The sequence below is a fragment of the Cyrtonyx montezumae genome, unplaced genomic scaffold (genome assembly GCF_038088225.1).
Source record: "Cyrtonyx montezumae isolate F1298 unplaced genomic scaffold, pur_monq_1.0 scaffold_10, whole genome shotgun sequence".
NCBI classification, from domain to species: domain Eukaryota; kingdom Metazoa; phylum Chordata; class Aves; order Galliformes; family Odontophoridae; genus Cyrtonyx; species Cyrtonyx montezumae.
In genome coordinates this window covers 42263666-43417098 of record NW_027071826.1, presented here as the reverse complement: position 1 = coordinate 43417098, position 1153433 = coordinate 42263666, and the positions used below count along the sequence as shown (strand labels likewise).

Genomic DNA, 1153433 nt, shown 5'->3' with positions numbered 1-1153433 from the left:
AGAGAAAATGTTATTTGTGATGGTTAAAGATAATTCCAGGCTAATGGTGCTTGAGCAACCAATCAGCTCCACCTGTCTCCACGTACCAGAACAGGTTTATCTGCAGCTCCTTCCCAGACTTCCTGGCTCCAGAGCTGAACTACTTAAAGGAATGTTTCTCAAAACCCACACAGCCTCCCAGCTCACAAACCAGCAAATTCTCCTTCAAGCACTCTACCCAGGCTTCTGACTGCAAACTCACTGGACCCACTGCACAGGAGGAGGAGACAAGAGCTGGGACCTTCAGCTCTTCTGAATAAAAACTAGCAGTGCCTCAAGAACCTTCATATGTAATTCATAAGCACGGTGGTTCACTGTGATTAGCTCTGTGCAGTTCAATGATCCCTGTGACACTGTGTTAGCTGTAGCAGCTGCTTCCAGCTTCTCACTGTGACTGTGTTCACTCCACAGGCAGCTTTTCACGCACCATTATTTCACTGCCTGCTACCAAAGAATAGATGCTATGCGACAGGACAAATTGGATTAACAGAGCTGCAGGTAAAACAGAGTAATTTATATGGTATTATAATCTACACATTAAATTCTACATTTTATACTGTCATTTAAGCTAACCTGCTTTAATTCACCTTCCATTACCTCAGACTAGGAACGTCATTTTTGAAGATGAACTGATGTGGGGAAATACACTGCACATTGGAAATTATATCCTTATTCCTAAGCCATAAAATTTAGAATAATGTTTTTCCCAGTATGACATCCAACCTCAGAATCCAGGTCAAACACCTCCATAGGACCATAAAGGCCAGAAACAATCTAGTCCAACCATCAACCCATCATCATCATGCCCACTAATATATGTCCCCCACCTGATGCACTCCAGCATTTATATCTAGCAGCTACACCACCTCCAATTTACATCTCATGAAACAAGTGAGCACGTGATAATTAATGATGGATATAAGGCTCGCTGGAAGAAGACAAACACCAAAAGCATCACTGCGGACAGAAGCCCGAGCTTCAGCAGAGCATTAGCTGTATCAGAAATACGGAGATGTAATTGATTAGTAGGTATCATTTCCAGAAAGTTTTGTAAGAAGCTCTCTCTCCAGCAGGGATGTCAACAGGTTTCACAGCCTGTAGGCATTACAGCTGAAGAGAGAATTCAGATTTTCATTTCTTCACATAAACAGTAAAACTGCCACCTATCTCCTCCCATGCACTGTGGGAAAGTGTAAGTGGCAGACAGCCTTTTTACAGTGTCCCAACGATAAAACTATTTGAATAAACATTAAGCAGCAGTATCCTGTCAAAATTCACTAACAACTTACAGTGAGGCTGAAAAAATAGAGACATCACTGAGGAAATCGACCTTTCTCTGGTAGGAATTCATTGACCAAGGAAAGGGAGAAAGGGCAGAAAATCTGCAAACAGCAACATCAGCCTCTCTTCATCATTTGCTCCCTATATTCTTGTGCAAGACCAAGGAATACAGACTCAAGTTTGTTCCCTTAGGAGGATGATAGATGCCAGTCTCATGCCCTCTGTGACCTCTAACTAGCTCCTATGTCAGCCAACTGTACTGATAAAATTCCAGAATCCTGGAGAAAAAACAAGCAATAAAACAGCCTGTGACCTCTCAATGTTTGCTATTTACTTTTCTGCAGTAATATACGTGAACTGCTGGTTTCCCATTGGCTTTTGATTGCATATATCCAATGTTCTTCAAATAGGCACTCAAAACAAGACACTAAGAACTACTACATTGTACAGCATACACCATGATCCAGGTCACTCACAATAACTAACCTGAGGGCACTGTAACTTATTAACCAACTTTCTCTCCTGGCATTGTTTGCAGTTCTACAATCACAGAACCACTGGTATTGTTGCAATCACCAGAAAACAGCTTGTCTCAGGATGTTATTCCAGGGTACTACCGTTAGGAAAATCTGGTTCATACAGACCTTGTAATATTATTAACAGGATGATATGGCCTTTCCAAGCTTCCAGATTTAAGCTTTGAAGACGCTTCCTTCATGTAATCATTTGTCATCCAGATTCACTGCCACATAGTAACTGATTAGCTGATTAGCAACTGATTATCTAATATGGAGTGTTTTCTCGAGAATTACAGAATTTCAGTTAATCAAATGCATTTTTGCCCCAAATACATGAGAGAAATGATGACCAGAATTTTATAAGTTTCTACTTCTGCCTGACATAGCAGGCAGATATATATTGGGGTATCATGGCTCTGAAAGAAAAAAGGGGCCATCACACTATCAAAGCAAAGAATGCTGATTGCAAAAATCCTTTGCAATGTTTCTGTGTTAAAAGACTGATTTTGCTCCAAAATAAGAAAGAACTGCTACTCACAGAGGGAAACCATCAGGGATTTTACTTTTTGAAATCATGACATACCTGAAGCAGCAACACGGTGGAAATACCAGAAGGGCAGGAGCTCTACTACCATGCAGTGATGCTGTAATTAAAAAAATAAGAGAAAATCAGAAGTAATATGAGCATGCAGAAATAACTCCAGTTGTGAGTTGTCAAAGCTGATCTCAAAGGAACAAGGAAAGGCAATGACACAAGACAACACTGTAGCATACTGCTGCATGTCTTCCTTGCCCTAGCACATTAGGGGCAGAAGTCAGAGACATCACATTGGGACTTATTAAAACAGAACAAGTTAATAACTTACAATACAGGTAAACTCCTCTTTCAGTATACTGTCTTCAAGTTTTAAGCACTGAGATGTGTTGGTGTTTAGTACTTCTTGTTTTGCAGAATACTGAAATAACAGAAATATAGTCATGCTCTCTTGCTGATCATCTTCTCTGGTCTGGTGCTACATGAAGTTCACTAGGTCTTAATCTGTTTAAGCTGCTGCCAAATGCATGAATTACAGTAATTCTGGTGATAATAACACAAGTACAGTTTCCAGAATAACTCTTCAGGATTACTCCTGCTTTTATAGTTCAGAATTTTTGAACTACAACGTGAGCAGGATCAGTACAGATGAGTACTGATGTACTCAGGATGAGTACAGAGATCTTCTCACCACCCAGATGTCCCAGGAAGCTCCAGGATTATATTTCTAACAAACTTCTTTGAGAAAACTGGAGTTCTACAGATTTACTTTCAGTCACAAGTTATTCAGTGGGCAGAAAATATTCAAGCATAAAGAAGAATTTATCCTTTAATTTTTTTTTTAAGAATATCCTTTAATTTATCCTATAATTTATCCTTATTGCACTCTACCACTTCCTGAAGGGGGGTTGTGGTGAGGAGGGGGTAGGCCTCTTCTCCCTGATAAGTAATGACAGGATGAGAGGGAATGGCCACAAGTTGCGCCAGGGAAGATTTAGATTAGACCTCAGGAAGCATTTCTTTTCTGAAAGAGTGGTCAGACACTGGAATGGCCTGCCTAGGGAGGTGGTTGAGGCACCATCCCTAGCGCTGTTCAAGAAGCGTTTAGATGAGGTGCTAAAGGACTTAATTTAGTAGTTGGGTAGAGATAGTGATAGGAGGATGGTTGGACTAGATGATCTTATAGGTCCTTTCCAACCTTATGAACTTATCTGATGACAACATACGTATAGTCTGGCAACTGCAAATGCCAAATGTTCTCATCAGTTAAAAAAAAAAGTTATTCCATGTCTCAGAACAGATTGCCTGGCATTGCTCAATATTATGAACAGTAATTTCACTGTCTACTAAGAGTTGTTATAAGAACTGCATAACAACGATCCTGTCTTTTCCTGCATTCTTTTTATAACTTCCAGTCACTACATAGAAAATACTATATTGATCAGGATTACTGGCCTTATTAGACTATCAGCAGTTACAAATATCAGAATGGTGTTATTGCTTAGAAATACTATCTACAATTAATTTTTTATCTGTTTTAATGGAAATAAAAAACCAAAACGGTTTCTAGTTTGTAGGTAATGGGTCAATTCTTACTGACAGAAATATACATTTTGCAGGCACTGTAAACTGCCTTCCTCCTCCCCTCCCATATGCTAAGGGGGCACGCAGGATATCTTCCTCAATTCAGACAAATATCTCCCCTTTCATTTCAAAAACAAACAGCACATTTAGAAAAATATTAATGCACATCTGTGACCTGTCTCTCCTAGGTGTAATAGGATAGCTTTTTGGCCAGTGCTAGGGAATTTCTTGCAAAAGCTTTTACCTGCATTTCAAGCTCTGATAAATAAGGGGGGTATTGTGGATCTGCTGCATAGGTTCATAAGGATCTTGTAGATCCTTTCCAACATCTAGTCCAACCATCCTCCTATCACCATCCCTACCCAACTACTAAATCAAATCCCTTAGCACCTCATCTAAACGCTTCTTGAACAGCGCTAGGGACGGTGCCTCAACCACCTCCCTAGGCAGGCCATTCCAGTGCCTGACCACTCTTTCAAAGAAAAAATGTTTCCTCAGGTCTAATCTAAATCTTCCCCGGTGCAACTTGTGGCCATTCCCTCTTGTCCTGTCGTTATTTATCAGGGAGAAGAGGCCCACCCCCTCCTCACCACAACCCCCCTTCAGGAAGTGGTAGAGTGCAATAAGGTCTCCTCTGAGCCTCCTCTTCTCCAGACTAAACAATCCCAGCTCCCTCAGCCGCTCCTCATAAGACTTGTGCTCCAGACCCCTCACCAGTTTTGTTGCCCTTCTCTGAACACGCTCCAGGGCCTCAATGTCCTTCTTGTAGTGAGGGGCCCAAAACTGAACACAGTACTCGAGGTGCTGCATCTCTTGACAAGGGAAATGCAGTTCTCTTTTTCTACAAAAGCCTGTCACGCAGGGCACGTTTACTCAGACTAGAATTTGTGAATAAACTCTTGCTGTGTATAATCACTGTGAAAACGTACAGTTTTCATTATCTCCCCTCACTGCATTAGATCATACTTTGCAGACTAGAGGGGATGATGGCTAAGGGGAAAAGTAAAGGATCTTATCACACTGGACTCTAAGATTACAGAATGTTTGTTAACTGTTAATGGAATAGAATACGTGGGGAAAAGGTTAAAAACCTGTCTCAATACCAACTTCAGATAGCTACTATTGCTTTTAAGCTCCTGAAATGACAAAAAGAAATGACTCACTCATAAACTAAGAGCATATTTTATTGAAACCCAAGCCTTGTTTCTAGCTGACATTTCTAATGCAGCCCACATCTTGTAAGAAACACTTTAATTTATGAACAAGTAGAAAGCTACACAAGATCTGATATTTAAAGTTTAACAGTAGGTTTCTGGAAGCTAGCCAAATATCATGAAAGACTTGCTCAAACTGTGAAAAAAATAACACAAACTACTTACCCCCATACAATGGTGTGTACAACATATTATAGGTAACACAGATCATCATTGCTCAGAACTATCCAACTGTCTAAAATGCATTTCATTCTGTCTGAATTGCATTACACTACCATTTTCTTTGATTTTCAGCCAAGCACCTTAAAAATTCACCATGATAGCATTGTTGTCTTCTGTTAGAAAAAGACAGTCATTTGGGTATTCTTTTCAAAGTATTCATTAACTCTTAACAACCACTATAGTGGCACAAAAGGAGGTTTTAGCTGAGCTCTGTAAAAATCACCTTGCTGCTCCATAACAGAAACTTTTCAGGCACTGAAGAAACAGACACGAAACTTAGTTCACAAATATGGTTTGCTTTAATAATATCACTTGTCTGCAGTTTTTCTTTTAGCCAAAGATGGTCTGCTAGCAGCTTTTCAAGGCACTCTCTGATTCCAAATCAAACAAATTAACATCTATATTCTACTAGTAGTCACACACACCTTTCGTGCAAAATAGTACTTCCCTACCCAGACAATCCCCATGTGAAAGACAAACTGTTTTTCTTTGTCTCAAAGCTTGCTTCGTGAGGCCTTTTCTGGTGACAAGACTCTGACTGATAACTGCCGGTTATCTGGATGGGTGTTATGGTGCCATTGTCTCTGCTTATGGTTGTAAAGATAAGCAGAAATAGGTGCAAATAGTCTTTTCCGTGGGGGTACGGCTTGGAGAAGCTGATCACCACAAAGACAATGCGCCTGCATGGCAATGAAGGCGACATCCGCTGCTGGCTTATCTGTCGGGCCAGACATGTCACACAAAGAGAAAAGGAAAAAACACCTGAGAAATGAGGGATAAAAGGCCTTCACTGAACTAAGGATTTTGGAGGGAGAAGAACTTTCAGAAATGAACTTTGGAGAAGAACTCCCAAAGAAAATCTTTGAGATCTTTGAGGAGAACTCCCGAAGAGACTCAGGACGGATCCTGAGGCCTGCTTGCTGCCATCTCCCATCCCCCGCGGTGACCAGACAGGTTCCTGAGATTAACGGACCTACTACGAACCTCGCTGGATCCATGGTGGTGATTATATCTCTCTTGCTTTCTGCCAAGTTTCCTTGCTTTTCATCTCTTTTCTATCGCACACCTTCACTTCCCCATATCCCTAAGCAACTAGTATTTGTAATAAACTGGTTGGGCTAACATTTGACCCGTTGTGTCTTAATCTCGCCATCGGGTATACATATACATATAAAGAACCTCGTCTCCCTCCTTTATATGGGAGCGTGACACCCCACAGCAGGAGACTTGCAGAGCTACATCCTTCTCATGAAACTCTGGGTCCAACAGAAATTCAGTATTTGCTTTTCTCCAAAGTAATTAGGGCAAAAATAAATAAAAAAAATTTCTTTCTCCAGCTGTTTCTTTTATGACCTGATTAATTATGGATACATCCACACTAAATAAGGTAAATTCACTGAAGACAATGATTTGGTGATGAGATTTCTACAGACAACTTCCTCATTCACGTACAAGCAGGAATTCAAAACAATCCAAGCACCAACCATTGGGCACACCTGCTCTTCAACAGCCAACAAGGTGCACAGCAGCCTATTGCTTACTACTCCTCAGAAACATACCAGTCATGTTTCCGCAGTTCTTGCATCACCAACTACAATGTATTTCACATGCATAAATATACATTCACAACCAGATAAATGTTGTTGTGCTAAGCCTGTGTAAATCCAGGGAGCAACTCCCACGAAGCAGTAGAGCTTGTCTAATATATGTTGTTCTCAAAGACAGAAGTGAGAACCATTTTTTATTCCCCACAATAATTAATTTGCACATAGATGGAAGAAAAATAATTTTCGTCTTTCCAACTCAGAAATTCCCAAATCGGTTTTCACAATTGCATATAAAATACGGGTACTGCTGTAACTGTGCTGTCAAATGTGACAGCCATTCTGTACTTTGCAATATTTCAAACACCATCCAAATGCAACCATACAAATGTCACTTCTGCTACAGAACTTTATAAATGAAGCAATATTAATCAATGAATGGACAGTAGAGTGTATGCAGAAGCAGCCAAGTCTCCCTGAGGATTTCAATAGGGAGTTCTGGGTGGGCAATCAAGTTTAAACTGCAGACCTGCCAAGGCACACGGATTTTCTGTACGATAAAACGGATTTCCGGTCCCACAGTGAGGGAAACTGAAAAGCTTTTACCTATAGTCAGACTAGTGAAAATTTTGCTACTATACTGCCTGCAAGAAACCACTTATCAAATCAATTGACTTCCGATCACAGAAAAAAAATATATAAATATGATTAGAAGATGGTCATCTATATATTCAGAAGTTTGGAATGGAAATATAACATTTTCCCATGAATCACAGTGGCACAGAATGGCACTCCTCTCCTAGGCTTCTGGATAAGACATTCTATCCAAGCCTTTCAAGCAGAAAGAGCACCCAATCATGTCAGTTAGTGTATATCTGAAGTGTAACTAAGTATCATTACAATTACTTATCTATCCTGTATTCAACAGACCAGAACTGTAAAAATATCTCCCTCCTGCTCCTTTACATTGTAAACATTTGCTGCATTTAACAAAAGATAATTTTTTTTCCCCAAATTAACTCCTTACTTGACAGGCCAGATGACCTGCTCCGGCAATTTCAGGGCTTTGTTTTTTCAAAGAAGAATCACAAGTACAGTATTACACACTCTTCAGAGATAGCAGCACCCATCAGATTTGATTCTCTCCATCCTACCTTCCTGCTTAGGAAGTACCAAGGAGCAGGTAGGTGGCAGCAGATGTCAATAACAAAATATAAGGGAATATATAGAGACTGAATAACAACCTATTCTAAGCAGAAGTCACCTTGTGCAACTCCAGAACAAATACTGCTAATTACTATTAAGTCTTAGCACTTCGGCCCTTCCAGAAAAAAATGCAAATAAACAAACAAAAAATAAAGGAAAAGTATAAAGCAACTAGTCTCAACTACTCAAGCAACCAATAGTTACTAGACAACTGTAATTGCTCTATTTAAGGAACTACATCCATTATACTTACTGAAGAATACAGATACAATTGACTGGAGATATGCAAACAAATCAAAATAATATTAAATAATTAAATCCAGACAGAATACCTGACATAAAGGAAAGTGGTGCTTTGTCTGAGACATTTCCAGGAAAAGCTGTTTAACTCCTTCATTAGAAGATTATTCATTAGGACAATGGGACAGAGTGTACCCTCAGGCAAGTTTGCAGAGAGCACAAAACTGGAAGAGTGGTTGATACATCAGAGAACCCTGCTGCTACCCAGAGGGACACTGACAGGCTTCTTGAAGAAATGAGGTGGCATCTCATAAAGTTCAAAAAGCATAGTCCTTAATTCGGGAAGGAACAACCTCTGCTGGTACAGGCCACCCAGCTAAAACAGTCAGGCAGAAACCAATCTGGGAATCCTGGTGGAGACCAAAGTCAAACATGACCCAGTTACCCTTGCTAAGATGGATAAAAGTGCTCTGTGCTGCACTAGAAGGAGCGTTGCCAGCATCACTTCCCCTCACCTCCAATAAAACACCCCATGAATAGTGGCTCACCAGTACTAGAGATGCATTTACACATTGGAAGAGCCCAATGAAGGGTCACAGAGATAACTAAGAGCATCTCACCACAAGGCAGAGAGAGCTGATACTATTCAGTCTAGACAAGATATGGATCACTGTAGTTCTTATCAATGTATATAAATACCCAGAGGAAGAGTGCTAAGAGGACGGAGCCAGGCTCTGCTCAGTGCTTCCCAGTAACAGGTCATGAGGCAATGGGCGCAAACTAAAAAAAATAGGAGGTTCTGTGTGAACCTCTGAAAGCAATTATCCACTGTGCAGGCAACCAAACACTGGGACAAGTTGCCCAGAGGCTGCAAAGTGTCTTGGAGATATTCAGATGCCACCCAAACGTGGCGTACTTGGATGCCTGTGCTTGATTTGGGGTTGGGCTGGATAGACCCTGAGGTTCCTTCCCATCTCAGCCATTTTATGGTTCTTAGATTTTTCTTTTTTTACCCACTACTTTTACTTCTAGCATTTGTAATACGAAGTAAATAAAAGTGAAAATTATAAAAACAGGAATCCATAAGAGACATGCTGAACTGAAACCCAAAATTAACAGCAATCTTTGAAGACTGATATTATTCAATAACACACAGATAGGACTTTATGAGTAAAATACTGAAAGTTCCTCCACGCATCAAAAATAAAGTGATTTTATTAATGGCCCCTGGATATAGTTACTTATAGTGCTGTAGGAAAAAAACAATGTTTCCATCCTCACAAATCACCTAAGTTACTTCAAGCCACAGAGTCTTTAAAGGGTACATCTAATATATAGTTGCCTAGATAATACCTGATAACCAGTAATATTAAATAGAGTAATATTCTACACACACAGCATCCTTTATTTTTAAATATGAGGGGAACTAGCTCAGATCCAGTAATATCTACTGAATATTAAAATAAATTAAAAAAAATCCAACTTATTTTAATCAGTTCTTATATCAGACATCACCTATACTCTGAAAGCTCTCCTATAAACAATTCAAGCAAATGCCCAAAAGAAGCACTGCCAAAAGATGCCATCTCCACACCTGCTCTGCTCCAGTGACTTCAATTTACTCCTAACAAAATCTACAGAAATCCAAATACATTTTCTGGACAAATAATAGGTATAAGATGAGATACACTTGGTTGTTAGACTAGTAGCATAAGAAAGCTGAACTAAACTTGAAGAGACATCACAATCTAGCATGATTAATATCATCGCTGAATGCAAATACTAAATGGTGACTCACTGAGTGCTAGCAACGAGTAAACATACTACATATCGATTGCGGAACTGAAGTCCTGGACACTTACCTATGAGTAAACATTTACAATTACAAAGAATTTCTTGATATAAAGGTGACACTAGAGTTTATTAGCATACTTAGAATCCTGAATTGCACAGATAGACAAGACAATTTTACCCTGTAGACTAGTCTACAAAACAAAAATGTAGATAATTTCATTTTCTATTCTTGGCCTAGAGCTCAAGAGAACATAGCATCTTAACATGCTTGATTTAAGTTACAAACAATACTTTTTCTGACACCACACAGGTAAAACAATTTTAAAGAAAAGCATAAGAATTTTTGAATAAATTACAGCAAAGAATTTAAGAAAAATGATAACCAATGGTTGAGCAAGCAAAAACAAAATATATATATAGGCATCACATAACAGAGTTCAGTTTGATAAACTGCACTGATATAAATAACCTTTTCACTTTAGTTTAATCACTGTAACATACCACCATAAGTTGTTTCAAAATTGCAGGCTACCAAAAAAGAAGACTTAGGCTCAAAACAAATCGAACAAACAAGAACAGATAAGGCTTCTGTTCACAAAAAGGATGCAGTGCCCTTCGGGTTATAAACAGCTGTAACACATTATTAAATGACAGAGCTTAATGGTTTAGTGGCTTTTTTTGAGAAATTCTCATAACTCACGACCAATTTTAAAACAACTGTGGTAAAATTTGTTATACTCAGTCAGGTTGTTATCATGCTTGCAGAGCAGAACTACAGAAGCGCATCAGGCAGTGACAAAGCATGCAACAGACATAAAAAATAAACAGCAGACTCAGCTCACACAGGCCAGTATCATAGACAGACGCTTTTACCAGGATGGATTACAGCACTGCCCAGTGCTTACCTGCTATTTTTCACTTTGCTGCACGTGGTAACAAGCCAGAACGCACACAGTCCCTTTGCAGAATACTTGAATCCCTTAGAACAAAAGACGGCTTCAGGGAGCTCAAGCTGACCACAGGTACATGCACACAAAATGGCAACCACTGACTGCAGAGGAAGCATCTAGAAAGCAGCTAACAAGCTGCAGCTGAAGGCCCAGAGCACAGCTGCCTCTGCCAGTTGATGGGAGAGCCTTGCTCGTCCACCCATGGTCAGAAATTTCCCCAAGAGATTACGGAAACAAATCCATATTCAGGCAGCTCCTCTCCTTCTGAGGAAACATCGATCCTCTCAGCGCACAGGGAGGGAAGGTAAATTTGAAGACTAACCTTAATGTGCTTCCCCCGTGATCTCTCTGCAGTTCCCACGAAAAGAAAGAAAAAAATACAAGCCACACAAAATGTCCACCAAGCCACGTCAGTCCACAGACCCCAACCAATTTTTTTTCAATGTACAGCGGGGAAAAGTACTAATCTCACACTCTTTTCTACAATTTAGCCTGTTTTATGGTGCCCGGGTGGCAGGAAGGGAGAGAACGCTTTTCCCGCCGCGCAGCCGCAGCCCCACGGACGCCGCTCCGCAGGGGTCGGGCTTTCCCTGCGGGCCACTTGAATACTAACAAGGGCTGAGGAGGCCCGCTGTGCCCCAGAGCGCCTGCTTCGCTGAACTTCTGTCAGGAAATCCCCTAATGCACAACTTAAAGAGTTGTCCTCCAGAAGAATGGGAAGCAGGTATGACATTTTTGAGCCTCTGAGGTAAAAGCTGTGGGAAGGTGGAGAGGACTACCTAGAGAATAGTGGGCCTCAAGGGAGATCTGCTGGAGGACAAACTTGCCCTTAGGGGAAAGGCTGTGTTGTGGGTGGAGAAAGTGTTGCAGTCCCATTTTATTTTATATTTTATTTTATTTTATTTCATTTTTTATTTTATTTTTATTTTCTCCAGAAAAACTCAGGTTAAGTGAGGTGGGGATTGTAAGGTGTTTCAGTGTTTAAATAAGCTCATAATTAAGTTATCTCCATTTAGCCTTATGTTCTAAAGCATGGTGAGACAGCCTGAAGAGTCGACATAGTCCTTGGGAAGAGAGAGACATACTCATGGGAGTGTTTCACTCCACACAAGCTTCAAACAAGCTACTAGAGCTATGATTAAAGTATTTTCACTGTTAATATTTCTGTTAAGTCAGTATCAGTGTTCTTGGCTTTACATGAATCAGGCCTGTCAAGCTAGGTAAGCTTGAGAACAGATTCAGTATCAGATATCAAAGTCTCACAGATAGTCACCAAAATCTTAGCTTATCATATTAGAAAGAATAGAATTATACCTCAGAAAATTCTTGATATCTTTGAATTGCCTCTCTTTGCACTGATATCATTAGAACTCTGGTGTTGAGTAGGTGGTGGAATACTAGAGCAACTTTTTCGTAATGTAAGTAGAAAATTGTGTTCAATTTTCTTCAGTTGACGAACACAAGAAATGCTTTAGCTCAGTGCTGAGACTTTCAGTGGGATGCTGATAGTAACCTGTTGGCATATCTTGGACAGTTGATCCTGGCAAAAGCAATGATTACTTGTTAGGGTCATGATTCAAAAGGGCTTTCGAATTGCCTTGTTAAAAGAGCCTTGGTAATTTTCTAAAATTCTTGTGCTGTCATTCTTCTTTTGTATTGCTACAGTTGGATACGATAGCATATTTGTTTATGGGAGATAAAGAATTCCTAGTTCACCAAAGCATTCAACTCTGCATCAGTGGATCATCATGGTTGTCAGATGCAGAAAGAGTTGCCTTGAAGGTTTTTCACATCTCTATCTGTGGAAGACAACTGAGGTATTGTATTAATCACTATTCTTGAATAAGTGGATAGTTTAGATACTGACGCTTAACAGCACATAGTTTAATGTGAATTTTTCTTTCTCCCCTCCTTGCTGTGAGTGAATTGCTTATTTATTTATTTATTTTTGATAGAACAGAAAATCTATCTAAATCCACATGTGAAATCAAAACATGGAAAGAACAGCACTGCATCTAACTGACGATCCAAAACCCAGAGTTAACATCTATTTGTACGTTGCTATACTTGTGTACATTGGAGAACACTGAAATAAATAGTTCAAATCCTCAAGCATTCAAGGATATTCTAAAGTGGTGAATTGTATTTATCTCATTACTGAGATACTTTTTTATTTGTATCCCTGCCAACAAGAATTGTAGTCTGTTTTTATCTGCGACATTAGAAAGAATCTTCATGCAGTATGCCTTTGAGCAGTCCAGTGGTTTCCCTATTTGACTTAGAGAAGATTGTATAAATAACAATTGTCTTGAGCACATATTGTCATGAGAATGGCCAGGATTGTTTATCATGTTTGCACTGAGATAAAGTAAAACCTCCTCACCAATCTAGTACATCATGCATATCCTATGTTGTCCGTGCTGCCTACCCATACAATTTCAAATCCTGTTCCATGTCCCAGTCCTTATCTTCAGCAGACTGAATTCATTATTCCTCAGAGACGTTTAAAAGCTCTGGAAAAAGGCTGTCTTTATCAGCAATATTCTTCTGACTAATCCTGGTATTCTTTATAAGCTAGCCTATAGGAGGAATAAACTTACCCAGGGGACAATTAAATACAATGGCAAGAAGGCCTACCATAATGCTTCCTGCTTGTCAAACACAATCTGCAAGGCCTTGACCTCAACGCTTCTATTACGCTTAATAATGATATGGTTTATTTAACCCAGGCAACTCAGTACAACATAGTTCGTTCACTACTCCCCAAATGTGATGAGGGAGATAACTCATAGGTTGAAATAAAAACTACTTACTAAAATGGAAGAGGTAAATGGAAAAAAAAATGCAATGATAATAATATATGCAACCACAGACATTATAATTCCTTGCCACCCACCAACTAACCAGTGTACAGCAACAGCACTACAACCTTCCAGCAATATACAGTCTCGCCAGCTGACACTCAGCAAACACCAAGCAGCATCTGCCCTCCAGCCAACTCCAAACAGCTTTATGGCTTTCTTCATAAGAAGGGTACAGAATAACCCTCAGCCTCATTCAGCCATCTGTCTGGGCTATACCTTGCCCCCCCTGCTATGCTACAAAGGCAGTGATTCCTCCCAGTACGTGGCCTGGCTCTAAGTGTGCTTCTAACATGCAGCAGTGTTGGCCTGCTTTTTGGTGTTTTGCCTGCAACCAGGACAAGTGGTCTTTATAGAACAGAAATTCTCTAAAAAAGATCCGTATGGCATACATCTTTTTTGTCTTGGTGACATAACTTGGCACATGTATAGTTTTGTTTCTTGATGTGTTCCTGGAAGAAATTCAAAAAAGATTATGAAAGTGACTCAGCAGAAGACAGGCTAGCAGTAGTGATTTGTAGAAGTGGAATGTGCTGTTTGAAACTAAATCTGGCTTAGTCCTCAAAGCAAGGATGTGCACAAAAGCCAGCTTCCTATGTGAAGCCTAACAATACAGAAAGGATGCTCAAAAATAAAGTCTCTTGCATGTGTATTTGTGGTTTTTGCAGGAGGAAAAAACATAACTCGAACAAAGTAAGTCTTTATATAATTTTTAACTCTGTATAAAACATCTGACATCACAGTGCTTGTTTACTAAAGATTCAGAGGCTGCTAAACCACAAAGTAACCAGAAATATGAGCATCATATCCTATCCACCATCCTTGGTTGATGTGAGGAATACATGACATTCCTTTGAATCTACATATTTACAAAGGCCCCAGTCCACCACACACACAGTGAAGGGTTGTAGTAGTTAGTGAAAGTATGTGTAAACATGGTAGGTAAGATCAAAGGAGCTCAAATAAACTGGGTTCTGCCTGGAAATATGTGGAAGATAGATAAAGATGATAAAAGAAAAGCTTAAGTTCCTCTTACTCTTTTTTTTGGAAAGTAGCAGAATGTAGAAACAATTCAGAAATAATTTTTCCACTACTTTACAGACTTATGGAGAAGTATTTTTGAAGTGCATAGGAGTTTTATCACAGAGCTTAATATACCTGTACACATGGGAATACTAGTTTTGTTTAATTAAATTATGTAAATATGGAAGCAGCTCAACTTGCCAGATTTCCCACAGGCAATTTCAAGTTCTCATGCCACATGTTCTTAAAAAGCCAGTATTCTACTGTTGGTGTCCTGAGAAACAAAGTCAGGTGCACTGTAAACTGCTCAGCAGTCACAGGGCTGGCAACAACTGTGACATTAAATGAGATGGAATTATTGACATCATACATTGCAAAATGGAAACGAAATCTGGTACTGAATTTTATTCCCTTGCTTTAAGCTGTATTAAGCACTCAGATTGTTAAAGACTTTCAGTTCTATATAGTTGCCATCAGTGAGACTGCAACACAGTATTCTGGACTTGCCATGGAAGTCCAAAAGAGCAATATGTACATGCGTATACATACAGGCATGTAGATATTTGTTTATGTATACAGTAAGCTTTAATAAGTATTTAGCAATAAATGATTGGACTGGTTAGGAAACTATCAGCATATTGCACCCTAGAAAATACATTTGGCAGATATTTTGTTTCTGTTGTATTTTAATTATGTAAAATACACACATATTTTTGTTATTCCTCCTTGTCCTTGCTCATACAATGAAAACAATGAGAAGTTAGGGTCAAATGAAGTGGTGAACATGTACCTGAAGTGAAAGCAAGTCTAGAAGAAATAAACTGTTAAAATAACTGCAAATCAGTCGTAGGTACTTCCAACAGTTTGTTCACAAATAATTAGACTATAATTAAGTCTGGATCCTACCTAAGCTCCTTGAAATACATTTCCTTCCTATTTACCCTGTAGATACACATGCAAGACACCCCTGATCTCAAGTTTGAGGGATTAGAGATATAACTACATGGCACAATGCAGCAGTTCAGTAATATATTTTACTCAGCTAATGAAGTAAAAATTAAAACTGCCAGAGCAAGGCAGTTATTGTTATTAGTTCTCACTTTCTAACTGATTTTTCATACTTCATTACACTTAATCTTTTTAGGTATCTCATAGTATTAGAAAATTATGTGCAACTACTTACAGAGAGTTTTCAGATGGTGGGGTCTTTTTTCTTTCTCACGGGAAAAACTGTTGTTACTGTAACCACAACTGATAATAGCATATAGATTATATACATTATACACAGAGCTTTCAAATATGAATCTATAGCACTTCTTAAGGTGAAAACTAAAAACAAAAAATTGACAGATTTTGTGAAATTCATAATACTGACATGTTTATTCTACATGAAAATAAGTATAAAATGTCTGCCAGTAGTCTCTCCATGCAGTGATGTCTTAATACATTAAATGATCAACTCACGGAAGGAGGCATGACATAGCTCTCTGGACTGAGGGGCTATGCAGCTGTAAATAATTGGAATGCAAGTTGCCAGCTGATATGTTTGTACTAATCAAAAGGAGAGAGATGTAAAAATGATGCAAGTTGTTCATTCTCTCTTCAAGAGAGTATACGTTTCTGTGCATGCATTGCTTTACTTTTCTTTGTAGGTAGTGAGTGCTCTTTGGCCATAGAACAATTGCAGTATAGGTCTTTGTTCTTCAAACTATATATGTAGAATATATGTATAATAGTATATATGTATATATATGTATAATAATATATATGTATATATATATGGAAGCAGCCTTCATTAATCCCTCCCCGCTTCTTCATCCTCACCTTTATCTCATTCTCTCTCTAACTTCATTTCTTTCGAACTGGATAGAAGTTTCCTAATTTAAGAGCTAGAAGTCACTACTAAATAAGTCATATCTATTCTAACATGGTTTCAACATTCAAAGAGCTTTGACAAACTGAATACCTTCTTACTCCACAAGTCAATCAAAATGCATAAAAAACAGAAAAGGTTAAACTGTATCAAGTAACAGATAAACAAAAAGTATACACTTAGAGATATTATCAGATATATTAGCATCAGTTGGAGACTATCTGTTCTAAAATGCACACACATTAAAGGACAAAGTAAACATGTAAACGTTATTGCTACTGACTTGCTGTTCCCAGTTCTTAATATTTGTGTAAATAGAAATTTTACTTCCTCACTAGTAAAGGTCAAGGCTTGTACTTCATGGATTCCTGGTTCACAGTATATTTACTTTCCATTGTATATCTGGTAATAAAGACTAATTATTAAATACTGTGATGTAACAAGTGGCAAATAAATTCATTTTTTTCTAAATCCAGTTTAAACCTTAATTACAAATGCAGCTGTATAGCAATTATGAAGCTAGTAGGTTGGAGAATTTGAGCTGCTGCTTCTTCATGTGACATAATTAACTGAGTTCTAACTAAGCTACACACATTTTATCTATAGCTGCTCTCATGGTAAATGCTTTTCTGTTCTTTAGCTGTTGTTGTATGGAGTCAAAATGCCCAGATTTGCTGATGTATTATTCATAGTTATGTCTGTGATTCCTTTCGAAAAGGAATACAGAGTAATTGCTGAAGCCTAAAAGTAGAATCAACATTTACCTGTGCTTTCCCAAATTTTGGTCTTAGGATAAAATATTCTCGATACGAGTACAATCCAGAGGAAGAAAAATGTAATTAATGTCAGCATGTTTCTTTGAGAAAAACAGGTGCACACCAAGACTCTTATAAACTCTAATCAGTCTGTGAACTTTGATATGAGATCTTACAAATAGTCACGAAATAGCAAGGAGTGCCTTTATTTTCACTACTGGAAGTAAACGAAAATGAAAAGAGAGAACCAGTCCTCATCCACTGGCTAGTTAATCACTAGAAGATAAACTTGGCTTTAAGATACTCTGCAGAGATTTTCTTCGTAATTATAGAATTGGAGGGAAATGTTGCAATTTCTCATTCCACAGCTGTATCGCTCATACTGTGTTTTTCTGTCAGTACTAAATTGACCAAACATCATAACGAGGTGTTACCAAACTCTCCAGCCCACACTACTTCAGTTGTCAGAATTCAAACTGGTTCAAATAGAGTCAACAAGACAGAATTCAGGAGTAGCAGAGCTGTGTAGGTGATAAGAGAAAATGGGATTTGCCTTCTATCTATCCCTATGCACAGGATAACATTATCTGAAAACTTTCTCACCGTGGCAGGCCTTGCTTTATTGTTTTGTTGTGTTCCATGCACACACACACACTCACAAAATGTTTTACTCCAGAAACACTTCAAATCTTTTGTCCAAGTCTGTCTTCAGGGCTGCAGATATGCTTCAGAGAACTTTGGGAGTGGCAGGCTTTCTCAGCCTCTCATGCTGGCAGTGTACTAAGAGTGAATGACACAAGCTGAGGTCCCCACAGCTATAGTACTGGAGATATTCATCAAAGTGAATGCCAGAGGCATAAAGCCAACACGGGGAGGTCTCAGGCCATTGTCCTAAAACAAATTATAATTAAAAGTTAAGTGCAAGTTAATTAAGTATTTACCACTTCTAGAAGCATATGTTTTAAATTATTTTCTAGTGTTTGGGGTTGGGTTTTTTTGTTTTCTTTTTTCTAAACAAGTATATGGGAAAGACTTGACTTTACAGTTGTTCAAGTACAAAAGCCCTTTCAAAAGCACTTTTGGAAAGGTGGTCTGATTGATAGATGTTTTTTTTTTTTCTATGTGTACTCTGTATCTTTCAGTTTATATTCAAATTCGATCTATATGCACTTTGAAACAAGAAATGAAATTTTGTACAGTGCCCTTAGCCACTGTGTCTCAGTGTACTGCAACAGAGCATAATTTGCATTGTTATACAAATCTAAATATCTGTAGTCAAATACCTGAAGTCAATAAAGAAGGCACCAGATGAATGTCAGCCCTAACAATCCACTCAGTGATATTTTTCTTCTGGTCTGTGGGTGATGTATTTCATCTCTTTTGGAGATAATCTGATTACAGAACAGTGCCTAGATGCCAAGGAAAAGAATTATCTTGATTTTGGTGACCAGAAGGATAGCAGAAAGTGAAAAATTGGATTGGTGGATTGCTTAGTCTTGGATGGCACAATCATACTGAACTTCTAGATACTACTTGGAGGGGAGAGTTGAAGTGTCTGAAGAGATGAGAGCAGAAAAGCACACAGGATCATCATAAATATTAGGGGATTCTGAGGCTGCAACATAAGCTGATGATAAGGACATAGTTACAATTTTTTTGTCACTATTTCTCAGTTAAAAAGATATTTTTTTAACCACTTTTTGGAACATTATCTGAATATTTATCTATTTTAATGTCAGTTTCTTGGAAAAGTATCTTGGCAGCAAGTGCAGTCAGCTGGCTACGTAGCATCTGCCTGCTTGATTGCCTGCCAGCTTCTTGGAGAAGCACACAGGGCCTCTGAGATGTGCAATAAGCTAAGCCTACAGAAGCAGCGGTGTATGTGACTTAGTTTTGTGCAAGACAGTTAGGAGTAACAGGCAGACAAAACAGGTAGAGTACATGATACTTTGTCATTTCATTCTCACTTGACAAGCTGGTCTAGTCATTGCATTCCTCTTTTCTTTCCAGTCATGGGTTCACAGTACTGAATTTTCTGGCCTTTGTTCAAAGAATCATATCTAATATTCACTGTTTGCCATGTTGTCAGTATTTTTCCCTTTAAGCTACCTTAGAAATTTGTTTTTTTAAATTCTAAGACCAGTCATATGTGACCGTGTTTTACAGCCTAGAAATATTTCTTTCTAACTCCTTCCAGTGTGGTAGAGTAGGCAGTAATATCCCACTTTTTCCCAACAAAACTCATATAAAAGGGTATTCAGTTCTTTTTCTGCTTGTCCATGTCCAGGACAAAATTCTAGTTTATGCTAATACAAAATTCTCTTTAGATTAATAATTTGCAAAATTTCAATGAGAGACGCAATAATCTAAATGTCTGTTTTCCCAATAGGATTTTACAGTTTTTGGCTTAGTCAGCAGAGCTGACCTAAAATGCATTTCATGCAACAATTCTATTTATTAAATTCCTTCTCTGAAATATTTCAAACATCTGTATTTGTAACAGATACATTCAAATATGTATCTACTTAAACAGTGATAATATGAAATATAGAGTTAGTTTGAGACAGTCTATACCAAGAAACTTCTCGAGATGACCCTTTCCATTAATTCCATTAGCATCCAGGAGCAGCTTATGACTCTCCATAGCATAATGCATGATACAAAACATTGCCTATTTTTTTCCTCAGAAATGACAAAATTTCTTTTTTTGCCTTTTCAGTCAATATCGAATGTCTCATTCATATGGAATAAAGATAACCTTGTTATGCTCAAGAGCTTTACTTCACCTTATTCTTAAACTGTTTGCCCAATATATTTAACAGTTATATTGATGGAATATAAATGATATTATCAATATTCAATATTTTAAATATCATCAATATTCTTAATAGCATCAATATTCCACAACATTTATTTGAAGATCAGTCTTCTAGGATAATTTGGAAATTAAAATATGATTTTAATGGTGCCTTGTTTCTAATAGCATAGTATATCTCAAAATGATTTAAACTTTGAATAGAATACTGCAAATCAAAGAAAAACACAAATAAAACAGTTGCTGTGTGAGGTTGCTATCAAGCTGCAGCCAAAAAGAACAAAGGGATCTTACAAACTCAAGCTACCAAAACTGGAAATCAGTTGAATGGGATCTAGGACTATTAAAATGCTGTATTTTGACTTGATGCTTTATAAAATTGCATAGCTGTTTATCCAGACATATTTGAGGTTGCTAAACTGATGCACAAAGGAGTATATTACTGAAGGTGGAATGTTTTCTTGGGAATCTTAAAAGCATTGAAGTATCATAAAAGTAGTTGTACCTACTACAAAACTTGTACTTTGCAAAACAGTCTGTTATTTATATAAATTATTTTTACTTTCAATACATATATCTTTTGGCTTAACATACATTATTTTGATATTTCAAATTCTCTCAGAATTATTCATCATGCTGGAAAGTAAACTGTAGCTAACTACTGAGAAATGTGTACTGAGCAATATATATGGCCAGTATCATCTCTGCTCACATGTTATGAAGTTATGAGATTACTAAATCAATTATAATGAGTACATGGAAACAAAACTAACATTAATTAAGGGTGTCAGTCTCTTGTTAGAAAAGCAAAATGAAACACCAAAACCACAAAATTGAATGAATGCCTCTAAAATAGCTTTTCCTGTATCCACAGCTGGGAAAGTATTTTTTACAAAGCTGTTCCGTGTAAATGCCAATCCAATTACTGAGCATTTACTCACCTTCCACACTCCTACAGCAAAGGTTTTATTCTTGACCCATAGTTTTGAATTGTCTGATTGAATGTACTTGTAGGTGCTGCTTTTAAGTTCCTGCACCTCCGAAGAGAGCTCCCTAGAAGATGCATACAATATTTCAATCTTGAAGACAAAGATCATTCTCTCATTACTGCATTTAATTTTGAAAGCTCAATTATTTTAACTGTAGTGAGGTGAAATCTGTGAAAAGGTTCTGTATATAAGAAAAGGATGCATTAAGTGCCACAGAGTCAAAGGTTATTAAACTATTCTTGTATCTGACAGGTGAATGCTTTTAAGACTAGAAGTTCACTGTCCAGTTGAATCATGGGATATGCTATGATTAGTACATAGATGTTGCCAACACTTGATACTAAATTCTTTCTTAAATGTCATTTTTGACTGAACAGTTTTTTGGTGGTTTTTTTTGTTTGTTTGTTTGTTTTCATTTACATTAATTTATTCATTTACTTTGTTTTGTCATGAGGCAGATGTAAAAGGTTTTCAGCAGATATTTTGGAGTTTGAGGTTACAATTCTATTATCAACAGCCTTATATTTTACCCTTCAGTTAGAAGAAAGGAGGTTAAAGAAAAAAGGGGGGAGGGTGGGAGGAGGAAAAAAATGAAGACCTTCATTTTGAATTAAAGACTTCTGAATTACAACAATATTTTTATTTTAATAAAGTATATAGTCAGGTCTGAAATTAGGTTAAAGGATCTTTACTGTCTCTTCTGCGCATCTTCCCATTACTCAGAAGGGGTAAATCTGTGGGCACGATGAGGGGCCAGTTTTTAAGCAAAATGATAACAATTGAAACCCAGAAAAGTAATGAGTTACTTTCAGTATTGCATGGGTGAAACAGGAAAGGCTGAAAGATTGGAGGGTAATCTGTTCCTTTTCTATTTTATTGGGAAACTTCAGCAATTTTTTTCCTAAAGTAATTACTGTGCTATAGACAAATGACAAGATTGAGCAAGTAAATTTATGTCTATATTGTGCCAGCTCAGGGGTGTCAGTGTTAAATGAACATATCCTGCCTCTTCAGCATTGTGGCTCTACTGTGGGGAGATTTAAGCGTTGTAGAACAGGTGCTACTCTTGATGTTGGTGAAGGTGATGAACTTGTCATTTGTTAGAATACCATAGTGCAATGGCTTTCCCAGTTCTATGGCATAGATTGCTCTCTGCCCATAGCAGTGCTAAGATGCTACTCAAGAGCCTTTTTAGATCCTCTACAAGCTTAAGAAAGAAGTATCGCTCCTGTGCTTGTACCAAGGGCAGCCATTTTACTGAGGTCAAGTTTATCATTCTACTTGAAAAGTCATGCAATGCAGAGATGAATAGAATCAGTAAGAGTGAATAAAAGTTAATAAGAACTAATTAAAAAAAATCTAAGATCTAGATCTCTGTTCATTCATGTCATCTTATCTCCAAGCAGTCTTCCCAGCATTTCCAAAACTCCTGTGTTTCTTTCTTCTGCTATGTGTGCTGGTCCAATATTGTTCTTCTCCTTATCAGACATAACTTGCATATTGTTGATCGCAATTGCTTTGGGGAATAATATCAGATTTGTTCAGTAAATTAAGTTAAATGTGATTGAGATATTACAAATGGAAATTATTGTAAAAGCCTTGTAAGAATGACAACACACTGGAGAAAGTTTGTGTTTCCTTTTTTCTTTTCTTTCGAAAAAGCATTTAGGTGTGCTGAGTTTGATAAAGAGGAGATCCTGTTTGGCGGGTACTTTGCTGCTACAATTTCTGACAGCCATGGCAATGAGGGAGGGCACTGGAATTCTGTATATAAAGCATCCAGGCTTGAAGAGGTGAGCCTAGAAAGTGGCAGCAGCACTGCCCATTTGCAACAGAGGAGGGTACTAGAAAAATCTCTGTGGTTAGGGCATGCATCATGTTTCTGACAGCACTGCTACTCATCTTCTACAGCTGTCTGCAATGTGCTGGTAAGTCTAAAATGCCCACTTTCCTCTCTATGTATGATTTGAAGGAAAACATGCATATATTGAGACAAATAGTAGGAAACTCTATTGTATTATTGAACAATACAGTTCAAGTCTTGCTCTCTCCTTTCCCATGAGCATCAAACATTACACATTTTCTTTTCCTTCATCATGAGTTTAAGTGCAACTGTATATTTAATAAATACATAACAAATAGATTTTTTTCCTAACTTGTCAATTTTTATGCGTAGTTAGTGATCTGTTGGACTGCTATGTAAAACTAGGATGAAATACAAAAATTATAATATTCTCCCTAGCTACAGGAAATACTTCTTAATAGACTTACGTTCTGTTTCCAGGCTGCAGAGCGCCTTCATCTTTCAGATGCTCATGGTGTTGTGTCCTACTCATGTCAATGTGGAAGCCCTGAAAAAGAGATTGTATAGAATTTTTAAAAGCTTTTCCTGTTGTTATAAAAACTTCAAAAGGCTTTAAGTGTGTGCTCTGTGATGACTTTCTTTTTTTAAAATGAACTCCTAGAAAGAATGCTGAATTGGAGTACATTCAAATTATAATAGATTTTTACAAGACTCTATTCCTGCATATATTAATCAGTATAATTCTTCAGTCTTACAGAATGCTCAATTTTGTTCTAACCCAACTGAATATAAGATGATGGACTGTGATTTTTCACACAGACTTGACAAACAACTTTATAGCTACTCTACCTTACTAATTCCTCTTCCTGTTGTATTCTCAATGGAGCATGAGATGACATCACCCACAGTTTGCCATTGCCTAAGATAATGGCATTTTTTTTATATCTTCAGTAGGTTCTTAATAATTGTCAGTTGTCACAGTTCTAATTTTAAGAACATGTTGCAAGCTGCTAAAAGGCATACTTCACTTAACTTTAGTTTGAACAAGTTAAATTTATTTCTCCTGTATTGTGTTTACTACATTTAACAGACCATATAGTTCTAATTGCTTGAGGGCACATATTACTCTTAAATCACTGACCTAAACTGCACCACTAGAAGAAAAAAAAATAAAAAAACGTACTCAACTATTTTGTAGGCTCTTAGAGCCAATTTCTAATCTCACTTATATTGTTGTAAATCAAGTTTAACTCTGTTCACTGTATAAACACTGTTGTAACCAAGATCATGGGTCCTAACCCCAAATGCAGGTTCCTATACATTTTAATATACATGATTTCATGTTATTTGGTGAGTAGATATATCACTATAAACATTAATCTTCACAATCAACTGGAAAATTACTGTCAACCCCTACACAGCCACAAACTTTCTATATACTTTCTTGGCAACTATACATAGGGTTTCATCTTTAAAGGATTGTGTTTTGTAGGATGGATCATCTGTTGAATTTAAGCATAAAAATCTAAAAGTAGAACGTAGAATAGCAAAGCAATCCTTTTATTTTGGGATGTATCAACATATTTAATCTGTGAATTGTCATGCTAGGCTTGAGACCATGGGAAAAAAAGATTTCATTCTGTTAAGTAAGCTTTGAAATCTGACAATTTTTGGAGTAATATCTGAACCATAAAATAAGATATGTTGGCAAACAGGCAGGATGTTCATTGTTCCAACTCTAGATCCAAGTCCTGTCTATTCATAACAAATTAAATCATAGTAGAACTCCAATTCTTCCTCTAATGGATCTGGATTTTGAACCTATTGCTAGCTGGAAATAGTTCAGAAAATTGCCAGGATAACTTTACCGATAAAGATTTAAATGTGAGAAAAATAAAGTAAATGCTTAGAATAATTACGGTAATGTAATTATTTTAATAGTTTCATCTGACAGGATACAGACTGGCAGATAGTCAGCAAACAGCATTATATTTCTTTTAATACCCATTGTATGAGCGAAATTAATTTAAAGTGGTGTCACAGCCTTAGGTATTTTTAGTACAACCCTTGCATAACTCCATGTGGTCCAGGATAATTATCACCTTCTTCCTCTTTTTTAATGTAAATATAAATACTGGAGAATTTGTAACATTTCATTACTGTTTCACTTGCTTAGACTTACTAACTTTAAGTTTGAAAAGATAACAAATAAGCTTTGTAAACTGTCTGTTCTGAACTAAAATATTTGTCCATTTTTGACTTCTTGATTTACATCAAGCTTTAAGGCTAACTCTCACTTAAATTAATGCTTTAGTCATATTTTTGGTTCCTAAAAATCAAATATCCTCTGATTTTACACACTCTTAAATCCCTTTTGAATATAGTGCTTGTAGTTTGAGATTAAAACTCAGTAATTGCAGAACTATTAACCCAGCAAGAATAAAGTAGATTATAATAAAAAAGTAGATCAATAATAAAACAAGTGGAAACATGAAAATCAAGATGTTTAAAAAAAACATAGCCACAACTCTAGATGTAATCAATGCCTGTTCAATAGCCATGCAGACACATCTTTCTGATGTGTTCACTGTAATGCATGGCTCACTAGGAACATGCAAGAACAGAGGAAACAGCATGGTGACAAATACTACCTCATGTTCAACAGTGCAGCGTGGAACTGTCTGGAGAGTCTGATACAGTTTGTGAGCACTGTGAGAGCTTTTTTCTCTCCATTTTGTTTCCATATGGAAATGGAATCTTACAGAGCTGAAGTATATAAATTGTCGGTAGGCCTGGCCTGCTTTCTGTGACTGAAGCCTTTTGTCATAGCATACCTTCATATTTTCTCTGTTGCAAAAGATCCTAAAGATATAATAGAGAACTGTTATGTTTTCTAAAGGACATTTGCTTCTACCATCCAAGAAATAATGGACCTGAAAAACTTTCAAGAGTCTTTTTTTCTTTCATTTTTCTTTAGTTATTTATGTCCAGATACTGACTGTATGAAAAGCTGGCTTCATGCATCCCCTGCTTGTATACCTGCACAGGACTTAGTGTTCATAGATAGCCCATAGAAGCCCTTTTCAGCATCTTACACTCTTCTCACTTCCTTGGCAGGGAGCAAGCTGCTAGTAGTGAGAACAGTGCTGCTGTGCATGTGAAGGGGGACTCGTGTCAGAAAAGAAACAATACTGTACTCTACATCTGCTAAGTGTTCCTTGGCTTTGTATTACTAGACAGACTGTGAATTCAGAGTTGTGTGAAAGGGAGCAGGTAACAGCTTTCATCATTCTTCCTGAACAAGAGCAGCTAAAGCAGCAGCTAGGTCTGGGAATTTCTCACTCCTCATCTACAAATAGCATGATGCTATAAAGGACACATGGGATATTACTTTGTCCGTAATTTCCTGGTTTTTGCTGTTCCCTCCACTGTGTCTGCTCACATGATGGACTAGGAATTCAGAAATGTGCAGAAAGATTTGTCCCATATGTTTTTAACAAGAAAGGATTTGAAGCTTAAGAACAGGAAATCCCGTATTACATAGGATTTCTTTGGACATTTTATTATTCGTAGAAGAATTTCTATTACAAGTAGAAATATTTGGTTTTCTACTATAATTGTCAGGACACAATTCATATGTGCTGACCATACTTTGGCTTGTATAATATTTAAAAATAAATTAAAATAAATATAATAAAAATAATTTGCCTATGGAATAGTTTAACTATATTGTCTTTTTCCTCCTACAGCTTTTGAGGGAAATTATTGGTCCCACTTTTTTCTCCAAAAACAGAAAGAAACCTTGCAAAGAAGTAAGTATCTGACATGTTATTTAGTGTTCATGTTGCTGCTCTGACAAATGGCTATATTCAGCGTGAGTTCAATATTGCAGAAGACATGGTACAAAACACATACTAAAAATAAGTTCTTGCCTCAATAAGAATTGGTTTTAAAGCATTAATTTTAGAAATTATAGATGAAGAGTTTTGCCCATTAAAACATGGTATCGTTTTTTGTCTGGCTTTGGTAAGTTTAACATTAACTCGAATATTCTTTTGTCTACCAAACTGTGTTTTTGATGCCAAGGGACAAAAGAGCTATGGGCAGTTACTGTAGCTTTCAAATGGTGGGATCCAAATTTAGAAATTTGTTTTTGTGATCCATCTGATTTTCCTTCCTGCAGATCACTGTCCCTCAATATTCTCTAAGAATTTAGAATTGATTCTCTTGAATCATTTCTAAAATCCAGGAAGCGAGGGAAAGTTGTATATGTATAGATTTGAGTCTATGAGATTATTTTATACATTATGTTTCCCTTGTGCATAAACTTAGTGTGGGAACAGAATATGGAATATTTCTTCTTTATTCTTATAGTCAGTCCTGATAGTTTCTCAGAAGTTCCCCCTCAGCTGCTAAGAAAGTTTGTGTGCATGCATCCTATTCTGTAATCAAAGTTGACTCCAGCTGCCTACTTACTGCAAATTTGTGCTAGTCCTTCTGAGCATAAGAAATACAAAAGATGCTAAACTAATGTCTTTCTTGCTAAAAGCACAAAAAGTAACATTACTGCTCCAAATTACTAAAAAAGGTTATCTATCAGAAGTACTGCTAGAACAGTCAATATAGTTGTTTCTTTATAATATCATAATTCATAATTGATAGAATTCATAATGAAAGTTGTGACCAAAAAGTGATATAGAATGCAGATGTTATTATGAGAGGCATTTTTTTTAGACAGAAGTAGGATCAACAACTTATGTTATGTGAATTCTCTTTAGCTTAAGCATGGAAAAGCAACATGAAGAGCCACATTAGCTCGTGTTAAAGGGAAAAATAGTTAAATGCAGCCCACTAAAAGAATTCAGCGACTCATCTCTGTGTTCTGTCAGCTCTTAAAACCAAAGGAAGAGTAGGACATAGATATACAGAAATTAAAAGAAAATCCCTAGACATCACTTGATTAAAAACTGTACTTAAAAGACAAATATCTGTCATCTGATTTTAAGTTTTCCTGAATTATTCGCACTCCCATGTTATTTTTTTCTGATAAGATATAAATAAATCCAAATAAACTGCATTCTGAAGGCATTCTGTATTTATAGAAACGGACAACTATTGCACTCTGACCGTAATCATTCCCTGGCATGTTCTGAAAAAGCTGGGCTTTTCTGATCACTGTCAGTTAAGCACAATATTGAACCGGCTAGGCTTGGACATGAAGGATCAATGATAACAATTAGCCGATTCCTATTTTCCAGTTAGACGTTCTGGACAGCCCAGAAGTATGGAAGAGGAGTACTTTGTGTCAACAGGTAACAGCTCATTGGAAAACAGTTTTTTCTACCTGAATAAAAACAACAGTGTTCTGTAAACATTACATCACTCTTAAAAAGTATGTTTCAGCTTTAAAACAGGGAATATAAATTGCAGGCAGACTTTGCTAACCTTACCTGATAGATTCCGCTTCTAAGATATACTCTCAAATACCTCAGCTTCATATAACTACACCAACAAAATTACTGAACAACAAAAGCAATGATGTAAGTCTGGAAATAAATAACAAATGACAGATTTTACTTACTTCAGTAGTTCTGTCAACTTCAGAGGGACTGCTCAAATGCTCTAAGTAGGTATAGAAATGTTTGTAACATCCAGTGCTGGAGTTGTATCTCTTTTTTATGATTCATTTTAACCTCCTAAAATCTGTCCTTTCAGCCAAATAGTAATAATTAAAAATGAAAAGTGATTATAACTTTCTCTATATTTACAAAGTTGGCTTGAACTATGTCACACAAACGCAGATTCAAATAAGTAGGGTCTTAAAAGTGGAGCTTTGAAGACTGCCTTTAGATATCTAGTGATCTGACTGTACAGTGAATTCATGATACTTTGCTAGGCATAGATAGCCCCATAAATATTGTATCTGGGATGCTAAGTTATCTCTTCAGTAGCAAGTTGCTGCCTTTACAAACAGATTAGGTAGACTGGAATAAGGTAGTTAACATTTAAATCAGCCAAGGAGATAGAATGGTGTTTCCAAAGCTAAAAAAAGCGAAGGAGCTCTCCTGCTCACATTAAAGAAGAGTACTGCTCTTAATCCAACTGTTTTTTCATTTCTTCAGTAGAAGTAAAATGTTAAAGCTACAAAAACTTCTCTAGAATGTTGTTCACATTATTAACCTGGGTAGAAATGTAGTAGATTTTCCTGTTATTTATGTTTGATACGGCAGTCAGAATGAACAAATGTACCACAAGTAGGCCTAAATCAATTTTTCTCATTTATAGTTTTGAGCAAGGATTCCTGTTCTACCTGGGGCGGAGGGCATTTTTCAACCTTTGATAAATATCAGTATGACTTCACTGGGACTTGCAACTATATCTTTGCAACTGTATGTGATGAATCCAGTCCAGACTTCAACATTCAGTTCCGCCGTGGGCTGGACAAAAAAATTGCAAGGATCATTATTGAACTGGGTCCTTCTGTCATCATTGTTGAAAAAGACAGCATTTCTGTCAGGAGTGTCGGGTAAGATTCTGAGAGGAAATGAAAAAAGTATTCTAAGAAAGCAAGAAGCAGTTTCAACAAAGTAGCCTACTTTGTGTGAAAAATGAATTAATAAATCATAGAAGTTAACACGTCTAACAGACTACTCAGCTTCTCTTCTCCCACATTACAGTGTCATCAAGTTGCCCTATGCCAGCAATGGAATTCAAATAGCACCTTATGGGCGCAGTGTTCGCCTTGTTGCCAAGCTGATGGAGATGGAACTAGTTGTCATGTGGAACAACGAGGACTACCTCATGGTTAGTAAAACATTCTCATGAAGCAGAAAATAAAATTATTACTGACTTAGCTAGATTGACAGTTTTCAAATATAGGTGCTTTTTGGATGAGCTTACTATTTGGATATTTATTTCCTGTTTCATCTGTTAACCTTCTTGCTTTTTAGACCTACATGTTTCTTTCAATTCCAGCATTGGCTGTTAACTGAAGAAACCAATGTTGAGATCTGTGGATGTTTTCTTGAATTCTATGCTTTCCAGCATAATACACTATATTCCAGTGCATATTTTACATACAGTCCAATTATTTTCTTTGATTTAAGATTTCAGAATAATTTGTTAATTGTAATCAGAAGCAGTATTACCACTTCACTATCTAAAGCAATAAATAAACAAATAACCTCTCTCTGAAAGTAGATTTCAGAACACTGAATTTCTTAAGGAAATTCATGAATCCAGAAATTCATGGTTTGACAGCAAAGTTACAAGACGAAACAGCAACTCTTCCTTTTCTGTTTCTCACCATAGTATTAGCCTGTCTCAGTTAACTGCAAATGTCTTAGAGTCTTGTTTTTTCATTGAATAAAAAGAATCACAACACTCACTACATGCTGATAAGGAAAGGAAGTTACTTGTTTCAGAACTCTTCATCCAGTCAAGTCAATGAGAAGGATCTCTTTTAACTGCATTCTTGAACTGAATTTGTTTGAGAAAGTAGTACTTTGTAGGCAATTTCAATTAGGGTGATTCTTTATTATGTTTTCTTTAATTTTATTTTAGGTTTTGACTGAAAAAAAATACATGGGGAAGACCTGTGGAATGTGTGGAAATTACGATGGCTATGAACTAAACGACTTTGTGAGTGAAGGTAAGATCTAACAGCAAATCACATGGAAGGAGATCTAATCAAACTGAGTCAAGGCAGACTTTTAATTCTGTATTTGCATTGCTCCGACTGCTCATTCAGTTTTAGAGTTGAGTAGAGCACTCCTATACATCACCAACAAACCTGTCATACAATTATGCCATGCACAATGATTTGCTGTGGCAATAATGTTATGGGTTCTTCAAACAAGTTATAATATTTTAGAAACTAGCAGTAAGAATCACACTTTCTCACCTAACCTTTCAGAACAGTCAGGGTTCATAGCAAGTCAGAGTGAGTGAAATGACTACATTAGACAGAAGCAGGAATGAGGCTGTAATAAAAATAACATAGTGGACAAGCATTTTAACAAGTATTTTGTCCAATAAGGATGAAATGGGAAGAAACTCATTGGTGCTGGGGGTTTGACATCCACCCTGTCTGTGATTCAGGGAGCACCCTTCTTACTCACTCTAACTTGATCTGTTGGACTGATTCATGAGCAGCTGGAGCTCATTGCCTATGGAGCTAGAGCGCATACTCTAGTGGTTTTTTTAAATCTGTATACCAAAGCCAATCCACAGTGCAAACCAAACAGAGCCAGGTAACTATGATAGGAAGATTTGCTTAAGAAGCAAACTGCTAATCTGAACTACAAGGCTAGTGTGGAGGCACTAAATTGCACAGTAAACTAATTTCAGAGTAGTATTTCCAAACGCAGTTTTCTATGCACAGAAATGAGTTCTGAAAATATTTTTTAGATTGTGATGAATATAACTGTACATGGAGGGGAAAATATAAGAGTGCAGGATACAGTGAGGAGGCATGAATTAGCACCTGGTAAAAGATTTAATCACTGGTAGAAAAAAACAGTAGTAACTGATATCTTGTGAGGTATTTGATGTGATAGATTAGGTAATAGCCCATAGAGATGATGAAGGTTATAAAACTATATTTAACTGAATAGATTACAGGTGGAAGGCAAAATAACTAGTTGTTATCAGGAAAAGAGTATTAATAGCAACTGCTACAGTTGAAGAGTAGAATCTGAATTTTACTACATCACAACAACAATTAAATGAATCCAGGGGCTTTTTCCTGACAAATTATAACCCTTCAAATTACAGGTAAATTGCTGGATACATACAAGTTTGCTGCATTACAAAAAATGGATGATCCATCAGAGATCTGCCTGTCTGAGGAGATATCAATTCCTGCCATCCCTCACAAAAAATACGTAAGAAACTTCTTGGATTTTCTGCAGAAAGATTTTTAATAGAGATAGAAAAGTAGAAACAACCAAGGCAGTGGTTTCATAAAATCCACTTTCATGAAAACGGATAATGTTAAAAGCTATATAGCATGAAAAAAGAAAGAAGTTCTTTGCAACAAAATATAATTTGAAAAAGGCTCAGGGGTTCTTGAGTATGAATTTGTATCATTTATATAAGTCTACCAGCAGTTAGCTCACAGCCTTCTGAAAATTCATCACAGGAAATTCACGGAGCTTTAATGAACTTAGTACTGAACAACTAACCACTTGAAATTATAAGCTGTAGAAGCCTGAAGATATTCATAAAAATTTTCAGTATATTGCCAGATAAGGGTATTCACAATAGAATGAACCACTGTTAGTTGCTATCATTTCCAGTCCTAGATGCAAAGAAAATCATACCTGAAACATGATGAATTTGTATTCATATTTATATGGTTGACCAAAGGCAGACACTTGGTAGCAGCAAAGAACAGAAGGGTTTCCATTTCTTAGAATCTGCAGATGTAGGAATTAAAAAATTCTTAGAATGAATCTTATTTCACCAGGCAAACTCTAATAGAAATTTCCACAGTGAAGAGGCGTTTCTGTGGGTCCTGTGGGAAAGATAAGTTTGTGAAGAAGAGACTTGCAAATATTGTATTCATACTGAAAAAAACCATTTTGTTTAGATGGAGAATTTCTGTTGGCTGGAAGGTTTAAGCTTTTTACATTCTCTTTGCAATGTTATACTTCAGTACACAACATTAAATATCAAATGCATTCCTAAAGGGGAATCCATGTTGATATCTCCACATAGTGGCATTTGTCCAGGAACATGTTCCTCTCCCTACTGAATCACCCTGAGACAACATTCTCTCTGTGATGTTCTCAACCATTCATAGGGAGATCAATGGCACTGAAATAATGGCTACTTTTCAACTTATGAAGAAGTGAAACTAATTCCACGTCATGTATTCCCTTCAATTTGTGAGTGTTTAATCCATTTTAAGCTGAATACCTATTACTAAACTTTAGAGGGAAAGAAAAAGCCAACAAGAAAATCACAACTACCAAAGATTTCCTTTTCTGGTTTTCAGATTGGGAAAATACTACTAGGATCATTTATTTTCTGTTTTTATTTAGGCTGTAATCTGCTCTCAGCTGCTTAACCTGGTGTCACCAACCTGCAGTGTTCCGAAGGATGGGTTTGTCACTCGTTGTCAGCTTGATATGCAGGATTGCAGTGAGCCAGGACAAAAGAATTGTACTTGCTCTACACTATCAGAGTATTCAAGGCAATGTGCTATGTCCCATCAAGTGGTGTTCAACTGGAGGACTGAAAACTTCTGCTGTAAGTTCAGATGTTTTATACATGCAGATTGCATTTAATTTCCACCATGGGTAGCAAATTGATAAAAATAAATTGCTTTGAGAGGAACATATTTCTTTTACTCCTTGAAAATATCAGTTAACTTGAAAAAAAACTTTTGACATTGGCTACCATTTAGATTTTAGCATAAGAATAGTGAAATCCCATTTTTAGTTTCAAGGTCTTTGTATCATTTTGCCCTACCTCCATCTCTTGTGCTGTGTTCTTTTGTTCTTCATATGTACTGGCAATGCTCTTCTTTTTTTTTTTTTTTTTTTCTATTTACCAATGAGATTTTTTTCATTCTTTCCTCATACTTACTGAAAACTTTCTCTTCTAATTTGCATTACTCTGCCCAAATCTTTTAATTTGCTCTTTTTTTTTTGAAGTAATTTTTCTTCTTCTTCAACATTATCTCTCTTACACAAACTGTTAACCCACTTTATTTTTTGGTTGGTTTTCAGTTGATTTTAGTCCTTCAAAATAATCAGCGTCTACAAAATGCCCTGAGGAATTTATAAATATTAGTAAGGCACAATATACATTCAGAGAACTGTATATTAATTCTTAATAATCACAGAGAAACCATAGCCCAGTCTTCTCTGACAAGCAGTTTTAGCAGTTTTCACGCTGCATACTGAGGCAGGGTAAGAGACTATTAATGCTATCTTTCACAAGATATTCTCCACCTCTGCTGGAGATGAGAGATTATTTTGTTTACACTTTACAAACCTTAACACTTTGCACTTCTGTTTGTTGCAGCTGTGGGAAAATGTTCTGCTAATCAAATCTATGAGGAATGTGGTTCTCCATGTATTAAAACCTGCTCCAACCCTGAGTACAGCTGTTCTAGTCACTGTACCTATGGTTGCTTTTGTCCAGAAGGTATCATTTCTATACTCATTGTATCCTAAATGATCCATAGAAATATTTCTGGTGTAGATTTAGTCAAGTGAAGTAGTATTCTTAAACAATGAAACAGTAGTGCTGCTAAAACTGCCATTTCTCATAGAACAGAATATAACCTGAGTCTTGAATAGTCACTCTCATTTAAGGTCAATGATTACTATTTGGTAGAAGGTAGTTGATAAAGTATTTTCCTCACAATGCTATAGCATGTAATGGGATAATTATAAGATGTTTTCTTGTATTTCTGTACTGTAAGATAAATTCATTAAGATTAATTCATTTCCTCTGCTAAGCAGGTATCTAGCTTTTCACAGCACCAGCAAAAGGTAGTATACCTCTGAGAAGTTCTGCAATATTAGAAGAATTTTGTAAAACTCCTCTAAAATTGAAAAACTATAAACACAAAACCATTTTCATCATTTCCTCAAACTTCAGAACTTAAATGTTTTCCCAGGTTACTGCAATGTTGGTTTTTACATCAATATTACCACCAGTTTATAGAAGTCTAAAGTAATTTGCTGTGGAATACACACTTAAAACTAGACTTAGAAAGCAGAATGCGTCTGTCCTTCAGAATTCCCAACCTAGTTTTAAAGTGCCAGAGAAAAGATAAATGGAAATAGATTACATTCAAGCTTAATGCTACTTTGGATTAAATTGAAAATAAATTGATTAAATTTGAAATGAAGAAAATTATATGCAATTTCATTTAAGAAAGTAGCCAAACTGTTATCACTTGTAAAGAGTCAGTTTTATTTTAATTAAGGGAAAACGTCCTGTGCATTATATGTCTAACTAGAGGTAGTGACTGTGCAAGAAAAGCATTCCCAAACTAGTTTTGGAAGACAGCAAATCATAATAGTTTTAGTATTAAGATATAGAAAAGTGTTCATAATGTTTATCTTTGGTAGGAACCTTTCTTGTTGACATCTGGTTTTGGAAGGCATGTAATTTATTAGTGCTCAGTAAAGATATGGAAAAAGTACTTCTGATTTTTGTCTTCTCCGTCAGGAACTGTTCTTGATGACATCTCAAAGAATCGAACGTGTGTTCACCTTGAGCAATGCCCGTGTACGCTGAATGGGGAAACATATGCTCCTGGTGATACCATGAAAGCAGCGTGTAGAACTTGGTGAGTAAAATAGGTTCTTTAGAGGATGGATGCATTTTTAATTAAATTAATGTGCATGTCTTATTTCATGATTCATCTCGTAGAAATACAAATGCTCTTTTAGGTCACATAAAGCAGTAACATTTTTTGTTTACCTTCTCTGTTAAAATGGAGGTAAAATTAATATCAAACTAATATTTACAATTTCTTTCTGTCAATCTCAGCTGATCAAATTGACAAATCAGTCCTGAAAACTATGTTTGAATTCTGTAACAGAAAATAACTATATAAGACAATATTTTTTAAATTTTGAAATTATTTTAAATGTAGAATAATTGCATGGCATTTCTTCTCTTCATTATATATGTTACATCTTATATACCCACCAACTTACCAAGCTGATCAGCTGCAGAAAAACCTCCAGACGGGAGGATCAAATCATCATTGCTGATAAGAAGTGACTTGGTATGAGAATGACCTCACATGGAATTTCTTGTTTTCCTCAGTAAATGTACAATGGGTCAATGGAACTGTAAAGACTTGCCCTGCCCTGGAAGGTGCTCATTGGAAGGAGGCTCCTTTGTTACCACATTTGATTCTAGATCGTACAGGTTTCACGGAGTTTGCACTTATATTCTTATGAAGGTAATTTCTTCAGATCTAGAAACACACAAAATCAGATGGATATACGTCTGGTCTGTCTTCAGTTTCCTCTTAGAACACAAGCTAAGGTCTTCCAATGATATGCATTCATTTCTCAAATAATTTTTACTCTAAGAGATGTACCTTTGCATTATTTTCCTCCAGAGTTCCAGCCTGCCACACAATGGAACCCTCATGGCTATTTATGAAAAGTCTGGTTATTCTCATTCTGAGACATCGCTTAGTGCTATAATTTACCTGTCTACAAAGGTAAGCAATCCCTCCACAGGTTCTATCTAGCTTTTCAGTAATCAGGCTAGCAAAATAAATATTTTAAGTTTGAGCAGAAAATTATGGGGAACAGATACTATATACAAGTATACACAGTAAAGACCTTTGTTAGGAGTCACAAAGTTGTCACAAAGTTAGGAGTGCTGTGCAGAAGACTACAGTATTTCTGAAATGAAGACTGAAAACAGTATGGAATGTGAGAAAAAGTTTGCATCAGTCTTTTCCTATTATATAGGTCTTCGAGAATACAGTTGCTTAGATTAAAAGAAAATACAAATTCCACCAGTACAAAAGTTTACTTTGGATTCTGTGCCCTTTTCATACAGGACAAAATTGTGATTTCTCAGAATGAATTCCTTACTGATGACGATGAGCTTAAGCGGCTACCTTACAAATCAGGTAAAGAAAAGAGAATATATATAAAATCTATATATATAAAATGCCCATTTTACATCACACAGCCCAACATCTTTACGCTCGCTATTGTTAGTGACAGTCAACAGATTTTATAGGAGAATTATAATCTTTTACACTGCATCTGCCCCACTGTGGGAACTTGAATGTGGAAGGAAAAGATGTATAGACCGAATGCTAGAACATTTAAAATCACTACTTTTTTATTAAAATCACTACTTTCACTAAAATCACTACTAAAATACTACAGTATTCCTATGCTTCAATATCTCTATTTTTAAACATTGTTCTTTTAGGAGACATCACTATTTTCAAACAGTCCTCGATGTTCATTCAAATGCATACAGAGTTTGGTCTGGAACTCGTTGTTCAAACATCACCTGTGTTCCAGGCCTATGTGAAAGTCAGTTCACAATTCCAAGGCAGAACACTAGGTAAGAAAGGGTAAGAAATCTAGTCCCTGTGAGAAGGAGATAATTCAGAATGTAATTTCTAAAGTTTAGTACTCAGTCTTTAAGCTTTTATATCTGGATTCAAAGATTTAAAAAAAACACAACAAATATAGCAGCACTGAAAAACAGACATGCTAAGAATGTTTCTGTTATAACTTTAAAAATCATCAGTGGGATTTGATAGATGGCATTTTTCTTGTGAAATACAATACTGTTGTTTAGAATTGAGCACGCCTGAATCTTGTGAAGTTCACAGCAAAGCCAAGTGCAAGGTCCTGCATCAGGGTCAAGGCAATCCCAGACATCAGTACAGACTGAATGACAGATGGATTGAGAGCAGCCCTGCAGAGCAAGGCTACTTTTGGATGAAAAGTTCAATGTAAGCCAGCAATGTGCACTTGCAGTCAAAGCCAATTGTTTTCCAGGCTGCATCAAAAAAGCAGTGCCAGCAGGTTACCACCCAGAGAGGAGGTGCTTTTCCCCACTTCTCCTCTCTCAGGAGACCCTGCCTGTAGTACTACATCCAGGTCTGGGATCCTGAGCAGAAAAGAGATGCAGACCTGTTAAAGCAGGATCAGAGGAAGGCCATTAAAATGAGGGCTGGAGTACCTTACCTATGAAAAGAGGCTAAGAGAATTGAGATTGTTTAGCTTAGAAAGAGAAGGGAATAGGGAGATCTTATTGCATCCTTCCAGTACATAAAAGGGACCTACAAAAAAGACGAGGAGAAACTAATTGCTGAAGTTTGTGGCCATAGGATAAGGGGTAATGTTTTTAAACTAAAAGAGTAGATTTAGATGAGGAATTAGAAAGAACTCTTTGCTCTGAGGATGTTTAAGGTACCGAAGCAGGTTTCTCAGAGATAGTGGATACCTCCTCCCTGAAAGTGTTGTTCAGGTTCTATGAGTAACTTAATCTACAGAAAGGTATCCCAGCTCATTGAAGGGAGATTGGAACTAGGTGATTTTTAACAGTTCCTTCTAATCCAAACTGTTCTATGACTCTATGATCTGTTTTTTATATGTATTTTTCAGTATGCGTTGTATTAGAAAGTGAAGGGCCAGTGAATTATCCTGTGTAGTCACTACATCTTGTAGCACATGGAGAGTTCTGAATACGAAGTGCCTTCACTGTACACATGAGTCATTCATGAATACAAAAACTTCTCAGCTTATAAGTACCAGATGGAGATGTCTATTTTCATTGTGCAGCAACTTAACTAAAATACAGGACATGCCTTTGCAGCTAAACTGTTGAGAATTAGAGATACTTTGGAAATTAAAAATGTCTAAATATATATTCTTGATCATTACAGATTTATATACATAAGTGAAGATACAACTCATAAGTATTTCAGGTCTTTTATCTAGCTTAAAACCATTGAAAATGCCTTTCTTTTCCAGTAGTAGGATAATTTTTTTTTTTATATGAATGGATATCACTGAATGTAAGTGGATAACCTTAACCTGAGAAGACAGAGAGAAGCTCAGAGACATATATTAACACATAATTAAGATTCTCTGGCTATTTGACTTATTAATATTCACTGACACTCCATCTGGAACTTCTAACTCAATTTTTTTCACTATTGTAAAAGAATGAAACATAAACCATTATGTACACTTTTTTAATGTTCATCAATTGCATTTCTAATATTGTTAGGTTTGTGTGGTAATTACAATGGAGACACTACAGATGACTTCATGACTAGCATGGATATCACTGAAGGAACAGCTTCCCTATTTGTAGATTCCTGGAGGGCAGGAAATTGCCTTCCTGCTATGGAGAGAGAGACTGACCCTTGTGCTTTGAGTCAGCTGAACAGTAAGTAGGTGATCCTGTTGTAACCGATCTCTCCAGCTAGCTTCCTCTCTCACTTCCATAAGCCCAAAGAACGTTTCAGAGAAGCATAGGCTGAGATGATTGAAAGTCACAAATTCAGTCACCAAGAAGATATTTCTGATTTCCAGAGTCTACATCTAGGGAAAATTTATCTGGGATTGAGATGATGAATGAGAGCTTCTGTTGATTTTGCCAGTGAAATTGTAATGTCTGTGGACGTCTTAGAACATCAGCAGTGATGTAACTAAAATCCAGGCTTTACCTTTTCAAGTCCCTAAAGCTATCAGTATTAAAGGGTGCCCAAATGAGCCATTTGAACTAAAGGGTTGTTTTGCAAGACATATTAAGTTGTCCTTTTATTCAATCTGTCATTGCCAACATCTCAGCTAGAGTAGTGTGCCTAATTTTGCTGTTAGAAAGCAAAATTACAGTTTGAGATGAGCAGTACCAGCTCTAGGGAGGGAGTTCGGAGAAGGCTGAAAAGAGTATCCTGTGGTCTAGAATAAGTGATCAATTATGAAAGGGGATAAAATACACCAATAGAAAAATGAATGGAGATTTGGTAGTTCTCAAATCTGTTAAAATGGAAATAATAGTGCCTTCCACACCACGTTTAGAAAGGATAAGATACAGTCTGCAACATATTCAAATTTTTATTAGATATATTTTTTAATTATGGGCATAAAACCACTTATAATGATTTCATGGTTGAACTTCACGATCTTGAAGGTTTTCTCCAACCTAAATAATTTTATGATAACAAAACATTCGAACGGATTGCCTGGAATGTTAATAAATCTGTATTACTGGAGGTCTACAGCAATAGTCAAGCATTAGCCTGTGCTAATGTAAGCATTTCTGGTATTTCTTTGGCGCAGTTATAGACTAGGCCAACCTTTGTGATGCCTTCCAACTTTCTAATTCTGTAACTGGCAGGACAAAATCTCCCCATTTCCCTAACTTTCACTGGTATTTCATGTCCATGACTTTGTTTTACTTAGAAATATCTGCTGAGACTCATTGTTCCATTTTGACAAAGAAGGGCACAGTGTTTGAGAAATGCCATGCTGTGGTGAACCCTACTCCTTTCTACAAGGTAGGAAATTAAGATACGTGGAACACAGAGGAAGTACAAAGATGGACCAGACTGAATTCATATACAGTGTGCCACTCATTTGGGTCAGCAATGCATAGGAGCTAAGAAACAAGCATGTTCTTTTTTAAATAGAACTCCACTATAATGGAAGTCTATCTGACCCTATACCACCAGTGTTATCCCTAAAATTCCATGAGCAACACTCTCAGACATATTTCTTGAATCTGGGGTGATCCTATGCAGAGCCAAGAGGTAGACCCATGATCCTGTGGGTCCCTTCCAATTCAGGTATTTCTATAATTCTAAGAATGAGAAAATATTTTTGCATATGCTGCAATTTTCCTTTTCAAAAAATATTAACTATGTAAAGAATTGGTTTTCTCTGCTGCACAGTTGAGTTCATTATATTTGCCAGTCTCCATGAAATGTTTTGAAAATTAAAAATGGAAAACACTGAATAAACTAAATCTGTTCAGAACTAAGCATATTTTATTCACATGTATCAGGCAATTACTCTGATCATTTTCATCTGTTCTAGTTATGCAGTAATATGTATTTTGCTTGACTTATCTCAGTACTTGTTGGCACGCTTAGTACTTCCAAATACCTGCTCACTAGTAACAGAATAGTTCCCTTACGTTGGATTTCAGAGATGTGTTTACCAAGCCTGTAATTATGAAGAGACCTTTCCTTATATCTGTTCTGCTCTGGGATCGTATGCACGAACATGCAGTTCAATGGGTTTAATCCTTGAAAACTGGAGAAACAGCATGGACAATTGCAGTAAGTAACTGAATCAGTGCGTTTCTGCCATCAGGTTATTGCATGCATACACATCTACTAGAAAATGCCCAGGTTTGCTTCACCTGTGACAAAAACTGAGTAAGAATGAGACAATATTTTAAACTATATTAGCCATTAGAAAATGACTGCTTATTGCTTGAGAAGACCAACTAGCAGGTATAAAAGCCACATTCACATGAACTGATGACTTTCAGAATCATGTAAAAATATTTCTGCAAAGTTTCCACCTGCATTATTTTATTTCAAAAAGGAGAGAGGCAATAAGATGGCATATAACCTTCAAAAACTTCCAAACAGCCACATGGCTGGTATTAAGATGTGCTCTGCAATATTGTTTACTGCAGCTGCACATCCACAGGAAAAAAAAGCAATAGCTAGCCTTAAGTATTAAAGTTATTTTCAGAATATATGCAGCACATTACTGTGAACTAGTTATTTTTCACAGGGAAAAAGCGAAGGAAATGAAGTTCAGCATACACTCTCCTCTTGTTTTACAGCCATTACTTGTACTGGCAATCAAACATTCAGCTACAATACTCAGGCATGTGAAAGGACATGCTTATCACTCTCCAACCCAACCCTAGAATGTCATCCAACTGACATCCCAATTGAAGGCTGCAATTGTCCTAAAGGGATGTATCTGAACCACAAGAATGAATGCGTTCGTAAATCTCATTGTCCGTGCTATTTAGAAGATAGGAAGTACATCTTACCTGATCAGTCAACAGTGACCAGTGGGATAACCTGGTAAGTGCATCAGATTTAAAGATGAACAAATATGAAATGAAGAGGTGTCTTCAAGTTTCTCTCTCATGTGCCAACCACAGAAGGATGCTGAGCACCACACAGCCTCTCACTCCTCAGCAGGATGAGGAAGACAGAAGGGCAAAAGCAAGAAAATTCTTAGGTCAATATAAAGACACTGTAACAACTTTCTTTGTTTTTAATAAACAAAAATAAACTTACTTTGTAAGCGGAGTGATGAGCACGTAGCAAAACACGGAATTCATTTACTGCTTCTCAGTACACAGATATTTAGCCATTTCCAGGAAAGCAGGGCCTTCTCTATTACTTGAGAAGACAAGTGCCGTAAATCCAAATGAGTACCCTTCTTCCTTCTTTCTTCCAGATTTATTGCTGAGCACAATTTCATGTGTTATGGAATGGTCACTTGGGATCAGATGTCCCAGCTGTGACTCCTTATGCATCTCCAGCCTACTTGCTGCTGGAGCAGCATAAGAAACAGAGAAGACATTGAGGTTATTTAGCAATAGCTACGTTTGTTTATTGATGTTATTTTGATCTCAAATCCAAAATATTGCACTGTATAACTGCTTTTTTTTTTTCCCCAGCTACTGTGTTAATGGCAGACTGAGTTGCACCGGCAAACTTCAAAATCCTGCAGGTATAGGACTAATGTGGCTTACTTTGAATAAGTTATTTTCCACTATAAAATTGTGAATTCACAATCTGTTTGTTTTTCTTCCTTTCTCATAGAAAGCTGCAAAGCTCCTAAGAAATATATATCATGTTCTGACACCTTAGAAAACAAGTACGGAGCTACATGTGCCCCTACTTGTCAGATGCTGGCTACTGGAATTGAATGTGTAAGTTTCACAGCCCTGTGATATTAATCCTCTAGGAGAGGAAGAACATGAGAATCCTGGGCAGAATTCAGTTTCTTCTAGTGAAATGAAAGGAGATAGTTCTTCTAATAAGACATTACTGAACAGCAGTCTTCTTTCCACAGAACATGGTCAATAAAAAAGTACACACATTCAACAATGTGAATAAAGGAATTGAATTAAATGGATTACAGAATTAAAAATCTGTTACAGATTATAAAATACAACCATCACCTCTGGCTCAAGTACTCTATAAGCTGCATGTCACTAGAAACTCATAAAACATGTAGTATATGCTTTCCATTCCATTCTTTCCAAGGTATCTGCTGTTGATGATTGTAGAGTGCAAGCGACTGTAGAGTGCTAGGTGGAGTTCAGATCTATCTTCATAGTTTTCTTTTCCTTTTATATTAAGGAAACAGACTGATTGAAAGAATTGTAATGTAATAGACTACCCTTATAATAAAGAAGCTTATATTGCACTCTGTTTGTCTGAAAGATTGTTAGCAATGATAGACATTTCTGAGAGTCCCCAAGTATGTTTAGTATCTCACACAATAGGTATATCTTATAATTTCAGTGTAAATAGTAAAATGATCAGTATCTTAGCATGAAGGAAATCATAACATTGAAATCAAATTTAAAACAGAACTGAGTATAGATTCACCCTTAATATGAATTGCACACAAGATAAAATGCATCTTACATTCCTTTTCATTTTGTAATCTGTTGGTCTTTGCCAGATTCCTACTAAATGCGAATCAGGCTGTGTCTGTGCTGATGGGCTATATGAAAATCTTGATGGCAGGTGTGTTCCAGCTGAGGAGTGTCCTTGTGAATATGGAGGCCTTTCATATGGAAAAGGTGAACATATCCAAACTGAATGTGAAATCTGGTAAGAGTCAAACCATTGTCCACTGCTGAACCTCAGTTTCACTAATTCGTGCAGGTATATAACAAAAGCACTTAGCTGGCAGGAAAGTATGAAGCAGCAAAAGCTAAAACCTGAACAGAAGGAGTATAGTGACAAAGGATAGAGGAGGTAAAGAGAAATTAAAAAACTTGACAGTACGGTTGTACACGTGAATATGACAATATGTATGTATAAATGAAAGAGTCATGGTCTACTCATCAGCTGTGTTGGCTTCAGCGATATTTATGCCACCTCTGTATCCAAGGAATAAGGACATCCATTAGGGCATCTAACTGCATAAGGTCAAGGATTATCAACTCCACCTATATAAAGATGAGGGCAGTCTTCATTCTTTTCTGTAGATAAAAACAACCTCCCAAAAAGGTTATTTGCATCTCCTCAGCTGCAATCTCATAGTTCTTTATTCAATTTTTGGTTTTTAATCTAGAATTAAAAAGACAGCACCTGAAACATACATAACTGCAACATCTGTTCTCATCAATAACTGAAATAAACAAGCTTATATCCCTTCTTCAATGGACAGGAAAACAAAATGAGACTTAAGATATCTTCTTCATCATGGATTCATTTTCTCAGCTATCCATAACTTTTATTTATGGATTTTATATTAAATGAAACTTACTCACAGTGTGCACCAGACAAATAAATGAATTTTGCATATATAAAAATGTATGCATGTTAAAAGAAGATTCCAAAGAAATACCACCTTAAGTTACTGATCATGGTTTCTCTTTTCACTCTTAGCACTTGCAGAAAAGGCAAATGGAAATGTGCTCAGAAATCAAGATGTTCCTCAACATGTAACCTTTATGGAGAAGGCCACATCACCACTTTTGATGGACAGCGTTTTGTGTTTGATGGCAACTGTGAATACATATTAGCTATGGTAAACTACATCTCACTGATGCTTTTGGCTGCATCTTAGTATCAAGAAATACTTTGTTCTAAATGGCTGATGAAAATATCCTAGGAAATATCTATATCCAGTAGAGCACTTTGAATCTTAATAAACACAAAAAGTGTTTTCTTATTTTCTACATCCTTAAAATTTTAAAATAAAAAACGTTCAGTTCCCAAAATGAAATTTTTAATGCACACGCAACCAATTTCAGACTAAATAACGTTTAAAGTCATTGATGTGTACGTTTTCTGTACCTGTCAACTCTGTCTTTCAGTGAAGTGATGTCAACTTCACTGATGAATCAGAGGTCATCACTGTTGCCTTCCAAAACAATGAAATAACTAAGTGTGATTCAGTAGTAACTTTTTCCATTCTGACTACAAATATGAGGGTTCTACAAGGAATAGAATGGTTCCATGGTTCCAAAACCATGAAATGTTCTAGGATCTATTAACAACCACCAGTGGACTCTCTCTCATTTGAAAGTAAATAAAATTGCCTGCTGTACTGAAAGACAGAATCACAGTCATGATGTGTTTAAGCTTTCTATACTTTTCTTGCTTGTAAGTTGGGGGACTTCAGACACAGAGTCTATTAGATTGTTTTTGCATGTTTTTTTTAGGATGGCTGCAATGTTAATAGACCTCTTTCCTCTTTTAAAATTGTTACTGAGAATGTCATTTGTGGGAAATCAGGCGTTACATGCTCTAGATCCATCAGCATTTATCTTGGGGTAAGATCTTCATTTTACTGTTATTCAAGAGAATAGCCATTTAAGGTCATATTTGATTTACTTCTGGAAATGTTAGCTTTGTCTTGCACGTGCTTAGCATAGAGCTTCAGCGTTAATAGGAAATGGCATAATTTTTATCAGTTCTTATGTCAGTGTTTCAGTCCTCCAGCCTCTTGCTTATATAGAAGTCATTAAATTTTAAACTTTATCTGTCATAAGGCAGTTATTTTTTCTCCCAAACTCAGTCAAAAACGCAGCTGACTAAAAACAAGGAATTGTTATGATGGATGGATCTACAAAACAACACCACATTTCTCTTACTCCAAGGTAGTATTTGCCAATCCAAAATACGTCCAGATCTCTACTATCTTACTACATGAGATATATCTGTAAAATTACAGCAGTGAACAGTTATCGTTATTTCCACTGCAGTCTGACAGCTTCCAAAATCAGTTAAAGTTCTGCAGTTCTTGACTGCACTTGAACACTAATGTACAGTAGTATCTTCTCACCTTAGAATCTTTTGTTGTAATAAGAGAGAAACTGATGGACAGCTGAGGTTTTACCCCTGGTAAACAGTCACTGCAAGCAGTACATATTTGCCACATTACATTATTGCCAGTTTCAACTCATCAGTGCTGTGCTCAGTTTCTTAAGTGCTGTTCCATACAAACCTTTCTAACTGATTCTCTAGACACTGAAACACTAGTGTATGAGAGCAGTGTTTTGAAGTACACATGAGAGTACGAGGGAGTTGAAGAGCCCAAGTGATATACTGACATTGCAACTTTTCAGTTATTTCTAATACATGAAAGTACACCTCCTGTACTCTGCTGACTGCATACAGATGTCTGTAATATACACATAAAAATTGATCAGAGTGCTAGTATACCTAACAATGAGACTGTAACAGCATATTTGCTTAATATTTCCTATGAAGATTTGCATATAAATAAAAAAAAAATCCAAAGGAAATAAAAGCCAATTATTTTAAGATAGAATGACAACCCAAGGAAACTCGCTTACCTTTGAAGATCTTCATTGCTGCGGACAGTAAGTTATTCCAAAGTTTCTGGCTACTGTAGAAAATGACAAGATGGTCTATAGCACCACAGTATCTGGTCTGCAACAATGTGTCATGGGAAGTAAAAATAACAAAACAGAAACTTGATTATTTATAATGTATACACAACTTTACTTCCAGAACTTGACTTTTGTACTCAGAGACGAAACCTTCTCTATTTCTGGAGAAAATCTTCAAGTGAGGTATAATGTGAAAAAGAATGCCCTCCACCTGATGTTTGATATCATTATCCCAGGAAAATACAACATGACTCTTGTATGGAATAAGCACATGAACTTCTTCATTAAGATCTCCAGGGAAACACAGGTACAGCAGAATAGCTTCTTCAGTAAACAGCACTTCAATTCAGATTTATCTACTAGTTTAATGACAGTTGTCTTGACTCTGTATGACAGCAAAGGTTACTAGCAATTCATTTTCTATTTATCATTATCTCAAAAACAACAGATATTTTCCCTAAAGGCTGATTTTTATGTGATTACCTTTCGGCATTACAGGAGCTGTATGCAACAACTGCATGTTTTGGTTGAATTTGGTCTCTTAAATTATGACAAATTACACTTGAGAGGAGAAATGCATCCACTGATGAACAGGACCTCATGCACAATTTGCAAAGAACATACGAGAGTATTTGGATATCACAGTCACTACTAAAGCAGGAAAAAATGCCAGTAATTGAAAGGGAATGCAAGTAGTTGCAAACAACTGACAGTACTTTCATTTCATCCAGGAAACTATCTGTGGTTTGTGTGGAAACTATAATGGCAATATGAAAGATGATTTTGAAACCCGAAGCAAGTATGTGGCATCAAATGAACTGGAATTTGTGAATTCTTGGAAAGAGAATCCTCTCTGTGGGGATGTATACTTCGTAGTGGACCCCTGTAGCAAAAACCCTTATCGTAAAGCTTGGGCTGAAAAGACATGTTCCATCATAAACAGTCAAGTCTTTTCTGCCTGTCACAATAAGGTAAGAATCAATTAGGCCTTCTCTTTATTTATAGGTATCCTCACAAAATGATCACATTCCAGCACTTGATTTCCTCTTCCTTAATATTTTCTAATAGAATATATATAAAATATTTTCTGGCTCTCATTCATGTTAATCTTCATCCTTTCTAATTCACACTTTACTAGCCCTTTTGTAAGCACAAAATCCAAACATGGACATTAAGTGATTAATTTAAAGTACTGAAGTGAAAAAAGGAAGAATTCAGTATCAGAAATTAGCCACTCTGTTGAGGTTGGAAATGATCTTCAAGATCATCAAGTCCATCCCTCAACCTAACCTACCAAGTCCCATCACTAAACCATGTTCCTTAGTGCTATCTCCACATGTCTCTTGAATACCTCCAATGATGGCAACTTCACTACTTGCCTGGGCAGCCTGTTCCAATGTTTGATTACCCTCTCCATGAAGAAATTCATCATAAGATCCAAACTAATCCTCACCTGGTGCAACCTGAGACCATTTCCTCGCATCCTGTCACTCCTCACCTGAAAAAGGAAATTGGCACTCTCCTCACTGCAACTTCCTTCTGGGTAGTTGTAGAGAGTAATGAGGTTTCCCCTCAGCCTCCTTTACTCTAAACAACCCCAGTTCCCTGAGCCTATTTTCCTTAAGTCATGTATTTATCCTCATAAGCCATGTACTGTGATTTGTATATCATTAGACTGAACAGAACCAGGCTTTCTGAGAGAAAATTTGCATTTTCAGAAAGTGACCACAAGTGACAAACGTGGCTAATGCAGTGGTCATACATAGCCACGAAAGGTGGTTTACTTTAAGCACTGAATGGGTGGTTTTTTTTGGTGTTGTTTTCTTTTTTAAGTGATTTGATGTATGCTCAATAAGAATTTAAACATATGTATCTGGGAAAATCTCATCGGCTTCTGCTGTTATTTGTAAGATACCTACATTCTTGCTAAAAAGACTTCTTTGAAGTGGGGTTGCTTTGACAACTGTTCAGAGGAAAAGTTACTCTCACTTCAATGGAACAGATTCTCTTGACTTTCTCATGTACTAACAGGGACCTACAAAAAAAAAAACACTTGAAAAAAAATGAAAAAATTAGGCGCTAAAGAATCCCAGAGAATTCATTAGTTCGTTTTCCCATACAGGTAAATCGTATGCCATATTATGAAGCCTGTGTCCGAGACTCGTGTGGTTGTGACATTGGAGGTGATTGTGAATGCATGTGTGATGCCATTGCAGTCTATGCAATGGCATGTTTAGATAAAGGTATCTGCATTGACTGGAGGACTCCTGAGTTTTGCCGTAAGTTTCTTTAACATTTCTTTAAGCCTGTTTAAGAGACAGTTATTGTTAATGTGAGTATCTTAATGCAGCAACACAAGAAATTGCGTATATACGTGCCTTCTAGGTTCCATTTTCTTTATGGACAAATAGTTGACTTCAGTCACCTGAGTTTTGAACTCTGTACTTTTCCTCTGTGCAAAGTAAACAAAATATTATGTCTGTTTTTACTGTGGAACGATGAGAGAGAAAATAAAGTAACCACAGAGAGGAGTTTATTTTTTCTGCTGCCAAAGTATGATGAACAGTCAGCTTGTAAGCAGAAAAAATATGAAATTGTAAAAAACTGTTGTTTTTGGCTGCAATGAATTCATCTTCTATGTGATTGTCAAGGGAATAAAGGCAGCTGTGTTGGCTAGAACACTGAAACAGGAAAATGTCAGTGCATCCCAGACACCATACATAGAGGAAAAGAGAGAACGAGGGTGGTATAAATCAATGCTGAAGTTGTCAGCTTTGATGGTTTCTTTTCAGAATTCGCTGTATTATGCATTAAAAAAATTATGGAAATGCCTGCACTGTTAATTCACAAAAAAAGAAAATGACTTACATCAATAAAGCAAATTTCAATTGGCATGAAATACTGTTAATTCCAGTGGCATTTTTTTTTTCACTCACACTGCTGATTTTTTTCTCCCTTTAGTCCTTTGAAAATAATGTTCTCTCTGAAAAATTCTGACCTTTCTCCTGGTTTTGCCATTTCTAGCTGTCTACTGTGAGTATTACAATTCTCACAAGAGAACAGGAAGTGGGGAAGCTTATTCCTATGGCTCCAATATCAACTGCACCTGGCATTACAGGCCTTGTAATTGTCCAAATCAATACTACAAATATGTCAACATTGAAGGTAATAAGTTATACTATTTCAAAGCACAAAGCAGTAACAATTATTTTCCACGTTTTTTTCCCCCATCAGTCATACCGCAGTTAGTAATGTTTTCATTGATGTTACCTTTAAAGCAGTTTTGCTCTCTATACCTTACCTCTACTACTTCGAATGCATGATCTGTTCAGTACGACAACTAGTTTTACAGCAAACTCCAGTTATCTTGAAGAGAAATCCTCTGACCTGTGCTGAATTAAAATTATCTCTACTTACATAAGAAAAGATGTGGAGAGAACGGTATTAGTTCAGTTAAACAAACAAATATAGTTGGAGAACTCCCCAAAATTTACTATGTATGCAGTTCCTTCTGAGGATTACATTGGAGACGCTTACCTGAATGTATGAAGTTACAACCAATACCATTTTTTAATAACAGATATTTAAGATTCTAGATTATACATAGTATAGGTTAAACACTGTTCTCTGAGAAATGTAGAACTAATTTTATCTTTCCTTTTCTTCAGGCTGTTACAACTGCTCTCATGATGAATATTTTGACTATGAGAAAGAAAAATGCATGCCATGTGGTAAGTAGAGCCCTGTACTTTCATCCTCTTTCTCTACAGTAACCAAAACCTTTGAGTGTTTGTGAGGAAGGTATTTTCCCATTTGTTCGTTAATGATGAGTGGTCATCCCTGTATAACTTTTCTTCAAAATAATCTTATTGTACTACTAATACATAAAACTTAGGTTGATTAATAAAGTAACGAAAATAACTAATTAAAGTAAGGGTAAGGCTTCCACAATAAATAAATTCATTTTAGTCATGAAGATGGAAAGTTATATTCATTCTGTGACTAATCTTCAAAATAAGGATGCTCCTGAAAGTTCCTTGATCTGATCTGTGTGAGATGCTGCCCAAGGCATATTCAGTGCTTTCTTCAACTAAGAGAACATGTTATACAGGAGTATATACAGGAGCTTGTGGACTTTACTTAGCAATTCTCTTTAAGTTCTGAGGGTTTTAAAAATTATTTTAACTTAAAATTTATTACCATATGGTGGCCTATTTGGAAAACCTTTCATAGTAAATAATGTTGTGGATGGACTCCAGCTGCACTGTTTGGATTTTCATGCAGATGTAAAATTACTAAAAGAACTTAAATACACTTTTTTTATTTCATTTAACAGAATTCTTAACTGTGAAACCAGAATCTCAGCTAGTGATCTCATTTACACACAAAAAACGTTTCCGTTATCCCTGGAAAGTGAAGTGCTCTTAAGTATAAAATTCATAGGAAGGATAGCAGAAACACGCTCCTGTTTATTTTTATTATGAGTTGTATTAATTTCTTCATTATTGTCCAAATACTCCCATGTGAAGCTTACCACTGAAGATACGTAGTAATGAGCATTTTGGGGATTATCACACTAATTAGCACAGTCCTTTGAAAATACTTTATTGTTCTTTCAATCTGAAATTTGACTTATTTAGAATACTCTTAATATGATTCCACTTAAAAATTTAACTTGTTCTACCTTTATCTCGCAGGATATGAAAGCGTTAGTGCTGCACCTGAAATTACTTCACCTTCAACAGGTTAGTCTAAGTAGTTGACTGAACAAGTACTTACACACTGATATATGTCCTGATATGTATTTCTGAGATAAGCAGTATCCTTCTTTTTTAGCTTGATATAATGGCATCACCAGTTTTGAATGTGTAAGATGCAATAAAAAAAGTTAGTATCATAATTACCACGGAACATCCCAGAAATATTTGAGTAAACCAAGGCACTTCCAGATATTAGTAATGTTGTGGTTTTTTTTGTTAGTGAATAAGGATTTCTGTCTTTTCTCTGATGATAAAATCACACAGTTTTCACTACCATTTGTAATGGTGATTGGCTTTATAATACTTGACAGTTTAAGAAGGTGGCCTTGGAAACGCATGACCAAGTACCAACAAGCCCCCAGTAGCCTGACCCAGGAAAGCAATCTGTATATACTGATCTTTGTTAGAAATTACATTACTTCATTAATGAAAGTGACAGTTATGGGGAAAAAGGTACAGTGATGGTTTTCTGAACAAAGCTTCTGCAAGAATTCCTATTCAGTGTATTCGCTGCAAATAATTATAAAGGAATAGATCAATAATTTTTCTTAAATATTTTATTTGAAATTAAGGTAGGAGTTATTTTCAGTTCATAGATTCATAGATACATTAGGTTGGAAAGGACCTATAAGATCATCTAGTCCAACCATCCTCCTATCACTATCCCTACCCAACTACTAAATCAAATCCTTTAGCACCTCATCTAAACGCTTCTTGAACAGCGCTAGGGATGGTGCCTCAACCACCTCCCTAGGCAGGCCATTCCAGTGCCTGACCACTCTTTCAGAGAAAAAATGTTTCCTCAGGTCTAATCTAAATCTTCCCCAGCGCAACTTGTGGCCATTCCCTCTCGTCCTGTCATCATTTATCAGGGAGAAGAGGCCCACCCCCTCCTCACCACAACCCCCCTTCAGGAAGTGGTAGAGTGCAATAAGGTCTCCTCTGAGCCTCCTCTTCTCCAGACTAAACAATCCCAGCTCCCTCAGCCGCTCCTCATAAGACTTGTGCTCCAGACCCCTCACCAGTTTTGTTGCCCTTCTTTGAACACGCTCCAGGGCCTCAATGTCCTTCTTGTAGTGAGGGGCCCAAAACTGAACACAGTACTCGAGGTGCGGCCGCACCAGAGCTGAGTACAGGGGGATGATCACCTCCCTGCTCCTGCTGGCTACACTATTTCTAATACAGGCCAGGATGCTGTTGGCCTTCTTGGCCACCTGGGCACACTGCCGGCTCATGTTAAGCCGAGCATCAACCAACACCCCCAGGTCCTTTCCCTCTCTACATTCTTCAAGCCATTCTGGCCCAAGCCTATAGCATTGCGTGGGGTTATTGTGGCCAAAGTGCAGTTGTTACTCCTGATAGTAGTATTTCATTCAATAAATATTTTTCCATTTACAAAGGCATATTTTAATAGATTGTGAAGAATTATTTCTTATCCTCTGATTTTGTTTTTTTTTTCCTCTTAGTAACAACAATGCAGCCTAAAGCAACAAGAAGCTCTACGGCAGTCACATTGCCCACAGCTACCCAACCAGCATCACCTAGTACTTTTTCTGTATCTGCTGTACCAACTGAGACCACAAATCCAACAGTAACCTCAAAAATCACAGTTCCAAGAACTTCATCATCACCTCTTGTCACAATAAAGTCAACAACTGGTAAGTTGTTGTATTACTGTCTAAAACAAATGACATCAGACACATTCTATACAGAGTTGAGCTATCACTCCACTAGGAAGGCATTGCAAGCTATCTCAGCATCCAAGCAAAAGAACTAGAAGGTAGATAAAGTAGGCTTCCAGAAAGCAGTTTGTAAACCAAGACATTCAGAAGTATGAATGAAGTGTCTGGAAAGAGAAAGGATATAAATGACAGGTTAGAAATGCAACCCAAATAATCTGTGTGACTCATCTGAGAGGCACATTAGACCTTCTATAAGCAGTGAGCCAGCTCAGTTCAGTTTCAGCCTCCATTCCACAGCTGATTCAGTAACACAGTCATGTTCAAACAGCACCATCTCAAAAGTCTGAATAATAATGTAAGCAAGCTTCAAGGCAAGATCACAGAGGTATCAGTGCATGGACTACTATTCTAGGATCCTGCTCTCAGCAGGATGTCTTCTCCAGTGTGAATTATTTTCTGACTGTATGATTTGTGGATACTCATAATGACGTGCAACTTTCCACCAACATGCACTTCAACTAAAAAGACATCCTGGACTCAGGCTGTCAGAAAAATCAGAAGTAGAAAGAGGTCTCACTTCAAAGAAGTGGGATGAGGAAAGTCCTACAGTATGATGTTATTCAGTTTTGTAATACAGATTATAGACGGCTAATTCCGAATATAAGATTAGCCAATGAAATGGTTATTTGGGTGAAGCTCATTGAGGCTTTTGCTTGTAAGTGACAACAAAGCTAACTCTTAGAAATAGTATATGAAGAATGATTATAGGAAATCATAGAAAAAGATGTACAAAGTGAGAACAAAGAAAGATATGAGGTAAGAGAAAACAGATACTGGTAGGAAAAGATGCAGTTTAGATTATGGGAATATAATTGCAAACAGTGACACCCAAAACATTAAAAAGATCCAGGGCAAAAACTAGATATTGTGAATATGGGTAGCTTTTTCTTTTTTCTTTTTTTTTTCTATTTTAATTATTACATAAATTGATTACTCACATTATCTTCCTTACCTTTACTCCAAAAGAACGTACAACATCAATTTTTACTATGCCAAGCATGACCTCAACAGTTACTACACCTTCCGTAACTACCTCAGCAAAAAGAACCATCTTCATAGAACCAAAATCTGTATCTACTGCCCCAGCAACGACTGCTTCAACAGAGACGGAAAAAATAAGTTTCACCACACCGCTCTTAGAGACTACTGGCGAAAAAGAAATGAGAACCACCTCAATACCTTATACTACATCTCAGACTGTAACTTTCAGCAAGCCTGAACTAACAACAGTAGGTAAGTGCAAGAAAAGAAGTCATTCTTACTAGATGTCTTTAAATCACAAATTAGTGAGAGAGGAAAATGACAACTGAAGAATTGTAATAAAAATGAGAATTGCAGTGTCCTGACAATGCAGCAAGCATTGGACATCTGAAAAGATCTTCAAACTAACATTTCTTTTAGAGGCCTTTCTCTACCCATTCATTTCCTCCAAGGAAGTAGATCAAGGCAAAATCTCACTGAGCTTCAAAGTGAGTTTTCAAAATCCCACAAATGTACAAATGTGCACTCTCCTCAGACAACTTCTCCAGAAAACATAAATCCCATCTATTAGAAAAGAAATGACACTTTGGGATGTCAAGTACTCTGTATATCAACAATGACAGCTTCTTCTATTGTTGTGTACCTAGACAAGCAACTGACACCAGAGGCTGGGACAGCATGCAGGGAGAAGTCAGCTTTAGTGACAAGGCACCTGCACATTGCCTCACAGTCCACATACCTCCTAGCCATGCTGTTGGGGCATACATCCAGGTCTTCTTCTGCCAACAGTATCAGCTTAGTCTGAGAAAGCATCATAATGCACTTTAATTAGGCACCTTCCCAGACATCAAGCATTACTGAATGTCTATTGTTCCTTACTTTAAAGGGAGTGAGGGAACTCAAGCAGCTACTGTGCACCAACAAGTCTCAGTAGGTGGCTAAGAATGATCTGAGAGCTGTCATTGGATTGTGACTCTTTCACCTACCTAGGTTTTTCATGGGATGCTCATGCCCAGCTTGGAGTGCATTTAAGGGAGATGCATGAATCTAGAGGGGGTCTTTTTCCCTCTGAAGGTCCAGGAAGAGGCAGAGGGTGCTGAATTGGTTCTTACCCCATATTTTGACGGAGAAGTAGAAAGGGGAAGGTGAGGCAGAAGCCACTGGTTGTTTCTTCCCTCCTGCTCAGTAAGACTTTTGTGCCCTAGCCCCAGCCCATGCCTTATGCCTAGGATCTTTGCATTCCCTCCACCTTCCTTTCTTATCCTACCATCTTCAATTGACTTGTGTTTTCCTCCCAGTAGCTGTAACCTATGAAAGACCAGCTACGCCACACACTGTGCCACATCTCATCACAGAGAAGACCACTCCTGTGACACTGGCCAGTAGCATCTCCACGACCTTTGTCTCCACAGGGGCCAGCACGCCTGAAGTTCTACCAACAGGGATATCTCTGAGTCCCAGCTCTTTACCTGCCACCTCAGCTGTATCTGTTTCTTCCCCCTCATCTCCACCCTCAACATGGCTGAGACCATCACATCCGGGTAAGACTCCCTTTGGCCCTGATTAATGCTGATGCCTACTCCTTCTAGCTCTACTTCTCTTCTAAATGTCACATTCCACAGGTTTCACTTTTGATATTTATTTTCTATTCCTATTGCTCTTGCCATGGAACTCAAACTCAGGCAGTCACATTGCCCCTAACTACAGCCTTCTCCCTTGCTGCTTCAGGTATTAGATTCTGGGGCACAGGGCTTTATCACCCTATGGACTTGTTTGAGTTTCTGCCCAAGAACTAGCAGGTGGAGACCAGTTAACACACACACCATCTTGTAGTGCTGCTAGGGGAATAGAGTGTGGGGAATAAAAGGCAGTGAGAGTGGAAGATTATAACTCTGGGATAGTTTCTGGTGAGAGAGAGAATACAAGTATGCTCTCCATACAAAGGATGCCTGGGCCCCGATACATTCCATTGCAAACACGGGCCAACAAATGCTGCCTGCTTGCTATGCAGATAAAGAAACCAGATGCTGATCCTGGGTGCAAAAATATCACACCAGTGGAAAGATGGACAAGAAAATGCATGATCAAACTCCAGGGTACATTTCCCTCACATAGACCTATAGAGCTCCACATGCCCAGGCCTTCGTGGTATTGACCAGGACAGCCTCCTTTCAGGAGATGCCACAACATGCTTCGCATAGGATTCTTCCCAAGACTCAACCATTGTTTTCTCTCATCACTTTCTTTGTAGCAAGGGAGCCAACCAGAGCTAAGACTACAACTAGTAAAGTAGTAACAGGTGAGTGCTCTGGTCAGGAGTGAGATAACAGTCAATGCCTGTTCCATCAGTAGCCTCAGCTGTCCCAGGAGCCCTTTTCAACACACTATGAAACAGACAGATGATCCATATTCAAGTAGCTTGCTGGTAGTGTAAGTAGAGATACCTCTTCCCCTCTCAAAAACTCCAAGATAACCAGTAAGAAACAAACTGAGGAAGGGTGTCCCTCAAAATGAATAATAGCCTGACATGATGGGGGGAAGGTTGGTGGGATGAGAAATACTGGGCATCATAACCCCATTCATTCATTCTGATTTAGAGCAAAAGCTGTTACTGGGTCCCAATATTGCAATTCTTGTCTGCACCTTCATGCAGAGATTTTAACATAAGAAATACTCATGTCACTCGCCTTTAGCATGTAGAGTAACAAAACCAATCAACCTCTGATTTCCAATGGCAGCCTCCAAGACAACTGTGCCACCTCTCACCACAGAGAAGACCACCCCCATCACGTCTTTCACCAGCACCTCCAGGACATCCATGTCCAGTGAAGCCAGCCCCACAAGCATCCCAAAAGCACCACTGACAACAACATTCCCTGTTCCCAGCAGCACCTTCAGTACCAGGCTGCCATCTGCTGCCCCATACACACTCTTCACCTGGACCTCAACCTCCGTGCCAAAACCCACGCCTACAACACTAAGGCCCAAGCCCTCTTCTCTGACAACCAGTGCTCCAGTAGAGTCACCTACGTCTGCATTCTCCACACCCTCTACAGCCAAAACCAGCCCGCTGCCGTCATCTGTTTCTTCCCCCTTCTCAATTGAGTCCTCAACAGCACTGAGCACATCACAGCCTGGTAAGTCTCCCTCCTGCCCTACTCCTTGCTCTGTTTGCTTTTCCCAAATTTTGTCCTTCATTTGTACAGCGTATACCAATTTGTTGTCACTCTCCTTTGCCCACTGGTGGTAGCATTTTCGCTTTTGGTATTTGTGGTGGTATACTGGTTTGGATGGAGTGAGCAGCTGAGAGAAGGCTTAGCTGCCAGCTATGGTATCTTCACCACAGGCTGCCCTTCTCTTTGGCCCTCTTAGCATTCTCTCATCAGGGATTTTGGGGAATTCAGGTGAAGCAGTGGTTTCTCCCTTGAAGCACGACATGCCCAGCTCGTTGCATGTAGACAGTGCCCTCTGCCTGTGTCTTGGCTGAGTCAGGCACGTGCGGAGAAGCTCCTCTTCCAGTGAGATACAGAAGGTAATGAGGTGCCAGAGTGCACCCCTGAGGTGCTGTCCTTGTTGCAACTTTCTGGGGAGGAAGAAGAGGGGGAGCAAAAGGGGCAAGAGCCATTGGCCCTTTCCTGCCCCTTACACAGTGAGAGATGTTGTGGCATGGTCTTATTACATTGCCCACATACATGACCTAAGACTTTTCCATGGCAACAGCCCATGTCCTTTGCCATTTTTCTTGCCCTGCCACTCTCAACTGAGCTGTGCTTTCTTCCTGCAGCCTCCACCCGCAAAGTTACTACTGTGCCACACATTGTGCCCCCAGTCACCACAGAGAAGACTACGCCAACTGTGTCTGAAACCAGCACCTCTATGACCTCCGTCTCCAGAGAGGCCAGCCCCACCAGCAGCCCAGAAGTGCCACTGACAACAACATCCCCTGTTCCCAGCAGCACCCTCAGCACCAGGCTGCCATCTGCTGCCCCATCCATACTTTTCTCCACCTCGCTCCCAACTTCCATGCCAAAGCCCACACCTACAACCCTAATGCCCAAGCCTTCTTCCTTAACAACCAGTGCTTCAACAGAGTCACCTACAGCTGCATTCTCCACACTCTCCACAGCCAAAACCAGCCCGGTGCCATCATCAGCATCTTCCACGTTCTCAACTGTATCCTCTACAGCTCCAAGTACGTTGCTTCCGTGTACGTATTCCTCCTGCTCTTAAAGCTGGTGCATTTGCTCTTTCCAGATCTTGCCTTTGATTCCTACCATTCATCACACACCACTTTGTTGTTCCCCTCCTTTGCCCACTGGTTTTAGTATTGTCACTCCTGGGATCTGTGGTGAGATGCTGGGTCTGTGCTGCAATTCTGACTGGGGAGGAACTTCTTTTCCTCCTTGAGAGGACTCCCTTCCTGTGTTGGAGCAGGCAGACAGTGCCCTGTACTGCTTTTAGTACTGTCACCTTTCTGGGGGTGAAAGAGCAGGAGTGAGTGGCCAATTCCTGCTGCTTGCCCAGCAAGGGTCAGTGCAGCAAGATCATACTTCACTGCCCTTCTGTATAGCCCAGGGCTTCTGCATGGGAACAGCCTACTTCCTTTCTCTTCCCTTATAATCCTGTAAACAAACAATGCTTTCTTTCCTGCAGCCTCCACCCATGAAACAACAACTGTGCTGCACATGGTGCCATATAGCATCACAGAGAAGATCACTGCCATGCCTGCTACCACCAGCACCTCCAAGACCTCCGTATCCAGCGAGGCCATCCCAACCAGCAGCCCAGGAGTCCCACTGACAACAACACTCCCTGCCCCCAGCAGTGCTCTCAGCACCTGGCTGCCATCTGCTACCCCGTCTACAGTCACCTCCTCTCCTCCAACCTCTACAATAAAGTCTACACCTACAACACTAAGGCCCAAGCTCTCTTCGCTGCTGACTAGAGCTCCAACTTTGTTTTCCACACCTGCTTCCTCCACGCTCTCCACTGTCAAAACCAGTCCACTGCTGTCATCAGCACCTTCCACATTCTCAACTGTTTCCTCAACAGCACTGAGCACATCACATTCTAGTAAGTCTCCCTCCTGCCCTTCTCATTGCTCTGCCTTCTCTTCTCAGTTTTTGTCCATCACTTCTAGTGTACAGTACACACCAATTTGTTGTCATTCTCCTTTGCCCACTGGTGGTGGTATTTTTGTGGGGTATACAGGAAGCTGTTCGCTGCTGTTCTGGTTGTGATGGATTTAATGGCTGAGTGAAGGCTTAGCAGCCAACCCAGTGTAGCATAGTTCTGCCTTCTTGTTGGCATGTCTGGCCAATGTCCTCTTCCCAGTTATCAGCTAGCATCGTTTCTCTTCAGTTGTTACACTTCAGCTGACCTCTGTTTTCCTCCCGCAGCCTCCACCCACGGAGTGACAACTGTACCACACATTGTGCCACTAATCACCACAGAGAAGACAACTCCCACTGTGTCGGCCACCAGCACATCCATGACCTCTGTATCCAGCGAGGCCAGCCCCACCAGCAGCCCGGAAGTCTCACAGACAACAGCAAGCCCTGCTCCCAGCGTTACTCTCAGCTCAAGGCTGCCATCTGCTGCTCCATCCACACTCTCCTCCACACCAAAGCTCACTCCTACAACGCTGAAGCCTAAGCCCTCTACTCTGACAAGTGCTCCAATAGAGTCGCCTACACCTGCATCCTCCACACCCTCCACAGCCAAAACCAGCCCGTTGTCATTGTCTCCATCTTCCTTCTCTACTGTGTCCTCAACAGCACTGAGCACGTTGCATCCCAGTAAGTCTCCCTTCTGCCCATCCCACCGCTCCGCCTGCTCTTCCCAGTTCTCACCCTTCATTCCTACCTCACAGCTCAATCCATGCAGGTGTTACCCCTCTTTGATTGTCACCCTCCTTACCTGCTACTTTTGACAATGTCACTCACGGGACATGTGTTGAGGTGTAAGAACTGTCTTGATTCTTCCTCTGCTCCTTAGATTGAGCTTTTTTTCTTTGAAGCCCATCTTGTGCTCTGCTTTAGCTTTTTGACTAGACAACACTGATATCACAGTAATGCTTTAGATCTTTCTGAAGTGTGCTGACACATCATGAACAAGTCTGCTTCTCCCTCTGGTATGTCTGTGGTCTAGGAGTGGGCAAGATGGTGAGAGCTGTGCAGCTTTCACAGCTGCTGCCAACTGACCAAGCAATAACATCAGGGTTGAGATTTTTTATGCCAGCCTTTGGCTCCTTTAACCTCAGTGTGCTTGGTGAGAGGTGTGAGCAATTGTCTTTGCATCACTTGGGTGTTCATTTCTCCTGTACATTTTTTTCTTCAGTTATTCCACCTCCTGTGTTCTGACTCTTCAGTCTTTTCCACCTCTTGCCTTTCCAGTTCTCTCCCTACTTTCTCATGAGGTGAACTCAGCCAGTGGCTGAGCAGGGTCCTAGAAGCCATCCAGGGTGAAGTCAACATGAGCTGTCATTTTCTTTGTCCCTCTCAGCATTCAGTCCCCTCCAGGTACTGGGGTTATTGTGCTGGGGCACAGGTCTCACCCTTGGAGCCTGCCCTGAGCATCATGAAACAGGAAGACAATGCGATCTACCAGTGTCTTGGCTGGATACAGGAATGTGCAGAAAGGCTCCACTTCTGGGGAAAGGCAGAGGGTGCTGAGGTGCCACAGGGCTTCTATTTGGAACAGCCTTCTCTTACTCTTCTGGGGATAAGCAGGATATGGAGAGAGAAAAGGGCAGGAGCCCCTGGCAAGTTCCTGCTTCATGACCAACAGGAGTCAGGGCAGCACAGGTCTACCCTTATTGCCCATTTGCCTGACCTGTATTTTCTGGCTGGGAGTAGCTGTCTTCCTTTTCCTTCCCTTGTTACCCTTCACCTGATACCTCTGCTTTCTTTCCAGCAACAACCCACAAACTAACAACTCTGCTGCACTTGGTGCCATATATCACCACAGAGAAGACCACCCTCACCATGTCTTACGCCAGCACCTCCAAGACCTCTGCCTCCAGCGAAGCCAGCCCCACCAGCAGCCCAGAAATCCCACTAGCAACATCCCCTGTCCCCAGCAGCACTCTCAGCACCAAGCTGCCAACTCCTGCCCTATCTACTCTCTTCTCCACTTCGCCCTCAACCTCTACTCCAGAGCCCACACCTACAACACAAAGGCTCATTCCCTCCTCCCTGACAACCAGTGCTTCAACAGAATCACCTACAGCTGCATTCTCCACACTGTCCACAGCCAAAACCAGCCTGCTGCCATCATCTGCATCTTCCCCCTTCTCAGCTGTATCCTCTACAGCACTAAGCACATTGCTTCCTGGTATGTATTTCTCCTGCTCTTCAAGCTGGTACGTTTGCTCTTCCTGGTTTTCACCCTTTTGTTCCTACCATTCATCACATACCACTTTGTTGTTCCCCTGCTTTGCCCAGTACTGTCACTCCTGGGATCTGTGGTGAGATGCTGGGTCTGTGCTGCAATTCTGACTGGGGAGGAACTTCTTTTCTTCCTTGAGAGTCCCTGTTTTGGGACAGGCAGACAGTGCCCTGTGCTACTGTCTTGAATGGACACAGACACTGCAGAGTTTCCTCTTCCAGGGAGAGGAGGAGGTAGCTGCAAGTGCTGGAAGGCAGCTCTGAGACACTGTTCTTACCTCACCTTCCTAGGGAGGGAGGAAGAGGATGAGGAAAGGAAGGACAGGAACAACTGCCACATTCCTGCCTCTTGCCCACTGGGTCCACACAGCACAGTCCTACCTTACTGTCCAGTATCCCTGGCCTGGGGCTTCTGCCTGGGGAAAGCTGGACTCCTTTCCCTTTACTTATTAACTCTTCAAGCTTCAGCTGACCTATGCTTTCTTTCCAGCAACCTCCACCCATGAAACAACTGTGCCACACATTGTGCCACATATCATCACGGAGACAACTATCCCCACTATGACTTCCAGTACCACTTCCAAGACTTCCGCATCCAGCGAGGCCATCCCAACCAGCAGCCCAGAAGTCCTACTGACAACGACATTCCCTGCCCGCAGCAGTGCTTTCAGCACCTGGCTGCCATCTGCTGCTCCATCCACACTCTTCTCCACCTTGCTCCCAGCCTCCACACCAAAGCCCACACCTACTACCCTAAGGCCCAAGCCTTCTTCCCCAACAACCAGTGCTGCAACAGAGTCACCTGCACCTCTCTTCACCACACTCTCCACTGCCAAAACCAGCCCAGTGCCATCATCAGCATCTTTGCCCTCTTCAACTGTGTCTTCGACAGCACTGAGCACGTCTCAACCCTGTAAGTCTCCCCTTAGTCCTTCCTACTGTTCTGCCTAGTTCTCACTCTTCATTCCTACCATACAGCACACCCAAGGGTTTTTCTTTTGGCTCTCCCCCTCCTTGCATGCTGCTTTTGGCATTGTCACTCCTGGAACCCACTGCTGCTTGAGTTGGGATAGAACTTATTTTCCTCCTAGGAGCAGTTAGACTGATGTTCTGCTTCATGATCATCAGTGCTGGTAGTACAGCAGTGCTTCAGCTCTTTCTGAGCCATGCTGGCACAGTACTGAGCCGTTCTCTGCTCTTTCCTTGCCTGTCCAGTAAGTGGAAAAGGCATTTCACAGCTTTCACAACTGCTACCACCTGTCCTATGAGGTATTTTACAATACCTGAACACTTGCTGAGCTGCATGTTGCTGATGGGAGGTAGTGAGTGAGTGCCTTTCTATCAAAGGGTGCTGTTACGGTTTTATGACTTTTGGTTGTATTATTGATATTCCACATCATAACATCATGTGGTGTATTGGGAGTTAAAGAGTTAATGCTCTAGCTCTGTTCTGGGTTTATCTGTCTCAGAAGAGAAGAACTACATTCCACAGAGAACTTTGCGATGCTTTGCATTTTATGTATTTATGCTGAGAGGGAACTATAAAAACTGTGGCCACGCCACTCTGGCAATGCCTGATTTCAGAAGCTAAGCAGGGTTGGGCCTGGTTGATAGTTGGATGGGAGACCTCCTGGGAATATGGGGTGCTGTAGGCTTTATTAACTCCCAATACACCACAGGTTGTTATGATGTGGAATATCAATAATACAACTAAAGCTGTAACAGATGTGTGTTTCTTGTACATTTCTTCAGTCCTTTCGCTGTTGCTTTTGCAGTTTTGCCATTTTTTTTGCCCTGCCACTCTCAACTGAGCTGTGCTTTCTTCCTGCAGCCTCCACCCGCAAAGTGACTACTGTGCCACACATTGTGCCCCCAGTCACCACGGAGAAGACTACTCCCACTGTGTCTGCCACCAGCACCTCTAAGACCTCTACCTCCACTGAGGCCAGCCCCACCAGTAGCCCAGAAGTGCCACTGACAACAACATCCCCTGGCCCCTGGAGCACCCTTAGCACCAGGCTGCCATCTGCTGCCCCATCCACACTCTTCTCCACCTTGCTCCCAACTTCCACACCAAAGTCCACACTTACGACACTAAGGCCCAAGCCTTCTTCCCCATCAACCAGTGCTTCAACAGAGTCACCTACATCTGCATTCTCCACAGTCTCCACAGCCAAAACCAGCCCGGTGCCATCATCAGCATCTTCTACCTTATCAACAATATTTTCAACAGTACTGAGCACCTCTCTCACTGGTATGCATCCTCCTCCTCTTCAAGCTGGCATGTTTGCTCTTCCAAATTCACACCCTTTGTTCCTACCATACAGCACACACCATTTTGCTGTCCCTCTCCTTTGCCTCCCGATTTTAACATTATCACTCCTGAGATCTGTGGTGAGATGCTGCGTGTGTGCTGTGATTCTGGCTCGGGAGGAACTTCTTTTGAGACCATTCTTTATGAGAGAACACCGTGCCGGTGTTGGAGCAGGCAGACAGCACCCTGGGCCAGTGTCTTGAATGAATGGACACATACACACAGAGTTTCCTCTTCCAGGAATATGTATCTTTATATCTATTCCTCTTCTGGTGCTGAGGGGCAGCCCCGAGGAATTGTTCTTACCTCACCGTTCTAGGGAGGGAAAGGGCAGGAACCAGGGGCCAATTCCTGCCTTTTGACCAGCAAGAATCAGTGCAGCAAGATCCTGTCGCCTTACATGCATAGCCTGGGGCTTCTGTCTGGGAACAAGCAACCTCCTTTCTCTTTCCTTGTACTCTTTCAACCAATCTGTGCTTTCTTTCCAGCAACCCCCACCCACAAAAAGACAACTGTGCTGCACGTGGTGCCATACAGCATCACAGAGAAGACCACTGCCATGCCTGCTACCACCAGCATCTCCAAGACCTCCATATCCAGTGAGGCCATCCCAACCAGCAGCCCACAAGTCCCACTGACAACAACATTCCCTGCCCCCAGCAGTGCTCTCAGCACCTGGCTGCCATCTCCTTCCCCATCCACACACCTCTCTACTTTGCCCCCAACATCCATGCCACAGCCTACTCTTACAACCCCCTCTCCTTCCACATTTCTCTCTTCTGAGAGCACTACATATTCGTCCTCCACACAGAACACCACATTTTCTTTTACCCCGCCTGGTGAAACATTTTCAGTAGCATTTCCTACTGCTGTCTCTACCAAATCCTCTCCAGTTGTTATCCCAAGTCTATTACCTACCACAGTTAAGTTTGCTCCCAGTGTCACTACTACTGCTTCCACAGAGATCCCACCTGTTGAACAGACCTCTATTCGAACAACAACATTAACCACCATGCATACCACATCAGCTCTTTCTGTCACTTCTGGACTCTCAACTTCCTTGTCTTCTCTTAGGCCATCAACAGTACCACAAGGTAAAGTATTTCCTTTTCATTTGTTGTATTTTATTTTAGAGTTCAGTATATTTTTTGTTGAGATACTACATACTCTTTGCTAATTCAGTTGTATACGTTGACTGTATCTTTTGCTTTTGAGCTTTCTATATTACATTGTTTAAAGTAGAGGAGTTGTCTTAAGGTCTTTGTTTTCATAACCTTCCAAGTGGCAATATGCATTAAATTTGGAAATGAAAGAGAAGTATTTAAGTTCCAAAAGTTTAGCTGATATTATTATCTAATATGCCTATAAAAAACAAATTATTAAAAAGCATAAACCAAGAATTTGTAAGTACATTGCATCCCTCATCAAATTTATGAACCAGAAATAATTCCATGCAAATTAGCCCCCTCATAGTTTCATTTGTATCTTTTTGTTTTCATCAGAGAAATAGAGGGTTTTTTTAGACGTAATTTACACTCCATTATTAACAGAAAGGTTTGTTGTCCTTTTCTAATGTTTGACAGAGTTTTGTAAAAAACTTGAATATGAAGAAAGCATAACTTACAAAGGCTGTTCTGCAAACATCACTTTGAGCCGATGCGAAGGACCGTGTCCATCTTCAACAAAGTAAGCATACCAGAGAGCTTCTATAGTGTGGGAATACTAAGGCTGTCTCTTTAGCGCATGCGAGCAGTGATTATTTGTCAGCCAGCACTCCCTTTACAATTCAGAGAGAAATCGGTGTGATCTACACGCAGCAATATAGTGCTGGGGTTGGGACAGCTTACTAGAAAGAGCACCGGTACAGAATAGTGCATGGACCTAGAGTGAACATGGAATGTCTTCTCACTTGAGCTTCTAAACAAAGTACGTCGATACTGCAGGTTTGCAGGTGTTTATTATTACTATTTTAAAACAACAGACTACCAACTTCTCTTAGATATTCTTACCTAAGTCTTTTCCTTGCAAGCCCTTAAGGACCTGCTTGTTTCACCTTTGTTTCACCACTTGGCGGTGGTAATCAATGGCATAGAACCAGGTGGATGAGCTGCTTCGGCACTTCTTGCACAAGGCTGTTCCAAGTCATAAAATCCATTCCTGAACAAAACCTAAAAGGCTGTATGCAAGTCCTACCTGATCCTCCCTCTCTTCCAAACAGGTTGAATGTTGAGAATATGGTGGTCACCACAGTATGCAGCTGTTGTAGGCCACTTCAGCTCCGTAAGGAGGAATTCCAACTACCATGTGAAGACCCAGATAACCCTGGCAAAAGACTCACTAAGAAAATAATTGTGTTTGGGGGCTGCATTTGCAGCTATGACAGCTGCATACAATAGCCAGACCTTCCGATATAGGTGGTGTTTTGTGTTTGTTTATTTTAAATTGTATTTTAATTTTGTTAAACATTAATTACAACCCAATACTTCCATGGCGACTGCTCATTGCTGGGAGTTCTTTTGTTCTGATCATGCAGGTTAGCCTTGTGGGGAGCTTCCTGAACAGCTGCCTGGAGCATCAATTAAGTTAATTGAATGATGAATTATTCCTAATCTTGAGGGGTAAGAGTGGGCACGGGTTAGAAGCAAAGACTGTCACAGACCATCTAGCCTTACTCAGGGCGATATTTAACTAGAGGCCAAGCACTGACCTGTGCACTGTGCAATAACAGAACGTTGACTTTCAAATAAAGTAGAAGGAATTGGATTTGTTAAATGATTTCTCATTGTTTGACCAATTATTTTAACTGAAAAGTGGCTGTTAGGTTCACTACACTTCAACCTGTGGATTTGCCCATTAATGCACAAAGCAGAAGAAGAGACAACCAAGGCAAGCCATTGCCTCTCCTTTGAAAGCAAGTGCAGTACTTGTGCTATCTTCTGGAGGCAGCTGCTGTCAGACTGCAAGGTGCTACACATGTACTTGTTCAAGTAGATAAATATATATTCACTACTGTTTGCAATTAAATTAAGAAAGAGTTATAAATAATTTTTAAGTGAGTTTTAGACAAATACCAAGAGCCTGAAGCAAAATACAAACATAAAGAAGTTTGAGTGAAGTATTTAACAGTTCAAGTACTGTTTTCTTTTACAGCCAAGTAATTTTTTCCAAATCCTGCCTGGGTGTGATAACAGATGTGTGCTTTTGTAGCCTCCTGCTTACCCCCTTGTTCAGGCAGAGTAACGTGGAAAGCCATGTATGAGACACCATCTAAGCTGCTATTTATGCCTTGCAATGAATGGAAACAAGCAAAGAGCCACTGTTTTGAAGCAAGCTGAAATGCAGAGAACAGCTGTTCCAAGTTACATTGAAGTTCTGTGATGAGTTGCATCAGTTTACTGTAACGTGTCCTGTTAGCATTCATATGCTCTGCCACTGTTAAATATACAAATGCTTAGGAAGAAAGATTCTACATCAATTTTTCACAGTATAATATTTATGACATCACAGAAAAAAAACAAAAAGACACCGCACAAAAAACCCGAACTCTGATCCACAGACCAGGTTAAGACTGAACCAAAGCAATCCACCAGAAGTTTGTAGGAAAGAATTTACCATCCCACATCAGTCGTGGTCCCAAAACATTATATTTGGAATAAAACAGCCATTCTGGGCTATTATTCTTTACATTCCCATTCCCCCAGACAAGAAAGGACAGTCTGATTACTGTTCTAATCATTTATTTAATCTTAATATGTTCTTCTGATGAATATAGTCTAATATATAGTCTTCTATATGAAAATTCTCCACTTAATTTGACAGAACTTTGTTTTATACAAATAAGACAATCACCATAAATGTTACATACTGGAGTGTAGGTCAAGAATGAACAAATGCTACCTGTTTTGCTATTCAGTTATTTTCACACATCAATGCCTGAAAATACTGTACTTGAAAACAATAACACTGTTTACTGCAGAAATTACTTTGTCTGCTTGAAAGGATACATCACTTTGGTAAGTTAACCATCATTCACAAAAAAAAAGAAAAAAAATCAAGTATTTATCCTTGATTTGTTCACTGTTCTGCTCATGGCTTCACTGAGCTGACATCTAATACAAAACGTGAACAATCATAAGCTTAATACAGTCACCACTGAAAAGACGCTTTCCCTTTCCCCCCTCCTACCCATATTTTTAATGCACATTTTTAGCACAGCTGGAACCAAAGCTAAGTGAACTAGTATAGTACAGCGTGTCTCGAGATGTCCTTTAACAAGGGCACAGAACATATTCAGAGAAACAGATGTACAATAGGAATCGGGGAAAAAAGTGACAGAAGCTCCTCCCTGTCTCTGCTAAGACTCCCTTAGTTCAGCACAACGGATTTTTAACACGGTAGCCAACAACATGGTTAAGAGAGCAGGATTAATAAAGACCACACAGCCTCCAAAGGACAAAACACGAAGGTAGTTTGGTACTACTGCCAACTACCAACTTGACTGCAGGAAATGCTTATGAAGATTTTTCAAAAACTAGCATCTGCGATCAGAGAGCCTTGATTAGATTCTCCAGAGGCCACTGAAGGGTCGATTTTCAAGAGAAGTTTTTCAGAAAGACAAGGTCTACAAGACAACTTTACAGCCACTAAGTTCCATATTTACCAACCACTTCTGGAAAAAAACAAAACAAAAAAAACCCCCACAAAACAGCATAATCACACACACCACACCCGAACCTCTGCTTCTCAGTTCTCTGGTACTCAAGTACGATCATAAGCCTTCAACCAACCAATCTGTCACCCCCTAGTCCCACCTTTTAACTCAAAGCACTGCAAGAAAGCAAACCATAGTCAACCAAGTAGAATCCTGTCCCCTCCTGTGTGCAAAGCAGTATTCTGATTTTCATCACCATCCCTATTACCCAAAGCCCTTATTTCAAGGGAGTATTTGGCCGTATGAGTTGCAAGACAACAGTCCTAGGCTTCCCTTAAGTAAGGGAATGTTGATCTGAGGTTCACTCCTCACATCAGCAGCAGCTGGCCTCTTGCTTCATCCTGACCTGCAGTTCTGCTCACTGACATCTGCCCGCAGTTCCTAACTGCTTCCTCACCTGCTTTGTTTTAACAGCCTCTGGTGCATTTCAAGACTTGAACAATGTGAGCCAAACTTATGCCCACTTTGTTGTGCAGAGAGTTTGCACATGTGGAACAAGATACGATGGTTTTGGTTGCAAAATCCCCTGTCTGTATAAGCTGAACACACTCAGCCTTTCAACTCTCAGTCTCAACACAAGTCTTACACACCATGTTGGATATTTATACCACCAGTGAGAGACAGGAAACTGTACAGATACCAGTTATTCAGCCCAAGTTTCAGCATTGTACATCAGGGGAAAATAGTTTAAAATTAAATATTTGTCTACAAAGTGCATGCCTTAGCCTTCAAGTGCCCATTTTTTCCCTCTTCTCCTTTTATACAATACCACACTGATGAGAACCCAGACTCTCTGCAGTTAGCTATGCCACTGGGACTGCTACTTGCTAAATATAAAAGGTAGCAGAAAAAAAAACAAACGGAATATTTAAGTTTGCCTAAACAAACACGTACTTGTTCACTACCTACCAGAGAAGCTCACCTCATTATTTGAGATAAGCAGAAGAATTAAGAATAGCTTTTGTGCTCAATCCACTTTCCAAAGATCAAAAAGCAGTTAAGATGTAAAGGATTAGAAGATTAATATTTTATGACTCTGGATCTATGGCATTTCTCGAATAGAACAAAAATTGGTGACAGTCAACATAAGCATTCACGTAAATCAGGTTCAGACACACCTCGGAATCTGCCCTTCCCATCCAGTACAACACTTGAAGCAATGTTTAACTTTACACTGACAATATATTAATATCTGAATTGACCCTGCTGAGCATCAACACTTTTTTTCAGCTCATAGCAGAGGGAGTACCTGTTAAAGGCACTGAGGCTTAATGTTACTAGCCATTCCAGTTGAAACCTGTGGTTACTGCCCTGAAATCAGTTTCCCTTTAACAAGTTTAAAAGTGGGACCTCTGCAATAAAAGAAACACAAAGACAGCCCTCCCACGCTTTGCGTAACATACTAAAAGCAATTTTAATGTAAAAAGTCACTTCCCTGTACTGTACATTTCACTCACAATTTCAAACAAGGGGCAAGTCCTATTAAGGCAGGGAGCTGGTATTGGTTAACATTGCAGTACTCAGACAGTGATGTACAAGACATTTATTTGCAGTATGATGACAATGATATAAATGGGAAAACAAAAAACTGTCATGGTTAGTATTAAAACTGTTCTGACAGCAATTCACATAATCTCTGAGATACAGCTTCTTTACTTGTTCGTAGTGTGAGTCTGTACATCTGAAAAAGAACACAAATACGTATTTTTTTAACACAGTTTGTTATTAATATTAAATTAATATACCAACAACTAGTGAAAGATAACCAGTTGCTATTTACCTGTCTTGTTAGGTTTGATAAGACCTCGAGTTAAAACATGCAGAAAGCAGGCAGTCCCTGAGCAATTCAACTCTTTCAAACCCTTGTTGGGAAAGCTACCACTGTTCTAATGTTTCTGACCTTTAATGACAAGGCGATGTGTCCCAGATTTGTCTCTCCTTTATAAGGACTGAGTGTTGTGGAAAAGGCTAAAGACCTTTACCATCACATGTTTGGAAAACAGGAGACCAACGCCCAAAATTTACTTTTAGCCCTCATTTAAATTTGATAAAACCTCTAGCAAAATGCTTTTACAGATACTCTTCCTCTGTTCTGTGTTCATTAATGTATGTCTTCTTTTATTAGCCTCATCATTCTTTTACTCTTCTTAAACGACAAAGGGAGCGGTACTTAGCCTTGTCCAAGGTGTCTAAAAGAATAACACTAAACATTTCCAGCCAGTCAGGACGAGCTGCTGCAATTTCATTTCTTGTTAAAGCCTGCAGTCACAATTAGCAATTGCACCTGATATTGTTTATAAACACCATAAGGAGTTTCAGATATAGACTTGGTTTTTTTTTTCAATTTAGTGCAGACAGGAATTTGTATTTATGCCGTAGATACGAAAAGATACCTGTGCCTGGAGGTTGGGTTCAAGGCGCAGCAAGCATCCAATCTGAGTAGTCTTTGTGTGTATGATACCAGCACCAACAAAGTTAGCTGGATTGGGATCGACTTCCTCAAGTAGGGCTGATCCAAAGCCAATAATCTATGGAAGAGACCCCGAACATTTACATGTGGGGACAGAAAAGACAGAAATACCAAACTAATTTGTTTCAAGCATTCAAGACATTAAAGAGATATTCAGTGTCAGCCTTTGTACAATAGAAATTTTTAAAGGGACGGAGTTATGCTTGATTTTAAGCTGCACATGAAAAAGACTTCTGGAAAATTACCGAGAAACTATTAAGATTCAATTTAAATCTCTCCTCTTTCAGATAAAGCCATTTCTGCCATCATTAGAGCTGCTTCTGCTTTGCCTAATGCTACTGCTATGCTGTTCTGCTAACAAGTGACCCTAGTATAAATTAAGGCACGAAGTTTTTTCCAATTCAGCTTTAAGCACTAGATTTCTGTTTTAAACATGGCTTCAAGTTTCCAGCTGCTGTAGAAGACTACACTTAATTCAAGCCATACTGAGAAGCAGTTCATTCAGCTCAGCTCTGCCATGGGTTAGTAAACGTGGACAGGATGATCCAATTGCCATATAAGCTAAAATGAACAAAGATTCCTTATACCACTGTTCTTACACAACATGATACTACACTACCACCAACCTTTGCTTTTGTGATCTCTGCATCCATCGGGTGCTTTGCTTTAAAGATGTTCTGTACTTCTTGTTTAGGACTGCAAGACAAGGCAAGATGAATATTTCTTAACACGTAGCATATACAGGATTGCTCAGCAGCAACTCATTTTATTGGAGGAGTGTGTAGCTCACAAGACTAAGCACGCACGAGCCACACTGACAGTATAGCCTTTTACTCTCCCTGGTCTACCACAAAACCCCCAAGTGCAAATACAGAAAAGGTCTTACTTGCTCAGTTGCTTCCAACGCTGGAAAAAGTCTTGAGAAGACATCTCTGTTGGCTGGAAAAATTTATTCAGTGTGATGGGTAATTTTACTGAAAGATTCTGGAATGTTCCACCGTACCTGCATACAGAGGAGACAGAACATGGTGTGTGCAGCACAAACTGCCAGCAGTTCCTCAGCCTAAATTAACCAAGCAGTCAAGGAGGACCTTTAAGATGCAAATGTCTGATGAGTAAAATCCATCAACTGCAGATGACGTTACTTCTAAGTCACAGATTTAATCCAGCGATGGATGGGTTTGTTTGCTCTGTCAGATGGCACATGAAAGTGAGTTGGCAGAAATTCTAGTAAGAACCTGCTTCAACAAAGTCTGCTGCCCCTCTAGATACACACACCGATTAGAAACAGTTAAGACTTGAATAACAGAATGCAGGCCAGAAACCAGGACTACAACACAAGTCTTTCCCAAAAGAAAGATTCTGGTTTTGGCTACGTGCATTTCTTTTCCAAGCTTTTTTTTTTCCCCCAACAATGTTCTAGTTTCCAGGAGGAAGAAATTTCTACATATATTCACCATCAAGACTGTTTGCGAAAACAGCTGACTTACACGCAGAGCAGAAACAAGCATTTCAGATGTTTTTTATCAGTGATTGCTTCTTTGTGAGTTTTTGGGGTTGGTTGATTTTTATTTTTTTAATCAGACTATTACAGATGTGTTCCTTCCCTCCTCCAGTAGCTTCAAGTTTCGTTAGATCAAATGTTCAGGTAAATCATCAGCCCAAGATAGCTCTGGACTTTGTGTGGTTATATTCTACATGTCAGTTAGAGAGCCGTGACAGCTGAATCATGTTTTATTTGGTTAAATCAATAGCATTTAACTACTGTACTTTTACCTGAATTGAATGTTCAGAATGGGAGCTTCCATGAAGTCTGACACACATTCAATGTTCACAACTTGTTGAACCTGTGCACCTCCATCCACTGTGGGGTCAACAGGTTTTGTCTGAAGATTCAGGCATGAAAAGTAGCTAAGGAAACTGATCAAGAAATGAATAGTATTTTCTATTTTTTAAAAAGTTATGGATAAACTAAAGGAAGGATTAACATTGTGTCCGCTGGTTCTCTCTGTGCTTCTGAAAATTCAAAGTTTAATTCTTGTGAAGCTATAAAATGTTCTTTTCATATTGACACATCTAGAAGCAATAACTCCCATCATTCCCAGTTGTCGGAAAATTCCTTAAGAAAGATGTCCTCAAAAAGGTTTGAAGGCACTCACTCTACAATGAAAGCCACCAAACAACCTTATTTTGATGTGAACATCACAGCGATGCTGAGTCCAACAAATCTGGTTAAATACTCTCCCAGAAATCTTCAGTTTACAATACAAAGCATTAAGGAGAAGCTATAAATTAATAGCTTAGTTTCTAGTACTGTCATCTTTGAGCACATGCACTCCTCTACCTACAGCTCAAGTCAGAAGTCATCTGACAATGCAGGACAGCACACTTGTACCTCAGCAACTTCTCGACAGCAGAGAAAGCTCGAGTCACATTACATGCTTACTCAGAATAATATCCTCTTATTTCCACAGAAAAAAAAAAACCCAAACATTTCTACAGCTAGAGTTTTAGAAAGAGTATCTTCCATCTCTACTCAATATTTCCATAAAAACTTCAGAAGGGCATCAGCAAGTTCTTATTCCTTCATGTTCAAACACCCTTGATCCAGCAGCTTTGTTATCCTCATACACAGCACAAAACACAAAACCCAAAGAATGGGCAGTCAGTACCACACTGAAGGATATTTGGTTGAAGGTCATCTGAGCAGATTACTGTTGGAGTAAAATTCAAGAACTGTGTTGATGTCTTATTACCATAGAAAATAAACATACGTCCTGGGAACAAAAGAATAGAGGCATCAGCAGCTGTAGGTACATCATGTGTAATCATACTGGACTATTTGTGCTTCAGTTATCTCATACATTGACTTTCTACCATTCCTTAAATCATTTTTTTTTTAAATGAAGCATGATCCACAAATGGTTTATCTTGCCAAGATATTCACAGCTTAAAATAAAAGAACAGATTAAAACAAACCAAGAGACCTCTCCTGCAGTAGCTATCACACGGGCACTTAAATAAGCAGTGGAAGTCATCCAGTTACAGATAAGGCTATTTTCTATGTTAAAAAGTTGTTCTGGTACCAGAAGTGATAGAGATGGGAAGAAGTCATGACAGTGCTCTACTCCCAGGTCTTTACTAGATGCTTTCAGTATCCTGTACATTAATCTAGTATGACAGACATATGTCTGAAATGCACTGTGTATCATACTACCACAATAAGCTCTACCATAAAACAAAAACAAAAAACCAAACCAAATCAGGAGAATGGTCTTTTTTAACTCTGGCTGTATCAGCCTTGCAAACAGGCAGCAAGAACTGGAACTGAGTACCTCTAGGCTCCCACTTTCTCTCAGCTACCAGAACAACTGAGAAGTTTAAGAAAACAACGACCCATAAGGGTCATAATGTAAGGGACACACAAACAGCAAGGATTCCAAGACAGGTTAGGCCTGAAATCACATTCCCTCTCTAAGTCCTAACCCTAACACCACACTGGCTTTGGGCTTGACTAATGCAGACAGGCATTCTGCCTGAAAACTTACCCAGGTTCTGTCGAAATTCGGATTTCAATCCAATCTGTAGCAACTGATTTTCAAAGAGGACTCCATTATTTTTACACACAAACCTAAAGGAAGAGAGAGCATATATGTTTTAAATTAAGATCCATTAAACAATTTTAGAACGACAAAATTAGGGTTTAAACAGAGGATGAAGATTGTTGTTAACCTAGAGAGCATCAGTCTGCAAGAGAGGTCTTTGCAGAAAACTGCAGTTAAAAAAGACAAATGCGTTTTGCAACCAAAATCATCACTTGTAGAACACTAAAATAACTGAAATTTCTACTTGATAGGATGCCTGAGAAACTACAAAGAAAGCCACAATATGCTACACATACACACGCACACACACTATAAAGGACCAGGCAACAGACTAAGATTTTTCTTATTCATATTCTTGACAACTTCTGAAATTCATTAGGCTGGTGCAGAATTCAAAAGTTGGTAGCTTTGACTGTTTCAACCTGAAAGAAAAAAAGAGTTTCCTTGTTTTTATCAGTTCTGTATCATGTATATGTCGACTTGGGAGTTGTATTTTTTTTCAGTCATTTTGAGAGAAGCACATTCTGCAGTGTTTTCAGTCCTTCTGTCTGTCACCCTTCACTTAAAGTAGAAGAGGTGGTCAGCAAACATTAGCCTTTGTCATACAAGGCAGTTAAAACGTACTTCCGAATACGAGTACTTTGAACAGTTTACCCTTTTTTTCCTTTTTTTTTTTCTGAATAGTTGCAAAGCTTAATATACAACTGGCATTGCCTTATTTTAAAGCAGCGGGTGATAGCACTGACTCATACAAGCCAGCTCTTAGCTGTATATTTACTCATAAGCACGTCTTAATACACACAGCATCTACAGACGTGTTCTAGTCACAGCTTCGACAGTATGTTTGTCTACTTCTGCTGGTATTAACACTATAGTTCTGCTTTGTAACTATATTCTTGAAGTTGCCCAGCCTTGCAAGGTTTTAGTATTGCTTACTTGTGAAAAAGCTCATCAGCATCATGCACAGTATCAGCTGGTTCCTCAGAAACTACCTCAGATGAAGCCAGGTCAGGGCTAGTTCAGGCAGCACAAAGGAAGAAAGGTGGTAGCGACAGAGACAGCAGGAGTTAGTAAAGACAGCTTAGTGCTTAGTTACTTCTTTTACCTCCTTCCTCAAAAATGGCACTGCTGAGTTTAATGCATGAAAAATTAATTAGCTGCCCTAGCTCATTACACCTAGAAAGGTTTTAGGCATTAAATGATTCCCCCCTCCCTCTTCTCTCCCCCAGCCCACCCCTCCCTGATCGGAAGGAACCAGCAATTCCTCCTGAAGACAGGAGATGGCTGAAGGTGCTCAGTAGCTCAAGTTTATACCTCTTAACAAAATCCTTTTACACGGTTAATTGTGACCGTAAAAAAGGTTTAGTTCAAAATTGTAAATGTAGATGTATATCGGCTATTGTGAGTGTGAGCTTTGAAGCAGAGGCCTCATCGACGTTAGTGATATTTCTAACTGCAGCGGTGTGATCAATTACAAATGTATCACTTACAATCCTCACAAGTATTTAAAATGTAGGCAAGAATATATGGGCACACAGAGAATGGCTTACTCAAGTAACAGATTTCAAACAGAAGTGACAACAGCATTAAAAAGTGGCAAGAAACTACAAAAGGCAACTTCTCAATAGCATGAGAGAAGTGTTTCATCACCTACAGACAGACGGACTGAGGGGTTGGGCAACGCTATGCTTTCTTCAGCAGAAAGAGGAAACTTTTCAGGAAACTTCTGTTTATGAAGCTACTCGTCTTAATTAAAAAAAAATTTAGAAAAAGCTCTAACAAGCTTGCATTGCTTCTTCAAATATTGTGTAGCATAACTGAACACCCCTTACTGCCTTCCTAGAGAAATACAAGATCACATCTTAATTGCTGGAAACCTGCAACAGTATATCATCTGGTATAAAATTTTGATGAACTTCTCAATGGTCCAGGCAGATCCATTTCAATAACGATATATTGCATATTAAGATACACTGCAGATTTGTCATCACGTTGTTTGAAGTTTGGTCCTTGGCAATAGTAACATGCTCTTTGGGCAAAGAACAATAGTTTTTAAGGTATATTATGATCTTACAATATTTGTTATTTCGCTAGAACACTGGAAACATTTGAGCTTAGGCACAGTGGCCGTTAATATCAAAGGACTTAATACATTCTGCCTGATGCTACGACTGGCGGTGTAGTTAGGAAGACACTTATATCAAATCCCCTCAAAAAAATAAAAAGCTTATTTTTTGTCTGGTTTTTTTTTGTTTTTACACCCGTCTGTCGGACAGTGGCACAACAATTTAAGCATATCTTGAAATTCTGAGAACCAGTATCTCCAGATATAAACCAACTCATCATTGCTGCAGTATCAGTTTGCCATAAGTATGTAGATGCAAGGATACTTTATGGAAACGTGACAAACCTAAACTGATACGCATCAGGCCAGATATCGCCCACATTCAAGATATATCATTAAGATGCAGAGGCAGCTTAGTTTAACAAAGAAGCAAAACCAGCGTGAAAGCTAGACAAAACTGTGCAGCTAACGTTCCCAGGTTGGTTACTACAGACTCAGATTCCCATGAGCGGAGGTATTCGATAAAGACAGCATATCCAGCACAAAGTTCAAGAATACCTCTCTTGATGCACAGCTACTACCAGGAATGCATTCAACAAACTGGAACAAAATCAGAAGTTATTTATTGCTCGTATTCCTTTATCTAATCCTGCTTTAGTAGACAAATGCTTCACCAGATGCCTTAGAGGATGACTTAATTACCTTGCAAAGTTGTCATCAGAACCAGGAGCAAGAGGTGCAACAGCAGAAGCTGAATCTGAAAATACATCCACCAGCAGGCTACCACTAGAGGAAGGTGGGGGAGCTGAATTGGTGAGAGGGGCTGCACCCAGACCCAGCAGATCCGCAGATGGAGAAGGAGTAGACTAGGGAAGACAAGATACGTGGAGATCAGATCTTAAAAAACATATAAATTTGCTCAAATAGAACAAATCCAGTGACCGGGAGACAGAATCATGCACTGTTAATAAAAAAAGGCTTCATACGTGCACAAGTCATGTGCAAGAGCAAAGCAGAGACTGATTGTTACATAAAGAGTTCATGCATTAGGTATTAGCACCCTGCATTATGCCAGATATGACTTGCATCCTCAGCATGAGATGCGAGAACATTTCAGACCTGATTCAAATACAATCCAACTCAAAGTTTTCATGTGCTCCAAAGACTGACTTTGATGCAGGATAACAGAAAAACCCCTGGCTAAATTTTTTCAGAACCCAATCAGTAAGATCTACTCAAAACAAAGAGATGAACTCCCTGAGTTCATCTTCAGGCATCCGAGCATAGGTGACATCCAAACTGGTGATGAAGGTAACGCAGCAGAATTTCTTAACACTCCTGCAATCAAAGTGAAGCTCATAAGGCAGAACACAATTTTAAATGGCCGATACATCAGCAAGTTTGGCACAAAAAGAAGGTTTGGCATCGTTTCTGCACAAAAGATATCTGTTCATTCAAACATAACTCATTTGGAATGTACACTCTTACAAATTGTAAGAGTTAAAGGAGAAAGTTGTGAGGCAGGAGTCATGCTAAAATGCTACTGCTTCTCAACTGTATTTACAAGCATAACCTGTAAATTAGAACAGCAACAACTATTATGTCATGAGAATCATTCCTTTTACCAGCCTTAATTGACATTAAAATGAAATGGTTCAGCACAGAAAAAAAGACTTGAGTTCCATAGCTGAACAGAAATAGTACCGTCAAATAAACAGTGATTATTGATTTAAGGACATTCGGTCAGGTGCTGTCTCCTTCTAATAAAAACAATGGTAACCCAAAATAAGATTAAGAAGTAGGTATATTAGACAACGTAGAACAGCAGACACTTTAAAAGGAGTAACTTGAATTTCAAACACCTCACCTTCACTACAGCTTCACCAGCAAGGAAATTTCGATTTTTAAGACTACAGCAATACTTCTCAAAATAACAACAAAGAAGGGACTACTGTACAGCAAATGTTCAGTCTGAAATTTAAGACAAGCTGTTTTAAGCCCCTAAAAAGACAAGGAAACCAGTTTTTCCTCACCTGCACACCCTCTGAGTTAGTGAAGTAAGAACAGATTTTAAACTCACAACAGCACTGGCATTGACAGATGCAGGTTCAGCACTTCCATTCATATCAGAGCTCCTCTCCTTTTTAATCTCTTCCAGGTCAGTAACTGTGCCTGGACCTTTCTTCTTCTTGAGTTTAGCCAAAATAGAAGATTCCCTCTCTGGAAAGGGAGGCATTTCTTCTAGCACTGTAGCCTTATCACAGGAAAAAAAAAAAGTACACTAATTATATTTACATAATAAGCCAAATCAACTTCCCAGTCTTTGAAGAGACATTTGGGCAAAAGAATAAATAATTACCTACACAAAAAATGAGTATGTATGTAGCCTGGAACACAGTGGTAGATAAGACTTGCCTTTAAAAGAAATTATTTAAAACTTTCTGAAGTCCTCCCAAAGCAGTTACTTAGAACAACAGGAGCGTATTACCTGTTTGATAAAGTACATTTAATAATAAATGAAGAGGAAGGGGGGAACACTACAGCAGACCTACACCGAGACCTGAAACCACGATTTGCCCAAGGATCTAGTCAGATCTAGACATCTATTAGCTGTCTAGGCTGAGAGTGCCATGCTCTGGTCAGATCTGACAACAACATGTTAAAGCACCTGGAATTTCTGGAGACAAAAGAATTCCACACAGAACACTGTAAGTTTTGTGCCCACCAGCAAGCAAGCAGATTTCACAAATCTTCAGAAATAGCCTACATCTGTTTAACACAAGCATCAAAATCCGTAAGGATTAAGCAAGGACTTCCTATTCTGTTTAGTCTCAATTTATGCACTGCCTTTGCCAAGGGATCTTTAGGCTAGGCTACTTTCCTTCACTCACACTCAGAGACGACATTAACTTTTCAGTAATTGCAAAGCTAAGAGACATGAACACAACTGGATCGTTGTGTGGAGGAATGGAAGTGGAAGAAATCAGATGGAGAACTTGATTCAATAAGTATTCAGTAAATCATTGAAATGCTTATCAAATCTTGAAAACCTATAATGTTTTTATTAATACAGTCATTTATCTTATTAAGAAAATAACACCTTTGATTTTAGTTTTAAATTAAAGAGGGGCACAGCTGAACTATGTACACTAAAAATAACCAGCATCCATGTTATAGATCTTTAATTCTGCATTAATTCTGAGCAATCAGCTAAGGTTTCGTCAAGTTTACTTATGGAGAGAAGAAACAGCTAAAGAGTTCTGCATAATTAAAGAAGGTTCTATACCTACCAATATATCAGTACTGGCAATAGTACTGAGCCTCAAATACTCCACAGCTCTCTGCTGCAGCTCAACATCAGCATTCTTCAGCTGACTGTCACTACGCAGTACATCCTGAATTGTAGTTTTGATTTCTGGAAACAGGTTCACAAACTTGATGTAGGTAGACAGAAGCAGAGCTCGGGTAGGAACACTACACAGATGAAACTTGGAATGCAGCAAGTTGAACTGGATGAGGGGGCTTGAAAGAGGGGACGAAAAACAATTAGTTCAGATTCTGTTGACGTGACAACTGTGGTGGTATTACTATCAAGAGCCAAATCATTTGGTAACTGACTTTTAGAGATATTAAATAGATTGATTTTATTTTATTAAGTGCTTCAATGAAATTGAAAGGTATTTTACCTTGATCTGGGATCACCTGCTATCAGATTTCCAAATTCTCCCAAGATGTAGCCACCTACTTTAACAAGATTCTCATGGCAAGCTGGAGCTTGAAGGGCCTGTAGGAACACATTAATAGTCACTGATCTGTACTGTATTAAAAGAAAAACTCTTTTCCATCTGTCGTTTAGTTTCCTAGCCTACTGCTGTATAGGAGCAGGAAATGGTTACACACTCCAGGAAGAATCACCAAATTATTTCTCAGTTTGGATTCCTGCATCCAGAAAACTCAGAGGGAAAAAAAAAGAACACTAAAAACCTTCCATTTTTATTATATTTCAGAAATTTTCCAGGTAACGTAATTCCCTTATTAATCCATCCAATTATTCTCACCTCAAAAACAGTCTTCGCTGCGTACCCTTGAACATCATCCCTGTTGATAACAATCTGAATAACTCGGTACCACACTTCTTCACTGACGTAGTCACCAGCAATACGAATCAGATTCAAGATTGTGTCCACATACCAGGTGTAATCCACTGCATACTTCTCTGCTAGAATTGCAACTTTCAGAACCTGCACACACAAAAGAATCAAGAAGGTTGACTAGCTTCTACCATAACCCGTACATCAGGATTTACTTTATATACATTCAGTGATATCAGACAGTAGCACAGGAGCCTCAGTTTCAGATGCACCCACCAGCCCACCTGCTCCCAGGGCAAAGGCAAAAGATGACAAAGACTTTGTGCCAGAACACACCAGCTGCCAGGTACATAATGCTTCTGCAGCAACACATTTGAATGTGATGCATTTGTGGCTGCATATTTCGAATGCTTTGTTTACTGTAAAATCACCGATTAAGTCATCACTGAGAGAACACTAACCAAAAAACCAAAACTTCTTGAAAAAAAAAAAAAATAAATGGATCATTTCAAGAAAATTTATTGCTTATCTAAACAAAATAACCACCACAAGCATGGATCTTGGCTACCATTTCAGAAATGCCACTAACTGCATATAACACCTTTTGCAATTCCACAAGCAGACATCACAGTAGTTTTATAAGGTACTAATCAGTGGGCTTGAGAAGGATGCAACTCTCAGATCTAAAGATTACATCTACTCAAACACTGATAAACAAACATCGGCACCTCACTTTCTACATGCAATACCCTGAAAGTAAGATTAGGTTTTAAAAACCCTTATTTTCAATTACCTTTCTTCCCCCCTCCTCCATTAGTTTAACTTAAATGAAGAACATTCTTTGCTGTTAGACTAACAGCCTTTGAGTTTGTTTTCAAAACCACAGCCAAAGAAATTTTACCACAAATTGCACCCCAATCAAGAAACGATACCAAAGTCAGATATAGAAAAACTGAGGAACTAAAAATAACTCACAATTTCTTCTCTAATGGAATAATCAGCAGTCTCCAAGTAATTCAGCATTTCAGCCACAATCTGTTGGGCATTGCTTCGGTCACACATTGCATACAGGAGATCTACAGCTCGTTGCCGTACGCTCACATCTCTTTCAGTCTGCAAAAGGACACACCACAGAAGGTCAAGGTAATTTCACCTTCGTTTGGAAAAGATGCAACTTAGTGAAGAGATGAAACATTAGCATTCGTGGTCACATTTTCAAAGTTTTCCATGTGCACAATGAGCTTCTGTGAATGAGTCTGTAGTCTCAAAGTCTTCCTCAGCATTCTCCATTTCAAATTTCAAGTTTCAGCTTCACTCTACAGATTGAGGAGGATACTGTTACAGGGGCCACAGCTACAAGTATCCGATTCACTAGTAAGCTGAAGAAATAAACTAAAGCTGACCTCTGTTATTGCCAGCACAGCACAATCAAGGAAAACAGCTCCTCTGATTCCCAAGTATTGCTAGCCTTACCAGGGATAAGGGCCTTTGTGGGTGAGAGGAGGGAAAAAGCAGCAAAGAAAGGGACACGAGGGGTGGGAGAAGAGACTGAAAACCGACCGTACACTTAATATTTACCTTTAGTGCATTGATAACAGTTTCTATGTGTGTTTTCACAGCCTCATGTGAGAATTCAGAGCTGGCAAGCGTGCACATGCTTTCCAGTGCTAGGTAACGCAAATTAGTTTCTCGGTGCTGCAAGAACTGACCTAGCTGGTTACAGGCACGGACTAGTAGATTTGGCTCACTGCACAGAACAGGAGAGAAAGTGAAAGGGTTAAAAGCAACAGATTCAAGAACATCAAATACAGAATACTACTCCTGCAGTGCAATTTCTCTTAAAGTGCTTCAGAAGGTGTCTGCTAGAATGTCCTGCTGGTGACATGAAAATTCAGAAACTGCGCACTAATCGTATCTAATAGATTAAAGTGGTGAGCTCAACACAAAATATCGCTCCTAAAACAGCAAGAAAAGCCATAATGAACTATTCTGTCAGAGATACAGTTCCTTTCAAACCAATAGCAGTGGCTGCTCACCAACCTAGCAAGCAACTTCTTATTCTGCTCCTCCCCATCTAGTAAAAAAATCTGTTCAGAGCTCAAAAGCCATGGTTTTTCTTTTAGAAAAGTCATACTACAATAAAACTGTTTTCACAGCTCACCTGTCATGATGTATAATTAAGCTTATAGCCTCAAATAGCACAGCATTCTTCGCATTTGAGTGTTGGACTTTCTTTGACTTTGGTGGCTCCTGTGCTTTGTTAAGAATAGTTTCTAGGCATTCTGTGAGACGACCACGTACCGCAGGGTCTTCTGGAGAAGAACAAGCCGTTGGACAACTTCATTTTGCTCAACACCCTAACCTCTACCTAAGGCCTTCCACCTTGCTAAATCCAGGCATTAAACTGAAGCATCCCAAAACGTTGAACAGTTCACCACTCCCCCCTCAGCCACAGCATACAGACACCAGAAATTCCATGCACTATCTATTGAGTGAGAGGAAAAGCCAAACACGATCAGCACTGTGATATATTTCAAGGTTTTAATATCATCGATAGCAATGAAGTATGTTTAAAATGGCTACTGGGTGTTGCATACGTGTTTGACACTTCAAAACTAAACACAACATAGTTCAACAAAACATGTAGCTTAGAGAAATCTGAAAAACTCAGAAGTGTAGCCTTCAATATCCTTGTCTTAAGGCACAGTGCTTGCACACTGAGCTAACAGCCACACAACAGCGCGTTAGCTCCTGGAATGTAACGAACTGCATGAAGATACGGCCACTGTTGTGATTTGTGCATTACCTGGAGGGGGATAGCACTGTAAGAGCCTCAGAAGTTTCACAGATAACCAAGGAGCAGGAACAAAATAGTATGTATAGTCCTGAAGATCTGTTGATGCAGAAGTTACAATCTGTAAAATAAGCAGATACCAATTCAGCTACTGAAGAGATATGCAATCATGATAAGCAGCTAAAGAACCCTGTAGGTCACTTTTGACAGAGACTTACAAAATTATGTCACCAAAAATGATTAAGTAGCTTAACAGCAAATTGTCATACAACCAAGTACAACATCAGGTTCTCTTAATATTAGTAAAGCTAAATTTCCTGTAAAGTATTCCAGTGAGTTTCTTCCTGAAAGCAGACTTGCTTTTCTTAAGAATGAAGGTATCATCTCACAGTATCAAAATGTTTAACTAGAAGCTTGACCATCCTTGGTTCAGCATTTCATACATTTAGGCTTCCTACAGGACGAGTCCAGTGTTACACTTGACTGATCATTGGTAGGTAAGCTCAGAACATCAAAAAGAAGATGCTACAGCAAACTGAACTAATACCTTCATCACTGTTCATGCCCCACAGCAAAGAACTGATGGCTTTCACAGAAGAGGTTTTTAAGCACAGAGAGTGCAACAAGAATTAAATTTCAGAGGGAATAACTCATCTTTGTGGATTTCTTTTTCCCCTTTGATTCCAGGGTTAACACAAGTCTTGCATTAGCCTTCCTCGAGGAAATTTGAACTCATGCTGCTCCATTACAGAAGAGCCATGCACTTCCTTTGCTTTTAAGTATTAGACAGAACCTTCAGATTTGAAGAGAAAATTTCTCTGAACAGTGAGTAATTTCTTTCGCATCTAAAACCACACATAAATTGAAGCTTAAAACACAGCTGTGAAGTAATGTCCTCACACACCTTGCAAGCTTTCTAAGAGACTACAGTGAAACAAAACAGCAATGTATGCTTTCCAGCGTGAAGGTGCTAACTTGGAAACTTCGTACCCATATAGAAATGTCTCTGCTCCTCTCCCTGAACTTCTTGCCCCTACTTAATCCCCCACACCCATTTACAGAATATCTAATACTTATGTATATTATCCTAGTGGCAGCTCAAAGGCAGGAACAGAAAGACAAGCCATCTTGTAAGAAGCTTAAATACAGTTAGAAGCATGGGCTGTAATTTTTGAGAGCTCCATGCAGAAATTTGTAGAATCTTTTATTCAGGTACTCACTGGTGTTATAGCAACATTAAAAGATGATTTAAAAAATTCAACTACATCATGGGAATCCTTGAGAATACACATAGCTGGAAGAGAGCAAGTTTTGCTACATGCATTTGCAGTGTAGCAAGAATTATACAAAAAAAAAAAAGTTTGGGAAGCTAAGCTTTCTGTCCAGCTAAGCAGGAAATGTTAAAACATTGTCTGAACTAGTACAAACTAAAATTAAATAACCCTTGGTTTTAGTGGTACATTAAATAAATCTGACGTAGAAAGATGAATAAATAAGCAACAGTAAGATAATCTGACCTAGAAAGATGAATAAATTAGGCAACTGTAAATTACTGTAAGAGCTATCATTGGACTCACTCTGCTTAATCTCGACACTGCCAAAGAGACTGAAGTTTTGAACTCTTCTGGGTTCTTCTGTGCCAAAGTTGTGATCAGACTTGTAGCTGCAGTAACCACACCCTAGAAGGAAAAAACAAAACCGCATATTCATCTTAATAACTATTTAGAATGCTGCTCGTTAACACTACCTTTCACTGGCAGTAATTCTTATAGGAAAAATAACGGAGTTAATCCCCATGACAAAGACCCATATTAACAAGTCATTTATTTGACAAACATCTAGACAAATTACACATCTTTAAAACTGGATAGGAATTTCACCATGATACTGTCATGCCTGCAGAGCATTTCATGTTCTTTTTGTATTAATACATTGATAATACATCTAAAACGTATTCAGAGAGCTGCACTAAAATAAAGCCTGGATGCAAACTATCATCTTAAACAAGGGAAGCATAAGTGAAAAAAAGAGGATGTAACAAATTATCCAGAAAAACATTCTGGCAACTGAATGTCAAGAGAGGACTTTGTATAATACAAACATTTTACATTACTGAAGACTAAAGCATTTCCAAAGTGTTCCCATTACAACCAAAGCACAGGTCTAAATAGACTTCTAAAGTAATCAGACAAAAAAAATTGTCTGTTGTCTAGAACAAGTGGTTTTTCTTGTCGAACCAGCAGGATAAGAATGGCAACATGGATAGCACAGTGAAATCCAAGCACTGTTAAATCAGGCCTTGCATTTTTAGTGCCTGTTTAATCCTAACAAAATCAGTATTACATCTATACATCTGACTCAGGATCATAAGGCTCACAGTTTACAGTGAGAGCAAACAAAGAACTCGTGCAATCCATTTCTTGTACATGACAAGAATAATTAAGGCAACTAAAGCTATAATAAAAATTAATATATACAGAGAACAACTTTTTCTTCCATCTCTTTACCCCTACCTTAAGAAAACAGCAACCCACTCGGTGGAAAGATTTTAGAGAAATAAATTTGTGCACAGAGTAGGCCAAAGAATAACTAAGCTATTTACCAAGTGCTGGTCATTGAGGAGATGTACCACCCTGGACGTCCAGTCTCCCATGGGGACAAGGTCAGGAGAAGTTCTATACAAACGCAGCAAGCATAAGGCAGCACTCTGCTTCACACTATCCATAGTATCTCTGCAAGAGAACCGCTATATGTTAAACCCATAGTAAAGTCACAGCAATACTCAAAGGCTAGCATTATGCTAGTCTTAGCACAGGCTCAGCAGTCTCCGTGAGGCAGCATTGTTGCAAACTTTTCAACAGAAGTTTGCTGAATAAGTTCCCCCTGCGTAACAGTATTTGTTCTAAAATTCATCCAGTAAGTTTAATCAGTCAAGTGCTCAACCATTACTCATGTGTAGCAGCTCCTATAATGATCCCGTTACTTAAGAACTACATCTCACAACCTTTCATCAGAGCTGAAGGTTCATCATCAGAACTCCTCATTGATTCAAGATCTCAGCGAACATCGTGAACAGAAGCTTCTTACAGACAGACTCAAATCAAACAGTTCACACTCATTACATTACACGTGTGAACAAAGCTGGATCTCTTAGCAGGTGCTGCATACCAGAGATGAATCATTACCTACTCAGCACTCAACAGCTTCATTACCAACAGGCAGCATGCAGGTGGCCTGGCTGTCACCAGATGTGCAACCACAAGCCTATCCACCTTGCCATCCACAGTGCTGGCAGAGGAACTGACTATTTTAGGAGCAGCACAGTGCATAGCACTATTCTAGTTCAGTGAGCTTCCTTTCACGGAACAGTGAAATAGTGTCTCTGTTTTTAAGAACACTGCATGTGTTACAACAGCTGAAAAATAAGTATGGAGCATTAGCACTGAAAGTTTTAAGAGGCAGTTTATACTGTACCATCTTGGTTAAATGACCACAAGCGTCCACATCCCCAACAGAAGTTCAGTCTCCTCATTATTTAAGTTACCCATTTTCCATGAGACCATCCCATACATCCTTCAAGACTTGAAGACTTAAGGCATAAAAAGCCCAGTGTTCCAACCAGTCTCAACTGGAAGTGCTCAGCTCTGTTTATGATTAATGAGCGCGTTTTCTCTAGACACGTGTAACATAGGGAATTTCAAGACTGAGGAAGGTGGAATTCCAGGACAGATTTCTCCCTGTTACATCGATGAGACTAGGCCTACAGTGAGCAGAAGATGCTAGCTGCTTATTCTTTCTGGCCCATATTAAATTTTAGCTTTGCAGAATGTTAATATCATTCAAATGTGGTATTATAAAACAAACTCAGGAGTTCAGAAGTGTCTCACATGAATTTTGCCACGAGATATCACTTATTGCATCCTTCTTGTCAACAGCTTAGACTTTGCACATTGTTTTAAGTTCCACCCTCCCAAAAAAAAGAAAAAAAAAAAGAAAGAAAAGTCCTGCAATCTCAAGCTTTCTAATAAGTTTAGTTAGCTACAGCTTAGACATTTACCAGGGCTGGTGAGAGACTTCTTAGCAGTAAGAAATGAAATTTAGAGTGGCTGTGACTATGTCGGTTACAGGAACTGCTGTTCACAAGGCCATCAGAGGAGGCAACAACAATCACTCTACAGAATATTAGCACATTCCTTATGAAGTCAGGTCCATTGAAAAAAGCTGTTATAACCAAATTCGTAGTTTAAGCCCCTACTTATTTGCATTTATTTCTCTTCTTTTCATCAAGAGAGATAAGGGAAGTAAAGCAGACATTTCAATGTTCGTTACCGTGCATTTATACAGAACAAACACTTGATCAGTACACACAGTTATAAAAATCTACTCAAGACGCTGACAGCCTTAATTTCTCCTGTAGTATCTGTACACTTACACAAGCAACTCCATCCTTGGGTTTACGAAAGCGTTTATAGCTACAGGAGACCTCTGCCATTTATACTGCAAGCACAGGGCTGTGTAGCTCAAAGCCCAGATTCAGCTGCTGCTCCCACTGAACGGAGCCACTGAAAAGATTTATCAGCCCTGCATTCGAAGGAGGCACGTCATACCTACCCAGCTACAAGTATTTTTGGAATCTCTCCAGCAAACGCTTCCGCCATCTCCCGGCTACCCACGTTAGCGATGCAGTGCAGAGCTAGACCCATGAAGGTGGGGTTGCGGCTGGCCAGGTCGTTCTTGATCGCATTGTTTATTAAGCGAATCAGCTCACTGTTAGAGTTCACTAGTACGGAGATGAAGAGATAGCCCTGTGTTTCAGGAAAAAGGAAAAGGAGCGTTTATGTTAGCTGGCATGATACGTTTTCTGCTAATGCCACAATACTTTGAGACACAGTCCTCCAGTATCAAACACTAGGACAGACACCAGAGTGAAGGCTAGAAAGATGAAGTACAGATAAAGTAGCTTGATGCTTCCCTTATTTATCAGTTTTCGGTGAAAGATGGAAGGCTCAAGGTCTGCAGATCGATTTGTTTCAGCACGTAATCAAAAGATCATTCTGTGTGAGTGGGATAATATTTGAAGGGGCAGCAAAAGAATTTGTCTTACTGTTTAGGCACCAGTACTTGATAATTATGACATTATTTAAGAAAAATTAAGGAGAGCCCAAAAATTAAAAGTTGCACGCCTATTTTGGTTCATGTTTTAATGGATGATCACCACCTAGCACTTCAAGTGGAACTCATGCTTGCATTATAGTTTGTTAGCAAGAGCCAACAACATTTCTCTCAAGTCTCTGTCAATCTGAATGCAAGACTCAAGGCAGTGACCAAACTGAAACAGCCTTCCTGCACAGAGTACACATTTTAGCTGTCACAATTTGTAGAATTTACTTAAGCACTACTGCACCAACTCTCAACTCACTGTAACAAGATACAAATCTTTGGTACACAAAGCTTTCCACATTTTAGAATCGCTTCTAAACCCCAAGCAAGGCTTCCACTGGAGGGAGGGGGAAAGCCCTTACAGATTATACAGCTGAGGCAGGATATTAGACAGAATGCCTTGTCTTTTATAGAAATGTTCTTACTCACAATTTGCTTTTCTGTGTATCTGTTGGAACTGAGCAGGTTTACAGCCTCCATATGACCAAAGTCAATGTCATGCCCCAGGAGAAAGATGAAAAGCAGCTTGCAGACATACTTTTTCTTACTGTAACCATCCAGAGCCTTGTCACCTAGAAAGCAGGGAAATGAAAAGCAGTTAAGCCTATATGGTTCCTGTATCTGCTTTTCTTCCTCCCCAGGGAGAAGGATCCACACAAGTATCATTTAAATACTGTACTTAATACTACACTTAAATATAGTAACAAGATATAACTGTACCTAGTAATGAAGACTGACATTTGATTTACCACATATAACCATGTAATATAGAAAACCTTTCATCATTCAGTTAATAGTCAGGTGATGGCAGTTCTGGCACCATTAGCCTTGGCAGTCAGTTAACAACAAAAGACAACTTACCAGGCTGATGAGTTTTATAATCTTGAACTATTGTCTCACACGCAAGAATAGGATAGCTGTAAATCACTGAATATTTTTATAGTTTCAGTTGAAAGGTAATTGACTGCACTACTCTAATTTCATAATTTAAATTATTATTTGAGCTTTTAGTCATTTTACAGTAAGATACACTTAACTCTGACCTAAACGCAACTGAAAATCTTTACATCATTTTGTGCTAAAAACATGAAATTATCAGAAACAGTCACCAGAAACACATCAGGAAAATCAAGTCAATCATCATTTGGACTTCAAAAGAAATGAAAAGAGAATTACAGAACACAGGTAGCTTGCATAGCTTCCTAATGGAAGAAAAATGGAGAAACCATGACAAAACTGAGCAGTCACCGAATCGAAGTGTTTACGTATCACATCAACCCCATCTGCCATCAATTATATCTTAAAGTACGGCCATGAAATAAAATTGTCAGCTAGTCTGCAAATTCTCCTGCTGTCATTAGACTGTCTTCTTACTAAGGGTGTTTATAAAATGAAAGCACTCACAAGTGCTTCATTTTTAGAAACAAAATACATGCTGAATGGGTTTCACCTTTATTTGATGGTTGGACTAGATGATCTCAGTCATCTTTTCCCACCTTAATGATTCTGTGTGGACTGACACTGCAGTATTTCTGAATGGCAGAAGCTTGTCAGCAGGGTCTTCTAAAGCTTTTTATTCCATACCCAGTTACAAGAGGCAGTGCAGAAGCCCACAGCTCATCAGGCAGGCTACTGTTTTTCCAAAAGAAAATATTTTTTAAAAAGTGCTTCATGTAAACTCTCTCTCCCTGTCCTAAATCAGGAAGCCAAGGAGCATTCACTAAATCAAGCTGCAGTGCTAGAGCTTAGTCAGGTTAGCAAAATTTTGATAGATGCTACTGCCTAAAAGGCTACATAAGCTCCTTAGCCTCCGCATTCTGGGCCCAGAATAACTCCTGTCAGATCAATGTGCATTCCTTCGTGATGGGCAAGTTCAGTCAGAATAGCACTGCATAACAAGAAGCTTAAAAAAGACATACCCGAGTTGTTGCCCTTACCAAAAAAAACCCCAAGCTGCACTCTTAAAACAAGAATAACAAAAATCACTTGAGATTTATGTAAGGAGCAGCTAAACGTACAATCAAAAAACAACTTAAAATCTTAACAGTACAGAAGTTTCCCCTTTTTCCTTGTCATCTACAGGTGCAGGGCCAGGTTATATTTCTCATGGCAAGCATCTGTAGTCGCCACACATTTCACACTTATCAAAACCCTGCTATAAGGTAACCTTACAGTTTGTGAAGGAATGAATGCTAACATCAGTGTTTGAAGCCACATAGTGCTACTGAATCGAGAAAAAACATGCTGGCACATTGAAGGAGGCAACAAGATGAGGTTATGCGCACAGACTGCAGCCATGTCCGTGTTTTTTGGGGCTGCTTTCTGTTTTGACTCTAGGCTTCATGATGATTTTTTTCTACTTAAAAGAAACTCTAAATCTAATAGTGTTTTGAAGAAAGCTTTGCTTCAGATTCTTATTGAAATGTTAATTATTCGGTTCTATCCCAGACAAGAAGTATTTACTGTGCTAAAAGGCTCTATTTCAAACACTACTAACAAATCTGGCTGCTTAAGTACGTGCTAAAATAGTACAGCCCCTCCCAGATCCAAGCAAACATCCTAAAAACAAAAGCAGAAGGAAGTTTTGCATGTTCTGTTATCTCTACTGCAATACACAATCGTTTCTTTCAACTCAGCCTATTTTTAAATGCTTCCATATGCATTTGTAAGTACTACAAATCAAGTCAGCAGAAACAGGAAGGATCCAGAACACGTCAGCAGGTTTTGAGCACAGCGAGGCATTTCAAAGACTACTTGCTTTCCCTGAACGGTTTGATTTGCTAGATCTCCTTCAGGCAGCCTTCTGAAATGGCAGAAATAAGGCACAAATGCATTACAAGACCTTTTGCTTCTGAGGCAGTGCCCTCTTGTCCATGATCTGGACCATGAGTCAAAAGCATGTGCTTTTCGATTTTACTCACCTTGCTACACAGCGTGCCACCAGCCTGACAGGTCTGCAAAGCACTTCAGCTCTGTCCAGTCCCACAAGCATCCTCACAGCTCATTGCTGTCTCCAAGTCTAGAAACATGCTAGCTTTCAGAACCTCGATGGTGGCTTATATAAAACAGAGTGAATAACATCCTGAAATATTCCCCTGCTTCTAATGTGCTTTCTCTCTACATTACTTCAGCTATGTAACTACACAGGGACCTGTCTGTGCATATGATGTGCTCTAAAGCCTCTAAAATAGAAGGCTGAACATTTGTGACTTGACAATGCATACAAATCCATGAGAGAGCAGCATTTAGCTACTGTACTGCCACAAAACAGTATTACTAGAGCACCCTTACAATTCAGCTGATATCTGAAGCCTGGTTTTGCTTCCAACAGTTCACTCTGTCAGAGGATATACTTACTTTACTGTCAGATTGTCATCTTCTTGTCTAAGAGATGCATGAAAGCAGAGTGACAAACACCAGACCCAACTGAAAATAATCGAAGATCACTTACACACTGTGGCAAGAAAGCTGTTTAACAGTGGTTTGGTTGCTTAAAATGGAATTTAGAGGCTTCTCTTGAACTTCTTGCTGTGGATTACTGTGTAGTTTGGGACAATAAGAAGACTTGCTCCAAACAGGGAAAACAACTGACTTGAAAAAAAAAAAAAAACCACTTATATATGAATATATAAAATTATCTCCACAAACTGCCATTGGTGTTCAGCAGAAGCCAAAACTAAGATGCAGCAGCACATCTTAAATCTAACAGCTACTCTTCTAATGCAAAACTCATTAAGCAGCCAGAAAAAAACTAAGTTCCAATGTCAGCTCTGAATCAAGCAGAAAACACAACTCCATCTGCAGAAATACTATACAGATATTTGGGCATCTTTGCTATTACACATATTTTTCTTCGAGAGATCAAAATTAAGCAACAAATCAATAAACTAGGTATTTTTCTCTCAAGAAAGCAGATCTCCTTTTCTAACAAATTAATATACCAATAGTCAGGCTTCTAGTTTGGCTCGAGCCTGGGAACAAAGTTAGCTTATAATCTGAATACAGAACAAACAGTATTTTTTCTCTGCTTCATACAACTCCTACAATTTCTGCTTTTTCACACTGGTGTTGTTTTGTGATACCGCACGTGTCTTATCTTAGTTAACACAGAAGCATTTGAAGCAACTGTCAAGGACACACTGAACTTAGCAACTCAGTTTTCTCATGCTGAAACAAGAGACAGAGCCACTTTAAGTACAGAGAATCTGGGTTCCTTCTGAGCAAACAGAACAGAAGCCAGATCCAAGCCCAGCACCAAGACATACGATGCACTGATTCAAGAAAAGCAGAGCTTTTCCAGCTTTTCCAACCTTAGCCAAGCCTGATAACACAAGGATATTTTAAATAGCAGCTTAACCCAAACAAAATGGGAAGCAAACTTACTAGCTACTTTTTTGACAGACAAGGAGTATTAATACTTATATACTCGCAGTATCTTGCTAGCTACATGAGACAGGTGGGTGGACACTGCAGTACAACATGTAGTATGTTAAAGTCTAGAGAAAGGGAATGATAGCAGCCTCATATGCTGGGCTCAAGCAAGAGCATACTTGTGCCAACTACCAGCTTTGCTTCTTACAGCCAGGCCTTTCCCTGGTCACAGGGACACAGCCAGCCTAACAGCTGCATCTTCAGCCAAGTAATTATCACAGGGCCCCCACGTGCACCATAATTATTTAGCGAGGGATCCCATCTTAAGTGACTCCATCACATATTTGTCTCATTCAACAAACATTAAAAAAAAAGTGCTATATAAAAAGGGTTAAACTGAATGATCTCGATTGAACAAAGAAAAAAATACGTTATGAAGGTCTGTTTTTATGTGCATATCTGCAAAGGAAAACTATGTTGCACAAAGCCCACATAGAACTTCTGCAGCAGAAAGATACACGGCTAATCACTTCCTCATGCCTCAAGGCTGCAAGCAGTTACACTGCAACAAGCTGTCCAGACTCAGACCCACCCAAATTTTGACATTTTTGTCTCGTTTTCTTTCAGAAATGTCAAGTTACTGTCTTCATTTGAACAACATCTGAAGTCCACAATGTATACATGAAGATCATTTAATGGGAAGGGTAAGTCCAATTTCATTCAAGTTATTCTCTTGAATGCATACTGACATTTATTCAGAACTACTGAAACTGTGCTTTAAGGATGTTACACATAATGCACACCAACAGAAGTTATTACACAGCTTTACTGACAGTACCATGACTCTTTGATAATCACCTGATCCATGGTTCTACACAGCTGGAAGGTTCTGTGATCATTCCTCCCCTGCACTACATTAACTACAGAGCAGAACATATGATCAGAGCTTTGCAAGTCAGGTACAAAGTTAAGAAGTTGGGCTAGCAAGCAGAAAGCAAGATATTAACTGCTCCCTTTAGAGATTATTTAACAGGACTTGGCAACAGTCAAACAGTAAGAACTGGATGATATTCCTGCAACCCACTCCTTACACAGCTTTAACTATTACAAACCTTTCTGTAACTTACTGCATTTATGACAGCACGTTTAGCTGTGAGGTGCAGAACCTCGTGTTTCAAGGAGACAGCAAAGAGTAAATATAATCAAATAGCAGAAAAGAGACAGAGCTTAAAAAAAGCATCAAATCCATTTTTTATTTTGTTTGCTTGTTTTTTAATGTGTTTTGATGTTTTCAAACTCGCTGCAAGGGTAATGATCCATGACACAAAGTCTAATTGGAGGCTAGGAACTAGCAGTGACCACAAGGGTCAATACTAGGGTTCAGTCTCATTTAACATCTTCATTACTGGTCTGAGTGATGGGGCAAAACGGTGCCTCAGCAAGTTTGCAGAGGGTACAAAGCAGTAAGGAATGGCACCAGACAGGTTGTACTGCCATTCAGAGGGAGCCTGGAAGGATGGAGAACTGGGCTGATAGGAACCTCCACTTTCTTTTCCCAGAATTCTTTTAACCAATGACTTCTCCTGTTCTATGTGCCACAAAGCAGGTACCACAGAATCCCAGAATGTCCTGAATTAGAAGGGACACGTGAGGATCGTAGAGTCCAGCTCACAGCTCCACACAAGACCACCCAAAATCCAGTCCCTAGGACTGAAGTGTTATGCAAAAGCTCCTTGAAATATGGCAGCACAGGGCTGTGACCACTGCTCTGGCACAGTCTGTTCTAGGGCTTAGTATTCCATTATCCAATCCAGGAACAAACTTTGTGTCTGCTCTTCAGCGACTCCAGCAGACGTTGCCTTCATTTGCATCGAGCAGCAAGCACATTTGGTTTTCTTTAGTTCCAACTAATAAATGCATGACCTTATTACCTAGTAAAAGCAGGCATAAAACTGTAGCATTCTCACCATGTAGTTTAATCTCCAAGCAAGATCTGTACTAAACACAGTTGGCATGTCTTGCAGATAAAGTGACTCAATTTAGCTAAAAAAAGTTCAAGAAGTTAGTTTTTAATCACAGAAATTTAGTGTTATTTTACCTTTCCACTAATTTCACTTTGCCATAAACCCTTAAGAGAAGCACCACTTAAAAGAATATCAGCAGATCCCTACGTTGGACTGAAAAGTTATTTCAGACTTTGTTAATGCAATAGACATTCCAGATAGAAACACTAGACTAGGTCAGGATAGACAAGGTAAAAATGTTGAATGCAAAGCCAGCAAGTTCTGAAGCCATACATACAACCTCGAAGCAGCAACGCCTTATCTAGGTGCACACAGCCCCATATCTCCTTAAACAGAATGTTTACCATAGCCATTCCTGCTGAAATTTTATACAGAATTGCAACCACCCCTCAGAATCATTAAGATTTGAAGCCACATGCAAACATAACCACTTGAAAACAGTGACAGCATTGGTTTAGAAGTGAACTGCTGCCTTAGGACGTAATGAGGATGGAATTAATCATTGTGTACGCTTGGTTTCGTATGAATAACCTTTGATGCTGTTATTTACGGGAGTGGTCAACATGGCCTCAACAACTACACATTTTTATCTTAACTTTTCTAGAAGAGAGTTTAACACATGACTTTCCTAAGCAGATGGGGGTGGGAGGGATGCTTAAATATGTTCTGCTTCACTGAAAATAATTACACCCACCCATGTTTTTTTTCAAACTCATGGCTTTCTGCAAGAAAACAGGCTGAGCGGTCACGTGGCTGGGTGGCAAAGCATTAGAAAGTCTGTGAACAGTAGCTCATTTTCTTCTGTTATGGCTGAGTCACACGACAGTCAGGAAGTTCTGCACTTAAGAGAACACTTTCAGCAGTTATTTTAACAGCCTGCTCTAGAATTTTGCTTATGTCTGCAGCTGACACGCAAAAAAATCTGAACATATAAAAAAATTCACATAAAAATGTAACGAGGAAAGAAAACAGTATAGTTCAGAACTGTTGGTTCACTTACCTTTAAATTTTGACCGGATGTTTGCCAGCTCTTTATTTATTCTCTTTATCTCCGCTTCTTTACTTTTGCCTGAAATCAAAAGAATAGACATCAGGATACAACGTTTCAAACAGCTCAAGGTTCTTTCCACTCAATCACTTTGCTTGAACATCCAAGTAGGAGGAGGAATTATTACTTTCTCTTGCCAAAGCAGCATCAGGACTGGATGAAGGCAAGCACCACTGCCAAGAGGCAGCTTCAGCACTGCTTGACATGAAAATCCAAGAAGCTAACAACACATCCACATTCCACAGTGCTTTACATGTGGACTCTGAACAGCACAAAAGTCTCATGGAGTTAATCTGAGATGCCTTCATTACCGACTTCCATAAATACCTCAGTCCCTGTATTCTTAGAGTCAAACGAGGAGGGAAACAAACATATAAATACCTTGATTACTAGGTTGACAGCACTCTTAAGGATCTACCTAAGCACAGCCATCTAACCAAGCAACTTGTGGTACTCCTCAACTAAAGGAGGAGCCAATTTACTGTCTCTTTACTGAACTGTCATTCAAAACTCTTTGAAAAAGAACATCTTTATTATCTTAATGGGCATTAAAAAGAAGTAGTATGAGTGCTCCAAAAACTGAAAGACTCAGAAAGAGGGGATATACGCCTAGGTTTCCCAGACCTCTGATACATGCCATGGAAGTCACTTGAGAAAACAGCATCTGCAACTCACTGAAATGACTGACACCTTAACACCCTCAACAGCTCACATTTTGTATCAACTTCTGATTCTAAGGATACATATTAGGTTTTCAGGTGCTATTCCAATTCAGATGGACAAAGAAGCTGCAGTTTCAATTTTAACACTGTGATCTTATTCAAGTAATTCTTGCGCCGTCCAAACCAAAGATGTTTACTGCTTGTTAGCATTTTGGCTTTTGGTGACTGAGATTCTACAACAGTCTGAGTCAGCTATCTCCTGTCTGAGTGAGCAATATCCAGCTCAGGCATCGTATTCTATTGGCCGGAGTTAGGCAGAAGGAAATGAGTCCCACTGTAGGAATGCAGAACTGCTCATTTAGCTGAGATACGAATTCAGAGCCACATGCAATCAGACTTTACAGCAGTTCCCAAAACATCTCACGTGGCAGCAGGAAAAGGCAGCTTCCCTTACCATCTGTCGCAGGTATTTAGCCACAAGGCTGTGAATAAGTTTCCTGTCTCTGCATGAAAGTGATCCAACCTTATCTGTGGCAGAGATCAGATGCCCCAGTTTCACACATCACTTTTCCCCACACAGTGGCCAGTGCAGGCAAGGTACACGACAAGGCCTGAAAAGCAGGAGCAGCGCACTATGATACCTCCAATCTCATCCCTGTCTTCCACATCAGCATAACTCATGGCACTTAAACACTGTACTACATTTGCATGTCCAGACCTGCTGTGCTACCCAATAACTGCTTCTCAGCCCTTTTCAATTCCAAAGATGATCTGGCAGCGGGTCAGATGGACACTGATCAAGTAGCTCACAGAAACAAGTGATTCAGGACAGGTTAATAACAGTAAAGAGGGAATTCCAGAGCAAATACAGATCATTCTAATTTGTTAGTTCTTGATTTAGGCTAAATAATAATAATAACAACAACAACCCACAATCACTAAGATTACACACTTCTAAACAAAAAACAACTTTTGCATTTTGCATAGAATGCAGAAAGACCAGTGCACCATACACACACAAAGTCAGGCCCAAAAATCCAAGCATCTAAAGTTATCATTTTATAACAAAAATGCTTATAGATGGGCTTCAAATGAACATTTTCATTATCTGACACTGTTTTAAAGACTCGAGTCACTGAAGCGTTGGGAGCCTTGGCAGGCACTCTGCACAAGAAAAAGAAAACTACCTTCCCCCACACCCAGCCCTGAAAAACTACTTGTACAAGCCTGTTCATCTATTGTTATTAACATGGTGAAGCTTTTCTGAGCTCAAGGATTCACAACACCTGTTCTGCATCATAAACTGTATTCACTATCTAAATGCATCTTGTTTTTCAGATAAAGCTGGAGATATGCCCTGATTTTAATTAGGCCTAGAAACTCAATTCATTTCTGGACTGACAGGCTAGAGATCACATATCACTTTCTTCACTTCCCTCACTTCCTGGAATTTATCTGCTTGGATCATGACGTTTAACCAGTTTTCACCAACATTTCATGCTGCACACGGAGTCTTCTTCAAGTTGGGCAACCTGTAACAAGCAGGTTTTAAAGCAGCAGCACTATTCTCTGTATAAACTGACAGCAACGGATAGAATCTAAAGCCAGAAGCATCTTCTACCATAGATTTTCAATTTGTCTTAATTGGAGTAGATCATTTGCCCTGTTCACATGCAGGAGATATTCCTGTGTTCACATCTAAGATGCTCGTCAGCATTAGGAATTCAATACTAGACAAAAGTCAGTCTTTTATAACATATGCCAAAAGGATGCAAGAGTCAGTATTGATTTAAAAAGTTAAAAACTTTCCAAGTTTCCTAAGCTATCTTCAATCTGTATTTCATACCTGACAACACTTTCCTTCGTTTCAGCATTTCATCTGCTCTGGTATAACAAAAATCAGAGGATAAAGTTTTAATTTCTGGAGATACTGATTTATTTTCTCCTCTACCGAGTGAAGGGGGCTTATCATTTTAAAGCATTACCAGTGAGACCAGACACTGTGTAGTTTGTCTAGATAAACAGGTCAGAGAACACTACTTCAGCCTGGGACATCACTACCTGGTGTAGAGTACTGAATTAAGTTTAGAAGCTGGGACCTTGCTCTGTATCTTTAGGCTATGTCTGCAAGCGGGGTCCATTGAGTATTTACTCTGAAGCAACCGTTTCTCTAACCTCAGGATGTGTGGTAACAATCAGTGAAGTTTGCAATGGAGAGGGAGGGAAGAAGCATGAGAAGTACGTAAGTCTCATTCAGCTTTTCTTAATGTAAAATGAAATTAAAGCTTTTCCTTTTTGAAGCGCCAAGACTTCTCTATCCATTATACTTGTGCATTACTGGTTACCACTACAGACTGAGTTCTTTATGTCCTACAAAAGTAACAGAGCATCAGAGGAAGCTAGACTAAAACACTTCAGGAATCTGTGAAGTCAGCATCCTTTGACAGAAATGGATTGCAGCCTCAGCAAAAGAATAAACAAAAACCCACCCCCTGTGCACACAGCTGGAACTGTGCGCTGCCTGGAAGACCCATCATAAACAGCAAATTCAGTTTGAATGTTTAAGTTTCTCTAAAAGTCATAAACCTGCGTAGTACAGGAACATAAAACAAGCCTGTTTTTACTAATTCCTTCAGGCTGTTCTATTTTGAATGCAATACATAATCTCATCGAGAGTGCGACAAAACATGGCTACCATAGCAACCAGCTGGTGATAAAACTTAACGCCACATATTGGAAACCCAAGTTGGATGATTAAGTCTTAAACTGTCTTCTTATTACAACAGATTTCATCCATAAAGCATCTGGAAATAATGAAGACATTACTTAACATCTTAGGAGTTCCATTTAACAGGGTGTTGCAGGCTCATCTAGAATGAGCCATTACAGAATGTAGCAAGAAGACATGGGAACTGCTTTCTCTTTTAAAGCTACCACTTAACAGCTATCCCAAAAGTCATTGTCAGAGTTATTAACATCAGCAATGCCATTATATAACAAGACTAAAAGGTATGCTTTTGTCCCTCAAAAGTTATTCTGCACTGTTCAAGTTCAACTACAACGGCCTAAGTTTTTAAGCCAATGAATGAATATCACCATCAGCCATTCCTGAGTCAAGGAAAAGATCTCTCAGCACCAGCACATCGTTAAAATTAAGGTGAAATATCTTTAGAAACACATTTCCTGAAGCCTCCAACAGTTACACTGCACACTGATCTTATCCAAACTGAACTTAGTGTTCACATGAAAAGATGACAGCACAATACAGCCTCACAGTGGCAGTCAATTTTTGTTTGCTACATGTACAAGGAAAAGAAAAAAATTAGAATAAGCATCAGTTTTAGATAGGTGTTCCTTCCCACTAAAAAGGAAGCCAGGTCTTCATTCCCACTGCTGAAGAAAAATGTTCAACAAGTTTTCCTTATTACTCAGCTACAGTAACACTCTGAAGAATGTCTACATATTTGATGTTGTTATTGCTACAGAAATACTTCAGTATCCTCAAGGATGGTCATAAATGAAGATAAGCCCACTGCTGATGACAGCTGGAAGAGAACTATGCTGCAGAACTACAGGCTTACATTTCCTCGCAAGGTCTCATTTCCAGCCCGTTAAGCAGTTGAGAAATTATCAGAGCTGTATTCCAACACAACATGCTGTAGCCAGGCTATTCAATTTAGAGAGACTTCGTGAAGGTCGCCTAATTTACGTAAACCGATGGGTAGGACAGCTAGGGCACAAGATTACATCCAGGCCACATCTTTCTCACTTTCATTTTTCCTGTCTTTTTCCAGCTTAGTATCACTAAGGTTAAAAACCCATAGCAAGTGATTAAGAAGTGACTTCAAGTCAGTAAGCTGTGGCCAGCTGTTTTGTACAAGACACACAGCCACAGTGTGTGACTTCTGTCAGTCTTCTCCAAGATGAGTACCTGAGTAGCTACCTAGCCACAACTGGTCCAAGGCACCCAGCAAGCAGTTACTTCACATCTGGCAGATTGCCATGCTTCAGACTCCACTATACTGCGTGCTGCTTAGGCAAGGTAAGTTTAGTCTGTGTTCTACTCTTATCTTTAATTACCATCTTGTTTGACAAAGATAAGACTACTGAACATCAAAAGTCAGCCAGCTCTTTGGGGAATAAGTTACTACCCTTAACCTCTTGGTAATCCAGGCAATAGTCTAAGCTTCAGTACTGCATGAGTATCAGCAATGTGCCTAAGCTCCAGATTTTGCATTAAAATCTATGAAAAAAACCAGAAAAGCTAAAGGAAAGGGATTGCTGTGTCTATTCACCTGAACATTCTAGACACACTAAAATACTAATTTGGCAGGACTGCAAGACTAAGCAAGTATTCAGCACTGGAATTAGTGGGCTACTTGTAGCTCATTTAAATGGTGATCTGCTCCAGCAGGATTAACTTGTTGCTGCGCTAACTATAAAATGCCTAAGTCAAGTCTGATGCACAAAATGCATCGCTCCCAATTAGACAGAACTGTAACAAGCTCTCAGCTCCTATATAAACAAACAAGTACAGTTTAGTATATTTCTGACCAAGTCCACACATTTATTTCCCAAAGGAGCAGCAAAGCACTTGTCCTATACAAGTCTATGCAAACACAGAACAGAGTAGATTTCTGCAGGCAAGATTTTATTCAAGGACAGGCGTATCGACAACATTTACAGCAAAAGATTTGCTTCAAAAAGGCTGAAATATTTTGAGAACTCACCTAGCTGTGACTGTCTATGACCATCAGCCGGCATAATTAAGCTCACCCACTAGTCATTTATTTTGAATTAGTGCACAGGTTAGAGCTGCTGCATTGTGTTACCTTGTAGCCTTAATTGCCCCGTGGCCATCTGACTATCCTGTGATTATAGATGTGCCATTATTAGTGTGAAGAGCAACAAAGCATGCTGGGTAGGAGTCTCTATTAGCATAAGAAAGAGCCTGCCAGCATTCTGTCCAGCTTCTTAAGGGCAAGCAGTAATGCTAGTTTCTATTTGTGGCGCTACCATTTGTCCAACAGCACATTAAATTATCAAATAGGACTTGAAGACACAACAAGTCTCGTTTTCTGTTTGGGAAGGCAGTACTACAAATGCCACCAAAGCTAAAAGCAGCAGCTTCTTCCACTCCAAACTCTAGTGGCCAGAAGCATCTGTTGAAGAACACGAGAGTTCTCACTCGAAACAATTTCCCCATTTTAAAGTTCTTTCAGAGTTGTCAGCTAGCTTAACAGAGTTAAAAACTTGTCATTGTTTTGCAAACTTCAGAACTTATCTCAGGTTTTTATTAGCCTCTCCGTTTGGAACATCTTACTGGTGAGTTATTTGGTAGACTCCACAGCCCAACTGCAGGTAGCAAAATATGCTGATGTAGTTTCATAATCAGTTTGTTTCAAGGCTATTCTTCCTGAAATACAGCAACTGCAGACGGTTCCTTGGCACTGCTCTCCCCCAGCACACACATTTTGGCTACTGCTGCAGGTCAGGAGATGTAGGGAGCCAACACAGCTGAAAGCAAGCTTGGTTTATTTAGTGTCCAAGTGGTCAAGTCCAATCTGCTTTACCATAAGTGATAATGCCAGCAGAGGAGAGGAGAATACATGACCAAGCAGAGACCAAGTTCTCTACATTCATCATCCAAGCACTCTTCAGACAGCTTAAAGCAATTAGATTATCTGCTTGCCTTTCCCATTGCTAAAAATGGTTACCAGCATGATGCTAACACTACACAGTATTCTAAAACTCTGCTCTGTCAGGGGACAGAGAAAGATGCTGGCTAAAAGAGGGGGAACAAAATCAACACAAACACCAGCACCTTTAAGGCAAAAATCATGCAAATACATGAAGGAAAATCATAAAACTAATCAGCACACATACTCGTGTTGCATTTGTGAAAGAGCTTCTGCAGTACTTGCATATACATCATAGTACATCATTACTTTTATTATATACAGTAATACATTATTACTTTCACCTGCCAGCAGGACAGTCACATTACAGCCCTGTAGTATAGATTAGCCATTTCCCATGCATATTCCATGCACAAATTAGCTTTGTGAAATCAAACACCAAATCCATCCTCCACCTCTCCGCAATCTCTGAGACAGCTGGTTATTTAGCACAGATGAGAGGGCTGAAAGGAGGCAGGTTACACAGCAATGCAATGGCGTGGTCTGTTTATTGCATGCCTGGCTTTAGGTGAGCTAACCTGTATAAATTCCTCCATTTGGCTAAACTAGCAAAAGTTCTACGCTAGAGCTGCAAATTACAGGTCCACCGGACTACACCTTTAGTAGGATGCTGGTGCTGCTGCTTACAGATCAAACCCACTGTGCACCTAATCCAAAGACTACTGAAAAATACTGTACGTCTGCAAGATCTTAGTATGGTTTCAGTTCTTTTTCCAAAATTGACCAGTTTGAGGCTGCAGAACAAGAAGCTTTTTGCTCAGGGATTTATTGATGTGATCCTGACATGAAGAACAATGCTGTCCTTTACCTGGTGTAGGGAACCTGCTTTGGCAGGGGGGTTGGACTCTATGATCTCTTGAGGTCCCTTCCAACCCCTATGATTCTATGATTCTTTCACAAGATACATTCAATCAGAGGAAAAAGTGTCTGCCTCTTCTCCCTTCCTTCTCTCCAGCCTCCAGAAAAACAAGTATAGAGTGGCATAAAGACCAATGAAAACTGTTCTGCTTTGGGACATCCTGTTGTGATCAGATATATTTTGCTAGTCAAAGAGATCAGTGACACAGTTGATCATATTTAAGAACACAGAACTGCATGTTTCTGATATGTTGCGCTTTAAGAGGACTAATAAGCACAAAGCTTATTTTTTTTTTCTCCAGTATGCTGCTGGTTTGTCACTATAACAACACTACTCATGAAACAGCAGGAAGTCACAGGCTTTACTGTAATCCAGTAATCTATTAACTCCTCGCCCTTGTAAGGAAAGGGAAGGGGATACAAGGAAGCAAAGAGCAGCTTCCAAATCCCATTACAATTCAGATGCTGTAGTTGCTGTAATTCACTATGAGTTTAATTATCTTAAGCATTCAACATGGATAGGTTTTTTTGGTCTAAATGGGCATCACAAGTTGAGAAAAACACTCTGTAATAGGATCAACCATTAAGATACTCCCCCATATGAAGTGAAAACCTACTAGAAGTTCGTATCTTAGTCACTTTATGACAACTGCAACATCCATTTAGCAGTTCAGTTGGCAAGAGATTGACTCCTATCAAAAGGAAACTTCAAGCTAAGACAATATGCGAAAGCAGAAGTACAACATAAGGCTGTTATGGAAACCAGTTCTTCCTCCTTCTTTGACTGCATTTATCATTTTCTTGAACAACATTTTTACATCATACAAGTACACTCCCTTCAACAGGATAAGGCAGTATTTGCACTGAATTAATACAAGTCACTGTGGACTCTTTTCCACTTCAGTTCACATTCAAATAACAGAGAACAGCATAAGGCTTATTCTAAGTCTCCCAGTTAAACTCCATTGTATGTAAAATGGACTATTCCAGGAACCTTAGCAAAATAATCCTATATGAACTCATTAAACGATGCAGCCAATGCAATATTCTCTGCAACAGTCCTTAACTTCCTCTTACTAATTCTGATGGGAGACATTTATCCAAAGGAGTTCCAGTTTAGCAGATATTCCAGTGACTCTAATGGAGAAGTTGGATGTTACATGAAAGATCCTAGCTCTCATCTTTTAATTATCTCCTTTATCTACGATTCCCTCTTCTCTCACCATCTAGTAAGAATTAGAACTAGTGAAATGATTTCTATGTGAAGAAAGAAAACTTTGTTTAACATATCTGCTAGGATTTATCTAAGGAAAGAACAAATACAGCCCAAGGGGATAGGAACAGTTATCTTAGTATAGAAAAACTAAAGGAATCCTGCTTACTTCTGTTCAACTTCCAATGTGACACTGAAAAGGCAAGACAGCTATTGAAAACAGCAAGGGAAACTTTTGTTCTACAGTCCTGGGGCAGAAGAAGCTTTTGCCTCTATATAGACACATTTCATCAGCCTAAGAGCAGACTTCTGATACGGCAGTGGAGCATGGGGTTTCCAGAAGTAGTTTCCAATATAGAATTAAATATATTTCTACACCACCATCCCCAGGAAGAAAAAAGATCCACCCAGAGAAGCAAGTTCTCCTAGTTTTTAAGAGTGAACAGCAGATAATACTGCTGTTGTAACTGAACTGCTTGGGTGACAGATGACACAGGATTTTATCACCAGACAAACATAAAGCCATTCTCATAAAAAGAACAGATTTGGGAGGATGTGTCTAGCTGCTCCATTAGCAAAAACTGCTAAAAATGCTTATAAAATATCATCTTGCATTAGCAAGATCACTTTAACAACTTCCTAGTATATGCACAAAAGAAACATCACTCAGTCAAAAATAAGCATTTCATATGCTTGTATCCATATCACACAGATCTTGTACGGGTTTTAGCTCTTAAGGCACTTCATCACGACAGTGACAAGGGTTTTTACTGTATATTCCATGTATGTTACAAAGCAATCCACCTGATTCAGCTTCTAGAAAAGCCTATATGTTACCAGAAAATTGTCAGGCTATTTTCACTTTTCCTAAAAGGTCTATTTTCTCCACCAGGATCTCTACATGCAAAATACATAGCCTAAAACAAGAAGATGCCCTGAAAAAAGACCCTGGTCAGCTAACAGAAATCCTTGTCCTACACTTAGGTTTTAAACACTCACTTGAAATGTTTTGTTCTTCATATCTCTTACACAAACATCAATTTGAAAAAGTCAGTCAGTGCTCCAGCTTCTGTGAAACTGAATAAAGTCAAAGCATATTAAGAAACTTCTTATGTGCTTTATAATTTTGCTGTAAGTGTTATATTTTAATTCAAGAGAAGAAAAAACCCAAAACTTTACAGACTTGATAAAAGCAGTTTATTTTAAGCAGACTTAAAAAACAAAACCACGTAGAAAATCATTCTCACATTCAAAGTTACATGCATTTAACATATTGATCAAGAAGTTTATCAGGTAACCAGATATCTCAGGTGCCAAAAACACGCTCAGCTGACATGGGAGCGACAACTTTTTAACTGTTAAATACAGACAGGGAGTGTTAGCTGTTATTCACTTGCAATCAGCTAAAGTTCTAAGAACCAGAAAGTGCTGTCAAATACCATTTTTGAAGCTCTATAATAGACTTGTAAAAATGGATAGGCAAGACAAGCATTACTTGCAGATTAGTAAATTAATACACTTGTAAGAGAATGACATGTCACTTAGAGCAGCAGACACAGTTGGTACTGTGACAAATAAAAGAAAGAAAGAAAATGATGTATGATTGAGCATTTCTAAAGTGAAAAGCTCTATATTTATGGCAAGTATCCTTTCAAGTTTTATGTTATTACCTTGGAAATGCATGCTCTGCATCCACCTAAGCACAATTCACATATATCAGTATTTTCAAGATTCAACAACAACAACGATGCAAATTCCCTATCTGTGTGAAGTCTTTCTGCAGGAGTCTTACAATTATATTACTTATAATCTGAAGGGGGCGTAGCCAAATTAAAACTTCAGTTATATATGGCAGTATTGCAAAAGGGATAAACGAGTCAAATAAAGCCAAAATTAAGACCAAAATTGAGACTGCCAACAGGTATTTTTCACATCAGTACAAGTGCCGGCTGTTTGGTATGCTCTTCAGGGTAGAACGCAGGCTAAGAGCTGCACTTGGTGTCCAGCTTCCCTCCCATCCAGAACAGGAACATTTTCTTAATTTACATGTCAAAAGACTGTTTCATGGAGTAGCTGTTTCTTTTTGTTCTTGACAAATACCTACTCTGAAATGGGAAAGATGGAACTCAAGCCCATACCAGTTCTTGTGAAGCACAAAATTTCTGGAGAGTACTCTTAAATATATCTGGGAATCTTAGATACAACAACCCCTGGTTAGCTGGCAACACTCCAAGCTCCTTTAACAGAAAAGATTCAGGTGCCACTGGACAGCCACCACAGATCACCAACTGGTGGGAAATACCAGCTCTTTCACAACTATATAGATACAGAGACAAAACAATCCGGAAACATCTTTGTCTGTTTAAACAGATGAAGGGTTGACACCTTATTTGTTTCACAGATGTGTTTGCTACTCTTTGTAGACACCGTGAATACATCTGCTACACATCTTTGCTACTCTGGTAGACACTGGGAACATGAATGGTCTGTTATCCAAACCAAACAGAGAGGGTTGTTCCATCATTCCTGAACTGCTTTACCCAAAGGAAAGCCTTTGGGGAAATCGGTAGTTAATTTGTTCTACCCTTCTACCTCCAGTCTTGTTATTCCACATCCTTCAACATAGGGTAGGTACCCCAGCTCTTGTCTTCTGAGAAATGCAGAAGAAGGGAATACAAGGAAAGAAGAATGCGTTAACCAACTTCAAGACTTAAGAGATACCTGATGAATAAAAGTATAGTGCTTCTAGCTAAAGGGATTGAATAAGTTATCCCAATACGCTGGACTTACAGCGGTGACAAAGTCTTAAATTCTTTGACAAGGAGAACCTACATTACACATGGAGCTGGCATACAATAATGCACTGGCAGATCTCCAGAAAATAGCTGGGTCAACCAGCCAAAGTGCAGGACTATTGAAGTTGTCTCGAACTGATGAACATGTTCTGCATGTACAGAAGGATTATAAAAGAAACAAAGGATGCACAACTCAGATCAGAAAAAACGCTGAAAAAACCTCTGCTGTTAAGAAGATCTGGGACCTTGAATTTTACATACAAAGTTCCTGTTTACATGACTGTAAGTCCAAATCACCTTAAATTAGTCGGAGGAAACTACACGTATAGTAGGTGTCATGTTCTTGGCTGGATTTGCTCTGCAGCCTTTTCTGTTACTCCGGGAATAATTCCAAAGTCACCAACACAAAGCTCTCTGAAGCCGGGGCCTTCTCCAAGCCGGTATGGTTATCCCAACACAAGCCCACTTAGGGCACTGTAACTTGCACTGAACCGTCTCCAAATCTGCTTTCATCTTTTAGAGAGGAAACCTTGCGGCCATTCCTTTTCAAATAGCCTCAAGTAGTCTGGAGACACGCAGGTGGACAACACATATATAGCCGTTTCATCACACCAACCGCGGCGACCTTAGCCCTTCCCCAGGCAATTCTTGCCACATTGCACGCTTAGATCTCTGACTCAGATTAATATTAACCTGCTCTCACCTGCCATTCCCACGGCAGGGGAGGGTGCCAAGTACCCTCCAGTCTTCACACCCCCCCCTTCCTCCGAGCAGCAGCCTCCTCCTTCTCCCCGCAGAGGGGCCCTACCCAAGGACATCTCATCCCCACACCGGCAGCCCTCTTCCTCTCTTTTCTCACTAAGCAGATCCCAAGATCCGCCTTCCGCCAAACCACGATTTCAAAGGCGGCTTAAACCAAGCGTAAACACAGGCACCGACCCCCTCACCCTCAACAAACGGTGGGGTTGGGGGAGAAGGAAGCCGCGAAGCACAGCCAGGCGTACACAAACAACCCGCACCGCTCCCGCATCGTTAAGCCTCCGGTCGCAACCGCCCCCCCCGCATCTCCCGCCGCCCCCCGGGGCGCGTCGCCATTTCGCGAGGAGAGCGCTGCGAGCAGCAAGCTGCGACGGGGGGGAGGGAAAGGGATGGGCGCCGCGGAGGGGACTGGGGAGGCGGACGAGGGGCGCACGCCGCGGCCCCGATGCGCGACAGCCCCCGGCAGCAGCCGGCCCTGCCCGGCCCAGGCCCCGCCGCGCCCCGGCCGCCACTCACAGTTCCGGATATCGGAGATGAAGACGGCCAGGCCTCGCATCCCATCGCCCTTCGACACCGCCGGCATCGTGGCGCGCGATCAGGGCCGCCCAGCGACACGCCGAACCACCGCAACTACCGCCGCCGCCGCCCGCTCTCCCCGCGGGGCTCCTCAGGCCGCTGCAGCCGCCGCCTCTGCAACGCGCATGCGCCGGGCTGGCTCCCGCGCCCCCGCGGGCGGCGGCCGGCGAGGCTCTGGCGCCCTCTGCCGTGCGGAGGCAGCGCCGCAGCGGCCCTGCCCTCTCCCGCAGCCCCCCGGCCGTGCCCGGTCACCTTCCCCCCCGCGGCGGTGCTGCCGGGCCGTAACGCCCCGTCAGGGCAAACGGGCCCGGGCAGGAGGTCCTTCAGCCCCACGTAGGGCTGCCTCAGCCGCCCTTCGCTCAGGGATGGCCTAATCCCTGTCTCCTCGTGCCATCCCGACCGAGAATTCTAATGCTTTTTGAAGGAGGAGCACTGGGTTTCGCAAGCGCTGCCTCAGAGAATGTGACCTCTAAGGGAGAAGGAGAGGGATGACAAATTCAGCCTTTCATTTCATGGGTAAGCTTTGGGCAATCTGCTGATCTGGGCTCTTGTTTGTGAGATGAGGAGAAGGGTAGAACCGTGCTTTCCCCACAGCAGGCTGAAAGAGGCCACACCTTGGTCCTCCGGCTCAAATAGGTCCCAAAAGCAGCAAAGAGGTCTCCTTCACAAGTCCTGTACATTTGCCTTGCACCTTCACAAGCCCAAAAAGTATATGCAGAGCCATCCTACGTCCTGTGCCCCTCATGAGAGCAATGCAGTTGCTCTGCATTACGTGTGGCTCTGCGTTACTCCTCTGGCTCCCAGGGCATGCAACACAGCAGCCACACGTTTCTGTTGAAGGCCATGACCATACAGAGCAACACAGTCCCACGCCACATCTCCTCTTGAGATGGGAAACATTTCAAGGTTAAACTTTCTTAAATGAGCCACAGAGGTTGGACTGCATGGAGTATTTAATCTCATCAGCTGGAAATAGATTCCAAGGGTGTCAAAACTGGTCTCGTCTGCCTAAACAACTTGTGTGCTGAGAGGCTCCGTCGTAATACTAGTGGTTAGCACACTTAATGGATTATAATGAGCTCTATAAGCATTAAGGAATACTGGAAATCAATCATTTCATGTTTTCTTGCATCCTTCAAGCTGCTTATTTTCACGTAACCATTTTATTATTTATTTTATTTTACTTTACTTTACTTTATGTTATTTTATCTTATTTTATGTTTTGCCTGAACTATGCACCATAACTAGTTTTTAGCTACAGATTATCTGCCTATGTGCAGGCACACAGTCCTGGTCTTACGCCACCAATTTCACTGTTTCCCTGGGTAGTTAGTTCCTCTGGTTTTGTGTTCCTTATTTAAAGCTTGCGTCTTTAATTTGTAAAGCTTCAGCGCCTCCAAATGATACACTTTAACCTCATCTAGAGAGAACTACATACTACTTTTTGGTAATGGCTATGTGTATTGCTTAGGTCATCTCTCAAGGGTCTTTTCTGAGTGTTTCTAGGATACATTTTTGTACTGGTACATTCTCATTGTGTATCTGTCAGAAGGAGAAGATGACAGTATCTGGTAGTCATCAGTGTATGCATTTTTTTTTCTTGAGTGCGGTAAATCTAGAACGGTAATAGCAGTTGTGCACAATCAGTCGATACAGAACCTCTGGAAATGGAGTCTCACGTGAAGAAAATTGTCCTATTTCCATATCTGTGTTCGAGTTAGCCAAAATAAGATGTTGAACTTATTTCTACCTTGTAAAAGCAGAGTGACACCTACAGGCCGAGTGCATCAGTCCTGTCTGGCTGCATTCCAGCCACTGCAGCTGCAAGTTGTGCAGGCATGCTTAAAACTACCTTTAAAGAGGGAGCTTAAACACTGCTAGCTGAATAGCTAGGGTACTATCAATTATAAACTCTCCTTGAGAAGTGAAGTAAACACACAAATGGAGAACCCCTTTGGAGCTCTTCAGTATTTAATTTTCATTTTAAACTCACTCAGTACACACTATGCATCATGTAGTTATTTTATATTCACCTCCTTTTACTGACATTTGAGTGTCTACTATGCATTTTCTTACTCCGTCTTCTTTTTGCCAAAACAAAGACTTGTGAAATTACAGTGAATGTGTAGGTATGTATGCACTAGCTCCTCTTAAGCAAGAACTCAGTAGCCAATTACCAAAGACAGGGAGAAGATACAAAGTGAATAAGTAGCCAGATAGATGAAAGAGAGCCTGTAATGATCTCTAGATGCATCCTGACAGAATTAAATTCTGTGTTGTGAACCCAAGCGTTACTGGAGAGCACAGAGTTTACACCACACTACACTTTCCAAATACACTAGCTGATGTATCAGGAAAATGTTCCAGTTTGAGTTTAACATCTACAGAACACCAGTCTGTGAACAACCAGACTCATCTGTCCCATACATCTCAAGATACTGTTATTTTAAAGAGATTTCCAATTACTGTAAAATCAGCATTAAGGTGGCAGTAGGCTCAAGAGAATTCCTATTATGCAAAACGTTTTGCAGCACAATTGTTTGCCAAGAAATCCACAGTGTTTATCTATTCCTTGTGCAGTCCATCAACTGCTTTGATCTTTTTCAGAATTTCAACGCAGTTTGGTACAAAGACTTTGAAAATTAGTCTGATACTTATAAAACTAATACCATCAAACTGTCTGGTTTCAGCAGGTGAGTGTCTGTTTGTAGGAACTACAGCTTCCACCGCATTTCTTTTCTGCCTAAAACTTAGAGCTGAGTGGTAATTTACAGCCAAAGAGTTAAGTCAGACTCTGGCTCTGGAGCTTTAAGGGCTGTGCAGTTTCATTTCCTATTTGGTTTCTAAAGCCAAATGTGATTGATTTTTGAGCGTGATTACGTATCATTTTGAGGAATTTCAACACCTGAAATCATCCATCAGACAGTAGGATTTACAGTCCATGCTGTGTTGTTTAGTACTGCCACAGCAATTCTGCCACCTACAGCTGCTCTTCAGCCCTACCTGAGTGCCTGCCAAAATCACACTAGAATAATTTGGACAGCTTTGTGCTTAGGATATGAATTCACTCACTGTGGTACAGAGCTGTGTTGCCAGCTCTTTCTGCCTCTGTAATGAGTTTCTATACAGAAAAAAGAAACTCTTCTTTTCCTCTTGTTACTTCTGACAGATTTGTCCCTCACTTCATCGGTTACTGCTTTCTTCCCCTCCTCATGGTCATTCTAACCATACTGGAAGCAAAAAGAGCTAAAGAGAAAGCAGAATTTGTGGTTCCTACACGTGTGCTCAATCGTGTTAATCTACCTGACACCTGAAGTTCAGTATCTATTGATGGGGAGCACAGGTTTATCAGTCACGCCTTCTGTCACGTCAGAATATCAGATATGTTGCTTCTAAGATTAAGAAGCACAGTTAGGATAACACCACTATCATTAAATCTAAATTTTCAAGCGTGGATTTGCCTACAGCTCTTCTTTACAGTGAGCAACTCAGAAGTGTAAGACAGAATACTTATGCTTATAATAAACTCAAAGAGAGTGGAGAAGAAAAAATAAAGGTGAATAAAGGGTCTCCAAACAAACTGCCCTTGCCCCCTTCATGCTGGCTGAGTGCTGACAGCCATCTGACAGACTTTGTATGTTGCAATAAACTCTATATCATTCCTTCTAGCCTGTAGGAGGTTTTCTTAGCTGTTTCTCTTAGTCATCTTTCTCTTAAGCTGCAGGCTTCCAAATGAAGCAATAGGCTTCATTTCTTGCTGGGAAACCATTTTTGTTTCCAAACCTTTCTTTGCTGAATACGCAGTCACTCCCCAGGAAGGGACCATGTTTCTACTCTCCCCCAGGTGTCTGGCAGTGCTCTTTTAAAGGAATAGTAGCATACATACAGAAAAACACAGAATTGAAACAAATATCCTCTTATTTTTTGCATTTTCTTAGCAGCGTTATCAGCCTTTTGAGGGGACACCCCAGTACCTGGGTGTGCACCCTTAGATCTGTGAGTTAAGAAATTAAAACCTGCAATTCCCTCACAGGCAGCTGCAGTGTGGCATGCACAGTGCCAGCTACCTGCAGCAAACCTTCCCATCAAGGGAACAAGAGAGTCAACAGGATAGCATAATAGGAATGCAATACAGGAAATGTCTGATTTCATTACAGAGTAGCTGGAAACAAACCTAATTTTTCATACTCCTGCCTTATCTCTGTATTTCCTGCTGTTGAGAAACATATCCTGGAAATGTTTAACACTTATAAGAGACGAACAGCAATTTAGAAAATAACAGAGAAGTCAGTACCCCACAGACTGTAAATGACTCTGGGTACAGCAAATATATTTGTGAGTGTTTAGCTGTGAAAACGCGCTGCTCTATGCGTGCCTATTAAGCAATGCCAGAAGAGATTAACAAAACAGAGCCACTTCTGCAGTGGAAGCTGAAGTGATTTCAGCAGTACTAAAAAGCAAAATGTGGCATTCCTTTTTCCTGCTTTTTAGTCTGCAAGTGCATGGGCCCAAACATGCAAGTGAACATCCATTTCCTTCCTGAGGTCCTCGCGACGATTTATATCTGTGTGATTTAAGGTACAAGGGACACGCACGTACACTCGGCACTTGCCAGAAAAACCATGTATCTAGTTCCCTGATTTGTGTTCGGAGGAAAAACACTTCTGTTTTTCGATCCAGTGCTGAATAATGTTTATGAAGATCTTAATTACACAAGAGGGAAAGAAAGCAAAGGAAAGATGAGGAAATCTTTCAGTTCTGTTTCTGGGAAGCGGCACCGAGTTCTAACTATAGCATAAAGTAGGTCTAGAGAGGCTTTTGCTGGGAAGGGTGGGCCTAGATGTGCTGGCCTTTCCAGCACGACTGATTTCATCAAGCCTTCGTGTTTGGTATTTATTCTCTATACACAGCCCATGAAATAACGGGGCTACATCAAAATTTGCATTGCACTGGAAATATAAGAAGCACGGCCACACTGCACGTGGAAACACACAGTAAAAGGTCAAAGCAGAAGGTAAGAGCCACAATTTAAAACACATGCTGTTATTTTCAGTCGTGTGAACACCCAGCCACCGCTTGACGCCTCCAACGCCAAGCACTTGCTGGCCCCCTCTGCACAAAGACGTCCGAGAGGACCTCACCTATACCATCGTTTTTATCCGCAGCCCACTAAGAGCCGAACTAACGCCTGCAACCCGCACCCCCAGAGCAGGGGGGATGCACGGTGCGCAGCGCAGCGAGCAGCCGCCATGATGGCGCGACCCGCTCCGGGCCGCCGCCTCAGCGCCTCCCATCAGGCGCCGGGGCGGCACCGCCCGCCTCCATTTCCGAGGCGGCGGCGGGCGGTAGGTGGTGGCCGAGGACCGCGCTGCTCACGGGGCGGGGGGGGAGGTTAGGAAAGGAAAGAGGCGGGCGGCGGTGCCGCGTCCCGTCCCGTCCCGTCCCGTCCCGTCCCGTCCCTTCAGGGTATGTCGGCCTGCCCCGTAGCTGGGATGCGGTGACACGGACGGCACGGGCACCCTGGCGGCCTCGCGGGGGCTGGCTCGGGGTAGGTAGGCCGCGCTGCGGGGCATGCTCGGGCTAAGCCCGCAGCGTTGTGCTGGCCTGCAGGCAGGCTCTGACATAAGAAAGAAGGCTTTGGTATCTCTCCAGCTTACGGAAGGCAATTTTTAGTGTTAAAATGGAGCAGCTTAGAAGAGTAGGGAATGCTTTTTAATACATCCTAGAAACAGGCTTATTTTTACTTCTGAATTTAGCTGCTGTTGTCTTTGGTTTACTGTTCCCCCCCCCCCCCCCCCCCAAACCACACACCTCAACAATCTTGGGCTTGGTTTACTAAACCAGTTGCATTATCAAAGCATTTACTACAATAGCAGTTAGAAGCCAGCTTCCTCTCTCAGAAGTGTCATGTAAACATTTGCTCTGATTTCATAAAATCCTTAGGAGTTCGAAGGGACCACTGAAAGTCATCTAGTCCAACTCCTGCACACTGAAAAGGGATGTCCACAGCTAGCTTGGGTTGCCCAGGATAGTTTCTACTTACAGTGCAAACCTCCAAGATTGCTTCTTTTAGACAATATAAGTCTATGCCAGACTGTCTTTTAAATAAAACAGCATTAAAACATCTGTGTTACCTCCATGTGGAGCCTCACATGAAGCAAGGGTTGTCACCTGGCTTAGGCCTCAAACCAGTGTGTCAAAAAAAACATTTCAAAACTCAATTTTCCTTGCATGTTGCACTACGACAGATAATAAACGAAGAGCCTTTGCTTTAATTAACGTGAGGATAGCAAAACATAGAAGGGAGGCTTGCTGAAGGAAAGACTTGATGGGCATCTAGTTTTGCAAAGCTTGTAAAATTTGAGCTTGTAGTTTTCATACAGAGCATTTAAAGCTTGATTTATTAATCTCTAGGTACTAAAATGTTGCTGTGTACATAGTTTATGCTGATATTGTTTGTATAGCAAAATAAAGTGTTGTCAGCGCCTTCAAATGGGACACACATCGTGGAACAATAGCAGATAATAGAGAAGGAAAATTGACTCACTCCTTCCAATAACCAGTAACAACTTGAGAGGGATGTAATCTCTGTTCAGAGAGATGCTGCTCCTTTGGCTGCAAACCATTAAATGAGTGTGTGAAGAGGGGTGGAACCTGACTCCACCCCTTCTGGTCACTCAGGTGCATTGCTTGCACCTGAGCTCCCTAGGTTAGCCATGCCTTCTCACATGGTGCTCAACCACTGGTTCAGGCTGTGATCTGCCAATTCCACTGCATTGCTAAAGAAGAAGTTAATAAAATAAGGTTCCTACCAAGAGTCAATATTGGAGTGTCATTAGCAGAAAATGTTGCTACAGACTCTGCACTTTCTATAGATCCAGGAATGGATGTTGGTTTACTGTATCTATCACCAGATAGATGTGATCAAGGAAATGAACACGTTTTGATTTCTAATCAGAGTTCAGTGGTGGTTTTTTAAACTTGTGTGCTTTGGCTGTTAAACACTAGCTTTTTTTCTAGTAACATGAGTGCTGTGGCTAATTGCTTCTGAAAGTGAAATCAAACACCTCCAAATCAATGTATACTAGCTTCTGGAAGAATCAATATCCTCTCCAAATTGTTAAGATTTTGTATTGACTGTTCAGGCTCTCAACTGTTCCTGTCTGTAACAGTTTATAGATTCTGCTAAGCTTGATGGAACAGAGTAGATGCTATCAAGAGCAGCTTCCTTTGTCTAATCTTTTTGGCTGTTGAAAACAAGAGTACTAGTGACCTTGAAGGCAAAGAAGAAAAGAAACACCTTAACTGCTAATAATAGTGAAATTTAAAGTGGTGCACTAATTTAGCTTTTGCCTCGCCCTCTGTATTGAAGAGATATCAGAAGACTTGCCACTTTTCTTTTTGCATTCTTTTTAAGACTTGATTAAAGTCTCCAAATAATTGTGTACAGAAAGGCTTTGATGCTGTCTATTCTCTGGTGCTAGTGACATTGTACTTTTTTCAAGCACTTCATCTGCCATCACTCTCCTGCTTTGTTGGCTAGTCACATTCTTGCCTCTGTTTTAGTGCAGGAAGCCCAACTCCTGCAAGATCTCTTACTCGTCTTTTCAGCAACTCACTGCTAAACCTACCTTGTCCAAATACATCTTGTTAATGTCATCTCAGTGTTACTAGGATTGACCTCATATGGGCTACCAACAGAACAAGTACTGTAAATGTAGCTTGAAGAAATTATGTAGTAAGTCTTCAGAGTGAGTGGCAGAAAAGTTAGTTCTTCAGAGTCATACAGAAAAATGTGGTTTGTTTTGTTTTAGAGCAAGGGGTTACATTTGACAAAACTTCAGACGATTATGGGAAAGTTAACCTTTTTCCTTCTCCGTTGGGAGTCTGTCTGCTCCCTCACTATTGTGAGAAGCAGCCAGATATATGCTTAGAGCAGCTGATTTATATACACAAAAGAAAATCCCATTGTGATCTATAGACATCTAGAGTTAGCAGCACATTACTTCCCTCAGTTTCCTCTACTCCACTTCCTCTAATACCAATTATTCTTTTTTCATCTTATCCACTTCTTGTATCTGGAAAACCAATGCAACTCATGGATGGGGAAAGGCTGAAAAACAATCTCTCTGCCTCTACTCAATTTTTTAAAATAAAATCTTCTGACAGAGCTAAGTTGTGACAGATAAATAGCACTGAATTGGACTGTTCTGTAGTAATTCTCAGTACTTGTATTTGGAGCTGGAACAAAATGTCAAAGATCTTTTCAATTCTCTTTCTATCACCAACTTGGTGAATTAATTCAAGTTCTTGTTTATTATAATAAAGGCATATAGCTATAAGCACATGGCTATGTTTTTTTTTTCTGTTCCTTATTTAACCTGTATCTTGTTGACTGAATTAAGAGATACCATCTATTGTGCCTGCGTGCTATAGAGAAGGCAAGGCTTACCACAGTTTCAGCTGTGAAACGCTGTATTTCTTTAGGAATTCTTTAAAAGAAAAACTGCAGGCATCCCACCAGCTTTCCCTTTGATACATCTAAGAATCTCTTAAAGTACTCTGCTATATTGCTGCCCAGCCAAAGGTATTGTTAAGCAGAGCTGCATTTATAAGTCTTAATCTATAGGGCAGAAGATGAGACAAAGAATTGATGTTCCTTAGACAAGAAAACAATTTCTCTTAAACCATTGTGTTCTTCTGTTTGCAGAGATTTGAACCCTTAGATTTCTGGGGCAAGGAAAGCTTGACACTGGGAGAAACACTATGAGGTTTCTCTGTATTTCGCTTTCTTTAACCATCATTTGCTATTTAGCTGAAGGCACCTTGTCAAAAACTGATGCAAAGAAAGCTGCTACAAAAAAAATGGAAGAAAAGGTAAGCTAAATAGATGAAATGCCTGTCTTATTTAACGTGTGCAGTGATCTAACTCAACTTTGAGAGATGGTAAGGGTATTCTCTTTCTTTCCCAAGAAAGTGTTGAAATCAACTGTACATTTCTATTGAAACTTATTCTCACAAATGGAACTACATGAAATTGTCCTTTCTTTCATTTTTTTCCTGTGTCACAAATGCTTCACTCCTTTAACCAATACAACATAAACTTCTGGAGCTTTCAACTCCAGTGGAAGCTGCATAAAATTGCTGTAGGAACAACAACTTTTTGTCCCCTACTGCACGTAAAGGAGGCGTATCTCCATCCCTATACTGGGAGTTGAGGGAGCAGTAGTGGCAGGAGAGGTCATTTACAGATGGAGGAGAAGATGTTCTCAGCATTGCCAATGGGAAAGCTCTGTTCTGAAAGAACAGTTTGAAGAGCTTGTAAGCCAGTGTTTTCTTTGAAGGCAGAAGTTATTCAGAGTCCCATAGCAATTTGAGATGATGATTCAACATGCTGAAGTCTCTCTTAACTCGCTGAGCATGTTCTTGTTTCCTTTCTGTTTTCATTCAAAACTATAAGAAGGCACAGCAGTGCAGGAGAAAGGGTGTGCATGGAAGTATATTTACCAGTGGTAAATAGATTTACTTGGTATTACAATATTACTTGATATATGCACTTCATGTTGCTAAGCACTCTTTTAAAAAATAAATAAATAAATAAATAAACGATGACAAGTGACATGTTCAAGATCTTGTCCTTTAAATTATAGGCAGTCCTTCATTATGCAGATGCGCTTCTCATTGTATATATTTCCTGCTCAGTGTCTACCAGGAAGAAAATCTAGTATGCTGCTAGAGTCTGGCCTTACCCTGTTTCTGTGTGCTCACTAGGCCCATTTCTCAGTGCGTGGGCTTTATTAGCCTTCTGAATTCCTGCTAGGTCTGCCTGTACTGTTGTAGTTCAAGCAGAATTTCCATAAGAAAGGTGTTGGGAAATTCAGCTGTGACCACAATGCAGTATACTTAGCCTAAAATGTGTCCAGTTTAAAAGTTTTCTTTGAAATCCTGGTTAAGAGCTTGTCACCATCTTTTGTTGGTTTAGGGGTAGCCAGAAAGCAGGGACTGCAGCGCAGAGGAAAACATAAAGGCACTATTTTGATCAGATCTCAACAATTGGTATGAAGGCTGTTGTCAGGTACTGTAGAATTTTTAGCAACTGAGATTTAAGTGGCTGTGTTTAGCAAGACAGGAAATTGATATTCCACCAAATATCTTAATTTCTGCAAGTCTAAAATATTGGGTTATAAACTGGATCTTTAGCTTTTTCAATTTTACAAATGATTAGGTATTGAATTTCAACAAATCTTGTCTGAATTTTCAGGACATTAACAATATTTAACAGATGCTTTTTTTCTGCTTTTGTATTGTTTTCATGTTTAATTGTGCTAGACTGTGGTTTAGAAAGTGCTAATGTCAGAATGTGTCCAATGGCCAGGGATTGTCCTAGACCCTCCATCTGACATTAAAAATGTAGTTCAGCAGTTTAAAACTTCTTTCAGAATTGCTTTTTAAATTATGAATATACCAGTCATCAGGTGTGGTGAATGACGTTTTTTAATGTTATCACTTGATTTTTTTTCTTTTCCTTGCAAACAAAACAAGATTACTGATGACGACAAATGGTCGCCAAGCTTTTCTTATATTCTTTTTAAATCAAACTATTTCATGTGATTTAAAAGGAGTACTCAGAGTTCAATGTTGTTTACTTTTTGAGGCCTGTTGCCCTTGAAAGTAGCTGGTTATAAAAACTGTTGTCTTCCCTCAGGTACTGCATTCTGATAAAAATGTGCAGGAGCGGGGACTGGTAGTTACAGATCCAAAGGCAAAGGATATTATATTGGAACATAGAAGCTACTGCTCCAAGAAGAAGAAGGAAAGACACTTCTCAGGAGATGTTCTGGGATATATTACTCCCGTGAGTTAATAAATTAAATAAAGTTTGTGCTTTGAATGAATGGGCTAATCTGTACTAATCTGGAATCTTGCATCCCTGCTATGAAATATTTTATACTGTTGGGAACTTCTAGTCTGCAGTCAAACATTCAGAGGATTATTCAAGACCTGTCTTGAGATTTAGGTGGTATCCAACTCTTGTTCTCCTACCCATCTTTTGTAGGATATCTGGGTCATACTGTTTTTCTCACCAGTAAAACAGTTGTATTTTTTTTTTTTTTGATCTTGAATGAGCCATGTAAAGCTGCAGCAAGTTCAGATGAGGAATACCACTGAGTATCCTCACATGCAGCTACCGACGTGAACCTTCTAAATAAACAGTAAAAATTTTATGCTGCTGTCAAACTGATATCTTGCTATCCAGTCTTACTATTCATAGCATCCTCTCTTGAATAATAAATATTACTTAACGTTTGTTTAGAGAATGCTTCTTGCTTTGTTTTTGCACTGCTCAGAAGAGAAGTAGATACCCTATAAACTTCCATCTTTCTCAAGTTCTGTTGAACATAAATGCAGACCTTGTAAATTCAAATCGCTGTTAAATCTAAATGCTAATTCCTCCAGTTTAGGTGAATTTGCATGAACTGAAGAATTGACATTCATGTAACTATGAAAGTTTTGTAAGTGCTTTATTACTTAAACAAAAATAAAACTGCAGAAGGTTTTCTCAAACTAACAGATCTAGCAAGTGATTACATTTGTGTTAAAGAGTTCTTATTGATCAAAATCAAAGCAGATTATATGTCTTGCTTGTTATCTCTCTCACTTCTTTTTCTCTCCTTTCTTTTTAAAGTGGAACAGCCATGGCTATGACATTGCTAAAATATTTGGAAATAAATTTACACTAATCTCACCAGTCTGGTTACAAGTGAGAAGGAGAGGGAAGGAGAGGTTCCAGTTCACTGGGCTCCATGATGTAGATAAAGGTTTGTTTTACTTTTTATTTGAATGTTGGTTACAAATAGGATGCTTGTTGCAAACTGATGGGTAGTTAATACACTGACTCTCATTGTCAAGTACTTTCATCCACTAGTTTCGGAAAGCTTTTTACACAATGAACTTTTCTGCTCACAGTTGCTTCCACAAACACACATAGTTTCTGTCCAGATAATAAGTAGAAAGACAACAGGCAATCTACAGAGTCCCTTTAAAAAGAAAGGGACAAAGAGTCTGCACAGACAGAAATGTCCCTTTGTGTTTGCACTGTGCAGTTATTTATCTATTTTTATTCCCTCTGCCCTTGCAAACAAGTAAACAAACTGACTAAAAACCCATTCGAGTGAGTTTGTTTTAGGAATGAAAAATGAATTTAAACTGAAGGGAATTTTCTCCACTGTCAAGGAACTTACAGCAGATTCAGAATTCAGAATATAGTATGCTCTTACTAAATAATTAGTTTGATTTTCAACTTGATAGAAGCATTTGTCTGTAAAATGCCATTTTAAAGAGCTTAAAGGAGTATTGTTATTACTGTGTTAGTGCCTACTAACAAATTAATTCTAATGCAATGACTACCAAGAGGGAGTAGTTGGTACACTAGGAAGTACCATCTTAATTTAAAAAAACAACCACATTAAAAAACCCAATTAACTTAAAAAAAAGAAATAAAAAATGGTATTCCTCCTGAGACTACACAACTGCTGTTCTCAGTAAGCAGTTAGATATTTTCCACAATGAAAGAGAACTGTAAGCTGCAAGGAGGAGGAGCTGGGAAAGGACCCTTACAAGGTTGTTGTAAATGTTAGTTATGCTACGGTTGAGGTGAACAGCTTCTATTTTTCTGTATCAGAGGCTGTTTCCTTTGCAGTGCTTATGAGCTAGTAGTCAGTAGCAGAAAAACTGATAAAATGAAACTATGCTACATTATTTGAAGAATGCTTCAAAATATGTTGTCCTCACCAACATCTTTATGTTTTAAGAGCTGTTTTCTTGGTACTGTTTGACAGGCTGGATGAAAGATGTCAGAAAAAACTCCCAAAACATCAAAATAGGTGAGCCTATGTTTTGTGTTGTTTTTGTTAACTTTCTTTTATTGCTCGCAGAGCAGAAGACTGTGTTCCGGGTCTATTGGAGAGAAGGGAGATTAGCATAGCTGTGTGAAAAGAGGTGTCTAAAAAGAAAAGGAAAAGCAGTTAACTCTAGATAGGTAAGCAACTGAAGTGTAGATTGTGTTGGTGCCCTGATGTTTTGCCTTAATGTCTTGTCTCTTAGTGAAACCATGGCCACTGGGCCCTCTTTGGAAGGGTACTTTTCAAACTTATTGCTCAGGGATTCCACTTTTTTTGTTTTGTTTTATAAAGGAGGAAAGGAATCAAAATCTGAGTTAGGCATCAGTCTTTTCCTTCACTGTTTGTTTCTGCCCTGGAAGCAGAGACCTCAAGAGATCTGCCACAATGTGTATTCAGCAATAATGGCAAACATTGCTACAGGGCTAATACTGTGCTAAACTTGTTGCTTTTGTGTGGCACAAGAGTAAGTCCAGGCTGTGAAACTAGTGCAACTGTTCTTGCTTCAGAAGGCGGTGAAACAAGTAGAATAAGTGAATGCTCAGTGAGATATTCTAAGTTACTTTATCTGCCAGGTGGTAAAGCCCTTGAAATCTCCCTGGACTCTTCTAAAGTACTTGAATAGTTAAAAAGGTCTTAAACATAGTTTTGTATGAACTGTTGGCATTTCCAGCATGCATGATTTTCAGCTTTTCCAACAGCAGTATTCATGACTTGTCTGACATTTTTAACGTCTTAATGTGTTGTTGGTAGAGGGGGAAAGAGGGGATGAGAAGTACCCTCAAGCACCTGTGGGTCTGTGGACTCTTGAAAGTAGAAAAAGACTGAATACGGGGCTGTGTCCATTAGGCTAAATTAGAACTTGAGGTGAACTTTCCTACTTTGCCATTCTTGTGATAGAGAGGCAGAACTTACAGAAGGACTGCTGTTTCATTTTGGTGTTCTTTTGGTGCCCAAGGTGGAAGTTCGGTTGTCAGTTGAATGCATCTTTTCTTAAAACTGGCATTGGTTAGCTATTAATGTTTAACTAACTGTAAAACAAAGAAGAATGTTCTATGGTGTCTACTTTTCTGTGCTGATAAAGATAGACAGAAAAAGCACAACAATCCCAGCTATGAGATATATCACTTGGTGATTTCCCCGCTGGTATCTTCTGTAGAATTGTACTTCTGTTCTGTATTTGCAGAAATATTCCAACGTAGACAATTTTTCAAATTTTTGCTACTCATTGTTTTCTTTGCTTGATAGTGCCTAGGATTTTGTTTGATGGCTGGTCTTACCACGACTTTGAGAGTGTTTTTGGCAGTGAAGATGAGATAGAAGAGCTTTCCAAGAGCATGGTTCTGCTAGCCAAGGTAAAAAGACTTCAGCAGTACTTTTGAAACAGTGTGAGATGATTTCTGGTTGGTTCTGGATGGTTTTATAAAATATATTCTTTTGTTTCCAGTTTTGTGTCCTACAGAATAAAATCCTGTTCAAAATATGAATGAGGCATCAATCTCCATTGTATACTCTAGTATGTGCCCGATTCCTGAATGTACAAAAGTCAGCAGTACTGACGTACAGTTAACTGAAAGCCTAAAGTGAGACTATCTAAGTGTGGTTATCCTAAACCTGTTATGGGCAGTTGCATGCTTCTGCCTGTTATAAATTCTCATTGATAAAACCCATTCCAGCCCGCTGATGTGCTGGATAACATCAAAGCAGTAACAGATAGCTAATAAACTTCTCGTGTAGGTCACCTAATGAGCAGAGTGATTTCTTTAATTTCTATTTAAAAAAGAAAAAAGACAACAAAACTGCCAGTAACAGTTACTGTGGTGTTCTTTTAGGGGCTGCAAAACAATCTTGGGTACAATGAGTGCTGTTTTCTGTATTACACAGATATGTTCAGGCTCAGTGTGCTAGACATAATGAGTTGCTTTTAGTATCAAGAATTACTTGCCAGGTATCAGTTACTGTACAGTTTTGTTCAGGTCTGATAAAATAGTTAAGAGTCCAGGGAGAGAAAGAGAGTGTTTCCTTTAAGGAACAGTTACTGTTTACTATGACTTCTTTTGCATCCCCTCAGCTTAATGCTTTAGAGGAATGCCTCTAGGGCTGGATAAACTGCACCCTAGAGACATTCAACTTAGTGATTGTTTTGTGAAAACCTGCCTAATTACTATCAGAATAAGAATATTCACCCTTACTCTAGAATGGAAATAAATCTGTGTTCTAGAGGAAGGTGGATGAAGAGGCAAACAGAATACTTTCTTAAAATTTGTAACTGCTACACCAATTTTAGGTCCTCTGTAAAAATTAACCTCTTAAGGAAAGGGTGATCAAGTCCAGCAATATCCCCAATCGTAGTAGGCAAATTTTTCATAAGAAAAATGAATTTTCAAGATGTTTGGAATCATGCCTTTTCCAGTTGAGTATTTACATCTTTAGAGTCAATAGCTCATGACTTTTTCCAATATACATGTAAATGTGTATCAACTGATTTGCTTAACAACCATCTTTCACTGATAGCTGCATTTTTCTCAATCTGATACTGGTTCCTCCTGTGAGAGTAGGGGTCAGTCATGCATAACTAAAAGAGATCTTCAACTTTTGCATGTTAGTTAAATAATTTGTGCTTCACTTTGACTTCTTCATAAAATGATGCGTTTGAGATGAAACTGATGTAAGAATGTGAAGCATGCTCAATGTGTAATACTGCTAGAACAGCTAAAGTAATTGTGTACTTCAATATTGTATTATCTCTGCAAGCATGATGAATAAGCATGGTGATGAACTCTACTTTGTCGATTCCTTTTTATAGAATGAAAATTTTGATGGTTTTGTAGTTGAAGTTTGGAGTCAGCTGGGAAACCAAAAGCAAACGTACGTATAAGTCTTTAGGATACAATTACTAAAAAACTGCCTCTTTTACAGTATCTTTCAAAAGATTAATTGTTCCATGTTGACTTGAATTTATTGTTTTCTATAAATAAATGCACTTAACTCTAGGTCAACTGAAGATTGCTTCACTAGTCTTAAAACTATTCTATATGAACTCAAAGGTTACATATTGATATTTGTGGTGGAATTAGCAGACATTACCCATTTATATTTCAGTTGTGCAAGATGTTACTGTTGTACAGGGATGAGGAGAGTACCTCAGCTGCACGTGTACTGGGGTGCTGGCATTGGCCTTTATTGTAACACTGAAGGGCATGTGTTACTGGACAAATAGCACTGACTTTGAGTTAATTAGGAAATCTTCCAGGACTTGATATCAAGGTCTTTTATATGTGCTGAAATTAGAGTGAAAATCCCCAACCTGTAACAAGCCTACAGAGAAACTGGCTTCCAGTTTTTGCTATTTTTTAAACTTCAGAGTAGCTGATCTACCTTTTGGTAACTCCACTATGAAGTTTCACAGGGACTGAATTTATTGCATTTGAAGAACTAAAGGGTTTACCTGTATTAAGCTGTTTCCTGATATGTTCTAATCTAATCTTAAACCTTAAGCAAAAACCCTTGGCTACCTCAGTGCCTTGGGTAGAGTGTAGGTAAAGCCGATTCTGAACTTCAGGAGAAAAAGGCAGAACATTTGGTGAAATTATTGATTCAGTGCAGCATTCCAGAAATTTTGGATTAGTGACCTCAGGAAATTCAGACATCCATTCCCTAAAACACAGTACTCCTGTCATCTCTCTATTGCTTTAAATGTCTGGGAGAAAATAACTTAGAGATTTCTATAGAATACAGACTTCATTAGGACAGATTTTCACCTTCCTAAAATGTTCCTTGGGGTTATTCTGTTTAGGGCAAAGGATTTTGGCTGATGGCATGTAATAGTTATTTCCTGAACAGTGTGAGCTATTAAGGGACTCCTATCATTTCCCTCTAAAATCAGTAGTCCAGGAACAAAGGAATGAAACTGCTGAATCTTTGTAGCCTTGTCAGGGGCTCCACCATTTAGAGTGGAATGAATGAACCTTAAATGAGATGCTCTTGCTTACAATTAGGTGATTTGCCAGGCTGTTCTCGATGACTGATCTCTGCACTGAGCTCTAGATCTATTGCAGTCTCTTACTAAGGCAGTCAACAAAATGCTTTAAGTAAAGAGTAACTGCAAGCCACAGGTTGAGTATAGAGGTCAGTTTAGCCACTGTCATTCAGTAAAACTGATGTTTTTCTATAGGCTAACAAAATGTAAGACAGACTGTATTACTGTAATTTTAAGGTTCACTGAAAGCAAACGTAAGCAAGCTAACAACAAAGTACTGTATTGCAAACAGCAAACAAGTATACAATGTGTTTTCATTTAACTCTGGGTTGAGTTTATGTTCCAGCAGTGCTTGTCCCATCTCCTGTAGTAAAAACTGTCCCTCCTCCTGGGAAGGGAGAGTACTGCTGTGTAGTTGCTCTAGCATTCAGTGCCAGAATGCTACTTGGGCAAAGTATGGAAGTACTGCTTACTACGTAAGCAATGTCTTTCAGTTATTGAAAAACAGGAGTGGGAAGAGAAGGTGATTCTCAGTGAGAACAGTAACTGCTTCATGTTCTGAGTCAGTAATATTAGATCATACGTGGCTACCATTGAGCAAAACTTCAGGACTGTCCTAATCAATAGTCTGAAAGCAGATGTTTGGTAGAAAAAACATCTGCTTTTCTATGTTTATGCTTTAAATTTGTTTATACTCGACTATAAACAAAGGTTATAAACTATAATTTTTCTCTTCAACACCAGTTTCGATCTTGGCAAGTTTTTTACTACACCTTGAGTGCTTTTATTTTGAGATCCGTTCATTTCCCTTTGAATAACAGAGTAGAAATAGTCCTGATAAATCAGTAAGCATGGTCTACTCTTTGCTTTGCTCATCCCTGCTAGGACAGGGTAGAGCCATGACCTCTTTAGCCCACGGAGTGGCAGTATTGTAACACGATTCACACACGATCCTTGCCTGTTTTTCCAAAGTGACAAACATCAGTAGTGAATCATGTTCTTAACGGTAGAGGAGCTGGGGACAATTGACAGACAGGTGTCAACATAAAGATGACCATTTAACCTTCAGACATGTAAAGCCTTTATAGAATAGCAATTATGTATGCTCCATATGAGGTGCTGTTATTAACTGTTAAGGTGTGAGGCCCCTGGATGCCTTGAGTCTTACACAAGAATTCTGCATACGTGCTCCATATACCCTTGGGTATATAAAATGCCATTAGATTCTTATATTCAAATGCTGAAATACCACCTATTCTACCTGAAGAACGTGAATTGTACGGAGGTGTGTGTGGACCTAAGTTGTAGGAGCCTTACACTGATCAGTTCAGGCTCATATAAAAGCTCAGTACGGATGCTTTGAGGTACTCTCTGTAGGTGCCTACTTTTCTGTGGTTTGTGAGAAGCTCCTGATTACTGATATAAGTAAAGACAAATCTGTGAGATAAAAGATTAAATGTAACTGATGCTCTCTCCTCTCATGCTGACAATCACAGTAAAAAAAAAACATTCAGCTTCTTGTCTTTGATTCTAACATATAAGAAATCAGTTTCTAAACTGAAACTTAAATCAGCTGAGATTTCCTAGGTAAATAATACCTCAATTCCAATATATTTTACAGACCCTTACAGTTCTAACCTGCTTCTTAATTTTTTTTTTAATTTAAAACTTTGATTTTACAACAGAATACTCTAAGTTATTTAAAGTGTGGCACTTTGGGTTAAAAACACCTGGTAGAACTAACAGGAGAACTTCTACTTTCACAGTTTTAGCTCTAACAGCCAGGCAGGGCAGCATCTCTTTTGCTAATATCATAGATGGATTTATTTTTATCTTTATTCCCCAGACACCTCAGACACGCTGTGGGCACATTCATCCCTTTTTCACCAGAATCTGATAGTTTATGTGAAAGTATACTGCTTTGTCTGGCATTAGCTGACAGATGGCACTGCCATCACACAGGATCAATCTGATAAACACCATTTTTTTTCACCCACCACATGCTGCAGGCACTTGGCATCATGCAGAAGATGACCTTCAGACATCTTATTAATGTTGGTAGGAGTATAGGAGCAAAAACCTCTTCTGGCACTTCTATCCTTCATGTTAGTCCCTGAAAAATTAATCTATTAATCAAAGATTTGCCATAATTCACTCCAGTTTTCTGGTATTAACTAGGCAATGAAATGGCACAAAAGAGCAATTTCTTCTTGAAGTAGACAGCTTTATTCTGTCCAATTTTCTTGACAAGGCATAAATTTCAGGGAGCACTGACTATTAACTTATAAAAGAAAGTGGCAGAAGTTAGAAAGTTGCAGAGTTCTGAAGGGTCACATAACTGAAGAGAAGGATATTGCAGTGTGTTCTGCAAGGCCCTTCAGGCAGCGTGACAGCCCACCTTTATATATAACTGAAGTAAGCTGTTACAAGATGTCCCAAACACCACAGACTGACGATGCTGGAAAAAGCAAGCTCTGAAAAAATAATTCTCTCAAACTGGGTGGAAGAAATTTGCATTCTTTGTAGGGGCAAGATACTTTGAAATTAAACCACCACCACCACGAAAAACAAACTAACCTTCCAAAAAGTAGTAATGATAGAAGGCCTGATAGCATAGCATGGAAGTAGACCTCAATTAGCTCAAGATAGTCTTAAAGCTGCCAATATCTTAGTTACTACTATGAAGCAAAATTTGACAAGGTTGAAATCTCTGGTAGATATTTAACGTAGGCTTTTCAGAAAGACTGATCCTTCTCCTAATTACCTGTACCTCATAATTTTAAAAATGTCAATAGTCCTTCCAAAATTACTAGTGACAATATGGGAAACGATTGTGTTGGCACACTAGAAAGCACTGCTGGGGCACAGTAAAGTTTTAATTTGTAGCACACAATCAATGGCATTACATTATTGCTGTCTGGGGGAGGAGGCAAGTGCTCACGTTTGGTCTATATAATCTGTCTTGGCTGACAAATGGAAGTTGCCAAAATGAAGTCTTTAGTCATTAACCATTAATCCTGTCTGATCTGCAGTAAAGTTCTCAGGGCTGTGAAACCCAGCTTGACAGGTTAGTGAGTAGATGATCACCTAGGTTTCTTGAGTAATAATCCACTACACTTTTGATTCCTGACCTGGTCCAAGTTGAAGCTAATTATTATTACTTTTTTTTTGTCCAAAGCTGTATTGTTTAGATTTGTTAGGGGGAGAAGAAGCTATCGGATGGTTTTCAGTTAGAGTGCATTTTCTGCTTACTACATAATAAATACAGCAATTCAGACTTCCTGCTCACCTTATATCAGGCCACAAATCTCTGTCCCTCATTTAAAGGGACAGGATTGCTATATGCCAGGGCTGCCTACACTATACATCTTTCCAATTTAGTAAAAAAATATTTTGTGCAGTTCAGAGGTCATAAGTTAACGAAGAGATTCAGAGAAGAGAGATCTCAAAGAGTGCATGACAATCTCAATACTAGAGGAACTGATTTCAATCAAGTTTATTTTTATAAGCAGTTTCTCTGTTACCTAAGAAAGAGTGCGTTCATACTACTTTGAGTATAATTAGTTAAAAGGTCACTTGGCCACGAGACAAAAATCTGTAGGAAAAAAGGCTTAACTAGTTTTAATATGGATTATATTTTTTAGTAAGACTGTGTTGCATGGGGGCTGTAAAATGTATGTTAGGAGTCAAAAAGTATTTAGTTTAGCATTGTAATTTTTTGAATGCTTTCTCTGGAAAAGGATTCTTCTCTGCTTAATTGGTTTGTCTGAATAGTGACACTCCTTATGTGGAGTGTGTATGGTAAAAAATGGAAGGGAAAGCTTTTACTTCCCAGTATAGCAATAGGAGAAGTATATACTGCAGGTGGACTAAATGCTGATTTTTACAACCTTGTGAGTCCCCACTGCAGGAACTTGATCACTACAGCCAACTCTCAGATTGTAACCACAAAATACTGACTATTGGGAAAGTGATAAAACTTTTTTGTTGTTGTTAGGATCTGAAGGTAATGGATTTCATAGCACCTTAGGATGTTTTCTGACACTAAATCTGTTTCAGTGAAAATAAAACTTCCTGATTACTTTTGAACAGTGCCTACACTGTGCAAGTCAAGCATCTTTACCATGATAGATGATTAAACTGAAGATCAGTGATTTTAGAAGCATGTCTCTGGGATGACACTCCCTTGAAGTACTGGAAGTAGTTTTTGAATCTGGTGTAATCCCATTTGATAATGGAAGCAAACAACTTAGAGCAGGATATACACAGAAGATCACCTAACACTTTCCATCTACCAGAATAGATTGTGAAATTGCTTTTTACTCAATTCAAGTTTAAGCATAACTCTGAACAGATCTACAACTCACTGCTAACATCATTCTGTCTGCATTTTTGGATCTCCACTGGTGGAGAAACATAGAAGTTGATGTTGTTCTCAGATGACTTAAAGAAGGAACACTGGACAGCCTTATTTATGGTGTAAATTGAAGGTCTCATTGGACTCTTCAAAAGAGTCTAGAAAAATAAGAACATTTAAAGGTTACTTTTATCTGAAGGATTTGCTTTTAACATCACCTTTTGAAAAAAGAAAGCTCAGAACAGTCCACATGAAGAAAGTTTTGGAGCTCATTTTCCTATTGAAATTAGAATGTGGAAATCAGCTTATGTGAAAACCTTTAAATAATGCATACAGGAGGTGACATGGTAACAAACATGTTGAGAAACAAAAACAGAGCAACAAATGTTTCTAAAAGCAGGTGTCATAAGTATACCTTGAAGATCACATGCCTTTCTGTAAAAGCCTCTTTACAAATTCTCAGACTTCTGTGTAGTAGCACAGAGGTAACTTGAATCTACTCAAGAACTGTTTGTTTCAGAACAGTATTTGATTCTTCCATCGATTCACACTTCTTTACTGAATAAGACTCCAAGGGGTAGCCCGCGCTGGTAACATATTGTTTTTATGTGCCAACAATGGATAATTGGATTAAAATAAAACACTTAATCCCCAAGGTGATCACTGGTTATGATAAAACTAAGACTATCTCCAGCAGTTCAGTGCTTTTTGTCTTGTAAGAAGGTAAATCTTTGATTAGTCTGCCTAAATACTTTTCTTTATGCTAGAGTTATTCACTAGAAACTGTGTTTGGATCTCTTGCCTGCTGCATCTATTCAATTATTTCTGCTGTTACTTGGTAGCTTGCTTTTGTCAACCAGTAACACTGGCTTTCTGCCCCTGTAATAGTATGTTTATATTTCAGGGAGTTGATACACTTGCTTGTTCACCTTTCTGAAGCACTGCATGAAGCACAACTACAACTCATACTCGTCATACCTCCAGCAGTTGCAGCAGGGTGAGTACTCCTTTGTACTCAGCAAGTGACAAAAAACACTTTGTTATTTGGTAGCCTTAGTACTACATGCAGTCATAAATACCTTATAACATCTGATATCAAAATAACTTGCAGGGGGACTTCCTGTTATGGTGTTAACCCATAACATCTGGTGAGACCCTCCAAGAGAACAAGAAGGAAGTAATTGTGGAGTTTAGTGACTTGTTGCTCAAGGAGTGAAAAGAATTATCATGAAAGTAGCACATAAAAAAGGCTTCCTGAGCCTCCGGGCACAATTTCATCTTTGATAGGTAATGCTTGTCTTTATCGAGCGAGGCAGAGCTCCTATAATAGGGTTGTCTTTCTTCTAAAATTATTTGGTTTGGCTTAGTAGTTCACATGTACAGAAATTGAATTGAGCAATTCTAAATATTATCTTCTTACTAATTATTGTGTTTATTTGTGCAGTGATTTGTATCTGATAGGTGTGCCAGTGGATATGTTCTTCCAGTGCACTAGCAGTATTCAGTTCATATCTTTCTGTGTTTGCAGCAGAGAGATTTACTTTCTAAGTTTAGATTTGCTGGCAGAAAAAAAAAGCAAAAAGCATCTGGAAAATGAGAATATAATTTCAGTATATGCGAAACAAATCTGGATCCTCTTTATATTTTTACACTTTTAAGGAAAGATCCTGCATTGTCTTTAAGAGACAAACAGTAAAGCTGAGATTTTTTTTCAGTTTGTACACCTCTAGAGGTACTATTTCTGGGAAGCTATTGGAAATGCCTGTTTCTGTATTTTAGGAGATTTACATCTCATCCTTCAGGGTTTCACATAATCAATCAGTGATTATATCCACGTAAGAGTGAGTAGATAGAACTGAAGCCAAATAGATAGAGGGTGATTCACAGTATCAGCAGAGTGATGAAGCTGCAGCGCTGTCTCTTTGAATTGAAGTTTGGGCTATAAAACCTTTTCAGCAGGAGGCTTTCCAATAATCTTCCATGAGCAGAACTACTTGGTAACATTTGTTCATATTTGGATACTCTTCCATGAGAAAAGGTGCATTTCTGTCTGTCAGAATCTGTGCAGAACTTCAATGCTGCCTGCTGAAAAGATTTGTCCGTTGTGTAGTCAGTGACTAAAAAGCTCTCATTGTTCTGAGATCAGTTTGCATTACTACTATATTCTGATGTCATCTCAGCTGTAGGTTAATGTGTAATCTCTCCAAACCAAGTCCTTAGTAGAGGATACATGTTTTTTAGCTACACAGAACAGTAAGCTTAGAGAAATGCCTGCCTGTTATCTCAATATCTTCAATAGCTAGGTGAAATCTGATTGCATTTAATCAAGCTTATTGTCTCAAAGTATGTATTGGAGCATTTCTGTATTATTTTTCACTATAGCACAATACAAATATTTTATACCATTCAAATAGAATAGCTGATTTAATATAAAATCCCTTTGCCTCCACATGCTGCTTCCCATTAATTTTTCAAGTACGAAGAGGAATAAGTGATCTGTTGGAAGACTACAGCAAAAGCAAACAAAATTAATTCAAGGTGAATTGGTGAAGCAGTCAGTAAAGCCCCCTGTTTCTACCTCTGTGCTCATGTCCACATCATGTTGTGTGACACAGTCTATAGAACCATCTATATACTGTGTTTCTAGGGCATTAAGAGAGTAGATTTGAGTCACTGAAAAGCACCAGAATCTTTACACTGTACATTTTATCATCTTTTATTTTTTCCCTCTGGACAAAACACTGCTCGTTCCCTATTCCTTCCCACACTCTGTATTTTCTCCAGTCATTCCCATAATGGAACATACACCCTATAACCCCGAGGCTGCTTGGTATGCAGCAGTGCACCAAACCTTGTCATACACTAAATCCAACTCAGGCCAAGAAAAGTCCTGAAACCTAGATCAGTGAAATATTTACAGGACTATAGTCCTGTACATGGTATCCCTTCTCCTCACTGAATCATGTAAAGGTGGAACCGCTTCTAGACAGCACAGTAGAATGAGGAGGTGGTAGAAGTGACAGCATGCAGGATATTAGAAAAAGGTGGTTTTGATCAGGATGAGGCATTTCATGTTGAAAGTAATTAGAGCTGCCGGGTAGGTGCTTCGTTCCTTACCATCTTGGCTGTTTTCTTGTGGCTTTTGAGAGCCATTTGTGCAGCTGGTAAAATGTGACTCTTAGAAAAGTAGGCTTTCTCCATCAAGAACAGTTTGATGGGTCATTCAGATTGCTTCAGAGTATGCTTGAGAGCTTCATAATCCAGGAACAGCTTTCCCGTGAGAACTTTCCACTATAGAGAAAGTTCTAGTAACTGAACTACAATTTTGATAATTACCCTATTAAGGCCCAGCATGGCTCTCAGTGAACTGAAGGGTAATATGCTTCACATCAAATCTTTGCACTACAACAACAACTTCAAGACCCCTTTAAAAATACAGACACGGAAACTAAATTGTGAAAAGCCAATCCCTGCTCATGAAGACCTTTGCAACACTGGCAAAGCATTAACACTCATTTCTTGTGGATTCTTCTGGAAAACTATGGGGTAGTGTAACACAATGGAAAGCACAGCAACAACAGCAGAATAGCAAGGCCCCAGACTGCTACAGCAAGTGAGGGCTTTCTCAAATGCAACAGCCATAAACACAGAAATAAAGGAAAGAAACTGCTTACCTTCAGAAGGCCTCAGGTAGGAAGGGATCTCCAGCAAGATCCCCTTACCTTCACTGCCAACCCTTAAATGAGATCTGGGAAGGGATGGATCCTGGCTCCTCCCCTTCCAATCACTCAGGTACATTGCACACACCTGAGCTCCCCTGGGTTGGCCCTGCCTTTCCACCAGGTGTTCAGTCACTGGTTCAGGCTGTGACCTGGCATTTCCACTACACCTTAGTGTCATGTGAGCATTCAGAGGTTGTAACAGAAATACTTGGGAAATTCTCCTGCCTTGGTTAAATCAAAAATAATGAGAAACAACTAGGTCTTCTCTCCTGTCTGTCATTTATTCTAATATTTCATACTGCTGCCTTATGGTCTGCATTTCATACTAGTAGTTCCTTTTTAAAGCAATTTTACTTTGCTGTTAATTGTAGTTTTACAGATAAAGCAAAGGAGAACACTTAAAACATTTTTTTTCTGAAATGCTTTATCAATCACTTGATCAGAAAAATGCATTAAAATGCTAATGCATACAGAGGTAAAATTTAAGTAATTGCTGTGAACAGTGGTTACAGTAAGGTGCATTCACTCCTTTTTGCATTTGGGGGTGTGTGGAAACAGCAGAAACCTGAAGATTAATGCTTATTGTGACACATATTACTATTACCAAATTCAGTCTCATACCCAGATTCACAAGTCTGTTCTACTTAGATACAGTCACAGTCTGAATTTTGTAGATCCTGAAGCAGGAGTTGAAGCTGCTGTAAACTGTGTCCACGTTTTGTTTTGGTCAAAATTTTCTGTCAGTAACAGTATTCCATACTACTTAGCAGTCTCTACACTGCACTGAGGTCTGAACCTCCTGTTGCTATTGCCAGTCCTGCAGCTGTGCTGAATATTGACAGGGTAGGGGGTTCGCAGTTCCAAAACCTTTGTGAACTGGGATTCGGGACTGCCCTGTTAGTGATGGAACTGCTGTCTATCAAAGGTGCAGTTTTTGACCTGAGACATATATTACTCTCCTGCTCCTAGACGGCTTTGATCTGTGAAGGGGAAATAAAGTATTCCTATTTCCCTGGGCTGGAAAATAGCAATCATGGATTGTATGAGAGAAGTGAAAGGTCTTGTTCCTCTAAACAAATTAATTTGTTTATTTATGTATTCCCAGTGTTTCCGGGATTTAGTCATAAACCTTTCTGCCCAGGAGAATAAATTAGTCATGTTCTGTTAGATTAATGCTGTTACATAGGACATCTACCTTTGCCTTCCATTCATTTCCTTGTACTGTGTTAACTAGTAATAAACACTTCAACTTCTTGGGTAGACATGCAGTCAAAAGTACATCCATCAGTTATGGAAACATCCTAAAATATACACAATTCATGGTTGCTTTGAAGCTCATAAATATGTTGTATCTAATGATAAATGTAAGAAGAATTCTGATTATTTTTTTCTGCCTTACTTTACTTTTTAGACAGTAGCTGTGTTTGGAAATCCTGATTCATAGGATAAGAAGGCTTCTACTGAAATGTGCTTCCCATTGTATATTGAATATCTTATTTTTTGTCTTGATTTGCATTTTAATGCTTACACAGGGTTGAAGCATTATTTAATGCATCTATATTCTTTATTTGTTGGAATCGCTGTAGACTGTTAACCAAGAAGACAGCAAAAGGCATAGAAATAAGTACCATCGAGAATCAAACAATATTTTAGAGTTCAGCAGCTGGCAAAGGACTGATAAAGGAGACGTGGAATATCCTACTCAGCTGGGATCCTAGGAGCTGAAACATTATTTCTTTTGTGTTCTACCCTGATTATAATTTAAAGAGAGTGCATAGTTAAATGTAAGCAGTTTATTTAGGAATTTGTAATTTATACTCCTTTGATATGCATTAAGATCAAAGCAATCTGGCAGCAAACACTATCTGAAAAGAGACACTTTTAAGAGCTAAAAATACCGGTTTGCTTCAGGAAAAATTGTCTGGAAAATGCATCCTTGTGCATGAGATGACTTACATGGTGCAGGAAGGAAACATATTGGGTCATCTGTTTAATTTCTTGGATGCACTTTCTGCAAGCAGCTTAAACTAAGAGATCCACTGGCTGAAACTTGCTTGCATAACGAAGTATTGTACAAAGCCTTTGACTTTTGGTTGGCTTTTGAAATGTTCTGAGCTAAAGGAAATCCACACACCAGGGGAAAAACAGCAAACATTTTTTCTATTTCTGTAGAGCATTTTAAGATATATTTGTCCAGCATTGTCCAGAGACAGTTACACTAGTGTAAATGAAGAAGTGGGAATGAGTCTAGAGACTGATGGGGAGGCAGGAATCTAAGAAGCTTTGCTGTCACAGAGAATGCACGTGGAGCTACCACACCAGCAAACACCATCAGGTGGTTCATGTTTCCATCCACTGGATGTCCAGGAAGTGCATCATTTTTGCAAGGGAGAAAGTGGGAGCCAAAGCTGTGATGGACAGTGCGTGTGTGTGCATTCTGCTTCACCTACCCCTGGGATGAGAGTCTTGTCATTGCGTGCCACTGAGGAAAGGTGCTAGAGCTGCTGTGTTATGTAAATGGTTGGTAGTGCAGATGGATTGCTGAAGACTTCCAGCCTGTCTTTCAACAGATTGTCTCAAAATGTTAGAGAGTGTCACTGCTTTTAGCATGCATGGATGTGGATGCATGTAGAAACTGTATGAGGGCTCTATTTAGAGCACCAAAGAGTTGCCAGGTATGTTTTGCCCTTGATCACTGAATAATTGGTGATGAAGGTTAACTCTGTTTGTGCTGATTAATCCTGGGCTTGATAAAATTCCTGGCTTACATATGTGATTCTAAACATGAAATTAGGTAGGCTTTTATTACTAATATTGCTAGGCTCTTCAAATATTGTAGCTGTGTAGGAAGAAAGTACTTTTTATGTTCTAGTCTGGTTTTTGGTTTGCTAGTAGCACCAATATTTCCTTTTTCTGCCTCTTTGTTTTTATTTTTTTATTTTTATTTTTTAGAGTAGTTTTTTTACTGTGGTATTTTTTTTATTTTGTTGCTGTTGTTTTGTTTCAGGTAGTGATCAGTGTTTTAAAAAGCTACATAAATATAGGTATCAGCTCAAGTTTAAATATGTCATTACAAGGGAAATATGAATGAGACTTGATATTTGGCTGCATCTGTCTTCTGAAGACTGAAAATCAAAGATATTGAGTAATTTTCTTTGCATCTCTATACTTCATAATTCATAATATTTTAGGGATACTTTTCCACAGTTGAAAAGTGAGGCCCTGAATTTGATTAACAACCCTTTGCCTTTTGAAATTAGCTGAATGTAACCAGACTGGACAGTTACATACTTTGCTCAGGTTCAGCAACCCCTTCAGTAATACTGCTTTTTTGTTGCTGAGCTGAGAAAGAGTGAAGGCAGGCAAAAGGTCTGAGGATCCTCAGACAGGACGTTGTCTTCACAGGGATTCTGAGATTAGAATGTAACTGGGACACTTCTAGCATTTATAGTTTATTACAGACATAAACCACAGCGTAATAGTGTTAAAGATCAGCTTTGTGGACGTTAAGTCATGAAAAGCTGTTATTTCTGCTGAGTGCTGTGTTAAACAACTCCGCCTTTACGGATTGTTGACTTTTCTCAGAATTTTGTTGTCTGCTGAAGTAGAAGCCTGTGCACAAAGTAGCAATAAAAATAGTATTGGCTGCATCACAAACTTAATATAACACTGTGCTCTTGCATATAGATGCTTATAATAAGCAGTTTATGTCCTTTATGTCCTACATGATGGATATCCTTTTACAAATCCCGTCTTTAGTTTACAATACAGTTGCTACTCCTTGAATAGCAGATCATTCTTTCCCTTGAAGTTGTATAGAATCTGCAAGCAAAGAGTAAAACCTGAAATAAATGCAAGAAACCCTTTGATTTGTCTGACATACCATTGAGAGCTTTTTCTTTTCTTTATAAAGGAAGATCACGTTTAAGATTGTAACAACCTGTTTTGTCATGTTCTGAGTGTAGGATGAAGCTACATTTTTGTGCTGGTAACTGTGTTACCGTTAAGAGTTTACAGCTCCTGATGCAGTGTGTCAAACTACTGTATTGCTACTTGTGTTTGTGTTTGGAGTTTCAAATGTATCACTCGCGCTTAGAGTACATGGAATGCAATTTTAAAAATAGATTGATTCAATTGTTCGGGAAGCCCGAAGTAACAGAAGGCAGCTTTATGTGTCAGTAATTCTATCAGGTCCAGCAGGGAGGTTTCAGGGTGACAGAAGTTAAATATTTCACTTCTCAGTGCTGGAAAGCCTCATGGAAAACTGTTTGGGGTACTATTTTTATAGGAAGATTTAGAAAAATGGGAGTGATTAGAGGAAAGAAAGGAAAATTGCTTAAAAATAGATAATGTCTCATTTGAGGAGAGCTTGGAGAGCTGCAGTGTATTATGAAGACGGAGAAGTATCAGGAGGCATAAGTCTTCTAATGTATCAACAGGAACTGTATAAACGAATGATAGATTGATCTTTATGTAAGCTTGGAAGAAAATGATTAAAAATACTCTTAGTTTTATAAAGAAGTCTCAGATTGCACGGTAGAAAAAGAGTAATATTGGATGGCAAAATACTGTAGAAATACCTTTGCAAAAATTTGGAGATCTCCGTGTTCATCTTGAACTTGATTATGGACATCTAAGCATCAGGTTATGCACAGTCATGGAAGGAGGAAATGAAGAGCAACACTTTTATTAATTTGTTTGGGTGATAGAGTGAATGTCCCATAAGTGCCTATTTTGCTGAAGGAAGAAGCACTGAGCCACCAGGAAAAGAAAGAGTACACTCTGTAACCTCCTTCCTCTGTCCCAGGAACAAAGGAAGCATTCACAAATACACCTTTCCCTTGTTTCCCTTGAGCTCTGGGCTGTTCCTTGTTCAGGCCATGCACCTGAGACTCAAGCTAACCTTAGTCTTTGTTAGTAGGTACTTTTTGAAAACTTTCATTGTTAAGCCTTCCTACTAAAGTTTGAGGCAAGCCAGAAATCTAAAGAAGTTTTTCTTTTAGTTAAGATTAAAAAAGGTAGGTGGGGCAGATAACAGCAAAGGAATGAAGGGAGCTGAAGGCTTTGGCATTCTGTTCTTAGTTTGAGACTTTATAGGCTTGCTTTTATCCTCAGTTAAAATTTCTGACCCGAAGCAAAATACCAGAGAAACATTCCCAAAACATTGTCAAAAACACTGAAGAGGGTCATGCTGTTAAATTTAGAATCTGATATGAATTTCATTACTTATCTAAAACTGACAACATGTACATGATAGGAACAGTCTCTAGCAGACAGTGTGGCTGTTTTCTTCCTGCTTTGAGCAATTTGCCACATCCGCCTGTGAAACACAGAATCTCAACGTGTTTCTGCTTCTCTTCAATTCTCAGCTATGTCCCAGCCATGATTTTTAACTCCTGCTTCTTGCTGTGTTTGATCTTCTTTAATGAAAAGCACTTTTTACATGCCAAACAGTCTAAAGTTTTAAAATTTGATAACTGATTTGGATTATGCCAAGGCCAAGTGTTCTTCACACTACATTTTTTAAAAGCAACAAGAAGTTGCTTGCAGAGGATATTTTTGTTTTATAAATGCATTATGAGATGAGAGACTTTCAGAAAAACTGAAAGTATCTCAAAAGACATTACTTCATAGCTGTACTTAGACTGGGGATATTATAGAGCCTTGACAGTGCTTCACTGTGATTTGGCAATTTTCCTCTTTTCTGACTTAAAAGTGCTTTTGATTTAAGGCATCAAAGAGAATGTATTTTATGTTCAAATGGCACACAGTATTATTTTGGTAATCTTCGTTATAGTATACTCATTGTTACAGAAACTAGATCTGTTGACATTCCTGAAAAGGGTCAGAATTGTTCTGTGCTGCTTTTGCTTTTTTTTATTTATTTTTTATTAATTTTGTTTTTTAGTAGTGATGAAGGAGAGCAATGATGGCAGGATTGATTCTAAATTCCTGTTTCTTTCACCTGGAAAGACTAGCTGTCTCTGGTAGCTCTGAAACAGCATTCTTTATTCCTATGGTGCTGGGGGGAGGGCATTTAATGCAGATTCCTATTGCATTTCATGCTGTTTAGTTAGAATTATTCCAAGGTTGTTAGTCATTACTGCAAATATTTAGTCTTTTTTTTCTTTCTGTATGAAATCCTTCCACAATTGCATGAGAGCTGCAAAGGTTGGAGTATACCTAACCTTTCTTCAGGGAGGAAGATATTACCTGAATTAAAAAATGATTCTTCCTTTGGAGCAGGAATTGAAGCGAGAACCTTTCTAGAGAAGCTGGGAAGTATTTTATTCGTCTTTTCTTCTGTTTGTAATAGATATTTATGTAGCAATTTTCCTCCTTTAGACCACTAGTCTAACTGGTCAGAATCAGTGGATGTCTTCATGTTTTTCATTTGTTGTGGCAATCAGCTGTCTCTTAGACCCGTAAGTTCTTGGTACCAAGATCCACCATTATGTAATGGTATGAATTGTTTTTTGTATAAACCATAAATGGATCTGAGGGAGGGACAACTACTTGCATCTTGACAAGAACTACTTTTTAAAATAGTGTAATCTCTTCAGTTATTTACAAGAAGTAAATGCTAAAACAGTAAACATTTGCTCTCAGAACTCTAACAGAAAGCCAAACAACTGAACTGATGAAAGTCATTTAAGCAGCTGGAAGCAGAGGTGGCTGAAAACAGGAATTTCCAATTTGTGCCAAAACATCCTGCAAAACAGAAGTCCTGATACTCAGATTCATCAATTTCCTGCTCTAGAAAGCTGTTTTGACACCTGTTCTAAAGGGTTTGCAAAGTCCTTCTTTACTGTGCCACAGTCGTATCTTATTACTTGTGAGCAAATTATGTGCAGTTGAATCTGGAATTAAACATGCCTTTCATTTTCCTTTTTTTTTTTTTTTTTAATTCTAGACTTAGATAAGAACGTGTTAATACTGCTGCAGTCTTGGCAAATAGTGTGCATCAAACTGTTTGTCTTTATTGGCTTCATGAGATGCACAGCAGTAGTGCAACTGCTTTCATTTGAACACTGCAGGAACCTGAACCACTCTTCTCTCTTCAAATATCTGAACATAATGTGTGCTCCTCATTCAAAATTCAGCAAGCATCCCTAACTTTAGATGTCCATATTTGAATATGTAAGAGTAGAAAAATCTACAATCTCTCTCCCTGTTAAAGCTCCCTTAAATATCTTGTCAGTATTTTCCACCTCTAAACTTCCACTTCTCTAAAATTCAGATTTTAGCTATTAAATTTATTCTGTCTGCAAAAAACCAAACAAACAAACAAAAAAAACCCACATTGTAGAGGTGACTGTCTTGAATGGCTTCAGCACTTTCTTTCCAAAGCTGTTGTGCTGTGAAAATTAGCAGAATCTATTCAGTCTTCATTTCTGCTGTTCAGAGCTTTTCAGGTTGCAGTGGGAATCCGCTTATTTTTGTCGTTCTTCATCTTGGCAGTGATTGGCAGCAAGACAGAGAACTTGCTCCTTTATTTTACTTTGTGCTGCCATGCTCCTTTTCTCCTTTGCTTCAAATTTATACGTGCATACTTTGTCAGATGACAGGAGTATATGACAGAAAATTGCTTACTGCCATTGCTGTTGCCCAGCTCAGTAGATGCCACAATCAACCAGTGTTTTGCGTGTGTGTTAAAGGAAATTGATGCTTTAATCTTTCAAAAGTTGACTATGAGTAGATACTTGTAATTATTCAAATAATTTGTGTTTTCTTTAACTTAATAATTTGTGTTTTCTTTAATTTAATTCTAAATATGATCGGTCATATTTAGAATTTGCTGAAGACTCAGTGCCTTGCCCTGCTTTGTGTCTGTGAAATTACATGTTGGTGTGTTCACTATTCCAGTATATGTACCGTTTTCCTCAGGAGTTTTCCTAGCAAGTGGTAATTCTGATGCAGAATGTACTCATAAACAACAGGGTGATTTTATGATAATGTATGGTAAACAAATTCAATTAAATTATGAGTAGCTTCTAAGATGTTTTTGTTTTAGAGTGAAATGAGAATTGACAGTTTTAATGCTGTTGATGGCCAGGATTATTTGGGCCAGGATGTAGATGCTTAAAGTTTTGATAAGTAGATAATATTGGGGATCAAAACAACAGAAAATGTCTTGCTTGTTTCAGATGAAGTTTGAAATAAGCTGATAACATCAAATGACAATATACTGTGGAAAAATAATTTTGTTAAGTAGAGCGTGTTAAGTAGGATTCTGCTTTCACCAATACCTACAATTAACACTGTAGAACACTAATGTTTGTGGCAAACCTGGCCATAATAATCTAGTCTTGTTGGAATCAATAGTACTGTGCCTTTCTGATCTTTTTACATCTTTTTTTCCTTACTTTTCCTTCCAATTTGACACGTGAAGTTGCATAAAACACAGTTGTTTTTGCAATGACTTATGATTAGCTAGTGTGTACGTCAGTGCTGCTCTCCTATGCTTGTTTTTGCTAATCATAGAATTCAGAGCAGATAGACCTTGTCTTTATTTGGGCAAGTAATGTACAAAGAATGGGATGTAGAAAGCAACCTTTTTTGTAGCTAAGCACAGTCTTCCATTTGTTATCACTAGTAGATAATAAACACACTGTCTTCCATCTTTCCTGTAGTTGTTAATCTTCCTGTGAGTATCCTGAAAATGGCACTGTCAGGAATATGGAGGGTACAGTTAGGTATGGAGATTTTGAAATCAGGTTCTGTTCATAAAATTCAGCACTGAAGAGGGCATAGAAATGACTCTTAAGTGGGCTGTCTAGACCAGCTGACTGCAATAATAGTTTTTAGTGCATGTTTGAGAACTTGTAATGTGCGTCTTGGATGACAAGATACAGCTTGAAATATGAGTCTATATTGAGGAGGGCAAATAGCTAGATAGGAAATGACTGCTGAATACTTCTGAGTAACTGTTATTGGGAAAAGTTTGATAATCTCTTTTAATGATAGTAACACTACTGAGTCATACTTTATATGATGGCATTGGTCTCATGGGTTTTGTTTCTTTACTATGCAGAGGCTTTAAGTAAAGATCTGCCAGTTGCATCTCTTTATACCAAGATTCTGTTAGCTGCAATAAATCTGGATGCTTGTTAATGGCTCTAAGGGACACCTGTGTTTTCTTTGCTGACAACTCCTCTGTTTTTGCTACTGTTTGTTGAGCTGTCAGTTCCAGTACAGCATGGCTGCGACTACAGCTATGAAAGGTTTGATGCATTTTTTACAGATTTAGAAAGGACTTGAGAGTAACACATCTACTCTTAGAAGTAAGTGGCTTTTTAAAGACTGTGCTTCACTATATAAAAGCAGTGCAACTGAGGTCTGATTGTACTCTTATGCGTTGTAACAATTGTATGCATCAGCTTTTGAATTCTCACTGGAGTCGTTAAAATAATCGGTAGGTCAAGTAATGACTGTCAAAGAGAGGTGGGTATAAAAGAACATATTCCTTACCATGTCTGGTGTTTGTAGCACTGTCAGTTCTGAGCCAGCTGCCATCCAGCAATGACTGCATAAATTTCAGAGTGATGTTGGAAAACTTTCCAAAAAAAAAAAAAATAGGCAGTGGGGATGAGCATTTTAATTTTTGCAAGGAGGAATAAAGCCTACATTTGGTGTGTTAGAATTTTTAAATTAGGTTCATATGCTCTAGGGTACAAGCTTGTTTTGCGTGATGTTCTGCTACTGGAGCATGCTTTGCCTGGGCATTCAGCCCTGGCATTTAAGTTGCTAGAATAGTTTGGAAATTAGGAGAGCCAAATGGTGACATGGTGAATGTTCATTTTTTGCATAAATGACTCTGAAGAGGCTGAAGCAATGTAATAGGAATGATACTAAAGAAGAACAGATAACATACCTTAAATGTAAACAGTAAATACAATGACAAGTACTGAAATAAACTGCTTCTTTGATATTCAGATATGTCTATTTTTGTCAAACAGATGAATTTATTTTATTACAAATTTCAGATGCAAATTCTTAAGTCATGTGAACAATACAGTGTAAGCAGTGCAGACTGACCTGCCAGCATGCCTCAGCCCTAGCTGAAAGAGTCTGTCAGTGGAAAGAAAGAACAGCAGTTTTCAGGCTCAATTGTCCCTAGGTGTCTGACAGGATTTCGTGCTGTCTTTTCAGGACCAGTTATTGTTGGCACGTTTTTCCTCCTTGAGTTCTGTTGCTGGTTTAAACCAGATGGGCCACAGGTAATTAGTTTGGCTTCATGAAAACTGTGTAGGCTATTCCATGACAAGAACAGATCCTGTGTTTCTCTCTATTTGGAGAGAAGTATTGCAAAGGCAACAGCTGGGATGGGATATGCATATTAAGGAAGAGTGCCAGCCCTCAATGTTCTGCAAAAATTCCATTTGGTTCACAAATCCTATTTCGTTTCCTGACCAAAATACAGCAAGTTTTTATTTGTTAGACAGTTCCCTGATGATATGCGAACCTCCCTTATTTTGTGAAGTGACCACGTCCAGCTCTTGTATTGTGAATCTGTGGCACTCAGTGAACAGTTTTCTTGCTTGTCAAACTGGATAGATTTTTTGCTGTTGTTCAGATGCCTATCCTAATCTAGTTTGAAAGTTTAGTAGAGAGATTTTTGCCATTAAGAAAAATTGAACAGTAAGTTGGGAATGCTCATAACATCACGGAACGTCATGCCTATGTCTTTAGGATGGATTCGTTTCTGTTCTTCAGGTTGTGACTTTTCTGGTGCACAATTGACAGAGCCTTTATGTTCTCAGAAGGCAACTTAACTTTATAATTCCTTTTGTGAAATGAGTATGGCAGCTGAAGGCAGTACATAAGTAGGGCTGAAGATTTTTTTTTTTGTGTGTGAATTTACTGTACGTGGAAGTAGGGAATGGTGTTGAAAGGTGCCTTATTCTAAGGCAAAATAAACTGTAAGTCACTTCTCATGGGAATTTAATTGAATGAGTTCTTAAAATCTACCAGCGAACAAGTGTTAGCATAATGCTTCCAGACTACCCTCACCATTAGAAGGTTCTCCCTAATCCCTAATGTCTAACTCAGATCTGCTTGTTTTGTAATTTATAGTCACTTGTTGTCTCGTCCAGGCAGAGATTGTTGTCAGAGATAATCAACCCTTACACTGAACAGAGAGATCTGACAATTGGTGATCTGTATCTGAAAGACTTGCCTATTTGGTCTGTGCATCAAAAAAAAAAAAAACCCTGATGCATTACTGCAGGGACAACCTGTGCCATCAATTGGGAGCCATTCACTCATATTTTTCAAAAATCTGATCTGAGAATTTCAGCATGGGACCTTTGACATTTACCATAAAATGTTCTAGTGTTTGTATGTGTTGTTTAAGGAGTGTTTGAATGTTCGATCTTGGGTTCTTCCAACTTTTTCACACTTTCACTGCTATGTGGAAACATGAATTGTGTTCACAAATGTGCTCTGTACCCTTGCTGAATTATAATCTGGAATGTGAATTCAACAGATGAATAGGCAAAGCTACCCAGTTTAATTGCAGCAGGGTTTTGGATTCCATTAGCAAAAGATACCAGAAAGATAGATGAGATCTGTCCAAAATAATTAAAAAAAAACTTAGCTTACCATTGGAATATTAGCTGAAAAGATTACAAATTCACAGAAAACAAGGAAGAAATACAGAATTATGTAAAATAATAGTAGGATCACAGGTTTTCTGTCCAAGTCATCTCATTACATTAATGTCACATTAAGAGATGCAGGATCCTCTTTCTCACAACATTGATCCCTTCTGTGATGTTTGTACTCATGACAGCTCCAACTAGCTGTTTAACCAGTGTTTTCTACAGGAGCAGTAATGGCATCCATTAAATAGGAAGGCTGTAATTGTTAGTGATTTTGTTTTAAAATGCATATGGTGTTTATATGATGTTGCCCCAGAATGATAAGCTTGTGATAACAAATGATCAGTTTTCATTTAAAAAAGCAAATTCCTTCCCCCTTTTCTTTGACTGAAAACCAATGGTGTAAAATGACAGATCTCTATGAAATTGAACCAGAAAATATGAACATAAATAAAAAGTAAAACTGTTGCTGCTTCTTACAAGCTTGTTTGCCAGTTCGGTTTGTTTGTACTTACTAAACTAACTGTAACCATTTACACACTTAAAAAATATATATTCCAAGTTTAAAAAGCCATATATTGTCAATAAATTAGACCCTAAGAGCAGATCAGTATAAATTCCCTGTTTAGATGTGTACTGCAGGCAGTGTAATGCTCTGGTTTCTTGTAGGAGCTGTTGGGCATTTTATATCCAAAGAAAAAGGAAGAGAATTCATAAACCAGAAGGTTCCCCATGTATCTATATATGAAATAAAATGAAAAGTGCTGGGTTTTGGCTGGTAGTGTTCATTCTTAGTGGTTTCCTACAGGGGAACTTGCAATTATTGTTTTTCAGAAGTTAGATACATTTTAAACTTTCCCTCTTCCCCCTAAATACGTATCCATAATAATATAATTGTCCCTGAGAACAAAAAAAAAAGGTGAGGAGAGATTCAAGCCTGAAATAATAATTTTACTGTTTGTGTTGTTTTTTTCCCCCATGTTTGTTTTTCCAGTGTTCTTTCAATTTGAATTTTCTGACATAATGCACTCAACTCCCTTAAGGTCTTTCCTATGAACAACTGTAGTTAAGCTTCTGTTGGAAGCATGTACATCTGGACTCTAACTCAGCCTCCAGTTAACATAGTGATTTTGTACTTTGGTGCACTTAAATAATTACCTTGATGTTCAGGATGTCCCAGCACATTAGAAATGTACTGCTAACGGTTCATATTTCCATCTTGTATTTCCTCATGCTTTCAGAATTTTCATACCTTGTGATGAAGTTTCTCTGAATTCATTAATAGTATGGCAGCCTTTGATATGATAGGAACAAAATGTGGTTTGGCGATATCAAGATGATGGGATTTGGTTGGAAGGGCAAGGAAGTTCCTGCTTTTCTCTCCCTCCATCTCTTCCAAGACTTTTCATGTGTGAAATTGGGAGAGTCTTCTGAGAGGAGAACCAGATGAAAAAACACAACCGGAAGAGCATACACGAGCGGTGGTGGTTGTGCCACTTGTATGGAGTTGCCTTTTTTTGATTTTTCTTATTATTCTGAAAGAAATGGGACTTGCAGTGAGAATATAAACAAAGAACTTTGTAATAACTCGGAATTTATTAGTTGTTTCTCCAGCAATGACTGTACCTCAGCACTGTGGTTCAATGAGCTAACTTTGTTTTTTGTACAGTCCCTGATTTGCCATATTGATCTGGAAGCATAGGCCTCAGAATAAGATAATGTATTTAAGCTCTGAATTAACAGAGATGTGGGGTGTATTATTGTTTAGATTTCTTCAGCTCTTGCACATTTTTGTCCTCAGAAGGGAACTATAGAAGAACAAATGCAGTATTACAAATGCGTGTATTTGAATACTAATTGTGTGCGTTTTCTGAAGTATTTACCAAGTGATGCGCAACCGTATAAAAGCTTTGATACATTGTCTGCATGGATGTGCTCACTGATGGAGAGAGGTCAGATCACACTGTGCATTTTAAAATCTCCTATCAGCTACATGGAATTCAGCCCCTACTATGTATTAAATCTGTTTTCATCTGTCTGAGAATCTGTCTTCTTGGTTAATCGTTCAGTATGGTCACGTTCTTTTCTGACAGCAAGGATTAGATCTATAATTACTCTTCAAGCCTCTGAACAGGAGTATCATATGAAGGTCCTGCTGTTGACTTGCCTGCTTCATCGAATAGTACTGCAGGTTCAGATTAATTCTATTTTTATCCTGATTTCACAGAAAACAAGGTGTCTCTAAGCTTTATCTGTTCAGTTCTTCATCCTTCTGCAGAAGCTTATTTAGTATTTGACCAGTTTCAAACGAAGTGGACAGAGGAACAGAGTTTTATAGCCACATCCCTGTCACCTCATGGAATAAGGCATGTATTTCCTCAAGACCAAGCAGCGAGAGGGCGTTGTAATGGAACATTTATAAGACATCCTTGAATCTAGTTGCAAAATGTCGGTTGAAACCAGGATTCATCTAGAAGTTTTTTAAAATACTGATAGTGGATAATTACTTCAGTGAGCTGTCATCCTTCTAAGATTTTGATTAAGCTAAAATGATATAGATTAGCAACAAAGCTGCCAAGAGGATCTTTACTGAGAAGAAAATGGTTTAAGATTTTAACTTGTTTGTTCATTTAACTGCTTCATTATCAGTACCTAGAATTGCACACTCCACAGAGTAGAGATTTAGCTCTTCCTCACGTTTACTGTAGAACAGGCTGGATGCAGAGAAAACCAGTGAGTTTGTATTCAGTGATCATGGCGTTTACTGAATTCAGTGGTCTGTTCATAAAATGCAATAGCATTATACTTCAGTGCAGCTAACTGTGAAGCTATGAAAGCTAATAAGATCTATGGTGATGAAAGAGAAGAGAAGGGAAGATTTGCAAACAGCTGGTTTACAAAGAAAACAGAATTATGCACAACAGGAGAATTAAGACATTATTGAGCAGATGACTTATGGAATAAATGTATAGAGGAAATAGAAAATCAATCGGCTTTCCATTATGAAGGACTATTCAGAGACATGAGGATAAAGAGAAACTCTCCCTTATAAGAGAGGGAGAGGGTGAGGTAACCAAAAAAGAATGCAGATCAAAGTTGCAGAGAATAGCAGTCAGTTACAAGACCTTTTTTTCTTACCTTATTTCATTTTGAGAGTAATCATAGTGAGACAAGAAGTAATTTAGAATTTAGATTCATTTGAAAGTAAATGAAATGGCTTGCATGGTTGAAATATTTTTTTCCAGTCTTTCATATGAAGGATGACTAAGTTAAAACCCTACAGAAATACTTATCAGTAAAGCACTAATGGGAATTTTGGTACAAATGACCATATGCTATTTGGAAAGTGCAGGTCATGGAGATTCTTAAGCTATGATACAAACTACGCTGCACTTATGTTTGAAGGGATAGAATAATCAAAAGGGACAGTAGAATTCTAAGCTGTGTATAGGGAAATGGATAGAAAAATGAGATTTCTTCTAAGTCTCTGACATTTACATACCGTGCTATCATAGGATTTTTTTAATATACAAAACAGTGAGTGATCAGGAGATGCTAACAAAGTGGAGGAAATGTGTGCAAATAAGAGCTATGATCTCATGGGAATAGTTGTTTCTCTCTTTCTGTATTGCCTAACAGAAGTGTATTTCAGAAGCTTACAAAGTAAAACGGACAGCCTTAAAAAAGCTTCTATACTGGGTCTGTCTGGGATGGAGTTCAGTTTCCCCACAGCATTCCATATTACCCTGAGCTCTGTATTTGTAGTTAGAACAGTGTCTAGCTGTCCCACTGAAGTTTGGTCTCTTGCTGAGTGGTGCTAGCACAGCATTGAGATTCCCTTCAAACCCCCAAGAGCCAGGAGTCTGGTCATGGGTGAGAGGTAAGGAGGAGACATGGCTGGGGCAGCTGACCCAGTCTGGCCGAGAGTCTAATTCCATGCCATAAGATGTCACACTCAGAAATTGAAGCTGGAAAAGGGGAAAAAGAAGGGAGGATTCTCCTTACAAAAATGCCTGTCCTCTTGAAAATCATTATGCATATTGAGGCTCTGGTTCTCAAGGCATGGCTAAACATTGCTTGCTAGTGGGAAGTAGAGAATAATTGTTTTCTTTTACTTCTGCATGGCCTTTGCTTGTTTTCTTTTTTTTTTTTTTCTCTTTTCTCCTTTTCAATTAAGTTGTCCCTGTCTCAACTTGTGAGTCTTTCCCCCTGCCTCCTTGATTTTTTTTTCCCTTATTTTGAGGAAGGGGAATAAGAGAGTTGTGGTAGAGTTCAGCTGGCCATCAGTGTGAAGCCACAGCTTCTTAGTCCAGTGAGAAGTGGCTTGGCTAAAAATGGGAAGAATGGTTGTAGAAACAAGGCTTAAAAAGGAAAATCAGTATTTTAGCCAAGAAAATTAATTTTTTTTTTGGAGCACATGGTGCAATCTGCATTACCTCTCCAGGAAACTGACTGCTTTAAAGCAAAGCTATTCATGTGCCTTGGACAGCTGTTGTAGTCCAAACAAAAATTCATCTGTGTCGCTGCTTAGAAATGTTTCTGTTTCTTAAACGTTATGCTCCAAAATTAGAGTGCTTGCTTTCTCTTAATAACTCTGTGGTTCCCTAGAAAAGGATAGGCAAGATAGGCAAGTTCATCCAGCACCTCGGCTTATGTCCTGTATGATGGATATTATGTCCAGACTTCAAGTGAAAAAAGCATGATTTATTGCACATTCAGTAGTAGTATATGGGGCTTCAGTTATTTTCTCTTGGGGCTTGCTGGTGTTTTACTTCAGTAACTAGTGTGCAGTAAAAGTCAGCTCTGTGGTAAATTTCTCCTTTCAGAGTGATTGCTATAGCCCATGTACATGCAAATTTAGTCTAGATTAGATCACCACTTCCAAACCTGAGTAGCTGGTGTTTAATTGTCAGTAGTTACTAAGTTTCCTAGTTAACTGTGTTGAACAGTTGATGTAAGAATCAAGTAAGAACACTACTGCATATGAGAAGAATGAATGGAAAGTGAATGAAATTTGCTTAAGATATTAAGGTAGAAAAACACAAACAGTATATGAAGTGTCTGTCTCTTAGAATAGCAGTAAGAAAAAATTTGTATAAGCTATTATAAAGAATATCCCTTTCTGCTTTAAATTTACTTTTTGAGCCTGTTTCACATTTATAATACTTGTTGCATAGTTTCAGTATATTTGTAGACCAGCAGGACCAGTTTTTTTCACACAGCAGATTATTTAGTGCATAACTTCACTATCTTATCCAGTACTATCTTCAGGTAAACTAAAAGATAAAGAAAACTAAGCACTTCAGAAGTCAGGGTTAATTCCATGCAAAGAGACTTTGAGATACAGTAGATCATCTGTTTCTCCTGCCAATCAGACTCATGTACCTGCCTTCTGTTCCTTTTCTTTATGTTGCATTGATAGTAAGCAGAAAAATTCACCAAGGTTTCAGTCATCCGAAAATAGCTAGGCATTCATAGGTATCCACAGTATGTATCTTATGCACTCTAAGGAAGTGTTGATGGACTCTGCCACTTCACTGAGTATTATGGAAATATTTAGCTCTTGAGAGAATGACAGACTTTTGGCTTACATTAGAAACTTCTATTCTCATGGACAACCATTTTATTTTCTGTGCAGAGTCTCTTGACTTTTTTTGCGTGCAGGTTTTCTCAATGATGTACTCAGTAGAACATGTCTGCCTTTGAGTTCAGGATTAATTTAAGTATCAGAATGATTGGAAAACCTTAAATTAGAGGAATAATAGCTGTGCAAAAGTACTCGTTTTTGTCCTTAGATACTTTTTTTAAGTATTGTCTGTAAAAGGACAAAGCCTATTTCCTGCTGCCAGGTTTGTTCTAAGTTGTTCTAAGAAATTTATGCCCTCATTTCTCAGATGGATGTCCTTTGTAGTTAAAGTAGCTTGGTGATAAGCTTGCTTTGCAGAAAACAACGACTGTATCCATTTTAACCTGATTTTTTCACATTCCTTGACAATTCATATAGAAAGTGGATACATTACTTGCCCTCTACACCCAAGTTTCATTAAAATACTACCCAGCTTAATCTACAGTACAATCTAACTCACTGTAATATCTAATGCACATTATAATTACTTTTTATGCTTTTGCCGTCATGAGTAATCAAAACCAATTTACTGAAAATGTGTTTTGTTGGGGTTTGCATTGGGGAATTGCTTTGCCTACAGGCATCCAGGTTGCCATGACATTATTTCAAAAATGTCCTTCATTTTCTTTATTTTGGAAAACAGCTGTAGCTTGCAGTTGGAGCAAATCACGAGCAGATAACTATCAAAAAAATTATGGTCCACCAACAGGTTCCAGAAGAGAACATTTATTTTAATTTATTAAAGCCTCAGAAAGAAAGGGTTGGGATTTCTTTTTAATATGACAGGTATATCACTGGTTCTGAAAACCTGAACCTGCTAGAGTGCCACTATGCTTTGTACAAATTAGAGCTACATAATCCAGAGCGTATCTGGTCTCATTCACTGACTTGACTTGCAAATATCATTCAAGCTTTACTCACTTATGACAGATATGTTAAATGATTTATTCTGCCCCGCTTCATAGCCTATACTCTGTTAACTACCCTGTAAAATGCCCCTTTAAAACTGATAAATGAATTGTGTTATGCTCTGGTGGTCCCTTTAGCACATAACATTGGATGAAGAATTTAGGCACTGATTCAAAAGTGATAAGGGAAAAAAAAGCAATTTTTTTTCCCATTTTATTCCTTGCATCTGTTACTGAGCATCTTTTTGGTTTTCACATTTGTGCTGGACTGTGAGTGGCTCTAATCTGTAGTTTGTCTAGATAGGGGTCATCTGCTAATTTCTAGGTAAAGTAATATCCCTGGGAAGTTGTGAACCTTTCAGTATCTTCCCCTCTGCTCTCAAGAGTAACCCCACGCATTCCTATAGGGGCTGTAACTGCTAAACTACTTTTTTCTTTGTAGCGTTCCCCTACAAGCCCTGCTTTCCCAGGCAATTTAGGATAACATGCAGTCAGTATCTTTGCCTGCGCCTCAGAGCCCTCTGGCTGAGGATATGAATATCCTTGCATCTTTGCCACGTACTTAAGGCTTTCTTATGGTTCCTGCTTAAGGCTTCCTTTTGTGCACTGCTAGTTTGATGTTTAGAATTCTCTTTGAAGCATATTCAGAACCTGTGTGCTGTAATTGGTTGAGTTGGATGGTTGAAGAAAGTCAAGAGTTTTTAAGAGTCCAAAACTGCCAAAGATACCCTCTCACCTCATGAAGCTAGATTTTGTAAATGATGAAAAAAGTTTTTTCTTTTTTTAATTAAAAAAAAATAGGCAGAGGGGGTTAAACATTCCAGTTTTCATACAAAGGTATACTGAAAGCATAGCTAAACCTTTGTGTGATGAATACCATGGAGTGGTATTTCCTCAAACTGGGGGCAGAATTGGTTCATTCAATTTCATAGAATCACAATAATTGTGGTTTGAAGGGATCTTAAAGGTCATCTACTTCCAACCCACGCACTGTGGGCAGAGATGTCGGCCAAGTCGTGAAAATAATATATTTTTTATTTGTTTTAAAAGGACAAACCAGCCAGGACTGTTCACAAAGAAAGAATTTGATCAGTTGGCCTCAGCAGTAGACAGCTTCAGTCTTATGACATATGACTACTCAACTCCACAACGGTAAGACTCTAACACTAGAAAAAAAAAGCTGTAGTAACCAATTCCCATTTACACCCTTATGAAATCTACAACATGAGGTTTGTGGTTTTTATAATACACGCTATCCACTCTGTGAAAATTAACTGTACAGTTTTGGATTAGTAATTAAAAAAGTTGAGTTTTGAATCAGCAAATAAATTGTGTATAGCTGCAGTGAAGACTTGGCATGCTATTTTAGAAGGCTTTGCACCTGAGCTAAATAATTATTCTTTTATTGATACTATGACATTTGTTTCCAGGTGAATTTTTCACTTCCAGTTATTTGACACAGCTTTATACAGTGGTACAGAGTAACCCAGTACATGTCACTGTGGAAAAACTAGCTTTAAAGCACAATTGACAACTTACTTGTCTGCTTCCTCATGAGTGAGCGGGCTGTGTTTTGGCAGCACTGCTGATGTGATCATGGTTAAACATGTTTTTACATTCTTCTACTGGTTCCTCCTTTGTACTTCTACAGCTGTTGTGCAGCAGCTCAATGAACCAGCTGATCTAACCAAAAAGCAGCACTAGACTCCACTCTTGTATGTGAACATTCATTTTCAGGAACCTATGATTTTTACATCTTGGAAGTGGAACAGCAATCGAATTGAGAGGTTATTAAACTCAGACTTTAATGTCATCATCATACTCCAAAAGTATGGCTCATTTCATCTCCAAATTGTAGATAAAGGCATACTCTTTGACTTCCAGGGTGGTTCTGTATGCATCTTGCTCCAGTATGGCTGTCCAGAATTCACATACGTGGTAAGCTGGCAGATGTACAAATGTGTGTATTACATCATTAAGACCTCTGCCACCTGTAGTATTCTAGCATTTTGATAATGTCTACACAGATCTATTTCTAAAGTGACTAAACTTCTTTTCTATTAAGCTTACCTATCTGTTATCTCTTTGCCCAGACCCTTTCTCTAGATCATCAAGCCTAGCACCCTAGGGAAAAGAAACATATTTGAAATTGAAAGAGTTATTTGTTACCCTCTACTGATGGAATAAGCAGCATAGAGGTAACCACTGTAGCTTTCCTCTATGTAAACCTGACATCTATGAAGATGAGATCCTAAGGACTATCATGTAGGCTTTTCAAACCTATCTAGAACCCTGGATGTGTTTAGAGATGCATGCTATATGAAGGCTACTATCTTTCCTGTAGAGTGAAGCTTCACCATGCTTTATGACATGCTAAAATCACATGATCTATTATGGCACTCTCATTACTTTCACCGCTACGTTAAGCTACTCAGATCTGGCTTGGAGCTGTTTGGGTTTTTTGTACTTTAAGTGTGAGGGAGGCATTCTTCAGTTAACACATCCATGGCATTTGAAATAAATTTTCCGAGAAATAAAGTTTCTGAGAAGGGATTGGAAAAAAAAAAGAATTCGAAATAGTTTAAATCTCTTTCTTTTGAATTAGCTTTGATTGGTTTGAGTATTAAATACAAGATAATACATAAAGCAAAATTTCTGCACTGTATGAGCACATGGTCCTAATGCCACTGTTCCTGTGAAGGCTTTGAGGCAGATAATTAGCAAAGTAGTTGATGTTGATATTTATAAGACTAGAACATGCTTTTACTTTTTTCATGTTATTGAATTTTTACAGTAAAACTTGTTGCTATCCTCCCTGATGAGACAGGGAGAGAATTAGCTTGAAAGCCTGATACTCTATATGGGACAGCTCAACTACACTGAGTATTCTGGTACTACTGTTGTTCATTTACATAGCTTTTTGCTGTTAATAGGCAATTGTCTGGTTAGGGCTTCAAGTTGAAGTAGCATACAAGTGTTAGGCAGTCATCGAAACCTGTATTGCTTACCAGTCATTGCTTTTATAGTTCTTTCTACAAGTAAATGGTAGATTTTGTCCCAGTGTATAATGCTAGTATACAGTACAGTATTATGCTAGTAATACAGTATGGGGATAGTATTGAAAAAAACTGAAGTTCTACAGATTTTTGAAGTGTTCTGCGGGCATTATGCCAAGCCCAATGACAGAGAAAATGTGCTAGGAGGAAATCTCCTGTAAGAAGTTTCATGCCTCTTCACCTCAGAAATGAATGACCAAGTTGAGTGGGGCAGGCACGTTCTGTGCATTAGTAGTTCAAGCCATCTAGGAACACAGATAGAGCCTTTGTAGGATTGTAGGTTAACCTTCACTGTTTTCTTGTGTTTAGTAGTTTTCTCTTTACAATTACAGTAGTCCAAAAGCAAAGGCTAACAAGGATGAATATGTACTCTCTCTCACAGCTTGTTTGATTTTTTTACTGACTCAACAGACCCGGTCCAAATTCCCCACTGCCCTGGGTACGAGCCTGCGTTCAAGTATTGGATCCTGATTCAAAATGGAGAAATAAAATACTTCTAGGGCTGAATTTTTATGGCATGGACTACTCTGCTTTGGGAGCCCTGGGGGAACCAATCCTCGGTACCAGGTAAGACTCCTCTGGATAGCACTTATGTGCAAAATTCTTAGACTTGGAGATTTATAATCATTTTTGTTTATAAGTACGAATGCGTTGATAATCTAGAGTTGGCAAAAGTGATAAAACTATGCATGAAAAAGCTCACTGATTACAGAGTAAGATCTGTTATTCCTTGTACAGAAGTACAGATAGATGGCACAGGTATTCTGTTAGAACACTGTTGGGAAAAATGGTTGTGTAATTTTCTCTCCTTCCTCTATCCGTGTTGATACACATGGTTTGTCATCTTTGTCCTAATGATTTGTTTTATTTTTTTATGCTCTGTATCAGCTTGGGTTTCATTTAGTTGACCTACAGATTCTTTTATCTCAGTTCCTGAAGTTGTTACGTATTACTTTCAAATTGGATAATAGTTTCAAACAGCAACATGCCACCAAATTCCTTTTGAGTAGAAAAAGCTGTAGTAAGCCCACCTGGAGACAAAAATCCATAGGAAGATAAAGGGATATATTTGAAAGACAGCCTGAAATTTTATATTGATTCTCCAAAGATAATGGTTGCTTTACTTTTGGGTAATAACCATGTGTAATAAACAGCTTCACAGAAATACAGTAAGGGTGCAGAGCATCAAGCCAGAAGGAAAAGCAATAAACTGATATGAATTTGGCAGGGAAAAAGAAAAAAAAATCAGGCTTTTTCTGATATTTATAAAATAAAACCAAGCCTCGTAGTGCAAGAGATCACTGTTACAATTTTCATTCATTGGTGTCCTGCACTTAATAATCAATGTAGTGTGTTTTTTTTTTTAAATGAAACGTTAGGCACTGAAATATTAAGGGATAGACTGTATAAAGTTAGGATCCTTTTATGTCCACGCCTTTGGTTACACAAACATTTTTGTCATCGTTTTATTTGCCTCCAATGTCTTCATATGTTACCTTGGCCACTTTTCTGCTATAATTCTGTAGACAGTTCTTTTTACTTGCAGAATTGTCTGAATTTTGGGTAATAGGATAAGACTACACCATGAGGGGAGCAAAGCAATTGTCTACAGTGGGAAGTATAGAGAATATGCATCTGAATGGCTTCTTTGTAGTTAGTTGTAGTGGTTAGGCACAAATTATACTAAGTGTAAGATACGAAGCTTTTTTGTTTGCAATTTTAACTGTGTAGCTCAGCACAATTAAGGTAGCTTTGCTGTACTTTTGCAGGCAGAAATGTTGCATTATTTAGCAAGATGATAGGATCTTGATGTTTACTGAACAACAGCTTTTGCAATGAAGTTTTCTTTTGAAAACACTACACACTACTGTGCTTTTATAGACTACTCTGGGCTATATTCTGGATTTTTTTTTTTTGTCATTAATTAAAAGCCAATAAAATCTCCCAGCTAATAGTCATCTATGATCAACTACATTTTTATTAGAAAGTACCATGTTTAGCTACATGTAGGGCACTGGTACTTAGTATGAAACAGTTTTATGTGAAGCGTGGTCCCATTAACAAATTCCTTACTAGCAAACCATGACACTGACATTCTATATATATCTACCAGAAGCAATGTTTTGGACAAAGTTGAGAAATCACTTTGAATTTATACATGACATACATTAGTTTTCACCATACTGTCCTACCTATTAAACACTTATCAGTTATGATTTTCCAGAAATACATTTTGAGCATGCACACTTAGGTATTAGTCTTTGCTGTACACGTTATGGAATATAATAGTAAAACAGGTTCAATGAAAACAGCTTTGAAGTAGACCAAGCTTCTGAATTAAAGATAAGGAAAAAGGGGTTATTGCTGTGAAATAAACTTTCTGCCTCTTAATTGGTAAAGGATAATTGTAAGGAAGTCTCAATTTCTAGTGTGAGTCTTTGAAAACTATCAGTATCGCATTCAATAGAACCCCACAATGGGCTTAGCTTGTCAGAGACCATCTTCCTCCATCTATCCCTCAAAAAATGCTTCATTCTTATTCCACTGGGAGTATTTCATCTATTTTTTTCTATCTCTAAATTAGAATCATGCTTCAGCTGTGTTTATTTTCTTATTTCCTATCAGCTTCATACTATATATATATATAAAAAAAAAAGACTTCCAGTGTAGAAGCGGATGACTTGACCTCTTACCTTTGCTGCTGAGTGAAATCTGAGCTTCTACCTTGGTGGTGGTGACTGTAATTCAGGTGTTATTCATGACCTGTAGAAAGCGCAAATATTACAGACTCTGCTTCTTTAAGGCACTCTTCATACATTGTAGTATGAGTGATGTTAAGTTTAATGACAATTAATAAAACTAAAGATGAAACATTTCTACCGATAAGTGCTGAACAAAGGTACCAGCTTTGTCACTGTAGACATTTCTCCAGGTTTTTGCATATTAAATTTATTGCACATATAGATCTTCAACAGGCCAATATTTAAAATTATGTATGGATTATACATAGAATTCCATGCAGAAAGAGAGTGCAGAAACCTCTGCTGGTCTCATTGTTCCTGCTTTTCTTCAGGATAGAAAGTAATGTAATAGAAGGAGTCTTGGAATGTAGACAGATTTAATTCCTTGAATATATGTATTTTTTTTAAACAGGTTCATAAAATTTTCAGTAGAAATTCTATAGCTGCATTTTTCATTGCAGAATGCAATGTAAAGTAGAGCTACTTGGTTATTTAGCTGAAAAGTTGGACAAAGTTCCCATATAATATCCTTTTTCTGTGCACACACTCCAAAAAGTGGAATCTATGTATTACGTGCCCGTGTACGTAGAAATATCAGAAATGACAAGAAAACAATTTTCTTTGACAGCACAACGCAGCTTCTCTTTGGGAGCTGTTACAGTAGGAACTGCTGCTTATTTTTGCCAGAGCTGTGTGTTGATCTTTGACTTACAGCTCATTCACAAGTTCTATTTGTTAATACAATGAGTTTGTCTTGGAGATTATAGCACGTTTTAATGCTTTAATCTAACAAGTACCATTGCAGTTTAGCTGCAGGGAAGCCTCATTCCTATGTATATTCAGTTGTGATGTAGTTTGTAGAAGATGCTAAACTGGAATAAAGCTTCTTTGCTTGTGCCATATCACCTCTAGTGCTTCTGGCAATGTTTACTGCCCTCTGGCTATCAAGACACAGGTGTCTCAAGTGCTAAGATACATTAAAATTTACCACCACATTAAAATCCTCTCAGCATATAAGCAGCTGATGTGGCTGACTTGCTCCTCTAATGATCAGTTTGTTCCAGTCTGTCACCTATTGATACTTCAACCTGACAATATTTCTTCTATACCTCAAAAAAATGTACATCTTGGATAAATAATTCTTCACTCTCACCCAAAGCTTATATTGTTTAGCTTTCCTGTGGAATCTTTAAACAGGAGTTTTTCAATACCTGTATTAGGTCAGCAAGCCCCTCAATCTTCAGAACTTTTACCTTCCTGTAATTTTTACCCCTTTAGCTATCATCTTTTCAGAATCTCACTGGGATATTGTATAACCATATGACAATAACATCCATAGCTTTCTGATTGGAGGTTAGACAGCGATGCAGTGGTGTCATCCTTTCCATGCCATCTAAAATACACTGCCTTTATGACCTGGACAAAATGGGAGCTAATAAGCTTCGGTGCTATCCAGGAATTAGAAGCTGTGTAAATCATTGGCTATCACTCAGCAATGGTATTTCTTATGTTTAATAAATCAGCCTTTGTTATTGAGCAAAATTTTATCTGTTAAAGACACTATGCCTTTTTTTGTACAGCACTACAAGAAGAAAGATACATCTCTGCTCCACCTGGCTGCAGATAACTTAAGAATATATTCTGCATTCAGGAGGCTTTTGTTCCAGATGTAGCTGTTGAAAGTAGATATGTGAATAACTCCATTGTTGTGAGACAATGCTGTCTGTGCTTCGCTTTTATTTAAAGGAATCTGAATAGGGATTTTTAACGCTAATTTTTAAATACTTAAGAAGATTGATACAGTAAATTGCCAGTTGAAGCAAGGGAGAAACTAATTTGACAATGCATTGTGCTACTTAGAGATGGAAAATAAGATGACTTGCAAGCTAGGTGAGAGTGTTGAGTTCTACTGAGAATTTTATTGGTTGCCTTCCACTCTCTAAGTAGTGAGTAATAAAAAGCAGTACTCCTAAACAGTTAGAGATGAACTTTTTACCCTGAGTTACTGTTTTTTTTATTAGCAGTAATTTTTTAGCAACAATTTAAGAAAAATTTGGGTCAACAGACTCAATTTTCTTATAGAAGGTAAGAAAAAAAACACATTCAAGGGAGGCTTTTGCCCTTCAAACTTCTCAAGGCTTTTACAACATTTATCTTCATGTTGTAATTCTCTCAGGAGTTCTACAGCCTCCTTGCATCATGATTTTGTCTCCTGATTTAATCTATTTTACTCATAGTTTATGTAACTTTAGGCAGTTACTAATATTTCAAATAAACTGATGTTCCAGTTAGCCCTGTGGGACTGAACATCCTCTTGATCTGTTATACACTTCTCCACTTTATTGGAGATACTGTTCAGCTCCTTCCTAAATTGCAGTGCTAGGGCAGATCTGTGGCATGATAGGAGAAAATTAGAATTGGCCCGGCATTGGAAAAAAGTTACTTCTGTATTAGAACTGCCTAAATTCTTCAAGAGTAATTCAAAGGATTTATTCTATTAAATTTCTACTGAGATACTCTATATGGCTTCCTTGGCACGTCAGTCTCTTCCTCCCCTCAGGAATGGAAAGTGAATTAATTCATATAAATTAGAACATTTTATGAAGTAAAATTATTATATGTCAGCGTGTCCAAGTAGTAAACATGAACTGTAACATGATGGAAAGCACAATGACAGTGGAGTAGCAAGGTTCTAGGCTATAGCAGGTAAGGACTTGCTCAAATCAACAGCCATAGACACAGAAATAAAGAAAAAACCCTGCTTACCTCCTGAAGACCTCAAGCAAGCAGAGATCTCCAGCAAGATACCCTTACCTCTACTGCCAATGAGGTCTGGGAAGGGGTGGATCCTGGCTCCTCCCCGTCTAGTCACTCAGGTACATTGCACACACCTGAGCTCCCCTGGGTTGGCCCTGCCTTCCCACCTAGTGCTCAATCACTGATTCAGGCATTTCCTTTACAACTACCTTATATACCAAGTTGTCACAATTGTATTTCACGTAAAAACACATTCCTTGTTTATTTAAAAAGGTGAAAAAGGTGGCTTGTATTTATTAGACAAGTCATTAGATCTTAAGTTACGTTGTATGATGGTATGCTGGTTGATGAATATGTATCTGTTTAAAAAAGAAGTCAGTTGTGATATAGAATTTAAACGCTGAACATATTGCTGTAAAATGTGCTCCTTTCTTTCTCTGCTGATCCTTTATTTAGTAGTAAATTTGATTGCTACAGACAATATTTAGATATGCAAATGATGACAAAATTATAATTATTTCTTTACTCTCTCATATTTGAACCATTAGAAGATAGCATGATGGAATTGGGAAAAATGCTTCTGTTGTTTCCAAAGCAAACAAATAGGAATGAGAAGCCTTTACTGTGAGTTAAATTTGACTTGTATTTACAGATTTGCATGTGGGTGTATGCACCCAATGTATGGTGAAGTGAAAAAAACTCGTTGCTTTGAAAACTTTATTTGGGCTTCTGAGGTCACTAGTGATGAATCTAAAAACACTGCTAGCGCCGACTCGATCTCTTTAAGTATACAATGATTCACAGACAACATAGAACAAGTAGCACCATCTGTGTGTCCAGATTGCTCTGCCATCAGTCCCTTAACTCCCAATTGCCCCATCCTCTATCATGCTCAATGCTGAAAGGATAATTATTAATTTTTATCAGTTGTTGACTGTCCCCAGAAGACACTTCCCATATTCAATACCATTGAAAATCAATTGAGTTGGTAAAAAGGGCCTCCTGTAGATGATTAGTGTCTTTATACAATTTAGGCTAGAGGAAGTTGCATAGCTGGCTAAATACACCGTGCGGAGTAAATTTCTGTGCCTTCAGAATCCAAACCTTCCTGCAAAATACTTCTCTTTTCAGACCAACAGATGGCAGCTTGGATGAGGCTTATTGGTCACCTTGAGACCTAGTCTCCACTGATAGAGTTGCATGGCCTGGGTGCTGGCTGTAGACAGTTGGGTCTCTCTGTCTTATTTCTGTACTGGAAACATTTCTGACTTTTTTTTTTTAATGAGAAAAATGCATTGTTTATTTTTTTCAGACTTTTTTATTTTTATTTTTTTTATGTTTATGCTGTTTTCCTCATTAGTTTTGGTTAGGTGGAACAGTTCTTTGTTGTTTGTGGCTGACCATTAGAAAAAAATCGGATTGACTTAAGTAAATAAAATGAAGTAATGAAATATATGTCTCTGAATGCAGACACTGTAAAGGAGGGCTTGTTCATATAAGTACCTGAATAGCTTGAATAGAGCCAGGCTCTGATTGTGTATTCTCTTTGCTGGAAAATCGACAGTGATGAGATCATCTGTGTTTTGTTAAAGGAGGGGTACTGTTTGATATCAAGCATGGTCTTGTTTTTTCTTAATTTTTTGATTTGTTATTTTTTTTAACAGGCATGCTTTTCTTCTAAGCCTTGAATAGAAAGCAGCTTTAGCATTTGTATTTGTTTTGCACTGAGGATTTTGCAGTCCTCATTTCCGAAGTTTCACATTAATCTGTTCAAAGGAAGCAATCGGAACTAAACCAAGATATGTGATCTTTGTCCTTCAGGACAGCTTTCTGTCCTTCATGGAATCTAGACTTGACCCAGAATGTGTGACTGAATTTTTTCCCTTTGTGAGCCATTGTTATTGGAAAATACCTTCATTACAAAGTATAGTGGATCTTAAGTGCTTGTAGGAGACAACTGGCCATCTTCCTTTTCTGTATACTAGAAGTAGAGCACGAACAGAAAATTCATAAGAATCTCCATGAAAGGAACTAGTGTGATGCACAAAGAGTGCAGTGGAAGACAAAAGTGTGTGCAGATAGGGAGTAGAAATTTGACTTAGTACTGAAAGTGGTATAGTGACACAGTGGATGCTCAGGAGAAAACAACCTACCTCACTTTGTCTGTGATCTTCCTTGTCATCACAAAAATCCCAGATGAACAAACAGAAAACCTGACCACCATATGTTTGAGAGAAAAGCCACCTTATTGTTGTTAAAGTAATAGTTCAGTAATGATAGCTGTTCTGAAGCATCTTCTTCATCTCAAAGTTAGGATGTTCAATAAAGGTACTGGTTGACCTTCATAAACAGTTTTCTCACATATCCCTGCAAATATTTCGTGTCTTCACCTCTCTTTATTGCATTGAGGCATTAGTTCTGATATCAAACTCCTTTTTAGAGGCATGTTGAAATGTGTTTAATATCATCAATATGGATTTGAGAGTTAGGATGAACTTTCTTAGTAATTCAGAAATAATTTTAATGGTTCAATTTATATGGAGGCAATTTTCTAAGACAACTGAACAGAATCTGCTAAACAGAGGCACTTTTTAATAAAAGAAAACTCTGAGTCTTAGGGTAAATCCTGATAAAGCATGGTTCTTTTTTAATTAATTTATTTTTTTCCCTGATCTGCTGAAGTCATTGTTTGTCTTCATTGTTTGCCTGTGATTATATTGTCAAGCAGTGTGGCACAGGAGTAGTTTTGTGACCCAGTACTTAAAATACATTTGGGGCATTTTTTGTTGAACTGACTGTTCCTCTGGACTGAAACTCATTAGCAATTAGTGTGTTGTATTGTGTTGTGTCATCCAGAAAACAATGCATTTGCACTGAGTCTGCTTCATGATGCGTTAGTGTTGTTAGAGTTGAACTAAAAATTGATGTACAAAATCTTAAAATCTAAGTGCCTCTTTTCATTTGGACTAGTTTTTAAACAGCAGAATTACCATAACCATTAATGTTACAGAAAATATTGATCAGTTTTTGCATAATGTGGTGAAAGAATTTCTATTTAAAAAGCAAAACAAGGAAAGCAACAAACATTTCTAAAGGTTCTCTGTGTTTTTGTGCATGGTTATTTCAGAGGGCAAGAAGAAATGTGTGTCTTTATTATGCATGATTGTGGACAAAGTAGATACCACAGCAATAAAGTGCACAGAATGATCCAATTCCTGATGGAAGGACTCAGTGAGTCAAGAGCCAGCCTGTGAAATATGTAAGGTTCTGAATAGGCTTGAAGTAATACTTACAGAAAATAATAATGAAGCATATAGCTCCCGAGCCTTTGAAATAATAGAAGTGCAAGTGTGTTCCACAACATTAACAGCTTTTGATTTGTGTGAGCAGCTTGTTTACACTTGAGTTATACAGCGGGTGATTGAATGAGGTTTCTACTGATAGCGTTCAGTAGCTGTAAAAGGTGCAATGAATATTTTCTTCACATTTTCTCGAGACATTTCTGTATGTTATTAGTACATGGAAGTAGAAGGTGATTTTCTTTTTTCCCCACCACTGGATTATGTTGTGATTGTTTTAGGAAAACGGGTCTAGAAATGCTGTGTAACAAATTTTTGCTAAATCAGTTTTGGACTTGGCATGCTAAAATTATGAGAGTTGTATTTCAAAATGCTGCTGGAACATAGCGTTATTCATGGCCATGATGGAAATCAAGGTAGACTCTGATACTTAATTTCCTTTTAGAAAGATACGTACTATTACAAAGTTTATTACAAGTACACTATTTGGAAGCTGAGTAACATCTACAAGATCATGCCCTAAATATATTTGTATCTCCTGAGTAGTTGCTTCTTTATTACCATATAATGTAGTCATTTCCATATTTAAATTTCCATATTTAAAGTGTAGCTTTTGTTATCTGTTTCAGAAGGAAACTGTCTTTGAAAACCTTAGTATCTCTCCATATACCACAACTTTTACAGATAACTTCAGTCTTTTTTTATTTACCTGCCCCTATAGTTAGAGAGCAGAAAGAAATTTCTCCAGAATTTTGTTTCATAAGTGGTTCAAGGTAGCTGCATTGCCAGGATTAGAGCAGGTGTGTGAATGCCCTCTTTGTGTTTGAGGATCAGGTGAGGGAGGTAACATGGAGTCAGAGACTTGAGAGTACACCTGCCAACCTCAAATACTGGATGGATGGGACAGTAGGGGCAGGCAGTGCTTGCAGTTTTCAATATAAGAGTGAATTATCCACAACAATAATTCAACCCAGAGGAGATAATCTCATCATTAGTGTTTCCTTATATTTACCATAATTTGGAGATGTTGCTGTTTTACAAGATAATTTTTCCTGTTTCAGTAAAAGCAAAACTTCTTTGAGTCATCAGTAGTCTAGGTAATGGCTGACTTCGAGTCCTAGTAATTTATTTTCCTATGCTGGTTCCAACTGAGTTGTGGGTTAATATGCTTAATGTGCTGATCGCTTGCGGCTATAAACCTTAAAGGTGTAAGTCAATGGAGCTGTCACTTTCTGTGTTCTTTCTCTGCTTTGAATTAGTTTTAATGGATTTAGATATAGTTCTTCCACTGTATTCCTCATTTTATAGTAATGAGGCAGTAGACAGTTTGAGAAAACTCTGTATGAAGTGAAATACATTGTAATATGGACAATGTGAGTGAAAAGTTGTGTCTCGCATTGGCAATCGCAACCTATGGAATTGGCTGTAGATTTTAGCATCTTGAGTTGTGAGTGTGTGTGGAGAAAAAAGGATGAGACAACAGTCCTCAGCAAGACCTTTGATCAGCAAACCTGTGACAGCAATATCATCATTGCAAATAATGTGGGTGTCCCTGAGCCCACATTATCCAGTGAATGAGCACATGATGTGGTAAAAACATCCCAGGGACCATAGAGTCTCTGCAGTTAACAATTTAATGTTCAGTTAAAAATATGAGGAGGGTGTTCCATATCCCCTTGACAGCTGCTTAGTTATCAGTTTAAAATTTAGTTTCTTCTGCACTGGGGATGCTATAATTTTTAATTGTATTTTGTTGACATTAAGTCCAGACATTCTCAAGAGTTGAGTTTCCCGTGGTTTTGTTTCTGTCCTTATTTTCTCACTCATCTGTTTCTTGGGAATACAAGTTAGAGCACGTGAGACTAGGTAAAATAGTTAAAGATGAATGGTATATTGCTTATCACTCACAATTTTTTACTTTTGACTCTGGAAACTAGTATTAAAAACATCTATATGTGCAAAATGGATATCAAAAATACAAATTAAAATGTTTTTAGAACAATGAATTAATAAAGGAGTGAGTGCTTCCTTTTAAGAGTGTGTCCAGGTAGAACAGTAGGTATGTGATACTTCTGATTTAGAAACGATTATTCTCAGGTATATTTTAGTTGTTCTTTTATCACATCTGCACAGATCTAGACATGAAAGAAAGCTGACAGAAGATCTCAACCAAAAAATCCAGCTTTATCTTAGGAGAATCAATTAGAATGTAGGTCAGGAGAAACTAAGATGCTTGAGAAATATTGTATTTAGCTTAGATTTATCCCCAGACAAAACAAAAAAGCCCTGCACCACTGGCAGTAATGCGTCAAGCTTACAGAGAGCTCCATCAATAAATTTCAATCAGATCTGAAAACCTCTACAAAAATGAAGTGTTTTCTTCTTGCTCCATACCCCCAGAGTCATCCTTGAGTAAATCCATAAAGGTAATGTTAAGCATAAGACGTGCCTGGAGCTCTGTAGCTGACAGGCAGCATTTATTTAGCAATGGCATTAAGAAAAATTGAAAAATCCATTTGCTTGTTTGTTTCTTTAATGTATTTGGGCTATGTTTTCTTTTTAAAACAAGGGTCCAACATTGAAACATGAATTTGCCTAAAGTAAATAGTAAACACTGATAGTTTGCAAGAAAACCATTTGCCATTAGTCTGTTGTGAAACAGACATTATTAAACTGCATAATAAGTTTGATTGTTTGTTTTACTACATACAGTAACATCTTCCAAAATAAGTAACGTTATGTTAGTACTGATGGAAAGCTATCTAAAGAAGGAAGTGTGTTAGGAACATAAGCTTAAAATCTTCAGGTGCCTTAGTTGATAGATTAAAGCAGCAGGGAGTCTGTAGCAACAGAAGAAACAATTTGTTCAGAAGGACTTCTCAGTAATCTTGTTCTTGAATGGGAAACTATGTAGTCTTTTAGCTCCTGCTTTTTTTTTTCCTGTTCACTTTCTCCAAGTTTACTAAAATTCCCTTCACAGCAATGAGCATAACTTAAGCTGACTTTCTTTGCTCTTACATGTTCATTGGTTCTCATTTGACATTTTAGATTCTTTTTGTCCTCGTGGTTCTGATGGGAAGCTGGTTAACTGATTTTGGAGTTTTAACACTTATTTTAGTATATTCTGTGTGAAGCGAATGAAGCAATAACATATACTAATACCAAAGAGGAGCTAAAACCATAAGAGAAGGAGGCTACTTCCAAAGTTCTTATTTATTTAAATAATAATTACTTCCTTAGCGTCCTATATTCTGAAGTATGCTTGAAGACCATAGAGTAATATTTAACCAGTATAGGTTGTATTTTCTGCTTGGCTGTTTATATTTGTATACACTGTTCAGAGTCTTTCTTGGATTCTGATGTAATCATCTTCTGCTCCATTTCTCCCTTGCTTAAGTTTAGAAATGTCTGCAATTAAACTGTTATCAGCTTTAATTTCTTTAGTATCTGAAGTTTAGTAATGGACTATTTCTTCAGATGAAATTAAAAAAGAAATATATTTTTTGAAGAGTTTCTGATGTATGCAGACTTCTTTTTCACAGAATAATAAACCTATTATCAGAGCTTGATTTGTTTTTAAACTTGAAATCTTTGTTTTCATTGTTAATTATAAAAATAAATTTAAAAATTGATAGATTTTAGCATATCTTACACACAGCTTCAAATCCTCATCCCATCCTAAAGTATATATCTACTATTTTAGGGGAATTTTTGATCTCAGATCAGAACTTTCAAACTCCATTGCCTGAAGTTACGTTCTGAAGTAGGGAGTCTGCCTTGTCTTTGCACTTCCTTTGAACAGTTTCTAATTATGCCTATAGCAGTCTGTCTACATTCTCCTTAACTCCCAATGTAGTACATGATGTTATGATGTGGAATATCAATAATAAAACAAAAATCATAAAACCATAACAGGTAACATGGGATTTTCCTTTTCCAAAATTTCTTCTTTACTGCAGCTGTCAAACTGAGGCTTGTGTCTTTCACTGCTGACTACAACCAGTACGGTATCTGAGGAGAACATGCATAGATGTTTCCTTTGCATTCATGCTAAATTTGTATCGCCAATCAGTGTGTTTCTAAATCATTGTGCACTACCAAGGAAGCAAAGTTCCACCCCCACACCTCCAAAGAAAACTAAAATAAGATTAGAAAAGCAGTGGAGTTTGGACAGCAAATGAAAGGAAAGCTTATTAAAAACAGCCAGGCATTCATGCAGAGATCCATGTTCGTTTGGCCAATGTAAGATAAAAATTCCTGGTTATGCTCTTGGAGGGTAAAGGATACAGTCATGTAAAGGCAAGATTTTTAATTGAAGTAAAATGCCCATTTTTATTTTCTTTCTTATCTCTACCATTGACATTGCAGTGAAAAATTAAGAATTAATTTAATCTCTCCCCCTTTATTTTGACCTATCTGAAAAACAAATGTGTATGTATTCCTGTTCTAGGAGTATTGCAGATAAGAGCAATACCTTGAACTTCAGAAAATACTGAGATTTTTATGAGTGTGAAACTACTGGAAATTAACTTTTATATGCATTTTGTGCTTTTGTAGTAGCTGCTATGCAACTAGAATTTAAAAGATGCCACTTGAAAGATCTGTGATACACTGCTTAGAGCAATGGTGAATATAGGTAGTGCACAATGGTAATATAAATATTGGGATGCTACCTGGAGTAGTTTAAATGGTGCGTGCTTTTGTTTTGTATTTGTTTTTTACTCTTAGGAAAATTTCTGCTCCATGAGGCATCATCTTTATCCCTGAAAAAGACAAGGGGAGCCTTCAGATTTCTTTAGTCAAATAAAGGGAAAGTCCATTGGGGCATACCTTCGTGGAGTCACTCAAAGTACTTGGGACACAGCCCCTCTTTTGTCCCCGTACCCCAACACTAGCGAGCCTTTCCCCCTTTCCTGAAGTATTCGGGATTCACGTTCTTCTCTGTTCACCCATCAGCACTCATCCCTCCAGTAGGTACCTCCATTTCCTTTGTTTAGACATACTTCGTAATCCAGATTCTGAGTTTGTTGTTTTGTCCAACTCCTGACAGTTTAAAAAAATGGCAATTTTTTAAAACAAACAAAACCTCTAGCAGATTTGCTGCACACTTGAAGGGAAGAAGAAAAAAGTCACACTAATGAGAAATGATTTGTATTTTTGCTTCCTAAACATGTTTCCTACCAACATTGGTTCTGGTTTTACCTGGCATGCAAGTGGCTGTGTGACAGCAAAATGATCCAGACAATTCTGCAGAAAGTTCTGCCTCCTGTTCCCTAGTCTTTATGGATGCCAGGAGTACTTGGAAAGAATAAACAAAGGGAAGTTGTAGGACGTTCTGCCTTCTTTGATGACCTGTTGAAGGAAACCTTTAGGACCATTTTAACTGCCTTTAAAAGAATGCAGTGAGAATGCAGAAGTTTTTGTTGTATTTCATTTTCCCTTTATTAAAATAATCCTGGAATATTGTGCCTTGAGGGATCTTGATATGGATTTTGAAAAATGTGAGTGATTTGAAAATGCAGACATTTGAAACTTTCATATCTTTCACTTTATTAACTGGCAGCACTTTCCTCCATTATAGCAAAACAAGGAAAGACATTTTCTAGTGCCTTCTTTTCTAATAGAAGGTTGCACCAAAAATATATGTATTCAGTGACAGTCTGCAGATATTATATTTCCACCTACTTTGAAATGAATTTGCATAGATTCCAGATTATTTGTCTCTGTTTGTTTGTGGACAGTGTCAGCTTTAAATGTTGCCTGTCCAAGGAAGAATGATCTTTGTTAACCAAGAGTATAGGATGCTGTCTTGCAGCAGTACCAGAGATATTAGAATAGACTGCTTTTTGTGCTGGGAACAGATAACAAATGTTACTAGTGCTGTAAATCTTTTTATGCTAGCATGCTGTTCTATTTAGGCTTACACACCATATGATTTTTTTCAGTTACACATTAAAAATCTTTCAAGCTTTTACTGTATAGCTTTAAATATATATTTTCATCTCTTGCAAAGTTCACCATACCCACACAGGATCTCTTACCCAGATAGTGGTGAAGCATAGAATTATGGATGGAATCTCTTAAAATATAAGTTCCATATATTTTACAAGCTTATAGTGTGAATGAAAAAGTTCTTAGATTAAAATACTTCAGACTGTTAGGGCCATGTTGCTTTCAGAACAGTTTAAACCCTTCTCTCATTGAAGCATCACCAAAACAAATGTCCCTGGGCCCAGAATAGAAGGATAGAAACCCAAGTAAGGAAACTGAGCTCCAATAGGAAATGAATGAACAGACTTGGCTTAATACTTGAAATTCATACAAAGATCTGATGAGGAAGGCAAAAAAGCATGTTAAACTTAAAAATAAGAAATATAAATCAAATATTTGAAGCATTACTGGACTTTGGGTCACTGCAAAAATATATTCAATATATTTGATTCAAAAATATCTTTATTCCAGACAAGAGTAAACTTAAAAAGAAGCTAAGCAGAGAGGCATGAGAGTGGAATGCTAATAATTCACTGTTGGAAAGTAGAAATACAACAATATTTGAAAAGCATTGAGTGGCTGAATAACTTGTATAAAATGTACTTATTTACCCAAGCTATGGCACTGTTAAATTACAGAATTGCGATTTGTATTTGCTAAGAAATACAAAATATATAAGGATAAATTCCAAGTATTTGTTAAACCACAAAAAAAAAAAGTCTGTTTTGAGGACCAGGCTAAAAGAGATTGCGATGCTAGAATTTTGAATTAGCAATGAGCAGTGACATCATTTTGAGAACTGCTTGAAGTTAGAACTCTGTTTGCTTTGAGGTGTTTATGAATGAGCCTTTTTATACATATATAGTGTGTGCTAAGTGCATTATTGGTTTTAACTTGATATATTTCATATCTTGAGTGACCCTGATTATTTCTATTTTTCTTGATTTCTTAAGGAAATAAGGTTTATGACTCATGTTGTCACCGCTGGCCATCTTGTCTGTGCAGATTTTCTCTGCAGTGCCTGTTGGACACGTGGAATAATTTAAAACAAATTTGAAAACTTGCAAACTGTGCATTTACTTGGGTTAGGTCATGTTATCTGTGCATCTCATATTGTGAATCTTTGCATGTGGTTTTGCTTGAAATATTGCAGCAGGGTTTGGATGTTAGGTAGATTTCTAGGCTTGGCTTGTGAGATTGACTGTACATTAATTTGTCTAAAATACTTAATTGCTTTATAGTGCTCCCAGCCTCAAAAAGGTGATAAAAATATTTGATCTGAAGTTACACAGTAAGCAATTCTCTACTGGAAACTAGTTAGGTAGACTTATTTTCTTAACGCTATTTAAACTGACAAGAATGAAACCCAAATATGCAAACCTGTCTGAATGTTTGTAATCACATTTCAGGTGACTTCAGAAACTTCCTTTGTTAGTTCTAATATTACTGTCATAATTGGGAACAAGGCCTTAAGAATGGTTAGGTGCCACAATGTAAGGAGGACATAAAACTACTAGAGAGCCAACAAGAGGACTACAAAGATTGTGAAGGGTCCTAGGGGGCAAGATGTGTGGGGAGAGACTGAGGTCCCTTGGTTTCTTCAGCCCAGAGCAAGGAAGGCTGAGGGGGCCCTCATGGTGGCCTGCAACTCCTCACAAGGGGAGCGGAGGTGCACTGCTGCTTGCTGGTGACAAGACCCAAGGGAATAGTATGGAGCCACATCAAGGGAGGGTCAGGTAGGTGTTAGGAAAAGGTTCTGCACCAGAGGACAGTAGGCATGGACCCAAGCTGCCAGAGGTCAAGGAGCATTTGGAAAAATACTGTCAGATACAGCATTTGCCTTTTGGGTAGCCCTGTGTGGAGCCAGGAGTTGGACTCAATGATCCTCGTTGGTACAAGTGTGTGTAACAGACACAAATGTAATATTAGGTAGTTAGCCAGTAATCTATAGATTTCAGAGAAACAGGTATGCGTTCTTTTTTTTTTGTCTTTATCTTTTTTTTTTTTTTGCATTGATAGCAATGGTCTTAGTGCTTCTTGTATGGAAAACAAAATGTATTGTTTCTTTCCTTTGTTAGTCTCATCTTTAAATCCCACCAGAATTTTTTTTAGAAAAAAGTTGACTTCTGAAGGTAGGAAAAGATTATTATTTTTTCTCTAATGTTCACATAATGTAAACATTATTTGAATTGCAGTAGTGTGTAATAAACACAGATGTGAACTCTATAAGCACAGTAGAATGTACAGCACAAATAGACTACACTGTCTCACCCATAGTGATTTTGTTCTGCATAGATGCTTCACTATCACTAAGTAATCTTTCAGTTAGTTTTCCTAGTTTTTCCTACAAAGTCTCTACTTTACAAGACTAGAAGTTGTTACTGGATTTTACATTTGTTAGGGAAAGGATTTTTGAAAAGTAGAAATTCTGGGTGTTAAATAAGGAGGAAGAAGAAGACTGAAGGGTATTTCCATCTTTTTCAAATACACAGTAGGTCAGGGAGTTGTCAGTGAAGTACAATACTCAGCCAGATTTCATCATTTCTGTTTATCAAACACAGGTAGGTAGATCTCAGAGAATGAAGGGAAGCAGGTAAATGAGTGGCAGTTCTGTTTGTCTCTGTCTACTATACTCCCCACCTATTTTTCTCCTTTTCAAAACTCTTGTCTGACAGATGCTAAGGTTAATGAATTTTAATTTTAAAGTGGCCTTTTCCTTGAGCTGCTGACAGTCTCTTCTATACCACAGGGACTATTCTTTCCCAAGTCACTTCACATTTCAGTAAGGAATGAAACATCTGATGGAAACTTCTTCATAAATAAGTTAACTCAACTGGAACACAGCCAGAGACTATCAGAGCCGATTCCCTGAATCCCAATCTTGTGTTTCACTGTAGTATGAGAGATTAGATTCATTAACCTCTCATTAAAAACATGCCAAAGTTAAAATCCCATAGTATACTAGATTCAGCCTATTAGAAACCCCAAAAGACCAGTTAATGCCAAAGAATTAACTTCTCTTATTCCAGAAGTTATTTGTATGTTCCTCATTTGGCTCAGTTCCATTTAATTGATATAATAACTTCTTAGGTGCTTTTTCCTTCACAACTAGCATAAAATTTACTAACCCAAGACTATATTTGACTAAAAATGGCTTTCATCATGGTAGAAAATACAAGTAGTTACTGGATAGTACTGCTAATTTTGATGTTACATTTTCTATATATGTATACAGTGATTATGATATTTTACATATCCATTTAATAACACTTACAAGAGTTCTGTGCCAGTATATATTAACATAGACTTCTCTATTTACAGAAGAATATTAAATCCTGTTTGAGCAGATTCAAATATATCCAGATATTAAAGCACTACATTTAATTCCAGGTGGAGTTCAGAGTATGAAGGGAAATGAAACATCTCTATTGCCTATGACCTGAGGAGATTTCTCCTCTAATGAAAATAAGTCCTGCAAAATAATTTGAGTAAGATGACATTCATTCTGTATCAGTCATATTAAATAGCCTTTGCTCAAGCTTGATGAGAATACCAGTTAAAATCCATAAAGCAAGTAGCAAATGACCCTATATTAGCAATGTATTTTTGTGTGTATTCATCTGCTACTGTGAAATAAAAGACAAATTTCCTTTGTGTGGATACTACAGTAAGCATGAAGTGATGCTTTTGAATCACTTAAGACCATTGCTAGAAAGGGTAAATAATACTTTCAAAGAAGTTGTGCTTCTCTATCTGTTATGCAGAACTATGATTATCAGACAATTAAGTCATTTGGCTACTATTTCAAAGTACTATTTGTTGAACAAAGTGTGATTAGTGGTAAAATGCCTTAAAAGAAACATATGTAGAAGTCATTAGGGACCTGATAGGATTTTGCTAGATTGAGGTATTAAAGTCCATGTCTCATTCATTAGTACACACATCCTTTAGCCTGCAGACTTGGTTGTGTTGCCAAATCTGCTGCTATGCATAATCAATTCAGATTACTAAATGGAAATTTAATTTCATTATCCAGTTTATGAGTTTTGGATCTAAATGTACTTTATTATCGCAGCTTTGATTCTGAGATTGTTACTGATACAATCAGAGTTAATTGGTTTGTTAGCTCTTTTATTAACAGAAGGAATCCTAAATATGTAGGCTGCTCAGAAAGTAATGCTTCCTATTTATTTCCATGGATACTACAACAGAAAGAAGGAGCATAGTAACACTGTGAAAGAGCAAATTTCCAGCTACAAAATACCATTTTTCAACATAGTGACCGTCATTAGCTCTGCATTTTCACCAGTAATGAACAGGAATCTACATGCTGCACTAGTGAAAATCTGCATGGCTAACTGGAAGTTGGCTGCACCAGCAGAGGTGACCCATAGTTTCACAGCTGCTGTGAAAACACCGCTAGGGAAATATTGCCAATGAAATCCTATGCATCTATTTAATGAGTTTTTGAGTTTTGCTTGCCCACCCCCCCCTTTTTTTAGATGAAATGAAACAATGCACCAGTGATAATATATAACTTAGCTTTTAAATTGCAGTGAAGGATAGTGTATACTAGTAGCACACTTAAAAAGATTTAGCATGTCTTACTTCCTGAATACGCTGTATGACAAAGTGTTTTTCCGCTTCCACTTCAGTGGGTAAGGCTTCCATTACACATGGTGTATTATGCAGAGATGAACTGAAAACGGAAGGAGATCTTTCCTGACCTGCCTACTGAGTCACAGTTCAGCTTTAGTTTTCATATTCTTTCACCTCCAAATAGCTTGAACTCTCTGAAATAGTACAGATGGCAACACGTGCTGATTAATTTTGCTGTCCCCTGAATGTCACAAGGCCGCATAATTTTTTCCCCTTCCAGCAAACTATCCCTTAAGTGGCACTTTAGTGCAGCTATGAAGGTTATTTAACATGATGCAAAACAATGAGCAGTATAACTTGATGAAGGTATAGCTTGCTTATCATAGACTATTTCTGAAGTTATTTATTTCCTCGAGAGCCATGTCTGCTTTATATATGTATGAGTGGGCATTATAATTCCTTATCTATTTTGAAAGGTTTGTGGCAGTGGAAAGATCTCAAAAAACTGTTATACTTTTAAATTAAACAATTGTCAGACTAATGTTCACATTGAATGCATACTCTTATAAACCATTATAGATATTAGGCAACCCTGGAAGCATATTGATGGTGACAGACGATATTTATGCAAGTTGCACAGAGCAGTTTAATTTATTGTGGTACTGATCTGTGCTAGTGAATCCATGCATTATAATGAACATCAGACACCCTGAATGCCAGGAAAAAAAATTCCACAAAGTTAAGGATGCCTTACATTTTAGCTGAAATAGTAGGCACTTTCTTTAGAGTGAGTCTTAGTCAGGATTTGTGTATTAGCTGCTTTTCTATTTCCTTTTCCAGTCTTACTGTGTGGTACCTCTAATCTCTTCCTTCACCTGAAGGAGAACTCATTTTTAAAGTAAGTACTAGGTGATCTACTTGTGTACAAACCGCAAAATGAGATTACTTGGCAGGCCTCTGCAATGTTTCTTGCCTAGCTGAAAGCAGAAAATTACTTCCTACCTGTTTTTTTTTGTCCTTTAGATGTTAACGTTCCAACTTCTGGCAAAATAAGTCTTGTAGCTTTGGCTCTAAGATCAGTTTCCATCAGTAATGTTTAATGGGTGATTGAATCATAACCTGGCAGTTGTCACTGATCTAAGTTCTGTTCTGCTTCCCAGCGGCTCTGTTACTAAGCCAAGTTGATATAGGCATGTAGTTATGCTATTTCTGTGACCAAGTCACATGCAGTGCTTATAAATTAATGCAGATTAGCTGTATGTCCTTTAGAGCCACTAACCAACAAATGCATTATCGTGTATTTCTAGAGCTAAGGCAACCTGAGCCTTCCAGTGGCTGCTTACAAGCTCATTTTCAATTATTTTTACATTAAGTACTCATTCTTCATGATAGATGATTATGTAAGTTTTCTATTTTTGTCTCATTCTAGCTGTGGTACACAAATAACTTCTAATAACCTCTAACAACAGAGAAATTGCAAATATATACTTCAGGGCATTTTCTTATTGAGATTTGCTAATCTTTGCAATTCATAAAAACCTTTGCGGTCCAATTCACTGTTTCCCATCTGTCACTCAGCCTTGTGTGGTGAATTGACATTCAGAAACTTGCATCTAATTACACTGGCTAGTAAGTATGCTTGCTTTGGCAGTGACTATTAGTAGAAAATATATGTGGCATTTTATGTATTATTTCAAGGTAACACCATTTTGGAAGTAGTATTCAGAGGAAGGTGGGTCAACATTTCTTAAATGATGTTAAGCACATGGTCCTTGAGCAGTGCCAAAGGGCCAGTACTAGAAGGAAAGGGCATAATCCTTGTGATGGACCACAACAGGCATAACTGACTCATGTATCATGTGGAGCATGAGACAGAGACATATAAAGGCATAATATTTTAACTTCTGTAAAATCACAGTTAGCTTGCCTTGCCAGGTGATTTGTAGTATACAAAAAGATAGTAAACTCTTATATGTGGATCATCATCTTGAATAACATTGATGGCCATGAAAATATGTAAGCTTCACATGTATTGATATTGTGACTTTCACTGCTGGTGTGTCTGAGATGCTTGCTAAACACTAAAAATGGTCAGAAAAGTTGATTTATTTTTTTTTAAGTCAACCTCTAACTTTGTTCAAAAAAAGATTCAGGATACAATTACACAAAGGATGGTGCTTGCCATCTACAAAGAATCTGTGTACTGCATCCTTGTAGTTTCTGAAGTCTGTCAGTATTCTGTGTGCCCTCTTAACTGCCTTGACAACTCCTGAGCAACACACTGATGCTTAACTTTACATTTCATCAGCACCTCTATCTCTTCTGCTCCTGTTTTCCTTTTAAATTACAGGCTTTAAACACATTTATTTATTTACCTGCAAATTGTGTAGGTACAGTGAAAGATTTTGCAGTCATTTTAGGGCTGGGAACAAGTGGCAGTACATGCATGTCTAGAATTTGAAATAGGTTTTTAGGCATCCTTCCTCCCTGAGGAGATGTAAGCTGGATATCAGGATGCTGGCTGATGGAATGATATTTATTCTATTAGCCATTCATGAGAGTGCTATACTGGTGTCACTGAACCTTGATGTTGAAGGGTTGGGGAAAGGTCAGAGGCAAATGCTATTGTTTACAACCATTCATAAAAGTGGATTGCTTTGTAATTGCTTGATTTGACCTGTTTCAGTGTTCAGGTGCAGTATCAGTGCAGATTGATACATGCCGTCTCCTATTATTTTTACTTGTGTTGAGTGCTGTGATGCAATGCTGTTTGAGCCATCCACAGAGTGGATCAAATTTGATGACAGAACAGTTGCAGTTTCATGAGCTACTGCAAGAGGTGGACACAGTTCTGCCATCTGTAAGCTATTAGTTCACAAAGCTATTGAGGGAAACATCTTCTAGAGTTTAGACATCTGCCTTGTGATTTTAAGCCAGAGAAACAGCAGTTCACTTATTCTCTACAGAGTAGAAGGGGATGTGGGAGGAAGCTAAGTAAGTAGAATAACTTAATAACTGTTTGCTTCCATAACTATTGAGAAAAGCTACACGAGGTTAAGAGTAAAATATGCTTCATACATTATCTAGAGCACAGCTTTCAGTTTAATGAGTTTCATCATTATTAGCTAGTTTGTTAAAACCAGTCAGGGTGGGTAACACAGTGGAATGCGCAGCAGCAACAACAGAGTAACAAGGTCCTAGGCTGCAGCAAGTGAGGATTCACTCAAACACAACATCTGTGAGCACAGAAATAAGAAAAGAAACTGCCTACCTTCAGAAGGCTTCAGGAACACAGGGATCCCGAGCATAAACCCCTTGCCTCCACTGCCAGCCCTTAAATGAGATCTGGGAAGGGGTGGATCCTGGCTCCACCCCGTCCTGTCACTCAGGTACATTGCACACACCTGAGCTCCCCTGGGTTGCCCTGCCTTTTCACCAGATGCTGTCACTGATTCAAGCCCTGACTTAGCATTCCTGCTGTAGGGTGGACCTTCCAATGTGTCTGACTTCACGTTTGGGAGTCTCTTACCACTGTGTATTATTTGGCTGCGCTCAAGTGTGTGCACTAAAAAGATCATCATATTCATAGGAAATTTTGTCAATTTCACTGGAAATATGTGCACCAAACTGGGACAGTCCACTGGCCTAGTGGGGCCAATACCAACTCTTCTGCTGTTCCATGACAACTGTAAAATAAAAATGCCCATCCAGATGGAGATTTTTAGCTATTGGTATGTAAGTGGTTGGTCAAATAAAGAAAGGTTGGCTGTCAAGTACAGTAATGCTTAAGGGTCATGGGGAAAAGGATGATGTGTAGTAAGAATAGGTAGACATTTTCTACTTTCTCAGGTTCAGAAGATCATGTATAGAGAGGCTGAATGTCAGCAGTTAACTGGAACAGGCAACTTCAAGAGGAAAAAAAGAGAAACACCATTTAAGAGAGATACCATTTGCATAGATTTTTCTCTGCTTCTTAAAGAGGCTTAGAATGCTGCAGTGGTGTCACAGTGTATGCACATTTATTTGCATTTCTTCCATCAACATAATTTCCTTGCTTATATTAGGGATATGTGTTGCTTGCCTTTACTTCTTAACGGACTTTGATTAGTAGTTTAATGAATTCAGCAAGGAACTGTACTCTGCTTGTGATTCTCTTATTGACTTTTGTAGCCTTTGGCAGATTGCTTAATATTTGCAACTCTAGTATTTGAAAAATAGTGGTATTTATTCTTGTAAAATGCTTCTGGGGGAGCTGGCTTTAGAGTGAAAAATTGCTGGATTAACTCATGCTTATTTCTGTATATTAAACCTATCAGTCTTGGGTTCTGGTTTTTTTTAATTTTATTTTTTTTGTTTGGTTTGGTTTTTTGTGTTTTTTTTTTCTTTTCCTTTCTTTCCATATTTACTTCCTCAGGCAGATACTCAATTCAATAATATCATCTTTGTGGTGCCAAAATAATTTTCAGGGACGTGACTGTGATATCAAAAGTAGAGGGGACCCAGAAGGAGAGGAATCAGGTGATCATTTCAGATATTCATATTTTGCCCCCAGTAAAGCAGAACTGAATCCAGCGGTACTTCTGCTTTATAGCAGAATGTCTGAATGGGCATGTGGCACTGGAAGGAAAAGGTGCTCTGTTTTGACTCCATAAATGCAAAGAGAACTGTATTCTCTGTAAGAGAAAAATATTACTTTTTATGAGAATCTTAAAATAAATATTTAAATAATTAGTAATCTAAATAGTAACCTAAGCAACATATAGGGAAAACAATGCTCTTTTTTGGTGGAAAAATGTCAATTTTACATTGAGTAATTCATTTGTCTTTATTCCATTCATGATTTTCTTTCTTTTTCTTCTTTTGATGCCCTTTAATAAAAAGGCATTTTTTTGATCTGTCATTTTTCAAACAGAACTGTACATAGCAGATACAAACAGGATGGGTTTTCTCAACTAGCAGCAAAACAAGGTATTACATTTCTCTCAATCATCTGTTTTCATCAGAATCAGAAACTGTTTCAAGGAAAAGATATCGTTCCTTTTTTTTTTTTAAGCATACAAATCTCATTGCATCATTCAGGTAATTAAAATGCCGTAACAGTTCCCACATTTCGTTGCCTAATTAACAGCAATGAAGGCCACACTAAATCAGGATGAATCTGTAATTTCAGTGCTAATCACACAAGTGTGAGTGTCAGCATCATAATGAGATGCACAAATCTGGAGGTAATGAGGCTGTAGCTGTCTGGGAAATTAGAGCAAGTGCTGGCACAAATTGTACAGCAAGGTTTATTCCCATTTTATTAATTATATGCTTGCACAGGGAATTGTAACCAACCCAAATTCCTTTAATTTGTGGAACTCGTGTACCAACTTGACAGCTGAGCATGAAGTTAGGTTGTTGGGTTCCCCATCCTTCCCTTGGTTCAAAAAGGCAACAAAAAACACCAGTCCCTGTAATGTTTATTTAGATGTGAAGACTGTGATGTTCCAGCGCACACATTTACATTGCAAAGCTGATGGTAGTACAGTTGCACTGTGATCATTTAATGATGATGGTAGTGAGGAGAACTGTGTAGGACATAAAGGCTTTCCAAGGCTGAAAGGGATTTCAGTAATGCTGGAGTGTGACAAATAAAAACATTTTGGGCACGGATAATGACTGGTATAATATAATTTCATTTCTTACCCACTGTACTAAGCGTCTTGGAATGATGAACTGAAAAATGCCAGCTTGACTGTTTTCTTTTTGGCTAAGTGAATGGATGCAGGCATGTGGTTTTGCATTCTAATGAGTGTTGCAGTGCCACAGACTGTAAATACTGATTCAAACTTGTTGATTCTCATGAGATCTATTGTTTTTATAACCTGATCATGAAAGTTCATCTTTCCTTTAAATCAGGATGATTAAATGAATTGTGTTCATTCTATCCTGAGGACGGGTAATAAAGTTCTGGTTAATTGGGAGATTTATACCATGGTGAAATTAGCCGTTTTATATTGATGGCCAGGGATGACAGTGATTTTTCTCACACTACAATCTTTTGTAACTAGTTAATGTTTGGCATCCAAATATCTTACCTATTTTTTTTACAAATGAAGGTAGCTGGGACTGAATATTTGCAAAGCAGTTGTCATTTCTGAAGCCAGCCGTAGTGGTAATGAACTTCTAAGTTATTTAAGCTATGCTTCCTTATCTAACAAAAATAATAAATGTGACTTCCTTATATCAAGATTTAATAACTAAATAATATTCCAGAAAGCATGGATTCTTCTTATTCTCTAGCCATGTTGAACTGTACTGCAGTATTTGTTTTTGGTACTAACCAAGTGTGTTGTATTCATTAAATTTGAGATTTGCTGTTGCAAATTCCAGTTGGTTAATCAGGAAGGGATGCTCTGTATATTACCTTATAATGTTATAAATTAGTTCTTAAAATTCTTGCTGAAAACTCAAGTGAGCAACCATCTTTGATATGAAACAGTTGCATGTTGTTTTAGATGAGATATGTCTTTCAGTGAATCACAAGAAAATGTTGATGCATCCCATTGTTCTCTCACATGAAGAGCAACTCCACCACCTACCTCACCTTGCTGGCCTGTCTTTCCTAAAAAGCATGGAACTATCCATGACAGCATTTCTACATACTAGCTTGTTTTTTTTCTTCCTCCAGTTTCCAGTCTTGTTTGTTCCTCTATTTCTTGGCCTTAAGCAGTAGCCTTTTAAGACCTGTAATGGCACAAAAAGTTGCCTCTAAGATGGGTTTTCTTAGTCAGCCTAGCTAGACCTACTCCTTACCCTGCAGGTTTTCTGTCTGCTAACCAGCTTGTGGTGTTTATCAAGATACAACTGAACAAACATACTGATGACTGCCAGCGTAAACACAGTACTTGCATGTTCATCTGGTATTAACAGATGGTATTAGAAAAGATTCAGTATGGTCTTTCCTGAAACTTGTTGACTGCTACTTAAGAAGAAGATTTTCTCTGCTCTTCTTAAGGGTTTTGTCTTAAAAGTCAAAGCTTGATAAAAATCATGATTCTGACACATACCATAAGGCTGGCTGTTCTGTCTCCAGATGCTGTCTGTCAGGGTCCTCGTCTTTAGGTTCCCATTCCCTGATAGAAGATGTTGGAAACTGCAAAACTTTCAAGGTTTTTGCCCCAAAAGGGCAGGTGAGAGACTGTGATATAATCAATGCTGTCAGTGGCTGCATGCCTTTGCTCTGAGATTATCTGTAGTGTGGTCCAAAACAGTCACATCCTCGTGGCTCTGTCTCAGAAAAAAAACCCAACAAAACTTACAGTGTAAGTTTGTAAATTTTCTTTTTTATTATTTCAGGATATATTTTATCCTAATATCTGTTTTGATTACTAGTTAGAATTCTCTTATGCAATATTTTTTTTTTAGTTATTTTGCTTGCAAAGAACAGATGAGGTTGATTGGTCAGGATATCCCAAAAGGTATAAGATTACTACATGCCACTGGTACCATGCCTGGTATGAATTACCTCCAGCCCCCATCACATTTCATAGGAACCTTGAGAGTTTCTGTTTATCTCAAGCCAAGATTCAAAAATGTGAATTCTCTCAAAATCTTATGAAGTGTAGACAGTACTCTCTTCCTACTTCATGAATAGTTATTATTTGAAAGGATCTTCATAATTCAGGAAAACAGCCAGACAAGTGAGAGAAGGAGGGAGTCCGGAGTAGAAAAGGCAGTTGAGCATTAAGAAGCGAGGGTTCTTTTTTTATTTTTTTGATCTATAAATTATAGCTGTAATGCTAATTGTATGGCTAATTGTTAACATCTTTTCTTCTCTTTCCTTAGACTGCTATATAAATACGTTTAAAGATGACCTTTTCAAGGGTAAAAAATATTGGATCTCAGTTAAAAATCAGATTCTTACACATTAGACAGTATGTGCAGTTCTCTAAAAGAGTAATATGAATTGCAGGTACCCTAGTTTTTCATGACTTGAGAAGCTCATACAGGCTTTACAAGCACTCAGGCTTAAGTAGCATAAGCTATTATTTTAATATGTAATTAGCCAGTTGAACTGTGGTTAAATTTAATTTTCACTTCATTATTCAGAAGACCGGAGACTTATTTGTAGCTTAAGACACGTCATGTATTTGTAATACATTAATTCAGTTCCAGCATTGATCAACACTTAAGGTGTAATTAGCAAGCAGATTTAACAGTCTGCTGGGATGATGCTCTCTGTTGCATAACTACTGCTGTTGTTGTTCAACAAGCAAAGAAAGTTTTGCTGGATTTCAGAGTGGAGCATTTGTGCGCTGTGTCAAGTTAGTACTGGAAGGCAAAGTGAAAAGTGATATTCCATGTACAGGATGGGTTTTAGAATTTCAATGTCAGGAGTGCCTAGCAGTATTAAATAAGGGATAAATTGTTTTAAAATGTATCCTAGGTAATCTGTGAGAATAGTGAAAAAAGAAATTTTAAAGGAAAAATTGATAAGGCTTTTACAGACATCTGCAGTACAGCATGGATTTCTACTGTTCTTATATAGCAGTTATGAGCTGTTTCAGTGAGCAAACATAGTCTTGATGTTTTTAAACACAGTCTTCATATTACAAGCAGATAGAGCAAGTTGTTTATGGAGAAAATGAAAAATTCCTGCATGTTAAACTTAATTTTATCTCTTGAAATAGAATTCAAATAAAACTACATGCTGCTAATAATAATGGTGAAATAGCATCATTCTTCTAACTCCAGCTGGCCAAATATCAGTTGCTAAATGTTTTCTAGTGCAAATACTTGCTTAGCTGGGTTGAGATTGTGAAGCAGCTGCTATACAGCTTGAACAAAGACCGTGAGATGCAGTAGTAATCCCTAGTCAGTCCAGCTTATCAAACCAAGGTCACTGCTTATCAAACCAAGACAGTGAAAGACTCTTAATCTTTTTAACTTTCTGTTAATGTTTATGAAAGACTGCTCTGTGTGAAGCTTTAACCTAATCGAGTGTTTTTCATAACAGGCGTTAAAAGAGGAAAATCTGTGTTTTCACATAATATCAAACAGCAGTAAGAGAGTCTCCTGTAAAGATGAATGTCAGGCTTTTCAGGAGTAGACATTATTGTACACATGGAAAGAGTCACAAGCATCACTGACAGAAACAGCTGTAGCAATTAGCCAATTAAACAGTTTTTACTGATGATCTGCTTTAGCTAATAAAATTTTAACAAGCTATAAAACACCCCATGGATCAATCTTGCTAAGTTAATAGGCTGGATCATAACCAATACTTATTCATTTTAACTAATGTTGTTTGGAGATGGAAAGAGCAAGTGGACTGTGTGCCAATTGGAAGAGTGGAGACATCGTTCCAAGTAAATGCTAATAGTTTGGGGAATATTTATAATTTATTTCAGTTGTTAAAGCAATCTTTTTGAAAAGCAGTGTTTGGGGATATCTTTTTAGTTTTCCATGTCATTAAGCTGAGGGTGAGATTTCTGTCCATGGAGTCACAGCAGGATCACAGAAAAGCTGGTAAAGAAAAACAGACAGGTTTAGGATGGTGAGGTGTTTTTTATGGTTCTTTATCACACAAAATCATCTTGAAGCAGAACATAGTTCAGAACCACAGGGTTTAAGTAACTTGCTATTACTTAGCTGATACAACATTTTTATCTGATTGCCTAACTGCTATTTTTCTCAACCAAAAATGGATATATATGCAATGTATTTTGAAATTTTAAGGGCACAAAGGGAGCTAGCCGACACAGAAGAATAAAGTGGATGTACAAGACAATGCACAGATGCAGCTTTAAAGTTTAAAAATACCATAGGTGTGTAAAGAACTGAGAAAGAAATTAATCTGGTTATATAGGGTAAATGCCCCAAGATTCCTGGAATTCAAAGCAGATGCAACTTTGTCAGCTCTTGGAAGGTTCTTGCCAAATTTCCAAACGAAGTCCACCTACAGCTTCCATGCTTTAACTTCTGATACCATGTGTACTTGTGGTTAGCCCAACGCTGCAATTTCAGTGACATCATTACTGGAATGTCAGTTCAGCTTTAAATTCAAGCTTCTTCTCACGGAAATTGCTGTGACGCGTGTGTCTGTGTGCACATGCAAGTATGGATTTAAAGGTGGAAAGTAAATCTTCATGGTTCTAAGCATGAAAAACACTTATTATAATATTAGAACACTTAGGTAATATAAAACACACACATTTAAGAAAGGGAACATAAAATTCTCACACAGAAATATAGGTTTCATGTCACATGATGTCTCCAAGTTAAGACTTGCTCCTTCTTCTGGAGTGTCTTTATTTACCTTCCTCTTTGGTAAAGGATTCTGATGGGAATTTTCCATACCTAAAATAAATTGTGATCTCAGAGTGGTTTTGCAGATATTTGCATGAACACCTCATAAATATTTGTACCAGTCTGCAAATGTTTGAAGTTGGCACTAAAAATATTAGTAGGCATAGCTATCAAGGAAAACGCTCCAAGCTTAAAGCATCACTGTGGACACAAATAACTCCTCATTTGATGGATCAGTACCTCTACGGGAAAAGAACTACACCTGTAACCATCATTGCTGTCCCAGCAAATATTTCACTTCAGCTGCTGTTTGCTGGTATCTTGGCACCAATTTAATTGAAGTTATTAGTAAATAATATGTAAAAGCCATGCTACTAAGAAAACACTTGGGATGAACACCAGCTTAGGGCTTAACTGCAAGATGAACAGAACCAATATAGAAGCTTCAGTTGGCTTCAGCAGGTCTTTCTTGTTTTGGAATCACCATGAATACGAATAATCTAAGTTAAGGTAGTGAAGCGTGGAAAATCGCACTTGGTAGTAATTGTTTTTTCATCTGCCGTGCAGTTAAGTGCTTGAACTTTCTCAAGAGAGCCATGACCAAATCTTTCATCTGGTGCGTGCGTTCTGAGAAATAGCAGCAGTTCTAATTAGTATAATTAATGCGTGTGGTGAAATTCTGTCAGGGATTTCATAGAAAAGTTGTATTTCTGCAGTCAGTACTTCTCTAGGAAAATCTCTGCAGGTGTTGAGTACAGGAAAAAAAAAACCAAACAGAGCATCGACAAGCAGTGCAAGTGACAACATAAGTACCACTTGCCGGTGGTACTTAAGTGCCACTTATGTACCACGTGCAGCTTGCTGGATTTGACGTTCACTGTCCTTGTGCTCTTACCTTTACTGGGCCTCACCTGCTTACGGTGCTGCAGTTCTCTTTGCCTCCATGATAGGTTCCTTGGAGGCTGATCCTGCCTTGTTCTCCAGGAATACACCATTCCTTGCAGCTAGCAGAGATGCTGCAAATTCATTGGTAGTGTAGTAGTGTATGCTTTACCTGAACAATCTTTTCTCCAAGTTTCCTCCAATAGATTGTCAACAAATGCTTCTTTGTTGCACCTGATCTGGAGACTACCTGCAGCTCTCATGGAGTACTGTAATGGGTATGTGCTCTGAGGCCAGAAGAAATCTGTTATTTTCATAAACTTAAGCAAAATTCATAGCTTAGGGGCGTTCTCTTACTTGTCGGGGATAGTTGATAAAAATGCATCTTGAAGAAATGTAATTTCAGAGATTTATTGGAGGGGGTGGGGAAAGGGAAGAGAGTGTTCTATGACCTCTGGTGCAGAAATAACACAAAAAGGTTTGGAAAAATTTGCGTTGTTACTTTTAGTTGAAACACAGAAAGGCAGAATAGCAACACAGAGGCTTGTTAATGCAAGTGAAAGCAATATGGTGTTTGCAGAGCTGTGGGTGTGAAGGAAGCAAATGAAGACATGTCTCTATCACTTTCACAAAATGAAGATTGTCAGTGTGGGGATTCTGGAATAGATTTCTGTTTAAATCTATAAATATTGTACTTCGTTATGAGGAGACAGATTTTGTCCTTTGTAGTTCTTAAACTGCTACTAAATAGCAAAGCTGTGCTCACAAAAGCAGAAAAGAAGCATGTGCACATTAGATTGTGTAACTTCTTGGTTTTACTTGGATTATATATGTAAATCCTAATACATTCCTTTGAAAATCTTCCTTCTTTGTATGCTTACATAGTTTGCTACTTCATTCCTGTTTTCACTAGCACAAAATGACAAGTGGCTAAAAAGTGCTGGGTTTCATTTACACTTCTGTGTTGAGAAAACAAATTGCACTGAAGTCTGAAAGGTCAGTTTTTCAGAGAAGGCATACACGTGAGCTTATTTTTTTTCCTATTCTGTGTTCATCTTGCAGTCTGTTGAAGTTAGAGAGAACTGGTATAAAAGTTGTTGTTCCAGGTGATGTGTAAGATGTAGAATTCTTTAGAAATTTTGCTGGTATTTGCCTTAATTATTAGAAGGAAGTGTTGAAAATCATTCTCTTAAGTAGCAAAAGCTTTATGTTGTCATAAGCTTCGTGCAGACTGCTTTGTCTGTTTGCCTGCTTCAGTAGTTATAATTGAGTAAGAGATTCAAGTAGTGTCAGTACAAACTGTGACAGTTCTATGGACATGTTTTCACATTGCAGAGCTGAAGTGGTGCTAGATCATGACAAGCTGATTACCTTCATTATTTAAGTATTTGATGTACTAGCCTGCTTTTCTTGATAGGGCTATTTTTATACTTCTGTATTTAAAAAAAATCATATGTATTTAATCTGATTTTTAAATAAATGAATCTATGTTTAATATATCGTTAAGAAATGTTGCTTGCATTAGCAGTTACAGTAAACTGAAACTTGATGGCATTGTACAGTTACAGGACTGTCCTGTGTCGTAGTTCAAAACTGAACAGTAATGAGAAACTCTCACGTGTCATTCTAAACTGTATTACTCGTATCATTTTTTTAATTTTTTATTTAAAAAGTATACAGTTCCTACCTATCTTTCAGTCTCCCTCTCAAGATTCTGAAGTTTTGACCAGTCTGCACAGCTTTGAATCCTCAGCTTTCACAGCATCATTTGAAGTATTGTCACCTATGCTCATGTTGTTGAAATTGGGAAATCCCTGAAGTGTATCTCACTGAAATTACACTCATAGAGTTTAGTCGTGGTACCATTGTAATACTGGCCTTGTTTAAGATTCTGGATTGCCTAAAAGTTTCAATATGATATAATTTCATTCCTTAAATGAGGTTTGGAGATTTATGGCAAGGAATGTTTACTGCTTCCTTATCACACCAATTAAAAAATAATTAAGAAATAATAGTTTATTTCAATAAAAGTGATAAGTTAAAATGATTTTAACAAATCTATGCATTAACCAACACTTTGGTGGCAATAAATGCCCTTTTCTGCAGTCTGTCTTCAGTAGTCACTAGTCCATTTTGAACTTGGTAGTGAAAAAAATTGGAAAATATAATTTGTTTCTATTTGCAGGCCACTTGCTGAAATACAACACTTTCTCCAAAAGAAATGCCTCCTATTTTATTATTTTGTCCCACAATGACTGAACCTTCCTGCCAGTGTTCCATTACATTTTATTGTATGACAGAAGGCAACAGAGGAGCACCCACTGACACAGAAATAAATAGGAGGCATTACTTTTGGAGCTACCTAAGTATCACGACTGGTCAAAAATAACTCCTATTTTATCAGTGATGTTAATTTCCAAGTATTAAGGGAAGTCTAACTTGAAGTAAAAAAAGCTCATGCTTAATTACAAGTTAATGTGTCAATTACAGAAGCTCATTCATAAATGGCAAATCAATTCTTAATGTCATTTTAAGGTGTTTCTAAGCATATTTTGATGGTCTGTATTTCTAAGAAGGAAATGTTCTGCTGAATTTCAAAACTCTTGATCCTTCAAGCGTGCTCTACAATCAAGTTGGCAAATTACATAGTTAAAATGCCAGATCGACAGTATTTAAAATTAAGAACTTGCTTCTGTTTCTAATGCTTTCCTACGAACCGTAAAGTTAACATGCTTACTCTAGATTTCATTTGGAGTAAGGTGTGTCTCCTGGGAAGGTTTGTGTGCCAAATCAGCGTTATTTCTTTTCTATTTCTTCCCTTCAACTCCCCTAACTTTTCTGATGATTGACTGGCTGTATTAGTGCATTTTCCCTTATAAATTGATATTAAACCATAACTAATGGAACTGTGTTCCAGAGTTTTTCATCTCCCAGACATCTACCGCAGTGGCACCTATATCCCCTGTGGGAAAACAAAACTGAAATAAGTGCTCAAGCAGGGATAAGTTTTTACGTTCACCTGATCACACTATGTATGGGCAAAGGCAAAGTATGATGAACGATTTCTGGTCTGTTCTTTATTTCTGTGATCAAAGGGGTACATAGCAGACAATGGCATTGGCAGGAGTCCGGTCAGATTCTGTTTAAATGTGACTCTTAGCTGCATGAGTTGTTAAAATGTTCTGATGCATTCTGGCATCACAACTGGGAAACGCATGTAGAGTATTTTATGAAGTGAGTGTAACAGTTTATCACTTGTAGATGATGTTTCTCTGTTCCTTTCTTATTAATTTCTGACATCCTGTTTGAATTCTTGAGAACTTCTCAGTCTAGCTGATGCTGGCAGAGAACTATTTATAGAAACACCAAGGTGATTTTTCTGATTGATGACAGTTTATTCAGAACCAATCCTTTACTCTTCTTCTAATTTATGTCTTTGTGTGTGTTTGTGTGTGTCAGATTTCAGTTTGTTTTTTATTGCCTCATGATTAATTGCTGTGAAGGTGTGTGACTTACATCAGTATTGTTTCGTATAATCAGCAAATCTGAGCACCTTTCCTAATTGCTTTTTTTTTCAATTATTTCTATCTATAGATTGGATAGTGTAAGACATGACCCTGTCTCCTACCAACCTTTGAAATAAAATCTGATAGGTTTACAATGCTTAAGGACTTCTATTCACCCAAGACATTTAAATATCAGCTCTGGAGTCTGTAGTCCAGGTTGCCCAAGGCATTTGGACACTTGGTTCTTACAGAAGTCTTCTAAAATTAGAAGTTGTGATAGGAATGAAACCTGTGAAAACTCAGTGATAGGGGACCAGACCCAGCATCTGCATTTTGTTCTGCTGTGCTGTGTGACAATCAGAGATGTAGGCTTCGATTTGTGCTTTTAGTCTTTGCATTTGTACTTCTATAGCTGGTATTTTATTTTTGTATTTGGACAATGAGAACTTTTTAAAACTCTGTATTTATCTTGGTGAACACAGAGTGAGTGTTAAACACAGCTGGAAAGCAGCATGCCCTCCCAAGTAGCCTCTTATTTCCCTTGAAATCATATTTAAATTCAACCATTGCTCAGTCTGACATATCAGTTTTAACAGACCGCATATTTATTTTTGCAAGGTCTTCTTCTGCATTTGACCTAGCTCAGCTTGGGAGTGTTCCACAAATTACTTAATTCTCTTCGCTCAAATGCATCACCAGGATAGCCAGTGCCAGAATGTCACTCATCAGCATTTTCTTTGAGTTATTTAATGTTCTGTTTGAGAATTAAAGCAGAGTTTGACATTCAGTGTGTAATGAATGTCTCTGGGGCCACTTTGAGGTTCTGTAACAAGAGTCTTGCTGTCCATTTCTGTTTTGCACCATCGAGTAAGCCTGCTGAGGATCAGAGTTCTTTGTCTGTGCTGTGGAAGTGTGCTGAACCAGACCCCTTACCATTCAGCTCCAGCTGGGAAAGGCTGGGTCAACAACTGGTGGCTTCTTCTTGAATGCTAATTTTACAGATTCTCTCTTAGTTACTTGTGGTTAATGAAAATAAGTTGAAAATACTTATTCATCAAGTACCACACTGTCAAGCATTATCTTTAGTTCCCACACACTTCTTGCCATTTCTTTGTTCATAAGTTCATAAGTTCATAAGTTCATAAGGTTGGAAAGGACCTATAAGATCATCTAGTCCAACCATCCTCCTATCACTATCTCTACCCAACTACTAAATTAAGTCCTTTAGCACCTCATCTAAACGCTTCTTGAACAGCGCTAGGGATGGTGCCTCAACCACCTCCCTAGGCAGGCCATTCCAGTGCCTGACCACTCTTTCAGAAAAGAAATGCTTCCTGAGGTCTAATCTAAATCTTCCCTGGCGCAACTTGTGGCCATTCCCTCTCGTCCTGTCATTACTTATCAGGGAGAAGAGGCCTACCCCCTCCTCACCACAACCCCCCTTCAGGAAGTGGTAGAGTGCAATAAGGTCTCCTCTGAGCCTCCTCTTCTCCAGACTAAACAATCCCAGCTCCCTCAGCCGCTCCTCATAAGACTTGTGCTCCAGGCCCCTCACCAGTTTTGTTGCCCTTCTCTGAACACGCTCCAGGGCCTCAATGTCCTTCTTGTAGTGAGGGGCCCAAAACTGAACACAGTACTCGAGGTGCGGCCGTACCAGAGCTGAGTACAGGGGGATGATCACCTCCCTGCTCCTGCTGGCTACACTATTTCTAATACAGGCCAGGATGCTGTTGGCCTTCTTAGCCACCTGGGCACACTGCCGGCTCATGTTGAGCCGAGCATCAACCAACACCCCCAGGTCCTTTTCCTCTCCACATTCTTCAAGCCATTCTGCCCCAAGCCTATAGCATTGCATGGGGTTATTGTGGCCAAAGTGCAGGACCCGGCACTTGGTCTTATTGAACCTCATCCCATTTTGCTCAGCCCAGCTGTTCAGCCTATCCAAATCCCTCTGAAGGGCCTCCCTACCCTCAGGCAGTTTGACACATCCTCCCAGCTTTGTGTCATCTGCAAACTTACTGAGGGTACACTCAATTCCCTCGTCTAGGTCATCAATAAAGATATTAAACAAGATGGGCCCCAAAACTGACCCTTGGGGGACACCACTCGTAACAGGAACATTTAACCTGGTGCCCTTCAAAAGCAGATGAAAGGTAGCCCAAATGAAAACAGATTTGTTAGTTTTAGATTTGTTTTTGATTTTCCATTACATTGTCTATATTATACTAGCTTCCTCTGTTTTCTAATACATTCATTTTACTAATTGTCTTGATTCTGAAGTTGAGATGTTTCCTGACACATATGTAGTGGTTTGTGAATTCTACTATTAAAAAGACACTTCAAACATAAGGTTGAAATGTCACACAAACTCATGGAGGTAGAAAACTTATTTTCTCTAGAACTAGAACACTTCCAGAAAAATGCTTAAGCAGTTTAACAAAACTCTTATGAGAAGAAGCTAGAGTTTAATAGAATAATCAGAAGTACAGTTGAAGTTATACCTTCATTTTGTTTAAAAACATTTAGAAGGAACAAGGGAGTGAGGCATGTACCAGTTTTAAGATCTCTCTACTCCTGCCATATTTAACCTTGTTCCTTTCAAGAAGAGACAAACCAAGCACCAGCAAAGAGCAGTTCATACACATCTCCCACTGCAGAAAGTAGCAGGAGTTCTGAACACCTCAAAATACAGAATTGCACTGCAAAGGTAGAACTAGGGGATTTACCTATCAAATGAAGTTATCTGCTGAATGAAGTCATTTACACCAAATTATTTCTAACCACAAGTGGATAAACTTCATTTTGAAATCGGTGGAGTATGCACTTAAATATTTAATGATAGAGCATACTTAAAATATATGCTGCCACCATTGCCCTAGATGATTTAATCATACTAGAAATCAGATTTTTGTCTTGTATGTATGAAGCTATTCTTGAAATTATTCTTCAACCTTTTCTGTGAAGCTTTTTTCCAAATTAAAAAGATGGTCTTTATGAAATTAAACAAACAAACAATAGTAATAATAAAAAGCAAATGGGCTGAGGACTGGTTAAATTACTTGGGGGGGATTTTCTATGTTTATTTTTATTTTTTGCTGCTGTTTGCAGATAAAAAGTGAAAGGAACATTTTTATATCCCAAATTGTATGTCAGATCTCTTGCACATGGATTTTGTAAATAAATTTTGAACTTTGTAGAGTCCAAAAATGGTATGAACCACTCAAAATGTCCCTATGAATTAACTCATTGGAGTGTTAAAGGCAACTTCTTCTGATGTAATACACAATGACTGTGATAGAGTACCAGAAGTGAACTTTTTTCTCACTTCTTTGTAATGCAGATAACCTTGACTTTTCAGCTTTGTTTTGGAGCTAATTTCTTGTGCTGTTAACCAATAGAGTAAATTTCTTACATGCTTTTTTTTTTAGATACTCATTTCCTTGTTCATCAGCTAATAATTTCTTGTAATTGTATTAACTCATTTTACTTGACTATTGGCATACAGAGGGACTGCACACAACAGACTTTGAAAAATGCTTTTAGGGGGATGATGATGAAGACATACTGCATACAGACTAAAAACCAAACCAAACAATTATTGGCTTAGAGAAAAGCAAAAATAGTGTAATGTATTTCAGCTTGGTTCTGCATTTTAAGTCAGTCTTCTACATCATCTCCTACTTCTATACTTCAATTTGCATAGGAGAGCAGACTTAGAACACACAAAATTAATTTATTTTGAACAAAACTGAAGCTGTACTGAATTTTATAATGTTTTCTGCATTAGTGAAAAAATCTTCAACTTTTTCTTGTGGGAAGGTAAATTCCTAAGGACTGAGTAACTTTCTAACCAAGTTATCTTGCATGATGAATCTAAACAGCAAGGTTCATTAGTCTTTGTAATGATTTAGAGTATAGTAATTACAAAAGTTATTAGTATGGTTTGCATACAGTGATGGCACAGTTTCATTAAATATGCTTCCAAGGCAGTGAAAGTTAAGCAGTCCATTAGTCAAGTTCCAGAGATGCTGAAGGTAAATTATTGAGTTTTTACTTGTGTCTATGAATGTTATCATCTCAGCTACTTTTAGAAACAGATGTAAAGCTCCAGTTTCATCTTTTCAGTGCTGGCCAATGCAGAGAAGTTATGTATGTTGCTCTGAAAGTAATGCTTCCTATTTATTCCCATTGAAACTACAATAGATACAAAGATACACCGTTTGATAGAGCAAATTCTCAGTTACCAAACACTATTTTTCAACATGGTCACCACTATTAGCTACACATTTTTGCCTGTCTGCCATGCTTGTAAAAATTTGCACCAGTGTAGGTGGTACCCTTGTTTCATCCTTCTTACATATTTCCATACATAAGTATGTAGTATTTATTCAGGTGAGTTGGAGTCCATGTAGCATGTTGTAGCACTCTGCAGTCTACTAGTTCTCACCTGTGACAGGTGGATTTACATACTTAAGAAAGCAATCCACTCAATTATGTATGAAAAATCAAACTAAACAACAGATGACATACTCTTTTACTGCCCTTTGAAAGTACTTGAAGAGGCAAGTCAGTAGTTGATGCTTCTTTTAACAGTTGTGAAATCCTGAGCCAGAAGACAAGTACTGAGTGGAAAAATTCCAGATGTTTAGATTACATGTAGTTGCTAGAGTAATCTAGAAGAAGACCTTTGAGATTAACAGATCCAACTAGCAGTCCCACCACTAAGCCATGCCTTTTAGAGGAACTTTAAAACAGGAAGGAGACTGACTTTTTACATGGGAAGATACTGATAGGACAAGAGGAAACCATTTTAAACTGAAAGAGGGACAATTTGCATTAGAAGTTAGGGGGAAATTGTTTACTGAGAGGGTAGTGAGGTGCTGGAACAGGTTTCCCAGAGAGGTGCCTCATTCTTGGAGGTGTTCTAGGCCCTGGGCAGCCTGATCTAGCGGGTGGCAAACCTACCCAGAGCAAGGGGTTGGAACTAGGAGGTCTTTATGGTCCTTTCCAACCCAAATCATTTTAGGATTCTATGATTAACACTGTGATTGTAAAGATGGTGACATTGCCCTAATGCTGACTTCCAAAAGTTGTTACAGTATATTCTACTTAGAGTTTTATATGAGAATTACAAAGTATGATACATTTAAATATTTGATAGACTTCAAGATAACAATCTTGAAAAACTCAAAGTTTTAAAGAATGCAATAACATTAAATTTATGCAAGAGTTAAAACCTTTGAAAACAAAACTTTGAGCATGTTTTGTTATAGAATGTTATGCTTAATAGTAGACACATTTTTACTTCTACATTCCTGGGGCGGACCTCTGGGAAAATGAAATGCATCTGCAAAAGAAAGCTGTGGTTTACTGCACAACACAAAATAACTAGTTTTGGCATGGTGAAGGCTTTTACAGTGACATCAAAAACATTTTAGATCTCTGTATTTTTGTGTTCAAGGTTACTAGAATACCTTCATTTTAAATAATGTCTTAATTTGTGATTTAGCTAAATTCTCTGTATTTGTTCTGCTAACACTGACTAGCAGAGGAGCAGAGCTAGGTTATGCTTGTTCAAGGAGGAAGAAGGTGACTGATGTGATACTGTCAAAATGGCAGGTGTGTAGTGTTTTCTAAGGCACTTGTGAGTCTTCACTCTGTTTTATCAGTCTGCTATCATGCCTCATTGGGTTTGACATACTAAAATCATTATGACCAGAAGGAAAGTTTGGTAGTAATTGTGAATATCAGACATCAGCCAGGAATTTCTCACTCTGTTCTCTTTGAGGTTGTAAATAATGGTGGAAAACAGTTATAAAATCCCAAAACTTGCCATTAGTTTTAATTGTTGGAGCTTAAGCTTGTCAATACATGATTTAACCTCTGGGTAAAAATGAACAGAACACGTTCTCTTCACATTTTGAGTATCTTTTCATTTGAACTGCTGGATAAGAAAACTTGAATATGGTTTTATTTTTTGTTGTTTTACTATGAACAACAGGTGGAATGAAACAGTATCTCTGGTTCTGTAAAGCTTTAGAATTTTCTTTCTGCACTCAATTATAGAAACAATTATTTACAGAATGGCATTTCCTAATCTGTGACATTGGAGCAGTTTCTTGAATCCATTTTGAATTTTTCTTTCATTGATTGTGATAAAAATGTAATTTGCATCTGACAGGAAGTACTAAGTGATAAACAGTTTAATTAGCTTTAGATATAAGCCAGAGCAAAGTGCTCCAGAAGTTGCACAGTCTTGTCATACTTTCCTAAAACTACTTTTCTATTAACTTGGTAGCTTCCCTCATTTCCCTTCTTAACAAGGCATCCTTTGGGACTCAGTGAAGATCTTAGAATCACATACAGAAATAGAGAAGTCTTTTCTGATACCTGCTTTATTTTTTCTGGACTTCTACAAAAGCCATTACAGTATTTCTGCAGAAGTATTTACACACCATGGCGTGTTTACCTGCTGCTAGGGAGAAGTCACTGTTTTACTATACAAAAATCCCTACTATTAGTGGCTGGGCAGATGTTACTTTTGTCTGGTTTAACTTATAATCTCATCCCAAACATCTCTCTTTTCAAAGGAAGAACTTGTTTCCAAATAGATTCTTTATTTTAATCACAAGCCTTCCTACCTTGATCTTAATTGCTAGATGCTTATGCGTCATTCTGAAGTGTGAAATGCTGTGACAATCTCATGGTTTTATGAATTCTTTGATCACGCTTGTGTTCATATGTTCTTATTTTGTAGGTAAAAAATAGCAAATTGCAACCAAGATTATAGATATGGAAGCACAGATGCAGTTCAGAACTGTTATAACATGGGAGGAGCGATTGCAGTTCTGAATCTGTAATACCTGCCAGTCAAGTTCATTAAATTATGTTGGTATAGCAACTGGTTAGCTTCTTCCATAATCAAAATACCTCATGTCAGATAATTAGTACTGCTTAATTGTATTTTGTTGCAAAAGAAGCAAGTAATTGAAGAAGTTCTTGCAGTGGCTCCAGGGCCAGAAAGGGTCAGAAACCACTTGTAATTGCAATGTATGTCATGAATGTGAATTAATAGATGTAATAACCTAACTCTCCATTCCCAGCATCCAAAAGCTTCCAGCATACTTGAATTTCTGTTGCTTGCTCAGAAACATTAAAGTATAAAAATTAGCTCATCTTCTCCCCACACCTTTTTTTTTCCTTTGTTACCTCTTCTCACAAACCTAACAAACTGTAAAATGTATGATGCGTTTAGACCCTCCCTGATTTGATAAGCACATGGACATACAGCCCAGTAAAACCTGGTTAGGCCTTTCTCATGTATTATTGTGAGTTGTCCTTTGTATGGAAATGTTTTGAGTATTTGATCAAATACAACAATCATCACTGTTCACAGGTGGAGAACTTTGGAGGAAAAATAGAGATTACTCACAACATAGTATTTAGGATTTCAAGTCAGCAAGGCACAGAATCAATCAGAAAACTGATCAAAAAAATCAGCCGCCAGTGGAGACTAGTTAGGGCTTCCAGAAAAAAAAACAACTGATAAACTGCTTTCTTATGCTCTGAGGAGGTAACTTTTTTTATCACTCTAGGAATCCTCAATCTGATTCACCAAGCATTGTTTGATGCTGAGTACTCTGTCATCTGGCAGCAATAATTCTAAATTTAAGGAGAGAACTGTGCCATCCTAAGTGAGGATACTGAAATAAAAGCTCTTCTGAAGGGGCACAGTAGCAGCTCTGTTGACTATAGTGTGTATAAAGCTGCTCTCTGATTTACTGCAGTAGCTGCTATAGATTACAGCCCCCCATCTTATGTAAAAGCAAGTGCAATTAAAAATAATAACCAGAGAAAGCCTTGGCAATCCCAAACATAGGTCAGTAAGTCTTCCAGCAGCAACAGCTGGGATGTTTTAATCTAAACCAGGCAGAGTTCTCCATCTTGTTCATATTTGTGTATTGTAGGGCTTTGCAGTTCCACAGCTGACAGTCCCATCTGTTTCTCATCTTATAGCTTTCTCCCTTTTTTATTTTCTTTACTTAACAAGGTCATTCATACCTCATCTCTGCACATATGAGATTGTGGTAATTGTGTATGTGGGGCAAATGGAGTTACTCCCAGGTGGTATCTCTGCCATATGGTTTTAAAATGGCTCTTTGCAATGAAAATGAAAGCTTTACTTCTCCCCTCAGGCTGCACACAAGATAGAAAAGTTGACTTATTTGTGGCAGCAAACATTTAATATTTTACCAAACTTAATTCAGTGGAATCCATTTTTTTTTAAATTAAAATAATCAAATGATTTTCTTGTGGCATTGGAGAAAAAATGGCAACCATCAATGAAAGCTGAAGCAAAAAGAAATACTGACATCCTTATTCTTCCTAACTTTTTATAATAGTGTTTTTCAAAAAATGAAACAAACCAAAAAAAAACCAAGCAGCACTATTTCTTATTTCCACATTACATCAGACTTCCTTCCACTCTACTTTTATTAATCAATGCCTTGCAGTTGTCTTTGCTCTTTAATATTTTTCCCCCTCTAGTTTGACCTTTCCTTATATGCATATCTTGTAAATTCAGCATGCCTTTGTTAACATTTAACTTCTTTAGATTTATGGTTAATAGGTGTTTTAAGGACTTTCTTCTTCCATCAATTGCACAGCTGTTTTGGTGATTACTGCATTCCTTATACAAGTCATTCAACATGTGCAGAGTCCTATTTTGACAACTTTATGGCAATGTAATATAAATTTGCATATGGAACCAGTTCAGTGACAAAAAATATTGCTTTACCTTTGACAGTGTACTCAAATTGTGAATGCTTTCTAAATTTGCTCAAATATTTGTAGAACATGAACTTCTACCATTCAAATGTATCTAAAGCAGTATCTAAAGGGGAGCTACAAGAATGCAGGGGACAAATTCTTCAGCAGGGTCTGTGACAACAGAACAAGGGGAAATGGTTTCAAAGTTAAAGAGGGAAGATTTAAGTTGGATACAAGAAAAAAGTGTTATACATTGGCAGTGGTGAGGCACTGAAACAAATGAGACACTGAAACAGCCTAGAGATGTGGTGTTTGGGGTTAATGTGAAAAGTAATGCTACTTTACTTAAAGATAAAATGTATGTGCTTCTTAGAGGTAAGAGTGTTACATTTTAAAGTTTCCATTAACTTAGGGGAAAACACTGTGGCCATCATTTTGCCCCTTAATTGTGCTCCAAGCATTGACATTTGATTTAACTACCAATTATTTTTTAAATAAGTTAGAATATATATAAATATATTGTTTTTACTTTAAAAATTAACCTTAAATCTCAACAGCAAGCACATATGTTTGTGCAGCAGAACTAAAAAAAACACCTACAAGAAAAGTATTGGTCTGAGATACAGCAAAGATATGGAAGATGTTTTGCTGCTTTTTCATAGTACAAAGTGTTGGGTTTTCTTTCAGTAGCACCACAGTATTAGTAATTCCTTGATAGCTAAATTTAAAATACACGTTCAAGGATTTACTTTACTGCTATGATGAAGATAGTTTTTTTAAAATGGCATATATCACTACTCTAATTGAACAAAATATAGTTTATTACTTTATAGACCATCTTCAATTCAAAGCACTCTGAGGATGGATGAATTATATGCCATCCAGACCATTCTAAAGCCTGTTTAAAGTGAACTAGCCCTAGGAGATTTACATTGTTTGAATGATTAACAATTATTTGCATGAGCTTGTAATCATGCTGTCTTTTCAAAGACCAGAAGTCATGTAGTAGCTCTACATAGGTCATTCCAAAAGTAATGCCTCCTGTTAGTTTCCATGGAAACTATAACAGATACAAGGAACACAGTAACAATTTGGTAGAGCAAATTGTCAGCTGCAAAACACTATTTTTCAATATAGTCACCACCATCAACTATGCATTTTCACCAGCAATGATAGAGGGCAGTCAAGAAACCTTTTAAAATCTGTGGTTCTCTTATTAAAAAGAAGCAACAGAAACAACCTGGCATACTACAGAACTAGCATAGTTATGGCTTTCCTTATTTACAGCTGAAGCTGAGCAGTAGGATATATTAATACATCTGAATTTTGTTCAGCCTCACATCCAGAGATACATAGCCTCACACTTTCAGTATGCATTGCATACAATGCCAGTTCTTAGAAGAATGGAGCATGCTACAGTATTCAGAATAATGTGTTTGAAAATGCTTTAACCTTACTTAAACATTTCTAAAAAGGTACCCTTAAACTGACAGTTTTATGTTCAAAGATTTATTTTTAGGATTAACTTGCTGATCCTTGATAAAAGCCTACAGGGATAAACAAGTGTCAATTTTAGTTATATTGAGAAATAGTTTTTAACCAGAAAGACCATGTATTGCATAAGCCTCTGGAGTAAGCCTGACTATTGGATGAGCTAGAGAAAAGTTTAAACTTCTATATAGTGCCATCTAGCAAGGACTAATACTTCTAAGATGATGTATCACCCTGTAACAGTAGAAGAATTTATTAGGATCTCTGTTTCTTCTACAAAGAATGGACATTAAGCTGCTATATCACTGGTGTGGCAGTTCAGCTGGCTTTTCAAGATCTTCAATTCTTATATCACATAAGATATATCACAGTCTTAGAACCCTGGAAGAACTTCTTAATATTTCAGAATTTCATAAGAAGAACATTTCTTTAACTCCCCTTCTTCTCTTTCACAGATTAGATGCTTGTTATGTAACTTATACATTACGTATATTTTTGATGGCAGATTTTTATATATGATTCAGTGTAATCTGTCTTCCATTTACTATTCCTTGTCTCAAGAAGGACCAAGGTTGCAAAAGACCGCAAAGATCAACCAGTCCCACCATCCACCTACCACCAGTGTTTTATGTTTAGTAACAATTCAGTGAGGAATAACAAAGACAACACTGCAGTTTTGCTGCACAGTCACATTTTTAAAAAATGTGCTTGTAACGCTGTAACACGATGGAAAGCACAGCAGCAACAGCAGAGTAGCAAAGTCCTAGGCCGCAGCAAGCAAGGATTCACTCAAACACAACATCTGTGAGCACAAAAATAAAAAAAAAATGAATCTGCCTACCTTCAGAAGGCTTCAGGTACACAAGGATCCCCAACAGAACCCTCTTGCACCCACTGCCAGCCCTTAAATGAGGTCTGGGAAGGGATGGATCCTGGCTCCTCCCCTTCTAGTCACTCAGGTACATTGCACAAACCTGAGCTCCTCTGGGTTGGCCCTGCCTTCCCACCAGGTGCTCAGTGACTAATTCAAGCCGTGACTTAGCATTCCCATTTCAGTGTGCAAATGCAGTAAAACTAAGTGAAAACATGTATTTATTGAGGACTTCAAGTTGAGTTATATACTGAGTTCATAAAAGCAAGTGTATCCTATAGCTAGTAGTCAAACAAAACTTAAGATGAAATGAAGTGGAACACTTCTTTGAGCTGTTCTGCAGCTACATGCCTTATTATATTCAATTCTCGTCTGCATTTCTGTTAGGTTGTGTGAATCCTGTTTTTTTCTAGCACAGTTAGCTACTCTACTGTTAACTGCTTCTTAACAGGAAGGTACCCTTTGGCTAGAACAGACAGAAGTATCCTGACAACAAAACTAACTTTTTAAGGAAAGGAGCTCATTCTTTCAAGACAGCAAAGGCTGCCATAACCAAACCCAATATAATCAGCAATCTGTCATGTGTTAGGCTGGATAAATCAGAAAGAAAATTCTACAGCTAACTGAACAAATACAAAGGAAAATACTGTCTGATATGTCAGGTAGGATGTTGAAACCTGAGATGTGGGCAGAACAACAAAGATTTCTGATATGCAAACTTGATGCATGTGACAAAAAGTGACTTAGTAAAAAGTCGCTTTCGAAAATAATTTGTATGGGAAAAATGCCCTCATGTTTTGTAGTCCCATGTAACATCCTGAAAAACAGGAGAAAAGAATCAAAATATTAAATCCCTTTCTTGCAGAACAAAATGGAACTTCTGGACAGCAATATTAAAGATATCCAAACAGATACACAAACCTTCTGCCTTGTCCCTGTGTGGCCCTGTTGCCTGGGAAATAGTTACTGAGTTTAGAAATAAATTTCTTATTTTCTTTGAGATTTTCAAATGTTCCTCTTGCATCTGTCAGTTGGAGACAAAACCTCAAATATGTAAATGCGCACATCTTTTTCTGCCCCATCTGTGGTTTCTCCTATTCTTTCATCCATATATAGATGTAACATTGTTTTCCTTTTTATGAAGGAGAATTTTTGGTTACAATGAGAAGAGAGAGCATCCGTTGAGTACTTTCAACTGTGCTTCCAGTTCCCCTGGGGTAATTTGTCTGCTTTGGTACCGAGTAAGCCCTCAGACAGGGTTTGTTCTTCATCAAAGCCCTGTATAGTTAGATGAGGATAAGGGGCACCATTAACATATCCATATATGTGGAAATGCAGTGTTTGAGCTTCCTTCTATACCTTTAGTAAGACTACAGGTGTCATTAAAACTAAAATAGAGTGGTAGTTATTCCCCTGAGACAAGAGCAAGAAGAGGATGTTCAACTTTCTTTCACGTCTTCAGAGCTCTGAAAAATAGCAACACTTGGCTGCCTTTCTGCAGTTTTTGAAATCAACAGAGAAAGTATTAGCAGCGAAAACTGATGCTTGTTTATAGATTCCTCCTTTCTGGACTGGTACTTGGATTTACTCAAGACACCACAAGAACTGCATTTGGTTTTGTTTTACATGAAAAAGTCTAAAGATGTTAGCAGAACTATTTTTTAAGTGCCATGTCCTGCAGACAGAATAGAGTAAGACTTCTGTATGTGCTCTCTACCCTACTCAAATGCACGAATCCTCGGGACAGAATCTAATTTTATATTAGTTAGCTTGCTCTTTTAATTCTCCAAGGTATGTACTAGCTGTCTTTTTCTTGGATATCTTATTTGCTTCTGAAGGAGCTTCTGGAAGTGAAGTCCAGATTGTTTAGTGCATAAGAACAGGATGCAGCAGAATACAGCTTTAACACCCTTTAAAGTCAGTAGTTTAGGCTTACACGTTTTAAATAAATACTTTGTTAATGAGCGTGGAATAATGAGAGGAAGTGGGTAAAAGGATGCTTAAGATCCCTATGGAACCTGTCTGGTGGAAGCTTACCTTCCTGTTCAGTCTGTCACTGACACTTATCACTCAGCAGGTGTGTGTTTGTATCTTCACACTGTTAATACTATCTATTTATATGTACGTATACTACTATGCAATTTCTGGCTCTACAGCTAACCTTTTCATGTATTTATGTGTACAGAGCTATTATAAAGGCTAATATCTATAAAAACTGTTAAACTGCAAGACTTCTACCAATTGCAAACTGCAGTCTTAGGTTTCAATGGAATGAGAATGCAAAATATCTATACAGTTGTTTTTCACATTTACTTTCCTTTTATGTTTTCATTCATTACCATTGAAGGTGTTCTCTGGCTTCTCATATATTCAGTGTTTTTGCAGATGTTCTTTAGAACCATTTTTTAAAAAAGAAAGCAGAAAGGCCAAAAAAGAAGCTTGAGACTCAGGCTCAAGCTACAGTATTCTCTGCTGCAGCTGTAAAATGGAATATTTGAATATAAAACTATTTTTGACATATTCAGAACGATGACAACCCATCATCAGTCTTGTATAATTTCTCTTGGCCGATTCCCTATCTTTCCAGTTCTCTGCCTACCCGCCAAAAAGCACCTTTTTGAAAAATTGTTTCTCTCACTACTGATGCTGGCTTTACTCAGATGTGAAGTCTTAAAATGTCTCCAGATTATGTTCTTCCTTGACATTTTCTCACACCAAAAGGAAAGCTGTAGGTAAAGCCTGAACAGCTACAATATGGAAGTACTGTGGTAGTTGAAATCCAGCATTAACGAATACCCTTTTTGGAATCATGGAATCATTCAAGGTTGGAAAGGACCTCTAAGATCATCTAGTTCAACCATCCACCTACCACCAGCATTGCCCACTAAACTTAGTATCAGGTTGTGTATATATATATATGTAACCTGAGGATATATATATATCCTCTAAAAAAATCTTGATTTGAAGTTAGTTATTTGTCCTTATTTGTGTGCAGAGCAGTGGGGAGACCACTCAGTACTGTTTGGAAGATACATACCAAGATAAGGGATGTTCTTAGGAGTATTACCATGAGTGCTATCTTGTAGTTATTTCTCTAGATTTGTCTTACATCCGAAATCCAAGCTCTTGGGCTGTAGAATACAACCTTTTTGCATAATTTCTTGTTTTTATTAAGATATGCATTTTTCTAAAAGAGGGGAAGATGGATCCTATCTAGTTCAGTCTAAAAGTTCTGTTACTGAGCATAGTCACTGTTGGTGGGCACAGTTATGGAGATGCAGTTCCTACTATATTCAAGGTTTAACACCTAAGTTAAGGCTACTGTAATGGAAGCAGACTGGTAACAGAAAACATGTAGTGTCTATCTTCCCCAGTTTGTCTGTGCATACTGTAGTCAAAACAAGTTTGCATTTGAGCTGAATGTTGGTTTAGTTTTGTCTGTGTGTACGTAACTCGTTTTACGTTTGAGTTTCTGGTTGTTCCCATTCAGCACACACACACCATGCACACATGCTTCTACAAGCAGAACAGTAGGTTTTCATCCTTCCATTCGGGTTTGGTACTGTATCAGTTAAGCCTGGTTTGCTGCAGCAGGAGCAGATGAGAATCTCCAGAAACAGAAGACAAGTTGCACATTGAAAGTCACATCATTTAACTGACTACAAGGAGAGCAAGAGGCTGATTTTTCCTCTTGGAGACCTGCTGTTTCTAGTCAGTTTTGCTTACATGAGCTAGAAAGGAAGAATCAAAGTGCACCATAATTAAATATGTTAACATTGGTGAATAAATCCTAGTCTAAAAATTGTACTTAAAGATATATTTTCCTAGAATATATATTCTTGTCATAAAAGACCTTTATATTCTTGGTAATAAAAAAACATCGTGCATTATGATAGATAAATATTTTCATCAGAAGAACATCGGATCACTGTTTTTACCTTAACACATTTCAGTGCCATACCATCTCTCATATTGTGGTAGAATATTGTCTTAGGAAAGGAACACCAGCCATACATTTTGAGATGCTTTCTTCTGGATCGCGTATTTGTCAGCTAAATGTGCAGCCGTGTGTAGGCGTAACCATGTTCATGCTGCTCATAGATCCACCTCTCTGCCAGGGCTGACTTTGCAGGTACTCCATCATAAGTTCCTTTTGACTTCTCATTTGTTCTGTCCAGTGGGTTTATGAGCCAGCAGGGAGGATTAGAGTTGTATAACAGTAACACCTGGCAAAGGTGGACTAAGTGTACTAGGTTAAGTTAAATCAAGACCCATTTAAATGAGCCACAGTGGTAGTAGTTCTGTGTCATAGAACTAGTGTTTGTGAGCTGACTGCACAGCTGATATATCTGTTGCCACTATACCTGATAATCCATGTGAATTTGTGTTGCATTGCAGCTTCATTGGAAGCTAACTTCAGCACCTCAGGTCCTTCATCTGTGCTGATGTTGCTTCAGGCTAGGATCAGAGAAACTGAGCTTAGCTTTCTTGGCAAATGGTCACAGCATGGGAAATTTGGAGTGCAAGACAATGAAGCTGAGTTTTCAGTCTTTACTGTACCCCAGCAGCTGAAGCTGCTTGGTAAAAGAAGACATCTAATAAGTTAAGATTTAATGCATTTCACAGTGTTGTGCCAAATATTTCTTTTTTCCTGAACTCAAGCTCGGAGCTAGCATCATCACTTTACATGTGATTTCAAGATAAATTCATACATTTTTACTCTTACACATCATGTGATAAATGTCCAGAGGCAGCAGGAAGGGAAATAAATTCCCTGTGCATGGTCAGGACAGGTTCTCATTAAATAAGGTGCATGCCTGAACAGCTTTAAACTAATATACCTGATATGTAGCAGGCTGTAATAACTGCTGCAAGTTACACTTCTGGTATTAAAGCTCACTCAAATGTATGTTGGACATTCTATCATCATGGTTTTTTTAGCAACAGAAATGAGAATTTCCAATCAAAGGATATGTGTTCAGGAAGATAACTGTGCCAGGGTGCCTTGGCTGGTAACTCTTGGCTGAAACATCTTGGTCTTACATTCTGCATTTTCCCATCACTATTGAAGTCACCATTCTAGAATGGGTTAAAAAGCTGTATTTAAACGTTAAATGTACAAAATTAGATCTCTGTTTGCATATTTGCCTAATGGGACAACATAACACTTTGTATTTCTTAAAAGGGTAGGGGAGGTCCCATGGTTTAATTTGGATTATTTGAAAATGGGCATGTTGTGTATTGAGGAACTGTGCAATAGCTGTTACCACTTTCTTTTTGCTTAGTGGATACTTAAGTAGCACATGTGAGTTGGCCTAAGTGTAAAATGAAAATATTTTCTAATAATTCTAGCAGTTGGTGACAGTTTACCAATATATGAACGAGCTAACCACAACAAAAGAAAGAAAATATTCCTTGCAATGCTGAATGTTGTAATTTATTAGTAGGGAAGGAGAGAGTGAATCTTTTTCAAACAGAATAACAAATTCTCTCTCTTCTCCTCTCTCCTGTGTAGTGAAATGGAGTTTCAGCAGTGACACGATCAGGGTGGTATCTGATGAAAATTATTTATACAATCTTTTACTTAGGAGGTAGAAATTTCAAATAAGACTTGAAGTCATATTTCTCCCTGCAAATCTTGTCATGAGTAGAGATATTATTGAAGAAATGAGATGTATTATGAAAGATACGGTTTTAACAGATTTTCTGTAAGATCTACTAGTAGAAAAGTTAGCTTAATTGCTACTTAAAGTCACTGTGTTTGTTCGTGATTAATCTATATAAACTTGAGAAAGATGGAGTACTGCTAATGAGAGTTGAGATTGAGTTTCTGATACAGTTCCCAAGTTAGAACTGAAACCAATGGACCGTGCCCAGATAAACCCGGTAATGTGTAGTCCAGAAAGCCATCAGCAGAGTTAAGTTCAGCCTTCTTGCTGCCCAGTGATGCAGAAGAGATGGAAGAACATGTGGTAGAGACGTGCGATGCTGATGTGGTCTCTGTCCTTGGCAGCAGCTTGCCATCTTCTGGTGCACTGCCAGGAGGCAGCAGGCAGCGTTGTTTCATTGTGCAGTCAGAGATGCAGACACAGGGAAACACTGTCTCTACACTGTGACAGTGCTGGGAACAAAGAGCACCAGCTCAGACCATCCTAACTATTCCACACTGGTTTCCTATGCAGTTTTTGCGTACAAGTAATTTTCTTCCTTTGCTTCGTGTCACTTAGACATGAGGTAGATGATCTTCCTTCCATTCAAAATGTCCATGCAAGAAAGTAATGCCAAGAAAAGAGTGGTGTAGATAATTTTTCTAAAGGTTACATAATAGCAGGTTTTCCTTTTAAACAAGCTTTACGTTTTTTATTCAATTCTCAGACATTAAGTAAGTTCCTTTTAAAGGAGAGCTTTTTTCACATAATAGTAACTTAAAATTAAGAAGTGACTAAATTAGCCCCTAGGACTGACTTCAGTTCCTGTGCTTTGTCATGTAAGAATCAGGCTATAGAAGTATTGAAGCAAAGTCTTCCTGTGTCTTTGTAGATCTTCTTAATTAATGAATATTAATTCCTTCTTTGCTTAAATAAAAAAAGCTTTAAAACGCAAACATGGCAAATTGGAAATGTGGCTGAGAAAATGATTTGTAATCAAGAGCATTTTGATACAGTGTTCGACATCTAAGCACAGTGAAACTGCTTCTTCAAGATTGCCTGCTGTTTAATTCATAACTGTTTTTTAGAAAAGAAGTTAATTCCATAACTGTGTTTTTAATTTGTAGGTACATTGAAACCTTGAAGGAGCACAAACCAAAGATTGTCTGGGATGAACAAATTGCTGAACACTACTTTGAATACAAAAAGTGAGTTACAATTATTCACTTACTGTTCTGCAAATATTCTTAGACATGGCCCAGTACACAGTGAATTACCAGCTAACTGTAGTATGCAGCTGAAATCGGCAAATGGAGATTCTGATGTTTGTGATCTGTGTGTCAACACCCAACCGGAGTATAAGAGTGCCTCGGGCAGGGAATTCAACCAGGGGAGGGTTAATGAAACAACTCAAGCTAAAACAATCTTCAGAAGACAAGTCTGACGAGTCATATCTTTAGAAGTTATCCATCAAAATTATCTGCTGAGTGTCATTTACACTGTGCATCTGAGACGAGTACTGTGAGCTGTTGGGTGATTACCAATGATCAGCCAAATATAATTCTCCAAAAAGTCTGTGGAACATAAGAGCCTTTACAAGTCCTGCTGACTAGATTGGTCAGCAGCAGACTTGCAGTACGTGGAATGGATTGTAGAGTTGGGTAATGAGAGTATCAGGTGCATAACAGAAGTTCTTGGAAGACTGGGAATGTTTTCCCAAGACTTTGAAGAGAAAGATCAATAACTTGGTCTTCTTTTTTTGTCATTAAATGACAAGAAAATTCATCATGCTAGTAAAAATTCATTCAAAACAGACGAACAGCAAAATCTATATTAAGCTTCAATAATAATTTCCTATATCTTGTATACAAACAAAAATATTGTAAAATTATACAGAAAAGATATTACTGTTTCTACAAAACTTTACTACACTACTCAACACATTGGCAACATAAAGAGAGCACATCACTGAAAATGGGTGAGATGCAGTTTGGGGTGTTTTCTTTAAGTTTTTTTAGTTTTTTTAAGAAAAAAAGCAACAGTGTTTTTTAGTTTTTTTAAGAAAAAAAGCAACAGTGTAAGTACATTGTTTTTTAATAACTTCTAGGTTGAAGTGTTTTTAAACTCAAAAAGGAAACAACAACAAAAGCCCTGTCCTACCTATATATTTTTAATTAATTTTCTAGGATGCTTTCAACCTGTAATTTTATCCCACCTTGTAAACTTCTCAGCTACATGTCTTTCTTATCAGAAAAAAAAACCACACAAAACAACAACAACAAAAAACCTGGTCAGCAAGGTTTCAATTTATTTTCTGTGTTTTTCTGGAAGGACGAGAATCTGTGTTCTTTCTTTTTAATTCTTCGGTATCCTGTTGCACAGTTACTTTGTGTAAAACAGTTCAAAGATTTTTTGTGTAACTAAGGTTAAATAAATCAGAGGCTTAGTTTTACTAATCTCTGATGCAAAATCCAGTTGAAGGCACAATGGCCACGTGATGACAACTTGCTCCTGAGAGTAAATCTGAAGGTTCTGTTTGAATGGCATATATCTGGGATTCATTTTTGAAGCCTTTCCTAAATGTCTTCTTCCAAACAGGACGTGAAAATGAGAAGGCATGTCAGTAGCACTCCATCATTGCCTTCAGAGGCAGTCTTCAGAGATAATGTTTGTGGGCTTTCTGAAAGAGCTTTCGATGCGTAAAACAAACTGGATCAGAAAATCACTCTATACTTCAGCTACACTGTGCCTGGCAGGCAGTCGTGCATCACAGCATGCCTGCAGTGGCTCAGTTGACTGCAGGGGAGGCTTATTGAGTGGAGCTGTTTTTCAGTCACCACCTTGCTTTGCAAAGGTTCAGTTATTTGGGATAGGCCAAGCACTTTGCATTTCCTTCTAGCTTAACTGGAGAACTGGTGCTCTGGGACCACCTCTAATTCATCCTTCTCAATACTGGGAGGTTTCAAATGCAGCCTTGGCTGTTGTGTCCTGCCCATACACTTTATACTAGTATTTAGTTTACCATGAATGGCAGTTACTTTAGGCACATCTGTGTGTTACTACTGTTTTACAATGTTTTGCTTACATTGTTTTACAATGTTGCACCCCATTGCAGCAAGATATTGGGGTATACTTACTGAAATGTACCAACTTCTTGGGTGTCTTGGGGTCTCTGTTCTAGCCATCAGCCTTTTTGCTTCTTTTAAATGTTGTCCTCCTGAAGGCCACTAGAATACAATAAATAAATAATACCTTGTTAGATGTTCTGATAGATATTCCTAAACCGATACCTGCAGAAGAGTGACAAGATTGCATATTTATTTGACTTTTAGATACATAGTGCATGGGTACCTTCCCCTAACTCCTTTTCTGTCCCCACTACTTTGGATTCACATGCTGTGATGAGTTTGTGTCTCAAGCAAAGAAGAGCAGGAGTAGAAGTTTTTGTCTGCATCAGAAGCAGAAAAGAAGTAGAAAACATTATGGCCCTAAGCTGTCCTCAGTAACTAGGGTAGCCAGAGTGCAGGTGTGGACTGAATGGAAGCTGATGGCAAAAGTGTCTGATTGGGGAAGAGTCAGTCTGTCATCCTCCAGAGTGAAATGGTGACTAGGTAAGAAATCTCAAACAAGGTAGTAAATTGCTATTTTTTCACAATAAAGTCAGCAGTTTTCTTAAGCAGTGTCTTTGTTTCCTTCTTATTGGAAGGAATAAAACTGTTTTTTTTCAGCTAAAAATTATATGAGAGTCTACTAAGGCAATTGTGACCATTTTTTTTTTCTTTTTTGCAGAAATAAAGGAGGAAAACATGCCATCTTCTATCCAACACTGAAGGTAGGTGTGACTTTTTCAGGCCCTGGGCAGTAAGGGGAAAGAAATGTTGACTTGATTATTGAGACACTTTATAAAATACTAAAGTGGGTTTAGATATTTGTGAAAGAAATTCATCCTGTTGTAGTTGTTACGATTCAAGGCTTCAGCTCCCTGTGGAAGATTATTTTTTTCCGTCTAAGGCATAATGGGGATCAGGGGATCTTTGAAGCTTTGCCATGTCTAGGGATAAGAGACACCAGGGCAAACCAGTGCTCCAAGAGGAGCTGTTTGAACACACGCTTCACAGATGCTGGATTGTCTGAGAAGGGACTGATAAAATTTGCACTCTGATCATCTTGGGTGGAAGCTGAAGGAAGTTTTTGCCTTCCTCTGCAGTGGGGTCCTCTTTCTCACCGTTGCCCTGCATCATCCTGTTTTCTTAGTTCTTTTCTTCTCTGGATCATACTTTAGAGTTCAGAAAACTTTGACCTTACTGAAGTCCTTTAGCTGGACGTGCAGTATCTGTTGGCGGAGTTGTCTGCATTGTACCAGAATACATGATAAATGGTTATTTGCCTTAATTCCTAGTGAGCTATTTTTAGATTTTCTCCAGTTAAACTAAAGGCAGTATCTTAGGCCTCTGCTGGCCTCTGTAGGAGAAATGCATCATATTTAGAGAGAATGGAGACATTCAGTATGGTTATACTTCTGTGAAATTTTCCAAAGCTCCGCTTTTCTGAATGGGAGTATTGTCTTTTGCTCTGTCAGTACAACTATATTTCCCTTCATTAATCTAATAGAAATGGAAGTACTAGCACAAATGGGATATGAATTGCTATGTCTAACTGTGTTCTTGCTAGTATCTGCCTCAAAACTTCACTGCAAATCTATCAGAAAAAAGACAGATTGTGCTGCATATTATCACATTACATTCTTTCTGCAGCGTGGAAGGATTTCACCCTTCTAGAGTCAGACCTGGCCAGAATAAGAATGCTCAGTCCTGTAGGTTTCTTTCTTTACACCTTCTCTTCTTAATAACAATCAGCTGTGGTGTATGGAGAACTGACAGAAACAGATTGTCTTTCAAATTTCAACAAGATTGTAATGAAATATTTAGAGACTGCGTGCTGAGGCAAACCAAAGAGCTGTTCACATCATGGTGATCAAAATGGTCGGTGGGGGTTCATGTCCCCTCCCCTCTCAAATGTGTTTGTTGCCCTTTTCAATGTTGTACTCACTGTAGGTTAAGCTGCTTGTTTGTGGTTAGGTAAAAGCAGGCGTGAAGTCCAGGCCCAGTGGATGTACTGGTGATTCCTTGACACTTTGTTCTGTTTCCTATGGAAATGAGTTTTAAAGACATCCCTGTTGTGTGAGCTGTTCAAACAGTGCTGCACTTCAAAGTAAGAAAGCCTGAAAGGAACAGATTCAAAAAAAAAATAGTTTTTATTGTCAGAACTGAGAGGAGTACGGAACACGAATTGTAGCATTGCTCCCCTTGTAAACCAATGGCTAAACTAAATCTACTTCAGTGGCATTAGCATAGATAAGGATACGTTTTATCTCCCAGAATCTCTTAAAAATAGCATTTGATAATGAAAATTATGGCTCTGTCCTGGGAGGAGGCAAGGGCAGGTACAAGATCTTGATGGTTCTTCTAATTGTCTTCAGTGATAAAGTTTTATTTTACCCCTGGGAAATTTCTGGGAAGAGTTAGAATTTCTGTACGCTGCAAAATGATAGCCTAAATTAGAGCAGTCCTTTGCATAGTTCATAAATCAGATTTATTTCTGTGGCATTTTGTCTGTCTAGCTGATTATCGTGCATTAGGTCGTTGAATTAACCAGTGTAATGAACTGTCTCTTACTGAATGAGTGCTTGCTAGCCAGAGAAAATCTGAAATACACACTTTGTACTTTTCAGAAGTTCAAGGATGGTTATTTTTAAAGTCTGTTAATGGCAGGAAGAGATGGCAGCATGGAGTGTCTGATGCCTCTGACTGAAAGCTAATTGCTTTATGTGTCTTTGTCTCAGTCCATCCAGTTGCGCTTAGAGCTTGCAAAAGAATTGGGCACTGGTATATCCATCTGGGAACTGGGACAAGGCCTGGATTATTTTTATGACCTGCTTTAAAGTAAGAGATGATGTGGGAAAGACTTTTGCTTCACTGGGACTCCACCTTCAATTAATTTGAGTATCCTGGAGAGCTGATTTTCAAAAAGTTTTTTGTAATTTATTTCACATCTGTATTAAACGTGCATTTTTCCCAATAAAGAGCTTCTTCTTGATTTGCCATGTAGATGTGATTGTTGGTTTCTGATAAAGTTCAGAGGAAAAAACTTGAAAGCTTCTGAATTCACAGCGCTTAGAAACAGCCCACCCTGCACAACTGGGATGACGCTGGAACTGAAAATATGTTCTGATTTTTTTTCTATGAGAAATGAAATGATGTCATCTGATCAGGGTTTAAGGTGGACACCTTCTGAACAACTGCTGCTAATCATTTAAGTGAACAAATAAATTAATCAGATGATGTCTGGCAAATTTAACATCTGCTGGACTCTGCAGCCTGCTGTCTCCTAAATGGTAAGTAAACATAAAATGGAGGGGGTTGGTGGGAAGGGGAGCAATTAGGTACTTGCCCCCGGGCTGGAAAAGGTTTGAATATTGACAAGCCATGCTGTTAGCTCTGTTTACTTTGTTTTACTGAACTCCTTAAGTAATTCAAAATTACAGTAATTTTGATTCGTGACTTGCTTTTAAATGTTTTTTGTGAATGGTTTTGGAGATGATACTCTGTTATCTCTCTCTTCTACTCAGCCTGCTTCGTGTCTCAGTTTACGGTACTTAGCACCAGTGGACGATGCATTAGCGATTAGTTTGTGGGAACTGTAATGTTTAGCACAAAAGGCTACAATGGAAATGAGAAGTATGCGTGTAATGATGGAGAGAACACCAGAGCAGCTCTGACAGCACCTTTATTTAAGTAGGTGCCATGAATGTGGCCAGCATCTTTCTGAATAGAGCTGTGGTTATTTAACTGTACCTGTTGGTGCTTTTGGCTCCATAAAACAGGTTTTGTTATTAACTCAAAAGCTGTTAACTAGCTTAAAAACAACTCAGTCCTCCCTTACATTGTCCTTGCTTTTTCATCTGTAAGTTTTCTGTTTGTAGAAATACACGGACTTCAAGGTAGTTTGTTGTAAGGAAATTAGGGGAGGTGGTGGAAATTTGATGAGGGTGTTGCTGGTCCCCAGCAGAAATCCAGGCAATAGCTCTGTGCTCCCACTGGTGTTCTTCTTGCCACTTACAGTTGTCACAAAGATAACTGCATTCCTTCTCTTTGCATCCACCCTTCCCAGTAATTAATCTCAGTGGGGGGTTTATCTGCCCCTGCTAGTTTCAGCAGAATAAATCCCACTGTAATCCACCATTGATTAAAGAACTATTGATCTTCACCTCTCTGATTTAGTTCTGGCATCTCCCGACTTCTCACATTGCAGTATCCAGCAGGGTTTACTAATCAGGCTTCTTTCTTCCATACCGTTAGTACTGAGATAATTTGCTACGTGAATCCTCATGTTCAATTAACTTGAGCTTTCTGGTTCGTTCATAAGCAATTTAAAAGTCACTTTTGGTAATGGTATCTGCACAAGAATTAAGTTCTATTATGCTGTTTTTCTACTTTCAGTGGCATTAGTGAACCAGAACATCTCAGAAAAAGATGATCAGTTACAAATGGAAGAGATTGGGATCTGAAATGGCATGCATTGCTAGCTACTAGCTGATAGGTAAAGGCTTTAAAAGTGAAAGGTTTGGGGAAGAAGAAAATATTTCATTTTAATAGAGTGTTTCGGCTCTAGAAAGGATATCTGTAATTTGTCACACTTTTTTCTTCATTCTTTTTCTATCTCGTGATGATTCTGAAGTTCAAGTGTTCTGTTTGTCTTTTGAGTACAGCTGTGTTAGGAAGGGCTGTCTTTTCCATCCTTAAGAGTTGGAATGAATACATCTGTGTGTCAGAAAGATCAAACTAACCCTGCTCTGCCATGAAAAATAAATACCAAAGGAGAGTTTGATAAATACCACTGTGAGTTTGAGCAATTCATGGTATACAGGCACTTGAGGCCAAGGATTTTGCTTTTTGTCTCTCATTGTAAAATGTCTATGTTGTTTTAGAAATAACAGTTAAAAAGAAACAAAGTAAGCATAATTCTTTAGCTTGAAGTTCTCAGAAAATGAAGTCAGTACTAGACAGCGTTTGATTGAACTCAGACTGAATGAAGACTTGCTGCTAATGGATTTATCTTGTGATTGCTTAATTTTTCTATGTGCAGCAGTGTCAACTCGTGTTCTGTTAGATACTGGAGAATCAGAAAAGCTGTGTGCCACCAGTGACCCGTGCTGAAGGCAGGTTTCTTTTGAAAGTTACACCTCACTGCTTGTGTGAGAAGATGACACGAGAGAGATGCTGCTACAAAGGTGGGTTCCGTAGGGCATCTGTTTTCATGTCTTTTCTTCTGACAAGGGGAGAAAGCTGAGCAAAGGGCAGAAACGGGTGGAAGTGCTGTGGTAGCATTGCTGTAAGAACCATGGTGCTGGGCAGCTGACTTCCATTTCCATGCTTTAAAAAGAGCAGAGAACACTGCTGAGTGGTACACCACGACATTTTTGGGTGAAATGGTGAAAAAATGTTTATGTCTGTTCTTCCTTGGAAGCAAATGCTCCTTAAATGAAATACTTGCAGAGCTTAAGACGTTGGACTTAAAGAGTCAAGGTACGATGAGGAGAAATACCTAGTGCTCCTGTTAAAGCAGCAAAAATCGTGTAGCAAGCAGTAAAATGGAAATGCATTCCATTTTGTGAAGTACTGGTAAGAAAACACAAAAGCTGTGCTCTTTCACCTGATTCTGTTGTAGGAACAAATTCCCATGTGGTACAGCAAGATCTCAGGTGCCATGGACAGTATCGTTTACCTAACTGGTGCCAAGCAGAGCTTTCTTACATCTGGCCCTAATTGCATTTCCCCATGTTTTACTCCTTGGGCTTAGAACAGAATAGGATTTAATTAACAGCATTCATTCAAAATGTTGCTAAAATAAATAAGGTCACTTATCACGTGTTAGCATTTGAGTCTAAACGCTGAAAATTTACATGTTGGAATGAGAACATTATTGCAAATTGTAATATTAAAAAAAAAGTAAAAAAAAAAGTGGATGAATGGAGTCCAAGACTCAGATTTGAGAACAGTCGACATTTTGCATTGTCCACACCAGCTGCTGGAAGCAAAGCAAAGGGCCACTTCGGAGTTGCTTTCGTGGGGCACAAAGGTTATCACATTTTGATCCATCCATTGTGTGGCATTTAAATAAGGTAAGAGTTAGTAAATGCCTGGTGTGGGAAGGCATACAGTAAACTAAAAGCTGCCTCCCTCTGTGGACGACTGCCCAAGTTGGAGCAGAGCTGCATCATATGCACACATGTTGCTGTGAAGGTGGTTAACGAAGCTCATGTGGAAGTGCTCAGTGTACATGAGCAGTGTATTGATTTTCTAGAAACTTTCCAGCTCTCCTAATTTCACTCACCTGAAGCGACTGATTGCAACAGGTGTGATGTGGTGGCAGTAGCAGACCTGTGCTCTGTGATCCTGGACTCAGTGACTTGGAGTCAGCCGAGTAGCATGGTTGTGTTTTTCTGCACACACAGCCACAGTAGATTGGAGCTATCTCCAGTTCTTTCACCTTTTGCCGTGACAATCTTGCTCTATGCAGATTGGAGCAAGATTTGCCTGTGCGATACACCTCACCTTCCTCGAAGATCAGGGGACACAGTTGGGATGTCAGAAGATTTTCACATTCACCAGTTTGCTCCAGTATGTAAAGCCGATACATCACAGTTACCTCTGCTTCTCATCCTGCTCAAAAAAGGTAAGACTGAGTACATTGTTCTCCTTTCTCTTATTTCATGCATTTGGATGTATTTTAGAAGCTTAACCCCCTCTGCCACCCCCCCAAATAAAACCCCAAACCCTAAGGACATCACTTATTTTTGCTAACCATTACTTTCCTCTTCTATTCCTCCTTAGAACCTGCATTTAGGATTGGCCTAGGTAGCCAGCTCAGTGAGGTGTCCTGCAGTGTGCCAGAGCCTTTGGTTTGTACTCTTTTGTTTTACAGAGAACTGGTCTGTGTCTAAAAAGAGTAAAAGTGCAGTGTCCGCCAACTTAAGAAATTCCTTAGGATTGAATATGTCTGTTTTCACCCAATCTCTAATAAACTTTAGAGAAAAAAGTCCTCTGATTATACACTTGTAACCATGAGTAAATGAAGACACAGCAGCTGCAATATCTGTATTCTTGTGCTGTTGGAGTTAGGGGGAAAGTGTTTAGGAGCATTGTGCAATTGCAGTGAGGGAAGAGAGAGAGAACTTCTGCTGTTTACCAAACTGGATTCGTTGTCCCTGCAGTCACACAGTGATGTTGAGGTAGGGTGGTAAAGCTCTGCTTTGCTCAGAGCAGCGTCCTCCATTTTGATTTCCCTCTTGAACGTATTTGCTGTCTCGGTTGCTGATACAGAAGCTTTCTGAGTAAAATGAACAGTTGTGGTGCTTTAACTCTGCTACTTCACATCACTCTGTGAAAAGACTCTGTGCTAATACTCAATCATTATTTGTTTTAAAACAGCTGATATGTTTGGCTACTTGAATGTCCATGTACCTTTGTTCTGCACTTGAGCTGCAGCTGGCAACACACCAGGTGTCTGGGGTAACTGATTGGGGCTATGAGAAGGGAGGGGACAGACTCTTTAGCAGGGTCTGCTGTGATAAGGGTAAACAGTTTTCAAATAAAGGAGGAGAAATTTGTACTGGATATAAGAAAAAAAATTTTTACAATAAGGGCAATGAGGCAGTGGCACAGGTTGCATCTGCCACAGAGAGGTGGTAGATGCCCCATCCCTAGAAACATTCAGGGTCAGGCAGGACAGGGCTCCAAGCACCTGAGCTAGTGTAGGTGTCCCTGCTCACTGTGGGGGAGTTGGACTAAATGACCTTCCAAGGTTCCTTCCAACTCAGACAGCTCTGTTACTCAAGTTCCAACAATGCAAATATTGGCATGCCCCCCTGTTTGCAAATACATTGTCTCACATGTTGCAACTGTGGATGCAGCTTAACCAGGCAGATTGTTTTTTGGAGTCTGGGTAACTCGGCACTATCATTTTGAATTAACATTAGAAAGTGTTTTATTCAGTGATGCCTTTAGAATTACAGCGTTAAATGGCTGTGTGCTGTATCAGGTCTTTGCATGCTGCGTATGTTTTCTTAACCCAGAACTTTCTATTAAAATTAAATTGCTGTGGTGGTTAGCTTGGAATTGTTTAGATGGGCTTTCTGTGGCAAGCAGTTTGCCAGGATTTTAAATTCCACCTAATTCCATCTTTCTTCATTCGTATCAACCCTGAAATTGTAGTTGACATAAGGATGCATTTGAGCAGGGGGGGCTGGCTGAGCTCATGCCTGGAAAGTCCACATTAGACGTTTATTGACTATTTTAAAGCACTAAGGGCTAAATCATGCCTTGAGGTATTTGTTTCAGCGCTTGGGATTACTGACTGATAAAAGAGGGAACGTGTAGTAAGCTTCAAGATGTCTGGCTTTTACGTGACAAGATTTATCTGCTATTTTGATAAGAGATAAAATTATATAATATTCTCTCAGACTCTTTATTTAATCTTCCTCAGGAGAGTGAGGACGTGCCTGGTTGCTTTGATGCAGAGTGCTCAAATATTTGGCTTGAGCAAGGTCCAGGTTTCACGTCAGACTTCATCTTCTCCAGTCAGCAGTTGCTGTTGAGCTTACCTGCATCTCTTATGGTGGTGGACAGGGCAGGAAAGGGCAACAGAGCTCTCATGGCTGTTTGAGGCAAATGGGAGAGGGGGAATGGAGGGAAGCCACTGCCCTCAGAAGTGATGCTTTCTCCTTTTCTCACTCCTGTTGAGAGTTACACTCCTGTAGTAGTAAGCTACACTTAACAAAACAAAGCCAAACCTCTGCAATTCTCAAGGTCTTCCCTGTGCCTTGTCTTTCTTGGAGCCCAGGAATATGAAATATTTTAGCAGAATCAAAGCTGTATACTTGACTAATATATCTGTAAAAACAGGCTGCTCTTTGCATGGCTTCACCCAGTGCTTCTTGGCAGACAATTAAGTTACTGGGTCAATTTTGTGGATCACAACATGAATACTGTAAATACTCATTGCCTTCTGAGATACACATATTGGTGTATAAACTGAATTTTGAGTATATGCAGTATTAAACTCATATATCAAGTAGATGAAAAGCTCCCTTTCTCTCTCTCTGGCAAGGAATTCAGGAGCTCTGGGTTGTTGGGTATAATAATTGCATTGTAAACACAGGTAGGGTTCCCAGAGCTGAAAAGAGGCAGGAAATACACAACATGCTGGAAGAGGACAGTGTTCTGAGAGCACAGCTTACAGCAGGACTGGCAGACAAAGCGTGGAGGAAAAACAAATGAAAAATAACTTTTTCAGTGTCATGTAGTAAGTCTGTCACAAAGTCAAACAGAGCCAAGGTTTCTATCCCTCTGTCCCATCACCTTCTGACCAGCCCCTACTGTGGAGTTCTCAGAAACCAGAGCAAAGCAGGGTCCCTTCCTCACAGACACTGTTCTAGAGCCAGTACTTTGAGAAGAGCTTTCTCAAAGTTGACAACAAACTGTGGCATGTGCAATGGAAGAGTTAAGCATGCTGTTATTCCTTCCCTCCGCACCACAGGTGAAGGAAGAATAGCTTTGAAAAGAGCTTTGCTTGTAGATATAGTGACAAGTAAAACTGGAATGGATAAATGGAAATAGTGATCAGCACAATCAGGTGGAGGAATTAACTGCTGCAGAAAGCTGAAGATGGCAGCTGTTTTTTTTTTTCTCCAAAGGCCTGGGTATTTCCTAGCCCTGAAGTCATTGTTATGCACTTGAAAAGGAGAGTAATGGAGTTCTGTCCTCATTCCATTAGAGACACTGCTTTTCCTGTGAGGCATTTTCCCTGCAGCCCAGCACCCAAACACTTTTTTCAGTGCCCTGGTCATTACCTGCATTTTACTCAGATAAAAAAAAGTGAGAAGGTTCTGCTGTTGATTCCTTTTGCATGGCTGACCTTGTGCTGTTAGCCTCACTTAAGAACGAGCTCTAGAGGATGTACTTAGGCCTTTGAAAAAACTGCATGGTCAGTGTGTGTGAGGTATCAGAGCCAAACTGCTGCTCATCTTTTTGTTCCAAGCCACTTTATTTGTAGGTGAAGCCATGGACTTTCTTGGTGTTCAAACATTGCTGTTCAGGCACTGTCGCTGCTAAAAGACTCCACATCCTACTCTTCCACTGATTTGTGTGTCTGGACCCATGTATTTCCTTGGATTTTTATTGTTTATAATTAAAACAGCTTTATCAATGCAGCTGCAGCCTGACTGCAGTTCTCTTAATGAATTTCAAACAAAAACACAGTCCAGCTCCATCTCCTGCAGTTGTACTGAAAAAGTGAGAATGGCAGGAATCAAAAAAAGTAACAGTGCCTTTTCCCCTTCCTGCACTGAATATAAAGCAGTGTTAGGAAGGACAGAGCAGCAAGTGGTTCTGTGTTATGAAAAGGAAGGCACTTCCGAGCACTCAGCTACACTGTGCAGTTGTATAGCTCAATTAGTTCTTATTGATACTGCTGCTCATGGTAACATCCTTTTCATTCCTTTCTTCAGGTGTTTCCACTAGCAGCATCAAATTACTTACTCTGGCATGTAATGCTATATAGTGATGGAAAGCATAGCAATAACAGCAGGGTTGCAAAAGTCCTAGGCCACAGCAAGAGGGGGTAAGCCCAAGCACAGCAGCCATGGACACAGAAATGAGGAAAGGAGCTGCTTACCTTCAGAAGGCCTCAGGTATGCAGGGATCTCCAACAGGATCCCCTTACCTCCACTGCCAGCCCTTAAATGAGGTCTGTGAAGGGGTGGATCCTGGCTCCTCCCTTTCTGTTCACTCGGGTACATTGCCCACACCTGAGCTCCCCTGGGTTGGCCTTGCCTTTCCACCTGGTGCTCCATCACTGCTTCAGTCCGTGACTTAGCACTTCTACATGGAAGTGAACAGCCACATTTGAAAGAATTTTCTTTTTATTTCAAAACAAATCCAAAATAATACAAGGTTTGCTTTGTGAGAGGCATTTGACAGTGCAGGTGTCAGGCACTTAAATTTGGGTGGTTTTGTCATGATAGCAGGGAGATGTCACCCACAGGGACAGCAAGCATGAGCAAAGCAGGGCAACAGCGTGACTCATGCTCATGGAAGCTTTCTGCATTATTGATGGAGCTGTATCGGGCTGGAAAAGCTGCACTGGAAGTGAGAGGCACCTGTAAAGCCCTCAGGTTCCCCAGGGGCATCCTTCCAGCCCGCGCTGTTCTTTCGCTGTAGAACTTTACTGTCCAACTGCAGAATTCCTGATGTTCAGCTGTGTTTTGTGAGCCCAAATGTGCATCGCCCCGAGGAAGGATGTCTGGGTCAGATGCGAAGTCATATGTGCCGTGTCCTTTTCTGCTGCTGTTGAAACTGTGCATCAGAAATTATTTAGGAATGCAAAGATGAGGCTGACTATTTGCTCAAAATTAAACAACCCTGCAGTGATGTAGATTGGAGTACACCTTGAAAAGTGTGTCCCGTGTGCAGTCCCTGTCGTGTGTTGTGTGCGTATGGTCTGTCTGAAAATGCACATTAGTCTGAGATCCCTCTTATTTCCAGGAGTATTTGGAGCAGGGGCTGCTAAATGTACACTCATAATAACGGTTGCTCTCCACTTCATTTGAGCTATTCTAGCTCATTTCTGCCAACGTTAAATGAAACTTTAAGAATTAAGAAGGATAAGGAAGAAAATTAAATAACGATAAGTCTGCCAAGCATCATATTAGGGTGCTCAGAACTTATGGCAGAGGCAAATTTGGCTTCCCTATCAGGAGATTGTAAAGAATGCATTCAGAAGGAAGCTGAAATGCTTCCTTTTCTTTCATGTCTCATAGGTTATTCTGCACACTATCTGAATAATTACTTCCCGTGCTTCTGTAAGTAAACATTATTTTCTTTCCAACTATTGTGTACCTCGAGTCCGTTAAAATGGTTCCATTGTTTGGGTTTGTTATTTTCTGCATAAAGGAGTATTTGTAAGCACCTACAGTGAGTACTCCTAGAGGCATTTTTTATGTTTTATTATAAAACAGATAGCCTAGCATTAAGTAAAGCATAAACAAGCTAGGCTAGTGCACATCCAAAGGACTGATAGGACTGCTGGAAGATTTTTTCATTACCGGATCTGTAGTTGTTTAAAGGACTGGCCTTGCAGTCCTACAGAAGAATCAGAATATTGTTTTGGTTTCACACGAGTCACTTCTCAGCCCTCTCATTTCCCTGCAGTCTGCATGGTCGGACAGGCTGCTGAGCTCTGGGTAACTGAAGAAACCACGTTCCTCCTGGCTCTCGTGAATGGCCGTGCCCTGCAGTGCTGTGGGACACCTGGGATGTTTATCTCTGATGCAGTGATGTTCTTGTACGTAGAAGTGTTGGCAGAGTGCACTGTGGGAGCGGACTGTCGAGCTGAGTTTTGCATCTGTAGGAGTTAATACATGAGTTGTACGTTTGTAAACGATACTGAATGCTGTGGTCATAATCCCTTGTTAATAAAGGGATTGACTTGCAGTCCAGAATGACTTACATTGTACGTCTGCACGCTGCATTATCCCTGCCAAGGGTTTTGAAGCCTTGTGTGTTTTCTGACTCTCAGTGCCTCCTCACTTTATTGCAACGCCTGCAGAACTTCTTCCTAGGAAATGCTGTGTTCTTCCAATGACTCAGCACTAAATGCAGCGTTTTGGACTTGATAGATAGCTAGGTTTGGGTGCATACGCACAAACTCTAACCTCCTCTTGCATTTTTTGCAACATCCAAGCTTTGCCCCTGTGGATGTATTGCCCATCTGACTGCTGCTTGCTGTCTGAAACTGTCCCGAGTATGGGACGGGATGCTCAAGTTTATATTTCTATTTGTGGAGAAAAAAGTGTTGTGGCAGCCTGCAGGGAAGGGTGCTGCAGATCTCTGCTGATCTTCTGCCCGGGGCTGCTGGGGTTTGCACACTTGTGTGGGTACTCCCTGCCTCCGCACAGAAGAGCTGCCAGGCAGGACCCAGATTTGCTGCTGCCTGTTCTGCAGGCATCGCCTGTCTTACTGCTGGCTCTGGTGTGGTGATGTAATGGGACAAAAAGGGAAAAGCATCAGCTGAAAGCGTTCCTCTTGTCTCCTCTTTTCCCCAAGTTTTGTCGGATATGAAGTGATCCACTTGAAATACAGAAGGAAAATAATCCATCTTGGGCAGAAAATTAGTTTTCAGAAAGTCTCATATTCATTATATATTCAATTTATGTATTTTAATTACCCTGATTTTTAAGCAAAATCTATCTGGATAATTTCTTCAACAGTACAGCAGAAAGCAGCAGACATCAAACATGAGACGTGCTGCCGGTCCCTCTGACTGTGTCCAAATGTTCTTCAGTCTTTCCTGTTACCTGTAGTGTTTCCCATCGGCGTCGTCAGAGTGGTTTGAATCCTTCTGTGAACCTCGTTCCCGTAGCTGTGCTGGTATTTGGAGAGAAGTGAGCTCTTGTCCTTCGAAGTAAAGCAGTGAACCCCGTGTGTAGACAGGTGGGGGAGAACGCAGCTGCAGGGACACACTGGCTGCTAAAGCAAATGGATTTATTGCATAGCTCTCCTGCTAGTGTGGGGACATCCACCTTCATCTAATACCACCCCTTATATATTTTTTGTTAGTTGGAAAATGTTTATTTCCTGTGCACTGTTTAGGATTTCTCAATCATATAGCAGTACTTAATATTAAGACCTTAATAGTTAATGAGCTTTCTATTGTTAAAGAGTGAGCAAGCCTGCCAGTGTGAGATTGGGCTGGCAGCTCAGTGGATTAATGGAAACAGAGTTGGATTTAAAAGCCCTGAATGATAATCTTTAAATATGCTTAGGCATTGTGGTTGTGCAATTTCCCTGAGGAATCATCACATTCTCTGCTTTGGAAATTGTATTGAAGACATAAATGAAACTGCAGCACGACCTTTCCTACCGTCAAATCTGCTTTTATTCCTGGGGCTTAAATTTGTGTTTATGTGTCTGGATATGCAGAATGTCATTCCTTCGGGGTTTTCATTTATTATTTTGTTTCCACTGGAACAATTTAACCCAAACTGGGAAAAAAAAAAAAAAAAAGAGTTGCTCATTCTTACTTGAACTAAGTAAGGTGTTGGTTACGCTTTCACACAAGCAAAGGCTGATATGTGTAAGTACTGAAATAAAAATGCTGCTGAGCTGTGTGCTATCAGTAGGGCAGCCAGAGGAAATCTGAAATGGGCTGCCTCACACTGCTGCCTTTTTTTTTTTTAAACTCCTGTCTGGGAAATTCAGTGGTGCTTCTGGTTCATATAACACATTTCAATATTAATTCATTCTCCGATAGAGATCTGAGTAGTCCCACTGCAGATGAGAGTGTAGACACAACGTGATTTATTTGGGGATGTCTTCAGAGAAATTGCAAGGCTTGAGAATGCCTTCATTGTAGGAGATTACTTTTTCTTATTTATACAAGAACTTGCCAGTCTGAAAGGTATCTGGTTGAAGAGTTGCTTTACTTGTGTACACATTTCTGGGGATTATCTCAATTTCAATTTAATTTGCCACTTCACTTCGTGCCATAAAACTCTCAGGGAATCTATAATTCTCAGTGAGAGGTCACTAGATGAAAATGAAAATGAAATAAGCTTGCATCATCAGAGCTGTGCTGTGCTGTCCTGAATTTCTGTTTGTGCTTAACAAGAGCTGCTTGGTTCAGTAAGGCACCAGGGCACTCGGCTCCTTGGTGCTAGGTCTGCTTGTGCAGCTGAACACCCTGACACTGCGTAATTGCACTGATGTTAAGGAACCTTCTGACTCGCAGGACTCCGCTCCATGAGAGCCAGTGCCGTGGCAGCTGTCTTGCACCAAGTTCTTTTAGATGTCAGGAATGTTTAAACTATGTATAAATTCAGCCTCACTTCTCTGTAGATCGATCTCCTGTGAGCTCGAGAGTACTGAAGGCTGGAGGAGATAAGAGAAATCAGTTTGTGTTCATCAGAAACTAGCACAGGCCATCTCCGGTAAGCTTTTAATTATGCCAGTTTTCCATGTGGTAATAATTCTTTTAAACATATGAGGACTTATTTCAAAGAACATTTTGATAGTGAAGAATGTACCGTGTCACATTAGGCATCTGTGGTGCACAGTTAGACATAAGAAGGTGATTAATAGGGAAGAACTTGAATGCATGGACTTCACAGGACAGAAATTTAAAACTTCAGTTTTTATTAGCACCGAATATCAAGCAAGCTCCATGACAGCAAGATGTACTTCCAAGCTGGTAAGTTATTTAGTTTAGGGAAAGCGAGTGGGTGATTATATGACACATTAATTCAATTTGTGCACTCCCGTATTCGCATTTGTAAATCCTCAGTGCCTTCAGTTGCGCACAGGTCTGAGCTCACAATTTCTGTTCTTCCCCAGAATTAGGACTGTTTTCAATTATGAGGTTTGGGGGCATCTGTTCTTGAAAGGCCACACAATTTAGCTGCTCACCAGAACAGTCAAAGTACCATTCCTTCGGAAATGAAATCACTACGGGATATCAGTGTAGGGCTTTTTTTGTTTGGTGGATTTTATTTTATTTTTGTTAGAAGTGACCTGGGACAGTTAGCTTTACCATAAGGAGAAGTGTGGGGATGACTATACTGCTCGTCACCTCAGTACCACGTGGGTGTAGGTGAGCTTGTCAAAACAGCAAAGGGAATGTTTCTGAGCTGAGGCCGATCTCAGTATCCTGGCTGCTGTCAGAACTGTCTGACTGTGTCCATGGATGACTGGAGGAGGGAGGTGAGGTACATCTGAATAAAACTCCACAAACCGGTTCTGGAAAGGCCTTTATTTCTGTAGTAATTTGTACTATCTTCAGGATGAGTACTTCACATCTCTCTCCTCCTTCAGCTCCTGCAGAAATGGTTGCAGTGGATTGGACATCTCTTTGCTAAAGAAACACCCGCTGTGAGGGAACGTTGGAGAGCCCTGCGGAGCTCCCTCTCTCACATTCCTGCAGTGAATGCTTTCCAGCTGTCTGAGGGAAAGTAAACTAAGGGGTTCCAACAGGTCAACAAAAACGACCATTTCGAGTGAACAGAATAACAATACCTACTTCTATAAGGAAATGGTTTTTATTAAAAAAAAAAGAAAACAGGCAAGGCCTCGGGTACAGTGACTTACACAGACACTGATCGGGAGCAACCTTTCAAATTGGAGTTGCTGGGTAAGTTACTAATGATAGATTCTTGGTCTTCCTTAACATACCAGAAAGTAAGAAACATACAGGGCTCTGTGTTTTGTACTTTTGATGTCTCAAGACAAAAGTTGGTATGAAGTTTTTATAGGCTGCCCTTAAGTCTCTTTGAAAGCATTCTCTGTACATTCTTGTTTTATTTGCTACCTTTGACGTGTTTTCTTTTGTAGCCGCAGTGCCACGCGGACAGAGAGTACTTGAGGCTGCACAGTGAGCGTCATCAGCTCAGCCTGACATTCCTGGGTTGTGCTAAGTACATCTGAGAGAAATAAGCAGGATGCCAGCTGAAATGCTGATGGAAATAGAAACACCTGTCTGTGCTGATGTGTGGTTCAGGAAGCAAAGACAACTGAACTAGGACAGCTGCTGGGGAAGATACACTGGACTTTGAATTTTTAAACAATGGGATCCTGAGAATCAATAGTAATCTGTATTTCCCAGGTTCAGTCTTAGTGGGGAAACAAATTGGGCCGTAAAGGTGATAGAGCTGCTCTTTGCCCACACGTTTCCATAATATTCATTAAATTATACTGTAGCATTATCTGAAGCATAGAACCAATGGTGACTACGTGAAACTGAGAGGCCAGTGTGTTTGAAGTATATATACGATGGGTTTTTGTTTGTTTTTTAATGCATACATCAAGATGAAATAGCAGAATTCATTGTTACAACATAAGACTGAAGTGGAGATCTTCTCAGAATTCAGAAAAGGACTATAGATGTGGTCAATGAGACCATCTAGTGGTGTGCTTAACAGGATGAAGGAAGTCCAACGAATGCCAGCCTGCCACTGGCCTGAGGGTAGAAGAAATGTCCACCAGCTTTAGGAGGTTTCCTGCAACAATCTCTAAGCTCTCTGGTCTCCAGTTCCACACCATGCCTATCTGCCCTTTCATTAGTCTGTCTGCAATGCTCAGAAGGCACCAAACTTAGAGGCAAGCTCACTTGTGAATGTGTCTGAAGGGTGCAGTAAATTGAAAAAAGCGGTGTCAGACAAGGTACTTGGCTCAGCAGAGCTTCTGATCTGACATAGGAGATTGGGAGTAGGAGTCCCTAACGTTCCGTTTTAACACCGTCTGGTGTTAATTCCCTCTGTTTTCCTCTGGAATTTCTGAATATGAGCAACTGCCTCAGGAAAAGAGGTTATTCGCTTTCAAAATTATCAGTAACAAGTGAGCTGTACACGTGACAATGGGTTTTGGGTGTTAAACCAATATTTTCTGAAGCGTTAGTCATTGACTGTCAGATAATTTCAGGTCGCCCTTAAAAGGAAACAGAAAGGGGTATACATTTACCTGGAAATGGGTAAGCTGCATAAAGAAATTAGCAAAAAGAAATCAACAACAGAGGACAGATCAAATCAAAGACAGGTAATGAGAAATGCCAAAAAGAAGTATGCTGCTGTTTCTTTTAATCAGGTACTCCGTGCGTGTGCTGCTGCACGCGTCTTGGGAGACGCGGATACTCGTAGAGCTCATAGAGTTCATTATAAAGAATACAGAAGACATTCTGTTGTAAAGTTTAAAGAATATTTAATAATTTTTTTAAAAATAAAATGTATATTTTCAATTTTGTTCTGTATATGAATGCACAAAAATGTATAATCGTAGTTGCAGTGACAAAATCCAAGGAGCTGAGGAGATCTGCCCGCTGTGGTAAAGTACAGGTGATGATCTAAGAGAATTCACAATGGAATCCAAACACGATTTCCCGTAGCGAGTCCTGACTTGTTTTCTTACTGTGAATTGTCTAAGTAGCTATAAAGATCATTCACACTTAGCACAAATCCTGGTGGACCAAGTTAATGATGAGTTGGGCTTTAAAACAAATGCCACAATCAACGTTTCCTTTCTTGCTTGCTTGCTTACCTTCAGTGCCACATTTCTACATAGCACAGCAATGAAGCCGAGTGGTAAGAGAAGGGAGTTAACTTTTTGCAGTGCTGACAACCTCCATCCCTGCCTGTGTCTGGGGAAGAAGCAGCACGAAGCCACATGCACTAAAGACTCTAATGGGTAAATGGAAATCAGCTTGTGAGCAGTGAGGGGACTGGGTGGATTCATGCTGCAGCCAGATTGCTGATGCTGGGAAATGTATTTGTACAACTTCGGTGCAGTTTCTTCCTCTTTGTTTTACAAATCATACATACAGTGCTGCGTTCAAATGGTAATTACTAAATGGAAGAATAAACCTGTACAAGTCGATATTATTTGAAGGGGAGGAGTAAAGAAATACTCATAGAATGCAAACTGGAGTGAATTTCAGTGATTGTGCATTATAATATGTTAGAGCTAAATAATTCTGTCGTACAAGCAATACGATTTGGCTGCTGCTGACAGTTGCTGTGCAGGAAAATAAAAAACATTTTCTTAAATATATATATATATATTTCTTATAATTGTGAAGATGAAAAGCCAGAAGTAATTTGGACTGACTCTAAAAGCTAAATCCCGGTCTTGCTGTATTCAGTAGGTCCAGCTGTGCACCCTATGCCTTCACATCTTGTTATTAAGCAGAAAGAGCACAAGAAGTATTAATTAGGAGATCTCTGCCTTGTGCTCTTTGTTGCCTTTGGTTCTGTCTTTAAATGCATCAAGTGTCCTCCTTCATTTTTTAAAATAAGTGAAAGTTATATAAAAGACCTTACTAGGAAAGTGACAAAAACACAAAAAGCAACTGGAATGAATTCTGTGTTACACTGCATAAATGCACTATGAGCACTCTTTTAAATAGGCATTATGTAGTACAAGGTAATTATAATCAACAGGTCGATGTCAAGTTTTACACATAATATGGAACGATCTGTTTTTGCTTTTTAGAAACAAAACGGTTGCTGTTACACATCACAAAACAGTCTGACCTCATCAGGAGGAAAAGGATGTAACGCTTTTGAAAAGAAATATGATAAAGCTGGGGCTTGTTACAGTCAGTATGTTCAGAAGTTTGAAATTGGATTGTGCTGATAACGCTTTAAGCACCATAACATCTGCTAGGCCTGCATGAAGACAGTTAATAACACCAAATATAGAAAACAGTCCAGTTCAAACTAGTGATGAGTTGCACTAGCACCTCTGTTGGCAGTGAGTTTTGTTGTTTTTTTCAGTAGGTGCTGCTGTTGCAATGGGATTTACAAAGTGAATACTGTTCATTCTGTCTGTAGATACACGTTTCCAAAAACTGAGGCAGTTTGTCTTGTTGTGAGGATGCCTGAAGTGCAGCACATGATTAGAGGGAACCAGAAAACACAATGTGTCCCCTCTGTTTCTCGTTTTGTGTTTTCATTTCTGTAGGTGTAGCTGAAAGTCAGCCTAGCATTCTGCTCTCAGAGTTCGCCATGTATTATTGGGAGGCTCACAGGATGAGGCCTGTGATGTCTTCTCCCTACACCACCATCAGGCAAACTGATGAGCACTGCCCTCTGCAGAAGCTCTGCTGCACAACGGTTTGCTCTTAGCTGAGCCATCAGACCTGCTGTCAATCTGTTAATTTTTAATGGCTGGGATCATTACAGATAGACTCGTCTACTTTTATCTTTCTTAAAAAAAAATCAATGTTTTATTAATGCATTCATCATTCTGTTATGCTGCTTCTCAGTGTTGGAAACTCAGAGCTGTCAGCAGGAGCAAACGGTGAGTACAAACTAAGAATCATGGGAAAAACTCACACATGGTACATCTAGGCTACAATTGTTTCTCTGCAGCTAAGAAGAATGGAGAGAGGAAAGGAGAAAACTTTTGCTGTTGCTCCAAGAGTGCCACTGTTGACGGGTCAGCCTGGGCTCAAGAAGCAGAGAGCATCAAACCCCTGGTGATTACAACTCCAAGAGTAAGTCTTGCTCAAGGCACAGCTTGTCTATGTACTTGTGGGCTACTCACTGTTAAACTTCAGTCACAGGTTGTGCTCTGTTAACTTTTGTGGCTTGTTGGCACGGCAATAAAATCTTCTAGTAGTAGCAAGGTTGCTCTGATAGCATTTGATTGAGAAGCCACATAAAATATACAGAAGTAGAGCATTACTTTCCATTTATCTTCTAATATCCATTACTATCCATTTATCACGGGGCTAAATGCCCCATGCTGGAGGGGCTGATGTGTAAAAGTGGCTGTGAGAGTTAGTCAACAGTGGTACAGGTCCAGGTTTTGAGGAAACATTTTTTCTCTGAAAGAGTGGTCAGGCACTGGAATGGCCTGCCTGGGGAGGTGGTTGAGGCACCGTCCCTAGCGCTGTTCAAGAAGCGTTTAGATGAGGTGCTAAGGGATTTGATTTAGTAGTTGGGTAGGGATAGTGATAGGAGGATGGTTGGACTAGATGATCTTGTAGGTCCTTTCCAACCTAATGTATCTATGAATCTACGAATCTAGGTCCAGAGAAGGGTTATTGGTGGCAGTAAGGAGATGGCTCAATACTGTGGGTTGCCAAGGTCAGCTTTACTGCTGGAAATTGCCTTAAATCTAGGTAAGCAGAATATCACTTGGAACTGTGACTTGCTGTTATGAGCACTGAAGGTACAGGTTAACCTGTGTGCTTGAGCTTGATCTACACTTCTAGTCTAACCCAGTAAGAATGGATGCACTGAGCTTTCTCTGGAAACAGGGCACTGTGGGGTCCTCAAAAGGAGGGAGCAGGGCTGGTGGCTTGTCACGATAGCCCATTCCCTGCTATATCCTTTCCCAAGGATGCTTCAGCCCTTCCCTGCCACATGTGCACTACTTCAGTTACCCAAGCAGAGTGGGGAATGGGACAATACCAGTGGCAGTTTCCTGGCAGAAGGAAAGCAATGACTTCGACATGTGGGCGTACTGTAGCCAACAGCCTCTGAAGCCAGGAGGAGGGAGATGGGTATGAAGAGCACAAACGAGAGATGACTTCAGTTCTAACAAAGACTGATGTGCCCTGGCTGCTGTAAGCACACAGCTGAAAACAACCTGCTAAGCATAAAAACACCTGAAGTCTTAATAACTCTTGGAAAAATGAGCAACGTGCAGAGATTTTTCCTTAGCAAGGAGAACTCTATCGTACCTGCAGATGATGATATTTCCAGAGTAAATTAATGAAATGGTGACATTCAGGGAAGGAACAGCTGACAACATAGTACAAATCTTCAAGCATGGAAATGAGTGATATTTTTTGGCAGGCTAACTTGAAACAGGGATGATAAAAAATAAAATCATAGTAGAATGACTGCAGAGCCCACTCACAAGTTGTTTACTGAAATGAAGATACGGCTGAAAGTAATTACTTGTTTCCCAAGGGTATAAGCGATAGTGCCTCCTACAAGAAATCCTTCCTGGTTATTTCAGTTGGAATGTAAAATGGGATAGAAAGGTTCCCACTTTCTGAGATGAGATGCTGGTTATTTTCACCTCCTTTCAGAACAGCGTGTGTATATGAATCTAACATACATTACATATACAGTCAACTATCACCTATATGCCACTGGCAATTAATAAGCGTTCAACATTGTTTTCCCTTAACAGCCAGATCTCACTGTACAGATTCAGATTAAAAGCCCGACTTTGCAGCACATGAAATTAAAAATACTCCTTTAAAAGAACATACTTTTGAAGAGGATCCTCTCCTGGCTACGAAATCATCTTGAGAGACTTGGAGGAAAGGCTGCTTGCTCTTGACATTTCAGCTGTGTGCAAACTGTAGTGAAATTACACCTGCATTCAGTGCTAGCTACTCTGTACCTTCTTTCCGTGCCGAAGAACGTACATTTTCTACACCTTCTCTTGTGGGCTGTGAAGTGCTGGAAGGCAACCTGGCGGGTTTCACAGAGGTTGCAGTCTCTTCCTAACGCTGGTTTGCAGATGAGCCCCTCAGCAGCAGCCTCCTCCTGCCTTGCTGCAGGAAAGGAACCGTCGCTGTCTGCAGGTTTTCTTCCGTTCAGAGACGAGGCTGCTTCTTACCTGTGCCAGTTCAAGTACTGATTCTTTCTTTTCTTCCTCCATCAATAAAATGGGGTGATTCACAAAATCTCCAGAAAGATAGCATTATACACGGTTTATAGTACAAAGGGGGGGGGGGGGGGGGCTGGGGGGAAGGTCAGATGAATGAGCGTGAAGGAGTTTTCTCTTGTGTCCTTTGGAGGAGAAGCAAAAAGATTGGGAATGGTATCTATGCACAGTAGGTGTCTGCCTTGACTACCTGACAATACATGGTCATTGCAAAGGTGAGTCCAAGAATCTAAGAGAAAAAGAAATAGTAATCATTCTTTCAGCAAGCAAAAAATAAAGTCTACTGAAGACAAAATAAAACAAAAGAGGGAAAAGCATGCTTACACTGGTTTTGCTCACGCACAGAAAGACACATCACACACTGCTTTTCCTGCCAGCTCATGTCCTTGTTTCTGTTCCTAGTTTCTGTCTGCCTTTCATCCTTATCTGTGTTGCTGTTTTACAGAATGAACAATGAGGGCACGGAGAGCTGATTTCTCCATGAAAGCAGTGACCAGATACTGGAGAGGTACACTGAAAAGAAATGTTTGAATGTCTTTTGCTCGGAAATATTTTAGAGTAGCAAACCTGCTCAGCTGTGGGGCTGTGGTTATCTCTGTAGCTGTTGTTTTGAAAGACAAGCAGTTTCATCCCTGACCCAAAGGATGCTGTAGTTTATTTTACTGCACTTTACTTTTCCAAGCATGTGTGTGCACAGATCCCTTTGGGGGAATCACTGGAGACTATCCATGCATTAATCATAATCATCAATGGCTCATCAACAATGGATGTGTTTTCCCTTCTGCTCAGGCTGTTGAAGGGAAGCAGCAGGCAAAGGTGGCAGTCCTTCTCCCAGCCTGACTACTGAGCTGCTGCGCTGCCTCTGCTAGAGTAATGCCTCAGAAAAGGGGATGAGAAAGACAATCCTGTTTTCCCTCTATTTAAAGTACTTACTTAAACTAATTGGTTATTGCTGTTCCTTTGCAACAAACACTACTGTATAAATTTTATTTGAGAAAAGGTAGAATTTTTTAGTGCAAATTCTATAAGAATTAAGCACCTAATTAATTTGACCACTTAAATGTTAACGGTTTCCATAAGTTGTAGATTCCATTGATGAATATTCTTGAAAGAACATGAATTATACCTATGCTATTTCATAAATAAACGACACCAAAAAAAAGTTGTGTATCTTCATTACTCATGAATACAAAGTAAGTGAAATAGGGCAGCGAGGCATTGATGAGCTGTTCTGCTATAAGCATGCACCTTTTGGAAGTAGCCCCTGGAACACTGCCTTCTATTGCCCAGTAAAGGAGCACCTTCAGAGACAGCTGTGCAATAAAACCCGAGTGGTTGAATGTGTTCTACAATTTCCAGCATGCGTGATTGAAGAACACTCTCCCACTACATCTGCCATGTGTCCTTCAAGTTGTGTCGTGGTGTGATTCTAACTATAATATCGTTAACATGAAAAACAAAAGCTGTCACGTACTTGGGGCGTTATCAACCACATCACAGCAACAACAGAGGGAGCCCAGTTCATGTTAAGTGACAGTGGATCGAGTCTTTCATCATCAATTACATCCAGTCACACAGTGCAGCTCAGGACAGACTTCGATGAAAGCTTTTCTGTTCTGAGGTATTTTCTCTGTATTTCACAGCACTTGCTGGCAGCATTAATTAGCATTTTTAAATTGTCTGAAATGTTTCCCCCCATTGAAAAGTAGTCACTCCTGTTTGTCAGGTGGCATTTGCTCTTAAATACCTTTAATATAATCAAGGTCAGTGGGAAGGAAACCTCCACGGTCTGCTGAGTTTTTCATGCATCTTTTAAAGAGTCCCTCTAAACTCTGGATAGGTGCTCAAAAGCCATTTTTGAGTGTGGTAATGTGTTGACAATGAATCACCTTATATTGTCTCTCTGCCACATGACCTTGCTGCAAGCACTCACCTGTTTCTGAAGTGCATCTGCTTAAAATATTGGAAAACAGAACAAAACTACTGAATTTGGGCCTACCAGGAGTCAGGCATTTGAACTGATGAGTTGCAGCCATGACTCATGAGAAAGTAAGATACATGTCACTGTGTTTAATCCAATATCAAAAAGAGCACAAAATGAATTGTGATCCCAGTTTCTCTCTTGTCGTTCCAGCAGCACACCATGCAGAATTTAAAACAGTGAGTTAATCTGGAGGTACTTGGCATTAGCTTCATGATGCCATCCTTTCTGCTTATATGTTGAGTGTGAGAGAGAGGTGCAACTGGAAACTACACTCTGTCTTCAGTGTGCTCAGGAGTGGGACCTCATGCTACAGGGGGCTGACATCCATCCGTAAGTTCCAGAGCTCTAGTGCAGCCTTCACATGTTTCTTCAGGCTAAGGTCTGTGCCAGCACGGCTGCACCCGCTCCAGATTACCACTGGCTGGATTAAAGATGCATGCATTGAAGAGTTAGAAAATCTACACTGATGACTGATCCTTCTGTGACCAAAATTGGGTTGGAAATAACAGCAAGTAAAAATCTTACAACTCTGTGCCAGTCTTGCCTACGTCCACTGAAGTTAACTGAAAAGGACTATGGCTTATTGGGAAGGTGGAATTACGGTAACAACGTCTGCACTGAGAACTTACCCTGGGTCTTTGAAGGGGCATGAAGACAAGCTGCCTTTAGGCTATTTTGAAATTAGGTATTTGGGCTAAGCTGACTGCACTCTTTGGAGAATTACTGCACAAATACTTGTACTCTAAAAGGCAACGCACTCCACCATGATTAGGATTCTGTCTTAGGATGTTGCGGACTACTTCTTCATTAAATCAAGCGTGTGCCTTAAATAAACCACCTGATAAAGTGCCTTATAACACAGAAAATGTGGGCAGTATTCCCAGTCCTGTATCTCATGCTAAGTACTTTAAAAGAAAGAAAAATTAAGAGAGTTAAGTCAGAGTTTTAGTCTAATGTGCAAAATTTGGAATTATTAAGTTAGTATTGAGGAGAATTTGTCTGCTGGTTATTTAGTTCTGAGTACTTAGGATTTGAAAATCACTATTAAAGTGTACCTGCACCAGAACTGTGCACAATCCAAAGATCCCCACTGCTAGTAAGTTTTCCTGGAGCCATATTTTCACTGTTTCGTAGCAAGGCTGGAATAAAACAGAATATGGTATTAGCCATAAACACACTGCTGTACTCCTCTGGGAACATACAGACAGGAAAGAGCCAGATCACACAGAGCTGCTGGGTACTCTGCTTACATCATGTCAGTACTGGAGCAAATACAGTGCATTTCTGGTTTAAAGCTTGAGCGTGGAGCACTGCCTGCAACGCCACCTCCAAACCGCTGCACTACCACTGCTCCATACAAACCAGGCCAGGAGTTATAAATAAGCTAGCACTGGATTCAGGGCACCTTTGCCCTCTAAAATCCAACTAAAAGCAGTTACAATTTTAGAACGAGCCTTTCATTTCTTTTTTCCTCCATGTTTCAGGAAAAGCTTATCGTGTTATGTACATAATAAAAACACATGTATGTATGTATATATATACGTAATACACATAACAGTACACATAGAACTAAATAAAAGTTCCAGTGAGAGCTGTTCAGCAACCTCTCCTGTTTCACGTGAGCTGATTTCTAACCATTTTCCATCAGTTTAAATTGCAGTATGAGTGTTCCTCTGTTATTTTATTTCTGCTTTAAATTCTGCAGCAGCTCTAACCTCACATTTTTGGCTCGGTCTGGTGGGATTGGAGCTGGCCCAAGCAAAACCTTTCTTTAAATGCTATGTATGCTCTGTCTCTGTAAGACAGCCTTGCACAGAAGTTGTGCCCTGTGCCCAGTAAATGTACCTGGGCAAGAGGGTTCTGCCTTCAGTTAGTGGCTTTCACGGCATGCATCAAGGATTACTGCCTACCAGACGATGCGTTTTCAGCCTGGGTAACCTGCATTGATCATCTTGGTACACTGAATAAAATTGAATAAGAACTTTTAAGTCCTTAAATTCAGAATCTGACTTGGAGCCGTGTTTGGCTGCAGCTCAGCCTCTACCACTGTCAAACCACGTGCATGAAATGCCACTGAGAAACAGCCAAGAAACTTCACACTTTCTTTGCTAACCATTAGAGTTAACAAAACTTTGTTTTAATTCTATTTCATCAGCTAGCCCTGCCCCACACCAGCTGCTCACCTTGCCTCACAACTGCTTAAGCCACACAAAGCTACTGCTATGGCAGTGCTGCTTCAGGGCTTGTGCTAGGTGTGAGGGCAGCCATTTGCCTTTAACTTAATCCAGTAGGTGGTAGTGAACGAAGACGATCCTGTCATTTTCCAGCTTAGTCTAGGCTAGGCCATGCTCCTGATCAGGGAAGGTATTTGTCTGCAGCCGACTGCCTGCCTGCCCTTCGCCCAGTGGGTGCAGAGGCACTGCAGAGCCACTCACCGCCTTCCACCAGGTCCCTGGGGAGTGCAGCCCACAGTTCTCGCTGAATTCCAGGCAGCAGGAGTCTGGCACCCGGGTTGTGTTGTACACCTCAAACCAGTCGGTGTAGTTGGAGACTCCACAGCACCTGAACTGGAAGAAGAACCGAGGCAATACCGTAAGGATGGCCTGTCACTGCTGTCTGCTGTTTCTGAGGAAATGGAAAAACACCTCTTGTCGGATACAAACTGGCCCTCACTCAGTGCACTAAATTACACTTGATTACACCAGCAGGAGCTTAACATTTTAAAGAAATGTAGTATTTCCTCAGCTTTTCCTATAGAGACTGGTATATCTAATGTGGATCCTATCTGCAGTGGCCTGACGCTGCAGGAGCTGAAGCAGGACAATGCCAGCCAGGTGCAGAGTTAAGAGTGACTGCACAGGAGTATGATGATCATCTGTAGCTCAGTGACAGGAAAAAAAACATTTACGAACAAAGATACAGCATCCAGGAGGTAAAGGCAGTATGATCTGTGCTGCATGCTACTTCTAAAATCATGACTTGAGTTAATGAGGCAAACTTCTCTCTATGCGGATCATCTCTGAAAGTCTTTGTGACTCAGTAAGAGATTTATTTCCAACTCTTCTCTGTGGTGCAGTTCCATAATGTTGCTATTTCATAACACTAAGTAATGGGACTTCAAGAGTTCACACAGTGATGCAATGTGCAATGACCACATCAGTGCTAAATCACGAGGTTTGTGTAGGAAATGTACATAAGAGCACAGGGAACAGCTCTGTGACCATCTTCCCCACGGGAGCTGCGATGTGCTGTGACACAAAGTAAGCGAGGATCGTTAGCATGTGGATGTATACACCATCAGCCTCTCCTGCACTAACTCAGATGTATGAACTTGTAGGTACTGAGGCACTTCAGCACTTGTTTTAATGAGTGAGACAAGGCAGCCTGCGTGACTTCACAGGCATGGGGCAGCAGAACTCTCAGCTATGTCACACTTTCTCAAGGCCCTGAGACAACTCGCCAAGTTCTTATTTTTAATCCTGACTGTATCTGAGCCTGTCCAGTATTTTTCACTTCCATATACAACCTGTTCCTCATGTTTCTGATAACACGTCCCCGTGCTGAGTTCTGCATCACCAGAACTTCGGACCTAATTCAGACCCTGGTATTTACACTGTCCCAGAGAGATGTTTCACTCCAAAATAACGGGGTTTGTGAGCACGGAGTGCTGCGTGGGCCGGTCGCTGCACACAGCAGAGCTGCCACTCAAGACCAATAGAGGGCAGAGGTGTCACACGCTGCCTTGCTCATCGTACCCTGCTTCAAGTGCTCGCAGAATGAAGCCTGCGATAGAGCCCATAGAGCCGTTTCGGCGCTCACAGTGCTGGGATTTGTTTTCTGCCAAACAAAAGGAAATTCAGAATCTTCTCCCGGAGTAGCACCTCGCTAAGGTTCTGCTCACAGTTCTGATTCGGTCCGTGGCAGCAATCAATCCTTAGCCTGTAAACTCAGAAACAAAACATTTGCAAGATGTGTTTTCTACAAAATGACTCGAAAGGGAAAAAAAGTTTTCTAACTCTCTTTTCCCCCATAAAGTTCCTACCACCAGGCAGCATTTCATGAGTTAGGGGTCCCAAGAGCAGATAGGAGCAGTATGGAACACATGGCACATGTTTGAAGAGTAAGGGTTTATCTGCAAATCTTACAAGAAGGTCTCGCAGGCTGTCATCATTAGCTATCAATCAGCTCCTTGGATAGATGGAAGTGACAGACAGCTTGTCTTTCAAGCAAGCCTTGAAAATGTGGCTCATACATGATGCAGAGAGTGAAACAGTAAGGTCTGAGGCATTTGAGTGATGTTCTGGCCAAACACGGGTGACACAAGTTTGCACGGATCGGAACTGAACCTCATCTCCCCATAACCTTGTATGGATGAAGATGTCGAAGTCTGACAGGATAAGGTAATGAAGGGTGGGTTTTATAGTTCTGCAGTTCAGCTGAAGGAATTGAAAACAATTGTCCCTATAGGACCTGCAAAACAGATGATGGTGAGGTCTAGCATTGGGATTCCAAGCAGTATCAAACTTTCCAGTAAGCCAAAAGGTGAAAATAGGAGGGGAAAAGACAAATTTGGCTGAGTCTTGGTCACCTGTTCCATGCCAATGCAGGTCCTCTGTGTAGCGTATACAAGCAGAGGATTAAATATTGCTATTTACCTGCCACTGCTGACTGATAAGACAAACCCAGCAAGGGGAGAAAGGGCTAAGGAGAGATCAAGGGTGAGAAACAGAATGAAGTTGCACAACAGCTGTGGGACTGGAAGAAATAATGGTTACACATCAAAGGAGATGCCATGCCCTTGGAAAACAAAGAAAGGATGAGCGATGGAATTAAGCAGTGGCTGATACGGAACCCTAAAACAGAGTACTAACACAGAAACTGGAGAGCATGCTGGCAAGCAAGCAGTATCCAGTGAAGACCAGGTCAGGTGAACAGTGTCCGCAGGGAGCAGACACACTGACCCATGACAGTAGGTCAAACAAGAGGCAAGAACAAGGAAATAAGCTGCAATGGGTTGAGTGGGTCACCAGTACACATCCAGCTCCAGCCAGAAGCCTAAAAGACAATTACAAATCATTTGTGCTTATTTCGGTGAGTGACATTTTAACAAGGGGCAATTTTCAGAAAGTGTCAGATACTGTCTTGGAAATAGCAGTTCCTTTAAGACACCTTGACTCGGGCACCGCAGATCATTCGATGCTCGGGCTTGTAGCTGTGATAGAGCATGTGTAATCAGATGTAATTGTGCACATCTGCGTGAACAAATGCAGGTACTTATGGCAGAAGGTGACAGTCAAGTAGGACACATGCACTACACTCTCTCTGAAACAAGCAAAGCTTGTCAAATGCTGCTGTGTATCCAGCCTGCTGCTGCTGAACGTTTCCAGGAATACTGATGAAATACTGCTGTTTGTTTTGCATGTTTCACATGGGAGGTCCTTTCTCCTGAGATATCAAGCCACTTTTTTTTTTCCCCCTCCTTTTTCAAGTGGCATCGATCCCTGTATTGATTATGGGGGCTACGAAGTGCTGCACTGGTTCCCAAGCACTCAGGACACGTGGGGCTGCTCAACCCAATGTGCTGCTGGGGTGTTGTTCCCAGCCAAATCACATCCAGCAGCACTCTGCTCTCTGTGCTGCACTTAAGGAATGCAAGGCTGCTTGCAGATAGCTTTATTTTTGTGTTAATAGCAATTACTGCTTGGGATACGTCGGGCTGAGAATTAATGTTCAACACAATATTTCTATCTTATTGCAATGGAATTATAAAGAGACAGAGTTATGTACGGAGTTTACTGGTATTAAGTACTAAATAGGCCTCCTTTTTTTTCTGCCAATATCTCACAAGAACAGACAGGTTGGGACAGGATTTATAAAATGAATGAATAAATGTGACCATGCAGACACCCAGTCTGGCTTTAGCAATTACTGATTGGTTTTCTGAATGTGACAGAGCAGGAGGGACAGGGTAGCGTGCCCTTTTCCTCCCTCAGTGTAAAAAGTAATTAATAAGATAATTACAATTAGAAACCATATAACGTTTAATGGATTTCTGGGATTACTTCAGCTGTTACCCCACAGTATGTTTTGATCTAACACTGAACAGGGTGGAGGGAGATCGGATCAAATTTTGTTCTCGGTTACAGTGGTCTAAATAGACATGAAAGGCATCACACAGCAATAAAAGTGAGCTGAATTTGCTCACTTCAGCGAAGCTAATGCTTTTCCTACATGCTCCTCAAATTACTGCCTGGTTAGTTAAAAAGAGAACTGTTCCAATATTGATCACAAAATTGTTGGGATGAAGCAACGTTTTAAAAATTAATGCCTGTTTCTCATTTCCTAATGATCTCCACCTGTAAGTTCACCGGGCTGGTGAGGAGCACAATGCAGGTCAGCATATCTCACATCCTAAACCATCTAAAGTTCAGTCACGTTTTAAAAAATAAAAAATTGTATGCTTTTGTGGCCTTCAGTCACGATGTGCAGAAGTCACCTACTCGTGCATCAGATTCTTTTATGGTTTGAAAATCCATTGAGAAAGGCAGTGAGTTTGGCAAGCTGAAGAAAAATTAAAAAGAAATCAATAAAATGTTCCAATTTGAAACAGCTCCCTGACCAAAAGGCTGAACAGTGCTGCAGAATGAGTCTAGAGCTTTCCCTTTAACATGCATTGCATGTGTGCAGGTGAGTCCCACTCCTTCACTGGTAATGGGAACAGAACCAAACCAGAAGTTCTCCTTGCACCTGGGCCTGTGGGACCTCGCTGTTCCCTTGTTCCCTATGATTTGTATCCTTCTGTTAAAAAGGGGAAAGCTGCTTAAAGTACAAAGGCTTCAATAATGAAAGACCTCTAAAAAGGATGAAATAACAGTAGTCGGAAGTAGATAGTCGGAACCCAGAAAAAACACAAGACTCACCATTCTCAAGTGCCTGTGTCTACACTGGATAGCCATACTCCCTGTGATCAGCCATTCCCGCAGAAACCGAATGTCACCTGCCCCACGTGGTTCCTTTTTGTAATGGGGAAGCTGCCACACACGGGAAGGGGTGGTCTCTAAGCTACCAAGAGGACACCTGAAGAAGTCAAGACCCTCTGTGGCTGACTGCTTTCACCACAGCGTCATCCTCCTGCTCAAACTCAGGATAACTTTGCAAAGAAATGGCTCTGCTACTGTCATGCTTTATTTTACTTTTTTCTGACGCTCCTGTTGTGATGCTATCCACACATACACACAGCCCATAGCTCAACCAATGCCTTAAGTCTACTGGGTCTGTTAAAATAATCTGTGCTGAGACATTGTCCTGTGTGGCAACACGATTAGTTCTAGTGTGGGGCTTTTGAGAGCTGTCTTTCAGGAGCCAGAATGAAAACAGCACTTCTGGGCCGGGACCTTCCCTTCCTGAAGTCCCCTGTATGCTCCTAATCCTCCTATCAGTGATTACACTCTACTGATTAGCAGTGTAAGAGGTAACGATTACTACTGAACACAAAAAATAATACTTGGCATTTACATAGTGCTATTCAAGTGTAAAGTGCTTTACATAATTAACCATGCTGGGATTGCCTTTGCTGCACCACAGCAATAGTCTATTCCAAAATACTTTAAAAAGATGTACGTGAAAAACTACTATACAGAGAAGTAAATATGGATCTCTGAGAGCATTTTGCTTTTGCCCTCAGTGCCCAGCACTGGGAGCATGCTGACTTCAATGCTACAGAGCTGTCAAGACAGTACATGGGAACTTCAAAGTTGCCATGTTTAGGAAAGAGTGATATACCACGACTGCAGGTGGCACTTCCCTGTTATCTTCTGGGCTCTCAAGAACATCTGAAACTCAGAGGACCCCTTTTATCCACTAATAGGTTTCAAGGCCAAAGGAACCATTAAAATGATCCAGTATCGTCTGTCGCAATACATACACCAGACTACCAAGCCCAACCTTGTCACTCAACAAGACCATTTCTTCCAGAAAAAGCCCTGTACACACCTCAAAGGGGGATCCAGCATCCTGCTGTACAATGGCATCTTACCATCAAGTATTTCTATTGTACAATTTTAGCTTGCGGATCAATAGCAGTGTTCTCTGCTTTCAAAAACCATTTCCCTTCCTGCTCTCTCTAAGGACTATAAGCAAGTCCCTACTTCATCTTGTCCTGGTTATAGAAAAGCTTTTTCAGTTTCTCACCACAAGGTAAATTTCCAAAGTTCTGATTATTCCGGTGCAACTTTTCTGAACCCCGAATTTGCAAACATCTTGAAAAATCTTGGGTACAAGAACTAGGAGTACTTGCATACATTGATACACCTACTTTACAGAAAGGAAGCAGAAGCATGGGTGTTATGTCCCATAAATCCTCCACATAATGCCTTTCCCCCACCTTATACATAAACTTTTAACACCCCTTGGTGTATTGCTGAAACCAAATTAATATTTCCTTCAAATGTCTTAGTAAATTTTACTACATAATAAAGTTAGGAGTAGAGCTCCCATATTTTGTTTGAAGTAAGCAATTATATTAAACATTTTCTATGCATTTCATTTGGCTCACTGTTGGCCTGGCACTTCAAAACACATTTCTCTTGTCAGCAGTTCAGACCTTCTCCTATACAATCATAGTACTCAAAGAGAAAAATAAGACCAAGTTTTGCAAAATGCTGAGTCTCATTAATAGTTAAAAAAGGGACCTTCCACATACAATTGCTGGGATGCAGGAGGAGAAAGCTTGCTTGCTGGACCTGATCTGTTTTAAGAATTTCATACACAGCCATTCTGCTGCACGCAATGCAGACAGGACACACAGTCCCAAAGATGCAGATAGATGAGCAAACCAATGCCTCACTTCTGGTAGTGACCCTGAATGCTTTAATTTCCCAGACCTTTCCTTGGCAGACTGTACACTCCTGTTATCTGATATTAGACAGAAGAGCACTTCTGAATCTTCAGCACCATCAGACTGAAAGATGTGCAGTTCAGGATTTCAGTAAAGGGTAAACGAGTGGGTTTATTGCACCAGAATATGATAGGTTCTCATCCATCACCTTGAGTAGTTCATATAACCTTGGAAGTACAAGCAGAGGTTGTTTAAGACATCATAGGCAAGACAGCCCTGCGGCTCTGTTCTGTGCTAGCATCTCTGGAAGGAGAAGCTCTGAGAAAGCTAAACAAGACTTTCTGAGAGAAATCAAGACAACATGAGTGCTTTTTCCTAAAGCTGAAGAAAAGCTGAAGCATATTCTTCACTCAAGGATGATTGTTCAGATCAGAAAGATCATACTCATGAGCAATAATTGCGCTGAATATGAAAACAGAAGGACAGAGTTGATAAACCTGGACTGTAAGTGATGGCATTTCCTCAGAAAGCCAGACAAGGACAAAAAAAAAAAAAAAGCCAGCTATGGAGTTGAGCTTAGCCTTGTGAGAAACACTGGCAGAGTGTTGCTAGAGAATTGGAAGGATGCGACAGCAGCAGCAACACAGCAAAAAGTGTTCCCAGCCCATCTGTGATGGTGAATGAATTCTGCTGGGGAAAAAAAATGTACTGACTGTAGGAGGAGGTTGCAAACACCATCAACAGTTTCCATTTTAACTACTATAGCTATAAAAGGAGACAAGGCAGAAATGAATCGTATTTGAGGTGCTTGTTATCACACTATCATTGTTCACTCCAATATCAGTTATCACTTCGATTTTGAAGAGCTTTCCTGCTTGACCCTCTCTCTACTCTCTGTACAGCAATTGAAGCAGTGACACATTTAGGTGTCAACACAAAATAATGTTTAACAGAAATAAGCCATCATGGCCAAAGTGAAATAAATAAACAAAATCACCATTTGCAACAAAAAGCATTTTAGTTGCTAATGTACTCATTGGATGGGAGGAAAAGGTTGGCATGGGATCTAGGTTCACACACAGAATATGCTGTTTCAGAACCCAGAGGGTAAAGAGGAAAGGAAAATAAATAAATAAATCAGACTTACATCTGTTTGAATGATGCTCCACGCATTAGTTAGGCCGATATTTCCATCTGTCCCATACAAATGAAGCCCTTTCTTCAGATCCCGCTGAGCATACTTGTCAATCTAAAACAACAGAAGACACAAAACTCAGTGTTTGCTGAGTACAACATTTCAAAATCAAAGTGAAGGGACAGGGAGATTTCAGACAAGAGTTAGACCCTGAAACACACAAAAAGCTAACTGGCCGTTCTCCTGTATAGTTGGTATCTATTACAGGTGTCTGAGTTTTGAAGGGAACATGAGGAGCTCCTTTTCAGAGTTCATGCTCATGTTTTCCATTGCAGGCTTCCAGAACAACTTTTCCCTTCTCACTTAATCACCAAAGTGCTACAGAGAGGAAGTAAATAATACATGGATATTCACAATTTAACCTGATGTTTCTGCTGGAAATGAAAAAAGCATTGAGTAGTGCTGCTCATATGTGCTCATACATTCCCTTTTCCCTGTCCTACTGGGTGCTTCTCAGTGCTGGTGAAAAGCAGAGGTATGGCAGGAAGGAGAGGTAGACCTGTCCCTTCTCTACCAAGTCTGCTATAAATTCAACTGAAAAATACAGTGCCACTCAGATCTTCTTGTTGAAACAGTGAAAATGATAAAATGACTATTTGCTTCATGGGGACAGTCTAAGTTAATGCATACTCCTCTTCCCTAGCAGACAACAGACACATAATGCATTCTTTACCGAACGCCCCTCAGACAGCAGCCACTCCAGCTGAGGGCATATAAAATTAAACCAACGCTGATTTGGAGTTAACAGAGGGCATAAAACTATTCTACCATACACTGGGATTTTCCACTTCTTTGGTCAGAATTGGTTTTGTTTGCTCCTGGAAAAAAAAGTGGATGCAAAGAATCTCCCATTGTGTAAAACAGGAATTCTGAACCCTTTTCATTATTATGGGGGGGTTGAGGGGGGTAAATGTAATAGTTCTCAATTATGAAGGCAAATGGAGTTAATCAGCAACATGACTCCGCAACAAACGATGGCCTCAGAAGGTCATCACATCCAAAAAATCTCTGCTTGTATAAACACAGGTTATGCTTGGTGTTTCCAGTTCTTTCATTCTGTTCCTAGAAGTCAACTACAACAAAGATGAGCCACCAGCTTTAGGACAGTACAAGAAAAAGCTACTGCTTGCTCTCAACACCTTGACAGTCAAATAAACACTGTCTCATGGATGACTATCTTGAACATTATGTGATATGCTAACTCTGCAATCATTGTGTAAGCTGCTTCTGATTTTATGCAGAGGTTATACACAGTCACTGGAACATGAATTAGAAGAGAAAAGCAAAGCTGAGAGCTATCATTAAGCTTGAGGTTAGCTGAGAAAATTACAGGCAATAAATGGTAAGCTTATATGCGCATGGGATTCCTAGTCTTCACTTAAGAATTAGACTGAACTGGGTTTCAGCTCTTCATATACCTTCAGTGTACATCCCCGTGCCTTGACTGGACCTACCGTGGTCTCAAGCAGAACCATCAATTAGGATGGACAGGCACAGCTGTGCCGTTAGTTTGAGAGAAGCCTGGAAATGTAGTTAGTGTCCTGCAGAGGTACTGAGATAAATTGATTGTTGAAAAACTAATTCAGAAAGGGACAGGTGAAGAGGGGAAGCAGCACTGAGGGCAGATATCTAGCTATTAGATTTATTGCCTTAAAGACAAAAGAGAAAGGTCTACTTGGAATATTAATTTATCACACTTAACAAGATATGCCCTGCAAAGTGAGAGAGCTACACATCAGCCTACTGTTCTCATCACTGCTAATCTGGAAGAAGGGGGAAGAGGTCAAATGAAACAGTAATGCTTCTCTTAAAGACAAGTGACATGCTACCAGAAGGATGCAAAACTTGCTGTTTGCATTTCCACACTCAAATTTTGCTTGGCAAACCAATGCAGCACCTCAGCAAGGTAATCCTTTTACCTGGCCTCACAGGCTGCCCTTGTTAAGGCAATCTTCATGCCCTGCTTGAGATCAATAATGTTTAATAACTTACAATCAGTGTTTATAAAGTACTTCAAGATCAAAAGTAATGTTTTGTTAGTTTGTGTGTGCTTTAACAGTCTCAGTAGACTGCCTCTAGATGCATTCCTGTTCTTCCTTTCTACTTGCAGAAGACTGACTAATCAGCAACCTGCAGAGACAAAGAAAACCTTCTCTTTCTCATAAAATTAACCACTTCTCCTAGCACAAAAAGCGCTCACAACATAAAATTCATGCACAACTAGTAACAGATTTCCACATTTCAGAAACTGAACAGAATGCTGCTCAAGAAAACAGGTATTAAATGACCGGTTCCCTTGCTAGGATTCCAAAGCAGCAGCATCAAGTCCCTTAGCATCAATTTGTGTGCGCTGTATGACCCACTATTATTATTTGTTTGTTTAAAATAAGCTCTTGTTTGAATCCTGTTTAGAAGAGGATATAAGTGTTTTATAATCCCACACTATGCGTGTATCTCATTTCCCTCCTCAGCTCTAGGCAGTCTCTCAACTGGTTGCAACTTTGAAGGAGACTTGCATGCAGATGCGAAACAGCATCTCCAGATTTCTTTTTTTTTATTCCACATCCACTGACATGAAAAGCTACCTGAAAATCTTGTAGTTTTACATGTACACATCTAAATATACATAGCTTTATGTTTGAATGACTCTAAATGTAGCATTTTACATAGTTCTCCTCCACGATAGTTTCTAACTGATCTAACCAATGTGGTCTAACTGCACCACAGAGCGTATTCTCTGAAGAGCAGTTGATTTAAAACCTTTTTCAAAGAGCTGCTCCTCAAAGCACTCCCACTCTCCTGTTTGCTTACGCTAGGGTCAGAAGGTTGCTCAGCATCACCTGAAGCTTTCCATCCCGCCAAGCTGATAAGGCTGTGCCATAACTCTTCCAGCTCTCAGCACGGCCTGTCTGAGGGGATGAATTCTGAACCTCTCTGACTACAGTGGGGATCCAGAAGCAAGGGTAAAAGTTTTGACCTACAAAAGCTCTTACAGATGCTGATGTTCCCACAAGACAAGACAAAACTGCCAAGACTGATTTGAAGACGCAACAAATTTGGTACAGTGAAAAAATGGATGTGAGAGCTACCCCTTGCCCTGAGCACAGAGTCCTGGCCATAACTTTGTGCAGCACAACAGGGGCTGAGCTCTTTCACATCAGGAGAAAGGGAAATGGGCCTCAGCCTTTGGCCTCTTACCACTTCTGTCTGCAGCAGAGGTACCAGCACAAAATCCCACACTGTTTATGTCTACTCTGCTTCTAGCCAGCTACACAGAGCCTTTTTTCTTAATGCATGCGCATCAGCTGGTCAGCCTTGATGCAGAAGCAGCCTTGGACTTCTAAGAGCACACACATTAAACAGGACCCGCACTCTTATTCAGCCTGTGTCTCATACACTGTTCACATGCATTCCTCCTATTAAAAGCACATCAGCCTTTGCTTGAATGACCTGCCTATGAGGTTATAAGATGGATATTTGTTCTTACCTAATCAAAGTGCTGCTTGAAGCTCCAGACATATGAGTCCTACTGGTTTTGACCAGAGAATGTTAGGCAAAACTCAGCAGCCATTTTTGGAACATGGCTGACAAATACTCCTCCAGATAATTAAGTTTCCTGTTAGCCTAGAATTTGTTTGCTCCTCAAAATATTTTAATAGCAGGAACTTTTAAATATATCTTTACTCTGATGTAATTGTATATTTGATTTAAATGAAAACCTCACAAAACATCCCCAGCTGTCTCTTCTTCTGCTTTGCATTTGGGTTTTTCAGAAAGTGATCTTTCTGAAAATGAAAAGCTGCAGCAGAGTGATTCATCAAGTCTGCTGGCAAATGAACCCACCCAGCACTCCCCAATCTGTCAGCTCCTCTTGTTTGCCTCTGTGCTACCAGCCCTCAGCCCAGCAAAACAGCTCTCACAAAACAGGGACAGTAAGTACTTTGTTAAATATTCTGCAATTGGAATCTGCTGTGCTCCCCCATACATAAGCCATGTCTTTTACAAAGCCTAACTCTTCTGAGAGAGCACAATGAAGCATAATGAAAAACTCTCAGCAGGCAGACCATTACTCTAAATGAGCTGTCTATTTTTAGTCATGTAGAATAGCACAGATTTCTGCAGAAAGGTTAGACAGCAAGAACTTTTATCAGTCCGGAAGTAAAACAGGGAAAAATTCATTTTCTCCTTGGGATTCATCAGGCAAATGATGAGAGGAGTGAGCTTCCACCTGGCACCCCTTCCATGTGAATTCCTACAACTTCTGTGTTCAGGCACATTGGAGTTGTATTTCTGTTTATCAGCACCATCAGATTTCAGTGTTGGTTCTGCTAACAGAAATTTACTGTGCCCTGCTGCTTACTGTAGAAATCCACTCACTGAAAGCAGTGCAACAGAATCCATGCCAGTGGGGCACACACATGACTAACTCTACCTAAGGTTGCTGAAATGAGCCCAAATATTTTCCCACTAACTTCCATCAGTCCCTATTTTGGCTCTTAAATATTTCATTGTACTATTAAAAAGACTTCCTGAAAAACCACATTGCTTTAAGGTAGACAAGTGATGTGTAGAGAGTTTCAGGCAACGAGGTCAGTATCTAAATGGGAAAGCACTGTGGCAGGATGGGAGAGTAACTGCAGCAGAGCTCAGGAAAGCAGCTGGAAGCAGCTTGCAGTGAGAGCAAAGGGCAGGGATCTGTCCCAACCTCATTGACAACACAACAGTGGCAGAATGTCCCTTAAACACCTTTCATAAACCTGTGTATAAATTCAGGCCAAATTTAGAAGTGGCTTCCTCTTAATCTGTTTTCCCTTGAGATAGCTACTTATGCTGTAGCAATTTCTCTCACTCTGACTAAATAAAAGGCTTTGGACTTTATCTACTTACTGTTAAAGGATGACATGGAAGGCAAATACTGCTCCCTGAGAAGCCCAGTCCTCTTTGTTGCTGATAAGGAGGAAGTGCTTTGCAGCAAAACTTCTTGGGCACAGAGGAAAGTTGTATCTGTGCAGAACACAGGTCTTACCAATATTTACGATTAGCATGATACATGTCTTTGATTAAGCTGAAGCCATAGCAGTATCAAAGTGCCAAAGCCTGTCCTCTGCCCCAGCACACTGAAGGGAGGTGGCTTTGTGGACTCCTTTCCAGAAGAAGGGACAAAAGGAGCCTTGGCTATTAACGCACTTTCAACTTGCTGCCAGCACGTCACTTGTATTCTGGCACAGCCTTTAGGCAAACGCCAGACAGGATGCCAGCAGCAACCCCAGCCTGCTAACGCGCAGGTAGAGGCTTTTAATTTCAAGCCTCAGTGCTTCCCTGCCACATCACGAACAAAACATTCCACCCAACCAGCTCCCAGACTGGCCAAAGCCACTCAGCAGTGTTACAATACAGGTAAGTAAATATTCCTGACCTTTCTGGTGATTGCTTCCCCTGCCTCTCTGCCTCTCCGACAGGGTAGAAGAAGCCACAAGGAAACAACAAAATGTCCAATAGTTTCCCATTGGGCAAAACTTTAAATTTAACGCCCTGATAATCATTCTCTACAAATAGCAGGGAGTGGGAAATCGAATGTAAACAGAAAGCACCTAATCTATAAGGTCATTTGTAGGAGCCCTCTTGCCTGCTAAGAAGAGATGAGATTGATTGCACCAACAGGCAAAGCTCATTTTAAATGAGATGTCCCCAAGACTGTCTACAACAGCAAGAAGCACAGAGCAATGCACGCTTTCTTCAGCACTGAATGCCTCCTTACACCATCTGCCTATAAACAGAAATAAGCATAAGAATTTACTGTAAAGACTACTGAGGTAAGGAGGAGGCATTGCCTGAGTTTTGTTGATGTTTGGCGGTCAAGGTACAATGCAGTCATTTCTTGTCAGTGTCATTGGTGCTACACAGCATCTCCAGAATGTCATAGTCAGCTCTCAGAGATTCCCTCTTTCTCACTTCCTCCCCACATGTGTGAGGCACCCCCAGAGCTTAACAGCTTTTGTAATTGCTTCCTGAAACACAGCAAGCCACCAGCTTAATGAATTCTCATTTCCTAATTTGACTGCAAAAGCCTACATCAGGAATCAAACTTCTTTTAGGGATCTTACACATTTGCTGCAAAGCTTAATGGCTTTGCATGGCTTTAAAGCCATATTTGAATACCAAAACCAATGTGAGATATGAGGCCTTGTACAGAAATAAAGCTAAGTAATGGAGTTACCGACCTGGGGGGGGGACAGCAACCCTCCTGACACTGACAAAGTTAAATCAGATCCATCACAAAGCAAAAGAAAGAGCAATTACGCCTTGTACTGGCCTGGAGTGGGAAGCAGGTAAAACTATGAGCCCCACCACATGCTGCAACAAGAAGTTGCAAATGTTTTTATTACAGAAAAGCTGATAAGAAGGACCAGGGTTTTCAAATCAGTTTTTCCTGGGACCATGGTTTGGCCCCAGGAAGTTTCACCAGTCTTTTGGCTGTAGATGAGCTTCCCGCTCATGCTGAGAAGCACAAAAACAAATGGCAAGATATGGCAGATAGCTGAGGTTGCAAGAAAGGAAGCCCCTGAAATATCCTTGTACCATACATACTATCGTAACACCAACAGATCCCAACAGTGGCTTTACTGCTGCTTTCTTTTAAAGAGGGATCACAAGGCTTGCAAGTTGTTAGGCTTTGCATCTCCAAACTTTCTGTGCAAGAACAAATTCAAAACTTTTCACCAAACTACACCTCATTTTGTTCAAAAGATTCTTTTACAATTCAAGGGGAGAGAGCCATTTTTTCACTGCTCCAAAGAAAGTAATTGTTTAGCTTCCTATCACTGCTGGAAAAGAGAAAAGTATGCTTTTCTTTAGCCAAGGAGGTCACTGCAATCTAATCTGTTCTTATGCTCAGCAACAGCTGATTAACTTGTGCATCAGGTCCCCAAGCTTGTTTAAATAAAGTACATAGTAACTAGCTCAGAGATAAGGGCTATAAATATTAAGATGCGGATGTAGCTATGCACATTCTTAGCTTGATAAAGAATTATACAGAATTAATCCAATAGCACAGCTGATATTTATTTAAGAGGATGTGTACAGCCAGCTCTGTCTTTTATGGCACCCTATGCATGGGCACTCCCCAATGAGATTGCCCTCCATTTCCTTAAAAAAAAAAAAAAAAACAAAAAAAAAACACCAAGAGAAAAACAACCTTGATTTCTTTTTAGTGAAACTAGGAATAAAACCTTCAAACGCAAATTCTTGGTTGCTGCTTCTTGTTTTGAAACACTTTGCATGCTGCAGTGAACATGGAGACTGGGTTAGGTAAAACGAGGCAGGTAAATCAAATCAATTACCTTCACAGAAGGCTAACACGGAAAATTAATTACTAAGATATTAAGTCAATCTTCTTGAGCATTATGCGTTTTGAGTGACAAAAGCCACCACACGTCAGAGGAATTTCAAGTGGGTGAAAACTAAAGTGCATGTTTCTATTGTAAAATACAGAATTATTAATACAGCACTAAAGACACATTTTATGTGGATTCCATAGCAGTGACACCTGCAAAGCTGGGTGCCATCATTACCAAGTGCTGTCATTCCTTTTCCAGAACACAGCTCCCTTTGTAGAAGGTTTTCTTCATACACTTGCCCCAAGTGACACAAGATATCTGTCTCCTTTCTCCAGCCATGTAACCCTCCGCTTGCTGTTCTCAGGAACTCCTCTTGGTTTTGGCACATCAGCCACATGCCACAGATCTCTCAACCTCTCCTCCAAGTTCTCATTCCTGTACCAACCTTCCTGCTCACCCAAGCTGCCATTTCCAAGAGTAATTCCCTTCCTTCATGTCCTAGTAAATGGCAGCCTTGCCTTTACCTGCAGTGGCAACAGGCCCACATCTATGCCAGGCTGCAGAGACTCACTCCTTTGTGCTGTGTTCTTGTACCAAAATCCCATGTACACAGAACCTACAATGGCAGAAAAGGGAAATGCCCATTCCTTCAAAACCCGTGCAGGAAATAATTCGAGAACAAGTGCATCCAGCCTCTTTGCCTTTTTTTCATTATCAAGAAGATAATCACTTTCATTTGTCCTCAACAACCATCAGTATAACCTCAGATAAGTAAACTGGGAAGAATGCTAATTAACATGATGCATGCTGTTGAGCCTTTCTTTGCCAAGACACTCCAAAGGTGAGTTGCATTTGTGTTTCAAGTGCTAACAACCTGTTATCTCCACTTAAGTAGACCAAAAAGCCCTGAAAAACCCGCCAACTACCTAGGGATGCAGATGTCAATACAGCTTGAGATCCAATTAGCTGCCACAAAAGCTTCAGGATGTGCAGAGGCAAATCAAAGCAAGGAGACAGCCTCCTCCTTGGCAGGAACTAATGACTACTGTGCCATTATCTATTAGGCAGAACAGTGACATTGGACACGGGCTCCCTCGAAGATGCAGTGAGGTGGGAAAGGGAAAGGCAGGAGGTTACTCGCACAGTAACCTTGGCCATTTGCCCACTATGCCATTTGTGGCAGCCATCCCATGGGATCAGCCTCAGCTTCAATTATTTACTTAGTTTAAAGGTGAATGAAAGAGCTTTTGAAGTAAACTTCTAAAATATTAGGGGAGGAGTGATGGCAAAGGCAAACCGTACCCTACACTTCCACTGTGGTAAGTGATGATGAGCCAGCCCCACAAACCTTAGGAGTGTGGGCAACCTCTAATGTTCACGCGTCCAAGAAACTTAAAACTGTGGTAGAAAAATATGAGCCAAAATACAAAATATGTCCTCTGCTCTGAGGTAAATACATCTCTGAGACAGTCAAACCAATTGCACCCTATCTAGATCGAGTCTCTGAATGCGACCATGGGGGAAAGGCACAGAAGCTCCCCATTTTATAGGTTACAGCACTGATCTGGTGAGCACAGGACTGATAGCTCTACCAGTAACTAGCAGTAGCTGGAGTAAGCTGTAATGGGGAGAGTGGGGAAGAAATTATCCCGATTCCTAAGAATTGGGAAAGAAATGTTTGCTGATAAGCCACTTTTCTCTGCGCTAGATCTAAAAGACACATTAAAAACAAACAAAGCCCATGCAGAATAAAGCACACTGAAGAGTTAAAATCTGTTACATTGCCTGGAGAAAGTTGTCTGGAAAGGCAGGCTGGCAGAAAAACGCTGGGGAGCAGAACTGAAGAAACTGTGTCTTCCTAGATCCAGGGACCGTTAATCCTTAGGGGAAAGCGAGATATGCACACAGCCTGCTTTATTATTCTTAAGATATGCTTTCTCTGAAATGAACTCATTTTAAATAAGTAATGCTGTGAGGAGAATTACCATCGTCCTTGGAGGGAATGGAACAAGAGGCAAAGGCATGCTCATGGCTACAAGCTTCATGTCTACCATGGGATGATCTCTGCTCAGCCTGGAGTGGGAGCAGCATGATGCAGCCCAGGAGTGAGGGCAGCAGAAATCCCAGCCCTGGGGTAGGGAGACTGAGGGCTTTGCAGGAGCATGTGGCTACTTTGCAGAAACTCAGTAAGACCATTTGAACTGCTGCCTGGGTTTGTTTGCCTCTATTTTGAAGAAAATAGAATAAGATCTCAATTTCCTCCTGGCTGAACACCAGAGAAAGTAATTATCTCCATACCTAAATTTTCTTCCTAGAAAATGCATTATTTTCTTCCAGTCGTGCAGACATGCACTTACAAGAATCAAAGGTTACGTGAAATACCAGCTCTTCTGCTAGCAGAATTCTCCCTGGCTCCACTAAAATCAATGGAGTTGCTCACATCTCTGCTTGGCATCAGTCACACGGTGTCTCCAGTGATTCAAAAACATGTTTCTGTCAGGGTACATGCAAGTTTGTAAACCATTCCCTCCCCAAAACAGCATTTCTGACATAATTTCTTGTGAGTTTTGACCTTCACGAGCAACTGGAATTATTGTTTTTAATCATTAAGTATCTTTTCAGCAGAGATAGCAATAAACAAAGTGTCTTGGAAGACTACTAGATGATGAAAACAACAGAGGTGAATAACTGCTATTAAATGCCTTCTCTGTTTTAATAAAAGAAACAATTGCAGCTCTTCACCGCACTTCACAGAAAACAGATTTTCTCATGAAGGGAATGATCTGGGACTCAGTGACTGAAATGAATAAACTACATGGAGATTGCTTTCCATAATAGTAGAAAATAAGCAAATAAACGAACTGCCAGTCACATTTAGATGACAAAATGTAAGTTTCCAACATCCACTGTGCTTCTGATATTGTCACAGAAAGCTGCATTTCTAATGGAAAGTCACACAGGTTGAATGGAGAAGGGAATACAGTTGTTTCCCCACTCATTTATACAGAGATAAGTGACAGTACCTTCAAACAGGCCCGGTGCTGGAAGACTGCAATATCTCCATATGGAAGAGCAGAATTATGCATGCTTTTCATTCACATTAAAAATAGCACTCACTAAATGAACAGCAGAAACCCTGTTAAATGAAATCAAGTTTGATGAAAGGAGAAACTGGATATCTTGAAGAAACAGCATACTGCTCATGTGAGCAGCAATAGACACGACAGAGAGTGTGGTTTGAGTTGCTCTCACCTAACCCTATGGGCCATTCTAGTATGCATTTGGAGATCACTTACCACACCATGGGTTATGGGTAAGCAGGCTTTACCAATGAGGAAATGTCCATGTTGTGATTGAGATGAAAACAAAATACGCAGAGACCAGTGAGTGACTAGCTACAGCCATGAGATGATACAATATTATCAGCTTTGCTGATATTTACAGCAACAGGCTGGAGTTCAATTTCACAATGCCTGCAGTTTCTCTGGGGTTGCCAGGTCCCACTCAAACTGGGGAGGGCAAAGAGGAAAGAGGCACACTTCAGTGCCATAAGCCTCCTGCATCAATAAACAACGTTGCTGCAAAGGTAGAGAAAACAATGTGGTACTCTTCCTTGATTGCTGAATTTTAGTGCTCACAAAACCTCACTAAGCCTGACTTTACAGCCTGAAATTCTGCACTTCAACATAAAAAAAAATACAGCGTCAACAATGATGCCTGGTCTATTAAATTGCCCCATTCTAAATCCAAAGGAGTCACTGTTCAGGAAAAGGGAACAAAACTTGCAGAACTGCTCCCTTTCAGGCTGGCTGCCTCTCAACATCAGAACAAGGTCACATCTTATAGAGAACTGTCTACAGTAATCCAGACCCAATCAAATCACTGTTGGCCACCCCACCATCTCCATCAGATGGCAATCACTTTTAATCAGCTCCAAGCACAAGCTGCATCTTAATCAGGATCCTTAAAGGGCATATCTCCACTGGATAATTTCAACCCTGGATTAATTGACTGCCAGTCACCTGGAGGTCACCGACACATTTATAAAGGTTAGTTTGGACAATCTCAGAACACTTCTGATTCGCCTCTGAGATTGGGCTGGAGGAACATTAGCTTAACACAAGCACAAATGTAGTGCCCAGCACTGCTGATAAAAATGTGCCAATGTTTGAAGCCTACCACCACCCATTTATAGTACAGGCCCCTTCTGAATGCAAGTCCATGGTATCAGTTTTATCCTGTTGCCAACCCACCATGCTAATCCATCTCCTTTCTCTTCCAAAAATTGCTCCAGCCCTAAATGTTTTCTGGCAGGTACGAACAAAGCATTGTGATTGATTTATTTATTCTTCTTTTATTTATCTTGGTTGTAGTTAACACCAGCTAGCTCTGCATTCTTGCACCTGACCTCACCCAATATACAAATCTTCCAGAAGTAGATCTGTTTCCAAAAGGCAGTATTTGAACTAAAGACCTGAAAAAAGTTTCTGCCACACACAAGCGCTGCTTCTACAAAGGGCATCGAGGTTCTGGAAGTAATCCAGGCTGACTGAGCCACTGTCAATTAGGATCTAGTTTAGTCAAAAGCAGCCTGGCAGAGGTGTGAGCTCTCTCTCAGAGGAGAAGAGAAAGGTTAAATCTGCCACATATGACAATGGTCTAAAGAACACTTCAGGGGATGATTCTCAGCTGTCTGAGTTGCTTATCGCTCACACTTCTAACTTTTCATCTTAAAAAATCAAAAGAAGCTCCTCTTTCTTAATTAAGAGATTGGCTTGTTTCAAAAGAGAAGCATTGATCCCCCATCTCTTTGTGAAGTTGTAAACTGCCTTCTACCCTTCTTCTCCCTTGCATTCTCTCATGTCGAACAATACCGGCTGAGCTAAATGCTGAGACCTTTTTCTCCAGGGGGCATCTCTCCACCTATCCATTTAACTTCTTCTCAATACCTCTAAATAGCTCAAATTTCACTAAGATTTACTAACAGCTAAGGTTTACGGGGGCATAAGTGAAAGGAAAATCACTGCAGTGACATTCAATGTATTTTTAAGTAAATTCACAGCTAAAGAACATTCATAACAATAGGAGATTCATCCAGTGGATTCTTCACCCAAAGTTATTTCATATTTATCTCACTGCTAGGTAAAGAAAAAAATTAATTGCGGCTAATAGAATTTGGTAGCTAACACAAAATGTAATGTGCATTAAATAATCTGCTGAGATCACTTGGATTGCTTGGTTATGGAGCCCTGAAGAACAGAAGACCTACAAGAATAACCTGATCACTGAGTCTCATGCTTTGTTTCAAGTGGTTTCGGATAAACAAAGTAGAGTGGCAGGGTTAAAAAGCAGCCTGACCATAGTCTTCAGGTATCCACATGGAAAAGCAATTCTCAGCAGTGCACAGCACTTTAATCTACCAGAAAAAGACATTACGAGAGTTAATGGTTAGAAGTTTAAAGTAGACAAATACAACATAAAAACAAGGGACAGTTTTAGCTGTGAAAAAAAAACAACCCTATATTTGGAACAATTTATTGAGGATTGAGATGCGGTCATAGTTGTCCTTAAATCAAAGCTCAAGAGTTTTGCAAATTTATAACTCAGATGTAATTAGTTTGATGGTGACAATTCTGATTGAAACACTATGAATCACAGATGACCTTAACAGTTTCATCTGATCTTAAATTAAATCTCTCAGCATTTCCAGAGGTTACTGCATTTTCCAAGAAGAGAGACTTGGTTATTCGTACCAAATCATGCCGCCTTTGCCTCGCAACTTTACTTCAAGTCCATCCTGAAATAAAAGTTGAAATCTATCTAACGAGTCCACCTATTTAGCATATCTCATCTTGGAGATTCAGACCTTCTAAACTGCCACTGGTGATTTCTGGAGCACAAATTGTGCTGCAATATGGTCCAAATTCATAGAATCACTAAGGTTGGAAAATGCCCACCCCCCCCACGCCCCTCAATGCCACAGCTGGGCAGTCAGTTCTCTGAATGAGCTCCCTGTCTGCCATCCCACATCTCCTCACTCAGAAGCACTGGTTCCAGCATTGCACAGGATGCTGTCGGCTGCGTGACAGAGAAGTCCCCTGGGAAATGCATCATCCAAGCCACTGTTCATGCACACCAAGTGCCATGCAGCATTTTTACAGCACTTACCTCAGGGGCTGCTTTTACCTGGTTTCATGATGTCCAGGGTGAAAAGCTGCACACAGCCATCAGTGACTGCCTAGGACAAGTGAGGGACTGAGCTGAAAGAGGCACACAGGCAAGCAGCTCTAAGCCGGGCTGCCCTAATTCTCTCAGTACAGGGAAATGTGTTGCATCCCCTTTTTTGACATAAAGTCAAAGCTCAAGACAAACTGTACATAACACTTTAATACACTTTTCAATAACTAAGGCCATGTGAATATTTTGTCAGTCCAAAGACTTGGGTCATTAGAAGTAACACTGCTCTGCCCTCTGTCCCTCACCTGTCCTCTGGACCCTGCCTAGAGACATCAACTGGCCCACCTCCAGCCTACACCCAGCTAACATCCACAGCCTTAAATCTAAGGCTGCACAGAGCAGGCTGTACTGAGCACAAAGCACAGCAGTGGGGGCCCTCGCTGCCATACAACTATGATGTCTGTCACACTCACCAGTGATGCTTTAGGTCTGCAGTCACTTTGTCCCAGAAAAGCATCTTGTGCACAGCCCTCCTGTTCCAAATCCCATTAACTTTTTATTTGAAAAACTTCCATCACCTAAACAGTAGCAATTTCAGAAAACGCTGCCCTGTGATTAGCTGCAGGAAGGCTACCTGCCATTTGTGACCTGAAATGCAGCCAGAGCTCCCATTCAGTCAGATGAGACTATGACATGCTGTCATACTGATTTCAGAACTTAATACAGACAGACTTGGATCAATAGCAATAAATGTCTTAGGGAATTCAAAGATGTTTGGAGCAGGGATAACAATTTTCTTTACCTGTTCCTATAGGCCTAAAACCAACAGTGGAGGCCTCCAGGTGTTGCTATCATGAAAACAAAACACACACATACAAAAGTGCACACTGTGAATTTTTTTGGAGGGCACTGAATGGCTATGGGAAATTCACAGCAATGTTTATAAATGCTGGGGAATGTAGCTTTAGCATGGATGAAAATGAGCTTCAGACTTGTTCTGCTGTTTATTGTTTATTCATTATTCACCATTGATCATCTCCTTTACTACATTTTCTCCATTCCATCATAGGAAAAAAATGGTATGACAAATATTTCAGTATGACAAATTGCACAACTTAAATGTTAAACAGCAAAGAGTCAGAGTGAATGATTTTGGGGCAATCTGTATGCAAAAACAACAACCACCACCACCAAAACTGCCCCAAACAAAAAAGCTGTACCACAAAGGTATTCACTGAGCAGCATTAAAGAAACTGCAGGCTGGGATTAGTCTGCAAATGAGATCCACTAACCCAAAGGAGCAACCTGGTGCTTTAATCAGTATTGGCAGTTCTTGGGGTGCTTCTAGAAGTCATGTGATATCTTGATGGGGGCGTGTACAATATTCCAGCTTTATTAAAAAAGGATTTATTACAAAACGTTGAGGACTCACGATTTACTTAGATGTTTTTAAAATATTAAAAGCCAAAAGTAAAAACAAAACATGAAAAAATCAGCTCCCAAGAAATAGTTGTCCTTGTCATCCTGCCTCACCTTCCTTGTTACTTTGCATAATTTTGCACACTGAATGCAGGCAGTTTCTCAGCTCAGGTAGTGTAGCTCCACAGGCTGCTGATGTGGCTATTTAGCTGATGCTACAGCTATTTAGACTATTTAAACCAGTCCTGAACCTAGCAAAATAATCAGGACTATATAAACAGTGCCTTCACCTGAGCATCAGAAGGCACTTACAACCAGCAACGACCATCTACTTCCTATGACATATATGCAGTATCTTCCTACATCTGATCCTGTTTAAATCTCAAGTTTCTACAAAGTACAATCGCTCCTACCAGAAGAAGTGACCAGGTCCTCCTGCTGCATGCTGCATACCTTGTGCCCAGCAGCCACTCTTCAGCGCTCATACTGAGCACTGAGTGGCTGACAAAGCAGCGCAGCAGCCCACAGCAGCAGGAACTCTTTGCTGGGCTGGCTCTTGCCTTTCTTGGATCTGACTGCTGGGAAATGCAATTAACATAGAAACAGAAGAGTTTTGCTACCTGTGGGAAAGTTTATTTATCTGTTTCTTTACAGATAAATAGAAAGTAGAAAAAATAAAACAGATAAATAAAAAGTAGAAAAAATAAGTTGTGCTATCACATGTGGGTTTTTTTTCCTACTACTAAATGCAACATAGCATTGCTGAAATTTTTGACTGCATCTATAGAGATAAATAGAGCAGGAAAAAAAGCCAGTGGCTCCACACAGCTTTCTAATTAGCACTGAAAACATACTGACTACATAATTCTAGAAGAAATTCCCAGCCAATCTAGCTGACAGTGCTCACTACTGGCTTATGAGCTCCTTAGCACCAAGGTTAAGATTAGTACAACTACAATGACGATGACCACAGTAACGTTACATAAAGCCTTGAGTCAGGGACTGGATTCCAAATGTCATCCCCAAGATCAGTTGTCAGTGGGCAGTAATGATGGCTTTGCAACCAGATCTGACATACATCTGTAAGGGAATCATTCTGCCAAGGGTCACAAGTGCTGGAGCTGGAGGTCGCTAGGAAGAATGCTGAACATCATGTGGAACAGAATTGCCCGTCACACTTACAATTTGTTGATATGCAGATAAGTATGTCACAGACAAGCTAATTCTGGAAACTCAGTTGAAACCACGCAAATCCAAAGCAACAGACATTTAGGTTTTGCACAGAACAGTTTTACAATTGAAAAATGACACTCAGCATACACAGAGTAAGTCCTGGCATCCTTAACTGGAAGAAATGAATCAAGTTGCAATTACTAAACCCGCTGCACTCTGATCTTGCTACAATATTTTGCAGACAACAGAAATGCCTAGACTGAAGTTTCTCACGCTAAAACAGCTTATGCAGACACAGTGAGAAAATTCTTGAGATTAGGAAAAAAAATAGTGAAAAACTTCCAGAGCTGGATATTTTGTGGCTGACTGTATCACCAAAATCATGTCAGGGCTTAAAAAACACAGTTTCTGAAACAACCAATGCAAACGATGATATTGGAAAAAATGCACTAAGTTTGATGGAGAAAGTCATAAGTTGAAGGGCAATTGCCATGAAAATTATACCTAAAGAATGCACGACATTACTGTGAGGAAACAGTAGTTTAAGCCTGTAAAACTGTAGTTCATATCGACCAAACCAGACACTGACAGCATTCACCAACGTGCTGACTACCACTCCATTGCCACGAAGATCAGAGAAGATCACCGAATGTAAACACAGCCTAAAGGCACAAGTATTAAAACATTAGAAATGTATCCCAGGCTTTAAATATACCCCTAACTTTTTCCTACAAGGAAAGAGTTAAATGCCATGGCCTTTAACTACTCTTATCTCCCTGGATGTCAGGGAAAAGAAAGACATGGAGGCATCAGTGGGGTAAGCATGGCTCTTCTCCCAGTTATTTTAGGCAGATTTATAACTAGCTCCATATTGCATTAGATATTCAGAATTTAGGACAGGAAGCTTCTCATTATCTTTCACAAATCTAATTATATAAATGAATACACTCCAAGCAACAACAAATTCCCCACGTGCACTTTTGAGGAATGGGATTCTTTTCCTCATCAAACTGGAAACCAGCACCAGGCATCCTTTGCTGCACAGGCAGCGTACTTGTCAGAGGGGATGGCTTAAACCTACAAAGAACACCTGGGATTATAAAAATATAACCCTGTACTGGAAGACAATGGCAGATCCTCAGGGTATCACTTCTTCCCATGACAGACAAGCAGTCTGAGCAATCTAGGAATGAGAGCATGAGACTGCGAAGCAGGATTAGAAACCAGAAGAGTCCTAAGCCATTCAAACCACCTGGAAACATAGATTGAACCAGGCCAGCCCTCACAACAGCTACAGCAAAGCTGGATTCTCTCCTGTAGCAGTATGTCATCCACCCCAGAATATATCATTACAAGAAAGTTACTGCGACAAACTGGGATTTGCTTTAGGAAAGATAATTTCCACAGAACCACTTCTATTTTGACCTGATACATAATCTATAGAAGGCAAAATGTTACATTTGAAATTACTTTTGCCCTGTAGTTTTTAACTGTCAGAGACAATTTCTTTGAAATCTAATTCATGATTTGCAGGCTTCATTAAGTTTTCACAAGTAATTTTAAACTTAAATCACTGTTGGCAAATCCATCATTTATTGATAGACACATTAGAACTCTAATGGAGTGTAACTCATGATGAAACAAGATATGAAGGGACAAGGGTGGAAAAATGTGCTCCTTTCCTCCACAGAAAACAGTTTTTGGTGGAAAATACATTGGGCAGGAAAAAAAAAGTACTTTTTTTCAATGGGTAATATAAGAAGAGCTTCCAAAACTTTATACGTTTTCTTCTAAAACTCATGCAAGAAGATACAAGTTAAACTCAGGAAGGAAGGAGTAGAAGTAATAAGCCATCTCATTATTTACAGAGAAATTGTAAGGACGAAGCACAGTAAAACTTTGTCCTCTGAAAAAGAAGGGGGTGAATAAAAACATGCTGAAGCAAGTAATACACAATGGAGATGTGCAGATGTTTGTGTCAATTTAATCCCTCACCACGCGGCATCCCGTGATTCCAGCTGAGGACATGTTGTAACAGGGAAAGATGATGTTATTTTGATTGATGTTTATGGACTTATTACATAGATACTCCGAACTGTATAGGCAGTTACTTTCCAAACAAATGGCATTTGAGGACATTTCTCAGTCATGTTGGCCAGTATATAATGCTGCCAAGAAAAATCTCCTTCATGCACAGTTACCAGTTCCCTTCAGTACAACTTGCTATCGAACAATGCGTCTCTTTTTAATTCCAGCGAGCCATTTTACTTAGCATACCTTATTTACCATTCCATCACTCCCTTAGTCCAGAGAGCATAATTTCTGGACACCCATTTTGAGCAGATGCAATAAAAATTACATTTTGCATATTAAGTGACTTCTGGGTGAAAAGAAAACACTACTCCTGCTGATGTGCAAAGCAGCGATATCATAGAGAGGTGAGTGCTAGATGAACCAAAGTCCCTGCACCTTCTTTCTTGGGGCAGGGTAAGGCTGTGTGGCAGCAAGAGTTAACACTGTAAAGCCTGAAAGCACATGGCAAAGAAGCCTCCACTGCAATCAAGTGTGAGCACGCTGCAATTAGCAAGTTGACTGGCACTGGTCATGAAGAAAGGATAAGAGAAAGATGGAAATGAACCACAACTCCCCACAGTGCTACTACACGATGTGGCAGCGTGGAAAGAACTGTTTGGTGCAATATAAAAAGAGATGATAAAGGGGTTGCTCTGCCTGGGAGAGGCTCTGCAGTGTCACTAACTGCAGGGAGGCTATTTCTAAAAGTTCAGCCAAACAAAGTTCCCAAAACGACTGGCTGGTTTCTAAGCCAGGTTTTACCTGTTTTAGAACCACCACTCTCATCACTGAGATGTGTGTGTGTTTCTGTGTCTTACTCATTTATTTTTTATATATACATAATGAATAAGAATGTATGAGAACAAGAATATTAAATAAGCTGAATGTAATGCATTTTAAATAGCTCTGCTACTTCTTTTTTTAGATCTAAATTAAATGCAAAGTAAGCACCTCTCAAAGTCTTGTGGCTAAATTTACCACTGGGAGCTTAATGGGAGTGCTGATGAAACATTTACATGCACCTGTTTGGTCATAAAAAGCGAAGATTTGCACATCCAATACATCCAGCTTTACATCTGACTTTGCATCTGCAATGTGATTGCCGACTTAATAAGTGAAAGATTAAATGGGAAAATGAACAAGGTTCAAAGCCTGGAATACTTCTTAAAAGATGTTTTCAGACAATATGTAGGCCACCACATACTAGCTGAGACTTGCAGTCATCTGCCATCCACATTTCAGCTCTTTTCCAATAAATGCCATTATAACGTTTTCAGACTAGTAGTAAAAAGCTATTAATGTTTTCTCCATGTTAATCAATTTAACATGCAGATTGTGCAGTTAGCACTACTTTACATTACTGTCTTCATCATTTCACATTCTTACAATGCATAAAATAAATAAAGGGGTTTGGTATACCTTATAGATGCAAATTCATCTCAAAGTGAAAGCTGTGCAAGATTTGTGGCTTCAGACATAACTGGTGATAAGCTTTTCCTTCCTTCCTTTTCTCTAATTAAATATATGAAGAGACTTTAACAAAATTAATTGCAGTATTCAGCATTCATGAATTTCTATGCATGTGCAATTCATTTCCTTGTGGACAGCAAAGCAAAAGGAGGTTCTCTTGCTGCCAAGGTTACAGGATTCATGAATGAGCCCACTCAGGACTAATAAGCAATAAGTCAAAACCTACACAAGGGGCTAGCATTTAATCACACTAAATTACTTGTGCGTTGGTCCACATTCATTAAGATAGAGGGACAGCCAGAGAACAAATGTTTCCAAGGGAATCCCAAGCAGCTATTCGGAATACACAATTTGTGTAATGTTTAGCAATAAAATAAGAACTAAGCTATGTTCCCAGTTTGGGTATCAACCATATTGATACTAATTCTCTGGCAAAGAAGAGAGATAGACCTTCACTCATTTCCTTCAGCAGCAATTCTAGTCTTCAATCCAGGTATGATGTGAGAAGGGGAAGGGCAGGCAGCCCATGCTCCCTGAGAAAAATGCAGTGCTATGGAACTTCTGCTTTTCTCCCACTTAACCCTGCCTGCCCTTCCCCTTGATGCTGCTGACTACAGAGCTCAGAAAAGGAAAGTCTTCCTTGATAAAGAACGAAAATGAAGATCCTGCAGTTGAGGTAAAGCCTTGGAAAGCTGAAGGATTAATCTCATTATTTCTTCTCTTGTTGCAAATCACTTGTAGGTGCCATGACTATTTCTTATAAGGAATAGCTTTGTATGCAGAAAGAAGTCATAAGGTGTCTTCACAGTCACCCTCCTAAAGCCCCTCCTGTGCTCTGAGACAGCTCAGGCCTGGAGGAGGATACTAGAACATACAAAAAATAAGGAATGCTTCCTACGTCTTTTCTGCATTTTTGAATTAAGGGTTAGAAAGACAATTTAATTTCCTACATCATAAAATGTAAAATGTCTCTTTCTCCACTTGTAAAATCTGCTGTGATATCAGATTAGTTTTAATTACTCTTCTATGTCAGCTAAGAAATGGAGGACCAGAGAGCTGAGGTAAACCAAAGGAAGGAAGTAATCCAAACTTATATGCTATCTAATGCCACTTCATCTTGACTCTCCATGCATAAATGTTCTCCAGAGGGAATATTAGAGGCTCAGGTCTGTGGTCACAGGACACAGAGAAGGGGCTGTGTTAGGATACTGCTGTTAGAAATCATTCTTATCCAAGGAATCCTTCCCTGTGCAGTGTGTTGGTGCAGTAGGCAGCGCAGAGTCCCAGCATGCTGCTGTTCTGCATCACTTCACCTCAGCTATGATCTGCAGATGTGACAGGGGATTCCGGGCACACCACTTCACATCCTGGCAGGCCTGATTTTCATAAAATGTCAAAATTCAAGCCTTTGAAATTTCTTTCAAAACAGGTCAACAAGAAATAGATACTCAACCATTCTCGGCTTAAAAACCACAAGTGTCACGTTCTTGCCTGCTTAACTCCACTTAACTCTCATCAATCAGAACACAAGTTGTCTGTATGCAACCTAGAATTCCCACTGGATAATTGCTTCAAGGACAAAAAGTGAAGGGATCAAAATGGATGTGGGGACATTTCAGTGTTCCCTTCTCTTGGAAGGTTAGAGTCACCAGAGCACTGCAAAGCTTTCAGGGAACAGAAACTTGGTCCTGTTAGTCCAAGTTACTTTAATTGTGGATTCACAATGTTAAGCTAAATGAGACACAGCCTTTGACAAGGAAGAGAATAATAATCATTGTGTGACTGAAGAAATAATCTTCAAGCAGACCATTCTAGGCCCTCATCACCTTTGTTTCTACATCCCCAGTCCCGCCGCTTTTCATAAAGATCTATTTGGAAGAGGACTCCTTAATCTTCTGTGACAAATTAACCTCTAGAAAGGTTCACATGGAAAAATCTTGAGAAAGAGCAATATTGGAATCCTTGAATTTAATGTGCTATTTTAAAAAAGGAGATCAATGAGATGAATCAAATTTAAACATGAAAGCTGCAGCACAGGTGACTTCAGTGCCCCTTACGGGATTTGCACAGCATCCTACTTAGATGAGAAATAAATATACATGCCATGTGAGATACTGATTTAAAATACTGTTATGCTCATTTGCTCTTAAGGCCCTATGCAAAGAGCTCACACGCTTGTTTCTAAGCCTGGCTGTTGGCTAACTGGACTTAGCAAGACAACAAAGAGGCAAATTCACAGTAGCAACAGCCATGAACTCTTACAGTACTGTTCCAGTCCCACAGTTAGCCTGTAACTCTTTCATGCATGCAGCGGACAAGTGTATTGCAAATGGACAGCTTTTCTGGCATAGAATTGCTTGAAACACATCAGGAAGAGGCAAAGAAAGAGAAGAGGGTGTTGTTTGCCCTGAGTTTAGTAAGGCTTTTGACACTGACTCCCATAAAACCATCACAGACAAGCTGATAAAATACAGGCTTGATAAGCAAACAGCTAGAAAGATTATTTGACCTGCACATCTTTTATATGAGGAGAGGCTGACAGAGATGGGACTACTCAGCCTGGAGAAGATTCAGGGGCATCTTATCAGTGTGCATAAATACCCAATGTGAGGGAATGAAAAGAGAGCCTGACACTTCTCAGTAGTGCCCACTGACAGGAGTAGAGGTAACGGGCACAAATTAAAAAGCAGGAAATAAACTAAAAACGAAGTTCAGATTAAAACTGTGAGGGTGATCAAATCCATGAGAACTGATGGACTGTGAAGTATCCATCTGTGAAGATACTCAGAACTTGACCAGACATGGTCCTGGGCAGCCTACTCTAGCTGGCTCTGATTGAGCAGGCTGCAGGACTACATGATCCCAAGAGGTTCTTTCCAACCTCAACTATTCTGCAAGTCTGCAGCACAGCAATGGAAAGCCAGTCACTGAGAAATAATGGGGAAGCCAAATTTTCACAGCAGATATTAGGAAACAAATATCCAAAGGATTTTAGATTTCATTTATTTCATTCCTTTTTAAATGCTTATTTTTTCTGGAGCCGAAGTTCAACCAACTTCGAAGCAAGCAGCAGCATCCCCCCAACTAATGCACTGCGAGATTAAGACAACATCATGCTAGAGAATAACACTCTCCTACTAATGTAGTTGCCATGCAGAACTTGCCACAGTATCATGTTGTGCTACACAATCTTCAACTGGGAAAGATCCCAAAATTCTAAAATTTAGAATAACAGCTTGGTGCCACAGTAAACGACTGCACAGCTCACACTGACTTCAATGGGGCCAAGACTTCACCACACAGCAAAGTGATAAGTTGTGTGCTCATGCTGGGCTAACATTTTAAACTGTATCATGTATGAAACCCCAAAATGTCTTCAAATGGGTGCAGCAGAATTGTGATATTCAGCAGCAAAGAGCCATTCCACTCTCCTAATCTTACCCATCTAATTGTCCCATACTGACACTCAAACATGAAAACTGACACTGACATGAATATGGCCTAGAGAAAGAAAACTTATTATGGACAATCAGAAAAGCAGTCCTCATGGCTCCATGCTCCTCTGTGGTAACAGCCGTTGTCACAGAAGTGCTGCCTCTGTCATTTGTACACAAATCAGTGTCAAAGAGAGCACAATTCAGGTTTCTACTGAGAACAACCCTGCCATGGAAAGTCACATCTGGCCTCTGAATGGCCACAAGTGGAGCTGGTAGCTACAAGGGCACTCCACTGACATTTACTTAAATACCAGCCTGATCTCAACATACTTCAAGGTCTGCAACACATTCTCCTCCTCCTTTCTTCACAGTCCCCAAAAGGAAATCAATTTCTTTTTCTCCCCAAGCTACCTAACCTTGAAAAAAACATTGCTTCTCTTTGTTTGAATGTATTCAGCTGCTCTTCTGCCAACTACAATGCATTCTCTATTCATCAAGGAAAAGGTAGACCTGAAAGAAATCTACGGGATGTTGTCTTGTGTGTGTGTGTTTTGTACAGAAAGAAATGTTGATTATCTTCCCAGCTTTTAAATATTGCTTCAATCACTTTGATTAATTCAAGTCTTACTGCAACTCTTTTGGTCCTGAATTTTCAAAAGAATAACTGAATGCCTTATGTGATGAATCTAACAAACATATGGTTTTGAATCAAAATCTTTTCTTCTCATGTGCCTCATGACTTCCCACTGCTGCTATTCTCTAGAGAAAGACTTCTTAGTTGTTTTCTTAAATATCCTCAAATGATCTTAGCATCTTTTCCCTTTTGTTACTTTTACATAATTTCTGAATTTAGAACACACAATCCAGTTTGCACTTTAGCGTGTCCTTCAAGCTGAACTCTGAAAAGGTTTCCTAAATGCTGAGGTTAGGGCTTTGTCAACAGAGGAAGCATTAGCACAGCAGAAGACGATGACATGTATTGCTCTGTTTTCCTGTGGTTCAGAGCAGCAAGGTGCAGCTGGCACAAATGTCTGGCAGAGCAACAGCGTTGTTTGCTTGCTGCAGTAATGTGAAAAACGGCAAGAGCAAGCAAATCAAAACACATATTTCTGTCTTGTAGTTCAGTCTTTCACAGAAAAAAAAGCTCATTTCTAAATTACATCAAAGACAGCTAGTAGCAGAAGGAAGAGTACACAAGGATGAATGAGTTTCAACAAGAATGAACTGAACCTATACAAGGATATTCTGTTCTCAATGGTGCCTTCCCTGAAATTTAAAGGGACAAAAGAGCATATGAAATAACTGCAGTAAAATAAAGTGGATTAACATCGTGAGAAGGTTAAAACAATCCTTGCATATGCCTTATTCACTGCTAATAACAGAAAACTGTAATGAAATTGTATGATACTACCATCATTCAGAGTATTAGAAGCATTCAAAATTTCAAGTAGGAAATGCGTGCATTCAGAAATTGTAAAACAGTTCTCTCTCTTCCTCCTCTTAAGATACATATCCCTTTACTCAAAAGCTACTTCTCTCTCTTCTGTCTCAACCTTTTCCTTTTATCAAGTATTATTGGTTTTGGTGCTCATTTGTAAAAAGATTCAGTGATCTCAAGTGACTAAAGATAAGTAGTCCATATCAAAGATGATTACAGACGCACTTAGATGCTGTTTTACTGGCAGGAATTCTCGTGTACCATTGACTACATTGGTTCTGTAAATTTCTGAATGTATTTCAACATTTCAAGCACCACTGTCTAAGCCTTATTCCTCCATCTTCACAGATTCAATCCTCAATTATCAGCCAACAAGACAATACCATCTTGCAGTGCAATGATGCTTCAGATGAGGGGAGCTATGCTATTAGGTGGTTGCTTCATATTCATCATGGAGTTTAAATAATTTAAAACACCTGAACACGATCTGCAGCTCCAAGTCAATACATTTCAGCTCCAACTCCACCAAAGAGATCCCTGAACGAGCAATGGCTTGGAGCTGCTGATCAACAGATCTGTCTTTCCTCATTTCAGCTGGGAGCCATCCTGTTTATGCTGAGTTAAGAGGAAGGATTTGAAAGAATTTCAACTGCAAGTCATATGAAAAAAAGCAGTCTATCTTCAACATTGTTTTCCAATTGCAGCTGACAAATCTTAGACAAGAGCTGTGTGCTCCTGGCCAGCACATATCTGGGGACACAAAAAGCCACCTTCCCTTCTCTTTTTGTACATGTAAAGATGTTAAACATTTAGTTTACTGTCATTTTCTAATGTTGCCTGAAATACATAGTGACACATAAAAAATGTTCATAGAATGAATAAAAAATGTATTGTCTACTTCAATATACTACCTCAGTCATTCCTTTCCACTTGATGTTGCCTGCATTTAAATGTCTAAAGCTGCATTTTAATCATTTATTAGTTTTCTAAACCATTCTTTTCTCTTTTTGCTATTCTTTTCTCCTAAAATGTTAGGAAACACATCAGCATTTAGAAAAGATGCAAAGATGAGGTTCAGTTGCCACTAAAGCCAGTGCTGATTGGGTGGCACATAAACCAGTGCCATTCTCTGGAGTTCTATTATCCATTTCTACACGTTGAAATGACTTCTTTCACCACAGCTAAGACCTAGTTTCCAGAATAGCAAGGTCCCAATATGCATATTCAGGTATGACGGTATTTAGTATTTCCCACAAGACACTGCAGCTTGAGGATTCAGCTTTTAGCATCATTTCCACCAGTCAGCAGAAGAGGAGCTGAACTGCCTATTCACTATTAGTAGCACATTTTAAAATACCCAGACAAAAAGTATGCAGCTGTGCAATGTAAATATGCTATTATTAAATAATAATCAGCATTACCATATGCTAGGTTTTCCAAGGCAGAGGTCATGTGAAGATTTGCACCACCCATAATTTGTCTGCTATGAGAACCAAAATTTAAGATGAGCACTGGAAACAAATAATTGAAAAAGCACTCCCACAACAAAGAGATATTCTCTGACGTGCTTCTGAGATCACAAATTAATCTCTGATTAGGGATTACAAACCAGCGAGAAGGAAGCCCAGAATCATCACTTTGAGTTGTATGCTAACTGATGCGTTGCCATATATTTATCAAATGAATTTAGTGATGCCAGGAAATAAAAGATAGATGTAGCTGGCTTTAAGCCAGGCATGACGGCAGCAGTAGCTGTGTTTGATTCATCTATACAGCTCTGGGAATTAATGTCCCAGCTAGTCAGGCTGGAGTTCAGAACTGGATTTCTCCCGAGACAAAGCAGTATTCCAAATTATGCAGTAGTGCAATGTGAGCAATATTGCACTCACTGCAATATGAACAAAAATCTGTTCTGACTAGGATGAGACACCTACATTCTTCATTTCTGAATTCAACCACAGTAGGAATACATGTGGCATAAAGAGCTGACAGGCTATTGCATTATCTAATCTTTATGTAGGGTATTTCTGTTAGGTGCAGGGCTTAATTTAGGAAAGTTTGATTTTCCTTTCCTGGCGCCCATTCCCCTGTTAGCACTTTACTCTAGGAATCAATTAGGCTCTGATCAACCACTGATCAAGAGTTCCCAGTGGGGAGCCTTAATGCATTTTATCTGCCGTTATCATTCCTAAATAACACCTATTTTGTAGCATGCACTTAATTCTTTTCATCAATACTTTGCTATCCTTCAACAACCCTGTTAATAGCAGTTTTTGCAGGTCCACTTTTGAGGAAATCTTTTTTTGACAAAGGAATTAGCAAAAATATGGGATTTCCAGTGGTGTGTTTGTTTTCTTCAGACACAAACAAATTTCTCTTCACCTGCTTCTGCCTAAAAAAAAAAAAAAGGTTAAAGTGATGTGTTGGAGATACTAAAAGGAAAGCTGTTCAAGAACAAATAGAAAAACATAACCATTAATGCTTTCAAGCAGACATTCATTATTTTCCACTAAATTCCCTACGAAGTGAAAGACCATGATGCATCTTCACCATCTTCAGAATTTTTCATTATTATTAGCATTTACTTAGCAAGATTTCTTTTAAAAGGAAAGAACACAAAAGGCACGTATCAACTTTGACAAGACTTCAGTATATGATTAAGTCAATCATGTGGATTTAAGCACACACTTAAGTAATCTGCTGAATAGAGACAGATTTAAACCTGTGCCTGAATGCATTGCTGAAAAGAAGCCAAAACGAATTGGTTATAATTAAATTCTTTTGATGAAATTTCTGCAACTCCCTATTGTGTGGCACCAGTACTGAAATGCTAATAAACTAGTTAAAATTAAGCTTATTATGAAGTAGAATATTATGAAGTAGAATAAGACACAGAGAAATGCCTGTCTTTTCTTATTTTGTATATCATCATTTTGCATTAGAGAAATAAAATATTTGACCAGGGCTAACCCATGACCCTCACAAAGCAATAACTGCAGGTCACAGTACAGGAGACGACCTATAGATTCCTCCACATCAACCTGCAATGTTATTCCTGCTTATCAGTGGAATGGGTTTTAGCTCCATCAGCACTTACACAAAACTCTAACTTCAGAACACTGCCAGAGCGATGCTACAAGCCAGGGACTGATCAGTGTGTGGAGAGCTCTTTTAAATACAAAAGAGATTGAGCTCAAACTGAAAACAAAGTGCTTATGCACCAGCTGCTCAAAAATCTCTTGTATACAGAGATCACAGAATCATAGTTGGAAGGGACCTCTGTACACCCCCCACATCCAAACCCCTGTTAAGCAAGGTCCCTCCAGCAGGAAGCACAGGAAAGTATCCAGGTGGGTTTTGAATATCCCCAGAGAAGGAAACTCCACAACCCTGTTGGGCAGCCTGTCCCAGTGCTCTGTCACCCTCACAATAAAGAAGTACTTCTCGTGTTCAGATGGAACTTTCTACATCTCAGTCTGTGCACGTTGCTCCTTGTCCCTTTGCAGGTCAGCCAGTCCATAATCTGTACTGATGCATGTGGTTATTCCCACTCAAGATCAGAACTTGCATGCCCTAAAGCATGTTATGTTAATGCAGCACATCCCAGCAGAAATACCACAAAGAATTAAAAAGAGCCTTGTTCTTCTGAGAGCCTCTTGCACACCAACATACCCAGGCACTGCCCACATTGATACTCTTCTGAAATTCTCCCAGCCTTGCCTGGCAGAAGAATAGCTCTGTTTACTGTGGCAGGAGGATGATACAGGAAGCCAAGATTTTTCACTATTGAAAGTTTTGAGTGATGTTAGAAGCTTTAAAACATGCCAGTGCAATGGTGTAGGCTAATTAAAAGATGAAGAAACCCTGGTAGGAAAGGCAGGATAATCTGACTGATGAGCTGTACAGAGTGACCACCCCACCAGTTTTGCAGGACTTCCCAAAATCTGTTGTGTTTTTTTTCCCAATAACTTAAGACCATCCGGAAGCTGCATACACAGTTGGGATGATATGGCCCTACACTTCAGCCTCCATTTTTCCATCTTCAATCAGATCTTCCTTTTCCGTGTGTTTGCCTGACAGCCCTGCGTGCTAGACTGACCAGGAACGTGAAACCAAATATAAAGGTGGTAGTGAAGACTGAGCTATACTTGAAATTATACCCACTGCACTCCACTAGTCTGCTGCTTGCAGTCTGTATGGGACCAGGCAAAACATCTATAAGGAATTACAATCATTAGTAAAATGTTTTGAGAAACAAAGCAAGAAACAAATTAATCTACACATCAATCATATTTCAGTAAGACAGCAGTAAAAATTAAAGATGTACTCATTATGATGACACAGAAAACAAATCTTCTTTTTCCATTTGTGGGCATTAAGTTGCAGCATCACAGCTCTCCCCATAAATCTGAAAAAACTGAGACATCTGAACAAACAAATTAGTACCAAAAAAAGAAAATAATCATATACTACAGCCGCAAAAAAAGTAAATATGAACTTTTTTCCCCCGAACTTCCAGGAAAACCAACACAGTAAATATAAAGACAGATGATAAACACAGAAGGATCATACAGCCTAGAACTGGTACAAGCCTAAAAATTTTATTAGCATAATTTATATCCTAACAGAGTTTGACTTGATGCTGATAAATACAAGGAATATCCAAGCCTCTGTCAGGACAGGGCACAGCTGCTTTCCATTTATCACTATAAAATGAAGGTTATCCCTAATAGAACTCCACTGATCACTTATGATACAGAGAGACCCTCACACAGAAACACTTAACTTATATAAAATATATAATGCTTCTCTGCATTAATGGAATTAAAATAATAACTATCAAAGAGAAAATTCAAGCTAGAATAGATGGCCATTGACATGACTCTGATAATATCATAGGAGTACCTCAAACGAGGGCATCAATTTAGCCTTAAAATATAATGCTTTGAGAGTAACAATCTGCCTCAGTACCTATTATCACAAAAACTCCTTTTCAGACCCATATCTCTCCGGCTCTGCCCTTTAAAAAATTCAAAAGTTACACTTTGGGAACTCGCATGTGGACATGCACGAACACAAGACAGGAGCTTCTAAGTCCCTAGAATGTCCTACATTGAACAGAAGAGAGCTAATGAACCTATCACAGATGCTTTGGGTTGAGCCAGGACAAAACAGAAGTGCTATGTATTTTTCCTGACATCCACCCGCCATAGGAATGTTTCCTCATCCTGTTCCCACAGTCAACATTTCACTTCTGCAGATCTCAAAGGATCTGTAATCACTGTAACCAGGTAGGACAGAAAAGAGAAGCATTAACTGGGCTTGAGCTCAGTGCCCCTGCCAAGGAGTCCCACAGTGCAGCCCCCAAGAAGCAAGGAGTTTACATCCTCCATTACACACTGTTGAGATGTTTCTCCAAGTTCTTCTCAATAACACTGCACCATACAGACAGCTTAGAAAAAGTTGTAAAGTCCAGGGCACTACTTATCTCATGAAGTCAAGACAAACATTTATCCATCACGAAAAGGGAAGATGACATTATGGGGCATGGGAGCAAGCTTGCAGCTTAAAAGCTCCAAGAGGCTGCTGCCAAGTCACAGAGAATGAGAGGTCAGTCCAGGCTGCCCCAAGTCCCAGCAGCCAGTTCTGTCCATCTTCACAGCTGCACGCTCTCCCACAACAAAAGAATAAAAGTACTGTGCCAAAAGCTGTAAAGAACTTTTGTCTTGATGCTTTTTAATAATGAATGCACTACGACATCAGTAGTCCCAGCAGTGAATAAATGCATTGCATCCGTATGTGCTTGGATGCATACTTGCACTGTGGCTCAGTACTGGCACTGGCTTGCCACTGTGGCCACTTTGCAGCAGAAGGAACAAAAAGTGCACTGGCCAAGTATTTTTAAGGTAGCTACAATGCCAACCACGCTGCTGGCACACCTCAGTCTCTTGGCTTCCTTCGGCCAGGACAGCAAAAGCTTTACATTTAAAATCAGCCCCAGCTGCTTGCAAGCTTGGGCAGCTCTCTAAGCTCTGCTTCTCCACCACAGTTAAGGAAAAAACACTGCCCTGTTTCACAGAAAGCAGGGAGGGCTAACTAAACTCTGCAAAATGAGTAAAGCATGCACTTAAAGTAAAAGTAAACAAAAACTGCCATGAAATCCATTATCCAGCCTACTCTTAGCCTGGAAACAGAAAATGATAATAAGACACCATTTCACCCTGGGAAGAATTTTACATGCACATACACTCCTAATTAACAGAAGACTTCCAAGTAATTGAAAAAAATGCTGTTCACACATATACATACATATACGTATAAAATCACATAAATACATATAACATGACAGAGGAGCCCTCAAAGACTTAACCTGCAGTCATCTTCTGCTTTTGTATGCAAAACTGATACTACTTTCTTCTAACGTGTTAGCATAGACTGTTCCTTCATTGATCTTGCAAAGAACCATATTAACTCAATAACTGTAGCAGACTTGCCTGGGTTTGCTATGCTACCCATATGAGCACACATGGCATTGCTGTTTTTCACATTAGGATAGCTGGCACACAACCATAAGCACACTGTAAGAACATACTAGTTGTACACCGCTATCTTCTTTTTTTTTCAGTAGACATAAACCACTGATTTCCTCAACATAAAATCATGTCTTTAAAGTCTCCCATATGATCATCTGCAAGACACAGATTGAAGCAATTTCTTAACCTGGTAAACCTGAACTTGAATTCTTATTTTAGAACCATTTTTGATCTTGAAGAAATCTGTATTGCACCTTCTGCATCAACCTACAACCTGACCTGGAAAGAGGTTAAATTTCTTGATATTGTTACCAAGAACATAGACAGGAATGCTACAAACCAACAGGGCTGAAGTGGGGAGGGAATCCTTCCTCATACTTTCACTATTATTACCTCTAAAGAATGAGCACCAACATTCTCTGCAAGAAACCTGTCAACGTAACATCACTGATTGCATTATGAATATATTTTTTTCAATTTTTATTTATTCATCCCTATACCTATACCATATCAGCCTCAATAATTGCCAGTGACAGGGAATTTTACGGTATGGTGATGTAGAGTATCAGAAACACCTGTCTTTTAAACATACTTCTTGATGATTCTATATTTTCAAGTTCAAGACAGGCCTGTGGTATATCAATATTTTAGAAACTGCTATCATTTTTTCCTCTTAGGATCTCTTAGGAAGAGGACATCTTTTCTTTCCCAAACTGAATCGGGATAGTTTCCACGATCCCTCCACGACTATTCTCTCCCAGCTGCCCAGTGCTTTTAATCATTTGTTTTCTTTTGCTGAAATGAAGTAACCAAAACTGAATCCCGAATTAACAGTGAGGCGAGTCCTTAAACTTTAACAATGACATGACAATATATTCTGATTCCTTTACCAACTGTTGTATTTGGTTTTTGGAGGCCTACTGCATATTAAGTAGATGCCTTTATTAAGTTGTCATCTATGACGTGTAGATCTTTCTCCTAAGAGGTTACAAGTAATTCAGAATCCAATAATGCATACAAGGAATTTAAATTGCCCTTTCTATTTTAATTACTTTGCAAGTTAATTCCAGGTCCCAGCTACAACATGCCATCCAACAACCTAGTCCTTTTCAGACCTTCAGAAATGCACCTGACAATCATTCAGTGTTCATAACTGAATAATTTGGAGCATTTCCAGAAAGTAACGTTGCTATCTTACTCACTGTCTGTCTACATTATCTTTAAAACACACTAGATCTACTAATTCTAGGTCTACAATTAATCTTCAATGTATTTTACTATGAATGTCTTCACATTCAAAAAATAAAAAAATAAGAACTGCTTGTTGGTCATGCATCCGATGGCTCTTTGTGGCAATTTTTGCCACCTACCCCATAGTTTTCCCTTAGCAATCATCATCTGCAAAAGACTTTGTTACATAATTCTGATTGAATAGGCAGGTTATGCATAATTGCACATTTTCACTTGATTTGGGGTTCATCCAAAGATGATACAAGACAGGCTCTTGCACAGAAATAACAAGCACAGGAACAAAGGCCAAATTTGAAACTGCAAACAATAGCTGAGTTTACTAAATTTTATCCACTTACAGGCTTCTCACTAAAATGCAACTACACATCTTGCAAAAAGCAACTTGAAAAGATAATGAACTGTGTGCTTCAGCCAATGAGGCTTCCTTTGATATAATATCAGTGTGGCTCTTAAATTGTAAACATTTCAGATTATTTTTTTTTTATGAATCCTGTTTGTGTCTGATGGCTCTTCCCACATGCACCTAGTAAGCCTCATTGGCTTTGTTGTGTGCTTGCTGTTTTTTCTTTATTTTTTTTTATTTTTAAATGGCAGAGGCACTCAGCAATGTCTGTGACCTTGAGTTGTACACATGAGCAAGCAAGAGAGCCCAGTCCTGTAAGGCTGTTTATGCATTCTGAGAGAGGTGTCTCAAGGAAGACAGAAGCATGATGTGCATACCAAGCCAAGTGCTTCATGATTTATTTATAGAGAAAAGGGGCATAAAAATTTGCTGAAGGGGAAAGAAAAATGAAGAATCTGACTTACCTTGTCTGTGTAGACGAAGAACAGAATCACTACAGTGAGCTCCAACAGAAATATAATTAACAGCATGATAAAAAACTGTCAAGAGAAGAAGGGATGGGGAAAAAAAAAACAAAAAGCAAAAAACGATCAACATCTATCTCAGCTTTTCTTGGATGCACAATAAGTACATTTAGCAGATCATGCAGAAAGGGGAGTGGGAGTCAGACACCAGGATGCAAAGCTGCTTACTGCAGAACAGAGGGCATGACATGCAGTGACCACAAAAGCAGTTAAACGACTGATTTCTAACCATGTATCTATGGCTCATTTCTACCACTGATTTCAGTAGAAGAACATAAAACCCCTGTGATCTGCCCCACCCAGCAGGCTCTATTCGATAGCACTTCCTAGGCTATGCTTTAATAATTTATTTTTGCTATCAGATCTTTTCAATTAATGAGATTTCATCAGAAACCACAGTTTAGACTTCCCATTGCTAGAGAATGTAGCCTGGTCCATAAACCACAAAGTCATAGCCCTTTTCAAGGTGAACTGCAGGATAAGCGAGTGGCACACCCAAAAACTTGCAAACCAAGTTAGCCTTAAAAGCAGTTCTAGGTAGTTACAGACTACCCACGGGTTTAAACTGAAAAGAGTTGATTTGTTCTTAAGATACCAACATAAAGTTGGTCTATAGCTTTTGCTCCTCACAACATAAGGAACTGTGTAAAAACCAGTAGTCCAAAGCGCAAGGGAGTAGATAAAAGAAATCTTTCACACAGGAATTTTGGGAAGCCCTCAGCTCTGATTATATTTAAGCAGGACAAACTCCAGGCAATGCACAATAACTATGAAAAAAATCTGGTTTTTGCTAAGAAGCTCCATGGGTCTATAGCAGCATCAGAACAGCGATTGCACAAACTAGAACAAACCTTGCCTAAGTTGAAAACGAAAGTTTTATAAAGATGAGTGAAGAAATAAGAATGATTTTGGAAACTTCTTAGGCTCAGGCAATGGCTCTTCAACACAAATTCTATACGCTTAGTAGCTTGCAAGGCTGGAATTCTAATACTGAGCAACACTGACTTCATTGAAACCCCATCCCCAAGAGAAAAAAAGTTACTGTCTGGCTTCAACCACAAGGCTGCAAATCTATGAAAGTTTAATGGCTACAAAACCTTATCAGAGCTTCTTCTCTGCTTGGCAAGTCAAAACCAAACCTTTGAACCTATGGATTTCTGTGATTGAATGGAGGAGAAAAGGTCAAGAAGGGGAAAATACCATTTTCCACTAGTACAATTAGACTGTCTATAGAACTCACAGCACTTTGCCCCAGGAGTGTTAAATGAAAGTTTATTTTCAAATCTTCATCACGAGTATCTTCACACCTGCCTGACCCTAATACTGGATCCCATTACCGCCCTCACAGTGATCTGAGTTGATTTCCATATCATTACCTTCCAGCACTGTCCTTCTTGTACAGCTTTTGCAAACCAGCCCTGGTGCAGCTTACTTATTTACTATTTTTTACTTCAAAAATTTTAGCCTGTTGGACAGAATACACTGAAATAAGGTAAATAACACTACTCTTCGCAAAGATACTTGATTTATTTAGCTGTAGGGTACTTTATTGCTCAGCCACAAAGCACATGTTTTCCAAACCATACATGTAAACACCACTGTCTCCCTGTGCAATTCACTGTCTTAGCCTAGATCACACTAGGCAGTACAGAGGAGGGAGCTCAGCTAGTTGCTAAAAATCTTCAAAGCCTACAAGCACAGAAGTCCTACTCAAATACTTTCTGCTGCTTGTGTGATTCCACACAATACACACAACCCCTGAACTGCCCCAAGAGAGCAAATTCCCCATCTCACAACACCACACAGACCCGCCATGCCTTTCTGCTGTCCCCTCAGAGCTGATATCCCCCAACCTCACCTCACAGGAACCTGGAACAGTGGGTATGGACAGGAACCTGCACAAGAGTTGGGAATATGGTTTTTCCTCTGGTCTCAAGAAAGCATCCCTCCCTTCTCCCTGCACATCAGCAGCCAAGGAGGAAGGGAAGCATGAGGAGAGCTGAGCTGGCAGGAGAAGAGTTGGAAAAGCTACCTGGAGGGAAGTATGAGAGCTAGTGAGCAAGGTACACCTGGCGGGATGCAAGTGCTGAAGCAAGGAGGTTCACCAAGAAAAGCAAGACAGCTGGGACGTGGCCAGGGGACACTGCCATGCAGGACAGGTGCAATGGAGAGGGGACAAGCCACTGCTGCCCCCTTGCCTGTTCCTAAATGTGACGTGTTCAGGAGTTAACAGGCAGGGCTCAAAATTTAAGAAATCAGAACAAAAGCCATCCTAGTGATGGTTATATGCCATGTCCAAGTCTACCCACAGGCTCAGAGGTTCCTCCAGGGATTTTCTCTCCTACCCACAGCTCAGTTCATCTCTCTGGCAGAATAGGCAACAAAGCCACTATTGCAGGATTTTGGTTTCATGCACTGCAGGTTTTGGAAGTCATACAGTGAACTAAAATTAACGCTGTTCAGAAAGTCAAAACCTAGATAAGTAGGATTATGCTTTTCCTGCACAGAAGAATAGTCCCACTTTTAAATAAAACTCTGGTTTTATCCTACTTATTATTCACACTCATTGACAAAGAATGCAGTTATATAACAGATAACATGCATTAGCAATCCCACCGTGTGCAGACAGTAGGGGCATTCACTGTATTGCAAAGGTAAATTAAGTGAGGTCAGCCTCAAGGCGGAGGCTTAAAATTCATCATCTGCTAAAAACTGCAGCACTTACATGTCAGCACATTTATCATTTCCTTCCAATGAAGAACCCTACCTGAACCCAGACCAGCGCATCAGAAAGTAAAATAATAGTAATATCAAAGCTTCAGATGGATCTGGCTGCAAAGCACAGCCTGCGTGCTTCATCACATCTTCTGATCCACTGGACTAAAGTGTACAGATGGCTGCAAGCACAACCTGCCCCTCTATTCCCAATGCACCTTCCCACAGAAGTTCATGTTCAGTTCCAAGCCTCAGCATCATCCCAAAGGGAATGATATCCAGTCTGGGGCCAGAGGTGGTTTAAAAGGCAAAAACACAAAATCACTGAAGGCTCACAACGCTTAAAACCCCATTAATTCTACTGAAAACTCAGCTCATTTTCAAACAAATTCTCTCACTGTGGTGATAAACACAGAGAAGAAAAAAAAAAGAATTTTTCTGTGGCTCACTGGCACTGCAGGCTGCTGATATAAAGATTTATGCATGGAGAAACAATAATCCCAAAGCAAAGCATTCATGTAAAACTCCACAAAAAGATTAATCTGACCTGTACACAGAGATGCTTTACCACAGTACAGGTCAAATGGTGGGAAGCTACCTAGCAGAGGTTCACTGGAGAGGTAACTACTGTAGAGCATTATTTAAATTACATCTGATACAGCCCTAGTGAAGTTCTGATAAGAAGGGAGGTAAGGTGATGCCTTTCTGTCTGCCTACCACTGATGACTTCCAAGCCTTAAGAAAACTAAGGGTAGTTTATCACAACTGACCTTCATAGTCTGTAAAACCCATCACTTTCTCACAGGTTCCCATTAAAGGGGCAGAAAATGCACTTGCTGCAAAGCCTGCTGCAGAGCTAAGCACCACCCTCCTGATACTAGAAAGAGAAAAATGAATTAGAGGAGATCCCACTTTATAAATCAATTCCTAATGGAACTGTAGTAGGCTTTTGACCCTCCTCTCCTTCCCAAATCTTAGTATTTCTATCACACAGCTCAGATTGCCTTCCTCTATGTTGGAGGTAGCTGATCTCACAGTCTCACATAGGAAAAAGAACCCAAGTCCAAGGAAAACCATCTACCGTTACCTTGTTAATCTCTTCTAACATTTTGCTAGGAGATAAAAACATTACAACTGATGATGAAATCCAGGATCCTCTGTTTAGCCTGACTCCAGAAGTAATGCCTTTAGTGTGATGGAAATCTTTGTCAGACAAGGAGACAGTAAGATGTCAGGGCACCAGTCCCTCTTCCCACTTAGCTAAATATCAAGAGACAGAACTTTCTTGTAAAATATTAATCAGATCCTCTTTGACAAGCAGCAGGAAAGTACATAGATCACTCCAAAAGTAACGCCTCCTATTTATTTCCATAGAAACTACAACAGATACAAAGAGCACAATAACACTGTTTAACAAGGCAAATTCTTAGCTACAAAACACTATTTTCCAACAGCATCACCACTGTTAGCTATGTCTGTTCACCAGTGATGAACCTGTATGCCACAAAAGATCCTACATGCTAAACTCAAAAATCTGCACCAGTGGAGGTGACTGTCATTGACACCACTGTTGAAATGTACCATCTACCGCCTCACTGTGCTCACACCCGCTGTTTGGTCTCCATTAACATTCATTAACATTTGCTGAATGTTTATGGTGCCACTTTTTTTCCATATGGAGGAATTCAATTCCCCACCTTTACTTCATTTGCACTTCCATATCAGATGTCATTCTGTCAGACTGCATCTCTGCTGCCATCTGTCACACAGCAACAAAATGTAACGGAGTATTGGTGGGAAGGTTCAACCTCTACTGCCGTATCCACCAACACCAGCCTCTGAGACTGTGGGCCAACATAATGAAATAGAGGCATTACTTTTAGAACAGCCCTCATATTAAGAAAACCCAAAAGCCAGCAGTCTCTCTGGAATAGTGACACGTTACAAAACAGCTTTAAGATTCACAGCGTAGCAAATAATGTTTGGCCAAACAGCCTGTAAATCAGCATATCCCATCTAAGAAACTGGACAAATACTTCAGCAGTCAGCTTATTCCGTGTTCCATTATGCACTGCCAATGCTGTTAATCTCCAGCAAGCTAGGTAGTGTTGGCCTGAAGCAGCTCTCAGAATGCAGAGGAAAAAATAAACATAAAAAAGTTATGTATATATTATATATACACATATATACGTATATACACATGTGCTTATAGGCAATTTTTCCTTTATTACAGGAGCTGCAAGTTTGATGAAGTCATAGTCAAGCCATTTGCTACTTAATTAGGCTGGATTACTAAGCTCTCATTTGATCAGCTTTAATTTTAGTATTGCTTTTGACTTCCTAATTAAGAAGCATCTCAAGTAGAAGAAATCACAGAGCATTCATATTGGGCTCAAGATGCTGGTCTTCCAAGAGAGCTCTGAACTGATGGCCTGAGAAAGGTTTTGTTTGTCTGGGCCTAATACGAGCAGATCTAAGCTTGGTACATGAGACCAGCACAGCTCTAGTAGCTGGAAGACAGCCTTCCAAAATCACAGAAGCACACAGGTCAGCAATGACCTCTGAGGCTTGAAACAGCCCACAGCCACCCAAACGTTCATCTTTTCATCACAATTTGCAACAACAGCAGATATTAAAGCACAGATTCTCTGCCCATTTGAAGGATCCCTGCTGTTCTGATCAAAAGAAGGCCCTTTATTTCTGAGTTAAAAGGAAGATTATCAGATTGTATTACTGAGATGCAGGCCGGGGCTATCGGACAAAAAGAAAGGTTGGGTTTTTTTTTCTTTCCCCAATTGATTTTTGGATTATGTTTGCATACAAACAGAAGTACTATCAAAAATTACATCACATTCTGCCTATAACTTTCTCTGCAAGGATATCATTTTATTTTCAGTGCCAAAGGTGTAAATAGTATCTTGCTTTTTTGAATAAATAAACACAAATCAAGCCTTTATCTACAAATTCAGAGATCCATTAGAGCCAAATGAACTTCATAGATTTTATAGCAGTCACAATTTACCGAGGTACCTGAAAAATCAAAAATTTACCTTGAGTTTAATATGCTTTGTAATTTTTCTGTTCTCTTAACATGGATTATATTCTCTATAATTGAAATAACAACTATGACACCAAGGGGATCCTGCTGTACTTCTACAGTTGGCACTGAGAAAACCTTCCAATCTTCCATCTTCTCTGCAGAAGTGTACCGTCCAACTGTCTATTCAAATTACATATACACAAACAAACGAACTTGGCTGAAAACCAAAAGGCATAATGGTCAGGGGTCCTGAATACTAAAAATTTATTGGAGATTTATTGGAGGATTTGCATGTTTCACAATTTGGAAAAAACAAACAAACAAAACAAAAAACCAAACTCAATTTAAAAATTCAAAAATCAAAACTTCCCACTGCAGTACTAATGAAGGGCACTCCAGGTACTGCAGAACGGCAACCCCTAATGTAGGCTCTGTATCCTCTGTCAGGTACTAAAGGTTGACCATAATGGCTGTGACTTCCTAAGCACAGCAGTACAAAAATCTTCCATAAGTGTTTTAAAAACTTGTATTCTATTGAAAAGATATTCTGGAAAAGTGGATGTGGTACAGATTTTGTCAGCACTCGAAAAAGAAAACCATTAGAGACTTTCTTCTGAAAGTTAGTTCTCACTAGACGCTTGATTTCATGTTATTCTCAAAAGATATCCTGATCTGATATGTTAATAGGGAGCAGGAATACTACAAATGTCCCACTTACAAGTATGTGTATGTATATATATATATATATATATATATATATTTAATTTTCTGTGGATTTGTTATTGTGGGTTCTTTTCCTCACAAGAAACTAAGAAAAGAGAACAGAAGAAAAAGTGTCAACTGTATTTACACCTTAGAAATTACTTCTCCTGCAGCCAGGAATACTTGTACAAAAAAAAAAAAAAAAAGTCAGGGCAAGGAATAAGGAATGACAGGACAAAGTTAAGAGAGTAGCATCAACTGAGATGTGGGATTTTGTTGACACCGTCAACAAAATCCCACTGTATTGCTCCACCATAACAACTCCACAACAAAGAGAAAGGACAACTTGTATCCATCCATTTCTATCACAGCCGATTTCACACACCGGTACCAAAGCTTCTCCTGATGTTCAGTTAAATTCTCCTTTTGTTAGTTCCTTACCATTGCTCCCACTTACGACCCCTTGTAGTGCCCTGAGTACTTTTTCTCTGCCAATAATATTTAGACTCCTTGAATATTTATGTCCTATCTCAGCCCTCTCTTAGCCATGTTGTGTATATTTGGCTTTTAATACTTCCTTAGAAGTAAATCTCTTTAGCATCATGATCTTTTTTTTTTTCCAGTATAAAAAATGCTAAGTTTGCTCATAAACAGTAAAAAAGCAGTAATGTGTAAGAACAGACATATGAACAGAAATTCCATTATGAAAATGGCGTGTATTTAAATCTGGCTCATCAGCTATTATTCTCTAAAAGCTTTAACAGTTAATTCATCTTGATTGCGACAACATTTTGCACACATTATGCATGGTGGATATATAATACAGCTCTGTTTTTGTTCAGACTATATTTTTTATGAATGTGCAGATATTCCCACTGATGAATAAGTCTCAAAGAAGTCTGGAGTGACTATTTATGGGAAGATATACAATGTGTGCAGTGTTAATGCATATTACCATCATTTCATTTTAGTCTCATTACTGCTTTCAGTTGGAATCATCCAGTCTTACTGCACTCAGGAGGGCTGAGAGACTCTATGTTCCCATACTATTTCTAGTCATTTCCAATCTTTTCCAAAAACTGATCCTAAATTAATGAATTATCATCAAATATTAGCTCAGTGTTACTGTCACATCACAAGAGTAGGTGGGTACAAGCCCACTTAACATAATCACAAATTATTTCTAAACAAATATGTCTCATAGGCCTTTGAGTCTCTTTAAGGGTTGTTTCAACTCTCCTGCAGAGGTAATGCAAAGGCATAATATGATCTAGTGTCAATCTTAATCCTAATCAAGACAATACATGTGAAGTAAGACACAACTTAGGAAAAACTGAAAGATCCTACTGGCTCTCCCAAGACCTGTGCTGCTTCATTAATAGCACAGCAATTACTTGAGTCCAACTGTCACAGCTAATGGAAAATACAACTAAAAGACTGTGGCTTGGGATTAAAGCAGTATTCTTCCCCTATGGCAAAGACATGTAAAGTGAATTAGTGTCTAAATTTACACCTTTTACCCAGACTTAAAATCACCTCTGTACTTAGTAAATGTAGCTTTTGCCTGAATCTACCTTCCCCAGGATATTTATAGTCATCTAAAGTTGCAGCATGAGATGCAATTGGCCGGCTTGGTGCTCCTGAGAGGAGGAGAGCAGCAGTGACTGGTCCTTATTGCTCTGCATGAGGAACAAGCAAATTGGCAGGGCTGGCTTCACATCCATGTTCACTCTGAACATCCAGCTGACCCCAGATCCTGAGCTGCTTGCACACTGACATTACTGCCCTCAAGGGCACCTCAGGGTAAGTTACATGAATGTGCTACTCAGGAACTTATCATGATCTGAAGGGAAAAAAAAGAAGAAAAAAAAAAAAGACAAATTCTGCAGGTTTCCCTTTATGTATTTGGAAGCCTTGAGCGAACCATGCAGTGGGACCACACCCACTAACTATAAGATGTCTCTTATTTTTAGGAGTCGCAACTGAACAGCATGTGCAAGTGAAGGAAATAGTGCGATGCACATGTCCTTTTCTCTTGCCTTGGCTAAGTCAGAGCATTTTGTTTGTATTTAAATTGTACTGCTGCTTTTCCACCTAGTCTGCAGTTCCCAACTGTTAAATTCAGGTACATATTACATGTACCACACTGCTGCTTCAGATGGGTATAGGTCAGTTTTGCAACAGCTTAAGATAAAATGAACAGCAAATCAGCTGGGTTTACTTAATTCTACTCAATATACCCTCCTCCTGGGGAAGTAAGATGTCTGCAGCATTACAGAAGCCATCTTTACATTCAATGCAGCGCTACCAGAGAAGTGTTGCACATAACATAAAGCTGTCAGGCACGTAACTATGTGTCCTTATGCCTTTCTGATCTTTGCATCACTTGCTGCTGTGTCTGCAGCCACAATTCTCCTGATTTTTGTTCGCACTAAAATAACACAAGCTCATGTGCTAAGCTGGAGTGAGAATCTACTGATTGGTCTAAGCGTAAAGTTACTGAGATGAAGTAATTCACGGGCTATTTCTTTCCCATTTAGCTGTTCTGAAATAAATTCCCTGTCACCAATAGACTTTCAACTGTCAACTCAATGATTGGATCCAGTAATACTATTGAAAACAGTAGGGGTTTTAGTTGTCTTTTCTTCCCACTCATTAACTTTTTCCTCATTTTCTTTGTTGCTATTTCACTTACAGATGAGATGGCTGAACTTCAAAAAACTCTCAACAGCACAGTACAAAACATCATGGGCACTCATTTTCCTCTAGGATAGTCATTCAGATATACTCTCACAACATTTTCCACAGCCAGGCCCAACTAACACCAAGGTTTAATCCTGATCTTACTCACACTAGCAACTATGATGAACTCCTCACTTACTAATAACATGAAGTCCTCACTTAAATAGAGCTGAACACGTAAATCTGTCTGTTAGGGATTATTCTCTTTCCCCTTGTCACTAATTATTCTTTCAATTTTTCTGGTTGAAAAGAACCCACAAACAAAACTTAAAACAGGCTTAATCAGGAATAAGGGGAAGCAGAAAATATCTAAGCCACCTTCTTACTGTCCTAATCCTTGATTTGATACATGCCCACCATTGGTGCTTCAGGAGAATGCAGCTGCTTTGGGCCATTGGAGAACAATCAATATTTTATTTACTTCAAGCCCCTCCTCCCATTCTAATATACTCCTGTATGGGCACTGTGTGGTAAAGGATTGCCTACATCCACTAAAATAATGTCTTTTTAGACATTAACATCTACACAAAATGGTGGCACAAAATAAGAGGATGAGACTGCCTATGAATCATATCACCTTCTAGAACACGAGTCGCTATTCACAACAAAAGAGTCTTCAAAGATAACCACGTACATGAGCTCTCACAACCAAACAGACACAAATTCCTGGCCCAAAAGTAGGTTCCTGTTTTCAAATATTTTGCATTACACCATATTCACCTGCCCTTTCTGGCAGCTTCTCTGAATTTCACACTTCACTGAAAATAATGCTGCGACTGACGTAGAAACCAGCTACATGTGCCAATTGGGCACTTTCAAAAGGACAAAAAAATGAGAGAACTTTGCTTTGGAACATTTATTTAGTATTTAGGCATAATACACATGAGGAAAAAAATCTAAGTTGTTATTATTATTATTATTATGGAAACATGGATTAAACAATACTTGTTAAAGGTCATTGTAGAACACAGGACAGCTGGACATGTTCTACTGACATCAGGGAAAGAAGACACAGGCACTGAGTTGTGATTTAGATAATCTGGGTTTGCTTATAGCTGTAACCGTCTCCCAGTGCAATCTATGCAAGATGCTTACTTTCACTGTGCTGCAGCTCCCCATCTGTCTAATGAAGGTAACAACACTTCCCATTTGTCTATTTAGATGGTAAGCTCTTCTGGGCAGGGATTGCTTCTCACCAGGAGTTTATACAGAATACATACACAATTGCCTTATCTCTTGGATTGCCTTCAGGTAATACGGCAAAACAGATAATGTATAATGTGATCCATCATGATTTAACACCTGGAGTTTGTTGTTTTTTTAACCTGGGTTATCCACAGTGACCTTTCACGTTTGCCTACTGATGCAGACCACATATGAAAGAAAGAACAAAACATGTATGCAAGGTAGAACTTTGACAATTCAGGTCTTCAAATATAGATCTTACACAATTAACCTAAAATACAATATCTACACAGATACTTAAAGATCAGCCAAGTCAACAAGTGAGCATGAAAGAGAAAACAGTACTTAATCAGGCATGAATTTCTCTAGCAGAGAGTAACAGCACAGGCACATTTACATACAGTGGCTGCCTAAAGGGGATGTCAGTTCTACAATCAAATCATCATAACCAATGCACTAGAGTGGCACAGTGAGCTGGTGCCCTATCTTCTGCAAGGACTTGACCTTGGCTGAAAAGCTTACGCATTACAATGATGTCCAAGCACACACACGGCAGGTTCTTGTCAGAATTCCCAAAGATGAAAGATAAAGCTAATGGCTCAGAGCCAATGGAACTGTAAGACTTTTGCAATGGAGGAGGAAATAAAAGCAAATCCCCCACTTTTTTTCAGAATGTCTTATAGAGATTTGCAGCAGAGCCAGATGATACTGTAGGGCATGATCAGATACTTATGAAAAAGATCCATTAAGACAGTAATCTTACTTGCTCAAATCAGACTCCTAGTTTATTAGCTATCTCCTGTTCAGGACAGTGACCCAACCTGTCAGAACAAAGCTGCCATTTTCTAATTACAGCAGATTTTTTTTTTTAGCACAGACACAGCCATTGTACGATACTGAGCAACCAGAATAGCAGAAAAGTCAAAAGAAGCATGCTGAAGCAAGAAAGCATTGTTCACTCGCTTCCCTCATCAACTTGCATCTGCTTTCAGATGCAAGGTTATATATGCCAGGTTGTACACTTATTTCGAGCAACTAGCGTTGCTCTGATTTCCCTAGGGAAATTTAATGATGGAAAAGTTTATCTTCCTTCACATTGTAGCTGGAGCAAATAAAGATGATTGTGCACACCTATTCTTTGTTTAGTGAGATCTTAGAATGACAGCTGCGCAATTCATATCATCTGCTTTCCCCACCCACCCGTCCCAGAATGTGTAGGATGGTTGAGGTTTCCTTCTCATTTTTCTTTCGTGCTCCATTTTAGGTTTTCACATTATTCCATCCTTCTGAATGCAGAAAGATAGTTCTTAAAAGATTAAGGAGGCATTGTCCCAGCTATATAATGCCACTGAAGAAGATATCTGCCTGCTCCTAACTTGGTGGACACTAGATTAGTCCTTTCAAGTCAGTAAAATTGTGAAGCTTTAGGTTATCTAAACACTTGGTTCAGAGGGTTAATGCGGTTCATTCCTGAAGTTCATTACATCTAAATATGCAAAAATCTCATTTACAAATTAAACTCTACTGCTGTTTTTGACCTCCTTTCTCTGTTTGTCCTCTGCTACTCGGAACACTTTATTTGTTCTCCTTCCTTTCAAAATCATTGGCAGTTCCAGATATATCAATTATTATCATTTATACTAAACATCACAACAGCTGCATATCAAAGAGCCTAAAGGTTTGCGCTGACAGCCTAATGGGAACGCTGGAGAACACAAAGGTAGAGGATCAGAGCCTCATTTGCTCTGCAGCCTCCTGTATGAAATATAGATAGATTGAAATGTCTCTTTGAAACTGCTCATTTCTTGTTCACCCAAGCAGACTCCTTAAGTAAATCTAACACCTTCTCACATCATCAACCAGCAGCACCATCCATAAAAGAACACCATTTACACACAAATCCAGCTACATTCAACACTGCAAAAGCTTCTCCTGCTCCAAGGCAGGTTAATTGTGCTGGCGGGTTCCTCCCCTGCTCCACCTCAGCCCATTTTAGTAGACCTGTGTCACTCCATTCCTCTGGCTATATTTCTACCTTATTCCTCCAGAAGAAAAGTTAGATCAACAAAATACTGCATAAGAAGACATGGCAGAAACATTGCACGTGAGCAAGACAATTTACTCATGAATTGCTGTCATGCTTGAAAGTGCTATTTTCTGGAAACTTAATTTATAGTAAATCAGTTCGAAAGGCAATCTTAGCTACTAACAGTAACAAAACTAGATGTTAAGTAGTGGCCTGGGATATACTGAAGGACTTGACCTACACTGTTCAACAAGAGTCACTACACACAAGGTTGCCAAGGCTTAGTGGCTTTCCTTTTGTAACTTAGACAGTAAAATCTATCATATCTCAACTACAGTGAAACTACCTCCTTAAATATCAGTACAGGGCACTCTCAGAGATATTTAACAACAACGAGCAGATTTTTTTGGAATAGATTCTATTCATTTTGGAAGAAAACTGTTTAGAATACCTATGAAATTAGGAAAAGATGAGCAGATGTGGCAACCACACACACTCAGAATAACATTAGTTTGATACTCAGCAAGTTCCTTCATTCAAACATCTATTTTGCCATCTTCATTATCTAGAAAAGTGAGAATTGGCCAAAACTTATTAGCTCTATTTCAAACACAAATCAAGTGTGTTTGAACAACAGCTCAGGGGAAGGACAACCTTATATAATAAAGCTTTGCTCCCATAAATCAATGTTCCTACCACCACTACCCACATCCCTTTCAAGCACATTGAGGACAGATTCAACACAGGCACTCATAAGAACTCAAAAATCTCTCTGGTACTTCATGAGTAAGAAAATGCCAATGTATATTGCACTGTACTAAACAAAGTGGAAATTCAATATAAACTAATGAAACTGTATTTCAACCCTCTATATATAGGTTTATTCAGAATTGTCACCCTTGTGAGACACTACCTAGAGTTCACCTCTGAGACCTGCATATAAGGACATAAACCTGTCAAGGGAGGGTCCAGAGCATGCATCTAGAATGTTCACAGGGCTGGAGTATCTCTGCCATGAAGACAGGCTGAGAGAGCTGGCTTTGTTCAGCCTGGAGAAGAGAATATTCCATGGAAACCATACAGCAGCTTTTCAGTATCTAAAGGGGGCCTATAGGAAAAATGGGAAGGGACTCTTTTATCAGGAAGTGTCATGATACAACAAGGGATAATGGCTTTAACCTGAAGAGTGTACCACTCAGATTAGGTATAAGGGAGAAATTGTTTACTCAGAGGGAGACGAGGCACTTGGAACTGGTTTCCCAGGTAAGTTGTGTATGCCTCATCCCTGGGAGCATTCAAGGCCAGGTTGGTTGTGGGCTCTGAGCAACCCAACCTAGTGAGTGGCAATCCTGACCACAGCAGGGGGGTTGGAACTAGGTGGTTTTTCAGGTCACCTCCAACCCAAGCCATTTCATGATTCTATGATTCTATACAGCAGCTATATATATGACCTAAGGGAATCACATTCAAAATGAAGACAGTAAAGTGAAATAGAATTCACACTGAATAGCCAGACAGAGAAACAGGGTTAAGTGATAGCACCAAATTAACTCGTTTCCCAGCTCTCCCGTGCAAAGAGTTCCTAAAACAAATGGTTTCCATTCTATTATCTAACTTGATCCACCAAATACAATTAAGTACAATCAAGCACTGAAGGGTATTAGATCCAGAGTACTTTGCTGCATGTATTAGGAGGAGCAAGATGCCCTAACATCTGCATCTCTCCTAAAGAATGCGTATCTAGAGTTGACTGAAGAATGCATATCTAGAGTTGACTGAATAGACTCACTCTAGCTGCAGCTAGATCCAGCTGATCCTGGGAGACTTTGCCCACACCAAAAAGATTAGTGAGGTCCAATAAAGCATGAGAAGTTCTTGCAGTACTGAGGACTAACTGACAGATCCTGATACGATCCTGACATGTGAAAGAATCAGATCCTGACATGTGAAAGAATTACCAGCTCAGTAAATGAAACCCCAGCTTCACTTCACTCCAAGTTTTGATGGACCTCATTGCAAAGTACAAGACTTAAGCAGCAATGCCATCTCAGCCTTCAACTCAGCAGGACCACAAATATACACTAACACCAACTACAACAAGCTCTCTCTACCATAAAGTCAGTCCAGTTTTGAGGGGCATCAAATAACATTTGATAAAATGCACTAGCTGTATGGCTCAAGCCACTGTTAAATTATGGACAGCTGGTACCTTATTAATCTTTGATTTCACAGCAGTCTCCTTATGTTGGCACCTTTACTTCCTGACATCTCAATCTTTGGAGAGTTAATGATTGGCAAAATAAACATTGCCAAGTCTAAAGGACTTCATTTCCAATTTAAACCAAAATCAACTTGTCTCTTGTTAATGTTTCCTGCCTACTATTAAATTTCTGCCCAGGACTTCACATCATCAGTCCCACTAGAGCAGATGTTTAGAAGAGATAGCTATCAAAGCTAAAGTAAACAGCAGCTCAAGGGTACACTGCAAAGATGTCTTCAAAAATCTCTCCCTCCTCTCTGAAGAGTTGAAGAAAACCCACATAACCACTGACCCTTCCTTTCTTGCAGGTGTCATCCTCCAAAAACAGATTCAAAGCATAGTCACAAATGACCTAGGAACTCTTCAGAGCTACCAAAGACCGACTAGATCAACATTGACATCTCTTACACTGAAGCGGACAACGTCTGCTGAAATGCAGGATACTGTAACACGCATTGGAACAGCACGAGCACATTAGAACAGCAAGCACTGCAACAGCATAGCAGCTTAATACTTACGCTCAGCAGGAGGCACTTGTTTTCTTTGATGGCACCTATGCAGCCCACAAAGCCAATGATCATGACAAAGGTTCCCGTGACAATCAGTAGATTGGCAGCTGACAGTGATGGGAAAGACGAAGAGAGGGTGGCAAAGTTCCCTTGAGTAACTGCCAGCCAGATGCCCACTCCAAGGATTCCACAACCTCCCAACTGGAAAAAAAGAAAAAGAAAAAGAAGTTCAGTTATTTTATAAAAGTAACCTCAGATATTAATCCATATCAATACAGCAGTGGCTCAGCTGGAGTAAACCCAGCAGTTATGCCTAAAAAAGATCTTTAGTTACAGAACTTTTTGTCTAAAGTAGACAAAGCAGACAGAAGAGAAAGGAAAACATTTCACAGAGAGGAAATTTATCGATAATATACTCAAAAATGACCCAGATTTCAGATGAGATGAGAACTTTGCTGGTTTAGGAAAAGTTTTAAATGAAAGCAGTAGTACGGGCTCTTCTGACATGTAAGCAAGGAGAAGGGAACACGGCAGCACAGGCAAAATCACCACCACAAAAACATCAAATTTACAACTATTATATACATAAGGAACTTTTAAAAATGCAAACAATTATAAGCCTGCTGCTTATAATTGAGATAAAGTCTGCACAATTGTAACAAACTGAGTAAAGCTGAGCAATTAAATAGAATTAAGCCAAAGGGAATTTTGCATTATTATAAAGTCACACAGCAGCGCATCACTTACGTTTCTTTCCTACTCTCCCTTTAAATAACCAATTTTTATTGAGTTTTATAATTGCACTTTATTATCCAAATCAATTAAAAGCTAGGAAAAAACACTGTGTTCATAGAGGAGTAAGCCACACATAGGAGCATATCAATTAAATGTCTGCATAAAGTGGATGAACATAAGGCAACTCCTGAACCAGAAGAGGAAAAGACAGCTAATGCTGGGGCAGAGCTAAGCCTCTGAAATGAAACAGAAAAGAAACTCGAAAGCCAAAGCAATTTCTTAGTGCTAATTGCTAAGGTTGCCTCTGTGTGAGACTGAATTCCCCCTCAGCAAGTAGACAAGAATGGCAGTTGCAAACAATACTGTTTTGTTCAGACCCAAGAAGAAAAACTGTACCTCATTGCTGGCCAAAGAATGTGACAGAGTCTGGGACCACACTTCTGCCTTCAGCCACAGCCCATTCAAAATCCTGCCTCAGTATCAGCCTCCAAGGCACAGGCACCGTGAGGACACACAAATGGTCCAGAGTGCAGAAGCCCAGCAGCAGCAGAGGCATCTACTTGCACTATGCTTAGCTACTAATTTCAGTTCTTTCTTGCAAAGTTATTCAGTAGCACCAAGAAAAAGCAGATTATTTCATCCCTTTTCACTTCTCTCCGTTGCTACGTGCTTCAAGTGACACAGGTGCCTACAGCTCCTGTTTCTGTTTTGGGATATGGATCAAGACACACATGCTGCTCCTCTACTGCCCATTAGGTTCTTTATGATGTACAATATACAACACTGGAGATGCCATTTCCCTTAGGACACCTGATTCTACAATCATCTCCTTCCACAGTCATTATTGGCTGCAAAAACAGGGAAAACACTGGTGGTACAAAACTTCACAGAACCAGATGTTTGATATGAATCACTATAACTGTGGCTGTTCCATTTACATCAGGGCTGAATATTTCAGGTCTGATTGTCAGCAGGAGCACCTCACTATGCTGTCCCTGACTCAGATGGTACTCTAATATATATCAGGTTATCAGCTCATTATCCCTCTATTTTTGAAGAGGCAATACATACTTTTTCCTTACATCAGTTAACCAAAATCTAACAAGTACAAAGGGATCCTTTGAGCATTAAACCATTTAACTCTAATGAATTTCACAAAGTGGTTCTTAGACAACAGCAACACATGCAACTGAAGGTTGCTGCACCATACTCCAGCACTTTTTCTTCTCCCACACGAGAATGTCTTCTTGTCCTTGAATACAGTCACTGAGCTGACATACAGCTTCCTGGGAAATAGAGGCTGTCCTTAATGTTGGTCTACACTGCTCTTTCCACCAAGGGTTGAACCACACCTTTAAGTTTCTGGCCAAAGAACACAGCAACTCTCAAGCATCTATTTAAGGAAATGAATAAGGAGACTCAAGATCCACCAAGACATTCACAGGAATCTTTCCAACAAGAGCAGAACATCTTCTGGTTCCAAATGCCTCCCTTCCCCCTTCTGCCTCTCCTATTCTGAACTGAAGTGTAACTCCCAGTTCCAATTCCAGGGATCAGAGGGATCGTTTTCCTTTATGCTAGATATCTCAAAATGGAAGAGAACTGATGTTAATGATTTTGTGCTGCCTGCTTTGGTTTCTCCATCTTTGTATCTAAGGAGCTGTTAAGTTGTGGATAATTTTGCTTAAGTTACTTATATGATGTTCATTTTCCTCTACTTTTTCTTCACCCTATTCCATCTCCCAATTCTTGTTAGTACCAAACAGGCAGAAGAAGAATTATGAGATGACAAATCCTGACAGCTTTCAGGGTTTGCCAAGATACAAAATTAAGCAAAAACAAAACCATTAACAGGGCTACTCCTGAATATCTGGGGTCTTCCTTGCAAATAGCAAAGCTGTCACGTTTTGAAGAGACACAAAATGTTGAAACAAAAACATTAGTGATAAGACTCCAGCTTGAACCTGGTAACCAAATACAACTCTGCATTGGCTTCACATGGAGACTGCAAGGCTGATTCAAAAAGATTAAAAAAAAAAAAAAAAGAAGAAGAAAAAAACCCTAAAGATGTCAGGCTACTGACAACAACATTTTTTAATCCTTTGTGAAATGTTTAACATGTTATTTGCCTAACTCTTCATGATATTCCACTCTCGTGAGCAAGGCAACTCTGAATGAAACAGAATGCAGCATCTTTTAATACTCTTTTTTCTTCAGTAAGTGTTTCATTTTCAAGTAAAATCTTCTATTCTAGTGCCCAAACATGGAGTCACTAGAAGGGATCATTTCATAGCCCTTAAACTTGAGATCGAATTGAGATCTGAATTATGCCTGTGTTCCAGGACCATCTGGAAGAGGCCATCCAATATGCCAGTGCCTCCATTCTAAGATATCAAGTATAAAAACATCAACAGTGGGTTCTGAGCAAGCCCTGGACTTTGCAATCAGCTGTGGAAGGATTGGTTCATTCTGCTCAAGACCAATTGGTCCCAGGCATTTAAACAGCAGGGTCAAGCAGTAAAGCTGGTAGCTCACCCTAAAAGCAGAGATTCAGTTCATCTCTCCCTCCCTGGGAGACACAGCCACGTGTGAATTCACCCTCTTGGCAGAAAAGCTGCCTGCAAAATTAGATCCTCCAAATTGTTCTAATGGGCAATAAAATAAATTATTCAGGCTTTAGAGCATACACTTAAAATTGATCTTACACTATTGTAAACAAAGTAATCCCAAACAGCCCCAGATATATGCATGCAGTTGGAGAAAATAATTCTGAAGCTACAGCTACACACTTAAAATACAGCAGGAGAAATTGCCTCATTGTTCATGATAATGGTGTTGGTGTCCTTAAGTGTTTTTTATATTGGTTTTGTTACGTAGAAAATGTATCTAATCAAGGCTTCTCATACTGTGACTGATTAGGATCTACCCATCATACTTCCCTTTTAGATAAAAACTATTCCTCTTATATTAAAAAATCCACTGATAACAGGACTCAAGTGGAAGCATGACCAGTTCTTTTACAGTCATAATAATTCACTTAGAAGGATTTTTCTCTCCCAGTCTCCACAAATTTAAACTAAAATGGCTTTCTCAATTCTACTTGCTATGCAGTTATTCTTGTGTGAATGTTCTTCCCCCTCCTTTAACTATGGAAGAGCTTACAATGAAAAAATCAACATCAAAGTATTAATAGCAGTGATGTGAACATTATCCAGAAAATGCTCTTGTAATGTAAGGCACACTTAAATAACTGTTTCTTCTAGCTAGATATATACGTCAGGTGGAAATGTAATATGTACACTGACAAGATGCAATGAATCCAGGATCCTACATGAACAAAGCAGAAGTTCATATGCTACTGCAGGGACTGTGGCTTTCTCTACAAGTGCACACAGACAGCTTCTTGCTGTAGCTGCTGCCTGCCTTGTTGGAGGATCTGGGAACCAGACTAACAGCCACTTCTAGAAAACACATTCAAGCCAGGACATGGGGCCTTCAGAATACCAAATAAACTTCTGTTCACATATCTCCATCACACCACTGCATGCTGAAATTGCAGCCAGTGTCCCATCACTAGGATGGGCTCTTTAGCAGAGCTTCTCTGACATTTACCAGCAGCATCACCACAGAGATCTGCCTCTATTATAATTAGGCCCTAGAGCTGTGCACTGCAGAACTAAACAATATGTGCAAGCCTCGTCTAGAACAGCCATGATCTGAGCTACTTCATTTTAGCAACTATTCAAAAAAGAATTAACAAAAAAAGAAAAATCAGTTAGAGAGAACAATATTCCTGATAGTGAGAAGACTGACATGGAAGCAACCCCTAAAATCCAGTATTGGAAAGGAGAATAACAGAAAGATAATTTATTTTTCTTGAGATTAAAGCAGGCAGAGTTCATTTTGTCCACAGGTTTAAAACCAATTAAAATACATTTTAAGAAAACAAAAAATCATATTCTGGAATTCACAACCATAAAAACAGATTAAACAAATTCAAGAAGGGCAAAGTGCCCTGTCTTTTACTGAAAATGACATCTAGAATGCAAACCTTCTGGATGAAAAATCTAAACTGTAAATTGAAGCAGCTGAGAAAAGTATCCTTTTTCTTATATTCGCTTCCAGCATTCATAAATGGCCATGTCCCAAAACAAGGTACTTGGTTTGATTAAACTTGGTCAACATTATGGGTATTTTTAAGTTCTCCTTACCTCACTCTTTTCCCCTCTCTAGTTTTAGTGCTCACTTAAAATTTAAACTTGAAGGTTTTTTTGACTACTTGGCATCAGCCTATTTTCAGAGACACGTTCATAGAGAGAAATACCAATGAAAGAGTTAATTCCCTGTATCTCCTAACCCCACATCATACTCTTGATACTCTTGCTACTTTTTGTTTGTTTTTGTTTTTAGACCAGTGAAAACATAGCTTGTTCAAACCAAAATGAAGAGATCTGCCATGCTATTAGCTACAAGGTCAAAAAAAGATCCACCGTAGAGGCTATATTATTTCTCTTCCAGGGTGCACAGTGATCCTAGTCATGGGTCTAAGCTGCAGGATTATCCTGAAAGCTCCAGTGCTGGTGCAATCAACAGCCGAACTACAAACAACACAGTACTTAAGCTATGGTACATTTAAAAAGAAAAAGAAAGATAAAGTTATTTCACTACGTTTTGAACCTGAATAAAGATACCTCTACTTTAGTGTTTCACACTCACACACACTCTCTCTCTCTCTCTCCTCCTCTTATCACTGCCTTCTGCTCTTGCATCATGGCCCAGGTTGTCAGTAGTGTTTATGCAATTTGGACAGCCACCAGCAAATACTCAGCCATCATCACTCCAGAGCACTTCAGCTGTCTCACAATTTGTGTCAAACAATCAATGAGAGCTGGGCTTACAGGGCCGCTTGATCATAGTAAGAAGTCTCCCAGATTTCCCACTACTGAGATCAAGCAGTCTATTGAAACCTGGGTGAATGCAAACACATACCTTCCATGCACCACAGACATGTCTCTGCACCCTGACTGTCAGGTTGGCTCCTGAGGAGGCTTTTCAGAGCAGAATAAAGGTAGGAAAGTCACTAGTCCATTCAGTCTTGGGATAGACCTAAAAAGTCTATTGAAGCTTGGGATTGAAAAGCAGGCCATAAGGTTTGTACAGAAGGAAAGGAAAACAAACCAAAACAAAAAAACCCACAACAAGCCTGCAGTCTGCAAATCCCTTCTGCAGAGGAGAACAACTCAAGAAATAATTTCCTTGTCTAATTCAGATGGGCTCTCAGCTGTGTTGCTTCTCAGACAGATATGTCTGGTCTCAACTCGGATGAGAGCCAGATCCACCTAACACACATACATTATTCCACAGAAATTACACATCGCAAATGGATGCTGCTCTACTCTCAGACTCAACATTTCCTTGATAAGAACATCTACTCAGAGCAGTATATTAACCTCAGCCAAAATGTTATTTTGTTCTGGTGTCATTTTACTCTCCTCTTGATCTCTTCGCTAATATCTCTATGACTTTGAGGAAGATGTTTTAACAGAGTGCATCTGAGTAAAGCACAAAGTATTGCAAATGTCAGCCTCTTTGGCTTTGCAGATAAGCAGTGCGCAGCAATTAAAAATTAAAAGCTCTATGAAACCAGTTGTTAGGCTTAGCCACTCCATTTCTGCATTTTGCTTAGGGAAGAGATTTTTAAGGTTCAAATAAAAAAAAGTCATCTTGCAATATGGGGCATTACATATGTGCCCAGCGGCCAAAATCTTCTAAGAGCTGTGTACCTCCTCTCTTCACTAGTGTCAGCCAGCATGGCTGATCTCTCACTGCCCTGATTAGCAGCAGCCAAGGGCCTGGCCTCAGTGTTGCATGAGACCTTTTCTTACAAGCAGATTCGCCTGCTGTCTGGCTCTCTGTTACAAGCTGCTGTCTAGTCAGTGGCGCAACACAGTGCACAGAGCTCCATATGATTTCAAAGCTGATGTTACGCATTGTCTTGGGGTTTGTACCCTCATTGCCTCTCTTTCTTGCTATTGTCACAAGTTTGAAGATATGCACTTTGGGAGCTCATGTTATAAATAGCTTTGTTTTAGGATATTCCATCCAGTGTGTGAGCCTGACAAATCTCTTTTATTAAGTCTGAAAATTCTACGTGGAACTTGCAGGAAAAGAAATATCATAAGAAAGCCATTTGTTTTCATAATGTCAATAACGGAAACATAAGAAGTTGTTTTTCCATTTATCCTGCAGAGGAAAGAGCTTCAAGAGCTTAAGCCTTAAGAAATTCATTATCCTTCCCCAGTTGAGTTCTACCACTAAGTTGTGGACCCATATAACTAAGGTAAATTCAGGGCCAACAGAATATGTTGAAAGACAATATCACACTGACACCCTGCTAATGGAAAAGGGAATAAAAAGCCTTTCAGTTAATCCCTGCTGTTTTATGAGCTGTATTCTCCCAAGCACTTGCTCCTCTAAATCATAGTTATCTATCAACTACTGTTACAAAAGAACAGAACTACAACATTTATGAGTTAACACACCCAATGTAAATATCATAATTTCCTTTTACAGGTTCAAATTCACTGAAACACTTAAATGTGCTCAATGGCATCCTTATCAAGCAAATCATTTAAGCATATGCTTTACTGCCACTGTCTTTAATTAGTCTCTTCTGTAGTGCTGCAGAGTTGTATTTCCAAGGATGCAAAATCTTGCAAAAATGTTACAGGTGAGGATGACCTATTCAGGCAGCAGTGCTGATAAAAGATCACAGAATATTTAAAAAACAGTGCTTACCAATTTTTCCATAATTTGGCAATTTGTCTAAACTCTAATTCAAACTGAAGCACTGAGTCGTGTGCTCAGTTAATGACAGCACAGAGAAAATGCTCAAGTTAGAAGAGGAAAAGGAATGGCTGTCAGCAATGAAAAGAGTGTCTCTTTGCAGGTTTGAGTTTTAATTGCTGCCAAAGCAAAAGCGTTAAAGCTTTTTCATCTGCTCCTCAAATGTCATTTCTAAATCCACCTGGGATGACTGTAATGAAATCGATACAGACCTAAAGAGGAAAATATGCATCAGGTCTGGAATCAGAATGAATAAAATGAAGTTAAAGGTTTCAATAAAGAAGCAGAAATTTAAGAAAACTGGATGTGCTCTGCAATCTCAGTTCTGTGCCTTCTGTAAAATAGTAATTCTTTAGTAACCTCACAGCATAAATTGAGAAACAACCAGACCTGGAGCTCTAGATTCAATTTTTGTTACTTGTCACATACATATTGTGAAATACTGAAAACAGAAGAAGCAAATGGTGAAATTTGGTCTTTCACATAATATAAAAACTGAGATTTCTGGAGATTATCCACAGAGATTTTACCCAAACCATCTGGTGAGATGCCAAGAGAAACTAATGCACCAAATAATGACTCCAGAAGCCACAGCTCAGTTCCTTGGTTTACCACAAATTTCTTGCACAAGAAAAAATACAGAATATTTGCTATCTGCAGTATTACTCTCTTTTAGAGATTGGAAAAGTTTGGACTGAGATATATTGAAATAATAAGATGACAGGGGTCGTACAAAAGCAAACAAACAAAACAGATTTCTTAAATAATAGAAAGCAAAAAGAGACAGACTTTCTATTTTGTATTACACAATATGTTTTTAAAACGTGCTAACAGGCAGTCTGCAGCAAAATGCAAGTAAAAATACTTTTACGTTGGATGTATAATCTATCCACAGAGGTATGCAGATAGCACAAGGCTGGTTACTATAGAAACCCCTATAGTGCATATAGATATATACTATGGTTGGAGTATAAAATTATTTGTGCATCTAAAAGGAAACTGCTGATTCTGTGGGAAAGAAAGAGCTAAAGCTGATACCCTTCCTCACAAAACCTTCTAAGAAATGAAGAGTCTTGACTATATAAGCCTATATCTGATTAAAAATACTCTGAATTCAAAGAGTCCCCCATTATGCACACTGGCAGAAGCTAATCTTAGTTCTAAAAGTTGAGACAGATCACAAAGACAGTCCCTGTTTTTCATCCTGAAATGAGGGGAGGGCTTGAGGGCGTTGCTTTTATTCATGAGTTTGGCTCTTAACATACAGTGCATCCTTTCCACAGGTCCCAGGTTGTGCAGATGTAATTTCACCATGATAATGGCTAATTTTCTTGATGGAGACCTTTTCAAAAAGAAATTGGTTTTCTTGGTCTAAGCAATCAAGGTCATTTTCCCCTGAAGAACACAGCTATTCTGTACTCTCCCCTCCCATTCGTACTGATGTTCACTCATTCACTCAGCAGCTGGTGGCACTAGAATGACACAGATACAATGATATTTAGGGTCACAGCCAAATAATGCTCTGAAGCCTGCCAGATGGCAGGCAGAGGGCCAGAGGTGCAGGTTAGTGGGAATGCCAGGAGCAGCACACTGTGTTCCCTTGGTCCCAATCCAGATGTGCCTGCAACCTGCCTTGAATGAGCAATACCCCGAGCCCTTCAAAGACAAATATGTGGGAATGCAGACTGTCCCTCACATGGCCACCTCACTCCTTCAGCAGCTTAAATCCTGCTCAGGAAGAATATTAGAAAAAAATTTCTGAGAAGAAAGAGTGGTGAGGTACTGGCACAGGTTGCCCTGTGGAGGGTGGGGTCAAGTCACTGTCCCTAGATGTGTTCAAGAACTGTGGAAATGCAGCACTCAGGGACATGGTGGTGATGGGTCAACAGTTGGACAAGGTAACCTTAGAGGCCTTTTCCAACCTTAATGGTTCTATAAATTGAGTCATCTCCAGCAGGCACAGGAAAGTTACAGGAAGCATGAAGGTTACACTTTCACACAATATCCCAGCTCCTAAAAGCTAGGAAGCTCTGTAACAGACTCCAGCATGACTCTGGTATCTGAATGAGGCATGAAAAACAAGTCACTGATATTAATTAACAGGCTTCTTCATATTCACAATTAATGGTAAAGCTAGACACTTCCACAGTGCAGAATAATAACATTCTACAGCATCAATCAATGAAAACAAGGTAAAAGGGGACCTTAGTATCAGGAATAAAATGAACTATGTAATATCTGGAGTACTAGGTGAAGGCATTAATGCCTCGCATACAAAAGAAAATTGTGCAATGAAGGTCTGGTTCAGATCACTCTGATGCAATGCCTCCTTCTCCTTTTCTCTCTCTGTGGTCTCCTCGTTGCCAACCACTTCTGCATTTTGCTGTGAAAACTCCATTACTCTCTGGGATGGAACTTAACCTCTTGACTGCTCTAGGAGCTCACCCACAAAATGAATGCACACAGCCTCAATATTCCTTCCTGTATTAAACAAACAAAACCAGCCAAACCAAGGCACCCAAGATATAAATATAGCTCCGTGTAGGACAGCCAAGCATACTAGTAGCAGCAACACTAATGAAATCTGAAATGCATTATGACCCAGTAAGACCTCCCGTTACTGAGGTTGAGCTACTCACTGAGACAGGGAGAATGATCAAATGCGTGCACTACCATGAGCTTTTAATGAAAAGTCTTTTTGAAATAGTCCCATCAATAAATAGTCCACATGGCCTTAGGAAGGGTTTCTGCCACTTTTCGGATCGATGCCCTAATCAATAACAGAGTTGTGAGCAATAATCACACCCAAATGATAAGCAGCTTCACTTCACAAAGCTCATCTGCTTTCAGTGAACACCATCAGAAAGCCAAGGAAAAAGTGTTCCAAATTTTTAATGGATTCGCTTAAATGAATTGCTAATAATATTTGTACAGGCAAACAAAGTATTAACTACGATCAAAATTGCCTAACAATGCCATGTAAGCTATCCCTTGTAACAAACCCAGCATTATGCCCAGAATAGCATCTCTCACTGCAATAGTCCAAATGCCTCATCAAGACAACTATTCTAATTGGGTGGGAGTACAAGAGAAAGCAAAGATTATTCCCTTGTTTTATGTTAGCAATTTTTAATGATTGTTTATTTATATTAGGCTTTGCTATACTATAGCACATTTGAGACTTTGCTGCACTCTTACTGGTGCTATATATATACATTGCCATATCCCAAGCCACTTCCAAGCATGGGCAGCACACCATCAGTAATGAATGCCACCTCAAATGATCTTTTTTTTTCTGCACTAGTTACCCTCAAAGGAAACACTACAGTCTTCTCTTATCACCAACCAACTATCTGCTATGGAAGTATTTCAGCTGCTTTGGAATAAACACATTTAAAACCGATCTCTGATCGGCAACGTCACTGCAATGTACAGATAGGAGAGCCCACAGCATCCGTTGCCTTCATATTTTATTTGGCTTAATCTGTTTTGGGGGATCCACCAAAGCAAACACAAGGATTATGAAGTGAAAATGAGTGTAAACCTTTCTCACTGGGACTGTCTAAACAACAGGTTTGAACTGTAAGCTACCTAATGGTGCCCTACTAGTCTTACTAATACTGTTGTCAGCATTTGAGCTGCTATAGATTTCAGGAATAAATCCCACCTCCCTTTGTCACACACTACAGGATACAACACAGAAAGACTGCAAATATTTCTTCTAACTTCAAATCTGTGCAACTAACTTCTGGACATTCAAGACTGCCTGCACATGACTGATGTCCCTTTAGAAGTCAAACCTATTTGTAGTGTCTAAAGATCAGTGTAGCTCAGTCTAAGCCCACCTTTACCAGCACCATTAGCAGCACTGATAGTAATTGCCCCAACTGCAGCCACAGCCCAGATGCCCAGAATTAGGGAAATGCGGCTGCCCAGGCTCCTTCCTTAGAAGAAAGGACCAGATGCCTGTAAAGGTCATTGCAGCCCATGGCAGCTCCACCTCTGATCAATGTATGGATCATAGGGGAGACTAGCAGAAAACCCCTTGGCTGCCCCGACTCCTAAAAGACAGATCTAAGATAATTCTAACTCCAAATGACAGGTCATGAAATTTCATGATCCTCCCGGAGGTGATTTGGTAATTAACTCATCTCACCTCATTAATTAAAATTACATACTGCTTTTCTTTCTACCTTATAGCAAGAGCATGCTATCATATAGCTATTAAAGCCCCATGCGTGTGCAAATATACACAGAGCATGAGGAATCAAATCCTCCTGGTTCAGCAAATGGAAAGCATTCAGCTGTACACATTCTTGCACTGCCCATCACACATGTTGCTCGGCAGCTCTTAATAAAGGAGGATGACTGACATGAATTTACAGCTTATTACTTTGCCCCCTCATGTTATAAATTCATGAAACAGTTGTAGTTTATTGCATTTTTGTGTGTGTCAATTTTATTTACATACTCTCTCTTGCCATTAGAGGGGAAAAAAGCTTTTGGGTTTCTGGAGATTCTCAATCGCTCTGTGCTGGGGACTAAAATGGGATGGAAACAAAGACTTCTGGCCCATCTAAAAATAAACCGCCACCTCAAACTCTCTCAGTACAACCTTCCATCATAAAGCACTGCTACATAAATACAGCTTTATAAATTATGCATCTTAAGTCTTTGCGTGCTCACAGCAGTTTACCAATAAATGTTCGGCGATACCTTCTAAAACAAAACAACAAAAAAACAGTCATAAAATCATTGCCAGTGATGATAAATGATTACAGCTTAATAACAGTCAAGCTGACAAAGCTGAAATGTCCACAGGGTGTACTGCAATTCAAATGCCACAAGTGGAAAAATAAAAAGCTTCCAAATATAAACGGTACAGCCTTCAGCAGAGAGGAAAACTGGAGAAAGGCCTTGTGACACCAGGCTGCGTACTAACTCTAGGATGTCCCCCAAAACTTAATGGCAAAAATTTAATGCAAACTTAATAGGTAAGAGAATAAACCTGCTTTAGGGCAGAGATAGCTGCAATGTGTTTGCAGTTTGTGGGAGAGGATCGACAAGAGAATAAGGTTAAAGAGAGATGAGGGATAAGAAAAGGCAGTTAAATACCAAAAAGCATAACTTTATTCAGACAAGAAGAGGATATCTTGTGTACTAAACTCTATTCTTGGGTTAACTAGAACTTCAGAGCATATGAATAGGAAGGAAGAAGGGGTCAACAAGAGTCTTATTTGAAAGTTCAGGCTAAAAACTGTATTTATGAATCAAGGGAAAAATCTTTTAAAATATCTCATCATCAGGCCACTTACAGTCTGCAGCTGTACTGTAAAGAACCTGCTCATAATTAATGACCCTTAGCCACTTAAAGCTAAATGACTGATTTCAAATTGCAAATGAGCAGCTGAGTAATGAGAGAATGTCTCAAGATTATTTCAGCCATCTCCATACCAATTCTGATAACCATTTAACAGGCAAAACACAACCAGAGGGACAGAAAGCTCTCATTGTTGGAGCTTTGCTTTAACAGATTGCCTTCAAACACCACAGTGAATACATAAGAGGCGTCACTTCAGCATTTTTTTCTGTCATTTCAGTCCAGCAGATTCTCTCGTTCCAGCAATAGCAGGTAAGCTTTGTTTATCAAATGACAGCAATGCTTGTTGCTAAGTCTAGCAAGATGATAACTTTCCTGGCATGTGGCACATCTCAAGTGCCACACTACTGCAATAGACTTTTCCCAGGAAAACAGCAAAAAAAGTATCTAATTTTCAGTCCAGATCCACTCTTTCCCATATCCCTCTAGAAGTGTGTGTGGCCACTGCAATGTTTGCTCACAAAAGAAAAAGACAGGTATGGAAAAGAGCGTTACAAGACACAGACAATAAGTAGCATGAACAAGAGCCTTCAAATAAAACTGGAAAGATAAAGGAGAGAAACACAAAGACAAGTCCTTTCAGTAAACAGCCTACTCTGTTTAGTTCCCTTCATATTCAGTGATCTGGATGAATATTCCCTCACCTCCTTGTCCTTCCATCCTGAGATATGCAACCTCAGCAATTCTTGCTATTTTACAGGAAGCCTGCATTCATCCCTACACTGAAGACTTTACATGTTCACTGAACCAAAACCCCTTTCTGCTCAATGACTGATTTGCTTATGGAGGGAGAACAAAGCTCAAAGAAACCATTTGCACGCACTTGGTAGAGAAAATGGGCAGAAAGGTATCTCCACCCCGAGGGACAGAAAACTGACAGACTGCGTACAGAAACCTGATGCTAGAAAATATTTACCACTTAAGCTCAGCAGGCTTTTGTCATCCAAGATATCTGATGCTATCTGGATGTCATCCTTCAGTTTTTTGGGTTTTTTTTTTTGCACAGCCTACATAAAACAGACCTGGCAGCAGTCTTCTTATCTACCTCAGCCACACCACAACTACAGAAGAAGCGTTCTCCCTGAAAAGCAGCTGACATGCAGCTGCTCTCTCTCAGGGTCAGGTGAGTTACTTCATGTCAGACAGTACGTGGGATGCATGACCTCACTTTTCAGCCAGTACCTCTCCTTCCATCCCTAAAAACCTCCCTTAGATGCCACCTGCATCACCTATACTGTGTGCAGCTATTCCATGCTGGACCTTGACCTGTGATGGAGCAGGAAACAAAGCTGTAAGTGCCACTGCAGAGGTATATAAATTTGCTCAAAGAAGTCTGCAATTTAACAGAACATCTGTCTTTCCGATTCAAAATTGTAGGGAGTAAACTGTATTCAGGCAGGAGATAATAAGCTAACAAAGATAATACAGATTTGGAAGCAGAAAAAAGTTAGAGGAAAGCTCCTGAGGAAGCCTTCCTTTCACTGCAGTAACATGGGGAAAGTTGATGAAAATACGATGTCACCATGCTCCATTATTTTAAGGGAGAACATGGCTGTTGGCAAGCTGCTGTCTGGGTAATTGCTTCCTCCTTGGTCCAGTGAATCTGAGATTTGTTGTCAGCCTTCCAGGGGCAGGGAAAAGCTCATCTATCTCTTCCATTTTATCAGGATGAAATGGCCACGGGATTTGCTCAGTTGCGCAGCATTAGAGTGAATGATTACAAGGAAGTGCTAAAGCACCACCAAGACATGCGGCTGTGCATTACTCCTCCCTGACAAAAACTAGTTCTTAAAAGAATAATTATTCTAAGTTGTAATCTTTAATAGCTGCAGATGGTGCAACCAACTAAAAGTAGGTTCTGAAATACTACCTTCTTAAATAAATACTCCTGTCAGGACCTCCGAGTGATCAAAGCATGACACCATTTCCAGATAGCTCAGTGTGGTATTGAAGTCAGCTCTCTTCAGGCTTTCTATGTAAAACACCATCCTGCTCTCACAAGCCCATTAAAAGCACAGTCAGGCTTACCTTGACAGTTCTGTACACAGAATTATGTATGTTCAGCATGCCTGTACTCACCCACACATTAGAACAGGCAGAGTAGAAGAGATTTGAGAGAGAAAGAGGCAACAGCTTGCCCTGCAGTGAAACCTCCTTCTTAAGGAGTGACCTCCCCAGGCAACACTCCTGTTAAAAGAGGTCCTCATTTGGGAGAAGGCTGACTCTGTCACATTTACTTTCACTCAATAGACAGATTCAGTAGAGCCTTGCAGGTGGTACATTTTTCAGACTGAAGTGGAAAAAGCCCTGGCTTAGGAAGGAATCCTACAGCTTTGTTTTACTCTAAATACATTCACAATCAAGGCCTTCCCCTTTAAATCAATGCAATCCAGGACTAAGTGAAGTGAGTCTGCAAGGGCTGCAGGTAGCTGGGAACATCCCCAAACCCCCACGATGCCAGTGACACAACAACACTTGGTACTTAGCATATTGAGTGTATCTCAGGGCTTTCAACAAGTAAAACTTTCACCTTCCCTCACTCTTAAATTGGCAAAACAACCATACAATTCCCTTAAAGACAGCCAGAAATGGGAAATTAACTCCAACAAGGGGAACAAGAGGCTCACAGTGAAACTTCCCCTACCTCCTACCCAAGAGTGGCTCTTAGCAAGCCAGGCTTATTACAGACACAATTGACTCACAATGAAACTTTGCTATAGGGCAAGAAAACCAAAGGCACAAAAATAATTCCTCTCTGCACAGCATCTGCTTGCTGACTTTATTGCTGTTGCCAACTCAAACTGCTGAATTAAATAGCGGCAATATTTGTACAGGCAGAAGAAACACTCAGCATCACTAAGTGAGAAACTATGCTCCTCTCTTTCTGCACCCATTTCTGTCCTTTGTAGAATGGATCCTCCAAAGCTCTGCAAGGAAGAGAGTCAACTTTTTCTCCAGGTGCATCGAAAAGCACATACTCAACAACTCTGCACACAGGCTCAGGCAGAAGAATTTCAACGTGGAGTTAAGCAGCAGCCAAACATTTTGTGCAAAACTCAGCTGGTACCTTCTCCAAACTGATGGCCACGGGGAAGCAGGAGGCCACCTGGCTCTATGGCTGGAGCACTGACCAGAGACTGCTCATTGCCTCTCTGTTATTATACGGTTATTATCCCTGAGCTGCTTGGGGGACATTACAAGAGCACTCCACCGCATCCTGTGCAATGCTCGGCCCTGATCATTACATTGTACCTCTGCAAATGCTCTCTACAGTCTGTTACTGATGGCACTGGCTCATTCTGGGGTGCCAGAATGGTTTACCACCACCTGTCCCACAGCAAACAGATTGATGCAAGGGCAGCCAAAGTCCTTCTGGCATTGACTGGGGAAAAAACATCAGCCAGGCAACAGATAGAGGGAGTCTGCTGCAATTCCAGCCTCATCTGGCCCACGTAAGGCACTTCAACAAGTTTCACTCCATGGTTTCAATTTCTATATGATGTCAGATGGGCACAGCTAGGGGCATGAACCACTGAAGAACACAGAGCACCAGACATGTCATCTACTTTGCTGAAGCCAGAGGTGATTTTACAAGAGTGTTATTCACAGCTGCATTCCACACAGGCTTCCCTGGGTGTTACTCTTGCCCTCCTCCCTCAGCTCCCCTCTGCCACCTATGGTTTCTGCTGTCTGTGCTGTAATGGGGTAAACCTGCAGCAGGGGACACCAGTTGGGAAAGAAGTAAAGTAGTTTCAATCTGTCCCTGCAATGCAAATCACAACAAGTAGTGGCACATGCAATACAAGGAAGCTATGCAAACATGCACAAACCTTTCCTGATGTGACATACCATCCCCTTCACCTGATACGTAGGGAGCAACTAGTAAAATAGGAAAGCAAAATACAGACACCTTAACTGTCTTCAGTTAAAAAAAAAAAAACAGTTATCAATACTATGCAACTTGCTAACTTTCTACAGATAAACCAGAAACAAACCAGCAGAGCATATGCAGTGAGATCAGTGGTTTGGAAAATTTGGTCAACTCATACAATCGTATTCTGTAAATGAGAAGAGTCAGAAGCAGTAAGAGAGCCTCTTCAGTGCTCTCTGGGGGAGAAGCAGCAGCATGAAGTGTAATCAAGGTAAAATAATTGAATCTCTCTTTTTTTATTATTTTTAAATTCCACTTTCTGAGTTTGTTCATGAAGAATATCAAAACAAACCAGGCCCAATGTGTAATGCTGGCTGGCTCGATTGATAAAGCTTTGCCTCTTGAAAGTCTCCTGCTTGGCTTAGTGCAAGTATTTGTAAAGAAGAAAAGAATGAGGCAGTTCTCTTTCTTTTCCCAGTGTACCCTCTCTTGCTGTTTCAAATCAGGTGTAAAAAACTGACACACATATGAATTGCATATTTGGGCAGGCTAGGGAGAGCCAGTAAGAACAAATCTCTTTGGTGCTTTTTGCCAAGTGTACCTGGAAATGAATTACAAAGAAAGAAAGGATGGAAAAGGCAACACTGCCACAGTCACGTCTCTCTTGCAGAGCCATATCCAAACCTCACCTGACTTCTGGTTGAGATTCCCAGTCATTTTGCCTTACCAATGTTTTATGGGGTCCTACTTCTACACAGTACTTATAAAGCAATCTTTTCCAAAGCAAAATGTTGAAGCTGAAGACAAATACCTCAACCATCCTAAACTGCTTGAAGGTCATTTCTTCTCCCTCCTAGCACTGCATCCATTTGCAGGTGGTAGGACTATTTTTAAAATGCAGAAATATCTCCAGATAACCAAGCAGGGAAGCTCCTATTGAGTTTTTTATGATGTGTACTCCCAGTGCCATAGAGACTCTTGTCAGCTCTGAGCACAGGACCAACCTGCACATAAATATGCCATGTTTAAGAGTGTTATGACTATTTACTGGTGTAAGTGCTTTCCCTGGAAGGACGCTGATGCAAGCAGTTACCATATGTCACCATAATGCGTCCCTGTAAAAGCACACAGTTCCAGAAGACTGCTGGGCCTCTCCATAACAGAAATCTGTCCACCCTTTGTTCATCATCTCCTTTTGTTGAGGAAGAGAGAAAGGAAGAAACAATCATGTATTTTATTCCTATCCCATGTTTTCAGTCTTGTTCATTCTGTTTCTAATATTACTTTACTTCCCTTCTGGAAAAAGTAAAGGAGGGCAGAAGACCTTGTAATTCCGTTACCACAACAATTGCATTAAAAACAAAAACCTCACAATTTGTAGCACAGAGAGTGGTAGGTAAAAATGTAACAACAAAATTCAGCCATGCTAGAGCTGAGGCACAGCTTTTCTCTGCACAGAAGTTCTGCAGCCCCATTGTTTCCGAAGGCAGCCACCAACTGCAGCCCCTGAGCTGCTAACTCCCCAGCATGCAGCTGGTGGCACAACAGCTGAGCAAGTTGGAGCTTCTTGCAGAGCCTTGGCTAGCCCATTTCTATTCAGGAAACGTCTGACTTTCATAAAAACCCAAGCACTTAGTAACACACAAATATAACAAAGAAAAATCAGGTTGAAAGGGAACAACAAGTAAGAGAATACCTTTATGATATTAAGCACACAAATCTGAGACTTGTGCATGTGCAAACAGGCAAAAGAAAAAAGACCCACATAACAGGATAGACACTGCCAAAACGTGCTTTACCCCAGCAGCTCTGTGCCTGTTTCCCTACTCTCTGCAATTGCTACTGTCATCTCTTGGCCATTCTGCACCTCAATTCCTTTATCCTACTTGCATTTCTTTACCACACTGCTCAGCTCCTCCTCTTGCTTAAAAAAAAAAAAATAATAATAATAATAAATAATGAAAAAAATCTTGCATTATGTATAAAATTCTATTCATCCTTTCTCATTCTTGACATTAGCAACTCCCATAACTTGCCTACATCCTTCACACGCATTGTCTTTTCAAGCAGTTTTAATGGCCCACCAAAGACAGATGTTTACTTGTCATTATTACTCTTACAATCTCTTTGCCCCACTGCACCAGTCTTTACCAGGTAATCTGTGTCACACATCCAGGGAACACTGTCTGTTAAAATTACAAAGGAAGCCAATCAAAACTGACAGCATATGTTCTCCTAAATAACTCTGGCATTTGTAATCAAACACTGAAAAGCCAAAAGTCTCTCAAGCAAATGCAAAAGGTGATCACAGAACATTATTGCCAAAACAGTCAACTTCAAACAACTCAGAGCATCGGCTTACTGCGGCTGGGTAATGCTGTATTGTGATATAGCACTTCTATGCAGATCCCCCTCACTATGCCCCAAAGCCCATTTGTAGACATCCACACAACTCAATAGAACATAGCAGAGATGTCCCACTGAAAGCCCGGCCGTGCTACGTAACTTGCTGCTTTGGCATTTGATGAGCAAGAGCGCTTCTGATAAGATTCTCAGATCCTTTTTCTATTGTTCTTAAAGTTTCTCTAATAACAACAATTTCTATTTTTTTTTTCTGAAAGGAAACTATTGAAGAGCAAAGTTTGGAAAGCAAAGAGGTAAATCTGCCAAAGCCTTAAAAATCAACACATCCACATCTCTGCATGCACTACACCTTTTTGACCTGTGCTATACCTGCAAGCTTCTAACTGAAAGGAAATGACTGTATTGCCAGTAAAACTCCCTCTCCATTTTTTATTCACCTAACAACATTAGAATTCACTCAAATCATACAGTAAAGAAATCATGTGTTATAATGGCATCTCCCTTCTAAAGTAACGATCCAGTGATGAAACAAACATCTGCCATTTGGATAGAAGATGCATGGTTGCTTGGGCAGGACAACCCCAGGAGGTTCAAAAACGCTGGCTGAAAGCACACGTTCCAGGTCTTGCAATTATTTCCACTACCTGACTCAATTAGAATGGATGCAGAATTTAACCCCATGCCTGCCTCAAGGCCTCAGTGTCACAAGTCATTACACCTATAAAAAACAACCACCACAGTTGTGTTATGCTAATGAAATGGCTAAAATAACTATAGAGCATGAAAGGACAAGAAAGCAGTGAACATGTCATTGGGCCTGTCGGTACAATACAATAATATCTGAACAAGTGAAGGGATAGAGCATAGTGTGGAATTAGAAGTAATTTCCCTTATCAGCTCTTTCTAGTAGGATTCCCTCAGGGACCTGCAGAAATTAAAAATTATGATTGTGCTCTCCGAAAGCCAGAGGTAAGCTCACAGATATCCTGGCTGACATTTTCAACAACCAACCTATTGCCTGATGGAAGCATTCAGCTTTGGCTCCTTCCCTCAAGCAAGCAGCTAATGGTACAACCTGTCACAGTAAGGGTTTGTGAGTGTAAATGAGCAATACAGATTTGCAAACAATTGTGCTAGAGCAGAGGAGGCAGCCCAGATGTATTTTGATGTTAAATGGAAGGAGAGCAGGGCAGGATAGAGACTCAGACATGCTGCTCCAGTAATATCTCTCCCACAGTCTACAAAGAGACCTCAGCATTTTTTTGTGAAAAATGAAACACTGCTGTTGTGTTGTAATGTTTTTTTTGTTGGTTTGTTTTGAGATAATGTTTATGAAATGTTTCTGAATTGTTATTGCTCATTGTGGGACAACTGCATTTTTCTGCAAAGCAGTAGGAGATGGGTGCATTCAGGAGAGGCCTAAGGTACACAACTTGCTGTACAGTTAGATGTAGCAAGCACCCACGCAGCTCCCTGCTCTTGCACCACAGACAGCAGCCGTAGCTGAGGTCTGTGAAATTTGAAGTAGGTCAGCCGATAGATGTGTACAGGTAGCAGTATAGAAACATACTTCAGTTGTGAATCTTTCAACAGGTAAGCTATAGAAAGCAGGAATTTTAGTGTTGCAACTCTATTTCAGGTTTTCAGTTCGCATGGAAGGAAAAGAGCTTCTGCAATCACAAAGTCAGCACTGCACCAACCCACTGCGTTAGCAGTATACCTCTATAAGAACAAGAGAATGAAGGGAAGACACATATCCCCCAAAGAAATCACATCCTTATTAACCAGAAGAATCCATCCTTAGCTGTAAAGTTCCTAGGGTACTTGCTGAATAATTAGATGAAGTTTTGTGTGATGAGAGATTTCTTTGATAGGCCAGCCTCATCGCTGCAACACCAGCCCCGGGTTTCCATTGGAACATGCTGAGACAAGCAGGCACAATAGCAGAGTGCTACTGAGATGTCAGCTCTTCTCCAAGCATCCAGTGGCTGCAGTCAGTGTGTTTTTATTACCTTTATAATCTCCGACTCTTAAAAAGCTTCCCAAGACAAATGAATGAGCAACAGCCCCACATGCCACATGTAAGGTGTGCATCACTGCAGCTATATGATGGAGAAAAGAAGACAGAGAGAAGTAGTAGAAACAAGCACTCTGCTCTCAATTCCTGCTCCAGTATCTCATCAGCAAGGTTGTTCTACCCTCAGAAAGCTGTAGCAACAGGCTTGTTCAGCATTAAACGTGTGGTTTCCCTCACTCATTTGCATGTACAAATGTACAAAAATCTGCACAATGCAAACTTTATAGAGGAAGTACACATTCTTAATTCTTTTGTCAATGAAGCCTGTAAAACTAAGATAATGTTATGTTGCAGCTTTCTACCAGCTATGGATGGCTGGGAGCTGAATGGGAAGGAAGCTAGTTAAACTGACATAGATGAGGCCTAATATTGATTTTTCAATTGATTTCACTAAATTGTTGTCCACACAAACCATAGTGTGGAAATTCCCGAACTGGTTTAAAATCGACTTATAACGATTTAGCTTATGTTGGCTCTTTATTGACTCATGTTTTAGCCACATTAGGGGAAGGGGGAAAAAAAAGTTGCGTTCTTTGTGTCAGAACACAGCAACATGCACTGTGACATGTCCTAGCAAAAGCAAGGTTGTCTGACATATGCTTTTATTAACATCAAGATCTACAAAACGGGTAAAAACAAGATATACGTATCCTCTTGTGTACCCATGTAATCCCAAAAGATCCATAGACTGCATTTCAAAGAAGATAACCAGCAACCACAGTGCCAGTGTTGGAATTCAAGTAAGGGCCCAGCATGGGAACGGCACCTCAACTGCTCAACCACGGGGTGCAAAAAGCCACTGGTCCACTGAGTCTTTCAGCAACACATCCAAATTTCATGACGACCATGGTGCATCAGAAGAGTGTAGCATATCAGTGCAAGTCTGCTTAAATAGAACTCCAACTTCAATGGAAATCAGAGCACTTCTGCAGTTGGAATGTTTGCATTCCTGGAGGGAATGCTTAGAAGCAAGCTGTTGTGGATCAATGCAAGTTTATTAACTAACAGATATGCTTCATGCTGCAATCGTACTGAAAAAGATAATGGACACTTGCATTTTGAAAGCAGTAAAAACACTTACAAACCTAGCTCTTGACATAGCCCTAAATGTTTGATGTTGCTCATTTCTTTACTTTGGAATATCCTCTACACAGATGTATTTGCCTTTGTAATTGCAGATATGAAATTAAAATCTTCTTCCACTTCCCTGGACAATCATGATTTTCCTCTCTGCACAGTTTATAGCAGCTCACTCTTTGATATTTTTTTAATAACTTGTGTTGTGTTTGGTGCTTTGGGGAGTGCCTATGACAGAAAGCACTTTATTACTTCTCTGTTTGAGTGAGCTGCAGAGCACTCACCAGGCCCTACCTCTAAAATGATGGATCTAGGCAGCAATTTAATCAAGCAATGACTGAAAAATTAAAGGTGGCAGTGATTAATATGGATATAGAACTTTTGTCTGAATGAGTGTTAGCTAGAGAACACAGCATGTTTGTTTGCAAGGAGTTGGTTTTTTTCCTCTCTCTGGAAGAGTGAGGGGGACACAAAGGAAACCTCTTCAGTCATATCCTTTCTCTCCTCTTAATAGTCAAAGAAAAGCCAGAGGAAGAGGAGGTTACATATAGCTCATGTTATTATCCTTAGGTAAGTACCTACGCATAATCACAGGAATTGCAAGCTCACCTCTGTGTATAAGCAAAGACTCTGATCATGCAATCTGGCTTGGACCAATGCAAGGAGGGAAATTCTACCCTAGACCTGAACAAAACTTGAGAGTGAATCATAAGCCAAGCTGATAAAGAAATAAACGCTTTTTAGCCAACCGGAGCATACACTAAATATACAGAGTAAAAGGACACTTTACATTTCACAGCAGAGCTAAGATCCTTAAAAAATGATGAGCAGCAATGAAGGAATAACCCTCTAGTCAGTAGCACAAAATGAACCTGAGGTGAAGCTCGGAATCTTTGTCCATCTCTGCTCAATCGGAGGAAAAGAAACTTCCGTAGGCATCTTTAGGTACACACATAGCAATATGGGGATGCAATCACTACTCCCTTGCACTTTCTGAAGAATTACAACCACCTGGCTTTGAATCAGATCCCAAATCAAGTCTCTGTATGGTAAATTGACTGCTGTTTGTGTTTTACCTGTAGCTATGGAGGCTCCACAATTTTTGTCAAATCTTTTTGTATTGCATCAATAACTTCTCAGTGGGGGCAAACTCAGAAATGTAATGCTAAAATAGGTTCAGAGTTGTTCTGTTTAACAAAAATTGCAAATATCCTTGTGCATGCACTTACTTTTCTTTAAACAGCTTATTTAGCAGTAGATTATCTTAAAATCCAGGATAGCTCAGGAGATGAAGGACCATGCAAAATTTATTTTTGCTTAACTGTTACTAACTTAACAACAACAATAAAAATCTTAACCAAGCTGAACAAAGCGCATGTTATGCTGGCCTCAATTTCTTTCCCAGCAAGGAGTAGATTCTGCCTAGGCATCTTTGCAAAAATGTCACACATACCTCATCTTCCATAAAGCAATGAAAAATTAAAAAAAAAGAAAACAAAAAGCATAAGCAAACAAAGAAGGTTATTTACGGAGTACTAAAAAACACCTTGTCTGAATAAGGATTACCAGTGCTTTCATTTCAGCTAATTGATTTATTTTCTCCCTTCTTCCTTTTTTTTAAGCTTGGCCCGAGTACGTGATTCACATCTTCCCCAAATGTCTCTTGTCCTCACACATGGAATAGATTTTCATAAACACTAGCTTGAGCAGAGATCTAAAGCTCGTTTTCATAGCACTCAGATTAGTAAGAAGTTACCTACAAAAGATCTCTGAAAATGAGGATGTCTGTGTGCAGCTTCAGATATTAAACACTTATACAAAAGCCTGGTTCCCAAAGGATTCCTATAATTTAAGTATGGGGTATCTAAGAGGTGAGAGTGCTGCAAGACAGATATTCAGTAATTCAATCCCATACAGCCCTGAGCACATATTTAATTGTATTATAAAGTAGTTTTGCAAAAAATGAAAACAATTGAAGTACAACACGTATTTTACTGCTTACAGTTTAGAAGGGTGGTTTATTTTTTCATGCATACCCACACCAGTAAACACAAAATAGAACAAATCGGTGAATCCTGATTAAAAGCACAGCAGTGATGCACTGCTATGCCACATGTGTACTGGGGATATTTTATAGCCAGAATCAAATCTTTGCCAGTTCATTGGCTACTGTGTTCTAATTTGATCAGTGTTCTTTAACCATTTTACAGCAAACTAACCAACATTTTTAAGCTCAAGGAAAGCTATGAGAATGAATTCTGCTGGAATCCAAATGAGGACAAAAACCTTTCTCTAAGAGTGCCAGGATTCTTTCTGCCTCTGCTTCTGAACATCCTATATGAGCCTGAAGTAAAACAAGATCCATTTGTGCTGATTGTGGCTGAGGTTAGTTATAACCGTCAGATGCAAGACTCAAATACACAGCCTCATCACATCCAGAATTCCGACAGAGTGGGAAGAGGGGGCCCAGCCATTCACAGCCACCCTCTAAACAACCTACATACAATATAACAGTAGAGAAAAAGATTAAGAAATTGCAGCAATGTGCAGTATTCCTGTTAAGCCCCTAAGGCCAAGGAAATATTTGTTTACTAATGCAACACACTTTTGAAAATGTTGGACTGCATTTCTTTGAAGCTACTCTCCATCTGTAAACTGAACACGAAAACACCACCATGGAGTAGCAACATATGACTTCCTTGCTGTTTGTATAGTGCTTCTGAAAAGTGATAATAACCAATGCTGTAAGACAGAATTACAGAATCACATAATTGTAGGGGTTGGAAGGGACCTCTAGAGATCATCTAGTCCAACCCCCCTGCAAAAGCAGGCTCCCTAGAACAGGTTGCACATATGTATATTATCTTGATATGCAGATACCTCATAGCAATGCAGCACACTTCCACCACCTAAGAAAAGGTTCGAGATCATGAGTGGCCAAAACCTAGAAACTTAAAGAAAGCAACAGGAGAAGCAGATCTTGTTGAAAGAGAAGCACAGTAACAAACTAACCAGGTTCCTACCAGCGGCCCTACAAAGAAACAGCTGACTGACAAACACACGGTAGCACCTCCAGCATCAAGCACAGAAACAGATTTCTCTTTGCTGTGGATTCATGAAGGCCTGGGCACTGCATTTCCTGGCAAGCCACTGGAGCCAGTCCCCCACATCTGACAGGCAGGAACTCTGCCAGCAAACGGCCACACATGGGGTGAGTCACACCTCACATTAAAGAGCAGAGGAGTTCTATTTTTCTGTGGTCAACCTTTACCCTCAATGAGACTTTCTCTTTAACCACTACTTCATCTTTTCCTTTCCACCTTTGCTTTGCAGGACAGTGCCTGATACGATATGCTGGTGTCAGCCTTCCCATCCCATTACATGGCAGGGTTTAATGTACATGCTGGGTGCTGTCAGCCCAGCAGAGTCAGCGCCACTCAGCCCAGCGCTGCTCTGCCAGGCAGTTCACAGGGCTGACATCCCCTCCCACCTTCTCTGCCCATCTCCACGCTTAGCTCAAGGCAAGCCCTGCATCCCCCGCTGCCTGCTGACATTTCTCAGCCCCAGGGGCCCGAAGGAGGAGCTGCACTGCTCTCCTTGGCCTTGCAGCCTTCACTGCTGCTTCTCCATGAAAAACCATGGCAAGCCCGTGATGTAAATCACTGCTATCAGCCTCTTCCCCTCATATAGCCAGCACTGCTAATACCAGACTGCTGTGCCTCATGTATAATTCATCAAGTTCACAACATACAAAGATCTCCTCTGCAGCTCTTTTTCTGCATTAAAGTTACCTCTGAGAAAAAGCATCCAGACAGCTACTCCTTGACGTGGCAAGAAGAAACCTGAATTTACAGGGTCTGATGCCTTCTCTAATTTACCATAAAAACCAAAGCATCAGCAGTGTTCCCAGCTTAGAGGTGCCTGGCCTAGCATGGCATAGAGTCATAGAAGGTCACATGGACACAAGACCCAACTCAGACAATTGAAACAGAGTTGTGGTTGCAATGCCCAGCACTCATCAAGGATTCTTTTTATCAGATTTAAAAGCACTAAGCCTGAAGCCCTTTGCTGTCAAGACACACGGGACAAAGGATAGAGCAGGGTACTTCCAGCAGCATGCTCTGTATGCATCCAGATGTTCCAATGGACTAATGTTCTCACACTGTTAGTGTAGGGCAGTGCTGTGCACATAAGAACCTCCAGGAGCTTTTAACCATCCCAGCACCTATTAGAATCCTAGGTTGCTTTTTGGGAACCTGTGCAGCCAACACATAGCAACCTCATGTACTCTCCTCATCCCCTTCACCTGCAGGAGCCATCTCCCCACTGCCACACCATCCTCCAGAAGCCCTAAGCGTTCTGTCCCTCTCCTATTGGCAACAGCTGACAATCTGGGGTCATGAGGAAAGAAGGAGGCTGATGAGGGTCTTGGGGCTCGCACCTGAATGTAATACTGATGAGCTTGTTGCTGCCAGCTGAAGGCAACAAGCAGAGCTCTCCAAAGCAAAGACAATTTCTCAGTTTCTGCCTACTGTTACACAGTCCTTTTCACTTTTTCCCTACAGCAAATAACTATAAAAAATGTTCACAAAGCATCAGGGAATGGAAAAAGAAGAAGGAAAAAAAGACACTAACAGAAAAAATACCATGTCATCTATTTCTACAGTAATGAAACAATTACTGACTAATCAGAGCTAAACAAACCAAGCAGGACACAGACACAAGAAAACATTTTCTAATAAAGCTCCCTGCTCACTGAGGTGGCAAAAAGATGTTCGATTACTTCCCTTACAAAGGGCAAGAGGATGCCTACAGCAGGCTCAAGTTTGCAGGTTTGTAGGCTATGCTCTCAGCCTGATGAATGGGATTCAGGCCATGGTTACAATTTACTCTTACATCCAGAAGTGGGCTGAATGCAATGGCTTCCTACTTTCTCCCTTTGCACCAACACAATAAGTCTGCCTAGGAGCGGGCACAGAAGAGCCTAAGAGCCAAACTCCCTCAGAGGGTTTCCAGCTGTGCTGCAGATATAATGAGCTGCAATGGGACACACCTGCCCGGGGCAGAGCTGGGGGCAGGCTCAGACATGTTCTAGCCCTGCAGTCTTTACTCACAGCACCCTGCTACCAAGAAGGAACCACAGAATACTCCACTTAGCAAGATTTCAAGAACATCAATGATCAAGAAATGTTTAGATATGGTACTAATGGATGAGGGTTAGCAAGGAAATATTGGTGGTAGGTTGGACTGGATAACCTTAGAGGTCCAACCTTAATAATACTATGAATGCAAGTCTTGCTACAAGACAGAAGACAGAGTGCTCACTGCACCCACTGTGACTGAATCTACAGTTACAATATCTCCCCCCACCACCCCATGCAGAGCTACCTAGAACAGCAAAGCCAACTTCAAGGGACACAACACAGATGCCTGGTACACACTGCTACAGCATTTCAAGCAGGCTAACGCACAGCTTTACAGAAGTCAAAGGTACACAGAAGAAGTATTCCCCACCATTCCACTACAACCATTCCAACCCATTGTGCCTCAGGCTTGAAATCTAAGTGTCATGCAAGGCAGACATGACCTTTCTGCCTGGCTACAGTGCTCTCTCTTTTCCAAATGTAAAATCTCACACCACCTAAACCAGAAAGGGTTTTCCCCCTTTCTGATGCTCCTTCATCTTCAAGACTACTTCTTCCCTCTGCAAAAGAAAGCCAAGCACCTCCCAGCCTTCAGCACAGCAACTATACCCTAAGCACCTCCACCCATCCCTCATAAATCTCCCTAAATATTTTTATAGCCATTATTCCCTTTCTTACCATTTTCTTCACATGATTCCTCCCAAGCTACAGCTCCAAAACCTGCACCTCCAGCTTTCTTCTGAAACTCACCTCCCCTTTGATAGCTGGCAGCCTCTAGTTCTCATCAGCTAACTGCCTGCAGCTGGGGGAGTTAGCCAGTCTCAGCCTTAACCCTTTCTAATACCCCAGGGAGTTGCTCAATGAGCTCAGCTCAGAAAACACCACTAGGAATTGGTTAGTCTTACACAGGATGGAAAATGTTTGGAATCTTTTCGTGTACTTTCACAGTCATGACCCATCTCCAACTGAACATACAAAATAGCACAGCATTGTTTAGGCTGACAGAGTGGTCAGATCACTGCATGTGTTGCAGCAATATGGGCCCAACTGCATGAAGCTGTGCTGGATGCAGAAATGGGCAGACAGGAAGCAAACGCCTCTTTGGACCTACAGGGATGTGCTATTAGTGGGCATGCAGAAAAGCTGCTTTCTTCTTTTGCACCAGCCATCCTGCACCAGTAGGATGAGGACGCCATGCTTTACAGGCAGTGTCTAAGCCTGGGACTGGCTTGGAGCTCAGAGCTTACAAGCAGGAAGGGGAACAACTTTTAACATAGTCTGACAGTGAAAGGACAAAGGCTTTCAACTAAAAGAAGGGAGATTTAGGTTAGATGTTAGGAATAATTTTTTTACTCAGAAGGCAGTGAGGCACTGGCACAGGCTGCCCAGAAAAGCTGTGGATGTCCCATCCCTGGAGGTGTTCAAGGCCAGGCTGGATGGGGCCCTGGGCAGCCTGATCTGGTGCGTGGTAGCCCTGCCCAAGACAGAGGTGTTGGAACTAGATGATCTTGACTGTTCCCTCCAGCCTAAGCCATTCTGCAATTCTGTGGCTAGGGAGCAGGCTGAGCATATGGTCCTCAGAACATATGTAAGAACAGCTAGTGCCCAGAGGGAGGAAGGTGACTTAAGCCGGAATTACAGAGCTGCGATGCCACCGAGTGAGTTTCTGCCCCATGGAGGCAGAGTTCATTTCAGGCAGTTATCTCCTGCTTCCTACCAACTGCTACTCTCACCAACGATGGCTGCAGTCCATCCTAATAAAGACAATGCAAGTGAGCTGGACGCTGGAGTGATTCCAGGAATGAATTCCCACCTCCCCAAAGGCAGGAACAATCTAGCAAAGAAGGGCAAAACACAGCGCATATGGCATGCCAGGAGGGGTGAGCTAGAGCCAATCTACTCTGTTACCTATGGAGGAAAAAGGAAGAACAGGAAGAAAAAGGAACAGACAGCTTGCTAGGAAGACACAAGACTGCCTTTCACATTGCTCAGGATAATCTGTGGAGTGGCACAGGCATGACACAAGCAGCTTCTTTGTTTTCCCTCTTTCCCCTAAAATAAACAGTTAATTTTGGACAGTAAGAAAAGTTACCTGTTTCATAAGCCTGACCAGTTGCTTCAGGCATAGACTAAAATAGAAATACTAGTCTGACATTACATTTCTATTGTTAATAGCTGCTAAATTATACTCACTGCTGCTGTATTCCAATCAGAATTCATAAGGTCAGATCTCTATAGCTCTCTTCTCTTTCAGCAGGCTTTAAGAAAGTTACCACTTCCCGTGAACCACATCAGCATTTGTCTCTGCCTGAGCACATATGCACAGGTGAAAATAAAAGACGGGTATCTTTGAAACTAGTAGATGTGTGAGAGAAGATGTATTAACACGCGTTGCAGAGAATTGGCTAATCTCCTTTTCCACCGTATCTGATCTTTGTAATGCCAAGATAGCAGCGAGTGCACAGCGGTGACGCCAGGAAATGGAGATCCTGCTGTGCCTGGTCAGCAGCAGGGAGCTGCGGGTGGCCACGGGGTCCGGAATCAGCACTCGCCTTGGATGGCAGCTTGCTTCCCCAGCTGCGTGCACCACGGGACATCTCACTCAGACTGGCTTTTCTGAGCCAGCCTGTGCTTCACGTGGCCAGTCTTCAGGATTTAATTCTCACCGTGATTCTCCTCCTATGAGATACAGCTCTCATTCCTGCAACCCTGCAGTCATGTGGGGAAACAAGGCCTTGGATCTGATTTTTATTTAAATTTAAACTATTCTGAAATGGGGCCTTAACAAGTGCTACGGCTTTGTTTCGCTGTTCTCCTTTTGCGTTTCCAGGCTTGCATAAGGATGTCCCAAAGGAACCTGGAATCAAGCTCTCTGTTTCTAAACCCTGACATTTAAAATCCAGTGCTTCCTAATTCACATCTTTTTCCCATCTAACCCAGCATCTTTAAAAACAAACAAACAAACAAAAAAAACCCAACAACCTGTTCACAGAAAAAGAATATATTCAGCTAGATCATGGCTAGGTCTGTGAGGACAGTACGAAGCCCTAAGGGAGAACAGCTTGCTCATTTTTTGCCATGTGGAAGTCAACTTAAATATGCTGGACCCATGCAGATTTCTGCTAAATGCCTCTACAAAACCAAAAATCATTTGTCTTTAAAATTACGGGAAATGATCATGAAACATAAATCCTTTCCCTTCCTCCCTCACCTCACAAGCTTTATATATTATATAAACACAGGGATATTAAAATTATACATAATTTTTAAAGTAAGTGGTACCTGCCTTTGAGAAATTGAGCAGGTAAATTATAGCCTTGGAGAGTAAGGAAAAGATAGGGGGACCATTAGATATCTGGTGCTATGAACATCAAAGTAGAATAAATTAAAGCTGAGGTAATTCTGAAAGTTGGATACTCTCCAATTCTCCCACAAGAAAGTCATATGTAACAAGGGCACTGGCACTGAGAGTCCCAGTGGGAACTGACTGAAAGCAGAGCAGGCTTGGACATAGAATATGCATTTAGTTTATTATTTTGTTGGTACTTAAACTGTCCATCTACCTTGGCTTTCTGCCACCTCAAATTAAAACAGCACAACTTCACCACCTGAGTGCTCTGTCATGTTTCTAGGGTCCTACTGCAAACACTGACACATCTTCAAGACATAACGGAACATAAAAGAGAGGGAAGCACCCTGTTAAGCTATGAAGGATAAGCTTTGGTAGCAGCAGTCTTGCCTTTTGTTAAACTCTCTGTTAACATTTCTGAAGAATTGCAGAAACTAACTGTACAGATTTAGTATCATTATATCTGTATACTGCGTGCATTCCCATGCCTGCCCAGCACTGGGTGTAGGGTGCTGTGTTCCCACTTGGAGAGCTCTGCCCAGCAGACACCATCTGCTAGGCCTGAGCACACCATTTTCAGTAGCACAGCTACTGCTACGGGTTAGTGTGTTCCTTAAGTGTGCAACATCACCCAGATCCTGTCCCCTAAGGTTCTGCTTGTTGTTATCTCTGTGCACTCCTAGCAGCCTTGCTCATTTTCATGTTTTGAGTTGCAGTTCACATGCTTGGGGGAGCTACAGAGCACAAGGTTGAGGCTGTTTTGCTCTTGGCAGTGTAAGGATCTTACTCCTTTACCTTGCCCTTTAGTATCACCATGTGGCAGAAGGCAAGGACAGCGACAATTATTAACATATTTAATGTGCAAAAGGATTCAAAGCTTTCTCTTTGTGCTAAGTTTCACAGAAAAGACCAAAGGGCTCTTAAATTAAAAAAGGCAGCCAGTGCTAGAATATAAAGTAGAGTATTTAACTTTTTAATTAAAAAGAGAAAACTCAAAGAAGGCTATGGGGGAGAGAAAATAAAATTGGTGAAAACCAATTTTTCCTTCATCTGGTCTTCTGCACGCAGGTCCTTGCTCCCAAGCTTTACTCCTACCATCAGTACCTTTCTGCAGCAAACAGTGCCCTGCCTTAAGGACCTTTCCCTGTCTCCCGAGCAGCTGCCATCAAGCAGTGGCTCTTCAACTCCACACATCGTGTCTCTGACAGCCCCTTCCCTTTCAATATCAGTGTCCCAGGGAAGGGGCAAGTTCCTCCCATGCCCTATGGCTGCCTCTGACCCACCTATTTCAGCCACAACTGAATTACGTTAGAGGCCAAACACGGAGTCTGTCTGTCACAAGGAATGATCACCAGGCTGTTTTTCTGTGAAATTACTGGAAACTCTTGACTGTTCTTCCCAACAAGCATCACCAACATCTTTGCTGTAGAGCAGACAGCATTTGGGGTGGGTTTTTTTCTGCAAACAGATATATTGTGAAAATTCAAGTAGATGTGACCCTTGGGATCTGAATGTGCTGTCATCTGATGCCTTCATTTTTAATGATTTGATGTGGCCTCAGACAGCTTCAATCCCCAGTGAGTGCTGCCTGGGCCCCACCACTATGACCTTCCCCTCTGGTCTAAAAGTTCTGCAATTTATGGCTGTAATGGATTGTGCTGCTGGCAATCAGTAGGGAAACTTGCAACTAATATCTGCAATGAAAAAAGAGAAGAAGACTGTTCTGTACATAAGTTCATAAGGTTGGAAAGGACCTATAAGATCATCTAGTTCAACCATCCTCCTATCACTATCCCTACCCAACTACTAAATCAAATCCCTTAGCACCACATCTAAACGCTTCTTGAACAGCGCTAGGGATGGTGCCTCAACCACCTCCCTAGGCAGGCCATTCCAGTGCCTGACCACTCTTTCAGAGAAAAAATGTTTCCTCAGGTCTAATCTAAATACGCTATAATCTAATAATATAATCTAATCTACATACGCTGCTTTTGCTGAAGCGTGGTTGGGCTTTCCACTCACCTGGCACCTTTGAAGCAAGAAAGCAGGAGTCAGAACAGGAGTGCTAGGAGAAGCAGGTGAGGATGCCAAAATCGTGACGGTACCTTAACTCTGGAGTGCTGGGGGTAGGGGAAGGAGATCTGTCAGACACTCCAGTGGGGTCAGCAATACAAGGAAAGCATGATACCTGACTAGGTGACTTTAGGTACAGTATTTTCTCAATAGTGGACTGGTGCATAAGGCTCAGAGTAGGTCAGCACATGTAATCCAAAAAAACTTTTCTCCCATATGCAAATTCAGTGAAGCTTGTAAAGGATTTTATATAAGTGATTTTAAGTACTTACACAGTATTCATCAACCATGAGCCCCAGTAAACGTAAAAGAAAACCTTGGGCTTCCTAAGCAATTCCTCTTCCAAACTAGTACTCTCACATGCAAACATTTGCCTGTGTGCTGCAATGAGAGCATATGCTGCTGCTTGCAACATTAAACATTATTCAAAGGAATAATGCTCGTGCTATTAACACAACAGCACACACACTGAGAAAATCCTTATGCCCCCTCCTAGAGCCAAGCAGAGCACAGAGCTGTTATTCTCTTCTATGAAGCATCTTGTCAAACGGCATCACTCTTAATACTATCTCCCCACTTGCCAATCACATCCAAAGAATACCCTGCAAAGAGATTCCCTGACTCCTAGCAAGACCTATTTTGTCAAATTTTCATCTGCTGGGAGCTGGAGATGTCAGTGTTGTCCTGAGATTCATGTCTAGTGCTTTGTTTCAGAGGGAGAAGTCTCTTCTTAAGAATTCTCAGCCTGAGATATCACAACACTGCATTGGTTAAATTACATCTTGAGCCATACAAAGCAATTACATTTCAATTAGTATTGTTCACTGTCAGCTCATTTCTAAGTTATTTACAAATATTAGTTAATAAAAAAGGTTACAAAAACAACAACACTTAGAACAAGAAATGTTTTAAATTGAGAAAGACTGCTACCAGCAAGGAGACTTCAGAGGGAGTCGGCTACTTCTTTTTGCTCTCAGTCTTTTTTCTATCTTCCTCAGTCTTGCAATAATGAGACTTAGAGTCAATTGGCATGAACTGCTCTTTCAGGTCTTATCTGTTTTTGAGATGGATATTAGCAGTGAGGATATTATGAATATTATTCAGTGTTGAGGAAAAGGAGCTATGTGTTTTTTGAATCTTCAGAAGCATGTGGAAAAACAGAAGTACACTCACTTTTCTGACAGGTCAAGTTAAAAACAGTCTGAGAGCAGTTCTCCCTGCCACTACACAATCTTTTCTTGTATAAGCACAGAAAAATAATGCCCTTCTTGTTTCCACTAGGAAAAGAACAAAGAAAAAGACTAATGATAGTAATTTTAAAAAATGAGAGTTTGCTCATTCAGTCAAAATTAATAAGTAGGCTCCATATGAACAGGAACATTAATGACAAGGGTCTTTGTACAAACATTCTGCCTCTAATAGAAACAGACTTGATTTGATAAGTGCTGCTTCAAAATAAGGGGTGGCCAAGGGTCAGCCAAGCACTCTCCTGAGCAAACTAGACAGAGTCTGGATAAAAGAGATTAAAGTCTACCCTTAAAGCAATAAAAAGAAATTAGAACCCTGCACTGTGCACCTCAATTCAATCTTCCACGAAGCACAATGCTGAAGAACTTTGTCTCAGGCACAAGATAATTTTTAAGAAAAACCTTCAAGATGATTTTGAATCATATGAAAAGAAGTTACTTCTGACTTTTCAGCCTGGTTACAATAGCAATGTCTCCAATGATCAGAAACTTCAAAACTAATTTATTTTGCTAATAATCCCATCTTTTTCTATGTGACTTATTGGGCCTGGTACACATCTCTACTATATTACTGATTTTGGCAAAAAAGCAAAGTTAAGGGAGTGATTTAAGTTTTTGTAAAGTACTGTAATGGAGGAGGAAAAAGAAAAGCATGCTTCACTTTTTTACTCCTCCCCCTAAACAGGATTTGAAACTTGCCTGCCTACTTTGTTTTACATTCTCCTTGCTGATGACTCTGGGTCTGCAAGGATCTGGCAATAAAGTTAGCGAATTAGCAATGCACAACTGCCTATAAAGAACCAGAGCTGAAAGGCAGGGCGGAGAGATAAAACACTGCTCTTCTGGATATTTTCAAAAATACAGGATTGTGGCAGCAAGGAAAAGTTCAATAAAATGCAATCGACCATTACCACTGACTTACCAAGTAAAGATATTCAGATACAAATTCAAATTTGCTAATTTCATCTGCTGCCAATCCAAATCTCTAGGATATGCTATGAGTTGTTTGTGCTTGTGGCTATATGAAAAGTTTTCAAACCATGGTATGCAAACAAGAATGGGGTGAGAGCCATCGTTTTCTCCTGAGAAGCCAGGATGCTGCCTGAATAACTGGCCATCTGTGTCTGTACATGGTTTGACTCAGAGTTCAAAACTATTTGTATCCATCGCTGCTGTCACTGCTGCATGGCATCCCATAATCTCTGCTTTCGGTAGCTCAGCAAGCATAGTTTGCAAAACCCCAGGCCATACTCTTAGTACAGCGGGGTGTGCTAGGAAGATGTCAGATTATGAACGGACGTTGCTGCAGCAGCTTCTGAGCCTTGAAAGGCTGAATTAGGTACTAGGGGAAGTCTGGCTATGCTGACCAGTAGAGTGGCAGAATGGAGAAAGCAACTGCATGTCAAAGTATGTCCAGCCAAAATCAAGTCTGGTGATACAGAAAAATGAGAGTGCTGTGATGGGGTACTGACAATGGTCTCAACAGCAGAAGTCCCCAAATTTGCAGAAGAAACGGCTAACTGTCCTGGTGCTCTGTAGGAAGTCTTCTACCCTTCTCTGGCACTAGGAGAGAGGGAGGCCACAGCTGTGTAAGATAGGATGTCAGCATCCTCTGGAAACTGACTTGTCCTGACTCTTACTCATCTACAATCAGCCACTTTAGCATTTAGCAAGCCAATGCCTATACTTTGCTGCAGCGAGTTTACAAGATGATTTTTCATGAGATGTGATAGAATAGGACTAAGCAGAGCTAATTAAAGAAATATCTTATTTAAAAGAGCAGGGTTTTATAACCTCTTAGTTTGTTGGCAAGTAGAACACAATGAGAACAAGAGCAAAGACTCAGCTCATCACAACACAAACCAAGTATTTTATAGCATTATGACTCAGAATACGCAATTTCACCCCCTCTCCCCCTCCACACACACAACTGCAATCACACTGAGAACATGCAGCCTTGGCATCTGAAAAACTACTCTGTCCTACAGTGCAAATTCCATAGCTGCAGGAAAACAAAACCGAAAATAAACCCCCCCTTTCTTGTCTTTCCCAACAGGACTGCTGTGAAAAGGTCTCCAAGAGCATATACTTATCATACAACTGAATGTATAATGTCAAATAACAACCTCTCCAGTGGTGAGTTATTTATATGTAAAGTTGCCACAGTAAAGCACCACATTACTTCTGCTCTATTTAAGCGTTCACTGACTAATGCAGAGGTGAGAGCATCAGAAGAAATACCTGAAAACAGTAGGACTGAGGGAAGCCAAGTTCATTTCAAGACTTGGTGTTTTGAGAAGTATCCTTGCCTTGGCCAAAGTGAGGCCAAAGTGAACGAGGTCAGCTTTATGATGGTGGATACAAATCCTGTGCAATTAAATGGCACTGCCACAAGAACTTGTTTAATTTGATGATTCCTGTTTTTGAGGGGGTTTTGGTACATATGACCATAGTCAATCAGTCTGTGGAAGAAAAAGACATTACAGGATGAAACAGGAAGAACACCTTCATACGGCTTGGTCATATTCATAACTTTTGAGAATGCAGCATTCAATTTGGAAACTTCCTCTCCAAGCAATGCCTGTTATCACTGATAAAGGGGAATGCAATCACTGTCTTCTAAATAAAAATAACATTTTTTACCCATCCTGATTGTTTTTTTCTCTGTTATCATTACAATAGGAAAGCGCAATGGATTCCACGTAGTAAAGCTGCCCATTGCTATCTGAATCTATTCTAGGGGAAAGAAAATGGATGTAAAAACAAGTGAGCACAGAAAATTTCATTTGAGGCTCCTACAGAGCTACTAGGCATACCCTGAGCCTAGTGTGAGATAACACCAGGTGGGAGAGCTTTATAAAAGGTGGTTTAAACAGGAGCAAACTACATTGAAGAATTGCTTATTATAAAATCTGCATTTTTGCTTCTATTGAAGGAATACTGCCTCATCTCAAAACACCGCCCCAGCAAACTGAAGCTGCCACCAAAGAATCTCCCTTTTTTAAAATAGTTTCCCAGCAAGCTTTTCTGAGGGGTGTCCTTGTAGCTTCGCAGCAGCAAACAGTGGCAGCACTGAAACCATTGTTTGACAGCTTGCTGTTGGTTGCACAATCTCTCGACCAGCCAGCTCCTGATTTGTTTTCTTCTCTCCCTCGCAATGATCTCATTCACTCACCCTGCTATCTCAGAGCTTATAGTATGGAACCATAGTTCCAAGGCTTTTTCCCCCCATGAAAAGAGGTTGAGATAAAATTAAATGCTTAATCCAGTTTAATTCCTCTGCCCTTGGGTGCGGAAGCAAGTCCACGTATCTGTATCAGAAATTATGACACTCTAATTTTGTTGAAGTCTGAAGCAAAGTTTAGGATTCGTGTGCTCCAGAAATCGAATCTAACATTGTCTGTTCTCTAATTTGCACCCCATGAGATCTGCAAGTATAGAGTGAGAAGCATATCAACAATACAGTAGTTAAGGTCAGGCCTTACTGCCTCCAGGTATTTATCAGGAAATGCTTTTGCTCCTTTAAGGATGTTTGCCTACTTGCTTTTACACTGAGCTTTCAAAAATCTCTCCTTGAATCTCTACAACTCTGTAAGTAATAACTTGCCGAGCCAAAACACCGCCATTGATTGTATCAAATGACACATTTGTTTCCTTTTTACCTGTCTAGTTCCAGCCTCCTTCAGAAACCAGCCAGTCACCTCTCAAGTGCTCAACCTCACCTTTACCTGAGACATATAAGCATTTACCGCTTACTTCTGACACCTTCAAGGTGCATAGGTGCAAAAGAGAACGGGGAACTCACACCAATACCTGTGTATGGTTTTCAGCTCAGAAAACCATAGGGCAAGCAGTTAAGCTGCTCCTGACTGCCACTTCACCCCACCTCCAGTTCACATCATCCTGCTTTCCCACATGGCTCCCCTTCCACAGCAACCTCTCCAGCACCACGTTTCACCTGGGCTGCAATCTTTTGCTGTGGCAGTAACTGCTTATTCCCAACTAGGAAAATGAAGCAGACTCATCATTAGCTCCTTCTGGGGTGCTACTGGATAGATTCTGTATTGCACCCCAACTCAATCCAATGGAGTCATAGATATATAACTTAGTAAATAGTTGCTATAAAAATAACAGTGCTACCAACAGCTCAGTACTCCTTATATCATAAATACAGAATCAAAGGATTGATGTTTTGTCGTCATGCACAAATTGAAGTGTCTGGCAGATTTAGAAGCATCTGTAAAAGAGATCTATCCCATGCTCCTCTGTGCAACATAAATTAAAGTGTGCAACACAAAGATCCCTGGTTTAGCATGCAATCAAGTTTGTCCAAACCCTACGCCTCCGAGTCTTTGCACCAACATTATGAGGCAGGGAGACAGGTCTGGGATGCTGGAATTACAGGATTCCTTTTACCGCTTGCCACATACACTGTAAATGGCCGACTATGACATTTCATGATTGTGCTGTTATACATAAATGACACTGATGATAGTGACCCTCTTTGTTAAGCTGCCTGCAGTACAAAGATGAAAAACAGATATTAAAACAAAACACTTCTATCACTGCTTTTATCAGCATGTTAAGCATTCACAGGATCAGAGAATAAGTGAGAGCTTGCATAAAAGAGAAGCAAATACTATTCAACCAATATAACAAAAAAAAAAAAAAACACAGAAAAAAACAGAATCTGTTTCAACACATTCTAAAAAATTGGATGGAATATCCTTCAAATATAAAAATAACCCAAAAAGTATATTCCAATATGAAAAAAATAATAAAACTCCAGGACATCTGGACATTATTTTACACTTCAACGAAACATTATTAAAGCTTCCTATAAAATATCAGCAAGCCTTTAATTATTTTTCTTTTACTGGATAGGCTACTACAAGTTGGCCTGCATTCATTCTGGCTAAGTGCAAGAGTTAAAATGAAAATGCCTCTGGATGCTTGTGATTGGTATTCAGCCACTCAGATCACATTTAAGTGTCTGAGTCGCTGTAAGGATGAGCAAAGCTGTGCCAGCTCTGCAAGAGAGCCCACAGGAGCAGCTCTCAGGACCAGCACCAGACCCATTTCCTGTGCTTCCACTGTTGAAGAGGCAATGCAGATGCTAAAACAGAAGTAGTGCTCCTGAGGTATGTTCTGAATACATGGCACCCTACGTGGTATATCATAAAAATTTTATTGGCTCATCCTAGAGATGACATAGACAACTTGGCAAGGATGTAACAAGTTTGCTAATGTAACTGTTGCTAGTAAAATCTTTCCATGCTATATCATCAGGTATTTTCTCTTCCTCTAATTTTATAGAGATAAAGCAATATGATGAATAGGTAGAGACAGACATTAGACCAGGATGAGTATTTCCAAGTATAGCAAATAACAAGATATAAAGCTGCCCAGCTCTGACTGGCAGTAAGTGAGGAAGGTTTACAGAAGACCGTGGCCAATAAAACTGAGATTAGTGCATGGGAGTACTGCCTGTTGTGCAGTGTGCCCTCACTGAGCCAGCCTGTGGCTTAGAGGTATTTTGACATGGCACAACCCACACTAGGGACAGACAGTGCTGTTGACAACAAATCATGGTTCCCTGCATCATGTGGGCCAGGTTGCTCTGCTTGCCTCCGAAGAGAGCCTGGAGCAGCGGATACTGGTTTGCATCCTGTTGTCTCAGCTTGGTGCTTTATGCGTGCAGCTGGCTAATGACCATGTTGTATTATGTATAAAGCCATTTACTGTGGCATATTCATGTTGTTATTATGCTGTAGAGTATTCTCATTCTGCTTAAGGGGCAACTTTGGGAAATATTAATGCTGGACGATATAAAAACAAGAGCCATTCCAGTCCAGACGGTAAGAAGAATCCACCAAGTGGCCAAACATTTCCATCTGCTCAGCAAACAAAGAGACTTTGATGCCTCAATTCATGCCTTCTGCTGTGAGCTGCCACCACAACAAGCAGGGAAGTGCTGTGTTTGTAGCAGCCACATTGCTGACTGCTGCCAGTCACGCTTCCTGTGAGTGCCTTCCATGCTCCTTGACCCTGAGCCCACACACGGGGCTTTTGGGCTGCTCTGGCTGGCCCTGCTGCTTGGACAGGCCCTAGGCAGCTTCCCCAAGGATGCTGAAGACAACGAGCCCCCTGCTGTGCCAAGAGGAAAGCAATGGTCTGAAGAGGTGAACTGGTCTCCATGAGCTTCATGCTGATTTCAACACTCTCCTCCTGAACCATCCCCTTACCACATGCTTCTTGAAAGCATAAAACAGCAACGAAAACTTTGCTTCAGTCTATACTGTACAGTTAAATTATCTCCAGTGTACTATCATCCTAAAAGGCCCTTCTCTACTCAATATAAAAGCAATCACATTCAGAACATAAGTACCTTCCCACTACAACTTGCATCTGATTTTTTTCCTTTTTTTTTAACCACCTGTGCACTTTCAATGATGTGTCTCTAGAACATTAGACTTGAAGAACCTACTGAAGATTTCAAATAATGAAAAGTACCCTAAAGACACCTAGAAAAAGTCCCAAGTGACCTTAAAGTACATTCCTAGAAGTGATGATTGCTATGTAAAGATCCACTAATGTTTCCTCCAGCATCCACATCCATTGCAGTTTTGTTTCTCACACTTATTATGTGAATGAGAATTCTAGGTCATTAGCCTGTTAGTACGCAGCAGCACTCATATCCAGAAGGAACTGTGCATGCTAACATTACCAAGTTATTTCAGCCTGGTCCCCTTTTCCATCTTTCTGAGCAGGACTGTTTTCCAGAATGTGAATAACAGTGATGAAGGAGGTCTGGCTCCCTGTGGTAGGCAATCTGCTACATGACCAATAGTATGAGAATCAGTTCACCTCCTGGTTTCCTGCCTCACTGAAGAACGCCCTTGGTGTCTATATTCCTGTTTCATCTCTCTGCTTGTGCTTAGAGATCCTGTAGTTTGCAGCATGGTACTGAAATGAAATACTGCACTGGGTGACTAACATCTAGGTCTAGCATGTGCTTAAGACCTTCAATCACGTTATAAACAAATGAACAGTGCTTCCTGAGATGCTCAGACACTTTCAGATACTCAGATACTCCCCAGCAGACTTGTCATCCCTTGCTGTACTGCATCCACAAGATCACTTGTTTGCAAGGCTGATAAGATCAACAATTGATCACAATAATCATTGCAACATACAGCACATGAAGGCCATTCAACAATTTCAGCTCATTCAGAGGGAAGCCATCCATTAATGTTTCTGCAATCTCTATTATACCTCCAGGTCCCTGGATCTGTGCTGCCAGATAACTGGGCTCTGCTTGGATTAATATGTTTGATAATTCTTCTGTTGGCTTGTGCTGCTGATACATCTGCCTTGGGCATGAAAATTTGAAAGAGGACTCCCCTCCCTGCCGTAGTTCTGCAGGCAAGACTCCCAGACAATTCAGTGGCAACACAGCACACGACAGCCACAATCACTGACTTACAGAGTTGCCATAAAGACTGCTTTCTGAGGCAGCAATGAACAGAAAAAGAATGCCTGGCATGTGTTAATCCTTATCAGGAGAGGACAGACTGAAATGTGTTTGTTTATAACACTGTTAATGTTTGCTAATATATTTTAATAAGTAAGTAAAAAGAAGAGGCTCTCAAATACCTTGTTTCCAATGATGGAAAGAGGAGGAGAGAATCTAAATTAAAATAGATATGTTTTCATACACAGAAAGTAACAGAGTGGGAAGAGTTGTGATGTTTTTCTATGAATAGCACCTACAAAAGCAGACTATGCTTTATTATTGTCACTCTTTTTCAAGGAGTGGGGGAAGCTTGCCACTTTTTTGTTTGAGTTGATTGTGTGTGTGTGTGTTTCTGTGGAGTTTTCCCACTCACCAATGCTAACCTATGGTGGAATCACTATGAGGCTGCACCCATAATCTAGACACAAGTGTATAAAATAAGTTCCTACACAGCAGATAAAACCTGAGGGTGTGCACAGCATTTGTTTTTGACATGCATTTTACCTCTGTCTCTCATTGTACTTAAGCACACACCAATGAGAGTAACAGCATTCATGCTCACAAACATGTTTAGGCTGTCATAATTCATCCCTAAAGAAATGAAGATCAATGCTCCAGTTCAAGTAAGCTGTGTTACAAGACTTGTGAGGAGGGCCTAAAGCTGCTGTTCTTTGCAACACTTTATTTATGAAAGTGTTTTCATGATGTGGATTGATTTTCTTGGCACCATAGTTCAGTTACCTACCTGTCTGGAAGGGGAGATGCTAATATGTTGATTAATGAATTGAAAGATTCTCAAATCACACTGCTGTTTCTCTAAGCACTTCTCTGTATTCCCTACTGGTAGTCCCAAAAGCTCACCACAATGAATCAAAACCAGTGTCTGGATATGGATACTGCACTCAGAGGACTGCTTTTTTCCTCTCTTTTCCACTAGAGATTAACAAACACCAATTGTTAAGTCAATACGGAAACCATCATACAGATTAACTCCAAATTCTGCAGGACACCAGACTAAAGCACAAGCTTGTCCATAAAGATAATCACCAGAACACTTACTAGGGCAGCTACTAGCAACATCATCTTCTATGTACATATTGTAGATTCAGAGTGGTTTTGACAGCAATGGCTGTCCCTGCCTGAGGGACACCACAAGCACCACGATTACAACACTCTGAAATGCCCAATGTCAATTACTGCACAATGGAGAGAGAGCTCTTTTACCATGCATGGAATGTTTTACACAGTAAAGGCTGAGAAGTTACTTTACATTTCAGTGTAACTACAGTACAGCTGCATGAGTTTAGGTTTTTATTTTGACAGTCACCAGTAAATAGAGGATGTGACTTATTGTTTGGCTAGTATGTGATCACTTGGTCTTCCAGTAGACAGCTGGAAAAGCAGGTTTAGAACTAAAGGAAGAAAGAAGTAGTGTATGAAACACATTGGTGTTATGGCAGACATTGTTTTACAATTCATCCTAAAGACAGTATCATCTCTTATGAGCTATATTATTTTACTGTACTTGACATGATACTGCTGCTGAAATGCTTTCCAAAGTAAAGCATATTTGTAATCTAGGCTGCTCAATAAGTAGAACTGTGTGCAAACAACAAACTAGGTCAGAGCAATCGGATTCAGACTGAATGACATGCCTAATGCACTGTTTGCCCAATTCTTTTGAAATTAAATATTTATTTAACTGAAGGCTGATAGATTTGCTCTGATCTTATTTGGAAAATAGCAAATCCATAAAATGAAGACACAATGAAAGGATGCCACAGTAAATTATTATATCCTGAAACACAAAAATACCTGTCCTTAATATGTATTTTTAAAAGTTACCAGACCTTGGCCTCTCTCTCTGTACATTTTACTTCCATAGGTAAATAATTCCCATTTATTTTCAGCAAGACACTCTGCTCTAAGCACACCGAGTTAGCTATAGTATAGTATTTGTATATATAAGTATGAATGCATGTATATGTGCAGCATATCCTCACTCTAGAATAATTCAGCCATGCTGAGATGCATGCTGTCTCACAGCCAGATTGCAGCAGGTACCCAAGCTACCTAGTAAGAAAATTGTTCAGGTACCCACCAAATATACTACATCATTTGTAAATGTAAAAGCAGCCTTGGCACAACAGGTACATATTCAACATTAGAGCTTTCTTGAACCAAAGACCTGAGAAGCTGATAAGCTTATTGTTTTTTAGCACAGCATTTCAGCTAAGTTCAAAATTAATGTTCAGAATTTCAATACAGATGAACTGAAACAACTGAGGTTCATCTAATGTTTAATGTCTTTGCTAAACTGAGAATCAAGAGTGTGAACCAGAAGCTAGCAGAGTTAAATTTACACCAGTCTCAGCAGGAACTGGGAGGAAAAAAAAGGGGTTTAAACAGGTAGTTCTGGTATCTCGTGCTTAAAAGAACTGATACATTTCAAAGTTAGTCTTCAGCTGCAGTCACTTTTCCTTTGACCCATATTCCATTTAGGCACAATAGTCAGCTCCCCTTCTTCAGTGACCCAGAAAATTAGGCAAACAAGTCATACATAAGGAAAGCTAGAGGAACTAACAATTTAGAAGAGAGATGACTCAAGAGAAACGCATTCACATTCTATAAATATCTTCAAGGCAATAACATAAATGTATAAATGAAAGAAGGGAATTACTAAGTCTCAGAAGCTGGCAGGTAAGCTGGCAGTTAAGGAAAAGAATAACTGGTAAGTGAATAGTATCTCCAAGGAAGCTGGGCAGAAACCATTACAGTAAATATTCAAGAACAGGTACAATCAGATACTAGCTTGAAAGATGCATTGAGCAGACCTGCAAGAACCCTGGAGCTCGAACAGAAGATTCTGTGCATCTTTTCTGATGCTCCTTTCTATATCTACGGTATTACAGTAAGCTCTAGAAAAAGAAAAGGTTCCATTCACCAATCTAAATGTGGCTGATTAAATTACAATTATCTGTAATCAGGTAGTTCATTGACTTAGCACCTGTCATCCACCGCCTAACAGCGATGTGCTAATGTGGAAGGTACTACAACATCGACAAAAATCCTAGATGCTGATTATACTATTAATAACATAAAGTCTATCTGCTTATTGATATAAATAGCAATATTAATTCCATCAGGCATCAGCAGTGATACTGAATGACACCGTACACAGTAATCTCCCTGAACAACTCAATTGGATCACTAAGAAATATTACCAACTTGTACAGCAGCACCTGGCCTGCCTGAGGCAAAAATGGCACGAATATCTTTATTTCCTGTCAAACAAGGAGCCAATGAAGTTCAGTGACACATTTTTATTAAATTAAAAAAAAAAAAAAAGAAAGAAAATCCTTCAGCATATGAAACCTACGATTGCAAAGCCGGATAATAACAGGTTGCCTGACACATTTTAGGTCTCCTTCCAGTGCACGTGCATTGGGGCACACTGGCAAAAACTGATTCCATGGGAACCATGGCTTGTTTAGTGACTCTGTAGTCACTTGGCATTTCTTCTCAACCTCCACATTCAACATGTTGCTCAACATTTTATATTTTACAATGCTTTTTTTTTTTCCAGCCACGAAAGTGAAGTGAAATTAGTTAAAACTCCACATTTAATCACCAAACTTGAAATCCCAGAGTGTGATTCTCCAAAGTACTTACCACTTTTATGGCACCCCATATACACAGAGCACAGATCCAAGTAGTCACACAAGCAGCTGAGAATGCTCAGCATTTATGTAAATATGGCCTAGCATACACCCCACCACATACCCATGTCATTAGGAATGTGCAAACTGTGGCTCTGTAAGATTTGCAATTGCACAACCTTACCCACTGCCTGTCAGCAATCCCTGGCCTCATTCACAGTAGAATTTCCAAACAAGATAAAAGGCTCAACGGAGATCAGACTCATTCCCTTCCAACCTTACTAGGTCTGCTGCAAGAGGAAGGCACTCTCTGTAACAAAATGGTAACTGAAGTTTGTATCAAAGTACTGAGCGCCCAGAATTGAAATGAGAGTGGAAGAACAACCAGCTAGAACTCTCACACCTACTGACACAGAAGAGCTTCACCTATTAAGTTCTCAGTGGATGCCACTTTTGATAAACAAACAAATATTTTTCTAGGTAACAAATAACACACTCACTAGATTTACAAATGCTCTACCCTACACTTTCCTGCAATTCTTTTAGAAACACAGAAAACCTGGATGTCATGGTAAACATAGAAGCATGTGTGGGTTTAGCAATAACTATACTGTGCTTCTTCTTCCCTAGTGAAAAATTCATAGCTGAGTACGAATTAGTTTAATAACACGCTGCTTTACTCCAGACCTGTGGCCATTCTGTCCCAGCACCACATAATGAGGAGATAAGAAAAAAATAATCTATTAAGAAAAAAAAAAAATCTTAGCAGGGAAATTTTTTGCTCAGTATTTGTATTAAATCTGGCAAACTACGTCTCTGCTTCATCACTGGTTCCAATCATGTGTTATCACTGCAGAAATGATGCTTACACTTTTCAGTAAGTCAATCTGAGCGCTGGTTAGCTTTCCTATCTGCTAGACCTTCAAATATTTGATTTGCAAATGGAGCAACTTTTCATCCCGACTATTCTCTCCATTTCTGCCCTGTTTTTGATTAAGTTATAAATATACTCAGGATTCGGTGGTTTAATGGAGAACTATTACACAACAACCTCTGAGAACAGTAAATGTGCAAAAAAGGGCAGCCTCAGCCCTAACAAGGGTTACAGCATCGAGAGAAGCAATTCCTGGCTCTCTGCAAGCAGCATTGGATGGGGCCCTGGGTAGCCTGATCTGGTGGGTGGCAGTCCTGCCCACAGCAGGGAGTTTGAACTGGGTAGATTTTAAGGTCCCTTCCACCCCAAGCCATTCCATGATTGGAAAGACCATTTTTAAACCTTGGTGCTCAGTTCTGCTTGACAAGCACCAAGGAGGTTGCAGGCATCTTAAAGCAAGTGCCAAGGAAGATCAAGAAAGTGTTTTAGGAACTGAAAAACTCATCCTGTTAATGAAAGAACTAAGAAGCTTTTGAGATGTTTAGGAATGAAGATTAAACCTAGAGGTGATATGAACACTGCGAAACCTTGAAAAAGGATACGATTTCTCAGTGAAAGTATAATTAAGTATTAAAACTTATTACTGGGAAAGGTGATAAGCATGCCTGAGTCTGGAAATGTTAAAACATACACCTTAATGTTGCTTCTGTGAGAAATGTTATAGCCTAAATGGTTGGAACACGGGAGAGGGAAATCAAATTAAAAGTTTCCAGAGAACCTTTCTAGCTTGGACATCTATAAGCTCTCTTCCAAAAGGCTACTGAGTTCACTCCCATCATTCTCGTCCTGAAGCTCTGAATCACAGCACAGGCAAAGTCAAAACTCACTGCACAACCTTGGGTGCTCAGTAGTCTGAATCAGGAAGAACTTTTCCACTGTTGCACGCTTGTTGAGGCACACTGTGGCTTTCCCTTGTCTGAGGATTTCTTCCTGCCCCAAGGCATCACAGCAGCTGCAGCTAGAGCAGAGGCACTGAACAGTGAGCTACTGCTGTGCTGTTTGAAAGTCCTTCTTCAGGATGGCTGCTGAGTGTTACTTGGATGCTCAAGATCATTTGATCTGAAGTTGAAAAGGAATTTTCTGAGGGCCTTGGGGATTTTTTTTTTTTTGCCTATCTCCATAGCACGGTGCATAGCTTGCCTGATAGAATCGTCTGGACATATTTCAATTAATATGTTTCTCATCTCCGCTGCTCTCTGTAGCATAGTTTAATTTCCCGAGAAAAGCAACTCTTCTGACTACCTGGTCTTTGGGCTTAATATACAGATCCCTGATTGAGCACAAAATAATTTACCATAATATTGTCTCTTCTTTCTTCAGTGCTCTTCAGCACATAAATCACACTCAATTTACTGTACAGACAAAACAAAAAACAGACAACAGACTGGACTCAGAAGAATCACAGTTTCACAATTCAATTTATCTGGCTCCTTTGGGCATTCTATTCACCCTCTGTATTAACAAAGTATGCAGGAAAAGCAAAGAGCAGTTACTCAGCTCTGATGTACTAATTACACAGGTCTGAAAGGCGCATTTATTTCTGCAGGCTGCCAACTAAGTTATGCTCACAGCCTGTAGACAAACACTATGGCCTTTCTGGTCAGCCCTCAGGGTTGTTCACACTGCCTGGCTTTGTGCATCTAAGCGCTAAAGTTTGATCTTTCTTAGCTCTTGATATCATCAAGTGAAAGAGCCTCCTCTGGAGTTTAAGACGAATCTCTTCTCTAAACCTATGCGGACATACATCCACCAGGAAAAATTCCAATCTGCTCTTTAAAATCATCTCACATTAACTAGCTTGTGTGTGCATCTCTCTCTGTGTCTACACATGCATACATGAACTTCAGGTCCTTGGCTACAGCATTAAAGCCAAACCAAAGGATATGCAGGGAGCCATCAAAGGGAGACTAAGCACAGCTAAAGCCAGGCAGTACAAATTAACTGTTTAAAATTGTTTATATTTCTTTTTACATTCAGGGTCCATCTTGCTGCTTTGTAGAGCTGTCAAACTTTCTCTGATGTTCTTATCAGGAGATTGTTTCTGTGTCATCAATTCCCTTGTGACACACCGTCTGGCAGCACTTCCCCTAGGACGCGTGGCAGGCTCAGGTGCACTCTACTCTGACTTGCAGAATCCCCAGAGAATGGCCTTTGCACAGCTCACATTTCCAAGGCATGGAAGCAGGCTGCGCATATCACTACCACAGTATAGGGACCAAAGAGAAAACAACCAGGTTTTTAGGGAATCCTGACTCAAAAGATGCAAATCCTGCTTCAATATAAAATGAATGTGGAAGGAAAAACATGAAGTGTGGGTGATGGTAAAGAAAGAACTAAAGAGCTTAAGTTGTCAGGGTCACCTCCAGCTACAAAGGATACTTCTTCATCTGTAAAGCACGATAGCAGATATGAGAAGCAAAACCTGGGAAATACAAATCAGGTTTGATTCTGATTTCTGTATTTGGAGGCCTTCACTCAGACTTTTCACCTGAGACAGCCTTTCTCCTGCAAGCAGAGGACTCTTAAGTATTTTTCATGTCTTTGAGCACTTTCAATGAATTCTAGCTGAGATGCTCAAAAGTTCTCTCCAATCCCACTGCTCTTTGCACACTTTTAAAGTATCCCTTTTCATATCTGTCAAGGACCTTTGCCAAGCTTTCCATAGTCGAGACTCAGTCCAGCTCTAGACAGCCCAGAGAAGTATGATGTTGTTCACTTAGAACGAGGACAAGAACACATTTACCAGGAAATCATCTCAATGAGCAAAAGAAAACTCAAGTTCCCTGAATACTGCCAGATGTGGGAGGACAAACAAACAAAAAGCCAAACCAACACAACAGAAGAAAGGCTATTTAAAACATTCCACTGTTAAGAGATAGGAGGAGCAGGAGGCAATCAGGAGGTTTGATTAGTGAAACTGCAGACCGGAAGCTGTGTTTGGCACAGTCTCACAATGGCATTCGGTCACTTCACCCATAACTCTCCTTTCAGAATGAAGGGAAAAAAATAAAATCTGTAATACTCACTGCTTCCAGATACCTTCAGCTTCCTAGAATTAAACGTCAAAAAGTAGTTTTATCTTATCTGTTCTATCAAAACATTAAATTAGGGAGATAACTTGCTCTAGGCCACTTGTGACTTCCTTCACAAAAGGAGTGAAACACTATCAAGGATGATTATCAGCCCTTTCCCAGACATCAGCCACATCCCCTGGGGTTTAGTTGTCTGATACCCAACACTCAGCATGGTGTAGAACAGCCATGAGATGCTGGCTCAGCTTTCTTGTAAAAAATAGCTATTGAGTTGTGAGACAATCCGTAAGTTAAAGCCATGCAAGAGAGAAACACAGAAATGAAACTAGGGAGTCAGTACCAGTCAATGACTGGAGAAAAATACTGCTACGAGGAAGTTTTAACACCCCAAGAAAAAAAAGACAATCAGAGAGCAAGAACTATCAAGAATCAACTTAACAGTGGAAGGAGAAGTGGAGGCAAGCCCTTTCTCAACCTGGCTTACTGGTTATGAACTCACCACGCATTAGGTCACCACACCAGCACTGGAGAACATATTAATGCTCTAGTGCTAGATCCTTAGCACTTTTGTTTTAGCTTTCTAATGTATGCTTTAGTTGATAAATAACCACTGTGTTTCCTTAAATAACATATATCCAACTTGCAGTCTCTCTGTACGCAGTTAAAGATGCCCCAGTGAAAGTGAACCAGTAGAGGGAGGGGGGTTACAGAGAGTTTTTGAGTCTGCAGAAGCAATTTGCCAGCGCATTAAAATGATAAGCATCACAACCAGTCACTTCCACAGGGCTGCAAAGGAGAGCCAGAGAAAAACGCTCCTTGTTTTGTTCATGGCTTGGCAGCATAGAGACAGACAACATGCTGATAGAGACACACGAAGGCAAGTGCATCGGATCACTCTATCTTTTTGAATAGCATGCCAACAACGGCATAATCTTTCCATGAATACTCAATATATATCATGGAACGTGATATCCCAAAAGCACAGCAAAAGGGGCTCAAGAGAAAGAAAAAGACTGAGTGACAGTGCTGCTGTTGCTGCTGCCATGGCTGCTGCTTACTCTGACTGCTGATAGAAAAAGCACAAACAGATGACAGCTGCTCAGAGCCAACGCTGACAGATCAGCTCTTGATTTTCCATAAAGGAGCAACACATCTAAATTTCTCTGCTCTCCAATGGGAATTTGAGAGAACTCTTTCTAAAGCCTCTGCTAGTAATTGAGCATTCTTAGCTACATTTTTAGGAGATGCCCCATGAAGTTAATCCGTATGTAGTACAATCAGTTCAATTATCAGGAATAACGCATTCACAGCAAGGTGCAGCCCCTGCTGATTTCTGCCCTCCCCACCCTCTTTATTTATTTATTTATTTATTTTCATCTGCATCACAAGAACTTGAAGTTTTAAAAGAATTAAAGCTTTTGCACCTGTTTATAGAATAAGACTATGGACAAACTACAAGCCAGCATATTCTGGATTTGCCTGGGTTTTGAAAGGGAAGATGGAAATAACATAGTAGGCAGCTATTAAAGAGGAGAGCTGATGAAGGGAACCAAAGGGAACCAAAGAAAACACCAAGAGGACATGATTAAATTAAATCTCATACTGAAATCCTGTGACTCTACTACTTCAATACAAGCTGAAATGGGATGTAGGTAGAACTCTATGGATATTCTGAAGAAATCACAAGATGCAGTGTTACCTTAAAGTGACTGGAAAAGAAGAAATAAAATTAAAAGCTTCTTTCTTTTTTTTTTCCCTGTGTTGAAAAATGGTACTGAAATTGCAAAGTGTGGTCTCTCTTCTTTGAATAAATAAGCAAACACTGATGGATCTTTAGCACTAATCCTCAGTGGACTTCCTTCTTTTGCACATCACATTCTGCCAATGTGGTACTCACTAAGACCAAATATGTCAAAGCCTTTAGGAAAAGGAGGAAAAAAATGCTGTACTTCTATAAAATCTGTAAACAATGTTCGGATGTGAACAAAAATATCCCCATTACTGGGACCTTCACATACATACCTGGGAACAGAATTCAGTACTGTTCATCACTGAATCCCTAAGGTTGCATTGATTCACTGTATTCCTTACAAAGGACATCAGAAACAAATTCAGTTTCTCTCATTCTCAAGTACCCATTCCTATCTGACTGCATTTCATTCTAACAACTGAAAAGGGGAAAAACATTATAATGATCCAACATACTTATACTGGTAATTAAATTACCAGTCTCTTTGTGACTTTTCTGGATAGGATTCAGCTCTATCTCTTTCCCCATACTCTGCTATTTTCTGAGATTTTGCTTCTTTATGCATCTTTCCTCCAGAGAGGTGAGACCCTAGACCTACCTAACTTGTCCCTCATTTCAGACCTTAACAATTACCTGTTCCACTTCACTTGAAGCATCTTCCACTCACTTCACCTGTGCTGCTTTCTCTTTCTCTCCCTTCCTAGACCAGTGTCCAACTTCCCCTAATCTCCATTTATGACTTTTCTGCTAGCTCCAGTGTTGTTATATCACATAGGGAATGATGACAAAACTGGCATTTTGACCAATACCTTTCTAAAGTTCCAGGTGCCTCCTTCACCCCTAGCCTTGTTCCACAGAGATATGTGGAGAATTTGTCAGGTCAGGAGGAGCTGAGGCATACATGAAAGCAAGTGCCTTGAAGAAAAGAACTGCTTGACAGTCCCTGACAGGCTTTCAGATGGGCAATCAGAAGCGGGGACAGGGACAAGACATGGAAGCCCAGAGGCTAAAGCAAGTCTACAAAGCTGCTTCACTATTATGGAAACATCCCTCTTGAATTTTTAGTTCTGCTTCTCATTGATACTGTGCCAGATAGAATCAATAAAAACGGACCAGATTTTTACTGCTGCTATTTGAATGCATTTTTACCTTTCTCCAAAAAGATTTTCTGTTCACTAAATTAAATCTCAAAGGCAAAAATAATCACTCACTGTCATGTTTGTTCCCCTGTTTTCACTAAAAATACAGATTTAACAAAAAGAAATTTTTCTATCAGATAATCAATATCCACTGAGTTCTGAACTTCAGCTTCAAGCCAAAGGCTAGTGATAATAATACTTGGAGTAGCCACACACAGCAACACATCCCTATTCTCCCTGGATCCCAGGGCTGAGGCATTTGCATGAATCCCTAATGCACTGAATTGCTGATCCAGATCAACAGAGATTTCAAATGCAGTGTCTTGTTGATAACCTCTATAAAACACAACCGGAACTCAGAAATGCTGATCCACACTAATGCACTTACTTCCCAGTACTTCAGTATACAGTCCAATAAAAATATTAATGCACTAGAAGTGCTGATGCAGCCCCATTAAAGCAAGATTTCCTCACCATTGAAGCATCCTGGTTTTCTTCCCTATGAGCTATGCTTTCAGCAAGTGTCAGATTGGAGCTTCCTGAAGAGGAGACAACATTAAACTGTTCTGTCCTTGTCAGTCAGACAAGGTTACAGTGATTCCAAACTAATGGTATACTTCTTGCCAAGGAGGCAGGGTGAGGGCAAACATGAAAAAGCGTCCTGGCACATGAAAAAAAGAAGGAATGACATACACTGAGGTTACTATGCTCTAGGGTAGAAGTAATTTCCTTCTGCTTCATTTGGTCGCATACGTCAGGCTGGAGGCCCTACAAGGATAGAGAAACACACTTCCCTAGGCGTGTCAAGAAAGAATGCAGTACTCTGGGGAAGACTGTGCATTGCCTCCTTACTGCAATGGAATAATGGACGTCCATCAGCCCACTTACCCTTCTACTCCACCACAAGAGGTGGGTAGATTTGGAAGCAGAAGTTTCTTGTCATATTGCCTAAAACACTCTTTAAACCACTACTAGGAATCCTGTGCCAGGCACACAATGCTTTAGTACAACCATGGCTCATAAAAAGTGCTCTTTTATGTAGCCTCACAGATGTTAAGGACTGCCTGTTAGGAAAAGTACTGTAGAAGAACATTGTATGTCCTGTTGTAATGACACGATGTGGGAAAACATCGCTGATTTGAACCTGATCAGCTTAAAGCCTAAAATTACCCTTTTAAAGTATGAATGATTTAAAAAGGGCAATTCCTCTGTTCCCACTTCCAAGTACAATATTTTATTTATCACTTTGAAATGCAAGAGTCAGTGCTCTTGTTCAGTTTAATGGTATACTTTGTGGCCTTTGGATGTATATGTTTGCAAATAAAAGTACTTTATTTATTGATTAAACACAAGCATTAATCCAAACAAATAAAATTGCTCCAGAAAGTGTCATTAAGAAGAATAAACTGGATGCACTGAGGTAGTCCTCTCCTTCATGTATTCTTAACCAAGATCCATACTAATGAAAAGGCAAAGGATATCTGAAAAGAGACCAAGAAGCTAAAGAAGATATTCATGATTTAAAATACATCAGTAGAAATCAGGTTGTGAAGTTTTCTACAAGAAAGCGAAAGTGAATGTGGAATACTATTACAGCTTGAACAGGCAGTTTGAAAAGGAGACTTGACACGTTGTAATCTATGGCCAAAATAAACAAAGAACATCAAAGCAGCCTGCTTTCCTAAGATGAGGCTGATGTAATGATCCTGTCTACCAGTCCCTCTACATACCTACTTGTTCCTCCTCTCCATCAGTTTTAAATTAATTCACTTTTTAACTTGAGAGTAAGAGAAACTGCTTGCAAGGCGATGCAGGTCCCTTAAGTTTTGTAAATATCACCAGCTGCAAAGAGGAGAGGAAGTCATACCTGTGGCTGCAGTGAGGAGATGGACGGAGGAATAGCCATTACTCAGCCTTTGGCAGCAACTAATCGGTGTTTGCGTGATGTTCATGCTGAGTAACCAAAGAGCACGCTTCCAGCTCCAAATTTTATCAGAGATGAGCAAAGTCTCTCAACCTGTAGGCAGGCGTTGCGTGGAGATTTACTCAGCACACATAAAACCACTGCAAATGTTGATTTGCTAGATCGCTAACAGCCAGAAATCACATCAATGCAGATGGCATAAAACATAAAACCACTGGCTGTAAGAATAAATGGTGGGAGCTGTGAATATGTTAAGCTTTGAGATCCATTTCCATGAGTGTTGGCCGTCCAGGCGAGATGCTGGCAGTGGGGATGCTTTGAGCAGAGGTTGGGGCTGACTCATGAGGAAACAGAAAAGGGCGGGAAAATGCAAAGGGAGCACACCAAGGGAAGGAGGAGAAGGAGAAGCAGGACTCCTAGGCATTGTTTTAGCGTTCATCTTTTCATTTTTCACTACTAATTATTTTAATTGGCAATAAATTAAAGCTAATTTTCCCCACATTGAACCTGCTTCGCCTGCAACAGGAACTGATGAATGATCTTGTCCTTACTGCCAACTTGAAGCCCTCTTGCTCCTGTTCTCCCTAAGTGCTGAACGCTGCAGGGGGGAGGTGGAGGCATGGGTGTCTGACGAGTTCTAACCACCCCCAGGCCTACTACTATTTATTCAAAAACTCACATACATCATATTGACTCTAGGATACACAAAACCCAGCTCAGAATATATAGGTGACAAGAACTGTACGGCAACACAACCTTCTTAAGAGCTCAAACACAAAAGCATCTTCACTGCAACAAAACAGTCCTTGTGCCATTACTTTTCAATGCAATAACCAATAGATTTTTTTTCAACCTACCAGGTGCCCGTGGACACTTAGAAACTTCAATTTGAAGCTAGTAGAAAAAAACGAAAGCTTGACAAGGAAGTAACAAAAGCACAGAGTAATCCTCAAGTTAAAATTATGTTGCTAAAATGAATTCTGAGTCTGAATTAATCTGATAATGGTTATTAATGAGTCTCCTGTTGTTAGACGGAATATGCCTGAAGACTAGAAGGTGGCATATGCAAAAAATACACGTTTACATTCCTTGAGCACCAGGAGCTGGCTAATCATCTACCAACACTTCTTTCTTATTTTAAGAAGCCTTCATTTGGATTAATTAAAAAAAAAACACAAAAATATACTGTTTCTCACATCCCCAGTTTGAAAAGCAGACAGATAGAAACAGGTAGAATGAACTCTAAATTTAAGATATCTATACACACACACTTCTGTTTACTGTACCCTTTTTCTGATTCTCTAAAATACTGATAGTTCACATTTAAATAAATCCAGAAGAAATACCACAAAATTTACAGGCCACCAAAGCCACAAACAATGGTATGTTTTGAGCATGCAAGGCAAACACAGACTGCATTCTGGCCTTCTAGCCAAGGTGGATCTTAACCTAATCAGTCTGGATCCAGAAAAATCACAAAGATTTTTTTTTTCATTATTAGAAAGCTCTGGAAGAAGTCACAGTTCCTTTTACTTCAGATTTGTTGAGAATTACTACATCATCACACCAGCGCAACAAAAAATTGGATCAAATACCATCTAGAAACTACCAACATATTCCAGTACTCAAACAAGATTCTTCTTCATAACATAATTTAACTATTTACTTCAAGTGTATTCATCTACTGCACATTTCAATGCACTGAGCTTTTTGTTGACAGCACTATACACATTTTACATCCCTGTACCTGTACAGAACAGAACTGAGGCCTTAGATTTAGGAAAATCTCAGGAAGGCAGAACTGAAAAAGCATGTAGCAGAGCAAACTAAGGCCACTACAACTGCCACAGTCTTGTCCTTCCATAAATGCATTAATGCCTGTGAAACACAATTAAAGTTGATTTTACTTGACAGCGCTCCATTGAAACTTCAGAGTAATACGTTTCAAAATGCATTTATGGAAGAAATTAAGTATTTTTATAACTTTTCATACAGACTCTCTCCTATGTAGGTTATCACTGAGCTGGTCAAGTTGGGGACAGATCTGTAACAATAATAGCCAAGTACATTTTGCTCTGCTGATTTAGTGGAGTTCCTTGTCAACCAGATTTATTGACATTACAGTCTGCTTCATTGAACTGATAAAGACTGACAGGTGATATCTATATTGTTATTTCACTTTTTTTATACATCCCACAAGATGTTAAAAAATGCAACTATGTAATCAGAGATGGGCAGAAGAAAATCTACTCTGATATTGCTCAAGTAAAAATGAGACACAGGGAGATACACAGGATTCTTCTAGAAAGACAGGAGCAATTGTGGACTTGTATGCCTAGAATATAACCATCACTAAAACTTCCTCTTTTTTTGAATGCTCCCACAAGCACAACTCCTCATTTACAGTCCAGTAATTCCTTTCAAATGAACACCTTAGAGTATTTTTAAATGAAAAAAGAAGTAAATTCTGTAGCTCCCCTAGGAGAATCAGTACTGCAATGATTTCAAAAAACCCTAAAAAATCCTAAGCTAACAATGGGCATTTTTGCTCTGTAAAGCCAAATTATTTTCAGACTCCAAGGAAATTGTGAACCTGAAGAATTCAGGCAGAAAAGAAATGACCACATACAAACTAAATGCAATGCAGTGCTGCAAAAAGGAAGAACAAGCACAGGTAAGGGCAACGGAAACATTACATTACTTCCAAATAATTAGGACTGTCCTTTCTCTAACTCAGAGATTTATTATCTAATGACATCTGTTGATTCCACTGTGAATCACATAGTCTGGTCAGGAAGTTACTTTTTAATCCCAGACTGACTGCTTATGCCCTCTGCAAGACCTGTCTGCCAGGCAAACAATAAATGGCTCAGGGAAACAGAGAAATGAGAAAGGCCAAAATTAAAGTTTTCTGTAAAAGGGCAATGTGATATTTAGCCTTACATATTTAGAAAGGCATACAACAGCATGAATAACAACTTTAACTAAACAGAATTTGCCTTATTAAACTGTTGGCCCTGTCAAGTTGATTTCTGGCACAGAATGTCAGCAGCAAGCTCTGAGGACCTGATGCTGAAAGTTTTTTAAAAGGCAAGCATGCATAGGATAAGACTATTTCTAGTACCAAAGCAGAAATCATTCCAATCCCAGAGACTCTGACATAGCAGAAGCACGCCTCTGGCTGCCCTGTTTTGGAAAATTTCAGTCTCACCAGTTCAGACACTTCCCAGAAGAATGTTACGGAAAATTACACTTTTTTTGCTCATCTTTAAAATCAAAAGAAAAGTATTTTCCTTAAGAAGCTCTAGACCTGCAGTGGGGAACTTCAATTTGCCAGAGAAATTGCTTTCCAAGAATAACTCGTAAGCCTTTAAAATAAACTACAGCTAAGTTTTCATTAGCAAAGATGTTTAAGTAGGCTGCAGCTGGTTCACCCTGAGCAGGCTGCAGCCAGACCTACACGAGGTCAGTCAGGGTTTTCTGTACAAATGCAGATTTCTTACCTAGCTTCAGCATTAAAAACACATACACAGTTTCTTGTTTCTTCACAAACTCTGACAAAGAAATAAAACAAACAAACAAAAAACAAAACAAAACAAAAACACCAACACTCCCTCAAAAAAACAAAACCACGCATCTACCTCTAAAGCCTGGAAACAAACCGAAAATATGAGTCTCAATATTTCACAGATACCTTTCCTGTTAGAAAGAGCCTACATAATGCACTTGAAAATGCATGTCTTATTCCTGTTTGCATTAACACCTTATCCTACTATTCCTCTAAGTTTTCCACTAGCAAGAGTGGCAGAAGTCTGATGGGGCAACATGAAGCATCTTTTTCACTAATGATGGGATTGCCATTATTACTGGAAATTAGCATGTTTCTAATGTAATTGTTACATCTTTGCCATAAGATATTTAACAAAGAGAAGCTAAACTAGAGCTACATAGGTTACTTGAACTGTAGTATTTCCTTATTTTAGAAGCACTTTAGTTTTACTAAGATTCTTTTGGGGACTTTTTTTTTTTGGCAGACAAATGCACACAGACTGTAGGTATTTATGCACAGTTTTATGATGGCAATGAAAGCCTCCTGTTTGCCTTTATTCTGAGACAGGGAATACACACACAAAAAAAAAATCTGCATCATTCAAATCTGAATGGCAGGAAATGAACCAGCTAAACAATGGAAGCACAACCCAGCAGTCAAACCAAACCATGGGTCTCTGGAGAAGTGTTCTTTCTCCAGTATCTACAAAAACAGCTCTCTTTTTTACTTATCTCCACCTCATCTGCTGGTGTCTGGCACCCAATTCCTCAAGTGTGCTGGCCATGCGTACTCATTCATTTAAGGTTTTTACACCTAGAACAAACATGAAATAGGTAGCTGCTGAAGGCTTTTAGAGCAGGAGGTGTGAAACAATGCTACATTCTGAAACTGCCTTTTATGCACTGGTTTTGTAAAGAATGACATGACCAATTCAGGGACATTTAGAGAGACTTGAAAGTAAAAATCCCCTCTAACATACTTCCAATATTGCAGCAGCTCCTAGCAGCAATAAGTACCTTTCTAGTTACACCTGCATATATGAACTCTTGCAAGTACTTTGGCAATTCATCACTTGATTGTACCTACACAAATATTTTACATTTCAGGCATTGCTTATTTTAAACCAAAGAGGTTGGATTAAATGTTGCTCTTGTATTACATGTTCAAACAAGCATGCCTTAAAAAAGATCTTCAAAACAGAGTGTGTAATATCCAAAGGAATTTGAATTATGTGACTTGCTTATAAATATGTTTTTGAAAAAACATACCTAGTGAGATCACATTATGCTCTTGTGGTCTCTGCATTGATATATAAATACAGCTAGCTTGGCTTTCATATGGAATTACCATCCAAAAGCTCACACTAAAGCCTATGGTTTTACAGCAGTTCATTTTCTATGGAAAGACACCTACAGTTGACAGCAATATTTCTGGAAAGTAACATTACCTACTGGTGAAGAAGAGCAGAAACTTCTCTTTTTTTTTGTGCTCATTGCTTAACACTGTCAAACAAGGTTAGCCATGACAAGTGAATCACTTTCAGTTTGATCCAGAAACCCTGCAGTCACACAACTGGAACCACACAGAAATACCTGAGCTCAAGGGTAGGAGGAAGGCAGTAAAGGCAACCCAGTGAGACAGCTGAAATGAAAGTCCATTACCCTGAAAAGCAGATATCTTTAAGTTTGGAAAAAGCCTTGCGTCACTTTCTTGCCCTGTGAACCAAGTTTAAAGAGATTTAGGAAGAAATTCTTCACTGTGAGGGTGGTGAGACCCTGGAACAGGTTACCCAGAGAGGTTGTGGATGTCCCCTTCCTGGAGGTGCTCAAGGTCAGGTTGGATGGGGCTTTGAGCACCGTGGTCTTCTGGGAGGTGTCCTTGCCCACAGCAGGAAGGTCATAAGACGATTTCTAAGGTTCTTTCAAACCCAAATATGATTCTATGAGAAGACAGACAGAAGTCCCTTGCCATAAACAGCAGTCATCAGAAAGGACAGGGGTCTTCTCTGCACCCTCAAAGAACTTAAATGTTGCCCTGCATACACAGCAATTTCAGTAAAAACAAAAGTATATTCTAGATGTCAAAAAGCTTTACTTTGATCAGTTTCACGCCACATTAGCAAACTTGTTCAGCCAAGAAGGATACTTGAAATTACTAATGAGAGAATCTAGAGCTATTCAACTAGTCTAAACCAAACTCATTGGTCTTCTCCTTTTCCCTCCCTCCCTTCAAACAACAAATTTATTAAGGCATGGCCCAGCAGTCTAGGTCAATTACTGGGAAAAGGCCAGGACACAATATATCAATTGAATGACTTTCTACTTCATTAAAGGTGAAAATAAAAGGGATTTGAGAAACAGCAGCCTCTTGTGTGTTTGCTGATGGGCTTTGAGATTTGCTATTGATTTTCCAAGTGGAGGCACTTAGTTCTTCTTACTTTACTGAAAGGACATTTTGTCATTAAAATGAATGACAAAAATAAATAAATAAATAAAAGCAACCCCTGCAAACCTTTACCTTAACCACTGGGGAAAGTTTCAGAGGATACACAGTTGATTGGTATTAAAACCCCTCCCTCTTTGACTACTGTTGATACACTGCTTTCCTAAGCAGTTTTTCTTTTAATGGAATAGAAAAATTTGGCTGAGCCTCAGGCCGGTATGACTTCCACACTGGAATGTACTCTATCATTTCAAAGACAACTAAATCACCTGAAATAGGGTTCTCAAAATGGCGTTCTAGTATATTCATCATTGACCTGCCCTAAGCATGGAAACCCTATTCATTGAATGACTTAAATTAGAGTACAGATGCTGAAAAGAAGAAATGAGTTGTGTGTGAATATTAGAAACAATCAGAGGCATTCTTGAAGCAAATACAAGCAACAGAGTCAGAGTTTCTGGCAGAAAATGCAGATTGATCCTAAAACGGTTTCCCTAGCCCAAAGCACCAAGTGTCCTGATCTGACCCTCTAGCTGAGATTTAAAACTTCTCTACCAAAGTTCCCTCCAACAAGCAGAGCACTTCTGTCTTCATGATCTCCATTACCATGAAGTCAAACTGTTCTCTTTTTGAGCAGCCTCCTTCCATTCAGGATCTGTGCATTGATAAAATGAAGAAAACAGCAGAAGTACAAAGAATGATGCGCTCAGTCCTGCGTGGTGTGTCAGCTCAACCGCCAGCTTCAAGTCCAAACTGCTCAGGAGAAGGCCTTGAAAAACTCTACAGAGTGCTACCTCATTCTATTGGAACATCCTGAAGTATTTTTCATTTGTATTTATTTTTAATTTCTCGTTAATTAATTTAAAATAATACTTTCACAGCGTCTCTTTTCAATTAATTGCAGAATGAATTTGCTGGCGCTAAACAGCATGCCCAAACGCAAGCTTAGTAACAGATAAAACAGCTCTCTTCCGGGTACTTCTTTGTCACAAACCTAATTAATGAAGATAAATTCAAACAACATCTCAACTTCGTTTTTTCAATAGCTAACACTATTATCATCTTAAAAGAAATCATAATATGAAAGATAACCAGAGAGCAGAAATATGCGCGGCTCAATGGGACCTGTCAGCTATCTCAGGCACAAACAGGAAGCTCACTGGGAGTCTCTGGCACTCTCACAAACCTCACAAACATTTTTCTGGCTTGGCTTCATTTGTCACTACAGAGATAATTGAAAAAAGAGGTCAAATGATTGTTGTGGTATTTCCAGTTCAGAATAAAGGTTGGTACATATCATTAATCTAGGAAACTGTGAGAGATGTATTCTGCAAAGTTGCTCAAGTTGTCTCTCTTTTTCTGTAGGACTGGTTAGGGACGCAGAATACAAATAGGCTTTCAGTGTTAAAAAAAAGTGAAAAAATACAGTTTTCATAAATCATGTGAGGCACTAAGAGTGGGCTGGATGCCTGGTTGCTTTTTAAAAGGTCATGCACAGGAGAATGTATACCTAACATGCTACTCTAAAGAGGCTACAGCATTTCTGAAATTGAGGTTTCAGTACACATAGCTCACACAATGCAGAATTATCTGAATCCCTAGGAATGAAATCCCCAACCAAAAAGGCATTCATTGTTGAAGCACCTTTCAAAACAAGATGTAGAAGGCTTGGCAAAATACCTTTGTATTCATCTGAGATTTTCAAAATGACTGAAGGGAATTAAGTGTGTGAACGCTACTGATGTTCTTTAGGAATATACATGCTTTCTTGAGACTAGTGACAAAGCTGGATTTAAAACCACAATATAGAAGAAAACCACTTTTCTTCCACATGCAAGATGTACAAGAAACAATGATAACTGAAAGATGGACATTTTTTCATCTTTACACTAAGCTTTGTACCTTGACTGTGGACAAGCTTTATTCTTTCCCAGACATGCATTACAGCAGACAACAGGAAATTTCAAACTTCTAAACATACTTTGAGTTACTATTCTAAATTGGTTTTGGGAGGCTCAGACCCACCATTTCATTTACAGAGTTCACCTGCAACCAGGAAGGTAAAATGTAGATCTGTTTGCTAAAACAGTCAAACAAAATGACTGACAACCCGGTTTGCTTCTGAAGAGCTAAGGACCTGGCAAGGTAAATGTATTTTAATAAGTAAAGAAGGTGGAACAAGGAAAACCCTTTTTCCCCTCATGTCAGATTTCAGTAAAGGGAAGTGTCTATGACAGCAACCTTCTCTCCTGAGATGCAGTCTGCAGCAGCCTTTCTTGCCCCTTAAGAATGATGGAACAGTGTATTCTCTAAAACAGATGAGCTTTCTGCAGAATTATCTGAGAACAGGTGCTGAGCAGGGCACGAGCTGTCTATCACTACTCTGAACACTAGTTAAGTCAACTATTACAAGTCAATGTCTAGACATCATTTTCTTGTCCAATTTAATCTTTATGTCAGCCGTTCTGATTCCTTGTCTCTATTCGGAGTGCTTCCATGTTGTTTGCTCGTCCGCTGCCTCCCCCCTCATCTCTAAAAGTACACTATTAAAACAGCAAGGTTTAAGCTCCATGGCCATTCCAACTTCTTTGCTTCCAAGCCTCTCCCTTCACCTGACCTGCATCTTCTCAGAAAAGTAATGCTGCTGATAGCATCTAGCACAAGAAGATGAAGCAACAGATGGGAATTTTAGCTGCTACCATAACACAAACAAACACTTGTAAAATAATGCAGAGAGAAAGCAAGGCCACCACTAATATCTGATCATGATTGCTCCTGGTGGGGCTCAGAGTGAGCAGAAAGGAACAAATCCTAAGTAAAATGCAACTTTGCAGGCAAATATGCTATTAAATGACTTTAGATGCAGTTTGCAAGCCTCTTTTGGTAGAAACATACTCTTATTTTATGAACCCATGTCAGCTCACCATTCACAGCCTGATGTGACACTACCACTACAGATCTCCAGCCTCTAAAACCATAAAAATAAGTAATTATAGTAATAACACAGAGGATTTAGAACAGCGGGAAGGGAATTAGGTGAGACAGACATGCAGGAAGAGAACTAGAAAGTTCTGCAGCAAAGACTCAGCCACCTGCTGACTGCACAACAGAGAAACCTCTTAAGAGGCAAACACAGTCAGAAAGCCAGTCAGTGCAAGTTCAGTTCAAAGAGAAAATTTCCTGCCTTCTTCAGTGCTGTAAATATTGCTTACATTATTATCCTAACCACTACCTACATACACAGGCAGGAATCCTTTAATTCACAATCATTTGTGAGAGACAGTGCATAAAATCTAATAGGAACATATGTTCAGCCCTTGCAATAGCCCAAGCAGTTCCTCTTCACGACAGCAATGATAGGCACAGCCAACTAACAGCTTTCCCACTGCTAAGGACATTGGTCCCCATTGCTGTCAGAGACAAATCAAATCAAAGCAGATGAGAGAGGTGCTGCTCAGCTTCAGTGCATGAGCAATAAGAGAAAGAAATGGGAAGGAAGGGACAAAGGAGACAAAAGCAGAAGAGGAGGGAGGGAGGGAGAGATGGAACCACTTTCACAGGGTTTGAATCGAGCAAATACCATCCCTTTGGCTTGAAGCTGCACAGGAGCTTTGCTTTTCTCATGACACAGTTCTTCAGGGTGTCCAGAAATGCTTGCTGACCCAGAGATGAGATGGATTTTATGGGGCTTTGAGGGCAGACTGAGAGGCCAGGAGGAAATGAGGTGCTAATGCTGATCATAGCAAAAACCACTAGGGTTAGCTACAGTGGGGCAGCGGGAGCATGTCTGAAGGGAAAATGAAGGTCTTAAAGGACATACCGCACTGTATCAATGCCAGAGACTGTCTGTGGCCTTTGTGATTCTCAGGAATTGCACTGTGGCACCACTGCCCATGTAAGGCTCTTTGTGGTTACAGCAGCCATCTGCACCCTCTCAAAAATTAAAAAGCAAAACCTTTCATATTACTGAGTCAGTGGTGTGAGTACAAGCTGGAGATAGCTGTACACTTCGTGACAGGTGCTCTCTTACCAAAGACGTTCCTCTTTTTCATGTAATACACTTGAATTGGAAGGAATGAAACTAACAAAAAAGTTAGAAGCTGTAGTTTACACAGCATTTCCCAGGCTCCAAGCTGAACGGGGCTGAGTGACAAGAAGGATGCATGCATTACTTTCCGACGGTCCATCATCTGTATTTATACACAGGGTACGGCTAGATTAGAGAGAGACAATGACAATTAAAACATTGCAAGTAAAACTGCTGTTTTGTAAAAACTTGGGTTGTGATTCCTTCTCTTTACTTCTCAGAAGGTAACTTTCCTTTCTGTTTTAGATTAGTCTAACATATTTTTTACACTGAACTCATTAAGAGGATGAAACCTGATTTGCCTTGTGTCTGCCAGGCAGCACTGAATCCCACCCAACAGACTGAGTCTCCCTGAGCTTCTGAAGAGCTTTGGGCAATGTCTTGACAAAGCTGCTAGACCTCTGAATCTACGCAGTTTTGCTTTGCCCTCCCAGTGAATGCAGATGTCTTGGTACGAGATCATATGCTCTTGCCCAGAGCTGTCCGTCTTTCCTCAGATGGCACAGAGCACCCATAACTACTTCTGGGCAAATATGCACCCTATAAAAGCAAGCAAACAAAAAAGTCTTATTACAGTGCTTCAGCACTTGGTGGGATAAAGGTAGATAAACATCCAGGATTAACACTTCACACTGCAAGGAATACATTTCTCAAGTGTATGTGGTGTTCATGTGGCATATCCCATTACTTGACAGTCAAAAGAGGACACTAATATTCCTGGGTATGTGTGCTGAGCCTTTGGACAACAGGGCAGTAATGGCATGGTCAGTGGTAGGCACTGCTGGGCTTCTGATAGATGCATTCCAGGAACACCTGCCAGATGGGATCTGAGATATGCCTAGACTACAGATTTTGGCATGTGTAAACTGTGAAGTAGGCCATGAAGTGCAAAATACTGCTTTCACCTCTGTATTCCTAATATATGTTCCATCATTGCAGCAAACTTTTATTCCTTTCTTGAACTGCACTTCATTTAATGAAGTATAGAAAATTTGTCCAGGTAGATACACCAGCTCACTGATTAATGACACTTGTACAAGTGGTGGCATGCTGAATCTTAATGAAGTCTGGAAAACAGTTATTTTCTGAGTTCTATGGTGAAGAACCAGAGAAACAGAATTTTTTTTTTTTCTGAGACAATGCATTTTTATGCATTAAGATATTTTAGTGCAATTGAGAAGCCCTGTAACCACTGAGAGTTACCTTGTTTATTGTGTCTGAATAAATTTGGCACAAGAGTGCTCTCGGGCTCTGCTGTAAGGTTCATCTATACTTGGGCAGTACAATCTGCATTTCTATATTTCGAAATATTTAGGTTCATCAATAAAGCTAAAGGGCAGTGAATTAAAAATCAATACAGAGGCAGACTTCTTAAGGCAACAGAGAGGGAGTTCATGGAATACATAATTGCTGGAATTCATTAAAGACAGGCGCAGGTAATGAATTTTAAGAAGGAGGCAGTGTTATCATTATGCAACCTCACATAAAGTGGGCAATAAAAATCATATTTGGAGTGCAAACTGACAGATACAAAGGTCATGAAGTAACTCCTCTGCCTTTTCAACCTTAAGTAAATTACTGCACTGGTGATCAGATGAATTACTGAACTGAGCTGAGGGTCACCTTGATCCGGCTCCGTGGCTGTTACACTGGTGTGCTGGTACACCCCAGGAGGTAATGAGCTAATCCAATATTTAAAAAAAAGTTTGCATTAACAAAGCACTGTTTCCTCTCATATTTCCAACGTAAGGAAGCTCAAAAAGCATCGCTCATCCATCCCAAAACACAGAGAAGGAAAGTTTCTGTCTGTCTGGTGAGAGTAGTGACCTTGGAAAACCTTCAAAAGAAAATAACTATGTATGAAGTATAAGCACACTTCTGACATAATGCTGATAGAAAGAAATCTTTGCAATTCCTCAGATTTCTGCTTTCAGAAGAGAGAAAACTGAAAAAGGAGGAAATCCTCTGCCAACGCAGGCAGTGACAACCACATCTCATTTCAAATTAAAGCTCTCTTTTAATCTCAGCTGAAAACCATCATCAGAACAACACTCAAAGACAACTTTAAACATGCAATACTGGACTGCAGCTAGTTAAGGAAAATCTCATCCCAATTACTTACGGCACTTTGAAAAAGCTGCTATGTTGTTTTTTTATCTACTGTCCCATGCGTGTGACAGCCAGTGCCTTGTTTAAAGAGAGAACACAAAGGCAGAATCCCCAAAACAATTTGAAAATTCTTTTAAGAAAAACTCAAATACTTCACCTGAAATATTAAAAGCATTGACTACACTAATGCCTAAACTTGGCTGCTTAACAGGGCTAATAATAGCTAATAGTAACAGAAACCTAACCAGATGGTAGCTGCTTTCTCCAGCACGGGTAATGACTCTGGGCACTTAGTACCTTAAACCCCTGCTCCAGTGCAGGGATGGAGGCTTAGCATGACCCTTGCTTTCCTAGCACTCTGCTCAGCCAGGTTTCACATTTCTTCTTGCTTTGTTTGACAGTAGTAAAATAAACCGTTAGTAGATTTTAGTGATCCATAAATCTTTGACAGCAGTGGGAAACGGGAGAACATTCAGAGCAGCTCTACAGCAAAATCTGGCAAGGTCTGACTGGTATATTGTACAGCCATCAGCAGAGGGAAGACCTCAGTCACTGAGTAAAACCTGTAGAAATATAAATTGTAGGAACACCAAAGCTTGCAAACCAATCACACAATTTCACAAAAACAGCATTTTCCATTGGAAAACTGACTGCTGAAAAATGCTAATAAAATTACTACCACCATTTAAGGAAAAATTAACTAAAGTATCTCATTACAGAGTTTCTTGCTGCAGGGGAGTTTGCTTGCTTTTTTAGTGTGAACTGCCCTAGAATGGTTCCTTGAAGTTGGATTAAAGAAATTATCAAGCTGCATTTCCCTAACAGCATGTTGATTTATGTAAATTGAAGTATAGGGCCGCATTTTCTAACACAAACTAGATGGCCCAAAAGTTTACATTTCCTATAATGCAATGCAGATCTTCCTCTGAGAGATCTGTACGATATATTACGGAAGCTGCATAATTCCCAATAATCCCTGGAGATGTAGTTCAGAAAAGCAGGCCATCCCAGAAGGGAGAATGGAAAACAAACCATGTCTTAACAGCAATCCCCATCTTGAACACAGTTTATGTACTAAGCAGGCTACTAAACAGGCTCAGAATCAAATACTGCAGAGCCAATCAATAATAGAAATTTAGCACTTGCAAATTGGAAAGTGTTACGATATCTCATTTTGATTGAAGAAAAGTCAAACGGGGCTTTTTGGCATTTCTACTATGTTAAAACAGCTCTTATTTCTAACAAACACAAATGTTCAAATACAGGCATTCTCACTGTGATGGAAACTTTACATTTTGCTCAGCACTAATCTCGGCTAATTTTCTTCCCTAATTTCAAGGTCAACCCTGAAGTCACATGCAAGGAGAGCCACTTATCCTTCTTTTCAGGATTTTTTTTTTTTTTTGCTTTTTTTTCCCCCCATTAATGGCTACATGTAGGCTAATGAATGCCTGCAGCGAAGTTTGGAGAGCCACGGTTCAGGTGCTAACCAAATGAGTACAGACGCGCAGGCAGGTTTAGTAACTAAGCATGCAAAGGATTCAGTGAGTCATCTACAGAAGAGCAAGTCACATTAACAAGTTTTATCAACACTGATCCATATAAACAAATACCAACACTCCCATAGAAAGTTGTGAGCTTCCCATGTCTCCACTGTTCATTATGACACTCCTAAACACTAGGTTAACCACCTCTCACATTTCTTGAAGGTGATAAACTTGATACCACGTTGACTATATAAATATAAAATCACAATTTTCCTATTGCAGGGAAAAGCTCTAACATTAAGTGGTGGGGTGTTCAATCCCATGCTTTTAAAGATTTCTATCCTTGGGAAATTCTGTCTCACTTTGAACTGCTATCCTTCATGGCCTTGAAGGTGATGTGGCATTATAAACCACCATGTGGCAGGTATCAAAAGGGGACGTGAACAGGATGGAAGATGACTACTGAGATCATAGCCCATTCCAGTCACCATCACAGAGCACTCTAGGCCCAATTAGTTTTGCATGGTTATGCTATCTACATAATGTAGAAGGCACATTCATAAGTTGGACAGGATTTCCCATACACATCGTTTTGTGTATCTGGCACAGTTATGCTGATGAATCATTCCTTGCATTCCTTATCCATCCTCTTTCCAAGAATTCTCTTACTGTAGAAACTAACAGAACAAAAAGCTAACACAACCACCCCATCATCATCACCACAGCCACCATCCAAGCTTTCTTCCTCCATCTGTTAGCTGTACAAGCTCCAGCCATCCTTATATCTCTCATCCCACGCTAGGGCAACCACGCTGAGTCAGCCACTATTGTCTGCGTCAAACCGTCCTGTGCAGCACAAACCTGTGTGGGAAAGTTCAGCTTTATCCTAGCTGGTAATCAGTTTATGCCCTGAAGTATTTATTGTGCTAAGGCTTGCACTTTTACACAGGTTTGCATCATCGGGAGGACAGTGCCACTAATAGCTTGTCACACACTCGGCAGCTCGAGGAAAAAATTTCTTCTGGCTGAAGGAAGTCTCCCTTTTGGGATTTTAATGGCTGTGTGGCAGGTTCTCATCACACATTTCTGCTGACAAGCCATGCTCAGAAAGCATCACAAGACAGTCTGTCTCCCCGCTTCTCCATTTACTCACATTTATATCGTAGTTGTGCTGCACCGATCACGTTCATCTTTTGCAAAAAGCCATCCAGCCCAAAATGGTAGCACAGCAGCCACGAGAGGACTGCAGAGCTACTAACTCAAACTGGACACTGCCGATTAGCGAGAGCCAACAACAGCTCTTGCTCTCCACTCACCTCTTTGAAAAACCTGGAGAAAAGGAATGAATCATGTTGATGGAAACAGGAGCCACCTTCAGGTTACCAGTTCAGGCTCAATCCCCTGCCTAAAGCCTAAAAGGGTTTGCTATCCCCTGAAGGTTATTTACTAATCTTTAAGGAATTTGCTAGAAATAAGTCACGCTGTGTAGAGTGTTTATTTACTGCCAACTGAGGCCCATCCTAAAGCAGCACTAATCTGAGGAAAAAGCACATGGTACCACCACATCACCGCGGTCCAGGCAAATCAGAGCTCACCAAGAGATCAAGAAAAATCTCAGCCTCCTTCTGAAAAAGGTGACATTGCTGTAGGAGATTGCTGATAAAAAAAGATCTTGGTTTTCTTTCCACAAGTGTTACACAGTAGCTCTCATTTGGTTACTTTTTCAAGGAAATATCACAACTTTATAACAGCCTTTTTTTTTTCTTCCCCATGTATAGCTTAATTCTGATGCAACCCTCAACTTCCCCCAAAACACGGTAGCTGGACCTTTATGAAAACAGGTGGAGAAATGCATCTTCATAAAACAGCCCTGTCCTTATGGCTTAGCAGGCAGTACAGTTAAACTCACAAACATAAAGGGAGTGATAACTACCTTTGATGCTGTTGCATATTGACAAGCACCTGAGGTAACACAAGAAGACTCCAGAGATCTCCTATATTGAAGATCACTGAAAGGCCAGAGTTTCCAGGTACAAATACAAACATGCAACCAAACACAAACCCCTATCAAGTTTTACTCCACCTGTTCCTTGAGCATGAATTTGCGGCTTGTGATGCTCTCAATGAATGGTCAGAGGTAGGCAGGGCCCTCAGCCCATCCAACCACACCCAACAGGATGGGGATACAGAAGGGCCACTGGCAACCCCTGATGATGTGAGGTGATGAGGGGCCTGGGTTTGCTCAGTGAGTCCAGCTGGGAGCCACAGGAGAGGTCCTGAAGACAGAGCACTACATTGGGCCATTTTTAAAAGAAAGAACTTAACTTTCTTTTTTCTTTTTCTTTTTTTTTTTTTTCTGTTTTGCTCTTCTAAGTGCTTAATAACAAGAAGTTTGTAATAGTCAGTTGCTGGCCATGCTAATTTTTTGCATTCAGGTTCATCTGTTTTTCAGCCAGACAACCAACCCCTGTGGAACCCTCAGAATCCTCCCAGAGTCCTTTCTCTCCAGCATTCCCCTCTGCTCACCAGGATTACACACAATATTTATGGCCATAATTACTCTGTCCCTTAGAGAGTAGCCGTCTGTAAAAGCTCTAGAACATGGATCCTACATTTCACATTAATAAGTCTCATAAATAAATCTGATTTAATTTACGGTAACTGCTTTCTTACAAATACAAAACTTCCAGTTCTGTTTTTTTTACTGGCTTTTTAAAACATTGTTTGGTTTTGTTCTTGTTGTTTGTACTAGGGCACTATTTTATAGCTACAACTGCTTTGTACTGTAAAAAGGAAAAAGGCAGAGGAAAAGTTTGATCCTCCCTTCCAGATCAGCAGTAATGACGGTTGAAAGAAATGTAAGGTAACAGCAGTGAATTTATACGTGCTGGGAAAAATACTGCTGCCATTATGTTTTGAAAGGTGCATTAAAAGGAAGTGTTAGGGGCTTCACTCTTCCTCATGCTCTCACGTGGTACACAAGAATTATTTCTAATATTGTCTACCTGGTATAAAACTAGCTGCTATGACATTAACAATATTTTCTGGTTAGAGAATTGGCCTGGGGACTTAGAAAATTAAAACTAGGACTCAACATTTGACTGTTATGGATTTCCTGTGTTTTGTTGGATATAGAATTTCATCCATCACTCTAATTAGTTATCGTCTATCTAATTCCTCCTTCATCTTCACAGAGCAGCCATATAGCTGATATGTATGAATTCTAAGCAAACGCTCTGTTGGATTACAGTCCCCTCCCACCTGTGTGAAAAGTCCTCAGCTACAGAAACAACACAGTGCTCGCTTCTTCGCATCTTTGCTGATTGATGAGGTCTAACTCAGGCTAAAGAGCATAGGCACTGCCTCTTGGCCTTCCTGGAAACCCATTTGGTGTGCAGGTGCAGTCTACCAAGCTGCTTGGCACAGGAGCATTTCCACATCAGTCATGGATCTCAATTACTTCAAAATTCTGTCTTCAATGCTGCTGGGATAAACGTTAAGCAGCTAGGGCCAACTCAAAAAGCAATCACTGCTCAATGTTAGTTACTGTTGAGAGGATGCTTCTAAAAAAATCTTTTCTTTACAAAACATCTGTACTTCTAGCTGTATGTTGGCTGAGACGGCAATGCACATCCCCTTGTCTTTTAACCTTGAGGTAGGCATCTGCAGAAAGTTTTCAAGAGAGTAATCAGTACATACTGCAGAATCATCTTGTGTGATCCAAAGAGTAAATTTGTGCTACGCCCTGCACAGCAATCTATTGATTATTATTTTATTATTACTATAAGATCATCCAGTTCAACCATCCACCTAACACCAATATTTCCCACAAAACCACATGCCTCAGTACAACACCTAAACACCCCCTGAAACAACACCTTCGTGGTCAGTGCCTCCACCACCTCCCTGGGCAGCTCATTCCGGTGCCTGACCACTCTCTCTGAGATCTCCTAACATCCAACCTGAATCTCCCCTGGCACAACTTGAGGCCATTTCCTCTTGTCCTTTTGTCCATCTGAATCCTCTTCAGTGTATTACCTGCCAAGAATCTCTAAATGAAACCATTGTGGTCATGTATTACTACACTTCAGTCTTTCACATTTCCTCCTGTTTGAAATAACTCTGCTGTGCAGTATTTTCTCTCACTTGCACTAGTTTGGATTTTCTTCTTTTTTTTCTTTAAGAGTATATCTCTGCTAAGTCACAGCTCTGGATTACCATATGGCATTATTTCTTATTCCAACAGCACCTGATCATGGAAAGGAAGTGGTTTCAATGGATTAACATTATTCAAAACTCTTATTCACATTTCCCCATTAAGTTATTGCTTCTACGCAACAACAATTTCAAGTGGGTTTGGAAATACATGCACAGATTCTCTCCTAATTACAGATGACTCTGCTAACAGAAAGCAATGTAACAACAACTTATAAGAAAGTCACTGATATGTAGAGGGACCCACAGATGACAGTGCTGCACGGGACTATCTGTGTAACAACACAAACTCCCACCGTGTTTGTAATAACTTATAAGACAAGTACTTGCAGCTCATCAACATTATTAATACCCACCACGCTTATCTCAAGCTTTGTTCTGTTTAGTGTTTTCCTTACAGTTCCAACTCCTGGAGCCAGAGATAACAGCAGAGTCTCAGCTAACAATGACATCAGTTGCAATCACGGTTTCAAAGACTGACTAAAAAATACAAACTTGGAGACTTAAGAATGAAGATGGGGGGAAAGTAGCACTCAGATCTGTGTTTAAAATATCATAGTTATTCATATTTGACTCCCTACACAAGCTCTGCCCCTGTTAATCCTCATAAACTAAAGAAACTGTACAGTAATCTTTTCAGCAGCTTTATGAAGTGTGAATTTCATAAAAGAGAGAAGTATAAAGGAACCTAAAGTTGCACTTGCCTTATCTCCAGGTCTCATGCATTATAAGTTGTAAGCTGCAGACTGGAACTCAAGAAAAACATTATTAAAGCTCACATGAATACAAACATTAATATTTTTTCCTCCATGAGAAACAAGAGTTTAAAAAAACACATAGCCTGTCTCTAGAACCTGAAGTAAACTGTGCTGTGCCAATTTAGTTGGATAAAAATTACAACTGAACCACTAGGTTTTGTCCCCTCAGACTAAGAAAAATGAGTGAAACAAAGCAACAAAACATTAAAAATAAATAAATATTTCTTCCAGCAACATCTTAGTGACTACTACTAACGCAGATAGTGATTTCAAAACTTAAATAAATGAGTTTTAATATAATGGCTTCCATATATACCACGTAACTCTCACCAAAGGTTTAAGGAAACAAAGATGAGGGTGTACTGGCATACAACTCTAAGTTTTTTTTCAGTGCTTCCTTCCCTGGGAGCATCTGCACTCTTGAAAGAGATGGTGAAATAGCAAGAGGAACAGCTAGGTATGCACTTACATACCTTACCAGAGGCAGTAAACATGGACGCATCATAAGAAAACACAAAGTAAGCTGAGAGGTGTAGAAATTAGGCACTGAATAGTCTCACTCTGTAAAGACAATGCCATAACTGAAAACACTTCTGTATGTTATTTAATGGAGGTAAACATTCTACCACTGACTTTCATTCTTACAGAAAAGCTTTTTTTTTCCCTAGCGCTTTGCTGAAAACAACTCTGAGCATCCAGGGGAGCACCAAGTACCCTAAAGACCTAATCCCAATCTCACAGCAAGCCATATAACACATCAGCTCTCTGAAGTTAGGAGGTAAAAATCACTACTGTAAACTGAATAGCAGTACTCCCATTGAGTTTAGGTGGATGAAATGTCATTCAGCTGAAGAAAACAAACAAACAAACAAACAAAAAAAACAGGAAAGGCAAACAGAAGCACACTTCAAACATTCAAAGATTCGGTGAATGAGACAGCAAACTAGAAATAAGCCTCTATGGTCTCTCCCTGATTAGTCAAAGCAAGAACATGAAAGATAAATCAGTCATGACTATGAGGTCAAAATTAAAAGAGTGAGGTGAATACTAGGTTAGTTTTTCCTTAAAATGATTCAGTATTATTTTCTAGAGAATTGAATGATAAATATTTCTGAATAAATTACCTGTTTCTAAGTTGACTCAGTATGTTTTTGAATATGTGCATAAGCTCTGTTGACGGGGCAACTTCTTTAATCACGTGCTAAAGTACTTTTCTAAATAGAGATCTAATTCAGTACCTTTATAGAAAGCTTTGCTCAAACCAACAACTGTCTTTTTATAGACCTTACTAAGAGCTCAATCAGTCACTAAGTCAAAGAATGAACCAAGAGGTGGAAAAATCCAAGTTACTTCTTGAAAAATTAGCTCTGAAACCTATGTAGGTAGTAATAACTTTCTTTCAGACTCTAATATTAAATGACAGCACTAATAATATGCAATATCAAGTTATTAAGCATCTAGTCCCAAGCCATCCAATTAGTCTGCAGCAATGTAATTAAAACAAAAACAACACTAACTCGAAAGTGAAATTCACTGCAGTTGAGAAGAGAAAACCCAAAGAATAAAAGTTCATTAGAACTAGATGAAATTCATATCCAGATTGGTCTAAACTCTGGGTAATTAGCTTGAAACAGCTTGGCATTATCCAAGGAGGATATGGATAATTGGGTTCAACATCCCTGAAGATCTGCTATGCTTCTTGTGACAATAAACCATTTGTGCTTTGAAGCTGCTTCCAGCTTTCTCAATCAGCCTCATCTTACAAGGGCTATTGACCTGATAATTTACTTGTCAAAACTTGTTAGTCAAGGCAGGACAAAAGCAACAAGGCATGTGGGTAAACCAAGAGATTAATTCATCATAATGACTTTCTGGGATCCTAACTGTTGTAGTGGAGATCAAACACAGCTCTGTAACAGTTTAGTCTATGCTAGAGATGATATGGTAGAAAAAAAGAAGCAGGCCAATAACAACTTTACAGTTCTATACAAAGTGGCTAGAAAAAGACAAAACCAGGCAAGATGCACATTTCCAGCAAAGCATCTCATCACTTGACTTCAGACCCAGCTGCAATGCAGTCCTCTACTTAAAACGTATGTTTTAAATTCCTAGTCAAGGAAGGGCTTCCTTTAACTCATTGTTTACCACCTTTAACCACCACAATGGATGAGAGTCTGATAGATAGAAGTCTGATTCTTCAAGAACACTTGTGAATGTCTCTGGAAGGTGTGGTATTTGACCAACACCTTTTCCTCTAGAGAAACTGATGTGCATTCAATACAACAATCAAAAGTAATATCCTGATGTATTAATGTAAATGGAACAATTGGGCTTTTAGAAAAAGACAGTAAATATGGTTAAGCACCACAAGAAAATTACACGAGGACAACATTGCTGTCATTTTGCTACATTAGTTTTGCAAACGGTAAAAACAACTTCTTTGTATTCAGAACTTCAGATTCTGACAACAGAAGCAATCCAGCCCCGAAAGTATGGCAGCACAACTTCTGCCTAGCTATTTGCTGTAGCAGACATACAATTTCAACAACTTGTGAGCTGAAGAACACATCTGGTTTTATCAGCTATGCCATCTCCTCCAGCAACACCATCAGCAGTTGGGAAGGGATTCCAAAATGGGAAATGATGTAGAGTTTCAGTTTGCTGGGTTGCTGGACAGTTGTTTTTCAGCCTGCAGAATTCTGCCCCACTCCATGTCAGGAGTCTCCCAAGCAGCCTCTCTTCCACCAGCTCGCTCATTATGTGAAAGTGTGGCATTAGCAGAGAAAAGGCACCCGGGGAAATAAAAACAGCAAACCAAATATGCAAGGTCTTTCACATCTTACTGATGAGCAGACATCATCAGCTACAGCAGTAAAAATATTTTCTTTCCTGCATGCATCTGAGAGAAAGAAGCAACACTTAATTCTAAATGCAAATCTCAGAAAAAAAAAAAAAAAAGAAAAAAACAAACCTGTCTTGCAGAAGGGTAAGGGCAGTAGGAAAATTCTAGAAACACAATACATCTCATTTGCAATAAAAAACAGAAATAATAGTGCAAAAAAAAAATTGTGCTTTTGGTATTAATTAAAGATTGCTTACTTTTTCTATTCACATCATTCCCTGTTTCCCTCCTATTGGACAGCATAAAACCTGCCCACTTAAAGTTATTTGGGATTGATAAGGTTCGTTATCTGTTTTTCCATCTCTCAGTTCTGCTTGTGGGTTTCTGATCTCCACCTCTGTGGGAACACTGACTATGGTGCATAATCTGTGCACCATAAAAATCTATGCAACATGTTCCATGATGACACAGTCTTACTGGCAGTTTGGATGAAAAGCTAAATGCCAGTAAGCTGAAGTCACTGTATGTTAACCCAAACAGACAATAATCTCCGCAAGCTAAGAACACCCTTAATCAGGTTTAACAGATAATTGAATAGGTTTGCATGCAGATTTATTTTAAGTTGTATGAACAGAAGGGAGGTCATTTTATAAAGCAGTGATGTAAGGGAGATCCAGAGGTCTTAGGATTTGTCCAGAATTTTTCAGAGGAATGAGAATGTGAGCTGAAGTGGAAAGACACAAATGTATTAATCAGGCATACCCTATTCCCGTGGGCCACTGAGGAACTGAAGATGCAAGACTCATAGAAGGTCTCCCACCATCTTGCCTACGGCACATCACAGATAATTTACAGAAACACAAACTCAAAGACAGAACGTCTCTGTATAGTTCTTCAAGGTGGTAATACAAGAATATAGATCAGATGATCCACTATTCATTTTTTACCTCACTAGAAATGAAACCATTACTTCAGAGGAGCTCCAAGCAGCATGCTATCCTTAAAAAAATAAAGACATCAAAAGTTAAGTGATTTGCCCACCATCAGAGGGAAGGTTCTACTAGGGTGAAGAAGAAAACATTCTGATTCTGCAGGCTTTATCTTATCCATATAAATTGCAAGACCTTTCTCCCCCTCTTTTAACCACATATGTGATTTTGTAGAATGACGGGAAAAGAATATATTGACAGTAAAGATCATCCAATCCCTTTTCTTGACTTTTTCATCCAATCGAACAAAGATGGAAGAAATAGAGCATTTTGTTGCAGTGAGTTAGTGAAGATACCGCGACTATTGTGACATTTCCTGCTGCCACATAGCCAGATCGTTACCACTTGTTTGTAACAAAGACACCTAAAATCTGACTGGACAACCAAATGAAAGATCCAATGTTGAATCACCTGATGCAGCAAACCTACTGTCAGTTGGCCTAGATAACCACCAGAGATCACACTGAACAGAAATTACTCTATGATTCTCCAGCTGACTACCTCCTATCGCTTTTTGACAGTCTGAGGCAGCTGAGAGCACTTCTCCCTCAATCATCTTCAGACTAACAATGCAATTAACTCAGTAGTGAATGCAGCTGTCACTGTATAGGTGAAGGCCCTAAGGTTGCCTCCATTCTTCAAATGGGATTCTGCTGTAAGCATTCAATGAGCCACATTCACTTGGACTCAGAACTGGAAAGGCTGTGAAATTCTGTGGTACTGGACATAACAAAAACATTTGCAAAAAATTGGATGGACAAATTCAAACGACAAAAATTTGAAGATCTCTTAAGCAGAATAAAGTCCAACATTAGGTAAAGTTCTCTACACAGTGCGTGAATTATGACTCTAAGCTTCAACCTTCTTACATGCACTTTGTCTGACAAAGCAAAGACTGTAGGAATCTGAATCTTGTATGTGTACAAAAAACCCCTCAGGCTGAATACTGAAAACATGAATGCAGAGACCATAAAACATAATGGCAAACTCCGCTAGCCCTTTCCACATTCATTCTGAACAAATTTAACTGCAGAATGTGAAAGGGAGAGTTTATCTGAAACAAAGCAGTACCATATCTTCTTCTTTTATTAAAAAGTATTCATGCTTTTGGTAGAGTTAATCCTCCTAGATGCTTCCCGGTGCATGAAAATTCATCATAGCTTAGCATAAATGTAAGTGCTAGCGTGATATTTTTAACGTAGCGGCAACCACCTCTTGGGAGTTTTTGAAGACCAAGGAGTATTCTCAGATCTAGACAGCACTAAAATGCATGTAATGAGCTGGGAGTTATTTTAAGTTGCAAGATCTATAGAAGGTAGGTCACAGCGTTCCTGAGTAGAAAATGATCTGCAATTATTTTTGCTTCCTCGTGGAAAGGCAAGACCCAGTGCCCTCAAGTCAAAGTCAGAAACAAAGACTCAACTCAGAGCTAATTCTTGTAAGTAGGCAGCAAGGTACACATCTTGGATTTGTTTATTCTTCTGACTACTGCTGTCATTTTGAACTTTCCTGCTGAACTGACTGTGCAAGCTTTTAAATTCACCCCAAGTGACTTCTCAGCCACTGCTGAATTGTTCAGTACTCTTTAACTTCTACTCATTCAGATTTGGGTCGCAGTGGTAGCATAGCAAAGCCAGCTTCTACAGATGGAGATTTTTCCCTTAGTAATCTATCCTTTCTAAAGCTTATCCATCTATTGATGAACGCTTCCTTTCCTTCCTCTCTAGTTTTACCCTTAATTTGTCATATTTCTCCTCTACTATATTCTGCCAGATTCTTAAATCATGCTGCTCATAATTATCACCAAGATTCTTTTTCTTACCTTCCATGCTGCTTCTAGATTTTCTGCATGCTATCTGAATCCCCAGTGCAATCAAAGGATTCAGAATCAAATTTGATAGATCAATGTGAGGTATCTGAAAGGCAGTTAAAGGAGAAGTTGTCTTTTCTGATACAGAACACAATTCAGCAAAACCAGCCAGACCCCCCACCTGTGCTTTCTATTACTGTATCACACTGCAGATATGCAGAATCTGATGCATCCTATTTACCACTCTTTAAATTACTTGTTTCTTTCAAATATAATTGGAAATTATTTTTTATCTGATGTATTCACTTGAGTTCTTCCATGACAAATTTCATTCTCCTTTTTTTCAGCATTCCAGCGTTGTTACTATTCAGGGGACTGCGCAGTTCCTATCTACTTTCAAATTACAATCTTCCAGATACATTTATAATTTATTAAGAAAACAGGAGAACTATATGGACAGCAACAGATGTAAGTCGCACTAAACATCCATATATTAGCACTTGGCTACCTTTCTTTCAACAAGTTGTCTTGCCTGAAGTGCTCAGCCAAATATTCCAGCATAATGCTGATATATTACAACATTTATCTGTTTGCTTTTTTTTTTGTTCTCGTTGTTTTTTTCCAATGCCATCCAAAATGCAATACAGAATTAAAAGACCAAAAAGGAAGATGAGATTTTTACCATCATTACCTCACTGAAATAAGCTCAGCAATGGCAGTTTAACCAAGCTGAGAATATGGCTCTATTTATTTTTGTTAAAGATACACTTTTTCTTTCAGTCCATTAGTAGTCTAACCATCTGACAATTACACATTTTGCTTCAGCTGAAATTACTGGTCACAGGCACCATTAAAGACTTCAGCACGACTGTACTGCAGCAATGCTAAGGGTTTTCCATTAACTCCATCCTTGGACCTGACGATTTCATGGAAGTTTCAAGAAGCACTAAAAATTCCAGAAAACTTTAGAGAGTGAATCATACCAACTGCAGTTGATCATGGCCACTGGAAATTGCTGTGTATCAGCTAACAATTCCTAGAAGAAAGTCAGCTCTCTGGTGTGGAAATGAAATGCATAGGGAAAAAAAAATCAACGATTTAATGAGAATAGGAATCTGATTGCATGAGGCAGAAGCAGGGGATGCTGTCATTTGAATCAAGGGAGTGAACCTTGGTTCACTATTGCGTATTTTTAGCTGAGTGTTTTTTAATAATGTCTCACACCCAGAGACAGTAACAACACTGGGTTATCTCAAATAAACTGGGGGAAAACATCAAGAGGGAAACACATGCTCGGCCCTATTATAGAGAGAGTCAATGACCAGCCTCAGCAGCTCTCTGCTACTGGAACGAGATGAGCAGTGGCTCCACTTCATAAATAAACTCCTTATTCGCAGTAAGAGCACACCACTGTTTTATGCTCAGCTTGACATCCCCCATAACACGCTGGGCCCTTTGCAGAGGGACTGATGCTCAGCCTCTTGGTCCTCAGCCTGCACAGCTACTCAGGGTGATTCTGCTGCGAGAGCAGAATTTGGCATTTCTTGTTCAGGGCTGTCCCTTGGACCCATCTTCGGGTTTGCAGGAAGCCTCTGAGAGGAATCTCATCCTTTAGCACACATCCACAGAAGAATATGGTTTTTATCTCTCAGGCTTTGCAATGAGAATTGGTCACAGTTATAGCTTTTTCTCTTCCTTCTAAAAAATACTTCCACACTCCAAAGAAAAGAGCAGAGCACCAGCAACATAACTGCCTTCCCAAATACGAGGTGTTAAGTGCCTCAAGCATCCTTCTTAGTCACAAATGCTTGAAGGGAGAGTTATTTTCTCTAGGGACAGTGATATTGCCGCTGTGTAAAAGGCAGAAAAACATTCCCATACATCTAGCCAAAGATTCAGCATCAAATTCAAATGACACGCGCTATAAAGCAGGAAAAGCCATACACAGCAGCTGGTATCTAAAATGTGGTTTGGGATGCCTCTGAAGCATTAAAGAACCTCTCCTAAATGACACTGTATTTCTACTTTTCCAGAAAGCAGAGACTTAGCCTATTAGATTCTGTATCGCTGTAGCTTCCCACAAGTACAGGATGTCTTGCACTTAGCAAAATCAAGTAACACCTCCTTCTGAAACTACTCAAACTCTGTTCTGTGCCATTTTAACATAACCTTATGCTTCTGAAACTGAAATAACTTTACTGTCTAACCCTTGTCATTTTTGGATACCCAGGCACATCCAAAGAGCTTCTACTGCTTTAGTGACTAGGTAAATGCAAAAGTACTCTCCTTGGGATTTTCTCCTTGGGTTAATACAACAGCAGAAGAAAATGCCATTTCCTCTGATTCAGAGTCCTGCTAGTCCTTCAATGGTCTGCAAAGATGCAGAGAGCTTAACCACCATCCTGAATCCGACACTTGAAGCCCTGAAGACATGCAATAGTTAACCATTTAGAAGCACTAATTCATGATAAAAGCGGAGGACCTCAGCAGAATTACTTAGACCAGAACGATCTCAGGGTCCTGAAGGAATAGAGATGGTATAATTACAGCTCTTATCAGGTCTCTTTAATAGACATTTTATTTTATACTGTAGCTAAGAAATGGAAGTTCTTAGCTCCTTATTCCCAATGAATACCTACTAAGAATAGAGATTCGTATGGCTAATGCAACCCAGTCTGTGAATGCAACATGACTATATTGCCTAACATTATTTTTTGTGCAAGGTAAACTTCATAGCACGCTTCCTTTCTTAAAAAAAGTCTGTAAAACACAAGAAAGCATCTTTCAGATCCGCCCATGGTTCTCTCCTAGTTCTCTTCTCCACGTTAGATGCCAGCGATGCTCCCATCTTGGGTTCCTTCCCCTTTCTCAAATTCCTGGCAGATGGAGAGTTACTCCATTTTCAGCTGCAGTCACCAGGCTCACACAGTTAGCATACCAACTGCTGAGCAGTTCCTATGGTGTGAAATGAACTATTGGTTCAGGTCACATTTCTAGCTGACAAGTCTCTACATCAAAAAAATAAAAATGATTTGCCTTCGTGAACCCGAGAACATATTCAGCAAAAGCACTAAAGACCAGAGGCTCGCAGGCAATAGGCTAGCATGTCACTTTTCCTAAACCCCTCTATTTTCTCACTGTGCCTTGAATCGTTCCCAAATAACGTTGAAGGCAAATGAGACCCCTTGGGGACCTCCAAAAAAGTAATATTTTTAGGAATGAAGAACACCGACTGCAGTTCAGCAACAGGCTTGTAGACAGTACAGGCAAAGGAAGCTGTAATTGACTGACTCTCCCAAGGTCATGCATCTGCCTGTAGTTTGCTTCCCTCCACCTCAGCCTTGTAAAACCTCTGCAGACAGCTCCTAAGCAATGCACAAGAAAATGCAGGTTGGCACTTTGCTCTTGAAAAAGAGCAGTATGCCTCTGTGCTGCAGGAACAGTGCAGTCCATACCTTGTCAGGCCTCTCCAAGATGCCTAGAAAGAAATTACGTAAAAGCAGCTGCTCTGGAAGGAAATCAAGCAGTTTATAGCTGATTTATTTCTGCCACAGACCACTCATCTGGAGAGTGTGTTTTCCCTTTCTTAGAGATTGAACAGATCAGGTATATTGAAAGGCCACCATGCCCCTGCCCCGCTGGCTATGTCACTGCATGTGGCCCATGGACCCCCACCTGTGAGGGAGCAGCCAGGCCTCCCTGCACCCTGTCACTCATATCACAGGTGATGTTTCATGAATCCATCTATTATATGCACTATCTTGCCTAAGCTGGGCACTGAAAGAGAACGAGATCAGATAGACCCTCATGACAAAGAAACTCCCTAGTATGCTTCAGATGTGGTTTTTGCACAAAAAGTCTTATGTAGCCTCTGTGCTGCGTCTCGCCTGTGGCACTCCCTCCCCTCCGGTCTGCAGGGAGCTGGGAAGGAAGCTGTCAGATACAAGGAGCTAAGACAGTCTCCTTCTAGAGGAGAGAAAATCACTCACACCTTGGAGACAATGGAGCCTCATTAGAGAACCCCTGTTGTTCCTAAGACTTTGCTGAACTTTATAAAATGTTCCTTTTGTGAAGAGCAGAAGCTTAGCGGCTGACAAGAGGTTCCAACTGTGCAGATCTCTGTTATAATAACTGCATGAGTTGGGACTCATTAGTGAGATGTATAAAAATACAACCAATATAGAGAGGATAACAGTCTTCCCTCTTTCAAAAAGTGCTCTTCCAGTGCACAGCTACAAGCTGCACATTTTGCATACCCTAAGAAACTGCACAGTAGCTCTTCAGAGACTCTCATCTATAGTGCAGGTCCACCTTGTTTCAAAGGAGGAAAGGTCAACTTACAGCCTGAACCCGATCTTGGGATTTCTGGGGTCGTGCCCTGCCAGGAATACAGCAGAGTCTGTAGACATAAGAGACATACAGACATGCCACAACCATAATGACTGAAGATAATCTTAACATACTTTCATCCTCTCTCAGAAAATGTGTCCTCTTAGTTTGCTGTTAGTATGTATTTCATGCTCCCTGTAAGAAATGATGACAGACCTTCAGCTTGTCAGCGCAAGAAGATCATGCTCTGATTATTCAAGTTGCCACACCTTTCCAAGTTGGAGCTGATCAACACATTTAAGGTAATTCTCTCCATCAGAGCTTATTACCTGATTTTATAAACTCCAGTAACATCTATTCTGCTGCCTCTGGAGTAAAAAACACATTTTAACTGTGGTCACTCGCATGCCTGGCCTTCTTTCCACCCTTGGACCTGCTGTCTACTGAGTAGAACACTGCTCCTCGTAGATGACACCACCAATTCAGAGCGTTTAGCATTTATCTCTGGCTCTCTCTAGGTACTTCCCTCATCTCCTAGTGGTAACAGACCCTGTGAGTTCACTAATATTGGTTCATAAATCAGCAAAATATGCAGAGATCGAAGACATAAGCCTCAAAAGAACATCTGAAGTCATCCTGGGAGCTTGTTTCCATGAGATGAGAGTGCCCATGACTCCGGATACAGCTTCCATCCAACTGGGTAGCTGGCAGCCTGAAGGAATCACACCCAAACACTGGAGTTCACACAACAAAAGAGGAAGGGGCTTTGAAAATGAACACACACACTCCTGCACACAGTCAGCAGAGAACAGAAAGAAACAACTCTATCCCTTTCAAGTAGAAAATGCAATTCACCACCCATCATTTTCTTACTTGGGTATAATTACTGAGCATTACAATAGCACCACTGCATTGCTTATTGTGCTATTCTTAATTGTCTTGCTGCTTCTTTGCACACCCTCCCATCTGCCTGTCATTTTTTTCAGTTGTCTGACTGCAATCTCTTTGGAGTTAGGGGCTGCTTCTCTATTAACAGTGTAGAAAGCCTTGCCTAAGATGGTCTTTATCTGTGACTGAGATCTGCAGAACCTCTCAAAATCCTCACAGATTCATTAGCATCAAACTTACCTCAGGTTATTTTTGTTTTGCTGTTAAATTAACTTTCACCTTATAACAGAAGGTACTCAATTAAAAAGGACTCTCTATGCATATACCAGTAAAAACATAACAGCTATACCAACATCATAGTCAAAACTTAAACATCATTTCCCTTCTCCTCAATTAGCTCTTTCTCTTTTCTTGCTTTTAAATATCTATTGAATAATAAGAGTGAAACTCTTCTCACTGTGTCTTCTTTAGGGAAGCTTAATGCAACCTACAAGGTTCCTTTAGAACTACAATCCTTTTTCTACTGCACACTGCACGAAGGTCTCTGCTTGCCGTGAAAATCACTATATAACAGATGTGATGGAAATACCTTTAAGCAGAATAATAAAACCACAGAAAAATATATTAAGAAATAAAAACACAAAACCTCAAAATCTTCTGTGTTTCAAAATCATCTTAAGTATACTCCAGGAAGGTCTGTTCTTTCTTAAACACTTTAGATTGGAGTCACTTGTCTGACAAAGTGCATAGCAGGGGCAGCGTACATGACTGTCATTAAATGCAGGTTAATTTCCCAATTAACTGATTTGCAATGCTGCAATGCCATCATCACAACCAAAAGCCTCTTCCCATCACAAAAACAGCTTTAGAGCATAAGCAACAAAATAAATGTTATTTCTCTGAAGATCCAACACTTCCTAACAATCAAAGGATCTGGTGCAAGCAACAGACATCAGGCTATTAACCATCCTAGCAGAATGAGCACCCAAATCAGTGGCTGGCCCTCTATTTTGGTCTCTCCCCTCTCATAGGCTTGTTCTTTGAATTCCAGCTTAAATCAACCAAGACCTTTCTTCGAGGTAACACTTACAACTACAGAAGAACAAGTGTCATCTTAATGCTGAGACCTGGAAACTCCTTACAGAAACATACTTCCAAATCCCTGTACTAGGGCACAGTCACAGCCTCAAAGGGACTATCTATCTATTAAATGATAAGCATGTATCTCAGCTTGATAGAACATGTGTTTTTTTAATCCTCTGAAGAAGATTTATGTTCACAACTACATAAATACATGAGTGTCAAGAGAATAGTGTCTAACTATACAAGGAACACAGCAGAAGTGTATAAGAGCTTTCATTACCAGCTTGTAACTTAGCACAGCAGAGCACTAAGCCACAGCCTCCACAAATCTTTCAAGTTTCTTAAATAAAAAAACAACTCTCTTTCCTCATATCTTCTGAAAAAGTAAACTATAGGAGAAAATGCAAATAAAAACTCATTTAATCTATATTGAGGCTTTTTATGATAACAAAAACCCAATCTTGACCAACTGTAGCAAATGTTTTCTAAGAAGGGGGCTCAGATGGTACAAGAAGCATGAATTCTGCCTGCAGATCTCCAAAGGCTGATGAACGAGCTTGCCAACCAGCTTCAGAGTTCAAAATCTGGGGATAATGCAGTGGGTAAAAATAAAACCAACAGTTCTTCTCTGTACCCACTTCACAGCATCTTGCCCTAATTTGCACTTGCAGTGTTAAGTTGGCTCAATTCATGGTAGGATTCATAGCCCTGCCTTTCCCCCAGCCCTTGCCCTTGATACATTTTCAGTATTGCTTGCTAAATCAGTAAAAAGAGGCTCAAAACTTCTGTTTCCAGAGATACACTAAAAGGAGCACTTATTTTTTGTTTCTGGCAGTTTTAGATCCCAGGTCACTGCCAACAGGACAGAGCTGCCTCCCTGCTTACTGATGGAACAGAAGGGTCACACCAAGATGCAGACCCAGCTGATGTTACAGATATGCCATGGCTGCACTAGGACCTGGAACAAAATCCTCAAATCGAGGCAGTCTCAAATTCCTGAGGCTTGAAATCTGGGCTGAAATTGAGATTTTACATTTCAGCTTTGTCTCTAATGAGCAAGGAAGAAGCTAAGCCTCAGCATGTCTGATCAGTGTGTGGCAGGAGTGAAAAAAAAAAAGGACACAGTAGTAGTCTCCTGTTCTGTTTACGATGGGTATAACTGCTGGGCATGGATACTCATGAGAGTGCATAGGTGCTAATACGCCAGCCTCTACAAGAGGATGAGGAGAACACAGATGGAGCTGTACATTTTATGCACCACTCTGCCCTAATGAGATACATCTCATGCCTTTACCTTCTTACATAGGCTGATGCTGAACCCGTTAGGCATCAACCAGCCCACCACTGGAGCTATCAGTTTATACAGAAGGGAGAGCAGAAAGCCAGCATTAATTCACTTATTAGTCAGTTTACAACTCAGTCATGGGTTTTTTCTCTCTTGACAGTTCAGAAATCTCATTCTGAGATTGGAAAAATCATGCTACATTTCTCCTGTCTCTAACAGCAAGCTCAGGTAATAAAGACTGAGAATTGCATATTCAGGACCGTGCCAATGAGTTAAAGCAGCAGATGCAGAAAAGACTGCTGGCTACTCTTCCATAGTTTTACAAGGTCTGCAGGGAGAGGAAGCATAAAGACTTGTATTTGTCAAAATAATCAAATGTCTCAAAAATACACTAGGGAACCATTCTGCAATAAGGATGGAGTTATTTTTACTTAGTCGCTTCCCCGACCAAAACCACACTTTAAAATATATAGTCTCTGGCTTTAACTACCTTTGAAATACAGCACGTAACTCATCAGATATAGCAGCAGCGAAAAGAAACTGCACCAATATCTAAACGTTGGACTGGACAGAAAGTCAATAAAACACAAATACCAGCACAGCTCCGCAATAACAGGAAATAGTGGCAGATGAAAGAACACTGAAAACTTCGCCAGTGATTAGAATTAGAGTTGAGACAAAGGCTGGGCAGAGGACCTCTGCGGCTGCTCTGAACCCATGCCTCTGGCAACATCACAGAAACTTCAAAGCTAAGTTGACATCACTAGCAAGCCTTCCTCCTGGATTTTGTTATGGATAAATAGTTACTTTCTCCTTTTCTTCTCATTTGTGCATGCATTTTTCTCTATGGGAGCAAATGTAAGTGCTCTGCTTAGCTGGAGGGTTAATGGAGTGGCCATACCCATGCAGGAGATGGAGAGGTGTTTGACAAAACTGCAAATACACCATGCTAACAGCCCTCAGCACAGTCCCACAGCTCTCCTGCTGTTCCTGGTTCTTTGGAGCAATGTGAGTCATCTCAGCCTGCCAACTGACCTAAGGAAATGCAGAAAAATGATGCAAGAAGTGCCAATCCAAGCACTCCTCAGAGCCACTGGGATTGCTGATGGTGCTTAGATCTCTAGCATCAGAGGATCAGATGCAGTGAGGTTTACTCTGCCCACAACCAACAGCAAACATGAAACAAACACTTGACTTTTCAGTGAACTCAAATCTTTACTAAAACTGCTCCCTGTTTGATACTTAGGCCTCACAGGGCTCAGTTCTCTGTGAGCAAAACCTCTTTCTACTTTTTCTTGCCTTTTTTTTGCATTTTCTGGGCAGAAATTCTTTTCCTGAGTGCTTGCACTGCGCCTTCCACATCAGTGCCTGGATCTGGCTGAGGCAGCTCAGTGACGCAGCAGTGCACAAAATCCCAACCCTAACCCAACCCGCTCCAAGCATGGAGCCTGCTCCAAACTCAGGCACACGTTGTGCCTAACCCCACCCATGGAACAGAAAGCAACAATGAAACCCCAAGATGAAACGTCCAAGAACAGTGGAAAACACTTTCAGCATCCCTGCCCTTCTTGAAAAGCACAATTTGAAAGAACCAGAGACCTCAAGCAAGACTTCAGCCAAAGGATCTGTCCTCAAGCTGACACTACGGGCAGGCAAACTCTCCACAGCCATTTTGGCTTCTGGGAGCTGAGCACAGAAAGCTGTTAGCCTGAGGGGAAATTACACTGAACAGAGCTGGAAACTCACTCAAGAAGAGTTCGGGTAACCCTTCTCCCCTTCCCACCCCTACTTCTTCATGAATGCCTAAAAGCATGAGGACAAAACAAGTGCTTTGCCTATTTTAAAGAAATCACTTTTCTATTACCGAAGATATTCCTATCGTTGGAGAACACCTACAGATCACAGCCAGTAATAGTTCCTTTGCATTGAAGACTTCAATCTGATTGTATAAATATGTATAGTGAGGAACAGAAAACACTCTGACAGGTATCTATATATGCCTGACAGGATAACCACTCCTCTTCCTACACGTGCTAAGCCATCGGGTAAACAACTACTCAAGCTTGTGGGCTTTTTTCTTTCTAAATACATTCTATTTACTTGATCATCTGTAATGACTCCTCTCTGAAATTGTTAGGCTCTATCATGTTGAACCACGTTTAGATGGGATTACTCTTATGTTCCTATCAAGAATGAGATGGCATCGCTCTTCTAATACTGTCACTTGGCATAAAGTATTCTCTTTTACTCAAGTAATGACTAAATTCTAATCCTCATACCTGCAGTAAATAATATCTTAATCTACAAGATAGCCAGTATTTCTGGGGTCAGGCAGAGAGCAAGGTGCTATTCTTTACAATTAATGCTCTGAAATTTGGCATTTTACAATCTGAAGTGCAAAGAGGGATTTGAAATCATCCATTTCTTTGGGCCTAAACAGAGACGGTTTTATAGAGTCTGTTTCTCAAGAGCCCAGTATTTCACTGTGAAATGGTTGTACCAGCTCAGAACTTACACCCAGAACAGCAGCAAATCCCTCCATGGACATACCCTAGGAGCAGAGGACAGAGGCAGCATTCAGCAATACTTCCCCAGAAACTCGCTCCAGACTCCGATGCATAGGCACTGCCTGATCCTCAAATGTTGCCTTCACATTTCACATAGCCCTTCAATAGGTTTTTCTTCTCGATTTTCATCACTTCAAACATACACTGCCTGCAATATGCCACACAATCACAAAAGCAACAGGTTTTACTACATGTTCTTTAAGTAAATACAGTATTACTGTCTGTCTAGCTAGTGAAATTTTAAATCAGCCCAGCATTTCACCTGTTCTTACAACAGATGCTTGAGAGATGGGGATGTCAATTCTAGAGTGCACGGTGAAACAACGTATCACACTTAGCAAACTCCTTCCTATCCCATAAGTGCTTTACTTCTCAATGTACAAAGATTTCTATCTCTATTAGAGTGCAGTTCAGGAATTAAGAGACCGAAGATGTTACATACCCTCAATGCCAAAGTCTCTTGAGAAAGAAGAGGAACAGAGTCCCATATTTTGCATTCAGAAATAGTTCTTCTACCTTCACTGATATGATTATGATATATATTATGATAATGAGCTCAAGTAGGTTAATTCTGGGGTATTTTTCTTTATCAATGTCAAAGTAATCTCTTACCTTTGCTTGATACCATCTGCTGTTAAATTTTTGTGAAATGGAAAACAGAAGCACTTGAAATCGCATCCATCATTCTCTTCTACACTTACTATACATTACCTGATCAAACTGGATAAGCTCTTCTTGTACCAAAATGTCATTTGACCTCAACAATCTGCATGTTTCCATCACCAGAACTCTTTTTTAACTACAGAGATCAGAAGTACCAGCTGAATGGTACCAGTGATTTAAGCTCCAGCCTCCTTACAGCCAAATGGCCAGGGACAGCTTTCAAGCAAGATAAATCTCAGGCTCACTCACACTACTGACTTCAGTAGCTCAATTACAAATGCTGTTAATAGACTTGAAATTTTGAGTGCCTTTCAGGAATTCCAGCAACTTCAATGCAGTAGTGAGTTTCACAGACTGTCTTGCCTCTCACGTACATTCTGACTTTGATCGTATTTTTTCTGACTTTTCATTGCCTACGAATACTCTTTGCTCCCATGTGCTGGAAGCTGGTAACAGAGAGAGCCCAATCACTGCATCTTTGTGGAAAGGACTGAAGATGTGCGAATGCAAATATTATGCAAAATTCACAAGGAACAGAAAGACAGCAACAAAAATGGGAGTTATTTAAAATTAATAGTGAGTGGGACATATTGTGAGACTTACAATTTAAAAGGCAATAGCTTGTTAAGCTTCCTTTAATACCAGCTTGGTTCATTACTCATTACAGAGCGACAGGAAAAATAAAGCAAGAGGAATTGCTAATGATGCCAGAAGTCTGTATCATGTATTTTGCAGCTCCTAATCTTTTAAAACTAAACCAGAAAATCTGTTCCTGGGCCCCTGGTTTCATGCCAAATTGCCAGCAAATGAATCCACTTAAGGGGAGGTTTTTAGTTCTTTTAATGCAGTGGTTTAATTAGATTCCACCAACGAGTCTCTGAAAGCAACATAATTTCTTGTCCCAAAGCAGCCAGATGAGGCTCACACCCCTCACATGGAAACTGCCTTTCCCTGCCCTGCCTTCTGCTGCATGCCACCAAATGCACACACCTAAGGAAGCACCTGGCACACCATGGGAGCACCAAAATCTCCACTTTACATAGAGAGAATTTACTGCATGAATCTCATTGAAAAGAACAGGAATGAACTCTTGACAAGCAAATCCACTTGGCTTGCTCCATGCTTATCTTCAAAGCTTCTCTACCCGTTTCACGCATGCAAACAGCCCTTTGTGCACAGAGTGCATTAATGCACAGCCAGGTATAGCTCTCTCAGAGCATCTGGATCTTCTCTATGTCTTACAAATTGCTAACAACCTATTCACTCTATTCTGATGACAAAGTCCTTACAGATACAATTTTCTAAGTAAAACTGTTAGAATGGATAAAAACGTCATCCCACTGAAATCATAAAAATGTGCATCTCCACCAAATAAGTCTCCTCCAGGACCACAATGCCTAGCATTAAAATGTAGTCTATCTTGTTTAAAAGGAGAATGTAAGGTCTTCAAGAGCTGGTAAAGATCCCCAGGTGCACCCTCAATGCTCTTTTTCACTATTTTGGAGAATTGTACTGTCATAACGGGAGGCACTAAAAAGTATAGCTGATTTCCTAAGTGAAGGAAAACTATGAATCTGAAGGTTATGTCTGATTGTGCATCCACTGAAACATTTAAAAGAAGATCCTTGAAATCAGTGGTGCAACACTAGATCCCAAATAACTTCCTTGAAGTTTCAGTGTAAGAAATCTGAACCCTTCCCTCCTGCTGGCAGAGAAGGTGCTCCTTAATCAGCCCAATAGCTCTGGGTTCTACAGAAGTGTGGAAGCAGACAGCGAGGTTTATTGACTCAAGGCATGAAAACTGTGGTTCAGTGGTAGCAAACATGAAGCATTAGTTAAATTAAGTGAAAAATTGTCTTTGAAGTTATTAACTGCACTTGGGAAGGGCCACATGAGGGAAGAATACAGTGGTTGACACCGCTTCTACTTGAAGAGTTTCAGGGGGAAAAAAAGAAAAGCAAAACAGCTTCTGCAAGTCTGTGTGCAGTTTGTAAATACTACTATAAATGAGGTTGCAAAGAGAAAACAGACAGTTGGAACAGCTGGCTTGGAAATGGTATCCAAAGTGAAAAGGAAAAAAGAAAAGGGAGGAGTGAGAAAAAGAGCTGAGCAAAACAAACAAACAAGCAAAAATCTTCAATAAGCTTTCCCCGTCCCTTCTTACTGAAGTAGATACAGGCTTGGAGCAGGGCCCTGCTCTAAAGCTCATTAGGTCAGCTGCCCACCAATGGCCATAACTGGCTTCTGATGAAGCTTAGCTTTTAGATCTCACTACACCTAACAATCATGATCATTGCAGCACTGCTTCAGGGCTCTCCAAGAACAAAACCCCACCGTGTTAAACGTAACGCAAACAAATATTTTCAGCAAAGATTTTTATACAGTTAACAAATGGAAAAATGTTCTTATGTTCTGCACCACATATGTAGTCTCACCACATGTAATCCAGCCCTGACCAAAGGCAGAGGAATTTACTTCTGCTTGAGGTCTTATGCTACAGGTAGAGCTGCCCAGGGAATGGTGCAGGGAATTAAATAAAACGCAGTTATGCCAATCTCCCCACTCTCTGAGTTGCAATCCAGGTAAAAGACAAGGCCCTCAGCAGTTAACTTGGCCATACAGGCTTTGAAAAAAACATTTAACCTGTCATCACAACCCAAATGCTAGAAGACACTGCAAGGTAACATAAAGCAGGTTCCTCAGTAATACCATGGAGGAAAGAAAAGTGGCTTCAAGTGACTAGAAAATATTTACATGCCAATCTCTCAAACCAGCCAAAACAAATCAAAACCTATGTTAGAGCTGATAAAATTTTAGTCAAATTCCTGATATGTCATGAAACCCTGTGTATGTTAAAATATGCATTACTATGAATTAAAGATGCCCTTGGGTATTCATATTTCCAGATGAGTTATTGCCTCACAGCACGGCAACATCTTGTGGAGACCTCACAGGAAACTGCGTTGTATCTTGGGGGGAACAAAAAAAAAAAAAAAGGTTGATGAAATTATGGTGTGTCACTGTGGAACAATGCCTCAGCCAGATCTAATCAGAGATCTGGAAGAAAAGTGTGCAGAGTATAGCAAAAATTAGAGATTAGACTGATCCTTAAGTAAAAAAAAAAAAAAAATAGTCTAGCAGATGAGAACAGAGAAGAAAATCAATTCACACTGCACAGAAGAAAAAATAGTTTGCTAGAGACCTGAAGATCTGGAGGGGCTAATATGCACTCATACTGGTGTTTCTTTTGTATGACAGAACAGGCTAGAAAGGAAAGGAAGAAAGGAAAGCTGGAAACAAAAAGCAAGACTGTAGTACAAAATACAACTAATTTTTATACAACATCTTCATTGCAAGTGTTGTAAAACACTTTGCTGCTAGAGAGTCAATCACAACCTAAGGGAATAATAAGGTTTTACAGCACGATAAATGGAGAAGAAATGGCTTAGGGAGGAGAGCGAAAAAGAAGTGGAAAAAGAAAATCCAACAACGTTGAACATGACAAGGTCAGCTTGGAGAACAAGGCAATATTGTTGCATGAGCTAAAAAAGTAGCACTACAGCAGTTGATGGCACCTCCAGTACCTCTTTTCAGTGAGCAAACCAAGGTTCAATTTTAAAGGTCAGAAGGAACACGATGAGCACCTAGAACCAGAATTGGTGTGCAATGCCAGGAACAGGTAGGCCTCCCCCCTCCAAGGTTCACCTTCAGAACACATGAAATATAGCAAAGATATGTTGTGTTAAGAAAGCAGTGTTAAGAAAGAGCCTCTTGAATTCATTCATATAGCTGTCGTACCTACTTGACAGCAAAATCAAAAATCCCATCCGTTCACTTTAACACCTTCCAAATCCCTTCTTTTCTAGCTGCATGGATGTAGCCCACTGCAAACCTTTTCTGTACCATGGGACTTTCTGTCCTCATCAGTATTCCCTGCTGCCTCCACCTGACGAGGGCTGCCACGCAGCACCACTGACTGCTTGTAGGCTGCTTTCCAGTTGTCAGCACAAAGCAATTGCTTATTAGATGGACAGGGGAAAACTGAAAGCATGCGGGCAGCAGTATTTATCACAGCAATGAAGAGCTTTGCAAAAAAATAAAAATAAAAAAGAGGCAAGGCAGTATAAGAGGAGGGATTCTGCCAGGCCTGAAGGATGCCAGTGCCCAGGTGAGGCAAGTGCAATCAGTTCCATGTGATGGCTGGATTCACAGAGAAATCTTCTTTAAGCTTGATCCTTAACCTGCAAGTGAACTTGGTCTCAATGATCAGCACAGGGCAATAAAGAAAAAGGAGCTGCTGGATCAAGAATCTCTTGATGCTTTTACCTATGCCTAACCGGGTTAGGCTAGTGGTACTGCAGAACACCAGAGCTCAGAAAATGTCCTCTGTAGAGGAAACACAGAGCAGGATAGAGCCCCTAGCACTCCTGCAGACACTTAAGGTCTGTATAGAGTTTAATGAATGTAATGAAGCAGAGAACAGTGCCCTTCCTCTAGGGAGCTCAGCAGCCCCACATCTGCCAGGTCCATTTAAAACTGCAGCATAGGTAATTTTCTTTCACACATCCATGGGTAGTTTCCAACTGGCAGAAAGATGCCAGGCATTCAGTGGTTAATTAAGTATAGGTGTTCAGTGGTTAATTAACTATTTGAAGGGCATCATACTCCTGGGCAAATGCCTGTACTTTAATTTAACAATCTGTCACCTTTATAAAAGATTTCCTGCTGTAGAAGCTAGGTCAGCTTCCGAGGCACAGGCTGTGGTCATAATCACATCCTCATAACCTATAATACTTCCGATCCTACCAGCACCCAGACCAGTAGCAATGTTTATTAGCTTTAAGAATAAGAAGGGAAAGAAGAGAACTATAAACAACACAAATGGTCAAAAAATGATATTTGGGATATCAGTGAAACATCCTCAGTAGCATGCTTTGCATATCCTTAGACTGCCTCTCCTCGCCTTCTTGTATAATATCCTATCAAGGAGAATTGGTTCTGATTACTTGCTGAAAATAGAAGACATCAATAAAAGTCACTCCCAACCTCTTTAACAACTTCATAATGCAAAAAGGGAGCTGTTCTAAAGGGAAGGTTTGAGCATGTAAGTCCATTTCCACCTCTTGCAATCTGCACTCTCCCAGATAAACCCCAAAGACACAGGTGGCGTGCTCCTGTGAGATTAGTGAGCCTCACCATTCCACTCACACTGTGCACCAAAGCCTCAGTGACTAATTCAGAAGACTATCATGGCCTTCATGACTAGAGATCTGGCTCCTCACACTCTTCATCCACATCTGAGCAGTTTTTGCTTATTTTTACAATAATGGGGATATTTTCCTCGTTGATTTCGCACCATAAGAAGAGAACAGACTTCATTAAAATCAAAGGTATTTCTTAGCTCTGTAATCACTATCAGATATTAAGTAAAGAGTGAAAAGGGGTTGGCTTGTGTATCTGAAATCATTAAGCAACTAAAGTTGCATGCAGACACAGAAGTATCTGCTTTATATTTTGGTTTCTCAATACCTTTAAAAACCTGGCTTTCTTCCCTTGGGCACCCAGCAGAAAACTGGCCTCAATCTCCTCTTTTTGTAATCTCATTTGCAGCAGCCATCTGACATCCTGGTGCCCAGCAGTGATATTAATCATTGAAACACTCTTCTCTCAGTGCCTCATAACCCAAGAATTCGTTATGTAAAAAGACGAGCTCAGACAGCAGTTGACAAAACACAGTTCTTAGAGCCATAGGAACATCATCCTGAAATGCTGCTAAAACCTTTTCCCCTTCCTGCCCTAGAAAAAGAAAAAAAAATAAAGAAAAAAAAAAAAAAGGAAGAAGATAATAAGTGTAAGGGTACTGGGAGAAAAGAAAAAAAAAAAGAAGAAGAAAAAAGAGGTCTATTTGCCTGGAAGCAGCAGGGCAATTTGTGAACGCGATTATACGGCCGGGACACTTCTACTGAAGCTCTCTAAGGGATGGGATCATGGGCCATGTCACCTGGCCTCCAAACCACAGCTGCTTGTCTTTATGGATTTCTTGCAGCTTTCAGCCCAAGGCAAAATATGTTTTGAGGCATATTTTTCACTAAGAATATTTATTAAGTGTTTCAGACTAGAAAGTAACAAGATCAAGCAGCTTGAGTGAGAAGTCTCTGGAAAAAAACTGCGGTCTTAACACACAGCCAATAACATTTTACTTTCAGAGGAAAGCACCACCAGACTTGAGCTCAAAGGAGGGGTTGGGGGGGAAGGGTCTGTTGCTGTCATCTGTCAGGCCAGATTTTGATGTCTTGTCACATGGGTTAGTAATTCTTACCAGAAATAAAATCACAAAAATCAATAGGATCACCAACTGAGCACAGCAGTATTCAGTGCAGGTAAGAAAAATGGTAGCTATCCCTACAAATCCAGTTAGTGAAAGCCTGACCCTGCCCGTGTTAGAATCCCTAACCCAACACCTCTGAACTAAGATCTCAGTCCACAACAACACTGTCATTTGTCAGTTCATTTCCCATGCTGCTGCTGTGTGCTTCCAGCAAAAGTAACTGCAAGAAACATGAATTTTTCAATATGGGTGAAGCTAAATGGAGTTAGTTCAAACACACCGTAAGACAGTATCATCAGCAACAGTCAGTTGACGTGATAATTTGACTGTGCATCAGAGGCCTAAATTTTAACCACAATGATATAAAGAATACTAACAAATACAGGCAGATGTATCAAACCAACATCATGGTTGTCAATCCAGTATGCCATCGAGGAAACGTGAGGAATTCCAGATTTGGGGCTTTTTGTCTTTCAATGAGATCACCACATAGTGACATGAAAGTGAAAATGTGGGAATGTCCACACAAAAGAATTGTGATTCGGAACTCCAATAGTGGATTCCATTGGATGGTTTTCAGTGAATATGATGATAGAAATTACCATCTGGTCCAACTCTCTCCTCACTGTAAAGCCAGTATTTGCATACTAATTAAAAAACAGAAGATTGAATACAAGAGAAGGATTGGCCAAAGGAAAGAAAACAAAAGGGAAATTAATGAAGCAGAAGAAAGAAGAGAAAAAGATTACAGAATAGCACTGGGTCATTCTAAGTTCTCACAGTGATACTAACATGACTTTATAGACCACAACTGCCGCTAGAAAGATACAGAATATAGGCAGGGGAATAGATGGTGGATGGTGAAACAGCCAGATTAATGCTAGGGCAACAGAAAAACAAGAACCCTCTGAAGATGCAGAAAAAACAGGGCTTCACACTGTCCTCTATTTTATTCCATACATAAACTGAATGCACCTCTGGTAATAAATCCCACCTGCCTGCTGGGTGCTACACCTGTCTAGACCTAGAGCCAAAGTCATATAAACTCTCCTCTAAATGGGTGATAAGGGAAAGGACTCCAAAGAACGCTACATCAAACATATTTTACACTGATACCTCACACTTCTTTGCTCTTGCTTACACCAAAAGGGAATGTGCCTGCATCTCTGGAATGAGTGCCCAACTTGGCATCAATGACAAAAAGCAAAGCTGGGGTACTGCTATATCTGATACCGCATCAGTTCTGTTACATTTTCTCTGTATGAAGACTGAAAACAAATATTACAGTATAAGCAAATATTTCATTAGCAGACATGGCTGAAGAGGGGAAAGGTGTAATCTTACCTTAAGCTGTAATGAAGTCCTGCCTGCACTGCTTCAGGGAACAAAACAATTCAGAAGTTCAAATGGAATGAAAAACTCTGTGCATCAATGAAAGGATAGGAGGACTCTGAGGTGGTCGTGAAGATGCACCTCAAGCAGAACCTCATCAAGGATCAAGATCACTCTTTTACTAAGGGACTCACTTAGGAATCTCTGAAATGCTCTGAACTAGTCTTATGTTTTGACAAAAGCTTTCCTTTCTAACAGCATACTGGTCCCCCTGCTGCTGAATTGGTATCTTAACAGTCTCTAGAAGGATGTCTCTGTTCATGGTATTCAATGTTTCCCAGTGCCCTCCCACAACTACACCAAATCTGTATTTAGTTTGTTAACCCAAGTAGCAGCAGGAGTGGCCCTGTTAAGTGAGACTTGGTGAAAGTTTCTGCTAATGGCTTCCATGTAAAGCTCCAGCACAGCAAGGCTGAGAAAAGCAAGTGCAAGTTTTCTTCCAGTTCTGGTGAGCAAGACAGCAAGCACCACGCACCATGGGTTACTCTACACATCACTTTAAGGAGAGGTGTGCCATCTGTTCTGTCCTCTAATTACAAAATATAACCCAAACATAACTCACAATTAAATCATAAAAAGCTACAGAAGTTATATATTCACAGAGAAAGCTCTTTATTTAATGCAGAAAACATCTGCAAGTTTTTTCTTCTGTCATTCTTCAGTCAGCAATCTTGGGGAAATGAAGGAAGGAGGATGTCCTCAGAGCCACTGCCAAACATGTATTTTAGTTTGCTGAGCAACACAGCCTTCACCAACATGGGAACATGGACATAGGGAACAGATGAAGAAAACATTAGTGCTTCTTAAAAGATAGCATCCTTGGATGACATGGAGCTTCGCAGACATACAGCATTTTGCTGGTTCAGGAACTTGTTTACCAAATGAATGTGCCTAATTGCTACTTCCTGAATAGTCATCTGTCAGTCATATTTAACAAAGGCAGGGATTTGGGAAAAGAGGTGGCAAACAAAGAAATGTCTTTGGTTTTTGCAGTGTCAAACAAAACCATGGCTCAAACACACTTAAATACCCAACACCTTTCACTCTGAGAATGTTTAGTGAAACTGCATCTGATGACAGCTGAAGTCTGACAGAATAAAGCATGGGTAAATGCCCACACAGACTAGCTCTCTTACTCACAAGGAACTAAAGCATTTCAGTGGTGACCCCTATTGCACACCTGGAGGGATGTCCAAGCACATGCTATTCAGACCTGCTGTGGGCAGGTACTTGACTCAGATTCCCAGACACATGGGGTTCATGATAAATCAGGCCTGAACACACTGAAGGTGAGGAATAGAGTAACTGATGATACCGACTGAAGGATGTTTGTGCCAGATAGCTAATCAGTGTGTATGCCAGAAAAACAGGAGGTCATTAAGAGGTCAATGAAAGTCTTCCTCACATGGCCAAGGGCTCGCTTCTGAAGGCCAAGTTGGCCACGTATTTGAATGGCTTATGGGTAGAGGGTTGTGTTTGCCAAAACATTCCCTACCGCACAATGTCAAAGAAAACACAATTTGTAAAATTCACAGCCAATAATCAAGAGATAACTGTAGACAAGGTCAGAATTACCCATGGCTGAAGCACAAGAAAAAATGGAGCAAAAAAGGCACATTTTTGATGCTTTCAGGATATTAGAGGTCTTGAACTGAGAAAAAAAAATGGGGGAAAAAGAAATGCCAAAAAGGCCTAAGTTCAAAAATAGTAGCAATAAGGTCACGTATACTGACACGAGAAACTCAAGTGCTAAAACAGATGAGTCTGAATACCTGGCAGTAAAAAAGGGCTTTGACAAAAGAGGCACTTCCTGAGCATGGCAGAGTGACAAAAATCAATGTGATGCTATTCGGGAAGGACAGAATAGGTCATAACCACTGGGAAGGTTGCTCTAACTGAAAGATCCCCGTAACCAAACAAGATAACATTATTGACTGAACAGAGAGAACTGTTTCTTCTAAACTATAGAGTTATTCAATCTTCAAGCGTAAGACCATCTGTCTTTAGAAAAGTTATCATTTCAACATCCAGAGCCACACACGAGAAACATGCAGACTGCTAATGAATGCCTGATCATCTTATTTGAGTCTACAGAGCTTCTCACACTGGTTTCAGTTGAACCAACATACCGTTCCTATATATAGTTTGATCATCCTCAGATAAGGCAGCGTAGAATCAGAGAATGGCCTGGGCATATACGGGATGATTGGCCATGGGATAATATATGCCTGGGCATAATGGGATGATTTCAGGTTCTCTGCACCTTCTGAAGGGTCTGGCACTGTCTTTGGGTTTGCCAAGCTGCCTGTGTGATCGAGCACAGCAACACTGGTGTGATGAAAAACAAATGCTAAACAAATGAAAGGAAAAAGGCTGAAGATAGAGCTATTGTGCATTTTAAACAATCACATAATGAAAATCATAAATATCAGCTGCAATAAAACCATCTAAAGGAAATGTTTAAAACAACTTCTGTGGATGAAGAAAAGAGCAACATTCAGATGGGTGTCTACTTCTGCAAAGGCAGAGGCAGAAGCAGACCTTTTCAGGACCTTTTTCCCAAAGAAGATAAGAAGCTGAATCAACCAGGAAAATGATGCTGGGAACAGAGAGAAGACAAGGAAATAAGGTGATTCAGAGCAGCAAGTAGGCATCCGAGCAGACTGCAGCAGTAGCACTTGTTCTGCTCAGAGATCTGCTGTGAAGAAAATCACTGCACGGCCAAGTGCTGTGATAAGTACTGATGATGAAATGTTTGGAAATGATAAATCAGAAAGGCATTGTGCAAGGCACACAGATGAAAACAACCCCTTCTGTTCATGAAGGACCTGTCCAGTTTCTCACAGGTCCCCAGCACTCTTGCCCTGCCCTCATTGTCTCAAACACATCTGTGTACACATGAGATTATGCTACTCAGAACTCCTAGCAGAGTGCTAAAAAAGGGACCGGGTTCCCGCAACCCCAGCTACTGACAATTGCTCAGTAACCAACAGTTGCATCACCCATGCAATTAAAAGAGCAGGGTTTGGTTTTCCACCCAGATCAGACATCGATAAAACAAGCAGGAGGAGTGCTACAGTGGAACTGCAACATTTGTTTTATTTACCCTTGAAGACAAGCTGGATGGCTTTCACAACCAAGTGACCCTAAGTTTCTAACATTCATACAAATTCTCGTATGAGCAGCCCCAGGCACATCACAGATTTCTTCAGCAAAAACTGATCACCTTGCAGTCTGATAATGCTAAATGCTGCCAAACAGATCGGAATCGAGTACTTGTTAAAGACTTGTACTGAGTACAACAGCGCTGTCTCTGTCCCCTCTGAAAGTCCCACACTCCTCCTCTGAAACTCAAATTTCAAGTGGGGGCAGCAGGGGCAGTTTTCCAAATAAATGTTCCATTTTAACATTCACTGTTTCCATAAAGCTGCTTTCCATCTTCGGAATTTGGTAGAATAACTCATGAGTAAACATTTTTAATAGCTTATTCAGCTCTGCTTGATACCAAAATTAAACTCTCCCAGTTGTATGATCCTTCCGTCAGGTTTATAGATAGTAGATCAGAGGGAACTGTTTAAAACTTACCATCAAAGGTAATTAAAAAAATAAAAAGACTGCCACATATAAACAATATCACTGCACAAACTCTCTGGAGTGTCAAGGGCAGCCATAAAGTTCAAGCCAATAATACAACTTTCTGCTTAATTAATATCATTTTCAAAAGAAGTAGACAGCAAGCCTGAATAGGGCTTCCCAGAAGAGCACACCTACCAATTACACAGACAAACAAGTGGGCAGTGGCAGACCTAAGAAACAACTCATTAGCAGCATTTCCTTGGTGATAAAACCCAGCTGGGGATACAAAGGCCCGCTGGTTCAATGGCCTGAGGTGTGACTTCTGAAGACACGGGGAAAATATAAAAAATAAAAAAAGAGAAAAATCCCTGACAGCACTACCTGCAGACCTGCAACACTCATCTGAAGAACGAACCTACCTGCCTGGATCTGCACAGGTGACTTCAGAGACTGAGCAGGTTAACAACAGAGGCAGGAAGAGCAAAACCTGTCCCAAGAAAGGCCAAGCCCCAAAGCAGGGGTTTGTTTGGGAGGATATGTGGATGTCTGCCAGCCAAGCAATGCACACAGTCACAGTGCAGGTATTTCTACTCTTCAGCTCATTTTGTACAATATCAGATCTACTTTATTTCAGATTATAAAAAACCAAAAAAATAAAAACCCTCAAATTATTCAAGATAAAGAAGCCAGAATGTACTGCAGCTGGTTTGCAAGCCAAGCATATTTCCCAGTCTTCCCAATAAGCTCCCAGTAAGAGATGCAGCAGTAGTTACAGATGTGGGAGCCAAACACTGAATGCAATCTGTTAAGAGGTTGTCACCATGTTACAAAAACCCTCAGTCTTGCTTTGCTATTGTCAGAACTCGGTTCACTTAAGAAAAAGAGATTTTACAAGACATCTAGGAGAAGAGCACCTAAGACTACTACTTCAGCCTTCTGCCTGGCACATAAATCTTGGTTTATATGACACCACACACATTCCTCACGTTTACTAAGGGGTCACATGAGTCTGAAGGGTGAGAGGTGTGGACTCACTTTCCTGGATCCATCTCACGAATGTCTTTTTCAATGACAAAGCTCTTCCTGCCTTCTGCAGGTGAAAGCAGGGACACACATCTGTAGTTCTAACTGAAGAAACACACTTGGAATAAAACTTCAAAAGAACTAAAAGATGTTCAGGTGTGACGGAATTTCACTGTGGCACAGACATTTAAGGACCAGCAGGATCCTTTTGAATGTCACTGGGTTCAGAATTGCCACTATCCCAGCACCCCCCAGTACAGGTGACTGAGTCACTCTCGACCGTATATACTACATAGTAACACAACCAACACATACAAAAGTCCATATTCCATTAAATCACCCAGGCTCCTCAAATAAGCCCTCAATCCCCTCTCTTTTTCCTTCCCCCTCCTGTCTCTATCTAACTATACTCTCTAAACAGCAGAGACATAAAGAATTTGACAGTGTTTTTGCACTTCTGGCACACCTATTAAGCACCTAACAACCTGGAATGGCTGCTATTAGATAATTCAGTTGGCAAAGAGATGTAGCTTTCCAAAAGGTTAAAAGTAACACTCTGCTGAATAATTACATGTTTTACATACAACATTTTAATTAAACCCTACTTCCTAATTTTCAGAAGGTAAACTAAGAAAATTCAACAAGTAAAGCCAGTCCTTAAAACTATTGCCACATTTCTACTTAAGCCTCCCCTCTCCTTTTCTAAAGCAATGTGTGTTATAGCCCAATTTTACAGTTTCACACCTGCTCAGAGGCAGTTAAGCCATCAGACACAGCCAAAATGCCTCACCAGCAAGGGAGCAGAGCATCAGGTCCTGCAGTACTAGCAAACACAGAGCCCTTGGCTGAGCTCTCCACCTTCATTTTAAAGCAAATCTATAGGAAAAAAAAATAGCACTTTCTTTGATGATATTGCTGTAGTGCTCAAGTGGTTTTCTGAGCACAAAAATATTTATTTCTGTCTGGGGTATTGTTTTCAACTGAACGATAGAGAGAAATAGTTGATTTCAATTTTTTATTTATTTTTCTATCTCCAGTAACAAACGTTAGAGAGAATCATTTATTCTTATCAAAAAGAGCTCCAAATATAATTCCACAATAAGAAAACGGCCCAGTCTGAGAATTCCTTCCCCCTACAAGAAAAACCCTACTGAGACTTTCTATTCCATGTCTGTGGCAAAGTAATCTTCTATTTGAGTATTTTTTTTGATATGCACAGTGTCTCAGCAACAGTGCCACAGCAACTCCCATCTCTTATCTTACACAATTTATTTCAAGGAAATTGATCTGATTTTCTCTTAATATTCCTTAATATTCATGTAACTTGATGTGTATTTTTCCCTGTGGAACAAAATAAGCCCATATACACCTACTGTTCTGATATAATCATTATAATGTGGCTTCCAAACTTGATATATTTGGAAGTCCCACAGCTGCCACTTGTTATTGCAAATTTGAAGTGAAGTAGGATCTTGTTAGCCAAAACTGAAATCCCACTCACAAAAACTCAGTTATCTCACTCGTACAAACGCATGCATGCGGCACTGAAACTGTTTGGATACAACAAATGATTCTGCATGCTACATTGAAGTACATCTGTGGTGAATACCTTCTCTTCCCTGAAATTTCAACAAAAACTGCTTCCTACAGAGTTCTCTCTCTCTTTTTTTTTTTTTTTTTAAGAATATCTACCTTTCCTGCTCAGGACGAAGCAGAATTTAATTGACACAAAAAAGTTTCTGAAAACCTTTTAGAAGGCTCTGAACATCCTAGAACATGCATTCAAGCTTTTGATAACTTTGCAGAAGCTTCATATTGTGCCTTTTATATAGCCCAGCTTTACCCTACAGACCCTTCTTCTTTCCACAAACCCTGCACGCATCTCCCTTGATGCAACCACCAGTGGTAACACCAGTGCTAGGATGAGTGAGGCTCCCACCAGCCCATCATATTGAAGAGCACTGAGTATGTTTTATCTGCTAATACCACCACATAAGGACATGTCTAGACCTGTGCCTTACTTCTTTTTAATGGCACAGCAATCAACAAAACATGTGAAGACCAAGTACCTCCCTGCAGGATGTTTGTTGGGAAAAGCCAGGTAAAGAAGATGCTGATGCAGTGTGCAACAGAAGGGCAGACTGGAACTGGAACTCATAGCCACCTCTACTGAAATGATGCTGGTCAAGGAGTTAAACCGAGGAACACTCCACATCTGTTCTCACATAACTTCTTATCACCTGCCCTCCCCCTGTCCCCAGACAGCTTCAATCATTTCCTACATACCTCATGGGCTCTTTCCCACTGACTGCTCCAATGCAGAGAGCAGAACAAGCAGCATCCCTGCTGCCCCACAGCAGCCTCTGTGAGAGAAACTATGGCCCCTGAGCACATGGCTTGAAAACTGCGAGCCAGACAGCCCAAGGCAGCACACAGGGACAGGCTTTAAACACACCACCCGAGCCCGCTGCCATCGCCTGCCCTGCCTCCCATAGCAGCAGCCACAAAAGCTCTGCGGCAGAGCCCATGGAGAGCTGAGGTTTAAAGGTTTGCATCTAATTAACATGCCACAGCTATTTGGAAACCAGCTGTGTCCCTGCAGCTTCCCCACTTTACGAGCAGCATGTAGAAGTAACGGACAAAGCATTTGGCAGTAGGGTGGGAGCTTCATTTGGGCACAGAGCAGGGCAGGGCGTAGCTGCAGACAAAATCAAAATCAAACTACTCTTGCATGTAGTGCTGGGTATGTGAGCAACCTGCCGTGCAGTCAGAAAGAAGGGTTAAATTGGGCTGCTGTTTACAGGGAATGGACCTGCTTGGTAATTCAGCTGAAGATTTGACACCTCTATCGAGCGACTGAAGCAATACATACTAGTTAATGATATCTGTGATGAGAAAAAATGGCTGTTTTACAGACCGTAATGGGGGCTGTTGCCTCTAACTTGCTGAGCAACCTAACAGCTCCTATTATACCAGCAGCCAGCAAAGTGTGTGCCAAGACTGCGGGAATCCGACACAGTCCCCAGCCCGCAGCCATCGTGTGGCTGCAGAGCACTTCTGCTTTTACAGATGGGATGATAGAGAAAATCCTCAGCACGTGGTTGGAGTGACAAAATGAACAGCATCGCCAGTTAGGACAAAACGAGGTGCTGCAATAAGGATTAACTCACGAAGCAAAGGGAAGCAATGCAGAAGCAGGTATCTGTGTGATCGGATGAGACTCTGGAGCATCGGGGGCTGGCTGGGATCTCACCAGCAGGATGTTTACAGAAGTTGTAAAATCCTCATGAGAAGAAAAATCTCTGGTACAAAGGACAACATATCTATAAGCATGCACTCTCTCAACCAGCAGCAGTGAGATTTAAAATGAAGGGTCTTCTGCTGGTTTTGTAACTTCACACGAGAATTATCAAGTTACATAAAGGAATGAAGTTGCGAAAGGCAGCACTTCTAACACACACACACAGGGAAATCCACCCTGTTATTACCAGGAAGGTGACATGTAACTGTAAGCAGCTTGAGCTAAAAATACTAAGCAGGGAATTGAATAGGATACGTGTTGTGCTGGAGAGTGAGATTTCAGCTAGAGTGACAAAAGCATTAAGCACTCCCAGGCTCCAGACTCTAAATATCAGTTCATTACAAGCTTTGGTAGAGCAATTGGACTCTTAGAGGAAGGCAGCCACTTTGGCTACCAAAACCAGAGTGGTAATATATACCTCCAGCTTTGGCTTTCAGAAGGAAGGACCAGGAAGGCAGCAGCCTTATTACAGAGTATTGCTGAGCGCTCCATGCTGCAATATCAAGCTGCAGCACACCAAACGATGTAAATGTGCATCCCTTATCACTTCTGTCACCAGCAAAGGATGACAAGGACACCAAAGACTGCAAGACATAATCAGCATCTTCTCCACGGTACAAACTACATCCCGTCACTGATGTGAATCAGCAACAAGACGTGGAACAACAGCAAACCTAAAATGAGCTCATACTGATTCTAATACATGCAGCCACAATGAATGGACTCATGCTCATGCAACTTGTTCCTGCTTTTCTCTGCACTGAAAGACCAGCCAGCAAACTCAACGAGTTTGACCCCTCGTTTGCACCAGATTCTTGCTATCTGGGCATCTGTATCAGAAAAGCACTTAGTGTAGTACGCTAAGGAATGAAAAAATCTTGTGGATGGGGGTCATGGATAAATAAACACTAAAACAGCATCTGATTTTTCATGCCCAAAGATGCCTCCACGCATCCGTTGGGAGTGGCATCGTGTGTATGCAGACAATTTCTGGGTTTTATATTTCAGTTTGCAAAGTCATTCTAAAACAGGCAAGCATGTGGCATGAATACAACAAGGACTGAGCAGATGGTGGATGTGTTAAAAGCTCTGGCCTTCAAGGATGGGAGCTCGGTGCAGATTACAAGTGGCAGTGGAACTCAATTCATGTCCGGAGTTCCAATTGCTCCATTGAAGAAAACAGTATCAAACATGTCATCTCTGCTCTCCTCCGCGCTGCCACAAATGGATTAGTGAAAAGATTTATCCAGACATGTAAGTAAACAATTTGTGCTACAACCCAGGATGAATGCTGCTTGCAAAACAGGAGTACAAATTTTCCATTGGCCAACACAAAGGCAGACCATACTTCTACAAACCTGACAGGAGCAATGTGGTGCATGGAACAAAACCTAAGGTCAGTACTCAGTCAGATTGGGACTTTAGAAGAAAGCAGTGTATGAAAATGGACATGAATAACCAAATCCAAGAGCTTAGTTTCCATAAGGATGTTTTTCTTAAAAATGCTATTGAAAGATAACTATTTATTGTGGAAGCTTAGATGGTTCCACAATAATCTGTAGCTCTGTTTTATACAAAAGCCATAAATCCATCTCACCCAGTATATGCCTTCACAATGGCCAGTAGTGAAATATTGTGTAGAAAGCTAGGCCAAAACACCCAGCAGCTAGAAAAAGGAGCTCCCCTGCAGGTCTTGTAGGGTGATGTGCAATGTAGTTGCTTATCAGGAGAAGCCCATGCCATCCACTGCAGCAATGACAGAATGCAATCCTCTGGTCCATGTTTAGTCCTATAGATAACAGAAGTGATTCCTACTCATCTTAAAAATGTAGGAGATGGAAATAACTATAATTATACTAATAAAATCCTTTTGTACTAGAGGTCTTCGTACAGGCTAAGAAAAATAACAAATCTGTGCCCACATACCAGAGTGAGTTGTGTTCATTTTTTTACATTTAGTAAAGCAATCTGAGTAGGATGTTTGGCACTTCAGCTGACACCAGCCAAAAAAGCAAGTTGTTTGTGTGTAGCACACTGCCTGGAAATCTTTCCAATACTGTTTTATTTTCCAGACTGATCAAACACCACCTCAGATGTTCTGTCAGTTCAGGAGCCCAACAAAGAATCTATACCTTTTCCTCCTCTCTAGGGAAGGAGGAGTTAACATCCTCCAAAGGGAAAGAGAAGAAACAAATCACGCTCTTTGCTCTGCCTGACTCCACATTGCCTCTTTGGATCCAGAGCTGTCTGACTGCAGTGTGCAGTTGCTTTTCTTAAGCCATGGAGGCTAGGAAGAAACTGCCAGCAAGTTACACCTCCAGCAGGGGAGGAAATAATACCAAGAGAAGCATGTTTAGCCATTGCAGCCTACAGAAGCCCTCTGAACGCAATGGGCTTTCTTGGCACAAGCACAGCTTTGCAGGTGGAACTGCAGTTCACGCGACGGCTTTGTAATCCCACTGTAGGCCTGCCATGCAGCCATTCATTAAGGCAATGAGATTTTTGCTCCTAAGTGCTAAGCCTGTTTTAAATAAGAGACTTAAGTTCTTTAATTCTGAGCATTCCACCTCACGCCAGCTGTTTGATCACTAAAGTTGGCAACTGCAACAAAGAAAAGCCATGGAGGGAAAAAGAAAGTAAACTTCATATGAAAAAAATAAAGCACAAACTGCCATATGCATGAGGGACAGGTGGCTGCTTGGTTTTCCTGACCCCACAGCAGAGCTTTGCTTCTTTCCAAACTAAATCCTATTAAAGCATGAGGTGCTGGAGGAAGAAGAACATGAAACTAGCAGCATGCACACTGAACGTGTGCAATAAACAAAGCACTAGTGAATCACTGCTTTGTTTTCTCACGGTCCTCATGTGGCATTTACCAAAATGGAAGTTCAAAAAGAAATTTACAAAATACAGCTGGAAGGAAACGGGGAGCTTTACTTACCAGAATTTTGCTGTAAAGCACTGATTGGGGTGAAAACACAAAGATGCTCGTGAGAAGAGCTGATAATCAAGTTGGGCATAACATACAGAGTATAAACAAGTGTAAAGAAAAATAATAAGTCAGTAGGGGTCAAGCTGGCTTGGACTCAAGCCACTCTAATGTGTACGGCTCAGAGGGATTTCAGGAATAAGGTGACATAATAGTGGCTGCTGCTGCACTATTCTGAGTGTAGCTGAGAAGAAACAAAGGTACCATGGTTAAGGAAAAAAACAAAAGGGGACATAGCAGCAACCTGGAAAAGCAAGCAGAAAAAAAATCCTGAAAGTGTTGAAAGCCACTACACGAAAACCTACAAGAGCAGGTCATCCGGCCCTTTGTCCTTGGACATCAAGCTTCTGTCTCACCTAAACTACCATTTAAAACGTACGGCATTCTTAGAGCAAATCTCAGTTGTATTGTGCTAGATTAAAAGCCTCTGCATGCACTCACACTTGAAGCAGGTTGGGGGGGCTTTCTAGAGGGTGTTAGTTTTTCTATTGAAGACAGATTTAAGATGCGTTAGAGTATGACAGTCTAATTACAGACTGCAATTTCAATTTCATTTGCTACTGTTGCATCCTGTGATGGTTAAACATTTCCTGGAGAAACAATTACAGGACAGTACTAAGAAACACAATTTACTGTCTCCAATGTTCATGAGTATGCAGATTTCATTCCACCCGACTCCCCATTTCATTCTGACCTAGCTGTGCTCACTTCATACTATTAATAACCCAGAGAAGTGCCTTTATATATCTTAAACACATACTTTATATTATTCATATGATGACTTTCACACATTTGCTATCTCAACCAAAAGTTGAATTCTAAGTAAATAAATTGCATTGCAGTATTAATAGATAGTTAATGCATTAAATTAATTCATTAATTCATGATTAATTAATCATGTTTGAAATAGTACTGTCTAGCAACAAACTGAGAATGGTGGTAATGATCTCATCGTCCTTTTGCTTTACTCTGTATAATTCAAGAGTATTGACTGGAACAGATTTAATGTTAGTCACTGTCCAGAGGAGGGAATAACATTTGCAGCCCTATTGCTCACTGCTTTAAAAGGCCAGTTTCTCTACAACTATAACATGTCATATCCCGGGGCTTTATCCACTGCTGGGTTTCCACAGCTTTGTACTAAGTCTGAATTAGATACAGTGGATAGGCTTGACTGCAAATCTTACAAGGCTAAGTGTTTAGTCTTTACCAATGCAGCCAAAAAACTCATCAGTACGTCAGCAAAGCCAAAGCTACTCTTTGTCATGAGTAATGTAAGCAGAAGCAGGCCCATAGTGGGCAGTTTGAAGGTAGTATCTAATACACAGTCAACTTTAAGGTTTTTTGTTTTTTTTTCTACTGTTAAGTGCCTTCCTAACCTGGTTTCCTAGGGGAAAGAAGATTATGAAATTGAACTGTTGGCTGTGCATCTCACAAATAACTGGCGAGTCCATTTGTCATTGTCAGCCTGATTTGACAGATACGCACCCTTTCAAAGTCATTAACTTCCTGCAGTTTTTGAGAAGATATGCATTTAGGTAGCAAACGTAGCCCTTAGCAAAACCTTCACTGGGAGATAAAGCTCCATCGTGATCCCCAATCCCTATTAGACATCAGAATCTACCCAGAAAAGAGACAGTATGAATAGCTCTGCTATGGAAAAAGCTCTAATTGCTGTTCATATAAAATCAGACATCAGGTAATACAATCATCTCTCTCTCACTTGTATTGGTTCTCAATAGTTCTGCTTCTCACAGCACTGCCATTTTTTGAAGTCTGTAATTCCCATATCAAATGAGCTTCCTATCTTTAAAAGCGATGCTCCTTAAAATACATCCTTGGAGAGCCTTCACAAAGTCAGAGGCAGAGATAAGATGTCAGTCAGAGACTGAGCAGTTCCTGGAGGAGGCAAATAACAAAGGAGAATCAGCTGCTGGGAGGCAGGTAGAGAAAATGGCATTCTGGGGTAAACCTCCCACATATTCAATGCATAGGAGGTAAAGCCTGCACTGCTGTTCCATTATGTTTTTGTCACAGACTATCCCAACAGGATACACAAATGCTGAAACACCCCCTCTGCCTCAAAACCACTAGCCATATCTGGCCAGAGGTGTTCAAGGACCAGACAGAGCTCCATGGGGCCTTTTCATACCAAGTTCTTTTCTCCTGTCATAGGGAGTACACGCTGCCCTGCATGCTGTGCTGCAGTTACAGCCCTCCAGAAATCCTCAGCATACACACAATTCTTACATGAGTTACCCATAAACACTTGAAGTATAAGGATGGAAAACTGCCATTAATGAGGGACTTCTCACTTCCATTACTTCTCCCCCTTTTCCATGGCATCCAAGTAATAAAACTTGACTACTGGCAATAGCACTAGTCACCAGGCCAGCAGCACACATCAATACAGAATCTTCTAAACTGTGGTCCATGAAACATCACCACCTGCAAAGACAGAGAAAAAGCCCCGCAGCTCATCCCTGAAGCCAGACTAAATAGGTTCTTGGGGTTGTTTCCGACACAGGTACTAGTCCATAGGCATTCCCACATGCCTTCTACCATTTCTCTGTTTCCAACCACTTTGGATCTGCAGTATCTCAAGACTGGATCAGCTGAGAATTTTCTAGGGACTGAATGGTAAAACAAAGCAGCAAACAATGAGCGCCACAAAACAATATGTGCCTTGCCTCATCTCTTTTGGCACTAAGGTGGAAAGCAGAGCCTCAGCCGTCCTGTTTTCAGTGCTCTGCAGACACTCAAGGTCCTCAAGCCACACAAGCACATTTCCCTTCCCCATTCCCTGGAATGGGAGAATATTTTTGCTCACCATTTTGAAGACTTGGACTTCCTTATAGTGCATACAACTCTAGTACATTCTAACAGCAAAAAGGAAATACGTATAGAAATGAGGAACAATAAATTTCAAACTTCTTTGCCTCCTTTCATTTTGTTGCTGTCTTCTCTGCACGTGCCAATCTTCTATAACAGAGCTTTGCAAATCTTGTACTTTACTAAATTTCTCTATTAGCCTAGAGTATTACCTGAAGAGTCAGATATAGCCATTCAATAGTCTGATGGACGAATTGCTACCAATTTAGCTGGTCCTATCTAGCACAGGATGTCCAAGGAGAGCAAGCACCACTGGAAACATCAATCAGTACAGCATTGCCTTTCTGAGTCTTGGCAGTCTGGGAGTTACAAGTCAAAGAAAGTAGGAATGCTGGCATAAACCAAGAGGGATTAAGGAAATGACATTTTTCTTTCTATAGCACTCTCACAGCCCTTAGGATATAACTTATCTCTTTTTACCAAGAATATATATATATTTTAAAAAGACAGAAGGCAAGCACAACCTTGGATTATAAGCACAATAAATATACAATTCACGTTACTGTCATAAAGAATCTCTGGATGTTTGGAGGACAGAATGTGGAAACCCCAAGTATTTCACAGGGAAATAAAAACATTTAATTATGAAATAGGAGCATTCTGCTTCACGATCATCTGATGCTGTCTTTAGTCCCAGTGGTTTTAGCGATTCAGCAAAAGAAAATCAAAGTCCATAGCAATGAATGAATAGGGTAAGTCTTATGTATCAGGTGACAAAAGTTATGCTCAGAGCTTGCAAAGTGGAGCAGTGACACAAGGATGGCAGCTCTGCATCTGGCAGGACTCCAGAAAACAGCCTCTGAATGGCAATTCCCATCAGAGCAGCGCTGGCTAAAACACCTTGCCCACATCACAGCACCTAAACACTCCACAGTAGCCACAAACACACTGTTCCTAGTGCCTGCAGGACTCTTCATGGAGAAGAGAGCTATTCTTACACAGGTTCAGCACCAGCACTGAGAAGGCACCTCAGCCTCTGACAGTCATGAAAGAAGTCTGTGCTGCCTGAAACAGTCAGAAAGGGGGAGGAGAAATTTGCTCTATTTTCACGTTATATGACAGCTTGTAAAAGTTTTACAACGTGAGTGTGCAGCACCTAATCCAATCAAGCTTGCCAGGAACGTTTAAAATCAAGGGCTCTGAGATTTTGTTTCGCATAGAATCACCAGACTTCTAATGAAGGATCATCTCTGAAACACAGAGTCAGTCCTGCTGGAATTGCACAAGACTGAGGTCTGTTCTGCTGCCCCACTGCAGCAAACACAGTTGGTAGTGCTGGGAAACAGGTTGTGAAGATGCACAAAATGAACTGGAGTTAATGAGTAGGAGCAGGAGGACGAAGACAGAAGTACGCTTTGTGGAGAAAACCAAAGCATTTTGCCAGAACAGAATAAAAATCAGGAACAATCTATAATAGGCATTTAATTCATGTAGTGTAACGACCGTGCTCTATACATGGAAATAGCTGCAGTTTTTATTTGGAGCATGGAAAAAGTAATTTTCCTTCCTACCCCCCATTCATTGCTACTACCCAGCTGCCTAGAGAAAGGTAGAGGGGAAGCAGGATAAAACAGCATAACTTTGGTGAGCATGTAAGTGAAGAGCAATCCAGTGTTGTGGCAGAGCTGCCTCTCCCTTAATTACATAGAAAGTAAAAGCTGACAGATAACTGACATCAACTTGAAAAACAACAACGGCATCATCAATCAGTAACTGTTCCAAGACTTCTGATCATTAAAAACAGACTTTTTCTCTTCTTTTACAAAAGACAAGTCAGCTTAAACTAATACTTTTAAAAATAATCTCCTCTCAGTTGCTCTCTCCAGTGTGAGAAGGTAAAAAGCTGCATCTATTATAACTACACGCTGTGCAAACCTCATTTGGACATGATCATCATCAATCACTCCTGCTGTGCAGGTAGCATGTGAAAGGGAAGCAAACCACAGATCGTGCTGCAGTATTTGACAACACCCACTCATTTCTCTGCTTGTACACTTTGGTTCAGGAAGAAACCTGTTCACACGTGGTCAGTCTCTTTTTGGGACTTCTGTCTTTTCTCTCCCTTCAGGAATTTGAGAACAGCTTTGATGGTTCCAAGGGGAAGACAAAAACCTTTCCCTCTCTCCTAGAAGATTAAGGCTCCCCTACTAAACAGCATGCCAGAGATACACTACTATGTGTGATCTTCCCTCTGTAAATATGCACACATTACTCACAGCAGCACCTTTTCACATCACACGCATATGCTTCAGTGGAAGACGAATATTGTAAAAGAAATCAGAATGCAGTGAACATCCTTTGTGGCTGTGCCATGCACAGTCCTGAAAAGAGCTATTCATGCCAGCATCCAAGTGGATTTCTCCAGCACACACTTCAGCTAGCAAACTGTGTTATAATCCTGACTGGGAACAAGGCTTAAAAGGGCATGAAAACTAGGTGGGTTTTTCTGCCTTTTACAGAAGGCTCTGAAGTAAGGCAGAATAAGTATTAGATGATTTTAAGGAACCCAGAAGCAACCATAAAGACAGACAACAGCCTCATCAGCGTGCCTCCTACCAGCATATGGAGGGTTAAAGAGAGCAACCTCCTTGTACTGCACAACTCCGGTTAGTTACTACCATGCCAATTCAGCAGACTTGTGTTACTTTATCACACCGAGCTCCTTGGTATGACTCGGGCCAGCAGAAGTTGCCCACGCCTTGTGTTTCCTGACGCACCAGCACTGCAGCATGCCTGCTTTTAAATAGCTGTACAGCAGTGCACGCTAGAGAACAGCTTCTTCAATTTCATGCAGCCCTCCACATGCCTCCGACAATTTCTGAAGAGCACACAGCAACAGTAAGCACGACATGGTGACATCCACCTGCAAACACACACCTCGTCTGAAGTGCCAGGACAGAGGGCTGTCACTTTGCAGCACCCCACCTCCCTCAGCACATTACTGAACCTCTCTGGAGGGGCGAGATGTTCTAAAGCACCTCCCAGGGACCTCACAGCAGACTCCCAGATCTGGATGGGCAGTTTTGCAGTAGGACTCTCTTCCCCCTCTGAGCAATGACTCAACACCCTCTTTTTTCATTTGTACATTTGCATTTATAAGCTGCACCCCACACCAAGCTCCTGCAGTCTCTTTCTAAAGCCTGTGCTCCCATCTGTGGCAGTGAAGCTCCCGACCACCCTGCTACTGACAGCCACCACATTTATCACAACAGTGACGTAGCGCTGCACACTCATATGTCCCATCACGGTGTCCTGCTGACACATGCACACCTCACACGGAGCTGATAAGCTCCTGTCACAGAGCTGCAGCCCCAGAAGAAGTGAGGTTTACGTCCACTTCTCAGACCACGTGGTAATGCCAGGACCCACTGCCAGATGGGACAGAGAGCAGTCACCTAGAGATTTCAAATACAGGAATTAGCACTGAGATGTACCAAGTGTGTCAGCCTTACTACAGCAATGGACACCAGCAAGCATCCAACTTCACAGTCACAAATGGCCTCAGTGACCTCTCTGAGATCATGCATGGATTCTGAGGCAAGTACATTCAAAAACAAAAGCTTGGGGTAAAAAAACTGAAGAGCAGGAAATGAGAGAGGGAAGAAAACACCCTCAGTGGGTTGTTAGCACCAATTAAGGAGGTCAAAGGAAGGCACCACCTTGTTCAACTTTCAAGTTCAAACTTTTAAGCGTAAAAGCAACGAGTCTACTTTGTATCTTTGTAAGTAGACAGAAATACAACCGTCTCGCAGCTTCAAACGTGTACTCACCCAGAAGAGAAGGTTGAAGACAAACATTAGGTACTTGATACACTGCAGGCAGTTGTGAGCCATGCTGCACCTCTTCAGTTCTAGGAGAAAAATAAATGAGAGATCCAGGTAAAAGACAACGTACTTGTTTCCCTTGGGGGACGTGTACTTAGCCTTGGTGGCCTTAGGGCCAGGGTTGGTGTGGAATCCAAAAAAAGAGTTGCTGGCCGCCCCAAACTGGCCGCCATACATGCTGCTGTAGCGACGGAAAGCGCCATTTGGGAAACTGTAATCCTTGCTGTCCAGGGATGGGCTCCGATGGTAGGTAGACTCATCAGTGCTGGACCTGCGCATGGTGGCTCCGGCTTGTCCCGTCGCAGCTGCTGCTCTGACAACCGTCAGGTGTCGGGGGGCGCGGGTAAAAGCTTTGCGGTTTCCTTTCCTCCTCCTTGCCAGCAATCCCCTACTGCTTTGCACCAGCTGTTCTTTTGTCTGCCATCCTGTCAAGGAGTTGCACGGGCTGTATGGCAGCAAAGTTGGAGAACTGGAGGCTGCTTAGCCAGGAGTTAGGGAGCAGCGTGCTTCCGCGTGAGAAAGACTTCGGCACAAGTAACCATTCCCTCCGGTGTCACAGCGGGCCCCCCCGGCCCCCCCCGCGACCAGAGAACAAGAAAAGACAGAGAGATATACTGTACCCAAAGCAAGGAATTTTAAAAAAAGGAAGCGTGATCTCGCTCGGATCGCAAATGCCATACAACCCCCCAGCTCCACATGCCGCACGCAGAGCAGACAGCGCACGGGGCCGGCAGGTATCCCACAGGCCGGCGGACAGCTCCCGCGGCCCCGCGCTGCCTCCGCGGCCCCCGGAGCCCCTGGACGCGGAGCGAGGCAGTGCGGAGCGCGGAGCCCGGAGCTCCGCCCCGTAACGCTGCTCCTCCCGCTGCTGGGCGCGGAGCTCCGGCCGCAGCCCCGCCTCGCCCTGCCCGGGCGGCTCCGGTCCCACCCCGCGGCCCCGGCTGGGCAGGGGGCCCAGAGCTGCCGTGGCTTTAAGGGGCAGAGAAGTAATCGCCATGGGAGCGGGGCTCTCGAGGCGAAGCGCCGTGCCAGCCTCAGCACAAATCGGCACAGACAAGCGATTAATTAAAGAACAAATTAGCAAAAGTGAAACGAGCTGGGTTAGCACGTAGCCCGAGCTCTTCGCCCTCGCAAGCCACCCTCTAATTCTGTTAATTTACAAACGGCAAAGCTGGAGCCTAATTATTTCCTTTCATTTCCTCCACAAGCTATAGAGACACGGCGCATACCTTTAGCGCGAGCTTCGGGACCGAGCGCAGAGCTCAGGCTGATGCCTCTCGGGCCATTTGTTCCAGCAACTCTGGCTGACTCCTAACGTGTCTGCCTTTCATTTCCCTACCCCTAAGCACAGCGATTTCATAGCCACGATGGAGCTATTTCTATTCTTCCTGACTCCCTGTCCTGACAGCAAGGAAGTGTCCCCAGCTAGGAGCCTTCCCACCCTGGGGTACAAAGCCTGCCCCACTCAAGCAGCTGTTCTCGCCCCAGGCTTCCCATATACTCTTTGTGCTCCCAGTGGCAAACAGCTCTGCCACCAGCCTACCTCTCTGTGTAGCCCCAAACTGGTCTGGCAGAGCAACACCAAGAAGGACTCAACATTTTTCTCTGTACACCCAACGTTGCCTATTAAATGGTAAAAACTGGGGACAACTCTATGCAGGTTATGCTGAAACAAAGTCAGATCACTTAATCACTATTTAACAAGGGTGCCCACAGTATTGCAAGCTTTTAACAGACTCCAATTTGGCACACTTACTGTAAACCTGGTATCCAAAAGTTCATAAGCTGCTCACTTTAAAGGCTATCTGGGTAAGTGAAAAGATAGAAATCACTCAGTTTCACACTATGGTAGGGAAACAGAAATTCCCAAGGAAATCCAGTCCTTAATATGGGCGGAATACCTTGTACAGTCAGGCTCTGGGCTAAGACAAGGTGTTTCCTTCCAAACGCTGTTTCCAAATGAAGTGGGGTTCTTCAGATGGATGCAGAAAAATGCCTGCAGTAGGTAGGACTCCTGCACAGCCACAATGGGCCATAATTTTCCCCTTCCTCCTTCCACAACCAACACTGAGCACACCTCACTGAAATGACAACTCTTTAAGGACACTTCGGCACAGAATTCAGCTCTCGAGTCATTGCTGTTCTTGCTCTCTAATATCAACATGTTAAAAGGGGTAGGGACATGCTGGCACTGAAGGTTAAGCCCTTGCAGGCACACAACCTTTTAGTGGCTTGAGCCTAAAATCCCAGCCTGGGCCTTGTGACTTCTGTTCACCTCTGTTTTCCATCCACTTACCCTCTCACTGGTTGCATCTGTGCATTCCCATCCTGGGGCCAATCCACATTGATTCCTCAGCACAAGAAGCAAGCACTGCGCAGCCTCACGAGCAGAGCTTAATGTGCATTGATTTTGGTGGCACACTACCACGTGTGCTGTTAACAGCTCTATTTCTTTCCCTGTTATACCTCTAAAGCTTTCCCTCATCTTTCCTGGTGGTACACAGTGTTTACAGACCCCAAACCACCACCCTATTTTCACACCACTTTGGATCGGGCTTTTGTTTTATCTACTGAACACTGCTTTCCCTTTCTGCTCCACAATTTCACTCTCACTGTCACACATGCAAATGCTATCCCCCTTCAGGTCGCACAAAATGCAGCCGCTGGGTCACCTCCTCATTAGTTTAGTCCTCATTAGTCCTTAATGGTTGCATTTGCTTTTCTTGCACTAATGCTTTCTGTCACTGTCTTCAAAACTCTGTACCTGCTCCAGCCCCACAATGAGACAGCCCACTTGGCAGCCTGCTCCTGAGCATCCCAGAAAAGCTGTAAAGAAGAAAGCTGTAAAATAAAATAAATTCTGCTAGAAATGATTACTAAAATATACTGCGTTAATAAAGGGTATGTGCCTGGCAGCCACTGCTGTTCTGCAACAAGGGGGGGCTGCATGCATGAGAGGTTACACTCATTGCCAATAGTTTCAGTCAACACAACAGCTATGATTAAATGTTACTACAAAGGGGGGAAAGTTTTGGGGTTACAGTTTCACAATCAAAAGGGTGAACACTTTAGCAATTCACTCCAAATGGTTAATTCTTGCTTTCTTGTACATACAGAGATCGCCATGGAAAAGCACTAATTGAAACCATTTGCAGCTGCCTGTCCCCTTCAGCAATGTGCCCAGTGAACAATCCCTTCTCTTTTTGGCTCCTGCCCAGCATGCTCTTAACACTCCTGCAGCTACTGCTTGGTTAGGTTCAATTCAGCAACGAGGCTTTATAAAAAACGCACATCTTCCAAAGACTAATGGGAACAGTTCCTCTTCTGACCAGAGGATGAAGCAAAATTCAGGGCCAGGCTGGCAGTGTTGGTGAAGAGAATGACGCACTCCTGATGGAGCCCTCCATTTATTTGCTTTCCTGTATTCGTATTGCATGAATGTAGATGACTAAAAGCACAAAGCAGAAAGGGAGCCGAGAGGGAATCTCATCTATGTCCACCAATCTCTGAAGGGAGAGTGCAAAGAGGACAGAGCAGGCTCTGCTCAGTGGTACCCAGTGGTAAGACGAGAGGCAGTAGATACAAACTGACACACAGGAGGTTTCCTCTGACCATCAGGTAGCTCTTCTGAGCTGTGCTGGTGCCGAGTGCTGGCACAGACTTCCCAGGGAGGCTATGGGATCCCTTCCTTGGAGATCTCCAGAAGCCACCTGGACATGGGCCTGGGCAGCCAGCTCTTGGCATCTCTACTGGAGCAGGGGCTGGGCCACAGGGACCCAGAGGGCCCTGCCCATCTCAGTCATCCTGGGATTTTGTGAAGAAAGCCAAACTTCCTCAGCTAACACTACCTAAAGAACTTTAGATAATCATAGCTGCACTTGAAACTTCTGCAAAGATTCACTAATGTCTCCAATAAAACTTTGACGACTACTTCCTTCAGAAGTAATTTCACTTACTTGGCAGACAGGTTGTTTGAGTTTGTTTTTTTGTTTTGTTTTCTTTCCCATTTTCTTTCTTTTTTCTTTATAAATAAGGAAATCTGCATGAATAAAAAAGAATCTTTGATACTTAATAGCTCGTCTCCTTCTGCTCAGATGCCACCTGAAGTCATGATCTTTGGTTTATGGCACAATTAGTTGCTATGGAAATAACATAATCAGATACAGAGAAAATATTTGGGTATGATTTGCAATGTTCTTTATTCAAACCCGTGCACAAGTTACTTGTGCAGAAACCTCACTGCCTTTTACATGCTCTCATCTGCATAATAATTTTCATCACCTCTGCTGAGCATTCAGATGTAATGGTATTGCTACATGCACGACTCACACTAAAGATGTTCTTCACCCATATTTGAGCATCTGCATGTTCAAACAGTAATGAGAGTGTCCATGCATGCAGGTGAGCTAGTGTCAAATCCAAATTAACAACAAAAATGTCTGTAAAAAAATGACTTGCGATTGGGCCCCTATACTCCGTGTACCACAGAACTCCATTGCCATTTGTGCTTTCTGTGCTTTTGACAGCCTATTCTTTGCTAACAATTTCCTTTTTTCAATCATAGAGTTTTCAAGTAAGGGGATTCTGTTTCCCCAGCAAATTCTGCTTACTTCTAAGTCTTGGATAGGGAAGATCACTGCTCCAGATGAAAGACTAGCAGTGCCAGTCACTGAACTCAAGAAGCAGGAGCTTCTGCTAGGGCCCTCAGTAATAAAGAACACAGGAGCAGAAATAAAGAATATGCTTGACACCCTGTACCAGAGAAGTTGTAGCCCAAAGAAAACCTTTGTCAGGACCTATCTTTGCAGTGTCAGCAGGTCTTAACAGCATAAATGCAATTTATGTGCTAGTTTTCTTAAAATCAGGTTACATTCCCTAACCTGAGAGATCAGCTGATGTTCAAAGAAACACCACTTCAAACACATGCATGGCACTCAGGATCTTTCTGTCAAGTATAAAGCAATCAATCAGACACAAAAATCTTTCAACTACATGCAGCTCTGATAGCTTCCAAAAGAAGGTATTTTAAAGCAGAAGCAAGCAAAACACCGACTTAAAATAAATTCAAAGATATTCTCTACCAAATGTTTGCTTTTTAATATCTTCACGCATTTTTCCCTAAAAATTCAAAACGGATTCTGTTCTTGCCTTGCACCCTTAAAGCACAGCTAGGGATGCAAACACTAAGATAAGTTGCTGTAAGTAATTTCAGCTGCCTTCCCAAGGCAATGAAGGCCCAGCAACGTTCACTGATCTCATAAGGCTCAAAGTGCTCAGCATGGTTGAGAATCAGGTCACACAGAACCCATTTCTACGAGGTGCTCAACCACAATTTTCACTGTATTGAGATATACATGTACTTAAAAAGTAAGCACACACTTAATGCTTTTTGTGAGCAGGACTGCACATAAGCCGAAGAAACACAGTGTCTAAAAGCCTGGAGATGGAGCTGGACTCTACATACCATAGCTACAAAAGAAGGAATTGCTCCTTGAGCACACATCTTTGAGGCTGATGCTTCCCAAATCTACAGGCAGAACTGGCACGGAGGGGTCTTCAAAACAAGTTTGTTCAGCTGGCTGGAAATGGGAAGGGAGCACCTCTACCAGCAGCACGGTCAGAAGAATTGACCAAGTACACTGAGACCCAAAGGCAGCTAGAAAAGTCATATCTGCTGCTGGTACTGCTGGGTCTTGTTGCCATCTTTCTCCTCAGATTCAAAAGACCTCCACTTCCTTCCGGGTCCCTTAGACTCCTTCCAAAATCCTACCGTAAAGCTAAATAAACTTCTGGTTCTGAAAAGGACTGAAAATAAGATCCCCAAGGGAGCAACAGCTTTCCTTTTCATCTTGAAAAAACCAATAACTCCTAGGAATTAGCAAAAGGATATTACATTTTATGACACACAAGTACTGTCACACCAACTCAGAAGGCACTTCTCACAATGCAAACTGCGCCAAAGAGCTTAAAATTAAAGCCGAAATATTAAAGAGCCTGCAGCAAATTAAGAGTATTTGAAAAGCAATAAGTAAGTAAATAAATGAAAACACTAGATGATGGTGAAATGTTAACATTAAAATGGAATGAACCTGAACAAAGAAAATGCAACCAGACATATCTATATATTATCAACTAGTTCCCCTTTTTCCTTAATGTTGTAAAGAATTGCAGGGCTTTTATCATCCCACATAGTAACAGCAAACAGCTGTGGATCTCTTATCGCTGACATCTCTGCACTTATTCAAGCAAAAAGAGAGGAGCTTCTACTACCAGAAAAAATAATTATGGGCAGGAGCACAAGCTTTGCCTTTGCCATTCTCAGCATTTGAAACGCTCCTCAAGTCAGATATAACTTCAGACGTACCTTCAAGTATATATATATTTTTTAACAGATAACTCACACAGGTAAACGATTTTAAAATACAGCCAAGAATTTACTCCTAGAAGATATATTAGTGAGCACAATCATGATAACACATTGAACGAAAACGTTCTTGAAAGAAAGAGAATCATCTGCACTGGAAAATGTATATCTGTATTTACTTGTTCACATCACCACAATCTGGCTCTTTATATTTCACTGTCAAAATCTATAAGTAAGCAATTTCCCTATGGAATGGTACAGCTAACAGAGAGAGAAAAGGTGCCTGTAGTTTATGGCAGCACAGGTATGATACCTTTTTTGTAAATGCACCTAAATTAGTTCACCAAAGATAACACAGAGGCTCTTATTCAGTAAAGCTGAGCTGTCCAAAACAACACTAAACTCAACCGTGTTTATTACAGCACTTGATGGTATTTGAATTTAATGACAGTGCTTTGCTTGGACAGAATTAAGGATATATCTGAGTCTTTTACAGATAAGGAACAAAAGATATTAAATGTTTGAATTCAGGTGCTCTCACTGAAAAGGTTCCTACAAAGTATCTGCTTAGACTTCAAAGCCCTCACCTGTTCCACACACAGGCTGAGATCCTGGATTTAAAGCAAATGCATCAGTTTTCACCAGGCTCTCAGATATTACTGCCCTGTAGGAAACACTTGGCACAGGAACTGTGCAAAATTTAATCCTGCTCAATCTAAGCCCTTGCATATGTTAACCTGCTAAAAATGCAAGGTCAATCTCTTCTGCAGTCTGACCTCTAAGCAGTTTGTTTACTGCATTATATTTACAAGGACTTTTTATGAAAGTAGATTTACATTTAAAAATATATATATATTTCTGCATCAGATCACTGTGAAGCCAGCTGAAATGTGATGGGGAGCATTTCCACAAAGAACAATAGCTGCTCCCTGCTGGGAACCAGTGTGACAGCAGTGTTAGCCCCACACCGAGCACTGATGGGTCTGTGCCTGGCCTTTGCTGCAATCACAAACTCTGCAAAAAAGGGAGCCAAGCCAAAGTCAGCTTTGACGAGATGGTGGTGCAAATCTGATTTTCCCACACTGCAAACTCATGTCTTGTGCAGCTGGAAGCTGACAGCTTCAGATGGAAGGAATTTGTCATTATTATTTTAGTGCGCGAGCAGCTCACTGATTGCAGCTTGACAACTCGAGTTAATTACTTGATGAAGGGTCTGCCACACACAGGCTGGCTCCACATCTGTGGACAATGACAATCAGCAGAATGAAATCCATACTTAAAAGGTCTTTGGTCTTATTAATCCTAAGCTAAAAATCATAAAATCCACATAACAAAACCTGTAGATCAGAGGAATTACACCAGAGGTTCCCCTTTCCCCAGCTCTTGGGGCAGTCCGGTCTCTGCAGCTCACTGAACCTCATAAACATAAAGACCTCACTTGGAAAGCATCCTCTTTCCCTCCTGGAGTCCCAGCAGTTTTCAAGATAACTGCTTGGAGCTCAACCTGGCCACACTCTGTGATGGCTGCTTTCCCATCAGGTAAGTAACAACTTGCAAGCTTTCACCTGCTTCTGCCAAACACCAGGTGGGATTTACCAACCCTGTCAAAGAGATTATGTCAAGACTGCCTGGCCTTACCTGATAAATCAGCGTGCGGAGCCCATGTGCTATTTTACATCCAAATTAGCAAAATGTTAAGGCTCTTTACTAAGAAGTCAGATAAAATAATACACAATGCCATAATCCCAACCTCCTGAGAAATGGTGACATGCAAATAGCACGGAAAGCTGGCTGGGAAGGGAACCACATGGGGCCAGAGCCACTGAGAGCCACTGGGAAGGGGAAAACATCCCATACTGGGAATAAGAACATGATGTTGCCAGTAAACCAGGAGCCTCATACATGTGGCAGCTGCTGCAGAAATTGAGCCAGACTTCACCTGTAATTATACCATATAACTGGAAATCTCTCTGTGTCCCTAGTTCTTAGCATAGACAGAAAACAAAAATAAACAAGAAAAGAGAACCAGTTTTTTTTCCCTCTGTCTTCTTCCCATCACCACACTTTGCACTTTTCAGGACGAAGTCTCTTTCCATCTCTTTTTATTTTTATTTTTTTTAAACTGCTCACCTATGAAAATGTACTGCACTTGTAGGCGCTCCCTTAAATTTGAAATGTGGCACATCTGAACTGTGGTCAATCAGAAGCTGCAGGAGAGTAATCAAGAGAAAGGAGGCTGTCTCCTTTAGTGGAGGATAACAAATTTGATGACAAGCAGCACTCATTTTCAGAAGCAATGAGCAGAGTGTAACAGCAGTCATCTAACCTAGGGCTCCCAAATTCTAGAAAGCACAGCAGGGAAAGACAAACAACTATAGACAGACACAGGACAAAGTATTTAGTAAGAGATGTGTGTAAGAAATCAGGAAGGCTGTGTTCAGAAGCCACTACAAGGCTTTACTAGTTTCATTCTGGAGTGTTTGTCTTTATTCATTCCACATATGGACTCTGATAATAAGGTGTCTAATTTCTCTGACAAAGTTTTCAGTTGTGGATCCCTGCTTCTCTACTCTTCAAGTGCCATAAAAGTGGATGCAGATTTTGTTGTATCTCTAGGACTATTTTGTCTCAGTTTGAAAGCAGCCCAAAGGAATGGACTTCCACAACTTTGCCACAATTTAAGCTCATTTTCAACTGCAATGAGAGCCAGGCGCTATTTTGCCTTCACTGAGTTGTTATAGGAAATCCAAGGGCCTGGAACTCCTCTCATATGAGAGAATACTGATTAATCTGGGTCTGTACAGCCTGGGGAAAAGAAGAATGAGGGTGGAATATAATTAAATGTTTAAAAATACCTAAAGGGAGGTAGGAGGCAAATGGATGAGGCCAGGCTCTTCTCAGTGGTACAAAGCAATAGGACAAAGAGTAATGGCCTACAACTTGAACATACAAAGTTTCATACAAATACGTGGAAGAACTTCCTTATGGTAAGGGTGAATGAAAACTGGAACAGGTTGCCCAGAGAGGTTGTGGAATCCTCTATGATTCAAGATCCATCTGGACACCTACCAGTGCAACCTACTGTAGGGAACTGCTTCAGCAGAGGAGTAGGAATCTATGAGCTCCTGAGGTCCCTTCCAACCCCTGCAATCCTGTGAATCAGAACAGAACATGGGTAGTACAGTTTTAAAACAGCTGCTTGTGTCATCTCTACACCTCCAGGACAGAGGTGTTAGTATACAAAAAGCAAGCTTATAAAACCAAGTTGAAGAGACTAGAACGATGCCCCCTGGTTGTCCCCAGCCAGCTCTGCGTAAATCCCTGCACTAGCAGCAAGGCTAGACAAGATTTTTCTGTGGGACTAGGTTACTGAGGTCCTAATCTCAAATTTCCCACCAAACCTACAGTGCTGATGGCTGCTGCCATGTTTGAATGGGTAAGATCTGAGTCAGTTCTTCAGGCAACAGGACAGAAGAAATGCACTTCCACACATAATGTTCCATATTCTTTGAAGAGGTATCTGAATGCTGCCCAGAAATGAATTGCTTGGCATGACAAGCTCTGACAATTAGCCAACTAGACTGCTTGACGGTAGGATTTTAAATACACATTATTGAAGGAGGAAACTCTGAAACATGCAGTGCTGCTGTCATAATAGGCAGAGCTGTCAGAGAAGTATACCACCAGGACAGCACTGTGGGATTCAAGATCACAGCTGCAAGAAAAAGATCCCAGAGGATAAGGACGTAACTACATCTGCATTCCACAATCATCCAACCAGGAGGGCAGGAAAAGAAGAGGATGTGGGTCTTCTCCTGACTACACTGGGCCCTGGTGAAACATTAAGGGAAGCCAGTGTCAGCACTGGCTCTTGCTGGGGCTGGAGTAGGCCATCTCTATCACACTGCATTCAGCAGAGGTCATGGGTCAGCCTGCAAATACAGCCCATCCATGCATGGTGTGACAGCAGGTCCAATGCCCTTGACACTGGCTGGACCCCAAACTGCACAGCCTCCAAAAACCCCAAATACTCACTACAAAGAACCCTGAGAGTTGGTGCTCTTTCCTCTTGCCACTAAGCTTTGGCAAATGTTTTTTCCTGCACAGAAGTGTTTGTGCAGATTTCCCTCTCGGCAGCTCATGGAAAGCGTTGTTTCATTCTCTCAGCCCTCACCTGCTTTTGGAAACAAAACAACACTCCCGCTTCCTCTGCTTTCTGCTTATCTCCCTTCTAGGCAAACAGAAGAGATGAAAACGCACAGATTTCAGGATAGTAAATACCCAGTGAGTGACTTGACAGCAAGTAAATCAGCATTTTGTAGCATTCATGGCAACAGCTTCTGGCATCACAGGAGAAGAAATAAAATTCATTAGACAACAAATAAATGATAACCTTGTATTTACAGAGCAGACTTTTAATATAGCCAATTACTTCGTATGTAATGATGATGAAAAGGCTTGCGTTCCTGTTCACAGACCTCTGAGATCACTGGGTTTTATCAGTGTAGCAGTTTTTATGAAAGAGGATCAGGGAATGTAATAAATCAGGAAGACTGGTTTCAGTGGAAGCTGGGTGCCCGCTTCCCTGCTACCTGTGTGAAAATCTTCTGTCTCTTCACAAGACTAGACAAACATATTTCAGCCACAAAATCATTGCATTTGCTTTGCAATTTGTTATTTTCATCAGATTTAATTATCTGCATTCATTGCCATTTTCTTCTCCTTGACTGGATTATTCTTTGGGCCTTAAAGAGGTTTCGAGAAGCTTCTGCTAATATTTCTGGCACATATCCTTACAATCAATGCATATGTTAATGAGCATGTGTCATGGACTTCATCAGGGCTGATCTGGGACCTGTCAGCTAATTCTTCCTTAGAACCAAGGACCAAATCCTTACCTACTGGGATGCACTGAAGCAATGTTCACCAGCACCAGAACTGCTTTAATACCACACGCTAATGAACTGACAAGTTTTGAAAAGAGCCCTTCAGAGGTATAAGCTCCTTGGCCACGATTCAGGTGGCTAAGCAAAATTCTTGACCACCACAAGACAACTTAACTGCCAGCATTGCATAGGTTTACATCAAGTGAGAACCCAGCTGATCAACTAAAATAGCAGGGGCTGTATCTCAGTGTTGAGGTATTTTCCCTTAGATACATGCTGCCTTTCTCTGTCCTGGTGCCATATAAAAGATCTGCAGCAGCATTTCTGAGCTGCAGAGATTTGCTTGCATTTCTCCCTTCCTTTGAGTAAGGGCTCTGCTTCTCTGATTTAGTTGTGTGCCATGGCTCAACTTGCACAGTATATCTGGCTTTGGCACAGGTGAAGTCCCCTTCTTCCAAGCTGTCACCAGACTCACTGGACAGCCAGCTGCCACTGGGGCTCAGCATGCACAGAGGAACTGCAAGTGACACAACACAACCTGCCCCTTGCTCCTCCACTTCCGAACACTGCTGGCTCCCTTCTCTCTTTATCCGAGCAGCCTGTCAGTGCCAGAGATCACTTCACAATGTTATTTGCTACCTGCCAGTCTGTACCCAAGCCAACATTCCAGAAGCCAGAATTTTATGTTTATTTTTCCCTTTCAAAGGGGTGATAGAACCCTGTTGCTGAGCGCATGTGTTGTGCAGCCTCTCATTGCTTCTGAGAATGCTATATCAGGTTGTTCATCATCACTCTGTAAGCCCTGCTATATAGTGTTTGAAGTGTTTTCAGAAAGTGTACGCTCTGAATGAAGACTACCCAGGACAGAGGCACAGTATAATTTGGCATAGAACCTTCTGTTCCTTCAAAGCAGAGATGAGAAGGCATCACAGCTCTCTGAGTTGGGGATCATGTAGCCACATCCCTGAGAAAGTTTCAGCTCTCACTGAGATTTGCCAGCTCAGCAAGTATTCAGTCCCAAATTCAAATGTTCTTTTTTATCATCTCTGTTGGGGCCAATCCTGTATCCACTGAAGTCAGTAGGAGTCAGTGAAGTCAAACTCTGATGAGCCTGAAGAGGCAAATTTCTGAGAAAACTCAAAATTTGCAGTGTAATTTAAAGCCATCTCCTCACAGGTTTGAAATAGCTAAATAGCAGTCATCTGCAGCTACTTCCCTTCTATGCTTAGCCTGAAAGTTAGAGAAAAATGATGAGCTCTTCAGTGTGTCAAATGAGACCACCAGGTCTGGCCTTTTACTAATAAAGGGAAAGATGGGAATCAGTATACCCTGCAGATGAAGCAACAGGAAGGACTATAACTTTGCCCCCAAAAATCAGGGAAGCTAGCAGTCCGAAGCCAGAAATCACAATCCTATTCCACCCTTGCTTGCACAATTCAGCAAGCAAGGGTGCACAATTCAGCAAGCAATTCACCCTTGCACATTCAGTGGTGGTAGGTCCACTCAGCCCCTGCACTCCTATGTGGTTTCTCCAGACCCTTTGACTCAGACCATCTCCCACTGCGTATTTATACAGAGCTCACAGCTCCTCAAGATTTCCAGGGATCAGTGCAACACTACTGGAGATGGATGTGCTACAGTAATAAGAGCATAATGATAATGAGGAGAAGGTACCCAACTCAAACCTGACATCTGAGCATAAGCACAGAGAAATAACAAGGACTCATGGATACATCATTCTGAGATGCTTTTTAATATCAGTGAGCACCAGGAAAGAGCTTTCCAGAACAAAAGGTCAACTTGCATGCTAATTACCATTATAACAACAACTAGTCTTCACTAAAGTGTCTTTTGCTTTTTCTACAAGAGCAATTACACGTGGCTAGTCATTCCAATGTTATTTGTGCTGTGCTCAATCATTGCACTGGCTGGATGAAAACTCTCCTCAACCAGAACAATGTGTATTACAACCTGTGTATTGATTAGATTCCTCTGAGACAGGTCCGCAAATGGAAACGGAGGGCTGCCCATTTCTAATGCTCCCAGCACTGCCCTGAAATAGCTGACTGATACATAGTACTCAGTATAAGCGAGGGAAACCAACAAAGTAACTGAGACAGACAGTGCTGAGAGATTACGACAGTGAGAAAGAGAGAGACGTTGTCAAAATACTGGGAATATTTTAGCTGTGCATAAGAAAAAGGCGCCTCACATCCCTAAAGGAGTCACTAGCCATACAGTAGAAGCAGAGAATTTAATTGGATTTGTGCATTTGCTAAACACACAGCTTTTTCCATAGCAGTAACCACTGCATTCCCTTAAAGCTGATGAAAAACTGCAGTACTAAACCCACTGGTCGAAGGCCAGAGTAAAAAACTCTTTTCTCTTCTGTGCTCCTTTCTCAGCAGAGCCCACCCCAAGCCTCGCTCTCCCTTGCCTTTCCCAACAGCCTCTCTCTCAACTTATTCCCTTCTCATACATGCTTGAATAAGTTGTTTTCCAGCACAGTGACAAGTCTCCACAATGAAAGAGCTCACTTGTTATACTGACATGTATCTAGGTTGAAACGGTGCAGGCAAACACCTCTGAAACCAACCACCCAAATGTTAATAATGAAGTTTAGTGGCTCTGCAAGTTATTTCAGGCAAGTCAATGAATGCTTCTACGCGTGCATATAGAAGCACAATGCAGTGATGTAGCAGGCACTGCAGTAAGAACTAACACTCACTAACAAGCTAGCATTTTCAACAGGCCAAAGGAAAGCTCTGCCACAAGGATACAACAAAACACAAGAACGTGTCAGGTGGATTTAGTTAACAGGTGTTATAGTAAGTAAAATATATATATGAAATACATATCAACTTCCCTTTTTTTTCCTTCCACCTTTGCTACTGACACTGGTGTTTCATGTCAATTATTTTTTTTTTTGCTCCCAGAAAGACCTTGTTCCATCTCCTTTATCAAGACATACTTAATAAATCACATTTGACAGCACAAATCATATCTTACTACAAATGAGACTTAAAGGAACCATTCCTTAAATTGAGCTGATAAGCTCAATAAGGAAGTCACCATTTATATTACAATTCACACCTGTAATTCATCAGCATGTGTGGTAGCAAACTGAAGAACCATGAACAGGTCCATTTAATGCATCTCCACACAGCTTAAAAAAATATTTCCCTAAATCTCATCAATGTCTTTCCAAGGAGATAGAAAAGCTCAAAGTCTGAATAGCCTGTCAGTTCTTGAGCCATGCATCTCACTGCTAAGTGAGAGATGCAAGGCAGCTGGTTTCACAAGGACGCCCTGCATTCTGGCAGCATAGTCTAGCTAGCCAGGAGAACTAACGAAGGTTAATTTCTGACTGTGGAGTAAAACAGAGCATGCTCAGTCCAGAGATCTGAATCATATTGCTGCTTCTGATATGTTTTACTAATGACTTTATGCAAAACACTGAGAAACTTTCCTGTGCTTATTTAATTTTTTTACCTAAATGGATCTGTTTCCATCTCTTTAGACCTCAATCTATAAAACTGGGGCAGAAACAGCCAAACCATTCTTATGACTGCCTTTTTAACAGTCCGTTAAAATCCTCCTGAAGAAAGATGTTGATGGATTACAATCACTTGATCCAAAGCCCAAGAACAGAAAAGCATTATTATTAAATGCTCCTATTCTCCACTGCCTTTGCAGGGTTGGTCTGTGATCTGTGCATTTTAACAGGAGAGACCTCTTCTGTACTGCACCACATGAACTACCTTGGGGCAGACAATGGGTGTAATTAACTTCTAAATATAATCATTCATGTCAGGAATCAGGATGTTTCTGCTTCAGATTGCTAATTCAGACATAAACATTGTAAAAACAGAAAGTAGTTTTGTCACTTTCTTCCTCTTGGCCTTTATCCTTCTCACACTCAAATACTCCCTTTCTGATAGAAGTCAGAACTCTCTGGCTCAATACTGCTGATAACCTGCAGAACACCCTGAAATATGTATTACATTGACAACATTCTGGAAATTAATTACAACAAAAGTAAAAAAAAAATCAAAACAAAAAATACAGGGGCCCTGCAGGATAGCAGCCTCACGCAGGAGCTGAGCAGGGGCTCCTGTTGATGGGAAGATAAACGAGCAGAATCAAGGAGCAGAAAAGCCAAGTTTCCAAATGCCCTCTGCTGGCATCCATTAGCATTACTAAGCATTTCACCCTGTTACAAAATAATTTTTCAGAAAACTGACTGAAGGTTTGTCATTACAAGATATCCCAGTTTTACAGTGCTAACAACATTCCTTCTTCCAGCTTTGCTCTAATGTCCATATTTGTTTAACCAAACACAACAGAAACCCAAGTGCTGCAGCCTGCCTGTAAGCATCACTGCTAAGTCGTCTTTTAGCCGGGAAGTACACCAGGAAAAAGTTTCCATATCCACTAACTTCCAGGGATTCTCACACCTGCATTATTTTGACCAGCTGCTTTTCCAGAAGCTGCTGGAAAGTTCTGCTCATCTTCCCATTGCACAGCAGAGCGACAGGAAGCCAGCTGTTATCCCGCTGGGGGATGCACCATTCCGTGGGCTGTCTGGTGGATTCCCAAGCACAGTGGAACAACCAACCTGTTTCCAACATCCTTCCTTACACCCATCAATGTGGAATTTGAAAAAGTCATTAACAGCTTGTGGAATAAGAAAGCCACATTACAGGTCCCTGATATTCTGGCTAGGAATTACTCCGCCTTGCTTTCAGTTACATGAGGACATTCTGTCTGATGATATTTTCGAGTTATGTTTCACCTCATCTTTAACGACTAAGCTGCAGTATCAGAGAAGATCAACAATTAATAATACAGATTGGCAATCAGAGTGATCTCCAACAAGTGCTGTTGGGAAAAGAGAACACACATTCCTCTCTCATGTTGACCACAGGGAGAGACCCACATAGTGAAACACCCTTAGCTGAGCACTGAATCCTGTGTCATGAAGAACTGAAGAACACAGACACAGTAATAGTTTGGTTTAGGACAAGAATTAGCAGCTGCACTTCACAGCGCAAGAGCCCTCATGCTGATCCTGGGTTCTCCTTTCATTGAAACACAAGACTTCAGGACAATGCCTTGCTTGAGAAATACCTCTTTGAGACTAGAATAAACGTTAATCAGGCTTTGCCCACTAACTTCATAGAATCAGAATGGAAAAGACCTCTATGCTCATCCAGCCCAACCGTCCACCTACCACCAAATATTTCCCCAGCAACGCATGTCCTTTAGTATCACATCTAAATGTTTCTTGAACACCTCCAGGGTTGGTGACTCAACCACCTCCCCGGGCACCCTGTTCCGATACCTCATCACTCTTTCTGACAAGAAATTTTTCTTGACAATACAACCTGAATCTCCAATGCCATAACTAGGGGCCACTCCCTCTACTCCAATTGCCTGTTACATGGGAGAAGAGGCTGACCCCCACCTCACCACGTCCTTCTTTCAGGTTATTGTAGGGAGCAATAAGGTTTCCCCTGAGCCTCCTCTTCTCCAATCTGAACAATCCCACGTCTCTCAGCTGCTTCCCCAGAAGAAAGCTCCATACCCTTCACAGCTTCATTACCCTTCTCTGGACATGCTTCGGGGTCTTTCTTGTACCGAGGAACTCAAAAGCAGACACAGCACTCGAGGTATGGCCCCACCAGAGCTGAGTACAGGGGGATGATCCCTGCTCCTGCTGGCTGCACTATTTATGATACAAGCCAGGATGTCACTGGCCTTCTTGGCCACCTGGGCACACTGCTGGCTCGTGTTCACCTTACTCCCGCTGCTATTTCCAGGCAAACTAAGGCCGAGCTGCAGCACTCACCCCGGCAGCAATCTCTGCTAAACATAGCTCCACCAGCTCCTGCTCAGGGAAAGGGGGCCCCTCACTTAGCATTGCACCCCTGAGGTTTAATATAACTTATGATGCATACGAAATCTTTGATGAACTTATAGGAAAACCTTAACAATCAGAAGACCAAAGCTGTTAAATCAGAGGTGATTACCCAAAATACATATTCACTAAAACAGCTTTCTAGTGGTAGTCTAACTGCAGAACCAAACAAGGCTTACAAGGCAACTCTGGGCTGTCCATTACAGGCAAAACAGTTGGTGGGACAGCAGTGTTAAAACGCCTTCATTTCTTTACTGCCATCTCTAGGCTGGCAAATTTAATTTCCATAGCTTTCCACAGCTGCAGCTCTCATAAATTTCATTGGGGTTTTAGTGCACACAGGAATCAGCTTGGTATAGTCCTAGAGAGAGGATTCCAACAGTGAAGGTGGCTCTCCAGGTGACAGATCACCTCAGCCTGCCACTGTTTCAGGACTGGGAACTGACTGTAACCTTGCAGAATAGGATTTCTCTTCTTGTAGCCGATCATTGAGGTAGGGAAGGCTGTTTTTGTTCTGTTTAAAAAAGAAAAGCTTGGGCCATCCACAAAAAGTTGTTTCAGCTTACCTTTTTGCTGCTGCAATACTCTGACATCTGTACAGGTGGCAGACTTTAATTTTGTTATCACCTATCATATTTATATTTAAGCACTTTTTGGATGGGGTAGGAGAATAATTCGGTTTGGTTTGGAAACCTGCAGGGAACCCTCCTTTCAGAGGGAAAAACAACCTGACCTTGCCATTCTGGTCAAACAGGACAAATCTTTAGCATTAGAACGGTAAAAAGACATTTGGATTCTGACAAGAAAATCATGGAGATGAGGAGGATATAGCAGGAGAGGAAGAATATGAACAACAGTATGCCTTCATTATGACATTTACAAACTACAACCCATTCAGTCGATAAGAGGCAGGATAACAATACCTCTAAGCCTGAAAAATACTCCTGACCACGCTGGGACAAAACTGCTGTGTTGGAAAGCCTTCACCACAGCACAGTAGTACCTAGGGGTTTCCAAACTTTATGTCACCAGCAGCATAGGAGCGTGCCTAGAAAAGGCTGAACTGAGAACTGGAGCACCAAAAAGTCATTTCAAAAGATGAGTTCAGACCAAATCCTTCAGAATATATTTGCTTAAAGCCTTCTCTTCCAAAAGCTGGTTCTAAAGTAGTACTAGACCATTCTCTTGCTGAGGTTTTTCAAGGAATTTCAAAGCAAAAAGTCTCAATTTGCAAGAAAGAGTATTTTACTCCCTACATCCCATAAATTCACTGTGGGAGTCCCAAAACTCCAGCTGGGTTCTTTCCTCCTTTTCAAGAAGGAAATTTCAAGAAACTTGTACAGAAACTACAGACTAGAATTTAGGAAACAAACACAGAAAGAAGTAAAACACATGTTATACCAAAATACAATATACTCCCCGAGTTCATTTTGTTCCACAGAGATAAAAAAGGAAAAAGAAACAGTAAGACAGGACAGTAAGATTCAATGCTTTAAGTGCAGGACATTTTTACATGTTCTGAAAAATAAGCCCCCTTAGGTTGCCTCACAATGGGCTCCAAATGAGAAGCATTACTTAGGTATTTCCTGATACTGAGCTTTGCAGAATGATTAATAGTGCCTGGAAGATAAAGACTAAAATAAATGGATAACAGGTATTTACACATATTTACCAAGCTTTGGATTAAAAAAGAAAACACAAAGCAAATTTCAGAAAATAAAGAAGTACAAAGCAGATGTTTATCACACTGGAGCAGGACCATGGAGGGGTACCAGTTAGATTACGAAACTGACACATGATAAATGAGAGGCTGAGCATTAAGCTTGCCCAGTGGTAAGGGATTGTAGTACTGCCTTCAGCCACATAAGGACAAGGCATACAGAAGAGGAGCCAGACTCTTCACACAGCTGCATGGCAACAGAAGAGGCAAGGACCACAACTTTGCAATAAGGGAAATTCTCACCAGGTGTTAGGAAGGGGGAAATCGCTACAATCAAATATTAGAACAAGGACCAGGGACAGGGGGAAGCTCCTTCTGTGGGGATGAAAAAAGCATTTAAGACTTAAAGAGTCCCTGAGTGAGCAACCCAACATAACTTCAAAGTTGGCCCTTCTTGGAGCAATGTTCTTGACCTATAGCAGCCACTTCTGACCCAAATTATTTTATGATCCCATAATCTATGGAGAAGTTAGAGCTCAGTAAGGCAGCGATGTGAGCTGAATCAGGCTGTATACTGAAAGCCAAGAAGGATGCAAAGCACTGCAAGGACCAGTGTTTTGAAAGAAGAGTGAAAAAACAACATGCTGTCTGGGACCTACTGTACCCTGGACCACATTTCAAGTATGAAATTAGGAATTTATTTTTATTGAGAGTGAAGTCATTTAACAGACAGCATGAGAAACTTTAGCAGAAATAAACAGTAGGGGGAAAGTATACAGAGGCTTTACAAAAACTCACAGAAGTATGGTTACAAATTGTAAGTCATTTGTCACAGAAGGAACTTAGAGAGTTTAAATACGGCCACACAAGCACAGACTATTTACACGGTCATGTTTAAGAACAAAGATATATGGTGGAAAACCCTCACACCCAGATTGGAGAATGAGGAACCATGCCCGAAGGAGTATCAATCACTATAAATGGATGCACTTCAGTTGACCTGAGATGTATATAAAGTACAAACTGACAAAGTTAGAAGTATCGTGTGCTGATAGCTCTGCAAAAGTCTGACCTATAAATTGCAGAGAAGTAACACCACCATAGATCAGACAAAGTTGTAGAGTTTAAAAACATAAAAATATCACAGGATTTTTCAGCCATTCCTACTCACAAAGTACCTGCAGAACAACAAACTCAGTGACCATAAGAACTGAAAGAGAGAGAATGCTTCAGAACAAACTCAGCTCTTCCATTTGGTGAGAATGAGAGATTCAAAAGGCTAACAGATGTGAGTGGCCAGGGCCTAAAATCACAGTGACAGCTGTTTACAGAGCACTGAGATCTTTTGGGGAAATAGCACAACAGAGCAGTACAAATTGGTATCTTGTCTGACCTCGAGCCCTTTAAAAGCACCACAGAGAGGCAGCTCTAAAATACTTTAGAAGGCATTTAACATCCCTGATGCTCACCTTTCTGGTAGCAATTATACTTCCTTTTCTCTCTCACCTGACCCGCAGTGAAGAATGTAAAAAAAGAGTTTGTTTCAGGATCCTATGTATGCTCCTTACTGGGAGATTTTAAATAAGGTCATTATTGTTATGGACATCTGACATATAAAGACACTGAAGCACAAATAAGGAAAGAACTACTCAGATGAGCAGTGAAAAAGGCAAGAATAGAGACAGAGCCCTATATCTCAGAAGTTTCTTATTTGTTAGATCAATGCACATATTTTTGCTCATCACAGAGTGTAGAAAGCTCATCAACAGCATACCTTTTCCACTTGCTGCAGCTGCATTTATATTTCATCCAATGCATACTGATGATAAGACCCATGTGTTCGGGCTCTCTCCTCTACTGCTGGAATGATACTGGAAATTTCCATACTAGATAACCAATAGATTATCTTTTAGTATTTTTCCTCTAAAACAGTAACTACTTCCTTTCACAGCATGCACAACTCTCATTTATCCATAGGCCAGACTTGAATATCCCTATTGATTTGGCTTACATTCCCATCAACAGAAGGAGAAAGAGAATTTATGGGACTAGGCTGCTGGGGACTATCAGGAATTACTAGCAGGAAAGGCTTTGATGGCAGCAGGGAATAACAGAAAATAGCCTGTGCAAACACTGCCGCTGTAATAAGCAAGAGGTGATTCTACATACTGGTGAGCTCATCTTTTAATTGCCTTGAAAGCTAATGCTTGCCCTCACAGAAGTGATTGCAGTAAAGATCGTTTCACTACAGAAGATGCATCCACCGCATCATCACTGATTAAACAGTGCAAATGAAGGGAGATTATGACTTCTAGAAATAGATGTCGAGCTCCGTATTAGTTGAGAGTCCAGGGAAGTCAAGCCCAACAAGTTCAAAGGGAAGGAACATGGTGCTATTTCCAACTTTTGCCATTAAGACGCAAATTTGCTAGGCAAGGGAAATACACTGTGCACCTGCTGCCTGTGACAAGGGTTTGCTGGTGTTAATGCTTCACGCACAGCTGCTTCCATCTAAGAAGCCAAGAGGAAGCCCAAGATCTCACAAAAGCACATTCCAAAGTATAATGCCACCGGCGACATGTTAGAGCCACAATTGACCTAAGCATCCATGTAACACAAGAGGTATGCCCAGCTCTAGTCTCAGCCACATAGCAGACCTTCCTGACAGAGAGGCACAAGGCAGGGTTTGCTGGCATCTCCCCGCACCAGCGCTCCCCAAGAGGGCCAGGTTTTTCTACGAAGATGATATAACCAAGTTCATATTCTCCCATCCTTTGAGAGGAACAAATCAGGTGTTCTCAACGGCATCAAAAACAGTTGGCTTTCTCCTAAGTATCTTGCTATCTACTCTTCAGTGTGGCTACTTTGAATCTACTGCTATGGAAGGCACCCAACCACTAGCCCAGACTTGGATATCTATCAGCACACAATGCCAACTGCATACCAAGGCAGTTCATCACTGCAGCAGCACTATGCGGGATCACAGCTACCAGGAGACAACTGACACTGCCACCTCTCTCAGCTTGGCAGGACAATTCATGCAGGGCCCTACCACCATCTGCATTTATGATCCCCATAGAACCAGTAGCTCCTACTCAATGATGCAAGTGATAAATCACCTCTAGCTTGGTCTATCAGAGTTCCTGTTGGTAAACTAAGCTGCATCTGCTGTGATACAGCCCACTGGCATACCCACTAAGCCTGACTCCCTGAAGCTCTGATTATAACGGGGCATTTCATGAAGTGAATGCCTGACTCACTACAACCATCCAGAAGCCACTCAATTCATTTCGTATCCCCAAAGAAACATCAAATTCAACAACTGATTTGCAGTGGCCTCAAAGCAGCTGAAGTAACAGATTCTGTATTTCATTATAAAATGCTTAAGCCCATGCATTCCCATCTGCAGCCACAATGACGTTTGCTGGAGCTGCACAAACACATTAAGGTCATTGTCAAAACAATAGGATGTTGTCACCCTGCATCAGCTGAACAGAGATAGCAAGTAAGCAGTACCTGCATGGGAGAGCAGACAAGGAACTTCAGAGAAAGCTGACTTCTTTTTGTTTTTTGGCAAAAGTGAAAATGACCGATTTTTCAAAGCTAACTCCTATGATCTGGGGTGTTTTTAGCAGGCATGGATCAAAGGACAGCATTTAAACTGCCTCAGTGCATGCTGCAGTGGGGCAGAACAGCATGCTACAGATGCCAGCGCAGCTCTTAGCAGTTGCTCACATAGAAAAGCATGCCAAACAGAGCCAGTACTTTAAGAAAGGAATCCAGGTGGTTTTCTGTATTTGTTTTTGCACCAAAACAGAAAATTACTGGCCAAATCACATTATGCTAACAAGGACAATTTCAACTCCATAGGACTCTGCTCAGTCCTGGGGTTACTGCCTTCCACGTGACATTTTTTGAGTAAAAACATCACAGCCCCTGTGCATGTGAGAGTTCTGCTGTGACAGACACATGGAAACTACAATTATTCAGCAACAAATGGTTACAGAAAAACACAGCAGTGACAACAAAAATCTACTACCAGGCTGCCAAAGCAGTACCAAGTACATAAGCAAGATCTGCTTTGGTACAGCCACACTCAATTAGCAATTTCATCCCCTCTATATGCCTGGTATGTGCATATAAATAAGCATCTGTGAACATGATGCCTTCCTGGAGCTCAGTGTCAGCAGGACTTTGGAGCACACAGATCTCCACCCAGGTTCAGGCGTTGGAAAGATGCAGCCAGCAGCTGGGATGTTCTACAGCTCTGTCCTTGGGGAGCCTGCTGCTGTCTGTCACACCCCAGGAGCCACAAGAACCGCTTCACATTCCCTTTCATCCAGTGACCTTCCCAACACCAAACCAGCTCACTGATATCTTTAATCCAAACAACAGAGAAAATTGTTTCCAGAAACTCATTTAAGGCAGACAATAAACAAAAGCACTTGTTTTCTTCTTCACTTATTATTACTTGGTAAATCCCAGGTATATCCTTATCACTGTAAATTCTTCCCACAGTTCGTTGCATGAAACAGTGAGTCCAGTGATATCACACGTAGATACTGAGGCCAGAGAGCACAAAAGCTTTAGGATATACTCGTGTGTATGTACTGCCGTTTATAGAGAATAAATACATAAGTTCTTCTCTATCATAGGAAAACCACATTGCTGTGCAATGCCTGCAAGAATCTATGGGACTTCCTGCATGCTAAAGCTGGTTTAAGTGAGGTCCTGCATAGCTACATTACTCAGTGAAGACCACAGGCATCTTGGTTCTCCACTGTAATGAAACCTTAATACATGTGTGAATCACAGTAATACACTTCCTTGCACACTGTGCAACATGAGAGAAACCTAAATGGCCATTTAGATGAGACCCTGTGAACACAAGGTGTTATTCACAATGTGGATCACATCCCATCCCATTATCCCCTCTGGGAACGGGAGTCAGACACAGCCAAAGCCATTAGCAGCAGCTAGGAAGGTGGGAAGAATGAGAAGACAGATCAAAATAGGAAGGGTATAAAATAGGAAGTGTCTTCCAGCAGAGAAACTGCCCCAATCTCAGGAAGCAATGTCCCTTTGAAGCAGTGATGGCTGCATTCTTTTTGGCAAGCTCCAGGATTGGAAGGGATGGACTGCAGGGAGACCTGAAGCATCCACAGAGCTCCACAAGCCCCAGGGAATGGGAGCACAAGCAGTCTCCTGGTGAGCAACTGTTTGTGCATCACTTGTTACATGCATATATAAATATATAGTCATAACTAGCTCCCTTTTAACTTTTCTCTTAGTAAATAGTTTTATCTCAATCAACAAGTTCTAGTTTGCTGTTTATTTCCCCCCTTCTTCTCTACCCTATGCCCCTGGGAATGGTGAGGAGTGAGTGAACAACTGCGTGGTGCTCAGCCACCTGCTGGATTAAACCACAATACCCACCTACAAACCTGGTATCAAACCAGCTTAGCACATGGCTCCGTTAATTCTGTCCAAGTATTTTCTGTTTGATGACAGACTGAATTGCTGCTCGCTGAACCAGAGTTATCTCCTCCATGCATTACCAGCCTGGTAATCAGAAGGAAACCTGACAAACAGGGTATGAACAAGGACGAAGTTATCTTCCCTCTGAGGTCTGCTGCCAAGTGACAGAGCTGCCTGCCTGCCAGCAGCAAGTGTTTCACCAGGGTCTCAGTATAAGAGCTTCTCTTCCCTGCAGGTAAGCACATGTCATCTTGGGGACAGCCCATCTGCTGACTTCACTACATGATGGACATGGAGCAGGATGCGGGAAGGGAACAACAGGAGTTAAGAAATGAGCCTTTTGGCTCACCCCTGCCATCAGGGCTCAGCAATGCACTCCCAGTGCTGGCAGCTCCAGGATACAGGATGCCAGGTGGTCTGATGAGATGCTCTTCCCACTCCACCACTCCAAACATCCTCCTGGCTTTGTCAATGCAGCTTGGTGCTGAGGTCCCAAGGAAAACAGAGCTCCCCAGAACTGCTGAGATTTCCCAGTTCACGGAAAGAGGGCACATCAAATGAGACGTGACCAAGCATAACCAGTTACAGGACTGCTTCCCCAGACCCCTGAAGAGCTGACAGTGCCATGCCTTGGCTGTTAAGCTCCAAGGTTACTTCTGATAGTGCCACAAGATTCTTTCACTCTCCACCACCTCACTGAAGTGTTTTGCATAAATACTGCTGTATGGTTGTAGTGTTTACTTTGGCTTTGCAGCTTCAGTCCCAGTAAAATATCTGGAAGGGAGTGCACTGGGGGGGGGGAAAGACAGAAAGTTGCAAGCATACAAGAAACTACAGGGAAATTTTTACAAACACACAAGCTCATTGGTATCTGCCCTGTGGGCTCTGGGATTTTCCATGCTGATGTTAGAATGATTTGTTAGGGCTTAGAGACCTCACACCTGTTCCACCATAGGTTAGGTCACAAACCATTCCTCAATACTTCAGAAACTTGCTGTTTCCCAGATAGTTGTCCCCTGAGTACCAGCTACATTTCATTCCAGACTGAGTTCTTTCTTCAAGGACATTGGGCTGAAGAGCAGGACTTTTCCTTCTAGCACTTGCAACATTTTTTGTCTTTCTCACTCCTTTCTTCCAGAATCTCTAGCTTCTTCTCCATCTTGTGGAGAAAAGGGAATCATACAGGTGTTACTCCAAATCCAGTACCCATCAGAGCAATCTGTTCTGGTTTCTCAAATATTTAGTTAACCCTCTCTAGCTAGCTGTGTTACAAAAGCCTCATCACCACCGGTTTTCCATGCACAAATTGCTACATCCTACCCTTTCATCAACTCTTCAAAAAGCTTCTTCATAGCCACCCAAAACACGTACTGTAAGTTAAGAATTGTGAAAAAGATTAGTTTTTAGCACAGTAATGATACTGAATTTAAATCATAGTTTTAAGTGGTTGCAGAATGTTTTAACAGCTGCTTTCTTCCTCACCCTCGTTCCCCACTTCTGCCTTCCCATTTCCCCTTGTCTCAGTTCACTGGGGCCTTTTGGACTCTTCACTGAACATTCAGCTTAGAAAGAGGAATCAAATCAAGCTTTAATCAAGCATTCAAATCACTGCAGGTAGATACATTTGACAGCCTAAATAACCAAGCACTCCTGTGACAAAAACCACCAACGCATGAAACTCACATATGCTGTACAGAAGCTGAAGTACCAATGCAACACAACCATCAGGGACTTTCCACAGCAGACTACTAACCACACAGCGCAGATAAACTTAGTGTTAAAAACTTTAATGCACTGCCATAGACACTAAACTGGGGAGGAGGAGGGGGATAATACAGAAAATTCCCCAGATATCCAACATCAGTGCTTCTTTTCCACGCATATAAGCAAATCTCACTCAATTGATTCCTGGAATCTCAATCATCCTCTCGAGCTCCATAAGCAGCTCTTCTTGGTGCTGCTGCCCTGCACTCAAACTGCTCTCTTCCGCTATTGCTGTTATCTGGATCTTTTACTCACCACAGTAAAATTCACTTTTTGGAGGTCTAAATGATTCTGCTAAGAATGAAGAAGCAAAGCTGTTCTCACTCGATAAAGATCTGAATACGGGTGCCATGCGGATTCAGTCACAGAATCATATTTTCAGTTTCATTTAAAACCCTACATATTTTTCTGTGCTCACAAAACACTATCACTACTACAAAACAACAAGGATAAAAAATTATTCGTCCTACTCCAAATCTCAACTTTGGATCTCCTCACCACTTTTAGATGAGGTGGTATATATTTGAAATCCATAGGTGCAAGACCTGAAGAAAAGGAAGGCTCTGTATTGCTAAAGAGGGTGGCACTAAGATTACAGCAGTGTCATATCCACTGTTCTGTTGCCCTCCTTAGCCAACCAGGAAAACAGCAACAACCAAACCTAAGATTTCTGGAAGCTGCTCTAAGTAAGGCTCTGCTGCAACAGACTACCCTCCAGCCACTGCTGAATTCTAAAAGGCATAAAGGATCCACTCAAAAACTAGCTTGTCACATCAGAAAGAGACTTGACATCTGGCATCCTTTGTCCTCCATCACACACGTGACCCTGGCCAGACCACCTCAATATACACCCACCTCCTGGTGTTTATGGACACGTTGGTGTAAGCACATGGATGAATGAAATTATAACAAAATGTGTCAGCAGGCAAAACCTACCTAAGGAGTTTGTGAATAAATGCTACTTTCCCCTTCCATAAGATCTTTCACTGAATTTTGCTACACTGATTTCCCTACACTCAGTTCTGTGATACTCATCCCTTAATGCCATAGTAAATTAGCCCATTTAGTTTCCTGTGCAAATCAAAGCTCTTCTGCTTGTCTGCCCCATACTCACAGCACTCATTTCTGAAATTTGCCCAGACCACAGACTCCCTGTAGTTTATCCTAAGCTTAAGAGGGAAATTTCTCTCCATGAGAATTGGCTGCTTCTTGACATATACTGTCAATTCTCTCCTCTTACACTCAGGTAATAAAGGACAGAACAATTATTCCAAGGAAGTTATCAAGATATACTATAGCAACTAACAAATTGTATTAACACTCCCTGTGTATTACTCCCATGGTTGAAACTTTAATGAACATGGCTTTTCTTCACACAGGTGAAAAGGAAAATGCTTCCAAACCTCCTGGTAACTATAAGCATCTTAGGGATATTTTCCATTTCATAAGAAGTTTCTAGAGTTGACCCATCTTCTCCTCATCTTCATTCAAGATCAAACAGAAGTTACAGTTGAATGGTTGATGAGCCAGTTGCATATTGCCACATAAAGAGAAACACTGCAGCCCCAAACACTCCAGTCTGAGTCTGCTGAAGAAAATAGCTGAGTAATTCATGCATATTTAAGAAAATAAAATCTATGTTAAAAGGAAGACCAGGCATTAAAATTCCTATCTGCAATAGTCTGTCTGCAAGATACAAGGCATCTTTGCAGCCCAACAAACATCAAGCAGAGAAACTGCACCCAGCTTGTGATGGAATGATACATTCCCTCCTCCCACTTTCCTTTTCTTGACAAGATTAGCTTCCCTGGGATGAAGGGAAAAGAGAAGCATGTGGCAGTGATGCATACAGTCCTGGCTCTATGATAAGCAGAGACTGCAAACCCACCATTCTGTATCCTGCCAAACATCTGCTGTGCTCATGTGAAGTAGATTACAGGACTTTGCTGTTGGTTGTTTATTTAAATTCTATCAGAAAACCGCATTTCAATCTCAAAACTGTACTCTGCTTCCCGCATATCAAATTGTTTATGCTATTTGTTTTGGCAATATAACTCCATTTAGAAGAAAACGAAAGCTCCTTAAGCTCTGTCACTATTCACATATAATGTAGGAAAAAACTGAAACTTGTTTAAAATCTTCAGACAAATTTGTAACACGTAAATAATCTAAAATACTCTTACTCATTATAGCTGGCAACATTAAGCAAGGACTAAAACGGCTTGAAATTATGTAAGGCATGAAAAGATAAACTTCTCTAAAAGACACATGCAACCCGTGGATGAATAAAATCCATCCTTCCTTGTGGATGAGCTCATCACCAAGAACACTGTAAGCTTGCCTTGATTGGAAACCCTATTTGATACTCAAAAAAGACTGTAAGACATTGATCTTTTCTGAGCTCAGTCTAGTTATCAATAGGGTGAGGGGAAGACAAACACAGACAAATGCTACTCAACATGTTTGAAGTTCTGAGCAGCTCTAATAAATAATGCTCCACTTTCAGAAAACAGTGGCTAGTGATTTATTGCTCCTCTGTCAAACAAAGGAGCTTCAACACTTATGTCCTTTATTGAAAATACCAATCTGGGATTGAGTCCTGGGTCCAAAATTCCAGCTACCATCCACTTCAGGAAACAGAAATCAATTCTTAATAAATAAATAAATAAATAAGTAAAAAATCAACAGAGGCTATTGCTATTATCACTTACGTAAGCATCGAACCACCTCAAGCTGCTTAAAAGCACAAAGGAAGAAATAAGAGTTCATTTCACAGGGATGCTTCAAACAAAGTCAGAATTTGGCTTTGAAAGTGAAAATCCCACTTTTCTACAATATTGAATCAAAGTTTTGTGCTGATGATCCTTTCACTTTAGGGCATGTAAAATTCAATTTCTGTAGATATTACCTGAACTTCCCAATTCAAACGGGACCAGGAAAGGCTACACAAGAGACAGTGAGAAGAATACTGAGCTGGCATCACAGTAGAATGGTTTTTTTTTAAAGGTTTGGCTAAGAACAGAATTAAGATGGCTTATAGAATTTAAATCTAGTGCCCTGAGACTAAGCTGATTCCAAATTCAGCTACAGTCTATCACAGAGAACATGGCAAAATTGTAAGGTGATGATGTTCACCTACATTCTATGAAAGTTAATTTAGTAATACATAGTTTACTAATATGATCATGACTAATATGATCACTGCAGGCCCTACACTTCTATTTGTATTGCTAAATGCATACCTATGCTCTGGACCCTGAGATAGATAGATAGATAGATAGATAGATAGATAGATAGATAGATAGATAGATAGATAGATTTTTTTTTTAACCACAAAATGCTTGTGAGATCTTACCCATTTCTTGGGCACTTCCATCCTATGGTCCTGCTGAAGGTGGACCCTGCCTGGCATTCTCCCAACTGCCCAGCATTGTTGCTCTGTCATTAAGTACCATTAGCTCACACACATCTTCTCCAGTTGCTGCTGCTGTTTTCTGAATGTATAAGTGTTGATGTAAGGAATAGGAAGCTTGCCTGTCCTTTCAATGGCACAGATTCTTCCTACATGTGTGGCTGCACGTGAGAGGGAGGAATCAGCCCTCCAGCTCCTAACCTTGCTTCACTATGCATTAAGATTTCTCCCGGCTGGGAGCACTACATAATGATAACCAGAAGGGCTGTCCACATGTGGGCACACCTCCATTCACACTCGCACATTCATTTCTGTTTCTGTTCTGGTCACGAAATTAATTGCTAGTAATTTCTCGATGTTAATTCTAACACTGTCAGCTTTGCACCATTTCTTTCCTGTAGCCTCGCTAATGTTAGCACTTTCAGCCACAGGACAGCCTTTTTTAGCTATTCAAGTTCTCAGCTCTAGCCTATATGCTCTTGAGGTTTGATTGACACACCTCCAGGCTCCCTCCTCCCAAATGTGGCTACTTCTGATGCAACCACATACACACCAAATCACGATTTCTTCTGGTCAAAAAGCCAGTCTTATCAGCATGGGGAAAAATGTCAGACAGACACAAAACCCAGGAAGCCTTGCTGCTCATCACTTGGTAGGCATCAGCAGCTATGGACAGCAAAGTCTGCCTCCACCCTCGGTGGGGCAGACCACCTACAGTTGCTCAGTACAATCTGTGAACCATGCATGCACTGCTTTTTAAGTTGCCTGCCATGGGAAGAATGACTGTATGACTAAACGGGCAGCATTTCAACTGGAAAATTCCCTGCTCGCTTCTCATCCCCATCCTTCCTGTAAGCACATGCTAATGCAGGTACCAGATGGTCACCTTCATATTGAACTTGTGCTCCCATCTCCTGCTGAGACAAAGTGTCCTGCACTCACTCCCTCATCATAAGCCAGGGAGAGAACACATCCCTGGCTTTTACCTTTAATCTTCAAAGTCCACATGGGCAGCTTGTTTGCCAGTAGAGCCTCCCCCCCCCCCCCCCCCTTGCACGGAGGGCACAGCTCTTCACACCACTTCCCACAGCAAGAGAAAAGAAAGGTTTTAGCAGATCTCAGCTATCGGTAACTTTGACAAATTGTCTGGCAGTGGCACCTGCTGCTAAGGATACAGATGTACAAGATGAATTAAAAGGCATGCCTCCATAAAGCAGGTGATATCACTGCAGATATGTCACTGTACCAATATTCTTTCCTCTCATCTGATCGATGAATTTTGCTTTGGTGAAAAAATCGATAAAATGGCTTGGGGACACAAATAACCCCAAATTAACTTTGGAAATACTAGTACAGAGACAGACAATATAAGCAAAAATTTCCTTAGGTATCACAGAGAGAAGCAGTTTTTCATTCTGAGCAGAAATTTGCTACATTCAAAACATCACTGAATAAAGCTCAAGGAAAAAAAGAAAGAACAAGCAAACAAGAAGCCACTGATATTTATTTCACAATAATAACTGAATACTATTACAACTGATTTGTGCTCTGTGGCTACCAACCCATTAAAATGGAAACACATAAACATTCATAGATTAGTTGAGTCTCAGGAAGGCAAACTATTCTTAAGGGAAATTCTATTTCAGCAAAATAGATCAGAAGTTCAGAAAGAATTCATGCGCATCAACTTGCAGAAAAATCTTCCATTCTGGTTGAGACTTCAGAAATAACTACAACAGAATCGCCACTAGAATATTCATTGTGAGCTATATGCTGTACCCATTATATACAGCAAGCCCTGAGGGCACATTTGTCATTTCCTCAAGAACTCTCAGGGGAGTTAAAAGCACTGAATAAAGATGTTGTATTTGTTTATTTATATCAACTTTCAGGGTGAATTTTCTTTAAGGTGGGCACATGAGAGCAACAGTTCTTCAGCTTCTCATCTGATTGCTTTGGCTGTTCAGAATGCACAAAGCAACCGCACAAAGCTACTGTCAAAACAAAGCTGGGGATTTTCGGGCATCAGGCACATTCAGTAAGACTGCATCATTCTGGCTTAGATGGAACAAAAAGGCTATACTGGCTGCTAAGGGCAGGCAGAGGTGGGGGAGGCAAGTTGGCCATAGGAGAGGCTATGAGATCCAGGTAGGCTGAGTCAAGTCCATAGTTAAATTCCATTTTACAGGAACTCATTCATATACAGTATAACAAACTAATCTGCAGGCTGCCCTAAGTTCTGTAAGGGATAAAATTCCTCTTGTGCAACTGTTCTGGCTGCAGTCATACCACCTGATCAAAACAAGGACCTTGCTCTCCAAGACCCAAGTTAGGCAGCAGGACTTGACTTATATAAAGAACATGTATCTATGTTAAAGAGGATTTAAAATGTATTTCTAAAATATGAGATAAATTAAATGACAGGCTTCTGAGCTATGCAGTGTTGGCTAATGGCCACCAGGGACCAAGGGATGAGTTGGGTCAATGCTTTGGTCTGGTCTAATACCCTTTGCCTATGAAGTACATCCCCTTTTGAAACTGTTACTGCTTTTTAATTCAGAGTACTTATAAATGAACTGGGAATCACCTGCAGTAAAATCTGTTAAAGGAATGTTAAAGTGATGTTTTCTTTTTTTTTAACTTTAACTTGGGGAATCTTTGTTCTGGGTCTTTAGATTATGGGTTGCTTTTGCTTTGTCCTTAGAAGTTTGATATTGGAGAAACAGGGCAGAGAACCTTGAGAGAATACCTAGAAAGACATTAAGTTCTGAGGAGGGTTTCACAAACAGTTCTTTAATGTCAGCTTCCAGAACAATCATTTCTAACCATTGCTGTATAACTACACTAAAATGCAGCCAACCCACAAAGGACTCTTGCCTTGTATAGCTTAGCTCCACATTTGTAAATCTATTTTTAGCTGTCTAATAAAAAAAAAAAGGCACCACAAAATCTTTCCCAATCTAAACAGTTTTTCTGCTCACTGATAGAGGCACTGTGCTACGGAGCTACAAGACTCTGTTCCCACTCAGCTTGCATTTTGTTGGTTGAAGGACTTCTCATGTGCACATAACTCTGTCCAGTTTCTGTTTTATATCCGTCTGCACAATGCCTGCCAGGAATATTCCCTCTAACAATGTGTTCCAGCAGATTAGTCTATCAGACTTTATTCTGTACAAGCTGAACACAACTGGCAGTGCTTAGCTCATGTAATGGCCTCTCCCAGCTCCATATTCTCTCACCAGATAGCCCCTGCCATTGTATTCAATCCTTTTCTGTCAGCACTTGGAGTTCTTTGCCTCACAGGTAAAATTTGTAGCTTGCCCTTGTCAACACAGTGAGTTTAGTGTTGGAAAAGGAAAGCTTATGGGCAGAAAGGCATCAAGAGTCTGCTGCTTGCATACCACCTCCTTGCATATCAATCCCACAGAGTTATGTGCTCATAACACATAATCCTAACAGGATGGCAGCATGTCAGCTACAGAAATTATTTTAGGACTGTTCATAATACCATCCTGCTAAAGATGGGGAATTTTGTGAGAGAAAAAAAATGACACACAGCATTAATGGAACTTCTACCTGGCCTTGCTCACATACTACCTGTCTATTTGCAATTCCTCCTATAAACTATCGCAAACTTCGTACTCAGAAATGAGATATATATGGATGGTATATTTCCCATGATGGGGATTCCTAAGTTATCCTCGACAGCAAAGACCTGATACTTCACACCACAGTTCTGGCTGGAAGTAATCTAGGCAGCACATGCACTGACATTCCCAGTAAAGACATGAGAATGCCTGAGGCCTGGAATTGAATTTTTGCTGCCTCTTCCCACTCTGCCCCAGCTGTTCAACTGCACCTCTCAGATTAAAGTGGGAATGCTGACAGAATGCTTCTCAGATGGGAACAAGAAGTCCCAGTCAGGGTTCTTCTCAGATCCGGGGAGGCAAAAGGCTATTTTAAATGTGCTGATTGTCAGGCACGTGGAAGACTCCACAAGGCTATGCCTTGGAGACTAGAGAAAGAGAACGCTAATTTTGGACATAGCTTTCCCTCCAGACTGTGGCAGCCATCATTCAACTGCCAACAGTAAAGCACAGGGCACAAACATAGCAGTGGCCTCCACAGTCTACAACCTCAGGCTCTAGCACCATGTGGCTCAGGAAATTCCTGAGCTGGAACCAGTACATACTTATGCTTAAGCACTTTTAACAGACCTGCTGGTGTAATATCATCTAATTGCTTTCAGCAGGCAACATGCCCCACGGCACTAAGTTCCTTGGGTTAACAAAACATGGTGTGAAAAAGTACTTTCCATTTTGCAATTACCACCTGAAAATTCAAGTTGTCCTACAGCTCATGTACCATGAGCAACTGAGAATAAGCAGTCATTCCTGACTCATATCTCCAGGTTGTTTACGAGTGACAAAAGACCACTTATTCACCCAAATTCTTCACTCCGCCAGTCTATTATTATAGGTAATAGCATCGGCCCTAGACCTGCAGGAACAGGTCGTCTGGGGGGGCACTGAGCACTGTGCCTTTTGCAGAGGATTAGGGACATCAGTTTCCAACTCAAAGCCTATAATCACGTAGAACTAAAGAATTATAGAATTGCAGAACCCAGAGAGGGTTGAACAGGATGAAACTATGTCAGGCCACACAGACATTGACTTCACCTGTTCTCAATGACCGCCCAAGTTGGAGGTTGCCATTTACCCTATTTATTTTAGTGCTTCACTAGCCCAGGAAGTTTTACTATTAAACTTCAATACTCTATTCTGTGACAGAAGTCTTATTACTTACCCTATGCCTACAAAGAACTCTTCCTCTTCCCAGAAGCTACTTACAGTTTCGCAAAGGATTATTAAATGTCTTTACCAAAGAACTCATGAAATTTTCCCTTTTAGATATTATTTAGACCCTGATCATGCACACTGCACTTGTGTTAACTTTGTCCAGTTGATCCACAGCTGTCAGCTACAGCTTCCAAAGAGTAAACAATATCCATGCTGAGGCTGTACTGATCACCAGGCAAAGATCACTACAAGGGACTGATGGGCAGAATGCTAGGGCACTGCAGGATGGCCCTGCCTTTTGAAACAACACTTAACACTGGCTTAAACTTACCTTGTAATCCATCATAACCCTCAGATCTCCTGCAGGTCTATTTATACTTATGTGGTTGATTATTTCTCCAGTGAGACATATTGCATTTATCATTATTTTTCATATTTTATCCCCAATTTGTCAGGAGTCTTTTAGCTGTCAAATGCATCTTTTCTATTTCCCACCTCTTCATAAAATCAGATCAGGACTGCAGAATATGTGTACCAAGCTGCGTGAGGAAGCAAAAACTTTCTGATTCCAAGAGAGTATTTTTAAAATTAAGTTATGAATCAGAGTCGGAACTACCTTCATAATCCTTCCCTCTTGGTATCACAGGTGCAGTGCATCTCTAATGAGGTTTCACGAGATAATTAAATCCGGACAGCTTGGGCAAACATCCGAATCTTCAGTCACTCACCTTTGCTGACAGCCCTGGCAGATAGCTCACGGTATTTTAATTCCTAACACAAAGAGCACGTAATATCTGGAAGCACTGACAGAATATTTTAGACGTCTCTCATTGCTTTTCTGTTGTAGGTAAAAATGGCATTATCTAAAGTGCTGCATTTGGAAAGGACTTTCTCATGTTCTTGTTATTTTAGGCAGCGGTGCTACAAGTAAAATCACACCACCAGTTTTGCCATGTCACTTCTTTAAAATACCCATTCAACTATTTTTGTGCCATGCGGATGACTAACCTAATGTCCTGCAACATATTTCTAACTCTTACTGAACGTCCCAAAAGGGAACATACAGTGAGGGCAGCACATAGGACATGAGGAGGCAGGATTACTGCATCTATTCCTGTCTTTGGACTTTATACAACTCCGGGAACATCCTTTAAACTGTCTGCAGTCCATATTCACACGCTGTAAAATTGCTTTGATGAGAAGAACCCAAAACTCCCACTTTAAAGGCAGAACACACCTCCCAGGAGCAATGTATCAGCAGTTAATTTGGCAGCTCTGAAGGGGTAAAACAAAAAATAAAATAAAAAAATAATAATATATATATTATTTAAAAAAAAAAAGGAGGAATTATCATGTACATTAATATGTACATTAATGACAATTACATTTTATTCACACAACAACTCCACTGTCATATCATCCTCATCATACAGATTGGAAGCTGAAGAGCAAAAATATTAGATGAGCAAATTCTGCCTGCAAGGCTGAAATACAAGCCAGGTCCCACACCCAAGCCTAGTGCCTCACCCACTAAAACATCTCAAATAAAAATAAAATCATGTAGATTTGACAGTTCCTGATGTTGGCTACTCATCCTCAACCTAACACCTCACTAACGTAGCTTATGGCATGGAACTACATTGATTTCTGCAGCCTTACCTCACATCTTTGAGCAAGACACTCGCTTTTATGAAGTTGTTTTTCCACATGAGATTTCCCAAACTCACTTTATGTTACAGATCGGCCTCCTAATGCGGGAGCTGCATGACAAAACAGTATCCTCTACTCTATATCAGCAGCATTCAGGAAAGTAAGCTGTGCCAGCATGCTAGAAAATAAAATCAGGCAGAGATAGCTCTGGTATTTAGTTTGCTAAAGCAACAGCAGCGGTACGTGGTGCCATGCTCAGTTAACGTGCTTTGCTAATGCAAGCCCAGCCAGCAGTATCTGGGGAGAGCACATCGATCTACACAGAGCCTGTGCTACGAGCCAAGTGCCTGCAGAGCAAAATTCAAGTGCCCACAGCAGCGCCAGGCACATAGGAACAGGGCAGAGAGGATCGGCACAGGCAGATGCACTGTGAGGGTCAGGCAAGCTTGCAGCTTCACTTCAGTGTTGTGCCTGACTGAGAGGTTACTGGGTGTGAAGCCACACTGCTGTGCCCTGGGCACTGGGCACTGACAACAGACAATCTTCACCAGCACTTGTCACTGCTATCTTGTAGCAACAGAAGATTGAGCAACTCACTCTGGAATGAGGATCACACAGTCATTCAACTCACGGGGCATCAAAAACTGCATCAACATCAGTTTCATGAAGTCCTGCTAGCAATGGCCTGAAGGCTATGTGTTTGAAATGTCCCAGAGACCAACAGAAAAACACACCAGAAGCTGGTCACAAAAGCTTTAGCATCATCCTAACACCACTTTGAACAAGAAGTCCTGACTGTAAGTACAAAATTCTCTCTTTCATTGAGTAGGTTTTTAAAGCTACTGAGAATAATCACCTGAATTCTGTCAGAAAGGGATTAAATACACAGATCCCATACATACCACAGCACCGACACAGTTTGAAGCTTTAGAGAGAGTTTTAAGTATCCATGTTTTAAATACTGTTTTTTAAAAGTACGACTGCAGGAAGGCTGTGAAAGAGTAATATTTACAAACCTAAATTGCCAGGGGAATTTCTAGGCTAGAAAATTTTTGGAATAAAGCAAAATAAAATCTCCATCCAAAATATCAAGGAGAAGCACTCGTACAAAACAGCGCTCGAGTAGGAGTGAACAGCAGACCCTGCCAAGCAAAACGCACTGCCCCAGGTCTCTGGAAGCTTGCGATGTGCGAAGCTACAAGTCTCCATGAAGCTCTGCTTCTACAGAAGAGGTGCTTATCAATTTGTTGTTGGCTCAGTGAGAGATTTTGCACAGATCAGTAGATTTTTCATTTTTCATACTCAAGCAACTACCGGAAATCAAAACATCAACGTACAATACCTTGATGAGAGTGCACCAGCAACACGGGTCCCTCCCAGAGTATAAGCGGAGCAGGGCTGGGGTTCATCGCAGCGAGCTGCTCCCCTCCGGTGTCCGATCGCACAGCTCTCGTGGGCGCTCTCGCACAGACCGAGCGCTGAACCCTGATTCATGATTTCAAGCTCCAGCCGTGGAATGCAGCCATTGAAAACCCAGAACTATTTTTACCCTGAGCAGCCGCAGCATTTCTATCCCATAAAGACTTCCAAAGCTGAAGCCTTACCCTAAACACACACACCCTGAACCTAACCAGCTAAGATGCATGGTTCCCTGGCATTCAGTGTGGTTTTTAAACCGCACAGTTGCTATCAACAAGACAAAGCAGCTCAGCCCCTGGCATTATTGTCAGCCCTCAGAAGTCAGACATTTGATCCCAGTTGTCAAAATTAGAAATTCCTCGGAAATGCTCCGCTTCACAAGATAAGATTAGCTCAGAGCAATGACTATCTCTACAGCTCATCTTGTACACCAAACTCAGCCCTCAATTACCAAAAATACAATAACTTCACTGAGCCGACAGGCTGCAGATGCAAGTAAAAGCACTACAGGTTTAATCTTCAGCTTTAAGGAAAATCACAAAGCCAAAGCAATTCCCCAAAATCCACAAGACCGACAGCAGCTTTTTATATAGAACACATCCAGAAATACAAAATGGACTTCAATAATTAGCATCAAATCAGAGCTAGACACTGAACTTGCTTTTCAAGATTATGTAAAGATCTTGACCACTAGAAACCAAGTCTCGAACCTAAAAGACACTATAAATGTACCTCAGGAAGAAAAAAGTCACCTTGTTATTTGTGCCTCTATAGTAAGACAACAGAAAATGACCTGATTTTCCCATAATAGAACTAATCAGATTTTTGCAAAGTCAATTACAACTGACACAGTACAGAAGCATTTTGGAAGTGAACAGTCCAGAAAAAAAGTGGATATACTTCATGGGACCAGGCACCAAAAAAGAGCAGTCTCACTGATTTAGCTTCTTCATGTCCAGCTTCTAACAAAGGCATTTCTCAGATGCATGCAATTAAAACACATGAGACAAGATACACATCTACAAAGGGCAGTCAATTATTGGTAGTCTGCAACCAGTGGAAGCATCTGGAGGCTTCAGTAAGAATTAGCAACACCACAGCAACACATCTTACATTACAAAGCAGACCTTCCCATATTCAGCATTCATGGTGACAGAAGAAATAGCATGCAGAAGGTGAGGCTGGCAACTTCAGAAAGAGTCCATTAAGCAGCAAACACCATAACCCATCGGTCTCCTAGCGTATTTTAGGGCAGAAAATCCTTAGAGGATTCCTTCAAAGTGCAGTTCCAAAGTAACCTACAGTACACACATTCATGTTCAGTAATCTCATTGCCACACACAACTCAAAGAAATTCTTGACCAGATATACCTGAAGCTGCAGCAATCAATATTCACAAGACCATTTATGAAGAAGTAGCAGAGCAATCACAGGACTCTCTCTGATCACTCACCATGGAGTGATCCTGCCCTACCATCATATGGACTGATTCTGCGGCTCTGAAAAACATGGTGCTTGTAAGCAAGACCTTGTAGTAGGAATTCATACTTTATGCTCACAGAGAGTGTATCAGAGAAGTGTGGGGGAGCACAAGGAACAGAGCAATGGAGGAGGCCTTTTGGGGAATGAGAAAGCTACAATAGATGCGTGCAGAACATGAAACACATCTCAAGATAGTCAGATCTGACATCAGTAATACGAAACTCAGAAAAGGCGTTAAGCAAACAAAGGAATAATACGAGGATTGTAAAGTCCAGAAGACTGAGCCACTTCAGCCTAGTGCTGTGGGAAATAAAGCAGAAGAAATGCTGTTACTGTGAATTCCTGTGTCTGTGAGAGGTTCTTCTCAGCCAACTGCCTTCTGCTATTTCTGCAATGTGATGACTCTTCCCAAACTTTGTTTCCTTTTCAGTGAGACACCAGAAACCCAATCAGCAACAAGTGGTACAGAGAGAATAAGTCTAGTAAATAAAAGTACCACTGCATTTTCTATCATTTTCCACCTAACATTTAGGAAGCACTTGTTGCCTACATGCTAAATACTTAATTGTTCAGGGACAGACAATGCCTCAAATTAGTGAATCTCACAAATAAGAGAAAGCGTAGAGACTGATACACAGCACTTTCCTTCCCAATAGGATATTTACTATTCTCATTGCATGCTACCAATATAATTCAATGTGGGTGTTGTTTTTCTTTCTTTAATAGAAACCTGAGGCTGCCTAGCAATAATTTCTGCCTTCTGTACTACATTTAGCGAGCTTCAAACATTGTGAAAAACAGAAACTGATCCGAAATCATGAATCATTTTTCATTAAGAGCCCATGTGCTTATAGGAAAAAAGCCACAATGGAACTAACGATCATTGATGATAAACTGCCCATGCACCTGAAGACTAGCAGAAAAAGGAATCTGAAACCTGTTTATCAATTTTAGTGTCAGCCTTCAGGGAGAACATCAAATTATCAGAACTAGCAGTTACCAGGCAGAAAGTCAGAGTTCTTTTTCCTTTACTCTTCAAGAAGTACAGCCAGGCTGTCAATCCTGCTTAAACAGAAAGCAAAGAGGAATACCCTGTCTGCTGATGTAATTGCTGCCACTTTCTTCCACCACTCGAGGGAGACTTTACAGAAGGAGGGGATGTCATGTCTCACATGTAAGGAGATTCCAAAAAACAAGAATTTCCAGCTTCAATTCCCAGCTATCTTCCTGGTAATCCTTCTGTACTTGCATGCAGACAGAGTGACCAAGCATAAAAAGACACTCAAAAACACACACTTATTTCTTCAATAGCCTCAAGTGCTAGCAGTCATAAATAGCTGTCATCACTGTCCATCCAAAGTGCACATCCATGAGAGATGAACAGCTGTACAGCTACCAAAAGCCAGGTTTCCAATCACAACACAGGCAAGTTGCTAACTTCAGGCTTTAAGTGCAGTTCATGTCACTGCAATGTCACACCCAACACCTTGAGGAATCCTATCTGCTTCACAGGGGTGAGAGGTGGCAGAAACCAAGAACTGACTTCACTTGCACTGACACAAAACCAGCCTGAAAACAAGGGAAAGCTCAGGCTGCAGCTCCTGTTAAAGAGAAGGAAAACTGATAACAGAGACTGCCTCTACTTGAGGCTTGCACTACTGCTACCATATTGATGATGTCCAGAAGTGCAGGCAAGACACAGGAATTAATGCTATATGTCTTGTTTCTTTCCCTTTTTCTTAAAAGCATTTGCTCACCATTGGGAAAGATACGGGGATAGGTCTTGGCCTGACTCACAATTGCCTGCCCTCACGAATTGAAGACCTTGCAAGATTTCTCATTAATATATAAATGATGTGAATTTGTTTCCAAAAAAAGATCCAACTCCTGAAACTGGTTGTGCCTGTAATATTAAGCCCACTCTTTTTTTTTTTATTTTCTAAAGAAATCTGAGGTTGATGTGAGCATGTGATCATGTGATGCTGTTGCATATGTTAGCAGCAAAGCTGAATTCTACTTGCAACAGAAACACCTAAATCCCAACAACAATAAAACATCAAACCATCAACAGAAAATGAAAACAGATGAAATTCAGAGCTGAAACCCACTCCTCATGTGATTACCTTTAATTTTTTGCTTATTTTATATCAATATATCTTTTGATAGACAACACAGGATGTATTAAATCAGGAGTTTCTTTAAGAAATTCATGTAGATACCTTCCCCTTAATTCTTTCTTGAATCACAGTCTGTTCTTCCCTTGTCATTTCTTCCCTTACCTCCTCAGTTTATTCCATTCTACTACATCAATAGCCAGAATGTCAGCAATCTTTGTAAATATACACACACAAACAATGAATGCCATAGTGCCTTATGGGAAAAAAAATATCCCCAGCATTACTACATTCATGCGACTGCTCCTTGTCCAGTTCTTTAGAATACACACTAGGACAAAAAGGAGGATCAGTCACAGCAGGACAGTAACATAAATGAGTATTGTTCACTTTTTTTTTTTAAATGGAATCACACCTGAAGAATTCAAAAACAAAAGAATACATACTTTTCCCAAGTAGATGTTGAACAAATCATAGAAGAAATGCTACATAGCTTGTATGACTGCAAGCAGTGGCCTTCCTTATCCTAAAGCTTACTTTTGCAGGTTGCAGTGGCTATGCTAAAACGTTTTCCAGTGAAGAAGAGGAAAAAAAAATGATACCGTTTTGGTATTTGTGAGAATCAGCCATGAAGCACAGCTTTCCCATACATCAGCTGTTCTCCAGGTAAATCCAGTTGAATATTCTGCATTTACCCAGGGCTGGTAAACATCTGAGAGTCCTAAACACATCCACTGTGCGCAGTTAAGTGCAGCAGCATGCAATCAGCCCAGGATTTATCAGAGTAGGCTAGAAGACAGAGGACGGCCATACATAAAGTGCTAGCTAACATAGTTAAGTATGCTCCTAAAACAGGACAGCTAGCTTCCTCAGCTCTAATTGAATGGTACAAGAATAACTGATGAGAGGTGCTCTTATCTGCTCTTATCACATACAGCTTAGACACGGTGATCGATAAATGAAGCCGAGATCAGAAGGAGGCAGCTGAGTCTTGGTTAATCATAGTGGAGCATCTTCTATCTGAAAGATCAAATCCAGAACAGGATGCTCTGCAAGGGAAAAGTGCTGGATCCCAGCTGCTTCTCAGCAGTATACTGTGGAACTGTTACTACACAAGAAAGAAATCTGAGTGACACACTTTCAGCAAGTACTTTGCAGGTCTGATCACCTGGAGGCAGGATTCAAAACACAGTCAGCAGCAGCCAGTTCAGCTGATGAAATGGACAGCTGCTACCTACTGGCACCAGCTACCTGGGAATGGGCAGCCAGTGGGAAGCAGGCACCAGACAAAGCACACACTGTGCATTGCTGCACATGCCACAAGGCTACAAGGCATGACAGCATGCCTTAGACATATATTGAAGCAATCAGCAAAAAGAGAGGATTAAATGCAATTTCTTCTGACATATATAAATGCATACATAATGCATGTATGTGCCCACTTCTTCCAAGTGTTTGTCACCTGCATCAGAGTGTTCTTAGGATACAAACTCTGACTGTGGCCATATCACAGTTACTCTCCATCATCACAATTTTCATGAAGTTTAACTTGTTCTATAAGCTTGTCTGTTCTCCCTAGGAGCAACCAGTTTACTGAATAATCACAATACCCCTCCCATAAAATCTTTCCTCACATACTTCTTTAGACCACCAAATCCACCAAAACACAGTCACTAAAGTAGTAAGTACTATCACTAACATAAGAATTCTAAAGGCATTGTACACCTAGCGTACTTATATGGTCAGAAAAAAGCCAGCAACTAAAAGGCAATAACATAAATTTATGACCATTTTCTTCTGCTTGTGCAGTCATATCTCCTCTGAAAATAAATAAATAAAAGCACCACAATTTTCAAAGGAATGCAGAAAATCAGAGCTAGATGGAGGTGAACGCACCTACCCGCTACGTGGATCATAAATGACAAGCACTACACATTTGGTCATTTAGAATAAAATTCCTCTGTGCAATTTCTCAAATACTACTGTTCTTCTGTTATTACAGAGGCTGCTATTTAAACTTTCCCTAAGTTCCTTGGCATCTCATGAAGATCCATCAAATGGAGTTTCTGGTCCTGCTTCGCAGTTCAGCATTAACTCACACAGATTTAACTCCTTGTAAGCACTGTTTATTTCCTGAAAGCAGTAATTTCCATCAATGATGCATCACTGTGCTGCCCAAGCACCATGGACTGGCACAGCACTAGCCTGTTCTGCATATCCCTGCTAAGGATTCAGCACATGTATAGGAAGGCTATGGGTATCATTAGTTTGCACCACACCAGCAACTGAACTTTGAAATGCACAGCCAAACACTGGATAAAGTGTTTCTTGAGAGAGTTAGACACATGTAAAAATGACAACAAATGAGCATACAAGCAACATGAAGGAGGTGGATAAAGAATGTGAGAGGATTTCATAAACACTGTCTACCTTTTCCTCCAACACAGATAACGACTCGCTGTCAAGATTTTATATTAAACCTTTACAACACTAAGATCTCAATGTGCTGGAAATAACCCAGTGCAATGCATTGGAAAATTGTTAAGCCATAATCATTTTAGCTAAGAACATCATATTTATGACAGCTTCACCATGTTCATTACAACTTTGGCAAAAATGGAAAGCTTTTTACTCCCCATTTAACAGTTATTTTTGTCAAGGCCAGCACTGCTACAAATACCAGAGTACTGGAGGCTCTGGCTGCATTTTAATCAGAAGCAGTCACTCCTTCACTTCAGGCTAGAGAAGAGTTTTGAAACATACTAGTTTGTTTGTCTGCTGCTGAGAACGTACAGAGGGGAACCATCAGCAGCTGGAAAAATGCAATTCTACATGTGGTCTTTACAGGACAGACTTTCTCCCAAGGTAACAGATTATCTAAGCAGGTAAAGTAACCCAGGAAAGCCAAAAGGCAGAATATATAACAGTTCCCAACTAACTTCTAATTAAGAAATTTAATTTTTACCAAATTAGAACCCGCATAGCTTCTTGCACACAAATACAAGAATGAGAAATGTTTGGCTAGCACTCATTTTTGGGGCCAGACACTTCCCCTAACCAGCAACTGTGACTGATGCCACTTCACTCTGACTGCAGGCTTCTCTTCTCCACAGCTACAGACTACTATAGTGGCAAAAACACCAGGCTGACATTCAGATGATTATGATTCAAATCTTGGCTCTGACAACTGACACTCCTCTAGCTTCGGCTGAATCATTTTACTGGTATTCTTCTCTGCTTCCCAACTAATCTGTAGAGTCAATATAATCCTATTTACGTTCTGTTGTGCTTTACAAATGGGGGTGGATACCTGGGATACCAGAAATAATCTGCAGCATATAGTTCTGTGGAATCTAATGCCACTAACACAAACAGTAATTGACATTTTTGAAGCTGCCCATGCTTTTGTACACTTCTAAGGATGCTCCAGAACATCTGAAAAGCACACTTAGTGAAATAGAATGAAAAGAGACTTCCTCCAGAACAATTCCCTTCAGGAACTTTTAGACATTGATTACTTCTGCACCTCATCCTTGAAGTACAAACATTTCTTCCCACAATTTCACATACATGATCATCACATCTTCTAAATTCTAGAATAAAAGCTTGCTACATGCACCCAGTTACAGGGACATTCCCTCATATAGATCATAAAAAAGAGACAAACTCACATGGACACATCCTTCACAGACTGCAGACCATAGTGTTTAATCAGCAGCACAAGTGAAAATCTAGTTTATTACAGCTGAGTCATTAATTTTTCCAGTCAAGGGATAATTCACTGATGACTTTGACTCCTTAGTTAGACCCTTCAGTAGCTTTGGCCACGCTTCTGCTCCGGAGGTCTTTTCTCTTCATACCTTCTGAGATACTTGACTCCTTCCAGCTCTCTGAGTGCTCCCTCAGCGTGCACTCCACTGAACTCTCCTCAAGCTCCATAATTTTCAGCTTTTTTCTGTAGTCCCATTGGTCTCTCCTTTTTGTTCCTTCTTTTTCCCTTCTATATTTCTTCTAAGTTGGACATAAATTTCACCCCTCTTCATGACACAAAATACCACATCTTCTATTCAAATTGGAATCTCAGCTTGTTTTCTTATACTTTTATGCGTGTTTTTTGCACTCATCGTGGCTAAAGCAGATATCTTAATTTTCTTCTCAAGTCTCTCCTGGTCACTATCTTCTTCCCAACAAACTGCAATCAACAAGAGCATCTTCCCGCCATATGAGCCCCTAACTTGAAGGTCATGTTCATCTTGAAACTCGATCTTCGTTCTCACATCTTGTATCTAAGTTGTACCTCAGCTTGGCAGACATTTTCCACACAGCATTGTGAATGGCCAGTCGTACAATTGTATCTTCTGCAGAGAGAAAACTCTTGACAAATGCAATCTTGTTTCACAGGTATTTATCCAAAATGCCACTTAAAAGCCCGTTCTCCTACGCCATCACTTTGGTAACATTATTTCTTTCTACATTAGCCTCTGTTCATTCTCTTCTCTCATTTACATTAATAAGAAGTTATATATCATGACTACACTATCCATAGTGTAACAACTCTCTCTCAACTTTTCTTCATTATCAGAAGTTCAATTTCTTTCTTTGTCATATCCCCAGGGATTCTATCAGCTCTAGATCAGAGTTCGAAAATGTTTTATAAGCCTTGTGTGGCTTCTAGCTCCACTGAAGTCTGAGGTACGTGGATGCCAAGATTTTGTCTGATGAGTAATTTCTGAAATCAGTCAAACTGCTCAGTGCATAAAGTTGAGCATATTGCTCAGGCAAGCTGTACTTCAGAACTGGCTTGCTGGTATCACTGTAAGCACAACCACCCTGGCACAACTAAAGCAGCTAATACTCGTGCTAACGAAGCAGCCTATAGCAATCATATTATCTTTTGTTAGTGTGATTTATGCCAGTTAATAGAATTAAAAAACCACTCTTAGCAAAAGCACTTTTGGCAGTAGAAATGCAATGTGTTAAGGCTGCTACCTGTGTATAAAAGTTCTAATAAATAAATAAACAAACCACAACCAAGCCCAGCCCACTCAATCCAAGAAACTTCACTGACAAATCAGCCAGGTTTGACTGAGCACCTTTTTGATGCAGACTTGAGGTGATGTGGGTAGGAAATCACAGGTAGAAATCAATGGGGCACCCAACTGATATTTGAATAGCATTTCTCAAAGCAGAGTCTAAGCTTTGTTAATTGAATTACAGTAAAAAAAAATAAATAAAACAACTGCCAAGATTGGTGCCTTCAATAACTTCCCTGGAGACCTCCCAGTGACAACATAGAGCCTGCCTTGGATCTACACAGCACGCAAAGGAATACTCAATAATAAATAAAATATAACTAAATACCTTAAAAAGATGAGAGGAAAGCTGCCTGGAACAGCATTTATAGATTTATAGGCATTCCTAGCCTGACTAGAAGTCATTGCTGACATTTATAGTTAAGATATGAGACAAGTCATCTTGGTTTCGGTTTGCTTCTATTTATTCCCTAGTTTCCCTTATCACATCCTTCAATGGCTCCTGGTAGCAACTTTGTAATAATATACCTATAGGTGATGTGCATGCACCTCTTTACCTTGTCTCACATATACACACTGCAACACCACAAATTAGGTTAATACCATCAGTTTTAGGTGATGACTCAAAGATCCTTCACAACATAGTATTAAGCTAGGATACAAACACTTCATTGTACAAAGACATTATCAGTCAGATGACAATGGTTATCCCACTATTTCTGAGCCATGTTTGTTTCCCTCCCTTCTGAAAACTACAGTTCATGAATGTCCAAGCCTCCCCAATAAATTCATTTGAAATATTTACAGATTTCTAGTTAATTCAGATATGTTTCAGTGAAACAGAAAACTTAGCATAACTTGCAACCGTTACTAAGTGGAAGTATCTATTTGCAGATGCTGAACTGCCTTTGTAAATGATTTCAAGGAGATGCCCTTCCATCACCCCCGTACACCACAACAGAGATGGTTCTCATAACTGTTATCTCAAACAGGCAATAATGAGGAAAACAAAATGCCCAAACCAAGACAGAAGTAGAAAAGAATATATTATCAGAGGGAATGGAGGATACTCACCTCTGCTTTTGCTGCCTGCTTATGCCTTCCAATATATTCTATTGAAGCCTCTGTAAAAGGAGGAAAAGATGGAAAAATAAGCAACTTAAAGACACCGCAGAAAAATTAAAAGCTAGATAAGAACATTTCAGACACAGCTGAGTATATGTTTAATATACGTCTAAATATATGTTCATCTGAATGACAGCACTGACGTGAAAAATACTTGGAAAAATTATTGCTATTTGGAACCAATCCCTATTCTGAATTTGTGCATCAAATACTGCATTTCCAGCTCTAATTGACAATAAATGCAACCATATCTTCTCCTGTGTCCTATAATCACACAGAAAACAAACCTCCTGATGGGGTGGGGCAATACCTACAATGCCTGTGGCAGGGAGTACAGGACACCCAAAGGACATCACCTTCTATAGATTACTTTTATTTTAGAGGCTTACTTAAATGGGCCACATGTCTGAATTTAAGGTCTCTGGCAGAAGTCCTTCACTGTCCACGCACTGAACCATGGAAATCTCAGCTCAAGAAGTTAGAAGAAGTAAAAAAAAAAAAAAAAAAAAAAAGATAGTTTGCTTAAAAAATAATAATTAGAAAAAATTCCACATAATAAATAGCTTTTCTAAATAAAAAACAAATTTGAATTTCAATCACACTTAGGACTACCTCAGTGAAAGGAAACTGCATTCAAGTGCTGCTTTTCTCACTCCAAGTTATTCAGACCCTTTCACCATTTTACAAGGCACACACGTATAGAAGGCATACAGTTAGGAAAGCTTCCTACTTTTTAAGAAAACACAGTTACTGGAAACTAAAATTAAATATGAGAAGCAGGTCAGCTCTGCTGCAAGCAGGCTTCCCCACGGAAAGGCAAAGGGAGCACTGGGGAGAGCTGTGGGAGAAGACAGGATGCAAAGGGCTGTGAAGGAAGATCCCTGTGTCTTAGGGCCTTGTGACAGCAGGCTACACCTGGGGTCATACCTGAGGTCAGAAAATGGTAGCACCCCAGGACAGGTCGAGGCCCACGCAGCAGAGCCATCAGCAGGCTCTTGCAAGATAAAACTATAATCCATTCTCCCTGAGGTGCTGGAGACCCATTTCTGTCTCGACAGCAAGGAAGCTTCAACTAGATATGGATCCTGCAAAGCTCAAAGTACCACCCATGTGCTCAGTCCAGGGCCTTGCCTCAGCCTGCACACTTATCATCTGAGGGGCTACCTGCTCCCAGGCTCCCAGCCCCTTCAGAGGCCTTCTGCCTCGGCACCACTTGCCGGGGCCAGGCTGCTCCCCTGCAGCAGCTGCCTTCAGCCACCCCATCAAAAACAAGCCTGTGGGTACACTGCCCATCCCGCCTCACCAACCTCCCCTCAGCTCTGCCAGCCCACAGCCATCACCGGACCCACCAGCTCATAAGAGCAGGCCAGGGGCTGCTCAGGGGCAGACTGGTGCTTGAGTGGCCAGGCATGAAGAGCACCAAAGGTTAGGAGCACCACAGTTGGCACCATCAGCAACACAAACCTTCCCCGCCCGCCTGCCTTTGGCAAAGGATATTTTAACCTTGGGAAGCATGACCTTTCAGTCAGTCAGACATAGCTGTCACACTATATGTGCTGTCACGCACAGTAAAGCAGAGTGAAGAGCATTTGATGTTATTTTCAAGCTGTTCTAATTAGGGGACTACTTACTCCTCTGCTTAATATCTGCTTCATCCAAGGGGACAGGTCAAAAAACATACAGTTGACCGACCACATCTAGTAAAAGTCTTTCTATTACTCACTGTAGCTATTTTGCATGCCACTGTCACTAAGACTCAATGCTGTACATCTCTTCCTGCTCAGATATAAATAATATCTATTTCCCCTCAGAAGTCGGCTAAGTGTGGAGGTATCCAGGGCAAGTGCTGTCAAGCCAAATCATCTATCTCCTCTATAACAAATTATCCTATTGTTGTCAGTACTCAGCCCTCTGCCCCTATAAACCTCTAAATACTCTACTTTTCTATTCAAGCACTCTTAATTTTTAGAGCATAAACATGATGATGGAACTAACGCCCACATGTGCATGAATACACACAGTAAAGACTGAAGTAGAATCCACCTGTCAATTTTGGCTAGAGGAACGTAAGCATGTTATACTTTAAAGAGACACTGATTTTTTGAATTGTTTACACATTCTCATTCATAAACAAGAAAGACATACTACCATACTGGTTGCATGCTTTTATACCTGAAAATGCTTATTTGCCCATATGGATTACATCTTCTAGTAATTATATCAACACTATGAAGGTTTGACTTTAGCAGAGAATGTTCTTTTTATTCTGAACTTTTTAAATTTAACATTTGTTCAAAAATAATCAGCAGCAAAAAGATTTTACAAACAATTAACTTTTGGATGCATCTTAGATCTAGAACAACAACAAATTTTGGAGCCGGAAAACAGCTACTTCTCTTGTACTGAACAACTGGAGACAAAATACAAGCATTCTGTTACATACCACAAATTATACAAATCTACAGATCTCCTCCTGTCTGATTACAGTCCAGACCCTGTCCAGTTTTGTACTTTCAGTCTGAAAGATGCCAAAGAATGCATAGGAGTGGCATCCTAGGGAGTCACTGCACTTTCAGGCTCTGTTAAACTTTTCCAAACTAAGCGTAGATTAGCTAACAGAATCCCAGCTCCATCTTCTTGCTCTCACCTCCACTTCTGAAAAAGGAAATAAAAGTCTTCGTTCGCTTGTCAGGGTTAACAGGCTTCCTGCTCCATAAATGTCATATCAGCAGGGGTCACTTAGCAGGAAAAACACCGATCAAAGAATTGTAGGGATTGGAAGGGACCTGTGGAGATCAACTCCTGGCTAAAACAGGTTCCCTACCATAGGTTACACAGGAAAGCATCTAGGCAGTTCTTGAATATCTCCAGAGAAAAAGCTTGCACAACAAATCTGTGCAGCCTGTTCCAGTGCTCTATCAACTTCACAGTAAAGAATTTTTCTCTCATGTTCAGAAGGAACTTCCTATGTTCCAGCTTCTACTCATTGCCCACATTTCCTCACACAGGAGATGCTTTAGGCAGGCCCCAGTCATCTTTATAGCCCTCTGCAGGACTCTCTACAGAAGTTCCCTGTATTTCTTGAAACGAGAAGCCCAGAACTAGACACTAAGCCAGTATTCTTAAGACAATTCCCACTCCTTTATTTCCACAATTGAAGTAACTGATAAATATGAGGATTATGGACAGACATCTGTATGACATGCAGTTTGCTACATAATTAACAAAGCAAAAGAAAGAATTCAAAACCAAATGTATTCAAATCAGCTCAGCTACCATCAGCAAGAGGTATGCAAAACAAAGCCTGACCTTCTTTACAGTCTACATGATTCAGGTTTACAACATTCCTAGAAGTGCAAATTTCTCTTGACAGCCATAAATTCATCTGAAGGGTGATGGCAATTAAAGAAACAATCTGTCACTGTACACGGTTTCATTTCACGTGATAACGTGTTGATATATATATATATGCACAAGAATTAAAAGCATATTTTGACATTTAAAGCCATCCTAGTTAGTTGTGTCACAAAACCCAAGCTGCTGGGAGACATGTGGGAGTGCAGCAAAGTTTTTAGATAACAGCAACTTCTAGTTAAGAAAATAAATTTAATTTTTACCAAATTAGAGCCCATATAGCTTCTTGCACACAAACACAAGAATGGCTAGCACTCATTTTTGGGGCCAGACACTTCCCCTAATCACCTACTGTGACTGATGCCACTTCACTCTGACTGCAGGCTTCTCTTCTCCACAGCTACAGACTACTATAGTGGCAAAAACACCAGGCTGACATTCAGATGATTATGATTCAAATCTTGGCTCTGACAACTGACACTCCTCTAGCTTCAGCTGAATCATTTTACTGGTACTCTTCTCTGCTTCCCAACTGATCTGTAGAGTCAATATAATCCTATTTACGTTCTGTTGTGCTTTACAAATGGGGGTGGATACCTGGGATACCAGAAATAATCTTCTGCAGCATATAGTTCTGTGAAATCTAATGCCACTCACACAAACAGTAATTGACATTTTTGAAGCTGCCCATGCTTTTGTACACTTCTAGGGATGCTTGTTCCTATCACCTCTTGAGTGATCATCAGAAATGAAGAGATGGAAGCTTAAACATTAGCAGTCTTCACATTAGTATCCTCACCAAATCTGTGTTAAATCCTCTGCAGGAGGACACTGTGCACTTTCTTCCAGGGTATATTCTACAATAATTAAACATGGAGGAGGAATCGCATGAGACCATACGTTACAACCACAACTCTTAAGTCACAAGTATGACACACATCTGACAAGAGGATGTTAAGACAAACATCTGAAAAGCACACTTAGTGAAACAGAATGAAAAAGAGACTTCCTCCAGAACAATTCCCTACAGGAACTTTTAGGCATTGGCTACTTCTGCACCTCATCCTTGAAGTACATGTGACCACTGCCACATTTTGCCTATTTACATTTTCTTATGATATGGCTCTTTCCAATAGCAACATCTATAAGAGGGACGTTTCCTTCCCTCCCCCAACACCAACACTGTTCTGATAAGCAATGGTCAGTGTGATGCACAGCTCGATTCCAAAAGGGAAATCTTTCAGACCAAGACATGTCAAAATACAGAGGAAAGGCAATGAATCCCATTCACCCCAAGAATGTAATTACTTAATACTTGATTTTCCCGTAGAAGGAAAAGAGACTTCCATCAGAACAACGCCCTGCAAGAACTTCTAGACATTGGCTACATCTGCAACCTCATCCACAAAGTACAAACATTTTGCCACAGGAACCTCTATGTTTTCTCAATGTAAGACATTTCGGATGCTTATACCTTGCACTGTTATACAAAAGGAGAGTCTGAGTTTCACAACTCAGATAGGCAAAGGGATTACAGTTTTAAACACATGCAGCAGGGCTTGCTATAAGCTGACTCCTGAATCAAGTGGGTCATAAAGCTTATGATGCTGTCAGAAACCCCATAAAGGAATTAAATAGCATTATGCTAAATTCAACTTTCTCTTCTTCCTCTCTCTGTCTAGGGGGACTAGACCATGGTCTCAAATCCCTGCTCCATTATTATCTTTGCTATGCTGCACCTCAGCACCTTAATTAAACCCACATAAAGGTCCGTAAACTGGGTCACTTATAGATCAACAGATCTCCCTTCTTTCACAGGAGGGGATATTTTCTGCTATGATTTTGAATCTCCAGCATTTTCACGTTCCCATTTCATGGTGCCTAACTGACAGCCATCCCCACATAAATGATGGGGCAGCAAACATAATTGTAGGGCAGATAGTTGCACAGGTTGGTTCCTTTGCTGATACCAGCACCTATCACAGCTCGTCAGAATTCAGAGCTGTCTAGAGACACTTGGACACAGTGACATTTTCACAAATTGGGAGCCACAATCGTACCCATGGGCAGTGATTCCACTCCAGAAAAACCATACGGCATTTTTAGGAAACATGACTTTTATCTCACAGACTGCCACTGGAGAAGACAAGGCCCATACAACAACAGCATATCAAGAAGTTTCTGCTTGTCTGTCTTTAAGCCAATAAAAAGAAACAAATCTCTTTTGTCAGCCTTCGGTTGTCTCATTGCAAATTAGATCTCACAAAGAGAGAAGCAAGAGAAGACATCCATGGAGGAATGGAGTGGATTTATTTGTACAATGTCTTTTGTTCCACACAGCCATATGGAAATGCAAGATAAGGATGTCTATTACCTCCCAGAGACTATAGAACACGTTGTACTCTAAGCACAGGCACAAGTCCCATTAATGCCAACAGGTGCTGAGTACGCTCATCCAGAGGAGAACACAGTTGCTGCACGTTCAAAGAGGTGCATATAGGCTGCAAGTACTTGCTATCTACTACACTTTTGACAACTGCAGGGCAGACCATTACTGAATTCACTTACAGAAAGCAAAATGGATCAGGAACATGCATGCTAATTAGCTGAAGCCACTCACTTGTACGTGTGTTTTTCAATTACCACAAACTCATCAAGGCTAAAGTAGATACCTTAAAAGTCTCTCCTGCCCAGTATCTTCTTTCCTAACTATTTCTTAAAAATATGCAATTAAAATACATGAGACAAGATACACACCTACAAAGGGCAGTCAATTATTGGTAGTCCGCAACCTGTGGAAGCATCTGGAGGCTTCAGTAAGAATTAGCAACACCACAGTAACACATCTTACATTACAAAGCAGACCTTCCCATATTCAGCATTCATGGTGACAGAAGAAATAGCATGCAGAAGGTGAGGCTGGCAACTTCAGAAAGAGTCCATTAAGCAGCAAACACCATAACCCATCAGTCTCCTAGTATTTTAGGGCAGAAAATCCTTAGAGGATTCCTTCAAAGTGCAGTTCCAAAGTAACCTACAGTACACACATTCATGTTCAGTAATCTCATTGCCACACACAACTCAAAGAAATTCTTGACCAGATATACCTGAAGCTGCAGCAATCAATATTCACAAGACCATTTATGAAGAAGTAGCAGAGCAATCACAGGACTCTCTCTGATCACTCACCATGGAGTGATCCTGCCCTACCATCATATGGACTGATTCTGCGGCTCTGAAAAACATGGTGCTTGTAAGCAAGACTTTGTAGTAGGAATTCATACTTTATGCTCACAGAGAGTGTATCAGAGAAGTGTGGGGGAGCACAAGGAACAGAGCAATGGAGGAGGCCTTTTGGAGAACAAGAAAGCTATAACTGAAGTGTGCAGAGCAGTTCATTACTGCATTCACTTTGAGAAAACAAAATGGATCAGAAAAACACATTCTTATTAGCTGAAACCATTCAACACTATTCAACAAGTCCCCATAAGCATCAGTATTAATACAAAAAACATTATTCAAGAAACTTTTCTGACTTATCTAGTCTTTTTTTTTCCCCTTAGGACTAGGATACACATATATAAAACACTCAACTGATAAAAACTTAACCATATACATGTTTACATGGATATGGATCTATATATGGATACAGATACACAGATCAAACTAAAGAATGTGCATTTTTTTCCTTAAAAATACTTATTTCTACTGCTGAAATTCTAAAGTTGACAGCCCAGGAAGAAAAGAAAAAAAGTTTCATAGTAAACTATGATTCTTCCCACTATTACAGAAACAAAGGTAAATCATGATATTAAATAGACATTTTTTGGGTTCTCCTGAGAGTATCTGGAAGAGTGATGAGATGATTCAGCACTTATTTTCAAAATTATTCTTACAGATATGGCACTAGTAATAGTATATACGTAATGAAGACAAAAAGGTGTCTACATTCTCAATTAGACACCAGCATTAGATCTCTGCGATGTCAAGGGTTTGAAAAGAAATCATGTTTTAAAGTTCCAAACACAAAATATCATCAGAAATGGACCAAAAATACCAAACTTATTGCTCACACTAAAAGTTCAGCTCTTTGAATTGTTAAGCAAGACCACAACACTTGTTTCCACTGTGTTTTACTAATTTTACAGCACTGTATTGCAACCGATTTCACTGGAACTATATTAGTATCAAACTTGGCTAATGTAACAAAAAATGAGAGTATTTTTATTTTTTTCTAGTGAAAACAAGTAATCATTAGGAGACAATGAAAATAGACCATTTTGCTGTAATTTTTGCAGTTGATTTTTAAAAAAAATGAGAGGTCCTTTTTAAAAGGACTTTATCTGTCAGCTCAAATATTCAGTCCCGCACATCTAGTCATTGGACATACAAGAAACATTTTGTATTGTACTTAACAATGAAGAGGGAGGGGCAGAGGATCTACAAATTGCTGTAGTACTGCTCTGAAACATAAAACACAGCTAGTACGCTCTTCAGAGGAAAACTGAGGAAATGAAATAATATTGTAACTAAATCTAGATCAGCCTCTATTAATGAGAATTTAGGAAACATGTTGTTGATAGCATATTATCAGCATTTGATACCTTTTTAATGTATGTAGGAAATGTGGGGCAACATGTATGCATATTTCCACAGCACGGCTTTTTCTGAAGGGCTCCACAGTTATTTTCTGATATTTATCTTACTCCTAACAGAAAAGCTCTATTTAACATTAGTAAAGTTGCTTTGTTCTACTTTAATAGAATTTTTCTTTATTATCAAAGACTGAAAAATACACATTTACATTCACTAAATGCACACCTGTTTCTTAATCTACACTAATGGAAAACTTATCTATTCTACTATTCTTCTCCCACAACCCATTGTAAATATTCAGGACTTAGATAGTTACTATTCAACCCTCAAGTTCAGTACACACAAAAGGAGTGCACTCTATCCCACAAGATTGTAGGAATAACACTGTGTACTTTATAGAGGACAATCTTTCATTACAGCAATTCACAAAGCTTTACAGACACCCATGAAATTCCACAGCTCTATTTATTAACATTTTAAGACAGAAGAAAGGAGTTACAATTGACTCAAGGGAACAAGCCCTATCTTTCAGCTTCTCAAGCAATGGATCAGACCATATTCCAGAAATTATTAGCTCCATTTATTCTATAGAGTCCAATACTGCTGCCTCTTAGAAAATTGAGAGGGATTTGTAAGGCCATGTGAGCCATACACATTTTTAAGCCTCAAGATGTTAAAGAAAACCTCCTTTATTTAACTTGCAATTGTTTTATATCTACATAAAAACTACATCACTGCCCCTGACATGACTATTCCTGTATTTTAAGCATTCTAGCAGCTATAGACTCCATCCCTTTGCTGAAGGCAGACATCCTTACACAAACAACCAAACAGGGACTAACTTACCCTAATATAAATATATTTATCTGGTCCTGTACAATAAAGTTTATTCCTTTCATAACCTTCACCCACATTTCTGCATGTATTTCTTTTTATTGCGGCTACTGAAGTCATGCTCTACAACTGCCTCTCTTGCTGAGATCTCTTGTCACTTAGGATAACAGAAACAGCATTCTTGTTCTTTGTTCCCAAACCCCATGCACCTAACAGGAGGAAAATTTTGAAACGCCCCAGAGGCCAACACCAGAAAGCACAGCATGACTAACGAAAGTGATGAGACTAATAGCAGACAGTTACCACATTGAAAAAACAAGATATTTGTTACATCCTACACACGGGGAAAGGCCCACTTCCTACCTGCCCTAAATCCTTTGCGCATTGGCACTTCTGCCTGCCAGGATTCCTGCAGTTGCTTCCTTGGCAGACATTTCTTACACTTCAGGCAGTTTAGCTTCTGGTTTTGCTTGAACTCAGCCTTGGAGAAAACTTCTGAATGCAATGCTTCCCAATATACCTGATCTTCTTCCTTCTTTTCCACTGTCTTGGTTCCCATCCTGATTGTTTTCCTTGACTCTACTTGGATCCCTGGGAATCTTTCTCCAGCTCACGCCAGTAACTCCTCTTGTCATATGTCACTCTACTCCTTTGAAGTCAGACAGCAGCTAAACCACATAGACGTGTCTGTCACCACCTAATGCTTTTTGGCACTTAAAATCAGCAGGAGAAATGCACACCCAGTATGGGGACAGCACTCAAATAGCGATAAAGCAACTGTGTTCACAGCAAACTTCAGGAAAAAAGTAAAGCTTCATCTGCTCATGCAGTTATTTTTTTTATCCTGCTGTGTAAGACACTCTAGCCCCGCTGAACCTTCCCTTCTTTCCTCAAGAAGTCTCAGCCTTTGGCCATTCTATCATTCTCCCTGACAAAATTGATTGACCTAGAATATCTCACTGCAGTTTCCACTTGCAGAGTGTGACACTGCTCAGAGCCTCCATGCAACACACAAGTTCAAAACCTGCTTGCAGCCATTACTGCATTTATCTAGTCTCATTCTTTCTATTACTATAATAAATAGAAGGGTAACAGCTACAAAAAGCTTTTACAACTTCTTTGTAGTCTCGCTTTAGCTGCATGCATATTTACACTATTTTCAACCAACCCAGTATGAAGAGCCATGAGTAAAAGTGAAATTACACATTCCCAGAGGGATCCCTCTTTTGCTTATTACTTCCTTCTTTTAATGCATTTATTAGAGTTTCTGAATTAACAGCAGCAGTTGCATGCAAAGGAAGAAAATTTTAATTTTGGAGATAACAGTGGATTACAATAAATTAACATTACTTTAAAACCCAAAGCAGGAGCACTCAAGGGACATAGGAACAATTAATGCAGCTAGTTTATTTACCTAACTCTGACATATTGGTAGGCCACTCAAAAGCAGCTGGAATTGTGTTTACATAGACCTATCATGCTTCTTCAATACCATAGACAAATATCCTGTTCAGGATTCAAAGGAACATCAGTTCCTTAAGGCAGAGGAAAATCAAAACCATATACTGAAACAGATATACTTTAAACAGATCTTCCCCATTAAGACTAAGGGCAGGGGAAAAACAATAATGATACATTGCAAAGATTCGGCTCTCAAGACATCCATAATGGTGGTATTCTGAGAGAGATTCTGTACCAATTACAAGTAATAGTTATTTATTATACACTTAACCATATTCCAAAACAAGTATTTTCAGGTAGAAATAAGCTAACTATAGGCATAGGTGACAGCTCAAGTTAAAAATATACATTTATTTATATGAACAGAACTGTGTAATTATTGGAGAAAAAATGTGAACATTAAAAAAAAAGTTATGGTTATGGTTGAGCTTTCTATTAGTACTGGGAAAATCAGCAAATGCCTCATTGAAATGCAGCGTCAATCTGCGACTCATTGAGCTGCCTCATGGATATTTCCAATGTGGATCAAAAGCCCTAACTTCTGTGTTTTGAACACAGCTACAGCCTAATGCATTAGAGCTAAAAGCACCCAGCAACAGTGTCCAGTTCATCTTAATGAGCAATTACCTTCTGGAATTCAGGATTTCTCTTAAAAAAAAAAAAAATACTCTAAAGCATGAGATTCACATGTACGTGGAATTCAGTATATTCAAATGAAGGTAACAATGATGCTAAGGATTTTACAAGTTCTTTGCTGCAATGAAACAGGCTAGACTGACTCTAAATCCAGCCAGATGGCCTTTGTTGTCAGCTAAAGGGATGAATATGCAATCACATACCAGCAATATATACACTAGAAATCAATTTGTATCAAAACTCCAAAACTTCCTGAAGCAACCAAAATTAAGTATGTTAAGGTATCGAGGTGAGGATTTTAGATAATAGTCCAAGACATAACACTTCCAGATATCTCACAATGCCCCAATACTGTGAATTACAGCTAAAAAGGTTTGTCTGTCACAAGTATACTGTAGGTAAGGAATCTTGTGTATGCAGGATACAAAGATGCCAGCTTCCTACCCTCTTTCTAACAATTCCCACTATGACATTGTGCTCAGCAATAAAACTACAGAGAAAAGAGGAATAAAGTATCAATAGTGGTTATGGCAATTATTCTCCCATGTAACTGCTTCATACTCTGAGGTGCTCATGCCTTAGAAAGCAGCTAAGAAATCTGCCTACTGATGAGATACAGTGAATAAATTCCTTATTTTGCCTCTCTTGCACACGAAGCTTTGCTTCACTTTTTAAACTATCTTCATCTGAACCCACAAGTTCTGCTTCTTCCAATCCCTGAATCACAGCAGGGGCAGCAAGCAAGCAGCTGGTGGGTGCTTAGCTGCTGGCCAGGGCTAGCCTGCCACACATTCCCACCACGTGCTGCTACGTGATTGGACTACGCTGGACAATATAAATTTAATAGACTGGATCTTATCTTGCAGTAAAAGAGCAAGGAAATACACACAAAAATGTATTTAAAATTTCCCCATAAATCTGCTTGCTCTTTCCTCCTCCTTATTCCAAATGTTGCAGCTCTTGCTTTACTTCCCACTATGATTCGATGATTTGTTTTTATACTATGATCCTGGTTCAGACTGATTGATGTTCATTGCTGGATGCTACAGTGAAACTATGAAATCTCTTATTTCTCTTTCAGTGCTTATATGGAGCTAGCTGGAAATGACTTTTTCGCTTTATTTTTAGCCCTCTTTCATTTATACTATTCTATTCTCTATTTGGAAGCTGTGCTACACTGAGTTGAAATGCAAAAAGCAAAGTGTCTTCATTTTCTCAGATCAGACAAAAAGGAAGAAATCCAAACATTTGTTTTAGACAAAGAAATACAGAAATCTCATCTACACCCAGCTTCACAGGTCCTATCACTAATTCTCATTATGTCAAAGGCAGTTTTCCACTCAGTCTCAAACTCTCAAACTCATGCTGCTATTACTTTAACTGGACACAAGTTCCACTTATCCTTGTCAGAAGTAACTTAAAAGTATACTTTTCATAAACAATTGCAGTCACTCCGTTTTTCACATACAGTTGCAAACAGTTTAAAGGGCTCAACTTTCTAAAATAGTATTTTCTTTTTGCTAGGAAAACCATATTTCTTTAAAAAGATTCAGGTGAAGTACTGAAATAGTTAGATTTCTATTTATTTATTTTACATCTTACCTTTAAGGCGCTGAATTACATTTGAATTTGTTAATTACATAATATGCCTACTTGAAACTCTGCCTACTGCAGTGTTGCCATGAAACTCATCCAAAATGACTTTGGAAACCCAGCATTAAGACTTTTAATTCAGCTGTTAAAAGTTTTGAATGAGTTATGTAAGAATGTTTTGTTGTTTTTTTTTTTAACTATCTGAATGTTTATTATATTTTAACTATCTGAATAACGACAGGCTCTTGGCATCCTGACACTGAATTTTTATTTCCAAGTGAAAAATTTCCCCCATAAAAGGTGCCCATGAGTGCATCAGCCAAGTTGTTTCATTAGAACTCAGATCCTCTATCACAACAGGGTTTAACAAACAAGCAAATTGAAGCAGTGTTTTAATACCAAAATAAAAAGTAGGAATAAAAACAGATTTAATGGCAACTCTGTGCACTAGCTTATCCAAAACTATTAAACCAACTGAACTAGACTCCATGCTACAGTTATGTAGCCATGTAGGACACTGGGGAAAGCTAAAAATGAAAGCAGCAAGGCCAGTTAGTAAAGCAGTCAGCTAAATGTAACTTGGCATCCACTACACAGGTTTAGCTTCAGTGAAGTCAACTGCTGAGAGTCAGAAGTGTCTCCAAAACATCATTCTAGCCGCTACTTTTTGGTCTTGTTTTTGTCACTTGCCTGGGTCTGTATTATCTCTCAAATTCTGGCACAACCATTTGTAGCTTTTCCTGTTCCTGTGTTCAGTCACAGTGAGCAGACGCAGAAGCAGAATGCACAACTAGGATGATCTTGTCCAGCTTTTGAACATTCAGCTCTGTAATTCTAGTAATAAAAATGTTGACATATTAAGCCATTCCAGCATCTTCCATTAACCTAATGTGAAGTCCTGTAATGACTCAGTCTGAATCAGTAATCTCAATCCTTGCTGAAGACCAATGACGTTTCCTCCCAGGGGAAACAGTTTCTGGTTTATTCATTGTTTGTTGGAGAACAAGAACAGTGATATTTAGCAGTATTTCTTTCAACCGTCAGGTAAGAGGGGCTGAAAAATCAAAACATGCAGTGCAAAAAAAGTCAATGACACAAGTGAGAAAGCCTTCCTTCAGTGTAAAGTATTCTTGTTGTTACCACTGTTTAAACTTTTATATATAAAGCACACATATAGATGTGAAAGGACAAAGTATTTGTGAAGGGCATAAATGAATTTAGAATTACAATGAAATATGCCCCTTGCAAACAGGAGTAGATAATTGGTAGCTAAGCTGATGCCAATAAAATAAGTTCTATCTCATAAGTTCACTCTTTACACATATTATTAATGTTTTATCTTTCTTCCACAGGAGTTGAGTAAATCGTACTGACTTGTGTAAAGGAAGGATGAAGTTCACTGTAGTTTAGATATCTGCACTTTGTTCCCTAGGAATATCAAACTGTCACTCTCCCTAGAAAAAGCTGCATTCAAAATGAGTAATCAGAAGTGCAGAAGTCCTGGTTATTGTCCCATAGCATTAAATACAGTGAAATCACAGCACAGCCATGTATTACACACTACAGAGCCTGACATTTTCATTGTTAATGTCACCTACAGCTTAAGGCTTTTTCCCCATAAATCAAGCAGGATTTTTTTGCTCCCTTCACAAAGTTGTCTAAGGGCTATATTTCAAAAAACAATGTCATAGTTGTCATACACTATCCATATTCATTTAATAAAAGAGAAGATTATTTAGTCCATAAAAGAAAAGATGATTCTGAGCTATATCATACAAATGCATCTCTCCCCTCAATGTCACTGTGTTAATGATTTTTTTTTCAGATTTATTTTTACAGTACTACTAACAAGAAAAAAGAAGTTTGAATAATCCTGAAAAGCCTTATTTTTCCCTCAGTTTTGGACCTCCTTTGGTTTGCCTTTTTTTTTTTTATTTAAAGTAAACTGGTAAACAAAGCTAATGACAAGTGAAGGATTGCTTTTGTTGGAGAAGAGAATCACGGGAAAGATTAAGGTGCAGTGACTCCCCAAGACTCCCACTGACACCATCTATATCAGGCTCTTCCATGCATCAGTATGCATGGGGTTTGCAAGGTATGGAGGAGTTTTTAAAATTCAGTCCAGTTCTGGGAGATCTCCATACAGATCTCCCTTCACCTCTGTCATTGCACTAAATCACTGGATTTACAGCCAATGCTAAGACATACAAAAGAGCAAAAAATTAACTCCAACTCTAGAAAGTACATATGAAAACAAATGTTGCCAGAGGCAGAAAGAGGAGAGTGCAGGATTTTCTCAGAAATGTTTCCTGAACAATATAGGAGTAAAATGGCTCACAAGATACCTTCCCTCCAAGAAACTTTGACCTCTTGTGTCACTGCGTTACACTCCACCAGGACATAGGTATGAGCAAATTCATTTACTGCTTTCTCTGGCCTAGCCTTCGCATGAGCTTGTTGTTTCTACTGCTCAGCTGCTGTAGGGGATTTGGGTGACTGCAGACTAAAAGTATGTTTCAAGGATTAAAGTGCTAAACAGGATTCTCTCAATCCACTGCTCATCTATTGACTGTGCATGTTACCTCACTTCTCAGGGCTTTTGTTTTCTTTCTCCATTTTCAACCACCTTAAAAGCATTAAAAAAAAATAGACAGGATGATACTTCTGTCATCTAACATCTGATGTCCAGTCTAAGCCTTTTGTGAGCACTGAGAAATAAGCACTTCTCAGACAATCAATCCAATCTGTTCTTGATACTGTGCAAGAGGAGAGAGATAACATCCTAGGGGTGCTTACTTCCTTTGGCAGAGGCCAGACAGACAGCTCAAATGAATTCCATCCCGATGATCCCTGAACAGAAGATCCTTGTTCAAACTGACAGAGGCATCCTGGAGATCAAAGCATTAGATATCAATTGCATTTACTCATTTTGTGAATGCCTTATTGTGTTCAGAGTGACATCTCTGAATCAAGGCTCTTCCATAACTGTATGTCTATATGGTCGCTGGCATAATACAGTTGGGAGCTAGAGTTGTCTTTGTAGCCTTCAGGATCAAAAGGTAAAAAATTGACAAATTCATAGACTCCAGAACACAGTGAGATGTGCTTCATATTGAATCATACATGTTTAATCAAAGAAAATAAAATGTTTCTTATCTCATTAGCATTCCAATGCCCAGACTGTCTTTAGTGCTTATGTTAGGAGAAAAGAGGGTTTACAGAAGAAACACCTACTTATTTAACCACTTCCTTCAGCTCCACTCTGCCTATCAGCATAGGCTGTTCTCCCAGCAGCATGCAAAAATTTCAGTCCCTGTGCAAAATGAATGTATTCTTCAACATAGCACATGAAGGAACTGGGGCTGTTCAGTCTGGGGAAGAGAAGGCTGAGGGGAGATCTTGTTGCTCTCTTCAAATACCTGGAAAGTGATTGCAGGAGAGCAGCGTTGGCCTCTTCTCACTGGTGACAGGACAAGGGGAAATGACCTCAAGTTGCATCAGGGGAGGTTTAGGATGGATATCAGGAAAAATATCTTTACAGAAAAGGTTGTTAAGCACTGGAACAGGTTCCCCAGAGAGATGGTTGAGTCACCATCCCTGAATGTGTTTAAAAGTCATTTGGATGTGGTGCTCAGGCACATAATTTAGCAGTGGGTTGTTAGAGTAGTAACACAATCAGTTAAGTTGTGGTTGGGCTTAATGACCCTGAAGGTCTTTCCCAACCTGAGAAATACTATGATAAGCTTCTAGTGAGAATCCATAACACCAGGCTTCAGTACAGCCATTTATCACAACACTTCTACACAAACTTGTCCTCAGAGAAATGGAAACACCAAATATTTTAACCCAATATTTTCTTATTGTTAAAGTGAATTTCCTACTGATCTGTGGCTATACTATATCTTCTAAACATATACCAGCTCTCTTAGGAAAGCAGCAAAAAAAAAAAAAAAAACACTTCATTTTATAAATACCTGTAATCTCCTGTCAAGAATAATTCTGTGTATTAAAGTAATAGCTTTTAACCTCTCCCCTTCCTCCTGTACTGTTATATATAAACAAGAAACTCATTTTGCATCTTCTAGACATACATTAAGAAGAGAAAAAGCTACTGTGATCAATAGGATGCACAACACATTAAACAGTAGACCAAACCCCATAGGTTATAATCTGATCCTGGCATTACATTTCCTTGAGTGTAATCTCCTCACAAGGAGGATCAAATAGGCAGCATACAGGACTGAAGCCTTACTTTCCCCTATACCTTTTTCATTAAGAGTTTTTTGTACCCCTGTTTCACTCCTTCAGTGTCATCTGCACCCACAATGATGCTGCAACCACACTTCCAATTTGCAAGACAGGACACAAAAAACAGCTTCCCCTGTACTGAGTAGGAGGATTTTCCTGCTGAAAACAGAGGACTGTATCAAAATCCAAACAAAACCTAAACTTCCACTGAACACTGTTTTCTTTCCATTTTTCCCCCTTTGTATTTGACTGCTTTGTTTTTATATTTAATTCAAATCTAATCTTGTAAAATGCCATTTTCAAAGCATTAACAGAACGCCAAATGGGATTGCCTACATTGCATTTAATTTCTTCCTACTTACACGCATGGATATCACCTAAAATAAGACCTCTAAGAAACACAGTAGTTCAGAGTCATTGTTCCCAGTACAGCCATGTAGCAGCTAGTCTGGCTTTTTGAAGGGAAATCTTTCACTTCTTTGCAGAAGTCACTTCAAGTAATGTGATGTGGAACACTTCAGGGAATGTGACTGGCAAAGTTAGCACGTAGAATGATTTACTTTTCTTTTTTTTTTTAAGGCAGATTGCGACCATTCACTCCATCTCCTCTCACACTCAGCTCACATCGAGTCTGCAAGTTATGCCATTGTGCCAAATGTCTGCTGGCCACAGTGCACAAGAAGATATCCAAAGGGCCATTCTGCAGTCCTGCTATACTGCACATCATTCCCTGCAACTGTCAAGGTCTTGCTTCTTCAAGTACCTGCCTGAAACTTTCTTCAAAATCCACTTAATAGTGAAAATTGTACAGACAACTTTCAAGTTGGGATGCATAATCCATCAGCTCATCCAAGAAGCTCTTTAAGTGCTTTTTCTGGTTTAACCATTCCAAACTTGTGGATTTTTTATTCTAAACACTTTACTAGAACTATAAAGGAGAGTATTACATCTCAATACATTACATTTTTCTCAACACTTTTTTTTTTTCCAAGTGAAATTGCAAACTCTTAAATAGGATCAGGATTTTAACTGATACATGCTATGAAGTCTAGGAGGAGACTGTCAGAGAAAAGAGGAATGCTGTCTGTTAAAATTCATTACTCTCCACACCTTTTAAGATACTTCTTCCAACATCTAGGCTGCAAGGCCTCCCTTTAGGAAAACCAGCTTTACAGATGACATTACTTACACTTTAAGAGATAAAAACAATCTTACCACAAAAAAAAACCAAAACAACTACTCCTCTGCACCATTCAAATGCATGTATTTGACTCTTGGGCTGCACTGAATTGTCAAGCATCAGAAAATCCCATGTTCGTTTTGTTCAGAGTCAATGCTGCATGCCTGTCAGTAGGCAAATTGAGTCTCTCTTGTTTGTTGATCTTGTTGATCAGGCAGGATCACAGAATTGCAGAAGTTGGAAGGGACCCCTAGAGATCATCAAGTCCAACCCCCGAGGCTCCCTAGACCAGGATTTCTAACTATGTTTGAGTGCTCTGAAAAAGACTGCTTTCAAAATTGATCTTGTCAAGTCAACCAGTTCAATTATGAACGCCGTCTAGAAGGTATGCTTTCTGGCTCGATTCATTTCCATTCATTCATTCAATCCATTCATTACATTCAGTTCAAATTCAAGGTGCTTTATTTAAGGCACCTTGAGAACTTACACAATTGAAAGACTATGCTGGAAACCCACACCTATAGATGTTAGTAACTCAGAATGTAACATATTTGTGAAATCATTTAGTATGTATACAGGCAAACAGTTCAATCACATATGTAATGGCATGTCTATAAACACCACTGGCTGTAATTACCACATGCAGAGTACATGAAAATGGAATCAGAAAAATAAATAAAGCATAACGAAGACCAGTCAGTGAGACAACTGGGTGGCATTTTTGTTGCCAAGCCAAGGATTTACACAGCAGCTCTTGCAATTATCTAAAATACTGAATGCAACAATACATGAGGCAATGCAAGAGCTAGAGGCTGCCAATAATTCATTATGACTGAAGAACTTTTCAATCAGCCTACAGCAGAAGATGCAAATTAAAAAGCAAAACTAAAGGCAACCACATACCACCCTAAATTTCACCCCATCCTACCACAATTCTTTCAGGATAGCAAGCTCTCAGAAAAGTATGACTTTTCCTTAATGGAAGTAAGAAATTTTGTTATTTCAAGATATTGATTTTTTGTTAAAAAGAAAGTAAACAAGAATCTCCCCTTTAAATGTTCCCAAAATTGACACAGTACTCAATTTGGTTTGCTACAGCACTCAAGTCTACAAGCATATTCATAAAGTACTTCTTTTCTTGCTCTGTTCAGGAAGTAGAAACTTAAACTTCTATGATTCTATGAAGCAGCAGCTCAAGATACAAAAATGGCATATACAGTTTTACTGAAACTCAGAAATGAAGCCACAAGGATTTAAAATTGTCTGGAGAGCAAGGAACAGTAAGTCAAGTGAGCAGCTATCTTCTGTGGGGTACAGGAGAGACTGACAACACATGTGGGAGGCTTTATTTCCTCCTTTAGCAAGGCCAACTACACCCTAATGCCTCGTCACACCAGCAACTGTAGGTGGACAGGGAAGAATAGAAGATACACACTTGGAGAGATCTAAATCCCACTCCAAGCAAGAAGAAGGAATCAATACTATACACACAAACCAAATGACTCTGCAGCTTGCTTTTTCCAAGAATTAAGCAGCCAGTACATGCTATCCAAAATTGTATTTTCCATCACACTCAGGGCTTTGAAAAAGGAATCCATTATTGGACAGGAAACAAACATTTGCCAAGAAGTCACATTCCACACTAGCTAACATTGTTCTCTTGTTAATAAATTAGATTAACAACAGAATAGTTGTTCTTTGCAGCCGCATTTTGAGAGAGATATCTTAAGAAGGAGGTCTCAGCTTGTTCAGACCTCTTGTAAACAACTACTCCAAAGTATCTTTGTACATGTTGTATTCTTCATGGCACTGTGATGTACAGAAGGTCTTCCCACTTGGAAAGAAATTCTTCCAAAAGAGAGAGAAAACACAAGCCATTCTATCAGATCTTCAGGTTTGAGTTTAAACTCTTTTTGACAAAAAACTGTGTCAAAAAGAACCTCTCTCTCAAAAAAAAAAAACCTTTTTAAAAAGTACCCTTAATATGCAAATTTACAACTTTTACAGCATTTTCAGACTTACTTTTATCTCCAATAATCTTGTTTAGAAAGAATCCTAAAACATTGCCTCACATGCAGCAAGGAACAGAAGGTCTTTAAAGAAAAGCAGTTCCTGCCAAAGTTGGCCTTTGCTCTTCCTCCTTGGAGACATAAGAGTAAGGGGGAAAAAAAAAGAAATAACATACTGTATGGCAAAAAGAAAGTGATGACATTACCTTTGACTGGGATACAGGCACTATGGTGCAACAATAGGTAAAAAGAAGGGAAACTTTTTGCACAATCCTTGTTTGACACTAATAAAGCATGCTAGATGTCTTTTTTCTAGATGCAATACCAAACAAATATCAAATACTTTGGTTCAAGATTTGCTTTACTCAGTTTGTTTATCGTAGACTTCCTACAGAACAAGGAGATCGAGGAAATATCTGGATTTTTCCCATTACAGAATGAACAATCTTGATAAGTATATTTTCAAAAGGTTTTAAGACCCCGGACTAAAAGAAATATTTCTGCTAGCACACATATGAAAATGTTCCTCACAGAGAATCCAGTGGAGATGGCTCAACTACAAGCTGCAGCCCCACATATATTACCATATCAGATTCCATTGTCTGCGTGCACTAGATGAGATGAGAATCTATATTCTTTCTTACATGCTATATTCTCTGGGTTTCACCCATCGAATTCAAAGGAGGTCTCTCATGACTGGGACAATTTTCCTAGCGGGGAAGGTCTTCACTTTTTGTGAACTTGATACTGTGTCAGGCTTGGTATGAAGACAGCCTACAATGAATGCTCCCTGAAAAATGATTTACATATCCTTTTCTCTCTTTTAAGAGAAGAGCCATTTTTCTCCTTCTGCTTTGCTGGCAGGTCACTTCAGATCAACCTTGGCACTGAATGCTGCAACAATTAAAATACCCTCTTATAGTAAGGAGAGAAACATCATTACATGCTTGGGAAGAGGGGTCAGAGAATCAGTGTGGCCAACTAACATATGTTCAAGTCTTTTAGGACTTTAAGACAGTGCTATGCCCACAGTCTTTCCAGATACACATCAATGGCTAACATCTGTCAGGCGGGAATCTTTTTTGCTATCCCTTCCACATTTGGTACAGAACTTTATATTAAAAGAACACTTGTGCTTATCTGGACCTTGTTACTCAAAATGCTTTGAAGAATGTCATATGCTCAGGCAACTTCATAACACGATCAAAGCTTATTTTCTGTATTTAGGTTTAAATATTATGTCTTCTGCAGGAACACTACAGAAAAAAAAAAAAGGTCAGCAACTGTTAAACAGAATTTCATCTGCTGTCATTTATCATACTAGGCTGCATTTCAAAAAGCGGTATGAAATCAAGCTTGTTGAAATTCACCCATGACAAATGCTTATTTCCTGTCTCTGCTTCAATTTTACAGCGACATGCCCGCCCTTATTAGATTTAGTACCTGCTGAAGTCAAAAAGAAACTTGAAGAAATTCAGAATGGCAAAGGTGATCTAAATCTTTGCCACACATACGTCCAGAAATCCTAACTAAGGGCTGACTTAACACAGACAACCAGGACAACTCTTCATCTCAGATGAAGCATCTTTCATTTGCACATTATCAAAAGTAAAAATTACTGGGAAAGAAAAGAAAAAAAAAGAAATAAAAAGAAATAAAAAGAAATAAAACATAACACTGCTGTTACCCAAAGCTCCTTTCAGTTTTTCAGGAAGTTTCTATGATCAATTTCAGCCAAATTAAAAACCAAAACACCTATGGCTCAGACACACCAGAAGCATCATTCAGGTGACATAAACAGCTAATTTCACAAAGAACTGCATAGATTTCATCCCTAATTAAGTCTGAATCAGCACTACAACAACAAAAATGATGTTGAGATCAATGCTGTAAACAGGCCTTGAATCTATCAAAAACTTTAAATATTTATCTCTGCACTTTTAGAAAAGTTAGACCTCACTAGGAACAATAATTAAATAGAAATGCAATATGCATTTGTACTACAGAAAAGGACTTCCACAAAGCTAACTTTCTTAGCAGGAGAAAACTAGCTTGGGAATTCATGGTATGCAGTACATCATTTGCTCTTGGTTTACCTTTACTGCTTTCATACTGATAACTCTTATGACCATTTTAAGACGAGAGAAGCTTTAGTGATTATGATACTCAGCATGACGAGCCAGGGAACAAACAAATTCAAGTTTAGCTTCACATCAGGAGCTGGTATAAAAGTGCATCACAATTAAAGCCATAGTGCCACATAATTACTTTTTACCAATGGCACATCTGATTTAAGAGGGCTAGCTCTCCCTCCCCTTGTGCACGTCTGCTTTCCTCACAGCGGAGTCCACTGCTGCCTTACTTAAGCTGATTCAGTTATTTGCATTACCAACACTGTAAATTAGAGTTGTGAAATCATGCAACAAAAGTAATGCAAACATAAATAAAGAAAACTTTAATGAAGCAATGAGAACTTTCACCATTTTTTTTAACTGGCTCTGCACTGATCGTGGCTCGTAATAACTTTCTGATCTTAGGAATTTGTTTGTCATTCAGATCCAAGTGGTGACTGCAGGGAAACAGCAACATCTGAATAGATTGCCAGTGTTCATCAGTCTCTCACCCAGTGTAAAGCATTGCCGTTATTTTGGTCAGTTTTACACTCTAGTATGTGTAACACCTTTCCCCCTTAGCAGAAAATGAAAGATGAGGGTGAACTCTTGTGTATGTGCAGGCAATTACTTTAACTATCTCCAATCCAAACAAACAATCTTGGATTAGGGTAACCTTTCAAAGCAATCAGAATCACAAGAAGTTAGGCCAGAAAAGGTACCAATATCACACTCTCAGAGCTGATCTAAATCAGAGGTAAGTGAGACTCTAAGACCTTCATATTCCAGCTAGAGTCATATCAGATGTCCTGCAATCTAACTATAGGCATTTGCACACAAGCGAAAAAGAGCTTCACACAAAGTCAGTTTTTGGCCAAGTACAGTTTCACCAGAACTATAGGTAATGGAGAAAATGAAAGCAGAACAAGAACATAAGTGGTGGTCAAACACACAAAGGTTGTTTATTAGCCTCAAGTAGATGAAAGACTTTCTGGACTCAGAAATGCACTGCCCAGGGGCAGGAGCTGTGTGCTCAGGCAACCTGAAAGTTATTCCCAGCTCTTGTTTATTTCATGGACATTTTCCTTTGGTTTTATCCCCCCACCACCCCACCCCCCAAGCCTTCAGCCCCTCATTAATTGGAAACAGTGGAAATAGATGTGTTATCTCACCAGGGTTCTGTTAAGTTTCATTCAGATATTTAGGTATTTAGATGAATGATACCAGAAAGGCAAAGAATTTATTTTTTTCAGTTTTAGATATTGCTATTCTGTCCACAGCCTTAGCTACAATGCAGCTGAGGGCTGGCCTGCTCCTCCACTGACCTTGGAGAGAGCTGTGGGAGCTGTTTTGGGGCTGAGCCTCTAGCATTTCACCCCAGCTGATCTACAGCATCAATCCTAGGGAGACAGCAGAGCTGACGTGCTCAACAGTTAGTGCTTTTGGACAGGCATAAATAATTCACAGGCCAGTGGGTGGCCATGGCAGACAGCAATGTCTGAGCAATGAAGGCCAAGTTCTCCACTGAAGCAAATGGGGACAGCATGACAGCTAAAAACAGCAGAGCTCCAGCTTTGGAGAGCAGGGAGCCTGGCCCATCCCAAGCAACTGAACAGTATCTGTACACTAGCAATTCATTCTTATTTCACCAGGATCTCGCAGTTTCCCCTCCACCCTTTCTCCCATTTCCTCTCTCTCTTTACTAATGTATTTCTTTCCCTCAATATTCTTCCATTACTTTTCTTGAATCTTTTCCATTAGATTCATCTCAACCCTTCAAATCTTTCTTCATCTAACACACTGAACACCTTCTCTCATTTTAAGAGCCAAATATCTTCATCAGACTCAAGAGATACTTCCACATTTAAACTCTACCATTACGAAGAGATGAATCAGAGGGTGGGAGTTTTGTGGAGTCAGCACGCAAATATACAGTGCAGCATTTCAATCTGAGGTGCACAGTTTTAGATAAAGAGGTGAGAAAATCATTTGCTTCTGTTAGTTTAAACAAAATGAAAGGATGCAATTTTGAACCTGACTCATTGTCAGCAATACTCTCTGAGCTACTGTAGCAAGCTGTGAGCTACAGAAGCAATGCCAGATGTAATCACCGTAGGTCTGGGTATGCTTAGAAATTAATCAAAGTAGCTACTTCCAAGTGGTTACTTGACTTCAGTTTTTACTTTTATTCCAGAATACGTGTTCTCAGGGGGCTTTTTATCTATATAATTAACATAGAGTAGTTGACCCAGAGTGAAGTTCAGAGGTAGACTGATCTTAGGATTAATTTACCACACAGAAATCTTTTCACTAGGCAAGGAGCTGACGAACACAACTGTAACTTGTTGCTCACTCAAGTTAAGCAGAAGATATATACTTACCTCTGAAGAAGCATGCTCCACAATATTATTAATAGATCTTTTATTCCGGTTTGGCAAGCCAATAATAACAAACTGGGTTAAAGGAAACAGACTCAGAGATTATGTCAACTCTGCCATAATATATGGGTAAAAAGACTACACATAAGGATTTAAGTCAGGCTTCCATCTCTCACTGTGAGTCTAAACTCAGCAGCAGAGAAAAAACAGAGGTTCTGGCTCTTTATTGTCTCACTCCCCCCTCTCTCATTCCTCTGGAAATGTCCTAGCTAAACTGAGGGGAGAAAAAAATGTTCCAGAAGTAAAACATCATTTCACATTACAAAATTCTACTACTCTGAACACCGTTGAGAAGTTCAATTCAAAGTAACTGACAATAAAATGCATTTGGCTTTTAAAGAGGGGTGCAGGCTGTGCAAGATAGCAGATGGAAGGATTAGTTGATCTGCTAAACATTTTGTATGATTTGTTTCCAGAGTTCTTCATGCAAACTTCTCTCCCCACAGCACAGTTCTTATCTTTTCCACCAGTGCAAACACCTCAGCTTACGTAGGCAGAGCTCCAGTTAGCAAGCACCTGATCATTCAGAGCAGCCTCTCACAGCCCCTTTGCTTAAAGGAAGAAGTTCTAATTATAAACTGTCCATTAAATGTAGAGTTGTGCTGTCTAAAAGTTGTCCACCAAGGATAGCACGAACACAAAATGTATTAAAAGCACAGGCGAGAGGTTTTTCCCCCCACATACTGCAATCCCACCTAACTGCTTTTTGTGACGTAGGCCAGGCCTGACAACCTATCATCCCAGAGACAGTATCATTTTCCAGATGTATTATATCTATTAGCATCACCTCCATAAACATCATTCATGAGAATCTCCAAGGAGTTTAAAGGCCAGCTTTTATCAACCACTAGTGAAGTAAGGAAAAGCCAGCTCAGACAAAAGTCTTTTCAGTGCTCTCCATCAGGCTCTTGCCATCAAGAATTAAGATCTGCTATACCATTTGGGCAGCTGAAGAGAAGAGTGGTTCATGAATATGCCTGGAGTTCTGTTGTTCCTGAGATGACAACGAATGAGACTTTTTCAGCACCCTGGGGACATGCAGCATCCTAAGAACCTGGAAGATGTGGACGCTCATTTAAGAAAGTAATTAGGCAATAATGAAAACCCTAAAATTCACTTATGAACTGAGCTGATCACTTTTGCCTAGTTTGTCAAGACAAGAAAACACCACATCCTAAATCAGAAAGCAAATATTCAGTATCATTGTGCAAATAATCATTCTGAATCAATGAAATAGAAGTTCTCTGTTTTCAGTCGTTTTATCCACTGTAAGCCAATCTTGTCACCATTGTTTTCAGAAGCCTGACTATCTTTTTAGCAGTACTGTTACAAGATGGCTTGACTACAACAAACATGAAATCAGTTGACCCAGCAAAGAAATACTAACATCAGGTTGGAATGAAAAACAAATGTAAGTAAAATATCTCTCAGACTGTAAAGCATCCATATTAAAGAGCTGTAGTAATACAAGGACTGATCTGAAAACATCTTCCCTCATTCTGCACTTATTCCAGGCTCCCAAACTTTTCTCAACCCTCCACAGTTTAAAGCACGCGAGTGACCTACTTAAGATAACGTAATTAAAATAAGCAAAAGTTCAATTATCCTTTGTTACAGAATGGTTTAAAGTTTTCTATCATTTTTCTCAAAAAGCAGAGCTTTTTTTGGGTGCTGCATATTAAGATAAAGAATGTATTTTTGCAGAGCTCAGTTTTAGCTCCTTTAGGACCTGTAGATAGTCATTTACTTACTGGAAAATATACTTTAAAGCCTACTCATTTTATTTACCTTACAGTCTTCTCTAGTAAGGACGAAAGCTCCCTCATAAGGGTACAGGACTTTTGGGTATCAAGCTCAAGACTAATGGGGCTCCAAAACCACAATAACAACGCATCTCTTTATTCCAGCTTTTATTAATCAGACCCATTTCACCTTCTTTGATCCAAAACAAAATAGTTCTCAGAAAAAAAATAAAAAGTCTCAACTGTGTTTCCTTGCTTCTAATCTGACACTCTCATGCTTCCTCCTAGCTTCTCAGAAACACTTTCCATTTGTAGTGCCTCCCATACATTGTAATCGAATATTTCACTCATGCTCCCAAATGGAGAGTATGCATGCATGAAGGTGGAGCCAAGAAATAACCAAGTACAGCAGAGAGTACTGGACACCATAATACCATTCCAAAAACATCCCAAAGAAATTAAATTTAAGAGAGAGCAGCTGACATCATTCTTGTCTGGACTGGCTGAAGATGAAATACGTTTTTGATAGTCAGCAAGATGTGTTTATTCTGAAAGGTCATCAAGTCTTTAATTCAGTTTAAAAAACCATCAAATAAAAATGGCTCTCACTCCTTCAGGTAAATTGACTCATTCTTCACACACTGGGTACCACTGCGTTTCCCTTTAGCGACAGTATATATACAGCAGCAATGCCAGTGGGTACTTAAAATTGCATCTGCCCTACAGTGTTACAGCTAAATCTGCTTTGGGAGCAGAACCAAACTTCATCTCTGCTGTGCTCCTTCTCAGCAGTGCCACCCATTCAGAGACTACAGAAGCTGAGATGTTGACAGGGACAGAGAAAAACAAAGCTCAGCTTGAATTTCAGGTACAAGAGGTGTGCAGGGCTTAAAACAGCTTTGTAGGATTGAGGTATAAGCAGCTTACCATGGAGACTCTGGGATATCATCTTTAATCAAATCTAAACCTCCTGAGCACCATTTTGTCCCAGCCATGATCCCAGATTTCACCTTTACTGCAGATCTGACACTTCAGCCTGAGCTCACATTTTAGAGGGGGAAAACACAGAGTAACGAAAGGAGCTCCTGTATTTCCTGTTTAACATTTCAGTCTTCTCAAGGGTAATAAAACAAAATCTCCCTACAACAACAGATAAGTCAGACAAATAAAATGTCAAGTTACTTTAGAAATAAGCTAGTCAGGATAATAGAATAAATCTCTTGGGTAGCCATTAATTGCATTCCTTTATGCATTTGGCAAAGATGCTGCCAGAGGATGTATGATAACTAATACAAAAAGATGCTCTATTTTTGTATCTCTTCTTTAAAGTGAATTTAGTGCTGACAAAAAGGTACCTGATTAATATCTGGGGAAATGAAAACCTTCCACACATCCTCAGGAGAAGCGCTCCCACTGACAGTTCTATTAACCAGCAGTAGCAGAGGCTGCTCAGTCAGACAGAGGGAGCCCTGCACCAAGGCTCCAGGGCTTGCATCCTCTTTTCTCCAGTCTGCCAAGTCATCAATGGGGGCAAACTTGCCTGTTATACGTTTTCCTTTCTGCAGTGCAAGGTTAATTGAACTCCACAAAACACTGAGGTCTATCAGTGCAAAGCCCTTTGCAAAAGCTCTGTATTTTTATTAACAACAAACCCTCAGGCAACACCCATAACATAAAGGGAATAAATCTCCACACTGACCAAATTAGCAGCTATGGTATGAGTACAGCAAAACAGACTACAGCCATATTCATTCCCTTACATTGCACTCTGCAAAGCAAAGATGACAGTAAAAGCCCATACAGTCACTCAGCATCACAAAACAATAGCGTACCTCAGATTGAAATTCTCCTATTATTTTTTCTGAATGACTTGGCACTGTCACCGTAATACAGCATGGAAATACTGCACTGTTCAGCCTCTATTTTTGATTAACCAGGTGCCATGGGAATTTCTGTCTATCCTTAATCATAATTAAAAGTTGTTATTCCCATTTCCAATGTGCGCTTGCTGGCAATTAAATCTATTTGGAAAATAATAACTTTTCCTTCAAATAAATGATTTGTTATTAAAAATGAAGTAGACCTGCTAAGTTCAAAAGTTAATCCTGGTCCTGTCCTTTGCCTTGATGTTTCCTCATCTCCCAGTGACCCTACCAAGATTTGGAGAAATTCTGCATCTTTTAGAAGGTAATCAGGACTTTCAGAGAAGATTGCAATATGATAATGAAAGCTTTTGTGGCAAGCCCTGCTTCTGCCTTGAGAACAGAAGGCTGTGCTAAGCAAAACTCCCATTTATAAGCTGTCTACAGGACTTTTGAGAACTGTCTGGCAGTCCATTTCATCAAGAGTGGTTCATTTCTCAACTGAAGTGCACACAGATGAACACAGAGAAGCTCTTGGTTTGCAAATGTTTTCCTTGGGCTCAGATTTCTGATGCTGTTTCCACATTATAGTCTAAAATCAAGATTTCACCTTCATGACTTCTATTGCCATTTATATTTGGAAAAGGGCTTCTCAAGTGAGATTTTCACTTCTTATTGATTACAGCTGTCAAAAGAGCCTGCAAACTTTCTCCATCCTGTCAGTCCCAAGGTATTTAGCATGGCAAAGCAGTCTCCTTGTCAGCAGTGAGCCATGAAGAAAGAAAAGCTGACAAAAACCAAAATCCAGTGGGGAGAACAAAGCATTACTCCCCTCCACAATGACTTCATTCCTAACATCAAGCACGTGGGCAAAATGTTTTCTGATGGTCAAAAGATCGTTTTAGATCCATCAGATAGTCTACAACCTGACAGCTTGTCATCTGTGCTCCTTGTCTGTGTGCAAGTATTGCACAGACATGCAAAGACATTTCCATCTCCCTCTGTCACTGAGGCAAAGATGCGGGTACACCAATTCTATGCGCTTCCATGAGGGCTTTCCTGGTCAGAATGGCATCTTGGCTGAATGCATACCACATGATTTCAACCATTACATATTACTGTGGAAGCTCACACTTCTTTCGTATGATTCAAACTACAAACACTATATCCTCAATCAATTACATTCACTGTCAGCCCAAATAGGTACCCACAGCACCTTCTGACTCTCTAGTAGATCCTAAGAGAGTTTTTCTCTTTAGCCTGTGAAGACTCAATACAAAAACTTTCTGCAGAGAATCAAATTTTCTTTTCTAACTGAAATGTCTTTTCTACTGAATGCTCTGCTTGACTAAAATATGCCATCATTTAAAAAAAAAAAAAAAACAGAATTGTCAGTAGCAATGCAGAGACTTTGTTCAACCACTGAAAGCCTGCTTTCTGTTTGCTGCACCCCTTTGACTTAGATCTATAATTCATTTTGGGAAGTCAAGGAAAAGTTTCTCAAGTATTGATGCAGTAATTCAGAGAGCAAATCAATCCCATGGCCATTCTACAGAATTAACCTGTCTTGTCTAACTGTGAAACAAAATAGCCCTCCTGAAGTACTGTGACAACTGCAGCCTGTAGTCCCACAAAATATGAAAAAATGATTGATATAATTGTGACAGAGTAACTAAATAACACAGGTATTCAGAACCTTAATTCGAGTTCAAACTAATACAGAAGACATAGATATATGAAAGAAGATACCTTTTGTCTCAAAGAACGAGAGTGAGTGCTCAAAGAGGCTGGACACTGAAAATCAAGCAACACAAATGTCCCTAATAAACAGCAGTGTGAGAATACCTGAGTCAAAAGATAGCCCTATTAACATCAGGTGCAGTGCTTCAGTTCATGTCACACCACAGCTCTTGGTCAGATTCTCAGTGAGCACAAGCTGCAGAAGTCCACAGACCTATGCTGATTTCAACATGTGCCTTCAATTCCCAGTTAAAGTGCATACAATGCTGCAGCAACATCTTTTCTGATTGTCAGCACTAAAATCCAGTGTACCTCTCTGTTTCAGGGTCTGATAATCTGTGAGCCTGTCCTAAACAGATGTAGTCATAGTCATTTGTTGTTGGGTGATCAACCATATGTTTACAGGGACAGCACTATAAGCTGCCACACTTTCTTTTTTCCTCGTCCGTTTATCTGTGCTTCTAATACTGCAGCATGTTTATCAACATCACCTCCATTTTTATAGCTGGGTTGGATGGATTGAACTGTTTTTTTTTTCTCCCTAAAGTACAGAGGCTATTCAAAAAAAGATGCACCTTGGGAGTAAGGAGTGGGAAAGAATGATGATAGACAAATATCATGCATGACTTCAGTAGACAGGATTACTTTTTTAAAAAGCAAACATTAAATAAAAAACTAAAAAAAAAAAAACAACTGTGAAGTCTCATGATATATCAACCTTCACCTCAAAGGGAAAAAACAGATAAAGCAGATATGGCTGGAAAGAACAGAGTTGTTTTAACTAAACAGCACCTGCATCGCTGGAACTTTGGAAGTTCACCAGTAGTACCATGAGGAACCTGGGATAATAATTCAGTGCTCACTATTCCCTTCACCTAAAAGACTCAGCACAATAGCTTTGCAATCCATTCCACTTCAAAGGACAAAAGAAAACACAGTACACACACCAGTCCATCTTGTACAGCACTAAATAACATCCCTGCTACCAGCCCAATCCATTACTTTATATATAGGACACCAGGAACTGGTCTTTTCCATTCTTTAAAAAGTTACGTGGTGAAGGTCTGAAATTAAAATGCAATTAACTGCTCAGAACTTTATTACAGATCAATAAATCAATAGCAGCCATCTACATACCTGATGCAGGAATGGGAGTTCAGAGTGCCCAACAGGATTCCTTCTGACAAGGTGGCCTCTGCACAGCTGGCAAAGAAAGGACCTGCAAAACAGGAGTCTGTGTGTCAGAAACCACGTGTCTTTGGCAAAATGCAAGGAAAACAGCTCCCTCCAACTATGTCACTTGAGAAGGATGAAAGAGGCCCAGCCCAAAACAGACACACCCTACCTGGTTAAAATCACTGGATTAAGACCTAAGTTAAAAAAAAAAATCCCAGCAAGAGCTAAGATCTCATTAGCATGACTGCAGTGTGATGGTGGATGAAACCCTCAGTTTCATCCATGCAGTCGAACTGTCTGTAACTGACAGCAATGGCAGCAGAACATCATGTTCTCATTCTGGTGGGAGCAAGCTCTTCACTTTCAATGGGACTTGAGCTCCTTTCAACCACAGGCACTTCTGAATGTCCCACACAGAACATCTCCACTCAGAAACATGCTCAAGCACTTAATTAAAACAGACATTATTACTTCTCCGCATAATCTGAATTGCATTAAACACTAGATCAGATATGAGCACTTTATGGATTTGAGACTGAAAAAAGACACACGCACATGAATTCTACACACCCAGAATATGCAACCCACTATTTTAGAGGAAGAATCTGAAGAATTGTAACTACAAGAAAGTAATATAGCTGTTAATCTAATAAAAAGGAAAAATTATAAAAAAAAACAGAGATAAGCTTCCTAAAATCAAAATGTTTCCATTAGTGGGCGCATGCTATACAGAAGAGAGAGATGACTACATATAGCACTCTCGGGTGAGAAGACACCTGACACAAGAGGACTTTGTGCCAAACTAACTGCAGGAATGCTGGATGTTAGAAATCCTTCTTCACGCAGCCAATACAAAATGAGCTATCAGTGCAGGTGTCATTCATAAATACAGTACTCAAACACACATAGATGAATGGACTTATCCAGTGTTTCAGACCCAACCATACAGAAAAATAAAAAAATAAAATCTCCATTCCAGATCAAGTTACTGCCCACACGATACTCTGTAATGAGATTTAGCCTCTTCACTTCCACATTCTCAGTTGCTACCCATGTACAAATACATGGCACTTCCAAACACCACAGTCTTCTCAAAACCCTTTACACATTCTGGAGGTGCAGATGTTAGGTCCCATTCTGATGCAAAAAGTCTGTGAATACCAGCAGGTTTTAGTAAGGAGGCAGCTTGGTGATGCTTCCCTTACTCCAAGAACCCAGAATATTTGATAATGAGAGATTTATCAAGTGCTGATGCTTCCCTCAGCTTTGGCCAGGCTCCTCAGCTCCCATTGTCCCTGTTACAGACTGGGAAAACTTAAGTGGAGAATGTCACAAACAGAATAAGAGGAGGTTTGATACCAATGCAATGATGCCAGTTATTATTTAAACTGAGATTAGTCCACTATGGGTGATAGAAACTATCTGGATCAGATGATTAAGAGTTCAGACTAATCCTCGAAGACAAAACGCTAAAGGACCTAATAGCTGACTGAAAAAATGTGAGATCAGAGAGTAATTTAACTTCTCCAGAAGGCCTACAAGGCCTTTGACACTCATTTTCCCTACAGGCTTTCTTTGCCTTCATTTCAAAATCATTGAAAAGGGTGAACTTCAAACACCTGCTTCAGCTGAAGAGGATGGCACCAGAGGGTGTTTTATTCAACCAAACAGATTCTACAAGAACAAACACAGATGCTCAGCACTCCTATCTTCTACTTCAGGGGTAAGAAAAAAAAATCTGTACATTTTAATTACTGAAAAAATGAGATGGATTAATTAGGTTAGACAGACAGAAGAAATAGGGCTATTCTTTCTTATTTAAGCACATTCATAGTTATGGATGAGTACTGAGAAGGAAAGAATATCTTCTGCATAAATTAAACAATTCAAGTACAGTATTATAATATCTTTCAGATAAGAAGTATTCCTATTAGAGGAAAGGAGATCATGAACCGTTGATTGCGCTGATGGGTCTTTACCCACTTCTGGACACTTCTGGTATTTAATATTAGTATTACTGCATCAAGTTCAGAGTTTAAGGTGCCATACAAGATTCAAACTCTGCATTACTTCAACAACCCCTTCAATTTAAGATGCATACTTTGTAAAGGAGTACAATGTTCACAACTGGAAAATGTTTCTGAAGTCTGATTTTCCAGCTGCTCTCAACAGAAGATTTTGTAGAAGTGAGAGTACACTGGGAGAATTCCACAGCTAAAAAAAAAGAACCTCAATGGAAGAAAACACTGAGTAACATTAAACATGGAATAACTTTTTCCACAACATACTTATCCAAAGTGTCTGCTTTGTTTCTGTTCCAAGAAAAGTGATTTTGTGCCCCGTTTATCACTTGATCTGGCAGAATATACATCTCTCTACAGAATTTCCTTGGCTCAGTCTTGGAGATCAACACAACTGTAATTCCTCTATTGTAAATCCCTTTTGTATATTAGTACAGTAATCTACATAACAAAGATACAACCAACTGGGCTGATAGCTTAGAATAAATTCTGGACTTCTGTCTGAAGCCAAGGAGAAGCTTTGCTGCCCACCTAATGAATCATAACTGAAAGTCCACATTGCTGAAATGGCTTCTTCCCCTTTACATTGTTTTAATTATTTGTGTTACGAACTTATTTTTTTTCACTGCCAGAACACCAGACTAATTGTGAACATCAGCATCTATTTTGCTGAACATTTTTAAAACCATACTTTCAGCATCTAAATATTAGCCATAAGGTTCTTTAAACTTTTGGGGATTTTAGTCTTTGGATGTTAAATGAAGGATCTCTTTACTGTCATAAGCTACATTTTGTTACAACAGCTTCTCTGCTAGCTTATTGCTACGGCTGTTGACCACTCACTGAGCATAGCTCACGTTATTATAGATAATAAGCCACACAACTTCAGGCTTACCTGACATCAATTACACAGTGACTTTTCAAACTTCTGCTACAGAATTTCCCTTAAACACAAATTAAGCACCTAAACTTACAATTATGTATTCAGCTTTATCAGCAACAAAAGCAAAACAAGTACAAATATGAAGTAAAAAAAATCCTTCTGTCCCTCTGCTCAGCGTTTAAATTCTACTTGTCCTCCTACAAGGAAGAAAATGCTGAAAATGTTTGGCTAAATGATTTGAAAGTCTTTATTTAATACTACCTCACTCAATGTTTTCCTTAATACTATAAATAATATCCCAGGAACGTGTTCAACTGATTTTTTTGTATGAGCATCTCAATAGCATTCTTAAAAACGCATACTCACTTGTGACACTGAAATACATCCAACCATTACAGAATCATAAATCATTTCTTAAAAATCCTGACAGAACATGTCCATTCCAGCAGCCATTGGGGTGATGGAGAAAAAGAAGTAAAAAGAAAAAACCAACTTTGTTTATAAGAGAAGAAAGAAACATCAAATGCAAATCAGAAAGCTGAAGGACAGTAGCAGTAGAGCAGTAGCAGTAGAGTTTTGTGTTTAAACCTACACAAATGATATGAATGAGATTTCCACCATGCTCTCAATGCAACCAACAGGGAACTGAGTATCACCTGGGAGGGAAGATGTCTTTAGCACAAAGCCTCTTTGCTCCGCTACCAAAGGCTGAGCCTTGGCTGAATGTAAAAGTAAGGGCAGGTCTGACCTAGCTGATGGGGACAACAAGGAAAAAATTTATATCAAAAAAACACACAACAAAAAAGGAATGGTGAATGCTTCAAACCTGGATTAGGAAATACCTGACCACGAGCAATGCAAGCCACAGCCCTAGCTTTCACAGCTCAAGCTGCTCCTGGAGAGCAGCATGAACAAGCTTGACATGAAACTCCCTAACCAAGAGAAGAGCTTGTCATAAAACAGCACATTTTAAAAATAAACAAACAAGCAAATAAATAAGGGTACTGGCACACTGAAGGCTCTGTTTTTCAGGAGGATTTAAAATGGGTTTTTCACATTTTCTAATCTGTGAAAGATTTTCGTTCAGTTATTGATTGGATTGTTTTTATTTCAAGGGGAGAGCTACTGACAAAGCACTTCTACCATCAATAAAGAATCATCAGTTCTGACATTAATGTGGAAAAAGAGACCACCAAAAAACTCATTTTGATTCAAGAACCTGACTGCTCACTGACATTCCTGCTGCTAAGTACTCTTTGGGCAGGTCACATGGTGCTGTCTTCTGCCTGAAAGCAGCAACATATACAACACCTAAGACAGCTTAAAGCCTGGGGTATGAGAAGTCAGTCAAATCTGGAATTCCTTCAGGTACAAAATCCTGCAGCTGATTTTCACTTTCACCATATATCCTTTCCTTGCTATCTGTAAGGATCCTCAGGGATCACATTTCTCTGCATCTCCTGGAGGAGCTGAGCAGAAAGAAAAAGGGACTGAGTTTTCTTTCTCTCCCTCATCAGAAATACATCTACTCCTGATGGTACCAGGATGCTGCAAGTCTACTATTTCATAAGAAAAGGCAGAAACAACAAGCTTTGTAGGCTTCCAAATCTAACATGGCCACCTGCATGTTTTCCCTTGTACTGCGAATTAGATTTGGATAGGAATTACTTGTAAAAAAACAAAACTAACGAGGTTGTTCACAACTAGGATTAAAGTTGAGGCTAGTAAATCTGTTACACAAATAACAAATTCCAGTAGCTCAACCAGAGACGTAACACGATGGGGAGCAGGACAGTCTTGACTGGCAAGAATTCACCCAGCTCCTATCAAGCAACTTACATAGATGAGGAATTCTGGAGACTGAAACTACACTTCACTTTTTTATTTCCTCATCAAATATAACTTACTAACAGATATGTTTAAGCTGTCCAGAAGCCAGAACAGTCCTTAGGATAACAAAACCTTACATCAGGCTCCTGAAGGTCACAGAAAAAAGACCGCAAGGAGGTAAGGATATTACTTCTGTCTGCAGTGACCCAGCAGTTATCAGAAAAATGATGGGTCTTTTGCAATACATTTTAAGCTTCAATGAGCGAAAACAGAAAGATTATAAAATGTCAAGACAAATCAATCTTTTGCTTACACAGAGCAAGTGATTTATCTAAGGTACATTTGAGGTTTTATAATCTTAACTGATGCTTGGAAGACGTTAAAATAACAAGACAAGGCAGGTGAATCCCACTCCAGCACCTGGCATCAGACCTCAGAGAGCAGGAACAGATAATAGGTGAGAACAAATGAGAAAAAAATGTGGAAAGCACAATTCATGTCACTTATAGCATGATGCTACATTGACAAATAGCTACATTATTTTACTGGAGCCCCTGTTTCTTCACGATTTCCACAATAAAAAATACTGGGTAAATAAACATGAAAAAATTTTGTCATTCACATTAAGTTTTTGTAGTTTAAATTTCAAGATAGGAAGAGAATTAAAAAAATGGGGACAGAAAATAGAAGAAAAGCAAAGCAATCCCTGACAAGAAGAACAAAGAAGCCCTGACAACTGAGATTAGAGTAGATGATAGCATGTTTAAGCTGTAGTTTGTGAAGAGACAAGGAAAGTCTCAAATTTGATTACCCCAGTAACAGAAACTGTCCTGGGCATCCCACAATTGGAATTATCAGGCAAACAGGCTGCAGCTCTGTCTGTGCGCACTGAAGTCTTCAGTGTGTTTGAGTTGAGCCTCAGTTCAGCATTGGCTCTGCAACATTTCTCTCTCTCTACCCCCTGAAGGCCTGGCTGAACATGCTCAAGTCCAGCTGTGGAACAATGCAACCACAACTGGAGACCAAATTGCTGTGAAACAGCAAACTACTTCCACCCGGTTCCAACCTGAATCCACCTTTCAACCCTGCACAGATATAAGGAGCTTTCATTACAAATAAAGATGAAACTATGCATATTGCTAGATGATTCCTTTCATTTGAGATCTGTAGCAATATTTCCCAACACTTTCTTCTTCATCATAATGTAAATCACCAAAAATTTTACCCCAAGCCCAAAGATTGGATTACTAATTTACCTTCCCCTATTATCTAGGTAAATTGAAGCCATTATCTAATTAGTACCAACTGTCGTTCACCTACACAGTCTAATAGGAATTTTTTGGGTTATATACAGGTTAAAAACCTGATGAATAGTACAGCACATCATCTCAAAGCCATTAAAAGTTCAGCAGATAACTCCCTCGGCAAAGCAAAGTTTTTGATGTCAGTGGTGTGAGGCTGATCAGGCTGCCACTGAGAGCTCTGAAATAACTTCAACATTAAAAGAGTTTGTTTTATAAATCAGTAAGACAATTCACATCTCCCCCACCAGCATTATTACTAGAATTGTCATAATTATGGCCAAAGTGGGCCTACCTCCACAGGTGTTGACTACCTTTACCCATACACATACACTAATAAATGACTTGCACCTATCTTAACCTAAGCCACGACCACAGGACACCCCAGATTAATGCCAAAAGCTCCATAGCATTGCTCTTAATCCCAGTTTTTCATTCAAATTTGAAATGTAGTCTGACTCTGGTCCTCAACCGGATTTCTTCTACCCTCTCCGTGTCTGAGAGTTTTGCATGGTCAGACACTTTTTAAAAAGCACCTTCTTGAAAAAAAGCTATCTTGCTTGAGGAACAGAGGACTAGAAAAAGTTGAGACCTGATCTTGCTGGTGCTCGGTTTGACAGAAAACAGAACAGCCACTCCTAAGAATCATGAAACCTATTTCAAATGAGGCATTGGCCATGTGGTGATCCCCAGAAGAAGTTTATCTTCTCATACCCTGGGAACTCTAAAGAACTTATAAATACATCAAAAAGACACAAACTTCACTTATGTACAAATGCAACAAATCCACATACAATGTTGGTCCTCCCATCACCCCCCTAACAGGGATGAATTACAGCACACAACAGCACAGAGCTGCAACAGGTCCCTAGGTGACTTGAGAAATCAACGACAAATGAGCCCAGGCCTCAGCTTTTAGAGGGCTGCGTGCCAGCAGGGGGATGCAGTGAGGAAGGACTGCCAAAGCTTAAAACACATTTCATACAGTTCACTTTGCAAAGTGGCTCCTCATATCTCACTGGTAACATCTCATTAGCACAGGGCCAGCACTCAGTGCACATATGCTGGTTTCAAAGCTAAAGGTGTTTCAGGCCCCAAGGGGGCCACGATCTGATAAGTCACAACACCAGTGGAGTCCCTAGACAGAGGAGGAAGCACTAGACAGTGGGAAAGAAGAATAGGATCCTGTTGAGGTACATCAGAAGAACCAAACATTGGCCCGCCAGACTTAAGCCAATAATCCACAGCCAGAATGCCAAAAGGCTGCCTTTTCTCCTCTTCCTCTTAATTGAAATTATTTCTGGGAATTGCTCTCCAAATGTATGCTTTAAACACCAGCTTCTTTACGCTTATTAAAAGTACAGGAATATACAAAGAGTAAGCTTTGGTCTGCACAGAGCAGCAAGGGTGCTGGAAAAATAAAATCCTTTTCTTTGCTATTGTGCATCCAGAATATTGTCACACCAAGCGCGTTTCTGAAAATGCAGACAAGGTGAGTTCAACAACACACTCTATGTAAGCGTAATTCTTTAACAGATTACAGATATATGTGAGCTCTGGTTAATTGACTGACAAATTACTACAGGCCTGGAAAATGAAGGCCAGGATGAAGAATTTTTTTCTCTCATTTCTATCACCTTCACCAGTGCATCTTCTAACAGTCCCAGGGTTGCATTTTACAAGCTACTAAAAAAGAAAAGGCAGCCACTTTCAAATTTATGAGGAGCCAAGGGAATCTACTGAGTGCCACCTTTCTCATTTCATTCCTCATGCCACTGGCATAAATTGGGTTCACAGCCTGCTCCCTCACTTAACAGCCCTATGTTTCCAGCATTCATATATCTCCCTCCCTGCTAGTTTTTAATACCATTTACCAAGATTCATTTCTTCTCCGCTGCCTTTCTCACTTCAGGGCTCTGTTTACAGCCCAACGAGAACTCAGGGAAAAAATGCACATTCTAGCTTTTCTGTTTACGATACCAGGTCCTTAGGATCAGATACTACACTTATCCTTCCCTTGGGCTGAAGATGACCAAGTGGACCACTCTCCATTAAAGACCAAAAAAGCTGCTATTTAAACTTGGAAGCTTATAGTAATATAAGTGACTTACTTGTACCACCAACAGTTCAAGTGTACAAGACAAAAGGTTAGTCAGAACCAATTTTTCTTCCCCCCATACAGTAGCGCTGTACATAGGAATGAGGCCAGGGAGACTTGTTATTAAGAGATAATGACAGTATAAGGATGCAAAAGTGTTTATTTCCTGGCAGGCATTCTTTTCCAATTTTCTGAGTTTTCTTTATATGCTTTACAGCATTTAAATCTAGCTGTTGAAGCTTCAAAAGCACAGAGGTGCCTAATACAATTCCTATAAGAAATGCCTCAAGGCCATCTGATGTCATGAAGAAACAGAAACATTTACCACCAGGGTGGCCTGAGTTCTCAGCTACAGAAATTTGTATAAGAACCAGCACTCTAGAGCTACTGGGAAAATGTAAGCCAAGGTAGAAATAATATTCTGGACAAAGAAAAACTACCACATTGTGGCTCATAGTGAGGCCAATGCTTTGCAGAACAACTTCAAGCCACGACTGAGGGGCTGACTCCTGTATGGAACCAGACATCATTCAGAGCTTGCTAACACCCGGGTGAATTTCAGGAAAGCCATCTTTTACAGCTATTTCAGCTTCACTGTAAAGGTTGAACCCCACTCAAAACAGGGAAAAACCTCTAACAGAGCAGAAATAAAATGTAAGGTGCCAAGCAGCATGAACAAGTTCAAGCAACGTGACAACCCAACTACGTATTACCAACAGGAGCGAAGTGTTGCATAATATCAATTGCATATGGTTTTACATAAGGCCAGCTCTGCACAGCGTTATGCACAACACCACGGCAGCATATGAAATGCACTGAAATTACTGAAGTACAACAAAACTGATTTTGATAAAAAGAAAATAAATGTCCAAGTTCTAAGCAGGTTTCTAATATTTGTGAGATGCAAAACTAAACCTCAGAAAGATGCAAATTATGAATCAAGCCTTTAATATTACTGTGTGAAAATACTGTGTTACCTGTTTAGCTTTAAAATATGAGCTCACTCATGTAATTAACAGTAATTGGTGACCAGTATGCCCTATTTTGTTAGGAAAAAAAGCTTTTCTACTCAAGTGTTTAAAAAGTGACCAGGAATTTACAGGTGTGGGTTCCCAGTACTTCTTGAGGAAAAAAAGAAAAAAAACAAAACTATCTTTTAAATAGCATCATGTTACACATCATTAAACTGAAGCATTCTAAACCAAGATGAAGGATAAAGCACAGAAAGATGAAATGATCTGCCCAAGGTCACCCAATTTTTTTATTTTGATTTTTTTTCTGAGAGTCAAAAAGAGAAACTCATTTTTGACACAACTCTATGCCCTGACCAGCAAGACCTCCAACAATCCTGCACTGATTAAGGTCATATGTATTAATGTAAAAATCTGTCTTCCTTCCTGAAAAATGTATGCAGATATATCTCATGACTTACCCGAGCAACTATACACCATAGAAAAAAATGCATGTACATATATCAGAACTGAGTCAGCTCAGCGCCATTGGCTGTGCTCTGTCCCTAAGAGAGAGTACTACCATGGGTGGAATATATGTCCTATTATATTTATAATGAAGCTAATCAATTTTAGGATAATTAAATAACCTTGTCCAGAATTTTGATGAATCACATGACACTTATTCCAAGGACTCTATTGTTAAAGAAGACTTCTGTTTTTTTTTACTGGAATTTCAATAATTAATCATGTTTTAGGGTAGTTTTATTTCTGTGTGGCTTATCCTTTGATGATCTAATTTACATTTATAATGATCTATTCCCCTGTGGATTAATTGCTCATGTTATTTTCTCTATTAATCAGACGTCAACATTTGCATTACAGATGACTGTTTGCATTATTTTCACACTACTAAATCTGGCCGTATGGTACTAATGATAAATACTTAGCTCAATTCTAGGGGTGAATTAGTGTCTCAGCCCTTTTAAACAAAAGCATTATTAGGATCTTGCCACTCTTTTGAAGTAGGCTGATGAGTTTGCAGTATTATAAACGTGTTTGTTATTTATAAGAATTCATTTTTTTTCTGTGAACTGTAAACACAAATATTTAATTCACCCATTGCTGTCTGACAAGCCCTGAGCAAAGGGCAGACAGTTATGAATCTGAGGCCATTGCTGACACCCTTCCCATGTTTCTATGTCCCTTTAGAAGTTTCACACCTCACAGCTTCCCACTGCAAACCCTCTCGGGATGCTATCACTCATGCTGGTGCTTGCTATTTTTGTAAAAATTGCTTACTTGTCTTTAGGGGAAAAAAATCATCAGTGTCGGTATAAACTGGTTCAAGTTGTTGATCTGAGATAGATCCCTACTTCCTAGCACAACTGGGCCGGAGGAGCACATCCAGGTTCTGGAGGAGTCAGTCTGCACCCCTCCCCACCTCCTGGATGGGTGGCACGGCATCTAGCCCTGACATCTTGCTCACAATGCCTTCTGCAGATAAGATTCAGATATGTAGGCAGACAAGGAGAGAAGAGCCTAGTTTCTGTACTGTTTTCTGCTGCCTCTGTTGCATTCTCACTATTTCTATGGAATACAAAGCAATAGCAGCTCCAGCGATGCTCTCCCTGTGCAACTACTCTGACACAGTGGTTGGTCATAGTTTTTTTTACATAGTTCTGTGCATGGGAGAGCTCTTTACAAGTCCCTAGTGCTCTCACACAGAAGCACACTCAGTCATACTACATCGAACTCAAGATACATGCTGCTACTGCCTAAAAGCATCCCTGGCAGACCTGAGGCAGAAGCATCAACAGCACATTGGGTCTGCCCTAAGTAAAGGACTTGCTAACCTCTACCAGCATCCACTTATAAAACGGTAGAGAACAATCTGGATATGTAAAACAGGAAGAAGGAAGCAAAAGCAAATGGTATACCACAAGCAAACGTAGTGAAAACCATACATTTATAGCATGAGGACAAATACCCACAGGATTTGTCCCACGTGTCTGAAACTCCCAGCTGTGGGCTCATATCTCCTCCTCAGGGTCCTTTCATTGGTGCTACAGCTGTTGTCCTCGAGTCTCACACAGATGAAGGAATTCTGTGCTTGCCATTTTCTTTCACCTTGGGAAGGTTGGTGCTACCCTCACATGACTCTAGCCAGATGGGCTATTTGTACCCACACAAGAATGAAGCTTTCTCCCTATCCCATTAGAGAAAAAAAAAAAACCACATTCTATTTTGTTAGTCTACACGAAAAAATTTTAATACTTCGTGTGTGAGTAGATCTATACTGAAACACCTCACTGATTAGAGATGCAGATTTCTTTCTGTTCTCACTTTCTGGTTAGCAAACTACAGCACAGGTACCTAAGCACACAGGTGCATTTGAATGATGTGCAGCAGAGCTTAGGAAGAGCTGAGTCCCAGACATAAAGGAAATCCCCCCTGTGGTCTCTCATCTGCCCAAGGGAATGCTCCTTGCCCTGTATCTTTCTACTGGCACATCTAACTTACAAATGCAGAAATAAAAAAACAAACATCTCAAAACGATGTGATGCAACAGGTTCTGAGGAAGTACTATAGCTAGTTATTGCATGGATTCTAACCCAGAGTTTTCTTCCAGGAAGACAGTCTAATAGGAGTACAAGTATATTTGAAAGCTGGGATACAGCTCAAGAACCCTAGAGAAGAGGGATACATCCATTAGAAAGCAGTGTAAAAGCAAACAGTAAAATGGGCCTTGAAAAACATCGCTCCAATTCCTCAACTCTTCAACTTGCTTTTCTGAACTGAGAATTGTGAGCAAGCAGAAAGCAGCAGATAACTGCAATCTTTTACAGCATAAATGTAATAAAATCAAGAAGACTGGGATATGAAACTTGACAGTAGCGATGAGTGATGGCTATGGACCCAAACCCACAGTGCATATTGGCTGGCATTTCCACAGGTACCCAGCAGCAACACAGACGCCGTAACTGCAGACCTAACTGATCTTTTTCTTCTCCAGGCACACAGGCACAATTAGCAACTACTGTCATGCCTGCTTAAGCAAGACTGTGTCAGCTGTGGGGTCCAAGAACATGTGGCTCTGGTAAGGTACCTGGATCAGCATTCAGCACAGCAACATTGGCAAGCTCTCTTACAAGGAAAGAAACATTGAATGGTCTGTTACATCTCTAAGTGATGGAGCTGTTTCTAGCATCTGTCTGGTTCCTTACTCTGCTTCTGACTCAGAGCCAAATTACAATCTCTTCTATTCTCAAACAGTATCATTTAATTTTGCCAATATAAGGAGAGCTGCTTATGGTGTAAAGTACTTTTTAGGTGGATAAAAACCTCAAGGTAGTCCTCAGTGAGAGCACCTTCAAGTCAGTCAACTCAGCATAAAGCATTTGCTGCAGGATATGAAGTATTAAACTACTGGCCGACAGACTCTCTACTCAGCAATAATTGGGAAAGCTACTTCAATAATCCATTCACAGAATACCCTCATTTTCCAATCTATGAAGATGATCCCTGTCTCAGCTTCGTGATGTGGTTAGTAAAGCACAGCAACTCTAATTAACTCTAGGTAGACGTAATACTATTGCATCTCCTGGTAGATGTGCAGGAGAAGGCTGCTCATTTCACAACATAAAGCTTTTCATACGTATCTCATTCCTTACAGCCTATTGTTGGATTCCAATTTTGTATCAGTTCTTTCCCATGCTCCCATCATTTAGATTACACTACTTTTTTCTTTTTTGTCAGAAACTGAATATATATGTTGATTATATATGTGTATGTATACATGATATGTATACGTATATATATTTTATGCTACTGATTCTCTGCCACAGGAGATCAGGGAGAAACTTGTGCAAGGTAGATGAGAATAGCCCTCCCATAACAAAAAATGAAAGACCGGACTTGTGAACAGTTCCAAAATTCGTGCTATTGAGCTGCCATAATGACATACTACATCCCATTAATCTGCAATTACACACTGACAGGGACTGTCAATCTAATACTACATCCATCCAGCAGAACTAAATGTACCATTTCTGTCCCCAATGCACTATGACTAAAACACTTCAAACGAAGTTGAATGTGGTATCTAATGGAGCAGAGAAGATTTTGAAATCAAAATTAAGACAGTGAGATTAGAGCATTTATAGTCGCATCATATCTGTGACAGTAAAGCCTGAGAAAACAAAATGACTCTAAGAATACATGCAGGCATAGAAATCATCTGCTAACCTCCATACTAAACTTGGTAGTTTGTTCTCACAAATCCCCTGGTACAACCAGCTTTTATCATCTGTGTATGCTCACTACAACTCAGAGAGGCCATCCTCCCAACTCAGAGAGGCCATCCTCCCAACTCAGAGAGGCCATCCTCCTCAGCACTATGCTGCTGAAATCCCCCCTTGGTACTTATCACATTTGTCCCCAAGCACACCACACATCCCTAATGGGTCAGCTTGCTCAGGCTTGAATTAGATGTGAGCTAGAGAACAGCATGGTCCAGCAGATGGAAACCTGTCTGAGACACCCTGTCTCTTCTGTTCATACCACAGAAAGATGTTCCACTTACAGGCTGTAGTGCTACTGAAATTACTGTCCTGTTGTTGCTGCTGTCTCTTTGCTGGTAGAAGTGTTTGGGCAAAGTGCCGCTGGGTCATCTTTGGGTAAAATCCATCAGAATAGATCAGAGCAAAAGCTACAAATTGTTTACACTTAACTGATCAACTTGGCTTCCCACAGACTGCTCTACTGTCAGATCATGTGGGATCAGCAGCAGCCTGGAGAAATAATGAAGGGTAGTGACATCCTAGTGGCCACAGCTGGAGCCAGAGGGGGACATCTGGCAAGAGCCAGAGGCCCCATTCCAGGAAAACATGCCTGCTCAGGGGGAAGAGAAGGAGGTGCCCAAGAGCCACTCTGAGCAGAAACTGTATCAACAGAGCACACAAATTCTGTCTTAAATGACACCACGAGGCTGCAAGGTCTCCTGAACAGTAGGGCTGCCTCAGGGCTGAACTCAGGCACAGCATCAAAACCAGTTCTCTGTGCAGGCAGTGGAGACAGGCATCACCTGGGCACAACCTACCCACCCTAAAGCAGGCATCCAAATTAGCTGGGCTGGAGCACTTCCTGGACTAGATGCTTAACAGCTAGAGATAGACAGGATGAATTCACAAACTTAAGCTTCCTTTCCAAATTAGTTTTGAAATGTATTATGACATTTCAATTTCAGTGAATTTCAACAACGCGTAGCTGTTTCCATCTATATTTTAAAAGTGTTAAAGAGGCACAGACACCCAAATGACCACAACGTTTTTTATAATGCATCATTTCTGCAGCATTTTTCTTTTACTCTCAGTATTCACAGAAAGAATACGAACACATGTTCAGGGATCACAAAAGCACCTGCAATATGTGGCAAGCAAATTTTCCTACACGTGGGACACTTCCAATGGTCTACTGGCTTAAAGTGCAGTAGTCAGAGTTCAGGTATTAAATGCCTAACAATTAAGAAACAACCCAACTTAATGCATCCGAGCCTGAGGTATTCAAATTCAGCATCTATTCAGAAGTCTGAGTCAGGGGGTTACTGTTGGGGAGATCACAACTGGGCCTGACGGGAGCTGCACACCTTACACAAGGTGCAGAAGCACCTGCCCTATAGCTGCTCCACCTTACACAAGAGCAAGCCAATGATGTTTCATCCAAACTCACTTGTAAGCTCCCATGTCCAGCTGCAACAGAGAGACCTTCTATTCCACTCCCTATGCTACATTCTGCGTGCCCTCAGCTCTGCTCATCTTGCAGCACAGCTAGCAGGCTCAGCACAGCAATTTCTACTCCCCAGCCATACAACATTGAAGCCCTATCCATCCTCAACCTCTTTTGGAGTAGTTTTACAATAAAACATGAACATCTCCACTTGTTTCATTTTTGTTTGAAAAGTAAAGATGTTAAAACAAGAGGCCTTGATATTCCTTTTGGAATAAACTATCAGCTCAGTGAGATTGCATAGCATTGGTCATTGAGAACAAATCAAGGAATCTAACACCATTTGCTTGGTCTCCAGGAGAGGTAACACCTATCAAGTCAAAAGGCAAAATATTTTATTTCTCTGTATATACACACAGCAAGGCTACATTAAATGTCTGACAGTTCATTATATAAGTCCTTAAAGAACAAAGGTAGCTACAGCATAGAAAATGAGGATGCGGAATCCAAAAGGATTTATAGAATCACAGAATTGCTCATGTTGGAAAAGACCACCAAGATCATCAAGCCCAATTACAACCTAACTGTAATACCCTAACTCTAACAATCCACCACTAAATCATGTCCCTGGGCACCAACATCCAGATGCTTTTTGAACACATTTGGGAAGGTGACTCAACCAACTCCCTGTGCCAGTGCTTAACAAAAAAATTACTTCACTTTGTTCTCATATCAACTATTTCATATATCAACATTTCATATGTGGAATTTGATTTCATTTTTATTTTTGTCTCACAAAAAAACAGATCTATAATGTTTGGATCCAAAGGAGGTTTTGAGACAAGCAGACCTTCCTAGTCTTGTAGTCAGTCAACCATCCTAAGAGAACTAGGAGCACAGAAGTCTGCTGAAAGGAAACTTAGATGGTATCATTGCATATGAAAGGCAACATATTCAACAACACAATAATAATAATAATAATATAACAAAAAAGAAGCTGAGGTGCAGCAGTCCTGCTGGAAGTCATGGAACATGTTCTCCCATATAAAAACATTATTATCAGAGATTTTAAATTGTCTAACTTATCAGGAATGACCACCTGAAAAGGCAGATGGTTCCTGGCAATGGAAACTAGCAGAAAGGATACACTGAAATCCATTTATGCTAAAGCAGGGCAAAACACAACCTGAAGATTAATTAACCACTGCCACAAACTAATAAGTGCATGATACTTCCTTTGTCACTTAAAATCCTGAATCAAAATTAAGGGCTGAACATGTGAACTGCTAAACAAGACTCTTCAGCTCATGCTAAGCTGAATCTTATCATAACAATTCCTCTTGGACACCTATTAAACCTGTTTTTATTTATTAAATGATAAATACAGTATAATACTTTTAAGAGAAGCAAATTCTACCAGTGTAAATCAGTTTAGCATTATGAGGACAAGAGAGCTGTCCTGACAGAAAATGAGGAACAGCCTACAACAGCTCTAATTTATATTCTAGAAACGATATCAAAGGTCAGCCATCTCCCAGCATAGTGTCGCACCATAGGCATTATTAACAATGATTTAGTCAGCTAAATAAGTATTTTTAGTACTGGTAAACTGTGCTAATTGAGTGTGTATTTGTAAATGCAATATAAATCACCAGGAATAAAATAAATCAATGCTCTATTTAGATGTGGATTATATAAATATCATAGAATCATAGGGGTTGGAAGGGACCTCTAGAGATCATCGAGTCCAAGCCCCCTGCCAAAGCAGGTTCCCTACACCAGGTTGCACAGATAGGTGTCCAGGTGAGTCTTGAATATCTCCAGAGAAGGAGATTCCACAACCCCCCTGGGCAATATATATGTATACATTATATTTCTCCCAACAGCAGGGTCACAGATGGAAGGCTTGACAGGAAGAACAGAGACCATGATTTATATAATCAAATAACAGCATTGCTAATTCTCACAAATAAGTCACAGAATCTGTGCTTACAGAACACTGCAAGAGTCCTTGATGTATGTATCAAGGGGAATACGTATACACACAATATACACACATGTATACATAAAGTGAAAAAGTATGCAAATGCAGGACAGGAAAAATTCAAGATCATAAGCAAAACAGGTGGCTTGCTTATTTTAGAGATGATGAAAGAATAACAAAGTCAATATCTCAGCACACAGGGACTTAGCTATGAAGGTGAATGCATTTTTATGTACACTCACAAATACCTTTTTGACCTTCTCTCTTCTGTAAATACAAGATAAAAGTCAACCAAGAAAATGAATTTAAGATAAACTTGTTTGATCTTTCAAGAATTTAATTACTTTGGCGAAGAATCTGATGATGGAGCTCAACACTAATTTCCAGGCAGTTTACGCCTCTACCCTCTCTTCACAACCATGGATGGCATCTTGCTTGCATATCGAGCTGTGAGAAACTTATAATCAGGAAGACTGCTCTGAAGCGAGTTCTCCATATCCAAATCATGAGTGCAAAATACTGAGGCTTTTGCTTGCATCCAGCGTAAGACCTTTACAAGTAATACATCAGTTGCAAGTTCATGGGAGAATACCATAAAGATAAAGCCTCGTGGTGCTGTACAGTGATGAGTATAGGTGTCCAAAGCAGCCTAGCTAAGTGAACCTAACACATCTTATCCAAAGGGAAACCCCTCATTTACATAATTAGTATGATTCCTCCAATCACTATTGCTGAGACTTTGGAAACCCCACAAAGTTCAGCACAGATATGAACAGTAAATCTGCCTCACTTCTTCTATAGAAGGGCTAAATCCCTAACACAAGCTGAGAGCCTCTGGGCAGGCTCTGATTTTGGTCAGCATTGATGCAAATGTGAGAGGAGAGATGCCTTGATCAGAACTTGCTGCACACAGCTTTTCACCTCACCATCTTGGTTCCACACCAGAAAGCCCAGGTCTCCAGATCTGAACACATGTACCCAGCAAGGATTTTTTTTTCTGTCTTTTATATTGTTCTGCCAGACACCTTGTAAAAACTATAAATATATATTTTAAGTGACTGAAAACTTCCGGTAGCAATGACAAAAATTAAACTCAAATATTCTCAGAATACTTTCCTCTTCACAAAATCAGTTTTCAGTGTTCTATATTTAAGGATAATAAAAACATCTTGATGTCAATTTTTGCTTTCGAGTACTAAAAAAAAATAAAGTTGAAGACAAGCTCAGAGCTTGGCATTTCCACATCACACAAATTACTTTGCCTACAAATTGTAAGACCTTAAAATTCAAAGAGATGTTTCACTGGGATTGCAGCTAATAGCAGAGGGTGCTATTCAGATGGCACAGTTCAAGCCAAGACCTCTCAGAGAAGGAATGTTATTTCTAGTAAAGACAGCATCAACAGTTTCAGTCATAACCCTGCACTTCCAGTCTGTTTAATTTTCATATTGTTTCTCTTTTCCCATTCTCACCTATTACATCCACTTACTGCTTTCTGTCTTGTCCTTAGTGATTTTATCAGCAGTCACAGTTGCTACAATAGTCCACACTTGCAATGTGTTAGATGGAAATTCACAGACTGGGTATGTCAGTGAGAAAAAGGACTCTGAGTTTACATACAGTTACAGGCAGCTCTACTTTGTCTAACCAGATCTCAGGTAACAAATGCAAGGTTCAGGCTCCTGATTCCCATTTTCTGTTCCTCTCTTCATCTCACACAGATTATGTCACCAAATACTCTCAGCACACAGCCCACATCTGTATTACAAGATTCCTGCTCTCACGTGGTTGCAATGGGTTTAAACTAGCTCAATTCTCAGGCCCACATTCCCAACAGCACAGAACTCAGCATGGCCATAGCTCTTTTATGAAGGTGGACAAACGATGGGGTGAACACACAATGTCAGCACTTAGCCCCATCTCACTGCACTTATTTGCACATGTCAACAATGCAGCTTAGCTGCTGCTGCAGCTTCCAGTTGCAGCGCAGAATGGCATACAAGGGTGAGAGCTGCTTAGTTTGATATGAATTCTCTTGTATTCTGTGCCAGGTTAGCTTTAGCTAAGTGTCAATGTTCTCCCAGCCATTCGCTCAGTCACCACTGGGGCCCAAAGACAGGGTGAAAGTGGCAAGAATAAGAAACATCATGGGTTGAAATGAAGACAGGGAGATTTAGCTTACCAGTTATCAACAAAGGCAAAACAGAGATGACTTGAGTAAAATAACCTATTGCAAATTGAAATAGATTCAGTTAGTGAGAAGCAAAAGACAAACATTGTTTACAATGTCTTTCTTCTTTCCCAGACTAGACTTCTGGAGCGCAGCACAGGTGAATGGGTTTACCATCAACATATAAGAGCTCCTCTCTGCAACTCTTTCCTTCTTACATTTTTCCTCTGGCTCCAAAGGGGATTGCATGACATGGGACCTCCATGGCCATCACTTCCTTTGGGAACATCCATCTGTTTCAGTGCATGCCTTCCACAAGCACAGGGAACATTTGTATCACCATCAAAAAACCTCCTCCAACCTTGGTGCTCCCTCCTCTGCTGTTTCTCACTTTTTTTTTGTCCTCATCCTCTGGTCTATGTGGTGGCTTTTTTGCCCTTTCTCAAACGTATTAACTTATTCATGTACATGACCAAATGGTTGCTTGGCTCGGCTTTGCGTGTTGAGTGTCCCTCTGATCATCACTGTGGAGAAAATTTGACAATCTCAGATAGAATCTACATAAAGATAATCAAAAGGCATTTTAAGAGCTCTGAAAAGTGCTCAATTGTTTTCTTTTTAAAAAAAGACCCTTTTCAGGCTTTTAAACTTCAAACAAACTAGTTTGCCATTGTCAATAATCAGAAAACAGTAAATATAAAGCACTGACTGACAAACAGGATTTAAAACAAACAAAAATAAATCAGAACCACGTTTTCCAATTTGGGAGAAAAGCCTGCCAGAGGACTACAGCTGCTCAATTGGCTCCAACCTGCTAACTGCAACACACGGGCCCTGGGACACACAACATTGTCAAGCCAACTCAAAACACTGTGGCTAACCAAGGAGCAGTCAACACAAAGAAAAAGAAACTGCAGCAACAGCAACAAAAAACTCAAAACAAATATTAAGAGGTACACAAAAGCCAAGATGCATTGTTAAAAACTGTCCAGAAGTAATTAACTCACAGAATCGCTATTTTTTTCTAAGCATTTTCTAATTAAATTCTCATTTGAAAATATATTCCTGTGCTCCACCTAGTCCTTTTCCCAGGGGAAGGCTGTTCCTAGCACAGCTGTAATAGCTGTAGATATATGCTCTCCATAAGAAGAGAACAACAAGCATAAAAAACAGGCTTCACAGAAAGGACATTCTCCACAGAAACCCCACTTTCTCCAAAAAACAAGGCTCCAGTTGTTCCCAGCAATGGTAGGCCACTGCTGGATCCCAAAGCAGCAGCACCTTGTGAAAAATCAAAGCAAGAATCTTTTCAAACTCACTCCAGCTTTGCCTGCTTAAGGTCCTTCTGATCCCCATCCAGTTCCCAAACTGGTCACTGTATAGCTGAGCCCTACAGAGGAGGTTCAATGTGCACCTAACTCTCTAGAGAAAGTGTCTGACACCAGCAAGCTTTTATTGGTTACGCTCTTATGCTGTGGGACATCATGAATGGATCTATGAACAAGCACAGTACGCATTTGAATGCATTTTCCTCTACACGATCTCCGTGTCTCTTTCCTTAGCACAGACAATAATTCATTAGAATGCAAAACTGAAAGGTTTTGTTGCCTGTATTTTCATTTATCACAAGACCTCAGCAGTTCTGGTAACTACCTGTATATGTGACCAAACAGACCATGCCAGGAAAAGCCCAAGGTCCTGGCTGAGCAAAGTGTGTCAGAGCACACTATGCACAAGCCCATAACAGAGCAAAGCAGCCTCCTGCCTAGTGGAGAACTTGGGTGCCTGTGTTTCCAAAACCCTGCTTGGCTAAGGGAAGTCACTCAGTCCCCTCCAGCCTGAGCTCCCCAGCCATAAAATGGAGACATGGATCTCCTTGCCACCACTATGCTGCTGTGACAACGTACTGACACTGTAGATGAAGGGGCCCTGTTAGTACTTAGAAGAGACAGATTCAGCAAACCCGTGGGGAAGAAAGCATGTCTTTTTAAATACCTAAAAAGATTAAAGAGCACCAAGTCTGACTCTAAGCCAAGGGGAACCAGGCTCTTAAATCATTTAAGCACCTCTGAAAACCACCTCTTGATTCAAAATGTTTAAACACCATTTGTCTTGCACTTTAAAGAAGAAACAATAAAAAAAAAAAAAAAAAAAGCAGTGGACCTGCTACAATTTAGTTCTGCTTAGACACCTGCCAAAAAGCACGCTTTCCAAGCAGCGATGATAACAATTCATTGAATAAGAGGAAACCTTCAGAGCACAAGATGACGACGATACAACTAAGAGGTATTTTAAAAGTCCTACTCATTTTCCTTTTACTCAGCATAATGCTGGGAATTTCCTGTCAAATGGAAAAAAATAATATCAAAACCTGAGACCCCAGAGTCAATAAACATGACCAAAGACCAGAATTTAAACATGAAATAAAAATTGTAACACTGCATGAATTTGGCAGATCAGGCCTATAATTCTTCAGTGTTCAATTAACTAATGGCTTTAAATAGGCATTAGCATCATAAATAATCTGTAGCGCTGCACACAAAATACTACTAATATTCTTGCTTTGGTGCAAGCCTGGGGGGAAAAAGAGCAATAAACATCAAGTTTATTTTACAGTCAGTATTTTACGTGTCAGACACAACAGCATGAAAACAGTCTTCTGGAGCAGATCCTATTGATGACCCCAGAAAAAGAATCCCAACGTTTTGTCACTATTCAACAAAGCAAAGGGCTTAGGTTCCAAACTGCCTTCAGATTGCAAACCAGAAGAAGCTGGGACATCTAGGACATAACAATCCTGAAGTCCCGCTCTTCAGAACATGTTTTAGAATCCCTCAGGTTCACAGAAGAAACAAAGTCATGACAGCTCGTGTAGTTTGTGGATATTCAGGTGTTCGTTGTTTTTTGGGAAGGGTTTTGTGTTGTTGTTTTGTTTTTGGTTTTTTTTCCTCCATCAAAGAAATATATCCAAAACATTCCTTTTAGCTTAAATCACAGAGGCTCTCACTCAGCTCTGGAATTCAAGCTCTGGTGGCAGCCACATAGATAGTCATTCAGTGAGCAATGAGAAATGTGAACATCGCAGCCCCTTGGAGCAGCTTGCTAGGATTACTATTTAAATGCAGGCATGCGAGCACTGACGTAAACTTTCAGAGAGGAGAGCTAGGCTGGAACAAACCTAAATTATACTAGAAAGATCTGGGTGACATATCAAGAGCTGCTCTTCCCTGTAGCAGTTCAAATTTAGGATGAAGAAGGGAATGGAATAACGACAGCACTTATATATTCCTTCCACAGTTTTCATTTAACCTTTGGTAGATCCCACCAGACATCTCTCTCTCATCTGCACTGGATTCAATGTGCCTTTTCTGTCTCTAGGACAGCTGGGCAGGGACAAAACCAGAAGTCAAAACATCTGTCAGCCTCTGCTACCTACAGCAAAGAGTGGCTTTTTGCTTGAGAGACCAGAGCAGTGCAAAAGCATTGGCAGTAGGCCTAGATCTGCCAGGCTCTGTAACTATCTGAATGATAGGGACAGATCTGACATGAACAAACATTACCAGGACACTAGCTGCAACCACAAAAACAGGCTTCAGGACAAAAAAAAAACACCCAGGAATTGCACAGAGAAATAGTCAGGACAACTCCAAATGGGAAAGATGAATCAGCGACACGATGACAGAGAGCAGGATGGCTGGAGCTATGCAGTGCAAGAGTGGCAGCATATCTGGGACTTAAAATTAGCCTTGTGCTGATCTCACAGTCTCAAGTGCACTTCAGTTCTCACAGCTTGAACATGCTCAGCCAAAGACAACCCTTTCCATGGGCACATGAGCCAGACAGCAGCATTGTCTCCACAACCTCCACCCCTGTCCATCACTCTGCTGCTGTCATTCACCTTGAAGGGCTCGGCATCCATTGGCCCCTGCAAGAGGAGACATCCAGGAGCTCTGCCAGCCAGAGTGACCAAACAGAAGGCTGGAAGAGGAGAGGGTTGGCCACATATCTGACTTACGCTCCTGTCTCCAGGGTACCCCCCTCAATTCTGACCAACTGGAAAATCCTTACACATCCTTCTCCCTTCCTCTGTCAGCAAAGATCACAGAACAATCTTGTTTGAGTGGCACAAGCAGCCATCCAGGCCATTTTGTTTATCTCAGTCCATGTCAGCTTCTGTACATAGAAAGTACCTCTAGTAAACAATAAGTATAAAGACTTTTTTTAATGTCCAGCATATGCACGGAGCAACACATTGAGACAGCAATTTTCAGGCAGTAATGCTTCGCCTTCCCTCCCCTCCTCTCTCCTCAAGCCCTGTTCCTGTTGTACTTTCATGTGTCTGTCACTGCAAACAAAAGATATATGCCAAGCTAATGAAATGTCTGGGCTGCGCTATGTGGGTGTATAAATGAGTCACCATAGCCCTTGTGTGCTCAGTGTAACTGTAGGAAACACATTTCCAGACCTGTCAAGCCTCATCACTTTTAGAAGGAATAAAAAATAATGGACTTATTTCCCTTCAAGCAATAAAAAAAAAAACAAAAAAAAAAACAGAGAATGTAAAATGTACCAATAGGTAAAAGCTATGAATAAGTTTCTAACAGGTGCCCTTTCTCCTTCCTATCATTATTAGTAGGATAGATGTGTCAGGAGACCCAAGCCCTTGTATAGTCAGATGCTATACAAACAAAGGGCACAATACAGTCCCCTCCTGGCAGTAAGATGGGAACAAAACAGAAAAGAAACATCCAGGGGGATAGAGTGCCTGAGGTGGCATGACTGATCTTCAGCAGAGCCAGAACTCCTAACCACAATCACAGGAAATCCCAATTTCCTATATGTGCCTCAACGTGCCATATTCCCATTATCTGTCTGATTTCCTCCCCACAAAGGCTTCCAAGCTCCTGAGAACACCAGACCAGGCAGCAGCAAGGGACAGGCATGCACTCTGCCACTGTGAGTTCAGTTCAATTCTTCAATGGAAAAAAATGACATGGCAGACAGCTTTCTTTTACAAAAGGAATTCATCCCCCTCATCACTGCTTACTCAGAGCTTTCACCAGTCATTTAACTGACCACCAAGCATTCTGAGAGGTGCATACTTCCACAAGCAACGTTAACAGGCACTGAGCATTTCTAATCCCCACGGAAAGCTCCACAATTCTGAAGTGCACCTTCCACCATTTCAGAGGCCGTAAAGATCCTATTGTCTTCCATAGGTCCAACACTGCTGCTCCACACTTACTGTATGCAGTCAAAGCACACATCAAAGTTAAGGAACAAGCTGATACCACACCAGCTATGCTTTGACATGGACACAAATAATTTTTTTACTTCCAGCTCCATGAGTTTCAATCAGTATCTGCTCAAGCACAAGGTGGTGGTCTACAGGTTGGTGAGGACTTGAAAGACAGTGATAAAGCTGAGCACAGATGAACGGCCATATCACGGCTTCTTTTTCTTCTCTGGAGGATAGGCTGAACATAGATACTTGAAAGCTTCCAGCTAATACATGCACAGTTATTTAGAACAAGAAATGCAGATTTGTTCCTTCTGATCCAGACTTCCTAGGTTCATTCCCCATGGACATCCCTGTTGAGGCTTATGTTCTGCTTAGGAAGAAGCAAAACTTAGAAAGATTACATCTACCCATATTTTATGAAAATCAGCTACTTACCAGAGCTGAGCAAAGCAGTCAACTGGAAGCTAATTTATCTCCTGAACAAATTTCAGGAGGGCATATCTTCCTTTCATTACCTTAAAATATTAGCTTACATTTTTTGTCAGATCTCCAATATCTGAGCAGATCACAGAACTCATATTCTATCTTTGTTTGCTTCATCAATTTTAATACTTATATCATCCTATTCGCATCAAGTCAGGCAGTACCACCTTCCTCATGGCCTAGGAACTTAAGGTATGTGAAAGGCTATTTGACTTACCCAAGGACATTCAGGAAAACCTGAGACAACATAATGTTAGACCAGAGTTCTCACATTATGAACAGTGAAATTGTTCTCCAGAGACTGTTTTCTCTTTTAAGTAACTCTCACAAAGGAAGTCCCTGGTAAAATAGCTCTACTGGAACAGATCATCTTTCCTATTTAAAAGAGAAGCACAGATACAGAACTTCCAGTCAAGTAATAGATTTCCAATGAGAGGATGATGATGTGTGTTTTCCACTAGGAGTCCTCAAAGGAGGTTCATCCAAGATTCCCACCACAGCCCAGGATTCTGCCCTTGCCAGCATTTCTGCTCCCCCATGTCGTACATACACTTTCATCCATTCTCTCTCTCATACACTCATTAATTTTTCTTTTAGTGAATACAAAAAGATCTAGCCCTCTGTATTCCCCAAGGACACATTCTACTTATCTCAGGTTGTGGCAAAGCAGAGTCTGTAACCACCTGTAAGGATAGGGGGGCAGCAGATATAGCTGCTTTAAATCAGTTTCAGATCACCCAAGAAAGGTAGCAGCCACAACCCAGTAAATAAAAAAAGGAACCATTTATTCCCAGGGATTAGGACTTGCTAAACACTCCAAAGAAGGCAGTCTCCAAGTAGAGATGCTTCCCCTTCAGTTGCCAGCCCTTAAATGAGGTCAGGGAGAAGGGGATCCTTTTCCCAATCCGCTGCTTGCAGATTTGGGGAAGTCGTTGTTTGGATGTGTACTAGAGCAGTACCTGGAAAACTCAGTCAAAATCAGAGCACCATCACGCAGCACACAGGTAGGACACAAGGCTGGCACTTCACTGGGAGAGAAGACTAAAGAACTCCAGGTCCTGAACACACCCTCTGGGCTGTGTTGCCTACCTAAAATACTCCATTCTGCTAAGATTACTATGTAGTTCCTGCAATCATGCACATACTTTTCCCACTCTCTTCTACACTGAGACCAACCTTGTCCTCTTTTGCCACTACCCTCCAGTATTTCTCATTCCCCTTTCTCATCTTCTGCACACATATTTCATTATTTCTTTTCCCGCCTATCCAATTTTGATCCTACACTGCTCTATGCACTCCACATGACCTCAGAAAGCTTGCCAATAATTTTGAGGCTATTTTTTTTCTTATGTCATACTGTGCATAACACAACTTTTCATTTAAGAGAGATCAATAGGTCTAATGTAAACAATTGTACAACAATCCTTGCTTTTCATGAGTCTGATCTGCAGAACCTCTGAGCTCCAAATGCTCCAGCAAATTCCCATGGGAGATGGTGGCTGCTCAATGCTTCAGGAAAAAAAAAAAACAGTTATTAGTTCTACTACATAAAGTCTGAGCCTAGCTTAATAGCTTCATTGCAGCTAATTTCTTTCTACAAGCTTGACTAGGAGTCAGGGCCCCCATTATATTTCTATCTCTGTTAATGACTTAATAATTCTAAGTAGCACCTGAACTTCTCAGTTTCATTTGCAGAACAGAGGTGATCTCACGTCTGTCACAGAAATGTCAGATTTCACTCACAGTGCTCTTTGAGATCCTCAGATGTAGAGTGCTGGAAAACAGTGTCTTTTTGATTTTTTAATAGATATCCTCTTGCATGGGACCATGTGCTGAAGAGGAATCACTCATCGAATGAAGGATAATTCTATCCTTCACATTTTCAGCTTCAAATGCACTCTTATTCTCAGTTAATTGCAATTCTGTTTTTTCACTCTCTCTCTATGAAAGTACAGCTTTTTTTTTTATAATAGTAAAGAAAGAACCTCTATTTCACAGTGACCTGCTATCCCAGACAGCTTTTGCCAGCAAGCCAATCAATCAAAGGAACCCAGGAAATCTCTGCTTGTGCCACTGGTGCCAAGGAAAGAAGCACCAGTCTCAAACAGCTATAAGGAATATAGCTCTGTGAACAAGCAGTGTTCCATGTTGACTGACAAGCCTGTTAATCTGGTCCATCTATACAAAGAAGCAGGCCCTAAAGGCTTCAAGACAAAAAGAATCACAGAATGGTTTAGATTGGAAGAAACCTCAAAGATTATCCAGTTCCAACCCATCTTCCATGGGCAGGGTTAGGACTCAATAGATCAATGCCCCATCCTCCAGCCTGGCCTTGATCACCTCCAGGGACAGGCCATCCACAGCTTCTCCAGGCATACTGTTCCAGTGCCTCATCATGCTCTGAATGAAGAATTTCTAGCATCTAACCTAAATCTCCCTTTTTAGTGTAAAGCCATTCCCCCTTGTCCTATCACAATCTTCCCATGTAGATGCTGAAAAGTAGAAAGAAGATGGAAAGAAAATAGAAAAAGCACAAAACCCAGTGAGGCACCAAGCAAAGACTATCTCCAGACGTTTGAAGAAAGAACAGCTAATAAATAAATAAATAAAAACACTTTAGAGAAAAACATCTTAAATGTTTGCTAGCATTTTAGTTATCAGACAAAATAAAAGGTGGCTAGGCTTACTTTGGTAAGTTTTACCTAGGCTAGTGTCTAGTTTTATCTGCATAATGAGCTAAACCCCCCACACCTCTGATGCAAATACAGCTTCACTTCTGTGTCAGTTAAGGTCACCTGTATCTGCTCACTCTTGAATCCAAGGGGCTTTAATCCATCATTGCCAGCACAGCCTGATATGTGATCATCTCATCATTTGCAATGACTGTGAGTCTGGTTTAGAATCTCAATGCAAGGCAAACCACTGCCAAGCTTTCCCCTTGTGCATAAGCAGAATGGATCAAGGAATAACTCAGGCTAAGGGGCATGTGCGATCACTGCCCATGTAGCAAGGTCAGTGCTTTTCCTCCACATCTTCACTGAGAAGCTAACTCCTTACTGCTGTGTGCTAAACTGTACTGTACAGAAAGGAAGCAGGATATTGCAGTGTCGACTATAGTGATCCACAACAGCAAAGCACTCAGCTGTGCCATATGCTGAGAGCATGGGATCAACTTGCACATAATTTGATTCAAACAGACTATAGGGTCATGCCAAAGGATGCAAAGGAGAAGGCTGAGGCCTCTTTGCTAGTTCTTTCCCTTCCTCAGATGCCCTCTATCACCAGAGGAGAACAGAGATGTAAAACATTCAGTGCCTCCAGCTTTGAATGAAGGAGCCCTCCTCCGCTGATGGTAAAGGAAGAAAAGGAGGTCTGGTGGCTAACTTGCCTGATTAACCTCAGTGATCGAAGTTACATAACTCTCAAAAGAGCAACAAAGAAACAAAGGCAAAACCAAACAGAAACACACAACCAAACTCACTCAACAAGTAAACAGTAGAACTACAGTGTTTCCAAGATACTGTAGTCTCTTTCAGGCTAGGATGCATGAAATAACTTAGGTTTGAAGGGACCTCTGGACCTTAACTACTAAGTTTCTCAAAACAGACCCAGCTGGATCACATCACCTTAATGTTGTTTTTCCACAAAGCCTCTTCCTCCTCGACTTTCCTGCTTGACTTATCCCCAGTTACAAAGAACGCTTACTAATTGCATATGAAAAGCAAAGAGTGGAAACTCCTACAAGCTTATTACCCTGCAGCAAAAGACAGGGTTTGGCTATCTCCAAATATTACAGTATCTTTTGTTACTGAGCATATGTTAAGTAAAAGAGTTGAACTGAACAGTGTAAAAACATTAGAACAATATAAAAAACTGAAAGGAGACAAACGAAAAGTCAATTTAAAAGACACTTTTCCTCCCAAAGAAAGTAGTCAATGTGGATCTCCTTAGCACATGAAATAATTGACCAGAAATCCCTTTGGCCAGGGATTACTTGCTCACAAGGAAGGTCCTCCGAGTCTACTACCACAGAGTTCTTTCTTTCCTTGGTTGCTTTGTTAGAATAAGCATGAGCTGCATAAGTAACATAAACTAAGTGTATATCTAAGTAAACAGCATTGCTTCACAGAGCAAAGTATAGGGCCTCCTGGAAATTAGGGTCAGGTTGACAGCTGAACTTCATCTTCCAACACAAATGACTATGATCGTATGAAATCAGCTGCCATATCCTGACCAAAACTCTTTACATATTAAAAGGGGGATAATTCTCTTTGTTTGTTTGTTTATTTTGTGGGTTTTTTTTTTTTTTTTTTTTTTTTTAAGTCTTTCTGATTCATGGATTCCCAAGTGTTCACACACACTGACAGGACAAACAAGCATAAAGTAACGCTATGCAGAAGGAAATCTGAGGATGTACAACATTCTGATCTTCTACCAGACTGAAGACTATCATGCCACATTCACCAGAGGAGCAATCAAGAGAACTGCCTCTAATGAGTAGATCAGTAAATGCCCTTTGCCTCAGTTTCAGATATGTAAGCTACGCCAAGGAAGAGGAAGGACGATGCTTCAGAGGGAAAAATACATAAAAACCCTAGGCTGAGAAACAAGGCATACATAACTATCCCTCTTTCGAAGTACAGCAGTTCCTATCAAAAAAGATAGCTGAGATCTGACACATCCACAGTGACTTTCTGAGGACAAAACATAAAGAAAAGGTATTTGAAGAATTCTTTGCTGTATGTCATAGTGAGTAGCTGCTGTTGAAACAGCTACTTCATAGAAGTTAGTTGGTGCAGCTTCGTTTCCCATCTGTGCAGAAGACCCAGAGGAAGTCCCAAGCTTCACAATCCTCTAACAGCCCTGATCTACATCCTTACACTGGGTCATGCTGCTGTGCAACACAACCTGCTTCTCCTGCCTATTTTATTTTTGATTCTGAGGCATTACCAATACCTGCACAAGTTATCAAACCAGGCTTTAGGTTCCCAGTACAATTCACTACTTTTTCTTACACCATTTAATTTTTAATTTTTTATTTATCTTAAGAAAAGCACAAAACCTTTCTACCACTTCCCTCACCCCACAACAGCCATGCCTATCCCTCAGCACAGCACACACTTCTCAGCACCAGCTCAGCTCCCCACAAAGCCAGGTGATGAGCAGACTAGGGAATGAAGACAGCTTTAGAAAAGCTCCTCCCCACTCCAACAACCACCACTTCCCCAGGAATGTTTTTTCTGTTTTCACTGGTTCCCTGAGCAGAGAGGCTACAATTGCACCAGAGCAACAGATGCAGATGCTGCTAGGTCTTAGGAGTGCAAGTGGTGGTAGGAGTATCTACAACAGGTATCATAGTAAAAAAGCCTGTATCACAGAATCACAGCCTTAATGCAACAGTTCTACACGTATTTTGCAAAGGCTTCAGTGTCTAAACAAGTAGCAAAACCTCGTTCAAAGCCTATTCTTGTCCTCCTTTGTCATAATGATGGATGATAATGGTAAAGTTAATGGTATTTCATTCACCCATCAAAATATTATCCCTCCCCCCCAAGGGGATACAGCATGGCAAAGATGAATGAGGAAATGTGAAGTGTAGTGCTGTTCTTTTGCTCCCAGTCTCCTGATTTATGCTGCACAGGAGAGATGCCTTCCACTGAGCTATTGAGTAGCAGTGCCATGCATCTGCTGCATTATTTCCTCTTGCATGCTGCATAAGCACTCATGCATGCACTAAGAATGTGAAAAAAAAACATAAAACAAAACGCATGAACAAAATCTGCTAAGAGTATCACATTGTTTTTTGTAACAAATTATTTTATGAACACAAAGTCTGGGAAAAGATGATTGTTAGGGTTACAAATTACAGGTCACTTTTTTTTTTTTTTAACCTGTGATTAGTATTTAAAGCCTTCAGAGTTTTTACAAAACCATAAAGGATTCCCTCACATTGAGCTTGAAAAACCTTTTCCACATAATATTGGCATGAAATTAGATTTAATGAAGAGAAAGAGACTAAATGTTCACAGGGCTCTCCACTGCTTGGGAAGCACTGATTAGGTGGCTCCTCCCAACACTGACTTTCTTCACTTTCCCATCCTAGAGAATTTGAGGAGTTATGTGAAATCAGGCAGTCAGCCTACTGCCATTCATCTCCAGGATGATATTCACTATAAAGAGAGGTACACTTGCAACACTTTACTTTATGCTACTGATATCTCTTATCGTGAGGAGCTTGGTTAGACTAACCAACATCAATTGCCAAATCTAAGCTACAAAACCACTTGTGTAGGTGAAACAATGAAATCCTTAACTGCCTCATCTAACTTCATCTTAGACAATCATTGGTTAAATCTTTTGGACTATGGTAATAACAATCAGGACCAACATAAAAAAGAGAATGTAAGATCTATAAGAGGTGGCTAAAGGCAATAAAAAAAAACCTCAGTCTGTATTAACTATTCAGATAGATCCAGTTCTCATAGCTCAGCAGCTGGAAGAGCCCATTTATCTTGCATTAGGTTTTTATGGCATGCTATTGCCTTCAGCGAGACTTCTGAGCTGTGACTATCTAAATGAGGAAGATTTAAATTTAAAGAAGAGAGTAAACGTGTCATTTAAGTATTTTACAAACGTTATTGTAAAAGGTAATGCAATTCAGAAGCCGCCTCTTCAATTAATACAGAAGGTAGAAGCCGTCTGAGCCCACTACACCATTTTAAAGCTTTGATATAGCTAATAGGGAAGCATTTCTCCGTAAAACACCACATGTGAAGCACAAGTCCTGGCTTGCCTGTCCTCAAGTTCACTGATTGCTCTCCTTTGTGAAGTATTTCAGGGACATCTTGAACAGGTCAAGTTTAAAGTGTGCTCTAACATGCGTAAGATAAGATTTCACTAAATAAGATGTATGAAGAAAGATCTGTGCTGACTTCAAGTGCCCGACTTGAGAGGCCCTCGTAGGCATTACACATTTACTCTGTGCCACAAGAAACTGTTAGCTTCCTTTGGACTCTTCATTTTCAGCCTTTCAAAACTCCATGTTTATATCCATATTTCCCACATGCAGTATGCACAATTATTTTATTAATCATAGAAATAACAGAAGTCATTCCCCAGGAAATAAGTGCTCCTGCAAAGAATAGTCAGCCTGATGTTGGGCAAAGAAGGAACAGGTGGATGTCTTCACTATTTTTTATGACAGATGCACGTTAAATGTATCATATAAGTTGTAAGCCTATAACATGGTTGCAAATTGAGAACTGAAAACAGAATCGTGAGAACAGCTCATCACATAACTCAAATGGGTACAAACTGAAGGACCAGGGGCTTGCATAAATGTAAACTTAAGAACAAGAATGAGGACACAGCATGATAAGAAAGCAGAACAGATATCCTGCAGTCCTGATAAGACAATCAAGCAGCTATCTCTGCTCAACACAATACCCATGGGAACAGGTTAGGGCTCTCCCCCTTCAAGGTTGGAAACTTATAGCAAAAATGACCCTTAGCTGTAACCCCACAATCACCAGCATTTGGAATATAATGGTATGTATATACTATGCCTTTAAATATGTAGTTGCTTCTCTCTTCAGTGTGTGTGTTTGGTGGAGCAATCCCCCAAGCACCCAATGCCGTAAATAAAGGGAATACCTGCTTGACATAACTCATTGGTGTGTCAAGTTACTGTGTTGGTTTTCTGAGCTTCACACTCTTCCTATATTTAATTGCATAACTGATGATAAAATGACATCAGCAGTAAAACCAACTTCGCTACATATCCTATTTTATGCCAGAGGGATAGTAAACCCATTTCTTCTAAGCCTAGGAGTGAGTAGGGTAGCAAATTGTGACAGGCACAAAGACAATGAATGCCAGAAGGTAACACAGGAAAAAAAAAAACGGGGAGAGTCCAGATGTGTTGGTCCAACCTGTGTGATAAAGCTATGGTTGATGTAGATTTGTTCCCTGGTTTGCTCCCAAGTACCAGCCTCCCTCCCTTGCTTTGTTATTTAATGAAGTCATTTCTCTTGTTACACATACTCCCAGTAAGAAACAAGTAAAATATCGGTCCTGTTGTTAAGTCACCCCAGCACTGTAGTAGCACCTGGAGGATTGCTAAGTCTCAACATGCTTTACTTTGCTTAATGTGTCTGCTGAAGACTCTCCAAGAAGAAACAGCTGTGATGGGCAGCTCTCAAAAAACTGCAGAAGCTCACAGGGAATCCCCAGAGCTCATTACCAGAAATATTACTGAAGGCAACTCAAAACCAAACAAACTCCAAAGACAACTCTGAAATGAAATGTTCACTGTGGAGAACCTGTCCTGCCCTTTGAAAGAAAGGAAAAAGGCAAAAAACAAAACAAAACCAACAAACAAACAAAAAAACCCTATTCCTCATCAATGTTTAAATGTCAAAGTGCATGCTGCATGAGTGAGACTGTCTTAGGAATGACAGCACTGGCATTGAATGGAACAGTGCACTGCCTTAAATCAACAGACAAGCAAAAAAATATCGAAAAAAATAGGATGACAAGTCTTAGGGAGAAATAGGTGATGTATCTTCTGCTCATACACACTCATGCTTACTGACAAGCATACTATCAGATAAACTCTATGCTTCCCCCACACAAACTTAAAAATAACAAACAAAAAACTACTGTTTAAAACACTGCCTATTGCCCAGGAATTTCTTCCCAGAAAAGACTCATCTCCTGGGCAGATAGGGACAGACTGAACTATCATCATTCACATCAGGGCTCCTATGAATAATATCGTACTTTATTTTTTCATATTTATTAAAGCAAATAAACATATAAATCACAGCTCCCATTCTGTTTTCTGTGGCGGACCATAAATTCCTCTGTCATCAACTGATTTATTTTTCTTTAGCAACCTTGCTCTGACGTGCATTCTCCCAGCGAGGATCCAGCAGTAACAAATCTATACCACATAGGGAATTCACTTGTTTAAATGAGAAGCAACCCACCACCACCTCTGCAGTAAACACTGTGCACCTTTATACCGGACGAGAACGCTGTCCAAGAGTGTTTGGAACATTCTTTGCTTCCATAATCTTGACGTTATGACTATACTACTTTGCAGATGTCTAACCAACAAAACTAGCAATTCCCTACTTTTCAATCTTTTTGCTGAAACATCAACACTCACTTTACAACTTTATTTGCTTCCTCTTGTTCTTCCCCTTTTTTTTTTTGTTTAAGCAACTTGGACAAACAACAAATGGCTCAAAAGTGATGAGCTGGGAACGGTATTTAACTGAGGAGTCATTAAACATTGGTACACTGAACAATGCTCCTTGAAACAAGAAGCTGTAATTATTTTTATCCTTTGAATAAGTCACAGAAGATTAAGATGAAAGACCTACTATATTTTCAGGAAATTTATTACTACTTAGGTTAGCAAACAACTTAAGGCATAGAAAATGGCTAGAGTCAGGAAGTTTTAAAGTCCTTCACACCGTGTTCTCAAACACTGAGCCACTTAAAACTGCCTTTTGCACATTTAGGGCTAAAATAAAACTGCACTCCATGGGCTATTGATTTATTCCAGCCAACTGCAACTTCAGAGAACACATCTCATTATAAAATGCTCGTGGATGAACTCCTGGTTTGTGGTTCATTTACAGATGATTATAGCACTGTTATTTCATACATCAGCGCTCCCTAATAAACAAAAGCTGCGTACTGCAGAGGGGCTTCTGTTAAATCGACATTTCTTCCAGACACGTTCTTTTTGAAGATGGTGAGACACTGCAGGGACTTCCTCAAGAAGAGCCAGCTTACAAGGGCACCCTATCAATTTTATGAAAGCTCACACTTCTATTTGTCTGCATGAGGCCAAACTGTGAGGTTTCCTCAAAGTGACATGACTCCCAAGGCTACAGTATCTCATCATTTCTCTATTTCCTTGAAAACTAAGTTTCAAAGGGTAATTTCCAGCACACAAGCAGCTGCAGGCGAAACATCCAGTTTTTGGTAGATGTCACATCACTGGCTCATATTTGACCTGAGCTCCTGAACTGATAAGGTTTGTGGTTCATAAGTTCTAGATCATTCCATCACTGAAAACAGTTGTGTTTTTTAATCAATGTCAAAACAGTCCAGAGCAATGCTGAAAAGTGAGGAGCTCAAATGTTGTTTAGGTGGTAGGAACTGCCACTGAAAGCTACCATTCAGGTGCATGATTTCTGTTCACAGCCATTGGGACGCTTGAAGCAGCACTGGCATGTGTCATTTGTTCTCAGCACAGCAAGGATGTAAGACTCAGATTTTACATCGGGTTATAAATTGTGGTGGGGATGGACCACATCTCCAAGGGAAAAGTCACTCCTGACTGACATGTTCCGTGATCTCTTGATTAAATAGAAGACTCTATCACCTTTTGCCTTACACAATAGACATTATGTAACCATGAAGGATTCATTCTACAGTCAGCATATGCAATGTCCCATAAAAGCTTTTCACTCCTCTCAAAACCTAAACAGTACACTCGCACAATTATTTTTACATTACTATGGAGTTTTTAGGAATAAAATGTCATCAATTTCAAGTGAAAGCACTCCTCCCATGCCTATTCTCTATTTAATCTCAGTTATGATTTAAATGTTATTCTAAGATGTGTTAGATCTGAAAATGAAGTGGCTCGCTGCTATGCAGCAGTTTAATTTATGTAAACAAAGCCAAAACAAAGTTCCAAGTGATCCAAGTGGAAGTAACAGTTTGAAAGAGAATACAGGACATTCTAACAGGTCTCTGCAGACCCCTGTACTGGAGCCATAGCAAATACACACGCATTTCATGAAACAACAAAACCAGCAGCCTGCAATATAAATCTCAGCTCCCAAACTCTTAATTTTCTTTAAAATTCAAACTGCTGCAGCCAGCTCCAGCAGAGTTTAGAATGAAATTACTAAATAAATAAATAAATTTCAGCGACGGAAATAATAAAATCCAGCAGCAGTGTAAAGCAGTAAGACCTCCGTGCTTTAAGTCTCCCAGGAAAGTTCTGCAACATACCATTTACGCAGCCACCAGTCCAAAAGACAGCAGTTTGTCATCTACTCACTTGTCTCTCAGCTCTCTTAATTGCAGATAAGTAAGACCAGACATATGCAGGTCAACTCCATGACCTCCTAAGTTTCATTATATCCAAAATCAGCTAACAGTAGCAATTGAGAAAAGCATGGGAAAACACAACTATTCAAGACTTCCCAATAGTTTCTGTATCAATACAGAGCTTGAGTACATACATGCATCCTCAAAGCATTACTGAAGGTGAGGGGTTTGAAAAGGTCTGAAGAGTTTTCCTGTTCAGCTCCTGAACAATGCAAACATAGGTATGTGAGACCATATACTCAAAATGTACTTTCAAATAAAGTAGCAAATTATTTTCTTGAAACACCTTCAAGGAACTTCAGGTCCCCTTTTGTAGCTCCCTTTAGTATCTGAATTTGGGTCCCAGAACTCACAATTACATGCATTCAACACATTATGTTTGATGTATACATAAAAAGCACAGTCACCAGCAATATACAGATGCCAAATGTATACCAATGAAACATTTTATTTAACAACAGGAACAAGTTGAAAATTTAATTGAAATATCTTTTCTTGCAAGACCATACCTTCACCTGCACTCTATTACAGCAGTATTCACAGAGTTTAAACACAGATTCTAGTGATGCCACATTATGCTGAGCAACTGGAAGAAAAGACACAAAGAAGAGCAGGAGAAAAAGGCACCACTCAGCCAGAAAATGAGCCAGAAATCAGACACCAGCCAGGGAAACAAATTGAGCTCTGCTGAGTATTTTATTAAAATATTTAAAAAGAAATAAATAAAAGTTGACTGGCTGAAGAGTGAACAGGTAGTAACTACTTACATTCTGTTTTTAAGCACAACCTAGGTTTCATAACAAACAGAAGCACAATCTAAAAAACACTGCAACATCATAGAATAACGGGAACTTCTGTTTAGCACCCTCACACAGCAGTGCCTGGAATACCTAGGGATAAGATTTAAGAGTCCCACTTCAAACCACCATTTGAAAAATAAGGTTCCATGCAAACTAGACTGGCTAGAGGACATTTTCACCTTAAAACATCAGCCTGATCAGCTATAAAATAATATAAATAATGCTTTTGCCAACACCTGTGTTACTTGGGTTCTCATCAATCAGATATATACAGGCATGGCAGACCAGCAGGAACTGAGTCATTCTAGCCACCAAGGGTCAGTGTTGATTCACTCAGCTAAGAAAACAATGGGATAAGTACTTTTGATTACAACATGAAATAGCTGACAAGGTCCTCTTAATTCCTAACACATCTGTCTAGGCCCAATACTCTTCCATGAGATCTTCTCAGGCAGCAGCCCTGGCTGCACCATGCAACCCTTAGCACAGGATGCTGGTTGTTCGCAGCTCTTCTTCAACTGCAGATTTCTCCTGAATGATTTATGCTTCACTCCAGAACGAAGTGTATGAGCAATATCCTTCACTTACACAAGCTGACAGGACCAACAGCAACTTGTATATCTGATCCAAATTAGCCATTAGCAAATCCCAGCCTAGTATTTCTAGAATTGCTTGCTTCTTTGTATCTGCCATTGGGCTAGAGATGGGGCACAGACCCTCCTCTCTATTGCCATGAGATAAGAAAAATTCCTTTTATTTTTCTTGGGAATAGTATGGCTGATGGTTTCTGATGTTTTTGCTTCTTTCAGCATAGCTTCACTACTCAGCCTTGAATCACCTTCATGACTATCATGCCATCATCATATTTAACAAAAGGATGAAGAAATGATTATGAGCATCACTTTATTCTCTCAGGCCCTCTGGCTCCAAATAGCAAAGGGAGGGAAAGAACTTCAGTGTTAACAAGACTATGTGCTAATAAACACTGAGTGCTGCATGACCCCAGAAGGGGTTAAAATATCACACTTACCTGTAACACTTCGGAGTTTGTTACAGTTAATCTATTTTTTAATTGCACTGCAGGCAGAATTCACTCAGTCATGACTATTTTGCACATTCAGAAATAAAACAGCAGCCATGATGCAGCTTCACATCTGCAATTGAAATGCTGCAGTCTGCACAGCTCAGCAAATGCTTTAGGATACTCACAACTACAAAACTCCCAGGGAAGCAAGCTCACCCCAGGCTGGAAGTGGACTGGATGCTCTGCAACAGCACCTCCAGTGTGTGCCAGAGCTACTGCGGGGGTGAGGGAAGCACGTGGGAGCACTAAGGCAGAGATAACACAAGAACTAAGGGAAGGACTTGAGTACCAGACATTGTAAGGGGCAGGCAGTGGAGGACAACATGAGCATTTTTCAGTGCTGGTACAGGGCAGAGAAAATTGAAGGAAAAGTAAACTAAGATATAAGAACGATGGAGAAATAGGAAACTGCAACTAGCTTGGCAAAGGGAATGAAGCTGCATAAGTAAATACTGTATTTGGTGGGGTCAGGAGTGGAACTGTAGGTTGAAGGCACACAGAAGCTGCTAAGTGAATGAATGAATTCAAGAGAATGGGGACTAAAGCAGGGCTATGACGAAGGGACCTGACACTAGATATGGGATTGCATTAGAAGAAGACAGGCTTTGAACAAAAGAGGTCACTCTTGCAAAAACAAGTACATGGATAAATCCTGAACTCCAGTGAGTATTCATCTCCTAATTAGGGTGAATGTTTTCCAAGTCTTATTGCTCCTTAGCTTTCAACAAATTAGCAAGCAACCTGCTGACAAAGAACCTCGAAAAGAGCACTGATTTACAAGGTCACAACACAAATTCCAACATTTCTCTACTGTTAAGTTTTCATACTTTGCCTGTATTATGACTCTGTTCATAATACAGGATTGGATTGTCTTTCTCAATGGGCAGTCTCACTCATTGTCCAGAGCTGGACTGATGCTGGCCATTGGCAATTTAATGATGGAGACTGTGACTTGTATGAGCCAGTTTTACTTGTGGAAGAACAAGGAGGTTTTAACATGAATGGGACAAAGCATGGCAAGAACAGAACAGGCAAGTCTGGGGCTGAAAACAGCCAAGCTCTGCTCAAAGAGTATGATTCTGATGTGCACAGTCTGATCTGCAGGGATGTTTAATGCTCATGGAAACACCAGCTTGAGTTCCATATGCTGGAGACACAACATCCTAAATGAAGTTCCTCATTTGAACAAGCAGCTACTCAGCTAACAGCAGCCAGCATCAGCTTCTAGGACATCTAATAGTGCAGTTAACACAGATGAAGCCAACTGGAATTTCAAGTCAGACAGGCAGGTAGGCTAGATGCATACTTAAAATCCAACACTCAGAGGACAGTAAGTAAACAAGACCCTTTTGCTGTATATCTTCTGAAGGACATTGAAAGGAAGGACACTGAAAGCAGTTCAGCCTTTTCAAACTACACTACACATTAGTAACATTATCTGCACATTTGAGCTATGGCTTATATTACTCCTATTTTCATCTCTGCTGAATTAAAGGACAACTCACTTGTGGATCAGACAAATGTCACTTACTCAGCACCTGCACAATAGTACCTTCACTTGAAATTCTCTCTTACCAAGAGGAGCAGCACATTAACACTGGTGCTTCAGCTTACAGCAAAGCCCTAGCCACTCAGACCCATCAGTACAGACCATATTGAAGTTTATGAGCTGGGGAGAGAGGAGGTGGAAGAAAGATGAATCCTGGGGGGCTCAGAACAAGCAATTCTGCAATAGCAAAATACAAACATCTTGTTCTAAAAAACAATCACTCACAGAACTACATCTGCAGGCTCAGTATTGAAACTTCTGCCCAGAGAGATCATCCAGAAAGGGAATGAGGAGCTGTGGACCAGCAGCCGTGAGTCTTCCCTCTAGACGTGTGCTATAGTGTCTGCTCCGCAAAATTGCCTGGGATTCAGAAATCTTCAGGAAAAAAAAAAAGTGACTGAAAAGGAGCTGTGAGCCTAACTATCCAGCATGTAGGAAATAAAACTGCTTTTAGGAAATGACAAAATACAATGTGAGCAAGGAAAGTGTAAAGGCTTAATTATTTCTTGCAGAGCATTTCTGACTGCTGACACAGTTATACTTGACCTCCAGCATAAACAGCCTAAGTAAAGGAAGGCAAAGCATTACTGTGGTTGTTACCACAAAGACTTTGAAAGGTCATAATCAGCAGCGGTTGGGAACATAAACTACTGAAGCATTGTTACCATAAGAGTTTCAACTGTAAATATTGTCCCTGCAGTAGCAGAAACAGAAAATGTTTTGTGTTCATCACCCAAATTGAATTAAAAAAAAAACAAACATCAACCAAACAGACTATATTCATACACATGAAAAGACATGCATACACGCAAAACTTTCATCAATTGGGATCATATCCAACATTCAGTGCCGTGCCTTGAATTAACACTGCAGTTTCTCTTTGTTACTCCCAAAGATTGTGTAGTACGTGTATCAGCATCCACCTGGAATGAACAGAAGGAAAAGGAGGCAAGGAAAAGATGGAAAAGAGCATAGCAAGCACACAGTGGTTTGTGTAACAAAACAAAGCATCTGGGGCCATTTGAATATGTCACCGACCGTTGCCACCAAGATTTAGCATGAGTATGAATGAAATTCTGCCTCACAGTTGCACATACAACTCACCTTCACTTTGAACATTTTGCACTTGCTCAAGAACAAAATTAAGCTCAAATTGATAAGGAATGTCTACGCCAGCTACCCAAAGAAGATGCTCAGCCACTTAGAGTTGAAAGCTATGTTTGAAAAAAGAGCCAATCAAACCTAGCTGACACCATCCATCTCTAATCATTATCATCCGGTCTGTAAGTGGCTGCAGCCAGCCAAAAGTTGGTTCTCAAAACGCATCTGAAGACAGAAGATCAATGAGAATACTGAGTGGGCAGCTTCAGTCTCTGCACCAGCATTCATCAGTCCAAGTGAGAAATTGCATGACAGTTATTTTGTATCATAGAGTCACCTTAACAAAGCTCTGTCAGCATCTATGTCTCTTACTCTCAAAACAAACATAGACTGAGTGCCCTTTATGTAACTACAGAGGTATCAGCCTCTGACAGTGTTTGATTCTGTTGACCTTACCTCTTAAGCTTACTTTGGATTTTACAACAAATCTATGCTAGGAATACAAGCACCCCATAACACATCAGGTGGATGCTACCTTGAACCTTTCTATGGAGGGAAGCAAAAAAGGAAAGGAGCTCCAGAAAATGACTTTGCTTCAGTTCTCCACAACAGTGGGACAAATCTTCCTATTAAAAGACAGTAAAATTCCTCTACTGGGAAAAAACCTGAAGTGAAGCCTCAGTCCTCACTCCCAGTGCAGACAGGTTATAAAATTATGTTCCTTTATTTATTTCTTTGTAGAAACAGAAGACAATTGAAAGCCTCATTTTGAGAGCAAAAAGTATTTTCTAGAGTTCAAGGGGAAAACAAAAAATATCACTTTCCAGACATGTATCCATCCCAGATACTACGTGACTTTATATAAACCATCCATGAGCATTCAGAGGCTGTAGCTTACTAGTCCAAACACAGAAAACCACTGTAAAGAAAAAGCAGCAGAAACAGACTGAAGTTTGACACCTCTTCACTATTCTGCTTCAGCATGTCTGCACCTTGTCTTTTGGTACTTAAGAGGTTCATCCAGGCAAAGTCAAAATCTGTACTCCATTCAGCTTACTAATCTTTCAGGAGCTCATCAACAAAGGCTTAAGCATAGGAGAAGCCACCCAAGAAAGTGGATCATGCCTACTTTAGGATCATGACACTAGTAATATCTTTTAATACATCTCCACACGATTAAGGTAAAGAAGTTAAGTGACTCTTCTTGAAATCCTTGCAAGAAACATATTGACTATTAATTCATTTGGAGCCCAAAGATGCAGACGCTTGCTCTTACAGAACAGAGGGAAGACCAAATCCATTCACAAAAACCTTGTACCAGACATTGGGAAACAACAACTCTAAGCCATTTTTTAAGCTAAAATAGATCTGAACAGGAGAGATTTGAGGGTGAAAATCTGCTTGCTGCTAAGGCCAAGTCTCAGCTTCCCCAGAGAGTGTTTGACACTATATGAGGCAATGCTAACGTACTCCAAGGTGAAAAAACATCCTCGTTTACTAAGTGCCTGTCAGAGAAACAAGTTGCTGGTTACCTCCTGGGCTCAGTTCTGATTTGGAGGACTACAAAGCAGAAGTGAGCAGTCAATATCCCAGAAGACCTGTGAATGAGAGCCGATTATAAGCCTGGATAGACCTGGGGGAGCCATGTAAATGTATTACAAGCACCAAGATTTATATTAATGCCTGCAGCTGACAAGGTCTCTCTTCTTATTTAATTGCCCACTCATGGGTAAGTTAAGTGAGTCCACATGGGACCTTGAGGTGAAGATGAGTGGCTCTGTCTAGCCTCAGCACTGCCTGCAATACAACACTAATATGAAGAGTGAATCTCCCAAGCACAGATCACTATATTATGAACTATTTGCTGACAGCTGAAATAATTCAATTTAGGGTGGAAATACACCTTGCAGCACACAGACAGGCTTGTCTCTGCACACTAATATGGCAACAATCTCACTAGGAAATTTGTTACTGTAACCTCTTCCTCTCCTCTCCTGATAAATACCACCTTGTACTACTTACCTTTGTTTAAAATGCTGCCGCACAGATTCCTCCTGGCTTACTTAAAGCCACAATCACAATAACTCATATCATCCTTTCCACTGGCTCTCAGTTGCCCATTTTAACGTGAAGGACCCCTACCACCACACTTTCCCTCTGACCTCCCAGCTCTACTACACTAAAATCAGTCCAGAGTCATTTGTAAAGTTTTTCAATTTTTCAGTTTTTTCAGTTTTGTTCTCTCCCATCCTGGCAGTGCCTGCATACATTAATACCTCCCTTAAATCTTCCTGTTCTCCTACCATCAGAGATGTTGTCAGCTAGAAAGGCCAAAAGGTAACCGTAAAGAGCAACAAGTGAGCCAGTTGGGTAGCTCTATGCATTGTGTACTCTATTGCCATGATCCCTCAATGTATTGTGCCTAACTTGACTGCAAGTTATTCGGAGCAAGGACTTCTGGATAAAAAGCCTTTATGTAATACATTATTGATGTTTATGATGGCTTCTAGGCATGCCTGAGACAAAGCCTAAATGATAGTGGTAAGAAAAACTATTGACATGAGTTAAAAACCCAAGCTGAGCCCTTCAGAAAAGTTTGGTCTCAGTAATAAATTTAGGTTTTTAAATAACCCATAGTCCCAAAGCATCTGAGTGACTCATCTATACCAATTAATTTATTCTTACAACACTTAGTTTAGACAGGGAAATTTAAGCTCCCTCACTTAATGACATTGGGATACTGAAGGATGTGCAAAGAGGGGGACTGAATGCAAAAACTGCAGCCTTCAAACTTAACCACAAGATATTTCCTCCCCTTGGCAACTGTAGCCTGACTCCTGATCTCAGGTCATCCAACTACACAGTTAATGCTCTCTCTTGATAATTAAGTAGTAGTATGAACAATCTGTCCTTGAAGAACAACCTCCCTCCTTACAGCTATAAAGCAAAGTCAAAGGAAGGTGGAATAAACACACCTATGTGTACAGAATGTTATATTTTATTCCTTTTGAACTGTGCAGGATATTTAAAACGTGCCATTACTTAAATCATGCATGGATAAGTATGAGCCAAAATCCCACAGACAAAATATATGTGTCACATCACTGGGAGATAGGGAGGAAAGAAAGACCAGATTTGAAATATGTATTTTCATTCTTAAACTATATTAACTCTCTTTCTGACACAGCAAAAAAGAAATGAACCTCTTAATTTATCCTCACAGCACAATATTAAATGGAAAAGTTTTAATTCTGCTTTATGGATGAAAAATTGACATATATTGACTTCACTAAACATAAAAGAGTAAAACATGCAGAACATCAAATAGCCCATCTGGCTGAGTACTTTCTGAAGCTATCTAACAAGTGGAAAAAGCAAATAACCACTGAAACAACACATTGGGGAAATGCCTATTTCAAAACAAACAGGAATAGCATACAAAGGACAGGCAACCTTGAGCCTCAGCCCTTGGCCTAATGCTTTCAGCTGGGTCTGGTTCTCACTTTGACATACACCTTGACCTGAGCCTACCATGTTTAGAGCCCTATTTCCAAAGTGAGTATATTCCCTCTCTGCATACCCATCTAAAGGATAAATTCTTCAACACCAGTGAGGAGCACAATGCAATGTGATCCTGATGACCAGCAATGAGGCCATCAAGCTGTGTCACAGCAAACATGATAGAAAAATGCCTTCAATTCAAAAGTGACAGTAAAATCACCAGTTTTCAGTGCTTTGCAGCCACAGAATTACAGCTTATAGCTCACTTGTACAGTCCAGGTGTTTGCCCAAACATCTTATGCTTAATCGTAAGTGCTGCATTAAGACTGCTTCACTTGCACTCCCATTAAGACATGTATGCAGTGCTATGAAATGCTGTGGCACTTTTCAAGAAGAAACTGGCTTTTGCAGAGATGGAGGACGGGAGATACAAATTATGTTATTTTAATTGTGCATCTTGTAACTGTTCCCAGATAACAGCGTACCCCAATCAAACAACTGTATTTAACTCACAACATAATTCAGCAACACACTTCTAACAGAACTTTTCTAAACAAGTCTCTGTAACTCAGAAGTCATTTATTATAAGCAGGCTCTTCTCAGAGCAGAGTAAGGCAGTATGAGTATTTACTCAAAACGTGTAGTTTGACATAAGCAACAAGCAAAAACTCTCTAGTATATATTTATGACACTGTGCAACACTTTTCAGCACAGAATGTATATAAATATATACATGTACCTTCATGGAAAAAAAAATGCTATAAGAATTACCAGGGACACAAATCCTCCCGTTTGTATTAAGACTAGCCAGCAAAACTTTCACAAGTCACCCTAAGACAAGTTGTGCCATGCAGGAGTGGGGGAGCAGGCATGCTCACTTAGCAGACTAGATCCATGATGGACACAGCTCCTAAAGAGTCTTAGAAAACAAACAACTTTTTGGAGGTCATATTCATCCCCATCAGTAAAATCATAGCCACACCAATATCCTAAATCCATCAGTACTTCAACCAGTACCAGCTTAGTTCTGTGTGCAGAAACTGTGATTTGAACTTCACAACACTGGGAATTACTTTTGTGCTTCCTCTGATGTCAGTAAAAATCCTAGGATATGAAAAGGAACGGGGCTCCTTTTTGTAGGTAAAATCCATGGGAATCCATGGGAAAAATGAACTACAGGATAAAAGAGGGCATTCATTCTTTCAGAAAGCTTCAGCTGGCACCAGGCTAAAATGACTTATAGTCCAGAAACAAAAGGAACTATAAGAAACAGTAGACTTGTTCTAGCATTTAGGCTCCACAGGCATTGAAACAGTCTATGAAAGAGACTGCTCCTGGAGAGCTCTATACAGAAATAACACCCAGGAAAAAAAAAAAGATGTGTGTACATGCTCTATAAAAGCATATAAATGTATATACACATTATGCATGTATATAAATGTATATACACATTATGTATGTATATAAAACAGACTAGTAGGGCTGAAGACTGACATTGTATAGGAGGGCTTCTTAGAAGAGGCTTCAAACTCTTAATGCTACCATGATGCTGAACAAGTAAATGAAATTGGTGGGATTCGTTGGGGGTGGCACATGTCAAACAACTGCTAAACAGATATCATTCCTGTCTCCTCCCAAAACAGACAGGTTGCATTTGGGCTCCAAAGGAAAGGAACAAAACCCTAAAAAATGAGAGAGAAGGAAGATACCTAACAGAAGCATCAAGCTGGCATTTAAAACAAAGCCTAAACAAACTGAGATAAAACTATTTCATCAGATGCCTCAAATACAAAAGGCTTTGGCTCAGAGAGTATACAGAATCTTGAGTTGTTCAAATAAAAACTTCAACTGGGCAAAATGTACTGGAGTTTTGTCAATATCATCAACAGGGCCAGCATTGCACTCTACAATTTCAAATACACTAACTTTGCTGGGATTATCTTGTTAAGAATTACAATAACGATGAAAATTTAGTCTAGACTAAGCTCGCAGATTACAGTACAAAGACACTTCATGCCTAAATCTGAGCCATCCAGGCTCAGAAGGCAGAGCATATCATTTCTCAGAGTTGAACAACCCACAAAAGCTCCAAAGGAAAATGCCACATTCAACAGAGTAACAGAATATACAAAGAATATAAAGAATATACAAACTGTGAAATGAGAATATTTGCATTCAAGAAGAAATTAGAAAAAAAAATTAATTATTTTGATTGATGTTTCAGTCAGTCTGTCTCTGAGATAACGATTGTTAGTAGTTAGAGCTGTAACTAGCAACAAGTATCTCAGGAGCTGTGCTTTGTCCAGATATGCATTATAAAATGCCTGTAGACAAAAACATCAGTATCATCACAAGTTGCCCATGCGAAAATACCACACCTACACAGTTGCAGTCCCCATTTGGATGTGGATTACAGCTACACCAATTGACAAGCATTTCAGGAGAACATGCAAAACAGTGTATCACACTGGCAGAGAGCAGAGTGCCTTCAGCATCCTAATCAAGCATTCCTGCAACTGTGCTCAAGGCACTTAGCCTCTCTCTGAACCAGTTCCTCACTTGCTAAGTGGAGGAAGAAAGGGAACACTTAGCTCCAGAGATCTTTGAGAACAGAAAATGCTGAAGACTTGCATTCTCGAATACCATAACAGTATTTTAGTTTGGGTCATGAGTACATTGTTAAAGCATCAGCTCCCACCTTAGCACACTTTAGTCCACGCTGTGGAACTGGACTGAGAGCACATGAACTGAACGATTTTTGTTTCTAACTACAGGAGGATGTGCTCATCTGATAAAAGGCAAGACATCCATAGGACAGGCTAGAGCCAGTACAAAGTAAACGTCCTTGAAATGTACAGAAGTGTGAGCTCTGCGTGCTTTAGTAGTATCTTGTTCAACAAATTCACACCTAGGAGGCTGCACAACACACACGTGCATTCTCAGATAAGCACCTGAACAGGAAAGGAATTGTGGGAATATCTACCACGAGACCTTCAAAGTTGGAACTCACTGTGCATGGGATTCATAAACTCATTATACTTGAAACCTCATTAATCACTTTCCAACAACTTTTCTTCACTAACCCTTAGCAAAAGAAACTAATCACTTTCTCCTCAGTACATGAGCTTTAGTCATAGAAAATGCATATTTATACAAACTATTAATTAATCCCTCCTCGACGTCTACTGTACCTGAAACATCTGGCATTTTTCTCTCTTAATCAACACAGTTCCCACAGGCTTCACGTTTTAAACAGTTACTTTAAATAACTCCAGTCATCAACACTAAATCATATTTTCTGCCTTTAAATGTCTGCAAATATAATTACTAGAGACAATCGATCAATTGCTAATTCCTGAACATGCCTATTGAGACCCAAAGGCTGAAAGAGGACAGGCACTCTTCTGCTCCTTGACACCTTCTGCATATCCTACACTGCTTTGCAGGCCTGTTACTAAAGAGTGCAAAAGGCTTCTTAGAAGTCTTCATGAGATAAAGTCATCTGTTTTGTACAGCTCTCAGCAAGCAGAGTATATGCAAAGCAAGAAGAGTTTTCTCCTTCTCATCCAGAAATAAAATCTCTTGATAAGGGTTCTTACAGCATGGGATACAACTGTTTTATTTCATCCTCTTTGGAGAGGATGAAGGAAGAAGAATGAACTTCCTTTTTTCTCCCGCAAGAGGCAATTCTCTGTAACCTAGGAAATGCTACCATGGCTCACATGAGAATCCAGTGCATATTTCTCTATACATTTCCAGTCCAGTGTTTCGAGATAAGACTTCAGCCCAAGACACTCTACCATTTTTTCAAGTTCAGGGTCCTCAAAGGAGGAAAGGAGAGCTGATTTGATAAACAGTTTGGCATGCAAAGTCCTACAAAAAGACAGATTGGACTAGGGCTATCAGGACAGCACGTTGAGAAGGTCAGCCACAAGATATTCTGTCATAAGAGCAACAGCTCACCAAACAAACAGAAAGCAAGCACAAATAAGACAGTCATGGGCTGGGAGCAAAACGGTGCATATCACATAGCAAAAAATAAAAATAAAAAAAAGCAGATGTACTCCTAAAAGTAGTGAGGCTAGAAGCTATATGACATTGACTCTGTGCCCACAGGTGATATGGAGCACTCAGATTCCCGCATGTACATGAACTAGCAGGATGCTAAGTAGGAACAATATTTTGTATTCACACTAGAATCAACAGCACAATCTACCTCCTGTTCTTAAAGACAAAAATATCCCCCACTCTGTAAAAAGCTACAAAGCTTCCTAAAGCTTTCTCCGTGGAAACACTGGTATTGGCCTTTCCATTACACACAAAACATTTTCTCACCTCTGACTCAAAGTGAGTCCTGTTTTTAAAACAGATGTCTTGCATCATTTGTCACTTAAGAGAAAGGCCTGAATAAATGGAGAGAACACTGACCTGTGGCTAAGAAAAACGCTGCTAAGACACACAGCTTAATTGCATCTGTCAAAAATGTATTTGTGCTCACTACACCTGATGAATTACTGCTACACTTTTACTGCCATACCGAGCACTTCAAAGACAACACAGATCTCAAAACCCAGCCACACTGAAATCTCCAAATATAAGTCTATAAGTAATAATAATAATAATAATCAGGCCAGAATGCAAAGAAGCAGAGATCTCTATAAATGCTAAATTTATTGCATTTTTCATCATTTATTTCTGTTTTCAGACTCATCAAGGTTTGCCTGCAGTCTTCTGAGTCTCCATCAATATGTAGGCTTATGCAATACAACCCCCAAATCCCCTTCTAACGTCTCCCCCGGTAACCCAACTAAGCTTAAAGGGAGGTGGTGGTTACACTTTGAGTGTTTTCTGTGAAATGTAATTACACTTCCATGAAGGTGAGAATGCCCTATGCTCCCCATCTGAAACACTTCATTATGTGCAGCAATTATTTAATTTTTTTTAACCAGATCTTGGTCAGACTACACTTTATTACTGATCTGACTGCTTTCAATTATCACGCTTCTACAATAAGCCATTTCACACAGCACATTGACATGTTTACAAGATAAGACTCTAAGCTGTATTTTAAAAAGTGCCCTTACATTTTTAACTGAGAAAATGCTTTTCCTTAAGATTCAACTTGTATCAGTTCTGTTCCTTATAAACAAAATCTGTGCAAGGAAGAAGTGAATTTATAGTCATAACTCTTTCACAGCAGCAGAAGGCTCTCAAGGCCTTCCAGAACAAGTCAGTAGATCTCTCCCTGATTGAAACATTCCTAAAACTCATATTCAGCCTATAGTAGGCAAGACTGCTTTGCCATTTGTGGTAACTGCTCTTACATGTATGGAAAGATCTTCAACATTAATGTTAAAATCCTCAGAAGACTCCACTTTGGTTCATTGCATATGAATGGACAAAGTCACTTGGCACATATATAATTCCAGTTTCTGTAAAGTGAGAAACATTGGTGTTTACCACCTTGTAAGAAAGCTGAAAGCTTATATGTACTTTAAAATTGCTGGATGGCAGATGCTAAGAATTTTCAGTAGAATTTCACACCAGAAAGATTTTAATTACTGCAGTTCCTCATTTCTAGAATCCCTCATGAACCAATAGGCACTCTCACTTATTCACAGTTGAATACCTAAAATGTCAACTAAGGTTGAGACAGCGTTGTATATAACTCCAACTCTAGAGTGTGCTACACTATTTGTTTTCTTGGAGACGCACATGCAAATCACTGCATATCTGCTTCTCTGTTTAAGGGAGATGAGACTGACCTCATATGAGATTGAGCACCATGAGGTACTCGATCAAATGCTTTCATGCTCGTAGCAATGTCTGAAGCTCAGCTACTTGACTCAGTGTTATAGCTAACATTAACCTTTGCAAAAAATATCAATCAATCGAGGAGATACAGGCTCATTCTACTGAGAGAGTAACTTCAGCATGTGAAGATGAACTTTCATTTGACTAACTCCACAGCAATGCCATATCAAACTAATTAATTGTCAAGTGTACTGAACAAGCAGATAAAGCCTCCCTCACTGCTACTGAAACGTCTTTAATTTTGCTTCCAGGTTATGTCAACATCCTCTCTGTATGGGTGCCATCTGGTAAACTTAACTGCTCCTCAAACTTCTCCTTCAGCGTTAAATTCACCTCACAGCTCTTTTACCACATACTTTATTCCTTGCATTACAGGGACACAGAGGTTTTTAATTCAAACTCGAAGTCTGGTTGCAGTAGAATTAAATTTTGTGCAACTGTTAAAATGAAGAGTCAGAGACTGAACTGAAGGATCCCCTCAAGGTCAAACTACACCTATGTGACACTGAGCATCAGCTCAACTCCTCAAGTCTTGGCAGCAACATCCCTCTTTCACGAGCATGTTGGCAGGCTTGTGTGAGTTGTTTCATTCGTTACAACTCATTGATCCCTGCCTCAGACTTTTTGCCACCGCAGGAGACATGATGTAAGCACCTAAGGAGTCACTACTGTCTGGGAACTCTGATTTTATTACAAAATAGCTCGGATCAAGGAAGCCATCATATAGGCTAATAAGGATTCTGAACCGTGCAGAATAAGCAATATAAATGGTGACTTTATGAGTGAAACAATCATCTCCAGAACAGGCTGCTCCAGCCATAGGAGCTTGTTCTCTTGGTGTTGTATAAATTTCTACTTTTATCTTTCACCCCTCAGTTCCTCTGAGGCTGGTCCAGGTGATGAAAGAGCAGCAAACCTCATTCATTTGCTATTTGTTTACATTAGTGAAGATCCTCCTTGCCAAGGCAACAGCTACCAAGAGCTTTCACAGATGCTGCTTGTGCAAGATTAATACACTTCCTGCCCAATACCTTAATAAGCAATGGTAGATTTAATTAGAGGAAAATAATTAAAAGGTGATTAAGAGCAAGGATAAGTTTCTGATCATTTTCTCCCACATTTAAAAAATGATATGAGGGAAGGTAATTCCAAATCTTTATGGTTTACTTTGGCTTTTAAAAAATGGAAGAATAAAAAAGAGAATCCGTTAAAGGTTTCCTCAAAGCAAGCAAAATACGGACTGCTACAATAAAGATAAAAAGGCACATGTTTCTCATGCAAATAAAAATCACTGCCTCACTCAATCTCAGTATTTATTATGTTTCATTTATATACTTAGGTTCAAACAAGCATTCTGCCCATTGGTTTAGAAGTAATACCTTGTTCCCCTGACACTCATCCTGATGCTCTGAACTCAAAGCATTTCCAAAACTGCACATAATTATTTCAAAGGAAACGTGTCTGGAGGAAGAAATAAACATTCTCTAATATTAAAGGAGAAACATCTTGAGAGCAATTCAGTTTGAGCTAATTTTCTTTCCTCTTTTACAGGAGGAAGGGTTTGAACAATACCTTCTATGAAACTTTCATAGCAAGAATTGAGTCAGAACAACACTCTTACAATGAGCAAGTCATTGAAAAACAACTTCAGTTTCTTTTCATTTAAAAGAGATTTTTATGAAAATAAGTTTTCCATTTAATCCTGAGAAACAGGTTTTTTTCCCCTACCGATTTTCCTATTACTTAAGCACTGCGAGACTGGAAACAGCAATTGATTTGCAAGAACAAACTGCCACACAGGGTAGGCTGCTTTAACACTATATGCCATTCTTGCACCTGGTAGAACATGTAATGGTATTTACAGTCAAATTGAGACTGTGGGAGGAGGGTAAATTAGGTCCTAGTTGCTCTTACTTACCGAACTACATCACTGATTTACTGAAGCCAAAGCACACAGAAGCAGGAATACATTTTCCTTATGAGCTTGCCGATCACGCAACTCTTGTTCATCATCTTCCACAGAGAACAGAGAGCTACTCCTGTCTGAACATACAACTTTCCCAAGAGGAATGATCTGCATCAACCCTGAATATTACCAATTGGGTTAACGCCTGCATCTCTTCGTGGAGTGGGGCAAGCCAAGCAAGTCTGATAGAGATGGCAAGGCAGGTTTGCCAGCCACGACAACAAAGGAAAAGAGAGTCTTATTAAAACAATGAGAAATTAAAAGCCTAAATCGTGACATTTACATTTTCCTGTGATTCACTCAGGCTGTAAACTGTTCTAAGGAAACATCACCTCTCCCTCCCTATCTCCACAACATCAAGCACCAAGCTGTACAGAACATGATTTGTTCAACAAAATACCACATTCAACACAAATAACTAAGGACATGTGCTCTCAGTTCAAATCCGCAACAGGCAGAGTTTAAGATGGAAAAATAAATAAGATGCTTATCCAGTTTATGAAATCTATTAAACTCAGTGTGGCTCTGACTGTAAACATTGAAGTAGTAAAACTAGGCAAAAGATGTACCTGCCAAACACACGCACAGTGAAGCAGCATCTGTAATCTTAACTGGAAGAAACCAAAGAAAGAAAGAAATAATCCTGGGAACAAGGCACATCTCTACAGAGCCCCTTCCTTCTCATCATTGATGGCACATTCTCCATCAGCCCTACTACCTTGTACTCAAGGAAACCCTTATCAACATGTAAAATCAAGATGACTGAGGCTCCTCCATAGCCTTTTCATGTTTTTGTAGCTTCTCTTTCTCTAGGAGGGAATGTGCTTATTGAGATTCTCATCTCTCCAGAGAGCAGTGGTTGCTTAGTGAGCATGCAGCAGCTGACACATCAGATCCCATACTAGCTCAGCTCTTGGACAAGATGCTGTTAAAATAATGGCACAAAAAGCCAAAACCCACAGAACAATACACCCAGAGGCTGCCATCTCATGGATATAAAATGCTTCCTATCAATGTGTTTTCAGAAAGACCCAATGGCATCATTGTTGCTTGTTTGGGGCCTAGGAGTCATTTCACACAAGCTTAGAGCTTGAGATGGGCGCTTGAAGTCAGATTTAAAATAAGGATCGAGTGACAACTAGTGGAGATTTTTATAAGTGCATCTTCGCAGACTTCACCATGTAATCTGCACAAAGATCCTATTCCACTGAAATAAAACAGATGAAGCCTAATTGCACAGAAAAGCCTTCCAGAAAATACAAGTACATACATGGTGATGTTGCAAATTAATTCATTTGACTCTGAGCTTTCTTATTAACCTGGTGAAGTTGCTCCAATATACAGGCTAACACAAGCCAAGTCACAACCCAATCCCACCACCCATGGAACAAGCAAACAGAAACACACAGGTCTAATCAATCTACCATCCACTTCCAATGAGTTGGTAGAAGGGACAACGGAAAGATTCAGAAACTAGGAAAAGGTAATACGACTGCCTCCTGGTGCATTCCCCCCCTGAAATGTTCCAGCCAGCTATTAGGGGTTTACAGTTCCTCAGCTGGAGGCTGGGATTGAACAATCATGCTTAATAATCTACAAAACACTCATTAATATTTTTTAAGCCTATGCATACATTTAGCCCCAATAACACACTGTAGCGATGAGTTCTAGGATTCCATTCTTGATCACAGAAAAATAGGTTTTAATTTACAAAAAAAACCCCACAACCTAATATTTCTTTCTTCATCAGATGGCTCTAATACCAGATTTATGAGATGGTGAACAATCATTCCTTATTTTATCTTCTCTTCCCTCTTTATGATTTCATTAGCCTTCTCTCATGACCTCTCATTTACTTCTTTTCCAGGATGATGAGCCTAGAAATTCATGAATTCAAGCATAGAACAATTTTTTTTTCATTTTGTCTCCAATCACCTCTGAACACTGAGCTAATATTTGCAAATTTTTTAACATTATTACATTTCAGAAGTAACAGGTTCTAGTACAATACTACTGCTCTCACAAGAAATAGCAAGATGAGGTAGTTTTTGGAATTTATCTTGCTAGAGCTTCCTGTCAGAAGTGCTGTGGTCCTGCTGTATGGCCTCCGAGATACCTGGGTCTAATGCTGTAGCAACCACTTCCAGGTTTTATATAAGGGTAATTGGGGAGGGGGGGGGAAAAAAAATGGAAGAAGAAAGTGCCAACCTCAGATCTACTTTGACAATCTTGAAATAACATTATCTATTCATTAGTCACAGGGAGCTGTTTCTTTAAGGAATTTAAATTGTAGCAGAAAGGACACAGAGAAAGCTGTAGATCTGTCAACTTTTACTATTCCTATAAATCTCTTTTCTTAAGGATAACTATCTTGTCTTTTAAAAAAGAAAACAAAAGTTTCTGCTGCCCCTGATTGCACTGTGAAATAACCCCGTAATTTTAAGAAATCTCTTGCTTTTGAAGTTATGACTCATTTGTGAATTGGCCGCAATGTTACAATGAGTGTAACAAATATGTCAATTAATTTATTAATACTTACAGTTTCAATTTTTGTGGCAATAAGATATGAAATGCTAAACAAGGAAACAGTTTAATCTCTCTCCAGAATGCTTCATGTTTTTAAATCATCTCTGTACTCAATCGACACACTGAACGCAGCCTGCTCAATACATAAATGCAATAAATTAACGTGGACTACAGATGATTCAAATTCTGCAGAAGCTAAACTTCCCTACAAAATAAAGATTCGTGCAGTTCCCTAAAATGCCCAGAAATATTTTTCAAACGTGAATCCAAACAGTAAGCAATGCAGCATTGTCCTCTGAGACACTAACATAGAAAATGGGTATACAGGCATAAAAGTTCAGCCATCCCTGCACTTCATTCCTCCAGGAATGGACCCTCAGTGTGGATAGTCAGGATCAGGCATCACTACAACTACATCTACGACGTGGGGTAGTCGTATCTACATGAAGATTTGCAGGTACAGAGGAATCAAAGGTAGATTCTTGGAAGGCCAAATGTTCATGGGTACTTCCCTTCCAACATTAGGCAGCACACCAGGACCTATAAAGTTGGTTTTGTTTGCTGAGGTACTTCAGAGGTCCAGCAAGCAGTCAGGAAGCCCAAGTTAGTACATTAGTTAGTTGCTTTCATTTGGCAACCTGGACTGCTTAACCTGAAGTAAAGGGTTACAGGAGTGCTCAGTATTAAAAATAAGAGCAAAGACCTTGCAACAGGGCCACAAAGCATGCCAGCAGGTTCTAGTTCTGCATCCTTTGCTCTTGGTGTAGCTGCTTGCTTCCTTATGCTTATTAGGCTGTAATCTCTTTCTGTTGACACCCACCCTAAAGTGCCAGAATTTTGAGTAAACCTGTGAACTGCCCTGCCACAAATATGGCTCTGTAACTTTCATTTGGGCTATCAGGGAAAACCGATCCGCTGATCTTTGTCTGGATTCACAGCCAAAGCACCCACTCAACCCAGCAGTAAAAGGACAACTGCCTGTCCAATACCACACAAGAGAAAAAGAAACAAGTCACTAAACATCAAGGAGTAATTCAGAAAGAAACATTCAAATAGCTCAGAGTAAAAACCAGGAGAATGAAAAAAAAAACCACACTACAGAAATATTAACAGGACATAACGGAAAGAGCAAAGAGAAAAATCCGTAACAGTAGTTAGGAGTTGACAAGGAAGCCTAAGAGGCAAAGTAAAAGATGAAGTGACATGTCATGGTTGCGCCTTCCTTACAATGATATTGTGGGAGTTTGGATGTACATTGGTTGCTCTGAAAGTAATGCCTCCTATTTATTTCCATTTATTATCTCCTATTATTTCTGAAAACTATAACAGTCACCAAGACTACAATACACCTCTTGGCAGAGCAAGTTCTCAGCTACAAAAAGCTATTTTTCAGCCTAGTCACTACTATTAGCTACACGTTTTTGCCAGTGATGAGCAAGAGAAGCATACCGTGCTCATCAAAATCTGCATGGCTGTCTGGAACATGGTTTATGCTTCACACAGTTTTTGCCACTGCTGAATCACACCACTCACACCTCACCAGGCCAACACCCACTGTTTGGTCTCAAACGTTCAGCAAGAGTCAATGAACATTAACAGTGCCATTTTTCCCCACAAGGAGGAATTAAATTCCACACTTTTGCTTCATACATACTTACACATCAGACACCATTTTTTCAGACTGCCCCTCTGCTGCTATTTGTCACATAGCAACAAAATCCAACAGAATATTGATGGGAAAGTTCAAACTATTTTCTTACCACCAACAACTGCCTGTGACATAATGGACCAACATAATAAAATAGGTGGCATTACTTCTGGAGTAGTACTCTCAGATTGATGGCAGCTACTGTCATCCATTTTTATACCACCATCAAAATGAACACAGGAGCCTCCTGTATCGTTCATTTTTCTCAGTGGTGCTGGCCTTGTCTCAAAGACAGCTAATGCTACAGCACTTATTAGCATCAGGCTGCTAAAATATAACCATCACTGTACAAGCAAAAAAAAAAAAGATGTTTGAGAATACATCTCACCAAGGAACAGAACAATTCTCATCTCATCAAGTAAAGTAAACAGAACAGCATAGATTCACTGAGAACGATAGGCAATTAGAGGTAGAGTCAAAATGTATAGAAAAAAATCAATGGAAAGATTCACAGTTCCACACATTCTCAGTCAGTCCCTTAGTTATGGTGCACATCCATCAATAACAGAGCTGGATATATCATCTTGCCACACTAAAAGCAAATAATCCCCATGTTAGAAGAGGACTATGGTCAGGTAAAAAAAAAGCGTTAGAAGCAAATTCTGGCTCTTCTGGGGGAATGCAGGAAGGAGAGCAGAATGTAATATACCTTGTCCTGTAAACAAAGATTAGAAGCAAAATTGTGTGAAGTCAGCCACGAGAAACACGCGAGTCCACCATTAGGGTGTTTATTCAATAATTCCACTTTAAAGGATTTACAATATACTGAGACATACAAAACAATTAGACAGAAAGCCTAAAGTTGTTTGCTACAGGAAAGGAAAGAAAAGGGATTCTCATCTAGGAAGACCTTCATAGCTCTTAGCACCAAAATCACAGCTAACACTATTTCACTTATTGCTCAAGGAACAGGCACTCCTCCTACAGGGCAAGAGATGAAGAGAGACCTGAAGCAAGCACGTGGTGACCAGTAGCAGAACTACTGAAGAAATTATTGAACCACATTCAAACCACAACAATCACGTCAAAGTTCCTGCACATTTTGCTAAGCACCATACCAGACCTAGTGGACACATGTTTATGGAGACATTTGGTATTGTCACCTAATTCCCCAGGAGAGGAACAGATTCTAACAGACTGCTATGAGGAAAGTACATGAAGGAAACAGTCATGATGCCATCACTTGTCAGCTCAAAGTTTCTTCCACAGAAGAAAGTAGCCTCTGCTGACTGCTGAGGGCTGGGTTTTTAAGGAGAGCTGAACAGAGCTAGCCTTGTTGCTCATGAAGAAACAGGAGTAGAGAGGCACTCCACAGGTACCAATGCCAACAAGCAGTGCTCCCTCACCTTCTTCTCCCCCTGTGTCCAAAGAATGGGGAACACAGATCCCTACTGGCATTCAAGGGAGAAACTGCTGAGGGTAACAGCTTTCAGGGCAATACATGAAGCTTAAATTTTAGGTATTCCTTCGCTGTAGTTGCTTCACCATCTCCTTGCTTGCTGCTGATGGTGGAGAGGGTAGTAAGGGAAGGTTTCAAAGAGAACAAAAGTTATCAGCTTTGTTGGCTTTCAGCTGGGATCCCACTTGGGTGCACAGATGACATATGAGAAAACATGAAGGAGGCTTTGTGAAAAAGCATGACAAATTAGCGCTCAAGACTGACAGAGCAGGTGATAGGAGCAATGTCTGAGCACTGCAGGGCTATGATAGGATATAACATCTCTGAGAATGATAAGTGCTTTGCACTTGGCTGGTGAAAAAAGGAAGCCCTGGCAGGTAGAAGAAAAGATGTTCAAAGCAATAAGCAAGAAATACAGTATTTGTAACCACATTCTTGAAACAGGGAGAAAGCAAGCAACTTTGACAGACAATGAACTGTCTCTGGGGCCACACAAACTAGAATGAACTGCACAGTTAGAAATTTCGCAGATTGCTGTTGCAGAACCAAGCCTTGGAGTCTTAACTTCAGAAAACCTAGGAGAACTGCATTTTAAGTTATGTCTGAGCTCGCAAGCCAGCCAACCACAACAGACCAGAATGGCACAGCTGCCTTTCAGGCAGACAGTTACAGCATGCACATTTTGTTGTTCCTTCTGGATGCAGGAAAGAAACCAACCTACCTTAAACTAGTTCACAACAATAGGGTCTGGATCTCAAAGCTCACATTCTGGTTGCTACTTCCCCATGCTTCCACTTCAGTTGTTTCCAAAAACACCTTGGGCTGCATAGTGAGACTTAAGAACTAACCAGTCTGATATATTTCAAGTAGCAAAATGAGAGTAAAAAAAATCTTTCCTGCTATCTGTTAGCAACATGACTGCACTATCTCAGTAGATATTTGTTCAGAGGCCAGAGACAACAGGTCATGTGGCAGTCCTGCTACCAAGTCTATTCCAGAATCATGGTGCAGAGACCTCCAGTCCACACACCACTCACAGCACCAAGCTCAGAAGTCTTCTCCTTACAGGCCACAGGCTTGTTGCATTAATTCATGATAAATCAGCAGCCAACTAAAATACTGAGAACAGAACATAACATCAATGTAAAACAAGTTTTAGTCATTGGTGCTTGTTCCTTATTCCATGAATAAACCACTGAATACAATGCTCCGTTTCATACTTAATGCAAAACCACTGCAGAACTACTAGCTTCCAGAGTATTGCCAGAGCTTGAAACAAAAAGTGCATATGAAATGCCACATGTTATGGTCTCAGATTCATCACTAAATGATAGCCACGCAGCTGGTTATAACAGTCATAGTAGTTGATAGTAGTTGAGTCACAGCATCTGACAGGAACTCGTCACATATCCTCTCACCTTGCTACAACAGAAGGAGATTTATGTAACTACTACCTTAAAGATAAGATGTTCGTATTACCACAGCTCTGCTTACAGCAAGTATGAGTCAGACAAACTCTGCTTTACGCCACCAAAAGTGGAGTAAAGTGCTAACACCACATGAAGAATGATGTGGACCGCTAGAACTTGCACAAGCCTTGCCCACTCAAAAGACCCAAGCTTCTCCAGAGCCACACTGAAAGAGCTAAGCATACGCTATTAATTACTTATTATCAAGATGATTGATGGCATGATATTTATTCCAATAACCACAAACTCCACATAAATGCTAGAATGGATATTTTACTTCAGGACAAAAGTCATCTATCATATTGGATCACATGGTTCATAAGTTTAATTTACAGTAATTATGCTGGGACAAGATTTTATTAGTCACTAGGTAAAAAGCTAAGAATATCAACTCCAACCACCTAAGATAAAAATTAGTCTCAAAGTGATTAAAAATAAGTTTTACAAAGGGCAGGGTAATATGAACTTTTGTGTATTCAGAAAGTTTAACAACAGACTCTCCATTTGCCTCCTTAGCAGCCATCTTTTGCAACCAGCAAAACCAACTCCAAATCTCTTCCACAAGAGTCTGGGGGATAGATATTTCAAGCTCCTGCAACTTAGTAGGAAAGGATAAGAAAACTGAATCACTGAAACAGATTTCTTCCAGAATGCTTAACTGAGGTGTACATGAAAAAAACTTTATTTAGAAATAAGCTTAAACGAATTCCCCAGAATTGCACAGATCTGATATTTGGAAATGCTAGAAAGAGCCACTGTTGTTATAGCAGTTCTTCAGCCAATCTTGACTCTTTCAAGAATAATCTGTTCTCTACACGTTATATGACGATGAAAAACAAGCAAGTCAAAATATTTTTCTCTTATAAGTTACCATTAAGATTATAACGTATTCTGACATGAGAACAGAGAGTTCATTTTCAAACGTAAAGTAATTCACCACTGAACTAAGATCGGAGCTGCACCAAGAACAAATGTGTTCTAAAAATACAAATTTTTACACAGCCATCTGAAACGTCTATTGCAATCATGAAATCCTGAGGTTTTCTCTCTCTAGAGGGGCTTTTGCATTTACATTAATCTGTAAGAATTGTCATATACTACAGAAAACCATGGAGTTCAGAGTATTGCTTTGACCACACTTTCCTCTGAGATACAGACTTTGATTTTTGACTGTGTTTGTTCAGACACCTCTGAATAGTCTTCTGACACAGAGCACTAATTACCCTGTGATGACAATGGAGCCAATTGAGACCGCATCCCCACTGTTTTAAAAACAAATCCTCAAGATAAATTCTAGCTTCTTTACACAAGCAGTCTGGGAGATAAAAAGTAGTAGTGCTTTATTGATTTTGCAAATGGAGAACTGAAGTAGAAAGTTTTGATATACAAAGCCATGTAGACGCTTAATCCTCTTGAGATCAGTGGTAGTTACAGATCTAAGTGATTTTTGCAGATTCAGCTCCAACATATACCATCCAGTTACACGAACTAAATTTATGCTATCCAGAGCAGCCAGAGATCAGCCTCAAGCCTCAGCCCCCACTCTTAAGACTCTGGCTTACATGTTGCACAAACCAGATGGCTCTGGAGGCTGGGAAATCACCACCACAGGAGGACTAGTTCAGGCTCCACTATGGCCCTACAGTGTGGATAAATCAACTGATCCCCGGCTCCTAGATGACACATGCAGAGTTGCCAATATCTTGGAGCAGAGCCCCTGAAGCCTAGCCTGAGAGCTTACACTTCTGATACATACACTGGAAAGCTCCGGGGCTCTGTACACTTGTTAACTCAGCCACAGAATTAGCTACCTTTCTTTGATGGGGAATGTAGAACAGTTCTAAGTCAACATTAGGTATGTAAGCAGACTACTGCAAAAAAAAAAGCCTCAGTACGTACAAACTAGAGTGTAACAGCTACCATGACATTCTAAGTGGCACTTCTCAAAGTGGGCTTCAGGACATAGGTTTAGCTCTCTGGGTGACAAATCCAAAAGAGATAACGATGTACACGCATATACTTGAAGGAACATCAGTGTTCCACCCACCCTTTACCCGCATCCTTTTTAGTATCAAGTTTTTCTCATGTTGCAGATCATATCTATGACCATAATTTAAGTAGCAGCCATTGTGATATGACAGTATTCTTATAGCAAACGTAAACACCATACAAACAAATTAGGAGATTCTCACAGCAACTTTAAAAATAACATATGCACCATGTGGATATGTTAGTATGCTGTATTTCAGCCTCACAGGCTGGGCCAGGTGGTAGAAGAGGTATCTGTGTGCTTCTCTGAAAATTCTAATGATCTTATTAATGACAACAACAATTAATTACTTATTCAGTCCCAGAGTTCACATTTGGGATTTGCTGTCTCTAATGGTGAACAGAACTTTTTGTGCTCAAGATCTTACCAATACCTTTCAAATCTACAGTGTTAAAAGTTACAGTACTAACAAAAGGTGAACAGATTCTGCCTGCTGCAGACATAGTCCAGCCACCACACACACTGCTCTGTAGCCACCACTTTTATCTTTTTTTCCTGACAGAATCACAGGCTATTTGGCTTCTCCTAAGGACTATTAAACTGTTGACCTCTCCCTCCAGCCAACCTAGTGTGGCTGTGCCAGTTCTAACAGTGTGCCAGCCAGATGGCCTTGGCATCACAGCACTTCATTAAAACTCTTGAAGAGCTGCAGACACGGGGCAGATTTAGACAACAATAACAAGAAGAAAGTGACTTTTAAGATCAGAAGTCATGAATTACTTCGGGGAAAAAAAGGGTTGTCACTAAATGATAAAATAGTACAGAAACAGAGTGATTTCGTATGGCAGCATTTAACTCTGCTGCTGCCAAAGTGGCACTCCCACTCCATCCTAGCAAAGCATAGTACAAAGAATCTCCGTGCTCATAGAGGTTGCCTGAGTGACAGGCTGACACACCTTGGCCACTCCAACCTTGCAGCTGTGAAACCTCACTGAAACCTTCTCACCTGTGTGCCTCAGTCTATGCTGCAGAAAGGTCTCAGCACAACATCCTGCCTGGTTTGGCTGTATGACAAAAGCACAGTTTCCACTGCAGATGCTAGTCCACTATGAAGCAGATTTGGCAGCAGACAGCCAAACAACAGGTAGCAGTAATTTTGGGAAAGTACAAGTCTAGACAGTATGGCTATGCATATGAAGTTTAAAAACAATGTGGCTGGATCTTTCTTTGATCTTATTCGGCTCTAAAGAACAAGTACTGCCTTGCTTAACCTGAACTGAGGCTCCATCTTCAATTCCTCAGCAGCTGTAAAAAGAGCTGTTTGATTCAGCTCTCTTTCCCATAGCCAAAATTTGTCATTTCCAGTTAAAGGGAAGGACGGTGTATTTGTTGTGTCAAAGTCCCTGGGACTCAGAAGACAAGATGAAATAGAAATTCTCTTTTTTTCTTTTCGGTTTTTTTTTTTTTAAGGAAACAAAAAACAATTCTATACAACTGGTATGGACCAGTTGAGACAAGATAGGTTCTTGAGAGGCTAGGTCCCCTGGCATAAAGCACAGACTGAATGTTATCAAGAAGGTACATGCCAGTCATTAGGATGCTAATTGGCCCTGACAGCACTCTGGTGACTCAAGTGAACATCCTAGCTGTCACTACCTGGAAGGATTGCAGCAGGGAATGGCTCTAAGGAGTTTAAAGGAAATAAGTTAAGTGCGAGGAGGAGGTACAGAGAAGGGGGATAGTGCTAGTTCTCTACAGCTGTCTGAATCACATATTTAAACATGAGGAAAAATACTTCTGTCTTTCCACACCATGCTACTAAAAATTCCACTAAAAAAATCACTTTGGGTAATTTACATTTAAATAGAATTTGCTCATGAAGTATATTATTTTGCTGGTCATGTTTACAATTACTTTCCCTCCCTCTTCCCAGGACTCCATGACTTGTTTCCAGCATCATATTCCCTTCCTCCCAGCCTATCCAATTAAAATACCTCCAAAAATATTAACTAGCTAAATTTTCTCACCAACAACTCTCTCCTTCTGCTCTCTACCTACCAGAGCTCTACTCCATTCTGAAAAATTCCAGTATTTAATGTTTTTCTTCATTTGCTCAGTGGCAAGATTTGTCATTCATGTTTCCAGCACTTTAAAGCAGGGTATCAAAACTTTGACTGCTAAATAGTCATAAAGAGCAGCCGTTTCCAGTTTGGGTTGGACAGCATCCTTGAGAGGCTAGGAGAATGCCAATGGGGAGGTGCAGAACTAAGGTTTGGATTGTCAGTAAATTAAAGAGAAGGTCATCAAAATGGGGACTGTAGTAAAGTAAACATTATTTTAACACAGTGGTTGATATTTACAATGCAGGTGAGTCCTTCTTCCTTCCTTACATGCCATACACATTTTCACTCTTCTAAAATAAACATAACAAAACTGTGCCAAGATTATATGCCCAAGGTGATCAGGAGAGGGAAAGGGAAAAAAGTATCAGGAAAACTATATCAGCTATTGGAACTCCAGCATCTTCTCAAAATAACTCCAAAATGGAGCAGAAGGAAAGGAAAGCAAAAATAGAAATCAATCTTCACCTTTCGTACTATCACTGAAGGCATGAAGTTTCTTCTTGACAGAGCTTGAAAAGCAAACATACAGGATTGGTGGGAGGGAGAAAAAGAGGCACAGAAGCAACAAAGCATCTGAGGTTTCCACTAAACTAGCACCAGGGTGGAGAACTAAAGCACAGTTCATGGTTTTATTCTGTTCAACAGTCTCCAGCCAGCCTCAACACAACCTCTCTTACTGTAGAAGAAACCACCTGAACTCAGACAGAAGGATCCTGCAGAGTCAGAATTTGTGCCTCTATGCTACACACTAAACCTCATCTATAAAACACACATGACTCAAGAGTACATACCTCCTATCATCACTTCCAACAAGCCTCTACAACCAGCCCCGCTTTCCTTAGTAAAGGGGTTTGCTGCTTCTTAAAATGGATGGATTAGTCGTGAATAAAAATGAAAAAATTTACTAGGGAGGGAAGCAATACTCAATGTACCACAGTCAATAAAAGACAGAGGACAAGAGAAATATTATCTGAAGAGTTCCAAGAAGGTTAGCATTACAAAGCAATGAAATACTGGCTTTGACACAGGAAAAAAAAACCTGAATACAAATGTGTTCCATACAGTGACAAAGAAGTTATGCTTACCTCAAAGGACGCTAATATACTGTAGCTCCCAAAGAAAGAGAGGAAGACAGAAAAGAGAGACAAAGCATAAACACGAAGAGAATAAGGCTACTGAAAACTGTTTCATATAGATTCTTCTCTATCACAAAAGATTTATACCTTTCCTTGGAAATTCAGCGTTTAGGAAAGTAGACTCAGAAGTACAACTCCAGCATAATATGCCTCTTTCCCAGTCCCCAGGGAACTATGATACTGATTTACTGGTCAAAGAAATAAATGTGCCTCAAAGTTCTATACAAGGCACTTTCGCCTTTCTGAAGTTAATCCAGCTCTAAGATAGATAAGCAAAAGGCCAGCAGTAGTGGAAAAATACCACAGAATGTATTTGTGTAGATAAATGAGCTTTCTGAAGGCAATGCCCCTGTCACAGTGGAAAAATTTTCAGTCACTAAATAGAGAGATAGAGAATTAAAACAGAAGAAATTACAGTACACAGACTGTTCCTTGGTACAAGGATATGTCTGCTGGTTAGGGACAATGCTTTACTGAAAACACCTAATAAGTTAAATTTTTAAAAAAGTATGCATTTGATAAAGGATCCATCTGAGCAAACGTTGACATGAACTCCTGTACTAGTTATGTGGACCGCCACCAGAGCTGACAGAGAAATAAGCAATTCCAGGGTAGAATGCATCTCACTCTAAAGCAGTTGTCTAAAAAAAAGGGGTCAGATCAACTGCATCCCAAAACATCTATTTTTCTTTACTGGCTGGAAGATGAGCCCATATAACTCAGTCAAATGCAGACAGCTAGCCTCTAGATACTTAAACCTAATGGTGGATTCATTTCACTGAGCATCAAACTGATCGCAGCACCTAACTTAAGATTCAAATACAGACATGGGGTTTGCAAAAATGAATCCACTTACTGTGCTGAGTGGAAATTTTACTCTAGAGAATGCAAAGTCCTGAGTTTCTGCACAATCTATGATACCAATTAAAACGAATCAAGATGTAGCCTTTACAGTTGCAGAGATAGCCTTTCAAACACACAAAATGCAAATGAGAGCTACACTATATTCCTGAGTCTGCAGATTAATACAAGCAGCACTTGAGTGATGCTCAGAAGCATGAAAAGAGCGATCAGAGGAAAATTCTCAAGACAAGAGTTTTGCTTCTTCAAAATTCTCCCTTAAGTTCACATCAGCAGGACTGTCCCTCAGCTTTTAATCCTGGGTTCAAATGCAGCTTCCAGGTGCAAAGGGGAAGATAAGCCCCAGCTTCTGTTAAAATAACTTAAAAAAAAATAGGTGAACAAAGCAAGTCCTAAAATATAACTTAATGACGTAGACTGCAAACATCCAAATCTACGACCCAGCAGAAGAGCTCATACAGCACTCATTGGCCAGACCCCCAACTGAAGGACCTTGGACATCCCTTTTCCACTCTCTTAGGCTACACGGCACTTTTGGTTGGAAGCAGGTAGCAAAAGCAATCCATGAAGCCCACAGTTCCTCTCCCTGTTGACTTGTAAGGGCCTCCCAGGAAAAAAAATCACAACCAGAACTGGGTCACATTCACCAGGATACCAGCAACCCATCGCTGGATAACACCTCCTCATATTGCTTAGGACAAGAAGCCTTCTGGAGTGCATGATAGCATCTTGAGAGCATTAGATATCTCCTTTACATAGAGGTTAACTGTGCTGTGCACACAGAAGTACAGCTCTCACGAGTGTTTGTACAATATTTGTGTTCCTTTCCTCTTGAATGGCTGGGCACAGTGAGCATGACATGTCTATTGAGGCAGGAGTATCTGTAAATGCAGCAGTAATTTTATCCCAGTGAGGAATATATGAAGGACCATCTTCATGTTCTGGAGTTGTACACCACTTACATATCATGAGTTGCTTGCTATTTAGAGCTCATGAATGTTTCTGTGGTGCAAACATCAATCTTATTCAGACTGAATTGCAAACAGGAGGCTGTTTCCCTGGACATATTTTAAATTAAACATAGAGGGTCAATTCAAAGTAAACCAGACACTGACCACCAGCTTTGTGAAGGACAAATAGCCATGCAGACACTGCTTCATAAACCAGAAGCAGTTAATTATTAAAACTGGGAGATTATTCCTACCAATGAAAGTCAAGAGGACTCCAGAAACATCTGGAATATGTGAGAAACAGGCCAATCTAAACTTCAATTTCAAATGCCTATTACTTTCCCTGAAATTTTCCAAGCTTCCACAGAGGATTAAAAAAAATAGGCTGATACAGACATCTTCAACTTTCTCTCTCTGAATTCATATAAATTATGTAATTGTACTTGTAAAGGACTGCAGCAAGTGACTAGAAGAGAACTGCACAACGAACTTTAACACTACATTTTATATAGCAGGAGAAGAATACATTTAAAAGCATAAGAGGCTTTTTTTTCTGTCCCTAAAAGCATGAAGAGAAAGGAGCTAGAAGGGACTATAATTGTACACACGAAGAATTATTCAAGGACAATAGGATGTACGGCAAGTTATTTTAATAGCTGACTTTGTGACAAAAGATGCCCAGGGCACAAGGATGGCTGCCATGTTAGAGAAGATGAATACTTTTAAAGATGGGGTGCTTTCTTAGCATGTATATCAGATAAACTGTATATGTAGGCTGGTAGAGCAATCTAGCAGGATGAGCACACAGGCATTTTCTAGTCAAAAGCTTGTAATGATCTAAGAATTTAATTATTATAAATAGAACTACGACCACAAAAGTTAAACGCTTGGAAGTATTTTGCCAAAGTCATTTAAATGTGGACCAAAACTCTAAAAGAATAAGAAGGAAAAAAATTCATTTTTCCATGCTAGGATTTTCATTACAACCTTGAAGGTAGCTTATATCCATTAAGATTACAATAAACAGGTGTAGGGCATTCAGGTAATTTTAGGACAAACTGATGACTAGCACCCTTACAAACTCTCAACAGTAAGAAATTAAAGCTCAGCTATATAGAATCAGAAATACCTGAGTTTCAAGGAATCCTTAAAAGCAATCTAGCTCAACTCCCCTGCAATGTACAAGGAAACCTAACTAGACCAGGTGCTCAGAGCCCCATCCATCCAGTCTGGTGTTGAATGTCTCTGGAACGGGGCTTCTCCCACCTCTCGAGATGACCTGTTCCAGTGTCTCACCACTCTTACTGCAAAAGAAAGTTTTCCTCAGAGCCAATCCAAATATCTTTTCCTACACTTTGAAACAATTTCTCCTTGACCCTGCTAAAGAGTCTGTCCCCTTCCTTCTTCCCTCCTCATCAGCTCTAGATACTGAAAGGCTTCTATCAGATCTCCCCGAAGCCTTTTCCAGGTTTAACAGCCCCACCTCTCTCAGCCTGTCCTCACAGAGATGATTCATCCCTTGGGACATTTTTGTGGCCCTTCTCTGGATGCTCTCCAGCAGGTCCATATCCCTCCTGTACTGAGTACTCTACATCTGGACGTAGTGCTCCACATGAGGTCTCACAAGGACAGAGTAGAAGGACAGGATCACCTCCCTCGCCCTGCTTCTTTTGATGTAGCCCAGGACATGGTTGGTTTTCTGGGCTGCAAGGGCACATTGCTGGCTCACATCCAGCTTCCCATCCACCAGTACCTCTGGGTTCTTCTTGACAGAGCTGTGCTCCATCCACACATCCCCACCTAGCTTGTACTAATAGCAGGGATTGCAGGTTCACCTGGGCCCACTGTTCAAGCCTGCCTAGGTTTTTCTAAATAGCATCCCACTCCTCAGCTTGCTGTCATCTGCAAACTTGCTGAGGGTGTGCTTGATCCCACTGTTGATATCACTGAAGAAGATGTTAAAGAGCAGTGGTCCCAACTCTGACCTCTGTGGGACACTATTTGTCAACAATCTCCATTTGGACAACAAACCATTGACCGCCAATCTCCAAGTACGATTTCACTACTGGTTTCAGGTAGGTTACAGGGGTCAAGAGCTGATCTGCACTGGTAACTTTGCACTACCAACACTATAACTAAGCAGTCAGAGAGAACATGTCACCACAAGCATTTAGGAAAGCACAGTCTCTCAGCTGGTCCAAATGTCACTATCCCTAGTTTAAAGGGGGGTACAGGAATGAACTGTGCAGTTTGCCCTCAGACAGGCAGAGGGCCTGCAGCACTGCCAGGTAACAAACCCTGACTTTGTGCATGACAGTCGGTGCCTTGCTCAGAACTACATCCTGCTGTTCTTCCATGCCAGATGAACAGGAATGGCACTACACAGAACAGTGGGAGAAATCCCTCAAATCTTCATGATATACAAACTCTGAAGGAATGCACATTATAGAAAGATTTAGTTTGCTGGCATGAAATCAAACGTATAAGCCAAAGATTATTCACAAAGATCAAGACAACCTTCAAAGAAGTCAGAAATCCAGGGGGAGGCAAAGTATTTCCAAGTAGTTTCACTTTCCCCAAACAAGCCAGGGAAGCTCAGAGAGGTCATAAATAATGGACTTTATTTTCATTCTTTGCATACACTCTTACTGGTGCAGTGCCCAGTGTCATTCAGAGATGGAAGATGATAGTTTAACCATTTTTGGATACTGAAAAATACCTCAATAGGGACCTTCTTCTTGAAAAGGGAGTGCTCAGATTCTGAAATTTGGATCCATACAATTTACTAATTGCTTTACATATGCTACAAATAAAAGAGCACTTTCAAGAAAATTGGATTTCTGAATAAATAAAAGCCTGAAGTAAACTATCAAAGAAAGGCATTTCAAGATGCAGTGGCAAAATGTAGCCTATTCAAATTAAGGTACCTATTTAAACATCAAAGTAACCATTGACAGAACTCTCCCAAAGTGGAAAGAGTCCCATTACTGATGTCTTCAAAGCTAGACCAGAAGATCTTTCTCGAATACATGATCAAGCTTAAATCACAGTTGACATTTAGATGCTCAAATTAGTGGTTTTGAAAGCAGACCTTTCCCACGCACTCATTGTGAACAGAAGTTGTCACACTACAAGTCAGATGATTAACTGAAATGAGAAATGTGTACAGAAGCACTGCTAAGAATAAGAGGTCTATCTCAGGAGAGCTTGGCTTGTTTAAGTTGATAGAACACTGCCTGATAAAGGACAGGATTGGTGAAAATAAACTTGGGGAAGGGGGAGAAGAAGCAAGAAACAAAGAGCTGTTTAACCCATAGAGTAATCCTGGTGCAGCAGTGAGATAAGATAACTCTGGACAGTTCTGTACTAGAGATCAAAAAAATGCAAGTACAGAGCAGTTGTTCTCTGCAGCAGCCTCCCAGTGTGAGAAGTGGAACACTAGAAGAAAGCAGCTAAGAAAACCAGAGAGTCTGATGAAAGGGCTCCTGTCTCATGTTCATCTTCAGCAGCAGGGAGTCTTCCCCAGGACTAAGGCTTGAAAAGTCAGGTTGTCTTTTCCAGCTCATACATAGAGTCCAGAAACAGCAGCAAGAGGAAAAGTGGAACCCTGTGATATGGCAAGGCAGGGGGTACACAAGAAAGGATTTGTTTTATTTCTAAAAAAAGTAAATATTCGGGGTTTGTATTTTTTAATAGACTCAAATAACCTCTGTTCTTCACCAGTCCTCCAGCAGGGCAGGAGAACACACAACAGGGTCAACACATATTAAGAAAAAATTATTTAGGATGCAGTGCTGAGTGGCCTGAACACTCATAAAGGACAACATGAGCAGCTCTCCGTTCTTACTAACAGTGGAAGACTTCACAAATATTTTGCTGGAACAATCACTCAACTCTCAACAAAGGGAGGGAAACCTTCACAGCACAACTGAAGAAACAGCATTAAATTCCAAGAGATTCAAGGAAACGAAGCAGCAGCACTCAGCACTGACCAGACAGCACTAGCTGCAAAGTTATCAGTCAATATCAAAGGATTTGCACTTCTTTTTACATATCAGGTCAACAGGCCTCAGATTCAGCAGTCCCTTCTGCTTTATATGTGCTCAGCAACATCTAAACGGCCTGTATCTTGCAGCGCTAGGAGCTACGATAGCTAACTACCACCCAGCCACACCTTTCCTTGGACATAACAAACAAAGCCCTCATAGAGCTAATCAGAAAAAAAAAAAACCACGCAGAGAAGAAGAAAACCCAGCAGAAGTCATAAGCTTTCCATCCCATCTCACTGCCTCAGAAGCTCTCACACTCCCCTTTTGCACACAAAGCTTCGCTCTCTAGAAAACATAAAGCAACTCTTGTGTACTCAGAACTGTAATGTAAAAATGAAATAGTGCGCTGATGATCTTGAAATGGATTTAACTGCACTGCAATTCCACCCTTCCTTCCTTCCAACTCCACCCTCTCCTCTGATAAAGACATTTGTTTGGGTAAATAAGGAGGGGAAAAAAGGCAAGCTAAAAATAGTTCTTTTGGCCTTAAAGTTAAAACTATGAATAAACAGCCTGAAACAGGAATGCAATTAATCTACCCTCCAAGTTCCTAAACTGCTTTCTTGTTCAGTTCTTCCAAACACCTTCAGAAGTAGCAAATACAGAGTTGTTTCTGCAGAACAGCCTGCTTCCTTGCATTTTCTAAGGTAGCTGGCTCTGGAATGAAGAGAAACAGCTTATGAGATGGGATGAACCATGAATATAATAAAAAATTTTTAACTAACCGTATACTTTAGGATGCAGCAACACTGTTAGGAGTTAAAGTTGAAGAAAAAAATTACGAGAAAGTACACAAAAAAAATTATTAGTGTTTCCTTTCCCTATGGAACAGGAATTACATTATCTCCTAAAATCTACCTTCCCATTAAAAAGCACTAACAGCTATCCCTGCCTTAGACCCAAGTCATATCTCTCTCCTACAGTAATAACTGTCAACACTGGAAGAGCACGTGATCAGCTATCCTTTTCACCCTAGGCTGGGAGCCAAAGTAAGGCTGGTATGCATCTTTGCAGCACAGAGCCAAACAGATCTCTTTACTCTGTTCCATGCGTCACATCATTAGTAAGTAAACAGACCAAACCCCAAGGAGCATCCTTGCAACCTTAACATGTAAGCTTTAACTCGATTTTACACCCTATTCCTTTTCCCACTTTATCACCACTGAGATTCAGGTAATGCCATAGGAGTCCTGTGTACCATCCCAACAACACAGACTGAAGCCTCTTGATGAAACTGCCTTTCATTTCCTCATTCTCAGTTTCCCATAGCATGAAGTATCACAGCACACTGCCAGAGATACTGCTATGGTATCTGATGTAAGTTAGATTAAAAAAACTAAAACAAAAAAAAAGAAAAAAGAAAACCCACCAAGAAACCAAACATCTCTGGAAGGAAAAAGGAAATGGCTTGCTTTCATCTCAGAGTTCAGAGGGAATGTTTTATAGCTGCCAATCCTATCAAGATCCTACTCATTGACACACGAGGGATAGAATCTATTTTGAGATAGGTTGTGCAACTATGAAGTAATCAGTCCCTGAAAAGAGCAGTGACATTTGGAAAGCAAAGGTGAAAGTCATCCCTACAAACTCAGTGTGAAGCCAACACACGACAGCGAGAACAGTTGAGTTAAGCAGATATGATGACACAAGGCAAAGCACTCCAATGAAGCCCCATGAACATGAGCCTGAGAGCTGTTTGCACCCTCTGCTGTCGCAGGTTGAAATGGGAATTTTCATGTGGGGAGATGAGATACATCTGGCACTCAGAGGGGGACAGTGGATGTCAGGATGTCATACTGACACCTCAGCATCACTGACATGGTATGCAACCTTCCCTTCACTTCCCATCTATACACAGTCTTCTCTCCTCATCATGAAAAGGAAGAAAAAAAAGGAAACAATCATATACAGCCTCAGCAACAAGATCATGCTACTTTTAGCAGAGGTAAAGTTCATCTGCAGATTTACTACTAGACAATCTCAGAGGAGAATGCAGAAATTGAGCTTCTCACAACCTTTCAATTTCTTGCAATTAAAGCACTTACTTCTGCATTGTGTTAAACCAGAAGGAAAAAGGAGTCAAACTAACCACCTCACACATTATCAGAGACCCCCATCACACCAACACAAACTCCATTGCTCTTGATCACAGAACAAGCAGCAGAACTTGAAAAGCTGACTTTGGATCATAATGACCAGGAAAAATAGCACCAAATCAAGGTACACAATGGTCTTGATCAATTTTCCTAATATGTAAAATATGCATCTTAGAGGACATTTACAGCACTAGAAGCAGTCTTCCATTTGAGCAGTTGCATTTCCTTTACCTCTGTCTAATTTCTAACAACTTTTGATTAAACTATTACTTCCGCTCAATATTAAATTCCAGATAATTGTTCTTTACTATATATGCTGCAAACTAGCTCTGTCCTTCCAAACAAACAAAAGCTCGTATGGAAACTGAATAAAAGAATTTTCTTATGTAATTTATGCATCAGCAGTATTTACAGAGGCTAGTAATACACACTTGTGTTCAATTCTCTTTCCTATATCCTTTCAGAAATTGTGGGGCCCTTCCTTTTAAAATGTTGTTTCCTCCTGCTGTTGTCATTATTTCTCTGAAAAATCAGTTTTCTGAGCACAAGTACTTCCCTTTTACTCAATCGAAAAATCTGTGCCACCTCAATACTCAGTGGTATTTAATTGCACAAGTGTCCTAAGCTCCCTCAAACACTTAACTTTTTTTTTCTGTTCACTGAGTCCTCATGTTTATCTTAGAGCAAACACTTGCATAGGCCTAGATTTACTCTTGTCCTTCTACTTGTGCAGATAAACTCCCCATATAAGATACAAAATCAGAGACTGCTTTGCAAACAATCATTATGTCAGTTTCAGCAGTGAAAAACATCAAAAGAGATCACCTGAATCTGCTGTAAGTTACTGATAGAAGGGAATTATTGACCAAAAAAATCAGACAGTTAAGTGGACATTCAGATATCACTGGTAGGACCAGGAAAGCATTTTCTTCACAGTATTTTGTTTAGGTAGAAATGATGTTAAAAAAATAATGGAGTAAAAATTTTCATGTGGTATCCAAATAGCACTGAATCAGTCAGCTTCCTTACAGCCCTGAAGAAAATTCCAGCCTCTTGTTTTAAGAGTGCATCTAACAACAAACTTGTGAACACTCCAGTACCAAAACACCCTCTCCTTTCTCCCATCACTGCTTATAGTTATCAGCATATGATGTGCTTGCTTCTGGCATTTGCAACTAACAGAGCAGTTCAACTTCCTTTGGCTGAACAATTTTCTCTCATTTTAAAAAAGTTTTTCCTTCAGAAGCTGTTCGAGGAACAGAATATTTTACCCAATTCTCATCTCAGTCTATGGATGAATAACCAGAACAACAGAAGTATATAGTCATCTGTCATCCTCGTACCCCAGGCCACAGTACAAGGTGTGCAGGTAGCCATGAAAGGTGAGTTTTTCAGTACTGAGAACCCAGTCAGAGAAGGACAAGTGTTATATATCCATTTGGCTTGAATCTGGTAAATAAAAATTTTTTTGTGGTAGTAAAGTGAATGGACAAGTTTTAGAGAATACAGTTAATAAATCTTCACTGGGAAAAATACAGTATATAAGAGAAACTCACTGTGACTAGTGATTTTACAGATGATACACGCGGTGCAGTTGGAAGTAGCGTTTGATCTCCCACAGCAATAATGGCCAGCCCTTCAACGATGCCTCTGCAAGTGACAAAACAACACATTTATGAGTAAAACAGGCATGCAGTGATGAGGAGTTATGTCAGGACCACCTTTCAACCCAGGATTACAGCTGCCTACTTCACAATGCTCTTCCCCTCCCCTGTGTACTACTTCACACATTCTTCAGTCTCTATCAAGTTCATCACTAAAATGAAACTCAAGTCACCAAATGATGATTGACTTACTGGAGAGCTCTTCTTGAATGCTTCTAATACACAATTTAAAAGCAGCTAAAGAGGTTACCTTTTCTTAAGAAAATAACACAAACTAATGAAGTGTGTGAATGCGCAATGGTAAAAGACATACAGCATGCCAGGCATACAGAGGAAAGTCCAGGTAGAAAGGGTCTGTATAAGACCATCTGCTTTAGTCCCACCAGTATCCCAAGAAAAAAGCTGTTGCCCTCATGGAAAAACACATAGAAAACATTCAGAAAAGAGGACAAGCTTAAGTTTCTTGTGCAAGGAGAAGGCCACAGGAAGTGACAGTGATAACTCTTCTAATCATTTGAGTTTGCTCTGATCAATGAGGGTGGCATATGCTGCAGATGACCATAAATAAAAGGCATCTTCCAAATGGGAATAGTCAAATTCCCCAAAACTATGCTGCACAGAGAAAAACAACACCACCATCACACAGGGTTATAGCTATACTCAAATACTTAGTAATATTCAGATGCAATATCAGTGGCTCAGTGTCACCTCCAGAAGTAATAGTAAGGTCTGTAGAATGGTCAGATTTCTTAAAAACAAAAGTTTTTCCTCATCCATTGCAGATTTATCACAGTACAGCAGATGATGAATTACACTACTGTTTTGTGCCACAGGGATTTTGATGTATGTTAAATGTTAAGTTTAGAACTGCAGAGATTTTTTAGTTAAGCACAGTGCAGTTAGCACCCCTGCAACCTACTTAAGGTTTAAACCCAGCTCCTATAAACACACTGACATCCCTCCTGACAACAAAGACTGCAAATTCCCCCTTCCCCCCATTTGAAAAAAACATTTGATCTATTGATAGACTGTGATTGGTTTGCTAATGTGACCCCTGAAACCAAATAAAACACAGAATCCCAGATCTCACCACCTCAGGTATTGAATGCCACTAAGTTCCTGATGGTCTAGAAATGCAGCACAATAGAAAGCAAGCTAAATCTCTGGTATGTGCAGGAACATTGCTGTCTGACATTTCACTGCCACATAAATCAAGCAGTCCCCAAAGGAGCATCAGTAATACATTCCCTGGATGTTGCCTTATTTTGGTTTGTTTTTGTTTTCTTTTCCCTTTCCAATCTCCCTCTCCCTCTAAAGAAAAAAAGAAAAACAACCCATAAAGAATGAAGGAAGTGGATATCAAGTGTTTCTTGAGGAAAGCTGCCTGACAATTTTTAGATTACAAATATTTTTTTAAACTTGACAAATACCAGAAGCAACATCACCTTATAAGGCAAAAGACAGCTAAAAGCTAAATCCTTATAAGCCAGAGTGACTCATAACAGCAAAGATTCTTCCTAGAAAAACAAATCCAATCATCAAGCGAGAGCAAGTTAGAAGTAATAAGGATACCAACAAATTCCTCTTTCCCCATTACTACTGTTGGCTGGCGTTGACTGATTCAACAAGCACGCCTTGCTACTATGAATGAGAAAACAAGCTAGACAGACTACTGACCTGGCCCAGTCTGACCATTCATCTGCATGCCTAGTGAGTATGCTACACTAAATTCACAGGCACAGGTGAACAAGATCACATCTTGCCCCCATCTTGTCATTGTATAGGACTGCAGGAGTAAGCACAGCATGTCTCAGAAGCTTTATCTGTATTCCAGTTTCATGTGCTTTCAGCACAGTCCACGACCAGCTCTAGAGTTAAGGCAGAGAAGGTGCAGAAGCACAGGCACAATACTATCTGTCTCCAATAAGTCCATGTGGTCACATAAAACCCAGTATCACCACATCTCCATCATGCCTGTTAAACAGTGTCAGTGAAAACTAGGTCATGAAAGAGTATTCAGCCTCTAACCCCGATTCCTCAAAGAGGTTGCTGATGCCATCAGGAGTGGTACAGTAAGGTGGTCTCAGTAGTATGTTCCTTATAAATCTACTCTTCCAGTCCAGAAGACATTCAAGATCTTCCTCTGAATACACCAGTCAGTGCACATACAGTCCTATCCAAGGCATGAGCCCAGGTGGCTGTAGTTTCAGCAAAGGTCTCATCACCACAAGCAGAGAGTCTAGGGCTCCATTTCTCTCTCAGCCAGCAATCCACTGTATGTATGCTTCCAGGCAAGACATTTTGTCTGCCCTCATCTCCACTTTCATTCTCAGGTCACTTTCCTTTTTTTCTCCAGGGGTAATCCAGGGATCATCTTGTGCAAGATATTTATTTATTATGCGTTGCTGAGCACAACAGGGCCTCAAAGCATTAAGTGAATAATAACAGGAATGTCAGCTGCAGTATAACTCCAATTAGTGCAACACTGTTCCCCTCCTAAGCCAGCTACACCAGACATCCTGTTGCAGAAACCAGAGGCACATGTTTAATCTCTCTGTCCTGGCCTTTGCTAAACGCTTCCTGGCTGTCTGATGCACACCACACAACCTGCAGTCCATCTAAAGGGAAAAGTCTGACAACTCCTAAGTGTTTTTGGGATTTCTTCAGGCTCAATTCACAGGTTCTTAAGTGAGGAAATTATAGCTTTGCAAGACAGGCTGAATCAAGTCCTAATGCCCAAATTCAAACTGTCTGATTACAGACTTGCCACAGACAGCTCAGCTTTCTAGAATCTGAGAGACCCTGGGCTACACAAGAGCCCTGCTGCTCTCTAGTTTTCTTACTTTGAAACACCCTTACATTTTTGTGCTCTTCCCTGGACATTGCTTTGAGTTTCTGTCAGACACGTAGCTACAGAGGACTGCTATGACCCAAGGAGGGCTGTTTCTTGATAGCTGTGTTTCTCTGCACATCAGACAAGAAACCTAGTTCCTATATGCAGAACATTTTTTGGTTAATTCCCTACCACTGTCCAGTTTACTGCTAATTACTGGAATGCTCAAGGGCAAAGAGCGAACCTGGCAATTCAGAGAAGCTAAGTAGCATAACATGCTAACATTACTTAAGTTTAAATTTTTCTAATTTAAAAATCAGAATTTGCCATTTGCCTAATCAACCAATTCTACCACTCCACCACTTTCACTCTCCCTATACACCTCAAGGGAATACCCATAACCGGGCAATTGTCCAGCTGCACCCACTGGGGCAGCAGTTGTGAGAAACAGAACTGTTACCAGTGCAGACAGCGCTAACGGCCCTAGAAAGGAGTTGAAAGCTTTACTACGTAGCTCTTCCCATGAGGTATTACACAGTGACTTTTTTGCCTGTGCTCCCATAGATGTCCAGAGCTAGATATTGCCAGGAAGAGCAGGGAAAGGAAATTGATCAGATTTCCGTCACAATGGAGCACAGGACATGCACAGACCAAGCAACCCAGCTTCCATGTCCTGAAGGGAACATGCACAATCTTAACACCACACATGAGGGCAGCCAGTGCCAAGAGGCAGTTTCCAGTCTCTGCCATTTCTGCAGCTGTACTGGGATGCTGACAACCCGTACTTTTGCATCACAACACAAAGAAGCTGACAAAAAAGAAAACAGCTGTTCTGTGAAATCCTACTACACACAAGAGGCTGTGGGAAATATCTTTTAGAACAGATATGAACACTACCTGCTTTTGTTTTTAAGAGAAAATTATCAGAAATAAGCATTGGCAAGTATCACCTCCTCACCATCACCCACTGCAAGTATTTGCATTTTTTGCCCACACTGTCTCCTCCTCAAACAAAAACTCCACTTGGCACCTTGGTACCATTCTGTTTGTCTGGAATCTCTTCCTTCAATTCCTGTTGCTTGAAGCAAAGTATCTCCTCAGCCTCACCAAAGACCACAGTATGCATCATTCCCCCATACTCATGCCCACCACCATGTACTCAAAAAAACAGCAAAGCTGACAGATAAGCATTGGTATATCCTCAAGTTTCAACACGTAAATTAACCCTCAGGGAAACCCCAATGTGTTGGGTATTTTGGTTTGCTTTGTTTGTTCTAATCTATAGAGATTATATTTTACATGCACAGACATAGAAACATAACAACATATATAAAATTAAATACTGACACTCACTTCAGCCTCGCAGCAGGTTGAGAACAAGAGCCAGAAGTCAGCCACAGGAAGCTAAGGAAAGTCTGGAAGCTTCTAAGGAAGCTCTTTACATCAGCATTAACCTTGACAATTGTATTCCTACAACATCTGCTTCTCTCATTACCAAGTGCCCTGGATTGATTTTATTCTTCAGAGTTGGTCTTTACAAGGTCCATAATATCAGCCTATAACATATTTGCATCTCAGTTCCTAAATAGACAAGAACATTCGAACTTTCATTAGAGGTTAGACAAAGAGCAGATCATTATTCAAGCACTCTGCCTAGTGCTCACAAGCACACCATGAATGTACTGTCTTCTGAAAAGGAGCTTCTGCTACCAAGGTTGTCTGACACCAAAAAAAATCTCATGTAAACACTAAATTCAATAAAGCTCCAGCTCACAGCTACATCCCCTGCGCCAAGAGACAGCACAGAGCTGCAAATATTACTGATGAACTGTGATCCTATACTCTTTTGAGATCTATGTACAACTAAAGAAATTTCTCCTCTGTCCAAGATTAAAACCCCAGAGGACATCCTTCTTTCACCTTTGCTTTACCCAACGACAGTTACAGAAATCAGTAAATAGACTAGAGTTCCTGTTTATTCAGAAGCAGCTGACTCAGAGTACAGCTAGACGGCTGGCCAACTGCAAGATATTTTACCTCTTTTTGTACGCCTTACTGTAATACTAGACGCTTTCCAACACCATATTAAGCAACATAACCATGTGTCACACATTTAATCTTTTAGCAGCATTCCCAGATAGAATTACATGGCCTGGAAGATTCGTTTGAAAGGGTTTTGTTAAGTATTTTTGTTCTGTGTTTCTGATAGCAAAGGCATCTGTGCTCAGCACTGAAAGATGCAAGACCAGTGATCCTTGTTTTCTGTCTCCTGTCTCAGTCTGACTCATGAGAAAATTCCCTCTCCTGGGGATAAGACTTCCCACATACAGAGCAGAAAGATGAGGCTTTAAGTTCTTATATGCATTGGGCACTCTAGATGGAGGCAGCCTTGAACAATACATCCCATGGGTAGGATGTGACTGTCCCCATGCACCTTGAGAAGGCCAACAAATCTCTAAGTAGGCAAACCTACATGGGAAGCAAAAGAGTAGCAGATTCTTCAGCATCTTTGTATTGAGCGTAACTTCAAGTAACCTAAAGCTATCTGTGCTGTTATCATTGAATAAAATAGGTGGCTCTGGAACCAGAAAGTGAGTGCAAAATAATCATGTGAAATCCAGTGTACTGTGCTAGATCATTTATTGAGTTTCCCAGACATCACAATTATTCTCCCCTCCCTAGGCGTGCACAAGCATGGCTACAAATCTGCAAACACAAACACACACCCAGAGGAAACAGCACCAAACCAGAAAGTTGCTTGTGACACAGAGCCATCCAGCCTCAGCCACCACAGGGCACCTTATGACCCACATGAGCAGCAGGTCCCCTTCTGTGCTGACTCTTCATTCATAATTCAGGCACTACTACAACATACACTAATAATAAATAGCTTCAGTGATACTAATTATACCCAAGTGATTAAAAAGCCCAAAATACAAAACCTTGGATAAGATCAGCAATTTAAAACTCAGGTTGTGTATTGTATGAAAATTCCTGCTTGGTGACTACAAAAATATAGGTGTTTAGCTTAAAAAACCCCACACACTGGAGTTTGGTAAGCAAATTTGTTAAGATGCATCATTCAACTACGGAGTTATGCAATTATTCAAGTCTGTGTCATTTTTAGATGAATGCTGGATTTCTCCTTTTACAAGAATTGGAGTATTGGTGGTTTGGTTGTTTTTAAAGCTTTCACTATATGCCAAGCTGCTCTTGGAAGAAAACTGAAACCCAATTAAAATGTTTTTAAACATCACTTTAAACAACTTTATTACCTGAACTACCCTAACTAGGAAAAGAAAGCTTATCAAAACAGATCTTACACATACAATTGTATTTAAAATAGTACCATCTATAGTGAAAGAAAGCAAGGAAATGTGACTGACTTTATTACTCTGGTAAAGCACCTCATGCTCCTTGACTTTATTTTTTTTTTTCAGTCCTTCTATGGCCCAAACTATACAGCATTTTCAACTCCCAATCCATCTCATAGTGTGAGAATTTGCTCTTGGCACAACTGAAATTGCTGAAAAACCTAAATGACAAGTATTGTCCCTACACCTGCAGAATAGGCTGCTGCTTTCACCAGTTGTCCTGATATTGTGGTAAACTCTTTTTCCAGACTATTAAGCTATTGATTTCCTGTGGTTCAAGCACTTATTTTCCCTTTAAAGCCCTAACCAAACCTACACTGTTTAATAATTTTTAATTCAAGTGCTATTAAACAATTAGAGAAAATTTAAGTCTTGATTTGATTTGTTATTATTTCAAATTCATCATTAAGTAGGTTTCTTTTCAGATAAGATATTTAATTTCATATACACTCACACATGAATACAGACATTGCACTGTTTAAATGCATCCATTTCAATACCTGCTCTGTTATCTTAAAACTGTTCCAGGGCTTCAGAAACATAGAATGTTTTTAAAAACATGACAGGTGTTTAACTGAAATACATTAGATAGACCCAACTGCCTCTCACTTGTCTTTAACTAGATGTCATGGGTATTTCCAAAGGAGGTATTCCAGTTCCTAGAGAGCTGATATATCTCATCTAGTAACACAATATTCCATGCGTTTGTCCCTGTCATCTTTATGAGCAGGAGAAGGACTGAGAACACTGAGTCTCACTGACATGTCAAGCTGCCCTGGGATAATCCACAACACATCATATAGGAAGGCAGAAGTGACCTTCCCAAGCAGAATGCTGCAGAGCTGAACCAAGCCCTCCCATAGTGCCCTCACACACACCCCAGCAAGCACCCAGCTCAATGGGGAGCAGCAGTCAGGTAAATGCCATCCCACAATCACACCCTGAGCAAATCCTCAGCAGCACCTATGAAGGAGTAAGGAAGATAGGAAAAGAAACCAGCGTAGGTAAAGGAAATTTTAACGACAACAACAGCAGTCTATATGTCATTTAATTCCCAAACCCAATCAATCAAGTGAAGCACTTAAGGACACAGCACTGCAAGTTGCACAGCGCTTAGATTTCTGCAAAGTATTTCTTTTTCTTTCCCTTCCCCCTTTTTTTGTACTTAAATAAAAAAAGCTAGTGACTGAGGATGACTGATATCTTCACGTATCCACAGCAACAAAACTAAGACACATACTTTGCTCCCAGAAAAATCTCTACAGCAATGAACTACAACAGATTTTTTTTTTTTTTTTTACCATGGCATTTCCAGGGAAGAAATAACACCCATCTTATCTTCGCCCTTTGTGGTAACTTCACAGAGCTGTAACAAAACATGCTCAGTTTTGAGGCAAGTCCAGATATCATCTGCTCTCCCAAACCAAACATCCAAACCAACCAAACCAAATAAAAGTTTTCTATCTCAAGTTGTAACAATTCCCTTTGTTCTGATCCTCCACCTGCTCACAAAGGGGATCTGGCCACAGGCCCCCTTGCTGGCAGGACAATGTAGAAACAGCTATGAGCACAGCCAGCTATAACAAAAGTAACATGCACTTGCTGGACCCACATCAAAACTTACTGCAGCTATGGCAGGCACTGAGCAAATGAAGAGCTGCTGTGCAGTAATATAAAAACAATGGTATTTGGCAAATGGAGTCAGTGCTGAACGTGAATGCGTCCATGAGTAAAGCAGAGCAAAACTCACATCTATCTGGATAGGACAGCAGCACTCACACCATCCAGAGTTCTTATCTCAACAAGTGCTTCATGAAGCTGTTTTCTGACAGCCTTACTACTGGAATTCCCTGGATGATCTCAGGCCTGAATACCTTTCTGGGGGGTGAGCATCCATGTCCAACTTGGTTCCAGCCAAATCCTGTTAGACACACACTTTACCTCCTCCTGTCACAGTGCACTCCCAGGACTACAGAACTGGCTGCCCTGCCCTACTCAAGTCCTGCAAAAATTTCGTCACTTTAGGCAACTCTCTCCAGCGCACAAACCCAGTAACAAGAGGGTCAATACAATGAAAGTTTATTTGAGGTCTATGCAGAAGTCAAACTCATCTTTCAGGCATGATCATTTTCCAAAGCATATTTGTTAGAAAAGCTTAGAAAGTGTCTAAGCCAGTAGCTAGATACTGGGTAGTTACATTAAACATGCTAAAGTTATACACTATGCTGCAATGTCACTGCTGCCTCAACCAACTTACATGAACTGCTGGATGAACTGCTTTAACATGATTGCTAGCACCACTGAGCCCTGGAAAAATGACATGCATATATTGAAGATTGTTTTGTATGTTTGTTTTAAGTACTACTGTAGAAACAAAGATTGACTTAAAAGCCAACTTGTATTTTACACTCAGTTAAGAGACCCTAAATGGCTTAAGAAATCAGCATCTGAATGATTTTTGAAAGTTTTGTGCCAGGTCAGTTGCAGTAACATCTCACTGCACTGCATTAGCTAAATCAATCTGAAAACAGATGCAGTTCTTCATCTCCCCTTCCTCATTTCTGTTACACAGGCAAGTCAGTATCAGCAGGACCAAGTCCTTACGTCTCTGCACCTCAGTACTCACAAACAATGGAGACGGTATTTCACTTCATTGCTCCATCTTGGGAACAAAAACCTCCTCTTGATATAATTTGTTGTTTATTATGTCCAACCATGGAAAATTCTGTTTTTGCTTGGGCCACACCAGGCAGTACATTATACAGTTATTGCTCATACTTGAAAACAGAGCAAAACAGAAATACATATACATACAGAGCAAGATACAGATAAGATAGTCACAAGACAGAACCCATCTAAAAGATTCAAGAAGTGAGAGGAAAAAAATACAAGAAAATCTTCATTAAAGCATTTTGTTTCAGTTTTTCTTCTGTCTTATACAAGACTTGGTCAAGTATACTAAATGCTACAAGCAGATTAAACTGCAGAGATAACTGCTCAGTGACCACTGGTATTTTAACAGCCCTACTGCCAACCAACAGTTTTATTGTTAGAATCATACCAGGCCCACAAATAAAAACTATGAAGTCCTTCCTTACTTTTCTCTAGCAGTTTCTGCCAATTGCTTTCACCCTTCTGACTTAATATTACAACACAATTTAAGACAGCTCTCTAATTTGAGATTCATACACATATTCACAATCATTTTGTCCAGTTGGTGCCACACTCTTGCTAATGACCATTCATTACAGCTAATACGTATTGCTCTAATGAAAACAAAAGGACTCCAACACTTACAAGAATTTTCTGAGGTGCTGTAATGAAGCTACATGAAGTCAAGTCACTCACCACACTCCGCACTGAGTCAAAAACAAGAGCCAAGCACAGAGTGCTGCACACAGACCACCGAGGACAAAACTGAATACCTGAAGTAAAACATTTTATGCATCATATAATACATGTTTTCTGACACAAGCATAAAGGAAAAGATGAGTCTTCATTGCTGCCAGTAGTTGAAGCACAATAAAAAGCTATGTTCTTCTCACTCACCCAGAATCCAAGCAGGATCATTATAGAAAGGCCTGTTCACAGAACGCTGTAAGCACCACCAACGCACCGGGGCTGTCTGAAGCCCCTGAATGAGTGGATCCCTGCCCTGAACAGATGGTCAGCCAAAGCATGTATTTAATCTTCAGCTACGAGAAACACTGCTGTTGCTACCTACAGTGAGATTATAACTCAGAATATGCTGTGTCTGTGTCAAAACTTTATATCACTTAAGATATAAGCAAACTCCTGCCACGAAGATAACATCCTCTCGCTTCTGGTCTGCTTTAACATTATACAGCCTGCGGGAGACGAGGCAGGGGGACAATACCTCACAGCAGGTTGAGAACAAGAGCCGAAAGTCAGCCACAGGAAGCTAAGGAAAGTCTGGCTCAAAGAAAGCGGTTCCTCATTATGAACAGGCTGTGAAGTAGAAGTTGCTAAAGTTGCTTAAGCAACAAATCCAAACTTGGAAATACAAGTTGTTTCTCATCTCTGTCCCATACCATGCCATAATATTCCCAACGCTAAGCCAGATGTGCAGTTTCATCTCCAGTCAACACAAATCCAGTCAGCAGTTCCACACTAGTTCTTTTCTATATCTTAGTCTGTCAATGTAAGTTACTTTTATCAACCACTACCTATTCCCAATTTCCTCTGCTTCCCTGCAAATATGATTAAGAAACCTGCAATTGCATTTCGGTTTCTGATACAAGGAACCAGTAATATTTTTTTTCCAAGACCTGAATATAAACCAAGCTGTGCCCTCCCTGCACCATGTGCTTGGAAGAAAACGCAAATACTAGTGAAATTAAGGAGAAGTGAGGGAAGAGAGACTCAGTGGAAGTCATTCTCTTTCCATCAAAGAAGACACTTTAGTCTGGATTAAGGAGGTGAATCTGCAGAGCACTAATAAAGCACAAAGGGACCTTGAGCATCCCCTCAGCCCTGCACAGCCCTGCTATGCCCACTAGGATACAGGTTCTCAGGCAGGGTGAAATGCTTGGACTTCCCCCTCCAGGTCCATGAAGTCAGGCCCATTCATACTGACTAATGATCAGGCCCAAGATATCCAAGGAAAGTAACACATTCATTAGCCATCCTAAACAGCAGGACATTACAGTAAATTATGACAGCTACTGCGTAAGCTTTTCAAAACTTTTCTTTATAGCTCTCTAAATACAGCCGGCACAGGGGGTATCTTTTTCTAAGAAAAAAAAAAAGTCTACAGATCAGTATCCTGTACTCATAGTCCAGCCATCCCTAAGTGCCCATAATGGTGTTACTTGCCAGCACTTATGAAGCAGCGGCACACAGTGTAAAAGCATTGCTAACACCAATTCACGTGTACAGCTTTCAGTCAAAGTAAATTCAGAAATACTTTCCTTCTCTCATCATCCCCAAACTCCAACATTCCCCAGGAACCAATGAGTTCTCCTTTCCACCTTTGTAGTTCTGTCTCTGAATGTACATGAATAAAGGCACAGCCTGAATTCATGGGGTAATCTAAAAAAGTTATGTGCATCTTTTGAAAACGTCTGAAATTCTGAATACTTAAAAATACTCTTCTATTCCTCCAAAACTAATACCCCTCAAGTGCCACTCCAGATCTCCACACCTTCATCTCTTTCACGTCCTTGCTGTACCTAATGCAACACAGCTAGTGGCACAAGAGAGTAGAAAGGGCAGAACAGCATGGGCCCTTTCCTGTCCTGTATGTTTGATACCACTAGTGCAAACCAGTGAGACATCCCTGCCTCAAAGGCATCACAGCTTATACAGGAAAGCTTGGAAGAAAATAGGAAAAAAAAAATGTGATTATGACCAAGACTTTTAGCCTACAAAAGATGTATAAAGCTAAAGAATTGAGCTCATGCATCTTTTGTTACTATCGCTCTAAGAATATTTTCCCCTTCTAAGAGCGGATTGCCAGTCTTCTTTACTATGCAAAAAAAGGTCAGGAAGGATTTTAACTTTAGACCTAGATTTTTTTTTCTTTTGCTCATTTTCCCCCTACCTGAGGGCAAGTGATCATGTTTTCCTGGGCTTCACAACTTGAATGCACAGGCAGATGTCACCCACACAGATGACTATAGCTTCATCTGCAATAAATGCGGGGCACCCAGTGCATACTGCTAGTAAGAGTTCTCTGGAGTACTGTAAGAAATTCCCAAAGACATTCCAGAGGAGTTCCAGGCTTGTTTGCTCAACCTTCTGTCTTGTGAATTAATAGATTTGAACTGCACATCAATACATGACACCATAGGCAGCTGTAATCAAGAGGATTTGTGAAGGTAATTCCTGCAGATCCATTTCTCCTAAATTCCTTCAGTTGTGCCAGTTTTATCTTGCAAGATAAAATAAACTAACAATCTAATGGTCCAACAGAGAAGGAGTAGAAAAAAAGGCAGCAAACAATACACAGGGAAGCAAGGCAAAAGGAATATAGTAAAATAAGCCACGATCATCCTGCATTTATTCACCCACTGAAGCTACCTGAAGGCAATCCAAGGTTGATACCTTTTTAAGGAATAACAGAGACCTAAACACACATGGCTGCACACCACCACTTTGTCATTAAGTTCACAGAATGCAGCAAGAAACTGGTCTCACCAGCTCAGGATAACTCCTCCTGTTGTATACTCCCAAAGCACAAAACCAACTTCACGAGATCTAGTGCAGTGGTTCACCCTCACTCTGCTCTAACTCCTTTAGTTTTCACTATTTGTTTCAAAAGCTTTTGTTGGAGTAACAGTCCACATGCCTCAAGTCACTAAGTACAGGCAGCTTCTATTCTGTGGGTCTACCCTCATGTTAAGAACCCCAGGTTAAAAGTCAGAATACAGAGAGAGGGAGTATTAAATAGAAACTCATCAACCTCCTCCCACCTCTCACTTGCTAAATGGAGCTATAGTTACATTGGTCAGCAGCATTTGTCAAGGGATTAATACAGAAACAAGGGTAGTTGTGGTCAATTTGAGTAATAATATTTTCAGAACAAAGTCCCCCTTTCCCTCAGCTTATTAGCTGCACCCAATTAACTACTACTCAGCAGAGCTGACCAGCACATACAGGGTCTCTCCTCCTTGTATATAGTCACAAGAATAAAATAAAAAAGGTTACAATGAGTTGAAAGAACAGTCATTTTGCAAAAGCATCAGAATGATTAAATAAAAATACTTAAACATCTGTACTTCCCTTTAGCTAAGAAATCAGCATTGCTTAATCAAAGTAGTCATTCTGCACTGACTGAGCCAGTCCATTTACCAAAAAGTAAGATTTTACTGAAAAATGGTTTCACTATGGTTATTATTCCAGAATATGAATAGCTGATACTGGTATCGATTGTGCTCCTTCTACTAGAGGATAAAGCTAAAACACTACTCCTCTAACAGGGATAGTAAACATTACATATTCAACAAAAGGAGCTCCTCACTCCTTTTCACAGATGTAATCACCACTGCATATTGTGAGATATTTCCACTGCCAGGCAAGTGAACAGCGTGGAAGAGCAGTTGGATTCCACAAAACGAAGAAGCCATCAGCGAAGAGAAGGCACAGTTTACCCTCTGGCTCCTGCTTTCTTTCCAAGGAATACACAATTTCTGTAGATCTTGCTGCAAAGTACATTTTGCAAGGCTGAAAGTAATTCTATTATAGATTTATCTTGCTCTTCAGCTAACACTTCCTTTGTGAGATCAGCAAGTAAAGTTTCCATACGGTCAAAATTGCCATTTAACCCTCTAGAGACTCTACTGGTCTTTTCAAGCTGTTTAATAGCTGCTATCTCCTGAAAACATTTCAGCTGTGTAGGTGACTCCTCAGATTCCCCTTGCATTATAAATGTACTTCTCAGCTGTGCAGACAGCATCAGGCACATGTTATACAACATAGTCACCAAGTGACATTTTTCTGTTGGGTACATCGGTTATGAGAACACACAAAGAATAATGTCCATCCTTTCATGCCTAGCAAAACAGAAGCCAGCAAAGAACCAGCTGGTTTGGTTCTGTGACAGGAGTCATGAAGCTGTCTCACTCAGTGTATCACAGCACACCTTCCAAGTCTTTTGCAGTCTCCAGCACCATCTTTCTGAGCATGACTAGCTCTCCTTGGAACAGCAAAGAGGATCTCAACAAAACACTCACCTCAAGAGAGGCAAAGTTCTGGAATTCCAGAAACTGAAGTCACTCTTTGGATAACAAGATATCTCTATTCTTTATTTGGGGTGCAACACACTCCAAGGAGTCCAACTTCTAACAAAGACAAGTCCTCAGTCCACAATACTTTAAGCAATATATGAATATATTCATATTTTCTTATGGTTTGTCAATTTACAGTTTCTTTGTAATGCTAGTTTGTGTAAACAGACTGAATCATCAAAATAGCCAATCTGAACCACACAGTGCAACAAATTCAAGCTGTACTTAGGTACAGCTAAGAAGAGTATATAGAGACAGCCAGGAGAGACCAAGACAAGGCAGTTCAACAGGCACTTAGATATGTATGATGCCACTGAAAAAGGCAGTCTGGTTCATACTGTCTTCCACCTATCTGCTCTTTATCCATTTCCTTTCTTGTTCTGATGCTAGCATTCAGAACTAACAGTGAAGTAGATAACCCTGCGGAAAAAAATAAAATCTGGTGCAAGGAAAACAGTAAGAAAAAATACAGACAAGAAGTTGGGATTATCTCCTACTGCAGTATTCTAGAAAGAAAATTCAAATGAAAAAAAATTCAAATAAGGCTCTTATGCCTGGGATCACACACACTTACAACTTATACATGAACAATAATCATAACCTCCTCTGTTCAAAGGTCACAATCCCAGCATGCAAACATCAAATTATACAAGTATTTAGTGAGGATAGCCAAGACACAAAGCATGAATTCAGATCCAGAGCTGGTGCTAGGCTGCATTTTGCTTGTGTCATTGCTACTAGTTGAGGCTTCAACAAATTTAGGTCTTTGGGAATTTGTGAAGAATTTTTAAACAGCTGAACAAAAATTTAAATTAGTCAAGCTTTTTAACCAGCAGTCATACCAGCACCCCTTTTATCAATATCATTAACTATAAGGCAAAGTAGCAACTGTAAAACAATAGCCTAATCATGATTCATTCCTCTGGCATTTATGGTATTAACACAACCTTGATGGACTCATTTAGCATTAATACTAATATTGATCATTAATTCAGCTAAAGAATTTCCCTTTGCAGTACACCATTAAACATAGGAATCTATAACTATAATCTTGAAACACTACTGATTTTTCCTACACTAAAGTTTTACACTTCATATGTATGAGAATAGGACTACTCAATGGGTAAAACGGGAATAGCATGGAAGAGCTGTTTCACCTAAGCCAAGGGATACTGTGTAAAAATAAGACGAGATATACAGAATTAGAGCAATACAAGATGCTTTTGTATATTACAACCTATTAAAGCCATTGTACATGAAAAGCTCTGGCTATCCTACAGCTCTGGCATAGCCTCATTTTCTCCTGTACACCTTAAAGCCTGAAAACACAAACTTCTTGCTGAAAACACAAGCTTCTCCCAAACCTAAGTTCATAAGCTCATAAGGTTGGAAAGGACCTATAAGATCATCTAGTCCAACCACCTATCTAGATACAGAGTATTTCAAGATCTAGGTACCTCAAAATCTTAATCAGCAAGACGAGTCAAGCATTTACTCATTTCACAACTCCACTAACTGCAGAGGAACGTACCAGAAAGCCATTTCCTCACTCAGCTAATTCATCTTGCCAGCATGGCCATGCAACAGCAGAACAGTGCAGTAGTGACAGGCTTTGATGCACTGGCTTTTAATGTTGACTTCATAGATCTTGTTGGACTGAAGTCACGACAGAGGCATCTGTTATTCTTTCTCCACCAAGCTTGTAATGAGGACTTTATTTGTGTTTTGACACACCATGGGATACAGAATAGCCTATTTTCTTAAAGCAAAGCTTCAGATGGCTTGGTATACTTAATTTCAAAGATTTTTTTTTTTTAAACAAGGGATTAAGTTTGTTTTTACAAATAAGAATTTTGTTACAGCCAAATTTTTCTATATTATAGTTCAGATATTCAAATAACTACTCAAATATTCCTGAGAACAATGCCTCCCAAAATTTCAATATTAGAAGGCTCTTTTTTCAAGTTGCCTGTATAATAGGGCTTTGACTTTTGAGGTTAACTCCAGCTTCATAAATACAGCACAATATCAAGTATTGCTTTCAGTAAGTACCTAAGAGTGGATGCTCTAATTTACACTTTTTCCCCAAATGTCAATATTTCACTTGAAATGCAAATCCAGTTGAAATAGGACAGTTTATTTCTCTTTCCTGCATTATAATTACAAACAAGGTGGAAAAGTCAGAAATCTACTTGTTCTGAAAGCCTAAAACACCATAGGACCTGTCTTTTATTTAGATTTGTGCCTAGCTGCATCTTTTACTGTCAAAATATTTGTTTTGTAAGTCAAGCTCCCAGTGACCAGAAATAATCAAGGGCTCAATTTAAAAATACTTACTTTACATGCAGGACACAATACCGTAAAAATCAACCTTCTATATTTTAAATGCAGAAGGCTGTTGGAAAAAAGTTTTAGAGTGTTAATAAGAGGGAGGGTAGAGGAGCACCACTTTTGGTTTCCTTTTAACATATGTTACTGTACAGGTGTCATTTCAGGCTCTTTTCAAATCTCCAGCTACAGCAACTAACAACAGAATTGTATGTGCCCCCCCACACATGCAGAGTTAACTAAATTTGAAAGGACTGTTGAATTTTTCTCCTTGCCAGCATAGATAACAGTCACCACTTTGGATCTGTTGCCCTGGATTCAATCATTACCCCTGCTTCACAATGCAGCCACACGTTGTGTTATAACAAAGTGTAGCTAAGGGTTCCTGAACGCCTGTACACTTTTTTTTAAACACAATCACGCAGTCATTTCATGGTTGCATAACTAGGCACAAATCACGTCTGCTTCCTCGTGATTTCCCTGCTGCCACTAAAATCCCACAGCATTCCCAGCCTGGAAAGCAACAGATGAAGAAACAAATTCAACACCTCAAAATCACAGAAAGCAAGTTAAATCTCCCAGTCCCTGGTCTCGATAATAATGGGCAATAATAGCGAATGGCCTCCCATCTTGGAAACAGTTCAGTTTGATGGATGCTAGCGATTTGGCAACTTCTGTTTGTTACCACAGATCTCCACTAGGTTGGGACTGCTGCTGACCTATTGAGAAATACATAATGAGCACCACATGCTCCACAGTGCTCTGCGATATAATCAAGCAAAAACACAAAAACGAGAGAGCTATAGAGACAGCTTAATAGATGTCAACATCAGCATTTTGGCTTTTGCCTGTCTTGCAGTAAGATACACAGCAACCCACGCTTCTTGCTAGCTTTGGGGAACCTCTACCACTAATGTAATTGAAAAAAAAAAATCACCAACAGCAAATCTACCTCCCAACTGTTGTTGAACATTCCCATCTTTATTCCCATCTTTACAGCAGAAGCCCTGACTTGCAAGTAGTTTAAAATAAACAAGTCTCTGCTCTTGCAGGCCACACATAGAACTTGTGTATACTATGAATGCATTGTAGAGCAACATTTAAAGCCATAAACAAGAAGATAGGTAGCATAAGACAAACAGAGGGCCCCATTTCCAAAATGCACTAAAAGCTTTAGGGGAAGGGCCCAGAAAGAAAATTGATTTAGTAGTTTTTAAATAAGGCCTTAGGATATTTTACATCCAAAGAAAGCAAGCATCCTTCATGCTAGTTTACACAGCAAGTCATAAGCACAGCTCCAAGGCTCTACCCTGCAAATCACTATTCTCACTGCTACAACTGCAGTTATGCAAAAGATGCACAATGTTATTCATATTTACATCATTGCAAAAATTAAAACACAACATTAAAAGAAGTTAATGCTAGGCTGTACTCTGAAATATGATATCTGTTTGCTTTCTGAATGTCAACTTATTGCTACAAAGGGGTGTACACAGATACCCTACATAAGATGGTAGATGTGCACTAACAGGCAGAAGAACTAGAACAGTAGCATTCAACCAGGAAAACAAATCCCTGCAGCAAGGAGCGAGTATGGTAGAGATGAGGCACTACAGGCAGCCTGCCATTATCCTAGAGTTGTATTCATGGCACCAAGGTTTGAAGCCAAGTCTCTTCTCCAGGCTGAACACCCCCAGCTCTCTCAACCTATCCTCATAGGAGAGGTGTTCCATTCTAAGGGCCATTTCTGTAGCCCTTCTCTGGACACGCTCCAATAGGTCCATGTCCTGTACTGAGCACTCGACATCTGGACATAATACTCCAGGTGAGGCCTCACCAACATAGTGAGCATTCTCTCTTCCTGCTGGTCACGCTTCTTTTGATAGGTTCATAAGGTTGGAAAGGACCTACAAGATATCTAGCCCAACCATCTTCCTATCACTATCCCTACCCAACTACTAAATCAAATCCCTCAGCACCTCATCTAAACGCTTCTCGAACAGCGCTAGGGATGGTGCCTCAACCACCTCCCTAGGCAGGCCATTCCAGTGCCTGACCACTCTTTCAGAGAAAAAATGTTTCCTCAGGTCTAATCTAAATCTTCCCCGGGCTGATGTTGCCCAGGATGCGGCTGGCTTTCTGGGTTGTGAGGATACATTGCTGGCTCACATCCACCTTCCCTTCACTAGTACCCTCAGGTCTTTTTTGGCAGGGCTGCTCTCAATACTTTCATCCCCCAGCTTGTACTGGTAATGGGAGTTTCCACTGATGCAGTGACACCATCATAAATGTCCAACAGGTTGATTGAGCAGAATTTCTCTTGGTGTGCCAACAGTTTCCAGGGTCATCCTTTTTACCCTTCTTAAAAAAGTTCCAGTCACTAGAGACTTCACCTGCTTGCCACAACTATTCAAATACCATTGACAGCAGCCTGGAGACTACATCAGCAAATTCTCTTAGGACTCTGTCACGCATCTCATCAGAACCCATAGACTTGTGGATGCTCAGGTTCCCTGGGTGGTCACAAACATGATCTTCACTTACAGTGGGAGAGATGTTGCATCCCCAGTCCCCTCCTACCAAGCCAAATGTTTGAGGGCTTTGTGGAAAGCAGTTATCAGAGAAGAGCTGATCAGAGACAATCAGCTGAGAATTGATTGAAATATCACACCACTCTCAAAAAAATAACACACAACAACAACAAAAACCAATCTGACTGGGCTGTTTCATTATGCTTCATTTCCTATAGCCTCTTTCTCTCTCACCACTGAGCTACGTTTACTACCCCTTGCAATTAGACATATTTTGCAACCTGGTCCCCTCACCATGCTGTATAATAGCCTCTTGCTCTCACAGTGCTGGGTAGCACAGCTCCCAAGATCCATGTGAGACAGCACAAGGCAACCTACAGTCTTTTCATTGCCAAGATTTAGTCTCACCTTTCACAACAATTTGGTAAAAGTGGTCTCACCACAGGCCCCTTCCAAGGCCTAACATAAAGCTCATTAGAGGGACTAGTCAATGAAAAAATGTGAAGTTCCGTATTTTTTCCCAAAGCTGTCAAAATAAGCTGTCACAGACTAAAAGAAAAGAACCAGCACTGGATACTAAAGAACCATTAGACAATAATGGAAGTGGAGAAAGGAATATACTACATTATCACAGAAAAAGATAGAAAACTTAAAAAGAAATACAATAAGCTAGAGCATCACTAAATTCAGCCTCCAAAGGTCCCTCTCTTCAATTACCAGGGGCATACTGTAGACAAAGAATGCATTATTTCTTAACGTTATCTGTCTCAGAGTAATTTTGCTCTCTATAAGAAGCACCCAAAAGACACGATGGAGCAAATGTCAGGAACAAAATTAGTAGCATATAGTACAAATTTCAGTGACAATTACTTCCTAGCAATCATTTCATCATTTGCAACATTCTACTGCATTGGGTTAATAGCTATTTTTCTTTGTTACATAAAGACAGCTCTGCAGAATGCAAAAGCAAAAAAATAAGACAGTGGAAAAAAGTAAGACTAACTGGTTCTCAGAGTGAAACTTAATTGGCAGATTAGCTTTCTCAAGATTTATCCACATTGTTTTTAATTGACAGTGCAGTCTTTAACCCTTCCACTTAAAATAAACTATACACTACAGATTACAAGCGGAGATCCTTCATCTTACTCATTAAATTAGTACGTTTGCTAAAATTTCCTCCATGATACTAACTGCCATCATCCTCATATCACATATCAGAAGAGTGGAAAAATAATAATAAAGTAGTAAGTAACAAAGAGGGAGCTTATAATGCGAGATGGAGTTTTCTTAAAAGAATGGACAACTTCCCAGCTACCACACCAAACCTTATTATACTTTCTGAAAAGCACATGGTACTTCTTGTATATGTATATTCTAGGGACCTCATTCAAGGGTCACTGAAACTAATAGGCATCAAAAATGAGATTCTAAAATGAACCTGGGTCCTAAAATGAACAGCTTAGATGCAAATTTAAGTACTCTAATGGAACACACTGTGGGAAAGAAAATAATGGATATTTTCACCTGAAACTTAAGAGCTCTTTTCCCTTACCACTAGAGTTATTCTCTCAACAGGACCAATTTCAGCTCCACATTGTAGAAAAACAGTTAGGAGTAATGTCAGTGTGTGATAGACATCAAGGACAAATTAGTGCAAAATCTTTGCATTAGCTCTGTCATCTATCACCATTTTAATTTATTATGTAAACAGCCAGGAAGTGCAGAGATACTATATGAACCTCTCCCCATAAAAATTCAAATATATTTAAAGTCATGTTTCTAATTACAGGAGAAAATAAGGCTGTAGTTGTATGCAAGCTGTATGATGACACAAAATGTTGAAATATACTTACACTGATCAAGTAATCTCTGTTACACGATTTTGTTTCGGGTTTTTTGTTGTTGTTGGTTTTTGTTTGAAAAGGCTTTTCTCAAACGAGAGCAGAATCTCTTATTTGTACTCAGCATCTACCCTGCTGCAAAGTTTACAACTCCTCTATATCTTAAACAATCAGAGGACATTGTACACCAGCATTATTGAGCACCAGATTTAAAAATGATCCATTTCACATTTACACAGTTGCAGACATCATTCCAAGTATTCCCAGTTGCAGTAAATACATCTACAGGAACTCCAGACCTGGTCCAAGTCTGGAATGCTGAACAACAAGTTCTACAGATTTGCTAATTTATTGAGATTAAGGGCACACAGACATCTAAAGGGATTTACTCAGGCACCTAAGTTAAAGGCCTTTGAAAACCTTACTAAGTATTTGAACAAATACATCTTTAGAAACTTAAATATATTTGAAAACCAACCATGAGAGTATATTAAAAGCAATTTCAATCTGTGGACCTAAACTGAAATACTATAGAATCACAGAATTGCTCAAGTTGGAAAAGACCTTCAAGATCGTCAAGCCCAACCACAATGTAACCATACCACCCTAACAACCTACTACTAAATCATGTCACTGAGCACCACATCCAGACAGTTTTTGAACACATTCAGGGATGGTGACTCAATAACCTCCCTGGGTATCCTATTCCAGGACCCTCACATTGCCCAAACTAATGAGCTAATGGGGCTCCAGTTAATTATATAACATGCAGAACATTCTAGGCCTTACTCCAGTTACAGGTTTTCTGTGCTTGTCTATATGTAACAGCACAGCTCAAATTAAAGGATTTTAAATACCAGTAATATGCCTTGAAGTGCCTTTCTTTACTGTCATGTATAAAAGCACATACAACATTAAGAAATATAGGTAGGTATATGTATATATCTATATTATATATGTAGACTCAAGAACACGAACACAGCAGGCTCCTGGGTAAGTAATTGGCATTTTAGAAAGGTCACTCTTTCAGGCAGAAAGACAGACTGTTGAAGATTAATTCTTAATTAAAATTAAACTCTACATTTATTTAAACTCTCCAAAGGAAGGACTCTTGATAAAAATCCTTAAACAACAGCCAGCTTTTTTAAAAATTAAAAAAAAAAAAACTTTAAGGACATGATTATCAGATAAGTGTTATTGCAAGACAAAAATTCAGCTGCATTGTACATGCCCTGTTCCTCAATTTTCATTAGACTTTCTTTTTTTAACTATGGGTAAGTTTACTGCCTCTAGCTTCTGATGATAACAGTCCAAAACCAGCATATAACAGCTATACAGCATACACAGGCCCTACAGATGGCAATAACAGCCTTCCAGTGTGGACCTTTATGATGATGCGTGTTAACACAAAACTGGCAAAAGTAATCCTGTAAATAATAAAACAACTGTAATCCTGTCAAAGGCCAAAGTAATTTCAATTATTACATGTTCAGATGCTTGCTGCAAGCATACAATAAATACCAAGTAAAGCACATGAGAAACTCTAGTCTCTTAAATTCAAGACAACATATAATACATACACCTCAACCACATTAGGATATTTTATCCCCTTTATGCCCACTAAGGCTGCAGAGTTGGCTTGTCCTCTGGGAAGAGCAACTCCCATCCCCATGTGCAGTCATCAAGAGAAGAGAAAATAATACAAAAAAGGAGCCATGCAGCACCTAAAGCAACTGGAGCAGAGCATCAGTAGTCACCAGGTAGGGAGAACAAATGGTTACACTGTTCCCACATGAGGACTGTATTTCTGCACTGCTACTTCTTCCATAACTTGTAGCAGGTGACTTGCAGGACAACACTATCTAGTCTTATTTTTCAGTCAAGCTTTGCTACACAGAACTAATTCTGAAGCATTAGTTCTGGCATCAGGAGAATGACACTGAGACATCAGGACAAGAGGCCCTACAAACGTGGCTTTTCAACTTCACAATTTAAGCACGTTACTCACAGATGCAAAATGAAAGGAACCTTAACAGCCCTGGGGCAACTGACAACTCAGGTAGCAGAAAAATCAACCCTCTTCAAGAGAATGTTTTAAAGTTTCCTCATCTGAACAAACATTGACCAGAATATACAAATAAAGCAAGCAAAGTCACTTGCTTCAGGGTATGTCTTCCAACACACAATTTCAGGTCAACCTGTAGAGAAAGCCAAAGATGGCTAGCTGATCAGGAGAACAAAAGTCTTCTGAAGAGGAGAACATCTTATAAAATACTATACAAATGGGTATGTTTTCGTAACAGACTTGAGAGAGTGAGGGTGAACAGCCACAGCTTTTTACCACACAGGGAAGACCCAGTTACAAATTGTGCTCTCTGCTACCCAGCTGTTTCCATCTAATAAGCAGTCACAAAAAGCCCATCAGGGTATATGCTCTGTACATAGGGTTCAGAGAATTCAAATTATTGTTACAGCAGCACTGTTAAAAATAGACTACTTAAAGATTCCCTACCACAGATCTCATTAGCAGCAGATGTACTAATAGAATCAGATATCTACTGTCCAGATCAATTAAAGCAATTAAGAAAACCTTTATTTGTGAAAAGAAAGTCTCCAGGAAGCATATCACCCTCTGTTTATAGATCCTGCGTAATCCAGATTCTATTATATGAATTATTGGTGGGTTGACTTCACTGGAACGCTGCCAGTCTAAACCAAAATGATGGCAGGGGAAGTCTTTCAGTTCCCATGTTGCTGCAAGCACATCTACCCTCCCACTTGCTCTATACTTTTAATTACATCCCTCAGCATGGCAGAGGAACTCACTGCAATCCATTGAGCTATATATAGCCAAGACACCAACGTCTGCTCTTGCTCTCAACAGGAGACAACAATCACTTTCATGATTTGCTCACTAGGAGCTGCCCTCATTCAAATGCTGCAATGTTTTTTTTCCAGCCTGGTGTGACCAATCAGTTTTTTTGTTTTGTTCTATGACAGATTTCCTGAAACTGAAAATTAAAAAATAATCATCTCCATATCTCCCACATGTAAACATACAAGTGTTTGCAAATACCTTGTAATTTACATGGAGAAGATTTATCAGTATTATTCACAGTAGGTGATCAGATAGGGGGAAAAAAAAAGTGACAAGGCTCAGAAAGCACCTATCTCGAAGTCTTTAGATATGGGTCAGAATGGCTTGCCAAACCACATTACTCCATTACGAGGCATTGGCTGCTGAGAATAGTATTATTTCTCCCAGTTTACAAAATATGAAAATATGGTCTCCTTTAATCAGATGCTGGAGTCATTTGTTACATAATGCTGATTTCACAAATTTGTAGATGTTTTTGACTGTTGGCTTTGTTTTGAAGAAATGAAGAGTAGGGTTTTTTTCTTAGAAAAAAATTTCCCCAAGTATTTTTTAACATATACATATCATTAACAAAATACAATACATATATTCATAAGTTTGTATTTGCATTACCTTTCATGTCCCAGAGCACGTTTGTCAGTCTTTTGCATAGGAAAAAAAAAATGCTAGACTCCTCTCCTGAAGAGTGAGTGAGTTCTCATAGGATCCTCATCAGAAGCTAAAAATAATAACCCTTGTTACTCCTGCTTGTTTTTCCCATGCTTGCCTTCTTGGAGGATATCTCCACACAGTTTCAGGCAAACATAAGGTTTTGTAAATCACCTTAAAGAAGGTCACTCCAAGTAATCCAAAATCTACGAATTTGGGTTAAGTTTGCCAGGCTCTGTTGGTTTTGGGGAGGAAAAAAAAGAAAAAGAGGCACTGAGCAATAGATTACTTCTATCCCTGCTGCGCCTCACAGTTCAATTTCTCAGGCATCTCAAATTATGAGCTTCAGTTGATGCTTCCCCACAGCCAGGACACTCATAGCACTTCTCTCCAGTGTGGATTTGCCACAGTTAAGTGCTGAGTTCATGTTGTAGCTTTTCCCACAGTAGAAAAACCAAGTATTTCTCTCTGGTTTGAGTAAACCTGTTTCACAGAATGCTTAGGAATCCCTCATCTTTGCAATTTCTGCCTCCCTGTACCACGTTTAACTGAAATCAGTCTAAGCAGCTGGAGTGAGGGAATTAGGAGAAGGTCACAGCAAGAATGCACATGTTCTCACTTAGGGAACAGAAGGAAGCTTCCATCACAGACTGTTTAGTGACTTCCTCTTTTGTTTAGTCACTTATACTAATCATGTGCATTAAGACACTCATGTTCCAACACTGGATGATCAGAACATGGAACATCTAAGTCAAATTTCCTCTGTGTCAATTCAGAGCTAGGATACGGACCGGTGTCCTGGAATTTAGGAGATGCAATAGAAACTGGGAAGTTTGTAGAAGGCCTTCCAGTTGCTCCTAGAGAAATACTGCTGTCTGGAATAAACAATTCTTCACTTATGTGTAAGGGGAAATAGAAAGATATGAGTGTATGTGTACGCTCAGCCACTGGGATATTCATTTGCAAGGTAAGACAAACACATTGCAATCTTTGCCACAGATGACCACACTAATGCTGACGCAGACATCATTTAGGCAGCTCCAGTCACGTCCTCATTAGAATTTGAATCGAATTTGAAGTGCCAGATAATAAAAACACTCATTCAAGCTAACAAGTCAATACACACACCACAGAATTTGTAGTTAACTGCTTAGCTAGGCCAAGAGACTCTGTCTTCTCTGGAGCTGTGGGCGTTCTCTTATGGGAGCTGACTCCTCATTTTCCTCGAGTCAAGACATCTCTTAAATATGTCAGCTGCAATACAACTACATTAATCTTACACACGCAAGAGAAAACAGTAAGATCTCTGATGTTTACGATTTATCTACATGACCTAGGATGTTTTCAAGATACACTCCCATACTTCTGCATTTTACTAGAAATCCTATATTACTCTGAGAGCCCTGCTTCACTAGCAGCAGGTGCTTCCCGAGCTGCAAGGAAGCAAATTTGATTTTCTAGAGATTGACAACCACTGGTATTGCACATAAGATCATTTTTCTTGTTTGTTGTTAACGTAAACACACAGAGGAAAAAGAAAACAAGCTGCACCAATCCACAAGTTGTCATGTTATTTAGCACACTAGCAGGTACTCAGATAATATACCAACAATGAAGAGAAAGAATCACATAATCACCAATGCTGCAAAAGACCTCCAAGGTTATCCAGTCTAACCATCTGCCTATCACCAATAGTTGCCGCTAAATTATGTCCCTTAGTACAACATTTCTTCAACAGCAATACCAAACAATAACTCAGTTTCTTTTAATCACAGAATCACTTGAGTTGGAAGGGACCCTTAAAGGCCATCTGGTCCAACTCCCCTGCAATGAACAGGGACATCTACACTAAATCAGGCGCTCAGTCCCATCCAGCCTGACCTTGAATGTCTCCGGGGACAGCACACCCACCACCTCACTGAGCAACCTGCTGCAGTGCCTCACCACCCTCACTGCAAAAACTTCTTTCCTGATCAAATCTAAATATCTCCTCTTTTAGTTTGAAACAATTTCCCCTTGTCCTGTCACAAGGGATCCTGCTAAAGAGCCTGTCCCCCTGTTCTTACAGCTCCCCTTCGTATAACTGAGAGGCCACTGTCAGGTCCCCCTGGAGCCTTCTCTTCTCCAGGCTGAACAGCCCCAGCTCTCGTAGCCCATCCTCGCAAGGAAGATGTTCCATCCCTTGGATCAACTTCTGTGGCCGTCCTCTGGCCATGATCTAACAGGTCCATGTCTCTCCTGTACTGAGGACTCCCATGCCTGAATGCTGTATTCCAGGTGAGGTCTCACCAGCACAGAGTAGAGAGGCAAGATCACCTCCCTCACCCAGCTGACTGCTTCTTTTGATGCAGCTCAGGATATGGTTGGCTTTCTGGCTGCAAGGGCACACTGCAGACTCACGTCCAGCTTGCCATCCACCATCACTCCCAAGTACTTTTCAGCAGGGCTGTGCTGCATCCTTACATCCCACAGCTTAGGGGGACATTCTAAGCCTTTGAAAGCATAATATTTTTCTTACAAAGGAGTGTGAGTCATGCCATGAATATTATTTGAGAGAGTAAGCAAAAAAAAAAAAAAAAATCCCATCCAAAGCAATCATGCGTACTCCTCTACCCATGTCTTTCATCTACTACGTCCATTCATTACTACTCTCTTGCTGGTGGAGATTCTCTTGATGTATCCAAATGTCATCAACTAAGTAAAAAAGTACTCATTGAAGCAGCTTCCACCCTATGCTCAAACAAGCAGGAATCTGATACTCTCACTTCTACTCCTGGTATTGCCACTGATTCTCCTTGACCTTGGTCCTGGAACAAGTGCACAGAACATTGCTACACCTCACATAAGCCTGGGAAAAAAAATATGGGTATTTGGAAATTGATATAGGCAAAGGCATTTAGAAAACTAGGCAAAAAGAAAGTACAGCAACAACACTATCTTGTGAACCAATTCTGACTGTGCAACAAGCACTAGTTCATTAGGAAGGCTTTCAGTTCTTCTGTGCTTTCACCTCTCAAATGCCTCCAGATGTCACTTTCTATCTACTTCTATTGACTAGGTAAAAAGACACCAAAAGCATAAAGAGTAAGAGGCATCTCATCACCTAAGCACAGATTTTACTACATAAATTCATAAAAGAAATGAGGATTTGAAGGTTACTATTAACAACACAGATGCTAAAAGTGCAAGTCCTGGAAAAGCACAGCTGCATCTGCGCCATTTCAAAAAGTCTTTTTCCTCAAAGACTTATTTGCCACCCACACAGCACTACTGGAGACAGCACATAGCAAAGCATACACAGATGTGCATGTTCACAACAGGCAGTGCAAGTGCTTCGCAGTGGCACTGGAGAAGATGCAGATTGACTCTCTTATGTTCAGAAGATAACCTCAAGAAAAAAAATCTACTAGACAACACAAGGTTTCTGGGACTAGATCAGATCATTGGCACTATAAATATTTTGCGATCCTATGCGTCCACATCTTCAACTGTGGAGAGACCTCTTAGGTACAATCCAGATCCAAGTTCATAGGCACTGCTCTGTGAGCCATGCTGCTATGCACAGGCACAGCAGAGTCTTACCACCTTCACAAGAAGGCTCTTCTTCAAAATCGCAGAGGCAAATGGGAGATTAAGCCCAGCTGCCTCCATTCAAGGGAGCAGAAAACACACCAAACAAGAGCTTAGCAATGCAGTGGCTGCTTGGGAAGCTCTACGTGCCCTCCTACGGACCAGAAAACAGCAAGTTGTTTTATACCTCCTGCCTTCTGTAGACACTGCAGGTAAATGCCTCTAGAGGAGACACTGAGGATCACTGCACGCCAATAGAATGAAGCGCCACTGAAAGAATTGTACTATCATTTTTGTTTTGAGAGATGGGAGAGAACAAAAGCCAGGCAGACACAATTAGTTCTGGGCATGCCTTCAGCTGGCTTCACAAGCCATTTCCTCTCCTTGTGCAGGCCCATACAGGCATAATCACCTCAAAGGAAAGAGAGTCCACTTGAACAACTTCTTCTACAACAAACCTTCCAATTTTGTCCTCAAGGCAGAATTTTTTCCAGCCATCTGCTGCATTATATACTAAACAGACTCTGGTCATAAACACAAACACCAAGGCAAGCTGCAGCTAAATACATGGATGAACACGTATCAGCAATAATGCATGGACAGGAGACAGTTGATAGAGTTGCCTTTAACTAGTTTCAGATCACCCAAGAAAGACAGCAGTCACAATTCAGTAATAAAGAAGAAATAGCTTACTCTTTCTGAGGATCAGCACTCACTGGAAACTCCAAAAAAGAGGCAGCCTCCAAGTAGAGATGCTTCCCCTTGAGTTGCCAGCCCTTAAATGAGGTTAGGGAAGAGGGGATTTCAGCCCCCACCCCCCTTCCAGTTGCACTGGTGAATTGCTCACACCTGAGCTCCCAGGGCTGGCACACCCCTTCAACAGGTGTGCCTGTTAATCACTGCTTCAGGCCATGACCTAACAGATCCCATACAAAAGTAATTTACTTTTATGTAATTATTTATTTACTCATTTTGTCTACGCAGGTAGTAGAAAAGGAAAAATAAAGGAGCTGCAGTTGTGCGAGGAAAGCACAAAAATCCCACAAGCAAGACAAACTTACTTTTAGAAGTCGTGTATGGCTACAAAAGAAGTAACCCTCAGCAGCTAAGCAGTCAGTTACACAGCTCAGGTAGACTGAGCAGCCATGAGCTGTCCTATTTGAAAGCTTCTAACATCACAGAGCAGCAGCACAGGCACAGAATTAAGCATGTTGCCCATTGATGTCAAGTGGTACATGCAATGCCAAAGGGAAAACAAGCCCGGGGGACTCGTAAAGCAGCAGCAATAAGTTGGAATCAAGGATAAAGTACTATTTTGGTACTGAGGCTTAAAGCTATCAGCTTAAACAGATGCTCACTACTGCTAAACTGAATGATGTATACGAGAGAGCAAACACCTACTTTTAAGGAAAGGTAATAGGTAAATTTTATAATAGCTAATATATATATTTCTTTCTTGCACTTAACTCACAAGGTATATGAGCTCTGGTCCTTTCATTTGTGCAGTTTCATTGATGACAACAAACATATCAGAAAAGCAATACTTCATTATCCTTTGGGGGAAAAAATGTCTTCATCCTATAGGTTTGACAAACAAGAGTAAACTCCAAGAACAAATATTCCATGTTGCTGTTTCCCTTAGAATTCTTAGATTTTAGGTATATAGTTTAAGTGGGTCTTTACAAAGACCTTAGAAGTAGCTGCATTTCTTCAAAAGCAGATGTATGAATATCTTATCCCGTTTCTATTAATTGTATCTTTTATTTATTTATTCTTAATTTCCATTGACTGCCACAGCAATTTACTTCAGCTGAAAATGCATCACCTATGGTGAAAGAACTTGAGATGGCATTTTCAGGAACAAGGTATACAAAAAGCCTGCTTCTGTACTTAAACTCCTGAGTTTGAAGAGGTGAGAGCAATGCACTGTTCACACACTTATCTATCAGGGGGAACTAGGCATTTGGTTAACTTGAAGTACCAAGTCAATCAAAAGTCAGAAGAGGAAAAGAAGGGGGGGCTGGGAATGTAGCATGAGCCACCACAGTAATTTGTGGAGAAAATTACAGCAAAGAAGATGGTCCAGTCCTTCAGGGACGTGTGCTGTGAGGTGGTTCGCAGCAGTGCTGTTTTTCTGCTCCTCATCACAGAAGTATTTCTTTCCTGAAGGATAAGGCTGCAGCTCATCAACATATACACACATGTACAAGGAAAAACAGAACAAGACTTGCCCATAGGCCAGATCTGGCTCAATTATTGATACAGTTGAACCTCTGAATCACTAGTTTGTGCTTATGCCCATTTCATATTTTCCTTCTTCCCAGTTCTCTGCTCTTCATGCTACAATTAAAAGAGAAGTTCTTAGCACTTATCACACTACAACTCATCACAAAGCTAACAAAATTATCTCTGAAAACTTCTATAATGTTTTAAAGATCAACTGTATTATCTGTACTCATATGCTTCGTTACATACAGCCACACATTCAAGGTCAAAAATACACAAAAAGATAAGACAGCATAAATAAAAGTAGCAGTGTTAAGTATCCAGCTAGCTTGCTTTCCGTTCCGTGCTCTCTCAACAGGACAGTTTGCTGCTTTTGAACAACTGATGAAGATCCACAAAACCCCTACTATATAGACAGCTGAGCCCCATAGCAGTATGGCAGCATGTCAAATACCAAAGCCTGAAATCCACTGTAATGTATTGACTGATCATCACTGACTCCAGTAAGCCTTGAATCAAGTCTTACCTTTAAGTCTCATTATATTCATTTTTATATAAAAATCAATAGCCCTTTTAGCTCCTCCATCAACTGTGAGAGAAATAACAGAAACACCTGTTAATGATCAGACTTGCATCTTACACATGCTAAAAGAGCTCCACAATGAAATTAATCAAAGTGAAGGTGTCATAATAGGCTTAAAAATGAATGCACATTAATAATTGCTCCCTTGCAATAGAGTTCATAACCAAGTGTAAGTTCAGAACAACTCCATGTCCATTGCTGAAGCAGAATTGCCTCTTTAGCAATGAGAACAAGCAAGTGACTATTCTCCATAGTCACGGGCCAGGTGGGAAGGCACTGTATAATTCCACTCATACACTAAAAAAAAAAGTTATAACAACAATGAGAAAGGAAAGGTACACTTCCCTCAGAGAAGAGATCACTTTTTTGGTCATTTACATGATAAGCTCAGGTTTGCAGTGTCAGCAAGTAGCATGGCAAGGGTGATACATGACAAATACATCAAAGCAATCCTTTCCCTGTTACAACTCTAGGCCTAGCACAAGACCCCAGACACCAGCTGGATTTAGACATGATTCCTTATAACTCATTTACAAAGACTGATTGATAGGTGACCAGTTCTTCTGTTCCTGTGAACAAAAATGTATCCTGACAGTTTTTTGTTGTCTTGGTCTTGGGTGAGGAAACTTGCCTTGAGAAACTCTGCCTCCTGATCTTTCTTCTGTCAGCTTAGCAGCCTACAATGCTGTGACCCTCTTTGAAACTTCAGAACAAAAGGTAACTAACAAACTCATCTCTATTCTACGTTATAATTTGTCAGTGAAATGTTTTCAGAATTTTCCAGGTAAGGTGCTGAAATGGAAGAGCAGACAAGAAAGCAGAACCAGCTGTGATTTCTCATGAGACCATCTAATTATGCAGGAATATTCCAACATCTTTCCTTTCTCCATCCTCCCATGGGCACACACTACAAGCACTCAAAATCCTAATGGCATTTACCTTCAAAAGCCGTTTGGAGATAACCATCTTTACTTCACAGTGGACTGACAGACAGATTAATTGGCCTACTCAAACAGTACGTCTGCTGCACAGCATGGAACTTCACAAAACTGAGTTTTGCTTTTATTTATTTACCAGGTTGGTGTTTTTTTGGATTTTTTTTTGGGGGGGGCTAGGGGGGAAGAAGAAAAAACACACACAAATAGTTTTAAAAAATAGAACAAAACCCAAACAAACAACAATAAACTTTTGAACATGCCAGGATTTTTAGAGCAGAGCCAATTCTGCACTTCAGCTCCAAGACACAAGAACTAAAGCTGAGAATACAGAATACACTGTCAGGGATAAAAACAGCAGAACTGCAAGATAACCACTTTATCCATTTGGAAGAATCCATTTGCTGATCTTCCAAATGAATGGCAAGCTACAGGCATACTCCGAAGTCCAAAGCATTGACTAAGGCTTCTAATTCAGAAAGCATTTTAAAATATATATACACATATGCCTTCTTCGTTCACTATGGAAATAGCATTGTAATAGGCTGTAGATACAGAGAAAGTCTACCCTTCTCGATCATAAGCAGGTAATTGTTCCAAGCAAATAGACTGAGCTTCTTCCAAGCGTATTGTGCAGTCACTGCAAATAAGAGAAGTAGATTCTGAAGCTGTATCCTTCACACAATCAACTAGATACATCTAAACTAAAAGCATCAACATCCTCACCGACTGAACTTCCTTTTAACGTACACTCCCTGTAAAAATGTACACTCTCTGTAAAGAGGACTACAGTTGAGTTTCAAATTGCACACAAACACCTGCATACTGCCTGAGCTATTTAACCATTAGGGGCAGAACCTCAGGGACATCTTGACTCCCTGTGCAGCAGAAGGAAAGAGCAGCTCACATTTTTTCCATCCTGAGGGAAGTCAAAGATTGGATCTTATCTCAAATAGGTGGGATGAATCTCCCACTCAAAAGATCCCCTTCTTTCTAATCAGAGATATTTTCTAAACCAGACTTTCCCTCTCAAAAATACAGTTTCCAAAAAGATACAAAACATTAAAATAAGGGCCTCTACCAATTATACACGCGATGCAGGACATGGAATTCCCATGATCCGTGGAGATCTTATTTATCACTTGAACTGCCTTACCTGTCTAATTCACTTAATTAATGCTTTTAAAACACAACTTCAAGTGATAAAAAAGGCAGTTACCATAAACAGTGTTTCCAAGCATTGTTTTCACCGACTGACTAAGGTTAGATGCCAATTTAGATCACAGGAAGCTGTAGCACTTCAATTTCTGTACACTACGGTATTTTTACTGGGCTGAAAGGATTGCCTACATAACTCTCCCTCCATTTTTTAAACCATAAAACTGTATTCTGTCACTTTTATGCGATGTCTTCCACAAAGCTTTTCACAAATAGGCTACTGGATCTTATTCACACTGCATTTTGTCTCATTGTTTCTGTCATTTTTATGCTGTCCCTCCAGCACAGCAGAAGGGATCACATAGTGCCTCAATTCAAATGCATGACTATGACCCTTGAAGAAGAGCTCCATAGAGAGGGGTCAAAAAAAAAGCAGAAATTGGGTAAGAATTATACCGTAGCCTTGTTTCTGCACAGAGAAAGCAAAATAAAGGCAGAGGGTAGAATTCATCTAAGAAAAAATACCTCCAATATTTGTTGGTTTGAAGGCAATGTTATGGTTTACAATAATGACTTCAGAAGTTTCAAAAAAGAACTAAAAGTCTCTTTGAATGAGATATACTAATAAGCCTATCTTTGAGAAGTAGTCAGTACAGAAATATGTCCAAGGTGCACCATGGAGTGCCCATGCAGATACAGCATTTACGTCAGTTTTCTTAAATTAAAACAGTGTTTCTAAAGCTCAGAAATCCCACTGCTGAGAATATAAAGGTTCCCTATTAGGAAACCATTCAGAAAAAGATCTTAAACCCATAGGTCGGTCTGAAAAGCATAGCTCCATTAACAAATAAAAAAAGTTGAAAACCATTGTCCTAACACCTTTGCTGCCACCCCAAAAAATTATGCAGAAACAGCAATCAAAAACCTGATGTACAAGTCACACATTCTGACAACAGTACACTCTGCAGTGTCCCTGCACTTCCCTCAACTGACAGCAATTTCCAGCAAAAGCTCCAGCCACTGATGTTGTCCACTCTGTAGGCATTGTGGAGATAGCCTCTCTTTCAAAGATACATGGATGGTATATCAGCATGCCATTTAACTCCTCTGCCTACAAGGACCTCGTGAATTGTATATGCAGCATTGCCAGCTTCTGCTTGCTTCAGGCCTGACGCTTCCCAGATAGCTGCAGAGAAGCAGTGTTAATGCTCCAAGGAAAGTCAGCGGCAAGTATCCTATCTAACCCCAAATAAGGTTTTGAAAGAAGCCCTATCCATGAAAATAAAACATAAAATGATTTTAGTTCATAGATTTAGGTTTTCTTTGATCGACACGTATTACAGAGATTGTAGGATCTTGCCAACCCACCTAACCTACGTCGAGATAAGCTCTGCTGGCAGAGATGATTTGTCTCAGCCTGAAGAAGAGCTACCTCCATTTGCTAAAGCTGTGAGGTGCTGCAGCTGCACTTAATAGCTGGGGGCTGTGAAGCAAAAATACTTTTGACTTAGGTCTTAAACATAGCTGTGCTCTAGAGAAATACTGTACAGAACATCAAACACGTAATCTGCTGGCACGGACACTTTCTCTTTTGTGCTGCATCGTTCCCAACGCTGCCTGTATAGCTGTCGTATCCAAGTGCCTCCCAGCAGTGCACTAAGCACTGCAGCTAATACCTGACGTTCGGTTTATTCTCTCTTCCCTCAGGGAGAATCATATGCACTGCAGTGTGAATTGTTTTGAGAGGGTAGGAGTTTTAAACAGGTGCAAACAGCTTCCTTTAAAAGCTGAAAGCAAGTGCCTTGAATGCGAAGGGTGCTCAAGCACATCATGTGTAGTAAAAGAGTCTCGTTTCAGAGACTAGGCCCAATATTTCCTTCTCCCTTCCATTAAAAAAGTGGCCTATTCTGCAAATTATGCTGTATCAAAAGGATAAATCAATTCTTTAGGGCCAAAAGCCAAATCAGTAATTCCACTGAGGTTTGTTTGTGGCACATACTAGTTCAAGTACACCACAACGGCACAAATTAATTATTCATTGGTGCTAGTAAAGTATTTGGGGTCCTTGAATAAGGGGAACCACTAGTTTGTTTTTTTGATACAGGAAACTAGCCACCTTCTCCATTTTGTAGACCAATTTTTCACATCTGTCTCCTTGATCTAGAACAATTTTGCATCCTCCTGGCAATGCTCTTCACTTTAACATGGCTTCCTCAGCTATACAGATCCTTATTCTTACATTTGGTTCCTGAAGCAAGCCAGCCTTGAATATTTGTTGAAGTCTTAATTAAATAGCATTTCCATAATAACATTGCTATTGAAGCAGCATCTCTACTGAGTGATACAGTTAAAATTTCTTAAAATTTTGTACATGAAAGGCAGAAAATACTTCCTCCTTAGAAATGAGCAAAAGCAGATTACACAATTCCCAATAACAATGGAACAGAACTTGCACGTATAAAAACAATGGTTTCCAGAAACATTTAAGGGTGAAGTTCCTTTTTGTGGGGTTGCTTGTTGGTTTTTGTATTTTTGGACAAGTTAAAATCCACAGGCCTCAATACTGGAATCCTTTATTCACAGATCAGGTTTTTTTCTGTATTGATAACAAGATTAAAAAAAAATTTCCACAGAGAGCCCATGAGAAAAAACTGATCAGATTTGTTCAAAGAGATATTTCTAATAAGTTTTCCACGAGCATACAAAGAGCAACTGATAAAAACCACCCTGAACTCTTCACTTGAGGATGTAGCCGCTTTCTCCATGAAGAACTCCACACTAGTAACAGAAAAAAGTAGAGGAGAAGAAAAAAAAGTAGAGCAGACACACAGTATCCCTGTGGTCTTAGTACTATCTTGGATTCCTTTTTACAATAAAAAAGTCTAAGAACCAGAAAGTCACATTTGAGTCCCATATGTAGGTCAGAGACTATCTGTTCTTTCCAAAAGAAATTAGCAATTAAAATTTAGAGATTTAATTTCACATTAAAAAAAAAAAGCATCCACAGGAGCACATCTGCCATCTCTGCTCATCACTGTTCATAAAAATCTGAAGCGCAACAGACAAATGGATGGGACTGGACTCTTTTCAGTAGCATACAGCAACATAACAAGGAGTAACAGGCAAAAACTGTGCAGCAGGAAGTTTAATACATACATGAGGAAGAACACTCTAACTGTGCAAGTGACAGAGCACAGGAACAAGCTGCCCAGAGAGGCTGTGGGGTCTCCTTCTCTGAAAATATTCAAGATTCATCTGGACCATTTCATGAACTCTGCTGGAAAGCAGATGTTTTCTACTGTACGGGTCCAGTATGAATAACCATCCAACTATGAATGAGAAAACAAGTCCATGGTGAACAACACATTGCAAGCGATCTTACCACAGTAGTCTTTGCTAGAACAAGTACCTACAAGACTCAGTTGAGGATTTTCTCAAGCACTGCAGAGTCAGACAATAAAAGCAAGACAATGAAAAGGACAGGCATACAATTACACATGGAAAAAAAATTCTTCTTGATTTTGACTACTTTACAGTATGAATGGCATCACACTATCTCAAAACCATTACAATTAGAATAAAAATCCCCTGAGGAAATTCCTGTTTCCAGTTAAAATTCTACACATACCCAGTTTCACTCAACTAAATAGGTAAAGCAGAACTGCAGTAAAATCAGAGACACGGCCCAGAAACAGTTACATGCCCTTCTCCCCAAGCCAAACTTGTGACTCCAGTACTCCTGAAAGCAGACACATCCCATGCTCATTGACTTGTCATCAAGTTCCTCTTTTCGAGGTCAAAGCTGTTCTCACAGTGCTGGCTCTCCCACTGATGATTTTTTAATTGGTCAGTCAAGGCTGCTACAGGATGATACAACATCATGCTTACAACAACACTTCCCAACCCAGAAGTAGGAAAATGAAATACATCTCCCTTGCTTCAACCTGAAAACAGCCATAATCATGAGGCTGTGAGCAACTGGCCAGCACCTTCTGTTTCATGCCACATCACTGTGGCACTTACTGCCATGCACAGACAAAAGATTTAATTTCCGTATTTCTCATTTCTACATGTTAGCAACTGCTTTTCATGCAAGACTTGCTGTAGTCAGAACTAAGATCTCCATGAAAGGGAGTCAATTTGAAAAAACAGCACTTTTGTTTCAGTACCTTTCTGACCTCTAGTTTGCTGTGGCATACAGAGTAGAGCAGGCATCAGACCTAATGCAAAAAGATCTCTTTGTGTGAGAAATATTTACCAGCCCTCTCATGGAACAACCTTTAAAAATGCAGAAAATCAGCCCTAGCAGCAGCACTTTCACAGCCTCTCCCTAAGACAAAATCTGCTAGTATCCCTCCTTTCCAACCTACTAATTTATTACAGTGTCATCACCTGCAAACTCAGACTTTAGCAAGACACAAGGGGACAGAAAGTAGTTGTACAGATACTTGTAGCAATGACGAAGAAGCATTTTTCAGGGAGAACACCAGAGAGCGGTCGTTTGCTCTTTGCACCAAAGAGAGATGGTTAAGTTTATCAACAAATCAAACCCTTTTGTTCATCTTCCAAACATGCTCCGGATGAGCTGCAAACTTCCAGAAAATAAGTGAGTTATAGTATCATTAGAACAACAGTAGCCTAGAAGATTATGCAGCTTTTATTTAACGCGTCTGAAAATAAGTTTCTTATTTATTATTTGCATAAGTTCTACTTAATGATCATAAAACCACAATTACTTGCAGAAAAAAAATGTACAGAATCTAACAAAGTTTAGCCTGGATACCGCTCTTCCTTTGGGAAAGCAGCTTCAAATAGATGAGCCAGAGATACTTATGCAAGCAACAGGTTTTTTTACTCCGTTTCTCAGAAGTGAGAAACAAGAGAACTTAACATTCCTGCCCATTTGGCAGAATGTAGGGCTCTTTCTGCTTCCCTTTCTCTCCAGGCCACAGCATAGTAATCCACAAAATGAATTTCAAGTCCTGAACACATCTGCAGTTTTACATCTGGTTCTTGTTATTTTAACCTCAGAAGCAAAGATTTTTCTAATTAAGAAATAAAAAAATCTGAATCTGATTTCTGCTGATTGCTTATACTTTTCCTAAAGTTTCCTTTCTTTATTCTATCAACTAGGTTATTTAGAGGATATTATCTTAATACAGCAAAATTTAAGAATATAAATATTTCCAGTGAAGGCAAGGACTCTGCTGGATCAAAACACTTGGAGCTCATCAGCTCCTGCTTCACATCCTCACTAAAGAGAAATACCCTTACCATCCCATTATTATGCCTGTTGTATTCATGATAACGATGGAGAACATACGCCTGACATAGGAGTTCTACTTCCCTAGGGTCATCTTCACAGAACTATGTTCAAGAAATTAGATTCTTCTTCCTCCAAGCTTTTAAAATGGCCAGAAAGAACTGACATCAGCCCAGTTGCCTCTGAAGACAAGTGGTTGGAGGACACACAGCACATGCTGTTTGACTCATGGAATAACCAAGAAATTAACAGTACCACAGCACCAGCCATTCTGCTGCTGCTTTGTCCTCAATACAGTCACACCTACCCAAAGTAGACAGAACAAACCACACTCTCTCCAGCTACATCACAGTAGCCATATTCACTTTGCTGGGACTTGCTCACTTAAAACAAAAGGATATGCTTTTTTTTTTTTTAGATTAACAGCAGACTTACTCCACATAGTGACAGCAAGATCTACAAGCAAATGTTAATAAACAAGTTTGAAAGCCCATGTTTAGTCACCAAAAGAAATACTAGTCAAAGAAATTTCTCCAGCTTCATTCTTTCTTGTGATAGGAACAAAACAGGTTTTGTATTTTCTGATTGAAGATCAGAGTGCTTAGGAACAAATAGTAAGCACCGCAACTTAAAAGAATCCAAGATAAATGGCTGGTAAGACAAAAGGTTTGCTCCTGCATCACTGCTACTTGCTGTGTTTGACTCCAGCTGCCAGTACCTCCCATAGAACCTGCTGCTCACTTCTAACTGCTCCAATCTCATTTCACTTACCCAGTAGGGCTAGGAAACAGGCAGCCCCTTTGAGTGATGAGAAAAGGAGGAGGAGAGGAAAAAAATACTACATGCTTCACTGGCACCTATCTCAACCTCACTCAGACATTATCATCACAGATTCCAGGTACCAGCACAAGCCAGCACTGCATTGCAAAGCTGAGACGACTTCTTCCTTTGCTGCAACTCACTCCTGCTCCCAGAAACACCCCATCTACTACACACTGGCACAGCTGCTTACATGTTCCTGTTCTGTTATAAAGCACGTTTGCCGAGAACAAAACTATTAAAATGAGCCTTTATGAAGAATCAGTTATTACCATGGGGGTCAACCTGACTGGGGGTGATCCACCTCTTTCAGATAGAATCTTCTATAGCTGAATTGCAGCTCCACGGCTGAGCAGAACACAGACACTCTCAGCGCTAAGAAACACCTGCCTCCTCTCAAATCTCTTCAGTACCCCCTAAGTTGTCCAGTTACAAAATTGCACAAGAAAAGAAAGTGTGTTTCTTTGGTTGAACAATGCAGAATTCATGTATGCTGACAAAATACTGAGTTACATCAGCGTTACTCTGAAAGTGAGAAGACAGTGCTTGCCCTTTTAATTCCAGTTTATTCTTTTAAATCCTTAGGCAAACAAAAACTTCACATGTTTTTCAAACATTTTTAAGGTGTATCTGAATGGGGAAAAAAAAAAGCTGTTTTACATTAAACAGCAACAAAAGTCAACAGCCCAGATTTCCTCCCAGAAAGATTAAAGTAAGCAAGTAATGGGGGAAAGAAATGGGATGTCACATTGCGCAAAGAAAAACTGTTCTATATTTAATGGAGTACAATATTTCTCTAATTCAATCAGATTCTGGAAGTCTAACCATCTATCTGTCCATCTCAAGGAGGCACAGAGAACAACTGCCAGTGATGCAATTGAGAGGAGAGGAACACCCCACTGTCCCAAAGAAAGGCTGCATTTCCTTTTTCCACAGTCTGTATCCCAATTCTACAGAAACATACCCTGCAGTGTATTAGGCTCTTCTCATACCACATACACCAATTCACAGAACGTGACACTGATTCGTTTGAAGCAGAGTTATTATTTTGAATCTCTCCTCTCCGTAGTAGACAGGGACACGCACAGCAGTGCACTACTGTCAGCCCCCTCTGTGCTGGGATGTCACCTATTTTCAAAACTAAACAACATAGAAATGGTTTCTGGCTAGAAAGATGGGATTAAAATTGGCTAACAGAATCAATCATTATCAGCACAGGGCAAGTATCTGCACGTGCCTGTCAGATTATCCTCACAGATAACATCACAGAGGGTTGTTTTTTGTTTTGTTTTTTCAAGCATGGTTTCCCAAGGAAGCATGGGAGAGAAAAGCATTTTCACTGGCACTCTAAGCAAAAACAGAGTTTAATCTGGCATCCTTCACAAGTACTCAATTAGTTTCCAATTCAAGAACAGAAAAGAACAAATTAATCAACTAGCAAAGGCTTAGAACAAGCCTGGTACAGTGCCATTAAATACAAATGAGAGGAACTGGGCTAACAGCCCTGCTACAGGCATCCTGACCTATCTGTCAGTGCTTTCCCCGCAGGACACCTTTGGATCTCATCAAAAGTGCCAACATAGTAGGTGCAAGAAAGACAGTACATCTGAATGTTGGTGCCAAGAGAATTCCCAGCAGAGTTGAAGTCCACACATGCAAAACTAGCAAGATGACAGACACATACAGACCAGACTACCAAGTGGTCTAGCCTACAGAACTGCTGACCAAAGCACAAATTAGCACCACTACATGCTATAAGAAGTGGATGGAAAAAAGGCACTAAAACCCTGCATTCTGAAATCCATCTTTACACAGGAGATTAATCAGAAAGAATAAACAAGTTAATGTTTTCATTTCTGTGTTTGCAATAATCCCCAATGGTTTAGTCATTACAGCAAGAAACCAAGCCTTTAAAGATAGATCAGCCTAAGAAGCTGAACACTTCAGAGAACAAAATTAACTCTGTGGTTAGCTTCCCTTCCCAGTGTATTATATTAGACAATTATCTACAGAAGTTAAAACCAGGCCAACATTTTAAAGGGCCACAAGGGGAATAATACAATAATTGCAAAGAAAAGAAAGCAAACAATGGTTAGGTGCTCATACTTGTTTAAGTCACATACACAGTGGCATTCATAATGAATACTAATTTTGAGCTCTGCTTTATAAGGCATATTCCTAAAAGGAACTTATTTTCTAATTATGAGCTTCAGTGACCATGCACATTAAACAATGAAAACAAATAGCAGTAGATACTAACATTGTGACAGTCCCATTATCTCCAAGCAATGCAGAACAGAGCTGTTAGCCATTCTCGTGGGCAAAATTTACTTGAAATGTCACTTCTGTCCAAGTTTCTACAGTTGCCAGTTTATTCTCCCTCTATCTGTACCGAAAGGAGACAACTAGGAAGAAACCAAACATGAAAATACTACTTACTAGGAACATCTGCAGATTAGAGATCGTGTCCTTAAACAATTCTTGGTAGCTTTTTAAATTCAAAAAGTTGAAACAAATCATCCTCTGAGCAGATTCAGAAGAAACTGGTTGTTTTTTCCTCCACATTGCTGAACTCTTTAAACAGATACCCTGCTCATCTCCTTAAAACCCAGTGGCAATGAAAGCTTAATCTTCTGGTAGTCTTTGAGCACAGAGCATTGCTCTTTTGCCAAAGGGCAGTTAAATCACCCAATAGTCATTCGTTACCTCCACAAGATCCTTCATGGCCAAACTCAGCAGCACTATAATTTTCAACTTTATGAAGCATATTCTTGATGTATCTCAAGGCCCAACAGAGCACAACAAGCAAAAGCTTGATGTTCAAGAACCTCACCACAAGCAGTTGCCTAGGCAGAGCTTCATTTCTTATTTTGCTAGATGCAATAGGATTGAAAATCAGCATGGTAGACTGAGTTGAGTTTTCACTCAAAGTTCTGTCCTTTCACCAGATGGAGTTCAAAGCCAAATGATATTATTGAGGACAAGAAAACACTACTTGATTCGAAGCTACAGGTAAGTGCTGTTCAGCCTATGACAAATGAGAGAAAACAAAAAACTGCTTTCCTCCATCCAATCATCCCTTCTCCCATAAGTCAAAACCACATTACTGAAGTTTTGTGCCTGCTGTATTACTGCTACCCCAAAAATCAAAAATGACTGCGAATAGACATTAAGCCTATAAGCAAAACAAAAACCCCTGAAGTCCCAGCAGGTTAAAAAACCTACTGCATTATCAGCAGACTAATTTACAGGTATTTCCCTAAAGCAAATTTCAGCTTACAGATGCAATCATATCATCATCAATACAAGTCTGAAACCAAAACGAAAAGAGCTACAGGACTCCAGAAAGGAAACACAGGATTCATCCAAGACAACACCACACAGGATGGGCACACAGACAGTGAAAGCTGCGTTGAGAAGACATGCAAGTTTTCCTCATCTGCAAGCATGAGATCTGCACTGAGAGAACACTGAGCAGCTCTTTGTAAGTTGGGGAGCAAGCGTGTTCAGTCATTTCTCAATATTCCAAAAGTTGAAGACTAACCTCTAGCAAGTCTCTCAGTGATTACATAGAACAGACTTTTAAGAACAACAGCGCATGATAAAAGAATATTCAGACTCAAGACTGAAGGTTTTGGGTTTTTTTTGCCATCTCTGCAGTACGCATCTCCTCTCAAGGGTAAAGGAGGCGAGCTGATCCCTTACCTCAGTCTCAATTCCTGAATAGAGAAACACATAGCAGTAATACAGGCATATGCTTAAAAGCAGGGTTTCTATGCTGATTCATACTGAAGTGAAGAGAGAGAATGACACGTTCTATACAGCACATTCCAAAAGTTTTGCACAAGACATTCAATTCACATTTCTTTTAATGAAAATAGATTGCCTTTCTTCAGAAATGCTGCTATTCCCATTGTAGTTTATAAGAAATGCAAATTCCCAGTAGAAAAAAAACCATCATTCACTTCCAGTGCATGAATCAGGAAAGATTAGCATACATTAGCAGACTGACTCATAAGTGAGATCAACTAATACCTACCATAAAAAAAAAAAAACAACTACATTATCCACTTATTATACAACCACAGCGAGTGACTGACATCATTCAGTAAGAAAAATATTTTGAGCTATAAATCAACACACGCAACACATAATGCAGAATTTCTTTTCTAAGCTATGGAAATAGCCAAGCAACAGCCATAGGCTTAGCCTCTTTCACATGCACCCAAGAAAGCACTACTTTCATCGCAAGTCCCAAGCAGATTTTCCTGACAAAGTAGCACATAAATTACTCCCAAGAAATGAACTTCCTACGAGTATACAGATGTTAAAGAGAAGATGTTCCAGTAGGTTAAAGGCTCTGCCAATTTAGTCTTCAGTGCAGCATTTGCTGGGTGCTTCTTATTAATATATAACCAAAACTTTGCTTAGCTTCAGGGAGCTTTACTTCACTTCAAGTCTGGGTTGGTCTTTTGTTTTGTTTTTTTTGGTCTTGTTCCCTCCCCTCCTCCCAGGATCCTGATCTCACTGTGGTCAAGGCCTTTTTTTTAAGTTTAAAAGAGTGGAACACCTTCCCTCTCACTCTGCATGTTGCTTGTTCACAGCACTTTCTTTCCCCTCTGAGTCCTTCACACACAGACAGACCAGATGAGCACCACTTAGACAATCAATAGAATTAGTTTCCCAAACGCACTCCTAATGAACTCTTCAGCATCAATGCGTACACACACAAACCCATCACGTAATTCACTCAGCATTCATTGCAAAAGGCCTAGGCTCTACAACTATATGGTTGGACGATGCAAGGTGCTCTGCAGAAAGCACTGTGACATGACCTGAAACCAAGTAAATTTTGTCCTAATTCCCATTAGCTAGTTCAAATCCCCCCAAAACACAAAAGGCTGGGCATCTCTTCCTAAATGTTTGCTTGAAAGTGTCCCAGAGGAAGTTACATCAAGTTCACATTTTCATTGTTCTCTAGCTCAGTGGCATCTGAGTAATTTAGATTGTTATGACATACAAGCACTTGTTTATGAAGCACATTAACAAGAAGTAAGCAGGTGCATTCATTGAAAGTCAGGCTTAGTAAAGATAAATCTTTGGTCCTCAGTTCAGTGTTTTACTCACAGCATTGGGCAATGCTTTAACGACTACAAAAACATAGATGCTAATACACAACAGCCTGTCCACTGACCAGATAAATGGCACAGAAAATTCTGCAAGAAAGAATTTTAAGGCAAAGGCTGTCAATCTCTATGTGCTCACTGGCTAGGGAAAAAATACACACATACATTTACCTAACTATCCAGAGATTAAAGTTAATAAGAAAAATATTTTCATACACATATACATGGCAGTGGGGTACAGTATTCATGTTCACACATACAGCATTCAGTACTATACAATTATTTGAAATTGGATTACTATTTCTTCACAAAGACCAGGTCTTCAAGATTCCTAGCACCTAATAGACCCCGCATTCAGCACAGACTGCTTCACAAGTTACAAGCTAAAATAAAAGCATACAAGATCTGCTAGTGTCCTTTCAGGGTCCAAGAAAGGAGGAGACAGAATCTTCATCAGGGCCTGTTATGATACAAGGGGATAATTGTTTCAAACTAAAAGAAGGGAAATTTAGACTGGTCACAAGAAACTTTTTTGATTGCAGATTTTTTGTTCGTTTTAAACAGTAAGGGCAATGAGGCACTGACACAGGTAGCCCAGAGAGGTGGTGGATACCCCCTCCATGGAGGGACTCAAAGTCAGGCAGGAGAGGGCTCTGAGCACTTGATCATGCTGTAAGTGTCCCTGTTTATTGCAGGGGAGTTGGACCAGATGGCCTTTAAGGGTCCTTTCCAAATCTAACAACTCTACGATTTTTTTTTTAAACTAGATGTCTCAAAAAAGCACGTGGTTGGTTTTCCTTACATATTTTGGATGAAGAAAAGAAGAATTAAAAGCTTCATCTAGCATAGTTGGACATTGAGGGTTTAGGTTTCTTTTATTTTTTTCCTTGTGGAAGTTAAGACTCTCCCATCTATACCTACACACACACATCAATGAGAGGCAGAAGAAAACCCTCAACTGTAAGAATAATAATGAATATCCCGGCTTAAAAACCCAGGCTAACTGTTTCCAAATGTGCTGATTCCATTTAGAAATCAAGTAGCAGTAAGGCATTTCTACTGAAAAAGTATTGAGCAAACACACACAGATAAGATGAAAAAATATATTGTCGCCAACTTTTGAAAGCATCTGCAAGTCAAAAGGGCAAGAAAAAATCCATGAGTTCGTCCTCACTATAATTTTTTTTCTGACTAATTGAATGGTTTAAGAAAAAAAAATAGACTTCAGCTACATTAACAACCCTTCTGTGTAAGCATTCAGTACTAAAGGACTTCATTTTATAAAAATGAAACCTCCAGCCCAGTAGTTTTGGAAACCTTTCTCAGCCAAACTTCCCATCAATCCACAAAGCACCCACAAGAATGTAGAGCAGAACCCCGGCTTCTCCAAGGAACCTGCTCACTTTTTTTTTCCCTCATTCCATTTATTTGAATACCTAGGTTAAAAAAAAAAAATAAATCTCCAGATGAGTAACTATAACAAAACAAATGTTCACAGACAGCATTAGCTATAAAAACATAACATACCAAAGATAAAAAATCAGCAGGTCAGAGCTGAGTGCCAAACAAGCCTGGGTATACATCAATAGCAGGGAGGCTGGACGAAGTACTCCAGGGACCCAGGCAGTTTGCAGCTCCAGGGACACTAGCAACATACCCAGCCCATCTTCCCCCGTTCAGAGAACATATCCCTAAAGTCAGGAGCATTGTCTCCTTGTGCAGTGTCTCAATGTTACAAGGTCTCCCTAATCAGCAGAGACAAATTCCTTCCCCATCGAGCCTGCAACAGAAACAGGCTGACATGGAAGTGCAAGCTATCAGTAACTGTAAGTAAGAGAGAAAATACATAATTGAAGCAAATTAGATTTGGAAGAAAACATTGAATGGAAAGGAATAAAACAGCACTCTTCATCAGACGAGACATCACTTAGTCATGATCTGGAGTGCTCACACCTGCTCCACTCTGCCACAAACTCCCACAGCTCTGAAACATACTGCAGCATCACCCTGACACCTCTCCTCCTGCCAAGCCTAAGAAGCATTACAGGATCATTTTGCCATTCAAGTTCTCATTTAGTTAATCACTAACACCTTCAAATCCCTACTGTGTATTGCATGCTGTATAACTGCATAAAGTGAAGCAGCCCTGTGTGTCTGCCTCAACCAGCCCAGAGCAAACTTCTGAGCTGCTAAATACAAGGGTAATCTTGCCATCAGACACCAGTGGACTAGGCTGCTGGCACAGCAGGCATCCTTACTCATCTGTGTACTTACACAGCCACTTGGGCTTAATAACAACCATATTCTGGTCACTGCTTCCCACTGTCCCTTCTCTCCCCCTTGTTCTTCTTCATCATAAAGACCACAACTCAGAGAAATACTTTGCTTGACATATGCTACTCTGCCTTGCTAAGTGAGACAGATGCAAGGCAAGACTCAGAGTCAAGGTGATCAAAGAACAAGAATAGCAAGGACCTAGGAGGAAACTCTCAGTGGATTCTGTAGGTACAGGGTATCTATAATATACATCATAAAAACCTTTTGAAGCGCTGCTTTTAGTATCTCTAGAGACTAGAAGGCCTTTGGAAATGTACCTCCGAACACTTGACTTGAAAATGCCTATTCAGCCCTTTGCCGAAGAGGAAAATAGATTATAGCAGAATTAGTAATGAATTGTTACTTTCGGTATCTTTAGAATTAACTTTCTCCATTCCCCTTTCTTTTGCCCCCTCAGTAGAGGCTACTTATCTGCATCAAACCCAAGCAGACCCATCCAGCTCAGCTCCTCCTCTGGTACCGTGGACTTGGCAGATGATGCAAGTAGTGCTGTTACTGTTGTCATAAACGTTACTTTTCATGATGTGGTGTTTCCAACGACCTAAACAAACAAGTTTATATTGCATCTTCCAACTGTCAAACTAGCCCTTTATTTGCAACCTGGTGGTGACAAGAACATCTAGCAGCACAACTCTTCCTGATTACAGCTGCAGACAGCCACATGGGTTGGTGCCAGTAAAACGCAAGCTTCTGTCTCCAAAGAAATGAAATAACCTTTACAGACTGAAAATGGAGGAGGAATAAATGGAAACCAACATCAGGTCTCGTAACTCAAATTAGTGCTTGTATGCGGTTGAGCACTGAAAGTTTCCAAGGCTAGACGGGGAATAGATTTTTAAAACGTCCTTTTGAAAATGCAGTACCGTAGTTACAGTAGTAGTTTCAGCCCCCATTGTTTCAGAATTCCTGGGCTCCCTGTCTTATTAAGCCAGGCATTCTCTTCTCACTCTACCGCATAGAGACAACAGCACTACCACAATTCCCAGCTTCTAGTCTCCCTCTGCAATCTAAGAACCTCTATCTCAGAACAGAATAGTGTGGATTAAGTTAGTCACTATGACTCCATGTCAACCTGTAACTGAGGTCGTAATGAATATTTGGCATTGGTATCAATGAACATGACACCCATCCACATGCCACAGCAAAGTGCTGAATTTACAAACAAAGCTCCAGTCTGCGTTGCTACAAGCCCAGACCTGTAGTCAGTTCTACACACCCATCACCAAGAAGCTGACTAGAATTATTTTACCTCTACAAAAAAAAAATAATTCTCAGCTCTCACAGATTTGCATGCATACAGTACAACAAGTTACTACTATTGGTTGATTTTCAGCATTTTTTCCCCATCCATTGTGGTAGTTGAGTGCTGCCTACCATCAAACAAACTCAGGAAAAAGAAACCTATCATTATCCAGTCTTAAATATAATGCATCCACCTTCACTCTTCTTACTACAATTACTGCCAGAAGACAGTTAATTCCAGGTTCTGATAACCCTCAGGAATGGATTAATGCCTTGACCATCACCAAAACAAAATAATGCTACCACAGTCAAGGCAGGCTCAGATCCCTGGCCAAGATCAGGGAAATCTCATCTTGCCTATTTACACGCCATAAAACAAAACACCAGTCAGAATACTCAGGTACCCAGTCAAAACACTCAGAAGGAAAGAGTTCCTGCTATGAATGAGCTGCTTCATCAGCTATTCCACCACAAATCTTCCATCAGACAAGTTAATAAGTCAGAAAGGTACAGCATGGCTATCATCACCTGCAAACCACTGAGAGGTCAGCTAGCTTAGCTGATTGTAAGATGGGTAGGAAAGAAGGGAAGAACTACCATAGAGCAATAGACAAACATCCATGTTTTGTTGCGAGGGTTGATTTGTTTTTCCTATCGTAAATCTATAAATGAATTTTTTCTTTCCCCAGTATGCAGCACAGAACTAACACGACTAACCATCCAACCAGAGTGCTGGCTGTTACAGCAGTATTCCTTTCTTCTCTTTCAAAAGATATTAGCAGCAGTTCAGCTACTTAAGCATTCGAATTCAGACAGACATGTTTAATGAAAGCTTTACCTTCTACCATGGCATTTTTAAAGCAGAGAATAGGCTGCCTTTTACCCTTTCAGCATCACAATGAAAAAGTAACTCTTTCCACGGAATTGAAGAAAATACTGTAGCTAGCAAAGCCTTGTTGACAGACAGATTAATTATCTACTTGAACTTAAACGCAAGAGTAAGCTTGTCACCACTAAAAGGAAAAGAAAAAAGCCAATCAGTCACAGAAAGGTAGCAAGGCTGCTGTGCTAACATTCTCCTCCCCAGAACTTCTTCACATCTCAGTGATGTGACAAAAGTATGGTGCTCAAAAACAGAGAAAAGTGAAGTCAGGCTCAGGAGTTCACTTCCCTTTGAGTAGGGCAAGGTATGACTATTCAAACTCCTGTGCTACCTTCCCATGCACAGAGTAGCTGCACTCCATTTTCAAGAGAGGGGAAGTTGCATTTTAAGCCATCTACCAAGAAGGAAACAAAAGGTCCTTCAAAGCAAATACTAAACTGCAATCACAGACTGCAGCCTCAAATAAGCATAACCAGAGCAACAGCTTTCTAGGGACTAGATCTTGCCTGGAGCTTTGCATAACCCAGAGACACCCAGTGGTTGAATTGTACATCACAAGCCCATATAATTGACAGGAAGGTTAAGGAGAGCATCTTCATTTCATGTATTTACAACAATCCCAGACTGACATGATGTCTGCTCACCTCCTGCTCTCAGACGAGGAGTAGGAATGGAGAAAGAGGTCTGCTGAGAGGCCCAGCTCTGAATCAGGGACAACTGGCAAGAAAGTTCAGAGAAAAGAGGAGTCTGAAGGCATACAACAAGCTTGATCTTGTACCCACAGACATCACCAACATTCTCTGACTCTTTCTGTGCTCTGTCCATTCATGAAGTCCCTGAAGGCAAGGCTCTGCCTTGTTTGATGTCTCTGGCTGAGTCTGAGCAACCATTACCCACAGCATGAGACAAGAGCAAGTGCTGTGCGGTACTGAAGGTCAAGCAGCAGCCCAGTGTTCCTTGTTGAATTAACCATCGCCACCAGCAGTACCCACACTTCCTGGCTTGAAGGAGACTTCACAATCTACAAAACCTAGCCAAGATATATCTACAAAATCAAAATAAGGCATCACCCTTCACATTACTGTCAGTATAGGACAGACTTTGTACTAGAAAAATATGCAGAGAGGGAAAACAGATCCAAGTAGAAACCAGCCTGTAGCAGCCCCATGAAATTGTAAGCAGAATTTCTTCCAACTGAAGTAGCAACAAAGCTGCAAAAGGTGACACGCACAGTGGGTCTCCCATGCTTTGCTCGTGCTCTCCAACACTAGGCTTAACTCCATCTGACTTAGCTTTAGGCACTCATATAGAATACCCAATGCAGGTAGATCATAACACTCAGCTTCCTTTACAGTCAGTGGAGAGAGATGGACACCTCTACCCACCAACACGCAAGTCATCATTCAGACAAACGTCTCTAGCTCTTATTTTAGACCTTTCAATTAAGTGGCATGAATTCAAGCCAAAGTATATTAGGAACAGCTGGATTAGACACGGCCAACTAAGCAGGATCAACATTATGCTCCCTTACTTGGCCTGCACTGCTGTCAAATCTCAATAGCAATGCACAGTCCAGATGAAAGTAAAAAGGTGAAAGCACAATAATCCCCAGAGGGACACAGAACCACATATTTTAAGCTTCTTTGCGGCTCCTTATGGAAAACAGCAAGACAAACTTCATGCATGCAACAGGGACTGTAAACAAAGATAAATGCAGTCTTCAAACAAGTTCCAGCAAAGAAAATTTTGCTTAATCTCAGATTGAACTGCCATTTAAAGGAGACTGTGCTCTTCTGAAATAGCAACTATACTGTAGTTGGGATAAAGGCTGGGAAACCCAACACAAAAACAATAGGTCAAGTACACAAATAGTTGACCTTACTGTGATTGTCCTCCTGTGAGACTTAAGGATAGGCCTACTCCCTGACAAAAAGCTTAGAAACTCAGCAATACCAGTAACTCAGGAACTACACTAACTTCTTAGTGTTCATCCAAGTATCAGGTCAGAAGAAACACTGAAGGTACTGAACAGGAAACAGGTTAACCAAGTGGATGCAATACTGCAAAAGAACCAAAGAACCTGGACTCAAGCCACAACTTTCACAGATTTGCTGGGCAATCCACTTTCTGCTTTGTTTCTCACATCCTGTAAAATAAGCCCTTTTTGAAGAAAAGGTTTACTCTTCATACAGGTGGAGCTTTCTAATAGCCAGTGGGTGTCCAAGACTACAAGCAGATCATGGCACACTAATGACAAACAGTATAACAGCATGAGGTGATTTCACATCCCAGCCCCTTTACCCTAATGCACATACTGAACTCATACAGCAAGTGAGTGAAAACTCACAACCAAAGCAGCTGTGTAAACTTCAGGAAAAAAATAAAAATAAAAAAAGAGTGAATAGGCAAGGTTGATCACTGACAGCACTCCACTATGCAGTAAGAGCATAAACAAGATGCTTGGAATGCCTGAGGTTCTCTCTCAAGCAGGATCCTACCTACCCAACTTAATTCCTACTCTGCATCCATTCCTATGCTCTTCAACTAGAATTAGAAAAAATAAAACCTAAAAGAAATTGGCATGGATCAGAGCTAGGTACAGGTACAGCCCCTTCTCCCATCTGCTCAATGTCCCCCAGTGCTCAGCCTCCCTGCATTAGCCTCTCTCCTTCAGCCTTGCCTTTTCTATGTCATTTCCACGCGTGACTCAAGTTGAGGCACTTGCTCTGAACCTCCATACACAGAGACACTGACACTCACGCCCATTCTTCATCAGTGATGTGAAAAGTAGCAAAAAAATTATGGGAACGTTCCTTCTCCCTCCTTCCCTCTCCATCATTAGAGCCTCAACTTTTGCTCTGCAAAGCTTTCAGAAAGAGAAAACAGATCTGAAATGAAATGGGAGGGATGTAAAAAGTGTCTGGAACAAAAATACCATATGTGCAATTCCTGTTCTCCTGTGCCGTGAACTGCAAAAGAACACAGCACCTTCCTTAAGCGAAGCCTGTTAGGACCGCCTAACAGCAAATGGCTCTCGAGTCATTGAGAGCGAAGGGGACAGGAAAAGGGAGATGGTAAGAAAAAACAAACAAAAATACACCCATGCTGTCTGCAGTTCTGATAAGAGCCTCTTCCAGCAACTGCGTTTAAGTTGTAGAAGTGACAGCTTCATAGCCTCCCTGCACAGACAGCTCTGACCTGCCTAGAGGCAGCATCCAACATCACAGGAAGGGCTGGCTTTGTTCTCAACACTTTGCTGGTGGCCCTACATACAGGGCTACAGAACGCAGCTTTCCTTGCAAGCTGTGATGGGATAACTCATTTCCACTGGCGTAAGCTGAGAGGGAGAGTCAGTCTGATGCACTCAGCAGCAGCAGGACACCACGGAAGGTAATTTTACATGTGCACATCATGTAGTCATAACACAGTATGCCCGTTACACACACTCTCACTTAGAAGGAAGCATTTCAAGACATCTACCACTTTTGAAGATGAACTGTAGCATCTAGTTAGATACTTCAGTCTTCAATCTCCACGACTCATGTGCCCCTACACCAAAAAAAACCTGTTTTGGCATCCTTCATGATTTTCAAATCCCCATTCCCTCATATTTCCATAGCAGTCTGCCCTACCAAGGCACAAGATGTTCCCACCCTGTTGACATCATCTCCTTGTTACACCCAGCACAAGCTGCAGGCTGAGTGCTGGGCAATCAGTACCATGTCCACAGAGCACCAGTGATCCTTGCTGACATTACAACTCACAGGCAGCTATTACAAGTCAAAGCCAGACTGGCAAGCAGCAACCGTTTGTGCCTGTTGTCATCCAAATCTAGAAAGGACTAACAGTCACACTCTGCTCTCACCTGCCCAGCTGCTGAATACCACTCTGGCTTCTTCTATATTCTGACCATATTCCTTCCCCAGCTCCTCAGATAAAAGTAGCCCTCTCTGGCCCTGCAGACAAAAAAATATGCACAATCACACTGCAACAGTTTCAGAAGAGTTTCTTTCCCCCCATATCCAGATCAGAAACAGACAATCTGACTTGTTTGGTGATACCCATACAGCCGTACAAACACTTAGCCCTACTACAGTGAAAATACATGGAAGTCTGCAAAAAAAAAAAAAAAAAAAAACAACTACAGGATAAAACAAAAACAAACACTATTTCAGTCACTGCTAAAGTCACCAAAAAGAAATTGACAGAACCAAGACCTGCATCCAAGCAAACTCTGTGCAAGCAAATGCAGACATGTTTCAGGATTGTCAGAGCACTGTGCTGAAATTAAGTGATGTGGGTTCTGATGGAAACAATTTTTCAGACCCAGTATTGCAATCTGTAATGCATGTCTCTGAAGAGAAGATTCCATAGGCCGTACAGGAGCACCTAAATATTTGTCTTACTGCTGTTCATCCACTGCTGGCACACGTTCAGAGACTGCAAAGACAAAGCCAAACTGAAGCTCAGACTGACTTTCCTACCTCCAATTTGCATTACACTTCTCCCTCCAGGGATTTTGTATGGTTTGGTTTGGATTGCATCCCAGCTTGGTCCCAAACAGAGAGATGTATCAAACGATTTCATTGCAGCAACACCCTTCATTTTAAATTTAAGCATTTGAAATGACTTTGAAAGCACATTCTTGACATTTCAGCACTATTCTGAAAAACTTTTTAATCCACTAGTTTTACTGTGTAGTTAGAACTCAGGGCAATTGTACTAAATGAAAAACAGAAAAACAATTGCAGCAAGACAGACATCCGCAGAATGAAAGTTGTTAGGGCAAAGGACCTCCTTCCCAGGGAAAATGAAGACTTCATTGCCAGTTATTCAGAATTTGGCTCTACCAAGTTACTCTATCACTACCTAAGACAAAGTTCCAAGCTTGCCTGCAGCATAAAGGAAATCTGAGACAGCTCCATGAGACAAACAATTCCCTCTCACCAGAGAGACGAGGGGAAACAAACTGGCAGATAGCAGTTGAGAATACAGGACAAAGATGCAGGGTCAGAATTAGTTATAACCTACAAAAAAGCCTACTCAGAACTAGCCACCAACAGGCAAAGGCAGGGTTAACACATACGCCCTGCACATGTAGCTACACAGACACACACAGGAAATACCTTAAGAAGGGGTCATGGAAACCATTTTCCTCACTGTGACAAGAAGCTAAGATGTCAGCTGGCTCTTCCGTGACAGCATTTGTCATCAGAACCAGCACTCTGCGTGGTAAATGGAGCTTTCCAATTGTCAAAAGGCACAGGGTGCAAAAGCACTGTAACTTTGGATAAAACACTGCTGGGACTGAGTCTCCAGCAGGTAAACTGTCTGCACAGAGAAAAAGCTCCCAGGAAAGAAAAAAAAACAACAAAACAGAACAATGAAGCCAGAATAACAAGGCTTATTAAGCTGTAAATCTCCAACACAGAGAATCTTGTGTGTTCTTGCACTGAACGAAACAATGCCATCTTGGTCCAGAACGGATCTCTTTTCACTATACAGTACAAAGGAACCTGAAACCTTTATTGTCCAGCTATGGCTCATCATGCGTCCCACAAATAAAGCATGTGGCTATAAGCCAACAGCCACAAGGCTTGAGACAGCTTTCTTAGGAACTTAGGAGAATTTTAATTCTTTCCAGTAACTCCCTTAGGTTCCCAGAGGAATCCCCAAGCAGCTTTTCAAGAGTCAGACGAGCTGACAGCAAAGAAGACACCCAAAAGGCACTATAATGACAAACCCACAGCAGAACAGTAACGCAGGCAAGCAGTAAAAACTATGCTAAATAGGTCCACACTAAACTGGCTCTAACCATAGTTTCAACATTAGAGCACTGCCAAACTGAATGGGCATTTACTGACATAGAGAGCAAACAAACAAAATCCCAGCAGAACGGTGAGAGATCACAGTAAGAGAGACTTTCAGAAAACAAACGCTTCACGAGCCTACCACTGCATCCAGATGAAGAAATCTCCACCTCTACTTTCGAGCTGGCACCACGTGAATCTTTTGTTTTTGACCTCTAGCAGCAGAGCAGGATCTTCTCAGCAGTTCTTCCCTTTTAGTACAAAGGCAACCTACTACCCGTTCTCCAAGGAAGGGGTGGCAGGAAGACCTAATCATCTCACAGTCCCTTTCCTCCAGATGCCCCGATTCACTCTGACAAAGGCAGAATGCCTAAAACAGCAGCAGCACAGGAAGAGCCACTGCAGCTCAGCCCTAGCCCTCTACCACTGCGATTGAAGCTAGGAATTCTTGAAGGAGAGCATTTAACAGGCACTGCTTTACATAAGGAAGCAAATACCTCCACAGAGCAGCCACAGTTATTCCACACTCCACATACCTTTCCCTCTCCATGAAGTGGCTGTACATGTGCTAGAGGGAGGCATAATTTCACCCACATACTATTTTGCTCCACAGATCCAAAAAGAGACCAGGATAGAAGAGAAAGCATGTTTATTCAAATGTGCATTTTAAAGTGGGGATGTTCAATCTTTCTAAACTGACCACACACACTGGGGAAGCAGTTTAACAAAGAAGCAGAAAAATACACCTTCTTTGCATAAATGCAAATACATTCAAGTATAGCTCTAATTCAGCTGCAGACAAGCGCAGTCCTCTGTGTAGCACTGCACACAGCTAACGTCCAGCCATGCCAAACCACTGCACAATTCAGTTACTACAGAGCCAAGTGGAATCACACATTGTCAGAGGTTTCTCTCAATACAACAAAAAAAAGAACCTCTTTTTCACAATATACAATATTTTCTTAATGTTAAGCTTTTCATCTTCCTGAGAAACGAAAATGTCATAAATGAAGTGGAGAGCAACAGCTCAACGCTCAACAAGGTCATATTACTGGCCCTGAGGAAGAGGCTGGGTAGGGAGATGCTCTCGAGGAAGAAAAAACACATTAATTCACTCAGCCTAATGCTCATTAGGTCAGGGACACGTAAGGGTGAAACATGCCTTTGTGTTCACATTTTTACATCTATTCTGAGGAGAGTAAATTTAAGGAATCAAAATAATTTGGGAGGGCAGAGGGCAAAGGAGCATCTGTCCTCAAAATACTCAGAACATCCTGAAGGAGATGGGCAAATTGCTCTCCAGATAGCTTTAAGGATTCCCTTCTTTTCGATCTGGTGAGCACAGAGGGATGTACACAAATACAATTTTAGATTAGGCAGGGATTTGAAGGCAAGCAGCAAACAAAACTGCAACCTTGATCTCAGTGTTTCTTTACTTAGGCCAAAGATGAACGTAAAGCCCCCACCAAAACCATCAGTCCCTGAACACAGCTCAGACAGCCTATTTTTCTGGGAAGGCTTATCAATCACTACAGACAACCCTTTCTGATCAGGTCCTATGATTGAAGTCTTTACTTCATTATTCTCTCACACCACCACAAAGCAAAACAGCAGCAGCATATCAGATCAGACAAAGGAGCTGCTGCCCTTCAGAACAGACTCCTGAACAATCACGTATGCAATTGAGCTGCATGCAGAGCGAATGCAAGAGTAACGTGTCCCATGTGCTTACTAGTTTTAAAGAGGCAACACATCTTTGAGACAACCAAGACATTCAGAAATCAGGTCTTCCATCTAGTGTATACTGAAGTTCTGTGACTATTTACTCTGGCGTGTTACAGTGTGTGTATATGTATGTATATATATACACACACACACACACACACAAATACTATACAAGTACTCTATGAAAAGCTTCCTCTGCACAACTCAACTCCAGCTCCAACATATTGTTGGGCAGCACATAGGCCTCAGTATCTCTGCAGCAATCTGAAGGCTTCCCTAATCTTTCTAGTCCTAAAGTAGCTATACCCTCCCATTACCCAACTCTCTGCAACTCCAGTGATGCAGCATCGTGATTAAAGTGTTGCGACTAACACCTCAATGAAAGAAATGCACCTGCAAGCAAAACAGTTTCCCAATCTATATTCATAAAGAATTTTACAGCAATGTAAAGGCTTTTCCCCCTTTATGAACTAGAACATAACAGTGCTTGGCCTTTCATACAGAATACACAGTAATTTCTTTCCTTCCTGCAGCGTAGTCACAGTGTATGCATCTACCACCACATTACCTTAACACATCTTGCAAAAAAATATATATATATATTACCCTAACAAAAAGATATTCAGTCATACAACAGCAAACTGTTCTGCTTCTGCAAAATTTCATTTGAGAATCTGCAGTTAAAGTGCAGGACCCCTACGGTTACCAGTTCTGTAGTGTGATAGCTCCAGCATCCCTTGTGAGATGAAGCATGTCATTTTAACACATCCTTAAGTTGCCAGAACCACCAATCTGATCAGCTTCATCACCCTGAGGACACACAAACTGACATGGTTAATCTGATGAGAGAGACGAAAGCAGTGCTTTTTAATATTTTATGAAACAGTTGGCTGTTTTTAATTTTAAAAACAGTGGTTCAATAAACAAAGCAACAAAACATTCCCTGTGGATAGCACAAGGATAGGTGCACAGCAGCCCACGCACCTGAGTGCTAACCTTGCATTCTCTGCTCTGACCCCATTGTCCTCCCCATATCCATACTGGAAGCCCTGCACACTGCAAGGTCTTGGCCTCTGCCAACGGGAACTTTCACAGATAGTTATCTTTCACCACAATGCAGTTCACAGTAGGGGCAGCTTTGGAGCTGCTTCAGGGCACCCAAGCTTGCGCACTGCACTCGAACCCAGCCACAGCAGGCTGACGTGCCAAGCTGGTGGTTTTAATGAGAACTATGTTGCCTTCCACACCCAGTCAGTTCTGAAACAAGTCTACAGTTACAACCTTCAACGCAACATAGAACACAAGCTCGAAGCAAGAGTGTAGCAGTAACACAGCAACACAAGGTAGGCGGAAAGTCAGATCTTCACTCTGACTCATGATCATCATTTATTCCCACTCCCACCGTGCTTGCAAGATAAGAGACTGGCTCAAAGACCAATGGAGGGAACAACCCAAGCAGCATGTTTATACACTAACATAAGCATACCCAAAAGACTGCCTGCAGCAGAACCTGCTCTTTTATTCTTTGTTCCAATACACCCGTCATCACTTCCAAGAGCCTCTGTGATGAGAACTCAAAAATAAGTTAGAAACCTCCCCATTCCTACTCATTAAGGTTCAGGCAGTCATAGATGCCAGGGTAACCTACTAAAAGAGAACCAGTTTGCTGCAGTCTCTTTAAATAAGGTGGTGATGGGAAGAGAATGTGCTTACACACCTGGAGAAAAAATATCCAAGTAAAAGACAGGAAAGAAGTACACCAAAGAAAAGGGCACTCATGAGCTCAGCAGGAACGTTTACACAGCTTTCACCATGCACATACAATACCCCAGAGCTTCTCCCCTCAAACATTAATACTTGACATGCTCTGGCCTCACATCAACTACACAGTCCACCTTCAACCCTAGAAGAAAGAGATTCCATAGAAATGAAAAATATTATCCCAAGAAAGGGGATTATTTTGTCATCTGAGGACACTTGCATGGAAGAGCAGCGCTGATGGGCAGCTCCTGTGATCTTTCTGATTAAAATGCTGCCTCAGGATATTACCTCCCCACAACAAGATGCAGTCAATTACGCTGTGACATATCCACGTAATAAAGACTTTTTCTTATAAAATATATCAATCCAAGCCTGGCAAGCATTGCACTTTTGCCTTGATGTGACCTTACAGAAAACAAATGTGACAGACAAAACCAGCCCTAAACTAGTTTTGTTTGTTTGTTTATCTGAAGACATCATTTGAACCATCTCTGTGGAGCTCTCATCCTCAGCCCTCATTTTCAAACACAAGCAGGACTACTCTGGAAATGAAGATGCTTCAGCCATGCATCTCCATGGCTATACACTGCCTCCAAGGTCCCAGTGCAAACAAGAACACACCTGATGTAGCATGAATACATCCAAGTAGAAAAGAAGGCTCCAAAAACCTCATAAAGCTACTAAGCACCAGCACTGCTCATTTCCTCCCGTTCTGTTTGCAGGAGCTACAAAGATCACTACAGATATCTTCACAAATCCACGCATGCTGTCAGAGACCCAGGCATGAGGCACCATCCCAGCATCCTAACTCCTGTCCAGCAATGCAGAGCAAGCTCTGTCCTACAAAACTAACAAGCTAAAGTCTCCACCCCCTTCTCAAGTAACAGGCAGCAAGCTTCAGATCTAATGCAAGGACACCTTAAATCGTTTATGGAAAAGCATTTGCATTTTTGGATGCATCTATGGGACTTCCTCATACACTTTATTTAGCAGAGACATCTGTTACTCAATATATACATTTCATACAAATCCCACCTTCCAAATCCTTTCCATCGGTTGTCACTAATGAAGCTTTGTGTGCAAAACCAAGTGCATTCTGCCCCCATTAGGAAGCCAATTACAGCAGGAAAAACAGGCAATTAACAAGGTGTAAAATAAACATCCTGCCACCTGCCTTTTAATAGCAACCCTACTTCAAATAAGTCACGGTCTCAGCACAGCTTTCCGAGTTGGCAACTGATATTATATATGTATTTATGCACCAGCTGCTCTTCATTGCAACAAATATTACAGGCTTACCAGATAAGGTCAGCATGTTTAAAAAATATATATAGTAAGTATTAAACTGTTCTTTGAGTCCCCAAATGTTGCTTTTAATGAAATCAGCAGCATCAGGCTTGTCTGGTATTACTGCGAAGCTGAAGTCACATCCCCAGCTTAGAGATGTTTCTCTTCATTCCCACTTGCTTAGCGGCTTCTGTATTTGTTTCAGTAAATCCAGGGGGCTCAGCAGCTTTTAAACACCATACAGGGCAACTAAACAACGCAAAGCTCACCAGAGCCCACGAGCCTTTTCTCCTTCCATCAGCCCCGCTTCTACCGCTTGGTTTCCTCCACCAACACATATAGAGCTCCACCCAATCGAGGCAGAGGAAGAAGGACAAAGGACACAGTGGGACAGAGAACACCCACTCAAAAATCCGGAGGAAAAACTAAGCTGGAGCCTTCATTTGTCTTTGCTCCTCAGAGTCAGGAGCTGTAGCAGGAAAGAAGGGAAGTCCTTTCAGAGTCACAGTAGCTAACTCCAGAGGGAGCCACTTTTCTTTGTGGAACAGGATGAACGACAATTCCGGGTAGATAACGGCACTAGACAAAGCTCAACAGTAAATCTGGATTTGATAGATCTGGAGTGGAGAACGCACTTGAGAAAACACCAGCTAAGCCAAGTTTCATCTTGCCTTTTAAATATTCCCTCTCCCCTTGGCTCCCTACTGTTAAGTACTTATCTGTCAAGTTTTCCATGTCACATTCTAGCTCCTGACTGAAGAATATCAGATTTAATTATACATTTCACCATTCAGGAAAGTTCTTCCTCTTTAGCTCATTGAGATCTGAGCCACACAACACTGGATGCGATACCAACAACTTTTGCAATCACACACAGTTCTGGTGCTAGACAGTGACGGAGGGAGAGCCTAACATTCTTTCACTAAATGACCTCAGGAAAAGACAGGAAACAGAGCTTTTAACTCCAACAAAGCCAATTTTAGCCACAGATCTCCAGAAAGTGGCAAGTCAACAGTATAAAAACACTGTCACTGGAAGTTTCTTCTAAGAAGTCTACAATTTAAGCAATTCATTGTCCTTGAACACTACTGCAACTGGCAAATCAGGCCTTTGAAGACTCCAGGCTTCAGTTCTGAGGATCATTGATATGTACACAGATCACAGGTGAAAAGCAGCCAAGACTCCAGACCAGAGAGAACACACACCTAAACATGACCAAAGGCAACCCACAAAAAGCAACAATCACAGCTACGAGCCAATGGTTTCTCACGATATGGACACAAACACGAAAGATCCCACAACTTCTGCCAACAGCCCCAGCTACAGCGACAAGGTCAGAAAAGACACAGTCTGACAACGAGAGCAGCAGGAAGTCATATGGCCACTCAAACCATACAAGTATTTTAAGATTAGTTCAGTCACCCAGGGCACTTTGCTGTTTTGATGGGGATTTTTGTTTGCTTTTTTTAAAGCAAGTCGTAATATTTTCCTCTTACGTTTTGCAGATGGGAAAAAAGGAAGGATATACTCCTTAGTCACAAGCCTAGAGTTTCAGTACTCTGCTAGGAGCGCTTGCAGAACAATTGTACATTTTACAGCTTTAAGTTCATCAAAGAAACAAAAGAAAGTTAATGCTGGGCCTCAACCCAACAGCAATGATGGGACTGAATACTAGTGGCTTTCCAAGCTTTTCACATCACAGGAAGAAGGTCTGTACTGCATTAACCAAGAAGCAGGATATATTTGCAGCACCCCACAACAAAGCCTCACATGGTGGAAGCACATCAGAAAACCAGCCTACAGTTCTCCAACTATTTCAACTCAATCAGATCTAAGCAGTCTTCTAAGTGATCTAAAAGATCTAAGTGAGCTGCAGCCTGTAAAACACTGACTGTGAGTATCAAGTCATGTGCACACATCTCCCCTTCCCCCAGCAGACTTCTGCGGTTTGGCAAGCTGTCAGATTGAGCGGAGCATACATGAAGTTGAGCAGAGAAAGTTTGTAGCAATCTCTTCGGGTCACAGATCAAAAATCTTATGTTTTCTACGACCAAAGAAGCCGCAGCCATAAAAGAGCTATTAGATTATTAAGACCATCGCCAGTCAAAGCAGGCTGCCCAGAAAAGGCAGATTCAAACACTGTGAAAACAGCAGTGGGAAGTTTCTTTTGAAGAGACGCAGTATCTGAGAAGTAGGTGGGAAAGTTAAAACTCACTTTCATTTTTCAGGGCTCAACAAGCGCACTTCCTCAAGGCAGCTGTAAGAACCCAGCCTCCAGCAAGGACGTGGCTCCCATAAAACCTCGTCCTCGCTCCCATCAGCGAATTTCTGTCTCCAAATACAACCGCCTTTCACGGCGCAGCTCGACAAGCAAACCGCTTCGGTGCCCTGGTGCTGAAAACGCATCAAAGCACAGTCTCCAAATTCTCAACTTCCAAACAGAAAGAAAGAAATCAAAGGGGGGAAAAAGAAAAGACAGCTCGACTCCCGCTCGCCTAAAATAACAGTAACGATAACAGGAGGTTCCCCCCTCCACGCCAAAGCCGTTTCGCACCGCGCACAGCTGAGCGGCATTGCTCCCGGGGCTGCAGGAATCAGCAAACAGAGCTGTAACGCTGCTTCCAAACCACCCCGAGCTCGTTCAAACCAAACTGCGCGCTCTCCTCCGGTTCAAGTTAGGTCCGCGCGGAGGGGTCAGCGACCCAGCGGCTCGAAAAATAGGCACGAAAGACGCATTAACATAAGCCGCGCATTAAGGCACCGCAATTCATATGCCTGACAGTAATGGCTCTGCGCCGTACCAACTCGCAGATGCTCCAGCAGGAAAATAAAGCGCTTCGGCTGAATTCCCGCTCTGCCCAAGGACGATTAGCTAACGCCGCAAGCAGAGGGCACCCAGAGCCGACAGCGCTCGGGGCGACGCTTCATCCCCGGCTCTCCAGAGCACGCCCTGCGCCTCCCCGAACTTGGGGAACTCCCCACAAACCTGCTGCCGCCGCAGGACCGCTACCCTCGGCTTCCTCCACAGGAGAGGCGACCGCGGTGCCGGCTCGCCCGGCTGCCCAGCGCCCGTGCGGAGCGAGGAACCGCCGCGAGACGGACCGCGCCTCGCGCTGCCTCCGCGCGCCGGGGCGGGAAAGGAAAGGGAGGGGAGGGGAGAAAAGCGGGCTGCCCCGTCCCCGACCGCAGCCACCAGTTGCGCTTCCACCCCGCGCGGCTCCGGTACCTCGGGCAGGACGCGAGAAGTACCGCCGCCGCTGCAGAAGTCCGGCTGCAGAGCAACAAGTGAGCGCGCGGAGGGAAGGGCGCCGTGCCTGCTCTGCTCAGCTCAGCCAGCGCCGCCGGTGCCTCCGCTCCGCCGGCTCCAGCCGCCGCCACGCGCCGCGCACGCGAAACGCGAACGCGAGCCCGCCCCGCACGCGCACACTCTTGAGCCGCGCGGGGCGCCGTAGGGCAGCCGCTACCATCCGCCGCCCTGCGCGGGAACGGGGGCGCGCGAGCGCTCTTCCCCTCCCGCCTCGAAGAGTCCGCACGGCGCGCGCCGCCCGTCTCCCCCTCCCCGGCCCGCCGCAGTGGGAGCGGCCGGGCGGCATTGCAGGCCCGGCGGGGAGCGTGTGTTGCGGCTGCCGCGCTACGATGATCATCCCGGTTAGGTGCTTCACGTGCGGCAAAATTGTTGGAAACAAGTGGGAAGCGTATCTCGGCCTTCTGCAGGCGGAATACACGGAGGGGTGGGTATTGTTTCCGCGCGTTCTTGGGCTTTAGATGGCGTTGTGCCGTCGCCGCGCGTCGGAGCAGGGCTGCAAACGCGGCTCCCCGGTGAGGTTGGCTCTTAAAAATCGTGGAGGGCTTTGTAGGTGAGCAGGCTGCGTGTTTGTGGGCAAGGCGTTTTACAGCTGAACGCTGTTTTACATGGGAGCTGCGAGGGTACTTTGCGTTTGGGGTTATTTCAGTTTCTCCGTGTCTCCGGATATCCCTTCTAACGTAGCTTAGGTTATAAATTTATCATGTAAAGTAACCGAGTGTCACCCACGGTTATACAGAAAACCTGTGCTACAATGATGTCTTGAGGTGCTAGGAACAGTGTAGATAGCAACGTTCTCCAGATTTCTGAAAGCCTGGTAGTTTTGTCAGCAAGATTCCACCTTCAGCAGATCACATGCAGGCCAGAGAACAGACAAACACACTGCCAACTGCACTAAATGGAAGAGAACATTGAGAGCACGTGCTAAATGTCTTGGTTTAAACTGCAAACAAGTTTTTCTCTGTGACTAAGCTCAAAGTAATCAGTACGTTGCTAAGGAACACTCGCAAGTGGTTCTGACTCATTTCTTTTTCTTTAATGTTGTTCTTATTCATTAATAGAGATGCCCTGGATGCCCTTGGTTTGAAGAGATACTGCTGCCGCAGAATGCTCCTGGCCCACGTGGATCTGATTGAGAAGCTTTTGAATTATGCACCTCTGGAGAAATGAGAGTTCACTGCCCCAGCCGCTAACTTCCTTCAAGGAAACCAACGAAGGATGAAGCCCACTTAAGAATTAGAGATTAAAAATGTAGATGTTTCTTTTTAATTCCATGGTTGAAGGTTGTTTATGTATTGTGAACTTTCAGATACTTCTGCCAGTAGAAATAAACGTCTTATGAAATATAATCATTTGTCTACATAAAACATTGAACTAGAGGAAGCCTTTGCCTGTAGCCTTAAAGATGTGCTTTCATCTCACTATTTCCTTGCACTGATCACTTTGAGGTTAGAGCTACTATTAAGTTTAAAAATTCAGTGTTTGATGCTAGGCAGTCAAAGGGGGTTAGAAACAGACTAGTTCTGGGTTCCAGCAACAGCCAAGGGGTTTGTTTGGTAAGAGTGAGGCACTACTCACAGTAGTTTGCAGAGCTGGCTCATTTTTTTCTCTGCAGCTAAAGTCAGCCTGTAGTCTCTACCCCAATTTTTAATAAAACACTGACAGTTCTATAACAGAAAGCAGTAAATCAGGCAGAGCAGTGCTCTTTGCTTAGGTAAAATATGTCTGAGTGTTCCCACTGAAGGCAATGGATGTGAGAATTTATGCGTGTTACTGTGAACAGGATCAAAGTCTTGCCAAACACCTGCACTGCTCTGTAGCTGGAATGCACGCAAGCTTTCCACTTGTCAGTCATTTCATTGGCTTCACATAGTACCATACATGCAGTGTGGAACTGCATGGCCAAACTAAGACGGCCTCTAGGGAAACAAAACTGAGAAGTCAGCTGTGCAAGCAGAGCTTGTGGAGAGGACATGCTGCAGGACAGGCACTGACCCTGCCCTTTTTTCTTACCATCCTATTGCACTATCAGCTGAAGGCTGGACCACATCTCACAAGATTGCCTGACATCCAGAAAATGCATTACATTACAGTGTGCACAAGCAGGTGACCATATCTTGCCCTAAAGTGCAGGAGGCCACTCTTACATCCGTGCACATTCAGCATTCTGTTTGAGAGCAGTACCAGCCTGGATGCAAACGTAGAACAAACCATAGTTACTCACCCTTGTAGAAGACAGGCTGAAAGAGAGGATAATCCTTTAACTTGCAGCTTGCTGTTATCTTCTTTCCATTAAAATCTCAGAGGTCAAATTTTGGCTGCTGGATAAAAGGTGTCTGGATTATTTTCTGTAGTTGAAGAACCATAAATAAGCTGGTTCTAACAACCCGCCATTCCAGTGATGCTATTTAGTGTGCTTACTGGGTCAGACTTCCACGCACAAACCTTAAAAACGGGTTGTCTCAGAAAGAACAGTTCCAGAACAGCTTGCCTTTGGCTATAGCTATTATAGCTATATCTTTACAGTTGAACTTACTTTTCAATTTATTACAACAGGATAGTAGGTAAGTTTTCTCATATTCAGCAGTTCTTCTGCAAAGACTGTAAAACCACATGCTTTAGCCTAATGCAAAGAGAATTAAGCACTTCTAGTATTTGTTTCAATTTGTTAGTTAGCTTTTGTTCTGCATGACTGCCATATCATCTAGCAAAATGCACTAAAAAAAAGTCTATTTCAGGCTTTTTTCTTTAAATATAAGATGACCTTTCCCAGCTGAACTCCTGTAGGACCTTTCCACGTTACAGTGGAGCATTACATGGGGATACACATTAACTTGTTCACTGGGAGTTCAAAATGCCAGGATCAGCTTACCTGCATTTGTCCACTGAGCGATACAGAGCCAGTGCAGCCACCTGGGCTGCTGCCTTCAATAGGCAGCCACGCATCAGCACCAAAGGATGGGATTAGAGAGCCCACAGTACTTTTGTTTCTCACTCTAAAAACAATTTTCTAATCTAGTTTTCTGCTTCTTCCCAAAGCAGATACCAGCACAAGGTTAAGTTACTTGATAAGAGAAGCTGTGGCTCTTAAATGTTACAACAAAGAAGCAATTTGCCGAAGACAAAGCAGGCTTCATTCGGAGGTTCTAAGGAAAAAGAAAAGCTTGGTTGCTGTTTCTCAGACAGAACGTGGTGCCACGGATGCCAATGACACCCGCTCCGGTATCACTGCACCAACCAGCTGTTACACAAGGAGCAGCAAACGGGAACGAGTAGCAGGACTAAGTCACAGGAAGCACTAGTATCACACCAAGCAGCCAACAACAACCTGTGTGCATCACGACTTTCCTAAGTGCAGCATTGAAAAAGCCATTTCTGCACTGTGGCTAAGCAACTGCTTCATTGTGTCTGCTTTCTCAGGAGTTTTGTCACTGAGATGGTCGGTAGAACTTAAATCCTGATAAAATAATAATAATCTGCATTTTTTTCAGTGGATTTCCATAAATCTCAGCTTTCACCTTTGCTGTTTAGTAACTCAGAAAGTAATTCCCTTTTTGCTGTCACTTGTTTCTGCAGCTGTTAATAACATAAGCATATTGCATCTGCTTCCTAAGCTGCCACAGCTCTGTGAGAAGGGCCATTAAAAATGCTCACAACGGTGATGCTTTTAAAGCTGATTTAAAAGACGCATGCACAGACACTAGAGGAAAATAGAAAGCATCTTGGCTTTCTCTGAATTGGTCTAAAAAGGAGACCTTAGCAGAATAAACAGCAGAAGGAAAAGAGAGGGAGAGAAAGTGTACCCAACCTGTAGCCACTCCTCTGCAGTTTCTAGAAATGGCAGTTTAGAAAGAAAAAAAAAAACATACTTGTTCATAATTTTGGATTCATTAGAAGGAAGGAAGTACTTTGGTACTCCTCAACAAGTCTCAAGCCTTCTATTTCAAAAAGAGCATGAGCCTCTGTGAGGGCCCCACCCTGGGGAAATATAACAAGAGAGGCATACTGGATTTTGTCCTTCGCATGCCCTTTCCCAAGACACAGTCTGAAACTGGATGCTGAAGCATGAGTCCTCATATATGCTTCTTCTATATGAATAAAAATAAAAGATCCAAAAATCATCATTACAGTCAATGCACCGCCCTGAAGCTGTTAAGTTTCCATAGAGATGCTTAACTTGCCGTGTAGCTGCAAGTCTGCATTTTATTGGTAACAAACTATGAGATCTAAACCACAAGCTACTTCTTTTCTTGCAAATAGCTCTACAAGAGAAAACAGCCTCCGTGGAAAGGGGGAAGGAAACCACAGTCTCTTTGCCTTCAAAAGAACAGCCAAATTCCAAGCATTTTCTAACTTCAGCACTGAATCTAGTAAGCAACTAGCACTTGTACTCAGCGCCTTCTCCGAGCAGAATTTGAGCTTTAGTTAGACGACAAGATTTTCTTACTCCTGCCACTGCTCTCGTGAGACATCTCCAAAATGATATTGTTCCCACCTAGCTCTGACTGCCCAGATGATGAGCACAGATTTGATTTCCACTTGAACATGTTAGCATCATTGTTTACATAGAGGTTCTGTTTTCAGATCCAGTTCTTATTCAGCTTCACACAAGGGAGAAGGCATTTTTAATTCTTCAGCAGGAACAGCACAACAGAGAGATCTGGAAACCAAGGTCTAGGGGCACTGTGGCTTTGCCACGCTATGCAGTTTGATGCGCTGCCCACTGAAATCTGTGGGAGTCTTTTCATTAATTTCAATGGGACTTCAAATGGCCTGACAGCATGTGGTGCCTTAGACCACCTAGTGTCCAGGATTAATTTGTTTTATGATGTTCTGCTAAGAAATGCTATTAGAGGTGCACAGGTCTTAGGCACTCAAAGAGCTTCCAGACTAAGCTGCAGACCTCTGCCTCGTGTGCCTCAAGCAGGGAACACCATAGAAAAAAATAAAGTTAACAAGTTATCCTTGGCTTCATCAACCCTGGCCACCTGGGGAGAGCCGCAGGGCAATTGGTTGTGCTTCAGGCTAGTGCTGGGAAACAGTATGATATTTCCATGGGAGCAGCAAACCCTCATTTATTTCTCTCTGACACTCTTCTGTAGAAATATATAGGAGATATAGAGCCCAGACATGCAGAGAGCGCTGAGTCTTCTTGCCTCACTCTTATTTCTACTCCACATCTTTCTGGCTTTGTTGGTCACAAGTTTTGGTGACCTACACCTTGGCTTGGCCTGCAAGTCACATGTGGCTGAGGACAAAGAGCTCCCAAGCTTCCCCACAATTTCCTTCCCAGTGTGTCTGTTCTCCACAGACTGTATCAAACATCACGTCTTGTAACAGCCAAGTTAAAAAAAAATCATGCAGAAAAGTCTTCCACTTATCCCTCCCAAATACGAAGCAAGTGTTTCATTAAAAAGGGTTCATAATTTTCTGCTTTCAGGAACTGAACAAATAGCGATCAAAGAAAGGCACAGAGCAGCTGACAAAAAGCTGAAAGCACGTATACTTTGGGGAGCATAAGAAACGAGCAGTTAACAACAGACTTCAAAACAAGCCCCAGAGGCTGCAGTCAAGACTTTCCATAGGTACTAATGATTTTGAATTAACCCATGTCCCACCACACAGGTTTGATCTTAGAGATAGGAAGAACCAATGCTTAATACCTGCTCTAGAAATAAGACTCTCTTAAAAGCACCTCTAATTAGTGCATTCAAAGCAATGAATGGCTTTTAAAAAAATGGAACAAATTGGTGCCTTTGTGGGCTGAGGTCAAGCAGCAGAGCAGCTGTGCTCAGTTCTCACTGTGAGCTGCTGACCTTTCTCAAGCTGCTGCTTTCCTTGGTTGACCACATTGGTATCTACAAGCTTCAAATTACTTTGGAGATTAACTGAAATGTCACCGTCCTTACCAGCATCTCTCTGGGGACAATGGGAATCCTTTCTCCATCTTGTATCCATCCCATCCCACTGTCTTGTCTTCCTGGGCTCATCACATCAGCAAGAAAAATTACTTTGCCCATCCCTGTGTAACATCATTGCTCACATCCTTACAATGTATATTTAGAGACAAGCCTTAAAAAAATAATATACACAAGCCTGCCACCAGTATGTGCCTCAGTTTCCCTGCCTCTGAGATGATGCCCATTCTGCCCTTCAGAAACCAGCAGAGACAGGCAGCAAAGAATTATATCTCACACAATGCCTGGCTTCTTGCCTCCCTCTTAACAAGGATTCATATTATGTTTTGCTTTTGAATTCTAATGAACTATCTTCTTTTTTTTTTTTCTTAAAGCTCTGCTTGCCTGTGGGCTGAGCCCAGTGTAGGAACTGCTCCTGAAAAGTCTCTGTGCAGCAGGTCAGAGACCAGCAGTACCAATGTCCCCAGTGATTCAGAACGTACAAGAACACAGTTAAACCCCTAAAGCCCAATTATCTCCAGCTATTTAGTCAGAGCTACCTCCAAGTTCTTCCTCCCCACACCCCTTTCTGTCCTTTTTGACTAAGCCTTCTTCTCCATGGTGCAGCATGGGAGGGTGCACTCTTTCCTAGACAGTACTGGGAGAGCAAAGGGAGAAAAAGACCAGTTAATGGAAAAACAGGATGAATGGTAATCAGAGCAGTGTCAACCATGTGAAAGTATTGATCGGCTGCTACAAGCCAGCTAACAGGGCTCTGCCCAACTGTTTATCGATACAATTGAGGTTTGTGATACAGCACAGCCCTCAAGCTTCCCGTTTACAAAGAAAGTGGAAGTTTGGAGTCTCTGTAATTGAATTTATAAACATGTACACAGCAATGGAATAACCAATGCCTGGGCTGAAAATTTAAAAACAAAAGCAAGGAGATGAGTGCAGTGCTCAGCTGTAGGCCTTTGCTAGTAATGAGCTGAGCAGCCGAAGCAATTACAAACTTTACTCTTTTAAAGGAGCAATAGCAGTTTGACCAGAAGGTCTTCCTCCAGGAACGATCTCATAAATGAAAGCATTAAGCTTCTGAGGGGTTGAGTGCTTCAGATCATTACAGAGATGGCCTCCAGCTCCACACTTCAGTAGCTTGATTTTTTTTGTTGTTAATTTCACTGTCAAAAGCAGCTTGAAGGACCTCCCTGCTTTGGACACGCTCAGTGTGTTAAATGCAGCCAAATGGCTGCTTTCCTCCATTGAACAGCACTTTTGAAAGGAAAAATAATAATAATAATAATAATAATAATTAAATTCCACTGATGAATAATTGCTTGTAAAGAGAAACAAATGCCATTGGTCTCAGCAGCTCCCATCACTGCTACTGAACAAATGCTGCAGGAGCTGGGGGCAGTGACATGGAGTAAGTTCTCGTTTTGAACGCAGCTGGAATTATCTCAAGACACAGCTCCCAGTGGCTGAGCAATGGCCAGCCATGTCCAAACCTGGAGCAGAGCTAAAGCCTCCATCTACACGTCCGTGGCCTCTAACCACCTCCATCCAGGCCTTGGCTGAGGCTGATCTTCACAAGCAGAGCTCTTCCTTCCATTGGAGATTCTTATAAACAATCTTCATCCTCCCTTTCACCACACTACCCCCATGTTTTCTCAACTCAAAACATCTGAAATTTATTCTAAACCCTGACTGTAATAAGCTGAGCATACCCAGACCCAGACAGAGCTGTAGGCCTTTGCTTCCTTCTGCAGATTCACTTCCAAGGGGGAGTTATATCGCATGCAAAGGTACAGCAATATTGCAAACTTAAGCTGGTTATTTCTCGCTTCCCTACTTTAAAAGCTACAATATTCAGGTAGCTTAAAGAAAAACAGCCTTTGGATTTTGTCTACTCATAAATCCATCGCAACAGCCTGGGGGAAAACAGTAAATAAGATATTGGAAGAAGAGCACAAGAGGCCAAAAGAAGAGCATCTTCCTCTCAGGGTGTGCTGTTTGCAACCAAAGTCAGGTACCAGACTGTGATATTAGTACGTGGTATTGATTTGTTCTTAATCCGGAGAAATGCCCCTGTAATGAACTCTGCTGTGCCCTTAATGATTTCATATAGAAGGATGTTAGGTGCCTTGCTCGTAACAGAGTAACAGCAATTCCAAAAATAGCAAGCCTCATAATAAAATGTTATTGAGAAGCCTGAATTTCAATATAAAAGGGACTCTGCTGTACTCAAGGGCTTACTAGATACAAATGCATACTTTAAAAAGTTGTATTAAAGTCATGTCAGTGGTTGAGGTAGAGGCAACGTGAAATGCTGCTCTGGGAAGCAGCTGAGCCCAAGGTCCCCAGACAGTCCTACTGATGGGCACTGCCAGCCCCACAGGCACCTCCAGGTCCTGCTGCCTCTCCTGCCATCTGGATGCCACCTGTTTCTGCTTGCTCACTCCCACCCATCATCTTGGGCCACTGCAGTCCAGAGTAATGAATCTGTGGATTTGTTGCTTGAGGTGGTTTCCAACACATCCCAGCCCAGAGAGGAGAAGCCATGGGGAGGAGGCCCCTGTGTTGCCCCACCATGGCTGCTCTCTTTGCCAACCTCACATTAGAGATGAAAGAAAGGGAAAGAGAAACAAAATGAGCTCTCATCAGAGCAAGAAAAGCACCTGGGCTGCCTAAAGGTACCTGTAGCTCAGTCATCTCTCCAAGATGGATTTGGCAGATGCATCTCCTACTGCTCCCACATTCAGTCAGGTGTCCCGATCTCAGCTTAGAAAGGATTAATTTTCTTCATAGTGGCTGGTATGAACCACACTTTGGATTTAGGATGAGAATCACGTTGATAACACCCTGATGTTTTGTTGAGCAATACTTTAAGTCAAGGAATTACCTTCTCACACTGCCCAGTGAGGAGGGGGTTCACAATGCATTCATTTGGGTCTGATTAATAGACACATCTTACTTCTTCCACTTACCCTTTCTAAATCCATTTTCCCATCTATATTTTTGCCCAAATGCCATCTGAAAAAGAAAGAGACTTGCTCTTTGCTAGCTGTGCAATGAGACAGAGCAAACCCAGGCAGCTCTGACTCCTTTAAGTGCAGGCAGTGGCCCATTTCTCTTCACTCATCCTTATAGGTCACCACCAAACAGCCCCTGAAGCGCTTCAACCTGTCCTCCTTTTTCACACGTGCCCTGTGTCCCCCTCAACTCAAGCATAGGTTTCCCCCCCCCCCCCCAAAATACCAGGCCCTCTCAAGAGCCTGCTCTGGCCTTCAAATAACCCTCACCCACCAACTGCTTTCTATTGAAAGCAGAGCAATTAGGGATATCTCTGCCACTTGCACCAGAGCAAGGGGTGGGAGCAATTAGCCGCAGGAAACAAGAGGTGAACATTCGCCTCCCATGAATCCCACGAGGGAGATCAGAACTTGCCTCATAAGGTTATCTAAGAGCAGGGATGTAGGCTGGAAAAAGCCATTAACTCAATTATCCCTAATAAAGGCAGAATTGCTTTAATTGCAGTCAGTTGGGGTGAGTTGAGGAGCCCAGAGCTCCTGGGTTGTGCACTTGGCTGCCTCCAGTCTCCCTTCGTGAGAAAGGCAGCACAGACTCCAGCTGGCAGAGTGACCCTGTTCTGAGCTCTCTCCCTCCCTGGTAGGATGGCCAGCTAAACCCTACGCTCTTCCTTTCTTCTAGACCAGCTACAGAGCTCCGTTTCCCTGTTTCTGTGATTCCTCAAGAGCGCGCTGGTGCTCTTGGGCCCCTTGAATCCTAAAGCAGTCAAACAACTGCGGCTTTGCCAGTGGTGCGTGGAGAGAAGAACTTATTTGTGCCTGTGTTCCAGAAACCTCAGCGGCAGTAGCAAGATTGAGTTTATATGAAGCTACAGCTTACACGACGGAGCAAAGCTAGAAGAAATTGCTAATGCTAAAGCAGAGGCAGCAGCTAGGCACAGATTTGAGTTTCCCATTGACGGCTTCAGGAGCGTCACCAGAGCGTATCAGTTTTGTGGGGTCACATTTGCTTTGGAACAAGATGTCTGTTGCTGAACTAAGGCTGTGCAGCATGGCGCAGCACATACAGGCAGCAAAAGGAAGTTTGCAACATAAAGGGACCAAGAAGAGAATGTATGATTAACTCTGCACGTACAAAGGGGAAAAACAACAGGGCTCAGAGAGCCCGTGTATTGGGGCTGTCATTTCAACAGCCTCATTCTGTGCCAGAAACTACAGCAAGCGAACAGTAAAATACAGTTGAATTTGTGTGGGTTTCTTTTTGTTGTTGTTGAAAACCATACTTCATACAAATGCAGCTTTCTTTATGATTCTGTGTTTCGGGGCTCACTCCCTGCTCCTGATTGTTTAACATGGAGAGCGGGCCAAACTTCAGAAATGGAGTTTTTTCAACAATTCTGTCACAGCTGCCAGATAGAGCCCAAACAGCTGAATCATTCATGAGCCCATCAGCAAAGGAAACAGCAGGTCAGCCCTGAACTGAATGCTATTAAAAACTTTCGTTCAAGTCCTGGAAGAGAAGTTAAGAGAGGGAAAAGGAAATAAATTATAAATACTGATCACATTTGTGGACTGGGACAGACCTGGAGGGACAGAAAACACAAGGAAGGACAAAATGAGAATTAGGCTGAGATACCTCAGGAAGTTGGGTGTGTAAGTGGGACCAGATTTGATTTAGCTAAATGTCAGATAATGCCTGGCAGCAGTCAGCAAGCAGAGGGATGATGTGGGGGACAGGAGCCAGGAGCGGGCACAGGGGACGCAGACACCTGGGGGCTTACCTGGGGTTCACTGCAGTCCTGCACGAGCCCTTGGAGAATCACTGCAGGGCCATGGAGCACCTGTCCCCTTGCCCACCCCTCAGGTGCCATTCACCCCTCCCAGTAGAGGAGCCCCAAACCCTTAGCCCAGTAGCTGGGTATTTTGGGTAGTCATTTCTTAATGTAGAGCACTGCAGCCCTATACAGGAGGCAAGTAATCAAAGCAAAGTGATGTGAGAAAAACAACCAGGCAATAAAGTCTGCTTGGGAAGGTTAAAAGAGGATTAACCAGGCAGTTCTTGGAGGAAAAAGGCTGCTTCATCACAGCTGAAGTATGTGCTGGGAACACAGAATGCTGCCAAGTGTTGCCTGCTGCATGAGCTCAGATGCTGCCTCAGTTTCCCTCATAGAACAAAGCAAGAGGCTCACGCCTTTGTCCTGACATTCCTTTACCTTGTCCTGCAGAAAAGACCGTCTAGATGGGAACAGGGACATTTGGGGCCTCCTCTCCTTCATTCCAAGGTAGGAGGCTTTGTTAATATGGTGTGGGGGTGCCAGAATTCAGACCTGCTTGAGGCAGCTTGTCTCTGCTCAGATTCGTGACAGGGAGCAGTGCAGAGATCCCACAGGAATGGAGCAGCCATCAGCTTCTCCCAGGGGGGTGCACACATGGATACACCTGAGACAAAGGGACATACACACTGCAGGGGTTTAAGGAGACTGCAGGACTAGATGCTATGCAGAAAAACCAGCAGTGAGCTCACAGCTGCCCCACCGCAGGCAGTCTTCAGTTTCCCCCTAACTCGGGGGAAGGATGCTGCTTGTGAGCAGGCACCAGGGCTCGTAGCAACAGCAGCAAGCACAGACACACTAGCACAAGAGCACTCAGGACTATGAGGGCCATCTTGCATTGAGGGCAATTGAAGCAAGGCTATGCCCATTAGGATCATTTTATTCTGCTGTGAGAGCAACTAAGTGGAGAAAAAGCACGGAATAAGGGGAGCAAATGGGCAGTCTCCTGGCGAGGAGCATGGTTTAGTGCCTGTCTTTCTGGGGAGACCTCACAGCAGGAAAGGAGACGCCAGGCCCCCGTGCCACTTCCCAAGTGCAGCACATTTGTCACATCCAGTGATGGAGGACATTACCATCGCCCTGCGCTCCTCTCTCTCCCACCCTGCAGCCTTGCTCAGCCCCACAGGGAAATGAGGATATTATAACCACTGCTAGATGGAGGCTTGAAAAACAGCAAAGAAAATGGCACTAAGAGCACTCTGAGAAAAAAACTCCTCCCAGTTAAACAGAAGGAGAAGAAAGGGCATGTTTGTGACCTGGCTTGGGGTCAGCATCTTGTTTGAAACAGAGCACAAACAGGGTGACTGCCATAGGCTGGGCCCCTGCAGAAGCTGCTTACTGTTTGATCTGTTATTCAGTTTATTCCCAGAAAGCATACTGGCCCCCACAGCACCCCAGAGGAACATAGCACAGCGGCACAGCCCAAATCTCCAGGTCCTAGGGGAAAGAAATCAGTGCCAGTGCCCCAGTAGGAGGTAGCACCCAAGGACCTGCAGCTGCTCGGCCCGTGGGGACACCGCACAGTGGTGACTGCAATCCCCTCACAGACACTGCAGAAGCCAATTCAGGAGAGAATGTGAGAAATGGCTTTTAAGCAATTGCTCTGGGAAAGACACCGTGCCACAGCCCTCCCAGTTGTCACCCCACAACAGTTGTGAAGAAGCGGGCCTCATTTCCCTTTGGGAGTGAGACAGGGCGGCACAACCCACGCTGCACTCCTAGTGACACAGAGGGGCACAAGATGAGACGTGAGAACAGGGGTCAAGGTCTGTGACCCACATCTTTCTGATGAGAGAGCACTGTGCTCTGCAGAACACTGCAGCAGCCCTTCCCGAGGCCCTTTGCATGCCCACGACATTCACCCTTCAGTGTTACTTTCAGTGGTTCCTGCTTCAGGCCGAGCACATTCCGTGGTTCCTTGCTTGGCTGCAAGGGAAGGCAGTGAAAAGGCTGAGGCTTGGAGTATGAAGGCAAGACACTCATTGGCACATGGCTTGGTGACACCACAGCCTCACTGAGAGAAGCAGATTAGAGCCCCCTAATTGCAGGAGCTGAATTAACAGCACAATGAATCCTGAGAGCCACCGAGTGGCTGTGCCCATCAGCTGCAGACACTTCCATCTGGCTGAATACAGGCACATTTCAAATTTGTAATGAGTCATTTTCGGCCTTATATCGGAAAGGATAACACAGGGAAGGTCACACGTCTGTCACGCAAGGAGGATATGACTACAGCACATCGTGTAGGGCAAACACACGGCACAGCCCTGTTCTTCTTGCAGGGCAGGATGCTGCATCCACTGCTCAGGAGCCCACATAACACACACAGTTCACGTTACCTTTGGTTTTGCTACACAGGGTAAGTACAGAGCTTTATTTTTCTATTGGCCAGCAACTGAAATTGAGGTGTTCTTTTTTTTAAAAAAAAAAAAAAGCAATGAATATTATTATACAGAGAAAAAGTATAAAACAACTCAATGGACACAAGCCAGCTCTACTCATTTCTCGTTCTTCCTGGCCTCTCCCAGCCGTGCACAACACAATTCAAGGAAACAGGCAAAGGCAGCTAAAATGATATGTGTAAGAAACTAGTAACATTGCTTCAAGCAACATGCTCAGTATTTTTCTCATAGTTAGTAGTCAATACTTGTCAAGAACTTGAATATAAAACAAGAAATAATTTAGAGATTCCTCCTTTAGATCATTACGCAATAATTTAGATTTCTCCCCCCTCTTTCCCACTGCCGTGGGACAACGGATACACCTCAGCTCCTCCAGCTCTTTTGGCATTAGTGTTAGGGATTATTTCACGGTGCTTATGTTGATGGGGGAGTGCCAGATTCACCTGCTCTGAATTTGAACTTGCCACCCTTCAGCCCCCTCTGAAGGACCAGTGCAGGATTGCTGCTCTGTGAATCAAAACCCCCACAACGCTGCAAGGCCCTTCAGGGCTCTGGTGATGTTGCTGATGCGTGCTGCCAAGGGACAGGGCACCACCAAGAGGACAAGAGTGAATAAATTACTTGGCTTATAGAAGGGTGTTATTTTCACTGCTTAGAAACCCCAAATCCCTACAGCTCTTTCTGTTTCATGGGTGCACAAAGCATGTCAAGAAAGTGAAAACAAGGTAATTCTGCTCTGCCAAGCAGACTTCTTGATGAGACCCCTTTCCAGGGTGATTAGGATGAAAACAATCAAATCCCTCAGCACAAGAGAGGCACCCAAGGTCCTATGAATCCAGGCTAAGACCTTGTTGGCATAACAGTGGCACCAGCTCCACAGCAGCAGTTGTGTTTATGCCCTGTATGTATCCAGGATCCCAATGCAGAGATAACATTTAATTAAATCTATTTAATTAAACAGACAGTTAAACCCAGCACTACCAATTTACCACATACACTGGGGCATCTGGGGGAAGCTGATTCTTCTGTTTACTGCTGGGACGGTCCGGAAAGTGGGCTTCCAGATCTCATTAAAGCCAGAAAACCCTCAGCTGATTAATGAGCTCTTTGGAGGCTGATACAACATTTGTATATATTCATTTCCCACCCAAGAGAGACAAACCTGGAGGTTTTAATTAGAGCATCAAGCCCAGGGTGTCTCTCAACATGTAAGAGAGGTGATGAGGCGTTTCCACTAACCAAACGGGCCAAAGGGTAACAAGATACATCAGCTCCACCAACAGACCAGCTCTTCACCAAAACCTCAACAGGGGACAGGCAGGAAACAACTCTGAGTTTTCTCATTCATGCAGGAAGCCACAAAATAAAACACACTGGACCAAAAAGAATTAGAAAGCAGTCCAACATCTCTGTTCTAGAATTGCTAGGAGGCAAAAGGCTTCTTGTGGTTCCTAAGGGCACTGTGTTGCAGGGAAGCTTCAAGGAAGAGGAGGAAAGATTGCTGAGAGATACTAAGGCACCCAGATCTCAGCAACATCAGAGCTGCAACAAGATTTCAGCTGTATCAAGTCGTGTTCCTGATCAGCAGAGTGCAGTTCCTGCCTCATGCAACCAGACAGACATCTTCTCAGGTGGAAAACAACTGTGTTAGGACATCAGTGCATAGGCTGGGGGGAGACTGACAAATCTTCTGTCTGATAAGACTCAGATCTGGTTCCAGCTCAGTGCAGAAACATCATCTGTCCTCACAGTCAATGCTCAGCTCTGCTGAGCCACTTCTCAGAAAGTGAACTGTGGTTCCTGTGTAGCATCCCAATACCTTCACATTCGCTCAGGAAGAGCCCCAAGAGAAATGGCCCTAGATAAATCTTGCTTTATAGTTACATCAAGGGACTGTTTTGCTAAAGCTTCTAGCAGAAGATCCGCAACTCTTTTGTTTCTTGACAGTGAAGAGGACCTGCTGAATTTCTGGCTGCCTTGAGCACAACGAGGAAGATGACTTTCCCCAAAAGGGGCAGGTAAGGCTGTGCATGGTTCAAGAGGTGTCTAATGAGAGTGAAGTCCTCCGGTTGCAGACACTTCTGTGGTGGTGGTGGAGGATGGTGAGGTTGGCAGGCACTAGGGGAAGTGGCAGAGGGGGAGCTGTCAGAGTTCCCAAAGCTATTAATACGGTTCTTGCTTCAAACTCCTGTACAAGCAACAAGTGAAAATCATCCCGAAGATCTATGGGGTAGAAACAGAAGAGAGAAACGCGTGAAAAAAAACAAACAGAATGGATGCAGTGGAGGGAGTAGCTTGCAAACTAGCAGTCTGGACTCAGATCAGAGTAGCAATCAGCTCCAGTCTGGAGATACAGCACTGCAGTTTGCCATGAGTGCGAGAGAACATAATCTGTGCTACTCCTCATAATTAACTGTTATCAGCTTCTCTAGAATATAATCTGGCTGTATGCCAGGACAGAAGGGAAAATGAGCAACTCCCATAGATATATGCATCTGGAAGTAAAGAATATTCTGGCCGTCCTCCCCCTAAAATGGAGCAGGAGCATCCATATAATATTCCTTTATTCTTCAGGCTCTCCTTAAACATTTGCTGACCCATAGTGTTATTCCTCAGTATGACAGAGCCAGTGCAGAAACTCTAAATGTAAGAAGAATGAGCTAATGAACCATGATGAGAAACTCCTCCAAACCATCTCTCTGGCAGCACAGGCAAACCTGGCACATCCCCACCAGAGGTCTCTCTCAGGCTACCAAACCAGCAGCCAAGGCCGCACCTCATTCTTCACAGCCCTGCTGCAGAAACCTGTCAGAAGTGTCTTTCCTTCTCCAGAAATGAAGTATTACAGACTGACAGAAGAGGCATCTGCTCTCGAGTTAGTGAATCCCAAGGTCGCTGAAGAACCTTTCCCTTACCTGACAACTTCTCTTTGCCAGGTAAGGAAAAGCCTAAAATACTAATTTTTACATCCTCTTGGGTTTCTTTAGCCCAGCAAGCCCAAGATTCCACACAATTCCACACAATACCTGCACACAAGCAATGCTGATCCCAACAATGCCAATAATTTTCAGATGTTCTTGAATGAAGTTTTCCAGCTTGGTAATGCAACCGTTCTGCAGGGGGAGAGACAGGGAAAGACATCTTCATTTTAACTTCTTGTGTCTCACTTTAAGGCAGCAGCTGTAACCCTTGAAAGCACCTCTATAAAAAGCAGAGTCTGTGAGCATCCTCTCCTTGCAACATCGCTGGAAAAGCTATTTAGATGATGTAAAGTCCATACTGTTTTCTTTATGTCTCAGGAACTGCTAAACAAACCCAAGGTGGCTGAAGAAGTGCTGGAGAACACAGCACATTATAGAGAAGAAACAGCTCATTTTCCTCTGAGGTACGTGGAGGAGGGCTCCCTCATTGCTTAGCACATGGCTGGAGAGGGGTTTGATCCTGTCAGGCCAAATGCCAAGGAAATGCAGCATCAAGACCTCTAACATGAAAACTAACATGAAAAGAGCCCTTTGAAAGCAAATTTCTCTCACTGTTATTTATGGGTTTTAGTGTGGACCTGGAAAGCCAGGCACTGCCCACCTCTGCCTTTCACTTGCATCCTTGGCTGGCAGCATAACCTCCTAGTTTCAGGCCCGTATTTTTGTTGCCATAAGGCAAAAATAAAACAGTGAGAGAATTCTCTGATTATTTTGGAAGAGCTCTCTTTAAATAACTAAGCTATTTCAACTAGTGAGGCAGGTTTTCCATGGTAACATCAGGGGGATTTTTTGCGTAGGTTGCAAAAGTGCCCCAAGGGTGCTGGGGCCCTACAGCCCCAGGAGCTTACAGTCAACAGACATGTACCCAGGCAGACAGAATGAGTGAGCATGCACCTCTCAAGGGAGGGATGGCAAAGGCCTCACTTTTCCCATGCCTGAATTAGGTTTGAGAGTAAGCTCCAGCTGCCCAAGTGTGAAACAATTGCTCCTGTGTCCTGATCCGACCCTATGCTAGGTTCTTTTTCCCCAGAGCCACTAATATCTGACATAGATGTTGTATCATAGGAAACAGTGTCTAAATGTAGATCCACATGGCCTCTGGCAGCTTTTTATACCCTAGAGTTAACGCTGTGCAATTGTCAGCCCACAGGGCCTTCCTCAGTACCTCAGCTGGGCAGTAACTCCAGCTTCACACAGCACAGAGTGAGGCTGGGGCAGCCCAGCTCTGCCCTCACAAATTTGCAGGTTTCCACACTCAGAGACACTTCATCAGCCCCTGAAAGATAACAGACTTTACAGCAAAGTCTTCTTTCAAGTGAGCAAAACCCAGCCAAGCAGCTGGATGTAATAAAATGAGGCTTTAGTAGAGCAGAAAGTCTGGACATCATCTTCCCACTCAGTAGGGGGCAGGGACAAGGAAAAGGTTCCAGTTGCTGCTCCTATGCCTCAGCACAGCCAGCCAAGGCACAGGTTGCACTGGTGATAAAACAGACTGTGCTAACTCACAGCGACATTTATGGTGAGCATGTTAAAGCCAAGACATAGCACTGAAGGGTATGAAAACAAAAACACAAGAAATTCTACAAGTTTTATTTAACAAGATGAATAAAGGGCCTGAGAGCTACCTGCCTATTAACCCAGCTACTCTGGGACTCAATTTGCTTCTTCTAGAAGTGAAACAAGCCCTTCTACTAGCTCAGCTCCAACCTCTTTTCAACCCTAACTGCAGTTCTCTGGAACTGGCCTAATTTGTCTGCTAGGGAGCTCTTTTCCTCCCCCATATCCTGTTTCCTCATGCTAGAGGTCAAATCTGTCAGTTCTGATCCTTCACTGTATCTCCATTTTTTCCTCACTAAGCATAACAGGAAGCTGGGAATGCAGGGCTCAAACCCAAGTCTCCTGCCAGAAGCAACATGTCTCCCACACCCTTACCACCAGCATATTCTGCAGTATTAAACACATTATTTTGCTCTACACCAAATAAAATGGTGTAGAACATATCCCTGCTATTTTTTCCCAGTTCCGAAAGTCTCTTCTTTACCACCTTCACAACCCTCTTCTACATACCTGCAAACATCAAGAACAGCCCTGAGACAGATTTGAAGTACTCACCTTGTCTAATGCATAGCCCCTCCTGTGCAGACAATGTATCCCGTAACACATCCATAGGGCATTGGCTACAGTATCACTCTGGTAGCCATAAATACACACTTCTGTAATAGCAGCCTACATGCAGGAGCCCAGACGCACTGACTCCTCTTTTTTCCTCTTTCACAAATCTTTTCCAATGGAAGACTTAATACTCAGCTAGAGACACAAAATGCCAACAGTTTGCAGCACCAACCCAACATCCTCACTTTCTGCCCAGCTCCTTGACAAACTTTGTGACAAGAGGTTCTGACGCCCTTTTGTTCTTTACCTCCTTGTAGATGTTGGAAGGATGGTCCCTTCGGCCACACAGGTCGGTTATTGTCTTACAGCAGCTGTCAGGAACTTTCCGTCCACTGGCCTCTGAGGATTTGATCCACATGCTATCAGCCCAGTCTGTGTAGTTGTTGCTCCCACAGCACTTGAACTGCAAGCACACAAAGCAAAGCTCAGCCCACAAGCACTGCAGCTTCCTTCTCCCTCCAGCCTCCCCAGGTCAAGCTCTGGGCTTTGCTCTTCTTTTGTTGAGAGACTCCAGCAATCTCACCAGCCTAGGTTTTTTGACTACTGTAATTATCAGTGAGCTCTGTTTCAACGCCAGCAATTAATTATCAGCTTCATCCATCTTTCAGCAGTTGTGACTTCTGTTGCTGCTGAGACTGACTGTAGCTACAATACACCTGCAACTGCCTCAGCTCTTAATCACCTGACCAGAGGGCGCTAACAGGGTAAGTATAATTACCAGTTACTATTGCACATGCACCTGGCAACAGGGCATTATGTGTATAGCAGGCCACGTGCTCTGAAACTGCTGGACCCATGCCTGGGCACAAAGGTCCATTCTGTAGAAAAGCCTGTCAGAACTGTGACAGCCCATACCTGAACCACCCCAGAGCCAGACACAGCTCACAGCAGCAGCAGGATCTTTCATTACATCTTGCTCTCTAGGGTACCGAGAAATTTAATGAAAAATGTCAGCAATTTCTTCAAAGCTTTCATGTGGTAAGTAGAAACAGCTGTCAGAGTGACTCGGCACTCCAGTTCACTCCAGGAGCAATTTAGATGTTGTTTACTCAATCCTACTGGGATTACCCCATGCCATTCTGCTGGTAGCATGGCCAAGACCCTGCACGCCACCCAACCTGCTTTGACTCAGAAGTAGCAGTTGGAATGTCAGATGACAAGAGCTCACAACGATTTTTGAGTATTTGAGTGCAACTGCACTAATTCTCCCCACCACCAGTAACACCCACCTCCTGCTGCAGTTTGTCTACTGCACTGGTCACTCTCTCTTCTCCCACTTTGCGGTACTTCTGAGTCATGGTGTTCTTCAGGTTTTGCTTCAGCTCTGTGCTCAGCTGAATAAAAGATACGAGCAAGATAAAATCATGAGGCAAACTCACCTCCCCTCAGGGCGAACCAGGGCTCTGTGTAAGTTTCACTGCCATTGCTGCAAGAGGACAGCCAGAAAATGGAAGCTACAGCTTTCTTTAGGTCATCTTCTAAGGCTGGACTGGCTTCCAGAAGCATGCAAGCTTATTTCCAGCTGATTTAACACCATGCCTCTGCTTCTGCACTGGAATGAGGTGGTTCTGGGCCAAATTTCAGTCTGTGCAACACATCGCCATACAGGTCCTCACCTCACATATGTAAGAGATTGCCAAGACACGTTTGCATCTGAACACAATATAAAACTGTGTCTGCTTGATTATGAATATGCCATGGGACCACATGTAGTCTTCTGTTTCTGAAACCTATGACAAAATACTAAAACACGGGAGCAGGAAGAAATGAGTCCTAGGCACAGTGGACTGAGGCCATATAGTCTGAATAGCTCCTGAAATGACAGCAAAGAGGATGCCAGAGGAGGGGATTAAGAGTGTGACTGCAAGATTACTCCATGACATTTCCTGATAACAGAGACAAATTTGTAGAACCACGGAGATAAAGTCTGATTTTGTAAGTTCATCATTCTTGAAAATGCTCCTATCATAAACCACTGGTAGGTTCAGGTGATTGGATTGAAATATTTCTTCCTGTGGAGGCTCTTAATCTTGCTAAATTCCTCTTACACACCTGTAGAGATAGCCATAGAGATACCCTCTCTATATACCTTTTATTCTGTACAGTAAGCAGTAAATGAGGGGTCAAACATCTCATTACACTGCACTAGGCAAAATATAGTCTGCAGTTTATTTCCCTTTTGATATGTTTTTCTCCCAACTCCACATGTCAAGCGGGGACAATACCTACCTCACAGAGTTGATATGAGGCTTCATTCATAAATATTTGCAAAATGCTTTGAGATCCTGGGCTGGGAAGCTCTACAGAAGTGCAAAGGACTTAATACAATAAGAAAGCAAAAGGTTCAGCAGCTGGAAGGCATCAGAGGCAAATAAAGAGGAGAATCCATTAGCAGAATTAGTACTTGGGAGAAAAGCAGTTACCTGCAGGCTCACAGGGAAGAACTGCAGCATGGAACAAAGACAACAAAAGAAAGGGAGTTTAGACACGCAAGCCTTAGATACCAAAGCAAGGGCTGAAATAAAAACAGTAGCAAACAGCAAGCAGCCTGCAACCAGGAAAGAAGGGACATATGTCAGCCACAGTGCAAAGGGAAAGTGCAGCTATTGATTAGAGAGCCCATGAGTGATTTGAAGCACTCAAGGTTACAGCTTCAAACGTGTCATCCCTTACTCTACCTAAGGATCAGCTCCATTTCATCCTTTGTCATACATGAGCCTAGTGATTTTGCACAGAGGGACTCTGGCTTTCTGCCATGCTCCTGGAATTGATCTTTCCCAGTTAAATATATGCACTCATTCCATCGATCCCTCTTGGTTCCTATCAAGCAAGTGAACTCACAACTCTCTGACTCCTCACAACTGCCAGTGCCCATCCTAGAAATGAAAAGCACAAAAGACTCAAAATAGAAAGGACTGGCAAGGAATCCTATCAGTGAAGACAACAAGATGGGATGGGATGTTCAGCTGCTCTTCAGATATGCACTTAACAATTCTAATTCACCCTTTCCAATCAATTTCTAGACTTGAGAGCAATTTCCCAGGCTGTTTGTGTTCTGGTGGCTAAATCTCCTTTGAAAACAAAGCAATGATTTAAGCCTCTATTCTCTGCAAATGCAAATGCTAAGTTAGAACTGCAGCTGCTGGGAGTCCATGGTGCTACCCTCAGCTGGGCTAGTTAAGTAAAGATCTCAAAAACTTCATGACCTGAATGGACCTATCAGCTGGACCATATCTGCAACTTCAGGAGTATGGCAGCTACCTTGCCAGATGCAACAGGATCACTCCTATGTCCTGGTAGCACTAACATAATTTCAGCTGCTTACAATGTGACTTAAAGGATATTAGGAGATCTACACAGCCTCAACAGTTGTCTTCTACAAGGCTCTGTAGCATGCAAATGTGAACCACAAGAAGGAGATGAGCACCAAGGCTGAACAGCCTCCCAAGCATAACCACTAATACTTTGTCAAAAGTAGTGAATAATCTAAGGTCTTTTGTACAGGGTAGAAAGTGAGTACAGACATGTAAAAGATGAATCCCAATCAGACCCTCAGTCCCAAGCCACCAAGCTCAACTCTGGCTGGAGAAATGGGATGACGGTCAGATGTCTTCTCCCCCTGGTTTGAGTCTCTCAGACTGATGTCCACTCACCTGCTGGTAGTAGATATAGGCCAGGATTCCAGCAATGATCTCCAGGAGAAAGATGCACAGCAACAATATGAAATACTGTAAAATAAGGGGAAAAGTAGGATGTCAGAACAGAAGCTCGGAGCTCGTTTATCACTAGCCAGTAAAATGCATGACACTGCCTTTGCTGATGTTTTCCTCCAGATCTCAAAGGCAATAGCTGGGATTAGGACCTCAATGGGATAGAAAGGGAACAATCCTACAGGTTAAAAAACAACAAAACAACAACAACAAACAACAAACATACTTGGTAACTGAAGACAAGCAGAAGCAAGTGTGAGTTTAATTCAAACAGCCAGAGGGATATAGAGAATGGAAAAGTGCAGGCAGCTAAGATAAGATCACTAGACAGAAGAGAGTTGTTGCCAGATAACCTGATGAATGCAGTCAATATCATAGAAAATATCTGCTTCTGGCATAATTACAAAATGATTTTGAAACTTTTGCTTGCTTTCACATTGTTTGGGGCACTTCACTAAGTTACTAAGGAGAAACGTACCTTATAACAACAATTCAATAAACCAACAAAGGGTCCATTTCACCAAGGATACAGAAGACCAATTAAACACAAGTTTAAGCCACGGATTTATATTTCCAGTGACTTCTGTGGGACTCAAACACCATCTGTACTGCACTACTGAAGTGGATAGATTCTAGATGAAAAGAAAAAGGTAGATACAGGTTGTTCTACGACTGCTACTAACTTCATCTTTTTGTAGATGAAGCCAAAGTGGCACCAGTTTCAGCTATAACAAGGACCTTGTGCACAGTTCCTGTAAGATTTGCCCTGCTTGGGTAAGAACTAACACATCATCTCCCACTTTCTGTTTTACTCAAGCTCAGAACATGGCTATTCCCAAGGGATTAAACAGCTCCCTATACATGTAGCTAGCCTTGAAACCATCTCTCCCTTCAGCACATAGAAGGACAGTGAAGCCTTGGACATGAGCAAGATTGCTTTCTGTTACACAAGGTTACTCTCTGCACTGCACAACCCTCCTTGGCTGGTAGACACAGGTATTTCAGAGCTACTTAACAGGAATTAAACTACATAGACACAAACGCAGCTCAGGTTTCCTCTTTCACTCCTGCTGGGATACAGCAGCTGCAAAGGATAGCCAGCTGGATTTTATCTGCAGGCCAGGCTTTAATCTGAGCACACAATCTCGGGCTTTCGCTCCCCAGCCCTACACAGGAAAGTCTGCATACTCTTGTACAAGGTACCCATTCATACCATGTCAGTGAGTCACTCAGCAGAGAATGGGGATAGCTAAACGCTGGACCCAGCCCTCACAGAAGGTTGAAAGGGGCAAGAGAGGACTGGAGTACTTTGACACAAAGGCCGGCTTTCTTTTGTTGGGACCTAGTTATGTCCTACTGCCCTGACATCATTTCTCTGCCAAAGAAGGGGAAGGAGGGTGGCAGGATGATGGGAACAACCAATGAACTGCAAAGCTTCTTTTATTTATTCTTCCCTGCTCAGTGTTGTCATGTCAGTGGCATTCAGGTGGAGCTGAGTTGTGTCACCAGAGCTCAGCTCATGCTGGCTTACTGTGGATACCAACACGCATCCAGCAGAGCTTAGAGAATGTGAATCATGAGGTCCCCGTTAACCCTTTTAAGTGAGGTCAGTGCATCTGCCACCCAAGTACCCAACCTGTCTCTGCTGACAGTCTGCATCATTATCCTAATCTTGGCTTCATCTCCCCCTCAGGGCCCCTTTTCGAGTACCTATTACACCACATTATGCTGTCACAGGGGAGTGGCAGCTTTCACTGGGGAGACACACAGAGCACAGGACTGCTTTCCTTGCTCTTAGCCTGAAGTTGCTGGTCCTTCAGAACAGACCTTCATAAGGAAATGAGAAGTACTGCAGCTCTGGCATGCAGCTGCAGGGACATGCCCTACTCACTTCCCAAGCTGGAAAACCAGTAAGAAATGTGAGATAACCCAAAGGCCTGCAGAAGACATGTCTGGAATCTGGGTGGGCTCTGAGCAAGATTACTACTGTGTCTCAGCTGAAAGTCAGGACTGCATGGCATGTCCTTCAGACACATAAGGTCCAGATTCCTTCCACTCAGCATCAAGTATCTAAGTGAAACATTACATCTGTGTGTATTTTCAATGAATAATCAAAAGAACGATTAAATCCACCTACAACACAAATCACTCTCTGGAGAGATCTTTCCACCATCTAAAGAAGCAAAGTCCTTTGATAGGAACTTGTGTCAGTTCTTTCTTGAGACTCCTGTTTGTATGCTTTTGTATATGAAAGCATGCACCTCAACTGAAGTATAATATAGGAGCTAAGTAAAGATGGCCATGCAGGTTTTTGTTCTCTGGTGCTCTGCTACACTTGGCAACTACCTCAGCAATTCAGCTGAAAATGAGACAGGAGAAGTTCAGTTCTAGTTCATAAATCCCATCTAGATTCTTCCAGACATAACGCCCCAGTGGCAGCTCTGCATCACACGCTGACTGCTCTGGCAGAGACACAGCACAGCACACAGAAAAGAGAGAGCAAGTCTAACCCATTCATCCTTGGTTTTGCCTAATAAATACTGCTGAAATGGCTCCCTAGAGAACACTGCAGCAGCTTCAGCATCTGAGCTGAAGTTTGAACAGGTCTTAAGAGCACTGCTGCCTCTGCCACCTGATGAGCAAACTCTGACAGCAGAGCTGTTCTGCAGCATCACAGTAACCAGGCTGCAGATCCACAGCTATCTCCACTCACAGAGCAGAAGAAATGCCATGTCTCCTGTCTGAGCTTCAATGAATCACCAGGCTGAGGAGGAAAATGGGCAATGACAAAGAAGCAGCACAGCTGCGAGGAACCAGCAATGAGTCCTTAGAACTCACAATTAAGTAGAAAGGCAGCAAACAAAATCACAGGTTCCTGAGACTTCAACAGAACAACAAACTAACAACCAGACACATGTTTTACAAATAGCAACCAAAGCTGTCCACTGATTTTTAAATGCACCAATTTTTAAAGGCACTGGGGATAGCAGCACTGCTGACAACACTCCCTCTCATATTGCCATGGGCCTCTGGTACCAAGGGAAACTGGAACGGGCTGGCACAGCCGCCCCTAGGACACTGAGTGTGAAGCTGTCAGAGTCACTGTGAGCTCAGAGCTGGCAGAGGACCCCAGGCAGACTCACTGTGCCCTGGCAAGCACAGCCATGGTTCTTGTGCACATTACTCACTGGCAACCAAAGCAAAGCACAAGCAAAAAGATACAATAGGTCTGTCGCGACCAGCCATTCTGAAATGATGCATGGTGTAAGGACAGAGTGACCTTTTGTTCCCAAGACACAATTATTAGTTTTCTGTGGCAGAACAACAAAGGAAACCCCATCAGATTTTCATCTGTAGCCTCTGGCTGAGGCAAAAAGACAAAGGGAGAACTCTCTGGCACGGAAAGTAAGCAAAGAGAGGCCAAAATAGACTGTTACAGACTGGGTGCCCAGTCAACAAGCATCAGCAAAGCACTCCCTGTGTTCTCCTCCAGAGTTCACTCTCCATTCCCAGCCCTACTCTGCCTCTCACAGGAATTACTAGGTCTTCAGAGCAGTGGTATAAGCATCAGGATTGCCCATTGCTTCTCTTTTTGCTCTTCTGTAAAAGGGTAAAGGGGTGGTTGTGGCTAAAAGACCAAAAGCATTTCCATAACGAAGTTCATTTGGTCAACTTGCAAAGTTGAAGGAGCTAGAGAAGGGTTACTGCAGCATTTCTTGTTAATGTGACAGCAAAGAGCCACTGATGATTATTTCAATGTTGCCACACTCCAGATTGAAAAGGAGATCTGTGAGGAAGGAAGCGGAATGGAAACCCTAGGGCTAGTACACACTTTGGTGTAGGTGGGTAAGCAGGGAGCTGAGCAAGTAACATAGGGAAAGGCGTAAAAAAAGCAGAAGATTATCAAAATTCTTGTATCAAAATTAAAAAAAAAAAAAATTCTTGTATCAAAATATCAAAATATCTTGATTATCAAAATTCAGAGCTATTTTTTTTGCCACTGCAGAAAATTTCAAATTAGTATTTCCTGATTTTTGATAGTTCTGTGAAAAAGCATGTTAATTTGGTATGAACTCAGTGTCTTTAAAAGAGTTTGCTTACAGGTCTCTTGCATTTTATTTTCTCTTGCCATTTTCCAGAAAAAGAAGATGGGCCAGGGAGGAAAAAAAGAAGAGAAAAGCCACAAGATTTGGGTTTGAACAATTTCAAATGGACATTCTCACACACAGTGCAGATATTACAACTATGTTTTGGCCTTCTGAGGTATGCAGTAGTAAACACATCCTTTGGGCTGATGACATCAAATGCAGTAGGCCCCGTCACCCCTGACAAAGATGAAAGTGCTCTTATAAGCTGGGAAACTTAATGGTATTTGCCCTAGGACAAATTAATAATGTTGGTGTACAATTGACAAGATGATTCCCTCCCTGCATTCTTCAAGGGAATAAAAAGGAGTATCCTCCTCAAAATAAAGTAAAACTTACCACTCTTAGCAAATTCCGACGCTCTTTGAAGGTGGCACAGCAGCCAAGGATGCCAGTGACCATCACAACCACCCCTGCCACCACCAGAATATAAGCAGTTGCTGAGTACGTGCTGGAAGAGAGCAGGCTGATGTAGTCACTCTTCTTAGCCAGGGTCCAGGCACCCACTGCCATCACAGCCCCACCAGCCAGCTGCATAAAAACAGAGGCAAGCAAATGAGGGGCATCCACTGCATGAATTTCTCACCTCCAGAGCAACTAGACTGAGACATCAGAAGCTGCCCCAGCACTGCAACCTGAACTAAGGAAATCCACACCGAAAGAAAGACTCTGAGACCTCATTGGGATGGAGAGCAGTGCTCCGGTAGGGCTTTAAGGAGGCAAGCCATGCACACTGGGCAGAAGGAGGTGCAAGTTATGTGAGACACCAACCCTTTGGGATCTGTAAGTTATTAGTGGAAAGCACTACTCTGAGAAGTGCTATTGCAAACCAAGCTGCAAGGAGTGATTTTTTTATCCTTGCTCCAGCTGTCCTTCTCCACTGCTAGGACTCAGGCTCCCTGAATACACTAGCTAGGTGTAGAGAAAGCAGAGTATGTTTTCAGGCATCCAGTTACTTTCTGTACTTTGGAAACAAGACCAATAAATAGCCAGAGGCCCCAGTGTCAAACTACAACTGCTGCATCTTGGGCTGGCAAGTCCAAGGGGTGGGATTTCACCCCATGGAACAAAGCCTGGGTTCCACAGATGTCAGAGCTTTTTGCCAAAGACTTTATTAAGGCCAAGGCTTCTGCCTTGCCACCTAATCTGCGTTGCCATCTAGGTGCCTCTGAAGCAGGCTGAAGTTTCTTACCCAGAAGAAAAAGTTGAAGATGAAAAGCAGGTACTTGAGACAGATAGTCCCACATGTTTCTTTCTTCTCGGTATATTCACGCATCTTTGTGGCTTAGCAAATTCCTGGAGAAAGAAAAAAAAAGTTTGAGAAACCAGTTACCGTGCCCCTTCTCCCAAGGGGCAGTGTTGCTCCTCATCTCCTGCAAAGAACTCACATGTCCAGCTTTTTACTGAGGTAATGCAGTGAGCAAGCCATTCTGTCTGTCTTCAGGGATGCCAGACAGTGCTTACTTAATATTAAGAGCTCCTGTATCCGTCCGAGTGACCTACACAGCACAAGACCTCACAGGGAGTGAAAGAGAGGCAGATGGAACCAGCATGTGGCCTTCCTGTACAGCCATCATCCTCCTTCTGTCTCCTCATTCTGCTGTCACTTCTGGAGGCTCATTTTCCTTAAGATTAATTCTTGTGGTAGAGAGATCAGACCTACCATTGCGTGAGCACAGCGCTTACCATGACCAAGCCAAAACAGTGGCTGGGTCTTACTGTAATCAACATCACTGTAGGGAAGCGTCAGTACAGTTCCATGTTCACTTCCTCCTACTTAAACCAAAATAAATGAAGTCTCAGACCTGTTCCCCAGCACTTAGCATGATCCGGCTGACTGCAGCACCTAGCAGAAACTCTGTCTTTGGCATTTACAAAATAATCTGTCTCCAGAGAATTTTCTTTGCTCGCTAATGCTTGTTAAACTTGCTTTAAATAGATCTCTAAGTTCTATGTATATTAAATCTTTACAAATGTATCTAGGAACATACTTGCCATCCACCCAAACACCCTCTTCTTTCTGAACCCCAGCAATACGTTGGGATAATTAATTCTCTTCCTCACTCTGTCTATTTCTCACAGCCCTTCTCTTCATTCAGCTGTCTCCCAGTTATTAAGGAGGAAGCGACAGAAACACTGGCTTCAGATGGTCTGACAGCATGAAACACTGCAGATACATAATGAACCAGAGTTTGTTGTGGGTCAGACCCCATGCAAAGTGTTAAAGATGTGCTATATTCCAAAGTACATCAGCAGTAAGCAGCACAGCTCTGTGTCACTTCACTGCCTCCTGTTGATGAAAAAAAAAACAACAAAAAAAACACAAACTTAAATTTCACTCCTGCCTGACTGGGCAGACAGGACAAAGGCACTGCCAGGAGCATTACTGTCAGCAGCAGCTCTGTGAGGCAGTTTTTAGAAGCACAACCGAATCCTCACCACCTCTCCCCTTCTAAGAGCTGCATTCAATCAAAAAAGTCATTCACTTCTTTCCACACCAGACAATATGGAATGATGCAAAGACATTGCTTTTCCTCTAAAAATCTTGTAGAGAGTTCTATAGAAGCAGGCAAACAAACAGCCTCTACTTCTCCTTTTCCGGGTGGGGAGAGTTCACTTCTCACAAGCCTCCTTCAGGGACAAACAGTACCTGCAACCCAGCTATGCAGTACAGACACTCACATACTTTGTCAAGCTCAATGCAACACACCTTCCAGAGGATAAGCCCTCAGGTAAGACCTCTTAGCTGCAAGCAACGTGTACTCACAGTCAGGCTATACTTCAGCTGGCTACCAGGCTGGGTCAGTCAGTGTATTCTTTCCTGCTACATTTCTAACATCTGGTTTTAGTTTATTGCTGAACCAAGGCTGGGAGCAGCTGCCAGCTCTACAGCATAATTGTATTTCATTTGCAGGAAATTGTTTCCTTTTGCTTCGCTCCGGTCCACTCAAAAACCTCAGGCAGGTCTGCACTTTAGGAACTAATAAAGCTAGTAGGGAGCATAAGGGCGAGAACGTGCCCAGCAATCCCACCATGCCTGTCCCCTGTCTTCTTCTGCAAGAAAACATTTTCCTCTAGAACAACATCTGATAAAACAGCTGGTAGCAGAATAGTATTTCATTAGAGAAGAGAGCAGCCCTGAGCTGGTGGCATATATACACCAAGGAGACTTGACTCCTGATCCGTAGGAAAGATCAGAAACTCCAGCAATGCTCAGATTAATTACCATGCTGCAGCACAGAAGCCTGGGGCAGGGGGAAGGAATGGATGCTGGTGGCACCGTCTGCTCTGAACAGACTTGTAACTCTCAAATAGAAGCTGCCTCACAAATGCAGCGTTCAGGGAAGGTGACAGATTTACAGCTCCCAGAGGCTTCATTTAGCCACAGAACAGGAATGGCAGCAGCCAGGCAAGCTCCCATTGCTACGCACACCTGCACAGCTCAAAACAGGTACCTCAGCCCAGAGCCAGGCAGATGCTCCACAGAAACAGGCTCTAAAGGTTGTGCTGGGCTTTGCAAGTTCACCTACTCCTACTTACGTCAGGAACACACACAGAGGAAATTGCAGCACGGGTTTTGTTGAAAGGATGCTGGTTTACATCTGATAGCTTGGGAATGGTAATGATGTCCTTGGGCTGGACCCTCAGCTCCAGAGGACTCTAGAAACTTTCCCTCCAAAAAAAAAAAAAAAACAAAAAAACAAAAAACAAAAACAAACAAAAAAACCCAGTGCAATTATTTCCACATATCACAAACTTCTGATCCGAGACCTCAGAAACACAAGACCAAGCTGCTCCAGCTCAAACTGCATTTGCAGGCAGATGCCAGGGAGCCTGAAATTTGGCTCCACAACGCAGGTCCTGCTCCACTGAGCACAGCAAGCAGGGCCTTTCACAGAGCTCAGCTCTGCTGCTGGGAGGAGGGGATCTATCTGCTTCCAGTAAGCTAGCAGGGAACAGCTGCAAGTTTATAGAGCACAGTGATTCACGCAGGGATGGCAGGCCATGAATCAGAGAGCAATCATGGCTGTCTCCTGAAGGATCTATCCTTCCCAGACAAGAGCAGGCTCACTGATTCACGCAGCAAGCTGTTCACTCACCACACTCTCCTTACAGCTGGGGTGAGCCACGGTCTGCTGCTCAGGCTAAGGACAGCACTGGGCTCCAAGCTCCCTGGCCCCAAAAAGCACAGAGGTGCTGATCAGCACTGCAGCACTGTGGTGAACAACAGGGGACTCAGGGTCTCATGCACAGTTCAGCAATGGGAGCAGGGTCTCCTGGCTCAAGTTGTGAAAACAGACCCACAGAAGCAATATGAAACACTCTTGAAAGTGGACAAGAAGCAGCAATGTTAATTAACACGCATGGCTGAGTTCTATCTCCAAACTTAGAAGCAAAAGTCTATTCTGAATCACAGAGATAATTATAAACGAGCTCTTCAGTGAACAGAAAATGGCAAGCCATGCCACAAGGGTGTATTTATAGATGCATAAAACCATATTAATAAGACATGAGCTTGATAACAGGAAATATTTTGCTAATTGAAAAAGTGGCTGAAAGACCAAAAGCATTTCCATAACGAAGTTCATTTAGTCCAACTCAATAGAGAGTAGCTTCATCAGTAAACTAAATTTAAAAAGTAATCACGGAATACAGGCAGTGAAATTTAGTCATGCAATGAAAAGAGGTACTTCTACATTTATTTACTGGAAATCAGGAGCAAGTTCCTACCATGCTCACAAATTATGCTCAGAACAAAATACACAGAACAAAATCCAAAAAGATAGGAGGCAACAAGGAAAAAAATCTTAGTGTGACAGAAGCTGCACGTGAAAGGAAGAAGAAACAGTTTGAAGGTTAATTCGATAAATTAGACCCTAAACAGCTTGAATCCAACTGTCCACTTGACTTGGCTTCCTGCACGACCTTGGGCAAGGCCCTTAGCCCACACCACGCTGCTATTCCACCCCAGTGCAGGAGGCTCCAGCTTCCCTAAATCTAGCAATGCTGTAAAGGACGTGAGAAGCCCTGCAGCGCGAGGAATGCCAGCTGTGAGCATGACAAGCTCCAGGCAACCAGCCTAGGGCCCTCACCATTAGGACAAGAGGAGTGCACCAGGAGTTGAGTACTTTGGCCCCAGTTCTGTGTGCTGAGGACAGGACAGCAGAAGAACTACACAAGCAGAATTTTGTTGCATTGCATTGACCCTGAGGCAGTCGAAATCTCAATGGTGTATCACATCAGACAGACCACTGTATTTTTATTGGCAGACCCAAAGGCATACGCAAGCACGCACCTACACCACAGCTCAGAAAGCACGTGGCAAGCATGCACACTCCCATGCTGGCTAGACATTCATTTAGTCATAGCACACTCCTCTAGATGCATTTGCCTCAACTTGCACAGTAACAGTACTTAATTAAACAGCAAAGAAATCCAGGTCTGCAGGCTTTTTCTGCTGAACCTGCCCTAAAGCAGCACCTGATGGATGGTGAAGAAACTGCCAAAGCAAATGAAATTGCTCCCAGGCCATTAAAAGCATTAAAACAAAAAAGCCAACAAACGATACTTAAAAATAGTGAATGATGGGAAGAAAATTGGTGTCCAAAATGTCAGTACTGTCTCTTTTATAGATAGTTTTTATGAACTGGGACAAAACAGAACATCCCACACCTTATACCATGCTCATTCCCATAACTAAATGCCCAGCAGTAAGCAAGAGCAAAACGCAGCCCTGCAGCCCATCTTTGCCAACGCAAACAAGACAGATGTGCTGCAGGAAATCCTGCTACACTTATGTTGCTAGGAAAGCGCAGCTCCCAGAGGGCTCTAAGTCCAGTATTATCGGCCTCTTGCTAATAACAGCCACCTCACGCACCCTGCAGGCAAGCTGCTGCACTAGGGGCAAGGTTCAGCTGCCCGGGAGGCTGGACCAGATAACTCAGGCCTTGAGGAAGCTCTTGGGAACTGAACAAACACGCTTTCCTTGATACATGCAATGCAGCTGTGGGACAGAAACTTTTTAACTTGAGTAAATTGACTGAAGAACCTCATTCTCCAGCAAGACTAAGCTACAGCTGTTGAAAACGTGACCTCTGTGTTCAAGTTCCCTCTCTGTAAAAACAAAGATATTGCCACCCACCATTCATGTACCTCACTGGATTATCTTTAGAACAGTAAACACAGGTCAACAGACTCAACACTGACCTTTCCCTACCAAATCAATCCTCAGCACCACTGTGAATCCTTAGCCCTCTTCAAAAGCTTCTTTTCCACCCAGACTTCTTGCTGGCTCTGGTCCTCTGCGGGATTTGGGAAAGCTGAAAAAGAAAGGAATAGAAAGGCAGAGAATCACAAATTATGTCAAGGATTATTATGGGAATCAATATGTGGTGGTATGCTTTGTCATTAAGACATTCTCTTAGTAGAGAGTGTCTTGTTTCAGAAGACACTATGAATGCATCTGATTGTATTGGAAAATGTGCACTGGATAATAAGGAAGAGTTAGACTGCACTGTAAAGACTTTCTGATGGTACAAACCAGACAAAATGTATTTAGATTTATGTCTGCAGCATCTTGTAAATGCTACTACTCCTTCTGTCAAGCCTGTGAACAAACCACAGCAACATCTCATTCTGGTCAGAACAGTCTAAGAACAGCTCCACAAGAAAGCTCTTAAAGAAGACCCTTCTGTATAGCGGGGTGCTGGTCCCTATTAAGTGCTTCAAAATGATCATCAGAGCATTTCCTAACCCAGACATGAGAAGGCACTTCTAAACTGCCTGGAAGGAGGTGGGCACACAGTGCCAGAACTCACTGCACACATCCACCCTCATCTCACAGGGCTTAGGAGACCCTGGAAACACAGCAGGAACCAGAGCTGGGCTCCTGGAGAGAAAAGGATGCTTAGAAGACAGTTTTGTCAGTCTTTGCCCCTGACATAACACAGGTCTTATATACTATGGCTGGTTCTGCTGGAAAATAGTTCCTCTGAATTCTTCTGCCATAGACAACGCTCTTAGTGCAAGCTTTTTCCCCTCCAGTCTAAGTACAAAAGTGACTCCTTCAGAATGGATAAGCAACATGCAGGAAGATGCTTTCAAATTGAACAGGAGTTATTTTTCTACAATCTCACCACATTTCCAGGTATGTATTTAGGCTGCATATAGCCACTGTACTGGAGAACCTCTAACATCCCTTCTGAGGAACAAAAAGCTTGAAGCAGCTGAAAAACCAGGCTTGTATATCTAAGATAGAGGATCATAAATTTGCTGCAATCATTCATCTCAGTTCATCCTCTGCCATCTCGCCCTCATATCACAGCATGCAGGCCTGATTCTCCCCTGAAATCTGTTTCTTTCAGAGTTGCACAGGGAAGGGAAAGAGAACAGCAATTCTTCTCCCTAGCTTATTTGGATACTGAGTTAATGATCTTTTGATCTATACCCTGACACTAACTTACTTCATAGCTTAAGGCTGAAAGCCTTTTATCTGTTGTCCCTCTGGGAAATGGAAGCACTAATATTCCCTGACTTGCCTGCGTGGGATAATGAAGTGTTCGCAAACCATCTGGGAAGAGAAGAAGGTTACTTCTTATTATCAGATCAAATTCAACACAATTCATAACCATTTTAACTTCCTATTATCTTTAAGGGGTGGTTCCTTCAGGCCTTTTTCTGGCATAGTACAGACAGCACACATTCGCTTATAATCAGCTTGGCTTACCCCTGCTTCCATTCCTTTTGAACAGGAATGCTCTGGTAAGAACTTGAAACTTGTTAATTCACATTAGTCTCTAGCCTCTAGACCACAGGAAAATCTCTTGAGAGAAACACTGGAAATCCCAACACTTCAGCCATACAGCTGTATGCCAAAATCCCAGAATCATACATTAAAGATCGGACAGGAGAACTTTCTGAGGAACTGGGAAGAGGAGGGAAAGCAGAGCTTAGTCTGCACAGCAAGCAATAGCTCTGACACATCCTTGGTCCTGAGGCTGGGCTGAAACGCTCCCCAGGCAGCCATGTTACAGTACCATTTTTACATCTGTTTCTTGCTGCTCCCACACTCCTTTCCAAAGAAAAAGCTGACCCAGGACGCAAAGCTGAATGTTTTGTTTTCCATTACAGCATGCTGGAACATGCTGGAAAGTCAACGTACTTGTGCCTCAGGGGCAGTGGAGAAGGCTAAGCAGGAGCCAGGCACTCAGTGAGGCAAAGCAGCTCCTCCTCAGGAATTTTCATTTATACTTGGCAAAGGGGAGACACGCAAAACAGATCTGAGTCCAAGACCCTCCTCCCAGGGGAGGAAATCAAACATTTTTAGTGCTGCTGAACGAGATTCCCTAGAGAATAGCCTGGAAACAGCCCTTACTCTCTGCACACTGCCTGAATGATGACAAACTCCTCAGAGAAGGGCACCATTTTCCTTCACTGCAGTAGCGCCCGGCACAGGAGCTGTTCACCCCTACCCCTTGGAGCTGCAGAGAAATGAGGAGCACAAAGCAATGAAGAACTATGTGCCTAAAGCACCTGAGGAGACACCTGCTCTTCGAGCTGTGAGCTCTCTCTCAGATCTCTCAGATACGAGCTGTCTCTCAGATCACTTAGCCATCCCTCTCATTGACTGTACTCCACAAGGAAGGGAGTTGGCAAAACAAAAATAGCAATGAGATCAACCTCAAACTTAGCAAGGATATTTATGTTCGGCACCATACGCATACTTGAGTATCAATGTGTTTTGCAAGAGGGTTAGGCAAGTCTGGGAGAGACAAATGTTCTGCTACAACACAAACGAGCCCTCAATAATGCTTTCTGGACCTTGCAAAAAACACAGCCAGCCACATCCCCACCTCAGACAGCCCCAGGCCACTGCTCCCCGCACTCGATAACCTGGGGAAGAAAAAGCAATCCCTCCAAACACAAGGGCTGCAGCAGGAGCTGGAAGGCAGCCCACAGAGCAGCACCCAGCACGTGGTCATTGGGAACTCCTTCTGCGTCCAGCAACATCATCTTGTATCTCATAAGGCCTCCTTTATTCGGAAGGATGCCCTAGCACTCTACACTATTTATACACAGGAACCACTTCACCAGTCATTGAACTGGGGAGAAGAACAATAACCGCCTTTTTGCTTTGGCACTTGAAGTGCCAGAAAGCAGCAGCTGGGGCATGTTTGCAGAAAGCTCACAGCAAGGAGAGTTTGCTGGGATAAGGAATGTCAGTTCACACAGGTCAGGGTTAGCCAGCAGACGTGATACACCATGCTTGTTACAACCTACTATTGATATTACAAATTCTGTTTTCCCATCTCTGTTCATGGGCACTGTGTTTTGTTTTGCTTTCAAAAACAGGGCTTTGTCTGCACTGGAGAATTTACCAGTAGCATTATGCCATGTTTCTAAACAGAACAGTTTGTGCAGAATCAGCTCTCCTCCTGATCCCCTCCTATTAATTACACTGTCATTTTCAGCTCAGCTCTCACAAGCAAAGCCACCGGGTCCTCACTGTTTTCAGGCAATAGTCACAAAGCCTCCCCGCCCTGTCACCATGCCAGTTCTAAGGCCAAGCCAATAAATGCACTCATTATAATCCTCCCAGCCCCCACAAAGCTACTCGGGCAATTCTGTACACGGACTCAAAGCCATTTCCAAACAATGCAGTGATCACAGCAATGTGCTCACTCTATAAATAGGTGGCTTTTTACACAGGGGTTCAGGCTTGGTGCAAAGACTAACCTAAGGACACGCTGTGGCTAGTGTTCAGTTTGGCTGCAGCCTCTTAGCAGAGGTGCTTTCATTGCTATTCCCTAGTAGTCTCCGCTGTGAAAATGCAACTAACAGATGTTCTAGCTGCCTACAATAGCAGGTGTGTGCTCACAGCAGGTCACCATCTATCACCTGACTTGGCTCACAAATGAGTGCTTGGGCTTTAAATGCCACCAGGAAAAACACGAGCAGCATATTTTAAAAGAGAGCAGGCGGTTGATGTCACTGTTCCCTGCCTCTCGATGACACAAAGTCCAACAGCCTCACAGTCTGAAAGACCCAACCTCCTCAAAGCAACCCAACAAAGAAAAAAGGTGTCTCAATATATCAGGAGCAGTATGAAAACACTCATCCCACATCGCAAGATTTAAGATTCATCCGCCAAAACGCTCTGTCCTCTGAAGACCACTCCAGAACACAGAGCTGTAAAATGCCACGTTTTCAAGCTACCTGCTAGCACTTCCATGCCTGCACTCGAGACACGCGGCTGCACACAGCAGAGCAGAACACAAGAGGAACATGAAAAGCCGGCCACGTTTAACGGCTGTGCAACACCCGTTCTGCTTTAACTGGGCTGACCCTGTTTGCACTTTCTGTGCTGGAAACGACAAAGCCAAAGTCCTTGAAGTCAGAACACAACCCAGGCAGCCAGCATCATCTAAGCCGCACCAAGGCTGCATTTTAAAAGGATTTGACAATAGAGAGGAAGGTAACAGTCTTATCACTTCAGACACTGATTAGTTGCTGATTAGCTGAGTACTGGTGCCAGCAACAAGTGACAATTTCTCAGTGCACTAGTGATAGATCAGAACTAGGAATGGGACGATGCACTCAGCAGTACTGTGTGCTGATGGAAAAGGGAATGTTGCCCTACAGCAACTCTTGCCTCAGTAAGGTGGCTAGAGAGCTGCTGGCAGTACCTGCAGGAGCTTCCCCTCCTGCCCAGCACAGCCACCTCATGCAACAGTGCTGTCACACCTGGAAATAACCGCTTCCCTAAAAGTAGCACCACAGGAATGGCCAAGAAGTCTCTTCTGGTCATCAGTCCTTACTGAGCCTCCCCATGGTCTGTATCTCCAAGAGGTCTGCTCTGGAGTGATGAAATGCTTTCAGGAGTTCTATTCCTTTTCAGAGCTAAAAACATTTCACTAGAGCCAGATCAAATATCAAGCACAACCAAGAGGAAATTAAGTGACTTTTCATTTTCTGGAGCTTTGAGTCCGGTCCATAGGAGCTGTCTTTTTTTCTGTTGCTATGGGAGCAATGCTGAAAACACCCAATGCACACCGCATGAGGCTCCACTGAGGAAGGAGTGTTATTCCAGCAAAAAATCAAACAACCCCCAGCCAAAAATACATTTCTTCTCCTTCCACTGCCCCCCCCCCCCCCCCCCCCCCCCCCCCCCCGTGCAGCAGGCTTTAAGGACTCTACCAGAACCATTTATGCTGCTGCTTTTAGACCAGCCTGCAAGCTTGACAGCCAGGAATCAGCATGTGAATAAATAACTGGAAGGTGAGGGCTGTCCTGAAGGCAATTACTTGCTGGCCCCTTGCCAAGGCCGAAGGCAGAGACAAAAAGTAGTTCCCAACCTCAGAGCACGCTCCAGGAGGCTCCGAAGAAACCCGGCAGCCAGCAGCAGGAGCTGCACGCAGCAGCACTGGGAGCTGGGCTCACAAATGTACTCGGTGCTGCTTCAAATAAGCTCCAGGCAAAGGGCAGGTGGCAACTTCATAAAGGGAACAGAGCTATCATCAGCTCAGAGTTGCACTGGCTTTGGCAGGTCTCTGTCAGTATCGTCTGCTTCATTTGGAGTAAGGAGGGATAAGAAAACGGAAGAGGGTTCCTCTAACATGCATCAGCACACACACTCTGGCTGCACTTTGGGTGCAGCCAAAAAATCCTGTCATGGATTAATTCATCAATGCACCTTCAGGTGATTCCAGCACTGTAAGAGCAAACCTTGTTCCAGGAAAGCTTAAAAGAAGTTTGATATTTAATCCTTTTTTTTTTTCCCCTCCCTGCAGGGCCAATTTTCACATCTAGAGGGACCACATAATCTCCTTTGACTTCCCACTATTTTAAAGGTCATAATTTTAAAGGCTTAAAGTAGTCCATCCTACCTGTCTGGGACAACCTGGATTAACTCTCAAATACCAGGAAGACTCAAGAAACACTCCAAGAAATGGCAGTAACCACATACTTTGCTCCTTTGGGAGCCCCTCCAAATATTACTGGCATACGCTCAGGCTTTGGACTAATACTTTGAGCTTCATAAAAAGCAGCATTTTCTTCTGTGACAGGAAGATGGCAAACATCTTGACACTAGAGAAAGCAGTTTTCCCCTCCAGCTGTCTGCTTTTCTTTCCCTGCAGCATTCTTATGGCACAGCTGTGAGTCAAAGAACTGCATTTCCCTAATGCCCTGACCAACTCTAACGCAAACAGCCCCAGAAGTCAATAGTCAGGATTTTTCCTTCTTCTAAGTGCACTGGTTTAAATTCCCTTTTTTCCTGCCTAGGAACACCCCAGAGGAAAGCCTTGGAGAGCAGGCAATGCACACAGCAGGCTTTGTAAGGCTCATTCCCTAGCACAGTACAGGAGCTCAGCAATATGCTTGTACCTTCCCTTCTCAGCAGCAGGAATCAGTCAGCAACCCACAACTCAGAGGCACGGCAGTCAGCTGCCCAACAGTTCCTCCTCCCCAGATGTAGAAAGAGGGCCTGTGCACTAAAGTGGAAAGAAAAAAAAATCCTCCTCAAGATGACAAGGTAAACTGCAGACTAGAGCAGACTATGGCAAATCACAAGTCATCCACCTCACCTCTTGCAGCCCTCTCATCTAAGCCACGTCTCTCACAGGAGCAAGAGAGACCTGCTCTGCTTTTCATGCAGTGCAGGGAGACCTAAGGGCAACTAAACACATTTCTCCACTAGCTGATGGCTCCACTCCTCAGTAAGCACTGCTCCCACACTGCACCAGACTCACCCCTTCTACCCTGAAAGAATTGCATTGACAAGCACAATGCCCAACACTTCCCCAAACACGTGCGGAGTTAATATTTAAGGAACGGACGGACTGCACAGGTAGCTCCCTGCAGCCACCCTTAGAGCTCTGCCTGCAGTTTACAGCCACCATGAAGCAAAATGAAACATCACCTTTGTCTGCAGGGCAACATGGGGAGGGGGATACCGGGGCATGAACTCCTCCCTTCTGAATTCCACCAAGGCTAAGAAGAGATACTGACATTCATAAGCTGTGACTCACCCCTGCCTCCTCCACTCATGGCTGGCACGCCAGCCAGCCAGCATGAATGGCATCCACAGGCTGGCTCCCACCGTGTGCAAAATGGACTGGACCTGTGCTTCCCTCTTTTATTTTCTAATTTTGGACTGCTGAGGTCGTTGAGGATCAGAGCACTCTCTGAAAAACACGCAGACATCGCTGCTCTTGCTCTGGGAAATTAGCAGGTCATCAAGGCTCAAACACAACAGAAACCTCCCCTCCAGAAATTCCTACCCCAAACATCTCTTGGTTGCAGTTGTAAATGAATTTAACCCATGGAAAAGTCGAGTAATTACTCGATTGTTTGCAGATGAGTTACGTTCACAAGTGACCAGTTTGCTTGGTCCTGTACAGTGTTTGAAGTCTAAATAAACAGAACCAGCACAAGCCTAAAATCCTCCATGTATGTAGGGCTGGTAAGCCATAGTTTGTATGTAATCAGCTGCCAAGCTGTAAACCTTCCTGACCACCTCTCCTCATCCCACGAGACCAGCAATCTGCTTCCACAAGCGGCTTCTTATGCTTACATCCCTCTAAGGAGCCACCTACACTTCATCAAGCTGATTGCACTGCTACCTGAAACACACCAACAGACCTGCACCGCACTCTTCCTGCGGGAGGGGGAGAACCACAACCACCTGACCAGCCATGGGAACTGCGGTGAGAAACATGGACCAAGCCCATGGACATACCCAAACATGGTCCAGACCCCAAAACCCAACTCCATCTGGCACACAGCACCTGGGAGTGCAAAACAGTAATTAGCCTCTTGGCGTTTCTCCTGTCTACTTCTCCCACATAAGCAGGAAGTGTTGCATGGTGAGGCATCAGATAGAATTTCAGCTCATCCAGATCTTTTTCCTACAGCATCTCCAGAAGGTATTTCTTCTTTCTGAACTATTCCAACCCTTTGACAGCAAAAATACGTGGGAAACATGTTGCAGACTTCAGCACAACCACACAGCTTCTTAGGAGCATGCTCCATCTGAGCACAGACATCTAGGTAGAGCCTGCCAACTCTTTCTGCTGCCCCAGTTCCCCCTCCTCTGTTCTGTTTCCCTGGGCTGCAAAAGTGAACTTTGCTCCTTCTACATTCAGACCCAGTACCAGCAATATATAAGAAACAGCCAGTCAGTGCCAAGCGTTTGATGTCACCTATTTCTGGCTCAGCAATAATGGGCCTTTGTCAGGAGAAACTCTCAGGAACAACCTGTGGTTCTGAGCAACATCCCTCCTCGCACCTCCCACACTTCTCATTTCCGGCCCTTCCCGAGATTGTTTTGTTTCCTCTCACCATGCTGCTTCCCACATCCTCACTTGGGTGCACTCTCGCCTTTTACGCTCGTGCTCAGCAGCAGGTTATGATAAGCAACTCAGTGGCAGCCTGCATGGATGCAGCCCACAATTTGTACTGTGGAACTCACTACACAACTGAAACTGTATTTGGTGGTCTGTATTCTGCCAACAGCGGTTGTGGGTCAATACCCAAATGAAGTTACATAGCTGCCAAGTACTCCATTAACCTCTGCAGAGCGTTAATTCCTGACATCCTTTCCTATCCGTCTAGATAATACCACCACCACCCAGCAATGCTGATATCAAAAAAATGCACAATTTACACACATACAGCTGCCATGTGCCACCAGCCACTTAAGTTTACATCCTTTCTACCTCTGGCACGTCTCCAGCTAGCAGGGAAAAGCCATAAGCACCTGACTGGCAAGAGGAATTTGTGTGAGAAACACGGATAGAGGCAGTCACACCCGAACGCAGCTCCGACCCCTCTTATTTTGCCATGAAATATCAGGAGTGCAAAACAGCAATTATCCTCCTGCTCATTCTGCCTAGAATTTTATTACGGTAAAGCAGCCAGGACTCAGGATTAATTGGACTGATTGAAACCATTCCCCCCCGGATGCCAGGCTGCTGAGATCACAGGCAGAGGAGCCTGACAGTCGGGAAGGAGCAGAGCACTGCCAAGATGCTCATCAGTGCTGCTATTACAGCGCTGATATCTGCCAAGAGCCGGCAGCGAATGGCTTCTGTGCCCTCGGGAGGGATGGTGCTCTCTGCAGACCTGACAGATCACCTCATCTGCATCCTGCAGCCCTTCTCTCCCACTCAAGCTTCAGGCACAGGGAAAGGGGCATTTCTCCCACACGGGAGAGAGATAGACACCACACGTGCATGTTGCTGCAGCAAGAGGAAAAAAACGTTCACAGTTTGAAACAAAGGATGAAGAAGAGAGAAGGAAGGAGACCTGGTCCTCACCAGAAGGATCTAGAGGATTTTAAACAACCAGGAAGACTTGGTTTCTATCCCTCGCGGCCAAGGAAGTAGAGATGTGCTGTAATTTCCAGGAGTCACACTCCCTCCAGCTTTCCATGACCTCAGCTGTTGGTAGAAGTGGTTAGGGAGCAGCTGGAGATACCCAGTGTCAAGTCCGGGAGCAGAGATACAGCTGGAGAGTGCAGGGGAATCTTTCCATGGGCCTTAAAGAGCCAAACTGACAAGCCACTGGGGAAAGCAGCAGTAGACTGGAACACGAAACAGCAAAGCTCCCCTTTTTTGTTTTTCAGACTTGGTACCTCCACAATTTATCTCACCCAGCTTTACTCTTAGGCAGAAGGCACAAGAAAACCACAGGAACAGCATGATTGCTTTATAAGAGACCTAGAAACGACAGACAAGACTGAGACAGAAGCCAGACTTCTCAGAAGAGAATTTACCAGTGGTCAATCAACTACAGCACACATAGCTCACAAGCCCTTCAGGGCTTCCTCAAAAGCAAGAAAATTGTTGCTTGGTCTGCATATGTACAAAGCAAACAGCCAAGGATTTGCACGACAACTCTGATTAGCTGTGAATAATAAGGAGCATTCCTTGGAAACTTCTTAACAGACAGAAACTCATATCTATCTGGCCACCCCCACCTAGCATTTTTGCTTCACAAAGGGATACAAGCAGCCTTCTTCCACCCCCTTGCTGAAGAATCTCCCACACCCAATAGCACAAACTTGAGGAGGCCACACCAGAAATGCCCTTTGCAGAGCCAGGATTTTGGCAATGTATGCCTTACTGTATTCAGAAAGAAGCAACATGAATTGTGAGCCAGCACGGCAGCACTATGGCAGCGCTCACTTAAGGCTGGATTTGTCCTGTTTGGAGAAAAGGGGCCGTGGGAAGAGAGAGGAACACAATTCTGCAGACAAGCAGGAATAACACCGGCAGTACATGGCAAGACAGCGTGCCAAACTGTACTAACAGGGGTCACAGCCACAACATCTCATGCTGATCAGCAAAGCTGCTGATGCTGCACAGGCTGCAAGGGGCTGGCAGTCAGCAGGAGCAAAGCGAGGCAGGCAGTTCATCTCTCCCGTGCCACACTGCAGTCAGACAGAACAAGCCGTGTTTTGCTTTTAGTAGAACTACCTGGCAGCAAAAGGAAAAGCAGTGCTGCAAAGGGCTGCTGCTGTTCATCCTCCACAGCACTAATGACAGCACAAATCATTGAGTGAAACCCTGAAGGGCAGGAAACGTGGTCGTGTTTATCTCAAACACAGACTTAGGCCAAATTGCTCTGCTGGTTTCCTGCTCGCTTTCAAACTGGCAAGGTGCTTTCCTTCTGCACTGGGCTGGGAAGCCAAAGTATTTATGAAAAACCTTTTTAGGGTGGTGCTCTTTGTTAATTAGAACATGGCTTCCATAATGGGTCCAAGAGAAGGACAGCCCACACTTCCAATCAGGCTATCAAAGCTCCTCTTACTCAGGGCTCTGCTTTTGGTGCTGTCCCTAAAAGCAAGTCCTCCCATAGTACACCTGCTTTGAGATAGGAGGAAAATGTGGCTGTTAAGCATACAAAAAAACATATAGCAGGAAGGACTAACCACTCTGAACTCCAGAGTGAAACACGAACAGCTATCACACATGGGACATTCTTCCAAACAAATAGAAAAGATATGTTCTTATTGTTTACTGAGGTCAATGTAGAGCAGGGACTGCCAGGACTTTTACCAAGCAGCTGAGACCCATGATTCTTCTCCATAACAGAAAGACTCTAGCAAGAAACTAGGCCATTATTTAACAGAAGTCACGTGCATCGGGTAGCTGAGAACAGTTGTGAAACAAAAGCCATTTTTTGCAGAAATATGGCGTATGGACAAAAAGATGTCCATGTAATCTCAGGGTACTTACACAGAGGAGCTCAAAGGCTGCCGGCTGCTCCCACTCACAACCCAAGCTCACATCAAGGATATCTGACTTGAAATACCAGCGTGTTTGGGCAGCTAATAGCGAGCCAGAGCAAAGACCCAAGCATGCAGGGCACCTCTTTTTGACAGGGACCTGCCATCAGATGCCTCAGGTAAACTCTAAGTGATGTTGTCCCGAATATCCCCAAGGTCTCAACAGTTTTTGCACTGGGGTATACAAACTCCTTCAGAAAATAATTTTGCACCTGTTTTTTCTAGTTTACCTTGAGCACATGCGGGTTTTTGTTACCCATAGCATCCTCTAGCAGCACAGCTCTTAACTACGTTTTGCATGAAGGACAGCTCCTTTTTGTTTGCCATGAAAGAGCACTTAGTGAAGAGCCACTCCCCCACGCAGCCGAATGACACACTACATCAAACAAAGGTGTCCAAGAACTTTCCTTAAAACGGTAGTTTTTACTCATGAAAGCCTGAGGTTATGCTAGGAAATCAGACCTCAGTTTATACTAAAGACTTCTAAGCACTCATTTTACATGAGCTCAGTGTGCAAGCAGTCCTGCTCAGCCTGTCACTCACTTTGTTCACCGCCAGACTTACTGAGTCCAAACTTGCTCAGTGCTGAGACTTATTTGAAGCAGTTCCTATCCTCTACATCTCTGCCTGCAATAGCTCAGAAAGCAATGCCTTGCTCTCCTCATCTCAAGCGATGATCCATTTGATAGCAGTAACAAACAGGATGGGGATGGACTTCAGCCTGAGAGAGACTTTCCAGCTCCAGTAACACCCAGACAGCATATATGGCACCAAAAGATCCCTGAAGAGCCCAGTAAGCGGATAAAACATTGAAGAAGGGACTCGTTCCAAAACTGGTTCAAGAAAATGGCTGCCCCTGGGCACCACCTCTGAGGGGTGACGGCATTTAATGAGCCCCCGTTCCAGCAGACATAGCTCCAGCTCTCAGAGCAAGAAAGGCAGCGAGTTAGGGAGATGAGGGAAGGGTACCGTGAAGGGATGCTATCAGCTAGCCTAAACTTCACGGGCCAAGTACGGCTGAATTACAGCAACAGGTTGATCACAGACGTCCTTGAGTTAGATCAGATTGAACACTGCTGCTGAATGTACAGCGGTTCGCGTACTTCGTAGGACAACGCATCAGAGACCACCGGGAAAGACCCCTCGCGGCACACAGCGCGGCGGCGGCAGCTCCTCAACCAGCGCTGATCCAGCTCCCCACGGCGGGAACCCGGATTCCGGCCAGCCCCCCTCTCCCCATCCCGACGCAGGCAGGTCGTGAGAACACCTTTCAAACTGGAAAAGCCTGCGGGAAGTTCTGCAAAGCCCGCAAGGAAGCCGCGTCCCGCCCGGCGCTGCCCCCTCACCCCTTCCCGCCCCGCACGGAGCCGACGCTCCGCTCCCCCCCCCCACACACACCCCGCGCGTCCGCCATGTCGGGGCGCCCCGCCTCACCCCTGAGCGGCGGCGCGCCGGACCGCCGTGCTCCGCGCCGCGACCTGCCGAGCGGAGAGGGAGGGAAGGGAGCACGGCAGGAAGCGGGGAGGGAGGGGAGGAGGGCGGCACGGCCCGCCCGGCACGGCCCAACCCAACCCCGGGACGCCCAGCGGGCGGTGCCTCGGCGGCAAATAGCGCACTTAGCAGCCCCGCTGCGCTCCGTCTGGGGGGATAGCCCACCTGCTCCTGTCAGGCTTTAGGGCTGGCTGGGAAGGGCTGAGCAGGGAGCCCACCTGAGGGCACTCACCTGGTGTTGGCCTCTGTTGTGACTTAACGAGGGACCCATGTACCCAGTCACTTTGTAGGGTCATTAGTGTCGGAAAAGACCTAGAAGATGACCGAGTTTAACCCCCAACCCACCTCCACCGTGCCCACTGACCTCGTCCCTCAGTGCCACATTAACCTTTTCTTTGTACACCTCCAGGGACAATGACCCCCTCACCTCCCCGTGCCAGTGCCTCACTGCTCTATGAAATCTTTCCAAATATCCAACCTGAATCTCCCCAGGCACAACTTGAGGTCATTCCTTGTCATCCTACCAATGTTACCCAGGAGAAGGGGCCAACCCCCCACCACACCACAACCTCCTTTCAGCTCATTGTAGAGAGATAAGGTATCCCCTGAGCCTCCCCTTCTTCTTTGTCATTCTTCCCATTGAGTAAACCAAGTAGTAAATTGATATGTTGTTGTTGTTGTTTTTAAGGAAAGAGACCAAGACAGACAGCCTAAGGAGTTCTGCATAGACTGTTAGAAGAGAATCACTTCACAACAGTTTTGTTCTGATGATGTCCCCCACCATCCAGTTTACAGTGCTTCGGAGTGAAGGGACAGGTTCAAAGAACAGGGGCTGCCTTAGACTAAAATCAGGAGAAAACAGCCCACTTCACACAGAGCTCAACAGGGCAAGAAGAAAAGAAAGCCTGCGTGAGATCTATCATAAATGTGAGCTCTATCATAGTGTCCCCTTTTCCCCCAGACACCTCAAGAATGTGCATGAGTCCAGCAGCACCTCTGCCCCGAACTGCACAGATGCAATCACTGTAAACATTTAATTAGATATGTATTTACCTCAAAAAACAACTAATTTTATCTGCAGCCTATTCACTTCAAAAGAAACATGCAGCTAATCTTCTGTTTGCAGAATCAGGCCATATTAAACTGCTTGGCTTGAGATGTCTAAAGCATGCCTTGGGGGCCTGAGGAGTCTGGAGCCAGATTATTGTAGCTGTACCAACTGAAATTTCAGCATGGCTCATTAACAGTCTGATAAGTAATGAGCAGACTGACAGCAGCTCAACGAGCTACCAACGCACTGAGCTGCAGTACCACGGATCTACGGGAGCCAAGAGATTTTCAAATAAAGTATTTAAAAGTATATAGCATGAGTTCCAAGATGCATCTATACCCAGACACGAAATATTTGTTTTATATTTGTACTAAGTAACTAAGATGTAAAAGGAGAGAATATATGAACAGTAGAGGGTAACTGAACAGAAAATAATCCAGGAGAGACCCATAGGGACTGATTAAATGTGTGGATGGATCTTTAGGGTAGCTGGTGAGCCACTGAGCAGTTGTGTTTGCTGGGGTGCCAGCAGCCCCTCAGGAAGAAGCTGTCTGAAAAGAGAGGAGGTACTCCATAAAGCCACAGCCATAAGCTGGGTGCACGTGCTCAATCACTGATTGATGGTGAGTCTTTGCAAAAGGGGCCCTGCATTGCCCAGCTTCTTTCCAGGCACTCTAGGTCAACCCCATTGGGCCTCCAGCCCCAAGAAGGCACTTGAGATGGGTGGAAGATGCTGTCATGTCTCCAACTTGTTCAAGTAAAAGTGACACTGTTAAAACAGCCAAGAATCAGGATCCTCATCTATCCTCTTTTTAGGGCTTTCATAGTGATGCTATTTATCATTTCCTGAGCTTTCCCCCGGCCTCTCACCTATCACAGTCACAGGTAGAAACAAACAAACATCCAAGGCCTTTGCGATTCCTTCATTTGTCCCGTGGGAAAGCTTTAAACTTAGCACCATGGCTTAATGCTCTCTCTTCAGCCCTGTTTTGGCCTGCCAAAGAGATACAGTCAGGCTAATCCTGTTGCATTTATCCTTGGCGTATTAACATGAAAGAGATGAGTGAAACACAAGGCAAAACATGGTCCCCTTGCCTGTGTGCAAGAGCTCTGTGGGACTCTGGGGGCTTGTTAGAGCAGCTGTATTTTTCCTTCTCTGGTTTTAGCCTGATTGTATACACAGCTGCATTGCTGCATGTGCCAGGATAGGCTTCCAGGCTGTAAGAAGAGTACTTTCTTTTCCAGATTTTTTATTTAAACATTTCCAGATGCTTTATAGATTATATGCAAAAAGTCACCTGTCCACTAAGAGACTGCAGCCAGTGTGGTACAGCAACAAGCCCCCAGGCTTTCATCACTTATACCACCTCAGGATATCCCTGTTGTTTGTTTTTTTTTGTTTATACTGGAGTTTCCAACAGTCACTTGAAGAGTGTGGCTATGCCCAGGGTCTCCATTCAGCAACAGGAGATATTCACAGCATGTCTTGATTTTGGCTGGAATCTCATTAATTGTTTTCACAGTAGCTGGTATGCTGCTGTGTCTTGGACATTTTCATGAAAACAGTCTCATGAAAGCAGCACTGATACCACACCGATGTTTTAGTTGTTACAGAGCAGTGCTTACACAGTTTAGGGCTCTTCGGCCTCTTTAGGCTGTGAGTATTTGGGTCTTCCAATAGGAAATCTAAATATTGTTCAGAAAACAAACAACACACTGTCACACCATCCAGTAGAAAACACACCCTAGTGCCTACTGCCATCCAAGTGTGCAACTGTCAGGGATGTAATAAATCTGGGTAAGAATAATGGTCTTAGGATATGGAGCCTGGGTAAGAATAATGGTTTTAAGATATGGAGCAATGTTGCGTGCAAAGTTTACGGGAAACCATACTTAATAACAGAAACCAAGACGACTGGACCAAAACGACTGGATCTGGTTTCAATAGAACTAGACGTTATCTGAAGAACTGAATGTTGTGAGAGAACTGAATGTTATGGAAACCTAATCGAAGGAATTTGGATGTTATGGAGATTACTAAACCATGTGTAAACCGTGTGGTTATTAATCACTATAGCCTTTATGTAAGCTTCTTTTAATCAATCACGTAGCTAAAAGATTGTGTGCTGTACACCTAATCTTAGCAACCGAATAACTATATAAGCAGATATGTAACCAACAATAAACGAAGCTTGTTCACATTGAATATGTGTATGCTTCCCCACGTCACTCTGGGTTAACCTTGGACAAATGCTGCAAACCTAGTTTGCAACATCTGGCGCCCGAACAGGGACCCGAGTACGTGGTGCTTGGACTAGAGCCTCTGCTGCTTTGCAGCAGAGAAGCTGCGTAGCTTCGGTCGACCGCGCAGCGGGACCAGCACGGCAGAAAAGCAGAAAAGCTGCGTAGCTTCGGTTGACCGCGCAGCGGGACCGGCACGGGATCCAGGGGCTTAGCGATCGGCCGACGCGATTTCTCCTCCACAGTGTGCCTTTGTTCTTGCTGGACAGAACGGATGGAGAGAGAGGTAGCCCAAAATCTTTTATCGTGCTTTTTGGAAAAGCGGGGAATTAGTGCTGGCACCCTTAAAGCAGTGCCAAATATTTTGGATTATGGTCGGACAGTGGGGGTTTTCTTGCATGCAGGGACATTAGTCAATATCGATCAGTGGCGTACCTTAGGTGACGTGCTGTGGGATCATGTTATTGATGATAGAAAGGAGGCGAAAAAGCTGATGAAGCCCTGGCGGGAGATTATTAATTGTATAAAGCGGCATAAGATTGAGCAGGAGGTAGCAGGACAAGCAGTTGCTCAGTTGCATGGCGGAGCTTCCGCTGCGACTGGTCGAATTGAAGATCCCCCTCAGCCGTCCCTAGGGATCCCTGTCCCTGTTCGGGTATCAGCGGTGCTGCCTACTGCACCAACGACTGAGGACCCGGAGACTGAAGCGTTGTCACATGCAGATGTACCTGACTGGATGAAACAGTCTTTGTTACGCCAGTGTCTATTAGAAAATAGTAATCAAGCAACAAAAGCAATTCTTGCCACTCTCCCTTTAAATGCCACTGTTGAAGAAATGTTAGAACATATGAGCCGAGTGCCTACCCCCACACAAGCGATGTTAAGCTCTGTTGTTCAGGATATAGGTGAAAAGCTGGCCAGAGCTCAGGATCGGGTGTTTGCTGCCTTTGGACCACTGTTGCAGCAAGCTGAGAGTAAAGCGGCGTCTTCGACCCCGCGCCCTCAATGTTGCTTCAGGTGTGGGCGAAATGGCCATTTCCGTAGAAATTGTAAGTCGGATGTATGGTGTGATAACTGTCGGTCAAATACTCATGCTACGGTTGTATGTCGCTCGGGAAACGGCAAGCGGAGCGCAAGCCGCCGCGCGACGATAACAGTAGCGAGCAATTCTCACTCTCCCCAGCCACACCAGGTAGCCTCGGCCTCGACCTGGCAACATCAGTAGATGTAACATTGATTGATAATCGGCCACAGAAAATTCCATCGACCACTGTAGCACCGCTAATAATTAACGATCAACCTCATGGTGCATTACTGATTGGCCGCTCCTCTGCTGGCATAAGGGGTCTCATGATTATACCCGGCCTCATTGATAAAGACTATACTGGCGTGATATATATTGTTGCTTATACCAGCTTTCCGCCTGTTCACATTCCTGCGCAATCGTTAATAGCACAGCTTATACCACTACCCCACCTGTCTGCGGCTATGAGAGCTCGTCAAGAAACCCCCAGAGGACAAGGTGGATTTGGATCAACTGGAGCGTTAGCGTTGTTAACAATGCCCCTCGCCAGTCGCCCCGTTACGCCAGTTCTCCTGATACATGAATACCAAAGGAAACATATTAAAGCCCTCCTAGACACAGGGGCTGATGTTACTATTATTTCATCAACTGTATGGCCTAAGAATTGGCCAACAGAAAGGGCTGGCAAAGGAGTGGAGGGTGTAGGTGGTGGTGTTGTGGTGCAACGGAGTGTACATTTGGTGCAAATCTGCATCGACGATCAAACTGCAAACTGTAAAGTGATAGTTATGCCTCTGCCAATAGGCGTACAAGCATTGATTGGTCGTGACGTTATGGACCAAATGGGTCTTGTTCTTACTAACGATTCTCATCAGACACCTTTTTAGTAACGGCTACTGCATGGGCTTTCCCGATCCGTTTGAAGTGGATGACAGATACTCCTATTTGGATCGAGCAGTGGCCGTTGAACTGTGAAAGCCTGGATCAAGCTATGCAACTGGTACAGGAGCAATTGCAGGCAGGTCATCTTCAACCTTCGGTAAGTCCCTGAAATACTCCGATATTTGTGATAAAGAAAAAATCAGGGAAATATTGATTGCTGCATGATTTACGCGCGGTGAACGATCAGATGCAAGCAATGGGAGCACTTCAGCCCGGTCTCCCAAACCCTGCTATGATTCCTGAAGCATGGCATATCTTGATCATTGATCTAAAGGACTGTTTCTTTACGATTAAAATACATCCTGATGATGCAGAACGCTTCGCATTCACAGTTCCTAGTATCAATAAGTCCATACCTGCGGCTCGTTACCAGTGGACGGTGTTGCCCCAGGGCATGAAGAACAGCCCTACGATTTGCCAGCTGTTTGTTGATGCAGCCTTGGAGCCTATTCGGCGACGTTGGCCGCATGCGATTATATATCATTATACGGATGACATTTTGGTAGCACAACCTGACCGGTTTACTCAGGAGCAGGAACAGCTTTTGCAGGACATTCTTAATGACCATGGTTTGCAAATTGCCAAGGAGAAAATTCAACGAGAATCTCCTTGGAAATACCTTGGCTGGCAAATCACTGAAGGGACAGTAAGACCGCAAAAGCTGTCAGTGCGGGTACAGCTGAAGACTTTAAATGATGTTCAGAAGTTATTTGGAGATTTACAGTGGCTGCGTCCAATTATAGGCTTTCCCGCGGCTGACTTAAATATTCTGAGGCCATTATTGAAAGGGTCAGATCCCGCTGCTCCTCTATGCATAACACCTGTGCAGTAACAAGCTGTGGAGAGACTGTTGTCTCAGATAGTGAATAAAAGTGTCCAGCGGAGATTACCTATGTTACCTTTAGATTTGACAATTTTTATGAATGATCAGGAACTGATGGGAGCCATTACTCAGGGAGAGCCTAGTCCACAACCTAGAGTACTAGAATGGTTATTCCCTCGACTACAACCTCGCACTACATTGGAAACCCGCCTTGAAGGGTTAGCAGAATTAATTAAGAAAGGCCGGTTGCGTATACGTACAATCGCAGGCACAGATCCTGATCGAATCTATCTGCCAATTAAAAAGGAGATGTTGGACTGGTATTTATTGCATTCACCCGAGTTGTCCGAAAGTTTATTGTCATTTACCAACTCCATGGTAAAATCTTTGACCTCTCCTGTGAACATTATTACAAATTCAACATGGCTAGAAATGCCAAAATTCTCATTGAAACCGATAAATGATGCTGTGACAGTCTTCACAGATGCAGGAAAACGGACCTGAAAAGCAGCAGCAGTATGGAAAAATAAAGATCAGACGCAATGGCAATCACATGTGATGACAGCTACGCCTGAAGATTCCTTACAGACCCTCGAACTCCTGGCTGTGAAGGAGAATCGGTCCCACCTATCATCAAACACCAACAGGGAATTGAGGACACTCCTTCTCCTGTTCAAAAATCTACAATGTGTGTCCACTATGGGTCCCTACGAAGTGGACACGAGCTGTTATGGAACATCATGACATTCCTGCTGATTCTCCCAGTAGCAACGACCAGGCATCCACCACTATTGGCATCTAGTTCAAATGTCTGGGTAACATGGGCAAACCTTACACATAATCCAGATTTTTGTCTTAGCTTACAGTCGGCAGGAGAGCCCTTTCGTACCTGTTTAATTGGGTGGCCGGGGTATGAGACTCGGGAATTTAAGGCGTATCTCAGAAATGTTTCTGCCTGTAATTATTCAGAGCCTGCAACCCCAAGTGCATGTTTAATTCGTGGCCTCAATAATTCTTTGCCATGGGACCCCCAAGAATTGGATTTACTGGGATCCCGTATGGTTGATAATGTGAATGGATCTAAAACCACTTGTTTGTTGTTTGGTCCAGGCAGTACCTTTGAAAAATTTGCGCACAATAATCCAAAACTGCTAACAATTCATAGTCCTTATTAAGGTCGGTCTTGGACAAGTGTCTTTCCAAGAAATGGTGTTGCTTTCAATTGGTCTACTTATTGTGGAGGTAGTTTCTCGAAAGGAAATGCTTATGGCTTACGTTATACAAATGAAACGGGGATTAGGAAACAGGAGATTTTACTAAATAATTGGTCAGCTAAAGCTTTACCACCAGGGATTTTCCTTATATGTGGCGATAGGGCCTGGGCGGGCCTTCCAAAGAACATAGTAGGGGGACCATGTTATCTAGGCACATTAACTTTGTTTGCTCCTCGTCATCAGGAGTGGCTGAATATCTCTAAAGCCCTAATCAATAGCACTAGTCGTCGACATCGGAGAGCCGCTTCAGCACTGACAACCGAGTGCTCGGACGAGATAAAATTATGGACAACAACAGCAAATGTCTTCGCCTCTTTCCTGGTTCCAGGTGTAGCGGCAGCCCAAGCCTTAACCCAAATCGAGAGACTAGCTTGTTGGACTGTTAAACAAAGTAATATTACATCATTAATTCTTGAAGAAATGTTGGAAGATATGAATAGCTTGAGACACGCTGTACTGCAAAATCGCGCTGCCATTGATTTCTTATTACTAGCACAGGGGCATGGGTGTAAAGATTTTGAGGGTATGTGTTGTTTTAACCTGTCAGATAATAGCCAGTCTATTCAAAATCAGATCCACTGGTTGCTCAATCACACAAGTCAGGTAACCAAAGATCATAACCCAATTGACGAATGGTTTCGATCAATCTTTCCAGGCCTTTCATCCTGGCTCTATGATTTGTTGAAGGAAGGAATAAAATGGATGTTAATTATTATTTTGATTATAATCATAGCCCGCTTAGTAGTAAGCTGTACTATGCGACTTACTACGCCTAAAGCAAATCTGGCTACCTCAGCCGATATATTCCAAAATTGGCTGATAGAACAAGGAGGACATGACTATATTACTTTAAAAGAAAAACAGGGGAAATGTCAGGGATGTAATAAATCTGGGTAAGAATAATGGTCTTAGGATATGGAGCCTGGGTAAGAATAATGGTTTTAAGATACGGAGCAATGTTGCGTGCAAAGTTTACGGGAAACCATACTTAATAACAGAAACCAAGACGACTGGACCAAAACGACTGGATCTGGTTTCAATAGAACTAGACGTTATCTGAAGAACTGAATGTTGTGAGAGAACTGAATGTTATAGAAACCCAATCGAAGGAATTTGGATGTTATGGAGATTACTAAACCATGTGTAAACCGTGTGGTTATTAATCACTATAGCCTTTATGTAAGCTTCTTTTAATCAATCACGTAGCTAAAAGATTGTGTGCTGTACACCTAATCTTAGCAACCGAATAACTATATAAGCAGATATGTAACCAACAATAAACGAAGCTTGTTCACATTGAATATGTGTATGCTTCCCCACGTCACTCTGGGTTAACCTTGGACAAATGCTGCAAACCTAGTTTGCAACATGCAACCTCTGTGCTACTTTATCATAAGCAAAACAAAAATTCACCCTGTCCCTGCTACTACTTCCCGTGCTGTTTGTTTTTATAGCAAGGGAAATGAGTAATAACTTCTGTGGCCAAAGCTGTGGGCAGATGGTTCTGTAAGACACTAACGTAATGAAGTAAATATAGGGTACAAGGACTAAGAGCTATGAAATTCCTAACTCTGGTGAACAGGATGCATGAGTGGTATTAAATATGTCTGGTTCTACAAGTGTAGATACAAGCAGATAATGTGCTCCATTTGGAAGCTCTACACATTGGCCCCAGACTCTGGGGAAGTACCTCCTTAGATCCCCTGCTCTGCCTTCCCTGCTCACCCAGGCTCTGGCTGCTTTAAAGAGAAGGAATAAGACAGGAGATGATCCTGTGCTTCTCTGGAAGCAAGGGTCTCTCATCCACTGTCTCCTTGCTTATAACTTAGAAGCCTCCTATATGTACCAGCGCCAGGAACAGACTTCTCAACTCTTCCTGAGCACTACACACTGCAGTAAACGACTCAATCAAGTGAGGCTCAATCTCTTGCAGCTCCTGGAAAAAAAAATTCAACACACACATTTGCAAGACAGTATTTCTTTATTGCCTGAATCCTGTTTGCCCGCTAAGAAAACATCCTCAAGACTGTACATTAAGAACAACCAACCAACAACCAAACAAAAACCAAACATGGTAGTCCTTCCTGTTGCAGTATAACAGTGCTGAGGAAGGCAATTAACCACACGCCAAATAGATTTTACTCCTTTACCTTTCACGTGCTTTTTACACAGTGTGGGAGGTGCGCATTCAGACCATGTTAGTAGATTAGATACGGCATTCTTCCTTCTGCTGCAGCTTACAGTATCCTGCCCAGGATGCTGTTGCAGGTAAGTAAATTCTGGCATTACTGATGTGCTCAAACTAAAGATGACAACTCTTAGTGCCTCTCCTTGTTAACCTACAACTGGAGCACGATGCAAATGAATCGCTGCCAGCAGCCCATCCAAGTCAGCAAGTGAGTTTTACTGATGTAGCAGGTGACAATATCTGTGCTCCTTCATGGTCACATGGGTTAGAATGCACAAAATCCACATCTGCATTTGGGCAATCATCTGGTACAGGGCAGTCTAAAGGTATGTGTTCTTCAACAACAGAGATTTCACTTCCCAAACATCCTTTCTTGCAAACACTAGCAGTTCCACTGGCAGTATTGCTGGTGATACCCTATGCTTAAATCCAGCAGCTTTAGTTCCTTCGGGATCTCTTCTAACATACTGTTTCCTGGTCAGTTTGTGCAGTTAAACCCACCAGCTGTACAACAGCAAGAACCACAATCCACAGTAAGGACTGAGCAGACACTTAGTACTTTCACCTATTTCTTTAAGTCAGGAACCTGGATTTTCCAGAGAGAAGCTTCCTCTTTTCTATCAGAAGTAAATGGCACTGGGAGGAACCATGGAAAGATTGTGTGATGCAGTAGGTGACTCAGAGCACTTTTCCTGCATGGAATATTCCCAGAGAAATTTGTGCAGTAAACAGATGTTTGCAGCCAGAGTAATTGCCTTATCCCATGAGAGAAAAGAGTGAGGCCTCAGGGTTGGAGAACTGTTTCCTAGCTGCAGTATCACATACTGTGCCCAAGATTTCAAAGACATAAAGGAAACAAACAAAAAGGCTCAAGTTGAAACCCACAAAGCTTTAAAAACAACCACGCTACAGAACAGAGAAGGGAAGGCTCTTCATGCCCAGACACAACAGCAGCCACGCAGACCCAGGGCAGCTGAAAGTTGTACTTGTGGGGCCAGTTCCTACCTCAGCCCCTCACTTCTCCTCATTCTGTTTTGCACTGCTCCATGACGGAAAACAAGCTCCTTCCTGACAGGAATAGGTTCAGCCCTTTTCTTGCTGAGGACCTTCATAAGGAAGTTGAGGTTATTGCACAAGGTCACTGCGAAAGCAAAAATTTCACTATGTACCCATTGCAGCCGAGGCAGCCGCCCCGTGCTTCCAGCCCAAGTACATTTACAAACACTGCTTCAGGCCAGCAGGGTGGGATCAGGGCACACTTCAGTACTGCGGATATATCCATTCTGTTATCCACTGCTGAAGACCTTTCAGGAAAGGGTAAGAGAATGGGAGGAAATAGGCAGCATCCAGCCTTAGAACAGGCTATACATCGTCTCCAATAGATACAGCACAGCTCCTGCAACAGGATAGGGAACAACAGCATGTGCCAACACAATGGTCACCTGTGAGTTCCAGGGCAACTGCTCTGTGTTCTGTGAACAGTACCAGGAGAGTGGCAAAGTTCATTAGGGTAAGAGGGTGAAGAAAGACAGTGGGATGAATGGTTTTATCAGTTCGTGCTATATCCACATATGGAACCAGTTATCTACAAAGTTGGCAAGTCAAACCAGATTTCCCACCAAGTGCAGAGCCTGATCTAAATGAAAAACAGGCACAGGCTTTCCTATCTACCTCAGCAAGCTGTCAGCTGGGCTTTGCTGTTATAGAACCAAGAAGAGATGACATTCTTAGGAGAGAGTAGGATTCACTACCTAGAGTTAGCCCAAATTTAAAATCATCTCTTTATTTCTTATAGTAATCAATCTAACACATCACCCACTGAGTCCTCCCCTCTGCTGCTAGGCCATCTTTCTGCCAGAAACGGAAGGAACAAGACTTTATCACTTTACATGGAAATGACTCCTCTGGACAGAAGACACAGTTTGTGCCGTTTTCTAAGGCCTGCCAAGTTCCCCCAAGAGATCAGAGGCCTCCAGAGACCAGGGCTAGACACGCACGTAGGAAGGGGAAGAGTACAGGATCATATGCACATTCTGCCCTGATTTAGTGCCTTGAAATTCCCAGGTGGGGAAAAGTTGCAGCTCCTCTAAGTCTCTGCAGACCTGATACCATCAGATTCAACTTGCTCAGAAGGAATCCCAGCTTCATGAAACAGTGCTGACACTTGGCTCTTGCTGACAAACTGGTGTTCCTTATGTGCAGCACCCTTTCCTCCTGACATCTTCCAGGTGGAGGGCATTCTCCCTCTGCTTGTCTTCTTGTGCTGTTAGCAACCTGGAACGAGCAGCACGGATCAAGAACAAAATCAAACTACTCAACTCCTCCTGCAGTGGCATCTGACTCTGCCCTTTGCTTTTCCATCAGCCAGGGCTGTTTAGGATTGTAAATAGTGATAGGCCCAAAGACTGGGCCATCTCTGGGAGCTGGATAAGATAAACCACACACAGAAAATGAGCATGAATTTCCAGGGAAACAGAGAAAGGAACTGAACACGGACAAGATGGGACAGCATGGTGTAGTCAGTAGTTAGAACACAAGTGGCCTGTGACTAGTTCTCAAGCTCCCACACTGATGGCAGAATCTCAGGCCGCCCACTTCACTTCTCCGGGTAATCCCTGGCAGCAGCATGGTAATAAAACACACTGAAAGCATGTGCTATGGGAGATGAGACTTATCTACTTAAATCACCACAGTTAATAAACACCTAAGCCCTGCTGTGAGCTTAACAGAGGTGAAGGGGAGGGGAAGGGACAGAAGTAAACAAAAGGATATTTTTCTTACAAGATTTCAAAGACTATTTAAAAAATAAAAATAAAGAATAAAAACAACAAAAAAATACAAGTTCTTCTGAAAAACTAAAAATCTTAATGCAAACTTCCTTCAGCTTTATAAAGCATCTTATCCTCCTTTATGCTTAGCAACAAAAATATTACTTCCAAAACATCACATTCTGTATGGAAGAACTGCTCCCCAGCGGAACGTGTAGATTTCACATTGAAAACGCCAACTTAAAATTTGGGATAGCATACAAAGTTTTGTGATTTAAATATTCAAGTTAAACTCTTGATTGTTTAACAGCTAGCTCTGCCAGAGGAAGATCTGCGTGTGATGACATCCAGCCTATGCTTGTTTCTCTCCAGCCACAGAAGACGGTGCCTTGGATTCAGTGGGGAAGAACCTATTGCTCCAGGGCTTTTTATTGACACAGCAGAAAGTCGGCCTCTGACAGCACCTCTTCTTGCCCATTCCCAGTTAGGGAAATACCCCAAAGTGACCGTTTCCATCACTAACCTGGCCATGTGCAGCATGGGCTCCATGATGTTATAGCCAGTCATAGCGCTGCACTCATAGAAGACAGCCTTGTATTCCTGCCAAAGAACACAGCAAACACCAATGTCAGCTGCCAACTCTGTCCCCAGCACTGACCCACCCCTGGGTACTGATCCACCTTGTCACCAGAAACTGCTGGCAGAAGATGGGGCCAGCAATGCTGTACCCACCTTGCCAGAACATGAGATGCTTTTTCGGCAACTGAAGTGTCCAGAAGGTAACGAGTGGGAGGAGTTTAGGAAGAAACACCATCCCTTTGGGAGAAGTGGATTACCTTACCTCTGTGCTGCAAAGTCCGAACGGTAGGAAAACTTCTGGAACCCTGTTCCCTCCCCACAAGGCCCCCAGGGATGAGAGGATAAAACACCAACAGAGGTGGCAAGGGAGGAGGCAAGACATGTACCAGTTTGCATGAGTGAGGGCTGAGAGGGAAGATGCCATAATGAGAAATGGCTACGAGAAGGGCTCTCCATCAGTCCAGCTCACAGGTGGAGGGAGGCTGTAGAGCAAGTGGAGCAGAACACAGAGACACACCTTTGCCAGCCTTTCCCCCTCCACCTTGGGTACACTCCGGGTCTCTCTCCCTGCAGAATCCATTTTATTTCCAAGCAGAAAAACCACAGCTCCATCCTCGATACCTTCCTGCAAAAGAAACAGAGCAAAACACCCTAGAGACTCAGCTGAGGGACAGAAATATCTTGGTTCCTGCTCCAGATCATGCAAAACAAGAGTTTTGCCACTGACTTCAGTGGCAGCACCATTAGGGTCCCTGAATAGGCCAAAATATGTGTTTTAAGCTCATTAAAGGGCCGCTCTTCAAACAGCCACAGGGATTTGTGGAAGGAAGCTTAAACCACGGGAATATATTTCAAATGATGTGGGATGCTGGGGGAGGAAAGGCAGGGAAGAAGTTCTTTTGTCTTCTTTTCCCAGAGAGAAGTCCAACAGCTTAATGGGGCAAAGCGCATTTAGGACCAGGCAGGACTTTTTCAGTTAAAACCTTTTTGGTGTATGTGAGAAACTATTCATCTGATGTGCCACCCTAAATTCAACCATTGCTTTCTGAAAGGCACTAGAAGTGGCTAAGCAGCTTTCAATGGGGTCTCTGTATTACCTGTTGCTCCTAGGCAACTCCTGGAGCCCATCATTATCCTAGGTGAAACTCCCTTTATGTAACACTAGAGCATCATCACAGTAAGACTGCAGAATAGGGCTTCCAGTTATCTCCAAATTTGACTGTTCTGGAGGACTTACAGTATGTGGACAGCTGAGGTTTCAAAGCAAGAAAAAATTCCAAGATAGGAGAAAGAAAAGATGAGAGATTGTATTAAAGTTACAGATTTTGGGTGCTTTTTTTTCTGTGTGCTCAGCTTAACCGTCCTAAAAGGAGCTTCATTTCCAGAGGGCGGTTTTGAAAAATCTTAACCATCGATCTTTTAAAGTCTAGAGAAATAGGTAAGTTTTTTTTTTTCCTCACCCAGCAGACCTATGAAATTTACAGCCCCAGAAGCCTCCAACCAATGCTTATTCTTTCAACTTTGGATTTGTTTTCTGACACTCAACACAGTCTCAAAGCAAAACCCCTCTTGACACATTCCCCAGAACTCTGAGCCACCTGAACACTACGTATTTAAATTATACAGAGGTATTTTAGTCTCAGACACAAGCTGCAGAAGAATGTTTTCTGTTTAGAATTTGGAAATAAAAAAGAGGAGGGGAAATGGCTGGGATGATAGTCAGTCAACAAAGGAAAAAAACGAACAAAAAATCAACTGTTACAGCAAATGAAGAAAATTGAAAATGAAGAAGCTATTTCTACCATAAACTACTTCTAGAGTGTCATCTAGAAAATTCAAAATGGGTCAGGATGCAATTGTATGAAGTGCTGTACGTGCTGCAGAACTAAGCCTAGATGCACCCAGGCCAAATCTCTTTCCTGCACACACACTAGATACCAGGAGATTTCCTCACCTGAGCATAGGTGTGACAACTGCTGCTTGGAGATGCTGCTAACACATACCAGCTTCTTACAGATATCACTGTTTTGGCCAGTTCCACTACTTTCTGCTGTAGAAACATCCCTCCTCATTTAATGGGCTGCCACTGTGCCTTCAACAAGCCCCTGGTCCCATACACACTACCACAGGCAGCACCCATAGCATCTGCTTTGTGCCTTCATCTTCCCAAGGACCTCCTGAGGCCTCCAAGAACACGGCTCCCAGACCATCAGATCAAGACCAGAGCAAGGCACAGGCAGCACTGCCAGGATTAGAAAGTCAAAACCCCACTCTCACCTGGACGCTGCTCATCCAGTTCCGCACTGCCATGAAGGAGCACTCGGCCGTGATGTCGTACATCACCAGAATCCCATCTGCCTTCCGAAAATACTGCTTGGTGATACTCCGGAACCTGAGCCCCAACAAAACCAGAGGCACTCTCAGGACCACAGTGGTGTAATGACACAAAACAGAACGTGATCATCTGGCTTCTAAGTGATCCCTGCAAGGCCTGGCAGCCCTTGTGCGTGAGATGCATCCCTCAGAGCTAGCACACAGACTGGTGACAGTTCAGTTAAATCCTTGGACTTTTAAGACCTCATCTGTGCAGCAGGCCAGGCAGCCATGAGTGAGGAGTGTTTTCAAACACATGGTGCTGAGGAAGCAGGACCTTTCTAAGGCGAGAGGAAAGAAGCACAGGATAGTCTGTTTGGGTGAGGCAGAAAAAGGTAATTGCCTGTAAAAAAGGAAATGGATGGAAAAAAACACAATTTTTTTTCTAAAGTCTGGAAGAATCTGCAGATTAAGCTGTACCATAGAATAAGCTGGATGCATATTGTCTGTCCCAGTGCCCCTAAAACTGCAATTAAGATCTCAGCATCAATGCAGTCCATTCCCAATTTTAAATCTATAAAGCAATTCTGTCACACATAAACATTCTGTCAGATATAACATAATACATTCTGTCAGATGTTAGAAACAATTTCCAAGTGAAACTCCCACCAGACATCTGTTGGTACCTGCTAGAACCACAGACTTGTACTTTGGGAATAAATTCCAATTTAAAACAAACAAACAAAAACGCTTACAGCCTCTAAGCAGTTTGTCCTAAGGCCATGCCATCATATTGCCTGCGCCATTTCCAAACTAATGGAAATAAATGCAGTGCCAGGACCAAGACCTCACTAGACAGCTGTGAACTTCTGCCCTGCGCAGGCTAACAAGCTTTCCTATTAAGAGCCAAGAAAACCTGCAGCAAGTAGTGACCCTCCTGAACTCTTCAGCTGATTGCCTGAAGCCTGTTCTGTCTCATTACACTAACAGCGTCCCATTCTGGCAGCTACCCCAAGTGAGAAAGCGCAGACTGTATCTTTGGCAGTCAAGACACACCTCTGGAAATACAGGACATGCTAGATGCTCCAGAAAAAAATGACAAATACAGCATAAAGCAGTCTCAGGGGAATCACTAAGGAGTTCTCCCCTGCATGAGGAGTTCCTCTGTTACAGGATATTCAGTTGCACACACCCAGTTAGAAGTAACTCACATTTCTCTGGAAGTAAGAAAAGTTTTGGTTTCTTCCCACTCAGTATCAGCACCGTACCAAGTTCTTTCTTCCAAGTACACATCAAAGACCTACTATTGCTTCAGAGGCACGCTGTCCTCCTCCAGAGACAATATATTGCGTTTGGCCCTTATGCAACCTGGCCTCAAAGAAGAGTCATATTTAATGTCATGAAAACTTCCTGTTCTGCTGCAGCACTAAAAAAAAACAACCAACCAACCACCAGAGTAGTCTCCTGAAATAGAAATTGCCATTTCTTCAGCATAAATTTTGAGTTTGGAGGAGTTTGCCTCGCAATAGAAAACCCTACTTTGTGCATTCCCAAAAAACATGCTGACTGAGGCAGGCAGCACCCCTATGCTGTTGGTACAGCTCAGGATTTTAATATTTCCATGACTTCAGCTGCCTCCTGAATGCCTGGTCCCATACCATATTTAGCATTAAATACCCAATATTTATTTTTGCCAGGCTCTGAGGTTAACAAGCTCCTTCAAAATGCCTCTGAATCTAAGCTTCCAAGTACGTTCTAAATAAACTACGTAAAGGTAGTGGTGGGCCTGCATCTCTAGTAGCACTGAAGATAAATGCTAAGTGTGCTTAGTGTCCTCTGCTACTGTGATCTTCTCCAGCAATGCTGATGACATCTTCTTGAGATGGCCCATGTTTTTGAAACTAGAGGATTTCAAATGAGGAACCATCACCAAAAGTTACATCGCCTCTCTGCCAAGAATTATCATTTCCATGAGTCTATCAGTAGAGATATAACCAGGTGCATGCATTCCTTGCCCTGTTCTTCTCCTCTTTACACTGAGCCTAGCAATAGGGAATCCTCACATAACTGTTTACCTTTCTTGTCCAGCTGTATCCCACAGCTGTAAAGCAACTTGGGTGTTGTCCACCATCAGACTCTTCACCTGGTAATCAATACCTGTCAGGGAGGTAACAAGAGCGAGATCAACACTAGTGCACGGAAACTGCCAAACTCAAAGCTGGAAGGGGCACCACCTTTACAGACCTGCAGCATTGCAGGGATTGGAAGGGACCTCAAGAGAACACTGAATCCAACTGTTATGCTAAAGTAGGTACCCTACAAGAGATCACACAGGTAGGCATCCAAACAGGTCTTGAGCATCTCCAGAGAAGGAGACTCCACAACTTCTCTGGGCAGCCTGTTCCAGTGCTCCGTCACCCTCACCATAAAGAAGTTCTTCCACACATTTGTATGAAATGCCATATATTCCAGTTCTAGGCCATTACTCTTTGTCCTATTGCTACATTATCACCAAGAAGGGCCTGGCCTCATCCATTTGTCTCCCCCCCTCCCATCAGGTATTTACAAACATTTATCAGATCCCCCCTCAGTCTTCTCTTTCCCAGGCTGTACAGACCCAGGTTACTCAGCCTTCCTCGTAAGGAAGATGCTCCAGGCCCTTTATTGTCTTTGTGGCCCCTCCAATGGACTCCTTCTAAGAAAGCCCTGTCTTTTTGAACTGGGGAGCCCAGAACTGTATACAGTGCTCCAGATGTGGTTTCACCAGGGCCAAGTAGAGGGGAACGATCACCTCTTCGACCTTCAATCAGCTTGTTAAGAGCTAGAAGATGTCTGGGCTAAAGTGACAAAAAAGAAAACAAAAACGACCCCTTCCAGACAAACTTCCTCATCCTTCTGTGTCAGATGAGTCTGGAACCCTATTTCTTACCAATAGTTGCATTGAGATCAGCCAAGAATCTGTCATAGCAGAAGCGATGGATGAAGGAACTCTTACCAACACCAGAGTTCCCCACAAACACAACTTTGAAGATACGATCAGGAGAACAACTAGCTGGTTCCAGCACCTGGAGCTACAATGGAAGAAAGAGAACACAGTTTATAGAGTCCAGCCACTGACTGTGGTTTGATTCGGATATTAAATCACAGGGAAAAAAAAGAAAAACATTATAGGTACTACAAACCTATGGATCTGGAGTTACATGGGAAAAGCCAGACACCCTCAAGTCCCCAGCAGCAGGTGTTTGAGGCTGTACAGTAAGTAATCAGACTCACCCTAGTTTCAGTGCCCACTGGCTGTCCTCTAGAAGACAACGGAGCATCATCCAACCCATCTGCATCTTTTCTACAGTCAGTGTCACCCTTAAAAGCCACTTTCAGCTTCTCAGCATCAGCTCCCACGGACCACTTCTCTTGGTCACTGTTCTCCTCTCCAAAGTTTGTGCTGCCTCCTCCTGTCTTCAGCCACGTCCCATTGCCTGAGAAGTATTTGCAGTTCTTCCTGTTGGGTTCTTCCATTGCCATATCCATCGGGAAGGTGCCAGGAAGGTCCGCAGAGGCCAGTTGTCTACATTGAAGTCCAGAGGCACCACAATGGGATTTGGAAGCAGGGGAAGAGAAGGAGGATGGGGTTGCAAATTCCCAAAACACCCAGCATGAATTAATTAGTGCAAACACAACACTCTCAGAAACAGCATTTCATGCATTTGCTCCCCATGACTAAGGCATCAGCAACACCCCTGGGAGAAAATAGCTCCCTGGAGCTATGCCGTGCTCATGTGCTGACACGTATTTCATTCACTTCAACAGAAATTTCCCACCTTCTGGATTTTTCAAGGATTCTTTGCAACCCACTTTTTTCAGTGCTGAAAAGTGAGGCAAAGTATACAAAGGTGGCAACAGAAAGAAGAAAAAGAAGATTTAGAAATACAGCGCAAAAATAAATAACAAAGGTTTGCAGGTTAGTGAAAAAGGTTTTGGCTGCAGGAAGGAGAGTTCAGGCTGTCTCATTACCCTTAGGAAGCTGTATGCATCAAGCACGCATGTTGCTGCCCTCTGCTGTACAGCCCATCACTTCCAAATGCTGCTGACAGTCTTGCCTACCACAGGTGCACAAACTGCAACGAGCACACTCAGGGTGCTTGAGCTGACCACGCAAACAAGGAACGAGGCTGCTGTACAGTTCAGCAGCTGTACACGGCAAGTGGAAGAACAGGCTTCAAAAGTCAGCTAGAACAGCAAATTTAAACTACTGCAATCATTGCCGAGGAGCATGGAATCATCTTTGGTCTGTCTTGGCTTTCTGTGATTAAAGAACAAGAAGAAGAAAGTGAGAAGGCTCACAACCCAAAGCTTTTCTCCATCAGAGACCTCCATTACTTTTGCTGGCCACCAGATTCTATTTGGAAGGAGTGACCAAAGGCTCACTACAGTCAGTCTGCACAGAGGCAGCACATCCTGCCTCTCTCTCCAATTTTTTTCCCTTGCTACTAGTGCAGGAATCAAAGCAACAACCCTCTGGTTGCTACAGCTCACCAAGGCTGCAAGATTAACCTGTTGCAAAGTCTACACTTTTTTCTGTTAGATAGTGCTCTCATCCCTGGTCATCCTCCCTGCATCTGCCCCACATGCCAGGCCAGAGCTGGGCAGCTGAGACCTCTCCCTTTGCAGCACAGACAGACACATCCACCTGGGCTCTGGCTCTGGGGATCAGTCCCCATCCCCCCAGGGTCAGTGGGAATAGCAGCATTGAGCCTCTTCAGGAAGAAGAGGAAAAAAAAGGATACAAACACAAGACTTTCTGAAGAGTGATTCCATCTCTAATGCAGTTTATTCATGTGTCTCAAGCAACGTGGTATGACAGCACTGGGACAGAGAGAGAACCAATACTCTCCTGTCAGACTTCTCTCCTTGCTAAGCCTTTCTATTTGGTTTGTGCCAGCCACTAGCAGCACCTTTGGAAGAAATAGCTGGTCAGTAGCTGGCCTCTGAGGAACCGGGCTTCTGGCCAGTACAGATGTGCATGGCACACAGTTCGAGGGATGATGCTTAATGCCAGCATAGTGAAGGCAAGCATGCATATGTGGCTGTTGAAACCACTGAACTGTCTGCACGCAGAGAAGCAAAGAAAGGCACAGGCCACACACACAAGGTGGTCTGTCCTGGCTGGCCAGAAGGCCTGGTGTAACAGGTGAGCATCTGCAGAGGTATGGAGATAGATGGGCAAGATGGACCCACCTGGAGCCAAGCCTTCTCCTTGGGGCTTTCAGCTGCTGGAGAGAACAGCAGCCTTGCGCAAGTCCTGCCCTCTCCCATGCCCCAGGGACACAAGCTCTGGCACAAGGCGCCAACAGACAGGGTTTCTGCCTGAGGAGGAACAGCACACTTGGGAGGTGATCCAGGCATTTCAACAGAGCTGCCCGGTTCAGAGGCATCCTGCTTGCCTCCTGTCCCACAAACACTCCTACGTGAGGGCCAGCACCACATCCAAGTTCACCAACAGCATCCTTAGTTTCATGCTGAGCCCACACCATCTTGTGCCAACAGTCGGGTCTCACCTCCCCCACGTTCCCGCAGACAGACAGATAGCACTGAGGCATGGAACCAGACGAAGGGACACAGTTTGACTGACTCCAGAGGGCACAGAAGGACACCACGGACACAACACAGATGCCCAGCTAACCGTTTGACCGGCTTGTCGTCCAGGAGGTAACTGCCTAGCACTGACCCTTTCTTCAAGAGGGGCTTTTTGCTCTGAGGTGCCTGGAAGTTGAAAAGAGAAGGGTTGAAGAGTGTCATTACAGCCCAGGAACATTGCCAGCCCCCAGTTCAATTTGCTACAGCCACACACCGCACTGGGGAGTGCAGGGCTGGAGCTCCACAGGCAAGACTCAGAATGCAGACAATCACAGAGGCTGCTCTTCTCAGTTCAGCTCATTTAGCTGATGCAAGAAAGCACCACTGATGATGCTTTCCCCTTTGTTACAAAGCCCTTCAGTAATGGTGGTGAGACAAACTGTAGTCTTCCTCTGCCAGCTACAGCTTTTATTTCTATGGCTTGTTTGCTACTGTGATGCACAGCTGATTCTCTTTCCCCACCTGTCTTTTTAATATGATGACGTTGTGTGAGACAGACTGAATCTCTTCTCTTCTGGTATTCACTCATAGCTGCACGTGCACCAAAGGGAAGAAATGGGACTGTTCTGCAATGGACAATGTACAGGCTCTGCTTTACACATACATCCTCCCCCATGCCTTCCTCCTGCTTACCTCCCCACACTTCATACAGCCAGTGCTCACCAGCTTCTCGGAGAAGGATAAGGAGCAACAACTCCCTCACAACCCTCTAGATACAGCAGCTTTGCCATTCCCAGCACCAAAGACAACAATTAGTTGAGACCATACAGGAAAGCCTGTGGCAGAGTGGCAGCTGACCCACCATCTCTCCTAAATCCATGCCAAAGCCTAGCCCCCTCTGTCACATACAAGCTAGTTAACTGCTTCTGACCCAAAACAAAACGCAAAGTGAGAAACAGTGTGGCAAGGTACCCACTATTCAGCACTGGGAGAAGGGAGATGTACTCATTCTGGGAGTCCAAAGATTTCTGACATGTCCTCACAAGTTATTTCTAGGAGTAAAGGTGGAGAAAAAGGAGGAGTCCTGCCTGCCAGATCAGCCTCCAGCAGCAGTTCTGAGCCGATCAAACAGCTCCAGGCAGCTCCTGACAGGCCTGCCTACAGCCCAAGGGACAACTACAAAGATTATTTCTTCAATAACCCCAGGTTTGTTTCAAAAGGCAGAAAATTAAGGAGATGCTCTGTGGGTGATAACCCACACAAAACCTTTAGACAATGCAGTCCAACAAGAAAAAACGCTCTGGACTCCACAGAGGGCCTCACCCAACTGGGAGCATAAAGGAAAAAAAAAAAAAAAAAGATATATTAAACTGGTATTTAAGTAAAGCTTCAGCCACAGAAGTAATCTAGCCCACAGAGCCCTTGTTCAGGAATTTCATTTTTAGAACACGGGAAAAAGAATCAATTTAAAACCAGCCAGAAAACACACACACCTCAAGTGTCATACAGTCAACAAGCAAGTGACCTTGCCAGATGCACATGGTGCTGCCCAGGGCTGAGGTGCTGTAGGAGGCTCACAATCGTGAGCCACTTATGGCGCAAAGGGACTCCCAGGCAATCTGCTACTGCACCACCTACTGGGAGAGGAAGCAGCCTGCAGGGTACATACCTGGGAAGAAAGGAGAAACAACGGGGTGCATTTTGCCATTGGTTCTGCCATGCTTTATTGGCTTGACAGGTTTATGGAACATTTGACTTTTCATAGCGATGGTAGAGGGACAGACATAATACTGCAGCTGTATAACACATGGTGACAAGGATTCCACAGCAAGAACAGCACGTATGCAAGCATTTGGAATGGGACAGAAAATACAAGCATCTTCTGGTTTATCAGTGAAATGCAAATATATATTTTCAGTGTAGTCAAACCTTCCAAACACTCTTCATGATGAGCAGACGTGAAATTTGCTCATCCAGGGCAAGAATTCTATCAAAGTGCAGCACACACAAGGATAACACCATAGCCAGATGGGTGCAAAACGGAACCTGCAACTCCTGGGTCTCAAAACCACCCAACAGCAGTTTGCACACAGGCAGAAATAGCCACATGTTGCTATCTGTGACCTAGCCACCATGGCAAAACTGTGCCCCATGCTGTGGGACCATGTCTGCTCAAAGGCCAGAAGCTCTTATGAAGAGCAAGGTACTGAGCTGGGCACTGAGAAGTGCAGAGGAGCAGCAGCTGGCTTGCTGTCAGCCATGTCCAGCCCAACTCCTCTTTCCAACCATTTCAGTCTTTGCTATGAAAGAATCACTGTCACAACTTCATTTCACAGAAATAACACAACCCTTCCCAGCATTAAAAGAGGTTACTAAGGCCTTGGGCTTATTTTTAGCTTGTGAAAGCACTGGTTCTGTCTGCTAGAGAGCATGTTACCCACTAGGGATCCAAAGAAGAAGGCTGGACTCTCCTTTTTGCTGCTGCAGGAAAGACTGCTATTTCCTCTCCCTCTTACAGTGGGACAGGCTGAACAGCAGATCTTGTGCAGCAGCATTTCTGCAATCCCTTGGAGCCCTGCTTTCCTGAAGACCAAAACAAGAACAGCCAAGGAGATGTCCTAGTTGACAAAGGAAAAAAAAACTTATTCCAGTGCAAGCTTCATCTGCCCAATGTGATGCTGCCAGATCAACAAAGGTGGTAGCAGGAATTCAACCTGCTGCTTGATCCCTATTGCCAACACAAAAAAGAGAAGGGAGAAAGTGGCTCCTCTATACTACAGCTCCCTGTAAGGCCCTCTCACAGGTCCACCTGCAGCAGACGTTTCAGAGCAGCCATGTGAGGTCCTAGTGAGGAGAAGAGAGGAGAAGCAGACAAATTTTGCACACAGAGGCACATACCTGAAACCTGGCCTCCATGAGGCACCCACCCACCCAAAGGAACCCAAATGCTGCAGCACTGCTTGTGCTGGACTCTGTTAGAGAGCAACTGCATTTGTTACTTTTCCAAGAGGAAGCTCTAGCACACATGCACGAACACACAGACATGTACAGCAGCTTTGAGGAAAAAAAACAACCATCTTCCTTCTGTTTTCAGAAACACAGCCATACAGGCACATGCACACATACCTCATCTCTGTCCAAAACAGTTATGGAAACTACAGCCATTCCTCTGCTTGGATATGAACTCCAGCCTCTCCCCAGCAGGTTTCCCTCTGTAGGGTATTTTGTCTCCTGTCTGAGTACCTTCCCTGTACTTCCCTTCTTGTTCCCTTACAAACCAGCCAGAAGGCCTGTTCCAGCCTACTGCTGCCTGTCATTGCTGCAGGACAACTAATTCCAGATCTGCAAGGGGAGCACGGTGGCAGAGCCAGGAAAGGCACATGGTAGCAGGGACGGTCCAAGACAGGCACAGAGCAACCTTAACAGTGACTTTTGTGAACAAAAAGACTTTTTCATGAAAAAAATAATAATAATTGAAAAAAAGATCACATATCCATACTTGTCTTGGTAGCTAGGAAAGGCCAAACTTTCTGACTGTCCTAGACGTTCCCCAGGGCTCTTACTGTACAGGAGCCCACTGCTTTCCCCCAGGCCTCCGATCCAGGGTTCACTGCTGCACTCTCCCTGCAGGAATGGGGAGCTGCCCCCAAGGAATATCTGAAAACATCTTCTACAAGCTCAAGGGGTCAAAGAAACTCTCAAACTCTCCCATGCCCCTTTACCCTGGCAGCACATTTAGGAACTCATCTTCCTCCACATCCAGCTGCCAGGACTCATGCAGCTTTGCTCCCTGCCTTGCAGGTGCCCAGTACAGGCTAAAAAACACAAGCCCAGCACGAGCAGCAGGCAGCACCCACTGCAGCTCTGCACGCAGCTGCATTACAGTCCCAAACTAACATGCCTTGGGTTACACCCAAGCAGCTGGCAAGAGCAACCAGCAGAGCTTGTCTCTGGCACAGGCAGAGGAGTGCCACGAAGTCTGTTTTAAGCACAACACCGGGCCTTGTGAGGTCAGGTCATTGTCCCCCGTGGACGTGAGAGGCCCCCAAGTGGTGACAGCAACAGCAGCAGATGAAGGGAGGGTGGCTGGGAATTAGGATTTTCTTTCTTAAACTAACCGGCTTCTTGGCTTCAAAAGTGTCGCGCTCATCTCGAAGTTTCTTGTTCATTTCTCTGCTCCAAAGAAAGACACAGGAGGGAGAAAACAAAGCCCTCGTTGAAAATGGGATAAAGACCAACATTTGAAAGAATCACAGAATTGCAGGGGTTGGAAGGGACCTCTAGAGATCATCTAGTCCAACCCCCCAAAAGCTAGATGGAAAGATAGCTAGGGGCACAAATAAAGCTATTCTGTAATGTTGGCTATGTTGGGATTTCCATGGATCCTAGTTCAGTTAACAGGCAGCAAGCAAGGAAGACTAAATTCCTCCCCTGGAAGAATTACTCAGTAAAATAACACAACCTGTACCCTGCTGGAGCTGGACAAATTGCACAATTCTATCTGGGGCTAGAAAAATAAGCAGCATCTGAGTGCTGCTTGAATACACTCCCACAACACTGAAACCTCAGCACTGCCAATGAAGCAGGGAACGAGCTTCACTAGAAAGGTCAGCTCTCCACCCCCAAACTGATCACTGACCATGCTGGCAGTTCAGATGGCCTCTGGCAAGAAGCAAGATCTGATCCAAGTCTGTCCTTTATGTGCCCAAGAGCTTGACATCTGCCCCAGTCCCGTTCTTACCTGAGGAGCTCCAGCTGCCGAAGGAGGCTTTGTTTCTCTTTCTGCATGTTTTTGGAGACTCTAAACACATCCCTAGGTGAAGGGAATTTAAAAGAGGAAATAGATCAACGGGAGATGAAACGCAAAGATCCTTTTCTCAGGAACATCTACAGTATTCACTAAAAACTAAAGGCCTGCCCTATGCCAGGAGGACTCGGAGGAAGGAGCACTGCCACAGAAGCTGAGACACCTGAGTTTTACCCCAGCTCTCCTGCTCTCCTCTGGCATGAGCACAGACAATCCACTTTCCACTTTCAGATGTCAGTTTCCTCAGCTGTGAGAGATGGGAAGGATGCTCACTGCCATCTGGAACTCAAACGTCCCCATGCTGTAGCTAAGTATTACCAGATTAAGCCCATGAACAGGAACACAAGTGATTAGCATAGAACTTGTAGGAACTTTATAGAGGCAACAATGAACTGGAAATTAGGAGGAGAATCTTGCTTGAGGCCGAGGAGCATCTGTAATTTTTACAGTACTTTTAAAGCCAACTATCAACGAACAGACTCATTTCCCCACTACAGACAGGTGGGAGGTAGCAGTAACACTGCCTGTTTATGCTAGCAATGCCACTGTAATGTTGCTTCTCTAAGGAGGCAGGCAGTTCTCTGATAAGACCATGGCTTCTAATTAGAGAACCTTATTCTTTAACTACTTGCACATCTTTCCTTCTCTGCTCTGTTCCTTTTCTGACTGTCCACACAGCTGCTTCCCTTTCCATTCCCACCTGTCCTTCTGCTCTTGCTCATTCTGGGCTTCTTTCTGCAGCTTCTGCAGTTGCCCCTTGACAGCCTCTAGCTCCCATTTGCTTTTCTCCAGCTCCTCCAGCAGGTTTTCATTCAGGTGCCGGAGCCGTTCATTCTGCACACGGGTCTCCAGCTGCTCTGAGTTCAGAGACTGTAGCTGATGTTCCAGCTGCAAAGGGAGAAGAGGAGTTAAACAGAGAAAGAAAGGGTTCTGAGCTACAATCACAAATATAAGAACAGGCTGAAAGAAGGGAGGAAAACACAGCTTATGTCTTCAAGACCAGCAGGGGTGTCAAGAAGGTGAACTGAAAGCACAATTATTTCTCCCCAGCGCTAGCACCAAGGAGCAAACAATGCTGTTAGCCAAGCACTGTGAGGAAGTGCTTCAGGCAGCATAGAAATCTGAGTAGGGTATCACTGGAAGGAGCACACTGTATTTCAGTACCAAGTCAACCACATTTGCTAACCAAGGCCCTCTGCTGAATTTGGTGCCATGCGGAAACGGCAGTACGCACGAGCTGAACTCAGTTTCCACAGTCAGTTACTCAAGCTGAGTAAACTGTTCCCAAAAGTTCTGCACATACAATCACGTTTAGCCCTTTAAATACCACATGTGACAAGTTCTTAACCACACAGATGGAATGTTAGGCAAGGCCACAGGGAGATGAGATCTCACCGTGAAGCAGTTAGGCCTGTGAAAACCCATGTGTGCCCTTAGCCTGCCTTTTCTGCTCCTTTAAGTAGACTCTCAAAGGGAAAGTAAAAGAAACATGCTGTGTCACACAGTGTAGTGCTTTTCTCTTTCCTACCTTGATCCTCTGCAAATGCACACATACAACAGTCATGAACAAAGCTCACCTTTCCCAGGTTCCTTGAAACACAAGCTCTACATCTCTTCCCACTATGCCTACAAGCACACATCATGCCCAGCTTTGACTCGAGAGTTCCAGTCCTTTGGACATCACGGAAAATTTGAGCACAACCACATATGCTGAGCAGCCAAGTTCAGAGTAAGAAACAGCAACACCAGCCCACAAACTCTGGGCCTTTCAATAACACAGAGGACGGGATTTAAATAAAACATGTGCCTCTCCCTGCAATTCTCAGAATCACCAAGAACTTCAGTTTTAAGTTGCCAGTGCACTGCAACGATGCAGCACAGGGGCACAGTAACAATACTGGACTTCCACCACAAGAGGGACCTGGGTACCCACGTTACTTGGTACGAGCCTCAGACATAAAGACATCAGAAATGCTCAGCTTAATAAGGGTATCCATGCAGCCTCATATACTGTTCTGACCCACGGCAAGAGGAGATGCTAATTAGGAGGAGCATACCCAGATAGTCACAATGGTCTACACACCCAGCATCTATAGTACTCAGACTAGAAATGATAGATTCTACATCCCCAGCTTTTTATCCTTCTGAGCCTGCTGTCCATTAATTTGTCCTGTCTGTTTATGAACTGCTGACACTGCCTTCTTTCACAATCTATTGTGGCAGGTTCCAGCTGCTGCACTCTGAGCTGTTGAGTTCAGAGAACTTCTGTTTCATCCTCGTCACATCCAACTTGGATATCTCCAGTCACCAGAACCTTACAGGTACCTCCCATGACATGTTTCTGCAGCAGCCACATTTCAGTTTTCCAGAGAGGAGGAAGAACTCCAGAATGAACCACCACGTATAAATATACATGCCAGGGACAGGCAAGCCAATGGAAAGTTTCTGCTTTGATCTTTTCATTGACTGATTAATCAATAGGTCATTAGGTACAGAAATGCAAGCATGCAGTACATGCAGCTCAAAGCTTCAGGAAGCTGTTCTAGGTTATTTTGGAGCAGGCAGAAGAAACTATTTGGCTCTTACATATCCATACAAAGCTTTCCTACACACCACAAAAGGCTCTAAACTCTCTACTTCCAAATCTTTACCTCATTTTCCTTACCAAATTAAGTTACTGTACAAGAGAAAACAAGGTAGATAAGAAAATGAGGGCCAAAATGTTCACAGGATGACAATGGAGTTGCAGACAAACTAACTCACTTCAGCACTTACAGAGATGGGCAAAACTAGGCTGGCTAACACTAACTGTTGGCATAAAAGGTCAGAAAAGGTTTTTTTTTTTTCTGTAGAAAAGCATGCTTCAGAAAGGCTTTGGGCTCTGTTACCTTCTTCTGGCGATAGAGGATTTTATCCAGCTCTTGTTCTTTGTTGCGCAGTTCCTTTTGGAGCAAGTTACTCCTGTTGTGCCTCAGTGATTCCTGCCAAGGTTAAGACACATGGCTATGCACACAACACCCAGCACAGTTAAGAGCTGTTCCTTAGCCAGATGAGCCACCCTCCTTGCTTCAGACCACAGAAAGCTTGACTTCAGCCAAGAGAGATGGGTACCTGGCAGATTAGCCTCTCTCTTTCTGCTTTGATCTGTTGCTCCATTTCTTCATAAAGGCACCTGACTTCTCGGTCATGGTCTGTCTCCCTTCTACAAAAGAAAAGGTGCACATTTATCACAAGAGAGAAGGAGAACACCGAAAGAAAACAGGAGAGGAGACTGCAAGGAGGGTCCTACTAAGAGCTAAGTGGCACTGCCAGAAAGTTACTTGATTTTTTCACCAGATCAAATGTTATGAGTGTGTGCTGATGCAAAAACAAATCCGTGGCAAACAGGCCAAGATAAAAAGTCATTTTATCACAGCAAGAAAAATCTCAGTGTACTGTAACCTCCTACTTGAAGCAGAACTCAGCACATGCAATTTCATTCAAGTATCTGCTGTTTCCAGACAGCAAATGCCAATGATGTTCTCCTCACCGCTTCAATGCCTGCTCCATAGATTCCTTCTCATGGTTCACCTCCCTGATGTACGATGAAACACGCATCAGAAACTCCTCAAAATTGGCTAAGAGCTCCGGACGCTCCTTTCGTAGCCGGCCCCAGAGATCCCGAACCTCACCTGGACTGGAGCAGGCATACAGGAGAGAAAGAAAGCAGATGAGTTTGTGTCATCTTCTGGATTGTTACTTTAATTCCAACATGCACTCAGGGGAGGCAGACTGCCCTTGTCCTGTCATCTCCTCCATTACACCATACAGCAAAGAGGTTAAAACAAACTGCGAGGTTAAAATAAAGAAGGCCATTGGAAAGACAACAGCCACCTAGAAAGCAAATCTGGAATTATTATTTCCCTAGTATTCAGTAATAACACATTTGGAATCTAAAGCAAGATTTGAAGAGATGAACATTCAAAGAAACTGGCTGTGCCTATGACCAAACAGTAAACTTTCACAGCCCAGGGATTTCAGCACACATCACACAGGTGTCATTCTCACACTGTGACTATGCTAGTGGATGCTGCTGCCATTCTGTTTGGCTTTTTTAGCAAGTTTGTGACTCAGTTTCCAAAGTAAAGAAGCAATTTCTTCATCGTGTTACACTGTGGATAATGTAACAGTGAAGATCAGATTCAGTAGCAAAAACAGTGAAGATCAGATTCCTCCTCCACCTCTCATTAGCTCCTGTTTTCTGTTAATTCTTTACAACAGCTGCCTCAGCACAAAGGCACGACAGCCACAGCTGAACTCACTGTATATAACTGCAAGTGGTGAACACAAAACAAGGATAAGACTCAACAAACTTGAAGACCGGATGCTTCATGAATTGCTGTAAACAGCAGAGGCTACTTATCCAAAATTGCCATATGGCTTTCACAGCATCACTCCATTATTTACAGCATTATATTTTTCTTCCAAAGTTGTTCAGCATTAGAAGAAGCACACAGGTGCTTTGCATCACAATGCAAGTAAGGCACCACAATCTGTTCCACGACAGATGCAGCAAAGTCCTTTGCTCTCAGCTTCTGTCTCCAGCCCTGTTTCCCACCCCTGCCTAGAGCAGGGCTGCTCCCAGTGCCAAGTGCTGTACTGCGATGTCCAGAGGGAAAAAGAACAAACACCACCACCACCATAACCTCACTGCCACAGAGGTTATAAACATGTTGGAGCTGGAGTGGTCCTACAACAGTAAGAAGCAACCATGGAAAATGCTTCACTTGGGAAGGTCCTAAAGGAAACCTGCAGCCTAACAGCTGGATGACACTGGGTCAGTAGATTCTACTGGGGCTGCATGCGAGGGCATCGATACCAAATTTCAAAGCTCAGGTGAGCATCTCTTGCTCGTTTTAGCCTCTCACTGTTTTCCAGATCAGCTCAGTCCCAAGCAAGCCCTTGAGCACACAGCTCTCACGCAGACTCATAGAGTTTTTTCCAAACATATGTGAATGGTCACAGGCCCTCTTGGAACAGATAGTACACACATCCTCTTTACCTTGTCTAACCTCCACATGCTTCTTTTCATCTGCTGCATGCAGATGAGTTTCCACATCAATTGCTACATTTCACAGCTGTGGTACGAGCTTACAGTTTGTGAAAAGCACTGCGCTGAAGGTAACTTATAACTGATGAGACAATCCAGACTTCATTGCATTTGTTACCAAGCACACAAAAAAATCAAAGTAAAAAACTACCACAAAATAGCAAGAACTAAGCAGCACTTCAGGAGCAAGCAGTTCAGTTCAACTTCTTTGGTGTTTGCCAGTACCTTCAAGTTTGGGTACTGAAAGATCAAAAGAGGGTAGAGGTAAGGCCATGAGATGCCCCTACTTACTCTTCAAACACCTGGGCTGCTCCGAGCTGCTCCATCATGGAGCAGAACCGTTTCTCTTCATCATCTGCCGGCTCCATGTCATCTGACCAACCTGACTCAAAGGTCTCCTCGTGACTGGAGCGATCTGTCCTTCCAGCTCCTCGACACAAGTCGATTCCTATTAATTTTCCTGAGGAACGGAAGAAGGAAAAAAAAGTCAAACTGGACGACAATTAAAAGGCTGCTATTCAAATGGCAGCCCAGCACAGCTCTGTGAGAAGCTGCCTGCACACTACTGTTGTAGAATACAGCTCCTAGTCAGTAAAGAGCCTCCGTTCTGACGTGCCAAGTGATGTCAGTGTCCAGTCAGCGACGCTGGGACTGAAACTGGCTTCCAGCCTGACAACAAGCTGTAATGGCTCTGCTCACATCTGTGCTAAAATGACGTACCACTCCCAGCCTTGGATCCTCTGTATGTGAAACGTGGCATTTGGTCATTTCACTCCTGTGGAGCAATGCTATGGGGATTCAGTTGCCAACGATGCCACAAATCCCCTCTAAGATTGCAAGCCAGATACTGAACAGCACCATGCCTCAGTTTTTCAGTTCACGTAAAAGAGCCAGGGAGATCATTACCCTTCCCTTCCCATATGCTACATCTGCTCTGATTTAAGGGGTACAGGACAAAGACTGTCTCTTGGTGGGACTGTGGAGCGTCTGAACAAAACAAACTTATCCTCTGAACAGCCCTCCAGCCCCATCCCACATACAGATGACTCCCAGCTTTCCAAATTCTGTTTCATGCTGCAACAGTAATGCCATGAGAATTTCATGCTATGCGAGGCATGTGATGGATACTGTTGCTGGGAACAAATGCTTGAAGGAACAAATCAGTTTCACACAAAGTGCTAGCCTCATCCTGTACACTGAGGTCAGACCTCCACTAGCAGCTACCTCTCCATTCCAAAATGCATATGCCTCTGGAACCAAACAGGAGTGAGATCCTAGCCACAGGGCCAGCAGCCAAAGACATTCAGAACTGCTCTAAGAGAAAAATATCCAAAATCTGTGTACCTTACGTCGCTCAACTCTGCCACTTCTTGCCTTCAAATGTCTTCACTGAGTCCTCTCCACTAACTACACATAATACTGTAAAAAATATTAAGGTGTTGATGCAAGCTTCTTTTTCCCTTCTGTCATCCTTCCATACTCTGTCTCCAACACACAGCAGTTTGCCTCACTGCTCCTCTTCCTCCCAGGTGATTACAATCCCACTACATCCTATGCATCTAGAAACTTGCCACATACAGGCCCACTCCAATCCAACATAAACGTGAGATCTGCAATGGATTAATCCCCATACTGGAAGTAATGACAGGCAAGACCAACTTTAGCTTAAAATCTTGAGCGGTTAATTAAGGAGATGGGCTTAGATGAGGCACTTATGATGTCTGCTTTAAAGAAAGAGCCATTATCTCTCATAATCTGCCTCCTACAGCTCAGAAAATTGGGGTAGAGAAAGATGCTAAGACTGTTTTGACACCCTATAAGAATCTCAGATTGCTTTAAACTGAACATTTAAAATTGCTGCTCTTTTTGTCAGCTGTGTAGAAGCCTCCTGTAATCAGTCAGTTCTCAAGAAGCAGAGCTGATGACAGCACAGTTCCCAGCTTGAGCTCCTTCCCTTCATCTCCCTCCTGTACACCCTGAAGAAGATCTAGTATGTGCCATCTCCAGTAAGACAGGCTGAGGGGCAAGCTCTGCCAGGCAGGAAGATGACAGCAGACTGGAATAAGGGGACACAAAGCCTCAGGACAGGGTCAGAAGTATGGCACACACATTTCTCCAGCGATATCCATGTAAATACAGAGCAGTGCCTCACATAACTGGTACAGCTTCAGCAGAAGCACTGTACTTTCAGCCTTCTCAATAGCAAAAAAAAAAAAAAATCATGGCACAAATGGGCTTTGTCCTTCCTCTACCTCCGTGCAGTCCTTACCTAGTCCCATGCTGAACTCCACAGGTGTCAGGTATCCATTATTGTTCTGCTCCAAGCTGTCAAAAACAGTCTCCAGCTGCTCAAGGGTTAGGGGAAGCTCACTCTGAAGTCGCTGCAGACAAAAAAGAAAGTAAAACGCTGAAAGAATGACTCAAAGCCTTTCCTATGACTGCTGCCTCTGCTGTTCCCAGCTTCGGCCTATGGTGCTATGCCCTTTTAGCACTGCCTCTTGGCTAGGATGAGACAGTATGACAGTATACCCTGTTTGAACCCAATGATAAGGTTTTCAGTTAACAAGTGATTCAACCAGGAATGCAGAGAGAGAACTTCTGTCTGTCTGCAGGGACTGCACCATTATTCTCACTACACAGGAACAGAGATTTGCCTTTGGATTACATGTGTGGAGCACCTAGCATGAATGTTTGCTCAAAGAAGCTTCCAAATAACTTGAAGTGCAGGACAAAACCCCACCATCGTCCATTAAAAACACAGATTTAGATAAAGCTTAATAAATATTTATTAGTGTAAATATACAAAATCAGGCATCACACAACCCAAAGCAAAGTGAGTCAGCAATTAAATCAGAACTTGTTTACTCAGTAGGGCCTGACAAATACCAACTACAGATAGAGAACGAGATGGGACAGGAGAAAAACATTCCATGTGTAACCTTCCTGATAAAGAACAATGAAAGAAATTCTGTTAAAGAGCAAAAACACCCCCACATTATGCCAGAGCAAAGTCCTAATTCAGGTCCAACATATGTTTCTGAGACAAGACCTCAGCTATAACTGAGACAAAAAGAAGTTGCACAGTCTTTTTGTGAAGACTGACAGACTTCTTGTTGCTGTTTATAGTCATGTTATTTTGTTTTTAAAATAAAGAAAACATTTTTTTCCCCCAGATTTCCCATCCATTGCATGCTTAATGTTTGTACCAACTGTTGCTTTTTATCTATTTATTTATTTATGCATTCCTTAAAGATTTGGAATTGCAGTCCCACTTGTTCCAGGAATTCCCAAGAGGCCCAAGGTCCCTCCTGGATCAGCTGGCTGGGCCAGAGCTCAGCTCCCTGAAATCTGAATGAGACAGATGTGTGTGCACCCATCTTGCCAAAGGGTAAGACATGCCACATTCTCCTCTCTCCTGCCACTCATTACTTCACAGCTCCTCTCTCACCTGCATGTCCAACTTGGTGATAAAGCCTTTCTCGTCCTTGTCACAGAGCTGGAAGAGTTCCCTCGCCTTTTCGAGCATCTCCACCTGCACTTCTTCCAGTTCACTCATTTGGCTGGAAGGAGAAGCACCAGAAGCCACTTCATCCTCCTCGTCCCCCTCCTCTTCTGCTTCCCAGTGGATGTATCCCAGGAGAGAGTCCCTCTGGTTCTCCATCTTTTCAACGCCTTTCGCCCCAGGGCAGGGAAAAATGGAAGAGCTGTAGGGCAGGAAACAGAGAAACCCCAGTCAAACACAAACCCATACATCATCTAGTTACTCATCTTGTTGGTCTGAAAGAATAATATTCAACATCACTGTCTGTTATTAAGCAGTAAGCTAGGGTGTTAGTGCACAGAGAGCTCATCGGAGGTGCATGCTAGACACAATACAGGCATAGCTGAGCCTTCAATGCAGCTGTAACTCTACACTGCAATGGGTTCCAGGCCCTGCTCATAGCAAGGATGCTCTTCTACCACCTATCCTCCTCTTGCTCTGACCCACAGGCAAATCTCACTTCTCTGCTGATGACAGCCTATTGCCAAGGGAAGGTTTCAGCAGAGATGATAAAAAATATTCACGCACGCAGGTCAGTCTGCATGGGTGCATGGTGGAACTCCCATGTTAGCTGAGACATGGAGCCTGAACACCAAGAGCAGGGCAGCTCCACAGGTACCCTGAACACGATGCTCTTCTCTGTTTGTGCTTCCTCTGCTTCCTCTGGTAATAATGGGCTCTTCCTCCCCCTCTGTACTCAACCTGCACAACTGCAGAGTGGGACAAAGGCAGTGTGGAGGATCTGTGCAGGAGACAAAGGAAAGAGGAACAAGAATACCTCTCCCAGCCCTCTCCCACCCAGACCCCACAGCTGACCATCCACTTCTGTTTCTTGTGAACACTTCCCAAATACTAACTCCATCTTCTTTCATGTTATTACAGCACACAAGAAAAAGGTCAGAACATTCCTATACTGGGATGTAAGATGGGAAAAAATTAATAAGCTGGGCACTCCTGCCCTTTTTGCCTCTGTTCTGAGAGCTCAAAAGCTGCCAAGCAGAATTTTAATCTGAAATGTTCACATTTGTAGGAAGGAAACCACACAATTACAGAGACATTTCAGATGCCAAAGAAAATAATTCCCATTATTTACAAGTACCCAACACAAAAGGGCTAAACACCCCTTTAAGCACAGCCCTGGGGTTATAAAGATGCACACAGCACATCCCTACCCCAACCCACCTTCCGACTTACTGCTCCCACGTAACACGCTCCAGACAGCTTTTCTTCAGCACCAGCACCACATTTCTAAGCCTTGCTGCACTGCTTTGAGCTTCTCCTGCAGATCCGCGATCTGCATTGCAGGGCAGAAGTGAGCTGTGCAAGCAGGCTGTGAGCAGATTTAAACACAGCACTAGCCAAGAGAGCTTGGCCCTTTTTGTTTTTGAAATAACCAAGAAGTTAAAAGCCATGTACAGATGCCACGATAACGAGCAGCTTAATTCTGTTTGTAATCCTAGTACGTTGGGATGACAAAGCACACGATGGGCTGGAAGAATGTCACATGCAAGAACTGCATGAAACTAATACAAAAGGAGAAGGTGATTATGTACCATGCTATGTGACTCCATTCATCACCGCTGGTCCGCGAGCCAGAGGGTTGTTCTGCTTCAAAGAACGAGCAGAATGTCTCATTTTCAAATTGGTTAATTTTGCAGGGCATCCATTTAGTGTCACTTGAAAAAATATTTGTTTGAAACTCTGCAGAAGACTTTCTGTAAGTTGGTGCTACTATACGATTCTAGTCAAGCAGTCATCCCTCGCAAGCAACAGACACAGGGCTGGGCCCATGCTTTAAGGGAAGGAGGAAAGAAAGCATGAAAAATGAGGTGGTGGTGGGTAGGGGGTTTTTGCTCTTCCTTCAAATAAACCCTTCTGCTTAAGCTTCTTCGTATTATTGGGCCAACAGAGCAAAATGTGGAGGCTAAAGCCTGATTCTACCCACTGGCTGGGCAGTCACATTGCTTCCAATGGCAAATCTGCCAGAAGTCAGAAAGAAACAAAGAATCCCAGCTTCCTCCTTATACTGCTGGGGTCCAGCAGCAAGGCCAGCAAAGCCAGCTGAGGGACAGAAGGACCAAGTTAGCAAAAGCCACACTTGTCCACCATAAATAGAGGAGGCAAAAGAGACAGATAGAAGAACCTAATGCTTTTGGTCAACCAAATGTGCCATGTTGCACACGGAGAAGTAACCAAGTCACCTCCCAATGATAAAGACCTGTCAGAACTCATTTCTCCAGCTCTCACCTGGCAGGACTCTTTTCTTCAGGTTTCATCCAGCAGGGCAAGGCAGTCATTGAGACAACACCAGTTAGGCATTTCCACACTTAGAGACTACCATGATCCCAAGCTTACAAGCCTGATCCCAAGCTTACAGTTTCCATCACCAGAACATCTGCAGAGGGCCACAAGAAAGCCTATCCAGCCCAGACTAACAACTCTTTACCAGGGCCTGGGAGATCTACCCCAGAAGATGGAAGTATTTGGGACCCAAAAAAGTACCAATGAGCTCCAACTGCAGGTAACCTCCTCTGCACACCGCATTCTACAGCTCGCCCTTCCCTCACAGTCAGCTCTGGTACTGCACAGTCCAGATTTGAGCAGATGTCAAATGTGCAAAAAACCTGACACAGAGCTCAAGAGAGAGAAGACAGTCCCTTAGGATCTGTGCATTACAACAGCTGCCTCCTGTCATGGTGAGTGCAGGTGGGGCCTAGCATGCAGAAATTCTCTTGCATCTAGAAGAAAACCTTCCCGGGTTGCAGAGTCTAAAGCAAACACAGATTATCTCGGACAAAGCACAGGAAGAACGTGACTGCCAGTAAGGATAACGAACACCAGGTGCTTTCCACACAGAGGTAACTCAAACCAGTCTTATGTGAATATTTTAACCTCTCACAGCATAAACTGCAGTTTGTCTTGTGCAAAGTGGTGCCAGAAAATCAGCTGGATCTGACAGGCAGACTTTCTGGGAAATCACAAGACCTGAATCTTAACCCTGACTCAATGCACTGTACCGCCCTGGGCAAGCCATGCCACCTGCCCATGCTGGCATCATCAACCCTTCAATTTGATTCCAGTTCTTCTAACAGCTGGCACTTGATTTCAAAATTCTATTCCTGGAGACTGATAATTACTTGTGAAACTCAAGCATCAGAACAATTTGAAAGCCTTGTAACTGAAGAAAAATAAACACCTGAAGGTAGAACTTGAAGGGTCTGCAAGGGAAGCACAACACAAGGTGCATTGCCTGGAAAGTGGAGATACTGTTTTCAAGATAGTGTTACAAGGTCATGGTTTCCTATTTATTCTCTCTGAATTCTTGCTATTGTAGCAGCAGTGCTAAAAAGGTGAAGAAAAGGCATGACTCAAACACCATCAACAACCAAGCCCTTATCTATGCGACCATGAGCACCGTGTGCACATGACAACTTTGGGGTTTTTCTCAACCTGATGAGGAAAGTGGGGAGCACAGCCAAATTCTGACAGCCAGTCCTCAGATGACCTCGGCCACTGGCAGGGCACTGTACAGATGCTGAACACACAGCATTCCTAGCAGTCCAGCCAGAATGCAGCACAATGAACCTACAGTGAACAAAGGAAAAACTAAGGAACACTGGCTAAGTGCCTTACCTGGATTATGGTGCAAGGACAATGCTTGGGGTCTGCAGAACTACAAAGGAAAGCAGGTTTTTGTTCCTGTACTGCTGTGTATTTGGTGACACTGAGGTAGTTGGATTCGTAAAGAAGATTCTGTATGGGCACGTAGGAAGTGTCCAAGGTGTGCCACAAAACAGGCTGATACAAGAGCACTTAAAGAATTCAGAGGTCTCCCTCAGCGGTGTTCAGGTGTGTTGATCACACCTCTGATGCATACACCAAATGAGGCAGACTTGCTCCCATGCCCCAGAGCATGTTACACAAAGAGAGAAGGACCATGGTGAGGTGTTTCTGCAGCAGAAGCCTGCTGCTCCAGCTTACGACACATGCAGAGCAGGAGCATGCCAAAATCACAGAGTCATCAAGGTTGAAAAGACCTCTAAGATCACCAAGTCCAACCACCAGCCCACCTCCACCATGCCCAGTGACCATGCTCCTCAGTGCCACATCCGCACAGTTCCTGAACTTCTCCAGGGACAGTGACTCCACCACCCCCTGGGCTGCCTGTGCCAGGGCATCACTGCTCTTTCAGAGAAGAAACAATAACCAACCTGAACCTCTCCGGTGCAACTTAAAGCCATTACCTCTTGTCCTAAAGATACTGAAGCACAAAGCATTTGCTTGCACATAGAAGCATTAGGAGCAGCTGCACAACAAGTAGGATTTAAAAGAAAAGGGCAGCAAAAGCTTTATGGGCTCTTATATCTTCAATATACTTCAAATCAAACGTCTGCCATCTGCTCTGTTTACCTTCCTTTCTCTCCCGCTCTTTTGAAAGCCAGTAATTACTGTAAAAACAGTTCTTCTTGGAGGTCAAACACCTCCATAAGTGAGCAGGCTCTTGGATTTTATAGCACTGTGAGACTGCTGATCTCACATATTTACAATGATTATCATTACTTATACACATGTACAACAAGTATCCTCACTGCATGCAAAAAGCACATATTCTGTCTGCATTACAGTCAGACAAGTCTTTCTCATCAGGTGTACGTAAAGGAGAAATGAGCCTTGCCAGAGAAACACACCGTTCTCCATGTTTGTCAAACATGCTTCCATGCAGGCTGGATTTCCAAAAGTCGCTCCAAGGCACTGGGCACCTATTTGTTGGAAATTGCTTTAAAAGGCTCTGCCACAGCCCCTGAGAAGGCTGGGAGGAAAGCAGGGAGAAAAGTTCCTTCTCGGCATACTTTGCACAAAATCAATTTTAATCTTTCTCTTCTGTAGGAAATTTGCTTCCATTTCCATTGTTTGGGATCTGTTTGGGTGGTTGTTGGGTTCTCCATTCCCAAAGGGAATGGCAGGAAAAGAAATACATTGAAAAATTAGAAAAAACATCAATTGTTTTATAAGGTCTTTCTTTTCTTTAGAAGTTAAGAGAACCTATACACACCCTGGGCTGTGAGTCTGCAATCAGGTGTAATATCTGGTACACACTCTCTCTCTTTTAATTGCCTGCACTTGATTGTACTCCTTTAAGGAAATAGGAACGAATCCAGGAACCTCTGTGTTGTTTATTCAGTGAGAGATTAGCCCCATTTGATAGCTTTGAGCTAACCTATGCTGCATTATCGACAGATGACTTCATTATGGGACAGGTCAACAAGATAAAGAGGTATATCCCAGAACTAAGGACTGCTGGAATGGACTCTCATTCTGAGCAGCATGTTCAAGGACATGCTCTGCCACTAAGCACCATTTCCCTCAAAGATCAGAGAGAAATTCTTTATGACTTACCATACCAACCTGCAGAACTCTGTAAAAGAAGTCAGGCCACAAATAAACCCGCTGGATGAAGACTCTACACCCCTATCTGCACAGGGAGGCTGGTACTAGTTCTCTATTTCCAGACGTGAGTGGAAACGGACTTCCTGAAGCTGCACTCACCACTGCTTTCCGAGCTTCATAATCCCACAGCACAACAGAAAGCACCAACACATGCCAAGAACTGTCAGAGCAGCCGCTCTGCAATACGGACAGGTATCCAAAGCGTCCTAAAACAACGTTGTTTCCCCCAGAAAGTGCCACAAGTGCTCCGCCTCTGTAGCGCCCACACAGCATTCCTCAGCTATCAGGAGCCAAGGACACTTCACAGCTGTCACACTGGCAGCGTCACCGTGTTGGCACTGCAAACACGGAGGGCGCGTGTTTGCTCTGGAACCGCTCCTGCTTATTGGGGTTTTGGCTTTGTTGGCTTGTTTGTCTTGGGGAGCAGGAGAGAAAGCTTCAATTTTTCCGCTAACGATATCTGGGCCAGGAGTTAATTCCCAGCAATTAAAAACAAAATCCGAACCACGTTTTTTCCATAAACATCTAATGGTCCAGCATGTGTCAGTGTAACTAGTATGCAGCAGATTTTCCAGAAAATAAAGTGCAAGCCTGCAGTAAGACATGACAAATAGCAACAGCTACTTTAGAAGCAACTCATTTTACAAATTCCTTCGCTTTGAAAAGGCTAACAAGTTTCCTCAATTTTTCTGTTTTGTTTTTAATGAAACAAAACAGAACAGGGCAACATCTCAAACACTGCAATGCCAGGATTCATCTCATGTACCACAGAGGCAGAGGAATGGAAAAACCCCACAGTATTATGCCCTTTGGCGTCAAGAAGAACTCATTGTATTTCCATAGATCGGAGATCATGCTGTACATCCACAAAGGACACAATTAGCCAGGAGAAAGTAAATAGAATTCACTTAGTCAAGTAGTAAAGGCTCTGAGCAGTATCAAATTTCCTGCTGATGCCACTGCTGTTAATATTCTACCACAAGTATGTGGTTGCTAGAGGACAGGAGCAATCCGCTCAAGAACAGTAATTGAGAGAGATGGGATTTTTTAATTGCAGAGAGATAATATAGCCTTTATTCACCAGCTGATCACTCCTAGCAGTGTTGCGAAATTGAAGGCATGCACTGCTCTGAGCACAGCAATTAGCAGGGAGGTCCCATGTGCTTACCTCAGGTATGTTCACCACACGTGCTCTGCTCTATCTGCAGTATGCACAGGCAAGGCAGAAGGTGAAGATAAAAGGAAAAGAAGGAAAGATGACAAAGGACTTGGCACTTGACATCAGATGTGTTGGATTGTTTCTGATTCTAGCTGAAAATCAAGCAAGGAGAACCCCATCACAACAGATCCCCTGACTCCTCCTCTACTCCCAGCCAGCAACGCCCCAACAAGGAAGAAGCTTCAAGACCTAAGTTGACACTCAAAACTCTGCAAATAATCTTTTCAGGAAATGACACAAGTCCAGAGCAGCTCCCCAGCTTGTTGAACCAAACATCACCAGTGCTTGCGTCGAAGCTGCCTCACCTGCTCTTTGAGCAAAGCACGCATGTGGAGTGCAGGCTGTGCCTGCAATAGCACCCAGAAGCCAGAGCAGTCCCACCGGACTTGTGCCACTTGGCCACGTCAGCTGCAAAGAACGTTAGTGGGGAAAGAGCTACATCTTCATTGATGGAGATCCCTGATCTGGATTTTAATGTTATACAAAGAACATTTGGCAGCCTCGTGCTGTCCAGAGCTCCCAAATCACAGACGGATCAAGCACCAGACCACCCAGTCCCCTTCTGAAGCAGGAACTCTACTCCTGGGTAGAGCACCCCCTCACACTGCATACTGAAGAATTTTGGGAGTGATTTCTCCTCCTCCTAAACAGCAAGATCTCTGTGGCACCTAAACAGCACTTATCCAGGGGGATACAGCTGCAGGAGGATGCAGGAAGTTAAACCTTTTTTCCTCATCTCCAGCCTCTCTTGAGAACTGGACAGAGTGATCTAACCTCTGTGATCATTTCTGGCTTGCATGTTAGCAACAGGACAGAGACAGAAGTTTCGCCTCACTACACTGAATACTCAAGATGCACTTAAGGGATTAAAAAAAACGAAAAAGTAAAGATTACTGAGCAGGAATGAGTAGGGAGAGGGTTTCTAGACAGGAACTCCCCAGATAAGCCTCTCTGCAGCTGCTGCTCCACTGGTTTCGCCCACAAGCAATGTATGGGACCCACGGACAGCCTGACCTTTCTGCAAATGCTATTTAAACAAACACAGCTGAAGCAGCTGGGCAAAGCTGATCATGAGAAGACACTTAACCCACTCTGTGCCTCACAGAAATGGCCATAGTACTTCTGCATGATGCTCAGTTACCTCTCAGTGGGGATCCTCCCAGGTAACATTAGCAAGCAGCAGCACTTCAAGCCAACTCAGAAGCTGATGCTGTCTGAGAGGTGCTTACGCTCAGATCCCTTTTTTCTGCTGCTTTGACTGCTTGGGGAAGTCGGAATTACTGAGGGGAAATCTCCCCTCCTTTGCTGAAAACTGTCACCAGGTCAGAAGCCCACACCAGCAGCACTGACACAGGACTGCAGAAAATAGGGGGTAAAAGGAGCACTTTGGTGAGGTGGTAGAAAACTTCTTAACAAATGTTTTTAAAGACAAATTCCGTTTTCACAAAGTATGCAGGAGAAAAGATCTTAGTATTCAATCGTACCAGATGAGTACAGTTGTACTCAGAAAACATCACAATCCCACATACTCTAAGCAGGCACTTCTCTCTTTACTCTTGACAATGCAATGCAGCCATTGCAGTGACATTCTAAACCCACAGCTCCAAAACCAACTGGTCACCAGCACAGGTTAAGCAACCTGCAGAACCATATCAGAATGGAGAACATGTGCTTTCAGTTCAGCATTTACAAAATCATTGGGTAACCCAAGCTGAAGAATTCACCACACGTTAATCAAGCATCTCCAACTCCTCAAAGCTGATCCTTGCATTCTCCCTCTGCCACGGGAAGACAGGAAGTCAGAACAAAAAAGTTCCTAGGCAGAAACTCTGCCGAGGCACAGCAGCTGTGAGAGCTTCAGCCTTCCTTCCCTCAATTCCTCCCCCTCCCCGGTTCCACCACCCCATGTTCTCTCTGCAATTGTCCCCAGGTACCTCCAGGAGCAGGACGGTTTCGCTCTCCTTCCCTGAAGCCAGCAGTATTCCACACCAAAAAGCAAAGGAAGAAATAACACTGCCACTGTACACAGAGTATCCGAGCAGGTCCCGGCAGGAGGTGTGGTTTGCAGCACTCCCACTGCATCCCGTCCCCTTTCCAATGCAGGCTAGCAGCAGTCAGTGCAATAAAGGCACAAGGAATGCTGCCATTCAATTCCCAGCGTAAATTCCTCATAATCCTGCCGCATGCACAGCTGTGAAGGGGAAGGGCTTCTTTCTAAGCTCCCTTGAGCAAGAGAGGAAGAAATGGGAAGGAAGCAATGATATCTCATCTGTGCTGTAAGGTCACACCAGTACAGCTGGAGATCCTCAGGGCAGGCATGCAGCCTACACTTCAAAAAGAGCAGGGCTGGAAACCGTCCCTGTGAGACCTTCCTCAAACTTGATGCCACTGACTTATCATTTCACTGCCTATCTCATAGAGAAGCAAGAAAGCTTAGGGAAAAGGAGAGGTAAACTAGGAGCTGGCACTTGAAGAGCAGAGACCTCATCAGGCTGCAAAACGCAAAGTGAATAGCTCTCAGCAAGACATGAAGGATCTGCAAGAGGCAAAGGTGGGACCTTCCTCATAGTTTTCTTCCATTAGAGCAGGGCAGCAAGAACAACCGTACACCTTCTGGGGCAGGCCCTGGCTACATAGCCAAGGCAAAAAGAAAAGATCAGACTAAGTGCATTACCTGCCTCTGAGCAGGGGAACATACTCACCGTTCTGTTTATTGTTGCTGCAGAGATGCTTAACACTGACCTGTGGTCTCAGCCTGCACACCTCGTGTTGGCTGGGATGCTCCTAAGCAGCACAGAGAAGGAAAAGAGTCGCCCTTCTGTGCCTCACAGCCTGCCTGCCTCTCATCTCCCTCCTGCAGTCCCTTATAAAGCTTCTCCAAGTAGTGATCACAACAACAAGCTTACTGAACAAACAAAGAAGGTGTTTTGGAGCATTAATGAATCTTTAGCATTATGTGAGTAAAGGTCAAGAAGCACAAAAAGTTATGGTTCCCATAGAAATGCTAATCCAACCATATGGCATATCCTGTGCATTTAGTGGTACACCTTGAAAAGAAAAAGCCTTCATCCTCAGATGCCAAAAAGGGTTTTGATTCAGCAAAAACACTTGACTACCACCCTCCACTCTTTAATTGTTCAGAGAAGTGCATTTACAGATCAGATTGGATTAAACCAATCTTAGCATCATTGCAGCCTCTCTAACACTTCGGGAAGCAGTGAGGGCTCTCAAGCATGATTACAGACTGAATGCCATGTGCCCAATCTGAACAGAGGAGAGGGGCTCAGGCGTCAGGATGAGGTGAGTCACTGAAACAGTCTGCTCCGATCCCACGCTTGGGTGCAGCCCAGGATCCCAGCTCACAAGTTTGAAAACAGGAGAGGAGCAACATCACCACAGGAAGGTGGAGGAAAAGGAAAAACAAAATGAAGAGAAACGTGACATGTGCACATACAGATTTTTTTTTCATTTCAATATAGACAATGCATTTTTTTTTCCACACTAATATCATTCAGTGAATCTCTTGAGCCAGTGCTGTGTTCTGCCAGGACAGCTCTCTCCACACTGCAGAAGCACAGTTTGCTGAACGCAGTTCCTCTTCCTGAGTGTAGATGATGTGGGAAGAGAGCAGCGTGTACAGCTCAACTGGATTAGTGGTCTGCATTCAAAACTGTGCCTGAAGAGCAGGAAACTGCAGAGAGCAGGATTGTGCAAGTACGGAAAGGCAGGCTTGTTCACTTCCTTACCTTGGGGTCCATCCCTCAATACCAAGGACCCATCAAGAGGAGTCAGAGCCATAACAACTGTCATACATCGTAAGGGGAAAGCGATACTCAACCCCAAGCTGGTGAGAGCTCTTTATGGGATCACCACGAATGAAGCACTACCACGCTGATCTCCATCCAGCATAAATCTGTGTATTGCTGTGCTCCCTGATGACCTTCTAAAATCTTACCTTCATACTTTACATAAAGCTCGCACCACTCTGCCCAGCATGAGTAACTACACAAGTGGTGCTTTTGCATGCAGCAGCTTAGAACAAGCAGCCAGATTTGCATGGGAAGCAAAAGATTTTTTGTGCCATAGGAACTGCATTAAATCAAAGAGTTTTGTGCATCTGTACTGGAGCAGAGGATTACTCCTTGGGTTCTGTGTCTAAAAGGCAGAAACCTTGCACAGTTCCTGTAAAAAGTAAAGAGGGTGAGAAGAAAAGAAGGGAGCTCTTGAGCACAGAAGCAAAGCGTGAAATGGAAGAAACATGCAGCTGCAGGGACATGCAGGACATCTGCATTCTTTATCCTTCCAATAAATCTGAATTCCTTTCCAAGCTCCCATGATATCAGGCAGAAAGGCACGGCTCACGACAACAGAACTCCTGACTTCCAAAAACTGGGGAGCTGAAGAGAGGGACAAGCCCTGCAAGACCTCGGGGCAGCTCAGAGAGCACCAAGCTCTGCAGGCCCAGTGAGCTGCAGCACCTCCAACCCCAGCAGACAGACATGGGAGCTCCCAACTCCATGCCTTCTGCTTGCAGAGTGACCTGGAGGCCTCTCCTCCACTCTCACCATCCCTTTGGGCGCAGCCACACGCACCTTCCCTCTGAGGCTCCAGAGTCAGGGCTTCATGTCTCAGAGAGGAGAGGTGAGGTCTGGTTGTTCCTCCAGGCTGCAAACTCAGCCACGCCTGCCAAGGGGAACAAGGTCTCGGTTCTGCTGTGTCTTATCTCAGTGATGACGCCTGCCTTCCTCCTTGGGCAAAGCTCAGGAGCTGCCTGGGAGGGCAGCTGGCCCAGTGCCTGCCACCAGGTCTCAGCCTCGGGTGATTCACAGTGGAGAGGGATGGAAAGCTCTGCTGGCCAACCCGTCCCACCTGAAAAATGGCATGAGTATTTGCATTTAGTCCACATGCCTAGGTTACATGCAAGTCATTCTGAACAATATTTACACATCCCATCCCCTCAACTCAGCTCCTCCCAGCACAGCACACTGCTCACTTTCTCTGACCACAGCCCTTGCAGCCTAGTAAGGCTCAGCCGACATCAGCCAAGAGTCAGACTATAGGGAAAGATCTACTAATGCCATACTGCCACTGTAGTCACCAACAGCTCCAATTCTCAGCAAAGGATGAGCTCAGCCTGTTTTCTTCATGTTACGGAGTACTGAAAGCACTGCTCTGACTTGGAGTTGGTCTGCTGAAGGCTACAAAATCATTAAGACTCTAAGAGACCTCTAAGGTCATCTAGTCCAACCCCCCAGCCCTCCCCCACCACTGCCACTGACCATGTCCCTCAGTGCCACACCTCCACAGGTCTTGAATACCTTCAGGACAGTGACTCCACCTCCTGTCTGGGCAGCCTGTGCACGCTCTCCCTTCCCAGGAGCTGGATGGTGCACAGCCATAACAGGATTTCTGCCAGCTTTATCTCCCTCCTTTCAGGGAAGCACGGTAAATAGCAAAGACAGTGCCATGCAGTTGCAATCAGCCAGCACGGACCCCTACCTGCAGCTTAAACCCAGCTGCACTCCTGGCAGCTCTCTGCACATCCCTTCACACAGCCTCACACACTTCTCTTAATTGCTTTACTACATTTTTTTTTACATATACCACAGAGATACCAGTCCTCCCATACCCCCATTGTTGTTTCTTTCCCTTGAATGTCTGTCTGATGATATGTAAATATGTAAGGCTGGCATGCATAAGCACAAAGCGTAAGCAGAGCACACTGTGCTTTGTCCTGCAGCAGAACATGTGGTGACCCAACCTCAGTGCTCCCCATGCAGCTGCAGAGGTCGGGTTTGCTTAGCAAAACTATAATTTGAGCTGCGCATAGGGAAATCCATCTCTACATCAGATGGGAAATTAAAGCTTTAGGATGCAGAAAGGAGAAAAGAGAAAGCATTGAAAAATATTGAGAAGCAATGAGAGCAACACTATGCATCTCCCCTTGGAGCTGCTGGGCCATGCACTACCTTAGAGGAAGCACAGTGACAGAGGGCAGAGCCTCACTGATTGCTACAGTACTGCTTCTTGGATGCTTCAAAACGGGTCATTCTGGATTCATTTATCTGAAGTGAAACAAGCATTTGCACCTCAGCCCTTATACAGACAGCAAGCAAAAGCACCAGGCAGGAGCGGGAATGACACTGCACGGCTCCGTGAGGAAAACATAACTACTGCAGCTGAAACCTCCTATCACCACCTTGAACATCAAGCTGAGCTCATGGGAGCAGGCAAACAGGTGGGAGGATTCCACCCCCAGCATCGAGTCCAAAATGCAGGCAGTGAATAACGTGAGCTATCTTATGGAAACCCATCCTAGCTCGCTGCACATAGGGATCAATACCAGCAAAGCTCTCTGACCACGAAGAGCACTGCACTGGGAGCTGTGTCCATTTGATTTATGTTACTCGTCTACTGAACCTCATCCCATCAGGTCGTTCCTCAGGCAGGCAGGATTACAGCAGAGCCAGCACTGCCTGTGTGTGACAGGCACCTCCACGTGGAGCCCGCGCCTGCAGTAACACCTCCAGATCAAGGGATGATAGAGCCTCACCTCACAACACATATCAAATGAGAGCTGGAGACAGAAATCTCTCCGCCTGCCAGGTCACTCAAACTGCCCTGGGAGAGGACAGCCTGGGCTGACCTTAAAGCGAACCTGCGGCTCAGCGAGGCTCGGGCTCAGGGGGTGCGTCGCTATCCCCCCGCAAAGGAGAGATACCTCAGCAGCACCGCGCACCCGCATCTGGGGCAGAGGACGGACGGACACGCGCGCAACAGCGCCCACCCCGGCCTCACAAAATGGCGGGCGGGGGGCGGCCGCCTCAGCCCCGCGCAGCGCACCGCGGCGCCTCGCTTACCTGGCCCGGCCGAGGAGGAGCAGAGCGGGCACCTGCGGCCGCTCCGCCGCGGGACAGCGGAGCCGGCCCGACCCGGAAATGAGCGCGGCCGCGCCGGGGCCGCTGCGACGGCCGCTACTCGGAGCGGCTCAAGTATGAGCTGCTTCCTGAATGAGGAAACGGGCAGCGTGTGTTTACCTCGAGAGCAGCTTGGATGGGATAGGGCCCAGCAAAACAAACCCAGTCAGAAATGTCTAATACACCTTTAAAGAGAGAAGCAAACAACCTACCACAGCCAGCCGAGTGCATCGGGAAAGTTTTTATTAGAAGATATATTTCTGCCAAAATAAATACTTTTTTTTCTCTCCAGAAAACATTAGAAAAAGGAAACGGGAGGAAAAAAGCATCAGTTTAATACTGAACTTGTACAATTACTATGAACGCTGAAGACATCGCTATGTAAATAACACCACTTGCATACACTACTGCTGGTTGAGTTGCTGCTCTGACATCAGTGATCTTCCACAGGGTTTCCACGGGCATCGTGTGCCTCAGGGGCTTCTCAAACTCTGTGACAACAGCACAGTCCCAGGATGCATTTAGCTCAAAAATTTGCTTTAGATGATTTTCCCCAGAGCAAGAGAAAACCTCATAAGAAAAAGGTGTTTACTTCTGTTTCTAGTCTCCCTTTGCAGGATGGATGCAGTTAGAGACTGTCCTGCAGGCTGGGAGCAGAGCAGTGCCTGCAGGTGGGCAAGGGGAAGGAAGAAGAGGATTGGGAACAAGTCCTGGTGCATTCAGAAAGGCAGACACCACAGGGATGCGGGGCAGGCAGGCCAGAACCTGCTGTGAAGGCACAGGGTAAGCTTGGCACAAACTAACTGGCTGGTGTGGCAACCAGCCCAAGGTGGTCCATTCTCTCATTGTTTTAAGGGGAAAACACAGCCTGAGTGAACTGTCAGCAAGACCCTCAAACTTCGGCAGCATGCACCCTCTTATTCTCTAGTCCGAGTGCTGCATGAACACAGCTTCCCCCAGGAAGTCATGAGAAAGCATTTCCTAGGTCCTACTGACAGTCTTCAGAAGCATTTCCTCCTACCCCTTGAAAAAACAATTTGTGGAACTACCAATGGTCAGGCAGCAAATCAAATCCAACACACCACGCAGGCATGGGGGCTGACAGAGCGTGCCATAGATACACACCGTTGTGCACAGCATCAAACCATATGTTGTAGAGGTTAGGGACCTGTTAGATGTGTAAGAAGTTGCCTGTTAGCCTTGTTAAAAGCAGCAAGTAGTATCTGTATCATAGGAAGGAGAAAAAGAAAATGGATTCCCGAATGCACAGACCCTATAAGTGAAACAACAGAAAATGCAAGGGTTGAAACTCTTGCAAAGCTCAAGTTAATGTCATAAGGACTTCAGATGTGGACTGCAAGATGAACTTTTGGTCCAGGATCCCGACTTCTCAAATACAGGAGAGCACAGGTCCTGGCCACTACCACCATGGTTCCCAACCACACCACTCTCCCCTTCTAACATCAAGCAAGCTAGATGCCCTTCCCTATCTTCTTCATCCTTTTCAATCTGCAACAAATGAGCAGCAAGAATTTCAAGGAAATGCATGAAACTTCTCCTAAGGACGCAGAGGGTGGTGTGTGGTATTTATTTTTGACAGATCTGCACTTTTATTTACCTGAGCTTAAATGCATAAAGCCAACAAGCTATCACAACAGCCACTTGGGAATTCAAGCAAAAAAATGGGTTAAGAGTGGTACTTTCCCAACTATCCTTCCACATCCTGCAAATTAGCATAGGGAAAGCAGGAGTTCCCCCCCACTGAAGAGTTAGACCTTTACATGTAAAGCCAGGCTTTGGTTTGTGGTTAAAATCAGCAGTGCATAAAAGCTTCTATTTGAGATGTTAATAAAATGAACTAACAGCAGATGAGGTGCAACAGAATGAAATTCAGGCCTTTTACCAGCCACAGCAGGTACTCTGTTGAAATGCGTGGACCAGAACCAGAGAACCTTCTGGATCACAGCACTGGAAGACAGGGGCACCAGCCCAGCTGCGTGTGATATGCAAGAGGAAAGCAGGGGCTGAGGGTGCCAAGCTGCAATTTCTTAGGATGTATTATTGCCAAGAGAATTTGGTTCGGTTTAGTGGTTTACATAAATCATTCAGTGGTGGTTTTACCAGTCCAGGAAGAAGGAAAAAAATTAAAATAGTTGCATCATTTTCTCCACCCATACCTTTACACAAATAGGCACAGTCAGGGGGGCAGCAGCCTCCAAGCACAAGGTTTCCTCGTCTTGCTTTTCCCCTCACAGATCCATTACTTCTGGATGCAGTGCTTTAATTTCATGCCATTAAACAGCTACATGTTCTCACCAATCACTCCATGTACATCAGAAAGGAGATGCACGTTCAGCAAACTAAGGTAGCAGTGGAAAACAATAAGCACTCACACCTAATCACAACCACCTTATCTTATTCAGCCTCTACATCCAGGAAGGACAGCGGGGGAATATTTTCAGCCACAAGTTAGTATTTGTGCTGGTGTCTCAGCCAAGCACTGCCCACTTGCTTGCCTCCCAGACTGCAACAGCCACTGGTGAAGAAGTGCCTTGGTGCTTATCGGTCCCTGCTACAAGTATTTAAACCCAGGCTGCTCCCAGTGCACGGCTGTGCTGGTGGAGACAGCACCCACCACCTCACCCACACTGGCTGTGGAGACGTGGCTAAGTAGAGTCACCACCTTCTTCACCTATTAGAATTTCTGAGGATATTTTTACTTCTTAAAGGGAGAAATCAGTGTTGTAAATTACTGTTCCACATATAGGCTACGTATCAGCTGTAGACATCCTGTGCTACTCCCCAGGAAAAGAGCATAAGTTTGCTTTGACCAGTTGCATACTGTTTGTGCTAGGAGAGGTAGAAGATGCCTCGTAGCAAGATGTGCTGCAGAAATATACCAAGAGTTGGCTTTGTGTCACAGTGCAAAGACTTAAGTACACACAAACCCCACAGGAAGCCACATCTCATCCTGGGAAGCGCAGAGAGCTTATGTTTCTGCACTGCAACTCACAAGTAGACTGCTACTGATACGACAGAGCCCAGCCCTGCTCCAGCTTTTTAAGGGACAAGATCAGCACAGTCAGTTCCAAGGAAGCTGGCACACGCACCAGCACTTCTGACTTCACTTCCACTTCTCATGCTCCTGCTATTGCCAGCTGCATAGCTGTACCAGTGAGCCACAACACAAGAGGTAAACTGCAAGGCTGATATAACTGCAAACCTGAATCTTTCTCACCCCAAATCCTCAAATAAAAGACTTAAGCCCCAGCTTCACAGGAGATCCTCTACATGGCATTCACTTGGAATTTCCTTCAGTTGTATGGTCCCTTAAGGAGCAAAGCCCAACCCCTGCTGCCAAAGGCAGCCACTTTCCCAGAACTTGCCGGGACACTCTACCACCAATCTCTCAAGGATAACATGACCCATACAGTCTCACCTTCCTACAAGCACTTCACATTCCTTCCACACCACCAACTGCTGAACTGATCCTGATGTCATTGGGCTGAGCTTTTTCAGTGCGACCCCAAACTAATTCCATTCACAATGACAAGAACAAGGCTTCAAACTCCACAAAGAAAAAATACTCAGCCTAAAGTACTGCTTTAAAATAAGCTCAGTGACATTTAACACTCTAAGTTCAAGCTGCCAAAGTTCTATGAGAATGGAAGTTACACAGGGAGAGTCCACAACAATATAAACCAGGGTGAATACACTACTTTTCTACATTTCTGTGGCCCCAGTGCAGTCTGCAGCAGGGCCAGCTCTGGCTTCCAGTGGGGATGCAGTTAAGGGACAAAGACAATGATCAACAAAGAATAAAGTCAGAAGGAGATCTGGAACATTGGTTTGGCAAGAGGCAACTTATCTTTCAGTGGCACAAAGACCTAAGGGATGTCAGATGATTTGAGGAAAACAGATTGATTTGCTCTAAGAGCCAAAGGAAGCTAAAAGCTACGTGAACTTGAGAGCGTCATCTACATCCTGATTATTTGGTGGTGAAAAGCCAGTGGCAATTCAAAGTGCATTATTTGGGATAGCCCAGCTGGGTCAGCATCAGCATGGCTATGGGCCATGGCCAAGTCTACAGCAAGGGATCAGCATCTGTGTCTTTGAACAGAGATTACTCACCCAGCCCAGTGGGCAACAAATGGCTACATACAATTCCACCAGTCTCCGTCCCAGGGAAGTCCCCTTTGCAGCATATTCAAGAGCACAGGGCAGCCTGCTGCCAAGGGATGAGACTGGTCTCACTCTGTATCTGTTCCCCTTCCCACCCATCCCCACAGCACAGCAGGTTCAGAAGAGTGGCAGGCACTCTTTTGCACAGTCCAGAGGTGGAAGTTTCATCTGAAATCCTTCCCAAGGGAAGAGGGATGCCTGCATGTCCACGTTGATGCAGAGTAAGCCCATCACAAGCTGACGCTGGTACTCCTCCCACTTCAGCATGACATCAGACAGGGAACGGTTGTTTCTCATCCACATAGGCACTGCTTCACCACAAGGAGATGCTGGAGAAATTGACAGGCTCTGGGGCCCTCCAAGCTCAAGGTGATAGTAAAGCCTGAAGGACAGACATGCAAAGAATTATTATGTGGGACAACTTGAGCAGGTCACCAGACCAGAGCTCCAGAACTGTAGAGCTGTCTCTGTTCTGCCACCACCTGGCTGCATGATCATAGTCCTCCTTCCCATCTCTCGATTATCCAGATCATGAGCTCACGTGGGAAGAATCAGTCCCTCATGTTAGGATCTGAATCACAGCTGGGACCCTCTGCCTACTGAAGTCTTGCCTAAGCTTTACAGCAGGGAATTCAGCTTGGAAAAGCTGGAGCCAAGACAGACACACGCATACACACACAAATCCAAAGCACTCTGCAACATTTGGGAAATCTGTTATTTCCTGGCTGCTCTAGTGCTTTCCCACTCCAAACCAAGCTTAGATCCTGAGACAAAAAAGTCACTTGAGCTCAAGTACTCCTATAGAAGGGATGTTTTGGAGACCCTGGACTGACAAATGCCACACTGTTTTCCACAAAGAGAAAACAGACTAAGCTAGAATATTACAATTAGATACAAATCTAATCTATTGTTATAATAACAGTTTCATTACAAGGTCTGGTCTGTAATGCAAAGAGGAAAGCAGACCACGTTCTGAGTCTATCGAACACTTAAGGAGCAGACTCCATAAAAGTCAGAGGGAGAAAGGGAAACTGAGCATTCCCCTACAGGACACAGAGCTGTCGAGGAAAACAGCCATACCTGGCTGAAAGATGGCTGCCCAGTTTCTTCTTGGCTTTCTTCACAAGATAGTTGCAGATTTCAGTTATCTGCTCCCTCATCCATCTAATATCCTCAGGGATATCTGGAAGCCATTCCAGCAACCTGGAAAGAGACAGGAGACAAACACTAGTTGAACTGCACAAAGGATAGGAGGAAATGCAGTCTTGCCTCCTGTGAATGGTTACTCATTGTTTTTAATGGCTGTTACTGTTAAGAGTCATTCACGCTGCCATTCATAAAAGTAAGTGGGAGAAGCTGTGAAAGATGTTAACAGTACAGGACTTATTCTTTACACTTTGCATCTGCGCCTTCTGTATTTTTTGTTTGCTTTCAGCAACAAAATATTTTCCAAACTTGTCTTTCTATTGCAAGTCATCTCCTTCCAGGAGCCTTCCAAAGGGCACACTACAGTAAGAACACATGTGACAGACTTGCCTTCCCAGCTGCTTAGGTGTAGAGTTGGAAGTGACAGGAATACTCTCAGTCCAGAGGGAAGTTGCATCTCATGAGATTCTCATTTTCATCTCTGCTCTCCTAGTTCAGAAGCTTTACTTCAGATTCCAAAATTTATCATTTTCTAGGGCGAGTTCCAGCATGCAGCAACCTTACTTCAAGCTGGAAGTATACTGGCTGCAGCTAAATGACACATGAAGGTAGGAATATTCCTGCATAGAGCTGTTAAGTGGTATGAACACTTTCCCTAGGAACTTTGGCACTTCAGTATTAGAAAGGATCCTGCTTTCTCTCTATTCACGTTCCACTGGCTACATAAGACACTTGGCTGCACTGGATAGAAAACCACCAGAGAAGATAGCCAAAGGCACACCTGACAGTGAAGGAAACAGCAGACTCCAGAGGCAGCAGGTAGGGGACCATCATTGCAGTGGCCACACGTATAGGCAGCGTCTTGCTGATACCAGTCAAGAGACCTCTTCTTTCAGCACAAGCCTCCAAAAGAGCTGAAGACAGAAAAAAAACATGGCTGAATCTCTTCCCAGTGGGACTATCCCTCTCCCTGCGGTATCTCATAAGTTACCCAGCCTGGGATTAGCAGCTCCTCACCTCCCACTTTTTAATCAAGTCTAGCTCAGGGTAGCAATTCTGAGCACAGCTGAGGAACAGCAACTTGTAGTTTTATCGAGCCCCTGAAGGTTACAGGCATCAAGATCCTATCCTTGCCTTATAGTGTAGAAGTGTCAAATAAGTCACCCCCTCTTATTTCAGCCTCCACACCTTTATATCCAAGCCCTTTACCTAAGCACCAGCAGGTGTTCAATGGCCAGGTACCAACAAGCAAGACCCAAATCCAAGCAGTCCTCTGATGCAGACCAGGCAGCACACAAAAATGGCCAAGGCTCCCTTCCTTTGGATCATACCTTGGTTCAGTTTGGGAGGTAAGTGTTCAAAGATGTGGTCTTCAACAACAGCAAGGGCAGTGTTGTCCTCCATCTGGTCCTCAGCTTCTTTTTCTTCTTCTTTCTTCTCTTCTGGGGGGGCTTCTATTGCAAGGAGAGGATGAGCAGGACTTGGATGCTGAAGGTGAAGGAGACCTGAGAAGTGATAAAGATTATACAAGTTAGCTACTCTTTCTTGCCTGGCCCTCTAAAACATTACTCTTCACTTCACCCACTTCCCAAACAGATGGACATAACACTGTTTCTTTGAGTTTATATTTTTTGTAATGCTTACCACAGTGTGTTAAAAATTTGGCTGCTTTAATATAATCATCATTTCTCCACACCAGAAATTCTTAGATTTCCCCTCCACACACTACAGAGGACTGTTTTGTAGGGTTTTGTTGCTATATACTTCACCAGTCTCCAATTCACATTCCTCTCCCACAGCTTAATCCACACTGCTGCATGACTACACAAGCTACACACCACAAAGCAAATAAATGTGTTTGGTCTGATAAATTGACACTAGGTGGCACCAAACACTCTCAGCCTTCAACAGAAGTTCAGGGAGGCAAGGAAGCCCAGGCATGCAACAGTTGATTAGTTTTGTCCTTCCACCTTTTACACCCACTACTAACTAGCCTCAGGTCACCAAGCTTGGCACCAAAGAGGCAATTCAATGCCCTCCACACTCAGTGCCTTACCGTTCCTCTTCAGGAAGTGCAGCGCATCCCGATAGCCCTGCTTGCACATATCCCGCAGCACCTGTGGCAGAGGTAAGCAAAAGCAATTCATTTGGAGGCTGTCCAGCTGAGCAAAGCAAACGCCCAGCTCAGTGCTGTCTTCAGAGGAACTGTCCTGCTTCAAGCAGGAATAAGAGGTGCATCACAAGGACGATGGATATGAGAAATGCTTGATGATTCAAGTTGGAATACTACCAAATACAAGCTTAGTGTTGCAGCCACTTCATTTCCCCATCTAGAGCTGACAATGCTATGCACAGCTGTCTGGAAGATACTCTAACAAGCAGCCCAGAAATATTTCCCTGCAGTTGCCAAGACAGACACACACACACACAAATCCAAAGCACTCTGCAACATTTGTGAAATCTTCTGTTATTTCCTGCAGTTGCCAGGAAGTGCCACTGTGTTCACAGACAAAGTCAGCTAAGATTAATGAAGAAGAAGCAAAGAAAACCTGAACAAGTGATTCAGGATGTGGATGCATGCTTATTGTGCCCAAATGTCAGGTTTAATATTGCAATGGCTCAGAAGCAGAAGCGTAAAAAGCTGTTTACAGTGTCACCTGCTTCACTGGCACTTTTTAGGAGAGACAGCCATTAGTAGTGAGCTGGTAGCTCTAGCATGATCTTAAAAAAAGCCTTGTGAGCACATTAGTTCTGAGAGCTGGTAGATCCTTGTTTAGAAGTGAGCTTGGCTTTCTGGCAAATGCCATGTTATAGAGAGTTGTGGGAATCTTCTCAAACACCCACACTGCAGATCTTACAGTAGCAAAATTAAAACAAGCCACTCATATGACCCTGTGCAGATAGTCAAGGTTTGCCAAGTCACTGAGTTGCTAAATGCCAAGGTGAAAAAAAAGATAAAGAAACAAAACTAAGTGCCTGCAATCTTCTTCTGCTGAAGTACACACGATAGTTAGCATTTGTTTTCCTCAAGTTTTGACACTGTCAGGAATCTCACCTGTGGCTCCGGGGGGAACAGTGCCTTAGAGAGCCGGTAGAGGTTGCGAAGGTTGAACTGGATGCTTGTATTGGTGACTCTCAGCTCATGCATGTTTGTGGAACTGTCTCTTGGGCAGATATCACTCTCTCCTGAGAACGGAGACACTGTGATTGTGTTCTTCAGCTCGTATCGTGGCAAGTTGTCAGAAATTCCTCCATCAACATATCTCTGAAATAAAGACAAACAAAGTATTCTTTATTCTTGTAATTGATCAAGAAGCTTTTCTGCTCTGCGCTCCCGTTCACATCCGTGCGAAAAACTTTGGGAAAGAATGAACGACACTGGAGCTGGAAGAGTTGGAAGTAGTGACAGCACACCTGAGTTGATTATCATCTGCTTTCACTATGTGCCTTCCCTCCTAGGAAAGAGCATTTTGATCACAAGCATTCAATGAGAAAAGGATAACTCACTTGCATGACTGCTGACTTATATCTCCACAGGGTTTGAGTACTGTTCAGTTCAACAGTATGGCACACCAACAACCACCTGCAGTGCAAACTGATCTGAGCTGTCATACCACCACAGCGAGACATTTTTACTCGTGTTCAAAACAAACAGCTCAAGCACAGGTCCTCAGTGTCACAGTCTGTTAACTAAGAAGGAAAGCTGCTGATTTGTTGCTAGGAGGCTCATCAAGCAGCAATTCCAACACATGAGTACACATTTATAATCTGCTAGCTTTAGTGTGATAACAGAGTACAGGGGACTTTGGTTTTGCTCCTAACAGGAGTTCTTATCAGAGAACGTTCTGTACATTTGTACTATGAACAGCTACATTCCCCTTGTTGGAAGGGCAATCCCAGCAGTATGTACTTCAAGTATTCTGTAATGTACCACAATTGCACAAGGAGCTGAGCTATCTCAGCTCTATCAGAGGTGTCCAGCAGAGCAAACAACGTGCAGAAGATGGAGACATTGGTCAAGTTGAGAGAGCAGCAAGCCTGAGATCCCTGCAGAGACAAAACTCAAAATCTTCTGTTCCTGATACAGATGAGAATTAGTGTTATAGGAGGGTTATCTAGCTGTTTGTTGCCTAAAAAAACTTTTCTTTGAGTGCATTCAGAAGTAAATCAGTGTACACTAGCTACAAAGCCTCTGAAGCAGCAGCTGTAACATCTTTGTGCTCTCTGTTGGGTCGGCAGCTGAGCAGGCACAAGGCAAAGCTGGCAGATGCTGATTCCCAGCAGAGCAGGGAAATGCTGACCAGAAAAGGAGGTACTTGAATTCTGCACCCTGCTTTGCCTCACCTCTCAGGCAGGCTGACTGCTGATAACAGTCTTCAGCTGCACAACTACAGAATCATGGAACAGTTTGGGAAAAGCTTAGGAAAACACTGTCTGCTTTGCTTAGAGGGTGCTTGCCACTTTCTCTGGAAAGTACATAAGTTGAGACCTCTCCAAACAAGTTGGAAGAGCCTGATGAACAGATCATAGGCTCCTAGACTTAGAGCATGCAAATGCAGCTAGAGGAATTCATCCAAGCAACAGGATCAGAGTGGACTGCACCAGGGGGTTCTTGAGGGCAAACAAAGCCCTGGGGCTACCTCTGTGTACAGGTTCAAGACAGGTGGCTTGTGATTCCAGTTGAAGTTACAGACCACAGTTAACTCACAGCATGGATAATTTAATCCACATCAGGCCTTGCTCACCAAACACAGTATCAAGATCAACATGGTCTGTGCCTCCTGCATTACCTGGGTTTGGAGAGTGAAGAAGGCAGAAGATAGATAACTCAAGGACACATTAACCCTAGTGGAAACAGAAACATTCACTTTGTCTAAAGCAGACAGAGAGTAGTGTTTTGGTTGACTAGCTGAGACAGAGCTGGTCTGTGGTAAGGATGCAGAAGCACAAGTTTTCCTGAGAGTGGCAGCAGAAGCTAACAGATGTTATTAGAAAGAAGCCTACAATAAAGCTGGTGGCCAAAGCCTGAATTGAAATCAGGTTCTGCCTTCTGGCCCATCATTCCACAAGCAGTACTTTTTATGTTTCTTACTGAAGGTCAGCGATTACTCCTTTGGATTTACCCGAACCTCCAGCCAATCCAAGGCTGACCACTCCCCAGTCTCTTGCAAAGCCACAAGCAGCATCAGTACCACAGGTTGCAGCCTCAACCTGCCTGCAGGTGCAAGCAGCAACTCTTGGGGACAGCCCAGTCTGAGATCATTCCTGAGGTCCCAAGCTCTACTCTTTTACTGAATCCTCCCCCATCCCTGGGACCTGCTCTCAACAACAGCAACAGCTAGTACAGCTAGTAACAACAGCTAGCAACAGCTTCCACACTTTTTAAAGGTTCATCTCACCCACAAGCCACAGAAAGGCCACAGCTAGAGAGCATGTTTTCAGGTTAGTAACTTAGTTTCTCAGTACTTACAAACTTATTTTTCTTTCCCTCCCACCCATTCTCACCATTCCCCCCATACGGAGGCTACAGTTACAAAAAGCGAACACTGGAACAACAGGAGGGAGAACAAACGTAAGGACATTGTAACTTTCACAACCATTCTGCCTTTAAAATGGGTATTGGTGAATAGAGTTGGCCTGTCATTCTGTCTTGTGGTAAATAAAGTCATTACTTGAGCTAGCAACCATGCAGTCTCATTTCAAAGCCTCTTCTTAAGTTCATACCCAATCTAATTTAGCCTTTCGCCTCACCATACTGACTTTCAAAGACAGGAAGACATTATTTTCTGGGGAAGAGGTAAAAATTTCCTCATCTCATCCCACACTCATACATACCCTTCCCCACCCCCTCGCTTTTCCCATGTGGAAACTTCAAATGAGAATTCACTCCTTGGTATCCCAGGGCAGCTGCTCATTTCAAAACCCTTGATTGCCATACACTGTTTCAGAAATCTGTGATTTTTGCCCGAGCCAGGCTCACCTCAGTTAACATCAAGACCTCTTTATGCAACAGCCACTGCTACATTCCTACCAGGCTGTGGGTCAAAAACCCAGACTGTAGTTGTTGAGCAAATGCCAAACCAGTGCGATTCTGGCACTTCTTTGAAGGGATAGACACTGAATATTTCTTCCAGACCATTTCCCTGCTCAACATGCTTGCACAATACAAAAACAGTCTAGTTGTATATTATGCAGGAGCAAAACTGACCTCACTTGTATGACACTGCTAACAGATTTGATGCCCTGTCAGACTAAGCCATCTTGATCAGCCCCTTTGTGAGAAGCCAGACACAGAGATACAAACAGCAGCTCTTCCTTTCAACTGGTTAGACTGCAAACAGGCTGCCTTTTTAATGTGCATTACCTCACACAGCACAATGGAAGTCCAAGTTCAGCTGAGGCCCTTAGGCATTACTGCTACATACAAAGACCCCGTGCAGCTTTCAAGCATTTTTATTTCTAACATGAACATACATAAAGGAAAAACTGCTCTGTACACTTCCTTGGACAGGAAATTAAAGAGTATTTGAAAATAAAGCATTCTCAGAGGAAGGACATGAAGCATGCCATGGAAAAGAGGCCTGCTAACAGCACCAGTTGTTGAAACTCTTCAAAGGGTGCCAGGCTTGTAGGAGAGGAACATGCAGTTTCTACCCTGGAACCAAGTTCTTTCCACATGCACAGTTAGAGGTTAGAGCCTCAGGGCTGGAGAAAGCTCCACCAAGGAGCCAGGGGAACCATCCACTAAATCTACTAAATCAGCCAGCACTTTAATAAAGTTATAGCTGCCAAACTTCGGGATGTTTCAGCCAACTGCAAGACCTGAAAACAAGGCATATCCATTGCTAAAGTTCTTTATTTGGGAATGTCTCACGCTTCTTCAGGATAATCACCTGCTGAGAGGCAAGTGGACTGCCCAAATTGAGTACCAGCATTTGTCTTCTTATTCATTAGTACATTATTTAATGTAGAAAGAGTTTAAGAGTCTTACCACTCCACGCAAGGTTGGAGGTATCAGCCCACAGTAGACAGGGATAAAGGTGCTGCAGACACAGGCCTGAGGAAAGAAGAGATCCAGCGCATAAGAACGACATCAAAGCCTACCAAGTTAGTCAGAGCACCCATGGGCACACACTGAGAATTATACTACATTATGAAAGCCATTTGTAGACCAGTGCAAAATACAACAGTCTGCGGTTCTTGCCAACCCTCTGCAATAAGCTTCGAGTCACCTGGATCAGCTCCTCCTTGGAATGGAAGTCTGACAGTATGACGTTTTCTCCATCAGACACTCGTGTGAGGGAAATACCCAAGCGTCCTGCTGCCACCTCATGCCCATTCTCTGGCACAGTCTTGGACAGGCAGTTCCGAATGATCTTCACCAAGTTGAAAGAGGGGTGAAGCGGACCCAGGAACCTCTTTCGTGCTTCTTTAGACACTCGAATAATGCTGGCACCAGCCTCACCTGTAAGGAGAAAAATACACCATGAAACAGAGCAGCAAGAAATGAGACTTTTTCACAAAATAAGATATAGAAAAACTTAATCCACAGCTTTGCTCAGAGATTTCTCTCTACTTGCTGGTACAGCTCATGGTAAGTGGCTGTTCCAAGCACTGTTACAGAATCTCAGAAGCTAGCTGTGTTGGCACTCACACACCTGCATTGCAAACAGCTACCCTCATCTCCCATATGTTCTATTTAAGCCAAGTACGATGACACGCATCTGGGTAAAACCACACGTTGTTTTTTGGGAGGTCCTGTTTAACTGGACAACAAAGGGCTGGTGAAAAGATTAACACAGAAAACAAGGTTATTTTGGGGTTTTGTTGTTGCATTTGAGCTCATGGCTGAATCTACTCCAAAACACCTTTTTTTCCTGACATAAAAATCACCACCTGCGTATAAGCAAAAGTGCTAGTAAATTGGACCATCACTTCTTTTCAAGTGATCCATCATCACAGCCCTGCTGGCAATGTCAATCATACCTCAGGTGAACAAAATGGGCACTATTTTGTGCACACACTCCGTTAGGCAACTGGTGACTTAGAGCTATCTAGAGTGGATTTGGTGCCCTGTCTCTTTTGCGACCCACTTCACAGCATTAGAAACAGGCCCTGAGGGGGAGCAGGATTCACAAAGGCGTGTTTACTTTATACTTTCACTCAGCGACCCAGTTAGATTTTCAGAAGTGACGGTAACTCATCTACACAGAAGCAAAGGCAGCTGCTAAACCCATGATCTCATGGTCACTGGGAGTTCAATCTGGCAAGAGTATCACAGCTTTACAGTGGGAAAGAAGAGAAAGGACAAAACAAAACAACCAACCCAAGCCAAACCCTCCACACCCATCACACTGCCCTCTGCACACACTGTCAGATGCCTCCCCATCTCCTAGTCACAGTGGGATACAAGGCATTCCTCTGAGTACAAAGCAATCACTGCACTCTCAGAGACAAAGTGATTATATACAAGAGAAAAGTATCAGGGGAAGAGTCACAGAAACAGAGGAAAACAGCCATGCTTTCACAAATCTTCTCTCCAATCAAACTGAAATCTAGTTACTGGACAAAGATGAAAGTTGCTATCAGTTCAATCCAACTCTATTGACTTGAGACCTCTCTGTTTTGCTGTCTTCCCTCCCTAACCCCGCGACCACAGTCAAGTTAGACCCAGATTAATAAGCAGAGATAAGGGAAATAACACCCTCAACACTATATTGACACATCCCATTCTTTTGCAATACATGTGCACCAGCAACATGTTTTCCATTAATGCAGCCTGGGAACGTGATTCTGTGCGTAGGAAACCCAGCAACACCAGTAGCTCAAACGAGCTCAGAATGAGACCCTTGACCATGACCAGAAACTCTGGGGACAGGATTTAGGTAATGCGAGGTAGCAACCTAGCAGAAAATCCAAGTTCCCTTCTTTGAAGCAATTTTTAGCACTATAATCCCAATCTTCTGCTCTTTCCTAAAGTAATGTTCAGCAGCCTAACTCTGATCTTGCTTACTCAATTAGCAGTAAGCCACTGAACCCAGCCCGTTCCAAATAGCAGCTGCATGCTTCAAGTCCCTTCCCAACATGCAGTAAGCCAGCCTCACAGGTCATGGTGCTCATAAACTCATTCATTAGCGCTCAATCCCTACCATACATCTGACAAGGGGAACAAAGAACCTGCAACAGAACCAAAAGAAACGAAAGAGCTCCAGTCTGGCACCTCAGCCACGTGATTCTAGGAAACAGCTGCACTGAGAGGGTGACCCAGGAGACAGTGCTTAGGGAAACATGCCTTCACACTTGGAATCTCACCTGCAGAAAGATTTGACAGCAATACTGTAAATAACTGCAATAAAATGGAGCTTATGAACAATATCTGTGCAAAAATCTGAGCTGGAAGTTGCTGAAGAAAACGGCAAAATCCTAAATATGCCAGGAAATAGACTGTCTCAATATCTCAGGAACAACTTCAGTTGCAGCTGCCTGCTCAACCATCATCACACAGTCAAGTGGGGTGGGAGGGACATGGGAAAACAGGACAGAATAGGAATTATTGCTAGTTAGCAATTTCATTTCTTTAATATCTTGGGTATTGTTGGGTGCTTTTTTTTTTTAACGCGTGCATATAAATAGATTGTAAGAAGAAGCTTCTCAGATGTTTCAGCTCAAGGGCAGCTGTGATCCCACTGGACTTGTTGACTCGCACCAAAACTGAATGACTGAATGCAGAATAGCTCAGAAGGTTGAGATGAGCACACGGTGATCCGCAGCACCACCACTTTTCCAGGAAATGAGGCCAGCTGAGGGTTCAGCCAAGGAGTCAGGTTTATGTAGCTAAATCCATGACAGATGACAAGCCCTCTTGGAAACAAGTATGGGAGGAGAAAGAAGAGGTGAGAGTGTGAGCAGAATTTGAGCTGGTTTTCCTGGAACAACTTCTGTGGTAGGGATGGGATTAAAATAGCCTGCCAGAAAGAGAAGCAGTTGAATGAGAGGCAGCAGAGAAAGAAATCCTGCAGGGGTCAGCCACAAACTGTCTGTTCTAGGCAACTGCTGGTTCACATTTCATTTTTAAGCTACATCAAGAGTTTCACGCTAGCTTATTGACCCAGCAAGATTATTTCCCTTAAAGAACTGTCTCTCACTCCCAGACTCACACACAACTCCAAAATTCCAAGCCTCTGCTGCCTTGCATTCTTGAATATGGCTGCACCTTCCACCCAGAAGGTTTATATTACCCCTCTCTAACCTTAGAAGCATTCAGTGGGATGTACTATTTATCACTGTATACAAAAAGCACAAGCCAAAGGACAGTCTGCTTCTTCCTCGCCCCTGGAGGGAGAGAAGAGCTGAAGATCAACAATTGAACGTGATGCTGCAGGAAACACCATTAATTGCAGCTATGAGATCTGTGGTGAAGGGTACTTCAACTCTGTGTGATACATGTAGATGAAGACTATTGCAAGAGTTAAACATCCCAAGGCACCTCCTGTGGGATGCAGCATGGGGTGCCAGCTGCTGTGGGGGAAGGTGAACAGAGAAGGGCCTCTTCTGACCTCTTCAGCAGCAGGGCTTCTGCACCAAGGGCACCCTGACACTTGCCTGCTGACATCAGACCACCCTGATATCCATTTTCCAGTCACTAAAAGGACAGTTGATCCATGAAGTATTTCAAGTGGGAAAAAGAGCCTAAGAAAGAAACAGAAATAGCAACATGGCAGGCTGAAGAGGCAGAGGGGCACTCTGGGCATTCCACTCAGCAGCTCCCTCTGGAATTGCTCCACATCAGTACAAAGATCACTCTCTGTGCCAGGGACATTCCTGCTCCACGGCTAGCGTAGTGGTAAACAGATTGCAAGTTGAAAGCCCTTCAAATAGGGATAGAGAATAGAGGACAGCATGGACAAGTGCAGGACAGATCTAGGGAAAGCATCCTCATCCCTGCTGCTAGGCAGCACTCTCAGGGAAGTCACAGCCCAGGCTGCAGATGCCTTACCTTGCCTGGACGTACAGAGCAGGCGGGGAATTGTGCAGCCCCAAAAGATTCTTGCTACACCTGTGCTGTATCCAGCACTAACAAGAACTCAGACTCCCTCCTACACACCAGCAAGGCACCACTCCTCTCTCTTCTGTCCTATTCCAAAGCAGAGGCTCCACACTGGGCAGACAATTAAAGCTCTGAAAGGAACTAGCAGAAAGTGCAGGTGCTTTTGGCATCCCTCCAGCACCTGGGAAGCCCAATCCCCTGGAGTATTTTGGTCATAAGATTTCCAGGAGCCATAACAAGGGACCTCATTTTGGAGCTGTCTGCAAGGTGGTGGTTGCACAGAGCCCACGTTTAGCTATCTGTTTAGAGAGAGGTTTGTGTGGTGCTTGGCCCAGATGTTCCCTAGGAGTGCCCCAAGCCATCATCTCAGCATTTTGTTCTCAACTTGGGCAGCAACACAACATGACCGGAGCTCTCGAGTTTACCCACTGTTAAATCCCTGCTTGGTCCTGAATTCAGGAGTAGGAGTCAGAAGGAATTCCCCAGCGTTTAACTCCCACAAGGCTGATTTAGTTTGGTTGTGTGTTCATTGCTGCTACTTCAGCTGTTCCAGTAACTCACGCCTAGAAGAGCTAACAGCAAGCCCGTACTGATGAGCAGAGAATTCAGAAGAACCGTCCTATGTTCATCCTGAACACAAATCCCCAAGCTGCTCCAGCTCAGTATGCACAGCTCCTACCCCTTTGCTGAACCCTGAGCGAGCAATACGTGCTTTTCCTGCCCAACCTCTCCCAGGAGATGATACAGTCTCAACTACAACACAGTCCCATCACCCACCTAAAAACACTAAACTCTAAGCAAGGGATGCTGAACCAGAAATCTGCAAACTGACAACTAGGAAATAATTAACTGAGATAACTTTATCAGATGTTTCCTCTGAATGCCCATTTGCTCAGCAGAAGGAAGAGCAGATAGCAACACAGTGGTGATCTGAGGACAACTCCAATTCCTGTGGGCAGTGACCTCAGTTTGTGAAAGGTCCTCACCGCTCAGCTGAGCTTCACACTCATGCTGAAGCAAACTGGTTTCCATCCATTGCCCCAAGAGAACAAGAGCCAGACAGACCTTCATGTGGGATGAAAGAAAGCCAACTTGTGTAAAATGGGAACCTGACCACTCAGCAGTAAGGCTGGAGGGTGTCAAAGGGGTGAGGGGGAAGGAGGGGATTAAAAAGATAAATTAATGCCAGCAGAAAATAACTTAGGATCTGTACTTATGAGACAATTTCAGGTGGTGTACATCCTACAGCTGGAGACAGATGCTTAACTTCAGTCTGAAATCCTAGAAAAACGCCTAAAAGCATTGGTGGTGGTGGGAACTATTTCTTACTTGCCAGAAGTTAGATACACCCCACTAATTAACACAAAGAAAACTGTCCTTTATTATATGCTTGAGGCAGGGAGGAAGGCAGCTAGCACAGGAACCTCTAAAGGCAGCAGTTCTTGTCACATCTGTGCACGTCTTCCCACAAGTTGACAGTAACATTGAGAAACATCACGTACCAGAACAAGCTGTTCTTCTGGGACTTCCCTAATTTGTGTTGATCCGAGTTATATTTATTTTACTTATGTTTAAGGTTCTCACTCATTCCTTCTGTTGTACTATTTTGCCATCAGATAAGAAGCAGCTCCAATGAGTGAGATTCAGATAAGATACAAGGAGGTTGGTTTGTTGTATCTGCAGAGGCAGCAAATACAACTGTTCCCACAACACATCCTTCGTCAGAGAGCATGCCACTCATACAACTGGCTGTTCCCAGTAGCAGGTAACCCTATCCATTAGGGCTTTACCTACAGAATTCAGCAAGCAAACTATTTTGTGAGTGTGATTCCTTCAAAAACCTGGACACAGATCATGGTCTCTCCCCCTTTGCTCAAGGGTAAGAGGCACCAATTCAATTGGAGGAATTCCCAGGGATCTCTCTATGGAAGGAACATTCTCACCTTATGGGTAGGGCAAGTGAAGACACAGAGACAGTTTTTCAAGTAGAGCCAGCTCTTGCAGCCAGAGGCAGATGCTGAAGGAAGGGCTCATCCCAGAATATTTCCTGGCCCAGATATTCAGAGCTCAGCAATGATAAGTCTACAAACAGCACCGAGGTGCAGCCTGCAGCAGGAGGGCTAAGTAAATCCAGTCAACTGCAACTGCTTCAGATATGCAAGCCACTCTCGTTAGTATGCTCATTCACTTCAAGTAAAACTTGGTGAAAAAAAGCAGAGGGCTATCCTTTATTTATCAAAATGATCCCTCGCCAGTAGGAGCCCCTTTTCCCCCTTGAGAACAGGCAGAATAATTATTTGTTGTGCACCATTTGATAGATAAACCAGCACTACTGCCACATGCTGGATATGGGGCACAGATGACAAGAAATTTTGGGTGCGTGTTGCCCCACTTCTTTTTTGTTTCTAACCTGTTGCACAGAGCAGCCCACAGTAACTGTAATCAGCTTGTCTACCCACAGCTACCTACAGGACAGGACCCTCATGCAAGCCCAGACACAGACACACAACCCATACCTCATATGACCTTAAGGTAGGTTGCTCTGTTGAGGAAAGCATGCACAAGAGCAGCCAGCTCTGATTATGTCTAAGCTAAAACTTCACATTGGCACTAACGTAATGTTGATACAGCAAAGCCTCACCAACTAGCAGACATCCTGCACACCATGGCCTGTTTTGTTTCTGCAGACATAGGACTGGAGTGTTTGCTTTCGCAATGAAAAGCAGAAAACACTGCAGCTTCTGTGGAGAAACAATCAGTAGGAAAGCCCAGAGGCAGCTCAGGTCAGGCAGCCAGCCAGGATTATTGACTGGCACGATCACAGTAGCAATCAACACTAGCCTAATTTATTCCACTGTAAATCTCTAATACAAGGATTAACAGTGCATTTCTGCTCAGTGCTTTAGAGAGAAAATAAACAGCGCAATAGTGATTGAAAGAGAAAAGTTGCTCAGGACCACAGGCAAGCTGAACTCAGTCCCGTCCTCCTCCATCCATCAGTCCTTGCCAGTGTTTGAGTACAAGTCAATCTGCATGGGGTGACAGGAGACTCCTGCTGCTTGCTATGAGCCAGAGCCATGCCAGGCTTTGGGTTACTCGCTTTAGAAAAAGCGCTCAGCAAGAAAAAGCTAGTGGAGGAAAGGGAGAAAAAAATGGACCCAAACCCAGACCATTTCACACTCATACAGCACTCATCCTCTGCCCTGCATGGAGGCAGTCTTCATTTCTATTTCTAGAGAAAAAAGAAATATCTGCCACTCCAGCTTTGCTCTGCTTCATCATGCACAGGCAACTACCCTCACCACCTAGGCCTACATACAACTTCTGGAGGTTTTCAGCCTAACCCCTGCTGCCGAGTGCTCTCCTGTATTCTGGCTCTGCCACTCAGCAAAGGGCAGCTTTACTCCCTTCTCCCTGTCCTTTCACTGCACACTTGTGTGGCTGCTCAAGCACTGTCTAGCCCTAGCACAAAATGAAATAAATGACTCTGAAGTCCACTCCTGGCTCTGAGCCTGCACCGTGACCAGCTCCCACATGTTTGCACTGCTAGCTAACTGCTCCACCTCACGCCAAGCACCTCCCCACACACCTCCACGCACGCATGCTTCTTGCTGTGCCCGCTTTGCCCTTTTACCTCACACAGACATCTTTGGTATCGCTTTACACCCTGAATTTCACACTGTAGCAACAACCAGAGCAGAGCAGGTTACAAGCAATACAGCGGGAACAAGAAACCTTGCTCCAAAGAAGTCTTCAGAAGGGATTTCATTCTGATGAAGGTTATTGGGGAAGCGATGTCAGGCAGACCCACAGGGCAGGCTGCATTCCATGACAAGAATGTCTGGGGATTGACATACCTTTCTTCCCCCCAGCAGCATCAAGATGACTCAGGTTCCAAAAGCAGCTGTGAGAGCAGGACAGGAATTGCTCGCACAGACCCCTCTGAGAGACATGCACACATGCAAACCTTTCTGCAAGGCTGAGAGTGCAGAAGCAAGGAAGGCAGCAAGCCAGATGTAGCAACATCCACCTGAAGCTCACACACACCAAACATTTCAATATGAAGAAGCATGGTTAGCGGTTTAATGGCCAGTTTGTTTCCATCAAGAAGTTTTTACCAATCCCACTATATAACACCACTGAGCTAGATAAAGTGATACAACTCCCCCATGCTCTGCAACAGGGCTCTAACTTTCTCCATGCATGACATAACCCTGAAGGGATGAATCCACACACACCCTGCCGAATGATACGTCAAAATAACTTTCTCACCAGGCCCAACCCTGAATCAGCAGCATTCAAATAACACAGCAAGTACAAGTCTTATAATTAACATATGCTAAGGGATCCTTAATCCATTTACACTAGCTGCCACCTCTATCTCAGGACTGTAAACTAGATAATCCACAGGAGTAGAAGTACAGAGACATTGCCAGAGCCTCCGGTGTGAAAGTGGCACTAAATCCTTTAAGTGCTAAAGCTTCCCAAACCTTCAGGTCCAACCAAAGAGACTGCAGTGTACTTAGAGGAAGAGGATTATTTCTTCTGTGTACAAACTTAAGTACAGAATAGACAAAAGCCTGGAAAACAAGTCCAGAGGACTCAGTAGACAGAAGCCACCAATGTAGGTCTGGCCCTTATTTGCACCAGAAAGCATTAAGATTTCAGGTCTGGGCAGGCACCTGAAGCAGGACAGAACACTAGGTTCTAGTAGAACTACCAGCTTCCCCAAGCTGGGGAAGACTAGAACTGGAGGACTGAAGTAAACACATCGCTGCGGAAAAATACAAAATGTGAATAAAGAAGCCAAGGCAGAGACCCCTCCCCTCAAGAGTCTCCACACACAAGAGGGGTCTGCAGCCATGAGAAAAAGGCTGATAAAGCCATAAGTGGGAGTTGGATTTTGCACCAAGCTTGTCTCTTTCTTCCTTAGCGAATCTTTTATCTAAACAACTCAGCAGCAGTCCAGCTTCTATAGGCTGATTGAGAGGGTTCCTGTGACCTTCCACAGATGACATGTTCCAAGCACCAGGAACAAACATTCACCCTGACTGTCGCTGCTGAGAACACACAGAGTTGGGTTTGTTCTGAGCTCTTCCGCTTTAGAGAGTCCCCTTGTTCAGGAACATCACAGGCAATCCTCCTGGACGTGCTGTACCGCAGACCAGCACAGCCCCAGGGACAGAAAGAGATCTGTCACAATCACTATTCTGTTTGATAAGTGCCAGATGTATCTCCTCCCTTCCCTCCAACCTTTCTAGCTACATCAGTCGGAACAGCCTCTAGCATCTTCAGCACGTTCTCAGGGTCACCAATGCCCTCCCCTCCATTATGTTCTTTGGAAGAGATTTCCTACTGCCCAGGTCCTACCACTTCCAGGACACACACTGCCTTCTTACAAGGACTGACTTAAGTTCCTCCCCCCAGCCCCTTCTTCCTCTACTCTTTCTACCAGCTTTTACTCTCCCTAGTGCCTTATGCACGGTTGGCAAGGAAGGCATCACTAGGTAAATATACACACACAAGCTCATTCAACCCCCAGATTCTTGAAGACACATCTGGACTTTCACATCAAGTTACAGGAACACAGCAGAAAGAAACAGATCATTAGAGCTGGGCAATGGAAGCACATGTAAAAGTGCAGAGGATTCACGGGGAAAGTGGTGGCCAGTTAACAATCCAGCCAGAAGAGCCTGGCTGAAGAGCAAGGCAGACAGGAATCACCTACTCTTACTCCTCCTTGGAGTAGGAGACTTCTGAGCTTCTGCAAAGGATCTGAAAAGAGATCTGTCCATCCACAGCTCCAGAAAGAAAGAATGTCAACTAAATTCGCATTTCCCCAGCCCCTATGTGGTCATTCTCAAGCATAGAACAAAGCAAGCACAGCCAAGTTAAGAAAAACAGTTTATCCCCAGTCATGCTGGTGAATACTTCACCCTATTTCATGGAGGGCACAGCAGGAATTGTGAAGAATTAGGTCTGCATTTCTGCGCAGGTACCTCTCCTACAACTGACTGGACTGGGGCTGCTGAGCTTAACAGAAGTTTCCTCCCAGCTAAGGTCTCTGCAGCAGACATAGGGAGATTGGGCTTTGACTCCCATGTGCTATGGAGGTTTCCCTCATGTATCTGGGAAGATCTGCAGATCTCACAGCCACACTAAGCAGCAAACACACTTCCCCCAGAATAGACTTCATGATTCATGCTCCAGCCTGCATAAACTGTCATCGCTCCGTGGATACGTTAGAAACTAAGCGGATTTATTTCCTTCAATCTGGGATTTGATGTTAGACTCCACACACAGAAAATAACCTCCGTGATCAGCCTTTAAGCCTTTGCTTAAACTCATTTCAGAAGCCCACCACGAAAGATGTCGCTACTGTTCATTGACAGCAGCATAATTCAATTTTGAAGGGTAACAGAAAGGGTTACCCCCACTCATCCTCCCTCCATTACCCAATGGAAAAAGTTCCTACAGTTCAGCAGCATAGTTTCCTGGTGGTCATATGACAACAGGTGACAAGCAAGCCTGACCATCAAATAACTGTTACTTCATCACAGGATGAGGTTGGGACAGAGTCCTGACTAAGATACTAAGGGGGAAAACAAACAAACAAAAAACGGGAGTTTGTAAACAACACAAGAAAAGTCTTCTCAAGAATATCTCAAACAGTGCTGCTCTTTCTGGTGGATGTACTCCCATTTCTGCATTCATTCCCTGTACCAGAAGCATCCCCTCAGCTTGATCTACTATTTTTACTGACACTGACAGCTGATTCATGCTTTAGGACTAACTCCCACAGATGGGGGTTTGACAGGCAGCTTTGCCTCTGACAGCAGAATCCAGCTCTTCTCCCACATTAGAGGTGCAATTTGGCAGCTCCCCCCACCACCCTCAGAAGGGAGCAGTACAGGACAATACTCACGTGCTGCACACACAGTGGAGATGCTGCTGGTTAACTATGAGTCACAAGCATCACAAGCACAGTGGCAGGGCCTGAGCATCAGCTCAAAAACAGCTTTTCTTTTCAATGATTACAGGTTTGCATCCCATAATTTGTACCAGGCACACCAAATCCCATGCAGCTCACTGAAGCGTGATCATTCCAGGCCCTTCACAAAAGATATTCCTCCCTACACTCACATGAAAGATTTAGAAACCCGTAACTGGAAGAGGACAGTTTTGTCACATCACGTGTGCCAGTTCTACTCATCCGGGCCCCCCAACTTCAGGATTTAGTCATCAAGGTAAGCTCCAGGCACAGAGCTTGTGAAAAGCTGCAGGATATGACATAGACATAAGGAGGAGACCACAAAGCCAACAGGAAAGGTATGCTCACTCGCTTGGCACACAGAGGTGCAATTCTTGGTGTGCTGGATTCCAACAGCCCCAGGAGAAGACACAGGCAGGACAGAAGCCCATTTCCCAGAAAATTCTCCAGGCAAGAAGTGTTAGTGCTACAACACTAACATGCTCGTAAACTTGGGAGTCACTGCCCAATAAACTCCGCCATCCACACAGATTATTCTAGTGGAAAACAAACAAACAAACAAAAAACAACCAACCAACAATGCTCTTTCCTGCCAGTGAAAAGAATGGAGAGAAAGATGGAGGGAACGCTTCAAACGCAGGGCAGCACCACTGGCATAGCCCTGGAGAATTAATACTAGACCCCTCCAACTAATAGTAAAGTGCTTAACACAAGCTACATGAGGTCACAGCAGACTATTAATATCTCCTAGTCTCTTATTTCAAAATAAGGTCCTCTGCCTAGCTAAAAATCCACATCCAACATTCCTTTACTTGCTGTGCTCAAACATGCCTTCAAAGTCTATGCTGAGCCATCAAGGCTGCAGGTGATTTGGTAAGGGCATTCACTTCAACATTTGCCCACAGCAGAACCTTACTGCCACACACAAATAACAGCAGAGGGCTTCCAATCCAGGGAGATGGCAGAATCAGCACAGAGGCAAGCTGGACTGGCAAAGAGACTGGAAGAGAAAAAACGGATAAGAAACAAAGTGGGATGACAGACTCTGAAGTCCAGGACAATTTCTGTTTTCTCTGGCCAGGATCTCAAACAACAGCAACTAGTAAAAAACACTAAGGGAAAAAGTTTTCCCACTCCTCCTCTGGAAGTATTTATTTGCATTAAGTTCACAACCAAGTACACACAGAGGAAAGCACTAACCCCTATCTATACACAGACATATAAGCAAGACTCCTGCTTGCCATCCATCCAAAGATGTTATATAGTGCTCCAGTTCACTGGACAGCACAAGGCAGGATTTGCCATGAGCAAATCTGGGAGAAACCAGCTGCACAAACATACTGAGAGAAAGAACTATTTCCCTACAACAGGCTGCAGCTGTACCTTCTTTTCCCCCCTGTCCCCTTCTTCCCTACAAGCTCACCCCAACCTCTGGACCTCAGCCTGCAATCTGCACTGTCAAAATGGTTTATAACAAGGACAAAGAGCAGCAATACCAGGCCACAGTTGAGCATCTCATCATCTGCTTTTACTTTCAGAAGTCACCTATTCTTTATCTAAGACACGTCAGCCACAGGCAGAGCTAAATAAAATAATAAAAAAGAAGTAAAAATCCCAAGAGCACTGAAACTTGAGAGATAATTTGAGTAGCCAATATCCAAGCCTTCGCTGCCTTTAAAGGTAAATGTTACCTAAAAGGTGTCCCCTTATTCAATCCCCTTTTTCAAGCCTCTCCTCACACCTCAAAGGGAATAAGAAAAGCAATTGGGAGGCTGCAGATGCTCTGGATATATCAATAGCAAAAACAAGGTAGACAAGAGACTTGCTCAGCCCTGTAATGGTGTTTGAGCCAAAGGGTTCGGGCAGTGCCTTCAGCCTGTCTCATGTAGGTGCCACACCTCTGCCAGAATAACATGAGGCCCTCCCAGTTGAGGAGATAATTATGCAGTCACCTCTTCACTACAAGCAGCAGCTAGCAGAATAACCAAATCCCAGCAGCTATCAGCAAACAGACCCCAACAGAAGGGATGAGAGGATACATCACCCCCTGAGAAAGCCTGACGTTGCAGTGCAATAGCCTTAGAAACCCCAGGCTGAGCTTTGAGCAACTGCTAAGAGCTTCATCCCAGAAGCAACGGCCACACTCCATTGGTCGCTGCCGTAAACATAACACTAAGGAGGAAAAGTTCAAACCTCACCACTGAGAAGCAGAGAGCTTCGCTGCAGGAAAGCGACGTTTCAGACCTCTACCCGTCCCCAATGAACAGGGAGTGTCCTGGGAAGATCACAGTTACCGGAGTGCAAGCCGCCAGCAGTTCTGGTTTCACTTTGCTCATAGTTGTTTCAGTTGTTTCTCTTGAGTGAACAGATGCACCTGATTCTCTCACACCACACTTCCGATGCTTTTCTGCATTTCCTATCCTCAAAATGCATTTTAAAAGCTCCAAGCGCAGCACGCGCTGTTGTGTGTAAACACCCCCCCCCCGTAAACTCAACCCGCGTCAGCTCAGCTTGGCAGACCACCTGCTTTTCTAAGCTCCACAAGCGAGCAGGAAAGGCAGCCCGCACCGATCTCTACGGCTGTTCCCCCAAAGCTCGCTATGCTCACGCACCCAGCAGCACCGCGGGCGCTTACCGAGGCACGCTCCGCTGACGAGGGCGGTGGCGGTGAGCGCTCCGGCCGAGGCCCCGTACACCTTCCGGGCGTTGGCGACGAGGAAGGGAGCATGCTCTTGGAGGCAGCTGGCCACGCCGATGTGGTACACCCCCAAGAAGCCGCAACCGGCGAACGAGATGTTCCAAGCGGAGTCCAAAGGGAACATGGCCGACCGAGGAGCGGGAGAGCCCCGCTCACATATCCCACCGGCCGTCAGCGGGCGGGCGAAAAGGGCGGGAACAGCCGGCGGAGCGACGCCCGTCACCGCGACGCCGCGCTTATATGGGGCGGCCCGGCACAGCGCTCCGCCTTCGGCCTGCGGAGGGGCCGAGCTGAGGGGCGGCGATGTCGCCGCCCCTCAGCTCGGCCCCTCCGCAGGCCCAGGCCTTCCTCCCTCCCTCCCTCAGTTCCGTCGTTACAATGAACAAAGGCCCCCCCCGCAAAAAAATTTAAACAAACAATTTTAATCATTTCTCTTTAACAAATAATTAATCAAACAAGCCAAATCCCATGTCGTCATCAGATTCTTCAGATTCTTCCTTCTTCTCTTCTTTCTTCTCCTCGGCTGAAGAAAAAAAAGACAAGCCAGCTGTTAGTATTTACCTTCCTGCACGTGGATTTTCAAGGCAAGCGTTAGCGTTCTCAGCTTCCACGTTTTCGACTCCATGGCTGATCCTCAGTGGGACCTTTTGTTCCCTTTCAATAGTCAAATATAAACACTGAAGGGACACAGACACTACTACTGAAGGGATGTCCTGTCAACAGTCTGATTTTTCAGTTCTAAGCCAAAACAAACTTAAAAGTGGATAAAAAAGAGCAAACATTTCTCGTTGCCCGCAGCAGAACTAACAGTTCAGTTCACGTTTCAATCACACAGTGAACTGTTAAAAGTGGAAAGACCTTAAACTGGGACTTAAGAACAGAGAAAACAACTGCCCTGTCACAATGCCTCTCCAGCCATACTCACCAGCTGCGGGGGCAGCACCTGCAGCAGGAGCAGCAGAGACCCCTCCAGTAGAGACTGCCACAGCTCCCCCAGCTGGCATGCTGGCAAGCTTTCCATTACCTGAACGGGAAAGAAGAGGAACTACTCAACTGCTCACTGCCAGCAGACAGGTGAGAACAGGAGCGCAAGAAAAAACAGATTCCACACCTCATGAACTGAACTGTCACTCCACCACTATCAGTTTTTTCTGCATACAAAGCCTCCCATTGTTTTCATATGCTATCAAAGAAATAGTGGCAAACACATTCAATTTGACACGTACAGAAATAATAAAGCAGAATAGCCCAGAAATGGATGATCTCAAGATACCTCAAAAAAAAAGGAAAAGGGTATTTTTTACTTTTTTTAATTTTCCTTTCTGGGTACAGAAAATTATGAGGATTGTGGGGAAAATAAAAAAAAAGATATTTATGGCAAAGAGTACAGCATCTTAACCAAATTTTCCAACACCCTATGAAACCTATTGCATCTCTCCTTTGAGATTAGCAAACTCAAATTCTGATTTATGCTTGTCTTTGGAAAAATTAGTTAGCTCTTTGGCATCTACCTTTCACATACCAAGGCTCCCTTGCTATTCAGAGGTCATGGAAACTGCTTGCTTGCTTATATTCCAGTTTCTGGGAATCTGTTTCCAAATAATTCCTTGTTACTTCAAGCTCTAAATGAACCAGCCAAGTAAACAAACATGTTCCATATGCATGTCAGTATGTTCTAAGAAACAATTTGTTTTAACAAAAAGTATTACATAAAGAAACAGTTAATGCATTGTAACCACATATGTAATGGCTCTCTAAGACCTTTAAACCACATCAACACAACGCCCCGTTACTGCTCAGAACAGCAGTAACACCAGGCAAAGTCCTGGCAACATTTAAGCAAATACATGCTTAAAAGTTCCCTTTTGCCCAAGTATTTTCAAAAATAGAAAATAATAACATCTAGATCTTTTGCACTACCTCAACTCTGTGTTATTTAATCCCTATGAGTCAAGTAATGTTAAAAGTCCCACGTTCAATAGGAGCCAGCACATAAGAGCATAAGCTGTCAAGCACTCTTCAGCACTTTGGAATTCTCTCCTTGAGAAAAGGACCAGATGCAGGGAGCCTGAGAAGGGATTTGTACTGGAGTGGCTTTTATTAATCACTGGGAGTGTAACTCTGCCTTTAAATGAATTGATAATTAATTACATTTGACAATAAATAAGCAAAAATCTTAAATAAGTGTTGTGTAGAAGCAGGTAAATGCAAAAAACCAAACAAAAAAAAAGTTAATTCTTTCTTCATTCAACATGTCCAGAAAACTATGTCATGAGCAAACTCATGAGTAAGCTCACACATGTAAGTCTTCCAGTATAATGTGGTCCACAAGCGAAACCTAGCAGGTACTGGCACCAACCTGACAGGAATTAGAATGGACCTGCTGGATTTGAAGCATTTCAGCAGAAATATAGCATGAAAGTCCTCAACTGCGAGAGGAAAATGATGAATAATCAGGAAGTTGGCAGCAATTCTGCACTCTCAAGTCTAAGTTAACAAAATAGCAGAGCCAATTATCTGTGACACTCAAGACTGTACTCACCCTGAGCAATGACGTCTTCGATGTTTTTTCCATTCAGCTCACTAATAACCTGTGTAAATTACATTTACAATGTTAATAGCTTCAAAACAACGTGAGTATAAGCTACATTTAAACAAGTGCTGATTACTATGTGCAATGCCTCCATCCTGCTGCTTGCACAGCTCCAGCATTCCTTATTTCTCAGTGCAAGGAACAGGACACTGAGATAAGAACTCCAACTTGATTTTTGCTTTCTTCTTTGTGAAAGCTCCTTCATGAAATCTACTACAGTAAATTCATAATGAATCCATGAATCTTACAGAAGGCAAGATACACAGATGTCACCAAGCCAACTGGGAAACCCCACCAATGGTCTGTTAGTCGCTGTGGGACTGTTTGCCTGTCTTGCTCAATGTCCACCGGGAGGCTCTGAAGCACCGGGCATCCGACCAACAACCACAACAGGGCCCTGTTCCTAACACTACCAAATGTTACAGCCAAGCTGGTGACACCCCTGCACTGGGACAGAGTCTCCTAACTTCAGTTTTACTACCACTATTATATCAGCAGGGATGAGGAAAGCAACACACAAATAAAACTTGATAAAGCAAGCAAGCATTTTATAAAAAAAATTTCAGTACCTCACAGATCTTACTAGTGAATTCCTACTAAAAGGGTGAACACTGCAGCCACCAAAGAACTTTTGGTATGCTTTCAACATGCATCTCCTGCACAATCTGTGAAATGACATTCTTGTGTGCCTGTTTCAACCAGAAGATGCTTTTAAGAGCCCACTAGATTCATGCTGGCAAAAGATGCAGCCAGTGTAAATGGAAAAGGATGAATTAATCTTGACCAGCACCAATTCCAGAGATGATTTCAGGATACCAGGGGATCAGAAAACAACTTAAGTATGAAGGTATTAAATAAATGCAAGCAAGCCAAGCAGAAGGACCAAGTGCTTAAACAAGGAGCACCATAAGTTCAAGTCAAGATCTTAAACCATATAAGGATGCTCTCAGGTGGGTCCACACATTATTGGGTTGTGCTAAAGGCAGAACAGCATACAGCTTTCTCTTCCTCTCCAGAAGCACCTATATATGTATGGGTATACATGTATGGGGCAGGTGGCAAGACTTCCCCTCCCAATCCTGGGGCCATTTATCCTTAAGCCCAAAAGGGCTGAAGGTCTGCTACCTCACAAGGAACATTCAGTTAGGATACATTCTCTTACAAAGCCTGCTTCTCAATATAACAATTTCAGTAATTATTTCTAAAACTGACTTATGTATTATTATTGAATGCCTTTACTGTCCACATTATAATTTACCTTTGTTTCCTACTGAAGCTAGACGCTTCCTTAGAGTGCACTAAGAATTTAATGCTGAATATATCAGAACTTCAGAAGTGTTCGCTATCAGTTAGAAGTGACCAAAAGCCAAAGTTAAGCATTCAAGTGCAAACTACAGATTATATTAGAACAGAATTCACTTCCAGTAAATATTATCTGTAATTCCCATCCCATTAGATGTGCGATTTTTCAGATTTAAGTCAGAAGGCAGCAACAACTGACAGAGGTACATCTATAATTGTGAAGATTTCTACAAAGATGCTGTACAAAACCGTTTTGACTGACTCAACATCATTTTGGAAATCATGTATGTAAATTCAGTGAGAAGACCAGACCAAAGATAAGGGGAACAGGGAAACACTGAAGATAAGAACAGCTCCAGTGTTCAACACCAACGAGGATGCAACCCCCGAAACCAGAGAGCAACGCCACCTTGTTCAGGCGTTCATCGTCTGTCTCGATGCCAACACTGTCAAGGATCTTTTTCAAGTCCTTTGACGTGGGGGAGTCATTGCCACCAAGGACAGCAAGAAGGTATGCTGCAACGTAACGCATCCTGGAAAACAAAACCGAAATGTTTAGTACCACACACCAAGGCTGATAACTGTTATCTTATTTTCCTTTTGCTCTACTTATTCAATAAAACCCGTCGCGGGAGAAGTCGCATTCCCGCTTCCTGCCAGCACAAGCGCAAAACAGAGGCCGCGAGCCCCGCTGGGCCCAGTAACGCTCGCTGTCCCGATGCCAGCACGGCCCTCCGCCTCCCGATCTCGAAATCCCTCCTCGCCTCGCGACGTGCACCCTGCCCCGCCTGGGTGCTGTCGTCCCGACCCTCCTGAGGCCCAGGCCGGCGAAGCACATGGCCGCCATTCCCACCCTCACTGTCCCGAGCGGTCACGCCCAAGACAAGAGAAGGGCCGCGGGCGGGCCCGGAGCGCTCATTCCCGCGACAAAGGGTAGTGGTACGGGACACAAATCCGCCCCGCGCTCACTTAGCGAGGCGGTGATATGAGACGGGCCCGGGACGTGTGGTCGCTGCAGCAGCCCGGCGGCGAAAAGGAAAGGGCGGCGCTTCGGCAACGCCTACTTCCCGTCACCTCTCAACAACGCGCGCTGCCATTGGGCCAGACTGGGGGTGCGGGCCAGCCAATGAAGAGCCGCGGGATGGCCACGGCCGCTGCTTGTTGCGGCAAGGAGCCGCGTATGCGCGCTTAGGCATGCTGTTTCCTGTTAGCCTGACCGTAAAGCTTATTTGTGAGGGTGGTGTCGTAAAACGCACTGTTGGTTCTCCCCGAGCAAGGCTCTCTCCGAGGAAAGAGCCTCTCCTCGGCGACACAGCAGTGGTAGCGCAGCGCCACGCTTCGCAGCTGGGGAAGCGCCTCGGCTCAGCGCGTCCCACGCCCCGCCAACAACGCGGGGAGCGCGGCAAACCCTGGGCAGCGCCCTTTGCTTCCCCTCTCCCGCCTGCCCCGCCCCGGCACCGACCTCGTAGGAAGCGGCGGGGCCGAGCCCCGGCAGCGCGGCCGGGCGCGGGGACGCAGGGTGGGTGCGCGCGGGGCGAGGCGGGCGTGCTCTGCCGGGCACGGGGCGTGCGGCCGGGAGCGGGGGGCTCGGGGCTCTGGGGCTGCTCGGAGCTGTACAAAGCCGCCACGCGTGTCTCCGAGGGAGCTCCTGCTCCTTCCGGGAGCTGGGTGAGGCGCCTCTCCCTTCTCCGTGGGCGCTGCTGTGCTGAACTCAGAGCTGCCCAGCGTGTTTCGGAATGCCGCATCCCTCACTCGAACCCAGCTTCTGTTGGCTTTAAAAGACGCGATGCTCGCGTCGTAAGCTGCTTTAATTGCGAAGCCCAGGAGGAGTTGCGAAGGGCGAAGGAAGTGGAAATAACGGTTAATGGGGAAGTGTGTAACTGGGGCTGTACGGCGCTTGCGCTCATCTCTGTGCTCGCAGCATGCCGCAGTGATAGCGGCCGCTTTTGGAAGCCCGAAGGCTGGGTGGGTTGTGAAGGCTTCTTAATACTGAAAAGGCAGAGGACTAATTAATTTGTTCAATTTTCATACGTTTATTCCTTAGGCGTGAAACCCTCTCTAGCACACCACATATTTTCTCCTTTTTCCCCCTTTTCAGGGTGCTAAAGGGGGGAGAACTACTTGCTGTAGTAGTCCTCAGTGCCCTAATTGCTGCTTGGGGCGGCAGCCTGGTGCCCTTTGCAGTGGCCCTGCCTTTTATGCCCTCTCCCCAGCCCTGCTGCGTTTGCTCCACTGCCCTTTGCCTGTTTTCATTTCCATTTTCCAGCCACTGTTGCCCAGTTACACAATTGGGTTGGATGAGGGTTGGTGGCAGCCCACTAGCAGAGTGCTGGCCTAGGAGAGCTGCTGCTTCCGTCTCTGCATTCCGTGTCCTGCTTTTCCTGTTTGCATGCAAACCTTGCTCTAAGGCACTTTGTGTTCTGCACAAAGCATAGGCACATTTATACCATTTAAAGTTTCCATTGATATTAATTATGATAGATATCTGGAATAACAGATATCTACTCCATTCCCTGAACTTTCAGGTGTCAGCTGGGAAAACTTTGACGTTTTCTGTAGAAAGAAGAAGCCTCTGCAGAGCCCCTGCATTTCTGTCACTTCTGCCCAGAAAGCGTTTTGGCAACACACTTCCTGCCTTCTTGTTGCAGCTCTAAACAATTTCCAGCCACACTGGGCTGGGGCAGGAGGCCTTCACTGCACACATCTGTTTTCTTTCAGAGCCATCCTTTCTCCTCTTCCCCATCCCAGCTGCCTGCTGGTGCCTGCCCACCTGGCAAGTTGGAGCATGTCTGGCTCCCCTGGACAAGATGCAGAAGATGGCAGAGCTGCTGGGACTCAGGGACGAGCGTGGGGAGGGGGCTCTGGAGGCTCCTGCACTCACTGGCTCCTGCTTGGCAGACAACAGGCTCACTCTGGATGTTTATCCTGATGGCGGCTGTCGACTGCTCCAGCTGTTTGAGGGGCGACAGGCAGAGGTAGAGCAGGTGGAGTTCCTCCGGCTCAGTGGTAACGATCACTTGCTTGACACTGCGCTGGCCGTCCTTCCGCATCTGAAGCGCCTGAAGTCCCTGGTGCTCAAAGGTGAGTTCCTGGACCCCATCTCGTAGCTTCATGTTGGGGATTTTCCATCTTTCCACATCTGCAGAACAAGCTGCCTTAGAGCATTTTGTTGTTGTTGTTGTCGTTGTTGTTCTAGTGCTTGTGTCCTAGTTGTTCTAGTGTTGCCCTGTGCTAGAGCATCAGTTCTTAGTCTTGCTCAGAGCTACATGGAGATTTCAACAAGAATCAGCTTCCAGACATTTATATCCTTCTTTTGCCTCTACAGCTGTGTGGGGACCTGTTTTTGGAGTCTGGTTAGGTTGATGCTGCAGCATCTAGAAGAAAAGCTTTTTTTTTTTTTTTTGCGCAGCTATGTAAAAGAGAGGGACAGTGAACAATGATTGATTTTTTGACAAAAGCTCAGCTCGTCTTTCATTTTTGTTAGTATAATTAGCTGCACTAGCTCATTTGTTCTGGGTCAGTCCTAAGGTAATCCTTGCATTCTGTCAGCGAGCACAGGTTTAGCAGGGCTCAGCACGCACCAGAAGAGGCTGTTCAACATTTTATTAAGAATACGTCTCAGAGTGCGTGCCGTTCAGCATTCTGTAATAACTGTTACACATCTGAATATTATTTCTTGATTTCCTTAACTCTTAACTGTAGGAGAGTCTCAATATGAGTGATATAATTTTTGTATTACATTGAGTCGTTTGATTTTTGGGAGGTGAAATTTTAAAATCACAAGAGAGAAAAGAATTCAGGGTTCCAGCTGAAAGCTTTCAGTGCTGAGCTTCGTTTCTGCACTTACCACAGGTTTCTTATAAAATCACATACAGATCATTTTGTTTTTCCTTCTTCACTAAAATGAGATTAATGGTGATACCTTTTGTGATACTTGTTTTGCGAGCTGTAGGTATACTCTGAACTTCCTGAGATGCCATGAAATAGTTGAACGAGATTGTTTCTGAGGTGCAATGTTTCTCTTAGATTGTTTGCTTACATTCTTTGCCATTATGTAGCACAACAAAAGTTGCCCTCTGCTACATGTTCTGAGAAGTAGAGCAATGAAAGGAGAAGAGAGGGCAAAGAGGAAATGGAGAATTCTGGAAGCCTGCTTTTGTGTGCTTCACTTGTTTTTCTAAAGTGCAACCATTCACCGGTTGGAGTATCCCACACAGTGGCAGGACCTGTACCCTTCTCTCTCTGTGCTTTAATCTGGCCTATGCAATATTGAATGACTTGCTTTTTTTGTTTGTTTTCCACATATTCACTGCTTTTCTCATCTGTCTTGCAAGAGCAGGTCTCATTCTTTGGAGCTGATCAACCCCAGGAGTGCGAGCAGAGTCTGGAGGGTGGGTGGGGAAGGTCTCCATTGTCATAAAGTGTTTGTGCCTTGCCCACTGGTGTTGGGATAAGGGGAATGTGATTCAGGGGCTTGGAAGAGTATGGGCCACTACACGCACTGGTGGTACATCTGTGGAGATGGTTATGAACTTAGCTCCACGTGTGTTTAGCAGAGCTGTATGACTTCACTGTGTAGCATCTTGTGATTTCCCAGCAGATCTTCATAATTATACCCCTTTCACATATCAGGAAAGGGAGGCAAGGTGCAGAGAACCTAGCAAACTTTGTAATCACTGCTGCTCACTGTGATCAGAAACTCACTACAGTCTGAGTCTCCATGCTATAGCTTCAAAAGGGAGCATTACGTAAGGCTAATGAGGTAACCTTGTACTATATTGACTTCTTCCCCAACTTCCCTTTGCACTTAGGTGGTCATGTCAGAGATGAATTTGGTTTGTGTCAGCATGGCTCCTTGACAAGCTTGCCACCAGACATTGGGACCCTTAGGTGTCTCACTCACTTGGATCTCAGCTTCAATAGCCTCTCCACCTTGCCCAGCTGTATCCCTTGCCTCACCAGCCTCCGCATGTTCTTGGTGAGCCACAACAACTTGGTGGCACTTCCTGAGAACTTCGGCTCTCTGAGCAAGCTGACTTTCTTCTCCGCTATGAAAAATAAGCTGAAGGATTTACCTCGGAGCATTGGGGAGCTAGCAGCACTGGAGTACCTGGATCTCTCAGAAAATGCATTGGAGCTTCTCCCTGAAGAGGTTGGAAATCTGCGCAGCTGCACAGAATTGGATCTCTCTGGGAATCAGCTATCAAGCATCCCAGATTCTTTAGGTACCTGTTTTCTTAGGTGACAAGAATAGCACGAGTCTGTTGAGTTTTTGATACAGGCTGGGATCCCTGAGCCCTTTGCCTCTGTTCCCAGAATTGCTAGCACAAAATGTCCATTACGTTAGAGCCAAAATGGGAGGGATATCCAGAAGAAACATGCTTGGTTGAGTCAGTCCCTGTGGGCATTAGTTGAGCCATACTTTTTGCTTCTGTGAATCAGAAAGGCTCCTAGGATTTTCATGCAACCTAAAGTAGTTGAGTCTGGCCTGGATGTTTTTTGGGAGCATCCAGGACTGGAAACAGAAGAGCTGGGGTTTAAGAGGAAGTGAAATAGCTTGAAATCAGGCCCTGTGTTATGGGGCAATCCACTGAGCCAGGCTCTGAATTCCAGTGCCCTGCCTTCCATAGCTTTCCTGGCTCTTGACTCCTCTCTTTTTGCCCAGGGGCTGTCACTGATGCTGTAAACACATAACAGGTGGCTGCATTGCCTGTATACTAGTTCAGCAGCCTCATTTATTTTGTGAACTAAAGATATGTAAAGTTATTGTGCCTTTCCTTTATGGCACGTGTGAGAGGAATGGATATCCAGTGTGGAAAGGCAGGAGTGTGTGTGTGGCGGGAGCTGATATGCAATACAATTATCAGCATGGATGGGGAGTCACTTCTTGTTCTAACCTGCAGCAAATTTGAAGTCTCTGCGGCGGCTGCATCTTCACAGCAATCTTCTGGTGACAGTCCCTGGATCACTCGCCAGCCTGCCTAACTTGTCCAGGCTTGATCTGCAGAACAACTGCCTCCGTGCTGTCCCCCCTGAGATCCAGACTGCACCGTTTGTGCACCTCCGAGGCAACCCCTTAGGAGAAACTGAGCCATCCCTGCAGGCTGGTAATTGCAAGGCTTCTGCTTCTGTGGGTTTTGCCCAGCTGTTCTCTTGCTCAGCCCAGCATGGCATGAATGGATTTGGATTAAAGAAGAGAAGCAGGGGGCAATCAGATTAGTGTTTATTTGTCTGGTGTAATTATTAGGTTGTAATGATTCAGGCAGTTTGTTTTTATGAGCCCAAGCCTGTTCTGAAGGTCCCAGGGGTCCCAGAAACTGGGTTGCTAGGCCCACTCTTTGGAAAGATTTTACAGTGAAAGTGAAAATTGGATTTGTATGAAACAAATCAGAAGGGTACATTAAGGGATCTGGCCCTTCTAGCAGACAATACCAGTTCTTGGACTTGGTGCATGACCGTCAGGCTGTGGTGGCTTATTCTAGAAGCACAGGAACAACCAGAGATAATTCAGCTGTGCAGTTATCTTCTGCTTTGCCCTTGTTCCCTTTCTCTGAGACGGAGATGATGTATGAGCAGGAGTCTGAGCGGAGTTTCTCTGTAGTGCTCACATTCTCAAGAGCAAGCACTGATTCCTGCAGGTGGCCGTAGGTGATCAGTCATGGTCCTGAGAGCTGCAGGGCTGGTGGAGTGGAGGAATTTGAAAATCCTAAGTTTTGCTGGGGGAGAGAAATCAGCATTTTCAGTGTGCCCTGGGACCCCTTGTCTTCTTTCTGTCTTCCTGCTGCTGATGATGCTTGATCTGAAGCCCACTACTGTGTGGGCAGGGTTCCTTTAGCAACTTCTGTCAGATTAGGATTAAGCCAAAACTGAAAGGTGGATTCAACCTTTCTTATCTAACCTGATCTAAATAACCTCTGCCTCCTCTTCCTACTGAAACCTGGTTGCTGCAGATGAATCAAGTGCCACAGAGCTACGAAGACTGTTCCTTGCATCAGAAGAGGATAGGTATGCTTCTTTACTAAGAACTTATATTACAGTAGTGTAACAAGGCCCCAGACAATACTATATGTAGTAGAGATTTTGTGTGTTCACAGAGAGCTTACTGCCTCACTAGGCCAGTCGTATACAAGGTGGGAGAATTCTCTGCTGATTTTTTGAAGGATTGGAGTCATTGCAGTGTCACACATCCCTGTATTTCTTCTGGAAGTTTTACAGTGACCTCTGAAGGTTGTGAAGTGGTCCTGGCCTGTGGCATCTGTTTCTACTTTCCACCTGGGGCTGCTTCTGGCCCTCTGCAGATCTACTTCCGAACCCTGGCACCAGACCCTCAGTGGGTGAAGCTGAGACACCATGATGTCCTGCTGAGCCGGGTCCTGGAGCTGCAGCCTCATGGGGTCAAATTCCAGCAGGTGAGGGCAGACACAGGCTGCTGCTGAACAATCTGCCCATGCAGCAGCTCAGCAGAGTCTTTTGGGAGAGTGTTTTGGATCTTTAGAGCCAGCTATCCCCCTCTCTGCTGTTCGTAAGTAGCTGCAGAACTTACTGTCAAAAAAGCTGTGTTGCAAAGACTTGAAGAACACAGCCAGCCTCCTTGATATTGTGCTGTTCTGGCTCCTCCTTTCCAAGTACTTCTTGAGCTGAGCTGTAACCTTCCTCATTCCCAACCTTCTTTCTCCTCAGTTTTCAGCATTTGCCCTTAATCTGCAGGGAAAATGGCTCACGTTGTTCCCCAAAAGTCTGATGGTGTCATTTTCACACGTGGTGGTGAATGCTTACATCACCAGCTCTGTCACAGCTGATAGCAGCTCACTGGAAAAGTTACTCTGCCCACAGGCTGCTTTCCCTGCAGTCACAATACACAGCACATCAGATGTCTCCTGTCATCCCTCCTGAAGCTGCAAGGCAAAGCAGATTCCCAATCTCCTGCCCAACTCCCTGCCTACAGGCCATGCTTTGTCTACCCTTCTTGTCCACACAGGATGCCTCTGAGCAGAGCTAGGCTTGATTTTAGGCTTTATGTTGGTGTCTTATGGGGCTGTTTTTGTGCCAGGAGGTAGATATCTGGATGCCATATGCCTCCCCAGAAACTCTTCACCAGCGTGAGGTGGTAGTTCGGACCTTTAGTGGGCAGAGCTGGAGTGACCTGAGAACACAAGTGGAGAAGAAGAGGAAGTCAAAGGTAAGCAGGTTGGAATGACTGGTGACACATCTTTCCTGTTGCTCTCTTTGGTTTTGCCCAGCCGAGTCCACTTGAGGTATCTCATGAGCTGCATTTTGACTGGCTGCTATGAAATGAGGTGTATTTCAACTGTAGGATTCCTTTCTCGTGGGGCTGTGTCTGCTGGAGGTGATGACTTGCTGCTCTTTTTATCCTGGTGCTCTTATCTGTTTAGGTGTTAGTGCCTCTGTTTTTTTTCCTGTCATTATTGTGTTGTCTGGTATGCCCATATGCTTTTTCTTCTTCCCTGACTTCTGTTACAGAAGCACATGGCTCATTGTAGTGTCCTTCACTTCTCCTGGTTCCTTGTTGTGTCTCGACTTGTGCAAAATGAATGCAGAGTGCCAACAGAGGGGACGTTGCTCTTTTCTAGCGTGGATCCAAACATCAAAGTGATCTTCCCTCCTGGAGTCACTGAAGAGACTCGCAATGTCAAACTGCAGGTATGACAGCCTAAAAAAAGGAACCCCAGTAAGTACTTCATGCAGCTGCTAGCCTATGTCAAGTAGCAGGACACCAGGTGAGATGTCTGTAAGTAGTGGTTGACATGGATGCCTCATGGGCTGACTCATCTCCTATCACTTTCTGCCTTAGTTTTCTTGCATGCAAAGTGGGCTGTTCTTCAAGCTGCCTCCTGCCTGGCAGAACAGCTCAGCAAGTGAAGTTTATAGGATTATTTATGCAGATCTAATTCTAGAGCAGACCCCCAAAAATTAGTTGTTCTGTAATGTTGGTGGATGCTGCTGAATGCTATTGTAATACCTTGGCCTGTCCCAGCTTCCCTGGTTGACACCAGTATTAAAGCAAAATTCGTCTGAAGTTCATTATGCCTCCATTTTCCACTGTATCCTGAGCCAAGAGCTGTATTTGCCTGCTGAGTGCTTGAGGGTATTGTGTGGGAAATGAGGAGATTTGGGTGTCTGAATGCTTTTCTCTCTGGTGCATTCTATGTTCAGGTGCTGGCAGTCTCTGCAGAAGAGATAGAGGAACTCGCAGCTGATGCAGGATGCAAAGCCAGTTCTCTGCTCTGCCTCTCCCAGGATTCCCTGGTAGATTTCCTCAGACCTGTGAGAATTCAGCTCCCACTCCCACCTGGAGTCACAGGTCAGTTTATTCTCAAAATTGGAAAACAGAAATACTGTGTGGAAAACAGCAAGTGGCAAGCTGGACATTTTGTTTGACTCTACTGTTAATAACAACATTTTTGGCTTTGTCTGCAGGAGCAGTGAGGTACACTTGTGTGGTTGGTGCTGGTGCAGGGTAGAGGGAGCTGAAGATAGCTGAGGCCTGGCACGCCAGTGCTGTGCTTCACTGAACCAGCAGCAACTGGTTCTGTTTTACTTCTATTTTACTACCTGCTGATGGACCAGGTTCTGGGCCACTGCAGTCTTTCAGTTATTACACAGTCATACATGGCACCATCTCCCACTCAGTAGTAGATTTGCTGATGTCTGTTGACATGCTGAATACTCTGAGTCTTCTCGTTCCAGTTTTCCTTGCCATATCTTGGCTTTCTTGTGAAAAAGTCAGTGATTTTGGGGTATTGGCTTGGCCTTAGTTATAAGACTACCTGGTATTTATATGTTGGAAGTGCACCAGAATTGAAAAGCATCACATCTTCAAGTTTGGTAAGAGATAAATCTTGATAGTCCTAAGTATTGATGATGAGAATCATCTAGTGAATCTATGTTATTGGAGAATATTTTTAGCATTCAGATTGCCTTATTCTTTTGTTACTGCTCTTGTTTAACCAAGTTTTAGTCCTTGATGCTGTAGAGAAAGGTGTGAGACTTAACTGGGCACTTTTAAAAAGTTAACCACCCAAAACTGTGGCTGGATTTAAAAAGCTGTGAATAAAGGTAGTGAGGCAGATACATATGTTCACTTTATATTAAAGAATTCTGCTGTATGCAATGTCTCTTGCTCATGGTTGTCTTTAGGGTTAAACTTGGATCGGTCTAGGCTGCATCTTCTTCGCGGGGATGTGGAAGGCCAAACTTGGGATGACATCACCAGTCAGGTGGTACTGGAATTCACCTATCTTTATGCATTATTTGAAGTCACCCACTTCTCCTGGTAAGTACAGGTTAAATCCTGAGGAAGTTATGGGATGTTTCTCTGCCTTGCTTTTCCCATACCCCAACCAGGGGTTATGCAGTTCATCCTACCTATATCTCTTTCCCTTTGCAAGTCACACCCAGCTCAGCACTTTGCCAATACTCATCATTTTTTGCCTGCTGAGAATAACCCCAATCCCATTACCTCTTGTGTATTTTCACATGAGCAAAGCTTGTAGTTCCGCTCCCCTCAGAATGCTCTCAGCCCTTCTTGTCTGGCAAGAGAAGTCCAGACAGATCTTGGAAGCTTGGTGTGTTTAGACCAAATGCACTCATTTTAGTGCTTCCCACTCTGAATCTGTAATCTTTCAGCTACAGGTTTCCAGGGCACACTCCTCTCAGCTCTCAAGCTCTCAATTTCTTCCTCACTGCCCCTGGCCTTCTTCACTTTTAATATTATCCTTCACCTTCAGTCTGAATAAGTACTTCTACGCAATCAGCCGGAATCAGAGGATAAGATAGCTCCTGAATGTTGCTTGAGAAACCCATCTTCTCTCAAAACCTGATTGGTCTTTTCCCCTGTGAAGAAAGGATCGTTGAAGACCCAAACTGTAGTCATATGACACCAACTTCTCATCCTAGACAGAATCCATTCTTTTTCTTAATTCGTTGTCTGACAGGTACTGGCTGTGGTACACCACCAAGACATACGTTGGAGGCATTGCCAAGAAAGTTTATGAGCGGTTACGTATGTACCAGGTGAACTTCATAGCTCTGCAGAGGAAGAAGGACCCTGAGCAAGTCCTGCTACAGTGTCTCCCCAAACACAAGGTCTGGTATGGGTTGCATTTCCTTTCTCCTGAGCTCCCTGGACCTTCTTTTGTAAGATGTAAGAGCACATGGCTTTTTGCAGAGAAAATGTTTTTAGTGACATATGACAAGAGGGAAATGGTAGTAGGTAAATCTCTGTCTTTGATGGCTAATGACCTGTTAAAAAAGACAGATATTGCTGATAATACTCACTTCTTCCTTTTTTTTTTTTTCCAGTAGTAAATGTGTCTAGGATATAGGTTGTGGATTTTTGTTCATTTGCTTACCTCCCTTCTGTGGAAAATTGTTTTTCTAAATTGGAGCTGAGCAAAGGGAACGTTATAGGCATAGGGACGTGGGTCTGGGGACAGATACTTGCTTCAGATCAAACATGGCGTCCTATGTTGTCATCTTTGCCAGGTTGACTCTGTGCTGAAGAAGCTGCAGGACCGCTACCGAGGACCTGAGCCATCTGACATGGTGGAAATGTTTGAAGGAGAGCAATTCTTTGCAGCTTTTGAGAGAGGCATCAGCATCGATATGGGTATGGTAACGCTGGGCTCCTTTCTGCTCCTGTCTCTCTGAATTCCCTAGCTCCAGGCCTGTTTCTTCTGGGAGCTCTGTGTCCAGTGTGCTGTGCTCACTCACTGCTCAGGGCAGCCAACCCATGGACATTTACCTGTCACGTTCTCTGGTCACAACTTTCATGTCTACTTTTCCCTACAAAAGCATTTTTTACAGGCTTATGTTTCTTGTTACAGTGCTGCAGCCTTCAAAGGGCAATATCCCTTTAATTTTATGACTGATCTGTTTCTGCAGCTAGTAATGTGCTTTTCCTGGCATCTCAGCCAGTGCACTGGAATGCTTATGTTGATCTAACTTGTATTGTTTGTTTCAAGGAGAACATATAGAAATAAGTCTTTCTTTTTTTCCTTCTTTGAGGAAGTATTTCTGAAATGATCAAGAGCAGAGAATTCCTGTTACCAGATGTAATGCATCTCTCTCTTGTTTCCTCTACCTTTCCGTTAGGAGAGAAGGAAAACAGGGAGGAAGACCAAAACTCACAGTGACATTTTTTATGTCCTATTGTGTCTTGATAAATGTCTGAACAGCTGCAAGCTGAGGCATTCTGGAGGAGGTATCTGCACACCTTCCCTCGGCTTGCCTTTCATTCTTGATCTTGGTCTCCACCTTGTGGCCATTCTCCTTCTTCACCCGTAGGACCTGCTTTCTCCACAGTTTTCTGTTTGCACACAGAGGGGATGGAGAATTACAATTCTTTCAGCTCTCAGTAGGAGTAGATGGTAGCAGGGGTGCTGCTGGTGGATGATGGGCTGTTTCCCAGGCTTGAAAATATGTGTACTTTACTGCACAAGTTGAGTGTTGTCTGCTTCTCTGACACAGATCGCCCTGACTGCGTGAAGGGACGTCTCTCATTTATTTTTTATTCCCACTTGAAGAACATGAAGGAAATCTACGTGACTTCCCCTGTAGACCGGAAAGGCCAAGCTGTAAAAGGCCAGGTGAGCAACTAATGACATTGTCATCACTTTTGTGGTGTTCCACATGATGATCTCTGAGCTCTAGGCATGACTCTTCTGCTCTTTCCCACGGCTTTGCACTTCAATGACTATACCTGGAAGGATCACTCATCAGGATAGCTCTCTGACTTTACATTCTTGCCATTTATTCTTGGGGTGTTGACAGAGTCCACCCTTTATAGCAGAAACTTCAGTGCCCCTCCCTGTCACACTTAATTGAGAGGCCATATTTGTAGAGTGAAGATAGGTGAGAAATTCTGAATTCGTTCTTATTCAGGCATAAGTATTGTGGTGCAAACAGATTTGCCCACTGTGCATGAATCTGTCTCTCTGTGTGTTTTCTGTTTGCAAAGGTCTCTTTCTACCGAGGGGCGGTTCCCGAGGGCATCCCTGAAGATGCCAGCAGGAGGAGGAGAGAACCAGACTCCCTCTGGCTTGCTACGCTGCCGCTCAAACTGCCTGTGAGTTACTTTGTCTCCTAAAATACATGGGGAGAGAGCAGGGCCTTCCTGCTGAGCCAGTTTTGTCTTCAATTATGGCAATGGATGCAAGGATTGATTGCAATAAATCACTACCCATCTACATGAAAGTATCTTCTCTTCCTTTTAAGGTATTTTTGAGCATAAAGGAAGTTTTCTGTAAATAAAATGAATGGTAGAGTTGTGGTGATGGATCACTGAAACACAGCCAGACACAGTACCCTGAATCTTCTTATGTCAGAGTTCTATCAGACGTACACAGAAATCTCCCATGTGCTTTTTCTTTGTCATGGTGGAGATACCTCACTCTCCATGACCATTTCCCAAACAACTGGGAGCGGTATTCAACTCATGCTCATCTTGCCAGACTGGGAAATGGAAGGATGCACGATCAGGGAGGGCGGATCCTTTGAATGAATGAGGAATGTGGAAGAGGAGGAGGAAGTGTCTGTTTTGTTTATACAGTTCTTAGTCACTCAGCTCATGCTAGCAAGGAAAAGAATGGCCTAGGATGAGGTAGTTACAGGGATTGGTCCTAAGTGTTCTGGCAGGTGCCACTGCCTTTGAAAGGGCAGGCTGTGTTTTACAGTAAGAACACTTTATTTTATCGAACTTTACTGTTTTTCAAGAAGCTTAAAGCAATAAACACATATGTAGTCGGAATGCTTCACCTTGGATCGCCTGCATAATCCTTTTCTACATATGCAACCTCAACTGTGAAGAACTAGTTGAAGAATTTAGGTGTTTCTTTAAAAAATGCTCTGTAAAGCAAGCAAGAAAGCTTCCAGTATGAGCTGTGACTATGAGCATTATGATTTTATATTTTTCCATGGCACTGAGCACTGTTGACCACTGCCAGCGTGAGTGCTCATTGCTTCTTACATCTGTCACTTCAGTTCCAAGTTCAAATCTTCCATCCTCCCAGTATAAGACAGAAAATTTCAGTGTGGAAGATAATGGCCGCTGTCCTCTATGAAGAGATTTTTTTTTAGCAGATTCTCTTTCTCTTTTTTACACAGAGATTGAAACCCCGTTGGGGTGAGACCTCCCGTTCACTGAATGGCTTCTCCTTCCCTCCCTTGAACCTGGGCAATGCTGAGACTGGCTACCTGACACAGGCAAACCTGCTGAGCATCGCCAGGCGTGTGGGAGCTGACTGGCAGACCATTGGCCTGAACCTGGGCTTGACCTATCAACAGATTGAGCGTATAGGATACAATAATAGGTAAGATGGGACACAAGAATCAACAGCACATGTAGCTGCAGTACAGCAGGATAAATTAATGCTTGGCTTGTGGAAGGTTTTCTCACTGGCACTGTTTCACTGGATAAAAGATGGGTTAACTAACAATTCTTCTCAAAGCACTACGTTTTTCATGGAAAACTCATTATTTTATCTTGGTATAAGACAAAGCTTGAGGTTTGAAAGCAGTATTTAGAAATAACCAGCCTGATGAGCTTTGTAGTTCAGATGCATCGCATTCCTGCTTTGTTTTCTGATCTGGCTTCCTGGGCAGACTCCATCTTTGACGATGAATTGGCAACCATGGCATCGATTGGAAGGCACCTCAGGAAGCATTTCTTTTCTGAAAGAGTGGTCAGGCACTGGAATGGCCTGCCTAGGGAGGTGGTTGAGGCACCATCCCTAGCGCTGTTCAAGAAGCGTTTAGATGAGGTGCTAAAGGACTTAGTTTAGTAGTTGGGTAGAGATAGTGATAGGAGGATGGTTGGACTAGATGATCTTATAGGTCCTTTCCAACCTTATGAACTTATGAACTTATGAACTTATGATTGTAAGTATCTATATTCAAAATATCTTGACCAAAAAGTCGAGAAAGTAGGAGAGAGTGTGGCTGTTCCTACTGGGGAATTACATTCCAAATCAGAACGCTTTAATTTGAAATTTCTATTAGAGAAAGATTCTGGAGAGCTGCAACTCCTGTGTGATGGCTGGGGAAATGACAGTCCACTGAGGATTCTCTGTCTGGATTACTTTATTGTGGGGCTTCAGCCTTTGGCTCGGAGTCAGGTAAAGCCTCTTTGGGTTATCAGCCAGGAGAGAGTCTTGGTTACTTCTGTGCTTTTCCTTTTCTTCAGAGAGGACCTTGATAAGCAAATCCTGGACATGCTTTTCTCATGGGCCCAGCAAAACTCGGAGGATCCTGACTGTGTGAGCAAGCTGATCATAGCCATGAAAGAGAGTGGCCGCCAGGACATTGCTGATGAGGTTGAAACTATCATTGAGCTAGGGCGGCAGAAATACAGGGAATCCATCCGCCGTGTGGGCTTGGAGCAAGAGAGCAGCACTGAAGGCTCTGCGACAGCCATGACATAGTGCCTGGCAGAAGGGCGACAGGTTTTGTTAGGGGAATCTCTCCGTGTGACCGTTTCTTAAGGCTGCTCCCCAGGGGCCAGTATCTTCCTGAGGAGTTGAACATCATTTAACTTGTGAGCAGACTACCAAGCTCTGTTAGGTCTATACTAACAAGCCATTTCTTTATGGTGGCTAGGAAGTTTATATGGGGTTTATGAGCTTCTTCTGTACTTCTTGACCTTAAGCACTGGATTTCAGAAACATGGAGGAATTCAGAGCCAAAATGTCTGTCAGCTAAAGTAGCCTTCAATGAATTAATGCTGATTTTACATATAGCTATTTATGTGAAACTGTCTTCTGATGGAGAAACAGGGTGTGAGCATTTGCCAATAGGTCTGCTTTTGCTCCAGTGCTTGGTAGGAAAGTAGAGGTGCAACCATGGTGTGAAGTCCTGTAGTATCGTGGGGACTGTTCAGCTGCTTTTGTTAATTACATGTATTGCTCGCGTGAAAATGTGAACTGTATTCTCCATGAAAATGTGTTTTCTGCCTAAGTTCTTCTGATTCCCTCAAAAAACAAAACCTAAGGATTTTTTGCTTCAGCACCTGCCAGGCTTGTTAGATGACACTTGCACGCTGCTGTCCTTGACAGAGTTCCAGTTTTATTTTACAAGTACATGAAAATCCATACTGACAATACCTGAGGGACTTGGAGCTGGCCTCTAATGAGGTCTTAGCTTGTCTGAAAGTAATTTTTCCCTTGCAATTTCCAAAACATATTTTTCACATCTTTGAAAAACGTGCCTGTGTGCTAATGAAGAAGTTTGCAAAGCAAAAGCATTATATAAATTTGCATTTTAGAAACTGGTCTGGCCAGCTGTAACATAGGCACTGTTGTGGGATTGGCATCAACTGTGCTGAGCAAACCTCTCGGTTTTGTGATCTGAATACCTTGTAAATGGCTGTAAGCATTTATTGCTTTTTAACTGTGCAGTGACTGACTACTGATGTGCTCTTCTCTTCCTGTTACACATCTCATAGTATGCCTCAACTCATGGCTCACTAATGGCAATGGGAAGTTGCACACAAGCTGTTTGGATGTCTACTGTAATCTGCATATGTTCAGCTCTCTCAGAATAGGTTTGGAGTCAGCACACCCCACCCTCTAAGCAGTATTTAAAAGGAAGTTCTCAATTTGAAAGCCTGTATAAAAATGTCAGCTTGTAACATCCGAAGTCAACACAAAGCTCCAGGTCTGAGAAGTCCTTGTGCTTTCTTCTTCTTTTCCCCACAGTCAATAACCATCAGTGACCAGATGCTGTATTTCAGACATGCAAGCAGTACTATTGAAAGAGGAGTATAAAATTATTCCTTTTTCTTAAAGCATTCTAGCATCTCAGGCATGGAGCACATAGAATGAGTGCTACAGCACTGGACAAGGACTTGCAGTCCTGAGCTGTAGCCTTAGGACTTCCTCAGAGCTGATTTCTTAGGCCATGCTGCCCCTCAGCTTTCGTGCTGATGTCAGCAGTTATCTTTTGAGTGCAAGCAATTCATTTTTAACTCAGTTCTGGAGAGATGAATTTGGGCATATTGCTCAAATATGGAATTAATATTGCTCAAATTGGAAATAAAATAAGCACTTCAGTCTTTCTTGTCTCTGCATGGTCTGCTACTCCATAAATGCTTTGAGGTATGTTGCACAGAGTTGGGTCCGTTTGTGCCTGCTGGCAGTAAATATGTGGGTGAGCTGGGCGGTGTTGCATGGAAATGGGGAGAAGAGCTCTTGTTTGAGTACTCCTGGCTGCAGGACAGACTTAAGACTCTGGTTTGCTGCTGCATTGCAGCTGCTGGGCTGGGTGGCCTTGGTGGTGGTTGGTTTTCTCCTTTCACTGACACTCTGCTGAGAATATGGAGGTTCTGGGAAATCAGAGCAACCCCCAACCGCTCTTTTCTTCAGCTGACTAGGCATCAAATATTTGCACTGGATGAAAGTCAACAGAAAACTTGTTCTTTTCAGGCATGTTATCTTTATTGATAATCTCTTGGAGACATACTAACTCCTTCAGCCTGTAGTTGCTATGGATGGGAAATGCTGGTCACAGCTGCAGTACGTGGTTGAAACAGCAGAACAAAGATGTGGCATTTATCTTTTGATTCCTATTTTCTTCTCTATTTACAAATTCATTACAAACAGGACTATTCTCTTTTGCTTCCCAGCCACTATTTGGCTTCTCCTGGTGCCTTCCAGGTACCTCACTGTGTCCTCCTGATGATTTAGATTTTACTGTGCACGATACTGATGTGTCCAAAATTCCTCCAGACATATTTCAACTTGAAAAGCCTTCTCATCAAAAAAAAAACCCAAAAACAACCAAACATATTTAAAAATAAAGGTAAAATATAATTCTGTTTTTCTCCTCCTTTTTGACTGTGATATCGACACCTCTAACTCTCATCATTGAAGGCTCTTCCTCTTCATATAAACTTACAGATCTCCAGAAGAACAGCCAAGCACTCCTGGGAGGTGAGCAGGGTATTTTTCATGAGTTTACCTCCACTTCCAACTCCTGCTGACCAGCACAGTCCTCTGACTTCCAGATAAAATGCTTCCAGCCTGTTCATGGTTTAAACATTAATAAAAGAAACAGCTGAGAAATGAAAGCGTGAGTGGAGCTCAAATCAGATTATTAATTTACACAATACCAGCAAAACCTATCTGTATCCTGCAGGTGTTGAAAACTCTTCACATGCTCCCAGCAGTCAGGTAGTATATAATTCTCAGTAAAAGACCCGAAGGTAACATGCAGGCAGTGAGCCTGAGAGGACTTGATAAACGTTCCAGTTCTCATTTTCCTTGAAGCAGCTCTGTGACTGGGAAATGAAGAAGTCAGGTAGGTTTCATGAAGATGGAAAATGTTGCCTTTGTCTTCCTTCTTTACTCTTGAAGGTTTAACCCATGCTGATGGTTGCCTTGGGAGAGTGAGACTGGGATCCTTCTTCACAGTTCATTCACTGAACACAAGAGCAGCCTTTTCCAGGTAGGAAACAGCAGAACTGTAAAGTGTACGAGGCACAGGAAGGATGCTCAGAAAAGGGTATTACAGAGCAATTTTTATTCTGTTCACCACAGAGTATTACATCTCCCGGGAAGGAACAAAGGTTGTGTAGGTGGTTGCTATCTGCTGTTTCTCAACTAGGTGGCACCAAATGAAATAACCCAGCAGCACCTGCAAAAAGCAAAAGTAGCTGCTTTTTCCCCCACTGTGCATAGTTCTAACGCTGACTCATTGCTGTGAAATGTTTGAGGCCAAAATATTAATGTTGTGTTCAGAAAGTAATTGGATAAATTGGTGGGAAAATGAACTGTTAAAAGCCAAATGAATACACAGAGCTGAATGCATTCCCAAGTGGAGGGACTGAAAAACTGGGGCTGCCTTTCTCAGGCAGGAGATGAGTAAGACGGCAGCAATGGAGTAGGTGGGAAAATGAAGCAGGCAGAGGAAGCAGATAAGACGTCTCTATTTGCTTCCTCTAGAAAGTCAAGGTGTTGTTGCAAGTCCTGTTCCTGCTGCCCTGTGGACATGGGGAGGCTATGCTTGCGTGGGTCAGAAATAGCATTGGTATTTTTAGCTATTTCTAATAAGAACACAAATAGCTTGAGAAATTGTTGAGTTCTGTTACTTCATCATCCACAATGCAGATGTTAGAAAAGGGTACCAGGATGCTGCAGGTACACCATGGGACAGTCAGCTCCAAAGCAGCATGAAGAGCTTAGAGATTTGGGCGTGAGCGTGGGGTGAGGATACAAGCACTCTGGGTAGCCCCAGATTCTAATTATGCTTTACTGTGCTGATAAATAGAGGCTTTAGAACTCCGTGAGAAGTAGGACAGGAGAGTTGGCCAAGGGACTTGGTTACAAGACAGCTGGAGGAGGATGTGAGCTTAGGTATGAAACCTCCTCTTGCTTCTTCTTCAGCACAGCCTTTGCAGATTCAAATTCCTTCTGGAAACAGAGTTGTCTTTGCAGAAGTACAAACGTTTTAGGTTTTCTTCCCTCTAAGATGGAGAAAAAGGAAATCTTTGTGATTCCTGGCTTCCCCTGAGGACTGAGCTGAGATTGAACAGGTGCTGTGCTGCTGGCTGGAGCTGCTCGCTTCCAACACCACTTCCCACACAGGTTGCAGGCTTCTGGGGCTGCAGTGTGACTACTGTCAGGCTGAAGATCTTGGCGAGGCTTCAATCTGCACTGACAGTAGCAAGGAAACACCCTAAAAAATCCCTTACAGCAGATGATTTGGTCACAGCCTATGCAGAGTAAATAAGATCCTGCTGCTCAAGTAAGATATTTTGTGAAAACTGCTGTGCAGTGACGGTGGTTGGAAGACAGAGGTCGAACCAACAGTTTTTTGTGAACTGAGCTCAAGTTCCCTTGATACTACTCCCCTGAAAGAGCTGGAGGCAGCTCCACCATCTTATCATCTTGTGTCATTAAGTGGATGCAGCCTCCAGCTCCCTGCCAGCAGCCGTGCCCAGAGCAGGACCTAGAGGCTGATCTCGCAGCCAAGACTGTGCCATTCATTGGCACTCAATAAACAAAAGTGCCCTGCTTCTTTATGAGGGAGATAAGCATGCAGTGCAGAAGGCTGCTTTCCTCTGTGCTCTCGGTGCTGAGTGTGGGAGTCACAGCTGGCTGCTGAGTGGGGCTGGAAGCATTGAGGCACCACTGCTGTAGGAAACACAATGGAGAAAGTGTGGGAATGGGGTCTGTAGTGTCAGGCAAGCCAGGACCGTGCCAGGTGTGGAGAGATACTGCCCCCCTTGTCTGGGGTAGCTCTTCATAGAGCATTGCACAGCCAAGTTGCAAGACATTATTGGCTCTAAAGGTTGCTTAATAAAGGGGAAAACATTTGTAACCTTTTTTGATGAGCAATAATGGATGGAAATGCACATTTATTTATTTATTTATTCAGAGACTAACGGCACTGAGCCCTGATTTCACTGAAAAAATGTGGCAGGAAGGTTTGCTGGCCAGCTAGTGAGGAGTGCTTGTGACAAAGGCTTTCTTCTCGTTGCTTATTTGAATCAAATAACTGCTAAAAATACAGTTCTCTCAGGACTGATGACCAGAGGGGACAGACAGACCATCTATATTGGCTTATCTGCATGGTCCTGTGGTCTTGGACTCTTGGGGATGACAGCCAGCTTTGAATCTGTGAATCAGTTAATGAGTCTTTGAATCAGTTAAAGCCCTTTTGCTGTACTCATAGCAGTCAGATACTGAATGCCTTCCACATCCCCTTTGCCCCTTACCTTTGGCAATCCGTCCTGTAGTCTCAATAAAGATTGTGGTTAATCGAGATTGATTTTTCCTGGAAATAATGTTGACTGTTGCTAGTAGTATGTTAATGCCCCTTCAATCTTATCCAGTTAAATTGTCTACCAGAACAATTCTCTTGTCCAGTATGGCCACCAGGCCAAGGCAGCAGCAACTGAGCTCATCAGATTTGTCTTTTTTAAGCCTCGGTTTAATATTCTCACTCATCATCCACTGGGAACTTACCAGCACTCCATAACTTACTAAAATAGAAAGCAATGCAAATGGGGAAGGAAGCTGAAAAACGAAACCTCTGGAAAGCTTCTTCCTGTCGGCAGACTGAATTTGATGTGTGTCCTTGGCAGTGAGAAAACAGCCCATATCCTCTTTGTCAGCCAGGCCCATGTTTTACCCACTTGCTCCTCTGACAAGCGATGTGGCATTTTGAGATTTCAGTTCTGCACAGGGAAAGGCACGGAGCAGAGAAACACAGAACTCTCGTTGACCCTCTCCTGGAGTCGGGATCACATTGTGTGGGCAGTATCTCTGCACGGAGGGCCTGAGCTCTGCTTCCTGCCATGCACAGAAGGGTAGGGGTGTGAGCCATGGCTGGGGTCTTGTCTGGACACCCTGTCAGATCAAACCTTGCAAGTTCTTGCTGCTTTTGAAGCTCTTCTTTGGACGTGACGGTATTAAATTTATTTTGTGTCTGTCAGGAGAAAAAAAAATTATGCCAGAGAGCACAGGAAACCTTGACAACCTGGCACTTGCTGAATGCGAATTCTGTTCCTCTGCTTTTTTTTTAATCCCTTCTCTTAAAGGCTGCCAGAGGAAACGGGTCCTTTGCTCTGTGCAGGTTACAAAGAGCAGTTGTTATGCAGCAGAACCAAAAATAAAACCGGATGATTTTGCAGTCCTATTGAAACTCAGCTTAAAGCAGGGCAGCATTAACCTCTTCCTTGCCAGGGGACAGCACTGTCCAACCAGCCCATCTAAGGGATGGCAAGTTATGATAAAGAGCAAAATCTGTTTCCCCCTATTCACACTGAGTTCAGCTTTTGTCTCACTGTGTACAGACCACTGAAATCCACTGATGCCTTTGCAAATCATGGTGGAGTAGCGACCCAAAGAAGGCTGATGCCTGCATCTTCTCAGTCTGACTCCACAGCCCCTTGGAAGACGCTGGTAGCACCTGTGCTTCCTGAAACTGAAAGCTTTGTGAAGACCTGGGGAGAGGCAGGAAGGGAAAGGAGAGAACGAGGAGAGTTGTGCCTGGCTTTTCCAGGAAGGCAGAAAGGTTTCATCTGCAGTGGTTGTCCTTGCTTCCTGAAGGACACTGTCCACATCCCTTCATCAGGTGATGAGTTCCCTCTAGTTGCACTGTGAGTGGTAAGTGGCAGTGTCTCCTCACCCAGCATGTCTGCACATGGAGATGTTGGTCTTGGGATGATGCTCAGACAAAAAAATCCCATAGTGCACAGGTCTCCTTCTAGCTAGCTGCTGAATGATCAGGAGCCAGTGTCCTGGAGAGAGCTTTACCTTTATGACTTATGCTGAATTTTCTCATGTTTTTCCCAGTCCAGGCAAAAAAGAGTGTGAGCTTCTCCCTTTTCCATCTACATCCATCTCATTAGTGTTAGCATCTGATATTTTACTGACCACTGGTTGGCATCTTCTCACTTTGGTTAACAGGTCTGACTGTGATAACAAGCTCCTCTCATTTCCAGGTGCATGCACACTTCAGACATGTCTGGGCATTTCATCACAACTCCGTTTCATTGCCACCTCTGTGTACGCACTGTGCTCATTAGCCTTGTGCTCCACGGTCCTTTCCTCAGCATGGATCCACTGCTATCACAACCAGCCTGGCCCTGAAGCATGCAGTGTCTTCCTGCTACTTGCATACTGGCTGGTCTGCATCCTTGGCTGCATGTGGATGAGGCTGGAATTGATTCTGTGGGAACCCAGAGCCTGATTCTTGCTTTTGGGTCCTTGATATAAATCAGAGAGTGTTCTCTGAAATCCTTGGAATAGCACAGAACAGTCTAGCACAGTGATGTTGTTATCAGACACCACACTAAAAACCCACTGTGTCCTTCCTCTATTTTGCTACCCTTTAAACTGTTTCAAAAGGCAATTCCCTTTGCCTCTCCTCCCCAGACTCCCTGTTTTCTGCTGGCCAGCTGCAGACCCACACCAAGAGGTCTGATCAAGCTCTGAGCTTGCACGTGTGTGCCTGCGTGATGGTGCTGAAGCCCTTTCTGCCTCCTCCGTGCTCATCAGAGGTGTTGTTCTCAATCTGCAGCAGAAGTGAGAAAAACAGAATCCATCTGTTCCAGTACAAAATTGGGCAAAAACAACGGAAAGTTGTTCTGTCAGAGCTGGTGCTCGGGGAGCCGCTGCTGTGCTAAAGCCTGTGGTCAGGAAATGATGAAATACAGTAGCCCACCTGATGACAACCAGCTTTGTCTTTGTTTTGAGGATGACAGCAGGTTTTTTGATGCCCTTTGTTTGCTGCGATATTTTACCCGTGCTGGAAGGAAGCTCACCGGGGAGCTGACTGATGGGAGGGTTGGTTTGGCGGAGGCACCACCAACCACTATCAGGGCAAAGACTGCTAGGAAGCTTTACACATCCTGCTCGTGTTACAGAGCTTAGGTTTGGCCTACGAGCACCGTCGGGTCAGAGCCCTGGACGCAAAGATGTCAGGGGGCTGCACAGCATCCCTGCAACCCTCAGGCCGGTCGTTACTCCCGTTTTAAGCCGTATTTCGTTAAACCCTGCGTGGAATTTTGGGCCGCAGACCTGAGCCCCCGGAGCGCTCCTCCCCAGGGCCTCGCAGCCCGAGGGTGCAGTGCGGGCCCCCCCCGCTCCCCGTAGTCATGGCGACGCGGCGGCGGGTGGGGAGGGCCCAGAGGCGGCGGGCGGGCAGGCCGCGCAGCTCTTCCTGCGCCGAGCGCGGCCAGAGAGGGCAGAGCTGAGCCGAGCCGAGCCGAGCCGGAGCCGCCGGGAGAGGAGCTCCGCACCTCGCTCCGCACCGGCCTCGGGCCCCGGCGGGAGCCCGCCGCTGTTAAGCCGGTAAGTGTGAGCCCACGGTCCCGCTGAGCCCCGCCGCCACCGCCGTCGCTCTCCTGCAGCGGGCCCGGGGCTGCGGCTCCCCTGCCCAGAGGTGGGGCCGGAAGCGCGTGTGGGGCGAAACCCGACTCGGGGGGATCGCCTCGTGTTCCCCCCCCCCCCCCCCCCCCCCCCCCGGGCCGGCTCGGCCTCCCCGCGGCGCTGAGGGCGGCGGCGACGCGCCCCGCGCTCTTCCCGCCCTCGCCTCCCCATCGCGGGGACACGTGTGCGGCGGCCGGAGCGCCGTGGGGAGCCGTTCCCGTGCTCCTCCCCGACCGTTCGCTGGGCTGTAGCGTCCCGTCGCGGTGCTGGGACGGGCAGGGCTGCTCTGGGCTCACTTCGTAAGCCGGCTGTCGGAGGTAGGTCAAGGATTTATTATCGTGGATGGGAGCGTGGGCGTGTGGATGGCTTCTGGGGTTTCCTCAAGGTCACCCCGGGAAGGGAAGACCCCGAGCGTCCTGTCATCCTCTGCACCATGCGGAGCTGCTGCGCTCGTGGGAATTGGATTTTCCAGTGCCCCAGGCCTCTCTGCTGCAGGGGGCTCTGCGAGTGGTTCCTGCGCCCTGCCACGCCATCAGTCCAGCGAGCATCAGGGCGGGACACCAGCTCTACTCATTTGGCCTAAAATCTCTATTTCTTTGAACTCCTCAAAAATCTCAGCACTCTGGTGAAGGCTGAGCTGCTTGCTGACCCTTCTGGGCTGGCTCTGCTATGAGGACCTGACCTGTCACACCATGGCTGTCAGGTTGGAAGCTGCAGTGATTCTGATCCACTGCGTGCTGTTGGGGCTCACCTCCTGAACACACTTCTTGGCAGTGTCAAGCAAAAGGCAATCAAACCAGAGTGGTGCTGGGCTGATAACAGTGCATCGTGTCGGGCTGTGCCCTCTGTCACAGGCTGTGTTTTGCTTTCCAGGCTGCTGTCAGCAAAGGTACAGAGGATACCCAAAGGGAGTTATTCTCCGTAATACAAACACCATAGTTTAAAGAGTGCTTCTCTTCCAATCTCAATGATTCTGTAATTCTTTGGTGCCAAACTCCTGGGTTTGTTTGTTTACAGCACATTGATCACAGGGAGCCGTACTGTGTTCTGAGGTCGGTGCTCAGAACAGGGATGGATGGCTGTGCCGCGACGTGGAGCATGGCTGCATCATAACTTGGAGCATGGCCCTGCTGTGAGGGAACGTTCACGGCCTTGTTTGACACCTAGCAATCTTGTTAATGTCTTAGTAAGATGCCAGGACCCTAGAAGATCGTCCCGCTGCCATTTTAAGAAGGGCTAGCGTGCAATATTGAGTTACATGGAGGTAGGAGTCACCGGTAGCTTACTAGGTTCATTTGCTCTCCTTTTCCAGTCACGCTTAGGTTAGTGGGTGAGATGGTGGAAATAACTACCTGACCTGGCATCCTTGATGAGGGGATTTTACAGATCCCCTAAAAAAAGCTTTTCTCTGAGGGATAAAGCCTGATCTGGGTGCGCGATGACTGCGTGGTGCTGGGAAAACAGTTAATTATCCCTGGAAGCTCTGGAGTGACTGATGAGCTGCTCTTGTGTCTCAGAGTGCTGAGGTGTAGTGGAGTGCTGCTTTCTTTCCCCTTTGGTTCCTCCCTGGCAGGAGTTGGCTTTGCTGTTGGACCAGGGCTGAGAGACACTGGTTTGGGAGACCTCTCTACTGTCCTTCACCCCACCATGTGTCTCTTGGAAACATAATGCTCTTGGAGGGCAATTGCTGAAATCACTATAGCCGCTGAAAGGCGGAGCATCCTTGGGAAATATTTGGGCTGAGAGGCAAAGTGGGGCTGGTTGTAGAGTGAGGGGTGAAGCAGCACTGAATGTCACTGCAGAGGTGTCTTGTGTGTGCCTTGGTGACGGCTGGCAACAAGTCAGCCCAACACAGTGCTTCCTTCTGTCCCTTGATCCCCAGGTGCTGATTGCAGAGAGGTTCCTGTGGTAGGTGACAGGGGTGTGTGTGAAATGTGAAGTGACGGGTGCAAACTGACAAATAAACCCTCTGAAAAGACCTTGCTGTTCTGGGTTGTTTGGATTTCTGTGTGGCAGTTTCCTCTTACACATCTGCAAAAAGCTTGGCATATTTGTTGCCCACTTGGAGATTATTTGCTTGGAAGGGGAAAGGCACCCGGGTAGGAATGCTTGTTCTTGGTAGAAGAGGAAATGTGATGGGGTGCTGTTTATCTAATTTGTGAGCTCTTTGCTGACCTGGATTTAATGCAGCTCATGGCTCACAGGCATGCAATTTTGTTTATTTTGTTAAACCTTTCACCATCAGTTCCTGTTCTCGTTTCAGTGGTGCTGCTGTGGGTGGGTGGCTATGCCTTGTCAGCCTTCCCTCACCACACTCCCTCCTTTCACTGATGCTGTGCATGATGAGCGAGCCATCCTGACACAGAGGGCTCTGGGAAGCCTGTACTGAAGTGAGGCAGCGTGCCCAGGTCACCAGCAGCTCTTCCCTTGGCCATGCTGCGGTGGCTCAGCACTGGAAGCTGGGGTACGATTAATGACTGTCTTCAAATTAAGTGCTCAGCTGCTTCAGGGCTGGGTTCTGAGTGCTACAAGTAGTATGGGCAGGTCTCCCATGTACGTATCATTTACATGGGGCTCAAATTCCCAGATGCTCTTTACTTTGTCCCTGCGATGTGTAGCCGTCCTACTCTTACTCCGCACATGAGAGCAGTCTGCAGCCCTTGCTCTTGGTCATGACCCTCTTGGCAAGGCCATTTTGGTGAAACTATTGCGCTGAGGTCTTTGTTTTTCTTCTTTTACCAGGTAGACTTGTAGCTCCAGAGGCATTGTGAGCCCTCAGCCTTGCCTCATTTCTTACTCTGTCTTGGGGGAGTCATGTGAAAAGGGACAGGAGCAGGAGAATATAGATCCTTGTCCCTGCAGTGCCTGGCCCCTTACTCACACCAGTGAGCATCCTGCTTGCACACCTTGGCAGAGGAGATGGGCCAGCTCCTTGCTGTCTGTTAGGTAGGGTGGAGTGGAAACAACTTGTCCTAGGCCACGTGCAAACTGGGAGTTGGTTTGGTGCTGTGTTCAGTGCTCTTTGAATTATGGCAGCTAGAGATTTATGCAGAAAAAAGAGGGAAGTGTGTTTTGAGATATGTCAGTGCTAACTGTGAATTTGAGTTCTGTTTTCTCCTTTGCCACGGATTCAGGCTTAGAGTGTGACCACGGATAAATAGTACAATGTTCATCTCTGACCCTGCGATCTAACAGGAAGCAGCACTTCCATGATCCTGCCACTTGTGTACTGTTGCAGAAGGTACAGTGTGACCTAATAAATGGTCTCTTCTAGGCGCTTCATTTTCCTGTTGCACTTGTTATCGTTCTTCCCAAGAATGGGGATAACTTCCTCGTCCACATTCTGGGTGAGCTGAGCTCTTCTTTGTGCTGTGAGGCAACAGGAACACTTGTTGGTTCATCTCATCCCTGGGGAACAGCTGTTGTTTATGTTATCTTGCAAGGGTGGTAATTCTTCTAAAGGACATAAAACACACTGTGTTGGCCTGACCCTCTTTCTCTGAACTGCGTCCCACTTGCTTTCTTAGCAGCTAAAAGTGTGCATGGTGTGGGCAGCTGTTGTCTTTTTGAGAACGCTTTACTCAGAAAACTTAAAAGGAAGATTCAGTGATACCCTGCTCCGATTCTCCAAAACTGCCAGAGGAGATAACTTGGACGCAGAAGTGAGGAACGCTGCAGAAATGCCAGACGCTATATAAATAACTAAACTCAGCCCCCAGCCCTTCCCAAGAGAGGAATGATCTGCAGAAATACTTCAACAGATGGTTTGGGTTTGGCGTTGGAAGGGTGGGAAGAGATGCCAGGCTGCTGCCGAGCGCCGCTTGGGCACATGCCCGAGTGTGCTGGGTGCTGCGCTGCATGCCAGCCCCATCTGCAGCTCCTCCGTGCTGGGGAGTGCACCTGTGTGCTGCTGGGTCAGGCTCAGTGCTGGTGGTGTGTGCTGCGTGCCTGGTGAGCGTGGAGTGCAAGAGATGAGCAGTTTCCCATGGTGGCAGCCCCCTCTGGCTCCGCCCAGCCAAGAAGCCCCGTCCCAGGGCTGGAGTGAAAGAGTGTATCTGCTTCGTGCATTGCAAAACCATTGGTAGTCTCCCAGAGCAGCATATCCATTGCTCAGCTCTCTGGCAGACCAGTTTGGGGTATCTGATGTTATTGCCAGGCCCTGCCATGTACTCTTCAGTGAGGCAGTGTTGGTTGGTGGTTGGAGCAGGGCTGTGCCATGTGTGGCATGCACCTCGGGGGTGGGTTTTTTGGACACTTTCTGAAAACAAGTCTCATTCCTGAACAATGCACGATGAATCCCTTCACTCAGGATGCTGGGTGTGCCAGTTACATGTGAGTATACATCTGGCAGCACTGCACTGGTCATATGGAGCAACCAGGTAAGGAGTTTCGTATCTAGAGATGGACTTGCCAAGTTTCATCTTATTTCTGTTTTTCTTCCTCTCCCTCATTTTCCTTTCTCGTGTTACCCATCTCCTTCCGTTCCGTACTGATGAGCAGGACTGCATGTATTCGTCTTTGCCTGTAGTCTCCTAAATGTATTTTCCCCCTGCTGGGAGCTCCTGCCTGCATGCAGCCTGCTGAAGGCTCTGCTGATTCACAGCTCTCGGGGTGAGGAGGGAGCTGACGGATGGATCATGCTGCAGGCTCCAGAGCTGCCAGGCAGCAGTCGCAGTCCCCTTGGCAATTCCCTGCTTGTCATGGAGCATGTCTAAGTTTCCCCTGTGGAGCTGCTAACCTCCTTAAGGAGCAACGTGATCCGTGTGGGGCTGCTGACGTGTGGTTAGGAACCATTTTGCCATGTTCTGAAGAGCTTTGACGTAAGCAAGCAGCTGAGAGGGAGGAGAAAATTGTGCTCTGTGATGTAGGAGCAAAGCAGGTATGTTCATGTACCGGTACAGCAAAGGGATGGGAACAGCAGTGTCCTCTGAGAGCTATCCTGTATTGCTGTTCCTGTGGCTGGGAGGCAAGGAGTGTTGCTTAACGTGACATTTAGCTGGCACTTCTAGAGCACTGGGAGTATTAGTCACATTCTGTCTTAAGCGGTGGGAGGTGATGACATAAGCTGTCTTCCTCAGAAAGGTCTCTACTTGCTGTAGCAAAGCATTTGGGATGGTGGGAGGATATTGTTTACTCTCTGTACGTGATCTTTTGTACAAAAGGCACCTGCAATGGTCTTGTCTGAGCTCAAAGCTTGTATGCGGTCTCTGCTTGGGAAGGAGGAGCTGCGTGCTTGTTGGCAGTGGCCTGTGTTTAAGCAGGGCTAGTCACTGAGTAACCACAGCCTCTGCTGGGAAAGGGAGTGACGTGGCTTCAAAGAGATACACTTTCCATGGGATAAAAATCCTCATTATGGTTTCCTTTTTGAAAATGTTTGTCTTCTCCTCCAGCCGAGAGTCAGGGCTTCATGAAACCTGAACTAGAGCCTCCTTTGTGCAGGACGAACCATGCTGTGCTGCATTTGTACAGCCCCAAATCTATCCTTGTGCCTACTGGGGGATGCTGGTTTTGGGGAGAACAGCAAGCATCATGTCTGTAAAACACTGGTTTGATTCTTGTGGTGCTAACCTTGCTGCTGGAGAGAAGGGATTGCTTCTGTGCCTCCCAGGGGCAATACTGTGTGCTGCCTGGTGCACGGTGTTATGGGGGGAAGTGAGAACAGAGGAGAAAACCTCTTGCTTTGCTCCATCAGAGTCCCCTAGTGTCCACAGGAACACGTGCACACATCCTAGAACAGACTTCCTCTGCCCTTCCTCTTCCTCTCCCAGCCTGCTGTGCTGGCAGGCAGGCACACTGAGCACTGAGGAAGGCCCCTCTCTGGTGATGGCAGAGGTGAGGATCTGGTTCCCCTGAGCTGAGGGGCAGGAGCCTTTCTGAACCCAACCCAGCCTCTGGGATTGTGGCCTTCCTGCCACAGCTGGTGGGCCCAGAGCAGCTAGTGTCAGCCTGCAGCTCATGGTATGCTCACTGCTGCAATGAAAGAAGTAGGGAGAGCCAAGCCGTGCTGGAGCTTTGGAGAGAGAATCCTGTTTCTGTCGTTGTACCCAGAGTTTTTAGCGTGTTAGGCATGTAGGATGCGAGCTGCAGTGCTCAGATACTGTTCCTCCTAAAGCCTTGTCAAGGCAAGTACCATCCCCTCTTCTGCAGCTATTATGAAAGAGCCTGAGTGTGCTGCACCCTTCTCTCCCTTTGCCCTCAGGGCACACTGGGCTTGTTTGAATTAATGTAATTAGCACATGCCTTATTAGCTCACTAAGGCACAAAGAACTCGTGTATATTTGTAGCCAGGTTAAGCAGCCCCTATTAATTTAATAACCGTGTCCTCCTCGCTGAATGGCAACAGTTAATCGCTGGCGGTGACTCAGGATCAGGCAGCATTGAGGGAATCTGGGCAAGGTGTTGGTGCGTGCGGTTCTTTTTTATTGAACTGTATTTTTATTAATGAGCAGAGCTGTGAAGGGAATTAACAGCAGGTGCAGTAGTTGGGAGGGAAGCTTTTGGTGCAGGTTTGTTAAACAGCCAGTGCTGTTTCCTATGCTGTATGTCAGGAAGCACCAATAGAATGAATCAGCACGATGTGACAACAGCTCTTGGTGCAGAGGTGCAGGTATCCTGCCTGCTCTCCCTCCCCCTTGTTACTTCCCTCATTCGGAGCTTCTGCCCCTTGCCCTGGGTTGGTAAGCTTACGCTGTCAAGGCCTGAACTGTTTCCTGTCACCATGAGCTTGTGCAGAAGCATCGCTGAGACAGTCAGGCTCTTACAGGCAGGTGGGTAAGAAGACCACGTGAAACTGGACAGGAGTGTGTGTGCTTGTGGTAATGCTCTCTGCTTTTGGCACATGCTCTGTTCAACACCTACACAGTATAGCGGAAACTGGAACTTGGATTTGTGTTTTAGTTTTCTTTGTCAAAAGAAGTTTGTCCTTTTTCCCCCATGTATAGGAAGAACCGTGGGTCTGGCCACAGTGAGCTGGCACCATCCCAGGAGGACTCGCTTCAAGGTGTCAGGCAGGAACAGCTCTGAGGGTGTTTAGGTGCCATGATTTGGCTGGAAATGATGCTTGCTCTTCCCAACAGGGCTGTTGAAGCCCAGCTTCTTCAGAGGAGGGCAATATGCTGTGCGCCAAGACCCTCGTTTTGTTGCCGATGGATGAATGAGCCCTTTCATGCTCGAGGATCTCAGCTCAGCACTGTGTGCCTTGTTCCTATCAAACAAGATTGGTTCCAGCCCTCATTTTCCTTGGTAGCTTTTAGCTGCTGCTTTGCACATGGTGATTATTTTAAAGCAGGAGGAGGGGGGAGCCTTTTTTTTCTTCTCTTTCAGTTCTTTGGCAGAGCACCTGAGAGAAGGCTTCACACCAGTTCATTTCACAGTGAGTCCTTCCTGATCAAAGGATTGGTCTGTCTGTTGCCATCAGACTTTTGTTCTGCCTTTTCCTTAGGACATGGCCACCACAGATTAGTGAAAAGAACAGATCTTATACAAATTCTTGCTTATTTTCCCATCTGTGTCTCTGGTCTTCCTCGCTCCAGCTCCAGTTAATTTGTCCCTTTTCCAGCTCATGCTTCATCTCTCTGAAGCTGTAATTCCATAAAAATGAGTCTGGAGAACTGATCCAGAGTAAAGATGGGTTTAAAATTATTTTGAATCATTCCAGTTCAATGTGTGACTACACGATTTCTCAGCAGCACTTGGAAGGGGGATTGCTGGCAATAAGCAGACGCTTGTGTCATCCACAATGTCCGAGCTGTGAACTTTCTTGAATACCAGCACAGTCGTGTCTGGGCTGCCTTCCTGTCTGTCAGTTAGCTTATGTTTCCACTGTTGTTGCTTCAGCTGCAAAGTAACACAGACTATTGTAAACTTCATTTCAATAAACATTCTCTCCAGAAGCTTCCATGCAGATTGTTCATTGTATTTGCACATGAGTTAGTTGTTCTCTAGCTACTTCTTACAGAACCCTGTGAATCTGTGCATGGATTTGCTGGTCTCTGCAAAGCAGAGGCTGGAGCCTGCCACTGCTTTAGAGCAAGATGCCGGGTCTGGATTTCTGCTGCTGCTATGCTATGGCCTTGTGTCACCATGGCACTGAAGATCTTACAGTAAGAGATGCATGGAAAGGGAGTTTGGCCCTCTGGTTCCTGTGCTGCTTTGTCCATGTTGCTGTGGAAGATATGGAGAGGTAACATCAAGTTTGCCTTAGTTACTTCCTCATAAGCACGTTTTAATGTCTTGCCTTCCTGCTGTTCTCAGTGAAATGACTGCCAGCTCATTTGCCCTGCCAAAGCCTGCCCTGCTATTTCCTCAGCTTGACAGCCCTGATACCTCAGACAGCAGGAGTTGCTGTGTGAGCACTGGCTGAGTCACTGCTCCTCGTGCTGTCCTTGTTCATCCCGTCTTACAGTTCAGCTGCAAAGCCTCCAGGACAAGGACTGTCCTTGACAAAAGGTTTGCAAGCTTCTGCAATACCGAGTCCCAGCTCAGTGCTAGGACCTCCTGGTGTGCTGCAGTGCTGCAGCTCAGCCCTGCATCATGGTAAGCCCTGCTCTAAGCTGAGTGTAAGCTTTTATTCTCTCAATCTGGGGTGGTTTCCCAAGACATGCAAAGCTGAAGGGCGTATCTGGCGTTGGTTCCAATTGGCTCAGCTCCTTGGGTCTGTCTGACTTCAGTGCAGATGGCCTGGCACTGCGTGATCGCCTTGCTGCTCTCTTTGGATCCCGCTGTCTGGTGGTGTGTGCTCTGGTGGGTGGTAGAGCTTTGTGCCCTGCTTGGAACCCAGCTTGCAGATGCATTTCCTAGAGCAGAGCTGGGGGCTGAGAGACTTGGCCAGGGGAGAGCTGAGGCCAGGTGGACAGTGGTGTGGTGAGCAAAGGCCTCTGATGAGATGCTGAGCTATTTTTATTTGCAGCTTGTTTTCCTGAAGCTGAAGTGTTGTCTAGAAAATCACAGAGTCATAACATTGTTTGGTTGGGAAGGGACTTTCAAAGGCCATCTGACCCAGCTCCCCTGCAAGGAACAGGGATGGCTACTCTAGATCAAGTTGCTGACTCATGGATGTCATTGCTATCCAGCAGTACACCTGAGTCCCACAGTAGTTCCCAAGCAGGGTGCATGTTGTTCCTTAGTCTACTGGTTCAGGTTGGGCATCCTGCCTGAAGGTAAAGGGCAGGCTGCAAGGAGCTGCAGTGAGAGCTCAGGAGCCATGGTAAAGGAGGAGCGAGTGTCCCCACTACCTTGCAGTCTATCAGGCACCATGCCACCAGACCTGTCCTTGGTGGCATGCTGGGGCCAATGAGGCAGGCAGGAGGCCTGGCACCTCCCCACAGGGACTTTGGCCTGTTTTCACCTGAGCCACAGGGTACTACTACCCCAGGCTGCTTCCAAGGGTCAGCGTGAACATTCTCTGCTGGCTGCGGGCTCTCTCCTGGCTGCGTGGTGGGTGAGTGTGTCAGTGTGCAGCTGCAGTGATGGGGCTTCTGCTTGCCTGCTGGCACTGCGAGACCAAGGAGATGCTCTGTCCCACTTTGCTGCCAGAGAAGCACAAGTGGCTCACGAGGCAGCAGGGATACTTACTGATCCTTGATGATGATCAGTAGCTTTGCTGTATCTTCTGCATGGTGTGTGCTGGCACGACTTTGCTCCTTTCTCTCACCCTCAGCCTGTTTCGTGATATCTGTCTGGGGCACTGAGTTTGTCTGCTCTCAAGACAAATGGAAATATGTGGATGGGAGTCCTGTTTTCCCCTTCTGCTGTTTGTTTTCAAGTAAAGGTTGCAATTTGAATGTTTGCTTTCAGTGACAGCTCCAGCATGTGCTGGCCTTGAGTTCTGTCATCCCTGCCTGACTGTCCTCAACAAATGTTAGTGCTGGCATGAAACTGGGGTTGGGAACATGCATGGCATGGGGAGAGGACAGGGTTTCTTCCTTCAGCAGCAGTGCCAGCAATGTTGGCTCAAGGTCTTCTGTAAAGGCAGCAGCTGTGTGTACTCAAATAAATCAGCATTTCTCAGCCTGGAAGAGGGAGAGCAGGACAGGGCAGAGAGCGTAGAGTGGTAGGATCCCCTGGATCAAACATCACTGATCTGGGATAAAGCTGAACGCCTACTGTGCTGCCCCCACTCCCTCTCTTTGCTGCAGCACATCGCACACACTGTGGGGCTGCATGCATCCCTCTGTGCCTGAGGTTGCCCTGGGATTCCTATAATTACTGTATGGTTTTGTGGCGTTCTCCAGAGTAAGCACTTTTCCTTTGGGTGATAAGGTGAGGAGAAGGGTAAAAGTCCAGCCCTGTGCAGCAGGTCTGAGGCATGCGGAGTTGGCCATCCCAGAGGAGACCTTATAGGAAGGCTTACGGGTGAGTGTGGGTTATGTAGTAAGAAAAGGAAGGAGAATGGTATCATTTTTCCAGCACCAAAAGCTGTGAAGATCAGATGCATCCCAAGCTAAGTTTGTGGAATGCTGCCCCTAACTGGGCTGCTCCATCACTCTCTGGAGCTGTTTTTTGGAAGCTGGGAGAGAGGAGATGGATGGAGGGAGGCTCCTGGGCTGCCTACGCGGGGCAGTGTGGGCTGTGGTGCTTCTCTGCTGAGCACAGAGATGCTTCCTTGTACTGCAGTGTGCATGTCACTCTGAAACTAATTTGCTCGATCATTTTAATAAATGCAGAAGGGATGTCCTGGTGTGCGAGTAATGGGGCATTAATCCATGCCTAGCTGTGTTAACAGCACTCTAGGAAGGAATTAATGCCATATAATTCATCGCCTGTGCAGCTCTCACTCTCTTAATTATGGCATGTGCAATTTAGGAACCCCCCTTCCACTTGAAGTCTCGTTCTGATGGCTCTGTTCCCACTGCCAACAGTTTCCCCTGTTACTCCTGCCTTGGAGGTTCCTGGTCTCAGTGTTGCTGTTGTCCTCACAGCCAAGATGTTGAGTTTAGATGAGACATTCCAAGAGGCAAGCAACCCTGGGGTGCTGCTGGGTTCCCCTGCCCCAATGTAGAGGCAGCAGTGGGTAGAAGCCCTGCTTGTTGACCCTGGAACCATGCACTTGTTTGGCTGGAGAAGCTCTGCTTCGCTGCTTTTGTTTGTGTTATTTGACTCCAAAGAACATTGTATTCCTGCGGTGATATAGCTTAGTCCTCCACGACTAATGTATACAAATATAATGTTGTTCTGGATTTTAAAAATATCCTGTAAGATTTTGAGCATCCTCTTTCCAGCCTCTAACAGTTGTTTTCCTGCCACGGGAGGAACTGGGCTCTGCCTCTCCCTGCAGAGAGGGGCACCAGGGTTTCATCCTACATCTCCTTTTAAAGGCCTCAGGGAATTCTGGAGTGCTCAGGTAGATTTTACAGTGATATTGGGCTTGTTTTGCAAATGGTCGTTTGCTGGAGCTCTGTTTAAACAAACAGAGCTCAAACAAGCTTTCCACCTCAGTGCATTAAAATCCCGTAATGCATTAAAATCCCCTGGCTGTGAGCACTGAGGCCTCTGCTGTGCCAGGTGCTGTACAAACAGTTATCAAGAGCTAAATGATCACATCTGCTGGCTGAGTAGCTTTTGTTGGGGCAAAGGACGGAGTAGAGGCATTTGGTGGCTGTACAGCCTGGATGGGTCTCAGCACACCAGGGGTTGTGGGAGGGTTGCTTTCAGCCCAGCACGAGCACTCTGCTGGTGGGACGGACAGGGAAGGCACTGTGCAGACAGAGGGCTGACGTCAAGAAGTTGCACAGAAAGAAGGGATTAGATGGCAGGTAAGAAGCTCAGGGGTGTGCATTAGCAGCCTTGCTGTCTGCTCTTGGGGTGCCCTTTGCAATGTGGACTCTTGGGGAGCAGTGCAGCAGGGGGCTAGTCTACAGCAGGGACAACATAGAGAGTGTACCAGAGCTTGGAACAGGGCATCAGAACCACTCAGTGCATGTGTTTTGTCAGAGCTGCTGCTTCAAGGAACACAAACATCCTGTTGAGGGTGTAGATATTATCATGTGAGGTTTCCTGGTACGGGGTTTGTCCGTGCTGGGATAACAGGCTGCCAGCAGTAGCTGGCCTCTCTACTTTGTTTTTATATTTTGGTCTTGTTCTGGTTAAATAGATAGGGAAATAGATTGAAGTAAGCCAAAATAAAATACTCTTTTGGATGTGGACTGTGTTGAAAGTGAAATTCTGTGAGGATTAGAAATCATATTTGCAATCAAGGGGCAAATTTCCATTCCCGATGCAAAGGAGAAGGAAACTTCCTCTGCTTCAGTCTCACCATCCAGATAGCAACTAGAAGGGGAGAGAGAGCCAAGAGTGGCTGAGTGATGCTGAGATGCCTCATGGAAGTGTGGCGTCTTGGAGTGTGGACCTGCAGGGGTTGGGTCTGGAGATGCTGATGTTCAGGACAGCGTTGGGTACCGCTGTCCTGGGTGCCTGGCAGGGCTCGTGCGCTGGCATTCAGAACAGCGGTACCCAAGGTTGTTCACGTGCTACTGGAGCATGACAGCTCTGGCAGCTCTTCCTCCCATTTGTGCATCTATATTTGTATATACACAGACATATATTTATAAGGCTCCCTCGGGAACTCAGTCAGCAACTCAGTCTCCTCTATTAGAGGAGACCGGGTGCTTTCTTAAGTTCCTCTTCTGTCTCACCCTGCAGCCTGCCCAGCAAGAGTGTAAGAGCCCAGTACTCAACTTTGTCTCCTTGGTATCCTTCTCTTCTTTCCCAGGAAGAAGCTAAACTGAAAAAGAAGCAACTGAAGAAGTGATTAAGGAACTATTTGAAGGAACAAATCCATTTCTTAACAAGATCAAGTTGGAATTAAATGGCTGATAAACAGATCAGGTAACTTAAAAAAAATTAAGTGGTGTTTTGAATTTTTCTCTTCAAGTCTTTCCAACTCAATCCCTTCTGCGATGTGGCAGGTTGGAGAAAATCACCTGATCATCTCTTCTGGCCATAAACAGCTTCACTTCCTTCACTGCTCATTTCTTACCTATTTTATTCAGCATTTTCTTATTTGTGTCTTTGTCATGTTGTCACAGTCTCTGCTTTGTTGTTTTCCTCACTTCTTTTGTCCTCTGCTGTTGGCTCTCCATGAGTCCATTGCTTTTTGCTTCCTCTTTCAAAGGTCACCTTGTCCTGCTGACTTCAGTTTGATAGCTTCAAGGGAACGAAGCCGGCTCCTTGGCCAACCAGGAGTCCAGTGCTTGTAATTACAGAATCCGTGTAGATGCTAACTTGTGCCCTTCTATAGCTCTTCAACACTTGAGTGATTGCAGGAATGCAAAGCGCCAATGGGTAATTGGTAACTCTTAAGTGCACAGTGGGAACTTAAGAGTGTTGGCCCATTGCATGTGCAGAGGCTAATTTGAGTCCTCTCTGGAAATGACTTGGGATGTGTTTTCTCAGAAGATGCCATTATCCCCTTAGCTTCCTGAGATCTGTGCCAAATGGATCTGTTCTGTGTGACATCTAGGTTTCACTTTTTTGCTGCTTGTAATGTTGTCTGAGATGAATGACTCCTATGTGCTGTGGGATTCCTGCTTTTGTTTATTTGTGTGGCCCTTTTCTGACATCTGCCTTTCCAGGTTGCCAGCTCAGGACAGGAGGTAAGCAACTGGCCTGGATCAGTGGGCGAATGGATGAAACATGGTCCATGGTTTAGCAATGTCTGAATGCTACAGGAGTGAGGGCTTCTCTTCTTAGCATTTGCCATGATCACGATATCTTCATGCCCTCCTTCCTTCTGCAAGTGAAGGAGTCCTGAGCTGCACTGATAACAAGACAGCATTACAGAGTATCTATGTGCCCAGATTGGCCTGTCATCAGTTGCCCAATTTGGAGAGCATTTGGCATTCTTCTCTTACATTAATGAAAGGCGTGCTGAGATTCACCTTCGTGAAGCCTGGCGTGTGTGTCCCTGATAGTCTTAGCAGAGTGTATGGAGCAGATCTCTGTGGCCCTTAGAAACCTGGCATTCAAGGAAGGGAAGATGTTTCCCTGAGACCTGCCCTTCCTAAGCCCTCTTGTCAGTGTGAACAGTAGCTGCTGACTGCAGAGACTAGCTAAAAGGACTGGGGAAGAGCATTTGATGTTTTTCTACCCCTTCTAGTGTAAAACTAAGCAAGTGGCTTTACTTGTATGTCAGTCTGCATTGGCCCCATTTCACTAAGCACTGTACTGTGGGCAGAGAGAGGCAGGTGCTGTGCAGAACAGGAGAGAACAGTGTGTTCTCATCCTGTGAGAGAGCAGAAAGTACCAAGCTAAGACATGGAGTGGCTTAGTCATAAAGGAAAAGCTTTTGCTTCAGGTGTGGTGCCCAGCTCCATGTGTTCCTCGGTTTCAGGTTCCTCCCTGTGCCCTGATTCATTGACCATATCCTACTTAGGTCATTCTTCCTATCTCTGGGACCATTAGTCTGCAGTGGTCACTAGCCAAGCAAGGAGATCTGTTGAAGCTTGAAGGATACTCTGTATTACCTCTTCTCTTGCAATGCAGGTCTGTCAACCCTTAGCAAAATGATATTGATACCGAAAGACTAAAATCCACGGCAGCAGTTTGTTGCAAGGTGAGATCAAGGGCATTGCATTTCTGCAATTGTGCGCGTGTAACTTTATCCGAGTCTTTCACCAGATACTGCTGCACTGTCTGTAATAGTTTCCTTCTCCAGTGCTCAGGGGTCCCTGAATGCCAGGGTTCAGATGCAGTGGGAGCATTGAGCAAGGATTTCTCATCTGCAGATAAGGCAAGAAGCCTTCTGCAGCCACACTGCTCCAAGTTTTTGGCTTGCCCAGACTTATCAGGCTGTTCCCTGGGGTCTGTGCTGAAATCAGTGATTCATGGGCATGATGCTTGCCATGTGCCTGTGCCTCACTCCCACCTGATGTAAACCCTGAGGTGATCTTACTGTTGGAACAGCTTGTGAGAGGCAAGCGTCTGCCTGCCCTGCGTGTCTCAGAGACACTTAGAGAAGTGGTGACAGAGCTGAGGCTGCACGAGGCATGGCTGGCATTTGCAACCTGCCAGCAGTGACTTCAGAGCTGAATGTGGCATGGCTGATATAGTCCGGTCTCGAAATACTGTGGAACCTCCGTCTTGACACACTTCTATTGCTCTGTCCTCAGCTTTCAGTGTAATAATGAGTTAGGTGAGGAGTGCACCATGAAGCGTATTTACTATCTGAAATTTTCCTGTGTCCTGAGACACGAGTGGAGGGGTTTGCAGGCTCCTCTGCCTGTGATGCTAGGGTCCCTGATGCAGCAGAGTCTTAAGGTCTTGCAGTCCAGCCCAGCTCTATGCTTATGTACGGCTGCTGTCTGCTGTCACTTTAATATCCAACACCTCCTGTGTGCAGGGAGCCGTGTCCTGTGCTTTATTGGAGAGAGCTGACTCAAACAGGCTTCCTTTGTCTCAGTGTGTAGTGGTTTATCGAGCATGTAAGTGCTGGGTGTTTGGAGTAATTGAATTTACTGGGAACTTGTGTTTAGCTGCTCTGGTGTTCAATCAGTGCTGCTTCCAGATTCCAGGAATTCCCTCTGGGAACAGAAGGATGAGTGAAAAAAAGCCCTGCAGTTTTGAAGCCAACAGGTTTTGGTGTCACTGAGAAGTACAAGCTCACCTCTCTGTGCCGTGTGTTGCTCTGCCACCCCACTGAGGCACATGGCTGCCAGTGTTCTGCTGGGCTCACGTGTCTGTTCCCCCAGCAGCGGGTCTAGAAATGGCTCTGTGGATCTGTAGCTGACCACGCTTCTGCCACGCTCTGTCCCATGTAACGGGAGCGGGTGACATGCCACGAACTTCTCATTAGGTGTGTATCTGATTACAGCTCTGAGAACCACTTGCCAGCAAACCTGCTGCCTTGAGTGCTAGCCGGCCCTGTCTGAAATCTGTCCATATGGAGGACTCCATGCTAAGCAGGTCCTTGTCAGCAGTGGTTTGTCCTGGTGCTGTGTACTGCTTTTCCCTCCTACCGCATACATACAGCAAGGGCTGAGCTTTGTCTTGCGGCAGAGCTCTCTGCATGCTTGGGGTGGACAGCCTCATGGCGCAGCAACATGTTCATTGCCTGGTTGCAGTGACGAGCACGTTCTTTCCTCTTTCTCTCCCTTGGAGTTATCCTAGGACTAAGACATCTGTTTCTTGTCTCCTTACAGTTTACCTGCCAAGCTGATCAATGGAGGCATAGCTGGGCTGATCGGGGTCACCTGTGTATTTCCCATTGACTTGGCAAAAACTCGCCTGCAGAACCAGCAGAATGGCCAGCGGATGTACACCAGCATGTGAGTACTGTGTGCGTGGGCAGCTTGCTCCTGAACTTTTGACAGGGCATCCTTCCACGTTGTTACCTCTGTCAGGTGAGCTCAGCACTTCTAGGAACTGGGTTGTCCTCAGGAAAACCAGGGAACAATCTCAAAGTAAGCTGTGCTAAAACAAACAATGCGTCTGTTCTGGCTGCTGAGCCCAGCAGTTGAGATCTGCTGAGGGCATGTCTGTTTGCTTACCTTTCTTGGGAGCAGTGTGTTTTCTGCTCATAAGCACTGGTCAAAAGGGCGAGGAGGGCTCAGCATAGAAAGCCTGGTTCATTTCTCTGCTAGGCCACAACTGAGTGCATGGGGTTTGTCTCTTCCATTTCCCTCATTGTCATATTGGAGGTAACAACTCCTTCCTTTGCTGTCAGCTTTAAAAAGGGCACAGTCACCTATTTCTGCCCTCGAATACTGCTGTGCAGTCCTTCTGTAACATCTTTGGTTGACATACACTGTAGTTTCTTATCAGCCCTTTGTACAAAAAATTGTGCTTCAAGCTTTAGGAAAGGAAGACGCAAATGTATCCAGCTCACCTGTGTTTTGTGTGTCTGCTGTGGGAATGTGAGGTATACTTAGTGTGAGGTGTTTTCTCTTATGGTATGGAGACAGGCCTTAGTTTTAAAAAATTTTCTGTATCATCGAGGGGAGAAAGAGGGTTGGGACTGAAGGCAGTGCGTGTCCTTTCCTCCTGCTGCTTTGTTCAGAAGGTGTGCTGCCTGCTCCCTGCTCTTCCACACTGGTTATTTTCCCCCTTTCCTGCCCAGGTGAATTTGGAGCAGAGTGGGAATAGGAAGGAAGCGCTCTGTGTTGAGTGTTTCAGTCTGTGGGCCTCCTTGCTCTAGCTGCTGATGTGTAACTAAGCATAAACTTGGTTGTAGACTTTGTCCTGCACCAAGCACCAGGCTGGTGCTCCCCTTGACAGTTGCAGCAATGCTGTAACAATGCATGGAGTGGCTCAGGAGGAGAGATACTTCTAATTTCCAGCAGCCAACTGCAGATCTGCTCTGTAACAAGGCTGGCTGTGGTATGAGACACTGTTAAGGAATACAGTGGATTTACCTCACCTATCTGATCTGACTCCTTCCGAGACATAGCCTGAATATGGATGAGTAATGTGGAGGGCATTGCTCTGATATGTGGAAAGTGAGCTTGAACGAGTAGGGGTAAGTGTACAGGTCTTTTGGGGGCCCAGAGGCCAGCAGGGACAAGGAGCTAACAGTGATAACACATCCAGATAACATCAGGCTGTCCAGTGTACTGCTTGGACAAGCAAGGGAATGGCATTAAGAGGATGCTGTTCCCAAGCCTGTAGCATGTCCTCAGCAGCATCCTTAAGATAAGTGGGTATTGAGAAGGCTTATCTATGCTCTCCAGCTATAGGGGTTGTTTTTTAGGAAATACTGCATGCCTTTCGATACCAGATCTCAGAGGTATGTATTGAGCCCTTAGGAAGCCAGAGAACTCATTTAAAACTTGAGCTTTTTAATTTTAACACCACATGTGTTGCTTCTGCTCAGATCAAGAAACCTTTAGCATTGGGGGACTGTGGGACAGTTTGACTGAAAGAATTATGTAAGTCTTCTCTTGAGAGAACCAAAGACGCTTTGGAGCAGGCCTAGAGTATGGAGAGAGCTGGGCTTTTGACTGTGTGCCCTGAACATTGTTCTGTATAAATTTAGCTGTGGCTCCTGGCACCCTTTTCCAGGGGAGAGAAAGGGAGCCAGGCATGGCCTTGGCTCCATTGCCCTTTGCAGCAGCTTAAGGGGTGGGGAGTGAGGTGCAGGGCTCACAGTGATGCAGCAGGCTGTGTGAGCGTGGTGTGGAGGCAGCTCTTCCCACTCCCCTCTGCTATGGCTTGTTCAGAGCACCACTGCTGGTTCAGGGATGGTGCCTTGCCTCCAGCATCACCCAGAAAGAGCATGATGGGGATATGGGACAGTGCCCAAAGATGAAGGAGACTCATGGCACTGAGGCACAGTAGGGCAGAGAGGCTTGTTGCCTCGGTTGACTGCACCGCAGGCAGGCTCTTTGCAAATGTATTACCCTAGAAACCACCTTGGCCAAAGTAGGCAAAAAGGCCTTAAGGGAAGCCTGCATTTCCTTCTCTTCCACCTCAGCACTACCGCAGATCAGGCATGAAGCTTCCTCCTTATGTTGCCCAACCTCTCAGAATTGCATTCTTATTTTCAGCTATGTTTCCCTTATTACTACATTAAAGAGCCTTTTGCTCCTTAATAACGTACACATGCATGCATACTTCTGTCAGTATAGCTGCAGCAAGCACCTGTCCCTTCTAGAGACTCCAGAGCAGCCTTCAGCCAGCAGCCAGGTTTTGCAGTGCTGAGGCTTCCCGAACTTTGCGTGTGTGTGTTCAAATGGCTCATAGCAATTCCGGCACTCTGCAGAGCTTTTAGATCTAGAGGAAATGCAGTGAAAACAAAGGAGGTGACAGCTTTCCCTCAGGAGCTGACCTCAGTGGCATCCACCGCTCCCTCCCCAGGCGTGATTCTGACCACTGCTGCTGCTGGGGGAGGCACTATTACAAGTCAGTGTTGGGAGCTGCGTAGGAGGCCACAGATGACTGAGTGCTCAGGTCACCTCCTGTTTGTGTGCCTTGTGTCGAATTTCACAAAGTCAAGCATTGGACGGGTTACAACCCTCCTTTCTTGCTTCCCTTTCTAGAACTGAATTTAAAAGCATGTGCATGGGGAGCTGATCGTTGGAGCATCGCATGCACATTCTCCACAAGGGACCCTGGATAAACAGCTCTTGCAGTGACGTTTTTCCCTTTTGTGTTTCTAGAAAGCAGACAGCGCGTGCGGGGCAAACCGGGGGTTTCAAAGCCCCTGTGAATTAGGGGCTGAAGTCGGACTCAGCTGGAACAATGGTGCATTCAGCAGCTGATGTTGTTCCTCTCCTAGCTCGGGGTTTTGCTGACATTGTAAATGAAAACCACTCCAAGAGATTAGTTTTGTTTCCTCTGCTTCCACCCACCTTTGAACTCCTGCGATTTATCTCTCTCTGTTCTGTTCACAGGTCTGACTGCCTCATTAAAACAATACGGTCGGAAGGCTACTTTGGCATGTACAGAGGTAAGAAGGGCTTAGTCGGGCTCCTTCAGCTCTGTGTGGCTTTGCTCTGTGAGCTCTGGTGTGTGTATGTGGGAGGAGAAGCCTGTATTCTCTGGCTTGTAGTGCAGTACGTTAGCAATACCTGCAGATGCTGACAGCTGCAGCTGTGTGTGGAAGTAAACTGATCCATGCCAGGTGTCTGCTCAGCAATCCACCATCTGGGACTTGAGTCCTCCCCATGGCTGTTCTGGTGTTAAACCTCACCATTCACTAAAGGTCACCTTTACTCACAGTTTACTCAGAGCTGCCGTCCCAGGACTGTACATGTGCACTTCCCACCTTGGGCACTGTAATTCTCATCGGAAGGGTAGTAGCAAAGGTCTCAAAGTGTCTTACTTTGTGGCTGCTAATTGAATTTATGTCAGAGCCCCCTGCCAGTGCGATCAGGTGTGTGTGGAGCTGGAAAAATATGAGAGGATGGTTTGTGGTAGAACTCCAGCTGTTCTATCGTGTGCTAACCTGCTAGAAATCTCCTGGCTCCATGGTTTAGGCTGTCCACTGTAGCAGTTAAGTTCTTCAGTTGGTGTCTTTTCTAGTTTTAATGCAAAATTCTTGAAAGTTTTCAAACATTTTGGAGAGAGAAGAATTGCAGGCCGAATTTTGATTCAATCATAGTAGAGGAAAACATGGAATTACAGCCTTTGCTGTCAACACAATGCAGCTGGCGTAGTTGACACTGAACTCTGTTTCATGTTATGTACTGGTAATCAATTGCCTGAGTATGCAGGTTTTTTTTAATCTCTGAGATGTTCAGATAACATTTTTTGTGGCACTCATTCATTGATAAAGCCTGAAAAAAAGTGAGTCCTTGCTTCCTTCTCAAGCAAGAGTCTGGAAATGCTGGCTCCTTGCTGTTGGCAGCAGCAGTGGCCCTTGCCAATCCCTCTATAGTTCCTAAGGAAGTGCAGTCACTGTGGCCATCCATTGTTGGTACAGCAGCTGGCTGCCAAGGCAGCATCTCTTGCCCAACTTGCTGGTGGGCGTTCTGGGGGAGTGAGGTGGATGCTGGGGATGGATTGGCTGCCTTATTGCAGCTCTTCTGGGAGCAGTCAACAAGGCAAATAACTGAGGAATCCTGGCAGGCTCCATGCTCAGTGCTAGCAGCAATGTGTTCCCCTTGCCTTTTCCCAGAAGCTGGCTCCTCCTGTGTTCCTAGTCAGGAATGAGGCCTGCCTTAACTTTGGCCATAAATACCCATTTGCAGGCAGCTTCCTGGGGAGCAGGGGGAAGAAGTTGTTCCTGGGAACTTTCACAGGAGATTGTAGGGTTGTCAGGGCTTTTGAGAGAGACTGCTCAGTCCTGTCAAGGACAAGGATATGCATCTTCGGGCCACGTTTCACTCCCATGCAGAAATCTCAAAGGAGACAGAGGGTTTTGCATAGCTCTTGCTTTTCCCACCTCTTGTGTAAGAGCAGAGACGAGTCCAGATGACTTTGTCCATTTCCCGCTAACCTTATACCTCCATTTGAGAGCTGATAACAGCTTGAACTTATACCCTCCAATTACTGAATGAGTAGCTGGGTTTGAGTAAAGTTTTTGTGAACAAGCTGCAGCCCCTTCTTGAAATTCATAGATGTTTCAGTACGGTCAAGGTGCTAAAGTGAGTCTTCCAAGTACAGTGGCCCTTTCCTCCACATCTCAGTCGTGGGAGCTGACATTAGGAGCCCTTTCCTCCTTCTCAGTGAGAGATGAGACAGTGAAATACATCCAAGACTTGTGAAAAGCGTAGTACTTTTTGAGGAAGAAGGTAAAGATACAGCTCAGAGTTGCAGTAGTGGGAGATGGAAATCAGATGGTAGGGCAGGTTCTTGTCCTTTCCATCTGTCCCGATTCCCCAGCAGAGGTTGTTCTATGACTCACAAGCACTTATTTTCAGATGTTAAGCTGAAATTAGGAGGATTGTTTGTTAAGAGGCTAGAGTGGCATCTGCCGTGTCCCATGGTAGTCACAAGCACATCAATCATCCCTGCAGGATACTTGTCCTCTGTTGGAGGACAGAAGGGGTCTGCTTGGGCCCAGCCTTTCCCACTGTGTGACTTAAGGACTTTCTCATGTGTGAACTAAAGCTCACTGGTACAGACAAGAGAAAGGCTTGAGCCTGCAGGCTACTTTTCTGCAAGTCATCTTGTTAGATCTTACGGGGAGCATGTGACACACTCCTAGCTTTGTATGGGTAGCCCTCAGTGAAAATTCTGGTGTGTATATTGTACATTTCTTTCAGTTTCTTTCCTGAAACATACAGCTGTTCTTGGCCTTGTTTGGCTGAGAAATGAGAGGATTTTCTCAAGTTCTTTGTCCATAATATCTAGGTAGCGGCAGTGCCTCAAAGTTTGGTGGTACTGTGTCTCCCTGCCTGTGCTAAGAGATGTCTGTGTGCTGCGTTTGGATATGATGCCAAGCAAATGAGTTCATAAATCGTAGTGCCCCTGGGCTTCTGGATTGTGTGGACACCAACGGAAGGAGACTCAGGGCAAAAGCTCTCTCCAGTCTCTGGTACAAGCTATCCAAAAGTCACCTACAGATCCCAGCAGATGTCCTGGAAAGTCCCACTGCTATTTGTAAAGCAGACATTTAACCTAGCTGGCAGGGGCCACAGGCCTAGACCAGGCTGGAGAAATGCCCTTTGCTGTTGATGACGTTTGAAGTTTAGCTGCACCTTGTTTGATGTATATTCTTAGCACGGTGTTACAGTAATGTGTCAGCCTTCCCTGGCCTCTGCTAATAATATCTCCCACGTCACCACCCCCATTCACACACTGCCTGCCAAAATTACCCACTGCCAGGGCCACGCCAAGTCTTCCAGACTTCACTGTACCCTATAAATGTTTTGGGATAGTTATGATAGATAGAGCCAGGGTGATATAAACTATTCACTACCCAGCTTCCTCAGTTCTGGTTTGTCTTCGATGAAGAGCTGCCTCTGTTTTCTGGCACAAGAAAACACCAGCTTATTTTTCCATTAGATGATGCAGCAAGGTGGGATATGCCCTAATTCTCTTTTAGTAAATCAACTTGATTGTTTAGGATTCATAAGCAACAGCACTAATGCAGCTTGGAGATCAGGAGGAGGGTGACTTGGTCCTGTGTTATGTAGCTTGTTGTAAGAGCTTCTACGAAAAACGTGTTTAATAACAAAATGTAAGGCTCATAGAGAAAAGGCACAGTTTCAGTTGTCAAACAGCTAACTGTTTTTGCCTCTAACAACTTGATTTCAATCTTTGTGGTTCTTCCCTACTTTTCAAAATAGTTTTTTTTAATGTAATGATTACAATTTTTTTTACATTCTTATTGCCTGCCATTACTTCAGGTACGTGCAGAATTGCCTATAGACCACGATTAGCTTTAATTAGGGAAGTACAGTTGTTGACGTAGTTAGAATTGAAATGCTGCAAGATTTTTGTAACGAGGTAGAAAGCACCATGGAAAGCATCCAGCCAGCAGCTGAAGTATCTCATTTCTCCTCCAGTGATTTGAAGCTGTTATGGATTATTGAGGACAGGGATTATCCATTCTCTGCTAAGCAGCTTTGCTGAAAATATTGAAGATGTGGGAAAAAAACAGATTGGTTAACTTTTCCCTATCTTTTGTGTGTTTTATTTCCCTCCGTTTTATTTGCATTTGAGGGAGAAACTGATGTGAGAGCCTCCATGGTTCCTGGAGGATGTCAGCACATGCCAATGCTTATATTTTTCCTTGACATTTTGTGTTTATATTTTTTTCTTTCAAGGAACCCTTTGTGCATCTATTAGAATAGCAAATACATTCTTCTTTTCATGTGTGTTTTTTTTTTTCCCAAGGAAAAGGTTTTTTATGCTGTCTCAGTACTCTACGGGTAATTACTTCTGCACTGTTAGGAGCAAGGGTGATGTTGTCAACTTGGCACTTGATGAAACGCTTTGCAAGTAGCCACTTCACTAGAAAATCAGGCTGTGTGGATTCACGAAACGAGAATGCTGCTGACAGAGAGAGAAAAATGTGTCAGACTGTCCTGCCAAGGCTGTCTATTTCATTTAAGGACTTCCCACGTGATGGAAATGCATCCTTGAGCAGGGGAAGCAGATTGAAGGATTCCCATCTCCCGGTCCCAGCTGTGATGCCACTTCACTTCCTAATGTGCAGAACTTCCCCCCAAGCCTGTGTTTTCCCACATCTAATTTATGGGTTCTGTAATCATTTTTGGAATGAGTGAGGCAGAAGCCCATCCTCAGGAGCAGAGAGTTATCTTTCCTTAGGTCTGTTGAGCCCTTACATTTTTTGTTAATTTGAGCTCAGCTTCCTGATAACAAGCCTCCTAGATCTTCAAAGAATTAATGTGAGGGCAGGCTTGTCCCAGAACTCTGGTTTCCAAAGAGAAGGCAGGTTGTCCTCAGCAAGCCTAAATGCAAAAAGTATACCCTGGCAAAGTTGGTGTTTGTATTTAGTGTTTAGACTGTTTTCAAGTACAAGCTAAGCTCCCCCAGAAGATTTGTAGCTCAGTGTGGAGGCTGGGAAATCTTACAGCTATCTATTGTAACGTTGAAAGGGAAGAGAACATTCTAGAGCACTAATCTAATGGTGCCCAACCCAACGTGGTTGGATGGGACCAACCATCCTTTCAGCCTGTTAGCCCCGGGGCAGCTTGAAAGCTGCCTGTCAACTGTTATGTTGCGCTAATGCCAGTCCCAAGGCCCTGCAGGCTGCTCATTGTGGCAGGCACAATGCAGGGATTTGCTTCTCCTTTCTCCTGACAAAAGGAAGTTGGGTGAGTGGTGGGAGCAAGGTTTGTTTACAACCCTGGTCGTGCTGTGGCTTGCGGTGGACAAAAAGCCAGCTCAACCATCCTACTGAGCAGCTGTTGAGAGGGTGACACCCAGTGGTGATACACATAACCCCAGGAGTCCATGCAGCACATGGTACCTGCAGAGGTACCAGTTGCCATCAGCCAACTTCCAGCTCTTGCGTCCTCAGTTTTGAGCTGCAGTGCATTTCTGAACAATCCACTTAACTGCTCCTTCTTTCATTCTCCAGTGGCTTTTTCCTCTCTTCCTTTCTAGGTGCTGCAGTGAACTTGACTCTAGTGACACCAGAAAAGGCTATCAAACTGGCAGCCAATGACTTCTTCCGGCATCACCTCTCCAAAGATGGGTGAGTTCAGGATGCAGACCTTAAGCATTTAACTTAAATGACACTAGCTCTTGGGATGAGGCTGCTGAGTAGTCAGGGTCAAGGTGGAATGTGGTGATGCGATGACTGAAACATTAGTTGACCTTGAACAGCTCAGCCAGTGATTACATTTGAGCTAAAGTAGTAATGTCTAAAACTGGAAGTGAAAAGCTCTTCACTGGATGACTGGTTTTTCTTCAAGCTTCTAAAAATAGTCCTAGCTCTTAGCCAAGGTTAACAGGTCCAGACTTTGTAAGCAGCATATTTGAGAGGAACCCAATGGTGCTGATGGCTGCTCAGACAGCTGCTGGGAGTACCCTTGTCCTCAGCATCCCATTGGATGCTGTTGTGTTCTTTCTGGCTTTCCAGTGACTATAGCTTGAACAGATGGTGACTCAAGTTGTGTAGACCCCAAACTTAGCACCCTCTTTGTCCTTTTGTAGCTTGAAAATAATTTTAGAGAGCTGAAAAGAGGTGATGAATGAACCCGAATTTGGCAAAGGGCACTGCCATTGTAAATGCCGTAAGAAGAAGATTATCTGTTTAGTCTGAGAATGTGGGTTAATGTGGACTCAATGCTAGTAAAAAGTGCTAGTATGGCAGATGTTAGGAGCTGGATCGTGGATATTTAATGCTGTTTTCACAGAGATATTTCCTTTGCAATTCAGAGGACATTCATGTCTCCCTTCAAGACCAAGACATCTCTCCAGAGGCAGTCAGTGAAGGGTCCTGCATGGGCAGTTTTCAGTGACAGCAGTTAGAAAGCAATGTGCCTGGGATAAAATCTCAGTTCTTAACTCTCAGCCCAACAGTTCTCCTTGCTGCAAATGCAAAGTTCTGCCACAATTAGTTGGTTTAACAGCTTCTTGTAACATGCCATGCCAGTTTCAGCTGCAGCAGAACAGAGTGGCTTAACAACATCAGTGGAGTCATCAGATTTATACAGGTTGAGGATGTGAGCCTTTCATGACTGATTATTTTTTTTTGTTGTTCTGCAGTCTTCTTAAGTAGCACTTAATGTGAGTGTGTGACTCATTGACTCACAGCTGTTTGTGGTCTTCTGTCTCTACAAATAGTGTCTCTGTACTCTGCACAGAAGGTGGGAGGTGACGATGTCCTTGTTGCTTCTTACAAGTGGTGGGTCTCAGCCCTGCAGTAGACAGCACAGTGAACCCTGATGTACTGCTGTAGCCTGTAGCTCTTTGTCACCATCTATGAAGCGAAGACTTAATAGGTTGGGTCTCAGTATGAAGCATTTTTTTCTCTTTTAGAGGATTTCTTCCCATGTGCAGTACACATGACAAAGTCATTTCACTGGGTGATGAATCTGGGCGTCTGCCAGGGGATTGCCTTGCTCTTGCTTCTACTTTCCAAGATGTTTGCAGGCTTCTCCCTTGAGATGCTTCTGTCCCTTTCTCTCTGGCTATTTTTGATATAAGACAGGGAAGTGCTCAAGATCTATTTAATATTGAATGCCTTCATTGCTAAGCTTCTGGCACATATCTTGCTTGAAATGTGCTGTTTATCAGTTCCTTGTTTTACAAAATGTGCGTATTTTATCAGTAGTTGCTGACTGAAGTTGCTGAGTGTCTTCACTTGCACTTAGAAGAGTTGCAGACAGGAGAAAATGTGGCAAATGGCCCAAAACAGCTTCAAGACACTCAGCAACTTTTAGTGAGCTTTTTTTTTTTTTTTCCTTTGAAAAGACTTGATAGTGAAATGAGCCTGCTTTTAAACTGCTAGAAAAACAGTGTGGCATAAAGCCTGTTTCCAAAAGGCCATTTCCAAATGGCCAGATAGAAAACAACACAGGTGCTGTAGGAAGTTCCTGGCTGCAGATTGCTGGAAGTCTGTTTTGGGGCTGTATCATTTATTTATTTATTCATTCATTCATTCATTTATTTTTTTTTCTGACTGCACTCATAGAAGCTTCAGGAGCTGATGTACTGGGTCTGTAGGACCTCAGGTGGGACTGTATGCCCCTATTGATCCTCCCAGGTCTCTTTGAGCCTAGAGAATTCTGCTCCTGCAGGTCTTTCCACCCCGGGGCCAACTCAGGTGTGAATTCCTCCTCCTATAGCACTATCCTGCTCCTTTTGTTACAAGAAAAATGTGTTCGTAGGATAGGGGGCTTAATTTCTGCTCCTTTTCCTGTTTCTATTTCGCTTGACACCAGCGTGGCAGCCTGCTGTTAATACTTCTTGTTTCCAGAGGAAACAAAACTTAATGTGCTGGTCTTCCCATGCCTCCTCATTTTAGGAACAAGGAGGCCTGTGAGCGCTGGAAACCCCCTTGAAAACAAGGCATTGTCCTGTGATTATTTTGCCTTTAGAGTCTCTGCGGTTTCCAGCAAGCAGAAGTGGGGATCTGTAGAAGCATCTTCCTGCAGATCTTCATCGCTGTGCCTCTGGGAAAGCATGATGTGAGAAGGGAAATGTCCTTCCTACAGGGTTACAGGGAACTGTTGAGATTTTTCTCTGAATTTCTGAAGCTGGATGGATCAAGAAAGCCATAAACTCAGAGCTGCTGTTAAAACAGAAGCAGCTTTATCATCCGGAGCAGAGAATGTGAGAGCAAAAGTCACTTCCTAAAAGCTGGTCCTTGTAAAGTTTTCCAGGAGGCTTCATGTTTATCTCCACAGCCTTGAGTGCCATATAGCTGCTGTTGGCCATGTGCTTGCTAGGTTTGGTTCTTGGCTAAGTGTTCTGCCTTGGCTCCAGTAAATCGTGTCTCATGTCTTCTTATAAGGTATTTCTTAATCACAAAAGCTCTGCAGTGTCCCTGGATGAGATTCCTGCTATCCCTCCTCCTCCAGGCCTTGTCATTTTCTTACCACTCTCATCATCTCTACCTGCATTTTATCCTTGTATCCTTCCCCCAGCACTGGCAACTCCTTTGCAATCAAGATTTTTCAGAAACTTTTGAAAAAGATCAATTTGACAGCAATATACCAATGCTTTCGGAGACTAACTGTGGACATGGCTCCTAAAAAGACCTTTGTAAATCTTCACTTCCTGCTTTTTGTTTTTGCCTTATTTTTTAGCACTACTTTGAAACTCGGATTTACATAGAACATGAAACTTCTTCCTTGCCTCCTTTTAACATTGTTGATTTGTCACTATGCGTGCGTCAATGACTAAGAAAGAAAGGAGGAAAAAATTGACTGATTTCCATCAGTGCAGAATTTGTGATATTTGTTATATTTAACACTGTTACTGTGATAAAAGACTGTACTTCCACTTGTTGGACCAAATCCTTGCAGAGATTCTGGCTTTTGAAGTTAGTTGGGATGTTCCACTGTTCAAACAGCTGAGGATAAGGCCTGTGTTGTCTTGAAGTTGAAACCCCTGTTGTCATCTAGAGATGCTCCATTTTCTGACTCATTTTACATGCAGACTAGCAAAGTTTTGTGATGGATTTTTGACCTTTGGATGGTAAATTTTAAGCCTCCTGACAAAAGATTTGCTTATCTTGGTTTGCTTTTATTTCCTGGACTCCTCCTAAGGTTCCCAGGAGATGCAAAACAAAAGCTGAAAGCCCTCATTCTACATGCTTTTGATGTACCTGTTTAACATCTCTCTAAAATACACCCATGCACCTAAGCCTTTGCTGAGTTGTGCTGGTGGGGCTCCGTGGAATTCAATCTAGGTGGGCTGGTTTGTGTATGCTGAGGTAATGGCCTGCACATGAACACACAGGGCATCCTCCTGAGCTTTTGAACTGGGCATCAAAGCAGTCTCCCTGGGTGAAAGCCAGCTGTGTGCTCCAGGATTGCTGCAGGGCTCTTGCTGAGGGAGGAGATGCTCCACCAGGTTGTGGGGGAGCTGATTTCTGTGCATGTCTGTGTCCTCCCACTGCTGCCCCAAGGGCTGTGCAGCCATGCTTCTGCCTGTGTTTTGTCCACAGGAGAATTTGGAAAGGTAATGCTATGCCATGTTTCTTCCTGCAGTCCCAAAGGGGAGCTCTATATTTAGCCATGGTAATCTCTGTTGTGGCTTTGTGCCTCTAATCCCCTGCTCTCATACCCAGCCTAGAGAAGATGAGAGGTGGAGAAACAAGTGCTCTGACGTGGCAGGCGAGCAGGATTAGGGCAGTCCTGCTGTGTCCTGGGACGCCCTGCAGCTGGTGAGCAGAGCTGGGCAGGTGGGGAGCAGGCAAAGCAATACTCCCCCCCCCCAGCTGGGGGAAACTGAGCAAATCCCCAGTGCTGCCTCCTGCTCAGCATGTGCTGCAGTGGTTCCCAGGAGCAATTAATGCTCCATTTGTTGCCCTCAGACCCTGCATTTGCCTATTGCTGCTGGAACAGGGCTGTGGGGAGGTGGAAGTATTCCTTGTTTGACACAACAATAAAAATTTCACCCTGACTGTATGATCTCTCTCTGCTTTTTTTTTTTTTTTTTTTTCCCTCAGTGATTTTTGGTGCCACTGAGGTGTGAGATTTTTACAGGGTGAGAATTCATCAGTTTCTGAAAATTGAGCTTTTCTGAGCCTTTCTGCATCCTGAGTTCCTCTTTTCAACTGTAGCTGGGCAGTTTTGTGGCTTTTGGAGGGAGGGAGCTGTGTTTTGTAAGACAAGAGCATGCCCTCAGTGACCTCAGCTCTCTGGCACAGAAAATGCACAGGGCTGCACTACTGGAGGTCCGTTGTGCCTTTTGTTCCCCGTACAGGACCAGTTGGGTGTGAAAGCTGCTTTTCCTGCCTTCAAGAAGTAGGTTTGAAAAGGCTGAAGTTCCTAATCATAAGGGAACTGCTTCTTGATTCTCACATTCACTTTTTACATATTGTGCTTTTGTCAGAGAAGTTGAAAGCAACAACTAGAACTATTTCCTCCTGCTCCTCGCCCTGTGGTCTCTGTTTGCTGTTGGGGCTGTTGTCAGTGTTGAAAAGACAAGCCTGGCAGGAGGGAAACTGCTCCAGCTCTTGCTCCAGGGATGCAAAGGGCTGTATGTACCCTTCTTGCGCACTGCTGAACTGAGGCATGTGGCACCTCTGAAACAGAACCAGGTTAGCATGCGTGCTATGATGTGGGTCACCCTTTGGAACAGCATGGTATGACAATGAGCAGCCAGTCTTCCCGTGTAGGGGTCTGGGACTGTGCTGGGTGGGCTTGGGGCTTCTTCTGAATGTTGGCAACCTCCTCTGACCGTCTCTTTCTTCCTTTTGGGTAGGAAGAAGCTGACACTGCTGAGGGAGATGCTGGCGGGCTGCGGAGCGGGTACCTGCCAGGTGATTGTCACCACTCCCATGGAGATGCTCAAAATCCAGCTGCAGGATGCGGGACGAATTGGTATGTGTGCATCTCCCTGTGCACTGGGCAGGAGGAGGAATGAGACAAAAAAAATCCTTCTCCTTCTTCTCTCCACCTTGAGTCAGAGGCACCTCAGTTTGTAGCAGAAATGTCTCGTCTCCCCAACTTATTTCTTCCTAGCCTTTGCTTACCTGGCCTTATAAAGGCTCTTTTGGTTACAAAAAGGTGTTTTTGCTCAGAGCTTGGCAGGTGATACAGCAAATGCTAGTGGTGGACAGAGAGAGAAAGAAGAGATGGCTGGGTTGAGCACCTTGTGAGTGATTGCAACTTGCTAGTCAGGAAGGAGTTAGCATCCTGCCATGCATTTGCTGTGGTACTGCCTCTGTTTCCTTGTTTCCTGGTGTCCTTTCTCTCTTCCCCACAGTAGCACTACCTTAACAGTTCTGACCAGTCATCCTTTCCTGGTCAGAACTGAGACCAGAACTAGCACAGCAAATCTGAAGGCAGAGCTGTCACTATTGCTTTAGCTTTTTTCAGAAGCCTGCCCAGAGTATGGTTCTGAGAGTGCCTGGTGATGCCCACTAGATACTTTCTGAAACTGCCTGGAAAATGGGCCAGTTTGTCCTTTCATCTCTCCTTTGATGTGGCATTCGTAAATAATCATGGACTTATTCTTCTTTCATCTGTTTGCTGTTTTTAATGCAGACCTTATCGTCTTTGTATGTAGTATTTTAAAGTGTTTGAAGGATTTAAGCTGTAGTTGAAGGTTCGTGCTGCTGTGAACATCTTGTTCTCTGTGCAGCACGGACCTGAGGTGTGCCAGTGGCAGCCACAGCGTTGCCTGCAGGTCGGTGTGCTCCCCATCTTCTGGCCAAAGAGCAGAAATGCATCAGAGTTCGAAAAGGCTCCTGAAAGGATCCACGTTGCCTGTGTAAATGTGACCTACCTGCTCAGAGTTAATGATCCCCGTCAAGAGAAGGAAGCAAAGAAGAGAAATGCTGAATGTCACTTATTCACGAGTACCTCTTGTTCGAGCAGCTTGCAGTCTCACACTCTCTCCTCTTCTCCACAGCGGCACAGAAGAAGCTGATGGCAGCACAGGCCCAGCTCTCCTCTTCCTCCGCAGCGGGAGCAGCAGAGCCGGTGGTGGAAGCCCGCACCACAGCCACGCAGATAACCAGGGAGCTGCTGCGCAGCAAAGGCATCGCAGGACTCTACAAGGGCCTGGGAGCCACGCTGCTGAGGTAGGACACGGAGCAGTACTGTCAGCCTGAGCCTCCTGAGGGTGACACGGGCGTTTCAGCTCATCTTCGTGCAGTGATGCCTGCACTGTCAACAGCTCTTCCTTTGATGGGCCGTTTGTTGGTGTCCTGCTCTGACTTCGCTCATCATCGTTCTCTTTCTTTCTTCCCCTTCCTCCTTTCTCACCACAGGGATGTCCCGTTCTCCATCGTTTACTTCCCGCTGTTCGCAAACCTGAACAAGCTGGGCCAGAAAGACCCCAACGTCAAGGCCCCGTTCTACGTGTCCTTTCTCTCTGGATGTGTGGCTGGCAGTACAGCTGCAGTGGCTGTCAATCCTTGTGATGGTGAGTCCCCAGCAGCCTGTGCTGGCAGCCTGGTGCCGTGTGACAGCACTCAGAGGCCATCAGGTGGTCTGGCTGAGGGGGAGGATGACCGTGCCGGCCCTTTCGCTGCATGAGCGCTGAGGGAAGCATAGGAAGCGAGCTCTGCTGTTGGAGCTGCCTCCAGGAGCTGAAGGTGTTTCCTTCAGCTGAGCTGGAACCTTGACTGCTTCTTAAACAGAAATCTACAGTACTCAGTAGGTAGGTCAGGAAGATGTAACTCATTTCAGCCATTCTTTACCAGACATGCCCCTGAAAAGGCACGTTTCCATTTGGAGTGTTGGCCCCCAGCCAATGACACACGTGCCAAAGGGTGGAGACAAGCAGGGGCCTTTTCTTCTGTTCCACAGCAGCTGCCATAAATACCTTAAAATCTCACCTGAAAGTAAGTGCTCTCTTGTCAGCATTATACACGCTTTCAGAGGGGAAAAGATGTGAGAGCAATGCTGCTTATTTTAGATATTTTGGTCTGCTCTTCCAGTAGGAGCTGAGTATTCAGAAATAGCTCTGAGCATTTGGAAATCAGATCCCATTTTATAGAAAGGGACCAAGTCTGAAAGTATGTAAAGCCAGTTCAGCCTTGGAAGCTTTGGTCACAGTGAGCAGAGGGAACTGGTTAATTTTTGGGTGGTTATGTATTTCTTTTGTCCATTTGTAGAGGAGTGGGCTTGCTTTCCTGTGTTTTGATGGCGCATATATGCAAATGGTCTGTGCTCCTGCTGGCTGTCTCAGAGGGTGCTCTCAGGTTTGGCTCTTGCCTGGTGCACCGCCAGGGTCTGTGTGGGGAGGCTCATAAACTATCTTCCCCTCTTTCTCCCCAGTGATCAAAACACGGCTGCAGTCCTTGCAGAGAGGAGTCAACGAAGACACGTACTCAGGAATCCTGGACTGCACCAAGTAAGACTCCTGGGTTGTTACCAAGGGAAGGCAGAAGGCCAGAGCATGGCCAGGGCTTCTCCTGGCATGGTGGAGGGATGGGATGGGATGGGATGGGATGGGATGGGATGGGATGGGATGGGATGGACCTTGACCGACCTGCTGTCATCTTTTCCCAGGAAGATCTGGCAGAAGGAAGGACCCATGGCCTTCCTGAAAGGGGCATACTGCCGAGCTCTGGTCATCGCTCCTCTCTTCGGCATCGCACAAGTCGTCTACTTCATTGGCATTGCAGAGTTCCTCCTGGACACACTCCCGAAGCACCGGGCCTAGCCCCGGCCTGCCCGCCTGTGCCCGCCCGTCCTCTGCCACGCCGGATTCATCCCTGTGTTCGTCGTCCATGTCGAGTGGTGTCAGAGCAACAGCACAGAGGGTTCGCATGGGAACATGGGGAGCGTGGTCTCCAGATGAGCAAACATGGGCAGGGAGAGTCCCTTTTCTGTCTTGGTCTGGAGCCTGTTCCCTCCCTCTCCTTCCACGGACAATACCCAATTATGCATATCTTTATTTTTTTTTTTTTAAATCATAATTCTTAAGGACACTGGTAAGCACAGATTGGGCTTGCATACCCAGAAGTCTCCTCACAGCATTTAGAAAGGAAGAGGGAAAAAAATGACCTGAGCCCTCACCCAACCTCTTCTCAAGGCTCTCAGTTGCCTGTAGGGGGCTGCAGGGGCAGGTGTGCCCCACAGCCACCCTTCGGGGGTGCTGGCTCCCAGGAGGAGAGCAGGTGTCATGCAAAGGGGACGCTGGGTCTGGCAAGTTCCTTGGTTTGGAAACCTTTGCCTCTTTCCCTTGCTCAAAAATGAGTTGGATTAGCAGAGAAGGGGAAAGGGGATCATTGCTAATGTTTTTGTAATTGTTTTTGTTTTAAAGCAAAGGGACTTCCCTTCTAATGAGGTGTCACAGGCACATCTGGGTGAGATGCAGAGGCGAGGTGGGTGCTCTGCAGGGAACACGTCTGTGGGATCATGTGAATGTTGAAGGTCCTTCCCTGTTTGGCTGCAGGCAGGGGAAGGAGAGAAACTTGGGATCAACTTTATTTTATTTTTTAACACAGGGATTTTGGGGAGGGAAAAGCAACCAAACAAAAAGAAACCACTTACATTCCTTCAGCCTGCCCGCCCCGAGGCAATGCCTGCAGTGGGTGTAGTTAGCTGTGTGTTTCCTGGCTTGGTCCCAGGGCATGAAAGGAGGAGCCTGGTCTGTTTTCATAGGGTCCAAGGTCCAGCAGCTGTGCTATAAAGGCTGTGTGTTTGCTCTTACCTTGCAAGGTGAAAGCACAAGGTCTGTTTTTGTGGTGGTGGTTACCTGGGTGTGCCTGCAGCCGGCTGCTGTCATGGAGGTTCCACGCCCTGAGCAAGGAGCTCTTGTGCATGTGGGATTGCAGGATCAGGTCCTCCTCATCCCAGGAACTTATCATCCCCCTTGCCCCTGGGGTAGCAGTCATCGTTGGGTGGTGGGGGCACTTCCCTGCTTCACAACCTGCTCTACCAAAGGGATGCTGCCCAGCTACAACCACTTGTCAGGGGATTTCTCATTAAGTACTCTCTTGGGCTGTGCTGTTAATCCTTGGTAAATTATCTTAAGTGCAAGATTGACCACCTCACCGTGATCTTCTCCATTATTTATTCCATGTGGTGCAATCCACCCAACCTTGATGTTTAAATTAAACGAGTCAAATTCACCTTCCATTCCTTCTTTTCACTTGTTTCTCCAGGTGCTCGCTTGGTGTTCGTGTTTCGATTGTATATTTAAGTTAATTTAAAAAAAAAAAAAACAACAAAAAAGAAAAAACATGTTTTTAATGTTTAAAAGAAAACCACCTCTGTTTCAGCATTCTTGGGTTGAGGTATTTCTCAAAACCCATATGCCGAGGGCTTTCTTCCTTTTCTTAGAAGTCGTTCTGTGGCCAATTTGTTCCTTGTCACTTTGCTTATGTGAATCACTTTTTTATTTTATGATTTTTTTTTCCTTGTATCTGGGAAGGAATCTGTGCAAAGATGGCCTCTGGGTCTGGTAGATGTCTGTGATGTGTGTAGTGCTGTGATGCTGCTCTTGCTCTGGAATTCTCTTGGGTGGATTAAAAGAGAAAGATTTGTGGTTTTTCTAAGGTGCTCCCTCTTCCTCTCAAAACATCCAGCTCTTCTTATTCAACAAAGGACCCTGAATCCCAGTTTTATTTTATTAAGCTGATATTTATGGCTTTCTATATCCAGGTGCAAGTTGGTGGGAGTTTGGAGCAGCGTCTCCCTCCCTGCTTTCCCCATCCCAGCATTTCAGAGCTGGGGGGGTGAGGAGGAGGGGCTGGGGGCACCCATGGGGCTGGGGGAGCTTGAAGGGTGGTGGGAGGTGTCCCTGAGCTGGCACCAAAGCCAAGATGAGTTTCTGCTGGGGGAACTGTCCCTGCCCACGCCTTGGCTCTGTCATCTCCAGCTGGTGTAGAACTTGCGGTGCTTCGTGCCCCTCTGTAACTGTGTCTGTTTGCTTCGCTCCTTGGAAGAAAATAGCGTACTGGGAAGCGGTAAGGAAATGTCCCGAAGCGATAGGAAGAGGGGAAATGGCCACAAACTGAGGCACAAGAAGTTCCACACAGATGTGCGTGGGGACTTGTTCACAGTGCAGTGATGGAGCACTGGCATAGCTGCACACAGAGGTGGTGGAGGCTCCTTCTCTGGAGGTGTTCAAGGCCCACCTGGACACCTACCTGTGCAACCTGGGCTAGGGAGCTGCTTTGGCACAGCTGGACTCTGTGAGATCACAGGGATGGATCCCTGGGGGTCCCTTCCAACCCCTACAATTCTGTGATGCTGTGAAATAGCACTGGGAAATTCCTAAAAGCAAATTGGAAAAATCCATGAAAACAGTAGGGAAATCCCAGGGGGCGATGGGGAAATTTTCTGTGAGGCAATGTGGGAATTTTCTGGAGAGCAGTAAGGGGAATTCCTCAAAAGCAAAGGGGCAGAGATCCTGAAACATCCTGGGAATCTGTGGGGGAAGGCTGTAGATAGCAGTGGATGGTGTTCATAGAAAGCAGTGGGGGGGCTAACCATGAAACATCCTTGCAACCAAAGGGGGATGGCTGGAGACAAGCAGAGGAGGAATCTCCACAAAAGAAACTGACGTTTCCTGAGCAGTGTAGGGGATGTTTCCCAGATGACAACCAGAATCCTTCAAAGCGACAGAAGTGTCATAGGAAACTGTAAGAGGAAAAAGCCCCGGGAAGCAATGACATCCCTTTGAAACAAAGCTGAAGGGTGCAGTGGAAATGTCCTGGAACACAGCAGGCGGATTTGCAAGCTGGCAAGGGAGGAGCTTCCTCCAAAGGTGAGGAACTGCTGAATAGCAACAAGGAAACTTCCTGGGAAACAAGGGGAGAGTTTCCTACAAAGCTGGGAAACAACGGAAGAGTCCCTGGCAAATAATAGGATAATTTCCTACTATGCGAGGTGAGTTCCAGGCAAGGAAGGAGAGGATTTTTGGGAAGTGGGGGCTCACCCTGGCAGCACCCCCTGGGCTCTTTTTGTTATCATTCGTGTATGAAACCCAAGCAAAGAGCAGCCCTCTGGGCCCGGAAGAAGAAGAGTTAAAATTAATCATAGAGATAATTGCAAAGCCTTGGGACTTTCCAGCCCCAAAGCTGCACCTCGGGCCGAGCGGGGAGGGGGAAAGCCCCGCTGGCAGCGCTTCGGGGTGCCCTTCGACCCGCGCTGCGTAGCGTGGGCATTCCCGCTGCCCTCGGAGATCTTTCGGGGGCCGAGGGGCAGCGAGAAGCGCTGCGCTGGGGAACTGGGATCCCCGCACCCGCGGCTCCGTCCGCCGTAGCGGTTTCAGTTTCGTTTCCCGGTGTGATTTCCAGGAAAGCCGCCGCCTCTCTATAAGAGCCCGGCCCCGGGGTTGGTCCGTTCCCGTCCCTGCGCGCTGCTGTGCGGGAGCCGCGGAGCCATGGCAGCGCTGGATGGAGAGGGGTAAGCGGCGCGGCCGGCTGCCCGCCGGCTGTCTGTGCTGCCCCGGCTGCTGACCGTGCCGCCCCGCAGGGACGCCCAGAAGCTGCGATTCGGGCCCTGGCTGCTGAACGCCGTCAGCAGCGGCTTGTACCAGGGACTCTACTGGATCGACCCGGCCAGCTCTATCTTCCGCATCCCCTGGAAGCACAACGCCAGGAAGGATGTCACCAGCAGCGACGTCGAGATCTTCAAGGTGGGGGCTTCAGGGTGGGTTGGGGTATCACCAGCTGTAACCTGTGAGGGGGGGCATTGAGGTCTGTCTCTAGGGGGCGGAGGTGGCCAGCAGTGACACAGGGGGTCTGCAGTGTGGGTGAGATGAGATTGGGGGGGGGGGGGTCAAGAGCAGCAACCCGAGGTCTTCAAGGTGGTTGGGTGGACATATGACTTCAAGGATGGTCATAAGTGGTGACTTGAAGGTCGTTGAGGTGGCACGGGGGGTTGACGAGAGAGGTCTGTGGTCTTCAAGATGGGCAGATGAGGCACTGGTGCAGGCTGCCCAGCGTGCTGGTGGGGTCACTGTCTCTGGAGGCGTTTGGGAACTGGGTGGACGTGGCAGTGAGGGATGTAGTCAATGGGGATGGGGTGGTGGTTGGACTTGGTGATCTTAGAGGCCCTTTCTGACCTTAATGGTTCTATGATTCTAATCCTGAGGTTTTCAAGGTGGATAGGAATGGGGTGGTGACTCCAAGGTCTCTGAGGTGGGATAAGGGTGACTGAGGGTCTGCGGATCTTCAAGGGAGGTGGGACGGCAGCACCCCGTGCTGGATGCCCCTGCCTGTGCAAGGGCTAGGCCACCTCAACCATCCGGCCCTGCTGCAACTCTGCAGCGGGGTGACTAGCAGTGACCCTCAATGTTTTCAAGGTGGGTGGGACAAGTGTTGACCAGCAATGACCTTGAAGCCCTCAATGTGGCCGAGACAGCACAGTCAGGGCTTCTTCCAAACCTTCGTGCCCACAATTCTGGGGTCCCTGTGCTCACCTCTCCATGCCCACCAGGCCTGGGCAAAGGCCAGCGGAAGGTACGAGGGCAATTCTGAGGATCCAGCCAAATGGAAGACCAACTTCCGCTGCGCCCTGAGGAGCACCCACATGTTCATGCTGGTGGAAGACCACTCCAAGTGCAACAATGACCCACACAAGGTCTACGCAGTAGTCTCAGGTGCGCCCAGAGCTGGAGGGAACAACAACACGGGGGCTGAGCCCAGGGCACACTGCTCACCCTGCTTTCCTTCCAGCCATCCCCAGTGGCAGAGGTTCTGGGGCCCCTGTGGCGGATGTCTCGCTGCAGCAGCCACAGGTAATGGGATGGGCATAGCAGAAGGGGAGGAGGCCTGGTGCTGCTGCGGGGGCACCGCAGCCCTCCTCCTTGGCCTGGACCCACAGCCCCAGTGGTGCAGCCCTGTCCCACTTTCCTCTGCAGCTGTTGCTCAACCACCATGATGTGGCCTCAGAAATCACCCCCACAGGTAGGTCCTAGTCCCCAGTTTGAGTGTGGGTTGCTGATGGCTGGTGATTCCCCCTCCCCCTCCCCCCCCCCCCCCCCCCCCCCCCCGCCATCCCACTGCTGTTCCCCCAACAGACAGTGCTGATGGTGCTGCTGCACCAGTCCTGATGCAGGAGAATTTGGACATGCTGCAGTCCATACTGCAGCACTGCAATATCTCCACCTTCAGACCCCAGCCAGCCCTCTGGGCACATGCAGGTGAGACCAGGCCAGCTCACTGTTGGGGGCACGGAGTGGGATAACCCCCCACCCATCTGTAATGCTTCTGCAGGGGACATCTTGCCCGAGGATGCTCTGCTCTTTCCTGGCCCAGGTGACTGCCTCCCTGTGCAGGAGTTCCAGGAGTGGAGGCACATGGAAGAGCAGGGTACCTGTAGCCCTCCAGAGCCCCTGCTGCTGGGGGACCAGCCCCTCCCCGGTGCGGGCTGTGGACAGGAAGTGGCCAGGGGCCCCTCAGCGAGGGAGGAACGTGTCATCCCTGTGCCAACCCCTGGTGAGGAGCTGCTCTTCCAGCCTGCCAACCCCGTGCCTCCCCCAGGTGACACAGCTGGACATTCCCCTCCGGGGACACTGCTGAGGGTCCCTCTTTGGGGATGACACTGACAGCTGCTTCGCACAGGCGAGCTGACCCTCGTCCTGGACATCAGCATCTACTACCGAGGAAGGATGGTCTACCAGGAACGGGTGCGCGACAACCAGTGCGTGTTGGCCTACCAGCGCCTGGACCCGGTGGTGGCTGAGCAGCGGCTGGTGCTGTTCCCCAGCCCCGCAAGCCTGCCCGACGCCAGGCAGCGGCAGTACACTGAGGACCTACTGGAGGTGGCGGGGCTGCGGCTGGAGCATCGTGCCGGCCAGCTCCTGGCCACGCGCCTGAAGAAGTGCAAGGTCTTCTGGGCCTTGTCACAGCAGCTCGAAGGTGGGGAACCCCCTCACAACGAGCTCCACCGCAACAAGGAGATGGCCATCTTCGACTTCAGTGTGTTTTGCACAGGTGGGTAGGACCCCTTCCCAACCTGCTTTGGCGGGTAGAGGTGGTGGGGAGCGCTCAACCAAAGTACCTGTAGCACTCTCCCATCCCACTGTCCCCACCTCCCTCACTTGAGCCTGCCCCGAGCCCAAGCCCTGCCTCTCCTTGCAGAGCTCCGGGACTTCCGAGACAGGCACAGAGAGCGCTCCCCCGATTTCACCATCTTCCTCTGCTTTGGGCAGTGCTTCTCCAAGAAGAGTTCCAAGGAGTCCAAGCTCATCTTGGTGAAGGTGAGTGGCCCTGAGGTGGCCTTCATCCTGAGCGGGTTGGGTGCGGTGGACTAGGACTCTCACGACTTGGGGAGATGGACTGTCCTGCGCACCCACTTTGTCCTGTGGAGGGATAGGGGCACAGGGGGAAGCATGGTGGCTGCCCAAAACCGCATCCAACGCCGTGCCCACGTGCTGTTGCAGCTGGTGCCTGAGTTCTGCGAGTACTGGTACGAGCAGGTGCAGCGGGAAGGAGCCTCTTCCCTCAACAGTGGTAACGTGAGCCTGCAGCTCTCTGACTCCTTCAACCTCTTCGAGCTCATCGAGCAGTACCACATGCAGACAGACTGACACTCCCTGCCCGTGTTGCCTCCTCAGCCTCTGCTGTCTTGCAAAGAGCTTTGTGGCACTGGTGGGTCAAAGCTCTGCAAAAATCTTGGTTGGGAAAGCCTTTTCTCTGACTGCCAGCGTGGTGTACACTGGGGGTCCTTCCTCTTTTTTCCCAAGGACAGTTTCAACAGCTATCTGGAGTTCTGGGGGATTGTGGTTCTTCACAGACTTATCTTTCCATAGTTTTTAAAGTTTAAATATATGTATGTATATATAAAGATGCTTCCTGGTCACTGGTGTTGCATAGCAGCCTCCGTGTATCCTTTATGCACCACAAGTCAGCACATTTATTAATGCATTTATTGCCATGCAGTAAGGATGCAAGCTCAGGGTGGTGAGGAGGGCTTGACTTTGGTCTGAAACAGTTCTTTTGTCTTCCATGCAAGCCTCCCTCCCCAGCGGCCTGCAGTCACTCACTGGAGATGTTCTGAAAAAGCAAAGTGCTTACAGCACAAAGGCCTTATCTGTGCTGGGCTGCAGCGTGGGGCTGCCCGAGGAAAGTGGCACAGGGATGTGGGCAGAGGCAAGGGGAGGGGACACTACCTGCCTGGTGACGTGGACGCTGCTGGGCCCAAAGGTGGTGGTGCCATAGCTGGTCACGTAGTAGTGGACAGGAGGTTGTGCTGGGGGTGCTTCGGGCTGCCTGGGCACTGTGGGGACGGAGGAAGGGACCATCAGCTCTTAAGCAAGCCAGCTCCAAAATACCCAGCAGTTGAGCTGTTTTTCCCTAAAAATGAGCAGGAAGTCCTGCTGGTAACAGAACATCCAATGTTAACCACTTTGGGCGCAGGGAGAGGAACTGCTCTGGAAGAGCATGCTTGGAGTACCTGTGTCCAAGGAAGGGAGTTGGCATTCCCCTCTGGCCCTGTGCTCCTTGCCACTTACAGATGCTAGATATGCCCCTTCCTCCCTGTGCAGCCCATTTAATGCCCTGCTTCTGGTCAGATTCTCTGAGGCTCTGTCTTCCCATGTGGGCAAAGACAGGACACCACCATTACAGGCCTCCCTCGAGCCTGAGCTCTGTTCCACCACCACCAGCCTCACCTTTGGATAAGAGCAGCTCTGCACCAAACCGATGCCCGCACGTTCCACAGGTTTTAACATCTTCCTTTGTTCTGTGAAGGAAAAAGCCCCACTTGGTATTGCAACAGCACCCATCAGGCTCCAGCTCTCTGTGTTGACTGAGCCCATACATACACGGGGGTTTTGCCATCCATGTCTGGCCAGATGAGCTCTGCAGGACAGCCAGCCGTGCGGCATGGGCTCTTCACACACACGTGCAGCCCTGGCCACTCTTCAGAGAGCTTCTGGATGATAAACACAACCGCCATGAGGAAATCCCAGGCAAACCGGAATCCTTCCAGGCAAAAGGAGAGAGCACGGTTACCCACAGCAGCCCTACAGGAGCCTGGGAGCCACACAACTTGCTTCCAGCCCCGTTGTGGCCAACCAACACCAAAAGAGATATATCAGTGCAGTTTATCATCATAACTAAAGCACGGCAGCCTTCCAGGGCAACAACTCCCTCAGTGCCTCTTTCAGCTGGCCCTTTCCTCAGTGCTCCTCACCTGTTGCTCCTGCTGGCTTCCTGCACCTCAGCTCCAAGTAGCTGTATGCCCGCTGGTTGTTCTCTTTGATCAGCAGAGGTTTGCCATTGCATACGAGCAGGCAGGTCGCCTTGGCCACCCAATGCGTGGAGTAGAAGGAGCAAGCTTTCACAAGGAACCTGCAAAGAGATTGCTCGTGGCTTTAACCACCCTCCTCCCCCCCCTCCCTCCCCGCGCTTAGGTCCCACAGTGGGAGAAAATGTGGTAATGGGTTGACCTGAAAAATATGAAACCAGTTTCAGCCAAAATAGAGCTAGAAGCTGAATGGGCACCACGGGGCATCACTGTGATCCATCCAGGGCTCCACAAGTCCGGGGCACAGCTACGACTGCACCCCAATCTCCTGAGCCCTGGCTTCATACCTCAGCTGTTATGCTCTCAACAGCTGAGAGTTTGCTGACAGTCATTATCTGCTCTGCACCCAACCAACCCATCCCAGGAAGCAGCCTGCCAACAGCTGTGTAAGGAGCTGGACTACACTGCGCACCTGTGGAAGAAGCCCTCAGGTATCTCAGGTGAGAAGTAGGTACGAATGTGGAGGTCCTCGGGGTGATCTCCTCCCCACACCTCAGCGACCTCTTCAGTCTGGTTCAGGTAGGTTGGGAACAAGTACCAGGAGTCGCCTTGGCCCTGTGTTGTCTCCCATGTCCTCCCAGGAACAAACTCACTGGCCTGAGGATTGAGTGCTTTGGCGTGCCTCACCTCCAGGCAGAGCTCAAAGTGCTCTAGGAGGCTGAAGAGCTTCCCTTTCCCCCTGTGGGTCTTGTCCCCCATGATCTCCTCAAAGATGTCCTGCATCCCTTCCAAACAGAGCTGGTACTTCACCAAAGCACGCACTGCCTGGTGGCACAGCATTGCCTTTGACTTGAAGGCCCACACCCAGTTGGATCTGTCCCTGATGGTGGCACGTTCTGCAATCAGCGTGTCCACAGAGATGCTCTCCAGCTGCTGCACCAGGCGGTGCCTCACGAGGAGCTGGGCAGGAAGACAGGGAAACAAGAGGCTGTGACAAGAGGAGCATGGCAAAGCTGGGGCCCTGCAGAGTCCTGTTCCCCATGCTCACCTTGAATGTAGTTATTAGGAAGGTAGGCTGCAGAAAGACAGTGCTTTCCAGGTGCTTGATTTCTTCATACCACACAATAAGGCCGATGCGGTGGAGATAGCGCAAGACATCCTGGAGAAGCTCTTTGTCCAGGTTCGCCAGGTGCTCGTGCTGGGAGAGTTCATTGAGCAGGTACTGGAGGTCCATCATGCCTGGAGGGAGATGTGGGTGCTCAGCACGCCTGTCTTGGAGCACAGCTGCCTAGCCAGCAGTCAAAGGCTCCTTCACAGGGCCAACAAGCACCAGCACACTGTCCCTAGCTAGTAGTTGAGACCAGAGCTATGCATTAAATAAAGTCTGCAAGACATAGGTTTGAAAGCCAAGTAGATGCATTAAGGCTGTCTAACTAACTCCTTCCTGCAAGATAACATAGATTTGAAGTGTTGATACAGGCAAAGGGGAGAAAGAACAGCATTACAGACTATGCTGCCAGCTGAAAGCTCCTCCACGCACAGGTTTACAGATGCTGGCAGAGCCTTCAAGTGAAGAAGAATTTGCTCTTTTTCCTTGCTTTTCTCTAGGCCTTGGAGTCAGGTGCTTGCAATACATTAGAGATTAGGAATTCCTTCCTCCTTTGAGGATTCAGGGCACTGGAGCAGGCTGACCATAGAAGCTACAGATACCCCATCCCTGGAAGTGTTCAAAGCCAGGTTTGGATGGGGTTTTGGTCAGCCTGGTTTGTTGAAGGTGTCTCTGCCTATGGCAGGGGGTTGGAACCAAGCAATCTTTGAGGTCCCTTCCAACCCAAGCCATTCTACATCAGACAAAGCCAGGCAATGACAACGACTGCTCCTGCAAGATCTTCAGCAGCAATCCCACCACCACATAAAGAACTTTTCTGAGAGCCTGTCCCTCTTAGAACAGCAGTAAGGTGAGGGATGAGGAAGCACTCACCGTGGTCCGCCATCTCCTCACTCTGGGTGATATCCACGATGGCAGCTTCCACCTCCCGGTAGATGGGCGGCAGCACACGGACAACCTCAGGGAATAGCTCCTCATTCTTCACGTGTTCCAGAATTGTGGCTTCAAGCTTTTTGATATCACTGTGATCTGTGCAGTTGACAGCAACCAGGTCTAAGATCTGAAAGAGAGAAAGCACATGCCTGCCAAAAGGAAAGCCAGCAGAGACCACCGTGGTGGTAGCCAGTGTGGTGATGGGGCAACCTCGTGCTTCAGAGGGCACCAAGGAAGTGAAGCAAGGTGCATGCCAGTAGTCAGCAAAATGCTGAATACCCATCTGAGGAAAGGCAACCAGCTATCTGTTTGTTCAGTGATGCTGGGTATCCTTGGATGGTTGGTCCCACTATACACGCAGCATGCTGAGAAATTGCCTGGCCCAGCTTCAGTAAGTTTGGCTTCAGACACATCCTAAAGCTCCCCCCACCCCTTCTCTACAGCAAGGACAGGGCAGCCTGTGTAGCCAGGCACAGCATCTCTTCTACGGAGAGGGCACCTCCATCACCTTTGCCATGAGGGCAGTGAGGCCCTAGCACAGGCTGCCCAGAGCAGCTACGGATGCCTCATCCCTGGAGGCGTTCAAGGCCAGGTTGGATGGAGCCTTAGGCAGTCTGATCTGGTGGGTGACAACCCTACCCACGGCAGGGGGTTGGAACTGGGTGGGTTTTAATGCCCCCTACTACCCAAGCCATTCTGGGTCTCTATGATTATAGCTCTGCCTCTGAATTGCAGCTGTCCTCAGAAAACCATCCACCTATACCATGGTATTTACAAAACAAATTTCCCTGTACTATTTCCCCCCTTTTGAAGGAGTGGGGGACTGGGCTGCAAAAAGCAAAGTGGATATGCCTTCATACAACATGCAGTTACCTCACACCCCTCCCAGGCCCTTACTCCAAGCCATGAGCAGAGTTGTCCACCAGAGAGCAGTGGCAAGGAACCAGCAGGTAACAGCTAGCAGTTAGGGCCCTGTGGTTTGTATGCAATGTCGCCACCTCCATCCCAACCCCATGGAGTTGCTGCAGTAACTAACTGCCTGATTTGTCAGCAATGAGTAACCATCACCATTAGCACGCTGTGCGAGGTGAAGGCAGAGCACCATGAGGTACCTCCTCTCCTCATCAGCCACCTTACTAAACCTGTCCATGTGAGAAAGCCCAAATCCTGCAAGCTTGCCTAGTTCCCCTTACAGCTGCAGGAAATTCACAATTATCTCAGCCCTACGGTTAACGTGCAACTCTCCATCTCCTTCAGCTTCTCCCACTGGTCCACATAAACCTCAGGCTCCTCACTGGCCTCCAGATTGTTGATGAAGTGAGTGAGGTTGCTCTTCCTCTCCACCAGCATGGCCGTGATCTTGGCCATGATGTTGGACCTCTTCTCTTCCACCTCTTGCTTCTGACAGCAGTCTGCATGAGTTCCCACAGGAAGCACCACTGAGTTTGGGACTCGCATGAACAGGTTGTTGATCCAGAAACCAACGAGGTCCTTGAAAGCATCATCATTAGTTTGGTACCTGGGGAGGAAGAGAAAGAAAGTCCCAGGTTTACACCTGCTCTTCCGTAAGCACAGGCCGAACCACACACCCTGTGCTGTCCCAGGGACTTACTGGAAAAGAACTCAGATGTCCTGAGTTGTCATGGACCACATCCACGCACATCTTTAAGTTGCCCATCCTTTAACTAAACCATTTAAAGCTGGGGACTGTAGCAAAGCCTGTTGTGGATGGCAACAGGATTTGCCCAACCCTGATGCTCTCTCAATTTTAAGGGTGCACCAGAAGCCTTGTAAGAGGTACTGCCAAGGCAGAAAGCAAAGCTGGTGACCACCTAGATCAGCTTGTCCCAAGTTAAGATATATCTAATGTCTCAGAAAGGAGGAATTTGGTAAGGTGGCTTAATAAAACGTGCCATCTACGAAGAAGAGGAGACAGAGAGCTAGTTAGCACTGCTGAGAAAAGAGAACTTACCTGGGTACAATGGAAATGGCATCAACAGTGGAAACAGAAGGGGAAAGGTTACCCACTTAAGATACATTTTCCTTCTCCCACTCTCCCCTGAATTCAGCTCTTACATGTGGAGGTTGATGGCAAGGATGACAAGAGCCTGTGGCGTGATGAACACGTGGTGAGTCATGTAGTACTCCAGCTGGCCAGCAAAGTCCCAGAAGAGAAAGGTGAAGTCCTCAATCCGAAACTCACTGATCTCTATCCCAACTGTTCGCTCTTCCTTGGGCACCAGCTTGGCTTGCCCCTGCTTCAGGCTTTTACAGATGGTAGATTTCCCAGCCAGCGAGGCCCCCAGGAACATGGTCTTGATCCTCTTGTCCTCCTGCCCAGAACCATGCTGAAGGTGGTTGAAATAATTCAGGATCTGCTGGATGCCGCCAGCACACACCTCAATGGGTGGCTCCCTGAGCGGGTTCCCGTTGGCCTTGAACATTTTCAGGGCTTGTCCCTGGAACAGCTCCCTGGGGAGCTGGCGAAGGGCATTGTTCTGCACATGGAGCTCCTGCAGGTTGGCCAGCTGCAGGATGGGCTGGGGGAAGGTTCGGAACAGGTTGTTGGAGATGTTGAGGTACTGCAGGCTGCCTCGACATGCTGCCAGGTCCCTGGGAAGAGCACCAAGACGGTTGTTGTTCAGTCGCAAGTGTTTAAGCCTAGGCAGATGGCAGAAAATGCCCTCTGGGATGACCCGGATTTGGTTCTGATTCAGTTCAAGCTTCTCTAAATAGACCAGGCTCTGGATTTCATTGGGAAAGTCCACAATCTCGTTCTTGGATACGATGAGCTTCTTCAGGTTGCCAAGTTTAGAAATGCCGGTGATGCTCCTGAGTTTGTTCCTGTCGAGGTCAAGGCTTTCCAGTGTGGGGTTACTGAGGACTGCTGGAGGCAGCACCCGCAGCCTTTGGGTGGAGAGCGTCACCTCCCGCAAACAGTCCCGCTCCTGACCTGGCATGTGGGACAGGAAGGGTGGTTAAGGGCTGGTTGGAAGAGAGACTTTCACTCCTATGGCCGCAGGTCATCCAGTCCCTTGAGACCTCGAGCTTGGCAGAACTTTGAGATAATTTTGTCCAGCACGGAAAAGCAGAAGCAGAACACAAGAGCAGTCTAAACAGCACAACCGCAGCAAGAGGATCTTGTCTGTGCCCAAAGACACAGGAAGCCGTAGGAGAACCCGACCAGGAACCCAAGAGCTACATTAACAGCTTTGCTCTCACTATGAGAACTTCAGCAGCAGATTCAACTATCCTAATCTCAGCTGTGCAGCAGCAGGACAGAGCTGCCACGTGGAGGACTACCACTCTCCAGCAAATTGCCCTTTCACTGCCCCCAGCTGCAGCCTGCAGCTGGGTGATGTGCTGAGGCCAGGGCTGGTGAGCGCAGACACTTCCTCTCTCACATCCTCACCCCAGATGGGTGCTGCAATTCCCCAAATTGCTGCTGCTGCTGCCAACCTGATGCTGAGGAATAAGGCAGGGACAGCCAATGTCTTCGGAGAATAGGGAACAAGTAAAGGGAGCTGCAGATGGGCTACAGGCAGCCCCAGAAGGGGCTACTTAAAGGATTTACACGTGGGAAGAGAGTCAGGGTAAGAGGATGAGGGTGATACAACACCAGAACAAAACATGGTTGCACTCACTCTCCTCTCTCTCGTTTCACTTCCTTGCTGGACGATGCCAAGCACGGAACTCCCTTGTGCAAGATGCCCTGCTCAGGAATGACTCGCCAGCTTTCATCACCACCAGCTAAACCTGGAGCGTGCAACCAGTCCGCCTAGAAAGCAAGCACTGACCCTCTTCCAAATACCTTTCTCCTCCATTTCCCTCCAGAAAAAAACTCCCAAGGATCCTCCACCACCATCTGACCCAGGCCCTGCGAGCAGCACAAAGCTCTGGGCAACTACTCACAGGCTCTGGGCTGGGCCATGGCCCCGTAGTGTGATACCAGCTGGATCCTCTGTTTGCTCAGCCTCTCCCTTTCATTTCCTCCTGTTGTCTGGCTCCCCGCCTCTCTGTGTTCTGCCTGGGAACCCCACCCTCTCTTTCTCCACCATCCCCAGGGCAGCTCCTAATACAAGCACCCCTGTCCAGAAACAGACCCCTCATTCACTATGCTCAAGTACCAAGAGAAAGGGATCCCCATCTCCTGTTTCCAGCAGCTTGGAATTTGGAGGATTTGGGAGCTGACTCCTCAAGCCCTCCACTATTTGCTTTCTCTTTTCCTATGCTGATCAGATAGAAAAACAGGAAAACTGCAGAGCAACTTAACTGTTCTTAAATCCTCATGGTGGTGCAAGGTAAGGCTCTCCTACCAACAAGTACTGCTTGATAATGAGAAAGCATGTCCCACACAGGAACGACCAGCCTCCTAAAATCCTGGCCCCACAGCGCTGTCTGCCATCCCAAAGGAAAAAGTCTGTTCTTAAATGCAGAGATCTGAGCTCAGCCCCACTCCTGGTCAGCAGGGCTCTGCTTGAACAAACCCTCACCTCCACAACGACTCCACTCTGCTTCAACACTACTACACAAAGCCCAAAGAGGTTATTCCTATCTCCTCTTCCAAAGCCACTCTAGAGGTCATCTGTAGGATGAAGATCACGTGGGAGCAGGACTTGAGTCAACCTCCACTTCGGTCTTACCACAGCTGATGATCATAGAAAGGACAATATCAGGTTACACTGCTACCCAACTGCAGCACGCATTCAACGAACAGATCTTCTTCCACTAAATATGTGTAAGTACCCAACCCGAGAAAGTCAACCAGAAAACAAACAATGCTCGCATTACATCCAGTATAGAAAAATAATTTGCATAACATGTTGGAAAAGGCTTTTTTAGGGGCATTTCTCACGAAACCAGCCCCCAGGAGAGGCAATGAGTTTATTTGTAACAGTAGACTGAATGAAGGAATCAGTATTCTTCCTCATGTACCTTAAGGGACAAGCACTTGCAGTATGGGTTTTTCAGCTTCAGTGCTCCTCTAGGCATTGCAGGTACAGATGTAATTAAAATATAACAGCACTAACAGTGTATACACTTCTGATAACTCGTGCCAGGCCATAACCTTTACTGCTAATTCAAGGCTAGGGTCAACCCAAAAGTTTAATGCAGAAGATCATTCTGAGGAGAAACCAGACTCTTTGTTATGGTCTTTCTGGACAACAACATAGTTGTTTCCATTATTTAATCAAACTTTATTTTTCAATCTGGCTTCCCTTCGTGTACGTGGGTTTCTGGAGAATCCAACGACAATCCAAAGGCGTTTCATTTTCAGCTTAAGCATATTCACAACTTAGATTGTGCTCTCCTCTGCTATTAACAATGCCACAAAGGTTTCTGAACTTTTATTTTGTCAAGAACTCTGTAAGAAGCATTTCTATTTACAGTCCCATACCTATCAGTCAGATAAATACTGTAGCAAAAAAATTAGCTTTAAAACTAAGACATCTCTTCCAGGTATTCCTTTGCAGTACTAAGGAGAATAGTATGTCTAAAAAGAGGACTCACTCCAAAATTTTCCAAGGAACCCAGAACTTACCAATTCTTTGTTTATACTCCATTTATACCTTCATCCAAAGAACAGAGCAGAGAAAAGCAACTCCAAAATGCTCTGAGCTTGTCAACAGCACATCTCTAGGATGATGAATCATGGCACTGAGGTGTTCTGGGAGGCCAGAATGGGGGAGAAAAAAAGGCTCAAACCCAGCCACAGTCAAAATTATAGCATGCAAATATGCAGACAGAAACCTCAAGATAGAGCTCAGATCATCAGAGCTCACTGAAAAGGCAGGTATGTCAGAAACAGATCAGGGGGTCTTGCCATTTTCCTGTGAGCCAATCCCACGCTCGTCAGGAAAAATACAGGATGAAAAGCTGCTTGATGAAAATAATCACCCCAGAGAGCCTAACTTTCTGTCTGTAAGATGAGCAGCAGGACCACCCCCAAAGAAGGTAGTTCCCATGTGCACTCAGATTTACTGCTAACTGTTCCAACAGACCAGCTATGTTCAGTTCCCAGTGAGAAAAACAGGCAACTCACATCAGCTTCCTTGTTCAACGCCTTCATTCTTCATTCTTCCTAACATAGGCAAAAGCAGGAAGGTGTTTTTGTCAGATTCAAAGGTGCTGAATGTATTTCTAAGTGTTTCAAACAATCACTTAAAGCATTGGCTGCTCTGCAGTACAAGAGAACAAGGGGTGCTTTTGAAGAAAGCAAGATGAAGTCATTACACATGCAAGACTCCCTGCTTCTTGAGAAGAAAAGCAGTCCTCCTCCTTCCTAAGAGGAACAATCCAACTCTGATCTTCTTCTAGAAACAGACTACTCCCTATATGTGCATGTTTATACAGAATGGCCGGAGAAAGAGGCAAACAAATGACACCTGCTATAGGACTAAAACCATTCAAAATAACTTTATAAATTCTGTCACATTTCTGCTTTGTACATCAGTTCAATCATGTTCCTCAAGCTTGTTACTGAAAATTCACAACGTTTGCTTTTTGTTTCATTTTTTCCTGAAAGGCAGACACAAAACCAGCCATCAGTGCATTATTTACAGAAGTGCAACATAATCTCCCTCCTCAAAAATTAAACTTTTCACTAACGAGATACTTCTGACAGAATGAAAATAAACACCACATCTCGAGCAGTGTTTCCGGAGTCAATTTATAAAGGTCAGCTCATTTCTGCAATCCCCAAACAACAGAGCGAGTAAAGCTTCGCTCACCATCGAGCACGCTGAAAATACCACATTTCAAGTATTAAATCAGAAATTCCTAAAGACGATCCGTATTTTGATAAATAAACACAAGGGAAACAGTATATAATTCTCAATATACTGTATATGAAAAGTGGTGTCCTGTTTCAAGCTTTTAGCAAGACAGGTGCACAGCCCAAAAAGGTGATCAAAGTAACCCTGAAAACTGTAGCAATCCGGGAGTCCCAAACACAGATCTCTTCTTTGTTTCTCCTGGAATTACTCTGCTGGTCTGAGGCATTTGATTGTTGGTGAGTTCTACATCTATAGGTAATCAAAAAAAACAAAACTCCAACCTCATCCCCGTATGGAAACAATTCAAAAGCAGGTTCGGCAGATAAATCCTATTGTAATCTTGCTTCTCTGCAATTTGTTTTTGATGAGATGTTACTGCAGATCTGTTATTCCTTCTGGAACAATATTCTCAGCCAGAATAAGTTCAAGTCAAGTCACACTGGCTGCAAGTTTGCTCTCAGTTTTCCATTTCACGAGCATCTTCACCATCAGACTTCTTATGCTTCCGCATGTGTTTGTATTTTTCCACATAGGCCTTCACCAGATTAGCCACCTTCACAGGGTTGATCTCTCCACTTTTGCTGTGGCAGATCTACAAGGGATTAGAAGAGGCACTCGGTCAGTGAAAGGTATTAGAGCAGTTCAGGAAGACAACACGTGATAAGGAAACCCTAAGCTTCCCAGAAGAACCAACTCCTGCAAAGGCTTTGGAGCCATACATCAGGGACACAGAGCAGACACAGCTCAGACAAATCCACAAAAGGATAATGAAGTTCTCAGCCAACATCAGGGTAGGTCTATCCTCTCTGGTTATTTGTAAAACATACAACGTAACTTGGCCTAAATGCACTCAAGCATGACACATCAAACTCCTGTGGGTGATCACTGCTGCCATTCCTGTTCTGTCTTAAAAGAATTCACCCTCTGCTCCGTTACAATGAAAGTTCCTGAGCAGATATATCCAAGGGTCAGAACAACCTGGCACAACAGCCTAGGCTGATGACTTCCATAGACACGTATCACTAGGCCCACAAGACCTGTATTAGAACACCACCACAGTAGTTACACTTGGTCAAAGACTAGATAAAAAGTCCTCAATATCAGAGCTGCCCTCTAACCCTAGTTTGCTTCTTCTGCACAAGTACTATTTATCTCCAAGAGCTGGGTGCTGTTGTGTCTTCGCACTTGCAGTGGTACAACAGTGCTCACTGACAATGTTTTTACCTTGAGCAGCCCAGAAATTGACCCAGCACTTATCTACTGAGCACTAACTGAACGCAGAAGTGTCCCCGCAGGTAGCATTTGTCATTTTTAATGCAGGGATTTCCTGTGGTTTCTATTTAACATACCAAACTGCACTGCCATTGTCCAGCCGATTCCATACAATACATAGTAAAAAAAATGTTAACTTCCTATTATTTTTTCATGATTTCGAGGGACCAGTGCTCAACCTGAAAGAATGTGTCAGTTTTGTGGACCTGTTCTGAGGCAGGTGACATCTGTTCCTTTTCTCCCAGAGAACTGAAAACTTGATCATTGTTAAGAGAAGCATTTGGTGACGTCGTCAGCAACTGGTTTTGCTCGAGTCTTCTGCAAACTGGATCTGGGTTTCACACAGGTCACTCAGGAGATGTGGAATTGCAGTCATTGTCTCAGGAATTTCGATTGATGATGGAATTTTCCAGCGATATCAGGAAGGCAGGGCAGAGAGAGAATACAGCTCTCCAGGGTATTGCTTAACTGCCTCGACATTAATTGCTTTCACAAGACAACACCTATTTTTCTAGTGATAAGCCACTTTTTTTTCCAGCCACAGTCTGGTCAGCACTAAGTTTTGAGGCAAAAGTCAGCGTCAGCCAAATAGCAAGGCCCTCTTCTAAAGTTCAGGGACATCACAGATGACCAAGGAATTAACACAGTACTTTTTTAACTTACAAGAAGCAGCTTGACAATTTTGGATGAAGACTTAACCTTCTCCACTCAAATCACTTGCCATGTAACACTTCAGCTGAGGCAGCTTAAGCTACCTGATCCTTGCCACTGAAGACATCTTATAATCATTCTCAATAGCACTGCTCAGTCTTGCTTAAAGCAACTAACATGTTACCACAACACTGTGGAGACCATGTCAGAGTCCAGAGATCTGCTATTTTAGTTCCACACGTTAATTAAGCAAAATCACTGAAGCTTGCAAGTATGATATATTGTCCTGCCACCTGTTTCATTTCCTGCACAGCTCCTCCCCTTTGCTGTCACTTACCTTTTGCACGGCTTTTCGAAGAATGTTCTTGTACTCCTCCTTTGTAATCTCCCTCTTCTGGTAAAAGGGCTTGATAGCAAGTTTCACTTCTTCTACAGCCCTTTCCTGCATGTGAAGCTTCTTCATGTACTGCACAGTAACAAAAAGTTTGTTTCCATGTGTTACATTGCAAAAACTTTGAGTCTGTTTTTCTTAAAAGTGATTGAACAGTAAAAATATTAATTTCATCTTTCAAAAAACCAGGTAAGAATCAGACTCAAAGGACCTGCTTTACTGTAAATCAGTCTTGAAACAAGCCACGCTCCATGCTATGAGAAATCCTTGTTTTGTGCAACAGTATTCTACCTTAGAAAATGTTTTTAACAAGCAAAATAGCATCCGCTTCCTAATCTTCATCTCCTTCCCTTCCAGCAGCTTTGAAGTAAACATATATCCATCAAAATACTGTCAGAATTTAAAAGCAGCAAGTCACAGCCATGCACATAATGCCTCAGGTATCTCAAAAAGTGCTCAATAAATTACAGAGTTGTTTACAAATCAAGTATTAGAGATAGCACCAAAACTTAACTGGCATAACAATGAACAGGTGTTTGGAGAAGCCCAGACATTCTGGCTTTCTGAAAGGGGAAAGGGACCTTCAAGCACTCGCACAAGAAAGTTTCAGCACTGTGAGAACATAATAGATGCTTTAAAAATCAAGGTTTTCTAAGAGTTAAGAAATAAGTTCAAATAAACAGTTCCTTAGTGTACTGCTTCTAATTTCTATGCAATGGCTAATGCTTCAATTAACAGGACTGTAGGTTGCATGTGCAATTCTCATTACGCATTTGCTACGTGACAGCACTCACTCACTTCCTCATTCTTCGTTTTATCCACTTCAGGTTTCACTGCTTTGATTTTTTCTTCTTCATTTCCAACAGAAGCAGCTTGAATTCCTGGTTCAGATGCAGTAGCCAGGCTGCCTGGCTCTGGAGTCAGGCTCTGGCCTGCCACGCAGCCAAGAGCAGGAAGGCTGCCCTGCATGATGAACTGAACTGTGGGCTGGCTGACAGGTGCGTAGGGGGGAAGGCTCGAGGGCAGAGGGGGCGTCAAAGGTATGTTTTGACAGTACACCTGTGGAACAGATAGAATTTCATTAATGCATGTACTTGCAAGAGAAGGCATCAGATCAGGATTTTCAGAGTGCCTTTTATACACTGAAATAGGCAGGAAATTACCAGCTTAAATCAGGAAAGCTACAGTCTAACCCTCAGCTTAGTCTCTGACTGCACTAGCAAGAGCCCCACTCAGCACGTCACTGATGGAGAGCACAGAGGCAAAGACTGATGGCACAGACTAATGCCAACAGACCAGTTTCACAGCCTGATCACCATCAGTGAGATGCTCACAGCGTTTCCAACAACATAACTGTTGATCAAGTAAGTGCTGAAGACAGAAGTTGCACATATAGTGCGGAATGAAAGGAAAACCTGCTTCTTCAACAGTAACAACCACCTAAAAGATGAAGTGATCAGAGGATTGCTGAGGAGTATGGGCTTTATGAAATGCACTATGCACAGAGGAAGGCCAACTCTGCCATGAGTGGAAGGTGTTGCACAACAAGGGCACAGATGAGGTGGGATGCCTTCCATGACACTTGGCTGTCAGAATAGGAACCAACCTGAGAGGAATCTAGATCAGGAAACATAGGCTCAGGAATCATATAATTGGTTGGAGGAGGCTCATTTAACTGCACCTGATTTAACGTTTGGTTCAAGTCCTCTGCTTTCCAGGCCCCTTCTTTTGCTCGCTGAAGTTTGTAAAACGGCACCCCTAGGTTCCCCAAGAGAAGGGGAAAAGGAAAAAAAGAACAAAATAAACCTAAGAGGGCAAAGATTCAAAGCCATTGCACATTAAACAAAAAACACCCCAAAACCCCACCAAAACCAATGAAGGATCTAGCAACAAGGCTGTCTCTAAAGGACTTTGTTTAGCAATCATTAACATTTTAAAGCTTCTGATAATTGAGGACTTATCATCCACTTGTGCAATTCCTTTTCAGTGGGTTTCCATGAGAACCAGGCAGCTCTGTCAATACACACAGCACAGGCAGCCAAGTCGGACTGTTCCTAGCAGCTTTGGCTTATCACAGTCCACAGGAGAGAGCTAGAGATGCACAACACTACTCTGTTCTGAAGAATCTTAAGAAATTCTAAAGGAAGATCATTCCAGATAACTATAAAAAGCATAGAATGCAGACTGTCAGTTCAGAGATCAGGTTGCAATATGTGCTTCAAAGCCAACCACGTTGCCACCGGCTAGATGAACTCTGGAAGTGACAGCTTGTCCTCTCCAATTCATTAACGTGATTCACTCTGTGATTTTAACAAGTACAAAATACAAGGCTTTCGGGATTGAGAACCATAGAACCAGCCCAGTTCAGAAGACAAGCACCCAGCCCCCAAGACTTACACAGCCTGCTTCGACTGCCGTTTGCTTTCCCAAAGAGACTTACTTGGAGCTCTTCCAGCAGACAGCACACCACTTTCCTCCTCTTGAAGATTCCAGGTAACTCTTTTCACAGGTGCTTTAGATTTCAACACAGGACCCTGAGATATCACCTCCAGCTCAGGCTGACTGAAATTACTGGTCTTCTCGTTTGACACAAGGCACTCATCTTTAACCTCTCTCACGCAATCTGCTGTTATAGAGGAGCTCTGAACTGGTACAGAGGAGCTCTGAACTGGTACAGCCTCAGTCTGAGCATGCATCACAACCTCTTTCTTTGGAGGTGCTTCCATCATAGGTGGACATAACGCAGTATTTTCTATTTTAACTGTAATCTCAAGGTTTGTATTGCTACAGCTACTAAGCAGTCCTGGATCACCCGTATTTGTTAATTCAGTTTCAGCAAAAGAATCCGCATTACCAATTGGAACACAGACGTTTGTGATCTCTGGCACAGGGAATGCAGTTTCACTTGTCACCTCCTCACAGGTGGCCTCTGCCTTTGCAGTTTCTTGGGGCTCTCTCTGTTGAATCGGGGTCTCAGTCTGCATTTCCTCAAGTTTAACACCTGGTTGGATGGTTAAGGAAAGCTGTTCTAGTAGCAGCTCGTCCTTCGGTTCCTGTTTGAAGGAAGGGGTTTGCTCTGCACAGCTGGGTACATTTTCAGCTGGAGGCTTTTGATCTTTCTCTGGTTGAGGAGGAAGCGAGGTTTCCTTGGATTTACGTTTTCTTTCTTTAGAATGTGATCTCGATCGTGCTCTTTTTTCTTTCGATTTGCTGCTTTTGTGCTCCTGCGATCGAGACGCAGACCGAGACCGAGACCTCCACTTCCTCTTCTCCCGAGACCTGGATCTTGATCTCTTTCTGTCTCTTGACCTCAAGCTACTATCTTTATCATACCTCTCATAGCTTTTGTCTCTCCTGTGTTTCCGCCTCTTTGTCCTCTCAATACTATTTGATCGGGAACGACCCCTCCGCCTTGACCTTGATCGAGACCGTCTTTTCCTCTTCCTATTTTCATGAAACTCAGCAGTACTTCCAGGACTACCTGAACGTGACCTAGATTTCCTTCTCTCCCTAGACCAAGAAGATTTTGCCTTTTTATCCTTAGTTTTATCCTTCATTTTCTTTTTTTTAGGTCGTTCATGACTGCTGGAACGGTCAGTAGAAGACCTCCTGCTCTTGGATTTCAACGAGTGTGTTTTACTGCTCCCTTCTCCACCTGACCAAGAGGTAGATCTGGAGCTTCGGTCCCTGGAGTGTGCTCTGCCCCTAGACCCTGAACGGGATCTCTTCCGCTCTTTGACAAGTGCCCTTTTCCTTTTAGCCTTCTTTCTGCTTCGGGAACTGGAGTTTGAACAGGATCTGGAACGCGATCGTCTCTCTGCTTGTTCCGTCTTTTGGACTTTTTGCTGCCCATCATTCTTCGATGAACTATCTGGCTCTAGTTTCACACTAATATTAGGTCTAATTAATTCTTCAGCATTAAAAAACACACTGGGGCCCTCTCTATCTTCCTCCTTTAAGTGCTGTGCATTAGAAACTTGCTTAACAACAGACGAAGTGCAAGGACTGCTGAGAAAGTCCTCCTCATCCATATTGTCCCGTTCTTCTGTATCAGAAATCTGTTCCACAATCCTACTTTCTACTGGCACATCATCATGAGACTCTGTATTACTAGATGGTACATCAGATTCAGCCCCAGATCCAAATATATTTTCTACTGTGTAAGGGGTGAAACGACGAACAGTTTGAAATGTCTGAACTTTTGGATTTTCAATAGAAATAGTCCTGGTAATATTTGTTAGCGGGATCCCAGAGCCAAGCCTTTCTGGACTGCTGCTTGCTGAACTTGAGTCTGACCCTGTTGGTTCAAAGGGATCATATATTTCACTTTTGACTTGTTTCTTCTTAACTGAGAAAAGAGCTGAAGGACTCTCTTTCTGCTGCACCTTGTCATCCACGGGGCGGAAGGTGTTACAGAATCCTGGGTTAGACAGTCTGCTGGAATGCCCTGTGTTCCCAGGAATATTAATTTTAAAACTCTCGAAAGAACTTGAGCCTTTACTTCTTGAAGTGCCCAGTAGTGAAGAACTGCTATACATACCCACACTGGTAGAAAATGATACTCCACTTGTACGTGTTTGTTGCTGAGATTCTCTGGCATTTGACTTCTGACTTTCCACCTTGCTACCCTTTCCCAGCTGATTAGTGCTCTCTTTGCCAGTCAGCTGGGTTATACAGGAGCTAGGAATGTCACAGCTTTGGCTTCCCGTGGGTTCTGAATCCACTTGCTTGCTGCTGGTTTCCTTTTTAATCTTTGGTATCCTGGGAAGCTCAAATATGTCAATTCTTCTGGATGGTGGTTTCAATGGTTGCCTCACAGTTACAGCTTTTGAACCAGGATTCAAGTTAGAGCACAGGGACTTTGAAGATGAATCAGTACATGCAAAGTTTTTAGAGTTTCCATTAAATCTGGGCGTTTCATCTGACTTGGAGCCATGCCTGCTCAGACTAGCTATGCTGTGAGTCTGAACAGCCCTGGGTGTCACTGAATACTCTGATTTTACAGTTGCTTTTTCTGATGTAGTCTGTACAGGGTGTGCTGCAGGCTCAGTCCTGCTTGGTGAAGATGATGAAAACAAGCCTGATGAGGTGGGTCTAGTGCGAGTATTCAGTCCCAAGGAAACTGAAGGTCCAACAATGGAGATGCCTGTCATGGTCCCTGAGTGCACTATACTCAGCTCAGGGTTATGTCCTGAACCATCATCCACTTGTGAGTCTCTCATTGATTCTCTGTGAAGCGGAGCTATGGCATGCAAGAAAACAGTCAAGATTTTCAGGTCATATTTTACAGTTTTTCCACAACATGAAAATAAATACAGAGCTAATTATTCTAAGTTCCACTTTAGTTCGTAGACATATCACATAGGAAGAAGGCAGTCTGATTAGGTCTCAGATGGTCAAGGTTTAATTTCAGACAATGGCATCCTTGAGGTAATGGCTAATATCTAAGAAATAAAGTATTCTGCTCTGTAGATGTTGTTAGATCTGTGTTTATCACCCTGTAGTTGTCAATTCATAAAAATGAATGCAACAGAAGATGTTACCAGAAGTAATTTTTAGAATAAAGCTCTCAGACTCGATTAGAGAAGTATTTCTAAGTAACAACATGCTAACAGAAAACACAGCTGGAGAACATTTATTCTATAATTGCGAAAATAAACTTCTTGCCCATGCCCTCACCGTGCTCTTCAAACTGAAGGACAGTTCACAGGCATGGCAGCAGTGTACCACAAATGACAAAAGATCAGGGTACTAAGACAGCTCTGCTCTACCCAATCCTCTACTTTCTATTTCAAAGCATAAGACTACAGAGCATGTACATTTGAAACAAGATCACGGCAGACATGGATAAAACAAACAGGCTAATCACAACACCAAGTGGCAAACTCTTACTTGCTTTCTTTGCTGTCAGAGAACCATCTCTGTTGATAACCACATCAGAACTACTCATCATGAGGATGCTCTGTCCAGACAGGATACTACCCAACAGATCAGGCACAGGGGCAGCTTCTGCTTCTTGATCAGGACTCAGGGCAGGTACACTGCTTCTGCATGTTTCAGAGGGGTTACATTTCCTTTACTCTTACAGCACTTGTTCTATACACACACACATTACATTAAAAAGAAACCAAAATCAAGGGCATAAACAGAGGTCAGCCAGAAAAGTTCATTTATAGCTTTGGCTTCACTAGAGTAATTCAGCTCCCATCTCTCCAAAAAAAAAAAAAAAAAAAAGAGATATCCCCACAGGAATATCACGAGATAAAAAGCACATAATCGTGACACAGACCTCTGGTAAGCAAATACCTTTCATCTTACTTAAGGATGAATGCTTTTTATGTTATGTATCATGATTGAACTTTTACAGCATTTAAGATGCTTCTGTGAAGCATAAGCCACTGTTCAGCACTTCACAGAGATGCATCCATCCCAGCTGCTTCATTCCCAGCCAAAACAGGACCAGAAGCATACTCCTCAAACCTATACTACTGTGTAGAAAAACTTTATGCAGCTTCAACGAGTGCCTACCATCAGTTGTTAGAATACACATAGGTGCCTACTGGTAGGGTAGCTAGGAGCACAGCAAAGAACAGCACTGCTCCCACACATGGGATAGCACTCCTCTTTATGCACTACGCTGTCTTAAGAAAATAGTTTTAACCGTAGCTCCTCTGATGTGAGGATTTTAGTAAATTTTAGTAGATTTAGTGATTTTACTAAATTTTAATGGATTCATTTTAGTTTATTTAAGCCTGTTCTCAAGGACTTAAAAAGTTTGAGTGCTTATGGTGGCTTGCTTGTATGTTTGGTTTTGTTGTTTGATTCTTATTTACGATTTAAAAAAAAAACAAAGAAAATAAAGAAACTCACTGTAGTTAAGGCAAATCAAACCTTTGGAAAAATTGGATTTCAGCTAAACATTTTTACCTTCTAAACAACATGCTACTTAAACTATCTCAGAGGACATGTAAAGCTTCCTGAAAGGCTTTCTTCAGGACAGAGATGGGAAAGAGAGAAGTACTTCAAGCTATCATAGAAATATACCATCTTAATTCCAAGGAACAAATCTTTGCTTTAGGTCAGATGCATTAGAAGACAGCCACGTAAACCTTTTGTAACATTTCTCCTAATTTTCACTTCCCTCAGATTTGCAGTTTTCTGTGACTTGGCTGGTATCTGTTCCAGACCTTTTAATCATCCCTTTTCTTCTCATCACGTTCCTGCTCCTTTTGCCCTACCCTTCTGCACTGCATTCTGCTCACACACGTGTGCACGCACGTACACATGCACAGGAAATAAAACACTAGTCAGACAGTAAAGCAGAGCAGAACAATTTAATACAACCTGTTAAATTGCAGATTCAAACAGGTTCTTCCAGTTTTCTGAGTTCCAACAAACAGCTTAGGAACTGGGTGACATGAGTATGTCCCTCATTCTCTCCTATTCTCTCATTTGGATGTACAACTAACCTCCTCTGTCCTCTTAAATAAGGGAGCAATTGTTTTATGTCTAAACTTCAAAGTAAGAGACAGGACAATGCAAAAATATCAATTTGAAATTTCAGTGGAAGAGAGTTTTAAGTGCTATTATGCAAAAAAAGATAAAGGTGGGGCACATAAATAGTAATTCTTGTATAAAATGCTGTGGCTATTTAGCTACATGTATGTGCACATGTGTACACACTTTCAAAATACACATGGTAAGAAAAATGGTAAATCAGAGTAATCGTTTGTTGACACGGTCACTGCACAATTTAATAACAAAACAAAATCCAGTTGATGGAATTTTACCTGGGAAGTCCCACAGAAACAGGTCGAGCTACAGGACGGTGAGACCTCAGTGCTGACTGGGAGAGAACTCTCCTTTTGGCACTCAGTGGTGGACTGGGACTTGCTGGAACCTCCTCATTACTGCAGGTAAATCAAACACATACAAACCCTGAAACTACTGTCAAACGGATGAAGTAGATAACAACACATCTGGTTAGAGAGTGTTGTTTTATTATGATATATAAAGATCTGGGCAATTTCCTGTAGGTAAGAACTGCGTAAGAGAAGAGAGATTCAAATGAAATTTTTTATTTTAAAAATATTAAATGCGCAGTTTCCTTCTAAAAGGCTGTTAAAAAGGTTTGCTCAGTAGGAAATCCAATAACTTCAAACGTCCCCTCACCCAAATCCAAAGCTTAAGGCTGATACAAACTATGGCATGGTAAGATTTCTCCTGAATTTAAAGCATCTGGAGAAAGGAACATAGGGAAATACGAAACACCAAAAATTTCACAGGTCCACCTAATTCTACGTGGAATTATTGTTTGTTCACTGTATAACAAAAACACTGCTATCTTTGAGTAAACAAAGAATTATTAGCACTTGGCTCCTATGAGATAATTCACAGGCTGGAATCTGAAGATCTTACAAAAGATTTTCACGAGGCTTACAATTTCAGCAAACCTGCTTAAAGAAGGCCAATTCTTTAGAGCTCAGCAACTTGGCCACAGAGTGAAGAAAGAACAAGTACAGCATCACATTATTGTAAACTGTGTATCCAAAGCTATTTTCAGATGTGAGATTTGCACTCTTAGCACAAAGTCACAAGCTCTTTTCCAAAATATAAGTCAGAACTTGAACTGCTCAAGTCTCAAAATATCCCAGGTTTCAAATATTCATGAAGATACAAATCCATCCATCCATATGTACAAACAACTCAAGACTTGTAAAATTATCTTTGGATTACCGTCAAGGACCCGATGTCTTACCCTTCATAAGGATTCAATTCATATGGATCTCCAAACACAGACAGAGAAGCTACACCAGTATCTGCTCTCATCAGACCAAGTGAGGGCTCTGGTGATTTGTACATGGAAGGAAGTGAGGCCCCATGCATAGGTTTACTGAGACCAAGTGTTCTTGCAATGCGGGAACGAGCAGTAACCTCATTTTTTACCTACACAGATGCAAAGGTAGGTTATTTGTATGTTAAAGGCAGGTACAAATTCTTCACTTAGCCAAAGCACAGTGAACAGGTTACTACAGTCAGTAGAAATGGTATGCATCTATTTGCTTTCAAAAATTTATGAAACTTTTAATCAAGGCCTGTATTTCACTTCATGCACAGACTGTACATATTAACGTGAATGACAAGTTAAATTTCTACAAGACTGTCACTGAAAAATCATCAGCTCTGTTTGTAGGATGTAAATTCTTACTGAGACGGCCGAGGACAAAAGTCAAGTTGTTAGAGTACTCAGCATAATTCCTCTATCAGGACAATGACCACCACCAAATGGGATTTTGAGAGCCCTTACATCTGATTAACTGGACTTACAACAACACAGACAAAAATATCCATAGCCTGGTAAAACGAATGGGTGATGAAAATTTAAATGAGCTCGCATCAATATTGATAAACCATTACAGCTTAATGGTAAGAGCATAAGACAAAGCCTGTGGAACATCCCTTAGTGTGATCCCTGCAGTTTAGGTAACAGAATTTGTCAGCAAATCCAGCAGGCCTGCTTAGAAGCTCCAATTCATTTCTAAGTAAAACCACTCTTCTGAAGTACACACCCCACATCATGAAAAAAAAAAAAATCTACCTGCTATTACTACAAGACAGTATTTTTCCAGTTCATACTGCATTATAATGCCTTCATTAATCAAATGGCAGAAAAATCAGCAGGTTCTGATACAGGGAGAAACACACACGTGATCTTACTCTTATCTTTTTCCCTCTTCTCTTCTTTATCAAACGCTTGCGTCTCTTCACCTGCGTCCCTGACGTTTTCTTCCCAACAGAAGATTTTGTCTGAGTTCTTTTCTTGCCTGCTGCTTTCCTCCTCCTACCTGATAGGACACAAAACAACCAAGTATCTGGCTAAGTGCTGGTGCTGCACTGCTTCCTGTACTCCCCTTCTCATACTCTCATAGTATACAAAGCAGCTCAAAGTGATCTACAGTGTGCTGCAACAGCATAAAATGGAAGTGGAATCACTAGAATTCATTTTAAAGGATGCTTTTAAATAAAAAGTCGTGTATACTTGTACACAGGTGTGACAGCATGCAGCTGCTCTGAAGTATTTCGTACCACTCAAGCTTGTTTCCCCTCGTTTTTATTCTTGCAGATGGGAGCCACAGAAGCCTCCTGATACTCTTACCTGTTTTTCTCTTCTTCCTAGCAGGAGCCCGCAGTGTAAGAGGCCGCTGGTAGGTGGCTGTGTTTAGGCCTGCTACGACTGCCTCGATTGTTTCATCCAGAAGAGAGGACATGAGGTACCTCGGCACATGCTGTGTGGGATTAGAAGTTATATAATACAGGTAGCTTAACACCAGCTGCACGTTGGTTACAAAAGCAATTTGAGATTCAAATGAGAAACATGAAAAACTAAACTGCCAGTAAAGCACTTATGTCACCTTTCACACCGAATGATTACCATATTAAGGAGAACCTGACCTCACCCTTCCAACTCCTTCATCACTACAGGTCTTGTCTATCCTAACACCAACTTTTTACGAAGTTTACAGAGTGTAGAGCCATGGAGAAGAACTTCCAAGTCCACTGAACTGACCTCTGGCTCATCACACGACAAAGCATGATGAGCAAATACTGAAAGACAACAGTATGGGTCCTCCATCTTCAAGCCCTCAATTTTAATACTCTGGTAAACGTGCCCACAGGCAGTACCACTAGCAGCAGGATTTCAAATTCCCTCTTCATAGAGCTCACTGAAATGGCAGGTGTGAGTCCACCTTCAGAGCACCACTTCCTTGTGATAAGCAAGGGCTGTTCCTACAAGGTCTCAATTTCCTCTTCCTCTCTAGACTAAATAGTCAATCACACTTAAAAGCATCTCAAGTGTATGCATTCTGAAGCACCAGTTCCTTTGGCTGGAAATAGGTTATAAGCAGGTTTTGCTCAATACCTGTGTTACACTGGCCATACCCATGCCAAATATATCCCGAAAACATCCCTAACCCTGCTCTCCTTTCAACATTCAATGATGGGATGGACCACAGTAAAAACCTAAGGCACCTACTTTAGACTGTACTGAGAACTCTAATTCAGACAATTCATGTTTTGACACAAATTTCTTTCCTCCTATTATAATAATTTTTATGACAAATTTGAAACAAAAAACAAAAACAAAAAACAAACAAATACCCACTCCCTCCCAAAACTTTACAGCTCCTGACCATTCTTCTATGGACAGTAAACACTCAGACAGACTAGCTACTTAATGTGGGGACATATTTCAGCTCTTCCACAAAATTCTTCCAGATGCTCACGAGCAGATGTTTCTAAGTACCTGAATTCGTTGTGCAGTTGTTATTCGGTTTCTATTCACTGTTGCCCTAACTCGTTCACTCTGCCGAGTCCTGGCTATAGCTCGGGTTCGGACATGAGGACGTAGCCTGCTAGTGGTAGGAATAACATCAGCTGTGAGGGCAGCAACCTCTTCTTCACTCATGTGATCTGTATCTTGAAAGAAAAGAGGTCCAAGTCACTTCTCTTCCTACAGATGAAAGCATTTCCAGAATCTGTATTCTCTGTCCTAAATCAATTGCCTTCAAACGTGGACGTGATCCTCTCAAAGAGGAATGAACATTGCCTATACAAACACTGCTTCAGATTGTTATAAAGAAACAAGCATCAGGAAAGTTTAAGAATGCTTATCACACAATCTGTGGACTTCCTTCTGCCTTTGAGCTACAGTTACAAGAACCCCCTTTCAATCAGCAGGTTCAAGGGAAGAATGCCTAACAAGTACCTCAACCCTGGAGTTAAACATCACTTCAAATGCTGTGCGGTATGTGGCCTTTTAAGTCAGGAGGAAAACATTTACTTTCACTGAACAACACTAAATCCTTACCTGCAGAAGCACCAACACCCACAGGAACACAGGCCGGACAGAACCATTCATCTACAGGGACTTCACTCAGAGGTGGATTAAGGCATTCCATATGATACCTTGAAAAAGAAAAAGAAATTAAAATAAAAATTAAAAACAAAAACAAACCAAAAATCAAGCAATGTGACAAGAGCTTTTTATGCCTATCCACATCCAAGATAAGACAATAATCCTTATCTATCATGGTCTACATATCTGCTTCATCAGTCTCCAGAGAAACGATGGTACCTGCTAGCTGAATAACGGTCTTTAGTTCCAGACTGTGTTCTGAACACTTTTGTCTCCAAAACATTCAGAAAAGAGTCTTTCCCTCACTGTGTAGGGTATCACTTGTTATTTGAACACAGGCTGCAACAAATGTGCAGTCAGAGCCAAAACTGGACACGGTGAAGAGAAAGGAATGAAGTCATTGAAGCAATGACGAGACAGACGATCTGGACATAACATCAATTTCCTGAGAACCAGTGTGGTATTACCACTGTATTTTTAACATTTTAGTTTGCATGACTAGCCACAGGAATCTGCAGTGCCTTACACTGAATAAACACATTCCATTGCACCTACATCTCGGTTGATCAAGGAAACAATTTGCAATAAGAATTTCTCTATAACCACATGAAATAATTCCTCAGTTACAAGGCTCCATACTGCCACTTGTGGCCTGGAGGATAACCACCAGAGTCTGAAATGCTGTCTCAGAGGACTGTGCTCATCCTCCACAAATCTCAAAGGGAAAGAAGAGAATGCAACACTCCCTCAGACATTCTGAAGCATTCTCTTCCCAGCAGGCTGAGCAACTAGCCTCATCAATCACTTCAAGACAAGTTGTCCAGGAAAGCCCAAAAGGCTCTTTTGGGATGCCTGAGCTACAAACATATGGAGTCAAGTCCGGCCATGGGACAAGGCTGAGGAGAGCAGCAAGGGGCAGCCCACAGACAAGAGTGCCTGGTGACCAACCACTGGCTAGCCCTGCAGTACTTTCTGCAGTCACATAGGTGCTGTATTCATTTAAATACATCTTACCCTGCATCACAGCCATCACACAGCAGCAGGCGATCCTCTCGGTCACTTCTGCCACATACTTCACAAAAGGTTGGATCATCCTCTCCTTCACTACCCTGAGTTTCTGTGTTCTCAACGGGAATCTAAATAAAAGAAAAGTTCACATTAAATGCAGAACGTGCCACTTTTAATATCTATTGTCACATTATCATTAACAGCAGCAAAATCTACAAGTGAATTTACACACCCGAACCTTCAATTAAGTTCATTGAACACACTGAATACTGGAAGAGATCTACTGAACTGCTCATTGTCAGACACTGACAGTCACAGAAAAATATTTTAAGGGAAATCAAAGTTCCTGAATAAGATCAAAAGTAGTCAAACAAACAAAATGAATCGACAGAGAAAACAAATGAGAGTGAGGTTACCTTTTTTGCCTCTAAATTACTGAGATTTATTTAAGTGGCAACTTGTGCTTTAACTTTTGTTAAAAGCATGATAATAAATCATCAGCTTATGAAAAAAACAACAACAACCTCACAGATGTCATCTAAATACCAGTATGTTTCAGATACTGATTAATTATAAAGCAATGACAACTCCTCAATATTCTTCTGTGAGAGATCATCATCAGACTCAACCTGTGCCTATAGGAGTTTGACTGCAGGCTCCTCACTCCCCCTTACAAAGCCAACTGCTATACAATAGAACTGGTAGGAAGACTTAAAGAACAGGATCAATGTAGGTTAAACATGATTGATCTATCTGTATTACAGCAGTTCATGCACCGCATAGGGAAGATGCCCAGTGGAAGGAGGTTTGTCAACGCAGAACACCTCAAATGACCATTATACAAAAAATGCAGTTATTCAAACAATCCTTTTGCCCCTCAAAGCCAACACCGTGCTTCCATACATAATAACATAGGAAACGCAATTAAGCAGGAAGAAAAACTGTTAACAGCTCCTTAAACGGCAATCTCAAAATAGGAAAGAAATAATTCATCCAGCTGCCAACTATCAGATCAACGTGCTATGAAGGTAAATCTCAGAACAGCTCTTTTGTGGCAATATGCCTTTTTTTTATTGTTTTGTTTATTATAACAGAAAGCTTACCTTTTTTAAGACTTTACCACCAAAATGCGCCCGAATGCTGATGTAATTAAAGAGGATCCGATCCACTGGACATGAGTTTGCATTCTAGATACAAAAAAAACCCACCAAACAAAAACATTTTCACCATATATCTAATAAACAAATCTAGAATCAATTTCTAGAAAGCAAGTTTTCAATTATTCATGTAATAAGCATTAAATGAACGTAGTAAGCAGTTTTAAACACTTAAATTTAGCTTATCTGGTTTACAAACACGCTCTCTCAGCAAAGCTTTTATTATACAGCTTAAGTCATTTAATTAGTATTGCTAAAGGAACATCACAGTTCTTCCAAACATGGCCTTCAAACACAGATCACCTTTTAGGACACTTTATTTTTTTCAGAGGAACGAGTAACTCAAAATTACTTGCAAAACCATTTAGCAAGTCTGATTTTTTTTTTGTTTGTTATTGGACTTTGATTACTGAAGCTACACAAGATGGCATGGAATTTGGACTGAAAAAGACTGAATGCACAGCAAATTGTTCATTCAGTCATCTTCTATGTCTTCCCTTTAAGCGTTCACTGTTGCAACAAACCCTGACCCTGCAGCCACAGCATGGAATTTAACAAAAATATATGAGTGCACATAGACAACCGACACTACTGGTGTCTTGACTAAAACCCAACAATTTTAGATGCCTAGAAATGCACTTCTCATGGCATCGCAGCTTTCAGAGAACAGAACAGATCAGGATGCATGCAATAAACAGATCCATGCTTCGGAACTATGAATTCTAACAAATAAAGCAGTAACCTGTGTGGAAAAATAGTTTCCTATATGGAAAAAGCTCAAGAAAGCACATATAAACATTACATGATCTGTTCTCATCAAAGGATAAAATATAATCAGAGAGATCAGAAGTGTCAGAAAGACATAGGAAATCAAGTACAGAACAGCTCACCTTTGACCATTCCACTATACAGTCCAAGCAGAAGTAATGGGAACAGTTCTCAGGAGTCCCAACAGCCTGATCCCTAAACGTGTTGAGGCAAATAGGGCAGTTTTCTCCTTCCTCATCCGAGATGTTCACTCCATTTGTGTGCGGCATTAATTTGAGAGGACTGGTCATTCCCCCCATAGCAGCCTCAGCTTCTTCCTCCTCTTCCTCTTCATCATCATCTTCACAGCCTTAAAAGGTGACAGATAAAAAACAGCTTTCACATGCGGTGAGGATTCAGCAAGGGGAAGCAAGGGCAAGGGACACGTGTGGAGAATGCCACTCTACAGCGAATTCCAAGTAAGTCAAGGACAAAGTACAACCTTTCCAGTTCAAGGTCATGGTTTTTGTTGTTTTCTATTCTTCTTTTTTTCCTCTCCCTACATCCTACCACTAAAAAGGAATATATTACTCTGAAAGAAAGAAAAAAAAAAACAGTGATAACATGACTAGTCTTGCAAGAGGTTACAAGAAAAGACAGCAGAACAAGAGAGGATCACAATGCCAAGGAAGCCAGATGCTTCAGGATACCAAAGAACACAGAAGTTAAAAAATGCAATTATCATGCATCCAACTTTTCTTTAAGTTAATAGATGCTCCAGAGGACAAGAAGCAGCAATATACTTACCTGTGGATCAGGTTACAGATTTCACATAATTAATGACCAAAGGAATTAGGATATCTAGCTGGAGACTGCTTAAATAACCTTGAGTTTGAGCAGAATTCATTTTAAGCACTCTGACACTACTGAGAGCCTTTTTGTATTTGGTACACACAGACATGTCTTTCCTTAGAATCTGGGTGAATCTGAAGCCATTTTCAAGAATGAGAAGTTATGTAAAAATCAAACCAAACAACAATAATCATGGGTACTTCCTGGAAGAAAACCTTCCATCCCACTCTCCCTCCAATTATTAAAAAAAAAAATGCTATGCATATTAACAGACCTACCTTCTAATTCTTCATCTTCACTTTCTTCCTTGTCCTCCTCTCCTCCCTCTTCCTCGCTGTCATCATCTTCTTCCTCACCTCCAGTATCACCTTCTGACTCGGAGCTGTTTCCACCACTGCTTTCTTAAGGAGATAAAAATGGGGAAGTACCTATTTGATATGTGAGAACCTGGTGGATGGGCAGAACAGTGCAGGACGCACCAGAATCCCTGCCTGGGATGTTACACAAAAAAAGTGAAAACCCTGATTTCCTCAGTAACCTCAGTAGAGTCAAAGCGAGCAGAGCTGAGCAACTCAAAGCACGACAGCAGTCTGAGACACAGCATTTAGAAAGTAAAACACAAAACTTCCCAGGGAAAGAGAAACAGTCACAAATATGCCTTTAATTCTTTCTGAAGGTTAAAAAAAGAGGTTCTCAGCCCTAGAACTAGAAATGTGCATGCACAGAGAGGCTGCATTTACCTGTTTCACTGAGGAGCACTAGACGCTGCCTTTTGCCTTTGCCTAGCGCAGCATTCTTATTTATCAGTTCATCCTGGCTATCATCATCCATGGCAGGGCATCGGGGATCCACTCCCTGCAAGAAAGCAGACATCTGTGAGGCCATGCACTACAGAATAAGCACAGAAAACAAGGCAGCAACGAGCAGTCAGCGAATGTGCTTGCAGAGCTGTGAACAGTAAGGAGGACACAGTGCTACAGCAAAACACTGTGCTACAGCAAAGACTGCTTGTAGCAATCCAAAATGCTCCACTCAAACAAAACAAGAATAAAGATGATGCATTTTGGGTCTTCTAAAAAGGGCTTTTCAGAGATCTGTCAAGGAATTCAAAAGTCTCAGAGCACACAACCACAGAAAGGAGAATCTAGTCAGGCATTCTTGCACTCTTTCTACTCTGCACTACGTAGCTTGCATATTGAAATTTTTTTTGGAACAAAACAGTATATTTTATTCAAGTGTTCTTGATGCAGATCTTCACTCATCCACTCCCTTTTCAAGCCACATAGCACAACTGCTTTTCAGAGCTCTCAGAACACAGCCTTCACTGAACCAGACTGAGTTGAGCCTATAACACTCAGAGAAGTGAAAAGATCAAGCTTCAAGACAACCAGGTTCTTGGTTAGGATGTCTCCTAACTTCAGTGAGATCCTTGCCTAAAGGGATGACTAAACTTATAATTAAATTTTTGGCTGCTAACACGAGTGCTGAAAAATGATTTATGCTAGCTGAAAACAAGCAGATTCATCAAAATCCAGTCCCTCCACGATGTAACACACACACACAAAACCAACGATAGAACCACGTTTCCATCAGGAATTTTTATGTTTCAGCAGCGTGTACGTATGAATTATTCAAACAGAAACTTGATTATGTAACAACTTCCTAAATGCCATGCTAGCAGGTAACACAGACCAAGCAGTGACACTATGGTCAGGGAACATCAGGACAGAGCCCCAGTGAGGGCATATGCCTTGCCTAGGATTCAGTCCCACAGGCGTCCAGCTTCACCACTTCCACTAAAACCTACTACAGTCCCATAGACAAGGACACCATGAACACACCTGGAGGCTGCACGCAGCAAACACAGTCCTTAAACTGTAGGCTGCACACTAGGGAGAGATGCTGCTAACGGCAGATGCCAAGCACCCTCCTAGCATTCCTTGTTCCTAAATGCCCATCTAACAGAGTCTCACAATACCTTAATAAAACATTACAACATCGACATGAATTCACAGCAGGTGTTATACGCATCAGTGCTTCTCCCCCAGCCCAAGGTTCCCTCAACCAAGAAACACAGTCCCTCCTAGACCAAGTCTGGCTTGCACTGAGTGCTCTTTGCCCGTCACAGCACAGGCTCACCTACAGTATAAATAGCAAGGCTAGGCTTTGCATGCAAGACAGATTACATTTGTACACTGAGCCACTCCAACCAAACAATCAAACAGCAATTACAAGAACTTTCCTGAAGCTGTATAAGCAACAGGGCTTTCAGTTAACAAGGAAGATTAAGTGCTTTCTCCAAAACACGTTTACCAAACAAGCACTTCAAAATATTTTCTGATCTGAGATCCTTATGCATGAGTACAAACTGGTATTTCAATCCAACTGGTAATAAGAGCAGTTTCTCAGCCACCTGGAGCCTCACTATGGCAAACATCCTTTTCTTCCTCAAACTGACTATCACATATTTGGAATTAAAGCCAAGGGCTTTTCATTTCATATGTTACATTAAATGCAAAAAACAGAGCTGCAAAAAGCATTCCTGTACAAACCTGGAAAAAAATCTGTCTGTACCTGGTACTCTAAACTTAGAAGTCAGATGAACTATGTGGGGGAATAATTCAGATGAAGAGACTCCCGCTGCACAGTGCCAATCTAACATGCACACGGAGCTCTAGCAAAGCCCTCTACATCTATATTTAGATCAGATATTCCCCTGTTTAAGTTACAAAAAGATTAACTCTTAAATACTGTTATCAGAACCGCCCATGCGATCATTGGAATCATTTAAGCCCCTAAGAGCACTATGGATGAGGCAGAGTGAAAAAAAAAACAGACCTCAGTATAGGTGGGGAACCGAGGAGCTTCTCTTCGGCCCTACTCCAAACCGAGGAAGACCGAATCCCGCACCGGCACTGTCCTTTAAAGCCTTGCGGCTCAGCGCTAGGACGCTCTGTAATGCAAATAAAGCAACCCAGCCATCGCGGAGGCACTTCTGCAGCCGAGTGCGCAGGACTTCAGTATGGGGGCAGCACATTCAGTGCCGTTCCTACCCCGACGCTGAGCCCGCCGGCTTCGTTTGCAGTTGAGAACGCACGTCGTCCGGTAGTTTTTCACCGTTCCAATGGAGCCTAACTACAGCTTCCTCAGCTGATCGTGAGCACGGGAAAGAAAAGATAACGCCTATCCATGAGCTCTTCGTGCAGCCCGAACAAAGAGCTGCCGGCCTCCAAGGAGGAAGCCCACCTGTGAGGGGTCACAGCGGGAACTCCCGGCTCCCGTTACACGAGCGGCCACCGAAGGGCACCGGTCACACGGCTCTAAGTGCGGACGAGCCGAGCTTCCGAGCCTACACACACTTCAGCGACGCGCCGACGCCCGCTGAGGCGGGAGGGCCGGGCCAGGCCGCGGCTGCTCGGGTCGATTCAGCGCACCCGGCGACCGCGGCGACCGCCCGCCGTCCCACAGCCGGCCCCGGACTCGCGGGGATTCCCTTCCACCCGCCCGCCGCTGACGAGCCCCAGCCCCTGCACTCACGCAAGGAGAAGGCTCCGGCGCCGAGCCGCTCTCACATCACCAGGCCGAGCCCCGCAACGGACGGCACGCCGGAAGTACCGGGGGAGAACTTCCGGGTAACGGCGACAGCGGGGCCGCCCGCGGGACTTAACCACTGCCGAGCGCCGGGGGGGGGAAGGAGATAGGCGGCGGGGTGAACCACGCGCGGTGCGGGGGGAGAAGGAACCATTGCGAGGAGGGGGGCGGCGGCGGCTGTGCCGCTGCGGGACTGCGGGGGGCGGTGCGGAGCGCCCTCACGGGGAACTCCGACTGCCCGGGCTCCCGCTGTCCCGCAGGCTTCATCAGGCTGGTGGCCGTCCCCGTTCCCGTGTCGCTTCTTCCACCTGCCCCAGACGTTGTCCGCCTCCGAGGGCTGGAGGCAGAGCCGAGCCCAAAGGCAGGCACGTGCCCCGCGTGGCATGCGAGGACACGGCACGTTAAATACCTCTTTAAGACTGCTTGTTTTTTTTTCTTCTTCTAGCTGGCTGATCCCAGCCCAAATGTTCCCATTCCTCCGGGTGATCGCAGGCACGTACAGGACTACAGGACGGGTTTCCCCCGTTCCGTGCAGCACTGTTACACCAGGCACCGTGCTCTGCTCCAGACTCGGCTGCCTGCAGGGAGAGGGGACCGAGGGCTGTCCGTGCTCCTCAAGAACACTCGAGGCATTGTCAGAGAGCAGATAGGGGGCTGGGGCAGAAAACAAGAAACTTTTCCTTCTTTTCCTTGTTTTCTGGAGCAAAACCTGTGCCAATGCTCCCTGCTCAGGACTTGCTTTTCTCCACTGCCCCAGGCACCCTGCAGCAGAGGAGGAAGGGACACCTCACCCCATAATCGCAGGGCATAGAACCCAGAGCAGCCTGCATCCTCTTTTTGGTGGTGCTGTGCATCAGCTGGAGCTAGAAGCTGGCTGGGAACAAAGGGAAGAGCTTCCCAGACAGGATAAGCGGGGGCTCTTCCAGCAGCACCATTGATGTCAGCAGGAAATTTCATCCCAGAGATTAAGGGCTGAGCCACCAGCTGAATGGTGTTGTTTGAAGCTGAAGGGAGGAGTGGGGCTCAGGGTAAGCAGCCCTGCCTCCAATTCTGGAGAGCCCCCAGGCCTGGAGGCTTTCAGGGGCAATGTCAGCAACAGACCATGCTCTGAGTCCAGGCTGCCTCATGGATCACACACACACGAAGTATGGCAGCACTTGAGCCAGCACCCTGCTTTCTACAGGGCTGCGCTGGAGCTGTCTGCCGGCCGCAGCCACTGGCACAGCTCCAGGCCGGGATCCATGCGGGGTGATTTGACACAGCACTGGGAGGTCTGAGCAGCGCACAGGGCTTGACTGTAGACAGCTGTGTGAGCATCACTGCAAACGTACTCCTGGGGAGCACTGCTTGTGCCTGGGTGCAAGCCCTGTTCCGGAGAGATATCAAGTACGTGACTTATTCCCTCCAGCTGCTGGGTGGAAACAAAACCCCCTCATAACGCACACACAGCACAACAGAGGCTGTCATTCTGCAGGCTGTCACGCAGGAGAGGGGCTGTCCCCTTGTCCTCCCCCACCAGGAATGTACTGGAGAGCAGAGCGAATTGTGGTGCTCCAGCAAAAACATGTAGGGAAACTGGGTATAGGACTGCAGCCAGCAATCCTCTGCCAACAGTCCTCTCCCACTGGAGAGTGAGGTTTTGCTTTTACATCTCATAAGTGACTGATGAACCCCAGAGTGGGGACATGAAGTGGGCAAGCCACCGTGCAAGGCACTGCAGTGGGACCGAGGGAGGTGCGGGGGGAATAGAACACCCCCAGGCTGCAGAAGCTGCTGTCAAGGAAGTTTCTGAAAGGGATGTAGAGCTGGTGCCCTTTGCTGAATACCATGCGCACGTGTTTAACGTGGTCCTGCTGCTGTTGGCTCTCAACCTCAGCAGCATGGGCAGGCCACGAGCTTACCAACACAGCCGGCATTCTGTAGGGGCAGGGACCAGCACGTCGCAGTACTGCCCCAGCCCTTCCCCCTAGCCCCATGCTTTCCAGCTCCCTGAGGTCTCACATTCCCTCATGTTCCCCCAGTTCCTGCTGTTGAAGGAAGGCTGTGGCCATGGCAGATGAAGGTGCCTGACTCACAGCCCATCTTTAAGAGGACTGCGGCATGTCCATCCGTAAAGCGCTTCCTTCTGCTCAGCAAATTCATCAAGGTGCCGGTTCTCACAAGGAAGGCTATTACATGGAGCGACGCATTCCAAGCCTTGCGTGTCAGGTCTTCTTTGGGAACCCATTGGACAAGTTAGGGTGAACGTGCATGATACGTTGGGCTGGCGGTGGTTGCACAGGAGTAGGTTCAGGCGTTGGGTGGAGGATGGCACAGAGAGCCCTTACCTGCCCCTCCCTGGGGGGGGGGGGGGTGGCAGAGCGTGCGGCCAGCGGTTCCCCCACCCCCCCGCGCACCGCCTACGTGCGCCCCGACACTGCCCTGATGGCCCGGCCCCGCGGAGCGTACCATGGGCCGGGCGGGGGCGGGCGGGGGCCGGAGGGATAGGGCGGGGGGGAGGAGGGGGGGCGGCCGGGGAGGGGGAGAAAGAGGCTCCCCGCGGGCTGAGGAGGGGCAGCTCGCGGGGCCGGCGTGAGGAGAGGCGGCGAAGGAAAGGGGAAGCGGGGCCCGGCGGGGCGGGGTGAGCGGGGCGGGCGGTTCAACAGGTACAAATGGTTCCTCCCCGCAGCACGGACGTGCAGAACCGAACGCGCCGCGCCCGCCGCTGTCACCGCCGAGAGGGGGGCGACGGGGGGGGACAGCTCCGGGAGGCGGGGCCTGGCTCGCCATTGGGCGGTGCGGCGAGGGGGCGTGGCCGTCGGGCGGGCGGGCGGCGCGGCGATTGGCGGGCGCGGAGAGGGGCGGGGCGAGGGGCCGCGGCGCGCGGCGTGGGCCGGGCCGGGGCAGAAGGAGAAGTTGGCGGCGGCGGCGACGGCTGTGGGGAGCGTGGAGCTGCGCGGCCGCGGGGCGCAGGTGAGCCACGGGACGGGACGAGGCCGGGCCGGTGGGGGAGGGCGCGGGGAGAGCCGCCCCCCCGCGATAGCGGGCCAACCCCGGGGCGGTGACCCGCCGCCGAGCCCGGGCGGCGTCGCGGCTCGCCCCTCACTCCACGCTCAGCGGTGTCTCCGAGCCGCAGGTGGGCCCCGCCGCCCCGTCACCCTCCAGGAGCAGGTGAGCCACTGACTAACGCACATTGTGCTCTCGGCGACTCCACTGTGCGTGTGACAGCGGCTAACCTGCTCCTCGGACATCGCTGTGCGGCCGCCTCACGTCGCCTCGGCCGCATGACGCCTCTCGCCCCGAGCGGGACACGACGTGCAGCGACACGCTGAGGAACCCCCACCCGTCCGTCTGTCCGTCCGTCCATCCGTCTGCTGGCTTGCCATCGCCCCGTGAGCGAGAGGTGGGATGCTGGTAGGGCAGAGCCGCATGGCACGGGCGGCAGCGAGCCAAGGAGGGATGGATCCCCTCTTTCCGGCCCAGTTTGTCTCCTAAGTCAGTAAATGCAATCGGACGCCGTACCAAGTTAAAGGGATGCTTTATCCCAGCTGGTGACGTCTTGATACCCAGCCAGTGACTAACTGAACTGCTATTGCCAAGGGTGTGTTAATAGAAGAAACCATGCCTGGTATTGCCCTGGATGAGTCACCTTTAAAGAGAGACTCTGTAATCTGTTAAATGAGAAGCAGCGACTAGCTTTGCTTTCCTTCTTTGCTGTTTGCTACCCATCCCACCCCACACCTTTGCTCACTCTTTCCTGCTCCCGCCCTCGGGGCTGCCTGTCCCTCTGTCACCGTGGTGTCACACAGCTGAGGAGCACAGGACAGGGGCTGCTCACCGGGCAGCGCAGCTGTTGCTGGGAGTGGAGGAAGTGACGAGGCAAATTGCTGCTCGAGCAAAGTTCTCTCTTTCGATTTTGAACCCATAAAGAAGCCAGGTGATTGGAAAGTGTCCTATTAAGGTATGGCACGGCTTCGTTGTCTGCTTAAACTAATTGCAAGTAGACAGTGCCCTCCGAGGTTTCCAGAAGGGCCTGGGTAGTCTCTGATGTGTCTGTGTTGCTCACATGTAACCCTGGGCTGTTGGAGCAACCCTGTCAGTAAGCACTTAACTGCACAGAAAGGCAGTGCAACATCCTTCTTGGCAGACCAAGTCTCCCCCACAGAAGTGCTGCCTGTCCCCACCTTCCCTGCCTGTACTCCTTTGACATTTCTCCTGCCAGGTCCCAGAGGAGTTATCTGCTCATCAGGAAGGAAAATCAGTGCTTTGCATGCCTCGTGCAGAGCGGGTGAGTCAAGGTTGCTCCAGCACACCAGAAAGCTGCCTGAATTTACCAAAGCTGCTTTCACACTTGTTCAGTAGCTCAGTGCCTTGCTGCTGGGGATACCACTGGCAGGAACGACTCTGCAGGTCGCTCTGACAAGGTTGGTCTTGCTTCCCATCAGGCAGCACTTGGTATGAAAACTTTTCACTTCCCTCCAGCATGATCCTGTTCAGCTCCAGTAAGCAAAGGCAAGGGATTGAGTGAAGTTTGTTTGTGTTTCCTTTTTATTTTTTATGCTTCCCTCCAGTAAGTGGGGGAAACATATCACTGAATTCCTGTTTTTAACATTCTTTTGGCATGATTCAAAACTAACCTACTGTGCTTTCACCTGAAGTCTTCAATAAATGGTGCAAAACCAGCGTGTGGATGCTCATTACTCTAACTCGGGGCTCAGCAGATTGTGGAGAAAGTCCTTAAGGTGGCCTTTGGTGAGAGGAAACTGTGCCAGCTCAAGCATGGCTGATGCATGCTGAGTGCCTCCTATCTCTCATTTTGCCTCTAGAGCAAGAGAAGGTGGACTTAAAAAGGAGAGTGGGAGGTATCATTTAGTACCTGGCTGTCCCTAGAGCCCAACCCCCCCTGCCCCCATAGCAATACCTTCACCCCTGCCCTAGCCCAGGAGTCCTTTCTAAATTCAAAATCTGTGCAGATGGGGCTGTTCCAATGAGAAAATACAGTATGGCAAAGATTGCCCCTTCATTTAAGCATTCAGGTTTTTTTTCAGTAGCTGATAACCAGATTTGTAAGGTGATACTTAGCCTGGTAACCAGAGTATCCAGGAGTTCAGAGCTTTAATGCTTTTGCTGGGAATGGATGCTGTGAGATTCTGGGGAGAGGCAGAAGTGTGCCTTAGAGGGGGGGGATGCTGAAAGTTGGGCCTTTGTGTTGTCTCTCTGTGCACCTCAGAGATATTATTCTTCTATTTTAATGCTCTGCAGAGGGAGCAGGTGGAATCTGTTGTGTGCTGTGCTGGGAAGAGCATATCATGTTCTGTCAATAGCGTGCCAGTGGCAAATCCTAAAGCTGTGAATGAGCCTCACCAAGGAGCAAGTGGGCCTGTCAGGAATAGAAGTAGGAGAACATAAATTGTTTAAGAGTAAGAGGAAGTCAGTCTGTTAAATGTAAGCAAGGACTTATATAATACATCTTAAAAAAAATTATGCTGGCAGGAGGTTCCGTTGGGAAAGAAAGTTGCTCATCCATAAACAAGAAAAATCTCCCGACCTCCTCTACTGCTTTATGATTCTTTTTTCCAGCACAAGGTAGAACGTCCTCTGTCTTCACAGACATAAAAACTGTGATTGTGAGAGCAGACACCACTCAGTACTCAGACAGAGGGACATACGCATGTGCCATCTCAAAACATTCTTCTCTGGCTGCAGGAGATGGCTTTTGTAGGATCTGTGCACCCAGGAGCAGTGAGCAGAGCATCTGTACATCACTCAGAGCAAAACTAACCTGAGTTTTCTCCTTCAGTCATTCACACTTTTCCTTACGTAACTGGTGCTGAAGCATGCACTTTGAAAGCTGCTTGTCAAATCCAGAGACTGGGAGGAAACACAAATGCTTCTAGTATTCTAGATGAATTTAAACACAAACCCTGGGGAAAACACACAGGCACCCAGCTGCTAGTAGAGGTGGTTCAGGTGCATGCACTGGCACTGCCCTTGAGATTCACAAGATGCCCCGAGTTGGAGAGAACCCACAATGACCAGAGCCATGTCCCTGGGCACCCTGAATTCAAACCCTGTGCTGGAGAAGCCACCCCAGAGCAGCACAGCACTGCTATCCTGAACCCTGCCTATGGAGGAGGATGGTCGGTGCAGCGAGCAGACACTGAGGTGGATGGGAGTGACTTTTGTCATGGAATAGAAAAAAGAATCAGGGTTTGCCAGACACACGGCACCCAGCACCCCAGCTGAGCAGCTTCAGAAGAGGCACGGGAACACAAGGACACGACTCACATTCAGCCCGTGGCTGATTCCTCTCCCTCACAGTGCCTCGTGCTGACAGAGCCTGCAGGTACCTCGCAGCGCTCAGCAAACACAAAAAGAAGGATGCTGGCACCGCGCACTACACAAACACTTTCTGCCTCGTAATTTTTGGGTGCCTCGGAGCTGGCAGCAAGGATGACACCACTGAGGGAAGGAAGGAGTCCTTCCCACCGTCCTGCTGTATGCAGTGCCCCAGGGCTGCGGGGACGCTGCTCCCTGCTGGCCCCGGCACAGCATCCTCCATCCCTGCTGCGTGCTGGAGCGCTGCCTCACCCGCCGGCCACGTCTTCCCTCTCCAGTAGGCGCCGTACGCTGGGCTTTCGGATTGTTTTTTAAGGAAAAATAATCTATTTGCTTTGTTTTAATCTCATGACAATGAGTAATTCCTTCCTACCGCTCTGTAGTGGCCTAGAAAAGGACAGCATCATCTCCACTGTAGCAAGAAGGCTTCTCCCAGGGCATAAAATTTTAATTAGGAACAATCATGCAGCCTTGAAATGGGAATTGCAAGCAGCGAAAAGTCAAATCATCAATAAAATATTCAATGGCAGAAATGTATTATTGACACAGCCTTTAGAGCAGATAAAAGCGGAAAGGCAGAGCGCTGCAGCAGGCATCAGTTAAATAACACGTGTGGCCTTAAGTGGAGGCTGGCAGTATTGGGGTGAGACAACTCACAACCAGACCGGGGACCAAGAAGTGCCACAGCACATCACCACATCCCTGCTGTGTGGGCCCCCTCGTGTTGGGATGAATTTAGGTCACCGCTGCTGAGCCACACGGCAGGGACGGGAGGTGGGGGTCCAGGGATTTGTTACCTTGAGAAACCCCGCTGCCTCTGCGGCTGCAGGGTGATGGGTTGTGGGAAAGCCAGTGAGAAATCTGCAACAAGGCACATTTCTGGGGGCTGCAGAAATGTGCATGCAGCAGTAGCTAAAATGCAGGGGTTAGCACGCGGGTGTTAGCATGCGGGCACAGTGCTCTCCCCAGGGATACCCGAAAACCACAGAAAGTCACGTCTAGAAAAATGAGAGACCACCAAATCCGAACACAGCCAAGCAGTAGCGCAGGATGAAAACGAGAGATTCCACTGCCATTGAATTATTGTTCTGTGGCTTTTTTTTTTTTCCCCGCTTTGCTGTGGGAAGCGCCCTCAGCGCTGAACCTTTTCTCTTTATTTTGCACAAAGCAAAACCACAAATGGGGCCCAAAAATGAAATATGCCACTTGTTAAACTCACAGATAGCAGCGTTTCAGGGCGCGTTGAGGACTTCAGCTCACATCTCAAAATCTCAGGGATATTTCAGGGGGAACTTGAGGCCAACGACCTGAGCATTGGCTGCCCAGTGGGGAGAAGAGTCCCTCGACTGTGCCCAAGGCAAGCAGTTTTCCTGAACCTAGGGTATCAAATTTTCCCCCCAGATGGTACTGAAATGCTCTTTATAACCTCTAATACACCCTGATTCTCTTCTTGGAGTCTCATTTTAAAAGCAAGAGTCCAGAAAACAAGAGCAAAAAGTTCAAGAAGGAAGCAAGCCATCAGTGCTCACACCACAGGGAACAAACTTCTTAATGCAGTCGCACGAAGCAAACGTATTGTTAAAGACATTTTTCCCAACATACATTTCCAACTCCAGTGATTCATGGAAAAAAAAAAAAAAAGAAAAAAGAAAATCTTGGTTCCAAAAAGACAAGTCTGAAATCGCATCTCCCTGCTGTCCTTCGGTAGTAACCAGAGACTCGGCTCCTAGCGGTCTCCAAACGAAGCAAACTCTAATCCTTATGTATCACTCAACCAAGCTGCTGGAGAGCAGCAGGCATTTGCTGCATTGCCCTTGACAGCTTTCTCTCCAGCATTAATATTTCATTTGCTCACAATTGCCCCTCGCCATGGGAAGGAGAAAATCCCACAGGACACCAGTGACTGCCATCTTGCACCCACTGTGGTAGCACAGGCATACCAGGTACCTCCAAAACAGGCTGTGAGCAAGCACATCCAAAGGGTCAGAGAGCAGATCCTGGCTTTCCTCAGGGGGATGCTAGCAGGGAGAGAGTTGGCATTACTGCTTGTGCCCAGCCAGGCATGATGCTGAAATGGATGGGGGGGGGCTGAGATATGAACCAGAGGTTTCCCCCTTACCTGCTCATATCTGCAGCCAAGTGCCATCTCCTTCTCTTCCTGTCCTAAAATGCTCCGTGCTGCTGCTGCTGTGCATTATTAAAAAGCTGCCATGTTTCATCCCAGAGACGGCTGCCTTCTCAGTGGAGATGAGCTTCATCCACTGTTTGTAAAGCACTTTGCAATATAAGAGGAGAAAAAGAAAAAAAAAAAGAAAAAAAAAAGGAAAACAAGAAGAGCAGCATGTGCATAAGAAGCATTTGGTCATGAAATACTTAAAGCTTTTAAATCCCTGTGAGACACTGCACAGCACAAAGAGGCCTTCACAGGACACATGAAGCACTCGATATGCCCAGGGACCTTGGCACACACCTGGAGCAGGGACGGCCCCGTGACAGCAGCATGCGCAAGCTTACTTTGCACAAATCCTTTCCAAAAGATTTATTTAAAATTGAAACCAGACAACGCCATAGTATGCAGGATACATTCATACATGGAAAGTGTGTTTTACAGAGAACACAGCATCCAAGTCACATTTTTTGCATACAGTGGAGCAGACATAGAAAACAAAGAGGCCAGGGCTCCAGGACCTCCTGGACAGACTGTCCACTCCCCAGCCACAATTAAAATACAACATGACCTGTGGTGATGGATGAACAGAGACAGAGGAACTACTGGCCATCAAGTAAAAAAGAAAACACACAACCAAAACCCATAAAACAGACGAACAAAAAAGAACATTCAGTGAAATGTCACCAAAAGTTTTTCTGCCCTGCATGCTCCAGCTACAGGCACTCAGGGAAGGGCTCATCCTGCTGGCATGTTGCCAATTTAAAAACAAGTTTAAAAACCAAGTGAGCTTCAGAAAAAAACAGTCTCCAGCCATGCTCTCTCAAAGCCTGGTTGTTCCCTGCAGGTTGTTCCCCCCCCAGGGAACAGCTGCTTGTTTCTCACTCCCTCTCAGCACCATGGGAACAGGGTTTCCACTGCAGGTCTTACAATTAAAAATGGGGGCAGAAAGTTGCATTAAAAAGCTGCTTGTGTGCCTCATGGCTGTTTTTAAAATGCACCAACTCATCTGATAGTCCTGGTTCATTTCTGTGCTCCTGAGACAGTCACCCCAGAGCAGGCATGCTACCCTTGTAGGTATGGCAAGGACGGACACAGGGGCAGAACAGCTGTAACCAGGGCATCCCTCTGCTAGCTCAACACAAAGCTGCAGGGTTTTGGGAGAGCGCATCAGGAGCAGCTGGCTGGGGCCAAACCTAAGGAGGGCAGGACTGTTGAAAGGTAGAGCCACAATGCACAAGATGACGGCAGGGTGCTGGTGGTCACTGGCACTCAGTCACACAGAGGTCCACTTGCCGGCTGTCAGGGTGGCTTCAGAGCATCGGATGCGGGTGAGCAAGATGAGAGAGTCTTCCCCTCACTCCTAGCACAAGACATCATATCCCCACTTGGCAGCACAAGCTCCTCTTCACAGCGTGGTGCTGTAAAACCTGCTATTTTCCTGGGAAGCCTGCTCCACCCGAGTAAGCCTTGTGAGCAGCCCAAAGCAGATGTCACCAGCCATCCCAACACAGCTTAGCTCTGCTGGCCAAGGGAGCGAGGGCCTCTTGGAACATGTGGCAGGTCTTCTCAGAAGGCCACATGGCACGTGGGTGCTGCCATTTTGTGTTAAACATAGATAGCACTTTAAAAAAAATAGAGTTCATTTCATCCACAGAGGGATAGGGCTGTTTTGTTTGGTCGGCCGTTGTTTTACAGTCTGTAAAAATACTCTGTCTGGCTGTCCACATCCATTCGTGATATAAAGCAGTAAAAAAATGTAATATATATAGGGAATAAGGTTTTATTTATACAGCTACACTTGCAAGGCAAGCAATTGTCCACTGGCTGGGCCTTTCTACCACCAGATGCTCTGCCTGGTTGATATGACTGCAAGACAGACAAAAATAAACTAAGTGACCCCATTGCAGTGGGTGAGCATCCACAAAGAGAAAAACAGCACAGAAGATGTGACGTAAGCAAGCACCATGCATCTGCAGCACAAAACCCAGCCCTGGACTTGGGCAGTGCAGACAGACACACAGACATCGTGGGCACAGGATCCAGTGAGATGGGGATGGACAGAGGCAGCTAGCGGCCTTAAAAGCAGCTGGGAGGAAAACAGGCCAAAGGGCCGCAGATGGCCCCAAACAACACTGGAGACTGCTTTGGATGCCACACCAATGGCCTCACTCCCTCCAGCGCTCCCTCACAGCGGAGCAGAGGCCACGGGGGACGGCAGGGTATGAGCGCTGCTCTCCTAATGGCATCTATAAATAGCTCTGGCCTCCCACTTCCAGCATACGCTCACTCGCTCACTCTCCGTGGCCCCGTTTCGTGCAGCAAAACCCTCTCCCCTTCCCACAGGCCCTCCCTGGCACACAGGGGCCTGCTGGGACATACGCACCCTCGGGGTTCAGGCTGGGCACCAGGGGCTCTGGCAGGGTCCGGGGATGGCCGAGGAGCTGCTTGGTGCTGGCACAGGGTGGTGAGTCGGCACCGGTGGGAGGAAACCCTACAAGGACAGGAAAAACACCTGGCTCAGGCAGGGTGCCGTGCCAGAGTGCCCAGGACTCCATCCTCTCTGGGAGCAGACCTTCCCTGGGAGAAGAAGCTGGATCCCCTTTTTCCCTGCTCACAAGCAGAGATCTTTTTCCCATCCCTACACACCCATTCCTGAGCCAACCTACAGAGGAAGGGCCACCAGCCCCATCCCAAGGCCTATGCCATGCACGGCCACAAACCCCACTGCAAGCAGCCCTGGTGGGGAGGAGGAAGGAGGCTGGGCTGATAAAGAGTGGCTCAGGGGCACAGGGCAGGCTGCGGCCAAGGCGGCATGCTGACCTCCGTTTCGCCGGCAGGCTGGCAGCTCGCGTGGGCTCAGCTCCGGCTGGGCGTCCTCCTCAGACCTGGCCTGCCCGACGGTCACCGTGGCTCCCGTCTGCTGAATAAACTGCTGCAAATTACACTGCCTCAGCTCCTTATTTAATTCCTCCAGCTCTTGGTTCTGGGCCTGCAAAACACAGCAGGGACAGGGTAAGCCGCCACTCTCCCCATGCTGCTCTGCTCCCCTTCCTGAGGCCTCGCTCCCCAGTTCTGAGAATGACGGGGACCCTACAGAGGTGAAAACCCACATGGGTAAGGCCATCAGGGGTCATGCTACTTTAGCCAGCCAGACCAACAGAGGCCACACAGTGCTGAGCAGCCTGCTGCCAACAGCTCCCACAAAATAGCTCTGGAGCCTGCCATGCCATAGGACAGAGTCTTTAGCAGGGGTCTGTTGCAACGGAACAAGGAGAAATAGTTTCAAACTGAAAGAGGGGAGGATTTAGGCTGGATATAAAGAAAGGCTTTTTTACATTAAGGCACTGGCCAGAGAGGTGGTGAATACCGTGTTCACGGAGGCATTCAAGGTCAGGCTGGAAAGGGCTCTAAGCATTTGACCTAGTGTAGGTGCACCTGCTTGTTGCAGGGGAGTTGGACTAGATGAACTCTAAAGTTCTTTTCCAACTAAAATAATTCTGTGATTCAATCATTCTACATCTTGTGAGATGCACCCCTGGGCTGCACTGCATAAGGATGCTTGGGCAATACGGATAAGGAAACCATTTTGGGGACATGCCCACATCTCAAGAGGGTGTGAGTGGTGACATAGTAGTAGCAGGAGACGGCAGGCACCAGCCACCCCAAAATGAGTCATTTGATGCATAGCGACCCTGACGAAACACCACAGGGGAAGCTTTTTGTTTTGCTCCCCACTGAAAGGGCCCCGCTGGGAGGAGGGCAGCTGTCACAGAGCACCTGAACCCCAGTGGGTTGGGGATGGGTGAACCACAGATTTCAGTGGCTTTGGGCCAACACACCACCGGCACTGCCACTCCAAACTGAGAGCTAAGCCTTGAGCCTTATCAAAATCCTCATGCCCGGACATCCTGCTCCTTTTTCCAGGCACAGACATAGAGTCAACACCACTGGTGAGGGGATCAACTGCTGACCTCTGCCCTTTGCCTCGCTGCACCAACCGCATACTGAGGACTGCTTGCTCTAGCCCCACCTCAAACACAGCACACTGTGCTCTTTACTGCAAGACAACAGGAGCCACACAGCAACCCAAAGCTTGTACAATGAGCCAATGGGTACAAGCATCGTGGGAGCTGTGTCCAGGGGACACACTGGTTGCTGCTCCAGAGCCAGCCCCACACTTATCAAGTAGGATGCAGTTCTCCTGCTAGTTCCCTTCTGAGCAAGGGCCTTGAAGCCACTGAGGAGGTACCAAGCTGGATGCAGAGCTGGATGAAGGACCTGAGCCTGTTTTCTCCCAGGTACAGATCTGCTTTACCTCTCTCTGGAGGTCCAGCACCCCATAGGGCAGAGCAGCCCAACTGCACCTACCTGCAGGCTCCTTTCAGCTTCCTCCAGGGCCTTTTCCACACTGGCCAGGTTGCTCTCCAGCTGTGTGCCCTGCTTGACCTTGGCCTCCAGATCCCTTTTCATTTTGGCAGCCATGTCCTCCAAGTCTGTGGGGCTAGGCATGGGGATCTCCTTGCCCCTCTTGGCCCTTTCAGCCATCTCCCACTGGATCTCCTTCTGCAGGGCCTCAGTGCGGGCGCTTAGCTCATAGATCCTCTGTGTGTACTCCTCCAGGCTGGCCCGCAGGCTCCTCACCCGCTCCTGCCTCTCCCGCTCGCACTCCTTCTCCAGCCGCAGCTCACTCTGCCAAAACTCCTCCTCGCCCAGCTCCGTATCATTCCTCCGCACCAGGTGCTCCAAGTAGAGGATCTCATCCTCCTGGTTGGAGGCCCGGCCATGCTCCCAGAGCCGCAGGTCTGTCTCCAGCGTGTCCCCATGGGCCTCCAAGGAGTGCAGCTGCTCCTGCTGCCGCAGCACGGTCTTAAACAGCTCCTCCTTGGAGGGCTGACCAGCCCCACTGTCCTTCAAGTCCATTCCCTCCCAGGCATGCTGCCTCCAGCGGCTCTTTGCATACGGGTCGACAGAGCCCACAGGGCCCAAGTTGAAGGTCATCGATTTCCTCGGCTCCCGGGGCCGAGGGACATCTGTGCTCAGGGCTCGGGGTTTGATGGGCAGGCTGGCCCGGATGTACGTCCTTTCAGGAGCCTGGGGAGCACCTTCTGAGGATGGTCGCTCAGCCACACTGGGGCCCGTCCGCCTCAGGACAAACTGCACGTCGTTGGCATACTGCCCGCACTTGGCCAGCGACTCCAAGGGGCACTCGAGTGGAAGGAGCTGCCTCTCCTTCTCCCGGAGCTTCTGCACCAAGACATAGCGGCCTGTCTGACCTGCAGGTGGGACACAAGCACGTTACTCAAGGAAAGCCACAGCCCACGGTGACACCCCTGCTGCACCAGGGTTGAGCCCTGTCACAAGAAGGTCCCTTCTTCCCAAAAAGCACATGGAGATGCCTTCACCTGAAAGGGCTGATATTGCTCTGGACACCAAACTGAGGCAAAATACCAAGGGAGCAGATGGGCTACATGACGCCAGTGGTCTTTCCCAGTCTTAAGGAGTGGCAAGTCCTGCCTGCGGCAGAGGATGTTGGCACTTGGTGATTCTTGAGGTCCCTCCCAACCCAAACCATTCTATGACTCGACGGGCCAGGGAAGCGAGGTGCACCCTGAAAACACACTCGCTTTCCTCCCTTTCCCCTTCCAAGCCTTGGTCTGCCCATCAAGGATCAGTTGCCTCCCAGCTATAGGTAGGGGAGCATCCTGCAGGAGGTAAGAGCCAGTGGGAACTTTGCCTGCAATCTCAATGTGCTTCCATGTGGAAGGATGAGGACCACATGCCCCCAGAGACACCCAATGGCACGAGCAACTCTTAGCAGAGGGGACAGCTTGACACCCCTTTATTAATAAGGCCTTGCACCGTCCCTTTCCCTAGGGTGGGCATTTCAGTTTGCAAAGCTCAGTACCTCCACAATAGCACTTCTGCACAGGAAACAGATGAAGATATCAACCAGCACTGCCTTGTTGTTTCTGGAAGAAAACATGCCCTCAAGAGTGGAAGTGGAGGAGAAAGCACTGTGCTGTTTATTTATGAAGGTTTGTAAGAGGAAGGACTTTGATTTGTAGGGTTAAATCTTTTCCTGAAGGGAAGCATTTCTGCTCAAAGCCTGCAAGCCAACAGGATCAGAGAGAGCACTTTGAAACTGAGCCACTAGAAGGCAGGATTGACCACAGTGAGAGTGTGGCAGGAACCGGCATCCAAGCACTCTGGCCACACCGCTTGCATCTATCCAAAGTAAAGCTATTTATTTTGGCTATCTCCCCGACAAGCCTCTGACGTGGTGGGGGGAGACAGAAACCCACAGCAGTGCCAAACAGAGGTCAGGGAGCCTAGTGTGATCCTGGGAGCTGAGCTGGCCCTGGATTAGCCTGCTGCTCACCTATGGCCCGTGCCAGGGCGATGACCACTTCCTGGCAGGTGGTTTGCTCCGAGACACCACAGACGACCCTCTGGATCCCATCCACCCAGACCTTCAGCTCCATCCCCACAGCTGCCGGGCCTCAGGCACCCTGGGGCATCGCAGGATGAGGTCCCTGCAGGAGAAAAAACACAAGGGCTCAGGCTCCTGTACACATGGGGTTTTATCGTTATTGATAGCAGTGCTGACACCTGCCGAAAGCAAAACAACCCACCAACCTACCTTGCCCAAAACCCCAAGCCCACCTCAGGTCTGGGCAGCAAGATAAAGTCTTCACTGGGTGAGAAGCAGCGGGGTTTGCCCCTGTGCATAGTGCAGCCTTTTAATGGATTCATAGGACTCCCACTGCCATTTCTCCAACAATTTGGCAATGTGGCACTGGGGAGTTTCCAAACAATATCTAAAAGGCAGAGGAACCTCCCACCACCCTCCCACCCACGCTCTCCAGCTGCAAAAGGAAGTTGAGAGAAGATGCAGACAGAGCACATTATAATCTATTTAACTCCATCTCCAGCTATGTGAGATGGATCAAGGAATGAGAGAGAGAAAATAAAAAAAAGCACCTCTTGGTATGCAATACTCTGTGCAAAGCCAGGTTGGGATGAGGAAGCACACGAGAAATGCTATTTTACTGAAAGTGAGCCTTCGGTAATGCCATTAGGACATCATTACACTGACAATCACAAATTAATAGCAGCAAGACTGCATTTAGCAGTGCTAAATGGGGAGCTTGGCCACTTCTTTTGATACAGCACCCACCTGGTGCTGACACCTGTTATCATGGGCACAGGCAGCTCCTGCATCTTCCAGAAACTGAATAACTGCAGCTCCTAAGGGATGATGTGTTAAGCATAGCAGTGACAGATTGACGGGTGGCCTAGACAATATTAGGAGTCTTTTCCAACCTCAATGATTCTATGACTAAATAAAATCCATTCAAAGAAACTCAAAGCACTCAAAGTTCATGCTTGTTTTAAACACTCTTGAAATGACATTTTCTCCTTATGAGTTTTTTGTAGATCTCTGAAGCATCAGGCCTGAGGACATCAGGCAGAGGAAAGATGTATGTGTAATTTCCATGTGCTCTGTGCAAAGGGTCCCAAGCTGCTTTCCAAAGCTAATCCAGCTCATCAGTCCCCCTCCTCCCATTCCCAAGGTTTGTGTACACACCATGACAGTTGCCAGTTTGGAGAAGCAGCAGATGCCAGCACATGAGAGAAAGCTTTAACTTGGGTTAAAACAGACTGGTTTGGGTGTTTGTTTTTTCCATACCTGAGAAATCAAAGCAAGGGCTGAAAGGCTCCCACCTTCAGCAATGAGAAATTGTAAATTGCAGCTGTCACACAACATGAGGCTAGGAGAAGCCTGGAGAAAGATGGTTTCATGATGCTGTTCTCAAACGGAGATCTGACAGTGCCAGCACAGAACAGCTTATTGAAGAACAAGCCCAAAAGCCAAATCCACACCTCAGGAAGCACTTAGCTGATCCAACACAAACATCTCCACCAACCACAGCACAGCAATCAATCCCTAATTTTCAGATTTTATTCTCAGTGTTCCAGGACTTGCTGCAAAACGAGCCAGCCCCGTTTGCACTGCCGGTAGTCACAAAATGGGCTTAGGAGCACGGACACCTCCCTGCTGAGCTCACCTATGTTTGACTTGGCGGTGCCAGCAGGGAAACCGGCAGTGACAAAGGACCTTGGGCACCTGCACATGGTGGGTCTACTGAGCACTGTTTGCCAGGTGGAGCCCAGCCTGGCTTCAGGCAGAGTTTCGCCCTGCTGTGTGCTCCGTGCTAGCTGCTCGCAGCCAGCTAACCCAGCACCCACCCCCGCCATGGGACAAAGTTCGGCCACACTGCTGAGCTTGGGCACCACCCTGAAACCCACTGCAAGGTCACCACCATGCTGTGGGACAGCACACCAACGCCACTGTGGAACGGTCCTGCACTGACCACGAGCGCTGAGCTGCCCACGGAGCTAGGCTTCTGCTCAGCAAGTTTATCCCGTGGCAGAGCCCCAGCACAGGCCAGGATTGGCTAGTTTGAAAATAAATAAGCAAAACCAGACAGCTGTGGGTTGTATAAGTGAGAAAAGAATCAGACTCACCTTTCCTCGCCCAAAATGCCAGCGGTTGCTGAGGCGAGGGGAGACGAACGGTGCCAGGTCCAGTTGTGGGGCTCTGGGGGGTGCTGCGGGGGTAGAGGCACCTGTTTGGGTGCAAACTGAGCTCTGGCCACGCCTTGGCTGAGTGTCTCCAGCAATCATTTACCAGCATTTGGCCCGTGGCACCGAAAAGCAGGGAGCGGCATGACACGGCCTTCTGCCTCTCGCAGAGGAGTTTCAGCTTCAACCTGACCGAGGTGGTGGGAAAGCGACCCTTCAGATTTCCCACAGTGGTAATTCAGAGAGCAGGTTACAGTTAAGAAGAATGCAAAGCTCGTCCTTGGGTCCAGGACAACAATTCCTCAGCTCTGCCTGACCACACTAACCCTTTGTTAGCTCCACATCCTTCCCTGTTTCTCCAAACTCTATTAATGAGCATCCCAACATCCTGCAGCCCAGACCAGCTCCTTGACCTCTACTCCTCCTGAACAGAGTGCTCTCTCCAGACTTCAAAAGCACCCAGAAGCAGAAGGGTTTGTTTTCGTAAGGGGCAGGACTCACCTGACATTATCTGCTCTTCCATAGCAGTGTTATCCTCACTGCTTACAAAAGCTTCTATGGCCCAGCCTGGCCTGACAGTTTCCCACCCTCTAAATTTGAGGGTGAGGAACAGCTTTTCTGAAGGTCCTTTTGACCACAAACCGAGGTGCAGGAAAGTGCCCCCAAAACAGTACAGAGAAGCAAGCAGTGGCCATGGTGCCAGCACAGGGATGTGCAATAGCATTCCCAAAAGCTGCTCTCATTTTTATTTATTTCCCCCTCACGCCTGCTATGGATTTCTAAATAACTTTTATTGGAAGCAGATTAACAAAGTGACTAATTTTCTGCTCCCTTCCCATGTGCCTGGTCCTAAATTGATGGTATGGATGATTCATACAACTTCTTCAACAAATTTCCTAACTGGGAGTTGGAATTTCAAATGCTGACATGAAAAAAAAATAAAAAATTAAATAAATTAACACTCCCAGATCTTACAGCTTTATTTTTTGCTGCATCTCAGTTGAAGTTGGAAAAAACCAAGCTCAGAAAACGTTCAGCCTAGGTTTGAACAAAGCTTCACCCTCACATGGATTGAGGCTGATTTAAAGCTTGGGCTTTGAAGCCAACTTCAGATTGTCAGAGAACTGCTGAGGTTGGAAAAGACAAGATGACCAACTGCAACCCCCAGCTCAGCCCCACCATGCCCACTGACCATGTCGCTCAGTGCCACATCTCCACAATTCCTGAACAACTCCACGGACACTGACCCAACTACCTCCCTGGGATGCCTGTTGCATCACCACTCTTTCAGATAAGTTATTTTTCCTAATATCCAAACGGAGCCTCCCTTGGCACAACTAAAGGCCATTCCCTCCTGTCCAATTCGATTACTGGAATTAAAAGAGAAAGCGATTGGTCCTCCTGCTAATCGAGGTATTTCGTGATGTGGGCTGAACACATCACAGCAGCAGATGGAGTGAGCAGATTTCACAGGCACTGCCCCTGTTCTACCAGGCTCCTGGGGACAGCCACAGCTCCTCACATTGCTGAGAAGGGAAGGACCAGGAGAGGATCCGGCACAGAGCATCTAAGGGCACGCTACTCCTGCCATTAAGATCTGGACCCCACACAAGTAGTGCTAAACAGAGCAGAGCAAACATCACCTCTGAATAGAGCAGCAGGCATGTTTGCTAGCAGAGCTTCTGCCTGGGGGTCAGTTTTTTTGTTTGCTTTACTGACCAGCAAGCTCAAACACCAGCAGTAGGGAGAAGCCCTGCTAGCAAGTTGTGCCAGGGCGAGTGCACAGCCAGATTTTGAAATCTGTGTTTGCACCACAGGAGTGCCTCTGGATCTAAATTCAAACACGCACAAGTAGTTCTCAGCCTGTAATTAAGGCTGCTGTGCTTGATAAACATGGATGAAATCCTCCTGGGCTTCTCTTCCCTTGTTAACCCCAACAGCAGCCCCATGCCCAGCTCCTGCCCACAAGGCTGGCAGGGTTTCGCCTGGTTGGCAGTTTCACCTGCTGAGCATTGCAGGATGCAAGGATGGTGGGGTGCTCCTGGGGGCAGGCTGTGCCTCAAAGCAACCCCCTGTAAGAGGTCTGCAGACAGGCAGGTACGTCCTCAGCACCCTGGGGTGAAGTGGGACTGGCCAGGAAAAAGGGGGAAAACAAGAAATGCTGCCAGATTTCAACATCCTACACCATATTTCTGTGAGCTTCCAGGGAACTGAGAGCCCAAAGAAGAGGTTTCAGAGACCCAGGTGAAGTGGATGGGGCAGGATACCCTGCTGGGATCAGGTCCTGGAGGTTTTGGGGTGACTGTGGTTGAGGACAAAGCCCAGCCCTGGGAGACTGGGATGGGAGGAAACGTGCAGAGCTGGGAGAGGCAGGCATGTAGGAAGCAACCCACACGTGTGATCCCACACCACGGGAAACTATTCAAGCAGCCAGAGAAGAAGAGGGAAAAAAAAACACACAAGTAAACAGCAAGTGGCGACAGGAGCAGCCACGTGCTGCCATCCTGCATGTCTGAGTGCTGGCAGTGACTCACCAACCGTGATCAGCTGCTGCGGTGACACATACAGTAGCTATGTAACACTTCCCAGGTCCCTCCCTGCCCCAGGTACCAGCCCAGCTGCAGAACACTGAAAGGAAGAGATGGTACCTGCCCATGTGCAAATGCGCTCTGAGCTGCAGGGACAGCTGCAGGGACAAGGCACCTGCTTGAGCGTTGCCACCACTTGCTAAAACCCTCCTGAAGAACTGGAGCCTCCTGTTACCTACGTGCAGAAAGGATCAGCATCAGGGAAAGTGAGGTGGCTTACATGCCAGAGCAGGAAAAGGTCTGTAGAGGACCAAAGCCTCGTGATTGTGCCCATCCTGCAGCCCAAACGCAAAGGGAAAGGAAGGGTTGTGACCTGGGCTCCCCTCCAGGCCACTGACAGCTTTTGGAGGAGCATCACCATCTTGATTTGGTGCTGCAGGGATGGCACAACTCTTCTGGGCCTTCCTTGCCATGACTATCACAGTCCAAATGATGGGCCATGGTGGTGGATATGGTTCAGTGCTAACTGCAGCTCTTTGTCTGGTCATCAGGTCTCACGCTAGTGGGGAGAGAACATCAGCCAGCCATCACCCTGAACAGGATGTCTGGCCCTTCTCAAAGGTGGAACTGAGCAGCACTGGAGAAGGACAAACAGGAAAGACACTGTACAACAGACCCTGGTAACACTCCCACTACCACAGAGAGCATGAAGCAAAGGCCTGCCCTAGCTCTGTGGCTCCATGAACTGCTGGTGGAGGTCACAGGTGCTCACAGAGTGACAAACAGGTCCTACCAGAGCATTTGCTGTGTCACTGATGATGGCAGCCCAGAGGCAGCTTCTTTCCTGTCTTTCCTTGGTCATTCTGCGGCCACAGTGTCCCCCACGTACCAAAGCTGCGAGCAACGCATTGCACAAAGCTGCTCCAGGAACAACCCCAGACACTGCCCAAATCTGTTGTGCTCCTATAGCATGTAGCTTTTGCTAAGTGAAAAAACAAAGCCAGCACTCAGCTTCTGTACAAGTTACGGTCACATTTCCAGAGCTTTTTGCATGCAAAGGAGCTTGAAAAGCCATGACTGAGAAGCCTCAATCATCTGGCACTTGTAGCATTCAAGAGCCAAAACATCACTTCAGACCAAAGCCACACACCCAGCACCACAAAAGTGCCCTGGAACCCTAAAGCAGAACCCTAAAGCTAGCACTAAGATCTTACAGAAGGCAAGCTCATGGAAAGCCACAAGCAACATCCTGCCTGCCCCAGTCAAGCAACCTTCCATTAGGAACATTAGGATGTTTTGCTCCACTTTCGCCCTCCAAATTACAGGGAGCTACAAGCCCACGCCAGCAAACCTGGGGCATAGCCGTAAAGCCAAGGGCTGCTCACACTCCTCACGATGGGGAAATGCCCCCAGAGTCACATACTCGGGCAGTGATTTGAGAGAGGGAGGCTCGAGTCCTGGCAGGCTGATGACGTGCCCAGAACTGCAGGAGGAGCCTCACTCCATCCCAGCTCCACCTTTGTGGCCCTTAAGCTTTGAAACCCACCCGAAGACTTTACAAACAGCATCCAGGAACAACCTGGGAATTTCTAGGGAAAAAAAACAACAACAACAACAACAAACAAACAAGCCAAGACCAGCACCTGTGCAGCCACCTCTTAAGGAGTTCACCAAGGCAGGCGGTGACAGGGGCACCTGGGCTGGGTCCTGTGGTGTCCCATCCTAGTGCTGCAGAGGAATTAATGGCTAACCACATCCCACCCTAATGCCAGCAGAGTAATGCTGCAATGTCAATAATCGCAGGCAACAATAATACTGCAGGCATGTCATGTACCTCCCCAGGGCCCCACTGATGAGCAAAGCTCAAACCATGGCACCAACTGAAAACTCATATTAAAACTTAAAAAGACAAAAAAAACCAACAAACAGAGAAAAAAAAAAACAACACAGTTGCTGCAAACCCCGAAAGCTGGCCAGATGGATGTGTGATGGATGAGGGTGTACATGCACACAGCCTGGAAGAAGGACTGTCCTTAATGCACCATATTTCTCCCAAGCAGCACTAATGGTAGCTATTCAGAGAGGAGAAGAGCAAGGCTGGCTATTAAAGTCAGCCATAAAGATTAAGGTTTCCGAGGGAAACATGAGCAGCACCTGCTATTGCTATAATCATTATGATCAAACTGAGACACAAGAGTGAAGAGCAACTACATGAAAGCAGACAAGAGTGAATCCATGGCATTTTTTTTCCCAAGAGAGCGAAGCAAAATTAGCAGCAGCATCCAGATTACAGGAGAGAAAAAAGGCTCTTGCACATCAGCCAAATTTTGTACTTCCACACTCATCTTTATTTGTGCAATGAGCCTGCCAAGATGGTCAGCCCTTCAGAGGAGAGGCTGGGAGAGAACTTAGGTACCCAGTTTCCAGCACAGGATGGGTCTGGCACTTTTGGGATCCAGGCTGGCACAGATCAGCCTGGACAACTGGACTTCCAACACCTTGCAGGGCTGCACTCCCCCCAAAGCTTTGACTTTTAATACAAAAATCTGATGCTTGCTTTCCAGTCATCAAGAGCAATGCTCATCCTGCAGATGCTGCCCATCCAACTGCCCACCTCCCACCAGTATTGCCACTAACTCATGTTCCTAAGTACCACATCAGCCTTTTCTCGAACACACCTCCAGGGATGGTGACTCCACCGCTTCCCTGGACAGCCTGTGCCAGTACCCCATCACCTTTTGAGAAGAAATTCTTCCAAATACCCAACCTGAACCTCCCATCTTCCTTAGGAGAAGGATTCTGGGGAGCACTCAGCACAGCTGATACATGCCAGGCCCTGAGGGCTATCAGACAACACAACTGCAGCATGCATCTGCCAGGAACTTCAGCATCTCCATCACGCTTCCCACAGCAGGTGAGGTGAGGAACATGATGTAACTCGTGAACATTCCCTTGTTATTACATGCAGGTCATTCCTAAAGACATAAAACAGCTTCTATTTATCATGACATGGGATGCAGGAGAAATACTGTGAATCTGGAGACACAGGAGCCTGCTTTGGCCTTGCAAATACTCAGAAACATCTCAACTACCTGCTTGCCACAGGCTGATGCGGGAGAATGGGGGAAACAGTCTCTATAAAAAACTTTTAAGGGGATACTATTGCTGGTCCCCTTCAATTACTTCTGCTGCTTTCTGGAAATGGCTGTATGATTTAAGAGTCCTTATTAGGCAGCAGAGCTCTGATGGGCGACAGATCACTTCTACTGTCTGCTCCAAACATTCTACCTTATTAACTCCACTAAAATGGACTATTTCTCTTTGTGGGTGGTGCATCCACCCTGTGACCCAGTGTCCTGTGTTGTTTGAAGTGACCGTGTGCTCAGAGCAAGGAGAGGAAGAAGATAACTGAGCAAAGCATGCTGACAGCACGTCTGGACAACATTAGGAAGAGGCAGCCGTGGCGGAGACATCCATCAAGGGCACTTGCTGCTTTGTCAGAGAAACCTGAGATTTTCAGGGCAGCAACGGCAAACTCCTGGAGTCACAGCTTTGGTTCTTCTCTAGAAATGTACTGTGGTCCTGCTCAGAGACGAGGAGGAAATGCAGCTGGATCAGCTGCAAGGGCAGCATTCACAGACTGACCTACGACTCTCTGTGTCTGACCCCAAAGAAATTGAGAATTTCAGTTTCATAGAGTCAAAAGAAACTTCAGGCTGTAGCCAAACACGCACAAAAAGAAGCCGTGTGACCCCAAAACATTGCTCTCTTCTCCGTTCTGCTTCCCAGCCTCCAGCAGAGGAGCTGCCAGCAGCGATACTCTTGTCACTCCAACTCCCTTTACAGGGGAGAAGGCAATTAAACTGCCAAGTGAAAAACCAGAGATAACCTTCCAGATTATTTTCCATTTCCAGAGTAACTCACAGTTTCCTGCCCTCTTTGGAGCACAGCCACACACCAAGGACACACTGCAGGGCCTCAGGAGGGAGCGCTGAGGATGCTCTAATGAATATGCAGGTGCATGCTGCCACGGATGTTTATTTATAACTTCGTAGGATTAAAAAGGCCTTTAATGACCATTTGTGGAGAGCTGAAATTACTCCTTCATTTCTCTCTCCCTCACAGAGGCTGAGTCAAACAAACAAAAGGCCCAGAATTAATCCAGGTTGAAACCTTTGATAAGGCACTTGTGTATTTTAGAAGTCTGCCTTCACAGCAGCTCACATGTGATTAATTAGACAAAGGTGCCATCGGTCCCAACCTGAACCCACTCGGAGATAACAAGCTCTTTAGAGCACTAAAATAGAGGCGTAACTTCACAGGCAACTCCAACCCTTATCTGGCACAGAAACACAGAGGGCTATCCACAAAACTACATCTGCATTTTGCTTAACAGCTCTGCAAAAATAAATGTTGGCAAGGGCCTGGGCACAGAGCAGGGAGCCATCCGTCAGGAGGTACAGATCACTCTCTTTCAACAAGACGGTGTAGTAAAGCCAAATGCAAGCAGCAAGGATTAAGGTTGCTGGGCCCATTTTAACATCCCAAACAGTGACCTGCAACAAAAATATTGGGTTTTCAGATGTGCTTGGATGTTCAAACTGCATGCAGTTCAGGTTGCTTCTGGAAACTGAGCCCTTTGTTTTACCCTATGCTCTCAGGTCATTTAAAAACCTAAACACTGAGATCTGAACAGTTCCAGGAGAAAACTTTGCTGCTGGGTGGAACTAACTCAGTCCAGTTTTCTGCAGGTCTCATAGGATCACAGAACATCCCAAGTTGGAAGAATCCACAAGGATCACTGAGTCCAACCCCCGGCTCCACACAGGACCACCCAAAATCCCAACCCTATGTCTGAGAGCATTGTCCAAACACTCCCTCAACTCTGTCAGCTGGAAGCCATGCCCACTAGCCTCTAGGGAAGAACTTTTTCCTAACACCCAGCTTGACCCCCCTTGATGCAGCTCCATGCCATTCCCACAGGAATGTATCAAGAGGTACATGTCCTCGTCCACCCCAGCCTTCACATCACAAACATACTGGGCTCCTCACAGAAAAGTGTGCTGCTATCTCCAAACACTGGCAGAATCTGGAAAAAAAAATAAAATGAACAAGCAAAAACAGCAACCACAAAGCCTCTAAAACCACCCTGCCTTTATTCCTATTTAGAAATACCTCTGGTGTTCATCCAACTCTCGCACACCACCAGAAGCCCTGGGCAAGCATCCAGAGGCAGCGAGGAGCTCCCCAACGCGTGCTCTCACCTGCTGAGAAGGCGATTCCTGGCAGGAACCATTATACCAGCAACGACCCTATAAGTGCTCTTCCAGGGCCTTCCTCCACCCATCAGCCAGGTAGCCACGCGATAGGGGAATCTGATCCTTCAGTGCTATTGTGAGTGTCAGGGCACCAAAGACACCTGACCCTTTCCAACTTGTGAGCTATTCCCAGAGCCCTGCTCGTCCTCAGCCCTCCCAGGCACTCGAGGCACCGCGGAGCCAACGGGAGGTTTGGGGATGAGGCTCTCAACACCAAGAGCTCCAGCAGGTTCTGTGCTTCAGTGAAGATGAAGAAGCAGCAGAGGAAGCCATCCCAAATGCAGGCAGCACTCGTCTGCTCCAGCATTTCCAGCTCAGGGGTGACCCACCCATGTCTTCAGGTAAGAAGTTTTTTTTTTTTTTTGAAGCAACAAGTTATTCTAGATGACTAGCCCGGGGCAGCTGGAAGCACCCCAGCCTTCAAGAAAGTGCTGACTCCAACCAACAACAAGCAAGATAATCAGCTGCTTTTAGAAGCTCATGAGCTTGGCACTTGAAAAATGGAAGGACATGAAATTGTTAGCAGTCATTTACGATAATAGGGTTTTCTTTAAAACCCTGCATGTAGACACACTTATGCCTTAATTTGTCTGCACAGGTTTACAAGGGCATAAACGAGTCAGAACAGATAGAGGAACATCCCTTAAAAAGATGCTCTTAAAAAAAAAAAAGAAAACCAACAATACGCAAAAAGTTAATACTGAAGGCACCCCTCACACTTTTAAACCTCAGCACAGAACAATCCATCCTCAAGCAGGCTTCCTTCTAGCTCGCCATGCGTGTAAGATGTGGCACTGAGGGGACAGGGGGAGACAATGAAAGCCTGGACAAGGTGAGCTAGTGGGGTCTCTGGCAGACATTCAGGCAGTATTTCTCTGCAGCATGGCACCAAGGTTGTGGCAGCTTTCACATCAGCCTCCACGACATGAGTACAAGGCACGTTCTACCTGAGCTAAGCAGTTCCTACCCAACTCTGCTTTGCATCCAGTCCCCAAAACACTTCAGCATATTAGATCCTGCAAGCAGTAACCCTGGTATCTTCAGTAATTACATCACTACCTCTTTTGGTCAAGTTACTTCTCAAAGAGCAGCAAACGAAGCACCCTCAGATGATTCACTCCAGCCGCTTTCACTAGCCCCAACCTGCTGCCAAAAGGCTTGGGCAAGGCTGACAAGTTCCCCAGCACACTCACTTGGGCCTGCAGGTATCCAAAGCAAACAAGCACAGCTGTAACTTGCTTCTCAAAGAGAAGAAATAATGACAAGAATTGGATTTGAAAACCCTGGCCAGGAAACACAGGTTTTGGAGCACAGCCCACTCCATCCCAGCCCTTCACCCTTATTTTGGGGGGGAGGATGCTCCTCTGACTCAGCTCTGAGCATCCTCCAGGATGCCTTTATGAGAAAGTTGCAAAAAGGCTTTAAGCAGGTTTGTGGCAACTTCTCACTTGCCACGTTACCTGCTTTGAGGGCACAGGGTAGCAGCAGAGAAATATACCAAAGGGGTCAGGTGCAAGGCTGGGGCTCTCCAAGCAAATAACGGTGCCAGGGAGGTGGGGAGGGGGATTCCTGGCATTCCAGCCAGCACCGGTGGGACGAGCTTCCCTGCACCGCAAGGAGCCAGCAGCCCCCTCCTCGGCACCACCAGATAAGCAGGGCCAGAAGTGCTTGGGGATGCTTTGCACTTAGCCGCCGCTGATAAAAGGCACACCACCTCTCCCCACGCTAAAAAAAAGCTGCAGTTTTTGTCATACGAGGAGCATGACCCCGCACCGCTACACTCCAAGAGTTGGAGGGTGCCTTTAACACCTCGTTTGCAGGGCCCTAAGCATCCCCTGGAGCCCTGGCTCAGCGTGAGCAGACAGCCAAAGCTCCCTCCCTCCTCTTCGCACCCCTTCTGCAAAGCCACTCGGTGATTCGGACTCGGGTCGTACCCATGAGAAATCCCAGCAAACGATGCCATCGCGATGCACCTGCTCTGCTCCAGCACAGCCGTCGCCCAGCTCCCCTCGGGGTTTCCAGCGTTCAATGCAAAGCATCGTGCCAGGGCAGAGCTGGTGTGCCCGCCCGCAGCGTGCCCCAAGCGAAGTTACAAAACAACCTGCTGAGTGCCACCGGAGTTCACGGAAGGCATCAGAAGTATGCAGCGAGGAGCCCAGCGCTTATCTAGCCCCGTGCCTGAGGAATGTAACCCCTCTCCACGCCCTGCTCGGGGATCCGGAGCCATCTCTCCCTTTCCTTCCCTTAGAGGAGAGGGAGACTCACACGCTGCTTCTCTTGGTGGATGCACTGCCGCCCCAGCCGTGCACAGCTGAGACCTCGAAACCACAGCGGCTGCTCTACCCGATGCTGTCCCCCTGCAATGCCGCTCCTCGGAGCGGGGATTTGGCGTGCTGTGCTGGCGGCAGAGGGGCTGCGGACAACATGCGCACCCCAAAGCTCCCGTCCCCAAGCAGCCACGACGAGCGCATCGCCGCGCGGGCAGCACGGCTCCCCGGCTCCTTCCCAAACACCGGTTTCCACGGCCCCAGCAGCACACCGCGGCCTCCCTGCCGCCCTGCTCTGCCAAGCTGACCTCCCCGAGCGCTTATTTCACTCCACAGCCCCAAAATAATGGGATTAGAGCCTCCCCGAGCCAGCCCCTTCAAGCTGAAAAATCAACCAAAATAGCTGCAGTTGCTCTGGAAACTGCTCCCAACTTATTCGGGGCAGACCGCGGCCAGCACCACCTGCTCGGCTGGGCCGGGGCGGCAGCCGGGAGGCAGCGGGGTCCCGCTTCCCAGCTCCATCCCCCCCCCGGTACCGCAAACCCCACGGGGCTGGCTGCCGGCGGTCCCGGTGCAGCCGTAGCTGCAGCAGCTGCAGCAGCAGGGCCCCGCTGCCCTCTCCGGAGCTCGGCCGGCTGCGGACACGAGCCGCACCGCCGTCCCGCTACTTCAGGTCCGCCAGCGGCTCCACAGGGAGCTCCTCGGCCCCAACAGAAGGGAACGGCCCCAACGCACGCTCACCTGCCGCTGCCACCGCCGCTCCTCCCGCGGCCCCGCTCCGCAGCGCAGAGCCGCCGCAGCCCCGCCGCGCCCCGGCCCCGCCCCGCCCCACGCCCCGCCCCGCGCCCCGCCCCTCGCCCAGGTGAGCCCCGCCCTTCCACGCACCCTCTCCAATTCTGGATCGATCTACCTACCTGTGTGTCTACCTATCTAGCGGATCTACCTATCTATGTGTTTTGAATCGTAATAAAATCACATCTGACCCCTGGCTGGGAGGGATGAGCCCTGTGCATCCCTCCCAGTCCATCTTCCCCCCCCCCGCTCTTACCCCGCTAAAGCAGGCTCCCTTGCAGCAGGCTGCAAAGGAAAGCATTCAAGTGGGTCTTGAATATCACCGGAGGAAGAGACTCCACAGGCTCTGTGGGCAGTCTGCTCCGGTGCTCTGTCACCCTCACATGGAGAAGACTTTCCTCGTGGTCGTATGGAGCCCTTCATCAAAGCAATGAAAGCTTCTTGTGAGGATCACGCTCCACTGTTGGGACCTAAGCAGGGCCTGAGGAGAGAGCCTGCAAGAGCTGGGGTGAGAGCACTGCAGGCCGCTGCCTTTTGGCTGCTCAGGAGCTTTAAGTGCACACTAACAAGGAAGTACACCGGGAGAGAGACGGGTTGGACAGGTTTGGAGGAAGCAAGGTGACTGCCGACACCCTGGAGGCTTTGGAAATGCACAGGGCCCCGCAGAAGCCGCTCACCTGTGTGCCCCTGAGCTCACCGTGAGCCGAGAGCTGCTAGGGGAGAGGGGTGGGAGATGACCTCCCGCACCTCCGGGTGTCCTTCCACTGCCTGCGGGGCTGTGTCAGCATCCACTTCATAGCATCACAGAACCATTCAGGTTGGAAAAGACCACTGAGGTCATCCAGTCCGACCGTCAGCCCATCCCCACCATACCCACTGAGCCATGTCCAAAGTGCCACATCCCCACATTGCATCACCTCCAGGGACAGGGTCTCCACCACCTCCCTGGGCAGCCTGTGCCAGTGCATCACCCCTATTTCAGAGAAGAAATCTTTCCAAACATCCAATCCAAACCTCCCCCACTGCAACTAAAGGCCTTTACCTCCCATCCTGCTGCTGTGATGCAATGAGTGCTGCCCTACACTTGCTGGAATCATCCACATCTCACGTAGGTCTCACCAGGCTTAGGACATCCTTCAATCCTCAGCTCTCTGCACTCAAACTGCTGGGACTAGTATGTGATGCAATACATAAGCATGCGTTCGTCACTCAGCAGCTTTAATTGTTTTTTAGGTTTGTTTTTTTTTTAAATGAAGTTTTCTGTTGTTCTGACATATTCCTCATAATTATTATCTCCTACAATCAGATAATGCAGCTGGCACTCTGCAACACAGGCCATGCCCTGGAGAGCTCGCAGCACAGAAGGAACAAGGATTCATATAGGAAAACAGCAAAAGCTATTATTGGGAGATACATATCTTATTTATTAGTTTGGATACTCTTCCCAGATCCTTATCAGATGCAAGCTGAGCAGAGGTTCCTTTGCCACGAGTTAGGATGGTTGCCTTTCCCTGTCTCGTAATAAAAAGATTCAGAGTTTTAAATCTTTTTACCTTCAGCACCTTGTGAAGAGATTGAAAATCTCTGGAAAGGTAAAGCTATGGCTGGAAAAAACAAACAAACCTCTCATACTGCACCTCCAAGTTGAAATGACACTGCAGCCCCCTATCCATATTTGCTCTCTGACCCCTGAGGCATCCAGGGGGTGTAGGTAAAGGCATCCAGTGCTCAGTTACATGCTGTTGAGCTCTTCCAGCTACAGAGAAACCCTGGAACCCCTTACAGTGATCCCTTCCCCATTTATTCCTGAAGCTGAGACACTGGTGGCACGGGGGCTGCCAGTAGAAATGGACCCAGAAATAACAATGTTAGATTTGTGCTCACCTCTTCTCTGGGTTTTCTTTCCAGGTAGCAACTTCACAAAACAAAATAAAAAACAAGAGTCATCTTTCATTGCTCCAGCAGACATGATTAGAGAACAAATGGAGTGAGCTTTCCATGCACACCTAAGAAAATGGCCTCTCTGTGCTTCTTGGGTTCATAGGAAGCTAAAATCTTGTGGGTCTTTCTGGCACCAGAATTCACTGCCTTGTGAATCGCTGCTGAGACATGCAGCAGGGTATGTGGAAAAGATGTACCTTAGGGTTTTGGAAAGTTGCAAGCTCAGTGTATACCGAGCAGCCATGCTGCCTTCAGGAGAAGTGCAGAGCTATCTCAGCATCTTGAGCAGCTGAATTGCAATTGAGCAGCCCCTCTGACAGCTTTCCTGTCGCAGAAGAGGTGATAACTCTATCCGAGTTTCCCCAAAGAGAATGATGCTGTTAGGCTGATGTGCTCAGGAGTGCAGGCTGAAGTCTCCCCGCATGAAGGCTTCCTAACAAACAGAATATGTTTACTCAAAACCAAACCCATAAATACAGATGTATGTAGCTCAGCCTGCAGAAGGGCACATTTCCCCAGCAAAAGGCCTTCCTTCTCAGGGATCTCCCCCCAGATCCCTGCAATTCCAGGGGAGCCCTGAAAAGGAAACAGTTTTCTCCCACAGAGGACCAGTGCCATGTGGCACACTGACTTGTTTTTCTCAGAACTCCCCCACCTGGAAAGCTGTAACTTAAAGCCAAAGGGAGGACAGTGACTGTGGATGTGGCCATAAATAAACCATGGCCTGTAATTGTGCGACAGGCCATCCTAAAGGCAGGCAGGGCATGCCTGGGAAATGCAGCTCAGGTACCTTGTGCTTTGGGCCATGATGTGCCCTCCTATGGAAACCTTTGCAGATGCTTGTAGCGTTCTTACCAGCCTGAAAGGCTCCGAGCTCACAAGACCTGACTGATAGTGATGTCTCAGTGCAAAAGAAAGAACATTGCTTTTCTGCTTCCTGCTTTAGGGAGAAAAGGATGAACGAATAGTGGGATTTGCAGGGCCAGGGCTGAACACAAATCCCCCCTACCACTTCCCATTTTCCCTCACGTTGCTCATCCTGTGAATTGCCCACTGGCCCTTTCATACACGGAGCACTCCTAGGGAGGACTTCAGGAAAGTTTGGAATGCATGAAGTTTCTTCAGGTTTCTTTAGAAGACTTTGAACCTGCTGTTATTTTTCTCCCAAGGATTTTATTATGTAATGGTGCATTTTTTTTTTCACTGAGAGACAAGATGCCGCCTTGAGTGTAACAAAAGGGCCTGCCTGCAAGATTTTTTTGCTCTGTTTCTAGGACAACAAGAGGAACGAAAAATAAAAGATACTGCAGCATCACAGCTAAGCTGAAACAGGGCTTAGAGCTGCAGAGCTTTGCAGATCACCATGAACCGCATCCCGCTCTTCCCACCTCAGTCCTGCTTGGCTTGGGTCAGGACTGCCAGGATAGCTCCTGGCTCCCTCTAGAAGGCCGTCCGTTCTCCTTTAAGAGCAAGCCTTCTGCAATGTGATACATCTCCCAGCCTGCTTCATTCAATGAAGTACTCATTCTGCTTTTTGCAGCCATCCTGGAAAAGCTGCTGAGCCCTTGTCTTCTGCAACTGCAATAGGAATTAGGGATGCTCAGCAGCAGCCTGCAGGATTGCAGCTCCAGACAGCAACATTTATGGCTTCAGGGCTACACTGGTTTTCTAACATATTTGGATTGCACCTTGTAGACATACAGCACTTTTCCAAAAGCACTAACAGCAGCTGCTGTGTCTGTGTGTGCCTATCTGCTTTCCACGCCTGTAGCAGCGGGAGCAGCAAAGGGGACAATCTGCAAAGGACGTCACAAAAAGTGGTGCCCAGAAAACCCACAGCACAGGTGAATGGGAGCTGAATGCAGAGGCAGTGCTGGGAAAAAGCAGGCAGTGGAATAACAGCCAGAAATCTCGGGGTCCCTCCTAGCACCATCCAGCAGATACATGCATTGTCTGCTGTCTAGCTCTCAGAAAATCTGCTAGTAAAATCCACATTCAAAGTGGAGGCAAATAGCTCAGAGTGTGGATCAGTGCTCTCACAGAAGAAGCAATGAAAGCAGGATGAATTGAGGCTGGTAGACTGCAGCTCCCTATTTCCCATCCAGTTGAGGGGTATGGTCCCTGGGTACAGCTGAGGGTGGCTTGTGCCATCATCTCTTACTCCTGTCCCCACATATCAGAGCTCCTCACTGCAACAGTGCGTGGAGCTGCATGACACCGGGAACAGCAGAGGAGAAGGCCAAGAAGACAGTGAGCCAAAAGGAAGAGATGGAAAATGGGAGGTAGAAACAGAGGAGAAAGGGGAGTGGTGTCAGGAGGTAAGGCGGGGAAGAAAGGGCACACAGAGCACATCCAGTGGCTCTTATTTCCCATCCAGGTGCTGGATAGGATTCTCAATATCTGCCTTCGCCTAGGAAATAGCCCCATTAATTATGTTGTTGAGCATGGGAATGCAGCAGCTCTTTGCCTCCCCGCTTCTGGGGGTGCCTGCGACCCGAGCAGTCCTGGTTTCCCAAGCATTTAGCAGTGTGGTCATGCTAATTTAGTGAGGGGCTTTCAAAGCCGTGCGGGGAAAGGTTCCCTCCTTCCCAGCGGCATTGAAAGTTTTGACCTCCTGACCCCCCTTTTACTAGGAGGTTCAAAAGCAGCATTGCAGCTGTTAAAGTTTTTCTTCATGCCTCAGTGAGTCTCTGATGGGGACAGGGCCACTGTTTATCCAGCCTGACCTCCCCTCTCAGAGCCCGCGATGTCTCTTTCTCGCAGTGCTGCAGGCAGCGCAGCCCTGGCTGCCTCCCTCTGCAGCCATTCATTCCCATTGGTGCACCACTACCCATTACAAATCCATCCCCCGCTGCGAGCCGGGCTTCCCAGCGCTGATCTGATTTGTCCATCAAGCCACAGATTCATTTACATTTAATACACCGTGACTTGTCCATGAAACGCAGCCCTCCTCCTGCTCTGATGCTGGGATCCCTTTGGCTTCCAAAAGTCAACAGTCTGCTCCTGGAAAAAAGCTCCCACTAGGCTGCCGTGGGCCCCCACACACAGCAGAGGATTCACCCCAACTGTGCGTCTTGTTTCAGGATGGCACCTCCTGTGTCACGCCCTCAAGGCTGGCGGGCCCCAGCCTGACTTGTCACTGCCCTGTCTTGAATATGGCTGTGCCAAAAAGGCTGGAGCTGCCTGTCCTTTGCCCAGTGGAACCAGACGGTCACAGTGCTGGGCAGGGGACAGTTAGGTTAGGACAGGGTGCAAAGTGACACACGAGGAGGCAGAACAGGAACAGTTTGTGAACTTCTGTGGGATTAACCACATCCACACTAGCAGATTAGGATCATTAACATAGTCATTAAAAAAGGGAGAGTCCCACTGTGAGCAATGACAGGTGGTTCACACCGTCAGGTGCCTGCCCCAGAGATGGAGGCTGAGAGGTAGCTATGGTCACCACAGTGCAGACACCTCCAGTGCAGGGTGAGCCCTTGCCCTCCCAGCTCCTTTCCTGCTGCCAGAAAACCACTCACAGTTTGAATGTGTTCAAGGACAAGGACCTGGGTTGCTGTGCTCCCTGTGTCCCTGCTCGGTCACTATCTCCTTACGTGAGCTCAGCTTCCCTAGCAGCAAAATGGAGATAATGTTTACTTTGCTTGCAGGGGTGTGGAAAAATTATTAATTAATGTTTATGAAGTGCTTTCAGATCTCTGAATGAGAAAGGCGAGATAGGCAGCAAGGATTCATGAAGCAGCTGCAAGGAATTGTGATGAATTATTGTGATTAAAAGGTAAATTATTGTTATTACTGCATCATAAGCAGATACAACCATCAGTCCTGGATGATCTGATCTCCAGCTCTGTTAACTTATTTTTTCCTCCTTCCCAAGAGCAGTGCCTGAACAGCATCACTGCAGTCTTGCGGCAACCACGCAGCCTCTCTATGCTGCAGGACCTCGATCAGTGGAAGGCTGAGCACAGCCTTCAGAAGGGTTATAATAACCAGGTAAATAAATCAGATGAGGATGAGCCATCTGGCCCAGCTTCTGGAGAGAAGAAGCGTGCTCCAGCCTGCCACGAGCTGCTGCAGAGGGGCAGCTCCAACCTGCGTGGCTGCACAGAGCTCCCCTCTGCAGCAGCTAGGGCAGGCAGGAGGCCACTCCTTTGCACTGAGTCTGTCTCCAGAAGCAGACTCCTGTCCAAAGCAAACACACTACAGACTGGGTCTGCCAGCTTCTTGACTGCCTGTTTCAGGTAAGGAAGTGTGAGTGCACAGGGGTGATCCTGCCCTTTGTGATTCTCACCTCACAGCTGGGCTGGGATAAATGCCTGTGTGCGTGCTCCTGGCAGATGTGAAACAAAAAGTGTTTGCTCAGAAAGGCTGAAATCACCAGCCAGACCTTGCACTGGCAATAGGTTAAGGTGCAAGAAGGCAGCTAGAGGCACGCAGGAACCTGAACTTACGCCCGCGTTCCCATGCTTTCTGCCGAGGTCAGACTTGGCCGGAAAGCAGTCTTTAGGTTGTTTGTCCATCTCTGCCTTCCTCAGCCCAGCTGCTTTGAAACCAAAGCGAATGTGACCTGATTTAGAACAGCTTGGGTAATGTGAACCCGGCCTTGCACCAGCAGGTTTTTCCTGTTCTGACTTCCCTGCCTCTGTTTGCACAGAGAGGGCACCCAAGCCTGCAGGAGCAGCTGGGGAGGAGCGCTACTTGCACCCTTTGGGCCACCTTTTCCTGCTTTTTCCCAGCCCATTTGCTGCACTTCAGTGGCCACCTGTCAGTGCACTTTGACATAAATCCCCTTAAATAGCCACAGCCAGCCTCACATCTACCAGCCCCCCACGTTCTGGCAACGCTAGGGATCAGAATCATTCAGGTTGGAAAAGACCTCTAAGATCATCAGGTGCAACTATCGACCTGCCACCACCATGGTTGCGAGCGACCAGAACACGTGTGCAGACTTCAGTTCAACAGTTGGACCTGTCTTCTAATCCAGTCCTGGGCAGTGAGGTTTTTAACTCTCCCATCTGAATCGTGGGAAGAAGAGAGTTTCCATTCACCTCTTTTGGACAGGGGCTTGTTTATACTGGAAGGGCTGTCTCTTGTGTAAGTGCAATGAAGATAATAACTGCCTTTAGTTACTTTAACTCCTATAAGGGCCTCATATGCAATTGAAATATGGAAATCCTAATACATAAATAGTTATAGAGGTGAGCAGAGATATTTTTCCTCCATTCATTGACAAAGACTGGCAGTTTTTCTTTCAGTTTTGAAGACAAATGGCTATCACCTTCACAGGACTGATTTCTTATTTGCTATTGATTTTACAAGAAGATATTTGTCAGGATTCTTTATTTGCTCTCCGTGTCCACAGTTCTCGAGTAGGTCAAGTAATGTGTCTTAGACAGCAGGAATTCACATGGAAAACCATGGATATAATATCACCTAATGTATTTTAACACCTACTGTGCTGAGAATAAATGGTTCCTGATGCCTGCAGAGCATGGGGTGTCTTCTTCACCCAAGATTTTCTAGGAACTACATAAATCAAGCAAACAAAGTCACTTTTCCATTTTGTATGTTAACAGCGTTCCTGAAATAGAAATACCATCCAACAGATGCACATTCAGCATGTATCTTCCTCTCTATTGGAAAGTGAGTAAATTGGCTTTCGCTTCCCTAATACCGAGCTCTTGGCAGTGTTTGAGCACAGCCACCCCCAGCACGCGGCTGTACAGCAGGCAGACCTAACAACAGGCAACCCAAGAGAAAAGGAGGCTTTCGGCTGCCTGTGCTCACCTCAGTTTTCCACCTCGATTCACCTTCAGGCTGTCTGTTATCTAAAGAAGCAGCAAGCGAGCACAGAGGGGGCTTTGCAAGGTGTCCGTAATCTCACGAGCCCCGAAATACATTCAAGGATGTGAGCAGGACATGCCATGACAGCGTCTCCCCTTGACATTGGCACCTCCTTAACAGCTCCCCGATGGCTCCTGCTCGCCTCCCTTCATCCCACAGGCAGGCAGACGCCTGGGAAATGTGGCTGGCATTCAGAGAAAGCTGAAAATAACCCAAACTTCAGCCAGGATGAAGCTGGGAGTGTGCTGCCCTCAATGAGGGACTCTCAGCCAGCACCACGGGTGATGAAATATGCCTGTACCTAGGGCCTAATCCAGCTCTCTGCAGCCACTCCGGGTCTTTCCTTTGCATTCAAGGGGCTCTGGAGCCCCTCCAAAAAGATGAGGGAACAAATGTAGCCCTGGCAACCCCACCGAGTGCAGGGAGGAACAAAGAGGACCCCCAGGGCTGAATTTGTTTCTATTTTAATCCTTATCTGTACCAATCCCCACCGTGCATGGAAAGAGGCTTCTCAGCTGTATACATTTGCATTGCTACAGGAGTTTTAAGTGATAAAACGCTTGGCCTATGTATTCAGAAGCAATTAGTGATTCAAAACAGCCAGAGACAACTTGAAGAGGTCTGGTTTTCAAGAGGCAGGTTCTGTGTCCTGGCTGCAAGGGAAAACGGAGAACCTTTTGGAGAAAAAAAAAAAACAAAAACAAAAACAGAAACAAAACAGCAGTGGATGCTTAAAAGTGTATTTAAGATCTTAGTTGGAAAAATAAATTTTTCCGTAGAAAAAAATCCTGCCTGTGCCAGAACAGGTGCCAGGCCAAGCAAACCTGTTCCAGGTGCTCTTCAGAGTGTGCTGCACACGCAAGAACTTATAGTGAGGACAAGGTCATAAGTGCATGCAGAATGCAGGGAGCAGCAGGGAACAGAGAGCTATGGGCACCACGCAAGAGGCTCAAGGCAGCTGGCAGGGCTGCTCCCAGGAGAGCCCGATCTCCCCACAGGAACAGCTCCGTGGGCATCTCGCTTCTCCTGGCACGTACACACACCGGCAGCTTTTACCTCCCACTGTTGTGAAGACAGATCAGAAGTGTGACCCAGAAACACTGCAAAAGCAGAGCACCTGCTATTTACTTCTTAAATTTCACACCATGCTTTGGGGCTGTGCTTCTTTTTAAGGGTACGGTTGGATCTCTCTCTGGTTATGGCTTTCAGAGGTCCATTCTGGCCAACAAGCTTGTGTGGGACCACCAGTGTAGCATATGCCAGAGCTTCTCCCTCCAAAATCAGTATCAGAGAGCATCAGTGCAGCCCAGATCCCTCTGTAGAACCTTTCTACCCTCAGGCAGATAAACACTTCCTCCCATCTTGGTGTCATCTGCAAACTTGCTGAGGGTACACTCAATCCATCCAATCCTCTCAAATTGTCAGTAAAGGTACTAAACAGGGCTGGCCCCACTACCAAGCCCTGGGGAACATCACCAGTGATTGGTCACCAGCTGGGTTTAACTCCATTCCCCACCACTCTTGCTCTAGTGGGCACGGTGGGGATGTGTTGACGGTTGGGCTGGATCATCTTAGAGCTCTTCTCCATCTTTAACAGTTCTAAGACTCTATAAATGGAGTCTGACAGCAGCTGTGGAAAGGATTTCCCTAGATCCCAAAGGTGGCCACAGAGATGGTCAGAGGGCTGGAACACCTCTCCTGTAAAGGAAGTTTGAGGGAGCTGGACTTGTTCAGCTTGAAGAAGGCTCTGAGGAGACCTCACTGTGGCCTTCCAGAACTCAAAGAGAGCTTACAGGCAAGAGGAGGTCAACTTTTATGTGGTCTGATAGTGGTAGGACAAGGGGGAATAGCCCTAAATGAAAAGAGGGAAGATTCGGTCTAGACAGGCTAGATATTGGGAGGAAATCCTTTGCTCAGAGGGTGGTAAAGGACTGGTACAGGCTGTCCAAAGAGGTGTGGATGGCCCATCCCTGGAGGAGTTCGAGGCCAGATTGGATGGGGCCCTGGGCAGCTGCGCTGGGATGAGCGTTTGGGGACTGGAGGCACAGGGATCTCTGCCAGTGACTGTTGAGAACAACTGGGTCAAAAGGGAGGTGCATCCAAAGAGGAGCTACCTACTGGCTTCTCCCTTTGCAAATCTCTCCACTGGCTTGAGTCTGTGTGAGGCACGTGCTGCATCACCCAGGCCTGGGAACAAAGCACGTGGCACCGAGGGGTTCATCTCTGACCCACTGTGGGCACCCACTTCCTCCCAAGGGAAATTTCCTGGCTCTCCAGCTGACTTGCATGACAAGTTTTTCCTCTGCCCAGGTGTCAGTGTCAGCCAATCTCCAGCCAAGAGGATGCTACACTGGGACAGGAGTGGGCGATGAGCCTTGTAATTAGTGGTGGGTGCCACCCACCACCTTGTCCCTCATTTAGCATGCAAGATTTATAGCTACGTCTGTTTAGATTGCCCATACAACTTATTATTTGCACATACTGCTTTTCATCTTCAAAGCACTTCAGCAGGTGTTTTGCAAGCTTCTTCCATGCCCTCACGTGACAAAGATATTATATCCCTGTATTGTAAAGAGGATGGAAAGGGGGTAGAGAGAAGCTAAATCATTTTGGACACTCAGCCCTTCAGTCCTGTGCTCAGGTCTTTACCTGCACCTTGCTGCCTCTAAGGCTTGAAAATAGCATTAAGGAACTTTGTCCTGTTGTTTTGAGAGCTTAGAACTAGCTAACCAGCCCTAAGAATTGCTGTGCAAATACATACACCATTTTACTTTTCATTAATGTAGAAAGACAAATAGCGCCCACTCACCATAACAGCGACATAGAAAAGAGAGGAAGGCGTCCATCCATGACCTGATAGCCATCCTGTGCCAACATAGGAAGGGAACAGAGATGAGCATATGTGTCAGGCTGGTGGTGAGAACAGCTTGAACTGCTCACCTCATCTACAACCATTATGGTAGAACTGCTCTGGACATGTCGATGGAGCCGCATCAACCTGTACCAGTAACGACATCAGTATTGATTTAAACTCAGCAGTATCCGGTCCAGTTGCCTAAAATTCATATAACTTCACTGTTGGCACTCCCAATTTGCTAAAGGCCCTACCTCGTTGCTGGGCCACAAGTTCTCCCCATTGCCCTGACAACCTTGTGCTAAAGATTGCTGTGCTATTTTTTGCTGCAGTTTTTCTCTCTTCCTAAACAGGGAGAGGAAAGCTCATTAAAAAGGAGAGAAGGACACACTGCTCGTCTTTGTCTCTTAATAACTAAGCCAAATGAAAAGGCCCTAGCAGATGGATAATGAGCCACTTAAGCAGGGCATTCCCAGCCCCAGATAGGAGGACCAGGCACTGGGTGAGGCCTCCCAGCTTCACATCCACTCAATAAGCAACGTCCCACAAAGCCCAAACACGTGTGGAGATGGCTGGCACCAGGGAAATCTTGCCCAAGGGCCACCAGGGCTCCAATATTTGACCACACAAACTCCCTCAGATCCCATATTCATTAAAAGGAAAATGAATGCCTGCTTTTAATTACTTCATTAATGATGTCTGTTCTTGTAGGAAGCAGGACTGGTGCTGCTAGGAGCTTCTGCTGGGTGAGCTCCTTCAGAGTACCTCACCTGGACCTCACTAGTGTCCAGCAGAGCTTGGGTAGTGCTGTCTGTAGGGCACCATGACAGGCACAGATTCAGCCTCTGTTTCCCCTTTCTCCCCCCAAGAACTCTTCTCAGGACGCTTGTAGGTGTCCTGGAGCAGGATATATCTTCTTATTTTTCTCATAGAGTTTTAAGAGAAGGAAGAGAAGAATATAAAGAGAAGGCACAGGCTGACAGATGCACAGCTCTTACTGCAAGTGCATCTCTCCTCTAAGAAAGCAAGAGGAAAACAAACAGATTAAGCATTATTTTTCTTAGTAAGGAGGAGGGGTAGTTTCCTAGCCCTGATTCAGCACTGCCAGGTAGAGACAATGACTCCCCTTGTCATCACCTCCCAGCTTTGCCTTTGTAATGCTGCTAATGGCAGCACACCTCTGGGGAGGGTGCAATTACCTGGGAGTTCACTGCCTCATCGCTTGCAATTATCCAGTTGTCCTGCATCCAATTAACTCACCCTAATCACCACATCATCACCACAGACCTAAAACAGCTACTTTCTGCAGTCACCAGTAAATGCCATCATTAAGCACCTGGGAGTGAATTCACTATTAGCCCTGGAGTGATTACTTGCTGCAAACATGCAAACTGAGCAGGGTTGTTATAAAACACGATCCCAGTCAAATAAAATCCCATGCTGTTAGTGAGCAGCAGGCAGTGCTTATTCCATATGACACCAGGAAGGACAAGTTGTTTAAAGGTGAAGCCCGACCTTGCTGAGGTAGAGCTTTAGCCCATCTGCTGGTTTGCTAGCAGTGCTGGGAGATGTGGAGAGCTGCATTTATTCCTGCTTACAGCAGGGTCTTACAGGCAAAGCCTGCAATGCTGTAAGATGCCCCATGGAACTTCAGTCACACTGCATGATGCGGGGATTTGGTGTTTGTTTGTTTTCTAACTGACAACCCGTGCTACACATTCCCATTTAAAGAGTGAAAAATGATAGATGCAACAGCAGTGACCCTTCCCCTCTCTCTAACCCCCGGCTCATGGAAGGGCCACCAGGTCAGAGGGCTGCTATGATAATCCTACACCTCCGTGACATCTCTTCAGCTGCAGGTCAGCACTAACCAGGGCTTTGTTTCCCATCATGAGGCTGTTTGATGTTTGTGACATTGATCTGGGGCCCCTGGGTTAGAAATCCGTGTCACAAAGGGTGTGACAATAAGCAGTGCCATTATCACTGTGTGCCCTATTCGTGGAGACACCCAAGGTCAGGCTGGATGGGGCTCTGAGCACCCGATCTAGTGTAGTGCCCCTGCTCATTCTGGGGGATTTAGACTAGATGACCACTAAAGGTCCCTTCCAACTCAAACAGTTCTATGAACAAGGCATGGACCAGAAAGATGTCCTGGCGTCAGCCTCATGGCTACAAGCTGTGGTGCTGCTCACACGTCTTCCCCAGCAGAAGCCAGGGGAGGTTTTCCAGCTCCCAGGAGAGGAGCTGAGGCATGGGCTGAATACAGTGGAAGGAGGAACCGTGGGATCAGTGACATGTAGGGCTGTGCCTGACTCACCCTTCCATTATACCACCTCCATGCACTCATTTCACTCCATTAATTAGCTGTGCCAGTGTAGCTAATGAGATGTTGCTCAGATGCTCCAGTGCTCTTCTGCTCTGCATTGGCATCAGCTTTTACAAGAGCCCCAGTGCTGTTGGTAGGACCGTGACTGTGCTCTTGGACACAGTCTTCTCCATTGAGTGAATGGAGGGGAAGAAGGGACATGAAACTCATGGAAAGCTGTGGGGCATTTTTTGTCTCGGGAAAGAAAACATTCAGGCCTCCATTAGGTGCATTATCCCAATTACAGGGCTGGGGACAGTTATGAGGCAGAGCTGCAGCCCTACAGGATCATGGTGGGAAGCAGCTTTGCAGCCAGCATTCATCCCTTCTTGTTTTCCAGGTCTCCTCTGCCTGTTTTTGTCAGCGCTGGTGTCCCATCCTCATCCACGCAACACCCTACACACTGATAAGGCTGTGTTAGACAAATTATTTCCCTTTAATTGGTTTCTTCTTTGGGAGCAGCCCCAAATCCCCAGCCAGCCATTACCAGAGCTGGGAGGCAGAAATAAATCAGCCATTCCAGGAGGGCCTGGTCTTTCTCTGGGACTGGAAAAAGGCCCAGCACATATTGATTCAATTCCTCATTTAATGCATGTTTATGTGGAGCAATTCAGAACTGCTCCATCCATTCAAACTTATATAGTAACATCAGCCACAGAATACAGGAATTCACTCAATCCTTCCTAGGAGATCCATTATTATAAGTCATCTTCTAAGGAGCAGCAAAAAATCACCTTGGCCTAATGTGCCATGAGTCTGAGGGCAGAAATTGTTATCACGTTTAATGTCTCAAACAAACTCATTCCCATCTCTATACCCTCCCTGCATCCATCACCCACTCTTGGCCAACAGAATCAGAGATGCACAGATCATTAAGGTTGGAGAATTCCACTAAGATCAGCAAGTCCAACCCTCAGCCCACCCCCACCATGCCCACTGACCACATCCCTCAGTGCCACATCTACCTACATGGTTCTTGAACAGCTCTAGGGACAGCGACTCCACCACCTCTGTAGGCAATCTGTTTCAATGCATCACTATTACTTTGGAGATAAAATTTTTCCTAATATCCAATCTGAACCTCCCCTGATGCAACTTAAGGCCGGGGTTGGACTAGATGATCTCTAGAGGTCCCTTTCAACCCCTACTATTCTGTGATTCTGTGATTACCCCTCATCCTAGATCTCTGGTTGGTACAATCCCTTCTTCCCCATACTTTTCTTTCCCATCATATTTCTTCCTCAGACACTTGGACGTGGGTTGAAAAGCTGGATGGTGGGGACCTTGGTACCAGTTCTCCATCTTTTCCTCCTTTTGTGCTCACACCTCAGCATTCTGCTGAAAGGAGACCATGTTCCACCTCCTCTGCCACCACCAGGCTTGATTTTGGGTAGAAAACCTCCAGGTTCAGGATGCCTTCAGCTGTGGCATTTCAAGTCTGTAGGTTCTGCTGGAAATGTTGGTGCAGACCTGGCCAGGTTTAGGGGAGGAAAGAAGGGGGAAATCAGGTAACTCCACATCTCCTGGAGGGGTGTAGAAATGGCTCTGGGCTTGCTGAAGGACTGCTGGATGCCAGCTCAGTTATTTGCAGAAGGGAACATAAGATACTGCTGAGATGGAGTGAAACGGAAGCATTCAGGAGCAACCAGATTAGCGAGGCAGAAGGGTGCCAAAGGGTTAAAGGGTTTTATAGAAGCACAGAAGAGACTAAAGGGATTGGAGAGCAAAAATCCAATTAGGAGATCTAACAGGAAGAAGCCAAGCCCTGAAACAATAAAGATAATGGGTTTAGCTGCCAAAGGAAAGATGAGAATGGAGTGGGGAGAGCAGGTTTGTGGAAGGGCCAGAAGGAAGAAAAAGTTGTTGCAAAACTATTGGTTTTTGAATTAAGAGTTCTTTGTCAAAACAGAGTCACACTACAGCCTCACCTGCAGCAAAGTTCATCTCAGAACCCAAACTGTGCCATTGGTCCTTGCTATTATGGCAGGCTGAATGTCCTCAAAGAAGTTTGAGCCTGTCCCTGACTTAATCCCATGCACTGTGCCATGAGAGAACTGACCTCAGAGGGTTTTGTTTGTCTGCTGTCCTATGAGCAAACCTAACATAGAGGTCTTTGCAAAAGCCACCAATACCCCTGGCTTGCATCGTGCTGGCTGCAGCCCCTTTGGAGATTCCAGCGTCAATGCACAAACCCACACAGAAGATGGGATAAACCCATTACCTGACTGCTGGGACAGCCTCTTCCCAGGAACTGCTTGTGGTTTAACAGCCAGCTTGGATGCTCCCATGACATCCCACAGCCATGATGCTCCTGCAGCCCAGCTGAGATGCGCCCCATGTCACAGCTGAGACCTCAGTTCCTCCAGCAAGAAAAGGTCATCACTGCAGCTCGAGCCTCGTAGCATTCAGCACTGCACTCATTTAAATCTGTCAGAGTAATTAAAGTGGAACAACGCCCCTGGAAAATGAAGGCAGTACCCTTTGCATTGGCATAGCTTATTCCTCCACGAGGAAGAGAATAACACACACATGGTGCCTAAAGGATGTATTTATATCTAGCATGCAGCCTGTAAAATAAAAATATTTCCCTTTCAAAGCACCTGTCGCACGCCTGGCTGATGTTTGCACTAATGAAAGTGTGTGAGCTCTCTTGAAAAATTAATCCAAAATAATTAAGAGGGAAAATTTAGATTAGATTAGTGGAACCACAAGAAATCTTCTTGTACACACTCTCATTTGAAATAAATGCTCCTTTAATTCAGGTTAATTTATAATTCATAAAAAAGAATAATCCCTAATTAAATGGAAGGGAGCATTGTATTCCAAACGAGAACATCAGTGCAGCTCGTGGGTGCTTTTATCACACCTGATGTGATGGCAGCAGAGCACAGACATCTGAGAGCTGCACTGACCACATCCCTCGGTGCCACATCTCCACGTTCTTGAATGCCTCCAGGTGCACTGATGCCCCACCTCCCTGAGCAGCCTGTGCCAGTGCATCTCCACTCTTTAGGAGAAGAAACCTTTCCTAATATCCAGCCTGCAAAAGGGGTTGCCATTCAAAACAGCCTTGAGAATTCAACAGAACTGAAGGTGAGGTGTGACGCTCTTGCTGGAAGAGCAGGTTGAATGCATAGAGGATGGAGAACAGCTGTTGAGAAAAGAAGTCCTCTAAAAAAGGCGCTTTTAATCACAATGTGTGATATGAGTAAATCATGTCGTGTTGGACCCAGTCAGAAGGGTTGCTTGCAGGTGTAACCCCTGAGGTGATCTCTCTCCACGTCCCCTCCGCTCACCTCCTTCCACTGGCCCATAAAACTTCAGTTCCTCGACCTGGGCAAGAAATCAGCTGGGCTGGCTGCTGGTACTATGATGTGGTCGTATGTCTTCCATTTGTCCCTTAGCCTTGTCTTGGCTGTTGGCTGTGTTAGGTAATTCTTCCAGCCGTGGGACAGCCATTGGGGCTTTTCCTGGAGCTCCCAGCATGGAGATGAGACTGCAAAATTCTTCCTTCCCCTCATGCCAAAGGCGCAGACGATTACAATTTCATTTCTGACTCGTACTTATCCTGCCTCTGAGGGATCAGATTAATTGTGGCACACGATCAAAAAGATTGAAACTAGGAAACCAATAAGCAGCTCACTGCAGTCAGCCTGCTGCAAAGCTCAGCTGCAGATAAGCACTGCAAGTTTGCTGCACGTTATCCAGGGTTCAGCTCAGCATGGGACCCGGAGCCAACCCATGTGCTTGCAATGCAGCATGTGCTCCAGCTGCCCTGCCTCGGTGACACCTCTGCTGAGAGAACTATGGCTTCGTGGAGAGTCAAAGCAAAGTGTGAGACCTGTGAAAGCGAACAGAGCTGTGAGGAAGCATGCCATATGGCGAAGGACTGTGGCTGAGCACTCAGATGCAGAAGGTGCAGGGAGTCCTCAGGTTCCACAGGTGGGCTAACATCCATCCCTTTTATTATGGATGTTTCAGGGAGGTGCTCTGCTGGATCCTGATCTCGTTGCCCATCTCCTTAGCAAAGCCTCCAGGCTAACACAAGACAGAATCACCAGTCCAGTTTGCAGCTGTGCTGCTCACCGACAAGCAGCAGCACACACACTTCCCAGCCCCTGTTCAGCTACGAAGCAGCTGAATCCAGGGAACTTTTTCCAGTGCAACCCCTTCAGCACTGGTCCTGCTACACGGATTCACCCTCAGCGTCAACTCTCAGGGATAGGGAAAGACCATCTGTGGCAGTGGCAACTGCCACTTACACCTAAGGCAGCGAGAGGGCTGGAGGGTGCCACGTGTGGCACCCGTCTGCTGCTTCGGGTTTGTACAGCTCAGGGGTCGTACCACCAGCGGGCACCACCTTGTCCCCTAGGCAGCTCGCAGGGCTCTAACTCACAGACGCCCATCCGGAGGCACTGCGGGGCCGCATCCTGCCCGCTCCGTCCCTCTCCATGGTAACAGATGGATGCCGCAGTCCCAGCCCCCTCGACGCTGCCGGGGCGGGCGGGAGACAGATGGTGATGGAGAGGAATCAGGCCCAGATTCTTCGGAGTCGAAGAAATCGCAGGAATCCCTGATTGCCGGAGCCAAGACGCTGACCCGGCGCCGTGGGAGGGAGGGAAGGCGGAGGCGCGTGGCTCTGCCGAGCCTGGAATAGCAGAGCAGCTGTTGAGTTATCACTTGTAATTATTACGGCATATGGGAGGTAAAGAATAGCTCCAAAGGGGAGAAAAACAAACAAGGAAAAGGCGGGATGCTGCAGGGCTGAGCTGGGGTCACGGGGCTCTTTTCTCCATCGGATCCAGTGGGAATTGGAGTGGGAGAGGCGGCAGCGGGTGCTCAGTCACCTGCACAGTGCAGGTGAACATTGTGTCCATTTCAAAGATTTGAATTCAAAAATTCAGTTAAAAGCTTCTGAAATACCAGTTGCTGGAGGCTGGGTGAACATTTGGGGCAAGTTTTTGATGGTTGCTCATCCTGTGCAACAGGTATGCATCTGCAGAGATAATGAGATAAGAAGGAGGCATCATTCATCCTGGCTCACTGTTCCCTGGGCACCTGCTGAAGGCTGTAACTGAACACAACAGAGGGTCAGGGGTAGGGTGACGGGGTTAGGGTGACAGGGTTAGTGTTAGGGTCTGCTCTGCAGGGAGCCAGCTCCCATCCTCCCTGCCCAAAGCAGAATCTGCTCAAAGCAGGCAGCCAACATGAGGCTTCTGTAAGCCTTCTTCAGCCATCTGAGGGTGCTAATTGCTCACCCAGTGACTGTATTCCTTCCCAGCTTTTGTCCTTAAGAGTAAGGGTGCAGCCAGCATGAAGTCTGTCCCCCAGCCAGCAGTGAGGTACTGCTCGCAGCAGGATGTGGGGTGAAGGGCACAGGACCCAGTGCTGCTCATGTCCATCAGGACAGCGGCAGTGCTGTGGTTTCTTTTAATGCTGGTTAGATCAGGATATTCTGGATCTCTCACCCCAAATCAACCTGATCCTCACCCCATGAATCACCCTGCAAATGAGTCTGTGGATGGGGCACTGGAAATAATGAAAGACCATTCAAGCTCCATGATCCAGAACACGGATAAATTGTACATGGCAGGAAACGGCCCCAGTGCCCATTAAAAGCAACCAAGCAAATCCCACCAGCATCCTGGGATCCCTGCTGAGACTTGTGCAGGGCTCGGAGGGTGAAGGACCAGCTCTGCAGAATCACAGAATACCGCGAGTTAGAAGGGATCCACAAGGACTGCTGAGTTCGACTCCTGGCTCCATACAGGACCAGCCAAATTTCACACCATGTTTCTGAGGGTGTTGTCCAAATGCTGCCCCAGTAGGGCATCAACCACCGACACCTGAGAGCAGAGAGAGGCAGTCTGTCTGCAGGGCTGGGGTTGCTTATAGGGAACTGCGGTGCCTTCAGGAGAGGTAGCTGCAGCTGATCCCAAAGGATAGGAGCCTTCACAGCCTTCTATTCCCTTGTAATCATCTCATTGCAAAAACGTAATAATTGCAAGTGACACAATGCATTAACTGATGGGATGGTGTTTTCTTGAGAGGTGCTGTAAAGTGATGCACTGTTACAGGCTGCCCAGGGAGGAAGGGCAGACACCATCCTTGGGGGTGTTCAAGAACGCTGGAGATGCAGCAGTGGGTGATGTGGTCTGGAGCGGTCACAGCCACGGTCAGAGTAGCTGATCTTTCCAATCTCAATGATTCTACAAGGCCTGTTCATCACGATTCCTGCCTTCTCCACTCTCTAATTCCACCTCACTGAAGTTGCAAAAGAAGCCAAGAGCAGTGAGACCTTTGGACACCAACAGCACAAACAGAGGCAGTATCCATAGTCCAGCACACGCATTGTCTGAGTGTAAACAGTTACTGGGAGCTGAGACCTCCCAGAATGTTCCCCCTGTTTCTTATCTTCCTCTGCAAATCACACAAGTCGTCCTGGCTGCCAGCAGCTTCTTGTCTGAGAGTTATCTGCCCCGCTTCACCTCTTCTCCCCTCAGGTCTGACACATTGGAAAGCCCTTATCACTGCCCGTGTGCTTACTCTGTACAAACTGCAAACTAAAAAGAGACAAGCTAACCATTCCTTGCAAAGTCTGCTTGATCTTAAGGTAAAGTTGTCACTTTTTCCATAGCAACAATGGCCTCTCCTTTGTTTTTCCATTCCGCTAATCTAATCCAAAGATCTGTGTTTGGATTCCAGCTCCCTCTGGACCACGCATAACCCAAAAAATCAGTATTATGCAACAGCAGTTGAAAGGGGAAAAATAACACCTCTTTTTGTTCCTCAAAACCACGAAGCTGTCACTAGATACAGCAAAAGAAATAGGGCATCCTCTGGGCAACCTGCCCCAGGGCCTCACCACCCTGGTGCTGAGCCCATGGCAGACCTGGCAGAGCTCGCAGCTGTGACCTACAGCAAGAATCATCTCTTCAGGATGTGCTGGAATTGCACACAGCATCGCTGGATGCCACATAGCACCAGCACTGAGGCAGGGCCGGGGCGTTCTTCACAGCACGCCTCGTGCACTGCAGGTTCCCTATGAAAATAACCCCAAAGAAATCAAGGTGGGTGGTGCGTGAAGGCACAGCCCGCACAGCACGTGGGGCACTGCATGAGCCAGCACATGGGACACTGAGGGAGGTGACAAAGGACAGGCTGAGCCCACTGCGTGCTGAATGCCTCCCAAGTGATCCAAAGTTGCTCGCGTTTGGTTTCCGTCATTTTGCTTTTAAAATTTGACTTGTGAGACTCTCTTCTTCCCTCTAGTGTCCGTTTCAAGATATTCATCCTCCCCGCTCATCAAATGCAGCAAAAGCTATGGGTTGCCTCGGTACAGGTGCACCTTCGCTCCTCCTTGCACAGAAAAACTGACACTTGTTTATTTTCCATCTGTAAGGAAAAAACGAACATCAGAAACTGATGACCAAGCTACACTACTTCACAGACAGACCAAGGAATTTGTTCAAGGGTTCCATAGAAAACCACTGTGGAGCAGAAAACTGTCCCCATTGCTCCCGGGGCATGACTGAGGCTGTCACCATGAGGTTATCTTCCTTCTCCTGGCACGATGATGTCATAAAGCATTGAGTTATCTGGGAAGCGACAAGTCCCACTAGCATCTCCCTTTTCTGGGAGAGCAGTCTTCTGGCCTCCAGCCCTGCTGGGGAAAGCTGAATGCAAAGCCTCTGATGGGAGAGGAGGCCACCAGCCTTCCTACGTGTCCTCCTCATCCATTTGGGTATATCCAGTGTTTCAAATACCGCTGGGAATAGCAGGCACTAAAAGGAGACCCTCTTCCAGGATGGCAAGGAGTTGTACAAGATGACATAATCCCTGCTCCCCTGTCCATGCCATGTGGGCTAATCTCAGAATCATGGCACAGGCGTGGAAGTGATGTGAAGCTGGAGATCACCTGGTCTAACCCCCTGATGGAGAAAAATCGCTCAGCATCCCAGAAGCAGCTGCTTTGTATGTGTCACTGAGGGGCACCAGGACACTGTGAAGCTGTCTCGCTGGCTTCCTCCATCTGCCAAGCTCATTTGCCATCAGACAGCTCAGTAATTACAGACAACAGCCTCTGCAGCCTTGTACAGCAGCTGAACAGCCTCTTCTCATTTTGACGCCAATTAATCGCGTATGACAACTTGTGCATGGCAGCATCATCCTCTCAAAGTCCCCAGCCTGGGTACCACTTACACCTCAGAAAAAGAACAATTATTCCCTGCATTAACCAAACATCAGTCACTGCCAGGGATCAGCCCAGGCTGCTGTGAGCCATCTCAAATCCCATTACACAACAGAGAGACTGGCACTACTTGAGCATGAGGCACACCAGCAATCACCCCAGAAGCATCCGTGCCTTACCATGGGTTCACTGATCACTGCACTGAGCCCAAGCACTTGGGCTCTGAGTATAGTGAAGTGTCTGTGAAGCATGTGAGACTTCCTTCCCTAAATGTCTCCTGGGCTTTCTCCTCCTTGGCAGCCAAAGACAATCTCTCTTTTTCATCGGAGATGAATGTGTTCCAATTGCAGAGCAGTCCATGTCTACAAAGCCTTCGACACAAGTGAGCACAGCAACCGTGAGCGGTGTAAGAGCCACACCATGTACACAGCTGTGATGAGGACACTGGCACACCCATAGCATTTTGCTTACCTTGGAAGCAGGGACAGACAGCAGTATGGCAGCTGTGTGGTGCGGCTGGTGGAAGTGTCCTTGCCAATGCCAGGGTTGGAACTGGATGGGCTGTAAAGTCCCTTCCAACCCAAGCCACTCTATGATCAATCAGCAGAGCAGCACCTTGTCTTGAGCTATAATTTAGCAATGTAAGGACAAATCCCCGTTTTCTGATCACACCTCCAAGCCTTCTCCCCACTGCAGTGATGCTCCTTGCCCCAAACACAAACAGAGGCAAAGTGGTGCTCATTGAGAGAAGAGCTCCCAGGCACTTCTGAGAGCAGTTTCCAAATCTGTACCCAATGTTCTGCACCCACACAACACGTGCAGCCCAGTCCAGCCACCCCATTTGCCAAGCACAAAAACTCACTTGTGCTTTTTTTCTGCCCTCTTGAAACCAAAGATGCAAAGTGAGAAGGAGGCTCACAATATCTGAAGAGCGTGCTCCTACCCCTCACCCACTGTTACAGCCCTGTACAGAGGAGAGCCCAACTGTTACCCTGCTGCATGTTGTTTTTGAAAACTGTGCTGCCACTTTCTTGGGTCAGGTTCTTCTTGGCCACAGCCATGACCAGTGACACTGTAAAAGAATCAATCTGAGGAGCCAGTTTAATGATGTAAGCACTGTTGTTGGCCAAAGTCTGCCTCATCCACAGCATTTCATGGAAGCATACACCATGTTGGTTTCGATGCTTTTTGATGGAAAATCTCTAGCACTAATCCACTAACACTGGGCAAACTAGCTTTCAGCTGCAGGATATTTTGTAAGAGAAAGCAGTGCATCATGACAAGCTGAAGATTTTGGGCTTTCTCTGCCATTCTGTTCCTTTACTGTTAGCTGATTCATAGAAAGAAGATATAAGACAATAAATTAACTCATCACATAATTACCATTTCATCAAGTGATTTCAAACTGTATATCTAACATGATAATTTAAACTGTAAAAAATGTGATGATGCTCAGTTTTGGACTGCAACATCAATAAAGCCGTGAGGCACAGCGCTGTGATCAGCACCTCAGCCTGCAGCCACTACACCAGCTCTTTTGAACCTCTTCCAGATGTGCCCCACTGAAAAACAAGAGATCATTTTCTTACTTCCCTACTTCATCTTTGCTACTACATTATTTAAAATGACTCGGCCATGTGATATGCAACATGCTCAGGTCAACACTAGCTTGAACCCTTGGCTCTGTCCCTGAATGCTGAGTTCTGCAGAAGACACAGAGCAGGGATGCTTGTAGGCCAGGCTGCTGAGCATGAGGGGGAATGCCACACGTCTCCCACTTCCTCCAGCCCACCCTGGAACTGGCAGGCTCTGAGCCCTGCTGGTTTACTGCCACTGCCTCACCCACAGAACGGGGCACAAGGCAGGAGAGAGGAAATACATTAAGAGCTGTTCTGTTTTAGTGCGTGAAGGCTGCAAAAATAACCACGTTTGCTGTCATAAGAGGTTGATTAGCTCTTATGTTGATCAGCAGGTGCTCTTTAAAGAAAGCACTTCTGGACCAGCTGTAGCCTTAATTGAGGCAAATCATGGCATTTGTTTGAACTGCTCTACTTGCACAGCTCTGCTTTTATCTCGCAGAGGCAGATTAAAGATGGCATTGATCCTCCAAGTGTCAGGACTGCACCCAGTGTGTGGAGATCGTGCAGTGTCAGTGGCTCTGGTGCGCATGGGCTGTGAGTGGGGACTCCTGCTTTGAGATATTGTTGAGACAGCAGGTCTGGCTGGCAGCTCCTGCAGCACTGCCCCAGCGCTTGGGGGGCAAACAGCATTCAGCAGCTCAACTCTCCCTGGGGGTCTTGAGGGTGAGAGGACAACTGGCTGGGGATGGCTGGTCACTCTGTGGGGACTCCTGTCCAGGGTGGGACTGAGAAAAAGAGAGAAAAACACCACAGCGGTATTACACTCTGGATCTGGATACCTGCATTCAAAGAAGCAATGCAGTGTCAACCTTACAGTATGAGGATCTAGAAATAACCACGTCTTGGTGCTTATCTGATGCCTTCCCAACATGGGTTGATGTGAATCCCAAGGAAAAAATACCACAGTGAGACATCAAGAACTCACTCTGGGATTCACTAAAGAAGTCTCAAATGCAACAGAGAATTTATGTGTCCAGAGAGGGCAATGAAGCTGTGAAGGGTCTGGAGCAGAAGTCTCATGAAGGAGGAGGCGCAGGGGAGGCCTTTTTCACTCTCTACTGTGTTGTGAAAGGAGTCTGTGGTAAGGTGGGGGTCAGCCTCTTCTCAGTAACAGCCAGAGGATGAGAGGGAATGTCCTCAAGTTGCTCCAGGGGTGATTCAGGTTGGATATTAAGAAAAAGTTCTTAGAAAGAGTAGTAAGGCATTGGAAGAGGCTGCTCAGGGAGGAGGTGGAGTCACCATCCCTGGAGGCATTTGAGAAAAGGGTAGTGCCAGCAGTACACATACCTGATGCCTGCTGGTCCAACAGCTGCAGCTCCTGAGACTGGCCTCTGCCTGGTAGTGCTGCCATCGGGCTGGCACTGCCCTTGGTAGCTGAGGAGCAGAGGCTCCTGTGTTGCTGGTGTGCTGTGCAGGCTCAGCAGAGCAAGGCCCTTGCCCAGCAGCTGAGCTGCAGTTTCTTGAGTTGCCTGTGCCTGGCATTGGTGTGGCTGCCTGCTCTCCTCTGGGCTGGTTAGCTTCAGGCACCTCACTCTGTGGTTCCTCAGTTGCCGAGGTCTTGCTGCAAAACCCATCAGAGATGCAGGAGAAGGGCTTTTTGGAGAAGATGGAATTAGACAGCAGTACTGGCTGGGGAACACTGTGCCTTCCTGAGCACTTAACAGATCTGAAACACAGGCAGAAGTGCAGCGATTTACTGCTTCATTGTGCTGTTAAGTGACTGACCATCTAGTCCAACTGCCAACCCATCACCACCACAGACCTGCTACCAGGAGCTCCCCATCCTCCTATCCCAAGGCAGGACCAGCCACATCTGCACCATTCCTGGCCAGTGTTCACCCTGACCCATTCTAAGCACCTGAGCTCCCCATCCAGCTCTCAAAAATCACAAAGATCACAGATGGGTAGAACCACTTCTTTTAGCCCATATAATTCTCAGGTGCAATATACAGAAGAAAATTCTTATTAGTGATTTAGAAATATAACAAGCATGAATACATGCTTCAAAACCATTATATATATAGCAGGGATCCAGTTGCTTGTCTATTAAAAGACCCAACTGCACCTAACTGCCTGATGTGCACAGTCTGTGGCAGGAACACTATCTAAAGAACATCCCACCCAAACCCAGGCACAGAAAATTCATGTTTATATCTCCTAATGACTGACATGCATTTTACTGTGTAGATAACCATATAGATTTTCCCATTGCACTATAGGCTTTAAAAATGACTAAATCTGACGTTCGTTTTTTGTGATTGTTTTAAAGATACACTGAGAGAATGGCATGGCATGCCTGACTCCAGAGCCTGAAATATCACTGAAAGACTCCAAAGCATGCAGATTATATAGACCTGATGTTGAGTACACTTTTAAACAGGAGCAGTTTAGCTCTGATGACTTGTCCTTTCCTGGTCAGGATTATTTCCAGCAACAAGCTCTACTACCAGAAAATCACACCAAGTACGACAAACTTCTACATTCAAGTGCTCTCCAAATCTTCAAACACAGTTTCAACTCACACAAGTCAAGAGTGTTTTTAAGTTCCTTGATGAATAAAGTCCATCAGTTGTTAAATTTCTATCAGGCCTGCAAAACGTGCATGCCTGTTAAGGACAGTGAGCAAAGGCTTCTGTATCTATGTTTATTCTATATAAATGTCAATCATGAGGGCTAGTTTCTTGTCATTTGGGATCCAGGTTACCCATCCCATCCCTAGGTGACACCAGATTTCAAACCACTCAAACCTTGTAACCAGATCCCGACAGACCTCAACAACTACACTTATGCCCAACCACTTCTATGAGGAATGGCATACTGAGAGATGGTTGCAGCATCGTCTATTAAATCTAAAAAGTGGATGAGATCACAGCAAATCATACTCTATCTAAAGGAATTATATTAAATCTAAATAGATCATGAGATCATGGTCTAAGATTTTTGTGGCCACTGGACAAAAATGGCCATTGGCCATTTCTTCAGCTCGTTCCAGTCTGCTTCTACTCTTGTTAAGGAGATATTGTTCACTTGACATTTTGTACAGATCATAATTATTTTTTCAAATTGGGATTATTACATTTTTTGTTACAAATATATTTGGAAAAATATATTTTCTCAATTTTGAATAGATTAATTTAGCCCTTTAAATAAATGTAAAACCACATCTCACATGCTAATACCTACTGAAGCAAAAAATGCAACTATTAACAGTGGAAATAGATTTAAGTCATACTTTTTTAATCTCCTCTACTTGATACGTACTTGGAATAACCATTATTAATGTTTCTAATAACCTTAAATACGATATTCAACAACTCTGCTCTCATTCATGTAAGTGCAATTCCAGAGAGGTCCTTGGCTTTCTTCCTGAAGAAAGAGCACATTTCATTTTTAAACACTCTACTGAATGTCTTCCCAGAATTCCCAGCTGCCCACTTGCACCTTAATCATCAGCTCAGACATTACCTGCATCAGTGCCAACTGGGGTAAAACAGCTGAGTTGGAACAACAGTATTTTACACTCACCTGACACCGCCAGTGATCAGTGACACAAGATGAAAGACAGAGGCACATCCTCCCCCTAGCCAGAATGCTACGGTGGTGCAAGATCAGCTTTATTTCCCTTAATTCTACAGGTCTGTGCTGAAATACACCATCTGACAGTCAGCACAGTTGGCTACTATGTCCTAAGCAGACACTAGATGCCAGACCCCAAAAAACAATGCTGTTCCTAAAAAATCTACCAGTCGACAGTCAGTAGCACTTATCCCTACACAGTGTCAACCTTTCACCAGAGGTTTGGGTCTAGTACCTGAGGAGGACCGTGATGGACAGGAGTGGCAAGAAGAATCAGGTGAAATCTCTTCAGTGAGCTCCTCATCAGATGTGCTTCTCAGCTCACTCTCACTGCTGGTGTCCGGGTTGCAGCCTTCATCCTCTTCCTCATCATCAGTAGCTACCTTTGCTGCCAGGACAACGCTTTCTTGCTCAGCAGTGTGTGGGCACCTGGACAATGTGAAATGTTTCACAACTGAGTGTAGCCTTAAGTTAAGAATAATCAGTAAGCTAAGTGCAGGCAAAAACTGAGACTGTAGATTTATCCTCCCACAGTGCTTTGTCAGTTACCTGGAGATATGCAAAATCATCCTAAATGGATCACACATTATTGTCTGACCATCTTAAAGCGCTCCTTTCCCCATCCCACTGGCTTCCCAGCCAGGATGAGCCATCCCAATCTGCAGGGTGGGAAGGCAGGAGGCTATCCCACACAACTGCCACCAGGTGGCCAAAGAGTTTGTTTCATTTCACAGCAGAAAACAAATCCCTCGCACTATTGCACAATAGGAATTCTCCCACACTCTCACCGCCACTTGTGCTGCTCTCTCCAGGCTCTCGGCGCAGAGAAGACATCTTCCTGGCTCACATCTCCTCCTCCTACAGAGATGTCAGGGTTTTCTATCTTCAGACTGCACAGTTTCAAGGAGCTCGCAGCAGGTGGCTGAAACATGACACAAGGAGTCTTGATGACCTCAGGAATTTCCTCCAGCTTAATTTCTTCACTGTGGATTTCAGAAGGCATCAGCCCGAGTGTTGAGATCACCCCTCATCATTGCCTTGTTCTCATTTTAAGAAGCCCCACACCTGTGTCTTGGTACCACCTCTTGGTGCTGAGGTCTGTGGGAAGAACCCAGGGTGGCAGTAACAAAAACATTATCTATATCCCATTTTCATACTGTTCTCCTGTAAGCAAATGTAAACCCATAGGATCGATGCCAATAGGCACATTAAGATCAGTAGCACAAATACTGCGTCATTCATAGAATCATTATTCTATGATTAAAGTTGGAAAAGACCTCTAAGATCAAACTCCAACCATTTGCCTACCACCAGTACCACTCGCTGAACATGTCTCTCTGTACCACATCTAAATGATTCTTGAAAGCCTCCAGGGATGGTGACTCCACCACCTCCCTGGGCAGCCCGTGCCAGTGCATCGCCACTCTTTCAGAGCACTCTTTCATTCAACACGTGGCTGCAGTCCCTTTCCACAACCTAGTTTACAACACAGTAATACAATCAAATATTCAAGTCTGTTTCAGGAGAGAAAAAAGGGAGGGCTGTGTTTTTTTTCCCAGCAGTCCTTTCACATCTGTTGTTGGCATTATGAGAAGCTGCAGACAGTGCAGAGGTGGAGGTGACACAAACATGTCGTTTCCCTGATTTAGCACAGCCTGTCTGAACTTAGACACATGCATCCATGCTGTGCTGAACTCCAGGGACCATAGGAGCTAACCCTGTAAGCCAGACTGCACATCCCATGGGTATTCTCTCCCAAAGCTACTGGCCTGCTGACATGAAAAAGCTGATCTGTATGGCCACAGGACTGCCCCATCATTGAGAACAATTCACTTTTGTGTTTATTTCATCAACAGCAATGACCTCATAGACCTGACTGCACCAACATCAAACCACTGAAAAATATTTGCTAAATAGTTATTATAGAAATAACAACAAATGCTATCAATTTTGACTCGGGGTTTGATTAGTCAGGTTGATTAGAACAGAGGGCTTTGGGTCTGTAGAAGAGATGGAGCCACCCAAACCACAGTGGAAACTCAGTTTATCATAAAATTTATGTGGGCAACCAGGCAGGTACATGAATTGTACAGGAAAAACATACACCTAGCTTTAGCCTCCTTGCACGAAGAGCCTTGATGGGGTTCCCACATATAACTTGGCTGAGTCCTAAGAGAAAAGAAAAAAAAATCCAGCATTTAGCAAATTGTGCTGTCTGTGAAATCAGTCAGCATCATTTCCTGCATATAGGCTCACAGTTTCAGCTCACATGGCTGACACTGATGCTAAGAGGCAGTTTCTCAGTTCCTTCCAGAATCTCTTTCTTCCTGCTCCAGCCCTGACTCCCCCACTGTGCTGATACACACATTTGAAGTGCCAGGTGGTAAGGAAGAGCAGAGAACAGATCCAGATTAAAACAGAATATGGATTTTTTGTTTTGTTTTGCTGGGTCATTATTCAGCTGGATCTTGAGCAGAATCAGGTTTGCCATATGCCTATACAGATGCTCTTGTCAAAACAAGAGACAAGGCAGCAAAGGAGAGGGAAGAAGCAACGAGCATCGGGTGAAACAGCCTCTTATCAGTAGAGCTAGCACCTAAAAAGTGCACGTGAAATTATGGTCTCATTCTCTGGCAAACTGTACTTAGCTTCCACGCACTTTTCTGAATGTACACTCAGCTATTAATGCCACACTGCTTCATCCCAATTATCTTCCAAACTCCTACCTACAGTCAGGAACTGAGGTGCCTAGGAGAGGCAAACACAATTTCTTCCTATCTATTCTGCCCCCTCAGAGATGCTGGAATTGCAGATTCTAAGTCTTCCCAGGGAAACAAGGGAAGGATGCCTCAGGAAGTTTTGCATGTCCTATAAGAAGTGAGCTCTCTTTCCAACCAGCAGTCCCCAGGAGTCCAGCCAGCAGGTCTCACACATATTTTTGTTACCTGCTTTGATTTCCTTGACCTATGTCATGCCCATGCTGCCACTTGCCCCCAGAAGAACAAGAATACAGCTGAGGAAGTTTCATGAATGCCATGCATCCTGAATGAACCCAGAAACCACATGGTCCTCCAACCTCACCCTCATTTATGCTAACGTGGTGGTGCTCTCAGGTGGCAGAGCCAGGCTGCCAGGGCACAGCAGGCATTGGCACAACTGAGGTTTGAGGTAGCCTGTGGATCAGGTATGTGAAGCCAAGGAATTGACTCCTTTTACTGACCCAGTCCTGAGAACCCAAAAGGAAGCAGTCACTGATCGCAGAATGGCTTAGGTTGGAAGGGATCCTAAAGATCATCGAGCTCCAACCTCACTGCCATGGGCAGAGCTGCTACCCACCAGATCAGGCTGCCCAGGGCCTCATCCAACCTGGCCTTGAATGCCTCCAGAGATGGGGCATGCACAGCTACTCAGGGCAAGTAGTAGTGATACATCAAGTGCTACCTGATGGTAGTGATCCTGCTGCAGCATGGATCTGCAGAACACATACTGCACCTTCCAGTGCACAGTTCACTATGGAGTCAATGTGTGTCAGCATGCCTTTCTGGAGAACTAGACTGTATGGATCACTTTACAAAGATCAAACAAGATGTGCCCAAGTTTCTTCATGTAAGCTGAACCTGATGTAGCAGTGGCATGGCTGGGTGTTATTCAAAGCATCCAGGTTTTCACCAGCAGTAATAACATCCAGAAGCAGGTGGAGGTGTGGGAAAGAACAAGATGAAAAAATTACATTACCATGTGTCAAATCACTGGAGTAATCTGGAAACAGATCTTCAGAAACAGGGGGATCTGGAAGAAAGGAGCTGTTGTACAGCAGACGGGAATCGCTACAGCTTCCTGAACTAGCAGACCAGCATGTGGTTCCAGGTCTGGAAGCTGTGGGAGGTCTTGGGCTGGATCCAGGTTGCCTTGCCATTGCACGTGGACCTAAGAGAGAGAAGTTTCACCAGTCTAAGCACAGTGTCTGTGAACCATGCCATCACTGTGGTGTGCAGGCATGATGCTGGTGGTGACAGCCGCTTTACCAATTATCAACTAGGGCAAACCACATACGTGAGTTATGGAGACCTGGGAATTGCAGTGATAGATCTTTCCAGACAGATTATTCCCACACCAGAAAAAAATGTGATAATTGAATTTCCTAGTGGTACAGGACAGGGTGGATTATACAGAAGTGAGTGGAGGCAGATGGAGCCTTGAAATCCTACCTGCTCAAATGCCTGCTGTCCAGGGAGCAGAGCACAGCTGTGCCAGCAGCATGTGCAGCCACCAATTTGTAGGAGAGCAAATCTCATTTCAGTGCCTAGATGAATAGCTTGCACTTTAAAGTGTTGAACATCTAGCAGCTCTACAGTGGAGCAATTGGCACTGTAATAATATGGTCATTTCATTAAGAACTGAGCATTAGAGACCTTCAAGTTATCTTGGCTGTAGATGCTTCTACAGAACCATGAAATACACAGTAGATACAAAGTACCAGAGTCTGTATTGCTATAGGAAAGATGAAAATATGGGGATGCCTAAACCTGACCACGTGAACTTGCCAGTTTACAGCCAAAGGCAAAAATGTAAGTCTGGCTACACTAGAAAACAACACAAACTCTAAGTTAGGTGCTCATTCCACACTGCTTCCCTCAGTCCACATTCATTAACTAGTTTTCCAAACCATAGTTGATGCTGCCAAATTGGGATCACTGAGGGATCAGATTTTAATGGACTTTTTCACTACCATAGCTACTACTACATGTAATGATTTGGATCCACAGGGATTAAAGAAATGACAAACGCACGTATTTATTCCAAAGCAAACTAAATTTTTAATGGAGTACAGTTGGCAGGCAAATCACAACGGTGGGGGTCAGGAAGCCAACGACACTGCCTGTGTTAATGGGAAGCAACAGGAGCAGTTATAGGAAATACTTTGTAATATTTAATGGGATGTGGTAAAGTGCATGTAGCACGATATGTAAAAGCACAGACATTTGAACTATAACCACGGCTGTGAGCAAGGGGACAAAAGATTTATTTTCAAACCGTTTACTCTATCCTAATGAATGTAATGGACTTAATCGTGGAGAAAAAGAAAGCGGAATAGAGGTATTTCAAGACTGTGCAAGGTCAGTCACTAGGAATTTGCTGCCATTAGGAAGACATGACCAAACTGCCTTTGCTATTATTACATGGGAGTAGAAAATCCTGCTACTTTCATGCAACATGGGATTGATTCCTACCATAGAAAGAAAGGGCTGAGAGCAGCTGTTGTTGAAACGGCTTCCAAACTTTGCTTCTTCTAATCACACAAAAAGAATACTAAGAACAGGCTCCCAGCTACTGCTGCATTTACTTGATGCTTTAGAAGGCGTTCGCATTTCTCTGATCTTGGTGGCCAGATTTGAACAGCTTTCATTTAAATTTGTACCACGCCAAATTCCAGCTTCCCCATTTCCCAAGTGAAGAAGACAAGTCCTTTGCCACTTCTCTGCAATTAAGCTTTGGCTCCGAAGAGGCCAGCTAGCACTTTGGCTTCCCTTTTCACACTTCATAACCTGAAAAATGAACCCTGATGGGAAATCTGACGTACCTAACCATGAAATGTCTCCGGGCAAACCACCCTCCTTGATGGATTCCTTGATGATTAGCCAGTCCTCATTCATCTTACTGGAAGGAGGGACAGCAGTCTGGCTTGCTGGTATTCCATCCAAATACTCCAGGTGGGGAATGAGTTTTTTCACTTCAGCTCTGTAATTGTAATCTAGTTCCTGGAGAAATTGAGCAAGTGATCACTTGAACAGTTTGTTCAACAGACTGTGGACTTCCATCAACAGCACAACAGCATTCAGTTTGTATTACTGCCATACACTTCAAAATGCCTCTATGAAGTCAACTCATTTGCCTTATTCAACAGAAATAAATAACATCAGGAGTTACCTTTCGCGCTGTGCTTTCTACTCATATAATTTCTACTGAAATTGATCACAACCACATTCTGAATGCAAACACAATCCCCCCTTGTCCATGGCCCCTCTGCTGCTTATCTGTTGATGACTTTGAAAATTATTATATTACATATACTGTACAGAAATGGAGGCATTTCTGATGGCCACAGAAAGCCTGGGTATCCGCAGTACTTGTCCAGCCTCTTCCCCTGGTTTTGTGATTCTCTGGTTGCTGCATCAACAGTAAGGTTGAATTAGCAAGACTGAAAACATGTTACAAGTGCAGCTATGCTTGCTGATGGATGAAGGCACAACCGTAAACAAGCTGCAGTGAATGAGCTGCATCGATTTTCTGGGGCAGTCTTCAGGGTATTTGCGTGTGATTTTACACATCATTAGAAGAGATGACTTATTTCAAACTGTGCTTTGTTTTGCAGGAGGTTGCATGCCAACAGCAGGTGCACAGGAGGCTAAAATGGACTGCTTTGGGATTTCATTTCCATGTGCTGGAACAACAGCACCATCACTCCCAACACACATGGGCTCACTGACAAGCAGTGGGGAAAGCACTGATGTACTTCTGTACTTATGGGTGGAGCTGACTCTGAATAAAATCATTCATGAACCCATGCCAAGGTCTGGGACCTCTAGGCAACAAAACAATACAAAACAGTTAGGACAGTACTCAGAGCACACCATGAATTGGGCTACTTTGGTGGATTCCAGTCGTGGAAAGACATTTCCATGTGGCACTTCCATCTTTGGGAAAGTTTAGCAATATCTCAGGGCAGTGGGGCATTCAGCTTTGCAATGGAAATACTGCAGTGGGAAATAGTAAGTAACAAATGGCAATAAAAAGTGGTGGTGATCTCTTATGCTTCCTTCAACTTCAATAAGTATAAGATGAGAGTGCATTGCTAGTGGCAGAATATGAATAGATGGCTTCCCTGATATATCAGCCACCTATAAATGAATTGCTCGGTGCAGATAAACGTCTTGCTTTCCAGGACATTACAAGCAGTACGAGAAAACCCCACAGAGCTGTTGTGAGCAGAAATCTTTTGGTGGTAGCTGGATGGTTGTACACTCCCTCCTTCCACACAGCACAGCAGCAAGGCTGGCAGAGGGAGCTCGCCAAATAAAGCGTGTAATTGTTGTTGTTAAGGGGCAGACACCACACTCCTCCAACTGAGCCTTTCATCTTAATTTAGAAAATGAGTCAACCAATCGCCATGCTACCACGTACCGCATGTGCTCTGAACAGAGCCTGGGCTGCAGCCAATCTGCAGCCATGTCCTGCTCAAGCAGAGCATCATGTTACGCTCATGGTACATTACTGCATGAGAGGCTGCAACATTTATCATTGGGTTGTTGCTGTTGGTTTAGATAACAGAGGAAGATGAGCTCATCTGAAAATCAAATTACAGAGAGCGAGCAGGCAGTATGAACAAAGAGCAGTAAATCTAGCTGGGCCATTCCGTACATTGGAAAAAAATAAATAGGAGAGCTTTTATAGAGTTACAGCAAGGCCACACTACAACAGGAAGACTGAGGTATCAGAACCTGTATCTACTCTTTTCTGTATTTCAGGTGACTTTGTCCATCAGAAGCAGGCAGTGCTTCCTTACTGTCAGAATATTTGGGTTTTTCTCTTATGATTACATCTTCAACAACAGAGAAATGCTGATGGAGAAATCACCGTGAATATAAACAGCTGCATGCGTGGTCTCTGAAGCACACTCCTAACAGCTCAAAACAGAAAACGAGCGTGTAATATTGTGCTTCAGATTCCAGAGAGGAAAATTATGATAACTAAAGCGCTACCCTTCTGTTGCTGCTTTTACTGAGGAATATGATCAAACCAATAATTTAATCTCAGAAATCTTAATAACTTGCAACCTTAAAAATGTGGAGATGCAAAATATACACATATCTACTACATTATTGAGTTTCACTGATAGCACCTCAGTTTTCAAGACTAAGTCCAGGACAAGTATCAAATTCATCCTTTCACGGCAATTAGTGATACGGGTACGACCCCTTTGAAATGCACAGGGAAGCTACGGAACACGGTACAGCAGATATGCAGCCCCAGCTCCTGCTTTCTTACTTCTGTGTTATCAGCTCCTTATGGCACTGCTGTGGGATGTACCATCCTTAGTGAATGCTGTGTATTATCTACCCATATATGAGTGGATGATAGTATATAGCATGTCAGCTGCAAAGCTGTCCTCTGGTATGTGCTAGACCTCATGTGACAAAAATGAAGAACGGTCTTTTTTGATTCATTTCTTAAACTCTGACTTTCTTCTAGTTACCTTCTGAGTAGATGCCAATAAGCTTTCTGTTATAGCTCAAGAATGCTAATATTTTGAAGCAGGATAAAATGAAAGAGAGCAGTACGGCTTTGAGACTGTTCACATAGAATTAGATCTTCCTTACTTTTCCAGCAGACCACCCTGAAACCCAAGGCAAATCACGTATTGCTTTGTTTTCATCTCTGCAACACAAAGAATCTCCTGCACTTACCAAAATATCTTTTTAGAACCGATTTTATCATTTCAGTAAGAGATGAATCGCTGTAATTTGTATCTCCAGCTTTTACAAAGGTATTTTTGGTCACTGCATTTTAACTCTTTCAGGGAAAGGACAAGCAGCAATTCCTATAATACAGCTTTTCCTAGTTACTTCAAGCATCAACTCCAGTTTTTGAGAATGGGGATTCTGAAGAAACTGCCATTGGACAGGTGATCCTCCAAAAGAATACAAAAGCCAAAAGAGAGATATCTGAGACATTACACTTGGTACATCCCATAAGAAAAGCATTAGCTACTTTCTAACTGGCTGTAAAAAAAACTCTAATAAGCTGGAAGGACCCACACAGCTGAGGTCCATGCTCTCCTTCGTTCTCCTTTAAGACTTCATATCACACAGCTAAATCCTAAGCCAGGGAGGCACCCTTGGAAGAATAGCTGATACCTAGTTTAATCCCATTATGACGGGTAGGAAGTCCCACACTGACAGGGAACAGGCCTGACTCCTGACCAGCACTCCTGGTATGCCATTGGCACTTATGTGAGAGACAATTTCCTTGAGAGGACAAAATCTACACAGACAAAACACAGGAAATGTGTCCCACATCATTACTCAGATTAATACAATTGAGAGACATTTCTCATCTGCAACTCAAATTTCATTACAAAAAATTAACATCATCCGTACAAAACACTTTCTCACCTCTGCAGATTCTGTATTTGGCTTTAGACAAATAAGGTTGCCCTCCACTGTCAGGCTGCTCAGTTTGCAGCAAAGCCCCAGGTACTGCATCTGGTTGATGTCCTCAATATTGTTCCCTTCCAGGTCCAAAACCTCAAGGTGATCCAAAAAGCTCAGTGGGCACAGGTCTGAGATTTTGTTGTAGGCTATGTAGAGTTCCTCAGCACAGGGAAAGAGAAGTATTAACAGGTTCACATTAGAACAGTCACTATTTGCAAAATATTCAAAACACAACAGCATAGAATTACATTTGCATAAAGGTGCATGGTTTTCAAATGTTGCTGTTGCCACCTAGCACTAACTAAAGTCCTTTAAAAAACAAAGGGTGAGAACAAAAACTACAATTAAAGAGAAAACATCAACTGAAGATACATTCTGGATCATCATTTGGCAGAACACATTGATACTTACTTTTAGAGAGCTGCAGGCGGAGATTCCATCTAAATCCAAGAGCCCACAACAAGCCATCCACAGCACATGGAGATGGGACAATGTGGTTCCGAGATCCCTTATGAAACAAATAATGGAAGCTCTATTTGAACGGACAAAAGAATTCAGGACTTGCTTTCTTAAGGGAGCTTGCTTTGGCAGGGAGGTTGGACTAGACGATCTCTGGAGGTCTCTTCCAACCCCTACAGTTCTGTGATACTTTTTCCTAGAATTAGGTCACTGCTACTTTCCTCAAAACACATTTTTTTACAAGAAATGTAATCAAAAATGTCACCTTCAAAGGTGGGAATGCAGTTGCACTGCAAACTTTTCTTTCACAGAGACCCTTGTTCTTGTATGCCAACATACCTCTCTAGCTCTGTTTGAAAAAAGATTCTTCCAAGAGCTGTGTCATAGTAGTTCTTTCGTAAATTGCACTTACATGCTAAGAACCAAGTGAGGTTTATTTATGCTGGCACCATTCATTTTACAGGTATAAACCCAAACTAACATATTTAGGCTGACTCACAGTCATCTTACTTTGTAATTGCATTGAGTTACCTTCTATGTGTTTTTGCAATTGAAAGGAATAGAACTCTTAGCAGATTTTTTTTCCAGTCTGCAGAAAAGTATTAGTTGTTCCATTCAATTTGCTCACTTTTTAGCTCTAAAATGTGAGAAAATGAACCATTTGTATGAACTCCAAACCTTCTGGTCATAATCCAGAGAAATACGTACCAACCTGCTTACCTCCATGCATGTGGAATGTCCCACTGATACCACAGTGGTGTCAGTGTTGAAAAAGATATCACAAAATGCAAAAGAATGGCAAATCAAATTGGGGAACTGGGATCACCTTCTATCTTTGGTAACATTAAGTTGCACAAAGCCATTACTCAAATAATAAAAAAATAAATAAAATAAAGTACGTTGCATTATTAAATCCCAAGCCAACCCAAAGCCCAGAATTCTATCCAATAGCTGAGATACCAGACCATTTGCATTATAAAGAACAAATTAATTGAAGTGGGCAACTAAACACAAGGATGGCTTATCAGAGGAGGCTGAGTTCCTACAGAGAGACTCTTGGACTTCAAAATTGTGGATTAGTGTTTTTTTATAATTTATCTGTCAATGCACTTTCTAGGAAAAAATTGCAGAAGATAAAAGAATATGGTCACAGGGTCTCTTCCCATCTTGGAGTACACGTAACAGCTTGCTTATTTGTGCCTTACCTCTATGGGCCATAGGGAAAACGAACAGTTTTGCACTGCCCTCAGCGAACTTTGTGCAGCTTTGATGCAGTTTTGCAGCAAAAGAGACCACAGCAAATTGCATGCTCCATGGCTGCTGCACATTCAGTCAACCCACAGGGTCAGAAGTGCTTTCACAAGTGGGACTCAGGTATCTTTATTTGTGCTTTTTTGTTGTTTTTCCACTGCCCGATCACCTGGGATAAGCCATGGCAGGAGAAAGGGGACAGTATAAGGCAAAACAAAGTATGGGGGCACAGAAAAGTATCTCCAGAAGCCTGGGGATCCATCAGGCAATTCACCAAACACAGAGATAGAAAGGAGCTTCCAGCCTGAAACAAACAGGTCTGGGAGGTTTGCACCCCTCCCTGCCTTATAGGGTAGGATTTGCCCATGGGTATTATTCAAATCCATCTCACTTCATCCCTTCCATACCTGCTGGTCATTCCTCTGAAGGTCTCGCTTTGCCTGCTGGAAGTGTAAGGAAGCACACACTGGATACGTTGAAAACAAAACGTTTCAGTAAGGTTCTATGGCGCCTGAAGTATACAGGCAGGGCAGTTCTCCAAGTGGTCAAAGCAAAGCAAGTCAGAAAAATCTCCGTCAAATAATAAATCTTTCCATCAAAGGCTGCTTCTTGTATGTCACTGTGTCTCCAGACCTTGTAAAAGATCTTCCAGAGACTATTTACACTGTGCTTATTTCATAAACAGAGCAAACAGTCATCCCAAGGTTTCCCAAAGGAGCAGATGCCTTCCAAAGCAATAGTTACAGAAATTTATTATTAGATTTGTAAGCTGTGTGCCAGTAATAAGAAAGAAATTAATTTACATGTAAAAAGCAGAACCTACCATCAACCAAGGCCTATACACCCATCAGCTCAAATACAGCAGGCATCAGGAATGAAAAGGAAATATATTGCTCACTTCATGGCCCACTCAGAGCACTGATCAGTTTTTCAATTTTCAAGCTAATTTTGGTGCAGAATCAACTTTTCTGTAAGCCAATGGACACAAGTCAATGAGAGTGGTCAGTCCCACTATCACACTGATGAAACAAGTACTTCTGATGAACACTCTGTTTATTGGACTAGCAAAAGCGAGGACAATCCTAACATGATTCCCTTAGAAGCAGCATGGTATGATTCACAATTTCAGTCATGTACTTCTTACCTAATGGTGTTTTACCACAAAATGATTTTTTTTATAATATGTTTGTTATTATTGTTAGGGCTTTTTTTTCCTGTTAACACACAGGATGGTGAAACAAAGCCACTTGTTCATTCCCAAGTGGTTTTACACAAAGCCCTGAGAAGAAACAGCCATCCCTTCTCCTGCTAAAATCTCTTAATGAGTTTGGAAGAAGCAGCTCCTCCTCCTACCCAGAGGTCAAATGGTCCCAGAGTTAAATCATATTTTCCCCCTTGCGTGAATTGGACAGATATGGTTTTCAATTCCAGTGCTGGCTTTGGCTGAATCAAGTGCACATGAACGTGACCAGCTCCTGCTCACAGTGCCTACAGAGTCATGCACAGCACCGTATTCACTGTGAATTACGAGCTAATGCATTTTCAGGCATTCTCCTGGCTGCTGGAGGGGTGAACTTTCTGGGTCACAGTCACATTTTGGCCCTGCGGATCTTTACTCCTGCATCCACAGTGAGTGATCTTCAGTCCGAGACATTACTGCAGCAAAGTGCACCTGCAAATATTTTATTTGGTAACTAACAAAAGACTCATCTGGAAGCTGTGACAATCTCACTGCAGTATCACAAAAACTCCCTCATTAATTACTGCACAGATGATCCCTCCTGAGAGTACAGTTGCTGTAAGGCTGCAGGGTTAAACAGCAGTGTAGCTCAGAGCAAGCAGCTCCCAGCAGACAACTGCATGCACCTGCACTTCTGAAAACACTTCTGAAATATTCTGGCTGGTGGAAGGAGAACTTCAGAGCATGCAAGAGAAGGGAGTGCCTCCTCTGGGCCTAGCCCTGCTGCATCTGGCATGTGCAGCTTCCAGGGGTCAAGGCAACATGGGTTTGCAAGAATTCATAATATCATTAAGGTTGGAAAAGACCTGTAAAATCATCTAGTTCAACCATCAGTCCAACCTCACTGTTGCCACTGGCTCTTGAACACCTCCAGGGTGGTCTTCCACCACTCCCCTGGGCAGTATGTGCCAGTGTCTCAGTGCTCTTTTTGGGAAGAAATGTTTCCCAACAGCCAACCTGAACCTACTCTGGTGCAACTTAATGCCATTACCTCACCTCATGAATGTGAGGGTGATGTGCAAACAACTAGCAGATAGAAGGAACCAGCAGACACCATAGAGGAAACAGCTTCATTAATATACACATCAGCTAATTCAGTTCCAGTAGGCAAGTGTCCTATCCCGAGTGATGTGGAAGCTCGTAACTTCACAGAAAGGGCTAGGAATCAATGGGCAAAGCAGCTAAAAATTCTGCAGTGGTTTGTATGGGTCAGGTCTGACGTGAAAAGACAGAGCACAGGGTGAGAACGCGTGCGTCATCATTCTGACTGTGGCAAACAGGATTACAGTCTCTGAGGCCGCCAAACAAATGTCCTCCGAAGAAATTACTGCACAAACATAATTGCACATTTGCCTACAGAACATATGCTGAACACCCAGTCACATTTTTAGTACCTAAAAATGAAAACCAACATAGTCTTCCCCAGTTTCATTGTGATGCCACAAACTTACATACACTTATACGTGTATAATTTTTTTTTCCCCCTCCATTCAAAGGAATAAACAGAAGGGTTTGAAAGTGGACTTCCAGCCAGCTCCAAACACTGCTTCAGGGAACAGAACTCATCGAACAGCTCTCTGTTCTGTGAGGGTCTTGGCAACACCCACCCACTTGTGCGCAACCATTCAAGATTTTTCCCATGAAATGTGATGCTCCCATCTTGTCATCACTCCCCAAAGCTGGGGGGAGAGTGCAGGGGCAAGGAACAGTTTGGCTCACAACACCTAATAATAGTTTGAGAAATAATAACATGTCCTTCCATTAATCCAGCCTCCTTGTTCTTCAGGGATTGACTCATTTGAGCCAAAATTCTGCTGGATGGAGACCAGACCTAGAGAGCCAAATCCCGTTCTTGGTTTCAGTACAATAAATCTCGAGTAGCTCCACAGAACTCAAGCTACCCGGTAAACACAACAGCACATCCTCTAGCAGAGCCCAGACCTGCACATCCATCAGCTTCAAGATCATTGTTGCTTTTGGAAAGCGCTTTAGAATCATTCACCTATGAATAAAACACTAAATCCACTGAACTTGCAAACAGTATTTTAAAGCACACACACATCTGTGAAATAAATCCGCAGTAGCAATATATCTGAAATTGGGCTTGATGCTAGCATTTATTTTTAAAGGTCACTCAAAGTGAACATATTGGTGATTGGAGGGATTCTGAATTTAAGAGTGACTGAGCTAATGTCTTACAAAGTAAAGAAAGAAAATAACTGATGTACAGAGATCAAGCTGAATTTATCAAGCCATACAGTGATGACAACAATCCAGTCCATATGTCAGTACACAATGATTCTGTTGTACTGATAATTCTGACATCAGAAGCAAAAACTTTTTAAGGCCTGAATGTAATTTAAATCAGTAACACATGTTCCAATAGGAAGCTTACAAATAGTTTCATTGTACTGTCAAGTAGCTGTAAAGCGTTCAGAACTGTAAAACTGATTGTATGCACGTGTTGCCCTTGATCAAACCCATGACACACCCCAACCCTGCAAGCAGAGCTAAGGCCATGTCCTCATGACCCTTGCAGTGTCCTTTTGCTATCAAGTCCAACTTGGCATATGAATGCAAAGAGCTGGCTGCAGGGAGATGCTTCACAGTACTGCAGCCTTGCTTGGTTTTATACCTCCAAAATTCAAGTAGCGAGATGCTGAAGCTGTTGGCTTGGATGCCCTCTGTCTTGCACCTCACAACCATTGTACTCAGGTAGCAGCAGAGTCTCTCTGTTTTCCCATTTCCATCAGCTGCAGTGATGATGCCACTGGCAGCATTTCACAGTTTTATTTCAAGTTTTTGTTTGTTTACTTCCTTATAAAGAAAAACAACAATAATTTAAAGTTTGGAAGTGGACTAGGATGTGGCACAGTACTTTTTACCCGTGGACCTCTGCCTCACACTTCACAGAGAGAGCTGCAGAGAGGAAATGTAACTCTCCCTGCGATGACAATTGGCACAACAAGGATAGCTCTCCAAGTTTTATGCTCTGCCAGAATACCTATCAGTTGTTTTAACTCAGCTCCCACAGTGTGAAATTAGGAGGGGTTGCCAGTGTGATGCTGCGGGCCAACACTTGCCCTTGACCTTTCCTACCTGACACGAAGCTGGGCCACAGAGATGATGCAGAACCCAGCACAACGCTACATCTTACACACTCCATGAAAGCAAGGCCATTTTCAAATAGAGCAAAGTTCTGACAGTAAAAATGTCACACACATGTATCAGTTGTCTCTCAGCCGAGACCCAGAGCTACTGCTATTTCCTATAGGTCTGACAGTCCCTCACTCTCACTGTTGAAAGTTTACATATAAAAAGTAAAGGATAATGAAACCATGGTTAAAGAATGAGTTATTTACAATGTAGGACTGAATCCCACAGTACTTTGAATTTCCTGCATGAGTATCTTCTAAATCTCCCACGTGTTGTGTGCCTGCTTTGCAGGATATTCCAGGTCTGAACTTTGGCAGAACGTGATAGATATATTGCAACTTTGACTGAGTGCAGATCTCATCTTTCAAAATCAAAACTTGAAACTTCTAATGCTACAGATTAAGCAGAAGAAATATTTCATAAAAGCTCCAAATGAGCTGACAAGATGCTTTGGTATTAAAAATCTCTTTTTCTTAAAACAAACAATCCTTCACAAGACTTCTGTTACTGAAAGTGGTGGCAGTCTACAGGTTCTCCATATGAAGAACACTTAGTGCAGCTTAAGGCAAAGAGTGAAGAATGGGTGTGAGTGATACTTGCTGACTGAATCCCAGATCTCACTTCCTAAAACACAAAGGCATTTTGGTATTACTTTTTGCAGGTTTCGATCCATCCCAGAGAGACCCAATGCGGTCTGTAACAATCTCAGGGCAAAGGGATAAAACTTCACCAAAGAGCAAATCAGAAATCTACAGAAAAAGAAGTGTGCAAGTGGAAAAATAGCAATGTGTCCTCAGTGTACAGTAATGTGTCCACAGAAAATGAGAACAACTAAATCATATCCCATATGGAGAACGCTTTATAGAAAGTAGATTATTAAAACTGGTTGTGCAATGAAATCCTATTTATTCCTTCATTGCAAATGCATATTGCTTGCAGTTACTGACTAATTAATGCAAAGAGCTTGATTCCTTTTCTCTACCCTTCCCTTTTCCAAATCAGCACTTACCTTGCACTCCAAGGTAGCATAATTTCCAAGACTTTTCCAATTTTCCAAAACATTAACTCCAAGAAACATAATTTTTCACTGAACACAATAATTTTCCAAAAAAAAAAAGCAACAAAACAAATACATAAAAAGCCAAGAGGCAGACAAGCAGCTCTCGTGGAGGGCAGAAGCAAAGCAACCTGCAAACACAGCATGTAATGCTACCATTATTTTTCTGCCTACTTCTGTGAGGCCAGCCCCTCCTGATGGCTGCTTGGACCACAGCTGTTGAGGAAATGAAGGAAGGTGGATAACTTCACCTGCAATGGCCTAATGATTACTGCTTCCCAACCCAACTCTTTGGGTTTTCTCAAATGACAATTATAACCATTCTGTCTTACCACTGACTAAAGCGTATATTTTCATAAGCAATCTCCAGCTCTGACATCTGAAACACAACAGCTGCAAACCCTAATAACTGGGTATATAAAGCACTTACTTGCTGCCAGATATCTGCTAGTTACCACTAACATTGCAATTTATCAAATTATAGTAGTATCCAGGGCATGTAACTGAGATCACAATCCCATCAGAAAAAGCCCTGCCCATAACTCATAAAAAGACCGTGTCTGCCCTGGGTAATACATAAAGCAAACAACTGAGATTGAAGAGATGGCAAATTTCTACAGCTAGCCCATTTCTAGCTCAAGAAACCACAGCTAATCCCAAAAAAGAGTTGTATTTTTGAAGTTTTGGTCCAGTGGCTCAGCCACGAAGCCACTGAATTCCCTCTGTATGTCACTGGGCTGCAGGAGCTACAACTGAGGAAGGCTACATAGAATGTAGGGTGCTGGAGACAAGAATCAGGTTTCCCTAGAGCCTAAAGCAGACCAGCTAAGTGTGCTTTACTGAAAATAATCCAGTCAACTAAAAATAGCTGCATTTCTATCCCCAAATCATTACTCTTTTTTTTTTAATCAATAATACAAATGTCCTTAAAACTATCACCGCTAAATAAAACTTGAGGTCACAGCAATTTTGCCAAGGTTTATGATATTCCCAGGGATGTGCAGGCATTAATACAGAGATTAAGTTTCAACTCAGATGCTTTCTTTCCTAGCTCCTGGAAAGCACCCAAAGTCCTCAAAGACTATCTTAAGATAGACTTCACAGCAACTTTACTTGCTGAAAGGTTTTCAGGCTGCCTACACACAAGAAACGATTGGAGCGCTTTCTAAAGAAACCAACTTGCACTGGAAAATAAATGCCTTCCTCATGCAGAAAAAAAAAACAAGTGTAAAAGCAAGTAGTATTGCTCTGGGCACTGAAATAAGGACACAAAGAGATTCAGAAAGGCTGAGTGAGAGCAGCAGTCCTCTGACTGCGTGTGTCAGTACAGTGTAATGCAATGGGACCCTGATCTGTCATTAAGGGCTCTAACTACTACTGCAATACAAAGGGATCACCTGTTGACAAACATCTGTGTCTTTAATACAAGTATCTGACATGAGATTAGAAAATAGTTTGGAATTGTAACCTAAAAGCCCTCTGTTGCACAAAATCTGTTGTATTTATACATCAGATGTAGAAATTCTCTAATTGCAAAAATATATATATAAAAAAATAGAAATGGCTGAAAGATGGGAAAGCAAACCAAGGAGAAAAATAGTGAGGAAAGGAAAAAGATAAATAAAAAACAACAAACAAACAAACAAACAACAACAACAACAACAACCCCTCCCCCCCAAAAAAACAAAACAAAAAAACAAAAAAAACCCCACAGCATGGTTTAAAGGGAATGATGCCCCTCTGTAACTTCTGTTTGAGAGAGCACTGCCCATCAAACCCAGACACTCCATAAGCAGCACTTCCAGTTTTGGGGTCATTTGTGTTATGGCTCTGTTTAATACAGGATGGTGTGACTTGGTCCAGATCCAAGAAAGCACTCGGACTAATGTTCAGTTTTCAGCTTGTAAGCAGCTCCGCTGAAGTCAAACTTCTTGTGACTTTAAAAGGTGAGAATTTGCCTGAACTCTTTGTTGGATGAGTACCAGGGAATAATATAGCTAATTACAAATTCCTAAAGATCTTGATTCAGGTTGCAAAGGTATTTCTAAACACTTGTTTAAAGCCCTTGCCCCTAATTAAGAAAGAAGTAGTTTGGCTCTGCTTTGTTAAAGTAATTAAATCATCAGCAAAACCCTTGCTTCAAGTCACTTTTTTTTTTCACATTTTCAGTCATTTCACTGTCAAGAGGGCCAGAAGCTGAATGCACAGACTCCAATACAGCCAGTCATGCCCCCAGGAGCTGGCATTAAAAGAAATAAAATAATAATAATCACCTCTCCTAAGGTTCAGTATAAAAACACGAGTACTATCAAACTTTCAAGTGCTCTGCACCTTCAGGACCACTGTCTCTCATTTCCACTTTCCCAGGATGACTTGGCTGGATTACCATCCTCTCGTTCTGGAGGACTCCTACTGTAGAAGGGTAAGAGCAATATGAGAATAGGATGCAGTGCAGACTGCAGCAAAGAAATTTAAACTCTGGATGAAGGAAATCTGCTTTCCCTTCTCTATATCCCTCATACTTATACTGGCCCCTCACTCTGCAGTCTCTGGTTTTCATCTCTCTTAAAGTAGAAGAACTTCTCTGTATTATAAGCAGTTCTTTAAGTAGCCCTGGGAGCAGATCGGTCTTCTGCTAGCTCAGCTAGAGCTGAATTGGAGGAAATGTACTTCAGCTGGTGAAACAGCTTTTGCTATAAACCTATGGGAACCAATTCCTGAGATTCCATATCTGATACAAAAGCCCTTTCATAAAGATTTTTATCTAACATGTTCAAACAGATCTCTTCATTCATCCTTGAATTAAGAAAAAAGCAATCTGATAAAAAATATACACGCAATATGCCAAAGCAGAAGCAATAATTCATTGGCTTTGAAATATGGTTCTTTTACTGGAAACATTAACAAGAGAAGGAGTGTGTGTCATCAGAAAAGCTAGTCAGATTTTAAGACACTTTTCAGAACAGGCTCCATGTTTTGTTCTCAATTATCGGTTCATAAATCTAGAATTTCTTGGCTGCTGGTAGATGGGCAAAGGTCATCAAATGAGGACCTCATAAAATTAGTGTGATTTAGAAAATGAAAAAAGATCAGAAATAAATTATTTCAAAGTACAATGGGCATTCCAAGCTGTTACCCTTTAGTAAGAGGCCAGTGGAAAACTGAAAGTAAAACCCAGAAATAGCCATATATGAAACACCCTCAATCTTTTTGTCCTTATCTTTGTTTCAACAAACTAACCGAGCAGCCTGTCCATTTCTGTCAGCCTGTCAGCCTGTCCATAAGACATTTCATCTTACCTGCTGCTCATTTTCAAACCACAGCCACAATGATTCTGACCTTATCCCTAAGAAAGTTTACAGGAATTACTTTTATCAAGTAGGAAAAACATTCTTCTACCATTTTCAAAAACACCAGTTAGATGGGTTTGGTTGAATACAAAATAAAGTAGTCACTTTTCTGACAGAATACAAGCATCAACAATTTTAATTCATAAAACAAACAAACAAAACAAACAAAAAAACCAACACCAAAATAACAGTATTAATAACTGGAAGCAGCCTGTTAGAATGGCAGTGGCTCTGTTACATTGCCTGTAGCAGACATCACTACTGCTCTGAAGGCAATGCTGCTTTAAGGGGTATTATGTTGACTTGATGCAAATGCCCAAAACTGAAGTTCAAGTCCCAGACTGTGCTTGCACTGTGAGCCATGCCCTTATATGATCTATATTTACCAATGATAAAATGTAAAACATTGGAATTCATAAATGAAAGCTATTCCTGTCCTTCACCAACTGCTCTGTGAGAGGAAATTCTTGCTCCTCCTTTACATGTACTCCTAACTACTGCATTTGATTGGCACATAAAAAGCACATCTACTTAAAGCTGAAAGTGTGTAGCCTCTCATAGGGTCTGTGTGCCCAGGGAACTGTCACAACAGGCTTGGTATCCAAGCCAAAACATCTTTGCATTATAGTTGATCAAATCAAAACGCAACAAGAGACCAAGTGCTGTCTGCATCAAGAGCAAGAAGGACGTCATGTCACAGAAAATGGATTGCAGAACCTTCTCATGACAATACAAAAGGAAGTGCAAAACCTTGCTAAAGCCCTAAGTCAAATAAATCAGGCAGTGTTATTCAGAAGTTTTTCTGAACTTCATCCTGCATAACAGAAACAGCCATGCACCATTTTAAGAGAATATAGATTTCTAGGCAAACTAAAATCCACTTTTTACCTTTTTTTTTTTTTTTTGTATAGAAAAATGTTTTCTGAGGCTGTCAAAAATGGGTTTCTTTTTCACCAACTACATACTCCGTAGAAATGGAGAAAACTTCATTACATGGGTTGGCTGTCATTAAAACATTTGCAGCAATGTAGATTCACCACTTTCCCAGGTTATGGATTGTGAAACGAACGAAAAAACAACTTTACAGAGCAAATACTTCATCTTATCATCAGAACAAGGGACAATATGATCTAAGTGTAGCAACTGAATAATGAAGTAGCATTTTTAAACACAGTTATCTAAAGATTTTTTTTCCTCTGATTCAAAGTCCTGTTTTACAAGGTCATGTATGATTGAGAAGCAGCTAGTGTTCTGACACAGAACAAATGACAGTCCAGGTAATCCATTCTCATAATGGCTGTCAGATCGAATCTGCTCAATTTTCTTTTACATTTTTTATCCTTCTAGTGACTAGTATAAGCTCAGTCAAGGTCCTTAATAAAGGGATGGTGTTCAGATCACCCATCATAAAAGCTGAAAGTTTGTTAGCTACTTTATTGACAATGCATTGGAGAATGAAGAATTCATTGCTGCTATCCATTAGAAAAGTCACAGAATCACGGAATCATTAGAGTTGGAAGAGACCCTTAAAGGCCATGTAATCAAACTCCCCTGCAGTGAACAGGGACATCTACACTAGATCAGGTGCTCAGTGTCCCTTCAGCCTGATCTTGAGTGTCTCCAGCACTCAGCACCTCCCTGGTCAACCTGTGTCAGTGCCTTATTGCTATAAAACTTACTCCTTACATCCAGTCCAAATCTCCCCTTTTTCAGTTTGAAGCTGGGGAGATGAAGCTTCAGAGCAGCTCTCAGTAAGCGCAGCCTACTGACTTCAGTCAAGTCAAGGAGATTTTCATCTGCTGAAGAACTGGTTTGACCTGTATAAAAGCCCAAGGGCTGAAGCAAGCATCTAGATATACATGAGGTAAAATTCTGACTCTGAAATTTCTGCAAATTTCCATGGATGTCAGCATGGCAGGAACTGTAGGGTAATTTGTTGGTATCACTGCAGCTACACTGATTTATTCCAGTTTTAGGTCCTTTCCTTAAACTTAGGAGGTTGTGATATATATATTTGTGACCCAATCCATTACCATGGCATGTGGAAATGATAGGAATAAAAGCAACATAAATGAAGATTTTATCATTTAAATAAAACGGAGGGCCGTTATTCTTTATGTTTGCTTTAGTTATCATTCATTTCTTACCTCACAGATACGAGCAAGCTATTGTTCAACTTCAGCTCTCTCAGATTAGGTAGATAGGCACCTACAGGATCAGAATAAAGAATCATTTTGCACACCTGGTAGTAGAATAAAGGAAACTTCTGACGATTACAAGTTGAAGCATCTTACTTTACCTATGTTTCTCATCTATTCCTGGCAGATCTGTGCCGGACCTCTTCTAAGAAAATTAATGAAGTTCTCTTAGAAAATATTACATCCTTTGCATTTTTGCAACACATATGTACTGTCTGCTTGACTAAAAAATTACAGTTTTGAAAACACTCTCAGACAACTCTGATAGAGCACCTCTCCAAAGAGACAATAAAATCAGGCTTCATGATGACTGTTTTCTTTGTTCTGATTAATAATTCATTTCGACTATAAACTGAATGATAACCCAAAAAGCTGAAGATCAAGAACACTTTAGGTCATAGCATTCCATGGATATGAACTCCAGGCACAGGAAACATTTGCTGTTGACTACAACATATTCACCCATTCCCACCAGCAGAGTTTCCCATGGCAAGAATCCTCAAGTATAATGTTTTATCATGGAGAGGTAGGATGAATTTTAGACAGATTGGATCATTACTAAGACACTAAAACCTGTTCTCAACAGTAATCTCCCTGGCAAAGGATGCTTCAGCATGATATTCTAGCTATCCTGCTCTTTGTAAAGGGCCAAAAAAAGAATTTAAAATTTAAAAAAAAAAGGGGGGGGGGGAGTGGGATCTCACAAGCAAACAAAGAAGGTCATGCTGTTCATTCCATTTCCCCAAACAGTGTTTATGGCAAAAACATTTTAATAAATCATATATCAGAAGAAGTATTATCTTCATCTAATGCTGTTAGGGAGTGATTATAATCCACATATTGAATTTCATGCTATATGGCAAATCTCTAACTTCATTTGTTTGCAAAGCTCTTCAGAAAATACTAAAAGCTCATTGTGCATTTCTTTGTCTCATTTTTAATAGTTTTCCATAACGCATAAAAATTATAGTACAAATTATAAGCACACCATCCTCAACCTGCAAGACACACACTTTCAAGTCAAACAAATTTTATAAAGTGCAACAAAATACTTCAGAGTCCCAACAGAGGAAATACCACTATCTCTGTTAATTATTCACAGCAGTAATACACACTACTGAGCAAAGACTTCTGTAGACTTAATCCATGTGCTAAGAAGGACCCAAAGGAAAAAAAAACAACACAAAATGTAGATGATTTTTTTAAAATGCTCTTTTGTTACTGATAAGACACCTGAAGCATTAAGAAGCAAACAGATTTTAAAAGTCAAAGTCCAGAAAATAAGTTGAAGAGAAATAAGTCTCGTTCAACAGAAAATTTTCTACTGAATACATTTTGGGTTGGTTCAGGAAAAATACACTATTAAAGGATTCAAGGAGGCAATGGGGTGTGGCAGCCAGTGTTACAGGCTGAAGACAATTTTCACATCTGGTTCTTTCATTACTGAAACACAATCCTCCATCTCGGACATTTTATTATATTTTGGCTCCACTGACCCCTGGACTCTGTAGTAGGTTAAAATAAGAGAATGTTATGTGCAGTGGTGCAAAAAATATGCCAGGAGGACTTTAATGAAGTATTTCTCTAAAAAGCTTATGATCACAATACTGGTCTGACTGAGACTGAGAACTGAGAGCAGCATGCAATGTTACCTCTTCTATCTTCAATTCCCTTTCATTAAGTAGCCTTTTCATAAAATCATAGGTTAGAAAAGACCACTAAGATCATCAGTTCTAACCATGAACTCAACCCCACCATGCCCGCTGACCCATGCATCTCAGTGCCATTTCTTGCAACAAAGCATGAGTGTTAAATTATTCTGCTGTACTACCACAGTAGAACAAAAAAACTAAATGAAGAGCAAAAATAAATCAAAAGGTAAGTACTCGACACCAGAAACATTTTTTAATAAACTTTAAATCAAAGTAGAAATCAGAACAAAAATATTTCCATGTAAATGTTAGTTTGGCCCTCCAATGCAATGTGCATTCGAGGGGAAAAGCCTGACTATGCTATAAAATGAGCAATCCCCTGCAAATACCTACTTTGGAGCTGCTTTCTTTAGGCAATGGATTGCATTTTTTAGATTACTAGCTGCATTTCTGGATTAAAAAAGATACATATACAATCAGCTACGTTGCCTTAAGTGCTGCACTTTATAAGCAGAGTAGCAGTGCATACCTCATTCTGAGCTGCTGTGGTATAGCAGGTGAGATTTACGTAACTCACCAGCACTAAAACAGGCAAGACACTGTTTTTATTATATTCTAAAAGCCACAACATCTGTATTAATTACACTTGTTTTTTATGTTGTAATGCAGCATCTGCAGACAAACCCAAGCTAGCTGTAGTCTAGCTACCTGAGGTCATATCTTACCACTGTAGGGTTTAACACAAATCCCCTGCTGAAGTATTTCCTGACTGCTGGAAAGGTCACACAAGCCCCGCTGCAGATCTTGCTGTTGCATCTTCTCAGTGAAGTTTGTACATACCAGCTGAATTATCTGGCTGCTCAGAGAGGTGGTGAACGTTCCTGGAGACACTTGAGGTCAGGCTAGAGGGGCTTCGAGCACCTGATCTAGTGTAGGTGTCCCCAGTCATTGCAGGGGAGTTGGACTAGATGGCTTGCAAGGGTCCCTTCCAATTCAAATGATTCTATGATTCATGAATTCAAGGCACCCTGATTAGGAAGGCACACATTGGAAAGTAAATGTCTTCTGCCTTTGCATCTTACAAAGAAGTACTGATAAACAGAGCAGAAGGAAAGATAAGTCAACTCTGTATGAAAATAATGTATGCCTATTGCTGAACCCGTGGCCGAGCTTTTCCTTGATATAATGCTTTCTGCCAAGCAGCGGCGCAGTGTTGCTCAGTCTCTGTGCAGCAAACAGCTGCCTTACCAAAGAGAAGCAACAGTCTCCAGACACATAATCAACTTAGACTGGCTGCCAGAAGGCAACAATTGAATAAGTACCAGTGAACAGCATTGTGGGTAACTTGATTTGTAGCTATTAAAATCACTTAGAAGTAAGAGAACTATGTAGTGTCTTAAATGACTATATCCAACCATTACTTTCAGCAGGGATTTCTATGAGCTGGTCATCAAAACGGTCCCAGATCTGTCAGCAATCAAAACTGAAGGGATAAGCTAATAAAAAGGAAATAGTCCATCTGCTCAAATATAAACTGAAGCCTACACTCAGTTACTGAGAACAAAAGTAAATCCAAATTCCACAGAGCTGGATATAAGACTTGCCAGTGAGGTTCAATGCCTTTCCTGTCACTCAACAAGGTGCACTGAGAACAAACAGCTACAGATTTCAGCAGCTATCCTGACTCCCACAAAGAGACTCAAATTCAAGTTCTAGCACGAAGCTTTTAATTATTCTAATACTGATCACATGAAAACATTTTAACACTGGTCTTTTAGAGCCTGAGCCTCCACCCTGTCCCTAAGAAACACTGCTGTTCCTTCGCTCTATATCACACCATTGTGTAAAGCTTGTCCTGACAAATTGGGAAAGGGTGAAAAGATGATGCTTCAAAGTTCACCACAGTTCAAAGTTAATAAGCAAAAGAATGCTTATTAAACAAAACAAAAACAAAAATAACCTTTCAACAAAGTCTGGAAATTTTGCTAAGAAGATGCAGGACTTCAACGCTTGTGATATACTTGCAATATCATCACAGTAGAGCAGCTTTCCCTACTGACAGGCTTGAACTCCCTTGTTGCAGTTGGTCTGTTCCTTACTCACCTCAGTCCATTTACCTAGTTCCCTGTGAACAGACACCAGTTTGGCAGTGCACTGTTTCAGGGGTGACAGGTGGCATGCAGTCAGCCTTGCTAACATCACATATATTGAAGGTGCAAACTGTCAGCCATACCCTTAAAAATTTAGCTTTTATTCCATGTGCCTTAAAAATCAACTGTTAGGTGAACAGTCAGGTGCAGAAAAACTGCGAACAGCAGGTGATAACTGGAAGCACTAAGTGGCAAACATTCTGCCCTAGTCATCTGCTGACATTTGCAAAAAAAATTTCAAAGGAGGAAAAGCCAGTAATAAGGAGGAGAGGAGACAATTCAGACTAGTCTTGATGTTTCATTATTCTCAAAAGTAGTGGGGACCCACAGCTGCTGTTTTTTATAGCCCCTAAAGTCCAGCTCTTGGTTCAAAGTGGGACATAAGCTGGAAATGGTTTGCAGCATGGGAATAGTGCTGTTTAATTCTGTTAATTCTGTAAAAGCTGCAAAAACCTATTAAAAAGGAGCAGAAGGAAAGGGGTTTATTCCAGTAATGGGAAGGAAAGGGAAGTGTAGAGGAAACATGAGCAAGAGAGATCAGTGACATATAAATTAACTTGTTTCGTTCTTCTCCTCTAACAACACTTCAGAAATCTGTATGAGCACGTGAGGAATAACAGACAGTAAGGTAAAGTTTGAAAGAGGAAATGAAAGGGTCGACATATTTAAGATAATACCACAACACAGAAGTTACAGATAAGGAAAGGCATTTTGCTAGCTTGTCACAGTTAATGCATAATGACATGGGAATTGGAGCACCACTTTGGAGCACTAGTAGAAATGGTGTAATAAGATTTTCTTATCAACCAGAGGAAACAAGACTGAATAGACTACAAACTCTGAAAGAAACATGCAATTTGACTTAAATTACCAAGTGCCTATCAAAAAGAACCCTATCTGCAAAATAAACTGAGTCATCAATATAAATCACAGAATCGCTCTGGTTGGAAAAGATCTTTAAGATCTTCTAGTCCAATTGTCCATCTACCACCAATGTTGCCCACTAAACCACTAAACTTCTTAGTACCAATCACATCTGCATGTTTCTTGAGCATCTGCCTCCAAGGATGGTGACTCCACCAACTCCCTGAGCAGCCTGTTCTAGTGCCCAACCACTCCTTTGGAGAAGTTTTCCCTAACATTCAGCCTGAACCTGGTGCAACTTGAGGCCATCCATAAAATGGCTGTGCAGTTCAAAACAAAAGCCCCTTTTGTTGTACTTGCTTTAACTGCTCTTGATGTCAAAAAGCCCACCAAAGCAGATTGGCTGTTACATTATAGTCACTTGCACACTTTGGTGCTCTGCATGGGAAAATGAAATGCTTGTCTGAAAATAACAGCACTGGCTTTTGGGGGTGCAAGTCCCTTTGGCATATAAAATATTACTCTGCAGTGGTACTGGACTCAGCTTCAGTCCAGACAAAGATGGACTTGACTGTGATGGGAGTATAGATGCTCCTGTCAGAAATCCCTTCCAGTACTGAAAGGAAAGGAACATTTCACGCTCTCAGTGTTGACTCTGCTGCAGAAGGAATTCCTCCAGTACTTCCTTACTTCTCTTGTGCAGGGAAGATGACATAGAGACAAATTACAAGCATTCAGGGCCTCCTGGGACTCATCAAAAGATGTATCTAGAGGAGCTTCCTCAAGCACATTCTCCAGCACAGCTTGATGAGGTAGTGCAGGAAGCACATCTGGGAGACTGGTAGCATTGGTAGCATGATACCACTAATGATTTCCCAGCCACAGAGGAATCTTTCAGCAGAGACAAACTGAACTTTGGCTACTCTGTCTCACTAGAGTAACATCAAATACTCTTAGAAGACAACTTAATTAGTAGATGTTCATTTAAGACTTAGAGGCATGTAATGAGGAATTTATTCAAATTAATTGGCATTAGACAGAAATCATAGAATGGTTTTAGGCTGGAGGGGCCTTAATGATCATCAAGTTCCATCCCCCTTCCATGGGCAGGGCTGCCACCCACCAGATCAGGCTTCCCAGGATATCACCCAATCCTGGCTTTCAATTCCTCCAGGGATGGTACATCCACAGTTTCTCTGCACAATCTATCCCAGCACCTAACCACCACTCCCCTTTGTCCTATCACTATCAGATTGTGTAAAAAGTCAGCCACCCTTCTGCTTGTAGGCTCCCTTAAAGTACTTGAAGGCCACAGTGAGATCTCCCTGGAGCCTTCCTTTCTCCAGGCTAAACAAGCCTAACTCCCTCAACCTTTTTTTCATAGGAGTGGTGTTCCAGCCCTTCAAGTATCTTTGTAGCCCTAAATTGTGTCACCCATCTATTGCTGTAGCATTCAGTCCTAGAGTCTCACAGAAGGAAACAATGATCAAGAAATGAAAGGCACCAGGAAGAACATGTTTTGAGAGCTCCCTAGCATGACAGTACTTTACACTGGCTGTTGGTTTGAGTCCTCAGCCCTGATAAAATGCAATTAAGGAAAATTTAAGAAATTAAGCAGAGGATAAACTGTGTTCTTACCAAAGTTCCCCAGGCTGCTCTCTCTTGTATCTACTTGCATCTCTAGGGCTTTTACTTGCTGCAGATCATCCACTCCTGTCAAAGCTTTCTGTAAGAATAAGCAGAGATATATATGTATTCTCACACAATAATCCAGATGATATGGGAACAAAAAGATGTAGCACTGGTTGAAAACCTTTCTGTGTCAGCATGTATTTCAGGTCAAAAGAGTTTGACCTGAAAAAAACAATCCAGGTCAAACAATTACATGTCAAAACATATGATAACATTAAATAAATATAGTTTTCAAAGATATGTCTTTCTAGCAGCTCTGAACTATTTCAGCTTCATATAACTTCTACAGTTCTCACACAGTCAAGGTGGGACATTAACTTCAAGGTGCAGATCAACGAAAGATTACATGCCAATTAACTTCATTTAATCTGTGTGTCCACATTGTAAGATTTGTGCAATATTTTACTAATCCTCAGAAGATAAGAAATCATACCCTTAGTGTCACCAGTAATCAAAAAGGTACCAGATAGTAAAACTCAACGAAAAACACTGCTTAGCATTTTAATCCAAAACTATCAATAGGAAACATGATTTTAGATCAAGACAGTCATAAGATGATTGCTTTTCTGAAAGAACACAACACTAACTACAAGAATTACAAATTTCTTAGAAAAGAACTGTACCATGCCATGTCTCCGAAAATCTTTCACTGATGGCAAAAATCTCTGTGATAGGGTCAACTACTATGCAAGAGGGTGTGTGTGAATGCAGCTAGCACAGGTTCTTTCCTTAAATATCTGGAAATTTGCATCAATACATTCATGCAAATTTTGCTCTGTATTTAATAAAGGGTAAGTCAAGACTGCTCTTTTTCTAACTTAATCACAATGAATGATAAAAGGAGCCTTGAACCAAAACCCAGCACGACTCTTTCCAAAAGAAAAGCCTGAGAGAGTCCACTCAGTAACAAGACCTACTTGGTAAGCATGAGGACAGAAACAAGAAGAAATTACAAGCAGATAAGAGAGGGAAGCTCTAGGACAGCCAGTGAAAGCTGCAGTAAAGCTGTGAAGTCCTGTGATGCCAGGCTGCAATTTTACTAGCAGTGGAAACCATCACCTCTGACAGAAGACAACTGTCACCCACTGTTCCTTTCTGCTGTATTTCTCTTCACTTCTGCAGCTCCTCTCTCCCTCACTTCCCTCATCCAGGTAACACAACCCACTGCTTCCTTTCCATCAGCTTTGGGCACTCAGTGAAGCCCTCATGCACCAATTCAATTAAGCAGACCAAGAGAGAACTCTGCCCCTTCCTCCTGATGAGTTTGTGGTTCATGGAGGGGCCTGAAATACTCCCAGAGAGATGAGAACTAGTCTTCAGGACACAGCAACTGCCTGAAAGAGCTGAGGCATAGAGTGATGCAACTGCTAAATTTTCTCCTTTCTATGTCTAAGAGTTAAGACTTAAAGCTATAAAAGTTGGCTTCAAAGGAACATCTGATTCTGATTATAAACTCTTCAATGATGCAGTCAAGAGCATGGGTTCAAAGAATTACTGTCACCTGTCTTTTCCCAGTCTATTTAACATGAAGGAACAAAGTCACTCAATGATGTCTACATATAGAAAATAAGTTTTCTTACAACTAGAATGTTAGAACAAACTTTGGTTTGTTTTTATTTGGAGGTCAACACTAATGAAAGGGGAAATGATTCATTAGAAAGTAATTTGTGTATGGCCACCTCTGTTTACAAGTTTTTGGAGGGAAAAAATAACCACAAGAACATTTAGTTCATTTTTGCAGGGAAAAACAGCAGTGGCAACGTTCCCACTCATCAAGTAGAATTCATATTGCTCGCAAGTGATCAATTTCATTCACTCAAATGGCTCTACATTCTCTAACAAAGAAAGGACCAAAACAGTCTGAGTGAAACTGAGATGACAACTTACGAGGACATCATTTCAAGACAAGGGCTAATGAAACAGCTGAGTATTGCTCCTTAAAGAACTCACACCCTATGTAAGGCTTTGAGTTAGACTCCTAAGGAACAGAATTATCCAGTCTTCACCTGCTTTCCAATCACTTTTCAGAAATTGTGTTTAAAAGTATTCCTAATCTGAATTCTTAACTGCAATTTTAAGCTTCTGTCCTGTCTTGCCTCCACCACAGTCCTCTTCCAGATCCACCATTTGTTCTTTCCCCCCTGGCTGAGAGATGAGCCACTTAATGCACCAATATTTTGTCCCGCAACAAGCAGAGCTGTGGCCCCAGCACTGTAAAAGATTGTTAACTGCCACCACTGGCTCTTTGAACTATAGATAGCTGCTTGAAGCACATGTTAAACAAACACACCAGACTCCATCTGTTCACAATCCTTATTTGCCCATTCCGCTTTTCCAGCCATCACCAGGAAAAACTCACTTTTTGCCTGCTGATGCTGAGGGAGTTCTTAGAGAGTTTGAAACTAACAGGCTGTGAGATGCAAAAACCATCATAGTATGTGAAAGAAACACGAGATGAGGATATGAGCTCATTACAAAGGCACTAGAAGCACAAGGAGTCCAGGTGTGGCTGAGAGCCGCTTAGCAAGCAAAGGGTGAGGGCAGAAGAAGGTTCCTGGGGAGGACAGCTATGACACTCCTGCTTCCTAGGCACCTTTCCTGGCATACTGGTGCAGCTGGAGATGTCTCAGATGTCACAGCCACAGTTCTGGCACAAGGGATGGGGGAGAGTAAAGGAAGGACATGGAAACATTTAAAATGAGAAGATAATAATGATCTTCCTTTTATGCTGCTGTTTAATGTCAAAGCACAGGAACCTTCAGCGAGATTCAAAAAGAGAGATACACAGAACGAATTTTACTGCTGTTAGGTTGTAAAAAAACAGTGAAACACAGCAACAGGGATGATCAGATTGGACAGAGGGATGTCTGGCACGTGTGGGTGACAAGTTGTGCTCAGGCACTATGCAGTGCTTCACTCCAAGGTTGTGCCAGGTCTAGGACAAGCTCCTGCCCTAATTCAGAGGAGTCCTGCTGTGGCATCAAGTGATGGATGCCTGCCCGAAGCTCAAAAGGCTTCCTGGCAGCCAGAGACAGGACTCCTGCCTGTGCCTCAGGAATGCTTATAGCCATGAAGGTGCTGTGCCATCTAGGGTTTCCTTCTGTTGTTTACAGCAGTAAAGCAGACAAAAAGGGACCAAGGTTCTCCTCTAGGCAGAATTGGATTCACATCAGAAAGATGACTTGAAAAAGCTAATTATAATTCCAGATTGATTGCTGGTTTCCAGAGAGGATTCCTCCTGCCACCTACCCACTGAGGTGGGTACTGGTTAGATAGAGGAGGCAGACATTTTCTAAAGAATCAAACAGCAAAATCTTTCTTGCATGTGATGTTCAAGAATGTGGTCTGGCAACCTGTGCAGGATTACACTCCACCTTAAAACTTCTTATATGGAAGAACAAATTCGGATGGAAAAGCACTGAGCAATTCTTTGAAGACTGAATGATAAGTAAAACAGAAATGGACCAAGTTCATCTTACAGTTTTGCACCTCCCTTGAAAAAAAAAAAAAAGAGTAAAACTATCTCTTCATGCAAAAGCTATTGGTGACTAGTAAGTGACTGGTGTGTCTAAGTGGTGACTGACTTTTAGCCAGTAGCATAAGAAGCTACTCCATAATAGCTCACAAAGCACTTTCATCGTGCAAAACATCTGGCCAACACCTAACTGGAGAGCATGCACCCACTTGGAAAAGTTCTCTTCTGATTGTTAAGAAAAGCCACAGGTATTCCATAAAAAGCTGCAAACACTTTTTCAGAGTTTGCAGAGCTTCCCTATCTGGGGTTGCTGGAAAGTCACCTGGGGATGCTGGGAAATCCGGTTTGAGTCCCACTCACAACTCACTGTAAACTCCTTAATTGGAAATAATATCTGCTCAATTAAAGCTGGTGTATACAACTGATTTCATTGCTCTTTGCTAGATTTTTCACATGCTCTAAGAAAAGCAGAGATGTGTTGCTGAAAAGCATGTTGCACACAGCTGTCTGAGAAGCGTTTCCAGCTGTGTGCTCATTTTGCTGATGCTGGTTAATTTGGCTAGCACAGGAATTCCTGAGCGGTGAGCGTATTTTCTTCTAATACTACACCTGTATGCAAATATCATTTTCATGTCTATTCATGTGTTCATTGCTTTTCATGGGGATTTTATTTCAAATTCCCAACCCAAGTATCATCTCCCCTTGCACAAGAAAATAACATTGCTGCAAGTATGACAACTGCTATTTCTTCTAAGAAGAAAATTACTAGAGCATTAACAAGGTTTTAAGTACTGGGATCTTGGCTGGTATAAAAACAGTAGTGAAGAAATGACTGAAATTTCAATGGAGATGGATACTTCAGCAAAGATGTCTTATCCATCGTGCTGAAGCTCCGAGTCACACAAACAGTTCTGCACGCACAGCTCCCAGCCTTGTCTTGACATCACTGGTTCAGCTTACTGATGAGCCATCATGGGGATTCACAGTACTGACACCTTTCCTTTTGCAATTGTTATTAAGGGTCTGATGCTACAGGCTGCTAAGAGCTCTCTCTCTTACTATCATAAGCTTCAAAGGAAACGTGGAGAACTTGGAAATACATGGGAGGTTTGGTGATTTCTCAGAAATAGCCTGCATCATTCCTATAAGGAAAAACTACAAGCTCAGGTTCAACTCTCCTGAATTAACTTGCATGGCATCATAGATACACCATTTTTTGCTTCAAATATAAGGATTTATATTCCCTCACACAGATATACAAAAACATACTGCAATATGAATTCTCGTTTCTATCTAACAACTAGGTGCATAGTAAGTGGCTGCATTTCAGCATTGTGTCACTAAACAATCACAATTCAAGACTACTAAGTTAGGCAGGCAGCTGTTACTATATGCAAATGAAAATCTGTTTGTTTTTTTAACGAAAGATGTGCGTATATGTATAAGTATATGCATGTAAATATATTTCTGATACGACAATTTGAGTATAAAACATCAGATATTTTGCAGGATATATACAAGTCTCCATTGGAGTAAAGGTTTTAATATTAGGATAAGAACATATAAAAGGAAAGCTCTGAAAGTAAATGAGGCTACTTTCCTATTCACAGTATGCTCACTGCTGTCATTTCGAGCAATCTGATCTAATTCAGAAACTAGCTGTGCTTTTAATAGAAGATTGAATTAGAAGAGCTCCAGAGGTCCCTTTGAGCTTTTTTGCTTTAAATCATTATAAACAGTTCCCAATTCTAAGAAAGGAATCAGAAGATCCAAATGAAATCAGTTAAGCCCATCTCCTGACTTCACATATCATAAATTATCAAGACTTTGCACCTGCTCCCTTGATCTCCAGTTTCTTCTCAAATTTATCTATCTTATGACTGCAAGGAAAACTTTCTGCCAAGGAAAAAAGGAAGAGATTGAATCACTTCAATAGGAATCCAATCTGTTGTTCAAGACCCTCCAAGATTTTCTTCTTCCCACGAGGACAAGTGCATACCATATGAAATACACCCTACAACAAAACTAAACACCACTTCCGACCATGTGCTCCTAAGTTTAGAAAACATGATTAATTGCAGCAGGATCAATAAACAGAGCAATAAGAAGAATGTTGCCTTTCTTCTTTGAAGACCACATACAGATCACGGTGATAACAAAAGCTGAGGAACTGAAGTGATTCGTTTTGAGAATATGACAATGTTTGGAAGATCATTTGTAAAATTAATTTGTCCTGAGAATTGGATTGCTTGTTGTGGAAGTCAGAAAGAGGTTTTGCTTGCAAAACGCAAGCAGGAAGGAGGGGGGTTAATGAGTGAAAATTGGATTCAAAAAAGGTGAAGTCCCTAGTTTCAGTTCCACCATACTTACTGGTAAACCTGTGCCACAGCCCTACTAAAGTAAAAAATAAATTGTCGTGTATTTTCCATTTAAAACCAGTTTTTAGAATAAAGGAAGAACGGGAAGGGATTTGTTCATGCTAATATTCTATAGCAGATGAAAACACATAAGCATAACAGAAGCAGAGTAAGAGAATGGAGCTGTAAATATTAAACAGGACGTGTACAAATGGAAATGCAAAGAATACCTATTGATACAGATGAAGATTAAATGGTACAATGGAAAACTGATATTGATTCTAGTGGAAAGAATAAAAAGAACAGCTAATTATACCAGCCCTAGCATCAAACACTTTTCACCTGTATCTTAGATGAAGAGTATTCAAATGCAAAAGGACAAAGTGTTGACATTAGAACAGGAGAGATTCTAGCAAGCAAAGAAAAAACTTCTGAAGATATTATTAACCTCAGCAGAATACAGAATCACAAAGGATTTCAAAGCCAATGTTATGCTGGAATGAGATCACGGAAAACCACAAAGCCCATAGTGAACAAGCATAAGATTTAAGCAAGGTGATGGTCTGCTGTGAAGAGGAAGAGAATAGCAAGAGACAGTTTTGGAGTAGTTGTCTATCTTTTGTGCTATGGAGTTCAATAAAGCAAAAACAAAGACAGGGAAAAAATAATAGTAAAAAGGAAATCATTTTTAGGCCAAATTCTCCTCTCTTGGAATAAAACAACCTTATGACTGGAGAAAATGTGATGGAATACTAACATCACACCTTTTTGAGAGACCTTAGTAATGAAGACTGCAAATGGAGAATAATGATTTCATTAGTAAACGGAGACTACGATTCCGCTGGAAAAAAGACAAATGTACAGACTCAGACAAGTCCGCAGGCTGCGATGCAATGCCCCAGTCTTTAAAGATTCTGAACAACTAGACCTTCAAGGCTTCCCCACACAAAACCGAAAAACACAAAAGAATTGCGAAAGCAAGGAGTGAAACTGAGTGTATATGTTGGAATGAAGAAAATATGTATCGTAGAAAAATTTTCCTCAGGAATTTCCATCAGGTGTCAGAAATCTGCCTGTACAACCCTGCAGAACTGGAGCCTATGTCCTTACCTGAATGTGCAATAATGTAACTTTAATGAGCACGTATTCTAAAAACCTAATCGTTCCTTCTTAGAGCACTTCAGTGAATACAATCGATAACTTCTAAAATATTCACAACTGCTAAAAGACAACCAAGAAGACACTGCAAATGTGTTGATTCAAGTGAAACAACCTTTCAGACCACTTGGTTATCAATACCACACAACTCCTTTAAAAATGTTGTGTGTTTAAAAATGAAGTGTTTGGACAGTATCTCTGTTTTTACATTTGAAAATGCAGAAGTAAATCCATGGAAGCAGCATTTTCAATTTGATCAACATAAAGGTCAAAGAATAGATAAATTGGATGTTATCAAAACAATCCATAAACACTGTTAATGTTTCCTTGACAATATCATATAATTTTCCTCTCAACAGGAAGTATCCCAGCTATGCCAACACAAATGTCGTGTTTCGGGGCCAGAAGACAACTGTGTCCAGAAAAATTTAGTAGGACAGCATGCATCCATTTAGAAGAGCGAATTCCTTACAAATGTTAGTACATACAATCTTAAAGTGGCAAGACTTAATTGAGAACAAGAGTTCATTTATGAAATGAATAATAAAGCTTTTCTTTTATTACCAAGAAAAAACTGGAACTGTTGGAGAATTTAACTTCTGATCTGTATGAAAAATGAAATACAAAAACAAGAAAATGCAATTTCTCGGGATATGAGTAACATTGCCTTAGCATACGCTTTTTTGCTTATAATTGTCTGTGGACTAAAAGCTTCAGAAAGAGAAAAAAAATACCAGCTAAAGCACTTTCTAAGGGATTAATCCAGAGTTTACTGAAATCAAAGGACAGCTCTTGTGGTTTCTCCAATGGGCTTCCGTTCATATCTTAAGAAAACAGACTAATCCAAGAGCTTCTCATTGGGCTCATAAAGGGTACTGTAGACCACAAACATATTACCCTGGTCAAACACCACATCAAGTTTTAAAAAAAGACCAGTAAGTTATCAGTGGCTGACATGAGCCAAAGGAAAGGGAATGGGGTAGAACACAAGGCCTCATATCAAATTTTATTTCCGGAAAGTTTAAAATAAACACTCTAGAGAAAGTGATGTTCTTATGAGAGGATTTGGGTACCAGTGGAAGAGACACTCTGAGAACAACAAGTTATCTAAGCTCCAGTGCATGGTCTTAACAGTGGTTGGCATACACTGAGGAAGTCATGCAAACCCGCAGTCAGATGTGACCTGGGACATGGCCCCTGCAGAACATGAATGCACAGAGGATTATGGATGTGGAACACTATCCTGCTCTCTGGGAGCATCTGAAGCACAGCCTTGACCCCATCTGTTTTCACAGACTTCTACCCAGCTCTGCAACACAGAAAGCTGCAGCTTCTTCCTTCTAACTTCTGCTCCTAGCACTCCCTCCCTCTAGCAGGAATAAGCGAGGTTATTTTCTCAGCTCTTAGCTCCCAAGGGATTCCACTCTTAATTAGTTTTGAGCAAATATAGTACAATATACAACCAAGTTTTCCTTCGCTAGAGATTTCAGCATGTTACTCTCATTCAACAAGCTGCACGCCAAAATCATTTCCCTCTGGTCAAAAAGTAACATGGCTTTCAAATGTGCTTTGAAATCTCATACTTTGATAAATAGAGAAAGTATTTATAACACTTCCAGAATATTTTAACTGGCTTCTTAGGAGGACAGGATTTCACTAATTCAGAACAAAAGTTAAGCTTTTTAAGTTATACTTTCAATCTGTAGAAAAGGTTCATATAAAAAGCTTTTTCTAATGCTAAGACTCGAGGTATGTCAGAAAGCTTTAATGAGATCTCTTTTAAATTATAATTATATTACCCATACTTCACGCTGTTTCAAGAAAGCTGATAATAAAGACAGTAGCATTCATGCTGGCCATAACTTTGATATGAAACAAGGTGAAAGGACGAATATTTGATATACCTCCATAAAACACAATCCATTTTATGCAGAAGCCTAACTGTCAGATATGCAACAATCTGCCATCACCACAATGGCTGCTGGAAGGTTAAGCTAATAGAGCACTTTATACGCCAGTTTCCTCCTTCTACTTCATTAAAAAGTTGGATGTCAACTCACCAGTTTCCTGGGGGAAAGGTATTCATCCATAAGTAGCCCTCCATCACCTTCAATCAGTGGACTGGGATTTAGGCTACCTTGCCAACTCAAGTCAGTCACCCGGACTGCAGCTGAGGCTGGATGAGAAGCTCTGCCAGGATTCCACCTCAGTTCCTTCTTCATATCCTTTGGACAAAAGGACAATAAATAGTCTGCTTTTTTTTTCACTGTATTTATAATTTTCCCTTTAGCAAAATCTATTTTGACTCCTGTTGCAAGCTAGCAAGTAGCTATAAAGACAGAAATTTCTCTAACCAGAAAAAACTCAGTACAATGCATCATGTAACATCTTCATGCATCATGTAATTTCTTCACCCTCAAGAGCTATCCTAGTCATAGAACCATAATGGCTGGAAAAGATCCAACACCTCACCACGCTTTCTGAGAATTCTTCCAAATATCCAGTCTGAACATCTGCTGGTACAACTTGAGGCCATTCCCTTTCATTCTATTGCTGCTATCTGTGAGAAAAGGCTGACCCCAACCTTGTCACAGCCTCCTGTCAAGTCATTGTAGAGGGCAATAAGGTCTCCCCTGAGCCTCCACTTCTTCAGACTGAACAATCCCAGTTCCCTCAGCTGCTCTTCACAAGGCTTGACAGAATCAAGTGTAAGACTTTCCAAAACTCTCCTCACACTTCTCTGGTAGCTGAGAACTTCTCATCCACACTGGCCTGCTTTCTGTCCATTCCCTCATAGAAACTCAAACAACACACAGCAAAACTGCTGGGCTTCAGGGTACAAGCACAAGCACCAAGAGACATCGCTGCTTCTCTGCAGTCTCTGCTTCTAGGCAGCACATATACATCTGTGTACATTTCCTGTTCTAAATTACACATACTTGTACTGATAGTGACTGCCTTCTGGATCATTCAGACCATGTCTACTAACTGTTAGTTCTGAAGGGAGTCTTTGAAAAATTAAAGTATAGTTTAAACAAAACTGTTTAGGAGTTAAGTGAGGAATGAAATACAAAGTTCAGAGATGAAACGCTTCAGAAGTGTTCATTCTTCAATTTCCAAATCTATTCCTTTTACAGAAATATTAACAATTAACTTTGAAATATGAGAATAAGCATATGTATACGAGTTGCAGTCAACAAGCAATCAGTTGTACCAAAATGGTACAAGTATCACTATGATTTATACAGCTATTTACTACTACTTGGCAGCAATGAAGCATCACAGCTGGAAACATTGCTGTATCAACAACAGGCTAGACTAGAGAGAAGCCTTCTCACTCAGCTAAGGAACACCTGCAGCTTCCTCCAGTCCTCCACTGTGAGGCAACGCCCATTCTTAGCACTGGAAAAGTAATTAAATAATCAAGGTGATCATAACTGGCTGATAAGGCTTCACTGACAGCTCAGACCTACCTCCCCCTTCATACTAATAAGCAGTTAAACACAGGAGTAATTTCTGGCAGGAAAAACAGAATAAACTGACTGCTCGGCCAGTGATTTCTATTCAGGAAGGGAGGCTGGTGAGAGAGGTTTACATCAAAGGGACTCCTCATCTGCTCTGACTGCTCACATGCAGTCAAAATTCTTCGTCTCTGCCCAGGCAAGGGAAACCTGAAAGACTCAGAACAGTCAAAGAGAACAGCAGCTTCCCAGTAAGAGGAAAAACTCTCTCTAAATATCAGGCATCTTAGCTTTTGGGGAAAAATATCTAGCCTATCAATTTCTACACCTGTTTCTTTCTCCAAATAATTTCAGAACATCTGGTGTCCTTTCCTGTATGTTCCTTGGAGCAAGTCATTATGATTTAGTCATTATATGGAGTTGTAAAAGGCCTCAGTTGTCCAAGGAAATTCAGAAAACTTATGCAATGCAAAGTTCTTCTTCTTCAAACTTCTACCTGACTTTATTTTTCTAATGTCACTTTTGCTCAAAAACTGACTTGGATTAGAGAATCTGCTACACAAATGCTGGTGTGTTTGGACAATTATAAAAGAATTGTTTGGGATCATGTGTAATAGTGTTGATTCTTTCTAACTGAAGCAGGTATCATTATGCAGAGATAATCCTGCATGTTCCTGGAGCCAAGGGGATCAATACTTAGAAGTTACTGATGTAACACGTGAGTAGAAAATGCATGTTAACAGCAAGACTGTGTAGATTAGGGCTGTAAGGAGTTAATCCACTTGCATAAAACAAATTATTGTTCTCCTTCCTTCAGTCCATTGCTATTACACTTCAGAACGCTCTCCTATCTTTGAAAAATGTGTTGATACAGCACTTATTTACAGTTTGACAAGCAGATCAATTTGTGGCTTAAGACCTGAAGTAACACTTCCAATTCTATACTTCCTGATATTGATCCAGTGCTTGTGACCATTGTAACAATGGATTAGTAGGAGAAAAGTATTTTCATCAGAAATTTTCTGGGATGGAATTGAGTTACTGTCAGCAGACAAAGCTAATCTTTTGAACGTGCTTCCATCATTTCAAAACTTTCTCCAGAGAAGAATTTTCTCCTGAACATGGATCAAAATTACATCCTCAAAACAAGGGCTACTGAAAAGAATGCAGGAATCCTAATGGTGAGGTGCCAAACTTATATAAAAACCCACAAGCTCCAAACCTCTGGCACGGTGTAGGAGCCAGAAGGTGTCAAGCACACCACCTGTCCTCCTGCAGATACAGAGCCAGGTTGTACACCTGTACATCAGTGCTGCCTAACCTAAGACAGTTAAAATCCTTCCAGTAAAGCCATCTCAACCATTCATCTATAATACTAATAAATAAATGAGAAATCGATGGTTCTATCAAACGCACTGGCTAAGAAATCCGTGACCCAAAGTAGTGTTGGCCTCAGCGAATGGTTCACAGGGTCTGGAAAGATTTTACTGTCATTGAAGAGGTCTGAAAAGTCATGAACCTGAAGATTTACTCCACAGAACAGATGGCTACATTGAATAAACTTTGAATATATATGCTGAATGGTCATGCAGAACATTCCTGCAAGACTCTGTGGGAATGAGAACGATCAAAGCTAACAGCGCCAAACACAAATCTTCAAATAAATCAATGGGAAAGGAAAGCAACACTGACAAGTAGTTGGGAGTCTCAAAATTTTTGAGGGGGGAAAAAAAAAAGTTTTGTCCTGGACATGAGCACCCATAATAAAAGACTGAAAGAAATCAGTGAATTAATGCTTTCAGGATTTGCATTGGTGGTCTTGATTTAGCAGGCTCTTATGTGCAGATAACTAGAAGCAGACAATCAGTGAGTGCAGGAGAAATCAATATTAGAGCCATGAGATGGAAGATCCCGAATTCAGCAAACAGCTGATCTGCCAACTTTCTCTCTCCCAAACTGAGCGTGATAATGCTGAACTATACAATTTACAGGTGTGCTGTAAAGCTTCATTAAAATCTATGTGACACCTTCAACATCCTTATATTAGCACAGCAATCAACATTCCCAAGGTCTAAAGAATATTCAGCATACTCAGTTTACCATTTGAAAGACCCCAACAGCAGTGTTGCAAGTTTTCTTCCCATGATGAAACCCACAAAAGAGTGTGGGTATCTACATCTCTTTTCCATGCTTTGGCATCCACAGTTCCTCTTTCCCACCTCCTACCTAGATCCTTCTACTGACTTTAAGATCTTCTAGCCCCAAATAAAGTAGGATGCCATCCCACACAAAAGTGAATCTCTATTCCCTCAGGCTAGCTTCTAAATCTGTATCCTCTTTTGGTCCTTGGCTACCCGTGATGTCCCAAAGTTCCTCTGTACAAGGAGTGTCATGTAGGATACCGCAATCTGTATATCCTTATTATTACATCAGCCAAAAACTTCTCTGGAAGAAAAACATTTCAGAACCATTTTGCCACTCCCTTACAAGAGGAAACTCATAGTGAAGACTTTGATTTCAATTGCCTCGCATTATGTAATTTTTGTTTAATCCAGAACCAGAGATTACAGTAGTGCCCATACTGTTACCACAAAGGATTTGTTGTTTACTAAGGATTTGACAAAGGTCTGGCTTATAAGTCCTAAGGGAACCACAAGCACCCTCATAAGTATAATTCTGTGCAAGTGCACTACAGATAACCTCTTCTGGAAAATAACTGTTTGGGCAGCTGGAATTTGCTATGATGTCATCAGGAAACTACTGTTAGAATAATCCACTCCTAATGGCAAAAACAGTTCCTGCTACTTTTATGCAGTATAAAGCATCCCGCAACACACCACTCTACTTTAGCAGGTGTGACTTTAAAAAGTTGAAAAAGAAAACATCTGATCTGATATTAATGGGAATCTTTCATTGTTGAATGGGTGACACTGTCATGTTCTGTTTTTCTTAAACAGAAGAAGGAGGTAAAGTATACTTCAATGCTGATGTAATACCAGGGGATCACATAAACACTAGAAAGAGCATTTATAAACATCACACTTGTAAGGGCCATGATAAAAAAAAAGCTTCATTGAGAATGCTGAAATATAAAGCAGAATACTCCTTCCATTTAGCGTAATTAAAAATTCACTGACTTCTGTGACATTGAATGACTTAGACATTTAAAATAGCAGTTTTGTTTAACCCTTTGAGAAACTTGAGGCCTAACTAACAAACTCTCACATACAGCAAGTGTACTGATTTTCTTCATTGTTTATCTTCCTTATTTATGGAGCTACAGCTTGTTAGAGTGCCCAGTGATCCTTTGGTATTACATGTAAATTCTGCTCTGGGGTTGCTGCAACCATGGTGAGGAAGCCTTAGGATCTATATCCCTCTCAGTCCAGAGGGACAGGTCTTGGGAACTTCATGATATTCACATTATTCCGTGCACAGAACTGAATTCAAACTTTGCTGTTCTCCAGAGAAGTGGTCCTAGAGAAGAAAGCCCATGTTGCAGACCTAGACTAGGTTTGAGACAACACTCTTGAGGCAAGAGGAGATTCATATTCTTAAAAAACAGAGTAGTAATAAATAAAAGGGCAATGCATTTAAATGCCACTGATTTCTCTTTTATATATCTATAAATGGCATGTATTAAAAGAGCAAGCAATGTAATACTTTCCCATACCTTGCCAAGGAGGTTGTAAGGTGATGAGAATTTTTTATCATATGTGCTGGAAATACCTCTAAATTAAATCACTCTGAAACTAGCTTGTCAAATGCTGTTCTGATAGCAGGATAAAAAGCAGATTGCCCTCTATTATATTTGCTATTACGTGTCAGAGAAACAATAAACCAAAGTCCATTCAATTGTTTTTATTTTTAGAGCACTATGGTGGGAAGGAATCAGTGGCAACTTCTACTGAGCAATAAACATCCATTGATACCTTTCATGGTTCAAGTGCTACGATCTTTAAATGAATATGGATTATCTAAATTCTTGGCTGAAATTGCAAGATACCAGATATATAGTTTTTTTTCTGAGGCAGTCTTCCTGCTGCAACGTAATGTCTCAGGAGGCTTCCTTCTGCTTTCTGCCCTCATCCTTCTCCACCATCAGCATAAAAAGAAAGCATAAGAATAGAAAAGCAGTAGGATGTGGCAATACTCTATGAACAATGGGAGTTATAGGAAAACACATCTCCAGGGTTCCTGTGACTTTACTGTCCAAAGGTCTCCTATGATACTCCTATGATATGTAACAGATGTCCCTGGAGCCAAAGATGGGGGAAAAATACATTTTTAAGCAGTCCTCAACATTACAGTTTCAGCTTTGTTAAAATAAGAAGTATTCAACTGTAACATTATTCTTTTCAACTATTCCCAAGGAATAGATATTAATTTAAACTATAGCACAACTTAATGAAGTCTTATGTTAAAAAAAGGAAAAGAAAAAAAAGCCAACACTTAATATTCTTCTCTTTGGGCCTTTCTTCCAATACTCTCATTATTTCAGAAGACAGAATATATAGGTAAGTACCTCCTCTCTGAACGAATCAAGATTTGATCTCACGTTTAATACTCCATTGGTTGTCCTAATATCTATTGCATATTCTGTAATCTTTAAAGGACAATTAACCCAAGCAATTACTTTTTCTAAAAGTCAGCCAGGTCATTTACCTTCCTAGCACTTAAAAGGACTAGCATTCTCATATTTCAAGTAAGTGTTCAACATTTTTTTGTATGTTCAACTGTAGATACTAGTCACATAAGATAGCCACGATGCTCTGAGGACATAATAGCACAGAAAGGTTTCATAAAGACAGTAATATTTTAAGATCAATGCATGCAAATAAGAATCCTATCAAGATAAACTCTCTTCATGCCTCCGGTACCCATTTATGTGCTACACACTCTCTAAGCTCAAAAAGGAAAATCTAACTCAGCACCATAGTTTTAAGTCCCTAATCCTGAAAAGACTTATTCACGTAAATAACTTTCCACATAGTGGATGTGAGGATTACACAAAGTTCATTATCTGGCTAATCCAAGGAAGAATCACAAAATCACAGAATCATTAAGGTTAGAAAAGACCACCAAGATCCCCTAGTCCAACCATCAACCCATCCCACCATGCTTCCTAACCATGTCCTCCAGGGCCACATCTATCCTTTTCTTGAACAGTTTCTCTTGAACAGTAGGAGCATCCACTGATATCGTTTAAAATATTAATACAGGCATTTTGAAGAGGACCCCAAAATAAGTATTTCCTCTTCACAACATCTCTACAATATGTGATCTGCAACCACGCTGAAGGTCTCTGCTCTCCGTCAGCCACATCTCGATTAGTGTTAACATCAATCCCACCTGTAAAGGCTCATAACAAAGTCTCAATTGCCCAGCTTGTTTCTTCTTTAGTTCCCCATTTGACTGAGAAGACTTAAAAATACGAATCCCAGAGTACTGTTTCTGAGCTGGGCTGAAGAAAGGCAGGCAGCCAGCTCTCAGCGCCTGAGAACAGCACTGCACACCCTTCAACCATTCTTTATTCAAGTCTGCATACTTTGAAAGAAAGATGACCTTCAGGAAACACTCCTCTTAAGATGTTTATTTACCATCCAGGAAAATAAACAATACTGCCTCTGTGCATAGCCTGCAACATACATTCAAAAAAAATCAGAAGCAGGATGAAATTCTATTTTAGGGGAAGGAATAAAAAATAATAAACAAAACCTGAGTGTCTCATAAATAATTAATCACCCAAAGAAACAGTCTCACTGAGTTAGTGCCAACGGTTGAGGTCTTCAGACATATTCTTCTACTATTGTAAAGTTACCTTCTTAGTAAATAAAGTTTTGTCAGTGATTGAATGAGCATCTGTCAACAGATTTGTCTCAGTCCTGCCATATTCTGCTGGAAGTCATGCTGCACAGAAGGTCTGAAATCAGCTCTCAGCAGTTGCAAAGGATTAAAGCATAAATTTTTATGTCCTGTACAGACATAAAATTTCACTCAATTAAAAAAATCATATGCAAGGTGGTGTCAGTTGCTGCAAAGACAGGGGATGCTATTAAATAAAAGTATCTCCTTTCATTGCAAACTCAGCTTTTGCTTTAGGAGTTCCCCTAATTATCCTTCCCTGTTATATGCATGCACATCGAAACAAAACAAACAAAAAACCACCAACAACAAACCAACCTTCTCATCTTGCATAAATTCTGCTCTAAACCTGGTCTTGCTGTCTTTGTCTGGGCCTTAAGACAAAAGACCTTCACATCAGCTGATCCTCACCCACATCATTATGAAGATGAGTAAGCCACTTGTACACTGGTTCCTCTACAGTGAATTCTCCATTTTCCCCTGTATGTCCAATGGTCCTGCAGGCTTTCTCCATTTATTAGAATAAAAATGTCACAGTGCTGTGAAGTTTTCTGAGACACAGATCTCAGAGATGCATCTACCAGTGTCTCTCTGCACAGATGAATACAGTACCAGGGAGGAGCTAATAATCTAGAGCAAGCTTACAGAATTGCTGCTCATTCTCAAACTATTCTAACTCATGAATTCAGAACTACTTGACAGTCTAAAGCTGAAGAAAAGCTCAACATCTTTTTGTTTCAAGTCATTTTCAGTATCCGCCATTTAGGAGCATTCTCAGATTTCATCTAAGAAATGAATCACGGCTGCACTACATCCACAAGCCCTTTGAAATCCTAACTTCTACACAGGATGAAAATGCATTGCATAAAGTATTTCTGTGTTTCAAAATGCTCTGTTGTCCTCAAACAATTTTCAGTCCATCCTATTAGATAATTAAGCCATTTGAACCAAGAGATTCCATAGCCTTCAAAGCCATTTGAAAAGTCATTTTCAGTGCTGTTAGTGATGTTCCTAACTTACAGTGTGTTGCTCACATGGGATATACTGAATAAAAAGAGAACAATTCTGGTTTAACTCATAGAAAAATACAGTGCACAGGAGCTTATTTAGTAACAAACACCCCCAAAATTTTAGCAAAGCCTGACAACTATCAATGAAAAGGATTTTATAAAATCACTCCTAAATAGTTTGTGTTGTAATTGTCATGCTGGGTCAAGGCAAAGGGCCAGCTTGCTGCTGTAGGCAGAAACAGATGCTTGAAAAACAGGATCAGAAACAGAACAGTTCAAAGCAACCCTTCCTCTGATACACTGTCTTCGTTACTGTCAACCTGCTACTTAGTAATATCCTGAGCCAAAAGGTGCTTTGTATTTGGCAGCAGGGGGAGATAAATTGGTAATCAATTATTTGTCATGCCTTAAGACAAGTAGCAGTAGTTACCCAATAAAAAAAAAGGATTATTAGGAAGCAGTTTTTAAAAGGGAGATTCATGTACTTTTGCAAGGTTTTTGGTTAAATTGTAGAAGTCACTGACGCAGGTTGTTTTGAAGGCTAACTTTCTAAATGAGGTGAAAATAGTTAGATGCAATTATGGACAAGCCATGCATCCATCCACCGCTTTCTTTTGCATCATCTCTTTTCCCTCTCTTATTCTAGCTGAAGATTCTCATTTTATTTTATCTCTTTTCCATTTCTCATCTTTGTTCTGTTTCATGGAAACAATTTCAGTTCTGACATTTACTTTGCAGGGCAGTCAGAATTGCACATAAGATTCAAGATATGAGCACAGAGAAAGTAAATGAATTTATACTGTTTCCAATTTTTTTTTTAAGTTTTAATGTTTTCTAGCCAGTCATGAGATGATATTTTCAAAGAAGTACCACAGCAGTTTGTCTCTCCCGGGAAGCAACAATTTATTTAAAGCCCTTCGTTCTATATACTTTTCCCCTATGTTCATTGCTGATCCAATTGAGGAATCTACAGAAGGGATACAAACACTCACAATTTTACTAGCAAATTTAAGTTACATATTCATTTCTCTGAGAAGCTAATGAATTTTTCAACTTAAAAATATCTTATTCACAATTCTTCCTGAGTAAATATTTAACTATTCACATTGGTGACAAATCTGCCAACTCCAAATGTATGATGCATTAAATAATAGTACAACTTAGCAGAATTAAATTTTATACTTCAAACTTGGAAATTAAGCACACTTCTTTTACCACGCCCCTAAGGAGCTTCAGTTATATAAGAATGCACAGACACTAATAATAAGATGAAATCAGACTAGTTTGCTGCTAACTCACATTTGGTCTCATATTACATCTGAATCCTGTTTTCACATAGAACCAGGTCCCTAGAGCTGAGGAAAAGTAAGCTGCTGACATCACAGGCCACAGACAGAGCCTGATGTTCTCTCTTCCACTGATGGTAGCATACTACTGAGCTAGCAAACTGCCATAGATGGATGTATGTCAGGAGATTTGATAAACGGATAAGAGCTCCAGGAATGTAGTAAGTCAGAGCAGACACATGTTCCCACTCTTCACCACGCAGTCAGCAGAGGAGCCCAGGGCACCCACCGCTCTTACACTGTTTCACACAGTTAATGCATACACTACCTGAAGCTCCATCTCCTTACCCACCTTCTCACTATCAAAGCCAAGAGAGGGAGCACACAGGCCAGAAAAGCATAATTAAAAAAACCTATTAATGACAGCAGCTCTGAGCTCTGACATATCTGAACACTGCATTTTTTTTTAACTCAAGAATGCAAATTCTACAAACTGGACAAAAGCACATAAAACAGTAATCTGAAACATTTCAGTCACCTGTGCCTTTTCAATTAGTTTACCTTTTCTTCCAGTGGTGCTGCTGTTCTGCCTCTTTTGCTTTCCATCCTTCTGCTACAGGAATTTTCAATTACTAGTCATTTATCTCCATTTATCTTCAATGATGCATTTGTTCACAGTACAATTTCTTGTTCGATTGCTTCATATCCTGCCTAAAAAAAAAAAAAGCCAGTAAGAGCAATCTTCAAACTAAGCCCCCGCAGAGTCTGAGCATTCCACAATTAAAAAGTACTTCATCAGCTGTAACAACACAAGTTCATGATCAGTAGGTCTTAAAGGTGTAACGGTACATGTAGAATCACAGAATCATTACTGTTGGAAAAGATTCTAAGATGACCAAGTCTGACCCCCAGCCCACTCCCACCATACCCACTGGCCATGTCCCTCGGTGCCACATCTACACATTTCTCAAACACCTCTGGGGATGGTGACTCCACCACCTCCTTGGGCAGCCTGTGACAGTGCCCCACCACTCTTTCTGAGAAGAAATGTTTCCTGATATTCAGCGTGAACCACCCCTGGCACAACTCGAGGCCGTTCCCTCTCATCCTACTGCTGTTACCTGGGAGAAGAACCCCCCACCTCGCCACAGTCTCCATTCAAGCAGCTGTAGAGTAGCAGTACAGACTAGAAGTTTAATACAGTTTCCAAAGGGAAACTTGAGACCGTGGAAGATCCGTGTAGAAGAATCTATGTATATGCAAAAATATGGTATTTGCTCAACAACCATTAACTCCATAGTCACTTCATGGGCTGTAAGAATTAACTGAGGCTAGGTTGCAAGGGTAAAAGGTTAATAATACATTTGATTAATTAAATTTCATACTCACCAGACAGTTTTGGTCGGAATGGAAAACTATCAGATGAACAGGAACATGGTGCAATAATGGTGAGTTTTTCATGTAAACGGTGCAGGCTACGTGCATGACCACGATAAGATGGGCTGGTGGGATCGCTCAGGACAGGGAATCTCCTGCTACGGCGGTACCCACGGCCCCCACAAACACGCGGGAGCTTACGGGCTACCAACAGCTGCTCCCTGCGGGGGACCGGGGCACGAAGAGAAGCTACCTGCAGCAGAGACCGGCCGCCGCCGGCCCCGAACGGCTCCAACCGGCGGGAGGGGAGGCCCCCGGTTACCCGGCAACTGCTGCCGCCACAGGGCAGCCCCGGCCGCCCTCCGCTCCGCCCCGCCGCAACGTGCCGTGCCCGCCGGCTGGCGTACTATGGCATCATCCCAGTTCCGTTTCGCTGCTGAACCCCTGGTATGAATAAAAAATACCTAGTGATCTCAGGATTTTTGGGGGGCATTTGCAAGCGTGCCATCTGAACGTTCCGCTGATTTCCCAAAGCAAATCTTCATCCCATCTATGTTAGGCAAGGTGGTTTGTTTCTGCTGCACTAAGAGCTTGGAGCCATCACTGGTAAGTATACCCGCAGCACAGCCGGGCCAGCACACAGGATTCACTTTCTGGAGCTCAGCAGCTCACCAGGCACCTGCAGAGCCAGAAAAGCTGACCTCATAACAGCCATTCCATTCTCTGAACCAAACCTGTTTGCTTTCCCTTAATGTGATTGATTTTAAAAACTCGGAGACTAAAGCACGCTACGGTCAATTTTCACAGCTCCACCAACAGGGAGTAATTAATTAAACCAGGTTAATTCCATCATCCAGACTCATGTGTCCACCAATTAGATTTGCCTGTTCAAAGACAAACATTACCTGATCTATCAGACTCATCACAACATATTCATTTGGAATATTGCTCTTGCCATTTCGCTTGCAGTTATGAGGAAACAACCTTTCCACACTTCAGACACAGGACTCATAGATATGGCATGTAGGAAAATGAGATCACACCCCTAGCAATCTCACACGAAGGGTCTATTTTTCAAGAACTCACTTTCAGGATGATCTCTTCAGTTTCACTGGGAGCAACCCTTAGCAGTGTTTCTTTTGGGGATAGGAAGGTGAGTCTGGAGGGGAGACCTAGTGGCCTGCCTGCTGTTAGAAAAAGATGGGGGGGTTGAATGTGCAGCTTGCATACACTCACACAGTATGTACTGTACCTTTGCAAGGATGCTAGAGCACAGCAGCTGCTGGAGGATTGCCACATCATTTCCTTTATAACAACATGAAACTCACTCCAGGGTCTGGAAAACACTACCTTAGACCACAGATCAGGAAATGTGTTGCCTCCCCTCTTGTAGGGTCCAACAGTCATTTCACGTCAGAGAAGATCACCAGAGGCCTGGTTTTCCAAAGTGATGAGCATGTTCAGCTTCACCTGGTGTCACTGCCTTCCAGCTGCCCTACCTTCACAGGAAGGAAGGAGGTGGGCTTCAATATGCTCCAGGAAGACATCACAATTCAGAGAAAACAACACCAGGTGAAGTACATGCCCCTTTAATTTAATTCCCAATTCTGCCACTTAACTTCTGAATAACTAGCTTAAAGTCACCTTGACTTGCTCTCCCCCCTCTTGGCTTGCATTTCTAAAATGTTATCCATGCAGCAAGTATATAGCGCATGCACACCTCTGTATGGCAGCTTATTTCTCTCCCTTTTTTTGCTGAAATAATCTTGTTATAGCCAACCCAGGCTGAACTATTTGAAACCAATCAAAGAAGAAATGCATCTTTCCATCACTGAGCTAGAGAAAACCTGGCACAATTTCAGAGTAAATACAGGAGCTTTATGCCTGCGCTGCTCAGAGTTACTGTAATTGTTCTGGCACCACTCCCAGAGCTGAGCTAAGGTCAGTGAGAAACCTGTGAATTAATAACTATGGAGCTGAAGTGATCTCTATCCAGGAATCACGCTGAACACACATGAAGCTTTATAGGAGTTATACCACAATTTGGCACAAAACATTTAAAACTTCTAAATTCCAGAATTAACAAATGGGATACCCATCCAGAGATGTTGGACCTGATTTTGATCTCACCATTGCAGGAGTGCCATGAACTAAAACAGGTTAGACTGGATTAATTATATTGATGCAATGCAAATGAACAGGAATCGGGCATAACTTTCTCTGAAAGCCTAGCCTGGTCAGACATGCTTATCTTTTGGAGACCTCTGAAGAGAAGATACAACTGCCCTTGTGGCTTTATCCAGTCACAGCATACCCAAACAACAACCAGACACTTCACCTACTAATAAATATTATTGATTAAGTGCCAACTGCTGTTGATACTTTTATAATTAACATTTAGGAATTCCATTGCACTACACCTTAGAAATATAGGATGAGAAGGGGCTTTCTGGTTAGAGGATCCAATGCTATTGCAGGTAACCACACCAAAGTCACTTAGGTACATACGAGTCTCTTTTTCCTCCTCTTAAAATCCTCCCTCTGATGATTAAAGACCTCCTAATTTATAGACTAAAATCATTTATTGCTAGTTTATACCTATCTGTTCTTATGCCAAAATATTTTCCAGCTAAAAATAACTCCTGTTATTTGTTTCCCTGATATATTTATAGGACTCACTCTCATCTCATCTTGACATTTATACTGCTAAGTCATACAAGCCAAACTTAAAATCTTCCATCATAAAAGGCAAGCTCACAATTTTTGTTATTAACCTGGTTTTTCTTTTCTATCTTTTCTTTCTTGAAGATAGGTGACCAGGATAGTGTCCTTTACTTCAGGTGTCTTATACAGTGTGTGTGTGTGTATATATATGTATATATATATACCATAATCTACATTTGGTTTTCCAATATCTTTACACTTTCGGTTAAAATTTGTTTCAATGCATCACATGCTGACTTCTTCCATACAGACTGCTGCACTGCTGGACCATTCTGTCATGTTCTTGCATGGCAGAACACTTTCTGCCTTTGGTAATTCCTGTATTGATTAAGAACTAGCAATTACCATGGCATTTTCAAAAACTCAGCACAGCTCCTCAGAAGGAGCCATGTTTGAAGCCTTGGATATGGTATTAAACTCATGATTTCACGTGTTTGAAGTCACTGTGTTCAGATTATGACATAAGAACAGTTCTGCCCACAGCAGGTGCTCAGAACACCATCATCAGACACAATGAATGAGACTGGGTGGGAGTTAGAACTGATCCATAGATCCAGTGGAAGACAGAAATCTGTGAATTGAATTTCTTTTGCTGTAACCGTATCTGGCATGAAAAGAAAGGGAAGTGAGACGATCCAGTTAAAAAACATTTTCTCTGACTCACCAGATCCAAGCATTTGTTTTTGCTCCTTTTCGCAGGCTTACACAAATTCATAAAGTACAACCTTAAAGGAAAGCTTTGTCAGGCAACATATGGCATTTCATATGAAGCTGTATCTTGTTAAGCTGAACTAGACCTAAAAAATATATAACTTCTTTTTTTTTTTTTTTGAGCATTTTAACTCACAGTGAAACATTGGCAGTCACAATTTTTCTTTGTCCCCACTACTGCCTACAAAGTAATAAAAGGCAACAGGCTGCACCTTCCAGTGGACAATGGTTTCACAGAAAAAAGGTAATTTTACAGCAAGCTTCAAATCTGGTGCTGCTGGTTTGTACTGTGGGGATGTCTCATTAGCCTGAGCCCTGAGCAGATTCAGCTCTGCTGTGAGGGAGAAACTCCAATGGAATTCCACTTATATTCGAGCAATCCCCGGTGCAAACACCATGCTAAAGGATTCTTTCCTTCCTTTGCATTCTTGCTTCAGGAGGACATATTTTGGTTCATGACAAAGTGACACTACTCAGAAGTGGCTGCATTAATGTGTGGTTGAGACAACTGATCAGAGTGAAAGACATGAAGTAGCAAAGCTGAAATGGGGCGCTGTGTTAACACTTACAAAGACAATTCATAACTTACACAGAGCTGCCCTACAGCTCTCAGACGATCATTTCAGCTCAAGTATTGGTAGTTACAAAACTCAATCTTGTTACAACTCTAGTTTCATTTAAGATAGGGTCTTCACTGTTCACAAATCCCAACCAAGAGATGATCTTACTGAGCTGGCTTAAAAATGGTTGGCTTACAACAAATGTAAAAGGAATAGTGCTGGCTGTGGAGTTAATGCACTGGAGACACAGAAGGCCTCTTGTTGATGCTATTTATAATTCACACCTGGTCCACATTGTTGGTGGTCTTTGCATTTCTTCTGAGATAAATTCCATGGTCAAGGAACAAGTTACAACTTTGTATCCAGTATTATACTAAGAGAAAAACGAATTGGTGCTGGAAAGAACTTTCAGGTCCATGACTGTTTTGCCATAGTTTTTCAGGAGCAGCACTTGTTCTCTAGAGTGTGAGGAAAACTTGTGAACTCACTGTGTTTGTAAGTCTGTTTTGCCAGGCAGGTATTAGCTGTGAAATTCGTCGAGCTGTCTTCAAGCAGCTTTGCAGCTTTTACTTGCTTTGTGCTAGAGCAAAGCCACCACAAAATGCCACCAAATCAGAAAAGTGACAGTTTATATTCACTTGCCATCAGTGTAAGTGACAATATACAATGTGAAGCAGTGGAAAAACTGGACCTTTTAAAAAATTGAATCTGTACAAAGCACCAGTCTGCAGGCAATTACACTGCTTGTTTGTATTACTTTGCACAGTTCTAAGCTTACTCTGCATGCAACTCATGTACACCCAGGCTTTCAGCCATCACTCCCAAAAGCACTGCTGTAAACCATGCTACAAAAAACAGCTTTGACAAAAGTACTTCACAAGTCCCAGGACATAGTGTACAGCAGTGTAGGGAGGAAACCAGCAGGTAGATGAGTGGTCAGGAAGTTCTGCAGGCTGCGTTTGGGCTGGAACAAACCTTGCATACCCTGAGAATTCCCATGCACGCCTATGTCTTACTAGGCTCAGTGTCTGTATCTGAGGGGACACAGCTCTCTGTCAAAGAGCCAAAGTGCTTCTTTTGCCTTAAATGCCATTTCCAATGCTCCCTGGGGCACTTCAGCTCCATGGTCTACTTGGTGATTTGTGTTTGCTTTTGGCTTGGCTGCCATGAATGAATTGAGCTAAGTAAAAAAATGGTTGGGCTTCCTATCTGCTCTGTCAAAGGAACCCTTGAGTCTACACATCTGCTTCTGCTTTCCATTCTGTAGCGTACAGCCCAAATCCAAGTCCAGCAAGAGCTTCACAGGAATGAAAAGTAATGTAACTCACCACCATCCCATGCTGAGATTTTCCCTAAAATTTAAGGAGCTCATATTCCTTTTCCCATTGGAATTCTTTTTGGAAAGCTTAGGGATTTGTCTGTATTTGGGTCATTGAATTGCATAAGTTCCCTATCAATGCCAGCTAGCAGAAGGAAGCCTATGCTCATAAAGAGGGAAGGATGTTTCCATGTTGCAAAAATGACAGGAGAGGCCTGAATTTTAAATATCCTCCTTACAGCTCTGGCTCTGATTTTGCATAATGTGTGCTTAGAAAAAGAGCTGTGTACTTTGTTATTCCAGCAGCTAACTTAGATTAGTGATGACAGAAGATGGATTGCTGGTATGCTCCTCTACTTTTCATGTGCTGTCAGTACAAGTTAGTTCTGTTACATATCTCAGCACACCAGGTGAAACAAAGGCAATTGCTCAGGTGGTATTTCAGAGTATTGAACCATAGAACACATCACAGTCCATGAAAATCTCACACCTACCTCCAACTCCCCACCTCACAGTCTGCTTTCAAGGAGGGAGCATGTAGCAGTGGACGTGACATGTTGTCTGCAGTGGGCCTCCAGCATTGCTTGCAGATCAGTTATTTGGCTGTGAACTCTGCAATTCATCACTGCATGATTACACTGTTAGCTATACACTCCATCCCAGCATCCTCTTTACTTGAAACACTGTAGAAGAGGGGTAAATCCCTGCAGTGGTTTATCAGAAATTCCTAGTTCCTGAGCTGAATATTCAGCTGTGCAGATCCCTGCAGCAGAAAACAGAAATAAGAATGGAAGCATCTTATGACTACAAACGACTGCTATCTGTAGGACTGTCCTGCAGTACTGTGACTCATCTCCAGTCACTTCCTACAGTCCAAGCAAAGATCTTACATTTCCAGATCTGCCCACTACTGTTAGCAACAGAGATGAACTTTTGACGATTTCCTTTCCAATTTGGATCTGAACTTTTGAAAAATACACAGGAGGCAAACCTGTGCTGGGTTTATATCTGATTCCTTCTGATACAATAGGATGCTGAGACATGACTCATTTTAACTTAATGCCATATACTGAGATGAGCAGAAGTTTAAGTGTTTCAGTAGCATTACACAAAAAAAAAAAAAAAAAAAAAAACAAGAATAAAATATTTAATTTGAACCCAGTTCTCTCTGAGAGCTACTGATATGTATACTCTGTTTGGCTCTGGTAGTTTTTTAGTGGAGACCATAGTGGATATACACATCTAAAACACTACCAAGAGGGGAAGTGAAATGTGGGCACTCCCTAACATCTCATACCACATCACCATGAACCTGCCCTTCTCTGAGCACCAACAGCAGTCTCTCCTGATGACATGCAGAGGCTGGGCTATCAACAGGGACATTCACTAACCATTCACCACAATCTTGTGCAGCAAACAGTGGCAGCTGGCTAATTTCTAAGTTACCAGTAGATTATTCTCTGCAGTAGTGGGTCAGGGTTAACTAAAAAAGTTAAACTAGTGTTAAGAGCACATTTCCTTATGTGTCAGTGGAGACACAGGTATGCATCACTCAGCTGTGCTCACGGTTTACCAGTTAACTCTGTGGAAGGCAGATGCTGAAGGTGCACAAGCACCATGGCCACTGCAATGCAACAGGTATGGAAAAAGCTTGGAGTAGGAAAAGTCTCCAACTTGGGTACAGCAATATCTGAGTGCATTTAGACAGGAAATTCTTAACCTTGTTTATGCAGGAGAGTTATAGCATATTCCTTTCACAATGCATCTGCTGAAGCCTAATGGTTACAAAACCTTTGGCACACAGAGAGGCAGGTGATTTGGTACATGCAGATCACCCCTTGGCCCTTCAGTAGGTACCATCACATTGCAGCACAGAGTATGATATCAGCAACTGTGAAATACTTCTGAGAGAAGCGTGGCAGCCAGCAGGCAGATCTGCCTGCCTGCACAGTCACTGCACCTGGCAGTGCAGCTTATGTTACCCTCCAGCCTCCCATGGATATCAAGCCATCTATGGACTGAGCTGCTCCATGTTTTGGGAACACTGGGATCAGGATGGGGCATGCTGCTCGCTGCTATATCAAAGCCACGTGAACGAGGTTTAGTGATGGATCTGAAGTTTGTTTTTCTGCTCTCAGAATGAGAGGCATGTTCTGTCATCAATGGGATCATTAATATCAGCACCAGCAGGCTTCAGATTGCATCCCTTTCTCTGAGTGACACAAAGGGAGCAAGGAGCACCAAGTGATTTTTTGCTGAGCTGAAAGATGAGCTCCCCTGCACTGGGTTGCAGCATGCAGTCAGTGGGAGTGGGAGGGCTCACACAGGCAGAACTCCCTGCTCTGAGCCTAGCAGGTTGGCATCTTGCCCAAGCCCTACATTTGCTTAAATGCAGCCTGGGAGGGATTGTCTTGAGACAATTTGATGGATACTGAGTGGGTGCTGGAGGAGAGAGAAGCCAGGAAAATGAGGGATCTATCTGCTAGCTGGCTTAGTCCCTCTGATTTTTAATGCAAGAACTTCATTTTGGTAAATATACTCTGCTACCATAGATAGTATATGGTTGTAAGTGTGGTACTGTGAGAAAATGGTGTAATATCTGAAGTGAAAGTTCATTTTTCACTTATGGATCACATTCCACATATGTGGTAATAACATCCATGTAATAAAATCATTTATTTCTGCAAACAAGTAAAACATCACACCTCACAAAAGTAATGCACGTTTATCCTACTCTTTGACCTCTCTTGCAATATGTCCATTGCATCTCCTCTATTCAGACTGTTTTTAACCTTACAAAGCTCCTTAAGCTCCTGGAATTCTGATCATCAATTGCCAACAACAGCACTTGCTAAACTGAAGCTTGAACTAACCACATTAATAAAAACTCAACTCTTGCCTTTCCTGCAAACCAGATTTCAACAGCACTCCTTTCCTCTTCTCCCTTGTCTGCCTCTGTCTGAAAAATATGCAAGACCATTTGCCAGAGTTAATTTTTAATGGTGTCCTCACTACTGCAGTGAATGAAGTCATTTATTATCCAGCAAGCTAACACACTAGGCAATAACAAGTGCTGAAGAAGGTGACTCAGGAATGAGCACTTGGTCTGAGTTTTACCTCCCCACCTGCCTGATGGCTCAGCACAGAGGGCTGAGCACAGCATTCTGTTTTACCATACGCTGAACCTTCATTCTGGGGACTCCCACATTCAAGGCACGAGGCCAGCTACTTTATTTACTTTGTAGTCATGTGTGCATGTATACAAACTGAGTCGCAGCAGGTTGCGTGGCCCTCCCTTCTGCCTGGGCACTCTTCTCCTCTAATAAAGGAAGTTAATATTCCCCCTGAGCGGTCATAGCTGCTGTGGTAATGTGACAGCCCGGGCAGTTTGGTCCTAAATGTGCTTTGTGATCTCTGTCAGGCTGGATTTCAGCCTGCCCACCTGTAAAACAGGTTTAATGGTTGTCAGCTTTTCTCTAGAAATGCTAGAGCAGCTAAATGAGAGCTGCTCAGTGATAGAGAGCATTTTAAAAGAGTGACTAGAAATCAGAGCATGTGGGGATGACCACAGATGCAGCACTGTTTTCATCCCATTACCCAAGAACCTCAAAAAGGCTGGGATGCAGATGATTCAGAAACCAAGGGAGAAAGTGATTTTGAGTCACTTATTAAGTAGGATTCATGTTGTCTTTACTGTTCCAGGATGTACAGGTTTGGAATACAGAATCTCTTTTGCCGTCTCTTTGGAGTGAAATTGAGAGTCCTCTCATGCATGTACTTACCAGCCAATATGCTTCTGTGTCCACAGGGTAGTCCAAAGGACACTGAAGAAGTCCACAAATCTTCCTCATTGCCTGCAGTAAGCTTTGGATCAGACCCCAGCGAGCCAGCAAGAATGTGCTGCTCAACATGCTATAACAAGTCCACTGGCATGTGCTGATAGCTGCAGGAGAGCTGTTAGAAGTATGCTCCTAAAAATGAGATCTTGGCCAAGGAGGCAGCAGCTTTCTGCCCAGCCCTCACCCCCCACGCAGTGCCTAAAACACACAGGAGCCTCTTAAATTTGAGAATAGAGCAGCCCTGAATCTATTCCTTCCTCCATGCAGTATCGCATGAAAGCTAGAGAGTATTGTATTACTCTTAATACACTTTGTGATCGTGTAAGTCTCCCAAATCCCACTGCCAGTAAGCTCTGGTGATTAAACAGCTTACTGAAGGGAAACTATAGCTAACACTTTCTACCCTTATCAAAGTGTACTGCTAATGAGGACTGGGAAATCTCTCAGTGTTAATACAACATCTGTAGATTAACATTAGCTTACTTGTGCTTTCACAGTCAATGGCTAAAATTCAGTCAATCACTTGGATTCACGTCACATTTCTAATTGGTGTTACGGTACATCAGTCTGAGCGCTTCCCCAACAGAAGTACACTGAGAGTGGAAAAGGCAATGTCTAGAGCTGGAGTCCAAAGAAAGAAATTGCAACAAGTTGCTTAGGACATCGTGGTTTAGGAACCTTACAGAAGGTCTGGGAACCAAGGTCCAGGGCTCCTATTCATAGAGCCATGGAATCATTAAGACTGGAAAAACCTTTAAGATCATCTAGTCTATCCCTCAACTCATCCTCACCGTGCCCACTGAGCCATGTCATGCAATGCAACATGTATTCTTTTCTTGGAAACCTCCAAGGACTTTGACCCCACCACCTCCCTCGACAGACTGTTCCTTCTTCCTTATGGAAAATGGAAGAACAGAAATCAGTGAAGGACGTGGAAGAAAATAAAAGGATAAGCAACTTGAGTCTGATGAGGGACCCGTGGCAGGGCTAGAGACAAAGTGCAGCTGGCACATTAAAAGTAATCAGAAATAAAGAAACCAGTAGTTAAACTGAACGAACATCAATGTCCTTAATTCTACCTAGTTTTACCATGGGTGCATGCTGTGCAACACTGCTTTGAAATCCCTGAGAAACAGATGTAGTTAACAACTGTTCCACAGTATAGAGGGGAAGAAAATCTGCATTAACTGACAAAGGAGTAAGAAGATTCTTTTTAAAGAAGTGAGGATAGTTTTAGTGTGTCCTCCAGGACAATACAGGATAGTCTCAGACTCAAGTACAAACTCCTCTGGTACAGCGAAGCCTTGAACTCCACAAAGTTAAATCTGTTGCACATCAGTGAATGCAGAAATGACAGAGAGAGCAAGACATCCCTTAGCAACCCAACTGCTTTCCACGCCTGGAAGACTGGCTCCTGTTAGCACAAGTGACATAGATGACCCAGAGCCCCAGAGCACAGTAAGCGATCTGAGCTGTCCCAAAAAGAAATTGCTGGCATGTGAGTGTTCAAACTTCTGTGCAGAGTTTGAAAATGAAAATCACAGGGGGCCTAAATATTGTGAGGGCTTGTTAAAAAAATACAGCTTTCTACTTTCAGAGACCTGAGCTGTTGTTGTATGAAGGCGAGGGCAAGAACCTCCACTGGTGTATGGTGATATGAGGATCAGGCTCCAAGAGAATGATTGACGTTTGACTGGAGGAGACAGCAAGCAAAAGCTCTTGTGCACAGCATACCACTGCCAGGAAAGTCAACACAGCCCACAACTTGTGGATTCCTACATTACCGGACCTCCTATCTGACTTTTGATGATTTATGCTGCTGGTCAGGGTAATTACATGTATCTCTAGAAGGAGATGGGCCTGCCAGAACTGACCAGACTTTTAATTATGTCCACTTTTGTGTGAGAATTGCTGTTGTTTTTTAAATATAAAACAGGAATCTGCAGTCATTTGTGTTTTTAGACAGCGGAAGACAAGCACTGATTACAAAGCCTTTACCTTCTACGATGCCAGAATATCTCATGTCTGTGAGCTTCTACATTCAGTTTATAATTGATCAAATCCAACCGGTAGCAAAATGGATTCATTCAATAGGAATCTTTCTCTAGCTCTTGAGGGGCTTGGGTCAGGCATCTGGCAAGGTGCTGTGTGATTTTTTTTGCTTATTTCAAACAAGAAATCCACAGTGAGAAAGACCCTGACATGGACTACAGTACTCTCCACAACTGATGTTTTTGCTACAGCTATCCAGAATTTTCTGCAATGTTTTCGATTGGTTCAGTTAAAAGAAGCTTGAGTGCTTTACTTAGCAGAATTTAATCCATCCTTAATGCTGTGATTTTTAGGTTTAAAAACAAAGTGGGCTCACTCACTGGTTGGGTCATCCAAAACAATGTCATATTTTTGGAAATAATATGAGTGGAAGGTTTTGTTAGTTCACGGAGGGTTGATTAATTAATTCAGGGTTTGGTTAATTGAATACTACAGGAAATCTCTCTAGTTCTGCTATGTATCTGTGTTTAAAAAAATAACGATGCCAGGACCCACTGGTCTTCTTCCTCTGTGTGGTCTTTCAGTTGCACTTTTGTTCTGAGTTTTAGGTATCTCTGTGAGCCCCAGACCCTTGGGATGACAGTATGCCTTGGCAACATCTGTTGTGGCTGTCTCTCTCAGTGCAACCTTTAGCAAGGATAAGCTGATAGACCTTTCCCATTCTCTACTGTGTAGAAATCATAAATTATAGTAAATTATAGTGTAGAATAGTTTTAGCATAATTTTTTTTTTTGTAATCAGCGATTTCCATTTATCTCACATCTTCTTTGTGCTGTAGATTTCCCCCATCATGTTTCTCTAGACAGTCACTCACAGTGTAACAATTCATTGTCAGGAGTAAGCTATAGCCTTGCATGCCCACATAGATTTATCTGATACATTAAGAGCTTCTCTCAGAGGCTGCTTTCCAAGCTGTGATATTGCTGTGGCTTCTGATGTAGCAGTATTTTCTCTACAGCTTCACCAGGAAACTAGGCAAGGATTGTCTAGGAGCCACAACAGTTTTACCTGTAAATTCAGCCCAGAAGTTGCCATTCCTCACTTCTTAACAACTTCTCACCATTAAATCAAATATATTATACAAATATATCATATATATTGATACATGTTGATATACTATATCAACAAGTTAAACAACTGTGAGAGAGTGTTTTTAAAACAGAAAGGGAAAGCACCTATCTATTCCATTCCACAATGGGAGCAGTGTTACTTATAGCTCATGTCAGTAGCCTAGGGATTAAGAAACTTTCTGTTTTTCTTCCACTTTTGAAGACTGTCCTCCAGAAGGCATCGTTTCCAGCTCAGGTGTGAAGCTAATATTTTGCGCTTATTCTAGGCCCACTCATTTTTAACACATGAGCATACCTTAAGCACACTGGCTTCTAGGAATGCTTTCACATATAGCAGCTTCCATGATCATTCTCCTCTGAGCTAACAGAGATGAGTTTTGCTTTCCTGGTGCAGTGACACTTATGAGGGTTTCCCCTCGCTGTCCTTAACCACTTTGCTTTGCCTTTTTTCAGTAAAGTAAGCTGCATACCAGGAAGTCTGCCCTTCCCAGAAGCATCCCTTTAAAGAGAACAGACGTGAACACAGACTCTGTGAGCCTATGCCATCTCTGCCCCAGATAACTCTAGAATACTCCCAGATCTGCAGAGCAGAGTTTTCTTGAAAGAAATTGGGAAAAGAACCGAGACTGCCAGAGAGTGGAAGCCAAATTAATTTCTGTAGAAAGAGGTTCATCTCTTACTGGCATCTGCAGAGTTGCGTCAGCTTGTTGCAGATATGGATTAGGCCTTGTGCTTCTGAGAATCCAGCTTTGTTTCAATTCTTCTGAGCACTTCCTTTTTTCCTTCTGACTGCACTTCAGTTTTGATCCAAGTATCAAAGAGGCTCACACATCAGCTAACTTGCGCCAAATACAACACAAATCTCTACCGACAGCTTACATAGACAGCGTGAAGCTCAACAGTGAGCAAAGAGGATAAGGTCTCTTCCCTTGCTATAGTAACAAAGCACCTGGTGATGATCACTTTTTCTTTCTCATAAGGTGGTTGTCATGGCAAGTTACTAGTGTTGCACTCTCAGGAACTAAAAGGAAACAATTTGCATTCCCTAGAAAACTCAAAATTTTAAAACTCTGTCATGTATCTGTTTGCTTTCTGCCTTGACACTACTCATCCCTTAAGCTCAGGAAGAGATAAGCAAGAGCATCCCTGTACAGGAGAAGTACCTGCAGGTTTATTGAGCTTCATGTATCTGCAGAAGGAATAAATTAAATAATCATAAAGAATGTGGTGCTGTGGGAAAGCACATCAGAATCTCTGCTTTTCTCAGCACGCTCTCAGAGATAATGATACGGAGAGCACACTGATACAATCTTCCTTCTGAACACTTCAAGAAAGTTTCAATTACAGAGAGAAAGAAAACGCATCCAGAAAAACAGACACGCAGACTATCCGAATGTAGAGACAGCACAAAAGGCAGAGAAGGAACCAGGAAGTACTCTGCATAATTAGGACAAAGCTAGGTGAGATTGTGGATATGGCAAAGGAACAGAAGACGCAGGAAAACAACAAAAGGAACCTGACACCACTCATCTACCCTCTTCCTGCTGAGAACTTAAACCCTTCAGCTGGCCTTCGTGCAAATTTTTTTTGCTGAGAGCAAAATTTGGATGCACTCAGAAATCTGTGTGAAGCTACGAAAGTGCAGTTGTTTACTTTGCTGGTGGTACTGATGATCACAATAAGGTTTTATTTATTTATTTATTTATTTGGGGTGTGTGTCTTTTTAAGGGCAAAAGAGAGTTGAGTTCAAATTGGTAATGATCTTGGTAGGGTGTTCCTACTGGACAAACCTCTAAAAAAGATCAACATCCCAAATCTTTTGGGGATAGCTTTGACATGATGAGCGAATTCAGTTGTTAACTACGTTTGTGGCATAAGTTTCAATGTTACAGACTTGTGTTTGTATGTCTGTATGTCACACAAACATCTCTCTTGCATAGACTAAAGAGGAAATGATAATGTCAAGGAATTTTTTTTTTTTTAGGGTCACAGCACTTACAGAAATCAGTAACATATCTTTCCAGGACTGAATTCAGACTGCTGTTTTAAAACATCACATAATTATTGTTGGGAGAAGGAAGTCCATCATGGCCTTTTATATGCATGCTACATACAGTTTGGTAAAGATGATGACTTAAAACTAAAGACACTGAAATGACAGAGCTACTCTTCAATCCCACTGCAGGTTTGGTTTTGACAAGATCAGTGTGGCAGTAAGGATCCTGTGATGCTCTCCCCATTTCCTTTTTATTGCACTACATGTCAGTGAGCCCAGAATTAGACTAGTCTTCCTTTCCTGTTGAGAAAGGCTTTCAACAGTTAGTACAACTGCAGCATTTTCTAAAAAGGGACATATTTCTCTGCACCTGCCTTGAGGTTTCCACTGGGCAGCTGTGGGTGGGTGGAGGAGATTGCTGGAGATACCAAGGGATGAACAGGGGGAGTTTTGTTAGTAGAATGAACAACCTTGTCAGCTGATCTGTGCTACAATTTGCACTGCTGTCACTGTGGCATTGCTCCTGAGCTTAAATAAGAGGGTTCTGACTTCTAGAGGCATTTTCCTGTAGAAAAAAAGGACAAATGTGACCAGAAAGAATGATTCTTTTATGCATAGAATGAGCTATATCCTCAGCAAGTGTAGATCTGTCCAGCTTTGCCAAAAACAACGGAGCAGCAAAACCTTATACCAGTATTCTGTCTTTTTATTCAAAAAGAGATGGGAGTGGTGGTGTCAGACATACTTAAGATATATCACCCTCTGTGTCCTCACAAGTTTATGTCATCAACCCTCTGTGTGGTTATGAGTCACCAATAGATGACTCTGCTACTGTCTTTCAGCAGTCTGCCAACAACAAGTAGTCCTCAGGTATTTTATGCCCTGATGTGATCATAGCATGGAAGAATGAGCAAGAGGCAGCTTCAGTCCCATATTCTGGTATGTCCTAGTACTTGTAGGCCAGTGAGAAGTCCAAGAAGCATGAGGCTTGCCCATAACTTTCACAGAATCATAGAATGACTGAGGTTGGAAGGGATGCTACAACCCACTGAGTTCCAACCCCGCTGTGGTGGGCATGGATGCCCCTGAACATATCATGCTGCCCAGGGCTCCATCCATCCTGGCCTTGAGCACCCCCAGATATGGGGCATCCACAACTGCTCTGGGCAGCCCATTGACAGTGCATCACCACACTCTAAGCGCTTTGTCTATTATGTTTGTCTATTACTCTACCTATTTGGGTCTTTTGCTCCCTGATCAATTCTGGGTCACTGAAGAACTGAGAAACAGAAGCTTGCTTGCAGGGTGCTTCAAAATGCAAGATCCCTGTATGCTCCAGTACCTGCCTGCTCACCAGAAAGGTGAAGACAAGATGAGACAAGCAGTGCAGAGAGGCGGTGCGCCGTGCGTACGTGTGCCTGCCTGTGAAGAGACCCATCACCTTCGTGCGTGCTGCCGCTGCTGGCTCGCATGGGAGAGATGCCGTGCTTCTGCAAGCCGCTCTTCTTGGCTTTGTGGAGAACGGAGGGGTTGTTCCAAAGCAGAACGACTTGTTAGAAGCCAGCAAACATTCTCAAGGTAAGCCGAAGCTTCGCCCTCTTTGTTCGGACCTTCTGTTTGCGTTCTGGCTTATAGAAAGTGCTCCGGCAGGTTCACTTGTGCTGGTGCAACAGCCTGTGAGACCTGAAAAAACCTGCACGGCTCCTCAGCAGGTGTCCTCACAGCTTGCTTAATCTGTTCCAGCTCTGAGCTCTGCAGGGCATGAGCTTTCTTTTTACTGCGTGTCAATGGCAGTATCTAGAACAATGGCTTCTAGATCCATTTTCAGATTACCGGATACTTTTCTAATGGAAACAATCAGTCGTGGTGATGTGGTTATGAATTGCATCAGAGCAAACAGCATTTCTGCAGTACCAGGAGTGCAGAGCTTATCTGGAGCCATATTCTGCAGTCCTGCCTCAAAGCTCGGGCACGTACGAGCATGAGTGCAGCCAGCAGGAGCACGAGGTGACGTGCTGTGGTGGGGCCGCACCTTGAGTGCTGCGCTCAGTTTTGGGCCCCTCACTGCAAGCAAGACGTTGAGGACACAGAGCACGTCCAGAGAAGGACAACGAAGCCGCGACGACTCTGGAGCACAAGTCTGACGGGGAGCGGCTGAGGGAGCTGAGATCGATCGGACTGGAGGAGAGAAGGCACAGGGGAACCCTGAGGAGGAAAGAGGGCCCCACCCGCGGGGCTGTCCCCAGAGCCCCCTCAGGCGGCGCGTGGGCGACAGGCCCCAAGCGCCACAGGCCGGCCGGCCGCAGCGCCACCGCCCCACAGGCAGGCCGCGGGTGGGCGGGCCGCGCCGGATGATTGACAGGCGGCGCAGCCCACCCGGAGGGCGGTGGCGGCGGGGGCCGCCTATCAGGGCCGGCGGGCGGCCGTGAGTGGCGGCGGGGCGGGGCCGGCAGCCTGGGCGTGTGCCGCGGCCGCCGGCGGGGCGCGCTCCCGCTCCGCTGCGCTCCCCCTCCGCCCCCCCCCCCCCCCACACGCACATTGTCCGGGCGGCGGCGGCACGGAGCGCCCCGGCGCCCGGTGCCAATGCGGGGCGGGCGCGGCACGCCGGGGGAGCCTCCGCCACCGCGGTGGAAACTTCACCTCGCCGCCGGCCCGACGCACGGCTGAGCGCGGCGGGAAGCCCCCGGCGGCGGAGGGGTGGGGGCAAAATCGCTCGATTCGGTGGTTGAGTTTGTTTTTATTTTCCCCCGGAGAGGAGAAGAGGGGGGGGGGGGGGGCTTGAAAAAAAAAATAGCCCGAACCAAAACCGAACACAACACAGCGCTATTCCACGGCAAACTTCCGCCGCCCTCCGCAGGACGCGCATCCCGCTCGGGTGAGTGACCGGGTGGACGGGACGGGGCATGGGGAGGGGGGGAAGGTGGGGAGGCACACGGGGGCCGCAGCCGCACGCCCACCTGTTCGCGCCGCGACGCTGCGGGTGGGCCCGGCCCGTGGCCGCGCCGTGCGGGGAGCGGGGGCACCTGCGCGGCTCCGCCGCCGCCTCCCTCCGCCCCGCGGTACCCCCCCCCCTCCAACCCGGGGTGCCCGTCCCCGCCTTCGCGGCGCGCTGCGGGCGGTGCCCGGGCGGGGGGCGGCCCGCAGGTGGCGGAGCGCGGGGCTGCGGGGCCGCCGGCGCCTCCCTTCGCTTCCCGTCCTCCGAGGGACGCTGCGGCGCGGCTGCACCCGTGCGGGGAGGAGCCCGCGGGCAGCCCGGTGGGAAGGAGGCGCTGCGGGACGGGAGGGAGGCTCGGCCCGCCCGCATCCGCCCGGGATGGGCTTCGGTCGGCCGTAGACAAAAGAGCCGGTGAGGAATCGGGAAGGGCTGCAAACCGCGGAGCGCCTGGAGAAGGGCGGATAGAGGCTGGAACGCGGGGAAGAGCCGCTCTGTGCCGTACCTGAAGTTGTCTCCGTTGCTCCGTGCAGTTATTCCCGGCTGGGCGGCCCTGGAGGTGCCCGATAGGCATAAGCTCCCGCTAGCTGCGCTACTCTGCAGAGCCTGATCCATGCACGCGCAGAACTGCGTGCCTCGGGCACCCATGCGAGAGAGCAGGGTGGGATGTGCGCACCCTCTCTGCCTGCACCAGCATGGGACCCGTGGTGAGGCCACTCTTCCTCCTGCCATCCTCAAGCCATCGGGGATGAGGGACACAGGCACTGCTTTGGTCTGAATTGCTGATGCATTTATCCTTGCAGAGCTCTGAAGCGTTCTGGTTTTGCAGCTAGAGAATGAAGGCTTGCACGGTTTTCTCAGTGCTTGTAACAGTGCTGTGGCCACAAAGCTGTACATCCCATCTTCTTGTGCCCAGGAGCAGCAGCCCACTCCTTCAGTGCTGTCCTGCTCTGATTAACAGCATGCAAACGGGTGGCCAGAGCTGAGGGAATTCCCAGCTCAGCTTTCTGGTGGGCCTGCAGGCAGGCAGCTGTCACTGCTGGGGCTGTGCTGGGTGGGTGCTGTCAGTGTGCCCTCCAGATCTCCCTTTGTACATCAGTACAGCCATACCTTCTCTGCTTGCACTGATAATTAGCAATGATGACCTCCATTTGAGGTCACACTCACGCCATGATATTGAAACAAGATTGAAGGCCTGAGGGGGGCTCTGTGAGTCTCTTGAAAGGGGATGCCACGAAGCTCTTCTCTTGAAAGGGGATGCCACGAAGCTCTGAAGGAGGTTCAGTGCACAAATGATCTCGAGGTGACTCTTACAGTGTTGTGGGACCAGAGAGGGAGAAGCAAGCTGACAGTCATGGCTTGATTTCTTTTCTTGGCTCTCCCAAGGAGCAGTGAAGCAGGCTGCTGGCACTCAGGAAGCATTCCCTTGGAGAGCACTGTTTGCCACATCGCCATCTTCCAAACTTCCCTGACCTTTTGGGGGATGTGAAGTGCAGCTCACAAACAACTAACTCCTGAGACAACAGCCCAACATCACAGACACCTTCCTGCCTTTCCGCTCATCCAGGCTGGGCTGCCCCCAGCATTTGTCACTGGGACACAAAACCTCATGCTTTTGAATGAAAAGAACCTTCTGAAGTTGAATGCGAGGAAATAAAACAAAAATAGAGGCAAAAGCTGCCTCATGTAGAGTTCCTTTGGGAGGAGATTGGTGATGGAGGGGTAGGAATGCTAACCCAGACCTCAGCTCACCTGCCATCTTCCAAGGTGCACTGTGCCATTCTACTTTGGGCAGCCCAGAAGAGCAGCATAGTTGTGCCTTGAGCACTCATACCTAATTGTAATTTATTACCAGCTTTGTATTTAACATTTTTTGAAGTGTAAACATAGAGCCAGCAGGTAAATATGTAATTAGTTTAATATTGGTAAGATTTGAATGTATTTGATGCTTTTAGCCATATGAAATGGTATTTGATCAGCTTTATGGCTCATTGAAGGCCACAAAGGAGTATTAATCAAGTAAATTATTTGACAAATACTATGAGATTAAACAAATGACTATTTGCTAAGTGCTGGTCAGCTGCTCTGTGCTGTCCCATTTCTCTCTCATATTCCTAGTTTTCATTCCACTTTTCATGGTTTCACTTTTCCTGAGCTGTTTTCAGTATCTGTTTCACCTTTTCCCTTCTTTTTCTCTCTCCCTATAGTATTCTCCCTCAGTATGTTGTGGTTTTTCCTTTCATTCTTTCTTCTGCCTTATTTTTCAGGCTGTCTTTTTGAGCTTTTTTGGTCTAAATTAGACCTTTTCACCTTTTTCTCCACCTTACTGGAGATTTCTATCAAATGCTTTCCCACCAGCTGAACTAAACCCAGTGACTTTATGAAGATGTTTGCTCAGTGGCAGTGCTGCTCTGCCTCTCTCCATCATTCTGGCTATTGTGATAAGGGTGTTCCTGCAGTTCTGGAGTGTTCTTCCAGCACTTATTCTTGCATGTGCTCTCCCTGTGCCTTTAAGTAATTTTGAGCAATAATCCAATCTCTCTGTATTCTGAGAGAACGATGAGGATCAAATCGCAGACCTGTTTTTGTATCATCATGCAAGTGATGCATCATCTTCTAAGTGACATATGCTTACTTTTCTGCTGTAAGCACAGAAGTTACATGATGACACCCTCTAGTACTGGGAAGGTCTCTGCTGAAGTGAATGAAGTTACACTGTTCCTCTGTCACGTGAAATACTTTGAGTGCACTGCTATAGTGAGCAGTCCTGGAAGCATGTAATCCTGAAGCCAGATTGATAAGGGAGCATGAGGCTGAGAGCAGTATGCTTTTGCAGTTAATTATTTACTGTGGAGAGAAAGCAAAGCTGGTAATATTTGGTTTATAATTATAGATAACCAAAGGAAAATACCTCAAGATGATCCTTTGTGTTGCCACCCGCTTGTTGGTCTCACCTCGATGCAGAACCAGCAATACTCAGTGACTAGTTCAGTAAAAACAAAACTTCAGGTAACTTCTTGCTGCCAGAATACAGTGTTGCAGCTTGCTGCATGCATAGCAAAATGCCCTGGTTTCTCCATGCTGGCTGAGGTATACCTGCATTAATGCACAACCCACCTATGCATCCATCTGAGGGTGAAGTGGGCTCTTCGAACAGCTCATCCATCTCTCTGGGTCTGATGCTGACAGATGACTTAGTGGGTAAATTCAGTGGACCCAGGAGTCCTGACTCCATTGTAGACCAGGCTGGTTGCTTCGGCTCACAAGACCTCTTCTTTGTTGGGAGCAATGCTGACCCTCCTGCTGGGTGGATTGATGCAGTGCAGTTACTAAAAGGGGAGGGTGTGCTGGATGAGGGTGCTCTGGTAATACAATACATAGCTCTGGGCACAACTGTTCATAGGGTTTTCTTTTTGCATTGCTAAAGCCATTATAAATCAAGCTGCTCACCCTGAAGTTAAATTCAAGAGCTGATGGAGCTGAATTTAGACACGTGTGGGAGCAGTAATGTGACAAATGCAAATAAGAGACATTGCTGCATCTACAGTTCTCCGGGAAGACTCCTGTACATCATCTGATTATTTAGCATCCTTGAAGATCAGCAGACATAGGGAGGAGCTGGACCAGGGAAAAGAAGAGGAGGATGTCCTTTTTGTGGCTGTAAGATGTAAAAAGCCAGAGAGCAAGAGTGAAATGGGAGAAACCAGCACACACCAGGGGGTTGTGCTCTGCTCCCGTTCTGCAGGAAGAGAAGCAAGGAGTGAAAGAAAAGATCTGTGAGAGAAGGCATTGCTAAGGCTGCTGCAGTGTGAGGCAGGTGTGGGCTGTCCTGAACCAGAGCCAATATCTTCCTTGAGAAAAGCAGGCCCTGGTGAATGGTCTCTGAAGGAAAGTCATCTCATTTGCAAGTGCTTTTACCCAAAGCAAGTAGAGGTCTTGTTTGGAGGCTTGTTAAGAAGCAAGCTCAGTTCATCAGCGGTCTGTTGGTGTAGCAGGCTGCCATCACATAAGCAGCCAGAGCTTGCTCCAGTGCTGAGGCTGCTCCGATACTTTGCATTATCTTTAACAATTCTGTGGTTTGTGTCCAGCTCTGTTCACAGTCTGCTCCAAGAAGAAAAGGAATGTGTGTAAAAAAGGCTTGAATACATGAAATTAGCCTGCAAGTGATCTGTTCAGTCACTTGTCCTTTTTGCTACCCAGGTAGCTGCTGCAGCAGCTGCTCAGCATAACTCTAGTTCTGTGTTTCTGCAGTGACAGTAGTATCTGCCCCTCATTCCTTCATCTAGCTTTGCTTCAGCAAGTATGAGAGGTCAGGGCACTTAATACATGTAACACAATAGAAAGTACATGAGGACTCGCTCAAATGCAACAGCCACAGAAATAAAGGAAGGAAGCTGCTTACCTTCAGAAGGCTTCAGGTACACAGGAACCTCCAGCAAGATCCCCTTGCCTCCACTGCCAGCCCTTAAATGAGATCTGGGAAGGGGTGGATCCTGGCTCCTCCCCTTCTAGTCACTCAGGTACATTGCACACACCTGAGCTCCCCTGGGTTGGCCTTGCCTTCCCACCTGGTGCTTAATCACTGGTTTAAGCTGTGACTTAGCACTTCTGCTACACTATTACATGAAGTACCAGAGTTCATCTTGTAGAAGGAGAGGGCTTGATAAGGCAACCTTTTCAGGATGATAAGTAGATGAAGCATCACTGTTGCTTCAAGGTTAATGGGACAGAGTCCAGCTACTGCATGTGCTAATTCTGTAACTGACTTTCCTGTTGTCTCTCCTTGCATCCGTGTATGATATCATAGCTGCCTTGATGCGGAATAGCTGCCTGGGGGGGCTAGACAGGGGGAGGGATCACTGTACTGCTGTGTACTGTGACCTCCATCTGGCAGCCAGTGTGGCTGCTGACAGACAAGGAAGTACACACAAGTCCCTGCTCTGCTTTCTGCCTTCTCCTGCTGCTGATGGATGGAGCTGGTACTTGAGCCTCTGAGGGTGGTCCTGTGAGGAGCCAGGAGTTGGAACTGATGATTAGGTCAGCCAGGAGGGGCTCTGAGCTCCTGATCTAGTGTAGGTGTCCCTGATCGTTGCAGGGGAGTTGGACCAGGTGTCCTTTAAGGGTCTCTTTCAATTCAAACAATTCTATCATCCTAGTGAGTCCCTTCCAACTGAGGATGTTCTGTGATTCCCGAAAGACCCATGCTTGAAAGAAACACCCATGTGACAATCCTGAACGTGTCCACAGAAGAGCTTGAGAGAATAAGGCATAGGTCTGGAGAAATGCTTCTGCTGCTGCTTTCCCACAGGACCAAGGAAGCTATGGACCTCTGTGGCTGATGGTCACAGGGCATTGTGCAGGCTCTCACCAGCCGAGCAGTGGGTTGTGTGGTCTTCAAACAGGTGTGAATGTCCTTTCTGTGCAAATCCTTTGTGTTTGCATCATATCTTAAGGAATGAATTGGTACCCTGTAGTAAAATGGAGCATCTTGGTCTATTGCAGATTGGAAAAATAATAAGAAAGCTCAAGCAATTGACAAGAAATGATGTAGCCCTCTGGATGGGAGGGAGGAGGGCTTGATTAAAAAAAAAAACAACAGGCAACCGAGCTTTTGAATCTTGCTATGTGCTCGTAGCAAGTAATTCCGATATGAGCCATCTCTCTTTTTGTCAGCTGCTCAGAGGCACTTCTCACAGAAAGAAAGTCAATCTGGAAGTTCAGTTAATTGCCTAAGTATTCTTGGATAAAAAAACTTCCCATGGGGGAGCAGGTAGATTTCTTCAAGAAGCAAAAATCTTTACTGTTTTTCAAATTGTTTCCCAGGCACCTAATCTAATCTATCCAAAACAATTCTCCGGCAGCTGGGGCTCACATATTTAAAAATAAAAACAAAAACACGGCTGCAGAGAGGAATGCACTGTGACAGTTTAATTTGCCACTGAAATACGGTCACCTCTGGGGTAATTCAGAGAAACCATAGAAAAGCGGATGATAAAGCTGTTCAGAATGGGAGGTGAGTAACGGGAGGCTGCAGAGGGAAGATGCCTATGTAGAAGTGTAATTCCTGGAGTTCATGTTTATCTTCTTGTTCCTTTGGCTCTGCATTGGGGCTGTAGCCCTCTGCATCACATCAGTGGTGGCTGGCTCTTGAGATGGAATGGAGTCAGAAGTAAAGGTGGAGTATTATAGCACGTCACGGGTCAGACTGTCTTTTTTTTTAAGCTTATGCTGCTGAACACATACATAAAGGTTGAGCCTTCTGGTGTGCTTGCAGATAGCAAATGAAGAACAGCTCCCACCTGTGGAGATGAGGAAAGGGACAGAGACAGCTCTGTATTCCAGGTGCTGCTGAGAAGATGTGTGCAGCCTGTTCCCTGCCTGCAGAGCCAGCAGTGCAGAGAGCTCCCTGTTGGCAGAGGGCAGGCATGGAGGTGGGATTTTGGAAAGCTGGCTCAGTGGTTCTGCGGTGTGCAACACGAGCCAGCGCTTTAAATATATACATTGCTGCTGCTGTCAGGAAACCCTCCAGGTCCCGGTCTCCTGCATTGTAGTTCCAGGTGGAAACCAGTTGGTTCATCTTGTGCTTTGTAGGTACTATGTATTGTTGGTTTCAGCAATGAATAGTGGTTCTGTGAGTGAGATCTGCAGGGTCTAAAGACTGTGGGATTGTCTGTACCCTCTGTTCCCTGGTTGGGGACTAGTGAAGGTCCAGGACAGCTGACCAGGAATTGCAGCTACCAGCACATTCATGCAAATTCTCTACCTGCAATCCCTACATTTTGAAGAGAAAACGAGGCAGTTGTAAGATGCTTATAAGAAGACAAAGAAAATCCAGCACTAGATTTAGGAGGGAAGATGTACAATTTTAAATAAAGAAGTTTGGGGTTGTTTCTGTAATCCTGTTCAGGGGCCTCAAAACAGCATTGTCTGAAGAGTGTGCTCCTTGTGAAGAGAGGAAAAGCTGAATGTGTAGCAGAGGGTTGGGGTTTTTCAGAGCGTGCTTTTTGGCAGGGCTTGTGATTGCATTGCAACAGGGTTACAAGGTCTTGTTCAAATTGTGCTGAAGTCAGTTGAAAAATGATGTTGACTGCAGTGAGCAGGGGCTGGCAGTCAGGACAGCATCTCATAAGACGCTTCAGGTTTACTTCTTTATTTTGAAGTCTACTCCTAGAACAGGTTTATTCAATTTGCAGCTTAATGTGCCTTCAGTTTATATCCCTGAGGAGAGGGAAAAGAAGGAAGAAAAAAATAACCCAAACAACAGATCCTGTCCCACAACTCCTGCTGTGGACATGGGCAGTGACTGGCAGCTGGTGTGTGTGGAGCTGGACAACCACTGGTTGCTCCTTCTCAGCTTGGCTGGCGCTGCGATTCTGTCGGGATTCAGACACAAGGAGAATAATGAGGGGGAGCCTGAAAACCCAGCAGTGATCGTACACTGGGATGGATGCAGAAGAAAAAGCTCTGCCACCAGAAATTCATCCTTTCAGTGAGCTAATTCAAACTTCTTTTTGTCTTTTGAACCCTTCAGTAGGTAAATGTCACGTAGTTCCTTCTATGCTTTTTTGTCTATTTGATTTGAAGGCTTTTTTGTAGCAACTTATTCCTCATTCATCCTGCTGTCAGGAAAGTTATTCTGCCTTCAGTCCCTGTTTGAGCTTAATTTTCTTATTTTCTGTAGCACTAGGGCTGATGGCATCGCACGTCTTACGATACCTCCTCCATCTCTTCCCTGCCCAGTCTAGCAGCATGACAGCTCCATTTAATGTGTGCTCTCTGCTTTGGCTTCCTGCCCCCAGACTCATTATTTTGCGTTCGTCTATATCGAGCTCCAGTGCTGCCAGCCCCAGAGGATCATATATCTCAGAAGTCATGAAAAAGAGAGAGTCTTCGAGATGGGTCTGAAAATCTCAAGTCTGTCCCTGGTGCATACAGATTGCATGTTTCTGTGGCCATCCCCCAGCCCTGCTGTGTGCTTGCATCCCTCTTTGCCTACCACAGCATTAAAACCAAACCTGCAGGGCCTGGCGGTTCTCACTGTGCTCACTCTCACTCGGCCCCTGGGAATATTTCCACTCCTTTTTTGCTTAATGCAGAGACGGGTTGGGACCTGCCTCCTCCTCACCAGGTTAGCAGCCCCCAAAATGGCTTGGATCCATTTGGAATATTGTTCCAGGGAAAATATTGCACAGTTCTCTCTGCGGTAGATATTTCAGAGCATGGGCCTCTCTTCTACCATCTGAAGTGTGGTATTACCTTTGGGCCCTGGAGACTGGGAGTGCTTTCATGTTGGGTGCAGCGTGAAATGTGAGATGATCCCTCTCTGAAAAGTACACTAGCAAAGTGCATGGTGAGAAACACCAGGGTGCAGTTCACCCCTTTAGATGTTGACGCCTAACATCACTGCTTCCCCTTCCCCTCCATATGCATGCAGCAGGGGAGATGAGTGCTTTCATCTCATCCTAATGCGGATATCTGAAACCAGCCAGACAGATTGCACCTGTCTCTTCTCATTGATTGCAAAGAGACTCCAGATGATGGGCTCTCATGTAGGTGTCTCTCTTGTAGGTGAGGTGAATCCCATACTGACTGGCTGCATCAGGCTGGTTGCAGTAGCACAAAGAGAGAGTGCGGCTGCGGAACGTAGTCTGTCCTTGCCTCAGCTGTGGGTTGTCTTATCTGGTGGTAAAGCTATCCCTCCTTTTTGCTTGAGAAGCTACATTTCATTTCATAGAATAATTAAGGTTGGAAAGATCACTAAGATCACCAAGTCCGACCCCCAGCCCTTCCCCACTGACCATGTTCCTCAGTGCCACATCTCCACGGAGCACCTCTGGGGACAGTGACTTTACCACCTCCCTGGGCAGCCTGTGCCAGTGTCTCAACACCCATCCCAAGAAGAGGTTTTTCCTGATATCCAACCTGAGCCAACCAGTTCCTTGCTGGCCAGGAGCTGGAAGGACATCATTCAGACAGCAACCAGAGGGTGCAGTTAAACACAGATGCGGGTGCTCCAGGGTTTAGTGAGTGAAACCAACGCCTCCTAACACTGGAGAACTGTTAGGTGCTCTGATGGTGATGGGGCTGTGAGGGAGATGGAGCCAGTTTCTGTTTTCCACATAGTCTGCTGGGAGCAGCTGGGGGTGACTGAGAGCTGTTCATAAAAGAAATGAGAAATGAGGCTGAGCCAACTGGGAGGAATAAAGCCTGGTCGCCTGGGGAGGATTTTCTTGACTGACTGAGTTTCCTCTTTGATTGGAAGCACTTGTTCCATCATGCCTTCTCCCAAGGAGGAATTAGCCAGTGGCTGAAACGTGATGCACCGGGTGTTTTGGGAGTGAGAACCTGTCTGCAGCGAGAGCCTGCAGAGCTCAGCCTGAGTCCCTGTACTTGCAGCTGGCCTGGAGCCTGCTGTGTGTGCACAGCAGGGCAGGGTGCTGTGCCAGGCTCCTTACCCTGTCTCACGCCTGTCTGCTTAGCATCAAATCCTACAACCTCTATGAAAACCATTGTTTTGTACCCCACCTTTCCGATGACTGAAACACTAATTCCTACAAGTTCAGGCACCCAGAAGTCAACGTTCCATTCCAGAGAGCGTTGGGAAGCCTGCTGGGTGCATCATGGTTGCTTCAAACCCTTCGACTGTGGTTCTCAGTCAGCGTGTGGGGAGCCCTGGGTGACTTCTGAAGAGCCTGCAAGAGCCATACAGTAAAAATGAGAACTGCTGTCAGGCAGTTAAAACGTATTGTTGAGGAGTCTGCATGGGAGTGCTTCTCGGACTTGGCAACTGATATGGATAGAAAAGCATTTCTCTACAGTGAATGTAACCTGTGCAGTAAAAAACCAAATGTCACAGTCATAATGAGCCCAGTAAGAGAGCTAGAAATGTCAAAGGGATTGCCAGTGCCTTTGCAATCACAGGAAAATTTGTTAGGGGAAAGATTCCTGGCTGACCCCAGCTTGGAAGCACACGTTGCATGCTGCAGAGAAAAGTGAAGAGTACCTCGCGTTCTGTTATATGTTATCTTCTCGTTTTGCAAGGCACCTGACCTCTCCCTGCTCTCCTACCCAGCTACATGTGCACAGGACAAACTCTTACTCTCTACAGCCCAGGCTTCTAGGGGGCAGAGGTGGTTATGTAGCTGAGAGGGAGGATGTGTGAAAACCTTCAGGAGGCTACAGTTCAGGAAGGAAGGTGCATCAGAGCCTCATAGTTCAGACCCACAGTGTATGTTTGGCTCCAGTGCTTTTACTGCTGTCCCTCTCCTCTTGAACTTTGGTACAATAAATAGTGGCCGTGTTTGAGGAGCGTTCTGGCCAAGAGGCATCTGGCACAGCATCCAGCATTTGCTACTCCATCCACACTTCCCTGCACGTGGGCTCTCTGCCTGCTGCCTGCCCATCCTTCGGGTCAGCAGGTGCATCATCTGTGATGCTGAGCGGCATGTGCCTGCCCCTTTTCCCTGCTCATCTCCAGTAACTGCTTCTTGGTTTTGCCACCTGGGGGAAATAACAGCGACGGCCCGAAGAGACATTGCCACCGGGTTTTGGTTTGCAGAAGGAGAGCTTTCAGCCTGGAGTTAGTAGCCTGCTGCACAGAGCTCAGGTTGCCTGCAGCGAGACGCTGTGCAGTCATTGCTGAGGGCAAACCCTGGGTTCCATCCTGGGAGCATTTCTGTGCTAGCTGCAGCTGCAGCCTCTCTCTGCTCCAGGATGTACTCCTTCAGAGCAATGCTCTCTGCTTGTTATTTTTTCACCACCGGCGGCACACTCTGCCCTGTCTGTGGCAGAGGGTTTGCAGGTCTCTGGGCAATGACTTCCCTTGGTTCTCCCAGCCAACAGGCACGTGTGCTAGCAATGGAAAGCTCATGGGAGAAACCGGGATCTGTTTCCCAGCGGTGTGACCTTCCTAACTAATTTCTCTTGTGTAGTTCCCCAATAGCATGTGCTGTATCTAAATCCAGGCAGGCAATGCTCAGAAGGCTGTATCAAGCCCTAGGCGTGGGAAATAATGTAATGCATTGAAGTTGCACATTGTGTCCAGAGCAGGGCTAACCTTGTTGCACAAAGAACATACTTAAGGTTTTAAAGCCTTTAGGGTGGCAACAAGGGAGGAAAGCTCCCAGCGCAGAGAAGTCGTATTCCCTCCCATGCTCTACCAGAGCCTTCTTTGGTTTCTGATTCAGCTCTGCAAATACTGTCTGGTGGCTTCAAACTGCATAAGCAGTAGGCTGGTATTATTTCCCCTGTGAAGGCTGGAGGGAGGGAGAGAAAATTAAAGCAACTTGTCTCAGCCAGAGTCAGCTTTGTGGAGTTACAAGAGTGTCTCTGTGGAGCCCAGTGAGAGGTCTCTGCCTTATCTGGCTCAGCACCGTGCTGGTTGCACAATGCTCACAGCCCCTAGATGCACATATTTTCACAGGGATGGCCCCAGTTGCCCAAGTAGAGCGTTTGCTCAGATTCTCATGCTTTGCAATTACTATAAGCTTCTCGTGAGAGAAGCGGGGGGAGTGGTGCCAGGTGTTGGTTTTTTTCCTTCTCCTTGTTGTTGTTCCTCGTCAGCTGGTTGCTTTGAAACAAGCATGTTGTGGTTTTCCTTCAGAAGCAACGTGTCACTGCAAATGCAGCTTCAGAGAGCTTCCAGGAGTGCTGTGTGCCGGTGGCTGCGGGCAGGGAGCAGACAGGTCACAGCACTGGGGATCTGCTCTGGTGAGCTCAAGCCTGGCACAAGCCTGTGCCCATTGGGCCTGGCAGCGCCGGCACGTCGGCATTCCTTCCGGCATTATGGGATATGCTGAGTGCTCTCTGGTTGCTTTTCTTCAAGTACTGTGTGATATGAAAGGTAAATAGAGCATGACTTGTGACAGGCCAGCAGAACTTCACCCTTCTGCGGGCTGTAAATAGGTATCTACCTTATGGATGCTGGATGTCCCAAGATGTTCTCACCGCATGTCCTAGGGCACAAAGAGCCCAGGTTCAGCCAGCCAGCTCTGGTTGGGCGTGTGGGTCTTACCTGAGGTGGGACAGGAAAGAGCATCTTTGGCCTCTTTTCCCATGTAACCAGTGATAGGGTAAGAGGTAATGGCCTGAGGTTGCTCCAGGGGACGTTCAGGTTGGATATTAGGAAAAATTGCTTCTTTGGAAGAGTGGTTATGCATTGGAACAGACTGCCCAGGGAGGTGGGAGGGTGTTGTCTCTGGAGGTGTTCAAGAACCATGGAGACGTGGCACTGAAGGATGTGGTCAGTGGGCACGATGGGGGTGGGCTGGGGGTTAGATGTGGTGATCTCATTGGTCATTTTGAACCTCTGCAATTCTATGATTTTGCAAAAGATAGGCAACTGATGAGGATTTATTGAGTCCAGGGTCTAGATCCTAATACCCTCTGTCCCTGACAGAGGGTATTAAAGTCAGAACGGAACAACCTTTAGCCCAAATTTTTGAGGGTGGATACTGAGGGTCAGTTGGCAAGCTCCAGCTTTCAGAGCTCAATGCTTTCCCTGCTGTTACAGTATGAATTTTCCTCTTCCATTAATATATTCACTCTGCAGAACAGTGCAGCATCTATTTTTGCTCAAGTAGCATTTCAAGTTAAAGTTAGCTTGTTTGACATGCAAGCTGGTGGCTTTCTATGGGCTTCTTCTATTTAAAAAAGCTTTCAGCAAACTTTCAATTCTTTTTTCTTTTTGAACGTTTCAGTTGAAGTTCCTGTGTGGGAATAATGAGAACTGTGTAGGAACCATACCCCCAGTACCACACCGAGGCTTTAGAAGGTTCTTTGCATGGACAGACTTGGTCCTGAGGGTGCTGCTTTCTGAAAATAAGAATGGATTTAAAGGGGAAGTAAGAAGCAGTTTTAATTCCAATTAAGTGTGAATAGTGTCCATGCGTGACAAACTGCTCTGCTTGTTTTAAAGAGCCCTGAGGAGCACTCCTGATGAATCTGCTGCTGCTGGATGAAGCAGGGAGTCTTCATCAGGACGTCATTGCTTCCCTGACCTTGCTGGTGACTCGTGTCTCCCCTAACAATACTGGCAGAACCATAAAGAATCACAGCTCAGTCCTGATTTCTGAAGTTATTCTTATTTTCCAAGGAAGTAGCCCTGTGTCCTTCTAATGAGCATTTGAAGAGAAATGGATCCATAAGGTAGAGCCCCGAGCTGTAGATAGTTTGGTTGTTCTCTGTTCACTTTAAAACAAGAACAAAGCATGTCCCCAAACCAAAACTCTTTCTATTTGTTCAGAAGCGAAGACTTTGTGATTATTCTCGCTGACTTGATCCTTAGAGGACTCATTTCCATATCTGATGAGTAATTTCTGAGCCCAGCGTGAGGCTCACAAGACGGATCGTGTCGTGACAGGAGCAAGGAAGCATGCCTCATCAAATGAGTCTGTGTTGTGTTTTCAGCAGCACTGGTTAACGTCACCTGCTTATTTTCTTGCTTTCTTTTTCTTACCTGCAGGAGAACAATCCAACTTCATGTTGTTCGTTGTTAACTCTGGAAAGTGCCCTCGTGGTCTTGAAAGGTCAGCAAAGGCACCATGAACAACTTTTGAGGGCGATGGTGAGGATATTTGGAGAGGAAACTCAGGCCACACACTGCACTGGCTTATTACCACTCAAACAGCAACTTCATTTATAGTAGCAGGCAATAAATACAGCAGTGTGGTGATGCTGAGGGGATACAGCCAGTGGTCAGAGCAAGCATGATAGCCTGTGGCCTTTTGGGGCATATGCCATCTCTTTGTTGCACCAGCCCTAACTGGTGTCCCTTTTGATGTGTGCCATAGCCCAGGGTACTCATAGGAGGTTCCTTCTGCCACGAGCTTTCACAGCCCTTTGCAGAAAGCATGGTGAAGTACCAGAGCTTCAGCCCTTGCATCTTTAATGGTGTTTGTGAGGGCAGGTACTGAACATGATGGTAAGCAGTGCACTGAAAGGTCAGGGCTGGTTTGCTGATTGATGGGGACTGATAGGGAAGGGTAATAGCATAAGATACTCCCGTGAATTGTTTGTTTGCAGAGTGATTTAGGTCATATAACAGGTCTTCCCAAGCCTACACTTGAATAGCACGTATCCAATATAGCAGATTTTGCTTACAATAATAAGGTTGCATTATTATCTGCTAGATTGAGGGGAGGTGCTTGGATTTTCCCCAGTGGACTGAAGGGAAGGTCATTTTATTTATTTGTTAATAATTATTTTTTAAATTCTGTTTTAAACCACTGCAACAGAGTCAGGAGTCAGCATGATCCTTGCTGCAGAGGTTCCTCCCTCTGTAGTGCCCATGCACTACCTAACAGATGCTGCACCTCCACTAGAGTGTGCAAACCCAGAGACCACCTCATAACACCTACAGGCTTATTTCTGTTACTCTTCTTGCAGGAACTCTTGGGGAGGCTCTGCACATCATTGGGAGTGGTAAGGAAAAGGAGGGAGCACTTAGGTAGAGTTTGGGGTAATTAGGAGTCTTCACTGCTCATTCTGAATTTACCATTGAAATGTAGTTTATCTGTTTGAACATAGCCAGCTCTGCAGCACCTTCCTTGGAACTCTGCTGGCTTTCCCAGTGCCTCCAGACTGAATGAAGGTGTCTTTCTAATCCTTAGTTTCCCAGCAGATGCAAGGACCCACCTTGCTTCTGTATGGAGATGCTGAGAGGGTTAAGTGCTCCAAGTGCTGAAAACTAAAACCAATAAAGCCAGTCCTCACTCGGTACTGAACGTCTCAGGTTTAGTGGCTTCACTGAGGTGACAATGCTTTTTACCCTTTCCTTAAGGTAATCTCCAATATTGGATCTAGGTTTTGACACTCAGGAGTTTGGTTGTGACTCTTGAGCCTGGGCCAGCCTCTCCCTCATACAGGGAAACAAAAAAGTCTTGCACCTTTTCCATATTAGGCAGACAGGGTGGCTTAGGACTTTCAGGGGAAAGTAAATTTCAAAATTCTGAGTTTGCCTTTTGTGGCCGTGTTTTTCTGAGGCCGAACATAGAACTGTTTGCATGAGCTTTATAAAGTCCAAGGATAAATCCAATCAATGCTGCTGTGTTTCTCTTTTGAATGTGTCTGTGCAGTCGCAGGACTGTGCTCGTGTGGCAGGATCAGAAAGCCAGAGGGTGCTGGGAGATAACCAAGCAACCGGGGGCCTGATGAAAAGAAGTCTTATGGCTTGGGGACATCATGGTGCTAGGTGTTAGGGAAATCACTGGCTTCAGAAGATGAGGATTTGACTGTTGATTGGATGACAGGGAGAGCAGGACAAAACCTTAAGTTGAAACACTGGTATAAGAACCCTCTCTCTTGTTTGGAGAACACCTAACTGGATGAGGTCCTGCTCTAGCGCTGGGCTTGTTTTCCACTGCAAAGAGAAAAAGATCATTTGGGGATCCACAAGAATCCTGCAACACCTTCCATGCCCAGACATTGCTTATATTGTCCTAAGGAGCTTGATGTGCTGGGAGCCAGGCTGAACGCCACTTTTTAACCATGTTTATAATGGGAAGCGTGTTACAGTTCAAAGTTCAAAAGTCCTTCTCTTCTGTTGTTTATTTTTATTTTTTTAAGTGTGATTGCCTATGCTGATAGTTAACAGTGCAGAGAAAGAAAGTGTGCTGGTGGTTGTGAGTGCCATTCTGGAGGCTGTGAAGGGTCCTGCTTCTGTCCCCTGCATGGTCAACCCCAGCCATTGACAAGAAGCTCTGTCGTGTGGCAAAAGCAAGAACCTGGGGTGCAGAAATGCCCAGCTTCACCCAAAGCTTCCGGTGTGACAGTGACCAAGTCACTTGGTTGCTGTGGGTTCCTCACTGCAGAATCATTTCCTTGGTCTGCTGCACTGCGAGTTCTCAGGGGGTGGGATGGCTGCAGGACCTAAACCCTGCTGGAGCTGGAGGAGTGTCTTCCATCACGTCCATGCCACGATGCCTGCAAGGCATGCCGAATGGAGACCCTGTGTCTCTTTATCCTTCATGGCCAAAAGAGGGAGAATCCTCCCTTCCCATCAGGAAGATCTCCTAATCCAAATGTGGACCTCGTGCACTCAACCTTGGACCTCTTTTTCTCTCTGTCAAAACGCTGTTGTGCGATAGTTGCTTGGTACTGCACGCCCATCCACCTCAGCTGTCAGATGGCTGTGCTCAGAGCTGTCTGAGATCTCTGCTCGGCCCTTACCTCACTGTTCTGTAGGACAGTGTTATTGCTGCAGAGCACGGCGGCTGTGTGCTCGGTGGAAGGGGGTTTGTTTAGCTGTCCTATAAATCAGCAGCGTGTGCCAGACTCTGCTGCATAATGTCTGATGCATATTCATGCTTGCCAGCAGCACGGCCAGGACAGCATTGTGTCACTGTGTTAATAGTGTGCCCCAGTGGGAAGGGGAGGAGGGGGGCTCAGCAGCAGCTGCCTGCTTGCTTTCATTTATCTCCTCCCAGCTGCCCACTTGGCCCCCCAGCACGCACCCTCACTTGCTTTTCTGTTGCGTTTTCCCCAGCTCCTTCTCCCAGATTTGCCAAAGCAGATTTGATTTTGCTGCGGTACCTTCTTTCTCCTCCTCCCAGCTCTGTTGCTAAACCAGGGTGTGTGTCTGCAAAAGCACTGCAAGGGCTAAATGAATGCAGAAGGATGATCGTTACATTTGATCACATAAATTAAGTGGCTTACTAATCAAGGAGACACTCTGGAAATATCTGATTTTGGCTGTTCAGGGTTGCTCAGGCTGCTCCTTTGGGCTCTGTGTTTGAACGAGCTGTGAGAGCAGCTTTTATTGCTGTCCCCTTGGGAGTGGAAAGGCAAGAAAGGGAACTCACTCTTGTTCCCTCATCCCACAAGAGGTGATCCCTTTGCTCCCATACCTGCAGCAAAGAGGAGACTATTGCAGCTGTGCTGCACTGCTTTGTCTTAAAAAATAGGAGGAAAAAGGCTGTGTGCTGCAGTTCTCCAGGAAAGATAGAACTTCGGAGGATGCGATGAGCAGCCTGTGGTATTGTGTGAGAGAAAATGGGTGGGGATCGACTGCCTGGTGGAGCCAGGTTGTGCTCTAACAAGAGTGATCGTTTCTTGTCTCTTGGGGAGCAGACCTGCAGGATCCTTGCCGAAGTATGATGTGAGTTTGGAGCTTCTGTGGGCTCAAGGGGAGGCTGGACAAGTCCTTGGAAAAGAGTTCATTTGAGGGTTGCTAAACAGACAAGCTGTGCCGGGCCCAGGAAATCCCCTGAGCTGAAAATAGTTGGGTGCTGGGTAAGTGGCAGGGGAAGCAGCATGTGGGTATTGGTAGGGAAGGGTGGGTCATCGGCTGCACCAAAGTGTGGATGCTGAGCCGTGTTCTTATTCCAGAGTAGACTGGATGTAAAAATATTCTCCCTTGCACAGCCATTGCTCACTGTATTTCTTCTCCTTCCAGGGGGACTTGAGCCATCCCCAGAGCTGAGGACCTTCTTTCTCCGCAGGGCCGGTCAACCATCCAAAGGGTGAGTGTATCTGGGAGTGTGGGGTCTCCCACCGTCTCCCAGTCCATTCCTTCCTCTCATTTTCTGCTGTTGACCAGCAGGCTCCAGCTCTTCTCACCCACTCCCTGTCCCACCGTCTCCCTGCCTGGATTGCTGCGCTGCAGTAGCTCTAGCAAGGTGAGGCGTGTGCATCTAGCACCACTTTGTTCCTGTAGGCCGAAGCATACTGATACTCTTGTAATACTGTCTTGCTCAAAACCTGGCCTTTTTTAAAGGTTCTTTTCCATGAGATGTTTTTTTGTTAAAAATTGAAAAGTATTAACAAAACAATTCCTGCAACTTCGCAGTTCCAGCTGCCTCATTTCCTCGTCCATTTATTTGCTCTGAATATTCATATGTGTAAGGCTTTAAAGCAAGCAGAAAGCTGAACAACCAGACACATTCTGCTGCAAGTTTTTTTCTAAAGGGTTACAGCTTAGATGTGTTTCCTGAAACTAGTTTCTTAGTTTTTCCCTGTCAGCAGTTGTTTGGGAGGAATGGGGAAGGGTGGGGTGAGAGAGGAGGGGGAATGCAGTTCTTGAGCATGTGGTACAGTTTGTTGTCCCGTGGAAGTGATGGGGACAGAGAACAGTCCTGATGTAAACCTGTGCCAAAACACAGAGCGGGCCCTTCCCAGGCAGCACACAGAGTGCTGTGTGTGACCTCCCCAAGCACGCCGAGCTCTGCTCTTGCATTTTCAGTGCTGCTGTGTTGCAGCCGTTCCTGTGGCAGCTGCTCTCTTCCTCTGGTTGTTCCGCCGGGTCTGTGCTTTGGAGCATCTCTGCGCCGTCCCTGTGCTTGTGACACAGTTGTGATTTCATTAGGATAATTGGAGAGCAGTTTGGGCTTTCCCACTTGATTTATTCTGCCACTGCAAACATCTCCGCCCATGGAAGCTCAGCTCGGTGGGGGAGCTGTCAGCTCTGACAGCCAAACACAAAGACCCAGCAGGGAACCAACGGCTTTCCCATCCGAAACCTACACACTGAGCTTTTTGTCTCCTGTTAAGACCCTGGATGGGAAGTCACTTGTCTGAATTTAGCTCCCGGCTTTGCCACTGATGATGAGGTTGGGCCCATCCCTTTGCATGGCTAATGCTGGTCTGTAGGATGACGTTTCTGCACATCGGCAGCACTCCTTGTAGCACTGGCTGGCTCAGGTTAGGGGTAAATACCTAGTTTGTCCCTTACACCACTGCAGCAGCAGTCCCTTGCACAGGCAGCAGGGAGCCAGGCTGCTGCTCTAGTGAGCTGGGGGCACTAGTGGGTGCTGGGAGAGGCTGCGCCCCTGCATTACCACTTTCTCTTCACCAACAAGTAGCATTGAAGCTTCCACAAGTCACCAAGTGGACCAGGCTACGGTAGCAGAAGACATCAGGTACCTCAGGAAGTGCCATGATGGAACAACAGCATGGAGGTGTTAAAGAGCTGTGGAGACGAGGCACAGAGTGACACGGTGGGGATGGGCTGGAGGTTGGACCTGGTGACCTCAGTGGTCTTTTCCAACCTGAATTCAATGATCCTTTGTAATCCTACCCTTTACCAGGCAGTAATGATGGAAAGTGAGATCTCAACACGAATTGCAAGCAGCTGACAGCATGCTGGATGTGAGTAGCCCAAGTGCACTTGATTTGATCTGCTGCTGGAGGTCCCCCCCTCCACCAGCATGTGCAAATGTAATCAGGAATGAAGTCTGTTCTCACACTTCAGACCAAGATCAGAAATGTTGGTGATCAGCTGGTGGCAAGTGCTGCTTTCTGCACCAAGCATTCCTTGGAGACAGGCTGCAGTGCTGCATTACAGATCAGTGATGCTTATAAGCTCCTGAAATAAGGGGCCTGCTAATCTCTCTGTTGAATGCTATCATTTTGATGGCCCGTGATGGCTAGGACATGATTCCTTCATTGGGGGCTGATTCAGAGGGAAAAGCTCTTGGACAGCTGGCACATTATTGATGTTTATGCAGGTTGTTACTGTTTCTGGTAGCTTAATAAAACCACTAGGCAGAGCTGTGACTCCCCAGTGTTTTTCCTAAAGTTGGCAACAAAGAACTTTATTGAACTTGCCGTTTCAGAGGGTGAGAATGGTGTGGTCAGAGCAGCTTACTGCTAACAGCAGGTGATGTGCTGCTGCTGCTTTTACTAAATAAAGCCATCAGACCACATGCAGCACAAGCAGCTGAAGTGCAAACCAGAGAACAGAAAACTGGCACCAGTTTTGGTGCGGATGGCATCATCCTGTTTTCCTTTGTCTTCCCATCTCTTCTGGCTCATGTGATGGAGTACCTGGGCACTGCTTGCTCCTGTCTGCCCCTCTCCTGGCAAAACACCAATGGCTGAAGGCATAGCATTGCCTCTGGGGTACTGTCAGTGTGATGGTGAGGGAGGAGGAGTGGGGACTGGAGGTTTGTTTTTTTTTTTTTTATGGTCTAGTGGTCCCTGGTTGGAGTGGTTATGCTCTGGCATGAAACACTGCTGTGCACTGTGTGGGGACATACCTATGTGTGCTCAAACCCTTGTGCAAAGCCACTTCGTGCACGCTGATGAACTTCTTATGGAGGACATTTGTTGCTTCTCCAAAGCAAGGCCACCACTTGCAACTGTTATGTCTTTGGCATCTCTCTCTCTTTTCATCTGGGGGCCGCATTGTCTGAGCTTGTGAGCACGAAGCCAGTGAGCCAGCAGCCAAGCACATTGTGTTGGATTTGCAGCCTGCTTCTTTGTTAATTTAAAAAGCAGCAAGTAAATGAAAACAAAGCGCTGTGGATAGGCTGTGATTCATACCAGAGCATCAGCTTGCCAGCCTCGTTTTCCTACTGTCTTCCAGGCTGGGCAGGTCACTGAGAACGTCAGCATTTTGACCCTTGAGAGGAAACAAGAGGTGTCATTTCATACTGTTGGAGAGGTCCATTCAGACCTTTCTGAGGCTGTATTTTCTAACAGTGGTGACAGCATTGTGTCCGAGCAAGTGGAGGAGTCCGGGTAGTCACAAGAGCAAGGCAGCAGGGTTTGCCTTGTCAAAGTAGAGTTCCTGAATTGCATGCGGGGTCTTCCTCAGTTCTTGTGGACAGGGCTTTTGGAAGAAAGGATGTGCAGTGTGAGTGCTATTCAAAGATGTTTGCAGAGGTGGAACTGATTCCTGTTGTCTTTCACTGGTCTCCCTGTTGGCAGGTAGAGTGTAAATGTTCAGTAGTGAACAATATTTCTAAAATCTCCACCATGGTTGGCTTCTGGTGCAGAGCTGCACGAAAGTCTGTCTCTTGGCTTATTGACTTAGATAGCGACCATCTGAGGTACACCACAAAGCAATAGGAGAAAAGGAAGGGAGCATTCGTAGCCTCCAGGCTTCATGCATGAAAGTGCTCTTCATTCTCTTCACTGGGAAAGCTTGCACCAAGCACCTTGGTCATTGCTCCTTCAACCAAAGCCTGGGTGCTGCCTGGCACACACAGCACAGGAGGAGTTATGGGGCCATGTCATCTGTCTGCAGCACAGTCTTCATCCCCTCCATGCGTACAGAGGCAGGGTATGAGTGCCAGCTGGGAGTGAGGCTGGGCTGAGGTGCTTGCTCTCCCCGCTTCCCCTGCGAGGCTGGCAGATGGTTCTTGTTTCCTGAAGCTGTGTGGCTCCTGCTGCCTGGGAAATCCACAGCGTCAGGGGAGGACTCGTGGGCTACTGGGCTGGGAGCAGCTGCGCTGCCAGGCGGAAGCACTCAGCTTTCCTAGACAGCTTTGAATGGGAGCCAGGAGCCCTCTCTCTACGGGAGAAAATCCACGAGGTCAGGAAACACAGCAGCAGCTTCAGCTCCATGCTAGGGCTGTTGGCTTGGCACTCAGACCCCAGCCCTCCTCTTCCCAGACAGTGCTCCTGAACGGCTCCTGGCCGTGGCATCCTGCTGAGCTTTTTGTTGGACTGCCTGGCACAGATTTCTGGGGATCCAGCTGCTGGGTAGGATGATGGGCACCTCAAAGGTGGTACACTCGGGTAGAAGGGGAAAACACCAGGGAGTGACCCGGCTAGCCTTGCAGACCACTGCTCTTGCTTAGCACAGGACTGGGAAGCTGTGCTTTTGTGTTTTCCTCTGTTATTTTTTGGTCAGGTCTGTTTGGGCTGTACCCTAACTGCTGAGAAACGCAAAGTTGTTTTTCCTCCTCTGGAAATTCTCACATCAGAAAAAGCTTTCACAGCAATCGTCAGCACGTCCCCATCCGGTGCATCCAACACTACTGTGGGATGACAGAGGATGTCTGCTAGCATCTCTCCGACAGCTCAACACTGCCAGCATCCCCTGGGTGTGGTGGGAGTCAGTGAATGCTAAAGCTGCATAGTTCTTGTATGTAAACGGTCTGTGCTTTGCAGGAAGGGCGTTTTTGTGTTGCGCACACACAGCTCAGCTTGCTTAGTGCTGCCTTGACCTCTAACTCATCAGAAAGTTTCCCCGCAGATAAGTTGTAACCAGGCACTTTTCAGAAGGACAGAACTTCCTACTGCTGTTCAAGATCATGGCAGTTGCATCTGCAGTTTCAGTTGTCCCATCCACTTGCACAACACATGAGGAAGAAGGCTGTGACTGTTGGGGTATCTGTCAGGTGGTGAGCTGACTTTCAGGCTTGCTCTTCAGCAAAACTACCTGGGAACTGCTCCGAGAAAAAAAGGGATTGGAGAACTCTTAAGCTGGAAACCTCCCTTGGCTTTTAGAGCCTGCCCCTCTGCCACATGGAGCTGCATGGCTCCTGACACGCCTCTTCCCTGGCCTCAAGAGCAGAGATTCATCAGACTTCTTTGGAAAGGCATGAACCTGAGGTATCTCATTGTTTCCACCTTATTTTCTCCTCAGCTTCTCTAGCAGCTGAGAACAGCATCGGTGTGGGACCAGAGGTCCCGCCTGTTTGTGCTCTAGTTGCTCTTTTGCAGCCATTTCCTTGCTTTTCCCCAGGATCCTGTGTGCTGGGAAGGACGTGATCTCTGTTTGTCTTCCTGCCACTGAGATAGCAGCTGAGAAAAGGGCTTTGGCAGGCAGTGGCTGTGTCTGACTGCCCCAGCCCGAGTGGGTGATTGAACTGTCTGAGTGGTTTAAGGTTGCAATCAGATGGGGATTGAAGTCAGAAAGTTCTGCCCCACTTTAGATTAGATCTTTGCTGTGTTAGCAAATTCACTAACTGCAGATACGGGCTGGATGCAGAGTGCCCGTTGCTGGAACAACACGTACCAACCACCTGAACAAAGCTCATCTTCCAGGAGATGCAGCAGCTCCTGCCAGCATTATCACACTGCTAGGCATCATCTGATGTGAAGTACTGTGCTCCCAGAGCTCTGACCTGATCATGTGGCCTCTTTCTGAGTGCTTTTGTGCTGCTGAAAAGGCTGTGCCCCTTCCTGGTTATTTGCTTCACCAGCAATACGACTAGAGATGGCCAGGAACCATCCTTCAGACTTAATGTTTTTAAATGCACCTACTTAAAATTTCCCTGCTGGGTTTTGAACTGCTAGGATCCCTGCTCTTTACAGCCTTTCCCAGAGCAGCTATTACTCTTTGTTTCTCTCTCTGTTTGATCTTGCAAGATACATCTCTTAGTAACAGCTGGTAAGTCTGGGGAGGGGGGGATTTCTGTCCAAACCTTAAGGGTTTTGTAATCATCCTCTCGTAAGCTCCAAGTTGAAGTTCCTCTTTCTCAGTAGAATGGGAGCTGAAATTCAAAGGTTTACTTCTCATTTACACAACCTTTTTCTTTGTTTCCCTTACCTACAGCTCACATCTCTTACACATTCCCATGCCTTGTGTCACTCGCAGAATACATCCAGACTGTCAGGCTGAAGGACTGCAGAGTGTCAGAGTTACACACTGGGCTCAGTTTCACATTTAGTTTGATTGATTTCCCCCTCCCATTTTAAAGTAACCTTTGCTGCTGGTGGAGGGTATTAGGTGAAAAAAGCTCCGGATGCTGCAGTTATTTGCTGTAATTCTAGACCAGGCTTCATGGTTTAGGTGAGGTCATCTCACATCTGAGACCCCAGAGAATGGGATCATAAAAGGCAGCGCATGCTGAGGGCACAGCACAGGACGATGAAATGAAATACATTTTTCTACTTTCCAGGGTAGTCAGTTCATAAGTTCATAAGTTCATAAGTTCATAAGGTTGGAAAGGACCTATAAGATCATCTAGTCCAACCATCCTCCTATCACTATCTCTACCCAACTACTAAATTAAGTCCTTAAGCACCTCATCTAAACGCTTCTTGAACAGCGCTAGGGATGGTGCCTCAACCACCTCCCTAGGCAGGCCATTCCAGTGCCTGACCACTCTGACCAGTGTACTGGAGGAGGAAAACACAAAAAGTCCTCCACCCTTGGGTCATCCCACCAGCGCTGTCTCTGACCACTGGTTTGTGCTTCGTGCTCTAATGCGGCAGTCCTGTTTCCCTCCACAGGTGGTGGTGCTCTGGAGGCCCTGAACTGGGGTCAGCTGGAAGATGACTGAGTACAAGCTGGTGGTAGTGGGAGCTGGAGGTGTCGGGAAGAGCGCTTTGACGATACAGCTCATTCAGAACCACTTTGTTGATGAGTACGACCCCACAATAGAGGTAAGCAGCTCTCTCTGCGTGTTTCGCACTTCACTGCAAACCTAAAGCACACTCAGCTTAGTCTCAGGACTGAACTTGAGCAAGGATGTTCCTCTGCTTTGTAAAGCTGTTCCGAGTTGCTGCATGTGGAGGTCACAGCGTCCAATTTGTGCCTCCTGAGGAAGGACCGTGGTGTCTGCTGGAGAGAGATAGCACAGTGTGCATGGAAGCAGGCACAGCCTCAAGGGGCCAACGGGCAGCACAGAGCTCCTCCTTTCTGAGGAGATTGTTGCATGGGAGTGGATAAAGGTTGAGGCTGCACAGCCATCTTGTGCCAGTGCTTCCATTTCTCCTTCTGTGCAAAGTAAGGACACTGATCTCCTATGCATGTTTTGAGGCTTACTGATGAAATGGGTTTTATCAGAGCTCAGATGAACCGTGTATGTCCTGCAGTGTGAGATAGGTCAGGAGCACAAGCAGAGGTAAAGTCCACTGAATTTCTCTTAAGAGACACTCCCCCATTTCTGCAGAGCAGAGAGCTCACAGATTTTCTTCAGGCCACTTAACACTTGGTTAAGAACGTGCTCTACAGTAGGAAGACCGATGCTGTGGCTCTTTCCTAGGGCTTACAGACTCCACACAATAGCCCAGGAAAAGGAAAACAGGGAGCACTTTTCTGCAGTTCACCTTAAGTTCTGGGTCGCTGTCCTCTAGAGAACAGCAAGTTCATCCTCCAGCAGGAAGAAGAGAAGAGAGGCTGTGCTGTCAGGGCCAGCACTACACACCCTTTGTTGCTTTGTTGCAAGGGGTGAGAAATGGATTTTTTGAGACAGCATGGATCCGTTTAGATGGGTCTGCCTTGTCTGGTGCCCTCCTGGCAGATTAGCTAAGGGCCTCTGTAACGCTGTACCATGATGTGCAGCAACAACAGCAGAGTAGCAGTGTCCTAGCCTGCAGCAAGTGAAGTCTCACTTAAATGCAACAGCCACAAAAATAAAGAAGCTGCTTACCTTCAGAAGGCTTCAGGTACACAGGAATCCCCCAGCAAGATCCCCTTGCCTCCACTGCCAGCCCTTAAATGAGATCTGGGAAGGGATGGATCCTGGCTCCTCCCCTTCCAATCACTCAGGTACACTGCACACACCTGAGCTCCCCTGGGTTGGCCCTGCCTTCCCACCTGGTGCTCCATCACTGCTTCAATCCATGACTTAGCATTTCCACTATAGCCTGTGCTTCTGTAGGCTGTGCAGGTTCAGTGCTTAGAATCCAGTTTTCTACATGACAAACATAAGCAACAAAGATTTTTTTTTCCACCTTTTTAAAACATAATCAATTATCAGGCTACTTTCATCACTGCTGGAGTGATGCTAATTACCTGCTGCGTGACTTACTCCTCGTTCCGGGAGAGATCTGCACGGTGCTGTGCTCACAGTACGGCTCCTGGCTGCTCCTGCCCTTCTGTGTGCAAGGAGTAGGTTCCCCCTGGGAATGCAACTCACAGCTCTGTCACGCCTCTCCGACAGTAACCTCCCTGCCTGCAGTCCTGGAGGAGTCTCTGCCAGATGTGTATAAATGCAGCTGTGGTTACTGCAGTTGTTATTATTATCATAATGCCTAAAAGGTCCCTTGTGGGGTCAGAAATCTATTCTGGTAAGTGTTGTATGTGCAGTCCCCACCCTGAAGAGCTCATCACTTAAATAAACAAGAGAGGCAAGGCTTGGTAGAAAGGCTGAAGTGGTCTTATTATCCTACAGATGGGAAGGAGAAAAGCACTTAAAGGCACATGCTATTACGTCATTTGGCAAGGTCACCTAGAGAGTCTAAAGTGGAGCCTGGAATTTATTTTGAGGCTCCCGAGTCTCAGTGTCACACCTTGCTTCAGGAACCAGCTGCCTCCTTTCCCTCTCCTCTTCCCTCCTGTGTTTTTCACCTGTACTCATGTCAGTCCATTCCATTCCTGTTTTGGTGTCCCTCCTGCTGTGGATTTATAGACCTGGACCCCCCCAGATGTGGCTGGGACGGGACTGTCACTGCTTTCCTGTGCAGCTTCTGCTCAGCAGGAGCTACACACCCAGCTCCTGGGGTGGGACTGCTGCTTTGGTGGCTCTGGTGCTTTCTTAGAGAGCTGTGCCAAGTGGCTGCGGGCAAAAGAGCTGCTAGTGGAGGGGCACCTCCCTGGGAGCCGTCAGTGTTGGGTTTTGGGGAGGAGCACTGGTGGGAGAGGTGGGAAGGTCCCTCTGCTCCCTCAGACCTGGGGTGGGCAGGTGCAGCTCAGTTCCAGTGTCGTGCTGGGACTCAGCGTCCTTTGTGTGCCTCCAGCTGTACATACCCTGCAGGGAATTTGGTCCAAGTAAACATGCCATGGGAGTGTAAACCTTGCGTAGTGCTTCACAGCATGCCGTGCCTGCTCGTGCCGTGCCAGGGATGTGTGCCTCTTTCACATGTCAAACGCTGCTGCAGGGGGACTGCAGTTCCAAGCTGGTACCCATCTGTGCCTTCCCCTCTCACTTCTGTATCAGCTGGAGGAGCTGATCTCCCTCTGCTCTCCTCTGTCCAACAGTGCAAGCGTCCAGCTGTGCACACGGGGCCCTAAAGAGGAGTAGTGTGCACAGAATAGGAGGGGTGATAGGAGAAGCAGCTGTCCCCTTCTCCCATGGGCAGCCCCAGTGTCCTGTCCCAACAAGCAATCCCTCGCTCACGTTTTAATGTTGTTCCCATTCAAATCAGTCTGCTGCAAAAAGGGTTCTTGTGCCCAGCAGGGGGAGTGGGGTGCCAGCATCCCCAGGACAGTGTGGGGTCACTTCTCTACGTGTGCTGTCTGGCTATGAGACCTCCCCTAAGCAGGGACTTGGCGATTACACGTGAACACGTGTGCTGGGAGACTTGTCCTCTGGATGCGAGCCGGGGCACGGAGAGGGGAAAGAGTAGCAGCAGATGTGTGTAGCAGACAGACACGCACAGTCTGCCCTCTGCAGCACTGCCCTGTGCAAGTGGTGTTGGAGGGAGCACTTAATTATGGACAGGTTAATGAGAATTGTGTGGTGAGCTGCCTGATCCCAGAGCTGCACTGGCTTCCTGTGTGGCAAAGGATGGGTTATGGACTGCTGAGAAGGTCGAAATGGAGCTGGTCCCGTCTCAGCTGATCTCAGGGTGCTCTCTGCATGGAGGAGAAAGGCTTTAATGAGTCCCAGAGGCTGGTGTTTGTGTGGCAGTGAACAAAGGGGCAGAATCCATGCTCCCTTCCCGCACCGCTGCTTTGCTGTGTCGTCATCTTCAGGGCTATTGGTTAGGAGCAGAGCTCACCTGATAATACTGTCACTGCTTTGTCACATCACAGCTGTGCATTTTTCACACCTTCGGTTTCAGCTTCATCCTCTGGCTGAAAGTTGGAGTGACCGTGTTGTACCTGGTGTGTGGCTGCTGGGAACTGTGTTTGGGAGACCCTGGGAGAGTGCTCTCGGTGCTTTCCAGGCCTCCTCCCGCATGTGATAAGTTGTAATCACCTCACCACAGGGAAATGCACAGCTTCAAAGGCCTGCTGGGGTTCTCCTCACCCTCCTCAGAGCCCCTCTGGGCACAGGCAGGCTGTGGGAAACGCCCTGCTCCTAGCCTGCTTTGTTTTTTATCTCCAAACAAGAAGCTCACCATCACGCCCAGTTTGCCCTCTCCCCAGCAGCAGCAGCCCCCATGGAGCTGCCTGCTCCATGTCAGGGATCCCATAATTCCAGGTGGTGTTAAGCACCTGCTGGCCCCACAGATCACACTGGTGGCTGCCAGCAGCCTCCCTGTATGTGTGCCCCCTTGCAGCCCCTCAGCATGCAGGGATGCAGCGTGTAGAGCTGTAGGGCCAGGTGCCCGAATCCTTCCCAGCACCCAGCAGCACCACTGGCATGCAGCAGGATCGCTCTCCGAGGAGGCTCCTGGCTGACCTTCCCTTTCTCTGCCCGTTGGCAGGATTCCTACAGAAAGCAAGTCGTCATCGATGGAGAGACCTGTTTGCTGGACATCCTGGATACGGCGGGGCAAGAGGAGTACAGTGCCATGCGAGACCAGTACATGAGAACGGGGGAGGGATTCCTGTGTGTCTTTGCCATTAACAACACCAAGTCCTTTGAGGACATCCACCAGTACAGGTGAGCATCCCTGCTGCTTGTGCCCTGCCCTCCCTCTTCGATCAGTGCTGCCCACGCAGACAATTAGCACAAGCAGCCACCCCCCCATGGGAAAGGGGTACTGCAGACGGCTGATGTCAGTGACTCCGATAAAGCCCATCCAGAGGGATTGCTTGTGGCCCCCGGGGATTCAGTAATGTAATGTTGAAGTGTTTATGGTGACTAAAGGGAGAGCCGATCCTTTATGACCCCCTCCCTTCCCTCCCTAATTAATGGAATCGCTTTGCTAGTGAAATCGATCTCTGCAACTTCTGCTCTGCAAAGGATGCACGGGATGGCTCACAGGCATCAACCTGCCTGCTCTGAGGAGCCGTATGAAAACGTGCCTCCAGGCTACTGCTTCCCCTGCCATCTGAGGGACTGCGTGCCCCATCAGTAAAACTTGCCAGTGACTCCACCAGCACGTGGCATCCCATTTCACCCCACCGATCACCCCGAGCCCTGCCCAGCCCTGATTGCAGCAGCCCCCGCTATTCCAGTCCTGCCTTGACACGTGCCTGGAGCCAGCCCGAGGGGCTGAGAGCAGCTTAGGAAATGAGTCACTGCAGCTTCCGCCTGTGCCTGCTTCCCTGCCACCTGAGCCAGCCCTGCCTGGTGCCCGGAGCTGAACAGCAGAGGTGGGGAACGGGGATCTCCTCCGGCGGGTGACGGGCAGCAGCACAGCTCCCAAGGCATCCTGCAGCTCCCAGCACAGACACAGCCCACACTTACTCAGAGCTGCCAGGCGTGTTCAGCACAGTAAGTGCGTGCGTTGGGCTAATTTGGCTTTTTCAAGCTGAACTGTAGGACAAAGGATGGGATTTTCCTGAAGCACCTGAGGGATTTGGTAGCATTCATCCCACTGCCTTGTGCTGGGGCTGGTGCCTGTGAATCACTCAGAAGATGGCTCGATTTCAAGCCCCGGTTTTAATCATGATGTAAATCACCCGCTTTAATCTCGTTCCACATGTGCTCTTAGCATTTGCACTTTCAGAATAATTTTCCCCAGAGAAACACTCACTCCTGCTGGTTTGGAGCCATTAGGAGGTATCTCTTTTCAGCTAAGTGTAGCACCATGCACTAAATTTAGTGCTGGGGTCTGCTGGTCAGGATGTTACATCGAACATCTAAGTGGCTTTATGGTATATCCAACATATATTCAGCCCTCATTTCTGTGTCCTACTGTATTAAAAAAAGATGCTTGTGGGTTTTTTTGTTGTTGGTTTGGTTTTTTTTTTTACTCTGTGATGCATGTCCAGCTGCTTTGGGATGGAAATCTGAATTCAAGTAAAATGTAGAAACAGCATCTTAAAAAAAAAACAAAAAACAAGTGCTTAGATTGGTTAAATAAAACCACATTAATTGTTCCGGTTACATAAGCAAAAAAAGCTGTTTTGCGTCCCAAGTTAAGTGATGTATTAAACAAAGGAAGTTATTATCTGCCATGGGGGAACAGAGTGCATTGTTTGTGGTCGTAATGGCCTTAAGATTATAGAAGCAGTAGATGTCATCCTCGCCCACCTCCTTCCAAATCAGAGGATGGAATGGAGAGCCATTACTACTTCAGTTCCTCAACTTTGAGTGAACTGAACTAAGCTGAAACGAAGCAAATAGTGTTGGTGCATCTGCAGGAAAGGCTGCAGCTGCCAAACACTGCTCTGTCAGCTCAGCAGACTCTGCTTGCAGGCATTTTCCTAGTGACTTTCACCCACTCGGGGGCTCACTTGGTCTGAAATGTTCGAAGCACACAGGTAACTGCTTGAGTGTTCTGCTTTGTTTGGCTTGGGCCGTCCTAGGAGGCTGTCTTCATGCAGACTGCCCTAAGTGCAAGCTGAATTTAGCGAACGGTTGTATTTAAAGAGCAGAAGTATGTTTAGTTTTCTTTTCCAAAGGTGCTTATTTGCCATGGTTGCACGCGTGCTTCTGGAAGCCCTGCACTGGGTATGTTGTAGCACAGCAGCTTGTGATGAAGAAGTGACCTTTCCTCTGTCCTGGTGCCCTTTCTCCCTTCACTTTGGCATCTCCTTGTCTTGCAGGGAGCAGATCAAGAGGGTGAAAGACTCAGATGATGTTCCCATGGTGCTGGTGGGAAATAAATGTGACCTGCCAGCACGGACAGTGGAGACCCGGCAAGCGCAGGACCTGGCCCGGAGTTATGGGATCCCCTACATAGAAACGTCAGCCAAAACCAGACAGGTAGGAGAAGAGACATTAGGGCTTCTGGGCCTGGGAATGGGGAATGTTGCCCAGCCCCAGGATGGGGGGAGGTTGATGAGCCACAGCCTCCCTGACGGACAGAGGCTGGACTGCCACGCTGACTGTGTGCTGGGCTGCCAGGCGAGCAGTGCTCCAGCTGCTTATTACCCAGCGTGCTCTAAGTCTCTCTGACAGCTTCAGCGTGGCGGCAAGCTGGGGAGGGAGCTTGAATTAGAGGAAGCCAGCACGGGCACTGATTTACCACTGTCAGGATGCTGGGAATGAAACTGCCAGAAAGCCCAGCTCTGAGCTGGCTGCAGCTTTGCCTTGTATGCAGGCTGTGATTGATGGCCCGAGTTCAGTTATGGCACTTGGAGATAAATCCACGATCCCCGGCCGTGCCCCAGGCTGCTGTTGGTCTGTGCTGCCTGCAGGCAGTGCTGGGGCTCCTTGCAGGTGGGCAGAGCCATCACTCCTCCGTGCTGCCCTGCCCTGCTTGGAGCAAAGCACTGTGTGTTTCTTGCAGGGCGTTGAAGATGCCTTCTATACCTTAGTGCGGGAGATCCGTCAGCATAAACTGCGCAAGCTGAACCCGCCAGATGAGAGTGGCCCTGGCTGCATGAACTGTAAATGTGTGATATCGTGACTACGGTGAGTTGTGGGAGCAGGAGACAGGGTGTATGGAAAGCAGGGTGGGGGTACTCGTCTGCAAGCCTGCATCAGAAACCAATTCAGCAACGGCTATTTCTTTCTTAATTAAAACTTTGACTGAAATAGCATCTTCTGTCAAAACATAGGTAAGTCAGTGTTACCCATTTTCCTGAGGAAATGTGTGGGAGGAAGGGATTTTTTTTATTTTTTCCCCTCATTCAGCAGAACAAAATACTGCAGAACACTGAAAGAAATGCATGTTTTGCCATGGCATCCCCAGGGAAGCTCCTTCCTGTGCTGGAGAGGGGTGATGCTGGTGCTCCAGGTGTGCAGCTCACCACGTGCACCAGCCTGGCCTTAGAGCAGCTCAGAGGAAGAGCTGTGAGCACATCTCCTCCTTCTGCTCTGCATAAACCACACTGTCCTACAGCCCCAGAGCAGTTGTGGTGTAAAAGCCCTCTGGCCAGCAGAAGAGTTTTCCCGTTAGATGGGATATTTGAAACTGATGCAGCGTTGAGAATTAGACGTCAGGGGACTGTTCTGCTTGTGTAAATTGTGCAGGTTGGAGCCAAAAAGTGTTTTTCAGTCTGCGTTCACTTGCCTATTTTGCTTTTCCTTCCTTGTTTGTGGTTTTTTTGTAAATGATGTATGTATGCAAGTCCTGGCAATCCTGCTGGATGGCAGGGAGGGAGAGCTGCTATTGATCAGCCTGGGCTAGGTGGCCCTGGGCCAGAACACCCATGGGGTCGGCTTCCACATGAAAGGAGGAGACAGGCCGTCAGGGCTAAGTGTGCCGAGGCGGTGCGTGAGGGACACCTGAGGACTGTGTCCTGGGGCTGTGAGCAAAGCCTGCACGGCCATTGCTGGTGAGGTGATGCCATTTGGGGAGTATCCCAGATACCCCCGACTGTCTCTTTGTCCCTTCACTCAACTGCTGGAGTGCTGAAGTGGCACTCTGTGTCCTGCAGACTGCGAGCATCCCACTGAGCGAGTTGGTAGGCAGCTGTTTTTCCTTCACTGCTTTTGAAGGCAGAAGGCCACGAGTGCAGCGGAGTCCTTCTCAAGACAAGCGGCACCGGAAGTGTTTGCTTCCTATGGGCCGAGCACTCCACCCCTACAGTCCCGTGGGCCAGCCAGCCGGGGGCTGCACTGTGCCTAGCACGCTTATCGCTGCAGGGAGGCTTCCAGATGTTCGAGACGTCCAGATGTTCCGTGGCGTTTCCTCCGGATGGGGATGTGAGCGTGGGGCTCGTTTCCTGCTCTGGCTCACAGCCGACAGCGCGTGGGGACACATGGGCTGGGCTGAGTCTCCACGCAGGGACTGCCAGGAGCCGGTCCCCGTCACCACTGGGGTGGCCAGCAGCAGCATCCTTCTCTGAAGTGGGGCTGGCCATGGGAAGGAGGGGCTTGTTCTCTGCTGATAGAAAGTTACCCTTGTCTTTTTCTGCTTTCTGGCTGTGGGCGGTTCCTCGAGGAGCAGAGGAGGAGATGCAAATACACACAGAGATGCATTGGCATCCTAAGATGCTTCCATGAATTGCACAGCCCGTGGCAGATCCCCCCCACGGGGGCAGGAGATAAGACTTGAGACCAGAAGGCGTGCGTTGTGCTGCCGGGGCTCCTGCCATACAGCAGTGTACAGCCCTTATCTTAGGGCAGCGCAGCCCCAGGAGGTGACTCCAGCAAACAGGCAGTGCCAGAAACAGGAAAGCAGGGTTGTCTCAAAACGTGAGGGTTGGCAGTGGCTACAGCTGGTTCTGAGAACGAGCAGGTGCTAACGGGTCTTCTCCTTCTTGTTTCAGCTGACTGGACCCTGACTTGGAGAGGTGTCTGCTGTGCAGAGCACAAGGAAAGAGGTGATGCGAAGGAAGAAACAAACGGATTCAGGGGAGGAGTGGAGGGGGAGGGAGAGAGGAGGATGAGGACGGGAGGAGTGCCAGCCCCTCCAAGGACTATCTCGCCCTGCACCCAGGCCGGCAGCAGACGACTTGGTTCTTTCCCCATCCCCTCCTCCTTTAGCCTCCTCCCACCCCGGCAACTGTACAAAGCCACAGATTGAATCACAGTAAATTATTATTTGATGGTCTCGACAAACCGTTTTGATGGCTGTGTCCAGAGCTTGCTGCCAATGGGAAGGATCACAGGGGGACAGGGGCAGCTTGTGGCTGGAGGGGGAGGGGAGATGCTCGGGTTTCATCTCTGGGTGGACCAGCACTGCGTTGCAGACCATAAAAGCAGCAGAATTGGGCTGGTGACTTCAACACGGGTGTGAGGCAAAGCTCTGTGAAGTAGCTGTGTGCTCACCTGTTGTTTCCTGGAGCTGAGTGCTGTTTGAAGAGGTCTTGAGGTGGTTAAATGCCATCTGTTGGCCTCTGTGGGCGGAATCTTGTGCAGGTGTCACCAGGCTGTGCCGATGAACAGCCAGGGAGGAAACAGAGGTGGGTGCTGTGTCCTGCAGGTCAGTGGCCAGCAGGCTGCAGGGCGCCAGAGGCAGCAGCTGTGGTTGCACGAGGCCTTGTTATGTTCACACCCAAGGATCTGTCCTTCAGGTAAAGAGTTCTGCTCACTGTTGTTGTCACATGTGCTTGTTTAATTAGCACCGAAACCCACTGCTGGCCCCCAAGTTTTGGTTGGGTAGCAGAGTGCAACCAGCCTGAGCCTGTCCTCAGCAGTGCCCCAGGCACTTTGCCTTCGCCCCAGACCGTGTGGGATTGTTATGGGCTCAGATGTAATGCCTCAAAGGGAAGGAGCACCAGGGAGGAACTGTGGGCTGCATTTAGGACTGGTGCCAGTTGGGTGCTTCTTGAGTTCTTCTGCCCTGAGCAGCACTTCAAGCAGGGTAGAAGCAGAGGATGGCTTCTTGCTCTCCCCAGCTTTGTATAGTAGTGTGGTTGGCCAAGGCACTCTGCTTGGCTGCTTTCAGCCTTTTCCAGCAGCAGGCAGCTGTCTTCCTGGCACCAGTTCCCAAGTGCTCATGTGCTCTGGAGGCAGAATTCACCCGTGTTTCCCTGCAGCACCTGGCTGACAATAACACTTTGGGCTGCCCCTGGCTCTCAGCAGGGTATAACGGGATGTCAAACCTGCCTGTCCCTTGGAGGCTGGTGCATGGGCCTCCCCGTGGGCATGCCTGCCATCAGCCATGGTGAGCACATCTGTGCAAGGGGCCAGTGGCATTACTCCAGCACAGGCCATGCTGTTGTGCAGGCTAACGGGCCCTGTGTCTGTGCTAGCAGACCCCAGCAGGAGCATCAAACGAGGAAGGTGATAGAAGTGGTAGGGAACCATCCTGCATGGAATAGCCCAAGTCTGAAGAGGTGTAAGTGGTCAAGCAGGCAGAGGTTGAGAGCAGAGCAGTGAGGGGGCAGAGCATGAGTCACATCCCTCGCATAGCAAAATTGGTACAGGAAACCTTCTGCCCTGCAGTACAGAGCCACGGCCCACCGTCAGCATCCCTGTAAACAGCCTCCTGCCCCACTGCCTGTGCTCTGCTGTGTTGTGCAGGGGTAGGAATAAAGAACCAATGCTGCTTGGCATTGTTCTTTGCTTTTAGCCTGGACAAAAACTGACTTGTGCTAACAGTTTACTTTCCAGACCACCTGCTGCACAGTGTGGTGGCAGCAGGTTCTTGCACACTGTCCCCAGTTGCAAGGGATGTGCTAGAGCAGTATTGGCCAGAACACAAAATCCTTCAGCAGTTTGGCTGGGAGCAAGGAAACACAGTATAAGCACCTCCGTTTCAGAGGTTTCTGCATCTCTCAGGGTCAAGTTTTCTTGCTCAGAAAGGCTCTGGATATGAGCAATGCATTTGTTACCTGAGTTTGATTCAAGTGTGTTCTAGTTGCAAAACAAAATTCCATGCTGAAATTTGGAGATGATAGGTTGGGAGCAAAAGGAAGTGCTAAAAGCTCAACACAGCAGCCCTTCCTCTCAGATCACACACTGTGAGATTGCTGCTTACCACAGTAGTGCGTCTTTGTTCCAGGATGTTGGCTTCAGGCTGAGGAAGGCCAGCCTCAGGGCAGTCATGGCAGCTTTTCAGTGTGGCAGTGAGGTTAAGGTAGGCAAAAACCAGGCCCTACTGCTTCTCTCAGTTGGAGCTGCTGCTTCAAAGTTGGCATTTTCACTTGCTGAAGGCAGGAGAGTATCTTGCAGGGCAGAGCAGCTATAACTGCATGACCAGTTATCGTACTGAGTTGAGTACTGTCCTTTTGGCAGCTGTATTTCTCGTGTCTGAATGTGGTATCAGGGTTCCAGTTCCATTACAGTGAACGGAATTGCTACAGTTGGAGTCAATTCAGGAATTTCCCCGTAGGTACTGAACGTACATTGTGGGCCATAAGATGTGGTTTTGAGATACTCCGATAACCCACTTTCCCTTAAGGCAAGGACTTTGTTGCCCCTCTCTGTTCTGATGCATGACCTTAAGTGAGTAGAACGTGCACAGTTCCCTGGAGAGCTGCTCACTGTATGGTCAGAAGCTGTCTTAATCCTAAGAGAGTGCATTTTGCTCTAGTTGGGCACTCCTGCTCCCGTTTGGCTGTCACAATCTCTTTAGCTGGTTATGGCAAGGCTGGACTATACCTGGTGCTGTGATGTGCACCTTGGGCAAGTAGAAACACCATGACCAAGAAGGCTTGGGGCACTGTCACACCAATTACCTGTTGAGGTTGCATCTCCCTTGCTGGAAGAGGGCCTCCTTTGAAGCTAGCCCTGTTCTGCTTTATTCTGGTCAGGTTCAGCTCTCTCAGGATGGACAGATAAACTTTTCTTTCCCACATCACTCAAGAACCTCACACCCTGTTACAGAGAGATGAGGGTTTGGAGAAATGACAGCTGAGTCAACTGACATAATTGCTTACAAGCTCTTAAAGATGCTGATGGAGTGCTGGAACAAGTCTCGTGCCTTTTGGTCCGTGATAGCTGCAGCAGAAGCACTTTCCTAAGCCAGCAAGAGATGGTAACTTCAAAGCCTGTGTTCCTGGTGTATGCTGAAGGTTTTGACATTGTCTGGGTTGAACTGAGTTCACAGGAGCTGGCATGGGAACTGAATGGTCTTCAAGGTCCTTTCCAACCCAGACCATCCTATGGCTTTGTGTTTCTGTGATTATATTTGTATGGCTGCAGTGGGACAAGCGAGATACTGCTTGACTCCTGGGTAAATGCATGAGCCAGAAGATGCTAGCAAGAGGTGCACGAGGTACTGGTGCCAGCACCAGGGCACTGCTGTGGCCAGGAAGGTACGATTCAGTGCATGCAAGGCATGCAGGGACCAGGGATGCCACTAAGCCATTCCTGGGTCTGTTTTTCAATGACCCAGTGAGCTGGCGCAGCGAGGAACAAAGCTCTGCCTGCTACATGGCTCCAGCCCAGTATGAGCCTGGGGAAGGCCCTGCCTTTCTGAGAAAAGCCATCAAACTTCCTGCACTGCTCCTGAAGTGCTGTGTGACCTCGAGCTAATCCCGGCCCCCTCTTGCTGGTATAGCTTCGGGTTTGCAGTGGAGGAGCCAGCACTCGGTGTAAGCACTGTGCTTACTACCAGAGGGCCACTTTCTGTGCTGCAGCACCCCGCAGCCTGCAGGAAGGACGTGGAGGGTGGGGTGTGGGAGGGGTGCTGCCCACACGCAGTTCCTGCAGGACTCTGTTAGTGGTGAGAGGCACCGGTGAATGGCGTCAGCATGAATCAGCCCTGACTCAGCGGATACTGCTCTGGGGCACACCCGTTCTGTCCAGGCATGGCTCTCTGAGGGCTTTGGGCAGGGAGAACTGCCAGCCTGGGTTCCCCACTGCAACAGAGCCAGTGCAGAGCACTGCAGAAGGGCTGTGCCGGGCTGTAAGCACAGGGAGGCAGAGAGGAGCAGGCCCTGAGCTGCTGCTGGGCCCCTCTCATCCCCATGGCTGCTGCCTCAGGAGGGAGGCACAGGACCAGGATCAGCTGGGACGCTTTTACCATCCAGGCAGAGCAGCTCAGCCCCAGCCAGGACTGCTGCTTCAGCCAAACATCTCCACCACCCACGTGGAAGCTCACACTTCTGTGCACATCAGGGAAGCACCGGGCCCTGCCCCAGAACCGGAGTGATTTTCCATCTGTGTGTTCACCTATGAGTAGCCCAGCGCTTCCTCCTGCCTCAGGCACGGCTGCTGCAGGGAAGCACATGCACAGCAGCCTTATGCCAACCTTCTTTCACCATTACCACCGTGTAAAACAGCACCGAATGCTATGCACGGCCTGTCTGATCACAGCAAGAAGGAACAAGTGCCTTTTTTTTTTTAAAGTAATAATTATAACACATTAGAAAGAGTCACGGAGGAAGCGTTCCACGCTGTAAACAAGAATAGCAATTAAAAGCCAACGGCAGCAGAGCAGTCAAAGTGCACAGCCAAGCCCCGGCCTCCAGCACTGGGCCCTGCACGGCTGTGGCGTGAGGACGGGCAGCGAGGACTGTCCCCCACAGCTCTGCTGCTGCACACACTGCAGCTGTGCCATGCTCTGGGCCAGGGGACGACACAGCCTGCAGCAGGGCTGGGAGCTCCTTCCTGAGTTTGCTCATGGTCGCACTGGCTTTGCTATGGGATGGAGCTGGGGAGGACAGCTCCCAGACACACACTGGAGTGAGAGCAGCTGGAAGGGAGCAGCACCCAGAGAGCAGTGCACACTGCCAGCTCTCAGCAGCCCCTGGGGTGCTTCGAGCCTCCTTCCAAGCAGGGTATGGCTCCTACAGAAGGCAATTGCTGCCAGTCCTGAAATACTGCCCAGGTACTGTAGCACACGAACAGCTTTCATCACTGCATGCTTACTGATAAACATACCAATGAAATCAATTCAAGCACCTTTGCCTTAACAACAACCCATGGTGTTTAAAACAACTACTGAGCACCCGTATGGCACTTCTCTTCCAAGTGCTTTACCAACAGCACCACGTGCTCCTGGCAGCACCCGGTGGGGTAGCTGCGGGCTCAGCCCTGCATTGCAGAGAGGAAACAGGCAGGGAACAGGGTCTGGGGCAAAGCAGGGCTGCAGGAGCAGTGGGCTCCTTCCATGGCTCTGCTGCTAACGTGCACATACACAACCTGCTAAACACCCAAAGGGACTGAGTGGATGCTTTTTCCTAGTCTGCAGGTAGGCTTCACTATGGTGCTGCAGCCTGAGAGATGGAAATGAGATGAAAACCAGGTTTCAAAAGTCACCCTAGATCTTAGAGGAGCATTGGTCCATGGCTGCCGTTGGAGGGACAGGGCAGCAATCCCACTCACTGCCCAAAAGGTGACATCCCCATCCCCTTTGCCAGCAAGCAGTGTCACATACTGCACATCTGGCCTCAAGCTCATTTCCTGCTGCTCCCATTGCTCTTGCTGAAATCCCTTCACCAGGAGCTGCTGTGCACTGGGCACATGGGTTTGGCCTGGTTATTTTAGTGGAGTGAGCTGCCTTGGCTCCCTCTGCATCTCCAGCCAGGTGGTGACACCCTGGGGACAAGATTTCCCTGGAAAGGAGGTGCTGCAGGCAGGGATCAGCTTAGATCCTGCACTCTCGCAGCTAAACGGTGCCTTCGTGCTCACCAGGGCAGCAGCCAATTCTCTTCAGTCATTTTAAGGCAGCAAGCCGGCTCGCAGCCCTGGACCTGCAACACCCAGGCTCAACCTTCACCATCACTGAGAACACGGAGGGTCCTCTGCTAGGGTCACAGCCAGAGCTCACCAGCCCCAGCTGCTAACACCTCCACTGTGGGAGTGCAGCCAGGGGCACAAAAGGGACCTGCATAGACTGCTGAGCAGTGGTGCTCACCTGCTAGCGTGCCCCAGCCCCATCTGAAGGGCTGCTGCAGGTCTGGAAAAATAAAGGCCTGTTGCTACAGAAGGAAAACCTCTTGCTAAGCATTGTGGAACCTGCTGCCTTGTGTCCCATCTCTGCCCCCACCCAGAGCCACGGGGCTCTGTGCTGCCAGAGGGCAGGCAGCAAAACACACGTCAACCAGCCCTGCTGCTCTCCCCAGACAAACTCAAACACAAGCACTTCTGTCCATAGAAAGGAAACCATGTATGCAAACCAAAGCGGAGGCTGCTGGTGGCTCTGGGCTCGCAGCCCTGGCTCTCGTACCAAAGCACAGCCCCATGGGATACCACAGGCAGGCACAGCCCTGTCCAGGGCATCGTGGGGCTGGTGCCACACCGGCCCCCAGCTCCAATCCCTGCTCAGCCCCACATCCCACTAAAACGTCACCGACTTGGGCAGCTGTGCAGGGGGAAGAGAGCCCGGGCTGAAGCTGTTCTCTGAGAGAGATTTGGAAACCTGCGGGGGAAATTTCGGTTTGGGGCTCAGGGGGGGACGCGGTGCTTTCAGTGCGTTCAGCGGTTTCTGGGTGCCTTGCGGGGCCACCTCCGCGTCCGATGCGGCAGGAGGCAGCAGGGATGTGGCAGTCTCCGGCCAGGGCAGTGCCACCTGCCTTCTTTTTGCCAAGTCCTGCTCAGTCACGTGGGCCAAGTGCAGGCGGGTGGTGGTTTTCACCACGGCGTGGAGGCCGTCCCCACTGGCCAGTGCCATGCTCTCTGACAGGACAGGCGTGCTGCTGCCCGACAGCCTGCATGGGGCAAGCGAGTGCAGGGCAGTGAAGCCTCGCTCGGGTGCCATCTCTGGGTCCTGCTGCGGGCCACCAAGCTCACCCGCGGACGCCGACTTGGGCAGTGAGGCCTTGGAGTCCATTCCGTTCAGCAGCATCGCTCCATGTTGTGCTTCACCCACCTCCTTGGAGATGTCCCTGTGCGGTGCTGTGCCCTCCTCCCCAAGCAGGGAGGATGCTTGTCCCTCAGGTGGCCCACAAGCAGCAGGATTTGGTGTGTGGTCCATGCTGGAAGACAGCTCAGGTGGCTGGGCCTCCCCGGCTGGTGTGTCTACAGGGGCATTCGACACAGGGTGGAAGGGGCCGCATGGGGAGGCAGTGGGGCTGGGTGGCTCGTGCTGCTCCTTGAGCTCAACCTGATGTCCAGCGTGCAGGGCGGGCTCCCCGCTCCCAGCAGCATCCCGAAGGCTGGCGCTGAAGGCCTGCACCTCGCTCAGCTTTGGAGTTTGCTGCCTTGCCACATCCTCCGTTCGCTGCTCCTCGCTCTGGGAGATATGCAGATGGCTGTCGGCTGCTTCATGGGGCTGGCTGCCTGGCACATCAGGAGTCCTGGCAGCCGTCCCTTGGTGGCTGGGGGGCTGCGTGGTGCCCCTGTCTGACAGGTGCTCACCCAACAGCCCGTTCTGGCCGTTGGCCGCTGCATTGGCCTTCACTGCCATAGGGTTGAGGGAGAGCTCCAGGCCCAGGGGTCTGTGAGGGAATTCGTCGGGCTTGGCTGCACAAGAGGGGAAGCAGGGGGAGCGTTGACATGAATAAGGGAAAAATCAAAAAGAAGGAATTCAGAAAATATATTAAGAACATGCAAGTAATCAAAGGGGAACGGAGTAATCAAAGGGGAGCGGAGGGACGTGGGGTGAGGACCACGGGAGCTGCCCGTGCTCTACTCACCAGGCGGTGGGAGGTCAAACTTCATCTTGCGCAGCTCGCTCATGGACACCTGCAGCTGCTCGATGACAGCGTCATCCTCATACTGCAGCGACGCCGCCATTTTCTCCTGCAGAAATTCCCGCAGATCTTCCAGCGTCATCTTCAGCAAGCGCTCTGGGGAAGGGCAGAGAACACAGCAGGCTCAGAGCAGAGGCTCGGCCAAACCCCACGGCTCTGTGGGGTGCAAACAAGCACTAGGTGCCTTGCTCTGGTTTTGTCTAAGTGAGGAGTGAAATCCTTTGAGCCAGGGGTCCCGATGCCCTTTTAACGCTGAGGACTTGGGGCTATCTGTGCCAGCCGTGCTTTACCCCTGCTTTCTCCAGGCAGCAGCTCAGCTCATCCGCCGCGGGCTGGCGGCCGATGGTGGGGTAAGGGCCTATGAAGGACAGTACACAAGTTGAAGGCTATTTCTGCAAGTTCTCCTCAATACCTCTAGGAGGAGGAAAAGCTCCACGAGACAGCCCAACGGCTGCCTCCACCCGTGCCCGCAGGCAGGGACGGGATGCAGGCAGTGATTGGATGGGGCATCAGCATGTCCCACACCACACACTCCTTGGAGTGCAGATAAATTTCAAAGCCAGGCTGAAACTGCTGCCTGCCACCAGAATTAAAACTTTCTGGAGGAGGAAGCCGTGCAGAAGCTGTTCCACCCAGAAGCAAATCACCGCCTTCGGATGGCAGCACAGGCTTGGGCTAACCTGAGCCCAGCACTGTGTCCCTGGGTTAGCTGCTACGTGGCAGCTTGTGCCTGTGCTCACTGCCTGCCTGCCACACGGGACACTTACTTTTGTGCAGCTTGAGAATGGTGTAAGCCATGGCCGTGAGGACGCGCTCTCCCTCCAGGATGTAGATGTCCCACAGCCGCAAGGTGAGGGTGAAGGGCGTCTGTTCCCAACACAAAACCAACCTGTTAGCACCAAGGTAGCCACACTACAGGCTGACAGCACAGAGGTGACTGTGTCCCCTCGCACTGAAACACACCCCAAAGCAAGGCATCTGTAATACAGAGCCTTATTTTGTAATCTCTGGCTAACAAACATGATGGATTTTCATGGACCTCCTTCGACCTCCATAAGAGGCTCTGACCTACACCTGGGCCCATTCTGACAAACAGGAGTGATTTGGTATTCAAAATGACAGAGCATCTCCCAGGGGTGTCAGTCAAGATTTAAGGTGCCTCACCAGTAATAAAATTTGTACTGGTCTTACTGTGACAGTAAAGTTTAGTTTAGGATGCTACACCTGCTCTTCAGAGTTCAATGCAACTGATCACAGCAGCTCTCGTGCAGCTGTTGCTAAGGGGACTCTGCATTTTGTACAACTTGTAGTGACAAGGCTCTGCATGCACACATCTGAGCTCAGTCCCAAGAGGCCATCCTCTGTTTTACAAGAGGCAGGGAAGCAGAAAATTGAGACTGTGGACACACAGATGTCCTAAACGTCAACCGATCTCTATCTGTTGTTCATGTGTGCAAGCACAAGGCTGCCCAAAAAATAAGGCAGTCTTGGCTTGGCCTGGCCCTGGACACATCAAAGTAATTTTCCCATGCTTTCATATGTCTCCAGTGCACGGACTGCTCATTTGCATGCAACTGCTGCAGTGCAATTTGTTCAGGTTTGTGCCTCGAGCTCTTCTCCACACGTTTCCAGAGCCCAAGTGAGGTTAATTGCCCTCAAATGACTGCAGCAGAGCCGGCAGGCAGGAGGAACAGTTCTCACCATGCGTGTGGCTGTTGGAGGACACTTGTTACCCTCCGTGAATGACAGGCAGTTAGCTTCTCCCTTCTTGAATTTGCTGCCTTATGAGAGTATGTGCAATATTTCACCTTACATATTACTAGAACAATTTTTAAATTGTTATTTTTTCCACAACTAGTGAGAAGAAAACCCAGACAGTGGCAGAGGAGGATGCAGCCCATAGGGTCCTCACCCGGTCGATGAAGCACTGCAGGAACCACTTGGTGGTGTAAATCCCTGTCGTCATCTGCTCCTTGTCCTGCGACGAGACAGTAAGCACAGACATATGTTTCAACAGTGGCTCGAGCAATTCATGGGGCTTATCTACACTGTCAGGCTCCAGAGCCACGCCACAACTTCAGGGAATGATTCCTAAGAGCTTTTCTGCACTAATCTTTACACTCCAGGGACTTACAAAAACCTCCCAGGAACCAAACCCACGTACTCCTTAGAGACTAACATTGGTGTTTCCATAGTGATTCCCATTCTGTCCTCTCAGAGCACACAGAAATAAAGAAACCCAAGCATCCCACCAGCAAAACCACACCTGCAGAGCCCACTCCTCTTTGCCCCCAACCTATTAACTCCACCTCCCAAACCTTATACCTAGGCAGAGTTATTTGATTTCATGCCATCCTCTTCCTGCTCATTTTTCCCCACAGTGGCTATAATTAAGTGGAAACACACTTTGGCTCTGTTCCACTGGCATGGCTGGGGTGGCCCTCTGGCAGCATGAGACAGTCTCAGAGGATAGCTATTCCTGGAGCTGTGCCACTGAACCCCTGGGAGCACCAGAAGCTCTCAGCAGCCTGACCAATGAATACTGAATGTCTTAAGCAAATGCAAGGAGGGGAAAAAGGGAGCAGGTGTTACAGAACAGTCTCTCCAGCCTTCAACTGCACTTGACATACCCTGTAGACACCCCTCCAGCCTTTGAATGTGATGCCAGCTGCTCAAACCTGTGCAGCCTTCAGATTTTGGCAGTCCCTGCACCAATGATAACCAGCAAGCAAATGGTAGCTGTTTCCCTCAGTGAGATTCATGGAAAAAACAACTTAAATACTCGCCCCTGTGTGGCTGAAGCATAGGGTTAGAAATACGTTCTGTTGTGCGTACATTTGGCAGAGCATTACACTACTTGCTTTGGCATTAAGTGTGACTTTTGTGTGGAAAGACAGTTAACAAAGAGATACCATGTGCTTCTTCAGTTTCGGGAAGAGTTTGCTCAAAATCTGCTCGTGGTGAGCTTGAAATCTCTGCAGCTTTGGGAATCCAGGAATAAAGAAACCTAAGTGAGAAAATACAAGAGGAAAAAATTAGAGGAGCTGGGGGGGAGCGGGCACAGGGGCAGCCCTGTGTTGTAGATATTCATCCCCTGTGCTTCTGTGCTAGCATGAGTACAGCACAAGCCTGCTATCTGGAGGCAGATGTGCTTGGCAAGCCTCTAACAGGCTTCCTCCTGCTTTGCACCCCAAAACTATGGAATCATAGATAAAGCACTGCTTTAGCAGACAGCATCAAAGCAAGACCAGGCTGGCTGCAGGCTTCTTCACAGAGCCATCCACAGCTGTCAGACCATTAGGGCTGGCCTTCCACATCTGAAATCGCCCTCTGTGCACAGAGGACTGCTAACCACAAGATGAAAGAAACTTCAGTGCAGTTGAAGCAAAATAATACAAGCCCATTCAGTGCAATTGCATCTTCATAGAAACTTAAGGGCATGTAGCTCACGGCATATTAAAACCAAAGTGCTGTGCAGTGCTCTTGGATGTACTTGTATTAGACTTCTTAAAAACTTGTGAGCTTGAGTTGATTGATTGCCAGGGGCAAGGCACTTGGGAGAGGAGATACCATGTTTGTAACGGTGTTAATTATAGAGCATTAGAAGCTGATAAACTACATTCTTCTCTTGAGCCTGTCTGCCTGGAGCAGAGCTCAGCTCCACGCTCAGTTTATGCTGCCATGTAATTAAGCTACGCTCACTTTAAGGAAATAGCTGAGGAGAAACAAGCCCCTCCTGGCCAAATTACACAGCCTCCACTCAGTAAGCTCCACAGCAAGAGCTACTGCCCACATCCTGGCCATCCTTACCATGCATTGCATGCTTCTGGTTGGTCAGCAGCTGTGCCAGTGCCCAAAATGCGTCTTCTTCGTTCAAGTACATCAGCAGGATGGCTGCAATCTGACTCATCCCCTGGCAGTAGCTCACCTCCTGCAAGAGCCAAGGGGCACATGTGCTGCATGCTGCCTGTGGTTCTCTCTGCAACCCCATCAGACCCTCACAATTCGTTACGCTGATGAAAAGGGGCACATGGGGAAGACCTGGAGATGGGAGCACATGCATCCTGGGCCCCTCTGATGTCAGGAAAAGCCCAGGTTGCCTTGTCTCCCATCCTCTCTCCAAGGTCTGTCCCAATTTCCAGGTATTTGCTGTCTATTCTCCAGTTTATAGCTCCCATATGCCTACAGTGTCTGCCATATGGTCTACACCATCCCACCTGCAAGGCTTTAAGATCTTCAGGCACCTCCACATGATGGTTAAAACCAGCAAACAAACGATTCCTCCTCCTTTACCCAGACTGAAACAAGAGCCAAGCTCGGAGCCAGGCCTTTGAAAATCCCTTTGAATTTGTGTTATCTGCTGAACAGCACCTTCAAAAGGTTTACCCAGGATTTTAAGGACACCAGAGCTGGGAGACAGGTCAGTGAGCAGCTGTTCCTTTGGCTGCCACCCAAAGTCACCTGGGGCCCCTGCAATGGAGGCAGGGCACTTAGAAGCCAATTCAGGCCCATTCTGCCCAAGCATCACAGCAGTCCACACACACCAGCATTAGAACATCAGCTGGCAAAACTGTGTCTGAGATACACACACCTGCTGGATTTATATACACATATCAGGACAGGGCTTTGACTGCAACTGAACTAGCTTACTACTTACAGTGTTGTAAACTGAGTATGCCGACAGGACGTGGAACAGTGCCTGTTGCCTGTGGAGAAAGAAAGGACATTAAAACGTGCTGCTCACACAAACTGAGCTCAACACACCTGTGTGTCAGGTCTGGCACGGGGTGACAGTTTTCCCGTGATCTGGAAGCCACTGAGGCACCAAATGCTTTCATCTCAGGGGAAACAATGTCACCTTTCCATTAGCAGGGAGTCATCACTGTATGGATATGCAGTGCAGCACATATGGTATGCACGCTGCATATAAGGCAGCTCTCTAAACCCATCCATCACAGAGGACATGTATGTTGCATCCTGTTCTTCCACACGGACTCCCCACCACCTGGGCCACCCCAAACCAAGCCCTCTGCACTTGCAAGCCCAGCACCTCCAGGGCCAAGGCACTGCAACAGGCTGATGTGCCAGGCTCCAGAAATGGTCCAAGGTGGATCTGCCCAAGAGGAGAGGCTCAACAGCGGAACCCAATGCCCGTGGTCCAAACCTTGAGTGCCCTACAAGCGGTACTCACTTCACACCATAGCGATCCCGAAACATGATGTGGTTTCGGAAGGTACGGTTAACATCCAGATCTATCTGCTTGATTTCCGAGGACCAGCACTTTGCTTGCTGTTTCATTTGCTGGAAGGGAGAGAGAGGCAGACAAGAGGAAGGGGTCAGATATCATCTAAGCCTGCACCTCTTGATACGTAGCCATTTCCCCGCAGTAGAAGTGGCAGCCTGTGAGATGCAGAGCCACTGAGGAGCGATCCCAGCAGTGAGCAGTGACCTGGACGTGAAGGGATGGGAACAGCCACCAAACTAAGCACAACCTCACCCTCTCACCAAGGCAGAGCAGCTGTAGCTCAACAGCATGTGTGTGCCTGCACAGTGGGACATGGGCCAGCACGTTTTTCCAGCCCCCAGGCCCCTTGCAAGTGCAGAGGCAGCACTGATCTGGCTTGTCCCATTGTGCAGCCTCTTGCTTGCCCCCGCATCCACAACACAGGCTTCTTCATGGCACCCAGCATGGCACTCTCTGTCTGAGCTGTAACAAAGCTTCAAGACCTCTGCTGGTGCTTGACAAACAGTGCACACCCATAGCCAACAAACAGATGTATGCACACCAACAGCACCGAACTCTTCAGAGGCTCAGTCATAATGAAGTAAAAACTATTAAGACTTTGGTTCCTGTGGGAAGTGATCCTTATTTCCCATGCAGAAGAGAATCACGTTAAGTTTCAGGAATCCTAGAAAAGCAGTTCTGGGACATTGCTTGGATTGGTGCAAATTTTAAGGAACTGGCCAAGTCCAGACCAGAAGCTAAGCTCAAAACTGAGCCTCCTCACATTTCTCCATGCTAGTTAATCATTTAAGGCAGTGTTACACAGAAAAGACTGAAGTCCACTGCAAAAAAAAAAAAAACCAAAACAAACAAACACACAAAAAACCACCAAAAAAACACCAGAAGCAAATCATATTGAAAGCTAAGCCCACCTGAACCAACAGTGCACTCCCAAGTTCAAGAGTGGACATATGGATATCGGGAAACATTTCTTTATCACAATAGGGGTGGTCAAACACTGGGACAGACTTCCTAGTGAAGCGATGATGCCACATGTCTGTTGGTGCTCAGGAGGCTTTTAGGCAATGCCCTCCAGCCCTGCACAGCCCATGGCACCAATCCAGCACAGTGGGGACAGGCACAGCCAATGCCCCCTCAGGAATTTTAAGTCTGACCATGAGAACAACTGTATGGAGGAGCAACAGCACAGGGCTGCTTCTGAATTACTGCCTGCACTAGACAAGGCAAGGTAACAAACATGACAATGGAATGATGGTCAGATAAATGCTATCATTTCCGTGTATCAAGTCCAGTACTCTCAGCATCTCAGCCTGCCCTTCACAATGCATAGTCTACCTGAAGTAACGCAATGGTTCACACGTATCACTGCTTGAGTTCAGATTTCCCCACTTTTCTCTCCACTTTTTCCTACCAGAACTACACAGACATCTCTCTCAAAGCCTGTAACTGTACTTTGGCATCCTCTGACTTCTCCAAGTGCAAGTGCTCAAGGCCAATGGGATGTTCGTGCCACAGTCTGTTCTCATTGAGATGCAGCAGCTCTGGGGCCACTCTCTGCAGGTCAAGGGGCTGGAGTGACTCAGACTCTCCTGAAAGCAAAACCCCTCTGCCAGGATGTGCCTCTGGAGCTAATTAACAAGAGAGATAATTGCTAGCGGCAGGTGGCACCAAAGAGGAGGAGGATTAAGATGAGCTTTTAAGGGGGTTGAGTACAGCACAGCCTATTAATCCCGAAGCTCCCCGCTTACTGCAGACTCCCCTCCAAAGCACAGATAAACTCCTTGTGACTTTCATTTGTTAGGATTGTTTCCCTGCCCGCACAGCAACAGCTTCCTGGGAGGGAGCGTGATAAGAAACATTATTATAGGCAGCTTCATTATCCCTGCTTCTTGTGATCCCAGCCCGTGTTCCCCAAGCCCCCTCATGTGACTCCATCCCAGCAGCACTTCACTATTAACATCCATGCTTGACTGGCTGTAATAAGAATTAGCCTCATCCTGCGCAATAGGCACAGATTTCAGAAGTGCCTGCACCTCCTGGAAGTGGAGCTTTAATTTCTGCCTCCAAAAGGCAACAGCCTCTGCAACACCCTAGTGCTCACAGGTGGCTCTGGTCACTGATACAAGAAACGTGTCCAGGCTCTTAAGGGCAAGCTGGGGCCTGCTAGGAGAGTGTGTGCCATCCCTCCTGCAAAGGAGCCTGCTTAGTCTGAGCTACACTAATGCAAGCTAATTGTGAAACGAGGTAGGAAAGGAAGCCAGGCAGCGTAAAGCAGCCTTAAGGTTTGATGTGAAAAATAAAAGCAATACAGCAAGCACCACTGCTGGAATTTCTGTTCAATGCACGCCACAGCAATTGCTTATTCAATACCAAGGAATCCACAGAAAAGTCTGCAGGATGAAGAGCTCTGATTGGAAGCAATGCAAGTAGGACCTTGCTCCTATCTGCAGAAGAAATAATGGAAATTGATTTTTAATAAAGATTTCAAAGACAGTACTGCTATAATAATGACTGAAGATAAAAGGAATACACCAGCTTCAATCCAAGCCATTTCAATGCCTGCCAACAATTTCCAGCCACATATCTAAGTCAAAAAACTGACCAAAAGGCTTTCTAGACCTGTCCTCACCCCACTGTAATTGGCTTTCTTGACTTCCTTGCAGGCTGGTTCAAGGCTTCTGACCTTGCTGCACATTTCACAATGCCACGAATAACATTTTGAAGCCCACAGAGAGGCCTGGAGCTAGCTGCTGTGAGAGCTCTGGGCTGCCCCACAGACCGGCAGCTTGGGGAACCACAGCCAGCACCTTCACTGAGCTTTCTGTCTGCTCTCATTGCCAAAGATGCAGTAACTCCAACAGCAACTTTGCCAGCTGCTTCCACAGAACACATGGGAGCAGGACACTGGGCAAGAAGCTGGCCGGCAGGCCCCAACCTGACATCCATATGGATAAGGAGTTTATCCTCCTCTGTCAGCCCTTGCTAACTTTAAGCCTTTCCTTCTTAGGAGTCTCAGCAGGTCACTGCAGGGATTCAGCCTGGCCAACAGCGCATGCTGCACTCCCTCCATCCCCAGAAGCTTCCCCATTGGGATTCCCACTTCCCTCCTGCACACCGCAGATACAGATTCCCATGTTCTCAATGGGTCCTACATCCACCATTCGTCCACTCTGCCCCACCACAGCAACCCAGGCACCTTCCTCCCCACTTGTTCCCGTGCTGGTCCCATACCTCATACTTTCCTTCATTTTCTTTCTTCATCTTCTCGACGTCCAGCAGGAGCGACCAGACCTGGCCTCGCACTTGGAGCGGAATGCCTTTGTATACTCGCCGACACATCTGCCAGGAGGAAAAGGCATGCACTGTTAGTGGCATGGCACAACAGCAGCCTTCAGCTAGTGGACCCCTTGCCTGTTCTTGCTCAGAGAGCCATTTCCAGTCCTTTGGGTGGGCTGGGCACCTGCAGCCACCAAAGACATCTACTCTGTCAAAATCCAGACACATCTCATACTTTTGAGGTTGCTAGAAGAGATGGGCATGGACCATCCCCATTGTAGGTGGATGCACTTCTAATGCTTCACAGCTCTTACATAGCTGATCTGCCTGCCCTTAGACTCCTCTCTTGATGTCTCCTGGGGCCAGAAGCAGTATCCTTGGCTTTGCAAGCCTTCGATGTGGCCACTCACCTGGGTTCACAGGAACTGGGAGTCAAATACATTTCCCCTTGGAAAGGGGAGCCCTCACCCCAAGAATCTCAGAGATGTGTGCACAGAAACACCTGAAAGCAGATGGATGTGGCAAGGCAAGTGGTAGGCTACACCAAGGGCTCTCATGCTGGAGGATGTAACAGCCCATGTGTATCCCTCACCAAGGACAGGGATCAAAGAAATGTGTGAGTGTCCCCCTTTCTGCCTCCATGTGTTCGCTTTATGCCTTTCACAGATGCCTCTTCCCTTTTTCTTGTCATAAGGCCCTCTCAATCTGAACAGACCATCAAATTTCAATGGGAAAGAGAAAAAAGAGCGTTTTGTTCCATCCCTGACTTCTCCATTAAAAGAACTTGAAATGAAAAAAAAAAAAAGTGCCTTACGTCTGAATATTTTCCATGCTTGCATTTATCCCATCCCCTTGAAAGATCTTGCAGCTGCACTACAGAACCAACTGCAGTGTTCCTCTGGGTTCCTGGAGACCCCAGGGCTGCTAAAGAACGTGCTGCATGGGCCCAGGTTTCAGCTGCAGGGGGCTTACGTTAGGATGCAGGGATCCCCTCAGTCCTGTAAAGGGACTGAAGGACCCTATAGGACTGGGTAGAGCAGCAGCTCCACACCCCACTCAGCACAATCCATTCACGCCGCCTGGCTTAAACTTACCTGACCTCCCCTCAAATCCTTCTTCTCTTTCCATAAGCATCATGCAAGAGAAGGGCTGTGACTCAAGGGGAAATGTCAAACCACACAGTATCAGCAGGAGGTTTTCTGGTCACGGACCTGCTTTTGCATCCCTGGGGCTAAGCAGAACATCTGCTGCTGTCACCTCTCCTTCCTGGCACATCCCACACCATCAGCTTCCTCTCTTCTCACGTGAATTTTTAGCACAGGTCCTGCCCCAGATCTGCTGCTCACTGCTCCAGGCAGTCTTGCTTGCGTCCTACGCACACCCTGAACGACCACACCATACAGAAGCCCTCTGTGAGACCCTCAGCTAACACCAGGTGAGAGCTGCCCAGATGGCAACAGCTCCCTGCATGTGTGCACAGGAAGAGACCTCCAGCCTGCCCAACAATGGCCTCTATTTGAGGGGCACGTCACTACGTCAAGATCTGCCAAAACCAGGATGGAAGAAGCACCATGTGAACATGGAACAATGTGATTACATGAACCACTCAACCAAAGTCAAACTGGGAAGGAAAACTGTAGCACTGTAGAAGGGACCTTTGAAGGCCTTCTAGTCCAACTCCCCTGCAACGAACAGGGGCATCTACACTAGATCAGGTGCTCAGAGCCCCATCCAGCCTGACCATGAATGTCTCCAAGGACAGTGCATCCGTCACTTTTCTGGGCAACAAGGAGCCCACAAGTGCCTGCCACACAACTTTATGAAGCACGTGCTGAGGTAGGATGAAAATAAATGGAGCACGTACCCATTTAGTTAACAATCATCCCATGAATTGTTTGTTTCCAAAGCATTAGGAGAGAGTGGCTGACAGCCACCAAGGTAGAGCAAGATGCTCAGCTTTGTGGGAAGAAAATTATTTTGTTTTGAATTCTCAGAGTTGTTACTGTTATGCTGTAACAAGTGTGGCATATATAGTCAGCGTCTCTAATGATTTTCTCTGCACAAGAGTGCGGCAGAAACAAGGGAGTTACAAAACATGCTGAGATGGAAACGAACTAAAATGCCTCTCTGCTATTTATTCAAAGGCTTTCCTCCTCCCACCACTTCCAGAAGTGCAAGTGATAAAACCTCAGTGCTGTGAGTCACGCAGAGGGAAAATGAGCAATTTTCCTTTGTCGTGAGACTTGAAGGAAAACAGGGAAGTTATCATTAACAGCAGCAATTATGTGGGGATGGCAGTGCAGGTGACAGCAGCTGCTGCTCCATGTGAAAATGAAGAGCCCTCCCAGTCACCATCTTTTGGCTCTAATAAACTGTTCAATGCTAGCAGCTGTGAAAAGAGCACCAGGACCATGGCCTAGCCAAAGAGGGCACAGAGAACAAACCCCATCCCACTTCACAGGTGGAGGTGCTGCGGGCTGAAGTAACGGCTCCATGGCTTTCAAGAGAGAGATGAAACCCAGCATCTGGGGAGATCTCCACTGCCCTGGTGGCACAACATGAGGACAGTGCAGCAGCTGAGGCAGGGACCATTTGCTTCAATGGTGGAACCCTTTCTGTTTCTGTGATACTGCTGCTGGCAGCAGCACAGCAGGGAGGAAGCCTGCCTCAGCCCAACCCTGTCGTGACAAAGGTCTGCAGGCTGTCCCTAGTAGATTACTCCCTGATGGGGGTCTGGGCCATTAAACACAGAGATTTACAACAACCTGATTCATCCTAAACCGCTTTGTCAGCACGCATCGGATTAAGAACCCAGTACCTCAGTGACCTTTAACAGAGACAGGGCCATGCCTGTGTGCAAAGACAGCCTTTGCTACGAACCTGACATCCCCAGCCAAAGACATCCCTCTCCAAAGTCCTAATGCAATAAGCAGCATGCACATGGCACTCAGGTCACATCCTCTCCCCAGCTCTGTCTCACAGGACTGATGCTTCTGGTTGAAATCCAAACTCCAAAGCTACAAACAGCTCTGCAGACAGATCCCACGTGGTGCTGAGCACAAGGAGCCCCAGGGCATTGCTTTCATTAAGACAATCCTATCTGCTGCTCATCTTGAAACAGGTTATACCAAGAGTGACTTGAGGCATAGGCAGGCCACCTTGGGCTAGGGGGATTTTAGAGGCTGTCCACTGAGGGCTCCTTGCTTCTTACAGTCTGTGGCAACCACATCACACTGACAGGGGCCAGCAGCAGGTGCGAATTCATGCTGGAAACTGAACTAATGTCACCCAGGCTGGGAGACAGGGAGCACTGCACCACCCAGGGAGGGTGCAGTGTTCCTTGGAGGTGGCAGGGATGGTTACACCATGGCCCTTCTCCTTTCCAGAAGAAAGCCCCTGCGGGCACTCTTGGGTCAGCTTTCAGTGCTACCTGTTGCATGCTGCAGGAGCCCGTGCCCATCTGGAGCTGGGAAAGGTGTGACCTGCCCATTTCACAACAGACAAGCCAAGACAACAACCTGAGCCCCATGCCAATGCTGAAAAGTAGCTGGCTGCACTGCGAGTCCACAGTCCCTCTGGACAGGTTGTGTCAAAGCCAAAGACAAGAAGAAGGCTCCTGACTTCAGTAAGAGAATTTTTCTTAAGATAACGTCAGAGACTTCTTTGCAATCCTTTAAATTCCACCTCTGAGTTGTGTCCACCATCAGCTCACGATGACACCAACCACTGGGCAGTTCCTGTGCTCCCGAAGAAGCATGGGGCTGCACAGCTCTAAGAGTGCAGACAGCCTGACAGGGACTGACAGGGATGGAAAACACAACCAGGTGAAGGTACTTTTCTGTGCTTCTCGTGCTTTCTCTCCTTGCCATTCTGCACCGAGCTCCACAGGGTAGCTCTGATGGTAACAGCAGCACACAGAGCTTCCTGTCAGCAGGCTGCCAGGTCCAACTCAAAGCTGCTTTGTGCTCTTTGGCTTCACGCTCTCCCAGGCTGCCGCCAAACACTGTGCCTCAGCCGCTGGGGGAGCTGATGCTGACTGCCAGGGCTCAAGTCCTACAGGGGACAATGCCACTTCTGTGTCCTGGAGTGAGGGACCGTTCACAGACTGTTATAAATAACAATGTCATTTATTCCTTTACACTCTGACCTGCGAGTGGCTTGCTGCTGGACAGTCAGTCGAGTGCCTCTCCAACCTTCAGCTGAAAGCCAGCAAGCAGATGAATCGTACAAATTCTGCTCTTTGGTGCTTCCTGTGATCATCCCCGGGGCTAGACATGGGAATTCCATCACTTGGACAAGGGACCAAGGCAGTTGGTTAGTCCTGTGCTCCTCCAGAACTGCATGCCTGCCCACGTGAGCTGACACAGGAGAGCCAAGGTGTGCTAAGCACGCTGCAAAACAGAGGGGCCTGCTGGGATTCCCTGAACGCTGCTGGAATTTGGTATTGTATCCACAAGGCCACAGAACAATTAGTGCTAAGTTCTAATTAGAGAAGTCAAGGCCACAGGAGAGCCTTCATTTTTGCCGCCCACAGAACAGAACTGATGAACAAAATAATTATAACAGCACTGAAACGAGAAGAGGGACTAAAATATCCCAAGCTCATCTCCAGTCCCATTCTTGCTGTAAAAAAATAAGATTTTATTTAACAGAAGAGGAAACTACTGGTGTTTTTTGGTTGGGTGAACTTAAAATTTCTCTAGGCTGCCAGTGATCAGGCAAAGGGATGCTTGTTTCCAGGCTGCCCATTGCAGCTTCCAGTAGCTGCACTGGCATCCTCTGGAGAAAGTTTTGAGGAGGCGAACACATGGAGCTTCTAAATGCAGGCAGGTCAGGCACAGTGCCTCTGATTGTGCTCAGGGTCTGAAGTCTACCATCAGGTTTGAGGCTTTTTTGCTTTAAGAGGTCTGTTCTAGGAATTGATTACGAACACTATTCATTAAAATTAATTTGTTTTTGCACTGGTGTTGGGTGCAGTTTACTTACAATGTCAAACCCAACGCGGAAGGTTAATGCCTCCACAAGTGTCCTGCACAGATGGGTGAACACCATCTAGTAGGCTCAGCAAGCAGCCAAATGGCTTCACACAGGCAAAGCAAGGAGCAAAACTCAAGATCTAGGTCACATCCGAGACTGATATATCTCACCCCTGGGAGTCTTCCAATGAGAAGACCAGGAGAAACATCAGTTGCACTGTACCCACTGCACTGTCCACACTATGCACAGGTGCTGCAGACACAAGTAACTTGCAGTGTGCTGCAGGGACCCAGCTGGGCACACAAACAAGTCTGCCGTGCTCCTGCTTGCACAGGTGTTAGTGCAAACATGCAGGCAGCAATTAGGATTTCTAATCGTATTTAAGTCTAAACAGAACTTTCCCTCTACTAGTAAGCCAGACAACACAAGGAAAGATTTAAAATACTGAAGACTAACTAACAGGTAGAATATTTTCCACTTATCTTTGGTTTCTCTCTTAACTTTCTGAAAGCTTGTCTTATTCAAAGGAGTCATCAGTGCATCCCTCCTTGCATGTGCTCTTTCTTTGCACCTTACCTTATCACTGTTTCTGTATTTGCCCCATTTCTTGAGCATCTTCAGCCACTTGTCCACACGCTCAATTTCCTGCTGCTTTTGCTGGTGGGAGAGGAAAAAAGACATGATAAATTTAAGAAAAAAAGCTCTAGGATATGATTTCTGAAAGAATAAGACTTCCTTCGCTTTCAGTTTATATTTCTGATAGCTGAACTTTACACTTAGCTGCATAAAAACACCTTTCACAGGAGTAACCCAGAGGTGTTCTCCAGAGCTGCCAGTTTCAATACTCAGTCATTAAAAAAGCATTGTATAAAACAAGGAGAGACACAGGCTTAACATGCAGAAAGAATTCCTAAAAGGACCACTCCTTGACCAGAAAAAAAATCCTTCCAGGTTCAGCTAGCCTCAAATCACTAAAAACAAGGATCACTCCTCCCCAGATGAAGTTACAAGAACCCAGTACCCACACTGGCAAAGATGACAGCTCTCACCTTCTCCTCCAAGGCGGTGCGGGTTGGCAGCTCCTGCTCGCTGGAAAAGGAAGGGGTGGCAGGTTAGCCATAGGGACAGTAGGGTGTGTGTGGAGAGGATGGAAGAGGAGAGCAGAACTTACTGCAGAAACCCAAAGCGGTCAGTAACTTTGTACAGCGTGAAATCAGCATCTTCCCATGGGTCAATCGCAGCTCCCGCCTGCCTGCCCTGAAAGCAGAAGGAAGGTCAATGAGCCACATCAGAAATGGAAATACCCCAGTGCCTGCAACCTGCCCCCCCCCCCCAGTGCCTGCATGCTAGAAAGCACAAAGCAACAGCACGACAGACCAAAGCCTACTCTAAAGAGAAAAAAATGCAACACAAGCAAGGGAAAAGTCTACAGGGTCAGACCATTCGGCTTATCTGGGTGCCTCTGCTACGGGCTGGGAAGGGTTGTACATCACAGCAGGCAATGCTGTTGGGCACGAGCCATCCTGGTTTTAGCAGGGACACTGAGGCACTGGAAACCCAGGGCCTCCATGACTGTATGGAGCATATATGGCAGCCAAGAGTCTGTGAGAGAGGATGGGCAGGCAGAAAGAGCTGGGCTGCTGTGGCAATCCTTCAAAGCATCCTCGTTTGACCCATTGATCAAACAGCCTCAGCTCTAGCCAGCATACTGGGGAAAACATGAGGTTGGTACCTTCTCATACTTAGCAATGATCTCTGCTTTTTCCTGGGTTATTAAAGTGTCTATATCTTTCTTCATGTCAGAAGCTGTAAAGCAGAAGAAAAAAAATATTAGAGAAAGAGATAAGTAAACCTGTACACAGTATAAGAAACGTTGTAAGAAAGAGCTAATAGGGAAAAGCTTTGCTGACAACTTTAGCTCCCAGCCTTATCTGAAAGATAACATGACACAGATATTGAGAAGTCTCCATACAAAAAGAAGTTCCATACACGGAACTCATATGCACGCAGCACAGCTGAGTCCTCGTGATCAACGGCTTTGAAATCAGCACAGCGGGAGCTGCAGTGGCTGATTGGGGTACAGGGCGGGTTTTCGGGAGGTTCCAGTCTGTCGGGAACCGAGTGAGAGCGGCCGGACCTGTAGGCTGTTCTCGCGAGACGTTAACGAGACGTTAACGAGGCGTTAACGACGCGTACGCATTGCCAGGGTTTCAGCGCCCTCGGCCACATCCCTCAGCTGAATAGGGCTCAGGGGGGGCAGCGAAGTGTCACTACCCACTGTTTGTTTGTTTGTGGGTTTTTTTTAATATATATATACTTTTTAATTATTATTATTATTTATTTATTTTAAGTTATTACAATTCATATATATATTATAAACTATTTTTCATTTATTTACTTTCAAATTTTCATTTATTTGTTTTTATTCTTTTTTGTGCCATGGTCTCTACTAGACAGAGGGCTTGCCTTAAAAAGGCTGTGGCGACCCAGACAGAAGGTCTGCCTAGAAGCGTGGCTACACAGGTCTCTGGTTGCAAGGAGTGCCAGAGCCTGCTACTGCTGGATGAGGGTGCTAAGCAGTTCTCCTGTGCGAGGTGTGAGCAGGTGGAAGATCTGCTTAGCATGGTGGTTGAACTGAAAGAGGAGGTTGAGAGACTGAGGGCCATCAGGGACTGTGAGCGGGAGATTGGTGGAGGAGCTCCCTAGAGCGCCAGAGAGAAAGGCACCGGGGAGATCCCTCGCAGTTGGTGGTGGACTCCCTGACCTGTCCCCGTAGGGCAGAAGGGGGATATCTGAGGGACAGGGAGGGCTGGCAGAGAGTCCCTGCTCGGTACCCTGCTCTGTACCGTGGGCAATCTCCCCCTCTGCCTCCCCAGTGTCCCCAGATACCCCTAAGCAATAGATTTGCAGCATTGGATGTTGAAGAGGTGGTAAGGGGTGAAGTGCAGGAAGATTCCCGCAGGAGGTCACCAATGGCAAGGCAGTCACCTCCGCACATTGAGACTGCTGCTACTAAGAAAGAAAGGAAGGTGATCGTAGTGGGTGGCTCCCTTCTCAAGGGAACTGAGGGCCCCATTTGCAGACCAGACCCAAACCGCAGGGAAGTGTGCTGTCTCCCTGGGGCTCGGATCAGGGACATTGCTAGAAGACTCCCGGACTTGATACGCCCCACCGACTACTACCTGTTACTCGTAGTTCAGGCAGACTGCAATGAAATATCTCAGAGAAGTCTGTGAACTATGAAAAGAGATTTCAGGGGATTAGGGCGATTAGTTCAAGGGGTGGGAGCACAAGTGGTGTTTGCTTCCATACCTTCTGGGGCGGTGAAGGACACAGAATGGGCTAGGAAAACACAGGTGATGAATAACTGGCTGAGAGGTTGGTGTAGAGACAGACACTTTGGGTTTTTTGACCACGGGGCAGTTTACTCGGCTCCTGGCCTGTTATCTGTTGATGGGATGCACCTATCTCAAAGGGGGAAACGAATCCTAGCACAGGAGCTAGCTGGACTCATTGAGAGAGCTTTAAACTAGCTGTGATGGGGGAAGGGGATAAAACAGGGCTCACCAGTAAAGAGCCTAAGGAGGCTGTGCTGGAGAAAGGGGTGAGGCAGATATCTCAGCTGAAGTGCATCTATACCAATGCACGCAGCATGGGCAATAAACAAGAAGAGCTTGAAGCCATTGTGAGGCAGGCTAACTATGACCTTGTGGCTAATACAGAAACATGGTGGGACCTCTCCCATGACTGGAATACTGGGATTGATGGCTACAAGCTCTTCAGAAGGGATAGAGAGGGAAGAAAGGGTGGTGGCATAGCTCTCTATATCAGAGTGTTTTGATGTTGAAGAGCTTGAGGTTGGAAATGATAAAGTAGAGTCCCTATGGATAAGGATCAGGGGGATAGTCTTTAGGAGTGACATCATGGTGGGGGTCTGTTATAGACAACCTAGTCAGGTTGAAGAAATAGACGAGGTGTTCTATAAACAACTCGTAGATGTTGCACGATGGCCAGCACTCGTTCTCATGGGGGACTTCAACTTCCCTGACATATGCTGGAAATATAATACCGCGCAGAGGAAGCAGTCCTTGAGATTTCTAGAATGTGTGGATGATTGCTTCCTGACACAGCTGGTGCAAGAGCCTACCAGGGGAGATGCCTTGCTAGACCTACTTTTCACTAACAGGGAAGGACTAGTAGGAGATGTGAAGGTTGGAGATTGTCTTGGCCAGAGTGACCATGAAATGGTGGAGTTTGCTATTCTGGGTGACGTCAAGAGGGTGACTAGCAAAACTACTACCTTGGACTTCCGGAGGGCAGACTTTGACCTGTTCAGGACACTTGTTGCAAGGGTCCCTTGGGACTTGCTCCTGAGGGGTAAAGGGGTCCAGGAAGCCTGGATGCTCCTCAAGATGGAAATCTTAAAGGCACAGGAGCAGGCAGTCCCGGAGTCCCGTAAGTCGAGCCGGAGGTGAAAAAGACCAGTGTGGATGAACCGGGAACTTTTGTTGAGACTCCGAGAGAAAAAGAGAGTCTATGTCCTCTGGAAGATGGGTCAGGCTACTTGGGGTGACTACAGAGAACTGGCCAGGACTTGCAGGCAGAAAATTAGAAATGCTAAAGCCCAGCTTGAACTTAGACTGGCTACTGCTGTAAAGGAGAACAGGAAACCCTTTTACAAATATATTAACAGCAAGAGAAAAACTAAGGAAAATTTCTCTCCTTTACTTGATGAGGCAGGAAATGTAACCACAGATGATAAGGAAAAGGCTGAGGTTCTCAATGCCTTCTTCACATCTGTCTTTAATAGACAGGACAGTTGTCCACACGGTACTTGCCCTGACCTGGAAGTCCGGGACGGGGCGCATAATGCACCCCCTGTGATCCAAGCAGAGACGGTCAGAGATCTTCTCCTCCATCTGAACTGCCACAAGTCCATGGGGCCAGATGGGATCCACCCAAGGGTGCTGAGGGAGCTAGCAGAGGTGATTGCCGAGCCACTTTCTGCCATCTATCAGCATTCCTGGTTATCTGGAGAGGTCCCACAAGATTGGAGGCTTGCCGATGTGACTCCCATCTACAAGAAAGGCCGTAAGGAAGACCTGGGGAACTACAGGCCTGTCAGCCTGACCTCGGTATCAGGGAAAGTTATGGAGCAGATGATCTTGAGGGAGATCACACGACATGTGCATGGCAATAAAGGGATCAGACCCAGCCAGCACAGGTTCACCAGGGGCAGGTCGTGCTTGTCCAACCTCATCTCCTTCTATGACTGGGTGACCAGACAGGTAGATGAGGGAAAGGCTGTTGATGTAGTCTACCTGGACTTCAGCAAGGCCTTCGACACGGTCTCCCACAGTATTCTCCTGAGGAAACTGGCAGCCCGTGGCGTGGACAGGTTCACTCTTCTCTGGGTGGAGAACTGGCTGGAGGGCCGTGCCCAGAGGGTAGTGGTTAATGGAGTTAAGTCCAGCTGGCGTCCTGTTACGAGTGGTGTCCCCCAAGGGTCAGTTTGGGGGCCCATCTTGTTTAATATCTTTATCGATGACCTAGATGAGGGAATTGAGTGTACCCTCAGTAAGTCTGCAGATGACACTAAGTTGGGAGGATGTATCAAACTGCCTGAGGGTAGGGAGGCCCTTCAGAGGGATTTGGATAGGCTGAACAGCTGGGCTGAGCTCAATGGGATGAGGTTCAATAAGACCAAGTGCCGGGTCCTGCACTTTGGCCACAATAACCCCATGCAATGCTATAGGCTTGGGGCAGAATGGCTTGAAGAATGTAGAGAGGAAAAGGACCTGGGGGTGTTGGTTGATGCTCGGCTTAATATGAGCCGGCAGTGTGGCCAAGAAGGCCAACAGCATCCTGGCCTGTATTAGAAATAGTGTAGCCAGCAGGAGCAGGGAGGTGATCATCCCCCTGTACTCAGCTCTGGTGCGGCCGCACCTCGAGTACTGTGTTCAGTTTTGGGCCCCTCACTACAAGAAGGACATTGAGGCCCTGGAGCGTGTTCAGAGAAGGGCAACAAAACTGGTGAGGGGTCTGGAGCACAAGTCTTATGAGGAGCGGCTGAGGGAGCTGGGATTGTTTAGTCTGGAGAAGAGGAGGCTCAGAGGAGACCTTATTGCACTCTACCACTTCCTGAAGGGGGGTTGTGGTGAGGAGGGGGTGGGCCTCTTCTCCCTGATAAATAATGACAGGACGAGAGGGAATGGCCACAAGTTGCGCCGGGGAAGATTTAGATTAGACCTGAGGAAACATTTTTTTTCTGAAAGAGTGGTCAGGCACTGGAATGGCCTGCCTAGGGAGGTGGTTGAGGCACCATCCCTAGCGCTGTTCAAGAAGCATTTAGATGAGGTGCTAAGGGATTTGATTTAGTAGTTCAGTGGGTAGGGATGGTGATAGGAGGATGGTTGGACTAGATGATCTTGTAGGTCCTTTCCAACCTTATGAACCTATGAACAGCTGCCAGCTCCTCACTCTGTGCTGGGAAACAACTGAACTGGAGCTAGCAGAATCTCTGTCTACACAGCAGCTCTGCCTTTGCTCTGCACATGCTGTACAGAAGACAGAAAGCTTTTAAAATTAAGACGTGCAAACCAGTAGCACTGATGAATTCTGAAATCCTTTAGCTGCAGACAGGATAAGCACTGGAAGTCGTGCCATGTTATCATTCACACGGCTGTGGCTCTGCCAGCCAACAGGTCCCAAGTGAAGCATGCATATCTGAGGAGTAGGGAGGGAGCTGGGAACTAGCATCAGTTCCCTGATGCCTCAGCATTATGAAGAACACAAACCTTCTTAGAATAGCTTGTTAGGTTGCTTTTTGTCTGCTCCAAGGAGATTTTTGCCTATTTTGCCGGCTGTAAAAGGACTCAGCAGGGTTGGGAAAAAGCTATTAAGGGCCATCACAGCCTTAAAACTATCCTCCCCACTGCCACACAATGAATTATCCAGTGATTTACCCAGAGCATCTGAAAGCTAAATGACTTTAATAATACAGCCCAGAGATTTATTGTCTGGCTTGAAAGGAGCACATGGGACCCTTAGCTGGACAGGCTCCTGCAAGACATTACAAAACAAACCACGTGGCCAGCACACTGACTGCCCATGTGTGCTGCACAGGAGTGGGTCGTGCAGGTCCTGCCACATGCTGGGGGCAGATGAACACAGTACACAACGAATCCTGACCCTCTGCAAGCTACAGTATGGAAAGAAAAGGATTACCTTCCTCATTTTCACTTCACAGATCCATCTGGTAATGGTGATGCCCTTTTTTATTTGCTTGCGTGGTTCTCATTAATTTGAGGACCACTACAGATCAGACCACTAGAGCCACTAGAGATGAATGGGGAAGCAAGAATGGAAGGAAGAACACTGCTTCCCATGCTTTCCTTCAGAGAAATTTGAATCCAAGGAAACTTGCTCTTGTGCCACACCTTCTTACATCACTTTTGGGTTGTTATGAAGCTAGAGAATTCAAATGAGCTACTTAAGGTGATAAAAATACAATATTCTGCAGGCTGGAGGGAAGAATAAACTGTATGTCAAATTAAATGTGCAATTGTTTTAAGACACGAAGTGGAAAGTATTCTGAACATTTCTACCACACACTGTAATAGAATAACCAGAGGAAGAGCTGTTTGTTAAGAAAGGAAGGCATACATAGCAGAAGAAAGCAGCAAGACCACATGTGTTCTGGCTTCAGCCTCCGCAAAAGGCTCCCAGCAGCTAGAAACCTTGAACTGGTGCAAAGCAGCCAGTTCTGCACTTCATACCCGGAACACACCCATACTAACCTTGCTTCTCTGTAAATGTACTGCCTACCCATGCAGAACACTGCCTAGCCATCAGCAAACCCAAACTCTTCATAAAATATCCAAGTCTCTCATAGATGCTAACAACCTCCCCCTTGCTAGCTTGCCACGTGGGATTTCAGGCATTGGCTGAAGCCAGAAATTGTCTGCATCCCCATGACTTTTTGCAAACATTGCTATTTCAGAGTCACTTACTGTTATAATCCTTCCCAAGATATCTCAGATTGTTTTTTTTCCATGAAATCATCATCACTTTATTTAATGGTAAATATTGATATCTACACTCCATACTCCTTGACTTGAAGGTAAATCTCACTCATTGAGATTTCCCTCTGGTCATATTACTGCTGCCAGAAAGAATAGTGTTGGGCTCTGCTCACTGAATTGACCCCATTAGGTTTAACACCATCAGCCATCCCCTGGCCTGGCTCTCTCCAGCACCTGCAGATGAAGCAGATGCTGCCACCTGTTCCAGAGGGGCTCTGAAGATACACCTGCACACCTTTGGGTGCTCTCTCACCCCTGCCTGATGAATACAAACAAGGAGGAAGTCCCATTAAGCTCCATCAGGATGCAAGAGCAGCTCACAGACCTGCATACAGCAGAAATGAAAATGGTGGCAGTATCTGTACAAGGACTGGAGCAGAGGCCTTGAAGACCTGGCCGATGGCAATGCAGAGCTTCACAGAGGATCACAAGGAGTTCCACATCAGCACGTTTTGGACTTGATCCTCAGGAGTCCCTTTAAACTCGGGATATTCTAGGACATTCTATGCCTTGAGATGCCCCACAAGAAATTCACTTCAGCCACGATTCAAGATCTGGCAACTCAGAGACCTCCCTGCATAGCAGTTTTCTGTGGGATCTCTGGCAGAAAGCAATTCCCAGCCTCTGGAGGGAGAAGCTGCAGGGATATTGTGCACTCTCCTTCACATAGGCTGAGCTTGAGAAAAACAGAATTTTCTTCTGAGCCTACCACTTTAAGCAGCAATTTCCTGCACAAGCTGAACCCTGCTGCTAACCCTCCCTGTGTAGGCTCCGCTGAATGCTCACAGCCCCCCTGCAACCAACTGATTTCCCCTCCTCCACACACTGCACCCCAAGGCACACCTCAGAAACCTGCAGGCCTGCCTCAGCTCTTACAGTACTGCACTCATGGCAATGGGGCTTCTAATCACTGCTTGGGAGAAGGGCAATCGCTAGTAACTGTTACCCTAAGAAATGAGTTTGGTTAAAATGTGTCAGAGTCCTGAATGTGCAAAAAATAAACAAACAAGCAAAGGCACATTTTGGCACACATCACAACCTGCTGGCCTGTATCAAACTGAAACTGCTGTGGAACATAGTCAAAAGATATGTAGCTGACGACTGCATCCACCACCATGGAAACTTAGAAGGTCTCTGTTCCTGTTCTGCACTCTATTTTAAAAGAACATTTCAACAAATCAAATCATGTCAAACCTTAGGCTGCCCACGCTCCAAGCCTGCACTTTTCCTGCAGGAACATGCTGCACAGAGCTGACCTCTGGCTGCCTGTCCCAGGGCAGCACTTGGAGCAGAGCCCTGTGATGCACAGCCTCAATGGCACAGCAGCTCTGTATGCAGTGGGCTGCAAGATGCTCAGAATGCCCCAGAAGGCTTCACTGAAGCACACAGATCTGTGTCCATCCTTGCTCGCTGCTGATCTCTCATCTGGCAAAGCCATGCTGCAGAAAAGGGAATTGGAGTTGTGCTCACAAAGTCAATAATGGCTTCAGGAATGAAATTAACTACCAGGCAGGATGAACACAAGATACAGGAGATCCTGTTTGCATGTTTACTTCCTTGACTACAACAAATCAAAGAGCACACAGGCATGTTAAATTTTTTTTCTAAATAGTGTACGGAGTGTGAAGTCAGTTGAATCTTAAGGAGGTAAATGATTCAGCTGAGGGGTCTCTGCAAGTGACTGCTTGTAGATCACTTTCCATGACTCACAGGTGTGTCACAAACAACTCAGATCAGTTCCGGTCTCACTGCATCTGCATGCATCATAACACCACAGCCACCTCTACATGAACACGTCCCCCTCCTTTAGCAGGGGCACTGGCGACAGCTGAGTAGGTCTCCAGTACAAGCTGCATGATGATGCAAGTAGTGTTGTCCCAGGCATCCCAAAAGCAGAACATCCTGGATGACCACAGAACATACAGGATAATCCATAAAGGACTGTCCAGCACAGGTCTGAATGATTCACTGCCACAGGCAGCACACAATTGCTTTTGGGATGATCTGACTGAAACATCAGGCAAAGAGAGTGTGGTGATGTAAGGCACGCTGCCCTTACCTGCGCCTATCTCAGGTGCCAGGATGCATCAGTTCAGCCAAAGTTGTGCTCTCCCCTTTGGGCATCTAACCAGAAGTAAGCACTCTGTCGCAGGCTGCAATGATTCCTGACCATGCGCTCACCACAGCTCAGCCCTCAGGAGCCCTGGTGCACTGCTGTCTGGACAAGAGCTGGTTCCTGCTGCAGGCTCACTGCAAAGGAAGCAAGGAGCTGGTAAGCTTTCCATCCCATTTGGTGCCCCCCACAGTGTGTTTCTGTGAGCAAAGGTGGCCAAGGTGCCATCAGTATTGTGCAGGCTGTACACGATGTGTAAAGGAAGGAAGCTCACTGGGAACAAGGTGAGATTTTGTGCTGCTAGCAACACAGTGGGAGATGGATCCCCAGCTGGCTCAGGGGTTGGTTGGCTTCATCGTCATCCCCTGTGCATCTCTACAGATGGCAGAGGAAGGACAGCACAGTGTGGAAGGAGTAGGCAGTAATGGAGAAACCCAACAACAGGAAAATCATTCCCCTTTTGACTCAGTGTGCTCAGGGCGAGCTTCCTCCCCACCCAGTGTTATGTCCCCAGCTGCTTTCCCCTCACAGGGCTCTGTGCTTCAGCCATTTTCTGTCCTGGCTGAGTGGCAGGACCTTCCCTGGCAGCCCCAAACCCCTCTATCCCAGCAGGCACACTCTTTGCAGCCCAGTAGTTGAAGCAATTCAGACAACAGAGCCCCATGTGTAGCTGTCGTTATGATAGCCTCAAAAATTGGTATTTCTTTCCATTTTAAGCGGTGACAAAAAAAAAATTAAAGACATGAAGGCTATCAACCTGCGCTCTGTGACGCAGACACGTGCACAGGAACAGAGCAGCAGGGAGAGAAGCAGTGCCAAACCGTAGCTCGACACATGCTGAACCCCCAAACACACACATACACTGTGCCTCAGCAGCTGCTATTCTTAGATCTCACAAAGAATTAAAAAAAGAGATTTTAAAAAGGAAGACGCATGCATTTTTCTCTTTTTTTTAGAAGCTTTGCTATTTAAATGATTTCTACTTGACCTCTTTAAAAAAAAATAAAAAGAAAGAAGTTAGAGAATGCAGAAGTCCATGTGCCGTTGTGGGAATTGAAAACTTATTTTCTCCTTCATCTTCCATTCCAGTGTCTATAAATAAAGGCCAAAAATCTAGAAGAAAAATCCCCCTCTTTGGGCAATGCATAAGCCTGGAAAGAAACTGCATAAACACAGAGCTCAGGAGCAGACTTCTGGCTGCTTCAGAATGAGAAGCATTTTACATTTCTTTAACTAAAGCACAGGAAGATACAGAAATGATTGCTCTTCACTTCAGCATGCAACAGGCAGGATGCTGAGCCTGGGGTATACGCTGCCAGCAGCCTATGCTCTCCTTGGCACAGTGGGACTGCATCCTTATAAACTGCAAATAAGGCAACATCAAATGTCCTGTGATATAAAGGCACTGGGACAGACAATGAAAATAAGAGGTAGGAAGCTAAAAACCTACTAGCCATGAGATACAGCTTGTCTGCAGAAGACTTGCCAAAAATAGCCTGTGGGGCTATTATATCCCTAAGCTGCAGGCATCTAAATAGAGTTAAAATGAGATGACATGTACTGCGTAGGTCTCGCCCCATGCTCAGGAGAACTAACCCAGACCAGATCAATGCCCTTGCTCCTAGGAAAATACATATTTGAAAGAGGTTCTCCCCACACCACTTTCATTCTTTCATCCACTGTGATGGGTTTATTGGGAGACACAGCAGCCAAACCCACTCACCCTTGGCAAGCCCTTGCGGGGACACTCCCTGACCACATACATTGCTGGCAGATCCCTGGACTCCCGCTACCTTCAGACAGCATCTCTAGACCCCAAAGCACAACTGCTGTTAACTTCTTCCCTTCCACTGAAATCCCACGCAATCAAGTCAAGAAATAGCAAACTTCAGAGAAACAAGAAGCAACTGATCCAGTGCTGGGAAGGCACTGAAAACATGTCTCCCCAGGCTCCACGATCCTTCACAGTTCTGCAGTACAGCACGAGGACACACAGCGTTTCTAAGGAGTATTAAAGCAATCTATTTTAAATTACAACATAACCTTTCCCTTCCTTTTTGTTTGTTGATAACTCCTAAAATTACTCAAACTAAACGCTCACAGGAATTTTTGCTATTTTGTGCAAAAGCACCATTATGTATAAACAAGAAAACGTAACGGCTGTTTTCCCTTTGAGGAAATCGCTCACACAAGAAGCCTCCCCTCTTCCCTTTGTGGAAAACATGTTTATAAAATCCAACTGGAGGGGAAGACTTCAGGCACACACAGTACTCACCACCGCATGCAGCTTACGAAACAGCACCGATCATGCAGAGCGTCCTGTTAGAGGCAGCTCACCAACTGAGCAGTCAATATAAAAATAAATCCAGTTGGTTGGGTTTTTTTTTAAGCTGCTAAAATCAACATCTGTGTAGTTTGGTCAGGGCTCCAAAATACTTCTTGTAGTTCACAAGGCATTTGGCTGTTACCACTTCACCACGGTTGACATAAAGCGCATGTCTGACACCAAAAATGGATCCATGGAGCCTGGGTGCCAAAAGGCAGCCATGCAGCTTCTCAGCCACGGAAGAGAAGAGCGTGCTGACAGTTGGAAGTCAGTGACATTACTGCAATAACAGTTAAATGCAGCAAATGACACAAAAACCCTTACGTTCTTAACACACTTGTCAGCTGGACTTGATGATCTTTGCAATTCCATATTCTGTATTTCTCTGCTAATCTTTGGCATATACTACGGTGTAACAACATAAACTACTGACATAACAGGCCATCCCAAACCATCGGGAACTAGAAGTTCAGGTTTGCCAGACCAGCATGTTCTCCATGTCTAGTTTTGAAACCTCCTGTGACAATGCCAGCACTGAGATGAGCCAGTAATTCATCTCAGTTTCTGGGGAACGAGCCTTCCCCATGAGCTCATCACCTGGCCATAAGCCCAGAAGGAGAGGGGCTGAGAACAGCCTATGGGTAGTGCCCCCAGGCAGAGCTCTGGGAAGCTTGTCATCACCTCATCCAGTTCCACAGCCATGTTTCCCAGTCTTCGCCCAGGTGGGTCACCACCCCACGAGCTCAGCAGCAATCCTGCCTGGCTGCTCTGCACCAGTCCTGCCCATGAACCTTGTGGCAACCTTAAACAGCTTCCACTGAAAGAGATGGTAAAGCGTGACAAGGCTTTATTTATTTATTTACTTATTTTAAAAAGAAATGTTACTGCTCCTCACAAAAGACATGGAGATGCTATGCTGCTCTTGTTATTTAACTGGAGTGCTTCAACAGAGCCCAAAGTAGGAGAGCTTCAAAGAAGTTCCCACACAGGCACTGACTCAAGCAACTCATTCCTACTTCCTACCGAGGGAAAACGGTCAAGAAATCATAGAGCCATGAGATGGTTTGTGCTGAAAGAGACCTCAAAGACCCATCCAGTCTCAAACTCCTGCCACAGGAAGTGACACCTCCACCCTATCTGGCTACCCAGGATGCCATCTACTGTGGCCTTGAGCATCTCAAGGGACTGGAAATTCACAGCTGCTCTGGGCGATCTTTTTCAGTGCTCCACTCCCTCACATTAAAGAATTTTCTCCTCATACCTAATCTAAATCTATCCTCTTTCAGTGCATCTGCTACCTGCTATTACCAATTTCCATGTGTTCAACATTTCTGATATGAATAACGTAGTCACAGAAGCAGGTCAGAGGATTTCAGTCTGTTAATGACTGAATGAGGGAAGTGACAGTAAAAATAGAAAACATACAAAAAGTTAAATCTTCGCTCTTAGCGATAAAAAGAAGAGGGAGAAGTTGAAGTAGATCAGAGACTGTGGCAATGATGCAAAGACAGGCATGGTGAAGATCCAAGTTCTACAGAGAGGGTGAAGAAAGGGACAGATACTTCTTGAAGATGCAACAATTATTCCAGCTCCATTGCCTTCCACCCTGTGGTCTGCAGCTCTGGAAATAGATGGGCTACGTGGCGCAGCAGCCTGAAGAAAGGAAAATCTGGTCCTTGGAAAACAAGCATGAATCCATGAATTGTAAGATGGTGAAGAGGCCCTGTCCTGACACTGTGAAGAAAGTGCAGCAAACTCCCAATGATGGCTAAGGCAAGACTGTCCATAAAAGCCAGCAGTGCTATCTGCATATGCTGTTCTCCCCAGAAAGCAAATGAAAACAACTCAAGCATCACCTGCATTTCAAAAGGACAGTAAGAAGTGAGACACAGTCTGACTTAACTGAAGAAAACAAAAATGATGATTTGAACTTGAAAGATGCATTCATCTTTAAAATGCTTTAACGTTCATCCAAGAAGCAAGGAGACAGTTTGCATAAAATTTGTCCACTTGCAACGAGAATGATGATTTCTGCTGGAGTTTGGGAAATGAGAATCTTCTCATTCCAAGATGAAAATCTGGGAGAGCTGAATGCATCCTACCTCTGGTGCAGCTGGCCTCTGCACTATGCAAAAGTGTCCTGAAAAGGGAATTCGTCAATAGACAAAAAAGCATCTGAGAACAGCAGAGGGTATTTTGACAAGGAAAGGCACAAAGAAATTGTTTTTCCTGAAGTAAAGAGTGGGGCCAACACAAAAAGTAAGATCCACACTTGATCTGCTTGACTGCAAACGTAAATAGAATACTGATTGCGTTCGAGGTTTACTGCACTTTATTTTTACCAACATCAAGTCATGATAGGGAAGAGCTTTTTCAGAAAGCAATCAGAGCCAGTTTGCTCTACATCATCACTGTTAATTTAGCAGAGGGGCCTCTGTTGGGATGAGCACAGCCCCCAAAGCACAGTCACTGCAGCTCTGTCCCAGCTGAGAACAGGACAAGAAGAGCTCACCTGCCTGGTTCCAGCATCTCGACAACATGACTGCTTGTCAGAAGCAGACAGAAAAGAGCTATGAGCTCACTCACCCCTCGTACTCCAGGACCCAGATCTCCACCTAGCCCGCTGGTCACAGAGCTCCCCATCACTCAATTCAGGAGTTCAAACTCATCCCAAACCCTGTAGTAATTCCATCACCCAAGAGAAGCACCACATATGCACGCATCTGCACTAGCGCAGCAACACAAAATACTTGGTAGAAACAAGTTGAGCAGGACAACGAAAGTCATAGCACTTGTACAGCGTCCACGTGACACAGGACAGCTTTCCTACCACTAGCCTGCAGTGCAGCTTTGGGAGATGCCTGTGTTTCCAACAAACACATTGCTGCAGCTCAGGTTCTCTGCATTTCTCCTCCTTTTCCTCTGACACCCGCTCCTCCTAGAAGCACAGCTGTAGCAGCACACAAGTGAAGCTCTGCAGGTCTTTTCCTCACCCACATCTTGCTACTGGATCCTGCTCTGTTAACCCTACAGCAGGGAAGTCTCTGTCTCTCTTACAGCTCAATCTCTTGCAGCCCTGATGCCTGCAATGCACTAAAGCTATGACGCGTTTCTCCCACTTCCTTACATTGATGGAAAACAAAAGCACCTACTGTTGCTCAACATTATCACAAAACATTTGCTTTTCCAGACTGTTTCTCCCCTCCTCCTTTTGGAAGGGATTTTGGCATAACAGCAGCCTCAGCTCGTGCTCCCTGCTAGGAAAGGCAGTGGGTGATTTGGGAGCTAAACTGCACACCATCTCCAGACAACATTCTGCCCACTCAGGCATCAGAAGTCTCTCTGCTCTCACCATGCACTGTGCATCCTTCCTGCAGACCCCTTATCAGCACACTTCACCTCCAAACCCACACTGCTGCAGACACTGGTCTTTTACAGCAACCACAGAAGTGTGCTAAGCCCACAATTAAACATAGGGGATACACGAAAATGAAGGCCCTGTTGCCAAGCTCACAGCCCTGAAAAAAGCACTGAATGCATTAGCACACAGTCACGTTTTATTTTTAATATATTTTTTTAAGCAAACAGAGTATCAGGTTTAAGGTCTCCACATCAAGACAGGCAACAGAAGTCCAACTCAAGACCTGAAATCCTCAGCTCTCACTACCCAAGCTAACCTTGAGAAGTGCTCAGTGATATCTGCCCGTGGTGCTATCACCCAGCAAGCTGCAGGAAGTGTGCTTGGTGTTCTGAGGAGCAGATATTTGTTGGGTGGGGGTTGTTGGTTTTTTTCTGACTCATGGCTGGACCAATGGTTGAGCACAATCTCAACACCTTCAGAATGCTCTTCTGTTGTTCCAAGGAGATGTAAGCCAAGTTTTGTGCATGCGGGTGGTTGGTAGAAACACACCACAGGATAGAAGCACCATTTGTTGCAGGCAAAAGGGTCTCAGCTCAGGGAGTATTTCCTTATTCTAAACTATTGCCCATTAGCAGAAAATCCTCACCACTGATTTGGGTGCTGACAGAAAAACAAAATAGAGACAACTAAACAACCACTTCAACATCATTCTCATCCCTTCCCCAGGCTCCAGACATTGCTCCAGCCCCACTGCAGTCAGGAAGGGCCTGACCCAAACCTGTATGGTGATGCTCTGACTGCAGCATCCCCAGGAGACAAGATGCTGGCATGGATCACATGCTTGCTGTGATGCCTTGAACCTCAGGCTGCAGGGAAGGGATGAATGCTGGGCCTAGCTAAACCAAGCTAGGAAGCCTAGGAGGGGCTGGCTGAACAGCACACTACCATTTAGGAATATCAAAAGTAAGGCTCCTACATTACAAAGGCAAGGTTTTTTAGATGCAAGTTGCAACTTAAAGTACACATTACAAGTTTTACAAGGAACTGCCTGAAGTTGCGCTAAATGACGTGGGATGCTGTGGGATTTCTAGATTCTAGAGGACACAGAAGCAACGTTTTGAGGCCAGAGAAGCACCATCACAAGGCACCACACATCTCGGACACAACTCAGGCATCTCTTTCCAACCCTCCCCTTCTGCTCACAGAAAATGCTGATGAGTGCTTATTATTTACAAGTGGCTTAATTGCCCTCCTCACTTAATGTCATCAGAGCAAGCACAGAGATGCATCTAACAGCTCAGAACACCAGCATTTTGCTTAAGACATCCCAACCATTTCCTCTAGCAATTATCAGCAGCCAGATAGCATCAGCAACCCAACCTGAGAGTGCTTGCGCAGCTCCTCCTCCTCATGCCATTGCTTCTTGAGGTTATTCACAGCCACTCTGAGGTTCAGGACTCAGACATCAGGAGAGAGCAGCACAGCAGCCTATGGATGGATTAAGATGCCCTTAAGGTTTTACGCAGGAGTTCATCTGCCTATCTGTAGTATCTCAGAGATGACAACATTTGTGGGAAAGTCCCACAGCTCTCCATATAGTGAGCTACAGATCAAACCACCCCACACAGACCTCAAACTTAGGTTGCCCTTCCTTATGCCAAGTTTCTATGGGATTCTTCAGCAGCATTTCTGTCTATTCCTGTGTGCAGTTCCTTTTATGTGTCTCGTCTGAACTCAGTGTTCTGAGAGAGGCTGAGATCTCATAAGTTGCATTCCCAATGGCTTTTCAGAAGCCAGGTGACAGCAACGTTACCACTGCTGCAGACACCCTTGTGCCTTGGAAAAGGCCCTCGCAAGTTACACCCAGTTCTAAAATCACACCCACTTTGACCCCAAAATCCACCATCAGACACAAATCCATCAGAAAACAGGCTGCCACACCCTCTTCCCCTCCCCTCAGCAACACGCCTTTGGCTGAAAAAAGCTTCTGCAAATACAAATGCTTTAAAGAAACTGTTATAAAAGTGTATTGAGATGGTCACAAAAAAAAAAAACACCAAACTAATTCTTCAGAAGAGCTGCAGCTAAAAATACCCAATTCCCACACCCATTCTTCAGAGAAAATACTATCAGATGTCACTTCCCAACATTAAAAATGCTTGTTTGTTTCTTTTTTAATTAAGGTTGTGTTGTGAACACTGGTTTTTCTTGCCAGCAATCACAACAAGGGTACCTTCAATCCTGATGGCTTTTGCTGTTATCTCAGTCTCTAAACTGCAGGGAAATAGTGTATAGCCACCCATACCAAGTTGCAGAGTGCTTGTGCCATCCAGATTTATCTTTATTTTTTATAGTTCAGGATATTGAGGTGGAGAATGTGGGAAGGAGACAACGTCAACAAGCAGAGCAGCAGCAGTGCAGAATGAGCATCAGCTCGCGTGGGTTAGAATCCACATGCCACCCAACCCAGAGCTTGGGTTTGATAGGAAATCCTCTATATTGGCAGGCTAAGGGGGAAGCTTAGCTGCTGCCCAAACCTGTGGAGGAGGTCTTCGATGTTCAGTGGACAAGAGACACCCCATACTTCTCTGTGTGAGTGCTAACACAAAAAGACGTGGGTCATGTAGTGCCCATCAGGTGCAACCTGCAGAGTGGAGATGATTTATACAGTGACAAGCATTCGTTTAATAAATACTGCATATGTCTGCCTCCTAATTTGTAACAGTTCATCAACTCTGCTCATTCCACAGGACCCCCACAGTGCTACGCATTAATAATAAAACACATCTTTTTCTGACAGCTTAAGGAATATTTTTAACATGAAAGTGTCAGCATTATCCTTTCAGAGCTGAGCCATCCTGGCTGACAGCTTCATCACATCACATGCAGAAAATAAGCAGGGCTCTGAGTGCACCTCATTTGCACCCAAAAAATAACACATCTGAGCCCCAAAACCAGAGCTGCTAAAATCAGCGCACACCAAAAAGCATCACCTGCCACAGCAAAACAGACCAGCACAGGTATCATGCTTAGTGCTTATAAAAAGGGCAAGAGACTGTGTAAATCAGAACCTCTAGTTTACCAACTTCTAAGAACGGACATCTAATTCAGCTTGTCCTTACAAAAGTTTGTTGCCAAACTCAAGGTCTAACATGAGCATGGAACAGGTTGGGAACAGGCCACTCACTTGGCAAATGGTGAGAAAGAAGAGACAGGAAAAAAGTAGAGTAATAGTAAAGTTTTGCCTTCTAATCCTTCACGTATATACACTGTGCCCCCATTTGGAAAACCTTAAAGAGACGTCAAAAACTAAAATTAAAATGCTTCTGGTTCCTTACTGTGGCGCCCAGCCCACTGGTTCCATTCTAGGCCAGCACCATGCTGCCCCATGTACTCACTGCCCTTTGGGGGATGCATCCAGAAACCCTCCCAAGAAGAGCAGAGTCTGGGTGGCTGCTACCCACAGCAGTGGAAAAACAATTGGAAGGACTAACCTGGAAAGTGATGAGCAGGAGAACAGGGACAGCTACGGCATCGGCCTTTAAAAACTTTCAGGAGATGCATCTGAGAGCAGAACAAGATGAGAGCAACCCAAGCCCTGGTTGGATGACCTCCCTGTGCTGTCCTCAAGGAGGAGACCCCAAAGGATGGCTTCACCACAACACAGCTCTGCAGCCACAGCCTTCCCCTCTGCAGGGGCAGCCCAGACCAACTCAGAGAACTTGCCCACGTGGTGACATCACTGGGCTGGTGCCTAAATAAAAGCAGCTTTTAATAGAATTTCCCACTGACAGGCTTTATCTGGTAAGCCCTGAAAGCCAGGGCTTCATCAAGCGGAAGGAAGGAAAAGGGAAAACAATAACCACCCATATGGGGGCCAGGCAGGTAGGCGTTGTCTTGGGAAAGAAACCAAAACAAACCCAGACTGACTGCCCAGTACCTGTGCATGGAATATGAGGCACCTGCATGAACAGTGCTTATTGCAAGGGAGCTCTCTCTGTATTTATTTTCCTTTCTAAACCAAAAAGCAGCTCAGCCTATTTCTGCACCATGGTAGGGAAGAGAAGGATGGGGATAAGGATAGGGAGAGAAAAAACTGTGCTTGAAGGCTGGATAACACATGCTTCCACATCAGAAGTTCTTTCTGGCTTCATGTTCACGTGGCAGGTACTGTGCTTCCTAAAAGCAAACTGGAGTTGTCCACATATCTAGAGGGCTCCTTGCTGCAAATAGTTTCAGGACAAATCATCATCAAGCAGCACGTTCTGGAATCTCACAAAAAAAGACCAACGAAACCAAAACTGCCCAGCAGTTCAGGCGAGCTCACACGTCGTGCTCGTCATCCTCTTCTGCGTAACTCTTTACCACTTCCACAGTGCCACGGAGCAGTTCCCCTTCCTCCCTCTGCTCCTCCAGCATCTTGGGCCGGGCACCCACACGGAGCGCCTCGGGATTGCCAAGTGACTCATGCAGCAGCAATGCGAGTGGGAACGGCTCCCATGCCCAGCCTGTAAGGACACAGCCTTTTATGGTATTTTTAGAGTGGAAGTTGTGGTGGTTTGTAGCACTTTGCCTTTTGTTTTGCCTGGGAGAACAGAGCTCACACTGCCCGTGCACCAGGACCAACAGCAAGGAGCCTGCCACAGGTCAGAAGCAAGACCGTGCTGCTCTCTGTGGACTCCGTTGTCCGCAGTGCCACCCACTCCACATGGTATGGGCATGGCTCTAGACACAGCTCCAGCTCGAGGATGCACACTGTGCAGTGGACACTCTAACTGTGGCTGGTATAAATATGCAGCAGATCACTTTACGGACAGCTCTCTGCTCCTTTCCAACTGAAGCACTATCTGCTCTAGAAGCGAAAGGCATGACAATTTCTACGTCCTCATGAATCCCCAGTCACAACTCCAAACAGCAGTTGATTTTAATTCTCTCAAAACTGTTAAATTCAAAAATAAATTAGATGATAACCTGTACATGCACTGGAAGTCTAGAAGAGCTATCAGGACGAAGGCAATAGTAATCGATCCTCCTGATACAAAGCACTGACATCAAAGACCTCTTTTCCTTTTGCCAGCACCAGGCAGCTGTGGAAGCAGCTGGCTTACCGTGGGATGGGTTATGCAGCTTCCCGAAGCACGGCAGAGGAAGTGCAGGGAGTGCTGCTCCAGAGTGAGAACTCGAGCACAGCAGACAAAGCAGAGGGGAAGTCAGGGGGAGTTACGCACCAGTGAGCGCACAGCCCACTACGTACCCTGGAGGCAAGCCAGGATGACAAAGTCTATAAACAGCAGCCCAACTCGAGGCAAACCCCTCCAGCCTTAAATGTAAGTTGAAAGAGAGCCTTAACAGCGATTTGGTGCAGTTACAGCATCCACCACTCGCAGCGCTACTCATTGCCCCAGGGCCTGGCTGCTCCGAATGAGGGCACGGCCCTGCCCCTCGCTGCACAACTCCCCAGTGCATTTTTTGAACTTGCACGAGCACCGTGCACGCTGACATTCATAACACATCGCTGGTGATGATCTCAGAACCATTCTGCAGTCGCCACTTCTGGTCTCCTAAGGGAACTGGCAGAACTCCCCAGATAGTCTTGGAGGGAGACTGCTGCTTCCTCACACATCTCCAAGCTCAGGGAGTCTTCCTGCAGCTAGGCAATGGATAAAGACTACAGAACTAAAGTTAAAAAAAAAGAAAGAAAAAAAAAAAGATCACATGAAAGGCCATCCTGTTCGAAGGAACACAATGAATTTCCTGCAGTCTTCAATGTCTACACATAAAGCTAAAAGCCTTGCCACAAGGACCACAACATCACACTTGGTCACTAACCCACCTATTTCTCAGTATTGGAGAGCCAGCTCAGCCCCAGGCAAATAAAACTAACTCTTTCTGGCCCCATTTCTCACAAACCAACCAGTGTCTGTGTACAGAGCAAAGCAAGCCACTCACCTTTCACTACCCTTTATTTGGACCAGCATTATCAAATCCGATTTTTATTGAAAAATAACAACAAACAGGAAGAAAAACAAATGCAGAACAGCATTGAATAAAAAAAATAAATAAATAAAAAAATAAAAACAAACCCCTCCAGCCAGGAAATGGGTACACTCAACACTTACTTGGGATTCAGAACTCCTACAGCTGACCCCTCCTGCCCTTCACACTCCCATAAGGAGCAGAGCAAAGGGAAACCTCCTGCTGCCCCACTACCCTAGACAGCCTGCTTGCTACAGATGTACTTAACAACACTTTGTAACAGCACTTTGATACTCTCACCCACAAAGCAGAGCTTTCCCAGCCAGCAGGTATCTTGAAAGCCTAAAAGCATCAGGCAACAATTCCTACAGAGCAAAGCGTTAATCCAGATGCCAGGCTGGGACAGGTGGAGCAACCTTGGTTCTGATGTAGCCTGGCTATCTGCTGGCTGTAGCTCACAAGGAGCCAATTCAGCTATGCTGAGCACAAGGTGCTCCTCCTGGAAGTGGCACATGGAGCACACCAGGCACCCACCTCACCCTGAGCTGTCAGCAAGCAAACACACTTGGCCAGAGCTGGTCTGCAAACAGCGTGCTGATAGAAGATTTCAGAAGCCTTGCACAAGAAAGCAGAATGAAATAAAATCTCAGCAGGGCTGGTTCTCCCCAACATATAATTTTTCCCCAGGCAGCACAGTGCAGTGTGGCTGTGGCAGCATGTTGCACGGGGAAGGGCTCGATGCAGCACTATGCCAGCACATGGGAACGCCCCACGGCAGGCTCCCTTTGCCCAGTGGTAGTCTATGCAGTCCCAACACAAAGCCTCTAAGTGCGTTTTAGGCTCAAAAGTCAGCTGAAACAGGTCCATTCTCCCCTCCCACTCCATAAATACGATCCAAATTGGGTCATCTCCTAACAATATATGAATGACATTCATTTAAGCCTCTGATGCCCTGCTGACATAAGCTGTGTCCTTTCATTCTCCTTGCACTGCGAGTGCTAAAGATGCTTTTGTACAACCCCTGAAGTACTCCATTTAAAAACCATGGTAACTACAGCATTGCATTCAGTTGCTCTTGAAAAAAGCCAGTCCCCTTTCCCCTCAATAGGCTCTTGGATAGCTCAGGGACAGACAGAAAAACACTGCCCGATTCAAACTGCTCGGCCACGATGGCTGGAAATGGGATGCTGCTGTGCATCACTCATGAAGTGCTGGGGACCCCTCAAATGCTGAAGGTCACTCGTGTCCACGGCAAGACAATACCTGCCATGTCATGACATAGAGCTCCTACCTGGGCCCTGCAGCCAAGAAGCAGCCAGAACATTAGCAGCTGCAACATTAGATGGGTAATTTCATGAATTATTCCCTTCCAGTATCCCAGTGAAGCAGAAAGTGAAGGAGAGAAGTAAGTCCTGCTGTTATCTTTACACAGCAGCAACAGTTGAGTTTTGGTGTGGTTTCTCTTGCTAGTCACAACTCTGAGGCATTAAAAACACTTCTGCATTTCAGAATTTGGAAGCCTGTCTGCTGGCACCAGAGGTGTCCTCCTTTCTGAAATGGAAATATTCAGATGTGTGGGCACAGAAATGGATGGAAAGAACAGGGCAGCTCTCACTAAAAACACCAATGAATGGGAAAAACTTAAGAGAAGAGGCCCTCTCAAAGAAGGGACATTTGTCTAAGATGGCAGGCCCAATTATTTGTCTTTCTTTAAAAGGAAAAACATTCGTAGCTCTGCGTTCATTAAAAAAAACATATACACCAGCAGCAGAAAGTCTAACGCCTTAAACATGACCTCACTGCTGCACCCTCCCCTCTATGCCATTTTAGCAGACTTCTTTCCAAATCCAACTACACACCGTTAAGAAGCCACATTCCAAGATTTAAGGTTTTAAAAATAGAAGTCTTTAAGTCTTTAACCACAACGTCTGTGAAAACACCCTGCCAAAAACATGGCACCACACAAAAAACAAAGTCTACCCTGTTAGGAGCTTGCTCCAGGAGTAACACACAGAACGATGCTCTGTGCCTGTCTGTAGGAACCCAGGCACTGTGAGGCGTGCTCCCTTTTGAACACTGCATGTTTCAAGTCACTGCAAATTAGCTCAGAGTTGCCTTACACCAGCCCGAGGAAGACTAGGGATGCTCCTTATATCCAAGACATGGCTGCTCCCTCGCCAGCTTTCATGTGAAAAACTAGGCACAGCTCCAGCAGAGGAGGTAAGGACTGAGCATTTCAGCTTCCAGTACCTGACTGGAGCAAGTGCTGGCTTATAGGATTTTCCACTTCAAAAACATATACATTTCTTCTGGCAAAACATCATCCTTCCTAAGACAAATGGTTGTTATCAGAGAAGGGGACGGGGTGAACCGAGGACAAGCTGATCAGCTAACTCTGAATTCTTTATTTCTGCTGCTATGCTCAATCCATAACCTTAATTTACAGCAGGACTGAAACAAGAGAAAGCTTATAACGGGAAACAAGAAAATTGCTTGGAGAAATTCTCACCATCCACAGTCTGCTCCACAAGAGCCTGTCAGTACCTGCATTTATTTTCATGGGAGTTTTGTTTACGAAAGAGCTACGCTTTTTGAAGTCCTAAAGCAAAACACCACAGCGATCACAAAATAGTAATCATGCAGCTGATCACAGTGTTCAAGGTGGGTTAGCAACATGCAGTTAGAGAAAAGTTTTGCTCACGGTTAAGTTTATGAATGTTTCAGCAAAAGCCTCCTCCTCAGAGCAAGCTGCCCAAAAGCTTCCCAGACCTGGCCCCCCTGCCACGCTAACTAGCTGTACTAGCTCAGGAGATCTCTGTATGCTTTGACAAACACTCTAGCAAGCAGGGATTTTCCAACCTGCGACAGGGCTTCCACATCCCCGTGCCAAGCATCTCTGCCTCCAGCAGCAAGCTGCCGCTGACAGGCACCGCAGGTGCTGCTCTGCCTTCCTTTCCCTATGGGTCAAATACCCTAATAAATGAAGATTTCACAGCTGGCAGAGAGTACCACTGGCAGCTTGCTCCAGGATCACAGGGACACCAGGCTCCTGATTGCAGAAGTCTGATAGTCGCCTTCCTTAAAGTGTAACATCTGTAATCTTTTGTCCATGCTCTGCTCCTCCCATCAGAGGAAGGGCAGAGCCATGTCAAACCTCAATGCTAAGAGCAAACTTTGGTTTCGTGTTGCCACAAGGTTCTTCAATGGCATGAAAGAAAAAAGAAATTCCTCGCATTTGCAGCAAGAGATGGAGAAGTCTGCAGTGACCTTGGTTTCAAGAGGAACACAGTGTTTCCCAAGCCTATCTGTGTAGCAGCCCCACAGAACTGTGGCTCAGTAGGCGACCCCAGCTACCCACCCTAACCCCTTCTGCAAGCAGTCATGCTGACAAGTCCTGTGTCTGTTCTCAGAAGCAAGAGATCTCCCACTCAAACATGACAAACTGCTCAGTCCAAATGGGAAAGAAGGAACACACAGATAACGGAGGATGGACAGCAAGTCAGGATGCCAAGCAATTTGCTAGCCAAGCAGAAGACAGAATGTAATCAATCCACAGCAATGCACATGGCCTTTCAGCTGCTCCACTGGCACTACTTTGCTCAGTGAGCTGACCAAGAGGGGCTGCACATCTCTGGCCAGAGGTCTACTGCCTCACATCTGAAACACCACTCAACCTTCCTCCTCAAAGATTTAATGATGCAAAAAAACAGCACAGCAAGGATAATACAACCCTTGCTCATCAGAAGACCTGGAGTACAGGTGACTGCAGCCCAAACTGCCAGCAATTGTTCCCAGACAAATGTACTCACAAATGCAGACATTGCTTGCACCAACTCAATGCTCAACCCTAGGCAATAACCCAAATAATACTTACTTTTCCTTTTTTTGATGACTTGCTATGTTCTACAAAGCAAAGTGGTGCATGTGTGCAGTCAGGACTTCCGTTATGGGTGCCATGTGACTGCCCAAAAACTGAGAAGTTCCCACCAGCCAGGAAGACAGTTATTTGCTCCGTGTAGGTCCGTCATCAATTAGTCACCTCAGTGCCAAGGAGCATTTGTGACATATAAAAACTCACAATATTCCCGTTACTGTATATCTTCCATACTGCCTAAATAACATCAGCTTCAACTGAAGACACTGAAGCTACTTCCCAGCATTTCTGTAGCACCTGTATGATAACTGGTCCAGCACCAGAAGACAGATTGAGAACTAGAAGAACAGGTTGAGAAGACAAGCTGAGAGCTTTAAAGATCACATTGGAAAAATAAGACAAAAAGAAAAAGGCTCACCAAAAGCAGTCATCCAGCCTCTGCTCTGTGTATCTCCAATCCCTGCAACATGCCTCAGCACCAGGAAAATACAAGGCTTCTAGCTCACCCCTTGACTAGTCACCTCAGCAGGAGCTCTCATAATCCACAGTAACTAGCACAGCTTTCCTCTGCCTACAGTGCCCAAACTAAGTAATGCCTCAATATGCAAGAAGTAGGAATACATGGACGCGCGAAGGAAATCTTTGCTAAGAAAAGACCAGAAAAAAAAAAAGCCCACAGCCAATACAGAACTATCCATCCCCCACATCACGGTAAATAATTAAACTGCCAGAAAAACGCAGCATTTACAGCAGAGCATGACAGCTCTCTGGGCTTACTTTCCCCATGTGACAGCCTGCAGGAAGGCTGTGCTGTCAATTCACTTGGGCGCATTCTTGTTTCCATCAAGTGATCTCTTGCACTGGAACCTGCAAGTTGGGTTTGGGGTTGATTTTTATGCATGTGGTTGTCAGCTCTGGCGATCTGAAGAAACAGGGCTGGTTATTTAATTACCACAGCATTTGGAAAACCAAAGCAAGTTCATTGACAGCTTTCAGTCCTTTTAATGGGTTGATAAGTGTCAGGAACAGCCAACTTCTGTCCTCTGTGATGAACCACAGCGATTGTGTTGTTAGCAAGCACCGCTCTCACTTCACGTTTAGCTGGGAAGACAGTGCAAAGGATATGCAGCTAAAGAATTGAAAGATGGATAAATTGCTTAATGTTTCAGTAGAAAGGAAGATGTGCAACAAAACTCACTGCTGAATAACAGGTATGGTGACATGGTGCATGTTTCCAAATTCCTTCTCTTCAGTCTATGTTCAATAACTCCTCCAGAAAAAAAGTCAATGCAATAAAGCACTGGAACACAGAAAGTTCCATACTAATGCAAGGAAGAACTTTAATGTGAAAGTAACAGAAACACTGAAACAGCTTGGCCAGACAGATTGTGGAATCTCCTTCTCTGGAGATATTAAAGACTTTCCTGGCTGCCTACCTGTACGACCTGCAGTAGGAAACCTGCTTTAGCAGGAGGTGGGACTAGATAATCTCTAGAGGTCCCTTCCAACCCCTACAATTCTGTAATTCTGTGAAAGCACAGGACATTTTTTTCAATCAAGTCTGCAATCAATCTACTTCCTCTCTGACTGGAAGGTCAGTCCCACCTAAGCACCCACAAAGGTTCTGCCTAAAAGCAGGCTCCAAAGCAGCATGGTCAAAGCAGACAGAGTACCATCAGGAAATATTAAGCCCCAGGAATCACAAAAAAGCCATCTATGTACTGAGGCACAAAATGAAACAACCTGCAGGAGCCACTGGTTTCACACAAAGTAAGTCAGGAATGTAGAACAACTATTCACTACTCAGTGAAACACAGTCAGACAGCACATTATAGAGTTACAAAAGGAGGAAATTCCTCTTGGTGACACAAATTGGGCTGTGGTGTGTTGTGCTATTTAAATCGAATTACAGAAACCATCTGAAAAGTAACATGTAAATGGCAAGAGAACAGTACTATCAGCAGCTGTGACACATCCTCCTTCCCTGAGAATCTGCTTCAGGTATCTCTGAGCTGATGCAGGCCAAGATGGACACAGGCACATTGTCCCCACTTGAGTTACCATGTGCTGCCATAGACACTTACCAAAACCCTTTGGAGTGGGTGATACCAGAGGTCGTAAAAATCTGTACACACACGGAATACAAAGACACCACTATGTCATACCACCGAAGAAAGCTTTTTTAAGATACACTTCTCCTCTGGCAGTTGAAGCACCAGGACCATGACACTGTTTCTAAGCTGCTCTTCCATTTGATCAAGCAAGTGGCCATGGTGAACTGTGGCACCGGTGAGCTTGCCAGGCTGCTCCAGGGTGGTTGCTGGCATGTTTTTCTTTCAACACAAGCCCTCCTCGCTAGCAGCACAACTGGTCATGACAGAAGAAAGTTGATCAGCTCCAAGTTAGAGTTGCTCTGTCAGAAGACGCATGAACACAGTAAGGTCTGAGAAATAGGTCAGTGGATCACACATGGGATATGCACCTCCATTAGACCAGAAGCAGACGGAACACCAGTAATATAGAGCAGAGCGATCAACTATCCTTCTCCCTGTAGCAGCCAACCATCCAGGACAAGTAAGCAGCAACAAATCCTCTCTTCAGGTAGCGAAGAGGTTAGTACATTCTGTTAGGAGATTGATAATCACCAGGGCTTTGCGTAGATCATTCAGTTTGTCCCCCAAACCTCAGCTGCTTCACCGAGGCACCTTGTCTGCCTCCTGCAACAAGGTCAGAAGTTGTGTGCATGCAGAAGAGGAAGCACGGGCTTGTTGCTGCAGCTACTTTTCAACTGGGTTGACCAAACCTTCCTGTTTCTCTGCAGTTACTCTGCACTTCCTACTCCTGGTGTCTGCTTCAAGCATCCACGTGCACTGCAAGCAGCCAGGCACTCTCACATCAGGTTTCTCCAGTGCTTCCAAACATAAGGAACCATGAATAAAGGCAATGAAATTATAAGCTTACTAAAATTTTATGGGGGCAAAAATATAGATGCTGTCACCAATTGCTAGTTAAATAAAAGCCCCTGAACTGACAAGTGCAGAAAGTAAAAACTCTTGGTCAGACATCTCTTGCCACATGGTGATGGAAAGATAAATGACAGCGCACAAATCGCTGTGGCTCACAGGGACAGTTTCAGAGCAAAACCCTTCGCAGCTGCAGCACCTGTCTCAGCAACCACCGCCCTGCACACAGGAAAACAAAACAAAACAAAACAAACAACAAAAATACACCTTCTTTCTCCATGCCCTCATGTTTAACACACTCAAATGCTTCAAAAGCACAACTAAACCATAATGCAATTCCCCCCTGAAGTCCTTGTCTGAAAAGCAGAGGCCAAAAAGAACCTGGATGTATTGCTGGGAACATCTGCACCCAGTGCTGTCAGAAAGGCACACACAAAAATGCGTTATCCTTCAGGGCAGACAAATCCCTCCACTCAGAACATAAAAACCAGGACATCCTGTCAATGGGGCCTGTTAATTCATGGTCCCCGAGCTGTGAGAAAATGTGAGCTGACAGCAGCATCAATACAAGCAGTCTGTCCTCACTTCTGTTCACGAGACTTTACGTGCTGGCAATGCACTCCAACAGCATATTGTACCTGCTCTTTACACGAGGCATCCTGCCTCTTTATCATACAGCGAAAGAGCACTTCTCATGTCTTCTCCTGCCTTGTACCAGCTCCTGGCAGCAAGGGAAACAGAACAAACAGGCCTCCTCCTGTTATAATCCTTAACCCAGAAATACAGACTATGTAACATACCAATAAAAGCACTAATCTAATTCTTGTCACTAAAAGCTGGCTGTCACAGGAGCCCAGACAGATAAATAAGCTGCTCCACAGCAACAAGCAGCTAGCTCAGTGGTTGCTGCAGCCAAGTAATTTCTCATTTATATCTATACCAGTTAATCAGCTTCCTTAATGAACCACAAAGTCTACACGGCAGGGGGAATCCCACCCTGTGCCAGGCTTTCAAGCAAACCAGCCCATCACAGCATAAACCAAATTGAGCTCAAGGAAAAGTGTCCAGTAACCAGGGCTCCTACTGTACCATGACATACCACAACAGGGAGCTTGCTCGTGCAGAGCCTTGTCACGGAGCAGTGCTGTGCTCCACTGCACCATGCAAGCTTGAAACGGAGGTGAACACTGGGACCGAGTTCCCTTCCCTTACTTTGCAGGTATGCTGGACTTCTCTTTGCATTGAAACTGCCCAAGAGAACAGAACTGAAGCTGCCCTGGAGAGGTTTAGCAAGACGTGAAGCACGCCTTCCTACACCCCAACTTAGCACCTTCCATCACTCTTCATTACCCAGCCAGTTTTTGCCTAGGGTTACATGGCAGGAACATCTGCATCACCTCTCGGACAGCTGTGCAGACTATGAAACTCCTGCCATCTCAAAACTGCATGTTTCTGGCCAAAATAGCAATCTTCTGGAGGTCCCTGATGACTTGTTTTTTCCTCCTTCACCTTTATCACTTCATCTGAATAGCAAGCATTTCCTCTGTTAGTTTTGGTTTCTGTTTTGTATGAGGGGTATTTCTGTCTGCATCTTTTGAGTTGCTCTTCACAAGAAAAAAAAACACCAGCTCCAGGCTGCAGCATAACCTCGTAGTTAAGGACAGCTGCAGACTGCTTTTTTTCATCTGCTAATAATGGTTGTTTTTCTTCAATTCCAGGGTAGGCAAATAGCTCAGCCTCTGGGGAAAAGAGGCAGCAACTTTGTGTGTCTCAAGCAGAGGATCTAAGTGCAGAGCTCGCAAAACACGCACCTGTGAGTCACCCAGACCCCCTCTGCGCCCTCCAACATCTGCTCCACTGCCTGGGAATTGGCTTACCGAAGCAAGAGGGCTGGCAGCTCCTTGGCTCTTCTCAGCCTAGAAAATTCTCTCAAAACGTCTAATACTCATTCAACTCGCTGCTGTGTAACCAAGCTCCTCAAGAGAGTGCAGACACCAGCCTTATCACACCCTAAAGTGACACAGTTACCAGCTGCCAGGAGATCATCTCTCAGCCACAACCATGCCGCATGTGACAGGGTCTGGCTTCACCATCCCTCCAGGCAAACTCAATCCCACATGTGCTCCAGGTCCTACCTGTCAGCAGAGCCTTCCAGATTAGACTTCATTTCCTTTTCATATCTCAACTTTCATTTCTGAAGCCAGATCAAGAGGATTGCTTTGCAACGTTTTTGAATTCATCTGTTTTGATGAAAGGAGGCAGGTTTGGTGCTTATTTTTTTGAATTTCTACTCTGCAATGCTCACAACTAAAGAATTAATGTGCTCTGGACAAAGAGCCAGGCGGTTCAGCCAGCTGCATTTTTGAAGATTCTTTGTGGTTATCTAAGGCAGAACTAAGCACTCAGATAAATCAAGAAAATAATTCTAGACTTTGAAGGAAAATGCAACTGAAATCAATCAGAAGAACTGACTTGTCCTCAGTAGAGTCCCGTTTCCCACATAAAGGAGGAGATTGCCCAACCTGAAGATGAATGCAACTTGGAAGTAAGCACAAGCACTGTGATTTCCAAGCTTAGTCCAATATTTAGGGCAGTCCTTCACTAGTTGTTGATCACAAGAAACATTATACCTACAAACACTGTTTTACTCAGATAAAAATTCACATTGTGTATTTTGCATGGCGTTCCTACATATCATTACACAAAGCATATTTTCACATGTACAACTATTAAGAAAGCAGTAGGGATCTAACTTAAAATTAGTAACATCATCGGTCTTCTTACACCTCATCTTTGCTTCTTCTGCAAATAGGAACACTATGTAACTCTACAGCATGCCACTATGGAAAGGCAAAATCAAAGCAACTCTAAGGACTAGGAGCCAGTCCAGCGATGCTAGTATATCCTTTCCTTGACGTTTACTTTTAGGAATGACCTCTCTCAATGCTAAACTCTCAACATTTATCCAGGAGAGCTTCTCGACCAGGGATAGCACTAGGTGGAAGAGCCAAAGAGAGAAAACACTGCAGCACTCAGACAACTCCTGGTCACCTCAGAAGGTCTGAAAAGCATTTCCAATTGTGGTGGCAGAAAAAGAAGGAAATGGTATTTTCACTCAGAAAAACACTACTACCAAACGTCCCTGAAGGTTCAAGAAAAGGGTAGACAGGGCACTGAGTTACATGGTTTAGCAGGCATGGTGGTAATGAGTTGGCTACAGCTACCTAAGAGATGCTGCAGAGACATGGTTAGGTCCATCATTAAATTATTCCCTCATTTAACCTATTTATAAAGTCTTCTAAAGGCTTTTACCTCATCAGTACTTTTGGTTAGTATCTGAAAAAGGTCAACCTTGCAGCAACCTTAAGAGAAGCAGTTAGATAAAGACAGAAAAGGCACCTTTTCTACAGAAATGAAAGGTATTGTCAAACTTGGTACACAATTGCAGCTTAATATAAGCAGGCACTGTATAATTTTGAAGAAAAATAATTAATATCTCTCCACTCCTACCACCAAGCTTCTCAGAGGGGTTGACTGAGTGAGACATGACTCAAGTGGTCAAAGGGACAAAAGGGAAGGATTCATCCTGAGCATGCAAACTACAGCCACCCCTCCAACAAAGCCCAGCCAAGGAAGAACACCCCCAAAAGAAACCAGAAATGTTTTAATTGCTATTAAAAGCACACAAGCTTGCAGTTTTAAACGCACGAACTCGGAAGTGATATATCGTCTGAATACGCTCCTCTTATGTGGTTTCTGTAACAGCATCTTCATTATAGTACAAAGGGAAGAAACTAATTCATTCAACATGCATGTGGACTTCAGTTACTTAATCAAAACATTTCTCTATGACTGTTTAAGTAGTTATATTGCACTGTTTTGACTAGAATATGCGCCACTGGTTTCTCACATGTGGATTTTATTGCAAAATTCTGTTGGGGCTCTGGAAAAAAGCTAATTCAAAGGATAGATGAGAACAGTGACTTGAAAAGAGGTCTACATGTGTCCCACCAACCTCCTCCTGCCCCACAAACCCTCTTAACACATTTTTTCCCCCTATCTTAATGGGAAAGGAAACCTACAGTGATTCAGTATTTCACGTCTTGTTGAGAAACAGTGCTGTGAGAGTCAAGTCACAGCAATACATCAGTGAAACAAAAGAAGGAAAAAAGAAAAACCAACCCAGCCCTTCCTTCATTGAAAAACCACATTACTAGCCTTTCATTGCCTGCAGCAAGACACTGTAGAAACACTTGTGTGCACAATTCTAAGCTTTAGCACACTGCAAACAAAGATGAATTAGAGAGTCCCAAAAACCCCAGCAATCCTGCCAGTGACTCCAGTGAGCACTGCTTTCCTGCACACCAGAGGCTGTTTCCATCTCCCCCCAGAAGCATAAATGCACATTCCTGTACAAAGGGAGCCACAGCTCCAGGAGCATCCATGCCACCAGATGTTCCATGCACGCCCAGCAGCCTACAAGCACATCCAACAGAGCTCAGCTAGAGAGGCCAAGTACCAGGACTGCAGAGCTCAAGCCCAAGGAGTGGAGGACTCCTCTTCCCTGGGGTATGTATGTAAGAGATGAATGGACACAGCACTCAGGGACATGGTTTAGTGTGATGGGATTTGGTAGTCAAGGTTGATGATTGGACTTGATGATCTTTTCCAGCCTAGATGATTCTATGATTCTAAGAAGCTAATGCTCAGGAAACTTATCTCCTGAACATCAGATCACAAAGCTGCAAATCATCACAGAAATCATCCAGCAGCTGAGCAGTTGAAAGTGACTTGCTGTAGTGGGTGGGCAATGAAATCAGTGCTCACAAGAAGACAGGGAAACAAGTCAGCCTCATCTCAGGAAACAGCACAACTGCACCTCAATTACCATCTACCCAGGCTGACTGAGCCCAAAGCCCTTCACTAATATTCAGTACTCAGTGCAGGGAAAGGACACACATCCCCACTCCCCAAAAAATCCCACCAAATAATGCACACTTGTCAGTTAGAAGATATTTAGTTCCAATAAATATGAGTGGGGAAATGTCCTATTGCCGTTCACTGGGGATTAGAGAAGCAAACCTAAGCCTTTGCACAGCCAGAAGATCACATCCAAACAAACCATGGGAGATGTGCAGATGTACACACAGGGCCCAGCATCAGGGATCAAAGTCAGAAAAAGGGATAAATAATCCCAGCACCAAGCAATGTCAGGCCTGGTACATCCATATACACACAGATACTAATAATAACCTGTTATTTCTGGAGGGAACCAGGGGGCAAAAGTAGTTGCTGAGCTGCAAGGACAGATTTAGCATGTGATGCTACTTAGAAACCTGGAGAAGCAGAGTTCATTACTCAGTCAGAAACCTCAAGTTTCAACAAAAGTCAATTCCATCTAGCTTATGCAGTCCTGCTTAGAGCTGGATTTAGCACGATCTTAAAGAAAACTCTCTAAACAAGAAAAAAAACCCACAAGAACCATGCTTTCAGAAACAAATGCAAGAACTACAAAAACAAATTTTCTGCGTGGTGCTTCAAATACGAGGCATTCTGCGAGATGAAATATTGCTCCCATGATTCTGCAGTTACTCTGATGGCTACAGAAGCATTCAGGAGACCACTATGGTCAAAATGAAAAAAAAAAAAATAGGAAAAAAAAAAAAGGAAAAAGCTCACAGCTTTAGAATACAATGTGAACAATGCTGAGCTATTCAAGCAAAAATGAAAGCTGCTGTTGGGAGGGAAGGGGAAATGCCCATCACAATTAGCTTTGGGAAGCACTGCTCAAAACCCTCAGTAAAGAAAGCAAAATGGAGACCACTTTCTGAAATCTGGGATGACCAGTGCTTAGCAGCAACACAAAGACACTGCAGCAGTTGCATGCTAGGACTAAAGGCTGAAACAGAACATTGCTGTTCTAGAGTTATCTATTCCAGCTGCCTGGTGTTTGCCCATTTCTATTCGCATGTGGGTTTTGGAGCCTCCTGGTACACAACATGGGCTTGGCAGCTCTGGGCACTGCCTGCTCCCTGCAAAGCTCCCAGCCCTGCGTGGGACAAGCCACCCTGTCCCCTCGAGGCTGTCTCTGCTTAGCACCGTGCTGGGAGACAGGGAGCAGTGAATGGCTGATTGTCAGGACAGGGAGGAGAGTCCAAAGCGATACAGCAAACAGCATGGCACACACACGTGCAACGCCTCAAGCTCTGCTGGCAAACCCCTTCTCACAAGGCCACAGCTGCTTTTGCAACATCTGGGAGAGAAAAACAAAGAGGGGCAAGCTGGTACTGCCTCAGCATGCTGCTGCTTGTGCAAGGGCAGGGCGTAGGGCTCCCAGCATCCCGTTACTCAACACTGCCAGCCTGCCAGGAGCTCGCTGTTGCAGTCGTCTCCTGTTTTGACCTATCTGCATGAGGCTATATTTACAGCTTCCCCACCCTCAGGTGTCTCCTTCTAGGTGAGGAGATGAGAAGCCAGGCGTGCATGATAAATACTGAGCTGAGGAGAAGAGTGGACTAACTACTTATCCTCCCCATTACTTACAGAATTTTTATCTGCTGGTTTGTCTGCTTCCTTCACAGATACCTCATTAAAAAATTCCCACTGCAGGAGAGAGAGAGCAGGGGCTTCCCTTAAGTCACAGTGAGGACCAGTCATGGTTGTGACTTACTTCTGGCTCTCCTCCACAACAAAAAAGCCAGGAAAATACGAGAGCAAAGCTCCTTCACAAACAGAAAACAAGTTCCTGGGGACTGTGCCATCCATAGCATCTCAGATCCCAGTGAGCAATCCAGGCAGGCGGCTTTGGTTTCATAAATCACCAGCACAAGTCCAAGTCTTCCAGCAATATTACCACTCCCCTCCTTCTGCCTTCAGCTGCAATAAGAGTCTTTCTATACCACAAAGAGCTGAAAATAATTCCTATTCTTTAACAATTCAGCAATTCCTCTGAGAGCTGTTTAGGATTAAAAAAAAAAAAACAAAAAAAACCTTATCGGATGAGAGCAGCAAAACTCTGAAGCCAAGCACCAGCATTTGTCTAGAACAAGTGGCACCACTCAGACATTATCAAGCAAGGAGCAAAACACAGCCAGAATGAGTCTTCATCTTAAATGAGAACTGTAGCTTTTATCTGAGAAAAACAAACAACTTCACTACAGGGAGACTCAGCCAAAGAGGGAAAAGGCAACACAAGTACTCACGAACTGATAAAATATTTGATAGCCTGTTGCATTTCTAGTTTAGATAGAAAAATAAAGAAACAAACATACCAGAATATCTTTAGTGTTGAGCTTCTCTCTAATTCTAGGACATGGGTTTTGGCAGTAAGCCTGGTTTGCACCTGAGGGTAATGCAAAAAGGAACATAAAAACCCAACCTGAATGACAACTGAAGAGCAGCCATCTGTGTGGGTGTTTCTCTTTCCAAACCGAACTTGGAATGAAGAGGGTTTTCCAAAGAGCCAGCCAAGGAAAGAGAAACTTAATAAAGAGACTCAGTGGGATCTGAGTGGAGAGCATGCTTCATGCAAATACCAGGGTGAAGGCTTCATTCTCCCTGCCTGCCACCAGCAGCCTTCACAGATGCTCCTTTTCTTCCAGCAAAAGCCGCTGGAAAGAGTGCTCTGTTTGGAAAGCAGATGTGCAGAAAGGACGTGGCTAACACGTGGGTCAAGTGTCTGCTGTGCTTTTCACTCCAGGTCACCGAAACACTGCCCACACAACGGCCACCTTGCTGTAAATACAAACGGGCTGCCCTCCTCACAGCCCAGGTCCTACCACGGGAGTAACCAACATGGAGCATGTAATTCTACAGCAGAGCAGAAAAAACAGAGTCACCCCATGGGACAAGTAGCAATTCAGACAGCCACCAAACAACCGCCTTCAGCGAGGGCTACAAGAGATCTTTTGCATGTGAAAGCAAATTCAAACACACTTAAATTTGTGCTGTCATGGTTACGGAGGGCTGGCTAACCACAAACTGCTACATACCCACGGAACAGACCTGCATGCCACTACCGCTCTAAGCAAAGTTCATAAAAGCTGAGATCTGAAAGTCAGCTACGTCCTTCACTGCACGGTAAAACAGCCTTCCCACTGCTCCAAGCACACATGCACACCTCCGCCTCCAAGTCTACCCACATGTATGGATGCTCCTTGCCTGCCTGACTATACTTTACTGTACAAATAAAGCTTTTGGCATGCTCAAAACCCATTAAATTTCATCATTTCATTAATTACAAAAAATACAAGGAATTCAGGTTACAGCAAATTGAGTCTTCACCATCCTGCACTGCTTACAGCTCCATGCACCCAGCAGGATCAGGAAACTCCCATGAAGTTGACTGGGAAAGGGCCATTTAACACAGCAGAGACAAGATGAGGTCAGCCAGGTTACAGCACAGATTGAGAAGGTAGAGGATTTTTTTTTTCTCTTCCCAACCAGGTGAGCTCTGACACATCTGTCGACAGCACAACTAGGCTGCTCAGTCTCTAGCCAGCTTTCTTCAGCAGCTCCACTACTGTCTCTGGAGATGGGGTATTACTTTAGATGGAATCATTTCAGATGTATCCCTGGCTCAACCTGGTACAGCCGTCTTCACATGATCTTATCCAGCAGATTACAATATATGCCTACACAGTTCAAGCTCAGAGCATCAGCATCAGCAAAAATTCACTGATAGGAGAAATATTTTCCTAAGCAGGAGGTGGATATCTCCTCCAAGCACTCAGCTACTAGAATCAAACTTTCTGAGCTTTTTCCCAAGGCTCAAAAGGAGAGTTGACCCAGGGATGCCCTGAGATTCCCATTCATTTCGTATCAAGTGCTAGTAAAAGGAAACTGAGCTGAATTTTCACATGCTTAAGGCTATTTAAAGTAGAGAGTTACCTGCCTAATGTATAAGGTTTTTCCAGTCTTCTGAGGGCAGGAGATAGAAAGGAAAAGAAATGCCTTTCAGTGAGAAAACACCAATAAGACAGGAGTTTCCCCTAAATAATTAGCAGTACAAGAGGGAAAAACATCAACTTTCCCAAAGGGAAGGCTTCAAATTTATGAAATCTGTATATCCAGAGGTCTTTGAAGCTCAAAGAATTCATTGCTGTATTATATCATTGTTAACTACAGAAGCTTTTTCAGACCTCGAGAAATGCACAGAAAAAACACTCCCCAGGACCATTTCTTTCCTTCATTTGTCTTTTTGGAACAAAATGGAACAGGAAACCATGGGCTCAGCTACCATGTCCACAAGAGGCTGTTTCCAGGCATCAGAGGCACAGGGCTGAACACCACAGTACTACAAGGACCCAAACAGACACACGCATGTCCCTCCTCATCAGGCAACACATTCTGCATCCCATGCCAACAGGGAGCTTGAAAATATGTTTGCAGTGAGCAAGTATGCAGGGAACCAGAGATAACTGAGTAACTAACACAATCTGAGTTTGCCAACTGATACAGATGGCTTTCACCAGGAAGGTAATAATGCATCTCAGGAAAACATAAGCCCTCCAAGGGAGAAGAGGGTCATTTTGGCACTGAATTTTTCCAAACGTTCTCAGAAAACTCAACAGGGAATGGAAGAAAGGAAATGTTCTCCCCCTGCTTAAATTTTTTTATCAGGTTAGATTAGATTAATGCCCCCAAGAAGGATTACTGCTCTAGGCAGTTAACGGGTACTCCTACTTCAGTTCCCACAGTGCTTTTCTCCCAGTGACTGAAACAGCACTAAGAAGTTTCATCCCTAATCCCCCCATGGTGACACAGCTCTGTTACCTGCAGGCCATACTGGCCAGCAGAGCAGAGAAGCAGGAAAATATATCCACTCGGACCAAACACAGAATACAAATAGCATTCCAGTGCTACTTCCCTTCTTTCTTCTGTTTTCTAAACATGGAGAAGCAAACTGAAACTCCCTGTTTTCTTAATGGAACCTTAACAAGCCTGCTGTGCAATTGTCTGCAAGAAGCTATGGAAAACAAAAAAGGGCAAAGCAAACCTGCAGGGCAACTACTTCAGTAGAAGCAGCCAGAAACAAATCATTTGTAGGCACACACGTGAAGGCAAAACTTATTTGTCAGAGCAGCAAGTATTAAAGGCTTTGAACACAGCTATCCATCTCCTGTCTCACCCGCAGCAGACCCATGTTTGCAGTATGACAGCTGTAACTGTAATGACAAAGCCTCTGCAAAAAAAAAAGTAGTACAAACATTGGGGAAAATAGAAGAGCAAAAGGTAACTGCATCTCTGAAGGGCAGTTCTTCGTGCAACAAGCCTGGAATGGTTACAGGCAGTTGGTGAAAGCAACGAAGCACATTAAGAAATTGACCAGGAGCAGTAGCTGGGCAAGAGAGGAAGGGACAGCTGCAGCACTACCCCAGGAAACTCCCCACAGGACTCTTCACTCCCGTGCCTGACAGGGCTATCAAAACACAACAGTGATGAAACCCATCTGAAGTAGGGTGAAACTCAACTCTCAGTGAGCCTGCAGTGGCCCCCACCACAGGCACACCCTGCTTTGGCTCTGATGACTGATGCTGTTTATCAGGCACCTTCTTCTAAGCTGAATGAAGACATGTTCCTGTGGGCAGACATACCACATCTAACATGTTCCAGGAAAGCAAAGTCCATCCATTCACTGTCACTTCACTTTTGTGGCAGACAATACAAGGAAAGCCAACAACTATGCACATACCCAAACCCCAGCCACCAAACTTGCCAGGCATGGGAGCATGTTGGCTCCTATATCTATCCGCTGCCTGCCCAGCAACTGAACTGTACATCTCAGCAATGCAACATTGTTCTCAAATGAGATTAACCATCCTTATGCTCTCAAAACAGCATCTCAAGCTATTTTTTCAAATCAGCATTCAGTTTTATCACTCACTAATACAACATTTCCTCTGCCCTCCCCACCCTTCCCCCATTCCTTGTATTCAGTGAAACTGCTTCTTCTGCAAATCACACTGCAAACGCTGAACCTTTGCTGATTAGATGGGGAAAACCTTGACTGAAAACAAATCAAATGGCAGAAAATAGATCCCTGCGCAGTAAGATCAAGTACTGGATAATGCATGCAACAGCCCTGACAAAAGAGCAGTCAGTCTCCAGATTTGCATGAGAATCTCATCAAGCTCAGTAGACAGCATCTGCAATTACAATAACCTGCCCCATCTTGTAAAAAAAGAAAAAGAAAAAAACCCAGGAAGTAAACAGGGAGGCACAGAGGTAGGGTTGAACACACTTGGGTAAATCAAGTTTCCATCTGTTTTGTCCAGCATTTCGTCTCCTTTTGAATCCTGGGCTCTACTTTCTTTGTCATGCCAAAGTTAGGCTTGTTTATTGTTACTTCCTAGTTTAAGCATCACTTTTACACCTTTGGAGGGTTATTCTGTCCTGTCCCATGCACCACTGCTGCCTGGCCCAACCAGAAGCCAGGCTACCCCATGTGCCTCCATTGGCTCTCAGAAAAGGATGCAAGGATGAGAAGTGTCCCAGCTAGCACATTCCTGTGCTCCCTGAGAACCAAGCTGCTTGAGGACAAGGATGGCAAACTGTTCCCTATGTGGCCACTACGGGAGGCAAAATCCCATTACAAAAAATCCATTTTTATATTTCAAGTGTGGAAGAAAATGACTTTTGCTTTTTGTCACCAGCTGTCTGGGGGACGGACTCAGCACTGCTTCCTATAGGTGCACCTCAGGCAGCCTGCTAGCAAACGAAGGCCATGCTTACCTTTGCTGTTGCCATCTCCTTATGTTCCTGCCTTTAAATAGAGATCCTCTGAACTCTAACATAACCTTAAGAAATTGAAAGTACACCTAGAAGGCCAGCACAGGAAGTGCAAGCACTGCTGATAACTGCCTCTGTCATCGGCTCAGAAGCCTAGAGCATGTGTTCTTGCAGGGCACAAGTAGTCCCAGTAAATACCAGGAATGAGGTGGAAGCAGCTCCGCCCTAATTCCTACTCCTCCAGTCCTTTGCTGCACCACCCAGGCAATCCTGGATGAACCAGGTTTTCAAGAAAGATCGGCTCCCATAATTAATCCACTTATTTTTTACAGGAGCAAGAAAGCTTCACACAACAGAGTTAAGGATTATGTCCTCTTACAGTCAGTTTACCACTCCTCAGACCTCCCTGAGTGACCACAAACAGCAAAGCATTCCATCGGGGTCCCCATGGCTGCACACATCTCTGGCTGGCTGAGACCCAATTACAGTTACTGAAAAGCAGCCCACGACACAGCCCTCATGGCAATGCACTAACTGAAATCAGGTGCAAACAGACCTGCTGCTCACATACATGGGGTGATTACTGACAGTACCTCAGCAATTAAAAACAACTCATGCAACCCACATTGCCAGTTTTAGAGACTGCACATGAGATTTTTCAATTGAAGCAATATACACATAATAGCTCGAGAAGATGCACTGGGTAGCACTGGGCACAACTCCACTGCTTCTGACAGTAATCAGTGGCCAAGCAGATTAATAATTAATTATCCAGGAAGGAATAAGCTGCTACAGGCTGTGCAGGCTTTAAGTACAAATACATTAAGAGAACAGGAGCAGATTTGCTCATGTTGGGATACCTAGATGAAAGGCTGTCCACCCAACAGCAAAGGCTTCTGGCAAAGCCCCTAAAGCAGCAAAAACAAGCAGGTTGGATTTGGGGGAAATGCATAAAAGCATGAAAGGTTTAAAAAAAATTAACAAATGTCAATACAGGCAGTCCTGCACAGTCAGATCCCACTGCTGGAAGAGTGCACATCCGCAGTACAGCTTCATGCTTCTGGTGCCACATGCCAACCTTGCAGCGTTTCACCCACAGACACATACAGGAAGAGTGGGGAGCACTGCAGACGTACCTGCTCAGCACACTGACTTCTCCAAAGACACCAACAACAAGCCAGAGCACGATCCTCATTGGCACGTGGGAACCAGCAAATCCTGTGAATGTCAGACAGAGTTAATTAGTGACAGTAATAAGACATGACTGGTGAAAGGATGCCAAGTCAAGCTCAGGAGAAAGTGACGGATGCTAGGTCTCTGCACTGAATATATTCCAGCCTAGTTCTTGCCCACAGCTGAGGCATCTGACAGAAGGTTCTTAAAGGACTTGACCAAAATTGTAGAAGGAAGACGAGGTAAAGGGCAAGACTATCTGTCCCAAAGAAAGACTGTCTGCACAGCCAAGCTTCCTCAGCAGTCAGTGCACTGATGTTAAGGACTAAGTAGAGGAGCCAACAAGACACTGAATAAGTGGTCCCTGCTAAACTCTCCTGCTCTTTTCTGAGATCCCCTTGAAGATCTGCAGTACTTCACTTCTGCAACTCCTTCAGTTTCTTAAAGCAGATGAATTCCATCTGATGTCAGACACACACTCCTTCTGCTTTTCTCTTATTTATTCAGCACAATGGTTGGATATATCCTACCAATTGTCTGACACAGCCTTTGTACCTGAGTCACACCACAAGACATCTAGCAGCACTGAGTGAAAGCAGTGATAGAAGTTGTCTCTGCTGGCTGTGGAAACACCCAGCTGTATGTATTCAAAGTCCCCGCTGCATGCCAAAGAAGAGACTGCAGAAAAATAGATGCTTTACAGGAAATGTTTCTAAGCAGCCACAAAGAGACATTTGTCTGGCCATACAACTGCAGCAGAGGTCACCATGTAGAGTAACAGGGAAACATGTAATACAGTTGTATTCTTTCCTGTTCTGAGGTAATCGTCTGGGAACAGCAACGAGCACTGTGACTGAACAGCCATCCTGAAGCACATTCTACCTGAAAGCAGGTTAGAAGGTGGGGGAAGTAAGGAAACAGCAAGGCACAGCAAAACCACACAGGGAAAGCGAGGGTGGGACAACAACTGTGAGCAGCTCTTCAGTCAGAGCACCAAACCAGCACGGGGGATGTACCGGGGCTCTAACAACCGGATCAGCTCAAGGACGTCTCACTTATTTCCTGCCAACTGGAGGACCTCATTCTGAACTTTGAGAAAACTTACTCACGCAGCGCATCAGTTTACCTTGGACTGAGAAAAAGAGACTGACTTGTTTTCCATAGTCCCTGTGAGTGACTCACGGATATCAACCACAATAATATTTTTTTTAAATAGAGAAAAATCATAATCTATTCAAACCTCCATTCTCTCCTTCCCCATTACAGAAGGGCTGAAGGCGTTTCTAAGGAGGAAAACAATGCTGAAGACCACAAGACACAGACGTTGGACGCAAGCCTCAAGCACAATTTTTCCATCACTGTTTATAATGCTCTCCCTGTCGCTTTACATTATCCCTCTAATAAGAACATAAGTTATTTATTCACGTATATACCTCCAGGAGGGTCTTTGTTGTATTTCTTTTGAAGTCACTAAGTGAACACCGTTCTGCAGTGGAACATAAAATCTCTACAAAGACAGCAATAATACAACACAAACCCAATCTGGCCAATAATCTTCAGTGACAGCTTATTTATACAATACAGAAATGCAATTTCCCCCGGCAAGGAAATTCCTGCCTTGGCTTCACATGGCTTACATCTGAAAGGAGCTCCATTAGCTTTGTAGGGCTTTATCTGTGTCGGCATCAATCCGCTCCTGCACCAGAGCTCAGCCTGCTGCTAAGGAAAGCATCCAGCACTCCGGTGGAAGCAATTATTTCTCCTTCCCTCTTTCTCCATCCTCTCCTCTATCAACTTTCTGGATGCAACTGCTACTATTGGATAACGTTACAAAAACATTACTGGCAAAGTTCAAACTCATCTCCTACCGGTACTGTCGAGTAAGGCAAACAGAGATGGCTGTAGCTTCACTAAGTGCTGCTGACTGCTGGATTTAATAAAACCCACATGCAGGTGGCTTGGCCTGCCATCCTGAAGCAAGCCCAACTCTCAAACAAAGCATTTTGTCCCACGGCAGCCAGAAACACCAGTAACACTGCTCAGTGCCAAGGACTCAACTGTGCGCTCCGACCATGCTGCAAGACAGCCAAATTGCAAAGAACAGGGGTAGAGGTCCAAGCAATGCTGAGTGATCTGAGGATAAGGAATGATGGGTGCAAGCAAAGCAATGAGGCAAGGAAACAGCATGGCTCTGCACAGTAGGAAGGCAGCAGCTGCTCTCTGCCACTTGGTGGGCCTTGGCCATCTTGGTAGACCTTTTCCAACCTAGATGAAGGCAGCTCAGGCCATGAGAGCAGGCAGAGGGCAGTGAGAGGATCCAGTGGCTCCAACTGGTCTGCCAGTCCCCAGGACTGACCACGCAGCTTTGCTAATGTCCCTGTAAAAAGCACACGCTATTAAAGTGGCCTCACTTTTAAGACTAAATAAGGGTATGGGGTGATTCTTGTCAGCACTGAGAAATCATAAAGTTTTGTTTAAGAGGCTCGTGGTCAATTTCTTCCCCTCTCCTACGGCCTGCTGGTGATGATCTTGCAACACCAGCATCTTTAAGCTCTGGCCTCGTTACAGACTACAGCAAACTTAGTTTCGGTGTGGCTTTTAACAGGAACGACGTGCAATCCCCTCCAATACAAGCACGTATGACTAACTCCTAAGGTATGGAAGCACACCAAGAGAGCTATCAAAAATACTCAGACTCCACAGCCTTCGGAACTTGAAAAGTCATCATCAAGGCAGCAATGTACTAGCAACGAGCACCTAACATGACAGCTCTCCAGCCTGAGACGGGACAGATGAATGCTTATAACAAGGCAGGCATGAAAATAAACCCATCCCGAGGCCTACGGCCAGAGGAGAACAGGATGGCAGAACACGTCTGCAGTGTATTTAAGCAGAGAAATACTCTGCTTGATACATTTGGAAGAAATGTTTTATTTAAGAGCTGAGCTCAAAGTCTTTCTGGGGGGAGAACTCCCCTGCGTTAATTGGGAAACTGAACGTTTTCAGCTGTTACTCTGCAAGTACACAAAGCTGCCTGTCAGCAGTGCACCTCAAAGGGCTCTACCAACTTCAAAGCCTCTCAGAAATGTTAACACGCATTGCAGACCTTACCCCTCCCTTGCAAGGAGGGAAACTGAGGTAGAAGCAGCACGAACGAGCCTACAGTGAAATCGGCACCCAGCTTCCCTATGGATATGGCTGCACTCAGTATGCGGTGCTCACTCCCACTGATGTTATCCCATCCCACAGGACCTCCAGCTCTTGCAGAACAGCCTTTTCCATCTTCCAAAACCTCATGGAATTCATCAAGGTACCATAAAACATACTTTTTCCCCCTCACCACTCCCATGAGACTGAAAAAGCAGACCTTCCCTCATACACAACAACTGCTCACGGCGGAGACAGGAGGGCCCAGTACTCACATTTTCCCTCACACCTCTGGGGTGCAAATAACGCATCATTTCACTGAACCAAAAGAGACAGCCCTCCCTTTTTCCTCCTTGTCCCAGTCACCAATTCCACACTTGTGGCAGCAACTGTGGTTCATCTGATACAACCAGGAATCATACTAGAAAGAACAGAAAAAGGAAACCAATTTCTAGCAGGAGCAAAGCTGATGGGAAGCACAGCCTGTGAAAGACGGCACAGTGGTACAGCTGGAAACATAGGTGAGGCTTTCAAGCAATGGCACAGCTCTGGGAATAAGTAACCCCTCTTGATGTGCATCTCCGCACAGGGTGGATGGAGGCTCAGGGATCAAGGGACTGTAAAACTCCAAAAACAGCAACAACACAACTGGAAGAAGTAAAAGCCATGAAGCCATGCTGCATGGAGGGAGCTTATACATCTGCAGGCTTAGAAATGACAGTACACCCAAAAGCACCAGCTATCTATAACTATCCATACCAGCAACAGCTCTACCTAGCTCTCCTGCCCCTGGACTCTGAGACAAGGCACCCAGCATGGGCAGAAAAGCACAGTTAAAACTCTTAACACTCAGATCTCACCCTTCACAGAAATACCCAGTACTGCTTTTCCACTTCATATGTTTCGAGGTTTTCTTCCCCAGAAACAGCACAAGGCTTTGAGTTTCCATGGCACTCAAATCAATTAACCAGCCAAGCATCTCCAGCCACTCTGTTCTCAGTTCTCCTGATAACTGTTACCATGTAGAGCACATGCACTCCTCCCCAGAAATATCTCAAAGCATCTTTAAGAAAGCCATAAATTCTATTGAGAAGCTCGAGCTTTCACCTCAGCAGAAATTAATCTTACATCAGTTACTGGAAAACAAAACAAACCAACCAGACAAACTTGACTGATTAATTCAGGACAGTTTTAACACAGCAGACACCAGCAGGCATTTCCAAGCCAGCCACAATGCCAAAGGCCTCATGCTGGGCAGGACACTTTATCTCAGACAGCTTTCTGTTGCCCCTCTCAATTAAATGGGCTCACTGGTGGGTCTGACACACTTCAAAGCTGGCCACAAAGGAGTAGGGCTGGAGTCTGATAAGCAGCACGATCCCTCCCTTTCGTCAGCTGCTGGGGTTTTATCACAAAACTGCAGCACAAAGTTCCCCAGTTTGGATGAGGGTAGCTTTGCAGGTCCTTGCCAGCCTATACCAGAAGAAAAGTTCTTGATGCCACTAAGCTGAAAGCAAAGCCTCAAGTCAAACCACACCAATGGTCAAATCATCCCCAGCTTTCCAAATGCCCCAACTCTACATCCTCCCACTTTCCACCCCCACCCACTTGATCTCACCCCGAGCAGCCTCCTCCAGGTCTCTTCACACACCAAGGCACCAGCACAGATCTGTCAGGCCACCTCTTGAGCTCCCTGGGGCTGAGCAATGCCGGGAGGTATCCAGGCTCAGAAATAAGAGAGGACCTGGAGGAGCTGGCTCCCTGACGTCGCAACATGAACGTCCAGTTATTTGTGGTTTTTCTACACGCATCGTACAAGAACACAGCCAGTGCTGATACTCCATAACAGCCCCTAGTCTCAGCCCATCCACCACGTTGGTTTGCACTGCTACAGCAGTTTGAGCACGAAAGGAACTTAGTTCAAGGAAGCCAGGCAGAAACTGCACCCGCAGAGCCTGCTGTGGGATTGACACCTTCAGCTTAAGGCAGTCAAAGGGGTGAGGCCACCAGGCTCCACTTGCTCAACTTTGAGATGTTGACAGCAAACAGGAGAATGGGCTGGGAGTCTTTAGGAGGCCAATAGTGCCAGCACCAGCCCTTTTCCCAGGGAGCAGCACTATGGGTCAGGACAGCAGCAGCTCAGCACTGACACAGCCACCTGGGCAACGATGCAGCAAACCAATGGGGACACAGATGTGGCTCAAAAATACTTCAGTAAAGCACAGTGCCAGCACAGAGCCACCTCAACTGTTGCTGCTTTGGCACAAGCAGCTGAGAGGTGATTTAAGTGAGGACCAGGGACGTGAGAGCCACCAAGCATATCAGTGCTGAGCTGCAGGTTTCCTATGAAACTCATGAGGCATGTCAGTGGGCAAAGAAAATTCCAACGCTTTGAAACAGTTTTGGCAACTGTACCTGGTTAGCACTGCAGTCAGCACCTGTAAACACACGCACAGCTTCTGACCTACTTCTAACTTTACCACCCACATTACATCCTCGCTGGTAAGTCACCTCTGTTCTGGCAGCGATGCTCTCACCACTGTTTTTGACTCATGAAACTGATGGGGGAGGGAAGAAGCAAGACAGTAAGAACAACACAACCCAGAGACTATGACTACAGGTTTTCAGTAAGCTACATTTCTGCCTGGAGTTCCTAAATACACAGGTTCTTCTCTTACCAACTGCTCCCCTGCCTGCTCTGTACTGAAGTCATTGGCAAGACAGGCAACTCACTGGCAGCACAGTCCTGCTGTGTTCCATCTTCAGACTACACTTCTCTGCGTAAAGCTGAATGGTCAGACAGTGCTGGCTCTTGTGCCTGATTTCCAGGACCCAAGCCACGAGGAGAGCTAAAAATATCCCAATTAACCATTCCTTTCCAATGTGGATAATACCCTGCCACCAGGGTATATTATATGACTGCAGACAGGAAGATGCGGTCTGCAAAAAAAGCATTCAAACTGGGAAAAGAGCCGGCCAGGAGAGCCACCTCTGAATTCAAATGTGGGGCCACACCACCAAAAAAAATGCTGAAGAGCTCGTGCTAAAAACTCCTGCTGTGACTCCATGCACTTGCAGGCTTTCACCCCAATCTGACACACACATAGTAACACTTCTGTGCTGTCTGCCCTGCCCTGCTGACACACACAGCTCGCTGGGGATGCGTCCCTCGCAAGCCATCTCCAGCTGCTGGCTGGGCCCAGTGTCATCCTGCACACCATGAGTTAAAGCAGGAAGCCTTCATTTGCGGTACAGTCCATGACAAGCAGACTGCTAGGCTCCGAGAGGCAGCACGGCTCCAGAGCCAAGCATTTCTTCACACACATTTCATAGTGATTTTTTCCACTACCCAATCGTTACGCTGACATCTACACTTTTAAATACCAGCTGTGGGTAAGTCGGGGGGTACCCTGACAACAGCACACCGGGGAGAACTATCAAATCTTCTCAGTTCAAGGCTGAGCACAGACTTTATGCTGGAATTACATCTATCTCCCAGGCACGGGGCTACCATTAATGGAATTAGCAGGCACGCTGCCTCAGCCTCACCGAGGCGGGATAAGGTGGCAGCTGGCCAGCCCCATCCAACTCCATCTGCACCGCCTGCCCAGCTTTGCCGTCTGCCCTAATGAGCCCAACGCATGACAAGGGCTTGGAACAGAAAGATCTTGAAACACGAGCTGTCCAGGACAATCAATCTCTCTCTAGGAACACCCAGGCCCAGCATCAGCAATCCTCCAGTCTCACTGAGCTCTCATGCAGCACAGAATGGAGATGTGTGCCAGTGGTGTCAGAGCAAGCCCATGGCCAAGGAGCACATCCCACAACTGCAGAGAGAGCCCAACTCCTGGCATCTGTTCCAAAAACGCTACACAAAACAGACAGCAATCCTTCCAAGGCACAGCAAAGCAGTCAAGACTTTACCATGGACACTGCCCTGCACAGGGTTCAACAAGGGCAAACGCTGAGTCCTGCAACTGTAGAGGAATAACTGCATGCATCAGTACAGGTTTGGGGCTGACCTGCTGGAGAGCAGCTCTGCGGAGATTTGGCTGGGTGTCCCAGTTGATCAACAGCTGACCACTAGTTGGCCATGAGCCAGCAGTGTGCCCTTGTGGGCAAGAAGGCAAATGGTATCCCAAGGCACATTAAAAAGAGAATGGCCAGCGGGTCAATGGAGGCGGTCCTATCCATCTACTCCGCCCTGGTGAGGCCACATCTGGAGTTCTGCATCCAGTTCCAGGCTTTTCAGTTGAAGAAAGATGGGGAACTTCTAGAGACAGTTCAGCAGAGGGCCACAAAGATGTCTGGGGCCTGGAGCATCTCCCTTGTGAGGAAGGGCTGAGAGACCTGGGACAATTTTCAGCCTGGAGAAGACTGAGAGGAGATCTTATCAGTGCTTACAAATATCAAAAGGGTGGGAGTCAAGTGGATGGGGCCAGCATCTTTTTAACAGTGCCCAGTGATAGAACAAGGGGCAATGAGGACAAACAGGAACATAGGAAGTTCCACCTGATCTTTACAGTAAAGAGCTTCTTTATTGTGACAGAGCACCGGAACAGGCTGCTCAAAGAGGTTATGGGGTTTCCTTCTTTGGAGATATTCAACACCCACCTGGACACCTTCCTGTGTAAAGCTGCCTTAGTAGGGGGCTGGACTTGTGACCTCCAGAGGTCCCTTCCAACCCCTATGATTCTATGATTCCATCATGCATGAGCTATCACATAACCACGTTGAGAAACGTGCGACATGGCATGACCTAGTCCCTTATATCATCCCTGCACTACCCCAGAAAAGACAGGCAAGAGTGCTGCAAGCCACCAAAAGCCAAGAGAGATACAGCAAGAAAGCCTACTGCAAAGCCCAAAATGCACTGCAACTCAGCATCCCTGGGGATGGTTCTTTGCATAAAGTTGCCATAGATTAGGGCTTTTTTTTTCCTAGACACCTGCAAAGAGACTTCTCTGTCACATGCAAGGAGGGAGTGAGAGTAGAAGATGGAGATTCATCAGCTCCCAATGCTTGCCTCCATCAGTACATGAAAAACAAATGAGGGAGACCAGGGATGGGACTGATGGAGCACAGCTGAAGTCCCTCACGCCCCACACCTGCACTTGCTCTGCAGCTGCTCTCAGCAGCACAGGGTGCAGGAAGGCAGGCTGCCTCGTGACAGGAAAAAACCCCACAGCACCGAGGAGGTGAAACCTCACATCTGAGAGCGTCTGTGTAAAGTGCAGCCAGCTCACAGCACAAAATGTTTCTTCCAGCTCTACAGAGTCTAGCAGACGCTTTGCAAAACTGAGCAGGGGAAACACTATGGCAGGTGGGGTCTGCTGGGAGGGATACTCATGAGAATCTCTCTGTGCATCAAAATTAAAAGAAAAAACGGAGCCTGAGGGCAAGAGCACACAGTCCTGTAGCTCAGTGGGACAGATGTCAAAGAGAGAGGGGGACAGCAGAGGAAGAAACGATGCATATGCAATGCTCTCCAGGCTGACTGCCGGGGGAAAGCTTCCGTGGGGTTAAAAGAACGGCTCAAGTACGGGGCTGTCAGAACTGTGAGTCAAGCTCCCAGTCAGGAAGGCACGCTGCGGAGGGGTGTGGTGGCGGCTGTTCGGTCGCTGCCATTTGGGTTTTTCGAAGATAAATGCACTCGCTGGCTGAAACGCAAACAAGAGAGCAGCCCGCAGCCGGGAAAACGAGCAACGCGAGGCAGGAGGGCTTCCGAAGAGCTGAAAGCGTGCTGCTCGGGCCCTTCAAAGAAAGGATGCGACGCTAAAAGAAAGGGACGCGTAAACTTAAAACTTCCCGGTGGTTTCGAGAAAATAGCACTCGGACCTGCTAGTAAGAGCGCTGCGGGAGACAAAAGCCATCCGCAGACCAGAACCTGTCAAGGAAGGGCGATGTACACCAGCAGAGCGGGCGCCGGGCGAAGCAGTGCCGAGCCACGCGCGGCTCCGGACCCGCTGCCGTCCCGCAGCCCCTCGCCGCCGCCCCGCTCCAACCGCGGGAGAGAACGCAACGACTTCCCCGCCCCCGGAGGGCCGCGGTTCCCTTCTGCGGGGTTCTCCGCGCGGGGAACGGGGGGGGGGGGGGGTGCAGTGCCAGCACCGCGCGGGGAGTCCCCCCCCCCAGACCGGACACGCTCACACGCACCGACGTTCTCCCGCCCGCCCGCCGCACAACGCCCCGCGATGCTCCGCGCCCCGCCGCTCCTCACCGCAGGCGGGCGACCGCCAGCTCCCGGCCTCGCCGCGCATCCCATCCTCAGGCGCGCACCCCAGCGCCCGGCCCGGCCCGCGCGCTCTTTCGCGCAGGCGCTGTGGAAGGCAGTGCAGGGCCGGGTGTTCCCAACAAAGTGGCAGCGTCTCGTCTCGCGAGACGAGAATAGGGCCGGCACGAGACAACGATCCTAACGGTCGGGGAATTAGCTCAAATGGTAGAGCGCTCGCTTAGCATGCGAGAGGTAGCGGGATCGATGCCCGCATTCTCCAGTTACTTTTTCTTATCCCACACTGTCGGTACCGCTGTTTACTCCAGCCGTCTTAGGCTGGGGACTGGAAGTGGTCAGGTAACGGGTCTCCTCTTACGATCTGTAAATGTATTTTGCTGTTTAAGAAATACCTTTTACATACTCGTCAAAAAGAACTCATAGAACTGTAGAAATCATTTAAGTTGGAAAAGATCTCTTAGGTCATCAGGTCTGACCGTTAACTGAGCACTGACAGGTCTACCACTTCCCTAAGTACCACACCTACATGTCTTAAATACCTCCAGGGACGTGACTCAACCACTTCCCTGGGCAGCCTCTTGCAATGCCTCACAACCCTCTACGTGAAGAATTTTTTCCTAATACCCAATTTAACCCCTGCCCTTGGTGCAACTTGAGGTCATTAATTCTCATCCTATTGCTGTTACCTGGGAGAAGACACCCTTAACCTCCCTTCAGGTCTGCGTAGAGAGTAATAAGGTCCCCTGAGCATCCTCTTCCCCAGACTGAACAATCAGTCTGGCCACCTGGGTACACTGAGGCCTGCACCAGCAGCTCCCCTGTGCTTGCCTTTATTGATTTGTGAAGAGGTCAAAATACTTCAAGAAGATGCTCGTGTATGTGCTCACTAGTCAACAAATCACCAAGATTAAAAATCCCCCTCTGCCCAATGTTAAGTCAGGAATTCAAATTCTCCACGTTTTGGAGGGTCGGTGTTTTATTGCAATGAGCCACAGGCAGTAATCTAATACAGCAAAAGAAAGAAGGAGAGAGTGAATTTTGAAAAGTGAAGTTAAACTTTCAATATGTGCAGTGAACTGTATCGTGAAAATAAAAAGCCAGAGGAACACACTCGGCTTGTGGGTTTTTTTCCAAGTCACAAGCAGAACTGGAAACCAGAGGTGTGAACCAGTCCTGCATACTTTCTCCACTTACATGTATGAAAAAGTGGCCTTTTGGACAAAGTGAGATTTTGGCAAACTTTTTTTAGTCTAAGCTGAACTCACACGAACAGGCACTGCAGAGCCACGCTGCACAGCTATGATCTTCCTGAACAATATCAGCAGTGCTGTGCCACGGCTGAGGACTGCATGTGGTTTTCCTCCTGCAAGTTGTAGCCATACTCTGAAAGTCATTCCGTCCCCACCACCCATCATTCTAAACAACAAAGCTGAGCAGAAAGGACAGTTCCCATCACAAACAACTAGGTTGAAAAGAGGATGCATTTCTGTGAAGTGATTGTTTTGTATAAATTTCCATGGATTCTTGGTGGAGAGAGACTGCTTTGCTGACACCTCTCAGCCCCTTCCAGAATATAACAGCCAGACTGAGGTCTGAAAGGCAGATGAGTGGATGGAGGTGAAGAGTTTGTTCTCATCTTTTAAGAATGATTTATACTCAGGATTTGGAGTGCCAGACAAAGTCATGCAGTAACCAGCTGTCACTGCAGCAGTCTTCAAAGCTGTACAAATGGTTCAGATATTCGCGTGCGGTGGGATTTACTGGGAACGTGAGATCTGTCACAGCCTCCTCTTTCATCAGCTGCTGCACAGCCGATGCAAGGAGATTCCAAGGGGAAATACTGGTGTGTTTATGGTCTGGTTCTCTCTTTCCCCCGCTAGCTGCGAAGCACAGCTTCACCCACTCACCCGCTCCAGCCCCGGTCCCGTAGCCGCTGGGTGACTGCAGCAGCGAGAGCCCAAATGTGCACAGCTGGGGCCGCACCGCCCTCTGCAGCTCAATTGCTGTTGTGCAACTCCACCAGATCAGAGCCCTGGAGTCACTCTTAACTAACAGCATGCTTCTTGTTCAGCCTAGCAGAGACCACAGCCAGAAACTACTCCTTAGGACAATATATTGCACAAATACTCAGAATACTATTTCCTTAGACCAATCCCCACCCCCTGCACGAAACAAAGAGAGCAGCTTTTCTATTACGAGAACAAGATGACCACATCAGAGCAGCTAAACATTCCTCCTAATGGCTTTCTTGTGGGAATCTCTGCCGAGCCGTCACAGCACAGAGCCACCATATGTTTGCACACATGCAGCTGGGGAGCATTTGCTCACATTTGCTAGGAGCTCAAAGCTTGCAGCCACTTGCTTGCCAGCAGCATGTGCTTAGCCACCTCCCTTGTGCTGCTCCTGTGGCACTGTGGCTCTGAGTCTTGATGTCAGATGCTCCACCCTGGCTCCACAGATGTTGGAGCTGCTTTTTCCCTTCCAAGAGCTTTATCAGCCTGCTGGCTTTTGAGGAATGGCCCGTGTTCTGCATTTCCTCCCCCCACAAAGCCTCACAACAAATGTCTCTCAGGCAGAAGGACAGGCTGACAGAGAGAGGAAGTGCCAACGGCCAAACCTGGGCTCTGAGTGTGACAGATGGGGCTGGGTGCATGACTACAACTTGCTGCCATGGCTCATAGTTTGCTGGTAGGCATCACACAGTCAAGCTAGCAAAAGAGCTGTCACTACCCTGAAAATTCTTGTGTTTTTAATTGCAATTAAGTGCACACACAAAGGCATCGTGAGAGCAGAGAGGACAGAATGGCAGAGTGCTGGAGGGCGGAAAAACGGGCGCTTTCAGCTTATGCTAATGAGTTTAATTCTGAGATTATTTAAGTAGCCGTCTGGATTGCTTGCTCTAGGTCATGTGCATATGGACATCAGCTTTAAAATGAAGTCATCTGAAATGCAGAGACGTATCCCAGCCTCCCCAGGACACAAGGCTGCCCTGGCTAGGTCCATAGAATCATAGAATGACCTGGGTTGAAATGGACCTCAAAGATCATCTAGTTCCATTTTCCGTGGACACTGGTGTGCTCTCTTTCTCTTAATGCCAGGCTAAAGAACAGAGAAGCCCAGCTGGGAGGCAAGTGTGCTCCATTTCCTCTGGGATGTATTATACCCAGAGGTGCTGCAGAAATACCTCTTGATTGTTCCTGAGATGCCCCCAGTTGTCCCCACACAGTGAGGGCAGCCAAGGGAACATGGGTTTCTGGCTCTCCAAGCAATCAGTGCTCCTAGAATGAGCACTGCTCTGTGTTTTGCTCACTCTGTGCTGTGTGTAGGGATGAGTGATAGCATGCAATTTCAGAGCACTGTTACAGCCTCCTCCACAGACTTCCTTATACTCATGGCCTTCCTGAGAGCACCCCAGCGGGTGAGAGCAGCCTGCAGCATCCTTCCCACCTGCATGTGGTCATTTGTTGGATGGCTCGTGCCATTCTCAAGCCACGCATCCTCTTACTCCTTACAAGGTCCTCATGCCCCAGCTCAGACAAACCCAGTCCTTGGGAGCAAAGAGCTGAGAAATGAATCCAAAACAGGGCTGTAGCCTTGCTGTGCTGTTATCACACTCATGTGGGGCTGTCCTTGCTGGGATATTCTCCATGCAGCCACTTTCCTGCCCCTACAGGAATCCAGTGACACAAGTCCACCGTCCAGAGGGCAGCCAGGTGTGAAGCAGGGCTCCTGGTTCAAGTGGCAGGGATAAATGGTTATTAATGGACATTAAACTGCCTCTATCACCACAGGGTTTTATGGGAAGCTCGCTCTGGCACCATCCCTGAGCCACATCCTGCTGCAGCCACCACCAACCATTGGTATTTGCAGTGAAACAGGGCAGTGATCCTTGGTGCTGCCGCATCCTGCAGCCCAACTGCACCAAGGAGGAAAAACGCGATTGCAGCCCAGCAATGCCCTTCTTCCTCTAGCAGATACCATGTGCACAACAGCTGAGGTTGCATAGTAACAGCAGCAGAAAAGCATCCGCCTGGCCCCCACGCTCCTGCACAGACCTGAGCAGCAAGGTATGTATCAGCAAAGCACCAGGCCCAGAAGATCCTTAAAGTTTCCCTTTTGCTTAGCAAAGGGGAACAGCAAAGGGTTTTAGAACAGGGGCTGCTGTGTTGGAGAGCTGTGGAGCGAGCTAGGGGCATGGGGTGCTTTGTGGGAGTAGAGACATCAGAGAAGCCAAGATTTTGGTGGGTGTGTCATAGAGCTCTCAGTGCTCTGCCCCGCCGTGTGAAAGGCTAAAGGAGCTTTCACCAGGGTGACAGCAGCGAGGTGGGGACCAGCTGGTAGCGGGAGCAGGAAGTACATTGGGCAATGATGAGCGTGCCCCAGCCCTACTGCACTGTGCTGGATGGGTGTGTGCAGCCCAGGGCTGCATTTCACAGGGCTTGGAGCAACACCTAATGGAGGGAGCACAGGAGAAAACTGTGCCACTGGGGCTGGTAGGGGGAATGGAGGGCACCTCACAAGCCTCTTAAGCTGTCCCCATAGACAGCCACCAGAACAGTGAAGAATAGGGATTGCTGCTGTTCCCCAAATGGCCTGTAGGAAGGAGTCGGTTCCCAGTCCAAGATGGATATTGCAAAGTGTAACTTCTGGTCCTCTGTTCCCCTGCGCATCACCTCCTTACAGCGACGTGCCCTGGTGCCTCTGCTCTGGGGATGAGAGAAAGGGGATTAGAGGGATGGAGAAAGAGGAAAACAGGGGGAAAGAAGAAAAAGGGGCAGTGGGAAATGAGGGAGAAATGATGAAAAAGAATGGGGAGGAAGGAAAAAAGAGGGAAGAGGAAAGGAGAAGGAAGAAGGCGAGAGAAAAGAGAGGGAAAAAGGGAAGGGAGTAAAGGAAGAAAGGGAGGAGTGACGAAAGAAAGATAAAAGAGAGAGGAAAAGAGAAGAAAACACTGGAAAAAAGAGGAAAGGGAAGCGGGGAAGGAGGAGCGGCAGACGCGCTCCTCCCCGTCCGGCGGCGCGGAGCCGCCCCGCAAGGAGGAGCGGAGCGGAACGGAACGGGACGGGCGGGCTCTGCGGGCGGGCGGCAGCGGCGGCGGCTCGGCGGGCGTGGGCAGGGCCAGGCCGCGGCGGTCCGGGCGGAGGTACGGCGGCAGGGCCGCGTGTAGCAGCGGGGGGAGAGCCGAGGGCTGCGGGAGCGCTCCGGGAAGCGCCGGGTCCCGGTGTCGGGGGGGGGGGGTTGTCCGGGAGCAGCTCGTCGCGGGTCCCCGCGCTGCTGCCCGCGCTCCGGCGGTCTCGGCAACTGCCGGCTGTAAGCGTTAACCGCGAGGTGGGAAGGGAGGGAGGATGCCGGGGGGTCGGGAGGGGGCGGAGGGCAGCGGGGCCCGGGGATGCTCCGAGCGGTGCCCGCTCAGCGGGAGCCCTTTGTGATCGCTGGGGGAGGAAGGGAGAAGAATGCAGCGAGCGGGCCGGAGGCGTCCGCCGGGTTGTGCAATAGTTTGTGCTGTTGGCTCGCTTCTTTCCACGGGTTTGGCTCGACCCTGCCGCTACCCCACCTGTATATAGGTGGGGATGAGCTGCGGGTCCCCCAGCACTGCCTGGCCGCCGTGCCCTGCCTTCGGACGGGGCTTCCTTCCTTCTAAAGAGCACAGCTTGACCAAGTTTCATGGCAGTTCCTATGTCGCACACGGAGTTGCACGTCGTGCTGCAGTCCCGGAGCTTGCCGCTTCCTCCATGCGTTCAGGCAGCACCGCTCCCGGCACAGATTTTGGGTGCAGAGCATCCCCGCACCCCCATACAGCCCAACAGCTTTGGCACTGGGGTGCCAGGAAGCACTCTGCCCCGTGTTTGTGGTTCCAGAAGTGACGGGGATGGGGAAAGGCAGTGATGAATCGTGCTCAGCAATGTTGGAGGTTTTCCTTTTTTTTTTTAAACTGCCTCATTCCAATGTGATAACTCAAGAGGTCAATTTTCTTAAAAATGGATTCTCCAGAATCTCTGACTGTATCATGACTAATCATGACTGAGTCATGTTAGCACGGCCGAGATGCCAAAACCTTTTTTGTCACCTCCGGCTTAAGCACTGCCCACTGTAGTCTGAGAGCAGAGCTCAGCCCTCAGCCTCACCATACTGTCCTGTGTGTTTATTGGCACTCTCTGTACCTGCATTCATTCAGAAGTGCCATCTGACTGCGGAGCAAAGAAAATCCCTGCTTGCCCTGCTCTCTTCACTTTGAGTGGCCCAACAGGAGTGACGTCTCAATGCTTGGGAACCGAGTGGTAGAGGAACACTTCTCTGCACCTGCATTACACTTCTTGAGGATGGGCATTCATTCTGTGAACATGAAATGAGCTGCAGCGTGTGGGTTTGGAGAGGGTTGCTTTGCTTGCTTCTCCATCAGTGGCAAAAATAACAGTTGGATTTAAACTTTTCAGATCCTTTCTCGACTTTCAAAATGGACCTTGACATCCAGTGTGAGGAGATGAGCCCATCGAGATGGGCTGAGCTTCTGTCCACCATGAAGTCCTGCAGCACCATCAGGTAGTAATGCAGTGTGTTTCAGTAGTGAGACTGAGCGGTGGTATTGTGGACTTGTGACTTAGAAGTTGCACAGGAACAGGGATGTTTCTATTTTTGCACAACATGTTGATTAAAAAGATAAAAGCTGTCTTGCAAGAGGTTTCTTTTTGGTCTAGAGATAAGCAACGGTCAGTATGAATTAACACAGCTGTTGTAGTGTGGTGTGCACGCTCAGCCAGGCAGTGCCTGGACTGGTTACATACATTGGTTGCATGCTTTGGTTACATGCTTGACCCATCACTGGTAATTCTGTCTTTCTTGGCAGTCAGACCCCTCCAGTGGGGGAAGGCATCTCTCCTTTTGCTCATTAAGTTGCACACTCACTGGGCTGCAGTTCACATGCTGCCAAGTGACTGTTCCTTAATTGTTACGCACAAGCCACATGCCACCTTTTAATTCTTTACTCATCCATCAGAAGTGCCCACCCTGTGTGCTGAGCAAGCCTCTGGAGGGGAACTGAGCTTTGTAGTGTAAGCTGGGGGATGGGGTGAGACTTTGGATTTGTTCTGCATGCTTCCCTCTCTGCTGCTCTGGAAATTCACCTTCTTTAAGCTGGCATCTTCCTGCTTGGGCTGGAGAGGAAGGGCTACATCCAGCCAGCAGTGGCTTGGAGGAGATTAGGCAGGTTGAGTGTGACTTCCTGTTGTTTTGTAAAAGAGTGTTTTTTGCAGGCAAGCTTTGTGGGCTTCCTTAGGGCTGCCTTGGCTAGCAAGTAGAAGGCAGGGGAATGGCTGTGTACTGTGCAGAGGATGGGCTGCTTGAGGCATAGTGGATGGGAGTAGCTATGTTAGGAGCTGTTCAACAGTGTTGAACACAATCCCACTGGGAGATGCCCCTGCCGTGTTGCACACTCCTGCATGCTGAGAGCTGTGCTAGAGAAAGGCCATGACTAATCCACAGGACACCAGATTGCTAAGAGCGTCTCTGAGGCTGGGAAACCTGGCTGAAGACCCAGTTTGACTGGTCCTGGTGCAGAACCAGTCTGACAGCCTGCACGCTGGCCGCTAGCTAGATGTGGCTTCAGACGCTGGTAGTTTGCTGCTGGTGAAGTTCTGATGAGGGTGCATCATCTTCTAGCTCTGCTGAGGTGGTACAAGACTTGCATCTGCATAGCACAGCCTGTGGCTTGGAAAGCTGCCATCCAGTCCCTCCAGTACCTGACCACCCTCTGGTGAAGAACTTTTCCTAACACCCACCTGACCCTCCCCTGATGCAGCTCTATGCCGTTCCCAGGAGGCATAAAGCGAGTGCTTCTGCCAAGGAGACCAGCATGACTGTGAGGACTAATCTGCCCCATGTCTGCTTCTCTTTCAGGCTGGATGACTGCAATCTCTCCAGCAGTAACTGTAAGGATCTCTCCTCTATCATCCATACAAATCCATCCCTCAGAGAGCTGAAGCTCAACAACAATGAACTGGGGGATGCAGGCATTGAGTACCTGTGTAAAGGCTTGCTGAATCCGAGCTGTAGTTTGCAGAAGTTATGGTAAGTGCCTACTGATCGTTTTGCTCTGATATATTTGCAGAGTGCTGTAGATGAAGTCACAAGGCAAACTGGTGTGTGATTGTAGTACCAGAATCATGATGGTGCAACTCAGCCATTATCTAGGTCACATGCTTTGGAAACAGCCATATTTTTCCTTTTGCTTCTGTCTCTAGGAGCCAAGCAAAAGGTTGTTCCTGGGAGCCAAGCCAAAGTTAGCACTGCTATGCCTGACACTTCTCCATGGCAAGAGCATGATATCTCATAATTTCAAACACTCATATAGCAATAACTTGGTTGCCACACAACTTCTGTCAGCCTGAGAGCTGAAGGATCAGCTTCAAAGATCCTTATTGTAGCATACAGTAAGACTTCTAAATGGTGTGTCCAGGGTTTTAAGCCAAGTTGGATGAGGTTTTTATTTCTAGTTACTCTGGATCCTTAAAATAGCAATATTTACTTGGATGGATTGCTTTCTAAAGGGCTACACACTGTTGGTCTCTCCAGTGACAAACCTTAGCAGATGCACCTCTCCCAGAACCTCCGTAGTTGAGGTGCATTTCTCTCACCTCCACTGTCTCTCCTTTAGGCTGCAGAACTGTAACCTGACCAGTGCCAGCTGTGAGACTCTCCGCTCCGTCCTCAGTGCACAGCCGTCACTGATGGAGCTGCACGTGGGTGACAACAAACTGGGAACCTCTGGGGTGAAGGTGCTGTGCCAAGGGCTGATGAACCCCAACTGTAAGCTGCAGAAGCTGCAGTAAGTAGCCACTGGGCATTTTGGTCCAACAGTTCACCTTTGTCTTGTCTTCCCCTTGGGACAGGCACAGTTTTGTGGCCAGCTGATTTCTTTCTTTTTTGTCTGAATGTGGCCATGCATATTTATGGGAGTGGGTCTTGAGGGTTCTGTTCCCATTAGCCCTCTTGTCAGCAATGGCTAGTAATGCAAGAAATCTCTGACATCCCAGGGTTCTTTCTTTTTGTGCACTGTCTGGTTTCAAAGCAAACCCCACTGGCATATTTTCTGTTTTGCCAATGTCGAGCGGGTAGCAAAACACTTGATACTTGGTTTTGCCTGGATTTCTTCTCTCCTTACAGGCTGGAGTATTGTGAACTCACTGCTGATATTGTGGAAGCTCTCAACACTGCCCTGCAAACCAAGCCCACCCTGAAGGAGCTGAGCCTGAGTAACAACACACTGGGAGATACAGCTGTGAAACAGCTGTGCCGGGGGCTGGTGGAGGCAAACTGCGACTTGGAGTTACTACAGTAAGGAGGAGCTGGTCATCTGACTGCAAATAGTCCGGCTGCTGTTCCTGCCATGCATAAAAAAGGAGAAACTGCTGTCAAGGATACTTGAAGTTTAGGCCAGTGTTTTGCTGGCTCAGATTTTTGTAACTGTTGAAATTGAAAGTGCATGTCCAGGGCTTTCAGGATTTTGTGTTTATTTGTTCATTTTAAACTATCATGATTCTGAGTTCACTCCTGCATCAGATGGTCGAGTGTGAGCCCTTAACAGCAGGTTAAACTTGTAACTACAAGGAGCAACTCCTCGCTGGTGTCTGAGCATGGAGGAACAATCACAGTGCCCAGTTTGCAGCAGGGAACCATCCCACAGCCCTTTTCGGGTCCAAACTGGGGGGTTTGGAATTTGCAGCTGGTCTGGAGCAGCAGCTCAACATGTGTTTGTCTCTGCAGCCTGGAGAACTGTGGGATAACCAGCGACAGCTGTCAGGATATCAGCGCAGTTCTCAGCAGCAAGCCCTCGCTGATGGATCTGGCTGTGGGGGATAACAAGATCGGGGACACCGGGCTGGCTCTCCTGTGCCAAGGACTGTTACATCCCAACTGCAAGATCCAGAAGCTATGGTAAGGGTAGGCAGGCTGTGCCTGAGTCCCTCTGGTGGCCTGTGAGCTGTCTGCAGTGTGTTGCTGGTTTGCTTCTAAGCGGAAAGCTTCCCAGTTGCACCCCCTAGTGAAACAAGGCTGTCTCTGCTGCGAGTTCGTGGCTGCACAGAACTGGGTGGGGACTCCATGAATGTTCGTATTTATCTTCTGGTTCAGACAGAGCTTTTGGTGTGAAGGATGGAGAGTAAGGAGAAAGCTTGTGTGAATGGATGAGTTTCTTGAAGGACAGAAGAAAACGAAATGCTGTAGCCAGAAATTCACAATGCTAACAAAGACTTCTGTTTTCTAATCTAAATAATTATTGGGGCAAAATAATATTTTGTTCTTCCCTGCAGGTTATGGGACTGCGACCTCACAAGTGCTAGCTGTAAAGATCTCTCCAGAGTCTTCAGTACGAAAGAGACCCTCCTAGAGGTCAGTCTGATAGACAACAACTTGAGGGACTCTGGAATGGAAATGCTGTGTCAGGCGCTCAAGGATCCCAAAGCTCACCTCCAGGAGCTATGGTGAGCTGCTAACATAAATCCACAGTTGCAATAGTTCTACAAACATCCTGTACCTAAAAGATAAAGACTTTTGGACTAGGTATGGATGTTGTGTTTCTAAACTTCTTAGAAGATCTGCCCTGTAGTCAATCTGATTTAGCAGGAGGTTGGATTAGGCCTCCAGAGGTCGCTCCTGACCCCTACAGTTCTGTGATCCTCTTAGAAGCAATAGGAGACCAAGCATTAGTTGGAAAGCTTCCATCTACTATATTTTATTCTGTCACAAATGGCAACATAGGTGTGAAGGGCCTCAAGTAATAGCAAAATGAGTGCTATGATCAGCTATCACAAGTTCTCCACTGAAATGTAAACTCTCATTGATGAACCAAAGTTAGAAAGCTTGTATCTCATGTACTGCAGCTTCAAGTGTATGTCCTGAGAAAGCTGGGAAGAAAGTGCTTTCTGTGAAAAGCTGTAGCTCCATGCAGAAAAAAGGCTCTGTCTTTGGCACTTGCTGAAATGTGTAATTGCTTCTTCTCAGAAGGACTGGATAAAAGTCAGGGTTGAAACCTGTACTGGCAACTTGATGGTCTAAATCCGACCAAAGTATAATTGAACACCAAAAACAGTTCTCAGCATCCTGACAGCATTCCATTATGGATTAGGATGGTCTGGTATTGCATAGCCTGGTGATGGACAGTGTACTTCCTCGTAGAACTCCAGCAGGCAGCACTTCAGCTTTCCTACATTGCTGGTTCAGCTCCTGCCCCTGGTGGGTTCCTGCCCTGCCCCATGGGCGTGGGAATGAGTGAGGTGCCCCAGGAGCTGATGGTGAGACTGAGAGTGACTGTGAGCATCACACACATCTGCAGGCAAGTGCCTTTCCTTTTCTGAGGCAAGGATCCCAAACACTGTCAGATGGAGAAGTGCTGCTTAAAAAGGGTTGGCAGGCAAGGATTGAGAAAAGTGCAGTAATTGTGGGAGGGCTGCAGTTCCTCTCTTCCCACTCTCCTCCAAAGCAAGCATGAAGCAACCAGTGCTTGATGCTCTCCAGATCCCTGGAGTTCTCATGTCATATTTTACCTTGCAGGGTTAGAGAGTGTGGGCTCACAGCTGCTTGCTGCAAGGCAGTCAGCTCTGTTCTGAGCGTCAACAAACATTTGCAAGTCCTGCACATTGGTGAGAACAAGCTGGGCAATGCCGGGGTGGAGATACTGTGTGAAGGGCTGCTTCACCCCAACTGCAACATCCACTCTCTATGGTAAGGTACACCCTCAGGGGGCCTTTCCTCTGTTACGCATTACCCTTGCAAGCACAACATGCAGAGAGGGATAACAATGGAGTTTTTTTGCTCACAGGAAACAATTCATACCACAAATTGATGTTTAACTACACCAATCCCAACCTAGCAAGTAAATGGAAGCCATGGTTGCTTCTGCATGTCCTGACAGTCGTGATGTCTTGCACATGCAATGCAACGGTGCATCTGTGATTGTCATGGGGATTCGGTGGAACAGCCCCTGCTGATATTTCTGAGATGCTAACCTGTGGGAATCTCCAGGCTGCACCAGCATAGCCCAAACTGGGGTTGAAAGGATGGCTCTGGAGCCAGCACCTGCTGCACTTGCCTCTCTGTCCTCTCCCCACAGGTTGGGCAATTGCGATATCACTGCGGCCTGCTGTGCCACACTTGCTAACGTCATGGTCTCCAAGCAGAACCTTACAGAACTGGACCTGAGCTACAACTCTCTGGCAGATGAAGGTGTGATGAAGCTCTGTGAAGCCGTGAGGAACCCCAACTGCAAGCTGCAGCAGCTGATGTGAGCAATGCCTGTGTTCCTTTGGGCAAACGGTGACCCTAGGGAGTCACCTAGAGTCCCTTCCAAGTGCTGTGACTGCAGTGGCTGAATCTGCTTTGGTCCATAAGGCCCAGGAAGGAGGAGATGGTGATGCTGGGGAGGGAACTGTGCAGATGTGTGACTGGCATTAGGACTGGACTCTGCAGTCTAGCTGGGGCCCCTCCTGTTAATTAGTCTCATGACAACCATCTGTGTGTCTTTCTGCCTTCTTCAACCTTAACAAGATGTTCACTAACGCAACTTGTTGTTTTTTTTTTTTTTTTTTGTTGTGGTGCAGTCTGTATGACATTTTCTGGGGTCCTGAAGTGGACGATGAACTAAGAGCCCTGGAAGAGGCCAGGCCTGATGTGAAGATCATTTCATGAGTGAAGACTGCCTGCAGAGCGAAGTCAAAACAATGCCCTCTTCTTAATCTGAACTTCTCTTCTGTAAAGCTAATTAATTTAATATAGAATGTGCTTTTACCAAAAAAAGCCTTGTGGATTCCCAGAGCGGGGGTCCGGGTAGCTGATAAGCCTTGTGTGTCGCTGGATCTGCCAATGCTGAGGCTCGTGGAAGCATTGTGCGTTTACACTGCAGCATTGCTATCCTTGAAGTAAAGAAATAGTGGGCATCTGCTAGGAGCAGGACTGTGTACCCTTTAGGAGCTCTTTAATCCTATAATCCCTCACAATGTATTAGTCAGGCTTTAAAGAGAGCTCCTTTCAAAAGGCAAGGGGAGAACTACCTCCTGTTTTATTACAGGGGGGTGCCTTTGCCAGGTCTCTGGGGCTCTCCAAAAACCAACAAGTGTGCTTTTTAGTCTTAAGACTGAGCTTTCTGCTACCGTTCCTTAGAGGAGATCTTGGAAAAGCAGCGGTGGCCAGGATGCTGGAAGAGAGAGAAATGAGTGGCTCTTCAGCTGCTTACAGTCAGAATTAGCATCCCTCAAAAAGTGATTTTTTCCTACCAACAAAAGATGCTGTGTGTTTCTGCTAGTATGAGGGAAGATTAAGTGGTTTGATACACTTGCTCTGGCAAGAGTGGTTCTACAGGAGTTTTTATTAAAGTCTGTTTGCAAATAATTAAATGCTTCATTTTTCTGCTTATAAAAAAAAAATAAGATACAGATTCAAGCAATAGATTGTATATTTTTCCCTCGTGACCAACCCCCATCTCTTCTGAACCACACTATTATTAATACCTTGCTTCATGTTTGCTTTTGGTTATTTTGCTGGCTGAAGCACACTGGGTGGAGACTTGTCAAGCCCTTAGGAAGGCTGCAAGCCTAGAAAACGTTCCCCTTTGATCTGAGGCTGTTTGTGCAGTCAGAATTTTAGTAAACCTCATTGCAAGGGAAAGCTAAGCTGACACACACCCAAAACACTGCAATGAAAGAAAAAGTAGCTTAAAAAAAAAAAAAAAGCAAGTGAGAATCCGGGTGTTGCTCTATGCTAACCCTGCAAAAGAAGCATGTAAAAATAAGTCTTATTTCCCTAAAGGTGTTGCTTGGTGTTCTGGTTGCAAATTCCACCTGGGCATGTGATTTGAAGGTGTCCTATGGGCTTTGTCACCTGATGCCTACACAGTCACCTTGTAACTGGCTTTCCTCGGGCTTAGGAAAGCGAACCCTTATGAGGTTCTTACAAAGGAAGCATTTACATGAGCAGGGCTCCTGTAGCAGTCAGAAGTGCCCCAGGAGAAGTTTACTTGTGCCTTCAGGCAGGTGTGAATGGCAGGGTAGGTTTGTTCCCCACCACGCTTCTCTTATGAGGATTAAGAAGTCCAGGTCTAACTCAGTTCACAGCAGATGTCTGAATGCTAATGCAAAGCTGGCATACCCCAGTGTTACAGCATAAACGAGCTTCCCTGCACTGCACAGCCTCCCAGCCCCACTTTCCAAACCCTGCACAGAAAACCACGAACCCTATCAGGGGCAACTACACGCTCCAGGCAAATGCTAGCCACTTAAAAAAAAAAAAAAACAGCACCTTAGACCAAATAGATCAGGTAGCAGAGAACCCGTCTCCAGAGCACTCACATTATTTTGCATCTAGATCCCAGTAGCAGCAAGAGCTGCCTGCAGTGCCTTAGGACTCTGCAGTCTCAAAGCATGTGATCTGGAGCAGGGAGGTCACACTGCTCCAACAACACTGCCAGGAGTGCTCAGCATCAGGGTGTGACCTCCCCATGCATGTCACACTCCTCCAAAACCCACTGGCCCTCTGCTGAGATGGTCCAATGGGAGTCACTTTTTGCCTGAATCTTCCTTTTTCTCAGAAAAATCATCATTTTTGTCATCTTTTCCAATGTTACGCAAACACCTTCCTGCATGTCTCACTCCACCACCACCCCTTCCTCCCCAGCTCTTGGTCTCATTTTATCCCTTTTAATAATAGCAAAAACACATTGACTCAAAATAATACAAAGTAGAAGGCCAAAGCATCTCCCCCGGCCCCTTCCAGGCCAGGAAGGACATGGAAACACAAAGCTCTCAGGCTGCATGGAGCCAACCTCCTACCAGAGGGGGGGAAGGCTACCCTGCATGCGCTGTAACCCTTCCCAAGCTGGAGAGCAAACCAACAGCACACAGGATCTACAGCCACATGGTTAGGAGTGGAAACTTTGACCCTACAAGTGTTGGGACAGGATATTCTGCAGAGCTGGCTTTTTCCACCTCCACTTACCTCTTTCCATGAGAAGTTTTCCTTCTGCCCATGCCACACTGCCGTGGGATGCTCAGCCATTCAGGTGTTGCAGGTGACTACAATTCCTCAGCTCCCATCACAGAGGGGCTCCCCAGCTGCACTGTGAAGGCCTGTAGGGGATTGCTGCTGGAGCTCCTGCTGCCAGCCTTGAGGCCTCAGCTCATCCCTGGTGTGCAACAACCGCAAACCAGACAGCACGCAGAGGAATTGGGACGCAGAGCCCACTAAGGGTCCCACCTCCTTCCTCGTCTCTCCCTCCTCAATGCTTGGCCCCTGTAACAGCCACGGGGCTTGGCACTGTCCTCCTGCTGCTGAAGGAAAGCACCATTCCCACCTTCCATGCGCCTCACTGCATTAAACCCGCTTGTTAGATGCACCTTTGGGCTCATGGCTCTGCACCTGGGGTGCACAGGGGACGCTTTGGCACGTCAGAGAGCACTCCAGACACGTGTGCAAATGCTTCTGTGACCCTCGCAGACACATTTCCCAGTTGGGCACCCGAGCTCTCTGTGGCCACGATGGAGTTACCCAGGTGCCAGCCCAGCCAGCACATTGTTCCACGCGTACACCCTGTTCTGCTCCGGCTTCGTCAATATTGGCTCCTGCCTCGCTGTGCGGGACCTTGTTTTCCTGGTGCAGCAAAGCAACCCCGCGCCGTGTGCTGGCAGCAGGCTCAGAGGGCTCCTGCTCTGAAGGTATGATTTGGGTCCTGCGCTGAGCAAGGCCTATGGGAGGAGCTGGGAATGGGATCCTCGTGGTTTTGGGGGAAGGGTGGCCATGTCCCCTGTGCCTGCATGGTTATTTCTGCTGGGGGCTGCCTCTCTTAGGGGGCTGGGGAAGGAGCATAAAGGTGAGCTGTTTCCTCTTACCAGCACAAATACAAACACGAGGGAAGCGCCTGATCTGCCCTAGGCTGCCATTTGTGCATCAAGGAATGGGTGACAGCCAGATGGATGCTGTGACACCAGGCCTTGCAAGGGGAACTGGAGTTCAAGCAGGCTCCAGGAGCACAAGAAGAGGCCTTGTTGCTTGCCCCGGTTTAAATGGCTTCTCACCTGAAGTTCTCCCTCACTCAGGTGCAGACTGTTAAGAGTAAAAACCTCTCAGGTGACTGGCAACCAAGTTTAGAGCAGCAGTCTGATGAAGGTTACCTTCGTAATACGCTCTTCCTGAGGGCTACTGATAAATCCTTCTGGAAGCTCAGATCTGCACCTCAGCCTGCCCGTAGCTCCACCTCACAGCATAGCTTCTTACTGTAGGTTAGCAGAGAGTTAAGCTTCCTGTCCTGTTTTAAAGGCTTCTCTTAGTCCTGTGTTTTCAGGGAAGTGTTTATTTAGGCTGAGGTTTAGCTCTCATCCACACAAGGATGTAACTTCTGTATTGCTTCTTCAGGGTCCTGCAATGAAGGTACAAATAATACAGTCAGCAATAAGAACACATAGAAAAAATATAAAATATTTGGTGTTAACAGCAACCCGTTCTAATGTGAAGAACTCATGCACACTGAGGGGTTTTCACTCAACTGATTTCTGCTTCAAGGTTTGCAGTGGACTGCATAGAGCAGCAGTAATACCTTGGAATGGAGCTAGTCTAAAGCTAGGCTCTGGTTCTTGGTTACTCTTACTTGCTAGAAGCAGGCAAAGTGTTTGTTCTCTGCAAAAATTTGTGTTTTAATCTTATCTTAAGAAAAAGAATAAACCACCAAGGCCTATTCCCTACAAGGGCAAATAGGTATAAAGGAGTTGAAGGGATGAAGCACTCAGCTCTGCTCCTCCCTAGATAGGCCCACCTGCGTCTGAGACAGGAGCTGAGCTATTGAGGGATGCTTACTCTAAGGGGCTGGCAGGATCCCTCTCTTCACTCCTTGCCTGGATTACTCAGGCTAAGCAGGGATGAAAGGCTGCACTAAGCCATAGCCTAATGGACCTCCATCATCTTCTTAAAAGCAAAATGTAGCTTCTGCTTCTCCTCAGGACTGGCAGGTTCTTTACAGAGAGCAAATGATGTTGGATGAAGCTGAGAAGCTCCTTAGCAGAAGACCTCATAGAGAGAGTAGAAACTGGTGCAGCTTATAAAGGCAATTGGAACAATTAATGGAAATTAAAAACACCTGTAGATTCTTATTAGCAGCATCTCTGAGTTGTGTACTGTGGGGGGTAAAGTTTTGCTGGGTGTTTGTGTTGCTCCCCCCAAGCATCTTCTGTCAGGTACTGTCAGGAGGCAGTAAGCAGGATAGACAGCGGCTGTAGGAGGCAGTAGAGGTATGTGGAGACAAGGCAGCAGGCTGAGGAAAAGCTGGCAGGAAAATCACAGGTGTTCCCTGTTTCCAATAGCCTTTCTCATTGGAAGTCTATAAGCTGCTTTGTGAGTTGCTCTGGACAAAGGAATGGAATCCAACAGACACCAGTCTACGTGGCAGTAACAGACCTGTGATGAGGTTGTACTAATCTGGTGAGTACAAACCTGTGTAAATAATGCTTCACACCCAGCAAATTGACTAGTTCTCTGTGTGTGGGCCTGAGCTGCAGCATATATGACTGAACATAGATCTTTTTCTGTGCTCTGCTCAGGCCTGATGGAGTGGAGAGGCGATGCTGGCAGTGCTGACCCTTTGCTTCCTTCTCTTTTCCAGGGGAAGAAGACAAGATGCAGAACAGCTCCACCACACTCAGGCTGCACAGCTTACAGCTTCCCTTTTCCAGCACCTGGAAATATGGGATCCTGGCATTAGCCATCCTCTTGCTCCTGGGGGCCCTGACCATCCTGGCTTACCAGATATGCCAGCTCCAGAAGCACAGCAGGACTGGGAAAAGTAAATTTTGGGCAGTAGTTTTCTTGCTTCCAAGTGTATGCATAACTACCGCCGGCACTCCATGGCAGGCAGCTCATGGAGGTGCTCTGGGGCAGCTAAGGGAGCAGTTCCTCATGGGGAGACCCCTGTCCTGGTGCTGCCTGTGGGGGGAACAGGGGCACGCAGAGCCCTCTAGCAGGTCCTATAGCAAGGCTGTTCCCTTGCTGATGGCTACATGGTGCAAGCCAAGTATTGCCTACTCAGCTTTTCTTTATCCCCACAGAGAAGAAATATGACAGTGGAGATGGGGTGAGGATGAGGGCAGAGAACGGCCTGTGGGGGAAGAAGGTGCCACCTCTTCTGCTTGACAGCAGCCAGCAGAGCGACACGGATATGGAGGCACGTACATCAGTGCTGGGCAAGGCTGAGAGCTGTGCGAAGCCTGGTGCTGAGGGAAGTGAAAAACCTGCAGTGCAATTTCTGGGAAAGCTGGTGACAAAACTTGATCTCAAGTTTCACTTCTACTTGCTCCTCCTCTATGCAGCATTTGTTCAATCTGAGGGAAGGAGCAATGGCAAGCCTCTCCTTTCCCTCCCTCCCCCCCAATCCCAGCCCGTGTCTGTTACCGGAGGGATGTGGTTTCCCGTAACACAAATTCCTCGAGTTCCTGCTGCCCTCCCCACAGCAGCGCAGGAAGCCACGAGGCAGGCGATGGCTCAGCAATGGCCCCAAAATACCACCAGCAGCTGCTGAGCCTCAGCTGGCTGCTGGAGGGCTGCAGCTGCTGAGAGAACAGCGGAGCAAGAAGGGAAGGTGGCTGAAAGAGCAGCTGCAAGGGCTCTATGGAATCATAGAATGGCTAAGGTTGGAGGGGGCCTTAAAGATCATCTAGTTCTAACCCCCCTGCCATGGGCCAGCTTGCCACCTACTATGTACCAAGGTATACCCTGCTTCTGTAGGAAAAGGAGGGTGATCCAACATACCATGCTTTAAAAGACCCTTCTCTTTCCCTTCCTCTCACCCTTGTTTCTCCAGATGGCGGAGTTGGGTGTGGGGTCGGTCGTGCCCCATCCCTGCCTCTCCTGTAGCATCACTGAAGACCCAAGCAGTGACCCGAGCCCCCCGCCCAGCTCCAGGGGCAGTCTGAAGTTCTCCCTCCTGTACAGCAGGGAGCAATGCGAGCTGTTGGTGAGCAGCCTGGAGGTGTGGGGCCTGCCCAGCCACAGGTACAACGAGGTGGCCATCTGGCTCCGACTGCTGCGGCGGGTCCCATCCCACACCCCTGGGCTCCAGTGCGTGGTCCAGGAGTGGCAGAGCCGTGCAGTGAAGAGCTGCAGAGGGACGGCCTTTGCAGAGCATTTTGTCTGCTCCCTGCAGGATGTGGAGGTGGAGAGGAGCACCCTGAAGCTTGAGGTAGGATGGGGTCCTAGCTTTGTTTGTCAACATAGAGCACTGCCCTCGCCACTCTTGAGGTGTCCCCATCTCTTGCCCCTCTGAGGAATGCAAAGTGGGTGGGTAGCTCTGGGCTCACACACCAGATCCTCTTGAGTGGCCATGAACAGCTGAGATGTTGGCAAAAGGAGAAGAACCAAGCTCTTAGATAATCCCAAGTTGGAAGGAGCCCTCAAAGACCATTGAGTCCAACTCCCGGCTCCACACAGGATCAATCAAAATCCAAACCTTATATCTGAGAGCGTTGTCCCAATGCTTCTTGAACTCTAGCAGCTTGGGGCTGTGCCTGCTCCCCTGGGGAGCCTGCTCCATGCCCACTGCTCTCTGGTGAAGAATATTTTCCTAACCCCCAGCCTAACCTTTCCCTGTTGCACAGATCCCAGTAGCCGTGAGATGCACAGGAGCAGGCCTCTAGAGCAGGCAGCTGCCTCTGGAGGATGCGTGGCTCATAGGGATGTTCTCAAAGCACTGCCCTGTCCTGCACCTTGCCCCATGGACGCACTTTTTGCCTCTTTCCCACAGGTCCAACATTTTGACAAATACTCCAGGTATACCGCTCTAGGGGAAGTCAGGGTTGCCCTGAGTCAGCTGAAGGCTTCCCAGAGCCTGGTTTTGTGTGTGGAGCTGCAGAAGATCACAAAGGTAATGCATGGTCTTACCCCTTGCCCCCACACAGTGGCTTGGTGGGCTGTGCACTGTGACAGCCATCCCTTTGCTTACTTAAGGAACAACTCCTGTCTTGTACCCTGGGTTCTGTGTGGTGTGCAGGTAGTAGTAGGTAGGGCTGCCCAGCCCCCTGCTGACTGTGTACCCCCTGCCCTCCACAGGACATCGTGGGAGAGGTGCTGCTGTCGTTGAGGTGCCTGCCCATCTCCCAGAAGATGGAGGTTGGGCTGCTCAAGGCAAAAACTGTCCCCCCTCACAGCGCTGCAGAGAAGAGTAAGGATTTTGTACCCCCAATTGTCTGAGCATGCTGCTCCTCTCTATCCTGCTGTTGCCCTGGGCTCACCCACACAGATGGGCATGGGGTGCTGGAGAGGAAGGTCCTTGTGTCCCTCACACACCAGCCCTGGCAGAAAAGCACTGCTTGATTTCATTAGGTCATCACGCTAACAGAGCATCCAGCTGCCTCCCATGAATCCCATTCCTCTGCTTTTCAGAGACTCAAACACAGGACCCCATCACAGTGCTGCTGCTGCCCTCAGCTCAGAGCCAGTTTGCTTTTCCTCTGGGGGATGCCCTGGGTGAGAGCAGTGCAGAGTTGCTGCCACATTCCCTGGGGCTGTAACCAGATCTCCACTATCATCCTTCTGTCTCCACGGAGGAGGTGGCCCTCTGAGAACCACAGACACCTGAGAGCAGCCTTAGAGATGCTCTGCATTGTAGATAAGCTCTAAACAGCTCCTTCATCCTGAGAAAGCTGAGGTAGAACCACTTCTAGTTCCTATAATTCCATGTGTGATGTTTCACAGCTGCAGAGACTTCCTGTAGAAAGTCCTTGGGCAATGGGGCTCCACCACAGTGGGATGGTGGTGATCCCCTAGGTCCTACCAGCTATCAGAATGCAACTGCCATTTCTCCACCCCTTTTTCTCTTCCTGCCCCAGGCATATATGCGAGGATAGATGTTTCCTGCAGACACCACAGGCAGAAGCACCAGAAATCCAGGCCACAGGCACACACCTCGCTCATCATTTTCAATGAGACCTTCCTGTTCCCCATGCCCCAGACTGCAGCGTGGGACTGCTCTGTGCTTGTCTCCCTTTATGAAGTGGGTCCTGAGCCCAGGCACCTCATCGGGCAGGCCATCGTGGGCAGGAGTGGGGCAAAGGACACAGCCAACCACTGGGACCTCATGGCCAAGTCCATCCAGCAGCCTGTAGCTCAGTGGCATCCTCTCCTCATTTAGAGGGGAGGACATCTGATATAGTTCCTTGTGCTGGTCTGGCTGAGTTTTTTGCATAAACGAGCAGCATTCACGGTGAATATATCTAAAAGATGAGTCAGGGCTTAACATTCTTGGTAAGACAGAGGTAACTTCTCCTTTAGCTTCCTCCCACTGTTTCTGCTGCTCCTGGTGGTATCATGCCAACTTCAGTAGAGCAGCAGGGACTCAGCAGTACCTGAGGCTGGAGGAGACTTGTGTATCTGGCAGGAAATAGGGCTTGCCTTGCAATGCCCAAGGCTCTAAGTAGAAAGAGGAGTCCCTGCTCCTATTTATGAAATAAGGAGGTAACAAAAGGTGAAGTGATTTGCCTCAGCTCAAACCAGACATGCATGCTGGAATGGATATGCTGGCAGACCTGGGTAGGCTTGCACCTGTATCTTTCTTTCTGAATTTTGACGTTTTTTGGCCTTGGAAAATTTCTGGGACACACTTTCTGCTGTAGGTGCAAATAAATAAATGTAAAGGTGAAAAGACATTTCACAACTTAAAATGTCACCTGTCTCTCTGTCCTGGTCTGATATGAGGAGACCCTTTTGTCATTTCCTACACTCCTGCCATGTCCTCCTGGCTGCTGTCCCAGGCTTGCAGAGCACACGTTCCCTCACTCAGCAGCACCCCTCCTGCCCTGGGGGCTGGAGCTCCCTTTTTCCTTTCTAATGCCTTTTTCTTAGCTATGCTTCCCAGAACTCCTGCCCCTGCTCAGTCACAAGACATGTGTCACCTTAGGAGAAACCTGTTGAATGCATGGGTGGGTTTTGCATAGAGGGCAACCTGAAAAAACCTTGTGATTTAGGTCACAACATCTTATTTGGTGTGGAAGGCAGCAAAAGGAGGCTAGTGGAAAAGAGGCCACAGCCTTCCAGCTTGGCAGCTGAGATGAGATGTTCTCTATTTGCTAGGGACTCAGATCTTGCTCAGATCTGCCAGATGGGAGAATTCCCTCACTGCAGTGCCATGCCCTGAATCCCGGTCACCATCCAACAGCCCCACTGCACTACTGCCTTTGCAGGTTGCTGCTGAGTGTGTGGTGTGACCTCAGTCAGACCCAGATGTTTCCAATTTGGGGAAGAAAAGGGTGGCCTCTAAACAAATATCTCATGCATATAAACTTATGCATACGGAAGTAGACACAGTCAGGGAAATATCCCTGAAAAAGACACCCCAAAGCCATCACCAGAGCAGCAGAGTAAAGCCATATCCCTCTCGTGCAGGTTCCACTATTCCTTGGCCAACCCACAGCCTAGAAATCCACCTCCGGGGTGCAAGTGAGTGTACTGCTCAGCGGGCTGCCAGTGCTGTGAGTCAGTGTTTATACTGTTAAACTATTAAGATAATTTTAATCCTCGAACAGTCAGAGCTGCTATAATTAGCCTCTGGCAACTTTCGATTCAGAGCTATTAAAGCGAATTGGAGATTTATTTCTGTGCAATCACTCCTCCCAGGTGCTGGCAGTGTGATTTGGGAGTGCACATTAGCGGGATGCTGAATGTTAGCATTGAGCTTGGCTCCTCACAGACCCCTTAGCCACTATGGGAAGACTGCAGATGGCAGTGAAGGGGATAGGGCTGCAGCCAAAATGAAGATGTGAGCGCAGAATGCTATGGGGAGGGGAATGGGTAGAAGCAAAGGGATGAAATGTTGTACAGAACCAAAGGAGGCTCCAGGGAGAAGTGAACCAGCCCAGAGCAGCCTTATATGTGCGTGTGAGCATTAAGTGGCATGGACAAGGTAAGGGCTGGAAGGACTGCAGCTGGTGCAGCCAGGGCAGGGTGGGCCCCGCTGCCTGCTCCCAGCACACTGAGGCCTTGCTGTGGTTACAGGCCTCACTGCTCAGCTTGGCTCTTCCACCTGAGTATCCAGGCTGCTTACAGGGGAAATGTTGCCCTGTATGAAGCGTGTGCCCACAGGTGCCTTCCCAGAGTGTCCTTGACATATGGCTTTTAGCACGTCAGTGAGCAAGCCCATGCCTCCAGGCAAAGTCACGGCTCCCAGAAGGACGTCTTAATCATTAACCACAAAAGACGCAATTTCCCCGCAATTCAGAGAGCACGGCTTTAGATTGAGATAACAGCAAAGGCCATTGGGGTTGGGGGTACTGCTCTCCCTGCCTCGCCCAGCATTGAGGCCGTGGGCACAAAGAATCTCTCTGGCCATCAGGCAGCACTTTGGTGCTATGTGGGTGCCTGAGCACTGGCACAGGGATCCAGAGGCTGTGGGTCTCCTCTCTGGGGATCCCTAGATGTCCCCTGGCCATGGGCCTCCGCACCCTCTGCTCTGGTTGCCCCTGCTGGAGAGCTGTGTTTGGTTTCTGTAGGGCTGGGGACAAAGGAGCCAGAGTTAGCTGGAAATGAGATGTTGTGCTATTGGTTCTCCTCACAAGGGCACTGCCCCAGGGGCAGCCTGCTCCCTTGCTCCTTATCAGCCACCCCAGAGCAGCTCTGGCCGGTCAATCCCACACACAGTGTTTGCTTTCAAGTGCTGAAGCCAAAACCTGTTGCTCAAAGGGACACGCAGGATCCAGGTGGCCTGGAAAGAGAGAAGTGTGTGTGTGGGTTGCTTCACAGCACAAGCACACATGATGACAACCTACGCTCTCTATTTTTACCATTTTACCGGGGTGGTAGCATGACACGCCTGTGCCATGTCACATGGCTCTTAGCCACTAAAGGGACCCTTCCTTATTCTGTGTTTTTACAAAGCTGAAGGGATCCAATCTGGGAAAGCCTGTCACAAGACAAACCTGAAGAAATTAAAAAAAAAAAAAAAGCAAAGCAAACACTTGTAGAAGTAAATAATTGCACAGCAGACATGTGAAGCTGTAAAACACATGGAAAATACAGATACACTGACCAAAAGGGCAGCGATCGGCCTACACTGCTCTGATCTGTGTCAGTGGAAGTAAAGGTCAGGCCCACTAAAGCCGTGATTTAGTGGCTGCAAGATGGGAGGACATTATTGCCCTTTTGAGTGATGTCATCTTCCTGTGTTGAGGTCAGAAACCCCAACAAAGGGCAGTGGAGCTGCCCAAGGGCCATGGCTCTGCAGGGATCCTTCCATCAGCTCAGGGAAGCCAGGAGCAGTGTGGGGGCTACCAGGCATGGAGCAGCTGCACAGATGCAGAAGGCAGGGCTGGCTCTTGCAGCCTCACTGAGGTCTTTGGTTAACACCAACACTTGTGTACTGGGGGTATTTTCATAGAATCACAGAATCATCAGGGTTGGAAAAGACCTCCAAAGTCATCCACTCCAACCATCTACCTACCACCAGTATTTCCCTACTAAACCACATCCCTTAGTACCACAGCTAAACATTTATTGAACACCCCCAGGGACAGTGATCCCACCACCTCCTTTTCTTACATCTTTTCCTCCTCCCTTCCTCTTTTTGGGTTATTTTTGCTTTCCTGGGAAGTGAGAACACAACCTGTGACACAATTGAGGTTTCCATCTAACCCAGTTGGACCACATGGATACAGAAACACTGCTGAGGTGTGACTGGTAACATTTCTTTCTCCCTTTACCCCGAAACTGAATGGTAGAAAGGAACATTTTCATGTGATCCTCATGCTCTTCCAGAAATAAACTAGTGCATTAGCTGGCACTGATGTAAATATTTCATAAAAACCTGCATATTTATAAATGTATCTGGCAACAACAAGAAAGTAACAACAATAATAATCATGTAGGGAGGACAGATAAAGAAAAACAAATTAAAATATAATGAAAACATTTCATCTTAGGTTGTTTACAGTTTCAAACTGGAATGAGAAAGACTTCAAAATGAGTTTCAGAAACCCTAACTCCAAGTCCTGGATTTTCATCCAAAGTGTAATTCAATGCAAATGGATTATTTTATCCCTACAGAGAAACCAGTATTTTTCCAAATAACTCTACCAGGGGATTTATGAAATAAGCATTTTCCTTTGTAACCGCTGCCTTCTAATTAGATTCCATCCTAAGGTGAAATTGTTTAAACCCTTCAGAACTGAGACATTGCACACAATTCTCTATAATCTCTTCCTGTGGAAATTATTGTATTATTTAATAGTCTTTGTCTCGAGTAATTAGAGCAGGCTTCCTTCCGCCCTTCCACTCGCTGTTCCCTTTATTTACATCTGCGATGGGCTCACAGAGCTGCAGTCTCTGTGGGCCTCTAGTTCACACAGTTCAACACCATTCAGTGAGGTTTAAAGAGGAGGACGTGGGCTCGGAGGGATTACTCAGCATGGATTACTTGGTCCATTTGGGCTGCGGAGCCCTTTCCTTTGGTATATATGGTCAAGGCAAATCTCATGCGGCCAATCCCAATGAGCTGTAGGAGGAAGTGCAGGGACAGAAACCCACGTGCAAAGGGAACTGACAGCTTCCAGATAGCAAACACCAGAGCTGAGGTCGGCAACTTTTCGAGGTTATTGCAGGCAGCACAATCATCTCCAAACCTTTGATTCCCGACCCAGCTGAGTTAAGCATCCTGCCCAAGGGGGAGATCCTATTTCTTCAGGGCAGGACAGCCAGCAGGGAACAGCCCAGCCCCCTGCGAGGCTGCTCCTCTGAGCAGCACTGCAGTGCTCTGCCAGTCTGAGCCTCAAACCCAAGGACCACTCGGGGAGCTGTCTTTTCAGGCTGTTCATGCCAGCGGGGCTGGCCGGCAGCCAGACTTCGTGGCTGATCCCCGTTTAATGAGCCTGGTAGGTACACATCATGTATGTCTTTGTTTGCGCGTTATAATATGATCACACTTAACCCCGAGTCTGCAGGGGCTCTGTCTACTTGGGAAATGAAAGCCATAAAAAGCGAATTTCGCATGAGGCAAAAACAAGCGGGCTGTTTGCTAGTGACCAGCTTTGTTGCCTGGGTACCCTGCACAGTAGCTCCTTTCTGCTCGCTGCCAAGGCCCTGTAAGAGCACACTGTGCTTCATTTCAGCCCAGAGCCATTACTGCTATTTATTCACCTCCGGTGCAACGCTCCATTTGCCGTTTCACGTGAACCCGGCAGGCACCAGGGACAACCCTGCTGAGTGCTGAGAGACAGCTCGACCACAGCATCTGCAAGGATCTTTCAGGGAGGATCTGAACCCTTAAAGCCTTTTTCTTCACGAGGCACAGCACACAGTGCTCCACCTCCCCTACCTGCAGAGACAGTGCAGGGCTGTGCCAGCTCCCAGCACCAGCTGCATCGTGCTGCTGCAGCTGCACTGGGGGTGGAGAAGCAGCAGCGGGGCAGTTGGCTTCTGTCTGCCACACTCAGGATTTTACTGCTCCTAAAAAGCTGTGACACCGGAATAGAGGTGGTGCTGCCACTTAGGCTAAAGACAGTCAACTTTCTCCATTCTAGGAATTCATTTATTCACTTTCTCCTTTGTTCTCTATTTACAACTCAGGCAATACATTCTTTAACTCGCAGCTTTACAGGCTCCTGCACAACTAACCAAGGCTCTTCCCTTCCCATCATCAAGACCAAAGCAATCTGCAGGAAAAATCAAGTCCCCACACAACACTGCTGCAAGTCCCTGTGCCCTCTGGGGGCGTACACAGTCATAATCAGGTAGGAGAAAAAAATGAATTTCATGTGAGGAGGAAAACCCAGCCCCTTCCACATAAACTGCAGCACTACAAACGCCGAGTTAGCAGGGGGCTGGGGGCAGTACAGTTCTTATTGAAGGCAGCAGACCTGATTGAGACGCACACGCAGAGGGAGAGTGACACTGATAGTGAAACTGTTTCAGAAAGCAATTTCAAAGAGGGATGCCAAACAGCCATGCTAAGTTTATCCCGTTAGTATCCTCAATGCTGGGGAATGGGGATTCGCCAGGATAGCTTATACTAGAAGTCTCATTTTCATCAGTTAAAAGTAGGTCCTTTCACCAGCATCTGGACTTGCAAAGTTGATGAGGACACTAAGTCAAGGATTTCTAAAGCAGAGATAAAAGCCAACAGGAGAGAAAAGCTCAAGCACTGATTTTATTTTCAAGTCAACTGGAAGAAGTAACCGTTTCAAACTGCCTTTACAAACAGCAAGCTGCATTGACTCAACTATTTTGAAGCTAAAGAAAAGGCTGGATCACATTTAAAGCAAGTTTTAAGAAGGCGACTCCACAGTACTCCATTAGAGATGTGCTGATGCATACAAGCAACTGCTTGCCAAGCTTGGAAGCAAGCTATAACCACTGCTACAAGTCTGCCCCAAATGAAGTAACAACAACAAAGAAGAAAAAGGAACTGTTGCAGCCTTATCTAAAGTTTTCAAAGAAAAAAATTACAAGAACTTACCTTTAGTAGGCAGCCTGCAAGAAAAACTACACGTGGAAGAACCCAAGCAGCACTCCCTGCTCACTGGATTGGACCCACCTGTGTTCCCAGCTAAGCCTAACACACAGCACCTGTGAGAATGCCACCCTTCCACATCAGATCATTTTAAAGGCACAGGACAGCACCTTTATTTTTTTCCCCCTCAGGGTCTTCAACACTCAAAGGAATACAGTCATTCCCAACTAGCTGAGAAACACCATTCTGAGTTGCTGCCTTCCCTGCCATTCCCACTGGATTTATTGCGTGCAATAACATATAGTAAATGAAGCCCTCAGCCTTATAAATCACCCAAACATTCATACCACAAAAGCCTCACACGGTGTGCCAGCAGAACTTAGGACATGCTCTCAACTTTTAACTCTACTTGCAGCAGCCTGAACACTGCCCTGTTAACTGTTTAGAGTACTCAGCAGGACAGTAAATCGCTTAAACCTAAACCTCTCCTTACCTCTAAAGCTATATACTTCAAATTCAGCTTCAGTCTACCTCTCACTACTGGCTTTAACAGCCCCTCTTCCTCATGCCTCCTGTCAGTACTCACTTACACAATAGTACAAAAGGTGCATTTAAGCAGAAAAGAAATCCCACAGCATCAAGCCTCAAGTTTAACTCCAGCTTATCTTAAAGGCAGAAGCAAAGTATTTCCAGCAGAGATTAGGGCCAGAAACTGCAGTCATTTGACCCTGCACGTACAAGAAATACTTAAGAACATCAACTATGATCTTTTCAAGTGCTTTTATATTTATTATAAAGCATTAATAATTGTGTATGCAAAATGATTCTCTATACTAGAGAATAAACCAACAGCTTTTACAAGTTATGCAATACAGTACATGAAATGGTGCACATTTTCTTCAACTGCTTGGAACAGTATTCGCTATACACATGAGAAAAGGGTAGACTTAAAAGTTTATTATTTATAATACAGTGTGTTAGAAAGCACAACAAATAACGTTCAAAATAAACAAGTTCCCAAAAATCTAAAGAAATCTTTAGATGACATGTACACAGATTATACTCAAGTTTCAATATACATGTTATTGTTCCCCACGAGATGCTCCACTTTACTGCATTGCTGGAACATGCTGGAAGTTGGAGGTGCAGTAAAAGCACCTCCCAAGCCACGTAAGCGTTGGACGGGCAGAACAGCGACTTCCTGAAGTGTTCTCCGCAGTCTTTGGCTCTACTACTCCTTACAGCCACGTACCGAGGCAACACAAGTCAAGAGGAGATGGGATCCGATCTGTTAAGTCCTGTCAGTGTCAATCCAGTTGTCTGGGGGAGTAGCTAGAGTAATTCAAGGCACTCTTCCCAGTGCTAACCGCCCTCAGAACCCCCTGTGCGGGACGCAGCATTTCAGGAGACAAGCAGGCTGCGCTACGGCGTGTTCCTGAAGGATGAGGAAGGAACGGTTGAAGACAAACTCCTTTGGAATGTCCAGTTCAAAGTTCATTCATACTTCACAGGCACACCAGCTTGAGAGAAACATTCACGTGTATGCAGATGACACCTCAAAGCACACCACCTCCACGTGTTTCCGTGCGGTATGGTTAAAGTGGTGTAAGGGATCAGCAGCTTCCAAGATAGTGTTCAGGGGGCGTGGTGGACCTAATCTCACAGTAAGATTTGAAGCCTACTTCACAGTGTAACAGTTGTCCCCTTCGCTTTTCCTTCTCATTAAGAGGCAGTGTCTACAACGTATCACCTTTTCAGCTGTTCTGCTTACAACCTCCATCAGCCTGACAACAAACCCCTAGAAAGTACAGTAACACTGTTTGCTCTGATGTAGGTGGTATTGACACTTAATTGTAAGCTTCTCCCATAATATAAAAGACCCTCTAGATTAAATTCTAGATTTAAAGGATTTTAAGATATTGCACTGTTGTATTTTACTTTTGCCTCTCAATCTCATCCCACATACTTAAGAAACTGTAAACAAGTCATTTTTATACAGTCTTCAGTATTGTACTCCTGCCTTCCAGGAACTGGAAGTCAGTGACACCTTCGTTACAGATACAGTAGCCTAAGCACGGTGAAAGTTCTGTCCAGCTGCCCTCTTCATACAACAACCAACAGTCCGCTCCTCCCACGTTCATACTTGGAGCTTCTTCTTCTGATCAAAGTACGCATCAAATCTGGATAATGCATATTCCTGGAGAAACAAGGAACATTAGTACAGTGAACAGCCACATTTCTATGTCTGGTAAGGGGAAACAATGAAGGTATTAACTCTGCTACCTCCCTAATCCATCATCTCAATGAATTTGATCTATTTGCTCAAGGTGATCTCCCCGAAGGTTTTTCTGCCTCTAAAATCTCCTCCCATCTTTTAGTTAAACCACTGTTAGCTGCTGCCACCAGAACATCAGGAAAAAAAAGCCAAGATTTCACTAGGAATGGCTTCTGCAACACTTTCTGCAAGATATTCAGCACACCTTAAGGTTGTACTTCACAGTATCCTGAACACATTGCATCAAGAGTTTGATCTGGAAAGAAAAGCTACTTGCCACTGCTATCGTTGCACAGTGGGTATGAACACGTGTAACACGTACTTTGCAACTGCTCACTTTTCCAATTCACACTTACTGTTTCCCTCTTGCAGGGGATCTCACTGCAGGAGAATCACTTCCCTGCAAGGCAGCCGTCCCACTGCAAGGTCTGACATGCACAGCTAGCCTGGCTATCTGAAACGAAAGTAATTTCTGAACTTTTATGAATCCTAGTTCCTCATCGTTACCACAAAGGCAGCAAGAGCCAGTGACAAATGGTTTTTTTTTTAATTCCACTGAGAAGTTTTAAGTTGCACTGAGCAGCCGCTTCATTTACTCTGATAATGTATCACGGATTACTTACAGCATACATTTTTTAATTCAGTGAAACTTTATAATTAAAGAACTTACCAGGTAACCAAATTCAATGGATGAAATCTTTGCTTGTATTATAGACCACAAACCCCAGAAGAAGTGTGATGCAAGGGCAAACCTGAAATTACAAGACTGCATTTACTATAACACCCAACCAAACGACCATTTACTTCTACCACACAAAAGTAAAGCTCGCAGTTGACAGGTTTTTCTTTAGCATATAGAAACTGCTTAGCATCTTCCTTGGCTGAAGATTGTCTGAGGCACAGAGGCAGGTATCAACAAAAGTTTCAAGACAGAGCCAAGAAAGGTAAGTTACCTGTTAACTTCTAGCAACATTTCTTCTTCTAGTTTGGACTTCTCTTCATTGCTCAGATTTTCAAAGCCATCTTGGAATGCAGACAAGTAACTGGAGATAAAATGAAGCTAGAAGGCAAGCAATCAAAAAAAAGTTACAAACCCGTCTTCAAAGCAGATTTGCTTCTTTCAGAATTAGGCAGGCTTTCTAGTATGCTGTATTTCTTCCAAACATTTACAGTGCTAGAGATTATTATTAGATTAATGATGATCTTACTAATTGCTTGGAAGTCTGGTTTAGGAAAGGACAACAACTGACATTTCGCTACTGCCAGCTAATTTCACAGCTGCACTTCACAGCTTCTGGACTTCAACTTTGTGGTGCACAGCTAAAAAACACACCAATTCTACCCTGAATGGCTGTTATGAACACCGTATAGTTCTAAAGCAAAAGTAGTCAGGATTATAGGAACTACTATGCATGAGAAGAAGAAAAAGTTTTGGAAAAAAGCACTGGAAAGGAGAGTTAAGGTCTGATGATTGTAGACAGTGGCTTATTATTCTTATGTGCCTACCTGCTGCTTCTTTGAAGGATACTTAAGAACACTAGCTTTGAAGAATGGATACTTCTCATATGTGTAATCATACATCCATTCACAGAAGTGATTTCCAATGTCAAAGCCTCTGAAAAAGAGACAGTCATTATTTGCACACTAGCCATTTGCTCTTGTTTTATCAAGCATAGAAGCACAAGGCTACTTGGTAGAACTTGCTACTGATTTTGCTAAAGGAAGTAGTTCATCTATCAATTCTCTTCAACTTCTTTGCAAGTCACTAAAATCAAGCAGAAAAGATGGGCAGCTATTAAAAGAAACTATCAGCTACATGAAAACACTAAACTTTGCTACCGAGTTTGCTAGCAGCGTAGAAAGACAAAATACTCAGGTAGGCAATACATCTCAGCACTAAGTCAGACACATCTAACATCAGCATTATTGCAGACAGAAGTAATACTAAGTAACCAAACTCTCCAGTCCAACAAGCTCCAGCATCTGTGACCATGTTTTCTCCCAGCTAAGCATACACATAAAGCTGTCAGAACCAAAGCTGTTTGGACTAGTTACATCTGTTGTTCACCACTAAGAGCAGAAAACAACTCACAGCAACAGACATATCCAAGCAGCTCAGCACTTGCTCTCATTCTGTTTTTTACAGTGCAATACACCTTGCTCAATGGAAAAGAAAAAAAATGATTTACCGGTAATTATAGCTGCTGTATTCAAAGTCAATCAGCATCAGTTTTTGTTTTTCGGAATTCTCTCTGCCTTCTAGAAGCAAGATGTTACCTAAAAACGTTAGGAGAATATTAGGTAATATAATGTTAATATATACAGCGTGCTCAGGCGCAAGAAAACCACAAAAAAGCAATACTGTGTTTTAAGGAAGACTGTTCAGATAATCCCAGTTATCCCTTACACCTACACAAGAGTAATAGGAACAGCCAAGTTGCAAAGCTGAGATGTATACTATAAGCCTTGAAAAAGAAGAAAGCAGAGAAGTTTTCTTCTGTACAGGCAGAGGTAGCTCTGCTTCCCTCCCCAGGAGTCTTACTTCTCTAAGACAGTGCTTAGCTTGCAGCAAAACCAGGTGACACCATCAGGCTTAATAGCTCTTGCTGAATTGCTTATTACACTTGAGATCTAAATTATGCAGCACCTGCACAGCACTATCATTGATCACAGAACACTTGGGACAGGAGTTGTTTTTCCAGCAGCCTCAAAGACACAGTCCTGGCCACTTAGCTCTTCTATGTGGCACAACAGGTTTCTTCAGAAAAGCCCAGCCTGCTCCTCTATAACGGAGATTGTTTTTATCTGTCTTTCTATTCTCTATATCACAGTAGCTTATCTAAAGCTCTTAAGTCTGCCTGTAGTCAAACGATAACGGTTTTATTACTGGTAAAACGATTTAGAGTAATTCTAATTTCTGCTATGTTCTGCTCACTCCCCATGTGTCAGATCACCTGTTTTTATGTCAAATCCAACTCTCTTAACCTTTGCACCAGTAGAACAAGCACATTATTTTCCCCCTATTCCTTCAAATATATCTCTAATTCTTGAAAATTTAGCTTCCAAAGCATGTCTGAATCCTATCATACTCCAGACTCCCTTGGTATTGCACCTGGCCACACCAGCCATGAGATCCTGAATTCTACCACTATTGAGATAGCCATTCTGACCTCTGACCAGTAACTTTTTCCCCTTGTGCTGCATATCCCTACGTGTCTGTCCCCTGAGGCCCATTCATAAGCTTTAGCTAACAAGGCAGGCACCTCTAAGAACATGACAGCCCCACATGTGGTGGTCCTGGTACAGTACCCTTCTAGCTCAGCCTAGCTTACCCTCTATACAGAGGCAAAGGCAAGTCCAAACATACACACCCAACCCCACACCCCAGCACTTCAAGCCCTATCTCTTCTCTCTTCCCCTTGGAGAACTAGTTCATAAAATTGTATGGATTTCCTACAGAACTCTCAGAAAAAGATTTAAAAGTGGTACTAAGTTTTTTTCTGATGTTTCTTACTGGTACAAGTTGAGAACTGCTGCCTCAGTCTCCTCTAATCTCCACTTTCACCATTCATTTACTTTTTCCAGCATCTTTCTCTCAAAAGGGCTAAAAGATATCCTAGCTCACCCAAGGCTGCTAAGATACTGCTAATAGGAAACTCAAACCTGTACTAACAGAGCGTGCATACACGCTTAGCTTGAGTTATGAAGCTACAATCACTCCCTTCATTAGCCTGAACAGTTGTTAAGTCGATGCATTTTGCCTTGCTACTGCTCCACACTGGGAGTTCACAGGCTGTTACTTCAGGTCAGCACCTTGATAACATGACTACCTCCCAGAGAGCAAACAGGTGATTGGAAAAAGGATCAACACTGCATCACTGAACAAGGCCAGCTTACCTTCCTGACAGTCGTTGTGGCAAAATACAACTGGTGATGAAGTAGCTTCAAGCATAGATCTAGAAAACAGTAATACAGGAGCTAGTAAGTAACAAATCACTAAGTTCAGTTCAACTTCTAGGTGAAGGATGGATTTTGTTATAAGAATTTGAAGTGCTATTCATTTCTAACAAAAGCCTGTTTTCTTTAATGTGAGCACAAGGCGAGGACAGAAGTAGGACTTCACTGATTGGCATGTTAGATCAGCAAGTGATTTTATTAACTTGTAGCAATTACTACCCACGAGTCGGCTACAGAACCACAAAATCTCCAACTTGTAATGTGAAATGAATATAAGGTACCATGCTGTACAATGTACTTGAACAAATACACAAATTGATACTAGTTGTAGATAAGCCTACCTTAGATTTTTCATTTCCTGGGGCAGATTGTAACTGAGGAGTTTGTTCAGTTTCCTTGTTTTGGATTCTCTAGTGAATTTTATCCTCAGCACTTGATTTAGATACCTATTATTAAAAATAAAGATAATAGCACAATGCTTATGCCAATAAACAAACACCTTACCACATCAAGATTAAATTTAACTAGGAAGTTTAATGGCTAAAGAAAATGTGCTTTCTCCCTCCCCCACAAAGTAATTTAAGTTCATCAGGTAACTACGGAATGGTTTTTGAGTACCCTGTCATTCATGAAAAATGTTCCAAATACCAAGTTCACAACAAGCCCTCTTGTTCATGTACTTTAAAGTAGTGTATAACTTACTTTTCCATTGTCCCAAAAAGCCACTTAGGTTCTTTATTAAAAGGCATTTTCATGCCATGAAACACTGCCATCTTCTCAGCTATTTCAGCAGATATGTCAGGCAAGCTTAGTTCTTCAGTACTTAGTTTCCTGCTCTGTAATAAGGTACAGTATTGTTAAAATACAGTCAAGTGAGAAAGATGAGTACCAGAGTCAGTACTTAGGTGATACTTGGAAAAGCTGAGTTAGCTAGCTCAGCTTACTTATGACTTAGTCAACTCTCTTCTAGAGCAAGACCTGGGGAATATCAAATCTCACACCAAGAATACCCTCAAAGCAGACTGAGCATAAATATTTAAGAACATCAAAAGCATCTGCTCTCACTGCTTTTAAAGGAAAGTGTTACTCTATAGCTTCCAATGTTATGTTTGGTATCTAACAAGCTTTTTATCTTCATTTATTAGTCTCTGCAACAAGCTGAGGAATTTTTAGATACCTCTCCCTGGCAAGAGCTATAATTGGGCTCTCCAACACCCACTGTAACTGTATTGAATTACAGCTACCAATTACTGCAGACTGCCAAGTACTCCATTCCCACATCCTCGCTTTTCTGGGCAGTTCAGAGACCTTCTTGTCATGATCAATTAAAACAACTAGCAGCCCACTAACTAATCACAAACAGGACTTACGGGAATAAATTCCTCTAGTCTCCCCTGTGGAAAGATTCCATACAGCTTTGGGCCAAGAGCTCTCTCTGCAAGAATGGCAAACATAACACTTTCCAAAACCATGGCTTCTGCCCCCTGAAAAAGAAAAAAAAATCACAAGATATCAAAACATTAGGTGGTATCTCCAGATAAGTTTAAAAAGTCTACAAGCAGGGAGGAAACATTCTATTTAGATACCTCCGCATGGGCCACGACAAAGGAAGACTAGGCAAAAACCAAACTATCTTCTCCACCCTAAGCTGTGGGAACTCCACAAATTTATTTCCTGAAAGAGCTTATCCTACTGAAACACATCACAGGAACTATAAATATTATTCTTAGTGATTTTAACACAATTTGCTGCAGTACCTCATGAAAGGACAGTTTAATCACGCAAGTGAATGAAGTGAGTGACTGAACTAACCAGCTCTTCATTCAGAAGAACGAATTTGGGTTGGTTTCTTCTAAGCACATTTTAGGTCTTCCCTCTTTCTTTTTTTTTTTTTTTTAATTAAAAGGAGAGAATAATTTAAACTCCTACTAAGGTGAATAAACATTCTTCCCTTGCTATGACCAAACATTCCTAAGCTTACATGAGGTTTTCTTTACATCAATGAACTCAACCCATCACAATCATAGGCCAGGCAGATTTTTTTTTTTTATACAAAGGTTTCAAAATTAATAGAAATACAAAGTACATCTCAAAAATGCAGGTAAATTCACTGAAGTATAGCTTCCTTGATAGGTAAGATAACTTCTAAAACTGAAGCTGTGAAATAAAACTCTACATCTAGCAACTATGTCATCAGGAATCCAGCTTCATTTATGTTCTATGGGTTGATTGCTGATATTTGGGCAGACCACCTCAAAACCTGACCCATGATGCTAACAAGCCTAAGTAATAAGAGCACAAAACTAGGAAAGCTCTCAGGTATTTTGGACTACAGAGCTCTTTGTATGACTACTTTCATTGCAGTCTCAGATAGCAGATAACCCTTTCCATTCAGGTTCTACTGTTAAGCAATCTTAGAGCAGTTTCACTGCTTCTTTTTTTAATTACTGTCCTACACCTTGTTGCACTGATATACTCTCAAGAAAGTGTAGCATTTCACTTCAAAGTGCAGCAAAGACTTATAACCACATTCTGAAGTATTAACTCCAACAAAAAGTGAAGAGGCCATCAAGGAAATCGATTGAGAGTTTCAGATGACTTGCATACGAATGCACAAAATCCATACCCTCCACTGTTTTTACATCTCAGCTCTGAAGCAGAACTAATGGACCAAAAGATACCTTTTTTTTAATCATTTCACAGGCACTCAGTTCCACAGATATGAACTTTCTAGTTCAGTTATGAAGCCTAACACCAAGCACCAAAAAGCAAATTAGATATAGGTTACTACGGGTCGACACCAATACCAGCAGACACTGAACTTGTGCACTGCTAGTACAACACCAGGGTCCTTTAAAAGCCTCAGCACAGCAATCCTGTTGACTTCTCCCACTAAGAAGTTACCTTCTTGATTTCACACCTCACTAAAAGAGAATTCATGATACTTGGATAACAGCAAGCACCAAAGAAGCATCATCATCTTACACATGAACAAGTTTCTCAATTATTCTTCATCTGTGAAGATACCCTATGAATCCCCATTCCCACCATCCACATTCTACAAGAGAAGTACGCTTCCCCCCCCAAATTCAAGATTAAGTATCCCTTGAACCCACTAAACTTCATCCCACCACTTCATGCTATGAAAAGCCAACATCAACAAAAATAAGCTCCAGAACAGTTGACAATGCTAGCGTTTTTCTACAGTCCTTCACTCACAGACTAATACCTCAAATCACACTTGAATAGCAGAGTTCAAAAAGGGCATGTTTTTCACTTGTCCTATGTCTGATCTCCATTAAGATGCCCCTTAATGCATCAGGAGCAGCAATCATTTACCATTTCAGGTTACGTCTTTTATGGCTCTGCCTAATCCAAATTATCTACAACACTTGGAGATGCAGAACATTAAAATAATCCACAACTACATGCTTGCAAGTTTCTAAACATTGTTTCAGCAGTATTGATAAGAATGGCTGCATGTCTCCATGAAAGATCTACCTCAAGGTAGAAATACAGGCATGAATATTACACAAAATCAGCTGTAGGTGAACAATAGTTTGAACGCTCTCAGACCTGGCACTTAAAAGACAAAGGTTTTAACAGAGCAGAACAAGGGCAGTTCCAGTAACTTCACTGAAATTTCAACTACACGTCAAAAGTAGACATTCAAAACCAAACATTTTAAAACCAGTTTAAGGTGAGTTTGGTTCTATTCTCCAGAAAAACACTTGAGCCATTTTAGATACTCAGAGGGCAAAAACAATACAAGAAAAAAAAGCAGCACTTAAACTTGAGTAATATTTACTTCCTCTTAATCACTGCCAAAACCATTACAGAACTGAAAAACAACAGCACAAATGGTAACGCACAAGAAGTAAACCATCTGGCTAACAAGCTGAAACACTACCCTTAGGAGAAATATTGCCAAGGTAGAAATCTAAGCTACCAAATTCTGTTCAGGTGACTATAAAAAAACTGCACTCTGCCAGACATTGTGCTGGATGAGCAGAAATGGTTCCAAACACAAGCAGTCTAAAGCTTGCAGAAAACAGATGATCCAAGCACAATGCTAATCAAAACCACTCTGTGTTCAAAAAGAAACTCCCCAGCTCCATATACTTTCCTCAGAAGAGGAAAGTTTGATTTATTATAGAGTAGAGATTAGGTAGAACACTGATCCTCCTCTAGCACAGAAAGAAGAGCCATGCTTTATTAGCTGCTTTGGCAGGGGGGTTGGACTAGATGGTCTCTAGAGATCCCTTCCAACCCCTACAATTCTGTGATTAGTTACAAGGGCAAGACTTGGTACAAACACATCTATTTTGAAATAGGAGTGTTTCATGTTAGTGTAGAATACTTCAATCTTTCCACACTATGTGCAGACACTCCCATCATCGCAATACTTTTATGAGCAAATAAATGTCTTCTTACTCTTCACTGCTCCTAACAACACAGCCCAGGCACCAGGCAGACTAACTACGGTTCAGAACAAGTAGACTCATGACATTCCCCTATTTCTAAACTTCTGTTCAGTAAGCAAATTTAATTACTTACTTGCAAGTCATTTTCCTTTTGAGACTGTTCTGATTCTCCTTTATTACAGGACCTCTATGAATGAGAAAAAGCAAACACAATGAGAAGATGAAATTTAACATGATTAACCTGCAACCACCAGAACAACGGGAGCAGAAGTGCCTGCTACAGTTAACTAGAGGCCTCAAGTGCCTTCATCTGTGACAGCTACAGCACTAGCATCCATCTGACCTCTGACCACGATACTATTTCACCAATTCCAAAACCTTTCAAAAGGATGTGCCACTGAGACCAAGCCACTCCGGTAAACAGCCCAGGAGATGGGTTTCAGGTATTTTTATTTCCCAGTATTTCAAAACTGCATTTCAATGTATCACAACCTTAAACATATGCTTTTAATTAAGAGAAAATTGAGTCCCTCTGAATGACGCCTGGAACGACATTCTTCTTGAAGCTAAAATGCTTAAAGAGATAAGATACATAAATTACATAAAAGCCTTTGAAGGACTATTGGTAAAGTTCACAAAGCACTCGTAATTACCTAGTTTAATTCCCCCCCCACCCCCCTAAATTCTTGCAGCCACAATTCTTTATGTATCATATACTGTCCAGGCTGTTATGTCCACATACCAGTGGGTATGCAAATCCAGGATTTTCCTTCAAATGAAATCCCCATGTAAGTTAAAGACATATCAGCAAGAACTGCAGTATACAAGCAAAGCTTTAACCAATTCCAAGCAAAACGTATTGTGCTAGGCTTGTTGACTGCCATTATAAAGCAGCTTCCAAATTATACCCTCAGCAATCCAACCTCCAATGGCACATGCTTTCAATAGAGCCACACATTTAAAACTCAAGACGTAATCAAAGCCTTGTCCTTTAAAGGTCTGAAGGTAAGGAGAAGAGAAAGCAAATATTTGCTTAGATTTAGCGATAGTTTGTGGCTGCTACTTTATGTTGCAATTCCACCACAGACTGTTTAAACCAGACTGAGTTTAGAGGCCCATGAAGGTAGCCTGCATCTCCACCCTCTGAATAAAACATGTGATTCACAGAGCCGTGTGCATACCTTTCTGTTCCAACGTTCTAACACCTCCAAAACGGGTGGAAATACGAACTTAACACGGTTAAGCAACACCAGCTGTCCTCAGTACAATACAACAAGCTAACGGTTCATACAAGCTATGCAGTTGCATTACTTCAGAAGCTATAGAAGAAGTATAGTTAACATGAATCGATGGTCTTTCAGCAAGTACTTCCCATTCCACTAGGATACTAAGCTTAAAACGAGACAATGTGAAGACTACTATTAGTTTATATTTCTTTCAAGGAAATTAATAGTCAAAAACGCATTCACTGAAAGCTGAATGTGTAACTACACAGTAGCATTACAGTAACTTAGAGAGAGCTTCTCTGAGCAAGCATGTCCTACATCAATACCACTATTGCATCTTACAGATTGCTCTTGAACAGTCAGAAAGTTACTCACCATCCAGGAGTCTTTCCTGATTAATGGTGCTCTCAGAATGGTTCAGTTCATCAGAAGGCTTTCTCCTAGAACCTGAACTGGCGTCTGCTTTACAGGAGGCACGTGTAAAGAGCTAGCCAGTTTTAAGGAGTCCACCTCAAATTAGTGTCAGAGATACCCTAATGGCATCTACTGTGCCATTAGGAGATGACAGTTAGGGGCATCACCGCAGAGTCATCAGAAAAGGAGACTTCTGCAGCACCCCTTCCTCTTTTCTGTTCCCTCAGTGTACAGCATTAGCATCCAGGGGAGAATGAATGCACAGGAATTCACAAATAACTTGTAGATAGGAATGGGAGCTTGGAGAGGATCAGTCTTCATAAGTGGCCATGGTAAGTACTCAGTCTAGATTTAGCAAAGTCTCCACTACATGCAGTCAATGTGAATGAAGTAAAGCAGGATGAAATTTTACGTAACAGAAATTTAAGAGTTAAACTCTTTTAAAAGAGTTCAACAGATGTTCAAGAACTACGATTTGATTTTGTCTGCACAATCATCTATGAGAAAAGGGGACCAAAGCCAAACATCTCAAATCATGAGATACCATCAAGTAGTTATTTAAATACTTGTTCGGTGGATATTACTGTGAGAAGGTTTATTCTCAAAGCATATTATGAAATCTCACTAGATTTTACTTAGAGAGGACTACTAAATCCACAAAGACAATAAAAAGTTGTATACAGTCTACTTGGAGATTTGCTGAACATGGAAACTAATTAAATGCAGTACATTCCAGGTATAAGACCGAAGTCCCAGAAAGGGAAACACTGCACATTAGTTGTGATTAGAAGGCAACCAGACTACATTTACACACCTGGCAGCTTGAGGCAGAGAATGGAGTTCTGCTAGCATTTTCTCCCTAACCCCCCTATTTATTTCTCTTGTAGCTAAAGACAAATTGTATTCAAAAAGATGCTTGATAGAAGAACTCTGCAGTGAGGGAGCAATTTGTAGCTTTTTTCCAACATTAACTGCTGGCTCTGCCTACAAATGTAAAACTTTCAAGTTAACTCCACTTTTCTGCACGTACTCAGCTCCAGTTGCTTTTACGTAGATTTCCAAATCCCAAGAAATTGCAACACTACAATGAACTGATTGAGAAGTTACAGAAGCAGGGGGAAGCTTTTTCTAATTCTAGAATCTGGCTGAAGACATTTATTTGAACAGGAAGGGAACATAAACAGTTTTAGATGCTGCAGTGACTATTTCTGCTCCTGGGAACCTACCTGCCTTTCATCACTGATCCCTGCTAGGCCTGAAGAAACAGGCCTGAAGCCCTAGGATCTAGCACATGTAGGACCTGAACTGGGAATTCTTGTTCAAAAGCCACAGAGACTTCTCTAATCCTCTTCATTTCAAGTTACCATTCTGTTATGAGGGAGCAGAGGAAAGGAAGGGGCAATATCTTGATATTTTGTTATTGCTCTAAACATTCAGATGCACAGACAGTAGCTGGTGCTACTTAAGCCTAATTTTTAAACATTGACATCCAGTACTAAAGAAAATGAAAGCTGTAGAGAACGCTCCAACTTCAGAGATCTCATACTATACCGTGAATCGTGTCTGTCACCTGGAAACCAGAGTGCTCTAGGCACGATCGCATGGGCAAGCCTGCAGCAGAGAACACATGCATATACAACTAAAGTGGTACATTACCCCCAGAACACCCTTAACTCCACCCAACACAAATATATCCCCATAAGAGGCGTTTGGTTTCTTTCAAGCTGTCTGCCAGTGCCAGGGACTCGTAGATACTCCATGCTACAAACAGACATGGACACCAACAACCACAGAAGACGTTGATAATTACAGTTACACAGCAGTCTGTATTTTATTTAGTTAAAAAAATAAAAAGGCAGCAAGGCAGGTATGGAAAAGGATTTGCCACAGAACCGTGGCAACCATTTACACTCATTCTGCATCTGCTCACAAAGAAATTGAGAGACCAGAGATGAATAGTAGGTATACTGCTTTGTTTTTCCTCATTTCTATATGAGACTTAGCTATTGCCAAGTAACAGAGTCCCAGTGAAACAGAGTCCAAGGTTCTTTTGACACATGTAAAAGAATGGGAATCAATCACCATTTTACCTTTAATAGGTAAACTTTAAATAAATTCACCTTAATTTGGGCCTTTCTTTTGTTGACGCTGTCACACATTGAAATTCTATTGGCATTTCTAAGAGGTGGCAATTTTCATTTGTTTCTGAATTGAAGTAGAACCACTGCAGTGATCTGTATATGAAATCCAATCTTGAGGCCTGAACATTAAATGGTGTCGCAGAGAACTTTTTATTTTAGTTGTTGTAACTGAATTTAGCCAACAGTTAAAGTGATTTTGCAATGAGGAAGTTGTATTTTCAATGCTCCCTTTTAAATGTAGCTACTAAGCTGGAGCAAAAATAAAAGAAGCAGAGAACGACATTTTCCTTTTTCCAATGAGTGACATATCTGCATTGTGCCTCGAACATTTGAGTTTTAATGTGGTTAGTACTTTAACCTGTCACAAGCACAAATTCTTGTCTTAAAAAAAAAAAGTTCTGCTCAAGGATATACTCAAGAGAAGTCCTTGATTTATAAATATCCATGCCAGTGCGACCATTGGTAGTAATGGCCAAGCTAGTTCCGTTCATCTCCTCCCAGCTCCCCCCAAAACATTCATGCACACAAAAAAAAACTGGCTTTTACGTATCAGTTATGACAGAGGAAGGCACGGAGCCTTCCCTGCGTGGCAGTTTTAGCCAACTGGCATGGTCTATATTGGATGAGTTTCATGTACTGACATTTGTGTCTTCCAAGATTCGTAATAAGCAAACTGGGGCTATTTTCAAACTGAAAAAAAAAAAAGTTCCTGTAAAAGGTGGCTCAGAGAAAATGATGGTGTCAGTATTATTCACTCAAGCTAGTACGGAGTACTTCTACATTTCACTTCTACCCTACTCAAAATTTTTACTTTAATTCATCAGGTATATCTGTATCAATTTGGTGCCGACTGCTACAGACCTACAGTACTCACAGGGACAAATAAGAGGAGCTGATATCACTTTCATGCTCCAATTGCAAAGGAAAACAAGATGGGCAAGAGTTGAAACATACTACAATGACTCAAGAAGCAAGTCAGAACTACTAATACCCAGTGTCAGTTAAAGATAAGTCACTGAGAATGGAGTCTTGACTTTAGCATTACGGTCTCAAAACTCAACTTAAGTGGTGTCCCTTAATTTCTACAGGGCCTTAAACTTAAGTGATGTAATTAAAAAAATTAAAGATCACACTCTCATGACAAGAGGCTTGTCATAAGATTTTGCTTAAGCCACACCGAAATCCGTAAGAATCTTAAGTCAGGTTTTCAAATATACCCCAATAAAACAGTTTGCTTATATTTTCACTTGCATTTAAGGTACAGGGGCTGGAAGAGACAAATGTTTGTTGACAAAAATTGTGAACCTCAATGCAATCTGAAAGTTTTACCTTGGGACTTTTTCCTGCTTACTTAACCTTTAGTGAACTGCACCAACAAGAGCAGTCATTTCACTGCCACTACGGAAATAAAGGAAGTTAGACATCTCAAAAGATCCTTCAACACCAAGAGCAGAAAGGTTAGAAAGTTATGAACACACTTTCAAATTTCAAACCGAATTAGTTCTCTGATTTTAGAGCCCCCAGTTTTTTTGGGGGGTTTTTTTGTTTTATTTCTTCAGCAGATAGGAGCACAGAAAAGACAAATTAAGAAAAATATTCGGGAAGAAAAGGGCAACCAAACACTGGAGTCTGCCTTTCTTTTAAAAAAGAAAATAGGGTGGTGGGGGGAAAGGCTACATTCCTTCACAGCTCTTGGGCAACAGAAGTTCTATCACTACATGAAGTTTTATAGCCCACTTTCCTACTGAAGACATATCAAGTCAGTACTGCATTAAAAACATTAATAATTATGTATCATCATATCATCAACGCTAGTCACTCCAGAAACAGTTTCTCCAAGTTACTTTTTTTCCACCACTTTCCTTCTGGTTTCTCTTAAAACAAAGTACAGATTATTTAAGCTGGAATTAATCCACTTTTACACACTTCTTGTTTGACAGTTTAACTTTCCCAACACACAAACAGTGGTGTAGCTGAATGCTCTGTTCTATTCCAAATCACTGGAATCTTATACATTACTTCTGGTAAAGTCTCCATCTCACATTACATAAGAACACTTTCAAGCCCGTTAAGAGACAGTACCCAGTGAGATTTTTGATAGAAAGCTTGGTCAAAGCAGCAGGTGCAGGAAGAATGGACCAAAATTTCAAGAACAGTCAATCTCCTGCTGTTATTGGATTAGTTTTTCAAAGCAAGGGACTACTAAAAGTATCACAAATTAACAGATAACGAAGCCAGACCCTCTATGTCAAATAAACAATTGTCAATGTCCAAACGTAGCTTTATGAAGCTGCCATTTTTCAGAAGGCTAAACACTTAGGTGATTTACTGCAGTTCAATCAAATGTCTAGCAGAGATGGATAAGACAAGATCTGCTGTACAGTCCTACAGTAACAGCCTGCAAGTTTTAGATGACATCTTTACAAGGTTTTCTTACGATTTAAAACAGATTTGCCAAACACTCCTCTTAAGGTTTGACAAATTCAAATGCTGTTTACATTTTACTATTTTTATTGGCAAAGAAAAAAGGAACAGTACAAGAGTCTGATAAACATCTTGTTAAGCTTTTATGCCAGCTATAGGTACATCAAACACTTAGGAAAATATATTTTGGAATGAGATGGCTACATAGTATTGATGTTCGTGCAGCATTCTTATTATAACACTAGAGATCAAGTCTTCCAGTAGCAGTTACCCATGAGGTCTCTAATAAAATGCTTGAGCATTCTGTCAGTTGAGTTTGACAAAAGCTTTAATCTCAGTTCTAAGTCCTACTAAGATTAAAATCAAATTGTTAAAATCAAACGTCCCCCGCAATCTTGCTAGTTATGCCAGTCCTACATCACTATACAGAAGCAGTTTTTAATAATGTCTCTAGAACACTACAGTCCAAACTTAACACCATAAACAAAGCATTACTGATCAAACGGACAGCAAATGAGTCTTCAGCTGATAGACGCCAGCCACGATCTGTGTAGAAAGCAGTGTAAGTTCTAGACCATAACAAACTATAGAGAGAACTGCTTGAGCTAACCGTCTACCCAGTGCTGCTAAAACACATTCCCAAACAGATAGCACACTTACAGTGTGTCACAGATGACCATCTCCAAACGTATCTCAATTAAGCTACAGCAGCCCTCCCGCTCCCAGAGCACTGCATGTACTCACCATCTGCAGGATTGCACCATATAAGCGCAGGAGAACTTTCCGTGGTTCATCTGCAACTGTCTCAACGGAATCAGGCAGCGAGCACTGAAACAGCATGTTGCTGAGGCCACCCCTGCAAAGAGGAGGGTATGGGTTATTAGCTAATTTGGATGAGCATACTTTTCACCTGCTATGAACTGGAGACTATGAACTTTTACTATGAATGACTGATCTACTGTAACGAGAGGAACACTTCTCCAGTGCTACCCATAGCTCACCATAAAGACTTACAGATGCAAATAACAGCTTGAGCCATCATACAACACTCAACTAAGATGCAGGCTTCTGTTTATGTAAATATTTTCAAGACTCAGAGATGTTGAAGTCAGATAAGCCTCTTGTACTAGCAGGATGACAGCAGGATAAGCTTAACACCACGCAGCGACTGCAAACTAAGTTTGAATTAAGAGCTGGTATCACTAGGGTGGTAGCTACAAAAATTAGCTACAAAGGTTGAAGCTGAGTACTTGTGGTGCAGCACTACTGATGAAAGTCACATCAAGCATTTGCTATGATTGAAATCACTCTGAATCTTATCAGGTATGACACAAACTGGGGAGACCTGTGCTTCAGTCACTCAAGGGTTGCACACAAGTTTGCTGACTTCTCAAGTAATCAGGAAAAGTGACGGCACCTTTGTGTTTTACAGGTTTACAGGCCAGGCACCAGATGAAAGCAGTACTTCCTAGTTTCTGGCAGTCAAACATTAAGAGCACTGAACTGTGCTTTCCTTATGACATTTTGCACTGATTTCATTGCTCTCAGTACACTCTTTAAGAAAACTTCTGCAACATCATAGAACATTCTAAGCTGGAAGGGACCCACATTACTACTTCCTCTTACAACAGACAAAAAAGTACTGAAACTTCTGTTTTACTGCCAGAACAGAAATGCAAATCAGCTCTACAAAACAAACAAACAAACAAAACCAGCCATGTGTCTATCTGAATATTACTGATGCCTTTCAAAAACAAATACAGTCCAAATATAGTAGCTGACAGAAAAGAGATGACTAAGCACAGCTGTAAAAGCTTGGTAATTTTCACCATAATTCATCCCTTATGGAAGTAACTGTAGTATCTAAAATAGCAGTACTAGTATTGTCATTTCCATCACAAAGCAATATGTTCTCCCTAACACCCAAAGCACTGATGTACAGGTATTTAACCATGCTCCACAGGGAGCTCTGACTCCAGGAACCCATGGCAGATCCAAATCACAATGGATAAATGACAGTTCTTAGTCCCAGCCTGACACTCACCTTAATGTTTTTTGAAATAATTATTTGGGCTCTTGTGCAATCCCCCTGGGAAATAAGAAAGACTTTTTGGAGACAGCTACCACAAAGTGGATGACTTGGTATGCCTCTACTGGGAGATGACTGATAGAAGAGGGGCTGGACTACAGACTGAGAGCCAATGATTGAGAAGGAAAAAAAAATAGGGTAAAACAGCTGCACAATATGCTTAAGAAATCAGACAGAAGAGAACCAGGTGGCTTGGCAGGCACTCAAAAAAAGGATGGTTAGGGAAATCATATGAAGTAACTGAGCCATGAGGGTGAACAGGTAGGAAAACCACAGATGGAAAGGGTATAAAATGAAGATCAGAAGCCAATCATTCAGAGGCAATCAGAACACTGGCTGGTTATACCAACTACGTTTCTGGCTTTGCTGAAACTGTGCTAGACAGTTTTCTGAAAGATTTTCTAACCCCTCAATGAAAAGATGGGTATTTAAATAGGAGAAATAAGCACACGAACTCAGTTCATAAAATCTACTGAAGTAGAGCTAAATAAATCCTGTCTGAACACTCATGCTACTTAAACATACTCCACCTCTATACAACACATCAAAGTCCAGAAGCCCTTCTTTTGGACCCACTCCAGATAAACAACAGCAGCGTCCCGCTCAGGCTGAACTCCATTCAACACAAGTCTCACTGGTTTTATACATTCCAGAACTTAAAAGTTACCTCCAATCAAGGAAATTAAAACCAGGATAATAAAAGGTAAGTCTACTATAAGCTACTGAGGGGTAAACCCTTCCAAAAGGGTCACCTGTTTGCAAAGCCAACCGTAACTTCTGCAAAATCACAGCCACAGCAGTTAGTTGTGCTCGTGCTGCATTCTGATTGCCTGTGTATCTTTCTTTCCTCTCAAACAAAGAAGTAAGGACCCCTCCTCATCTTATGAGGCTCTATTTAACTGATATTTGCTGGCTCAATCTGCACAACTGCATCAAACTGCAACAGTGACTGACACACTGAGGAATACACATCCTCAGATCCTCCCAGCCAGGAGATACCATAACTTTTTAAGTGGATCTCAGAGGGGAGGATTCCAAGTAACACTAGAATAACTGTGCTAAACCCAAAGGCTTTAGGAATACAGTGCTTACAGCCAGCAGTGCAGACTAACAAGGATGAAAGCAGAATCAAGCAATGGGGATTACAGAAACATCAGCCCAGTCAATTGCTGAGGGACAGTATCAGTTCCCTTGGAAATCTCTCCCTTTGTTAACTCATTATGTTCACTGCCAAGCAAGAACTAAAAATAACACAGGCCTTCTGTGCTGGATTTCCACTAGTTGAAATTTAATGGTATAAGCCAACCACGCTCACTTTGAGATACAGGAGGCAGCCATAACCTTTCAGAGCGCTCAGCAACTTCACCCACCAGCTCCCTCAGAACCCGTGGATGGATCTCATTGGGTCGCACAGACTCACGCACCTCCAGGTAATTCAGGCGGCCAGTTGACTTCTGTCAAGTGTCTGTAGCTCGTTACTGCTAATTAGAGGGTATGTACACGTATTTCTTGCGTCAATCAAAAACCTAAGCATTAGGAAAGCGAGCTCAGAAAGGCTCGAAGGGAGTAATAATAAGCACCGCTGATCTCTGAAACTACAAGTGCAGCCGCCCCAGGTCCGGTGACAGAGCTGAACAAGGAGCCCACGGGCACACACACGAAGGTTACTTATATCGCAAAGAAAAAAGCCAAAGCTCTCCCCCGCTGCCTGGAGGACACCCCCGTGCCCATCCCAACCGCCCGCAACTGTCATCGCGCTGAGTCACGAGCGCGCACCGCGGCACGGCACGGCACGGCACGGCTGGTGCCGGGCAGCACCGCGCCGCCCCCCCCGCCTCCCGCAGGACACTCCCCGCCCCCCCCGCGCGGTTCCTCCGAACCCAGGCCCCGCCGCTGCCGCTGCTCGGGCCCGAGCCATCCCCGCGGCCCCGCCCCTCCGCCCGCACTGACCTGATGGGGCTGATGCGGAGCTGCTCCTCCCGCAGCCCCCGCCAGGCGCCCGGCAGGAACTCCTTGCACCACAGATAGGCCCTGCGCCGTGTGCGGGGGTCGAGCGGCGGCTCCTCCTCGGGCGGCGGAGGCACGGGGGAGGCCGGGCTCACGGCACCGCCGCCTCTGCCCGCCGCCGCGGGGTCCTTCCCCTCGGGGCCGCCGTGGGAGAGCGGCGAGGAGGGCTGCCCGGCGGCGGGGAGGACCACGCCGCCCCCGCCGGAGCCGGGACTGCAGCCCAGGAGGAGCCCGAGCGGAGAGGGGTCGGTCTCGCCGTTACAGAACTTGGTCTTCATGGCGGGAGGGGGCGGCGGCGGGGAAGGAGCGTTGGGGCGGACGCGCGCGATGGCTCTCACTATCTCTCGATCTGCCGTCACCACGCACTTCCGCCTCCAATGCCAGCTGCGACTGAGCCGCGCGCCCGCGCCCGGCCCCCCTTTTATAGGCAGCGCGGCACGCGGGCCCGCTCACCTCACGCTTCTTTCCTCCGCTCCGATTGGCTCTCGGGTCTCAGTTCCGGCCCAGAGCGAGGCTGAGGGGGTGAGGGGGGAAGCCGCGGAGCGGGCACGCGCCTTCGGCCGCCTCTCGGAGCGCACGCTGATTGGTGCTCGCCCACCAGGGAGCACGAAGGGGCGGGTACGGGGCGCGCTGATTGGACGCTCTCAATCGCCCTGGTAACCGGCGCGCGCAGCCCGGGGGAGTGTACTGGGGGGGAGGGGGGGGGGGGGGGTCAGTGCAAGGTGACCCCGCCCACCTCCCCTCTTCCGTTACGGATCCTCAGCAATAGCGGCCCGGTGCTGAACTGCTAAGTAACAGTTTCACGGATAGAAAGTTCAATGGGCAACACCTACCGGCGGCGGCTCCGCACGCGGGATGTAACAGTGAAAACACCACAACTAATTTTACCTCTCCGAGTGGCTGGCCCTTCTATTTCCAAGCGCTTGACCTTCACACTACATAGTCACAGCATGAGTAATGGGACATCAGTCAGAAAACAGAACTCCCAAACCCAGCAAAGTTAGTTGAAATCTTGTAGATTGCTTCCGGTGTGGACAGCAGGAAAGAGACACAGGCACAGGGAGAATTCTGCCTGCTTGGACTCAGCAAGGAAACTCAAACTAGTTGATACTGGCCACTTCGGTGACATTTGTCCTCGCCGAGAAACGAGCTCTGCTTTAAGTAGTCAAATTTATTTCAAAGCCTCAGACAACCTGGAAGCAGACAGAAAAATGTTTGTTTTGTATCTTCACGCTTACAACACACTCACCTTTTCTTAATATCAGTTTAACTTAAGCTCCAATCCCATAATGATTTCTGTTTTGATAAGCATCTGGATGCAAATGAACTCTATATGCTTATTTCCAACAGGAAACGGCTAAGGCAGTTTGCTTTGCTCATTACATCATTTATTATTTTAACACTATTAGTAATTAGTAACTCATTTTAATTTACTGTTGGGTTTACAGAAAGGGTGTAACTCACTTGAAAATCGTTCAGAATGTTTTACAACAAACACTGTCTATCCTCTGGGGAGCCACGAGTGCATACAGTGCGATAAAGGCAAAGAACAGAGCAGCAGAGGAACATGTGATAGAAAGAAAGGTGAGTCACATAATAAGGGCTTGCAGATGTAGTCCATCTCAAGTCATCGCAACACTTTACTTGCCAAAAGCATTTTTCTTTCACTATTCCCAGAAAATAAGTGTTGCTTAAGAAAGGAATTTGTTATTGGCAAGAAGATTTTCAAGCCTAAGTTGTGGGTTCTTCATGCAGTGGACTGTCAGTGAATGAACAGAGAAAGGTTCCCATTCTAGAGCTCCTAAGGTGGTCATTTTCACAAGTTTTACATGCAACTTCAGATAAAATAAAATAAACCTCTTCCTTCTACTTGTATGTGTGTTTTTTCTTCTGCTCCTAAGAATCCATTATGCTTCAATAATGCATGTAGTCAAATTCAACAAAACTAAGGCTTCTGTTAAGATCAGAATGTACCAAAAAAGGCATCAGAAGGAAAAAAAATAATCAAAGAAGGGAATTAAATACGAACACTCCAAAACTCTTCAGTGAAAACACTGGAATTAAACTTGAGAAACTTGATTATGTTCTCAACAGCAATTGATTCCTGTTTCCACTTCTTGTGCACCAGAAGCACCTTGTTAAGTAACAATGTAATATCCTAGCCCTGGATTAGTCAATCAGCCTGCCATTTTAAGTATTGGGAAAAGGCAAATGCATCTTCATGTTCCCCATGTCACTTTCTGTACCATAGCAACCAAGCTGCATTAGCATGCTTTTTTTTTGTACATAGCAAACATAGGTTCCGTATCCACATTCAATTTTTGATTCCATCTAATAGTTTTATCAACAGTCACACCTGATAAATGAGACTCATTAAGAGAATATTTCTTCAGCTACCCGCATCCCCTGGATACATGGGCTTTAAAGTGAAGGAAGTAATGGTGAGATAAGAAGAGAAAGGGCACAGACAAAACACAGAGTGACTAATTATGCTGTAAATGAGGAACATTCTGAACTAAGATTCCCTGGGGTGAGCAGAGGCTTGCCAGTTTGCATGACCTTGGCTATCAGCGTGGAGAGGGAGAGAAAGCTACCTACCCATCACAGAAGTGTCACACCCTCTGTAGTTCACTTTTCCCTCAGCTCTCATACCATAACTGTGCAGGTTATTCCCCAATGGCTTCACAGAATGTAGTGATCAGTGCATCCACTACATCCTTTACAACAACAGAAGCACTTCTTCAACAAGCCTGGATGGAAATATCTACTTTTCAGTGGTTATGGATGCAGCCAATCAAATATTCAATCAAGAGAGGACAGAAGACTTCTTTTCTTTCTTTGACAGTATAACACAAAACATTTGTTTTTATTGATTTGCATGATTTACTAAGGCTTTGTAGAGTTGTTTTTCCCCCCTACTTTTCTTTAATAGTTATAGATCTGCAGCAAAGAGAACTGCAGTTGGATTGATGCATGATTTTATTCACTCCGATTGCATTTGTGCAGCACAAATTGCTTATTGCTCTCAAAAGGGCTAAGTCTTGGCTTCTGACTCATAAACACTTAATTTTCTTTCACAAGTCTTTCTCATTATTATACCAAGAAGCATCAGATTTTACTGGCAAGATCAAATGCCAGCTAAGCCCAGATCTGCCACATGACACGGAGAGAATGACACTTGTGCAGAAGGACGCAGATACTTTATATCAGCTGAAAAGCTTGCAGATGTCTTAGCAGTTGTTGATAAGCATTCTTTACGTACCAGGAACAGGTTGCTACTGAGATTGTGCATCCCATTTCTGAACCTGGGCTGAGGCTGGAGGCTTTGAGATGGGAGCTGTGCAGTCATTTCAAGTAGGGGTGAGAGTTCAAGGCCGCCTCTGTGTCCCTCTGCCTCTCGGCTCACCTCCTCACAGTAGCTTTCTTCTGCCTCAGCAAAATGTTCTCAGCCTAGTTCTGTGTCCAAGTTGCACTTGGCACAGTCTGCTTTCACTTTTCAATTCCTTGCTTCTATGTCTGGTAAGCATTTGTTTCAAATTCAACAAGGGGCTAAAGCTGCTGTTTCTTACTCCTTGCATCAGCAGCTGAAAGTGGCACTCTGAAAGCCAGGGTTTGTGAGGGTTTGAAGATGCCTAAGTTACCTAGGCAAGATGCAACTGCAAAAGAGGCTACACTGTTGTCCCATCTTCCTCTTCTCAGTGAGGGTAACGGGCTCCTGGAGGACAGCATTCCTCTAGGTCCACGTCTCCAGCAATGATACTACATGGTAAGACACTGAGCAGCCTAGGCAGAGCAGAGTCACCCAATGAATGTGCAACATCATCTATGCTTTGACTCTGAGAGAGAATTCTGGGGCTAAACTTGAGAAGATCCATAAAGAGAGGTTGCTTTATTTTCTGTGTTTGCTTAGTTTCCAGCTCGAAATGCAAGCAAAACCTGAGGTGCAACTTTGGACCTGAAGTACATCTGACAGAGCACCTAAGGGCTAAATATAAAGATTTACTCTTGGAACTGGCTCAGCATATACGTCTCCCACTAACGTAAGGAAAATGTTACACCAGAAAGCAGCCTTACCAACATGATAATATGCTCATTCATTTGCTGCATTGGTCTGAGATAACCACAAAGACCTAGAGCTTATACAGTGCCAGGTACTCCAGGCAGCATGCAAAGATAACACTACCTGGCTCAGGTTCCAGAGAATGACTTTTCCTGGAGTCACGCTGACCAAACCTTTACTATAATAGAGGTTACTTAATTACTTACTCCACACTGATTTCATCTCATTGAAGAAACCCAGATGAGGAAGTTTCTCAGGACCCCAAGTGTTTAAAAAATCCAGTAGGAATTAACTAAGTGTTCTCTTACTACTTAAAAACAAACACATAAAAAAAAGCAGCTTTAAATCTCCTGATTTGTGCAGGGCACTAAGTACAGCCACAGCCTCAGACCTATGTTTAAAGAAAATGCTGCAGCAGCTGGTTCCCTACCTGCATAGAATTAGCTCTCTCTCAGTCTCCCACGGGCACACGTCCTGCACAAGGGCAGCCCAAGATGGAGCTCGTTCCCCTGACTGAAAGTGGATCAGCACGAGGCAGATGTGACGTGGTAGCTGGGGAGGAAAGAAAAACAACACAGAATTAAGCACTGTGCATGCAATAATGGTTTCTAGGAAAAAACTATAGAGAATTACAAAGGACAATGACAGCAATGTGTTGTAGCAGCGTACTGGGCACTGTCACTGCCTATGTTAGGTGCTCAGAGCCTGCATGTCCGTGAAGATCCTGAGCATTCACTGAACATACACACAGACAGAGCAGGTGCAAAGCCAATTAAAGGACTTCCTTCTCATGTTCACGTCGCTGCCACTAAAGCGACAGTAAAGACACTATACTTAGACACCATACAAAAAGATCCAAGAACACACATCAGCACAGTGCTGTACTCATGAATAGCAGCCAGAAGGAAAATAAAAATGTGCATGCATTCCTATGAAATTCCAAAATCTATTTTTGGCCCAAATCACGAGGTAGGTCACAAACTAATCTGAAAATGACTTAGATTTCCAAATGATCATTTTTCCCTCCTCTTCTGCCCATTATGCAACAAATTGCTATGCTAAGTATGCATAGCAATGGACTAACACCAGGCTAAAATAACTGATTTGTGACAGAACTTGCAGTTCCAGTACCACTGGTTATTCAAGCGTGCTGCAGTTTTTTCCGGTGTTAGGTTTTAAAACAAGTGGATTCCAGATATGGATTCTGGACAGAGCAGTTTTGACTTAGGCACTGTTTAAATAGATGTAATGGCATAGTTTTTACAGCACCCTTGCAGCCTATCACTCAAGCCAAAGCATGGTTTCTAGCTGGCTATTTTCTGGGGGTTGTCAGACCTCATTCATCCATAATGACCAGGGCTGGGTAAGAAGGCAGGAGAGCAAGGTGCCTAAATCTCCTGGGAGCCAACCCAGCACTAGGGGGTCTCCCTGGCAGAATGACAGGCAAGACACGCAATCCAGGCAATACAGCTTCAGCAATCCCAGTCAAACAGACACATTTATTCCTCCCTGGTGATAACAATGAGCACCCTGAGGTTAACAAAAGGTCATTAAGTCAGAAAATGTTTCCAAACATGCAACAGCATGATTATTCACAGAGTTGCCTGCCAACCGACTCATCACTGGACTTCAGCATACGCACAGTGAAGAGCACAGTGAGTAAATACTGGAGTAGCAGTGCAGAAGCATTAAAACATTGCAGGTGATGTTCTCAGAGAGAGAGCAGCTGACTGACTTGCAGGTATTTTAGCCTGAAACCTAAAGAACAGTAGGTCTTGTCTGTTTTACACAGACACTGAGGATTTACTAGGCTGTCTGACAAGTTTTAACTCATCTTTTCCATTTATAGAGGAAATACATCCCTCTAAATTTCTGAAATCAGACTGCGTTTATAAAGTTGGTCTTCAGTCCTAGTGAATTAATGACATCTGCTTATTGTATAGTTTTAGATTTTTCAGTCTTCTTTTTTATTGACACAACGACATAAAATAAGGGGAGCAGATCTTTCTGTGAAACCACACATCACCCAGATAAATGGGCTTCATTCAGAACCCATCACTGAGAACACCAGGCAGGTAGGGGTACCTGTACCCATCGCCACAGTGATGTGGGATACACCTACACCTGGACTCAGAACTAACCACACTGCTAGTTGTTATGGGAATCATGATGCACACTACAGAGCCTTTAGCTGTGGCATTTTACAATCCACTAACTTAATCCTACTTTGTTTACATTTTGACCCCAGGAGGATAACACAATTACACACAGCAATTAGGAAATTATCATTAAGTAATTAATCCAAATTAGAACCTCCCCCCCCCCCCCGAAATAAATAAATAAAACCCCAAAAACACAGAACTCTGCCAGTTAACTGAAGGGTGTTGCACTCCATCACAGGTATTTCATAGTTTCGTGAATTAAATATGACACAATGTCAAGAATTTCTCCTTTCTACTCTGATAAGAATTAGTACCAACTGAATATTCGGAGCTGCCTTGTTATGTATTAACCAGTCATCTGGGAATCCTGTTGAGTAACAGAGCAGTTGTTGCAACACCAAGACTCCCATATAAATCATGCCTGAGTCTTAAGCAAATATTGGTTCACAGGCGAGATATGACTGCAGTTTAAGAGGTTACAGGTGCAGACTGAACTACTTCAGAGAGAACCACTCCCTCTGTGCCCATGTGAGATCCACATCAAAGTGCTCATGTCAGTTTGAATCCAGGGAAACAGAGCATTTTTCCTTCCCTTTAATACTGTATCAGAACCTATTTTTGATGCTGTACAAATCAAAAGGTATCACGCTAAGTTATGTAGGAATTTGCACTGCAGATAGGTGCAACTTCTGGGAAGAGGGGAGTGAGAGATGAGTTATTTTTACAAAGTGTAGGAAGCAGAGGGAGGGGGAGGACATGCAGCTTTTTCTGCCATACAGATGTTCTAACGACTGATAACCAAAAAACAGAGGAAGGAATTTGAGGTGAAAGAAACTTATGATGATAAAATTAAAAGCTCTCTTGTACGCTTTGGGAAGTAGAAGGAACCTCTCTCTCATCAGAGGGAATAAGGCACATGGGGAAAGGAGTGCCCCATCCCACTTGTTTTTACTCTAACATGAAGTACTGTGAGCCACATCCGCGCTGGCAACTTGCTCTTCTATTGCAGTACAGATATCTCCTTCACTTAGCCCCAGATCCCAATTGCTCTTCGGTACAGGGGGAACACAGGCACTCTTCTGCATGCATTTCACAGTTACATACCTAAATCAAAAATAGATTTCCCAAATCTCCTGGACTTTTACATCTCAGTGAGCCCAAAGCCAGTAACCTGTAGAGCACGCATGCTCCATTCCACCCAGTACAAGTGGATCATAAACAATACAAGGCAACTGCTCTCAACTTCCAAGTGAGAGTGGCTCTGTGATTACTATAGTCAGTAAACAAATTACTCAGAAAAAAGTTTTTGTCACAGAAATGGAGTTCACATTTGAGCAATGCTGATGGGCACGTTTACATCAGAACAGCTCAATGCTTAAGAGGTAAGAAACTAGGCAAACCTTTAGCTCCTAGACCAGATTTTTTATTTTTAAAAGGTACAAAAAATAAATTATGAATTACCTTAGCTTACAGAGTAACACTGTTCTCTTGACAAAGTTACTTGTGAGAGATGCAGCTGGAATCAAAGCTTAAATAACCACATCACCTGAGACACTATGTAAGTGATAAAAGTTTGGAAATAAATGCCACCAAAGAGAACACTTGCTTGGGCTTGTTGGCCTTAATTGTTGCTGTTACCCAAAACCAACGGGACACTGAATTCAGAGTAATTAGCCCAAGACAATATACTTCAGGTGACGTCTTTACTCTGAAATGCTTTTCACAATGCAGAAAGGCACTGTTCTTTGAACAGTTCTCCATGCAGATTCTACCTGCCACACACACAACCCATGTGTGACAGTGGAATTGTTCTGGCCAGCTGAACTGGATGTGGTTCAGGCCATTTCTTACATAAATTCTCCCAACACCTGATGAATGAAGGACAGAGGGAATACAGTTCTCTCTCAGTTCTTCCTAACTGCCAATAACTGTCAGAAAAAATCCCCTCTTATATCATTCTTCAGCACATTATGCAATTTAAAACCCTTTCCTTACATTTGTAGTCAGCTAGTGTATTGCTCTGAATTGTGCAAGAAATCCTTCTCTCTGCTGTTTGACAGGCAGTTAGCATTAGGGAGCTTTCTGCCTCTGCAATCTAGCTGCTGTGGGAGAAACAAACCTGTCTTGGTACCCAGGTGGTCACAAGCCATATTCTCTTTTGCCCTGCAGAAGCTGCCTTATCTTCCATGGGAATTAAATTTGCCAGTTCTCTTCAAAACAAGCCTCCTTTTTGGGGTTGGATTCGGCTAAACACAGAGAACTGCCTTCAGCTTCTTTTCAGGCTTTGACACGGGCCTGGTCAGGCTACCCACCACATCAGGCATCCATCAGCATACAGGACCCCTCACCCTGTGGGATATCAGGGATCTCAGCTCTACATGGCACCCAGTAACACGACAGCTACAACAGATACATGCTCAAATGACTGATTTAGGAATTAAACTCAAGAAGCACCACTCTGAACAAAGCGTGAACCTTTCCTGCTCAGAAAATAATTTCCTCAGCCACTTTGCAGTTCTCAGTGCAATGCTGCAACAGGGAAAATACAGTAAGCAAGGGCTGGGCAGTGATAGTGCAATTCCCCCTCAGCACCTCTCTTGTGCCAAGTTCAGGGAAAGGGTGAAATTTTGTACTGCTGTCATAACAGTTACAATATTTTCTCCCTGAAAAGCGCTTCTATGCAGGGACATACACAAGTTAATACCTGCACATTCTAGGTATGTTTGAAATAGACAAGTGGGTCTGCTGAAAGAAGTTCTAGCTCATCAACCATGTAATCAAATAACACATGAATGGAGAAAAATTGATCGTTGTTTTGACTCCAAGCATAACATCCGTTAGAGCAGTGTTACTTTGAGGTCTTCAGATGGTTGTCTCATAGAATTCTCAAAAAAGAACAAGCTCTTCCAAGCAAGAATGACAGATTTTTTCCCCATGTTGTTTTGGAAGGGTTTTTAAGATCAGCGTTTCTCCAAGCCAGCAGCTGCTGGAAACTTCTGGGGCATCTTCTGGGACATGGATGAAGTGGCCCATTTCAGCCTTCCTGAGAGGCTTCCTCCATTTGACATCACAAGATCACAGCTAAAAAGGTTTTGCTTCAAGGACAGGGAACATACTTACTAAACCAATGGAGCATGTGGGATCAAGGACTGAGAGTGCCATGTCTCATGTTGACAGAACACAGAACCAGGCCATCTCCTCCCTGTTGTTACCCCACTTGGCTTGGGTCTTTATTTGTCCTTACAGGACACCAGTGTTCCCACGCATGCCTGGCAGCTATCATTCCCTGGCACAGCCATGGTCATCCTGGTAAGGAAATCAGAGGCCCAACAGTGACAGCCCCAGTCTGGGTCAGGCCATTCTGGAGCTTGTACAATTGCCCTGTCAGTGTGGTCCGAGTGACGCTGTTCTTACTGCTGTTTAGAAGCATTCCCCGTGGCTGCATGGCCAGATGCCACCAAAAGACACCACTCAGTTAAAGTTCAAACCCAGCTGGCAGCAACGTTCCCTCCCAGAATGACTTCAAAACAAACAGAGTGACCTCAAAAACAGAAATAGAAGTACTACTCAATTGCCACCTGCCTTCCTGGAAAATCCCATTTTCATCATTTTCACCTACTGGCCAGCACTACAGGGTTTTTCCCCCAGTGTCCTAAGGCTGCATTCTCCAGCAACCTAGCCTTGGAAATGAGTGATAATGTCTATAGTGTTCCCTCCCCCCATCACTGAAGTCTGCAGGGATCTCCAAGGCATTTTCTCCCATTCAGAAGTATCCATCTCTGAGTAACCTCGGTAGAGTTGCAACTTTAATAGGACTTCCTTGTTCACAATAGATTGCTCATTTACAGTTTTCCTATGTTCCTTATCTTCCTCTCAGGGAAAAACAACTTCAGCCCCCCACCAGACCTGAGGATTATACCCAGGGTGGGATTTCACCACAGACATGCATATCTCAGCTCAGCTCAGACTGAGTAGTCAACATTAAGCATTAAGGGCAAGGTTCACCAATCCCTGAAAATTCTTCAAACAAGTGCTGTTTTCTTTTGTTTGATTATTTAAGGAAGTTGGATGAGGCAACTTTGGTATACAGATCCATTTTATAGATATCTAAAATGAAGACGATGGCCTGGTTGTATAGGGAAGGATGGATGAAAGTCTCTGTATCCCCTCACTGTCTGAGGAAAGAACTTGAGAAGTATCAGAGCATCAACACAAAGATTCAGCACGTGTGCAAAAGCAGAAGGGGTGATATTTTCTGTTTCAGCTTGGCTGTTGCTCTTGGCTAAGACAAAATAAAGCTCTACTATTATTATTACCACATCTGAGGGATCGCTGTGAAGGAGAACTCTACCACCATGCAGAGTAACACAGCAGAGAACCTAACAGCTCTCTCCTTTTCTTTTAAACTGTGTTAAAATGATAACACTTATCTGCAGACTAACAATAGCTGTACAGCAGCACAGGAAAGTTAAACAAGCCTTAAGACCAGGGGCTGCAGCCATCACCCCTCATCACTGACTGACTCTGTAGACTACATATACTTCCAGGAGAAAAACCTGCAAAAAGAAGAGGTTTTGAAGGTGTTTATTGACCTAAAACTACAGCCATACAGTCCAACATGTTCCATACACACGTCACCCTCAGGTCTTGTTCACAGGCTATCAAAATCTGAGACTTTAAATCAGAACGTAGCCAACATCAATAGCAGATAATGTTCTAAAGTGAAATTCATCCATGTGACAGCAAAAATAGTAAACAAATCAACAAACCAAACAATAACCAAAAATCCTGACACAGAGCCAGTCATCAATAGACAAGCACCACAGGGTGACCGAACTAACGTGTCCCCAGAGACTGTACAGCTGGCTGTAGAGGGCTGCCTGCACACAGCACAGAAGGGAAGAGGTACACTGGGGGGATTTCTGCTCTCCTCTCTGTGTTCAAAGCCAGGCAGTTTGCAGATGACTCGTAAATTGTCTTAAGGCACTTTCAAAGGAAGACAAATGTTGTTTGGAACACGTGGTTTCCTTGCTAGAGCTGCTTAACTATGAGCAACTCAGCTGCACTGCATCATGCTAAGCAGAGCAGGATCCCTCTGTATTTAGAGGTTTTCATGCTACTAATTACTGAAATCCAAGTGAAGACACTTTCCACAGCGGTACACAGTACTCGTATGATTATCCTCCCATGTTACATCAAATTAATTAAAATATTACAGGCTTCCTGGGCAGGGCTTTATTTGTTCCAAGTTGTATTTTTTCATGTAGTCAGCTTTCCTTTCAGTAAGGTGTGTTCTTCCACACCCTCCCTTTGGCCTTGAGAAGGCCGGTTCCTCAAGAAACCGCTCCATGCTCTGTTTGTTTTAGTAATTCTTACCCAAGGTCTTTATCTCAGAATCCTGTTTGTGCAGCTTTGGACAAGATTCAGTACTTGGTGAGGAGGGTGAGAGAGGGGGGAAGGATTTCTTAGTGCCTTTAGTATTTAAAGTTATCTTAACCAGGTCTATTAAGCAGATGACTTTAGTCTATCGGCCCCAGGATGGTGTGACTCTCTCTCTCTTACAGTAAGACCAAATGCAGCTTGACACAGCAGCTATAGGAAGAGAAAGGGCCATGGGAAACTACAGTTTTTGGAGCATGCACAACACAATCAGTAAACCTGAGACCAAAACACTGCAGCAAGTAGCCCACTGCAAACCCCTGACTCCGGCAAGTCTGTTCATGACAGCAGCCAACTAAAATCAGCTCCAGCTCCTCTTGCCATCACACCTGCAAATGCATGGCTTGCAATGCTAGCCCAGGTAATAAATTTGCTAAACAGAGCACTGGATCAGTGAACTGGCCTGTGTTAAGAACACATACATGACGGAACAAGAGCTACTGGCCAAGGCTGCTCATTCAGTGAGCTTAGCAGCTGTGGTGCAGGAATGCCTGGAATGTTTCAGCCAGCAGGTACTCAAAGAGATCCTGCTCTAGGAAACATCTGCAGTTCTCACATCAATAGTCTCCCTGCCCATTGCCTCCCTGAGACACCAACAGTGCCCCCCCCCCCCCCCCATTCTCCCACAGATTCTTCATGTAAAGCAAAATGTCTTCCACTCCAATCTTAACCTCAGCTTTTCTTTCTGAGAAAACAAAAACAACTGTCATAGGAAACGGCAGTCTCACAAATCAGCAACATACTGGTGTCATTCCAAACCAGCTCTGGGTCTGGATGTGGCTTTGGGAGTCAGGCTGCTTTTAGAGGATGGTCTCTTCCACAGCACTGAGTCCTATAGTCCATTTGTTTAACGAATTCCAACAAACAGAAAAAAAGTTGTTTGGAAAGAGGGTGATATGGTATGGAGCCCTTTTTTTTCTGCCATATCAAAATGCACATTTTGTCAGCAAACATTCCCTTGCAAGATTCCCAAACTCTTCTAAAGATGAAACACCTCTGCCCATCCAATTAATTCTTATCACTTCTGGACAGATAACGAGACTGGCAAAAAATGTCTTCTACCCATTCATAACTGGGTGAGAACCTTCTCTTCTAGAAGCGAAAATTGTGGATCACCATAGCTGGCATTACATCTGACCTGAAGTGCAGATGTAACCATTTGAGGGGGAGGCAAAAGCAAACCAACTTGCCAATTTGGCAGCATAAAACTCTGGAAACACATCAACCAACAGATTCCCCTATCTTGTTTTCAAGTTCACCTGTGTTACTTACAGACTCCTCTTTTCCTTTCCAAAGCTCAGAATCTGACCAGAAACATGGCCCTTCCTAGATTGCAAAAGATTCCTCCATATGAAGCAAGGCAAGTTGGGCCTGTCCTCCACTTTCACTGAAGTAAGCTCACAGAATTAAGGAAGAAAGCTACTTGAGCTCTTGCATGCCACCTCCAGATCTAAATCAGAACAAAACCCACCACAAATTAGGGCAGCTTCAAGGCTTCACTGACTCAAGAGTGCAGGGTCATCCAAACAACAGCCTTGCGTGAATCTGCTAAGTGGAAGAACTGATTTAACTCAGTGGTCCACCATAGCCTGGAACTTCACAGTTGATGGGAAATGTCACTTGCTTGGACAGTGCCACAAAGTTGAGGAGGAGGGGTAATAATGGCATGCCTTGGCTTGTAGAAGGGAATTTCCTTTAACACAGTATTGCTCTATTAGCTGAAAGAACTCAGATGCCTATTTTTGCACAACAATTCTTCGAAGGCATTATACTGACATGCTTAATTGAAGACCACGCTCCGAGGAACTGCAAAACTCATCACTCCTTCTTAAGAAGTAGCTTTTAGAGAAGTCAGCAACTCTATACAGAAAGGGCAAAGCTATAATAAAATGGGTGGAGGAAGTAGAAAACTCCTTTTACTCTTGGATTTCTGCTTTCCACCACATGGTGCATGCATTTCTCTGACTCACTGCACAAAATAATAATAATAATGGCCTCACAGTTGCCTGGAAATCCCAGCACAAGGTCCCTCCTCCTCAGTACAGTTCAATCTTTTAATATTTTCAAGGTCTCTCTTTTCCATGGGAGTGCTGCACAGCCTTGTTGTTGTCACAATCGCTGACTCATCCAGTCTTGATCTAATTTTTGGAGCCTCTGAAAGAAATTGCTAGAAGCTACAGACAACAAAGCCTTCAAACCTGACTTTAAGACCTATGTTTTTGCTATATCTCACAAGAAGTTGCCCTCCTGCTCTGGGTGAAGGAGTGTGGCTCTTATGTAGTTCCTCAGCTCATAGCTAGAAGGTTTGTGAATGCTGATCGTAGCAGCTGATGAGAAACTGAGCAGAAAGGGTTCAGTGAGAGGCTGTATTCAAACAGGACACAGTACTTCCAACCAGCAACAAAGAAAGCCCACAATGTCAGCTGCCACATTTCTCTCTCCGATTAACAGATCAAAAAACTCCATTTGTCACAACTCTGAGAGTGACAAGTACTTCTGCAAGAATCAAAGAGGACAAGCGATGCTCATTCACCAACAGTGGTCTGGTCACTGAAATTCTCAAGGAGATATTCAACTTTGTTCCTGCACACTGAATTTAGCAGCTTAAAGCACCATCCCATGCCACTGTGGATGCATGTTTTGCTCTCAGAGCAGAGGTGACAGAGTGCATCCTCCTGGTGCCCCAAAAGGAGGACAACAGCACAGGAATTACAGAGCCTGAGTAAATGGTTTGATGTGACACACAATGATGACCTAGAGCTGCTGCTTTAGAGGTCAGGGACAAATCAGCCACTGGTTTATGTGGCAGCATTTATACCAGCCAGCATTATTAAAAAATGTCACCTGTGGGCTCTGTGAAAGAGGGCTGCTTTCTCTATCCCACAGTGGAAATGAAAACCTCTTTCAACTACAGCCCTGCAGAACTGATGGTCAGTAGAGAAGAGCTATCTAGCCAAACATCCCTTTGCTCCTAACTGCACTTTTGTGATGCTTTAATCAAGCTCCTTTACAAAAGGAGAAGATCACAACCCTTTGAATGGGAACATCTTCGGTACACAGATTTGTTTCCAAGCAGCACTAACAAAGTCCACTGCTGACAGAACCCATCTGAGGCCTCATCCAAAACTTAGACAGCTTATCCTGTTTGGTAGTTTTCTTTCCTTGTTTAAATAAACTCTCAACACATGATTTTTAAAAGCAACAAAACTGAAATCCTGGAAAACCTACCTAGCACAGCTATTACAAGGTGCAACAGTACTTCAATCTTTAGGCATCTGCTTGCAGAAAGGCCACCTGAGAAGAACTTGAAAACTTGAGACGTAAAGCACAAACCATTAAGTGAAATATTCAAGTAACAGAGTTAGCAGGGCACTATGACAAAGCCTGAAAGATTGCCAGTGTCAACAAACAAAACCTGCTGCATGCCTGGTCGTAACAGGAAGCAGGAATTCCTTGCCCAGAGATGTCATCTGAACAGAAAGTCCTGGAGATAAGTTCTGTGAGAGCACTGACCCTGGGGTGGTACCTGCCAACAGTCTGATGGTGAGATGGCAAACTGGATTCCTCTAAACTGAGGTGGCACGTGCAGTTATCTCAGAGCACTTTACCACACTGCAGCTGAGGCAGATGAAGTGCTTATACCAAAGTTCAAGCCATCGTTGCTCCAGTGAACACGTAATACCACAGCCCTATGGGGATTCTTCAAGGCTGAGGAAGTCCAGAGTCTAAGGTCAGGCACTCGTAAATGAAAATTTACTCACACTCAGCTGACTCTGATGTTGCCCTTTGAATGGACACATCAACAGAAGTTGTACTGCCTCACTCACCTCCCTTTTCAATACCATTTTGTCAATGCAAAGTGGAAGCAGAGATGACAACTCAGACCTGCTATTGTGAACTTTGGCTGCAGTGTGAACTGTTTACCCTGACCACAGGGTAGCATCACCCACTAGGCTCCAAAATCAACATGAACTAAATGACACGACGGGCCCAGATAACATTCACTGACAAGACAGAACAACACTGGAGAAGTAAACCATCAAACTCCAACTACTGCCTTGTGAGTTGCAACACTGCTTGGGGTAAAACACAACTCTAACCTAAGAACATGCTTTGTAACCAACATCCTGCTTCATTCCCTTACAGAAGACTTAAGCATGGGCCTAGAGCTTTGTAATGTGGAGTATTAGTGTACTGGGGGCTGCTCAGAACACAAGCTTTTTGAAGTACTTGGTCATGCCTACTTGTGCTAACCATGCAGTCATGTTTAACCTCTGTATTCAGCAGAGTAATCCTCTAGCATTGCTGTTAGCAATGATAACTTGCACTGTCCTCCTTAACCCGTCCTTCATAGGTTTCCTCACTGGAAGTCTTCCCTGAGTGGGAAATTTCCACTCCTGGAAAATTTCCCAGAGTGGTTCAGCTGACAGTTGCATTAAAAATCACAGCATGTGTCTGTAGATGTCCTTGTATCAAACATTCAGAGATGTAACACAGCAGAGACGTTAATTGCCACAGCTATGCTCTTAAATGACTGCTTACATCCCAGGGTGTGGCCTTACCAGGGCTGAACAACTCCAAGAACAGAACTGCAGATATTGCTCCCCTAATAGCTGCATAACTTTATGTCTTTGCTGCAAAATCAATTACCCAGGTTTCTCCCTCATTTTCAGGGTCACACATCCACACCTACACACAAAAACCCAACTCATAAATCTTCCTGCTGGCACAATAAGATAAAAATTAACAAGATTGCAAGGGCCATCCAGTGCTAAGACAGCCTCCCTGCCTCACCAGCTTCCCAGAACTGTTTTTAGAGCAGATAGTTTGCACTGTCCTCCTTGTCTTGTCCTTGACAATTCTGCCCATTGTTCCCTGGAAAACTTCCCAGAACAGTTCAGCTTACAGCAGCACTAAGAAACTCAGCATATGTCAGTAGATCTTTTTGTATCAGATGTACTGAGATATAATGCAGCAGACGCTTAATTAATACAAGGTTTGCTCTGTTATATCCTCTGCTGGTTATTACTTGAAGAAAGAATGAAAGAACAAGCAAACGAGTCAGCAAGAAACCGTAAGACCCTTCCTGCAGCAGTAACCAGACTACTGTTTTTTGGAAATTTCCCTAATACAACAACAACAAAACAAACAAACCAACACACCATAAAGACAGAAACTTGGGTAGTAGTGATTTTGAACTCTACAACTTTTACTTTTTCCCCTCTGGTTTTCTATACGTGTGTTACTGGAAATATAATTGACTGTTAGGCAGACAGTCAACCTCCACACTTGCATCTATGAAGCAGCAAGCCCCTGGAAACTACTACTGCTTGTATCAAAAGGAGATTTTCCACCAGAACAACCTGAATTCCTGAGTTAACTGATATCCTGCTTTGTCTGATCACTATCACCATAGTGACTGCAGGAGCAGCCACTCTGCAACTCACAGATCAGAGAGGAACAGGAAAGAAGCAGCAGAAAGGAAATGGCTTGAACTGAGGGATCAGTAGAGCAGCAAGAGAAGTGGGCCTGAACTTAGGGCCCAGTGAGACATAAATGGGCTGTGGTCAGAAGCACCCTTGGGCCATGCTGTGATTGGAGAAATAGTTTAAAAAGGAAAGAGGTGAATGCAGCTTGTGCATATGCTTGACAGACTACCAGTATAGGAGCACCAGAAGAAAAGTCAAAGTGAGAAAAGAGCAGCTGAAGATGAGGAAAGTAAAGAGGGAAGGAATTCACAGCAACGTAACAAATGCCTTTTAGCTAAAGCTGCAGTGAGCTGATTCACACCCCCTACCCGACATCGTTTGTGTGGCCTGCTCCCTCTCCTGGGGAAAACTGGTAAAAAACAAACAAACAACAACAACAAAAAAAAAAACCCACCAAACCACAACCCAGACTGCTCCGAAACAAGACACCCACAGAGCTCAGGGCAGACAGAGCCTGCATTTGCCAGGTTATTCCGGTCAGAGAGGGTTCAAGGTCCCTGTGCTGCCCCCTCTGAGCATAGCTGTCACAGCCAGAGAATCTGTACCCTCCAGGCTCCATCATACACATGCACAGACAACAGCAGTGCTCTATCTCCCCGCAACGGTGCTGCTGCCAAGCACCTCCCAAAGCATCCTCTGCTCTCAGCCAGTGGGGCTGGCCATACATTTGCACAACAGGCCAGCATCCAAGAACTGCAGTGCTCATGAGCACTTGACTTGTCAGAGCAAATACCGAGGTGAAAATGCTTCTTTTCTGGGAAGCGGACAGAGATCATCAGTTCATCACAAGTGCCAGAAAGGCTTGATGTTTTTAGTCACAGAAATAAATTTCAGTGTCTGTGAGTGAGGAGAAGGAAAAAAAAATAAAATATACTTTTGTACTGAGAAATATTCACCACTTACCTACTTCTTGCTCTTTTGAAATTCCAAAGATCAGTTAAAATCCTTGTAACGAATCTGTCTAAACATTGTATGTTACAGCAGCCAGTAAAGACCCACATAATGTAGCACTAGTCAGACTGGGACAGAGGAGAAAGGTACTGCTGAGCTTAATAATGCATGGGGACATACCATAATGGGTGACACTGGTGTAAGACCGATGGCTCTTTAACCTCTTCCTTCCAAATCCATGCTTAGTTGAAGAACTTTTCTACAGCAAACTTATGACTTAAGAATACACAATTAAAAATGAAAAGTGAATCATTAAGTAATATCACACCAGGCAACCATGCAATCAGCAAAAGTCATGAGACCTGCAGCCATTCCCTGTTTGCTTTACAGCTGCTTTGCAGTGCCAAGACTCCTACTTACACCATTTTGCACTTCAACTGCTGCAGCACCTATTCCAGCCAGCTCCTGAGGGGAGTGGTGTCTCTTGGAAAATCCATTCTGTCTAGAAGCATTCTTACTGAATGCTACTGCATGGCAACATAAAAGGGGTGGAAGACTCACTTTTTACAGATACAATGGGGAGGAAAGATGGAAAACTTTTACAAAAGATAAGAGGAAAAGAACATTTCTATTGCTCCATGGAATCTTCAAGCACAAAAGATGGAAGTGTTTAATTACATTACTGTTCTAGTGATAGGAGTTATGCCTACCTACTTTAAGACGATAATAAAAAACTCTGCAGAATAAAGACAAGGACTTGTCTTGAAGAGCTACAGTTTTATTAGATTGGTGACAAGCTACGAAACACAGATCAAGAGCCAAACTTCAAATTCTTCAGTGATGTGTAAGGCAAATCTCATGAAGGACACAGGAGCAGGAGAAGCAATAAATACAAGGTAGGAAAGTTCAAGACTATTAAAAAAAAAAAAGAAAAAGTTTATTGCAGCCTTTCCAGGCCAAGGCAAGCAACTGATCTGATTCCCAGGCACCAAAACAAGTTGCTACGGCTGGCTGAGACCAAACTGATCCTTCTCCCCAGACTGCCAGCTTTGCTGCTGGGGCTGCAGTGCAGGATGCCAGCCAGTACCTTGGACTCCACAGTATACAGCTCTTGTCTTCGTCACAAATCCACCTCTACCAGACTTCATTCTGGAAACTGGGCACCAAGTTAGGGGTGTTAGGGTTCACATTCTCTCCTGTGCCCCTTGGCAGAGGCACTCCTCACAGTCAACTGTTAGCTCTGTTTGCAAGGTCCTTGTCCTACTAGTATCTATCATCAGTTAAACCCAGCCACATACCTTTAGATTTGACACTGACTCCTATCTCCTCAGTCAGGCAATGCTTGAACCCATATGGAGTGTAACGTGAGTGTCAGGCCTTTTCACTGCACTAAAAGCAGTACTTACGAGTTCTCTATCTGACACTTCCCCGCTATGTGCCATTAAAGAAGCCAATTCCTCTGTGCCCAAGCACCTCTATCTATAAGCCTGGCACAGCAGCTCTGATTTCTTTCAGAGATCATTGTAATATATGGTAGGTTACTGCCATGTTGTTTCTAGCAATACTTGATCTTGAGAACTGACAGTTTTTGTGACAGTAATGAGCCTTGAGAGCCAGGGTTGCTGAGGGCCACGCAATATTTAGTACATCTTCACAATTTACATTCCTCCAAAGTTTCCATGAAGATTTCATTACAATGAATCTTTTAGATTGGTTCAGATAATAAGTACCTTGCGATGTGGGAAAGAATGTGAAGTAAACCAAGCATCAGTCTTAGAGAGAGATGTTGACTAGATAGCCAGAATCTTCCTAATGATGGCAACACATAGCAAGAAGTCGCAAAGCCTGAGCAAATAACGACTTAAAAGTACCACACAGCAGCAAGACAGGCAGCAGCCAACTTGTTCTCTCTTGATTTTGAGAGCTGCGAGACCTGCCAACAGCCTCTTCCCCCAAAGAATGCATGCAGCATTCCTGAGGCAAGTGTTAATGCTGGATCTCGACCAAGAAAGGATTCCTATAGACAGCAGACAATAGCAGGATGTTATATTACTTGCTTCTTTCTATTGTTTCCCCTCCAGTTCCGTTCCCCAGTACCTCCCCCTTGACTAAGAACCTTCATAGCAGCTACCAGCTGAATGTGAAGTGCTATAGCACGTGCAGCCTGCTTAGCCTGCTTGCTCCTCCCAGGAGTTAATTCTGCTAATAAGAACAGCAAATTCTCAAAGAAACAGGCATGGATAAGGCTGGAGCATGCTGATAGAGGAACCTCCTCGTAGTGGAATGCAAAGGGATTAAAGCTAGCAAGAGCACAGCTGTGTTCAGCATCAAGTTATTCCTCAATTCCCATTGCCCAGCGTTGCTCTGTAACTTGGATCATGTCCTGCCTCCAGCTCACTGCTGGTCTGCTTGCTTTCTTCTCCACACATCATTCAGATGCACTCTCGGGATATCACACAGCAGAAAGCAATAAAGGGCCACGCAGCTTCTAACGCATACTGGCTTCTAAAGAGCCAGGCGGCAGGGCTGAGAAATCCCACTCTTGGAAGACAGGCGCCACCTTGTGTTGGGAATGGCAGCAGTAAAACGGATAAAAATCCAATCTGGAAAACCAAATGATAAAACGTGACCAGAAGCCAACTTTGGAACAAATCTCTGCTAGGAGTTTTGGCTCCTGGTACCCACCAGCATCGCTCTCAAGGACTAGATGATCTTGTAGGTCCTTTCCAACCTTATGAACCTATGAACCTACTGTCTCTGCTGTAGGGAGATTCTGCTTTTTGAAGGGGCAGACAAACTAGAGAGAGCAGCTCATCCTTACAAGTTCTGACTCAAGTCACAGCACAAAGCCTTACTCAAAGAAGGCAGACCTCAGATGTAACTGTGCATGATCAACTGCAGATGCCTTGCTTTCAGTGGAGACAAGGGAGAAACAAGGTGTCACAGTAGGCAGTAAAATTTTGCAGAGTGTTACTGACTTCCACACTGGAGACTAGATAGCAACGGATGTGGAAAACTCAACCGTGAAACACCACACAGATTTTACAGAGCAACTTCAGAATGTAAAATACTGCTATGGTGGTTATCCTGAACCAGTGTGCAGGTGAGAGAGGCCAGATATTTGGCAGGAAAAAAAAATGCAGTTTGCTTCTTATTAGTTTCCTTAAAATTAATGTTGAGGATTCTACTCTAGGTCAGGGTTAAATTTTATCTGGTCAAACTATGTGAGACACCTCAAACAAATTTCTGAAAATGCCTGATTCTCCACGCTGACTTTAAGGGGACCTTTAGCATAACCAGCTTTGGAGAAATGTTTATTTTGTTCAAAAATGGGACATTGCTACTCTGTGAAAATATAAGCTCCCTACAGATTCAGAAAAAAAACAACAGTATTGCTTTGAGTCTTAATCACTTCAGGGTTTCTTCATAAGCTTTAAAAGGAAGAAAAGCAACTTGTCCAAAATATTAGGGACATAAAAATTCCTCCACAAACACCTTGGAAAGGAATAGAGTATGAGTATCACATTCGAGAAAACTGTACACAAACAGAATGCAGTACTCTGAATTCTGCTAAAGCTAGGTACTCTAAGGATTAAACCACCGTGTGGACAATACTTTTTTCTCTTAAAGCAAAAGTAGTAAAACCAGAAAATTCAGAATTCAGTTATATTTAAAAGAAATTTGTATGTTCCACAGAAACGAAACTGATATTGCTGCCACCATAAAGGTCTTAAAAAACTTAATTCCAAAGCTACATGTCTGAACAGTTGTCTCCAGCAAGGCCAGGGATGCATACAAAGGTTGCCCTCTATGCACATATTCCCAATGCTAAGTCAAACCAAGAACTAAATGGATGGATCACTCGTCCCATCACCAACTAACCACCACGACAGTACATCTCAGCTTTTTGACAGAATGTAACATCACATTCTGAAGTGGTGAGCTGAGAGGAGGGCTCATTGACTAAATCTTCAGCATGTGGAAGGCAAAGAGAACACTATCAGAATTGATTTACATCTTCCACTTCCCTGTCTCAGATTCCTGCCTCTCTTGGTACTTGCTCTGATAACAGACAGATCAGTCTCATTTATGATGGCACCCAATTCAGCAGCTAAGGTGGCAAAGAAGTGCCAATGTTGTGCAATCTCACCAGTGGGATGAGGTCTTGGTGATGCACAGGGCTGAAGGTCTGAGTTTGACTGTGGCAGCAGTCCTTAAGGTGATGCTTAATGCTCATATCAGCAGGACAAAATTAGCACTTACTGAAAGCACCCTTCAGGATTCTGTCTGCTAGCTCAGGAGTCCTAGATCCAATCTGTTTGGTGTCCAGAGACTGAAATAAATAACTCTCCTTCTCTGTAGATGTACAATTTCTAGGACAGCAGCTACATCTCACATGTCCATCAGCTGCATAGGTTGGAAGCCTTTAAAGAAAAGAGCTGAAGATGGAGTAAATCAGCACTAACTCCTGTATAGAAGCAGTAAGCAAGAAGGACTGCATGACCAAAATCCTCCTTAACAAAGGAAGTATCCCTTTTAATTGGATGTTTACTGGCATTAATGTGGTATCCAGATGCTCTGCCTGTCAGAGCCGTGAAAAGTGGTATATAAATACAAACTAATTATTTGACCTCTGCAGGCTTCTGAAAGTCCTGTGTGCCCTGCTACTCGTGACATATTTTGTATATGGAAAGCACTCTTGGCTCAGACCAAAAGAACTTCCAGACAAGTTAAAATCTGCCACAGCTTTTAACTGAAGTGCCACCACTGTGCCCTTCCAACCGATTGAGGTACTAAGAGGCTACATCTGAATATGTTGCATTTTCATTTAATAGACTCTTCAAATCAGGACTTTACAAGTACAACTATAGCTTTAAATGACTTAAAAAAAAGAAAATCCTTCAAAGTCTAGGAAATACTGCATGTTTTTCTTTCTAAAAGAAGTAACTAAGATTTTTCCACCTTTTTTAATAAAAGGAAAGATGAAATGCTTTAAGACATTCAGAACACTTTAATATCTCACCTCCTTAGTCTTTATTCTTCTTCCATCTATTGCCTGCTGTTCTTATGCTACATGGAGTTCACACCTGATGCTATTTGTAACCACTGAAATAGCTGAAACACAAGTATTGTTAGCTTCATCAAAAATGACATTCATCATACTGCACCATAAATAGTCATACCAAGAGCTTAAGGCTTTTCAGGCTTATTAGATTTCTAGTAAAAAGATTCTGATCCTATTACAAAGCGTGTTCCCCAACCTAGAACTATTCCCCATCAGTCAACATAGGTAGCTGCATAAACTCAGAACTCAGTCATATCCATAGAAGAGGTCCTTAAGCAAGACTTGGGTCACACATACGTGGTAATAAGAACAGCAGAGATCTGGGGAGAACTGAGACTATTTTTCCACTTGATCTTACAATGCTCAGTTTTGATGCAGAAGGTAACAGGAAGTTGAGAGAGGACAGGGAAAAAAAACCAAAACTGTTCTGTTCCCATCCATTTTTCACCTCAAAACATCTTAAATGAAAGCATGCAGAAAAGGCTCATACAGATTGTTAACTAACATTTCAAAAAAAGATCGTGATATTCAACTATCAACTTTGAAAAAATAAACAGATTTTTCAGGAATGATTAACATCACCTCAGAAAATACACTCTGTCCCATGTTTAAATGGGATACAAGTTGCTAGGCTTCTGAATTTCACTGCAGATCTGAAGTAGCTAAACTCTACAGTATTTTACCGTGTCATTTGGGAAGAAAATTTTCTGAAGCACTTAAGTGACTTAAAAGACTAAATCTGATTTTTAAAAGTAACTGTAAAGCCCATCTTACCATTAAGACTAAAGGCATTTGCATAGTACATTCCCTCCCAAGGACGTATGCTTTGAGATCAAAATCCCTAAGTTGCACTTCAAAGCTTTCTGTTAATTACAAAGTTGGAAATTGTTGCTTACCACTTAAGCATGTGCAATTTGGCACCTCCCAGACACTGACTGGAAAGGCTGTGACTTATCTGTGAGGCTACAACATTTTGGGCAGTCTCTGCACGTGAGCCCTTACACAGGAAAGGACTCTGCTGGAAAGACATTGGATGCTGAGACAGAAAGATGTTATTCAAGAGACTGGGATAACAATGAGCATGAATTATCCAGCAGTCCTGTACTAACACTGCGCCTGCAAGATTTCTAAAACTATGAATAAAATCATTTTTTACTCAACACAATTATGGGTTGTAAACTGGTAGAGAACAAAAATCTGTTGTAAAACGTTGCAGCCAACATAATAATTGGAGCAGAAAAACTAAAAATCTAATTATGGAAGAGAATTGATTTTTGATATGCATCATAAAGCATCAATGGAAAAATCTATGCTTTGTTGGACCCACTGGTAGCTCCACATTTGACTAGGACTCACTACCAAAACCACCAGTCTCTTGCCTGTTAAGTCAAACCAATCTGAAGAGCAACACTAGTTGGCTTCATTCTGCTCCAGAGCTGACATACCTGTACCTACAAGCAGTTCTCCAACATCACCACTGTTTCTGTGACAGGAACTTTCTGGCTAGATTTCCAATATGGATGAGATCAAGTAAGATTACAAAAGTTAAATCACATGTAGCTGCCTAGCTCAGGGAAGAAGCTGTGGATGTCCTTTGCCTGTGAAGAGAAGAAACAGCATTGAAACAATTGGCTTTGCCCTACAATAGTAAAAACATTTTGTGGGATTATTGTAAACAAGATATTACAGCTAGAACTAATGTGACATTGTGGAGAACACGTAGCAGCTGCAACAGGCAATAAAGAGCAATTCCTTACCTAGTGTCATTACTATGGAACAGCACTGAAGAAAGACAACGTAACCCTGTTACCTTGTGAAATCAAGAGTTCTGTAAGGTGCAACAGAGCATGCAAGTCTACCTGTTTCTTTATGGCCTAGCCAAGCTAGAGACCGTTTCCCAGGAAGAGGAATTAAGAAAACACACGATACTGGTGGATACAATGCAAACTTAAGTAACTTGGCTTTTCATGTTCAGCAAGTCTTATTCCACACAGTTTCCAGGCCTTCATCCTCGTTTCAAAAGGAGCAATAGATCATATAAACATGGGGAACAGAGGCAAACTGACAACTAGAAGCAGCAGCAGTTAAAAGCAAACTTCTTGAATACGCACCCAGGGAGCACTGTGGGTACATTTACATACTGTGGGTCAGGCAACATAACTGAACAAAGCCAATGCACTGTGAAAAGCACAGTAATATTGAATGTTGCTAAGCTTCAGATGCTCAGGTATTAGTTTGCACAAAGTAGATGCAGAAACAATACACTGGTGGGGGGGAAGCACTTGCAAATCTACCAGTAACAAGACACTGATGCCAGTATCGCAGAGAATCCACAGCAATATTATCAGAAAGTTTCTTCTAGACTAACAGAAAATAAAATTAAAAAAAACAACAAAACACCAAAAACTCTCTACCCCCACTGCTTGCATATTACAGATGAGGCAAAAATGAACAAGTATCACTAGTTTAGCCTTACTTCAGAAGTTAGAGTAACACTATCAATCACAAACTTCTTGTGTATAAAATACTTTTACATACCACCTCAAAGAAACACAGGGAAGGTTAGAGTTTACTCTATGCAAGGCAGACAGAGTAATCACCTGTTTTGTCTCCTTATGACTGATAGGAATACTACTCAACAGGATCAAACTACTTGCAACATATTTTGCAATGATTGTACTGTGCAATAAGCCACTCAATTTTTTAACATTCATATTAAAAAAAAAAACCAAAACTTAAGAACACTGAATCTTCCTAATCCTGTTACGTGAAGAAACATCATTTGCTTTCATCTTATCTTTGCCCTCTACCCTACTGACTCTCCTGCACTGAGAGGCTAGCCAGCCAACAGCTACACTTCTTACCACAAATATCCATAAGCTCTTGTTAAACCTCTGCTCAGCTACATGGGGCCTCAGTGTGCAGCAGCTGCACAAGGATGCCCACAGATCAGCAGCCAACCTGCTGTTTTAGGTTTCCTCTTTATCCTCCACACCTCTTCCATATATAATGAAGAGAGCCAGTCGATGCAGCCCATTTCTAACATGCCTTCTGCAGTTCTCCAGCCTGCTAAAACCTTGTCCTGGCCACCTTAAGTTATGGTGGTCACTGTAAACCTACTCAGCTGCTGCATGTTTCCTTACCAGCCTCTTGGGAAATAAAAGACAGAAGCTAGAGGAGGGTTCCCAGAAGCTGCATCACTAACCTGACAGCACTTTGAGACCTGAATAGGAAAGAAAGGAACACCCTCAGGCCGTTAACTTTTCATGCATGTGACACAAACATTCGCTGCCTCCTAATCTTAGTGGTAGGAATAAATCACTATAAGCCAACTTGTATACACATGATGAAATAAAGTTCTTGTTTTCATGGCAAAAGGACAGAAAAGACCGTGCTTCTACAAGCCGCATCTCCCCAGACCACCTTGGAAGAGTACATCTTATTAGTTTCAGGAAGCTTCTAACACCAAAAATCTTCAGCTAGATACATCTGTGGGCTTGTCTATCCATAAGTGACTAAAATTTTACATTCTCCAATACATGGAACAATATCACTCAGACTTCCTGATGCCTAAAGAGCTACCTATAAAGGAACTACAAACTCCATCACTACAATCCACCATACCTGGCTCAGTGCTCAAAAACAACAGCATACTTACCAAAGTCTTTCGCATTCAGGGTTCATTGACCTAAAATCTCATGTCTGTTGGAAAAAAATTGTGCATTACATACAGGCTTTTTTTTTTAAACATACATTTTAAACATGAGACAGACTGCCTTTAACAAAGAACAGACATTGTAAAAATGAAGTTGCAAGTATTTTGTTTAATTCTACACTTAATTCTATGCTAAAAATAAATAAGGTAAATGAGATGAAATGGATTCCACCATACGAATTGCAGCCTAACAGATCAGTGAAATGCATTTGGAAAGATTCAACTGAAAGGAAAATAATTATTTCCTGTGGAAGTCAGAGATGGCCAGATCAATTCATGCAAGCTACCCACACATTACTACTGATGTTCAATGCTTCCAAACCTGAATAAGACAACTGTTATGGAACTCAAGTCCTTCCTCTTGTGGGCACACAGCACTGGACTGAACATGACAATACTATGCGAATAGCAGTGAATTAAACTGATACAACACCACGTTTTTTAGATGTTATGTTTGTTTCTACATCCTTAGATGCAAGAATTTTAAGTCTTGAACCATGGTTGAAAAGAAACACAAACCAAACTGCTGTACAGTCATGAAAACTACAAAACGTGAAAATGTTAGCCCTGCTTCAAAGAAATGACTTATAAATTAGCTGCTTTACACATACAAACACATTAATTGTGCCCAGAAGCAGTAAGTTTTCCTCATGTGCTTGGAATTAAGGAAAAAAAAACCAACAAACATCACCCTGATGCTCTTCACTGTTAGGAAGTAGATTCTGAAGTATCAAGTGAACTATGTATGAGCAAAGAACTCCCACTAATGCAGAGTTAAAAACTAGGTTTTACAATTTCCTATTTTATTGGCATGGATGTATTTCTAAACTTAAAAACCCTTCTGGCAAGTTATCTCAATTTCTTATGACAAAATTTTGCACAACACACAAATATTTACAACATATACATATTTTTTCAGTCTTTTACAACTGGTTCTTAAAAGACAAACATTTTATAGGTTACCACAGAACAAAAGCTGTGACTTAGTTGTTTTTAATTTCATAAAACTATCATAAGTTAAAGTGAATAGATTTTCTTTAAATTCCTTGTAGCATTTTACAAGTGCAACAGAAAAATATGAAGAACCAATTCAGGATAGCTGCAGTTCATTGGATAAATGTTGCCCGTTGTAGTCACATTATTTCACAGCAAATTCTTGAAAAAATAAGCACCAATCATTCTTGCAAAGAACAATTTTATCTAAAAGTATTGAAAAGTGTTAAATACAAGGTGTTTAATTTACATAACAAGCAATAAATACACCATATCCAAACTTTTATTCTGCATACTGCTACCCTTGTACATATAATGTACTAAAAAGTCAGCAAATTGTCAACACCTTTTAATTTTTTTAATTTTTTTTTTTTTTTAAAGAAATCAATTTGACTTCCAACCAACGGTTTGCTACTATAACAAAGGCCACAAACAGTACGTCTGGGACAGCATACAGTGTTAAAACTGACGAACTCCAAGGGGGAAAAAACCATCTAGCAAATAAATCAAAAAGCTGTAGTTAATTGCTGGTGATATTAACATATACTAGAAAACCTTAAATATGCTGCTACTATGATTTTTTTTTGTTTAGTCAAATATTGCAAGAGCAAATTAACACTCTTACAGACCAAAAATAATTGTGTAGCCACACTGTATTCTCATTGTCCTGCATGGAAAGATTTGATGCAACTTACTTTGCTTGAGCCTTTATTTTACAACAGAGCATTACCTCTACCTCAGAATTGCACGTAAGAAGGCTATTAAAAAGTACAATAAAAATCTGCACAAATCAGACTTAAGAAGAGTCAGTATGCTGTACACTTTCTACAATATTATGTCGATAGGTGAATAAACAATAAAGAAGTGCTGCCACTAAGTTTGTCAGAAAGTTCTTCAGCTGAGGAAAAATCAAATGGAATTTGTTGGTGGTGGTTCTTTTTATTTTTTTATTTTATTTTATTTTTTTAAATGACATCCAGGTCAGTTTAAGACCTAAAAGCTTATGCATTGAGCCTTAAAGACTGATCTTCCCTCCTTCTGGAAGAAATATCAATATCTATTGAATCCTTGCCAACAATGAGCCTTAATCTCTTTGCTGGAGGAAGAGGAATAAAGTCATCAAATTCATCATCATAGTCATCTTCCTCTTCATCATCCTCTTCTGAAGAAGATTCATCTGCTGTTTCCTCCTCATACTGAGCATAATCATCTACTTCCATTCTTGACTCCAAAAGGGAGAGAGTTTCACTACAACACACACCATTTTCATGAAGGTCCTCAGGATACGTCCCTCTGTTTTCCTCCTCTCGTTTTAATTGTATTTTTAGTTTTGTTGAACTATTGCCTGATCCTGAGTTAAACCCATTATTTAGCTTTGCTACATATAAGTTATTATCCTTTTCATGGTCTTTACTTAATTTGATGCTTATTTTTGAAGAATTCATTCCATCAGATTCTTGGTCATTTGCCTTGCTACTGCTATCATGGCGCCTACGAAGAGTCAGTTTCGGGATCCCAGAGCTATTTTCAAGGATTAGCTGTGCATCATACCTTGTGATTCGTCTTTTCTTTTTAGTTTTTGCAGTTCTGAAGCTGTCCTTTGCTTTGAAGCTGTCAGATGTTACAACAGAACAGCTACCAGATCCGGAGATACAGTCTTGATAGCTAACAGGTATATCTACAACATTATTCCTCTCTCTGTTTTCCGAGTGAGAACTGATCAAGTCTGGTACTTCATCTTTTACAGGTGTATTGTGCGTATTATCTGCTTCATCTAATTTTGCAGGTGGTTTCACCAGTTTTCCTTGTCGAGATTTCTTTTTTGACGTGCCTGCGTCATTTTTCTGACATCTGACCTCCCCTTTATGTGACGTTCCATGAGCCAGGCTGTTTTCATCCACCACATGAGACTGCGGCTCTAAAACGTCCGACTGTGTTCTCGTCAAGTCATTCTTATAGCTATCCAATGTATTTGGTTCAAGCTTTATGTCAGAGGTCTCCTTCAAACTCATCCTTGTTCTCACTGACCTCCGTGTTATGTATGTGCAAGGTGGAATATCACCATGCTCATGAGCACCTTTCACAGAATTCAGTTTATATTCTCTTGCTGCGTGCCTTGTTAAGCATCCACTAGAGACTGCAACTTTGACTGGTCCCTCTAATTCTTTATCCTTTTTAATGGGCAAGCTTTTATACAAAACCACTTTAGGTTCTTTGAGAACTAGATTTCCCATTTCGAGCTTTTTAGAAGCATTCTTTTGCTCGGGCCTTTTGCACTGATTTCTCTGTTTCATCTTTGAAAGTAAAGGCTTTGAAGGCTTTTTCAGTCTCTTTGGTACCCTGGAATTATTTATATGAGTTAGTTTAGATGAGGTAGAGTTTGATGATGCTGAAATTCTTGATATAGACTGTCTTGTTAATGTTCTATTTTTGCCATTCTTTTTTACACCAATTGAAGTTTTTCTGTTAGCTGCAAAAGAAAAAAAAAAAATCATGATACTGATTTAACCAGAGGTTTCCACTCCCCAAATACTGCATTTATTTTTTCTTTTTTTTAATCATTTTTAATCAAAATCTGTCCAATAGGATAGACATTATGCAGTAAGCAGACTGACTGGCTCATTTCCTATTCAGATGTGAAGGGACTGTCAGAAATACCCAAGTTCATCTAAATTCCAGGAGTACATCTAAGAACTCATCTAAACTCCCTCCCCTCCACTATACCAAGTTTGATGTCTGTTGTTTTTGTTTTTTTTTCCCACCCCACTCTCAGTGGGAGAGGCAACTGAATTGTACACACACAAATTCCACATTATCCTCAGTATTTACTGAGTATTATTCCAGCAAAAGCTGAGGATCAGCAAGCTCTTGTTTTAACCCCATGATTTTTTTCTACCAGGGGCCACAAGAAACCCTTAACTACTGTAATGGTTTCATTTTCATTTTTCCAGTTGCTTGTCAACTGTCACTTAACGTGAGAGCAATAGAACTCCGCATGCCCAAGCAAAGCTGCAACTCTAAAGCAATGTAATCGGAGATCATACAACTGGGAAAATGTTTGTTACTGGTTTGTTTCTTAATGCACAACATCAAATAAGAGACAGATGGAGCCAAAATATTTTATAGTATCAAAAGTGACTCAGTTAAGTCAAAGTTGAAATTATTTGTATGTTGCCTATATTGTGTGTGAGGGGAAAAAAAAAAGAATAAAATAAGTAATACTCACTACTCCATGAAGAGAAGTCTTTCAAGTGCATGACAAACAAAAATCCCTTCCAATCTCTTCTGAAACTGTTAACTGCTCATTTCAGAACAGGTATCTGAACTATCAGTCCTGGATGCTGAAGGGGAACAGCTGCCCAATTTAAAGCATCTCTAAAGGTAATGACTATTCATTTAATAATCTGTATAACTATTTCTGTAACAATTGCTTTCCTACAGAACAGAGATACCTCAAACTGAGTTTTCGTTCCTAAGCAATATCACTGCCTGTGATTATTTACTGTATTTTTCAAATATGTACCTCATCAACACAGCTCTTTAACTGACAAAGTTATAAATATGACACCAATTATTAGCTGTAGGTATACAGAACAGATGAAAATAAGACTATACAAACAAATCAATTACTACTTCTCACCACAGAAAGGCTTAAGGAAAACAGTTAATTTGCTATATATTCAGTTTCTTTAATTACAGCTCTAAAGATGAGTATTTGAGATGCTTATCAAATACAAGACAGTAATTTCATAACAGTGAAAGTTCCCCATGTTCTGTGAAACTTTAAGTCCCACACTTGCTTACTTGCATTAGCTTTTTCCTGAGTGGTATCTGCATCAGTGTTAGAGCTGACGGACTGGCTGTCTGAGTTTTTGCTGCTGTCACCCAACTTTTTGAGTCTGTTCAATCGTTTATCTGTTTCTCTCAGTCCATATTTACTATTAATCACAGGAGTAGGGGCTGGCAATCCCACTCTTGATTTAAAAGCACCAGTTCCGCGTCTACAAAGGCAAAGATGACAAAAATAACCAATAATACAATTTATTTTACAAATAAGTGATTTGAAAAAACTTAGAAATTTGTTTCATATATATTAGTCTGAATCCTAGCAACATATGGATAAATAATACCAACAACCTTTGAATTTAACAAGGAATCATGGGCTGTTTTAATCAGAGATCTATACAGGTATCAGTTCACTCAAATGTTAAAAGAACATTGTTCACTTATGCATCTTTTTCTTCTTGCAAGCAATAAGTAGGCTTTCTCTTGCTTTACATCTGTTTTAGTAGCTTTTCATAATGAAATTATACACGTGGAGATGGAACATGGTAGTTCAAAATAGTACCTGAAATCAACAAAAGTTTAAGACTTTTTTTACTATTAGCAGCAGCTTAATTAAAAAGAAGCCAGCTCCAGTTAAAATGCTTATTACTGCATGAGTAAGAGTTTTAAGAGTACACGGAGTGGAATAAGATGATCACATATTTCTGTTTTCCTTTAAAACTGAATCAGTGTCTAATTTTCATGGTAAATAAGAAACTTGGACGTTATATTTATAGATTAAGAATTCCAACAATTGCACTTCAACCTCTACTACCCATTATCCTCCTTCAGTGCTCATAATCATCCCACAGGCTTGCATTTTGCAAAAATATTGGAGACAACTTCAGTTTGGAGTCCAGTGTGCTGCACTGGAAGAAAATCCACAAATTGCAACCAAAAGTACATCAAAGAGGTTGGAGAGGATTTCATTCTCCACAAAACTAAGTATTATTATGCAGATACAGTACTTGTTCTCTGATTATTATTATTTTTTAATACTAAGCATTCTTTTGGCATTGTTTTGAACTCTGCAAATTACAGACAGCTAAAATAAGAAACCAGGCTGAACTTAGCACAAGAGGCAGGCACTTGAGATCAGAACAATAGTGCCATAAATAATGACAACAGCCTTCTGCCATGTCTTTGGTGCTTGCTTATTTCAGTCAGACAATCAACATGTGCTTACCTAACAGTGTAAATGCATGTATGCACATTTTCTTCATGCTGACTTTTGGAGACTTGAAAACATTTTTTTCGGTGCTAGCCTTCCTAGCCTTCCCTCAGCTCCAAAACACGACCCACAGTATTTTAGAAGCCTACCACTTTTAACATTACAGAATTACAGCCTTTACAGAATAGTTGAAATTGAATCTCTTAAGAATTACTTTTTGTGGCATACAGATATGGTTGACTTCTCTACACATCTTTTTTTTGTAACAGTTATATATTAGGTTGGCTTATAAGCGCTTGTAATGACTCATTTTCTCTCTCAGCTCCCCTAAATTCAAATCTCTCCTGTAATTTTTGTAACATAACCTTGTGACTGAGAAGTAGACTCCTGAAGCACAATTTATCCAAGTGTTAAATTTGAAATACAGTTTTCACATACTTAAAACCTAAAGATGACAAGTTTCTGAAAATATTCTGACATATGACGTTGGTCCATTCTGAAAGTAAAAGTATATCAATATTACACTGAAAAACACGAGTAAAGAAACCTCTAAGTTGGAAGGCAAGAAGCAATCATGACGCTCATCTATTCAATACTTAGTAGCTCCCAGGACTGAATTATATTTTATCTAGAAGCTCTACAGATAAATGTCTGAGACTGTACCCTTTGCTTGGAATGACCTACCAACATCAAATGAATTTTGAGGCTTGCACCAGCAGGTTTTTCCCTTGAAAGAATTGTTAATAACCAAACTGCATAGTAAAGATTAAGGTTAGATTATTAAACTATTTACATGAGTGTGCAGTAAACTATTTCTCAATAGGATTAATACTTCCATTCTTTGTAGGACTCTTCTCTCTACAGTCAGCTCTCAATAACAGAACTGTTACAATTATTGCATACTTTCTCTTGAAAGCAAGTGAGGTTATCACAAATGATGTTGAACCTTTATGCTCACAGCAAGCAGAAGTTTCAACACAGCAGAAAATAAAAAAAAACAACTCTGAAATTCTTTTCAATCATTTTATTAAATTAGGTTCAGATAATGAAATGAAAAACAAATATAAATAAGCTTGCTGCTACAGTGCAACAAACAGGTATAAGAAAATACTTTCCAAACCAGCAGACACTTAATACGTGAAAACAACTAAGCTCATTTTCATCAGAGCAAGACAGAAAAGACCAATGAAATCTACTTTGTTCTAAGAGTTGCAGTCAGGATCTAGTTCCTAAAGGGCTTATAGTATCTGTAACTACTTCTCTTTCCAATTCTACCTTATTCAGAAGAAATATCTCGAAAGATTCTAGATTGTTTTTTGTTATTCAATTTCCAGGAAATACAAAAACAGAATATAGGAGTTCTTAGCAAACATGACAATTCACTAATAACTTGGAAAAAAATCATTATGATGAACTAAGAAACTATAATAATGGGTCAAAGAATTGTGTACTCACAAATTCAAGAAGCGTTTAGATGAGGTGCTAAGGGATTTGATTTAGTAGTTGGGTAGGGATAGTGATAAGAAGATGGTTGGACTAGATGATCTTGTAGGTCCTTTCCAACCTTATGAACCTATGAACCAACTGCCTCTAGTTTTACAAAGTATGTTATGAATACACCCAATTGCATTGGAAAGACTTATTTACATCAACACATACCTTTCACAGGTGTAACATTCGCAGTATTCATTATTCTCTCCAAAAAAGCCATCTCCATAGTAACAAGAGATTTCTTCTCCAGGTTCAATATCTCTTAGAGCTTTCACGCATGCTGTATCTCTGCCAGTTGACACAAACTTAAGAGGACAGGAAGTGGCAGGGGGAGGGAAAGAGAGGCAAGTCATTAAGGTTGAACAGTATCTAAATTAGAAAACAAGAAGTAAAACAGCTGGGTAGGAAGAGGTATAGGGGTAAAGGAAAAAAAAGGGGGGTGCTTTATTTTTAATTTCTTGCTTACCTTACAGTTAGGTCTGCAATCTGAAAAAGGTCCAAAAGATAAAGTCAATTAACTGTTGATAAGACCTGAAACATGAATAGTTGTAGATATCTAAAGTAAGGATTCACTCTGACTTCAATAACTCTAGAATCTCAACTAAATACTGGGAGTTGTAGTATTGCATAAAGCTGTATATTAGGAGATAAACACTTAATATAATTTGCTTTCTCTTCCCTATTCTACCACATTTTTCAAATTCCCTCCTTTTCAACATAACAGGATTTATCTTAAATCCTACCCACTTTTCCTTCAGCACACTAATACAATAGAATCAGTGAAGATTCTGTGCAAGTGTTCAAAAGCACAAAGAATTCACTTAAGAAATATGTTATTGCTGACTACATTCATAAACTTTGCTGTATTAACAACTCAGAGTAGGCCTCAATATGCTCCACTAATTCAGCTGCCAGTTCTAAGGTCTCTGTGAAAGAAGAAGCCATCATTTTCCAGAGCCTTCTTTGAGTTTCTCAGTTCACAGCCAGTTTGCTTAGTCTGAAAAGCTCCCAGCAGTGTTCTACATTACACTAGTAACCAGAGAAAACACCAGAATCAAGCATACTGATGCTCTCTGGTGATCTAGCTCACTTACAACAACGTTTCTGAATAGAACTGCTTGTGCCACTTAACACAGTTCCAATAATTGTTACTCACCATGATTGATAAATGCAGCAGGACCAAGCCAGAGTTGTGCACAGTTTTTCCTTGTGGAATACATTACACTAAAGTCATTTTCCCCATGTCTCAGCAGCATGTTTTCTTCCATTTCTGATAGCTCAGCAATACAGCCAACGAGTAATTCTATTTTATCATTCCGTTTCCTTTAGCATAAAAAATAGTAAAAATGAGAATATATACGTAAGAAAAATCAAAGTGTAACAGCATAATATTTTTTCTACAAAAACAGAAGATGACAAAGATTACACTAGGTAGACTTTTTCTTCTATATGAACTAAACGTCATTATGCCACTACATAGGATCAATTACATGAAGCCTGGTTACCATCACTGTTTCTGCAATCTCCTGAGGATGCAATAAGTAACCCGCAAGAGTTGTGACTGCCTCTGATGAAGATTTTTTTTCATTTTTACTTATCCCTGAAGCCAAGACTTTCAAGTGCAAACTTCTTTTATAGAGACTGCACTTATCAATAGTGTGTTTGAATAATTTTCTAGCTATTGACAGGGTTTTGAAGGAGCCCTCCTCTTTTTCCCTCCCAGAAGGTCCTTCAAAATTTTCAGCAGTTTCAACACAAGTTTTCAACACACTTAAACAGAGTTTCCACTCCAATTCCCTAGTTACAATTTTAATGCTAAATCACACCATAATATACTTTAAAACTCATTCAAAATAATTGACAGAAACAGAATGTAACAGTTAAGCTGTACTACTTACCATTCTTTTGTTGCAACTATTTTTGCTCCATTCTGCTCAGAGGAATACCGATTGCAAGGCAGTATCTCAAACCCACTGTCAGTTGCAAACATTCGTAAATAAATAAATACCTGCAATGAAAGAAAAATAATAGTATCCTGTTAAAAGTAGAATAGCAGTGAGGAAAACGTGTGCTCAAGAAGTCGTCTTGGGTCTTGAAGAACCATGGAGACATAACAATCTTGTTTAAAAAGATTTTACTCTTTCCAGCTCTGAAAGAGATATTATTTCCATGAGAAATCCAGCTGCTGAGCTCAGGGACTGCTGAACCAAATCACAGTTTCAAGCAGTTCCTTTTGGCAGCTTTAGTTAAGCACTTTGGGAAAGCACAATTCAGTGCCTACTTTCTTCTGTATTTCTCGATTGAATCTATTTTAGAATAGGAAAAGGCCAAATTCCTTTTGGTTGTATATGCAAACAACATATTCAACTCCAGAAGGAGGGTTTTTTTTTTTTTTAATTTTTTGAAGTAAAACAATACTACAGTTTCTGTGCACATGAACAGCTTATATGATATACACAAAATAATTCTGTGGTGTTCAAAGTAGAGGAAGAGCCTCCCGCATAAAGCACCTATACCCATAACAACTGAGCTACTTTGAGGTACCAAGGCTTTTCCCTTTTCCTTTATGTTTCTTTGATTTACAGTAGCTGTGAGTTTAATAAATAAACAAATGGGAAGAACTAAACAAAAATACAGCATAAAAAGAAGTCCTCTGTTTCAACAGCAGGGCTTCTCTCTTCTGCCTAGGACTTAAGCCAACTACAGAAGAGGCAAATGCATTCTCCCTTCTATATGCCTATGAAATAAGTAGCAACGGAAAGTTAGCTTTCCCCAACACTTCAAGTTATTTGAATTTTAAAAAACACAGGAAGTTCACGTTAAAAAAGCATTCCAACAAGCAACACGTAACTGCAGAGAATTACTTCACTTTGCTACTGCTACGTTCCTAAGAAACTTTTACATTTTCTTAGCCTTTCAACCATCTGAAAAAGCACATTAATTACAAATACACCTACATGTTCTTTGAACAACCTTTCCTGCATTTTGTTCTTGTTAAGAAAATAGTGCCGGGCCCAGTCACCTGACGTCAAGGACTTGAAGGCTTTTTCTAAGTGCTCATCTTTCTTAAAACGTTCAATCACCTCTTTTAGTTCTTCTTGCCTTCCTTTTATAGGTCGAAATCTGAAATAAAGAATAAAGCTATTCCAGTCCACTGTTATTCATTTGCAGTCTTCCTCACAGTAACTCACAGCATGTAAGATCTTTTGCTAGCCAGATGAATATTTTGCTTCTTGCATAAAGAAACTGACTGTTAAGCAAGCAAACCATAGCCCTCATTTTCAGTGGTAATGACAAAGGTTCCAAGCTTACTGCTTGGAACTTTAAAACCTTCCTCTCTGATGAGGCACAATTTATGTATAACATGAATTGCTGAAAAGATCAAACACCAAAATAATAAAAATAATATTTCTCAATTTTTAACACCTGTGATTTCGAAACAGCAGTGAAAGAAATAGTGTAATGAAAGTATTGTTGGCCCTAACTTTCCTTATCAATTTATGATGGCTATCTGTACAAAAAAAATTCAAGAAAATAAACAGGACACTCAAAGTTTTATAGAGGACTTGATACTAATGTTACTATACACAGTTCTGGCTTCTGTAGTTGAAGTTAACAGCTTTTGACTAAATTCATGACGTAAAAATCTTACTAAATGTATACTAGTTTCATTATCTCTAGTGAAGAATTACCACACTGATATTACTTCCTCTTACTTACCAAACAAAGCCTGTGTTAGGTGACAAAACCAAGAACTGATAAATAAATTACTTCATTAAGTTGGTGGAAGGAAACCCCATCAGCTCCAGCTCCCTAATTCATAACATTAAGCGTTGCACATCTCAATTCTAGTTTAATCATGAATAGCTAACAGTAAAGGGAATATAACTTCCTTCACAAGGAAGGAGAATGTTCCTAATACAATAAAGGAAGATATTCTAACAGCAGTACAGTTTCCAGAGGCATCGCAGGTTATCAGCTTTCCATGTTTGAAAGAAGTTCTTTGCAATATAGTAACTCCACAATTCTTTTTGAATACTGCAACAATTCAAGATCTATCAATGTAACCTTGTAAGCTTCCAGAACAGAAAATATAGTAGGTAAATCAAAGAAGACAGAAGGTAAGTATTCTACCTGCTGGAATAGCATCAATCAAGACTACAGTAATTCTTACCAAGAAGTAGATGGTGCATTTTAAAACATGCCCACTTAAAATTGCAATAAACATCAAGCCAGAAATTTTCCAGTTACCTTTTTTAATGAAGAACATACTTATCCCCACTCCCTCAAAGCAAAGTGTCCAGCAAGCCTTGCTGCAGAAGAAAGCTTCCTTCAGACTACAGATGAGGTGACTGTCATTTTGTTCTGTTATACTGTCTTCTTCATCTATTAGTCAGATACATACATTCAAGAGAAAATCTCCTGGTTATTCTAAAAATAAGAAGGAAACTTCTCCCAGATTTGATTGCCAAAACTCACAGCTTCCTCAGATACCATGGGAATTCAGAACGAGACAAACTACACTTGACTAGTTTCAGAAAAGGACTTACTCTTGTTTCCAGAGGCAATCAGAAACACCTTTTGTCACAGAGACTCATTTGTACGTCTATTATCTCAAGCACAACTCACACCAGCACACACAAATGTGACTGGTCAGCACTTTATTTACATCTATAACAACCAACTACACAAGAAGAAGAGACATAGCATTTACTGCTAAAAAGCAGTCTTTGTCCATTTCAGTTCTTCCTGGGCTAAGTGAATGATCGCTCTTCTCTTTTACATTTGTTGGGTTTAATTTTTACTCTTCAAACCAAGTAATCTGCTGGAATAAAGATAGATGGAAAAGACCACATTCAACACTGTGGTAGCGCTGGAGACGTGCAACAAAAGGCAGTTCAGTTTATACCAGCTAGAGAAAGCAGTACCTGAACTCCCATGAAGAAGGGAAAAATGAAAGCATGGACGATGCAAAACTTAAAACAGAATCAACATCCTAAGTCTTTGAGAAGTTAGAATAACATCCTATAGCCTCAAAGTGGCTCTCCTATTTCACTTCTTCCACAATGCATCATTCTCTAGAGGCTGACCAAACATCTAGACTTGAAGAGCTACCTTAGGTAGCTCAGGAACAGGCACTAATCTTGTGTACCTCCACAGGTTATGTCAGCAGGGGTTTCTCCAGGTTCTTTTTTCAGGCATTCCACACTGCTACCAGAGTCTTTTTAAAAGTCTAGCAGCAACTCATGTAACATCATCCTTGACAAGTAGAAATACTATATGCACAAATCTTGAAAAGACTAAAAAGAAGGTTGAAGGTATGGTAAAAAAAACAAAACCAACCAAAGAACACCTTGAAACACTAACAGGTCAGATAAACATTACACCGTACACATAACATTTGAAATCTGAAACAGGAAAAGGGTTTTTTAAAGTACATGACTTGGAAGCCAAGGGTTCAAAAATGCTGCCAAGGATCTTCTTCAGAACCTTTGTCACATTTTACTGAGATTGTTTACCTGGCAAAGAAGCAAAGAAAGAAAGGAATCCAAGCAAGCAATGGAAGCACCCACAAGTATGTGGGAAGAGACTGGAAACCAGCAGTGCAACACAGACCATTCCACTTCACGGGTTCCCGACTCAATGAAACAGAATGACAACTTGTACTCTGAGCCTCAGTGAGTTTTTCCACAGTTCAACTGCAAGCATAAACTACAGTATATAAACTGTACGAAGTCTCAGATAAGCCAAAATACCACAATCCAGATTTCTCATGTTTCACAGGGACATTACCACAGACACTGCAATGGGTACCCAGTGATTTGACACAAGTTATGCCAACAGGCCAAGAAAGCCTGAAAGCTGAGTATTCCTTGACAACGTGAGTCTCTGCTGCATTTATATTAATGCACTTCTCTAAAGAGTGTTATGAAGTAGAAACTTATCCATTAGGTTTTCCCAGCACTACCTGCCAGAAAACCAACACTGAGACAGCTTCTCATAACTACCTAGGATTTCGGTGTTACAGAGCTTCCTCATTCACATATGACATGAAGAATCTACTGATCTGCTCGAATCACCTACGTGAATGTTTTCCAGCAGCACAAGAGAGCCTGAAAAGACACCATAGCTAAGTATATTTAAGAGCTGAGCAAAAAGAAAAAAAACAACACTACTAGAAAACTACATGGTGTAAAATGGGAAACTATAAGAGAAACAGACAGATGGAAAGACCACAAGAAAACCAAAATGAACAAGCCAGTCACCCCTGTCTCAAAACAGAGTCAACTGAAGTCAGAATCCAAACTTCCGGTTTGCTCCCACGAATTATGTCTTTATAAGACTCCATCAAGAAAACTAAACAAGATGTTCTCATATCTGAATCTCATCATAGGCACAAATCTTTGAGCCACCCTGAAAGCAGCTTCAGGGAAGCACATTTCACAGAACACAGAGTCTGCTGCAGAATGGTCTGGCTGTTAGAAGTAAGCTAAGAATGGAAAACTCAGCTACCACAGTATCTTTAGAGAAAGACTAATCACCTTTCTTCCTGACAAGCTGCAGAATGGAAACTTCTTAAATTTCCCAGCAGATGATCTTATCCCAGTTAAGGGTCAAAGTGAGGCTGCCTCAACAAGCAGGACGTAAGAAAACAGCTTGATGAAGCACAGCTCTTTCTTCCCTCTCAATTTCCTCTTACCTCAGGAATACTTAAAAGAATCTTCAAACTCCAAGGTATAAAGCCAAAGGTCAGTGAGATGCTTGCCTACACAGGAAGTTAAAGGAGAGGCTCTGATAAGTTTGGAAGCACAGTACCTTATTCAGCCACTGAGAGCACTGGGCATGAACAAAGATGGATCCTAAAAGAGTTGTGGTACAAAAGCCCATGTAATTCATGCACCTGATAGCACCAATGCGTGATAGAGGACTCTAATCACTAAACTTAATTCTTAAATTCTGACTGGGAAAAATCAGAAAGACTACATTTGTTGAAACACAGCATCCTGTTGGCCTCTTATCTTCCAGACAAAGTGCTTGTTGTTGTTCTACTTTAGTGGCTGTGGAAAGAGAACAAATTACTGCTTCTCTAACTCCAGAAATTCAGCACAAAAGCCAACACTGCAAGGCTGTTAAGTATACAAAGACAGTAGAACATGAGTTGAAAAGTAGTATTTAGGTATCATTTTTCATTTATCATTCCTACTACCTGTAGTAGGAATACCTTAATTAAAGACAAGTTATATAAATATCAGTTTTTGTGTTTAATCTCCAGTGCTGTTATGAGGAAAAATCCCATATTCCTTGGAAAGCCAAAGCTCAAGACTGCATTTTTTAAATGATAAAGTAGTCCACTTAAGTACTTAAGTTTCTTGAACTGAAAACATACACATACCACTGCAGTCAAAGCTCAAATCTGATCTAGACAGAAGTAAGAATTCTAGCAGCCACAGAAACTCATTCACCAAAATACAGTTGACAAATAAATGCAGCACAACAGCTAATTCTAACACAGTCTTTGGAAATGGGAAGAGATGAGTAAGAGAACCAGAAGCAAGCTAGGCAACTTCACTGAATTCACTTATCAGGAAAAAGTAAAGAAAAAAAAAAACAAAATAGGGAACATGTACTTCACACAAAAGTCAAACAAAACCACTTTTGGCGACAAGTACACAATGGCATCTGAAGAATGTAAGAGCTTCAGAATGAAAAAGTATACTGGTACCTCTAACACATCTCCACAGCACAACACTGAAGTTGAACTATATAGACACACAAATTCCTTCAGTAGGTGTCAAGTGCCTTTTTCCACATTTAAACTCCACTCAGTCAAGATGACCCCTTTAATTACTATATTTAAACAAGCTGAGAAGAAGAGATTCAGCACAGATCTCTGAATGCCAGGTATCAGGAGCGACACCCCTCATCCAGTACAGGAACAACCGACTGTCTCCCATATGGGCAGCGATTTTCTACTAATGTACTATCTTGCAGAGATATGAGCTACCAAACAGGGGATGAAGACCAAAGGCCTGTAAAGAAGGCTAGAAACTCTGGAAACAATCTGCTTTCTCTTGGAAAACTAAGATGAAGAAACAAACAACACAGTTACTTTTGAGTAACACCATCGAATAATTTCGAGAGCTATATTTTATGCAGTCTATC

General features: G+C 43.0%; 22 protein-coding genes and 2 non-coding genes across 43 annotated transcripts in view; 10 read left to right on the top strand and 14 right to left on the bottom strand.

The window, feature by feature from the left end:
• Window positions 1-28531: 28531 nt before the first annotated feature.
• Window positions 28532-56161, top strand: MUC6 (mucin 6, oligomeric mucus/gel-forming). The gene is made up of 30 exons (XM_065755597.1): window positions 28532-28559; window positions 29533-29773; window positions 29925-30051; window positions 30811-30898; window positions 32023-32132; window positions 33294-33501; window positions 34282-34404; window positions 35440-35560; window positions 36046-36184; window positions 36347-36451; window positions 36799-36871; window positions 37183-37320; window positions 39001-39162; window positions 40182-40276; window positions 40927-41059; window positions 41578-41827; window positions 42433-42485; window positions 42578-42687; window positions 43449-43600; window positions 44384-44525; window positions 45163-45273; window positions 46478-46663; window positions 47088-47327; window positions 48479-48635; window positions 49381-49521; window positions 50025-50091; window positions 52611-52774; window positions 53825-54091; window positions 55138-55380; window positions 56091-56161. Exons 1-30 carry the CDS (start codon window positions 28532-28534, stop codon window positions 56159-56161), a joined length of 4245 nt encoding a protein of 1414 aa, XP_065611669.1.
• An 11100-nt stretch (window positions 56162-67261) lies between these two features.
• AP2A2 (adaptor related protein complex 2 subunit alpha 2) lies at window positions 67262-108539 on the bottom strand. Of its 3 annotated transcripts, XM_065755141.1 has the most exons (23): window positions 108383-108539; window positions 95833-95901; window positions 88867-89009; window positions 87889-88082; window positions 85880-86009; window positions 84855-84956; window positions 83290-83398; window positions 82645-82795; window positions 82062-82230; window positions 81459-81596; window positions 80451-80633; window positions 80079-80176; window positions 79683-79914; window positions 78473-78646; window positions 77095-77258; window positions 75264-75341; window positions 74271-74353; window positions 73410-73499; window positions 72499-72622; window positions 71609-71725; window positions 71349-71418; window positions 70646-70780; window positions 67262-69933 (listed from the first exon to the last, which is right to left on the bottom strand). In XM_065755141.1, exons 1-23 carry the CDS (start codon window positions 108447-108449, stop codon window positions 69856-69858), a joined length of 2898 nt encoding a protein of 965 aa, XP_065611213.1. In that variant the 5' UTR covers window positions 108450-108539; the 3' UTR covers window positions 67262-69855. The 3 variants fall into 3 exon arrangements, with proteins under 3 accessions (XP_065611213.1, XP_065611211.1, XP_065611212.1); XM_065755139.1 differs by lacking the exon at window positions 75264-75341; XM_065755140.1 differs by lacking the exon at window positions 75264-75341 and having other exon boundaries at window positions 82645-82792.
• Window positions 108540-113921: 5382 nt separating this feature from the next.
• On the top strand, window positions 113922-211539 carry CHID1 (chitinase domain containing 1). The gene is made up of 13 exons (XM_065755138.1): window positions 113922-113994; window positions 117153-117319; window positions 119148-119297; window positions 120129-120261; window positions 121282-121326; window positions 122590-122696; window positions 124148-124209; window positions 130582-130674; window positions 152587-152688; window positions 155004-155159; window positions 206567-206647; window positions 209229-209271; window positions 211282-211539. Exons 2-13 carry the CDS (start codon window positions 117209-117211, stop codon window positions 211378-211380), a joined length of 1182 nt encoding a protein of 393 aa, XP_065611210.1. The 5' UTR covers window positions 113922-113994; window positions 117153-117208; the 3' UTR covers window positions 211381-211539.
• A 17775-nt stretch (window positions 211540-229314) lies between these two features.
• On the bottom strand, window positions 229315-619472 carry TSPAN4 (tetraspanin 4). 4 transcript variants are annotated; one of them, XM_065755129.1, is made up of 11 exons: window positions 619419-619472; window positions 557179-557272; window positions 483634-483715; window positions 452642-452691; window positions 405533-405612; window positions 291050-291241; window positions 275802-275876; window positions 242639-242740; window positions 235091-235222; window positions 233711-233794; window positions 229315-230900 (listed from the first exon to the last, which is right to left on the bottom strand). In XM_065755129.1, the coding sequence occupies exons 5-11, from the start codon at window positions 405593-405595 to the stop codon at window positions 230832-230834; spliced, it is 717 nt and encodes a 238-aa protein (XP_065611201.1). In that variant the 5' UTR covers window positions 405596-405612; window positions 452642-452691; window positions 483634-483715; window positions 557179-557272; window positions 619419-619472; the 3' UTR covers window positions 229315-230831. The 4 variants fall into 4 exon arrangements, with proteins under 4 accessions (XP_065611201.1, XP_065611203.1, XP_065611202.1 ...); XM_065755131.1 differs by lacking the exon at window positions 619419-619472 and adding an exon at window positions 619179-619224; XM_065755130.1 differs by lacking the exon at window positions 619419-619472 and adding an exon at window positions 616462-616543.
• A 272-nt stretch (window positions 619473-619744) lies between these two features.
• POLR2L (RNA polymerase II, I and III subunit L) lies at window positions 619745-620875 on the top strand. Its single transcript, XM_065755735.1, has 2 exons — window positions 619745-619923; window positions 620558-620875. The coding sequence occupies exons 1-2, from the start codon at window positions 619829-619831 to the stop codon at window positions 620664-620666; spliced, it is 204 nt and encodes a 67-aa protein (XP_065611807.1). The 5' UTR covers window positions 619745-619828; the 3' UTR covers window positions 620667-620875.
• Window positions 620876-632583: 11708 nt separating this feature from the next.
• On the bottom strand, window positions 632584-651984 carry CD151 (CD151 molecule (Raph blood group)). The gene is made up of 8 exons (XM_065755123.1): window positions 651872-651984; window positions 646857-646960; window positions 646004-646195; window positions 641463-641537; window positions 639039-639143; window positions 638057-638212; window positions 635683-635769; window positions 632584-634879 (listed from the first exon to the last, which is right to left on the bottom strand). Exons 2-8 carry the CDS (start codon window positions 646938-646940, stop codon window positions 634820-634822), a joined length of 759 nt encoding a protein of 252 aa, XP_065611195.1. The 5' UTR covers window positions 646941-646960; window positions 651872-651984; the 3' UTR covers window positions 632584-634819.
• Window positions 651985-673955: 21971 nt separating this feature from the next.
• On the bottom strand, window positions 673956-710583 carry CRACR2B (calcium release activated channel regulator 2B). 2 transcript variants are annotated; one of them, XM_065755125.1, is made up of 19 exons: window positions 709919-710583; window positions 708029-708110; window positions 698567-698790; window positions 697388-697499; window positions 695410-695578; window positions 693559-693705; window positions 693141-693231; window positions 692918-693010; window positions 690730-690917; window positions 689964-690035; window positions 689341-689395; window positions 685329-685408; window positions 682922-683213; window positions 682578-682719; window positions 681724-681805; window positions 679613-679727; window positions 677853-677960; window positions 677280-677356; window positions 673956-676262 (listed from the first exon to the last, which is right to left on the bottom strand). In XM_065755125.1, exons 3-19 carry the CDS (start codon window positions 698777-698779, stop codon window positions 676181-676183), a joined length of 2118 nt encoding a protein of 705 aa, XP_065611197.1. In that variant the 5' UTR covers window positions 698780-698790; window positions 708029-708110; window positions 709919-710583; the 3' UTR covers window positions 673956-676180. The 2 variants fall into 2 exon arrangements, with proteins under 2 accessions (XP_065611197.1, XP_065611196.1); XM_065755124.1 differs by lacking the exons at window positions 708029-708110; window positions 709919-710583 and having other exon boundaries at window positions 698567-699161.
• A 3260-nt stretch (window positions 710584-713843) lies between these two features.
• PNPLA2 (patatin like phospholipase domain containing 2) lies at window positions 713844-738496 on the bottom strand. The gene is made up of 9 exons (XM_065755126.1): window positions 738245-738496; window positions 724804-725036; window positions 724563-724628; window positions 720627-720836; window positions 719628-719688; window positions 718903-719076; window positions 718353-718485; window positions 717506-717628; window positions 713844-716807 (listed from the first exon to the last, which is right to left on the bottom strand). The coding sequence occupies exons 1-9, from the start codon at window positions 738429-738431 to the stop codon at window positions 716543-716545; spliced, it is 1452 nt and encodes a 483-aa protein (XP_065611198.1). The 5' UTR covers window positions 738432-738496; the 3' UTR covers window positions 713844-716542.
• Window positions 738497-738713: 217 nt separating this feature from the next.
• Window positions 738714-743266, bottom strand: RPLP2 (ribosomal protein lateral stalk subunit P2). The gene is made up of 5 exons (XM_065755122.1): window positions 743172-743266; window positions 742612-742735; window positions 740850-740898; window positions 739233-739331; window positions 738714-738830 (listed from the first exon to the last, which is right to left on the bottom strand). The coding sequence occupies exons 2-5, from the start codon at window positions 742732-742734 to the stop codon at window positions 738754-738756; spliced, it is 348 nt and encodes a 115-aa protein (XP_065611194.1). The 5' UTR covers window position 742735; window positions 743172-743266; the 3' UTR covers window positions 738714-738753.
• On the bottom strand, window positions 740558-740689 carry LOC136044030 (small nucleolar RNA SNORA52). The gene has a single exon (XR_010621780.1). It is a non-coding gene; the product is annotated as a small nucleolar RNA SNORA52 (small nucleolar RNA).
• Window positions 743267-744939: 1673 nt separating the features above from the next.
• Window positions 744940-759195, top strand: PIDD1 (p53-induced death domain protein 1). Its single transcript, XM_065755121.1, has 15 exons — window positions 744940-745283; window positions 747014-747427; window positions 748106-748309; window positions 749153-749207; window positions 749410-749611; window positions 750253-750381; window positions 750684-750863; window positions 751377-751524; window positions 752361-752496; window positions 753158-753308; window positions 753708-753831; window positions 754692-754810; window positions 755182-755289; window positions 756327-756532; window positions 757405-759195. The coding sequence occupies exons 1-15, from the start codon at window positions 745010-745012 to the stop codon at window positions 757640-757642; spliced, it is 2688 nt and encodes an 895-aa protein (XP_065611193.1). The 5' UTR covers window positions 744940-745009; the 3' UTR covers window positions 757643-759195.
• A 6742-nt stretch (window positions 759196-765937) lies between these two features.
• Window positions 765938-798977, top strand: SLC25A22 (solute carrier family 25 member 22). 5 transcript variants are annotated; one of them, XM_065755132.1, is made up of 10 exons: window positions 765938-766015; window positions 778803-778918; window positions 782230-782355; window positions 785419-785474; window positions 790547-790637; window positions 795824-795942; window positions 796976-797147; window positions 797337-797491; window positions 798349-798424; window positions 798583-798977. In XM_065755132.1, the coding sequence occupies exons 2-10, from the start codon at window positions 778899-778901 to the stop codon at window positions 798734-798736; spliced, it is 969 nt and encodes a 322-aa protein (XP_065611204.1). In that variant the 5' UTR covers window positions 765938-766015; window positions 778803-778898; the 3' UTR covers window positions 798737-798977. The 5 variants fall into 5 exon arrangements, with proteins under 5 accessions (XP_065611204.1, XP_065611206.1, XP_065611205.1 ...); XM_065755134.1 differs by lacking the exon at window positions 765938-766015 and adding an exon at window positions 766343-766410; XM_065755133.1 differs by lacking the exon at window positions 765938-766015 and adding an exon at window positions 775456-775532.
• Window positions 798978-802214: 3237 nt separating this feature from the next.
• On the top strand, window positions 802215-805669 carry IRF7 (interferon regulatory factor 7). Of its 2 annotated transcripts, none has more exons than XM_065755120.1 (10): window positions 802215-802431; window positions 802501-802663; window positions 803467-803629; window positions 803706-803767; window positions 803891-803936; window positions 804050-804172; window positions 804246-804512; window positions 804594-804965; window positions 805113-805231; window positions 805348-805507. In XM_065755120.1, the coding sequence occupies exons 1-10, from the start codon at window positions 802409-802411 to the stop codon at window positions 805423-805425; spliced, it is 1416 nt and encodes a 471-aa protein (XP_065611192.1). In that variant the 5' UTR covers window positions 802215-802408; the 3' UTR covers window positions 805426-805507. The 2 variants fall into 2 exon arrangements, with proteins under 2 accessions (XP_065611192.1, XP_065611191.1); XM_065755119.1 differs by having other exon boundaries at window positions 802222-802431; window positions 805415-805669.
• Window positions 805670-805891: 222 nt separating this feature from the next.
• Window positions 805892-815565, bottom strand: LOC136060520 (malignant fibrous histiocytoma-amplified sequence 1 homolog). The gene is made up of 11 exons (XM_065755118.1): window positions 814806-815565; window positions 811340-812216; window positions 810491-810782; window positions 809204-809390; window positions 808271-808461; window positions 807695-808182; window positions 807169-807326; window positions 806798-806957; window positions 806645-806715; window positions 806144-806250; window positions 805892-806027 (listed from the first exon to the last, which is right to left on the bottom strand). The coding sequence occupies exons 1-11, from the start codon at window positions 814825-814827 to the stop codon at window positions 806010-806012; spliced, it is 2571 nt and encodes an 856-aa protein (XP_065611190.1). The 5' UTR covers window positions 814828-815565; the 3' UTR covers window positions 805892-806009.
• A 90-nt stretch (window positions 815566-815655) lies between these two features.
• Window positions 815656-837660, bottom strand: PHRF1 (PHD and ring finger domains 1). 3 transcript variants are annotated; one of them, XM_065755114.1, is made up of 18 exons: window positions 837572-837660; window positions 834775-834889; window positions 834313-834435; window positions 833326-833552; window positions 832382-832465; window positions 831285-831406; window positions 830223-830320; window positions 829659-829831; window positions 828510-828639; window positions 828059-828198; window positions 827112-827299; window positions 826144-826263; window positions 824246-824400; window positions 820794-823595; window positions 820035-820111; window positions 819152-819412; window positions 818300-818428; window positions 815656-816631 (listed from the first exon to the last, which is right to left on the bottom strand). In XM_065755114.1, the coding sequence occupies exons 2-18, from the start codon at window positions 834863-834865 to the stop codon at window positions 816497-816499; spliced, it is 5055 nt and encodes a 1684-aa protein (XP_065611186.1). In that variant the 5' UTR covers window positions 834866-834889; window positions 837572-837660; the 3' UTR covers window positions 815656-816496. The 3 variants fall into 3 exon arrangements, with proteins under 3 accessions (XP_065611186.1, XP_065611189.1, XP_065611188.1); XM_065755117.1 differs by having other exon boundaries at window positions 828071-828198; XM_065755116.1 differs by lacking the exon at window positions 837572-837660 and adding an exon at window positions 837281-837534.
• An 8810-nt stretch (window positions 837661-846470) lies between these two features.
• LOC136060517 (ras association domain-containing protein 8-like) lies at window positions 846471-865603 on the bottom strand. 2 transcript variants are annotated; one of them, XM_065755111.1, is made up of 6 exons: window positions 865554-865603; window positions 852493-852646; window positions 850482-851386; window positions 848934-849102; window positions 848497-848604; window positions 846471-847979 (listed from the first exon to the last, which is right to left on the bottom strand). In XM_065755111.1, the coding sequence occupies exons 2-6, from the start codon at window positions 852593-852595 to the stop codon at window positions 847948-847950; spliced, it is 1317 nt and encodes a 438-aa protein (XP_065611183.1). In that variant the 5' UTR covers window positions 852596-852646; window positions 865554-865603; the 3' UTR covers window positions 846471-847947. The 2 variants fall into 2 exon arrangements, with proteins under 2 accessions (XP_065611183.1, XP_065611184.1); XM_065755112.1 differs by lacking the exon at window positions 848934-849102.
• Window positions 865604-887905: 22302 nt separating this feature from the next.
• LRRC56 (leucine rich repeat containing 56) lies at window positions 887906-939529 on the bottom strand. Its single transcript, XM_065755734.1, has 13 exons — window positions 939470-939529; window positions 929347-929511; window positions 920243-920330; window positions 913888-913948; window positions 901639-901735; window positions 901189-901386; window positions 897597-897774; window positions 895751-895942; window positions 894120-894184; window positions 892804-892937; window positions 892251-892444; window positions 889727-890105; window positions 887906-889164 (listed from the first exon to the last, which is right to left on the bottom strand). Exons 1-13 carry the CDS (start codon window positions 939512-939514, stop codon window positions 888825-888827), a joined length of 2136 nt encoding a protein of 711 aa, XP_065611806.1. The 5' UTR covers window positions 939515-939529; the 3' UTR covers window positions 887906-888824.
• Window positions 939530-957107: 17578 nt separating this feature from the next.
• On the top strand, window positions 957108-990615 carry HRAS (HRas proto-oncogene, GTPase). Its single transcript, XM_065755113.1, has 7 exons — window positions 957108-957430; window positions 974880-974946; window positions 981392-981544; window positions 985478-985656; window positions 987711-987870; window positions 988397-988521; window positions 990324-990615. Exons 3-6 carry the CDS (start codon window positions 981434-981436, stop codon window positions 988514-988516), a joined length of 570 nt encoding a protein of 189 aa, XP_065611185.1. The 5' UTR covers window positions 957108-957430; window positions 974880-974946; window positions 981392-981433; the 3' UTR covers window positions 988517-988521; window positions 990324-990615.
• Window positions 990616-995260: 4645 nt separating this feature from the next.
• Window positions 995261-1062631, bottom strand: LOC136060510 (USP6 N-terminal-like protein). Its single transcript, XM_065755100.1, has 16 exons — window positions 1062547-1062631; window positions 1053143-1053224; window positions 1021723-1021913; window positions 1013312-1013385; window positions 1012751-1012836; window positions 1012629-1012668; window positions 1012156-1012236; window positions 1006558-1006665; window positions 1003273-1003382; window positions 1002739-1002787; window positions 1001892-1002012; window positions 1000994-1001088; window positions 999994-1000059; window positions 998849-998948; window positions 998025-998177; window positions 995261-997851 (listed from the first exon to the last, which is right to left on the bottom strand). The coding sequence occupies exons 4-16, from the start codon at window positions 1013375-1013377 to the stop codon at window positions 996728-996730; spliced, it is 2199 nt and encodes a 732-aa protein (XP_065611172.1). The 5' UTR covers window positions 1013378-1013385; window positions 1021723-1021913; window positions 1053143-1053224; window positions 1062547-1062631; the 3' UTR covers window positions 995261-996727.
• Window positions 1062632-1062747: 116 nt separating this feature from the next.
• Window positions 1062748-1062820, top strand: TRNAA-AGC (transfer RNA alanine (anticodon AGC)). The gene has a single exon. It is a non-coding gene; the product is annotated as a tRNA-Ala (tRNA).
• A 4803-nt stretch (window positions 1062821-1067623) lies between these two features.
• RNH1 (ribonuclease/angiogenin inhibitor 1) lies at window positions 1067624-1075940 on the top strand. The gene is made up of 10 exons (XM_065755092.1): window positions 1067624-1067701; window positions 1068993-1069098; window positions 1070452-1070622; window positions 1071209-1071379; window positions 1071718-1071888; window positions 1072318-1072488; window positions 1072863-1073033; window positions 1074103-1074273; window positions 1074662-1074832; window positions 1075149-1075940. The coding sequence occupies exons 2-10, from the start codon at window positions 1069013-1069015 to the stop codon at window positions 1075234-1075236; spliced, it is 1371 nt and encodes a 456-aa protein (XP_065611164.1). The 5' UTR covers window positions 1067624-1067701; window positions 1068993-1069012; the 3' UTR covers window positions 1075237-1075940.
• Window positions 1075941-1081384: 5444 nt separating this feature from the next.
• LOC136060800 (synaptotagmin-13-like) lies at window positions 1081385-1083709 on the top strand. Its single transcript, XM_065755596.1, has 4 exons — window positions 1081385-1081762; window positions 1082324-1082443; window positions 1082629-1082740; window positions 1083408-1083709. Exons 1-4 carry the CDS (start codon window positions 1081385-1081387, stop codon window positions 1083707-1083709), a joined length of 912 nt encoding a protein of 303 aa, XP_065611668.1.
• A 7064-nt stretch (window positions 1083710-1090773) lies between these two features.
• Window positions 1090774-1133296, bottom strand: CHKA (choline kinase alpha). 3 transcript variants are annotated; one of them, XM_065755101.1, is made up of 12 exons: window positions 1110913-1111338; window positions 1107618-1107729; window positions 1100802-1100855; window positions 1097615-1097728; window positions 1096947-1097080; window positions 1096586-1096690; window positions 1096185-1096243; window positions 1094477-1094564; window positions 1093794-1093902; window positions 1093241-1093347; window positions 1092958-1093039; window positions 1090774-1092209 (listed from the first exon to the last, which is right to left on the bottom strand). In XM_065755101.1, the coding sequence occupies exons 1-12, from the start codon at window positions 1111245-1111247 to the stop codon at window positions 1092150-1092152; spliced, it is 1359 nt and encodes a 452-aa protein (XP_065611173.1). In that variant the 5' UTR covers window positions 1111248-1111338; the 3' UTR covers window positions 1090774-1092149. The 3 variants fall into 3 exon arrangements, with proteins under 3 accessions (XP_065611173.1, XP_065611174.1, XP_065611175.1); XM_065755103.1 differs by lacking the exon at window positions 1110913-1111338 and adding an exon at window positions 1133274-1133296 and having other exon boundaries at window positions 1090776-1092209; XM_065755102.1 differs by lacking the exon at window positions 1100802-1100855.
• Window positions 1133297-1139130: 5834 nt separating this feature from the next.
• KMT5B (lysine methyltransferase 5B) overlaps window positions 1139131-1153433 on the bottom strand; it is a 20029-nt gene continuing 5726 nt past the window's right edge. For 2 of the 4 annotated variants that reach the window (XM_065755089.1, XM_065755088.1), the window contains exons 4-10: window positions 1148228-1148393; window positions 1147169-1147278; window positions 1146427-1146593; window positions 1145737-1145756; window positions 1145439-1145575; window positions 1142588-1142784; window positions 1139131-1141253 (exon numbers count right to left, since the gene is read on the bottom strand). In XM_065755089.1, coding sequence (XP_065611161.1) covers window positions 1139785-1141253; window positions 1142588-1142784; window positions 1145439-1145575; window positions 1145737-1145756; window positions 1146427-1146593; window positions 1147169-1147278; window positions 1148228-1148393 — 2266 coding nt within the window. In that variant the 3' untranslated portion in view covers window positions 1139131-1139784. Of the gene's footprint in view, window positions 1141254-1142587; window positions 1142785-1145438; window positions 1145576-1145736; window positions 1145757-1146426; window positions 1146594-1147168; window positions 1147279-1148227; window positions 1148394-1153433 lie in introns of those variants that run through there. The other 2 variants (XM_065755090.1, XM_065755091.1) reach the window with 2 other exon arrangements.

Excerpts from the sequence above, each read along its gene's own strand:
- MUC6 (XM_065755597.1), top strand. The coding sequence starts at position 28,532 with ATGGAAGAGGAGTACTTTGTGTCAACAG. Across the intron at positions 48,636-49,380 it reads GAGGACTCCTGAGTTTTGCC|CTGTCTACTGTGAGTATTAC; the intron begins GTAAGTTTCTTT and ends TGCCATTTCTAG. Across the intron at positions 49,522-50,024 it reads CAAATATGTCAACATTGAAG|GCTGTTACAACTGCTCTCAT; the intron begins GTAATAAGTTAT and ends CCTTTTCTTCAG.
- AP2A2 (XM_065755141.1), bottom strand. The coding sequence starts at position 108,449 with ATGCCGGCGGTGTCGAAGGGCGATGGGATGCGAGGCCTGGCCGTCTTC. Across the intron at positions 89,010-95,832 it reads CATCCGGTCAAAATTTAAAG|GTGACAAGGCTCTGGATGGT; the intron begins GTAAGTGAACCA and ends CCTGCTTTCTAG. Across the intron at positions 73,500-74,270 it reads CGAATTTCGACAGAACCTGG|GACGTATGTTTATTTTCTAT; the intron begins GTAAGTTTTCAG and ends TTTTGTTCCCAG.
- CHID1 (XM_065755138.1), top strand. The coding sequence starts at position 117,209 with ATGAGGTTTCTCTGTATTTCGCTTTCTTTAACCATCATTTGCTATTTA. Across the intron at positions 120,262-121,281 it reads GCTCCATGATGTAGATAAAG|GCTGGATGAAAGATGTCAGA; the intron begins GTTTGTTTTACT and ends ACTGTTTGACAG. Across the intron at positions 209,272-211,281 it reads TCTTCTATCCAACACTGAAG|TCCATCCAGTTGCGCTTAGA; the intron begins GTAGGTGTGACT and ends TCTTTGTCTCAG.
- TSPAN4 (XM_065755128.1), bottom strand. The coding sequence starts at position 405,865 with ATGCGCAGGTCCAGCACTGATGAGTCTACCTACCATCGGAGCCCATCC. Across the intron at positions 275,877-291,049 it reads ACAAGTGCCTCCTGCTGAGC|TTTTTTATCATGCTGTTAAT; the intron begins GTAAGTATTAAG and ends TTCTCTTGACAG. Across the intron at positions 235,223-242,638 it reads GGAGCATCATTCAAACAGAT|TTCAGGTGCTGTGGAGTCTC; the intron begins GTAAGTCTGATT and ends TTCTTCTTCCAG.
- POLR2L (XM_065755735.1), top strand. The coding sequence starts at position 619,829 with ATGATCATCCCGGTTAGGTGCTTCACGTGCGGCAAAATTGTTGGAAAC. Across the intron at positions 619,924-620,557 it reads CAGGCGGAATACACGGAGGG|AGATGCCCTGGATGCCCTTG; the intron begins GTGGGTATTGTT and ends ATTCATTAATAG.
- CD151 (XM_065755123.1), bottom strand. The coding sequence starts at position 646,940 with ATGCGTGAATATACCGAGAAGAAAGAAACATGTGGGACTATCTGTCTC. Across the intron at positions 639,144-641,462 it reads CCTATATCTACTACCAGCAG|CTGAGCACAGAGCTGAAGCA; the intron begins GTGAGTGGACAT and ends TCTTTTATTCAG. Across the intron at positions 635,770-638,056 it reads CTTCCAACATCTACAAGGAG|AACGGTTGCATTACCAAGCT; the intron begins GTAAAGAACAAA and ends CTCCCCCTGCAG.
- CRACR2B (XM_065755125.1), bottom strand. The coding sequence starts at position 698,779 with ATGGAGAACCAGAGGGACTCTCTCCTGGGATACATCCACTGGGAAGCA. Across the intron at positions 695,579-697,387 it reads GGAGTTCAGCATGGGACTAG|GAAAATTAATAGGAATCGAC; the intron begins GTAAGGACTGCA and ends TCCGTTCCTCAG. Across the intron at positions 683,214-685,328 it reads GACGACAAGCCGGTCAAACG|ACAACTGGCCTCTGCGGACC; the intron begins GTTAGCTGGGCA and ends ACTTCAATGTAG.
- PNPLA2 (XM_065755126.1), bottom strand. The coding sequence starts at position 738,431 with ATGTTCCCTTTGGACTCCGCTTGGAACATCTCGTTCGCCGGTTGCGGC. Across the intron at positions 724,629-724,803 it reads CCAAGGAGGAGCTGATCCAG|GCCTGTGTCTGCAGCACCTT; the intron begins GTGACTCGAAGC and ends TTCTTTCCTCAG. Across the intron at positions 719,689-720,626 it reads TGTTCCCCCCGGAGCCACAG|GTGCTGCGGGATATGTGCAA; the intron begins GTGAGATTCCTG and ends CCTCTGCCACAG.
- RPLP2 (XM_065755122.1), bottom strand. The coding sequence starts at position 742,734 with ATGCGTTACGTTGCAGCATACCTTCTTGCTGTCCTTGGTGGCAATGAC. Across the intron at positions 740,899-742,611 it reads ACGATGAACGCCTGAACAAG|GTTATTAGTGAGCTGAATGG; the intron begins GTGGCGTTGCTC and ends TAATTTACACAG. Across the intron at positions 738,831-739,232 it reads AGGTGCTGCCCCCGCAGCTG|CCGAGGAGAAGAAAGAAGAG; the intron begins GTGAGTATGGCT and ends TTTTTTCTTCAG.
- PIDD1 (XM_065755121.1), top strand. The coding sequence starts at position 745,010 with ATGCAGAAGATGGCAGAGCTGCTGGGACTCAGGGACGAGCGTGGGGAG. Across the intron at positions 750,382-750,683 it reads AGAAGAAGAGGAAGTCAAAG|AAGCACATGGCTCATTGTAG; the intron begins GTAAGCAGGTTG and ends CTTCTGTTACAG. Across the intron at positions 753,309-753,707 it reads AGTGTCTCCCCAAACACAAG|GTTGACTCTGTGCTGAAGAA; the intron begins GTCTGGTATGGG and ends CATCTTTGCCAG.
- SLC25A22 (XM_065755132.1), top strand. The coding sequence starts at position 778,899 with ATGGCTGATAAACAGATCAG. Across the intron at positions 795,943-796,975 it reads GCAGGATGCGGGACGAATTG|CGGCACAGAAGAAGCTGATG; the intron begins GTATGTGTGCAT and ends TCTTCTCCACAG. Across the intron at positions 797,492-798,348 it reads GGCTGTCAATCCTTGTGATG|TGATCAAAACACGGCTGCAG; the intron begins GTGAGTCCCCAG and ends CTTTCTCCCCAG.
- IRF7 (XM_065755119.1), top strand. The coding sequence starts at position 802,409 with ATGGCAGCGCTGGATGGAGAGGG. Across the intron at positions 803,630-803,705 it reads GGTCTACGCAGTAGTCTCAG|CCATCCCCAGTGGCAGAGGT; the intron begins GTGCGCCCAGAG and ends CTTTCCTTCCAG. Across the intron at positions 804,966-805,112 it reads CTTCAGTGTGTTTTGCACAG|AGCTCCGGGACTTCCGAGAC; the intron begins GTGGGTAGGACC and ends CTCTCCTTGCAG.
- LOC136060520 (XM_065755118.1), bottom strand. The coding sequence starts at position 814,827 with ATGGAGTATAAACAAAGAATTG. Across the intron at positions 808,462-809,203 it reads TGAGGAGATGGCGGACCACG|GCATGATGGACCTCCAGTAC; the intron begins GTGAGTGCTTCC and ends ATCTCCCTCCAG. Across the intron at positions 807,327-807,694 it reads CCTGAGGGCTTCTTCCACAG|GTTCCTTGTGAAAGCTTGCT; the intron begins GTGCGCAGTGTA and ends ATCTCTTTGCAG.
- PHRF1 (XM_065755114.1), bottom strand. The coding sequence starts at position 834,865 with ATGGATGATGATAGCCAGGATGAACTGATAAATAAGAATGCTGCGCTA. Across the intron at positions 823,596-824,245 it reads TCTGACAGCAAAGAAAGCAA|CTCCGCTTCACAGAGAATCA; the intron begins GTAAGAGTTTGC and ends TGCATGCCATAG. Across the intron at positions 820,112-820,793 it reads GTCTGCTGGAAGAGCTCCAA|GGGTGCCGTTTTACAAACTT; the intron begins GTAAGTCTCTTT and ends TGGGGAACCTAG.
- LOC136060517 (XM_065755111.1), bottom strand. The coding sequence starts at position 852,595 with ATGGAGCTGAAGGTCTGGGTGGATGGGATCCAGAGGGTCGTCTGTGGT. Across the intron at positions 851,387-852,492 it reads CGCCCTGGCACGGGCCATAG|GTCAGACAGGCCGCTATGTC; the intron begins GTGAGCAGCAGG and ends TCCCACCTGCAG. Across the intron at positions 847,980-848,496 it reads GCCCAGCCTGAACCCCGAGG|TCATATCAACCAGGCAGAGC; the intron begins GTGCGTATGTCC and ends TCTGTCTTGCAG.
- LRRC56 (XM_065755734.1), bottom strand. The coding sequence starts at position 939,514 with ATGGAAAGCAAAAGAGGCAGAACAGCAGCACCACTGGAAGAAAAG. Across the intron at positions 901,387-901,638 it reads CCGCCTGCAGCTCTCTAAAA|GAACTCTACATAGCCTACAA; the intron begins GTAAGTATCAAT and ends CCCTGTGCTGAG. Across the intron at positions 892,938-894,119 it reads CAAGGAGGCTAAAGCTAGGT|CCACCTGCTGCGAGCTCCTT; the intron begins GTATGTTTTTCC and ends GTCATGTTTCAG.
- HRAS (XM_065755113.1), top strand. The coding sequence starts at position 981,434 with ATGACTGAGTACAAGCTGGTGGTAGTGGGAGCTGGAGGTGTCGGGAAG. Across the intron at positions 985,657-987,710 it reads GAGGACATCCACCAGTACAG|GGAGCAGATCAAGAGGGTGA; the intron begins GTGAGCATCCCT and ends CTTGTCTTGCAG. Across the intron at positions 987,871-988,396 it reads CGTCAGCCAAAACCAGACAG|GGCGTTGAAGATGCCTTCTA; the intron begins GTAGGAGAAGAG and ends TGTTTCTTGCAG.
- LOC136060510 (XM_065755100.1), bottom strand. The coding sequence starts at position 1,013,377 with ATGAAGAAAGATATAGACACTTTAATAACCCAGGAAAAAGCAGAGATC. Across the intron at positions 1,012,237-1,012,628 it reads GCACCGCCTTGGAGGAGAAG|CAAAAGCAGCAGGAAATTGA; the intron begins GTGAGAGCTGTC and ends CTCTCCCACCAG. Across the intron at positions 997,852-998,024 it reads GTTTGACCTCCCACCGCCTG|CCAAGCCCGACGAATTCCCT; the intron begins GTGAGTAGAGCA and ends CCTCTTGTGCAG.
- RNH1 (XM_065755092.1), top strand. The coding sequence starts at position 1,069,013 with ATGGACCTTGACATCCAGTGTGAGGAGATGAGCCCATCGAGATGGGCT. Across the intron at positions 1,070,623-1,071,208 it reads TGTAGTTTGCAGAAGTTATG|GCTGCAGAACTGTAACCTGA; the intron begins GTAAGTGCCTAC and ends TCTCTCCTTTAG. Across the intron at positions 1,073,034-1,074,102 it reads GCTCACCTCCAGGAGCTATG|GGTTAGAGAGTGTGGGCTCA; the intron begins GTGAGCTGCTAA and ends TTTACCTTGCAG.
- LOC136060800 (XM_065755596.1), top strand. The coding sequence starts at position 1,081,385 with ATGGCGGAGTTGGGTGTGGGGTCGGTCGTGCCCCATCCCTGCCTCTCC. Across the intron at positions 1,081,763-1,082,323 it reads GGAGCACCCTGAAGCTTGAG|GTCCAACATTTTGACAAATA; the intron begins GTAGGATGGGGT and ends TCTTTCCCACAG. Across the intron at positions 1,082,444-1,082,628 it reads AGCTGCAGAAGATCACAAAG|GACATCGTGGGAGAGGTGCT; the intron begins GTAATGCATGGT and ends TGCCCTCCACAG.
- CHKA (XM_065755101.1), bottom strand. The coding sequence starts at position 1,111,247 with ATGAAGACCAAGTTCTGTAACGGCGAGACCGACCCCTCTCCGCTCGGG. Across the intron at positions 1,094,565-1,096,184 it reads CCACAACGACTGTCAGGAAG|GTAACATCTTGCTTCTAGAA; the intron begins GTAAGCTGGCCT and ends TAACGTTTTTAG. Across the intron at positions 1,093,040-1,093,240 it reads ATGTTGCTAGAAGTTAACAG|GTTTGCCCTTGCATCACACT; the intron begins GTAACTTACCTT and ends TTGTAATTTCAG.